At 41.2% G+C, this 1,101,348-nt stretch overlaps 3 protein-coding genes, 2 long non-coding RNA genes and 2 pseudogenes across 12 annotated transcripts; 4 read left to right on the plus strand and 3 right to left on the minus strand.

Moving 5' to 3' along the window:
* Positions 1–69,336: 69,336 nt before the first annotated feature.
* On the minus strand, positions 69,337–771,331 carry ppargc1a (peroxisome proliferator-activated receptor gamma, coactivator 1 alpha). 7 transcript variants are annotated; one of them, XM_087986816.1, is made up of 15 exons: positions 771,208–771,331; positions 768,869–769,372; positions 414,481–414,583; positions 210,927–211,106; positions 134,133–134,327; positions 131,861–131,983; positions 128,586–128,799; positions 124,076–124,121; positions 123,892–123,965; positions 99,671–100,628; positions 91,003–91,119; positions 87,595–87,715; positions 87,376–87,497; positions 85,265–85,416; positions 69,337–71,379 (listed from the first exon to the last, which is right to left on the minus strand). In XM_087986816.1, exons 2-15 carry the CDS (start codon positions 768,931–768,933, stop codon positions 71,276–71,278), a joined length of 2,574 nt encoding a protein of 857 aa, XP_087842942.1. In that variant the 5' UTR covers positions 768,934–769,372; positions 771,208–771,331; the 3' UTR covers positions 69,337–71,275. The 7 variants fall into 7 exon arrangements, with proteins under 7 accessions (XP_087842942.1, XP_087842936.1, XP_087842937.1 ...); XM_087986810.1 differs by lacking the exon at positions 771,208–771,331 and adding an exon at positions 770,369–770,542 and having other exon boundaries at positions 768,869–769,653; XM_087986811.1 differs by lacking the exon at positions 771,208–771,331 and adding an exon at positions 770,369–770,505.
* Positions 770,739–849,829, plus strand: LOC148152117 (uncharacterized). The gene is made up of 4 exons (XR_015757116.1): positions 770,739–770,939; positions 832,410–832,768; positions 836,091–836,218; positions 849,747–849,829. It is a non-coding gene; the product is annotated as an uncharacterized LOC148152117 (long non-coding RNA).
* Positions 771,287–784,053, minus strand: LOC148152118 (uncharacterized; annotated as a pseudogene).
* A 24,989-nt stretch (positions 849,830–874,818) lies between the features above and the next one.
* On the minus strand, positions 874,819–978,370 carry dhx15 (DEAH (Asp-Glu-Ala-His) box helicase 15). 2 transcript variants are annotated; one of them, XM_043693906.2, is made up of 14 exons: positions 977,849–978,370; positions 941,870–942,227; positions 939,177–939,370; positions 937,449–937,608; positions 933,475–933,693; positions 916,248–916,415; positions 897,042–897,128; positions 895,552–895,701; positions 894,336–894,444; positions 892,032–892,223; positions 890,658–890,780; positions 882,058–882,248; positions 879,388–879,557; positions 874,819–875,488 (listed from the first exon to the last, which is right to left on the minus strand). In XM_043693906.2, the coding sequence occupies exons 1-14, from the start codon at positions 977,917–977,919 to the stop codon at positions 875,371–875,373; spliced, it is 2,310 nt and encodes a 769-aa protein (XP_043549841.1). In that variant the 5' UTR covers positions 977,920–978,370; the 3' UTR covers positions 874,819–875,370. The 2 variants fall into 2 exon arrangements, with proteins under 2 accessions (XP_043549841.1, XP_043549851.1); XM_043693916.2 differs by lacking the exon at positions 977,849–978,370 and adding an exon at positions 977,556–977,800.
* A 10,734-nt stretch (positions 978,371–989,104) lies between these two features.
* Positions 989,105–1,071,810, plus strand: LOC148152119 (uncharacterized). Its single transcript, XR_015757113.1, has 4 exons — positions 989,105–990,394; positions 1,043,979–1,045,632; positions 1,070,225–1,070,475; positions 1,071,113–1,071,810. It is a non-coding gene; the product is annotated as an uncharacterized LOC148152119 (long non-coding RNA).
* LOC122551641 (extracellular superoxide dismutase [Cu-Zn]-like) lies at positions 1,022,717–1,025,568 on the plus strand. Its single transcript, XM_043693893.2, has one exon. It carries the CDS (start codon positions 1,023,000–1,023,002, stop codon positions 1,023,696–1,023,698), a length of 699 nt encoding a protein of 232 aa, XP_043549828.2. The 5' UTR covers positions 1,022,717–1,022,999; the 3' UTR covers positions 1,023,699–1,025,568.
* Positions 1,071,811–1,076,490: 4,680 nt separating the features above from the next.
* Positions 1,076,491–1,077,834, plus strand: LOC148152120 (syncytin-A-like; annotated as a pseudogene).
* Positions 1,077,835–1,101,348: the final 23,514 nt, after the last annotated feature.

The following is a 1,101,348-nucleotide window of genomic DNA, read 5'->3' on the forward strand; positions in this document are numbered from 1 at the left end:
AGTCCCCCCCACCAACAGTCTCCAAAATGGTTTACTTATTGTTGAGGAGAATGGCCAGAGGGGATCCCTGCACTGCCTGCTGGTTCCCTTTCTGTCCCCTGACTGTAACCCATCTGCCTTTTTCTTGTACCTGAGGAGTGACTACCTCCCTGTAACTCCTCTCAATAACCCCCTCTGCCTCCCGAATGATCCGAAGTTTATAGAGCTCTAGCTCCAGTTCCCTAACGTGGTTTTCGAAGAGTTGGAGTTGGGTGCACTTCACGAAGATGTAGTCAGCAGGGACACTAATGGTGGCCCTTACCTCCCACATTCTGCAGGAGGAACATTCAACTGCCCTCACCGCCATTCCCACAATTCTAAATTCCCAAAGAGACTTGAAAAAATACGGAATAAAAAATAAACTCATTACCTTAGCAATCTGGCACACAGAGCTTTTTTTTGGTTAGAAGAGGAGGATGGGTGTGAGATACTACCCGAGTAGTGTTTCGGGTAACGCAACCACACAAATATATGACTTCCCAGAAGTCCTTTGCTCCTCCCTCGCACCTCTCAGCAAATGGAGGCCCGACTTGCGAGGTAAGTCCCTTTTCGCCGCTCTGGCAAAATGTTATCATCTCACTAATTACGTGCTCCACCCCTCGGACCTGGCTCATCGGACTCTGCAACAAGCTAGCAGTAATTGCCACTTTGTGGATATCACGGCACATATCAACATCCTTGAGGCCAGTGCCATATTTAAATGCTGCTATGCGACTAGTTGAGCACTGGCCCTCTGGAACTTCCATGTCCATTTCCATACGTTCTTCCAGGGCAAGGTAGTTGAGGGCCAAATCTGATTTGCCAATAAGCACCTCAAGGTTCTGGTGGATTGGGCGGTTGTAGGGTAGGACCTAGAGGACCACCAGAGGGGGCTGCATCATCAGACCTTGGCAGCCTGATCAGAGGTTGCCACTGGATCAGTGCAGTCTGCATGGTGCAGTGTGACAACCAACAGCATAAGATGAAGCTTAATAACCTGCTAAAGTAAGTGCTGCCATCTTGTCACTGCTACCTCACATTCATTCTATCTCTGTTACTGCCAAGTTTTGTGCTCTACCACTTGCATTATTGCATTCAACATCTTCCCTCCCTTACTCCTACCCACCCCAACACCAACACACCTGCTTGCCCTCTGTGCTGCCTACTCTTTCTGACACCTCACCATTTTCATCATTTGCACCAGCACCAACAGAAATGCAACCCAATTTCATGTCATTCAAACCTTCCCTTTCTCTCATTACAGGAGAAAATGGCTCATAATCAGGTCAAAAGAGCCAAGATGGGTAGTTGGGTGCCCGACATGCATTTCCTCACCACCTACAAGGAGAGGACCATGGTGTGGTATACTCCTGAGAGGGATGCAGAAACTTCCATGCTCTGGAAACCAAAAAAAGAAGCATTATTCAGTGTTGTGCTACAAACTCATTGTCCCACTGTACATTTATTGCTACTATGTCCTAACTTCTACTCCTTGGTCACTACATTCTCTCTCTTGTCTCCAGCAGGTACCAAAGGGATGTCTGTGGTACTCGTGCTCAAGAAGACTGCCCCACCCACCTCCCCTCTGAGGAAGGGAGCACAGATGTCTCAGGAAACATCAGTAATGTAGCCTCCTGCACCCTTCACTAGCTCTAATATTGACACCTTTGAGGATTTGATTTAGGGGAGAAAGGGGAGAACAAACAGAAATCGCTGGCAAAACTCAGCAGGTCTGGCAGCTTCTGTGGAAAGAAAGTAAGGTTAATGTTTTGATTCAGAACATTAAGTCTGCTTTCTCTCCACAGCCGTTGCCATGTGCTGTTGAGTTTCTCCAGCAATTTCCGTCTTTCTTTCATTTCTTCAGCATCTGCAGTTCTTTGTGTTATTTTAGAGTTGGAAGAACCTGCTAGTGAGCATATAACTGCGACATCACCCTAACTGGTTATGTTGGAAGCCCCTCAGGTTGCTGGCACTTTGAGGACCGCAAGCAGGAGAGGACCCCATGGTATCAGCAACTAACAACTTCATAGAAATGCACGAATAGCAAGCAGGTTTTTTGGGAACACTGGACAGCTTATCATATAAGACCGTAGGATTACAGCAATGCAGTGGGGACCCTACTGCCTCAGGTACGCACTCATTTGGTTACTTCCAAGGACAGGTGCAATAGAGAATCTAGCATTCTCAGTCTACTGGATACACACATGGACCTGCACTTCATCTCTCTAGGCATTGATACTTAGCACCAACAGCAAGGCAACAGGGGCTCTAGTGACTTGGACTCACTCAAACTGCTCCTAACTCACAAACAGACAGGGCACTACCATGAGGGAACTAGCCAGAGGACAAACAACGTGCACCTTGCCTACCCCAGTGGTCTCCTTCCAGGACACTCCAGAGGAGGCTGGACCTTCTATCTCCACTCTGCTTGCCACCCTCAGCTCTGTGGGAGGGCAAGCCTCTGGGGGCACCTAACCAAGCCTTCAAGATCAACAGACTCAGGCGTACAGCTTGGAAATATTGCAGTCAATTTGATAGTGATGTCCACAGTTCACCAACCAGTGAAGTAGGTTTTTGGTAAATTATATACAGCCAGTTCAAATTTTCAATATGCTCTGTATATGAGGCACCATACAGAAAGTACAGCATTAGAAAATTACATTGACAGCATGGGTCAAATACTATAATAATTTTCTTGTGTTCAACTGACTAATTTGCATTTTCTGACTTGTGGCATTAATAATATTGATGGAACTTGGGCACGCAGGGATCAGGAAAGTGGATGTCTAATAGACCTACCAATCTTCACCAATCTGGTACATGTTCCCATTGGAAGTTTACGGACACTTTAGTTCATTTTTATTCCTTTTGGAGAGAGCCCCAGTGGGACTTCCATTTATCTTAATCTTGAGGTAAATGGGAGCAGTTTGTTAAAATCCTAGTTCAAAGGGTCTCAAGGAGTGAATTGCAACAGTGCTTTGTTTTTTAGAAAAAAATTGGTTGGAGTATTTTTCATTGTTTTGCTTAGATTACAATTTTTTTACAATTATTTTCCCCAATCCCTGTGCAATATTTTCCTTTAAATTTCAGCTAATGTTTAATGCGTTTTTCCTTAAAGGACAAAATCTATTTATACAATGAGGGGAGTAGCAGGACCAATGTTAACAATAGCACAGAGAAACTGCTCGTACATTAATTCCTCACTGAGTAATCTCAGGACAGCAGGATATTTTTTTAAAAATGCATGATCGGCATCTTCCATAAATATATCATTCAAGCCTCCTTAGGGTGCATTACTGTTTCTGGAAGATATGCTGAACACAGTGCCCTTTTACAATGCAACTGAGGGACACTTGCAAACATTAATGAAATGCCCTCAGGACATTGGGACATTCTGGTCCACTGGCTGTGCTAGTAGACCATTTTCTCACCTTATCCCCTACAATAAAGAAGCTAATGTTACTGCAGAGAGAAAGCAGAGTTAGCATTTCTCTGAAGAAGGGTCACTGGACCCAAAACATTAACTCTGCTCTGTCTCCAAAGATGCTGCCAGACCTGCTGAACTTTTCCAGCGATTTCTGTTTTTGTTTCTGATTTCCAGCCTCGGCAGTTCTTTTTTTCTAACTATTGTCAGTATCGTGTTCATCAAGAGACTTTGTCTCACAGAGCTCACATGATAAGTCATTTTATACATTTTACACATTGTGTTTGTTAATATAATTACTTTATTGTGTAGGATTGAATTAAAAGACAGGGCTGCGCATCTATTAACCTGTAGGTATTTGGGGTCAAAGTGTTAGAAACTGTCTAGTTTGAAGATGAGATTTTGCTCCTCCAATTTGTGAAATGATTCACTGGAGCATTGCAGCATGCCGAGGACAGACAAGTGGACATGTGAGCAAGAAGCTTTGTTAAAATGACCAGCTACAGGAGTATACAATGTATTGAAAATTGCACTGTGCATTTTGTCCATTTAAAGCCACCATGTACATTTATACCAGCAGAAGAATGCCAAGACATAAGGAGGGATGAATGCTGTAAGAGCACACATTCAGATGTTTTTATTCATTTGTGAGACGTGGGCATCGCTGGCTCGTCAGCATTTATTGTCTGTCCCTAGATGCCTTTGAGAGCTGCCTTCTTGAACCACTGTAGTCCGCCTGCTGTGGGTTGACCCACAATGTCTTTAGGAAGGGAATTCCAGTATTTTGACCCAGTGGTAGTAAAGGAATGTTGATATATTTCCAAGTCAGGATGGTGAGTTGCTTGGAGGGGATCTTGAATGTGGTGGTGTTCCCATATATCTGCTATCCTTGTCCTTCTAGATGGAAGTGGTTGTGGATTTGGAAGGTTCTGTCTGAGGATTTTTGATGAATTTCTGCACTCCATCTTGGAGATAGTACACACTGCTGCTACTGAGCGTCAGAGGGAGTGGATACTTGTGGATGCAGTGCTGCTTTTACCTGATGGTGTCAAGCTTCTAGAATGTTGTTGGGGCTGCACTCACCCAGGCAAATAGGAAGTATTGTGCCTTGTAGATGATGCACAGGCTTTGAGGAGTCAGGAGGTAAGCTACTCGTTGCAGTATTCCTAGCTTCTGACCTGTTCTTGTAGCCACTGTGTTTATGTGGTGAGTCCAGTTGAGTTTCTGGTCAATGATAATCTCCAGGATCTTGATAGTGAGGGCTTCAGTGATGGTAACACCATTGAATGCCAAGAGGCGGTGGTTAGATTGTTCCTTAATCGTGATGGTCATAGCCTGATATTTTTGTGGCACAAATGTTACTTGCCACTTGTCAGCCCAAACCTGGATATTGTCCAGATCTTGTTGCACTTGAACATGGTCTGCTTCAGCATCTGAAGAATTGCAAACTGTGCTGAATATTGTGCAATCATCGGTCAACATCCCCAGTTCTGACCTTATGATGGAGGGAAGGTCATTGATGAAGTAGCTGAAGATGGTTGGGCCTACCCTGAGGAACTCCTGCAGTGATGTCCTGGAGCTGAGATGATTGACCTTCAACAACCACAACCATCTTCCCATGTGTCAGGTATGAGTTTGCCCTCTGATACCCATTGATTCCAGTTTTGCTAGGGCTCCTTGCTTTCACACTCTGTTGAATGCAGCCTTGATGTCAAGGGCTGTCACTCTCACCTCACCTCTGGAATTCAGCTGTTTTACCCATGTTTGAACCAAGGCTGTAATGAGGTCAGGAGCTGAGTGACCCTAGTGGAACCCAAACTGGTTGTTACTGAGTAGGTTATTGTTGAACAGGTGCTGCTTGATAGCACTGTTGATGACACTTTCCATCACTTTATTTTTGATTGAGAGTAGACTGATGGGGCAGTAATTGGCCAAGGTGGATTTGTCCTGCTTTTTATGTACTGGACGTACTTGGGTAATTTTCCATACTGGGGTAGATGCCAGTGTTGTACTGGAACAGCTTGGCTAGGGGAGCTGCTGGTTCTGGAACACAAGTCTTTAGTACTATTGCTGGAATGTAGTCACGGCCTATAGCCTCTGCATTATCCAGTGTCTCCAACTTTTTCTTGCTATCATGTGGAATGAATCGAATTGGCTGAATACTGGTATCTGTGATGCTGGGGACCACTGGAGGAGCCCAAGATGGATCATCCACTCAGCACTTCTGGTTGAAGATTGCTGCAAAAGCTTCAGCCTTATCTTTTGCACTGTTGTGCTAGACTCTTCCATCATTAAGGATAAGATATTTGTGGAACCTTCTCCTCCAGTGAGTTGTTTAATTGTCCACCACAATTCATGAGTAGATATGGCAAGACAGCAGAGCTTAGATCTGAACCTTTGGTTGTGGGATCACTTAGCTCTGTCTATCACAAAAGATCTGCTTTTGTTATTTGGTGTGCAAGGATTTCTGTTTGGTAGCTTCACCTGACACCTCATCTTCAGGTATGCCTAGTGCTGTTCCTAATTTGTCCTCCTGCACTCTCCATTGAACCAGCATTGATTCCCTGGCTTGACGGTAATAGTCGAGTGGGGGATATGCCAGGCCATGAGGTTACAGACTGTGCTGGAGTACAGTTCTGCTCTTCTTGATGACCCACAGTGTCTCATGGAGGCTCAGGTTTGAGTTGTTAGAGCTGTTTGAAGTCTGTCCCATTTAGCACGGTGATAGTGCCACAAAACACAATGGACATTATTCTCAATGTGAAGGCAGGACTTGATCTCAAGACTGTGCAGTGGTCACTCTTACCGATATAGGCATGGACAGATGCATCTGCTGTTGGCAGATTGGTAAGGTTGATGTCAAGTATGATTTGCCTCTTGTTCATTCCCTCACCACCTGCCACAGACCCAGTCTAGCAACTTTGACAGTTAGGACCTGACCAGCTTGATCAATAGTACTGCTGCCAAGTCACTCTTCATGATGGACATTGAAATCCCACACCCAGAGTACATTTCGTGCTCTTGCCATTCTCAGTGCTTCCTCAACATGGAGAAGTAACAATTCATCAGCTGAGGGAGGATAATATGTGGTAATCAGCAGGAGGTTTCCTTGCCCATGTTTAACCTGGAGCTATGAGTCTTCATAGGATCTGGAGTCAATATTGAGGACTCCCACAGCAACTCCTTCCGACTGAATACCATTGTACCGCCACCTCTGCCAGGTCTGTCCTCCAGTGACACAGGACATATCCAGGGATGGTGATGGTGGTGTCTGGGACATTGTCTGTAAGGTATGATTCCGTGAGTATGAACATGTCAGCCTGTTGCTTGGCGAATTTTGTATAAGCCCCCAGATATTAACGAGGAAGATTTTGCAGGGTCAACAGGGTCTACTATTGTCTTTTCCGGTCCCTAGGTCGATGCCAGGTGACATATCTGTTTTCATTTCTTTGAGACTTTGTAGTGATTGGTACAACTGAGGGCTTGCTAGGCCATTTCAGAGGGCAATTGAGAATCAAGCACATTGCTGTGGGTCCAGAATCGCGTATAGGCCAGATGGGGTGAGGATGGCAGATTTCCTCCCCTGAAGGACATTAGTGAACCAGGTGAGTTTTTCCAACAAGTAGCAATGATTTTGTGGAGATCAACAGATCATTAATTCCAGACTTTTTAAAAGTTGAATTCAAATTCCACTAATTGCCGTGGTGTAATTTGAACGTGAGTCCCCAAAACATTAGCTGAACTTCTGGATCAACAATTAATACCACTAGGCCATCGTCTACCCAACATATAGTTCTGATTCTGTTTGCTTCTCTGTATATCTCAATGTTTCAATGGCAACAAGGATGAACAATAGGAAAAATGCCTTTCAAATAAGAAACTTTAGGAAGTTGTTGATCTACTTTTGGCAGGCAGCATCTTAGGTCAGAGAGAAACTGTTTGATATGCTCAGATTATCAACAGGGAAGACTTCTGAGTGGACAGAAAGACTCCAATGTATCAAAAAATCAAATACAGTTAATCATGAGTTATTGAAGAGATTTTTTTGAAAGGAATATAATCTTGGATCCTTGGTCATGCACTATCATAGTGTTGTTGATCAATATGGTATGAACTATCTGAATTTACTAACTTTTCAAGTGCATTTAAAAACATCATTTATATTCCTACATTGGCAAAAGTAACTGTGGCATTTCAGAAGAACACTTTCAGATTTTGTGGTCACAAACTACAAAAGAGTAAAGACCTAACTTCACCATCATTGAGGTTAAGAACTGCACCTGAGCAAAATGATTGTGACTCTGAGTCATAGAGTCATACAGCATGGAAACAGATCCTTAGGTCCAACCCGTTCTATCCAAACATAATCCCAAACTAAACTAATCCCACCTGCCTAATCCTGGAGCACATTCTTCCAAACCTTTCCTGTTCATGTATCTATCTAAATGTCTTTTAAACACTGTAATTGTACCTGCAACCACCACTTTCTCAGAAAGTTAATTCCTAACGTGAATCACCCTCTCTGTAAAAAAATTGTCTCTTATGTCTTTTTTAAATCTCCATCTTCTCCCCCTAGTCTTGAAATCCCTAATCCTAGGGAAAAGATAACTACCATTAACTCCATCTATACATCTCATTATTTTATAAACTTCTTTTGGATTGCCTGTCAACCTCTTACATTCCAGTTAAAAAAAATCCCAGACTATCCAATCTTTTGTTATAACTCAAATCATTAATACCCAGCAACATCCTGGGTAGGTCTCTTCTGAACCTTCTCTAACTTGAGAATATCCTCCCTATAACTGGGTGATCAGGATTGGATGCAGTATTCAAGAAGAGGCTTCACCAATGGTCTGTACAACCTCAACATGACTGCCCATCTCCTATACTCAAAATGACTGAGCAATGAAGGCAAGTGTGCCAAATGCCTTTTTAACAACCCTGTTGATATATGATGCAAACTTCAATGAATTATGTATCTGAACCCCTAATTCTCTCTGTTCTACAAAACCACCCACGGCCCTACCATTAATTGCATAAGCCCTAAATAGTGCACTAATAACAAATTATATGACCAAGAAATATAGAATAAACAAAGGGAATTGTCTTCAAACACATTAACAAGAAGGAAACAAGGCAATAGGCTAATATTACATCAATTGAGGCAAGTAGCAACCACATGTGACTTCAGTGTGTTTGATATGTTGAAAGAGAAATCAAAACACAAATAATTAAAGGTTGTTCTCTGGTGAGATATGCCAAAAAACACTTGAGAAAGACAGAAAGCTATTGCTTCTTGCTTTTGTATATTGCATCTCCTGTTTCAGGTACCAGTTTTACCAGCTTTTAATTAGGAGCCCAGGTAAGTGCTGAATTTTGCTTGTATTATTTAGACACAGTTTTTTTTTAAACAGTTAGCTTTAGAGGGATGGCAGTGAAGGCAGTGCAATGTTCCTCCTGCAACATGTATGAGGTGAGGGATGCCATCGACGTCCCTGCCGATTACACTTGCAGGAAGTGCACCCATCTCCAGCTCCTCCAAGACCGTGTTAGGGAACTGGAGCTGGAGTTGGATGAACTTCGGATCATTCGGGAGGCAGAGGGGGTCATAGATCAGAGTTATAGGGAAGTAGTAACTCCAAAGATGGCAGATAGATGGGTTACAGTGAGGGGGACTGGGAGGAAGCAGCCAGTGCAGGGACCTCCTGCGGCCATTCCCCTCAAGAACAAGTATACCGTTTTGGATACTTGTGGGGGGGATGACTTACCAGGGGTAAGTAACGGGGCTCAGGTCTCTGGCACGGAGCCTGTCCCCGTTACTCAGAAGGGAAGGGTGAAGAAGAGCAGAGCAGTAGTAATTGGGGACTCGATAGTTCGTGGCACAGATAGGCGGTTTTGTGGGAACGAGAGAGACTCACGTTTGGTATGTTGCCTCCCAGGTGCAAGGGTACGTGATGTCTCTGATCGTGTTTTCCGGGTCCTGGAGGGGGAGGGGGAGCAACCCGAAGTCGTGGTCCACATTGGCACCAACGACATAGGTAGGAGGAGTGCTGAGGATGTTAGACAGGCTTTCAGGGAGCTAGGTTGGAAGCTTGGAGTTAGAACAAACAGAGTTGTTGTCTCTGGTTTGTTACCCGTGCCACGTGATAGAGATTCGAGGAATAGGGAGAGAGAACAATTAAATGCGTGGCTTCAGGGATGGTGCAGGAGGGAGGGGTTCCAGTTTTTGGATAACTGGGGTTCTTTCTGGGGACGGTGGGACCTCTATAAACAGGATGGTCTACACCTGAACCTGAGGGGAACCAGTATCCTTGGGGGGAGGTTTGCTAGTGCTCTTGGGGGGGGGTTTAAACTAACTCGGCAGGGGCATGGGAACCCAGATTGTAGCTTCAGGGTGCAGGGCCTGGAGTGTAGGGAGGTGAGGAACATGGCATCAATTTCCAAGGAGGGTGCCTGTAAACAGGGAAGTGGCTTGAAGTGTGTATACTTCAATGCAAGAAGTATACGAAATAAGGTAGGTGAACTTGCAGCGTTGGTTGGTACCTGGGACTTCGATGTTGTGGCTATTACGGAGACATGGCTAGAACAGGGACAGGATTGGCTGTTGCAGGTTCCGGGATTTAAATGTTTTAGTCGGGTCAGAGGTGGGGGTAAAAGAGGGGGAGGTGTGGCATTGCTTGTCAAAGATAGTATTACAGCGGTGGAAAGGACGATGGATGAGGACTTGCCATCTGAGGTAGTTTGGGCTGAGGTTAGGAATAGGAAAGGTGAGGTCACCCTGTTAGGAGTCTTTTACAGGCCTCCTAATAGTCCTAGAATCATTGAAGAAAGGATTGGGAAGGTGATTCAGGAGATGAGTGACAGTAATAGGGTGGTTGTTATGGGGGACTTTAACTTTCCTGATATTGATTGGGAAAGCTATAGCTCAAGTTCGTTAGATGGGTCAGTGTTTGTTCAATGTGTGCAGGAGAGTTTCCTGACACAATATGTAGACAGGCCAACAAGAGGTGAGGCCATACTGGATTTGGTTCTGGGTAACGAACCAGGCCAGGTGTTAGAATTAGAGGTAGGTGAGCACTTTGGGGATAGTGACCATAATTCGGTGATTTTTACACTCGTGATGGAGAGGGATAAGTGTGTACTACAGGGCAAGAATTATAGCTGGGGTAAGGGAAATTATGATGCGGTGAGGCATGACTTAGGATGTGTGGCTTGGAAAAGTAGACTCCAAGGCAAGAGTGTAAATGATATGTGGAACTTGTTCAAGGGGCAACTATTGAGTGTCCTTGATAATTATGTACCTGTCAGGCAGGAAGGAAAGGGTCGTGCGAGGGAGCCGTGGTTTAATAAGGAATTGGAATCCCTTGTTAAATGGAAGAGGGCGGCCTATCTCAAGATGAGACGTGAAGGTTCAATTGGGGCGATTGAGAGTTATAGGGTAGCCAGGAAGGACCTGAAGAGAGAGCTAAAAGCAGCAAGGAGGGGACATGAAAGGTCCTTAGTAGATAGGATTAGGGAAAACCCTAAGGCTTTCTATAGGTATGTTAGGAATAAAAGAATGACTAGGGTAGGAATAGGTCCAGTCAAGGATAGTAGGGGGAAGTTGCGTGTGGAGGCGGAAGAGATTGGGGAGACACTGAATGAATACTTTTCTTCAGTATTCACTCAGGAACAGGGCATTGTTGTCGATGAGAATACTGAGGCACAAATAAGTAGAATGGATGGCTTTGAGGTATGTAGAGAAGAGGTGTTGGAAATCCTGGAAAAGGTGAAAATAGATAAGTCCCCTGGGCCTGATGGCATTTATCCTAGGATTCTCTGGGAAGCAAGGGAGGAGATTGCAGAGCCATTGGCCTTGATTTTTATGTCCTCTTTGTCTATAGGAGTAGTCCCAGAAGACTGGAGGATAGCAAATGTGGTTCCCTTGTTCAAAAAGGGGAGTAGGGATAGCCCTAGTAACTATAGGCCGGTGAGTCTCACTTCTGTTGTGGGCAAAGTCTTAGAGAGAATTGTAAGGGATAGGATTTATGCACATCTGGATAGGAATAATGTGATCAAGGATAGTCAGCATGGTTTTGTGAAGGGCAAGTCGTGCCTCACAAACCTTATTGAATTCTTTGAAAAGGTGACGAAGGAGGTTGATGAGGGGAAAGCGGTAGATGTGGTATATATGGATTTTAGTAAGGCGTTTGATAAGGTTCCCCATGGTAGGCTACTGCAGAAAATACGGAGATATGGCATTGAGGGTGAGTTGGAGGTTTGGATTAGGAATTGGCTGGATGGAAGAAGACAGAGGGTAGTAGTTGATGGCAAAGTTTCTTCATGGAGTGCCGTCACTAGCGGTGTTCCGCAAGGATCTGTTTTGGGACCATTGCTGTTTGTCATTTTTATAAATGACCTGGAAGAGGGGTTAGAAGGTTGGGTGAGCAAGTTTGCGGATGATACGAAAGTCGGAGGAGTTGTTGACAGTGAGGAAGCATGTGGCAGGTTACAGCAGGATATAGAGAAGCTGCAGAGCTGGGCAGAAAGGTGGCAGATGGAATTCAATGTAGCTAAGTGCGAGGTGATTCACTTTGGGAAGAATAACAAAAAGATGGGGTACTGGGCTAATAGTCGGATACTTGGTAGTGTGGATGAGCAGAGGGATCTTGGTGTCCATGTACACAGATCTCTGAAAGTTGCCACCCAGGTAAATAGTGCGGTGAGGAAGGCATATGGCGTACTGGCTTTTATTGGTAGAGGAATTGAGTTCCGGAGTCCTGAGGTCATGATGCAGTTGTATAAGACTCTGGTACGGCCGCATCTGGAATATTGTGTGCAGTTTTGGTCGCCATACTATAGGAAGGATGTGGAGGCATTGGAACGGGTGCAGAGGAGGTTTACCAGGATGTTGCCTGGTATGGAAGGAAAATCGTATGAGGAAAGACTGAGGCACTTGGGGCTGTTTTCACTAGAGAAAAGAAGGTTTAGGGGTGACTTGATTGAGGTGTACAAGATGATTAGGGGGTTAGATAGGGTTGACAGTATGAACCTCTTCCCGCGTATTGAGTCGGGTATTACAAGGGGGCATAGCTTTAAATTAAGGGGGGGTAGATATAGGACTGATGTTAGGGGTAGGTTCTTCACTCAGCGAGTCGTTAGTTCATGGAATGCCCTGCCAGTAACAGTGGTGGACTCTCCCTCTTTATGGGCATTTAAGAGGGCATTGGATAGGTATATGGAGGATAGTGGGTTAGTGTAGTTTAGGTGGGCTTGGATCGGCGCAACATCGAGGGCCCAAGGGCCTGTACTGCGCTGTATTCTTCTATGTTCTATGTTCTATGTTCTATTAACTACTCGATCTACAGCAACCCCACCCTCTCGGCACTTGTTTTTCCTCTTCTTCAGCCTAAGGATACTTAAATATTTATCCTTCAAATTAAACCAGTATTCTCCAGAATGACATTAAAAATACACTTTGTTTTAGTGTCAATAAGTGAGAATGGCATTTTAAAAATCCTGAGAATTTTCAAAGGTTTGTCACTGTTGCAAGGGAAACTTAATTTTCACATCCCCTGGTTGGCAGACAATGGGACAATTCTGAAATTTATTAAAGGTTTTGGCCCTCATGACATTGATAGATGCTCAAGTATCTAAGAGATTATTTACATCCAAGCAGCCAAGTGAGTAACATGTAAGGCTGGGTTTTGCCTTTGAAAGAAGGATAAACATATATTCTAGGTCATCCACCTCTACATCGATTACACTCTGTTGTAGTTTTGCTGTGGCATACATTTATGACACCCCTCTGTTAGTATTGATCTTAATACTTGATCGTGCCAATAGGTGCCATAGAGTCAGTCTGGGCAGATCAAAAACAATCACCTAATTATTCTAAATCCATTTTCCAGCACTTGCACAGTGCTTGACATTGAGAGCACACATCTAAATACTTCTTAACTGTTATGAGGATTTCTTCTTCTGCCACCTTTATAGGTAGTAAGTTCCACATTCCCACCACCCTCATGGTGAAACAGTTTTCCTCACATTTCCACTAAACCTCTTCCTCCCCCCTTAAATCCATGCCACCAAAAGACCACAGGATATAAACGCAGAGTAAAATAGCAATTTATTGTCACTTATATTAATGAAAATACAGTGAGATGTGTTTAAGTCACCACAATTTGATGCCATTTTAATTACAGAAATTAAAGAAAGAAATAATTGAGACAAAGTTAAGAAAAAGTTCATCATTTGTTCCCTCCAGGGCTCCTGGGTTTCTACAGGACACCCCCGCTGAAGCTGCTCCTGTGGCTGCCAAAGCAAGGATTTCTGGACCGGGCCCCTCCACGCTGCCATCACCGAAGCCAACACTGAAGCTACTGCATCAACCACCACAGCCAGGAGGAACAGTAAGGACCCATCGAGTTGTCACTCAAAACATCACCATTTCAGTTGCCGCCCAAAGCCACCATTTTTCCGCCATAGCTGTAAGGAATGAAACGGAACCACCGTGCCACCATAGCTAAAGCCACCGCTGAAACGGCTGCACAGCAAAAGGAGGAATGGACCAGACCCACTGACAATGAAGCCTTCAATACAGCTGCAGCCACCATGGCCAGGAGAAATGGACATCTAGATCCACCTAGTAACTGCTTTCTTCCACTGAATTAGGCCATTCAGCCCATCAACACTGCTCTGCCATTTGATCATTAGCTGATATGTTTCTCAACCCTAATCTCCTGCCTTCTCTGTTGATCCCCTTACAGGATCTGTCTATTTATGTCTTAAAGATACTCAACAACTTGGCCTCCAAAGCAGCAATGAATTCCACAGACTCTGGCTGAAGAAATTCCTTCTTATTTTAATCCAAAATGGTCATCCCTTCACTCTGTGGCCTCATGTCCTACTCTCTCCTACTAGTGGAAAAATCTTCTCCACACTCATTCCATTCAGCCATCTCAGTACACGTAGACTCCGCTATCCAAAAGTAGAGCGTTCCCAGGAAACCTTTCGTAAGCTGAAAATGGCGTAAAGCAAAGGTGCATGTTTTATATTGGAAAAAGTATTGCCATTTCTTGTAAAAGCGAAAATGCTCTTCGGATTGGCAAAAACAGCTACTAATGTAGGTCTTTCGTAAAAGTGAAATTGCATAAAGCAAACATTCAAAAAGTGAGGGATAACTCCATTCTGCAAGTTTCAATGAGAAACTCCCACATCCTTCTGATCTCTGTCAAGTTACAGACCCAGCATCCTCAAAGCTCCTCATATGACAAGCCCCTCATCCCCAGGGTCATTCTTGTAAACCTCCTCTGGATCCCCTCCAAGGCAGCACTTCCTTTCTTAGATATGAGCCTCCAAACCTGTTTACGAAATTCCAAATGCCTTATGTCCAGAGTCTTATAAGGCCTCAGCAGTACAAACCTGTTCTTGTATTTATAACCCTCTCAAAATGAATGCTGATGTTGTATTTCCCTCAGAAACCGCCAACTGAACCTGCATTGATCCGTTCATCAAGGGGAAACATGTTTTTCCTGTCTACCCAATCTGTGTCCCTCATAACTTTACACATCTCACTCATGTCCCCTCTGAATCTTCTCTGGTTTAAGGAAAGCAACCCCAGTCTGTCCAACTCTTTACCAGGCAACATCCTGGTAAATTTTCTCTGCATCCTCTCCAATGACATTATATCCATCCTACAACACAGATTCCAGAACTGTACACAATACTCTAGCTGTGGCATAACCAACATTTTATCCTGTTCAAACATAACCTTCCTTCTCTATTGGACCTTCCTCTATGCCTCGACTAATACAGGCATATGACTTCTTATCCATTTTATCCTTCCATTGTAAGTCCTTAAGATAGTGGTGTACGTGCTCACCAAGGACCTGCTGATCCCTGCTGCTTCCCTGCGTCCTAATGTTCAATGTGTATTCCCTTTCCTTGACTCCAGATCTACAGCAATGTGGTTGACTCTTAACTAAAAAAAATTTAAAAAACACATCTGATGATGTAAAAAGACAGTTATGGCTTGCTAACACAGTTATTTCTCAGACCATGGGTGATTGGATGATTGAATATTTATAGTTCTCTCAGTCAAAGCTCATTTTATGAATATTTTAGATTACAAACATAAAGCAAAAGGTTTTTATATTATCATTGTTATTCTAAGTAATATGATCATAAAATAACATTATGAAAAGAAGACATGTGATTGAAGTTTCCCACAATTTAATGCTTTTGGACATGCTGGAAGCTATATATATGAACACTTAGGACCCTGTTTTAAGTAGGCAAAAGGAGTTCATACATACATTAGACTTTCCTCATTGGGAAAAATCAAAGAGGTCATGGAGAAGGTTAATTTTTGCTGCTTGCCAATGGTAAAACACTGACAAATCGAAGTCGATCTACTTGGCCTCAGAACCAAGATTGGCAATTGACTGCTCCTGTTGTATTTCCATGCCAATGATGGCCCAAAGAATCAACACCTTATTCTCATATGATATGAATTTTCATCCCTTTCTAATCAGTAGCTTCAACCCTCATCTTGATGAGTGCAATGTGAAAAACTGTGACTTGATGTCTCCTTTTAGCAACATATATAAATGCTTCTATACATTCATCTTCATGATTTCCAGGTTTTTTTAATGATATCTGTGCCTCTCTGAGAGTAGATAGACACTCCTATGATTTCAAATCTTCTTCTTACTTAATGAAACTAACAATTAGCATTTCCCCCATTCTCCTCAACATTTTCACAAAGACACTCAGGAAGTAATCTAGGGAGATTTGAAGATCTGGACCACAGTAAATTTCATAAATTGTGTGAAATGAGAAAAAAACAAAAGCCAGAAGATTTTTGACAAATCCATGTGGATGAGTGTACTTTGATAATATCAGAACTCTAATTGGCTGACAACAGGCAGTTCTTAATCTATTAAATCTCTTTTTTTGATAATGATTATAAGGTCAATTTCCAACTGAATAAAATATTTAACTATTTAACTCTAACACCTGTTAAACATTTGACTTTAGAAGGAAAGAAGTGTTGCATAATCTTGAATGGGTGAACATCAGGGTTTTACAACTTTTTTGTATGATTGCTGTCATATCAAAACTTCTGTATAATGCTCTCTTCAACAGTTTTAAACAAGGTTACATCCAAAATTATGTCTGCCAGTACTAGAATCAATTTGCAAATTTTAAGTGGTGATCAGTGAATTGGAAATTTAAAAGACTCGTAAATATTTTCAAAGGGCATGAAAGCCTTTGAGGCAAGGAAGTGGTTGACAATAAGAGAGTGGATAGCACGATTAATATAGAAGCAGGAAGTGAAGTCCTGAAAGTAAATTTAACAATCAACCAGAAGCAATGTGTGATTTCTTCCAGCTCATAGTATTGGAATCTCTAGTGATTGTTTTTATTTAAAACACTCTGTAATACTAAAGTTACACTCCAAGAATTACTTGATAATGCAGATCTGTATTACTATAGATTGTAGTTAGATAACCGTGCAAGTTTTTTTCTGTGTGCTACATGTCTTGGTGTAAAACATGTTATTAAAAATAGGAGCTAGAAGTTCAACACTTTCTTGATCTCCTGACATGTCATTGATTGATATCAAAGATCACTGATATGCAAAAGAAATGATGAGAAAGACAATTTACAGCGTTTCCCCAGGATTATAAAGGCGAAAGTCTTGGCTTTCTTGTGGCTGTAAGATGCTTTATCTAAAATAAGTTTGGTAAATTCAGCCAAGATATAACTGAGTCCAAACTTCATAAAACAGGCCACATTTCAACACAACTTGACAGTAATTAAATATTCTCAGTATAGAGGCCATTAAAATGACTGGCAAAGGAACAGAGCATATTCATAGTGTCATTAAACGTGTTGTTTAGAGGCTATGGTTGAAATATGTATTTTTACTTAGATTATGAGTGCTGTACTTAAACTGAGGGCTCATATTTAGAGAACATTTGCATCAACAATATGATTTATGCTGATGTAAATGATCTTAATCCTATAACTATGTTTGTTGCTGACCTCAGTATTTATGTTGTCAAGAAATAAGCACTGAGCAAAATTGCAACAGATTTAAATTTTCACAAATATTTTCGATATTTCCAAACTGCAATTACTTGATGGCGGTAAATTAGAAATTTATTATACCATTTCAATGGAAATTATTGCTGGTGATGGTTAGCAATTTTTTGAAAATAGACTTTGAAATTAGAAAGGCAAAAGTGAGGACTGCAGATGCTGGAAATCAGAGTCTAGATTAGAGTGGTGCTGGAAAAGCACAGCCAGTTAGGCAGCATCTGAGGAGCAGGAAAATCGATGTTTCGGGCAAAAGCCCTTCATCAGCCTTTTGCCTCAAACGTCGATTTTCCTGCTCCTCAGATGCTGCCTGACCGGCTGCACTTTTCCAGCACCACTCTAATCTAGACTTTGAAGTTAGAAAATTTTGTAACTTTAAATTCTCATACAGCTTATGCTTTAACCACTCCTTCAGTTACTGAAAATGCTTTCATAAAACAAGGCTAACCAATGCTAGGCCAACAGTCATTATTCTAATGCAAGATCCTGTGTAATTCACATTGTATCACGCTCTGACAGAATTGGCAAGGAAATTGCTAGCCAATTCCTTTATATATGGAACCCTTAGAAATTTAGTTTTCAGAGAATTCTAATGCAATTAAATAAAATAGTTACTTAGGAAAAGTTTGACTATTAATTGCATCTTTTAAATTCTTTGTAACTATTTAACTGACCCGATAATTAATTCATAGACTTGTGCTTCCACTTCCCCTGATCTGACCTAACGTTCCCCCTCCCTTTGGCCCAACTGGACCCAAACACTCCCTATTGGACCTGATCCAACCTGACAGCCCCTGGGCTGGATCAAATCTATAGACCCCGAAACACCCAAACCCAACACTGGATTTGACCTGACCTGCCAGACCCAGATGCTTCCTCGCCCTCTGACAGGTTCAACCTGACCTGATCCTATCTGATCCTACAAGCACCCACCCTGATCTACTCCAAACTATGCATCAATGTTCTTTTCACTTCACACCCTGGCACCCTACCCACTTTGCACCCAACCCACTTCTCACTAGCCATTCTTCCTTGTTGGTACTCTATCCCAATCCCAAGTGACACTCTACAAATCTGATATCATGGCACTTTAACCACCAGACTCCCTGTTTCCCTACCCTCTCTGCCACTCGACCCTCCCAGATTCTAGCATCATATTTACCTTATGACCTGAGGCTTTGACAGCGGCTGTCAAATTGGCTGAGCCTCTACATTTCAGACGACTGGTCTGAAATAGGAGATGTGGCTTGTCTTCCTCTGACAGCTACAAAAGAACTGCATTTCTGAAGAAGAGCAAATTAAATCTAAGAGGGGATTTGATGGAAGTTTTCAAAATCATGAAGGGATGGACAGAATAGATTAGGAGAGCCTGTGACCACTCATAAATAATCAAGCACCAGAGAGCAAAATTTTAAAGTATTTTGCAAAAGACGAAAATAATGTAGAAATAAACTTTTGTCACGCAGCCAGGTTGTATTAATTCTTCACGTGGCTTGTTAAGATCCAGATGTCACTGTTTGGAAATGTGGTGGATTCAATTGAGGTGTTGAATTAAATGATTATTTAATTTGAAACAATGTGCAATGCTATGGGGGAAAACCAGGGGATTGGTCCTAAGTTAAAGTGATCAGGTAGCCAGTGCAGGTATAATGGGCCAAATGGCCTCCTTTTGCACTGTAACAATTCGGCGATAAATCACACTTTTTTACTTTAGTCTGGTATGCAAACAGATGTTTTTGATTTATTCATGGGATGTGGTGTTCCTGGCTAATTTGGCATTTATTAACTATCCTTAACTACCCTGGAGAAGAGGATGGTGAGTTATCTTGATGAACTGTTGAAGTCCTTGTGTGTAGGTGCACTCACAGTTCTGTTACAGTGAGACTTTCAGACTTTGTTAGTGAAGGAATAGTGATTTAGTTCATAGTTAGAATAGTGAGTAGCTTGGAAGAAACTTGCAGATAGTGGAATTGCATGCGTCTTCTGTCCTCTTCATTCCATCTGGTAGGGATTGGAAGGTGTTACCAGAGGAGTTGCAGTGCATTTTGCAAATGGTATATGCTGCTGCCACTGTTCTTTGGTGCCAGAGGAGTGAATGAGTAAGATAACATGCCAATTAAATGAGCTGCTTTGCTCTGGATTACATCAAGCTTCTTCTGTATTGCTGGAACTGCACAGTTCCTGGTGAATGCAGAGTATTCCATCATACTCCTGACTTGTGCTTTATAGCATTATGAAGTCAGCTGAGTTAATCACGTGAGTTAATCACAATTGTGTGCCATGAATGCTACTTTCCACTTATCAGCCAAATCTTGTTACATATAAATACAAGCTGCATATATTGGAGGAATTGCATCTCTGACACTATGATGGAGTGAATGCTATTGATAAAGCAGCTGAAGACAGTTGGGCCTTGAACACTATCCTGAGGAACTCCTGTATGGTGTTCGGGGCAGAGATTAATGATGTCCAACAATCACGATCATCTTCCTTGATGCCGCACTTGATCAAATGGTGCAAAGACAGGCACTCTCACTTCACCTCTGGAGTTCAGCTTTTTGTCCATGTTTAGACCATCATGTAATGACAGTGAGTGGTGGTGAAACCCAAATTGAGCATTTGTGTGCAGGTTATTGTTGAGCAAATGTTACTTGAAATGACTTGATGACAAATTCCATCATGTTGCTGATGATTGAGAGTTTATTGATAGAATGGGCTGGTTTGGATCTGTGCTGTTTTTTGCCAGAGGATGTATCTGGACAATTTTTCATATTGGTAGGTAGACAGAATTATAATTGCACTAGAACAGCTTAGCAAGGGCCTTGACTGGTTTTGGAGCACAAGACTTCAGTGCAGTGCCTGAATGTTATCAGGGCACATGGCTTTTGAGGTATTCAATGCCTGTAACTGTTAATTAATATCATGTGCAGTGAATTGGATTAGCTGAAGTCTGGTATCTGTGATGTCTGCGATGGGATAGTTGAATTCCAATAAAATTTTTAATGTGACTTTTTTATTTAATTCCTCATTATTTTTGAATATTTCTTCCTCCATCACCAGCCCACTGTTAGGTGGACTGTATAATATCTCAATTCATTTAATGAATCCTTTGTTACATTTTATCTCAATCTATATGAATTCTATTTTTGTCTTGCTGAATACTGCCTCACTTACTTCTAATGGCAGTATTTTATTGCTGAAATTACAGGTTCTTCCTTCGCTCCTTTCTTCCCCTCCATTTTTATGATATTTTCTACAATAGGCCTGGTTAGCACAAATTTTATAGTTAACTGCTCAGACCTTTCTTGACCTTAAACATTGGGATTCTTCCCTAGAACGTTTCCACCATAGTTTCATAACTCACCATGACATTATAGGTCTTTGCTATAATTCTCAAGCTTCTTTCCCTGTCTGTTATTCTGCTGTCCAATTTATACCACTATGAGATTCATCCTTTTTTCTTTAAAGATCCTGTTTTCATCTGCTTTATGCCTTCCGCCAGCAGCACTTTTTAATCAATTAATAAGTGTAGCCTTCTGTGCTATCATAGATCTTTCCATTTTGATATTTCTTGCCCTTGGTTCCAAATGAAATAACTGTACAGAGGCTAGTATCCCATCACCAAGTCAGCTCTTTATTTACACGCGCACAGTGCACTGGCCGTGAACGGCCAGCTCAGAGTCAGTCCCTGAAATCAGGAGACTCTCTGAAACCCCTGTTTATGTCTATCAGCCAGGGCTCCGTGATTAGCCCAGGTTAACAAACCCAGTCAAGGATCTTATAGTCAATAAGATCCATCTGGTTCCAATCACGATGCACATTTGCTTAAAAATGGTTCACTTCTAACACGTTTTTGCATTAATGAAATTTAATTAACATTGGGCAAGACTTTAATTGTGCCCCTGGATTGGTCTGGGAGGTGGAGGAAAACATATAATGTGGTGGGAATCACCTTCCTGATTCCTCCTAGTTATGTGCAAGTGGGAAATGTTTAGGGCAACCTTTTCATTCAGAGGCCATCTGAGGGCTTTAATTCTGAACTGCTGCTGGAAAATTGCCCAGTGAAGACAGGACATCTATTGGATTTAATCCCAACTGGGGTTCAGGATATGGCCACAACAGTGCATCAATGATTCTCCACTTGGGGGACAGGCCCAGAGCCACAGTCAGTAAATTCCATCAATTAACTCTGTTTCTCCCTCCACAGATGCTGCCTATCTGCTGTATTTGTTCTAGCAATTGCTGTTTTACTTTCAAATTCATAGCATGTACAGTATTTTGCTATCATTTACACTTGAAAGGTTGCTAATTTCCAAATGATCTTTCTGTTAAAACGGTTGTAAACACTAGAATGTGACAGTAATGCTTAACCCTATTAGACTTTTCTGTCCACCTTAGCTGAGATATTAAATCACAGATAATGATTTCCAGACATTAGGAACTTTTTAGTTTTAGGGTAGATTTTGTCAGGTCTCAACTTTTTACAGGCAGACAAAAGCTAGAAGTATTTTGAATTTAGAATAGAGCTATTCACTTGTATTTGTCTACAAAGTTAACTTACCTAAGATCACAATTTGCTCTGTCTCATACTCTCTGATGTGATATATTTAATGGGGCCATTTGATAGTAGGGGCTGGATTTTTAAATGGGTTTGGAATTCAGATTGGAGACAAATGGATGCTATTGGGTCCTGTGTGCAAGTTTGCCATAATGATCCTGTCCTTTAGCCATTTTCAATGAGGACAGCTCCAGTGTGGATAATTTCCCATGTAGCAGTGGTGAACAGCCAATTAAAGCTAATAATCATTCATTTTGAAGCCTATGAAGGAACTGTTCCTGCACCAATTGTAATTTTTGGTTGACGAAGTGGAAGCCCATGTTGACCTGGATCATATCTAAGACAATACGGTGGATATAGGGTTGGGGTAGGGTGCAAGCCACAATAGGTCAGGCAGGAGAAGTGCGGGGTGAATTGTTACCTCGACCTTTACTCTCATGCTAGCTGCTGAGCAGGAGCAGAGAGAGCTATGTCAATATGGCATCTGATCACATGAAACTGGGACCTGAGTGTGTAGGGTTCCAGAGATGTCCTCTCTGGTTCATTCTAGCACATAGTGCATATGCTTAATAAATATTATTAATATTTACTGACTCAGACAGAATCTTGCTACATGATGGCAAATGGAGGCCACACTCCACTGAACCAGCTGCAATTGCCGAAAGAGAAATATAATGATGGTTAAGTGCAACAGGTAAAGGACAAGGCCAGCCCAGCAATCTGACCACAGAAAAGGTGAAAGGTCTGAAGAGAAGTCCCGGAGAGAGATTTAACAGCAGGTGAAGGACTTTGAGGCCAACAGAGTCACTAGAACAGTCTAACAACTAATACAGACAGCAGCATAGAAGACATGAACTTTGAGTAAAATGAGCAATAAATTTGGCTCTAAACTATACAAGAACTTTTCAAAAATGTTGAGAGCCTTAGATAGAATCAGCAAGGGTAAAACAGACATAAGCCTTTATAAACCATTCACTGTGGAGGGTGTAGAACCAAAATCACACCTAGGTAGCAACAGGAGAAGGACAAGAAAAAGGCACCTACTCCCATTTTCCAGCTCCCATGATGTTGTGAAGAAGGTCCACACTCCAGAAAACATTTTTGAAAAACAGCAGATGCATTACAGCAAAATATCACTGATTAAAACCTGTATTGATAGAATGTAGAAGGATACACTTCAGCCCATTTTGTCTACACAAACCCTCTGCTCATTTTAACTTACTACCAGTCTCCTAACTTTTCTCCATAACCCTCCACATTGCTTCTATTCAAATAATTAATGTTTTATTTGAACTTACCTCCAACAGACTTTGCATTTCAAACACTAAGTGCTCACTGTGTGATATTCTTTTCTCACATTTCATTTGCTTCTCTTGTAAAGTACTTTAAAATTCTCCCCTCTGGTTCTTGATCCTTTTACGCATGGGAACAGTTTCTCCCCATCAACTCAGTCTAGGCCTTCCATGGTTTTGAAAACTTGTATCAGATCTCATTTTAGTTTTCTCCTCTCTAAAGAAAACAATTCAAACTTCTCCACTCTATGTTCATAGTTAAAGTTTCTTATTTCTGGAACAATTGTTGTAAGCTTCTTCCATTCACTCCAATATTTTCACATCCTTCGAAAATGCAGTGCCCAGTTCTGTATGCAATACTCCAGCTGAGATCCAATTAGAGTCTTATGTAAATTCAGCATAAAGTCCTTGCTCTTGTACTCATTATCCTTATAAATTGTATACCTTAATAATCGATCTCTCCATCCGTCTTGCCACTTGTTTATTGTGTGGCAATGTATCAAGTATTACCTTGACATCCAGGTACATCATATCCACAACTTTACCCTCATCAGCTTTTCAAAAAACTCCGGCATATTAGTTAACCACAAATTTTCGCATGGTAAACTCACACTGGATCTCCTTAATTAATTCACATTTGCCAATGTTGCAGTTAATTCTCTGCTTAATTTTTGTTTTCAAAAGTTTTTCCACAGAAGTTAAATTGACTGGTCTGCAACTTGCACCCTTTTTTGTATAAGGGTGCAATGTTTTCATTTCTCCAACCTTCTGGCACCACTGCTAAGTCCAAGGATGATGGAAAAATTATGGCCAGTGCCTCTGAAATTTCCATCCTCACTTTCTTTACTATGTTTGGATGCATCCCTCAGTGCTGGTGACTTCTTAGCTTTAAGTACAGACAGCTTATCCAAATTTGAACTCTTCTAGAGACTGAGTTTCCTCCTATATTTCTACAACCTGGGCAACGCCTGTTTCCTTTGTAAAGAAAGATGCAAAGTATTAATTTCCTATCTCATCCATGTCTCTACTTCATATGTGATATCTCTTTTTTGGAGGGCCCTAATCAGCCCTATTCCTTTTATTATCTTCTTACCATTTTTTGTACCTATACAATTTCACATTAGCAGCTGATTTCTTTTCATGATCCCTCATTGTTCCTCTGATGTGTTTTTAACACATTGATTCCAGCTCTCAGTTGTATTTTCTACTTGACACAGAGTCACAAAATTGTTATGGTACAAAAGGAGGCCTTTTGGCCCGTCATAAGTATACTTTTTCTTCTTTGTCTTAATTTCAATCTCTCATTTTTCATGCATGGAGCTTTGGATTTTCTTGCCCTATCTTTTCCTTTTGAGGGAATATACTTTGACTATGCCCAAGCCTTCCCTTCTTTGAAAGTACCCCATTTATCAGCTAATGTTTTTTCCCAAAATTCTTTGTCTGCAGTCTATCCAGTTCAATTCCATTCATGCCCCATTGAAGTCAGCTCATCCCAAATAATTACTTTTACTTTGGATTGCCTATTGTTCATTTCTATGGTCATTCTAATCAGTGCTTCCTATCACGTGATCAACTTGGCCTACCTCATTGGGCAAAAGTGAGGACTGCAGATGCTGGAAACCAGAGTTTAGATCAGAGTGGTGCTAGAATAGCACAGCAGGTCAGGCAGCATCCGAGGAGCAGGAAAATCGACGTTTCGGGCAAAAGCCCTTCATCAGGAATGGAGGTCAGGTCTTATCATGCTTTCTTCTCATTGGACACGGTAGAGAAAGGTAGATTGTTATTTAGATTGTGCCATATTAGGAAATGTGAATGCACAAAGGGATCTAGGTTTTCCTTTTCCACCAGTCAATGAAAGTAAATGTGTAGGTGCATCTAGCAATTATGCAGGCACATTGCAAGAAGATTTAAGTTCAGAAATAGAAAAGCTTTACTGCAGTTATATTGGACATTGGTATTATGACATTTGGAGTATTATGAGGAATTTTGATCTCCCTGTGTAAGAGAGAATGTACTTGCCATTGACAGTGTGGACTGAAAGTTGACTACAGTGATACTGGATATGGTTGAAGAGTTGTAAGAGATGAGATTGACTTGACTGGGCCTGTATTCACTAGAATTTAGAAGAATGAGAGGGGAATCCGGTTGAAACATATTAAATTCTAACAAGGCTAGTCAGATTAGATCCAGAGAGGATGTTTCCCCAGTTGGGAAGTCTAGAACGAGGGTCACAGTTTGAATGGAGAGAGGAAACATTTCTTCACTTAGAGGTTGGTCAACTTGTGGAATTCAATACCACATAAAACTGTGGAGGCTGATTCACAATACAGTCAAAGAAGAGTAGATAACACTTTGGATATTTTAATACATCAGTGGAATGGGGAGGATGCAGGAATATGGCATTGAGCTAGAGGATTAACCATGATTATATTGAATGGCTAAGCAACCTTGAAAGACCATATGGGTTACCCCTGCCACTAGTTTCTATGTTTCTATATTTAAAGTAGAAGCACTCAACAAACAAGAACCAGCCAATGACTTTCAATAACAATTTCTAAAACTCATTAAAGGCCTGGGGAAACTGAATACTACATGTCACATCACACAGAGAGCAGATGCCAAAACCATCTGTGTTTTTACACTTAATAAAGTCCAAGTGCACTTTAAACAAAGTTACAAAATGAAATTGAAGCCGTTTAGTTTTGTTTGTCACACAATCATCCATGTGGTGGTAGGATTTGATAGCACTTCCCAAACTGAATGGATGCACTATGAATTATGTTGACTTAAAACATTTGAACAAGGCAGCACAAGGGGTACATTCAATGATGTAAAAAGGTAAAAACAATGACTGCAGATGCTGGAAACCAGATTCTGGATTAGTGGTGCTGGAAGAACACAGCAGTTCAGGCAGCATCCAAGTTATTGTTAAGAGTGCAGCTAAACTTGCAAACAAAACAATCAGCGGAGTGTGTCAAAGTTCGCTGGATGAACAGTCCAAATTTCATAACAGTTTGCCTTTTGGGAGCATGTCTGTGTTTAAGATTTCCACTGAATGATGTCCAACACGTTTATAAAGCATGAAAGGTATCAAATGCCACGTGGATAATAGTCCCATCATTGATTCACTAAAACATAACATGATAAAAGAGTTGAGAGAATTTTGCAAAGGTTACAAAATGCCACATGGATGAATAATGAAAAGTGTGAATTCTTAAAGTTAATCATGGAATCCCTATAGTGTGGAAGCAGATCATCAGCCCACCAAGTCCACACCGACCCTCCAAAGAGCATCTCACCCAAATCCACTGCCTTATCCCTGCATTTTCCATAACTAATCTACCTACATAATCCTGGACACTGCGGGGCAATTTAGCATGGCCAATCCATTTAAACCGCACATCTTTGGACTGTGGGAGGAAATCAGACTACCCAGACAGACACAGAGAGAACATACAAACTCCACACAGACAGTTGCCCAATGCTAGAATCAAACTTGTGTCCCTGGCACTGTGAGGCAGCAGCTCCAACCACTGAACCACCATGCCCCCCCTTTGATAAACTTTGTCGGGTACATTATCTAGGCAACAAGGATCACAGCAAATTCACAGATGACAGAAACTATTAGGCTATATCCTCCACCTCAGGAATATTATAAAACTCTCATGGCTGTGGGAATGATTAATCATCTTGGAAAATTCTTATTTCACCTAGTCCAAGTCAATGAACCTCCAAGGCAACTTTTGAAACAAGACCAGATATAATGTTAGTCAGAGCATTAACAGATATCATTTGACCAAATCGAAGAAACGTGTCTCTGTTCAGGAATCAACACTGAGTATGATCTCAAGCTGCCAGGAAGGTAAATTTCCCATTTAAATGATAGGGTCACTACTATCCATGGTTTCGGGCTTCCGCGGTCGGCCTTGGAACTTTTCCCCCGCAGGTACAGGGGGGTGACTGTAAACCAGAGATCTTACAGTGAAGATAGATACAGACCACAGCCCTCAGTAATTTTACAATTAAAGTCTACAATTAAAACTTAGTCTTTACACTTGTACTAGCCTCCATGCAAGAATTAAAGTGTTATGAAGTTCATAGTTGAAGAACTATCCCTTAGTCACCCTTGTGTAGCTGCTAATGAGTTTATCTCACTCTGAGAGCTAGATGTCAGATAGCTAGCAGAACTGCAAAAGAGAGACCCTTTCTCACTCAGAGTACCAGCTAACCAGTTAAAAAAAGCTGAACCTGGGCAAAGAACTTCAACCAGTGTACAAAACCAAGCATTGTGAAACTGACCATTTAACTACCAACGTCAATACATTTGGTATCCTTCGCTGTAATAGGCATAGTACATTGGGGAAAATGCATTTTCAGCAAGTGAACTGTCCTATGATTGTCCTGGCCCATCTGTGCATTGCATTACAATGCTTTGCCACAGTAGAAATCCTACAACCATAACCTCAGTGGAACCAATCTGGCCATTTGGTGGAGACCTCAAATAGCTGTGGGAGTTGGATGTTGCATAAAAGGAAGTATACTTGAAAGCTCCCAGGAAAACAAGTACACAGGCATTTTTTTTCTTGTAATCAAAGCTGAATGTTAAGGAAGTGAAGACCCCCTAACTTACAAATACAGCTGGCTGTTCCCAGAGATTTCTGATGGCCATGTGAACGACTCCTTACACTTGAAGGAACCACATGAGGCCCCTGAAGCCAACTGTTGTTAGGACCTAACTATCAGCATCAGCTGTGAAACAAATGAATTTGTTGGGCTTTCTGATCAAGTTATTAGTTACCTTCCCAATACATTTATGTGTTGCAGTATGATAATTGTTTTTATTCATTTATGCAGTATGGACATCATATCTATTGCCATCTCTAATGGCCCTGGAGAAGATGGTGGTGAATTGGCTTCTTGAACCACTGCAATCTTTCAGGAGTAGGTAGATCACAATGTGACCAGGGAGGGAGGGCCAGGATTTTGACCCAGCAGCAATGAAAAAATTATATTTCCAAATCAGGAAAGTGAGTGTTTTGGAGAGGGAATTGTATGTAGTGAGGTTTCTGTGTCTATCCGCTGTCCTTGTCCTTCTAGATGGTGGAGGTCATGAGTTTGGAATGTTCTCCCGTGGAGCTTGGGGGAGATACAGAACAGCTATTGCCAATGCCTGTCAGAGGTGGATGAAGTGAATGCTGAATGTGGTGCATGAGAATGCCAATCAAGTAGGTACTTTGTCCTGGAAGATGTTGAGCTTTGTGATAGTTGGAACTGTACTCAGCCAGACAAGTGGTGAGTCACATTCATGACTTGTGCCTCATAGATGATAGACAGGATACGGGGAGACAGGAGGTGAGTTACTTGCCACAGAATCCCTAGCACCTGATCTACTCTTGCAACCATTGTATGTAAATAGAGAGTAAATTTCAGCTATTGATCAATGGTAACCCCCAGGATGTTGATAATGGGAGATTCAGCAATGCCAATGCCATTGAAAGTGAAGGGTTAATCGTCAGATTTCATCTTGTTCGAGGTGGTCATTTCTTGGCATTTCTGTGACATAAAGGTTATTTGCTATTTGTTAACCCAACCCTGGATATTGTCCAGGTCTTACTGCATTTGGACATGGACTAAGTCAGTATCTGAGGAGACACAAATGATGTTGCACATTGTGCAATCATCAATGAACATTCCAACTTCTGACCTTAAGGTGGAGGTTACATCATCGATGAAGCAACTGAAGATGGTTGAATCAAGGACATTACACTGAAGAACTCCAGCAAAAATATCCTGTGGCTGAGATGATTGACTACCAATTATCTTTGAGTGAGGCATAATTCCAACCACTGGAATGTTGTTCCCTTAATTCCCAATGACTTCAGTTTGTGTAGGGCTCATTGATGCTACACCTGGTCAAATTTTGCCTTGATGTCAAGGGTAGTCTCACTTCTCTTATTGAGTTCAATCCTTTTGTATATGTTTGAATCAAAGTTCACAGCTGATTAAGCCTGACCAATCCCCTAGTGAGCTAATTGTTATTCAGTAAGTGCTGCTTGATAACACTGTCAAGGGGATCTTTCTGATTATTGAGAGAGGACTCATTGGCCAGGTTGAGCTTGTCCTGTTTTTGTGTATGAAGGCCATACCTGGGCAATGACCCATATTGCCAGATAGATACCAGTATCAATAGTGTATCTGAGCAACTTGGTGAGTGGCACGGTTAGTTCTGGGTCACAAGTTTTCAGCACTGTTGTCAAAATGTTACCGTGGATGATGTTTCCTCCAAGCTGTTCAACTGCATAGGCACTCTGATTTTTCATGTAGGCCAACTGGTATTCTGATACATTGAAGGAGAAAGTGAGGTCTGCAGACGCTGGAGATCAGAGCTGAAAATGTGTTGCTGGAAAAGCGCAGCAGGTCAGGCAGCATCCAGGGAACAGGAGAATCGACGTTTCGGGCATAAGCCCTTCTTCAGGAATGAGGAAAGTTTGTCCAGCAGGCTAAGATAAAAGGTAGGGAGCAGGGACTTGGAGGAGGGGCGTCGGAAATGTGATAGGTGGAAAGAGGTCAAGGTGAGGGTGATAGGTCAGACTGGGGTGGGGGCGGAGAGGTCAGGAAGAAGATTGCAGGTTAGGAAGGCAGTGCTGAATTCGATGGATTTGACTGAGACAAGGTGGGGGGAGGGGAAATGAGGAAACTGGTGAAATCCGAGTTCATCCCTTGTGGTTGGAGAATTCCTAGGCGGAAGATGAGGCGCTCTTCCTCCAACCGTCGTGTTGTTGTGGTCTGGCGATGGAGGAGTCCAAAGACCTGCAAATCCTTGGTGGAGTGGGAGGGGGAGTTGAAGTGTTGAGCCACAGGGTGGTTGGGTTGGTTGGTCCGGGTGTCCCAGAGGTGTTCTCTGAAACGCTCCGCAAGTAGGCGGCCTGTCTCCCCAATATAGAGGAGGCCACATCGGGTGCAGAGGCTGCAATAGATGATGTGTGTGGAGGTGAAGGTGAATCTGTGGCGGATATGGAAGTTTCCTTTGGGGCCTCGGAGGGAGGTGAGGGGGGAGGTGTGGGCGCAAGTCTTGCACCTCCTGAGGTTGCAGGGGAAGGTGCCGGGAGTGGAGGTTGGGTTGGTGGGGAGTGTGGATCTGACGAGGGAGTCACGGAGGGAGTGGTCTTTACGGAATGCTGATAGGGGAGGGGAGGGAAATATATCCTTGGTGGTGGGGTCCGTTTGGAGATGGCGGAAATGACGGCGGATGATGCGCTGTACATGGAGATTGGTGGGGTGGTAGGTGAGGACCAGTGGGGTTCTGTCCTGGTGGCGGTTGGAGGGGCGGGGCTCAAGGGCGGAGGAGCGGGAAGTGGAAGAGATGCGGTGGAGGGTATCGTCGACCACGTCGGGGGGGAAATTGCGGTCCTTGAAGAAGGAGGCCATCTGGGTTGTACGTTTTTGGAAGTGGTCCTCCTGGGAGCAGATGCGGCGGAGACAAAGGAATTGGGAGAATGGGATGGCGTTTTTACAGGGGGCAGGGTGGGAGGAGAACACTCACCATTCCTAGTGAGTAGTTCTGTTCAGACATTTGACATTTCTGCATGTGTGGAAATTTAATCAATAAGAACATGCTGTCACTGCAATGGTACAGTGTATGGTCCTGGCATTCTCATGGCCACAAGGAGAGATGGCAAATGGGACCAATCACAGTAGATAGGATATCACAAAGCTGGAGAGCCTTCTCCAGGGTGATTACTACCTATTAGGCCTTCCCTTTAATGGAGAGGTGGCCAAGAATATTGCAGCTCTCTGTGCACTCCAATTTGCAGGAGAACCATCTGTGTTACTTTGCAGTTAACACAGAGGTCTCTCAGCCAGGCTATCAAAAGTAGATAGAAGAAGAATTTTGCTTTTGTTCTAAACAAAGGTGCCAAATGAAACAATTCTCAGACAATGAGGCATGTTTAATAGTGCACACAGTGGCATCCCATTGTGCAAACAGCATCATCAAAGAAACAAAACCTAAAGAGGCCAGGTGAATTGGCTGTGCTAAATTGCCCATAGGTGTGTTAGGTGCATTAGTTGGGGTAAATATAGGGTGGGGGAATGGGTCTGTGTGGGTTGCTCTTCGGAGGGTCATTATGGACTTGTTGGGCCAAAGGGCCTGTTTCAATACTGTAGGGTATCTATCTATCTATCTATCTATCTAAACTCAGCAAGTCTGGCAGCATTTGTGATGAGAAAGTTCTTCTGAAGGGAGGTCGGAATATTGCCTCTGCTTTCTCTCCACAGATGTTGTCAGTAAAAGAAACATGTCTGTGTAGCTCAGTCCCAGGAACTGGTTGGCTATGAAGTTGTCATGTGCTCCTTGGAATCATAGGCCAGTCATCCTGGCACCTATGAGGGCCCTCCTGAGCCATCTCAGCATCCTCAGTATCAGCTTCCTCCCCAAAGGCGATCGCCCGTTCCTTCATCTCATCCTGTCCTAAGGCATCTCCACTTTGTCAAGTGAGGATGTGGAGGGCATAGCAGAGAGCTATGATGTTGGACTCTGTGCTTACAGCATTACACCATCTGACTGGCCCAGGCCTGAACCTCATCTTCAGCAACCCCATGGTCTGCTCCACAATGGCCTTTATGGAAGTACATGTAGTGTCATATGTCTTCTTAGCGTCTGTCTGTGGATTTGTGAAAGGTATAGCAAAACAGGACATGAGGTGTTAGTCCTTGTTGCTGACCTGTCATCCCTGTATGTGCTATTAAGGGCTGAAATATGCAGGAACTAACATTCCCTCTCATTTTCATTATGGCTGCATAGGCCTCCAAGATCAGTGAGTGCCAGATACTTCTGTAACCGGTTGCCACAACCACCATTGACATATTAACACAATTATCATGATGGCACCTTGGAGTGTCTGCATGCACAATTCAGAGGAATGTTGGTCGGGATGTTTGACTGTTCCAGGATATAGCCATTGTGACACCTTGCTGGATAATGTGCACAGACCTGCTACTGGTTGGATCTGAACAAACATGGAGTGATAGCTTTTCTGCTCCTGGTGACTGATAGGACTCTGGTGGCTATGTGATACCATCAACTGCAGTCTGCATTTGCAGAAATCCTGCAACAACAGCAAAGTGACCACCCCAGCTGTCTAACTCCAAGTATCCAAGTGCAAGTTAATAAATAGGTGGTTGTTCGCAAATGGAATATCAATGACTTGCCAGGTACATTTCCCAATGGATGATGCAGAGACTCTGCAGAAGTCCACAATGGCTTGCTGAAAAGATCCACTGGCATAGAAATTCAGGGCCGATTTCACCTTCAAGGCAATTGAGATCGGCTTGAGGGAGACATGATCCAGGATATGCTGAGTTGTTGTTTACATTGAAAGTCTGTCACGTGCACAAAGCCACATTAAACTCTGTAGACACAGTTTCAGGCCAAGGATCATCTCCTACACAGGCTTCTTGTGTAGACTGTTGCCCCTCTGCAGTCTGCTAATGGTTCCAGCTACTGCTGCTGTCTTTCCTGCTGTTTCCATCAGAAAAGTTATTGAATTCTGCGGTTTCTTCTGACCAGAAGAATGGTTGTTTTGATCTGGGCCATCTTGATGTAATCTTTCTATGGAGACTATAATGCATGCAGAGAATTGTGTGTCTCTTTGATACTCAGGTTGTCCCCATCATGCCGAGGAGTGTCTGTCACCTCACAATGTTTCCTGCCTGGCCTCCTCCCCAATAAAGTGTGTTCCATGGGAAATTGCATTCTGTACAGCTTCAAAGGACAACTTATGAGCAACATGATATGCACACAGTGGCAGTATGCATTACCTCAGGTGCCAAAAGCAGTCTGTGTATCCTCTCATACACAATAGTTAGCCTGTCTTCAGGGCGGTTGAAGCAGAATATTTCTAATGTGGCTTTGCCCATGATGATGCTATCCACAAGTAACTCTCTCCTCCTTAACCGACAGCTTTTTCCACCTGCCTTCCTGTGTGACAGTGACCTATGGCCAGGATTGCCAGCAATCACTGTGCTTGTAATGGTTGGCTTGTGCCGATGTGTCAGCATATAGATTAAACTTGCCTCCCTTGCTGCATTGATTACTGGATATCTGAGAGATCACAGTGACAGTCAGGCAGAAAAATAATTTGGCACCATGAGTTCAAGAGACTTCAATGGAACATAGAACATAGAACAGTACAGCACAGAACAGGCCCTTTAGCCCACGATGTTGTGCTGACCACTAATCCTCATATATGCACCCTCAAATTTCTGTGACCATATGCATGTCCAGCAGTCTCTTAAATGTCCCCAATGACCTTGCTTCCACAACTGCTGCTGGCAACGCATTCCATGCTCTCTCAACTCTCTGTGTAAAGAACCCGCCTCTGACATCTCCTCTATACTTTCCTCCAACCAGCTTAAAACTATGATCCCTCATGTGAGCCATTTCTGCCCTGGGAAATAGTCTCTGGCTATCGACTCTATCTATGCCTCGCATTATCTTGTATACCTCAATTAGGTCCCCTCTCCTCCTCCTTTTCTCTAATGAAAAAAGTCCGAGCTCAGTCAACCTCACTTCATAAGATAAGCCCTCCAGTCCAGGCTGCATCCTGGTAAACCTCATCTGAACCCTCTCCAAAGCATCCACATCTTTCCTATAATAGGGCGACCAGAACTAGATGCAGTATTACAAGTGCGGTCTAACCAAAGTTTTATAGAGCTGCAACAAGATCTCACAACTCTTAAACTCAATCCCCCTGTTAATGAAAGCCAAAACACCATATGGTTTCTTAATAACCATGTCCACTTGGGTGGCCATTGTAAGGAATCTATGTACCTGCACACCAAGACCCCTCTGTTACTCCACACTGCCAAGATTCCTATCCTTAATCCTGTACTCAGCTTTCAAATTCGGCCTTCCAAAATGCATCACCTCGCATTTATCCAGGTTGAACTCCACCTGCCACCTCTCAGCCCAGCTCTGCATCCTGTCAATGACCCGCTACAGCCTACAACAGCCCTCTATACTGTCAACGATACCTCCAACCTTTGTGTCGTCTGCAAACTTGCTGACCCATCCTTCAATCCCCTCATCCAAGTCATTAATAAAAATTACAAACAATACAGGCCCAAGGACAGAGCCCTGTGGAACACCACTCACCACTGACTTCCAGGCAGAATATTTTCCTTCTACTACCACTCGCTGTCTTCTGTTGACCAGCCAATTCTGTACCCAGACAGCTAAGTTCCCCTGTATCCCATTCCTCCTGACCTTCTGAATCAGCCTACCATGGGGAACCTTATCAAATGCCTTGCTGAAGTCCATATACATCACATCCACAGCTCAACCCTCATCAACGTTTCTAGTCACATCCTCAAAGAACTCAATAAGGTTTGTGAGGCATGACCTGCTCCTCACAAAGCCGTGTTGACTGCATTTAATCAAGCCATGCTCTTCCAGATGGTCATAAATCCCTCAGAATCCTTTCTAACACTTTGCAGACGACAGACGTGAGACTGACTGGTCTGTAATTGCCAGGGATTTCCCTATTTCATTTCTTGAAGAGAGGAATTACATTTGCCTCTCTCCAGTCCTCAGCTACGACTCCAGTGGAGAGCGAGGATGCAAAGATCTTCGCAAGTGGCGAAGCAATCGCATTTCTCGTTTCCCAAAGCAGCCGAGGACAAATCTGGTCCGGGCCTGGCGACTTGTCAATCTCAATGTTTAACAAAACTTTCAGCACATCAGCTTCCTTTATTTCTATCCATTCCAGCATGCACACCTGCTCTTCAAAGGTTTCATTCACTACAAAGTTTGTTCTTTCATAAAGACAGAAGCAAAAAACTCATTTAGAGCTTCCCCTACCTCCTTAGACTCCACACACAAGTTCCCTATGCTATCCCTGATCGGCCCTACTCTTTCTTTGACCATTCTCTTATTCCTCACATAAGTGTAAAATGCCTTTGTGTTCTCCCTAATCCATTCTGCCAAGCCTTTCTCGTGTTCCCTCCTGGCTCTCCTCAGAGCACTTTTGAGCTCCTTCCTCGCCTGCCTGCAATCCTCTAGAGCTGAGCTTGACCCTAGCTTCCTCCACCTTATGTAAGCTACCTTCTTCCTTTCGACGAGATGCTCCACCGCTCTCGCCATCTAAGGTTCCTTTATCTTACCACTTGCCTGTCTCAGAGGGACATATTTATTCATCACTTCCAACTACTGTTCCTTAACCAGTCTCCACATGTCTATAGTGCCTTTACTATGGAGCAATTGCTCCCAATCCATGCTTCCTAACTCATGTCTAATCGCATCATAGTTTCCTCTTTCTCAATTAAATATCCTCCCATTTTGCCTAATCCTCTCCTTCTCTATAGCTATGTAGAATGTGAGGCAGTTGTGGTCACTATCACCAAAATGCTCTCCCACCACAAGATCTGATACCTGCCCCGGCTCATTTCCGAACACCAAGTCTAGAATGGCCTCTCCCCTTGTCGGCCTGTCAACGTACTGAGTTAGGAAACCCTCCTGAACACACCTTACAAAAACAGCTCCATTCAAATCTTCTGCTTGAAGGAGGTTCCAATCAAGATTGGAAAGTTAAGGTCACCCATTACAACAACCCTACTACATTCACACTTTTCCAAAATCTGCCGACCTATGCTTTCTTCAATCTCCCTGCTGCTATTGGGGGTGCTGATGTGCTGGCAACATCGTACCTGAAGGCAGATGTATCTTTCTGTCCTGCCACTGCACTCTGGATTGCTAAGGGGCTCCTTTAAATGGCCAATCCATGCAAGGTGTAACTCTATCCTCTCAAAGAAAATCTCCTCCCACTTTAGGTTCAGCCATTTCTACTGTGATAACTCTTAGAGAGTATCCTCAACAGCTCTTTGGCTGTTCAAGTGCCAATACCATCCCTTGTTCCAGCTATCCTGTACACCCTCCCACCCCACCCCCAACCATCTCCATAACGCTCCATCCAGCCCTCCTTCATGTGCTGGCAATGTTATCATCATTAATGACCCACCTATGCCCCAGAGCACCTCAACATTAAGTCCTATTGCATGAGCTGAAGTTTATCCCTCCCTAATGGACGCTACCAACACCCTGATGTTTCTTGTCTCACCCCGAGGAGCAGGAAAATCAACGTTTCAGGCAGGAATTGAAGGGACTCCTGCCTGAAATGTCGATTTTCCTGCTCCTCAGATGCTGCCTGGCCTGCTGTGCTTTTCTAGCACCACTCTAATCTTATCCAAGGACTGTTTAAATGCCTCTAATGTGGCTGCATTAACTACATTATCAGGCAGGGCATTCCATGGCCTTACCACTCTCTGAGTAAAGAACCTGCCTCTGATATCTGTCTTAAATCTATCACCCCCTCAAGTTGCAGCTATGCCCCTTCATACAAGCCGATGTCATCATCCTAGGAAAAAGACTCTCACTGTCTACCCTATCTAATCCTCTGATCATTTTGTATGTCTCTATCAAATCCCTTCTTAACCTTCTTTTCTCCAATGAGAACAGACCCAAGTCCCTCAGCCTTTCCTCATAAGACCTTCCCTCCAGATCAGGCAACATCCTGGTAAGTCTCCTCTGCACCTTTTCCTGCTTCCACATCCTTTCTGTAATGGGGCGACCAGAACTGTACACAATATTCAAAGTGCGGCTGCACTAGCATTTTGTACAGTTGCAGCATGACATTCCGGCTCCAGAACTCAATCTGTCTACCAATAAAACCCAACACACCGTATGCCTTTTTAACAGCACTGTTAACTTAGGTGGCAACTTTCAGGGATTTATGTACATGGACTCCAAGATCCCTCTGCACACCCCACACTACCCAGAACCTTGCCATTCACCCAGTATTCTGCCTTCCTGTTATTCTTCCCAAAGTGAATCACCTCACATTTATCTGCATTGAACTCCATTTGCCACCTCTCAGCCCAATTCTACAGTTTATCCAAGTCTCCCTGCAACCTGCAACATTCTTCCACACTGTCCACTACTCCACCAACTTTAGTGTCATCTGAAAACTTACTAACCCATCCACCTATGCCTGCGTCTCAGTCATTTATAAAAATGATAAACAGCAGTGGTTCCAAAACAGATCCTTGTGACACATCACTAGTAACTGGACTCCAGGCTGAATATTTTCCATCAACCACCACTTGCTGTCTTCTTACAGAAAGCCAGTTTCTAATCCAAACTACTAAATCACCCTCAATCCCATGCCTCTGCATTTTCTCCAACAGCCTACCATTTGGAACCTTATCAAAGGCTTTACTGAAGTCCATGTACACCACGTCAACTGCCCGCCCTCATCCATTTGCTTGGTCACCTTCTCAAAAAAACTCAATGAGGTTTGTAAGACATGACCTGCCCTTGACAAAATCATGTTGACAACTCCAATCAAATTGTGCTTGCTAGATGATTATAAATCCTATCTCTTATAATCCTTTCCAAAACATTTCCTACAAAAGATGTAAGGCTTACTGGTCTATAATTACCTGAGTCATCTCTAATGCCCTTTTTGAACAAGAGCAGAAAACTTGCAATCCTCCAGTCCTCTGTTACTAAACCTGTAGACAATGATGACTCAAAGATCAAGGTCAAAGGCTCAACCATCTCCTCCCTAGCTTCCCAGAGAATCCTTGGATAAATCCCATTCGGCCCATCTACTTTCACATCTTCTAGAATTGATAACTCCTCCTACTTACTAACCTCTCTCCTTTCTAGTCTAATAACCTTCTCCTTCTCAGTATTCTCCTCTACAATATTCTCCTTCTCCTGAGTGAAAACAGATGAGAAATATTCGTTTAGCACCTCTTCGATCTCCACAGGGTCCACACACAACTTCCCACGTCTGTCTTTGACTGGCTCTATTCCTACCCCAGTCAACCTTTTATTCCTCACAGTTCTTGAGGATCAAAAACATCCAGGCAGTACAGTGATAAAAGGATTCCAAATAAGCTGTCGTCTCACAACCGAATGGATGTGGAAATACTCATTTACATGCCTGCACAATATTTCTGAAACACTGTCCTTTCTTTTCAAGTGCTCTGGGATCTGTAACCTAGGGAAATGCCCACATTTATTTCACCTATGATTTTAATTGTCCTTGCTGCTGATCTGATTTTACTTCCTTACTACAGTTCGACCAGCTGTTTCTCAGCTGGTGCCATTTTATATTTTGAAATATCAAGTTCTGTATGTCACAATATGAATGAAGCAACAGAAATATGCTTGGCTGAACTTTGCAAATAGTTTACGTGTTAAACCTGAGCTCATTAATAACTTGGCAGTTTGATTTTAAAATAACCTGATCAACTGAAACAGAATAAGATCCACATCAGCAAAAAATTGGAAACCTATCGAGATAAGAAACTGACTCTTCAGCTTATCTTGCAAATCTGAATTTGATGTAAAACAATATGAGAGCACAGGACAGAATGTCTGTGCTCAGGTAATTTATTTCAGCCGGGGCAGATGATGAAACATTATTACTGGCCTTAGTGTCCCTGGACCAGGGATTTGATAGTCAGTCATGCACAATCAATCTTGCATATGATCCTGCTGTTCAGTCTGTACATCTGTGTAAGAGTTGAAATTAGACATGGACTCAGCTGCAGTTTTTCCCTCAAGCACCATAACTTGCCAATATTCACTCCTTTGGAAGAAGCACTGTTCTTAGAGAACATGGTAGTTTATTGCATGATAGTATTAAGTACAACTACATCAATAATCATGCATAATTCCTGACTCTCTCCGGAACTGTATAGAAGAGAGCAGCACCCTAAGAAGGCTATTGTAGAGCTTCCAAGCACCACCCAAAAACTATATGACATAATCAAATTGGACAAAGTTAACAAAGCTTAAATATTAATGCTTTCAGAACTATTATTTCATACAACACCCCAGCCACCTGCCAACCTCACTCACCTAGCACCTCACATGCCTATCACCTCAGTCACTTGTCACCTCGTCTACCTATTATCTCAGCAATGTGCCAACCTACCTAGCCTCCACAGCTATCTTCCAATTCTTCCAACTTATCCATTAACTCATTCATTCTTGCACCCTGGGAACTGCAAATGCTGGAGATCAGAGTGGAGAGTGTGGTGCTGGAAAAGCACAGCAGGTCAGGCAGCATCGGAGGAGCAGGAGACTCAATGTTTTGGGCATAATTCAGGCATCATTCCTGATGAAGGGCTTATGCCCGAAACGTTGATTCTCCTGCTCCTCGGAAGCTGCCTGACCTGCTGTGCTTTTCTGGCTCCACACTCTCAACCTTAACCTTATTGTATAGCAGCTATTAAAAAAGGCTATGTTCTGTCATTGAACCTGATTCTCCTCCATTTCTAAGCTCTAAAGGAAAATTGCATTCTGCATTCCTGTTAAAGCCTGGGCTCGGAAGAAAGTCTGTGAATATTTTAGCCAAATGGCAATTGAATAATTACTGCTGCTCCTCAAAAGATACAGATCATGGGTTAATGGTTCATTTCTTTTGTTAACTACAGAAAACTAAGTTTTGTTGTTTTCAAACATATAGGTGAATAAATTAATTAATGAGTCCCAGGTGATGATGCCATTGTAATGTATGCCTGAGCAAGGCATAATCCTAAATTGCTGAAAATGTGTTGCTGGAAAAGCGCAGCAGGTCAGGCAGCATCCAGGGAACAGGAGAATCGACGTTTCGGGCATAAGCCCTTCTTTAGGAATCAGGAAGGGCTTATGCCCGAAACGTCGATTCTCCTGTTCCCTGGATGCTGCCTGACCTGCTGCGCTTTTCCAGCAACACATTTTCAGCTCTGATCTCCAGCATCTGCAGACCTCACTTTCTCCTCATAATCCTAAATTGGACTATTGGACTTCAGGCCTCATCTAGTACAAGTTGAAGAGTTACCAGCAGTTGTCAGAGCTCCACAGGGATATGACCCATCTGCAGGTTTGAATTTCAGGTCGCTTCCCTTACAGTAATGACTCACTAAGTGCTGGAATGGTGTAGTATGGGAGAATGCCAACTGCAGTCAGCAGTCAGCAGTGATGCTGAGGAGTGGTGTGGAGCCAGCAGGCGCACTACTTAATATTTCTTCTTAACATTTTGTTAAGGTCATATTCAAGCAGCAAAGCTTAAGTGGAGCAGCCTGGCAACAAATTCATTGAGTGGTCCTAAAGCAAATATTATACTCCTTGTTGCCAGCTGCTTTAGGAGGTCATTCTCTGATCTTAAAAATTCCAGCTAAATACAAATGAAGGTTTGATGTGAATACATGAGAAAGTTACACAGCAAAAAAAAAAACAGAAATAACAATGAGATCAAACTGGAATGCAAACCTTCTAAATACAATTTTTCATTTCCTATTATTGGCCATCCACAAATAGATTTTCATGTTCATGTGTTTGTTAATTCACAGTGTGTTTTTAGATACTAAAAGTTGTAAATCCAAAATGAACAAAAGCTGTCTTGATTTTCAGTTTCACATTACGGTGCAGGGTTTTGAATATGAAGTTTTTTTTTTCTATTTTTGATATCTCCTTCTCTATTGGTGAGGCCAGAACTGTGTATTTCAATGATGTTTCGTTTTGATATCTAAGAACAGATGAAGTCAGCGTGCAGTAATCAAGAGGGGGGAACCTTAGCTAGTTTCTCTGAGCTAGTTGTTCTAGCAGTGTCCTAAATAAGATAACCATTGATCAATTTTGGTTCTTTCAACTCTAAATTTTAGTACCAGGCTGACTGTTGCATTTATTTGTTGAGCCATCAAGTTGCAGATATGTTTTCGAGATGCACAATCGACCAAGGGAGAAAAACAGGCATTGCACTTAAATAAAATTTAACTGGAGACTTTTTTCCTCTCATTCAATGTACACATGTATGATTTAATTCCAGTTGAAAACGACGAGACATGTTTCTGGAGGATAGAATAAGGGTATTTTTCAAGTCAGCTTGTTTCTGACATTTGACACAAAGGTAGTATAATATATGGGGTATAATATATGGGGTATAATATATGGGGATGGTATCTTTCCAGCTCAGTATGAAGTGATTCATAGCGAGAAAGTTGGAAAGGTGAGATGTCCAACAAGGACAAGGTCCAAAGACGTGCAGGTTAGATGGATTGGCCATTCTAGATTACCCCATATTGTTCAGGGATATGCAGGTTAGATGGATTGACCATGCTAAATTACCCCGTATTGTCCAGGGATATGCAGCTTAGTTGGATTAGCCATGGTATATGTGGGGTTACAGGGATAGGGTAGGGGCGTGGGTCTGAGTGGGATGCTTTTTTCAGGGTCAGTGCAGACTCAATGAGCTGAATGGCATCTTGCTGCTCTCTAGAGGTTCTATGATTCTAAGGACCTTCTCACTGTTTAGACCAAAAGTCTAATTTTATAACTAAGTCCTGAATAGTGAAATGAGATTTTTGCTCAGGAGAGATGAGAAGCTAATTTACATGGATAGTACTCATTATCTCCTGCATCATTACCCAGTCTTGCCTCATTAATATGCAGTTTCCCATTTTTTCACCTGCCAGATAGAAACTAGATACTGAGAATTCCCAACCTGCAAGTCAGAGTGTTTACCTGACCACTCTAACTTGCTGCTTGCTCCCCTGGATCTCTATCTTGAGTACCCAGCACCGGCATCTCAGGGCTTGGTCGATGGGGAGCAATATCATGCAGTCCACAGACAGAAAATCTAAGTACAGCTTTTACAAAGCCATCAGGGATGCCAGGAGACAATACAAGACTACACTAGAGTCCCAGACTAACCACACGAACACACGTTGACTGTAGTGAGGCTTAAATGATATAATGCAGTACGAAGTGCAGTTAATTAGAATGACTGACAACAATGCATCTCTGTCTCTCTGATGAGCTCCATGAATTATCTGCTTGTTTTAAACAGAAGGTCAGCAAAATAATGTCACCTGCTCTGACAACCTTGTGTGCAAGTGTACCCACGGTCATTACTGCACACATCAAATCAGCCTTCTTGATAGTGAATCCACAGAAAGTGACTGGCCCAGTTGGAGTCCCCAGCAGTGCACTCAGATCCTGCGTGGACCAGCTGGCTGGAGTATGTGCAGACATCTTTACCTTCTCGTTACTACAATGTGACATTCCCACCTGCTTCAAGAAGACCACTATCATCTCAGTGCCAAAGAAAAGTCAGGTAATGGACTTTAATGACGACTGCCCAGTGGCTCTGACATCCATCATTTTGAAGTACTTTGAGAGGTTAGTAATGGCACACATCAACTCCAACCTCCCAGAGTACCATGACCCACCATAATTTGCCTACCATTGTAATAGGTCCACAGCAGACACCATCTCCCTTGTCCTACACTCATCCTTGGAACATCTGGATAACAAGGGCACCTACATCAGACTTGTTTTGTTTTGGCTTTAACTGCACCTTAAACACCATAATTCCAACAACACTCATCTCCAAACTCCAAGACCTGGACTCTGCTCACCCTTCTGCAACTAGGTTCTCAACTTCCTGACTTACGGACTGCAATCAGTAAGGACAGGCAGCAACACCTCTTCCACAATAATCCTCAACATTGGTGCCCGACAAGGCTGTGTACTCAGCCCCTTACTGTACTCCTTATACACTCACAATGGGTGGCCAAATTTAACTCTAACTTCATTTATAAATTTGTTGATGACACCACCATAATAGGTCAAATCACAAACAATGTCAAGGCAGAGTACAGGAAGGAGATAGGAGAAAGTGAGGACTGCAAATGCTGGAGATCAGAGTCAAAAGGCATGGCACCGGAAAAGCACAGCCAGTCAGGCAGCATCCGATGAGCAGGAGAGTCAACGTTTCAAGCATAAGCATTCCTGATAAAGAGCTTATTCTTGAAACATCAACTTTCCTGCTCCTTGGATGCTGCCTGACTGGCTGTGCTTTTCCAGCACCACACTTATTGATACAGGAAGGAGGTAGACAGCTTAGTGGCCTGATATCAAGACAACAATCGCTCCTTCAGTGTCAGAAGAATGAAGGAGCTAGTTGTCAACTTCAGGAAATAGAGTGGAGGACACATCTCTTTCTGTATCAATGGTGCTGAGGTGGAGGTAATCAAGACCTTCAAGTTCCTAGGAGTAAATATCACCAATGATATATTCTGGTCCATCCACATCAATGCTCCAGTCAAAAAATCACACCAATGCCTCTACTTCCTCAGAAGGTGAAAGGAATTCAGCATGTCCACAATGACTCTAGCTAATTTTAATTGATGCACTATAGAAAGCATCCTATCTGGATGCATCATGGCTTGGTTATGGCAACTGCTGTACCCAACATCGCAAAACATTACAGAGAGTTATGAATTCAGCCCAACCTAGCTCTCCTTCCATTGACTCTGTCTATACTTCCTGCTGCCTCAGGAAAGCAACCAACATCATCAAAGACCCCTCCCACCCTGGTTATGCTCTCTTCCACCCTCTTCTGTCAGACAGAAGATACAAGAGTTTGAAAGCACATACCATCAAATTGAATAACAGCATCTCCCCCGCTGTTATCAGGCTTGTGAATGGATCTCTTCTATATTAGAGTTCATCTTTCTCTGCACGTTCTCTGTTGCCACAACATTATGTTCTACATTCTGTTCTATTACTCTGGTGTACTTATGTAAAGTATGATTTGGCTAGTTAGTATGCAAAACAATATTTTTGACTGTATCCTTGCACATGACAATAGTAAATCAAATCAAATAAAAAAAAAACCTTTGGAAACTAGGCAGCCTTGCAAGTTTATTCTCTGAAGTATCTGTACTCTTTTCCTCCGAGGTGGAGGAACGGATACCCTTTAAGGGGCTACTCTTTAGATATCAAAGACTGTGACAATTCCACTTTGCACCTGTAGGAGTCAAAAGAGAGAATACATTGTTTCATGTAACAAGTTCGTTCACAGTGGGCTAACAGGAGAATAGCACAATAATGCTTGGTTGCCAAGTCATGGATAATTTCGTGGTCCCACAGGACTTGTCCTAGTTCTTATGAGCCCAGAACCCCTTTTCGTAGGGGTGAGGTCATTGTCGGGCACCTTCCCATCTTGACTCTTTTGGCTTACTATAAGCTATTTTCTCCTGAAATGAGGTAAAGGGAAGGGTTGGGTGAGATGAAAGTAGTTAGCACAGCTGTAAGTGTTGGTGTAGGTGGGAGTAAGGAGAAGAGGTGCCTGAGTGAGCAAGCAGTGCAGACACCATGCAGAATTAATAGTGTGGGGCTTCAGGGTGGGTGACAATGGGTGAGGGAAGATGTTGGCATGCAATAGCGGCAGTCATGGAGCATTATTCTTGGTGAGATGCACCTGCAAGAGCAGAGATAGAGTAAGAGTGAGGTATCAGTGTGAAGATGGTGACACTTACAATGGCAGTGAGGAGAAGGCCATTGACTATACTTACCCTGGTGACGATCTCAGGCCAGCCAGGTAGAGCCTAGTGTTGTGGGCTCTTCTGCTAGTCCAGCATGACGATGGCCCTTTTTTACACCACCCCCATATACAAGGATCCCTTGACCCCTGTGCACAAAGTATCAAATGAGGCAGGCACCACAGGCATTTGGTACATTGTTAATTCGGTAAGTTTGGGACAATGGGGCAAGAAAACCCATTAGTTTTTCCCTTTACGGGAGAGACGCTCTCTGAAATTGATGGAAATGACAGCCAATTTCTGGTAAGTATCCATTCTTTATGAATCCGTAATGCTGCTTTCCAGCATGAAACTTTTCGATAACTATGTCTTTGTAAATTTCAGAGAAAGTTATCAAATCATATTAAAACCAAACTTCAGTTATGTTTGACTCATCAACCAAAACATTGTTGACCCGGACAGTTAGAGAGCCAGTGTAAGACCCACATTACCTCTTCCAGAGAAGGCCAGCAAAACCAGACTCCAATCAGACAGAGGCAAGGTCACCAGCATAACACAGAGGACCTAGTACAAAGGTGAGTGAAGTGATAGGGCGGAGAGTCTTGGATTGGGGGTCACAGGATGGGAAACAGGGAGGCTGGAAGTAGGGGCAAGTGGTGGCTCCACCAGGCACACCCATGCCTGATGTCAATCTCTTGATCAGACAGCGATTGCCTTTGATTGAGGACTTACCCCATTATGAGATGACAAGCCGCCTGTAGGTGAATCATATCATGATCACTGCACAGTCCCAGCAGTGGCCAAATGAGACCATTAAGCAGTCCTTCAGTGGCCACTAAAAGACTTTAGTTGGTGATGGGGCTGGAAACTTGATCATGGATGTTTCCCTCTGAATGAAGTTCTGGTAGAGGTGAGATGATGGAGTGGTTTGTGTATACCAACTTAGTCTAATTAAGTTTCCTACTTACCTCTAAACTCAAGGCCTCCAGCTGCAGAAGATTCCACACAAAAGTCTACTTTGTGTGAGTCAGGATTGGACATAGAATTATAGAATCATTGTATTTTACAGAACAGAAGGAGGCTATTCAGCCCATCATGTCTATACTGGCCCCTGAGCTAGTCCCATTCTCCAGCCCTACCTTCATAATGTTCTAAATTCATCGCGTTCAAATATGTATCCAGCCCTTTTGTGGAATCTTCTGAGCAGCAAATTTCAAATCCTAACAACTCTGAGTTAGGAAGTTTCTCCTCATCACATTCCTAGCTCTGTTGCTGAAAATCTTAAAACTGTGACCCTATTTCCTAACATAACAACTAGTGGAAAAAGTGTATCTTTCTTTCCCCTGTCAAAATTACTCATCATTTTGAACTCCTCAATAAGGTCAACCACAACATGTCATGGCAACCACTGCAAGACGTGTCAGAGTATCGATATGGATACCACCGTTACACAATACACCCATGGGGATGGCCTCGACCAGGACCTTGGGATCATGTCACACTAAAGGTGACCCCACTACACTATACATTCTCTCTCTCTCTCTCTCTCTCTCTGTCTCTCTCTCATACACACACAAGCGCACATACATAACTCACACACTCATGCAGACCTCTTTCATACACACGCTCTCTCTCATACACACACATACCTCCCACACTCACACCCATGCAGACACATTCTCACAAGCTTATGCTCCATCACACTCGCACACACTTTACCAAGCATGCACACACTCAAACACACTCTCTCATGCGCACTCACACTCACATGCAGACACTCACACTCCCTCTCTCTCTCATGCATGCACACACACATATAAGTCTATGGGGTGAATTTGTAGTTGCAGAATTATATTTGCAAATACATTCTATTTTGCTCAAGGAGTGCACAATCTGCAGGCAGTCAATCCATATAATATTTTATAAATTCCACTTTGGAAATAGAGCCAGTCTGACTTAAGATTGGGATACAGACAGACTCTAACCTCACACTTTTAATGCATTGTCTGAGCTGAGATGTCTTTTGTTTTGTAAAACTTTAAGTTATCTTGTGAATGTGACTTAAAAGAAGTTCTGGGATTTACACATTAATTAATCAAAACCTGCAACTCATTCTAAAAGATGAAAGATTTAGTAGCAATCTAGGTTTGTTCAATATATCACTTCAGTTGCATGTACTGTAATCTTTTGCTATAAATTCTGTGTCTTAAGGTGCTGCTGCACAAATACCTGATGAAGGAGCAGTGCTCCAAAAGCTAGTGCTCCCAAATAAACCTGTTGAACTATAACCTGGTGTTGTGTGATTTTTAACAATGCACAAAATGTGGTCTGACCAATGATTTGTAGAAGTATAGCATCACTTATTTGTTTTTGTACTCTATGCTTCTATTAATACACCCAAGGAACCTATAAGCTTTCTTAACAGCAGTTTCAGTTTGCCTGGTCATAATTCAAAGAATTACGCACTTGGACCCTGAGATCCATCTGCTTCCATACTCCTCGCAGAGTTGTACCATTGAATCAGTATTGTCTCTCGATGTTACTTCTACCAAAATGTTTTACCTCACATTTCTCTGCATTGAAGTTCATCTGCCAGATGGCTGCTCATTTGGCCAACTTGTCAATGTTTCTCTGAAGTCACTCAGCATTATCCTCACTATGCATATAAAAAAACTGAATTGTTTCAATGCAGTTATCAAATTTGTCAGATCTAATCATTTGTCGAGATACACAGATCACTTTAACAACTCACTAAGTATCTCTACACTTTATTTTATTATTTGTTCTGATTGAAAGGTGCAAGCATTCAGATAAAGAAGTGATATGGCATTGTCAACAATTTCATTGGCAGTCGAGAGAGTTAATGAGTTGTATATCCTGGCAATCCAATGATTTTGTGCATTTGCTTTGTTTCATTACCTTGATTATGCTGTTAGGCTTATTGGTTTATCTATGCACAATATCTGATGTTTCTGGCAGAGGAGTAAACCTATGCAACTACAACTTCGACTTGTTTGGCAGTCCAATGGGTTTATGTATCCATGGTATTTGATTTCCCTTGTGTTGACATAGTGTAAAATTCTGACCTTGCTGGCAGTGTAGATTATGCATCTGCACTGTCTGGTCATCCTGAGAGGCTTGTGACTGTGTCCATAAAATCCAATTTCCTCAACAGCACGGCACATCAACATAGCATGTGTGCCTGATTTCTTCAACATCAAGTACAATGTTAGAACAGACATCAAGGAATCTTTTTTACACAGAAGGTGGTCAACAAATAGAATGCATTACCAAGATGTCTGATCAGGAAAAATTAAATAAAACAGTGTGAGGCCTTCTACAATATTTTTTAATTTAAATTTTTTAGTTCCCACATTTTGGATTGTCCTTCTCATGAGTTTCAAATCGTTATGCCTTTATATATTCACCAGCCTGCATACCTAGGTTAACCTTTGTTAGTTGTCTAAGATCACTAACTTCTGTGCTGACTATTTTAGCCACCAAAGTTATTCTGTACCTCTTCAGAATCTTTTCCCTATCTTTAATAATCTGCAGAGAATTAGTCAGCTATGCAAAGTTTGATAAAACAATACACAAAAACATACAGAGCATTAAAAAACCATGAAAGGTCAAAGCACACAGTAAATTGCATGTGGTCAGAACATGAGAGTTGTACAGTCTGTACAATACAAAATGTTACAGTATTTTGATAAAATGCTCTGTGGTTGTCATTTGCACATTATTTTGAAATTAAATCACTTCCACTTTAATGTTGAAGAAAGTTTCATTATATGAACCTTAAGATATTTGGTATTTCCTCATCAGCACTTACTCGCAATGAGTGTCTTCCCTGCCTTGGGGTTTGATTGCTGTCCCTCTGAATGTATACAACAGTATGGTTTCCTCATTCTTACACAGCACAGTGTTAACCTTCAGTAGAGTGTGTTCATATGTGAAACATTTCTGGATGTCAGGTTTTCCTGACGAAAGCTGATAATGCACTCAAAATGTGCATCTATTGGCAATTGTTATAAAGGACTAATGCATTCAAAGTGGATCAATACTTCAAACTGGCCACAAGTATACATATGCGAGCTCAACTATGTGAGATTCGGTTATGTAGTGGTGAGATAGATTTATAAATGCTGAAAACATTTGGCAGTGGATTCCTCCTGTGATATGTGGATCATATGGATGATTTTTGAATATCCAATGGAAAGTGGAAACCTAGTATCATGTGCAATGGCAATATACTTTAGTGTGGTGGTTATCTTCCTGGACAAGAAAGCCAAAAAGCTGTCAAAATACCCAGTTGAATTTCAGTCAATTGCAAGCAGTTAAATGCCTGAAAAACTGAATTCAAATTTGTTTTCTAATTCTTCTGTGAAGAATTTTATTACATTAAAGGTGCTATATAAATATAAGTTATTGAAATCAGTGAAAGTGACTGTGATACTATCAATTTCTATTATCAATCCAACTAGTTCACTAATGCCATGAAGAAAGGAGATATTCTGTCTTTACTTCGTCTGAGCTGTATGTGATCTAGTCTCCACACTCTGTGTTAATATGATACAATTAAACAGGTTGGTAGGACATTTTAAAGAGCAGAAACAAAGCTGTCGGTTGATTAAAAAAAAATGCACCTCCCAAAACGCCATCCTTGACAACTCAAACTGTGCAATAAATGTTTACCCTACCAGTGGATGATTCTTTTTCTAAACACTAAAACATTTTACCCTAAACTTTTTGTTTTATGGAAATCACAACAACACATTTTAGGAAGGATTTGAAAGAGGTGTTCAAAATCATGGATGGCCACGACAGTCAGAGAGAAACTTTTCTTTGGCGGAAGAGTCCAAACCATATTGATTTTGAGGCACTTGGCAAAAGAAGTAACAGTGACATGAGAAAAAAAAATGTTTATGCATTAAGCAATTAAGATTTGGAATGCATTACATGCAAGTATGGTTGAGGCGGATACTATCAGGGTATTTAAAAGGGCACTGGACAAACCCCTTAAAAGGCAGAACTTGCTGCGCCCGAAGAAAGAACAAAGGAGTAGGATTAACTGACTTGATCTTGCAGAGAGCTGACAGAAATGCAATCGTCCAAATAGTTTCCTTCTGTGCTGTACTCATTTTATCATTCTAAGAGTTAGATTCTAGACAGTTCGAATAAAAATTAGTGTCATCACAATCACGCATGTACTTTACATGAGTGCAGGAGACAGAGAGGTCTGCAGATGCTGGAGATCAGAGTTGAGAGTGTGTTGCTGGAAAAGCACGGCAGGTCAGGCAACATCCGAGGAGCAGGAAAATCGGCATTTCTGGCCGGAGCCCTTCATCAGGATTCCCGATGAAGGGCTCCGGCCCAAAACATCGATTTTCCTGCTTCACATGAGTGCAAGCTGTCAAGGTGACATTTCTGCTTTGCAATGTCAGAGCGATGCAGCCACACCTGAAGAAAAGCTGTGATTGTTCATGCATTTTTGTTGTGTCTACAAATAACAGCACCATGCTGCATTGCAGAATTCTGGAATTCACAACCACCAACAGCTTTAATTATATTCCAATCATGCTCGTGCAAAACATGATGGTAATTTGATGCTTCGCTTTCTCACAACTTGCGCACTTGTGTTGATATTAGGTAGCAGTTTGCTTGGGTACAGTTTGTGTAAAAAGAAGTTTCAATGCCATTAAGAACATCTTTGATCACATTATTGTAGTGTTTGCGGCTCACTAGAATCATAAATAGAACACAAGGTAGTCAGAAAGTAAATTTGAACGGGAATATTTAATCATGTATCCTCTCAGCTCCACAATCAGTCCTGGACTGCCCCTCAAGGTCCCACCTCCAGGCCACCTGACCTGCTCTCTTAAAGGGGCAGCACACAGCCAACTACATACGTAACACACCTCCCCTTTTATTTCAATACTTCTCCTTTCAATCAACAATTAAAACTATTGTACAGGGATTGTAGCTATCATTTGTCCATTGTCAGGAATACTTACAAAGCAAAAGCACAGAAAAAGAAAACAATCCTTCTGTAGTTTACATCGACATGATCAGTCTCTCAGGGGATGGCGATTCTTAGAAGACCATCTCCCTGTCTCAGGAACCTCTTCTACAGCAGTGTCCCAGACTTCCAGTAGCTCCTGTAATTCCATAGGGGACATCCCTCTCTGTCTGTTGTTGCCCTTTGACACTGCTGTTGTCTCCTCTCTGGGCATGGCCAGCCCTGGCTCAGAAACAGATGACTCGGTCAACAGCACTGGTCCCATTTGGACTGGCACGGTGTTTTGAGGGACATTCCCCTGTTGGTGTGGTGCAGTGACCAGCTGGTCCACATTTCCCCTCCAGATCAGTTCATCCCGAGTCTGTACTGTATATGACAATAGTCCTGTTCGAGTCACCACACCTCTGGGATCCATTTTTCCCTAGACCTATAATTACAGGGCAACATGGTCTCTCCCCTTTAGGATACCCTCAACCATGAGGTTTCCACCCTTCTGCTCTTCTTGATTTCACTCTACTATCTGGCGGCATGGTGGCACAGTGGTTAGCACTGCTGCCTCACAGCGCCAGAGACCCGGGTTCAATTCCCGCCTCAGGCGACTGACTGTGTGGAGTTTGCACATTCTCCCCGTGTCTGCGTGGGTTTCCTCCGGGTGCTCCGGTTTCCTCCCACAGTCCAAAGATGTGCAGGTCAGGTGAATTGGCCATGCTAAATTGCCCGTAGTGTTAGGTAAGGGGTAAAGGTAGGGGTATGGGTGGGTTGCGCTTCGGCGGGGCGGTGTGGACTTGTTGGGCCGAAGGGCCTGTTTCCACACTGTAAGTAATCTAATCTAATCTAATCTATCTCCTGGTCTCTTCTGGCCACAGTAAGCTAAACATTGCTCACAGCTGGCAGTTGAACATTGAGAACATTGGCAAGCACTGGGCAATTGCATGTGGCATGTTCCTGTATATACTGAGGAACATGTTGAGTCACTGAGTGATCCTCCCTTTGTGAGGCCTTTAAGGCCTGCTTCAAGGGTTCGTACAAATCTGTGCCTGACAGTTTGTCACGGGGTGATACAGAACTGATCTCAAATGTCTGACTCCGTGATTTTCCAAGTACTCCTTGAGAAAATCTTGCACCGCAATCTGTGGATCATTGTCACTCACAACTTGGTCGGGGTTCCGAAACTTAGCAAATATTTTATCCAATTAATCTATCCTTGCTTCCGCTGATACTGACTTCATAATCACCATCTTGGACCACTTGGAGTGGGCAGCCATGACCATTAGTAACATCTGTCCCTCTGCTGGTCCTGCAACATTGAGGTGAATCTGTTGCCACAGTGATTGAGGCCACTCCCATAGGTGAAGGGGTGTCAGCAGTGGTGCCTTCCTTACTAATGCACAGGATTTGCATGATCCCACTTTTTCCTCAATCTAGGAGCCCACCTTCATCCACCAAAAGTAGTTCCTGGCTGTTTCTTTTATTCACATTATACTGGAGTAGCCTCAGTGCATTTATTCCAGCAACTTTTCTATGTACTAGGGAGAGATAACAACACTCATTCCCACATTAAACACCCACATGAGACAGACAACCCCTACCTACTGGACAGTTAAGGGTGTAATTCTCTGACAATTATTTCCACTTAGGACGAAGTCCACCACTCAGCTCAAGACTGGGTGATTCCGGGTAATATTCCACACTTAACTTGCTGACAATGGTAGTTTGTCTTCCTGGGAAAATTACATCATGTTCAGGTTTCAATTGGGAACATCCTTATTTTCACAGTAGTGCTATCCTTAACAAAGCATCTGCATTGCTGTGCTACTCCGACCCTCGGTATCCGATTTCATATCAATAGACTGACAGAGCCAGTGCCCCATCTCTGCAGATATGCTGCTGTCATTGACGGTATTCCCATAAATGGAGGGTCAAAAACAGAGGCTAGTAGCCTGTGATCAGTCAGTAGCACAAAGTGCCTGAACTAAAGGAGATAGGTGAACTTCTTAACACAGAGCACAATGTCCAATTCATCATTTTCTACTTGGGCATACTTCTCCTCCATCTTTGTCAGTGACCTCGAGGCAAACACAATGGGCCTTTCTGCTTCATGCAACAAGATGTGTGACAGTACAGCGCCAATAAGGCGAGGCGATGAATGCTAATTGCAGTGCAACTTCAGGTCAAAATGAGTGAACACTTTTAAGGCTTGCTTCACCTCCTAGAAAGCCTCCTCATGTTCCTGGATCCAGTTCCAATGCTGCCCTTTTCCCAGCAACTGATGCAGGTGTGTTATCATGGTTGCCACATCAGGAAAGAACTCGCCATAGTAATTTACAAATCCCAAGGACAATCTCATTTGAGATATCGTCTCTGGTCTAAGAGCTTTCATGACAGCCTCTACCATCTTGGGGTCTTCTGCGCTCCCTTGCCATTGATTACATGGCTCAGGTATTTGATTGAGTCTTTACAAAACTTGCATTTCTCCCTGTTAATGTATAATCTGTGCTTCTGCAATCTTCATGGGCTTTCTTCCTAAGTTTCTCAAATGCTCATCTACAGAGGATCCAGTAACTAAAACATTGTCCAGATAACACTGGACACCTGGCACATATCTGTCATTCTTTCTCTCTCTGACCATTTTGGGATCTATAGTATAATACTTAACAAACTGATTGTCCCTCCTCTATTTTAGCTTCTACTCATATGGCCTAATATGTGGAATTTACTACAATATTATTCTTTCTGGCTCAGTAGTTGACCCTTAATCAATAAGGCAACACTACTTCTTCTTATCCACACCACCATGGTGCGCGCACGCACGCACGCACACACACACCCCTCCATCTCACGTACACTATATCCCTGAATACTGAACTGCCATCATACCCCTACTTCAGCCCTGTCTCTGTGACAGCAATAATATCACCTCTCCTTGCGTTAGCCAACACCCACAATTCAACTACCTGACTCTCAAGGTTCCTTGCATCAAAATAAATGCTATGCAGCCTTGCAACGTTCCCTTGTGCTTTAGCTTGATTATATTCACACTGCCTTCCAGACCTACTGGGTGTTTCTCCTGTAGCTATCTGAGCAACCCACACTCGGGCACCTCCACTCTGCATCCCATTCCCTTACCAGATTAATTCAAACACCCATCAACCACATGAGCAAAGTGTATCCCCGCAATGATGTCGGTCCATTTCTGATTCATTGGACTAGCATTGCTCTCACGTCTAAAGCCCTCCATCCTGTTCAAACTCTTCAGTCATGCACTCACCTACTCCTATCCTCAGTAACATGTGACATGGGTAGTGATTCAGAGATTACAACTTTTGAGCCCCTGCTTTTTAATCTGCTGCCTAGCTCCTAAATTCCCCTTGCAGGACCTCAGCCCTCTTTCTACCTATGTCATTAGTTCTGAGGTGAATCAGGATCTCTCACTGTGCACCTTCCAACTGGTGAAATGTGAAGGGGATGAAGAGATGCTTCAGTGTGATTTGGACAAGTTGAATCAGTAATTGGTTTCACTTACGCAAGACCTATGATTAAAAGAACTAGTATAACACATAACTATTCCCTATGTTCATTAGTGTATAAAATTATAAACATGTTGATTTTGTTATTAATGGTGGCCTTTTGGGTTAAGCTGGGGCAGTGGAAGAACTGGGAGAAATGTTGCTTTATGTGCTAATTAAGAGATGGAATTGTTTACCTGGTAAGTTGCTGACTGAGCTGCTCCGAACAGCCCCGGCTGCAATCTGATGCTGGTGCCCTCTTGTTTCCTCACCATTGCCTGTCATTTGTGTCATCTCCCTCATTTTACTATTGGTCACTCATCCAAAACCAGTTCCATGTGTTGTCCTTGCTGCAGGGAAATCTTGTGCAGCAAGCAGTCAACCTTGTTCAAAAAAAGTTTTAAAAGATTAGCCCAGCAATTACAAATCAATTGGTTTAACTTTGATGTTGGAGAAACTTCCAGAAATGATTATTAGGAATCAAATTAATAGTCATGTGAATCGATTTGAAAGAGTAGGAAATGATGTTTTCAGGGAAAATCATGTCTAATTATCTTGCTGGAGATTTTCTTAGGAAGTAACAGAGATGTTTGATGAGGCCCAGATTGTTGATGTGGTGTATATCGACTTGCAAAAGATGATTGATCCAGCGCCACACAATAGACCTGTGAGGTCGTGGAATAAAACAAAATAAAACCAGTAACATGGATCCAACATTGGCTGAGGGATTAACAACAGTGTTGGGTTAATGAGGTTTTTTTTGACTGAAAGCAGTTTTGCAGTTAAATTCCCAGAGGTTGGTATTGGGATAACTATTTTCCCTGGTATTTATATCAATGATCTAGATCTTGTTGTGGAAAGGGACAATTTCAAAGTTTGCAGATAACACAAAACTCAGGAGAATTATAAATTGTGAGGGGCACAGTACAGAACTTCAAAAGGACATGGACACATTGGCGGAGTGGCCAGATAATTAGGAGATGGACTTCAATGCAGAGAAGTGTGAGGTGATGAACTTTGGTACAAAGAACATGGAAAGTCTGTGTAAAATAAAAGGTATTATTCCAAAAAGTGTGCAGGAGCAGAAAGACCTAAGTGTATAAGTATTTAAGGCATTAAAAGTGGCATGACAGGTAGAAAGAGTTGTTAACAATGCATGCAGCATTCCAGGCTTCATAAATAGGATCTTAAGAGGACAAGAGCATGGGAGGCGATGACCTTGTGCTATTAGTGTTAAACTATTAACCCAGATAATGTTCAGGGAACCTGGGCTCAAATCCACCCAAACATCCAGAGTGTTGGGTTGATTGATTGGCGATTTTAAAAAGCATATTTTTAATGGTGCTGAGGTAGCTTCTGTATCTCTGAGCTGGGATTCCAAGGTTCAAGCCCCACCTGTTCTGGAAGTGCTCAATGACATGTCTGAACAGATTGATTGGAGAATATCAATAGTACAAAAACAAGGAAATTAACCTATATATCATTGTTTAGATTTCAGATGGATACTGTGTACAATTCTGGGTATCACTCATGTCAGGAAGGATGTGAATGATGTGGAGAGAGTGCAGGACAGGTTTACAAGAATGGTTCCAGAATGCTTCAATTATGAGTTAAGATCAGAGAAGTTGGGATTGTTTTCATTGGAGAGCAGAAGGCAAAGAGAGGATAGAAGTTTTCAAAATCATGAGGTGTCTGGACAGACTGGATAAAGAGAAACATTTCCACTTGTAAATGGATCAAGAACCAAAGGGCACAGTTTTAAAGTGTTTTACAAATGAAACAAATAGGAGGTGACAATGTTTTTTGACAGAACAAGTAGTTAAGGTATGGAATGCGCTACCTGGAATTGTGATGAAGGTAAGTTTAATTGATGCATTCAAGAGAGCTTTGGATGATTATTTAAATAGAATGGAATGCAGGCTTATGGGAAGAGGCAGGAGACTGGCACTAAGTTAAAATGCTCAGCAAATTGATGGAGAAACGATGGACCAAATGGCTTCCTTCTGCACCATAATGATTCTGTGATTCTATGAGATGGAACACTACTTGTGGACTATACTGTAGGAAACAGCTTGATCTGTCCAGGAATCAAAATCATTACTTGAGGACTCTAATGGTCTCTTTAAAGAGGGTTTCAGATCAATCAGGGATATGATTGCAGTCCACTTCCCTGACTAAATTCCAGGGAGAAATCATGTGACACTGTTTTGGCAGTAGACCATTGTCCCAGTCAGTCAGCTCTTTCTCACTGAACAAGATCAAAGCATTTAGCGCATGGTGGACTGGCACAGTATGGAAATCTCCCAGCAGCTTCCAGAAAAATAAGTACAGTGCTGCATGATGCACTGCCAGTGAACACATACCAGCTGCTATGGAGTGGAAGCCTTTACTGTTCATGAAAGCAGCAGGGTTTATTGTCAGGACCCTTTGTGCACAGTCAACAATAGCCTAACGCAGCATAGTAATACAGATCTATTCTCATACCTAGATTCTACCTGTGAGAATGTGATGAATCTGTTTTCAAATTTTTCAAATCGACCTGTTCAGAGAAATTATCATGTACCTCTGGAGAAGGTGGGACTTAAACCTAGGATTCCTGGCTCAGTGGTAGAGACACCACCAGTGCCCCACATGAGCCCTGTGCACGAGACTTTCTTTCTCTTTACATCCAGAAGATTTACCACACACAACTGAGCAGCTTTCTTCCCATCACCAAATCGCCTGTGGAACAATTCACCTATTATACACCAGCATTAAATCACCTGTGTTTCTAATTCATCAAATTACATACAATGACTGGCAACAGCAATACAATACCACCAAACATGAGAGAGAGGTAGCGGAGAGGGAGAAGGCTAAATTAAAATGGAGTTGGAAGGGAACATGAGTCTGTTTGCTGCTGTGAACATAACATCAGTCACATGTTACATTTTACCACAAATTGTCAACTGATGTTATTGTTGAAATTCCTCCCCATCCCTCACTCATCCCCAAGGCACTATCACTGCTGCTATGATTAAAGTTGCTATTATTTCATATATATGTGGCTATGGTTGAATATTCCTATAGTTTAAACTGTAATTAAAACTGCACTTAGGGGGCTATAGTTACTTAACTAGGCAATTCATTTCCAGTTAATACAATTGTTTGGAGGTCTGGTTTTGGATGAGGCAGGACCAGACAGCCTTTCAAGAGAGTTGCAGCCTCCTCTGAAGACTGAGGAGACGTTATTCTGTGTTATCACATGGTGTTCATGAGGTAAGGATGTCTCTGAGTTCTTACCGCTCTTTATGGTCTCCCTATAACCAAAACATCAATTGGTTTTCTACCTGTCATTCTTGGTCCATTTCCTGAAATGGACAGTTATTAATGACACTCATTACCTAAAGGCTTCTCCAGCTTCAGAGATTGCTGACATTATTGTACGAGCCTGGAGTCAGCAGGCCATTCTAAGGAGTTTGATTTCTGTCCACAGTCACAAGTTGAAGTGAATCACTGTGTTTCAACATCAAAATATCACAATGTTTTGGCTGGGTTGAACATGACATAGCATTCCTTTTTCTGCTGATTGTTGCAAATCCCACTCTAACTCTCAATTGGGAAACCAGTGAAAGAGTAAAGCAGCAGATCTGGCAAGTTATTTGTTGCAGCATTGCAACCTATGACAAAACTTGGTGTTTATGTCAACAAACCTCACTGCCAATTTGTATAAGTGGAAGACCTCAGAGGTGATAATGAGATAAATCAATTATCAATCTCTTTTGGATGCATGTAATCAGTAGCAGTTGATTTGTGGTACTGTCTAAAATGAGTTTCAAATTGATTGTCTTTATATTCGATACTCCTCCTGTCTGTATTCACACCAGTCAATTGTTGCTTCCCTAATCAACCCTATTAGTTCCTGTTGTACAAAATACTTTTGAAAACAAACAACATTTATTTTTCATTTACGCATGGAATAGAAATATTAATAAAGAACTGACTCTTATTTGAAAGATGGTCAATCCATGACACACTATGTGTACATGGATTTCAACAGGCAAGCAGTTAAATTGAATTCCTTAGTATAATTTTGTTGTTGTCACAATTACATGTACCCAGATGTTCCTACCTCCCACCATTCACTGATCTTCAAATACCTTTCCATTTCTTATTTCAGGTTAATCGGCTCTGCTTCAGTCAGTGCCACATATTGTGACAATGTAAGAAATGTTCCTTGATCATTCTGTCAAAGATGGTGGTGGAGTAGGATGCTTCAGCCAGAGTTTGTTTACCCTGTCCATTTTTTTGTTCTTTCTTTCTTTCTTCTTTCTCTCTTGATGTTTCTTTTCTTCTTTTCTTCACTCCCGTCCTTGATGCAGACCCGGTGAGGTGCACTCTTGGCTCGGCCCAGCCCATGGCAGTCTCTTAATCTGGTCTGTCAGTGGCACATGGTAGTCTCTCAGCCTGGTCTCTCAGCGGCCTGTGGCAGTCTCTCAACCTGGTGAGGCAATATCTTGGCAAGCAAGTGGGACCTGCCCGGGTGTGCATGAGATTGGGAGGTGGCAGCTTCAGCAATAGCAATGGCATTGCGGACCAAGGCAGAAAGTGTGAGCAGTGAGGGAAGTCACCAGGTATATGCAGCGCGGCATCGAGAACAGGCAGCTGCAGTCTCCCAGAGAGCAAGATAAGCAGAGGACTCATCAAAGACTGTTGAACTTCTAACTTTATTCCTTTATTTTTCTAGTTTAAATTAAGAAGGACTTTAATGTTAATTATTACCTTACTTCTTTATTTTCCTACTTATTCTATGAAGGTAATGCTTAACATTTTTAACTTTGTGTCTTTTACTACTTTGTACCTGAGTTTTTTATACCTAGGTACCTTTATAACTAAGACAGCACCATGTGTGGTGACATTGTAAGTTTTCACTGTACTCCTGTATTTCTGGAGTTGAGTACGCGTGACAATAAAATCTAAATCTAAAATTCCCCTTTGGTGGTTGAGGGAGGAATGTTAGTGAGGACCTTCTCAGATCAATAGCTCTTTTAGTCTCTTGTGCAATCAAACAGACAGAGCTTCAAAGATGCAGCATTTGTTCAGCACTGTCCTAGAGTGTCAGTCTTGATTTTGTATTTCAGTGCAAAATGACACTTGGAATCAAAGTTTTCTGGCTCAAAGAAAAACAAAGTGCTACCATCTAAACAAGGACGTAAAGAAAGCAATCACTCTTATGAAGTTAATAGTCTAACAATCTAGTTATTCAAATCAAAATAATGTGAACAGCATTGGAGTCATGAATTCTCTGAATATTTCTGTGACATGTAGAAATCAGACAAGGCATTGACAGTAATGGTATAAATGGAGCAGATCTGATATTTATCACAAGTGGTGCCATCCTCCATTGCAAATGTAAATCAAATCATACAGATCATGGGAAAAGGGAAAAATATACATCCATTTAAAAATATCAGCAGATGTTAGTGAAATAAAATCAGAACTTAAATTTGAATAAAAGATTTTATTTTTAACAACCAAATGTTTCAACCATTAAGAAAATCAGTACAGCAAGTAGCACAGTCCATTGTCTAATGGTAATGTAAAAGTATATTGATCAAATTTTATCAAAATCTATGGATTACATTTGCTGGAGTTTATAACATTCACTGATATTCTTACCATTTTCTCTTCAGGGATTGCTTTAATTTACTGGTCTCTGCATTATTGATTCAAATATGTTCAATTGGCAGACAATCTCTGCAGTGTGTTCGATTATTTCGATTTCCTCATTTTGAATGGACAGAACGGAAGTACTTATGCCAGAGTCAGAATAACTTGTTTCTGTGAATGAATTTTTCTCTGCACCATAGATGGGATAGCTTTTTTACATTTGACTGAAATTCTTCACATTAATTAAAAAAAGAGGGACTTGGGAGAGGAAAAGGCATCAAGCATAGTCAACCTTTTTTTTTAAAGACCTAGACATGAATTAACCCATCAGTGCAGAATCAGGCACAATAGTTGATAAGTGGAGAAATGTTTCTCGAACATGTTTATTAATTTTATTGGAACTCACATTTTAATGGTTTTCTTCTAGGTGCTGTAGGCAATCTGCCACCATCTGGATATATGCGGAAAGGTTAGGCGTATAGTGCAGAAGTAGAGTAATCAGCATTCAATTGCGATGGTCATTATTCCAATGTAAAATGTAAACTCTGAATTTGATATTCAAATGTATGATTTGTTGAGGTATCAGAGCGAAATCTCCTAACATTTTGATGAATACACACTAGCAATTAAAGAATCATCAATTCAATTGCAAACTAAAGACCAATCAAATCATTGAACAAGCAAATTCGAGAGAATAACAATGGTCAGATTTATTGTGGGGCACGGTAGTTATTTCAGCAGCAAAGGAAAATGGATAAATGTGGAAGAGAAAATTTAGGTGCAGAAATATAACAAAATGCTTGTCATGACAGTTGTTATCCAAAGCTAGACTTTTGAGAAATTTAAAAGCAGAAGCTGGAGGAGCTGACTGATGCAATGGTCTAAACATGTACCTCTTTGTTGCTGGTATAGTCAATTATCGACTCCAGTGAGTGGATGAAATCACACAAAATCTCAGAATAATTGAACTGTTACAGTGCTGGAAGCCATTCAGCCCATCAGGCCTACATTGACTCTTCAAACAAGCATAAAGACCTAGTGCCTATCTTCTATTTATTTCTCATATCCTTGCACATTATTTCCATCCAATTCAGCATTCACTGGCCTCTTGAATGCCACAAGTGAACCTGCCTCCAGAATTCCAGCCTCCAAGCCCTCCGTTTTTTTCCTCTCCAGACGTCCCCAACAGTACCCTTCCACCGACACTCTCATTCGTTTGGCCGAACTGGTCCTCACCCTTAACAATTTCTCCTTCGAATCCTCCCACTTCCTCCAGACCAAAGGGGTAGCCATGGGCACACATATGGGCCCCAGCATGCCTGTCCCTTTGTTGGCTACGTAGAGCAGTTGATCTTCCGTAATTACACCGGCACCACTCTCCACCTCTTCCTCCACTACATTGATGACTGCATTGGCGCCACCTCGTGCTCCCGCGAGGAGGTTGAGAAATTCATCAACTTCACCAATGCATTCCACCCTGATCTTAAATTTACCTGGACCATCTCTGACACCTCCCTCCCCTTCCTGGACTTCTCCATCTCCATTAATGACGACCGACTTGACACTGACATTTTTTACAAACCCACCGACTCCCACAGCTACCTGGATTACACCTCTTCCCACCCTACCTCTTGCAAAAATACCATCCCGTATTCCTCTGCCTCCGCCGTATCTGCTCCCAGGAGTACCAGTTCCACCACAAACACAGCAGATGGCCTCCTTCTTTAGAGACCGCAATTTCCCTTCCCACGTGGTTAAAGATGCCCTCCAACGCATCTCGTCCACATCCCGCACCTCCGCCCTCAGACCCCACCCCTCCAACCGTAACAAGGACAGAACGCCCCTGGTGCTCACCTTCCACCCTACCAACCTTCGCATAAACCAAATCATCCGCCAATATTTCCGCCACCTCCAAAAAGACCCCACCACCAGGGATATATTTCCTTCCCCACCCCTTTCTGCCTTCCGCAAAGACCATTCCCTCCGTGACTACCTGGTCAGGTCCACGCCCCCCTACAACCCACCCTCCCATCCTGGCACCTTCCCCTGCCACCGCAGGAACTGTAAAACCTGCGCCCAGACCTCCTCCCTCATCTCTATCCAAGGCCCTAAAGGAGCCTTCCACATCCATCAAAGTTTTACCTGCACATCCACTAATATCATTTATTGTATCTGTTGCTCCCGATGCGGTCTCCTCTACATTGGGGAGACTGAGCGCCTCCTAGCAGAGCGCTTTAGGGAACATCTCCGGGACACCCGCACACCAATCAACCACACCGCCCCGTGCCCAACATTTCAACTCCCCCTCCCACTCTGCCGAGGACATGGAGGTCCTGGGCCTCCTTCACCGCCGCTCTCTCACCACCCGACACCTGGAGGAAGAACGCCTCATCTTCCACCTTGGAACACTTCAACCCCAGGGCATCAATGTGGACTTCACCAGTTTCCTCATTTCCCCTTCCCCCACCTCACCCTAGTTCCAACTTCCAGCTCAGCACTGTCCCCATGACCTGTCCGGACTTGTCCTACCTGCCTATCTCCTTTTCCACCTATCCACTCCATCCTCTCCTCCCTGACCTATCACTTTCATCCCCTTCCCCACTCACCTTTTGTACTCTATGCTACTTTCTCCCCACCCCCACCCTCCTCTAGCTTATCTCTCCACACTTCAGGCTCTCTGCCTTTATTCCTGATGAAGGGCTTTTGCCCAAAACGTTGATTTCGCTGCTCCTTGGATGCTGCCTGAACTGCTGTGCTCTTCCAGCACCACTAATCCAGAAAGTGCCTTCCTTACCCTAATAATAATTCTAAGGTGAGAGGGGAAAGAGTTAAAAGGGACATAAGGAACAACTTTTCATGTAAGGATTGCGCTTGTATGGAATGAGCTGCCAGAGGAAGTGCTGGAGGCTGGTACAATTACAACATTTAAAAGGCATCTGGATGGGTGTATGAATAGGAAGGGTTTGGAGGAATATGGGCCAACTGCTGGTAAATGGGACCAGATTAGGTTGGGATATCCGGTCAGCATGGACGAGTTGGACCGAAGGGTCTCTTTCCACATTGTACATCTCTATGACTCTAACTCATGTGCGAGTTTTTTTAATATCATACCACCCTTGCTTTTTTAAATATATCATTTTAAATCTATGCCATCTCATTCTTGTTTCTTTCATGAGCAGAAACAGCTTCTTACTATCTACTCTAGTCCGCCTGCTCATGCTTGTGAAAACTTCTATCAAATTTCCTGCGAAGCCTACTTCTCACCAAGGAAATCAGTCCCAATCCTTTCAATCAATCCTCATAACTGAAGTTTCCCATTCCTGGAAGCATTCTTGTAAATCACTTCTGCACTCTCTCCAATACATTGGTATATTTCTTGTAATGTGGTGCCCACAACTGTACAAAATACTCCAACTGAGGCCTAATAACTGCCTTGTGCATGTTCAACATCACCTCTTTGCTCTTATAGTCTATGCCCCAGTTAATAAAATAGTATATTTTATTAACTGCTCTCTTCATCTGTGATGCCACTTTCAATAATCTGTGCACATATACACCCAGGTGCTTCTGCTCTTGCACCCCTTTAGAAGCATACTCTGTGTGTTATTTTGTCTTTCAATATTCTTCCACCAAAATGAATCACCTCACACTTCTCTGCATTAAACCCAATTTACGTCCTATCCGCCAACTTGTCAATACCCTTTTGGAGTTCCACACTGTCCTCCTCACAGTTTACAATTCTTCCAAGTTTAATATCATTTGCAAATTAGAAAGTCTTCCCTGTACACCAAGATCCAAATCATTCATATATATATATCAGGAAAAACAATGGCCCCTCAGAGGACTCCACCATAAACTTTCCTCCAGCCTGCAAAATATCTATTTTTCATATTATTTTGTATCTTTATATTATTTTCCAGAATTCCAGGCAAAGTTCTGGGGATATGTGTTCAAATTCTAATATGGAAAGTTTGAATTCAATAAAAGGGGAAAAAACAGGTCTCTGGAATAGAGTGGTTTAAAGAAAACTATGTAACCATTGTTGATTGTTGTATAAGCCTATATATTTCAATAATAATCTTTCGGAAGGAAATCTGCCACCTTTCCTTGGTCTGACTTATATATGAATCCATTCTAACAGCATTCCCCAGATTCATAGCATTATCGGTTACACCCAACCTGTTACAGTCATCACAGAAATGCTTTCATTTCAATAATATTCAAATTATGTGTGACTATTGATGTTAAATTGTGGAGGTCTGTGACAGGTATCCTGGGAGCTGCTAAAATGATCTTTCCACACTGGAGAACTGACAGATTTCCTACCTTCTTCCAAAGTCATTGAGTCAAACAGGGGTGGCTGCTAGAAAAGCAAGGTCTTCCTCCAAACCTGCTCAGTACACATTTATGAAATTCTCAAACTGACGCAGGATGAACACTGTTCTCATTTCCATTTGGGCTGTAGTAGATCAGTCCATAGATCTTCTGATGAGATTTCACCATGTGGAAACTTACAGTATAGCCCAGAAACATGTGCTGCATCTTTGCAGCATGCTGTACCCTTCAACCTGGAGTTGACAGGTCGAGGATGACCTAGAGAAAGAGAAAATGGGAGGGGAGATGGTGACAACAATCTTTTGAGGATGAAGATGAAGATTAGGACATTGACTGATAGGACCACCATGAGCAGGGCAGAGCAGTGAATTATTGAATCAGGTAAGCTGTTTGAAATACTCTTCCGGATGAATGTGCCCGGTTTGAACTTTATTTAACTATTCAACATGCCGTTGTTGGCAATCTGTTAAGTAGAACCACCTCAGTGCAAAGAACAGAATCATGTAAATTTTAAGGGTATAAAGGTCATTCAGCGCATATTGTCTGCACTACTCTCAGCATTTAAATTTAGTGTCAATCTCTGCTTTTTCCTCATAACCCTGCACATTGAACCATTATTTCAATTGAATCAATGCGCTCATGAATACCTCAATTGAACAGGCTTCCACCATACTTACAGGCAGTGCATTCCAGACCCTAGTTATTTGCTATGTGGAAATGTTTTTGTCACCTCACATTTGCTTCCTTTGCATAACACTTCAAGCGTTTAGACCTTGTTATTTTTGCAGTCCTTGATCTTTGTGTTGCTGAATAAATGTCTTGTTATCTGTCTGATTGTATGCTTGGAATTCCACTTTTAAGTGTCTACTTATTACATGTCTGAATGATCACCAGGGAAAGAACAGAGTGCACTAATATCACAGGGTACTGAGATTAAATAGCTCTTAAGTTTATCATCAGGATATTACATGTACATTTTATGCAGGGTTATGATATATAATATGATGTATGATGTGATATATAATCTTTTCTGATGCCCTCATTATTGCCTGATTTATTCTCCGTCCTACAGAATAGTTTTGATTAGGATATAGGCTCATGCTTTCTTCCTCTTGTTACTTGCTACTTTCATCCATAGAGATTCTACATCATTCAATCCAAGATCATTTCTTACTATTGTACTTATTCTGCAAATAAAGCTACCCCACCACTCTTCCCTTCCTCCCATCCTTGCAAAAAGTCACATATATCTGAATATTCAGTTCCTAGCTTGGATCTCGTTGTCACCATGTCTCCATAATAACTATAAAGTCACACCCATTAACCTTTATCCATGCTGTTAGTTCATTTATTTTCTTCTGAATACCACCCATGTTTAAATAAAGAGTGATTACTTTTGTTGTCCTTTGAACTAATTTGCTGCTTTTATTATGCTTATACACACTGTCCCTCCCTGTCCCACTGCAGGCATTACATCAAAATAGTTGCTCTGCAATGCCTCCATATCCCTTGTTTGGTCAGGCTACATAACCCCCACCCCCTTCCCTCCACAAAATAAGTTTAAAGCCCTCTCTACAGCCCTCGTTATTCAATTTTTTAGGACACCGACCCCAGTATAGTTCAAGTGAAGCGTGTCAGACCATTATGGCTCCCTTCTACCCCAGAACTGGTGCTAGAAACTGAAACCCAGTCTTCACACATCAATTTTTAATCCACACATTTAACTGCTTGAATTTATTTACCGGATGCCAGTTTGCCCTCAGCTCAGGTAATACTTCTGAGATTATCACCTTGGAGATTCTCTAGTTCTTAATGGTTCAAAATCATTCAGGAGAACGTAGTTAGAAAGAACATGAATTATGACTACTGGGTCCCTCCACTCCTCCCACGGCTCATCTCAAGCCTTGAGATGTCTTTAAGCCCAGCACCAGGCAGGTGACATGACCTTCAGGACTCTTGCTCATGACTGCAGAGAACAGTATCTATCCCACTCATTATGCTGCCCCTACCAAGACTACATGCCCAGCAGTTGCTTAGCTCAAGTAGCCGGATAGCTGGTTTGCATTGCAGAGTGATGTCAACAGTGTAGGTTCAATTGAGTGTGAGGTTATCATGGAGGACTTTGCCCTGGCCTGAGGCATAGCTACCCTCAAGTTAATCTCACCACCAGTTGTTTCCCTCTAATGAGAGAGCAGTCTTATGGTTCTCTAGAATTATGGTGGCTTTACTTCTCTCTTTTTAACTATAGTCATATTTCCTTCACCTATTTGTCCACATAGCTTTCAAGAACCTCATAAATGTTGGATCACTGCAGGGCCAGAGATTTCTTGAGAGCTGCCCCTTGGATCTTAATACCTGCCTCCCCAACAATCATACCACCCTCTCTTTAATCTCAAATTAAGTTTAAATCACCTAAGCTGAAGGGTAGGACCTTCTCCTGAGCAAAGCATCCAGGTAACTTTCCCCCTGTCTGACGTGATGCTATTATCTTCAACTGCGTCTGAAGTTGCTCAAGCTGCAAACAATTGCTACGGATTTGTTCACGATGAATCACCATGGTATTCAATAGCAATGGCAAGCTGTGGCTGCAACACATCACCCAACCTGCCATCTCTATTGCATTCTAATTAGTTATTAATAATATTACAGTAGTATCCCTATTCTTTACTCTTCAAGAATCCTAAACACGTTATTGGAATTTTCCTTTTTAACAGAAGTAAAACATTATTTATAATGATATTGCACTTGTACCACCTGTGTGCCCTCACTAAGTCAAAACGGCTCGAAGGGTAGATATTTTCTAATCAACCTACCCAGAGATGTCATTACACACTTCGGCAGCAGATGCGACTTGAATCTGGGCCTTTGGCTCAGAGATAGGGACACTACCACTGTGCCACAAAGGTCTTAAGAATATTGACCTAGGTCAAACCACTTACTCCATTAATGACCTTCCTTCCATTATAGGGTCAGAAGTGGGTGTGTTTTTCAGATGATTGCACAATGCTCAGCACCACTCATGACTCTTCACAATGCTACAGTCCACATTATTATGCATTAAGACCTAGCCAACATTCAGGATTGAGTTGACAAGTATAAGTAACATTTGGACGACACAAGAGACAGATGATTACCATCTTAAATAAGAGAGAATCTATCAATCTATTCTTAATTTTCAACATAATTACTATTGTTGAATTATTCACTATTGACATCTTAGTTGTTATCATTGACCAGAAACTGAACTGGCAGTCACACAAACATCGTGGCTACCACAGCAGGTCACAGGCTGGGAATTCTGTGGCAAGTAACTTTCCTACCGATACTTTAAAACCCATCTTCCATCCATGCAAAACATCAGAAATAGAATATTTTCTACTTGCCCAGAAGAGTGCAGAAATAACACCGAAGAACTTCAACACTAACAAGGGTTATGCAGCCCACTGGATTAGCTCCACAGTCAACCCCTTCAACATTTACCTCCTCACCACTAACACACGGTGGGAGCAGTGCATACATTCTACAAGATGTGCTGCAGAAACTCACCAAGGCTTCTCTGACAACACCTTCCAGACTTGTAATCACTACCACCAAGAACAGGGGTGTTAAACTTTTCGATGTAAGGGACAGATCTAAAATTTTTTCTCACTTCCAAGAGTCCAAAGTGCACATTTTGGTAAGATAACTTCATACTTTCAACCAAATGTTAAGAAAAAAAAAAATCAATGTCAAAAGCAATAAATATGACCATTAAACACTGCCAAGCAGCAAAGCTAACCAATAAAAAATATTTTGCTTAAGCAGAAATGGAAGCAGGCAGACTAACAACCCAAGCATAACCAGGCAAGGGAAAAAGGACTGTTTACTATCTTATGCAGTTAGGTTTAACTAACCTTCATCTTGCACGTACCTCTGGAAGCACACATTATCAACTGGATTTTGTGGAATATATAATGAAAATGAGGGTCAGAAATGGGTTGCCTTTTAACCTGACTCCTTTCCTGTCTGGGCCCTGCATGCAGAGCGGATCTTCCAGGAAGTGAAGTGGTAAGGGTGTGTGTACACACACGCACGCATGATTCACCCCTCGTCTCAGGGTATACACAAACACAGACATTCTATCTCATGAGGTTTGGACATGTTATTGAGAAGGAAGAACTCCTTGCAGATATGTCACTTTCACTAACCAATATTTTCAAAATAAATGTGCAAGCTGGATTATCATGTACGACCAGCTGGATCCTGCCCCAAGGGCCATTTAGAGTCAGAGTCATCGAGATGTACATCACAGAAACGGACCCTTTGGTCCAACTCATTTATGCTGACCAGATATCCTAATTGTTGGCTAAATTTGACTAGAAGAACAAGAGAAGCAGATGCAGGGAAACACAACCATCTGCAAGAACCCTTTCATTCCACCCACCTTCCAGACTGTAGCTATATCAGCATTCTTTCACTGTTGCTCGGTCAAAATTTTGTAACTTTTTTCCTAACAGCACTGTGGTTGTACTGGTTCAAGAACATGGCTCATTGTCACCTCGTCAATGACAAGCAGGGGACAATAAACACCAAGGTAGCCAGTGACATCCACATCCCCTGAGTGAGATAAAAATATCGCAGGACATCTCAAACCACTTTCAAATTATATAAATATTTTTGAAATGTAGATGCAGTTGGAATGCAGAAAATACTACAGTTAATTTGCATACAGCAAGCTCCTGCAAATAGTAATGTGATGATGACTTGATTGGTCTTTTTTGATGTTCATTGAGGAAACATGTTGGTCAAGGCACTAGGGATAACTCTCCTTTAATTTTTCAAAATAATGCACAGAATGTTTAATATTCACCTTGGAGTACAGACAGGGCTTTGGTTAATATCCTCACAATATTGCATCTCCAACAGTGCAGCATTCCCTCAATAATTCACTGGAGCATCAGCCCAAATACTTCTACTTCAGTCACTGAATTGAAACGTGAACACATTATTTTCTGACTCTGTGCTCAAACTATGTCATAATTTACAAACAAGCCAAGCTTGTTTTCATTTGTATCATAATTATGCACAAGGGACAGCGTTTGAAACATTGTTTCCCTTTATTAGTCTGGTGAGGTTGATGAGAACTGCACATTTAGAAAAGAAATTACAGTAATTCTGTACAATGGTTCAACCACACTTTATAGGTAGAAGTATCAAACAAAGGAAGCTCACATGGATGTTCCTCCTCACATGTCCTGGTCAGTACAGTTCCATCAACTAATAAATCATCACCCACAAACCTAAAAGCACAGTGTCCTCAGATTTTACTTAAATTAAAATTAAGAATAGTTAACTGATATAATACATTACTATTCTAGTTATTGTACAGAGCAAATTTTATATTACAATCATTAAAATTCTCATCACGTTTGCCAGACAGGACAAAACATCATTACCCAAGTTGTAAAGGATAGCCAAGAACTAACATTAGCTACAAATGCACAGTTTCACTTATTTTGTTTGGGCTAGCCACTGCTAAGCACAAAACTATGAAATACTGTAGTAGCAAAAGGTCAGAAATTTAACGCACAGTAAGCACCTAAAGAAGCTGGGTAATGTGCCTGCCCTCTACTTCAAACATGATATGCTAGAATTAGATTTTTAAAAAATAAACATTTATTGCTTTTTTTTGTATTTGTTTTTACAACCTTGCTATTACAATTGAGGAGAATATTCAAAATCCAGGGAAGAAAATGTAAACCTCAGTTTGGCATCATGTGATAAAATGAGTTAAAAAACCTGAAATGTGATCAAATAGTAGTCTGAACAGAGATTAAAAAAAACTAGAGGTACCATAGGTAATGAATGACTAAGTCAAAAATTTTTATATTGCTATTAGTATATAGTTACAAAGTTGAGAACTCAGTTTAGCAAATATATGAAGTTAATTTCCAATGACAGACATTAGGTTCTCTCAATATAAATTAGTAATGGTCAAATAAACAAAATGCCACCTGCTAGAGCCTGAAGCTAAATTAGTTTAAAAGAAAAGTGTAACTGGGATATGTTGGTGTTGAGCAAGATGGTGTTAACACTATTCACAGGAATCTTGTCACGTCTTTTTTCAACAAATTTATTTACCAAGGCTTCAGTGTTTTTAATTTTCCTTTAAAATAGACGGCATTTATGGAATAATGTTATCATGTGTTAACAAATAATTTAGAACACATTTGACATTTTTACATGAATCATGAGTAAACTTTTCATATTTTTCTCCTGATTTAGTAACTCAAATTTAATTCAATGTAAAGGACAAAAATGAAAGCATTTTTAATGATTAAACATTGTCATGGGAGTGGTGATATGATTCATTTTCTAAGTTGTTCAGTTGCAAGTTTATTGTAAAGCTACCTACTGGGAAATAAGCATTGGTCCATGTGTTCAGCAGACACACAGACAACTTTTACCCATTTCAGCTTTGCACCTCTCCAAAATTTTAAATATAACAGTGTACACTAGTGTCTATCTTGTGGTTACATTCTTGGTTTAATTATTCAGAGAAAGGCTGCATTTACAGTGCATAGCTGTAACAAACAAAACATTATCATATTTACACAAAATAAAAATAATTCAATTTTAACATTAGTAAATTCGAAACTACATTTCAGCATTAAAGTAACTAAAATATTTGAAACACCCCAGGGTATTTAATCCCAACTCTTGTCAGTAATGTAACACCACATCCAAATGTCAGATAAAATGCTGAACAAGCTGCATATTCCACCAGTTAAATTATTGTTTATATATGTGTAGAACAGTGTTAACTTATCAGAACATTTCAATTTTCTTTTTGTTGAATATCCATCAACTTTCCTCATATACTGCAGCAACTGGGTTCATGTAAACTTCATTTATACAGAGTGTAAAGAGGGATAAGATCCCAAGATGATTAATGCAAGTTCTTTGATGTCAAATGGAAGGCTGCCTGCAAGGTTCTGGACCTTCTTTCACGAGTAGCACATTTGGCATTTGTTACCTACGCAGGCTTCGCTGGGCTTCTTTCAGCAAGGTGTCAAAATCCATTGAATCATACTTGCTTTTAGTTGAAGCAGGGTCAAAGTCATCTGAATTGGGGTCTGTAACAAAACATTGTTTCATTAATCCTATTTTTCAAAAAAAGCTTTATAAAATCAATTTGTTTTAATACACATGGGTGATGAAAAGTGAAAACAAACATCAAAGTAATTTAGGTATTTTGGACTTAAAAGACTCACGATTCTTGGTAAATAAAAACTGACCTTGTGCATTCAAAGGAAATGCAAGTTTTTAAAAAATCACAAAGAACTGGGTTAAATCACCCAAAAAAGGTTAATCCAAGTAAAAAAAAAGTATTCTGATTTTCATAAACTTAGGTAATTTGCATTATTGTCTCAAATTTATTTATTTTTCAATAGTACACAATTAATTGTGGCTCAGATCTTTTGAATATTGTAATCACAAGATTTTGTTCCTAGTATACAGAATGTTTGCAGTTTTCCACTGAGCTTCACATTAAGTTTGTGTGAACAAGACACTGGCAGTGAAGTTAGCCAATAGTAATAGCACAAAATGGCTGGTAGTGAACTGACAGCTTGCCCTTCACCAGAAAAAAAACAAATGAAGCATAAAATAAGTTACCAATTTGCAATCAGACTGTTTGTACTAATATTGTTAACTGATTGCATTTGATCCATCTCTAAAGGAGAAAAACTGAAATAGGTCAGTTTACTCTATTTGTAATGGCGAGTCCATCAGTCTAGCATAGGATAGAACTTCTTGCTCCCTTGAGCACTGTGGAAAATGGGAAGAAATGTATGAAAACATGGTGAATTTTTTAAAAATCTTAAATGGTAAGAAACAGAATTCTGATTTCCCCTTTAAGGTTTAAATAGTAATTTCAGAACCTCGCCAATGAGTGATGACTAACTTAGTTCCATGCATTTGCATCTCATTGTGAATTCAACTCATCTCATTTCCATGCAGTTCTCAATTCTCTAGTCCTTTGCCAAGAAAACAGAAAAGGCTGATTAAAAACATACAAGTAAGGGCAGTTACCTAGTGATAGTAGATCATTGCTTACTTTCACCAGTCCTTAATCTAACTTTGTCTTCACTGAAACATCCCTGCATTCTGAAGCATCATCTCTCGGGACCTGAAATGTTAACTATTTTCTTTTCACTGATACGACTAGATCTGCTGAGCTTCTCCAGGAATATATGTTTTTGGTTTAGGTCTTCAGCAACTACTCTCCTTTGTTTCATTATCCCTGTATTCTCCAAGGACACCATTCCCTTCCACTCCTTGTGCATGCAAGTTAGCATTGGCTAATCTTTGGCTTCATCACATCATCATAGCTAATTTTAGACCAACTCAAACACTAGTGCAACCCTTCGTGAGTTCAATTCGAACTCAGGGACACTCACAACCTGCATGCTTCTGCTCGGTCACTTTGCACACAGATATATAATTCACAGGATGTAATTTTGGCTCTTAGTTTCACCTTTGTGCTCACTCGCTCGTGCTTACTTTGAGGATCCTGACCTCCATCTAATTCACATTGACTGTGCACTAAGAAAGTACTGACTTCAGCACTCACGTAAGCACTGCTGCTTCATTGTAGAATTCTCTGTTCTTCACAACTGGAGCCGACAAGGGATAGATGTCTGGATGCAGAGGAAATGGGGGATTGACACCAATGTTGTAAGGATGAAGAACATGGGAGGGACCTGGGAGGGACATCCAAGAGAGTAATAATAGACCAATTCATTGTTGAGTGCGAGAACCTCGTGGAAACCTATTTAATACCCATATCCAGGATGAAATAACTGAGATTGGACTTTACTTGTGTAACTTGATACTGATTATACAACAAGCAACCCATGCTGTATGAAATTACAAGTGCACCTGGTTATTTTTGTATTCCTTAAATTTTTCGGCTGCTGAATAAAGGTTTCATTGTATGTTTGGCAACTTTTGAATATCTACACTTTACAGGTCCTATTCACTGTTAGGGAGGAAGTAGCATCAGTGAGACAGGACACTAACATTGTATGGTGTTTAGGTTAGATTTTTTTTTATGCTTCAGTCGGCTATATGATATTTGAGTATTGCACAGTGAACCTTATCATCATAAACAGCAAACTGCGAGGAATTCTGAGGCTAATCTTTTGATCCTTCCCTCAATAGTTAGCCTTCAAAGTTTCAGAGTTTGCACAGACTGCTAAGCAGTCCTGAAATGCTTGAGCATCCTGGAGGACAATATTTAATATGAGAGAAACACTTTGTGCAGCTTCTCTCTGCAGACCTACATGCTATGAGGGAGAGTAAACATCTGAATTTGCCTTGTACACCTCAGTCATGAATGCCAGTCCACTTCCTTGAAAAGATGATAGATAGAACGAATCATTGCTATCAGATTGTGGCAAATCACCACTAATTTGTGTGGAAGAAAAGTATAGGGCAGGCTTTAGCTCTATCCCTGTACAATATAATTCACCTCAGTGTTGCGTACATTAAAGTAAAATACCTTGTCTGCAGTCATCAATGTCGCAGTTAAAAGATCCCTGATATTGTTGACAATTGATTGCTTGTGAGAAATGAACAATGACCATAAGACCATAAAACAAAACATTAGAAATTAGGCCATTGAGACCATCAAGTCTGCTTTGCCATTCAATCATGGCTGATAGGTTTTTCATCCCCATTTTCCTGTTTTCTCCATGTTACCTTTGATCCCCTTAACAAGCAAGAACAAAAAAATCTGTTTTAAATATACTCAATGACCTTCTGTGGCAATAAATTCCACAGATCCTCTGGCTAATGACAGTTCTCCTTATATTCGTTCTAAAGGGTCTTCCCATTATTCTAAGGTTGTGCCCTTGGGTCTTCATCTCTCCTGCCAATGGAAACATCTTCCCAATGTCCACTCTGACCATGCCGTACAGTAAGTTTTAATCAAATCCTTTCTCATCCTTCTAAACTCCATCAAGTATAGTTTTAGAGTCCTCAAACGTTCCTCATATGTTAAGACTTTCATTCCTGGAATCATTCTCATGAACCTCCTCTGGACCCGCTCCAGGGCCAACACATCTTTTCTGAGGTCTGGGGCACAAAATTGCTCACAATACTCACAAAAGAATAAATGTGGTCTGACCAGAGCCCTATAAAGCCTGAGAAGTACATTCCTGTTTTTATATTCTAGTTCTCTCGAGATGAATGACAACATTGTATTTGCCTTCCTAACTACTGACAACCTTCAAGTTTACCTTAAGATAATCCTGGACTAGGACTCTCAAGTCCCTTTACACTTCAGATTTCTGAATTTTCTCCCCATTTAGAAAATAGTCCATGCTTCTATTCTTCTTAGTCTATTCTGCTAAAGTGCATGCTCTCTCACTTTCCCATGTTGTATTTCATCTGCCTCTTTGTTGCCCACTCTCCTAACCTGTCAAAATCTTTCTGCAGCCTGCCTCCTCACTACAAATTGCCCCTCCACCATCTGGCATTACAACTTCTTTCACCCTTTGGATGTCTGAAGAGGCTGCTATTCTCCTAAATAAGAACTGGAAGAACTGCAGATGCTGTAAATCAGACACAAAAACAGAAGTTGCTAGAAAAGCTCAGCAAGTCTGGCAGCATCTGTGGAGAAACATCAGAGTCAATATTTCCGGGTTGAGTGACCCTTCCTCAGTTCTAACTTTTAACTCCGTGTCAGTGAATTGGTTTTGAGTGGGTTAAAATTAAGCCCTTGAACTGTATATATGTAGGAATTAATTAAGTTAAAAGGAAATGAATTCCAGCCAGGAAGTAGACATTATGGTATTACACTGGTTTCTGAGATAATGTACTGACTTTATATGTTATATTGGGAAGCCAGGGAGGAGATTGCCGAGCCTTTGGCATTGATCTTTAAATCGTCATTGTCTACAAGAATAGTGCCAGAAGACTGGAGGATAGCAAATGTGGTTCCCCTGTTCAAGAAGGGGAGTAGAGACAACCCAGGTAATTATAGACCAGTAAGCCTTACTTCAGTTGTTGGTAAAGTGTTGGAAAAGGTTATAAGAGATAGGATTTATAATCATCTAGACAAGAATAATTTGATTAGGGATAGTCAGCACGGTTTTGTGAAGGGTAAGTCATGCTTCACAAACCTTACTGAGTTCCTTGAGAAGGTGACTAAACAGGTAGATCAGAGTAAACTGGTTGATGTGGTGTATATGGATTTCAGCAAGGCGTTCGATAAGGTTCCCCATAGTAAGCTATTGTACATAATGCGGAAGAATGAGATTGTGGGAGATATAGCAGTTTGGATCAGTAATTGGCTTGCTGAAAGAAGACAGAGGGTGGTGGTTGATGGGAAATGTTCATCCTGGAGTCCAGTTGCCAGTGGTGTACCGCAAGGGTCAGTGTTGGGTCCACTGCTGTTCATCATTTTTATAAACGGCCTGGATGAGGGCGTAGAAGGGTGGGTTAGTAAATTTGCAGACGACACGAAGGTCAGTGCAGTTGTGGATAGTGACAAAGGATGTTGTAGGTTACAGAGAGACATAGATAAGCTGCAGAGCTGGGCTGAAAGGTGGCAAATGCAGTTTAATGAGGACAAGTGTGAGATGATTCACTTTGGTCGGAGTAACCGGAATGCAAAGTACTGGGTAATGGTAAGATTCTTGGTAGTGCAGATGAGCAGAGAGATCTCGGTGTCCAGGTACACAGATCCTTGAAAGTTGCCACCCAGGTTGACAGGGTTGTTAAGAAGGCATACAGTATTTTAGCTTTTATTAATAGAGGGATTGAGTTCCAGAACCATGAGGTTATGCTACAACTGTACAAAACTCTGGTGCGGCCGCACTTGAAGTATTGTGCACAGTTCTGGTCACCGCATTATAAGAAGGATGTGGAAGCTTTGGAAAGGATGCAGAGGAGATTTACTAGGATGTTCCTGGTATGGAGGGAAGGTCTTACGAGGACAGGCTGAGGGACTTGAGGCTGTTTTCGTTAGAGAGAAGAAGGTTGAGAGATGACTTAATAGAGACATATAAGATAATCAGAGAGTTAAATAGGGTGGACAGGGAGAGCCTTTATCCAAGTATGGTGATGGCGAGCACGAGGGGGCATAGCTTTAAATTGAGGGGTGATAGATATAGGACAGATGTCAGAGGTAGTTTCTTTACTCAGAGAGTAGTAAGGGTATGGAATACTTTGCCTGCAACGGTAGTATATTCGACAACTTTAAGTACATTTAAGTTGTCATTGGACAAGCATATGGACGTACATGAAATAGTGTAGGTTAGATGGGCTTCAGATTGGTATGACAGGTCGGTGCAACATCGAGGGCTGAACGGCCTGTACTGCGCTGTAATGTTCTATGTTTTATGGAATTAGTTTAGGATCATTCCTCTGCAGGAAACTCAATAATCCCAAATATGTGGGCATTCTCTTTGGTTAATAACAATTCTTCTATAACAACTCATCAAGCTAAATCTTAATTTCCAGAAACAGTTGATTGGAGTCATGTTGTTAAAAATGCAAAACATCTGAAACAGGAAGTGAACCCAACTTGAAGTCCAGCAAGGTACATCTCATCATTGAGAACATCTTGTCCCATCATTTACACTTTTCATCAACAGCAAGACCGATCCCTACTGGACTGCAACAAGTTACCAATTGCATAGATTAACACTTGTTAAGGTTTTCTTCTGATTCCAAACTCATCTCATTAACATTCCGATTGCGATCTTACCAACACTGCTCATCATTTTAGATTCCCTTACAATGTGGAAACAGGCCCTTCAGACCAACCAGTCCACACCGACTCTCCGAAGAGTAAACCACCTAGACCCATTTCACTCTGACGAATGCACCTAGCACCATAGGCAATTTAGTATAGCCAATTCACCTAACCTGCACATCTTTGGACTGTGGGAGGAAACCGGAGCACCCAGAGAAAACCCATGCAGACACAGGGAGAATGTGCAAACTCCACACAGACGGTCACCCAAGGCTGGAATCGAACCTGGGACCCTGGTGCTGTGAGGCAGCAGTGCTAACCACTAAGCCACCGTGCCGCCCCTAAGATATTAGGAAAACCCAACATGGAAACCAGAGTTGTGCTTTGCGAGGTGAGCATGCTGCTAACTCCAAACTGCCTCCATGTTGGACACTAGGCACCAACACTTCTGGGCAGGCACCATGCTATCCAGCCACACATTCCTTAAGTCCACGAGCATTGCATCTTTCACATGTCAGGCTTGAAGCACCTCAAAGCACATTTCCAATCCACGTTTTCATAGAATCCCTACGGTGTGGGAAACAGGCCATCCAGCGCAATAAGTCCTTACCGACTCTCTGGATGAGACATCCCACCCAGACCCACCCCACCCTATCCCTGTAACCCTGCATTTCCCATGGCTAAGCCACCCAAACCACACATCCGTGGACAGTAAGAAGCAATTTAGCATGGCCAATCCACCTAACCTGCACGTCTTTGGACTGTTGGAGGAAACTGAAATATAAAGAGGAAACCCATGCAGACGCAGGGAGAATGTGCAAAATTCACACATCCAGTCACCCAAGGTTGAAAGTGAACCCTGGCCCCATGAGGCAGCAGTACTAACCACTGAGCCACCATGCCATCTCACTTATGGGACTCTTCTGCACTTCAATGGTGTAACTTGAGCTGTACTGAAACTATAATTATAGCATTGCTGCAAGGACACTGTGTGAAAAGGAGCATGCATCAAGCTCATGGACTGGGCCAGGCTGCATTTCCGAGTTCTTAGCTCGCTGTCATAGTGCTCACTCACTGGACCTACCTGACTGCTCACAGCATTTTCTGTCTGGCATTGCCTTGCCTTTTTTTGTATTTTGTCCCCTCAGCCAGACCATGCCGTTTAATGCAAATACAAAGCCAGGCGGCTTGTAATAGTTGTCAGTCAGACTCAGTAAATTCAAGGTGAGTACTTTTTGCAGAGGAGATCCAGGCACACTAAGGCAAGGGCAGTCTCCAACAGTATCTGCTCAGGTCCAACGGTCTGGCCTCTGCTGCTGAACATGGGGAAAGTGGAAATGCTGCCTGTGCACTACCCCGTTAGCAGAAATTCTAGGATCCTGACCATAGAATAGGGTGCTGATTTCCCCACCTGCCATGTTCAAAGTAAATGTCAGGATCCGTGCATGGCAGCTTTCAACTGACAATATTTGTCTGGCTACATGGCACATTTTAAAATGGCCCCTGCCTGTCAATTCCAGGACATCAGTGAGTAAAGTATTTTTCTGGAATGGTGATTGGTAAGATAGAGCATAAATTTGGCGTGATACATGCCACAGAAATGGAACAGGCAATTAACATGGCAAGTTTCGTAAGATTCTGCAAGAAGTCTCACTCAAAATTGCAGCAGGAATCCATTCAGCAAATTTGTTCCAACTTTCATTTAGCCAAAAAATCGTAAGATTAATTTTGTCCTGCTAATGCTGAGATTCCTTTTACATTACATAACTTTATGATTTCTTTCACTTCTTGTGCTGCTGATACATAACAGTTTTTTCTAGGCAACTATAGAAAACTGCTAACAAGAGTCTGGCAATTATAGAGAAACATCACAGATGAATAATAATTTACCTGATAATTTTCAAAGAGTACTTATGCAACATTCGACTTCAATGGGATTAAATGGATAGGATTAAGCCCGTAAGGTGCAAGGTGTACAGAACTCATGTAAAAAAAAGTCAAACATTTTTGTTTTTATTTCTATGACACTCATATTGTAATATTTCACCTCAAACATGACCTTGTAAAGTGAACACATTTTTCAACATGATGACACCAGTCAGGCAGAGGACCAAAACCCACGCTCATTTCACCCTCAGCTTTGTTGGCTACCTTCTCAAAATTCAAATCATCAATTCCAGAAGGATATCAACCTCAGCTCTCTTTGTAACTAAAAAGAAATGACTCCCTTTTCCTGTTTCTAACCATTGAGTAAATTTTTAAAATTGCAGTTGCCATGAAACCCATAAAGAAAAGTAAGGTAGGGTATGAGAGTAAACTCGCTCATAATATAAAAAACAGACAGCAAATGTTTCCAAAAATGTATAAAATGAAAACGATTGGCAAAGGTAGGCACTGGTTATTTTGAGGATGAGAAGGGGGATTTTATAATGGTAAATGAGGAAAAGGCTGAGGTGTTGAACAGGTATTTTGTGTTAGTCTTCACAATAGAAGACACTGTGCCACCGTGGGCGGCACGGTGGCACAGTGGTTAGCACTGCTGCCTTACAGCGACTGAGACCCGGGTTCACTTCCCGCCTCAGGCGACTAACTGTGTGGAGTTTGCACGTTCTCCCCGTGTCTGCGTGGGTTTCCTCCGGGGTCTCCGGTTTCCTCCCACAGTCCAAAGATGTGCAGGGCCAGGTGAATTGGCCATGCTAAATTGCCCGTAGTGTTAGGTAAGGGGTAAATGTAGGGGTATGGGTGGGTTTCGCTTCGGCGGGTCGGTGTGGACTTGTTGGGCCGAAGGGCCTGTTTCCACACTGTAATGTAATCTAAATCTAAAAAAAAAATAAATAACATGCTAATAATTGATGACAAAGAGGCTATAGGGTGGGAACCCAGAAATGGTCATTATCACAAAAGAGATAATATTGGGCAAGTTAATGGGGCTAAAAGGTAGACAAGTCTCCTGGCCCTGATGGAATGCATCCCAGGGTGCTAAAAGAGATGGTGGGGGCAATATGCTTGTGGTAATTTAGTGAAATTCAGTGGACTTTGGGATAGTTCCAGCAGATTGGAAAACAGCAAATGTGGCACCACTGTTTAAAAAAGTAGACAAAATAAGGTGTTACTATTGGCTCATTAGCTTAACTTCTGTGGTAGGAAAAAAGCTTGAATCTATCATAAAGGAAGAACTAGTGAGACATCTGGATTGAAACTGTCCCATCAGGCAGATGCCTACGTTCATGAAAGGAGGTTATATTTAACTAATTCACTAGAATTCTTTGAGGACATTGTGAGCACAGAAGATAGCAGGGAACTGGTGGATGTGATATATTTGGATTTCCAGAAGGCATTCAACAAGGTGCCGTACAAAAAGGCTGCTGCATAATATAAAGATGCATGTTGTTTATGGGTAACGTATTAGCATTTATAGAGGACTGGTTAACTAACAGAAAGCAAAGAGTGGAGACAAATGGGTGTTTTTCAGCCATGAGTGACTAGTGGTGTGCCTCAGGGGTCAGCGATGGGACCATAATTGTTTACAATTTACATTGATGATTTAGAGTTGGGCACCAAGTGAAGTATGTCAAAGTTCTCAGATGATGTTAAAATGAGTGGTAGAGCAACGTGTGAAAAGGGATATAAATAGGTTAAGTGAGTGGGCAAGAGTCTGGCAGATGGAGTACAATGTTGGTCAATGTGAGGTCATCCATTTTGGTAGGAATAACAGCAAAATGGACTATTATTGAAAAGGTGCTGCTGTGCAGAAGGACCTGGGTATCCTTGTGCATGAATCACAAAAAGTTGGTTTGGAGGTGCAGTAGGTAATCAAGAAACCAATTGGAAGATTGTCTTTCTCTGCTGTGGGGATGGAGTTTAAAAATAGGGAGGTTATGCTGCAGCTGTACAGGCTGCTGGCAAGGCCACACCTAGAATATTGTGTACAGTTTTGGTCTTCTTACTTGAGAAGGGATATACTGGTACTGGAGGAGGTGCAGAGGAGGTTTACTAGGTTGATTCCGGAGTTGAGAGAATTGGCTTATAAAGAGATTGAGTAGAATGTGATAATACTCATTGGAATTTTGAAGAATGAGGAGGGATCTTATAGAAACATAAGATTAAGAAAGGAATACATAAGATAGAAGCAGGGAGATTGTTTCCATACGTGGGTGAAACTAGAACAAGGAGCATATCCTCAAAATAAGGGGGAGCAGATTTAGGGCTGAGTTGAGGAAGAACCTTTTCACAAAGATTGTAAATCTGTGGAATTCCCTGTCTGGTGAAGCAGTTGAGGTTACCAGAGTGAATGTTTTCATGTTGTTAGTTATTATAGTTCAATATTTGCCATTTTACCACTTCCTTTTGTTAAAATTGTTTATTGTAGCCTTTAAATTCTATGATTTGGAGATGCCGGTGTTGGACTGGGGTGTACAAAGTTAAAAATCACACAACACCAGGTTATAGTCCAATAGGTTTAATTGGAAGCACACTAGCTTTCGGAGCGACGCTCCTTCATCAGGGGATAGTGCAGGGCTTGATCGAGCCCTCCACTATCACCTGAAGGAGTGTCGCTCCGAAAGCTAGTGTGCTTTCAATTAAACCTGTTGGACTATAACCTGGTGTTGTGTGATTTTTAACTTTAAATTCTATAGTTTGGTATTGCATATTCTGATAGCTGTACATAGAAGCTCTTTTCATACTCCAATACGAATCCCAATTTTTTCTTCAATATCATTTACAGAAACTTAAAGTTATGATTTAACTTTTGTCTGTAATATGCTTTAATACATTGTGAAACCAGAAAAGCATAGTGCCTATCAGTAAGTAACAAGATCATGCGATGTTTGAAACAAGAGGAAAGAAATATGGCTTGTGCCTAAAATGAATGCAAAGTCAACAAAGTAGCTATTACAACATTGGTCTGTCCCTGGCATGGGCCAAAGCTGAATTCAACTTTACCCTTACTTAAGTGCCACTAGCGAGTTGCAAATGCCAAATGGAGAATGTCTGGTCGAGGCGAAGAAGAATATCATAGGACTTGGGAGTCAAGTGGAGTAGTGATGGGTGCAATAGGGCTGGTAGTGGATTTATAAGCAAGATGCTGCATCTCGGAATGTCCTTGGCCACAGAAACTGAAAACAAATTCTGACATTGTCTGCAAACTTTTGCCTGGTCTGATTCTGCACCCATCTCTGCTAGCCTCTCCCCAGAGTTTTTTCACAATGTTCTATTCTCTGGTGAGTGGATTGTTCTTCCACCCGATGGAAAAAGGTAACTTTCCCACCTTGCACAGGCACTCAAATCAATGAAGTTGTTACAAGCTTTCTCTCAGCCCCTGCCCCACTGACACAGCCGTAACTGCATGAGCAACATATCTTGTGCTTTATGGTGCCGTTTGCTAATCTACTTGGAAATTATAGGAAGCCAGTAGATGCTGTATGTGCTATCATGATGGGTGTATAAATCAAATCACACATATTATCTTTCAAAAAAGACTGACCACTAGTACACCACTGCATTGGTGCCTATCCAGACAGGTCCCTCAGTTTTCATTCAGTAACAATGCCAAACATGAGGAAGAACAGTGCAACTTGTCCTCCAAATGCACATAATGCAATCACTACAGTCAACTGAAAAAAATGTATTAAAATATCAATACATTATCAGTGCACACCGTAACAGTATCTCAATACGTGCGCCATCCTTGAGCTCACAATAATTTTAAAATTTTTCTCTAACAACAACTATGCATCATTGCAACTCTGACATGATCAGCTGATGAGGCAGCCTGCTGAGATTGAATCCCATTGCGTGATTACAGGTTGGTCAAGTTTCCAATGCATGCATTTAAAATTTTCATTGGTGTATGAGGGTACATTGCAACTCCTGACACAAAAACAGAAATTTCACCCACTTCCTGGGCTTCTATCAGGAGCCATGCTCTTCTTATTAAGTCCCACTCATTTTGCCCCTTCTATGTGTGGGCTAATTTCCGCACAATGCCACCATTTATTTAGTAGCTATAGACCAGGCCACAGGGCTGTCTGGCATCTGATTGATTTTGAAGTGGAAGGTAAAGTCGCCATAGTCCTATCAGACCATACGATTGCTCTCTCATTACAGAGAGGTGGTAGCTTAACCAAAAGGTCACAGAACTCAGGCGAGGAGAGAAATTGAGAAGGAGAATCTTTCATGGTAACCTCAAATGATGCAGGAATTGAACCCACACCATTAGCACCACTCTGCACCACAAAATGGCAGCACACACTGTTTAATTTGATCCAGGTCAAGCAAAGAAACTCCTGTAAATGCACTACCTCTAACATCAGGAGCAATGTTTGGGATTAACTATGGACTATGATTCTGTGTCAACAGATCATCCCAGAAATTTCAATTTGTGATTAGGGGTTCTAGATTGAAAATCCTGGCAGAGGACATGACTCTGCTTTTTCAGGTCCTGGGACAATATCTTGTCCAACTGCTGTACTCCTGTGTAGGAATTGCACTGCTTGAAACACAATATTTCGATCCTAAAATTAATTTACCCTAACGATCTCTCAAAGAACCAATGTATTTATTGGTTGTTTTGTCTGATTCCTAATAAAAGCCTCACTTAAATATGATTAGCCAAATACTTAATACAGGCTCAGTTGTTTGGATGGCTGGTTTCAAGGCAGACTGACATCAATAGCACAAAATCAATTTCTCGACCTAGCCCCTTGCTTGAGTGGGAGAATTTAATCTGAGGCTCACCACCAGTTCTCTGTCCAATGAGAAAGCAGATGACAAAAACTCCCAATGACCAGGGAGTCTAGAAACATGGTCACAGTCTAAAGATATAGGGTAGGACTGAGATGAAGAGAAATTTCTTCATTCAGAGAGTGGTCAACCTGTGGGATTCTTTGCCACAGAAGGCAGTTGAGGCCAAAACATTGAATGGTTTCAAGAAAGAGTTAGATATTGTTCTTTGTGCAAAATGGATTAAAGGTATGGGGAGAAAGTGGGGGATACTGGGACAAATGATCGTACTGAATGACAGAACAGGCTCGAAGGGCTGCATGGCCGACTTGTATTTATGTTTTAGACTACGCTGGCTTTAACTTTAGTTATTGCCAGCTAATGTTTATACTTGCCTATAAATCCCTGACAAACTAATCTTGTAGATGTAATGAAATACTTTTAATGGATTCAATTTTCTAAGAATATCCTTAATTAGTCATTAAGTTTCACTTTACCATGCCACATATGAAATAAAAATAATTCAGTTTCCTACTGTTATCACAGTTATTCCTTCCTTAAACATATTATAATGTGCCTTTCCCAAATCCTGCCTGTAAGTAAAAGTTAGTCCAATTGCAATGAGTCAGTAACATTAAATTAAATTATTGTTAGATTGTGTGGTATTCTAAGGTTCTTTCACATGGAGACATGTGAAAATATACTAACCATATAACTCAATTTTTGACATCTCCAAGACAATAAATGTGAGATAATATTTTGCCCAGGATACATTATGGACATTTCTAATGACACATTATGATTTTCTATTACTGAACACACATTTATGCATAATTAAATCAGAAGCATAAACCAGAGCAAACCCCTCAAAATATATTAAGATGATAATATAATAGACTGCAACCTTTTCCTATTTTAAAGACAAGTGTAAGGTCTTGTGTTTTGGATGCAATTCGATTGGTCAAACTCCCAGGCTTGAAGCAAAACACACTTTAAACTGAAACTTTAGATAAAATGTTAAAAAAAATTGGAACAACTCCATTGAAAAACTTAACAGAATAATGGATGAGTGAACTACTAAACAGGCAACTGCTCCAATATAGTAACATCCCATAAACATATCTTTGGCAAAGACAAATTCAGTAAAATAGGTCGTCTCACATGTAATTCTCCAGTCCAGGAGGAAAGAACATTCAGAGAAAAATGAGAGAGTGAGGGAGCAAAAGCAAGAGAGAGAGAGAGCGAGAGAGAGAGCGAGAGAGAGCGGGGTGGTGAGAGATGCTTCTATTCTTCCAATTTTTTAAAAAACCCCAAGACCTCACAATATGTTTACTTTATTGGCTTGAAATAGACTGCTCGAGACCTGTCTCAACCTCTCTTCATTTAAAAAAAAAACCCAGGTCAAAATATGCCTCTTAAAACCATAGTATCATCACAGCATGAAACTAATAATAATTCAAAGCCACATTTAGCTCAAATATCCATAGAGACTTTGAAAACATTAGAAACATTGTTTTGTACAGTAATCTCACCTAGGTCTGCATAGTTAGACTTGTAGAATTGTCTACGGCCACCGAAGCATAATTCAAAAGGGGGCTCATTTGATCTTTGCAAAGTGTTTCCATTCTCAAGGGCAGCAAATGCATCACAGGTGTAACGATATGTGATGAAAGCATAGTTGTCACTGAAAAGAATTAGAGCAAATGTAATTCATTTCACTTACTATGGAAAACTACAAATTATGTCAGACAAAACACAATCCAGTGAGTTTTCATTTGTTAGGCAGTAAAGGAAGTTTTGTTTCTGTTATAGAGAGATTGTGAAATACTTCACATATGCTGAATCATCCTTACCTGGCCCTGCATACATGTAACTCCAGACCCACAGCACTTGGATGACTCTTAGCTCTTCTCTGGGTTACTAGAGATGGGTAATAAATGCTGACCTAGCCAGAGGCATCCACATTCCATGAATGAATAAAAAAAAATGTTAAAGTGCTATGCCAAGGCAAACATAGCAGAATTTTACAGTCCTCTGTGGTCAGGTTGGAAAGCCTATCCTTCCACCAACCCATTCATCATAATCTGGCCTTGACTTAAAAGCTGGTTGTTAAGCCCTCAAACAGCTTGTGCATTTTCACACCAATTGTGGCTCTTAAGCGGTTCCACCTGGCCGCATTTTATCAGCCAGATAATCCTATGGGGGCTTTGAGTGGGAGATGCAGATTGTGCCTCCTTCATAGTCTCCCTTTTCTAATCAAAGCCCTCACCTTAAGATCTGACCCTTACACCACACAAACATGTGCATCCCAGGTCCCACTCCCTTCACCTTGACCCACCAGGTCAGGTACTCCAGCCTGTAGATAACCCACTCTCAAAAAATGTAGCTATCCTTCAGCTTCTGGTTCTTTGCCTTGGAGTGTAGACATTTTGGTGGCTCCATCAGGACTAGGGACCTGCAGGAAAATCAAACTGGCCAGCAGCTCTTGGAGGTGGTACTTCCTCCCTAGTTAGGGGCATAAAGTCCTTCCCTTAGAGCTTCAAATGACTGCAGGGATGCCCATCAGTATAGAATGAATTTTATGGCAATGTAGTCAGTAACAGAGCATGAACGCAATCATCTATTAATTGCTGCCAATGGACACAACTTTTCAGAGAGAAAAATCCCAAAAATAACAATGAAATGAATAATTGGTTAATTTGTTTTCAGTCAAGTTGACTGTGGGAGAGATGTTCAACAGAACACAGATAGAAGGCCCTCTTCATTATAGAATGTGGACATGGAACTTGGATTAGGTGAAAAACAGCAACTTTTTTAAAAAAGCTACATGCTCCAGCATCTATTTTAATTGGTTTTGTGTGGCTTTAACTGGGTAGTATCAGCCTTTAAATAGGTTCCGTAGGTAGGTAGTTTTTTTTCTTCATCCTGACAATGTGACTGCTGGCATTTTGAAAGAGATCTACACTGAATGCCTTAAATATTTATCTATTTCAGGTGGTAGTGTTAGAAATGGATTTTGTTTCCAACAGTAGACCACCTAGAATCTCAATTTTCATTTACCATTTTAAATGTTGGAGCATGCAGAATGAATATTCCCACCATAACCACATATGATAAAATTGAATGTTGATATTATTCTGATGTTGCCAAGAGGAACAAAAGCACTGCTCAAGGATGCACAAAAATAATCTGGCTCCTAGTCACCTGGACCTTGACTTCCACGACCATAACCTCAGCATTTTTCCTATTGATAACTGAATATTGGTCAGGGAGAAAAAAGTGAGGACAGCAGATGCTGGAGATCAGAGTTGAGTGTGTGGTGCTGGAAAAGCACACCATAAGCCCGAAATGTTGATTCGCCTGCTCCTTGGATGTTGCCTGACCTGCTGAATATTGGTCAGCCTTAATATGTTTTAGGAGACCTATTTGGCACCTGACATTCCACCATCTTGATATAAGTAAAACTGAGTACAGATGACTGGAGGGAATTTTAAGCTTGTTAGTCACTCACAAGTCAATAACAAATCAATTCCAAGTCCAAGACTGAGATTCAACAGTTGCATCATTGATTTCATGAAAAAAAAGGATTTTAGATATTCAGGAGCATGTTTACTGTGTGAAATATAGTCATTTCTAACATTACCCATCTTCACGCAAATGGACAGTGCATTCTTCGATTTCACCAAAAACTTCAAAGCGTCTCTTCAGTTCGGTACGGGTTATGTCTGCTCTGACTTTTCCTACATAAATAACACGACGTTCCTCCTGGAAAGGTTTAAAAAAATATCTTTGGAAGTCAAAAAGTCATGGTTCTTACATTCACAGCATTTCTAATTAGAGTAACAGCTACAACAATGCTTACAATTGCCTTTTGCCTTTGTCGCTCCCTTTGCTTTGCTCTTTCAAATTCACGTTTCTCATAGTCTCTTCGATATTCTTCCCTTTTCATCCTTTCACTTTCATATTCCTCATAGCTGTCATATCTGAATAAATTTAGTTTTTAATGAAACAAATTAAAAATGTTAGGTCAAAATTGTGCAGTGTTTTGCATAGCAACATGCTTCATTTAACATTAATGCGCTTATTCCACATCACAAACATTTTAAATTATTACTGAATAACAGATATAAAGTATACTTCAAAGCTGAACTAGGATGCTCAGAGTGAAAATGAATGTCTTAGGGATTCTGCCATTCAACTGTCATAACTTTAATGGCAGCACTATTTTCATGCATAAGCTAAAGATACAATAAATTTACAGCAGTAGAGTGGAAAATGCCTCAAGAAAATTCTTGGGGATAAATCTCACAATGATCTTTGCAATATGACTTTTTCTTGAACTTCATATGAAAAGGTAAACATTTCTCAAAGGATTGTGGTGAAATTTTACAAGTTGCAATCTCTGTAGTTGTCTTGTCACCTGGCTGGTGCCCTCCAAGATGATCATGATTTGCCATGATGAAAGAAGGCATTTCCTCTGCACTGAACTCATGGGCAGCCATGCTCTGAGAAGTGCTTGGTTATCCCTTACTACCTGAAACTTTGGTCACCACGAACTAGTTAGAGAAGTGGGTGTAAATGCCAGGTTCAACATTTCCTCAACTATTTACAACTCCCTTCTTGTAAAGGGCCTGCTGTTAAAGCATTCTGTTTAAAAATTACCAGATTTGGGAATCCTAGCTGTTTTCTTGACCTTTTGAATGCCTATTCCCAACTCCCTCAAACAAATGGGTTTCACATGTCAGTCTCCTAACTGGAAACAAAAATGAAATTTTCCTTTCAGTATTCCAAATGATTTCAGTCAGAATTAAACGGCTATAAGAAATTGGCAAGAAACTATTCTGGATTTCCTGTCCCTCTCCTCAGGCCATAAATGATTCAGATGTCTGCTGTTTTAAGCAATTAACCTGTGCTTGGGATTTGTGATGTGTTGAACTCTGAGCCAATCCAAAGTTGGAGATTTCTACTGATGTTTAAGTGGGGTTTTAAGATTAGTTCACTGGATAAGCTTTTCTTGCCGATAAGGTAATAAGAATATAATAAATAGGAGCACACATTGAATTTGCTCCACAATTCAATAAGCTTTAAGCTCATCTTCTACCTCAAGCAAATTTCCCACCCTCCCATATATCCCTTGATGGCTCATAATATCCAAAAATATATCAACCTCTACCTTAGTGAACAATTGAACCTTAGTGGCTTCTAGGATAGGATATTTCCTCATCTCCAGTTCAAAGAAAAGCAGACAATTTGCCTTTACTATTTCTGCTAGCCACAAAGAGTAGCCACAAATCTGGCTATTCAGCTGTGAATCAATTACAGAGCAGAAAATCATTTGGATAAATGTTGCATTCCATTCTTCCATAGGACATTAACAAGGTACCAAAACACTGACATCACCTCACAGTGCTGTCTTTTGTAAATTAATACTAGAATTTGTTTCAGCACCTTCTATCCAGGTCTTACATGGAATGCACTAAAACATTATTTTTTCCCATTGAAGCAGAACCTATTTAATCACTTTGCCACTGATAAATTTACAGTACTGATCAAACACTACAGAAGTAGGTCAGTTACACTGCACAGAAAAAAACCTGCAAAAGAAAAACTTCAAATAATCGTCTCAGCATTTTCTCATAATTTAAGGTGCTGAACCAACAGGAATCTATCACCAACTTAAAAGCAATTGAGGAGACCTGTACTATCACAATAACTCTGCTTTGTCACACCAGTGTTTAACTCAATCCTTTAGTGTTTTAAGTTTTATTAAGTTCTTATGCTCATCAACATGAGGGATATCAGTGCTAAGGAATTGATCATCTTTCATCTTTGGGACCCTGTTTAAAATTTATGAAACAGATTGAGTATCTAATCAAATTTACTTTACAAAAATCAAAATATTGGAAGACTGAAGAAGAGCTCTGAAGAAGACTCCTTGAACTCTCTTTCTCTCGCTGCAAATGCTGCTAGACATGTTGAATTTGTCCAGCATTCTCGATCTTTATTTAATCTCTTTTTAGGTGTTGTAAGATATACTGAATGTTTCAAACATGCTTTGTTTTTATTTCAAAGTTCCCTTTGACTTGTGACAACATGCAGTGAAATTTGAAACCTCGGATAAATGTATCTTATTGCACTTTCTTTCTAAAACATAAATTTCCTGTAGCTTCTTGGAACAAGGTTAGTAATGTGACACTAATTAGGACATATTATTATTTGCTTCTTATTTGGAGCTCAGTTCAATATGTCCATGTGTCTTTCACATAGAACTCTTGTATACACCAGACAGACTAAATGTGAAGGACTGAATGTAGCCTTTCCTAGAACTTACACTAACAGCTTTCCTGCATGCATACAATGTCGAATTCCTGACATGCTGACATGTCGAGAATTTGAAACACTTACTTAATGGACAAACTTTTATTTGTTTTCCCTTCTTTTCTGCTCTAAGTGTTCCATAATCTGTTGAGTAACTCATTTTTATTATCTCCTTAAAATAACTCTATTTTGTCCTGCCCCCACAGACTGCCTGCAATGAGAACCGATTGCGATCACACCATGAGTGAATTAGTACAGCCATGCCTACCAATAGATTGATTAATCTTTCTTGATTGTTATCGTCATTTTATAAGAGCAAACAGAGAGGAGGAGTTAGGAGCCTGATGCACATCTGCTGGGGTGTAATGGGAGCTAAGTGCACACATTTAGTGATTCCAAACTGACAAGACTCAGAGGAATCATGGCAACAAGGAACTTGCCAGTATCAGAAACATGGTTATTGAATCAGGATGAAAGGCAAATGGAAAATAACTAGTAATACATTGGGTGGCCAAAGAAAATACATCATGGCCAAATGGGCAATTATCCTTTTCAATCAATTAAATATTCAAGTATCAAATGCTGCTTTCATTAATTTTGTCACTTGACACTGTAACTACATTATCTCCTAGATATAGCAGATAATACAGGCTACATTTAAATATGGCAAAAGGCATCTCCATAACTAATAATTTCAGACATTTAAGTTAGACATTCATTGATTTATAGAACACCTGTCCAAAATTAAAATGTACCAACTCTGATTTTATCAAGGAAGCCAAGTTTTGATGATTCAGTACATTTATCTGGTTAAGCACCAACCTGGAATTGTCAATGAAATATTAACATATCTAAATTAACATATTAAAATATTAACATTAGGAGGGAGTGCACTAAATAAAAATGTATCAAAGGAAACATTAACAGATTCTACACTATTATATTCCCTCACCTGGGTCTACTAAAGCGGCTGTAAGGTGACCTGGAGCGTGACCTTGAATATGAACCGGGGCTTCCACGAGATCTATGTTGTACCCGACTGCTCCCTGAATCAAAGTAGTGATGTGATCTATAAAGCAAAATAAATGCAAATATATGATCACTGAAAATAACACAAAGAGTATACTTTTTAACATATAACTTTTATTTTGTGTTTATGAACCCACTAGAAAGCAGAGGATGGGATTTAATTCTTCACGTGTAGCTGAGCCATAAGGGACATAATGAGCACAGACTGAGCACTTCCACATCAGAAGGTTGGGAAATATTGAGACACCTTTTAGCTACCTTGTTAGTCAGCAAAACTGATAACTGATTGCCTCAGGACTAGGGGATATCATGATGGAAAAGGCATTAATGGAGGGGAAAAATAATAAAAGAACTTTAAAATATTTCCTAAATCATATTTATGTCCTACCCCATGCAGAAGTGTACAGCACACTTAATGAAATATACACCACTACAAATAGTCTTGAGATTGAATATCAGATGCCTTGGTCATCATGAAGAAGAAAGTGAGGACTGCAGATGCTGGAGATCAGAGTCAAGAGTATGGTGCTGGAAAAGCACAGCACAAAAAACACAAATGAGGCTCATTCCTGATGAAGGGTTCATGCCTGAAATGTCGATTCCCCTGCTCATCGGATGCTGCCTGACCTGCTGTGCTTTTCCAGCATAACACTCTTGGCCTTGTTCATCATAGCCAGTGACTTCAACCAGGCCAACGTAAAGAGTGTGTTACCAAGATTTGATAAATCAGACCATAAGGTTGTGCTCCTTCTCCCCGCCTACAAGCAGAAACTGAAGTGTGAGGATCTGGTACAGGAAGTCATACATTGCTGGTCTGAGGTAACAGGCAAGCTTTGACATGATTACTTGGAGTCAATGGACTGGTCCATAATCAAGAATTCAGTGGCCAGCCTAAATGAGTATACAACTACTGTCAGACTTCATCAGTACGTGTGTAAAGGGCTGCTTGCCAAAGGAGTTAACCCGAGTGTTCCCCAACCAGAAATCATGGATAAACTGAAAGATCCACCCCCTATTGAAGTTCAGATCTGAGGTGTTCAAGTAAGGTGACCCTAACCTATACAGGAAATCCAGGGACGATCATCGCAAAGCCTTCAGGGAGGCCAAGAGACAATACGAGACTACACTAGAGTCCCAGACTAACCGCACAAACACAAGTTAAATGTGGCAAGGCTTACACAATATAATGGATGACAAAGCCAGTCTAATAGAATCACTGACAACAATGCATTCCTGTCCAATGAGCTCAATGCATTCAATGCTTGATTTAACCGAAAATCAGTGAAATTATGTCGTCTGCCTCAACACCCTTGGGTACACCTACACCCACAATCACTGTCGCAGACATCAGATTGGCTTGAACCCACAGAAAGCATCTAGCTTGGATGGAGTCTCCAGCCAGATACGCAGATTCTGTGTAGACCAGCTGGTGGAAGAATTTGTAGACAGCTTTCACCTTTTCTTACTACAATGTGAGGTTCCCACCTGTTTCAAAAAGACCACTATCATCCCGGTGCAAAGAAAAGTTAGGTAAAGGACCTTAATGATGACTGCCCAGTGGCTCTGACATCCATCATTATGAAGTGCTTCGAGAGTTTAGTAATGGCACACATCAACTTCAGCTTCCCAGAGTACCATGACCTACTACAATTTGCCTACTATTGTAATGTATCCACAGCAGATGCCATTTCCCTGCTCCTACACACATTCCTTGAACATCTGGATAACAAGAATACCCACGTCAGACTCCTATTCATTGATGTTAGCTCTGCCTTCAACACCATAACTCCCACAAAACTCATCTCCAAACTCTGAGAGCTAGGATTTTGCCCGTCTGTAAATGGAGCCTTGACTTCCTGACTCACAGACTGCAAACAGTAAAGACAGGCAGCAACTCCTCCTCCACAATAATCCTCAACACCGGTTCTCCACAAGGCTGGGTACTCAGCCCTTTATTATATATAATCCTTATGCACTATGATTGTGAGGCCAAATTTAACTCTAAGTCCACTGACAAATTTACTGATAACACCACTGGAGTGAGTTGGATTTCAAACATCAACGAGACAGAGTACAGGTAAGAGAGACACTTTAGTATCATGGTATAAAGACAATAATCTCTCCCTCAATGTCAGCAAAATGAACGAACTGGTCATTGACTTCAGGAAGCGGAATGGAAGACATGCCCCTGTCTGTATGAATGGTATTGAGGTGGAGATGGTTGAGAGCTTCAAGTTCCTAAGAGTAAATATCATCAATGATCTGTCCTGGTTCATCCACATTGATGCTACAATCAAGAAAGCAAACTAAACCTCTACTCCCTCAGAACCTAGAAATTTTGCATGTCTACAATGACTCTTAGAAATTTTTATCAATGCACCATAGAAACCATCTTATTTGGATGAATTACAGCTTGGTATGGCAACTGCCCAGCCCAAGACTGCAAGAAATTACAGAGAGTCATGTGAGAGCAACTCAATCCATCACAAAAACCAGCTTTCTTTCTATTGATACCATCTACACTTCCTGCTGCCTCAAGAAAGCAGACAGCAAAATAAGACTTTTCCCCACACAGGTCATACTCTTTTTCACCCTCTTTCATCAGGCAGACGGAACAAAAGTTTGAAAACATGTATCAAAAGATTTAACAACAGTTTCATCTCCATGTTATCAGACTTATGAACGAACCTCTCACATATTAGTTGATTTTTCTCTGCACATTCTCTGTAGCTGTATCACTAAATTATGCATTATTATATTATCCTGACGTACTTATGTAAGTTATGATTTGTCTGGCTAGCACACAATACAATACTTTTCAATATATCTCAGTACATGTGTTAATAATAAGTCAAATCAAATTATACTTCTCCCAATGGCTTGTAAGTAAATGTATGATGCACACCAGGAGATGTAAATTCAATCTTTGGCCTTTGTTGAGCCAAATGATACCAGCTATAGGAAAAGAAGTATCCTTTGTGAATAAAGAGAAATATTATTAGGCTTCCTACCTTTCTGATGATTTTTGTAATTCCATATGGTGTACAGCTGAAGACATATACATAAGATTAGCTCAAATTGCAAAGCTTTTCAGGGACGAACAGCCAGCTGCCATTCATTAGCCAGGCTCAGGTATGAAGAATGGGGGTCTAGATTAGAGTGGTGCTGGAAAAGCACATCAGGTCAGGCAGCATCCGAGGACCAGGTATGAAGAATGCTGACTAGGGCATATTATTAAATGGCAAACTGAAATCTTGGCCGAGCAAAGAATCATCTTTATGAGAGGAAGGGAGATACATTATTTTCTGAAATCACCATGCATTGCTTATGATGTCAATCATTGCTTATCAAAGACAAGCACAGCAAGATCAATGGTAAAAAAAATCTCTTAAGTGGAACAGGGTTTAAAAAAAAGTCACATCCTGTATCCAAAGAAAATTTTCTTAACATGAAAATACATAATAAAATACATTTATCACGAAAGATCATTAAATTTGCTGTAGTCTGTTCAGGCTCACCATAAAATGCTGCAGGGCTTACTGATGTGCACTCAACGTTCTTTCCTCCTTGCCTCTCTCCCCTTTATTGTCAATTTGACTGCTGGTTGAGTACATCTCTTAATAATTGTCAAACTCATACATCCATATCATGCTGTCAGTGCACAAATGGCACAATATTTTAGTAACCAATTCTGACAGTGGCAATATTAGCAGTACCAAATAATCATTGTAGCATGTACATAATTTTTTAGAGTCATAGAGATGTACAGCATGGAAACAGACCCTTCGGTCCACCTTGTCCATGCCGACCAGATATCTAACCCAATCTAGTCCCATTTGACAGCATTTGGCCCATATCCCTCTAAACCCTTCCCATTCACATACCCATCTAGATGCATCTTAATTGCTGTAAATGTGCTAGCCTCCACCTCTTCCTCTGGCAGCTCATTCCATACACACACCACCCTCTGTATGAAAAAGTTATCTCTTAGATTTCTTTTATATCTTTCCCCTCTCACCCCAAACCTATGCCCTCTCGATCTGACTCCCCCACCCCAGGGAAAAGATCTTGTCTATTTATTCTACCCATGCCCCTCATGATTATTTAAACCTCTACAAGGTCATCCCTCAGCTTCCAACACTCCAGAGAAAACAGCCTCAGCCTATTCAGTCTCTCATAATAGCTCAAATTCTCCAACCTTGGCAACATCCTTGGAAATCTTTTCTGAACCCTTTCAAGTTTCACAACATCCTTCCGATTGGAAGGAGACCAGAATTGCACGCAATATTCTAACAGTGGCCTAACCAATGTCCTGTACAGCCACAACAGGACCTCTGTATTCAATGCTCTGACCAATAAAGGCAAGTATACCAAATGCCTTCTTCATTATCCATCCACCTGCAACTCTACTTTCAAGGAACTATGAACCTTCAGTCCAAGGTCCTTTTGTTCAGCAACACACCCCAGGACCTTACCATTAAGTGTATAAGTCCTGCTAAGATTTGTTTTCCCAAAAAGCAGCATCTCACATTTATCTAAATTAAACTTCATCTGCCACTCCTCAGCCGATTGGCTCATCTGATCAATGTCCACTATGCCTCCAATTTTGCTGTCATCTACAAACTTTCTAACTGTACCTCTTATGCTTACATCCAAATCATTTATGTAAATGACGAAAAGTAGTGGACCCAGCACTGATCCTTGTGGCACTCCACTGGTCACAGGCCTCTAGTCTGAAAAGCCACCTTCTATCACCACCTCTATCTTCTATATTCGAGCCAGATCTGTATCCAAATGGCTAGTTCTCCCTGTATCCTATGATATTTAACCTTGCTAACCAGTCTCCCATGAGGAACCTTGTCGAATGCCTTACTGAAGTTCACATAGATTATGTCTACTGCTCTGCCCTCATCAATTCTCTTTGTTACCAAAAGAGAAAATGCTGGAAAATCTCAGCAGATCTGGCAGCATCTGTAAGGAGAGAAAAGAGCTGACATTTCGAGTCTAACTGACCCTTTGTCAAAGCAGCTTTGACAAAGGGGGAGTGGGAAGGGGAAGAGGGGGGGAAGAGGGGGGGAAGAGGGGGGGAAGAGGGGGGGAAGAGGGGGGGAAGAGGGTAAGGGAGGGGGGAAGGGGAGAGGGGGGAACGGGAGGGGAGAAGGGGGAAGGGGAGGGGGAGTAGAGTTGAAGGGGGAGTGGGAGGGGCAATGGGGGAAAGGCAGAATGGGGGGGAAGTCGGAATGGGGGGAAGGCGGAAGGGGGAATGGGGGAGGGGGAATGGGGGAGTAGAGTTGAAGGGGGAAGGGGGGAATGGGGGAAGGGGAAGGGGGAGTGGGGGGAAGAAGGAAGGGGAAGGGGAGGGGGAGGGGGAAGGGGGAGGGGAGGAGGGGGAGGGGGAGTGGGGGGGAAGGATGGGGGAGGGGAAAGGGGAGGGGAAAGGGGAGGGGAAAGGGGAGGGGAAAGGGGGGTGAGGGTGAGGGTGAGGGGGGAAGAGGGGGAAGGGGAGGGGGAAGAGGGGGAGGGGGAAGAGGGGGAGGGGGGAAGAGGGGGAGGGGGGAAGAGGGGGAGGGGGGGAATAGGGGGAGGGGGGAAGAGGGGGAGGGGGGGAAGAGGGGGAGGGGGGGAATAGGGGGAGGGGGGGAAGAGGGGGAGGGGGGGAAGAGGGGGAGGGGGGAAGAGGGGGAGGGGGGAAGAGGGGGAGGGGGGAAGAGGGGGAGGGGGGGAAGAGGGGGGAGGGGGGGAAGAGGGGGGAGGGGGGGAAGAGGGGGAGGGGGGGAAGAGGGGGAGGGGGGAAGAGGGGGAGGGGGGGAAGAGGGGGAGGGGGGAAGAGGGGGAGGGGGGAGAAGAGGGGGAGGGGGGAGAAGAGGGGGAGTGGGGGAGAAGAGGGGAAGAGGGGGAAAAGGGGAAGAGGGGGAAGAGGGGGAGGGGGGAAGAGGGGGAGGGGGGAAGAGGGGGAGGGGGGGAGAAGAGGGGGAGGGGGGGAGAAGAGGGGGAGGGGGGGAGAAGAGGGGGAAGAGGGGGAGGGGGGGAAGAGGGGGAGGGGGGAAGAGGGGGAGGGGGGGAAGAGGGGGAGGGGGGGGGGAAGAGGGGGGGGAGGGGGGGAGGGGGGAAGAGGGGGGGGGAAGAGGGGGAGGGGGAAGAGGGGGAGGGGGAAGAGGGGGAGGGGGAAGAGGGGGAGGGGGGAAGAGGGGGAGGGGGGAAGAGGGGGAGGGGGGAAGAGGGGGAGGGGGGAAGAGGGGGAGGGGGGAAGAGGGGGAGGGGGGGAAGAGGGGGAGGGGGGGAAGAGAGGGAGGGGTGAGGGGGGAGGGGGAAGGGGGGAGGGTGGAATGGGGGGAGGGGGGAATGGGGGGAGGGGGGAGGGGGGAATGGGGGGAGGGGGGAATGGGGGGAGGGGGTGGGGAGGGGGAGTGGGGAGGGAGCAGGGGGAGGGGGAATGGGGGGAGGGGGAATGGGGGGAGGGGGGAAGGTGCAAAACCTTTGGGATCTTATTTTAATGGGTTCCCTCTGCATTCCAAGGTTTTGCACCTCTCCTTACTAGCCCTTAAGCTGCCAACTATTGCTCACTTAGCACTAATGCAATTAGTCAGCAATAGGTGAGGGTTACTTTAAGTCACTAACCCTGAACAGGCTGCTGACATGCAGATTGGGATCTTATTTTAATGGGTTCCCTCTGCATCCCATCTGCATGTCAGCAGCCTGTTCAGGGCTAGTGACTTAGAGTAACCCTCACCTATTGCTGACTAATTGCATTAGTGCTAAGTGAGCAATAGTTGGCAGCTTAAGGGCTAGTACTGGCCCACTGGAGAGCTGCTGCACAGTAGTAATGCCTCTTGGTGTAACTGTGAAGAAGGGACAAGCTATTAATGAGCCGGCAGACCACCCATTAGATTTAATATACCCTCCCCTCTTCAAAACTGTCTGCACGTGAGCTTTAAATCCAGCCAATGAGTTTGTCCATGCTGCAACATTGGAGGTTTGGCCTGAAACTGATATAGGGGAAAATCCTAGAATTCATTATCATAGACTTACTGACAAGGCAACTGGAAACCAGGTGAAAACCTGAAAACAGGATTGAACAGCATTGTCATGGATTTATGAAAGAGATATCATGCTTGATGAATCTACTGGAATTTTTTGAGGATCTAACCAGTTATGTAATGGTGAACCAATGGATGTGGTTTATTTGAACTTCCAGCAGGCTATCAATAAGATCCCACGTAAGATATCAACATATAAAACTAAAATGCATAGAGTTGGGAGAGGAGAAGTGACATGGGCAGAGAACTGGTTAGCAGACAGGAACTAAAGAGGAAGAATCGATAGGTTTTCTTCTGAGTGTCAGGCAGTGACTGGCGGGATACTGCAGGGATCAGTGTTTGGAGGCCAGCTATTAATATACATTCATGATTTAGATGAGGGAACAACACCCAAGTTTTCAGACAACACAAAGCTGTGACAAGGACGCAGACATGCTTCAGTGTGACTTAGACAAGTTGGGAGAGTGGACAAGTGCATGGCAGGTGAAGATGATGTGGATAAATGTGAGGATATGCACTTTAGTTGCAAAAATTGGAAGGCAGATTATTATCTGAATGGTTATATATATTTGGAGAGAGGAAGGTGCAACAAGACACAAGTGTCCTTGAACACCAGTTTCTGAAAGTGTGCATGATGGCAGTGAAGGCGGCAAATAGTACCTTGGCCTTCATAGCGAGAGAATTAGAGTATAGAAGTAGTCTTGCTGCAATTGCATAGGGCCTTGGTAAAACCATACCTCGAGTATTCTGTGCAGTTCTGGTCTCCTTATCTGCGGCAGGATGTTATGGAGGGAGTGCAAAGAAGGGTTACCAGATTAATTCCTGGAATGGAGGACTAATGTGTGAAGAGAAATTGGATTGATAGGGCCTGTATTCACTGGAGTTTAGAAGAATAATGAGGAATCTCATTGAAATCTATGAAATTCTAAAATGACTAGACTAGGTAAACACACAAAGGATGTTGATGATCAGCAAAGAGTCCAGAATCAGGGATCATAATCTAAGAATATGGGGTAGGTGACTTAGGACTGAGACAAGGAGATTTTGTTTTCATCCAGAGAGTGGTGACCTATGGAATTCTCTGCCACAGAAAGCAGTTGAACCCAAAACATTGAATGTTTTCAAGGAGGAGTTAGATATAGTTCTTCGGGCTAAAGAGATCAAAGGTGTGGGGAGAAAGCAGAAACAGGGTACAGAATTGGATCACATTGAATGGTAGAGCAGACTCAATAGTTTGAACAACCCACCCCATTCCTATTTTCCACACTTCCAACAGAAGATCTAAAATACAATGTTTGGAAACGGGAACATAGACAACTTGTCAGAATTGTAACACTACCATATAAAGGAATATTATGTTACTATCAATATTTATACAATTTTATCATAGACAGAAAATTTCACCTATTAATTTTACTAATGTATCTGTAAAATAGACTAGAGACAAGATTAAAATCAGTTTTCATATAAATCTTGTTGTGATTGTGCTAAAACAAGTTGGTCAACACAACATATTCTTATTTACCTAAATTAGGCATAGATTTATTTACTTACCTGGAAGAGGATTTATGATATGGTGATCTTGATCTGGAATGAGAATATGGGGAGCGAGAATAAGCTCTACGTCTGGGGTAGGAATTAGATCTAGACCTTGTCCTGACTATTCCTTGAGAAGGTACATAAGTCTTTGGCGAGTAAACAGAGTCACTGCAGGGGGAACTGGACAGAGAACGAAAACAAGGTCTTTCTAACAATAACCCATCGGGTGTTCCATCCCACGGATACAGAAACTTTTCAGTCTCATCATCACTATCATCAAATACACCATCAAGAGACATTCCTACATTGAGACAAGTAGGCAACTTTGAATAATATTCATGACAAAGGTCTTTTTCTCTTTGATGACTTTCTTTATCTTCTACTTCATCAAAAAAGGCTTGACTTGGATGCCCAAAGTGCTTGTTTAGTTCTGCTCGAATCTCTTGGTCTTTCAGTTGTATCCTGGTATTAGAGTAGTTGATAGGATGTATATCCAGCTGCTGACTTTCCTTCTCATATTCCTGTTCATCACTAGTGGAAAAAAAGGTTTGTTTGTGCTCCCCTGACAAGAACTCTCTGACAGGGTGATGTTGGAGTTTACCACTTTTAGGTTCTCGTTCCTTGCAGAACATTCTGGTATTTAATAATTCTGCCTTAGCATTTATGAACTGACAGTAATCATGGTCACCAAAAAGCCTTGTGCTTGACCGTTTCATCTTTCTCTCTTCATTTTGGGTAATAAGTGCCCTGGATAAAGTTGAAGTTTTATTGAGCTGGGCATATAGTTCAGTTTGTTCAGGGCCCTTCTTTACAGGACTGCTCAGTTGAGAGTTAGAAGCAGAATCATTTAAACGTGATTTCTTTGGTGGTGGACTATGTACTGTAGAATTACAAGATATCTTGCATCTGACCACAGTCTTAAATGGATTATCTTGGTTAGCTTTATGTGGAGGAGTGGTTGGTGGTGTTAGACCTGAAATAAAAATGACAATATATATTTTCTCACTAAGTGATAAGAAGTCAATCAGAATCAAGAACATTTTCATACACTTTAGTAAGTAACAAGGTACTCAAAACTAAATTGCATTGTGATATATTCAGTATAGCATTGACTTATGTAGCTGACAACACAATTTGCATTAATCCAGCGTGCAACAGATTCTAAATGACTTGATTACAATGTTCCTGTTTCATTGCTGCTCATTGCTTAAATGAAGGGTTCACTAAGTTTTCTAAATGATATTGCATTTTCTTTAAAACAAGTAATAAAACAATCTCAGCTATAATTCCACATATAAGTAAATTTGTCTGAAATGTGCTTAGATAGGCTAACATGGCTCATTCAAGAATGCATTTTTAAAAATGCACAAAATCAGCTAAAAAAAATGACAACTGCTGAAACAATAATTTCTAGTCTATTTCATTCAAATATTCTTGATGTCCTATACTTTGTGGTATTAATCACTGCTGACAAATATATGTAAAAACCTATGATATCTTATGCTAAACTCAACAAATAGTGGTTTATTATAAATGTCTATATATATATATATATATATATGCACAAAAACCCTGAACTGTTCTAGAATGTCATTCAGGCTATTGTTATTCTATAATCTCTTTGCTCCCTCTGTACATGCTGTCTACTGCACTTTGCAATGAATAGGTCATATCTATTACACAAGGAATAGATGCATTGGCAAATCATTTTGTGTAAACAATATCAGTGATGCTTAATATTTTCAAAATAGTTTTTTTTTAGAAAAATGGTCTTTTATGACAATGTAATTTTGCATTTGTATTCATATTTTGAATTACTTATGCACACCTGTGAATGACCTCTCCATGGAATGTTACTCAGAGTCTCTCATTATTCTGCCTTTCTTCAGATCGATTTAATAGACCACTTGTCAAATGTCACAGAATGTCATAAGCTATAATTTCTGAACACTGAGCACCCAAATTCTTAAATGTGACTGTTTTTCATGCTATCACAAATTTTGGCGTGCAAGAGGTCAGAATATTAGGAAATCTTTAAATGTATATCTGTAGAAATGTAAGAACATTAGGAAATGCAATTACAATAAATTGCATCTACAATCTTCCAAACTACCGACTGAAACGTAGGACTGAATCTTATAGGAGTCTGAACAATGCGAGGTATGACAAGATTGGTGACAGAATTTGATAAGAAATCTGGCAAGGCCCATCTCGCATTGGAAGTGTCTCCAGCCATCTTTTATGCTGTTCACAAGTAGCACAGTGAGTTTTTCATTCACAGCGAGTTGTAATTAAGGGGCAGCATTGCTTGTTAAACGCCTTGTTGGTGACACAAACCACCTTGCAAATATTCAGCTTTTTATTTTACCAGATGGACCAAACAAGCTTGGTATTGAGAAAACCCAACGTGGAAACTGGAGCGGGTTCATGGCAGCTCACCACTTGCTGCAATGGACCTCCACACCATGTATGGCCACACATCATCACAGGGCACGATACTGGGGTACCAGCCATATACACCCTTCACCAATGAACATTGGTATCTGACATTCACCAACCTCTCATGACCATCACGGCACCTCTCTGATACAGTGACAGGGCACTTCAAAAGCAGGCTTTCACTGCAGTGTGTATTGGCAGCTAGCATTTAAAGGCTGCAGTAGGGACACTTTGTTCATGTGAACAGATGCCCAGCTCATAGACTGGACCAGACTGCATCTCAGACCTGCTCACTTGTATTTTTAGTGATCACTCACTTAGCACCTACATGCATGCAGTGTCTATGCCTTGCCATGTTAATTAATGTAATCACACAACCAGGCAGCTTGTCTTATTGGTAAGCAGTCCTCAGTCAAAGGTCATACATTTTGCTGTACAGCAGTGTGCTAATCAATCTCACATCCAACAGTTTATGCAGAAAATGCACCATATGTGCAGCAAGTAAGCACCGGGGCGTATTTGTCACTGAAGTCTATGTAAGCGTCTATCAGTCAGAGGGTCCCAACACAGTAGCTCCTGATGAAGGGCCTAGGCCCAAAACATTGACTCTCCTGCTCCTCAGAAGCTGCCTGACCTGCTGTGCTTTTACAGCACCACCCTTTTCAACTCTCACTCTCCAGCATTTACAGTCCTCACTTTCTCTGTGCAAAGGTGGCCAAGCCGCAGGAAGGAGACCCAGCAAGTTATCCATCAGGACTGGGGTATGTGGGTAGAGCAGAAAGGGTGATAAATATTGTGATGGGGAGGGGAAACAGTCTCTTCAAGAGACCATATGGATGAGAAGGACAGCTGATCCATGGGCAGGAGCATCTGGTTTCAAATTGGGTGGGGAGGTGGTGAGGGGGTAGGGTGGTGGTATTGTGTGGAGTAAATGACCACATTTAGCATGGTCACATCATATGCCAAGAACTGGGAGGGAAAAGTGGCCAGGAGCAGGATCAAATGGGCAGGTTTGGAGGGGTGTGAATCCTATTGATTTACGGGAAGAACTACCAGGGATTTGGATAGTTAGGGGCTCACTGACAATTTGACATGGAGGCTACAAGCTACTGGCTGAGGAATGTTCATATTCGCCTTCCATCATACTGGAAATGAAAAGTGCATAATTTAGGGTCAACCTGGTTACAGACTTGATCTGTGATGGAGGGGCCAGCAGGACCCACCAATGTTAGGGCTTTTAAACAGAAAAAAAAATCACACCATAGAACTATGCATTGTACAGAACAAGAGCTGTGAGGCCTCTATTTCATGGCCATCCATTGTTCTCCCTGTCTGTGTTCCCATTCATAGACAATGCCAACCAATTCATTCACACCAATACTTTTGGAGGTAGAGGCTATGAAAGAATAGGGATTTTGTAAGAAGAGGAGTGAAAGTGTCAGCACCATCCAAAACCCTATATAGGCCTTGTCCTCCTTGTTTCCAGTTAATGCAGCAGGCTCTCAGCACAAACTGCCATCCATGGGTCATCGTCAGTGACCATGAAATCATGCCTCATGCTGTAACAATGACAGTTGGGCTCACAGATACAGACAAACAACCAGATGAAAGGTAAAATTAGTGGCATTTCTAAAACTCTGCAAAGTCACATACATTGTCATCCATGTCTCCAAACTGCCCACAAAATGTTTTCATCTTCTGCTCCTTTCCCCTATTTCCTAGTGTAGTCCTAAGCTCTGCAGATGTGTGAATGAAGTCTGATTGATAGTGGAGCCCATTATTCCTGGAAGTTTGACTGGGTGATACAAGATCGACACAAAGCTGAGGGTTTTCATGCCACAGGTCAGTTTACCCTCCTTGAAGTTAACTTCCAAGAGATAGAAGACAGCAAACAGGGTGGAGGTGAAGGCGCCAGCCACCTCTGGAGTGTCCTGTGCAGAGACATCTGAGGCGGATATCTGTTGTTCCTCCTCTAACTAGGTGCCTACTGATTTAGATCACCTTGAGAGGAAGGATCACCTGGAGTTTGTACCACATTCTTTGTTCTTCACTCACCATGCCATCGGTCTCGAGGACCAAGTTTGGGGTGCTGCAGTGCAAGTGTGTATCTCTTCAGCAGTGTCTGAGTTTGATGTACCAGACTCTCTTTGGTAGCCACAAAGTTCCAATGAATACAGGCCCAACCTATTCAACTTTCCCTTACAAGATAGTCCTTCCATATCCGCCCAGTGAACTTTCTCTGTATCACCTCCAATGGCAGCATAATACCCTCCCGCCCCTCAGTAAGGGGCCTAAAATTGTCCACAATATTGTAACTGTGGTCTGACCCAGGCTCTGCAGAGTTTCAGCAAGTCTTCCCTCCCTTAATACTCTATTCCCTTTGATACTGCTGAAAATGTGTTGCTGGAAAAGCGCAGCAGGTCAGGCAGCATCCAGGGAACAGGAGAATCGACGTTTTGGGCATAAGCCCTTCTTCAGGATTCCTGAAGAAGGGCTTATGCCCGAAACGTCGATTCTCCTGTTCCCTGGATGCTGCCTGACCTGCTGCGTTTTTCCAGCAACACATTTTCAGCTCTGATCTCCAGCATCTGCAGACCTCACTTTCTCCTATTCCCTTTGATACACATACAGAGACAATAGAGAGGAGGGCAGGTATTTCCATATTGATTGAGGAAACAATGATAGCAGTGAGAATGGATGACATCTTGGAAGGTTCAATAAATGAAGCCATGTAGGTCGAAGCTAAATATACAGAGACAAACATGCTAGGTCTGTATGTTAGGCCCCTAAACAGTCAGAAAGTCATCAAGTCCCATCATCATCAAACTTGATAGCAGTTCAAACATGTAATTGCATTTCAAAGAAACATAAGAAAATAAGGCAGTCATAGTCAGGGATTTTAAGTATTAACTGGACCAAATAATTGGAAATGAGCCAAGGCAAGTGAAAAGCTTAACAGTAGATGAACATTTTGGAGATAGCAACCATAATTTAGTTAGATTTAGGATAGTTATGGCAAAGTATTGGAATGAATCAGGAATAAAAGTTTTAAACTGGGGAAAGACTAATTATGCTAAGAAACTATTTGGACTGGGAGTACATATTGATGATAAAACTGTGTCAGAAGGCATTCAATGAGGAAACTGAGAATACAGAGTAAATATGCCCCCATTAGGATAATAAGATCATTAACCCTGGATATCAAGGGACATAAAGTTTACGATTAAGAAGAAAAGATAGGCTTATGACATATACTGAGAGTTCATACAGCAAGTCCATTGAAAAGAATATATGTGCAAGGAGGGAACTCAAAAAAAAATTAGAAATGGTAAAAACAGTGGTGGGTAGAATAAAAGGAAACTCAAAAGCAGTTATTTAAAATGTATTAAAAAAACAAGATAATAACTAAGGAAAGCGTTGGGTTCATAATGAACTATAGGGACAATCTTCTTGTAGACCCAGAAGAAGACAGCAATGACTTTGTGTTGATCCTCACAATGGAAAAGGATGACAAGTATTGATATCAGGTGGAAGACTGTAATATTATAAACAAACCTAATATAGAGACAGGAAGTACTAACAGATTTAGAAGCTTTAAGGGTGGATAAATCTTCAGGGCTGTATGAAATGTAAACAGGATATTTGAGGGAGGCATGTGAGGATATATCAGAGGTTTTAGCTGCAATTTTAAATCCTTGATGGCTACAAGTCAGGCGGCAGAGGATTGGAAGACTGTTAGTGTTGTCTTATTATCAAAAGTTTGTCTCCTTTTATCAGTGCTTCCCTAATTTCAAATGTCTCATCTGAAAGATGGTCCTTCCTACATTGCAGCACTGTCTTGTGGGATGACCCTAGATTATGTAGACCAATGCCCTGAACCCACAACATATTAAATTTCTCAAACCTTTTCCAATAGTATTGTGAGACATTGACCAAATAATTCCACACTACATAGAAGGCAAACAAGGGTTCAGATTTTATACATGGAAGTAATTACCTCATTAGTTGTAAAGGTTTAAGTCATTACTCAAAAAAGATGACTACATTTCCTGGATTCAAAATTTCATATAGCTAAATGTTAGTATTTAAATTGTTACCTCTTAAAAAGGTATTTCTAAAATTACAGAGTTCCATTTGATATTTATTATCTGGATTCTTAGACATATGAGACTAGTTTCTTCATTATATCTTCAGGCATTGTCATTTTTCCTGGAACTCTGTATTTAATAATTTCAATGAAGTTTCTGCCAATGCCACAGTACTGAGATAGTTCTTATCAAAGTCACAAAAGACATCCAATATAATTGTGGCAGAGGTAAATGTTCCTTCTTCATCCATCTCAACCTATCTAAAGCCTTTGATAGGCTTGATCACACCATTTTTCTTTAACACTTTTCCACTGATGTCCAACTGGATGGGACTGCTCTCAACTGGTTCTCTTCTTACCTTTCTAAAAATAGCCAAGTTATCAATTTCAATGACTTATTCTCCAGCACCTATTTTGTAACCTCCGATGTTCCCAGGCATCAGTCCTTTAATTTCCCTTTCCTATTTCTCATCTACACATTGCCATTCAGTGATATCGTCTGAAGACATTTACAAGGATGACACTAGTGGTAAATTACCATTATCTCTCTCAACTCTTTCATTGTTGGTAGATTACTTTTCTGACATCCAGTATTGGATGAGAAGAATTTACTCCAAATAAATCATGGCAAGAGTCATGACCAGAGGGTATGAAGAAAATCAATCTACATTGGTTCTGCACCAAGAAACGTCTTGATTTAAAAATTCTCATCCTTGTTTTTAAATGCCGCCATGACCCCACACCTCCATGTCTATGTAATGTCATCTAACCCAGTTCCACAACCTTCTTTGATATCTGTACTCTTTTAGTTTTAACTGTCTGTGAATCCCCAATTTTAATTGCTATACCACCATTGTTGGTTGTACCTTCAGTTGCCTAGATGCCAAGTTCTGGAATACACTCTCTACACTTCTCTCTCTCTCTCTACTTTGCTTTCATCATTTAAAAGGTTTGTGAAAAACTTCCATTTTGACTAAGGTTTTGGTTATCTGACCATGTTCCCTCCATGTGGCTTGGTGTCATTTATTGTTTTATAATGGTCCTGAACAGCAACCTGGGATATTTCATTGTGTTAATGGGGTTAGATACATAGAAAAATGTTGTTTCATCTATCATACCTTCATAAGCATCATTATCTGTCCCAAGTGATCAAGACAGACTTTGAGTTTGACATATTCTTAAATCAATGTATAAATACAGGGGCCCTCCAGTTTTTGTTTTGAAATGCATGGATAAAATCAGTGCAGCATTTACAGCTCGACAAGCATCACACTAGACCTGTGGTATTTCATGCCACAAATACTGATTTACACAGAACAGTTCTCAACAAAGTCCTACATTTAAAATAAAGTCAGTTATACATGAGAATCTTGTGGCATGCAGCTCACACTGTGACATGCATCTTTTGGCGTCATACAGTTGCATTTAAAGTTGGTAATTTTCTCTGTTTAAGTTTATAGCATGAAGAAGGAGAACAGGGAAACAAACTCTTCTTTGAAGACTTGGAACTGGTAAAGATGAGTCAGTGGTGATTAGCTATGAAGAGTGGGATCAGGACGTGGAGCATGAGGAGAGGAAAATAATCCAGGGAACACAGAGATAGTTGGGGGCACAGAATAGCAAAGTGTAAAGGGCCTGGTCTCCTGGGTATGCTGGAGATAGCCTTTTAGACACCTCATGTTCTTATTTTGATGACTATGTCAGTTCTACCAAAATGTGTGTCCATCTCAGGTTGTTAACTGGCAGAATGCTTACTGGCCTTAGAGCTCCTCCACAGTATTTTAATTATCTGCACTGAGAATTTTCTAGGACGTTGTATTTTGCAATGCGAAGGAAGGAAGGGCCGGCGGAATCTGCAAGCATAGCCATGTGGCGAGTTCAACACTGAACATTAATATGAATATACAATAAAAAGGTTGTTTCTGTTGGTGAAGAATCTAGAAAAAGGAGGCACAGCCTCAAGATATCGAGTCATAGAGTCATGTAGCATAGAAACAGACCCTTCAGGCCAACCAGTTCATGCCAACCACAGTCCCAAACTAAACTAGTCCCACCCACCTGCTCTTGGCTCTTACCTCTCCAAACATTTCTTATTCGTGTATTTATCTAAATGTCTTTTAAACATTGTAACAGTACCCACATCTAGCACTTCCTCTGGAAGTTCATTCCACACACGAACCACTCTGTGTAAAATAATTGTCCGTCGTGTCTTTTGTAAATCTTTGTCCTCTTACCTTAAAAATATGCCCCATAGTCTTGAAAGCCCCCATTCTAGGGGAAAAAAAGCCATTCACCTTATCTTTACCCCTCATGATTTTATAAACTCTATAAGGTCATCCCTCAACCTTCTATGCACCACTGAAAAAAATCCCAGCCTATCCAGCCCTTCCTTCTTACCCAAATCCTCCATTCCCAGCAACATTCTGATAAATCTCTTCTGAAGCTTCTCCAGTTTAATAATATCCTTCCAATAACTGAGCAACCAGAAATGGACACAGTACTCTAGAAGATGCCTCACAAATGTCCTATAAAACCTCAACATTACGTCCAAATCCTATACTCAAAGGTCTGAGCAATGAAGCATACTAAATGCATTCTTACTCACCCAGTCGACATGTGATGCAAACTTCAAAGAATTATGTACCTGAACCCCAATGTTACTCCGCTCTACAACACTACCCTAGGCCCTACATCACTCTGCTCTACAACACTACCCAAGGCCCTATGTCACTCTGTTCTACAACACTACCCTAGGCCTACGTTGAACTATATTAGTCCTATCCTTACTTGTTTCGCCAAAATGCAATACCTTGCATTTATTCAAATAAACCCCATCTGCCAAGCCTCAGCCCATTGACCCAATTGATCAAGATCTCTTCATAATCTGAGATAACCCTCTTCATTGTCCAATATACCACCAACTTTGGTGTCTAAATATTCCTTCTATATTCTTATCTAAATCATTTATATAAATAACAAACAAAAGTGGACACAGCACTGATCCTGTGGAACTCCATTGGTAACAGGCCTCCTGTCTGAAAAACAACCTTTCACTGTCAATCTCTGCCTCCTGCTGTTAGCCCAATTTTGTATCCAATTGGCAAGCTCACCCTGAATCCCATGTGATCTAACTTTTCTAATTAGTCTAGCATCCAGAACCTTGTTAAAGGCTTTACTAAAGTCTAAGTAAACAACATCTACCACTCTGCCTTCAACAATCGTCTTGGTTATATCCTCAAAAAACTCAAATCAAGTTTGTGAGATGCAATTTCCCTCACACAAAACCATGCTGACTATTCCTAATCATTCATTGCCTCTCCAGATACATATAAAATCATATCTTTCAGGATCACCTCCAACAAGTTACCCACCAGTGAAGTCAGACTCTCAGGTCTGTAGTCCCCAAGCTTCTCTTTTACATCCCTTCTTAAACAAAAAACAAGAAATTAGGACTCTCCAGTCATCTAGCACTTCCAAAGAGTCACAAAGTCCTACAGTACGGAGTTGGGCTCTTCAGTCCAAATTGGTCCATGCCAACCAAAATGTTCATCCATGCCAACCCTACTTCCCTGCACTTGGCCCATATCCTTCTAAACCTTTCTGATCCACATATTTGACCAAATGCCTTTTAAGTGTTGTTAATGTACCCGCCTCAATCACTTCCGCTGGCAGCTCATTCCACATGAGTACTACTCTTTGTGTAAAACAGTTGCCGTCCAGGTTTCCTTTTATTTTTTCCGTTCTAACCTGAAACTGATTTCCTTTAGTCTTTGGTTCCCAACCATGTGAAAAAGACTGAGGCCCTATCCATGCCTCTCATGATCTTATACACTTCTATCAGATCCCCCCTCAGTCTCCTATGCTCTAAAGAAAAATGTCCTAGCTTGTCCAACCTCTCTCTATAAGTTAGACCTTTGTAAATTTCTTCTGCACTCTTTCCAGTTTAATAATATCCTTCCTACAGCAAGGTGATCAAAACTGAACAGAATACTCCAACTGTGGCCTCACCAATTTCCTGTACAACTGCAACATAACTTTTCAACTTCTACACTCAATGCCCTCACTGAAGGCCAGTGTGCCAAAAGTCTCCTTCACTGCCCAGTCTACCTGTGACTCCACTTTCAGAGAACTGTGCACCTGAACTCTAAGGTCCCTCTATTCCACTACACTCCTTAAGGCCCTACTATTCACCATTAAGCTCCTACCTTGATTTGACATTCCAAAATTCAAGACCTCACACTTTTCTATATTTCTCAGCCCACTTCCCCAATTGATCATGGTCTTGCTACAATTTCTGACAACCTTCCTCACTGTCCATTATATTGCCTATTTTAATGTCATCTGCAAACTTATTAATCAAGCCTTGCATATTCTCATCTAAATCGTTGATCTAGATGACAAACAGTGATAGGCCCAGCACCGAACCATGAGGCACTCCACTAGTCACAGGCCTCCAGTCCAACGAGGATCCTTCCATTATTACCCTGTGCTTCCTACCATCAAGCCAATCGTATCCAATTTGCTAGCTCCCACGCGGTCTAACCTCTCAGAGCAGCCTATCATGTGGGACCTTATCAAATGCCTTACTGAAATCCATATAGACTATGCCTACCAACCTGACCTTGTCAGCCTTCCTGGTTACTTCATCAAAGAACTCTAACAAATTTATTAGGCATGATACCCAAAGCTATGCTGACCATTCCTAATCAAACCATGTCGCCTGTAGTTAAAAGTTATACTATCATTAAAGGGATATTGTTGAGCAAACTTGAGGGTCTAAAGGTAGGTAAGTCCTCATGGAATGCATCCCAAGGTACTGAAAATATGGTGGAAGCTTTTGTAGCTGTGTTAGTGATAATTTACCAAACTTCACTGAACTGCAGGCAGGTCCCAGCAGATTGGAAGACAGCAAATGTCACACTGCTGTTAAAAAAGGGTGCAGGCTAATAGGCCAGTTAGCTTAACATCTGTAGTTGGGGAAAATGCTGGAGACTATCATTAAAGAATAGTGAGATCTCTGGATGGAAAGGGTTCCATCAGGTAGACACAGCATGGATCTAGGAAGGGAAGGTTGTGCTTGACAAGCTTACTGGAGTTCTTTGAGGATGTAACAAGCACAGAGGATGGAGGGGAGCAGGTGGATGTTGTATACTTGGATTTCCAGAAGGCGTTCAATAAGGTGCTGCTTAAAAAACTCATTCAGAAGTTAAAAATGCATGGAGATGCAGGGAATGTACTAGTATGGATAGAGGACTGGTTAATCAATAGAAAGCAGAGAGTTGGGATAAATAGGGGTTTCTCTGGTTGGCAATCAGTGGTGAACAGGGTGCCACAGGGGTCTGTGTTGGGCCCACAACTGTTCATGATATATATATATAAATGACTTGGAAGAAGAGACCAAGTGTAAGATATCCAAGTTTGTTGATGACACTAAATGAGGAGTGGAAGGCAAACGGTGCAGAGGGTGTGGAGGGTCTGCAGAGAGATTAAGATAGGTTAAGTGAGTAGCCAAGGGTCTGGCAGATGGAGTACACTTTGGAAGTAAAAATAGTAGGTCAGGGTATTATTTAAATGGCTGAACATTGCAGCACGCTGTTGTGCAGAGGAACTTAGGAGTGCTTGTACATTAGTTGCTAAAAGTTGATTTGCAGATGCAACAGGTAATCAGGAAGGCAAACAGAATATTGTCTTTCATTGCTAGTGGGACTGAATTTAAGAGCAGGGAGGTTCTGCTGCAATTGTACAAGGTGTTGGTGAGGTTGCACCTGGTGTATTGTGCGCAGTTCTGGTCTCCTTATTTAAGGAAGGATATACTGGCTTTGGAAGCAGTGCAGAGGAGGTTCACCGGGTTGATTCTGGAATGAGGAGATTACCATATGAGGAGAGGTTGCGTGGGATTGTACTTGCTAGAATTCAGAAGAATGAAAGGGCTTCTTAGATAAACATATAAAATCATAAAAGGGATAGGTAAGGTAGAGACAGGCAAGCTGTTTATGCTGGTAGGTGAGACTAGGACTAGGGGACATGGCCTCAAGATTAGGGGGAGTAGATTTAGGACAGAGATGAGTGAGAACTGCTTTTCCCAGAGAGTTGTGAATCTATGGAATTCTCTGCTCAGGGAAACAGTGGAGGCAGCTTCATTAAATATATTCCTTACACAGTAGGATGGGTTTTTGCATGTTAGGGGAATTAAGGGTTATGGGGATAATGCAGGTAGGAGGAGCTAAGACGATGGATAGTTCAGTCAAGATCTTTATGAATGGTGGAGCAGGCTCGACAGGCCAAATGGCTTAGTCCTTCTATTACTATGAAACTATAATACAAATATTTATGCAAGGAGTCCTGTAATTTTCTCCCTAACTTCCTGAATCATCTAGGAGCAAGATGAGGGGAAATATCTTCATTCAGACAACTGTGAATCTTCTAAAATCCATACTCAGGGGATCTCAGATGCTCCACAATTAATTGTTTTCAAGGCTGAAGCAAATGGATTTTTAGTCACTCAAGGGATGCAGATGTAAAAGTGAAACTGTGGTAGCAGATCAGTCATTATCATATTGAAAAGTGGAACAATGTGCTATTTCGTGAACTATTGCATCTATTATTTGTTATTTATATTTTGGGACCACTGATTGCTGTACATCCAATTATGCAGATCAAGTGCTCTGCAATGATCCAGTACTGCAGGCACACACATTCATTTGAGCACAAAAGAAAATTAATTTGGCAATAAAGGGTTTTTAAGATAGGAAACAATGTGTAAAGTCAAAGAGCAAAAATAAACATAAGAGCTATTATAAAGAATACAATTAAACACTGCCATTGTAGGTTTCAACTATATTCAATTTTATGTTTCAACTGTTCCAATTAGGTATGTAATATTTTGATTGTACCACCTTAGTTGGGTGTACTGTGTCATTTTAACTCTGTTTTAATTCCTAAAGTGTTTGTTTGAAGTGCTTCTACTGTTACATGCACTAATTTGTATGCGGTCAGTGGAAAATATGCAGGAAGATTGTATGGAATGCCAAAGTCACGAGTAAGTCTCTCATAAGAGGGAGGCATTCTTCATAACATGGCTCACTATTGAATATTCAGTTTAGTGAAGCGTTTAGTCTAACAGTTTATTGAAACAAGAATGTTGAATAAATAATAAAGAAACCTAAAACTGCAAAGACATATCAAAATGTTTATAAATTACTGGGCAATGTGTAAAATTTAAAATCCAATTTCAGCTTTCATGGCTGATTTGATGAGCACTTATATGGGGAAATAGAACTTTGTTTAGAAATAGCATCTAGCCACCATATCTTAATCCTAATTATCATAAGCTCCAATGTTTTCATTTTGAAGAGCAAAAAGCTCTTTCTATTTAGTGCTATCTTGATATCAAGATAGCACTAGATATTTAGTTTTACATTAGTTTTGCTTTACAATTAACACTTAAATAAAAGGAAAATTTCATGGCAAGCATATGGTTACTTAAAAATAATACATTTGTGATGATGTTACTTATGAAAACAACATTCTGTCTACATTAAAGACTGTCACCCTTCATTTCACCAGTACACTTATTTAATTGTGCACATGCATTTGCTCAAATATCCTATATGACTGTTCCCAAAGTGAGAGATTCATATTTCTGCAGCTATGGCCAATGTCTCTAAGAAGTATTTTATTCTTCATTATTGTAATACCACATTTCTAGTGGTGAAAACCTTTTTCTGACCTCCACCTCTCCATCTCTGTAGTCCAGGGGCTCTCAAACACAAGTCTCTTTGATGCTCAGACTCATATACCACCATTCACTTTCCCACTGTGCAGTTCTCTTCTCAGAGGGACACAATTGAGATGCGGAGGACAGAAACTCACTATAATTGGAGGAATAGCGAACAATGAGAAGATTCATGTGCCATATGAATTTGAGCACTAGCACGGCAGAAATACAAAGCCAGCAGCTGCTGAGTTGTTATTTGAATGTGAGAAAAGGCCACTTGACTCACAGGTCAATCTGGAACTATCTAACAAAAGGTACAAGAGAATGAGTGGAAGTGCGGAGTTGGAAAGACAGGATATTGATTGAGAGAGTTAATGGTGGGAAGTAACAGTAGAAACATTTAGGGGACAGCGATCACTGTATCAGAAGTTTTAGGATGAAGGTGGAAAATTTCATTGGTCAATCCACAGTGAAGTTAATTAACTAGCAGAGAGCAGAATTTCATGGGGCAAGAATATAGCTGGGCCAGATAGATTGGAGTCAAAGTTTGGCACAAAGGACTATAGCTGGACAATGGGCTTCCTTTAAAATGTAGGTAGGTCAAGCAGAATCATGGTATATTCCCTCAAAAAGGGAAAGGTAAAACAAAGAAATTCTAAACTCTCTGCATGACAAAGGAAATAGTAATTAAGTTAAAGAAGGAAATGTGTGATTAGAGAGGAGTCAGTTAGGATGCACGACTGAGATTCAAACTAAGAACAAAAGATTCACTTGGGAAGTGAAAAAGCAAATATAGGAAGTGAAGTGGGATTATGAAAAGTACTGGTAGCTAAAGGGAATCGTAAAGTCTTCCATAACCACATCAATATAAAAATGCTAAAAGAAGAGTTGGGTCAATTAGGAACTGAAAAGACGATTTATACTTAAAGGAAAAAGTCGAGGTTGAGGTATTAAATTAATACTTTGCATCTGTACTTGCCTACAAGACCAAGCCATGGTGGTAAAGGAGGAAACTAATCAACTTTAAATTGTTCCAGTGACTAAGAGGGAGTGAATAGAGGAGATGTCAACATTAAAGGTAATTACGCACAGGGGACTACATGTGATACATCTAAGGATAGTGAAGGAAGAGGGTGGAAATTGCTGAGGCACAGGCAATTATCTTTCAGTCTTCCCTGGGGATGGTAGTGAATGACTGGAGAATACAAATATCGCCCCTTATTCAAAAAGATTATAAAAATAGGTCCAGAAGTTACAGATGAGTCAGATTATATTTGATAGTGGGTAACTGTCTAGAAACAATTATTTGGGATAGAATTAATAGTGGGTTACTTTAGATGTTTTAGCATGGATTTCATGAAAAATGGTGTCCAACTAATTTGGTAGAGTTTTTCAAAGACTTAATGGAGAGTAGTAATGAGGGCAAGGATGCTGGTTGATGTATTTATATTTTCACATGATGTGGATTACTGACGAGGACAACATTTATTGCTCATCCCAAACATCAGTTCAGTGTCAACCATGTTGTTGTGGGTCTGAAGTTACATGAAGGCCAGACCAGGTAGGGATTGCACTTTTCTTGCCTGAAAGACATTAATGAATCAGATGGGTTTTTTTCCTCCAACAATCAACAATGATTTCATGGTCACCATTAGAGTCTTAATTCCAGATTTTTATTGAATTCAGTATCCATCATCTGCTGTGGCAAGATTTAAATCTAGTCCCCCAGAACATTTCTTGGGTGTCTGGATTAATCACTTTTCTAATGTATGTTGTGTACAGGGGACAATTTCAAAGCTCACAACTGACACAAAACTTGACAGAATTGTAAACTGTGAAGATGCAGTCCTTCACAAGGACATTGAAAAGATACCTGAAGGTCACTTCACCTCAGGCAAGAGGAGAGTGCGAGAAGCAGAGCCCTTCATGGTAACCTCAGCCAGTGTGGGAATTGAACATTATTAGCATTACACAGCATCACAAACCAGCCAGTGTGTCTAGTTCTGGACATCAAACTATAAAAAGGATGTGATTGCATTTTGGAGTGTGCAGGAGAGGTCAGCGGGAATGTTTCTAAGTTTGAGATACTTAGTTATGAGAACCACTGGACATGTTCAGACTAATTTCCTTGGAGAGAAGGCTAAGTGGATATTTTCTAAAAGTTTTCAAAATCATGGGGCATCTTAAAACAGTAGATAGATAGAAATTGTTGCTCTTGGTAAAAAGAAGCTGGAACCACACAGTTTAGGTGTTTTCTGGAAAAAGTCAAATGGGTGAGAAATATCTTTTGCAACATAGCAAGTAGAGTCAGAGATATGCAGCATAGAAATTGACCCTTCGGTCCAACCTGTCCATGTTGACCAGGTATCCTAAATTAATCTAGTCCTATTTGCTAGCATTTGGCTTAAATATATGAATCACAGATCAATTGGTTTGCAGGTGCAGCAGGTAATTAAGGCGGCAAATGGAATATTGTCATTGATTCTGAGAAAAATGGACTTTAAAATCAGGGAGGTTATGCTGTAGCTGCATACGGTGTGTTAGTGAGGCTACACCTGGAGTACTGTGTACAGTTTTGGTGTCCATACTTGAGAAAGGATCTACTGGCACTGGAGGGGGTACAGAGGAGTTCTGGATTTGGTAGTGTTGGCTTGTAAGGAGAGATTGATTAGACTGAACTATACCCTTTGGAAGCTGGAAGAATGAGGAGAGATATTATAGAAACTTTTAAACTTATGAAGAGATTAGATAAGCTAGAAGCAGGGAGGCAGTTTCTATTGACAGGTGAAATTAGAGCAAGGAGGCATAGCCTCAAAAGGGGAGCAGCCAAAGGGTTGTGAATCTGTGGAATTCCCTGCCCAGTGAAGCAGTTGAGGCTACATTGTTGGATGTTTCTAAGAAAAGATAGATCAATTTTTGAACAGTAAAGAAATTAAAGATTATGGTGAACAGGCATGTAAGTGGATCTTATTGAATGGTGTAGCAGGCTCGAGGGACAAGATGGTCTACTCCTGCTCCTCACAGTGCCAGGGACCCGGGTTCGATTCCAGCCTTGGGTGTAGGTTAGGTATGGTTGTCAGCGGTAAATATAGGATAGGGGAAAGTGAGGACTGCAGATGCTGGAGATTAGAGTCAAGATTGGAGTGGTACTGGAAATGCACAGAAGGTCAGGCAGCATCCGAGGAGCAGGAAAATTGATATTTCGGGCAGAAGCCCTTCATCTGGAATGAGGCTGGAAGCCTCGGGGGTGGAAAGATAAATGGGAGGGGATGGGGCTGGGGAAAAGGTACCTGGGAGTGCAATAGATGGATGGAGGATGGGGTAAAGGTGATAGGTTGGAGAGGAGGGTGGAGCAGATAGGTGGGAAGAAAGGTTGTCAGGTGGGACAGGCCATGAGGATGGTGCTGAGCTGGAAGTTTGGAACTGGGGTTCGGTGGGGGGAGGGAAAATTAGGAAACTGGCAAAGTCCAACTTGATGCCTTGGGGTTGAATGGTTCCGAGGTGGAAGATGAGGCATTCTTCCTCCAGGCGTCAGGTGGTGATGGAGTGGCAGTGGAAGAGGCCAAGGACCCACATGTCCTCGGCAAAGTGGGAGGGGAGTTGAAATGTTCGGCCCCAGAGCGGTGGGATTGATCGTTGCGGGTGTCACGGAGATGTCCCCTGAAGCGCTCTGCGAGACGGCGTCCAGTCTCCCCAATATAAAGGAGACCGCATCGGGAGCAGCGGATACAATAAATGACATTTGTGGAAGTGCAGGTGAAACTTTGATGGATGTGGATGGCCCGTTTGGGGTCTTGGTATGGAGGTCGGGGGAGGTGTGGGCACAGGTTTTGCAATTCCTGCAGTGGCAGGGGAAGGTGGGTTGTTGGGGGCATGGACCTGACCAGATAGGGAACGTTCTTTGTGGAAAGCGGATAGGGGTGGGGAGGGAAATATATCCCTGGTGGTGGGGTCGGTTTGTAGGTGGCGGAAATGTCCGCACATGCTTTTCCGGATAGTTATGGTGGGGTGGAAGGTGAGGACCAGGGGGTTCTGTCCTTGTTGTGGTTGGAGGGGTGGGGTTTGAGGGCGGAGGTGCGGGACATGGATGAGATGCGTTGGAGGGCATCTTTAACCACATGGGAGGGGAAATTGCGGTCTTTAAAGAAGGAAGCCATTTGGTGTGTTCTGTGAAGGAACTGGTCCTCCTGGGAGCAGATATGGTGGAGGCAGAGGAATTGGGAACACGGGATAGCATTTTTGCAGGAGGTAGGGTGGAAGGAGGTATAATCCAGGTAGCTGTGGGAGTCGGTGGCTTTGTAAAAAAATGTCAGTGTTGAGTCGGTCGTCGTTGAAGGAGATGGAAATGGAGAGGTCTAGGAAGTGGAGGGAGGTGTCAGAGATGGTCCATGTGAATTTATGGTCAGGGTAGAATGTGCTGGTGAAATATAGGATAGAGGGACGTGGAATGGATCTGGGTGGGTTACTCTATGGAGGGTTGATGTGGATTTGTTGGGCAAAAGGGCCTGTTTCCACACTGTAGGGATTCTGTGATTCTTTAAATCCTTCCTATTCACATACCCATTGAGATATCTTTTAAATATTGTCATTGTACCAGCCTCCACCAAGTCCTCTGGCAGCTCATTCCATTCACACATCACCCTCCATGTGAAAAGGTTGTCCCTTAGATCCCCTTTAAATCTTTCCCCTCTTGCTTTAAACCTACACCCTCTAGTTTTGAATTCCCTGATCCTGGGAAAAAGACATTGGCTATTCACCCTATCCATTCCCTCATGATTTTATAAACCTCTGTAAGGTCACTCCTCAGCTGCCAATGATCCAGGGAAAATAACCCCAGCATATTCAGCCACTCTCTATAGCTGAAACCCTCCAACCCCTGCAACCTGTTCTGAATCCTTTCAAGTTTCCTATAGCATGGAGACCAGAATTGAACACAGTATTCCAAAAGTGGCCTAACCAATGTCACATACAGTCACAACAGGACCTCCTAACCTCTATACTCAACGCATTGACCAATAAAGGAAAGTGTATCAAATGCCTTCTTCACTACCCAGTCTTCCTGTGACTCCACTTTCAACAAACTATGAACCTGCATCCCTCAATCTCTTTGTTCAGCAACACCCCTTGGAACTAACCATTAAGTGTATAAGTCCTGTCCCGATTTGCCTTACCAAAATGCAAAGTTTCACATTAAATTCCATCTGCCATTAGCCCATTAGATCAAGGTCCCATTGTACTCTGCAATAATCTTTTTCACTGTCCACAATACCACCAATTTTGGTATCATCTGCAAACTTACTAACCATATCTTCTATATTCACATGCAAATCATTTATACAAGTGATAAAAAGCAGTGGACCCAGCACTGATCCGTATGGCACACTGCTGGTAACAGGCCTCTGGTCTGAAAAGCGATCCTCCACCACTACCCACTCTGTCTCCTACCTTCAAGCCAACTTTGTATCTAAATGGCTAGTTCTGCCTGTATTCCATGTGATGTAACATTTCTAATCAGTCTACCATGTAGAACCTTGTCGAACGTCTTTCTGAAATCCATATAGATCACGTAAACAGCTCTTTGTTACTTCTTTAAAAACCTCACTCAAATTAGTGAGACACAATTTCCCTCGCACAAAGCCATGTTGACTATCCCCAAATCATTCCCTTCCTTTCCAAATACTTGAAATCCTGTCCCTCAGAAAACCCTCCAACAACTTACCCACCACAGATTCACTGGTCAGGCTTCCCGGTCTTTGCTTCCCTAATTTGTCCTTACCACTTTTCTTAAATAATGGAACCACATTAACCAACCTTCAATCTTCTGGCACTTTGCCTGTGGCTATCGATGATTAAAAGTCTCAGCAAGGGGCCCAGCAATCATTTCCCTAGCTTCCCACAAAGTTCTGGGGTACACCTAATCTCATCCTGGGGATTTATCAATCTTTATGCATTTTAAAACATCCAGCACCTCCTACTCTGCGTAATGGACATCTTTTCAAGATATCACTATTTATTTCTCCAAGTCCTCTAGCTTCCATATCCTCCACAGTAAAAACAGACATGAAATACTCATTTAGTACCTCACTCATCTCCTGCAGTTCCACATACGGAGAGACTTGTTGTTTAAGAGGCCCCATTTTCTCCCTAGTTACTCTTATGTCCTCAATGTATTTGTAGAATCTCTTTGATTTCTCCTTAACATTATTTGCCAAAGCTATCTAATGTCCCCTTTTTGCCCCCCTGACTAATCATCTAACCTACACATCCCTGAACACTATGGGCAATTTAACATGGCCAATTCACCCAGCCTGTACATCTTTGGATTGTGGGAAGAAATCGGAGCACCCAGAGGAAGCCCATGGAGACACAGGGAGAAAGTGCAAACTTCACACAGACAGACAGTGGCCTGAAGCTGGAATTGAACTCAGGTCCCTGAGCCACCACTCAGCTAACCACTGAGCCACCATGCCATCCCATCAAAATTGGCCTTCATCCAATTTAGAACTTTCACTTTTAGATCAGGTCCATCCTTTTCCATAACTATTTTAAGACTAGTAGAATTATGATCACTGGCCCAAAATGTTTCCCACTAACACTTCAGTACCTTGCCCTGCCTTACTTCCCAAGAGAAGGTCAAGTTTTGCTACTTCTGCAGTAGGTATATCCACATACTGAAGAAGAAAACTTTCTTGCACACATTTAAATTCCTCTCCACCCAAGCTCTTAACACTATGGCAGCTCCAGTCTATGTTTGGAAAGTCTAAACCCCCTACCATTACCTTTTATTTTTACACATATCTGAGATCTCCTCCTTACAGATGTGCTTCTCAATTTCCCATTGAGTACTGGGGGGGTCAATTATACAATCATAATAAGGTGATCATCCTTTCTTATTTCTCAGTTCCACCCAAATAACTTCACTGGACTCCCAGGAATACCTTCCCTAAGTATAGCCGTACATAAGTACATTAAAAAAAAGGAGCAGGAGTAGGCCAACTTGTCCATCGAGCCTGCTCCGCCACTCAATAAGATCATGGCTGATCTTTTTGTGGACTCAGCTCAATTTACGCACCCACTCACCATAACCCTTAATTCCTTTACTTTTAAAACATCTATCTTTGCCTTAACAAAACATGCCACTCTCCCTCCTCTCTTGCCCTCCTTTCTATCCTGCCTATAGCAACTTTACTTTGGAACATTAAGCGGTTAGTCCTGCCCATCTCTGAGCAATGTTTCTGTAATAGTTATGATATTCCAGTCCAGTGTCTGAACCATGCTCTGAGTTCATCTGATTTGCCTCTCAGGCCCCTTGCATTGAAGCAAATGCAGTTTATTTTTTCAGTTCTATCTCATTCTCTGCATTGCTCTCGAGTGTTTGACTTGCTCCTCTTCTCAACTGTACCAGCTTCAGACTTATCTCTTTTCTCACTATCTCTTGGAGTCCCTCCCATTGCCCACTACTAGTTTAAAGCCTTCCAACCAACACTAGCAAATCTCCCTGCCAGTGTATTGGTCCCCTTGCAATTCAGGTGCAACCTGTCCTTTTTATACAGGTTACTTTTACCCTAGAAGAGATTCCAATGATCCAAAAATGTGAATCCAACTCCCCTGGACCACCTGCTCAGCCATGCATTCTTTTGCTCTATCCTTCTATTCCTACTCTCACATGTGGCACTGGTAGCAATCCAGATAGTACTACCATTAAGGATCTACTTTTTAATCTCCTGTCTAATCTCCTACATTCTCTCCTCAGAACCTTGTCTCTTTGTCTTCCTTTATCGTTGGTACCAACATGTACAATGACCTTCTCCTAGTCACTCTTCAGTTTGAGAGTATTCTGCACCCTCTCCAAGTCATCCTTGACCCTGGCTCCAGGGAGGCAAACTCACAATTCTGATGTCTCACTGTCAGTTGCAGTAACGTCTGTCTGTGCCTCTGACTATACAATCCCCTAACACAATCAATTGTTTGGAACCTGACATACCCCTCATTACAGTACAGTACCAATACAGTCTCGGTACCAGAAACCTGGCTGTCAGTGCTAAATTCTCCTGAGAACCCATCACCCTGACATTTTCCAAAACTGCATACTTGTTTGAGATGGCGATAGCCACACAAGACTCCAGCACTATCTGCCTATTCCCCTACTTTTCCTGGAGGTAACCCATCTACCCAACTGTATCTGAGGTTTTTCTACTTGGCTGAAACTGCCAACCATCACACCCCTGACCCCAGTAGATTCCTCATTGCCTCTAACTGCTGCTCCAATTGATCCATGTGATCTGATCGGATTAGTAACCAAATACACTTCCTGCAGACATAATTATCAGGAACATTGAAATTCTGCCTAATCTCCCATATACGACAGGAAGAGTACATCACACTACTAAAGGCCATCTCTGCATCTTAACAATCTACAGACGAAGAAAATAGCTTCAGTCTTACTGTTCTAAAATCACTGCTCTAGGACAACTTAATACTTACATTTTATATTGAAAAAATGTTTAATCAAGAAACAGATCCTAGTAAAGTTCACTCTAGTCACTATTGTAGATTTACAAAAAAATTACAGATTAAGATTAGCTGATCCCCAAGTATGAGTAGTTCCGGTAATGAGTTATCGCTTAGATCAGCAGTGAAATTTCATTGTTTGTTATTCCTTGACTGAACTCTGATTCCACAGACGCTTGTCACATCACAGCCAGTCAGCTGTGGAAGTTCACTGCTCGTTCTTTTTCTGAACTCGAGAGCCGTTCACTGACCAATCTCCCATGTGGCCTTCTCCTCTCTCTCTTTCTCACCTGGTTAAAGAACTGTTGATCTTTTTTCAAAGTTCCAAAAACAAAGAAAAACTTATAATCAATAATTACTGCTCCAAGAAATTGAAGAAATCAGCTCCAGCACTGAAAAAAAATTCAAAAAAAAAGGAGCAGCTTTTAACAGCCACAATTTTGTCCTGTTCACCATTTTGGAATCCTATCTTAAGAACTATTTATCTCAAGTAGTTGGGGTCTAGAATGCACTCTTTGCAAGTGCAGTGAGGCAGGGTCAATTCAGGCATTAGAGAGAATGTTGGATGATTACTTAAGAAGAAACAATATGGAGAGTTACAGGGAAACAGCAGGAGGCTGGCACAAAATTAATATGCAGACACAGTGGGGCAAATGGCCTCCTTCTTCACTGTAACAATTCTGTGATTCTGTTTTGGAAAGAGGCGATGCTGATTATATGAGGGACATGGAGATGGACCTGCTGAGTGAGTAAGGGTGAAGAGGAGTGTGATAGAATGGGAGTTCATTGATATATCTGTTAACTCACAAATGTTTTCAAAATGTACTGATCAACATTGTGCAATTTGTTTCATTGTTGTACTATTAACAAATAATATAGCTAAGATATTTAAATTATTTTCAATATCCTAATAAGCATACATTGAACACAGAACAAAATGCAAGTTTGCTTCCAATGATCATACAACATGGCATCAAATGGTTTGAGCTTTTCTTTTACAATCTTTTCAGTTGTGGTTATTTTCACCAGTTCAAGCATGTTATGATTCATCTCCAGAGCAGATGGGACTTGAACCAGATCTGCTGGCCCAGATGTACAGCCAAGCACTATCACTGTGCCATAAGAACATATCTTCGCAATTGTAAACTTCCTGTTCACTTGAGGGGTAGTTAAAACAATAAACTGCAAAACATTCATAAATCTGAATAGTGTACATAAGCAAAAAAGTTTGGAAATCACTGTCCTATTAAATGTTGTGGCTACTAGTACCATGAAGAACCATTACCATTTTTGTAAAATACACCAATGAGAACCTAGTATGCAAATAAACAGATGGTAGCATACGACAACTTGGAAAATACATCAGGGAAATCTCTGCTTGGAATAATACCACAATTTGGAAAATATAATGTTAGTACTGAATTGTTGATACATTTCCTAAAGAACAATCAATAGTAAAAGTAAAGCATTAATATGTCTTACCAGCAGTACCAGAGAGTTGGACACTCAGGGTACGTTCAATAGTCTTGGTCTCAAATGGGGAACCTTTAGGATCACTGAAAAAGTCATTTTGTCCTTTTAATTGTATGATTATTTTGCATTAAAAATCAAATGCATTGCTTTCTTCAAGCATGAGCAGTTTAAAAATATTTTACAAACATCTTACTTTGATGATTCTGGAGTCAATGGCAGGGACAGAGTCGTCGGCCGAGCTGTAAAAGAAAAAAACGAAATATTTAGTTCCTAATCCACTATGGTGGACTTTTCCCTTCCTTGGTGTGGTGTGAGCAATGGGGAGATTCATGGGATGTCGAGAAAAAGTTTTGCAATTTTCCCGTAAGCCTGAAATAAAGACATCAGAACTTCATCTCTGAACAGCAACTACAGCAAACTTTTTATTCACCACCAAGGGACCAGGAGTATGCTGGTTGATCAAATATTCCAGATAATCAAGAGGTACACATAACGTCAGCAAATCTTCACTAACTAAAGCTTCAAGAGACCAAAAAAGCAATGTAGAAACACACAGTCTGTAATAGAAATGTAATGCATGGGGTATACACATCACTGTTATACTGTATTTACAGCATAAATACTCTGATATCGTGGTATTTGAGGTATATAACTATACTCAGTTTATTAAGAATACTGGTTGATAAGGTGCCAGTTAAAACAAAGGTACCTTATTTTTATATATTTCTATTTAAAACCTCACCTCATCATATTTATACATCACTTCCAATTCTCTTTTCCTTTACCAAGAAAGTAAATGGCACATGTAAGTGAGAGCAGACGTCTGGACACTACCGCTCTCAGATTCCTTGCCCTGGCCATCTTCCAACTATTTGTTCACCACAATATTTTGCATGCCCCACAGTGCACCATCCTCCTTAACCTTTCACCTTTGCAAATTGATATCAACAAACCACTAGCCCCACCATGTCAACATATTTACTCTAGGAGAAAGTGAGGTCTGCAGATGCTGGAGATCAGAGATGGAAATGTGTTGCTGGAAAAGCGCAGCAGGTCAGGCAGCATCTAGGGAACAGGAGAATCGACGTTTCGGGCATTAGCCCTTCTTCAGGGCATATCTACTCTAGGACCAACATTCACACCACTTTGGCTTTTCAACATTTTAGTTTGTAGCTTATGGATCCCTCGAACTTGCATGCTTCTGCCATGTTACTTTGTGTGCAGGGATACAGATACAGCTCATGCATCTGTGCAGGATGCATCTTATGGCTTGCTAGTTTGCTTTCATAGTGCTGTTCACTTTGTGTTTACTTGGAGACGGCCAGCCTTCTTTTACCTCACATTGCTTTCTTAGTGTACACTGCCTTCAGCATTGACATGGAGACTGCCAGCCACATGTGAGTCTCATTGCATTTGAGAAAACAGGATCTTCAGTGCTCAATTACAGACGACCAACCTTGGTGGTTTGCATTGCTTTCTGGCACACAGGCTTTTCAGTGCTCAACTGCAGGTTGTCAGTCTCTGTGGCTTGCACTGATTTTTCGTGCAGAGACAGAGGGAGACAATCTGTCACAATTTGGAAGACTGAGCAGTCAAGAAGGTTGCTATGTTACTTTGTGGTGCCATGCAATACGCATCAACAGTGTACACTAAAAACACACAGAATGTGCTTCAAGCAAATTGCCATGTGTGACAATCAAAGGGAGTAGTCTTTAGGGGCTCATGGTTAAATGAGCAAGCAATTCTATCCTACCAAGTCAGTCCTTGGAGTTTTCTGAATAACGGTTAAGGGAATTATCAGGAGACAGTACACAGAATCCTAGGGAAGGCAGAGACTCAAGTCTGGGAATTAACATAATTATAAGAATTTGCTAAGGGAACAGTCATTGAGATATTAGATAATTCCAGATAGAAGCATGGTACCTCAAAGAATAAGTGGAAACTAGGAACTCCAAGTCGGGGCATTCTTATGGTCACTCAGTCCTCCACATAGGGTGACGGTACATTGGAATTTCTAAAGTCATGGGTTCTCAAGGAAAAATGGACACATTAATTATGGTATGAAGTGTGTTTTATGAAGAAAGATTAGTTAGGCTGGGTGTGTTTTTATAGAGATCAGAAGAAAGAGGAATAAATTGATTGAAATTTATGAGATCTTGACTGGTCTTGACAAGGTGGATGTAGCAAGTATATTTACTTGTGGGAAGTCCAGAACTAAAGCACACAGTTTTGAAATTAAGGATTATCATTTTAGAACAGAGTTGAGAGCATTTTTTTCTTTCTCAGAGGGTTGTGTAACATTGGAACTCTCTCTCCGAAAGTAGTAGAGGCAAGGTTATTGGATACTTTCAAGGCAGAAGTAGGTAAGATTTTTGTTTCACAGGGGAATCAAAGATCATTGGGTATAGGTTGAAAATGAAATTAGGAACGCAAACAAATCAGCTATAATCTTATTGAATAGCATAGAAAGCTTGAAGGGCCAAATGAACTACTTAGATTGCTAATTCATGTTTATATGCATGTTTGTATTTTGTAACATGAGAGTACAATGTGGCACAGGGATTTTAATGGAGGTCATCCACTTTGGACCTTAAAGAGATAGAACTTTCTAAATGGTGAAGTGAGAAACAGTGAAGATCAAGGAAGCCAGATCATGAAATTTCACTATTAAGTGCAGAAAATAAGTTAAAAAGAGCTACTGGAATTATTATCTTCACACTAGAAAAACAAAAAACAAGAAAGTTAAAAATTACACGAGTTACATATCGAAGGAGCAGCATTCTGAAATCTAGTACTTCCAAATAAACCTGTTGGACTATAATCTGGTGTTGTGTGATTTTTTTTAACTTTTTCCACCCCAGTCCAACACAGGCATCTCAATATCAAGAAAACAAGAAGGTAGAGGTAATAGTTCACTCTACAAAGCTCTGGTTAGAACACACCTCGAATGCTACTAGTAGTTTTGGACTGCACCTTAGGAAGGATATATTATCCTTGGTGGGAGGGCCGTGCAAATTGTTTGAAAGATATTTAGACTCCAAGAATTAAGCTATAGATTTTTGAAGAAATTTTTGGGATCCTGGACTTTATAAAATAGAGGTGTTGGTTATGAATGCAGAGAGTTTATGATTAGCCTTAATAAAATACTGATTCAGTCTCAACTAGAATGCTTTATGCTTTAGAAAGGGTGCAGAAAAGATTTGTGAGAAAAATGCCAGAAATAAAGGACATTATTTATGGCATAGATTGAAGAAACTAGGGTTATCTCTTTAAAGAAGAGAAGGCTAAGGGATGATTTGATAGAGGCATTAGAAGTCATGAGAATCTGGACAGAGTAGTGGAGGTTCAAAAACAAAATGCATGCACATGCTTGAACTATGAACTAAAAATAGAAAATGCCAAAAAAAACTGAGCAGGTATGAAGAAAGAAACAGATTTATTGTTTCAGGTTAAAAACATTTTGCCAAAATCTAACAGATAGAGATTAACTGTGCTCATTGGCAGAAGAACTGAGACCCAGAAAGTATTTACAGTTTAAAAAAAAGACTATCAATACTTCCATCATCTGATTTTTCTTCAGGAGACCTTTCACAAGATAAGTATGATTTTAAAAAAGAGACATATTGACCTTAAAGGCTGCAGTGATCACCTGACCACAAACTGGGGCAATCCAAAGAAATTAAATGGAACGCATGAAACCAGCTGCATTGAATTACCACTTTAATTATGAGGTACTAAAATTCTGGAGATGCCAAGAAATTTGCATCTCTTGTTTTATTCACACTTAAAGGATGAATACATATATTGGAAGGTGAAAGGTTGTCTACAGCTATTTGGCTTGAAATGAAATAATGACACCCTAAATAGTGACAAAGATATCAGAATCTGCAAAGGAACTGTATACAAAGAGCAGCCTTTGAGCAACAATGGAGTAAGAAAGTAATATTGACACATAACAGCAAGAATAACGAAAGCTCTTCTCTCCCTTTCCCCTCAATCTCAGAAACCAGCATCGGTGGAAAAGCAACTTGGAAAAGTTACCATTCATCCACTCATCCAGGTTATCTGCAAGCTTAATCACTCCTGAAGAAAAAGGACAACAGCTAAGTTGTTGGAACTCAGGTTTCATTCATGCTTTAAACTCAACTACCCTTACATACCTGTCTATATACAGAGATCTTCCCTTTTGAAATTTATTCCTTAGGTTGTGTGTTGGTGTTTGATATCACTTTTACACCTTTTTCAGGATATTAGGTCACAAAATTCCTCTTTCTTTTATTGAAAAGAACTGACTCCTTCATTTTGACTGAGTAAATTAAGTTTTGCTCCTACATTAAATTTTAATTGAAGTGTGATAGCTGCAGGTCAGTGCAGCATTTGCCCAATGAAGAGGTGGTTAAAAAGAGAATAACTGATCATCCCTTCTCCCCTGGTTTTAAAACTATCAATTTCATTCTATTACACACTTGTTTGACTCATCTTTGGAGAAATTAAAGTTATACATTTACAAAATGCCTGAATGTCTAGTTTGGGCTACAGAGGAAGCCCAAAGTCCAGACGTTACACTGTTGTACAAGTAATACAGGGTAGCATGGATCAACTATGAAAATAAAATGTCCGGTGAATCCAAGAAGGTCTCTATGAAGGGCACTTATGAAAGGCTCGAATCTGTAACATTTATATCTGTCAAAGCTTACTCTTACCTTGTAGGTTATGTGACTGCTGTGATTGCAGCTGTATCTTCCTTTTGGAGATGCTTTTGGCTCTATTGCTAATTTTATGATTATTTATTTTGGACTGAGGTGAATCATCACTGGTAGTCAGGTATTTGAGCAATTCAGTGCAAGGACGGCGCTGGACCTGTGACTTCTGCTGCTGCCAAATATTTCTTGCCTTGATATTTGAAGTTGACTCCACCTAATAAAGATACAAGAAAGCATCATTACTAAAAAATGTGAATACAATATATTGAACATACCACTTGATAAATAAAGTATGTGTTACTAAATTACTTTCATAATTAGATAGTTGCTCCTATGGTTTTTGTTTTGTATATTAAAATGAATAAAGGAAAGTAGCAGCGAGTAATAATTTTGACAAGGACAGATATTACACAAAATTAACCTTGGCGATTGTTAAGATCGTGGAAAGACTTGATGAAAACACATAAGGGGTGCTCTTTTTATGTTAAAGTTCTTCTGTTTCTTTAAAAAAGGGACAAAACCACAAGATCTTTTGATTATTTTCCGACATATATAAATGACAGCATGATGCTTGGACGTAATTGTGTTGTACCTTGCTAACCCAATCAAAATGTTTGAGAGGCTGATGCTGGAAGAGCACAGCACATCACGCAGCATCCAAGGAGCAGGAGAATCGACGTTTTGGGCATAAGCCCTTCATCAGAATATTCCTTGATAAAGAGCTTATATCTGAAATGCCAATTCTCCTGCTCCTCGGATGCTGCCTGACCTGTTGTGCTTTTCCAGCACCACACTCTCGACTCGGATCTCCAGCATCTGCAGTCCTCATTTTCTCCCAATCAAAATGTTTGCCAAATGCCTTCTAATGAAGGCAATGACACTTTCAGAAAATACTGGATCTTATTTAATTGTGGACACTGACAAATTTTAGAAAACAAGAAGAAGCAATTGTTGGAAGCTAAGTGTTCCAGTACTATCTGCTTCTACAGCTATCGAAAATTCTGCCCACTGTAACTCTTCAACAATTTCAGTTTCTAATAGGTTTGCAACTAGTTAAGCGTGCAGCATGTATACTATTGTAGTCTTTATTATAACACAAGTATAAGGTGGTGAGTCACCTTCTCAAACTGCTGCATTCTGTATGATGAACATACTGTCACAGCACTGCTAGGTAAGACGTTCTGTAACGGGAACAGTAGTGGTGAAGACACAATGAGATATTTCCAACACACTGCGACTTGGAGGGGAACTTCGAGGTGCTAGTGTTCTCATGCACTTAATGTCATTGCCCTTCTTGGTGGTACAGGATACAAGTTTGGGCTGTACTGTTAAAGAGAACTAGGCGCATCGTGTGGATAGTACACACTGCAATCAGTGAGCACATCATGAATGATTAAGATGCTGGATGAGATGCATCAAATTGTTTGCTTTTTTCCAAGATGGTATTGAACTTCTTGAATGTTATTAGAACTGTATACTTCCAAACAATTAGAGAACAGTGATTATTCCATCACATCCTGACTTGTTCACTGTAGATAATGAACAGACTCTGGATTGTCAGGATATGAATCATTCATTTCAGAATAACCAGCTGTGCTGTGTTCTTGTAGCTGTAATATTTATGTAGTTGGTACAGCTAAGTTTTTGATCGAAGGTGTCCTCAGAATCTTAATGTTAGGAACTCAACAATGATAGTGCCATTGAACAGTATGGAGAGATATTTAGATTTCCTCTCCAAAACGTTGGTCATTGCATGGTATGAATATTGCTTGCCCGTAACTAGTCCAAGCATGAATGTTATCCAGCTATTGCTGAATACAGATACAGACTGCTCCATTATTGGAAGACATGTAAATTTTCAGAGAATGGCAGAATAATGACAATGTTACTAAATTAGTAATCCAAAGGCTTGGACTGATCCTTGAGAGAAATGAGTTCAACTCCTACCTAGGTAGTTGGAGGAAATTAAATTTAATTAATTAATTTTAAAAAACTGAAACTGAAAACAAAGTTTCAGTATTAGTGACCATGCAATTACTGGATTGACATACAAACCCATTTAATTCATTAACTTCCTTCAGGGGAAGTAATCTGCTGTCCTTACACCTTTTGGCCTGTCCTCCAAACATACATGATGTCATTGACTTTTAACTGGTATCTGAAAACAGCAACTTAGTTCTATCAGACGTTAAGTAGGAAGGCTTCCACCACCATCTCAAGGGCAATTGGAGACAGTAAACAAATGCTGGCCTTGATTGTAATTTTCTCCCTTAAAGGCAAAACAATGTGCAATCATCAGTAAACAACAACTTCTAACATTATGAATGGATGAAAGCTCAATGGTACAGTAGCTGAAACTATTTGGGTGGAAGACACTACTCGGAGGAACTCTTGCTTGGAAGTCCTGGGATTGAGATGAATGGTTTCCAACAATTATAACTGTCCTCTTTGTGCTGTGTGCGACTATTCCTGAGCTTATGCCCAAAACATCGACTCTCCTGCTCCTCAGACGCTGCCTGACTGGCTGTGCTTTTACAGCACCACACTTGTTGACTCTGATCTCCAACATCTGCAGTCCTTACTTTATCCCTGTGTGAGATCATAGACAGTGAAGAGTTTCCACAGATTTCCAGTGAGTTTGATTTTACTCAGATTACTCGCTGCCACTCAATCAAATGCTTTCTTGATGAAAAAGGTATCAAATTTACTTCACCTCTGGAAATCAGCTTTGTTATTAATGTTTGGACCAACGCTCTAATCAAGTCACAATGTCATAGTCCCAGTGAAAACTAAACTGAATCACTAAGTTGTTCGAGTACAAAGATGACTATTTGGCTTGTTGAGTCCATATCAGTTCTTTGAATGAGCATTTTTCCTTTTCAGTTAATAATCCAATTCCATCTTGAATCTCTCATTTGAATCTGCCATTGGTGAGCAGGCTGTTGCTAAGTACCACAATAACATGGTTGAGGACCCTTTCCATCTTGCTGCTGATAATAGAGGGTCAAATAACTCACACTAAACATCTAATTCAAACATTTTGAGGTCCAATATTGCTATAAATGTCCATGCTTATGCTAGTTTGTTCTTTGGCACACAAGGAAAATAAATAGTTCGTGTGGCTTCTTAAAAACCACAAGTTAATAATCAGGAAGGTTTTTCAAAACTTTCCAAAACCAATCTCATAAGTTTGACCTGAAATTACTCTCAAGCTTTATGGCATAAAATGTTTTATTCCTTACACATAACATTGTGATGACAGCACTGAAGCGTACCTTGATAACAGCCGGGCTTGGCCTAATACTGTTATTATTGGTCACGTGGGTGTGGGTGCTGCCTCCATTGCATTCATTGTAGATAAGCTGTGAATTGGCAGGAGCTAGCAAGAGCTTCTTCAACTGGAAAAGTACAACCAAAATACAGGGACATTTAATGAACCATGAAATAAACACATCTACTGGTGAACAACTTCTTATCAAATCATATGTCATTCAAAGTAGTCCAGTTTCTCATTACCATGGTATACTGTTGTTTTTAATCATTTTGAATACATTTTAACAAACCATGGTGAGAAAAACATGTTTTCACATGCTAATATGGTAAGAAAACCATATTTTAACATGCAAATATTTAGAGACCGTAAGTATTATTGCACCCAATTTACAACAAAATAAACATTACAATTATGAGGATAACTGGTCATGCTTTGAGACTGTAACTTTACATTAAAGTAAAATAAAGGGATCAAGTGACTTGTGAAGTCCGCCTGACACTATACCTGATGGTTTAATTGTTGGGGATGAAAAGGGGACCCATACTGCCTTACTCTGAAGAAGCACAAGGTGTTTACACTTGGAGACAATGATGGGGATCATCCCGCTGTAGGATCAGAATTGCCACTCATAGGCAGGACAGCAGGTTGTCCTTCAGTCTGTCTGAGAACAGCAGGAGGTCCTAGTTTCAGACCGGCAGCAAGAAACCGTGTCCCTCATTTGACCAGTTTTGACTCGTGAAGTACGCTATACTTAGCATCAGTCACACATCTTTTTCCACTCACCCCACTGTGGTCAATTTCATCCTCAGGTTTCATTGCAGGTAACTCTTATTGGTGTCACAGACATGTCCACAAATACTCTGAGAACCTGAACCATTCTGCAACTTCTGTCAATCACATTTTACTTTTCCTCATTGACGCCCAACCCTTCAGTTACTAATAACTTACACCTGCCAGCATTAACCCTCCCCTATCATCCTGTGATCTTAACTCTGAAGGTCCATCCATCCTGTGGGCAGCTGGCTTTTGGTCTCCTGCACAATTAGGTGCCCTTGAATGCCTCATTCCTAGCAGTTTCACAAGATTCTGCCTAATGACTATCAACATTTGTGCTATCAATGGTCAGATTGAGTCTCAAAATCCCAGAAAAGTGTTGAGAATGCCAGATTGTAAATAATTTTGCATTAAGCAGTCTATTTACTTCAAAGATAAAGTAGAGTTGGAGTCAAAAAGATAGCTAATCATCACTTCTACTTGCATACAAGACTCATGTAAGTTATATTGCAATGGAAATGACTTTTGAGCAGGGAAGGGTCATGATATCTTCGAAACCTCACAAACAAGGTTAATTTGCCAGTCATCAGGAAAGTGAGAACAATTAGAGGCTAAAGGTCTGTCTGGTTCATCATACAGGAATGTGGATGTGAGTCTTGGATTGAAAAGACTAGATTCATGCGGGGGTAAAAACAAAGTTGGAATTGCATAGCTTGTTCCAAATGAAAAATCTCTGGGATAAAAAAAAAGGTTTGAAATTTTAAAAATTCCAAATCTGAGAAAGGGAAGTCCTTGGGTGATAAAAGTACTTTTGAATTGCATCTGGGAGAATTGAATATCCACTTAAGGAAATGTACAAAGTACGTTTTCAATTGTCTATAAAGGTAGTGTTTACTCAATTGTACTTTTGTTGCAATTGAAGTTTTACAACTTGAAATAGAGTCATAGAATATAGGAGCACAGAAACAGACCTTTTGGTGCAACTCGTCCATGTTGACCAGATATCCAAAATAAATTTCGTTCCATTTGCCACCATTTGACCCATATCCCTCTAAACCCTTCTTAATCATCATATATCCATCCAGATGCCTTTTAAATGTTGTAATTGTATCAGTCTCTGCCATTTCCTCTGGCAGCTCATTCCATACACACACCATCCACTGCATGAAAACGTTCTCCCCCTTAGGTCCCTTTTAAATCTTTCCCTTCTCACCTTAAACCTATGCCCTCCAGTTCGGGAGACCGCCCGAAATGTTTTCATTTACTATTTGCAAGTTTGAATTTAACTTTAAAAGTTATCATTGCATAGATTATAGTACTCTGTTCTTAAAATGCAGCACTGAGCTTCTCGATGTTACATTTTTGTAAGCATGAAATGCTTTCATATTTCTTGTGGCGTTAATTTAAAAATCCAAACCTTATTTTGATTACATCATACCCATGCAGCGGGTAGCCAGAGGCTCATCCAATTCTTGTTAAACAGTAGGAAGGATTCTTACTAGAGACGGCTCTTCAGCCTCCGGATTCGGAGGAGTGCCGTCAGGCTTTGAGGGAGGGCCGGAATCATTGACAGTAGTCACATCTCCATCTGACAGTGAATCAAATGAAGGCAGTCCGTCCTCATCTATTGGGATGCTGTCCAATGTCTCCGTTAAAGCAGCCAACAAGTTAGCCTCATTTTCTTCATCCATCTTCTGCCAAAAAAGAAAATATCCTTTAAAACCTTATCATGTAAATTATTAAAGAGACGTATAATTTTGGAAAAGTGCAGTTTGCTAAAAAAAACATTGGCAGTTTATAAAAGGTATGTGGTGAGTGATACTACTACTGTCAAACTCACATTTTCATTTTATGGAAGTATGCAAATTGATTATATATTTTTAGTCATTTTATTTAATACATTTTATCAGTATGTTAATATACTTGTGCACTGTACAAGGCCTCAACACTTAACTCTTATTCTCTCCACTGGGAAATGCTCAGACCAGCAAGTAAAATGAGATGTAAACCTAGCAGATTTGTTGCTTCTTTGCAAGGTGTTGACATGTTAATGCTTAACACAAATCTTTCAATTGATTAACCAATTTTCAAAGTAACTACTTATTCAGTATTTCATTGCATCATCCTCTTGGCATCTGCAATCATTAGGTAACTGTAAAGTTTAATGCTTTTCATAATCCTGGTGGGAACAGTGCACTGGAAATTAGGCCCCACTATCTTACAAGTTTTCACAAATGTGAAATACACCTATCTAAGAGTGGTTAATTCCGGTTTGTGATCACTACCAAAGATAAAGAATCTCATACCAGGTTTCATCAATAGACAAAACAACAAAAATGTATTAATTATCTTTTTGTAAAATACAACAAAAACAGATTATTAATTGTTAATTATGAACTTAAACTATACCCCCTTTAAATCCAAACACACACACACATTCATACAGAGAATGGACAACACAGATGAGACACTCTTTGCAGAAATAGCGTGGGTGGAAAATAAAGACAACCAGTTTGCTAAACCAAGTCCAAAAGGGATGGAATGAAGTGACTTCCTTTCGTTTTTTTTTTGGTTTTTACCATTATTTCTCACTGTTGTCAACTGCTGTCAATTCTTTAGCCAGTCAGTTGAGCATAGGTTTGGCTTGAGTTAGTTCTTTCTTTCTGCAAAAAATTTTGAATACGATTTCTTTTCCACACAGAGGGAGAGGAAGAGACAGACAGGGATTGTGCTTACTGCTAAGTTTTTTACTAGTCTGAGTCACAACTGCTCTTTATCCTCTCAGTTCTGTGACAAACTGCCATATACAACTAATCTGTCGGCTGTTTATGGGTATTTGCCACCTGCCTTAGCTACATAAAATGCAGAGTAGCAGCATTTGGGTTCCTGCTCTGCTGTTTTTTTTCCATCCATTTCTTGTTTTCTTTCTACTTTTCTTTCCTCTACAGTTCTCTCTTACTTTCGGCCCTTGGAGAGCTCAGCTGCAGCTGTATCAGCGGTGGGAGTGAGTGTTGTTCCAGTGGCAAGAGATGGCGCCAAAGTGTGTTAACACTGATGTTGGTGGGCCCAATGCAGGACTTGAGGTAGTGGTGGTGGTACCGACATTGACCGCAGCTCTGACGTGGGTGTTGGTTCAACTCTTGCCTTTGTTCTGGAAGGTTGTGGACTCTGACTGATCATTCAATTGATCCCAAGGTGGCGACACCACTGGAGATGTGGGCCCAGTGGTGAATGATGGCGCCAGAATGTGCCGACTTCGACATTGTTGGTGGGTCTGCACAGGAGGCAGCAAGGCACAGGACTGGAGGTGGTGGCATCGGCGACAGTGAAGCAGCCATTGCAGTAGTGGCAGCATTGCTACATTGATACATCCAGCACAGGGTGATGTTGGTGCGTCCAGCTCAAGACTCATGGCAGCAGTCGTGGCAAGGGTAATCTGAACATTTTCCTTTTGTTTCTGTTTCTTTAATTTCTGCTCTTGTTTTTAATTATAACTATTTATTCTATCATGGTGCCAGACAGTGATAACTGTATACACTTTTCACTGTACTGCTGTACTCTTGCACTCAGTTACATGTGACAATAAAATCTAAGTTCATATACATTTTGTTTCAAAGATACCTAGTGTTGGCAATTCTCACAGAAGTATCAAATCCAGTTTCAGGAAAAAGCAGTTCCACTTTTCCCTTGATTTGTAAAAACAACTTAATTTCCTAGTTTACATGAGGAATGCTGTCTTTTTTTAACTGGCTGTTGTGTCAGATGTTTGAGGTTTTTTCACCATGATGCCTAGTGAGATTTCTTGCCAAGTCTTACCGAACCCACATCAATAACTATCCACATTATCCCGTGGCATCATTCATTCCAATTCTAGTGCCAACTGTTATTCCCAATACCGGTCGCGCACCAATATCCACCATGAAATCAGCATCGTTTGTATCTGTGCCACCTGTATGCCTGGTCAAGCGTTGACAATCTAGCCTTGGCCCACATAGCTCCATATCCTCTTTAACCCCAACACCCCTCCCAGGGCTTCTAAATTCTACACCAATAGCCACCAGAGTCTCCATACTCTCTTTAATCGCAATAGCCCTAAGAGCTTCCATTTTCCCTTTGACCCTGAGCCTATTTCCACCTAGCCCCCATGTGGAGACACATGATATTAAACTTTGGCACATTGTAAAAGGAAATGCATGGATGCTGCAAGCTTGCAGATAGGCATGAAGTAAGACAGCGCAAAGAAAACAAGCAAACCCCTCTGAGATGTGGCATGAACTGGATGCTTGTCCAAGTGCACAAAGTTTGCATGCAACAGCCTTTAAATGCCATTGACAGTGCTCTCTGCAACACAGGTCTATGCTTTCTGAGCATCCTGCAATTGGATCAGGGAAATGACATGAGGATCATGAGGTGGCGGCAAATGTTGGATGCTAAAATCAATGAATGAGGGGTGGATGTGACTGTTACCCATGATTCATGCCCTCAGATACTGTTTCATACTGAGCAACTTGGTGGTTCTTTTCAAACAACAGTAAAATGTAATCGCCAGATACCAGCTGTGACTTCAAGTCAAGAATTCTCAACGTCTTGTTTGCTTGGCACATTTGATAAGATAGGATGCTGATATTAATGAAGGATTTGAGTATAGAAGCAGGGATGATTTGCTGTATTTTTACAGGACCTTGGCGAGAACCTGAAATACTGTGTGCAGTGTTGTCTCCTTATCGGAGGAAGGATGTTGTTTACCAGACTGATTCTACAGAGGAAGTGCAGCAAAGGTTTACCAGACTGAAAGGGCCAAATGGCCTAATCCAGTTCCTATTTTGTACATTCCATGTTTGTATGAAGCCCAGTCTCTAGACAATGATTACTTCCAACAAGATAGAATCTAACCATCTCCCCTTGACATTCAATGACCTTACTGTTACTGAATCTTTCAGAATCAATAATCTGCGAGTCCCCATTGATCAGAAAGTTCACTGGAGTTGGCATAAATGTTGTGAATACAAGGACAGGTTAGAGGCTGGGAAATCTGTGCAATTAACTCACCTCCTGACTCATCAAGACCTATCCATGATCCAGATGGCACAATTTAGGAATATGTTTGAATATTGGCCACTAATCTGGATGAATGCAGCTCCAACAAAACTCAACATGGTTATCATCCAAGACAAAGCAGCTCACTTGATAAGGAACTCATCAATCACCTTCAACATTCATCATCAGCATACCCTGATGGACATATGTATTATCTGCAACATGTACTGCAGCAATCATCAAGATTCCTTCAACAGTAACTTCCAAACCTGAAACATTGACCACTTGGAATGATAAGTAGATGCAAGGGAACATTGCCCCACCTACAAATTCTTCTACAAGTCAGAGACCATCCTGAAAGGGAACAAAGTCGCCCTTCATTCTCAGTCACTGGGTCAGAATCCTGGAACGCCCTTCCCAATAGCACTTTGGGCATAACTATGCCCAGATGGAATGTAGCAGTTCAAGAAGACTCTGCACCACCTCTGAAGGACAAGTAGGGAAAGGCAGTAAATGCTGACCTTTTTACTGACACTTATGTCAAGATTAAATGTACGTACACAAAAAGAAAATACTGGCTAACAATTGTTCCTACTCCATGCTTTATGAAAGTAGGGTGGTGCAGTGGGGTCATCAGCCACTTGTCAAATCTGTAATAACTTGATCCTGCCATAGGTCAGCAAGAATCTTAATAACTGAAACCGGCTGTCAGTTAAAAAGATTCTAGTGTGACATTTCTAAATGCCACAGTAGATGAAAATCAAACAGAAAATCAAATAAGCAATCTAATCTGACAGACTATTGCCCATGTGATGAAGAGAAAATTATGCCCCAGGCTATCTGTTGCAAGTAATTGTTTATACAGTTCCTAACAACTTATAACTTTTACAAATGAACAATGAGTGTCTTTTAAAGAGATTTTAATATCAAACCAGTTGTCTTTCAAGTTGTCCTTGCTTATATAAATATTGTGCAGCTTTCTAAAAAGATTTTTTATCTTCTGATATCGATTTCTAATTGCTGCCTAATCTTAATCGACAAATATATAGTAGTCATCTGGGCTACAAAACATAACATGATTTTAAATTTTTATCATAATGCAAACTGTTCTCAAATAATTCAACCCTGGGTCTCCGTGTTAGCTGACATTATCACCCATCAACTTTCTCAACCTTGCTGCAACATTGAATCGAGCTTACTAAATTGTTTTGCAGATAACTTATCATCTAACTCCACAAGACTACCCTTTCTGCATTCCATCCCTACTCAACTGAACTAGCCAATATCTGTTCAACTATAACTTCTCTTTCTCCATGCACTGTCATTTCTGAGATCCCTCAAAGATCTCTGCTCGGTCCTCTTTCCCTTTTCTATTTGTTTAATAACGTGACATTGACATCACTGGCTAGGTCAGCATTTATTCCTTATTCAAATTGCCCTTGAGAATTTGTTGGTGAGTTGCCTTCTTGAACTGCTGCAACTCAGTATGCAGCCACAGTGCTGTTAGGAAAGCTGTTAATGGATTTTGACCCAACAACAGTGAAAGGACAGTGTCAGCAAGGTAGTTGGCTTAGATGGGAATTTGCAGATGGTGATGTTCTCAAGCATTTGCTGTCCTTGTTGATATAGGTGGAAGAGGTCACAGGTTTGAGAAATCCTTTTGGAGAACTAAGGTGATTTGCTGCAGTACCTCTTGTCAGTGGGACAGATTGCTGTATTAGTGATGGATGACGTGAAGATAGTGAAAATACCGCAAGGTCTTCTTTTTGTATTTTTGATTTGGACTAAAATGGGAACAGAATTGTTTTACCACCAAGGATTGGGGAAGGAATTGCTGCACTTTTAAAAATAAGTTACTGAAACTAATTGTAAGCTGTGTTTACACTGTTACTTTGCAAGCAGTGGGGGAGGAGAGATAAGACAACATGGGATTCGGGTGTATGTGTGCAGATGGTGATTTGGCCAGCAACAGATTGCTGATTGGTTGATGCAACTGTGACCATTTGTGGATGCAAAGGATCACTAGCTTGACAACAGGTATACCATTGGATCCTGAGCAGCTAAACAACTTTTGTGTGAATACAGGGGCAGAGAGTCTACAGACTAAATGAAGCAGGGATTGTCTCTAGATCTCTGCAGCAAAGTAACTTAAGCCCCTTTTGTATGTGCTATTGCACCTAACCAGTGATTGTGAAACTGAACAATTAATCTGTGACTCTCCTGGATCCTCAGCAAAGAACTGAGAATTGGGAAAGAAGGAGAACCAAAGGTCTTGGGAAGAAAAGGGAACACCATATCAAAGCTTGTAGACTGGTAAATTGAACTGTGATTCCTCAATATTTTTTCCTCCCTCCAGAAACACCACAGTATATTTTGTCTATCCATTTTTGTTGTATGTGTATGTAGGAGTTTCAAAAAGGGATTTAGAATTTCAGCTAGAATTATATGATGGTAGTTCACACTTGTTTGCTTGTGTTTAGAATTTATTTATCTGTAATAAATAGTTATTTGTGTAAAGCAGATAAACCTTGGCAATATTTTCTGTTAAATTGCATCTATTAGACACATGAATTTGAAACTTTACAGATTTTATAAACAAAGTTTTTAAACTTTGTGATGAACGCAGGACTATTAGGGCTTGAACATCAGTGCACTTTCTCAAAAGGGCCATATCAATGGGATGGCAATCAAGTGGGATTTTGTACTGGATAGTGTCTAGCTTTGTCCTAGAGAGCTTCAAGTGTCGTTTGAGCAGTACTTATCCAGTTAAGTGGAGAGTATTACATCACATTCTTGACTTGTGCCTTGTAAATATTGGAAAGGCTCTGTGGGAAGTAAGGATGTGAGTTACTTACTACAGAATTCCTTGACTCTGACCTGCCCTTCTAATCACAGTATTTGTATGGCCCATCCAGTTATGTTTCTGTCCAATGATCACCACAAAGATTAGACTGGGAGGTAGCCAGTGATTGTAATGTCATTAAATTTCAAGGGGACATGATTGGGTTCGCTCTTATATGAAAAGATTGTTGCCTGATATTTGCGTTGTATAAATATTATTTGCCACTTACCAATCAGGCCAGGATGCTGCCCAGATTCTGCTGTGTATGGGTAAAAAACATTTCATTACCTGAGGAGTACTGAATAATGCTGAACATTCTGCAGTGTTCAGTGAATAGCCACACTTCAGAACTCAGGGAAATTATTTATGATGTTGTAGAACACTGTTGACCCTAAGACACCACTCTGAGAAACTCTTGATTCAATGTGTGGAACTGATATGATTGACCTGCAACAACCACAACTATATCTTGTGTACTAATTATGAGTCCAACGATAGGTAAGTTTTCTCCAGATTTCCATTGACTTCAATTTTGTCAGGCTTGTCAATGCCACACTTGGTTAATTGCTTCTCTGCGACCTCACTTCACTTCTTTGTTCAGCTCTTTTGTCCATGTTAGGCTCAATGTTGTAATAAAGTCAGGAGTTGAATGGTCTTAGCAGAAACTAATCTGAGCATCACTGAATAGGTTATTGATGAACAAATGCAGCTTGCTATCACTTTTGACGGTTTTCCATCATTTTGCTGATGATTGAAAGAAGTCTGATAGGGCAGAAATTGGCTAGATTTGATTTGTGGGCAGGACATACTTGGGCAATTTTCCACATCGATAGGCAGATGCCAGTGTGGTAGCTGTATTGAAAGCTGAAATGTGTTGCTGGAAAAGCACAGCAGGTCAGGCAGCATCCAGGGAACAGGAGAATCGACGTTTCAGGCATAAGCCCTTCTTCAGCATCTGCAGACCTCACTTTCTCCTCCTAGCTGTATTGAAACACTTGGCTAGTAGCACGGCTACTTATGGAGCACAGATCTTTGGTACTATTCTCTAATGTCCTTTTAGAAAAGAAATCTGCTATCTTTACCTGACCTGGACCACAGGTAACTCTAGACCCACAGCAATGTTGTTGGTTAATTAATGCTCGAGGCAAACTGAATGCTAGTCTTTAACACAAACATTCGCGTAAGGAGTAGTGAGGGGTTGCTTCAATTGTATAGGAGCTTGGTTAGACTACACCTGGAGTACTGTTTTGGTCTTGTTATATCACGAAAGATATTCTTGCCATAGAATAAATGCAAGAAAAATTCACCAGACTGTTCCCAGAATGATGGGAGTGGTCACTGAAGCGAGATTCAGCAAACAGAACCTGCATTCACTGAAGTATTGAAGAATGAGAGGTGATTCATTCAAACTCAAGATACTTAAAATGAATAGAGAGAGTAGATGCAAGTGGTATGTTTTCATGGATTGGGGAGTTTAGAACCAGGGGCACAATTTAAAATAAGGGGGATGCCACATTGGTTTGCAAAGAGATTTTTTTTACTCAGTGTTGTGAATCTTGGAATTCTCCACCTCATACGGTTGTAGAAGCTTAATCTTTGTCTATATTTAAAGTAGAAGTTGATTTTTTTTATTTTTAGTGGTATATAGGGTTATGAGGATGGTGTGGGTTAAAGCATTAAAGTGTTTGATCAGCTATGACTTGTGTTGAATGGTGGACCAAGGCTCCTTAGGCAGCACGTCCTAAACCCATGACCACTTCCATTTAGAAGTACAAGGACAGTAAACATATGGGAAAACTACTACCTGCAAGTTTTCCTTCATGCCAACTTGGAAAAGTATTGTTATTCCTTTCCTTTGGTTGGGTCTAAATCCTGGAATTTTGTCCTTAACACTATTGAAGGTGTATAGAATTCAGTGATTCATCAAGACAGCCCACCACCCACTTCTCCAGAGCAATTAGAGATGGGCAATAAATGCCCAGCCAGTGATGCTCACATTCTCTGAATAAATTAAAGTAAATCAATAAATAAACAAATAGAAGATGATCTGATCAGCAATGCTCACATCCCATGAATGAATTTTTAATAAGACATATTGGTGTTTCTATATCTAGTCTTTTCAGCCTCCTTTGATATCATGTAGAGTGAATGAAATTGGGTATGAGATGCTGGGGTCTGCAAGAGGAGAGTGTGATGCATCATCCACTCAGTACTTCTGGCTGACAATAGTTGCCAATGGTTCATTCCTTATCTATACTATTGCCCTCTATATAAATACCTGCAGATTCAAGATCAATATTTAAAACATATCAATTCTACCTCTCTCAAGCAATTGATAATCTCTATACTTTCAGACAGGTTGTCCAGGATGACTCATAATATTCTTGATGTTGGTCTGAAAGAAGTTAAGAAACCCTAAGTTAACAGCTGTAGCTTCTGACACAAATTCTTATCAGCCAGGTATACTGAAGACATATGGATGCCACCCCGATAAGTATTCAAAACATGTCTGAAAATGAGTTAGAAATCCAAAATGAACTTTCAATTGACTGAAAAAAGCAAGAATAGTGATTTTCTGGGACAGGTGTATGGGGGGGGGGAAGAAGAGATGATCAATAGGTTAAAAATACGATTCAAAGCTGTCCAAATAGCAGATAGAGATAATAAATAATCTTTTTAATCTTTTTTCTGAAGGATGTAGATCAGATTTAATACTCAGGCAATGATCAGTAAGCTGATAAGGTGCAATATCCTCTGAGTTCCTCAGACATTTGTCTTAGTCTCAACCACTTTCAGCTGTTTCAACAATCAAATATAAGGTCAGAAGAAAGAATATTCATTGCTGATTGCACAGTATTCAGTAATATTTGCAAGTCTTTAGATAATGAAGGAGTCCATATCTGCATGCAACAAGATCTGGACAACATTCAAACTTGAGGTGATAGGTGGCAAAGTATCATCTACACCAGTTGAAACTTTATTGCTGGAACAGCACAGCAGGTCAGGCAGCATCCAGGGAACAGGAGATTCGACGTTTCGGGCACAGGCCCTTCTTCAGGAATCTGATTCCTGAAGAAGGGCCTGTGCCCGAAACGTCGAATCTCCTGTTCCCTGGATGCTGCCTGACCTGCTGTGCTGTTCCAGCAATAAAGTTTCAACTTTGATCTCCAGCATCTGCAGACCTCACTTTCTCCTATCATCTACACCACACAAGTGCCAGATAATGATCATGTCCAACAAAATACTGTTATAGCACAAGTGTTCTGAATACAGGATTGAAAATACATGAGACTTCCTCTTGAGGGGAAACAAATGCAATCACCTTGCAGCAAGGCAATTATCAATGCCGAGATAAGGGACCAGCCAATGTCTGGTGGAAGCAAGAACAAAGTCACCAGCCCTGTCTTTAACTCACAGATGTCAAGGTCATGGTTACATAGCTCCCAAAAGAGTTTCCATTTTCTGAAATTTGGAGCAGCGTTCTGCTTGTTATTCTAGAAATCCTTTTTTTTACCCGACAAGTGCTGAAAACTGCCTAATTAACCCCTTTGTTCCATGGAACTGCAGCTAACTCCAGGCCTCACCACCAAACCATTGATCCCCATCATATGCAGTCATTTCATTTAAGTAATGAAGAATATTGCAGTGCAGATAATGAATGGCCCCACAATGTACTGATGCCTCACTGTATGTTTCTCTTCAAGCCATCCAAAAATGGCAGGAGATTCTATTTCTCAATGTCAGCAGAAGGAAGCCTTCCGATCTGACTAAGATGACTGGGGCAGAGGATGCAATGGTAAAGAGTGGTGAGTTACAGTAACGAGCTCAGGAGGTGTATGGCCCTGGCAAATCCATGTGAAGCAGTTGTAAGCAAGTTATTGCTGCGTAAATGCATTTTAGTAACTCATTAGCAACTGTTGGATTCATAAGACAAAAACTGGATTTGACTCCACAAAGGGGAGAATGATCTCCTGTGACCAAAACTTTGTAAGTGGCACAGCATAGTGGCAATGCAAAGTGAGAATCTTAAAAGCCTGATACAATGTAAATTTGTGAGTCAAGTATACCAGACAGGAGGTTGTGCTCTAAGAAAATCTGCACTGAATATGCAGGAGCATTTCATGCTGTGAATGTTATGCCAGATGTAGAACACATTCAAGATAAGTGACAGGACAATTTTGAAGAAGTCATATTCAACTTTAGAGAATAACTCTTTTTCTCTTTCTACAGGTGTTGCCAGTTCCTTTGAGTATTTCTTGCATATTGTATTTTTATTAGAAATTTCTATCATCTCCAGTTTTCAGAACTTCGTGGCATCAGAGTAAGGATTTCTGTGAATTGGAATTCAGAATTCAGCATACAGGATATGCATGTGGTACATTGATATGAAAAGGTATTGTGCATAACAATGCATTTTATTTTGTATTCTCCACAACAGGTCCTTACAGCCAGGAGACATAGCAAATTAAACCTGCAGCAAGCTTAACCGTCATTTTTGGGATGATGACAGATTCTCAGAGCATGCACCTTTGCAGCACACCCCTGTGCTCTCCAGCTGTGCAAAAGCATTTGTCTTAGTGGATACATATTCACAATGAGGCGTGGGGGTCACAATCTGGTCAGAACTTCACAGACACATACTGCAGCTAATGGAGCATGTGATAGCACAGATTTCTAACGGTTGAAAGAATGTTAGAGAGAATTGGCCCATACTGATTATGCGTGTCCAGTAATAACTGTATGAAACCACTGAGACAGAGTCAGGGAAACATTTGACAGAGATGCACAATGCTGAGAGAATGTTGGAAGAACCCATGCATGGCCAGAGTACAGACATAACTTCAGCACACAAGTGCAGTGTCCTTCATGGAAGGGCTAGTAACCAGCTTCTTTGGACACTTTGCAAACTGTCAAGATTTTTTAAAAAGGTGATCAATCATTGATTATTGAGGATGAATGCTGTGGAGCCAGGGGAAGACTATTTAGTCTGGGACCTTGGAAACAGTGTCTTTTTAGGCATGCAGTGTTTCTGAGATTGTCACCAGTATAAAGTTGGGGGGTTTGAAAGAGCTGACTTGGGTGAGTGATGGAATCCAATTCTATCCATGGCCACCTTTAACACTGACACCCTTCTGACCTGAGCACTTTGACCAGTAAGGAGTCTGACATTTTGCAGCAGTCATCTTCTGGTCTACATGCACTTTACTTTGAACAACCCCATCGTCAACATATTCCGGTGATGTCTCTGTATTGTTGATGATATGTCCTTGGACTCCCACATTGCAGTTGGTGCTGGAAGACATCCTTCCCTCCAGCACATTCGATCCTCACTCTATTATCCATGATCTGATTCTGGTGATCTTTCTTCCATCCACCAACTGCCATTCACCTTACAGCTGCCCTCTGTCACCATTGATCAGATCCCTGCTCACTGAAACTGGCTCCTGTTATCCTTGATCTGCAATTTGCATTCCTCGACCCTCCATCTATTACCCTCGATCTTCCCCTCATGCCCCAAAATCTCAGGACTACTGCTGTCTCTACACTTAGATTTCGCTACAATCTATTTGACCTCCCTATATAGTTTATGTTCCTATTTGTCCTTTATGCAAGCTTTCATAGCACTACCACTACCACCCTCCCTCGCTCCCACAGTCAGACATTCCCAAACCTCCTTTACACCTATCACCCTATCCATTCTCACTCCCATCTTCCTAACAGGCCATACCCTGATTTCACCGCACAGCCACCAGCTTCTCTCCTCTTCTTGGTCAGCCTATGCCTGAACTCCAGCGCAGCAACCACACTCTCTCAATTCACCAATGTTTCTGATCCTCCAGTCCAAGAAAGCCACCTGAGACAAGAAAAACAGCTTCTCTTCAGTCATTATCCTGCAGGAATATCACCTCACCTATTGTACAATTATATTAAAGAGTTATGAATCCGATTTCAGAAATTTCTTGCATGTGTCAGAGTTAATTGCAAAATATATGATTTTATCTGGCAAACAGCTGTTTAAATGAGCATGTATTATGATTACATTCCAGTGCTTGTCATTAGGAAGCATGATCTATCTTCAATCCACCACCTTATTTCATTATTTTTATCTCTGCAACAGGAAGCTTACATTTGCCTTTGGCAATATCAGCATTTGTTGTCCAACTGCACTTGAACTGAATAATTTGCTGGGCAATTTCAGAGGGCAGTTAAGGGACAACTACATTGCTCTGGATGTGGAGACTAATGTAGGCCAAACCAGGTAAGAATTGCAGATTTCCTCCCCTAAAGGATATTAGTGAACCAGATGAGTTTTTACAATAGTCAAGGATAGCTTCCTGAGCACTGTCATTGAGACCTCAATTTCTCTTTGTGGTAAAGAATTCCACGGATTCACTATCCTGAGAGATGAAATTCCTCCTCATCTTGGTCTTAAATGGATGTCCCCTTACTCTGAGATTATTCCCTTTTGTCCCTCTCACAAGGGAAAACAACCTTTCTTCATTATATTTTTCAATAAGTTTGCTTCTCATTTTTTTAACCTCCAATAAGAACAGTCCCAACTAAATTAAATTCTTCCTATAAGTAAATCAACCCAGTGAACTTCTCTGGACTGCTGTCAATGCCAGTGTAGCTATCTTAGATACGAGGACCGAAACTGTTCACAGGTATGGTCTAACTCATGTCTTACATAGCAAAACCTCCCTGTTTTTATACTTCATTTGCTTTGAAATAACTTCCTATATCCCATTTGCCTTTCCTATTACCTGAACTTGGATGACAGCTTTTTGTGATTCATGAATAAGGACCACTGAATCCCTCTGTACTGCCACTTTCTTCAATCTTTCACCATTTAAATAAAATTCAGCTCTTCTAGCCTCAGATACCTCACACTTTCCCCACATTATATTCCATCTACCAAGTTTTCGCCTATTTGCTACATCCCTTTACAGACACTATGTCATCTACATTTGCCTACCCACCATTCTTTTGTCATCTGCAAACTTGGCGATAGTACACTCAAATCTGTCACCTAAATCATTGATACATGCAGTAAATAATTGTGGACTCAGTACTGATCCCAATGGCCCTCTACCATGTATAGGTTACCATCTGGAAAATACCCCCTTTATTCCAACTTCCTGTCAACTATTAGTTAGCCAATTCTCTATCTATGCAAATGTACTACCCTCAACACCACGAGCCCTTCTCTTATTAAATAGTTTTATGAATGAATTATAAATTCATAAATTTAAAAACTTGTTTGAAATTTGTTAGAACTTTTTGAAAATGTGTGTGGATGAGGGAAGTTCTATCGATATGGAGTTTAGCAAAGCTTTTGACAAGGTCCCAGCTGGGAGACTGACTGAGAAGGTTAAAGTACATGGAATTCAGCAAAACTTTGAACAGAGACTGGATAAGTAATATGACACAACGGGTAGTGGTAGAAGGCAGTTTGAATGACTGCAGGCTGGTATCCAGTGGTAGACCACAAGGATCAGTACAAGAATCCTTATTGTTTGTTGTATACATGAATGACATAGGTGAAATTTGGGGAGAATGTTAAGTGAATTTGCACAAGACACCAAGATTGATTGAGTGGTAATAATAAAGATGATGATTGTAGGTTACAGCAAGATATAAATGAGTTGGTCAGATAGGCAGACCAGTGGCAGATGGTATTTAACCCAGTTAAGTACGAGGTGATGCACTTTGGAAGACGAAACAAGATGAGGGTGTATTTAATGTATGGCAGGACACGAGAGGAACAGAGGGATCTTAGGTTAATTATTCACAGTTCCTGAAATCGGCAGAGCACATGAATAGATTAGTAAGAAGGCATCCAAGACATTTGTTTTCATCAGTTGTAGCATAGAGTACAAAAGCAAGGAGGTAACGTTTAAGGTGAAAAGAGCATTGGTCAGGCCACAACTGGAGTACTGTGTGCAGTTCTGATCGCCTCACTTCAGGAAGGATGTGTTGCACTATAGGTGGTACAGAGGAGGTTTACCAGGATGTTGCCTCGGATACAGAAATTGAGCTATAAAGAGACTAAATAAGATTGGATCATTTTCTTTAGAGTAGAGAAGACTGAGGAGAGGTCATGATTGAGGTGCATAAGATTATGAGGGGTATGGACAAGGTGAATAGAGAGCAGCTGTTCCCTTTAGTTGAGGGGACAATCCCAAGAGTAAGGGGCAGGATATTCAGAGGCGATTTGGGAAAAAAATGTTTTCACTCAGCGGAATGCGCAGTCTGGGAAGGTAGTGGAGGGTGGACATTTTACAATCTTTAAAAAAAAAATTGGACGAGTACTTCAAGTATCATAACATTCAAAGATATGAGAAAAATACAGAAAATTGGTATTTGCACACTTTTTGTGGTAGTATATCGGTGCAGACTTGATGGGCTAAAGGGTCTTTTCCACGGTGTATGAATCTATGATTCTAGGACCCTTATGGAACACCTTTTGAAAATCCAAAGATGTTACAGCTACTAGTTCCCCTTTATCTCTCTCCTCAAAACCTGCAATAAATTTGTTATGTATCGATTTCCCCTTTCAGAATCTATTCTGATTCTGCTTGATTATATGATACATTTCTAAATGCTCTCTTTTTACATCATTTATAATAGGTTGTAACAATTTCTCAATGACAGATGTTAAGCTAACTGGCCTATATAACCGCTTTTTGTCTCCCTCCCTTTTTGAATAAGATGGTAAAATTGGCAGTTGTCTTGGACTTTTTCAGACCTAAGGATTCTTGGAAGATTACTAACCCAAGTGTATACACTATCTCAGTAGATACATAGAATCATAGAGATGTACAGCACGGAAATAGACCCATCTGTCCAATTTGTCGATGCCAACCAGATATCCCATATAAATCTAGTCCCATTTGGCCCATATCCCTCTAAACCCTTCCTAACTATATAGTCATCCAGATGCCTTAAGTCTTGTAATTGTACCAGTTCCAACATTTCCTCTGGCAGCTCATTCCATACACACACACACACACTCTAAATTGAGACATTGCCCCTTAAGATCCTTTTACATCTTTCTCCTCTCACCTTAAACCTATGCCCTCTAGTCTTGGACTTACCCACCCTGGAGAAATGACCTTGCTTATTTACCCTATCAATGTCCCTCAAAATTTTACAAATCTATAAGATCACCCCTCAGTCTCTGATAATCCAGGGAAAATAGTTCCAGCCTATTCAGCCTGTCCTTGTAGCTCAAACATAGAACATAGAAGAATACAGCGCAGTACAGGCCCTTTGGCCCTCGATGTTGCGCCGATCCAAGCCCACCTAACCTATACTAACCCACTATCCTCCATATACCTATCCAATGCCCGCTTAAATGCCCATAAAGAGGGAGAGTCCACCATTGCTACTGGCAGGGCATTCCATGAACTTACGACTCGCTGAGTGAAGAACCTACCCCTAACTTCAGTCCTATATCTACCCCTCCTTAATTTAAAGCTATGCCCCCTTGTAATACCCGACTCCATACGCGGGAAAATGTTCACACTGTCAACCCTATCTAACCCCCTAATCATCTTGTACACCTCAATCAAGTCACCCCTAAACCTTCTTTTCTCTAATGAAAACAGCCCCAAGTGTCTCAGTCTTTCCTCATACGATCTTCCTTCCATACCAGGCAACATCCTGGTAAACCTCCTCTGCACCCATTCCAGTGCCTCCACATCCTTCCTATAGTATGGCGACCAAAACTGCACACAATATTCCAGATGCGGCCGCACCAGAGTCTTATACAACTGCATCATGACCTCAGGACTCCGGAACTCAATTCCTCTACCAATAAAAGCCAGTACGCCATATGCCTTCCTCACCGCACTATTTACCTGGGTGGCAACTTTCAGAGATCTGTGTACAAGGACACCAAGATCCCTCTGCTCATCCACACTACCAAGTATCCGACCATTAGCCCAGTACCCCATCTTTTTGTTATTCTTCCCAAAGTGAATCACCTCACACTTAGCTACATTGAATTCCATTTGCCACCTTTCTGCCCAGCTCTGCAGCTTCTCTGTATCCTGCTGTAACCTGCCACATCCTTCCTCACTGTCAACAACTCCTCCGACTTTCGTATCATCCGCAAACTTGCTCACCCAACCTTCTAACCCCTCTTCCAGGTCATTTATAAAAATGACAAACAGCAATGGTCCCAAAACAGATCCTTGCGGAACACCGCTAGTGACGGCACTCCATGAAGAAACTTTGCCATCAACTACTACCCTCTATCTTCTTCCATCCAGCCAATTCCTAATCCAAACCTCCAACTCACCCTCAATGCCATATCTCCGTATTTTCTGCAGTAGCCTACCATGGGGAACCTTATCAAACGCCTTACTAAAATCCATATATACCACATCTACCGCTTTCCCCTCATCAACCTCCTTCGTCACCTTTTCAAAGAATTCAATAAGGTTTGTGAGGCACGACCTTCCCTTCACAAAACCATGCTGACTATCCTTGATCACATTATTCCTATCCAGATGTGCATAAATCCTATCCCTTACAATTCTCTCTAAGACTTTGCCCACAACAGAAGTGAGACTCACCGGCCTATAGTTACTAGGGTTATCCCTACTCCCCTTCTTGAACAAGGGAACCACATTTGCTATCCTCCAGTCTTCTGGCACTACTCCTGTAGACAAAGAGGACATAAAAATCAAGGCCAATGGCTCTGCAATCTCCTCCCTTGCTTCCCAGAGAATCCTAGGATAAATGCCATCAGGCCCAGGGGACTTATCTATTTTCACCTTTTCCAGGATTTCCAACACCTCTTCTCTACATACCTCAAAGCCATCCATTCTACTTATTTGTGACTCAGTATTCACATCGCCGACAATGCCCTGTTCCTGAGTAAATACTGAAGAAAAGTATTCATTCAGTGTCTCCCCAATCTCTTCCGCCTCCACACGCAACTTCCCACTACTATCCTTGACTGGACCTATTCCTACCCTAGTCATTCTTTTATTCCTAACATACCTATAGAAAGCCTTAGGGTTTTCCCTAATCCTACCGACTAAGGACCTTTCATGTCCCCTCCTTGCTGCTCTTAGCTCTCTCTTCAGGTCCTTCCTGGCTAGCCTATAACTCTCAATCGCCCCAATTGAACCTTCACATCTCATCTTGAGATAGGCCGCCCTCTTCCATTTAACAAGGGATTCCAATTCCAAATTAACCACGGCTCCCTCGCACGACCCTTTCCTCCCTGCCTGACAGGTACATAATTATCAAGGACACTCAATAGTTGCTCCTTGAACAAGCTCCACATATCATTTACACTCTTGCCTTGGAGTCTACTTTTCCAAGCCACACATCCTAAGTCATGCCTCACCGCATCATAATTTCCCTGACCCCAGCTATAACTCTTGCCCTGTAGTACACACTTATCCCTCTCCATCACGAGAGTAAAAATCACCGAATTATGGTCACTATCCCCAAAGTGCTCACCTACCTCTAATTCTAACACCTGGCCTGGTTCGTTACCCAGAACCAAATCCAGTATGGCCTCACCTCTTGTTGGCCTGTCTACATATTGTGTCAGGAAACTCTCCTGCACACATTGAACAAACACTGACCCATCTAACGAACTTGAGCTATAGCTTTCCCAATCAATATCAGGAAAGTTAAAGTCCCCCATAACAACCACCCTATTACTGTCACTCATCTCCTGAATCACCTTCCCTATCCTTTCTTCAATGATTCTAGGACTATTAGGAGGCCTGTAAAAGACTCCTAACAGGGTGACCTCACCTTTCCTATTCCTAACCTCAGCCCAAACTACCTCAGATGGCAAGTCCTCATCCATCGTCCTTTCCACCACTGTAATACTAACCTTCCAGATCTGGCAACATTTTTGTAAGTCTTCTCTAATGGGGGGATTGAGTTTTGGAGACACAAGGTCATGCTTCAGCTGTATAAGACACTGGTAAGGCCGCACCTGGAATACTGCGTGCAGTTCTGGTCACTGCATTATAGGAAGGATGTGGAAGCTTTGGAAAGGGTTCAGAGGAGATTTACTAGGATGTTGCCTGATACGGAAGGGAGGTCTTACAATGAAAGACTGAGGGAATGGGGGCTGTTTTAGTCAGCGAGAAGGTGGTTGAGAGGTGACTTAATTGAGACATATCAGATAATCAGAGGGTTATATAGGATGGACAGTGAGAGCCTTTTTCCTTGGATAGTGAAGGCTAACAAGAGGGAACATAGCTTTAAATTGAGGGGTGATAGATTTAGGACAGATTTCAGAGGTAGTTTCTTTACTCAGACTAGTAGGGACGTGGAGCAGCCTGCCTGCAATAGTAGTAGACTCGCCAACATTAAGGGCATTTAAATGGGCATTGGACGTATGGAGAATATTGGAATGGTGTAGGTTAGATGGGCATCACAGGTTGGCACAACATCAAGGGCCGAAGGGTCTGTGCTGCGCTGTAACGTTCTATGTTCTTAAACCCTTTTTAGTTTCACAACATCTTTTAATATCCCAGATAAAATCCTTCAGGTCCTGGGGACTTATTGGAATTTAGCCACATTATTTTTCCTAGTACTTTTGCTCGTGTGATAATTATTGTACTTATTTCCTCCCCATATTTTGATGCATTGTTTAGTATTTTTGGAATGCTATTCATGTTCGCTACCATGACGATTGATACAAAATATTTATGTAACTCCTCTATTATTTCTTGGGCTTCGTTATTATTTCCTGATCTTCATTATTTTTTCCCCAGTCTCATTCTCTTAGGGGTCTATGCTCATTTTGGCTTCTCTTTTGCATTTTACATGTTGAAAGAATCTCTTACTGTCCATTTTTATAGTTTACTCTTAAGTTTTATTATCTTTATTAAATATTTTATGACATCTTTTGTTGGCTTTTAAGACTTACCTAATCTTTTGGTTTACCATTAATCTTTGCCACATAGTATCAAATATCAAAAAAAAAGCTGGCTATCAATTTAAAACTATCCCTTTTGGCTAACCATGATCAACTGATCTGCATCCTACAAATCTTCTTCCTCATCGGTGTATATCTCTATTTTCTAAAGCATCTGCCTTCGTTCATGCCAACCAACTCTGTCCTCATTCCTTTGCAATTGTCTTTATTTAAATTCAGCACAGTTTTTTCTGATTCAAGTTTCTCATTCTCAAACTGCTAAATTCCATCATGTTATGGTCACTATTTTCTAGGGGATCTTTTACTTTCAGATCCTTTATTAAATCTGTCTTATTTTACATGGCCAATGCACAACAGCTTGATCCTTTGTTGAATCAACAACCTATTGTTTGAGGTTACTATCACAATGCTCCTTTTTATTCCTGCCAATATCAGTATCTATACCCCTGATTATACTGTCCCCCATCACATTCCTATTGCCTCCACCTACTTGAATGGCCTCCCTCACTACAGTCAATGGTCAGTTTGTTCATTATCCCTGTTCTTGCTCATATAGCTTGCAGGAGTCAATTATTGAAAATTCTCAAAAACTTCCCTGCAATCCCCAGACAGGCTTTCAATTTATATTCTTTAACAGAATTTGAATTCCACCAGTTGTACTGCTGGGATCTGAACCAGCATCCCCACAGTAATAGCCTCAGTGTCTGGAGTACTAGTCCTAAAATATTGCCACTGTGCCACCATAGCTAGGCCCATTAAGTGCTCTTAGTGCCTCCAAGTAGCAGCATATGATTCTAGCCAGACTCTTAATACCTCTCCTTGACATTCAATGAGATTCACTTCTTTTTTTCATCATAGCAACTTGAAGGTTAGGAACTTGGAGAGGACTAACTCATCACCTGACTTTCCAATGCTTGTCCACCAACTACTAGACACACAACAGGAATAGGTGAAATTAGGTACTGCAGATGCTGGAGATTAGAGTCAAATTTAGAGTGGTGCTGGAAAAGCACAGCAGGTCAGGCAGCATCCGAGGAGCAGGAAAATCAATATTTTGGGCAAAAGCCCTTGATTTTCCTGCTCCTCGAATGCTGCCTGACGTGTTGTGCTTTTCCAGCACCACTCTAATCTTGACACAATAGGAATATAATAGTATAGTGTCCATTTCCTTTGATGAATGTGGCTCCACATCACTCAAAGAACTTAATGTCATCTATGGTAAAGCAGCCCACTGATCAGTAACTATCCACCATCCTAAATATTCACTTGCTCCACTGCCAGTGCTCAGTGACAGCAATGCATAGGATCTACATGCTAGGTGCAGTGCATCAACTTGCCAATGTGTAGGATCTGGATTCTGGGTCATCCAAGATGGAGGACAGGAAAAATCTCTGGCTGTAACAGGCTGCTCCTTTTTTGAGGCATTTTAGGTGTTGGAAGTGATTTCCTCGAATTCCAGGAGCAGCAATTACTACTTTATATACTGTTGCATTGTTTTGGAACTTTGGAGAAAAAAAAAGTCACAACAATGGCACTTTTGAAAGGGAGAAGGACAGACAAAGGCAGCACATGGTGAAGTCAGTCGCAGGAGAGAGAGAGAGAAAGAAACCCACACCGCTAACTGAGACAGCAGTGAACCTGCACAGTTACTGCCTTTTCTGTTTGAATTCCTGTATCGCTGGACATCAGAGTGCATCTGGGAAAATTAATGAACAGTAAAATTCACAACTAATCTTGGAGGAACCTGTTTGGGAGAGGTCACAGTATAGAAACAGATAAGTGAATATTTTAAGTGTGGCCTTACAGTAAGTCTGCAGAAGTGAATAGGGTGGGTTCTTTCTTGATTATATATTTTATTGAGATATGTCTCTTGATTAAACTTAAAAATATAAGCCATAAGTATTAATTTAACCTGGAGCAGTGTTTTGTAGAAGAATAAGACAGTACTATTTTCTGGGTCTGTACACTGAAAGAAGCAAAAAATGGTCATTAGTAGAGTGATATGTTGTTCTTGTCAGATGTGGGAGTTTAGGGAGAGCTTACGTGTTACTGAGGCTTATATCTGCAATAAATGCCGTTGGTTGCGAATCCTATCAGATTGAATGGATTGGTTGAACAGACAGAGGCAATAAGGAATTTACAAGAGCAAGGGGATGTGATGGATGGCAGTTATAAGGGAGAAAAGTTTCAGATACAGTCACATAGATGGGTTAACTCCAGGAAAGGTAAGAGAGGTAGGCAGGTAGTGCAGCAGTCTTCTTCAAACAAGTATGCTGTTTTAGAAAATGTAGGGGGTGATGGATTCTCAGAGGAATGTAGTATGATCAGCCTGGTTTCTGGTATCGAGACTGGCTCTAATGCAATGAGGGGTATTTCGGATTCCAAGAAATCAATTGTGTTAGGGGACTCTCTAGTCCGATGTACAGACAGACGTTTCTGTGGCCAGCAGTGAAAAATCAGAATGGTGTGTTGACTCCCTGGTGCCAGGATCAAGGATATCTCAGAGAGGATACAGAATGTTCTCAAGGGGGAGAGGGACCAGCAGCTGGTCATTGTACACATTGGAACCAATGACATAGGAAGGGAAAAGGATGAGATTCTGAAGGGAGAATATAGAGAGTTAGGCAGGAATTTAAAAAGGAGATCCTTGAGAGCAATAATATCTGGATTACTCCCAGAGCTGTGAGCTAGTGAGGGGAGGAATAGGAGAATAGTGCAGATGAATGCATGGCTGAGGAGCTTGCGTATGGAAGAAAGATTCACATTTTTGGAATTTCATCTGGGGTAGAAGTGACCTGTACAAGAAGGACGGGTTGTACCTAAATTCAAAGGGGACTAACATTCTGGCAGGGTGATTTGCTAGAGCTGCTCAGGAGGATTCAAACTATTAAGGTCGGGGGCAGGGGGGGGCGGGGGGGGGTGAGACCCAGGGAGATAGTGAGGAAAGAGATCAATCTGAGATTGGTACAGTTGAGAAAAGAAGTGAGTCCAACAGTCATGGACAAAGCAGAGGACAAGGTAGGACTGATAAATTAAACTGCATTTATTTCAATGCAAGAGGCCTAATAGGGAAGGCAGATGAACTCAGGGCATGGTGAGGAACATGGGACTGGGATATCATAGCAATTATAGAAATGTGGCTCAGGGATAGGCAGGACTGGCAGCTTAACGTTCCAGGATACAAGTGCTACAGGAAGGATAGAAAGAGAGGCACGAGAGGAGGGGGAGTGGCATTTTTGATAAGGGATAGCAGTACAGCTGTACTGAGGGAGGATATTCCCAGAAATACATCCAGTGAAGTTATTTGGGTGGAACTGAGAAATAAGAAAGGGATGATCACCTTATTGGGATTGTATTATAGACCCCCTAATAGTCAGCGGGAAATTGAGAAACAAATTTGTAAAGAGATCTCAGTTATTTGTAAGAATAATAGGATGGTTATGGTAGGGGATTTTAACTTTCAAACATAGACTGGCACTGCCATAGTGTTAAGGGTTTAGATGGAGAGGAATTTGTTAAGTGTGTATAAGAAAATTTTCTGTTTCCGTATGTGGATGTACCTACTCGAGAAGGTGCAAAACTTGACCTACTCTTGGGAAATAAGACTGAGGGGTCAGTGGAGGGGCACTGAGGCCAGCAACCATAGTTCTATTTGTTTTAAAATAGTGATGGAAAAGATAGACCAGATCTTCCAGTTGAAGTTCTAAATTAGAGGAAGGCTAATTTTGACAGTATTAGGCAAGTACTTTCAAAAGCTGATTGGGGGCAGATGTTTGCAGGTAAAGGGACGGCTGGAAAATGGGAAGCCTTCAGAAATAAGATAACAAAAGCCCAGAGAAAGTATATTCCTGTTTGGGTGAAAGGAAAGGCTGGTAGATGTAGGGAATGCTGGATGACTAAAGAAATTGAGGTTTTGGTTAAGAAAATGATGGAAGCATTTGTCAGGCATAGACAAGATAGATCAAATGAATCCTTAGAAGAGTATAAAGGCAGTAGGAGTATACTTAAGAGGGAAACCAGGAGGGCAAAAAGGGGACATGAGATAACTTTGGCAAATAGAGTTTATGAGAATCAAAAGGGTTTTTACAAATACATTAAGGAAAAAAGGGTAACGGGGGAGAGAATAGGGCCCCTCAAAGATCAGCAAGGCGGTCTTTGTGTGGAACCACAGGAGATGGAGATACTAAACGAGTATTTTGCATCAGTGTTTAATGTGGAGAAAGACACGGAAGATATAGAATGTACAGAAATAGATAGTGACATCTTTAAAAGAATGTCCATATTACAGAGGAGGAAGTGCTGGATGTCTTGAAAGACATAAAAGTGGATAAATCCCCAGGACCTGATCAGGTGTACCCCAGAACTCTGTGGGAAGCTAGGGAAGTGATTGCTGGGCCCCTTACTGAGATATTTGTAACATCGATAGTCACAGGTGAGGTGCCGGAAGACTGGAGGTTGGTTAATGTGGTGCCACTGTTTAAGAAGGGTGGTAAGGACAAGCCAGGGAACTATACACCAATGAGCATGGTGTCGGTGGTGGGTAAGTTGTTGGAGAGAATCTTGAGGGACAGGATGTACATATATTTAGAAAGGCAAGGACTGATTAGGGATAGTCAACATGGCTTTGTGCTTGGGAAATCATGTCTCACAAACTTGATTGAGTTTTTTTCAAGAAGTAACAAAGAGGATTGAAGAGGGCAGCATCCAAGGAGCAGGAAATCGATGTTTCGGGCAGGAGCCCTTCATCAATCTGGAGTTCAGTAAGGCGTTCAACAAGGTTCACCATGGGAGACTGGTTAGCAAGATTAGTTCTCATGGAATACAAGGAGGACTAGCCATTTGGATACAGAACTGGCTCAAAGGTAGAAGACAGAGGGCGGTGGTGGAGGGTTGTTTTTCAGACTGGAGGCCTGTGACCAGTGGAGTGCCTCAAGGATCAGTGCTGGGTCCACTACGTTTTGACATTTACATAAATGATTTTGGCTGTGAGCATAAGAGGTACAGTTAGTATGTTTGCAGATGGCACCAAAATTGGGGGCGTAGTGGACTGCAAAGAAGGTTACCTCAGATTACAATCGGATCTTGATCAGATGGGCCAGTGGGCTGAGAAGCGGCAGATGGTGTTTAATTTAGATAAATTTGTGGGGCTGCATTTTGGGAAAGAAAATCTTATCAGGACTTGTACACTTAACGGTAAAGTCCTAGGGACTATTGCTGAACAAAGAGACCTTGGACTGCAGGTTCATAGCTCCTTGAAAGTAGAATCACAGGTCGATAGGATAGTGAAGAAGGCATTTGGTATGCTTTCTTTTATTGGTCAGAGTATTGAGTACAAGAATTGGGAGGCTGTACATGACATTGGTTCAGCCACTTTTAGAATACTGCGAGCAATTTTGGTCTCCTTCCTATCAAAAGGATGTTGTGAAGCTTGAAATGGTTCTGAAATTATTTACAATGATGTTACCAGAGGATTTAAGCTGTAGGGAGAGGTTGAATAGGCTGAGGCTGTTTTCCCTGTAGCATCGGAGGCTGAGAGGTGACCTTATAGAGGTTTGTAAAATCATGAGGGGCATGGATAGGATAAAGAGGCGAAGTCTCTTCTTTGGTGTGGGGGAGTCCACAACTCGAGGGCATAGGCTTAGGGTGAGAGGGGATAGATAGAAAAGATATCTAAGGGGCAACTTTTTCATGCAGAGGATGGTACGTGTATGGAATGAGCTGCCAGAGGAAGTGGTGGAGACTGGTACGATTGCAACATTTAAAAGGCATCTGGATGGGTACATGAATAGGAAGGGTTTGAAGCGATATGGAGCGGGTGCTGGCAGGTGGGATTAGATTGGGTTTGGATACCTGGTCAGCATGGATGAGTTGGACCAAAGGGTCTGTTTCCATGCTCCACATCTCTATGCCTCTATATGCTAGGTGCACTGCAGCAATTTGCCAAGGCTCCTTCAACAATACCTCTAGTATCCACAAGAATAAAAGCAAAAAATATATGGGAGCACCACTATCTGCTATACGCCCTCCAAGTCACACACCCTTCTGGCTTCACTACCACTGGGTCAAAATCCTGAAACTAAGTTACCCTAAAAGCTCTTTGCATATATTCTCATTGCAAGAACAGTCAACTGGAAAAATGCAGATCAGTGATAACAGGGAACAAGGTTAAATTCTAACCATTCCAGAAGGACTCATGCAAATAAAATGGTTTATAAAAATCTCAAATTATAGCAATTCAAATTGGGAATAACAGAAATTTTTAAAAACATTTTGGTCGAGAATAAACTTAAATCAATTATCATGAATAAATAATCAGTAAATCAAAGAGTTCATGACAAAAGGCAAAATTCATAAAATAATTCCACTTATTTACAGTACCAATCCACCATTTCCAGGATATGCTGAGTACGAAAATACATGAACCTTTGCTATCTGAAATGCATACAAAATCAGGCTGTGATGACTTGCACTGTTGGCTTGCCCACAATAAGCACTATTCAATCTAACCTATCAGGAATGGTCACTTTGACAGGGTATCAAACAGTACACAAGCAAGAATTATTACTCTAAAATGGGAACAATTAAATGCATTTTCCCAGGGTTCAGGAAACTCAGCAGTGAAATGGAACTTGAGTTTTTGGATCAAGAAAGTTGTGAGTCTTATACAGAGTCCTTGTAGACCGAGAAAAACAAGATGCCTTTCCTTGTCCCTCGAGGAATCTTCAGGGTTCGCTCTCCCAATTCCGGCCTCTCAATTTTACTCCTGCTGTTATCTCTGACCTCCAAACCATGTCCTGATCACTTTGTCCATCCTTGCAGTGACGGCCTGTCCTTCATCTTCACTAACTGCAATCTCTTACTCCCCTCTCTCCCACAATGTCCTTATTCACTAAGCTACAATCTCACATTCCTTTATTCTGGGGATGCTTTCTCTCACCTATAGCCAAGCCTGAAACACTGACACCCTTCATTCTCACCGAGAAGGGTACATGGCTGAGGCTTCCTGCTGCTGATGATTTTTGTTCTATCTTGCCATTCGATTCAGCTGGATCTCAATATCACAGGAGGTCTTGATGGGTTTCGTCTGGGTTGCCCAAGACTCTTCCTGTCTTCCCATAATTATCAGGTAAATTAAGGTAAATCACAAAGTAATATTTTGTTGTCATGAGGATCATAGAAATAAGAATTGAGTTCTACAGTTCTGATTTTCATAAAAAATAAAGAGTTTTTTGGGTCGAACCCAATGAAACAAAAGACATTATCAAAAAAATTTTAGAGTGTTTTAAGAAAACATGAATTCAATTTGAGGCCAAAGAAGATCATTAGACCAAAAATATTAATGAAAAAAGACTAAGGACAACATTGTCAAAAGTATGAGATGATTGATGTTCATCAGAGTTATGAGAAAAATGGAAAAAATCATTTGAAGAACTTTAAAGAAACATAACTTTCACTGACTTGTAGAAAATCATGCAGAAGATTACTATTGTAACATGGGCAGTAATTCTGAGGATGGAGGACATGTCAGTCATAAGTTGATAATTGGATAATTAAATCATCAACAGCATGTTATCTTTAAGTTTCCTTTATCGTTTTAAATCTCTTTCTTTTCAATATTCCTTCAAAAATATATAAAAGACAATATGAATTCTCTAACATTCTACGGTGAATATAAGGCTGATAAAAGTGTACAGTTATAAATTGTTTTTTTTGTGTGTTGTTAAGACTGAATTGGGTTGATCACTTTGTGCCTCTCTGCTGTAAATAAAGTTGTGCAAATACAACGTACAGGCAAAATGTCATTCTTCTTCCCCAGTGACGTCCACCTATAGATCTCACACAAACAGGGTCAAAATAGGTAGTTAATTAACCGCAACTTTATCTATTTGACCTTTGTAATATAAGAAACAAATCGATGCAGAAAAATGCAAACCACGTCCACTTATTGTTTCATGTTCTAAAAGTTCCAAGTTTGGACTTCAAAGTTACGTGCAAATTAAATGTTATATTATTATTAAATTATACTGCATAGTATGAACATGTAAAGGCAGTCATAAGAGCTGATTTAGGGACAGCAGGAGGGGTAGCTTATCCCCAATGTCAATGTTGGAGATACGTTGCATGCCTAAAGAAAGTTGACCACCTCAATGGGAATGAGTTAATCATTACCAGATCTGGGTAGCCAGCAATCACTTAATGAATGTTTCCAGCCCATAAACAATTCAAATTAATTTAAGATTCTGCCCTATTAGTAACAACAATCCATGAAGCGGAGGACATTTGATGGCACTGAATTAAAAATAGACTTATGACCTGGCAGCTGGTGAGATTTAGCACATATTTGCCCAACTTGGCCTGATGCTCAGCAATATCACAAAGCACATGGCTTCAGCTAATCATGTGACCACCTATTGTTGATTTGCAGAATTTCTTTCAGCTTGTCCCTATGCAGCATTATTCTGTGTGTTCCAGGCTTCATCTTTGCAGTTGAGACTGGGATTATGTATTTTAATGTGAAAATCATCGACTGCAGCCCCAGTTAGGAAATATTACAAATAGAAGTTTCCGAGCCTCTGAATGATATGGGCATTGATGAATCAGTTGGGAAAATATAATAAGTTTGGAAAAATGCGATTCTCAATATCGAGGAAAAATCGCCCAACTTTGCAACTGCGTTTGAACTGAGACATAAAGTGGCTAAAGGAATATCAGCATGCATTATCATGCTGTTAGTGTCTAATCTCACCTCATTAATATACAAATTCCAAACCTTTCATGTACAAGATGAGTTAGATGCCACTAATTCCTGACATTCAGGTCAGAGTGAGTTTTTGGCAATTTCACCATACCACTTGTTCCTCTGGTTCTCATCTTGGATAACAGCTCCCAACAATTCCAGTTATGTTCCACAAGCAGCAAATGACACACATGCCTTCCAACACCCTGACCCTACCCACCCATCTGCAAAGTTTGGCAACAGATATATACTGGTCTCAAATAATCATTAGTGCACACCTTTGACTTACTTTGAATACTTTTCCACTGCAATACTGCAACATGAGCAACTTTCATTGTAATGCTGGCAGGCTATTCTGCATGCAGGGAGAAGCACCCACCTCCTGGGTGCATCTAAGGGCTTCTCATTTGCTCTCTTAGCACTCTCACTCCTTGCCTACTTGGATGCTCACAGCATTTCTGCCTTGTCTTTTTGCCTAATTCAGACCTTAAATGCTCTCAGTGATTCTGTCTAGATTTGCCTTTTAGTACAGACACAGAGCCAGTCAGCTTGTCATTGTCAACAACGATCAGTCAAGGGAGTGGACATATTGCTGCATAGCACCACGCTATATTAATGTCACACCTACACACATGCCACCTTATGCAACAAACACACTTCATCTGCTTGCACCAAATGGCCATGTTTGAAAGTCTAAGGGATATAGTTTCAGTCAGGCTAAGGGAGACAGACTTCAGTCAAGAGATTGTGGCAATATATACAGTCATAGTCATAGACAAGGATAGCCTACAATATCAGTCTAGGGCTTGGGCATAGTCAGGCAGCTGCTTGGAATTGTCAGGGTTAGGGAAGCTGCACCTCTACAATCTGGGATGTGGACCATAGTCAGTCCTGCAGGTCTGGTTCAAACAGCCCAGGGATTCATGGTGATCAGTCAGGAGTTGCACAGATATCAATCAGGGATACATTTTACTTCTCAATTGGGGCTGTCACTTCAAGATGACCAGGTACAAACACTCAAAAGTATTCCTCCAACAAAATCCAGCTTGATCTCTGGAGTATGCCTTCACCTGAGCTGTTTTGTTGCATATCCAGAATACAAACAGAAAATATTCTTAGGTTATTAAACCTAAAGCTTATATTATGTCCCCTTATGTACCACTTCCCTCAAAATGAGAATAAAAAATGTACTAGTCTACAATCTTGACTATAAACTGTCAAATAAATTTATTAACTGTAGATAAAAAATGGAAGTAAGCAAACATTGTGGGCTTAAAATAATTGTAGGCTTAACTATTCACCTTAGATCATATATGGGTACATGTTATAATTAAAAGGCATTTATTGATGAAGGACAACAAAAGAAAACAAGAAAAGCAAAGGGAACTATTTAACTAAAAGGGTGGTAAACATGTGAAACAGATTACAGGTACAGATTGTGAAACAAGTAACTGTGATAGATATGAAAAAGAACTTCAAATTCTTCTTAATTAATAGGATGCAGGTTTATTAGAAATAAAGCATGCGAATATTGCAAGTAAGAAAGCTCAATAGACTGGAGATTGATTGCAACTGACACTACCTGCAGAGATTCAATTCCTATACTGGCTGAAGTTGCCATGAAGATCCTACGTTCTCAACATTTCTCTCAACTGAGGTGTGGTGACCCCCATCTGTGTGGATAGGAGCATTGCTGAAGAGGTCAGTGACAGGACTGTGTTTCTTTGCCACTGCAGAGTGTCTCAAGAGTTTCAATAGCCTGATCAGGGCAAAAATGGGGACTCCTCACATCACTGTCAGAAGCAGCTCATCAGATACATACTTACAATATTATACCAATCCCTCCAGAAATACTGTCTACATTCTCTTTAAATATTTCACTTCTCACAATCATTTGACTTTTCTTTCATGCCTCAGAGAAGACAGCACAGATAGCAGGGAGAGGCAGAAAACCAAAAAGTAGATCACCAGTCATCACTATATGGACATTTGTTGAGGACGACAAATGGAGATAAGCCTGGTCTATGAATGCTTGGCCACTGGAAATTGAGAGATGGGATTTCTAAACAATATGGTGACAAAATTAAATATAGCACAGCTACACGGGAAGCAGCATTCGCTCATGTTGTCTCAAATGCCAACCACCACTGAAATATGGTGATTTAGACAATCCTGACTTAGTTCTCTCATCTTGGCTCAGATATTTCCTCCTGAGACTTGGAGTGACAATTGGGAAATGTCAAGATCTTCATCCTGGGAAGGTGGGTGTTGAGTAAACATATGCCAGGTAATTCCGGGTGCAGATCTGAAGGGTAACAGGCCCTACCAAGGTGATTGATTTAAAAGGCTTGCCATGGTCCTCTGGGACTTTGTCCCCGTTGTTTACCACTTTTATGCTTCAGTTCCCATCTACTCAAAGACCATCTATGCTAATCATGTCCCCTAACCTCCCCAAGATCCCTTACAACACCAACGTCAATTTAATGTCAACCAATGAAAACTCACTTTGCTCTTACATTTCAGGTTATCTCAACTAGTACACATCATGGGTAGACCTCAAGAGACATGGTGAGGTTAAGTAAAGTTCTGAATATCTGTTGTATTCTTCGCTATACAAAAAAAACCCTCTCACTTATGAAATCTTTTCAAAACTTTGAAAATCCCTTCAAGTACTTTACCCCCCTTGTGAAAACAAGCAAACTTATATTTATAATTGTACATCAAAGACAGCTAATCCTGTAATAAACTCTTTTGTGTTGTTAATTAAAATGTGAATTCAGGACCTCACAAAGTAATTATAGGTCCTGGAAAGCAAACAAACATTAACAATGACATAATGATAGCCTTTAGAGTAATGTTAATAAAAATCTACTGTAACTGCTACATGATTTTTATTACCTCTTACAGATATAAACAACCTATTTTTTAAAAGGAAGGAGCATTAATATAACTTACCAGTTTGAGAGACTGTATGCACTCTTCAAGTTCCATTATGACGATACTAACAAGTCATAACGCCCAGGCTATGCATTATGGCCCTTGCTATGGTGAAAATTAACTGACCTCAAGTGGGCCATTGCTTATGGTTTATCATCATATGAGTCATACCCACCTCCTTCCTCCATCAGTGAAAATGGCATCTGTCAAAAATAAGGGCATGGCTTCTGAATCTTGGTCCCGACCCCCATTCTGGATGTTCGATAGAATATCCATGACTCCATAAGAAGTTGGGTCATTGTCTGTTCTACTTTATGTCTCTCATCTCCCATTGGTAATGTAGTTGTCCCTCAAGAGCAGTGTAAAAAGAGCAGGAAGAATCCTTGGAGGAGGTTGTTCCCTCTGCTGAAGCAAAATGAGGTGGCATTTCCACACCCTAAAATAGCTCAGATGCAGAATCTAGTAAGATCACCCGAGGCAGGTAATTAGAATTACCTACAGTGTGGAAACAGGCCCTTTGGCCCAACAAGTCCACACTGATCCTCTGAAGGATATCCCACCCAGACCCATTCTCCTACCATGTATTTACCCCTGACTAATGACCGACACTATGGACAATTTAGCATGGCCAATTCACCCGACCTGCACATCTTTGGATTGTGGAAGGGAACCGGAAGACCTGAAGGAAAGCCATGGAGACATGGGGAGAACGTGCAAACTCCACACAGACAGTCGCCATAGGCTGGAATCGAACGCGGGTCCCTGACGCTGTGATGCAGCAGTGCTAACCACCGAGCCACTGTGCCGCCCTCAAGGATAATTGGGTAATTACGTGGAATGACACACATTATATCTGAGCAGGAGCAGGTAGTGGAAACAGATACAGAAGTGAAGTCTCTGTTGAAAGGCGAAGGACCCTTCAAGCCCTGATCGGCTATATGCAGCTGCTGAGGCTCAGGAGTCATCAATGAAGGAGACAACTGGGAGCAGCGGTAGAAGATGTGTGAGCTCATGTTAGCATTTTCAAGGGCACAGTGTATTATTAGAGAGAAACTGATGGAATCCAACTATAAGTATGATGATGTGTCAGGCATTGCACCGATGTGTGCATCTATGGAAAGGCTACGTAAAGCACTAAACATTACACAGCAATCATGTACATTGCGGCCTTGATCAAAGATCTGCACATCACTTTGTCACCTTAAGTAGGATGGAGGAAAACCTCACCTCGGTTCTTCAACCTCTTATTGCAGCACAGCAAATTGCCTCCAGTTCCTGATTGATAGGAAAATATCTGAGCGGGCCATGAGGGACAAATAGAGAAAATACATGCAAGTGGGGAGTCCACACAAAGTACTTAGCACCTCAACCCCTTACTACCACCATTCCAAAAGCCTCCCAAACTTCATCTGACATGTCACTGTTAGGTGAGAATTTTAGACAGAAAATCCCTGGTCAGATGCTTCTGTAACTATACAAACAATATCCCCCGACCCCCAATTCTTCATGTGACATTCCAACTCCTTCTGATTCTCCAATGCCCTCTGAACAGTTCCACTGAACACAACCCCTGGTACCCTACTGCCCTACCACCAGATAGTACCCTACACAGCTAATACCATATGCACCTAATCACTCTTACCCCACCTAGTTGACACGTTACCATTCTGCCACCTAATACTCTATCCAGCTGGCACCTAATCAATCAATTACTTTACCAACTGATTTCCTACCCTCCCCTAACAAACTGGTACAGGATTTATGCTATCTTACTCATACTGCTCAATTAACACATTAAAAACTGTTTAGATATCCCAAAGCTTTCAATGTTGTCTTGAAATAACTTCCCAGAATAAGACAACTTGTAAAAGGAGGCATTGATTGCCTTTACCCAACAATCCAATTCTATGAAGAAGAACTCTGATTGAAAAGACCTTTTGCATGTCTGTAGAGGTAGGGTTATGGAGTTTTGGCTAAAAATATGGCACTTCTCACAAGATTCATTTTAATCTGTGGAATGGGCATCGTCCATGTAAACAATACAGCATTTAAGGACAATAGACAATAAACAATAGGTGCAGGAGTAGGCCATTCTGCCCTTCGAGCCTGCACCACCATTCAATATGATCGTGGCTGATCATCCTTAATCAGTATCCTGTTCCTGCCTTATCTCCATAACCCTTGATTCCACAATCCTTGAGAGCTCTATCCAACTCTTTCTTAAATGTATCCAGAGACTGGGCCTCCACTGCCCTCTGAGGCAGAGCATTCCACACAGCCACCAATCTCTGGGTGAAGAAGCTTCTCCTCATCTCTGTCCTAATTGGTCTACCCCGTATTTTTAAGCTGTGTCCTCTGGTTCGGCACTCACCCATCAACGGAAACATGTTTCCTGCCTCCAGAGTGTCCAATCCTTTAATAATCTTATATGTCTCAATCAGATCCCCTCTCAGTCTTCCAAACTCAAGGGTATACAAGCCCAGTCACTCCAGTCTTTCAGTGTAAGGTAATCCCGCCATTCCAGGAATTGACCTTGTGAACACTCACTGCACTCCCTCAATAGCCAGAATGTTTTTCCTCAAATTTGGAGACCAGAACTGCACACAGTACTCCAGGTGTGGTCTCACCAGGGCCCTGTACAGCTGCAGAAGAACCTCTTTGCTTCTATACTCAATTCCTCTTGTTATGAAGGCCAGCATGCTATTAGCTTCTTCACTACCTGCTGTACCTGCATGCTTACCTTCATTGACTGGTGTACAAGAACACCCAGATCTCTCTGTACTGCCCCTTTACCTAAATTGATTCCATTTAGGTAGTAATCTGCCTTCCTGTTCTTGCCACCAAAGTGGATAACCATACATTTATCCACATTAAACTGCATCTGCCATGCATCTGACCACTCACCTAACTTGTCCAGGTCACCCTGTAATCTCCTATCATCACATTTCACCCTGCCACCCAGCTTAGTATCATCAGCAAATTTGCTAATGTTATTGCTAATACCATCTTCTATATCATTAACATATATTGTAAAAAGCTGCGGTCCCAGTACTGATCCCTGCGGTACCCCACTGGTCACCGCCTGCCATTCCGAAATGGAGCCATTTATTACTACTCTTTGTTTCCTATCAGCCAACCAACTTTTAATCCAAGTTAGTACTTTTCCCCCAATACCATGCGCCCTAATTTTGCTCACTAACCTCCTATGTGGGACTTTATCAAAAGCTTTCTGAAAGTCCAGATACACTACATCTACTGGATCTCCCTTGTCCATCTTCAGAGTTACATCCTCAAAAAATTCCAGAAGATTAGTCAAGCATGATTTCCCCTTCATAAATCCATGCTGACTCTGACCAATCCTGTTACTACTATACAGATGTGTCGTAATTTCATCCTGTTTAATAGTCTCCAGCATCTTTCCCACCACTGAGGTCAGACTAACTGGTCTATAATTTCCTGCTTTCTCTCTCCCACCTTTCTTAAAAAGTGGTACAACATTAGCCACCCTCCAATCCGCAGGAACTGATCCCGAATCAGTGATTCAGGATCCCGAACCAGGAGAGGCAGTGGTTCAGGGTAATATGACTAGATGAGTAACCCAGACCACAGGTAAATGTGCTTTGAATACAACATAGCAGGTAGTATAAGTTGAACTGCAAAAAAAAACAAGTTGGTCATGTAACCTCTGCCGATTGTTATCAAAATCCAATGGTTCACTAATATTATTTAGGGAAATAAATCCACAGATGTTTCCTTTTCTGGCTTTTATATGACTCCAGACTCACAGCAATGTTGTGACTCTTAACTAGCCTCTCAGCAAGCCACTCAGATCAAGAAATAATTAGGGATTGGCAGTAAATGTTGGCCCAGCCAGCAATGCCCACATCCCATGAAAAAAATAAAAGAAATAAATCAGAACAGGTCATGTTCAGCCACCATAAAACCAATGAGATCAACTGATTATTGTGTTGCAGTTACATTAGGAGTCTAAGACTTGTAATTCAACTTTTGGATCAGTTTATCAACAAGCCACTCAAGAACCATACTTGTGTCAAATAGAATAAGTTGATAGCTGATGGAGAAAAATTCATCACTGGAAGGGGACTAAAAATATGCACACTGCCCCTAAGAAATTTCTTCCAGTGTGATATAGTCTGATTGCTGCTATAAGTTAACTCATATATCACAAAATCAGGTTCCTAGTGATGCCTTGAAATTTATGAACAATATTAACTATCCCATATGTTTATTTAATCATAGATGTGTACTCAGTATGGGTTCATGTATTCGTTGATGTTATTGTATACTATATACACAACTGAATACACTACACTTACTCCATTGCACTGAAAGAGTGGCCAAAGACAAGGCATACCCTTATTCTGGATTGTCATAGATCTTATTGTCATGTGACTATCTTAAACTGTCTGGTCTGGAATACATTAACACAACTTGATATTTTGGAAGTTTTATTATCAAATCACAAGATGCTATTGGTGCATCCAGTATCATTAGATCTTTTAGAAAATGTACACTATCATATAGAGGATGATGAGGATGGTGATTTGTTATGGAAGGATGATTCATAAACTGAAAGCACTATATCTAATCCAAGGTGAGATCCTATAATCAAAGCAATGTAGAATTAATCTGATGAACTATTTATGTTGGATACCAAAGACAAGCAATTTTAGCAGTATTATAAAATTGTTTTAATTGATAGCTCACCGTCATCTTCCCATGGGCAATTAAGAATTGGGAACAAATTCTAGTTATTCCAGTGTCACCAACATGCCATAAAATAAATTTCAAAAATTAGTTGGGAAGATCAAATTAACATTGTTTTTAAAAATATCTTCCCTGCTTTGAGATTAAAAATATTTTCGATGTTGGGAGCATCATCCCAGGAAAGTAGTCAATGAGGTGAGAAAATTCTCTTTAGTCTTAAATTCATCTGTGAGATTCATTACATAGAAATTCCAGGAACAGCAAACATTTGCATTTGCACAAGATATGGATATATGTAGTTAGATGGTGTCAGAATATAAAGTTTTTGATTTATATATGAACAACATAAATATTATTCTTGCATATCAATTTTAGTCCTTAGTCACTCGATTGCTGGTTGGCAAGTAGCCTTTACAATTGTTTTGTGATGTATCAGAAAGACATGAATTAACACTACACAAAGTGGGGGGCTTTGAATGGGAATCTTGATTAGTATTGGACGGGGAAGGAGAAAAGCTGACATTGAGAACAATCAGTAGGTAAAAATAAGTTGCCTAGGCTGAAAGCAGGCTGTGTCACAACAGGACTTGATGTGCAAGGCTGGGTAAATGACATGGAAGAAGTGATCAGGCCTCAATATTGAGTCCTGAAGGGTATAGAATCCCCAGGCACAAGATAAGATGTTGTTCTTCCAGCTTGCACTGAGTATCAACGAAGCACTGCAGCAGGTCTGAGACAGAAATGTTGACCAGGGAATATAGTGATGTGCAGAAAGAAACTAGCACACAGCACTCTTGGTGTGGGCTTGTAAAAAGCCCTTTGGAATAGCACCAAGATTTTCTTACTCTTGCCCTGCAACCCTTTTCCAATACAGATTAACATATCATTAGATCTTCTCCTTGCTTTCTGTAACAGCACATTGACATTTTGTGTTTCATAAGGTGAACAACTAAGATCTTTTTCTGAGGGTAAGGGACTCCAGAACTAGAGGTCATAGGTTCAACTTGAGAGACTAAAGATATAAAATGGACTTAAGGGGCAAGGTTTTCACACAGCATGCATGGAATGAGCTGCCAGAGGAAGTGGTGAAGGCTGGTACAATTATAACATTTAAAAGGCATCTGGATGGGTACATGAACAGGAAGGGTTTAGAGGGATTTGGGCCAAATGTTGACAAATGGGACTAGATTAATTTAGGATATCTGGTCAGTGTGGACAAGGTGGAGTGAAGGATTTGTTTCTGTGCTTTATAACTCTACAGGGACAGTCAACTCCTCCTGAATACTAGCATTTAATTGTTACACACTATTTTTAAAAAAAAATTCTGTTTTTCTGACTAAATAGGATTTCATTTTGCAATCTTCTTGAAGAGTAATACTGAACATGAAATGAAAACTTTTTTTCTCTTTCTCCATAGATGCTGCCAGATCTGAATTTCTCCAGCATTTATTGTATTTATTTCAGATTTTCAGCATTTACAGTATTTTGCTTTTCAAATAATTGAATTTTTTGAGGAAGGAGAACTGATGAGGATAAAGTAGTTTGTGCTGTATAAATGGATATTATGGATATATGGAGAAAAAGAACAGGAAATGACATCACCACAGGAATGACATCATCAACCCAAGGAAACCCAAGCATATGAATAGAAAGCAGGAAACACCAGCAGTTATTCATCTGGAGGCTCATTGAAGATGTTACCTAGTTTGGTAACCAAACGTCTGAAAATGAACCTTCCAGCTCAGTGATCAAACCTACATCCAGAACCTCAACCTGAGCTACAAATCTTCTCAAAACTTGCCAATATGGATATTAGAAAAGCTTTCAACAACATTCTACATGGTAGACTGATTATATAAAAAAAGAAAGCCTATGGAATCTAGGGAAAGTAGCGAGATGCATATATTAAATCAGTAACATGAAACAAAGATTAATTATTGATGTGTATTTTTGTGACTCACTGGTTCCAGTGATGTTCTGCAGTATTGACTTTGAGGTACCTGTTTTTCTGTAGTATATGTTAATGACTTGGAGGTAAATGTGGGGTATGATCATGAAGTTCGCAGTGACACACAGATTAGCTGCATGGGTGATGGTAAGAAGGATAGCTGGAGATTGTAGGAAGGTATCAATAGACTGGTTTAGAGGGAACTAGATACAAATGGAATTTAACCTGAAGTGTGAGACAATTAATTTCAACCGGTCAAAGAAGGCAAAGAAATACATAAGCAATGAAGTTAAAAAATCACACAATAACAGGTTATAGTGCAACAGGTCTATTTGGATACACCAGCTTTTAGTGCACTGCTCCTTCATTAACCACCTGATGCTCCTTCATTAACTACTTGTTGAAGGAGCAGTGCCCTAAAAGCTAGTGCTTTTCCAAATAAACCTTTTGGATTACAGCCTGCTGTTGTGTGATTGTTAACTTTGTACACCCCAGTCCAACACTGGCTCCTCCAAATCATCATCAATGAAAGAATACTGAGAGGGGTAAAAGCAGTGAGGAACCTTGGAGCAAAGCCCTCAGATCCCTAAATTAGCAGGACAGATCAGATTGTAAGATGTCATATGGAACCCCTTCTTTTAACAGCTGAGGTTTAGAATGCAAGAATAGCTTATGATGGAACTGTATAAATCATTTGTAGTCATTGTAATGAAGTCAGCCAGGTGGTCCTCATAGAATATGAATTCCCTGATTGGACTAGATTAACAGCCCCAGTTAGGAAGACCTGGCTAACATGAAGGGTGAAAGTCACAGATATTGAGGCTCGCAATGGCTGATTCAGTCAGAGGCAGTGCTATGAGAAAGATTATGCATTTGTAAATAAAAGGTAATTGGCAATGGGATGCCAGCCTCTGAAGAATTATTTCAATTAGGTTCTTGAGACCACCACCCTCATAGTGATATGCACTACTAACATTGTGCCTTCATAGATGGAATGCAAATCAAGTGGACAGCTTTGTCCTGAATGCTGTTGAGCCTTGTGAATGTTACTGGAGTTGCATCCATTAAGGCAAATGGAGAATGTTCGACTGGTAACTTGTGGATGGTGATCAGGCATTGGGGCGACAGGTATAAAGTTATTGCCGTAGTTTTGTAAGCTTATAACCTCCTCTTGCAGTCACAGATTTGGCATTGTTATGACACCGAGTCAGAATGCTGAACTACTACAAGTGTTTAGAGTCCTCAATTTCAAAGTCTATTTTACTCGTTGAAAAATAAACAAGGACCAAGCATAAAAAGCCAATTTCAACATTGCTAGAGAGTACTTTTTGAATGTTCTTGTATGCACAGCTTGTATTCAAGAATTATGAATGAATGAATGATTTACTGTCACATATATCTAGGGTGTCACATATATCTAGGGTGTTCTAATGCCACAATCCGGTGCCATGTTGAGGTACAAAAGAATAAAAAGTACTTAAATAGAGTTCATCTTCATCAGCCAGGGTCCCATGTTTGCTTTAGGACTTATGCAAGGTAAGTGCAAGGTGCCTGCTCCGGGCCTACCACAGCTAAGAGTCCTCATTCCACCATCGCTGCAGCTGGCACCTTGCCGTCAATTCCAGAAATCCATGCATCAAGCCTACAAAGTCATGAGTTCCCGCTCCAGTAACCCCAACACCACTCCAACTTCCCTGCAACATAGGAAGGTGAACAAAAGAAGCAGGAAAAAAAAAGAGATGAGAAAGAGAAAACAAAATGTGGCCAGCCCATAGAGCAGATGGGCTATTGTTTCTGCACTGGCTTTTTAAGTGAGCATAATGACCTAACACCAATCTCCTGGTACTTTTGCCATACCTTTGAACTCTGTTTTTATCCAAATGATCTCCCAATGCCCTCTTGAATGTCACCACAAGACTTCCAGAAAACACATTTCGTACCCTAATTACATACTGAATGAAAAAGTCTTTTTCTCATATCACCCTTGCTTCTTTTGTGCATAATTTTAAATCCACGGTGCTACACTGTGCTCCTTTTACAAGCAAAGCATGTATCTTACGTACTTCTACCTTCAGCCTATTCAATATCCCTACCTCCACCACCTCTGAAACAGTGAATTCCAAAGCTGCATAACCTGCAGGGGAAAAAAAAATTATCTTAATCTTGGCCCTAAATGCGTGACCCCTAATTTTTAAATTGTGTTCCCTAGTTATGGACTCACCCATGAGAAGAACCATCTTTTCCATGTCAACCTTGTCAAGATAAGTCAGAATCTTATATACTTTATTCATGTCACTGTTCACCTTTCACTCCTGTGAAAAGACACCCAGTCTGTCCAACCTTTCTTCATAAGATAACCCTTATTTACAATATTAATTTGTTAAATTTCCTTTGAAACTCTTTCAATTCATTCATACCTTCTTTAGATAATTCAAGAGTTGGTCTCACCAATATCCTGTATAACTGAAACATAACATTCTTCATTTTAATATTCAATTCCTCTTGTAACAAAGCATTGCATTCCATTAATTCACTCAATTATTTGCTGTATCTCTTTTGTAACGTGAACTTTTTTGTAACATATGTATGAGAATACCTCAATACCTCTACATCTCAGAGTTTTGCAGTTGTTCTCCATTTATTCTGCTTTCTTATTCCTCCTGCCAAAGTGAACAATTTCACATAATATATTCTTTCCGAAAGATCTTTGCCCACTCATATCTAAATATGTCTGCAACTCCTTACATTCTCTTCACAACATTCTTTCCTACCTATCTTTGTGTCATGAGCAAATTTCATAGCCATGTGTTCGCTCCACAGTATAATTGACACAAATTATTGAGTTCCAGCTTGCTCTTTGGTTGGTTCCAGAACATGCTGTTCTAAAAATCTAGCTTCAAAACACTCCATGATCTCCTCATCCAGATCATAATTGCTAATCTGATTTAATCAGTTTATTTCAAGTTAAAATCACATATGATTATTGCCATCACTTTACCACAAACACCCAATATTTTTTCTTGATTGTGTCATCTCACATTGTAGTCACTTTCAGGAAGCCTATAGACCACTCCCATTATTGCCTTCCTTCCACCATTATTCATTGTGTCCACCAAACCAATTCTATATTCTGATGATCTGAAACAATATCATCTCTAACTATTTCACCAATTACATTCCTGGGTAACAGTACTATTCTTCTACTTCTAGTTTAGAGTGGTGCTGGAAAAGCACAGCAGTTCAGGCAGTATCCGAGGAGCAGGAAAAATCGACGTTTCGGGCAAAAGCCCTTCATCAGGAATAGAGGCAGAGTGCCTCTAGGTGACATCCTCAATGCAGTGGAGCCTCTTGTGATGCGCTGCTGTCCTGTGTCAGTTGGAATTTATGTGGTTTTGTTCCTGCTGCTTCCTGTTGTCGGTTCCAATTGTTCGTTGCAGTGGTTGATATATTGGGTCCAGGTCAATGTGCTTATTGACCCGAGGTCTGTAGAGGAGTGCCATGCTTCTAGAAATTCTCTGACTGTCCTCTGATTATCTTGTCCTATTTGTGTTGTGTTGTCTTAGTCAAATTTGTGGTCCTTGTTTTTTGTATGTATTAGCTGCTAGGGACAGCTGGTCATGGCGTATAGTGGCTAGATGATGTTCATGAATGCGGATCACTAACCACTCTATCTTTTATTAAAAAACTCTCTGAATTGACAGCCAGGCTTCTCTGACCGCTCAGATTCATGATAGCACAAAAACCGACAGCCATGCTCAGACAACTCACCAGAACAAAAGACCCAATACTCATCATGTGCAGGACAGACGTGATGTACAAGATTCCATGCAGGGACTGCATGAAACACTATACAGGACAAACAGGCAGACAACTAGCAATCCGCATTTATGAACATCACCTAGCCAGTAAACGCCATGACCAGCTGTCCCTAGTAGCTATACATACAAACAACAAGGACCACAAATTCGACTGGGACAACACAACAATAAAGGACAAGCCAAACAGAGGACAGCTAGAGAATTTGTAGAAGAATTGCACTTAGCCACAGACTCTATCAATAAATATTGACCTAGACTCAATATACCTAGCACTGCAACAATCAGAACTGACAACCAGAAGCAATGGGAATGAAACCACATAAATTCCACCCGACACAGGACAGCAGCGCTTCACAGGAGGCTCCACAATATTGAGGATGTCACCTAGAAAGAGGACAAAACATCTGCAACCCACGTTACCCAAAACAACTGCAACCAACACCCAAGCTACAAATCTTTACACAAACCATGTTTACCCTTAAGTTTCAGAATATTACCTCTAACAGAATTTGACAAAACTGCCCAGTTCAATACAGGGCAGATTCAATACTAAGGGAAAGAAATTCTCCCTTATATCAATTATTCAAATAATTCTGTTAGCCTGGAAATTATGTTTGGTGAGGTCAACATCAAACTAAAGCACTTTTTTCCACTCTTTTGAAACCTTGAAGATTCTGCTTTGGAAACAAAGACTCAGTCAATTTGATATGTCAAAATTAACAAAATGCAGGAAAATCAAAACGTTCAAACCTTTCCTTACAAATTTAGCTTGCTTTCAATATGGAGGAGAAAAAATAGTCATGGGAACCAAAAGCTTTAAGGGTAGGTGGGAATGTGGATTTTGAAACACCAACAAATCAGCCGTGATCTTATGCAATGACTTTAGGGCAGCCCATTAGCTCAATGGTTAGCATTGATGCCTCACAGTGCCAAGGACTCGCATTTGATTCCAGCCTTGAGTGACTGTGTGGAATTTGCACATTATCCGTACTTGTGTGCGTTTCCTTTGGGTGCTTCAATTTCCTACCACAGTCCAAACTGGGCAGCTTAGATAGATTGGCCTTGCTAACTTCTCCATAGTGTCCAGGAATGTGCAAGCTTGTTGGGGTAGCTATGGGAAATGCAGGGTTACATGGATGGGATAGGGGGGTGGATCTGGGTGTGAAGCTCTTTGGAGGGTTGGTATGGATTCAATGGGCAGAATGGCCTGTTTCCACATTGTAGGAATTCTATGAGAGGCTGGAGGGGCCTCATGGCCTACTTTGCTCCCATGCATTCCCATTGGCGTTTACTGCTGTACAAAGCAATGGTTCTAAAAATACTAATGATGAAGACTGCATAAAGTTGCACCAATCTGATTGTCAAAAAGGACTTAGTTTGGGAAAAGCAGAACATCCTGGAATCTCAAAGGATACAGACTTTTTATACTTATAACAATTTCTATTTTTCTGATGTAAGATGTGATTAGGTTGTTGAGTTGATGGCAGTGTAGTGGCACTGACACTGGCTGAGGAAGCCAGGGGCTCTGCCTGCATGTGTTCAACTCGACCATGGCAGCTGTTGGTATTTAAATGTGATTAATAAACATCTAGAAATGAAAGCTATACTGGTGATCATGAAACTATGATTGATTGTTGTAAAACTTACCTGGTTCAGCAATTACCTTTAGAAGTTAGAGAAGATCTGACCTGCATGCACTCCAGACCCACTGCAATATCTCTAACTTAATCTTAACCGCTTTCGGAAATGGCCTAACAAGCCAATTATTTCAAGGCAATCAGAAATTAGCAAGTTGCGAGCAATGCTTATAAAAGAAAGAAATGAACAAGTTTTTTTTTAAGATTAGATTACTTACAGTGTGGAAACAGGCCCTTCGGCCCAACAAGTCCACACCGTCCCGCCGAAGCGCAACCCACCCATACCCCTACGTTTACCCCTTACCTAACACTACGGGCAATTTAGCATGGCCAGTTCACCTGACCTGCACATCTTTGGACTGTGGGAGGAAACCAGAGCACCCGGAGGAAACCCACACAGACACGGGGAGAACGTGCAAACTCCACACAGTTAATCGCCTGAGGTGGGAATTGAACCCGGGTCTCTGGTGCTGTGAGGCAGCAGTGCTAACCACTGTGCCACTGTGCGCCCACAAGTTGAAGGGATATAAAACTCAAACATTCTTAGGCAAACTTCCATAAAAGTCATTTTATGTTTAGCAATCACAATGTAACATTACTGAGCAGTTTAACAAGCTAATAATTATATTGTATTTGTCAATGTAAATTTTAGTGTATTCTATCTACATTACAGAAACTGGGCTTGCATTGTCTGAAATAAAAATTTTGGAATGATAAAAATGCAAGTCCTACAAATTTGCAGAGGCTTGACTGACATTCCTAATGCATTTTAATCAATTTTTCATACATTACAGAGACTAGACGAGCTTGTAGCAAGACAGCTGACCTGATACCACCATGTATTTGAATTGTGACTATAGAACACTGTGTCCTCTATGAAAGAACTGAAGGCCTTTTATAATTAGATCGACCATTTGTCTCCAGTTTTAGTAAGGATCAGAAATTCTTAGAGGCTCTAGTAGCATGATGGCAATTGCCCTTTAACAGATAAAGTACTGCCAAGTTGCAGTGGATTAGGTAGCACATGCTCTGGCTGAGGCAAACGTGAATGGAAACATGAAACTTCGGAACTGCCAAGTGAAGTGGTAATGAATGTGGTGGAATGTTTGCATAACAGGACTGTGACCTGCACATTTGTACTTTCCACATCACGTGCCATGAGTGTAAGGCCGTAGCTGGGAGAGCGGTTAAACACCAAAGTTGACACAACAACTGTTTCATCTTGATTCAAACACATGAACAAGAGCACAGTTAAAACAGGATCAAATTGGTTCTCTGTTGCAAAACATGGACATGACCAAATATGAACAAATTCTAAAAAAGCTTTATGCCAAACTCCTGAGACAACTAATTTTGAATAATTTTGTGAATATACAGGACTAGTTTATGTTAATTGCAACAGTCTATTTAGAATAACCTGCAATGAATCCAAAATGTTAAAAATAAAAATGTTTATTATGACAGTGCTGAGGTGATGTCACATTGTCCTGAGGGCTATGTTTTTACCTTCTCTGTAATCTTAATAGTCAGCTGACACCTTTTTCTCTGCAAGTAACAGACTGAAACAGATTAAAGTGTTGCTATTATTGAAGAAGCCAGGGCTGAATTTTCAAACTAGCATGGAACCCATTGCCAAGAACATTTCCCTGTCCCAAGTCTAACATACATCAGCATTAGAGATGTGATATGATTTTGAAATGTCAAGTGGCTAATTGACTAAGGAGCAGGTTGGACAAATAGCAGTCTGAAGAAGGGACATAAAATTGAGGGCCTGATTGACAGCCATGACTAAGTTTACTATCTACCAATGAGTTAGCACACAAGAGTTCACAGTAGACCAGCATTGGCTCAGGAAGGCATGCAAGGTGGGCCCAGTTTTTTTTATACTTTTCACAAGGCATGAACTGATGATGTTGCAAAGAGATAACTGATAAGGTTCTTGGGGTCAGCTAGAACAAAACTATATAGTGACACGTACAGGAGCTAGATGGAGGTGGCTGAAGAAGTCGGACACAGAGTAGTAACGAGGAAAATATGGGTCCAAAGTTGTAACAGACTCAATAACTTGATAAATTCTGGAAAGATAGGTGGCACGTGACAGGAATAAAAAAACCAACCTGTCAGTCTGATAACTGCAGCATAAACACAGATTGACTTAACCGACTGCCAATAGTTCTCACAAACATTGTCAGATTAAGTGACCAGTTACATCACTGTGACAGTAGCAATTCTCATACATGAGGTGACATTGAAAAAGTAGCATCACTATGTAGTATACTAAATAAAAAACAAAAGAACTGCAGATGCTGTAAATCAGAAACAAAAATAGAAATTGCTAGTAAAGTTCAGTGGGTCTGGCAGCATCTGTAGAGCAAAATCAGAGTTAACGTTTTAGGTTGATTGACCCTTCCTCAGAACTGGGTTGCTTGATATGAAAAGTTAACTTTGATTTCTCTCCACAGATGCTGCCAGACCTGATGAGCCTTTCCAGCAATTTCTACTTTTGTCACTGAGTAGGGCATAAACTCATGTTATGTTGGAATAGGTGAGAAAGGGTGGGCTACTCAAAAGTCATGCAACAGACCACTTGTTTGGCACATCTTCAAACAGTGACTCTCTTCACCACTGATGCACAGTAGAAGCGCTGCGTACCATCTATAAGATGCAGAAATTCACCAAGGCTTCTTACATGGGAATATCACCATCTGCAAGTTCCTCTCCAGCCAATTTACCATCCTGATCTAGAAACATATCACAGTAACTTTTATGTCACTGGGTCAAAATCCTGGAATTCCCTCCCTAATAGCACCATAGGGATAGCTACATCAAAAAGGGACTGCAGCAGTTCAAGAAGCCATTGCACCACTACTTTCTGAAGGACAACCAAGAATAAGCAATAAATGATGGTCCAGACAGCGAAGCTCACATCCTCTGAAGGAGTCAAATAAAAAATTCTACAATTGTTGATAACTATGGATTGGTTAAACAATAGCACCTCCTGAGTAACTTCAGTTTTCATCACTACCTTTTTGTGTATCATAGAAACATAAAAACAGTGTAAGAGTAGGCCACTCAACCTTTCAAGCCTTCTCCATCACTTAATATGGTCATGGTTAATATGGTCTTTCTACTCAGTACCCTGTCCCCACTTCCTCTATATATGTTTTGATCCCTTTAGTCCTAAGAGCTGTATCTACCTTTGTCATGAAAATATTCCACTTTCTGTGGCAGAGGATTTTACAAGCTCACCACTCTCTGGGTGAAGATTTCTCCACATCTCAGTCCTAAATGGCCTATTTGATATCATTAGTTTGTGACCCCTGGTTCTAGACCACCCCCCCCTATCATTAGGAATATATATCCTGCGATTACCCAGTCTAGTTCTGTTGGAGACTCATAGGTCTCCATGAGATACCCCCATATTAATCTAAACTCCACTGAATATAGTCCTAGTCAATCCAGTCTCTATTCGTATGTCTCCTGCAACTCCCAGAATTTGTCTGAAGTAAAGCTTCATTGCATTCCTACCATAGCAAAATATCTTTGCTCAGAAAAGAAGACCAAAGTAAAGTACTCCAGGTATCATGTCATCACAGCCCTATACAATTGCAACAAACAATCCTCACTGTACTCAAATCCTCTCACTATGAAGGTCAACATATATTTTTTCTTCTTCACCAGCTGCTGCAACTGCATGCTTATTTTCAGCAACTGGTGTACAAGGACACCCATGTCTCATTGCACCTCCATCTTTCCCATTTTATTGCCATTCAGATAAAAAAAATCTGCATTTGTGTTCTTGCTACCGAAATGGATAGCCTCACTTTTGTCCACATTATACTTCATCTGGGATGCATTTGTCCACTCACTTAAGTGAACCAAATCACACTGCAGCATCTCTGTATCCTCCTTAAAGTTCACCCCCTTACACACTCCATGCCAGTACCCAACACCACCTCCCCCCCACCCCATCAATTCCATCTAAATAATGGATACATACTGTATTGTGAATACTGGGGATCCAAGCTATGATTTTCCTCTAGTACTCCACTGGTCGTTAGCTGCCATTCAGAAAATGAACAGCGTATTCCTATTCTTTGTTTCCTATCTGCCAGCCTGTTCTCTATCCAGGTCGGTACACCATCCCCAATTTCACATATTATAGATTTAAATGCTCATCTCTTATGTGGTACCTTATGAAAAGCCTTCTGAAAGTCTAAGTAAACCACATCCACTGGCTCCCCCTTATCAATTCTATGAGTTACGTCCTCAAATAACAACAATAAATTTGTCAAACATGATTTCACTTTTGTAAATCCAAACTGATTCTGCCCAATCCTTTTACTGTCTTCCAAGTGCTCTGATTTCAGACCTTTTGTAATTATCTCTATTATTTTCCATACTACTAATGTCTGGAAAACAGGCCTTTTATTAAAAAAACTCATTTGTGGCTTGTGGGCATTGCTGGATGGCCAACATTTATTGTCTGTCCCTAACTGCCCTCCAGAAAGTGGTAAGCTGCCTTTTTGATCTGCTGCAATCCACCTGCTGTGGGTTGACCCACAATGCAATTAGGGAGAGAATTCCAGGATTTTGATGTGGTGTCAGTTAAGGAAAGACAATATATTTCCAAGTCAGGATAGTGAGTGGCTTCGAGGAGAACTTATAGATGGTGATATTCTCATTTCTTTGCTGCCCTTGTTCTTCTAGATGGAAGTGACCATGGGTTTTGAAGGTGCTATGTGAGGATCTTTGTTGAATTTCTGCAGTGCTTCTTGTAAATTGTACACACTGCTACTCAGTGTCGGTGGAGGGAATGGATGCTTGGGGATGTAGTGCCAATCAAGCGGACTGCTTTGTCCTGGATGGTCCTGGATTGTCCTGCTTCTTGAGTGTTGTTGGGGCTGCACTCATCCAGGCAAGTGGGGAGTATTCCATTACTTTCTTGACTTGTGCCTTGTAAATAGCAGACAGGCTTTGGGGAGTCAAATGGTGAGTTACTCACTGCAACATTCCTCGCCTCTGACTTGCTCAAGTAGCCACTGTGTTTATGTGGTGAATTTCTGGTAAATGATAACCCCCAGGATGTTGATATTGGGGGATTCATTGATGGTAACGCCATTCACTGTCAAGAGATAGTGGACAGATCACCTCTTATTGGTGATGGTCATAGCCTGGCATTTATGTGGCACTAATGTTACTTGCCACTTGTCAGCCCAAGTGTGGATATTGTCCAGATCATGTTGCATTTGAACATAGATTTCTTCAGTACCTGAGAAGTCGCAAGTGGTGCTGAACATTGTGTAATAATTAGCAAACATCCCCACTTCTGTCCTTATGATGGAGGGAAAGTTATTGATGAAGCAGCTGAAGATTGTTTGACCTAGGACACTACCCTAAGGAACTCCTGCAGAGATGTCTTGGAGCTGAGATGACTGACGTCCAACAACCACAGCCATCTTGCCATGTGTGAGGTGCGGCTCCAATCACCGGAGAGTTTGTCCCCTGATATCCATTGATTCCAGTTTTGATAGGGCTCCTTGATGCCACACTCAGTCAAACGCAGCCTTGATGTCAAGGGCTGTCACTCTTACCTCATCTCTGGAATTCAAGATGAATTCTTTTGCCCATATTTGAATCAAGGCTATAAGGTCCAGAGCTGAGTGGACCTAGCAGAATCCAAAATGGAAATCACTCAGCAGAAGCTGCTTAATAACACTGTTGTTGACACCTACCATCACTTTACTCATGTTTGAGAGTAGACTGATGGGGCAGTAATTAGTCGGGTTGGATTGGTTCTGCTTTTTATGTATAAGACATACCTGGGCAATTCTCCATATTGTCGGGTAGATGCCAGCATTATAACTGTACTGGAACAGCTTGGTTAGGGGAATGACAAGTTCTGGACCACAAGTGTTCAGTACTATTGGAAAGGGCCCGTAGCCTTTGCAGTATCCAGTGCCTCTAACTGTTTCTTATATCACATGGAGTGATTCAAATTGGCTGAACAGCGGTATTTGTAATGCTGGGAATGACTGGGGGAGGTCTAGAATTCTCTGTTTTCTGTGCACCTCCTTCTTTAAATAGTGGGGTTACATTAGCTACCTTCCAATTCATAGTAACTACTACAGAGTCTGTAGAACCATGAAAAATGACCGCGAATTATCTACTATTTCTAGGGGCATTTCCTTAAGTACTCTCAGATGTAGATTATTGCACCCTGGGGATTTGAGCCTTTAAGCCATCAATTTCTCCAACACCATTTCCCAATTAATACTGATTTCCTTCCGTCTCTACCTGTCACTAAGCCACATGTTCCCAACATTTTTGGGAAATCATTTTATCCTCCTTTGCGAAGATAGAACCAAAGTTCGTATTTAATTGGTCTGCTGTCTCTTTGTTCCTCATTATAGCTTCCCCTGTTTCTGATTGTAAAGTCATGATGTGGAGGTGCCAGTGTTGAACTGGGATGGACAAAGTCAGAAGTCACACAACACCAGGTTTTTGTTGAAGTGCACCTGATGAAGCAGCACTCCAAAAGCTTGTGATTTCAAGTAAACGTGAATGACTATAACCTGGTGTCATGTGACTTCTGACTGATTGTAAGGGATCTACATTTTGCTTTACCAAACTTTTCCTATTTTTTTTCCTAGAAGGTCTGCAGTAGAGGGGTAGCACCAGTGTCCCACTGCAGTTATGACTGGCTCTTCAATGGAGGAGCTCCTCTACAGAGTCAGCACTATTGTGTAAGACACCTGCACCATCCAACAACATGGCCATAAATGTCTTGGTTCTTGTCTCCAAGCAGAACAGTCCCAATTTCTTCAATCTATCCTCATAATTTAAATTTCTCATCCCTAGAAAAATACTTGTAAATCACTTCAGCACTCTCTCCTTAGCATTCATATCTTTCCTAAGACACCCAGAACTGTGCAGCTGAAGTCTATCAAATGTCTTATACAAGTTCAACATCATCTCCTTGGTCTTGTAGTCTATGCCCCTACCAATAGAGCTAAGGATAGCATGTTCTTTTGTTAAATCCTCTCCCAACCACCTGCCACCATCAAAGCATCTATAAACCCAGGTTCTTTTGCTCATGCATATCCTTTAGAATTATACCCTGTATTCTATATTAACTCAATGCTCTACCTACCAAAAGGCATAATATCACACTTGTCTGCATTTAACCCCATCTGAAACCTATCCGCCCACTCCACTAACCTATTTGTGTCCTTTTTGAGTTCTACACTGTCCTGCTCACAGCTTATAATTCTTCAAGTTTGTGTCATCTGCAAACTTTGAAATTCTTCCCTGCTCACCAATATTTAGGTAATTAATATAAATCAAAAAAAGGCAAGGATCCCAATACAAACCCTGGGGAAATCTACTACAAACCTTTCTCCAGCTTGAAAAATAGCCATTGACCACCAATGTATTTTTCTGAACACTCAGCCAAATGTGTCTAGACATTGCTGCTGCTCTCCTTTTTATTTTTATGATTTAGAACATTCCTTAGACATCTGTTGTGGGGCACTGTATCAGACACTTGCTGGAAGTTCAAGTAGATCACATGAACAGTGTTAGCTTCATCAAGTTAATTCTTCAAAAACTCATGCAGGTTAGTTATGCATAATTTCTCTAGAAATTCATGGTAATGCTTCCTCACCGACCCACCTTTTTCCATGTGACCACTAATTCTATTCCAGATAATTATTTCTAGAAGATGACCCACCACTGAAGTTAAACTAACTTATCTATAACTGTTAGACAATAATAGACAATAGGTGCAGGAGTAGGCCATTCTGCCCTTCGAGCCTGCACCACCATTCAATATGATCATGGCTGATCATCCTTAATCAGTATCCTGTTCCTGCCTTATCTCCATACCCTTGATTCCACAATCCTTGAGAGCTCTATCCAACTCTTTCTTAAATGAATCCAGAGACTGGGCCTCCACTGCCTTCTTGAGCAGAGCATTCCACACACCCACCACTCTCTGGGTGAAGAAGTTTCTCCTCATCTCTGTTCTAAATGGGTCTACCCCGTATTTTTAAGCTGTGTCCTCTGGTTCGGCACTCACCCATCAGCGGAAACATGTTTTCTGCCTCCAGAGTGTCCAATCCTTTAATAATCTTATATGTCTCAATCAGATCCCCTCTCAGTCTTCTAAACTCAAGGGTATACAAGCCCAGTTGCTCCAGTCTTTCAGCGTAAGGTAATCCCGCCATTCCAGGAATTGACCTTGTGAACACTCACTGCACTCCCTCAATAGCCATAATGTCTTTCCTCAAACTTGGAGATCAGAACTGCACACAGTACTCCAGGTATGGTCTCACCAGGGCCCTGTACAACTGCAGAAGAACTCTTTGCTTCTATACTCAATTCCTCTTGTTATGAAGGCCAGCATGCTATTAGCCTTCTTCACTACCTGCTGTACCTGCATGCTTACCTTCATTGACTGGTGTACAAGAACACCCAGATCTCTTTGTACTGCCACTTTATCTAAATTGATTCCATTTAGGTAGTAATCTGCCTTCCTGTTCTTCCCACCAAAGTGGATAACCATACATTTATCCACATTAAACTGCATCTGCCATACATCTGACCACTCACCTAACTTGTCCAGGTCACCCTGTAATCTCCTAACATCCTCATCACATTTCACCCTGCCACCCAGTTTAGTATCATCAGATTATTCTTACAACCTTTCTTGAACAAGCAATAATATTTGCAATTTTCCAGTCCTGATGGCATTTCCACTGAGTCGAGGGAAAACTAAAAGACTAAGAGCAGTACCCTTCAAAATCTTTGAATACATCTCATCAGATCCTAGTGTCTTGTCAATCCTGATGCCTCCTAGTGACAGTGACAAGATTTATAGATGGTGGACAGGCTTTTGCAGGTCAGGAGTTTGGTTACTAATAATACATAGTCCAGTTCACTTTCTGGTCTGTGGTAACACCCAGGATACTAAAAGTGCGGGATTTTGTGAAAGTAATGCCATTGTACAAATGATAATTGCAACTTGCCAACCCAAACCTGATATTGTCCAAATTTTGTTGCATTTGAACATGGAAAATTCAATATTTGAGACATCACAAATACGATTCACATTGTGCAATCATCAGCATCCCCTTATGAGGGAGGGAAGGTCATTGATGAAGTAGATCACTGAAGTGTTAGACTTGTTCAAAGTCTCCCCTATTTAGCATGGTCATAGTGTCACACATCAAAATGGAGGGTCTTCTCAATGTGAAGGTTAGATTTCATCTTCAAAGGACTGTGCAATGGTCACTTCTGAGATTAAACCCTTATCCCTCAGCATCCACCCACAGTATCCAGAGGTTAGCGTGAAGAGACTTGACATAAGGCCTCTCAGAATGTAAAGGTACCACGATGCCTGTCTGGTATCAGGGCACAATCTGCAGGTTGCAATTCTTGTGGCCTCAAACCTGCTGGATATTCAGGAGTGGAGTTTTTTTTTACTCTTCAGGCATAGTTGCTTTGTATGTCATTGTCTGAATTGGAACATGGGCCCAATTACTGAATTACTAGACCTAAGCAAAGCCACCAATGACAACAAATACCAATGCCCTTTGTGTAAGAATTAGTTTATTGGCCTCAAAATGCAGACCTCTTGACTCCAAAATAAAATGTCCACGTGCCGTTCTGACGGCATGATGTTCGGCTGACTAAGATATGCCAACCAGGTCCACAACTGTTCCCTGGAATGTCCTGGATGCAAAGAAATTCATTCCCATAGGATCAAGGACTCCAGGAATAGCACTTCCACCCACACTTGCCACTGGCTGACAAAGGGGAAACAGCTATTCCGTACTCAGCAAAATAAAGGTAATAGCTGCAGCCAGTACCACATCCACCTGAGGCCTCAATTCAAGGAGGCACTGAAGCACAATCATGTGAGATAGCTGTAGGGTATTTACAGGTAGGGGTCGTGCTGAAGGGTGGGGGAGGGGGCACTAAGTACTTTTGAGCAAGTGACCCATGCTCATTATTGCTGAATTGATGTCAGCCGTGGCTGGATGTCAATTGTGTTTTTCTCCATGAGTGTTCTTGCCAAAGTCTTAATCAGAGTGACGGCAGTCATGTGATGGACCCACCTGCCACCCCTCCCATCTGATTAAATGCTCCCCACTGTCAAACCTGTTGTTATGGGGGAAGGAACAAGATCTTTTCCCAAATATGTCCTTACCACATAGATATAAATGAATGAATCATCTTTTTGCAGACATGTGTCATTATACAATGAACCTATTGGAAACAACATTTATTAGATAACTTCAATGAATAATCATCCATAAATCCTTCTTTTCTACCTTTGTGAATGATCATTCTCTCATTAGACCATACAACTCAGAGCAGTAATCAACCAATCAAGTCTGCTTTGCTATTCAATGACAGCATGTCTGACCTGATAATCTGCAACTCCACTGACTATCTCAGCCTTGAATATACTTAACAACCCAACCTCTATAGCCTCTGTGGTAAAGAATTCCACAGATTCTGGTCTTACTCTCCCAAAAGACCAAACAATCTTTCCCCATCTACATTGTCATGTCCATTAAGAATCTTACATTTTTCAATGAAGCTACCTCTCATTCTTATAAACTCCAGTGAATGCAGGAACAACCTACTTAATACTTCCTCATGAGACAGTTCCGCTTCTCCTGGGATCAGCCTAATGAGCCATCTATGTACTGCCAATAAACCTTTCTTTAGATAAGAGGATCACAGCATATCAGATGTGGGTTGACTAGCATATTTTATAGTTATAGAAAGACCTCTCAATTTTTATGGAGCAGTCGGTCAGCATGTGGAGTGATTGAGGAGAAGATTGACATGAATGGGAAGAATAGGCCCGGCCAGGTTAATGAACACAGAGGTCTGAAATGTTCTTAATGAAAGGAATACAACAGGTAAACCAGATGAACTGACAGCCTAGATTAGTGCATGATACTACAATGTGGTCGCCATTACAGAAACTTGCTTGAGGAAGGGCAGGACTGGCAGCTCAACATGCAGAGTTTAGATATTTCAGGTGAGGTATTGAGTGATGTGAAGAAGGTTGGGGATTCAATTGTCGATTAAGGAGAATGTCACAGCTGTACTAAGAGAGGAAATCATGGAGGGATCAATTAGCGAGGCCATGTGGTTAGAACTTAAGAATAAGAAAGGTGCAATCACTGTGATGGGGTTATACCAAAGGCTTTGCAATTGCCTGCAGGAGATACAGGAACAGATATACAAGTAGATCACGGAAAAATAACATGGTTGTTGTACTGGATGACTTTACCTTTCACAATATTGACTAGGACACCCTTAGTGCTTCTGGCTTAGATTGGGCAGAATTTGTTAGGCACTTCAGGGAAAGTTTCTTGAAACAACACGTAGATAGTTCAACCAGGAAAGATCGTACTAGGCTTGTAATAATGCACTTGACTGGCCAGGTGATCAAAGTTTTAGCGGGAGTGTATTTCGGGAACAGTGATCATTAATTCAGTAAGTTTTAAGATAGTTATGTATGAGGATAAGATTGGTCATCAGGTGAAGGTGTTCATATGGTTAAAGGTTATTTACAGCAGTATTACGTAGGAAATGAAGAAATTAAATGGGAGGTGGGGTTGGAGGGGGAAACTGAATGTAAATCCACATGATGTGGAAATTTTTAATTAGCCAATTGATCATAGTTTAGAATTGGCATGTCCCTGTGGTGATAAAAGATAAGAATGGGAAAATTCAGGAATCTCAAATGACAATAGATATTGAAAGTTTAGTCAAAAAGGAAAACGAAGCATAGGTAATATTTAAGAAATTGAAATCAGACAAGGTCCTTGGGGAATATAAAGGAAGCAGCATAAAACTAAACAAGAAATTAGGAGAACGAGAAGAGGTTATGAAATGTTCTTGGCAAGTAGGATTAAGGAGAACCCCAAGATATTTTATACATATAATAGGAGCAAGAGTGTAATAGGGAAAGGTTAAATCCACTCGAGGACAAAACAATGGAGTTTGTGTGGAACCACAGGAGTTCCTTAATGAGTACTTCACATTGGTATTCACAAAAGAGAAGGACGTGGATAATTGTAAGATTAAGGAGGAATATGTTGATATTCTGGGGACGTGAATATTGAGAAATGTGTTGGATGCCTTGTAAAACATTGAGGTAGTTAAATCCCCAGGACCTGATAGAATCTGCCCCAGGATACTGAAGGAAACAAGGGCATTGATAGAGATCTTGGTCTCCTCTTTAGCTATAGGCAAGTCTCAGAAGACTGGAGAATAGCCAATGTAGTTCATTTGTTTAAGGAGGACAACAGGGATAATCCAGAAAATTACATCAAATTGAGCCTTATATCAATTATTGGAGAAGATTGTTAGGGTCAGGATTTACTCGCATTTAGAGAAGAGTGGCATTATTAGGGAGAATCACCATGGCTTTATGTGGGGAATTAAAAATGTGATTGCGTTTTTTTGAGGGTTGGGCAATGTTGTCTACATGGATTTTACTAAAGCATTTGACAAGGTCCCTCACGTAGGCTGATCCAGAAGATTACGTCACATGGGATCCATGCTAAGTTGGCAAATTGGTTGTAGGAGACAGATGATAGCATGTGTTTTTCGGGCTAGAGATCGATGACCAGTGGTGTTCTGCAAGGATTAATGCTGGGACCTCTGCTGCTTGTAATATACAGAAATGACTTAGATGAAAATGATTCGTAAGTTTGCAGACAACGTGAAAATGGGTAGAGTTGTGGATAGTGAGGAAAGTTATTAAAGGATTCATCAGGATATCAATCATTTGGAAAGTTGGTTGATAAAAGTTGGACAGATGAAGTTTCAACTGGACAAGTGTAAGGTGATACATTTTGGAAGGTCAAATGCAAAAGGAAAGTACACAGTAAATGGCAGGACCCTTGAGAGCATTGAGAATACAGAGGGATTTTGCAGTGCGAGCTCTTAGCTCCCTAAAAGTGAATAACATGGTAAAGAAGATTCAAGCAATGAGTATAAAAATTGGCAAGTCATGTTGCAATTGTATAAAACTTCAGTTCGGCTAGTATTGTTTGCAGTTCTGGTTGTCACACTGTAGAAAGGAAGTGGAGGCTTTGGAAAGGGCGCAAGAGAGGTTTAACCAGGATGTTGCCAGATTGGAGTGTACAAGCTATAAGGAGAGGTTGGACAAACTTGCATTGTTTCACTAGAGCATGGAAGGCTGAAAGGGTGACATGATAAAATTTTATACACTTTTGAGAGGCATGAATAGGATGGATTGTTGGAGTCTTTTTCCCAGGATGGAAATGTCTAAAACTGGGGGCATAGGATAAGATGAGAGGGAAAGTTTAAGGGAGATGTGCAAGGCAAGTGTTTTACAAAGGGAGTGATAGATACCTGGAATCTACCACTGCCGGGGAGGTGGTAGAAGCAGATATGTTAGCAAAGTTTATTATGTGTTCAAACAGACACACAAACAAATGGAAAATGGAGGAATATGGATCAGACAGGGAGATGGGATTAGTTTAGAATGACAGCATGGTCAGCACAGGCATGATGGGCTGAAGGGCCTGTTCCTATTCTGTACTATGTTCGATGCTCTAACATTGAGCTGTTGGATCTGGTTCCTTCCTGCAATAAACAGCAACATTTTATGCGTGTACTTCTATTCTGCCTTATAGAGCCTTAGCTTGCCACAGTTAGTAGACTCTGCATTAAAGTTGCCGGTTTAAGTCACACTCGAGTAATTATTCTGTGCCAGCTGAGAAACCAAACTGTCACACATCTTGACTTCTAGATGAAATGTGAAACTAGTCTCTGCCAGTAAATTTGCTACTGAGGATTTTTTTTCATTTAAAAATAATATTCATAGGATGTGGGTGTTGCTGACTGGGCCAGCATTTATTGCTCAGTCCTAATCCTTGGGAGGTGGTGGGTCTTATGGCAACTTTTGTAAAAGGCTTCTGCCTAGCCAAGATCTTTTCTCAAGTGAACATCACGAAACGGGCATTAAATTATCACAAATGACCACAGATTGCAACTCTCTTCTATTAGTTGAAGATATTGCTCCTCAATGTTTGTTTGCAGATATTACATGTGACGGGTGCAGTGGTGGAGACTGGGGAGCAAGGTTGGAAAGAAGATAAAAGGACATCTTCATGGTACATTCCTGAAAACCACTATTCACAGGTTCAGGATACACAAACAACTGGGGAAGGCTAATCTAACTGTGTGCCTCTTTTAATAACTTGTTGCCTACTGAAATGAGATTGCATGATGTCTATTCATTTATTCATAGTTTTCCATGACCAGCAGACACCACAGGAACACAATCTTGGGTTTCATAGATGAGAACAAAACTAGAATTTAGTATAGGTACAGTCAAAGAGCTGTTGCATCACATTTTTCATAGTCTCCTCTTTCTGGGAATAAAGAATTTATGTACAGTTGTTTTATTTTGGTGCCATTCAGCAAGAATAGCCATGTGAAAGATGACTACTATACTTCAAAAAGTTATTAATTTGTTGTGAAGTATTTTAGGTAGCTTCTGAGAGATGTGAAGCAAGAACTTTTATCATTATTCAGGTCCATTTTAACCTTTCAGTAAGTAGACAATAATGATGGTGCAGATAGCATTTTCTGCATAAATACAAAGTCCTTTTTTTACCAAGGGAAAGGAGTTTGGAATGCAGAGATTTATAAAGCTCATCGAGAGGAATTTTTCTCTCCCTGGTGTGGCATAAACAATGGTGAGAAAAGTGAAAAATATGCAGAGAATGAAAAAATCAAATTCTTTACATTGAGAAAATTTTTTCCTTAAGCCATAAGTGGCAATTTCAGAATCTCATCGGAGTGACAACTCCTTTATTTTCATTCATTTGCTTCTCATTAAAGCCCCAAACTGGCATTATTTAAACACTACTTCCAATTCCCCTCTCCAAGGTTGCCACAAATTCTCAACATGTATTTCAGAGCAGGTACCCGATAGATGCAACATACTGAATATTTGTCCCATCATGCAACTGCTTCTTCACAACACTGTCCCTGCATGCTCCTTGCCCTCCATCCACCTTATCACTTTGCCCATGTAAGTCAACATCAGCAAGCTACTATAAGACATGGGAGCAAAAGTAGCTAATTCAGCCTGTTGAGTGTACTCCACCATTCAATGAGATCATGGCTGACCTGATAATCCTCAACTCTCCAAAGTCTTCCTCATCTCTGACTGAAATATGGCATGATGTGGAGGTGTTGGTATTGGACTGGGGTGGACAAAGTCAGAAATCACACAACACCATATCAGATCATTGACGTGGATATTACTATCACACATGGGAACATCGCCTACCATATACACAGCAGATACTCATGTGACTCAGCCAATGTTGTCTGTCTCATATGTAGCAGGCAAGGATGCCCTGAGGTATGGTATACTGGGGAGACCATGCAGACACACTACAATCATGGATGAATAGATACTGTGCAACAATCGCCAGACAGCAATGTTCCCTCCCAGTCAGGAATCACTTCAGTAGTCAAAGACATTCAGCCTCCTATCTTCAGGTAAACATCCTTCAAGGCAGCCTTCTAAATACACAACAGTGCAGAACCACCAAGCAGAAACTGATAGCCAAGGTCCATACCTGTGAAGACAGCCTTAACCATGACCTTGGGTTCATGTTGCACTATCCTGCTTTGACACAATCACCTTGATAAATTATTATCTCTCTACCTCAATTAGTTTGTACAATTTTGGATTACTTATTACTTTAATCAGACCTTCAGCATGCGACTCTTATACCTATCATGTATTCCAGTCATTTGGTTTGTTTCCAGCATCTTATTTTTAATGTTTGTCATTATCTTACTGCCTCATTTAATCAGATTATAGGTCCTCCCTTTGCTTGTTATTTAGTTGTTGAACTTTACTCACACTGTCTGACACTTCTGATTGCCTGCAGAGACTTATTATTCGACAGTCCACTCATACCATTTGTGTAATCTATTCAGCTCCCTGCCCTTGATCTCTCTGCCTATAAATTCTGTGTCTGTGTGCTTCTCTCTCACTTCACCTGACAAAGAGTCTATGCTTCAAAAGCTTGTGATTTCAAATAAACCTGTTGGACAATAACCTGGTGAAATGTGTGATCACTTATTCTGAGATGATGCCTTCTGGTTCTAGACTCTCATGAAGGGGAAACAAACTTCCAGAATCTACCCTCTCAAGCTCCTTAAGAAGGCTAGTTTCACTAGCCTCACCATCATCATTGTGCTTGTGCATAGCCCAATGCAGACAGTACGTCAGCCCTTGGATGCTTTGTTTTGGAATTCAGGAACGGCCATGACTTGCGTACTTCTTCCAGGCCATTTAGCACAAATGGACACACACATCGCATGCTTCTACACTGGAAGAATCTTAGGGCTCTTAGCTGACTTCCTTAATATGCATTTATTTTTCACTTGCTTAGAGGCTACCAGCCTTTGTCTACTTCAAATTGCTTTCCTAGAGCACATTCACAGACTTCAGCTCTTACACGTTGTTACCCCCCATCATTTTTTTCTGAGCACACAGGGTCTTCAGTACACAGTTACATATTGTCAGCCTCCACGGTGTGCATTGCTATCTTAGTGCAGGAGGGGAAGGTAGGCAGTTTGTGATGGTTGGAAACCGTGAAAGGTCACATGGGTGGACATCTTGTTGAGTGACATTCCATAGTGGTCAAGCAAATGGCTGTGTGTGATAGTCAAAGGGGATTGGTCTTTAATGCAGTAAAGGGAGTGTACTATAAGTTAGGGTACCACCACATTCAGTCAAGGACTTCAACCAGTTCTAAGGGCTTAGCCATGGTCAGTCAGACACAGTCTGTGAATTGGACCACGGTCAGTCCTGCAGATCAAATGCACCTAGTGCAGAGATTATAGATAGGTCAGTTAGGGTGTTAAGGAGACATCAGGCTCTGGGAGTACGCATTATCAGTCGGAGATGTCCTACCAAGTCAGTGCAGGGGGTATGCCACAGTCAGTCCTGTGGGGTTTGTTGAATAATATTTGATTTACTGTTGTCACATGTACCAAGATATGAAAAGTGTTGTTTTGTGTGCTGTACAGGCAGATTGTGCTAATAGGTGGCTAATGTTGTACCACTTTTTAAGAAAGGTGGGAGAGAAAAAATAGGAAATTATAGACCAGTTAGTCTGACCTCAGTGGTGGGAAAGATGCTGGAGTCTATTATACAGGATGAAATTACGTCACATCTGGATAGTAGTAACAGGATAGGTCAGAGTCAGCATGGATTTATGAAGGGGAAATCATGCTTGACTAATCTTCTGGAATTTTTTGAGGATGTAACTCTGAAGATGGACAAGGGAGATCCAGTAGATGTAGTGTATCTGGACTTTCAGAAAGCTTTTGATAAAGTCCCACATAGGAGGTTAGTGAGCAAAATTAGGGCGCATGGTATTGGGGGAAAAGTACTAACTTGGATTGAAAGTTGGTTGGCTGATAGGAAACAAAGAGTAGTGATAAATGGCTCCATTTCGGAATGGCAGGCGGTGACCAGTGGGGTACCGCAGGGATCAGTACTGGGACCGCAGCTTTTTACAATATATGTTAATGATATAGAAGATGGTATTAGCAATAACATTAGCAAATTTGCTGATGATACTAAGCTGGGTGGCAGGGTGAAGTGTGATGAGGATGTTAGGAGATTACAGGATGACCTGGACAAGTTAGGTGAGTGGTCAGATGCATGGCAGATGCAGTTTAATGTGGATAAATGTATGGTTATCCACTTTGGTGGCAAGAACAGGAAGGCAGATTACTATCTAAATGGAATCAATTTAGGTAAAGGGGCAGTACAGAGAGATCTGGGTGTTCTTGTACACCAGTCAATGAAGGTAAGCATACAGGTACAGCAGGTAGTGAAGAAGGCTAATAGCATGCTGGCCTTCATAACAAGAGGGATTGAGTATAGAAGCAAAGAGGTTCTTCTGCAGCTGTACAGGGCCCTGGTGAGACCACAACTGGAGTACTGTGTGCAGTTCTGGTCTCCAAGTTTGAGGAAAGACATTCTGGCTATTGAGGGAGTGCAGCGTCGGTTCACGAGGTCAATTCCTGGAATCGCAGGACTACCTTACACTGAAAGACTGGAGTGACTGGGCTTGTATACCCTTGAGTTTAGAAGACTGAGAGGGGATCTGATTGAGACATATAAGATTATTAAAGGATTGGACACTCTAGAGGCAGGAAACATATTTCTGCTGATGGGTGAGTGCCAAACCAGAGGACACAGCTTAAAAATACGGGATAGACAATTTAGGACAGAGATGAGGAAAAACCTCTTCACCCAGAGAGTGGTGGCTGTGTGGAATGCTCTGCCCCAGAGGGCAGTGGAGGCCCCGTCTCTGGATTCATTTAAGAAAGTTGGATAGAGCTCTCAAGGATTGTGGAATCAAGGGTTATGGAGATAAGGCAGGAACTGGATACTGATTAAGGATGATCAGCCATGATCATATTGAATGGTGGTGCAGGCTCGAAGGGCAGAATGGCCTACTCCTGCACCTATTGTCTATTACCATACAAAGTGCATTAGATAGCAGAACAGAGTGTAGACTACAATGTTACAGCAGCAGAGAAGGTGCAGACAGAAAGAAAGAGAGATGAACGTTAACAGTTGAAAGATCTGTTCAAAAAGCTTGATAACAGCAGGGAAGAAGCTGTTCTTGAATCTGTTCGTAGCTAGCTACCTGATGAAGCAGTAGCGCTCCAAAAGCTTGTACTTTCAAAAAAAAACCTGTTGGGACTATAACCTGGTGTTGTGTTATTTTTAACTTTGTCCACCCCAGTCCAACACCGGCACATCCATATCTTGTAGATACAACAAACTGCTGCTACGGAGCATTTGTGGTGAAAGGAGTGAATGTTTGTGGATGTGGTGACAATTATGCAGGTTGCTGTGTCCTGGATGGCGCAAGCTTCTTCTTTGTTGTCAGAGATACACCAATCCAGGCAAGTGGGAAGTATGCCATCACACTCCTGATTGTGCCTTGTAGATAGTGGACAGGCTTTGGAAAGTCAGATATTGAGTTACTTGCCATAGTATTCCTAGCCTCTGACCTTCTCTGTAGCCACTGTGTTTATGTAGCAAGCCCAGTTGATTTTCTGGTCAATGGTAAACTCCCATAATGTTGTTAGTGGTAGTTTCGGCAATGGTAACGTCACTGAATGTCAAGGGGTGGTGGTTAGATTGTCTTTTATTAGAGATGGTCATTGCTTGGTATTTACATGGTGTAAATGTTTCTTGGTATGGGAATTTCCAAAGTAATGTGCGCTAGGGGTAAAGTGAATAGATCTCTACAGGGACTGTAGAGGGAAAAGCTCATTGAGGCTTCAGGGTCAGCAATATAAAATGAACTATGAAGGGTAGAAGGAATTCTTGATTCAAAGGTGGAGTCTGAAACTCACTCACTAGAACAAAGTTGGAACCTTGCACATCTGATCAAAGGGCAACTAAGCAATATCTGCTCAAAATAGCTGACACTGCATGCAAAGTGGGTGGAGCTAGTTGTTTTTTCTTCAGGAGCAGAGTAAAATTCTTGGATTTGGAAGCCTTGCCAAGAGCAGTCGTAGCAATCATGCCTTACTCAATAAAACCATCCATGGTTTCAGTTTGAAATTCATCAGCAGGTCATTCATAGTCCAAGAGAGGACCTTAAAAATTATAGCCTTGAAAATGCATATTCATTACACTATGCACTAAGTACCTCTGTGACATGTGAGCTGAGCAACTGTAACGAGGACAAGACATTTAAAAGCACCTGAAGATCACATTTGACAAATACTCACCACAACAAGCATTTGGAAGACAACGTTGTGGAACTGTAATATTTGTATACTGAACTATAAACATGTAAGGACACTCTCTGATGTAAAAGGAGCCTCTTCTTGGTGACAAGGAAGAGGGCAATGTTATTCTTCTCCCATTTTAGAACTGAAATTTTATGTATGCAACATACATTTGGATAAGGTGACATACTCCGAAATTCCTTATGGAGGCATGACAATGAGTTCCTTGAGAAGCCCTCATGCCATATTGTGCGACGGCATGAGACTTCATTGCGATATGATGGATCCAGCAGTTCCTACAATAAAAGAGTCTTATTTTTCTGACATTCTCCATGGATTGCCCATTCATCAATCTCACATGGAGATATCAATGTCTGGAGTCATTGTGGCCTTGATATTCTGAAGATAACTTCGAAGGATGAAGTAATTGCTAACTTGTGATCAAGTCCAACAAGCACAGCAAACTCCAGCAGCTGACACACAGCCTCAAGAGGGAGAGGCAGCACCTGAGGCTCCACCAAGAAGGTGCTGGTATTGTCGAGACCCCTTAACCATAGGTTTCACTGTCATTTTGTTCAACTCTCTGATAGACAATTTAGGCATGGATTAAAGATGTCCTAGGCAATTAAAGAGTTGTATTATCTGCGAATTCAGAATAACTGGGTGCCAATCCCATCAAGCCCTGAAGTTTGTGGCAGCAACTCATTCTAAAAGGTAAATAGGGACCTGTGTGGCATCTACGAATCGTCAGCTCATAATTCCAGAATATAACTGCTGTTATTTTCTACTGAGCACATTTTGCATATCCTTCCCTTGTGTCAAGAAGATCAAGCAGCCCAAGCAGTGTGATAATTCACCATCACTGGCTTCGTGCAGGGTGTATCGATACTGTGGGGAGCCCTATCAACAACCGCAGATTATGTCAACAGATAAAGATTACACCACAAAGTTCAAATTATGTGTGACCACTGATGCAAAATTCTGGAGGTCTGCATATAATAACTTGGAAGCTGTCATGACTCTTAACACACAAGAGAATTCACAGATTCCTACCCCCTTTTCAAGTCCTTCTGACATACAGGGTTGGCTGGTGGGGGAACCAGGGGTACTTGCTCCAGACATGGCTCATCACACCTTTATGATACCCTCAAACTAACGCAAAATGTCTTGTTATCCATCTGATCATACACTTGAGATCTTTGGGTGATCCCACTTTCTAGTATCTGCACATTACAGGTGCTACTGAGCATTCGGTGTATTGTCTCATGGACTGCTGCTTTTTTCCCCCCGAATGTCATAAGGCTTTAAAGTTTTGTTAACTCTTAAAATTTCCATCAGAATATCATATCAGAGTGTTGTGTAGTGAAATCTGTCATGATAGCCAACAAGTTGAGAAGAATCCTGATGAATCTCATTTTGACCTTGTGTTATCAATAATTCTTCAATGTTTCACAGTGCACATAAAACATTGCCCAAAATGCTTCCGCAACCTGCAGGGCAGTTCTGAGCCAGAAAGAGGCACCACTTCGTGCACAATAATGTGTTATGAGGGAGAATAAAACAAATGATATATACATCTCCTGGCTTTTCGTGGCCTTGCATTCCTTTGAAAAGCTGATAGATAAAATGAAAATTTTCTTTTATCCAATGAATCAATACTGATTCCATACTTTCACTCACAGGATGGATATAAATGTGGAGTAAAGTATGCAAGTGAGGTCTTAGCATAATCCTTGCAAATTGCATTTAGCCTGCCCACATTAAAGTGCAATGCCTTGGCTGCAGTCCTCACCATAATGATCAAGAATCCCTGGTATCTGATGCGTCGACAGTAAAGAGGACTGTTGTTTGTGAGAAATAAGTAATGCTTGGCCACTATACCTGCTTACATCCTTGGGTTGTCTGAAAAAAATCCTCATTTCTCACATGACCTGCTTCAACAGTGAGAGTTAAAATGTCAGCTCCAGATTAATAGTGCAAATAAACATAAGTGAAACATTGTTTGCTATGATGTTTCACCCATAGTACTTATGCACCCTCAGTAAATGCATCCTCAGCCTCTCACTGCATCGGAGTGCAGTTCTTATGTCCGCAGCTGAGTGGACAAGCCTGTTTTGTAGTTGTCCTGTTGGCTTGGAAAAGTTCAGTGGTTGTTCCTTGTTGTGCATTTGGGCCCAGAGGCTAAGAGTCTCCTGAACAAGTGCAGGCTTGCTTTCCAGCCTTGATCTACAGCAAATTTGGGATTGCAGATAGGAAAATGGGGCCAGGCAAATCTGCAGTTCTCAGAGAAGCTTTTGGAGGTTGCTGGTGCTAGCCTCTAGTGGAGGTTCGCTGGGGGCTACTCATGCATACAAAAGAGAGGAGAGAATTTGCTGTCTACAAAGAATAAAAGCTTGTGCAGATTAAGAATAAATTAACATTGACGGCAATGGCAGGTCAGCACACCACAATGAAGCTTACTGGGTTGGCCACTGTAGTCTTCCATATCCACACAAGTGGTTGTGCACTTCTTTAAAAATCCAAAATTTTCTCCTTATAGGGAACCCCACTCAATAAAATGATTGATTTCATATAATTAGCTAACATCGCGTACACATAATATAACAATAGCCAGTCATGCTGCATGTAACAAACATATATGTTACAACTTGAATTACATATACACTTTTTAAAACACTGATTTGTCATTCTTTTGGAATGTTAAACAAATTTGTAGGATAATTTACCGGAGCAGATTCCTGCTATTGTGTTAGTTGCCACGAGTCATGATGCAGTGATACTGTTGCATCACCTGATTTATACTTCAGTGATGTGAATTGTCACAGCATATAAAAATATTATTTATACCATAAAATATAACTTTGGTACATGCAATATTTTATGGTAATAAAGAAATTCAAGGGTATAGATGTTTCTCAAATTTTTGAAAGCTTCCAAGGTTTCTACATTATCTCATCCTGTGGTCAATTTGGAGCATCAACCATGCATCTGAGGTAGTTTGCAGTTGCTAATTTCCACCACTCTCAGGCCATAGCATTGCACTCTATGCTTATTTTAAAGCTTGGGTAACTAACCTGAACTGAATATTCAGAATGTCCCAGCTCCTTTTTAGAGAGAACCAATCTTCTTCAGCTGAGATTCAGATGTGTCCAGGTTTCAAGATATACCATTTACCAATACAGCATGAAAACATGTCAGCCTGCTGTACCTGTGTAGTTCAGGCCTCCTTACAGTTTTTGCAGCAGAGTTGTAAAAATCTACACCATTGAAAAATGTTAGCCAAATTATAATCAAGGTTAACATGTTAACCTAGCAACACAAAAAAAACCTTGTTATCTTCTGTTAATTGCACTGGCAGAAACTTCTTACTGATAATGAGATTGGAGGCAGGGTACCATTTCTGAACCCCACCACATTCTCATCTCTGCCAGTATTAAGTCCGGTCAAATTTCATCTCTTATCGGACAATTAAGGACCACTTAAGGGTCTCAGCCTGTTGCTGCTAGGATTCACCCAGTTTCAAAGTGGACTGTAGCCATACAGCATGCACAACAGGTGGAACTATGTGGGCTGTTTGTATTGCAGGGTGGCAGAAGAAAAACACTTGATAAAGGCAGTCAGAACCTGATCATAGGACTACAAAGCAGAAGGGGAGTTTGAGTACCATAAGAGTGCCCACTGCTCTTGCCTCTGACCACCTTGCCACATACATGCCCTGTGAAATTCATTCTCCCCATAACATTACTTACCTCTGGCTTGGGTTCTCCATAAAGCTAGGACCCCAAGTGAGTGTTTCTCCAGCAGCAGCCAAAGCCTTCACACTGACACTGCAAGCACAAGCATTGCCAGCCTCTGATTGATTGGCAGGCAAGGTTGTACTTCCACTCTGGAGGTCTTGTTTCAGAGGTAGGACTGACAATAACCTATTTCCTGGTTAATATTTGCTTCACCAGGCTTTCCTAGAAAGAGGCACTGAGGGTTTCCTGCTGGCTCTCCAGCTGGAGGGTGAGACCTCTGATGCTGCATCACAACTCTGTATCATTTCCATTTTCCAACCGTAGTCATAGTAAACACTCCATGATATAATTGAGACGGTTTCAGGTTCACCATAGCACACCTAAACTGAAAACCTGCAAGAGAAACATGTAAATGATTTCTAAACATACAAATCAGGAGCAGGAGTAGGCATTTGGGCCTTTGAGGCTGTTTTGTCATTTAAGATCATGGCTGATTTGATTTTCGCCTCAACACTACTGTCTAATCACTTATAACCTTTCATTCCCCGGTCAATCAAGAACATACCTAGCACTGCCTCAAAAATATCCAATGAGCCAGACTCTAGTGCTCTCCAAAAACATGAGTTCCACAGATAAACTGCTGTCTGAGAAAAAGTATCTGTTTTATGTCTGTCATAAGTGGGAGACCTAATTTTTAATCTGCGTCCCCTACATTAGACTTTCCACTTAAGGAAAATTGCTCCCAATATCTAGCCTGTCAAGACCTCTCAACATTTTGTATGTTTCAATAATATCAACACTCACTCTTCTAAACTCTATAGATTTGTTTGAAATAGAAAGCTTGAGGGATTCAAACATTATATGCTGTCCAAGTCAGCTATATAAACTATTTAAGTATTGCTGTTGTAAATCATGCACCTAACATACCACCCAGATCATCTTAATAGTCTTAAGGCCTTATAACTTAATGCATGTTCCGAATGCTATAATTAGCCAACTTTCCATTGATGGACTGGTAGTCATCCAGTGTCATAGAGTCACAGATCTACAGCACAGAAAAATGCCCTTTGGCCCATCAAATTTGCACTGGTCAGAAACAAGCACCTAACTATTCTAATCCCATGTTCTAGCTCTTGGCATAACACGTGCACAAATACTTCCTAAATGTTATGAAGGTTTCTACCACTACCACCCTTACAGGCAGTAAGTTCCAGATTCCCAAAGCCCTCTGATGAAAAACATTCTCTTCTAAACCTCCTGCTCCTTACTTAAATCAATGGCCCACTGTCATTGGCTCCTCCATCATGGGGAAAAATTCTTTCCTGTCTACCCTATCTCCTCTCCTCAATTTTTAATCTCAATCATGTCCCATATCCAGCTCCGATCCAAAGGAAAATAACCCCAGTCGATCCAGTCTCTCTTCACAACTAAAATTCTTCAACCCAGGCAACATGCCGGTAGATCTCCGCCGCACCCTCTGCAATGCAATTACTTATGAGATTGGGAGAATATTGATATACATACTTTTACTACTGGGGCACAAAATTCTCATACTATCCACAATGATGAAAGAATCCAAAGTGTCTAATAAGCAAGTGGACAAACTTTTGATAATGAACATTTTTAAAAGAGGAAAGGAAGAGCAGAACTGTACTATCTCGATTCATCCAAACACAGTACAAACAGCAGCCTCATCTTATGGTGTGAAATTCTAAGAATTTCAGCATATGCAAAGTTTGCAACAATGATCCTGTTTGCAATTTTAAGCACATGGGACACATACATCAGCAAGTTGCATGGTAGAATTATTTAGTCTGTAAGAAAATTGCAGGTGATTCAAGTTGTCATTCACAATAAAAAGTTCATATCAAGAATAGTAAAATAGCACTCAAAATTAATTTAAGTAGATGGCTGAAAACTTAAGTATTTTTGAAATGATGAAAGTCAAAGTTTACACAACAGAAAATGCTAATAAATAAAGGATCAACATCTGGACATTTTCTGATATGAGCATACATGTCAAAGGCAGAGGCCCCAAAACCTAAAGAACAAAGACTGATTGGCAATACTATTAAGGAGTTAGAACATGATTACCAGCATTTTTAAAATATTTACCAACTCAATTCCTTTTGGAGATTGTACCTGTCCAGTTGGCACTAACAATTTTTTGCCAAAGAGATCAGTCTGCATGAGCGAGCACCTAAAAGTGACTATCGTAGCATGCATCGCAATCAAATCTAACCCTTTCCTAATCTGACATAAATGCATAGACATACTTCACAGGAAAGATCACTGAGAAGTGACCATTCGTAGAAACTAAGGTTTTTTTTCTTCTCTCTGACCCTGGGCAATAAAAGCACCAAAATGTTAGCACAGGTGGAAACAGCTAATTTCACAAAGAACAGGAGCTGCAGTTCTGATCTGCTTAGGCAATAAAGAAACAGTGCCATCCAGGTTTCTATTTGATGAATCCCGAGCTTGATAAATCTGAAATTCATGCAATTGGGTGCATTTTAAATATGTATGACCATATCTGTTGGCTGAGAAGTGTCTGCTGTTTTCTCAGTTCAGGCAGTCCAAATCTGAGCACTTAAAATGGTTAAGGCTTATTTGGAATGACTCAGTTCAAATTGAATGAGGCTGCTCAGGCTCATGCGACAAGAGTCATCAAATGTTGTAAGGTCAGGAGTACGCACTTTCACTGCTACGTCATAAAAATTGCTTCAAACGCACTTTCATTTATTTCGAAAAGTCTGTTCACTGTCCCTTTACAGATCATTGGTTATACTGTTCCATGTGATAGAACTCTAATTTGAATGAGCTAATGAAATTTCCACATTTTTCTGAGGGCACAGAGTCATCTATTTTGAAGCCTTCACCAAAATGATACGTTTACAGACATTGCCAGTTTTGTTGTACCTCAACTCTATTGAAATCCAACAGGAAAAGGAGCTAGAATGCACATAGATGAAAATCAACTTCCATATCATTATCAAGAAAAATAATTTTTATATATCTAATTATAATGGGTTGGATTTTCTGACTCATTGGAAGTCAGGGTGAGGATAGGGATAGGAAAATGCGGACAGCCAATTTGGGACAACCTTTCAACATATTTCCGTTTCCACTGGAATTCTGAGGGGTGCACCTTGAACGGGATTGGCTGCCCGTTCACTATAATGTCTGGCAACCAATTAGAGCATTTTTGTCTCCCTGCCTTCCCTTCTTTTCTAGTAGTACTGTGAGTTTGATATTGCTGCAGAATCTTTGTGTCAGCAAGGTTGAAAGCTTATCTATCATCTTTAATAGGACTTCAAATGCAGAGATAGCCAATTAGGGACTGCCTCTAATTGTTACACCACTGAACACAATAATGACGTGAGATTGAGACTCCCATGTGGGTCCTGGCACCCACCAAAAAAATCAAGCCTAATGTCACAAACAAGACACAATTTAAAAATAAGTTCAAGGACTCATTCTGCATAAGTTGTGGCTCACCAGAAGACTCTCCAGTTCTTAAGATCTATTTATTATAGGCATATTGAAAGTTTCTAATCAAACTATTTGGCTTCATTAGGACCTCAAGAGAGCTGTCAAGTTCTGGAATGAGACTTGAAAGCAGACCTTCTGTATAAGATGTTGGGAAACTACCACTGTGCCACAATACTTCCACCTTTACTCCAATCATTCCAAATTCTGCATATTTTATTCCTGGTTTACAATCAACATTTGCAACAGCTATCCATTTGATATTAATTAATGTTTTAAACTTCAAATAATGTAAGTGGCTGTGAAAGACAACTTAAGTCCTATTTGAGCCAATGACAATTTGTGTTATCAGGTCAGTTCATTCATGGACTACAAATCAAACTACTTGATTTTTTCAAACAACCAATGTCAACTTTGTTGAAAATTTATTGTATCTCAATTTTGTCTACAATATTTCAAATTCCAGTTGTTAAAGAAAAAAAACATTTTGAAAATTTCATTATTCTGAATGGTTCCTTTGCAAAGGTTCCCTTTGAGTAATCATTTCCATTTTGTAGTCTGTAACAAAGCAAATGTTTTTAAAGAAACTGCTCACAAGGATCTAACAATCTTTGTAGCATAGATTTTACCTTTCCCAACTTGCAGCTAATGCCAAGGCAAGGGGAGTTCCAAACATCAGAAAGCCAAAAACAAATCCAGAATCAGTGACTCCATCAAGCAGGGTAAACAGCCTGAAGGAATCTTACAGACAGCAAATAAGCTAGCAAAATACTTAATTCTTATATTTGATTATTTTGCTCATTGTAAAAATTAAGGTTGGAACATAAATCGTAAAAGTTGAAATAGCAAGACAAGCTTTCTTTAGGAAGTATTTGAAGAAAGAGCGAGAGAAATAGGCTTACAGTAATAAGGGATTTCAATTTTGCTAACATTAACTGAGATCATATTCATGTTAAAGGATTAGAGAAGGTAGAATTTTTAAAATGCTTGCAGGAGAACTTTTGTGCCAGGACATATATAGTCCTACTAGAGATGGGGCAGTGCTAGCCCTAATCCTAGAGAATGAAGTCAGACAAGTAGTTGACATGTCAGTGGGTGAATATTTTGGGGATAGTGATCATAACTCTATACTTTCCAAAATCATTATGAAATGGATAGGATAGTGCAGACATTAAGTGTCTAAATTTGGGGAAGGGAAATTTCAATATCATTCAACAGGATCTGGCAAACATAGACTGGGAGCAGATACTTGCAATAAGTTTACATTTGAAAAGTGGGAATCTTTCCAAGGACAGCATATTTCTCTAAGAGGGAAGGGCTAGGGTAGCAAGTCCAAAGAAGCCAAGGTATCAAGGCAGATCAAGTATTAGATAAAAAGGAAAAAAAAGGAAGCATTATTAGGTACACAGCGCTAAAAACAGGGGAAGTATTTCAAGTATATAGAGTGTGTAAGGGTGTGCTTAAAAAATGAAATTGGAGACACACTGGTGCCACTAAATATCTTAAGCAGACAGGATTAAGGAAAAAACATTTTCTAAGTATATTAAGAGGAGGAGGATAATAAGGAAAAAGTGGGGCCTATTAGAGACCAAAGGGCTTATCTGTGCATGGAGCCTGCAAACGTGGGTGCATACTTAAATTATTAATTCTATGTGTTCGCAGAGGAGAAAGGTACTGTAGCTGGAGATTTCAGTTGGGATGGTGAGGTTCTAGAACATGTTAAGATCAATAGAGAGGAGTTTTTATGTTTTAGCAGACATAAAGCTGCATAAATCCTCAGGACCTGTTGAGCTATATCCCAGGCTGCTACAGGAAACAAGGGAGGAGATTGCTGGGGCCCTGGCAGAGGTATTTAATACTTTGGCAGCCACAGAAAATGTGTCAATTGACTGGAGGATAGCTTATTTGGTGGATAGAAGGGCCGCAGAGATAGGATTAGTGGTGCTGGAAGAGCACAGCAGTTCAGGCAGCATCCAAGGAGCTTCGAAGTCGACGTTTCGGGCAAAAGCCCTTCATCAGGAATAAAGGCAGTGAGCCTGAAGCGTGGAGAGATAAGCTAGAGGAGGGTGGGGGTGGGGAGAAAGTAGCATAGAGTACAATAGGTGAGTGGGGAAGGGGATGAAGGTGATAGGTCAGGGAGGAGAGGGTGGAGTAGATAGGTGGAAAAGGAGATAGGCAGGTAGGACAAGTCCAGACAAGTCATGGGGACAGTGCTGAGCTGGAAGTTTAGAACTAGAGTGATATGGGGGAAGGGGAAATGAGGAAACTGTTGAAGTCCACATTGATACCCTGGGGTTGAAGTGTTCCGAGGCGGAAGATGAGGCTTTCTTCCTCCAGGCGTCTGGTGGTGAGGGAGCGGCGGTGAAGGAGGCCCAGGACCTCCATGTCCTCGGCAGAGTGGGAGGGGGAGTTGAAATGTTGGGCCACAGGGCAGTGTGATTGATTGGTGCGGGTGTCCCGGAGATGTTCCCTAAAGTGCTCTGCTAGGAGGCGCACAGTCTCCCCAATGTAGAGGAGACCGCATCGGGAGCAACGGATACAATAAATGATATTCATGGATGTGCAAGTAAAACTTTGATGGATGTGGAAGGCTCCTTTAGGACCTTGGATAGAAGTGAGGGAGGAGGTGTGGGCGCAGGTTTTACAGTTCCTGCGGTGGCAGGGGAAAGTGCCAGGATGGGAGGGTGGGTTGTAGGGGGGCGTGGACCTGACGTAGTCACGGAGGGAACGGTCTTTGCGGAAGGCGGAAAGGGGTGGGGAGGGAAATATATTCCTGGTGGTGGGGTCTGTTTGGAGGTGGCGGAAATGTCGGCGGATGATTTGGTTTATGCGAAGGTTGGTAGGGTGGAAGGTGAGCACCAGGGGCATTCTGTCCTTGTTACGGTTGGAGGGGTGGGGTCTGAGGGAGGAGGTGCGGGATGTAGACGAGATGCGTTGGAGGGCATCTTTAACCACGTGGGAAGGGAAATTGCTGTCTCCAAAGAAGGAGGCCATCTGGTGTGTTCTGTGGTGGAACTGGTCCTCCTGGGAGCAGATCCGGCGGAGGCGGAGGAATTGGGAATACGGGATGGCATTTTTGTAAGAGGTAGGGTGGGAAGAGGTGTAATCCAGGTAGCTGTGGGAGTCGGTGGGTTTGTAAAAAAATGTCAGTGTCAAGTCGGTCGTCATTAATGGAGATGGAGAGGTCCAGGAAGGGGAGAGAGGTGTCAGAGGTGGTCCAGGTAAATTTAAGGTCAGGGTGGAATGTGTTGGTGAAGTTGATGAATTGCTAAACCTCCTTGTGGGAGCACGAGGTGGCGCCAATGCTGTCATCAATGTAGCGGAGGAAGAGGTGGGGAGTGGTGCCGGTGTAATTACGGAAGATCAACTGCTCTACGTAGCCAACAAGGAGACAGGCATAGCTGGGGCCCATACGTGTGCCCATGGCTACCCCTTTGGTCTGGAGGAAGCGGGAGGATTCAAAGGAGAAATTGTTCAGGGTGAGGACCAATTCGGCCAAACGAATGAGAGTGTCGGTGGAAGGGTACTGTTGGGGACGTCTGGAGAGGAAAAAACGGAGGGCTTGGAGGCCCTGGTCATGGCGGATGGAGGTGTAGAGGGATTGGATATCCATGGTGAAGATGAGGCGTTGGGGGCCAGGGAAACGGAAGTCTTGGAGGAGGTGGAGGGCGTGGGTGGTGTCTCAAATGTATGTGGGGAGTTCCTGGACTAGGGGGGGGATAGGACAGTGTCGAGGTAGGTAGAGATGAGTTCAGTGGGGCAGGAGCATGCTGAGACAATGGGTCGGCCAGGGTGGTCAGGCTTGTGGATCTTGGGAAGGAGGTAGAACCGGGCAGTGCGGGGTTCCTGCACTATGAGGTTGAGATAGGATAGGCCAGATAATTACAGAGCAGTTAATCCATCATCAGTGGCAAGGAAATTATTAGAAAAAAGTCTGAGGGACAGAATTAATCAACATTTGGAATGGCATGGATTGATTAAGGATAGTCAGCTCAGATTTGTTAGAGGGAGATCTTGTCTAATTTGTAGGAGTTTTTTTTGATAAAGAGTGATGATCTGGTTTACATGGACATCAGCAAGGCCTTAGACATGGTCCCACATGAAAGGCTGGTCCAAAATGGGATAACATGTTGGCAAACTAGATCCAAATGTGGTTTGCAAATAGGAGGCAAAACGTGATGTTGTAAGTTTGGAAGTCTGTGACCAACAGTGCACCACAGGGAACAATGCTGGGAGCCTTACTGTTTGTGATGTATATTAACAACTTTAACATAAATGTTGAAGGTAAGTTTGCCCATGACACAAAAATGGGTGCAGTTGTTGACAGTGAGGAGGATGGTCTCAGGCTACAATCTAGTATTGATCAGATAGTAAATTGGACTGAGCAATAGAATTTAATTTTGATCAGTGTGAGGTGATGCATTTTGGGAGGTTTAATAAAGGATGGATTTACACAATGAATGAAAAGTCCCCACAAAGTACTGAGGAACCAAGTGACCTTGGTGTATGTCCATAGATCCCTGAAGGTATCAGCACAGGTAGATAAGGTGGTAAAGAAGGCATATATGATGCTTGCCTTTATAAGCTGAGGCATAGAATATAGGAGCAGGGAAGTTTTATCACAATTTTATAAAACAATTGTTAGGCCACAGGTGGAATATTGTGTGCTGGTCTGGTCACCACACTGTTGGGAAGCCATCATTGCACTAGAGAGGATGCAGAGAAGATTCACCAGGATGTTGCCTGGAATAGAAAGTCTCAGTTATGAAGAGAGACTGGATTGACTGGGTGTGTTTCTCCTGGAGCAGAAGAGGCTGAGGGGGGATATGATGAATGATACAAAAATATGACAAGCAGAGACAGAATCTTTTTGCCCGGCAGATTGGTCTAAGACTCGAAGGCACAAGTTTAAGGTGAAGAAAAAGTGGTGAGAAAAAGAGGGGATCTGACGAAAATGAAATTTCACCCACAGAGCGGCAGAAGTATGGAAGCTTCTGCCTTTTGAAGGTAATGGAGGCAGGTACTTTCAACACCTGAATGAGCACTTAAAATGTCAGGATATTGCTGACTGCATTGAAATGGGATCAGTGCTGGGACCGCAGCTTTTTACAATATATATTAATGATATAGAAGATGGTATTAGCAATAACATTAGCAAATTTGCTGATGATATTAAGCTGGGTGGCAGGGTGAAGTGTGATGAGGATGTTAGGAGATTACAGGGTGACCTGGACAGGTTAGGTGAGTGGTCAGATGCATGGCAGATGCAGTTTAATGTGGATAAATGTATGGTTATCCACTTTGGTGGGAAGAACAGGAAGGCAGATTACTACCTAAATGGAATCAATTTAGGTAAAGGGGCAGTACAAAGAAATCTGGGTGTTCTTGTACACCAGGTAAGCATGCAGGTACAGCAGGTAGTGAAGAAGGCTAATAGCATGCTGGCCTTCATAACAAGAGGGATTGAGAACAGAAGCAAAGAGGTTCTTCTGCAGCTGTACAGGGCCCTGGTGAGACCACACCTGGAGTACTGTGTGCAGTTCTGGTCTCCAAATTTGAGGAAAGGCATTCTGGTTATTGAGGGAGTGCAGCGTAGGTTCACGAGGTCAATTCCTGGAATGGCGGGACTACCTGGAGTGACTGGGCTTGTATACCCTTGAGTTTAGAAGACTGAGAGGGGATCTGATTGAGACATATAAGATTATTAAAGGATTGGACACTCTGGAGGCAGGAAACATGTTTCCGCTGATGGGTGAGTGCCGAACCAGAGGACACAGCTTAAAAATACAGGGTAGACCATTTAGGACAGAGATGAGGAGAAACTTCTTCACCCAGAGAGTGGTGGCTGTGTGGAATGCTCTGCCCCAGAGGGCAGTGGAGGCCCAGTCTCTGGATTCATTTAAGAAAGAGTTGGATAGAGCTCTCAAGGATTGTGGAATCAAGGGTTATGGAGAGAAGGCAGGAACAGGATACTGATTAAGGATGATCAGCCATGATCATATTGAATGGTGGTGCAGGCTCGAAGGGCAGAATGGCCTACTCCTGCACCTATTGTCTATATAGTTTGATGTTAATTGGCCAGCATGGAGACAGAGGGCAGAAGGGCCTATTTCTATAACTTTAATCTATGTAATTTTTATCATAAATGAAATAATGTGATACAAAACAAACATAAAATTAGATTTTCATGGCCAGAGAAGCTGTTCAGAAATAATTATGATTTAATGTAGCATTAAAAATTCCAGCTCCAGCTCATTAACAAGTTATTTCTGAGGAGGGCGAGGGTTTAACAAATATTACAACATTAAAGGGAAAGTTATAATCAGTTCAAGATTTCAAGAACCTGTGTGCCTACATGGGCTTCAACAGTGCCAATTACACGGACATATTGTACAGGGAATTACTAAATAACAAGCGAGTTTCCTCATACAGCTGTGCATATGTGAATAGAAGAAGTTGCTACTAGTATTGCAGGGAATGGAAACAGGAATTATAGTACCTCTATTATTACAATTGCAAAATCTAGGCTTCATTGTACTTAAATATTATTATCCCATAAACCTGAAGGTAAAGTAAAACTTTGGATATTATTTTAGTTGCTTACCTCAAAGAGGTCAGATGATTCATTCCCATATTGGTTGGAAATTATTCCAGATTGGTCACTGTACCACTTGAGTCCACCCAGAAAAGTTTCTGTGTCCAAGTCATTTACATCGAGCTCTGAAAGGTCAAGTTCAGGGAGATCTGAACACAGTGGCTGGTCTTCACCAACTAATGCAGCACACTACAAGAAAACAAAGGAAAGCATGTTTTTAAAATAGTTGACATTACTGTACTGGCAAATAAATACCAGGTTATAGTCCAACAGGTTTAATTGGAAGCACACTAGCTTTCGGAGCGACGCTCCTTCATCAGGTGATGAAGGAGCGTCGCTCCGAAAGCTAGTGTGCTTCCAATTAAACCTGTTGGACTATAACCTGGTGTTGTGTGATTTTTAACTTTGTACACCCCAGTCCAACACCAGCATCTCCGAATCATAGCAAATAAATATTGCAACTTGCTACAGCATAATAGTAACTTCATTAAAAAAGTGCAGTGTCTTGGCAATGCGGTTTCAGCCAATGCTACTACGTAAAGTACTGTTAACAGGGGTGCAAGAGTAATGCAGGTTAACTTCCCCTTGACTTTCCCGGATGCATACTCTACGTAAATGACCTTATTTGAAACTGGCAACTTCCTTTCAAACTTGTACAATAAAGACTTGATTCAAAATATGCACTGTTTTTGAATTTTTGCCATATTAATGTTTAAAGCTATGCTGTTTTCACTGCAAAATGGCTTTGATAACAGGGAAGATGAAAGAGAAAACAAAAAGCTATGACCACCAGGTGAGGGACTGGTTGACCTCATGGTCCACCAGGGAGCAAAGCAGGTTTGACAACACTTGACTCTACAGAGCTTCCCAGTGAGTAAACATACTATAGTTGGAGTTAAAAATAAAAGTTTGTATAAAAAAATGCAAACCAATTTTGACTGCAAGAATTAACAAAACATTTTGATGCAGCTCTATACAATTCAGTGATGCTGAAAATCCTTTGCTATCTGTACATGATGCAGTAGGAGATCAACAAAGTTAGGCTGTAGGTTTGCATTGCGAATATCCAAGAATCCACCCAAAAGTAAGTTCAGTCTCTGATAACTGAATAGCAAAATATCTCAAGCACGTGCTGGATTTTGACAGCTGAGTGAATGTCAGATTTAGTATAAATGGGCTTTTAAATAGCTAACAAGGATTCGGGAATTAACGTGAGAAAATTGCGAAGAAAACTACAGCTTGCCAGTTCATGCATATCTCATTGGTAGGTCCACACAGGTGCACTGAGCAGCTGATTCTGTTTTTTTTTATTAACTGAACTTCACTTATTAGGTAAAATAAGCAAACTTTATTGTCCTCATAAAGCAACTGACAAATTTTACATTGCAAGTTATTCCATAAATTTATGCTCTGTAAAAATTTTACCTATATTCTCATAGTCGTAACTACCCTAAAAATAGATAACCATTTTAATCCTGTTGGATGATCTCTCACAATATTGTAAAATATATTTCTGTATATTAGCTAAAAATGCTCATGCCCATTACAAATTTTGCTTTATAGTTTGAAATTACCAGATTGATTCAGCCTCAGAAAATCGATTTGTGCAGAACTTCAATTGACATGAAATCATATACCTCCACTCTATGACATCATGAACAGAGAATGCTGCCCACAATTCACTGCTTCCCATTCATAAATAATATCATTGGAACACAAGTTTAAGATATCACAACAAGGGGGAGATCTACACAATACATTTGCTCTCAAGAAACTACTATCCAACAACAGAAAAAAAAAAGGACAACTGAGTGACTGAAGTACATAGGCATGTCTTGCAATAACCTTTATAATTATGGAGCAATTTTATTGGCTTTTAACTGATCTCTTTCTAACTTCAAATTGATTGGATAGATTTTAAAATGTAGATTAAAGAATAAACGAGACATTTGATCATTTAAAACTTTTACTTTTGCCCTTTAATGAGCTTCAGTGGACGAAATAAAAATAAATTTTGCAGAAAGATCCTTAATTGCTACTATGACTAAATGGTAAAATAATATAAAAATCTACAATACTATACTTTTGCACTTAATAATTGCTTCCCCTTGCTGTCCTGAGAGAAACAGTCGAGATGGCAAAATATTCTTCACTGTCTCAAATTAAATTCTTTACTCAACTCTGGTTCACTCAAAACTAATGCATGACTGAAGAAAACAGATTTGCAAATACTGAAACACATTCTTTGCCAAAACCACTCAACTGCTTATTAACGAAGAGAGGCATCAAGAGGTCAGCAGATATTCCCAGTGCCTATGTAAACTGGAATGCAAGGTTTATGGACTGGAAGAGGCTGATGAGCAATCTATATAAAACATGCAATAGTGCTAATGCAATTCATGCACATGCAAGAATAGAAAAAAGACCTACTGCAACATTCTGAAAAATACTGGAATAGAATACAAAAAGCAAATAAAAACACATGAACGATTAAACAGCTTTTGGCACAGGAAAAAAATATACGCCTTCTATCAATTGTCTCTCAAGATTAACACAAAACCTAGCTGGAATCATCTTGGCATGTATGCATTTCCTGGATTTGAACATAAATACATAAAATCCCCTTACAGGACAAAACGTACTATGGGTATATCCGAAGGAGCAGCCGTGAATCTTTCTGCCTTTTTTAAAATGAATTGTTCCCTTTCAGGTGATATAGATTTAAAAAGTCAGTGCTTATTTTTAAATTACCAGCAGCAGCCTTTCCATACAAACATTCTGGAGCAGTTGCACTCCTACAGTGGATGACTTAGATTTAAATTTAATGTTTAAAAATAGTTATTCTAAATCAAGACTATTGTGAAAATATATGAGTTTGTACAATTAAAACCTGAGAAAACACAAACAATAAATACAAATCTTTGGTTCACACATTATGTTATCTAATTCACTCTAACATTTTTGTTTGTGGCACCATGCCAAACCAATTACCAAACGACACTGAAATTTCAAGTTAAATCTGAACCTTATGACATAAGTTGTTTCATAAATGAGAATTGTATTAAAAAGTCAGTGTCACCTTTAACAGCATTGAAATCATAGGTGTGTGGCTGCTTTCCAAATGAAAAAGACAGATAAAATCCAAGATAAAATTTCTGCCTGCTTATCATACTGCAAGGTTATACAAAAGTTTTTAGGCAAGTTTTTAAAAAAGGATCAGTAAAGCTAGCTCCTCTCATAGAAGATAATGAAAAGAGCTTGTGTGTAACATTGTCTCAATCATTTACTGGGAAAACAAGTTTGAAGCAAATTGAGGCTCAGGTGAATACTCTTTCAAACAGCATTCCTTATTTATTTAGACATAAGTTTGTTTATACTCACTACTGATGAAAAGATCACTGAATTATACCACAGCTCACCTCTGTTTCAGTCCACTCAAAGTCTTGGTTGCACCTGTCCCACTCCATTCAGTTTATGCCTTAAAATCTCAATAAGTCCACAGGCACACACAGCAAGCACACATGTGGGGTGTTGGCCCCTTACTGAAATTGAACTGAAGGCACCTGTCTTACTACTACACTAACGCTACTGTTCAGTGTCACATGACAAGGTTATTAAAAGGAGTTAGTGCTGTCAGTCAGAGGTACTATTCCATGATAACACCAATGACGTCTCAGAGGGTGGAGCTACAGTTAAGTACAGTAAATCTTTAAACTACTCAACCTTTGAATCTTTAGTCCCGTGCTGTGATTAAATTCCACTTTAGGAACCACGTCTTTATAACAATTCTGCCAATTAAAGAAATTGAATGATAATGGCATTTTTAAAAAAATCTTGTTGGAAGAGTCTTAAATGACATGAGGTTAAATACTATTTCATAGTCTAAAATTGTTTTCTTAATTAATTAGAAAATAGAATTTTACAAGAATTAGAATCCCTACAGTGTGGAAACAGGCCCTTCGGCCCAACAAGTCCACATGGACCCTCCAGACCCATTCCCCTACTCTATATTTGCCCCTGACTAATGCGCTTAGCCTATGCATTCCTGAACACTAGGGGCAATTTAGCATGGCCAATCGCTTAACCTGCACATCTTTGGACTGTGGGACGAAATCCATGTAGACACGGGAAGAATGTGCAAACTCCACACAGGTTGAGGCTGGAATCAAACCTGGGTCCCTGGCGCTGTGAGGCAATAGTGCTAACCACTGAGTCACCCTGAAAGAAATCAAACTCTTTAAGCATTTGCAAGGATTACACAATTTGAAACTCTAAATAATTTTCTTCCACTTCATTTTCTGAATTATAAACCATACAAATGTTGAAGTTCCAAGAAACTGCAATACAGTACTGAAATCATCACAATAAATAAAATGTTTTAGTTTCTTCTTAGCTGAATGAAGGACAAAACTGAATTTTCAGAAAGATTTGATACATTGAAAATTACCTAAGCCTTTACTTTTGCAATAACCTACACGCATAGAAACAATACAACAATATCATCTGTGTTGACAGTCAAAATAGAAAGGTGCTGAATTACATTATGATTTTGTGAAATTGGCATGGATTTCAAATATAAATAAGATTTTATTTTAATCAATGTGCAAAAAAACCATTAATGCTTCTGTTTGAAATGTATGATTCTAGTAAGAAAGGACATTAACCTCCATCAAAAAGAGCAGAAATCTGCCTTAGGTACAGACCAAGATATTGGTCATAAACCTGAAAAATGTCTGATGAAGTGATTTTCCCCAAACTGGCTGATTATTGATAAGGGGCAAACTTGGTGTCCAATTAAGGATGGCAGGCCAAAGACTTAACATTTCCAAAGCTGATTTAACAATTTTGAACTGGACTTTTCTAGTTAGGCTGAAACAATATGTCTCAATAGCCTTTAACTCACAAGGCTTACATATCTGCAAAATGCCAGAAATGCAAAATGGATAACCCAGCTCGGTCTTCTCCAGAGGTCCCCATAACAGGCTTCAGTCAATTTGATTAATTTCATGTTATATTAAGAAACAACTACAAGCACTAATACTGCAAAGGCTATGGCCTTGACACGAACTCAGTTTCAGCAATGAAGATTTGGGCTCTGGAATCATTTGTAACTTTGACCAGACGTTTTCCAAAAAAAAGCTGCAACATTGGCATCTACCAGACAATGTGGAAAATTACCCAGGTACCTCTTGTAAACAAAGTCTAATTCAGCCAATTAGCACCTCCTCAAGCTATTCTCAATCATTAGCAACATTATAGAAGGTCTAAAATACTATTAGGTGGCACTTACACAGTGATAACTTGCTCACTGACTGTTTGGGTTTCACCGAGGCCATTTGGTTCCAGACTGAATTACAACCTTTGTGCAAACATGGAACAAAAGAACATGATCCAAGATATGAGGTGAAAGTGACTGCCCTTGTCATTAAGGAAGCAAGTGTAAGGAGACAGTGGCAAAGTGACAATGCTACTACACTAGTAATCCAGAGGTTCAGGCTAATGCTTTGGCATGTGTTTTCAAACCCCACTATCACAGCTGATGGAATTTAAATGCAATTGATAAAATATGGGAGTTGAAAGCTACTATGATTAATGATGACCATGGCAACTACTATTTATTGTTACAAAAACCCATCCAGTTCACTAATGTACTTTAGGAAAGGAAATCTGCCATCAGTCTTTTCAACCTGCAATTCCAAGGACGCAGCAATATGATTGACTTTTGACTGCCTTCTGAAAAGGCCTTGCAAGTCACTTTGTTCACGGTAACTAGGAATGGGCAATAAATGCTAGCTTTGCCAGTAAAACCCAAATCCCATTATAGAATTAAGTAAAATTTGATCAAGCAATAGCAAGGAGCCTGAACAAAACTGAAGTCAATGGGGATCAAAGAAAATAATTCTCCAATGGTTGATGCTATAGCTATCATAAAATAAGATGGTTGAGGTTGCTCGATTCCTAATTAACACAGGGCCTGGACATTATTCGAGGTAAGTCCTGGGCCCAAACATCTTTAACTTTTTCATCAATCATCCTTCAATCCTAAAGTCAGAAGAGGAGGTGTTTGTTGATGCTTGCACAATCAGTACCATATGTGACTCTTCACTTATTGCAGTTCATAATCATACAGTCGGTTCTGCTGTAACACACGTTTCTTTAATGCAAATTGGCTATAATGTGATTGGAAAAACTTAGATCATTATTTGTAGAATACAAACTTTCCTTACCTGTATTGGCTTAATGTGATTCCAGACCCACTGGTTTAAATGGTGCTGCAAATTTATTAAAATGTGGAATCGCATGGGAACAGAACTATTGTGTTATATCAGGACAGACTGTATACAGGAAGTTCTGGACAATATTCAGCTTTTTCTACTTAAAGGTAACACAAGTACAGGGTAATGACCATTTCCAGCAATAGAGAATAACTTTTTCCCATTGAAATTCAACAGCATTACCATTGCAAATCATCCACTAACAACACCCAATGGGTTCACATTGTACAAAAACATAACTGGACAAATCATATAAATGCTGTGCCTATAACAACAGGTCAGAGCCTGGGAAATCTGCTGTGAGTAACTCATTTAATGTTTCAAAGTCAGTCCAGAATTGACAAGACACAAATCAGTAATATGATGGAATACTCTCCACTTGCCTGGATCAGTGCACTTCTACCAAAACTCAAAATGCTCGAGACAATCCAGGACAAACCAGCCACTTATCTTACAGTCATAGACTCATAGAGTCATAGAGATGTACAGCATGGAAACAGACCCTTCGGTCCAACCCGTCCATGCCAACGAAATATCCCAGCCCAATCTAGTCCCACCTGCCAGCACTTGGCCCATATCCCTCCAAACCCTTCCTCTTCATATACCCATCCAAATGCCTCTTAAATGTTGCAATTGTACCAGCCTCCACAACTTCCTCTGGCAGCTCATTCCATCCAACCGCTGTGTGAAAAAGTTGCTCCGTAGGTCTCTTTTATATCTTTCCCTTCTCACCCTAAACCTATCCCCTCTATTTCTGGACTTTCCCACCCCAGGGAAAAGACTTTGCCTATTTACCCTATCCATGCCCCTCATAATTTTGTAAACCTCTATAATGTCACCCCTCACCAACCTTGAAACACCCCTCCACTGCCAGGATGTACCTATGAGTTACATTGAATGGTGCAGTGGTTTGAAAATGAAATCTATTTCATCAGTAAGCTGCTTGATATTGCCTAGCCAATCTGAATCAAGAGAAACTCAGAATTCAAAGTAAAGGCTGTCCTGGGCCTGCTGTCACAGATAGAGTTATAACATATTTTTTCGACAAAGTTAATCTTTCTTTAAAATGGGCAAAAGGGACTGAATTGTATAAATTGTTGGCCAAGTGTCAGTTTTGTCAAGTTTCACGAAGGGTTTCTCACCACAATACTGAATGTGATCTCTTGCTACATCCTACCAAATCCACCTTATCAAAAACCTTTTCTATTCCATGGCACCTTTTTTGCTCGATTCTAGCCACATGTCACCACTTGCTGTTCCGGAGACAAACAGCAATTCAGCAGATATTTGTCAAAAAGTCACCATCCCTGGTGCCTAAGCCATATTTAAAGTTTGTTATGCACCCAATTGAATGCTAGCAATCCAAAGCTGCTCAGCTCAATGATGGACAGTCATTCTAAACATGTAGGAGAGGGAGAAAATAGGGACCTGCATGTCCTAGTGGATGGAGTAATGGAGGTGTGTCCATTTCCTGGAAGAATAAGATCATAACATCAGACCCTGGAAACTGGTCAAGTCACTGCAGTCTCCACAATCTGGAGAAACAGCCAGAACTGATGCACGAAGGTCAATAACATCTACAATCTGTCATGTAAGTGACAGGCCCTTCTGTCTATGACCTTATATTCTCTCTGTCTCTGCTATTGCTCCTAACAAGTCTCCACTCTGCTACTCTTACTATACCCCACAACATCTTCCCTACTCGCTCTCACTCCCCCAACTTCTCACACCATTATGACTGCATGGCCTCTGTGCTGATACTCACTTGTCCAGGACTTATCACCACCTTTTGACCAACTGCAACAACACTAACATGTGTGCTACCCATTTTCATCTCATTAAATCACTCCTCTCCTCTCATTCCAGAAGAAAAAAGCAGGGTGGAAAGAGCATGAATGGTGCAGGAGTGCCAACAGTAGAGGATCAGGACTGTTGCTCTGGGGATGCCAAGACATCCATGTCCCACCAACTGAGAATATACTGCAACCCCCTTTTTCACCTTCTGTCTGAGTCATTCATGATACACCAGTTCCAACCATTGGTTTCCTCAGAAGCTGAAGGGTGACCTTATAAAGGTTCCTAAAATCATGAGGGGCATGGGTAGGGTAAATAGACAAGGTCTTGGGTTGGGGCAGTCCAGAACTAGATGGCATATGTTTAGGGTGAGAGGGGCGACATTTTCACAGAGGGTGGTGCGTGTATGGAATGAGCTGCCAGAGAAAATGGTGGAGGCTGGAACAATTACAACATTTAAAAGGAATCTGGAAGGGTATATGAATAAGAAGGGTTTAGAGGGATATGGGCCAAGTGCTGGCAAATGGAACTAGATTAGGTTAGGATATCTGGTTGGCATGGATGAGTTGGACTGAATGGTCTGTTCCATCCTGTACATCTCTATGCCTCTGACTCTATGGTCAGAATGACTCCTATCTCTTGTGTTTCGCAAGTACCAGCAGGTTGTCCATAGGCTTTGTGGAGAAACTGCAAACTCTGCAAAAAGCCACTTACTCGGTCTCTGAGAAAGAGTTTCAAGGCCTGAGAGGAAGCATTGTCAAAGCTGCCTTCTGCATCCCTTATAAGCTCAGATATTGAATCTTGGTGGGAAAGTCACAGTGAAACACATTGGGAGTACAAGCTGGTGAGCACCTCACTGCGACAGATCTGTGGTTGGCCCAGAACAAAAATGCCCCAGACTCAGGAGGACTGCCGGAGACCAGCCACCATTGGAGGAGAGGACCCTGTGACAACAACAGTCAGGAATTTTGTGCAAGTACCCAGAGGGGAACAAAAACAGCAGACAGGTACGAGGGTGATAATGGTCCTTATTACCCAGGAGGTAGTCTGGAAGAAGTGTAGCTATGGAGACCCAGCTGTCTCAAGCATGTAATCATCTAGTTGCCTCCCTGAACAGGTTGACAGCTTACATAGAGGGTCAGGTCAGTAGCTTCAGAGTCTGCTGGATTCATGCACTCACTTACACTTTGTAGGCCCAGTTATTAGTCCTCATGACCAAAGAATCACCATGACGGATGTAGAACATAACATGAACTCCACACCATTCCTCAAAAGGAGAAAGAGGAGGGTTCGTGGTGACACCTACCTGGAGCACACACTGGACACATGCCGCTCAGGACACTATTGAATTTCTTGGACCTCCACCCTTTCTGACCCCCTTCAACCTTTGGAAGTTCAACGCAAGGAGGATGCATTTGCAAGACCCTCAGCATGTCAGGGCTGCCCACACAAAAAATGCTACCAGGATCACCCAATCAATGGGCCAACAATTCCACTGTCAGGCTTCCTCCACCTTAGCTGCAAATACTGTGACAACACTGAGATACCATAACAGGGAAAGAAAGAAAAAATCTTTTGAGGGCAACATTCCCTTTAATTTTCTTACCAGCTTCATGGGCTACAACTTCTAGAACTAGATGTCAATGCTATAATTGCATGCCAATCCAAATCACTGTGTGTGGAACATTGGGACAGCTGCACTTACACAGCTTAAGACAGAACATTGTTTGATGGCATGTGTAGCAGCATACTGTATGTAAAGTATCATACTTGCACAAGTATTAAATCTGTTTGTTTGAGTCTCAGACTCACCTTGACTGTAAGTGTGCTAGTGTGATGATTATGTCTGTATCTGATGTACCATAGATTTATGTTTATTGATGAGACCTTACTGCAGCCTGTGGAAGGAAATTAAACAAGGTGTATATAGGGAAATTGGTTTTATTGGCACCATTGCTCCTCTTGGTCAAACATCACTATCATTTACCTGGCCTCTTTCCGCAAATGTGTTGGTGCTAAATGCTGAATATATTTGATGGGGTTGGAGAAGTGTACAGCACACAGACACCAATGCTTTATGATTGCCAAGGATTAGGGGACCCGCAGGTCTGCATCCTGTATAGTGCGTGGTCTGTGTGTTTTATTCTTGCACTCTCAAGGACTTCACATCAGAGGGCTTTGTCGACTTCTCCCTCACAGGTCAAGACATTTTCAGCATCCACTCTGGCTGTGGTCACTGTCATTATCTTTCACATTGAGTAGTTTTGCATGATGGAAGTAAAAGGATAGTAAAAGGAGGAGTCGGGTGAATTAGAGACCAAAAAGGGATTTAGACATGGAGGCAAGAGGCATGGCTGTGATAATAAATGAATACTTTGGACCTGTCTTTGCGAAGGAAGTAAATGCTACTCAAACTGTGGTGGCAGAGGAGGGCGTTGTCAGTATATAGAGTCAAAATTAATGAGAAGAATGTGATGGTTAGGTTATCAATACTTAAAGTTGACAAGGCATCATGACCAGATGGGTGCATCCAAGGATCCCAAAGGAAGCAGTAGTGGAAATTGCAGAAGTATTGCCTGTGGATCTTCAGCCTTCTCGAGGTTCAGGGGAAGTGTCAGAGGACTGGAGAATTGAAGTTATTATGTCCTTATTCAAAAAGATTGTAAGGATAAGACCAGTAATAACAGACCAGTCAGTTTAATTTCAGTGGTAAAGTTTCTGGAATTAATTATTCAGATAGAATTAGCAGTCACATGGTAAAAGGTGAAGATGTGGAAGAAAATCACCTGTACGCATATTCAAAAATAACGGGTACCTAAAGACCATAGTCCATCGATTTCTCAGCCACAAACCCAAACAAGCAGACAAAACACGCCCAAAATCCCTAGTCACTCAAAGACATCTTGGAAATGACTGCCAGACTACTGGGATCTCTTGGCATCATGGTCACCCACAAACCCACCAATACACTAAAACAGCAGCTAATGAACTTAAAATACCCTATACAGCCAACATGCAAAATGAACATCATTTACAAAGTACCTTGCTAGAGCTGTAACAAACACTCTATTGGACAAGCAGGCAGAAAACTTGCCACCAGGATGCATGAACATCAACTAGACACAAAAAGACATGTCCCACTGTCACTAGTATCCTTACACACAGATGAGGTAGGATATCACTTTGGCTGGGACAACACATCCATCCTAGAACAAGCCAAACAGAGACATGCATGAGAATTCCTAGAAGCATCGCATTTACAACCGGAAGTCTATTAACAAACACATTGACTTGGATCCCATCAATCACCCTCTGAGAAAAAAAGAATAGGAAATGACATCACCAACACAGGAAATAACATCACCACAGAAAATGACATAACTGACCCAAGGAAACCTAACACAAATAGAAGGTGGGCCATAATACCAGCGCTTCACCGGAGGCTCATGGATGATGTTACTTAGTATGGTGACGAAACGTCTGAAAATGATACTTCCAGCTCAGTGAGCAAACCGACATTGAGAACCCAACCTGGGCTATAAATCTTTTCCAAACTCACCAAAGTGAAGATGCTTAGGGAGGGCCAAACTTGGGCTATATTGTGTTTGACTAACTTCCTGGACTTTTTTTGAAAAGGTAACAGAAAGAGTCGATAAAGATAATGCTGGTGATATAATCATAGAGTCCCTAAAGTGTGAAAGCAGGCCATTCATCCCATTGGCTCCATACTGAACTTCCAAAGAGCATCCCTTCTAGACCCACCCCCCCATCCCTCCCCCATCCCAATCCTGCAAACCTGCATTCTCCATGGCTATTCTACCTAACCTGCGCATCCCTGGACACTATGGGCAATTTAGCATGGCCAATCATCTAGTCTATTTACCTTTGGAATATGGAAGGAAACTGGAGCACCCTGAAGAAGCCACACAGACACGGGAAGAATGCGCAAACTCCAAACAGACTGTTGTCCAAGGGTGGAATCAAACCCAGGTCCCTGGTGCAGCAATGTTAACCACTGAGCACCATGCCGCTCCAAAAGTATATGTGGACTTTTGAAAGGCATTTGATACAATACCACACAATAGAACTGTCAGAAAAATTACATATCATGGAATAAAAGTAACAGTACTAACATGGATACATAATTTGTGGAGTAAAAGGAAACAGAGAGTAATGGACAATGGATGTTTTTGGGCTGAAGGAAAGTTTAGTAGTGCAGATCCCTGGGGGCCCACATTGTCCTCCATGCTTTTCTTTAAACTAATGATCTGGACCTTGGTAGGCAGGGGACAATTTCAAAGATGGTACAAAACGTTTTGTAACTGTGAAACTCCAAAAGGTCACAGACAAGTTGGTGGAGTGTGTGGATGGCTGACAAATGATGTTTAATGCACAGCATTGTGAAGTAATGCATTTTGGTCAGAAACATATAAACAGATAATATTAAAGAAAGGGTACAATACCAAAAGGGTGCAACAGCAGATCACTGAATGTGGCAAGACAGGTGGACAGAGAGGCATATAACATCTTAGGCTTTATTAATTGGGTTATAAGTACAAGAGCAATTAGATCATGCTGAACTTATACAAGAAACTCTTTTGACTTCAGTTGAAATACTGTTTTAGGCACCACATTATAGGAAGGATGTGAACAAATTGGAGAGACTGCCAAAGAGGATTACAGAAATGGTTTCAAACATGAAATGATTTCTGAGGATAGATTGGAGAAATTGGACGGCTCTCCTTGAAGAAGAAAAGTAAGAAGATAGGAATTTTCAAAATCATAAGAGGTCTGCATAGAGTGTACAGGACAAAACTGTTTCGTGTGTAAAAGCCTCAAAAACAAGAGGGTATAGATTAAAAGTAATGTATAAATGTAGAAAATATGATGTGAAAAAAATCCCTTTCACATAATGAATAGTTTGGGTCTGGATGCATTTGCCAAAGTGTGGTGGAGGCAGTCAAACGAGGCATTCAGGGGGGCATTTAATAATTACTTACATAGAAGCAATGTGCACGGGTATAGGGAATAAACAGCCAAAAGGCACTAAGTTATCATGCTTGTTCAGAGTGAATGCAGCCAAGTTGGACTGAATACCATTTGTGATGCATTGTTTTCTTCTAGCTCTGTCATATTGCATTTTTCTTGACCTCTGTAAAAATTTATTTGAAAAACAAAACAGTTACTGAAAACAAATGTACAAATGAGCTACAGCTTATATCCTTTCTGTCAATTTGGAGACTGCATAATAAGGCTGCACAGCTGAAGAAACCTTGTCGTAAGACAAAGTTCAGCATCTGTGGACCTGAACATATTGAACATTGGAGGAATTCGACTCAGATAGCAGTAGTTAACTCAGTCAATTATTACTAAACATATCAACGTGTTCAATCTTCAATGCTATATAAAATAATATGTGGCTAATATCCACTCTGACAAGTTTTTGGAAACCAAGTGATTTGTCCTCCCCTCTGACAACAGTATCTTATTCTTTTTCCTTTTATTCCTCAAATCTCTATGAGTATCCAGAAAAGATACTTGCTCCAAGTTGATTTCAAATTTACTCACAGTGAGTCTGTGACTATTTTGCATAGACTTATGTCTGAGAGAACAAATCAACATAAAAATTAGCCAACAACCATTTCATAAATGGTTCCAGACTTGCAGTGTTCTGTCATGCAACATAGTCACAATCCAAGTTTCAATGTTCATAAAGCATGCAAAACAAGAAGGAACACTCATAACTTACTTTTGTCAATATCAAATAATTCCAGCCTTTTAGACATGGAGGACAGATTATTATGTTATTAGGGATCTCATCAGCTGGCTGGAGAACCACACTGTCTCTTCCAGGAAAGGCCCACCTGACCATATGGCGAGAAATCAGTAACAAGACCACCAGTGGTAATTCACCGAGAATCAAGAACATCGAGCATCTGATTGGTTGGCTCTTCAGTAGCACAACTGATGGGTCCATGGCTGATGCCAAAACAGCAGCCATGGAGTTCAAGGATCATGAAGGATCCAAGACCAAATATTTTGTGGGGTGTGCAGTTTCCTGGGTTAGTAGACGAGGAAAGAAGGCCAAAGGGGATTTAATATAAGGGCAGTAGTTGACCTCCAGAAGGTATTGTTTATGGGTCTAAAAGGGTTAAATACTGAGGAGTGCCACAAACACCACACACAATGATGATATCATATGGATTTCTGGACAAAGTTAAAAATCACAGAACACTAGGTTATAGTCCAACAGGTTTATTGGGAAGCACTAGCTTTTGGAGCGCTGCTCCTTCATCAGAGGACAGAATGACTTGGAAGAATTTTGGAGAAGTGAGACCAAACATCTGGCCCTCCTCAAAGTCTGTATATCAATGTCCATTATATCAATGTGGCCTGCAACTAATTGCTAATGAACAATAAATTACGTCTCATTATCTACATTCCAGTTATATCAGAAAATGTTTTTGCTTTATCAATCAGGGCCAATTAGACCCTGCAATTTCTTACATTCAAAGAGGATAGTTTGTACAGAATACTGAATTGTTATGCCTAGAACATGGTAAGCAGGCATCCACATTTGATTTGACTGTTTATTCAACATGTGGTGAGCAGTAGTGTGAGATCCTCAGACTCATAATACTCATACAGCAATATCAACAGCTGGAGGGAGCTTAAAATTTAAGAATCCTACAGAACAAATCTTTGCAGCAATCCTCAATGAGGATACACCAGTGAGTGGTAAAAACATTTCAGACCTGGTAAAAGATGCACTGTAACAGCAGAGTTAGCAATTTCCTGGCTATGGAGAATTATTAACTCCAAAACAGATACAGACTGCATCGTAAGCTGGTGATCTTTGGGAGTTGTCCAACTCTCTGCTCAATGTTGAGTTAACAGACATCGAAGGCTTCATGACTAAAGCTTCAAATCCCTAATAGACTGGGGCAATTTTAAAGTGGAGCAGTAATCTTGGCTAGAAAAACAATGTTAAAAAAACTATTTACAGATCAGATCATGGTGAATGAGCACAAGGCATGGCTACAGATATGGTAGCGAACAGCCAAGACAACATGTTGACCTAAGGTCACAAACCCAGCAATTAAAGTTATAACATTGAGCAGTTTAAAAGCCTAAGCAGACCTAATCTAATGGGAAAAGAAAATATGGGAGACATTATTAAGGCTGCATAAAAGGTGGAGATTTTTACAGCTGTGATAAAGGCACAATCATTTATTTAAACTATGCAGAGTGGGAGTCATTCAGTAAAACTGTGATCAAAATGGGAATCATTTATTAAAGCTTGGAAAAGTAGGACTTATACAAGGAAGTGGTGAGAAAGGTAGGAATTCATTATTTCACTTGTGAAGGACAGGAATTAAAGGTAGGAACCCTCCATTTTAGACAGGAGAAGGTTTAAATCCTCTATTTTGCCTACAAAAAACTGGAAAACCCTCCAGTATAGCAGCAAACAGCAGAAGCACTACCAAAACTGTGAAATAAGTATTCAGCATGAAAAACATATAATCAATCTAGGGAGACATGGCATCAGAAATACATCAAGAACACTTAATTTCAGGGTAGATCAAATTCAACACTAATCGGACATGTTGGAGAAAACAGTTTTGTAACTTAAGTTGTATACTAAATCAGAAGTTGTACAAGCAAGTACACTTCTATGTACAATTGGGAGCATGGTTGATGTTGCAACAGCTCAACAAGGCATAAATGAGCAAGAGATACTTTTGCAAAACTGTTGACAGCTTTTGATAATTACTTCCAAACTAATGCAGTTGTTTAAAAAGATTTAATTGAACAGCTCAGCATCCAAAGGATCCATAGATGGTTTCATTAATAGTCTCTATAGATTAGTGAAGAAATATGACGATTGTATAATCAATCAATTGGTATAGGAATTGCCAATGAAACTTGCCAGATTTATTACAGCACGAAAGAGACCAAAATCTAGAGAAAGGCATCCAGATAGTGAGTGAAGCAGAAGTCTGGAAACAACAAAGATTAATATTCAAATGAGAAGTTCAACCTTGACAGAGGAGATCAACAGAATCCATTCAAATCATAAGGTACAAAACCATAATCAACACATATGAGAAACCAATACAGTGGTTAGTTCTGGCCTAAAAGTTCTTGTTAGCACTGTAGAGCAAAGAAATCTCAGTCATAAATCATATCCAGGTATTATAAGTGAAGGCTTTAAAAAAATGTTAACTCTGTTTCTCTCCAGAGTTACTCCAGCACTTTGTTTTTATTTCACCCTTCCATCATCTATAGGTGCTGGAACTTCCATCACCTGCAGTTTCACCTATAGGTGCTGGAACTGAATAATCAAAATATTAAATTTAAACATTTGTGTGTTTCAACATAAATCTGTAGGTGAAAATAAAAATCTACGGACACAAATTGAAGATGCAGTACAAAATTACAGTTTTGGAAATTTGGGATACTGCAGAGAAGAACTATTTTATTGTTTCATGGGGTATTGAACATTGATGGCAATAGGAGCATTTGTTGCCCACAACCCGACTGCCCTTCAACAGAATAACCTGCTAGGCTATTGCAGAATGCAGTAAAGTGCCCGATACATTGTTGTGGGTTTGGAGAAGCAAGTAGGCCAGATCAAGTAAGGAAGATAGATTTCCTTCCTCAAAGTACATTAGGGAACAATTTTCTTCAGAGCAATAAATGACAGTTTCAAGATCACCACTTCTAAAGACTGGCTAACAATTTCAGATTTATTGATTTAATTCAAATTCCACTAGCTGCCATGGTGAGATTTTCACACATGTCTCGACAGCATTAGCCTGAACCTCTGGATTACTATTCCAGGGAAACTTTCTGTTTCAATAGGAAACCATCTTCTATGAAGGAAATCCAAAAACGCATAAGTCTTCCAAATGATCCAAAGGAGAACTATTTGTTTCAGCAGGAAAGATGTCCTTTGTGAGGGGAATCCAAGAGATTAAAGGTTTCACAGTTAAAAGGGACCTACAGATCTCAGACTGTTAGGAAGAAAAACAAAAGCAATGGTCAGTTCCCAGCAAACTACCAGTCTTCAAAGTCTGACTAGAATGTGATCTGCGAGAATAGTGAACCCTTCAAATCATCTGAATTTATAAAGTCAGAGACTTGAGAGGATATAGGTCGGTTGTAAATGTAATTATTTACATAGATGTTTAATATTAATATGGAGAAAATAAGCTTGAGAGGAAGAGTATTTGTATATTTGTCTGAAAGGGTTAATATCAAGGAGTGCCATAAGTGCTACAGAAAGTTATGATGTCTGATGGAATTCTGGACAGACAGGATACTAATAGAATAAGTTTCCTCCTGAAAGTCTCTGTACAATGTCTAGATTAGCGTGCTGCTGGAAAGCACAGCAGGTCAGGCAGCATCCGAGGAGCAGGAAAATCAACGTTTCGGGCAAAAGCCCTTCATCAGGACTCATGATGAACACTTCTTGCCTGACCTGCTGTGCTTTTCCAGCACCACTCTAATCTAGACTATGATTTCCAGCACCTGCAGTCCTCACTTTTGCCTAGTCTCCGTACAATGTCAATCTTATCAATGTGACCTCTAATTCATTGCTAAAATACAATAAACTACATGTTTCTAACTTCTTGCTAGACCAGGAAGTGGTTTTCTTCTACCAGATGAAACAGAACTCAAAATATCCTACACTTAAAAAAGGATAGCAACCTTTATCATGTGCTACACACTAAAATAAAACAAAGAACTACAGATGCTGGAAATCTGAAATGAAAGCAGTCTTGCAGCAGATCTGCTGAGTTTCTCCAGCAAATTTTCTTTTTGCTTCATCATGAGCTGCAGCTGTTACAGTATAGTAACTTGGCATGCTCATAGAGCTATTGACACCCCACTCAGTCTTCGATCAGGCACTGATGACTTGGCGATCAATATATATGCAATGAAAACTCTTGAAAACATATCAGATTCTTTAGCAGACAGAACACTAAAAGGGGGACAATTTTCAGTTTGCTCAGTTGGCTGTTTAGCTGGTTGTGACAGAAAATGATGCCAACAGGTTGGGTTCAATTCCCAAACCAGCTGAAATTACCATGAAAAACCCTCCTCAACCCCTCCCTCATCTGAAATTAAAACTACCACCAGTCATCTCTCTTTAATGAGAAGGTGGCCCTACAACCTAATACTATTTTGGCGACTCTAGGTTTACCTTACCCCATCTGAGGCCTCAAATTAAACAGTTACCCAGACAGAAAGTGGATTGAGGCAAAGAGAGGTGGAAGGGGATCAATAATAACTTGCAGCAGGTGTTCTTTTCCAAATACTGGGTCCCTTATTCAGGCGCAGCAGGTCAGGCAGCATCCAAGGAACAGGAGAATCGACGTTTCGGGCAAAAGCCCATCTTCAGGAATGAGGAAAGTGTGTCCAGCAGGCTAAGATAAAAGGTAGGAAGGAGGGACTTGGGGGAGGGGCGTTGGAATTGCGATAGGTGGAGGGAGGTCAAGGTGAGGGTGATAGGCCAGAGTGGGGTGGGGGCGGAGAGGTCAGGAAGAAGACTGCAGGTTAGGAAGGCGGTGCTGAGTTCGAGGGATTTGACTGAGACAAGGTGGGGGGAGGGGAAATGAGGAAACTGGAGAAATATGAGTTCATCCCTTGTGGTTGGAGGGTTCCCAGGCAGAAGATGAGGCACTCTTCCTCCAACTGTCGTGTTGCCATGGTCTGGTGATGGAGGAGTCCAAGGACCTGCATGTCCTTGGTGGAGTGGGAGGAGGAGTTAAAGTGTTGGGCTCCGGGGTGGTTGGGTTGGTTGGTCCGTGTGTCCCAGAGGTGTTCTCTGAAACGTTCCGCAAGTAGGCGGCCTGTCTCCCCAATATAGAGGAGGCCACATCAGGTGCAGCGGATGCAATAGATGATGTGTGTGGAGGTGCAGGTGAATTTGTGGCGGATATGGAAGTGTCCCTTGGGGCCTTGGAGGGAAGTAAGGGGGGAGGTGTGGGCGCAAGTTTTGCATTTCTTGCGGTTGCAGGGGAAGGTGCCGGGAGTGGAGGTTGGGTTGGTGGGGGGTGTGGACCTGACGAGGGAGTCACGGAGGGAGTGGTCTTTTCGGAACGCTGATAGGGGAGGGGAGGGAAATATATCCCTTGTGGTGGGGTCCATTTGGAGGTGGCGGAAATGACGGCGGATGATACGTTGTACATGGAGGTTGGTGGGGTGGTAGGTGAGGACCAGTGGGGTTCTGTCCTGGTGGCGGTTGGAGGGGCGGGGCTCAAGGGCGGAGGAGCGGGAAGGGGAACGAGATGCGGTGGAGGGCATCGTCGACCACGTCTGGCGGGAAATTGCGGTCCTTGAAGAAGGAGGCCATCTGGGTTGTATGGTTTTGGAACTGGTCCTCCTGGGAGCAGATGCGGCAGAGACGAAGGAATTGGGAATATGGGATGGCGTTTTTACAGGGGGCAGGGTTGGAGGAGGTGTAGTCTAGGTAGCTGTGGGAGTCGGTCGGTTTATAGTAGATGTCCGTGTCGATTCGGTCACCCGAGATAGAAATGGAAAGGTCTAGAAAGGGAAGGAAGGAGTCTGAGACGGTCCAGGTGAATTTGAGGTCGGGGTGGAAGGTGTTGATAAAGTGGATTAACTGTTCAACCTCTTTGTGGGAGCACAAGGCAGCGCCGATACAGTCATCGATGTAGCGGAGGAAAAGGTGGGGGGGTGGTGCCAGTGTAGCTGCGGAAGATGGACTGTTCCACATATCTTACGAAGAGGCAGGCATAGCTGGGGCCCATGGCTACTTCTTTGGTTTGGAGGAAGTGGGAGGATTGGAAAGAGAAGTTGTTCAGGGTGAGGACCAGTTCAGTCAGTCGAAGAAGGGTGTCGGTGGAAGAGTACTGGTTGGTACGGTGGGAAAGGAAGAAGCGGAGGGCTTTAAGTCCTTCGTGATGGGGGATGGAGGTGTACAGGGACTGGATGTCCATGGTGAAGATAAGGTGTTGGGGACCGGGGAAGCGAAAATCATGGAGGAGGTGGAGGGCGTGGGTGGTGTCCCGAATGTAGGTGGGGAGTTCTTGGACTAAGGGGGACAGGACCGTGTCGAGGTATGCAGATGAGTTCGGTGGGGCAGGAGCAGGCTGAGACAATGGGTCGGCCGGGGCAGTCAGGTTTGTGGATTTTGGGCAGGAGGTAGAAACGGGCGGTGCGGGGTTATGGGACTATGAGGTTGGAGGCGGTGGATGGGAGATCCCCTGAAGTGGCCAGTGGGTTCATGTCAGGAACAGAAGGATGATAATTAATTGAGCATTAATTGTCCACTTAAGGGATTCAATTGTTGGCAGGGTGGAAAGCGGTCCAATGCTTTCTTACCCTAGACTTGATCAGGGTGGAAACAGGAAGCAGTGGGATCCCAGCTCATTAAATCCTCCCCCTGCCATAGAACTCACCAGAGGGGAGAGCTGAAGATTCCACCCACAGATGCAAATCATAATGAAATGCATCACTGCATCAATTATGTCACTTTGATTAAACTGGTCTCAAGCTTTTCTCTTCTTAAACAAAAAAAAAGTCACGTACAGTCTAAAAATGAACACAGACCTTATTTAACTTCATACCATTTCATATTGCCCGAAAATAGTCATTCAAAGTGTAGCAGGTTCCCATGACTGGATGACATGACTGCACTAATATTATATCAGTCAATCAGTCGTCATAACAAGGTTCACTACAGACACCACAAGTCCACATCATTTGCTTCTTTGCCAGTTCCCGCAGCTGTCTGTCCATTGTCACTCTTCTAAACATTATACCACATGACTTATATTGCATGACTTATATCCAGTCTGTGGCTGGATATTCTGCTGGGAACCAAATTAACTATGAATTTTCAGCTGTTTTACATGTCTGTAATAGTGTTCATCAAATAAAAGCTTTCTCTCAGTACAACTTAGTTTAGAGATTGTAGTTTACTGTCAATTTGGCTCGAATAGGATAATTGAGAATAGGTTAGTGGTATCAATCCATACATCCATAAGAATGAAAATAAATATTAAATTGCTTTTGTCACCAGTAGAACTTCTCTCCTCTATTAACATGCAGGAATTCAGCAGGACAGGTTCCAAGCGTCGATTGCATGGCACTCTGGTGGTGATTGGAGTTTGGTGATGGTGGTGGTGCTGGTGATGGGGGCAGAAAGAATAGGGGGATTTTGGATTGAAAGTACAATCCAAAATATTTAACTTCACACCTTGAAGTTATCACTGCCTTCCTGCTGGCACCCTCACTTTTTTCTGACATCCAGATGCCAGCAGAATATTCAGGTATGTAAAATATAACCTTGCCATCAGCAGTGGAAAATTTAATTGTTTATTATTGGCAGTAAGACTTGTTGCTTGACCAAAGTTTAGATCACAGAGTTTTCTTTTACAGATATTCTTAGACGTAAGGCTGTTAGCTGTGTTTAAGAAAATGTAATGAAAATATTCCTCTGTATTCTTTTGAAGCTTCCCATGTACTTGTCATATGTACTATTAAACATACAGTGGCTGAAATCTTTCAAACTTCTAGATTTTTGGAGATGGGATATGTTTTATGCATGTCAGGTCACTCCAAAAGTCTTGATGTGCACCAGGAAGTTTAAACTTTCAATGGGCTGATTCCCTCTGACTTGAGACTATTTGAGACTGTTCTAAGGGCAGAGGCATGTGCTAAATGCCTTGGACATACCTGTGTATTTAGCCTGGAAATTTTAGACAGTTTAAAACTTTGTCAAATAGCTGGATAACTTTACAACTGACCCCTTAATCATCCCCACATGCCAACAAGCTGACTAATACCAAAAATCGACACGACTATCCCAAACAGTCAAGTACACCATCAACACCTGACTAATCCATTGAACATCTAACTATCATCTAACCTGACCTCCCCTGAGCACTTGATTACCTGCCAACCACCCTGATCATCTGACTATCCACTCTGATTCAACCCAACAAACCCTTCAAATTAATGCAACTACTCATTCAAACAAAAACGTAAATTGCTGGAAATGCTCAGCCGGTCTGGCAGCATTTGTGGAGAGAAATCTCTGTTCATGTTTTGGGTTGAATGACCCTTCCTCAGAACAGAGGAACTAATCACTCATTTACCTTAAACCTACCCTTTCACCCACCTTATCTATTCATCCACTTCACCCAGTCATCTATTCACTAACCCACACTCTTGTATTAAAAGAATTAGAATTTCAAAAACTTCTGTGAGTATGGCAGCTAGTGCCATAAAATGGGGTATGATTTTTCCTTTCCCTCACATTATTATAATTCTTATGCATAAGTTAAATATGCTAATCACAATATACCATTAATCAGACTGCAATGGTATATACAACATTTTTGACTGTCTCATATTAACTCTATTATTTCATATTATACATGGTGTCTTGCTTAAGTATCCAATACCAGGTTATAGTCCAACAGGCTTATTTGGAAGTACAAGCTATTGGAACACTGCTCCTTTGTCAGATTGCTAGTGGGGCAAGATCATCGGACCTATTGCTTGTAATTCTAAATAAACCTGTTAGACTATAACCTGATTTTGTGTGATTTTAAACTTTGTCCACCCTAGTCCAACACCAGCACCTTCACATCATTGCTTAAGTACCAAATAGCATGCCAACGGGTAGGCTTATTGATAACCTGATGGAGGTATTCAAGTTTATAAAATACTGTCAAAAGGTAAATTTCCATGAAAAACAAAAATTACTTCAATCATTCACCATTTTGCAGTTTCAAATGTTTCTACTTTGCTTCTTTAGTCATTCTCAATAAAGGACCACAATTATCCTGGTTATTAGTATTGGCTGCCTGTGATAGGTTCGTTATTAAAAAAATTGTAGTAGGGCTTTCTGTACCAGAAGAGTTCCACTGCTACTTTTTTATGTTTAACATATCACAAGCAACCAATACTTGCAACCAAATCAGAAATTACTGGAAAGATTCAGCTAGTCTGGCTGCACTTGAGGAGAAAACAGAGATATAATGTTTTGAGTCCAGTGGCCTCACTTCAGAACCTACTTTAGCTAGGAAAAGATTGTTATATTGCTGAAAATGGGGTGAGGGAAAGGATGAGGAATAAATGATTGGTGGATATGGAATTCAGAGAGAGGGAACAACAGCTGGACAGACAAAGGAATGGGGGGGGGGGGTCTAGATTAGAGTGGTGCTGGAAAAGCACAGCCAGTCAGACAGCATCTGAGAAGCAGGAAAATCAAGACAAAGGAATGGGTAAAGATCAGCTTTGGAGAATCAATAGTTGTTAATAGGGACCATTAGCAGCTGACAATGGGTTGGCTGTGGTAGCACCCCATGTGATGACAAAACCTAATGCGTGGGGACTGGAGTAAGGAGGTGAGGGGGGGGTGTGCAGGTCCCAAAATGATTGAATCCAATATTGAGTTCTGAAGGCCTATTAAGATGCCTTTTTTCCAACCTGTGCTGAGCTATGCTGGAATACTGCAGCAAGCCCACGACAGAGATGTTGGCCAGAGAAAGTGGTAGTGTGTTGAACTGGCAGGCAACAGGAAGCTCAGTCATTTTTATGGACAGAATGTAGGTCTTTTGCAAAGCAGTCGCCCAGTCTGCATTTCATCTCTTCAATTAGAGAACACATTGTGAGCCACAAATACAGCAGACTAAGTTGAGTGAGGTGCAGGCAAATTGCTGCTTCACATGGAGGGTGTGTCTGAGGACTTGAATGGTGACAAGTAAGAAAGTAAATGGGTAGGTGGTACACCTTCTGCGATAGTAAGGCAAGATGCCGTGGGGATGTGAGGAGATGTTGGGAATGGAGGAGGAGTGAACCATGGTGCCTTGGATGGAATAGTCCCTGTGGAAAGCTGGCAAAGGAGGGGAGAGGAGTATGTCTCCTGCTGGAGATAGTGGAAATGGTAGCTAACAATACTTTGTTTAAGGATGCTGGTGGGTTGGCAAGTGAGGACAAGGGGGAACCCTATCGCTGTTGTGGGAGGGAAGAAGTGAGGGCTGAAGTGCAGGAGATGGGTCAGACACAGCTGAGGACCCTGTCAACCACAGTGGTAGAAACTTGTCAGTTTATGAAGAAGGTAGATATTTCAAAGGCCCTCTTGTCGAAGCTGGCATCATTGGAACAGATGTGATGAAGATGGAGAAATTTAGAGAATGAAATGGACTCTTTACAGGAAGCAGCGTGTGTGTATGTATAGTCCAGGTGACTGTGGGAGTCAGTGTTGTATAGCGAATATTGGTGACCAGCTTATTCACAGAAATAGAAACAGTGATGTCAAGGAAGGGAAGGAATGAGGCAGATGTGGACCATGTTAACATGAGAGCAGGATGGAAATTGGAATAAAAATTAATCTACTTTTCTAATTCCAGATGAGAGGGAGAAGCAGCAATGATGATGTAATCGATATACCAAAGAAAGACTTGTGGTTGGAGACCAAAGTAGGATTGGAACAAGGAATGTTCCATGTACCCCATAAAGAGACAGGTAAAACTGGGGCTGATGCAGGTACCCATGGCCACCCCCTTGACCTGAAGAAACTCTTTAATATACCAGATGGTAGCATTTCATTCCATTTCTATAAGTGGAACAAAATGACTAGTGATTGTGATTGTAGAGAGGTTAAATTGGACTTGATCATAGCTAATTATGATTGTGAAAAGGAGCAAGAGTTTTAGAATGTGTCCAGACCCAAAATCTACAGACCTTTGGAGTTAGTACCAAAATATATCCACCTCTGACCTCAGCAGCAATCCTGTCAAAATGCTGGTATCATGAGGCGTCACTTAATTAACACTTTTTCAAAGGTCAACCAAATTACAGAGAGTGCATCTTCCTTTAAAAATCATCGAAATTGGCCTAATTAACAATCATTTTCCAAACTACTGCTGATTTTATGTAGCAATACATCAGAAGAGCTATGCATTTTCAACTCCTCATGTTTAAAAATATTGACTTTTCTTCCATTATCATGTTCAATTCAGGCCATGGATGTTTTTTGGATTAGTAGACACTTACGGAAAAAGTACTGCAGTGGCTTACTGTTGCCTTTTAATGGACAGCTGACCAGGAATCATTCCCATGCTGACAATCAACCTGTTTGACCATGTTCCAAACACAGCTTCCATGATTAACAAGTATGAGAATGATTCATGAAGTCATTCTGTGAGAGGGGATTTTTTTTAATAGAATTCCCACAGTGTGGAAGGAGGCCATTCAACCCAACAAGTCCACAACAACACTCCGCAGAGCATCCCACCCAGACCTATTCCCCTGTCCTATCCCTGTAACCTTGGATTTCCCATGGCTAACACCCCTGACCTACAATCTCTGAACACTATGCATAATTTAGCATGTCAAATCCAACTAATTTGCAAATTTTTAGTCTGTGGGAAGAAACCGGAGCACCCAACGAAACCCACGCAAACATGGGGAGAACATGCAAACTCCACTAAAGCAGTCGCCCAGGGCTAGAATATAACCCAGGTCCCTGTTTTCTTTGAGTCATAGAGTCCTTTAGCATGGATGTAAACTGGTCCATGCCAATCAAAACGTTCATCGGCCCAAACTGGTCCACGCCGACACCATTTCCCTGCACTTGGCCCATTTTCTTCTAAACCTTTCCTATCCGTGTATTTGTCCAAATACTATATAAGTATTGTTAATGTATCCACCTCAAAGAGCTCCATTCAGCTCATTCTATTTGCATACTACCCTCTGTGCAAAAACATTGACCCTCAGGTCTCCTTTATTCTTTCCCTTCTAACCTTAAACTGACACCCTCTAGTCCTTCGTTCCCCAAGCTTGGAAAAAGACTGAGTGCATTCACCCTACTCATGCCTCTCATGATCTATTGTATCACCCTCATTCTCCTTGCTTTGAAAAAAAAAATCCTAGCTTGTCCAACCCCTCCCTATAACTCAGTACCTTCAGTCCTGGCAACATCCTTGTAAATTGCTTCTGCACGCTTTCTAGTTTAATAATATTTTCTGTAGCAAGGTGACCAAAACTGAACACAATACCCCAAGTGTGGCCTCACCAACATCCTCTACAACTGTAACATAACTTCCCAACTTCTAAATTCAATGCCCTGACTGATGAAGGCCAATGTGCCAAAAGTCTTTTTCACTCCCCTATCTATCTGTGATTCCACTCTCAGAGAACTATGCATCAGAACTCCAAGGTTATATTACACTCCTTAAGGCTCAACCATTCACCATGAAACTCCTATCTTGATTTGACTTTCTAAAATGTAAAACTTCACACTTTTCTGTATTAAAATCTATTTGCCATTTCTCAGCCCACTTCTCCAGCTGATCAAGGCTCTGTCGCAATTTCTGAAAATCCTTCCTCATGACCCAGGATACCACCTATATTAGTGTCATTTAGTGCATTATAGCTACAAAAGTATGCCAATTAAAAATGACATTAAGGTCACTGATAAAACAAATGACATTGTCGAATTAATACCTTAGATTATTACCGATATTTACTTCTCTATTGATATGTCTTTTCACCCTGGTTCTAATTTCATCCGATAATATTTTTACAGTTGAAATAGTGAGAGTTTTCAAAATATTTAGTCATGGGAGATGGGAATGGTTTTTAGTTCTACCCGAGGGATACTCCTAGACTTAACCAGAAATGGTGTGGGTGTCTGCACAGCTTTATTTGACACCACAGTTGAGTTGTTGAAAATTGTCAGTATGAAACCCATTGTCTGGCAATTGTGAAAGCTATGGATATTGATGGTAGTGACTCTAAATTTCTTCTATCATATGGCTGACCAAAACTTTCACCTGCTTGTAATGGCTGCTATTGGAATACGCTAGAAGAATTTACAGGTTGTTACCTGACCTTTTTGGCTTCATTATGAATGTAACTTGCTTGGCTATCAGGTTCTGGAGTGGGACTTAAACCGAGAGTTTCTCATTGCGAGGCAGGGACACTACCTACTGGCACAAGACATCTTCACAATCCTTCTGTAATAGTAGCTGAATTGCAAATAAAATAGAATAGTTAAGGACTGTGCCTAGATTAGTGTTTCTTGAGACGGGAGTTTTGAGAATTGGATTTATTTTCTTATGCTATGATAATCCCCAATTCCTGAAGCCTTGGACAAAATATTCTGCAATCTTCCTTCGCAAAGCCACACTCCTCACAGATGAGTAAGTATTATAGCCTATGAAAATTAATGCGCTAGTGTTTGTTCTGTTTTAATTTGTTAGATGCACGTTTTGCTTACATTCAACATTTCTGCCATACTTTCAATAACTTGTCAGAATGAAAAAGAATTTAGGAGAAAGTGAGGACTGCAGATGCTAGAGATCAAAGTGTGGTGCTGGAAAAACACAGCAGGTCAGGGAGCATTCAAGGAGCAGGAGAATCAACATTTCGGGCATCGTTCCTGATGAAGGGCTTATGCCCAAAATGGCGATTCTCCTGCTCCTTGAATGCTGCCTGATCTGCTGTGTTTTTCCAGCACTACACTCTGGACAGAAGAAAAAGTTGAGTTCATATCACAGTTTAATCTCCTCAAAATGTCACAAAGCACTTAAAAATTTCACGACTTTTGAAGACTACTGTGTTATGTTGGCTTTGTAATACCTTTTTTTCAAACACAGTAAAGTCCCACAAATGAGAAATATGACAAATAACTTGTTAGTCTGATTTGGTGACTAACAGATAATGTTGGCCAAAATGTTTATGTCCAATGCGATCGGCAGACAGGGCCTAAATCTGATAATTCATCTAAAGATGGCATCCCCGCCAATGGAACAATTCTCTTATGACTGCACTTGTGTCAAACTATTATTTAATCATGTCACATGAGTAGGATGTGAGCCAACAATCATCTGACCCAGAAGAAAAAATGCTATCACTGATCCAAGCTAACACTTAGAGTAAAATAATTCATATTACTTTTAGGCTGACGGGTGCTGCAAATATAAAATAGCAGTAATAAAAAAAATGCTGATCTATATTATTATTCAATAATCTCATGATACATTCTTTCACAGATCATTGCTTTGTTTGCTGCTCACATTTCATCACAAAGATAACTGTCATTAGGATATTGGGCTTGGTATAAATGACTAAAAGTGACCAAGCTACAGCACATTTTGTATTTTCAAAGACAAACTTTCACTGCAAGCACTTCAGTTAACAATGTCTGCTTCTCAGACTTTGTGGCCTAGTATTAATCATGACCAAACTGGTGTATGCTTTGATGTAGTGCACACTGCTTGCTCAAGAATAGGACCACAGAAAATTGATCTGCTGGCTTTATTAGCATTGCACTAATGAATTGCAAACAGCAGAGGTAACAGACAGGAGGGGTCAAGAAGATCAAATGGCTCAGATGCTGCAGAGAATCCTAGGAAAGTCATTACATGAAGCAACCAGGAATGAACAATGAGGAACTAGCAATGCACTGCAGTTTGAATATGGAGCTGCAAGGTGTTTGTACATTTGGTCCCACAAAAAAATATAATAAATTAATAACCTACCTTTTCAGTAACAGACAGCTGAGGTTTCTCTGAGAACCATTGATACAGCTGATGAATGCCTGGAAACTCTACTTTGGCATTTAAGATGTATACTATGTTTGTTTAAATACTAAATTCTCAGAGTCTTGAAACAAGCATTAGTCCAGATTTTTTTAAAAATGTTTTTAATAAGATAAGGACATCGCTGGCTAGACAGCATTTGTTGCCCATCCCTAATTGAGAGTCAACCACTTTGTTCTAGGTCTGGAGTCACATTTAGGCCAGACCAGGTAAGGATGGCAGACTTCCTTCCCTAAAGGATGTTAGTGAACCAGGTGGGTTTTTCCTGACAATTGGAAATAGATTTTTATAGCAGCCATAGAATTTTAATTCCAGATATTTATTGAATTCAAATTTTATCATCTCCCATGGTGGGATTCGAACCCAGGTCCCCAAAACATTATCTGGGTCTCTGGATTAACGGGCCATCACATCCCCTGACATAAATTATATATCTAATATTAGTTTCAGGTGCATATCCTGCTGCTCGCAGATGTCTACCAGGCAGTCTGGTCCAACATGGAACGCAGCACATTTTTAGCATAAATAGGGTGCAATGCAATCCATTTCCAAGTTGACATTAACAAAGAATACATCAAGAATTGTAAGAAATGAATTTGTGTCAAATGCATGTGTTGGACCTTGACTCACAATTCAGATTTAGCAACAAGTTAGATTTTACTGATGATATTTGGTGCTCAACTGGAATGAACAACAGTTTGAATTAGTATCTCTGGAAAATGGAGTATAATCATTGGGTCATTACTGATCATGAAATTTATGATGTGCTCTCTTGATATGATGAATAACAACATTTCATAATCTAAAGAGCTGCATACTACAGGTTCTGTTTCAGTGCTGTTGTGGGCCAGCAAAGTGTATTAAATATTTTTAAAGAGATTCCTGAATGCACAGCACAAGAGATGTGATATTGTTTCCAGCATGCACGACATTTTTAACCATTTGCTTTTCAACCACAAGTATAGGAAAATTATTTATACAGCAATAATATGTGATTAGAGCTAATTTAGCTTGACTAGGATTTTGCACTGGGCATGCTCTACTTTTCACTTGATATTTATCTGACTGTTAAAGAGCTGTCATTTAGTTATAACACCTGTTGACATTCAGTTACATTAAGTGTTCTTACTCATTTTGAAAGCCCATGTAAGCTGCTTACTTTCTTGAGGGGTTAGCAAAAGAAAAACCCTTGAGTTATTGAATAATCTGTGCTTCCATTTCATAACCATTGAACTTACATTTTTATACTTGTTGATGCAAGGTTATGCAACAAACATTTTTGTGTTATGTAGAACTACAAATCTTTCAAATTTTGGACTAAAATAATCAGTAGGACTTGCCTTGCCTATTCAGAGTATACCTCATGTCAGATAGCACAGCAACATTGATGAAGAACTGTTATTTTGTCAAATATAACTGTCAGGCCTTACTACAGAGGAACCTTGATAATGCGGATGAGATAGGCGGGCAGTATTTCATTCGGATAATTCATTATTTGGTTAATTGATTCAGTGCCCCTCCTCTGGGGCTGAGAGTTTTCTGAAGTTTCCTTCTTCCTTCCTCTGCCTGTCTTGCTCCCTCTGTCTGTCTCAGGGCTAGTTTCTGAGCAGACACACACATGTGTGTAAAGGACCTGCAGCATTGCTGAAGCCCCCCGCACCCCACCAAAAAAAATCAGTTGAATGGGATTGACACAGCAAGCACTTGCTAAGTCCACTCCCCATTCAGGAGACTAAGCAGCAGCACACCGCACGCAAGCCCTCATCTGCCCACCCCCCACCCCGTCTGTCCCGCCAACCCCGTCCAACACTGCCCCCACCTGCATCCACGTCCCCATGCACCCCTCACCGTCAGCTCCCGTGAGACTGCGTCTGCTCCCCCCCACCCCCACCACCCCCCACTCTGGAGCAGTTGGACTGTACACCAATAGTAAGACTGCTGCTGCCTTTGGAGGGTGAATCTCAAAATAGTGCACAAACAGCCCCCCACACACAACCTTTTATTGTAACGTTTTGACAGGTTCCACCTTTGCCCTGTACAGGACAATGCTGGAGAGATTATTTGGGGAAGGAAGTTTTAGGGTACAGCCCTGTGTAGAATGTGGGGGTGGGGGGGAGAGAGAGTGAGAGAGAAAAAGAGAGGGGAGGGCGGGCAGTCAGTCATTTGGAGACTGGCCTCCCATCAATGTCCAAGTAAGCCAAGTTCATTTTTAATCATTTTGAACAAAAGACGCAATCAGTGTTGAAACATCTCTTTAATGTAATGTTTCTATCGAGACCTTGAGATCTTCTTTGGATAATCTGAAATTTGGATAATTAATATTCGGATAATCAAGGTTCCTCTGTATTGGCAAATTGGCATTATTACCAATAAGATGTATGGGATGCACAAATTCTACGATTTTTGACATGATCTGGAACTACAGATAGGCTAAACTTGTGCAAAGCATCTCAAAAAAGGAGAACTTGCAATTTTATAGCCCCTTTCATGAATTCAGGATGTGTCAAAGCCAATTAAATAATCTTGAAATGTGTGGTATATCTTGAGCTGCAGGCAGCATAAACAGACAACCAATCAGTGTGATCATGGTAGAGAAATGCAGCCATAAATTCAGGCATGAACTCAAACAGCAATTACATTACATCCAAATAATCTATTTTAGTGATAACAATTGGCCAGGACACAAGGAGATTCCCGCCCCCCCCCCCCCCCCCATAGTAGTGTCATGACATTTTTAAAACGTACTTAAGTTTGAAGAGTGACCTTATACTGGTTTATAAAACATCAGCAGCACAGACAAGGTGAACAGCAATGGTCTTTTCCCATGGGTAGGGGAGTTCAAAACTGGAGGGAATAGGTTCAGGAGAGGGGGTAAATATTTAAAAGAGATCTGAGGGGCAACCTTTTCCACAGAGGGAGGTGCACAAATTGAATGAACTGCCAGAGGAAGTGGTACAGTTACAACATTTAAAAGATATTTGGCCAGGAACATGAATAAGAAAGGTTCAGAGAGATATAGGCCAAATGCAGGAAAATGGAACAAGATTAGTTTGGGAAAACTGGTCAGCATGAACAATTTGGATGGAAGGGTCTATTTCCATACTATATTACATCTGGTTCTCAGTTTCACTTCGGGAGTGAAGTCTCTGTGCTTACCCAATCTCACCTAGATATTTCTTAATCAGTCTGTTCAGTGATATTATTACAAACCACTGGAGCAGGTGGGACTAAAATTTGGATCTCCTGGCTCTGAGGTAGGAACACTTCCATTGTACCACAAGAGACACCCCTAGCCTGTCCTATGAGAGATCCCAGACATAGATTAATATGGTTGACTCTTCATCATCCTCTAAATATTACATATGAAGCAGGGTTTATGACAAAAAGAATCTGCTGAGAGATATAAACATGAAGTCACAGAGACGTACAGTACAAAAACAGACACTTCGGATCCATGACGAGCAGATATCCTAAATTAATCTAGTCCCATTTGCCAGCACTTGGCCCGTATCCCTCGCAACCCTTCCTATTCATATACGTATCCAGATGCCTCTTAAATGTTATAATTGTACCAGCATCCACCACATCCTCTAACAGTTCATTCCATACATGCAGCACCTTCTGCACGAAAAAGTTGCCCCTAAGGTCCCTTTTAAATCTTTCCCCTCTCACCTTAAGCCTGTACCCTCCAGTTGTGGACACCACTACCCTGTGGAAAAGACTATTCACCATATCCAAGCTCTTCAGGATTTTATAAACTTCTATAAGGTCACCCCTCAACCTCTGATGCTACTGTGAAAATAGCACCAGCCTATTCAGCCTCTCTCTATTGCTCAAACCCTCCAACCCTGGCAAAATCCTTGTCAATCTTTTCTGAACCCTTTCAAGTTTTACGATACCTTTCCTATAGCAGGGAGACCAGAATTGCACGCAATATTCCGAAAGTGGCCTAATCAATGTCCTGCAGCAGCTACATGACCTCCTAACTCCTAAACTCAATGCCAGTTGAGAGAGTGGGCAAAACATGTCAGATGGAATATATTATGGCAAATGTTGAAGTTTGTGCACTTTGACAGGAAGACTAGAACAGCTGAATATTATTTCACAGGAGAAAGTCTTCTGAACTCTACAGAGCAGAAGGATTTATGAGTCCTTGTTCATCAGTCTCAAGAAGTTAGCATCCGAGTTCAATGGATAATAGGGAATGCAAATAAAATGTTAGTCCTTATTTCAAAGGAATGGATTATAAAAATAAGGAGGTTTTGGTAAAACTATATCAGATCATAGCTGGAATACTGTGAACAATTTTGATCCCCTCATCTAAAGAAAGATATACCGGCATTGGAGGGGTAGATGCAGAAAGATTTTATCCCCTTGTGGGAGAAACTAGGATCAGAGGGCATTTCCTCAGAATGAGGGGTTGCACATTTAAGAGAGAGATGAGAAGGAATTTCTTCTCTCAAACGGTAGCTAATCTGTGGGATTCTTTACAGTAGACAGTTATTAATGTTGGGTATATAGCTGAGATAGATAGATTTTTAATCAGTAAGGGAATCAAGGGTTATTGTAAAAAGGCAGGAAAGTAGAGTTCAGGTTAATCAAATCAGTCATGATCTCAATGAATGGTGCATTCACTTGATAGGCTGAATGACTTACTTCTGCTTCCATAACTTATGGTCCTATACATGAAGCTCATGAAAGATGTGAATATGGAAGGTTTGAAAATATAACTTGCAAGTTCACTGTCCGCCATGGTCAGATATGGATGTACATGTCATGCAAAGTATTATTTGTATAGGAACAGAGGAAAGCCATTTTGCCTATTAATGTTTGTAGTGTTTCCATTCCAACACTATGGATTTGTCTTTAAATGTTAATCCATATTTGATCTATATACTGTAACTGCTCACACAACATATTGCAACGATGGAAGGAACGTTCGATGATCCCAAATCCACATACCACCTGCAGAGGGATCAATGACTTCACTGCCCATTGTATGAGAAGATTCTTCCTGATTTCAATTCTGAACCACCTGTCCTATGAAATGGAAAATGAAAATATTTAACATTTACTGTGAAATCTGAAATGCTTTTCTAAATTTAAAACTTTTCTGACACTTTGCAACTTTGCTGAAGTCTGCAGTCGAGGGTCAGCTTGTCTCTGTGGAACTTTGTAAACATTCAAACTGGCCTTGTGAGCAGTCAATTTCAGATTTGAATTAAGGAAAACATAAGAACAGTATGTCTACAACAAGGGAATGAAAAATAACGACTCAGGTCTTCCCAATCTTTGTCCTTGAGAGCGTGATAAGAATGGTATAAGAAGAGTATCTGAATTATGCTCAAATACCCTTATAACAAGATATTTTTGCCAAGTGTATTGGTCCCTCTGCATGCAGAGGTTAAAAAATAATAAAGTTCTTTTTCTTTGCTCTTGAGTCGAGTCAAATTAATTTCCATGACAGTAAACCTGGGGACTTGTCTGGGATCCCGTGACTGGGTGAGATTCTGAGGATTCCCAGGAGGCGCAGGCGCAGCGTCTTAAAGGTCTTTTACTTCATCTCGAGTGCTGAATTGGCCCCTTTGCGTGAGAGGACTGGGAATCTGTGGATCGCTCCAGCACCGGGGTTCGAATCGAATAGGGTTGGAGTAAGAGTCGTGGCTTACGTATTCCTACATAGAGACTCATTCTAAGAGAATAAGTGAATCAGGAAAAGGGTTCAGGAGACTCTCACACGGTATTTGAGCAAAACCTAAGGGAAAGGATTGCCGTCTCTCGAGTGTTTAAGAGACAGCAAGTTTAAGGGTGGTTTTAGACTTGGAACCATCATTGGCGGAGTTGGACTCGCCAAAGACATACCGGGTTCGTGGTTTCTTGGTTTACGAAAACCAAGGTATTGAGGCGGACGCGCCCAATATGAGAGGGGACCTCAGAGATAAAAAGCAAGTAAAAGGGAAAAGATAATAGTACCGCGAGAGAGAGAGAGAGAGAGAGAGAGAGCTGAACACTTTTCCAGTAATGCTAAAAATGGGCTCCGGCAAGAGCTAACAAAAAGAGGGTCCACAGAGGATTTGGAATGGCCAACCAAAAATACAGTACATGCAAAATAATTACAACCCAGAGCCTGTAAAGCAGTTAGAATTGTGGATCAAGGAATGTGATTTTCCTGAGAGAGGAACTTTTAGTAAAAGGCAGTTGGAAATATTGAGGTCAAGGTTGGAGAAGAGAGAGAAGGAGAAATGGAAGGGGAAAATAGAACCTGTGAATTGGAGTGCTTATAACATGTGGAAGGCTGAGGCTGATATTAGGGAAAGGAAATCTCAAGTAAAGGATAGATCAAACACACATACAAATACTAGTGCACACGCAGATGCGCGCGGAAAACACCTAATGAAGCTGTACAGTGTCTTAAGTCTGTTTCAGATCGTGACCTTGATGACTGCCCTCCGAGACCTACAGCCCCCAAACGAGATCCACCTGGCGAAGCTTCCAAGTCAGCGGCTGTCGCCTCAGGGTCTGCTGAATCACCGATAGCATGCCATACCCCGCAACCAATTGAAGCAAGAAGCCCAAAAGAAGGATAGCCACTCCAAGATGGAAAAGCATCTAGGGCCTATTCACGATCACTCCATGACGGATGATGAGTCAGACAACGAGAGTATTGACGTACGATCATCTAACCAGGTGGTTCTGCAAGCCCCAGTGGTTGAAGTTGCAGGTCCAGAAGGGTATCCAGTGTTGGTCCACTGACCATGGACCATGAAGGATTTGGAAAGTGCCTATGGGCAGTTGCCTGACCCACGCAAGGTTGGAGGTAATAAGCTCGCTGAAGAAGTGATAAAGTTCCGCATCGAGTTCCGTCCCACGTCACATGAGATGAGACGTCTCCTGGGATGGTGCTGATGTCACCAAACTCAAGTATAAATGGCCAGCTGTAAACGTCCATGCCAAAGTAACCAACCCACAAGCGGAAGAGAATGGAAACTTTAATGCTTTTGTTGCAGCGCTGGCGATCGACCATAGGGAGGCATTCCCAGTGCGAATCGACATAACCAAAATAGCAATGTGTAAACAACGAGAAGGTGAGACAGTGTCCCAGTACCTTACGTGCCTCACTGAAGTCCATAACATCCATAGTGGACTGAGACCACCTGAAAACATAAAGCCATTTGAGGCACACCTGAGGAACAGCTTCATCAATGGAATGAAGGATAAAATAGCGAAAAAGGTAAAGGACACATGTATTACCTGGGACACGGGAAAGCTGAATTTGATAGAACATGCGATACATGCTGAAAAATTGCTTACCCAAGAGAAAGATAAGTGGAAATTGAAGATGTAACAGCAAGCACATAAAGCTCAGCTTACTATGATGCAGATGGTCGCCCAGCCATTGGAGGGAGGTGCTGCAGAAAAAGAGAACGGAAGAGGCGCTGGCAGAGGTAGATCTGGCGGGTGCTTTGTTTGTGGAGCAATGGACCACTGGGCGAGACTGTGCCTGCACAAACAACCTCAATCGGCCCTCGAGGCAGGACAGCAGGTAACTGACAGGGGAAGGCTGAGGTGGAGGTGGGCAGCCCACAAGGCACAGGTAAACTTCTTTCCCTTATGCTTAGCAACGAAGACTCGCTTATGCTAATCTCTTCTACTAACCTTATGGACACGGAAACAAGTCCCACCCCTATATTGAGCGCTGAGATTGCAGAGCATGGACCATACGTTCAGTACAATGATGATGCGTATAAAACAATGCCTACCTCTATGTTATATGTGGAAGGTACACCAGTTACCTTTTTTGGTAGGCACAGCGGCATCCCTGAAAGGCTCAGTAGTGACAATGGGACACCATTTGTCAATAATGCCCTACAGCAGATCAGTGATTATTTGGGAACAAACATGAGACAACATTGTGCCTACCACCCTGCGAGCAGTGGAGCAGTGGAAAGAGAAAATGTTACCTTAAAAAACTAAATTGACAAAATGTTGTGAGGAACCAGGGGTGACATAGACAAAGGCACTTCCGATTGTGCTAACGTATAGGAGATCTAGGAGGAGAGGAAGAGCTAATCTTAGCCCATTTGAGATTTTGTTTGGTAGGCCGCCCAACACAGGAATTGACCCAAGACCTAAGGTAAGACAGGTAACAGGCCACTGTGAGGATGAGATGTTGTGTTACTGTATGAAACTCTCTACATTTTTGTCTGAAATACAGAATCAAGTGAAAGCAGCACCACACCAACCAGCAGAAGGGAAGCTGCATGATCTAGAACCTGGAGACTGTATAGTGGTGAAAGACTTCAGGAGAAAAAACTGAAAAGCGAAGAGGTGGCTGGGACCGTTTCAAATGCTCCTCACAACACAGGCAGCTGTTAAGTTCGCTGATTTTAGCTATCTGGCTCTGTAGATTTTTTTTAAGTCTGGTTCTACTTTTTGTTATCCTTGTTGTCATAAAATGACAAAAAGGGGGAAAATGTAATGGAAAATTCACAAATTTAACATTTACTGTGAAATCTGAAATGCTTTTCTAAATTTAAAACTTTTCTGACACTTTGCTGAAGTCTGCAGTCGAGGGATAGCTTGTCTCTGCGGAACTTTGTAAACATTCAAACTGGCCTTGTAAGCAGTCAATTTCAGATTTGAGCTAAGGAAAATATAAGAACTGTATGTCCACAACAAGGGAATGAAGAAAATAACCACTCAAGTCTTCCCAATCTTTGTCCTTGAGAGTGTGATAAAAATGGTATAAGAAGAGTATCTGAATTATGCTCAAGTGCCCTTACACAAGGCATTTTTGCCAAGTGTATTGGTCCCTCTGCATGCAGAGGTTAAAAAATAATAAAGTTCTTTTTCTTTGCTCTTGCTAATAGTTGAGTCAAGTCAATTTAATTTCCATGACACTTACGACACAGGCAAATACTGACCCATGTATCAAGGTAAACTCCAAATCTGTGCAATTTAAGTTTTGCTAATAATCTAAAGAATTAATCAAATGCCATTTGCTACACCAACAGGAACAAAGAACAATACAGCACAGCAACAGGTCCTTCAGCCCTTCAAGCCTGCACTGCCATGTTTTTCCGTTCCATGCTAAAACTGTGTTCACTTACAGGATCCATAGCCCTCTATTTCCCCCTTGTATTCATGCATTCGTCCACCATATGAGAAACATCTGCAGACATTCAAAATTATCATGCCAGTGACCAGCTCAAATTAAAAACTGGATTACTGATGACCTACCCTTTTCATATCCATTTCTCATTGACCAGCTCACAAGTCAAAAATGATTAGTTACTTGCCAAATTCACCCTTCATAGGGGAAACTTTGCCCTTATCATGCTTGTTCTCTTAGTATTTTTTATAAAAGCTGGGTTACTTTTGCACCCCTTTGATTTTTTATCATGCTCTGTTCTTGAACTTGTCCTTACGTTCATACAAGATTTTTTTCTCCCAGCATAACATTGGATTATCTTGATTGTTAACCATGGTTTTAAGTTCATACACGGAACTATTACCTTTTTGGATAAATACTGTATCATATTGTACTGTATTATATCAAAAGTGTCCTTGAAATCCTCCCACTGTTTTAGCTTCAGCCTGGATAATCTAAGTATGTTGTATTATCATTCCCCGCAAAGCTTGCTTTGGCATTTAAAACAGAACTTGCAATCATTCATTCACTGCACAGCAGGTCTACTTTGTCAACTAAAAAGAATGGTTAGTGGGCAGGAACATTTCAGCACTTACCCACACATTATGTTTTGTGTCACGTTATTAACATTTTCTGCCCGTTAGTTCTCAACTGTTACTTCATCATCTCATATAATTTTTCCTAAAGACCAAAAACGTTTCAAAATCGGGTTCAATATTTTGTATCTGTCCCTTTCATTTACATGGTTAGATCTCTTTATTTTACCATAAATGGTTACATATTTATGACATTCTGCAGGGTTACAATGTTTAAGCACATGAATGATAATGATATTCAGAATCACCACCGAAGTATCTGGTTACTTATACTGTTCTCATGACTTGTGGACAGTATTAAATCTACCGGTCACCTCCTGCGCCTTATTGTGCATTGCACTTCTTTGGGTATGCATTGTCCTCGTTGAAATTAATTTGAACCTTATGAAGTAATTCTGACAAATTCTTTAGGTTCACTTACAGCAGCCCTAAATATTTGAGATCTAGGATTTTTGATGCCAAGTCTTGAAAAAAAAATTAAAGAGAGAAGTCAAATGATTTAGCTATCTCAAAGAAGATAATGGATATATATATATATATGTAGTATCCTAGTATATTTCATTACCATGCAAGGTCCAATAAAGATGTCCGTGAAGATCAGTGAATTAAAACAAGAAAGACAACAATATTTATGCAAGTTAGGCACTACCAGACCATTTCCAGAAAAAAAAGTACCGTGTGTTAACATTCTGAAATAAACATATTTGATATTCTTCAATTAAGAAAATGTCTTCTTGTTGCCATTAGGTCAAGGTTAGCAATTATGTTAGTTATTCATGATATATTATAGAGGTGGGGAGGGGTTTGGGGAGGGGGAGGGGTGAGAGAGAGAGAGGGATAGAGAGAGAGAGAGAGACAGAGAGAGAGAAAGACAGAAAGACAGACAGAGGAGTATTTCCTAAACCATACCCTGGCATTCTAGATTACCCCACATGGGGAAACATTCAGTATTTACTCCCTTGCTGTCATAGTCCTCCTAAAATGCATCACCTCACACTTTTCAGGATGAAATTCTATTTGTCACTGTTCAGTCTATCTGAGCAGCCTGGGATGTGACAGATATTTATGATAGAGACATCAGGAAGAGACTTCTGATTGAAGACTCTTCAGCCTTGTGTTGACACTCATTAGCTGTGCTATGTCATAATTGAGATGGGTATGTTCTTAGAATATTCTCCTCATGTAACTTGTCAACCATCACTCACAGCTGGATAGGGAAGCCCAATGTTTGAGACCTCATGCACCATGAAGGAAATCCAGTCTGAAGAATTTTTGTACCAGTTTGTACAAAGAATGCTGACAACTTGATGTCATTTTGCAATGCTCAAGAAAACGTAAATATGTCTTTAACATAGTGATTAATGATAGGGTTCTGTTTAGAAAAGATAATTGACCACTAAACTGACCAGTCCTGTTCATCTGTATTGACCAGTACTTTATCCAATTGTACAGGTTCATGTAGCATGAGAGGAATAGTAACTCTGAAAATGAATTGAAATGTCCATTTAATTGACTTGTTCTATCAGCATGAAATAAGATTTTAACCCCAATGAAAAAAAGTCTTTTTATACATATATATCACAAGGAAGGAATTACCTCTCTCAAAGGTTCACAAATCTGTGGACTTCACGACTAAAGTGTGGTAGATGCTTGGACATTGAGCAAATTTAAGGAGGAGATAGATAGATTTTAAATTAGTAACAGGTTGAAGGGTTATACAAGAAAGCAGGCAGGAAAGTTGGAGTTGAGGCCAAGATAAGATCAGCCAAAATCATATCAAATAGCAGAACAGGCTCAAGGGCTGAACTGCCTATCCCTGCTCCTCATTCGTAAGATATTATGTGTGGCTGAGGAATTAAGACAAAATAATATAGGGAAGTGCCATGTACATGTGATTTGGACTATTATTCAAAAGGATTAACATTAAAAATAGAATGGTCAGTCTAAACATAGGTTTCCATGCTTTAACTTAAATACAATTCAATACCTTAGGTTTATGCTTTATGTCCATCATGTACTGAAACTGTTGCTGATGGTGTAGACCTTGCACACTCTTTCTTGCAAACATCTGAGGACAAATACAAAATTGGGAGAGCTGCCTCAAAGACTAATCAAGCAATGGCCTGACATAGTCATACTCATGCAATCATACCTTACATACAACATCGTTGGCCAAGCAACACCACCACCATCCTTGGATACCTCTTGTTTCTCCAGCATGACAAACCATGCAGAGGTGGCAGCACAATGGCATACAGCTGGAAGAGAGTTGACCAAGGTGTCCGCAAAGTGAAGTCTGGACCTTATGAAATCTCATTACATCAGGTCATACATAGGTAACAAAATCAGCTGTTAATTACCAAGCACACCCACTTCCCACTTTCCCCACACCTGAAACTTCTCCATCTGATGAATCAGTACTTTGCCACATTGAACAACATTTGGAGGAAGGACTGAGAGTGGCAAGGGTACAAAACATACTCTGGATGGGAGACTTCTATGTCCAGCACCAAGAGTGGCTCAACACCAACACCACTAACTGAGCTGATTGAGCCCTAAAAGATATAACTGCTAGACTAGGTCTGTGGAGAATCATGAGGGAACTAACAGAAGGGAAAAATATACTTCTGTCCACTGCAGATGTGTCAACGATAGTGTCAGCAAGTGACCACTGCATAGTCTTTGTGGAGACGTAGCCTCTTCCTCTCATAGACAATACCTTCCATCATGTTGTGTGGCACCATCTCCCTGTTAACTGGGATAAGCATTGACCAGATCTAACAACTCAAGACTGGATATCCATGTGGTACTGTGGGACATGAACAATAACAGAACAGTAACCTCCTTCACGATCTGCAACATCATGGCCCAGCATATCCTTCATTCTACCAATACCACCAAACCAAAAGATCAACCCCAGTTCAATATAGAATACAGGGGGGGGGGGAATACCAGGAGCAGCACCAGACATACTTAAAAAGGATATGTCTACCTGGTGAAGCTTCAAAACAGGACTATTTGAGTTCCAGCACTAGCATCTATGCCACTCACTGTAATCTCATTCATTGGTCCCTTTTTGTTCATTACAGGAGAATACATAATGGGCAGTGAAATCCCATATAGATAGGAAGGCACACGCCATTTGTGTCCACACCCATTTTGAGGAGACAATCCTGGTCCTCATAGGAAAATATTGAAACTGCTTCTGCAGGGATGCCAAAACACCCATATGCCGCCACGCAAATAAGAACCATACAATATTCCACAGAAACTTTCTCATTAACTCTGCTGTCAGTCTCAAACATTGCACTGGTCACATTGCCTTCCTTCTCATTTGACTTACATTCTGTTAACCTGTACATGAGCTCTGACAGGAATCAGTGTTGGGATCTCTGCTGTTCATGACATACATAAATGATTTGGAGGAAAACATAGCTAATCTAATTAATAAGTTTGCAGATGACAGAAAGATTGGTGGACTTGCAGGTAGTGTGGAGGGTTGTCAGAAGATACAGTAGGATATAGGACAGTTGGAGGCATGGGCAGAAAAATGGCAGATGGAGTTTAATCCAGATAAATGTGAGATAATACATTCTAGAAGGTCAAGTACAGGTGGAATTTATACAGTGAATAGTAGAACCCTTAGGAGTACTGATATGCAAAGGGATCTGGGTATACAGGTTTACAGATCACTGAAGGTGACAGCACAGGTAGATAAGGCAGTAAAAACTGTCTTATAGCATCCTCACCTTCACTGGAAGGGGCATTGAGTATAAGGATAGGCACGTTATGCTGCAGCTTTATAAAAACTTTCGTTAAGGCACACTTGTAATATTGTGTACAGTGCTGGTCACCACACTACCAGAAGAATGGCGGATGCTTCGGAGAGGATACTGATGTTGGCTGATATGGGGGATCTTAGCTATGAAGAAAGCTTGACTAGACTGAGTTTGTTTTCATTAGAATGCAGGAGATTGAGGGGCAATTTAATAGAAGTTCACAAGATTGTGAATGGCATTGATAGAGTGGAATGTATGAAGCTTTTTCCCATGGTAGAGAGGTCAATTACGAGGGGACACAGTAAACTTATATATTTTGATTTCTTAAGTTTGGTCGTTACATGCCCTCCACTCTCCATTTGGCTATTTTTTCTAAACACGACCATTTTTACCTGTATCCTTTCAAATGGCAACTTCTCAAACCAAAATCGAGTTAGCCATGTCCAGTCATGCTAGGCCACGCCCATTCGCCTGAGCCCGAGTCTCCAGAGAAGCCGGATACTAGTGAAGCCATGCTACGTAGCATAAAGGACATGATGGACGATATGTGGGCTGAAATCATTACCAAGTTTGAATCTATAATTTCAGAGACAGTTAAAAAGGAGGTAACAACTGCTCTGAAGCCATTGGAGGATAAAGTTTCTTCGCAATGCGGGACTATTTTGGACCTGGAACATTCGGCGAATGAGCATGATAACTAGATTCTGGATTAGTGGTGCTGGAAGAACACAGCAGTTCAGGCAGCATCCAAGGAGCAACGAAATCTAGATAGCTAGCCTCCAAGCTAATGTTAATGTGTTATCTGCTATGGTCGAGTCTCTGACTAAGAAATGTGAAAACCTGGAAGCCTGCTCCAGGTGGAATAATATTCGACTTGTGGGTTTACCTGAGGGATTGGAGGGTCCTCACCCCACAGAATTTAAGGCCCAACTTTTATAGGACTTGGAGGAAGTGGGGAATGCAGATACTGGAGAGCAGAGTCAAAAAGTCTGGTGCTGGAAAAGCACAGCTGGTCAGGCAGCATCCGAGGAGCAGGAGAGTCAATGTTTCGGGCTCAGAGTTGAGGCTAAATCCATGTTAGATAGGGCTCATCGCACATTATGTGCTAAACCAAAAGAAGGCTAGTTATCTTACTCGATGGTTGTCAGGGTGAACCAGTTTCAAGTGAGAAATCACATTCTACACTGTGCTGGAAATGCTTCTCCCCTTGTATATAATGGAAGGAGAGTATTCATTTTTCTGGATTTCACTTTGACTGCGGCTAAGTAGCATGCGGTTTTAGCCTCGGTAAAGAAGGAGTTACACTTATGTTCTAATGTTAAATTTGGCCTTTGTTATCCAGTGACATTACATATCAAGTGGCCTAACTCATAGGTTTGATGACCCGGGTCGGGCTATGGACTGTGTAAATAAAAACCATAAAAAGGTTGCGGTTCCAGAGCCAGATTGATGCTTGGGCCTAACTCGGCTGATTAAACATTAGCTTTATGCTACCACGGACAAAGACTACATTTCCCACTGTGGAGATCAAGATGATCAGTATACTGTGTTTATGGACTTGGATTTGGTATTCTTCTTATAATTGACTTCGTTCGCGAAGAAGTACATGTTGTTTTACTCAAGATTTTATTTTGTCGAAATGTTGCTTTACTGGTACCAAAGAATGTAGAGTTGAATTGTTTAACTATACACAATATATATTTTTATTGCATTTACATTTTCACTCATTTTTGCTTTGTAGTTTTTGTACAGTTAACTTACATTCCCCGAGGTCGCCGTGTAGCTTGCTTGAGCTCCAAAGGACGACAGGTTCTTTTTACTATGGGGGGAAGAGAGCACACACCCATCTCGAGGATGCTTCTGCTGGGAGGGGAAGGGTTTGGTGGGCAGGCATTCCATTTGGAGGGATACTGCTATGGCGGGGGTGGAATTTGTTTTGTTCTGATGGTGATGGTGATGGTAATGGGGTTGGGGTGGGTGTAGTGCGGCACATACCTCACTTTTACAAGGTTTACATTTGTTTATCTATTATTGCACTTTTGGGATTTTACATGCGATTATTACATATGACACAGTTTAATGCTTCACCACCTTTGGTAGGTGGGGACATTAAATTTACCAGTCTGAATTACAAGGGTCTGAACAACCTAATTAAATGCAGTAAGGTTTTACATTATTTACGCCATCATAATGCCCAAATAATTTATTTACAGGAAACCCACTCGAAAAATATAGACAGGCCTAAGTTGAAACGAGGTTGGATTGGATAAGTATATTTTTCCTCCTTTTCAAGCAGATCTAGAAGAGTTGCTTTCATTTACAACAGATTTTTGACTTTGGCTAATATTTATGCTCTCAACTGGGAAGATGAGGGTTTTTTCAGACAGTTTCTTTCAATGGTATCAAATATATCTTCACACCAGTTAATTTTGGGAGGAGATTTTAACTGTTGATTGAATTCTCACTTAGACCGCTCTTCCTCTATTCCAAGTGCCCAGTCCAAATCTGCTAAAATAATTAAGACTGTTATGGAGGAGTTTATTGTTGTTGATCCCTGGTGGTTCTTTAATCCCTCTAGCAAGGGATTTTTTTTTCACACGTCCACCACACTGTTACATGTATTGATTTCTTTTTGGTGGATGACAAACTGCTCACATCTATTTCTGATTGCAAATATGATTCAATTGTTTTATCAGACCATGCATCTGTCTCTGTGAATGTTCGCTTTCAGAAGTTTTTTAATACATGCTCACCTTGGCATCTCAATACCAGCATACTCTTCGAGAAAGATTTTGTTAATTTTGTCTCTCAGTGGATAGATTTTTTTTTAAAAGTAACAAAATCCCAGACATTACAGTTTCCTTGCTATGGGAAACCCTGAAGGCATTAACCAGGTGTGAAATTGGCATGGTTAGCAAACGTCTATCTCAATTAGACTCTCTTTATGCAATCTCTAAGTTTTCAGACATATATAAATAACGCATATCCCTCCAGGCCGAGTATGATGTTATAATGTCACAATGCACCACTGAGCTTTTACTTCACTCCAGGTCTAAATTTTATGAACAAGGAGACAGAACTAGCAAATTGTTGGCACATCAGTTGCGCGAAATGTCCTCATACCAATGAATCCCACAAATTAAAGATAATCCAGGTGTTACGTCAGAAATCAACACGACTTTTAAGGAATTTTACATTTCACTTAATACATCCGAATGTTCTTCTGCTACAGCAGATATTGATACCATTTTTGATAAGATTAATGTTTCTACTATTGTTCAAAATGTAGCAAAGGAATTGGAACAACCAATCACAGCAATAGAATTTGACGTTGCAGCTAGATCACTACAAAGTAGTACAAGTTTTCCAGCTGAGTTTTATAAAACATTTTGGAAAAAGCTGGCTCCACTTTGGTAGGTGTGCTTGTTGAAGAGTTTAATTCTGGCTGTCTTCCTCAAACTTTAACTCAGCCATCAATTTCTTTACTTTTAAAGAAAGGCAAAGATTCCTTAATGTGTGGTTCATATCGTCCCATAATGTTGACTTTAAATCATTGTCAAAGCTATTGGCCTGACGTTTGGAAACCATCCTTCCATCTGCCATATCCTTGGACCAAACTGGATTTATTCACAACAGGCACTCCTCTTTTTTATTTTATATGGGCATTTAACGTTGTTTACAATTCTTCCCCTCCACTCACCCTGAGGCTTTGATATCTTTAGATACTGAAAAAGCCCTTGATAGAATGGAATGGAATTATTTTTTCTTAACTTTGGAGAAGTTTGGCCTTGAGGAAAATTTTATTTCTTGGATCAAACTACTCTATGCATCATCATGGGCCTCTGTTAGGACAAATAACCTGAATTCTGATTATTTCCACCTTTATCGTTCCACTAGACAAGGTTGTCCTTTTAGTCCACTGCTGTTTGCTATTGTAATTGAACCTCTGCCTATTGTTCTACAGATTCATCCTGATTTTTCTGGCATTATTACAGATGGTGTGGAGCTGAAGGTTGCCCTCTGTGCAGACGACCTTTTGCTATTTTTCTCGAACTTATCTCTCTCCATTCTTTTAATTTTAGAATTTTTCAGTAAGATTTCTGGGTATAAATTTTGGAGAAGTGAGGTATTTGCTGTCAATAAATCTGCCAGGGAATACCCACTAGATAATTAACCATTTAAAACCGCCAAATCTGGCTTTGTTTATCTTGGTGTACACGTGGCAAATACAAGGTAAGTTGTACAGGAAAGATTTTGAACCATTACTGATACAAATTAAACAAGACTTTGAACGATGGTCTTTCCTTAATTTATCTGTTACTGCTAGAATTAATTCCATTAAAATTAATATTTTACACAATTTTCCTATTTATTTCAATGCATATCAATTGTTCTCTCTCTTTCCTTTTTTCCAGAAAGTAGACAGTCTCATTCTTGAATTTATTTGGAACAATAAAAACTTCTAGGTTATGAAAACAGTTACAGAGGCCTAAGGTATAGGTGGAATGACACTGCTGAATATTTTGTTTTATTACAGGGCAGCAAATATTAGAACTTTGAACTATTAGCTCCAATATGAGAACCTTGATACTCTCCCAATTTGGTTGACTATTCAGGCAAATTCGACCCATCGAGTAACACTGAAGGCTTTATTGCAATCACCTCTTCTTTCTTCAACCTCTATTTACACGAAATTTGGTTTCAATTTAGCCGCCACTTTGGCTTTCAGTCATTTTCTACCAAGGCGGCAAATCATATTTCTCCCCTACTTGTTATGGACAGTGCCTTTTCTGGTTGGGCTAAGTTAGGAATAAAAACTGTGAAAGACTTATATGTTAATGGTGTTTTTGAATCTTTTCAGCAATTAGTTGATAAGTTTTCACTTCCTAAAAGCCTCTTCTTCAGATACCTCCAAGTTCGCAGTTTTGTCCGTAATTCATTTCAGGTTTTCTAGCCCTTCCTAATGATTCTGATATTGACATCTTTCTAGAACCACTTTCTTCATTAAATGGGGCTACTTCAGCTATTTATTTAAACATTCATAAAGTATGCTCAGATTCTTCTGATTCGACTATAACTTTCAGGGAAGCAGATCTGGAAGAGGTAATCCTGGATGATGTGTGGGATGAGATTTTATAAAGGGTGCACAGATCTTCTATCTGTGCAAAACATTGTTTTATTCAATGCAAGATTCTACACCACGCCCACTACACCAAAGCTTGACTTGCAACAATATTTGAGGAGGTGTGTCCATCCTGTGATCAGTGCCAATAACCCCAGCAAATTATACACACATGTTCTGGCTTTGCCCTTCTTTAAGTAGATATTGGACTGAAAACTTTGACATCTTATCTAAGGTATCTGGTGAAAATCCTACTCCTAATGTTATTACTGCTTTGTTTGGTGTGTCACCCTTTTTGCATAATCTTTCTTCCTCTAAAAAAGACATGATAGCATTCACTACCCTATTGGCCAGAAGATTGATATTGTTAAAATGGAAATCCCTAATTCTGCCTATTCATATACACTGGGTTAGAGATGTTCTAGATTTTCTTAAATTACAAAAGATTAGATTATCCTCATCTGGCTCCTCTAACAAATTTCCAAAAATCTGGAACCCTTTTCTTTCATATGTTAAGGGTATTGTCTTTTTAACTGTTCCAGACGGAGATATCCACTGTTCTGGTGATTTTTTTTCTTTTATTTTCTTTCTTTTTCTTCGCTAATGCAATTATCTTACTGCAAGTCTAATTTATTATGGTTTTGTGTTTTGTATATGTTTATTTTTATTAGGATTGTTTGTCTTTTTTTCTGTGTGTTTTTGGGGGAGGTATATGCCATCGGGAGGGTGTTTGGGGTTATGTTTACAGTTGTTTACTGCTTGTGATTGCATCTTGTTCTGCTGTCATTTTTTGGAGAAAAACCAATAAATCTTTTTAAAAAGATGTGCAAGGCAAGATTTTCACACAAAGAATGGTGAGTGCCTGGAACTGCTGCCAGAGGAGGTGGTGCAAGCAGACACAATAGCAGTGTTCAAGAAGCACCTGGATGAATACATTAATAGGAAGGGAATAGAGGGATACAGATCCTGTCAGTGAAAACGGTTTTAGTGCGGAAGGGCAAATGCGGCAGTGTAGGTTTGGAGGACTGAAGGTTACTGTGCTGCATTATTCTTTGCTTTTTGTTCTTCCTGTAACCCTTGATCCCCTTATCAATCAAGAACCTTGAATACACTCAAAGACTTGGCCTCCACAGCTCTCTGTGGCAATGACTTCTGTCGATTAATCACCTCTGGCTGAAGAAATTCTTCATTTCAGTTATATATGTTTGCTCCTTCACTCTGAGGCTGTGCCTTTGGGTCCTAGTCTCTCTTATATTGAAAGCATCTCTACATTCACTTCATCTAGGTTTCTCAGTATTCTATCAGTTTCACTCAGATCTCCCCCTCCACATCATCCTTCTCAAACTCCATTGAGTATAAATCAAGAGTCCTCAACCGCTCCTCATACGATAAGTTTGTCATCCCCAGGATCATGCTTGTAAACTCTGCTGGACTCCCTCCATTGCCAGGAGACTCTTCTTTAGATACAGAGCACAAAACTACCCACAATATTCAAAATGCAGCCTGACCAGAGCCTTATACAATCTCAGCAATACACCCCAGCTCCGGTATTGTAGCCACTTGAAATGAATGTTAACATTGCATTTGCCTTCCTAACCGCCAACTGACCCTGAATGTTAACCTGAAAAGAGAGTCCAAGTCTTCTTGCTTCAGATTTCCAAAGCTTTTACCCATTTAGAAAATAGTCTAACATCTCTATTCTTCCTATCAAAGTGCATAACCTCACAATATCCACTTTGCATTCTATCTGCCACTTGCCCTCTTTCTTAGCCTTTTCAAGTCCTTCTGCAGTCTTCCTGCTTCATCAGCACTATCTGCCACTACAGCTATCCTTGTGTCATCTTCAACCTTAGCAACAATGCCCTCTGTTCCATTGTCCAAATGGTTAATATATAATGTGTATAGTTCTGGTCCCAACATGGACCCCTGCAGAACTTCACTCATTACCAGTTGCCATTCTGATAAAGACCCCTTCTGCCAGTCAGCCAATCCTCTATCTATGCCAGTACCTTGCCCCTAACAACAGGACTCTTATTTTATTTAGCAGTGCCTTGTCAAAGGTTTTTAGGAAATCCAAAATAATCACATCTACTGGCTCTCCTTTGTTTAACTTAATCCTTACCCCCTCAAAAGAAGTCCAGTAGATTTGTCAGACATGACTTCCCCTTGATAAAGCCTTGTTGACTCAGCCTTATTTTACCATGCACTTCCAAGTACTCTGCAATCTCACCCCTTATAATGGACTCTAGTCTGGTTAACATGACATCAGTCTTGGTAAGATTTTATAGTTTCTTGCCTTCTGCCTCCCTCCCTTCTTAAGCACGGGTGCTATATGAGCCTCTTCCTGTGCTCAGGATTCAACTCAAAATGGTACACTTTGTTTCTCACTTTGTTGTACACCAGTCTTTTGAAAATGTTGCTAATTAAATAAGCAAATTGAGTAACTCGTTATGCATTGTATAGAAGTCACAGATAACAATTTAGAGTCTTAGAAAATGTTGTACTATCATAGGAGACCAACTACAATTCATTATTTGTGCTGGGTTTCCAAAATTAATACAACATTTAACAGTTTACAGTAATCTGGTAATTGTATTTTACTGGAAGTCTGAGAAGATGCCTTAAAATATAATTGAGTTAGTATTTATACAGCTACAGATACTCCCAATAATTTATTGCTCTTTTACTTCTATTTCTTCTGTCATTTGGGACCACTCATTAACAAATGCCTCTTAGGTAGATCACAGCAATATGCTACAACTCAACAGATAGCTTCAAAACTATGCAGCAAGTTAGATCAGCAATCAGCTCATTGCATTCCTTTTGTTCACACTGTCATAAAAGGGTGAACAGTCTGTTGCCATTTTTATTCAACTGATTGCTAAAGCTATTTTAATTTCATTCCAATGACTCACACATTCCTGCTTTAATATGAATCGACTGAGGTTCTGTGAAAAAATGAGCAAAATACAAAAATATTATACTGCTTTTGAATATTTTCACTGTGATTTTCCTCAGTTTATTAATTAATATTTACAATTTGCAATTGTGGTTATAACTTTACTAATTTCTGGAATAGGGTAATGCTTCAAAAGAGTTAATGTTAGAAAGCATGATCTAATGATCTCATCTGATCTTGGATGAGTCGGAGGAATCTAGCTTTAAAACTCAATGAGGCTGGAAATGTCAGGTCCTGCTCCTGTTAGTCTTTCCCGATAATGTAATTATCCAATGTAACTTGTATATAGCTCTAACACATAATTAATTTCATCTCGCTTCTAAGGATGTATCTCTTCACGTTAAGATCCAATAGGGGGTTTTCCTTCGTCTCTGTTAACCAAACATACCCTTAGACATAGAATGGAAAATGAGAATTGGTGACAATACTCTACTCAAACCACAAGCTGCCAATAGCCCATATCATAAATATGGTTATCAATGGTGAGAGATGTTAAGAAAAAAATGGGTGAAAAGAAGAAAAAATTCAGAAGAGAGCACCAAATAAAGAACACTGCTGTTTCAGAATACTCAGAGAGCCAGTCAATAACTACAAGCTGCAGAAACTAGTCTGCAGGACTTTTGGAAAGAACAGCTACACAAAAGCTGGGCTTCAGGCTAAAATATTCATGTCAGAGATGGTAAGGGAAACAGTGCTAGAATGGCTAGGAAAAGAGTAAGAGGAAAAGTCATAATTCACAGTTTCTTTTAAGTTCTATAACAGAAGAAATTGTAGGGACAGTCCGAATTCAAGGTTTGGTTGATAAACATTTGTTTCAGAGCTCTGAGAAAAATGTTAAATTAATGGCACAAAAGATCAGGTTGACAAAAATAGAAGGTAAACATATGAATATATCAACATAGAAATAAGTAACAAGAGTAGGCCACTCAGTTCTTTGAATCCGCTCCACTATTCAAAAAGATCATGGCTGATCTGATTTGAATCTTAACTCTACAATCCTGCATACACCAAAAATCTTTCATAAAGAGGATCACTGACCATTGACAGTGAGCATTGCCAGTATATAAAGCATGCACCATGAGGTACAGTTCCAGTAATAAGGACCATTAAATTCATTTATATTCAGTTCATATCATCAATAACACCGTGGAGTAGATTTAAGTTGACAGAAGTGCAATATAAAATATTGCAAACACATGGGAAGATATTGAAAAATTTTAAGACAACGATAACATTAGGGAATATAAATAATACACTGTGCCGCCTCCTCCAAGTCTTTAATATCAATGGTAAATAATTGAGGCCTTCGGACTGTTCCTTATGTCAGTCCACTAGTTATGTTTTCCCAATATGAAGAAGACCCATTCATCTAACCCTCTGTCTTCTGTGCATTTACCAATCCTTAATCCATGCAAATACATAATCCCCGATGAGAGCTCCTATATTGTCCCTTTTATGTAGCATCTTATCAAATGCATTGTAGAAATCCAATACACTATATCTGCCAGATTCCCTATATCAGCTCAACTTGTTACATCTTCAAAGAACTGTCGCAAATTTGTCAAACAAAATTTCCATTTCACAATGTCATACTGGCTCTGTTTAATAATGTTAAGTTTTTCTAAATGTCTTGCTATTTCTCCCTTAATAATGGAAACCAGCATTTTCCAATAATATATGGCTATAGTTACCAGTTTTCTGTCACCTTTGCTTCTTAAACAGCGTTCCTACATTAGTGGCTTTCCAGTCCACAGGAACCCTCCAGTGAGATCAGGAATATTTGAACCAATATCTCCACTATCTCTGTAGTAAATTGCTTTAAAACCCTTGGATGCGGGCAGTCAGATCCTGCTGCCTTGACTGCCTTCAGACCTATTAGTTTGTTCAATATTTTGTCCTTCTTGATAAAGACTGTTAAAAAAAAACTTTCTTCCTGCCAGCACATTGCTTATCTGATATCTTTGGGATGTTTATAGTGTCCTTCATCACTTCTGCTAATAAAAAATATTGGCTGTTATTTCCCTTTTATCCATTATCAATTTCCTAGTCATACCTTCAAAGGATCATTTTATCTATTTTCTCCTTTATATACCCATAGAAGCTCTTGCTCTTTGTTTTTTTATATTTCTTACCAATTTGCTTTGACAATGACTTTTCTCCCTTTTTATTGACTTCTTAGTTATCCACTGCTGGTTTCAAAAACAATCAAATCCTCTGCCCTACCACTAGTGTTTCTACTCTGTATGTCTTGGTTTTTGATTAAGTGCTCTCCTTGACCATCTTTGTTAACCACAGTGGTTCATCCTTCTCATAGAGTCTTTCTTTTTCCCAATGAATTTTTGCAGACCATTATGAAATATCTGCTTAAATGTCCACCACTGCTCATCTACTGCTCTCCTCCCTTAGTCTATTTTCCCAGCCCACTTCCAACAACCCTTTCTTCATACAACTGTAATTGCCCTATTTAAATTGGGGACTCTGGTTCAAGACCTGAATTGCTTTCCCTCAAAGTGAATTTGAAATTCTACCATATTGGGATCATAACCCCTTCAGAAGATTGTTAATTACAGGATTTCCTACTATTCCTAGCTCATTATTCTTTAGGGTGTAGATTTGCTCGCTGAGCTGTAGGTTTGATATCCAGACATTTCATTATCTGGCTAGGTAACATCATCAGTGGCGACCTCCAAGTGAAGTGAAGCTGTTGTCTCCAGCTTTCTATTTATATCTTTCTCCTGGATGGGGCTCCTGGGGTTTATGGTGATGTCATTTCTGTTCGTTTTCTGAGGGGTTGATAGATGGCATCCAGATCTATGCGTTTGTTTATGGTGTTGTGGTTGGAGTGCCAGGCCTCTAGGAATTCTCTGGCATGTCTTGCTTAGCCTGTCCCAGAATAGATGTGTTGTCCCAGTCGAAATGGTGTTTTGTTTTCATCCATGTGTAGGGCTACGAGAGAGAGAGGGTCGTGTCTTTTTGTGGCTAGCTGGTGTTTGTGTATCCTGGTGGCTAACTTTCTTCCTGTTTGTCCTACGTAGTGTTTGTGGCAGTCCTTGCATGGAATTTTGTAGATGACGTTGGTTTTGTCCATGGGTTGTACTGGGTCTTTTAAGTTTGTTAGTTTTTGTTTGAGAGTGTTGGTGGGTTTGTGTGCTACTAGGATTCCGAGGGGTCTTAGTAGTCTGGCTGTCATTTCTGAAACTTCTTTGATGTATGGTAAGGTGGTTAGGGTTTCTGGCTGTGTTTGGTCTGCTTGTTGTGGTTTGTTCTTGAGGAATCTGCGAAATGTATTATTTGAGTATCTGTTCTTCTTGAATACGTTGTATAGGTGGTTCTCCTCTGTTTTCTGAAGTTCATCTGTGCTGCAGTGTGTGGTGGCTCATTGGAATAGTGTTCTGATACAGCTTCGTTTGTGTGTGTTGGGATGGTTGCTGGTGTAGTTAAGTATTTGGTCAGTGTTTGTCGGTTTTCTGTATACGCAGGTTTGTAGTTCTCAGTTATCCTTTCTTTCGACTGTGACATCCAGGAATGTGAGTTTGTGTCGGTTTCTTCCTCCTTGGTGAACTTTTTGCCTGTGAGGGTGTTGTTGATGATGTTAAATGTCTCTGCTATCTTGTTTCGTTTTGTGATGACAAAGGTGTCATCTACGTAGCGGACCCAGATTTTTGGTTTGACGGTTGGTAGGGCTGTTTGTTCTAGTTTTTGCATTACCGCTTCTGCTATGAATCCTGATAGCGGAGATCCCATGGGTGTGCTGTTGGTTTGTTTGTAGACTATGGTGTTGAAAGTGAAGTGAGTGGTGAGGCACAGGTCCACTTGCTTCATGATGTCTTCATTGGTAATGTGATTGATGATGGTTGGTGTGTGTGTGATGCGCTCTTCTAAAAGTGTGGTCTAATAGATCTAAAATAGACTGTCCTGAGGAAATTCTGCAAGATACTATTCTAAGAAATAATCCCTGATGCATTCTACAAATTCATCTTCCTTGTTAATTTTGCCTACCTGATTTGTGCAGTCAATAGCAGGTTAAAATTACCCATGCTAATTGTAGTGCCCTTCTTATATGGTTCCATTAATACTTGATACTTACTTTGACCTATGGTGAAGCAACTCTTTGGAATCCAATTAATGACTCCCATCCATGACTTCTTATTCCTTATTTCTATCCAAACTGATTTCATATCATGATTTATTGCAGGACATTACCCATCACTCCACAGATCACCCATCACTCCCTTTACTAACAATGCTATCTCATCTCCTTTTCCATTTTACCTATTTTCCTCGAATGTTGAATGCCCATGAATATTGAGTTAGTCACCCAGCAACCACATTCCTTAATAGCTGTCAAGTCATATTCTATTTGTTTCTATTTATTTCTATTTGTGCCATTAACTCATCTACCTTGACAGAAATACTCTGTCCTTACAAAATAGATCCTTAAATTTTGACTTTACTTTAGTTACTATTCTATTCTAATTTCTGCTGCACTCTTTTGCATTCATTTCCTGCTCCTTTGGTCACACTTTGATATTCGCTTACCTCTTTACTATCTCTCAGCTCTGTTCTCTCATTTCTTTTTTGATGCGTTTTAAACTTACCTTCAATTGAACTCTCCCCTCCACACCCACACACTAATTAGTTTAAAGTCCTATTTACAGAAAAGAGATACAATACTTTGAGGAATTATTGATGAGTTTCTTGTTATGACTGTGATGAGATGAATGCACTAAGAATCAAGACCCATTACTTCACTAAGAAAACAATTTAGTGCAAATTTTTTGATTCAATTACCAAATGACAAATTCTTTCCTCTTTAGTACTACAGGTAGTTCTTGGATAATGTGCCTTCTGGCAGCACGACTTGCTTATAATGTTGATGAGGAATTAAGAAATGGTATTTTCAAGAACGCTTACCTCTTTTCACCGTAGCACAATTCCAATGGTGATCGTTTTGCGCACCTCTTTCTGAGCATCCGCCAATGTCAGCTACTGACAGAGCAGCTTTCTGAGAGAGTACATTGAGCAGTTTCCTGTGAAAGGTACACTATTCCTATTTATCCCTTTTTTTTTGAAAAGATAGAGGGGCATAGTGACAAGAATGTTACAAAAAGCAACCTGGTGATAAAATTGCAGGTGGTGAATGCAAAATAAATCTATAACACTGGAAGGGAAGCTACATCTTATAAAGCATTTGGAGCGGAATGGAAAAATCTGATTTAGCTCGCTTAACAGGAATGAAGGAGTTTATCCTAGGCACCATGATGACCCTCTGTCCCTGCATTAACAATATTTTTTAAAACTGCCATGTTAAATTTGCTTTTGTTTTATTGATAAATATGATCTATACCTTCATTCAGGCTGCGTTATACTTTGCATTAGACGTTTGGGTGATTTTTGAGCGACCAGGAGTGATATTTTTGCTGGTCTGCTCCAACCCCACTTTTCCCATAGACTCCATTATTTATATTATGTGATTTTCTATTAAGTGAGGTTTCACTGGAATGCAACTTCGGCATTATACGAAAACTACCTGTATTGTCAAAACAAAAGAAAAACCCAACAGACTTAATGAATTCAAAATAATATGTTTACTATGAGCAAATCTAATTCTTAAATTCTCAACCTCTGCTTAACCCTAGAGAATTAAAAAATGTAATCCTTTTACCCCATACATAGATACACTCATACAACACAAAAAAGGACATGTCTTGGCAATATAATTTAAAACAAAGCAAATTTGAATGAATAATCCCTGTGTAGCAAGGGTTTGGATACATAGGATAAAATGTGATGATTTCTCACATCTGCTGAACTTTCTATCAATTTCAGGATGGAGCCTTGCAACTTTTGTGGTTCTTCTTTACACACAGACCTCTGAATCTGTAGAATTGAGCTCCATGTACAGACAGGCAACCATTAGGATAGGGGCCCCAGTCCTCTCCAAGTCAGTTTTCTAGTAATTAAAGCAATTGTTGATTTCAGTTTCCCAGAAATAATATGACAAAATCCTTTCAAAACAGAGATTGTCCAAGTAGACCAAAATCCATAACATGAATTTGCAATCTGAACATTTTATGATCGTTCAAGGCTTTAGGGAAAGCTATTCAAAGTGTGCTAGAAGCAGAAACCCCAAAAACGCTCAGATAAATTCTGAGATAAGAAGGACAACCTTGACTCAGGAGACTGTAAGGACTTATCCACTTTATAAGTTACAAACACTCTACAAATGCACATAATAAGCCAACACAAAGCGTAGACAAATAGTCAGTGTCAGTAGGAAAAATTCCTGCAGGTGCTGGAATCTGTACTGAAAACAACAAATGCTGGCAATCACAGCGAATCAGACAGCATCCACAGAGAGTGTAAGCTAACATTTCGAATCTAGATGACTTTTTATCAGAGCTGAAATGATGTGTGGAGGGGACAGCATTTATGCTATAATTTGGAGGCAGGGGTGCTGTGGGGGTATTAGGTGTAGGTTGGTGGAGAAAAGATGTTGACAGTTCGAATAAAGCATTTGGAATTTCAGAATGGCAGAACAATGGTGTGTCTCCTGCCAGACTTGAAAGGACAGTGTCAAGGGTGTGGTGCTGGAAAAGCACAGCAGGCCAAGCAGCACCAGAGAAGCAGGAAAATCGACGCTTCAGGCAAATGCCCTTCATCAGGAATGAGGTTGGGAGCCTCGGGGTTTGAGAGATAAATGGTGATGGGGGGGGGGGGGGGGTTGGGGAGGTGGTGGTGGTGGTGGTGGTGGGAGATGGACAGATATGACATGTCATGAGGACGGTGCTGAGTTGGAAGGTAGGAACTGGGGTAAGACGGGGGGGGAGGGGAAATGAGGAAACTGGTGAAATCCACATTGATGCCATGGGGTTGGAGGGTCCTGAGGCGGAAGATGAGGCATTCTTCCTCCAGACATCGGGTGGTAAGGGTGTGGCGATGGAGGAGGCCCAGGGCCTGCATGTCCTCGGCAGAGTGGGAGGGGAAGTTGAAGTTGAAGTTTTCGGCCTTGGGGGCGGTGGGGTTGACTGGTGCAGGTATCCTGGTGATGTTCTTTGAAGCGTTCTGCAAGAAAGCATCCTGCAAGTAAGCGTCATGTCTCCCCAATGTATAGGAGACGGCATCGGGAGAAACGATGAAAGGACAGTAACTAGGATGGGGGAGGGGAGGATATGATAACAAGCTAAAAGAAAGGGTTCACAAAGGTGTTAGACTCAGTATTAAGTCCAGAAAGCTACAACATTCCCAGCCTGGAGATGACATGTTGTTCCTCTGGCTTGTGTTGTGATTCACTGGAACACCGCAGCCTGCCAAGGACAGACAAGTGGGCTTGCGAGCAGGACACTGTATTAAAATAACTGGCTACAGAAAGGCTGGGATGATGCTTACGCACGGTCACCCAGTCCATATTGGTTTCTCCAATGTAGAGTAGACCTCATTGGCTACACAAGAATATAATACACAAAACTGGAGAAAGTGCAGGTGAAATATTGCTTCACCTGGAAAGACTGTTTAGGCCCTTCGATGGTGAGAAGGAAAGAGGTGGAGGTGCAGTTGTTTCACCTTCTGTGGTTACATGGAAAAGTGCCATGGAGTGGGGGAGGTGGTTTGGTGATTGTGGAATGGACTAGGGACAAACCCTGCGAAATGCAGAGGGGAAGATGTTTGGTGGTGCTGTTCTGCTGGAGTTGTCGGAAATGGTGGAGAATGATTCTTTGAATACAGAGGTTGGTGGGATGAAAAGTGAGGACAAGAGGAACCTGATCACGCTGTTGAGCGTGATGGGAAGGGGCAAGAGCAGAAGCACACATGATAAGTTGGATGCAGTTGAGGCCCCTGTCATCCACAGTGGGTGGAAAACCATGGTCATGGAAGAAGCAAGCCATGTCAGCAATGCTGTTTTGGAAGGTGACAAGATCCAAACAGATGCACTGTAGACAAAGGAATTGAAAGAATGGGATGGAATTCTTACAGGACGTGGGATTTGACGAGGTGTAGTCAAGGTAGCTATAAGAGTCAGTGGCTTTGTAGTGAATGGCATTGGGCAGTTTATTCCCTGAAATGGAGACATAGGTCAAGGAAAGGAAGGGAAGTGTTAGAAATGGATGATATGAAAGTTAAAGAGGGGTGGAAATTGAGAAGAAAATGAATGCAGTTTTCAAGGACCTGGTCGGAGCATGAAGTGACACTGAAGTAGTCGTCAATGTACTGAGAAAAAAGTTGTGGGAGAGGGCTAGTATAAGACTGGAACAAGGATTATACCACATACCACATAATGAGGCAGACAGTGTCAGTGTTGTGAAACAAAAATGCCTCACAATCACTAGTCCTGAGCTCTGACAAATGGTTGCTAAATCTGTAAAACTATGTCTCTTCCAGAAGATAGACAGAAGTAAGTCACAGTTTTAGAGAAGCAGAAAGCAAACTTATTACACATACAAAAGATAGCAGAGGCATTTCTAGGGGAAATGAATGATTTGCCTGGCTCAATTTGAAAAGAACATATGTCTGTCAATCAATAGCTCATTAATTTTAACTTTCACGCAGGATTGAGTGTCACCATCCTGTCGGCTTAGATACCATAACAGAAGAAACAGAAGTTACAACATACACAGATGAAAGTTTGCAATACAGGTAAAATAATTCCCAAGATTAAAGGAAAGCTGCAACTGTGCCTGCAAAACAAAGAGCATAAGAGAGTTGAAAATGTGTACATAATTCTCAATGATCACCTCTCATATTTGAGCCTGCACACATCTTGACCTCAACATCCTTATCACAGCAGAATGAGTTAAGCTAGTTCAACATTCCAAATGCAGTTATGACACTGGCATCTAACATGAGAATGTAGAAAATTGCCCTGGCATGTTCTAACCCAGGGCAAATCTAACCCAGCCAATTACAATCCATCAGCCTATTCTCGACCATCAGTAATGGAAGAGGTCATCAACAGTATTATTAATCATAAAGCCAACAGAACTGTGGATACTGGAAATTAGAAACAAAAACAAACTGTTGGAAAAACTCAGTGGGTCTGGCAACATCTTGGAGAGAAAGCAGAGTTAAAGTTTTGGGTCCAATGACCCTTCTTCAGATGGTTCAGATGACCTAAAATGTTAACTCTGCTTTCTCTCCACAGATGCTGCCAGATCTGCTGAGTTTTTCCAGCAATTTCTGGTTTCATGTGTTATTAAGCAGTACTTGCTCAGGAATAATCTTTTCTTCCATGCTTAGTTTGGAGTCTGGAAGGGTCATTCAGCTCTTACCACAGTACAGCCTTGGTTCAAACATACACAAAACAGCTGAACTCCAGGAGGTACAGTGAGAGTGCCTGCCCTTCACATAAAGGCCACATTTGACTAAATGTCACATCAAGGAGCAATAGCAAAACTAATGTTTTGGGAATGGAAATTGGGGGAAAACCTTCTCCTGGTCAGAGTCATCATTGGCACGGAGGAAGATGATTGTCATTGTTTGGGTCAGTCATTTCAGATCCAGGACAGCTCTATAGAATAGACAATAGACAATAGACAATAGGTGCAGGAGTAGGCCATTCAGCCCTTCGAGCCTGCACCGCCATTCAATATAATCATGGCTGATCATGAAGTGTCTCAAAGCAGTGCCTTAGGCTGAACATTTTCAGCTGCTTCACTAATGACCTTCCTTCCATCATAAGGTCAGAAATGGTAATGTTTTCTGATGATTTTGCACAACATTCAGCACCATTTGTGACTTGTTAGAGACTGAAGCAGTCTATGTCTAAATGCAGCAAGACCTGGAACATGTTCAGCATTGGGCTGACAAGTGGAAAGTAACATTCGTGCTGCACTTGTGCCAGGCATTAACCATCTCTAACAAGCCAGAATCTAAGTATTGACCCTTGACATCCTAAGACATTATCATCACTGAAACCCCAGTAATCAGCATCCTGGATGTTACCACTGAATAGGAACTAAACTGGGCTAGTCTTATAAAACAGTGACAAAAAGAACAGGTCAGAAGCAAGGAAATCTGTAGTGAGCAACTCACCTCTTAACTCTTGAAAGCCTGCCCAACACCTGTAAGGCAAAATCTACACATCTACAGCAATTTGATGGAATACTCCACACTTGCTTAGATAAGTTGTATCTCCAAACACATTCAAGAATCTGGACATAATCCAGGACAGAAGAGCCCACTTCATCGGCAACTCATCCATAAATATTCACTCCTACTATCATCAAAGCTTAGTGGCACCAGTGTGTACCATCTATAAGATGCACTGTTGAAATTTACTTGGCCTCCTCTGACAGCACCTTCCAAATCCATGATCAGTAGCATCTGGAAGGCCATTGGCAGCAGGAACATAGGAATATTGCCACCTACAAGTCCCCTTCCAAGCAAATCACCATCATGGTTTGGAAATATATCACCATTCCTTCAGTGTTGCTGGATTAAATTTCTGGAACTCTTTCTCGAACAGCAGTGTGGGTGCACCTACTCAAAGCGGCCCACAGTAGTTCAAGAAAGCAGTTCACCTCCACCTTCTCCAGGACCATGAGGGGTGGGCAATAAATTCTGACCTAGCAAATGGTGCCTACATTGCATAAATTAATCAAAAGGTTTCAAGGAGACAGCAATGGAACAATGACAATTTCACTGGACTCATAATCCAGAGTCTGACATAAACGTTTTAGGAACATGGCTTTCAAATCACACCATGGCATATACTGAAATTTGAAATCAATAAACATTCACCACAAAGGTATAAAGGAAAACCACACACACAGACCAAGTCCTGAACTATGAAAGCAACCACCCCAACACACACAAAAGAAGTTGCATCAGACACTGTTCAAAAGGGCCACAACACACTGCAGCACACCAGAACTGTAAAAAGAGGAAGAAGAACACCTCTACAATGTATTCGCCAAAAACGGATAACCCCGCAATTTCATCAACAGATGCCTAAGGGAAAGACAACGGAATGAGGACATGCCACAATCCAAAGGACTAGCCACGTTACCATACATCAAGAACATTTCTGAACTGACAGCCAGACTACTACGACCACTAGGACTCATAACACAGGACTCACAAACCAACAGCCACTCTCAGACAACATCTCACCAGGACAAAGGACCCGATACCCAGCATGAGCAAAACCAAAGTAGTGTACAAAATCCCATGCAAGGACTGCACAAAACACTACATAGGACAAACAGGAAAACAGCTAACGATTCGTATCCATGAACATCAACTAGCCACGAAACAACACGACCAGCTATCCTTAGTAGCCACACACGCGGATGACAAGGAACATGAGTAGACTGGGACAACACTACTATTATAGGACAAGCCAAACAGAGAACAGCCAGGGAATTCCTCGAGGCATGGCACTCATCCACAGATTCTATCAACAAACACATCGACCTGGACCCAATATACCGGCCACTGCAGCGGACAGCTGGAACTGACAACCGGAAGTGGCAGAGACAAACCACTATAAATGCCGGAGGAAACATCACAGAAGCGCTTCACAGGAGGCTCCCAAGCACTGAGGATGTCACCTAGACGGGGACGAAACGTCTGCAACACAAATTCCCAGCTTGGAGAACAGAACAACAACAATCATATCTGGAATTGAAAGCTAGTGTAATGACGGCCATGTAACTTTTGGCCATCTAGTTCATTAATGTTATGTGAGTAAGGAAACCTGCCATCCTTACCTGATCTGATCCACATGTGACTCCAAACCCAATGTTGATGACTCTTAATTACCCTCAATTTCCTTTAACAACTCTAATTGCCCTAAATAAGCTGCTCAGTTCTAGGAAAATTAAAGTTGAATAATTGCTGGTTCAGCCAGTAACACGCATACCATGAATGAATAAAAAGAAAGAAAATCTAGTCTAGGAATAAAACATTGTCAACAACCAGTATATGGACAACTGTAGAAGATTTAATTTGCCTTTCTGAACTCATGGCGGAATAGAAAAAGGGATTACAGCCATAAATGCAAAGCAGTAATATACCCATATAGATGAACGTTAAGGACTGGAACAAAAAATACCTTTGGAGATCTGCTGTCTAAGGTCAAGGTTCTGAAAGTGTTAATGTGGAAAATTGTATTAGACTCCACATAATGTGATGATGCCATATAGTCTTGCATGGCAAACTGAGTCTAGCTCTAAATCGCAAAAGTTTAGTCATGTCAGCTCTTGCTCCTGTTAGTCGATGATTATGTTTAACTAGCTGATGTAACTTGCAGTTAATGCTGTCATGCTATAAACTATTTCTTGTTGTTAAGATTCACTAATGGTTTATCCTCTTCTATTGTCTGACAGGCCCTTAGTATAGTATAGAGTGGTGAACTGGAATCAGTACTGTACTCCAACAGTAGAGTACAGTGCTGCAAATTGTTGGCACGACAACAGACAACACTAACCCCATTGCTGCTCTGTATCATTATCATTCAAAACCTTTTTAAAAATAAAGGGTTTTGATTTTCAAAGGCTTCTCCTTTTCATCCACTACAACGTTTATGATAAAAAAAGTATACAAAATAGCATGATCAACATTCACTAGAATTGGTAACAGTATTCAATAGCAACCACAAGCTTGCAATGGTTGGCATCACAACATACAACACTTCGCTCATTTCTCATCTGTAGCATAATTATCCCACTGCAAGTATATTCTACCACAAATGGCAGAAGCAAAAGTGTTGAGAATCTGAAATAAAAACAAAAAATACTGGAAATGCCCATGACAGACAAAAAGGTCCTTGACCTTAAATGTTAACATTGTATCTCAATATGTTTGTTGCTTAATCTGCTAATTCAAATATTTTATGTTTTACCCACAATCAAAAGAATAAAAGTCAGTAATTTTATAACTATGTTAGGTAAAACAAAGGTTATTAAGAATATTATTATGAAAAAGTGGATGTGTGGGAGTCAGTGTGGGTTTTAAACCTGCTTGCTCTATTTTATCTGGGTTTCAGAAACACTTCTCAGAAAGGTAAGTCACACATGTGGTGAACTGACTCTCATACTATTGCGTAGTACTGCTTGTGAATCAAAAGAATGAAAAGAAACTCTAATAAAGTTACAGAGTAATACAGCATGGAAACAGACCCTTTAGCCCAACCAGTCCATGCTGAACATAATCCCAAACTAAACTAGTCCCACCTGCCTGCTCCTGGCCCATATCCCTCCAAACCTTTCCTACTCATATACTTTTTGAAATTTATTTTAAATGATCTGATCCATTTTAAAATAAACTTGAACCCCAGAGTGTAATTTTAAAAATCTCTGTAGATTGTGAAAGAGCTCCATTGTGCTTTTTTTATTTCTCACAAATATAATTAAAATGTCTTTTGAGTGTCAGCTGCAGTGCAGTACTTGGATCTATCATGTCTAAAGCAAACGGGAGAGGGGTTTCCTTCCTATGATCCACATGCATTACAATTTGTTGCTGTTTGGGTCCTTTACAGCCTAGTTCTTAATTCATTAAAATGTGTCATAACAGTGCTGCAACACCATATCCAATGACAGGCATATTAAAGGTCATACTTGCAATTTGTTTCTCTGGAAAACTTTTTTGCATTTGTTTAATGTGATCAAAATGTTCAAAGCTTGAAATACTGTAATATGAAAGTATAACCAGTATAATTATTTGCTCTGATAAATCTAACATGCCAGGCTAGCTACTTGCTCCCTCGTTCATTCCTTTGACAGCCAAACTGAACAAAACTGCAAAATAAGATCATACACATTCTTTCTTGTCCTAACATTCATTAAGTAATGCTCTATTCTACTAATTATACTTTTAATCAGACATAATGTGATCTGCCGTACATAAAAAGTTTCTTGTTGCATTTGAATCCAGTTTCATGCAGTCTGGACTGGTTTGGTTAAAATATGATAAAGCACAGTCCAAATGACTCACCTGAATGTCACACGACTCTGAAGTAAAGATACGTCCTTCAGCTGAACTTTGCCTTAGTTACTCAGGGGAGAGAAGAAACACGTGCAAAAGGCTATGGCTTTTCAGCTGTTACACTGTACCGGAATATTTGTCTCATGACAGATGCAGACTAGAAGTGAGAGCAGAAGATACAGTACACAATCAAAGGCCTAATGGAATACATATCAAAATGTTCTATGGTTGTAAAATGCCTCTTACAAAAGAAACTCAAGTCAGCTGTCATCATGCAGATATACTAGACTCTTTGGTCCACCTTGTGAGGTGAAATTAAAAAAAGCCTTTTTTTGTCCTTGAAAATATCCTTTGGAACACCAGGCTGGTTTCTGATTTCTGACTTCAAATACAAAAAAGATATTAGTTCAGGAAAGATAGAAACAAAAGGACTAGGTTAATTTCTTACTTACAAGCAATACAGTGAGAGGCAGAAGCAAAATAGCACAGGCCTTAAAAACCTGAAACAAAAAGAAAATACTGGAAATGATATAGCAGTGAAAAGCTCATTGACCTGAAGTGTTAACATTGTGTGTCTGTTGCTTAACCTGCTGCTTCCAACATTTTGTTTTGACTTAGAATCAAAAGACAAAAGTCTATAATTTTAGACTGTTATGTCAACTATATTCAGTAACAAACATTATTAAGAATATTGTTATGACCAAGTCCAAACTGTGATTTACTGCTTCATGTAAGTAAATAATTAATTAAAAACTCATTAAGAATGGTAGTACAGGTGGTGTGTCAAAGCTTCACTATGTAGGAGCTCAAGCATGTGATCCAGAGCAAACATCTCTGGCAGTAAGTGTTTGAGGTTTGAGCAGTTTCAGCTCCATTTATGAGCTGCAAGGTGAACTACAACACTGTGGTGCAACAGGGGGAATGGTACCTGGATTCTTTGTAATAGGAGGCAGTCACGCCTCTTAGGTAGGCTACAGTGTTATGATGTGATCAGTAGTCGGGGACAAGAGGCTGGTTATAACAAAAAACCTCAAACTTGTTTGACAATTGCAGAGACTGTCACTTCCATACTCCTGTCATCTGGGTCCCTTTACCTGTGCCACTTACAGTCACACCCTCTTATGTCTGACCACTGGCCATATGAAACACTGTAACCTAAGAGGTGTGACTGCCTCCTGCTACAAAGAATCCAGGGACCATTACCTGTACCTGATGCACCACAGTGTCCATAGTTCACCTTTCAGCTCAAACTGAGCTGAAACTGCTCGAACATTAAACACATACTGCCAGACATGATTGTGCTCAATACATGCTTGAGCTCCTATGTACTGAAGCTTTGACACACCATCTGAACAACCATATTTAATGAGTTTTAATTAGATATTTACTTATATTATCCACTTAATTATGTTGCCATTTAGTATTACAGAAACATAGAATACAGAAGTAGCAGTAGCCAAATTGGCCCCTCAAGACTGCTCCACCATACGCTATAGAATCATAAAATCTTACAGTGCAGAATGAAACATTCAGCTCATCAAGTCTGCACTGACCCTTCGAAGAGCATCTTACCTAGACCCAACCACCCCACCTTAGCTCTGTAATTTACCATGACTAATCCACCTAAACACCCAATCCCAGACAACCTTCAGATGTCTGGACACCATGGGGAAATTTAGCAATTTGGCTAATCCACCTAACCTGAACATCTTTGGACTGCGGGAGGAAATCGGAGTACTGCATAAACCACCCAGACCGAGTAGAATGTGCAAACTCCACACAGACAGTCTGGAATTGAACCTGGGCCCCTAGTGCTGTCTGATAGCAGTGTTAATCACTGAGCCACAATATTGTTCAATTGACCATAATTTAATTACAGATTTTAACTGAATTTAAATTCTGCCATCTATCAAAGTGGGATTTAAACTCACCAATCCCGAGCTTCTCGATTGCTCGTCCCTGAATGTTACCACTACGCTGTCGCCCTTATACGATCCTGGCTGATTATTCAACCCACCATCCTATTCCTACTTTTTTCCCATATATTATGATTCATTTAATCCATCAAACAATATCTATATCTTATTTTAAAGTCTTCAATGTTTTGGCCTCAGATCTTATAGGAAGCGACAGCTAAGGTAGTTGATCCACTATTTATAATATTCCAAAAATCCCTGGAGGTGGGAAACGTTCTGCCTACTGTTGTAAAAGGTCCACAGAAGATGTTATCTCCCTGGCTCTTCAAGCACATCTGGAACACCTAAATAACAAGGACACCTGTGTCAGACTCCTTATTTATTGACTTCCACTCTACCTTCAATACTATAATTCCAATTAAGTTCATCTCTGAACTTGGAGATGTAGGGTTCTGCTCCCCACCTCTGCAATTGGATTCCTGACCCACTGACCACAAATCAGTAGGGATAGGCAATAACACCTCCTCCACGATAATCCTCAACATCCCAGAGTCCTGCATCCCACTCAGCCTCTTACTATACTCCTTATATACTCATGATGTGAGGACAAATTCAGCTGTAACTCCATTTACAAATATGCTGATGAAACCACTGTAGTGGATCAGAACTCAAACAATGACGAGACAGAGTACAGGGAAGAGAGACAGTTTACTGGCATAGTGTAAAGATACCTATCTCTCCCTCAATGTCAGCAAAATGAAGGAGCTGGTCATTGACTTCGGGAAGCGGAGTGGACGACATGCACTTGTCCCTGTCAATGGTTCTGAGATGGAAATGGTCAAGAGTTTCAACCTCCTTGGAGTAAATATCACCAATAATCTGTCCTGATCCATCCACATTGAAGCTACAGGCAAGAAATCACCTCTCTACATCCTCAGAAGGCTAACAAAATTTGGCATGTCCACAATGACTCTTACTAATTTTTAAAGATGTACCATAGAAAGCATTCTATCCGGATGCATCACAGCTTGGTTTGGCAACTGCTTTGCCCAAGACTGCAAGAAATTACAGAGAGTTTTGAACATAGCCTAGTCCATTACACAAACTAGCCTTCCTTCCAATTAACTCAATCTGTACTTCCTGCTACCTCAGAAAAAGAGCCAATATAATGAAGATTCTTCCCACTCTATTACAACTCTCTATCACTGTCTTCCATCATGCAGAAGATACAAACATTTGAAACACGTACCAACAGATTCAAGAACAGCTTCTTCCCTGCTGATTTCAGTCTTTTGAATGGACCTCTTATATATTAGAATTGGTCTTTCTCTGCACCTTCCCTGTAGTTCATTATGCATTTTGTTCTATTATCTGTAATAGCTTGACAGAGGCAATTATCCTGCCACCAAGTCATCCTTTATTTGCACATGTTGAGTCCTTGACACTGATCCAGCTGTCAGAGTGAACAGAATGTCTGACACTCCCATTCTTATCTGTCAGACAAGGCTCCCGATTAGATAAGATGTACAGCCCCAATCAGTACCCATTTTGTGAGGTCCACCTGGCTGAGCTCATTATAGTCACAACATTACACTAACATACTTATGCAAGGCATGATTTGTCTGAATAGTACGCAAAACAATACTTTTCACTGTATCTTGGTACACATAACAATAATAAATCAAATCAAAGTTGATTAGAAATATGCTAATATAACACCCATACTCAAAAAGGAAGGAAGGCAGAAAGTAGGAATCAATAGACCAGTTAGTTTAACATCTGTCATTGGCAAATTATTAAGGAAGTACTAAGAGGACATTAAAACATAATCAGTGAGGGTCATCAGCATAGTTTTATGAAAGGAAGTCATGTTTGATTAAATTGCTAGAGTTCTTTGAAGACGTAACAAGCAAAGTGAATAATTGGGAATCTATACATGTAGTATACCTGAACTTCCAGAAAACATTTAACAAGGTACCATACAAAAGGTTTATACACAATCTAATATCACATGGTGTTAGGGATAATGTATTGATATTTTCAAATCAACCTGTTCAGAGATGTTTTGATATACGTCTGGAGCAAGTGGGATCTGAATACAGGCCTCCTGGATAAGAGGTAGGGACACTAACACTGCACCACACAAGTCCTTAGGGCTAATTTATTAGCTTGGATAGAGGATTGGCTAACCAACAGACAATAGACAGCTGGGATAAATGGGTCTTTTTTATCAATGGTAAGGTGTAACTAGTGGTGTGCCTCAACCCCCGACTATTTAAATCTATATATATGACTCAGATGCATTGACAGAGATATGATAGCAAAATTTACAGACAACACTAACTAGATGGGAAAGTAAATTGCATTACAGAATTGAGAAATTTACAAATGGATATTGATAGCTCAGTTGAATGGGTCAAGTTTGGCAGATGAGCTTTAATATGGATAAGTATGGAACTATCTATTTCGGTTGGAAGAATAGAAAGGCAACCTATTATCTAAATGGGGAGAAACCTCAGAGCTGCAGAGTAGAGGGATCTGGGTATCTTTGTGCATCACTTGCAGAAAACTAGTATGCAGGTAGAGTAGGTAATAAGGAAGAAAAATGTAATTTTGGCATTTATTGACAAATAAATAGAATATAAAAGTTGAAATATTGCTGAAACTGTACAAGGCAGGAGTGAGACCGCACCTGAAGTGTTGCATACTGTTTTACTTACTTGAAGAGAGAAGTAGTTGTTTTGGGCCGTTCAAAGGAGATTCACTAAATTTGATTCCAGAGAAGAGGGGCTTGTCTTGTGAAGAGAGATCAAGCCATTTGGTCTATATGCTTTAGAATTGAGGTATACAAAATGCTAAAGGGGATTGACAACATAGAAATAGTCAAGATGTTTCTTTTTAGGGGGTAACCTAGAACTAGACATCGCAATTTTAGGATAGGTAGTAGCAGATTTAAAACAGAGGAGAAAAGCCTACTTCTCTCAAAGAATCATGAACCTATGAAATTCACTTCCCTAGGGTGTGGTGGATGCTGGGACGATCTTTAAATTGAAGGAGGAGAGAGATAGATTTTTACTTAGTAACTGGTTGAAGGGTTATGGAGAACAGTCAAGAAAGCAGAGTTGAGGCTAAGATGAGATCAACCAAATTTGTATTGAATGAAGCTCAAGAGGCCAAACTGCCTACTCCCACTTCTACTTCTTACATTCTAATAATGGTAGAATTTTAAAAGTTTCATTCTTCTAAACTCTAGTAAATGCACTTCTAACTAATTCAGTATCCCCTCTACATGAGGCCCACCCATCCCAGGAATCAGTCTGGTAAACCTTTTTAATCTCTCAATAGCCAGAACATCCTTCCTAGATAGATACCAAAACTTCATACAATGCTGCAGGCGTAGTCTCAGAAATGTCCTATACATTTGTCGCAAGATATCCCAGCTCCTGTACCCGAATTGTCTTGCTATGAAGACTAACATACCATTTGCTTTCGCTTGCACCTGCATGCTTACTTTCAGCGACTGGTGTACAAGACACCCAGGTGTCATTGCAACTCCCCCTTTCCCAAACTATCTGCCTGCCTGATTTGTTACCATGTGGATAATCTCTCATTAATCAACATCATACTACATCTGCCATGTATTTGACCACTTACTTAATTTAACCAAATCACACTGGTGATATACTAACTTTACCATCAAAGTGTATACTATGATAAAACTTGAGGGTAAAATAAATGTTAACTAATTAACGCATAATCATCAAAAAGCTAGTTCCTTTATGCTGTTGTGGAGTAAGAACCAATTCCTACTGATTATCTCTTGGCTTTGTGCTGACATCATTTGCATCAGCCTTTTGAATCTGAGGTGTTGATGACTCTCTATAGGTGTTTAGATCAGAATGGTCCTGGAAAAGCACAGCAGGTCAGGCAGCATCCGAGTAGTAGGAAAATCGATGTTTCGGGCAAAAGCCCTCCATCAAGGAAGCCTCCAGGGTGGAGAGATGTAGGGTTGTCTGCTCTATAGGTGTTGTCTGCTCTCTCTCACTCTCTCATGGTGTTATACTGGATGCCCGCTTTCTCCTATGTGGTGTTTTATCTGATGTCTGCACTCTCTCCCTGTCTATCATAATGTTTTACCTGATATCTGCTGTCTTTGTCATGCAGTATTTCATTTGTGGTCCCTTCTCTCTCAGCTGAATGGCCTGCTTCTGCATTTTATAATTTTAACTATTTGGAGACTTTCCAACATGTAATGCTCCCACACTGAACAACAAGAAGATTTTATGCTATATTTGACATTAAGGCAAGAATGACTTCCTTAGACAGGCTCCTAATATAGGATGGTGCTAAGTACAGGTCGGGTACGTAGCTTTTTTCTTGCAACTACAGTTACAAGGACAGCCAGTCAGACATGTATTGATATAAAGTAATTATACACTTATGAATGTGATATTTTGTTTCCAATGAAGTGTCACCTTACCAGCTAGATACCCTCAGAGATTTTCTTTATCATTTCTCTCCCACTATCTGTACAATGAAGGGTTATTCATGGCTAACAGTAACTGATTGTTTTAATAATTTGAGAATGGTGACTGCTTTCATTTTGTAAAATATATGCTAAATACAAGGTGAAATTTTTCTGCATGTCACCACTCTACTACATACATTTGCTAGAAGTGTGGCAGAAACACTCTTTACTGGAGTTTGATATATAGCTATAAACATTGGAATTAAGACATGTTTGAGAAAATTCACACATCTGTCCATTTTATTCCATGAGCTAGAATTGTTCAAATCTGTGATGTAGCTTGTATTAAATGTCTTGTATGAATTTGAGACTGAGACCAATTCTTTGGTACGTTTCCACAAAGACATTATATGAGGTTGGAAGATTCTCTTCCAAGAGCAGGGCAAAGACATTGTCATCCATTTACTGAAGTTCTAAGGCAAGTGGCATTTTCTTCTGAAATTTCAACCATTTAAGGTTGAACAGTTTTCTGTATATTCTGTAGATGATGACCATACCACTGGGAAACATGTTCTTGACCAGATGAGGAATGGTGGCATTGAAGATTGAAAAAAAAAAGGGTGATGACATATCCCTGCTCGATGCCTGTCTTGACATCAAAGGATTCTGTCATATTACCATCAGCAAACACCATCACCAATATTTTGTCATGGAGGAGACAGAGGATGTTGGTGAATTTCATGGGAGTGCTGGCCTTTGACAGAATTTTCCATTGCATTGCCCAACTGAGTCAAAAACCACAGTCAGGTCAATTAAGGCCACATTGAGTGGCTAGTGTTGTTCCTGGCATTTCTCTTGGAGTTGCCAAGCAGTGAAAATAATGTCCATTGTTCCAGAGTTTGGCAGAAACCACACTGGTTTTCAGGAGGATTTCCTCTAAGTTTGGCAGAAGGTACCTAACACAGATTTGGACTATGACTTTCCTGGTGATGGTGAGTAGAGAAGATTCCTTGTTAGTTCCCACAGTCTACATTGTCTTCTTTCTTGAAGACAGTTGTAATGGTAGCAATCCTGAGATTGGCAGAGATTTCTTCTTTGTCCCAGATTTTCAGGACCAGTTTATGGAGGTGACAGGTAATCTCTACTCCTCCAAAATTTTAAAATCTCTGTTGGTATCCTGTCTGCTCCTGCAGCTTTTCCAATCTTAATGTGTCTAATGGAAGTTTTAACTTCTGCCTGACCAAGTGGGAGTCCAAGACAGGGAATTGGGGTATTTCCTTAAACTTGTCCCCATCAATGATTGTATTGTAATTTCGGAGTTCTTTGAAGTGTTTTCTGCAGAGGAGGCTGATGTCCTCCCTGTTCCTTAAAAAGGTTTTATCCTTACTGTGCACTGGTTTGAGGTCAAGATTTTGCGTCTACATATTGCATTGGTTTTCTCTTAGCTTGATTTTTTCAGTTTACTATGGGCTCTCAATTTCCCTAGTTGTTCTTTGTAACTCCACCTTTGCTGTTTGATGAATTCTCCTCTTTGCCTTGTTGGTGATGTTGTTTTGCCAGGCCCATAGAATTTGCCTCTCCTTGTCGATTAGATCTTGGATGGAATGATCATTCTCAATTATTCAATCCTGTTTCCTGATCTTGTAGCCAATGGTTTCTTTACAGCCTGAGCAGAAGGCTGTTTTTAGCTCTTTCCATATTTCCTATATTAAAATGAACTCTTTAGAGATTTTAGGGAAGGCATTATTGGAAGTACATTAGTCTGTTTGGTTCCAGAAGCCACTCAAAACTGAGCTTTTTCCTGAACTGTTTCTTAGTCATCAACTGCTTCTGGTGACATTTGTTGAAAATTAATGAGTGGATGAGCTGATAGTCTATATGGCAGTCGCCTGCACTGGTCATCATTTTAGTTAGAAGGATATCCTTTGGGTCTTGGGATTGAATGATGACGTAGTCAATCATGTGCCAGTGGTTGATCATGAATGCATCGTTTTGAACTTGTCTTTTTGGTAAACAACATGATGATGATGATGATCAGCTGGTATTCAGAACATTGGTGAGCCAGAGAACCTCACTAGTGTTGCAATTCCCAACTCCTTCCTTTCTAGAGGAAGTTCTAGAGTATCCTTTCCAACTTTGGCATTGAAGTCAGCATGGAGGATCATTTCATCTCCCTTAGGAATTTTGGTGAGTAGAAGGTGGAGTAGAAACCTTCTTTGGACTCCTCCGTGGCATCAATGGGTGCGGAATAGACACTTACGACTAATGCCTGCTGGTTCACAGCAGGTTTTAGACAAAGAGTCATAAGGCGATCATTGTTACCAACAGGGACCTCAGAGCATCGGTTTATGAGTTTGGTCTTGATAGCAAGTCCACTTCATATGCTGAGTCGATCCTCTGGTCTTCCTCTCCAGATGAACTTGTAACTATCGCCACCTTCTTCTCTAAGCTGCCCTCCACCTGCTCTTTGAGTTTCCTACAGGGCAGTGATATCAACGTTGAAGTGTCCGAGTTCACAAGCAACCAAGGTAGTTCTTTGTTCAAGATTAATGTTTTGGAATGTCCATGAGGATTCACACATTCCAGGGTCCACAAATAAGTTTGAGTTTGACTGCAGGTAGATAGGCACACTGAATACAATCTTCTAACCGGATTGGTGACTGAACAGACTATTTTTAGGGCACCTTTACCATGAATCCCAAGAGGGGACTGCTCAGTCGTGACGAAGTTGCCATAATGCTCTCCTGGTCTTATTCTGTGAGTGAAAATACTGAATCGAACTCCACCACCAACTTGCTAGTCCGAAGCTAGGGACTTACAAATCTTACAATCCTGTCCCCATCACCTCTCTCCAATCACCAGAAGGCTTGAATTGTATGTGAGGTGGGGAGTTGAATTCCCTTAGGTAGAGTCCTTTAATGTGGGAATGCTGTTGCACATCATCAAACACACAGTCCTTGACAGAAGTTGAATCAGTTCCAGTGCGATAAAACTTCAACTACAGGGATCTCCCTGCTGTTGCAGTCTCCATCCATTGCCGCAGCCATTGATATCACATGATTATCATTTGCTTGGATTGCTGTTGAAGACTTGTTTCCCACACTAGCCCCATAGCCTTGAATATGATGACACTTCAAGTGCTCGTCTAAGAACTTTTAAAGGTTGTGAGGTTTCCTGTTTTAACTAAGCCTCTCTGGCAGTGCATTCGAGACCCGTCTGCATGAAAAAAATTGTTTCATCGAAGCCCCTCTAAACCTTTTACCTTTCAATTTAAGATTATGCTCCCTTTGTTATTGACCCTTCAACTCAGGGGAACAGTTATTTTCATTCATCCTGCCTATGTCACTCAATCAAGACCCCCTTCAAACTTCTCTGTTCCAAAGAAAACAAACCAAGCTTCCCACCCTCTCTTCATAGCTGAAATATTTCCTTCAGGCAACATCCTGGTGAACCTCCTTTGTACTCCTCCAGTGCAATCACTGCATTTCTATAGAATGGAGACCAGAACTGCATATAGTACTCTCGCTGTGGCCTAACCAAAGTTCTATGCAGATCCCACATAATTTCCATGCTGTTATAATTTATGCCATGACTGAAAAAGGCAAGTGTCTTGCATGCCTTCTTAACAATCTTGTTAGCCTGTCACACCACCTTCAGGGATCTGTAGACAAGCACCCTCAAATCTTTGTTTCTCTGAGCTTCCTAGTGTCTTGCCCATCATTGCTTACTTTCTTGTCTTGTTCATTCTTCCAAAATGCATCATCTGTCACTTATCAGGATTAAATTCCATCTACCACTGATCTGCCCATCCGACCAATCTGCTTATATTCTCATGCAACCTAGTATCTTCCTCTTCACTGTAAAAGGCGGCCAGTTTCATCCGCAAACAAAGTTTTCACACACCCCCATACTCCCACCTACATCATTTATGGTTATCACAAACAGTAATGGATTCAGCACTGATCCCTGAGATATGTCACTGCATTAGTAGGCCCCAGTCACACAAACAGCTTTCTACCACCATATTCTGTCTCCTGTCACTAAGTCATCTTGCCAAGTTACCATGGATCCCATGAGCTTTAATATTCCTTATCAGTTCCCACGTGGGACCCTGTCAAAGGACTTGCTGAAAAGTTAAAGGCTTTTATTGTTCTAAATTTCATTGAACAAAGAGAGGTTCTCTATTCTTCTGGCATCTCCCCTGAGTTGAGGAAAAGCTTAAAGTTAATAGTTAGTATCCCTGCAAGCTCTAATCTCACTTTATTCAAAATCTTTGGATGCATCTCATCTGGTCCTGTTTTCTTGTCAACTTTACGTGCCATGATTCTATCCAGCACTTCTTTCTTATCAATTTTGCACACTTTTAGTGACAAAGTTTCCTCCTCTGTCACCATTGCCTGAGTAGTATTTATCTCCTTAACAAAGACAGACACAACATTTTCATTAGATATCTTAGCAATGCTCCTTACCTCCATGTATAAATTCTCTTCTTGGTATCAAATTGGCCCTACTTCTCCTCATGTCACTCTTTTGGGAGTCTTCTTTATGTTGACTGCCAGACTTTTTCATAATTTCTATTGTTTCACTAATATGCTTTTTCACCTCCCCTCTGAACCTTCAGTATTCCTCATACTTCTCAAAGGCATTTTCTACCTAACACCTGCCATAAGTACACGTTGTCTACATAAACCTTATCATTTCTACCTCCTTTCTGATCCAGGAAGGTTTGGATTTGTTTGTTCTATTTTTCCTGCTTGAGGACATATATTTTCTCTGTATCCAAACCATGTCCTGTCCAATGCTCAAGCACAGTTTATTTCTGAGAGCCAGGTCCAAAAATGTATCCTTTCTTGTTTGATTAGACATGCACTAAAGGAAATTCTCCTGAACACAATTTTGCTACTTGCTGCTCCTTAAACTATCAAACTCCAAAAGTTGATATTTCTTTATAATTTCCCTTGAGATATGTTCCCTGACATTCTTCCCATTAGTTGCTGGTCTATAGACTGCACTAAGCCAAATAATTGTACTTTTGTTTGTTCCTTAGCACATTTAAAGTTCATAATTTTTAAATGATACAACCAAGAACACATCAGTACTCATTTGAAATATTATACATGCTTTAAGTTAAAATTCTGCACTGCTGAAATTATTTTCACCATTGAATCGCACTGGATCACAGATTAGGGTACCTTGGTTACTTTTTTCTTCAATCTCCTACATTCGTTATAGAGAGCTATTAATTATTTTGGCAAGTTATGATAGAAACATACAGAACCATATGATGGATTTTGACTTTATGCAACAATGTAAAAAAGGCTGATAGCAAGTTGCCAGCTTGTTTGTATCTCTCTGGATTTTATTGTTAAATGATATCAATTGAAAGAAATTGCAAAAGAGGCTACCAATCTACTAGAATTCATTGTACATCATTGCAGAAAGTCAAAGTCTACACCCATGAACAAGACAGTGACAGTTGGTGGGCGGCACAGTGGCACAGCAGTTAGCACTGCTGCCTCACAGCGCCAGAGACCCGGGTTCAATTCCCACCTCAGGTGACTAACTGTGTGGAGTTTGCATGTTCTCCCCGTGTCTGCGTGGGTTTCCTCCGGGTGCTCTGGTTTCCTCCCACAGTCCAAAGATGTGCAGGTCAGGTGAATTGGCCATGCTAAATTGCCCGTAGTGTTAGGTAAGGGGTAAATGTAGGGGTATGGGTGGGTTGCGCTTCGGCGGGGCGGTGTGGACTTGTTGGGCCGAAGGGCCTGTTTCCACATTGTAAGTAATCTAAAATCTAAACAACTATTTGTCACACCCTTTGGGTGAAGTGCTTTTTGATAATGGCCAAACACTATATTTAAGCTTTTGTTCTAGACACCCCCACCAGATGAAATAATTGATTGCCCCTCTTCACTCCTATTATCATCTTAAATACCTCAATTATATGATTTCTTTTAAATTTTCTCCATTTAGATGAATATGAACACTGCCCTCAGTTTGATCTATTTAGCATTGGTATCATCCCAATGAATCAGCAAACGATTGAAATCCTCTGCAATGAACAACTGAGAACTGAGCACAATATCCTAAATGGGGTCTAACTAGAGTCCTGTACAGCTGTAGCACAAATGCACCCCGTAGTTTTTTAAAACATCTGAGAAAAAGTCAATATTTAATATGCCTTAAGTTATGCTTTTGTACCTGTGGCCTATTTTTAAAAATGGTTTTAGTGCTAATTGCAACTGGAAATCTTTCTTCCCATTTTCTCACATCCAAAATTTAAATCCAAATACAGCAAGTCACTAACCATCTTCAGCTGTTTCATCAATGATCTTCCCTCCATCAAAAGTTCAGAAGAGGGGATATTCACCAATGATTGCACAATGTTCAGCACCATTCATACTTCCTCAGATATTGAAACAATCCATGTTCAAATGCAATAAGAACTGGACAATATATAGCCTTGGGCTGAAATGCGGAAGATAACATTCACACCACACAAATGCCAAGCTATGACCATCACCACGAAGAGATAATTTAACCACTGCCCCTTGACTTTCAAGTGTTAGCTGAAAATGTGTTGTTGGAAAAGCGCAGCAGGTCAGGCAGCATCCAGGGAACATGATGTAAACTGAAGAAGGGCTTATGCCCGAAACATCGATTCTCCTGTTCTCTGGATGCTGCCTGACCTGCTGCGCTTTTCCAGCAACACATTTTCAGCTCTGATCTCCAGCATCTGCAGACCTCACTTTCTCCTTTCAAGTGTTAGCATCACTGAATCCCCCACTAACAACATCCGGACAGGACACCATTACCAAAAACTCAACTGGACTTGCCAAACAAACATAGTGGCAAAAAGAACAGGTCAGAAACTAGGAATATTTCAGTGAGTAACTCACCTCAATACACTCCAAAACCTGTCCACCAAATACAAGATACAAGTCAGGAGTATGATGGAATACTCCCCACTTGCCTGGATGGGTGCAGCTCATACAACAATCAAGAAGCTTGACACCATTCAGGACAAAGCAACACGCTTGATTGGCACAACATCCACAAGCATCCATTCCCTCCACTATCGATGTTCAGTAGCAACAATGTATACTACTATCTACATGATGCGCTGCAGGAATTTGCCAAAGATAAGACAACATCTTCCATCTCAGGACTTCTTCCAGCTAGGAGGACAAGATCAGCAGATACATGGGAACACCACCAGGTTCCCCTCCAAGCCACTCACCATCCTGACTTGGACATCTCTCACCATTCCTTCACTGTCTCAGGGTCAATATCCTGAAATTCCCTCCATAATGGTATTATGAGTCAACCCAAGCAGCTGCACTGCAGCTGTTCAAGGAGGCAGCTCACCACCACCTCAAGGCGACTAGTGACTGGTAATATATGCTGGTCAGCCAGCAATGCCCACATCCCACAAATGATTTTTTAAAAAACGTTAGCCCACTCTGCTCACTGAGCTCTAGGCATCTTGCCTAAATAATGCTGCCAAGACATGAAATTTAAAATGGCTTTGATTGGTAACTTGAGTACTTCACAAACTACATGCCAAACCAGACAAAAGTTCAAAATCCTCAATCCAATATTTCTATAAACTGCTGCGCACCCACCCCAAGTTAGCTGCTTTAAGTGACTGCACATCTGTTTGTGTTCTACCTGATACTTAATCCTATCTAATTAAAGTCCACTGAAGCTTGACTATATGTCAGTAAGTGAAGATGCTCAACTGAAGAGCTGGTGCTCACACCTGAATGGTCAACTTCTGTGATTCTATGTCACTTCTGTGTCTTTTCTCACTGCAGGGAAATCAATTATAATATTTTTAATCACCAAGTTACTCTTCAAAACCCTGAGCTATTTGTCTGACTTTAGCCTTAAACATACCATGAGGAGGAATTTCGGCTGTGCATCTCAATGTGTGTGATAAAGTTAGCTGTTCCTATCTGATATAGCAGTGTACACATCAAATTCTATCCAGCTTTCCAACTATTTTTGTTTGACATTGTTTATCAACTTACTCTGTAATTTTTTAAGTAACCACTATAATGTTTTAGTCGTAAGGACCGACTTATTGCTGAATCGCTGGCTTGTTTTGTTGTCCTTTTTCTTGTCAAACTATGACTTCTATTTACCCTATCTAGTTCTGGATTACTACAATATGATAGCTCCCTCCTGTGATCCAAATTCTTTTCACCAGTCCATCAGCATTTTCTAAGAACCATCCATTCCAGACTCCCTTTCAGAACTGTCATAGAATCATACAACACAGGAAGGCCATAAAACAATAAGAGATAGGCCGATCAGCCACTTGAGCCAGCTTCACCATTCAATAGCATCATGGCTGATCCAACATTCCTCATGTCTATTTTCTTGCCCTTTCTCCGTGACACTCGATTCCGCTATTGATCATGAAGCTATCTATCTCAGCCTTAAATATACACATGGGTTATGTCCCCACAGCTGTCTATGACAAGGAATTCTAAAAGCTCATAAGAGAGAAGAAATTCCTTCTCATTTCAGTCTTAAATTGGGCCCCATTTTTCCTGAGACTATGCTCTATGATTCTACCCTCTTGCATGTGGGGAAACATCCTCTCAGCATTTGCGCTGTCAAGTCCCTTGAGGATCCTATATGTTGCAATGAGGTGACATCTCATTCTTCTAAAGTCCGGTGAGTGGAGTCCTGTTAAGCCTTTGCTCATAAGACAAGATTTGGAGATGCCGGTGTTGGACTGGGGTATACAAAGTTAAAAATCACACAAGACCAGGTTATAGTCCAACAGGTTTAATTGGAAGCACACTAGCTTTCTTAATCAAGGACTCAACCTGCAAGTTAACCTTTCGAGAATCCTGGACCAGCACTCCCAGGGCCAGGGGGGATAAGAACACACATGTAGATGACACATCCTCAGTGAAAACTTGACCAGGCCCAGCAGTGGAGCTGTGACCACGAGAGCGAGAGAGAGTGAGAGCAAGAGAGAGAGCCACAGAAAGACAGACATTCAGACATCGGAGAAGACAGAGATTCCAATGGCCCAGCTCAAACACGTGGATCTAAGCTATGGATAATATCCTTTTTCAGACAGATAGAGTTAGATTACGAATAAATATTGTTTTGGGAATTTGGGAAATTCTGACATGGTGTTTTTAATAATAAGGAATATTTTGTTAATAAAATCGAGTAAAATCTATACTCATTAGAGGAATATTTAACCAGTGACCAGATGGATAGGCAAATTACCAATGCAGTTTTAAAAAAAATGTTTTTTTGCTTTAAGATCATATTCTCTGTTGTCATTATTATTATTTCTTTATTGCTTTGCTTGAGAAGTTAAGTTTGGTTGGAGAGATATAATAACATCCAGATTGCTAACTTGCAATTTACTGACTTTCCAGAGGTGGTTTTACTTTTTTATTGACTGCCTACTCAACAGTGAGCACCTTTCACTTGATATCACCTCAGTGCTATGATGAAGTGGTTTACTCCTGCTACGTTATGTGAAATTCCAATGGCATGCAATTTAATACATCTGCAACTATTACATTCATTGCTGGGCTGACACTTGTTGTGACCAATAAAATTCCTTCTGCCTAAACAGCATCATCCTCTTTTCCTTTTGAACCTTTTATGTTGCATGTCATTTCTAAAGTCTTAGGACAACTCAATGAATAATGAGATTTTAAATTCACAGCTAAAATTTCTGTTGACCATTTCCCAATCATTTCTGAGGTTAATTCCTCTGTGAAAACTCATCAGTTCCTGTCATCTCACAGAGTCATAGAGACATACAGCATGGAAACATATCCTTCACTCCAACTCATCCATGCTAACCAGACAGCCAAAATTAGTCTCGTCCCATTTGCCAAAAAGTTGGCCCATGTCCCTCTAAATCCTTTCTATTCATAGACCCATCCAGATGCCTTTTAAATGTTGTTATTGTACCATAGTGCCAAAGATGTTTCTCTCATCACTTATTGCGTGATGATATTTCTTTTATATTGAGCTTGCATCCCAAACCTGGACAGCTTCCAAATGCTGCTACAATTGAATCCACCATTTATTTTTTGGTACTACTAAATATCCCACTTGAACCTTGGAACCTATAGAAAATTAATGATTTTCCAGCAAGTTAAGCCTTCTGACAGTTTTCAAAAGCATATGTTTACCTGAAAATTTTTCTCCGCTAATATTAGAAGTCTATCCATGTTACATTAGAGATAACATTTTGAGTCAAGAGTGTGTTGCTGAAATAGCACAGCAGGTCAGGCACATCTGAAGAGCTGGAAAATTGATGTTTCAGGCAAAAACCCTTCACTCTTGACTCTGATCTCCAGCATCTGCAGTCCTCACTTTTGCCTAGATAACATTTTGATTCCACTGTTCTGCTTCAGAACCGACAGTAGCTAGGTAAAGATAATATTTATGCTAATGATAGGGAGTGGGCAGATAGGTGGAGAGGAAGCCCAGAGAGTGAAAGATAAAAGAGTGGCAAGGCAAAGGGATTCTTGTAGTATAGTAAGCCAGGGAAGAAGAGAAGCTTGATTGATGATAATGGAAATGAAGAATAATTGAAAATGGGTTGGCTGCACTGAAAGCAACCTACTTCATGAAAGGACCTGTGGTTAAAAGTTGTTAATAGAGATGGAAAGAATTGGTCTTGCTCTAAAATAGCTAAATTTGATGCGAGTCCTGAAGGCTGTAATGTCTCCAAGTGGAGGATGAGCTATTATTTAGGTAAAAAACAATGTCTGCAGATGCTGGAAACCAGATTCTGGATTAGTGGTGCTGGAAGAGCACAGCAGTTCAGGCCGCATCCGAGGAGCAGTAAAATTGACGTTTTGGGCAAAAGACCTTCATCAGGAATAAAGGCAGAGAGCCTGAAGCTATTATTTGTCCAGTTTGCATTGAGACTCACTGGAACACTGCAGTGGGCCTGAGAAATGTTGGATGGGAACAAAGTGGTATACTGAAGTGACAGACAATTCGAAGTTCAGGATAATTTTTACTGACAGAATGTAGATGTTCTGCAACTTGGTCACCCAGTCTGTATTTTCTTTTAGGGAGAATTTATTGACTTCTTAACTCTTTTCTCTCTCATGCTACAAACAATCTACAGGTGTTTCCATATATGTGCTTAGATAATTAATTGTCCTTCTGTTTCTTCTTAACCTTGATTAAAGATATTAACAAACTTAACGATGTGATAAACCAGACATTATCACCAACCTGGATTTAATACTCTGATTGTGGTCTAATTAACACCGAAGGCCAGTTCACATTCCTGCTTTTGTGCTCAACAACACTAGCTCTAATATCCAAAACCTTACTCATATGCTTTGCTAATTATTGCATGTTCAATATGTCCTAAATTCAACGATCTACAAACATCCACCTTCAGATCCCTTAGCTCCTGTCTTTAAACTGAGCATTGTGTCTTCCTATCCCTTCTACCAAAACGAATCACTTCACTTTCCTGTGCATTAAATTTAATCTGCCACAGGTCTGTCAATTCTCCTAGTATATCACTGTTGATTGATATAATCGACACTGCCTGTCACATCTTAATTTGTTTCAATTTCCAATACAGTGCTACTCTTTTTTCAATCATATATCTCAATGTTACTGAAAACTAGTTGTCTTCTAAATGCTAAAAAACTAACTGTATTAGAATAGTGCAGACTTGCTGTGCTATAGGACAGTAACTTCATGTTACCTGTGCTGTATTTTGGGCCATCCTGTATAAAAATTAATTTTGCAGGTTAGCTGTCTCTGCAGAAAATTAAAAAAAAGTAAAATAAAGATTCGCCACGTACACAAACTACTAGTTTTATGCTTTGGTGCCAAGTTGGAATCCTAACCCAGGATTTCCAAAACACTGATGTTATAGTTAAGGCTTTCATTCAATATTTTCTTCCTATCATTAATTCCCAAAAGCATAATAGAAACCATCATCCTTATACATGATGTTTACAGATCAGCATGTTTAGTAAGTATCTTATTACTGTACGTTGATCATTAGTTGTCTGAGCATACTCTTCTGTCCAATAGGCAGGAAATAGTATGCCATCACAAAATGCATACACATTAAAACTATCTGGTCAATTTTATTCAATGTTTAAATAAAAAGCAGAAATTTTCAGAAAGACATTAAAAAACTATATCATAACAAAAAAAAATCTAGAATAATTGCACAAAAAGATAGTAGGCCCATTTTTAACCAGTTTCCTGACAGAATTTGGTCAGCAGCTTGGCTTCTGGACAATTCAGTTCTCTTCTCAAACTTCAAAAGTAATGTTGTATAATCAACACAAATTTCAGTTTCCCTGGATTTCAAATCTATAATTAGAACTAAAGTTGAGGAACCAGAGCAGAAACTTATGCTGAGGGATGTAATTCATTTCCTTGATGTAGATAAACTGACTGAAAGTTGAACAGATCTTACATCTTCAGAAATTAGACCTTAATGTTTGGAAATCCAATTCTTCCATACATTCTGTCAATGCCTACAATTAGTGATTGCAATTATTTATTTTTATGCTTTTCAATCTACATATTAATATCTGCAACAAGTCTTTCTTGCTACAAGCAAACTATTTAACTTAATTGTTCTTTTTACAAAGACATAAACATAGCTGGCAGGGCTCTCTCATCTTGACATGATGTTACCATATTGATCAGTAACTCATGTTCTAATAATGAAACAATTTTTAAAAAGACATATAGATCAAATGGTTGGATTGTATTTAGTTGGAAGTTGGTTAGCTCAATTTGTTGGATGGCTGATTTGCAGTGCAGAATGGTGCCAGTAGTGTGGGCTCAATTCCTGTACTCACTGAGGTGACCAGGGAGGTCCCACCTTCTCAATCTTGCCCTCACCTGAGCTGTGTCCCTTAGGTTAAAGTTATTACAAAGGAGCTGAACTCCAGATGTGAGGTGGTCTTGACATCAAGATCATTTTTGATTCTTCAGATACTGAAGCAGTCTAAGTCCAAATGCAGATAGACCTGGAAAATAGTTAGGCATGTGCTAACAAGTCGGAAGTAATCTTTGTGCCACAAATGTGCCCATCAATTACCTTATCTAATACAGGGCAATTTAATCATCACCACTTCACATTTAAGGTCATTATCAAGGCTGAATCCCCACTATCAGCATCCTGGTGATCCCATTGACAAGAAACTGAACTAGACTAGCCATACAAATACTGTGGCTGCAAAAGCAGGTCAGAGGTTAGTAATTCTGCAGCGAGAAACTCCCCAAAGCCTATTCATCACCTGGAAGGCACGTGTGGGAAATGTGATGGAATACTGCCAAGTTGTCTGGATGAGTGCAGCTGCATCAATACTCAAGAAAGTTTACACTGACCAGGACAAAGCAGCCTGCTTGATTGGCACCACATCCACAAATTCCTCCAGAACTGTTGCTCAGTAGTAGCAGTGTACACCATCTTCAAGAAGCATTGCAGAAATTTACCAAGACTCTTTAGACAGCCTTCGAAACCCATGACCACTTCTATATGAAGAAATGAAGAAAACATTACAATCCAGTGAAAAATACTCTGAAATGTTCTGCTCGCTTTTGCTGTCATTATAAAACTAACCTATGGATAAAGGAAGTCTAACTATGTTCCCTTACATTGCTGATAGGGTCTTTGCTTTGAAAACGAATTGAGGATTTTTTGGTCTTTCCTTTTTTCAAAAGTGATCTATTGTATATACAGTTGTGACTTTGCTGAGCTTCAAGTGCATTGTAAGCATTTAATTCACATAAGAATGAAAGTCAGTTTCAATAAGATGTAAAACAGATTATTCCTATAAATTGGTTGCTGGTTTGTTGACACAGCTAATAGGGTTACAAATATTACAAGTGCTTATCACATGGCAGAATGCAATTTTTCTTCTATTTCAATTATATTAAAGCTTATTTTTCTAAATGGTAAATTCTTTTCCCATGAAATGTAAATTATTTTGATGACATTACATAAACTATAGGACTGCACATAGTGTATACTCACTAAGTTACTATGGCAGAGTCATGTGAGGAGTGAATATACCTGGCATAGCTGATCTGAAGAAGTATGGAGGATATGTGCATAGCATTGAAGTGATAATGATGGAATGGGGTGGATAGAGGATGTACAAAATGAAAGGTGTGGTTTAGAATCCTTTCAACACACGTGGGTGCAATGTTGAAGAACCGAGGGAGGTCTTCTCACCAGCCCATTTTCTCACACATGCTGTTCATGCACTCCATCATGACTTACAAATGGACTGCAAACTCAAGCCCTGTGTGAACAACAAATAACATGTGATGTCATTGATGGGTCAGATGTGTAGTTTGACAGTTGGGGAAATATGCAGACCAGAATTTCATTAGCCCAAAAGGAAGATTTGGCCCAGGATCTCAATGCAGCAAGGATACAGAAAATAGCAATAAAAAAACTTTTACTATTGATATGTAAAGTTGCAGTTAAATGTAGGAGGAATTAACAGAGGAGTAATGGCCATAGCATTATTAAAAGAAGATAGCAATGATTGCACTGGAAAATGATAACAAGCCTTTTGTCATCCTCTTTCCTGTAGTATGAGAAAGTTAATGAAAGTTATCAGAGCTGTTATCAAATTTTACACACATTTGAGTTCACAAAAGAAAGTGGCGGAGCGTATGGAATAAAAAGCATAAAGAAAGCAAAAAAATCCTTCGAGAAAGCTTTAGCAAAAGTATACAAATTCAACTTGAAACTAGAGAAGTTAATGGAACCAGAAATGCGAGTAGATCAAAACTACTAAGCATGGAGGCATTAACATTGGCACCACAGGCACTAGAGTGTATCGTCATCCCAGACAATACTATTTCTACTGATTGATAGTTGTAATTTTGTTACAGAGCAACGTTAAGGGTTGTTTAACTCAATTTTGGCTTGTTTACAAAAATTTAGAAACATAAACATATTCTTTGTTTAGGCTAAAAAACATTCCAAGAAATTATGGGTTGATCAGTTTTGTACATAGTTGAGACATCTTTAACTCTATCAGTTAATTTAAATGCTTTTACAGTTTTGTAATTAGGGTTTGCTGGGGTCAGCCACCAGTAAATGGTTAGCAAAGTTCTGAGTCCAAGCAGTCACATTTCAGGAAGGCTTCCAAATATAAATCAGTAGCATATACTTTGTTCATTTGTTCAAACGTAAAACTTGCTGCACATCTCCATTCTGGAATGTTGAGCCAATTGGATGCATAGCAAGCTTTAGCTATCTAACGCATCATAATAAAGAGACCTGATGCAGATGCAGTGGTCTGCAACGAGAAATGAACATTGTTTTAGCAGCCTGTGTATTTGAAAAATTGAAAGCAAAGGAAAATTGTCATTGGTCTATTTCAGCAGTTGTGAATTGATGTGAAATGAAGCAAATTGTGGAATATAGCGTGAATAAGATTGCATGGTAAGTGGAGGTAATTAACATAAAGAGAGAGCAGTGCTGGGCAATACAGGGGAAATGAGAGAAACTGCACAGCCAAAAAAACAGAAGGCAAAGCCTGAACCATTAGCTACTATGAGTAGATAAATTTAAGAGGAAGTAAACTGAATATTCATTACACAGTTTTAGTGGGAAACTGTGTTCAACAGTAACTGGCTTGTAAGTGCAATGTGAAGTCCTTGTCAGAAGCTATGATGATAACCAAGGCAATCACAAATGATTCAACGTGATTTTCAAAAGCCACATTCCAACTATAATAATCATTCAGTATATCTGGGCTAATCAGATTCCCTTGACAGTATCCATTGGCTAGTTTATTCTTATAGAATCCTTAGTGTGGAAGCAGGCCATTCAGCCCATTGAGTCCACATCAACCCTCCAAAGAGCATTCCACCCAGACCCACCATAACATATCTTTACATGTGACTTGATTTGTGTGATATTACTTAAAGTTTTATGTCAAAAATAATTATCTCAATTTAGATGTAAACCTGATCGTTAATATCCATGGTGTATTCCTCACTTCACTTGAGGGGGAAGAAGGTGAAGGGGGAAGGTGACGTCTCAATGGTGAAGATCAATACTGTGGGCTTACACCCTATTATTCAGACTATTCCATAGGATGGTAGGAAAATCATATGCAATGTATATTCCAAATTTCTGTTGTGCATTTTTGCTGGGTAAGCCCCCCATATTGGAAGTGAAAGGTATAAAGTATTACCAGAAGTGTACTGGCTTTTGCAAAAACATTTCAAGATGTTGGAATCATCAAGGACAAAATAGCCAGTTTGAATGGCACCCAATTAACAGCCTTAAACCCATATTCCCTCCACTATTGTTGCACAATGCCAGCAGTGCAGCAACCTATCAGGGCTCATCTCACAACATTATCCAAACTTGTGACCTCTACTTCCTAGGAAAGCAATGGTAGCAGGCACATTGGATTTCCCTTCCAACCCACACACCAACCAAACTTGGAACAATATAGCCATTGCTTCACTGTCACTGGGTAAATCATCTAAAAGGTTTGCCCTGACTGCAATTCGAAACCCAACCCTACATTACGAAGCATAATCGATGAAGAGTAATAAATGCTGGCATGACATTTACACTGTATGTTACACTATCAAGGTGAATGAGATTATGAAGCAAAATTCAAATTTTAATAAACCCTCACATCACAATTGGTTTCCTCAGTTTTCTTTTCTTCTGTAAATCAAAACAAACAGAACAAAAGTAGTGAAAGAGGTCCTGAAACTCCACAAGTTTGGATCCATTGCTAGACATTCAGTAAAGCAGAAATGCCAATTGTTGATTCAGTCCAGCACTCATCCAAAATCCTAAATAGGGGAACAATTACGCAGAATTGGCTAGTGCCCATGTCATTCCTTCCTGGACACCCACTCCAGAGCAGACCAGGAATACTGGAATAGAATATTAGAGCAACATCATAACTTAACACCATTAATGTTAGCCATTTCAGATAATACAGGAATGTCTTATTTAAAATCAATCTGTCCAAATATTTTATGATCCATCTTGGTTAGTTGGACTTGAACCCAGACTTTAAGGCCAAGGTAAGGCCAATACAATTGCCTCAGAAAGGCACTTCCAAGTGTGATAATTGAGAACAATAAGCACCCCTTTCAGTGTTAATGAAAATACAAACAGCAGAAGATCCTTTGTTAGCTTCTTTCCCCACAGACCTGCAGAGCTCCTCCAGCAGTCTCTGTTTTCATTCTGTATAGAGAAACCCTTGAAGGGCGAAGAAGAAATTTTCTTAATGTGCAGTCAGGCTGCTGGGCCCTGACAAACATTCGGGCGAATCTTTCAGCTGCAGTGCCAGATTAGTGGACAGATCCATTTTCGCAGGGTGCTCCTCCAAGGACCATTGAGCACCCAGAAAAGAATGTCTCCATCCTGACCCAAAGGAAGCTGCTGGGAAGCCACATTGATGTTCTTGATGGTTTTTCTACATGGTGTGGAGCATTCTGACACTTGCAAAATAGTTATCAATGATCACTCTGCTATCAAGAAGATCCTGTGATGAAGAGAAGAATTTGGGCTCGCCTGCCAAAACCTTCCACCTCTTCAGCTTCTAATCCAATATCAGTGGGCTGGTAACATCACAGCTTTTGATTTGGCATGGGGGTTAGGGTGGAATTGTTTTTCAATCTATAATGCAAATAATTCTCATTGAATGATGCTCCATAACTTAACTACAGATATATATATATGTTTTTTTCTAATGTAGTTTGAACAGGCAACATTTCAGAGAATTTTTCCATTATCCTCATTTATCACCTTAAACCTTAACCTTATAAGTATTTCTGAATATAGTTCTGTGAACCATTAATCAGCACTTTGGACTTTAGTGGATTTATCCACATGGGAAATAAATATGGCAAGAGATAATCACAGAAAGTCCACTGTACTGGACTCCTCTAGCCAGACCATTTGGTTTGAGCATCTTTGTCACCTGAATTAGTTCTACAAAAACAGGGCTGCAATAACTGATCTCCTAGAATGAAAATCAGGAGCTTTTATTGCCAGGTAAAACAAAGTCAGAAGTTAAAAAGGCAGCATTCTAACATCTCTAGGCTGATGCCTAAAGAGAAATTCAAAAGGGAAAGAATGAGTAAACATGAAATGAAAAGGTTTTCCAGAACAGATACAGTTGGCAATATAATAAAATGCTGGAAATCTGAAACAAAAACAGAAATTGCTGTTTGTTTTCTTCCCACAGACGCTAATATAGAGTTAACATTTCAAGTCTGGTGACTCTTCATCAGAACAGTTAGCAGCTAGAGAAAAATGGCATTTATGCTGAAGTTGTGACATGGTGGCTCAGTGACTAGCACTGCTGCCTCACAGTAACAGGGATCGGGTTTGGTTCCAGCCTTGGGTGAATGTGGAGTTTAAGAATGTGGTGCTGGAAAAGCACAACCGGGCAAGCGGGATCCAAGGAGAGTTGACGTTTCGAGCATAAGCCCTTCATCAGGAATGAGGCATATGCTTGAAACAGCAATTCTCTTCCTCCTCAGATGCTGCCTGATCGGCTGTGCTTTTCCAGCACCACACTCTTCAACTCTGATCTCCAGCATCTGCAGTCCTCATTTTCTCCTGAATGTGAAGTTTGCACATTGTGACAAAATATGGCTTCAAGAGGGACTTGCCCTGTCCTGTTTCTCTTGAAAACAAGTTTTGTAAACCTGATGTCAAAGTGTCTGCTCCATGAAAAGCAGAGTAAATAGTTTTGTGTGTTTTTCTGAACAGTAGATAAAAGAAGCATAAATGGATGAAGTCAAGCTCACACAGCCCCAAGGTTTTAGATTTTGCATTCAGTTTTTGGAGTGGGTGTTTTGGAGGAAGCTGCAAGATACAGTTTTCTTAGCTGCTGCTGAAAAAAGCTTGAGTTCTGTCTCTGCTGCTAGACTCATTCTTTCAGTTTTCATTTTCTCCAGGACTGGAGAAGATAGCAAGTGAGGGAAATCTGTTTTGCTGAATGCCAAGGATGTGTGTGTGGGATGCTGCTATATTGGAACAGTTGATGAGTAGTAGTTAAATGATATACACTAGTTAAGTATTTCAATTGAGTTAAAGTTATGCCAATTCTTCTTTCTTTGTTTGTATTTTATTTGTGGTATAAGAAAAAAGTGTGTTTTGCTCAAAGCCTAGTAATAGTCTACGTTGTGCTAGGATAAAAATTTAGGATATAAGTTAGGGTCAAGGCTATCTCCTTGGTATGAAAAATGTGTTGCTGGAAAAAGTGCAGCAGGTCAGGCAGCATCGAAGGAGCAGGAGAATCAACGTTTCGGGCATAAGATATCTTAGCCTGCTTGGCACACCTTCCTCATTCCTGAAGAAGGGCTTATGCCCGAAACATCGATTCTCCTGCTCCTTCAATGCTGCCTGACCTGCTGCGCTTTTCCAGCAACACATTTTTCAGCTCTGATCTCCAGCATCTGCAGTCCTCACTTTCCTATCTCCTTGGTATGTTTGAGGGGGTTTTGTATGTCCCATAACAGCATTTTCCTGGTGTCTCTATGAGTTTCCTTCCCAAGTCCAAACAGCAGGTTAGGTGGATTACCATAGTAAAAGTGGAGTGATGGGGCTTGGTCTGGCTGAGGGTCTTCAGAGGGTCGGTGCAGACTTGACAGGCTGAATGACCTCTTTCCGCACTTTAGGGATTCTATGTGATGGGAAGAAAAAGCCCAAGAGATCCAACAACATGCTGATCTTCAATGATATACAAAGCTTCATTGAGGCAAATGGGGCCACATATAGACCAAGGAAAAATTGACAAAATTCCTTTTAGTCATAGAGTCACGTTTTTCTTCTTAAGGTTGGCAACAATGAAAATAACATTTTGAGCCACTCCTCAAATAAGATTCCAAGTGTCAACTGATTCTCGCCCAGACTATCACCCATTACCTTCTGGTTAAATCTATGGGTGAATCACCACCCATGGGAGAGCTGCAATGAACAGTGAAATGAAAAATACAGAGCCTGTCGCCCCAGTGGCAATCCAGTTGAGGTCTTCAAAACTCATGTACTTGTATTCACATCAAGATTCTAATGCAGCTATCCCACAGGTTTGGAAAAAAAAATAATTTTGTGACCTTTCAGAAATACAATTGTAAAAATTTTCAAGAGGGGAAATATAATCATGTTTTGGAAGCAGAGGTATTTTATTCTGGTCATAAAATGGAAATTCCTGATATACATTCTTCTGACTTGCCTGGTTTTAGAGGAACCTCTGACATGCTCTTTGTTGCCAGACAAATCCAAAGAAAATGTTGAGAACACCACCAGGAACTTCTCAAATAAAAGCAAACTGCTGCAGATGCAGGAGATCTGAAATTAAACCAGAAAGTAATGGAGAAATGCAGCATGTCTGGCAACATCTGTGCAGAGAGAAACAAAATTAATATTTCGAGTCCAGTACAACTCTTCTCCAAAGAAGAGTTATGTTACATTTTACTGGGATACCATGCTCAAAGTCAAGCCTCATTATTCCCAGCAGTTTCACAGAAGTTTTTTTAAAAAAGCAAAATACACAAAATCTCCAATTTGCCTGGTAGATAGACCCAAATTAACAGAAAACACAGACCAGGTTTTTCCACTCAAGTATGTTTTAATCATTGATCTGTCAATACATAACTCTACTTGCTGAAACTCTAAATGACCTTATAAAGTCTAAAGGGTGGGGGAAGCTGGAGTTACAGGTCAATGACCTTGGTCCTCAGAGTTCATTGAGATGATCATTTTGAATGCCAGGGCTTTCTGTTCCTCCGTCTCTTCTCCAAGTTCTCTTCACTTCGTTGCAGAAGGCACAAACAATTGATACATTAACTACAAAGTGTTTTGAGCTACTTGTTACGGCTAAAGCGTACAGAAATTGGTGAGATAAAATATAGTAGCTTTCTCAATTGGCTTCTATCTAGCTATTTTGGTAGAAAGACACAATCTGCCCTTGAAATTTTTAAAGACTTCTGCTAGTATTGTTCACACCCACAGCTGCTAAGCTAGACAGGAGTTGGTGGGTTTTGGTATCCACAACTGATCACAACTCCACAAACTATTAAGCAACATGTTGCTGGCCAAATCTCACTTTGTATACACGCACTGGAGCCATGCCATTTCTTTTTATACCTTCCCCCACTGATTGCAAAGCAACAGTGTAAGTATGACCACAATGGGTTTCGGTAACTTGCTTTTACAAAATCAAAGTGCATCCACAATTTTTTGTTGTAAAACAGTCTTTATCCCAATTCAGTCCATCAACAGGTACAGAAAATGAAATGATATAGTCTTTACAACATCATATTGGACTTGAAATATTAACGCCGCTTCGGTCTACACAGATGCTACCAGACCTGAGTTTTGGCAGTTTCTGTTTTAATACCAGGGACTCCTCATTACATTAAATGACCTAGCCAAAGCATTCTACTCAGTAAATCCCAAGATTCTATGGATTGTGCTCCATAGATTTCAAGAAACTTCACAGCAATCTTGTAATTGCTTCATGAATATTTAATCAGCAGATTCAGAATTCCAGAGTCAAGAAATAATCTCATTTGCTGAGTATATGATGATTGTACCAGCACTTAGTCTGTAGAGGGAACTGCACTGTTCCGTTCAGTCATAACGCACATAACTGCTTGTGTCTTTCCACAAATGCACAAAAAGTTTTCATAGACGCTTCAGTGGTGTAAGTTGGCTTCACAGGGGCAGTGATCTGTCCTGAATCTGTTTAGCAAGTGTAGTTTATTTCCATTTTTAACTTCATGATGATATGACCGCAACTTTCGGGATCAGGAGATTTGAAACAGTGATCTTCAAAAGCAGGACCAGGATCAAGTAAGGCTGTGTGATTGTCCGCCTACTATTTAAAATCTACCTGCCAGTAGGTATTAGACTCAAAGGTCAACTACTATCTGGTCTCAGCATTAAAAATAGTGTAATGGAAAAATTAACTCTAATTCACCCCTTCCCAAAATGTGCTGACCACCCTAGATATACATGATCTACAGTTTGCAGATGACTGCAATGTTACTGCTTACTCCACAACAAATTTGTGAACCTCTGCAATGTGCATTCAGGAAAGTGGACCTATTATTGAATGTTTCCAAATCAAAACTCATCTCAATCTACTCCTTGTCAGCCAAATATTCTATCTTCCATATATTCATTGTCACATGTATATTGTTATAAAATACAGTGAAAAGTGTTGTATATACTGTCACCACTCTCTGACACCATCTTAAAGCTCAGAAAAATTAAAACAAAACATAGAATACAAAAGCAGAAAAATTATGAATTAAAGGAAGTGTCCAACTTTACAGTCCTTCTTGTTAAGTGCTCTGTCTTGGGCCTGTGGGGCCAGGCATGAGTCCCCCTTGCTGTGATGCTGCTGCTGGAATGAAAGTTGCCACTGTGGTGCCATCACACCTGTAGCAATGCCCTCACTACAATAAGTCCTTGATGAGTCTTACTACTGATACTACTGATGCTGCCAGGTACTGTACCATCCAAACTTGACTCTGCCGCTATCATGTGTCTGCTTCAGGCCAACCTCGCTGATGTAGCTGCTGCTGATGCTGTTGAGTCTTGTCTTGGGCCTAGACTCATCTCCACCGACACCTCCATGAATCTGTGCCAGAATAAGATGCCACCAGGAACCTAAATTTGTCTCCACAGCAGCCATGAGTCAGTGTTACAACCCCTTTTTCAATGTGGAAGCTACCGGGAACTCAAACTTGCCTCCGATATTGCTGCCACAAGTTCATGTTGCTGTGCCCACTCATCACCACCAATGCAGTCACTGTGTCAGAGCTCTTCACCAAGAGGAAAATAAAACAGAAGAGGAAGAAGAATTGAGAAGAAAGAGAGAAAAAAAGAAACAAAACAAAAGTTGGACGGAGTGGACATGCCCTGGGCTCAGAAGACCTACTCCACTGCCAGCTTACCAAAGTGTATGTTGAAGGAAGGTTTCTGGAATATCTTCAGCAAGTGCTATACATTCAGCAGCCACCTCTCTCTTTCAGTGACTTTTTGTTCATTCATTCTTGGGAAGTGGGTGTCACTGGCTGGCCAGCATTTATTACGCATCCATAATTGACCTTAAGAAGGTGGTGGTGAGCTGCCTTCTTGAATGACTACAATCCATCCGCTGTAAGTTGACTCACAATGACATTAGGGAGGGAATTTCAAGATTTTGACCCAGTGACTGAAAACACTTTGATATTTTTCCGGGTCAGGATGGTGAGTGGCTTGGGAGGGAACCTGAAAGTGATGGTGCTCCCATGTATCTACTGCCTTTGTCCTTCCAGATGGAAGTGGTTGTGGGTTTGGAAAGTGCTGTTTAAGAACCTTTTATGAATTTTTGGAATGCATCATGTAGATAGTACACACTGCTGCTACTGAGCATTGGGGTGAAGGGAGTGGATGTGTGTGGATCTGATAGTAATCAAGTGGGCTACTTTGTCGTGGATGGTGTTAAGCTTCTTCAGTGTTGTTTGAGTTGCACTCATCCAGGCAATTGGGAAGTATTCCATCTCACTCCTGATTTCTGCCTTGTAGGTGATGGACAGGCTTTGGGAAGTAAGGAGGTAAGTTACTCGCTGCAGTATTCCTGGTCTCTGACATGCTCTTGCAGCTAGTGTGTTTATATGATGAGTCCAGTTCACGTTTTGATTAATGGTTATCCCTAGGATGTTGAGAGTGGGAGTTTCCAGTGATAGTAAAACCACTGAATGTCAAGGAACGATGGTTAGATAGTCTCTTATTGGAGATGGCCATTGCCCAACACTTGAGTGGTGCGAATGTAATATGCCATTTGTCATCCCAAGCCTAAATGTTGTCCAAATCTTGTTACTTTTGAATACTGACTGCTTTAGTACATGAGGAGTCATGAATGATGCTGAACATTGTGCAATAATCGGCAAACATCCCCACTCTTATGACCTTATGGTGGAGGGAAAGTCATTGATGAAATAACTGAAGATGATTAGGCAAAGGACATTACCCTGAGGAGCTTCTCCAAAGATACAGTCTTGAGTTGCTAGATTTATTCATCATCAGTCCCATTTAGCGTGTGATAATGCCGCACAACAAGATGGAGGGCATTTTCAATGTGAAGGTGGGACTTTGTCTCAACAAGGACTGTGCGATCGTCACCTTATTGATACTGTCATGGACAGATTTATTTACAGCCAACAGACTGGTAAGAATGAGGTCAAGCATGTTTTTCCTTCTTGTTGGTTCCTTCACCATCTGCCACAGACCCAATTTAGCAGTCATGTCCTTTATGACCCGATCAGCTGCTATTAAGCAATTTTTGGTGACAAACATTGAAATCCCCCATCTAGAGTACATTTTCTGCCTTTGCCACCCCAGTGCTTCCTCCATGTGTTGTTCAACTTAGAGGAATTCCTTTCCATGTTTATCCTGAAGCCATGAGACTTCATTGGATCCAGAGTCAATGTTGAGGACTCCCAGGGCAACTTCCTTCCAACTGTATACCACTGTGCTGCCAGCTCTGCTAAGGTGGCACAGGACATATCCAGGGATGGTGATGGTTATGTTGATTAGGTATAATGCTGTTAGCATGACTGTGTTTGGCTGTTGCTTAACTAAAACGTAATTTTAGCACTCGTCCCAGATGTTACTAAAGGAGGACTTTGCATGGTCAACAGGGCTGCTTGTGCCATTGTCTTTTCCAGCGGTTAGATCAATGTCAGGTCGTCTGTCCAACTTTATTTCTTTGTTGAGGCTTCGTAGCTATTGACATAAACTGAGTGGCTTACTAGGCCATTTCAGAGAAAAGTTGAGGGTCAACCACATTGGTGTGGGTCTGGAGTCACATGTAGGCCAGATGAGGTGAGAATGGCAAATTGTTTTCCCTGAAGGACATTAGAGAGACAAATGTTTTTGTTTCTGATCATCGACAATGATTTCATTGTCATCAATAAATGATTAATTCCAATTTTTTTCTTATCAAATTCAAATTCCACCATCTGCTGTAGCAGGTTTTGAACCTAGGTTCCTAGAACATGAGCTGGATTAGTAGTTTAGTGACAATACCATCTCCCTATGAAGGGGTCAATTAAAAAAAATTTTTTTTCCAGTTCATCCTTCAATAAATCACTGTAGCAATTATTTCAAAAATAAGGGCTTAGCAAATCAACAAAAGTCCTATAATACAAAATAGCTGTTATCATCCAACTCCTGTACTACAGTGAGACCCCCGAGCTGTATACCAGCAGAGTACTAGAGAAATTCCAACAACAGTGCCTCAGAATGAGTGGGAGGATCATAGAATGAATGTTAGTGTCTTTCTTGAAGCCAGCTCCACATACATTCAGCAAAATTGTCATTGATATACTGGACATGATGTCCAGATGGCCAAAGACATCTCTCTTGCCAGGTTCTGTTTACTCAATTCAAATAGCCAATGTTTAATGGGAGGACACAGAAAACGCTTCAATGACACTCCAAAGCTTTCTATGAAGCAGTCTGCATTGACATCTACCAATCATCCAGAATGTGACAACTTGTCCATCAAGCTGCATTAGCCTTCAAGTCACAACGTCTTAATATGAAGGAAGGTCACAGAGAAAGAATAAATGAAAACAAATCCAGCATTCTGAATCTCACCATCTCATCAGACATCCTGCTCCTTGTGCCAAAGATCTGTGTTTTTAGAAGTGGCCCAGTCAGTTACATGAAGATCATGGCAGAAATTCATGACCCAGAGGAGACATCATCCCTGAACTGAGACACAGCCAACAATTCAAACAACAGCATTCTATAAGGAGAGATTGGCCCACAGAGTCATCAGCATTGACTCAAGACTCTATGATATCTTATTAGGTCAAACAGGGCAAGTAAACCTCCTGTTGATTACCATCTTCCACCCTTTCTCAATTGATAAATCAATACACCTCCATGTTAAACACTATGTGGAAAAATCAATGAAATTAGCAAGGGTTCAGAATGTACTCCTGATAGGAAGATTCAATATTCATTAAAGAGTGATTTGGTTGCACCACGACTGATGCAGTTGTTTGAGTCTAGGATCTATCTACAAAACAGGATCTGTAGCAGGTGAAAAGAAGACTAACAAGAGGAGTAACTTGCATGACTTCATCCTTACCAATCTACCTATCACAGGTATTAGCATTTACCAATGACACAATTGGTAGGAGTGTCGCTGCATAGTTTTTGTATAAGTGTAAAAGACATTGGAGCAGAATTATACCAACCTGTCCATCAAGATTGCTCTGCTAATCAATTAGGTCATGGCTGATCTGATAATTCTCAACTCCACTTTTTGCCTTTTACCCATAACCCTTGATTCCATTACAAATGAAAAATCCCACACCCTAGGTTTGAATATATTTATCAAATTAGCCTGGAAAGCCCTTTATGATAAAGAATTCCACAGATTCACAACTCTCTGACAGAAAAAATCTTCCTCATCTCTGACTTAAAGGGTGATCGCTTAATCTTAGATAATGCCCTCTGGTCCTAGATCAGACGAAGGTAAACATTCGTCTTCATTTTGTGGAAATCTCTGTTTTGTGTTAGGAGACCACATACCAAAGATGCAGAGGCTCCTGAAGGTTGCAAAGGCTTAGTACACTTTCTAATGAATTGGCACTCTCTATGAATCCGTGGAATGTGTATTTACCTCCAGGACTGACTGATCTACCCAAGAATATTTCTAAATAAGAATGACTCTTTAAAATAAAAAATAGTTACAGAAAGGCAAACGCAGTAAGTCTTCCATCTTTGTACAACATTATAGGTATTTAGTATGGTTTACTGTTTCAAACTTTGGATTTATATTTGGTGATGAGATGCCATTCCTAAGCAAGATTGAAAATGAAGCATGCAAATACCAGGAGCCATGTATAGGTTTTGTGAATCAAAAATGATATACACTTCTGCACCACAGGGAAAAGAAATAGAGCTTATTAAGGCTCACATTATGATTTATTTTTTGTTCTTAAAAATAAGTTGAGTCTTATATTTACAGGTCCACACGAAGAAGCCTCCTCACACATTTAGCCAAAGTTCTCTTAAACCAATACTAAGAAATAGATGACAGCTGTCCAAGTAATTGCCTTTCAATCTTCTCTTTTTCTCTGACAACACATCAAATCAGCTCTACCTTTGACAGCAGAAAAAATATGGAAACCTCCCATGATGAATTGTAGATATCAACTTCTCAGTCTGAACAAACTGCAGCATTGATACTCATTATTCTAATGAGTGCACAAAATGCTAATTTACAGGAAACTACATTTAGATTCATAGAGATACACAGCATTGAAACAACTCTTTGGTCCAACTCATCTGTGCCAACCAGATTTTCTAAACTGATCTAGTCCCATTTGCAGCATTTGGCCCATATCCCTCTAAACCCTTCCTATTCAGACACCCATCCAAATGCCTTTTAAATGTCATAATTGCACACACCTCATCATCTCCTCTGGCAGCTCATTCCATACATGCATTGCCCTCAGTGTGAAAAAGTTACCTCTCAAGTCCCTTTTAAATCTTTCCTCTCTCACCATAAACCTATACGTTTGGACCCCCTTAATGTGGGAAAAAGGACTTGGCTATTCATTCTATTCATGTCTCTCATGATTTTATAAATCTCTATAAGATCGCCCCTCAGCCTCTGATGCTCCAGGAAAAAGGGGCCCAGCCTATTCAATCTCTCCCGATAGTTCAAATCCTCCAATCCTGGCAATGTCCTTGCAATTTTTTCCTGAATCCTTTCAAATTTCACATCTTCTCTAGCAGAGAGACCAGAATTGAAAACAGTATTCTAAAAATGGCCTCACCAATGTGTTGCACCTGGATAACATAACATCTCAACTCATATATTCTATGCACTGATAAATGAAGACAAGCATGCCAAACACCTTCTTCACCTGTCTACCTGGTGCTCCATTTTCAAGGAATTATGCACCTGCATCCACACGACACTTTATTCGACAACATTCCCCAAGACCCAACAATTAACTGCATAAGTCCTGCGCTGGTTTGTCTTACCAAAATGCAACACCTCACATTTATTTAAATTAAACAGCAGCATCTGCCACTCCTTGGCCTATTGGCCCATCTGATCTAATCCCTTTGTACTCTGATAACCTTCTTCACTGTCCACTAAAGTACCATACCTCCTATATTCATAACCAAATTATTTATATTAATGATGAAAAGCAGTGGACCCAGCACCAATCCTTGCAGCACACCATTGGTCACAGGCTTCCAGTCCGATTTGTGCAAATCAAGTACATTGCCATGAAGTGTGCCCATGAGTGTCCTTTTAACATTTCCTTTCATGTGAAAACGAGGTGGTAGTAGTGTTGACACCCATTTTGCATCCCAATCAATTTTCCTTTCCATTATCAAGCAAAGTGAAAATTGGTTCAAAAATAATAAAAGAAAAGTTGAAATTTGACCCTATGGGAAGAATTTTCATTCTAATATGGAGATGAGAATGGATGCAGGCAGTCAAGTAATTTAGCACTGCTATTTGGCATGCCAGGTGCTACCCATCCCACCCAACTGGAGGATGTTTCATGGGCAGAATGGTCACACACCTACATGCAACAGGTCGCTAATTTAAATGATTTAAAGGCCAATGACCAGAAGCTCACTGGGATCTCTCAATTGGCCTCAGTCTCCCTCTTACATCTGAAACACAGGAGAGGAAACTTCGCTATGGCAGACTAGGGATCCAAGATGTTTTTGAGACTACCCCTCAGCTGTTTTGTCATAGCTAAGGCCACAGACCACTCTGTGAAAGGGTATCACTTCCACATTTATGGCGTGGCAGTTGTGATCATTTTTTTATTATTGAATTTTTAAAGTTGCTGAGGTGGTGCCTCAAGATGTAGACACTCTCTCTTACCTGCAATAACAAATTGGAGCTTCTTAATTTTGATATCTTTATTTTAGGAATCTGCTCACCATTCTTAACTAGATGATAAATATGCCCACAGACCACTACTTGACTAATTCAGGCAAATCTCACTATTAGATGCCTGCTCTTAGCAGTAGTGCCAGGAATTACATTTAACTATGATCTTGGCACCCTATGGCAACACAAAATTTGAATATACTTCACTGTTCAGCCTCCTCTAGATTACCTTGGCCTATGTGTGTGTATTGATCTAGTAAATCTTTTGAACACAACTTGTTATAGACAAGCTTGTGACAAAAGCAATAGACACAACAAAATTTCAAGTTTGTTTGCCAATAATCCAACTGGTATAGTAACTAATTTTGAGTGGTTTAGGGCTGCTCTGGGGTAGGTCTGAACCTGCTGAACTGAGAAAGGTGTTCAAATTACTGTAAAAGCCAATGAGTCTATGACTTTTTATTTTAAAACACCTATTTATATTCATAAAGGCTTCAAACAAGTATAAATCCCCATTGCCATGAATATACCTGCAGCATTTCATAAAATGACATTTAAAACACAAGCGCTGGAAAGCATATCTTTCACTCAACTATGAATTGCTCCATTAAAAAAAGGACAAAAAGGTATCTGCAGCAATAGACCTGTGCCTTCAGGCTGGGAAATATTTTATGTTTTTTTTTAAACATGTTAATTAGTTTTTTAAACACATTTTTAACATATAGGTCTGAGATGATGTTCAAACATGAAAATCCTATCTCTGATACTACAACATAGGAATCACTAAGTATAAACAACTCAGTCTATTGTAGCAGCACATTATATACACTAAAGCTGCATTATATGCAAAATATGTTCGGATATTCCCATTGATCGTGTAACTTAACTGAAACCTACAAAAAGATTAAAGCCTAATGTTAGCCACTGTCTACCTTCCCAGACCTGCCAGGGATTCCAAATGAGCATTCCTTGCCACTTTTTGAAAGATCGGAGGACCTGTTTCAAAGAACAAACAAGCAATGGCTACCACTCACACTTAATGCTCAGCCAATTATTCCCGATGCTCAGCTCGCTTGATCTCTAAGATATCATCAATATCACCACCCTTTTATATATCTAATAATAAGGTAAAGTTGCCATAGTCATACCAGAGCTAAGGACTGCTGTCTCCGTAGAGAGCAGAGGCTGGTAGTGGTTTAACCTGAGGATTACCATGCCTCAGCCGAGGGGAGAGGTTGAGAAGGAGAATCCTTGATGCTAACTTCTAGTAATAGTCACAGCATTAAAAAAAATGAGGCAATTGACTCCACAGCATAAGAACTTTTTTATATCAATGATATTGTTTGATAGTTCAATATAACCTCACACAAACAAAACGCAGGAGTCACAGATGCACAGAATTATTATGGGGCAGGAGGAGGTCATTTGGCCCATCATGCCTGAATCATTATCTAGTCTGGCTCTCATTATGTTTGTGCTTCACTAAAACCATAAATAGAACATGAGGTAGATGAAGGCGAAACATAAACAGGGAATACTTTATTGTGCATCCTCTCAACTCCACCATCAATTTTAGCTTGCCTCACCTAGCTTCCAGATCACCTGATCCATTCTCTTAACGAAGCAACACACATATATCTATACATGAATAACACCCCTCCCCCTTGATTTCAAAACTCCACTTAATATATATACATCCAACAACCATAACTATTACACAGACATTGTAGCTAATATATGTATATAATCAGGAATATTTACAAAAAAATGGAAAAAGAAAATAATCTTTCTGTACTCTACACTGGGATGGCAATTGCTAGAAGACTGTCTCCCTGTCTCAGGAACCTTTCCTTGAGTAGTTTCCCAGGGTTCAGAAATCTTCAGTTATTCCACAGATAAGTCCCTCTCTGGTTGTTGTTACCCTGTGACACTGCTTTTGGTTAACAGCACAAGTCCCATTTGGACTGACTCGGTGTTTTGGGGGAACCCCCTCCCCAATGGTGTGATGCAGTGACCAGCTGGTCCACATGTCTCCTCCAGATCAGTTCATCCCGAGTCTGTATTGTATATGACAATAGTCCTGTTTGAACCACCACCACCTCTGGGATCCATTTTTCCCTAGACATTTAAATACAGGGCAACATGGTCTCTCCCCTTTGGGATACCCTCAACCATGAGGTTTCCACCCTTCTGCTCTTCTTGATTTCACTCTACTATCTCCTGGTCTCTTCTGGCCACAGTAAGCTAAACATTGTTCACAGCTGGCAGTTGAACACTGAGAACATTGGCAAGCACTGGGCAATTGCATGTGGCATGTTCCTGTATATACTGAGGAACATGTTGAGTCACTGAGTGATCCTCCCCTTTGTGAGGCCTTTAAGGCCTGCTTCAAGGTTCGTACAAATCTGTGCCTGACAGTTTGTCACGGGGTGATACAGAACTGATCTCAAATGTCTGACTCCGTGATTTTCCAAGTACTCCTTGAGAAACTCTTGCACCGCAATCTGTGGATCATTGTCACTCACAACTTGGTTGGGGTTCCGAAACTTAGCAAATAGAGCCATAGAGATGTACAGCATGGAAACAGACCCTTCGGTCCAACTCATCCATGCCGACCAGATATCCTAACCCAATCAGTCCCACCTGCCAGCACCTGGCCCATATCCCTCCAAACCCTTCCTATTCATATAACCATCCAAATACCTTTTAAATGTTGCAATTGTACTAGCCTCCACCACTTCCTCTGGCAGCTCATTCTATACACGTACCACCCTCTGTCTGAAAAAGTTGCCTTATAGGTCTCTTTTATATCTTTTCCCTCTCACGCCATACCTATGCCCTCTAGTTCTGGACTCCCCCACCCAAGGGAAAAGACTTTGTCTATTTATCCTATCCATGCCCCTCATAAGTTTGTAAATTTGTCTAAGGTCAGCCCTCAACCTACGACGCTCCAGGGAAAACAGCCCCAGCCTGATCAGCCTCTCCCTATAGCTCAAATGCTCCAACCCTGTCAACATCCTTGTAAATCTTTTCTGAACCATTTCACATTTCATAACATCTTTCCGATAGGAAGGAGGCCATCGATCTGTCCTTGCTTCCGCTGATACTGACTTCATAATCACCATCTTGAACCAATTGGAGTAGCAGCCATGACCATTAGTAACACCTGTCCCTCTACTGGTCCTGCAACATTGAGGTGAATCTGTTGCCGCAGTGATTGAGGCCATTCCCATAGGTGAAGGGGTGTCAGCAGTAGTGCCTTCCTTACTAATGCACAGGATTTGCATGATCCCACTTTTTCCATAATATAGGAGTCTGCCTTCGGCCACCAAAAGTAGCTCCTGGATGTTTCTTTCATTCGCACCATGCTGGGGTGCCCTCAGTGCACGTATTCCAGCAAATTTCCTTTGTACAGGGGAAGGATAACAACACTCATTCCCCACATTAAACACCCACATGAGACAGACAACTCCCATCACCTGAACAATTAAGGGCATAATTCTAGGAGGTTGTATTGACAAGACCTTCTTTTCAGGACTAAATTCACCACTAGGCTCAAGACCAGTTATTCCGGTGGTGTTTCGCATCTGAGCCACTGATCCCAGTATCATACCTTCCTGGGAAAAGTTTATAATTTTCAGGTTCCAATTGGGAACATCATTATTTTCACAGTAGTGATATCCTTGACAAAGCATCTGTAGTGCCTTGGTTCTCCAACTCTCAGTATCTGATTTTATATCAATAGGCTGACAGAGCCAGCACCCCATCTCTGCAGACATGCTGCCATCGTTTTACAGTATTCCCATAAATGGAGGGTCAAAAATGGAGATTGTTAGCCTTTGGGCAGTCAGTAGTAGGAAGTGATTGAAGTAAAGGAGATGGGTGACCTTCTTAACACCGAGCACGATACTCAATCCTTCCTTTTCCACTTGGGCATACTTCTCCATTTTCGTCAGTGACCTCGATGCAAATGCAAGGGACCTTTCCTCTTCATTCAGCAAGCTATCTGACAGTACAGTACCAACCCCATAAGGCAATGCATCACATGCCAACTGAAGTGACAACATCAATTTGAAATGAGCCAACACTTCATACATCGTCACTCAACAGTTTTGTTTTGCTGATGGCCAACTCCATTAAGGCAGCAATTTCGAAAGCTGCCTCAATAACCAGGTCTCTCCTTGCTAGTAGCTTCCAGAGAATGGCTTTGTGTTGGAGGACACAAACCAAATGGTCTTGCAAGGAATCTTGTACAAACCTTCTGAATTTGCACTGTTCCGCTAGCCCCTTTAAAGCAAACAACACTGGGTGATGGACTTTCCTCCGTGCTGTGCCTATTTATAAAAATAGAAACATTTGTGATCATCAAGTAGCTTAGGAGCAAAATAACTCCTCAATACTTCACTCTGTTCTTGGTTTGTTTTCTCCATGGGTTTCTCTGGTGGCACAGCTTTATTAGAATCACAAAGGTTTTTCTCCCAATGGTAGTCAAGAAAGCTAGTCCTATTATGTCTTCAGCCACGAATTTTCCTTTAAATATGCAGAGTGTGTGCTAGAGGAAGTGAGCAGATGAGGAAAATTGTGTGGAGAGAGAAACAGTTAATGTCTAGAGTCTGATCTAACTCTTGTTCAGAACTGAAAGGGGCTAGAAAATTCAGGCTTTTAAGTTGAAGTCAGAGAGGAAGTAAGAATGAGGGGAATCAGATGGTAAGGGTACCCAGGGTGTAAACTATCAGGTAATGATTTAAGGTGAAAGGAGAAAGATTTAAAAGGGAGTTGAGGGGCAACACAGAGGTGTGGTGTGTGTGAAATGAGCTGCCAGAGGAAGTGGTGGAGGCTGGTACAATTACAACTTTTTAAAAGCGTCTGGATGGGTATATGAATAGGAAGGGTTTGGAGGGTTATAGGCCAAAAGGGTGAGATTAGGATGCCTGGTCGGTGTGGACAAGTTGGACCGATGGGTCTGTTTCTATGCTGTATGACTGTGACTCTATTTAAACATTTGGTGTACAATGTCTGACATTCTGTCTCTTTATCAAGTGACTCAAATCAATCACTCCAAATTAGCCCACCATTTTGTTTTCCCACCACTTGAGTCTCTCTGCATTGGCCGCTCCCTCACCGACTCTGTCATTGCATTGTTCTTCCCAGGCATTGCCCACAGCCAGAGTCCTCTCACGACAACATCAGTAAGCTCCTGGGTGAGTACATCCTTCTTCAGCCTGAGTCCCTTCATGACAGCTGCTCTTTTCCTGCTGTGCTGTGTGTACCATTCTTCCTTGGCATCAAGCGCAACCCGAGTCCCCTTGTGGTGGCTTCCTTCAACATAATCTCACAATCCCACATCGTTTTTGAAGTCCAGGTAATTTCCTTCTTCCACAAACATGCACACACACACCATCTCTCATACACAAGCTCTCGTATGCTCACACATACACACCACGCATGCACCCTCTCATAGACTTATACCCCTTTACATTCACACATTCTCTCACAGACACTTATACCCCCCAACCAATGCCCCCCCCCCCACACACACACACACACACATATATAGGTTTGTGGGGTGAATTTGTACTTGCAGAATTACATTTTATTTTGCTCAAAAACTGTGAGAATCCATGTAAGATTCTGTAAATCCCTTTTTTAGAAATAGAGTGAGTCTGAACATGGGCACAGATAGCCTCATACAGGGCACCTCACACCTTCAATGCATTATCTGAGCTGACATAGCACCTATTGGTAAAATTCACTTGAGAATATAACTTTAAAAAAGAAGTTCTGGGATTTACATATGAAAGAACTGAAACTAACATGGTCATTCTAAAAGCTGAGAGACTTAACAAACAATCCAGATCTTTTTCAATATATCATTTCAGTTGACTCGCGCCATAAACTTTTGCTATAAATTCTGTGTCTCACGATCTTATACTCCACAACCACCTGATGAAGGAGCAGCGCTCCAAAGCTAGTGTTTCCACATAAACCTGTTGGACTATAACCTGGTGCTGTGTGATTTGTACACCCCAGTCGAACACCAGCACCTCCAAATCATCTCTCATTACAAGCACGTCTTATTGTTACTTCACATCATACAGTGATATCCTTTACTCAAAAATTACCTCGGTAGGGTTGCCTTACAAAAATTTAAAATAGCAGTCTTAGATGTCATTTCCTTTCATGTAAAATTCAAACATATCATGGCTGACACCCAGGGTGTCTTTACTCTGAGGCCATTAATTAATCCTGTCAGATTACACAATACTGAGACTAATCTAACCTGCTCTCTGGCTGATTTCATAACATGCTGTTCTAATTAAACCACCACCACAGCACTCTGTGAACTCCTCATCCAAGCTACTACTGCCAATCTTATTTTCCAGTTTATACGTAGATTTAAGACACCACAATTCTCTTTCTTGTATAATTTGTCCCACATTGTGGTATCTGTTAAGGGGACAATAGGCCACCTCCACTAGTAACTTACTTCACCTACAATTGTTCATTTCTGCTCAGATTCTACATCCTGATCACCTGACTAAGGCTCTAATCTAAGGAACTAATCTATAGCTGTTGCAAAGTATTTCACAGGGTCACCACTTCCTGGGTGTAGAAGTTCCTCATCCCAGTTCTAAATGACTTATATTCCCAGTTATTGGGGAAGTTCTTCCTGCATTTAACCTGTCCAGCCCTGTTAATTTTATAGGTTTTCATGTGATTTCCTCCCTCATTGTTCTAAACTCTAGTGAATACAAGTCCTAGCTGATCCAATGTCGCTTCATACGTCTGTCCTGCCATTCCAATAATCAAGCTGGTAAAACTTTGTTGCACTCCCTCCATAGCCAACACATCCTTTCTTCGGTAAGACCAAAACTGCACACAGTATTCCAGGTCTGGTCTCACCATGGCTCTGTACAATTATAGCAAGTTATACCTGCATCCCTGTACTTAAACCCTCTCACTATGAACGTCAACATATCTTTGCTTTCTACATCACCTGCTGCACCTGTATACATATGTACTGTGACTGTGTACAAAGACACCCAAATCTCATTGCACATTCTTCTCTCTCAATTTAAAGCCATTCAGATAATAATCTGCCTTCCTGTTTTTGCTGCTAAAGTGGATAAACTCACATTTATCCACATTATCCTTTATCTGCCAAACAGTTGTCCACTCCACTCCAAACCACATTGAAGCAACTTTGAATCCTCCTCACAGCTCGCCTTCCTACTGAACTTTGTGTCATCTGCAAATTTGGAGGTAATGCATTTATTTCCTTCATCTAAATCCTTAATATGTATATTATGAATAGCTGGTCAAGCATTGATCCCTACCATAGCTCGCTAGTCACTGCCTGTCTTTAGGGAAAAGATCTGTTTATTCCTATTATTTGTTTCCTGCCTACCAACAACTCTTTCCATTTCAATACATTATCCACAATTCCAGGAGTTTTAATTTTACATGCTTATTCCTTATCTGAGACTTTGTTGAAAGCCCATATAAACCATATCACAGACTCCCACTCAGGAGTGAATACAAGTTACATTCTTTAAAAAATTCAGTAGTTTTGTCAAACATGATTTTTCTTTCATAAATCTATGCTGACTCTGTCTGATCCTGCCACTATTTTCCAAAAGCTCAGCTATTAAAGCTTTTACAATGAACTCTCACATTTTCCTCACAAGCAATGTCAGGCTGACTGGTCTATAATTCTTGGTTTTCTCTCTACCCCATTTTTAAATAGAGGGTTTACACTACTATCTAATCTGTAGCAACTATTACAGAGTTTATAGAATCTTGGAAGATGACCAAAAATATGCTCTAATGTTGAGGGCTACTTCCTAAAGCAGTCTGGGATGCAGATTATCAGGTCTTGGAGATGTCTTTACCTTCAATCCTGTCAATTTCCCCAATACCATTTCCCTACTAATACTGATTTCCTTCTGTTCCTTCCTTTCATTAATCCCTGTGTTTCTTAATATTTCTGGTGCATTATTTGTGTTGTCGATAAATACAGAAGTATATATTTGTTTGGTCCATTTCTTTATTCCCCATTATAAGTTTCCCTGAATCATCAATCTTTTTCTCTTCACATACTTATGGGAACTTTTACAGTCCAATTTTTATGTTCCCTGTAAGCTTATTCTCATACTGTATTCTCCCTTTCTTAGTCAAGCCCTTTGTCCTCCTTTGCTGAATTGTAAACTGCTCCCACTCATCAGATCTTTTTTTTTCTGGTCAATTTGCATGCCTCTTTCTTGGATCTAATACTATGTCTAATTTCCCTCGCAAGCTATTGTTTGGCCACCTTTCCCCTTTTCTTTTTGACAGGAATGAGTAATTATTGCAGTTCACCCATGTCCTCTTTGAAAGTTTCCTTTCCAACATCATCTATTTCAGTAACATCCCCAATCTGTCATAGTAAACCTGCACCTCATGTCACTGTAATTTCCTCTTATAGATTCAGGACTCTAGAATCTACTACTTCATTTTGTACCTTGATGAGGAATTCTATCATATTACGGTTGCTCATCCCCAAAGTGCCTTGCGTGGCTAGATTGCCAGTTATTCATTTCTAATTATACAATACACAATCTAGGATGACCTGTTCTCTAGTTAGTTCTTCAGTTTATTGGTCCAGAAAACCATGTCATATACAATCCAGAAATTTGTCCTCTATGGCATTGTTGCAAATTTGATTTGCACAATCTATATGCTGATTAAAGTCACCCAAAGTTACAGATATTCCTTTTCTGCACATGGCTCTAATTTTCTGTTTAATTCCATTGTTAAAATCACAGTTTGGGAGTCTGTATACAACACCCCCCTCACCCCCCACAAGATTGTGAAATGGTGGTTAGAGCCTGTGCTATTTCCTCAATTGCTTCTCTTAACAATGGAATACATTTTATCTGGATTTATTGACTTTCAAACATATTAAACCCCTTAATATTTTCTCCTCTATTATATTTATTAAATCCAGTAGAATAATAGAATGATTAAAACACAGAAGTTATTCAGCCCTTGTATCCATACTGGTTTTCTATAAGAATAACTCAGCCTACCGCACTCACCTGCCTTTTTTCTCTGGCCCTACAAATTCTATTAATTCAGTTAATTATACAATGCCTTTTTAAAGCTCACAATTGACTCAGCCTTCACCATATCATTCACCACTTGCTCCGCTGTGCATTCTTCATCCTAACCACTGGCTCCATAAACATGTTTTTTCTCATGTCACCTCTGGTGCTTTTATCAATCACTTCACATTACTATCCTCTGCCCCTTGAGATTTCTTTCAGTACAAGTCAATGAAGAGACTTCGACCTCACAGATACCTGGTTACATAATTAAGTATCAATGACTCAGATGACATTACAATGTTTATGAATCCATTGAAGTGTAAGTATCTCTGCAAATGGGTCAGTTTCTCCCTATCTACTCTTTCTAACACGCTCATGATTTTGAGCCCTTTTATCAAATCTCCTCTGAACCTTCTCTTTTCTAAAGAGCTGAAAATGTGTTGCTGGAAAAGCGCAGCAGGTCAGGCAGCATCCAGGGAACAGGAGAATCGACGTTTCGGGCATAAGCCCTTCTTCAGGAATGAGGCATAAGCCCTTCATTCCTGAAGAAGGGCTTATGCCCGAAACGTCGATTCTCCTGTTCCCTGGAAGCTGCCTGACCTGCTGCGCTTTTCCAGCAACACATTTTCAGCTCTGATCTCCAGCATCTGCAGACCTCACTTTCTCCTCTTTTCTAAAGAGGACAATCCCAATTTCTCCAAACTATCGACGTAATTGAAGTCTTTTATTTTTGAAACTATTCTTGTAAATAACTTTTGCAACCCCTATAATGCCTTCACAGACTGCCTAAAATTGGATACAATACTCCAGATGAGACTGATTTGGTGTATTAGAATGGTCCACCTAAACTTTCTTTCTTTGTACTTTATGCCTCTTCTTATGAAGCCCAGGATTTAGTGTCTTCACGTATGAATCACAAAAGATTAGTACGCAATCACAGCAAGTAATTAGGAAAGCTGATTGAATGTTATAATTTATCTCAAAGTAAATTACGCACAAACTTAGGGTGATTATGCTTTGGTTATGCAGGGCACTGGTGAACCACATCTGGAATACTGTGCACAGTAGGGTGAAGTGGGATGTAATGGTAAAGCCACTGGAGTATTAATCCAGAATCCACTTTCCTGATGAAGGGCTTATGTCCGAAACGTTGATTCTCCTGCTCCTCAGACACTGTGTGACCTGCTATGCTTTTCTAGTGCCACACTTTTTGACTCTGATCACCAGCATCTGCAGTCCTCATTTTCTCCTATTAACCTAGAACCCCAGGTTAAAGTACTAGAGACATGGGTTGGAATCCCACCATGGCATATGGTGCAATTTGAAATGAATAAAGACCTGAAATACAAAGAAAATCTAATGGTGACCATATAACCACTGTCGATTGTCATAAAAATCCACCTCGTTCATTAATGTCCTTTAGGGAAGGAAATCTAGCTCCTTTACCTGGTCTAGCTGACATATGATCCAAACACACAGCAATGTTATTGTCTCTTAACTGATTAACCAATTAGGGATGGACAATAAATGACACCCACATCTCATGAGCCACCTTGTTTAAAGAAAGATGTAAATGCATCAGAGGCAGTTTGTAAAAGGTTTACCATATTAAATATTGTATGAAAGAGTTGTCTTATAAGGAAAAGATGGACACATTAGGCTTGTGTCTGTTATCTTGTCATTTATATTAGAAGACATAACTTAATTGAAACATATAAGATCCTGAGGAGCCTTCCCAAGGGAGGTGTAGAAAGGATATTTCCTCATATGGGAGATTGTAATACTTGAGGTCACTTTAAATAAAGGTGTCTCCCATTTAAAACTGAGATTAGGTGAAATGCTTTCTTGAGGTATGAATCTTTTTATGAGTTTTTAGAACTATCTTTCTGGAAAGGTCGTGGAAACAACAGCTTTGAATGTTCTTAAGACAGATAAACAGTTTCTTGTTCAGCAAGCGATTGAATATCCAGTGTATTTAGGAATGCAGATTTGTCAGATCAACCGTGATCTTATGAACGGTGGAGTTGGCCTGAGGGGTTGAATGACCTACTTCTGCTTCTAATTCATACTATCATGTATGTTTTATTAACTATTTTATCAACCTGCTCACAACCATAATGATTTGTGCACTTATATATCCTGTATCTGCTCATGTGCCCTCCTTAGAATTGCATCCCTTCTATTAGACTTCTTCTGCTTAACGACATGTCTGCACTTTCCATCTGCTCTGTGAACTAAGATATAAAGTATTCTTAAGAACCAAGCTTATACCTTCCATTTCCACACACAGATTGTTTTGATTTTGAATAGACACGCCTCTTTCCTTGATCATCTTGCTGTCAATTATCTGGTTATGAACCTTATTGATCAATACTGTCTGAACATGCTCATTTGTGAACTGTGAATCAGCAAGTGAAATGTCAATTAACTGCACCTAGTTAAGTATTACTATCTTTGCCAGTGACTGCTAAGCATGTGTACTGTGACAGAGCACTCTCAGGAGCAATCAGCTCATCTGACAAAACATTGTCTGGGATATCCATTAACTGCTGTGCAGCCATCTGCTGTCACCCAATCTCTCTACAGTCAGCCCTGTCCCAGCTTAGGGCCATACTCTCTTAGAACTGTAAAGGACTTCTGCTGTTTTACATCCTCAGAAGAATTCACACAATCAACAAACTCTTTTTCTACACCATATCAGACATCAAAAACTGTAAGTACAACAAACTTTCATGTACCTACTTCAATACTCTGAATTCCTGAACCATTCCAGAAGCTTCCTCAAGCTTCCGGAATGATTCGGCCACCATCAGCCATGCAGCCGCTCCAGCTATCACCGCGACGAACAATGATGTCACTTCCATCCCCGCCGCCCAACAGCCCGCAGCCATGGCTGACTATGCTGCCTGCACAACCGCCAGCCAGACAACCACCTCCGCGACCATAAACTGCTGTGGTAAACATGAAGGTCTTGACAGACAGAGATTACATGAAATAGAATTGGGAAGATAACAATACCACAAACGTAGCCTGACAAGGATCATTCAATTTCACTTGTTGCTAAAATCATGTCAACTTTATGGAGTATCCCTTGATATATGGATCATCAATATTTAATTCTGTAATAAGGTAGCTGCCAACTCCTGCTCTCCTAATTTCCGATGGTCAAGAATGTCAAGATATCACAAATCCCTGGTGTCTTCTCCTTTACGTTTGGCAATTGCACAATCTGTGGGAAGCCCACCACCTGTCCTTTTTCCTTTCCTTGTATTTTGTACTGCCTTTTGAAGCTAGGTTAAGACAGACCATTGACTGGATACAGTGCATTTCGTGGAAGTTATTATCAAATAGTATACAGATGACATGAGTGACAGCAGCTATCCAGAAAAGGTCCAAAAGTGTGTGGAAAGAGAACAGAGGGAAGGAATGCAAGTTGGGTGACTATGAGTAGTGTTGCAGCAGAGTAAGATTGAAAAGGCAGTGAGAAGTGTGGTTGGTGTCCACAACAGGAATGACTTAATGTGTGATTGATATGTATTCATATTTTCTTACAGGCATGGTCATTAAAGCACCACTTGCACTGAATCCTGATTAGGAGAAGGGCTTATGCCCAAAACGTCGATTCTCCTGTTCCCTGGATGCTGCCTGACCTGCTGCGCTTTTCCAGCAACACATTTCCAGCTCTGAATCCTGATTAGGCTACTATATTCCTTTGGCTGATCTCCTTAGCTATCTCCTTTCATACCTCTTTTTTTGCAGCTGTGGATTTTTCAGACTGGAAGAGTTTCCTTCTCTTTCTCCTCACTGCAACTAAGCAATAAATCAAGCTGTCTGTAGCAATTCTGAACCCATCACAACACTTGTCCTTTAATTTGCTGCAACTTTTAACTCCTCCAAATTTCACATAGTTGTTTCTTCACATTTTTCAATTCCAATCATGTTGTTAGGTTCTGCACATGCCAGTACACTAAACATGTCAAACTTGGAAATAAGATTATGCATGTGGAGCACTGATTTTGCAATTCCAATGTGTCAGATTTTGTACCCAACATCATACCTTCCTACAGCCCCACATCCCTAGCCAGCTCCAAAAATGTCTGAGTATAACAAGTCTCCATGCATTTTTACTGTTTTTATAGTTTTTATTCTATTGTTTAACAAAATACCCTATTATTATCTTCTTTAAATCGCTTGACATATACCCGATGAAGGGCTTTTGCCCGAAACGTCGATTTCGAAGTTCCTTGGATGCTGTCTGAACTGCTGTGCTCTTCCAGCACCACTAATCCAGAATATACCTGCACTTTTGGATGAATAATTGGGAAGAAGTAAATCCTTTCTCTCAAGCCAAATCAAAATCCAATATTACCAGCTTGTCTTATGTTCTACAAGCGTAAGAAAATATCCTTGCACCTATTTAAAAACAATATGCATTGAACAATAACATTAAAAAGCTATAGACATTGACATATGCACATAAATAGCAATATTTGAATATAAAATCATAAAATTTACAGTACAGAAGGAGGCCATTCGATCCATCATATCTGTACCTGCTCCTGAAAAGTTTACACAGCCAGTCACATTCTGCAGTCCTATCTCTGGAGCCCTCTAAATCCATCACTCAAATATATCCAGCTCTCTTTTGGAACCTCACATGGAATCCTACCTCTATCACCCTCCCAAGCAGCATAATTGAAATCCTAACAACTCTCTAAGTAAAGGAATTTCTCTTCATATCACTCTTAGCTCCTTTGTTGTCAATGTTGAAATTATGAAGTTATAAACATACCAACTAGGGGAAATAGAATATCCCACAAATAGTTCATAAATTTGAACAGCTCGACAAGTTCATCTCTTACTTTTTTCTTCTCCAAACAGAATAAGCCCAAATTCTCTAATCTTTCCTTCATCCTAAAATCCTTCAACCCAGGTATCATTCTAGAAAAATCTCCTTGTTACACTCTCCAGGGCTTTAACATCCTTCCTTAAATAAGGTGCCCAGAATAGAACATAATATTCCAAATGTAGTCTAACCAATGATTTGTAGAGGTATAGCATCATTTCCTTGCTTTTATACTTTATGCTTCTATTTATAATCCTTAGGATCCTAATAACCTTCTCAACAGCTGTTTCAACTTGCCTGGCTACCTTCAATGAATTATGCGATTGAAACCCAAAGTCCCTTTGCTCCTGCGGTCCCCTCAAATTTGTACCATTGAACTTGTATTGTCTCTGTGTTTCTTTGACCAAAATGCATGACCTTGCATTTCTCTGTATTGAAATTCATCACCCTGATGGCTGTCACTTGGCAAACGTATCAATATCCTTCTGACATTGCTCAGTGTCATCCTCACAACTCACAATTCTCCCTAGCCAAGTATCGTCTGCACATTTAGAGATTTTTGCCTTCAATCCCCTCCCCTCATCTCCAAATCATTTATATGAATCAGACAAAGCAAGGGTCCCAACATTTATCCATGGGCTGCTGCTTTCACCTTGACTCCAGCCCATCTGTACCTACCCTCGGTTTCCTATCTCTTAGCCAATTTCTAATCCATGCTGCCAAGAACCCATCAATCCCAAATATTCCTAATTTGCTAATGAAATCTGCCATGTGGTACCATATCAAATGCTTTCTGACAGTCCAAACACACAACACCCAAGGAATTACCTTCATCCACTGTCTGTGTCACTCAAAGAACGCAATTACATTTGTCAGACATGACCAGCCCTTGGCAAAGTCATGTTGACTCTCTTACTAACTTATTTCTGCTAAACTATTTTTCTCTAAGTGGACATTTACCTTAACCCATATTATGGCCTCCATCAGATTTCCTACTACTGTCATTAAGCTGTCATGTCTGTAAATTCCTGGGATATCCCAGTAATGGTGTTAGATTTGCAATCCTCCAGTTCTCTGGGACTAATCCTGTGTTCAGAGCAATTTGCTCCTTAATTCTTTCAGCAATCTAGGATGCATCCCATTCGGGCCTGGCGATTTCTCTACCTGGAATGCTGCTAGCCTTTTTAGCACTTCTTATTTATGTATCACTGTACTGTTCAGCTGCTCAACATCTACATTTTCAACTCAGCCATTTTCACTACTTTCTAATGTGGTAAAGACAGAAGTAGTTCTCCTATAATGCTGTAGTTGCATTCCAGTGAAACCAGCCTGAATGAAGGTTGAAATCATAATTATAATGAAACAAAAATAAATTAACACAGTACATTTAATAAATGTAAAAAAGCTGCACTCACAGAAATCTGTCTGTCGGCAGCTGATGTTGGCGCATATGCAGAACGGCACAGACACCGACACTGATGTCGTGCATGCATGGAACAGCATGGACATTGACGTGTGCGCAGAACAACACAGAGGTTTCAGTGCAGACATTGGCACATGTGCAGAATGAAGCACACGAACCGATCCCTGCTGGAATCGTGCTGTTGCCAACAGTGAAAAGTGTTCTCGAAAATACTGTTTCTTAATTCTTCAGTGACTATATAGTCAAACTGTGCTGTCAAAATGTACATTATCCCAGAACTACCTATTTTATTCCAGTATGCATCATATGCCTGTGTCTTCTTTATTTTCTTATCGATATCCTTAATCTTCCATAGTAGTCTAGCTTTGAATAGCTTGTATTTATTCTTCATTGGCATATATCTAGTTTGTATTCTATTCATTTCTTTCTGCAATTCTCCCATTTTTCATAGTTGAAACTTTATTGCTGGAACAGCACAGCAGGTCAGGCAGCATCCAGGGAACAGGAGATTCGACGTTTCGGGCACAGGCCCTTCTTCAGGAATGAGCAGAGAGTGTTCAGCAGGAGAAGATAAAAGGTAGGGAGGAGGGACTTGGAGGAGGGGAGTTGGAAATGTGATAGGTGGAAAGAGGTCAAGGTGAGGGTGATAGGTCGGAGTAGGGTGGAGGCGGAGAGGTCAAGAAGAAGACTGCAGGTCAGGAAGGCGGTGCCGGGCTGGAAGGATCCGGCTGAGACAAGGTGGGGGGAGGGGGGATGAAGAAACTGGTGAAGTCCAAGTTCATCCCCTGCGGTTGGAGGGTTCCCAGTCGGAAGATAAGACGCTCCTCCTCCGACCGTCGGGTTGTTGTGGTTTGGCGGTGGATGAGTCCAATGACCTGCATATCCTCGGTGGAGTGGGAGGGGGAGTTGAAATGCTGTGCCACAGGTTGGTTGGGTTGGTTCGTCCGGGTGGCCCAGAGGTGCTCCCTGAATCGCTCCGCAAGTAGGCGGCCTGTCTCCCCAATATAGAGGAGGCCACACCGGCTGCAGCGGATGCAGTAGATGATGTGGGTGGAGGTGCAGGTGAATCTGTGGCGGATATGGAAGTTTCCCTTGGGGCCTTGGAGAGAAGTGAGGGGGGAGGTGTGGGCGCAAGTGTTGCACCTCCTGCGGTTGCAAGGGAAGGTGCCGGGAGTGGTGGTCTACTACATCTACTACAAACCTACCGACTCCCACAGCTACCTGGACTACACCTCCTCCCATCCTGCCCCCTGTAAAAACGCCATCCCATTCTCCCAATTCCTTCGTCTCCGCCGCATCTGCTCCCAGGAGGACCAGTTCAAAATACGTACAACACAGATGGCCTCCTTCTTCAAGGACCGCAATTTCCCCCCCGACGTGGTCGACGGTGCCCTCCACCGCATCTCCTCCACTTCCCGCTCCTCCGCCCTTGAGCCCCGCCCCTCCAACCGCCACCAGGACAGAACCCCACTGGTCCTCACCTACCACCCCACCAATCTCCATGTACAGCGCATCATCCGCCGTCACTTCCGCCACCTCCAAACAGACCCCAGCACCAAGGATATATTTCCCTCCCCTCCCCTATCAGCTTTCCGTAGAGACCACTCCCTCCGCGACTCCCTTGTCAGATCCACACCCCCCACCGACCCAACCACCACTCCCGGCACCTTCCCTTGCAACCGCAGGAGGTGCAACACTTGCGCCCACACCTCCCCCCTCACTTCTCTCCAAGGCCCCAAGGGAAACTTCCATATCCGCCACAGATTCACCTGCACCTCCACCCACATCATCTACTGCATCCGCTGCAGCCGGTGTGGCCTCCTCTATATTGGGGAGACAGGCCGCCTACTTGCGGAGCGATTCAGGGAGCACCTCTGGGCCACCCGGACGAACCAACCCAACCAACCTGTGGCACAGCATTTCAACTCCCCCTCCCACTCCACCGAGGATATGCAGGTCATTGGACTCATCCACCGCCAAACCACAACAACCCGACGGTCGGAGGAGGAGCGTCTTATCTTCCGACTGGGAACCCTCCAACCGCAGGGGATGAACTTGGACTTCACCAGTTTCTTCATCCCCCCTCCCCCCACCTTGTCTCAGCCGGATCCTTCCAGCCCGGCACCGCCTTCCTGACCTGCAGTCTTCTTCTTGACCTCTCCGCCTCCACCCTACTCCGACCTATCACCCTCACCTTGACCTCTTTCCACCTATCACATTTCCAACTCCCCTCCTCCAAGTCCCTCCTCCCTACCTTTTATCTTCTCCTGCTGAACACTCTCTGCTCATTCCTGAAGAAGGGCCTGTGCCCGAAACGTCGAATCTCCTGTTCCCTGGATGCTGCCTGACCTGCTGTGCTGTTCCAGCAATAAAGTTTCAACTTTGATCTCCAGCATCTGCAGACCTCACTTTCTCCTCCCATTTTTCATACACTGTTTAATCCACCAAAATGCATTTCCAATCAACTTGCTCCATTTCAAATTTTAGACCCCTAAAATCTGCCGTTTTCCAGTCTGGAATCTTAATCAATAACTGATTTTTTTTATCCTTTTTCAACTTAGTATTGATCCTTATTATATTGCTTTTTCCTAAATGCTCCCCTACCCTGATGTTTTCTACTTAGCCTATCTCATTTCTTAGGATCAGATTGAGCAAAGTTTCCTCCCTGCAAGGACTGGAAATGTGCTGTTCCAGAACATCCTTCTGCACATATCACAGGAATTTCTCCCCTTACATGGCACATGCTCTACCTTTTTCCCCAATCTACCCTAGGGCAATTGACATCACCAACTATAACAAATCAACTTGTCCTGCAGATTTCCATAATCTGCCTACAAATGCCCTCATCAACTTCCTCTTCACTATTTGGAAGTTTATAATAAATATCCAACAAGGTCACTGGTCTCTTCTTATTGCTCACCTTCAACCATAAGAACCACATCTCGTTCAAGGGTAATGATGCTATCTTTGGCCATGACTGCTACACATCCTCCCTTTTTACCCATCCTATTTCTACTAAAAGCCTCATAAGGTTAAGTTAAGTACCCAGTCCTGTTTTGACTTGAGTCACGTTTCTGTAAATGTTACTGTCATATCCCTCTAGAACAATTTCTGCTTCCCAGTTTTGTTCACTATACTTCATGCATTTGCACACATATCAATTTAACCCTGCCCTTATCTCTTTCTTGCCAACTGGAAGACAATAATTTCTTTGTTCACTGTCAACACTGGAGCTTTCCCTCGATTCCTTTTCCCTGTTCCCCATCTTCTCTCTTTTAGTCTCTCTCGTATATCCAAAACTGGGCCATTAGTCAACCCATCCTTGCCTTGGAAGATTAAATCCACCTCACTTCACTAACATGGTAACATCATGAAAAGATATAAGGAATGCTTGCTCTGAAATCAAATTCATATGCACTCCACAAATAAATATTGACTTCTGCAATTAAAAAAAAATCTGTCAGACGTTAATTGTGTGTAACCAATTGCAAAACTGCTGTAAACATTCTGCAACCAATTTTGCACTGCCAAATATCACTATAAATTGTTGAAGATCAAATCTGGTTAAACATACTTCACAATTCTTTTAATTCTGAAACTAAAAAATACTTTATTACTTGCACCCAATGCACATAATTAGATTTTCAATACCATGGCTTTTGAATTTTAAAGCGTCACAAAAACAGAAATGGCTAGAGAAACTCAGCAGATATGGCAGCACTTGTGTGAAGAAAGCAAAGATAATATTTCAAGTCTGGTGACTGTACATGAGAAATTATAGCATTTCATAAAATTGGGTATTTATGTTGAAGTTAAGGTTTGGGGGTATGAGGGGAAAGGTGAGCAGATTGCCAGAGTTAGATCCCAGTTAGACAGACAGAAAGCTATGAAAGTGGTAGGCAGATAAGAGGTTAATTGATAATAGACCAGGACAGAGTTCTGTCATCAAACCTGTTGATAAGCATGCTGCTGCTGTCTGGTGTACTGAACTCTACGCTGCAGAGGCTGAGTGCCAAATCTCAGTTACCTCCCCCGTCTCTATGATGTCACAATCAAACATCAAACAATTGTGTCTACAACCTTATCTCACCTGGAATGTCCCCGTGAAAGCCTCCCAGATTGCAGCCCCCTAAACCTGTACAGCCCGCTTCAACTTCTCCCCAAAATCCACAAACAAGTCTGCCTGGGAAGGCCCATTGTTTCTGCCTGTTCCTGCCTATTTCTTCACAACTTAAATGTTTCTCCCCTTGTCCAGTCCATCCGACTTACATCAGTATTCTTCTCATGTTTGACATCAGTTTCAAAATTTCCAGTTTGCAGACACCAGCTGACTACTCTACACCATGGATGTGTAATCTCTTTATATGTCCATCCCCAGTTGGGATGATCGCATGGCTTTCCACTTCTTCCTGGAAAGAAGGCCTGAACCATTCCCATCACCACTACCCTCTTCTGCCTGGCATAGTGCGTCCTCACTTTTCCTTTAATTCCTTTCACTTTATTCAGGTCAATGTTGTGGCCATGGATACCCACATAAGCCCCAGTTATGCCTGCCTCTTTGTGGGTTACATGATCATTCCTTGTTCCAGTCCTAACTGACCCCCACCCACAAACTCTTGTTGATATCATTGGTGCTGTTTCCTTCTCTTGTTCAGAATTGGAAACATTTATTAATTTTGCTTCCAATTCCATCTTGCTCTCAATTTCACCCAGCCCACCTCTGACTCCTCCTTTCCTCTCCTTGACATCTCTGTTTCCATTTCTGGGAATAAGCTGGCCATCCATATCCTTTACAAATTCATCAATTCCCACAGTTACCTTGATTATACATCCTCACAACCTGCTTCCTCTAAGGGCTCCAACTCATTCTCCCAGTATCCCCATCTCTGTCGTATCTGTTCTGATGATGCCATCTTCTGCAGGAGTCATTTGAAATGTCCACCTTTTCCTCAACTGAAGATTCTCCACTACCATGGTTGTCAGGGCCCTAATCTATTTTAATCCCTCTCTCACCAGCCTCCGCATCCAAAGGATCATAAGCTGCCATTCCTATCACATCCAGTAGGATGCCATGACCAGACATGGATTCTCCCCCCTTCCTTTGTCAGCTTCCACAGGTATCGTCCCCACCAGGAAATGACGGTCCACTCCTCCGCCACTTCCAACAGCCCCACAGCATTTTCCCACGCAATTGCAGAAGGTACATGTTTACCCTCCTTCCTCACTATCCAAGGCCCTCGACACACCTTCCACGTGAAGCAGCAATTTACCTGCTCTTCATTTAATTTGTCTATTGCATACGCTGCTTACAATTTGGTTTCTTCTAGGGAAGCCAGGGAACTCAAGGAAATAAATAGTAAGTTCACATTACAGAAAAATAGGGGCTGGCGCTCTTAAAATCCATAAAGTTAGATAAATCCCCAGGACCTGATCAATTGTATCCTGTAGGACATTGTGGGAAACCAGTGAAGAAATTGTGAGGCCCCTAGCAGTGATATTTGTATCAATGACAATCACGGACGACGTGCTGGAAGACTGGAGTGTGGCTAATATTGAATAAAGGCTGCAAAGAAAAGCCAGGAAACTAGAGACCGGTGAGCCTGACATCAATGGTGGGTAAGTTGTTGGAGGAAATTCTGAGAGATAGTATCTACATGCATTTGGACTGATCAGAGATAGTCAGCATAGCTTTGTGCATAGAAAATAGTGTTTCATAAACTTGATTGAGTTTTTTGAAGAGGTGATCAAGAAACTAGATGAAGGTAAAGTGGTAGACAGTGACTACATGGATTTTAGCAAGGCCTTTGACAAGGTTCCATGTGGTAGATCAATTAGTAAGGTTAGATCACATGGGATCCAGGGAGAGCTAGCCAATTGGAGACATATTTGGCTTGGTGGTAATTGATAGAGGGTGGTTGTAGGGGGTTCTTTTTTCAGACTAGAGGCCTATGACCAGTGGCTTTCTACGGGGATCAGTGCTGGGTCCATTGTTGTTCATCATTCATATCAACAATTTGAATGAACATATAGGAGGTATGGATAGAAAGGTGGCGGATGACACCAAAATTAGTGGTATATTGGACAGCGAAGAAAGTTTCTTAACTTTAGAGCATGGTTCTGTCCTTCCATGTTTGTTTACCCATCCCCATATCCTACTCCTGTCGTGATATAGGTTACTTTCAGCACAGCCAACTCATTCTCTACTCCTAGCTCTCATTAAAACTTAATCAGTTTCTCTTCTATCCTGATCTACAAACAATAATCCCCTCCTCTCTCTATCCCCTTCATATCTCTGTTTCTCTGGGATTTATCTTGACCTACTAAACTCCACCCCACCGCAAAACCTCATCTTCAGCAAATACACACTTTTTTGCTACCTGCTAACGGTTCTGATGAACAGTCACCAGACTCGAAACGCAAACTCTGCTTTCTCCCCATAGGCGCTACCAGACCTACTGAGTTTTACCAGCAATTTGTTTTAGTTTCAAATCTCGCATCCATAATTCTTTGTTTTACCTTTATTTTTGGATTTTTTCAATTATTGTGTTGCTTTGAAAACTTAAAGTCCTTTGCCCTAAATGCAATGTTGTAAAAGAAAACTATTTAGATTATCTATTTAGCCAACATTAAACTATCAGGTTTTCAATTTTGGAACATGTTGTCAGACGGTGTTGTAATAGTTATTAGTAGTGCCACTATGGAGTTAATTTTAGCTCTCAATGGGTTAAAGTCACAAGACAATGCAGCTGGCAGGTGTCAATTAGATTTCAGATAGGGCATGAATCAGTATGGTGGTTAAAAATAAAAGTCAATTTGGTATTCCAAGAATCATTCACACCCATTACTGTTGTGACAACCTTATTTATCTGAACTCAGCAGAGGTCAATGCAAAGTAAGACTATTAAAACACAAAGGAGTAGTTTTGATTTTAAGTGACCTTCACTCCATTGGAATTAAAAATCAGAAGATCAGAAATAAAATTACCAACAAAGAGAGCTCAAAACTGTGAGAAGGATCAAGTTGAAGGAAGTTACAAAACTACCTTTCAGTTCAAAAGAAGATGATTCCCCCTAAAATGGTGTGGCGTAGAATGTTCATCATTTTTTATATATTACATTGCGACAGAGAGAGTGAGCTATGAGAAGGATGCAGAGATGCTTCAGTATGATGTGGACAAATTGAGAGAGTTGGGACATACATTGCAGATGAAGTATAAAGTGGATCAATGTGAGGTATTCAATTTTTTTGTGGCAAAAAAGGAAAGTAGATTATTACCTAAATGATGATATGTTGAGATAGAGGAGATGCAACGAGACCTGGGTGTTCTTGTACACCGGTCACCGAAAACAGGTGCAGCAAGTGATGAAGAAGGCAAATGATATGTTAGTCTTCATAGCAAAAGGATTTGAGTACAGGACCAAAGATTACTACAAATGCACAGGGTCTTGGCGAGACTACACCTGGATAATCTTGGTCCCGTTACCTGAGGAAAGGCAGTTCTGACTACGGAGGAAATAACAAAAGCTTACCAGATTGATTACTGGGATGGCATAAAGAGACATTGGATTGGTTAGGTCTACATTCACTGGAGTTTAGAAGAATGATGAGGGACCTCACAGAAACCTATAAAAATCTAACAGAACTGGACTAGATAAACATAAGAAGGATGTTCTCAGTGACTGGGATATCCAGCAATGTTCAGAATGTAAGGATATGGTATAGACCATTTAGGAGTGAGGATGAGAATGGTGACCCTGTGGAATTCTCTGCAGCTGAGCAGAGAACAGAAAGCAGCTGAGGCCAAAACATTGAATGTTTTCAAGAAGGATATAGCCAAACATATAGTTCTTGAGGCTAAGGGGATCAAAGGTGTGTTAAAGAAGTGAGAACAGAATAGATTTAATTAGATGGTCAGCCATGATCTTATTGAAAGCTAGAACAGCTTTGAAGGGCCAAATGACTTACTCCTCCTAATTTCTAAGTTTCAATACTTTTGAAGTAGATTGAAGACAATTTGAATGAGGAAAACAATAAAATACAGTGAAAAGCTTTACCAGTATCACCACAATCCATCACCATTTTGAATAGTTTCAAGAATAAGAGAAAAATAAAAGGATATAGCTTAAAAAGAGAACATCAGCTTTGAACTAGCTCATTATCAATGTTGCCTACACCACCATCCCTCCTTCATTGCCTCGTCACCATTGACATCATACTCAACCAACCTTGAAGTTGCCACTCTTCAGGCACCAGCTTTCGCTTCTGAGCCAATTTGCCTCTGCTACCATCTTGCTGCTACCTTTTGACCACCATGAAGTCCTGACCACTTCACTAATACTGTTTATAATAGTAATTAGTGCTCCCGAGAATGTTTTTACAGAAAACTAATCCTTGTAATCAAAAGCTAAAATTTATTAATAATAGTCATTTGGTAGTATAGAAATCTGGTATTGCTGAAAATACACATTTTGTCAAAGCTTTTTATCTTGTACTTATCCAGTCAATTTGCAAGAATACCAATAAAGGGGAAAAAAAACAACATTTATACTGGATGAGAGAAAAATACTGATAAGTTGACAAGTGGACTTTGACCATCACAGACCATCACATGGAAAATGAAAGCGGTTTATGATAATTGGCAGTTCACTGTCAGGCTTTTAGATTTTAAACCAGACAGGTTAATTCTGAATGGTCATGGTATTATAATGAGAAATGACCCAGCAAATGGCTGTAACCAATCTTGTTTAGCTGAAACAGATGCAGTCTGTCTGCAAAGAATAAGGACTTTGTATTAACATATGTAGATTCTAGCACACTCCTAATCAGAAAAGTTTTGACAAAATTTGTGTTTAGTCAGTAATTTATTAAATACTAATTTATATTAAAGTCTATTAATGTATTGTTTGTAGAATTATTTAAAAATTAGCCAAGGAATAGGCACAAGAAAGCTATAAACCTAAATTCAAAGTGGAAGCAAATATAATATTCTGATAATATACGTCGTGAAATATTTTAGGTGACCTATGAACAGAGTAAGTTTGTGTTTGTAATAGTACACTCTAGGATGTTAGAGTTGTGTTATGTTGATACCTGTTAATTTATTTATTTAGCATTTGAAATTAAAGTTAATTTGCTATTCTTGAAAAATGCACTCTGTCAAAATGTTTATCTGCTAATCAACAATTCTTTTTACAATTTACTGAGGGTAAATAGACCCAATTGGAAAGGAGGGCTTGTATACCTTGCTGCTTATCTTTGTATTTTATGACTTATTAGCAACAACAATAGAATAAATCAAGATGTTATATATAGGTACAATGGTTAGTACTTATAGCTTTGGTGTCCTTTGCAATTTTATTGACAATATGCCAAACCTATATTAAAATAATACTCCAGATTGTTTGAACAAGCAGTTTAAAAAGTCCATTAAATACTGAGCTATGAGAATTTTATATAGAGTACAACAGGCTGAAGCATATTTATTTAAGTATATTGCAGGAGTACATATTTCTAGCTAGCAGAAACAATGCTCCAGTAGAAATTTCAAGGTTCCAAATATAATTTATACTAAGATTGCTGAGATTCAAAGAATGGCTGCAGAATCTGTGCCAGGAATACAGCCAGTTTAAGTTACCATGGGTCATAGTGGGGATTACTAATCCTTGCAACAAATACAAATTCCAGACCAGACAGTGTCTGTAAATCATAAATTGATTTATAGCAGATTGAATTGCAAGTCTACTTTGAAGGTTGCTTTTAGAACAATACCTGTATCCAAACAAATTCTTTGCTATGATCTTTGCCATGCACAGCATTCATCTCCATAATTGACCAGAAATTAATTAGAATTTATAGAAATCTTTCTAACATCAAGTTAATTTTTGCCTTTCCTAGTTTGAGAACCTACAAAATCTACCTTGCTCATTCTAAATCAGGCCTGCAGATCAGGAATAACATTGTCAACTCACCACTTGTTTAGATAATTGAAATGCACAAGAATTCACTACCGTCACTTCTAATAAGCCATGACAGCAGTTTTTCTCGAATTTTTGAAACAGATGTGACACATGGCATAATGTTCTTTATATTTAAGGTTAATTTTGAAATGTCTTTAGGAATATACTTGATTTGTCCTTTATGAAGATATATAACAATTCATCGGATGTATCAGTGAGTCTTAAGCTATACAAAAATGGATTTATTTACAGTACAGAAATACAGCTCAATAGAACCCAGCAACCAAAATGGCCTTCTTTCAGTTAGCTATAATGTGCAATTTAATAATCTTAAATACGAAGTTGAATTGTGTAAATGGAGATTTGTAATACTCGTTAAAAAAGTTAATTTTTCAAGTTGCATGTAAAGTGAGTGCATGCCTTTAATCTCTCTCATTGCTAGAGGCAAGATCAGAGGTACGAGATCCATATACCCTTTGATTCATTTAGTCTTAAGAACCATATCTCTTTCCCTGGTCATCAGGAACATCTTTCCTGCTATTATCCTGACTAATGCTGTTAAAATTTTATAGGTTTTTTTGAGAACACCCCTCATTCTTCCAAACTTCAGTCAATATAGTTCTAACTGAGAGTGTGGTGCTGGAAAAGCACAGTAGGTCAGGCAGCATTCGAGTTGCAGGAGAATTGATGTTTTGTGCAAAAGCCCTTCATCAGGAACGTCTCGACTCCAGCATCTGCAGTCCTCACTTTTCCATAGTTCCAACTGATCCAGTCTCTCCTTGTATATTGTCCTATCATCCCAGAAAGCAGTCTAGTAAACCTTCACTGCATTCCCTCCATTGCCAGAACATCCTTTCACAAATAAGGAGACAGAAATTGTACACAATATCTAGGTGTGGTCTCATGAAGGCACTATACAATTATAGCAAGACATCTCTGCTCCTGTTTTCAAATCCTCTTGCTATGAAAGCCAACAGCCCATTGGCCTTGTTAACCACCTGCTGCACCTGCATGCTTACTTCCAATCAACACTATCCCCCATTCAGAAATGTGGAGGTGTACTTCCTTTCTGACAGTTCATTAGCAGCATAGAACTGTCAGGCGAAAGCAAACAATGCCCCATTAACACTGCAGTCAATTTCATAATATGAACTTGAAAGGTCATGGCAGCTATATTGGCAACTACTATCAAAAGGTACACAAGTAAGTGTGGTGTTAGATTACTGGGAGACTTGGGTGCTAGACTGGTAGTGATAGTGCGCCAGATAAGCTAGGTGCCAAGGAAGGGTGCCAGAGTGTCAGCGACATAAGGTCTGCCTGGGGAGAGGTTAGGTGCCAGTAGGTAGGATGTCCGATGGGTAGGGGACCACTAAGTGTCAGGTGACTAGAGTCCCACGGTGCCAGAGTGTTAGGTAAGTAAGGAGGGGGTATCAGGCTTTATGGGGTGGTTTAATGTTTATTTACTGATGGGACATGGATGTTGCTGGCCGGCCAGTATTTATTGCCTGTCCTGATGGCCTTTGAGAGGGGTGAGGGAAAGGGGTTGGGATCTGGGGATGGCTGTTATAGTGGGTGAGGGTTGACGTTCTTGGGTTAGTTTGGTATGGTGGGTGTCCCAGGGAGGATCAGGTCCAGTGGCAACTTGGTTCAGTCCAGTGGAAGAAGGGTTTGAATGCAAAACAGAACAGGGGGTGCTGACTTTGTGAAGAGGTGATGGGTCCTGGAGTGAGGGTGATTGAATGTTTGATGCCAAGGCTGGGGGTGAGAGTGGGGGTGGGGGTGGGTGGGTTGAAATAATCAGGTCCCAAAGATGAGTTATATCAGGGAAAGGGGCTGTAAGGGGTCTAAGGATTGTGAGTGAGGTATGAGATCGGTTTAATATTTACTCAGGGGGTTATCCTATGTATTTAATAGGCTAATGTTTCCTGAGTAACTATTTGACTTTATTTCATCAGTACCATCTGAAGTCTTTGATTTTAATGGATCATAGAGGAATTTCCCATCAGAATATTCAATTTCCCACACAATTTGTTTGGATAGTGCTATCACAGGGATTCCACAGGATCACCATGTGCAACTCTCCAATTTACAGCCACAAATGACTGTCTAGCTAGCAAAACCTCTGTCCCAAAAATTTTATTTGCAGAAGAAGGTATCAAATATGACATGTAGGTAGGGAAATCACAGCAGCATAAGTAATTGATTCCCACATTTTATGTGATCTTTTGAGGTTTCACATGAAGAGGATACTTTTTAAATTCTCAGCCTTCTGTAAGTGAGAGGAAGGGAATTTTGCCAAGGGAAAACGTATTTTGATTCATTCTTGAATCAAAGCTTTGCAAACAAGGATACTATTTATTGATGAATCTCAGTCTATAAGATGGTTTCACAGTGTTACTATACCACAGAAATATATCATTAGCCTTTATAAGGCTGTCTATCAAAAGCAGGTATCAGGTTGGATACTACTGATTGCTCTTTGTCTCACTAGACAATAAGAAGCAAAGAACATTTACAGCCCAGGAACAGGCCCTTCGGCCCTCCAAGCCTGAGCCGATCCAAATGTTTTGTCTAAACCTGCCGGTCAATTCCTAAGCATCTGCATCCCCATGCTCCCCACTTACTCATGCATCTGTCCAGACGCATCTTAAATGAATCTACCGTGCCTGCCTCTATCACCTCTGCTGGCAACGCATTCCAAACGCCCACCACCCTCTGTGTGCCGCATGTATCCCCCTTAAACTTTCCACCTAAGCACTTCAACTATATACATTGGTGTGGGGATGATGTCACATATAAACCCAAGCCAAGAGGAGACAGCAGGTTCCCTTCTCTAAAGGCGACTCGACACCATTTAATTTTTATGGCAATCTAATATTTTCGTGGTCTTAATCTCTAAACTCTTTTTATAAATTCTCAATTTGCTATGGTGGAATTTAGTTTTCTATCCTGTAAATTACAAAGGCGAATATAGAAAGAGCAAGATTGTGCAGATGAATAGGTTGGCATTAATTTCTGGAGACATTTTTCCATTTTTAAAAAAGTGAAACTAGAATTTATGTACGAATCGAGTATGTCACTGTTAGTTCAAGATATTCTCATTTGTATTTGGTATAGTTGTTTTATAGTGTGCATGATATTCAAGTCTTTCAGATGCTAGTGTCCAGATATTGCTGATTTCCAAGAAGTAGTATGTAATTATCGACAAAGCAGTGGTTGTGAGGTGTATCATACAGGAACTTGAGAATTTGATGAGTTATACAACAGAGGAATAGATTGCAAAAGACAAAGTTTTGCTAAACCAATAGAAAACAATGAAACCCCTTCTGTTTGTGACTATGATTCCCAGTCCTAAGCATCTGAAGGATGTTGGAAGGGGGTGTTGATAAGAGATCGAATAACATGTGAAATAGCATGGCCAATGATTTCTCTCGCCAGCCCTGTGGGAAAGGTGAGGGGGATGGGGGCAATTAAAGTAAGACAATTAGGAGCATAAAGTGGTGTCAGTACTGTGGCCCTTCAAGCAAAGCTAAGGTATTCAGTTTGAATTTAGGTTGCTCATCTTTATCTTCTCTGTTTTCATATAATTAGATTGTCAAGTATAAGATTGATATTGATATTTAAAAAGAATAAAATTCATTACAATAAAGTGAATACTACAGAGATTTTGGAATAATTAATTACTTAAACATAATAGAGACAGCAGGATGGGTGTTGTGTTGGTGTTGCAGCATATGGAAGCTGCTGGAGGGCAGACACATCATTATAAAGTGTTTGCAGCATAAGGATCTTCTTGGTGGTTGGTGGTGGGGGTAGGTAGATGCAGTGGGGTTGAGGTGCAGGTTACAATGGGCGAAAGAGAGGACACAGAGCTGACAACATTGGTATAGGATAATATTCAGGCCTGGTAATATTTGCATAATTATTTCCAAATTAACAAATTTGTTGCTTAGTTCTTAATTCTTGGATATTTGAGATCAGCATTATCTCTTTAGCATTACTTTAGCATTATCAAATGTGAATGAGTTGAATTCAGAACCGACATATTTAATAGGAGCATGATCTGGAAAGCCCAATGAAAGAAAAATAGTTTGCAAGCCAAGTTCTACTAAAGACTTTCTTAGAAGTATATCTCTCTTCAGTTGCAAAACAGAAATAAATTTATTTAAATCTGGTGATGTCCTTTGTATTCTGTTTTGTGGTGACCAAATAAATAAGTTCTGCATTCACTGTGTAAATGCAGAACCACTTAACTTTTCTTAACAATGCTACTATATTATTTTAAATACTGGACCAAAGTAAGACATCAAGCACCATGAAAAATTCACATATAACAATACTTTAAAAATGCATATAATAACAAGCATTGTTAAGTTAATTAAAGCATAATTAACTTCAAATGATGACTCAGAAGAACCAAGGAACTTGAAGTTGCAAATAAAATTTTGTAAACCCCTCATTATTTAAACTTTTAATTTTAACCTCCTCATTAGAGGGAGTTTTTGATCCCAACTGCATTGACACCAGAAAACAGTAAGGTAGATGCGGTAGTCAGGAATCCTAGAAGAACTAAATTTCCCAAGGGCAATACTGTTCAGCTCAATTTCCTAACCAGCAGCATGCCAAATTAAAAGGCTCACTAGTTGTCAGGCTATGTTACTAGGCTACATCTGCGTATGGAAAGGAGGGGTTGAATAATTGTAAGTTAGAGGGGTTATATTTGGGAGGGATAGTATTTGAAACAGCAAACAAAACCTGCAAGTTGAAGGAGCTGAAGTTAGTTGTCAGAATTGAGTCTAGACAGATTAAGACTATTCTTCATCTATAATAAATTTGCTCTTGGGAATTTGAGGAATCATAGAACATGTAACATAGAAAGACATCATTCAGCTCATCATGTCAACACTGGTTCCTTGAAAGATCAGCAATGTTAAGTTTATTTTATTGCTTTTATCCTTAATCTTCTAAGTTCCTTGACCTCAAATACATGATCAACTTCCTTTAAGAATCATGTTTGGAATAATCTTCCATCACGTTTTCTAAAAGGTGCTCCAGATCCCATTAACTTTTTGTCCATGTCCACTTGAAAGCTATAACAATCCTGATCACTATTTATTATTTTGTCATGTTTTGCACCATCTGCAAACTTTATGATACCATTTCCTAGAATCAAGTAAAAGTCATAGATGTAAAATCATGCCTCTTTCTCTCCAGAGAGAAAAGTCCAAGCTTAGTCAACCTCGCTTCATAAGACAAGCCTTCCAGTCCAGGCATGATTGAGAAATAAAAACAGGAGGAAACTAATTAGCTTTTCAAGCATTCTCCACCATTCAACAGGATCATGTCTATTTCAACACTACTAATATCCCCTTTCCTGCCCTTTCCTGATAAACCTTGATTCCCTTACTGATAAAGAATCTATCCACTGGCAAATAGAACATTATTATTTATGAAAAATGAATGGGAAATCTGAAATTATATGTTGCCTAACATGTTGTGAATATGTATTTTGGAAAATATTATCAAGGTTAGCATGACTGAGTACTTAAGAGAAACTTAAAATCAAACAAAACTAATGGACTTTTTAAAAAAAGCAACTGAAGTAATAGAAAAAGGAAATGGATGTAGGCACTGCAGAATGTTCTCTCATGATGTTCAATGCTGAAGTGACTCTTCCTCATTAATGTAACAATTGCATGATTGAATTTTGTGATGTTTTCTTGTGTGTGCCTGAAAGTGTTGTATATGGGTGTGAAAGGAATGCTGAGGAATGCCATAAGCACCACATACTATGGTGATGTCCAATGGATTTGAGGTCAGAACAGTTTGGAATCTTGCAGAAGTGAGATCTAAACAGCGTCCTCCTTAAAATCACTGTAACAATGTCCATCATATCAATTTAACTTGTAACTGGTTGCTAACCTCCAACAATTTTCATTTTTTAAGTACAAGAGATTCCCAGTTAGACTAGGAAGTGGTTTTCCTCTTCCACACTAGCCCAAGCTGGCCATATAATTTCCTACAATTACAGAGGATGATGGTAGTAGCTTTAACCATGACTGGCAACTCATACCGTTTTGTAAGTTGGCATGACCATACATGATAGTTATTGGTCTGGATTTGATTTGACTGCCTGTGCATGTGAAAGGATTCTATAGCGATAACATGGAGAAAATTACTGACCCACACTATCACTGTCATGCACTACAGACAGTTAAAAGTCTACATACGTCCCTCATTTATCTGAAATCTTCAACACTGGTCTGCCATTAATTCCAGTTAGTTGCACTGGAATAGCTTGATAGATCCTCTAGCTAAAATAGTTTGTTCTGTTTCCTGAGCCTCCCCTTAAGTCCTTTTTATTTCTAGATCACCTTTTCTCCATTGAAACATGTATTATTGAGTACTAAATATCAAGAAATGAATGTTGTGCCTATATCATTGAAATTAATTTTAGTTCGCTTGTCAATCTGTTAAAACTGCATGAAACTAAATCTAGAATCATAGCAGTCTACAGGACAGAAAAAGGCTCTTCAGCATATCAAGTATGCACTGATCAAAAACAACCACCTAACTCTAATTCCACCTTCCAGCGCTTGGTCCATAATCTTGTATGCCTCAATATCACAAGTGTACATCTAAACACTTCTTAAGTGTTATGAGGGTTTCTGCCCCTACAACCCTGGAAGGCATTAAGTTCCAGATTTCCACCAGCATCTGGATGAATTATTTTTTTCATCACTTCTCCTCTAAACCACCTGCCCGTTTCTTAAATCTATGCCTCCTGGTCAATGATCCCTCCACCAAGGGGAAAAGTCTCTTCCTCTGTACCCAATCTATGCCCCTCATAATTTTATACATCTCTATCATGTGCCTCCTCCGTCTCCTCTGCTCGAAGGAAAACAATTCCTGTCTGTCCAATCTCTCTTCATAACTGAAGGTCTCCATCCCAGACAACATCTTGCTCTACTCCAATTCAATCACATCTCTCCTATTTCAAGAACTGCACACAATACTCTAATGGTGGCCTAGCTAATGTTTTATACAATTCCATCAGCAGTTTCAGTTGTTTGTTACATTTTATCACAAAATCAAATACAGTCTTGAAAGCTTAAAAATACAGATATCATAAATGCAGCAAAACAGGGTTACGCCAATTATCAAAAGACTGGTTTGGTATGGACGTTATACAGTGGTCAATGCAGATAATGAGGGTTTCATCCTGTGGCTGGAAAAACAGCAAAAGCCCTGTGTCACCTCTTTCATGCTGGATCTGGATGGGGGGTTGTGGAAAACCTACTAATATTAAATGTTTAAGGCACTTAAGTGTCCATCTAAATTAGGGCCTTCTCTGGTATCAAGATTAATTACATTGCCAAAAAAAGGAACTGATGTTCAATGGAAACCACAGTAACTTGGCACATTATACATGGAGGACAAGATTAGATTAGATTCCCTACAGTGTGGAAACAGGCCCTCCGCCTCAACAAGTTCACACTGACACTCCGAAGAGAAACCCACCCAGACCCATTTCCCTCTGACTAAAGCACCTAACAATATGGGCAATTTAGCATGGCGAATTCACCTGACCTGCACATCTTTGGACTGTGGGAGAAACCCACGCAGACAAGGGAAGAACGTACAAACTCCACACAGACAGTCACCCAAGGCTGGAACTGAACCCGGGTCCCTGGCATTGTGAGGCAGCAGTGCTAACCACTAAGTCACCATGCTGCCGACAAGTTGAATGACTTCAGTCAGTGGCAGACTTCAACCCAACACAGTGAAAGGTATGGGAATTTGACATCAGCAATTAAACTGGAATCAGTCAGCGAAGTAACCAAACAGCACAAACCAAATCCAGTTTGTGCCAGGGTAAGAAACACAGCCATGGATGCTCTGGTCTGGGGGAAAGAGGTCATTTCTGGTCAAACATCATCAGGGATTTGGGGGAACTACCTCATCACTCAAATAACTCAAGCTCAAAATCCCTGTTTCTCAATCAAAGGCTGGCACTTATCATTGCAGGCAGCACAAATGGGAATGATGGCAGTAACTAGCAGTGCATGCAAAGAGAGGCATGAAATTATTCAGGGATCCAGCCCCCAGGTAAGAGTGTAGGGTAGGGGCTGTATGGTAGCATCGTGAGAGAAATGGAAGTTGGCAGAAAGAATAAGGAGTGTCAATCAGTGGGTCTCCACATCTTCTGATGGTGGGTCCCTATACCCAGGACTGAGTGACTGTGAACAAGAGACATGCACACAAAAGATTTGTTGGAGTTCTCGAGTGGTGACAATCCTGTCCACCAATGGTTATATGCAAGTGGTGACGGAAAGAATCCTTTAAGTGAACAATAATTTCCCAGTTAAGATTCTTACTTTCCATTGGAACAAAAGGTCTTCCATGAATTTTCCTACCCAGGGTTTATCATGGCAAAGGAGAATATGCGAAGCAAACCCCATCGAGCACCCTGATTAAATGTTCCCAACTCTACATGTGCCTCATGATAGGGTGTTAAATTTCACTCTAGAATCTAAATGTTTATTGATCAATGTTTCCTCTACTCACTCTGACATTTGGTCAGCTGAATCTGGACATTTGGTCACTCTGACATCTGAATAGCTTCTGAAATTTACTCAGCATGTCACATAATTGTTCATGTGATTACAGACAATAAAAGTCTTCAGGCTTTTCAGCTGTGAAGAGGACAACAGCGGAACCTAATCATATTCTTATCCAGTCTTGACAGAGGTCTACTTTTCTTTAGCAGAGGTTACTAGACAGTGATGAAAAGCAGAAATCCTGAGTAATCTTTTTTTTCTCCTTCCTAATGTTCAGAAAGCATAGACCAGTCAGTGTTTCCATTGTCACTCCATTTACTCCAGCACTGAATTTGGATTAAGCCTGGTAGCCTACTGGACCAAGAAATTGGATTATGCTTCAAATGTTTTACAGTGTAACAATTTGTACCTAACATGCAACACGTGTGGGAGGTGTATGCATGCTTATCCATGTTGAAAATGCACAAATAGCCATGTTGGTTAAACCTTTGAAAGAACTGCAAATGCTGTAAATCAGAAGCAAAAATACAAATTGCTGGAAAAGCTCAGCAAGTCTGGATTCTGAAGAAGGGTCACTTGAGCCAAAACATTAATTCTGATTTTTCTCTACAGATGCTGCCAGACCTGCTGAGCTTTTCCAGCAATTTTTATTTTGGTTAAACCTCCTCTAGGTTGCATGCCTTTTTAATTAAAACAATGAACCTAATAATGTCTGTATGAAACCACACCTGAAAAACTTGATTGGACATGGTCAAGTCATGTAATGTGAACCCTGTGGCCAATTTCTTCAGGGTGATCAGTCACAGCTGTGGAAAATAAAGGCACCACTCCAGGTTATGTCTGAAAAGTTAAGATTCAATTTATTTACTAACCCAAAGGAAGAAGCATAAAATTCCATGTCCACCATGCCTCCATTTGCCCCCTCCTGATAAGCCAGCTTCACATTTGGCTCTTGGTTATATTTGAACCAGCAAACTTTTATTCCTATTCCTCTTCTTTTCCCCCCACCTTTTCCACAACTACTGAAAGATCACCAGTTTCAGTAGCTGACATATGTGTGCTGAACCAAGTTCTTAACTGAATTCACGTGTAACAAGATAACTCAAACTAAGTTAGCACAATTTAATGTCACAGAGGTATTGCATTTACCCACTAAGACATTATGGGAAGTACAAGGACTGCATATTTATTCTGCATAGACTTGCAACCTTATAGGTTAACTGACTTTGAAATGCTTTTGGAGCTTTTGGTGCTGAAAAGCCACATCTAACTCTAAATTATTCATGTTGTGCAAGCAATAGAATTTAAATAATCAGAAGCAAGACCAACCAAGCTACTATCATTTGCCAAGTAACTGTTTAAGTCTATTATTTGCCTTAAGTCCATTCAGCTTTTGTTTTACTTTCACCATACGGGACAGTGGAGGAATTATTGCCAAGAAGGAGGTAGCTAATTTGAAAACAATTAATTATACTGTCACAATGATTCTGCTGGGATTTTGTATGGGTTTGCAGATAATGCAAACTTAACTCTGCTGATATTCAATGTGTGTATGTTGACTGCTCAGCTCGCTTTAGAACGTTAAGTTACTGTTTCCTTTCTTTAGTTTTGAAATGTATTCTGAACATTAAATAGAACTTCACATTGCACTTATTCTTTAATCAACTTAGCATTCCTTGTTTTGGGAATGAAAGAGCACATTATGAGCAAGTATTCTGAGAATTCAAGAACCAGTAACCGATTCGTTTCTCTGGACTTTCAAGATCACAATCACTGATTTCTATTAGCTAGAAATAAGTCAATGGTATTTATATATAGCCTGTCAATAGGTTTAACAACATACAAGACTTCAAGCTCCTTTATTTTGATTTAAATGTTATCAGTGTGATCCCAACTGGATGTGTATAATAAGAAAATGACTAATGTCAAGCCTTACATAGCTGATTATCATCAGATTGTGAAGATTCATTTTAACTCTGTACTTCATTATGACAGGCATTAATTAGAATTTCTAGGACAAGCTGTTTAGTTTTGAGCGGTCATTGTCCTTCCAGTGACATCATGTTGCTGGACGTAAGCAACAATGGCACTATTCCCACAAGCTTCCTTTGTTGGAGCAAAATAAATTTTTACTTCCACCTTCTTGTTTCATGCTTGGATAATTAGATCCTTCACTGTCAGTTTCTGTCACATTTGTCTTTCCTCTGAGATGGTTTAAAAAAAATATTTACCCTATATTTGGAACAGACTTCGCAATCTATGACAGCACATGCAGTTCCTTTTCCTGATGACATACAATAGATTATAAATGTTATGTCTTTATTTCAAAATCACGACAAATGTTTGTTAAAAATGTTTTTAAATCAAGAGATTTTATAACTTCATTGCCTAACTTTTTAACAGATAGAAGTTTAAGCTAATATGAGAAATGACATATCCCATTTATAGATAAAGACAATAATGGACATTTTTCTGTCAGATTGTACCGATGTCTCTTAGTTGGTCCAGCCTCAACTATTGTTAATTTTGCATTAATAACCACGCTAAAACAAATTTTAATCTTGAGTGATTTCTCTGCTGTAATACAAAGCTAAAATATTTTTGCAATTCTGCTAAAGTAAAAATTATAAATGCAATGACAACTTTAAATGTACAAGTCAATATTGGAAAAATATCATTTGTACTTGGTTCAACAGAATCTCATGCTAAAAGCTCTCACCTAGGGAATGGATAGAAATAACATTAATACTGATGATGTCAACCCAGAAAAAAAATTAAGTATATGCACTTAAAACAGCATCCTTCCACCTGAAGGCCTATATTACCCAAGTTGATCCCGATGGTATCAGGAAAAATAACTTTCCTAAAACATACAAACACGTCTGTGTAGAACACGTATATGAACAAATATAATTCCTTACTTACAGCAAATACATACTTAACTTACTTATAGTAAATATATACAACAAATGCATAAATTCTGACTCATTTTCACAGTGCTGATGTTGTCTGATGACAACAACCAATTTGTCGACAACTTTAAAAATGTTGGAGTTAAATTAGCGATCTGAGGGATCCTGGATGGTTCAGCAATTGTAATCAGTGAATAGTTGAATTACGTAGACATTTTGAAGGACCTAAGTTCAATCACTCATCTCTGCTGAGTTAGCTGAATTTAAATAGGACAGTCATAAGAAAACAATGGGTAGCTTCAGAAAATTGAGGGATTCGGCTAGGTATTTTCAGTTTTAATTTCAATGTACATGCACAGGCATGGATAAGGTCTTACCTGTGAAAGCCCCTTACTCCTGTTGAAATAATTTTCCAATTCTTAACCTTGAAGTACCTGCATGAATATTAGTCATTTGCCAAGACGTCTACTTCATGGGAATACCCTGCAACTTATGTTCCACTTGCTGTATTTTCCAATGATAAAGCCAGTTGTATTGCCTGTTTGAAGTCCAGTTGGGCTTCAACCAGCAGGCACTTCTGCATGGTTACATCACTAATTCCACACATCCTCTCTCAGTATCCCGTTAAGGGTTAAACCAAAGCCACATAGCTCTGCCAGAAATCCCGATACTGATTCCCCTGGTTCTCTAATTGCTCAGCAAAACCGATAGTGACTCAGAATTAGAGGAGGCTTGGAGTTGTAGTATCCCTTAATTAAATCCTTCAACTCTTGTAAGGTTTTAGTGACTGGTGCCACAGGGAATGCTAGTCTCCTATTAACTGAAAAAGCTGTAAGTCCACAAGCTGTCAGGAGAATTATTCATTGCTTTTCATCTGCCCCAATGTCATTTGCCTTCTTTCCACATTCTGGGTCCAGTCTTTGAAGGCAGGATCAAATGAGTCAAGCTTCCCAATTAATGGCATCTTGCCAGAAATACCTACCCCAACTCAAAGACAACTGCTGCGAGCACATTTCTTCAAGAGCATGCTTTTCTCGTCGCCACCAAAATAATTTCAGAGGCCAATATTCAGTCACCAAGTCAGTGTGTATTTACATGTGGAGAGCCCTTGACAATGATTCAGCTCCCTCAAAGCCAGCTCCCACAGTGAACAGGATGTCTGACACTCCTGTTCTTATGTCAGCCAGAGTTCCCTGATTGGATCAGATTAACAGTCCCAATCAGGTAACTATATTCTATGAAGTCCACTTGGCTGATCTCATTACAATCATGATTGCCACATGGGAAAAGGATAAGGAAAGTAAAAGCTCTTGGGATCCAAGGTAACTTGGCAAGTTGGATCCAAAATTGACTTAGTGACAGGAGACAGAGGTCATCAATGATGGTAGATGGCTGTTTACGTACCTGGAGCCCAGTGTGCAATGACATACCACAGGAATCGGTACTGGGTCCCTTTGGATCCCAAAATGGTTGTGATATTCATAAATTATATAGATGAAAATGTGTTTGTGTTGGAGGGGTGAGCAGGTGGGGTGGGAGTGTGATGGTAAGCAAGTTTGTGGATGACACAAAGATTGGTCTACTGGTTGACAGTGAGGAAGAAAATGTTGAGTTAGAGGAGAACTAGATGGTCAGATCAGTGGAAGATGGAAATTAACCCTGATAAATGTGAGGTGATTACTTTGGAAGAAGGAACAAGACAAAGGAGTGCTCAATGAATGGCAAGATACTAGAGAGATCTTGGGGTACTTATCCATAGACACCTGAAGGTAACAGAACAAGTTTATAGGGTGATTATGAAAGCATATGGGATGCTTGCTTTACCATTAGTTGCAAAGATTATGAGAGCAGAGAGATCATGTTGAGATGCTTGGAACTTTGATTAGACCACAGCTGAGTAGTGTAGAGTTCTGGTCTCATATCATAAGAAGCATATGATTGCATTAGAGGATATGCAAAAGAGATTCACCAAGATGGAGCATTTCAGATACAAAGAAAAGCTGGATAAGCTTAGTTTGCGTTATGCAGAGTAGTGAAGATTGAGGGCGAACCAGATAGAGGTTTGTAAGATTGGACAGGGCATGGACAGGGCGAATTGCGAGCAACTGTCCCCTTAATCAAAGGATCAATAACAAGGAAGCATAATTTTAAACTGAAAGGCGAGAGATTTAGAGGAGATTTGAGGAAAAACATTTTCACCCGGGGTGGTGGGAACTGGAAGCACTACCAGGAAGGGTAGTAGAAGCAGGAAACCACATAACCATTGAAAAAGTAGTTACAGTGCTTGAACTGTCATAACATTCAAGGCTAAGAGCCTGTTGGAAAAGTGGGACTGATGTAGGTAGCACTGTATTCTGAGTATCGCAATACAGATTTGATAGGCCAAAGGATACCTTGTATACTGTATGATTCCCAGTTTGAAGTTGAAGATATTTTGTATTCCATCTGGACATTGGTTAAGCCATGTTTGGAATACTGTGTGCAATTCTGGCCTCCGTCCTTTCAGAAGGATGTTGTGAAACTTGAAAGGGTTCAGAAAAGATTTATAAGGATGTTGCTAGGATTGAAGAGTTTGGTCAATAGGGAGAGGCTGAATAGGCTGGGGCTGTTTTCCCTGGAGTGTCAGAGGCTGAGGGATGACCTTATAGAGGTTTATAAAATCAGGAGGGGCAGGGTTAAAATAAATAGACAAGTTCTTTACCCTGGGGTGGGGGAGTCCAGAAGTAGAAGGCATAGATTTAGGGTGAGAGGGAAAAAAAGTTAAAAGGGTTGTAAGGGGCAACTTTTTCATGCAGAGGGTTGTGCGTGTGTGGAATGAACTGCCAGAGGAAATGTTGGAGGTTGGTACAATTACAACATTTAAAAGGCAGCTGGATGGGCATATGAATAGGAAGGGTTTAAAGGATATGGGCCAAATGCTGGCAAATGGGACTAGATTAGTTTAGGATATCTGGTGGGTATGGATGAGTTGGACTGAAAGATCTGTTTCTGTGCGGTACATCTCTCTAACTCTAACTGTTGCTTGGGGAAGACTCTAGCCCTATTTTTCATTCCCAATTTGGGAAGATACAGATGGTGTGTTTGCTGACTGCACAAAACCAGACACAGGAAATTTGGCATAAAAGTCAGATTTTCATACAAGGTGGCAGAATTATTTGGGAAGTGAATAAGGCGATTTCAGAACATAAGTGGAAGCTGTGAGCTTGGGATGCACACTAAGCACCAGATCTGCTTTCAAGCTCTGGTATTGTACTGTAGTTTAATTGAAAAAAGAGAATGAAATGAAAAACATCCTCCCAGACTTCACCTTTCAAAACTCCTCTATCATACCCACTTCCTGCGACACTTCATGAGAGGAATGGTGGCTTCTCATAATTCCTAAACCACTCAATGACCCTCTACCAAAACTTCATACTGTAAATGCCAACATATGTTTCTCTATGCTTCTCTCCCCCAAAGACCCTAAATACCCAATACTAACTAAGGGTGTTGGCCCACAACCTGGTATTTTACACCCCTTATGCACTTGGATCCATCACACTAGCCGTTTAAACCTCCTATGCCAGCTTAATGCCAACTCACCCCCAATCACTATGCTTTGCCCTTCCATCCATGCCTACTCACCTAATATCTATCATGAGCAAGTGTCAGTCTTGTCTTCATGTTTGATAATGTCATGATTAAAAATAAATATTCTTATTGATAAAATAAGAATTTAATACTTTGAAATTCTTTCAGTTAATTGCTTATGAAAACAAAAAAATTGTATTCTAAGCTTTGATAGTTCTTTTTCACTTCCAATGGGTTTTAAGCACTTTGTAGTCACAGTCGACATCTCGCAATACCAAAGGATACTTGATGCCTCACCCTGAAGGTTACCTGACTCCCTCACCCAAGTACAGCTGACCACTCCCTCAAGGGCATTTGACTTTCTACAAGGTGACTTGCAACCACATTCACAAAAGTACTTCGCCAAAGGGCTAAACTCACAATCCAAAACAAATTCATTGCACTGCTCTGCTCTGACCTGGCTTGTTCCCCACATTCCAGGTTCCAGACAAAATGGGATATAAATGGAGACAACTGATCACTTAAATGGCCCATTCCAAAATCCACACTTTTGTGAAGCCTGCAGATACGCAAAACCTGCCCTTCTGAAACTCAGAAAATACACATTTTGAACCGGGATTTCCAATTTTTGGCAATTTATACCATTTTCACTATGATGTAAAGGTTCTTTATTACGGCAGAAGACTGAACCACTTAAGTTTCTTTATTCAAAGATCTGACCAATTTTTCAATCTCCCTTGCCATAGAAATAAGAGGGCAAGGATACAGCATAGCAAGGTATGGAGATGTCCCCATGGTCCAAGGTGTAACTGATTGCACACATCTTGTGTAGTAAATGCTGAATATCAATCAAAATGCACCATGACTAAAAAGCATTCAACTCCTTCAACATTCAGCTGTTATGTGACCAAAGGCAGTAAACCATGTAGATTAATCCCTATTTATTGGCAGCAAATCGGATGCCTCCACATGCAGCAGTCCACTGCGTCATTACACAATTTATTTTCTGCTAAAATCTGCACAGATGGTAACTGATAAAATGGGACTTCAGTTACCTGCACAATGCAATATTCAAAAGCAATAACTTCTGCAAAGTCATCTTCTGTAGGTGCCTGAAAAGACCATGTAATACGTAGTTTGAGAATTAGTGACCTTCAGTGACATTTGATTGTCCTGGTTAATTATCATAGACCAGGTTTCAGGCCTCAACATCCCTGCCAAACAATTGTTAAAGTCTTGCTAAAGACCTATTTTAAGAATCATGTTCAATTCTGCTTAAAGAAGGGCAACATATAAACAGAAGAATAAACAGAATAGTCTATCAGAAAGTGAACCTTATTGTGCATTGATCTTCTACCATTTTGAGGTGGGTGATTCTAGTTTGGTAGATGGGCTAGTGATGAATTTCCTATGACTCAAATTGTTTGGATTGCTCAACTTGAGCACCCAGCCAACACTCTGACAGACTGAAATGTATTATACGATTCACTCCTGACAGTTATGCTGATCCATCTAAATCTTGTCCTTCCTTTGTGTGACTAACTTACTTTCAAAAATGCAGTTCAGTCTTTTTTAATGCTTCCTTTCCCTAAATAAAGTTGAATATAATTCATAAAATAATGATGTTAACTGTTTGCTTTCCTTGTAAAATATCCTCATGATAATTTTGAGTCATATGGTAAAAGTTAGACTAAATGTAAAATGGAAGAAAAGCCCATCTCTGCTTTTGTTCACCAGCTTGATTACTTCTGCTATTAATACCCAGACCAAGATATTCCCAAAGATGATCATTAAAGTATTCACCGAAACCTGTGATAAAAATCCAACCTATTGGATCCTATCATAAGTAATTTTAGAGGTATTTAATGTGTGGTTGGCTTATTAATAATAATTTTATTTTGGTCAATTTAAAATAAAATATTTTTCAACAGTTTCTTTTTCAAATTGCATGCAGCGACCTTGGCATTTCTAAGTGATATAGTCCTACAGGTGCAGAATTTATAAAGATAACTACATTTTTATTCTTCTCCCAGCGAGTATTAGTAAAGACAATGCTGTCAGATTTTGTAACACCATGTGGATCTCGCAAGTCAAGAAATAAAATGTAGGACTGGTTAACATTTAATAACCCATTCATGAAATTGGTCTCTTGGTTTCACCGCAAGATTTGATCCTGACCATTTCCTTCTCCTTTCTGCTAATCAAGAGAATATAATGTGATGAGAGCAATTCAGAGAACAGCATACAAGACAGCATCCAGTTTCCATAAAAAGGTGATTAAAGCAGACAATGTAAGTTTACCTTCAAACTGGTTAACCAAACTAGACAATGAATTCAAACCTTGAGGATATAAATATAAAACAGGTAAGCCTCAAACAAAATGTAAGTTCATCAGGATTTTCTCTGAGAAATAACTGATTGTGTGGAATCAAGTCTGCAACAAAATAATGTTGTGTTGATTAATATCTTCCACAAAGAGTTAGATAACCTCCTAATTAGAAAGGAATGGAGATTGCAAGACCAAGTACAGATAGCATAATCGAATGTTGTGTTAAATTTGATGGTTTGGACACTACTGAGATTATGCAACTAAAATGTTCACAAAAGCCAGATAAAGTAATGTCTGCAGAATGAAGTCAGTATTTTAGATTTTTTTTTTGTGTGGATGGAGGATGGAGAAGAGGGACACTTTTTGAATCTTTCCTTAGGAGATTAAATTACACTGTTGCTATGATAGAACTTATTTTACTTTGGCTATAAAAGAAAGAGCATTTTAACTTTCATATATAGGGTTACATAGTAAAATTGCAAAGAATTTTTGGCCATTATTTTTCAAAGCAATGGTCAGGTCACAGTAATAATACATTGTGCAGTTCTATTTAGCCGACTATAAAAAGGATGTTGAAGTTATGGGTAAAGTGCAACATGGATTCATCAGGATGATGCCAAGGACAGACAACAAATTATGGAGAGACTGGATATGCTTGGATAATTGTCATTTGAACAGAGAAGATCAAAAGGTCTAAACTGTGAGGGGTTTCTTTTGCCCTTCAGCTCAAAATATCTTACACAACCACTTTTTGGGAATTCAGAACAAACTGTGTCTCTTAACCATTGAGATTTAAGGTTAGAATCATAGAATAGTCACGACATAGAAGGAAGCCATTCAGCCCATATTTGTGGTTGCTTTCTGAAAAAACAGCTCAGCTAATTTCACTTCCTACCCCTGGCCCTTGCCCAATAGTTCTGATTTTCTTTTTTCTCTTTGCTGCTTATAGAACTACCTTGTGAAAGCCCTAGTTTCGTTGGTTAAAGAATTATTTATAAGGATTCATCAAGTTAAATTTGTCATGAATGAGTTAGAACAGGGAATGATAGAAATGTCTTGATATAGGAAGTTATTAGAGCATAGAATGGTGTGCTACATGGAATAGTTGAAGCTTACCACAGTGCTTTTTTTTTTAAGGACAGAATAGACAAATATTGTAAGGAGGAAACGTGCACAGTTCAAGGACTAGTTTTGGATTGTTTCAGCAAAAGCTGGGACAAAGCGCTGTAAGCCAAATGGATATATTCTTTGCCACAAATGTAATAGTTATACATGGTCTTAGAAACTGAATTAATTCTAGTGCCAAGTAATGAACTAAAGAAATATTTCACTTAGAAAATCTCAGATTCACAGAATTTCACAGTGCAGGAGGTCATCATTTGGCCTATCATACCTGCACTGGCTCTATTATCTAGTCCAGCTCTATTACCTAGTGTCGACCTAGCCTTTTCACCATATCCCTAAACATCCATTACTATCCAAAAAACAAATGCCCTCTCGAATGCCTCAGTTTAACTTGTCCCACCAAATTGCCCAGCAGTGCATTCTAAATGTTAACTACCTCCTTGTGAAAAAATAATTTTCTCTCTCATCAGCCTATTATTCTCTGCACTTTATATCTATCATTCTTGTTTCTTTTATAAACAGAAACAGCTTCTCCTTATCTATTCTGTCCACCTGTTCATGATTTTGAGAATCTCTACCAGATCTCCTCTCACCCTTCTTTTCTCCAAGGAGAACTGCTTCAATCTATCCTCATAGCTGAAGTTTCTCATACCTGGAACCATTCTAGTAAATTGCTTCTGAACTCTCTCATGCATTCACATCTTTTCCCTAAAGTGGCACCCACATTGTATACAATACTTCTACTGAGTCAAAAAGTGTGGCGCTGGAAAAGCACAGCAGATCAGGCAGCATCTGAGGAGCGGGAGAGTCGACATTCCGAGCATAAGCACTTTATCAGGAATGTGAGGTCTAACAAGCATCTTGAACAAGTTCAATATCACCTCCTTGCTCTTGTACTCTATGCCCTTATTAATAAGTCTAAGAAATTGTATGCCTATTAACTGCCCTCTCCATCTGACCTGGCATCTTCAGTGACCTGTGCACCTATATACCCAGGTCCCTCTGCTTCTGCACCCCCTTTAGAATTTTACCCTCTTATTTTATATTGTCTTTCAGTCTTCTTCTAACCCAAAATGTATCACCTCTCATTTTTCTGCATTAAAACTCACCTATCTGTTCATTCTACCAACTTATTAATGTTCTTCTGAATTTTACACTGTCCTCCTCACAGTTTACAATTCTTCCTGGTTTTGTGTGATCTGTAAACTTTGAAATTGACCCCGCACACTAACATGTAGACTATTGATATATAATCAGCAAAGTAAGGGTCTCTTTCACTGGATCACACATATCTTTCACTTTACTGGTAGCCTTCAGTATATGCTTCATAGTGCAATGATATTTCTGAAGTTTCTTAACTCTGTCAAAACAGGTTCTGTCCTTCACTTCTCCAAAATATCCCATCTCTTCAGAACCATTTTATTTTTCTTAATCACTACTGTCACCCCTCATCTTTGTGGTTGAATTTCAAACTAGAGGACATAGTTTAATCATAAGCCTTCACGGTTTAAGGGATTTTAGAGATGAGGAGAAATTCCTTCTTTTGGAGGGATGTTAGTTTTTGGCATTCTCTTCCTCAGAAAGCATTGAAAGCTGGATCATGTATATAGATTTGGTTAGAGACAAAAAAAGCTGGAATCCAAGGTAGACAAGCAGGAGGGTGGAAGAAATCAGAAAGCCAGGCAGCATTAGGAGGTGGAGAAGTCAACGTTTCCATTGAAACCCTTCTTCAGGACCAGTGGTGTGTGTAAGGAAAGCTGCAGACAAAGGGGGAGGGGGGAGAGCGGGGTGGTGAGGTGGTGATAGGTGGACACAGGTAGAGGGTACGACCTAGTTGATCGATGAAAGGAATGAATCCGGTTGGTAATTAGAAGGAAGAGTCAATTAGAGGAATGGAAGGGAGTTGGGGGATGGGAAGGGAAGTTATTTGAAATTGGAGAACTCAATGTACAGCCCGGAGGACTCAACATTGAATTCTCCAATTTCAAATAACCTCCTACCCCACCCCCAACTCGCTTCCCAGCCCCTCCCCCTCCCTTCCATTCCTCCAATCGACCCTTCCTTCCAGCTACCAACCGGATTCATTTCACCCGTCAACCAACTAAGTCACACCTCTACCTGTGCTCACCTATCCCTATCTCACCACCCCACTTTCCCCCCCTCCACCTTTATCTGCAGCTCCCCTTACACCCATCCCCGATCCTGAAGAAGGTTTACACCTAAAATGTTGACTTCTTCACCCCTGATGCTGTCTGGCTTGCTGGGAGCATGAATATATGCAAGCCTGACTTAAGCAGATTTTTGAATTATAAGTGTCAAAGGTTATAGAGAGCAGGCAGGAAAGTGGAGATCAGGCCGCAATCAGCTTAGCCACAATCTTATTGAATAGTGAGTGGGTTTAAGGGGCTAAATGGCATGCTCCTTCTCATGTTTCTTATGGTTTCCTCTTTTCTTTCCCATCTTTTCTGACTATCTTGCATCGAAGAATATTCGTATCAGATGTTTCCTCTTTAAGAACCATGTCTTCTTTATTACCACAACAAACAACTTAATCAAAGACCTCCCCCACCACACCCTGGCTATGCTCTCTTCCACGCTCTTCCATCAGGCATAAGATATAAAAGTTTGAATCCATGTAGGAATAGTTTCAAGAACAGCTTCTACCCTGCTGTTATAAGACTTCTGAAAGAACCTCTCAAATTTTAAACTTAATGTTGATCTTGTTTTCCGTGTACCTTCACTGCAGCCATAACATTGTACTCTTCACTCTGTTCTATTACCGTTACGCACTTTGTATGGTATGACTTGCCTGTACTGCACACAAAGCAAAACTTTTCACTGTACCTAGATATATGTGACAATAATAAATCAAATTAGTAACATATTTCCAAATGTAGCTAACTAACCTTATTTACCATGCTTCAAATGTTTATGTATTGCAAATCTTATTTGAAAAGATCAGGATCAATGGAGAAGAAAATATCAACTAATATCAACTTAGCTACAGGGAAAAAAAGAGAGGGAAAGCAAGGTTACAGTAAGGAGAGGAGAAAAGGAATACAGAAGGAAGTGTTAAAAATAAAACAACTTGAAAATTTCAAAGAACAATCTTCCTATTTACAGAAATAACACTCCTGTGTTTAAATTTCTCTCTTTTTCAGCCAGAAAGAATGACTAATCTTAAACAAATAAAAATCTTATCCTTGTTAAGTACCAGCCCTGATTCATATTCATTGAACAAATGCAGTAATTTTTATAGACTCACGGAGAAATTGAGGATGAACTGTGTTTGCAAGTCTAGTGCCAAGGCAGTGCAAACTAGTCAGCAATTAGTGACAATTTGCAGTGCTTGGTCAACTTAGCCTCACCACAAATTGCAATTTACACACTAACATATTGTATGCATTAAACTGGTCATCTATTTTCCTGCAAATTCTAGACCATTACTTTGTGACAAAAATTACACTGCTCAATATTTCACAATCCTAAACCAACTCTATTAACTATATTCATAATGTTGTATATTCCAAAAAAACCCATTGAGTTGGAACATTAAATATATTCAAGGCTGAGACAGACTATTTTTTAATCAGTGGCAATCAGAGGTTATGGGGAGAAGGGAGTGACGGGGAGTTGAGGATTACCATATCAGCCATTGTCACATTGAATGGCAGAGTAAACTCAATGGGCCAGATTATGTAATCCAGCTCCAAAGTCTTAGGTCTAACATTTAAATTATTGTATTTTCAGGATTTTTACGATATCTTTCATATAATTGGTAGTTTTTATCAACTCTCAAAGGAACATAGGAATAGGTATCAGCTATTTGGCCTCTTGAACCTGCTGATCATTAATTTAACTCCATATTCCCATCTTGATTGTATAAAGCTTAATACCCAATGCTGGAGAAAAAGCTATCAATGCCAATTTCAAAATGACCACACCCTATGTGCACAAAGTGTTCCTGACATCACCTCTGAACAGTTTACCTTAATTTTAAGGTAATGCTGTCTTCTTCCAGAGTCCTCACAAAAAGAATTTGTGATGAGAAAACATCGTTAAAATTTCTGAAGAAGGGTCACTGGACCCAAAATGTTAATTTCGCTTTGTCTCCACAGAAGCGGCCAGACATGCTAAATTTTTCCAGCAATTTCTGTTTTTGTTGTTTAACACTTTGAGTCCTCTGACACGTCTTCAGAGCTAGAAGCAGCTAGGACAAGGCGGATAAAAGTGGAGAAGGAGTGAGTGAACAGTTGGAGAGGGAGCCCAAAGAGAGAGATAAAAAAAGAATAGGTACCAAAGGGAATGTTGATAACAGGCCTGGAAACAAAAGAAACTAGATAGGTGATAATGGGGATAAGATTAGCAGTTGGAATTGGACTGGCTGTACTGAAGCAACTCATTTGTGACAAGATCTAGAGTTCTCAGGGTAGTTATACAGTCATAGAAATGTACAGCATGGAACCAGACCCTTTGGTCCAACCCGTCCATGCCGACCAGGTATCCCAACCCAATCTAGTCCCACCTGCCAGCATCCGGCCCATATCCCTCCAAACCCTCCCTATTCAAATACCCATCCAAATGTTACAATTGTACCACCACATCCTCTGGCAGCTCATTCCATACACGTACCACCATCTGCGTGAAAACGTTGCCCCTTAGGTCTCTTTTATATCTTTCCCCTCTCACCCGAAACCTGTGCACTCTAGTTCTGGACTCCCCGACCCCATGGAAAGAGTTTGTCTATTTATCCTATCCATGCCCCTCATAATTTTGTAAACTCTATAAGGTCACCCCTCAGCCTCTGAAGCTCCAGGGAAAACAGCCCCAGCCTGTTCAGCCCCTTCCTGTAGCTCAGATCCTCCAACCCTGGCAACATCCTTGTAAATCTTTTCTGAACCCTTTCAAGTTTCACAACATCTTTCCGATAGGAAGGAGACCAGAATTGCACGCAATATTCCAACAGTGGCCTAACCAATGTCCTGTACAGCCGCAACATGACCTCCTAAATCCTGTACTCTGACCAATAAAGGAAAGCATACCAAATGCCTTCTTCACTATCCTATCTACCTGCGACTCCACTTTCAAGGAGCTATGAACCTGCACTCCAAGGTCTCTTTGTTCAGCAACACTCCCTAGGACCTTACCATTAAGTGTATAAGTCTTGCTAAGATTTGCTTTCCCAAAATGCAGCACCTCGTATTTATCTGAATTAAACTCCATCTGCCAATTGAGCAGATGTTCAGAGTTTGATGTTATTAAACTTGATGTTGAATCCCGAAGGCTGTAAGGTGCCAAAACGGATTATGAGGTGTTGTTCCTCCAGTTTGCGTTGAACTTTGCTGAAGCATTACAGCAGGTCTGAAACAGAAATATTAGCATAGGAACATGGTGGTGTACTGAGGTAGCAGCAACTAGAAGCTCAGGGTCATTTTTACAGGTAGAACACAGATGCTCCGCAAAGCAGTCAGCCGGTCTGTGTTTCATCTCGCCGATGTAGAGGAGATTGCATAACTAGGGCTTTAGACTACATTAGTTAGTGTGCACGTGAAACTTGCAGATTGGTTGGTAGAGGATAATTTGCATGGAAAATAAGAAAATCAAAGTTAAAGGTGAGGCTGCACTGTGATGAGGCAGATTTTTAAATCAGAAAATAAAAGGAAGGAACAGAATGTATGACAGTCATATTGCACAAAGGAATCGCACACAAGCACGGAAATTTGATAATAGAATAAACGTAAAGGGTTTGTATCTGAATTCATGAAATAGTTTGAATAAATGATTTAACTGTGCAAATAGAAACAAAAGGATATGAGTTGATGGTAATCACTGAGATGTGGTTGCAGGGAGACCAGGCTGGAAATTAATATCCAAGGCTACTCAATGTTTTGAAAGAATAGACAGGAAAGGAAACAATGCAAATTTATTCATAAAGGAAGAGATCATGTTGTAGTGAGAAATTATATCAGTATTGAAGATCAAAACACAGAATCAGTCTAAGAAATAACAAGGGAAAGAAGTTTCTGGTGTGTGTAATCTATAGTACTCCAAGCAATAGTCCTGCAATGGTGCACAGTATATACCTGTACCAAGAAATTCTGAGGGCTTGTAAGAAAGGTGGAACAATAATCATGGTTGAAACTTTATTGCTGGAACAGCACAGCAGGTCAGGCAGCATCCAGGGAACAGGAGATTCGACGTTTCGGGCACAGGCCCTTCTTCAGGAATGAGCAGAGAGTGTTCAGCAGGAGAAGATAAAAGGTAGGGAGGAGGGACTTGGAGGAGGGGCGTTGGAAATGTGATAGGTGGAAAGAGGTCAAGGTGAGGGTGATAGGTCGGAGTAGGATGGAGGCGGAGAGGTCAAGAAGAAGACTGCAGGTCAGGAAGGCGGTGCCGGGCTGGAGGGATCCGGCTGAGACAAGGTGGGGGGAGGGGGGATGAAGAAACTGGTGAAGTCCAAGTTCATCCCCTGCGGTTGGAGGGTTCCCAGTCGGAAGATAAGACGCTCCTCCTCCGACCGTCGGGTTGTTGTGGTTTGGCGGTGGATGAGTCCAATGACCTGCATATCCTCGGTGGAGTGGGAGGGGGAGTTGAAATGCTGTGCTACAGGTTGGTTGGGTTGGTTCGTCCGGGTGGCCCAGAGGTGCTCTCTGAATCGCTCCGCAAGTAGGCGGCCTGTCTCCCCAATATAGAGGAGGCCACACCGGCTGCAGCGGATGCAGTAGATGATGTGGGTGGAGGTGCAGGTGAATCTGTGGCGGATATGGAAGTTTCCTTTGGGGCCTTGGAGAGAAGTGAGGGGGGAGGTGTGGGTGCAAGTGTTGCACCTCCTGCGGTTGCAAGGGAAGGTGCCGGGAGTGGAGGTTGGGTCGGTGGGGGGTGTGGATCTGACAAGGGAGTCGCGGAGGGAGTGGTTTCTACGGAAAGCTGATAGGGGAGGGGAGGGAAATATATCCTTGGTGCTGGGGTCTGTTTGGAGGTGGCGGAAGTGACGGCGGATGATGCGCTGTATTTTAGTATGCATATAGACTAGAATTGGCAAGGGTAGCCTCAAGGGAGAGTTCATTGAATATATTAGAGATTTGTTTTTCTTGGAGAAATATTTTGGAACCAATTTTTCTGGATTTAAGACCATAAAAATAGCACATGAGCAGGCTATTCAGCCACATCAGTCTGTCTGTCAATAGGATCATGGCAGATCCAACATTCCTCACATCCACATTTCTGCCCTTTCCCCATAACCCACGAGTCCCCTACTGATCAAGAATCTATCTCAGTCTTAAATATACACAAGGACTCTGTCTCCAGAGCTCTCTATGGCTGCATCCAAAGACTCTCAACTCTCTGAGAGAAGAAATTCCTCATCTCAGTCTTAAATTGCTGCTCTTTATTCTGAAACTATGCCCTCCAGTTTCCTCCATGAGGGGAAACATGCTGTCAGCATTTATCCTGTCAAGCCACTTTAGAACTTGATGTTTCAATGAGATGACACTTCATTCATCTAAACTCTAATGACTAGAGTCCCCACCTGTTTAATCTTTGCTCATAAGACAATCTGTCCATACCAAGCATCATCCTCATGAACGTTCTCTGAACTGTCTCCAATAAAATTAAACGTTTCCTTAATTAAAGGCACTAAAACTGCTCACAATCCTCTGGATTTGGTCTCACCAGCACCTTGTACAATTGCAGTAAGACTGCCCTCTTCGTATACTCCAATTCCCTTAAAATTAGGGATAATGTTTCAACAGCCTTCCTCATTACCTGTTGCACCCCTCTGTTAGCTTCCTGTATTTTGTGCACAAGCACCCCTAAGACCCTTTGTGTTTCAGCTTTCAGTAGTTTCTCTCCATTTAAATAATATTCTGTTCTTTTGTTCTCCCTTCCAAAATGAACAGCTTTATATTTTCTGACACTATACTCCATCTGCCACTTCTTGTCCACTTACTTGACCATCAATACCTCTCTGCAGACTGTTTGTATCCTTCTTACAACCTGCCTTTCTACCTATTTTGTATTGTGTAATGTGGTGGGATTAAATAATAATCTCAAGATAAAGGATCTTCTGGGGAACAGCGATCACAGTATGCTAGAATTTCAAATTCAGTTGGAGGGCAAGAAACAGAAGTCCCGCCCTAGCATTCTGGAGTTAATAACTGGTAACTACATACAGATAAGAACCAGGGGTTTGAAGACCAGAAGGTAGGGTGGTTGATGAGCAGTGGCAGTTTAAGAGATACTTAATTTCTCCCAATGAAAATATATTCCAAGAAGGAAGAAGGAAGAAATCAATGGTGGCTTTGCAAGTAAGTTTAAGGTATTATAAAGACAAGAATTAAGATAGAGCTTATTGCAAAGATGAGTGGCAGGCTGAAAGATTGGGAAAATTTTAAAGTCCCATCCCCTATCATCTGCATAAACATCACCTTTACCTTCTGAAGAGGGATCACAGGACTCAAAAGTTTAACTCTGTTTTCTCTTCACAGATGCTGCCAGACCAGTTGGGTTTCTCCAACAATTTATGTTACAGCTTGTTTCAGATCTCCATCATCTGCAGTTCTTCATTTTATTTCCCACTGGAAGGAATCTTTCCTCCAGCTATCCTTTACGATTCTTTAATCACTTTACAGCTTCCTATTTCTTGATTTATAAATGTAGTGAAAAACTGAAGTCCTAATACACATCTCTAGGAGAATCTACTAGTCACATCTTAGCATCAAGAATGTTCTCTAATCAAATGTTAAGATCACAAATTTATATGAATCCTAAAATATTAATACTAATCTAAATTTTAGATCCTTTTTGACTATTTCATTTGCATCTGATTTATTTAACTTACTGATTGTCTTGATATGACATAATTACGAGAGAGAGTAAACATATTCAGATAGTCAAGATGAATTCAAATTTAAATAAAGCTCATCTAGATGATGACTTAATTCCATAGTAGAACTGTCTTTAATCAACAACTTTATCACTTGGATGTCACAAATTACTTTACTAAGTTAGTAGCATCTCTTTGTAACCAAAAAGTATTGCAATTCAGAGATCTGCTTTTACAGTTAGAGCTCTTAGGCAGTTACTCCAACTTGTTTTATAACAGCATTTACTCTTCAAAAGGAATTTACTGACTGCCAAGTGTACCGAAATGTCCTAATGAAAAGCACTCTATAAATGCAAATCTTTTAGTTTCACAGCTTTCTGTGAAAGTTTCTCTTCCATTGACCCATTGGAGAGGCTACCTATCTGTTGTTGTCGACAGAGGACTTGAATATTCTCAATCTCAAAGTTAAACCAGGCAACAACTCCTTTTTGAACAATGTTCAACATACTATATTGAAAAAAAAATTGCAAATGCATAAAATAATTTGGAATGTAATAGCTTGACTTTGCAAATTTTCAAATTTTATCCCAACTCACCTGCCAGAAGCAATGCATGTTGGAGGGGTGTGGAGAGGAACTTGTAGCTGATAACACTCCCGTTTGACTGCTGACCTTGCCTATTGATCTCCCTGGCATGTTTTCTCTCATCCTGTAATGCTTTATCAATGAAAAACTAAAAAGGTATCTTCAAAATTAATGCCCATCAATAATTTCATCTTGCACTTCTGACCACCTACAGAACTTTAAAGCTGGCAAGCAAACACAGAAAAATCACTATTAAGATTTTTTTTCTTAATGATTCCTTTATCGTCCACTTCTAATTTGTGAGAAATTTGCTAATGTATCAATTAATTGATTGTCCAGTAATTTAGTGCACTGTATTTGTTTATTTTAAAGTTAATTTAACTGTCACCTTCAATTATGATAAAATTAAAATGTATATTAGTAGGGCCCAAACAATTAAAATAAAACATTTTTAAATTGTCAAAGTCAGTAAAATCATAAACTTGAAAAAAAGCACCAATAAACCGCACATCAAAAAAAGGCAAAGTGCATCCTCCCATTTCAAAATCACAGAGCTTCCCTTAGGCTTAGTTCAGGTTGTCTTAGAAAAGAACCAGTGCAATCACAAAGGTAAAGCTCGGAAATTACACCAGTCTATTTAGGTATTTTTCAGAATTCTGAATGCTGACCATTTTGAGGCATTCACAGAGTTTGAGGACACTTTAGCCATAATTCCATCTGCACAAAATACATAATTAGAAAAATATGCATAAAGGCTGTTCACCTTATTTTTCTGTCATTGATCATCCAATTCACATTGCAGCAACTGGTGAAGGGAGTCAGAAAGAGCAGTCTTATATGCCATAGAAAAGTTAAACTGCTTGGATATTATTGAACACAGACAGGTGTGGGAAACTCATTAAAATGTTCTGCCAATTTTTATCCTCCATAATGTTTCTACTCCTCCTCCCCGCGCCTGCTGCCACTGTACCATCCATGGATTCCTGATCTTTAACATTAGATGTGAACATATGAGGCACAGTTAGTAAGTTTGCAGGGTCGAGAGTGTGGTGCTAGAAAAGTACAGCCGGTCAGGCAGCATCCGAGGAGGAGAATTAAAGTTTTGAGCATAAGCTCTTCATCAGAAAGACCTTATTCCTGAATGAAGAGCTTATGCTTGAAATATCGATTCTCCTTCTCCTTGGATGCTGCCTGACCAGCTGTGCTTTTATCCAGCATCACACTGTAGACTCTGATCTCCAGCATCTGCAGTCCTCATTCCTCCTAGTAAGTTTGCAGTTAACACCAAAATTGGAGATGTAGTGGACAGTGAAGAAGGTTATCTCAAGAGTACAACGCGATCATGATCAGATGGGTCAATGGGTTGAGGAGTGGCAGATGATGATGAATTTAGATAAATGCTAAATGCAAGGTGCTGCATTTTGGAAAGGTAAATCAAAGCAGGACTTATCGCATTTCCAAAGTCCCTCCCCCAAGTCCCTCCTCCCTACCTTTTATCTTAGCCTGCTGGACACACTTTCCTCATTCCTGAAGAAGGGCTTATGACCGAAACGTCGATTCTCCTGTTCCTTGGATGCTGCCTGACCTGCTGCGCTTTTCCAGCAACACATTTTCAGCCCATATCCATCTAAACACTTCCTATTCATATACCCATCCAGATGCCTTTTAAATGCTGTAATTGTATCAGCCTCCACCACTTCCTCTGGCAGCTCATTCCATACACGCACCCCACCCTGTGTGTGAAAACGTGGCCTCTTAGGTCCCTTTTGTATCTTTCCCCTCTCACCCTAAACCTATACCCTCTAGTTCTGGACTCCACCACCGCAGGGAAAAAACCCAAATGATCTTTTTTAGATCATAGAAGTTCAAGTAAGTCTATTTCTAACTTTTTACAGTTAGTAAACTGCTGCAAAGCCCTTTGTATCTGGAGAAGGCTTGTTAGGCAGCAGCCTTTCTACGTCTGATTCAAAATGTTCAACATGACATCAACAATTGATCGTAAATTGAAAGCAAATAAAATCTCATCTTAGAGTGCTGCTCCTTCGTCCTCTTGACCTGGTGTAGTGTGACTTCTGATCTTGTCTACCCTAGTTCAAACACCAGCATCTGCACTTCCTGTTTTGTCTGAGTTGCTTCCAACACAGCCAATCCATTTCCGACCATTTACACCCCTTGTTAGTATCCTATCCAGCATTTATCTCACTTTCAGCTTATCACCAGCAAACTCGTTGTTTGCCTTTCCCTTTTCTTTCTCTCTTTGAACAGCATCTCCATGAATGCTTTTCACTCCTTTCACATTGACACCAGCATAAATTCAATGTTTTCTCAGCTATGTTCAAATCTGATGAAGGACTCCTGGATTCAAAGTATTGACTCTTATTCTCTCTATAGATGCTACCAAAACAGCATCTTCAGTTTTTGGAGTAGGTTTCATAAGTTTCCTTTAACATGCAAAGGAAAGGATAAGAGTTTTTACGTCTGTAAGTAGAGACCCTCGAGTAATATCTGATATAGACAAATTCTTCAGTTATCAGAGAACCTGTCTTATTTTAAATATGGAGTGATTTTGGAGTTCCTAACAAAATCTCCATCCTCAGCAATTTGTTTACATGATTCAAAATAACAAGAGACACAACAGCACAAAATGCAGGGAGAAAAATGAATCAAAATATCAATATTTCTTTCAAGACATTTGGTAAAATCTTTCCCAAAATAAACCTACCTTTAAAACCTCAATTTCTTTAGGCCTGACCAGTGATTTTTCAGCACTCTTATATATGGTCAAGGTAAGTAATCATGCTAAATGTCATCCAAAGAATATGGAATTCACTGTGGGATTTGGCTATCATACAATGTGGGCACAGTGGCACAGTGGTTAGCACTGCTGCCTCACAGCGCCAGAGACCCGGGTTCAATTCCCACCTCAGGCGACTGACTGTGTGGAGTTTGTATGTTCTCCCCGTGTCTGCATGGGTTTCCTCCGGGTGCTCCGGTTTCCTCCCACAGTCCAAAGATGTGCAGGTCAAGTGAATTGGCCATGCTAAATTGCCCGTAGTGTTAGGTAAGGGGTAAATGTAGGGGTATGACTGGGTTGCGATTTGGCGGGTCGGTGTGGACTTGTTGGGCCAAAGGGCCTGTTTCCACACTGTAATGTAATCTAATCAGCTAACCACAATGAAATTGCACTGGTCATCAGCACAACATCTCTTTATTTGGCAATTCCTTTACCATGATGTACAGTGCACTGCAAATCAAGTACACAAGTGTGCATGGATACCTGTCGAGTGCTCAAGTTTCTTCCCACAGATGTGCAAGTTAGTTGGATTGGAATTCTTAATTGCTGTGCAGTGTCCAGGGATGTGCAGGTTAAGTGGATTAGTTATGATAAATGCAGTGTTACACGGATAGGGGCTGGATCTGGGTGGTATACTCTTTCAAGGGTTGGTGCAGACTCAATGGGCCAAAAGGCCTCTTTACGTGAGTAGGGATTCTATGATCCTAAGCATCTAAATCCTTGAAAAGCAAAGTTGATATATATTTCTGATTTTAAAACTGATTGTCCAAATTGGCAAGTAGTTATTTTTATCATGCAAGGGTAATGTAGAGTTAATGGTTAAAATGCCAGCATTTCTTAGATAACATAAAGCTACATTAACCTTTTTACATCAGAATGATGGTACAGCTCAGAGAAAAGCTCACATAATTCTAATAACTGAGCTTCTCTCTGTTATCCTTTTCAATGAATACATAATAGTTGCAAGTGAATAAGGACACATTTCAGCTCAGTACCACAAGAACAGTTTGTAACAGTCCTGGCAGGAATTATAGAGCACACAATGAAAAACTGAAAAGCTGGTTCACACTGATGTTTGGAATGGCTGTGGTAGTTAATCCAGACAACATTCAAAATTCTGTTGTATTTTTATCTACAACTTATGTGCATAGATCATAAGGTATGGTCATGTATATTTCCTGTCTTTTAAACAAGGACCCACAAGGAATGCCATAACTAAATGCTGTGATATCAACGACATTGCAAATGTCATAACAGAACAGGACTAAAATATGTACACTTTTGTTAATGAATCTCGAGAAAGACAATGATTCAATCTTAGCAAAAACAGCAGTACCACTCTACATCTGATAAATGGAAAATATTACAGAATTGGATAAGTTCAAATGCAACAAGACCTATAGAAGCTTGGGATGACAACTGGCAAGTAATATTTGCCCAACACAAATCCCAGTCAATGACAATCTCCAATAAGAGATAATCTAACCACCGCCCCTTGACATCCAATGACGTTAGCAAAACTGAATCCCCCATTATCAAAATCATGGAGGTTACCATTGACCAAAAATGCAACTAGACTAACCACATAAACACAGTGACTACAAGAGCAATTCAGAGTCTAGGAGTGCTGCATAAACTAAGTCACCTCCTGACTCCCTGAAGTCTGTCCACCATCTGCAAGGAATGTGATGGAGTATTCCCGACTTACTGGATGTGTGCAGCTCCCACAATATTCAAGTAGTTTGACACCATCCAGGACAAAGCAGCCTGTTTGATTGGCACCACATTGATAAACATCCACTCCTTCAGTATACACAATGTGATCTAACCATGGTTCAATATAGATTTTACGCATTTTAGCAGGATTCTGAGCTTGCAGCTTCTTGTTTTTCTTTAAGTTTTCACTCCAATATATAATCACGTTAGGAAGAAATAATACCAGAATAATAAATTGCCAGGAACACATAATCTTAGTTAAAGGCCATCTGGTTAAACAGTACATAATTGACTATCTTCAACAGAATAATTAATGATATACAGAATACCTTTCAAGTCAGATACTAATTCAGAAGTTGAACAACAACGCACAACTGAGAGCATGGATGGTGATATAATAGCTCACCAAGGGTGGAAGAAGCAACGGTTACTTTTGACGAAATACTAAAAACATTTGACAATTACTTTAACATTGAAACTAATGAAATTGTTGGAAAAGCACAAATTAATAGAAGAATTCTGCAACTAGGAAAATCAACAAATTATTTCATTAATAATGTGTCATTATGTGTTAGGATGAGTGAAGATATTCAACTATGGTGAAAAGAAGTCATAATTTATGAGAGACAATATTATTTTAGAAATTGCTGATGCATCTTTGCCAGATTTATTACAGGAAAAGAAAACCTGACTCTTGAGAAGGTAATTCAGATGGTGAGTAAAACAGGGCATATCACAGATTGATCCTAACCACAGGATTGGTAGAGTTCATTCAGTTCATAAGATACAAAACCAAAATACATATAAGAGCACAAATACAGTGAATAGGACAGATTACCAAACACTAAAAGTCCTTGTTGGTACTGTGGAGCAAAGAAGACTCACGGACATAGACAGTATCCAGCAATTATCATGAATTCTTTATCTATGAAACACTAGGCTCCTCTTAGAAAATATACAAAAATAAAACATGTTTTCAGAAAAAAAGAAACTCAATAGCTACCCACACAAATAAATTATTCAGGTCGAACAATCTGCAACAAAAGAAAATTCCAAAGTGGGTAAATAGATATTCTTATTGGCTAGCTGATATTTATATCAATGCTAATTTCATAATTTCATGTTAGATATGGCGGCAAGTCCCACTACCCTATTAAATACTGAGCCCCCAGCTAACAATACTGTAACTGTATGGTCCAGGAGGTATTGCACTTAGGATTAATGGCATGCTACAAACAACTGTCTAATGTAGAAAAAGCCAAATATTCAAAACCTCTAAGTATTTCACAAACTAAGAAACTCTTGAGAAAATGTCATGACATCAATTGTCTTCAAATGGTGGAAGAAGTTAAACTATATAAAGTTAAGGAACAGCCAGCCAAAGAACAAGCAAACAACAGTTGGTCACAGGGCATCTGTGAGAAGATTTCACAGGGCTACCTGAACCCAAGGTAGCACAGAAACAAAAAAATCCAGAGTCCATTGTGGTTAGTTATGTTGGCATAAGAATATTGTTTCATAGTGTCAATAAGATGGGAAGCTGTGATTATATTAAAGTGGCACAAATATCTTCCACTGTTATCAACACTGAAAAGCACTTAGAATATCGGAGCCATAATGTGGAAATGCCAATTTTGGACTAGGGAGGACAAAGTCAAAAGTCACATGACACCAGGTTACAGTCCAACAGGTTATTTAAAATCGCAAGCTTTTGCAGCACTACTCCTTCGACCAGATATCTTAAATTAATCTAGCCCTATTTGCCAGCATTTGGCCCAAATCCCTCTAAACTCTTCCTATTCATGTACTCATCCAGATGCTTTTTAAATGTTGTAATTGTATCAGGCTCCACCACTTCCTCTGGCAGCTCATTCAATACATGTACCACCCTCTGTGTGAAAATGTTGCCCCTTAGATCCCTTTTAAATCTTTCCCCTCTCACCTTAAGCCTATGCGCTCTAGTTTTGGACTCCCCTACCCCAGGGAATAGACTGTCTATTCACCCTATCCATGCCCCTCATGATTTTATAAACCTTTATAAGGGTACCAGTCAGCCTCATTCCTGATGAAGGGCTTACGTCTGAAACGTCGACTCTCCTGCTCCCCGGTTGCTGCCTGATCTGTTGTGTTTTTCCAGTGCCATACATTTTGACTCCAATCTTCTGGCACTTAACTTGTGGTTATTGATGATACAAATATCTTAGCAAGGTACCCAGCAATCTCTTCCCTTGCTTCCCACAGAGTTTTAGCTCACACCTGATCAGGTCCCTGGGGATTTATCCACTTTTATGAGTTTTAATACATCCAGCACTTTCTCCTCTGTAATATGGACATTTTACAAAATATTGTTATTTAATTCCTGAAATGTATTTCTCAATCTCGATCTTCCATATCTTTCTCCACAGTAAACACTGATGCAAAATATTCATTTACTACCTCCCCCATCTCCTGCAGTTCCACAGACAGCCTTGCTAATCTTTAAGGGGCTATATTCTCTCCCTAGTTACTCTTTTGTCCTTAAGGTATTTGTAGAATCCCTTTAGATTCTCCTTAACTCTATTTGCCAAAGGTAACTCGTGTCGCCCTTTTGCCCTCCTGATTTCCCTCATAAGTATACTTCTACTGCCTTTAGATTCTTCTGGGGCTCACTTGATCCCTGCTGTCTATATCTGAAATGTGCTTCTTTCTTTTCCTTGACCAAAACCCCAACTAGTCATCCAGCATTTCCTATGCATTCCAGCCTTGCCCTTCACGCTCAGTTTTGAAGACTTCCAATTTTCCAGCCATCCCTTTGCCTGTGAATATCTGCCCTCAATCAACTTTTGGAAGTTCTTGTCTAATACTGACAAAATTAGTCTTCTTCTAATTTAAAACTTCAACATTTAGATCTGGTCTATCCTTTTCCATCACTATTTTAAAACTAATAGAATTATGGTCATTGGCCCCAAAGTGCTCTCCCACTGACACCTCAGTTCTGAGACTGAGGTGTTTGACCTCAAAAACCACAGCCATCTTCCTTTGTGATAAATATGACTTCAACCAGTGGAGAACATTCTCCCCAATCCCTAATGATTTTAGTTTTGCTAGAGCTCCTTGATGTCACAGCTATTCAATTGTTGTCTTAATAGCCACATGCCCAATTAGAAATTGTCTGTATATATTTTATCCATTCTAAATTCCTGAAATAAAAATACGGCTAGCAGCACTAGCAGGAGTGTAATGGAATAGAGGAACCTTAGAGTTTAGGTGCATGGTTGTCTGAAAGTGGAGTCACAGGTTGACAGAGCAATGAAGAAGATTTTTGCCAAACAGGCCTTCATCAGTGTAGGCATTGAGTAAAGAAGTTGAGAAGTTATGTTGCAATTTACAGGATGTTGGTGAGACTGCACTTTGAGTATTGTGTTCAGTTTTGGTCACCTTGCTATAGATAGGATGTTATTAAACTGGAAAGAGTACAGTTATAGGGAGAGGTTGGTCAAGCTAGGACTTCTTTCTTTAGAGCTTTGGAGACTGAGGGGGGATCTTATAGAAGTGTATAAGATCATGAGTGTTATGGCCTGTTTCCGTGCTGTGGGGATCGATGGTTCTATGAGCACTCCTTTCAAAAGGGTCAGGTCTGTCAGTTCCGTAAGTTTCCTGACTTGACCTTCTCATCCCTCCATGAAAATATTCTCTGACTTTCTTCAAGCCTTCCTCGGTCCATGTTTCAATATTATTAATCAATCTTATCTATACTAGGTTTGTATACTTGGTTATTTTTCTTTCTCTAATTATACTTAGCAATCGTTTTGATTTCTAAGTAGTTTTGATATAACCAACACATTTGAATTTATGCTCATCCGGATGATTTTGATCATTCTGCCAGTCCTACACCTTAAAAGTTTCTATCCTCCTTTCATCCTCTTTCTTCAGAGTCAAAATCTTACAATCATAAAATGAAATATTCCACACTAGTGGCGTAATTATACATTCTTTCAGCTTTATGCTGTTGCTTTTGGACTTGCAGACACTTCTTAAGTGATTGGTTTCCTTATGCAGCCGCTTCCAAATTCCCCCAGTTTGCTTCCCAACACTATGAGCATTGCAATATATGCAAAATTATCATTTTCATTCGCATTAAATGTTACTCACTTTCTGTTGGGTTTTTCTCTGTCCAAACCAGCATCTTGTTTCCAGATCTCTTTTTTTTAACTTCTACAACTAGTTGATTGATTTTTATTCCTCTACTTCATGTTATATTTCTGCACTTTTCCCTCATTTATTAGCCTTTTTTATTTCTGCAAATTCAACCTGCTTTTCCTGTTTTTCTGCCACTTCTTTTCTGACTTATCCTGTTCTTGTTTTTCATGTCATTCATTTGTCAGTCAAGTAGATTCCTTCTTGATCTGTATCAGAAACTAGTATCCCTGGTTGATAAAATAGATTATTTTCCCTGATACGTTGAACTATATGTTGAAATCATTGACCTCCCCATCATTCTCTATTCCAGTATATATCTGGGAGAATAAATATGCAGATGATTATCCTTGGTATCCTGCTGCTGAGTCAGCTTGTTATTCTCATAATTCACTTAAAATGGACTTTAGGCATTTAATTTCCTATTTCAATAGCTCTCAAATGAACCACAATGACTAGGTGCTTATTTCTCAGGCCCTTCTATAACTTTTCTGCCTTACCAGAACAACCAAGGTTCAATAGATTAGATTAGATTACTTATGTTATGGTATCTAACCACCAGTCTGAGTTGGATTATTTCCCCATTCATCCAAGTAACCCACCCTGCTAATGTTCTGGCTGAGAAAATTATACTATAGACACTGTACTATTAACAAACCAATACTTGCTTTGGAAAATGAAGGGCGGGCAAAACTCACATGTGAAGATTGTGACAGGAGCAAAATTAATTGATATCACTGACAAGATCAGCTTTCCAAGTAATTGTGTCAGGCTGATCATGATGATCTATGATCTGAATATCCTTTTAAATTTGAACTGACATGTAAATATCACACTCTGACCATCTTCAAGTGTGATCTTTGTGCATAAAGGTAATTTCATTTTTCACAAATATTTACTTTTAGTCCTGCAATGTATCTTACCTACATATCTACGTCAGAGTGTATCAACTCAAACATTTAACCAGGCCTTTATCAGGCAAGGATTGATTTCTCCACATTATTTTTGCTACTATCTAAAGTTCATTCTATGTAAACTCTCAAATTGTTCAGCATTCTTAGCAAACTAAGTTTGGCAAAGCTGGTATGACTGTTTATTAATTTCCCACTCCCCTGTGGAATGATTTTAAAACCCTGTTTTCATTTTCAAATCCTCCACTGCCTTGCTCAAATTTACTTCAATATGTGCTACAGCACACACAATCCATTCTTCCAGCTTTGGTCTGCTGCATGCAGTTCCATCATTTGCTGCACTATTCATCATAGAACTTTAAATGAAAACAATTAGCAATCTATGGAATTTAAAAAAAACTCAGCAGTTTTGTAAAGAGTAAACACTGGTTATTGATAGTTTACAGGAAATAAATCATGTACCACTGCCAGTATAAACCTGTATACTGGTAAGGATACAGGGTACGTCATTCAGAAAACAGATGAAGAAAAATCCTTTTCACTCAGAACGTGGTGAGCCTGTGGAACTCTGCCACAGAAAGAAGTTGAGGTCAAAATACTGAATGCTTATGAAGAGTTAGACACAGTTCTTAGAGCTAAAAGGATCAATGTACAAAGGGTAAAAATGAGAACAGGGTACTGAGTTGGGTGATTACCCATTATCATATTGGATCGCGGAGTAGGCTTGAAGGGCTAAGTGGACTAATCTCCCTATTTCTTCCTATGTATGGTGTTACACTATCAACTGAGCATGGAAGAAGGTAGTTTTAATTTACCTGTCAACAATTGAAAGAACTTCCCTTGTGACATCCTCAGTGGAAAATAAGTATACTTACGTTATGAGAGCATTAACAAAGTGCATCTTTGTTCATCTTTGCTGTCTCCACATTTAAGTTCTTCTGAGATTTTTTAATTAACACAAAGGTTTGGTAAAGTTTTCAATTTTATTTTTAATTTTCCATTTTTGAATATTTCTTTTTGATGTACAGGTACTTCTTCTATAACACAATGGTTGCATTCTTGTGCAACTCCATGCTGTAGAAAAAGCACGCTTTAGAAACAGCACTTAAAGTTAATCACATTACAACCAACACATGTTTCTAAAGTGCAAACTTTTAAAACAATCTCCCCAATTTGTCAATCACGTTACAGTGAACTTGCATTAAAAAATGCATGTTATAGCAAAATGACCTGTATTTATTAACTTTTTTCTTTTTTTTACAATTTAATTGTATGGTCTGCTGATGCTGCAGTTTCCCACTTGAAACACCTCATTAGTAGCCTGTTTCAGTGGTAGTTCTGTTGTTTCAAAGTGTTGGACATAAATATGTAATCTTGACTGATATTTCACAGCAGTTTAGAGGAAGTTCTGCATTGTTCAAGCAATTATCCTTCAACTGAGTTGGTAAAGCATTTGTCTGCTTGCGTCAGTGTTTCAAGTAATCTCACAGTATCTTACAGGAAAAGCAGGGAATACTCTTTGTGACTGAACCATGATTCCACTACAAAGCACATAAACAGATCAATCACCTCTTAATTGATTTGATAATTTATAGCTTCCAAATAACTGCAATATTTTCTCATATTACTGGCCTGAATATCATCAGTATTATATTATGCCTCACTGTCAGAACATTAGTATAATTTAAAAGAGATATGCCCATGGCATCATCACTGTAACAAAGCACATGACCTGAGTGGATAAAAATTTCAGACTCCATCTTAACTCAGATCACATAAAGCATAACATGCTACAAGAAGCGTGCTGCTTTGCGCAACGTAAAGTAAATATTAAGTCAGGCACTTGTGTCTGTAAATGTAATCCTTGTATATAACAGATTGTGGACATAGATACCACTATTACACGTGGGAATACCTCCCACCGTGTAGATGGCAGGTACTCATGTGACTCAGCCAACATTGTCTATCTTATATGTTGCAGGCAGGGATGCCCAGAGGCATGGTACATTGGGGAAACCGAGCAAAGGCTACGACAATGGATGAATGGGCACTGCACAACAATCAACAGACAGAAGGGTTCCCTCCCAGTTGGGGAACACTTCAATGGTCCAGGACATTCAGCCTCGGACCTTCTGGTGACCATCCTCCAAGGTGGACTTCGGGACAGGCAGCAGAGGAAAGCGGCTGAGCAGAGGCTGATAGCTAAGTTCGGTACCCATAGGGAGGGCCTCAACCGGGACCTTGGGTTCATGTCACATTACAGGTGATCACCATTGCACTACACACACATACACAGATATTCCTACACACACACACACACACTCTCACATGCACACGGACACAGATACACACAGACGCGCACACAGACACCCACACACACCCTTGTAGACACACAGACTCCCACACATGCACCCCCTCACAGACTTAAGACACTCTGCACTCACTACACACACTTTCTCACACTCACAACCCCCACCCCAGACAGACACACACACACAGACAAAGACCTACATGCACACAAATATATTGTGTGTGTTGAATTTTTTTGGTACTTTCAGAGTTACATTGCACTTTGCTCAAAAACCACATAGATTCATGTCAAACTCTGAGCTCAAAAACTGCATGAATTTATGTAAAACTCTGTCATTTCACTTTTTAGATTGGAATCAATCTAAACATCAGGTCATAGACAGAGAACACAGGGGGCTAACACCTTCAACATATTGTCTAGCTATCACCATTGTTAACAGCTAACCCGAGAATGCAACTTTAAAAAAAAAGGGTTTTGTGATTTCACATGAAAGAAATGAAACTATCACTGTATTCTAACAGATGAAAGGCTTAACAGACAATCAATTCTTCAATGTATAATTTCAGTTACATCACACTGCAAATTTTTGCTATAAATTCTGTGTTATGATCGAGCCCTCCACAATCACCTGATGAAGGAGCCTCGCTCCGAAAGCTAGTGTGCTTCCAATTAAACCTGTTGGACTATAACCTGGTGTTGTGTGATTTTTAACTTTGTACACCCCAGTCCAACACCGGCATCTCCAAATTATAATAGCCAGTTATAATTAACACTGGTTAGATTCTTTGGTGCCATGTGATCCGTGTCTAGTTTCTTACGTTATGATGGATAATATAAGCATTGTCACAATAGGTAAGTAAATCACTAGAACCAAAAGTCACTTTGTGGTTAGTGGCAATGTTCATCTATAAAAAAGACTCGAAGATCACATTTGTAACATTAATTCATGGCCAAATGACTAGCAGCTTTGGACATCAGAGAATTTAGACAATCAGCAGCATTAGTTTCTTCAAGTATACACAGCCATACAGATTTGTAGTTATGGCATTCACCAGTCATAAGACAGAACTAATGCATTTTTGACTCTAAGATGTCCTTATACAACAGTAAAATGGCTGAAGTTATGAATATAATCAAAACTAAAGGTGACAGACCTGTACACTGAGTTCCTGAACTTTCTCTTGCTCTTTAAAAAAAATGAACTGAAAGACCAGTAATTGAATTTTAAAAAAACACAAGTAAACAAAATAGTTTCCTATATTAAGAAAGCTCATTTGTGTCCACTTCTGTTCTCCAAATTAGTGCAAAGATAGAAGAGGCCCACATGATGCCATTATTCTTTATTTAGCATGAATATCACCTATAGAAATCTGCTATTCTAAGCCAGAAATTCTTAAACAACAAGCCTGCAAGTCTCAAAGCAATTGTTTTAAAAGCACAAGGACCAGTAAGAACAAAGGCCAAAAAGAGCACAGAAATAGGTCCTTCAGCTCTCCAAGCCTGCGCCAACACATTTTGCCCTTCCATACTAAAACTGTCTTCACATTCAAGATCCATATCCCTCTATTCCCTTCCTTTTCATATATTCATCCAGGTGCTTCTTGAATGATGATATTGTGTCAGCTTCCACCACCTCTTCTAGCAGCGTGTTCCAGGCACTCACCACTGTTTGCCTGAAAAACTTGCCTTGCACATCTCTTTTAAACTCTCCCACCCCACACCTTGAACCTATGTCCCTTAATAACTGATCCCTCCACCCTGGGAAAAAGTCTCATACTTTCCACTCTATCCATGCCATTCACAATCTTATAAGCTTTATTAGCTTGCCCCTCACTGTGTTCCAGTCAAAACAAACTCAGGTTAGCCACCCTTCCTTCATAGCTAAAGTCCCCCATACCAGGCATCATCCTGGTGAACCTTTCCTGTACCCTCTCCAAAACATCCACATCCTTCTGGTAGTGTGGCGACCAGAACTGTATGCAATATTCCTTATACTCAGTGTCCTTTCTAATGAAGGCAAGCATACCATAGGCCTTTCTTACTACCTTGTCTACCTGCACTACCACCTACAGTGATTATGGATCTGCACAACCAGAACCCTCTGCATATCTATACTCTTAAGGGTTCGGCCATTCACTGTATAATTTTCACCTGTACTTGACCTTCCAAACTGTATTGCGTCACATTCACTCCACCAATCGTTGTATTGTTCGTAAACTTCCTAATTAGACTAGCCACGTTTATCCCCAAATCATTCACGTAGACTATGAACAGCAGATGTCCCAGCACTGATCCCTGTGGAACACTACTAGACACAACCCTCCATTCTGAAAAGCATCCTTCCACCGCTACTCTCTGTCTTCTATGACTAAGCCAGTTCTGTATCCATCTTGCCAGCTCACCCTGATACCATGTGGCTTCAACTTTTGTACCAGTCTGCCATAAGGCACCTTATCAAAGGCTTTGCTGAAGTCCGTGTTGACAACATCAACAGCTTTTCCCTCATCAATTATCTTGGTCACCTCCTCAAAAAATTCGATCAAGTTAGTGAGGCACAATCTCTCCTTCGCAAAATCATGTTGTCTATTGCTACTAAGTCCATTTGCTCTAAATGTGTATAGATCTTGCCCCTGAGAATCTCTTCCAATAGTTTCCCGACCACTGGCATGTGGCTCACAGCCCTATAATTTCTTGGATTATCCCTGTTAACCTTTTTAAAAATATGGGACAACATTGGCTATTCTCCGATCCTCTGGGACATCATGTATGGCCAAAGAGAATATTAAAATGTCTGTCAATGCTCCAGCAATTTGTTCTGTTGCCTCCTTCAATATTCTGGGATAGATCCCATCAGGACCCAGGAACCTTAATACATTATAAGAAAATGAACCCCTTCCTTTTTAATGGCAACTTGGTTTAGAAATTCAACACTCCATTCCCTGAGATCATCCTCCACCAATTCCTTTTCTTTGGTGAATACCAACATTTGTTTAGGATCTCACACACCTCTTCTAGCTCCACACATAGATTCCCTCCTTTGTCCTTGAGTGGCCCAACCCTTTCCCTAGCTAGCTTCTTGCTTTATATATATGAATAAAAGGTCTTAGGATTCTCCTTAATCGTGTTTGCTAATGATTCTTCATGACCCCTTTCAGCTCTTCTAATTCGTTTTTAAAGTTATTTTCTACTTTCCTTATATACTTCAAAGGCTTTGTCAGTTCCCATCCTCCTAGACCTTACTTATACTTCCTATTTCTTTTTGACCAAGGTCATGACATTCCTGGTCATCCAAGGTTCATGTAACTTGCCATACCTATCCTGTATTCTTGCAGGAATGTGCACTCTTTAACTCTTATCAACTGCTATTTGAAATACTCCCATATGTCCGATATGGATTTACCCTGAAACAGCCACCTCTAACCAAAATTCTTCAGTTCTTCCCTAATATTATTGTAGGTTCAGCTTCCCCCAGTTTAACACCTTCACCTGAGGATGCTATCCCTATCCATGTGTATCTTAAAACTCACAGTATTATGGTCACAAAAGTAACAACAACCAAAAAAAAAGAAATAAAGTCAAAAAGGATAATAAAAGAGCATATTGAATTAGGCATCCAGTAAATTACAACTATGCAAACAAGGGATATATTTTATAGTCCGAGAGATAGATCATTCTGAGAAAGGTACTCTGAAAATCTTGCCTGTCACTGAAAATGAGAAGCTTCATGGAGTTAACACATCCAGCCTTAACAGACTCCAAATCATATGGTACAGATTATAACTCCAACAATCAATTTGCCAGTTTGTCAAACATTTGCAGAAAATGGCATGAGTGTCACTTCGCCAAAGTGGAATTGTCAGAAACGCTATTTAAATCCTTAAAGAGGATATTTGGGTAAGAAAATTGTATTAATTGAGAATGGACACAAGTATGAAGCTTTATTGGCAGGCCAATAACAATGAAATGCTTTAGTTTGCTATTGACTACAAAATGCACCAAACCAATAAAATATATAACACTTATGGTTTATGCACCTACCTAATAACAGATGAGACTTCCTGGATATCCGAAAAACATGTGGTACCAAGGGACATTGGGCATATACAGGAAATAGCATTCCAAAGGCCAAGCCAGATGCAAAAGAAAAAACTGGTGACCAATAAGATTTTACAACACTGCCAGCAAGGCAAGTTGTAAGAAGGTGCATAAATCCAAACACATCGAGGAATTTCAGAGCAATCGAAGCAAAAGGCAAATTTCAGAAGATGACCAAACATTCCACATTAACCATACACAACATGTTGGCAGTATAGCATGAATAGAAGCTTTTAAATGTATTAATATCATATGTCCTAAAATGACAAGTCAAAACTTATTAAAAGCTAAAATTGACATGGAGTTAGTGTCACTGGTACAGGTCCGTCACTTTTGGTTTTGATTGCACTCATAACTTCAGCTGCTTTATTGTCAACATATTGGTTACATATCCTGAAACACGTGTACCTTCAGCAAGCAATCTACAAAACAACCCGAGATCTAACTACATCATATAATAGATAACCAATTCCCTACATTAGCAGAATCACACTACAGTGTCATTACGCAATCTCATCTTGGCTTCATGCAACTTCTACCAGGTGATTATCAACGGTTCAGTAGTGGCATTACTACCATATGCACAGACCTCAGTATAATCACAAGTCATGAGATATAAACTGCACCCAGAGTGGCCAAACAAACTGCAATTTAATTAGCTAATGATCTCAATCTCCTGTATCCAAACACCTGTACACAGACTGCTTCAACAAGTTCTGCAATTTTAAGGATGATGCAATATAGTATTCAATTATGCAACCCCATTTATTGGTCCTCCAAGGAAGTGAAGTATTCATGTTCAAGAGAAGCTTTGAGCAGAAATGAATGAAATGAAGCAACGTTGTATAATTTGAAAGGTCAATGACCAGATAGATTGGTATAACTCCATCACATGTTTTAAAGAAAGATAACACCATAAGAGTATGCTGAGATCTAAGGTATTTGAATGTTCCACTTAAAAGATGTCAACAACAAATACTTGTGTTGAAAAGATTATATCCTAAATTTTTCATGGCAAGATTCTTTTCAAAGTGAGGTGTGAAGCATGTATACTGATTTGTCCATTTAACAAAAGAATCCCAAGAACTTAAAGCACTTAAGACTATAGGTAACTCTGGGATAATGTACGTTTGGCAGCACAATTTGGTTATAACATCGCTGAAGAATTAGGGAGCGGTATTTTCGAGAACACTTACCTCCATTTGTAATAGCGTGATTCCAGTGGGGATTGGTTCAACGCTTCATTCTGTCCGTGCCAAAATCTCCCTGTTGGTCTGCTCATGTGTGATGTCTGTGCCTTTCTGTTCATGTGTAATGTCAGCGCCAGTCTTCGTATTGAACATACGCCAATGTCAGCTGCTGACAGAGCAGCTTTCTGTCAGAGGTACTGTACAGAGAGCAGCTTTCTTACATTTTTTTTAAATGTACTGTGTTAAATTTACTTTTGTTTCATTAATAAATATGATTTCAACCTTCATTCAGGCTGTGCTATACTTTGCGTTAGACGTTTGGGTGATTGTATGTGTTATTTCTTGCTGGTCTGCCCCTAACCCCACTTTTCTCATAGGCCCCATTATTTCTATTAAGCAAAGTTTCGCAGGAATGCAACTAAAGCATTATAGGAGAACTACCTGCATTTGGACTGTACAGTTTCTGATACTGACTATTTGAGCTCTCAGTTAACCAGAACACATTTCAGCTGCACATGGTTATAAATATTGAAAATGTACCTGGCTGTTGATATTGTGTTCATGAGTATGACAAAGGCACAGCATAGTCACAAAGATCATCTACTGATGAAAGCTACTCAGTGACAAGTATTGATCTTTAACAGCATTGAGTTCCAGCTCAAAGTCAGCCAGATAAACTTACTTAGCTTCAATTACTCCACCAGTAGAGTCTGGCCAGATCCAGGAAAGATTGAGGATGTTAAAAACCTGTCAACCTTAAAGGATAAAAAAGATCTGTGACAATGCCCCAGACTTTTAAAATTCCTCTTACCAAATATTTCTAACTCTGCAAACAAGGTATCTCTATTCATAGATTTTCACAAGAAGGATGACTATGTCCCAACAGCTAAGTAGATTGCTCAAACCACACAAAAACCAAAATATTCCTTTTGATCTACATATTGATGTTCTTGACTCTGAAGTTGTAAATGCTCATAGGACTGATTTATTACATTTTGGCCATAACCAGTTTGAACAGATGGAATGAGCAACTATTCGGATTTTAAAAGATCATTAACTAGGGATGGTCTGACAGTCGGATCGAGTCTACAGGATTCTTAGGAGCGAAGGTGAGCTGCCAGAAGTCGTGGTACACATTGGTACCAATGACATAGTTCGGGAAAGGGATGAAGACCTGAAAAGTGAATATAGGGAGTTAGGTTGGAAGCTAAAATGCAGGATGAGCAGTGTAATAATCTCAGGATTGCTACCGGTGCCACAGGCTATTGAGGCTAGAAACAGAGATCAAATACAGCTGAACATGTGGCTGCAGGGCTGGTGTAGGAGGGTGGGCTTCATATATGTGGATCATTGGGATACCTTCTGGGGAAGGTGGGACCTATACATGGAGGACGGGTTGCACCTGAACTCGAGGGGCACCAATATCCTGGGTGGGAAGTTTGCTAGAGCTCTTTGGGAGGGTTTAAACTAGCTTGGCAAGGGAATGGGAACTGGAGATACAGATTAGAGGATGGGATAACTGGTGAACAGGCAGATACAGTGTGCAGAGAGAGAGTCTGTAAGGAAGGATAGGCAGTTGGTAAGGCAAAGTTGCAGTCAGTGCAATGGGTTGAAGTGTGTCTATTTTAACGCAAGAAGTTTCAGGAATAAGGGTGATGAACTTATGCATGGATCAGTACTTAGAGTTATGACGTTGCAGCCATTACGAAGACTTGAATATCACAGGGGCAGAAATGGTTGTTGGATGTTCCGGGGTTTAGATGTTTCAAAATGAACAGGGAGGGAGATAAAAGAGGTGGGGGAGTGGCATTGCTAATCAGGGATAGTATCACAGTTGCAGAAAGGGAGGTTGTCAAGGGGGAGGGTTTGTTTACTGAGTCAGTATGGGTGGAAGTCAGATACAGGAAAGGAGCAATCACTTTATAGGGAGTTTTCTATTGATCCCCCATAGCAACAGATACATAGAGCAGCAGATTTGGGAAAGGTGCATAAGTAACAGGGTTGTCTTTATGGGAGACTTCAACTTCCCTAATATTGATTGGAATCTCCTTAGTGCAGAGAGTTTGGATGGAACAGATTTTGTCATGTGTGCTCAGGAAGGATTCCTAAATCAATATGCAGATAGGCTGACTAGAGGGGAGGCCATATTGCATTTGGGGCTTGGCAATGAACCAAGCCAAGTGTCAGATCTCTCGATGGGAGACCATTTCAGTGATAGTGATCTTTATTATAGTCGTGGAGCTGGATAGGAGCAGATGGCATGGGAAAATATTTAATTGGGGGAGAGGGAATTACAAAGCTTTTAGATAGGAACTGTGGAGCATAAATTGGAAACAGATATTCTTAAGGAAATGCATGACAGAAAAGTGGAGGTTGTTAGGGAGCATTTGCTGCTACTGCTGGATAGGTTTGTCCCACTGAGGCAAGGAAGGGATGGTAGGGTGAAGGACACTTGGATGACGAGATGTGGAACATCTAGTCAAGAGGAAAATGGAAGCTTACTTAAGGTTGAGGGAGCAAGAATCAGATAGGGTTCTACAGGGTTACAAGGTAGACAGGAAGGAACTCAAGAATTAACATAGGAGAGCTAGAAGGGGGCATAAAAAAACCTTTAAAGAAAACCCCAAGGCATTCTACACTGATGTGAGGAACAAGAGGATGGCCAGACTAAGGGTACAGCCAATCTGAGATAGTGGAGGGAACATGACTGGAATCAGAGGAGGTCCTTAATGAACACTTTACTTCAGTATTCACTACTGAGAGAGACCTTGTCGTTTGTGAGGACAGCGTGAAATAGCCTGATGTGCTTGAACAGGTTGACGTTAAGGAGGAGGATGTGCTGGAAATTTTGAAAAATATAAGGATAGATAAATCCCCTGGCCAGATGGGAAAAAGCCAAGTTACTATGGGAAACAAGGGAAGAGATTGCAGCGCTTTGGCGATGATCTTTGCACCCTCACTGTCCACTGGAGTAGTACCAGATAATTGGAGGAGGGCAAATGTTATTCGTTTGTTCAAGAAAGGGAATAGGGATAAACCCAGGAATTACAGACCAGTCAGTCTTATGTCAGTGGTGGTCAAATTATTGAAGAGGATTCTGAGAGACAGGATTTATAATTACTTGGAAAAGCATAGTTTGATTAGAGAAAGTTAGCATGGCTTTGTGAAGGGCAGGTCATGCCTCACAAGCCTTACTGAATTCTTTGAGGACAAAACACATTGATGAAGGTAGTGCAGTGGATGTGTGTACATGGATTTCAGCAAGGCATTTGATAAGGTTCCCTATGGTAGGCTCATTCAGAAAGTAAGGAGGCATAGGATATAGGGAAATTTGGCTGGCCCATGGTAGACAGAGGGTGTTAGTAGATGGCAAGTATTTAGCCAGGAGCCCGGTGACCAGTGGTGGTCCATAGGGATCTGTTCTGGGACCTCTGTTCTTTTTGATTTTTCTAAATAAGCTGAATGAGGAAGTGGAAGGATGGGTTAGTAAGTTTGCAAATGACATGAAGGTTGGTGAAGCTGTGGATAGTGTGGAGGGCTGTTGTAGGTTGCATGGAACATTGACAGGAATCAGAGCTGTGCTGAGAAGTGGCAGATGGAGTTCAACCTTGAAAAGTGTGAAGTGATTCATTTTGGAAGGGTGAATTTGAATGGAGGATACAGGGTTAAAGGCAGGATTCTTGACAGTGTGGAGGAACAGAGGGATCTTGGGGTCCACCTCCATAAATTCCTCAAAGTTGCCACCCATGTTGGGAGGGTTATTAAGAAGGCATATGGGGTTTTGGCTTTCATTAACAGGGGAATTGAGTTTAAGAGCTGCAAGGTTATGCTGCAGCTCTATAAAGCTCTAGTTAGAGCACACTTGGAATATTGTGTTCAGTTTTGGTCACCTCATTACAGGAAGGATGTAGAAGCTTCAGAGAGGGTGCAGAGGAGATCTTCCAGGATGTTGCCTGGACTGGAAAGCATGTCTTATGAAAAAAGTTGAGGGATCTAGGGCTTTTCTTATTAGAGCGAAGGATGAAAGTGGTCTTGATAGAGGTGTACAAAATGACAAGAGGCATAGATAGAGTCGATAACCAGGGCAGAAATGGCTATCACTAGAGGGTATAATTTTATGGTGATTGAAGGAAGGTTTAGGGGAGATGTCAGAGGTAGGTTCTTTACAGAGAGTGGTGGGTGCATGGAATGCACTGCCAGCACTTGTAGTAGAGTCAGATACATTAGGGCTGAAAAATGTGTTGCTGGAAAAGCGCAGCAGGTCAGGCAGCATCCAAGGAGCAGGAGAATCGACGTTTCGGGCATAAGCCCTTCTTCAGGAATGAAGAAGGTATGCCAAGCAGTGTTCCGCCACGGGGCGGTTGGGTTCTCAGAGGTGTTCTCTGAAACGTTCCGCAAGCAGGCGGCCTGTTTCCCCAATGTAGAGGAGGCCACATCGGGTGCAGCGGATGCAGTAAATGATGTGTTTGGATGTGCAGGTGTTTGTGACGGATGTGGAAGGATCCCTTGGGGCCTTGGAGGGAAGTGAGGGGGGAGGTGTGGGCGCAAGTTTTGCATTTCTTGCGGTTGCAGGAGAAGGTGCTGGGAGTGGAGGTTGGGTTGGTGGGGGGTGTGGACCTGACAAGGGAGTCGTGGAGGGAGTGGTCTTTTTGGAACACTGATAGGGGAGGGAAGGGAAATATATCCTTGATGGTGGGGTCTGTTTGGAGGTGGCAGAAATGACGAAGGATGATACAATGTCTCTGGAGGTTGGTGGGGTGGTAGGTGAGGGCCATTGGGGTTCTGTCCTGGTGGCAATTGGAGGGGTGGGATTCAAGGGCAGAGGAGCAGGAAGTGGAGGAGATGCGGTGGAGAGCATCGTCAACCACGTCTGAGGAGAAATTGCGGTCTTTGAAGGAGGAGGACATCTGGGTTGTTCAGTATTGGAATTGGTCCTCCTGGGAGCAGATGCGGCGGAGGCGAAGGAATTGGGAATATGGAATGGCGTTTTTATAGGGGGCAGGGTGGGAGGAGGTGTAATCTAGGTAGCTGTGGGAATCGGTCGGTTTATAGTAAATGTCCGTGTTGAGTCGGTCATAGAAATGGACAGGTCTAGGAAATGGAGGGAGGAGTCTGAGACGGTCCAGATAAATTTGATGTCGGGGTGGAAGGTGTTAGTAAAGCGGATGAACTGTTCAACCTCCTTGTGGGAGCACGAGGTAGTGCCGATACAGTCACTGATGTAGCGGAGGAAAAGGTGGGGGGTAGTGCCAGTGTAGCTGCGGAAGTTGGACTGTTCCACATATCCAACGAAGAGGCAGGCATAGCTGGGGCCCATGCGTGTGCCCATGGCTACTCCTTTGGTTTGGAAGAAGTGGGAGGATTGGAAAGAGAAGTTGTTCAGAGTGAGGACCAGTTCAGTCAGTCGAAGGAGGGTGTCAGTGGAAGGGTACTGGTTGGGTTGGCAGGAAAGGAAGAAGCGGAGGGCTTTGAGGCCTTTGTGATGGGGGATGGAGGTGTATAGGGACTGGATGTCCATGGTGAAGATAAGGCGTTGGGGGCCGGGGAAGCGAAAATCATGGAGGAGGTGGAGGGCGTGGGTGGTGTCCCGAATGTAGGTGGGAGGTTCTTGGACTAAGGGGGAAAGGACCGTGTCGAGGTATGCAGAGATGAGTTTGGTGGGGCAGGAGCAGGCTGAGACAATGGGTCGGCCGGGGCAGTCAGGTTTGTGGATTTTGGGCAGGAGGTAGAAACGGGCGGAGCGAGGTTGTGGGACTATGAGGTTGGAGGCGGTGGATGGGAGATCCCCTGAAGTGATGAGGTTATGGATGGTCTGGGAGATGATGGTTTGATGGTGGGAAGTGGGGTCATGAACAAGGGGGCAGTAGGAGGAGGTGTCCGCGAGCTGGTGTTTAGCCTCCTTGGATGCTGCCTGACCTGCTGCGCTTTTCCAGCAACACATTTTTCCGCCCCCACCGACCATGCAGCCTCTGTAATTGCCTCCACGATCACCAGGAAGACCATCGCAGACAGATTCATGGCCTCCGCAGGGTCCACAGCCACCGGGAACAACACAGTTTCGGCCGTTGCCGCAACCACTTCCGCCCCAGGAGTTGCCGTTGCCGCATCTACTTCCGCCCCCAGTGACGTCACTCACCTGCACAATGACCATGTCGCATGCGTCTCCGTCTCAGATACATTAGGGACATTTAAGCGACTCTTGGATAGGAACACTGATGTAAGTAAAATGAAGGGTGCATTGGTTAGTTTGATCTGAGAGTAGGACAAAAGGTTGGCACAACATCGAGTGTTGAAGGCCCTGTACTGTGCTTTACTGTTCTATGTTATGAAAAACATACCTATGATGATCATTCATTTTGGCCATACAGATGTGAACGTGGTGTATCATTTTCAAAGGCAGACAAGTCCTAACACAAAAAGTATTGTGTCAAGAAATCATGTCCTTCTTACACCAAGTCAACATGGATTCTGAATGCACAAGATGGCTAGCACGTGTGTCTATAGATTGTCTCATGATGAATCAATATATTCAATGGATCATAAATGAACATGAAGCATGCCAAAACAATCAACCCCAACCTTTACATCCACATGATGTTCACTCAGTTCATTCCTTGGATGAAGTTAGTAACTGATCTATTCACAGCATTCAAGCAAGTTTACATTCAAGCAAGAAGAAATGGATTGCTTCTCTAAATATCTTCTATGTAAGATGTAACAACACAACAAATTCTATTCTTATTGACATATTCAGTGGTATTTTGAGTTTTTTTTTGGCATACTGGACCATTTAGCACAAAACAATAGATCACAATATACTGGCAAACCATTTCAAGACAGTTAAGTGTACTCAATGGGGCCTGCCCCATATCACTTCGTCATCCCTTTATCCACACTCAAACAGTCTAGCTGAACAAATGGTACATTCTACCAAAGCAACAATCATTACATGTCGAACATCAAAGCAAGATTTACACATTATATTGTAGCATTTTCGTGCGATACTGATTGAGAAAAGATTACCATCCTCAGCTCAATGTATGCTCAGGAGCTAAGTATGAACAAGTTTGCCCAGTATCCAACTGTCTCACATTCTGAGACATAGGACATTGTTTATTAAAGACAGGGGGGAATGAAAGAAGTGTACTACAAGCGATGCAAAACTGTACAATGGGCAGAACATGCAAGTTAGAAATACAAATGCAAATATTTGAAGAGCAGTAAAGGTTTCTGGAACATATAATCAGCTCAGACCATGCAAAGTCTTTGCTGTTCTTGAAGCTACATGACAATGGAACATAAACCAGTTCAGACCATATTCAGTAAATCAATCACGCACCAGGTGAGTGAGAAAAAATATTCTGACAATGATTGTACAATGTTGATGATAGCAACCAGCAGCAAAGCAATCAGGTTGTCAAATAAATGCAACAAAGAATAATGCCTATGTCTTCAGACAGTACAAGATCACCAGATCATGAGTTTTCAAACACCTAAGTGTTAACTTGATCTTTGAAATATTGATCTTGTAATTTCTATTGTTCCTGTTTTTGTATACATACTGAATTGACAATATGGCCTGAATACCATCATTGAAACCTTGTGGGTGCCAAGGCAAGATTTTCACTATAATGATGTGAGTTGCATCTTGTTTGTTAATTATCTTATTAGCTACACATTTCACTTCATTAACATGCAGATTCCTATCCTATCACCAATCCTGAGCAAACTAGATGCCGAGACGTCTTGACCTGGAAGTCAAAGTGGATACCTGGTGACTTCGGTTTGCTGCTTGCTGCGAAGAGGCTTCATGTTGCTCACCACATCACAGCATCTCAGGACATAATCCGTGGACACCAATCACACAAATCAGTCACCTTGGATAATGTACCCAATACTTGCCAACACCTTCAGAAGTGCCAACCCTGGGTTGCATTTCAGGGCTGTTTGTTTGGTCTCTTCATGTTCTCACTTACACACATGCTTACAGCATCAATGCCTTGCCAAGATATGGCATCATTGGCATGGTGGCACTCCAGCAAGTCTAAAAGCTATCAGTTCTGCTGTATTGACATGCTCTTTTGTGCAAATAAAACAGACAGGCTACTTGTCACACCTGTCAATAGGACTGTGTCTGGTGAATGGTAGAATAGACATCTTGCTGTATGGCACACTGAGATGTTAACCTAATACCTACAGCATTTGCCAGCAGACTGCATGGCAAATACACTGTACATTTATTCATCCAAATGGTCATGTTACATACAAACTTGGAACAAGAGTAGGTCACTCAGTCTTTCAAGTCTGCTCCATTATTCAATAAGTTCATGGCTGATCTGATTTTAACTGTAACCCACATTCCTGCATATCCCTGAAAAACTACCATCCCCTTAGTAATTGAAAAGATGTAAGAAATAAGGTTTTTTTAACCTGTAACAGCAATTGACTATATTCAGGCATTACAGAACAATTGTTCTTCTTCTGGGCACGTTTCGTGTGGCAGATGTCAGAAGACCTTAAGGTGAATCTAAAAGAAAATCAATTTGAAACTCAAAGCGAAGCACAGGTGTTAAATCTCTACAAATAGGATGTTTGATCTGTTTGGCTGTGAAGGTGGCATTAACACTCAATAATGTTCTGTGCTTTAAAACATTGCATTTTGAGGCAGCATCATAGTGGTCTTCAAAAATGCAGAATAATATTAGTTCTAGATATTAATTCAACAGGTTTATCTTCTTACCAGCATGTGAGTAGTTTCTATATAGTATGTAACTCAGAAGATTCTTTCCTGATTAATTAACTGAGCAATATCTAAGCCATTCCAGTGTAGCTATAATATTAGGATTAATACATCAATATACAAAACTGTCCCCTAACAATTATTGTCCTATCAGCCTCTTCCCAATCATCAGCAAAATAACAGAAGGAATCATCAACAGTGCCATCAAATTTACTCATTCATAACTTGTATCTCAGATTCACTTCAGATCCAATACAATTGCTTAGCTCGAATAATAGGTTAGGTTATTAGATTCCCTACAGTATGGAAACAGGCACTTTGGCTCAACAAGTCCACACCAACCCCCCTGACAGTAACCCACCAGATCCATTCACCTACTCCCTACTAACGCACATATCACTATGGGCAATTTAGCATGGGCCAATTCACCTGGCTCGCACATCTCTGGACTGTGGGAGGAAACCGGAGCACCCAGAGGAAACCCACGCAGACACAGGGAGAATGTGCAAACTCCATGCAGAAAGTCACCCGAGGCTGGAATCAAACCCGGGTCCCTGTCGCTGCGAGGCAGCAGTGCTAACCACTTAGCCACCAGTAAGTATAATTCTTCTTGAAAGTCAGAAGAGAGTTAAATAGCTTGTGTCGTGCTAATATTGTGGCAATATTTGAGTGAGTTTTATACCAGGGGTTTTGAACAAACTGAAGTCATTAGTAATAAAAGGTACACCCTCGAGTAATAACTGACAGAAAATAAAATCACAGTTATAGAAACATCACAAGTTCAGGATATTCCTGCAAGAGTTCCTTGGCGAGACCATCTTCAGTTATTTCAACAATGACATTCGCATAGCCTAAGGTGTGGATTGGGGCTATTGCTGAAAACGTTACAGCATTCAGCTTTATTTAAAAATCCTTCAATAAAAAGCATCTTATGACCACTTGCATCAATCTTTGAATAACTGAATAACATTCAAGCTTTGGCAACAAGCATTTGTGCCACATTTATGACAGGCAATGAGTAGCAGCAATGAAAGAAACTATGTCCCCTAACCCTAAATAGAAAAACTACTATTGAGGTCCCTACCATCAGCAGTTTGGAGACAACCATTGACTATAAAGTCCAAGGGAATAGATTGAAATAGATTGGTTCCTGTGAATGAGAGGTAAAGAAAGATGATAAAGTCAGGCAGGAAAACAACTTTCTTCCTTGTTGCCCACCTATCCATGCTATTCTCGTTTCACATCTGTGTCCATAATTGTTCCTCAAATTTCCCATTCTTTTAGTGAAAAATAATTGTATTTGTGTCAGCAATTTAAGCCTGAGAGCAGAAGAACCTTTTTTAACATAAAGGAACAAATGTTCGCTGACTCCTTTGTTTGAATATAGAGTTTACAATTTGTGATTAGCCTGTGCTGATGTTGTAGATAGCATGAAAACTTCATGTTGACTGTTAGTTTTAATAATGATAAAGTTAAGTGGTCTATTGTTCACCCTGCTGACTGAACACTCAACAGTGGACCCAGTAGTATACACAGCCAGCATTATAAAAAACCTGCAGCTGACCATATGTATAGAAGTGACCATGAGGAGAAGGACAGCAAACGGTGCAACAACCAAAAGAGAGCCATCTTCTGGAAAGTGACTTGAATCCAGGAGGTAGCAGGAGGAGAGAGGCCCTAATGGAACTTCATGTCGTACCGAGGCAGATATGTCCTCAATATTTGATCAAGGGACCTGATTAAAGTGTGATTTGTTTCAATCCTGGTACTTTCACCAATTGAATTGCATCTGGAACACAATGGCTCACACTGATCTTTATCAAAGAGTGCAACAGAAAATAGGGGTGGCAGCTTCATGAAGACTGGACCCACATGAGATTGGCAGCAGTGCTAACAGATAAAAAACAGTGGCAGAGAATTCCTTATTCTACTTGTCAGAGCCGAAGCATGATGTCACAGGAAAACAGGTAGGTGCCTGGTGGCTATTTTCTGATAGGTCCCTTTTGATTGGCTAAGTGATGTAAATCAAGAAATATTCTTCAGCTGAAAAGCGCAGTCAATATTTGACTTTTAGAATATTTATCCTGCAAATTAGTTAATGAAGTAGAATAGAGATGACTGGGAAGTGATATATTGTAGCTATGGCATGTGAAAGCTGGTAAATGCCGGTGTAATACATGGTCACCACATATGCAGCAAGTATTGGCTGGTCAAAGAAATTCAGCTCAGGGTTGATGAGCTGAAGTCTGAACTGCAGACACTGTGATACATCTGGAAAAAGGAGCTGTACCTGGACACTGTGCTTCAGGAGGCAGTCAATCCCTAAAATTAATTATATCAAATTTGATCCATGATCATGGACAGGACAATGTGATAGCAAGTAAAGCAGCTCAGGGGATCCAGAGTTTAGCTTTAGAGGAGCCTTAGCCAGTGCTCTGCCATAGATATGAAGTTCTTGATCTGGATGTGGATGAAGCCACAGATTGCAGGAAGGATGAGCTAATTGATCACAGTAGTATGTTCAGAATGCCTGTCAAGTGAGGGAAGAAAAGAGAAATGTAGTAGTAATAGGAAAAAGCATATTTAGGAATATAAACACTGCTCTCTGCAGCAAAGATACAGAGTCGTGAAGACTGTACTGCGTATCTGGTGCCAAGGATCAGAACACATCTTCAGGACCAGAGAGAACTTGAAGTGGGAGGGTAAGAATCCAGTTGTTGTGGCCCAAGTAGATACCAATGTCATAAGCAGGACCAGGACAGAGGTTTTGCTGAGGGAGAGTGAGCAGTTTGGCTCTAAATTAAAATTACGAAGGTATTTTGGTCTCTGGATTATTACCTGAGACACATGGGGAAGAAAGATTAGGGAGGTAAATGCATGATACAAAGATTGGTAAGTAAGAAATAGATTCTGATTCATGAGGCACTGGCAGGAGCAGTGTGGAGAGAGCTGTTCCATTGGGATGAACTTCATCTGAACCATACTGGTATCCTGGTCAATCATATAACTAAAGTTATAAGATAGGACTCTAAACTAATTAGTTTGGGGGGGGGGGCGGGGGGTGTAATATTCAACTGAAAGGAAGTTTAAAACTAATAAAGAAACAAAAGAGCAGAGGTTCAGTGAGTGAAAAGGCAAATGATAATCAAAAATTAGAAGGAAAGGGCAGAAGAACGCAGCAGAAATTAGAACCAGAGTGAGTAATAATGATAAGATTTTGACACTTAATCTGAATGCATGCAACATTTGTAAAACAAGATAAATGTGTTGACTGCACAAATAGGAATAAATTAATATAACTTTACAGCTATCACAGAGATGTGATTGCCGGTTGACCTAGATTAGGAACTCAATATTCAAGGGTCAACATTCTACGAGAATGGGCAAAAAGGAAAGGGAGATCAGTTAGCTTTGTTAATGAATAAAGGTATCAATGTGGTGATGAGTAGAAAAATAAGAAACATAAAATATAGGAGCAGTAGGCCATCCATCTCTTTAAATCTGTTCTGCTATTCAGCACCCTGCTCCTGCTTAACTCCGTAACCTTCGGTTCCTTTAGCCTGAAGTGCTAGATCTAACTCCTTTTTAAAAGCATACAATGTTTTGGCCTCAACTGTTCTCTGTGGTAGTGAATTCCATAGCCTTATCATCATCTGATTAAAGACATGTGTCCTCATCTCTGTCATTCATGGTTTACCCCATATCCTTAGACTGTGAATAGTAATATGGGTGCAATAGACAATGATTTGGATTTAACTTGGATGGAAATAAGGAATAGCAAGAGAATGAAGTAGATGCTTCGGAGTCATCTAATGCCCCCAAAGAGTTGCCTCACTGTAGGACAAGTTATACGTTGGGAAGTGGTGGAGACATACAAGAAGGGGGCTACAACTGTCATTGTGAGTGGGGGGCTGGGGACTGATTTTATTTTGCATACAAGCTGTCCCAAGGTTGCAAAGGGGTTCCGTTCCCGAGTCCGTTTGCAAGTTGATTTGTATACAAGTCAGAACACATGTTAGACAATATAACGCAGCCACTCTTAAATACAGGAAATGTTTACATGCTAGGTCTTAGTCTAGTATAGTGCAGAACTTGCCTGGGAACAGGCTGTTTTGGATTCAGAAACATGTAATGAGGTAAGATTAATAAGTGATCCATGAAGGATCCTCTAGCAATCAGAGTGGTAGAATTTCAAATTCACTTTGAGGGAGAGCAACTCGAGTCTTTGACTAGTGTGCTCAATTGAAACAATGGTAATTACAGAGGTATGAAGAAAGCGTTGTTCTAAAGAGAGTAGGAAATTAGACTAAGGGAAAAGATGGGGAATGGCAGACAATTCATAATGCTTAGCAAATAATTACTTTGGTCAAAAAGAAAGACTTGTTGAAAAGAATGAACCACACAGCGTTAACAAAGGCAGTCATGAACAGAAACCAATCAAATTCTAAGGCAAGCAAAGTGGCAATATCTAGTGGTGGACTAGAGGATTGAGAGGTTTCTTTTTAGCAGCAGGTAATTAAGAAATGAATAAAGATGGAGAACAGTGAGTATGCAATGACCTTGGCAAGATATATGTAAATAAACAGCAAGACCTTCCACCATTCTATAAAACAAGAGTAGCTAAAGTAAGTAATTCCCTAGATGCAACTGGAGAATTAATAACACACAACAGGAAATAACAAATAACTTAACCTAACATTTTGCATTGGTCTTCATGACAGAAGACATTATAAACATCCCAAAGATATCAGAGAAGCAAAGTGATAATGGAAGGAAAAACTTGCAATAGTCTCTATCACAAAGCACAAAATATACGGCAAACTAATGGAACTAAATACAAAGAAATCGCCAGAACCTGATAGCCTGCTTCCTAGGGTTTTAAGTGAAGAGCTGCAGACATGGTGGAGTCTTTGATCAATATATTTCAAAACTCATTGGATTCTAAGAAACTATGAACATGACACTCCTGTTCAAGAAGGGATGGAGAAACAAAGAAAGAATCAATTGACCAGGCTTTTGTTCGGAAAATGCTGAAGTCCATTATGAAGGAAGAGACATCAAGACATATAGAAACAGTTCATATAATCAAACAATGTCAATGTTGTTTTGTGAAAGGGAATTATGTTTGACAAATTACCTGCAGTTATTTGAAGATACAACAATCAGAATTAATAAAGTGGGAGATATAGTTTATTTAGATTTGAAGGCAGTATAAACAGTCCCATGTAAAAGTAGATTGCATAAAATAGGACCTCACAGTATTAGGGATAATGCGAGCATGAATTGAGAATTAAGACAGAAGACAGACAATCCAGAATAATAGCACTTTCTCACGTTGGAAAGAAGTTTCTATTCTAGTGTCACAAGTCTCCATTATTCACTACCTAGAATGATGACTTGGACAAGGGGGCAGAGTATAAAGTTTGCAAGGCTGCTGCTGGTATCATAGAAAGAAGAACAAGTTGTGATGAGATCATAAGGAATCCACAAGAGGATATAAATACTAAGCGGGCAAAAACTTGGTACATTGAGTTTAATGTAGGAAAGTGCAAAATTGTGTACTTTGGATGGAAAAATCAAAATGCAGATTATTATTTAAAGGATAGAGACTCTAAAAAGGTGCAATACAGCAGAATTTAGGTGCTCTTCTGCATGAATCATAAAAATGTTAGCATGCAGGTGCAACAAATCATTAGGAAGGTGAGAAGACATTTATTCATGGGGTGTGGGGTGTAGGGGGTGGGGTAAGTAGAGTTTAACAACAGGGAAGTGCCTTTATAACTGTACAGTATGTTGGTGAAGCTTACTGTATTCTGTCCTGGTCCCCATATTTAAGAAAAGGTGTGCTGGCTTTGAAGGCAGTTGAAGAGAGATTTACTCAGCTGATTTCTGGGATAAAGAGGTTGACCTATCAAGAATGACTAAACATCTTAGACCTTTATTCATTAGACTTTAAAAAAATGAGGAGCGATCTTATTGAAACATGTAAATTCTCTGATGTTTCCTCTGGTGGGGGTATCTCAAACTAAAGAAGATAGTTACAGAACAAGTGGATATTAATTTAAAATTGATGCAAAGGAATTTCTTCTTCTAGAGGGCAATGAATATCTGGAATTTGCTACCTGAGAGAGTTGCAGAGGCTAGAGAAAAGATTAGTAAAGATAAATAGAAGTCCCTTACAGTCAAAAGCAGGGGAATTTATAACGGGGAACAGAGATGGCAGACCAATTAAGTACATACTTTAGTTCAATAATGAAGATATAAAGAACATCCCAAAAATATGGCGGAGCACAGGTCTTAATGGAAAGGAGAAATTGAAAGAAATTAATATTAGTAGGGAAATGGTGTTGTGGAAATTAACAGGATTATAAACAGATAAATCCAGAGGGCTTAATAAGCTTCCTCCCAAGTGCTTAAAGTAGTGATCCTAGAAGTAGCAGATACACTGGAGGTTATTTTCCAAAATTCTATAGATTCTGGAGCAGTGCTTATGGATTGGAAGGTAACTAATGTAAGCCCACAATTTATGAAGGGAGACAGAGAGAAATAGTGAATTATAGACCAGTTAGCTTGACATCAGTAGTGGGAGAAATGCGAGAGTCCTTTGGAAGATAGTGACAAAATTGGATAAGTCAACATGGATTTACGAGGGGGAAGTCATCCTCAACAAATCCTCCGAAATATTTTGAGGATGTAACTAATAGAGTAGTAAAGGGAAACTAATGGATGTGGTTTACTTGGATTTTCAGAAGGCTTTTGATAAGGTCCTATATAGAAGATTAGCATGCAAAATTAAAGTGCATGGGACAGGCGATCATGTCCTGAATTGAGCCCGGTTGGCAGACAGGAAATAAACAGCAGGAATAAATGGGTAATTTTCCAAGTGGCAGCCATTAACTTGTGGGGTATTACAGGTATCAGTGCTTGGACCCCAGCTATACTCAATACATTAAGGATTTAAATAAGGAAGCTATCTATCATATCTCTACGTTTGCAGATGACACAAAGCTGAGTGAGAACCTAAACTATAAGAAAGATGCAGAGAAGTTTCGGTGTGATTTGGACAAGTTAAAAAGTGGGTAAACACATGGTAATGCAGTATTAGTTGGATACATGTGAACTTATCCACTTTAGTAGCAAAAACAGGCAGGCAGCTTATTAACTGCATTGTGGCATATTGAAACAGGGGAGGTGCAATGAGACCTTGGTGTCCTTGCATAATAGTCAGTCAATGTCATTGTGCAGATGCAGGAGGCAATGAAGATGCCAAATAGTATGCTGACAGCATGGCAAGAGGATTTGAGTACAGGAACAAGGATGTCTTGCAGTAAGTGTACAGGGCATTGGTAAGACTACAACTGGAGTACTGTTGTCAGTTTTGGCCTACTTTTCTGAGGAAGAATATTCTAGCTATGGAAGGAATACAGAGAAGGGTTAACAGACTGATTCCTGGGATGGTGGCATTGACATACAGAAAGAGATTGGATCACATGGGACTAGCGCAGCAGGTCAGGCAGCATCCAGGGAACAGGAGAATCGACATTTTGGGCATAAGCCCTTCTTCAGGAAGGGCTCTATGCCCAAAACGCCGATTCTCCTGTTCCCCGGATGCTGCCTGACCTGCTGCGCTTTTCCAGCAACACATTTTCAGCTCTGATCTCCAGCATCTGCAGACCTCACTTTCTCCCCATCACATGGGACTATACTCCCTAGAGTTCGGAATAATGAGGGGGATCTCGCAGAAACTTATAAAATTCTAACAGGATTAGATAGGAACTCTCTGCTGTAGTATGTTGTTGAGGTCAAAATACTGAAGACTTCCAAGAAAGATATGCTTTTTAGGGCTAAAGAGATTACAGGAAAGAGAGAGAACTGAGATCAGAGTTCTGATTGAAGTGGGCGGCACGGTGGCACAGTGGTTAGCATGTGGGCGGCACGGTGGCACAGTGGTTAGCATTGCTGCCTCACAGCGCCTGAGACCCGGGTTCAATTCCCGCCTCAGGCGACTGACTGTGTGGAGTTTGCACGTTCTCCCCGTGTCTGCGTGGGTTTCCTCCGGGTGCTCCGGTTTCCTCCCACAGTCCAAAAGATGTGCAGGGTCAGGTGAATTGGCCATGCTAAATTGCCCGTAGTGTTAGGTAAGGGGTAAATGTAGGGTGGGTTTCGCTTCGGCGGGTCGGTGTGGACTTGTTGGGCCGAAGGGCCTGTTTCCACACTGTAATGTAATCTAATCTAATCTAATCTAAAAAAAATCTATTGAATGATCAGCCGTGATAATGTTGAATGGCAAAGCAGATGTGAAGTACTGAGTGGTTCTGTTTTTGCTATTCTTGATCCTATATACTATATTTCAAAGTTTATATCAGTGAAAGTATTTATAGAAGAAGTAAACAGAATTTTAAAATACCAGCAAGTTGAACGCTATGTTGAGCTGGCACAAAAAATTGCTTGGATGACCTCTCATTGAAATCCATTCTGTGGTGTTAAGTATATACATAAACCACCGAATCAAGCATGATGTTTTTCAAGGGCTTGCTTTCAACTCACACCTGGCTTTGCAGGCACAATGCCTGGGATTTCTTTTTATTGGCTTGGCTGGAATATTCACATTCAAGAAAGATGGTGAGTTAGTTTTGTCATGGCAATTCCAGAAATTTCTGGAAGCAGTCAAATTCCCCTTCTGTGTACAGCAGTCATTGTAAATACAAGAAGATTCCAATTGTCTAAAAACACAATTTAGAGTTTTTCATAGCTTCCATCATAACATCAGTCATATTGACACCTACAAGAGGAGGCAGGATCTCTTGTTTGCAAAGAAATTCAATAGATAATAGGTGCAGGAGTAGGCCATTCTGCCCTTCGAGCCTCCACTACCATTCATTATGATCATGGCTGATCACCCTCAATCAGTATCCTGTTCCTGCCTTATCTCCATAACCCTTGATTCCAAATTCAGCTGATACTCATTCAAAGTCTCTTCAACGTTTACAAGATTCACCTCATGAGTACAGCGGGAATGTTAATTGCTGCATGTGCTGTGATGCCAACATGTACTAGTCTGTGGTTGGGATAAATTGCTAACAGCATCCTTTTCCCTTGACTGAGTCTTAGGGCCTAAGTTGAATTATGCTGGGAGTGAGGTGAGTGACTAGCAAGTATTAACAAAGATAATAAACAAGATTTAGTTTACTACATGATCAGGTACAAGTTACATTAGTAAATTAGACATTACTGCTATGACTTTTGAGAGACTGGTGGACACAGGTCTTTACCCTATTAGATCCTAAGATAATTAATCTTTTCTCACCTCATCCAAATGACATCAGATTAGGTGGAACACAATACATTAACCCTTACATGGCATACAACAGATCAGATTATAACCATGGCAATGGTCTGGCATGGAGATTATCAGGATTGTTTTAATTCTCAACCATAATACACAGATGATCTTAACTGTCAGGTCTCATTACTATACCCCAAGAATGAATCATGCATTGACCACAATGGAATTCATATGATGCTCATTGTTCATGGTTAGAAAACATTTGTGAACAGTCCACGGTCAGGCACTGAAGGACAGAATCCCCAATAATGTAAGGGCAATAAAAGATCCCAGAAGAAGTACAAAGAGGGTGAGCTGTTCCTTTGAAAAATTGTAATTTGCTATTACTTAGTAATGCATATAATTTACAGCAGCTTTCCTGACCATTATGTGAAATTTATGTAGTCTGAAGTTAAAATAGTGTTGGAGTTTGAATAACGTCAACAGACCTGCATGTTTTAATATTTATAGTGCCCTCATCTGGCTGCAGTGTGGGATTCACAAATCTTCTGAAATCCAGGAGTAAAAGTGATACAAGATCAGTATGAATTTGGATAAAATGATGGAACACTGTGGTAATTTTAACCATTAAACAACCTTTTTCAGTAAAGCATTGTGGAATTAAAAATAGTGCTAATTTACCCTACATTCTTAAGTGTTAGGTAGCAGGACATGTCTACCTCCTGTTATGACATGAAGACAAACAGTCAAAGCAAATCAACATTTCTACCTCTGTATTCACAACACATTAAAATTAAAACTTCAAAGACTCTCTTAAGCAGATTTTTCAAAACCAATCCTAGACTCTGCGAATAACCAATTTTCAGCACTAGTTTATAGCTTAAATGATAGATTTAGTAAATTCATAAACAATGTAGTAACTTTAGTAAAATTAAACAATAATCTAACTGATATTTATTTCTGGATCAATGGTGCTGGAAGAGCACAGCAATTCAGGCAGCATCAGCAAAATCGACGTTTCGGGCAAAAGCCCTTCATCAGGAATATTCCTGATGAAGGGCTTTTGCCCGAAACGTCGATTTTGCTGAAGCTCCTTGATGCTGCCTGAATTGCTGTGCTCTTCCAGCACCATTGATCCAGAATCTGGTTTCCAGCATCTGCAGTCATTGTTTTGACCTAACTGATATTTATGTTTAAACCCTATACCTTTATTTTCAGCCCAATTTACAAAAATGACAAACAAATCCAATTAAAAGGATAAATCAAATAAAATTACAAACTGACCAGATCACTTTAGTGGTTTTTCATAATGCAATGTCCCATAGGCATAAATGATTGTTTAAATGGTTGATTTTCTGAAGAAGTTGATCAGGGCCACCTTTTCAGCTCACTCAGAAGTCAACAATATTTATTGGTTAATTTCTATTCTCAGAGCTTCCAACAGCTAATAACAGGTGGTTAGGCAGGAACCATTCAAATCTTCATGCCGTTGTATCAACAGTCGAACTCTTTCTCCCAGAAAACACAATCCAAAACCCAATTCAAAACTCTAGCCTCTCCTGATTGAACTGACTGTGTCCCACAAACTCCCAGTTACCGTTCAACATCTGTCAGAGGCCACAAGCTCTCTCCAAGACTTGCTGGAAACAATTCTCAGGCACTGGCCTCATTAGTGGCCAACATCTACTATTGTTTAAACATACTGCTCTCCCCTTTGTGTTGGAGTATCTGTTGAAACTTTTTAATTAAAATCAAACTTGCAATTAATTCCCAGGTCTGGCCTCCCAAGCAAACCACAGCTTGTTTGTTCTGATTTTTTTTTCAAACACAAGCTGCTGCCCACAGTCCAAACATCATTTTCAGCTCACAGTTGTCAGTTCCAAACTAAAATTGATATTAGAACAAAATAACAATAAAGAAAAACCTGTAAGGGTTCTAACTCTCCAAAAGAATAATAAAATGAAACTCCTATCAATATGAAATTAGCAATTTTGCTACAAAGAGAGAGGAATTCAGTTAGAATAGAAATTTAATGCAGTTTCAATTTTATACAGCTCATTTTACACTAGTCAAGCGGACTTTTAAGTGTGGAAAATTAGTCTGTTACACCATGGGAGAAGTTGAGGGTTTCATTATATCTATATGACGTTGCTTTCATCTTGCTGATATCATGTAAATTATATAAACTAGGACATCTTGGGAAAAAATATCTTTTCAGTATGAAACTGAACTACGTTTAAATGCTAACCTTCATGAGGACTACATTATGTGAATCAAAAAACACAATGATACATTTCAATCCTACAAAAATATACTTTGTTCATGTTGACAAGCTGCCTATTGTGATCAGACTATCAAACTTTCAATTTTTACATCACGTTTTGTATTGATGTTCATTTTTCCATTGTTCATGTCCTGTCAAAGGAGATCATGGATGTTATTTTACTTGCTCGGTATAGCCACATATTTTTATTTAAGCTCAGCAAAAAGACTTGTACTTCTTTTGATTTAGCATGATTATAACAATGTACAGTAAAACAGCATTGCACAGTAAAACAGTTTAGTTATCTTTAGCATATTTCAGCAGCACATGAAAGTGCATCATTCATTATAACCAGAGTGCTACCTAAAATAAAATTAACTTACATTAGGGAAACTCCTGTTAATAAAAATACAAAATGTTAGATTTAATATTGTCTGCCATGTAGAAATTTTCATGGTTCCAAATTTTTTCAGATCTTGACTTGCTATGCCACTAAAATTTTTGTGGAAGTTTAGCGGAAAATCCAAGGAAACTCAGGTTTTATTTTAAATAAAAACTCCCTTGGATATTCAATAAAGAAAGCAATAATAAAAATCTAGTGTTGGCTTACAATAACTTAATGACAAATAATTTCTGTTTTTCTTAAATATATTCTTTCTTCCATTTTTGGTTTTGTCATCATTTCTTTCCTATAAATTCTATGACTTCCAGCTACTGTTAAGAACCTTATGAATAAGGTGTATATATTATAAATAATCACAATATTTGAGCCTTAGAAGAATGGAATAAAATTTGTGCACTGAGTACTCCAGAATTTTCAATATATCCTCTCAGCAGGTAAGGCTCCTGATCAACAAAATAAATTAAAAGGATTACTCTTCATAAATAAATTACAAAAAAGATGCATGCTCTTTAATGGAAAGAGCTTATAATTATTAAAATTAGATTTGGCAAATCAATTCACAATTCTAATTGTACTTAAGACTTCCGTAGCACTGTTAACTTCTTTAAAAGTCATAATTTATGTTATTTTTGCTATAATGCAGAATACACACAGGTATCACGCTCTATCATTCTTGCAACATCTTTAGTTCACTAGAAGATGAGATAGTGAGGACTGCAGATGCTGGAGAGTCAGAGTCGATAAAGTGATGTGCTGGAAAAGCACAGCAGGTCAGGCAGCATCTGAGGAGCAGGGGAGATGACATTTCAGACAGGACCTTTCATCAGGATTGTGCTTTATCCAGTGCCACACTTTATCGACTCTGTCATAGATTGGCAGCAAGGATTACTTTATTCACCAGAATTTCATGCAGCATCATCACAATTTCAGTAACTATAGAACATGGGGTCAGATGCTAGGCTTCTTCTGCAACTTGCTTCTTAGACTCACGCTTGCTTGTCTCTGTATATTACTGAGATTTTTTTATCAAATTAACTTCCTGTTACATTAGTACATATAGTTACTGACCTATTAACTGCACCAAGTCATGATTTTAGCCTAGAGGTTTTCAAAATCCAATCCATATATTTGGTTGTTTCCTGTTAAAGGCCTATTCCTGTTGCATGATCATTTGACGTTCTCATCATGATGGTCATTCGAATAACAGACAGGGTGCAAATATATCACTGGTGCCTGATTAACATATTGTAATAAGGACCTGACCTGGCTATGTGAGAATTTAGGCCACCTGCCCTGCAGATTGACTCAAAATTATAGACAGCAAAATCCAGATATTTAGCAGCACAAGACTTTCTATTTCCCAGTCATAATTAGCTTCAAGATTTCAAAATAATCAGATAAATGACTTTAAATGTGTAAGTGTATGGAAAACTCTGAGAGAAACAACCAATGAGAATTCATAGATAAGAAAGCAAACATTTACCCTGCTCACCACCTGGTTTAAAGAGTTGGAATTGTCCCTATTGTGACAGCTAATAATAGCAAAGTTGTACCATCTACAGGGGATCAATTCCGAAAGCAAAGCCTAACACTGACTATCGTTGATATCAGTTAAACACTACTTAGTACATTTTTATGGTGATCTTTTCTCTAACATATTAAAAGGAATGCTTACTTGTTCAACTAAGTAAGTCAACAACAAGCTTAAAAGAGCTGACAGAAGGAAATTATATGAATGCAATAAGCACTCAACAGCTCTACATTATCACCAGCGTATATTTATATAGAAATAAAATTAAAAAGGATTTCTACAATGCATATAGTATACCATTCAACTGGAGCATGTTATCTTATTTGCTGAAAGCATGTCAGAAAATGTATCTGCATAAACAATGTTTCTTGCAAATTATGTCCCAGAACAGGCAAGAGAAAGAAAGTCCATCACATGATGTGCTATATTCTCACTTGTCCAAGTCCTGTGTCACAAATTGTTCACAAGAGCCCTAGGACCCTCGATGAAGAAGATGGCCCTTAAATAATCTTAATCAAAAACACTTCCAAAATACAGTTAACTGCTTTAAAACTATAGGGAGATATAGTTGATAAAAAGGAATACAGAAACAAAAAGAATGAGAATGCAAAAGCAATCAATGAAAGAAAAGGAGAAGAGTGTTGTATTACATTCCACAGTCATTATGTACTTATGCCTTTAAGAGAAATGTTCATAATATAATTACTGTATCATAAAATGTGACCTGTGGGTATAAAGGTCTCATACTCCATTCTACTTCAGTTGACTTGAAGCATGATAAGCTTTTGAAAGCACACTGCTCTGTTGTAACCGATAGTTACCCCGACACTTAGTTGCGTGTGAATATAATTCGTCCGCATAACAGTAGCACAATAAATGTCTGTTGAATTCTTTAACACCACAACATTCAACCTAGTGTCTTGCATTACAATTGTTAACATAGGCATTGCTATATTAAATAAACCAACACATTTGAGGCAAAGTCACATCATGCTAACAATGGTGGACATCTACAAAAGATATCCATATCTTCATGGGAGACATTTGAAAAACTAATTAAAGACCAGTCAGACAACAGCTTTTGACAGCATAGAATTCAGAAAAAGGGACATTTTCTCACTCTCCAGCTGCTGCAGATTGTAAGAGTACAGACATGCAATCAAATCTAAGGATAGTGCATTAAAAATTCTTTCAAGATTCAAAAAATTTAGAAGTAAAGGCTATAGATCTGCACTGAAACAACTGACCTTGAGTATCTGACCTTTGTAGCTTCCTTTGAAGAAAATCAATTACGTGGTTTTGACAACAAATGCCAAAGTGTTCCAAGAAATCGTTAGTTATTTCTACTATTTTCTGTCTTCAAAGTGGCACAAGAATGAAAAAAAAATTGTGACATTTTAACTCCTTTTTTGTTATGAATGTCACCTACAGATAGAAAGCTAATACTACAAACCTGTATGTTTTAACATAAAAACTTGCAATTCTTAAAGGAAAAAAAGGATAATAAGAGGAAGAAAAAAAATTGAAAATAAATGCAGAGAAAATAAAAGAAATATATACTGCATTCCACTTAACCTGAAAAGAGAAATGGAAGGCAAAAACCTAATTAGGAACTGGGAATTCATTGCCACCTTTATTGAATTACAACTACTTAAACAACATAAGCAGTTCCATTTTACAGAACAAATGCCACTGCCAAGGAGGAGCTTTGCATAACTAACACATTCAGTCTTCCTATAACTAATCAGAAAAATTCAGAAAAGATCTGGGAATTTCTTGAAGACTAGCTCAAGGTAAGAATTAACTTGCAGATTAACAGACTCTGATTCATATCACAAGACAGACACCTCAAATGGGTATGAATGTGACTTTCCAAACAGAACTGTCATAGAGCCACTTTAGGTTGGCCACCAACTTACATCAATTAAAGCCTTTAGGAAAAATACTTTGAGAAAGAAAAGAGCAAAATCATTGAAGCATTACTTGATGGTGGTTGCAAATATTAAGCAATAGTGTCAGATCAACAATAATTATATACTATTCATGCAGTGAACTCTATTGGTATGATCAGCAAAGTGCACCAAACAAATTAAATTTGTCATAACTGTGGTATCTCACACCAACACAAAAGTTTCCCAACTTTTCTTGATATCTTAAAACATGTGATGGCAATGGTCGCTGGCCATACATGTGCACAGAATCTGGTTCCAAATACTAACCACACCCCAAAACAAAGCACAGCTGATGGACAAGATGATACACGCCACTGCACTGGCAGTCAATCAGGAAGTTAGGAAGGCATACTAACCCAAAGACATCAAGGAGGTTTAGAATCAAGCAAATAAAAGGCTAATTTTAGGAGCTGACCCAGCTTTCCAGACTGTAAACCTCATTCACCATGTTGACAATCAGAACGTTTTGCAACCATTAGTATCATATATCCTGAAAAGGAAGGACAAGACACACTAGAAGTGAAAATTGACATGGGAGCAAGTGCCAACATATCATCATTACATATCTTGAAAAACATGCAGGTTTTACAGTATAGTCTATGAGAGACTGGCTCACAGCTCACATTCACATGATGTTCCATCCACACCCTGGACAAAAGTAGATTCACAACCAACCTTTTTATTATGCATGGGAAAAATTATATCCTTATCATAGATTACTTCTCTAAATTTCCCCCTGCTTAATAACTTAGCAACACAACACGCATGGTCACTGCTGACATAATGAACACTACGACCAGTTTAGTGCATATCCCAGAATGGATATTATTTGACAACGGACCACAGGTCACCGGCAAATGACTTCAAACTTTCGTACTGAGTAGAGTGTCTCCCTATTACACTGTACCTCCACAATGCATGCTTAAACAGTCTTGTACAATTCTATGACCATTAGTTATCAGTTAAGGTCTTCACATTCCATTGCTCCAATCTCATGCAACACTGTTGAAGGAGTTACCATTCTCAGCACAGCTTATACTCATTATCGAGTGAGATGGACCTTGCCCAGAAACTGGTCATCTAACTCTTCCAAGACACCTGACATCTTCTTAAAAGATAGAGAAGAATGAAAGGAATACACTACAAATGAGTAGGCAAAGAATTACCAAAACTATGCACTGAGCAGAGAATGCTATTGACAGAATATACGAATCCCTGCAGTACGGAAACAAGCCCTTCGACCCAACGAGCCCACACCAACCTTTTGAAAAGCATCCCACTCAGACCAATCCTCTTACCCTATCCCTGTAATGCTGTATTCCCCATGGACCTAACCTACAAATCCTTGAACATTATGGGCAATTTAGCATGTCCAATCTACCTAACCTGCACATCTTTGGATTGTGGGAGGAAACCGCGGCACCTGGCCGGAAACCGCACAGACTGAGGAGAATGTGCAAACTCCAAGCAGTCAGCAAGCCCGGGGGTGGAATTGAACCCAGGTCCCAGCACTGTGAGTCAGCAGTACTAACCACTGAGCCACCGTGCTGCCCTTAGAATTACAAAATGTAAATAATCAGATACCAGGAAAAGGTTTCTTGAATATGCAGCCAGCTCAAATAATTTGAAGTCATTACTGATCATGGTATGAAATTGCAAATGAACAGAAGGCAATTCAGCAAATAATTGGACACCAACCATGCACAAAAAAAAAGAACCCTCCAATGATGGTGACTGAATGATAGTGTTAAGTAATAGCAATCAGCAATAAACAACCAAGTTGTCAAACAGGTGCCACAAAGTTAATGCATATCCCTCTAGGTGGGTGCATGATAACCAGATCAGGATAATTTGCCAAAACTTCAAAGCGTTACATTAATGTTTGAAATATTGATCTTTAAACTCTATTGTTCTGTTTATATAATTAGCAAATTGACAAAATGTGCCTATGTACAACCATGTATTTCTGTTTTGGGTATATTTTTATCTTGGGTAAAAGAGAGATGTTGCATTATGCCTCATGGTCAGTATGTCAGTACATCATCTCTATATCATATCATGTGGCCAAAGGTTGTAGAGAATGGATAAGAAAAACAGACGCATATTAACCTTCTCAGCAGTACATAACAAATCGTGAGTTGCATTTTGAAAAAGTGCAGTTGAGTTGTTGATTTGGCCAACTTTTATCTTTCCACTTGCAAAACAGATTACCTAATAATTTATCCAATTTCTGGTTGCAGAAATACACTGATGACATATTGTCTTCAAAGCACTATATTAGCATTTTAGTATTTTGGCACCTCCTGAGGTTGTCAGATTTACATTATATATTGTTCAGTATAATGTATGACTTATGGCAGCTTTAATTTAACACCGTCAACTCAGTTCTTGGGCTGACTGAAAGCAAAATACCAGTGTATATATTTACAACCTAAGTCATTGCTCATCCTATGATTCTTTACTAATTACAATTGTACAATCAGAGGACTTCAGAAAACAAATAACACATTCAGCACATCTCCTCCGGGAGAAGCCAACATACAATGCAAATGAAGTTCAATCTGCAAGAGAACTCTCAACAGCATTTAGATTTTGTTACCACGTAAAAATGAAGCAATGACCATCATTAACTCCCATTCTGTGAATGCCTGGGCCAGGTAAGGGAGGTGTCCTGATAATACTGTGGTGGAGAGGGAACTTCCATTTCTGGCATTACAACCTCTGGGAATCCACTGGAAGGTCACTCAATTTATATGAAAGTATCCCATGCAGCAGCGGGTAATCTTGATGCCTGCAAAATGGCAATTTGGGTTGGAGGTGATCCTTAGTTGACCCCTTAATTGACCCTGTTGGCCACACTACTGATGTTCCTACTATTGTTAACATGATACAATGTCAGGAAAAGTTCAGTTTCCTGTCCCTAAGCCATCTTCTACCATTTTATGACACCTTCCATCTTTCAGTTCATCACCAAATGGCTTGTAAATCCAGCCTTCTACATCTCCATAATGTTTACACCTGTTCTTTTTAAATGCTCCCTATACTCACCAGTCACTTTACAACCACCATTTTTCTCAAAGGGAAGACAGATGCTACACCAAACACCTTTTTCATTTTTAGATTGAAGCCAGGAGATAATGGAGCTGATTTCTGAACAGTGAGGCCTAGCACTCTATCTCCAGCAACATTGGTGATCACTCATCCACTCCCAACATTTACCTGCAAACCGCAATCCATCAGTACCCAATCAAGCATTAATAGTTAGCAGAGAATTCCCAACAGTTTTTGACATAAAGCAGAAGGTAACCTGATGATGTAAATATCCAAGTAGGTTCTGGTATATTTGAGCAGGAGCCAAGATGTGTATGACCTTGACACAGAGAAAAAACAAATAATGACTTGTTTACAGAGCTTGAGATATATTTTAATGTTCATGTAATGTCTCCCAAAAAGTCACGGCAAATGATTAGGAAAAGTTACGCATTAAAATCCAGACAGGTCTAAACTCACTGCAGGATAACTTAGACCAAATGACAACTGCAGAATCTGCAACCTTCCTCTATTTCTTCAGAGGACAAGGCAATCACTTGATTCAGTATGAAGAATATAAGCAAAATACTGCAGATGCTGGAACTGGAGTTCTGAAGAAGAGATCAACTAGGAGAAAGTGAGGACTGCAGATGCTGGAGACCAGAGTTGAAAAATGTGGTGCTGGAAAAGCACAGCAGGACAGGCAGCATCAGAGAAGCAGGAGAATCGACGTTTCGGGCATAAGCCCTTCTTCAGGAATGAGGCTGGTGTGCCAAGCGGGCTGAGATTAAAGGTAGGGGGGAGGGAATTTGGGGGAGGGGCACTGGGAATACGATAGGTGGCAGGAGGTGAGGGTGAGGGTGATAGGTCGGAGAGGGGATGGGGGCGGAGAGGTCGGGAAGAAGATTGCAGGTCAAGAGAGCGGTGCTGAATCCGGGGGTTGGGACTGAGATAAGATGGGGGGAGGGGAAATGAGGAAGCTGGAGAAATCTACATTCATCATGTGTGGATGGAGGGTTCCTAGGCGGAGAGACCCCAGACTCAAACCATGAACTCTATTTCCTCTCCACTGATACTGCTAGATCTGCTGAATCTCTCCAGCATTCTCTCAATACTTCAACATAACTCAATATGAAGGCTTTGTACAAAGGTTGCAGATCCAAAGGACAAAGGAGTATTCATTCAGGTGACTCAAGCTTAATGATGTGAGCATTGCTCAGAATCCACATTGATTATAAATCTTGTATGGATAGGGTTGACAGTCAGAATCTTTTTTCCCCAGAGTTGAAGTGTCTAATATTAGGGGTCATGCATTTAATTTGAGAGGAGGAGGGCATGAAGGGCAAGTTTTTTTTTTACACAGAGAGTGGTAGGAGTGTGGAATATGCAGTGGTGGTGGAGGCAGGTATGATAGGGGCATTTAAGGGACTTTTAGATAAGCACATGAATATGCAAGGAATGGAGGGATATAGACCAAAGGCAGACAGAAGGGATTAGTTTAATTTGGTATCATGTTTGGCACAACAGCATGGGCTGAAGGGCCCGTACCTATGCTGTACAGTTCTATGTTTTATTAGTGGTATCTAGAAATCTAGTAGCCAAAACATTTACATACTCTTATAGCAATAGCACAGTAAGCACTCAGTTATCCTCTTGCAAGTAAAGTTTTCAATGACCAGGAGCTGCCTAGGATCCCTGGATTGAAATCAGTTCAACCCATGTCCATTCCAAGATCAGGAGATTAAGGCCATCTATATCCAGAAAGGGATATTTTTCAGCTGAAGTCTACATCAGGCAAAAGGCAGAAAACGTGTTAGAAAATCTATGCTATGATAACGTGTTTCTACAAACGATGGTAATAAATCACTGTAATATTTTATGCAAAGATTATTTGATGTCTGGACTTTTTGTATGGCATTAAGGAAAAGATAAAGGACTGGTGTCAGGTCTCAATGTTAAAATGTGATAATTTTCTGTGAGAAGCAAGGATTTTACTTGGACCATGATGTGTTTGGCAAAGGAAGAAAAACTTTTGAAGGGTGAAACTTTCTAATAATAGTTCTGTATTCATCAGTGAAGATAAGCTCAATAATCAATCTTGTAACTACAACGCAGCCATTGCTATTGCCCATCTTCTTGTTCTTCACTGGTCAGGAATTCAACATCAACTTAATTATCACATTCTAAGGTTGATAAAAAAAAGCCTTTTCAGTACTTTGAAATGAGTATGTAATATGAACTTTAGCACAATGCTAACACTGTGTGACACAGTGAATGCTGTTTGTACCTTACAGCTTGGTTGCAGAACCTCTCCCCAGCAATCAGCTGAGCTCCTTCAAACAATTTTGGAAACACAAGAGGTAAATCTCCTGAGAAAAATCTCAGAAAGTGCACCTGGGTCTATACATCCCAGTGGATACAAATTGTTGGGATGTCTAGCTTTCTATTATTGCCACCTAAGTAATCTAGTTTCCCCTACAGTCTTCTGGCGCTAAGTATCTCTGGCAATACAGTAAACAAAGAAAGATTCCATTTGGGCATTCATTATGTAGATGTTCTCCTCCTCAATATTTATGCAAATTTGGAATGCTTTCCAAAGACACAACTAAATGTCGAATCGTAAAATCCCTACAGTGTAGAAAATGGTCATTTGGCCTATCACATCCACACCGACCCTCTGAAGAGCATCCCACCCAGTCCTAAAATGGCCCATTGTAACCCTGCATTTACAATGGCTAATACACCTAAACTGCACATATCTAGACACTACAGGGCAACTTAGCATGGTCTACCCATCTGACGTGCACATCTTTGGATTGTGGGAGGAAACCAGAGCACCCAAAGGAAAGCCACACAGACATGAGGAGAATGTGCAAACTCCACAGACAGTCACCCAAGGCTGGAATTGAACCTGGGATCCTGGCGCTGTGAACACAGAAGTGCTAACCGCTGAACCACCATGCAGACTCCTGAGATGTAGGAGATGGATTCTTGAGAAATGGGTAAAAGTACATGTAATATGGGCAAACACCTGAACAAAATTCTCAATGATCTGTGTTCCACTACCAAGATTTTTAAACAGTGGTGCACAATGTCAAAGACAATAAAGGACAGGTAACTTAGCTGCATCATTTATGTTTGACTATCATTGGTTGTTTAGGGGGAACTTCAGTGTACACTTAATTTATATTCAGGTGCTTCTCCAGTGGAACCACAGCATGAATCAGCTCAGTCAGATTTTGATGGCTCCATAAATGCACAAATCTCAAACTTTATTATCCATCAAAGCATGAATTCAGGCCACCAAGTTGAATATGCTGCAATCGAATTTTGCATAGCGAGCACTGTTGTTTATTGAAAATAAAGAAAACTTTGAATTGTTTTGTGAAATGCTTTATTAAATAAATACACATTTAATGGGATGAGATGCTCTTCAGAGACTTAGTGTGGATGTTTTGGGTCAAATGGCTCAATGTTTCCACATTGGAGGGATTCTATAAAAAAAACTCAGACTTTTCCCACAAAGCTTGTAAAATGTGCAGCTTAACTACAAAGATAGTCAATACTGATAAGTAATTATGATTGAGTAAAGTTCTTCCATTTACACAATTGTAAGACATTGCTTGATTTAGTGTTAAACCATTTTGATCAGTAGATCCAGAAATGGTATTGAATTAGTTCATCACATTAATAGCAGCAACTGGCAGGGTGCAGCTGGCCTCTGTATCCCTGCAATAGAATGGAAAAGGTCAGGCAGAATTCCTTACCCTAGTTGCTAGCTACTCAGCCGTAACAACGCTAATGGTAGATTAGGCTGCAAACATTTACTATCAAGAATTCTACATGAAGAAAGGTTTCTTAGGTGAAGTTGTGAAGAGGCTGCCAGAACCAATCAAACAGTAACCAAACACGAAGTATGTAGAATCCTTCTGAGAGAAGGGAACTGAAGCAGATAAAACATAAGCAAAGAGGGGAGGGGATGAACAGTTTACAAAAAGAGTCCACTAACCAAATTGAAATGCTATTAATAACCAAAAAAAGTACCTGTACTGCTGCATGTTCTCCTCTCAATTATGTCAATATTTAAGGCTAAACATAAAATTTTAAAATTTAAAAAATCTTATTACTGGAGCTCTAACAGATGTTGCTTCATCACAATTTGGGTCTGACATAAACAATTAGTTCCAGAAGGTTGAAAGAGAAGATTCATTAAATAACTGCAGGTCGGGGATTTCCAAAGAAATTTACCTAACCACTTTTCTTTATCTGATATTAATCACTGAAGCTTGAAGTTAGAAGCATCTATTAAACAAGGAAAAATAAGTGGGTAAAATTCAAATAACTGTTTAATACATTTTTCACATAGTCTGATTGTTTCATCTTATATTTCAATGTTGCATCTCAGGATATATTTTATAAAGCTTCTGAACCCAGTGCTGAGCTCTATGATGTATTCATTCTGCAAAAAACTTAAATTACTGTATTCAATGAAAGACAAATGGCTTTTCAAATTGTAGACCAGAAAATAATTTAACTTCACCAATTAAATCAATGGTAAGTGAATTAAAGAATTTTTTTTATTAAGTTTGATTAAGGCAAATGCTGAAAGAGCCAGGTTTTTGCATGAAAATGGCAAGATTGGTTGTCTCCACCATAACCACAGCAATCTGTGCAATTTAAATGATAGACTAAATCCAAACCATAAAATACCAATGTATCCTATTTTGTACATCATTAGCATTTGTGTGTACTTCAGTGCCTCAAATAAAGGAATGGTGCATTAGTTTGTAATTTAAACTCAATTTTACTCTTCTAATAATATTCCATTCAATACACCCCTATTACCTCTTGAATTTGTTTGCCTGCTTGTGTTCCAATATGATTGGCATATGTTTGCATATATTTATCGTGATAACTTAGCTTTTACACTAATTTTCAATGCAATTTATGTTGCAACACAATCTTCAGTCCGCTAATGTGTTTTTGAATAATGTACCAAAATAGAAATAAAAATAATTAAAAGTTGAGTGATTACGCAAATCTATAGCAGATAAAGCATAACGTGGATAAATATGAGGTTATGTACTTTGATAGCAAAAACATTGTAAGGCAGATTATTATCGGAATGGTGATAGATTGGGTAAGGGAGAGGTGCAACAAGGCCTGGCTGTCTGGATGACCAGTGAGCTCAGAATCAGGGGTCACAGTCTAAGGATATATTTAGAATTGAAATGAGAAGAAATGTTGTCACCCAGACAGTAGTTAGCCTGTGGAATTTGTTGCTACAGAAGTGGTTGAAGTCAAAACATTGAATGAAGGAGTTAGATATAGTTCTTTGCACTCAAGGGATCAAAGCTAGAATAGGGTAATAAGATGGTCAGCCATGATCATACTGAATGATGCAGCAAGCCGAAGTGCCAAATGACATACACCTGCTCCTATTACTATTATTATTGATATATAATTAAGTAATATTACATAATACTAAAATACTAATAAATGCTGTAATTTTCATGCAATTAAATGTAAACAAATCAAAGCTACTGATTGCACAATTGGTGCTTGTAAATTTATCAGTAACTTTTCTTTGTTTACATTTATTGCAAAGAGTACAATATTTTGCCAGTAATGCTGAAAACTTCTCCAGAACTAGCCCCAGTCATATGTTCCCGTATGCGAATGTCTGCTGACACCCCAAAAATATTCTCAGTGCACATGTGTAAAATGTGCAGTAGATCTGCCATTACTGCATGATATTGTTCCATTAATGTTCACTCATACTTATTGTACTTACTTGGGTGCAATGAAGAATTACCATATTGATTCCCAGGATAGCAGGACCAACTTATGAAGATTGGTTTGGACTACGTTCACTGGAATTTAGAAGAATGAGGAGGGATCTCATAGAAATCTATGAAATCCTAACAGGACTAGACCAAGGTGAATGCAGTAATGATGATCTCATTGACCAGGGAGTCCAGAACCAAAGGTCATAGTTTAAGGATATGGGTAGGCCTTTTAGGACTGAGATGATGAGAAATTTCTTGCCCCAGAGAGTGAAGAACCTGTGGATATCTCTGCCACAGAAAGCAGTTGAGACCAAAACATTGATTGTTTTCAAGAAGGTGTTAAATACAGTCCTCAGAGCTAAAGCGATCAAAGACTATGGGGAAAAAGTGGGAACGGGATACTGAATTGGATGATGTGCCATGATCTTATCGAATGGTGAAGCAGACTCATAGGACCTGCTCCTATTTTCCATATTTCTATGGCTACATCCTTGACACCATAACCCAATTATTTTCACCTATCGCCTTACTCAGTTACCCAGCTTACCCACCTGCCCACAACTAACATCTCACCCACCTCACTAGCTATCCATTCACTCTCTTATCTATTTACTAATTTGACAATATTTAAAAACTGAACTTTTAAACTCACCATATGGCAACTAGTGCTGTTAAGGGAGGGGTTGTCTCTGTCTTCTTCGATTCTGCTCCTCTCTAATGGAGTAGGAATGCTGCACTTCACATTTCCTTGACAACTATGAATGAAAGATGCAGAAGAAATACAGAAAAGAAGCAGATTGGAAAAGAAATTGAGCACAGCAGCAATCTGTTCATCACTGAAATATTTCAAGCAATATATAAAAAAGGACCCAACTCAAATTAGGACATGAGCAGAGGGACTGGAATGTTTATGTGTATAAGTCATTGAAGGCAGTAGAACTGAGAGAACCATTTAAAAAAGCATTGAGATTCCTAAGCTTTATTAATAGAGACTTTGATTAAAAAAAAGCAAGACAGCTAGATGAAATTTGTACAGAATACTGGTTCAGCCTTTACTGGAGTAGCAAGCAGTTTTGGGTATTAGTAGGAGTGACCATGCACAGTTCTTTCACAGACAAAGTCTATCCACACTGAGATCAATAAAATGATCAAAGACATCATCAGCAGAACTTGTTTAGTAAGCACTGATGCTCAATTGTGTTCCACCAGGGCTACTCAATTCCTGATCTAACTAGAATCTTGGTTCAAACACAGACAGAGAGCTGAATTCCAGAAGTGAGGTGAGAGTGACCCAATTTGACTGAGTATGGCAACAAGGACACTGAGCAATATACTCCATCATGTCATACTAAATTAGATAGACTTCAAACAGATCTAGCAACTCAAAATCCACAAGACATCAATGAAGAGCTGTGATTCTTCAGCAGCAGAAATGGACTAAATATGATTTAGAATATCCCTCATTCTACCCTTTCCATCAAGGCAGGGAATCAACACAGATTCAATGAAGAGTGCAGCAGAACGTCAGGGTCAACTGAAGGTATATATAAAATGAAGTTGTCAATGTGGAGAAGCTGGAACACAGACCGACTAGCTGTCAAACAGCATGCTGTATACTCTATGACTTTGATAGACAGAGGTAAGGAATTCCATAACCAAAAGATCAGATAGAAGCTCTGCATTCTTGTCATGCCCAATCATGAACAACAGTTGACAACTACTCATTCCAGGAGGAAGGTCCACAAATATACCCATACTCAATGATCAGGTTCCCATCAAAAGATAAGGCATTTGAAGTATGTGCAACGATCTTCAGTAAGAAGTGCTGAGTCGATGATCCATCTCAACCTTCTAATCATATTTGGCAGTCTTCAGCCACTACAATTCTCTCCACATGATATCAAGAAAAGGTAGAAGACACTAGATATTATTAAGTTCGCTGATGACACAATGGTAGTGGATCTCATTAGCAGGAACGACAAGTCAGCATACAGAGAGGAGGTGCACTGGCTAACAGATTGGTGCAGAGCCAGCAACCTGTCTCTGAACATGGACAAAACAAAAGATGGTCGTTGACTTCAGGAGGGCATGGAGCGACCACTCTCCACTGCTCATTGAAGGCTACTCCATGGAGATCGTGAAGAGCACCAAATTTCTTGGCGTCCACCTGGCAGAGAATCTAATCTGGTCCCTCAATATCAGCTCCACAGACAAGAAGGCACAGCAGTGTCTCTACTTTCTGTCTGACTTGAGGAAATCGCATCTCCCAATCCCCATCCTCACCAGATTCTACAGAAGATTCATTGAGAGTACCCTAAGTAGCAGCATCACTGCCTGGTTCAGGAATTGCACTGTCACAGATCATAAGAACCTACAACGGGTAGTGAGGACAGTTGAGAAGATCATCGGGGTGTCTCTTCCCTCTATTACAGACATTTACACCAAACACTACATGGACAAAAGAGCTGAATTGCAGAGGTGAGGTGAGAGTGACAGCTCTTCACATCAAGGCTGCAGTTGACTGAGTGTGACATAAAGGAGCCTAGGAGAAAGTGAGGACTGCAGAAGCTGGAGAGGTCAGAGTTGAAAAGGGTGGCGCTGGAAAAGCATTGCAGGTCAGGCAGCATCCAAGGTGCAGGAGAGTCAACATTTCAGGCATAAGCCCTTCAGAGCAAAAAGAGTTAATGGGAATCTGGGGAAAGCCCTCTACGTTTTGGAGTCATATCTAGAAAAAAGAAAGGTGATTGTGGTTGTTTGAGGTCAGTCATCTCAGCTCCAGGACATCTCAGCAGGTGTTCCTCAGTATATTGTTTGAGGTGCAACCATCTTCAGCTGCTTCATCAATGACCTTCCCTTTATCATATGATCAGATGTAGAAATGATGTTCAGCACCATTCATGACTGCTCAAATACCAAACAAGACCATTTGCAAAAACAGCAAGACTGGACAAAATCAAGGTCTGTGTTCAACTGTGAAGTCTGTTATAGGCACATGGAATTTTACTTATTTTATTCCATTTCTGAAATGACTCTTAGCAGTATGGCTCCTGAGGTCTGTTGATGACAGATTCTGGGTGAGTTAGCATGGAGGGTGAAAGCATTAAACATGGAAAGTTGCCGATGAATGAGTTGGCACTGTTTGAATAGGGGCTGGAAGGTACTATGGGGATGCTTGGGAGATAATGGGTTAGTATGAAGGTCATAGGAGGTGACTTAATTGAAACAAGTAATATCCTGAAGGGACATGCCTGAGTCGATGTTCAAAGATTTTGTCTCTTGAGGGAGAATCTAGAGCTAGGGGCCACAGCTTAAAAGTTAGGGGGCAATTTTAAAATTGAGATGAAGAAGCTTTTTTTTTCTCAGAGTTGTGAGATTTTGGAAATCCCTTCCTCAAAAGGCAATGGATACAGAATCTATAAACATTTGTAAGGCAGAGGTAGATTGATTTTTGAACACCAAGGGCATGAAAGATTATTGGGGATATGTGGCAACGAAGAGATGAGGTTAAAATCAGAGCAGCAATGATCATAATTGTAAATCTGGACCCCTGGGAGGGGCCTCTCGTTTCCACGATCGGTCAAATAAACACTAGCAGCTCGGTCTCCTTTAGCAGGTTTTAACAATTTATTACGATGCCGTGCATAGGTTATCCAGCAACAAAAGGGTTAAGCACCTCTGTGTATTCTGGAAAAGCTGTGCAAAATTACTTGAAACAGACAATTTTTATATTGTTCTTAAGAAATAGTACAGCCTTAATTACAGAATAAATCCAATAAAGTGTAATAAAGTGACATTATGGACAGCAGGTTAACCCAATAGTATTTCCTGGGAATCAATGTTGTTTTGCATGTCATATCTGTGCACCTGCGTCTTTAAGGTTAGCTAAGATGGGTAGTAATGTCCTATCTGACTTGGTTAATTCCATACTGTGAAGGGAGCGTTGTCTGCTCATTTTTGATTCAGTTAGCTCAGGAATGTAGCTTTTAGCAGGGTGAAAAGCCATTTTAAACACAGTGTTAATTTGCAGCCTAAAAGCCATTTTATGTTGCTTTATGTGACTTGCATTAAGAAGCCACTTTGTAGTTAGTAAAAATATGCATTAAATGGTTGCTTCTGACAACAGCCTAAATCCAGATTTTAGATCCTCATAATGAATGGCCGAGCAGGCTTAAAGGGCTGAGTGGTTTATTCTTCTCTCTTGTTCATACATTTGTATGTCAGATGTTCATTTGAGCAATCTATTCCTGGGGAATGGGGGGGGGGGGGGGGGGGGGGGTGGGTGGTGAGGTGGGTTGGGGGATAGGGTGGAGGATGGGTGTAAAGTTAAGAAATAAAGGGTCAATTATTTCTCAAAACTATTGGGACAAAGTCACAGACAACCTAGGTGGGCATCTTAACCAACCAGTTTCAGGATATGGCAGCCAATGTAGTCAAACTGCAGCCAGTGTAGTGCACTTGGCTTTAATGTCCAATCCCTGGAATGAAATTTGTGTAATTTGGGACAATTTTTCTAGGCTTGTGAGCTGGGCTGGAAAATTTTGCAACTCAAACTAATCTCGCAATGGTAAAAATCCAGCTTCTCTCCTCTGACTTGTATTCCATTATTTTATAAAACAAAGAACTGCAAATGCCACAAATCTGAAACAAAAACAGAAATTGCTAGAGAAATTCAGGTCTAGCAGCATAAGTGGAGAGAAAGCAGATTTAATCTTTCAATATCGTGACCCTTCTTTGGAACAGAGTCCAGTTATGATGTTTGCTTCAATTATTATATTCTAGTTATCATAGGCAATAGTCTCCAAATCTGAAAGTAAATAAAAGATACTTAGACCATAGGAGCTTGACATTGGAGCAGAAATTAAGCCATTTAGCCCATCGACTCTGCTCCACCATTCAATCATGACTGATAAGTTTCTCAACCCCATTCTCCCACTTTCTCCCCATAACCCTTGATCCCCGGGATAATCAAGAACCAATCTTATCTCCATCTTAAACATACTCAATGACCTGACCTCCACAGCCTTTTGTGGCAACGAATTCCATAGATTCACCACTTTCTGGCTGAAGATGTTTCTCATTATTTCCATTCTAAAGGTTCTTCGCTTTACTCTAAGGATGTGCCCTCGGGTCCTTGTCTCTCCTACCATTGGAAACATTTTCCCAATATCCACTCTGTCCAGGTCATTCTGTATTCTGTATATTTCAATTAGATACCCCCATTCTTCTGAACTCCATTGAGTATATACCCAGAGTCCTCACATTTCATTCCTGGGACCATTCTTGTGAACCTCCTCTGAACATGCTCCAACACCAATACATCCTTCCTGAGATATGGCCCCCAACACTGCACACAATACTCCAAATGTGGTCTGACCAGAAGCTTATCCAGCCTCAGAAGTACACCCCTGCTTTTATATTAAAGTCCTCTCAAAATAAATGTCATCATTGTATTTGTCTTCTTAACTACTTACTCAATCTGCAAGTTTACCTTGAGAGAATCCTTGACTACAAGTCCCAAGTCTCTTTGTACTTCAGTCTTCTGAATTTTCTCCCTATTTAGAAAATATTCCATGGCTCTATTCCTTCTACCAAAGTACATAACCTCACACTTTCACACATTGTACTCCATCTGCCACTTCATTACCACTCTCCTAAACCGTCCAAAACCTTCTGCAGTCTCCCCACCTCCTTAATGCTACCTGTCCCTCTACCTATCTTTGTATCATTTGCAAACTTAGTCAGAATGCCCTCAGTTACTTCATCTAGATTGTTAATGTATGAAGTGAAAAGTTGTGGTCCCAACACTGAGCCTTGTGGAACACCATTTGTCACCAGCTGCCATCCTGAGAAGGACTCTTTTATTCTCACTCTCTGCTTTCTGCCAGATAGCCAAGCTGCTATCCATGCTAGTCATTTGCCTCTAACACCATGGGCTCTTAACATAAGCAGTAACCTCCTGTGCGGCACCTTGTCAAAGGCCTTCTTGAAGTCCAGGTAGATAAAATCCATTGGCTCTCCTTATTCCAACCTGCTCGCTATATCCTCAAAGAATTCTAGAAGATTTCTCAGATATGACCGCCACTTGATGAAACCATACTGACTTTGCCATATTTTGCCATACTCTTCCAAGTATTCAGAAATCTCATCCCTCACAATGGTGTAATGGGTAACATATTGGCACAGATAGATGGTTGAGAGAAAGTGAGGGCTGCAGATGCTGGAGATCAGAGCTGAAAATGTGTTGCTGGAAAAGCGCAGCAGGTCAGGCAGCATCCAAGGAACAGGAGAATCGACGTTTCGGGCATAAACCCTTGGGCTTATGCCCGAAACGTCGATTCTCCTGTTCCTTGGATGCTGCCTGACCTGCTGTGCTTTTCCAGCAACACATTTTCAGCACAGATAGATGATTGTCTTGCTTACAGGAAGCAGAGAGTAGGAATCAATGGGTTTTTTCCAGGCTGGCAGGACGTCGCAAGTGGTGTGTCACAAGGGATTGGTGTTGGCGTCTCAACATTTTACAATTTAAGGCAACTAAATTTGCTGTTGACACAAAGGTTGGTAGGAAAGTGAGTTGTGAAAAAGATGTAAAGAGCCTACATATGGATATGGATAAGTTAGGTGAGTGCACAAAGATCAGGCAAATAGAGTACCTTGTAGTTACGTTTGAAACTGTCCACCTTGGCAGAAATAATATAGAAGAAGCATATTATCTAAATGGTGAGAAGTTGCAGAGTTCTGATTTGCAGAGAAATCTGCATCCCCTAGTGCATGAATGACAATGTTCATATGTAGGTACAATAAATAATCAGGAAAGCAACTAGAATGTTATTGCTTATTGCAAGGGGAATTGAATGCAAGAGTAGGAAGGTTATGCTTTATCAGGGTATCAGTGAGATTCCATCTGGAATATTGTGTATAGTACTGGTCACCATACTTACAGCAGGATGTTAATGTGTTGGAAGCAGTTCAGGGTAAGTTGACTAGACCAATACCTTGAGTGAGCAGGTTGCCTTATGAGGAAAGGCTATATAAGATAGGTCTGTATCCTCTGGACGTTAGAAGAGTCAGGGTGACTTAATTGAAACAGGTTAAGATCTTGAGGGGACTTGACTGGGTGGATGTTGGAAAGATGTTTCCTGTTATGGGAGAATCTAGAACTATTGATCATAGTTTAATAAATAGTGGTCAAATTTAAAACAGAGATGAAGAAACATTTTTTTCTCACAGAGGGTTGAGTCTTTGGAAATCCCTTCCTCAAATGGCAGTGGGTGCAGAATCTTTAAACATTTTTAGGACAGAAGTAGATAGATTCTTGATTACCAAGGGGAGGAAAGATTATTGGAGATATGCAGGAATTTAGAATTGAGATTAAAGTCAGATGAGTCATAATCTTATTAAATAGCAAAGCAAGTTCAAAGGACTGAATGCTTTATTTTTGTTCCTTGTTCAAATGTTCACAAGTCTGCTTAATCTCAACAGCAACATGGCAAGTGGACCAAAATCATGGGTCTGCCCTATTCATGCTAACTCACATAATGACTGAACCTTAATTTAAACAATCTAGAAATAAGAGTTTGCATTTGGTGATAATGCAAACTATATGCTGCAGTAAATTGTGAAATGCTGCAAGACATAAATAGGTTAGTAGAGTGGGGAGATAGGTGAAAGAATCAGTAAGTACAATATAGAAAAGCTTTGGAGATTTTTTGGCAATAAGAATAGGGTCTAGAATTACACATTAATTGCAAATGTTTGATGTACAAATATACAAGCCATTATAGGTGGAAGCACAAATGGACAATTTCATAAAAGAAATTCTTGATTTTGTATCCAAAGACATGAAAACAAGTAATGCTGAAGCCCAATTACACAATAGTTGAAGTAGTGTTAATATATTAGGTGCCCCATAATATGAAAGATCTAAAAGCAATGGAAAAGATGTAGTATCATGAAAAGAAGCTGGGCAATAAGGGATCATTTCACTTAAGGTCTGAAGTTCTGACTGATTGAAATTTTCCAACATTATGAAGGCCTTAAAAAGGCAAGTATAACTAAATTGTTTCTACTGATGCAAGTGGGGGTGGGGATGGGGGGTTGGGGAAATATAGTAGTGGCTCTCATAAGCGAGACTACTTCATGAACTAAACACGGTAAGCATTAGATTCATTTTGATGAATGGAGATTTTTTTTCAAGATAACGTATGAAAAGATAATTCTATGGGAAGCCATTAGATGAGTAAGGTTGAACAAGGTATCTTGAGAGAATCACCACCATGACTGAATAGACAAAACAGTCCAATTGTTTGTTGTAATGCTCTATGATTCTATAAAGAAATCGCACAACACCAGGTTAGAGTCCAACAGGTTTAATTGGAAGCACTAGCTTTTGGAATTGTAAAACACAGAATTTATAGCAGAAGTTTACAGTGTGATGTAACTGAAATTATACATTGAAAGATTTTCAATGTATAATATTAGTTATATCACACTGTAAACGTTTGCTATAAATTCTGTACCTTACAATCTTATACTCTACAACCATCTGATGAAGGAGCAGTGCTCCGAAAGCTAGTGCTTCCAATTAAACCTGTTGGACTATACCCTGGTGTGGTGTGATTTTTAACCTTGTACACCCCAGTCCAACACCAGCATTTCCAAATCATAAAGAAATTGGTCTATGTACTGTTTTCCAATCACATAGAGAAAATTAATTCCTAGATCAAGATAATTAAATGGAGTGATCAAAAATGAAAACAAACCTGTGATTATATACTTGCAACAGTAATGACCTAAGGGCCCATGTCTGGACATAGTAATAATGCAATAAACATAGGGCTGTACATGTGAATGGATAACAACAAGCAGACATCAACAAGAAAATTTCCAATTTAAAGCCTTTTGAGGCAGAGATTAAAAGTATTAGAAGCAAAGAAACCATGATTTAATAGTGTGGCCACTAAAGATTAATAATTAGTGCCAAAAGTTAATAATAAAAAGAAAGAATATTTGGATATAATCCTAGGACAGTCATGTAGAATGAATTATGTCTCCTCAATTGATGAGAGAAATAAAAACCATATAATAGGTGTAAAGGAGAGCTGAAAGAATTTTACCTGGCTTAAAAAGCCTAAGTTAACATATTACAGACAAAAAGCTGGGTCTTTCACTCAAGAAAAATGCATACTTTGGAGGGATTTAATACTGGTCTTTAGGGTAAGGAAAAGTTAATATTTGTCCTTGTCGATAGACTATTTGGTTAAATAAATTAATGTTTCAGCACCTGCTAAGTTCCAAAATCATTAGATGTCAAGAGAATTGTTTTAGACAAGGGTCATTGATCTTGCTCAATGACTTCATGCACTCAAAAGGTACTGGCCAAGTTCCTAGTCAAGACTGATATCATATTAGGGAAAATATATTGGATGAATAGAGAAACATAGAAACCAGGAGCAGGAATAGACCATATACACATCTGAGTATCCACCACTCTGCCAATCAATGTAATCTTGGGTCATCCTATATCTCAGTGTCATGTTCCTACTTCTTCTCCATGATGTCTTTAACATTTAAAAATGTATTTATCTCTTTCTTGAATATACTCAGTGATCTGGCCTTCACAACCTTCTTTGATGGAGAATTTCACAGACTGACTGTTCTCTGAATGAAGAATTTTTTCCTTATGTCAGTCCTATTGAGACTGTAGACCCTGGTTCAAGACTGCCCAACCAGGAGAAACATCCTTCTTGCATTTAATCCGTCTCATCCTCTTAGAATTATTTCAATCAGGTCTCCATGGAGTTCAATGTAGCTAAGTGTGAGGTGATTCACTTTGGTAAGAGTAACAAAAAGATGGGGTACTGGGCTAATGGTCGGATACTTGGTAGTGTGGATGAGCAGAGGGATCTTGGTGTCCATGTACACAGATCTTTGAAAGTTGCCACCCAGGTAAATAGTGCGGTGAAGAAGGCATATGGCGTACTGGCTTTTATTGGTAGAGGAATTGAGTTCCGGAGTACTGAGGTCATGTTGCAGTTGTATAAGACTCTGGTGCGGCCGCATCTGGAGTATTGTGTGCAGTTTTGGTCGCCATACTATAGGAAGGATGTGGAGGCACTGGAACGGGTGCAGAGGAGGTTTACCAGGATGTTGCCTGGTATGGTAGAAAGATCGTATGAGGAAAGGCTGAGGCACCTGGGGTTGTTTTCATTGGAGAAAAGAAGGTTTAGGGGTGACTTGATAGAGATGTACAAGATGATTAGGGGTTTAGATAGGGTCGACAGTGAGAATCTTTTTCCACGTATGGAGTCAGCTATTACAAGGGGGCATAGCTTTAAATTAAGGGGGGGTAGGTATAGGACAGATGTTAGGGGTAGGTTCTTTACTCAGCGAGTCGTGAGTTTGTGGAATGCCCTGCCAGTAGCAGTGGTGGACTCTCCCTCATTATGGGCATTTAAGCGGGCATTGGATAGGCATATGGAGGATAGTGGGCTAGTGTAGGTTCGGTGGGCTTGGATCGGCGCAACATCGAGGGCCGAAAGGCCTGTACTGCGCTGTATTCTTCTATGTTCTATGTTCTATGTCCACTCAATCTTCTAAACTACAGCCCTAGTCAAACCAACGTCTTGACATACGACTGACAAACGACAATCCTGCCATCCCCATTAACTGCTTAGTGAACCTTCATTGCACTCCTCCTATGGCAAGTATATTCACTCTTAAATAAGGACACCAAAACTTCATTAAGTATTCTAGGTAAGGTCTTACCAAGGTGCAAAAGAATGCCATAAGACATACTTTCAAACTCAAATCCTCTTGCAATGAAAAGCAATATACCATTTACTTTCCTAAATGCTTGCTAAAACTGCCCTTTTACTTTTTTTGATAGGTGTACAAGGACAATTAGAATCCTTTTTTACGTTCACATTTCCCAATTCAAAACCATTTAAATAATATGCTGCCTTCTGTGTTTTCACACTGAAATGTATAACCTCATGTTTACCCATGTTATACTGTATCTGCCAGCTGTTTGTCCATACAGTCAACTGATCTGGATCACCCTAAAGCCTCCAACCATCCTCCTCATAACTCAAAGTCTCATCCAACTTTTTGTTTTCAGCAAACTTGGTAACATTGCATTTGGTTTCCACATTCAAATCATTTATATATGTTGTGAATAGCTGGGGCCCAAGCAATGATTCCATCCTTTGCCTTCATAAATCGTTCATCTTTTCTCAAAATAAGTTATTAATGTATCTTGCATGTATAGTTTTGTACTCTATTTTTAGCCTTTTGTTCAATCTTTTTCTTCTTTTGCTAAATTCTAAACGTAACCCAGTCCTCAGTTTACTTTTTTCCAACCATTTTATATATTTCCTGTTTGGATTCAACACAATCCTTTATTTATTTTGTAAGCCACAGTTAAGTCACTTTGCTGTTTTATTTTTGTGCTGGATATGAATGAATAATTGAAATGAACACAGAACACTAGAGAAACTCAACAGGTCTGGCAACATCTGTGGAGAGTAAGGATTCACAATCCATCTTTGCCAATGTACTACTCATACCACTGTAGTTCTCTTTACTTAGATTCAGGACTTTAGTTTCAAATTCAATTACTTCACTGCCAATCCAAATGTATAATTCTAACATTTTCTGGTTGCTCTTCCTCAACAGACCCCGCATATTATGATTATTAATTAATTATTTGTCATTGCATAATGTTCAATCACGGATAGACTTCTGTCTAGTTGCTTCCTCATTTTAGTCTAAAAAAATCATCATAAATACACTCTAGGAAATCTTCTCACAATATTAATGCTAGTTTGGTATGTCTAATTCATATGTAGATTAACAACACTCGTTCTCAAATTGTATCCTTATTATATGCATCTCTAATGTCCAGTTTGATGCCTCCCCTTTCACTTCCATTACTATTTGAGGGCAAATAGACATCCCACCAATGTTTCCTGCCCCTTGGTCTTTCATATCTCTACCCTCACAGAATCCACATCATGATTTACAGAACAAATATCCCTCCTTGCTATTATATTGATTATCTCCTTTACTAACAATGTTACCCAATCTTTTTTTTCTATGGTGTCCTTCCTAAATATTGAATACTCCTAGATGTTTAATTCCCATTCCTTGGTAACCCTCCAGCCAAGTCTCCATAATTGCAACAATATCATAACCATGTATATCTATTTGCATGGTTTATTCATCCATGTTGTTGTGAATTCTCCACGCATGAAGCCACAATGCTTTCAGATTTGAACTATTAACCTTGTTAGTGACCTTAGCTTCATTTTGTAATGCTTCATTACTTTTCACCTTTGCTTCTTACTTTTCTGTTTTTCATTTATATCCTTGTTTTTTTACTGCCTCCCTGCCCAGGTTCACATTCTCTTCAGCTCTAGTTTAAATCCTGACATTACTCCTTTTGATGTCCCACAATTTAATTTAAATCATAACTGTTCATACTCAGCTTGTAGAACCTCCCTTTTTTAACCTATGTTGATGGTATCAATATGTAGTATGACCTCTGGTTGTTTATATTCCCCTTCAGAATGTCCTGCACTCCCTCTCTGTGACATCACTGATTCTGACACCAACCAGGCAATACACTGTACAAAACTGAAATTGCTGGTGCATCTCAGCAGGTTTGACAGTATCTGTGGGGAGAAAACTCATTTTGACTCATTTTGAGTCTGATGACTCCATTCTGATTAACTCTGCTTTCTCCCTACAGATGCTGACAGACTCATTGAGCTTTGCCAGCAACTTTTGTCTTTGTTTCAGATCTCCAATATCCGCAGTTCTTGGTTTTATTTTAGGCAGCCTCTTTAGTGGTCATAGAAATGTGAGATCCCTTATTAAGGGATCACTTTTCACTGTTGCCCAGCCAGTCTTCTTCCTCCCATCTTGTGCAGGAGAACTAATAATCATGCCATTGATCTTGCTCCCAATCTTATCTGCTGAAGTTGTGTCTCCCAACAGTGTCCAAAACAATATACCTATGAGACAGGGGAATGGAATTGGGCATCCTGCCTGCTTCTAGTTGGCCTGGTGGTTACCCATTCTCTTTCTATTTGTTCAAACCACCTCACTAAGCATTCTGTTCATGATAAATGCAGCATCACAGATGACCCACAGTGAGTCTACCCGAAGCTCCAGTTCTGAAATGCAGTTAGCCAGTAGCCACAGCTAGAGACAATTCCTGCACTCATGGTTGCCTGGGACCATGACTACACACTGAACACGGGAGGTGCATGACACAGGTGTGAGATTTCTTCCATGACCTGTTGAAATTAAGCTATGTTGTTACTCCCTTTAAAGGATACTCCAAACACAGAGGTTTAATTCGTATAAGTAAAAACACTCACCTGACCATACTCCAGATAGAGTCATAGAGTCATGGAGATGTACAGCATGGAAACAGATCCTTCGGTCCGACCCGTCCATGCCAATCTAGTCCCACCTGCAGCACATGGCCCATATCCCTCCAAACCCTTCCTATTCATATACCCATCCAAATGCCTCTTAAATGTTGCAATTGTACCAGCCTCTACCACGTCTTCTGGCAGCTCATTCCATACACATAATACTCTCTGAGTGAAAAAATTGCCCCATAGGTCTCTTTTATATCTTTCCCCTCTCACCCTAAACCTATGCCCTCTAGTTCTGGACTCCCCCACCCCAGGGAAAAGACTTTGCCTATTTACTCTATCCATGCCCCTCATAATTTTGTAAACCTCTATAAGGTCACCCCTCAGCCTCCAACGCTCCAGGGACAACAGCCTCAGCCTGTTCAGCCTCTCCCTGTAGCTCAGATCCTCCAACCCTGGCAACATCCTTGTAAATCTTTTCTGAACACTTTCAAGTTTTACAATTGGAAGGAGACCAGAATTGAACGCAATATTCCAACAGTGGCCTAACCAATGTTCTGTACAGCCGCAACATGACCTCCCAATTCCTGTACTCAATAGTCTGACCAATAAAGGAAAGCATACCAAACGCCTTCTTCACTATCCTATCTACGTGCGACTCCACTTTCAAGGAGCTATGAACCTGCACTCCAAGGTCTCTTTGTTCAGCAACACTCCCTCGGACCTTACTATTAAGTGTACAAGTCCTGCTAAGATTTGCTTTCCCAAAATGCAGCACCTCCCATTTATCTCAATTAAACTCCATCTGCCACTTCTCAGCCCATTATGCTCCTTGCCAGCACAATCTTCCCAAATACATCACTCTCCATTCATGCTGCCTTATATTGAGTTCATTACTCTCCTCAAGCGCTGCTTAATACATAGTTCCTCTCAGTTCATTCCACAGCAACACTGATTCAATGCATACTCATCACAGTCGTTTTCACAGAGGTTGAGGATTAGAACAGAGGGAGGGTCACTCAAAATGTTAGCTGATTTTTTTCTCAACAGATACTGCCAGACCTGCTGAACTTTTCCAATAATTTCTGTTTCTGATTTACAGCATCCACAGTGCCTTCTGTTTGACAATGATGTTAACTGCTGCACACTCTTCCAGTCTACCTCCAGCATTGCTGACTGTTTCACACTCTTTGCAGTCTGTTTCACAGTGATGCTGACTTTACATTTGTTTCACTCCACATCACAGCAATGCTGTTGACTGCACACCCTTCCTAGTCCACTTCACATCAATACTAACTATTGCACATTCCTCCCAGTCCACTTCACAGCATGCTAACAAACTGCACACACCCCTTCCAGTCTGCTTCACAATGATGCTCACTGCTGTTCATTCTTTGGATTACACTTCACAGCAATGCTGACTGCTGCACAAAGCTCCCATCCACTTCATGGTGAGTCTGACAACTGTACACTTGTCCCAATCCATTTAACAATGCTAGCTGTTGTACATACCTCCCAGTCTAGTTCACAGAAATTTTGACTCACTGCACACTTGTTCCAGTCCACTGCACAAGAATGCTGACTGCTCCTCATGCCTCAGAGTTTGCTTCACAGTAAAGCTGACTATTGCACATTCTCTCAAACTACTTCATGATGATTCTGACATCTGCACACTTGTCCCACTCCACTGCATGACAAAGCTGGCAGTTGCACAGTCCTCCAAGTTTGTTTCACAGTGATGCCGACTGCTGGAAATTCTCCCCAGTCCACCTCACTGTAAAAGGTGACTTTTTTTTTCAAAAATATATTTTATTCATAAAATATCTTTTGTTATTTGTACAGTTGGCGATGCCATTCATATGTATACATTGCATGTCTTTACATACAGAGATCAGACTGAGTCATTTATATCGGTAAAAACTAGTCATTTATATTTACAAGTCTGTACATTAATCATCCAGCCTCTTGGTATTTAGCTGAGGCGTCAGCAGGGCCCAATTACTGAGTGGACTCCCCCATTCTTTTTCAGCAGACAGACCTTACACGGTGGTCTTTCCCCACCATGCCTTGGTGCCAGCTGCCCAAGCTTCAAGGCGTCTCTCAACACATAGCCCTAGACCTTGCAATGTGCCAGGCTGCAACACTCAGTCGGGGTTAACTCCTTCAGCTGGAAGACCAACAGGTTTCGGGCAAACCAAAGATTGTCTTTCACCGAGCTGATGATCCTCCAGGGACAGTTGATGTACGTCTCGGTGTGCGTCCTAGGGAACAGACCGTAGAGCACGGAGTTCCGCGTCACGAAGCTGCTTGGGACGAACCTCAACAAACACCATTGCATTCCTCTTCAGACTTCCTTTGCATAGACACATTCCAGAAGGAGGTGTATGACAGTCTCGTCCCCTCCACAGCCGCTTTGAGGGCAGCGTGCAGTGCGGTAGAGAGTCCAGGCATGCACAAAGGATCTCATGGGCAGAGCCCTTCTCACCACCAGTCAAGCCATGTCTTGGTGCTTGTCTGGCGATGAGGCATCCTGCCAAATGACTTTGACAGTCTACCCAGGAAACTGCTCAACAGGATCTGCCCTCTCCTTTTCCTGAAGGGTCTCAAGGATATTACGTGCTGACCACTTTCTCATGGACGTTCATCTTCTTCATAAATGGCTCGACGAAGGACAGGTGATATGAAATGGTCCAAGTACTTGGAGCATTCCGTGGCAGCGAGGCCAGGCCCATCTTTTGCAACACCGGGGACTGGTAGAACCTCAGTACGTAGTGACACTTAGTGTTTGCGTACTGGGGATCCACACACAGCTTGATGCTGCCACACACAAAGGTAGCCATCAGGGTGAGGGTGGCATTGGGTGTGTTTTTTCCCCCTTTGCCCAGATCTTTGTACATCATCTCCCTTTGGACCAGTCCATCTTTGACCTCCACATTAAGTGGAAGATTGCCCAGGTGACTGCGGCGACACAGATTCTGGGAATAGGCCACACCTGTGCCAATATAACAACACTGTGAGTACCTCTCACCTGATGACTGGGTTTTTACCCGCAATGGAGAGTGACCGTTGCTCCCATCTGGGGACAGGCAAAATCGACGTTTCGGGCAAAAGCCCTTCATCAGGAATAAAGGCAGAGAGCCTGAAGCGTGGAGAGTGCAGTGAGAGAGAGACTCCCTGAGATTCTTGTAGAGAGAGGAGGAAAACTTCTTCAAGGCAGGCATCCTTGCAAGAGGATTCGCAGTAGGGTTAAAATCAACGAGGTAAAAACAATGACTGCAGATGCTGGAAACCAGATTCTGGATCAGTGGTGCTGGAAGAGCACAGCAATTCAGGCAGCTTCCGAGGACAGGCAAAATCGACGTTTCAGGCAAAAGCCCTTCATCAGGAATAAAGGCAGAGAGCCTGAAGCGTGGAGAGTGCAGTGAGAGAGAGAGACTCCATGAGATTCTTGTAGAGAGAGGAGGAAAACTTCTTCAAGGCAGGCATCCTTGCAAGAGGTTCAATCTCTTGCAAGGATGCCTGCCTTGAAGAAGTTATCCTCTTGCAAGGATGCCTGCCTTGAAGAAGTTATCCTCTTGCAAGGATGCCTGCCTTGAAGAAGTTATCCTCTTGCAAGGATGCCTGCCTTGAAGAAGTTTTCCTCCTCTCTCTACAAGAATCTCAGGGAGTCTCTCTCTCACTGCACTCTCCACGCTTCAGGCTCTCTGCCTTTATTTCTGATGAAGGGCTTTTGCCCGAAACGTCGATTTTGCCTGTCCTCGGATGCTGCCTGAATTGCTGTGCTCTTCCAGCACCACTGATCCAGAATCTGGTTTCCAGCATCTGCAGTCATTGTTTTTACCTCGTTGATTTTAACCCTACTGCGAATCCTCTTGCAAGGATGCCTGCCTTGAAGAAGTTTTCCTCCTCTCTCTACAAGAATCTCAGGGAGTCTCTCTCTCACTGCACTCTCCACGCTTCAGGCTCTCTGCCTTTATTCCTGATGAAGGGCTTTTGCCCGAAACGTCGATTTTGCCTGTCCTCGGATGCTGCCTGAATTGCTGTGCTCTTCCAGCACCACTGATCCAGAAGTTGCTCCCATCTGCCTAGTTTCTGCTTTAATTTACTGATACGCTCATCCCAAGACTTGGTGTATGCCCCAGTGCCCCCCGAACCAAATACCCAGCACCTTCAGGTGGTCAGTCCTGACGGTGAAGGGGATACAGGATTGGTCGGCCCAGTTCCCAGAGAGCATGGCCTTGCTCTTGCCTCGGTTTACCTTGGCTCCCGAGGTTCATTCAAACTGGTCATAGATGCACATGAGTCTGTGCACAGACAGCAGATCCGAGCAGAAAACGGCATCATCCATGTACAAGGAGGCCTTAACCTGTAGGCCCCCAGCTGCCAGAAACAATCACCTCTTTCAGGCTTGCATCCTTCCTGATGTACTCGGCAAATGGCTCTATGCAGCACACAAACAAGGCTGAAAAGAGAGGGCAGCCATGCCTGACTCCAGATCTGACTGGAAAGCTGTCTGATTCCCACTCATTGATTGAGACTGCACTAATAATGTTGGTGTAGAGCAGTCAGATCCAATTGCAGATTCCCTCCCCAAAGCCTATTTTGGACAGAACACATCTCATGTATGTGTGCGATATCCTGTCAAAGGCTTTCTCCTGGTCTAGGCTAATAAGGCAGGTGTCCACCTCCTTGTTCGAAACGTAGGTGATCGTATCCCAGAAGAGTGCGAGACTCTCAGCAATCTTCCTGCCTAGTACAGCCTGATATGTTTTCCAATTCCATTTTCCTGCCTTCTCCCATAAACCTTGATCCCCTTACTAATCAAAAACCTATCTATCTCGATCTTAAATACACTCAATGACTTGGCTTCCATAGCCTTCTGCATCAATGAGTTCCATAGTTTCATATCTTCTGGCTGAAGAAATTCCTCCTCATCTCAGTTCTAAGGGTTGTCCCTTCACCCTAATATTGTGCACTCAGGTCCTAGTCTATCCTACCAGTGGAAACATCTTCTCCACATGCACTCTATTCAGGCATCTCAGTGTTCTATGCGTTTCAATCAGATCCCCCCTCATCCTTTTAAACTCCATTGAGTATAGAGGCAGAGTTCTCAACCACTCCTCATATGACAAACTCTTCATCTTCAGGAACATTCTTATAAAGGATTCTCTGGATCCTTTTCAACAGAGCACATCTTTCCTTACAGAGAGGGCCCCAAAACTGCTCACAACATTCCAAATGCAGTCTGACCAGAGTCTTAGCCTCAGCTGTACATCTCTACACTGCTTTTTGACCTCTTGAAATGAATATCAACTTTACATTTGCCTTCCTAACTGCCAACTGATCCTGAATGTTAACCTTAAGAGAATCCTGTACTAGGATTCTCAAATCCCTTTGTACTTCAGATTTCCAAAGCCAAACCCTATTTAAGAAATAGTCCACACCTCTATTCTTCCTTCCAAAATGCATGACACTTTGTCACATTGTATTCCATCTGCCACTTCTTTGTCCATTTGCCAAGCACGCCTAAGTCGTTCTGTAGCCTTCTTCCTCAATTCTACCTGCTCTTCCATCTACCTTTGTGCCATCTGAAAACTTAGCAACAATGCTCTCGGTTCCTTCATTCAGATTGTTAATGTATAAAAACCGAGAGAACTGTGGATGCTGTAAATCAGAAACAAAAACAGAAGTTGCTAGAAAAGCTCAGCAGCTTTGGCAGCATCTGTGAAATCAACATTAACATTTTGGTCCAGTAACTCTTCCTCAGAACTGATGGTGGCTAGAAAAATGTCAATTTATATGCAGAAGATGGGGAGGGGTAAGGAGTAAATAATAGGTATACACTCCATGTGCTCAGATCCAACCCTGACATTGTTATTAAGCCTGCCAATAAGAGTGGTGCCGTTGTAGTCTGGCATACTGACTGATACATTGCAGAAGCTGAGTGCCAACTCTCAGATACCTCCTTCCATCTTCCCCTGGATCATGACCTCATCATGGCACATCAGGCTATTGTATCAACTATAATCACTGACCTCATTTCATCTGGTGATCTTCCCCCTAACTGCCTCTAAGCTAATAGCTCAATTCTACCTGAAAATCCATAAACAGGACTACCTGGACAGACTCATTGTTTCAGCCTGTTCTTGCACCTCAGAACTCATCATTTCCTACCTTGATTCAGTACATTTGAGATTCCTCTGACGCTTTACGCCAGTTTCGGAATTTCCAGTGTGCTGGCTCCAGCCACTTGCTCTTTACCATGGACGTGCAATTCCTTTACACATCTAACCTCCACCAGAATGGTCTCAGGGCACTCCACTTCTTCCTGGAACAAAGACGGGGTGGCACGGCGGCTCAGTGGTTAGTACTGCTGCCTCACAACGGCAGGGACCCGGATTTGATTCCTTCTTCAGGCAACTGGCTGTGTGGAGTTTGCACATTCTCCCAGTGGGTTTCCTCTGGGTGCTCCGGTTTCCTCCCACAATCCAAAGATGCGCAGGTCAGGTGTATTGGCCATGCTAAATTGTCCATAGTGTTCAGGGTAAATATAGGAGAATGGATCTGGGTGGGTTACTCTTTGGAGAGTCGCTGTGGACTTTTTGGGCAGAAGGGCCTGTTTCCATACTGTAGGTAATCTAATATAATCTAAGACCTGACTGTCCCCACCCATCACCACACTTCTTTGCTTGGCTGAACTTGTCCTCACCCTAAAAAACTTCTCTTCCAACTCCTCTCATTTTCTCCAGGTCAGAGGGGTGGCCATTCATACTTGCATGGGCCCCATGTCTTTTTCTTCATGGGATACATGGAATATTCCTTGTTCCAGTCATATTCTGGCCTCCATCACAACACTTTCTCTGATTTATCAATAATATCAGTGTTGTCTGGAATTGGAAAAGTTCATTCAATTTCACTTCCAATTTCCAATCTGCCTTCACTTTCACCTGATCTATCTCTAACTCCTCCCTTCCCTTCCTCAACATCTATTTCCATTTCTAGGGATAGACTGGCCACTAATATCTACTATAAACTGACCAACTCCCACAACTACTTACACTGTAAATCCTTGCACCCTGTCTCTTGTAAAAACTCCATTTCATTCTCTCAGATCATCCGTCTCCATTGCGTATGTTCCGATGAGCCCAACTTCAACAAGAGAGCCTCCGAAATGTCTACCTTCTTCCTCAACTGAAGACTCCCCAGCACCATTGTTGACAGGGCCCTCAACTGGGTCCATCTCCTGCACTTCAGCCCTAACCCCTTCTCTTCCCTCCTGATAGGGTTCCTCTTGTTCTTACCTACCTTACCTAGCATCCAAATCCAGAAATCATTAGCCACCATTTCTGCCACTTCCAGCGAGATGCTGCCGCCAGACACATATTCCACTCCCCTCCCTTGTTTGCCTTCCACAGGGACCATTACCTCCAGGATATCCTGGTCCACTCATCCTTCAGTCCCAACACCCATCCACAGCAATCGCAAAGATGTAATACCTGCCCATTTAACTCCTCCCTCCTCAGTATCCAAGTGCCCAAACATACCTTCCAGATGAAGCAGCACATTACTTTCATTTCTCACAATATAGTCTACTGCTTTCTCTGCTCGCAATGTGGTTTCCACTACATTGAAGTGTAGACTGGGTGATCACTTTGCAGAACATCTATGTTCCGCCTACAAAAGAGACTCTGAAGTTCCAGTTGCCTGCCACTTTAATACACCATCCTGTTCCTGGCCAACATCTCCGTCTCAGGCTTGCTGCAGTACTCCAGTGAAGCTCAGCCCAAGGTAGAAGAACAACACATCATTTTCCACTTGGGAAGCATACAGCCCTCAAGGCTCAAAATTAATTTAATACGTTTAGAGCCTGAACTCCTCCAAGTCCTAGCCCCCTACCACACACATCAGGCCTTGTTATCACATAGTCAGCCATTACGCACTATCCACTGTTAGCCACTAACAGTCTCCATTAACAACTATTCACACTCCTAGCCAGATTGTTATCGATTCCTTTGTCTGTCCAACTGTTCTTCTCCCTCTTTGGGTTCTATCCATACCTATTATTCATTCCATAACCCTTCCCCATCTGATCTTCTGCATATAAACCAACATTTTCCTAGCTTACCATCAGTTCTGAGGAATGGTCACCAGACCCGAAATGTTAAGTTTGATTTCTCTTCATAGATGCTGCCACACCTGCCAAGTTTTTCCAGCAGCTTCTGTTTTTGTTGTTAATGTTTAATGTCCCAGCACTGACTCCTATGGAACTCCACTACTCACAGTTGCTTCCTGAAAAATACCCTTTATCCTTACTTTTTGCCTTCTGCCAGTCAGCTGATCCTTTAACCATATCAGTACCTTGCCCCTAACACACTGGGCTCTTAATTCGCAGCCTCCTATGCAGCATCTTGTCAAAAGTCTTCTAGAAATTCTAAATAGATTATATTCACTGGATCTCTTTGTCAAGCTTGCTTATTACCTCCTGAAAGAATTCCTCGCTTGATGAAGTTACGCTGCCTACACTCTATTTTACTATGCACTTCCAATTACTCTTCAATCTCATCCGTAATAATGGACTCTAAAGTCTTACCAAACAGCGAGGTCAGGCTAACTGACCTATAGTTTCCTGTCTTCTGCCTTCGTGCCTTCTTACATCAGCTGTTCCAATGTTGTTTGTGTGGCTTTAAGTGTGACTCCAGGTTAGTCTGTTGCATCCCTGGTGCCAGGGTCAAAGATGCTGCTGTCCAACTGCTGTACAATCTTCCAGAGGTGGGGATCAGTCAGAAATCTTGGTCCACATTGGTACTGATGACATAGGTAGGAAGTGGGATGAGTTCCTATAGGGACATTTCTGAGAGTTAAGAGGGTGGGACCTGTAAAAGCTTGATGGATTACACCTTAACAAGACTGGGACTAATATCCTAGCAGGTAGATTTTTAGATCTTGTTTCATGTATTGAAGGCTAATCAAGAATTTTGTTGTGAAAGAATCTTGTGAGAGACCACAATATGATAGAACTTTCCATTACATTTGAAAGTGAGGTAGTTCAATCTGAAGCAACAGTGTTAATGTTGAAAACTGGAAATTATAAATTGGCTGAGGTGGATTGGAAAGATACATAAAACACATGACGATATATAGGCAATGGACAGTCTTGATTAGAACTACAACCTACATAACTATAGATTCCCTCATTTGTTAAAAATTGAAAAAAGGGTCAGCCAACAGCAGCTAACAAAGAAAGATCAGGATGGTAAATGAATATAAGCAAGTCCTATAAAGTAGCCAGAATAGTTTTTAACAATACAAAGGAGGACTAAGAAACCAATCAGGGAAGGCAGAATAGAATATGAATGAAATCCAACAAAAAACATGAAAACAAACTGCAAAACTTCTATTGGTAGGTAGAAAGGAAATGTTTGGCTAAAACTAATGTTGGAGGAGAAAGTGAGGTCTGCAGATGCTGGAGATCAGAGATGGAAATGTGTTGCTGGAAAAGCGCAGCAGGTCAGGCAGCATCTAGGGAACAGGAGAACAGGAAGAAGGGCTAATGCCCAAAACGTCGATTCTCCTGTTCCCGAGATGCTGCCTGACCTGCTGCGCTTTTCCAGCAACACATTTCCATCTCTAAAACTAATGTTGATACATTACGTGCACAGTCAGAAAAAATTTATAATGGGGATTAGATAAATGGCAGAGAAGTTAAATTATTACTTTGTGTGTTTTCACTGAGGAAGATGCAAGAAATTTCACAGGACTAGGAACTTAAAGGAAATTAATATTATTAAGACAATTATACAGGGGAATTTATTGAGCAGAAAGTTGATAATTCCCCAGAACCTGAAATTCTACATCCCAGAGTGATGAAGAAAGTGATTATAGAGGCAGTCGATGCATCAGTGATTATCTTCCAAACTTTTACAGGTTCTGGAATGATACTGGTGAATTAGAAGGTAGTAAATGTCATGCTACTGTTCAAGAAGGGAGCGAGAAATAAAATAAGAAACTACAGATCTGTTAGCTTTATATCAGCAGTAGGGAAGATGCCAGAACATGTTATAAAGGATGAGACTGATGGACACTTGGATAATAATAATCTGATTGTCATGAATCTGCAAACTGGAAATTGTGTTTTGGAATTTTTCCAGGATGTTACGTTAAAAAAAAATCTGATTTATATAAGTGATTTGGAAATGGGTGTGGAGAGCAAAATCTCTAAATTTGCAGATGTTTAGGAAGAATAGTGGATTGTGAGGATGATACTGAGTGACTTCGAGGGACATTGACAAGTTGGCTAAATGAGTAAATACCTGGTAGGTGAACTTCACTGCAGACAAATGTGAGGTAATGCATTTTGGTAGAAGAAGCATGGAGTGACAATACAGCATCATGGTATAATTTGAAGAGAGGAGAGGAACAGAGGGACCTCAGGGCTCAATGTTCTGAAGATGGGCCGGGCAAGTTGAAACAGTTGTTAAGAAGGCTTATAGATCCTTGGATTTATAAATAAAGGTACACAGAATAAAAGCAAGGAAGTGATGCCATACTCTGACAAGTTATTGATCAGATCACATTTAGAGTATTGTATTCAGTTCTGGGCACCTTTATTGAAGGAAGGATTATAAAGCTCTGGAGACAGTGCAAAGGAGATTTACTGGAATGATTGAGTATTTTTAACTAGTGTATTAGAAATAATAGTAAAGGCGAATCAGAAAATGTATTATAATTTATCATACAATTCCAGCCCCAGGCAACTGTCTGTGTGGAGTTTGCACATTCTCGCAATGACTGTATGGGTTTCCTCCAGGTGTTCCAGTTTCCTCCCACAATCCAAAGGATGTGCAGGTTAGGTGAATTGGCCATGCTAAATTGCCCATAGTGTTCAGGGACCTGCAGGTTAGGTGCATTAGTCAGGGGTAAATGTAGAGTAATTGGGGAGGGGAATGGGTCTGGGTGAGATACTCTTCAGAGGGTCGGTGTGGACTTGTTGGGCCAAATCGCCTGTTTCCACCCTGACGGATTCTATAATGTTTATTGCAGTTTCATCCTTAATTGATCAGTGGCATACAGAAGCAATTGTGGACATTAGGGTAAAGGATATGGGAAGCGAAGTGTGGCAAAGGAATAGAACCCAGTGATGGACACAGGAAAATATAAGAGCAAAGTATTAAGTTCACAAATAATTCAACCTGTTTTATATAGGGACATAGAAACAAAAGATATTCAGTTTATCTAGCCTGCTCTTCTGTTTAATTTAATCACCGCTGATCAAACACTTCAATGTCTTTTACATACACTACTGCTGTAACCTTTTACACAACCATAATAAACGATTAATAATCACTACTTTAAATATATGTAGAGACTGAGCTTCTACAGTCTTCTGCGATGGAGAATTCCAAAATCTTCACAACCCTCTCAGTAAAAATAATTCCTCATCTCAGTCCTAAACATCATCTCCTTTACTTTTAAGCTGTTTCCCCAAATCTAGACTCCCTAATTAAGGAAACATCTTACCGTCATCTACCTTGTTTATTCATTTATGTAGCTTGTAAATTTCAACAAGATCATATCTCATACATAAAAACTGTAGAGAGAGGAGGCCCAGTATGCTCAATCATTCTTCATAGAACAATCCCATCATCCCAGGAATATGTCTAGTGAACTTTGTAGTAGACTGACAAAGCAGTATTTGGCCAGTTTGGTTTTGTCCTGGTTTTTGTGCACAGGACATGCATGGGCAAATTCTCATATTATCAGGTTTACAATGCTTGTTGGCAATATGACTTCATATGATGGCTATGTTTTAATTGAAAATAAAGTATTGGAATGCGATCATATATGACTGCCTGGAACCAAACTAATGTGAGCTGGATGCCATGGGGCCAGTAAACTAGATCAAAAGTTATTGAGAGTACTGGGCCAAATTTAACACCTGAACACAGATGAAAAGAGACTATTTTGCTACTTTTACCCTCACAGGGCCAGATTTTGCAGGGCATCATGATTCCCAGCGTCCACCCTTCCTTCAGCTTTCAGTTAAAAAAGTAAAAGGGGACCCAAACACCATCTTGATGGCTGCTTTGCTGCAACTTAACACTGGCAGCAGCATTATTTGGTTAAAGGCAAGATATCCTTCCCCTTTGGAGTAAGCAGTCACATTTTAGCTTCCAGTTTATTGGATGGCTGGTGGCTCTAAAGTTGCAGTAGTGCCACGAGTAACCGCTGCTTGGACAGCATGCAATCTCCAATGCTGAGGTGCTAGGACAAATAGGTAAATACAGGGTCAGGGGTCATGATCAATAATACAAAAGGCATGAGGTGTAGAGGTGCAGGGTACAAGAAGATAGTTGGGCAAGAGTTAAAGGGGGAAATGCCCATGGAGGGAATGCATCCAACAGGCAAAAGGGGTCCCCAGTAGAAGATCACCCAATTTGTCTGACACCAGTCACATAGCTAATGCTACCAGGTTTCCTGCATGACATGATCCTTCCCACACCCCACCCCAAAAGTGAGCAAGCTGTCCAACACTTCCCTCTTCCCCCATAAAATTTCAGATAAGTTAGGGTGTGAAGTTGGGTGATGGGAGGGTTACACACTGGATTTAACATGTCCTCCCAACTTCAAACACACCTTAGGGGGAGCATAAAATCTAGGCCACAGAATCTCAAAGGCAGTCAGAGTTAAAGACTTGGGCAAGAAAAGGCACAACAGGTACTGTTATACTAGACGGAACAAAAGACTATGTTTGGATTAATCACCAGTCAGAGAGATCCTGTTCAAGAAAACAAGGATTGTGAAAAATTAAAGACTGTGATTTGATTCTTGGAACAAGAAGTCTATTTGATTACACTTAAAGGTTTGTGTGACTTTGTTTAAAATAACACTGGAAAATTCACCCTGTTAGGCAGACAGAAGAATCCTGTTAAACCTGGGAGGAGTTTTAGAAGTATAAATACAAACCTGTAATTCTGAAGACAGTACAATATATTGTAAAAATATAGCTTGGAATTCTTGGTTGAGTTAAGAAATTCAGCTATTTAAGTACAGCTATTTAAGGATCAAAAAGGAGCATTGTCTATGACTGAGATATTAAATGTATACTTTAGATCTGTCTTTATCAAGGAGGCAAATGTTGCCCAGGCCATTAGGACAGAGGAGGAAAATCAGGCACTGGAAGGATTCAAAATTGAGAAAGAACTATTGGATAAAATGTTGGCATTTAAAGTTGACAAGTCACGTTATTATGGACTAGGCCAGACCACTCAAAACATTCTCAAGCAGGAAGCCCAGACCATAGCTTTGCAATTTGTTTCGGTAAGTTGAAGGTGTAAGGCTAGAAGAGAGAGTTTCCACACAGCTCACTGTTGAACTCCCAACCAGTTCTGGACTGAACGAAAGGGGCTGGCCGCTCTCCTTTTGTTATACGGGTCACTTCTAAAACATGACCACTTTGGCCTGAAATCTCATCTGTTTACATATAAACAAAAGGCCTCTCAATATCATTTTCATCTCTGTACCAAACCAGTCTGATTGGAGCCTGGCCTGGTTTATTACCCCTGTGAAAAAAATTAAGGACAGAGTATCCTTGAGCCAAGGAACAACGTTTAGACAAAAAAAAGGGACTAGCTTTGTGACAACATGGACTGGATGAGATGCACCCTAGGATATTGAAGTAACTGAGCATGGAAATTGCAGAGTCACTGACTGTAATCATACAGTCTCAGGGATTGTCCGGAGGATTGCAGAATTGCAAACATGATGCTCGTATTCATAACAGTTTATAAGGATAAGCCTAGCTTTTACAGAGCTATTTAACTTTAGCAGTGAGAAGGCTTCTAGAAACAATTATTTAAGATTGAATTAATAATCACATGGAAAAAAAAGCTAATTTAAGAAATGTTTCTCCAGCCTGGAGGGACATAGGGGGTCAGTGGTTAGCACTGCTGCCTCACAGCACCAGGGACCCAGGTTTGATTCCAGCCTCGGGCGACTATCTGTGTGGAGTTTGCACATTCGCCCTGTGTCTGCATGGGTTTCCTCTCGGTGAACCGGTTTCCTCCCACAGTCCAAAGATGTGCAAGTCAGATGAATTGGTCATGCTAAATTGCCCAAAGGGTTATGTGCATTAGTCAGAAGGAAATGGGTCTGGTTGGGTCACTCTTTGGAGGGTCGGTGTGGACTTGTTGGGCCGAAGGTCCTGTTACCACATTGCAGGGAATCTAAACTAATTTGTAGTGGAGCTCCCCAGGGTTGGTATTGAGGGACTGTTTTGACTGGATATATGTTCATCATCTAGATATTTGTGCACCAGGAAATAATTTCAAGGTTTGCGGATAATGTAAAACTTGGAAGCATTGTAGGCGGTAAGGGGGGGTTCGTGTGGAACAGGGAATTAGGCAGGTTGATGGAGTAGACAGATAGGATGCAGCTGAACTTCAATGTAGCAAAGTATGAAGTGATTCAATTTGATAGGAAGAACATGACATAACTAAAGGGTAAAATTCTAAACATGGGAGAGGTACAGAGGAGCCTGCATTTATATGGATACAAGTCAATAAAGATGGAAGGATGGATGGACAGAGCAGTTAAGAGTCAAAGAGTCATAGAGACGTACAGCATGGAAACGACCCTTCGGTCCAACCTGTCCTTAACAACCAGATATCCCATCCCAATCTAGTCCCACCTGCCAGCACATGGCCCACATCCCTCCAAACCCTTCCTATTCATATACCCATCCAAATGCCTCTTAAATATTGCAATTGTACCAGCCTCCACCACATCCTCTGGCAGCTCATTCCATACACGTACCACCCTCTTGTGTGAAAAAAGTTGTCCCTTAGGTCTCTTTTATATCTTTCCCCTCTCATCCTAAACCTATGACCTCTAATTCTGGACTCCCCCACCCCAGGGAAAAGACTTTGCCTATTTACCCTATCCATACCCCTCATAATTTTGTAAACCTCTATAACGTCACCTCTCAGCCTCCGGCGCTGCAGGGAAAACAGCCCCAGCCTGTTCAGCCTCTCCCTATAGCTCAAATCCTCCAACCCTGGCAACATCCTTGTAAATCTTTTCGGAACCCTGTCAAGTTTCAAACCATCTTTACGATAGGAAGGAGACCAGAATTGAACGCAATATTCCAACAGTGGCCTAACCAATACCCTGTACAGCAGCAACATGACCTCACAACTCCTGTTCTCAATACTCTGACCAATAAAGGAAAGCATAACAAATGCCTTCTTCACTATCCTATCTATCTGCGACTCCACTTTCAAGGAGCTATGAACCTGCATTCCAAGGTCTCTTTATTCAGCAACACTCCCAAGGAACTTACCATTAAGTGTATATGTCCTGCTAAGATTTGCTTTCCCAAAATGCAGCACCTCCCATTTATCTGAATTAAACTCCATCTGCCACTTCTCAACCCATTGGCCCATCTGGTCAAGATCCATTATAATCTGAGGTAACCCTCTTTACTGTCCACTACACCTCCAATTTTGGTGTCATCTGCAAACTTACTAACTATACCTCTTATGCCCACATCCAAATCATTTATGTAAATGACAAAAAGTAGAGGACCCATCACCAATCCTTATGGCACTCCACTGGTTACAGGCCTCCAGTCTGAAAAACAACCCTCCACCACACCCTCTGCCTTCTACCTTTGAGCCAGTTCTGTATCCAAATGGCTAGTTCTCCCTGTATTCTGTGAGATCTAACCTTGCTAATCAGTCTCCCATGGGGAACCTTGTCGAACGCCTTACTGAAGTCCATATAGATCACATCTACCACTCTGCCCTCATCAATCCTCTTTGTTACTTCCTCAAAAAAACTCAATCAAGTTTGTGAGACATGATTTCCTATGCACAAAGCCATGTTGACTATCCCTAATCAGTTCTTTCCAAATACATGTACATCCTGTCCCTCGGGATTCCCTCCAACAACCTGCCCACCACTGACGTCAGGCTCACTGGTCTATAGTTCCCTGGCTTGTCCTTACCACCCTTCTTAAACAGTGGCACCACATTAGCCCAACCTTCAGTCTTCCAGCAGCATAAGGATTGGTGCTGGGTCCTCTACTTTTTGTCAAATATCTCAGCAAGAGGCACAGCAATCAGTTCTCTAGCTTCCCACAGAGTTCTAGTCTACACCTGATTAGGTCCCGGCGATTTATCCACCTTTACCCATTTCAAGACATCCACCACTTCCTCCTCTGTAATATGGACATTTTGCAAGATGTCACCATCTATTTCCCTACAGTCTATATCTTCCATATTCTTTTCTACAGTAAATACTGATGCAAAATACTCATTTAGTATCTCCCCCATTTTCTGTAGCTTCACGCAGAGATCGCCTTGCTGACCTTAAAGTGGCCCTATTCTCTTCCTAGTTACCCTTTTGTCCTTTATGTATTTGTAAAAACTCTTTCGATTCTCCTTAATTCTATTTGCCAAAGCTATTTCATGTACCCTTTTTGCCCTCCTGATTTCCCTCTTAAGTATACTCCTATTTCCTTTATACTCTTCTAAGGATTCACTCTGCTGTCTATACCTTACATATGCTTCCTTTTTTTTCTTAACCAAATCCTCAATTTCTTTAGTCATCCAGCATTCCCTATATTTACCAGCCTTTCCGTTCACCCTGACAGGAATATACTTTCTCTGGATTCTTGTTATCTCATTTCTGAAGGCTTCCCATTTTTCAGCCGTCCTTTTACCTGCGAACATCTGCCCCCGATCAGCTGCAGAAAGTTCTTGCCTCATACCATCAAAATTGGCCTTTCTCCAATTTAGAACTATCCTTTTTCATCATTATTTTAAATCTCATAGAATTATGGTCGCTGGTCCCTAAGTGCTCCCCCACTGACATCTCAGTCACCTGCTCTGCCTTATTTCCCAAGAGTAGGTCAAGCTTTGCACCTGCTCTAGTAGGTACATCCACATACTGAATCAGAAAATTGTCTTGTACACACTTAACAAGTTCCTCTCCATCTAAACCTTTAACACTTGTCAGTCCCAGTCTATGCTTGGAAAGTTAAAATCCCCAACCATAACCACCCTATCATTCCTTAAGATAGCTGAGATCTCCTTACAAGTTGTTTCTCAATTTCTCTCTGACTATTAGGAGGTCTATAATACAATCCCAATAAGGTGATCATCCTTTTCTTATTTCTCAGTTCCACCCAAATAACTTCCCTGGATGTATTTCTGGGAATATCCTCCCTCAGCACAGCTGTAATGCTATTCCTTATCAAAAATGCCACACCCCCTCCTCTCTTGCCTCCCCTTCTATCCCTCCTGTAGCATTTGTACCATGGAACATTAAGCTGCCAGTCCTGCCCATCCCTGAGCCATACTTTTGTAATTGCTATGATATCCCAGTCCCATGTTTCTCACCATGCCCTGAGTTCATCTGTCTTCCCTGTTAGGCCCCTTGCATTGAAATAAGTGCAGTTTAATTTATTAGTCCTACCTTGTCCCTGCCTGCCCTGACTGTTTGACTCGCTATTGATCTCAACTGTACCAGTCTCAGATTGATCTCTTTCCTCACTATTTCCCTGGGTCCCACCCCCCAACCTTACTAGTTTAAGTCCACCAGAGCAGCTCGAGCAAATTTCCCTGCCAGTATATTAGTCCCCTTCCAACTTAGGTACAATCCGTCCTTCTTGTACAGGTCACTTCTACCCCAAAAGAGATTCCAATGATCGAAAAATATGAATCCTTCTCCCACACACCAGCTCCTTAGTCATGCATTCATCTGCTCTATCCTTCTATTCCTGCCCTCACTAGCTCATAGCACTGGGAGTAATCCAGATATTACTATTCTCGAGGACCTCCTTTTTAAATTTCTGCCTAACTCTCTGTAATCTCCCTTCAGAATCTCAACCTTTTCCCTTCCTATATCATTGGTTCCAATGTGGAGAATGACCTCTTGCTGGCCCCTCTCCCCCGTGAGAACATTCTACACCCTTTCTGAGACATCCTTGATCCTGGCACCAGGGAAGCAACACACCATTCTGCTTTCTCACTGCTGGCCACAGAAACGTCTGTCTGTACCTCAGACTAGACAGTCCCCTAACACAATTGATCTCTTGGACCCCGATGTACCTCTCATTGCATTAGAGCCAGTCTCAATACCAGAAACTTGGCTGTTCATTCTATGTTTCCCCCCCTACATCCATCACCCCCTACATTTTCCAAAACAGCATACCTGTTTGAAATGGGTATATCCACAAAAACCTCCTGCATTAGCTGCCTACATCTCTTACCTTGCCTGGAGTTAACCCATCTATGTGACTGTATCTGAGACTTTTCTGCCTTCCTATAACTGCCATCCATCACATACTGTTGCTGTTGTAAATTCCTCATTGTTTCTAACTGTCTCTCCAACCAATCCATTTGATCTGATAAGATTCGCAGCCAACAGCATTTATGGCAGATATAATCTGCAGTAACCCTTAAACTCTCTTTAAACTCCCATATCTGACAAGAAGTACATATCACTCTATTAAAGGCCATTTTTGCTCCTTCACAATCTACAGACCCAGAAAATAACACCGTCTTATTCCTCTACATACACTGACCCAGGTTAACTTCATATTTATGGCTTATATTTTAAGTTTAATCAAGAGAGATATCTCCAAAAACATTCAATCAAGAGAGAATCCACTCTATTCACTACTGCAGATTCTCTGTAGGCCACACTTAAAACAACGATTAAATTATCTGATTCTGTGCTGTGGACTTCACCCAACAGTTCCTCCAAGATCAGTTGTGAATTTCACAGTTTGTTAATTTTCCCAGATGCACTCCGATATCCAGCAATACATGAATTCAAACAGCAAAAGCAGTAACTGTGTAGGTTCTCTCCCTCTCTCTCTTGCAATGACCTCACCATGTGCTTCCTTTGTCTGTTCTTCTCCCTTTTAAAACTGCTGTTGTTTTGACTTTTTTTCCCCAAAGTTCTAAAACAATGCAACAGCATATAAAACAGTAATTGCTGTGCCTGGAATTCGAGGAAATCACCTCCAGCACCTAAAATACTTCAAAAAAGGGGCAGCTGTTCCAGCCAGAATTTTTTCCCATCCTCCATCTTGGATTACCCAGAATTAATAACACAGACAGTATCTTGGAGTCTATTAATGATGCATTGAGTACAAGACCAAGGAGGCTATTGTGACAACACAATAGCTTTAAGAGGTGCATTTTGTCCTTTTTTTAAAGGAAGAAAGGTTGAGACAGAGGTACCAAGCAGTCTGCTCAAAGCCAATAAATGAAAGAGATTGTGAGGCCTTGGGTTTTTTTCAAGTTGGAACAATAGAAGCAACCTGAATGGGTGGTGTCAAACTCCACAGAACCAGGATTTTTAGTTTCAGCTTTCTGCGGTTGTTGGGCTCTTTAAACTGGATATGGAAGCTCTTATTCCTCGCTCTGTTACAGATAAAAACTGGGGTACTCTTTCTGCTGCTACACAATTTGTTTTACTGAATTTGCCTTTGGCATGCAATATTACTATATTGGAATTCTTCATTAGTGGCAGTTAACATACATGTAGTGATTGGAACAAGGTTGGTCAGGTGGATCTCGTTAAATATGAAATCCCTGATTAGGATTGTTAACCTGGGCCAATTGGGGCACCCAGGCTGAAATATATAAACAGGAGTCATTTCCTCAAATTGCCGAATTTAAATGACTTCCTGTGGGAGAAATTCTTTCTCAAACTTCAAAAAAAACCCTTCTCAGCAAACAGGATGTTCTGTTCACTCAGAGAGCTGGCTCTGAGAGAGCTGGATCAGTGAGAGCGAAAGACTCTCCACTTTTCTGTGTTGAGAAGAAGAGCAGAAAAAAAAGAAAAAAAAAGGAGTGCCAGAGGTTTTGCTTATTCTAAGAGCTGGATCAGTGAGAGTGAAGGACTCTTCACTTTTGTGTTGAGAACGAGAGGGGAGGGGAGACTTCTGAACAGCAACTACAAAAAGATAAACTGCAGTCAGCCGGAAGGTGGACAGGCCATTCTAAGCACTGTCGTACCGAGAAGGGGTAATCAGGACGGGCTGTCCAATAGATGGCCGAAGATGTGTCAGAGTGGATCGAGAGCCTGAAGGGGCATGTGGTGGACCAAGAGCTGGAAGGGGCAAAGGAGTGGATTGCCTTAGAGTGGTCGGAAGGTGGGAGGGATAAGTGGCTTGCTGGGTTGCTGAAGGGGGGGGGAGGGGGGTCTGTATTCTATGCACTGTTTCTTATTTAACTGGACTATCCTGTATGTATTTGTTACTGTTTTGTGATGACTGAAAATGGGATTTGAGGTTTGTCCTCATTTCCCTGAAAACTGGTGGAACAGTAGGGTTTGGGGTCCGGTTTTGCTACTCCTCTCCCTTGTAAAATTGCTGTTTCTCTGTGTACAGCTGTTAACATTAACTGTTGTGTAAACTGTACTGTTTAATAAAATAAAAAATATAAACAGGAGTCACCTGGAAGGTGGGTAGGCTATCCTGAGCACTGTTGTCCTGAGAAGGGGTAATCAGGACAGGCTGTCCGAGAGGTGGCTAGAAGATGTGTAGGACGGACCAAGAGCCAGAAGGGGCATGTGGCGGATCGAGAGCCGGAAGGGGTGTAGGGGCGGGCTGCCTTAGAATGGCCGGAAGATGGGAGGGAAGCGTGGCTTGCTTGGGGGGGGTCTGTATTCTACGCACTTTTTAAAATCTAATTAGACTGTCTTGTATGCATTTGTTACTGTTACTGTTTTGTGATGACTGAAAGCGGAATTTGAGGTTTGTCCTCATTTCCCTGAAAACTAGTTGAACGATAAGGTTTGGGATCTGCTTTTGCTGCTCCCCTCCCTTGTAAAATTGCTGTTTCTCTGTGTACAGCTGTTAATGTTAACTGTTTTGTAAACTGTATTGTTTAATAAAATAAAAAATGTATACAAACAGGATTCTCAGAGAGTCTCCTTGTTCTAAGCTAGCTGGTCAGAGTCCATGTACAGGGCATGTATAAATAAAGAATGAGTTGGTGGCAGCATAGCAGCCATTGTGTAGTTATTTCAATATATATTATTTTATTAAGCACTCTGTTAGAGTTAAAGTTAAGCCTTTTTTCTTTTCTTTTCATTTGTACTTTAACTATAATGTGAAAATAAAGTGTGTTTTGCTTAAAGTCAAGTATTGCTTAAATTCGACAACTGATTTGGATCTGGAAGACAACATCATACTCTTGCTATTAAAATAAGGAAAAGTTAGTGTTTAGGTCATCTTCTTAGTACATTTTGAGGGGGCTTGGTCGAGTTCATAACAAACTGGGGGCTCTTGTCAACATTAAAATCTCTAATTCCAGAGTGAAAGTTGAGTCACAGGCAGAAAGGGTGGTGAAGATGACTTCTGGTACGACTGTCTTCATTGGTCAGAACATTGAGTGTTGGAGTTGAGATGTCATGTTTATGGCTGTACAGGACATTGGTGAGGTCACCTTTAGAACAGTGAGTTCAATTCTGGTCACCCTTCTATGGGAGGATGTTAAACTTGAGAGAGAGCAGAAAAGATTTACAAGGATGTTGCCATGATTGGAGGCTCCGAGCATAAAGAGAGGCTGAATAAACTGTGGTTTTCCTCCATGGAGCATCAGAGGCTGACAGATGAGAGCAACTATGCTGTTTCAAGCTGCCACCGCCCCCCCCCCCAAGAATATTCCTGGCAAACATCCAAGCTATTGAAAACAGAATGGATGGACTCCGATCTATGCAAAAGATCTAGGGACCATCAAAGGAACCAAGGCCACCCTGCATCTTGATCAGGAAGCAGCTCCACAATTCTGCAAGGCCTATCTAATGCCATTTGCCTTATCAGGCAGTAATCAGTCAGTTGGAAAGCAAAGGAATCATCAAACCTGTATGGTTCAGGAATTGACAGCACCAGGTGTATTGATTGTAAAGCCAATGAGTCACTTCGCCTTTGCCAAACAGTAAACTGCTTTTCGCACCTCGCAAAGAGGGCTTGCATGCAAAAATGACAGGAAGGCTGTTTTCATGAAGCTGCCCATGAGACATGTGTACCTTCAATTGTGGTTAGATGAGGATTCCCTAAAGAATGCTACAATTAATACCCATAAAAGTTTGTACCAATATACAAAATAGCCATTTGGGGTACCATTAGCCTGTGCTATTTTTCAGCGGACGATGGAGAACGTTTTACACAGTCTACCCTAAGTCACCAATTTTCGAGATGATGTTAATAACAGGGAAGACCAATAAAGAGCACTTGGAGAACTTGGACATATTCCTTAAACAATTCTCCAAGGGTGTGTATTTCTTTGTGGGAAACAAAATGTGTGTTCCATGCACTTCAAGTGACCTACTGAACCTACAGAATTGACAAGACCGGGTTAGACACATTAGAAGATAAAAGGAGGGCAATCAAAGGTACCCCTTCTCCCACAATTGTACTGGAGCTTGGGTCTTTCTTTGGATTGGTGAGTTATTACAGTAAAGTCATATGTAACCTGCCCTCCATTCTGGCACGCTTTGCTATTTCTCAATCTGCTATTTAGAAAAGTCAATCTTGAAATGGTCTCGAGGCCAAGATGTAGCCTTCAGTGCAGTGAAGAAACAGGTACCATTGATTAAAGTATTGGCACATGTGATCTCAAGCAAAATCTGGTACTGACATACAATGCCTCGCCGTACACTTTTAGAGTAGTGTTGGTTCACAGATGGTCCAATGAAGAGGAAAACCCAATAGCACATGCTTCCCGGGCTTTGGCTGATGCAGAGCACAACACACCCAGATTGAGAAAGAAGGTTTGGCAGCATATTAAGTGTGGGAAGGTTCTACCTACAGCTTTACAGGTGTAAATTTGTAACAGTAACAGACCACAAACCCCTGCTAGTGCTACTCAAAGAAGACAGGGCAATGATGCCCATAGATTCAGGTTAAATTCAGCAGTGGGCTCTCATTCTAAGTGTGTACCTGCTGTGCTTTTCCAGCACCACACTGAGCTAAACACTATCTGGGAGGCCAAGTAGCAAATGCGAATGCCTTGAGCCGCTTCCCACTGGCAGAAACACCACTGGAGATGCTGCCACTGGAACAGTCCATTCTGGTTTTAAACTTTCTGAACACCTTTCTAGTCACCACTGACAATATCAGACTGTGGACACAAAAGATCAGGTCCTGGAAAAACTAAAACAGCCGGTGATAATGGGGGAAAAAAAGAGCCATCACAACCAGAATTGAAACTTTTCTGGAATCGGTGAGACCAGATCAGCATAGAGGATGACATTTTATTATGGGGAACAATGATTTTCCACCTCAAAGGTCACCAGCAGATACTGACTGAACTCCAAAATGAAAACGTTGGCAAGCAGTTACGTCTGGTGGCCAAGATTGGATGCTGACATAGCTGCATTGCTGGGGCAGTGCCCACAGTGTCAACAAGATTAAAAATTGCTGCCAACAGCTCCCCTACATTCGTGGGAATAGCCAGGTAAAACCTGAACACGGTTACATGTAAACTATGTGAGCCTTCTCACGGGCTCAATGTTCTTGGTTATTGTGGATACCCACTCAAAGGGAAGATGATAGAAAAGCTGCAAGCATCTTTTACAATACATGGGCTCCCCAAAGAGCTTGTCACAGACAACAGGCCATCATTTGCCAGCATGCAATTTGAGTATTTCCTTTAGTTGACTAGCATGCGGCATATATGGACAGCTCCACACCATCCATTGTCCAAAGGTCTGGCATAAAGAACAGTCCAAACTTTGAAGGCAGACTTAAAGAAACAGCCTACAGCTTCACTCGATAGCAAACAATCACAGTACCTATTTGCTTATTGGATTAATCCTCATGTAACTACAAGGATTGTTCCAGCTGAATTGCTAATGGGGAGAAGACTGAGCACCTGTTTAAGCAGAGGGACTTAGGAGTGCTCATACATGAATCGTTAAAAGTTGATTGGCAGGTGCAAAAGGTAACCAGGAAGGCAAATGGAATATTGGCTTTCATTGCTGGAGGGACTGAATTTAAGAGCTGCAATTGTACAAGATGTTGGTGAGGCCGCACCTGCAGTACTGTGTGCAGTTCTGGTCTCCATATTTGAGGAAGGATATACTGGTTTCGGAGGCAGTGCAGAGGAGGTTCACCAGGTTGATTCTGGAGATGATGGGGTTACCCTATGAGGACAGGTTGAGCCGCCTGGGACTGTACTTGCTAGAATTTAGAAAAATGAGAGGGGATCTTATGGAAACATTTAAAATTATAAAAGGGATAGGTAAGATAGAGGTAGGCAAGTTGTTTCCGCTGGTAAGTGAGACTAGGGCTAGGGGACATGGCCTCAAGATTAGGGGGAGTAGATTTAGGACAGAGATAAGAAGGAACTGCTTTTCCTAGAGAGTAGTGAATCTATGGAATTATCTGCCAAAGGAAGTAGTAGAGGCAGTCTCATTAAATATTTTCAAGATACAGTTGGATGGGTTTTTCCATGTTAGGGGAATTAAGGGTTATGGAAATAATGCAGGTAGGAGGAGCTGAGACGATGGACAGAACATAGAACAATACAGCGCAGAACAGGCCCATCGGCCCTCGATGTTGCGCCAACCTGTGAACTAATCTAAGCCTATCCCCCTACATTATCCTATCATCATCCACGTGCTTATCCAAGGACTGTTTAAATCTCTGTAATGTGGCCGAGTTAACCACATTGGTAGGAAGGGCATTCATGCCCTTACCACTCTCTGAGTAAAGAACTTGCATCTGACATCTGTCTTAAATCTATCACCCCTCAATTTGTAGCTATGCCCCCTCGTACAAGCTGACGTCATCATCCTCAGAAAAAGACTTTCACTGTCTACCCTATCTAATCCTCTGATCACCTTGTATGTCTCTATCAAATCCCCTCTTAGCCTTCTTCTTTCCAATCAGAACAGACCCATGTCTCTCAGCCTTTCCTCATAAAACCTTCCCTCCATATCAGGCGACATCCTGGTAAATCTCCTCTGCATCTTTTCCAATACTTCCACATCCTCCCCGTAATCGGGCGACCAGAGCTGTACACAATATTCCAAGTGCAGCCTCACTAGCGTTTTGTAGAGTTTAGATTAGATTACTTGCAGTGTGGAAACAGGCCCTTCAGCCCAGCAAGTCCACACTGACCTGTCACCCACCCAGACACATTCCCCTACATTTACCCCTTCACCTAACGCTAGGGGCAATTTAGCCTGGCCAATTCACCTAACCTACACATTTTTGGATTGTGGGAGGAAACCAGAGCACCCAGAGGAAACCCACACAGACATGGGGAGAATGTGCAAACTCCACACAGCGAGTCGCCTGAGGCGGGAATTGAACCCGGATCTCTGGTGCTGTGAGGCAGCAGTGCTAACCACTGTGCCACCATACCATCTATTCCTACTTCTATTCCTAGGAAACTATGAAACTCAGAGGATCCCTAACTAGTAGGTCAATATTATTTAAATGGTGAAAGATTGCAGCATGACATTTTGGCTCCAGAACACAATCCCTCTACCAACAAAACCTAACACACCGTATGCCTTCTTAACAGCATTATCAGCCTGGGTGGCAACTTTCAGGGATCTATGTATGTGGATTCCAAGATCCCTCTGCACATCCACACTACCAAGAATCTTTCCACTGACCCATTGTACCGTCTTCCTGTTATTTTTCCCAACTGAATCACCTCAAATTTATCTGCATTGAACTCCAGGTGCCACCTCCCAGCCCAATTCTGCAGTTTATCCAAGTCCCCCTGCAACCTGCAACATTCTTCCACACTGACCCCTACTCCATTGACTTTAGTGTCATAGATCAGCCATGATCTTAATGAATGGCGGAGCAGGCTCGGTGGGTCAAATGACCTATTCCTACTTCTATTCCTAGGAAACTATGAAACTTTCAAAGGATCTCTAACTAGTAGGTCAGTATTTTTTAAATGGTGAAAGATTGCTGTTATGCAGAGGGACTTAGGAGTGCTCATATGTGAACTGTTAACAGCTGATTTGCAGGTGCAAAAAAAACTAGGAAGGCAAATGGAAAATTGGCTTTCATTGCTAGAGGGACTGAATTTAAGAGCAGGGAGGTTCTGCTGCAATTGTACAAGGTGTTGGTGAGGCCGCACCTGTAGTACTGTGCGCAGTTCTGGTCTCCTTACTTGAGGAAGGATATACTGGCTTCAGAGGCAGTGCAGAGAGGTCACCAGGTTGATTCCAGAGACGAGGGGGTTACCATATGAAGAGAGATTGAGCTTCCTGGGACTGTACTTGCTAGAATTTACAAGAATGAGAGGGGGTCTTATGGAAACATTTAAAATTATGAAAGGGATAGTTAAGATAGAGGCAGGCAAGTTGTTTCTGCTGGTGAGTGAAACTAGGGCGAGGGGACATGGCCTTATGATTAGGGGGAATAGATTTAAGACCGAGATGAGAAGTAACTGCTTTTCCCATGATCATTAATTATTCCTGTCTCATTAGACAGGACCAGATCTAGGATAACTTGCACCCTTGTCGGTTCCATTACACTGTTCAAGAAAACTATCTGGACACATTCAACGACCTCCTCTTCGTTTGACCAACTGACATGTATAATTTAACTTCCCAATGACAATTGCCATACCATTTTTACAGGCATTAGTTATTTCTTTGCTTATTGCCTGCCTCTATGTGACATTATTATTTGGTGGCCTATAGATTATGCCTATCAGTGACATTTTCTTCTTAAGATTTATAATTTCCACCCAAACGGATTCAAACTTATTCTCCATAGAACCTATATCATCTGTCACCACCTCCCTGATGTCATCCTTAAATATCAGAGCTACACTACCTCCCTTACCTTCCTGTGTTTCCTTCCGAATAGTCTGATACCTCTGAATATTTAATTCTCAGTCATGACCATCCTGCAACCATTCTCCGTAATGGCTACAAAATCATATTCATTCGCGATGATTAGTGCCGTTAACTCATCTACCTTATTACAAATACCACGAGCAAAGTGCCCTTATACTCGTCTTTATGAATTCCAACATCTCCATTAATAATCTCTTGAGTTTTCCTTCGTTTTTATGTCTTTCATAGTCTGCCATGTAGTTAAACCTTCCTTCATACATGCTACCCTGCTGCTTACCTTTTTATTTACCATCATACCTCCTGTCGTTTTCCCCTTCCCTTCCCCCCAATTCATTAGTTTAAAATCCTGGTGACCACGCTATTTATCCTTTTCACCAGAACACTGGTGGAGACCATCACATCAGTACAGATCCCTTCTATTCCAAACCTGATGCCAAACCTCATGAAATGGAACTCCTCTTTCCCAAACCACTCCTTTAGTCACGTGTTTACTTCCCTAATTTTCTTATCCCTAAGCAAATTTGTTCATCGCTTCGGTAGTAATCTGGAAATTATAACCCTTAAGGACCTGTTCTTTAATTTTGTAGATAGTGCTTGAGAATCTATAAACAGGTCCTCCTTCCTAGCCTTGCCTATGTTGTTTGCCCCAATATTGTTTGTCTTAGGAGAGAGACAGTTTACTTCAGGGGGATGATGTTTAGCGCCAAAACCATGGAAATGGTCCTATATGGGTAAGAGATTTGGTCGATGCGAGGTCAAGTTCCATGAGCTACAAAGTTTAAGTAGGTGAGGCAGTACTGAACTAGCACATGAACAACATAAAAGCTAAAACCTCGCAAATAGGGCAGGATCAAAACATACCTGACCCCTCAGAACAGCCAGAAAGGCTGTCAGAACATGTGGGTTCTCCTCCTCTGTCTAGCATAGAAGAAACCTCGGTGTCTGAGATGGACACGGTGGATGTCTCAGCCCTTACACTTTTACCACCCGAGGAAGAGGATGAATTTCTTCTGAGGTACTTCTGGGTGCAAACACCGGTCTATGGTCCAATACACACTGCCCTTACCTGAGGTTGAGTTGGAGAACTGGACTTGGTGCAAAAATGCTCCAGGAAAGGCTACAAGAAAAAGAACAGGCTTTGGTTCCCAGACTTAGAGGGGAGGGTGTTGTTATTATAACAAGTTCCGCTGGGTGGATATCATAGAATATGAGTTCCCTGATCAGGGCTGTTAACATGGTGTAATCAGGATGCCCTAGCTGACAAACATAAATAGGAGTGTCAACTGTTCTGAGGAAGCTGCACCAGTGTCAAGTACTATGCACATGTAAATAAAGGGAGACTTGGTTATGGGATATCAGCCTCTGTGGCGTTATTTCAGCAGGGTTTAGAGGGACATAGATCAGATGCTGGCAATGGGTCTGGGTCAGACTGAGACGGCTAGTCAGCACAGACAAGTTGAAGTGAAGGGTCTATTTCCATGCTGTATGATTTTATGGCTCTATGAAAAGGGAGAAGATTTGTACTAAGTCTTAACATTTATTTGGAGAACTAGTGCGAATACGATGGGCCTATTGGCCTCCTTCTGCATCAGAGCAATTCTGTGAAATTTGTGGAGTCTTGCCATAATCTATTGAATGCCTAGCTGAATTAGAATTCCTACAGTGTGGAAACGGGCTCTTCAGCTCTACAAGTCCACACCAACCCTCCAAAGAGTAACCCATCCAGACCTATTCCCCTACCCTATATTTACTCCTGACTAATGCACCAACCTACACATCCATGAACACTCTAGGGCAATTTAACATGGCAAATTCACCTAACCTGCACATCTTTGGATTGTGGGAGGAAACCGGTGCACTAGGAGAAAACCCACGCAGACAGGAGAGAACGTGCAAACTCTACACAGACAGTCGCCCAAGGCTGGCATGGTGAGGCAGCAATGCTAACCACTGAGCCACTGTGCTGAATTTTAAATGGCTGTGAGGCAGTGGATTTTCACTTCCAAGTAATGTTTTGCCTTGCAGGTGGGAAACCCTACCATCTAATAAATCCTGCCCATGGTTCAGGTAAACCTGCACCAAAGGCAGGCCAGCCTTTCACTTCCATTCTAACACACCCCACACCTAGCTGATATTTTCTCTCTAAATTAAAATCAGGCTTGAGACTTTATTCTGCTTCCATCGTTATGTATAACTGGTCAACAGAATCCAAACTACTTTTCACTTTGATTTTAAAGTACTATGGGTACTATACTAATAGGATCACTAAAGTACAGAAAGAGGCTATTTGGCCCATCGAGTGTACATTGACCCTCCAAAGAGCATTCCACACAGACCCAGACCCTTACCCTATCCCCGTAACCCCACATTTACCATGGATAATCCACATAACTTGCACATCCCTGGACTCTATGGACAATTTAGCATGGCCAATTGACCTAACCTGCACATGACTGTAAGAGGAAACCAGCACCTGGCAGATGTCCACAGTGACACAGGAAGAACTTGAATACATCACACAGACGGTTGGCCAAGGCTGGAATCAAACCTGGGTCCCTGGCACTGTGGGGCAGCAGTGCTAACGACTGAACCAACTTGCCATCCACAATAAGTGCAATATAAATGCAACATTAGAAGCTTGGGCGATCAAGATTTTAATACTTGCGCATGTTGCTTCAGCCCCCTTTTCATCACTCAAGAATACTTTCCAACCACATTTTTATTCTAATTAATTTGAAATTTTATGTTTACAAAATAATCCAGTGTAGATATGAACCAAACTATCAGCAAAATGCAATCAACATGGTCTGAATGTTTAGGACTGCCCTTCCCCCACTCAACACAAAGGCTCCCCAAAATATTGATGCCAGATTGTATGTCAATTTCAATGTGCCAATCCCAGCACTAGCAATAATGAGCGGCTCGGGGGAGCAGAAAAGTAGAGGGCAATGGTGGCAATCACAATTGGATAGTCACTTGCCCACATAGGAGGCTCTAGCTCCAAAAGGGGCATGACTGTCATATTTTGGGCCCATTGAGGGGCAACACATTCACTGGAAGAGAGGGACCCTAGGCATCAAGAGGGATAAAAAATGAGATGCAGAAAGGCATCAGGGGCCAAACCCTCAACACAGGATCAGTGGTCACTATGGAGCTATCTATTCATAGCTGAGAACAGTGGCACAAGGTACTGAAACTGTCCAAGCAGATGATCATAGAAATCTGTGCTCTGCTTGCTGAAGGTCTTACACCTCACAGCACTGTCGTCTTACCCTGTTATGAGTTGTCAGAGTCAAGGTGGCCTTAATATGACTCTATGATTAATATTCTTCACTTCTAACTCCTTCTGTAGTGATTGGCATCAGGTGGATCACATTGACTATGAGGTCCTTGATTGGGGTTGTTAACCACATAAATAGAGGATAAATAAAGTGTTTTTAAAAAACATACAAATAGGGGATATAGAATCTCCTCAGTTCAGGGCAATGACTCCCAGCTGGCTGGCCACACCCAGTGTACTGTGCACACCCAATAAAGGGCAACTTGGTTATGGGATACTGGCCTCTGAGCAGTTATTTCACCTTTCAAGTATCAGCTCCAAACTTCAGTGGTATCTCAAAAATGAAAGCATATCATTGGTTACTTATATTCTTTTTTGATGGAATTGGAACTTATCTTAAATAACAGGTACAATGGGCATTGGTCCTGCCTCCATCACTGGATATCTCCAGAGAGGAGAGCATCATTGGTTGCACCCATGTGGCCATTAAGGCACCTAGTGACTGCCCAGTGAGATCCATCAGTAGGAAGGGCTTCCATTCCCAAAGTTCACCTGGTCTATGATTGCAATGTAAGTTTACTTCATGTGTCTACATGCTTTTTTGCCAGCTGCCACAGTACCTACATCGCCTGCCATTCCACAACTTGTCAGATCTTGACTCCCAAAATTTATGTAAAGATTCCAACAGATAAAGGAAAACATATTGAAGGAAAATACTCTCTCCTCTGTAGGAGTCCCTGAGAGAGGCACCAATGATACAACCAATGCCACCTGCTCAGCAGGGCAACGATAAAGCAGGCCATTGGGTTTCTGAAGATGCAAGTCCAGTGCCTAAACCAGTCAGGTATAATAACCTCCAGTAGGAGTCTCAGTCATTGTGGTGATCTGTTGCATTCACCTTACCATGACCATCTAGGCAAGAGTGAAACTTAAGGACATTAAGACAGTCAGAAAGAGTCAGATCAATATGCAAGGAGCAGAAGAAGGAAGTAATGGAGGAGAGGAAATAGAAGGGGATTACACCAAACAGAGATATCCCTGCTGCATGACTCAATGGCCTAAGTAAAGGGTCATCTTTTTTCTCCTATACAGCATTGGGTATTAGCTCTAGACCAATAGCAATGAAGCCAGGGTCTTCCCTGTCCCATGTGCCAAGCTTCATGCTCCTCTTTGATATCTTACTTCCCCCAGTTTAGTGAATGAAGCATGAAATGAGCAGATCTCTTCTTCTAGATTATGGGCTTCAATGATGGCAATTATGGGGAGTCTAAATGAGTCCCACCCTAACCACCTCTTTTCCCTTGCTCAGCGTGGCAAAAAAACCTATTACATTATGGGCTTACTCTCAAAAAATTTTAATCAGTTTCCATCCCAGAGGCAAGCTTCTGACCCACAAAAAGAACTGTCACTATTTCCTTGCTGTGTGTCAAAAATGCCTTTTTTTGTTGTTGCTGTGCAGTACGCTCTGCAAAGCAAACATCATACTTAGGAAAAAATGATAGTTTATCTCAAACTTCTGTGCTTTTTGATTTACATATTTTGTTGAAGCATTACATTTTGCTTGTTACTGTAAGACCTGCTGCTGTTTCATAGCAAAAACAATATTAGAGTGAAGTAGGTGGTATGTTTGCTGCCTATACTGCTTGAGACTACAAGAAAAACAGATTTTTTTTTTCCATTCTAATGCACAGTCATATCATTGTTCTATTACAAACAGTTATAATTCATGATTCCAGCAATCTGAGAAAATAGCCCAAAAGTTGATTTATTATATTAAAACCTTCCTACCAGCTGCATTCACTGTCTCTTCCATACATTTATTATAGCCTTAAGGCAAGAAGGTTGCATTTTCAGCAAAGGAAAATGCCAAGCTAGGTAAAATGAATTCCCCTGCTGTCTGAAAGCAATTTTGAGTTTCAAAGAATTTTAAAAATAATTCTTTTGCACATAAGACACATATTGTAATTGATCAATAACAGACCATATTTGTAGTCAAGTTATTTTATTTATCAATGTCTATCAAGCAGCAATTATTTTTGGACATTTGTGTTAAAGCCAGCAAAAATTTGTAAAATAAAATCATATGCCATCTGAATAGATAGGTTAAAAATAAACAAATCATTTGAATATTTAAACTGAAAGTAGCCAAAAGAATGACATGACTAAAATTTGTGTTACATAGAACTACACAGAACGCACAGCACAGAAAGAGAAAATTTGACCAAAAGACCAAGCCATTGAGGCCAACCAACTGGTTTATTTTCCATACAAGTCTTTTCCAACTCCTCTTCATGTAACTCCATTGGCATAAGTTATACTTGTCCATTACTTGTACATTTATCTAATAGTCCACTAAATAGATTTATATTATCTGTACTCCCTGTGATAGTGAGGTCCATATTGGAAGCTGTCTCAGGATAAAGGTGCTTCTTCTGAGTTTATTACTGAATTACAAACCATATTTATGGCCTTGTGTTTGTTCCAGTGATCACGAGCACAACCAGTCTTTGATCCAAACTATGCCAAAGGTAGCTGCAGAGGAACCAGACAGTTCCATGAGGAAATCGAGGGAAGAGAGTGATGTAATGAAAATAAAATCAACAGGCAACTGAAAGCCTCACCATATTTGTCTTCCTCAAAGTTGATTACAGATTACAATGCCATAAATTCCAAATAACTGGAAACTTAGGGTGGCACAGTGGCCAGCAGTGATGCCTCACAGCGCCAGGAACCCGGGTTCAATTCCAGCCTCAGGCAACTGTCTGTGTGGAGCTAGCACATTCTCCCCACGTCGGTGTGGTTTCCTCTGGGTGCTGTAGTTTCCTCCCACAGTCCAAAGATGTGCAGTTTAGGTGAATTGACCTTGCAAAATTGCTCCACAGTGTTCAGGATGTGTAAGCTAGATGCATGAGTCAGGGGAAATGTAGAATAATAGGGTAGGGGAATGGGTCTGGGTGGGGTAGTCTTCAGAGGATTGGTGTGGACGTGTTGGGCCGAAGGGCCTGTTTCCACACTGTAGGCATTCTATGATTCTGTATTGCACACTACCTCAACTTAAAAAAGGACTATAGTTGCCTGCTCGGTATGGAAACCAGCACTGAAATGTTACTTTTTTTGTTTAAATGGTGATCTACACCAAATTCGCAACATGCCCAGAAGAGGTGGAGCAGCTACAGAAGATACATCAAGCACTAAAACATGAACACTCCAGTTCTGCAGATGTTCATGCTGATCCAGCATCAGAGTTTTCCGTCATGAAAGAATTCACAGAACAGGATCATTTCACTTATAGATTATTCGTACTGCAATAACAAGAAATCCACGACCACTCAGTACGAATGCATACAATATTTTATAAATTGCAGCCACTAAATGTTGCCTTTGAAATTAATGACAGTTAGTGACAGACTTGGAACCTATTACCAGAAAATAATTACATTTCAGTAGTTACCATTTTCTGAAAAAGATCAGATTTCTCGAGCATATCTTTGTTTCAGAAGTGCTAGAGAATTGCTGTTTTAAAATGGTATTACTGTAGATGAGAAGACATGATACGCAATTTAATTAAGAAACCAAGTACTGAAACTAAACAGAAATGTCAAAATGCATAAGATTATTCTGTTCTTGTGGATGTCACACCATATTAATGTATTGAATGATTTATAAATTAAATATGTTAAAACAGCAATTCAGCCTTTTTTTTCAACTGATGATCAAGTGGGACAATTATAATTAATTTGTAACAAACTCAGAAACTGCTGGAAAAGCTCAGCAGGTTGGCAGCATCTGTGAACAGAAATCAGTTAATGTTTCGGGTCTGGTGACCCTTCTTCATAACTGATAGTCGCTTGGAAAATGTTGGTTTATGTGCAGAAGATAGGGTGGGGGGAGAGGTAAGGAATAAATGATAAGTGGGGAAAGAGACCAAAGAGACAGAAGTGGCAGGCAACCCCGAAGCTCAGGATCTTTTTTGCAGGCAGAACATAAGTCTTCTGTGAAGCAGTCACCCAGTCTGTGCTTCATTTTCCCAAAGTAGAGGAAACAACATTGTGAGCAGCAAATGCAGTAGATTAGATTGTGTGAAGTGCAATTAAAAGGCTGCTTCGTTTGGAAGGGATGTTTCGGAACCTTGGATACTGAGGACGGAGGAAGTAAATAGGTAAGTGTTATACCTTAGGCGACTGCAAGGGAAGGGGCCATGGCTCTGTGGGGTTTGTTGGGAGTGAAGGAAGAGTGGACCAGGGTGAACCCCACATGAATGGCCACTGCAGAAGGCGGGCAAGGGAGGGGAGGGGACTATGTGTCTGGTGTTGGCACCTCATTGGAGGTGACAAAAATGGAGGGGAATGATTTTTTGGATGTGAATGCTTGGACGGTAAAGACAAGGGAAACCCTATCATTAGGGAAACCCTATCGGTGAGGACTGAAGTGTGGCAACTGGGTTAAACCTAGTTGAGGGCCCTGTTGACAACAGTGCTGGGAAATTCTCGGTTGAGGAAGGAGGTGGACATTTCGAGGGGTCCCTTGTCGAAGTTGGCATCATTGGAGCATACTTGATGGAGATGGAGGAACTGGGAGAATGGAATAGAGTCTTTACAGGAAGCTGGGTGTGAGGATGTATAGTCCAGGTAACTGTGAGAGTGGGCGGGTTTATAGTGGATATTAATGGCCAGTCTATCTCCAGAAATAGAAACAGAAATGTTGAGGAAGGAAAGGGAGGAATCAGAGGTGGAACAGGTGAAAGTGAGGGTGGGGTGGAAACTGCAAGCGAAATTGATAAACCTTTCCAATTTCAGATGAGAGAGGGAAGCAGCACATATGATATCATCGATATATCAGAAAAGGAACTGTGGCTGGTGAGACGGAATAGAACTGGAACAAGGAATGTTCCATGTACCCCACAAAGATACAGGCATAATTAGGGATCATGCAGGGACCATTCCCACTGGGATACCCTGGTCCACTCCTCCTTCACTCCCAATACATTTCAAGGCACCTTTCCTTCTAACGGCCGAAAGTATAACACTTGCCCATTTACTTCCTCCCTCCTCAGTATCCACGCATCCAAACATACCTTCAAGGTGAAGCAGTGCTTCACACAATTCAGTCTAAAGCATTTACTGCTCACAATGTGGGGAACAAAGCATAGACCGGGTGACCGCTTTACAGAACATCTATGTTTTGCCTGTAATAAAGACCCTGAGCTTCCAGTTGCCTGCCACTTCAATGCACTACTCTGTCCCATGGTCAATGTCTCTATCTTAGGTTTGCTGTGGTGCTCCAGTGAAGCTCAGAGTAAACTGGTAAAGCAATCCCTCATTTTCCACTTGGAGAACCTGCAGTCATCAATAATAAGTTCAATAGGTTTAGGATTGAACCCTCCTATGTCCAGCCTCCCCCATCCCCCACACACCTGGCCTTGTTATCACACTGAAACATCAATTGTCCTGCTCCTTGGATGCTGCCTGACCTGCTCTGCTTTTCCACTTTGATCTCCAGCATCTGCAGGCCTCACTTCCTGCTATTACACACAATCCACTGTTAGTCACTAACAATCTATATTAATAGCTATCCACAATCCTAGCCAGATCATTATTCATTCCTTGGTCTGACCAACTGTTCTTCTCTCCTTTTGGGCTCTATCATTTACTCCATACCCCCTACCCCACCCTGTTTTCTGCATATAAACCAACATTTTCCTAGCTACCATCAGTTCAGAGAAATGGTCACTGAAACCAAAATGGAAACTGAGTTCTCTTCACAGATGCTGCCAGACCTGCTGAGCTTTTCCAGCAATTTCTGTTTTTGTCAATTTACAGCATCTGCAGTTCTTTGGGTTTTTATTTAGTATAATTAATTTGTGTTTTTTGAACAAATCTGATGTCAGAAACTAGACAGAATATCTCCAGACTTTTAAATTTATTGATTTTGAAACCTAAAACAATAATATCATCCTGGAATTGACAGAAAGTATAATGTTAGAAAGAAGAGTCATTAGACATGAAATTTTAACTCTGTTTCTTTCTGCACAGATGCTGACAGACCTGCTGAGTTTGTCTAGCAATTTATATTTTTGTTTCAAAGTATACCATTATAATGTATGCTATAATTATGATGTTGTGGCATATTGAATTGTGTAACTTTGGGGCTGAAAAAACATTTGGAGATTACTCATGCTGGATCTGTGACCATCGCATATATTTCATGTTGAGCTTCCAGCTGGCCTAATGTACCCTCACACAGAACAAGCAAAACTTTCTTTTAATATGTTAATGAGCAGCAACAAAATTGAAACAAATGTAGGAATCATTTCCTCAATTCTTTTGTGAAAATGCATTTTACAGCTCGTTCACCTGTCCATAGGACAATGACAGTCAGGCACATTTTGGTTCACAGAAAGTCATTGTCAATCAGGAATGAGGCTGGAAGCCTCGGGGGTGGTGAGATAAATAGGAGGAGGGGTGGGGCTGGGGTAAGGTAGCTGAGAGTGCAATAGGTGGTTGGAGGTGGGGGTAAAGGTTGGAGAGGAGAATGGAGCGGATAGGTGGGAAGGAAGATTGACAGGTGGAACAGGTCATGAGGGCGGTGCCAAGCTGGAAGGTTGGAACTGGGTAAGGTAGGGGGAGGGGAAATGAGAAAACTGGTAAGGAGATAGTAGATCAAATGGTTAAAAGCTTGATCATAGAGGTAAGTTTTAAAAGGGTATTAAAGGAGGAAAGCAAGATACAACAGTGTAGGGAGGGAATTCCAGAGCTTGAGGCGAAAGCATGGACACCAATAGTGAAGAAATATGGTTGGAATGTACAAAAGAACAGAATTAAAGAAACCCAGAAATCTCTCAAGATTATGGAGAAGGATGAGATTACAGAGGTAGGGAGGCCAATAACATGGAAGATGATTTAAAAAGGACAAGAATTTTAAAAGCAAGTTATTGCTTGAATGGATGGCAATGTAGGTCAACAAACTAAGAGGTAAAAGACAGACTTGCTACAAGTTAGGATTGGGACAGCAGTGTTTTAGATGACCTCAAGCTTATGGAGAGGAAATGAGAGAGATCAGCGAGCAATCCGTTAGAATAGGTGGGTCTACAGATTACAAATAGTTGAGAGATTCAGCAGTTCTAGTCATAGGATATTGCAGCACAGAAAGAGGTTCTTTGGCCTCTCATGTCATGCTAGTCATCAAGCACCAATCTATTCCAATTTTCCAGCACTTGCCCTATAATTTGTTAGGTAAGGTGATTCAAGTGTTCATCTAAAAACTTATTAAATCTTATCATGGCTTATATTCATCATCATCTTGTCTTGTTCATCGTCCCAAAATGCATCATTTCACAATGTTCAGAATTAAACTCCATCTGCCACTTGTCAGCCATAATAAATGATAAATGAACCAAGATAGGGATAAAGCTGAGTGATATTCCAGAGATGGCAATAGGTGGTCTTAGTGATCGCATAAATGAGAGGTCAGAAGTTCAAATGTGGATCAAGTGTGATATGGTTGACTCTCAAATTATTGCCAGGGTGAGGGAAGGAATTGACAGTTTGGGAACTGAATTTTGAATAGGAATCAAAAACAGTGTTTACGTTCTTCCTAACATTTATTGTGAGAAAATTTCTAATCATCCTGTACTAAATATCAGATAAGTAGTCTGACAATGTAGCAATAATAAAGAAGTGATAGAGGACGTGGTGAAGTGGAGCTGGTGATCATACAGACAACCACATTTTCAAGATGACACTGCCAATGGCAGTCAAGGTCACCTTTGTGTCTCATTACAAATTATCACAGATCATCAGCAACACCAGTCAATTCAAGTGCTCAGATGTATTAAAGTAGTTCAGCACTCAGCAGACTACAATAAGGTTCAAGACCTCAGCAGGGCCAGATTGTAAGATGCTCCTTCAATTTCTGTCCAGGCTTCTCTAGAATTAATTAAGAATTATTTTGTCATACTTGTTGATCAGCTGCTGCCTCGCATGTCAGCATTTGCAACAACCTTCAGGCAGAATTGCTGAGTGGATGATCATATTAGTCTCATCCTGAGGTCTCCAGCATCAGAGATTCAAGTCTTTCAGGCAATTCAACTCACCCCACATGAAACCACTGGAGAAATTGGATACTGCAAAGGCTATGAACCCAGGAAAGCTTAAATAAACATAGGAAATAGGAACGAATAGGCCATTCAGCCCTTTGAGACTGCTCTGTCTTTCAATCTGAGTAGGCTGATCATTCTATTCAATACCCTGCTCTTGCTTTCTTCACATACGCTTTAATCCCTTTAGCGCTAAGAATTATACCAAACCACTTGAAAGCATTCATTGTTTCAGCTTCAACCATGAAGAGTTGTGTGACAGAGGATTCTACAGGCTCACCAGTCTCTGGGTGAAGCAAGTTTTCCTCATCTCAGTCCTAAATGGCATTCCACATATCCTTAGACTGTGACGCTTGGTTCTGGACCTCACTGTCATTGGGAACACCCTCGCTGTATTTACCTTGTGTACTCCTGTAGAATTTTATAGGCTTCCATGAGATACCCCAACATGCATCATTCATTCATCAATCCCCCTAAGCCCAGGTATCCATCTCGTAAGTCTTTGCGGCACTCCCTCCATAGTTAGAACATGCTTCCTCAGATAAGAAGACTAACACTGCACCCAATAGTCTAGTTGTGGTTTGACCAAATCGTTGTATAATTGCAGCTAGATATCCCTTCTCCTGTATTCAAATCTTCTTACTATGACTGCCAACATACCATTTGCCTTCTTCACCGCCTGTTGCACCTGCACGCTTACTTTCAGCGTTTTAGATACAAGGACACCCAGGTCTCATTGTACCTTCTGCATTCTTAATCCATCAGATTCACATAATAATCTGTCCTCCTGTTTTTGCTCCGAAAGTGAATGACCTCACATTTATCTACATTATACTTCATCTGCCATACATTTGCCTGGCAGATTTCTCTGTATCCTCCTCACAGTTCAGCTTCCCTTTCAGCTTGTGTCATAAGAAAATCTGGGGATATTACATTTAGTTCCTTTATGTAGTCATTAATATACAGTCAGTTCTGAGATAACGTGATAGTTCCGTTCTCGTGTGATCTCATGTTATATGAAAATCACACAATTGCCACACCATTTAAAGTAAAGGGGCTGGAATTGAGTTATAGTCAATACAGTTAATAAGGAAAGTTCACGTTCTACAAATAACAGTCTAAATTCTTCAATCACAGTAAAGCCAATTCGCATTGAAGAAACACAGGCTATCGCAGAACTAACTATATACTGTAAAGAGCTGGCGCCCAAGTACTGATCCCTGCAATACCCCACTGGTCACTGGCCCTGAAAATGATCCAGTTGTTTCCTGTCTCCCAACCAGTTCTCTATTTATGTCTTTTTATAACCTCATCCCCCATCCCATGTGCTTTAACTTTACATGCTAATCTCTGATGTGAGACCTTATGAAACATTTTCTGACCATCTAAGTAAACTAAAAACCGGGAAAAAAACGGTGTATGGTGGAAATCAGAAACAAAAACAGAAATTGGTGCAAAAACTGGGCAAGTCTGGCAGCAGTTGTGGAGAAAAAACAGAGTTAATGTTTCTGGTTCACTGAAGAAGTGACCTCTGGTTGTGAAGAAGAGTTACTGGACCTGAAACATTAACTCTGTTTTCTTTCCACAGATGCTGCCAGACCCGCTCAATTTTTCCAGCAATTTCTGTTTTTGCTTCTGATTTCCAGCAACCACAGTCCTTTTGGATTTTTGTTTACTTGTATAGTCAAAGGGCGTTTGATAAGACCCCATCTCCCTCAATCAACACTAATAGTTTCCTTCAAAAAATTCCAGTAGATTTGTCAGGCATGATTTAACTTGCATAAACAGATAAGGAGCCAGCTTCTCTTCGATTGTTTTTCCTGGATCTGCCTCCCCAGAACCTCACGGGATTTGGCCAGCTCCTCAACCAGAGTCTGGGGTGTAAGCAAGCTCGCTGCTTCAGAGGGCTGGGCCGTGGACTCAGCCCCGGGTGAGCTTCCTCCTTTTATGGCCTTCTCCAGCTGCAAGGACAAAGGTAAGTTGATTTTTTGGGTTTCTAGCTCCTTTACTGTGTTTTTACTCACAGTAAAATGTTTGGGATGGGTTCTAACTCTGTCGGGTCTGTGTTGCAGTGCGGAGCCCAGTGGAGCTCAGACTATAATCAGAGCCATGTGATGTCCAGCAGTTTGAACAAAGCCCCTTGTGACCACTGGACATGCCCTGCATCTCAAATCCTCATTGACCAGAACAGGTGTCAACACCCAGATACATTTCTGTTCATGTCGCCAGTTAAGGTCAAATTGTTCATTTTTAAATCACTTGACTCAGTCCAATTCTGTCATTTGGTACTAGTACCGAAGACATTTACTACAGATCTTATCATACCCTTATCAAGCTCTCCCAGTCCAGCTACAACATTGGCAACTTTTCAAAAATGTGGAAAATTACCCAGATACATCTGTGCACAAAATCAGATTAAATCAGGCGAATTATCAGCTCATCACTCTATTCTCGATCATCACTAAAGTGATAAAAGATGTCACCAACAGTTGTATCAAACATCACTTGCTTAGCAAGAAGGTGCTCAATGACACTGAGTTTGTGTTCCACCAAGGACACTCAGCTCCTAATATCGTTAGGGTGTCAGTCAAAACATGAACAAAAGAGTGAAGTGAGGCAAAAGTGATTGCCCTTGACATCAAGGACACATTTAGATTAGATTAGATTACATTACAGTGTGGAAACAGGCCCTTCGGCCCAACAAGTCCACACCGACCCGCCGAAGCGAACCCACCCATACCCCTACATTTACCCCTTACCTAACACTACGGGCAATTTAGCATGGCCAATTCACCTGACCCTGCACATCTTTGGACTGTGGGAGGAAACCGGAGCACCCGGAGGAAACCCACACAGACACGGGGAGAACGTGCAAACTCCACACAGTCAGTCGCCTGAGGCGGGAATTGAACCCAGGTCTCAGGCGCTGTGAGGCAGCAGTGCTAACCACTGTGCCACCGTGCCGCCCACATTTGATCAAGTATAGCATCCAGATACCTGAGCAAAACTCAAGCCAGTGGGAATCAGGGTCAAAGAAACTCGCCACAGGCTGAAGTCAAACCTGGCAAAAGGAAGATAGTGGTAGTTATTGGAAATCAATCATCTTAGTCCAGGATATCTTTACAGGAGGTTCTCAGGGTACTGTCCTTAACCCAACGACCTTCAGTGGCATTAACAATGATCTTCGCTTCAACAGAAAATCAGACATGACGATGTTCACTGATGATTAAACAATGTTCAGTTCCATTTGTGACTCTTCAAATACTGAAACAGTCTATCTGCAGTGCAGCAAGACCTGGATCACACCCACTCATGCCACACAGGGCAAGGCAATGTGATCTCCAACAAGAGAGAATCTAGCCATTGCCTTTGACATTACCATCACTAAGTTCTCCAAATATTAACATTTTTGGGGTTGTAATTGACCAGAAACTGAACTGGACTAGATATATAAATACTATGGCAAAAGTGGGTACAGCAGGTGTTGAATATTAGAATCAATATTAGAAAAGCACAGCAGGTCAGGCAGCATCTGAGAAGCAGGAAAATCAATGTTTTGAGCAAAAGCCTTTAATCAGGAATCCTATATAATTACAATGGCCATAACAGCAGCTGAGAAGCTAGAAATCCTGCAGTGAGAAACTTATCTCCTAATTCCACAAAGCCTGTCCAGCATCTACAAGACAGAAATGCAATGGAATACTCCCCACTTGCCTGGACAAATGCAGCTCCAGCAACACTTAAGGTGCAGACACCAACCAGGACAAAGCAGCCTAGATAGCTGGCCACACCCATAAAAATTCATTCCCTCCACCACGGATGCTCAGTTTCAGCAGTGTGTACCATCTACATGCTGCGGGACTGAGGCTCAGTGAAGCTCCTTAGACGGAGGGATCCAATATGGTGGCATCCTGTTAGGATCGTGTTTGCTGCGGTCCGCGCTGCAACACCGACCCAACAGAGCTAGAACCCATCCCAAACACTTTACTGTGAGTAAAAACATAGAAAAGGAGCTAGAAACCCAAAAAAAATCAACTTACCTTTGTCCTTGCAGCTGGAGAATGCCAAAAAAGGAGGAAGCTCACCCAGGACCGAAGCCACGGCCCAGCTCTCTGAAGCAGCGAGCTTGCTTACTCACCAGACTCTGGTTGAGGAGCTGGCCAAATCCCACGAGATCCTGGGGAGGCAGATCCAGGAAAAAAAATCAAAGAGAAGCTGGCTCCTGTATCGGCTTTGCTGCAAGACTTGGGGAAAAGGACTGATGAGCTTGAGCGCTGGGCTGCAGAAGTAGAGGCAGAGACTGACTCATCCAAGAACCAGATTGAAGCCCTAGAAACACAGGTCCGTGGTCTGTTGGATCTTGTGAATGATCTCGAAAACAGGCACAGAAGAAAGAACCTGCATATTGTTGGCAAACCGGAGGGGATGGAAGGTGAGCGGCCGGTGGAATTCTTCGAGAAGTGGTTCCCAGAATTCCTTGGTTTAGAGGTTGAGAAGGAAGGATAACAATTGAAAGAGCCCACTGGATCACGGTACGAAAGCCAGGTGCAGATCAGCCCCCACGCCCTGTCCTGGTAAGGTTCCATCATTATATGAAGCCTCGAGAGAACAGGGGAGGGATTCAAGGGTGTTGGTATGTGGTGGCTCCAGGGTCATGCTTTTTCAAGACTTCTAGATGGCAGTGGTCCAGAAAAGGAAGTCCTTTTGGGAGAGCTTGGGATCCAGTGTTCTCTAAGATACCCAGCAGTGCTTCGGATCAATCATAAAGGATCCATACATTTGTTTGACTAGCCAGCGAAAGCGAAGAACTTTGTGGACACGTTGAATTAAGTCGAACAGCCAAATAGGCGTAGAGGACACAGTTGTTCAAGTTTGTTTTCCTTTAAAAAGGACTTGGTAGAGTCTCCTTTCTGCTAATAGTTGCATGAAATGATGTCCGGAATGGATAACGTATTTACCATTAATCTCTAAGTTATGTTCAGGGATGGGTAACATATTTATTTTTAGTTTATTTGTCTACAGAACTAACCTTGCTCTTTGTGTTTTTTTTTCATCTACCGGGTAGTCAGTGTATGTGGCGTGACCCTAGCTGGTAGAAGTTGAGAGGTAGTTGGGATGATTAGTAGGATTGTAGGGAATGTAGATACTCACTTTGAATGGAGGGTAAATTCCTCCAATCAGTGTCTTTGATGATTTTTTTGTTTTTCTGTTTTTGATGTATATAGTTTTTCTAAACTTTGTAGATTTGTTGGCTGTAATTATTTTAGTCTGTAGTTTTGGGGTTTTGTGATTCTTTTGCATTAAAGCTCAGCAATCTGTAGTTCAGGTTCTTCCTCTTTGGAGTCTAAATGGTGCTATAGAAGGTTATGGCTAAGGATGTGTTTAAGTGGTGCACCTGGAATATTAAGGGGAGTCATTCACCTGTCAAGAGGAAGAAGGTACTTTCTAGCCTTAAAAGGGAGAGGGTGGATGTTGCCTTATTACAAGAAACACATTTGGATGATGCAGAGCAGTTGAAGCTGCAACGGAATGGGTATGACTGGGTTTATTTTTAATCTTTCAATACAAGTAGAGGGGTAGCCATTTTAGTTAGAAAGAATCTCCCATTTAAGTTATTAGAGTGCATTAAAGACACGCACGGGAGATTTGTAATCTGTAAAGCTTTGATGCATGAGGAAGAATACAGGATCTTAAATGTTTACTACCCCGTGGCCCACCCCCTTAAATTCTTGACAGATGGACTTTCTAGACTGCTTCTCAACGTGTTATCTAAGGGGGGATTTCAATTGTCTTAGAGACCCTACAATAGAGAGATTGCCCAAAGGCCCACCGATATCTTCTTTGAGATCAAAACAATTAAGGGGTTTGTGTGCTGAATTGGGGTTGGTAGATGTTTGGAGGCATGTTCACCCTACTGGCAGGGACTTCACGTTCTTTTTGAACCCACATAAATGTCATACCAGGACTGATCTTTTTCCGACTCCCGCAGCACATCTGGGCTCGATGGCGTCATGTACAATGAGCAACATCACGATTTCCAATCGGGCCCCAGTGTATTAATGGTTAACAGTAATGATACTGTGGTAGGTTTAAGGTACTGGCAACTGGACCCCTTCATCCTCAAGGATACCAAGTTTATTGAATTCATTTCTACAGAATTCAGGGTTTTTTAGATATTAATTCAGGTTCAGCTAGTAGCCCATTCATTCTTTGGGCAACATCGAAAGCCTATGCTAGGGGGTTGGTTATTTCCTATTCAGCAAGTAAGAAGCGGCAGACAGGTGAGCAGCAACGCTTGCTTGAGGTGCATCTGAAAGTAGCTGAAAAGGCATACTTTGACAGGCCCTCGCAGTTCAGTCTACGCTGAAATCCACGCTCACACGGACAGCCAAGAGGGAGCTTACATTTGCAGGTCAAAGGCTGTTTGAGCATGGGAATAAGCCAGCCATGTACCTAGCATACCTTGCTAGGAAAAGGAGTGTCCCCCAAACCATTATCTCAATCAGAGAGGACACTGAAAATTTGACCTATGATTCTAAAGGGATTAATGCAGCATTCTGGAAATTTTATTCTGAATTATATCAACCTGAAAGCTGAGAGAGTGGGCGGGTTAGGATGGAGTCTTTTTTTAAGAATTTGGACCTTCCTGAACAAGAGTCTCTCCTCAATGCCCCAACATCAGGGCAAGAGGTGCAGGAGGCTGTGACGCAGCTCCAGAATGGAAAGGCCTCGAGTCCTGACAGGCTCCCCAGTGAGTTCTTTAAGGAATTTACAGGTATATTGTCAGGCCAATGCTTAGTATGTTTAATGACTCACATTGTCGAGGCCTCCTCCCACTATCTCTAAGAGAGTCGAACATCTCTCTCATTCTTAAAAAAGGGAAGATCCCAGAGTGCTGTGCTTTCTATAGACCCATTTCACTCCTGAATGTCAACTTCAAAATCCTATCTAAGACTCTGACATTAAGGCTAGAAACTGTACTGCCCTCCATCTTTAAGGAGGACCAGATAGGGTTCATAAAGGTCACAGATCAACGGATAATCTCAGGAGATTACTTAACATGATCCAAGTATGTCAACAGTGAACGATATACAGATTGGTGATCTCCTTAGATGCAAAAAAGACATTTGATAGGGTGGGGTGGCCATATTTTTTTCATACTTTGAAGCAGTTTGGACTGGGAGAGACCTTCATCATGTGGGTAGAGGTTTTGTATAGTGATCCTCTTGTCACAGTCCTCACTCATGGTGTATGGTCAAGCTATTTTAATATTTGTAGGGGCAGTCGACAGGGCTGTTCCTTGTCACCACTGCTTTCCACAATGGTGGTCAAACCGGTGGAGAAGGCAATATGTAGGGATCCCAATATAACCGCTCCAGAAGTGGGGACGAAGTCACACAAGATCACTGTATGTGGATGACGTTCTTGTCTTCTTATGAAACCCAACAGTCTCAGTGCTACACCTGATACAATGCATCAATCTATTTGGTGGCTTCTCGGGTTGTAAGATCACTTTTGCAAAGTCAGAGGCCATGCCCATCGGTGGTCTCCCGAGAGTGCATGATCATGAGGTGGATCTTAGTTCCCCTTAGATGGTCACAGGAGGGCTTTCTATACTTAGATATATTTATTACTCCAATTTCGATGGGCCATTTAAAGCCAATTTTGCCCATTTATTCAACAGAATCAAGCAGGACCTTCGTAGATGGGAGGCGCATCTGAACATTCTGCCCCGCATGTTGTATCCTATGCGAATGCTTCCTCTGCTTTTTACTAAGCAACTATTTCGAAGACTGAACAGCTAGTTCAGTTTTTTTATCTGGTTTCACAAGTGACCCCTAATTAAACTGACTAAATTGCAGTTATCTTGCAGACTGGGAGGAGTGTGCCGCCCAGATGTCAAAAACTATCAGTTAAGCTTGTTGCTATCTTACGTGAATGATTTGGCCGGGGAGGGGGGAACCCTCACTCGCTTTGGTTGGTCATTGAAGCATCTCAGGCAAGATGTTTCCTTATTAGCCTGCTGTTCTTCGATAAAATGAGAACAGTTAAAGAATATTGCCATAGCCCAATTGTCATCAATACTGTCAATGTATGGAGGGCAATGAGTAGGTGAGGGCAAATTGCCAAAATGTAATTTTTGACACCCATAGTTGGTCTGCTGGGCTTTCAGCCAGGGATGATGGATTCTGGATTTAAACTATGGCCATTTAGGAGTGTGACTTGCCTGGGTGATTTATTCGAAAGGGTCAGATTGATGTCCTTTGACCAGATGGCTCAGAAATATGAATTGCCCAGTAGGGATCTCTTTAGTTTCTTTCAAATTAGAAATTTCATATAAAAAGAGACCACATTTCTAATTGATCCTTATAGGTCCAACATGGAGAAAAGGATGTTGAGTGCTGAGGGTACATTATCTGGGAGCAACACTTATCATCTATTGGGAGAGGGTTCCTCGGACAAGACCGAACAGCTCTGTAAGGTATGGGAGAGTGAGTTGGACATTAAGATCTCTTCTGAAATTAGGGAGGATATCTGGGAAAATTCAAGAAGGATCTTGATATGCAACAAGACACATGCTTCCACAATTGAAGATTCTCCACAGGGTCAATGTGGCCCCAGACTGCCTCGCCATACCTAAAGCGGGAGCATCTCCATGTGTCCTAAATATAAAGTGAGCATGGACACATTTACTCATTGTCTTTGGTCCTGCCACAGACTTCAAGCATACTGGAGCGCTGTTGTAGGCAAAGTAGAGAAGGCTTTGGGGATGGAGGTGGAGATCGACCCGTTATCTCTTCTTCTTGGCTTTGTTAATTCACTTTCATTAGATGCACACACACAAAAAAAGGCTTTTCAATATCCTCACTTTTTGTACATAAAAGAACATTCTGTTAGGGTAGGTGTCGGAAAATCCCCCTGGGCTGGAGGGCAGACATAAGCTATTCATGGAACACATCCCCTTGGACTTTCTTACAATTATGGTGCACCGTGAAACTGAGAATTTCTAAGATGTGACGGCCCTTTTTGGACTACCTGGGTACAGATTTGTCCGCCATGGCAATTCTATGTAATGAATTTGGTATCCAGAGGGGAGAAACTATGAACATATGAATATGTATAAACTTATGTGCTCGATGATCAAGGGCTATTAATTTGTTTTGCTGAGCTGTGTATTATGGTTATTATGTTTCTTATTATTGTTAAGAATTTCCTTTTTCAGCTTAGTTATTATTTATGCAATTAGTGAGTTTGTTTTTTAAAATTGGTTTGAATTTTTGATTTTGTATTTTTTTTAAATTAGATTCCCTACAGTGTGGAAACAAGCCCTTCGGCCCAACACCGACCACCAAGTCCACACCAACTCTCCGAAGAGCAACCCACTCAGACCCATTCCCCTATATTTACCCCTGCACCTAATACTTCAGGCAAGTTAGCATGGCTGATTCACCTAACCTGCACATCTTTGGACTGTTGGAGGAAACCAGAGCACCCGGAGGAAACCCACGTAGACACGAGGAGAATGTGCAAACTCCACACAGACAGTTGCCCGAGGCGGGAATTGAACCCGGGTCCCTGGCGCTGTGAGGAAGCAGTGCTTACCACTGAGCCACCGTGCCACAAATAGTGTTTCAGGGCAAAACTAACCACCCTAGCTGGGACTTGAACCCACAATCCCTGGCTTAGGAGGCCAATGATTTATCCATTAGGCCACTGAGGCCATTTGTTTGAATACTCAAAAGAAAAACTTTTCCTTTTTTTTAATAAAAATATATATATTTTTAAAAAAACTTGTTAGACAGCAGCTTCTAACCCTATGACTTGTACCATTAAGAAGAACATAGTCAGCAGATGCATGGCAGCACCAGCACCTGCAGGGTCCCTTACAAGCCACTTAACAATCTGATTTGGAAATGTATTGGCGTTCCTTCATCATCAGACTAAGTTTCTGGGATTACTTCCCAAATGTAATTGTGAGTTCACCTACACCATATGGAGAACTGCTGTTTAAGAAACCAGCCTACCACCACTTTCTCAAGGGCAGCTAAGGATGGTCAATGAAAGCTAGCCCAGCCAGGGGCAATGACATCCCACAAATTATTAAAAAAAACAAGAAACCAATAGCAGACGATGAATGAGGTAAAACATACCTCCAATATTGCAGGGGCTTCCTGATAGTTTGGAGTGAGGAATAACTTTATAGCTATCTACAGGATAGTCACAGCACAATAAGCACAACAAGCACAAAACAATGTTCCCTGAAAAACTCTGCAGCCTGGAACAGTTCAGTATTTGGCCATAAACCAATCCTTGCGAGATTTCATTAGTTAACAGTTTGCTTGTTCAAAAATGAATCATGTTCATTGCTTCCTGTCTGTTAATTGATCTTCCCTTCGTGGGATAATACAATGGGCATAGATAAACGATTGTTTAACAGAGAGGAAACAAATAGTACAGGTGAGCCAAGTATTTTTAAGTTGGCAAGTTGCGAACAATGGAATAATGCATAGATTATTCCTGAAACTTCAGCCGGTTAAAATCTATAGTAATAACAGACAAAAAGATAGAGTAGGATTTTTTCAGATGGCAGGGTTTCTGTTCACCATCAGAGAAGGCAGAAGGAAATGTATCCTTGCTGATATCAGCTATCCACAGTCATTTAACCCTCAGGGGAGCATGAATTAGTTAAAGACAAGATATTTGCTCCTCATTCAGATGTAGTTCCCACTTTGGAAAGCAAGAAGGCAATTTAATTGACTGGTTGTAGTATAGTCACAGCAACATTACTGAGAACAGTGACCACTTCTAAGGCTGCAAACAACAGCCAGAATCGAAGTGTTGAGCACAAGACACATGAATTGCAGATTTCCAGGATGTGAAAATGGATACAGTTGTTTATACAGTAGTATAGGCATTGTGATATGAAGGACAGGTGGGGAGTCAGCATCTGGAAATGCAGACTATGGGGGTTCATAATCTGAAAAGGGTGCCTGAAATGGAGGTGCCCACTGTCTCCTGCCTCATGCCACAGCAGGATTATTTGCCGTGCATTTCCATGCACCCTTATTCCTAAACCATTCTTGAAGACTTCATAAAAAAGGCTGGAATGGAATTCAACTGCTTAAAGGAGGAATTAATTAGCCACTTAAGAGCCTCAAAGTCACCATGAGTGAGCAGGCTGCACTAGTCCTTAACCCTCAGCCAAATTGGGGGTTGTGGTTTGAAGGCTGCTGAGGAGTTTTACTGACTCTGCCACTGCCACTGGAGGCCTGTAAATATCTGTCCATATAATAATGTACAGTATCTACAATTTCTAACAGTACAAAATGATGTAGATATATAAGCTGTGAGGAGGACACAGAAACAATGTAACAAGATATTGACAGAGAGAACACGTTGAAAACAAGATGGCCGATGGATATAAGTAAAGAGCCTGTACTCATTGGAGTTTAGAATAATGAGATATGATCTTATTTAAACACATATGACTCCGAGGGTACAGAGTTTGACAGAGTGGATGTTGACATGATGTCTCCTTTTATGGAAGAATCTAGAATTGGGATTTAAGATAAAGATAATGAAAAATTTCTTCTCTCAGAGTTATTAATTTTTGGAATTCTCTTTCACAACAAATGGTCGCAACTAGGAAGAGAACATATTAATTTGAGAATTAGGCAGATTTTTAATAGGCAAAGGAATCAAGATTATCCAATGTAGCAAGGAAAGTGGAGTTAAGGCTAGAATCAAAGAGATAATAGCGATAATAATGAGTTCTTATTGAATAGCAGAGCTGGCTCAAAGAGTTGAATAGTCTACTCCTGCTTTGCTTTCTTATTTGGAAGTGTAAAGTTATTCATTTTAGTAATAAGAACAGAAAAGCAATTTTTTTTATAAAAAAAGCTTGGGATTTATAAATTTTGATCTTCAGAAGGATTTGAATGTAATAATGCAAGCAACAGGAATGTTAGCATCCAGGTACAGTAAACAATTAGGTCAGCAGATGTCCCGTAGGTATTCATTACAAGAATAATGAAGTCTTCCTACGATTATGCATGGCTTTGGTGAGAGCACACCTGGACTACTGTGGCAGTTCTAATTTCCATATTTAAGGATGGATATATTTGCTGGAAGCAGTACAGTGAAGGTTCACTAGACAGACCACTGGGACAAAAGAAGGGCTGTCCTATGATGACAGATGGAGTACATTGGGTTTATATTCTCTTTTGAAAAGCAAAAGGTAATTTCATTGAAACTTAACACTTAGATTTTTGCCCATATGAGGAATACAGAACATAGCATACAGTTCAAACATTTAGGACTGAGGTGAACAGAAATGCTCGAACTCATAGGCTCATAATTAAAACCTAAAGAGTTGTAGATATTGCGAGATTAAATGCATTGAAGGCTGAAATAAAATTTTGGACTGTAAAGGAACCGAAGGATGTGGGCAATGAGGAAAAATGTGACATTGAAACTGATAATAAGCCATAATTTACTGAATGATGCACATGTCTAAAGTTGCATGTAGTCAACTCTTATGCCAAGTTCTTTTGCTATATTTCAAGATACAAGGCCATGATCATTGCCAGGATCAACAGATTAATAGGGAAAGATGAGAGTGGACTTCACCAACATTATGAACACCCTGTTGGCTGCTCAAAGTAGCCATAGTCAGAGATGTACAACATGGAAACAGACCCTCCTGTCCAACTTGTCCATGCTGACAAGATCTCCTGATTTAATCTAGTCCCATTTGCCTACATTTGGCCCATATTCCTTTAAAACCTTCCTATTCATATACTCATCCAGATGCCTTTTAAATGTTGAAAATGTACCAGCCTCCACCACTTCCCCTGGCAGCTCATTCCATACTCACAACACCCTCTGTGTGAAAAGGTTGCCCCTTAGATCCTTTTTTTTAGATTACATTATGGAAACAGGCCCTTCGGCCCAACAAGTCCACACCGACCCGCCGAAGCGCAACCCACCCATACCCCTACATTTACCCCTATACCTAACACTATGGGCAATTTAGCATGGCCAATTCACCTGACCTGCACATCTTTGGACTGTGGGAGGAAACCGGAGCACCCGGAGGAAACCCACGCACACACGGGGAGAACGTGCAAACTCCACACAGTCAGTCGCCTGAGGCGGGAATTGAACCCGGGTCTCTGGCGCTGTGAGGCAAAAGTGCTAGCCACTGTGCCACCGTGCCCCCTTCTAAATATTTCTCCTCTCATCTTAAATCTATGCCCTTGAGTTTCAGACTCTCCTACTCTGGGGAAAAAACCTTGGTTATTCACCCTATCCATGCCCCTCATAATTTTATAAATTCCTATAAGATCACCCCTCAGCCTCAGAGACTCCAGGGAAAATAGCTCCAGCCTATTCAGCCTCTTCCTTTGGCTCAATCTCATCAACCCTAGCAACATTCTTCCTGAATCCTTTCAAGCTTAACAATATCTTTCCTGTAGTAGGGAGACCAGAACTGAACTCCAAAGTGGCCTAACCAATGTCTTGTGCAGCTGCAACATGACATCTCAACTCCTATAATCAAGAAAGACAAGCATACCAAATGCCTTCTTCACTACCTTATTCATCTATGACTCCACTTTCAAGGATCTACGAACCTGTAGTCCAAGATCTCTTTGTTCGCCAACATTCCCCATGACCCTACCAATAAGTGCAAAGTTTTGTGCTGATTTTTCTTACCAAAATGCAACACCTCACATTTATCTAAATTACAATGCATCTGGCACTCCTCAGCTCATTAGTTCATCTGACGGTTACTCTCTGGTAACTTTCCTCATTGTCCACTACATCTCCAACTTTGGCGCCATCTGCAAACTTACTATCCACACATCTTGTATTCACATCAAAATAATTTATTTAATGACAAAAAACAGTGGGCCCAGCACCAATCCTAGCCATCATCTTAGCACTTCAACAATACATTAGTATGCGCATTGATACAGAGTAGGTATACTATATTCATTACAAATGTCAAGAAATTTTTGTCAGCTATTTCTCGAACATTTATTGAAGAGATCAAATATTTTCAGTATCAGCAAATCTATATGAAATTAATGCTATGGTTTAGAGAAATAATGGTATAGCAAAGGAGTTTCGATCAGTCAGGTGGCCTTTAGCTGTTTTCTTCAAAACTGTGTCCCATTCATTTCTGGTGATACAACCATTTATATAGAATCCATACAATGTGGAAACGGGCCACTCGGCCCAACAAGTCCACAACAATACTCCGAAGAGCATCCAACCCAAACCCATCCTCTTACTCTATCCCTGCAACCCTGCATTTCCCATAGCTAACATACCTAACGTATGTATTCCTGAACACTGTGGGTAAATTAGCATGACTGATCCACCTAACTTGTGCATCTTTAGAATTTACAGAAGTAATAAGGTGAGTTTTGGCGTAATGGAGTTTTCAAAATCAGCATGTGCATGAAGACACATTTATTATGACAAATAAAAGTTGAATGATGCATTAATTCTGTTCCTATTTGTTGTTATGAATAAAAAATTAAAGATCATCTTAACCAATAAACCTGCAAGCTGCATTTCAAATCACATTTTTCACAAATCAAGGTTCCACAACTCAGTAGTAATGGGGACACCAATTATTTAATGTCTTACATCTTAAAAAAGACATTATGTACAAGTTACATACATTGCAATATTTCAAGTGAAATAACCAAGGAGGAGTTAGAGACTCAGTGAGTTAGGCTAAGAGAAAGGAACAGGCAAGGAGAGGTTACTAATCATGACAAGACTGACAGCCTGAAGTGTATTTGTTTTAACATGGGAAATATGACAGGTAAGGCAGATCAACTTAGAGCTTAGATTAGTACATGTAGCTATGATAAGAACAAAGAACAATACAGGACAGGAACAGGCCCTTTGGCCCTCCAAGCCCTCCAATTACAGGCAGGATCCGTATCTTTCTATTCCCTTCCTATTCAGGTATTCATCCAGGTGTGTCTTGAATGCAGCTATTGAGTCTGCTTCCACCAACTCCTGTGGCAGTGTGTTCCAGGCACTCACACTCTTTTGTGTGAAAAACTTGCCTTGCACATCTCTTTTAAACTTCCATCCTCACCTTGAACCTGTGTCCCCTATTAATTGACCCCTCCATCCTGGGAAAAAGGCTCTTAACATTCCACTATGCCATTCATAATCTTATAAACTTCTATCAGATTACCCCTCAAGCTCCTGCATTCCAGTGAAAACAAACCCAGTCTATCCATGATGATGCATCAAATACAGAGACTTGGTTGAAAGAGGGACAAGAATGGCAGCTTAAAGATCTGGAATTTAGAAGTTTCAGATGAGATAGAGATAAGATAAAAGAGCTTGGGGAATTGTGTTATAAATTAGAAAGAATATCACAGGTGCACTGAGGGAGGACACCACCTTGGAGGGCCCATCCAAGTAAGCCAAATGGCTAGAGTCCCAAATAGGAAGGATGCAATGACTTTCATGGAGGTTGTTCTCGAGGCCTGTCTGATGTGGAGGTGCCAGTTTTGGACTAGGGTGGACAAAGTTAAAAATCACACAACACCAGATTATAGTCAAGTATGTTTATTTGGAAATACTAGCTTTCAGAGTGCTGCTCCTTCATCACGTATTTGTGGTCTCCCAACAGCCATTGGGAGATAGAAGAACAGATATGTGGACAGATTATGGAAAAGTGTAAACAGGATTGTTGTTGTGGGTGATTTTAACTTTCCCTATATTTACTGGAACTTGCTTAATGCTAGTGCTTGAATGAAGGTCAATGTCACCCCAAGACTGATATTCAAGAGTGGTCTTGATTAGCAATGCAGCCTTGTCCATACCATGTAATAGGGTTCTATCCATCTGTAGTAGCTGTAGCCACTGCAGCTATGTACAGCCGATTGCTAGTATGCCTTACTAGACCAATTTGCCCTTGTAAAAGCAGAGCTAGCACAATGGAGGATGCTAGGTAAGTGGCACCAAGTCTCAGTTAGTGGCGTGCCAATATCTGTAGTTGAAAAATGCATGCAGCTGGTGCTGGTGGATTATGACTTGCTTTGCAGTTTGTGAGCAGGACAGAAGTCTTTTGAAGTAAGTGGCAAACTGAATTCACAAAGAACCTGCCCCAGTTTCCATGTTGAGTTTTCCTAATAGCTTATTATGTGGCAAGTATGATTGTGACCCGTGGGCTTTAAACAAGCCATTTAACAAGTAATGATAAGTATCAATTGAGAACTTTTGCCATGCAAGAATCTCACCATGTTGCTTGAGAAACATGAATAAGATACAGCAAGATGGCCTCACTGTTGAGATGTCTTTTGCCAAATACCTTGGCTGATTCTACCACTCATTTCACGATAGCTCAAGTTGCTCAGAGTTTAGTACAATTTGGACCAAAGTTAGTAATATTTGAGCATAACTGGGAGAAATAACATAGGTATCAAGTTTTCGACAAGTAAAAGTAGACAGGGAGGGAGAGAAGAGAAACAAAAGGTAAGGTCTGTAATAGAGTGGAAAGCTGGAGAAGATTTTATGGTGCAAGACCAAAGAGAATAATAATAGTAATAGCAACAACAACAACAATAATAGGACAAGTAAAGCTATGAAATATGTTTCTAGACAAAGTGTGAATGACAGAATAGCTGCCACAAAATGCACAGTAAAGGAAATTTATAAAAGCAATGATCGAGAAAGTCGAACCAGCGAAGAAAAAAATTATGTGAGGGTAGAGATACAATATAAATCGCTGAACTCAGTATTGAGTCTTGAAACAAAAACAAAAACAAAAACAAAAATTGCTGGAAAAACTCAACAGGTCTAGCAGCATCTCTGGAGAGAAATCAGAGTTAATATTTCAGGTCTAGTGGCTCTTCAGAACGGGTGGAGCCTAAAACTTGCAATCTACTAGAGTCCTTTGAGGAGGTAATACATGCCGCGAATAAAGGGAAACCGGTGAATGTACTGTACTTTAATTTCCAGAGGTACTTTCGATAAGGTGATGATTTGATAGGTGAGTAGGTGTAAATGAGTCTTTTGGTAATAATTTATGTGTGGTGTGCGACAGGACTCAGTGGTAAGACCCCAAGTGATTACAATTTATATGAATATCTTGGCTGAAAAAAACAAAAAGGTACAGTTATCAAATTTTCCAACAATACAGAGGTAGGCAGAAACGTAAGTTGTAAAGAGGACACATGGAAGTTACATAAATGATATTGATATGTTAAGTGAGTGGGCAAAGATGGGATAGAACGTGGAAAATGTAAAAACATCCATTTTGACAGGAAGAATAAAAAAGAAGCACATTATCTAAATAGTGAGAGATTGCAGAGCTCTGAGATGCAGAGGGATCTGGTTGCCCCCATACGTTAATTCTAAAAGGTCAGTTTTCAGATATAGCAAATAATTAAGAAAGCTAATAAAAATCTTCAATTTTATTGATCAACTTATTTAAGTAAGGATGTGAGTGAATTGGAGGCAGATCAATGAAGACTAGACTAGGGGACATGAAAAAAACATAAGCGGGCCAAATTAGGGAGAATCCCAGGATATTTTACAAGTATATCAAGGGAAAGGGAATAACCAGGCAAAGAATTGGGCTCATTCAGGATCAAGTGAGAAATCTGCATGCAGACTGAAAGAACATTGGTAGAGTGTTAAACAAGTACTTCACATCTGTCTTTACTCAACAGAAAGAGATGTAAGTATAGAATTTGAGAAGATGACGGATTCTGAGGTTCTTGAGCAGTTTGATATAAGGAGTGAGGAAGTATCAGAGGTTTTGGGGATTTAAAAGTGGACAAATCCCCAGGTCTGGATGACTTGTCTCCCAAGATTAGAATGGTGCTGGAAAAGCACAGCAAAATAAGCAGCATCCGAGGAGCAGGAAAATCGACGTTTTGGGCAAAAGCCCGAAATATCAATTTTCCTGCTCCTTGGATGCTGCCTAACCTACTTTGCTTTTCCAGCATCATTCTAATCTTGACTGTAATCTCCAGCACGGCATGGTGGTACAATGGTTAGCACTGCTGCCTCACAGCGCCAGAGACCCGGGTTCAATTCCCGTCTCAGGCGACTGACTGTGTGGAGTTTGCACATTCTCCCCGTGTCTGCGTGGGTTTCCTCCGGGTACTCCGGTTTCCTCCCACAGTCCAAAAAAAATGTGCAGGTTAGGTGAATTGGCCATGCTAAATTGCCCGTAGTGTTAGGTGAAGGGGTAAATGTAGAGGAATGGGTCTGGGTGGGTTGCGCTTCGGAGGGTCGGTGTGGACTTGTTGGGCCGAAGGGCCTGTTTCCACACTGTAAGAAATCTAAAAAGGGGACTCTCTAGTCAGAGGCACAGACAGGCATTTTTGCAGCTAACAGCAATACATCAGAATGGTGTGTTGTCTCCCCGGTGCCCGACTCATGGATGGCTTAGAGACAATGCTGAATATTCTCAAAAGGAGAGAGTGACCAGCAAGAGGTCATTGTACACATTGGTACCAATGACATAGGAAGAAAAGAAGACAAGGTTCTGAGGACAGAATATAGGAAATTAGATAGGAGGTTAAAAAGTAGGTCCTTGAGAATAGTAATATCAGAATCACTCCCAGCGCTATTGAGAATAGGAATAGGAGGATAGAGCAGATGAATATCTGGCTAAGAAGCTGGTCCGGGTAGAAGGATACACGTTTTTGGACCATTGGAATCTCTTCTGGAGTAGAAGTGACCTATATAAGAAGGATGGGTTGCACCTGAATGAGAAAAGGACTAATATACTCGTGGAGATATTTGCTAGAGTTACTCAGTAGTATTTAAACTAGTGGGAAGCAGAGAGATAGTGGAAAAACAGATCAGTCAGAGGCTGGTGAAATTGAGAAAAAGAGCAAGTCAAACAGTCAAGGAAGGCAAGAGCAAGGCAGAGAATGAAGGAGGACTGATAAATTAAACTGCATTTATTTCAGTACTAGAGACTTGACAGGGAAGGCAGATGAATTCAGGGCATGATTGGGAACATGGGACTGGGATATTATAGCTATGACAAAAACATGGCTCAGGGATGAACAGGACTGGCAGCTTAATTATCCAGAGGACAGATGTTATAGGAAGGATCGAAAAGAGAGCAAGAGAAGATGGGAAGTGGAGTTTTTGGTTAGGGATAACAGTATGGCTGTACTTAGCGAGGCTACTCCAGGGAGTATGACCAACGAAGTTATGTAGCTGGAACTGAGAAAGAAGAAAGGGATGATCAGCTTATTTGGACTGTACTATAGACTACCCAGCAGTCATCAGGAAATTGGAGAAGCATATTTGTAAGGCAATCTCAGTTAGCTGTAAGAATAGTAAGGCTGTGGGGATTTTAACTTTCTAAACATAGACTGGGACTGCCATAATATTAAGGGCTTGGATAAAGAGAAATTTGTTAAGGGTGAACAAGAAAATTTTCTTATTCAGTGTATGGATGTACCTGCTAGGGAAGGAGCAAAACTTGATCTTCACCTGGGAAATAAGGCAGGGCAAGCGACAGAGGTGTCAGTGGGGTTTGAATGGATGTGATCTAAATGTGTAATAAATGTGATCTAAAAGTTAAAGTAATAAAATTGGAGGAAGATCAATTTTTTTGGTATTAGGCACAAACTTTCAAAAATTGATTGGGATGGATATTTGCAGGTAAAGGGATAGTTTTCAGAACTGAGGTCATGAGAGTTAAGAGACAATGTGTTCCCATTAGTGTGAAGGGAAAGGCTGGTCGGTGTAGGAGATGCTGGATGACTCGAGAAATTGAGGCTCTGGTCAAGAAAACGGAAGAAGCACTTGTTAGGAAAAGATAGCAGGATCAAATGAATCCCTAGATGAGTATAAGGGCAGTAGGAGTATACTCAAGAGGGAAATGAGGAGAGCAAAAATGAAATAGCTTTGCCAAATAGGGTTAAGGAAAATCCAAAGAGATTCTACAAATACGTTAAGGACAAAAAAGAGAATAGGGCCCCTTAAAGATCAGCAAGGCTGTCCAAGTGTGGAATCGCAGGAGATGGGTGAGATAATAAACAAGTATTTTGCATCAGTGTTTACTGTGGAGAAGGATATGGATTCTAGAGAACATGGGAAATAAAAGAGATCTTAGGAAGTGTACATGTTAAAGGTATTGTTGGTGTCTTAAAATGGACGGGCAGTATTTTGTTCAGATAATTGATTATTTGGATAACTGATTCAATGCCTCTCCTCTAGGACTCTTAAGTTTCCTTTTTCCTTGCTCTGTCTGTCTTGCTCCATCTCTCTGTCTCAGTGTTTGTTTCTGAGCAGACACATACTTGTATATAAGGGACCTGCAGCATGGCTGAAGCCTCCCGCCCACTCCACACCCCCTCAGTTCAAAGTGATTGACATAGCAAGCACTTGTTAAGTTCGCTCCCCATTCAGGAGACTAGGCAGCAGCACACTGCACATGAACCCCGCACACTGCCCAACCTGGCCGCCCCTGCCAGCAAGGATGGTGCCATTATACTCTGGCACCATCTTTCCTTGCAGAGGCCCAACGTCTCTTATACTTCTTTCTACTTTTCCCTGGACAATGACCCCACATCCGAACATTAAGCCATTATTGCTAAGAATGTCACTGACCTCACTACCTCTGGAGATTCCGCCCCCACCCCACCCCAGCCCCACTGCCTCCAACTTTATAGTCTTCCAACCCCAGACAGTCTGCTTTTACCTCATTCTCAAAATCCACAAAGTCCCAGTGCTCCCATCATGTCAGCCTGTTCCTGCCACACCAAACTCTTATCTTTCTCCTATCTTGACTCAATCCTCTCTCTCTCCTTGTCCACATCTGACCCACCTACTCCCATGATTCCTCCAATGCCCTTCTCTAACTGCCTCCTCTTTGCCTACATTGTATCTGTTCAGATGATGCCACATTCCAAAGTTGCACAGCAAGCATGGCTTCCTTCTTCTATAACTGCAGTTTCTTGCCCATTGTGGTTGACAGGGCCCTCAAACACACCTATATTTCCACCCTTGCCCCTTCCCATCACTCACAACAGCATGATCGAGTCCCCCTTCTCATTTTTTATCCCACCAGCCTCCGCATTCATAGAATCATCCTCTGCCATTTCAGACAACCCCGACAGAATGCCTCCACAAAACACATCTTCACCTCTGCATTGTCTGCATTTCACAGGGACCATTCCCTCCTGGACACTCTAATCCATTCCTCGACCACCAACATCAACCACACCCCCTCACCCCCATTCTCACGGCACCTTCCAGTGTAACTGCAGAAGGTGCAACGCCTGCCCAATCACCTCCTCTCTGCTCATCATCCAAAGGCCTAAACAGTCTTGCCAGGTGGAAGCAGCATTTCACCTGTACCTCCTCCAAACTGGTCTATTGCATTCGCTGCATTCAGGAATCCAGTGAATGAGTTGGCGGGAATGTTCGAGAGGCTGGGTGCAGGATTAAAGTACGGAGGTGGAGGAGTGCCTCTGATGGGCTTGGAGGACCCTCAAAGGAAGTCTCTCTCCCCCCATGCCTGACATGAGCTTGCCAGGCCACTTGGTGGAGGATTCCCCTGCCACAGTTAAAATACTGGTGGGAATTGGACAAGGTATTTAACTGGCCAGTAATGGGAGACAAACCAGTGGTGGATAGGTAGGCAGTGGGCAGGCAACGTGTTACAATTTATGAGCACCTCCAGATTTCACACCTAAGGGTCATAAAACTCTGTTGAATCTTATTTAGAGAGTTAAGAGTACTGTCATGTCTCATCGTTGACACACAATATACATTCAGGGAGGATTAGAAACAGCTTGGAAGAAGCATTTGTTGCATTCACATTTTATGCATCGTAAAGGAATTTGAGATCATTCTCAGCAGGGATTATTGTAGGTGAACTCAAGAGCCTTGTAAGCACTCTGCTAGCCACTATCCTGAGATGGACTCTTGTGAAGAATAGTGATTCCATCTTTTAGGTTGTTCATTGTCTTATCATAACTGACTATCCTCATCATCTTTACCACCACTGGGGAATGCCAGCTCCTTCCTACCTCACTGCTTCTTGATCCCGACTACACCCTCTGACCTCACTTATATCCCACTTCTGCTCCAAGCCCATGATCTCACTTCAAAACCCCACCTTTGCTCTGACTTACCCTTGCTAGTCCCGAGACTCCATGCAAGCTGCCATTCTCCTGCTTCTTTCCCCATTACTGCAGAGTTCAAGCCCTGGAATTTACACTCCCACCTAATCATCATTCAATGTTGCAGTCATCAAAGGAGCAAGAATAATAGAAGATGGAAGTCCTGATTCGAATAAAAATGTGCCTCACCAGCTAATTCTTCAACAATTTACATACAATTTTGAAGATGTGATAATTCATATTCTAAATGCTACTTTCTTTTTATCATTTCCTTCTTTAAAGCTTTGACAAGATTCTGCCAAAAAAGCTGAAAGTAGTTTGGATTTTAAGAAAAATATTAGGAAATTGCTCTGAAGTGCAGAAACAATAGCTTGCTAAGGTAGTCATGTCTGGACAGGAAGTAGTGCTGAATAAAATTTCCAATGATCTGTATTAAAATTATTACAATCTTTAGTTTATATCCATGATTTGAAAATAGATGAGTTGTACAGTGGATAAATGAGCCACCCTGCCAGATCACTGCCTGTTCGGTGAAGATGAAAATTAATCCCAATACATAGATAACCAATTTCTAAAATATCAATGGTCTTAAGTTTAACATATTGATTTTACAATGGGGATGGGATCAAAAATGCAGTTAGTGGTCTCATGGAGCAGGTGAACTTGAATATTTGGGAAATGTGCAAACTTCTGGGGTGACAGTGATGCTGAGGTAAAAGCAATAAATTGCCCATAGTCTTACCAGACCATGGGGTTGCTCTCTTATTAGAAAGGGAGAATGGTGGTGGTTTAACCTGAAGGTTACCATACCTCAGGCAAGGGGAGAGATGGGAAGTAGAGTCCTGCATGGCAGCCTTAGCCAGTGCAGGAATAGAACCCATGCTTAGGGTGTCACTGTGCATTGCTTCCAGCTAACCAAGCTAACCAAGCTAACCAAATGCTCTAAAGATGAGAATAAGTGATTGATGTAATTTTGTGAATTAAATAATTCACATAGAAATAAAGTTAACTTTGCAGGTGAGAATGGAATGCCAGGAAACAGAGGCATAGTTAAACTGTTAATCGTAGAAATATGAATGTGACTTTTCCTTATTCTCTGGGGCGATAGAAACCAACAAGCAAACAAGTTGAAGTACTTTGGTGGTTCTTTCATAGCACTGCACTATTACAGTTGGCGTGAAAGGATCCATATTATAGTGTAAAAGTAACAAATCTTTGTGCTTTCTAATTTCTTTGAATGCTTTTAAACAACCAGTACTTGAGTAAATAGCCATTGTCAAGACAGTCTCAACAGGAAAAAAGTGTGTCATTATCCATGTGACTGTGCTTTTCTTGATTTTGTTTTAATGATGTATATTTTGTTTCATATTTTATGCCAAGGATCTTATGGTCACTAATGAAGAATAGCTATTTGGGAATATTATTAATTAATCCACAGATGTTATCTAAGTATACTGGTTGCAAGAAAATAATTAAAACTTTATCAGCAATTACTAGCAAAGCAGATGATATTTTTCAGATCTGCCATATAGGATTAGCTATGAAGTTGTACCTTAATGCATTTAGAGTCATGGTATCACAGAGATGTGCAACAGTTACAGATCCTTCAGTCTTACTCATTCATGCTGACCAGACATCCTAAATTAACTAAGTCCCCATCTGGCCAGCAAATGGCTCAAAATCCCTCTAAACTCTGAAAACAAAACATGCTGAAAATCACAGTGAGTCACACAGCATCCATGGAGAGAGCAAGCTAACGTTTAGAATCACAGAATCCCTACAGTGTGGAAATAGACCCTTCAGCCCAACAAATCCACACCTACCCTCTGAAGAATATCCTACCCAGACCCATTCACCTACTCTATTACTGTACATTTACCTCTGACTAATGCACCTAGCCTACGCATCCCTGAACACTATGGGCAATTTAGCATGGCCAATTCACCTAACCTGCACAGCTTTGGATTGTGGGAGAAAACTGGAGCACTCCACCATTCCAAACCTGCTACTGGTGAAGGAACACAATTCTGTCCACTATCCCCTTGTGCGCTTAACATCATGTTTGTTTTATAATGCTCCTATAAAGTATCAAGGGACATTGGATTACATTAAATGTGTTTAACTATTTAGTTTGTTGCTTATAGTGTGGGAACAAGCCCTTTGCTCCAACAAGTCCACATCGACTCTCTGAAGAGTAATCTGCACAGGCCCATTCCCGTCCCCCTATTATCCTATACTTACCCCTTATTAATGCACCTAACCTATACATCCCTGAACACTAAGGGCAATTTATCATGGCCAATTTACCTAAATCTTTGGATTGTGGGGAGAAACCGGAGCACCTGGAGGAAACCCATGCAGACATGGGGAGAAAGTGCAAAATCCACAGATAGTTGCCCAAAGCTAGAATCGAACCCGGGTTCCTAGGGCTACCAGGCAGCAGTGCTAACCTGAGTCACCTTACCACCCAAATCCAGATGACTCTTCATCAGAACTGACCTGATGTGTGGGGGAAGCAGCATTTATGCAATAGTTGGGGGTGGAGTGCTGTAGGAAGAAGGCTGCTGATAGTGCAGATTAAGTGATTGGAATGTGAGAATGTCAGAGCAATGGTGTTTCTAACCATGAAACTGGAAAGAACAGACAGTGCCACTGGAGTGTGGCAATGGGACAAGGAAGATAGCGACAAAGAATGCAACAAGAAAAGCTAAAAGAAAGGGAAAGAAAGGGAGTGGGCTCACAATCTGAAGGTGTTGACCTCAATATTAAGTCCAGAAGGTTGTAAAGTGCCAAATCTGAAGATGAGATGTTGTTCCTCAGGCTTATTCTGTGATTCACTGGAGCAGCTGAGGACAGACAAGGGGGCAGCTATGTGTTAACATGAGCAGCTATGGAAAGATTGGAGTCATGTTTGCACACAGACCAGAGGTTTTCTGCAAAGTGGTCATTCAGGTTGCCTTTGGTTTCTCCATTATAGAGTGGAGGTCATGCCTGACAAATTTGTTCTTTGAGGAAGTGACAAGCAAGTTAGACAAAGGTGGATGTGATCTATTTGAGTTTCCAGTAGTCCTTTAAAAAAAAGTATTTAACATCAAAAATCTGGGTGGAGGAACTGAGGGCATTGTTGTTAAATTTGCAGATGGTACAAAGATAAATGGAGGAAGAGGTAGTTTGAGGAATGGGCGATGCTGCAGAATGACTTGGAAAGACTTGAAAATGGGCAAAGAAGTCACAAATTGCAAAGTGTGAGGTTACACACTTTGGCATGAAGAATAGAGGCTTAGATTATTTTCTAAATGGGAAAAGGCATTAGAATTCTGAAGTGCAAAGGGATTTAAGAGTCCTAGTTTCAGATTCTATCCATGTTAACGTGCAGATTCAATTGCCAGTTAGGAAGGCAAACACAATGTTAACATTCATTTCAAATGGACGATAATCCAAGAGCAGACATACTGCTGAGGTTGTATGAGTTCTGGTCAGACCACATTTGAAATATCGTGAGCAGTTTTGAGCAAAGTATCTAAGGAAGGATGTGATAGAATTAGAGAGAGTCCACATGAGGTTTACAAGAATGATCCCAGGGATAAAAGGGTTGTCATATGAGGAGCTTCTGAAGACTCAATAAAGTTTGGAAGGATGAAGAAGCTTACAAAATATTGAGATGCCAGAATAACGTGGACCAGAGAAGATGTTTCCACCAGTTGGAGGGACAAGGAGACTAGTACTCGAGGTCACAACCTCAAAGAAACAACACTTTAGAACTAAGATGAGGAAGAATTTCTTCAGGCAGAGGGTGGCGAATCTGTGAAACTCATTGCTGCAGAAGGCTGTGGAGGTTAAATGTATTTAAGACAGAGACAGATAGGTTCTTGATTAGTAAGGGTTATGGGGAGCATGCAGGAGACTGGAGTTGAGAAAGATAGCATCCATGATCATATGGTGGAGCAGACGCAATGAGCTGAATGGCCTAATTCTGCTCCTATATTTTATGGTCCTCCGCACAAGATACACTGCAAATTTTCACCAACACTTCCAAAACAGAACTTTCAAAACCCAAGAGCATTACCATGTATAAAGACAAGGGTGCAAATATATAGGAACACCCCGCTCCCTTCAAGCCTGGGACTTGGGACTGCATTGCAAATTCATCACTATCACTGAATTAAAATCCTGGAACTCCCTCCCTCACAGGATTGTGGGTACACCTATACCAAACTGTTTGCAGTTATTTAAGAAGGCAGCTCACCGCCACTTTATCAAGGGCAATTAGGGATAGGCAATACACATTAGCTTGGCCAGTGAATCCCACATCCCTTATTATATAAAGAAAAGGCACCCTCCTGATGATAGAATCCTTCCTAAGAATCCATTTTGCATAATTAATAAGCTCCAAATGAGGAAAATTGACAACTTCACAAAATGAGAATTTTCTCTTAAGTATAGATTTTCTTGAGCCCACTGAAGATAGCAATTCACCGAGAAGGTTAAGGAGGCTTGTTCATTTATGAAAAGTTATGATGGACAAGTTATAACTTTACAAATAATTCATGAGTTTATTCCTGATGATCTATTCTATTGTTTTACCCAGCATTCATGCAAGATTATTTAGTCTGTAATTGCTTTTATTATCTTTCTTGAAAATGAATACCACTTTAATTTATTGCCAATCTAGCAAGAATTCTCAGTCTACACCATGATACCCATCAAGACCTTATAGATCAATGTGCTCTTTCATCATAGGAATTTGTCTGCCTTGAACTCTTTGAACCTGTCCAGAACTGTATTTCATTGATATTGAAGTCACTTACGTTATCATTAATCTTACTTTGACAGCACGATGCTTGACCAGCAAATAATTGAAGGAAGAAATCACTGAGCATATTTTATGAATGTCTATTTTGCCTGTTAGCATGTTCTTGCAATGTAGAATTGAATTGAATTGAATTGAATTTATTTCAGATGCACCAAGGCGCAGTGAAAAACTTTGCCTCGCGAGCAGTACAGGAAGATCTTATAGTTAAGTAGCATAGATAGTAAATAATAGGTAAATAGCAGCAAAAACAAAAACACAAGTACAGGCGAATGTTAAGAGTTTGTGAGTCCACTCAGTATTCTAACAACAGTAGAGTAGAAACTGTTGCGAAACCAGCTGGTGTGTGTGTTTAGGCTTCTGTACCTTTTCCCTGTTTATAAAAAAACATTGCCAGGGTGGGATGGATCTTTAAGAATGCTGGTGGTCTTTCCTTGACAACAGGCCTAGATGGATTCTATAAATGGGAGGTTGACCTTTGTGATTGTCTGGGCTAAGTTCACCACTCTCTGTAACCATCTCCGATCTTGAATGGTACAGTTACCATACCAGGGAGTGATACATCCACACAGAATGTTCTCGATGATGCACCTATAAAGGTTGGCAAGGGGTTTCACCATCATGCCAAATTTCTTCAGCTGCCTGAGGAGGAAGAGGCATTGTTGAGCCTTTGTAACCAGTGCGTCCACATGAAGAGTCCAAAAAAGCTTATTGTGGATAACCACTCCCAGGAGCTTGACACTCTCCACTCATTCCACCTCTGTGCTGTTAATGTATAGGGGGGCATGAGTAACATCCCACCAAAAGTCAATAATGAGTTCCTTGGTTTTGCTGGCATTCAGAGCTAGGTTGTTCTCAGTGCACCATTTTTCCAGGTCTTCCACCTCCCGTCTGCATTCTGTTTCGTTGCCATCTGAGATTCGCCCAACTCTGGTGGTGTCATCAGTGAACTTGTAAATGGCATTAATCTGGTATTTGGCAATGCAGTCATGGGTATACGGTGAGTACGGTAGGGGGCTGAATACTCACCCTGGGGGTTCCAGTGTTGAGTGTTAGTGATGATGAAATATTGCCCCCAATCTTCACTGATTGTGGCCTGTGGGTCAAGAAACTGATGATCCAGTTGCAGAGAGTGGCGCTTAATCTGAGATCACTAGGTTTAGTAATCAATATCAAGGGGATAATAGTGTTGAAGGCTGAACTGTAGTCAATGAGTAGGATTCTTACCTAGCTGTTCTTGGTGTCAAGATGTTCTAGGGAGGAATGAAGGGCAAGTGATATGGCATCTGACATGGATCTGTTGGTCCACAAAGCAAATTGGAGTAGGTCAAGAGTAGTGGGTAGACTGGAGTTGTTTAATGCCATGATCAGCCTGTCAAAGCATTTCATGGCCACCGAAGTTAGGGCCACAGGGCAGTGGTCATTGAGAGATGCTACATGAGCCTTCTTAGGCACAGGGATTATGGTGGCCCTCATGAAACAGGCAGGGAGAGTGCCCTGCTGTAGGGAGAGGTTGAAGATGTCCAAGAATACCTCTGCCAGTTGATCTGCGCATGCTCTGAGTGCACGGTTTAGTACTCCGTCTACCCCCATCGCTTTCCTTGGATTCACACCAAGGAAAACGGATCTGACCTTTGATTTAGTGACTGTTGGGATAGGTTCATCAGGACTTGCCGGAATAAGTATTACCAGTCTGCCAAAATTCTGCTCAAAGCAAGCATAGGTGTTGAGAGGATCTGGGAGGGATATGTCCTCATCTGTTATCTTGGTGGAGTGGATTCTGACTGCATCCAGTTAAGTGATCCATCCTAAGACCCTGTGAAGCAGGTAGGTTGCAGAGGGTCTGCTTGGGACGCAGTGTAGCAGGTAATTTACTGTGTGTTTTTTTTAATGGAGGGCATGTGCTTAGGACCCAGTGGAGAAGGTAAGTTTCTGCTTATGCTCCGATTTGTCCAGTTAGTTCCTGGTTTCAGTTGCCTCCAATTTGTTGCTTCAGGTACAGCCACATTTTTTGCAGAGGTGTTTGGGCTGCTCTCTAGGTACTTGTTTCAAGCTTCAAGAGAAGTTGTGGTTTGGCAAGACCTACCCTATTTCTTATATTTTTGTTCTAACTCCTCACAGTTCTTTCACAATATTGGTAGGTTCCACATTGTCATCATGTTGTACCCTTCCAATTTCACATTTGCTATTTAACTTATCACCATTTCCAATAACTGTTCCATGATCCTACCACGTATATCTTCTCCAAGAAACAATAAACATGTGCATCATGCGAGTTTCTGGATCTCCTTTTTCTTACACTTCTCATTCAGCTGCAATCAATACTTATTTATATCTTCCCAAAACAATGTTCAATATCTTAAATAGTACTTTTGAATGAGACAATTGACAACATATATTCCCTCCCACCCACAATGTGGTCTCCTTCATACTGGATAAGTTAAATGTCAGATAGAAAACTGTTCTATCAACTATCCCAGCTTTATTCCGGAAAGCAATCCGCACTCTACCATTCACTACTTCATTGAACCTCCTGTTCTTGCCATTGAATTCTTTAAGCCTAATCAGTATTGAATCCTAACTGATTTCTAACTTACTTCCGTCTACCTATATTGCTTCTAAATCCCTTGTATTTGCCTAAAATCTAATAATCTCAGGTCTGCAATGTTGTATCCATTTCCACTCAACAATTTTGTGGAAAAGAGTTTCAGATTTACATCTGTCTTGTACAAGGAAATGATTCCAATCATCACCTATGAACAGCCCAATTCTACTTTGAAGGCTAGAACTTGTTCTGGATGCCCCATCAGAAGATATGGTTTTATTCTATCTACCCTATCAACTCCTTTGATAAAATTAAACACCTCAATTAGATGACCCCTCAATCTTCCATATTTGAACAACCCAAAGACTCATCTATGCAATCTGTCCTCATAAATTAATCTCTAGACATAAAATTCAAGCTCACAGTATCTACTCTGCCCCCTGGGCATTCTGCAGCCTGCTCGTTTGAACACTGAGTTTCTTCTATTTTCTAGTCAAATTATCTCACCCACCTGCCCCATCATTCCTCTTTGAGGTTTCTTTGTACTGTATCTGATCTCTATGTTCTATCATTGCTTACTCACCTATGCCAAATCATTCCGCACCATTCATATCTAATCCAGTCATGCCGAACTGCAAAATGCACAATATCTAATGAAAGGCTTCAAAATATCTTACAGTCACAAAACAGCTGATAACTGAGCTGACAACTAAGGCAAAGTACAATTAAAATAGGCTTCTGAATAAAGGCCATGGTCAATGTCACTGTTTAAGTGAGCAGGTTCATTGTATTAGATCTTAAGTATTTATTGCTATGAAGAATCACTTTCCAAAGTTTGTTTTTTATGATATGAAATCTGTAATTCAAAGTCCTTACTTAAAAGAAAAGCCATTAGCAGCAGGCTTATTAAATGCTCCCATTAATTTTAGCATCAGGACAAAAGTGAAACTTTTGCAGCATTGAGTCATAGAGATGTACAGCATGGAAACAGACCCTTCAATCCAACCCGTCCACGCCGACCAGACATCCCAACCCAATCTAGTCCCACCTGCCAGCACCGGCCCATATCCCTGCAAACCCTTCCTATTCATATACACATCCAAAAGTCTATTAAATATTGCAATTGTACTAGCCTCCACCACTTCCTCTGGCAGCTCACTCCTTACATGTACCATCCTCTGCATGAAAAAGTTGCCCCTTAGGTCTCTTTTATATCTTTCCCCTCTCACCCTAAACCTATGCCCTCTAGTCCTGGACTCCCCCACCCCAGGGAAAAAATGTTGTTTATTTATCCTATCCATGCCCCTCATAACTTTGTAAACCTCTATAAGGTCACCCCTCAGCCTCCAACGCTCCAGGGAAAACAGCCCCAACCTGTTCAGCCTCTCCCTGTAGCTCAGATCCTCCAACCCTGGCAACATCCTTGTAGATCTTTTCTGAACCTTTTCAAGTTTCACAACATCTTTCCAATAGGAAGGAGACCAGAACTGCACACAATATTCCAACAGTGGCCTAACCAATGTCCTGTACAGCCACAACATGACCTCCCAACTCTTGTACTCAATACACTGACCAATAAACGCCTTCTTCACTATCCTATCTACCTGTGACTCCACTTTCAAGGAGCTATGAACCTGCACTCCAAGGTCTCTTTGTTCAGCAACACTACCTGGGACCTTACCATTAAGTGTATAAGTCCTGATAAGATTTGCTTTCCCAAAATGCAGCACCTCGCATTTATCTGAATTAAACTCCACCTGCCACTTCTCAGCCCATTGGCCCATCTGGTCCAGATCCAGTTGTAATCTGAGGTAACGCTCTTCGCTATCCACTACACCTCCAATTTTGGTGTCATCTGCAAACTTACTAACTGTACCTCTTATGCTCGCATCCAAATCATTTATGTAAATGATAAAAAGTAGAGGGCCCAGCACCGATCCTTGTGGCACTCCACTGGTCACAGGCCTCCTGTCTGAAAAACAATCCACCACCACAACCCCCTGGCTTCTACCTTTGAGCCAGTTCTGTATCCAAATGGCTAGTTCTCCCTGTATTCCATTAGATCTAACCTTGCTAATCAGTCTCCTTTGGGGAACCTTGTCGAACGCCTTACTGAAGTCCATATAGATCACATCTACTGCTCTGCCCTCATCAATCTTCTTTGTTACTTCTTCAAAAAACTCAATCAAGTTTGAGAGACATGATTTCCCACGCGCAAAGCCATGTTGACTATCCCTAATCAGTCCTTGCCTTTCCAAATACATGTACATCCTGTCCCTCAGGATTCCCTCCAACAACTTGCCCACCACCGAGGTCAGGCTCACCGGTCTATAGTTCCCTGGCTTGTCTTTACCGCCCTTCTTAAACAGTGGCACCACCTTTGCCAACCTCCACTCGTCCGGCACCTCACCTGTGACTATCGATGATACAAATATCTCAGCTAGAGGCCCAGCAATCATTTCTCTAGCTTCCTACAGAGTTCTCGGGTACACCTGATCAGGTCCTGGGGATTTATCCACCTTTAACCGTTTCAAGACATTGGATCAGAATTTTTTAAAGAGGGTACAGCGAACTGACATTCAGACTTAATTTATCAGCACAAAGAGTTTGAGCTCATGCCTCTCAAGTAATTTTGATATTTTTCAGACATTTTCTTAATTTTAGGGTGTATTGTCATTTCTTTTGGAAATAAATCTGACAGCAAGTAAATTGACCTTTAAGTATAGCTGCTAATAAGATCAAGTCCAATGAAATATCAGTGGATTGACATGTTAATCCTCGCACTCTCATCACAGATGTTGCCTGTTTTGCAAATTGTTTCTAGTTTTTTTTCATGTTTCTATTTCAGATTTACATCATCTAGAATAATTTTGCTTCTTATCAAGGTATTAGAACATCAAAAGTATCACCATTCAGGAATGCCTGAAATAGCTTCTTCAAGGCAAGCCAGTACATTATTGTTCAACACACTTTAGTGAAAACAAAGAAATTACAGGTGATAACTCAGAGATTCAGTGAGTCATAGGTATACCCTGACAAATTCTTTGGACAAGACCATACTTCTTGGGTAGTATCTAGAAGTTGCTAAGATGGAATACTGAGTTCAAAGCTGAAAGAAAAAAAAAGAACATAAGATATTGGAGGAGGAGACAAATCACACACCCAAGCCTGCCCCATACATTCATTAAGGTCATGCCTGTTTTTAATTCATGCATGGGAAATGAACTTTGCTGGCTGGCCAGCATTTATTGTCCATCTCTAATAGTCCTTGAGAGGTGGTGGTGAGCTGCCTCTTGAACCATTGTAGTCCATGTATTATTGGTATACCTAAAATGCTGTTAGGGAAGGAATCCAGGATCCAGAAATGTTTGACCCATCAATCAGCCCAGACTTTTACTTCTCTTTCATACGAGCTCATCATCACCATCCATTTCCTGATCCTTAAAAAAAAACCTATTTACCTCCCCTTTAATACTTTGTGATCCAGTCTCTACAATTCTCTGGGATACAGTTTCAGAAATTCGCTACTATCTAAGAAGACATTTCTTCAAAATAGTTTAAACAAATGTGTCCTTATGCTGTAATTATGACCCATAGCTCAAAATTTCCCCATGAGTGGAAACATCTTCTCAACATGTATCTTGTCTAATTCAAAATCTTTTATGATTCAATAAGAGTACCCCATGTTTTTTGAAACTCTAACCTGCCAGCTTTTAGTAAGACAACACCTTCACCCCAGAAATCCGCCTTGTGAATCTCTTTAGAACTGTCCCCAATGCCAGTATATTCTTTAAGCTAAAAGATGCCGCATCACCAAAATGGTGTGCAGTGGCAACAAGAATTCCCTAATTTTAAAACTCCAAACACCCAGCAATAAAGGCCAAAATTCCATTTGCCTTCTTAATTACTTACTGAACCTCACAAGCTAACTCTTTCTGCTTCGTGCATAAAAGCAATTAGATCCTCTCTGTACTGTAAAATCTTGGAGTGTCTCTTCACTTTAATAAAAGTCTGTCACTTGATTCTTCCTCCCAAAATTCATGACCTCACACTTTCCAATATTAAACTCATCTGCCAGGTTTTTGCCAGTCACTCAGCTTCTCTATCTCTTGCAGATTTGTTGTGTTCCCATGATGGATGCATTACACTCTGGCCCCTCCTGGAAATCATGAATATACATAGGAAAATTGAGTCCACAAGATTTCTTCTTATGGCATTCCACTAATTAAATATTTCCAACATGGGAAAAACCAATTAGTCCTGATTTTGTCTCCATTGTGTTAGCCAACTTCAACCCATGGTAATTAATTACCCCAATATTGTGAGCACCTATGCATTAATCTTTTCCATGGCACCTTGTTCACAAAATCATGTTAACTCTGTTTAATCACACTAAGCTTTACTACATGTTCTATTTGTTCTTTAGTGATGGTCTCTGCAATTTTCCCAATAACATTGTAGACTTCTTGCTTTCTGTTTCCCACCCTTCCTGAATAGTGGCATCACAATAGCAGCTTCCCAATCTGCTAGAAATTTTATGGAAGCCAAATGAGTTCGGCAATATAGTGGCTCCACAAATTCTTTGAAATCCATGGATGTAAGCCATTTGGTCCTGGTGACATATCTGCCTTCAGTCCAATTAGCTTGTTAAATACTTTCTTTTGCATGATCATAATTGTTAAGTGATCTTTCCATCAGTGACCATCTTGCTTATGTGTTATCTTTTTGATGATTATAGAGTCCACCACCAACAAAATCATTGCTAAATGTTGGTTTAAATTATCTGCCATTTCCCTAAATCCCACGATAAATTCCCCATTTGCATCCCCAAGAGACCCACACTTACATTTGCTACTCTCTTTCTAAACCATAGAAGTTCTTAGAAACATAGAAACATAGGAGACAGAAGAAAGAGTAGGCCATTTGGTCATTTAAACCTACTCCATTAATCTACCTTGCGCCTGCTTTCTCCTTGTACCCTGTGATCCCTTTAACACCAACAGGAATATTTAATTTTAGCCAGAGAATTTGGCAGAGAATTCCACAGGCTCACCATTCTTTAGTTGAAGAATTTCTTCTCATCTCAGTCTTAAATGACTTACTCCATATCCTTAAACTGGCTGCTGGTCACTGGGAATATCCTTCCTGCATTTACAATGTCTAGTCCTGTTAGAATTTCACAGGTTTCCACAATCTTCTAAATAACAGTGAATATAGTCCTAACCAAAGCAGTGTCTCTTCATATGTTAGTCCTGCCATCCCAGGAATGAGTTTAGTTTGTGTGGCGCATTTGGTATGGACCAGTTACTAACATAGCAATCCATCACAAATTAAGCTGTTAACAAGATGTTGCACAAGAAATGAAGCATGTCAATTGGGAACTCATAATGCTGACTAAGAATCTTACCACACTATTTGAGAAAAGCAAACAAGATGCATCGAGAGGAGTTGAATGTCAGATCAACCTCAGCAAACATCTCATCTGATTCTTTCACTCAACCTGCCATAATCTATTCTGCTCAGAGCCTAGTGAGATTTTGCGCTCAATTGCTGATCTATTTACTCTTTATGTATGTATTTTGTGACAATTCTTGGCTTTAAGAGGTATATTTGTCCTATTTTTATTTGAAGCGAGATTTTGAGCCATAAATGCGAAGCTGTCTATTCTAAGCCTACACAGTAAACAGCTGTTGAGGCCATAGGCCATAGAACAATGGAAGCAGCATGAATGGGTCGAGTCAGGCTTCTACAGAACTAGAGTTTTAGTTTAGCTTTCAGCAGTTGTTGGGGTATTGAAGTTGGTTGTGGAAGCTACCATCTCTCTCTCTCTCTCTAGCAGAGTTTTCTCTTGGTGTTCTTTCCTTCTGCACGAGGGAAACATTGCATGTGAAACAATCTATTTTAAGTATTTTGCCTTTGCCAAGGATGTTTTAGATTTTTTTTAGATTAGATTACTTACAGTGTGGAAATAGGCCCTTCGGCCCAACAAGTCCACACCGACCCGCCGAAGCGCAACCCACCCATACCCCTTTAACCTAACACTACGGGCAATTTAGCATGGCCAATTCACCTGACCCGCACATCTTTGGACTGTGGGAGGAAACCGGAGCACCCGGAGGAAACCCACGCAGACACGGGGAGAATGTGCAAACTCCACACAGTCAGTCGCCTGAGTCGGGAATTGAACCCGGGTCTACAGGCGCTGTGAGGCAGCAGTGCCTGTGTTTATGGAATGTTAATATATTGCAACAGTTGCTGCTTAGTAGCTAAATAATCTATTATTCTGTTAAGTTTTCCAATAAAGTTAAAATTATACCAACTTTTGAAAGTTTTGTTTGTATTTTACCTATAGGGTAATAATAAAAAGTATTTTGCTTAAAGTCAAGTAGTGTTGCCAATCAAATTACATCTGGAACACAGCACCTTACACTCACCTTTAAAAAAGATAAAATTAAGGTGTAGCCTAAGTCCTTGATAAATTTGAAGGAGCTTTGGACTTGTCCATAACAAATTGAAGGCTCTCCCAAGATCTAATTAGATTAGATTCTCTACAGTGTGGAAACAGGCCCTTCAGCCCAACAAGTCCACACCAACCCTCCGAAGAGTAACCCACCCAAACCCATTTCCCTCTAACTAATGCACCTAACACTCTGCGCAATTTAGCATTGCCAATTCACTTGACCTGGACGTCTTTGGATTGTGGGAGGAAACCCACGCAGACACGGGGAGAATGTGCAAACTCCACACAGACAGTCACCCGAGGCTGGAATCAAACCTGGGACCCTGGTGCTGTGAGGCAGCAGTGCTAATCACTGAGCCACTGTGCCACCCTTTTCAGAATTCTCTAATTCCAAGTTGGGTTTAGGATTATTGCGCTCAAAGACAGTGAGTGGTGTTGTATTCTTTTTTTCAGTTGTTGCACTTCGTTGGTTTAAATAGTGTGTGTCTTGTGTAATAATGGCTTTTTCAATCTATGAGTTTTCTAGGCGTGAAAGAGGTCACCTTGGGTAGATTACTGAAAGTGAGCATGGCAAAACTTTTGGAACTGTTGAGTAAGCTGAAATTGGAATTATCTGAGTCTGTGAGGATAGGGGAGATAATTGCAGCAATAGCTCTGCATTTACAATTGACAGGAATGCAATCAGAATCATTGGAAATGGCTAAAATTCAATTTCAAATGAAGCAGATTGAATTTAAGACCATAAGACCATAAGACATAGGAGTGGAAGTAAGGCCATTCGGCCCACCCAGTCCACTCCGCCATTCAATCATGGCTGATGGGCATTTCAACTCCACTTACCCGCATTCTCCCCGTAGCCCTTAATTCCTTGTGACATCAAGAATTTATCAATTTCTGCCTTGAAGACATTTAGCATCCCAGCCTCCACTGCACTCTGCGGCAATGAATTCCACAGACCCACTACTCTCTGGCTGAAGAAATGTCTCCTCATTTCTGTTCTGAATTTACCCCCTCTAATTCTAAGGCTGTGTCCACAGGTCCTAGTCTCCTCACCTAACGGAAACAATTCCCTACTGTCCACCCTTTCCAAGCCATGTATTATCTTGTAAGTTTCTATTAGATCTCCCCTTAATCTTCTAAACTCCAATGAATACAATCACAGGATCCTCAGCCGTTCCTTGTATGTTAGACCTACCATTCCAGGGATCATCTGTGTGAATCTCCGCTGGACACGCTCCAGTGCTTTTATATTCCTCATGAACTTTCCTCATTCCTGAAGAAGGGCTTATGCCCGAAACGTCTATTCTCCTGTTACCTGGATGCTGCCTGACCTGCTGCGCTTTTCCAGCAGCACATTTTCAGCTCTGATCTCCAGCATCTGCAGACCTCACTTTCTCCTCAAGTCTAGATAGACTAATGGGTGGCACGGTGGCACAGTGGTTAGCACTGCTGCCTCACAGCGCCAGAGACCCGGGTTCAATTCCTGCCTCAGGCGGCTGACTGTGTGGAGTTTGCACATTCTCCCCGTGTCTGTGTGGGTTTCCTCCGGGTGCTCCGGTTTCCACCCACAGTCCAAAGATTTGCAGGTCAGGTGAATTGGCCATGCTAAATTGCCCATAGTTTTAGGGGTATGGGTGGGTTGCGCTTCGGCGGGTCGGTGTGGACTTGTTGGGCCGAAGGGCCTGTTCCCACACTGTAATGTAATCTGTAATCTGTAAAAACCACATCCACTGGGTTTCCCTGGTCTAACCTACTTGTCACCTCTTCAAAGAATTCCACAGGTTTGTCAGGCACGACCTCCCCTTACTAAATCCATGTTGACTTGTTCTAATCCAACCCTGCTCTTCCAAGAATTTAGAAACCTCATCCTTAATGATGGATTCTAGAATTTTACCAACAACCGAGGTTAGGCTAATTGGCCTATAATTTTCCATCTTTTGTCTTGATCCTTTCTTGAACAAGGGGGTTACAACAGCGATTTTCCAATCATCCGGGATTTTCCCTGACTCCAGTGACTTTTGAAAGATCTCAACCCAATGCCTCCGCTATTTCCTCAGCCACCTCCCTCAGAACTCTCGGATGTAGCCCATCGGGGCCAGGAGATGTATCAATTTTAAGACCTTTTAGCTTTTCTAGCACTTTCTCTTTGTAATGGCAACCATACTCAACTCAGCCCCCTCACTCCCTTTAATTGTTGGGATATTACTCATGTCTTCCACTGTGAAGACTGACGCAAAGTACTTATTAAGTTCTCCAGCTATTTCCTTATCTCCCATCACTAGGCTTCCAGCATCAGTTTGAAGTGGCCCAATGTCTACTTTTGCCTGTTGTTTGTTTCTTATGTATTGAAAGAAACTTTTACTATCATTTATAATATTACTGGCTAGCCTACCTTTGTATTTGATCCCCTCCTTCCTTATTTCTCTCTTTGTTATCCTTTGTTTTTGTAACCTTCCCAATCTTCTGATTTCCCAGTGCTCTTGGCCACTTTATAGGATCTCTCTTTTTCTTTAATACATTTCCTGACTTCTTTTGTCAGCCATGGCTGTCTAATCCCTCCCTGGATAATCTTTCTTTTCTTGGGGATGAACCTCTGCCTTCTCTCTTTCAAACTGCAGACTGAACTCTACCATATTATGATTGCTGCTTCCTAAGTGTTCCCTTACTTTAAGATTTTTTATAAAGCCCGGTTCATTACATAGCACTAGGTCCAGAATAGCCTGCTCCCTTGTGGGCTCTATGACAAGCTGTTCCAAAAAGCCATCCTGTAAGCATTCCATGAATTCCCTTTCTTTGGATCCACTGGCAACATTATTTACCCAGTCCACCTGCATATTGAAGTCTCCCATGATCACCGTGACCTTGCCTTTCTCACATGCCTTCTCTATTTCCCAGTACATGTTACACCCCTGGTCCTGACCACTGTTAGGAGGTCTGTACATAACTCCCATTATGGTTTTTTTGCCTTTGAAGTTCCTCAATTCCACCCACACAGACTCCACATCATCCGACACTATGTCATTCAGTGCCATAGATTTAATTTTGTTCTTAGCTAACAAGGCAACCCCGCCCCCTCTGCCCGCCTCCCTGTCTTTTCGAAAAGTTGAAAATCCTTGGATGTTTAACTGCCAGTCCTGACCCCCCTGCAACCAATTTGATGCAACAGTGAGGTAAAAAGAAAGAGAAAACATAATGAAGCCATTTGAATTATAAATAAAAGCAGAGATGGAAAAGAAAGAAGGAATTGCCTTTGCAAAATTAAAAGAAAAGGGAAGGATGATTCCAGCAGAAAGGGAGAAAGACAGAATTTTTGAACTTCAGAAGTGGCAATGAGAGAGAAAAGTGAACTTAAAAATGGCAGAGGCAAAAGTAGAAAGTAAGAGCTGTGATGATGGCAATGATGAAGAGCAAACCCATCATAGTCAAAAACTAATGGGGACCTGTTAAATATTTCAAACCATAACCAAAGTTTGATGAGAAGAAGTAGAAGCCTTTGGTCAATGTAATGAGATCAACCATGTAGTCATTATAGACGTTCTCTTCTGAGAAGCGGCAGATTCACTTACCGTTGATTGTGGTAAAATCTCAGGCCCAAGCTTCATGGGGTGAAATTGGTTGAGAAAGATTCATATAGATTGGCTCAACAATTTTAAATCTAAAAATGGCTGCCTGGGTGAAGTCCTAATTAAATATCTGAAAGTTTTTCAGGTAGATACAGGGACTATCAACGGAGCCAAGGCCACCTTGGACGTTGACCAGGAAGCAATTCCAAAATTTTGCAAGACCCATTCAGTGCCATTTGCCTTACAGGTTAAAAGAGGTAGAATTCCAAAGGCTGGAAAGCGAAGAAATCATGAAACCAGCCCAGTTTGGGAAATGGGCATTATCTGTCGGTTTGCCTTTGTGAGGATTTTAAACAAATGGTAAAACATTTTTTGCAGCTGGATAAATATCCAAACCCTCGCGTTGAGGATTTATATGCAAAGCTGGCAGGGGGGCAGCATTTCACAAAGCTGGACATGAGCCATGTGTATGTGCAATTACGGTTAGATCAAAATTCCCAGGTGTTTGCCACAATTAATACCCGTAAGGGTTTGTACCAAAATACAAGACTACAATTTGGGGTATTATCAGCCTGTGCAATTTTTCAGCAGACAATAGAGCATTTTACAAGGTGTACCCAGGTCACCATTTGCCTAGATGATGTGCTAATAATAAGAAAGACCAAAAAGAAGCACTTAGAGAACTCAGACATAGTTCCTAGATGTTTTGCCAAGGCGGGCATGTACTTTAGAAGAGAAAACTTTGTGTTCTAGACACTCCAAGTGACCAACTTGGGCTACAGAGTCGACAAGACCGGGTTACACCAGTTGGACTATAAACGGAGGGTGATGAAAGATGTCACGGTTCTCATGTCTGTACTGAAGTTTAGGTCTTTCCTTGGGCTGGTGAGCTATTATGGAAGTTTCATACATAATCTGGACTCCATCCTGGCAACTTTTCTTTAACAAGGGTTAGCCTCGGAAATGGTCACGTAGCCAAGCCATAGCTTTCAAGTAACTGAAGAAATAACTAAAATCCTCTAAAGTATTGGCACACTAGGATCTGAAGCGAGATCTGGTATTGAGATACAATGCCTCTCTCTATGGCATCAGAGTAGTATTAGCTCATAGGTGACCCAATAGAGAAGAACGTCCAACAGCATGCATCCATGACTTTGGCAAATGCAGAGTGTAAATACATGCAAATAGAGAAGGAAGAATTGGCAGTCTTATTTGGAGTCAGGACGTTCCACCAAGATCTTGATAGACATATTAATAATTTCTAACAAACCACTGTTAGGTCTACTTAAAGAGAACAAAGCAATGCCAACCATATTTTAAGGCTGAATTCAGAAGTGGGCTCTAATATTGATTGTGTATAATTACAAATTGGAACACCGTCCAGAGGGCCAAATAGTAAATACAGATGCATTGAACCACCTCCCATGGCAAATACACTGCCGGTGATACTGCCACTGGAAGAATCCATAACAGTTCTGAATTTTCTAGACACACCTCCGGTCATAGCTGACAATATCAGACTTTGGAAACAGAAAGATCTGGTCCTGGCAAAACTGAAACAGCTGGTGGTGATGGGGGGAAACTAAACAGCCGTCACAACCAGAATTCAAACCATCTTTTGGAACCAGAGAGACCAAATTATAGTAGAAGGTGGCATATTATTATGGCAAGCAAGAGTGATTGCCCTGAGCAAAGGTCACCTCCTAGTGGCATCCCAGGGGTTTGCAAAATAAAGATTTTGGCAAGAAATTACGTCTGGTGGCCAGGATTGGATGCAGTCTTATCTCCTTTGGTGGAACAATGCCCAGAATGCCAACAAGGGTAAATGTTACTGCCAGCAGTTCCCCACATTCATGGGTATGGCTGGGTAAACCCTAGACTCCATTATGCATCAACCATGCAGGTCCTTTCCTGGGCTCAATGCTCTTCGTCATTGTGGATACTCATTCAAAGTGACTGGACATGCATAGAGGTTATTCATCAAACATGGGGATGATGATAGAAAAACTGCATGCATCTTTTGAAATATACAGACTCCTGGAAGTGTTGGTCACAGATAAATATTCATCCTTTACCAGCAGAGAATTTGAGTATTTCCTAAAGTCGAATGGTATTCGTCATACAAGGATAGTTCCACATCATCTATTATCAGAAACACAAATGCTGGAGAAAACCCTCTGCTAAGCAAGTGAGACCGTTTATTTCAGCGGATGAGGGTTGATGTATGAACCACGGGAATGGCTCTACTTGGGTAAGAGGTATAGTCAACACAAGGTCAGATCCAGTGACTTATAATGTTTGGTAGGTGAAATGGTACTGAACAAGTACATGGACTATATAAAAGCTGCAGATTTGCAAACAATGTGGGAGTTAAACATGTCCGGCTCCTTGACAGTCTTTCTAATAGTTCTGCAAGCGGTGTGTCCTTCCTCTCTATCAAACAATGAAGATACCTTGGAATTTGAGTTAGACACCAATGGCGATATCACCAGCAGTGCATCTGCCAGTGGGAGGTGGCTCAATATAGAACATAGGACATAGAAGAATACAGCGCAGTACAGGCCCTTCGGCCCTCGATGTTGCGCCGATCAAAGCCCACCTAACCTACACTAGCCCACTATCCTCCATATGCCTATCCAATGCCCGCTTAAATGCCCATAATGAGGGAGAGTCCACCACTGCTACTGGCAGGGCATTCCACGAACTCACAACTCGCTGAGTAAAGAACCTACCCCTAACATCTGTCCTATACCTACCCCCCCTTAATTTAAAGCTATGCCCCCTTGTAATAGCTGACTCCATACGTGGAAAAAGATTCTCACTGTCGACCCTATCTAAACCCCTAATCATCTTGTACACCTCTATCAAGTCACCCCTAAACCTTCTTTTCTCCAATGAAAACAACCCCAAGTGCCTCAGCCTTTCCTCATACGATCTTTCTACCATACCAGGCAACATCCTGGTAAACCTCCTCTGCACCCGTTCCAGTGCCTCCACATCCTTCCTATAGTATGGCGACCAAAACTGCACACAATACTCCAGATGCGGCCGCACCAGAGTCTTATACAACTGCAACATGACCTCAGTACTCCGGAACTCAATTCTTCTACCAATAAAAGCCAGTACGGCATATGCCTTCTTCACCGCACTATGTACCTGGGTGGCAACTTTCAAAGATCTGTGTACATGGACACCAAGATCCCTCTGCTCATCCACACTACCAAGTATCCGACCATTAGCCCAGTCTCCCATCTTTTTGTTACTCTTACCAAAGTGAATCACCTCACACTTAGCTACATTGAACTCCATTTGCCACCTTTCTGCCCAGTTCTGCAGCTTATCTATATCCCGCTGTAACCTGCCACGTCCTTCCTCACTGTCTACAACTCCTCCGACTTTCGTATCATCCGCAAACTTGCTCACCCAACCTTCTAACCCCTCCTCCAGGTCATTTATAAAAATGACAAACAGTAATGGTCCCAAAACAAATCCTTGCGGAACACCGCTAGTGACGGCACTCCAAGATGAACCTTTGCCATCGACTACTACCCTCTGTCTTCTTCCGGCCAGCCAACTCCTAATCCAAACCTCCTACTCACCCTCAATGCCATACCTCCGTATTTTTTGCAGTAGTCTACCATATATCCGTATTTACTATTTGGCCTCCTGGACAGTGTTCCAGTTTGTGATTACACACGCTTAATATTAGGGCCCACCACTGAATTTGACGTGAAGCTATTGGTGACATTGCTTTGTCCTCTTTAAGAAGACCTAACAGTAGTTTGTTAGAAATTCTCAACGCCTTTACTGCCTGAAGAAGAGAATTAGTTTCTTTTCAGATGCTCTGGGCACAAGAAGCGAGCTACTCTGTGTTACCCATCAGCTGTATTAGAGGCAGAGTTGGAGGACCCTGAACCTGTGCGAAAACACCCAGGATAAGCTACAAAAAAAGAACTTGCCTATGTTTTTGGACTCAGAGGGGGAGGGATGTCATGACTTTAATGAGGTCAGCCAGGTGAAGCTCAAAGAAGGAGTTCCCTGATTGGGGTTGTTAAACTGCTCTAATCAGAGAGCCCTCCCTGACACACTTATATACGAGTGTCAGAGGTTCTGTTCCCTCCGGTCTGAGGAAGTTAAATCAGCGTCAAGGACCTTCCATGTGTAAATAAAGAGTGACTTGGTTACAGGATACTAACCTCTGAGGAGTTATTTCAAAGTCATTTTCACTTAACTGTGAGAATTGGCTAAGCAAATGAAATGACTGGTGACCATGTGGATTCAAACAAAATCAGTAGGTAGAGCTGATGAGGTGTTTGCATCACTATGAGAGGAGGTATCGGGGGCGTATGTTCAGTTGAAAAAAGCCATCTTAAGTGCATAAGAATTAATCCCAAAAGTCTACTGACAACAATTTAGGAATCTAAGCAGGGAATCTAGATAAACATACCTAGGGTTTGAAAGGATCAAACACAATATCTTTGATAATTCGAGTTGGGCATTGAAAATAGATCAGACATACGACACTTTTAGAGAGACAGTTACTCTGGAAGAGTTCAAAAATTAACTTCCTGAAAGAGAACTCATGGAAGAGCAGAGTTAAAACTGCAAAATTAGCAGCTGAAATAGCAAATGATAGTAAGTTAGTTCATAAATCAAAGTTTGGCTTCTGATATTAATTTCAATCTGTGAGGGATAGAAATTCAGGAAAAGAGAAATCCTCAGTAGTGAAGGAAAAAAAAGAGATCTCTGAAAAGTGTAGTTCAGGTTAAAAAGGAAACCCTGGCCGGGGCGGGGGGGGGGAAGAAGTAAAAATTCTCAGAAGCTTTCACTGTAACAAAGTAGGATACATGATGTCATGGTGTTAGTGATTTAAGAAAAGAACTGAGAAGATAGATTTGGCAAAACAGGGTAAGCCAATGGGTTTATTGAAATGGTAAAGTGCTAAAATGACTACAAGTAAATCCTTAAAAGCAAAGTTAAAAATCACACAACACCAGGTTATAGTCCAACGGGTTTAATTGGAAGCACACTAGCTTTCGGAGTGACGCTCCTTCATCAGGTGATTGTGGAGGGCTCGATCGTAACACAGAATTTATAGCAAGAATTTGCAGTGTGATGTAACTGAAATTATACATTGAAGAATTGATTGTCTGTTAAGCCTTTCATCTGTTAGAATACAGTGATAGTTTCACTTCTTTCATGTGTAAATCACAAAACCCTTTTTTTTAAAGTTGCATTCTCGGGTTAGCTGTTAACAATGGTGATAGCTAGACAATGTGTTGAAGGTGTTAGCCCCCTGTGTTCTCTGTCTATGACCTGATGTTTAGATTGATTCCAATCTAAAAAGTGAAATGACAGAGTTTTACATAAATTCATGCAGTTTTTGAGCTCAGAGTTTGACATGAATCTATGTGGTTTTTGAGCAAAGTGCAATGTAACTTTGTACCAAAAAATTCACCACACACAATATATATGTGTGCATGTGGGTCTTTGTCTGTCTGTGTGCGTGTCTGTTCTGGGGTGGGGGTTGTGAGTGTGGGAAAGTGTGTGTGTGTGTGTAGTGAGTGCAGAGTGTCTTAAGTCTGTGAGGGGGTGCATGTGTGGGAGTCTGTGTGTCTATAAGGGTGTGTGTGGGTGTCTGTGTGCGCGTCTGTGTGTATTTGTGTCCGTGTGCATGTGAGAGTGTGTGTGTGTGTGTAGGAATATCTGTGTGTGTGTGTGTAGTGCAATGGTGATCACCTGTAATGTGACATGAACCCAAGGTCCCGGTTGAGGCCCTCCCTATGGGTACCGAACTTAGCTATCAGCCTCTGCTCAGCCACTTTCCTCTGCTGCCTGTCCCGAAGTCCACCTTGGAGGATGGTCACCCGAAGGTCCGAGGCTGAATGTCCTGGACCACTGAAGTGTTCCCCAACTGGGAGGGAACCCTCCTGTCTGTTGATTGTTGTGCGGTGCCCATTCATCTGTTGTCGTAGCCTTTGCTCAGTTTCCCCAATGTACCATGCCTCTGGGCATCCCTGCCTGCAATGTATAAGATAGACAATTTTGGCTGAGTAACATGAGTACCTGTCATGTACACGGTGGGAGGTGTTCCCACGCGTGATAGTGGTATCTATGTCCACAATCTGACACGTTTTGCAGCGTCCACCGTGACAGGGTTGTATGGAGTTGTCCTGAGAGCCGGGCAGTTTGCTACGAACAATGATCTGTTTGAGGTTTGGCGGTTGTTTAAAGGCAAGTAGTGGAGGTGTGGGGAAGGTCTTGGTGAGGTGCTCATCTCCATTGATAACGTGTTGCAGGTCACGAAGAACATGGCGTAATTTTTCAGCCCCTGGGAACATGGCAGGTACTCATGTGACTCAGCCAACATTGTCTATCTTATACGTTGCAGGCAGGGATGCCCAGAGGCATGGTACATTGGGGAAACTGAGCAAAGGCTACGACAACAGATGAATGGGCACCGCACAACAATCAACAGACAGGAGGGTTCCCTCCCATTTGGGGAACACTTCAGTGGTCCAGGACATTCAGCCTCGGACCTTCGGGTGACCATTCTCCAAGGTGGACTTCGGGACAGGCAGCAGAGGAAAGTGGCTGAGCAGAGGCTGATAGCTAAGTTCGGTACCCATAGGGAGGGACTCAACCGGGACCTTGGGTTCATGTCACATTACATGTGATCACCATTGCACTACACACACACACACACAGATATTCCTACACACAAACACACATTCTCACATGCACACGGACACAGATACACACAGACGCGCACACAGACACCCACACACACCCTTGTAGACACACAGACTCCCACACATGCACCCCCTCACAGACTTAAGACACTCTGCACTCACTACACACACACACACACACACTTTCTCACACTCACAACACCCACCCCAGACAGACACACACAGACAGCCAAAGACCCACATGCACACATATATATTGTGTGTGGTGAATTTTTTTGGTATAAAGTTACATTGCACTTTGCTCAAAAACCACATAGATTCATGTCGAACTCTGAGCTCAAAAACTGCATGAATGTATGTAAAACTCTGTATTTCACTTTTTAGATTGGAATCAATCTAAACATCAGGTCATAGACAGAGAACACAGGGGGCTAACACCTTCAACACATTGTCTAGCTATCACCATTGTTAACAGCTAACCCGAGAATGCAACTTTAAAAAAAGGGTTTTGTGATTTACACATGAAAGAAGTGAAACTATCACTGTATTCTAACAGATGAAAGGCTTAACAATCAATTCTTCAATTAATAATTTCAGTTACATCACACTGCAAATTTTTGCTTTGAATTCTGTGTTACGATCGAGCCCTCCACAATCACCTGATGAAGGAGCGTCGCTCCGAAAGCTAGTGTGCTTCCAATTAAACCTGTTGGACTATAACCTGGTGTTGTGTGATTTTTAACTTTGTACACCCCAGTCCAACACCGGCATCTCCGAATTATCCTTAAAAGCAAAGTTTAGTGGGCCGAACCAAATTGAAAATAAACTGATATTTCAAGTGACTTATTTGATAAAATTGCGAGACAGGAGGAGAACTCTCAAAATGTATCATGTGAATATGCTCAAGTGGTGTTTTGATAGGGAAGAAAAGCAAATGGTGAATATGGTAATTGTTACAACTTGAGTTACAACTTGGAGTTAAGAATCAAATCCAGACAAATTTGCATTTGGTGTTCTTCTAATTAAATTGAATTATGAGGAAGTTCTCAAAAATTGGATAAATTATTGAATTACCTTCCAGAGGAAAATGAAAATGACCCACAAGTATAATACAATCACAAGAGGTAATATTTGAGAATATAATGGGAAATACTAACATGATTAAGCATAGTAGAGTCACAGAGTCATAGAGATGTACAGCTTGGAAACAGACCCTTCACACCAACTTATCTATGCCGACCAGATATCCCAAACCAATCTAATCCCACTTGCCAGCACCCAGCACATATCCCTCCAAACCCTTCCTATTCATATACCCAGATGCCTTTTAAATGTTGCAATTGTACTAACCTCCACCACTTCCTCTGGCAGTTCATTCCATACACATCCCACCTCTGCATTAACAAGTTGCCCATTAGGTCCCTTTTATATCTTTCACCTCTCATCCTAAACCAATGCCATCTAGTTCTGGACTCCCCCACCCCAGGGAAAAGACTTTATCTATTTACCCTAGCCGTGCCCCTCATGATTTTATAAACCTCTATAAGGTCACCCCTCGGCCTACCATGCTCCAGCGAAAATAGTCCTAGCCTATTCAACCTTTCCCTATAATTCAAATCCACCAACCCTGGCAATATCCTTGTAAATCTTTTTTGAACCCTTTCAAGTTTCACAACATCTTTCCGATATGAAGGAGACCAGAATTGCATGCAATATTCCAACACTGGCCTAACCAATGTCCTGGACAGTTGCAACATGACCTCCCAACTCCTGTATTCAATACTCTGATCAATAAAGGAAAGGATACCAAACACTTTCTTCACTTTCCTATCGACCTGATTCATACCCTAATCCATTGCTACTGATTTAAAATTATGCCATTTGGTATGAAAAATGCCCCAGCCACATTTCAAAGACCAAACAATGGAGTAATTTGTGGATTACTCAATTGTCTTGTGTATATAGATGATCTGGTGATTTCTAGTCACATGTGGAAGGTACATTTGGAGTATCTATCAGAATTGTTCAATTGACTTCAGAAGGTGAGCTTGGTGACAAAGCTGGCTAAGAGTGAGTTCGCAAAAGCCCAAGTCATGTTCTTTCAGCCTATCATTGGACATGTACAGATGGCCCAATGGGATGTAAAAACAATGATTATTGGGGGGGGGTTCCCATACCATTAACTAAGAACATAGTAATACGATTCCTGGGACTAAGTGGTTTCTGTTGGAAACTTGTAGCAAATTTCAACAGCGTGGTTGCTCCACTGGCCAAATTTTTGGAAAAGTGCAGAAAATATTATTGGATGGAAAAATGTCAGAAGGCAGGTGACAGCCTAACACCTAATTATGCAAAGCCATTCAAGGTGACAATCGACGTGAGAGATGTAGGTGTCAGTGCTGTAGTCTTACAAAAAAATGTTGAGAAGATAGAAAGACCTATTGGCTATTTTTCTGGACATATGAATATTCATCAGAGGAATATTCACCATTCCACAAATGGTGGTGGTGTTGCTCACAATGTGCACGAGACAATTGTATACATTGATCATAATCTATGAACATTTTTTGAAAAAAATATAAGATTAAAATACCGGACAGTTCAGATGGAGTTTATTGTGAGAACCATTTAATTTTAAAATTACACACATGGCAGGATGAAAGAACATAATTGCCAATGCGTTGTAACAATGTTGATGAACGAAGATAAAGGTGTTTGAACATCGAACATAGTACTGCACAGTAAAGGCTCTTTGGCCCTCGATGTTGCACCAACCTTTTATCCCACTCTAAGATCAAACAAACGTGCATACCTTGCCGATCCAAGAGACACGTAAATGTCCCTAACGTATGTGACTCTGGCAGTGAATTCCATGTACACACCACTCCTTGTGAAAAGAAACAACCTCTGACATCTCCCCAAATCTTCCTCCAATCATCTTAAAATTATGCCCCATTATGATAGCCATTTCTGCCTGGGAAAAAGATTCTGACTATTTGCTATATCTATGTCTCTCATCATCTTGTACGCCTCTAACAATTCATCTCTCACTCTACTTCGTTACAATGAGAAAAGCTCAAACTCCCTCAACCTTACCTCTTAAGACATACCCTCCAGTCCAGGCAGCATCCTGGTAAATCTCCTCTGCACCCTCTCTAAAGCTTCCACATCCTTCCTATAATGAAGCAACCAGAACAGAACACAATATTCCAAATGTGGTCTAACCAGGGGTCAAAAGAGCTGCAGCATAACCTCGCGACTCTTAAACTCAATCCCCCTCCTAAAGAAAGCCAATACACCATACGCCTTCTTAACAACCCTATTAACTTGGGTGGTAACTTTGAGGAATCTATGGACGTGGACACAAAGATTCCTCTGTTCCTCAACACTGCCAAGAATCCTGCCTTTAACCCTGTATTCTGCATTCAAATCTGACCTTCCAAAATGAATCATTTCACACTTTTCCAGGTTGAACTCCATCTGCCACTTAACAGCCCAGTTTTGCATCTTGTCAATGTCCCGTTGCAACCTACAACAGCCCTCCACACTATCCACAACTCCTCCAATCTTCCTGTCATTGGCAAACTTACTAATCCACCTTTCTACTTCTTCATCCAAATCATTTATAAAAATCACAAAGAGCAGAGGAACCAAAACAGATCCCTGCGGAACACAACTGGTCACCAAACTCCAGGCTGAATACTTTCCATCTACTACCACCCTCTGTCTTCTATTGGCCAGCCAATTCTGTATCTAGAGACACAAACCTCCCTGTATCCCATGTCTCCTCACTTTTTGAATGAGCCTACTATGGGGAAACTTATCATACACCTTGCTAAAATCCATGTTCACCACATTCACTGCTCTAACTTCATCAATGTGTTTTGTCACATTCTCAAAGAATTCAATAGAGCTTGTAAGGCATGACATGCCCGTCTCAAGGCCATGCTGAGTATCTTTAATTAAACTATGGTTTTCCAAGTAATCATAAATCCTGTCTCTCAGAATCCTCTCCAATAATTTGCCCACCACTGACTCAAGACTGACTCGTCTGTAATTCCCAGGATAATGGTCTAGATTAGAGTGGTGCTGGAAAAGCACAGTAAGTCAGGCAGCATCCGAGGAGCGGGAAAATCAATGTTTTGGGCAAATGCCCTTCATCAGGAATGAGGCAGGGAGCATCTTGGGTGGACAGATAAATGGGAGAGGGGTGGGGTTGAGGAAAAGGTAGCCAAGGGTATAATAGGTGGATGGAGGTGGGGATGAAGGTGATACGTCAGAGAGGAGGGTGAAGCGGATAGGACGGAAGGGAGATTGGCAGGTAAGACAGGTCATAAGGATGGTGCTAAGCTGGCAGGTTGGAACTGGGGTAAGGTTGGGGGAGGGAAAATGAGGAAACTGGTGAAGTCCACATTAATGCCCTGGAGTTGAAGTGATCAGAGGTGGAAGATGAGGCATTCTTCCTCCAGGCATCAGGTGTGAGGGAGTGGCGGTGGAGGAGGCCCAGGATCTGCATGTCCTCAGCAGAGTGGGAGGGGTGGTGGGTTTGATTGGTGCAGGCGTCCTGGAGATATTCCTTAAAGCATTCTACGAGGAGGTGTCCAGTGTATCCAATGTAAAGGAGTCTGCATCAGGAGCGATGGATACAACAAATGACATTGGTGGATGTGCAGGTGAAACTTTGATGGATGTGGAAGGCTCCTTTGGGGACTTGTAGAGGGGTGAGAGGGGGAAGTTTGGGCACAGGTTTTGCAATTCCTGCAGTGGCAGGGGAAGGTGCCAGGAGGGGAGGGTGGGTTGTTGGGAGGCATGGACCTGACCAGGTAGTCACAGAGGGAACGTTCTTTGAGGAAGACCATTCTTTGTGGGAATTAATCCTAATTCCCAGGATTATCCCTATCCCCTTTCTTGAACAAGGGAATAACATTTGTGCCCCTCTCCAATCATCTGGTGCTACTCCAGTGGACAGTGAAGACTCAAAGATCATCACCAAAAGTGCTGCAATCTCTTCCCTCGCTTGCCACACCAACCTGGGGATATCCTGTCTGGCCCAGAGGACTTTTCTAACCTTATTAGATTACCTACAATTAGAATTAGATTACCTACAGTGTGGAAACAGGCCCTTCGGCCCAACAAGTCCACACCGACCCGCCGAAGCGTAACCCACCCAGACCCATTCTCCTACATTTACCCCTTACCTAACACTACGGGCAATTTAGCGTGGCCAATTCACCTAACCTGCACTTTTTTGGATTGTGGGAGGAAACCGGAGCACCCGGAGGAAACCCACGCAGTCACGGGGAGAATGTGCAAACTCCACACAGTCAGTCGCCTGAGGCGGGAATTGAACCCGGGTCTCTGGCGCTGTGAGGCTGCAGTGCTAACCACTGTGCCACCGTGCCGCCCACGGTGGCACAGTTTTTCAAACTTTTCAGCACATCCTCCTTCTTAACATCAATCTCTTCAAGGATACCCAACTGTTTCCTGCTGTCCTCACAAACTGTCCTTCTCAGTAGTGAATACTGAAGTAGTGTTTATTAAGGACTTCCCGTACCTCCTCCAATTCCAGACAAAAGTTCCCTCCACTATCCCTGTTCAGCCCTACCCTAACTCCGGCCATCCTCTTGTTCCTCATGAGTGTAGAATACCTTAGGGTTTTTCTTAATCCTACCCACTAAAGCTTTCTCATGTCCCCTTCCAGCTCTCCTAAGTCCATTCTTCAGTTCCATCCTGGCTACCTTGTAACCCTCAAGAGCCCTGTCTCATCCTTGACTCCTCAGCTTAAGTAAGTTTCCGTCTTCCTCTTGACCAGATGTTCTACATCATTTGTCACCTCAGGTTCCTTCATCCCACCATCCCTTACTTGCCTCAGTGGGACAAACCTGTCCAACATGATCAATAAATGTTCCTTCAACAACCTCCACATTTCTGTCATGCATTTTCCTGAGAACATCTGTTCCCAGTTTAGACACCCCAGTTACTGCCTAATAGCATTGTAATTCTCCCTCCCCCAATCAAATACTTTCCCATACCGTCTGTTCCTATCCCTCTCCATGACTATAGTAAAGGTCAGAGAGTTGTGATCACTATCACTGAAATGCTCTCTCACTGAGAGATCTGACAGCTGGCCTAGTTCATTGCACCAAATCCAATATGGCCCTCTAGGCAGTCTATCTACATATTGAATCAAGAATCCTCCCTGGACAAACCTGACAAAAACTGCTCCCTCCATACTACTTGAACTAAGGAGGTTCCCATCAATATTGGGGAAGTTAAAATCACCCATGACAACAACCTTGTTACTTCTGCACCTTTCCAAAATCTTCCTCAAAATCTGCTCCTCTGTTGATACTGGGGTCTATAGAAAACTCCCAATAAAGTGACTGCTCCTTTCCTGTTTCGAACTTCCACCTATACTGACTCTATAGACAAACCCTCCTGGACGACCTCCCATTCTGCAGCTGTGGTACTATCCTTAATTAGCAATGCCACACCCCCACCTCTTTTACCTCCCCTCTATTTTTTTTGAAACATCTAAATGCTGGATCATCCAACAACCATTTCTGCCCCTGTGATATCCAAGTCTCCATAATGGCCACAACATCATAATTCCAAGTACTGATTCACACTCTAAGTTCATCACACTTATTCCTGATACTTATTGCATTAAAATAGACACACTTCAACCCATCATACGGACTGCAACTTTGCCCTATCAACTGTCTATCCTTCCTCACAGACTCTCTGCAAGCTGTATCTGGCTGTTCACCAGCTACTCCATCCTCAGATCCATAGCTCCAGTTCCCAGCCCTCTGCCAAACTAGCTTAAACCCTCCTGAAGAGCTATAGCTAACATCCCGTCCAGGATATTGGTGTCCCTCCAGCTCAGATGCAACCCATCCTTCTTGTACAGGTCCCACCTTCCCCAGAAGGTATCCTAATGATCCACATATTTGAAGCCTTCGCACCTACACCAGCCGTGCAGCCACATGTTCATCTGCATTCACTCTCTGTTCCTAGCCTCACTAGCCTGTGGCACCACGAGCAATCCTGAGATTACTACTCTGCTTGTCCTGCCTTTTAGCTTCCAACCTAACTCCCTATATTCACTGTTCAGCTCCTAATCCTTTTTCCTAGCTACATCATTGGTACCGATGTGTACCACAACTTCTGGCTGCTCTCCCTCCCCCTTAAGAATTCTATAAACTCGATCAGAGACATTCCTGACCCTGGTACCCAGGAGGCAGCATACTATCCAGGAGTCTTGTTCACGACCACGGAATCTCCTGTCTGTCCCTCTCATTATTGAATCATCTATTCTCCCCGCTTTTCTTCTGAGCCACAGAGCCAAGCTCAGTGCCAGAGACCTGGCCGCTGAGGCTTTCCTCTGGAAGTTTGTTCCCAACAGTATCCTAAATGGTACACTTGTTGTTGAGGGTTACATCCACAGGGGGTCCCTGCACTGTCTGCCTATTCCCTTGCCTTCGCCTGACGGTCAGCCAGATTCCTTTATCCTATAACTTAGGTGTGACTGCCTCCCTATAACTCCTCTCTATCACCCCCTCAGGTGATAGTGCAGATGATCCAAAATGATCTAAATGATCCAAAGTTCATTCAGCTCCAGCTCCAGTTCCCTTACACAATCTGTGAGGAGCTGGAGTTGGGTGCACATCTCGTAGGTGAAATCGGCAGGGACACTAATGGTGACATTTACCTCCCACATCTTGCAAGAGGAGCATGCTACTGCCCTAGTCTCCATCCCCTCTGCTCTAAATTGCCAAGAGCGATTGAATAAATAGAAAAAAAACTTTACCTTACCAACCCTCCACACAGGATCTTTTCTTTCGGTTAGAGGAGGAAGACAGTTGGAAGAGACTACACATGTACTGTCATGTTTAGCCACTGCCCAAATATATCAGTTCACATACCCAGCAGTCCCCATGTCTGTGTCCACTCTTGTTATTCATGAAGTAAGTATTTAACAGGAAAATTTACCTTCCTGGCAGCCCCGCGGTCCATGCACTCACCACTCCTGCTGCTGCAATACAGGCCGCTGATCCACGAGTAAATATTTAGCAGGAAAACTACCTAGTTTGATGGCAGAAGAAATTGATTGAAATGTACTGTAGTATTGAAAGTTTTCATGCTTATGTTCAATGTAATGCGTTATGATTTGTAGCTTACTAATAATGTAACACTGAAAGTTTTTGAAAAAGAAAGCCACCTTCATATATTAATGGATTTTTTTAAGGAGGAGGTGTGATGAAATTATGGCTTTAAGAGGTGTATTTGTCCTTTTTTGAAAAAGAGATTTTGAGCCACAGGTACTTCTAAGTCAAAAAAGTAAACAGGCTGTGAGGCCTTAGGTTTTTTTTAAGTTGAAACAATAGAAGCAGCATGAATGGGTGGAGTCAGTCTTCCATAGAACCAGAGTTTTAGTTTATCTTTCTACAATTGTTGAAGTTTTTGAAATTGGTTATTGAAGCTGCCACACATCTCTCTCACTCTCTCTCTCTCTACACCAGAGTTTCCTCCTGGTGTTCGTTCCTTCTAGTCTAGGGAAAGATTGAGACAATCTATTTTACTGAATTTGCCTTTGCCAAGGGGGTGACAAAGAAATGGCTGAGCAAATAAATACATATTTTAGCTCTGTCTTTATAAAAAAGGACACAAATCAGATACCAAAAATGTTCGAGAATGCAAGATTTAGTGAGAGGGAAGAGCTGAGGCAGATTAATATTAGTAGAGAAATAGTGCTAGGAAAATTGAGGGGATTGAAGGTGGATAAATCCCTAGGGCCTGATAATCAACATCTTTAAAGACATGGCTGTAGAAATATGGATGCATTGGTGATCATCTTCCAGGATTCTATAGATTCTGGAGGAGTCACTGCAAATTGGAGGGTAGCTACTGTTAATCCAGTATTCAAAAAGGGAGGTAGAGAATATAATGGAAAATTAGCATTTATTATGAAATCTATAAAAGCATAGGGAAACAAAGAAGTAAGGGCCTGATTGAAACTAGGGGCGAGTATTGCAGACAGACAGAAAAAATGTAAAGGCAATCCGACCCAACAACAGACTTACAAGGCCAGTTAAACAACCATATTAAATGAATGAGAAAAACAACTCCATATATGGAAAGGAACTCAAATGTTCCAGGCCCCTGACCTTGAGATGTTGATAAGAAGAAGCGAATTATAGTATAAAGGGATTATGTGAAGGCTATCAGGCACCCCTTACATAAGGCATCTTGCCAATGTATCGGGTCCCTTTGCAAAGGACAAGAATAAACCTTTTCTTTGCACTTGCTAGTATTTGAGTCGAGTCGATTTAATTTCCACGACAGTAAATTTGGGGGCTTGCCCAGGATCCCACGACTGGGGATGATTCTGAAGATTCTCAGGAGGTGTAGGCGCCAGCGCCTTGAAGGACTTTCACTTCATCTCAAGCGCTAAATTGATCCCTTTGCGCGAGAGGGCTGGAATCTGTGGATCGCCCCAGCGCTGGGGTCCAAATCGAATAGGGTCGGGGTAAGAGTCTTGGCTTAAGTAATCCCATACAGAGACTCGTTCTAAGAGAATAAATAAATCAGGAGGAGGGGCAGTGAACTCTCACGCAGTATTTGAGCAAACCTCAACGGAAATGATTGCTGTCTCTAGAGAGTGTTTAAAAGACAGCAAGTTTAAGGGTGGTTTTAGACTTGGAACCACCACTGGCTGAGTTGGACTCGCCAAAGACGTACTGGGTATGTGGTTTCTTGGTTTACAAAAACCAAGGCATTGAGGTGGACCCGCCCAATGAGAGGAGACCTCTGGATGTAAAAACAAGTCATATTGGCAAAAAAGATAACAGTACCGCAAGAGAGAGAGAGAGAGCTGAACACTTCCAATAACGCTGAAAATGGGCTCCAGCAAGAGCAAACAAAAAGAGGGTCCACAGAGGACTTGGAATGGTCAAACAAAAATACAATACATGTCAAATAATTATGGCTCAGAGTTTGTAAAGCAGTTAGAATTGTGGATCAAGGAGTGTGGTTTTCCGGGAGGGAGGAAGTTTTAGTAAAAGGCAGTTTGAAATACTGAGGTCATGGTTGGAGGGAGATGCTGCTGGAAAAGAGAGAGGCAGAGGTGGAGGTCATGGAACAGGAGCCAGAAGAGGAAGAGCAAGAGGGGCTGGCAGAGGTAGATCTGGTGGGTGCTTTGTTTGTGGAGCAATAGACAACTGGGCGAGGCATCGCCCGCACAAACAGCATCAGTCAGCCCTGGAGGCTGGACAGCAGAGTGAATGACGGGGGAAGGCTAAGATGGAGGTGTGCAGCCCACAAGGGACAGGTAAGCCTCTTTCCTTTATGCTTGGCAACGAAGACTCGCTTATGCTAATCTCTTCTTATGGGCACTGAAACACGTCCCACCTCTATATTGAATGCTGAGATTGTGAAGAGTGGACCATATGTTCAGTACAATAATGATGCATATAAGTGAATGCCTACCTCTGTTATATGTGGAAGGTACACCAGTTACCTTTTTAGTAGATACAGGGGCAACATATTCAGACCTTAAATCAAGCCAGTTCAGATAGTTGACGCAAATAAAGATGAGTGAAAGGTTCCTAAACTCTATGGGAGCACCAGGAGTCATGATACGAGAGAGATTTACCGCACCCCTATTGTGCAAAACCAGTAGTGGGGAAACATTCCAATTCTCATTTTTGTTATTGGAATTCTATCCTTTAAATCTGATGACTCGGGATCTCATAGTGAGACTGGGATTGGATTTGCTCAGTACCCCGACAGGCTTGCAGGTAATACGAAAAGAAGATTTACCAGTGCAGGCTGTAAAACACGACTCACGACCCCCATTGTATGTCTATAAGTGGCGATTAAGCCAGAGAGCGATAAGTTCAGTGAGCGAATCACTCGCCCTGGAAGCCAGTAACCATGTTAGTCCTATTAACACCGATTTCTTTGCTGGGGATATGCTGCACTGCACAGCACACATACACTGCGATGGCCCTGACGAATCATATGAGAGGGATTGGTTCAGGAGATTGGTTAAACTAAATCAGTTGTTATTGTGCGAATTTTCTTGGAATGATCACAGATGTGCAGTTAGTGTGAACTTATCTAAGTCTCTGTGACGGCAAGTAGACCCTACCTTTCTGATGTGGAAGGCTCTTTTCCTCACATGTCATTGGCAAAGGCATCCACGACAGGGGGCAGGATTTGGGACCATGGGTACTAAAGGCACAAAAAAATGAAATATTGGGTCTTAAGGGACGACGAGGGTATGTGGTTCAATGAAGATATGTGGACATACAGGAAGAAACTAAATTGGCTAACTCAGGCAGATAGGGCAGTCTCGGAGAGTAGCTTGGCGTTTTCCTAAGGTAGGAGTCTCAGACACAAGATTGAGAAAGGTCCCTACTGAGTTGTGGGCAAAAGGCAAACATGATGTGGCTCATACGTGGCTGTGAACGCATAAGAATAACCCCGAAGTCTGAGTATTGTCCTTGCAGAGCACAGTACCTGTTAAAATACCCAAGGCTATAGAAGGAATTACTGCAGTCTTCGAATCCCTCCTAAAGGCTGGAGTGATAATCCCCTGTAAAAACTTACTGGTAAGAACCCCATTTTTCCAGTCAAAAAGGCAAGCATTCCAGGTGAACCGGAGGTTTGTTCAAGATCTGCGGGCAGTCAATAATGCTGTTGTTCCGTGCATCCCAAATGTTCCGAACCCCTATACTATATTGGCTCAAATTCCACCGGACAGTAAATGGTTCTCTGTTGTGGATTTAGCAAATGCCTTCTTTAGTGTACCGGTACACCCAGATAGTCAATTCTGGTTTGCTTTTTCATTCAAAGGGAAATCGTACACCTTCACGCGACTTTGTCAAGGTTACTGTGAGTCCCCACCATATATAATGAGGCTCTACACAGGAGTCTGGAGACTCTTGTTTTAACCCCGGGGTCAGCGCTTCTGCAGTATGTAGACGACTGCTTAACAGCAGCACCAACAGAGGAACATTGTGAGAGAGATACCCTTGCGTTGCTCTGCCATCAAGCGAGGGAAGGGCACAAAGCTAGTCTCTCAAAACTACAATTTGTGCAACAGGCGAAGTTCTTAGGTCACTTAATATCTGAATAAGGGAAGGCAAGAGTTCAAGCAATCTAGCAAATTCCAAAGCCTCACACGAAGAAACAATTACTATCCTTTGTGGGCATGTGCTCCTACTGTAGAATGTTTATCCCACATTACGCAACCCTTGAGGCGTCCCTAAGTGACATAGCCCATGGCAAAGGGTTGCAGAGCCAAAGTCTGTTGCAGTGGACCCCAGCGGTCGAGAGTGCCTTAGCTGAATTGAAAAAGGCACTCCAAACTACGTCTACACTGGGGATTCCGAATCTAAACAAGCCTTTTATACAAACAGTAGATGAGAAGCGTGGCTGCATGACATCTGTGCTGTTGCAGGATCATGGGGAAAATTGAGGCCGGTAGCTTATTTTTTGACTAAACTAGACCCCGTAGCGGCAGGATTACCTAAATGCTTGCGAGGCGTGGCTGCAGCTGAAAAGACTGTTGTAGTGTCCAGGGACATAGTCGGCTATGGTGAATTAACCCTATTGTCCCACAAGCAGTATCCTTACTGCTTTCCGAGCAAAAGACAGCACACACGTCGGCAGCACATTGGCTCAGATACAATACTGTGTTATTGGAGATGCCTAACAGTACAATAAAGCGATGTAACATCCTTAACCATGCTAGCCTTCTCCCCACAGAGAGCGATGGAGACCCACATGACTGTGTCCCTGTAACTAATGAAATTTACAGCCCTAGACCAGACTTGCAGGATTCACCACTTCAGAATCCAGATATGGAGATTTTTGTGGATGGGTCAGCATTCAGGAACAAAGGGACAGGCCAGAATTGTGTTGGGTATGTTGTAGTAACTACCCACAAGGTAGTCAAAGTGGGATCACTCCCTTCTCATCTATCAGCGCAAGCAGCTGAGATGATTGTGTTGACTGAGGCGGTAAATTGGCTATGGGAAGGACAGTGAAATATTTACACCGACAGCAGATATGTGTTCAGGGTTGTACATGATTTTGGAACCCTGTGGAGACACAGGGGCTTCGTGACCTCCACCAGAAAGCCCATCACACACCATGGCTTGATTTCTGACCTCCTGGAAGTGGTTCTCTTGCCCAAATCAATCGCTGTGCATAAATGTGAAGCCCACACGAAAAATAACAATTCCATTTCTCAAGGCAACGTGAAGACAGACTCAGCGGCAAGGAAGGCAGCCCAGCAGCTGCCAAGTGATCAGTTTGACATGTGTATGACAAAAATTTGTACCCCAACAGCAGACGCACAGGAGTTACAGTCACAGGCCACACCAGAGGAGAAGCGTGAGTGGAGAAGGGCAGGGTGCAGCATGAGGGTTGGGGTGTGGTGTGGACCCAATGGTAAACCCTGTCTACCACGATCATTATTCCCATTCTATGCCAAACTGACACAGCACACCCCCAACCCCAAAGACCCTTTGAACATTTACAGATGGATTTTATTGAACTAACACCCAGCGAAGGGAAAAGGTATTGTCTGGTAATAATTGATATGTTTACCAAATGGGTGGAAGCATTCCCCACATCTAAACAGGATGCCAGTGCAGTTGCCAAGGCTTTGCTAACTAAAATAATTCCGAGATGGGGCATCCCTGAAAGGCTTATAGTGACAATGGGACACCATTTGTCAATAATTCCCTACAGCACATCAGTGATTACTTGGGAATAAACTTGAGACAACACTGTGCCTACCACCCAGGGAGCGGCGGGGCAGTGGAAAGAGAGAATGCTACCCTAAAAAATAAACTGACAAAATGCTGTGAGGAACTAGGGGTGAAATGGACAAAGGCATTTCCAACTGTGCTAATGTATATGAGATCTAGAAGGAGAGGAAGAGCCAATCGTAGCCCATTTGAGATTTTGTTTGGTAGGCTGCCCAATACAGGAATTGACCCAAGACCTAAAGTAAGGTAAATAACAGACCACCAGGAGAATGAGATGTTATGTTACTGTACAAAACTCTCTATACTTTTGTTTCAAATACAGAATCAAGTGAAGACAGCACTATCCCAACCAGCAGAAGGGAAGCTGCACGATCTAGAACCTGCAGACTGGATAGTGGTTAAAGACTTCAGGAGGAAAAGCTGGAAGGCGAAGAGGTGGCTGGGGCCATTTCAAGTGCTCCTTACAACACAGACAGCTGTTATGATCGTCGAAAGAGCCACATGGATACACGCCAGCCATTGTAAAAGTATAGCTGGACTTGAGGAGACATCGGACAACACTGGAACCAAATAAGTGCATGTAGCGAAACTCCGATAACCAAATTGGACATATATATAGAGGTTGTAAGGTTGCTAGATGCCTCCTATTAATATGGGGCTGCCCAACTCACATGGTCAGTAAGTGCCTTAGCAGGACTATTCGTAAGGGCAGGGGCATCTGGGATACAGCCGCAGATGGTAATTTTAACCCAGGGTGCTAAGGGGACCTTTACATGCGACCCATGGTCATCAAGTAACCAGGACGACTATAAATGGGACGATAAATATTTATGCAGGGATCCTTGTGGTCCCAGTGACTGGCACTTAGTAGTAGTCACCACGGCTACAGGGACACCTGACATGGAAAATAACTATCCTATTATCAAGGAAGGAGGTGCCAGGGCACAGGTAATAATAACCAAGACTCAGAAGAGTGATGAGGGAGCCTGTTGGTGTGGAATAGATAGATCCTTCTCTGACATCTATTGATAGGTACAGTCGCCCCCCCCCCACCCACCCGCCCCAAGATGCAGTGCAGAAGTTCCTACAGGAAATAGTAGCACCAGGGCACGGCAACCAACCAAACCAAATCATGGACCTAACCCCAAGCAGGGCAGATGGCATTAATGTCACGCCAGAACCTGGAGGGAAACAGCCGGGGCTGGGGAGCGAGTTTAACTCGGTGGTGGAATTGGCCCTTTATGAGATAAATGGCGTAAATGTGACGCCAGTAGGTTGGGAGGTGAGAAGCAAATCGCTAGATGTGAAGGGAACAGATCTTGTGCCTTGGCCCTAATACAACACCGGAGATTAGAGGTTGGCTACCCTTGTTGGATATGTTTGCACACAGCCCAATGGTGGATTGCTGAACCAATTACAGAGAGCCTAGCAAGAAATGCTAGCTGCCTGATTCTGTGGGCAGCGACTATCCTGACCCTGATAGGGGGAGCAGTTAGGGCAAATCTCGTGAAACTGTCTACTGGCACGACAGTGTTCGTCCCAAAGGCCAGTAACGGGCGAACCCAAAGGGACATCCTACGGCATTGGAATGGGTACACACTTGCAGACCCCTGGACTATACCAGGAGCAAACATTGGGTGGTCTATCCTCTTGGGAGCAGGGACAACGGTGGCAATAAACAAGATTAATGGCCTCGCATATAGGCTATTACTGTAAGAAATGAGATGGAGGAAGGTCTAACACTCATTAATACTGAGTTAACGGCAGTAAGGGAAGCAGTGATACAAAATCAATTAGTACTATACATACTGACGGCTGAGGGGGGCGTCTGCAAAATGTTAGGTACCTCATGGTGTTTCAATATTCCTGAGGAGACCCAGAATATCACTAGTGTAATAAATCATATGAAGGCAGCAATAAGACTGCCTCCCCAGCAGATGACTCCTGGTTCCAATGGCTTACCTCCCTTTGGAGAGGATGGAGGTATTGGATCCTACACACTGTACTAGATATAGAACTGGTCATATCCATAGTGCTTTGTATAGGACCCTGCTTGTGTTCCTGTCTATGGCATTTGCTTATGAGTGCAGTGGGATACCAAATGGTAAAACAATCAGAGGCCCCACAGCAGGAAGATCCAATTACATGGATCCCACCATACCGTAATGTTGAAGTATGTGACATGTGAAAAATAGGCTATGTACAGGGCACACGATATCACCACGAAGATGGTGTCTGAGGAAAGGCCTGGTGCTCCCTAAGCAGTTTGAAATATAGCTATCTGGCTCTGTATATTTTTTTTTGTCACTGTTGTCATAAAATGACAAACAGGGGGGAAATGTAATGGAAAATTAACATTTATGGTGAAATCTATAAAAGCACAGGGAAACAAAGAAGTAAGGGCCTGACTGAAACTAGGGGCGAGTATTGCAGGCAGACAGAAAAAAATGTAAAGGCAATCCGACCTAACACCAGGCTTACAAGGTGAGTTAAACGACCATATCAACAGTCAAGGAATGAGAAAAACAACTCCATATATGGAAAGGATCTCAAATTTCCAGTCCCCTGACCTTGAGATGTTGATAAGAAGAAGCGAATTACAGTATAAAGGGAATATGTGAAGGCTATCAGGCACCCCTTACACAAGGCATCTTGCCAATGTATCAGGTCCCTTTGCAAAGGTCTAGATTAAACTTTTTCTTTGCTCTTGCTAGCATTTGAGTAGAGTCGATTTACTTTCCATGACAGAGAGAAACCAAGGAATTATAAACAAGTAAGCCTAACATTGATAGTGGGGAAAATTCTTGAATCCGTTATCCAGAACTTTATAGTGGAGCATTCAGAAAGCAGTGGCAGAATCAGGGAAAGCATAGATTTATGTAGGAAAAAAGTTTCTTGACAAATCTATTGGAATTCTATGAAGGTATAACTAGAAGAGTTGACAAGAGGGAGCTAATTAATATGGTATATTTGTACTTTCAGAAAGCATTTGACAAAGTCCCACAAAATAAATTATTGTGCAAGATTAAAGCACATAGAATTGGGGGAGTATAGAAATGGATAGAAACTGGTTGGCAGAGAAGAAACAAAGAGTAGGAATTAAGGGGTCCTTTTCAAATTGGCAGGCAGTAACTAGTGGGGTGCCATAGGCATCGGTGCTAAGACCTCAGCCATTCACTATATATTAATGATTTGGATGAGGGAACAAAATGTAACATTTCAAAATTTGCACATTGTACCAAGTTGGGTGGGAGGGTGAACTATGACAAGGATGCAGAGATGTTTCAAGTTGAGTGAGTGGAAAAATCAATGGCAGATGCAGTATAATTTGAAATGTGAAGTTATTCATTTTGGAAGCAAAAGCAAGGAGGCAGATCACAACCTGAATGGCTAGAAATTGGCAGAGGGGAATGTGCAGCGGGATCTGGGTGTCCTTATACACTAGTTGCTGAATATAGGTACGCCGCTACAGCAGGCAGTTAAGAAAGCAAATGCTCTGTTGCCCTTCATTGCGAGAGGTTTCCAGTACAGGAGCAGATACATGTTGTTGCAGGTACACAGGGCCTTGGTGAGGCCACACAGAGAATACAGTGTGCAGTTTTGTTCTCCATTTCCAAGGAAGGGTGCTCTTACCCTCGAGGGAGTGCAGTGAAGGTTTACCAGGCTGATTTTGGGGAGGCAGGACTGACATTTAAGGAGAGATTGTCTAGGTTAGGATTGTTTTTCCTGGAGTTCAGATGAGTGAAGAGGGATCTCATAGAGACTTATAAAATTCTAAAATGAGCAAAACCAATGTAATGTACAAAATCCCAGGCAAGGACTGCACAAAACGCTACATAAGACAAACAGGAAGACAGCTAACGATCTGTATCCATGAACACCAACTAGCCACGAAACAACACGACCAGCTATCCTTAGTAGCCACACACGCAGATGACAAGCAACGAGTTTGACTGGGGCAACACTACTATTATAGGACAAGTCAAACAGAGAACAGCCAGGGAATTCCTAGAGGCATAGCACTCATCCATAGATTCTATCAACAAACACATCGACCTGGACCCAATATACCGGCCACTGCAGCGGACAGCTGGAACTGACAACCGGAAGCAGCAGAGACAAAACACTATAAATGCCGGAGGAAACATCACAGAAGCACTTCACAGGAGGCTCCCAAGCACTGAGGATGTCACCTAGACAGGGGACAAAACGTCTGCAACACAAATTCCCAGCTCGGCGAACAGAACCACAACGAGCACCCGAGCTACAAATCTTCTCACAAAATTAGGACTACACAGGGTAAATGCAGGGAGGATTTTCCGGATGATGGGTGCATCTAGATTTGAAGATTTTGGATAGACCATTTAGGACAGAGGTGAGAGGTGAGAGGACATTTCTTCACCCAAAGAGTGGTGGGCCTGTGGCATTCATTGACACAGGAAGTAGTTGATGCCAAAACATTGAATGTATTCAACGGACAGCTTGGGGTGAATGGGACCAAAGGTTATGGGAAGAAAGCAGGATTAGACTATTGAGTTGGATGATCAGCCATAACCATGACGAATGGAGGAGCAGGTTCAAAAGGTTGAATGAGCGCCTCCTGCTCCTATCTTCTTTGTGTCTATGTTTATGGGATGTTACTGTATTAGAACAGTTGTTGGTTATTAGTGAAACAGTCTATTATTCTGTTAAGTTTTCTAATAAAGTTATATCAATTCTTCTTTTGTTTGTTTGTAGTTTAACTGTAGGGTAAAAACAAAGTGTGTTCTGCTTAAAGAAGGGTAGTGTAATCAATCAAATTACATCTGAAACACAAAAATGTTAGGGTCTAGTCTATCTCCTTGATATATTTGAAAGGGGTTTGTTCTGGTCCATAACAATGTTGCTCCTAGTTTAATTTTAGTCTTGTGCTGAACATGCAGGGAGTGATTCACTTCTTTTCCATTTTATAGTTGTATTGTGATCTGTTTCAAGCAAAACATTCTGCATATCATGATTCAACATATGCTCATTCTTTCTGTTGCTGCAGAGAGCCAGGGAGGCTCAATCACAGAAATTCTACTTCAGAAATAAATCATTTGAAATATGTGAAGGATGTCCAGGTCAAATGAGCTTACAATGCTGCACTTTGTAAAGAATGTACCTTAAAATGACCATTTATCAGCCAGAACTGCTATGCCATAAAAACTGAAAGCCAATAGGAGTCCTAAACAAAACAGCAGCAGTATGTTGCCTTTTCAGAAGGAGTGCCTGAAAATGGAGATGTCTTCTTCAACTTTTAAATAAAAATCATAGACTCAGCAACCAGGCACCAACATGGATGGATAACACAATTATGGCCAAAAAGTTTGGCAGGACCACAAAATGCAAAGATAGTGTTGGTTCCCCATCTGCCACCAGGAGGCCACCTTCTGACAGCTGTTATAGATCCTGATGCCTCAGTTAAAAATCCAAATGACCTCTGGCAATGGTCTTAATTAGCCTTTAAGTTACATTAAGAAGCTACCTGCCACTCATGGATTGTTGAATTTTCATATTTACATGCTTCCATGCTCACCTAATTGGGATGCTGAAAGTTCTGTCCATTGATCTTTTTAAAACTGATCTCCAAATTAATCAGATGGGTAAATAGTTGAATACAAAAATTTTCAGAACACTTCAGACTTCTATGTAATTGTATTTATTTGAAAAGCTTAAACTTTAGTACTGTAATCTATAGCATAGGTTTGTTTTAGTTTCTGTATAGAATCAGTTATGGAGTTCATGTGACAAAGTATAGATTATACTATGATGTAGCAACAAAAAAAAATCAATCTCCTTCAGATTTTACAGATTTTACTCAATCACTTTTTTCAATTAAACCAAATAAAAGGCTTCCAAAGTGTTATCAGAGGTGTTGGAGCAACTCCATCATCGAGGCTTTTTAAGAGTAGATTTTTCCTGATGAAGGACTTTTGCCCGAAACGTCGATTTTGCTGCTCGTCGGATGCTGCCTGAATTGCTGTGCTCTTTCAGCACCACTGATCCAGAATCTGGTTTCCAGCATCTGCAGTCATTGTTTTTACCTCTACTATACAAATCTTGTCAACCCACATAAATATAAAGTATCTATTTTTTCAATCAACTAAATAGGACAGATTTGCTGCCTATTTAGATGAAAAAGTTGACAGATGCTATCCAACAATACACAAATCCATCATAATGAAAACACCATTAATATCCCTTAAGTAAATGCAAAAACAGTAGAGATAATATCCTGTAGAATTCTGTTCCAACTAAGTCATGGACAATAATTCATTCACATCTCTATTTTACAGTTCATTGGAACAGATTAATTCTGAAGTGTGACACAAGGGAGACCTCGCAAATTTGAAGTCAATGGCAATCATGAGATAATCTCTACAGTGGCTGGATTCATACCAGACACAATGGAAGATGATCATGGTTACTGAAGGTCAATCATCTCATCCTTTCAATATTGCTGCAGGTGTTCCTCATGACACCTTACTTCCAACTATCTATGGCTGCTTATTAATACCTTCTCTCCAACATAGATTTAGAATTGTTAGCTGATGCTTTCAGTGTTCAGTTCCAATTTAAATTTTTCAGATAATGGAGATGTCCATGTCAACACAAAACAAACCTGTAAAAAATAATCCAGGCTTGGGCTGAGAAGAAACAATTGTGCCATAAATGTGCCAGGCAATGATGATTTTCAACAACAGTGCCCAAAATGTACCCAATCAAATTAAATGAAATGACCATCACCAAATTCCTCACAATCAGCATTTTGAGGTCAGCACTAGCTAAATTTTAACTGACCTAGTCCCATTATACATTGTTGAGTAACAAAGATAAGCTTAAAACTGTACAGCAGACAGCGAATCTCAGCATTCCCCAAAGTGTATGATCATACAGGATTCCCTACAAATATACCACTATCCAGGACAAAACAACTATTGGCTCTTTAACTATTAGTCTAAAATATGGAAAATATAAGACATACAGTTGTAGAGGACAATATAGTTAGGGGGTTGGATGCCGTTCTAATGAAGGGTCACTGGCTCGAAACATCATCTGTTTTTCTCAACAGTTGCTGCCAAGCTTGCTGTGATTCTCTTGCACTATCTGCTTTTGATTCAGAATTCCAGTATTTGCAATTCTTTATGTTTATTCAAAAGCAGAAGGTTCTTAATACTCGTAGTGAATCACAATCTACATGTGATATTCAAAAATATGCTGGAAAATAGTGCAATCCTTGGTAAGAAATGCATTCCACCAAATAAGCTGTTGAAGGGCAGCACGGTGGCACAGTGGTTAGCACTGCTGCCTCACAGCACTAGAGACACGGGTTCAATTCCCGCTTCAGGCGACTAACTGTGTGGAGTTTGCACATTCTCCCCGTGTCTGTGTGGGTTTCCTCCGGGTGCTCCGGTTTCCTCCCACAGTCCAAAAATGTGCAGTTTAGGTGAATTGGCCATGCTAAATTGCCCGTAGTGTTAGGTGAAGGGATAAATGTAAGGGAACGGGTCTGGGTGGGTTGCGCTTCGGCGGGTCGGTGCGGACTTGTTGGACCGAAGGGCCTGTTTCCACACTGTAAGTAATCTAATCTAAAAGACCAGCAAGACTTTATCTGTCATTTTAAAGTAGAAATATTTGCCATGATATTGGTCGATACCGAGATATAACACCTTTACCGTAGAAGTGCCAGTAGGATACTGTAGCAACTGTAGCCATTTGATCCAATATCACCCATGAGCAAATTTTTATGAGCTGATACTTTAGATCACCAGAATCCATCCTGGGATGCCCTACGAACTGAACATTCACCAGCTCTCTGTTGGCCAGAACAATGTTGCACCATGAGTGATAATTTTTACAATTTGTCTTTCATCAAGCACAGCAGCTATGGAAAGCCAGTGCTAATTCTTGTGCACAGCTGCACAGGAGGAAAGGAAGCTCGTTTTCCTTGCATATCCAGTGAGTGGGCAAGTTACCCTAGGAATGGTGCATGGTAAGATAGGGCTGGAATCTGAGGTAATGGATGCCAAATGTGGGGAGTACATTGTTACTAAGAGCATAGAAACAGGAGTAGGCCATTCAGCCCCTTGAGTCTGTCCATGGCTGATCTGTGGCCTAACTCCGTATACCTGCTTTAACCCATAAACTTTGATGCTCTTGCTTAACAAAAATATGTCTATTCAAATTTAAAATTAACAATTGATCCAGTATTCACTACCATTTGTAGAAGAGAGTCCCAAAAGTCCACCACCCTTTGTGTATAGAAGTACTTCCTCACATCTCTCCTGGTCTGGTCCTAATTCTGAGGTCTTGACATTGTGAGACTTGGTCAAGAATTCCCAACCAATGGAAATAATTTATCTTTATCTACCCTATTGTTTCCTATTAATATCTTTAAGACTTCGATCAGATCACCCATCATCCTTCTAATGTGGTGATTTTGGTAAGATACGGCAAGAAAACCACTTAGGCCTCACAGCAAAAGTCCCTCCAAAAGAACTCAAAGCAACTTGGACTTAGCAAAAGAAATGTAAAATCCAGCCCATTAGCATCAATGCAATTAGCAACAGGGCCTCCAATTTGATAAAATGAAATGGTGAGCAGTTTGATTCACTACTGCAGACCACTATAGGACTGAACCAATTCTGTATATTCAAAACCATTACTGTATTTATTTTCTGGAGATCAAGCAACAAGACTGTACTTGAACAACTGCTTCTCATAGACATTTTCACAATCTATCATGGTAGTCAGGTAGTAGATAAGATTCCACCTGTGACAGTTTTGAAGAAGTTAGTCCTGCTTTACAGCCCACTATTCATTTCATCAATACTAACAGCAGAATTTCTTCTCAAAAGTACAATATACAACATGGAACATAGAAATGTACAACACAAGAATGGGTCCTGTGGACCATAATGCTGTGCTGAACATGATGCCAAATTAAACTAATCCCTTCTGCCTATCCTTCGTTGATATCCCTCCATTCCTTGCTTACCTAAAAGTCTCTCAAATGCCCCTAAAGTAACAGCCTCCACCAACACTCATGGCAGTGTGTTCCAGACTCCTACCACTTGCTGTGTAAAAGCTTTGCCCCTCACATCTTCTTTGAACTTTCCCTCTCCCACTTTAAATGCATGCCCTGTAGTTTTATGCATGCATTTAGGCACGGTGGCACAGTGGTTAGCACTGCTGCCTCACAGCGCCAGAGACCCGGGTTCAATTCCCGCCTCAGGCGACTGACTGTGTGGAGTTTGCACATTCTCCCCGTGTCTGCGTGGGTTTGCTCCGGTTTCCTCCCACAGTCTAAAGATGTGCAGGTCAGGTGAATTGGCCATGTTAAATTGCCAGTAGTGTTAGGTAAGGGGTAGATGTAGGGGTATGGGTGGGTTGTGCTTTGGCGGGGCGGTGTGGACTTGTTGGGCCGAAGGGCCTGTTTCCACACTGTAAGTAATCTAATCTAATCTCTGGGGAAAAAATTCTGACCATGAACCCTGTCTAAGCATCTCATAATTTTCTAGGCTTCTATCAAATTTCCCCTCAGCCTCCACCACTCCAAAGAAAAAAGCATGAGTTTTTCTAGCCTCTCCTTCTACTCGCACCTTCTAAACCAGGCAGCATCCTGGTAAACCTCTTCTGCACCCTCTCCAAAAGCCTCCACAATCTCCTTATAATGTGGTGACCAGAACTGAATGCAATACTCTAAGTGTGGCCTAAGGAAAGTTTTATAAAGCTGCAACAAGGACCCCCCGCCCCACCCCCACCCGGCCACCCCCCCCCCGCCCGCCACCGCCGCCCCTCATCACCCCCCCCCAACCCCCCCCGCCCCGCGCCCCCACCCAGCCGCCGCCCCGCCACCCTAACCCCCCCGCCACCCCCACACCCCCGCCCCGCCGCCCTCCCTGGACTCTTGTAATCAATTCTCTGACCAATAAAGGCAAGCATGCCAAATGCTTTCTTTAGCACCCTATCTACTTGCATGGCCACTTTCAGGGAGCTATGGACTTGAACCCAAAGATCCCTCTGTACATCAATGTTGTTCAGGGTCCTACCATTAACTGTACACTTTTCCTTAACATTTGACCGCCCAAAGTACAGCACGTTACACTTAACCAGATTAAACTCCATCGGCAATTTCTCCACCCATATCTGCAAGTGATCTATGTCCTGCCGTATCCTTTGACAACCATCTACACTATCCACAACTTCACCGATCTTTGTATCATCTGCGAACTCACTTAACCACCCATCTACATTTTTATTCAAGTTATTTACATATATCACAAACAGCAGAGGCCCCATTACAGATCCCTACAAAACACCACTAGTCACAGACCTCCAGCCAGAAAAGACACTCTTTCACCACTACCCCCTGCCTTCTATGGGCAAGCCAATTCTGAATCCACACATTCAAGACACCATGAATCGTATGCATCCTAACCTTCTGGATGAGCTACCATAAGGAACCTTGTTGAAAGCTTTACTACAATCCATGTAGACAACATTCACTGCTCTACCTCATCAACCACCTTTGTCACCTCTTAACAAATTATCTCGCTTGGAAAAAAAGTACATTCTATGTAATTTGAACCTCAGATAGTATAGCAGAATGTTTATTTGTTCACAGGGCCAGCATTTTATTGCCCATTCTTAATTTCCCTTGAGAAGGTGCTGGTGAGCTCCCTTCTTGATCCAATGTGGTCCATTGAGAGTAGCTATTCCCACAATGCTGTTAGGAAGGAATTCCAGGATTTGATACAGCACTAGTATGGGAATGGATATAATTACAAATCAGGATGATATGTGGTTTGGTGGGGAATTTGTACTTGATGGCATTTCTATGCAACAAGACCCTTGTCCTTCGAGGTTAAGAAGTGATGGATGTAGAAGACACTGTTAAAGGAGTCTTGGTGAGTTGCCTCAGTGTATCTTGTAAGTGCCATCATTGTGTGCCATGGTGGAGGGAATAAATGTTGAAAGTGGTGTCAATCAGACAGGGTACATTGTGTCAAGCTTCTTGAGTGTTGAAGCTCACTTATTCAGGAAATTGAACATTATTCCATTGAATTCCTGACTTCTATCTTATAGATTGAGGACACGCTTTGGGCAGTTAGAAAGTAAGTTACTAAAGAAGTTCAAGCTTTTGATCTGTCCTTCTACCCATAGCAGATATATGGCTGATGCAGTTATAATTTCTGGTCAATGGTGACCCCAAGGATATTGATAATGGGAGTCAGCAATGTTAATGCCTTTGAACCTGAAGGGATTATGGTTACAAACATAGAAAATAGGAGCAGTAGTAGGCCATTTGGCCTTCTAAGCCTGCTCTACAATTCAATATGATCATTATGATCATTCAATTTGGTACCCTGTTCCTATTTTCTCGACATATGCTTTGAAGTTTAGCTCAAAAAACTATACCTAATTCCTTCTTGAAAGTATTCAATTTTTTGGCCTCAATCACTTTCTTTGGCAGAAAATTTCACAGGCTCATCACTCTGTGTGAAGAAATTTCTGATCTCAGTGAGTTGAGGTAAATTCACATTTGTTCAAAATAGCCATTTCAATTATTTCTTGCAACTTAGATTAGATTAGATTTTCTACAGTGTGGAAACAGGCCCTTTGGCCCAACAAGTCCACACTGACCTGCCAAAGAGTAACCCACCCAGACTTCCCTCTGACTAACACAGCTAACAACTATGGGCAATTTAGCATGGCCAATTCACCTGACCTGCACATCTTTGGACTGTGGGAGGAAACCGGAGCACCCAGAGGAAACTCTACACAGACAGTCACCCAAGGCTGGAATTGAACCTGGGACCCTGGTGCTGTGAGGCAGCAGTGCTAACCACCGAGCCACCGTGCTGCCCCAAAGCCACCGTGCCGCCCTAGGAAAAGAAGAGGACAAAGGTAGACCTACAGGAGATACACTGCACTGGGAGAATAAGTAGCCAGATTTGAAAAAGAAATTCCCGAAGCACAGTGGTAAGAAGCTAATGATTTCATCACTTACTCTACTCGAAAGTGGTAAAGTTTACTGGATTCTAAAGTTTAAGTTAGTGGTCATGAGATGACATGTTAATTTTGCAGTTCAAGCAACAGTGGCTGAATTTATGAACTGGAGGTCAAATTACAGACAATACAACAAATCAGAGAGGGAAAGTTACTAGGATGCTTTACTCTGGGTGGTCACACCACAAAGGGCAGGAAGAGGGTGTCACTGAGAGTAAGTAGAGGACCAAGGAATTTTACTGCCATATTTTTTTTAATTTTTTTTCTTCTTATTTTGCTGCCCAAAATCAGATAGATATTAGCAGTAAAAACAACTGAATCTGGCCATGAGGCCAACAACCAGACTAATTTTCTCCAATCTTGATAGAATTATGCTTTCAGGTTGAAATATAAATGTCAATGTTGATAAAGAGCTTCGGCTTCATGCTGATTTCCTTCCTTGCTGCTGCTAGGTCCAAAAAATTCAAACATAGCCAATGAAAGTTTATAGTATGCTCCAGGTCAGTTGTTAAGTACCCAGAGTATTTGGAGAGAAAGGAGAAATGAGAAAGAAAGAAAGGGAACAAAGAACTTGAAAGTGGAGTCACAAGTAGACAAGGTAATGAAGGTGGTGTTTGGTATGCTTGCCTTTATTGGTCAGTGCACTGAGTATAGGAGTTGGGATGTTATGTTGTGGCTGTACGGGACACTGGTTAGGCCACTTTTGGAATACTGTGTTCAGTTCTGGTCTCCCTGCAGTAGGAAAAATGTTTTAAAGTGTTCAGAAAAGCTTTGCAAGGATGTTGCCAGGGCTGGAGGGTTTGAGCTATAGAAACAGCTGAATAGGTTGGGTTCAATCAGAGGGGTAATCTTACTGAAGTTTATAATATCATGACAGGTATGGTTAGAGTGAATGGCCAAAGGTTCTTTTTTTCCCCCAGGATAGGGTAGACCAAAACTAGAGGGCAAAGGTTTACTTTGAGAGGGGAAATTTAAAAGTGACCTAAGGGGTAATGTTTTTATGCATAAGGTGGTGTGTATGGAATGAGATGCCAGAGGAAGTGGTGGAGGCTGATACATTTACAACAGTTAAAAGCCTTCTGGAGAGGCACACGAAGAGAAAAAGTTTACATCGGTACAGGCCAAATGCTGACATATGGGAGTAGATTTAGTTATCAGGTCAGCACGAACGAGTTGGACCAAAGGTCTACTTCCGTGCTGTACAACTCTATGACTAAATATTCTTATAGTATCTTTAAAAAGCTCAGGCTATCTCAATGTAATTTGCAGTGAGTTGCATACATTTCTTAAAGAATAATCACTGTGATGTAAGAAACATTATTGCCAAATTGCACACAAGGAGATCTCATAAATATTAAATGTTGAAATGAACAGGTAATGTGTTTTTTTCTTACTAATGTTAGTTAATGGATAACTATTGATCAGAACATCAGAGAAAACTATGTTTCTTCTTTGAAAGTGTCATGGGATTTATTGCATCCTCCTGAGACAGCAAGCAAGGCCTTAGTTTAACATCCATTTTGAAAGGGGTCACCTCCAACAATGTAGCACTTCCTCAGTATGGCTAGATTTTGGTCTAGATTTTGTGCTCCATCCCTGGAAGTGGAACTGAACACACAACCTTCTGCTTCAGAAATAAAAGTCAGTCACAGCTGACTCCTGATTTAATGGCTCTAAGTATCAACTTATTAAAATCCCAGCCAGAGTCTACTACACTCTTGGCAGAATTTTCTTTCTCTCCAGCAATGTGCTCACTTGAAGGCAGTGTCCTTCCAGAAGTTCATTTTGAATGCCAATTACCCCAAAATGAAAATGTAATTGAAATTATGCAGAAATAAGAATATAGGAACAGGAGGAAGCCATTCAGCCTCTTGAGCTCATTTCAACAATCAATGAGATCATGGCCAATCAGTGGCATAAATCCATATCCCTGCTTTTGATCCATATCCCTTAATATCTTTGCATAACAAGAATTTACCTATCGCAGATGTAAGATTAACAACTGAACTAGCATCAACTGCCTTTTGTAGAAGAGAGTTCCAAACCTCTATCAGTCTTTCCATGTAGAGTGCTTCCTAACAACTCTCCAGAATAGTCTGGTCCTAATTTTTAAACTGTGTCCCCGGGTTCTAGATCTCCAAACAAAGGGAATAACTTATCTTTATCTACCCTGTCATTTCCTGAAGATTTCCAATATCTTGAAGACTTTCATCAGATCGCCTCATAATCTTCTAAATTCTTGAGAAAACAAGTCTAATTTGTATAATCTTTCCTCATAACTTAACCCCTGAAGTCAAAGTATCTAAGGTGCGTTGCCCAGATCTGTTCACAATATGCCAAATGGAGTCTAACCAGATCATAGCAATGTGAGGAGAGAGGATATATGCCATAACTGACAAGAAAATAATTAAGACCAATATATTTAGAATTATTCTTTAGTGAGTCAATGATATTAAAATAAATAGTTGTTTACTGTCACCCTCAGCCGAACACTGTTATAAGCTTGGGCAATCACTTTTCACACCTGCCCTAAAACATTATGGAGGTTTTAAACAATATAGAGTACTAAAAATAATTACGAGGATTACTTACCAAAACACTAATACAACTCAAAAATAAGCAAATCAAGCAAAATCTCCATAAAAACAGCTAATTGATATACACAGTTATGCTTGCACACATATCAATGTACATCCAAAACTTCATTCCTTTAGAAACAAAGCATCAATTTGATGACATCATAGGCACCATAAATTGAACAGTTTTGCAGTATTACTACACAATACTGTATCCATACTGATTCCACTTCGTGACTTTCTGAATCAAGATTTTTTCTCAGTAATGTCCTTATGTCATCCTTTACTAACAGAGCTATCCATCCTCCTTTGCCATTCTTTCAATCTTTCTGAAATATTGTGTACCCAGGAATAATAATTTTTAACCTCAATTACCTTGCAGTAATGTTCTTGTAATGATAATTAAATCTAAACACATGCCACTAGTTCATCTCTATTACTGAAGATGCTTTGTGTATTTTGGTAAAAAAACCTTTAATTTCATTTCTTTCTTCTATTCCTCCAACAACAGTGCATGCTGATCTACAATTTGTGTTAATTTTTCCCTTCCTATTCCACTCTATTTGCCTTTACTCACTTGCCATATAGTTTCATTGCATCTAATAGGATTTCCACATCTCCCTTTGTCTGACATCTCTGTCCCCAAATTAATTTAAAGTTCTGTCCACAGCCCTAGCTATGCAATTAGATAAGTTACTGATCCCGGCATAGATTAAGTAGAACTTATCCCAATGAGAAAACTCAATTTTCTGTGAGTACTGAAGCCAGAGCCTCATGAATTGATATGCCCTCTTCCTACAACACTATTTGGGCCATTACTTAATTTTCAATCCTACTTGACCCTCTCCTAACTGGAACGTGGCTCTGTTAACTATCCAGGGTTGATTATCTTTGATGTTCTGCATTTTAATTTGAACCCTCAAACTCTTTGAAAAAAAATATTATTCTTTTGTCTTTGATTGCCATTCAGACCATGACAACTGGAACTTTCCCCACCCACTCCAGATTTCGTTGTAGCTATGAGGAGATATCCTTAATGTAACCTTGGCATGAGGCAGGCAACACAACCTTCAGAGTTTCAGTTGCATCTCCAAAAAGTAGTATCTAGCTCCCTCAGTAAACCGTCTCCTATCAGTGCCAGATTCACTCTCAACTTGAATGGCAATCTGAAATATGGTGATAAAGTCAGACTGCTCAACCATCCTGCAACCCTTTTCATCTGCACAAGCAAACACCTTGTACTTACTGGACAAAGTCAGGGGCCTTGCTCCATCCTTACATATGGATTCTTCACACCCTCCTATATTTTACCATTCATCAATTCTAAAGTTTTGCTTAATCTTAGGGGTGTTACTTCTCCCGGAATAAAGAGTCCAGATAATACTCTCTCTCCTTGCTACTCTGCAATGCAGACGCCAGCTCAACATGTTTAAGTCAAAGTTGTGCCAACTGAAAGCATTTGCCCTGATGGCCTGGGTTCAAGTTCCACCTGCTTCAGTGTGCAATAAGTTAATTAGAAAACATCTTGAGCTGGATTGAAGGACATTCCATAGATTTTCACATGTTATAGTCACTAAATGACTAATTAGTAATTAATTGATACATTAAAGTAATAGAATATTACACTTTCCTAGACCTGAGACAAAGCAACAAGACACATCAGGTATTAGGAAGAAAAAGGAACACCTGTTTCCTCCTCTGCATTGAATGCCCATATACACCAATCTAAACATTTCATTTGGTCTACATTGCGCTCAGCTTAATCTCCTTTCCACATATCTCCTGCGGTATGCAAATGCCTGATTTTACAGTAAGTTGAAGATTTGCTCCCAACTCACCATATCGGTTCCTTTTCTTACTGAAATAATCAACACCTATTCGGGCAATGACTTCCAACTAATTCGCAAATTATACTGACAGATTGTTTTTGTTTAAGTAGACTACTTAGCAAATTTATAAGTTCTGCATCAGATTTCAACTTTAATCTACCTGTAAATTGAAACTTAAGGTTGTACTACAGAGGTACCTCGATTATCCGAATACCAATTACCCGAAAATCGGATTATCCAAAGGAGATCCCGAGGTCCCGATAGAAACATTACATCAAAGATGTGTTTCCAACAGTCATTGCGTCTTTTGTTTACAGTGATTAAACAGGCACCGTCTCCAAACAACTGACCGACCGCCCTCTCTCTCTCTCACTCCCCACATTTCCCTGGAGTTCTACAGAGGGGTGTACCTTAACACACACCCCCACCCCCACCTCCCCAAATAATCTCTCCAGCATTGTCCTGTACAGGGCAAAGGTGGAACTTGACAAAAAGTTGCAGTAAAAAAAATTGTGGTTGTGGCTGTGTGTGTGTGTCTGTGTGTATGTGCGTCTGTGTGTGTGTGCGCGCGCGCGCTCTAGTTGGAGACTTACCCAACAAAGGCAACAGCAGCAGCAACAGTACTCTTGTTGGTGTCTAGTCCGGTGCCTCGGAGACAGGTGGGGGCAGGCGGGGGGTGGTGTTGAATGGGGTTGGGGGGCGGGGGGTCTTGGACAGGGTTGGGTGCAGGGGGTGGTGTTGGATGGGGTTAGGGGCAGGGGGCAGTGTTGGATGGGGTTGGGGGTGGGGTGTGGTGTTAGGGACTGGGGCCAGTGTTGGATGGGGTTGGGGACAGGGGGATGATGGACGGAGTTAGGGGCAGGGGGGTGTTGGACGGGGTTGGGGCGGGGTGGTGTTGGACAGGGTTTTGGGGGCGAGGACGGTGTTGGATGGGGTTGGGGGCAGGGGGAGTGTTGGACAAGGTTTTGTGAATGTGGGCAATGTTGAACGGGGTTGGGGGCAGGGTGGTGTTGGATGGGGTTTTGGGGGTGGGGCAGTGTTGGACGGGGTTGAGGGTGGTGGACTGTTGTTCAGGAATTTGGGGGCAGTGTTGGACGGGGTCAGGGGCAGGGCGAATGTTGGACAGGGTTTTGGGGGCAGTATTGAATGGGTTTGGGGACGGGGAGTGTTGGACAGGGTTTTGGTGGTGGGGCGGTGTTTTACGGGGTTGGGGCGGGGGTGTTGGACAGGGTTGGGGGCGGGGGAGTGTTGGACAGGGTTGGGGGCGGGGCAGTGTTGGAGGGGGTTGGGGCAGGGTGTGTGTTGTATGGGGTTTGGGGGCAGGGCGATGTTGGACGGGATTGGGGCAGGGGGGAGTGTTGGACAGGGTTTTTTGGACGAGGGTGGTGTTGGACGGGGTTGGGGCAGGGGAGTGTTATATAGGGTTTTGGGGGTGGGGGTGGTGTTGGACGGGGTTGGGGCGTTGTTGGATGGGGGAGGGGGACGGTGTTGGACGGGGTTGGGGATGGGGTCTCACACGCAGTTTGCTGCTGCTAGTCTCCTGAACGGGGAGTAGCCTTTAAAAACTCAGAGCCCCAGAATAAAGGCATTTAATCAATTAACCAAATAATCGATTATCCGAACGAAATAGTGCCCGCCCATCTCATTCGGATAATCAAGGTTCCCCTGTACTGCATTATATTGCCTCTCCTCAATCTCCCTGCCAAAGTGAATGGCCTCATAATTATTGGTGTCATATTTCACTTGGCAAGTCTATATTAGAAATAGACCCTTCTCATACATGACGACTAGGTATCTCAACCTAATCTAGTCCCATTTGCCAGTACTTCGCCCATTTCCCTCTCAACCCTTCCTATGCATATACCCATCCAGATGCCTTTTAAATAATGCAATTGTACCAGCCTCCACCACTTTCTCTGGCAGCTCATTCCGTACACGCATCACCCTCTGTGTGAAAAAGTTGTCCCTTAGGGTCCTTTTATATCTTTCCCCTCTCCCCCTCAACCTATACTAGGGAAAATATTTTGTCTAATTACCTTATCCATGCCTCTCATGATTTTCAAAACCTCTATAAGGTCACCCCTCAGCCTCCTATGCTCCAGGAAAACAGCCCCAGCCTATTCAGCCTCCCCCTATAGCTCAAATCCTCCAACCCTGGCAACATCCTTGTAAACCTTTTCTGAACCCTTACAAGTTTCATAACATCCTTCCAATAGGAAGGAGACCAGAATTGCCTGCAATATTCCAACAGTGGCCTAACCAAAAGTACTGTACAGCCGCAACGTGATCTCCCAACTCCTGTACAGAATATTCTGGCCAATAAAATAAAGAATACCAAACACCTTCTTCACTATCCCATCTACCTGCAACTCCACTTTCAAGGAGCTATGAACTTGCACTCCAAGGTCTCTTTGTTCAGCAACACTCCCCAGGACCTTACCATTAAGTGTATAAATCCTGATAAGATTTGCTTTCCCAAAATGCAGCACCTCACATTTTTCTAAATTAAACTCCATCCATCACTTCTCAGCCCATTGGCCCATCTGATTAATATCCTGTTGTAATCTGAGGTAATCTTCTTCACTGTCCACTACACTTCCAATTTTGGTGTCATTTGCAAACTTTCTAACTATACCTCCTTTGTTCCTAACCAAATCATTTATATAAATGACAAAAAGTACCGAATAAGCACTGATTCTTGTGGCACTCCACTGGTCACTCCAGTCTGGAAAACAACTCTCCATCACCACCCTCTGTCTTCTATCTCTGAGCCAGTTACGTACCAAATGGCTAGTTCACCGTTTATTCCATGAGATCTAACCTTGCTAACCAGTCTCCATGGGGAAGCTTTTCAAACGCCTTACTGAAATATATAAAGATCACGTCAACCACTCGGCCCTCAATCTTCTTTGTTACTTTTTCAAAAAATTCAATCAAGTTTGTGAGACATGATTGCCCATGCACAAAGCCATGTTGACTATTCCTAATCAATTCTGGCCTTTTTAAATATGTATAAATCCTATCCCTCAGGATTCCGTCCAACAACAATCCCACTACCGACAGGCTCACTGGTCAATAGGTCCCTGGTTTGTCCTTACCACCTTGCTTAAACAGTGGTACCACATTAGCCAACATCCAGTCTTCTGGCACCTCACCTGTGACTATCGATTAAACAAATATTTCAGCAAGTGGCCCAAAACTCACTTCCCTATCTTCCCACAAAGATCTAGGGTACACCTGATCAGCTGCTGGGACTTATCCAGCTATATGTGTTTCAAGACATCCAGCACTTCCTCCTCTGTAATATGGACATTTTTCAAGATGTCACCATCTATTTCCCCACATTCTATATCTTCCATGTCCTTCTCCACAGAACCACTGATGCAAAATACTCGTTTAGTATCTCCACCATCTCCTGCGGCTCCATACAAAAGCTGCCTTGCTGATCTTTGAGTGGCAAAAATGAGAACTGCAGATGCTGGGGATTAGAGTCAAGATTAGAGTGGTGCTCGAAATGCACAGCTGGAATGGTGATCCTGATAAAGTGATCCTGCCTGAAATGTTGATTTTCCTGTTCCTCGGATGCTGCCTGACGTGCTGTGCATTTCCAGCACCACTCTGATCTTTAAGTGGCCCTATTAGGTCGCTAGTTGCCCTTTTGTCCTTAATGCCCTTTGGATTCTCCTTAACACTATTTGCCAAAGCTATCTCATGTCCTGTTTTTGCCCTCCTGATTTCCCTCTTAAGTATACTCCTACTGCCTTTATACTCTTGTAAAGATTCACTCAATCTCTCCTGTCTACACCTGACATATGCTTCCTTCTTATTCTTAACCAAACCCTCAATTTCTCTCATCATCCAGCATTCCCTACGCATACCAGCCTTTCCTTTCACCCTAAAAGGAATATACTGTCTCTGTACTCTCGTTATCTCATTTCTGAAGGCTTCCCATTTTCCAGTTGTCCCTTTACCTGCGAACATCTGCACCTAATCAGCTTTTGAAAGTTCTTGCCTCATACCGTTAATATTGGCCTTTCTCCAATTTAGAACTTCAACTGTCACACCTGGTCTATCCTTTTCCATCATTATTTTAAAACTAATAGAATTATGGTCACAAGCCCCAAAGTGCTCCCCACTGACACCTCAGTCACCTGCCCTACCTTATTTCCAAAGAGTAGGTCAGGTTTTGCACCTTTTCTAGTCGGTACATCCATATACTGACTCAGAATATTTTCTTGTACACACTCAACACATTCCTCTCCATTTAAACCCTTAACATTATGGCAGTGCCAGTCTATGCTTGGAAAGTTAAAATCCCTGACCATAACCACTCTATTATTCTTACAGGTAACTGAGATCTTCTTACAAGTTTGTTTCTCAATTTCCCTGTGACTAATAGGAGGTCTATAATACAAATCTCAATAAGGTTATCATCCCTTTCTTATTTCTCAATTCCACCCAAATAACTTCCCCAGATGTATTTCTGGGTATATCCTCCCGAAGTAAAGCTGTTATGCTATTACTCATATGTCCACATTCTCCAGAACTCTATTACTATCCTTCTTCTTTGGCAGTCCCCTATATGGTTGAGGATGACTTGCTTGCACTCTTGGGGAGAGGTGTGGGGTGCAGTTGCAGATTCTGCCACCGTTGGGACAGGTAGTGCTTGATGAGGCGTGTGGGTGAGAATCTGTAGATGTGATAAAGAATGTAACTCTGTCCACAAATTGAAAATGGGTGGCTTGATTTGGTGGACACACTCCTCAATAAGTTGGTACCTAAGTGGATGTATGATGCACTGCACTGTGTACAAGGCAATGTGTCAATAGTCTACAGCATCCTGCATCTTGGAGAAGCCTACTATGCATAGGAAACCTAGCAGTCTCCAATCATGCTTTACTCTATCCAAGATACATGTGCTCTTACTTTGTAACTTCCCCATTTTACATGTACAGCTACAGTGAGATGTAGCTGAAGTTACCAGTTGGAACCTCAAATAAGACTGTGGAATACAAGGTGAGAACAGTGCTGATCTTGGCAACCACAGACAATGCACTCCATGCCCTGGTATGAGGCTTGAGTTGTGTCTCAGACAAGTGACATATTTAATAATATTCTCATTGGTCAAGTACACACCTATAATTTAGGAGAGGTAGGCACTGTCGATATGACCTTGAATACTGTACGTTACTCTTGAAAAAGCCAGTTGGCTCCACGGGCTGAAAGGCCAGCATAGATTAGATTAAAGAAACGTACACAGAGTTCAATCCCTGTTCTGACTAGGGTGAATTCAGGACATGTCTCTTTGTGGTACCTCTGATGGAGTTCATGGTATTGAGGATCAGTGTTTCAATCCCAGCTGATGGCAATACTGAATAAGTCAAATTGCAAAGCAAAACCTGGCTTAACAGATCTCTTTAATTTTTGCAGTTGCTTACGCTGCTGGTTGGTCACTTAAATATCACACGACAATGTGTATCTTTTTTTAAAAACAATGGAATACAGTTGTATTCACAATTGAGAAACTGTCAAACAAGGCTAAAGATAAAGTAAGAAGTCACACAACACCAAGTTATCATAAAACAGGTTTACCTGAAATCACAAGCTTTCGGAGTGCTCCTCCTTCGTCAGGTGGAGTGACTTCTGGGAAAGTAAATAATATAAAAACTTACCTCGTGGATTTGCAGGCTTCACTTTAGGACCACATCTGATCAGGAGTGAACGGAGAGCAGCCTGTGAAGGTAAATAATATAAAAACTTACCTCATGGATTTACGGCCTTCCCTTCGGGAAAGGACCTGAACGGGAGCAAAAGGAGACCACTGTGGGAAGGTGAGTGACTGGTTCTGAGGGTTTCCACTGAGGAGGAAACTGAAAGGTAATGTTACAGGAGGGCTGTGAATTGATTGGCTAAAAAGGGGTATGCTAAATTTGAATGTGTTAAATTGAAATTGGTTACAACTTAAAAGCAGATGTACAATAACAGTTAAAAATTTAAAAAAAAAATTCAAAACTAATTAAACAACGTAAGGATGCAGGACCGGGCACTGTATTGTTTCTGCATGATGTGGGAATTGGTGGACCCCATTGTAGTTCCCAGTGACCATGTCTGTAGTAAATATTGGTTGCTGGGAGAACTCTGGCTCAGAGTTGATGAGCTGTAGTCTGAGCTTCAAACACTGTGACACGTCAGGGAGGGGGAGAGCAACCTGGATGCTGTGTTTCAGGAAATAGTCACACCCCTTAGACAAACTAACTCAAATTCGGCCAGTGGTCAGGAACAGGAAGGTGTGGCTGTGCGTGAGGCAGAGACAAGGATCCAGGAGGTCAAGTTGCAGGATCTTCAGTCCCTGTCCTTGTCCAACAAGTTCAAGAGTTTTGCTTCTTGCGTAGATGGAAATGGGGACTGCAGGGAGGATGAGTTAACTGACCACAGCAACGTGGTGCAGAGATAGTATACTTAGAGGCATAGACACTGTCCTCTGTGACCAGGATTGAGTGTCCCAAAGGTTGTGTTGCCTGCCTGGTGCTTGCGTTCGGGATATCTTATCTGGACTGCAGAGGAACTTTGAGTGAGAGGGTAAAGATCCAGTGGTCATGGGTCATGTAGATACCAACGACATAGATAAAACTAGTGCAGAGGCTCTGCTAAGGGAATATGAACAGCTAGAGCTAAATTAAAAAACAGAACCAAAAAGGTAATAATCTGTAGGTAACTACCTGCACCACGAGCTAATTGGCACAGAATCAATAAGATTCAGCAGGTAAATGCGTAGCTCATGATGTGCAAGAAATGGGTGGGAATTCATGAGACTTCGGCATCAGAACACGAGACCTCCTCTGATGGGTCGGTCTTCATCTGAACTGTGCTGGAACCAGAGTCCTAGCGAATCACATAACTAGGGCTATAAACGAAATTAGATTATTTACAGTGTGGAAACAGGCCCTTTGGCCCAACAAGTCCACACCGACCCTCCGAAGAGCAACCCACGCAAACCCATTCCCCCCTTCACCTAACACTACGGGCAATTTAGCATGACCAATTCACCTAACCTGCACATCTTTGGTCTGTGGAAGGAAACCTGAGCACCTGGAGGAAACCCATACAGACACAGGGAGAACGTGCAACTCCACACAGACTGTCACCCGAGGCTGGAATCGAACCCAGGTCTCTGGCACTGTGAGACAGCAGTGCTAACCACTGTGCCAGCGGGAGGAGGAGGGTTCAATTATAGGGGAAATTAGAAAATCCAAATCAGAGGAGGAGGTAAGATTGCAGAACTCAGGAGAGGTTACTAAAATCTCCAGCACAGACACAAATAGGACACAGTGTTTGGAAAGTGTTAGCAATCAAACTTCAAGCACACTGGACAAATGAATGAAATTGAGAAGAGGGACGGTTAATACAGGACTTAAGGTGTTCTATCTGAATGCACGCAGTATAAGGAATTAGGTAAATGAGCTTGTAACGCACATCAAAATTGGTAGGTATGACATGGTGGGCATCATGGAGATGTGGCTGCAAGGAGATCGTGATTGGAAGCTAAAAAGATAGGCAGATGGGCAGAGGGAGTGGTAAGAAAATTTAATCAAATCAATAGTACGAAATGAAGTCAGAATCTGTATGGGTAGAATTGAGAAACCGCAAAGGTAAACATATCATGGAGTTATCTACAGGCCTCCAAACAGTAGGCAGGAGCTGGGGCGCAAGATATATCAGTATATAGAGAAGATGAGTAAGAAAGGCAAAGTTACAGTGATCATGGGGAATTTCAAAATGCAGGTGGACTGGAAAAATCAGGTTGGTAGTGAATTGCAAGAAAAGGAATTTGTGGAATGTCTACAAGATAGCTTTTTGGAGCAGCGTGTGGTGGAGCTCACTAGGGACAGGTAATACTGGATTTAGTGTTGTGCAATGAGGCAGACTTGATAAGGAAGCTTAAGGTGAAAGAACCCTTAGGAGGCAATGATCATAATATGATTGAAGTTACTCTGCAATTTGAGAGGGAGAAAACAGAATTGACTGGGAGGTAGCAGTATTACAGCTGAAAAAAGGCAAATACAGAGGCATGAGGGAGCAGCTTGGTAGAATTGACTGGGAAAGGAGCTTAGCAGGAAAGACAGCAATAGCAAGAGTTTCTGGGAGTGATTCAGGAGACACAGCAGGGAACAATCCCAAGGAAAAAGAAGCATGGTACAGGGAGGATAAGGCAACCATGGCTGACTAGGGAAGTCAGGGTTACCATATAAGCAAAAGAGAAAGCATATAATGTGGCAATGGGCAGTGGAGAAAGTGGGAACTGCAGATGCTGGAGATCAGAGTCGAGAGTGTGGTGCTGGAAAGGCACAGCAGGTCAGACAACAATCGAGGAGCAGGAGAATCGATGTTTTGGCCACGGGCAATGGGAAACCAGAGGATTGGGAAGCTTACAAAGACCAACAAAGGACAACAAAAAAAGCAAAAAGGAAGGAGAAATCTAAATATGAGGGTAAGCTAGCCAGTAATATAAAGGAAGACTCTCACATACACATACCCATCCGTCTCTCCTGCGCACGCAGACATATAAGTTTATGGGGTGGATCTGTAATTGCAGAATTTCATTTTATTTTGCTCAAAAACTGCATTAACCCATGTAGGATCCTGAAAGTCCCACTTTAGAAATAAAACTGAATTAACATTGGGACAGACTTTAAAGTCCACACCTTTAATACAGTGTCTGAGCTAAGATAACACCTATTGTTACATAAACTGAAGTCATCTTGACAATGTAACTTAAAAGGTTAAAAAACACACAACACCAAATTGTTTAATTGGAAACACTAGCTTTCAGAGCGTTGCTCCTTCATCGGGTGGTTGTGGAGCAACTGAGCAGTGCTCTGAAAGCTAGTGCTTCCAATTAAACCTGTTGGACTATAACCTGGTGTTGTGTGATTTTTAACTTTGTACACCCCAGTCCAACACCAGCATTTCCAAATCATAACTTAAAAGGAATTTTCAAATTTACATATTAAATAGCCTAAACCAGCATATCACATCCCAAAAGATGCAAGATTTAATCTTAAGTTTGTTCAATATATCATTTCAACTCCGTGACTATAAACTCTGTGTCTTCTGGTCCTGCTCCACAACCACCTGATGAACAGGCAGTACCTAAAGCTCGTGCTTCCAAATAAACCTGATGGACTATAACCTGCACAGAATCTTTTCAAATAAAATAACAGATTGTGGACTATATAAATACATCTCTTCAGTGTTCTTCAATATGTAAATGTCAAGTTCATGTAAATTTAACACAAGTCTCAGTGTTCCTTTCTCCATCATATATTCCTGTTGACAAACATTCAGGCTTTGAAGGGAAGAAATGACTGGCCCTTTGATTTCCATCTCATTTTCTTGTAGTAAAATAGTACCCACACCACAGCAAAATTAAACAACTTCCAACAGGGCTCTTAAAAGCCACAGCTTTCACATTTGTGACGATACTGTGATACTCTTTTCTCCATGCATGTTTTTGACTTCCTTCAATAAAACTGTTGAAGGAGCCGTTACGTGCTGAAATTTAAAACAAAAGCAAGGTAAAATCCACTCATGCCAATACATCACAGAATTTTGCATTTTGTCTTAGGCATGGGAACATCCAACATAGACCTAATTTTTACCTTTCTTGATGCTACCTTACTGTGTCGCAAAATGTAGTCTAATAAGTCATTTTGCTTTTTTAGCCAGATTTATGTCCAAATTAACTATACCAGGTTAACAGTTAGTTCAAGTGGTGTAATTATTCTTCTCAGATTTAGCTGAACACAGCTCAGTTGTCGGTGGAAACAAAACTTTCAAATAATACATCAATAGCTTTGTAGGCTAAGCATTGGAAAGTTGATAGTGCAAGGTTCATTCCATTTGGCATGACTTTGCAATGATAACATCCATCTCATGTTACAAAACTCTGTATTCATTTGACCCTGCAAACAATAGCACTTGGCTTTTAACAAGTCAATCTTAGTAATAAATTGGACTGATCCAATTCTTTCAATGTATTCTTCTAGCTTTAGAACTGGATAAGAACTAGCTTGGGTTACCACATTCATTTTACAATAATCAATACCATTCAGATTTGGAGCCATCACAATAGGTGAGCTCCAGCTCAATAATTTAACAGTCCTTCATGAACTTAATCTCGAACATCACTTGAACGGATTTCTCTTCTGTGAGTCAGAAGTCATGGTGTTTTATGGCTAACACATCCACTTCATTAAATCATGGACAGGGAAAAAGGTCATTATTCCCAACGTTTTCATTTAAATTTATGAATTTACAATATCTTATTTAACGTCACTTCAATAGTTCTCTGGAAGATAATTCAATATTTACTTAACATATTAAACATCTCTGATCATTAAATGTGATTACTGGAGGATAACTTTAGAATTTCCAATGTTTGACACATAGTCTAGCTGTTTTGAAATTTTTAATTTTTGTGGTACTCACCACATAATTTACATCAACTTTACAGTGCTCACACCAGACTCTTTTCTATCACCCATGTACAGGTAGTTATTCTATAAAGCGATGGTTGCGTTCTTATGCAACCCACATTATAGAAAATATGCGCTTTAAAAACAGCGGTTAAAATGTTGGCGATGCAATCATGTTACAACCAACCACCTATTTTAAAAGTTCGTGCTTTAGAAACTATATCACATTTTAACAAAATGTGTGTTATAGTAGAATGACCTGTAGGGTTTAATTTAATTGTGTGTTCAATTGCCAGTCTGGAGAATCTGTTAGACTCTTCCTGGAGTCTTCAGAAAACTAATCTTAAATTTTCTCAACTTCAAATAACTCCTTCAAGGTTTTAAACAAACACTGGATTTCCTATTAAACTTCTTACACTGAGGTAACCTATTTTAAATTATTCTACATGATCTTCTTCCTTTCTCAGGAGCTTTACACATCCAACTTCAGTCAAGAACCTTGCAGAACTACACAAACTGAAATCAGAAAAACCTTTTCTTTCAAGCAAAGAGTGTTTCCCTGAATCAAAGAAAAAAAATCAATCCCTGACTTTCCAAACTAAAGACTAGTGCATAACTGTTTACTTTGTTCACTCAAAGTTCTCTCAATGTCAACAAAAACCCATTATTCTCCAGGATGTCTTTCTCCCACTGTTTTAAAAGAAATCACCATAGTTACACTACTTCTACTTAGAAGTTCATCATTAACCCCTTTCAGACACAAGGAAAACCATTATGTCATGAGTTCAAATTCAAAAATCTAAAAACAAAAATAAATGATATCAAAACATAGACTTTTATCCTCACAATCTCCTTAATGTACTAGCATAACATAACCGATCATGTGGTACACACCTTATAATTTACATCAATTTGAAAGAACTCACACCAAATTCTTCTCACATACCTTATATCACAATACTAACACCTTGTCTCCAGGAACAAAATTCTGAATTTTAGTCTTTTTAATCTACTCTAATTTTCATTGTTTGCAGAGTACTTTTCAAATGTGTTTTGACCAAAGCAAACACTTTGTCAGTCTGACATAGCATTGGGACACAGACAGACTTCACACCTATTGTTTAAAAAATTGAGCAATCTTCAGAATGTAATTTAAAAGAAGTTCTGGGATTTACATATCAAAGAACAGAAACCAGCATATCCCAGTATAACAGATGGAAGTTTTAATCTAAGATTGTTTACTGTATCACATCTCCATGACATTGGACTCCTTTGGCTATAAAAACGGTGAACATGATTTTAACCTCCACAACCACCTGATGAAGGAGCGTTGCTCCGAAAGCTAGTGCTTCCAAATAAACCTAATGGACTATAACTGGCATTGTGTGCTTTTTAACTTTGTCCACCACAATCCAACACCAGTACCTCCAAGTCACAATGATTAATGTCTCTCTAAAATTAAAACATAGACTCAATAGAAACAGTAGGCTCTGAGCCCTGGTTTATGAATTTCTCTTTAATCAATATAAGGGGCCCACTCATGTTATGATCACTTTTCAGTTCCAAAGATCTAAATCCAGTGCATTCATTAGGACCAGCCCTAGTGGCAAACAGTAACAAGGGAATTTGTTTATTCCAATCATTAAGACATTCCTGACAATAAGCTCAAATGATAGAACTCTTCGTTAAGATGGAGAGCAACAGAGTCCATTCTGAGACTAGGATCCTGAATGAAAATACAATAGATTAGGAAACATCACTTAAAGGGGTGATGGTGGATAAGGAATGAAAAATATTTTAAAGAGTGCATGGATGCTCTGCAAAAAATATTCATTTCTGTTTAGCATAAAAATAACATCAGAAAAATGGCCAACAAGTGAAATTGAGGGTATTATTAGATCCAAGGATGCGGTATACAAATTGATGAAAAAACTGCAAACGAGATGACTGGGAACAGTTTGGATTTCAACAAAGGAGGACAAAGTGATTGATCAAGAGAAATCAATAAACTATAAGAGTAAGCTTGCAGGGATAATACAAACTGATTGTAAAGCTTCCGTACATGTGTGAAGAGAGGAGGATTACTGAAGATGAACATAGTTCCCTTAGAATCAGAAACAGGGGAGTTATAATGAAGAACAAAGATATGTCAGACTAATTAATATATATTTTGCTTCTGTCATCACAAAGAAGAATATAAATAATGCCCCCAAAAATGTTGGGGAACATAGAAGGATGTTCTGGCTATGGAGAGAGGCTATGAAGGCTTACCAGATTGATTCTTCGGATACCAGAAGTGACATATGAAGATACTGGACCAGTTAGCAACGTATTCACTCGAGTTTTGAAGAAACTGGGGCAATCTCATAGAAACCTAAAGAAACCCACTAGACAGGTAAACACCGGAAGGAAGCAGTAATGACTGGGGAGTCCAGAAACAGGGGTCAAAGATTAAGGGTATGGGGTAGGTCATTTACGACTGAGATGAGAAGAAGTTTTCTTCATCTAGAGAATGGTGAGCCTGTGGAATTCACAGAAACTGGTTGAGGCCAAAACATTGAATACTTTGTAGTAGAATTTAGACATATTTCCTAGGATTAAAGACCTCAAAAGATATGCGGAGAAATTAGAAACATAATACTGACTTTGATAATCAACCATGATCCTAGCGAATGGTGGAGCAAGTTCGAAGGGCCTACTCTGTCTGCTGTTTTCTGATTCTATGTTACTCATCGTGGTCTTCAAGTTTGATGCTATCTTTCTGATGTTCCTTGAGATTGTGGATGATAAACTGATGCATAAACGGATTTATTCCTCAACTATTGATTACTTCACTGAATTATTTTGGCATAAAATTTGGACCTTGATCTGATTGCATTTATTTGAGTAATACATATCTTAAGTATTAATACTAAACTGACTGCTTAAGAAAAAATATTGAAACATCCACAGTTGTCAAAAGTTATTGATTTCTACTCCTAGTTTAAGGTAAGGATCCTAGACAATCTATTAAAACCTAGCTAAATGTTTGATAGTCGACACTGGAATAAAGGCACATATTTAATTGATGATGGGTTTCCCCACTCCCTGATATACATCATAGTTGGCAAAATTTCACCACATCTTTAGTAATTGTAGACAATGAAAAAGCTTCCAAATTTTAGTCTGTGTCTTTTACTACTTAAGTAAGTTGTTTGATATAAACTTGTCAAATCAGGATGTGTTGGATGCTTTTTTAGTAAAGAGGATGGACTAAGCATGTAAGCTTCACTTTCATTATCTTCATTTGTTGGTTACAACTTTTGCAAATTGTGAATTCAATAATGTGATGAAATCACTGATGCCATAACATTATTTTGTCTTACAAATTTGACAAATGTTTAGTTAGTTTCCTTTCTTAAAGTTCTAAATTTTAATTGATAAGCTCCAGGAACAAGCCTTTTGTTTTGCTTTTTAAACACTTTCACAATCTGCAGTTTTGTCTTCTGATTATCTATGTATACATTCATAGACATCATGTCAAAATGCTCTGTAGCATTAAGGCTCAACATCTTTTCTCTCCTGGCAAGCTATCTTTTAAAATTAGATCAAGTATCTTTCTACTTCATCCTCTGTAAATTTAGGCATGAGTTAAAAAAAACTCTTGTTAGAATCAGAATCATCTTCTGAGGTATTACTTCTACTTTATTCCTTTATTATAAGCTTCTCTATATTAAGTCGTGTTATTGGAATTTCTTATCTCGTTGCAGTTGAAGCTTTTTAATTCACTCCCACCTTCCATTTCTCTCTTTTTCTTTCTCATCTTTCTAGTTTTCTTTGTTCTTCTCTCTGTATCAGACATTGGTGAGGCTGCTTTTAGAATGCTGCATACAATTCTGGTTGCCCTTCTGATGTTGTTAAACTTGAAAGGGTTCAGAAAAGGATATTGCTGGGACTAGACGGTTTGAGTTAAAGGGAAAGGCAGTATAGGCTGAGGCTTTTCTTCCTAGATTGTCGGAGGCTGAGAAGTGACCTAATAGAGGCTTATAAAATCATGAGGAGCAAGGATAGGGTAAACAGCCAAGATTTGTTTCCAGGTGTATGTGAATCCAAAACTAGATGGCATTGGTTTAAGGTGAGGGGGAAAGATTTAAAATGGATTCAAGGGGTAAACTTTTCACACAGAGGTGGTGCCTGTATGCAACAAGCTGCCATAGAAAGTGATGGAGGCAGGTACAGTTACAACACTCAAAAGAAATCAGATATTTGAATGGGAAGGGGTTAAAGGGATATGGGCCTTATGTTGCCAAATGGGACTAGGTCAGATAGGGATGTCTGGTCAGCACGGATGAGTTGGACCGAAGGTTCTGTTTCCATGCTGTATGGCTCTATATACTGCAAATTATTCTGAAGACCATTATTTGCTATTGCTGCTTCATCAAACGCATCATCGAAAATAGAGCATTCCCACAATGCTACACTCCTTCAATGCAACATTCAATTCTACTCTGAGCACTGTGGCTCAGTGGTAAGCACTACTGCCTCACTGTGCCAAGGATCCAGGTTCAGTTCTAGCCTCAGGTGACTGCCTGAGTGGAGCTTGTGTGGGTTTCCTCTGGGTGCTCTGATTTCCTTCCACAGTCCAAAGATGTAATAGGCCACAGGAAATGCTGTGATAGGGCAGGGGTGGAATGTTTTCGGAGAGATGGTGTGGACCAATGGGCTCAAAGACCTGCTATCACACTGTAGGGATTTTATGATTATGTTCTCTCACATCCTAGACTAAAATGTAAGCTCACAAATTCTCAGAATTAAACTAATTTGTTTTTTTTATTCATTACCAGCATTTATTGCCCATCTCCAATTGCCCAGAGGGCAGTTAAGAGTCAGTCACATTGCTGTGGGTCTGAAGTCACACATTGGCCAGACCAGGTAAGGATGGCAGCTTTCCTTCCCTAACTGACATTAGTAAATCAGATAGGTTATTCCTACAATCGACAATGATTTCACAGCAATCATTTGTCCTTAAATTCCACATTCTTTATTGAATTCAAACTCTACCATCAATTTATACACTTAATAGTAAGGTCCTAGGGAGTGTTGCTGAACAAAGAGACCTTGGAGTACAGGTTCATAGCTCCTTGAAAGTGGAGTCACAGGTAGATAGGATAGTGAAGGTGGCATTTGGTATGCTTTCCTTTATTGGTCAGAGTATTGAGTACAAGAGTTGGGAGGTCATGTTGCGGCTGTACAGGACATTGGTTAGGCCACTGTTGGAATATTGCATGCAATTTTGGTTTCCTTCCTATCAGAAAGATATTGTGAAACTTGAAAGGGCTCAGAAAAGATTTACAAGGATGGTGCCAGGGTTGGAGGATTTGAGCTATAGGGAGAGGCTGAACAGGCTGGGGCTGTTTTCCCTGGAGCGTCGGAGGCTGAGGGGTGACTTTATACAGGTTTACAAAATTATGAGGGGCATGGGTAGGATAAATAGACAACATCTTTTCCCTGGGGTGGGGGAGTCCAGAACTAGAAGCCATAGGTTTAGGGTGAGAGGGGAAAGATATAAAAGGGACCTAAGGGGCAACTTTTTCACGCAGAGGGTGGTACGTGTATGGAATGAGCTGCCAGAGGAATTGGTGGAGGCTGGTACAATTGCAACATTTAAAAGGCATTTGGATGGGTATATGAATAGGAAGGGTTTGAAGGGATATGGGCCTGGTGCTAGCAGGTGGGACTAGGTTGGGTTGGGATATCTGATCGACATGGACAGGTTGGACCGAAGGGTCTGTTTCCATGCTGTACATCTCTATGGCTCTATGACCATGGTGGGATTTGAATCCTGATCCCCAGAACAGTAGCTGTGTTTCTGGATTTATTGTCGAGCAATAATACTACTAGGCCATTGGCCTCCCTTTAGAATCCCTACATTGCGAAAAGAGACCATTTGACCCATCAAGTCTGTGCCAACCCTCTGAACAGCATCCTACCCAACATCCTACCCTATTCCCATAACCCCAACATTTTACTATGACTAATTCACCTAACCTACACCTTCCTGGACACTGCGGAGCAATTTGGCATGGCCAATCCACCTAACCTGCACATCTTTGGACTGTGGGAGGAAAACCAGAGCACCCAGAGGAAATCCACGCAGACACAGGAAAGATGTGTAAATTCCACACAAATAGTTAGCCAAGGCTGGACTCAAACCTGAGTCCCAGGCACTGTGAGGCAACAGTACTAACCACTGAGCCACTATGCCACCCCAGCATCTGCAGATCTTGTAGATTTGTACTAAAAATTATATTTATTTTCTTCCAAAGCAAAGAGAAATAATATATAAACACATATACGAAAATTACACAAAATGATTTTACATGATTATGGGAGGTTGGGATAAACAAATGCAGTGAAGTATAATGAAGTGCATTGAGTTTCACTTGGGTGATTTTCAAGAAACAGGTGTTAAAAATCTTGCTCAGATTAACAAGCAAAAAAGACAATCGATGCAGAATAAATATTTGAAATAAATACAAATAACATTTTAGAAATGTATCAGAAATCTGAAAGAGAAATACAGATTAGTATTTCAGCTGCTACAAAGCATTAAGATATCTTTGACTTTAAGATGCTGACTATCAAGCTGGCCTTCTGCAATCTTTCTGTTTTCATTCACATATGTTTGGGAACCTGGGATTCAGTTTCTTTATTGTAAGTAGCTAACAGGTTATGAATACTCCCTGCTGGTTGGCATCAGATCTACATTATTTGGATACTGTAGATCAGACCACTGCAAACTGGTGATTTGCAGCTGTAAGTAGAAAAGACTAAGATACACATGAAAAATACATTGTTTTAAGTTACAAGATGAAAAACTGAAAATATTTGTGATGGATTAAATCAGAATGCCAATTTTTCAAATATGAATATAATAGTGGCTAGAATGTAATTTATTGTTCCAATAGCTGTAATCACTAAATTAAAGTCAACATTTGAAAAATGGAGTTGGCTCCAAAATAAAACAATTAGGAAGGTTTTACATTAGTCTTAGACGTTACATGAAATGTCTTCAGGGCATATATTGGCAAATAAAATACAAGTCAGATGCAATTTTATTCATTAGAATAATTGTAAGTATAAATTTAATGTATTTCATTGAAAAGGTGCCCAAGTGCTGTGCTAAATGCTGGAATTATTTCTTTGCACAGTTTAATTTATTGGTTCCAACTACATCCTACACAATATAGTAGGACATGCTGCATAGTGTAAGTAAAAGAAATGATTGTTTTAACTTTCATTTATCAACACTAGAGAAGTATTATTCACAATTAACAGTGCAGTTACAAATAGATTTCAAAGAGTTTAGCCATTCATCAAACCTATCAGGAAATTAAAAATGATTACCTTATCTGCCGAAAGAAAATAATTGCAATACACTTTGAGTTTGCGATAATGATAATGAAACATTTAATCAACATTCTAACAATTTGTTAATTTCATCTTATAAATGAATGTGACAACTTCAAAAATACTCAGCTCGCTCTTTTATGTCTTTATCCAAGTTCGAGCTGAGAAAAAGTGTGCCCACATGTATCAATGGAAACTAAAGGCTAAGTGTCAACTTCAGAGACTTTCATGGAGGATTTCCATGTTAAGCCCTCTGCCAAGTCATTTCAAGCAATTTTACACTGCTCACTTCACCGTCTAAGCTCAACACCTCTATGACACCTCTATCATACAATCTTATGTTTGCCAGTGGCAGAAGTACTTGCCATGCTGGACCTTCCCTCAACTACATATCTGATCAATAGCTCCAAGCCAGGCATTGCCCTTCACAATTGGAGGATGGAATCTTCCCAGACCCTGCATACATTGTCCCGGAGGCAGCATTACATGATAGGTGACAGCCCCAAAATGACCCCCAGGGGCATTGGCAGGAAAGTTGGCAATAACAAGATTCTTAACATTGACAGTAAAATGTCCAGTTCTCAAACCAAGTTTTGAACGGCGAGGTGAGAATCTCCCTAGAGAGCAGCAAAGGGCTTATTTGCATCTGTTTACTTGGATTGAATGCCATTATTACCTAATCTCACCTCAGTTATATGGAGTTTCACATTCTCCCTTTGCTGGGCAGAATTTGCCAACATGAAACTCAGAATGGTTTCCTGTCAGGTCCAGTTTACTGCTTACTCCTACAGCCCTCCATTCTGATAAAATCATCAATATCACAAAGCACATCCCATAGGCAGTGACCACCTGCCTTCTCAGGTATATAGGTTGACATCAGGCACGTACTGCCTCATGGCAGGTCTCTGATCGAATTAGAATAAGGTCCTTCATTTTTTGCCACACTTTGGAGCATAATGGCACCTATCATGGAATGCTGCTGTTAGGACAATGTATGCAAGATCAAAGTACATATCAGGGCTTCTAATTTGCTATCATAATGAATTTCACAGTACAGGTTGAAGTAATTTGTACACAAAGCATCCTACAGGTGAAACAAACATTTCCAGTGTGTGATACACATCCTGGTCACATGCAATCTTTATCATATAATTGGTTATTGTGGGTCAAAGAAAGTCATCTCTGTGAAGCAGGGGTAATCACAGGTGATCTTAAAACTGGCACCTCCATGTCACAATCTATAGAGGCAATCCAAAACTGGTTTGTTGCCTCCCGGGTGCCAGGGTCCGAGACGTATTGGACCGTGTCTTTAGAATCCTTAAGGGGGAGGGTGTGCAGCCAGAAGTCGTGGTGCACGTTGGCACCAACGACATAGGTAGGAAGAGGGGTGGGGAGGTCATTCAAGCGCTCAGGGAATTAGGCTGGAAGCTAAAAGCTAGGACAGACAGAGTCGTCATCTCTGGGTTGTTGCCGGTGCCACGTGACAGTGAGGCAAGGAATAGGGAGAGAGTGCAGTTGAACACGTGGCTGCAAGGATGGTGTAGGAGGGAGGGCTTCAGGTTTTTGGACAATTGGACTGCATTCTGGGGAAGTTGGGACCTGTACAAGCAGGACGGGTTGCACCTGAACCAGAAGGGCACCAATATACTGGGGGGTAGGTTTGCTAGCACTCTTCAGGGGGGTTTAAACTAATTTGGCAGGGGGATGGGATCCGCACTTGTAGTCCAGCAAGTAGGCTAGCTGTTTGTCAGGATGTCCAAGAATGTAGGCTAGCTGTGGAGAAGGTAGCACTGACAGGGAATACTTGCGGACCCAGAGATGGGTTCAAATGCGTATACTTCAACGCAAGGAGTATCAGAAATAAGGTGGGTGAACTTAAGGCGTGGATCGGTACCTGGGACTACGATGTTGTGGCCATCACGGAAACGTGGATAGAAGAGGGACAGGAATGGTTGTTGGAAGTTCCTGGTTACAGATGTTTCAGTAAGATTAGGGAGGGTGGTAAAAAAGGAGGGGGGGGTGGCGTTGCTAATTAGAAATGGTATAATGGCTGCAGAAAGGCAGTTCAAGGGGGATCTGCCTTTGGAGGTAGTATGGGCTGAAGTCAGAAATAAGAAAGGTGCAGTCACCTTGTTAGGTGTTTACTATAAGCCCCCCAATAGCAGCAGAGATGTGGAGAAACAGATGGGGAAACAGATTTTGGAAAGGTGCAGAAGCCACAGGGTAGTAGTCATGGGCGATTTCAACTTCCCAAATATTGATTGGAAGCTCTTTAGATCAAGTAGATTGGATGGGGCGGTGTTTGCGCAGTGAGTCCAGGAAACTTTTCTAACTCAGTATGTAGATTGTCCGACCAGAGGGGAGGCCATATTGGATTTGGTACTCGGTAATGAACCGGGACAAGTCATGGGCTTGTTAGTGGGTGAACATTTTGGTGATGGTGACCACAATTCTGTGACTTTCACCTTGGTTATGGAGAGAGATAGGTGCGTGCAACAGGGTAGGTTTTACAATTGGGAGAAGGGTAATTACGATGCTGTAAGACAGGATCTGAGGAGCATAAGTTGGGAGCATAGGCTGTCAGGGAAGGATGTCGTGGAAATGTGGAACTTTTTCAAGGAACAGATACGACGTGTCCTTGATACGTATGTACCTGTAAGGCAGGAAAGAAATGGTCGTGTGAAGGAACCTTGGTTGACGAGGGAGGTTGAATGTCTTGTAAAGAGGAAGAAGGAGGCTTACATAAGGTTGAGGAAACAGGGTTCAGACAGAGTAGTGGAGGGATACAGGATAGCCAGAAGGGACCTGAAGAAAGGGATTAGGAGAGCTAAGAGAGGGCATGAAAAATCTTTGGCAGATAGGATCAAGGATAACCCAAAGGCATTTTATGCGTATGTGAGTAACACGAGAATGACAAGAACGAGGGTGGGTCTGATCAAGGACAGTAGTCGGAGACTGTGTATTGAGTCGGAAGAGATAGGAGAGGTCTTGCATGAGTACTTTTCTTCAGTATTTACGAACGAGAGGGACCGTATTGTTGAAGAGGAGAGTGTGAAACGGACTGGTAAGCTAGAGGAGATACTTGTTAGGAAGGAAGATGTGTTGGACATTTTGAACAACTTGAGGATAGACAAGTCCCCCGGGCCTGACGGGATATATTCTAGGATTATGTGGGAAGCAAGAGAGGAAATTGAAGTACCGTTGGCAATGATCTTTTCGTCTTCACTGTCAACGGGGGTGGTACCAGGGGACTGGAGAGTGGCGAATGTTGTGCCCCTGTTCAAAAAAGGGAATCGGGATAACCCCGGGAATTACAGGCCAGTTAGTCTTACTTCGGTGGTAGGCAAAGTAATGGAAAGGGTACTGAATGGAAAGACACTGCTTGATTAGGGACAGCCAGCACGGATTTGTGAAGGGTAGGTCTTGCCTTACAAGTCTTATTGAATTCTTTCAGGAGGTGACCAAGCATGTGGATGAAGGTAGAGCAGTGGATGTAGTATACATGGATTTTAGTAAGTCATTTGATAAGGTTCCCCATGGTAGGCTTATGCGGAAAGTCAGGAGGCATGGGATAGAGGGAAATTTGGCCAATTGGATAGAAAACTGGCTAACCGGTCGAAGTCAGAGAGTGGTGGTAGATGGTAAATATTCAGCCTGGAGCCCAGTTACAAGTGGAGTTCTGCAGGGATCAGTTCTGGGTCCTCTGCTGTTTGTAATTTTTATTAATGACTTGGATGAGGGAGTCGAAGGGTGGGTCAGTAAATTTGCAGACGATACAAAGATTGGTGGAGTTGTGGATAGTGAGGAGGGCTGTTGTCGGCTGCAAAGGGACTTAGATATGATGCAGAGCTGGGCTGAGGAGTGGCAGATGGAGTTCAACCCTGCCAAGTGTGAGGTTGTCCATTTTGTAAAGACAAATAAGAATGCGGAATACAGGGTTAATGGTAGGGTTCTTAGTGAGGTGGAGGAACAGAGAGATCTTGGGGTCTATGTTCATAGATCTTTGAAAGTTGCCACTCCGGTGGATAGAGCTTGTAAGAAGGCCTATGGTATATTAGCGTTCATTAGCAGCGGGATTGAATTCAAGAGTCGTGAAGTGATATTGCAACTGTACAGGACTTTGGTTAGGCCACAGTTGGAGTACTGTGTGCAGTTCTGGTCGCCTCACTTTAGGAAAGATGTGGAAGCTTTGGAGAGGGTGCAGAGAAGATTTACCAGGATGTTGCCTGGAATGGAGAATAGGTCGTACGAGGATAGGTTGAGAGTGCTAGGCCTTTTCTCTTGGAACGGCGAAGGATGAGGGGTGACTTGATAGAGGTTTATAAGATGATCAGAGGAATAGATAGAGTAGACAGTCAGAAACTTTTTCCCCGGGTACAACAGAGTGTTACAAGGGGACATAAATTTAAGGTGAAGGGTGGAAGGTATAGGGGAGATATCAGGGATAGGTTCTTTACCCAGAGAGTGGTGGGGGCATGGAATGCGCTGCCTGGGGGAGTGGTAGAGTCAGAATCTTTGTTGACCTTTAAGCGGCAATTGGATAGGTACATGGATGGGTGCTTAAGCTAGGACAAATGTTCGGCACAACATCGTGGGCCGAAGAGCCTGTTCTGTGCTGTATTGTTCTATGTTCTATGTTCTAAAACTTAAAACAGACCGCACAACAACAAGGAACTAACATCCTCTCACCTTCGACTGTTAATATTCGTCAACATGCCTCATCTACAATTCTGCCTTTCTTCAATGATATAAGGTTGAGTGCACATAGTACTTACAAGCTTATACTGTATATTTGCACAACACAGCTCTCTGGCCACAGAAGAGGTGCCAGAGGACTGAAGGTCAGGTAATGTGGTTTGATCTTTCAAGAGGGTTAGTAAGAATAAACCAGAGAATTACAGACCAGTGAGTCTCACAACAGGGGTAGAGAAACTATTGGAGAAAATTTTGAAGGAGAGTATTAATCTCCCTGAGGAAAGGCAAGGTTTGATTAGGGATGATCAGTATGGCTTTGTCAGGGAGATATAAATGCCCAACAATGGATTGAATTTTTCAAGGAGGTGGGCAGCCCTCCACTCCCCCTGCTCCAAACCCAGCCTCACCATCAAGCCAGTGGAAACTGCCCCCTCGATCATGACCCCACCCTGCCATCACCAAACCATCACCTCCCAGATCATACAGAACCTCACCTCAGGAGATCTCCCCACAGCTTCCAACCTCATAGTCCAGGAACCCCTCACTGACCAATTCTACCTCCTTCCCAAGATCCACAAGCCTGACCACCCGGGCTGACCCATCGTCTCAGTGGCGTCCTTCCCCACCGAACTCATCTCCACCGACCTCGATACTGTCTATCCCCCCTAGTCTAGGAACTCCCCACATACATTCCAGACACCACACAAGCCCTCCACCTTCTCCAAGACTTCTATTTTCCCCAACGCCTCATCTTCACCATGGACATCCAATCCCTCTACACCTCCATCCGCCATGACCAGGGCCTTGAAGCCCTCCGTTTCTTCCTCTTCCAACGTCCCAACAGTACCCTTCCACTGATTCGCTCATTCATTTGGCTGAACTGGTCCTCACCCTTAACAATTTCTCCTTCGAATCCTCCCACTTCCTCCAGACCATAGGGGTAGCCATGGGCACCTGTATGGGCACCAGCTATGCTGGTCTCTTTGTTGGCTACATAGAACAGTCCATCTTCTGTAGTTACACTGGCACCACTCCCCACCTCTTCCTCTGCTACATTGATGACTGCATTGGCGCCACCTCATGCTCCCGCGAGGAAGTTGAGCAGTTCATCAACTTCACCAACACATTCCACCCCGACCTTAAATTCACCTGGACCATCTCTGACACCTCCCTCCCCTTCCTGAACCTCTCCATCTCCATTAATGACAACCGACTAGACACTGACATTTTTTACAAACCCACCAACTCCCACAGCTACCTGGATTACACCTTTTCCCACCCTATCTCCTGCAAAAAATGCCATCCTGTATTCCCAATTACTCCACCTCTGCAGTATCTGCTCCAAGGAGGACCAGTTCCACCACAGAGCACACCAGATGGCCTCCTTCTTTAGAGACCATAATTTCCCTTCCCATGTGGTCGAAGATGCCCTCCAACGCATCTCATCCACATCCTGCACCTCCGCCCTCAAACCCCACCCTTCCCCCCGGTCCTCACCTTCAACCCTACCAACCTTTGCATAAACCGCATCATCCGCCGACATTTCTGCCACCTCCAAACGGACCCCACCACCAGAGATATATTTCCCTCCCCACCCCTTTCCGCAAAGACCGTTCCCTTCGTAACTACCTGGTCAGGTCCACGCCCCCCAACAACCCACCCTTCCATCCTGGCACATTCCCCGGCCACCACAGCAATTGCAAAATCTGTGCCTACACCTCCTCCATCACCTCCATCCAAGGCCCCAAATGAGCCTTCTACATCCATCAAAGTTTCACCTGCACATCCACCAATGTCATTTATTGTATCCGTTGCTCCCAATGCGGTCTCCTCTACATTAGAGAGACTGGATGCCTCCTCGCAGAGCGCTTTAGGGAACATCTCCGGGACACCCACACCAATCAACCCCACCGCCCCAATATTTTCAACTCCCCCTCCCACTCTGCCGAGGGCATGCAAGTCCTGGGCCTCTTCCACCGCTGCTCCCTCACCACCTGATGCTTAGAGGAAGACTGCATCTTCCACCTCGGAACACTTCACTGCCAATCTCCCTTCTCACCTATCCGCTCCACCCTCCCCTCTGACCGATCACCTTCATCTCCATCTCCATCCACCCATTGTACTATTTGCTACCTTCCCCCACCCTCCTCTCTGACCTATCACCTCCATTCCTACCCCCATTCACCTATTGTACTCTTTGCTATCTTCTCCCCAGCCCCACCCCCACCCCCATTTATCTCTCCACCCTGGAGACTCCCTTCCTGATGAAGGGCTTTTGCCTGAAACGTCGATTTTCCTGCTCCTCGGATGCTGCCTGACCTGCTGTGCTTTTCCAGCACCAGTCTAATCTAGACTCTGGTTTCCAGCATCTGCAGTCCTCACTTTTGCCTTTCTCAAGGAGATGTTCAGGCATATAGATGGGGGCAGTACACTTGAAGAAATTTATATGGGTTTCAGCCTTTGACAAATTCCTACATGGGAGACTGACAGAGAAGGTAAAAGCACACAGGATCCAAGGTAACTTGACAACACAGTTCTAAAATTGCCTTAGTGGTTGGAGACAGAAGGTGGTGGTCGAATGCGGTTTGTGTGACTGGAGACTAGTGTCAGTGGCGTATCACAGAGATCAGTGCTGGATCCTTTATTGTTTGCGTTATATATAGATAAGATTGTGGAGGGAATACTATGCAAGTTTGTGGGTGACACCAAGATTGGCCAGCTGGTTTACAGTGAAGGAGTCTTAGATTATAGGAAAATATAGGAAATATAGATAGAGTGGCCAAAACAGCAGATCAGCTGCAGATGGAATTTAAACCTGAAAAGTGTGAAGTGATACAGTTTGGAATAAGTAATAAGACAAGGGAGTACTCATTGAATGGCACTAGCAAACTCAGGAACAGAGAGATCATGCAGTGCTTGTCATAAGAAGTGGCAGAACAGGTTAATAGGATGTTTAGGAAGGCATATGTGACTCTTGCCATTATCAATCATGGCATAGATTTTAAAAGCAGTGAAGCTCTATTGTAGGTATACAAACACAGTAGGACATAACTGGGGAAATGCGTGCTGTCCTGGTCACCACTCAAAAGGAGAGATGTGATTGCACTGGAGGGGGTGAACAGGATGGAGCCTGGTTTGGAACATTTTCGTGATGAAATAAGCTGGATAGACTCAGATTGTCCTTAGAGCAGAAAAGGCTGGGGGACAACTTAATTGAAGTGTGTAAGATTATGACTGGCATTAATAGTATGGATAGAAATCAGTTGTTCCCCTTAGTTGAAGGGTCAGTAATGAACATAAAACATAGAACATAGAACAATACAGCACAGAACAGGCCCTTCGGCCCACGATGTTGTGCCGAACTTCTAACCTAGATTAAGTACCCATCCATGTACCTATCCAAATGCCGCTTAAAGGTCGCCAATGATTCCGACTCTACCACTCCCACGGGCAGCGCATTCCATGCCCCCACCACTCTCTGGGTAAAGAACCCACCCCTGACATCTCCCCTATACCTTCCACCCTTCACCTTAAATTTATGTCCCCTTGTAACACTCTGTTGTACCCGGGAAAAAGTTTCTGACTGTCTACTCTATCTATTCCTCTGATCATCTTATAAACCTCTATCAAGTCACCCCTCATCCTTCGCCGTTCCAATGAGAAAAGGCCGAGAACTCTCAACCTATCCTCGTATGACTTCCTCTCCATTCCAGGCAACATCCTGGTAAATCTTCTCTGCACCCTCTCCAAAGCTTCCACATCTTTCCTAAAGTGAGGCGACCAGAACTGCACACAGTACTCCAACTGTGGCCTAACCAAAGTCCTGTACAGCTGCAACATCACTTCACGACTCTTGAATTCAATCCCTCTGCTAATGAACGATAATACTCCATAGGCCTTCTTACAAACTCTATCCACCTGAGTGGCAACCTTCAAAGATCTATGTACATAGACCCCAAGATCCCTCTGTTCCTCCACCTGAATAGGAACCCTACCATTAACCCTGTATTCCGCATTCTTATTTGTTCTTCCAAAGTGGACAACCTCACACTTGGCAGGGTTGAACTCCATCTGCCACTCCTCAGAGGACATAATTTTAAGGTGAAGGGCAGGAGTTTTGGAAGGAATTCAAGGAAAAATGTTTTCACCCAAACGGTGTTGGGAATTCAGAATGCACTGTGTGAGAGGGCAGTAGAGGCAAGAAACCTCACAACTTTTTAAAAAGTGCATGGATGAGCTGTTGAGATGCCATGACTTTCAAGGTATGGGCGAGTGTGGAAAGTTGGGGTTTAGCATCGATAGGTGGGCGCAGACACATTGAGTCAAAGGATCTCTTTTATTCTCAATGATTATCCCCTCAGGACATCATTTCCTTGTTCACTTCTAAAGAGGAGCTAGAAATCCCTCAGAGGAAGCACAAGTAAGGCTGCAACCTGCACCCTCTACCAGCTCAGATACTGATAACTCCATGGAAACATTTGCTAAAGTAGAATTGGGAACACATTCAAGCATGCACATCACCGCTAAAATCCACAGCTGGCCATGGGAGAAACACTTCTGGCTGCTGGCCATTAGAGAACTGCCAGAAACAAAACACCTGCTCAGTCCTGTGCAGGAGAGGATCTCATGGTGTCAGCCATTGATTCAAATGCAAAAGCAGAAACAGGAGAGGCAGACAGGTTTGTCTGAGGCACTTGGGAAACTGCCTCAAAGGTCTAAAGTGTCCAACAATACTATCTGTAGTATGCTGCCTCTGACATGCAAGAATTTGGCTTCCTCCATGAGTAGGTTGGCAGCTGCCATAGAGGACAGGCAAAATCGACGTTTCGGGCTGCCATAGAGAAGCAAGTCCAATAAGGGTGCTGTTTTATCGGAACAGCATTCCCTACTTCTACCTCATGCACAATAGTATTAGTCCTGCCCATCTTATTCCTGCAAATGTCCTCATACTGCTGCAACAAACCTTTTAACTGGGTTCTTTGCTCCTGGGATAGAAAGTTCACTAATCTATCCCACTCCTCAAGGACTCCCTCATCATTTAACGTATTTTGAGGCACATCAAACTCCACAACATCTGGATTTGATTCACCATTCTGTGGGGGAGTAACTAACACCTGTTTTTCCAGTTCCCTGTCTATATTATAGTAAGGTTTCAACATATTCACATGATATACCTGATGCAGTCTTTTTCTATCTGGCATCTTTACTAGATAGTTTACCTAACTCAACTTTTTCACAATATGATAGTGACCACTAAACCTGGCTTTGAAAGGATCTCCTATCAATGATAACAATACTAATTCATCATCTCTACGGGAAAGCATTCAAATTTTAAAGTTTATATCTGCCACCTTCTTCATTCTAGGCTGTGCCTTCTTTGGATGCTGCTTAGCTAACTCACCTACACAATTTAATCTTTCCCTCACCTCAGATACATAATGCAAGTGCAAGATCTCTGACTTCAGCCCTATCAATTTTTCATTAATTTCAAAGGCCCTCTCACTTTATGTCTCAATATTAATTCAAAGGAAGTAAACTTGAGTAGATTCATTTGGGGCATCTCTAATGTCAAACAATACAAATGGGATACCTTTATCCGAATCATTCAGGTAATCCTTCATCAGGGCTTATGCCTAAAACATCGACTCTCCAGCTCCTCAGAGGCTGTCTGAACTGCTGTGCTTTTCCAGCACCACACTTTTGGACTCTGATCTACAGCATCTGCAGTCCTCACTTTCTCCTGATATGTTTTTCAACCCCATTCTCCTGCTTTCTCCGTGTAATCTTTGATCCCTTACTAATCTCCTTTGAGTTAATGTTCAGACATGAAGGGAGAGAGCCTTTGAAATTAATTAAAGAAAAATTGATAGGACTGAAGCCAGAGATCTCACACTTGCATTATGTATCTGAGGTAAGGGAAAGATTATATTGATCCCTTCTCCTGCCTTCTCCTTGTAAGTGGTATCCTTTGTCTGTGTGTAAGGATACTAGTGATAGCTGGTCATGTCTTTTGGTGACTAGTTGTTCGTGTATCCTGGTGGCTAGTTTCTTGCCTGTCTGCCTGATGTAGTGTTTGTTGCAGTCCTTGCAGGGTATTTTGTAAATAACATTTGTTTTGCTGGTTGTTGGTACAGGGTCCTTTAGGTTCATCAATAGCTGTTTCAGTGTGTTGGTAGATTTGTTTGCTACCAAGATGCCAAGACATCTATCCTAGGACAAGCTAAACAGAGACACACATGGGAATTCCTACAGGCCTGGCATTCAAACTGGAACTCCATCAATAAACACATTGATTTGGAACCCATTTACCAACCTCTAAGAAAAAGAACCAGAAGTGATATCATCCACGTTAACAGACCAAGAACACCAATGCTTCAACAGAGACTCACTGATGATCTTACCTAGTATGGTGATGAAACGTCTCAGAACAAACCTCTCAGCTCAATGAGCAAACTTAAAATCTGAACCTCAACCTGAGCTACAAATCTTCTCAAAAATCGCAAGAGCTCTTCATCTCCGGGTTCATTCTTGTAAACCTCAGTTGGACCCCCTCCAATACCAGCACATCTCTCCTTAGATGCAGGAAGCAAAACTGTTTACAATATTCCAAATGCAATCTGACCAGAGCCTTATATGGCTTCAGCAGTACATCTCTTCTCCTGCTTTCCAGCCCTCTTCAAGTGAACGACAACATTGCATTGGCCTTCCTAACTGCCAAGTGAACCTAAATATCAACTTTAAGAGAATCCTGAAGTAGGACAGCCAGACCCCTTTGCACTTCAGAATTGTGAAGTTTTTGCCCATTTAGAAAATAGTCTACACCTCTGTTCTTTCTTCTAAAATGTATAACATCACACATTCACACATTGTATTCAATCTGCTACTCCTTAGCCCACTTGCCAAGCACGTCCAAGTCCTTCTGCAGCCCCTCCATTTCCTCAACACCTGTCCCTCCACCTTTCTTCATGTCATCTGCAAACAATGGCAACAATGCATTCAGTTCCTTATATCCAGATTGTTAATGTATAATGTGAATAGTTGTGGTCCCACCGGCTGCCATCCGAAAGAAAATATCTTTATCCCCACTTTCTACCTTCTGCTCGTCATCCAAGCCTCAATCCATGCCAGTACCTTGCCCCTAACACCTTGGGCTTTTACTTTATTTAGCAGTCTCCTGTTCAGCACCTTGTGATAGGTAACTTATCCAGAAGAGGAACCACAAAGGCAAAGATACCACGTCCTTACTTTTGTGTAGACCTCTGAAGTTCATGAAACAAGAATGACTTCTACCACCAAAATCAATGCCAGGAATGGAGCCTGCATGTCAGCTGATCCCCACAGCAAGGATCATTGTTTGCAGGTCCCCCAAAAGCCTTCTTTCAGGACACTGCAGAGACACCCAGCTCCACCACCACCACTCTGCCTGCAATCACTAACTCTATAGGCATTCAAGCCGTGGATGGTGAGATCACATCTGGACGAGACATGGTCAGGATATGTGGGCCCTCCAGTCACAAATGACCCCAAGAGACCACTTGGAATTGGGATTGTACTGGGGATGTTGGCATCAGCAGTAACAAACCACTTACAATCAGGGAAAGATGACTTCACACAACTCAGTTGCATTGAATATGGTTCACAAAGAAGGTTTGCCCATATTGCTTTGGTTGACACTTCTGCACTGTAGCATGCTAAAGGTGATGTTCTGCCAGAAGAATGTCCTCACGACCTTACTTAGCACAGTGTGATAGCTTTTGCAGATCATCATTGCTCTCATAGCTTCAGTGTGTTTTCCAGCTGTGTACAGCAGAGAATATAAGCATTAAGCAGCATCCTGTATCTAAAATGGAACAAATGCCCAAACAGGACCTGCATGGAAAACTAATGTGGACTAGGTATCTCATGGCCCTCATCTCCATGGAAAGATATACTGGACATCATGACATGGCATTCTGACCGCCACCTCCAAACAAAGCATGGCAACATTGCCATTCTCTCATCTGTATGAAGTTCTGAGGAATGCAAGAGATTGTGGCTTTCATGCACTTTTGCCACACCATGAGAGCACCTGTGGCTAAGCTTGGCATTAGGAAACAGATCTATATCCACCGGGGATTGATGCTGGCCCTGCTATCCAAATGTGAGTGTTTCTCATCCATTGGTGAGGCAGCTTTTAATGTAGCAACCACACAGACATTCATAGCTTCGGTGCATGGATCCATTGTGGATTGTTCCAAAGAGCCGATGGGCTCAATACACTCAAAAGTAGAAGTGAGCAGCTTCTTCATCTTGTGCAGGCTCTGAAGCCTTGTAAGGTGCTTTTGACAACTAAAGTTAATCTTTACAGCCCACATGACATGACTTGTGTTTCACAGCCATTAGAAGGATTATTTTGTAATGCTGAATGATGTTGTCAAGATTGCTTGTGGCCAGAAATTTTAGGCAGGCACGCATGAGGTTCACTTACAGCATTGTGTGATATTAGCTCACCTTGTAAACTGAGAGTCTCTGTTTAATGGCATTTCCATTCACAAACCTCACATTGCACAAAAGTGAAGCTTGCCCACTCTGAGGTTTAAACAAAACTACTCTGCCCACTTCAGAAGCAGTGGCAGCCATTTTTACTTCAATTACAACTTTGCAATTTGAATGAGGATGTAAGTCAACATAATTAGATAGTCACAGAATGAGCTAGTCTCAACCTCTTGTTCCAGATGCTTTCCAAACCACCATATTGCTTTCTGCTTGACTTCTGTATCAACCCATTCAGTTTTGACCTTCCCTATGCCCCGATAAAATCTATATATTTAACTGCTTATCTCCACACATTACCCCTTGAGACCCAGGCATATTGCACATGTATGCAAAACATAATTATGCACTGTACCCCAGTGAAATTAGAGTGGCGTTGACCATCAATGATGACCTGCCTCACTATACCCTTTACCCTCACATGTTCTGTCATCTCCCACCTTTGTATGTTGAGTTGCCCCCTTTATAATTTTTATGTCATCTTCATCCCAGCATTCTGCCTCTAATCTTCACAATAGGCTTTCCCAACTTGTCCAGTGACTCCTGAGGACTCCCCTTCACTTTCAGTGAAAAGATGCCCTGGACTAATTGTGCCCCTCCCTCACAACCAAGTTGGAAAAACATCCCTGATGATGAGTGGCCAAGCATTTGTGCATTTCCATGACCAACTTTGCAAATCCCTGGTCTGAATGCACTGGACATGCAGAATTGACCATGACTCACTCCCCAGACATTAGCGATATGGACTCCCTGACCCTGAATGCCCCAACTGCCCAACTTAACCATATCAAAGTCCATGCACTGAGATTGATCAATACCTTTGCCTTACTGTGCCACTACTCGTGACTGAAGACAGTGCCCATAGACTTAATTGAAAATGACCTCCTTTGACTTTGGGACATGGCCACTTCATTGAAAAACATGCAGTATGTTTGCCTCATAAGCTGCCGGCACATGCTGCAGGCATGAAACTGACATAGCATAATGCTGTGCAGCAACTTGCCCACCTCCTGAATGATTACTGCTGACAACCATGACAAAATGTCTGGTTTTGTGTCTGTGCTAGCTTTTGAATAAGGTAACAAAGCACAAAAAGCATGTCAAGGCTTCACAAAAATGTTGGGAGCATCCAAGTATATGTAAAATGAGTGAGCAAACAAACTAACAACTGTGAGATGCACCCTGCTCCAATCCATGAGATGGGTTTGTCCCTACTTCCAAAGTAGCTTGGAAGCAGAATTAAAATGAAAGGCATCTGTGTGCTCGGAATGTAGTTAAAAATGGTGAGCTGCATTCTAAGCGAGTTGGAGATTTGCCATGAACATAGTGTGTGGCTGCTGAGTGCCTGATGCCAACATCAATGAACAGGGTTGTAGGCAATCTCTAGCCATCAAGCATGCCCAGAAATGTTGGGATCTGCTGGCGATAATGGAGGCCTGGAGGACTAAGCGGAGCACCAGGGAACTATTCTGAATGTCATGTCGGGAATTGGGCCACCTAGTTTCATGCCTCTGCTTCGGAGAATAGCATATTGCGTATAAACGAGGCAAAAATAAGACATAATGAGACATTAATAGATGCAAATATATATCTCTCTGCTCAGTAGGAAGATTCATATCTCTCCATTCAAATTTTAGGCAGCATTAGACTTTGTTTACTTCCTATTCAGAATCTCATTTTTTCAGTCTTGGCATAGTTTCACATTGATACTACCTTTCACGTCATTCAGGACTGGGAAAATTCAGCCCTAAGTGACTGACTCTTTCTCACTGTTTTAATAGTCAAGATTCTAAGCATTCATTATTATAAGTACTGACAATTGCGTGATGAGATATTATTTTCATCAATTTATAAATAAATGAACTTTCATCCATTTGTAAAGAAACAAAAGCACATCACATGTTCCTCTCTCTTAACATGTCTATATTCTTGCAATAACCGAGAGCTTAACACAGTATCAAGCACCATAGTCTTATACCCATGTATTTTACATTTTGAATCAACTTCTCAGCTGAAACATGTCTTTGATTTTCCAAGTCAAAATCCAAAATTGTCCCATGCTTCCCTGATATACGGTTACAAAGTACTGGGCATAATTCCAGAATGTCTTTGTGGAAACAGCACATCTCTATCAGGGAAGGAAGTGTCAATAACTGCATCATATTTTAATGTTAAGTAGTCAATAGATAGAATGTGGTTGGTATTAGAAAGGTTCTCATGGCCACTGATAGAATGCAAAGTAGTCAATGAAAAGTTCTTTCCTCATTTGGAAATTAGTTAGTAAAATATGAATGGAAGTGATCACATGATAATTTCTCCAAGGTCACTGATATCATCACAGCACAAAGCACAAAAATAAACAGTGGTTAGGGCTTAATTTAGATCAGTTCAAGATATTTATAGGCATGAGACTCGCATGTGACTATAAGTCTTATTTTGATCTGCCACTGAGACTGCAAATTCCAGGATACTGAAATATAATCTTCAATTTGCAAGACATTGAGTTTACTTCCAACCAAGCTGGTGTCTTATCTTTAACTGTCAACATGTCATTACCAACCTAACCAATTCTTTTTTTACCCACAATGAACATGCTTGGTAAGTTGTTTTACATAAAAGACAACTAATACAACTGCAAATAAATTACTCAACATGGAAATAAAACAGTAATTCTGTAATTTCATATGATTTATTCATATGCATAAGCCCTTGAATTTTTAATATGCTGCAATTTAATACTTTGCCTCCAAAAGAGAATTCCTTCTGTTCATCTATGGTCAATATTCATTTTTGATTGACCTTTATCTCTGTGACCATGATATTGTGCTCAGTACCTCATGTCATAATTGCACTGAAATGCAGCTACCATGATAAAATGAACTCCCCACATGAATCATGATCTTGCATGTCACAACCTCAGGAATTGCTCATAAATCAGTTTTACTGAAATTTTATTACTGAAATGATTATTTCTTAATTCAATAGCAATTCAAAAGTTATAGCAATAATGAAAAATTTGAAAATTGCTGAAGAACAACATAAATAGAACACTCAACCATTTGATAAAAAACTAAACTGAGTAGTTTTAAACATTTTTAAAACATACTTTGCAAATTCAGAAGGGAATTGTTGAAGCTTTAGGTATATTGTATAAAATTGTTTTGTTTCCCATTAATTAATTGATAGGATTGGGTGTTGCTGGTACTCAGCATTACTTACGGAAACAAAATCTCATCTTGATCCTCCAAATGCAAGACCACACATTTTTCCATATTAAACTCCATTTGCCATTTCTCGGCCCAGATCCCCAGCTGATCAAGGTCCCGCTGCAATTTCTGACAACGTTCCTCACTGTCCACGATACCATCTACTTTAGTGTCATCTGCAAACTTACTAATCATGCCTTGTACATTCTTATCCAAATCGTTGATATAGATAACAAACGATAATGGGCCCAGCACCAACCCGAGGCACACCACTAGGCATAAGCTCCGTCCAACAAGGATCCTACCACTATTACCCTCTGCTTCTTACCATCAAGCCAATTGTGTATCCAATTTGCCATGGATTCCATGCAATCTAACATTCCAGAGCAGCCTGCCATGTGGAACCTTATTAAAGGCCTTAATGAAATCCATATAGACTACGTCCACCAACCTGCCCTCGTCAACCTTCCTGGTCATTTCACCAAAGAAGTTGTGAGGCATGATCTCCCATGCACATTTCCATGCTGATTGCTCCTAATCAAACCGTATCTTTCTAAATGCATGTATATCCTATCCTTCAGAATTTTCTCAAGTAACTGACCTAACACAGATGTTAAGCTTACTGGTCTATAGTTAACAAGTTTTTCTTTGCAGTCCTTCTGTTACCCTCCAGTTTTCCAGGACCTCACATGGCTATTGATGATGCAAAAATATCAGGCAAGACCCCTGCAATTTATTGTTGCTCATTGTTCAGTTAATTTAATTTACTCCACTTTATTTCAGTAATGACTATGGCCCATATAGTATCCACCTGTAGAAGAGAAAACCAAGTGCACCAAAACAAAAGAGAATCTAACCATCATTCTTTGACATTTAATGTTATCACCATCACTGATTCTCCTATTAGCACTATCTTGTGGGATATCATCGACCATAAATTGACCTGGACTAGTTACTCTGGGTACAAGAGCAGGTCAGAGGCAAGGAATACTGCAGTGAGTACCATTTGACTCCCAAAGCCTTTCCACAAGATGCAAGTAAATGGTGTGATGGAATACTCTCTAATTTCCTGGATGAGTGCAGCTCCGACAGCACTTAACACCATCCAGACAAAGCAGTCCACTCAACTAATACCAATCCATGAACATTTGATCTCTTCACCACCAATACTGTGTAGTTGGTGTGTGCACCATCTACAAGATGGAGTGCAGAAATTCAACAAGGTTCCTTGCAGAACATCTTCCAAACGCATAACCATTACTAACTTGAAGGACAAGGGCAGCAGCTACATAGGAATACCAATACCTGCAAGTTCATTCCCAAGTTATTCACAATCCAGACAGGGAAATATCCTTCAGTGTCCACAAGTCAAAATCTTGAGCTCTCTCCCTAAAGTAAGTAGTAGTTGTGCCCTAGCCAAGCTTTTCCATTAGAGCTGGGACACAGTTGATATATCACTTCTGAGCTTCCCTCATGTTTAAGTCATGACCTGTCTCCTTTCCTGTAACAGAGAAACTGGAATTTGTCAGAATTCTTTTCTTCATTCATGGAATTTGGGCATCCCAGTCTACGCCATCACAATGACACATCCCTAATTGCCCTTGAGAAAGTGGTGGGAAGCCACCTTCTTGAACTACTGCAACACCCATAGTGTTGTTAGGAAGGAATTCCAGGAATTTACACATGTATTTCCAAGTTGGATGATATATGGCTTGAAGTGTAATTAGTGGTGGAGCTTCCATGCATATGCAGCCCTTCTCCTTCTAGGTGATGAAGGCTGAGAGTTTGAAATGTGCAGTCAAAGGACTGTGTCGCTACAGTGCATTTTGCAGACAATACACATATCTGTCACTTCTGGATCCATGTTCCATCTGTCATTTTGGCATGTATGTTTTAAAATGTATGCAGAGGTCTTCACAATTCACCAAATATCCAGCAGAAACCAATGAGCAACCATGAAAATCAATATTCTAGACCAATATGCTCTAAACTATCTTCACAATAACTAACATTAAAAAGACAAAGTAAGGTTTAGTGCCCGAAATATTTTTTTCTCTGTCTTTGCCTCTTGAAATGTTCACAGAATAACAGTGGTTTGGGAATTTTGCTATGTTTCCTTTCAACTCAATTGTTAAGAAGGCAGGTACTACACTATTCATTAGTTGGAATCTGAAAATATAAAAAAAATTGAAATTAATTTCTACATAAAATATTCAAAATACGGAGAGACAAAATGGCGACACTGGCAGTTGCCCTGACATAAGCAGTAGGGAATATTCAGAAGCTGGTATTAAGTACATAGAAACAAGGCATATGAATCATGACTGTTTCCTGTAGTAAAATTATGATTGATAAATCTAAATTTTTTGAGGTTCTAACTAGCAAGCTAGATAAGAGGAAAACTCTTGGTGCCATAATTTGATTTTTAGAAGACATATAGTAATATGTCACATAAAAGGTTATTGCACCAGATCAGGGCTCATGGGATTGACAGTAACATATTTGAACAGGTTGAGGACGGTTTAACAAACAGTACAGAGTGTAGGAATAAAATAGATAATTTTCAGTACGCCAGGGTCTATGGTTAGAGCAGAGTCACAAACGTCAGTGCTTGGGCTTACGCAATTTACTGTATATCTTTAACAAGGGCACTCAGTGTAAGTAACCACAGCCAAATTCATTGTTGGCTCAGCTATATGGGAGAGGAGAAATAAGTGTGGGGAAAGCTACAGTAAAAGGATATTCAACTGTAATAGGAATAGATGGATGTTTCTGTGGCTGCAAATGAGACTCCATGTTGGTATTATAATGCAAGTGCCAGGATTAAGAATTTCTTTCAGCAGCTACAGGACATTCTGAAGTGGGAGGCTGAATAGTCTATGGTCATAGTGCACATCAGAACCAACAACATAGATAAAGAAAAGGATAGATCCTAAAAGCTGAATATAGTGAGTTCGGAAGCAAGTATGATCTCAGGACGTTACCCAGTGACACATGGTTGTCAGAATAAAAATAGCAGAATCTATCAAATGAATGCATGGCTGAAGAAATGGTGCTAGAGGGAGGGTTTCAGGGGATTCCTGGGACATTGGGACCAGTTCTTGGGGAGATGGACAAGTATAAGCTGGACGAGCTGTACCCAGGCAAGAATGGAACTAATGTCCTTGGGGACTATTTGCTATTGATTTTGAGAGGATTTAAACTAAAATGGCAGGGAGATGGGAATCTATACACGGAAACAGAAGAGAGTGAAACAGGGCAAAAAAAGACATGAATGGGAAATAAAAAAGATATGATTCGCAAAGAATTCAAGAGCGAGAATAAGGACTAAAAATGTCCAAAAGACAAGCCGAAAGGCCTTGTGTCTTAATGTGTGGAGTATTAGAATAAAGTGGATAGACATAAACATGCAAATAGATATAAGTGGTTATAATATAGTTGAGATTAAGGAGACATTGCTGCAGGGAAACCAGAGAACTGATTGTCCAGAGGTATTATGGAAAATAAAGAATATGAAAGCATGGGAAGGGTTAAAGCATGAAGGCCACTGGGAATCTGTATTCTGTGGAAGGCAGGATGGGATAACCATAGTGGAACATTCTTACACCAATTAGCAGAGTAAAGTTAAGGCTAAAAGGTCATTATGGTGAGATGAAATAACACAAGTAATAAAGCAAGTTTCTCTGTTAAGTGTTATTATGACAGGATTGGGACAATAAATATTTGGGACATGACATTAAAATATCTAATTAATAGTTAGCAGAATCAGCTTGAGACAGGAGACTATTGTAACAGATGGAATAGCTAAATATCTACCATGACAGGTTAGTCAGGAATGGAAAGATCACTGTAGCACAGTTAGCAATAAATATCTAACCGTGACATTAGAATAACATTAAGTGAATTGTACAACAAAAGAGATAATGGGAACTAACATCACTGGTTTATTGTGTAGCTAGAGTGAGGTACTTTGATTAATATAGTGAGACATGCTAATAAGCTAACAGAAACATGATAGAAAAAAATAAAAATCCACGGACCCTGAGGTTCGTGAGTATTCAAGAATCTGCTTTCTCAGTGTCACAGTTTTATGTTTGCAAATAAAAGACCTACTTCTTGAAGAACTCTCTGCGTCTCCTGGTGGTTCTCTATATTTTCTCCACAACAGTATTCAGTTTTTAGGAAATACAAACTTACAGGAAAAGGAGCTTGAGTCATATTGCTGGTAAATACAATAATGAGGTCAGGAGCTGAGTGGCCCTGGCAGAAACCAAACTAGGCATCAGTAGGTTATGGCTAAGCCAGTTCTACTTGGTAGCACTGTTGATGAAACCTTCCATAATTTTACTGATGATCGAGAGTCAACCGATGGAGCAAGAACTAACCGGGTTGGATTTCTCCTGCTTTGTGTTTACAGAATATAACTGGGCAATTTTCCACATTGTTAAGTTGATGTCAGTGTTGTAGCTATACTGGAACAGCTTAGCTAGGGTTGCAGCAAGTTCTGGAACACAAGTTGTCAGTACTATTGCTGGACTGCTGTCAGGTCCCATAGTCTTTGCAATATCCATGACCCCCAGCTCATTTATTTTGCCCTTAATTTTCATCAAGTTAGGATTAAACAAGTGATGCTCGTGCTTGAATTGAATTTATAATCATCAGAACAAGAATAATCTTTACATAAGAAAAGTTTATAATTTTGCTCGCTAATGCTTAGCATGACAACAGACCTAAGGAAGGAAATCAGGATAATTTCTGCATAATTCAAGACAGCCTACATTTGTACCAAGCATAGCTGATGCGCAATCAGTTGTGATGGAAATCAGTTTCTCGATTGGAATGTTTTTTCAAACATATAACTTTTGAATTCATTGTGGATAGCTTCATCCCTTGTTCAATCTTTAAGAGTAAAAGTGTGCGAAGACTGTCTTTAGTCATTATATGCTTAAAAACCATGCACACAAAAATAATCAGCTGGGCTGTGTCAATCATGTTGATGGATTCATCAAATTTCAGTGAGAACCATTCACAGTCCTTCAGGTCTTGCAATAGTTATTGAAGAATGTCTTCAGACAAAGATTCCACATGTCTGGCTCTTGCAAAAGCACTGTATGACATGCTCTGGATTGCTGTCATTAATTTTCTTTGTTCTTAAAGTCTTAGAATAGAGAGTGGCCACCTGTAAATGATTTTATATGCTAAAAGATGGTAAACACAAAACAATGCTTCAGTGTAAGCTTTACCTTTTGCTATTCATTCAGAAAATGTAGATAATTGGGATGCCTTCTGGGGAAGGTGGGACCTGTTCATGAAGGACGGGTTGCACCTGAACTGAAAAGGGACCAATGTCCTGGGTGGAAGGTTTGCTCGAATTGTTCAGGAGGGTTTAAACTAGTATGGCGGGGGGGTGGGAACCTGAGCTATATACCGGTGGTGAGAGTTGATGGAGATGAGGCAATAGCAAGAGGTAGCGCAGCCAGTGGGAAGGAATTTCCTGGGAAAGAACCAAGGGATTGGTTAAAGTGTGTTTGCTTTACTGCAAGGAGTATCAGGAATAAAAGTGATGAGCTCAGAGCATGGATCAGTACCTGGTGCTATGATGTTGTAGCCATAACAGAGACGTGGGTTTCTCAGGGGCAGGAATGGTTGCTGGATGTTCCAGGGTTTAGAACGTTTAAAAAGAATAGGGAGGGGAAAAAGAGGAGGGGGTGTAGCACTGCTAATCAGAGAGGGTATCACAGCTACAGAAGTTACCATTGTCGAGGAGGGTCTGCCTACTGAGTCAGAATGGGTGGAAATTAGGAACAGTAAGGGAGCAGTCACCTCATTAGGGGTTTACTACAGGTCCCCCAATAGCAGCAAAAAGATTGAAGAAAGCATAGGTCAGCAGATTTTGGAAAAGTGTGAATGTAGTAGGGTTGTTGTAATGGGTGACTTTAACTTTCCCAATATTGATTGGAACCTCCTTCGAGCAGATGGTTTGGAAGGAGCTGTTTTTGTAAGGTGTATTCAGGAGGGTTTCCTAACTCAGTACGTTGACAGGCCGACGAGGGGAGAGGCCATTTTGGATTTGGTGCTCGGCAATGAGCCGAGGCAGGTGTCAGAGCTTTCGGTGGGAGAGCATTTTGGTGATAGTGACCACAACTGCCTCACATTCTACATAGCTATGGAGAAGGAGAGAAGCAGGCACAATGGGAGGATATTATATGGGGAAAAGGAAACTATGATACTATCAGACGTGAGTTGGGAAGCATGGACTGGGAGCAATTGTTCCATGGAAAGGGCACTATAGGCATGTGGAGACTGTTTAAGGAACAGTTGTTGCGAGTGATGCACAAATGTGTTCCTCTGAGACAGCCTAGAAGGGGTAAGATAAAGGAACCTTGGATGACGAGAGCGGAGGAGCTTCTCGTCAAAAGAAAGAAGGCAGCTTACGTAAGGCGGAGGAAGCAAGGGTCTTGCTCAGCCCTAGAGGATTACAGGCAGGCGAAGAAGGAGCTCAAAAATGGTTTGAGGAGAGCCAGGAGGGGGCACCTAAAAGGCTTGGCAGGAAGGATTAGGGAGAATCCAAAGGCATTTTACACATATGTGAGGAATAAGAGAATGATCAAAGAAAGAGTAGGGCCAATCAGGGATAGCAAGGATAGGGCCAATTAGGGATAGTCAATCAAGGAACTTGTGGATAGAGTCTGAGGAGGTAGGGGAAGCCCTAAATGAGTTTTTCGCTTCTGACTTTAGTAAAGAAAAGGACCTTGTAGTGAATGAAACCATTGAGGAGCAGGTAAGCTTGTGGAACAGATAGAGATTGAGGAAGCTGGTGTGTTGAAAATTTTGACAAACATTAAGATTGACAAGTCACCAGGGCCGGACCAAATTTGTCCTCGGCTGCTTTGGGAAGTGAGAAATGTGATTGCTTCGCTGCTTCGAAGATCTTTGTATCCTCGCTCTCCACCGGGGTCGTACCTGAGTTCTGGAGGGAGGCAAATGTAATTCCTTTCTTCAAGAAAGGAAATAGGGAAATCCCCAGTAACTACAGATCAGTCAGTCTCACATCTGTCGTCAGCAAGGTGTTAGAAAGGATTCTGAGGGATAGGATTTATGACCATCTGGAAGAGCATGACTTGATTAAAGGCAGTCAGCACGGCTTTGTGAGGGGCAGGTCATGCCTCACAAATCTTATCGAGTTCTTTGAGGATGTTACTAGACAAGTTGATGAGGGTCGAGTGGTGGATGTGGTGTATATGGATTTCAGTAAGGCATTTGTTAGGTTCCCATGGTAGGCTCGTTCAGAAGGTCAGGAGGAATGAGATACAGGGAAATTTAGCTGTCTGGATACAGAATTGGCTGGTCGACAGAAGACAGCAAGTGGTAGTGGAAGGAAAATATTCTGCCTGGAAGTCAGTGGTGAGTGGTATTCCACAGGGCTCTGTTCTTGGGCCTCTACTCTTTGTAATTTTTATTAATGACTTTGATGAGGAGATTGAAGGATGGGTTAGCAAGTTTGTAGACGACACAAAGGTTGGAGGTGTCGTTGACAGTATAGAGAACTGTTATAGGCTGCAGTGTGACATTGACAGGATGCAGAGATGGGCTGAGAGGTGACAGATGGAGTTCAACCTGGATAAATGCGAAGTGATGCATTTTGGAAGGTCGAACTTAAAAGTTGAGTACAGGATTAAAGACAGGATTCTTGGCAGTGTGGAGAAACAGGGGGATCTTGGTGTGCAGGTACATAGATCCCTTAAAATTGCCACCCAGGTGGACAGGGTTGTTAAGAAAGCATATGATGTTTTGGCTTTCATTAACAGGGGGATTGAGTTTAAGAGCTGTGAGATCTTGTTGCAGCTCTATAAAACTTTGATTAGACCGCACTTGGAATACTGTGTACAGTTCTGGTTGCCCTATTATAGGAAAGATGTGGATGCTTTGGAGAGGGTTCAGAGGAGATTTACCAGGATGCTGCCTGGAATGGAGGGCTTATCTTACGAAGAGAGGTTGACTGAGCTCAGACTTTTTTCATTGGAAAAAAGATGGAAGAGAGGGGACCTAATTGAGGTGTACAAGATAATGAGAGGCATAGATAGGATTGATAGCCAGAAACTTTTTCCCAGGGCAGAAATTGTTAACACGAGGGGTCATAGTTTTAAGCTGTTTGGCGGAAAGTATAGAGGGGATGTCAGAGGCAGGTTCTTTATGCAGAGAGTTGAGAGAGCATGGAATGCGTTGCCAGCAGCAGTTGTGGAAGCGAGGTCATTGGGGATATTTAAGAGACTGCTGGACATGCATATGGTCACAGAAATTTGAGGGTTAGTACATTAGGTTTACTGTACATGAGGATCAATGGTCGGCACAACATCGTGGGCTGAAGGGCATGTTCTGTGCTGTACTGTTCTATGTTCTCTATGTTCTCAAACAATGACTGTTGGGCTTTCAAAACAGCCTTTACCTAATTAACTTTCTTTGTCTGAAGCATGCTGTTCAAGGAAAAACTACCCATGAATTTACTGTGCATCATTGTATGGTGTCATTCAAATTCCCCTTTTCACTTGCCAATATACTTTGGTATATGTCAGATAAAAATCTTCTGTTACAGTTGTAAATAGGAATTCATTTTCTCATTTTTCATAGAAGCTATACCTTTTTGGCTTCTTTTTAAGAGGGGCCAGGTTTATTCATTATTACTGTTTCACCTTGTAGTTCATGATGTCTCTCTGCCCAGTCATGCTGCAACTAGGCCTCTGGATCAGTGTCTCCAAAACATCCGGAATGCTCCTCACTTCCTTCCAAGTGTGAAGGAAATGGAGGTCACTTCTGTGGTTGCAATTTGTTTCACTTTTGTTGAAATAAATTCAGTGTGGGATATTGCAGTTTGGCCCATAGCTTTTGTTTTTTTTCCTAGGCCATAAGTTCTCTATTTCAAACTCAGTCAAATGGAGAAACAGTGATTTTAGTCAAGATTGTAGAACTGCTAATGTCAGAGAATGCAGACGGAGTTTGAGGATTTCTCAGCTGTGCATCATCAGAGCTAAATAATGGATATTCTCCAGTAGGATTACTGATGGGAAGAAAATTAAAAACAGAAACATCAATGTTGAAACGTGATTGTAAGCTGAACGTAACCTCTCACAACTATAAGAAAGTATTGATCATGGAGAAACATCACAGAACAAAGTAGCAGAATTAGTCAAATTCATGTATTAGTCAATACACAGGGCAAGATCACTTTCAACTTTGAAACCAGGTCAGAAGGTCTAGTTAAGAGACAGAAAAATATGGTTAAGTCATTAGAGGATCAGATCAACCCAGATTATATATAGTCAGAATGCCTGAAGAACATTAAGGAAAAACAAAAAGTTATTGATCCTATTCCAGCCAACTTGCAAGACAGAATGTAATTGTCACAAGATGACAAGGAGCAATACAAAACAATCAAATACTGCATAGAATGATACTACAGTTCCAGAAATGATAGAGGACCATCATCTTATAGAAATCAAGTGAACCGCATTGGGCGTCCAGTCAGAGTTCCAGATCATTTGAACTTGTAAAATTGGGACTGAGATTGGTGGAAAATGGTGATAATGATGTTCATAATGATAAAGACAATATAAGTAATTAAAAATAAATGGCTAGAAATTTTAAACCAAGAAAGAGGAAAAACTTGGGGAGAGATGGCAATAATAAAATATACAAATGATGATGACATGACTGATGATGTTACTCTAACATCAGAAAAGATCAAAGGAGAAAGAGTAGAAGCAAGGGAGAGAGGGATCTTAGACACTACACTAGCTTCAATAATATTTAACTGAATAAGGACAGTAATACTAAATACAGTCAAAGGGCCTTACGAGGGATGCTAGAGACCAAGACAAATAATTAACTAGTGGAAGCTAGCAGCTTCTCAGAGAATATGCGTCAATACCCATTTATTGGGGATATTGAGGATAAGCTTCTAAAAATACTCGCAACAAGGTTCACTAAAGCATGTTGTAGAGAACAATTCAATATATTTGCCAAAAGAGTCGTAGACATCATGAGGAAAATCCTTTTGAATGCAATAAGTAGTTAGGATTTAGAATAGAACTGCTCTTTCCAAGAGCTGTTGTTGACTCAGCTAACTAAAACATACAAACACATGGTGATATTCTCTTTATTTGCCATTCTACTTGCCCCAAGATAATGCTATACATTTGTAGTCACTACTTTTTCCACAAAAAATTGGAAGAAAACATTGTTCTCAAAAACAGGACATATGACACATTTGCAGACCAAAGATTGTGTGTGAAAAGGTGGTCACTCCTCACATTCCATAGGCAGGGAGGTCATGGAAGACCACCAGGCAGGGAAAGAGAAGTAAATATGAAGTGTAGGAGTGCCTGTGGTCATTCCCCTGAAAAGCAGACATACTGGTTTGGACATTTGATGGTGAAATTGCCTCTCAGAAGAAAGAAGCAACAGCCAAATTTGACTCTGCTGCACAGGAGAGGAGGAATAACTGTGAGAATGCTATAGTAAAAGTGGATTCAGTTGTGTGGTGAACAGATCGACATTAGTGTGACCACAAACAAGAATCCAGGATGGTATTATGCCTCCTGAATTCTAGTGTCAAGAATGCTTCTGAGCGGCTACAGGACATTCTGGACTGGGAGGATGAATAGTCTATGGTCATGGCACACAATGGTACCAATAACATAGGTTGAGAAAGGAAAGAGATCCTAAAAGCATAGCATAAGGAGTTAGGAAATGCATCAAAAAGTAGAACCTCAAAAGGTAGTGATCTCAGGATTGCTACCAGTGCCATATTCTAGTCAGTGTAGAAATAGCAGGATAAATCAAATTTATAAGTGGCTAAGGAATTGGTGCAAAGCAAAGGCTTCCAGATTTGTGAGATTGGTACTGGGGGAGATGAGGCCAGTACAGGCTGGATGGGTTGCCTTCAGCTGGACCAGAACTGATATTCGAGGATGAGTATTTGCTAGTACAGTTGGGTTGGTTTCATACAAAAATGGGACGCAGGTGGGAACCCACATCGGGTGACAGAGAGAGACTGCGAGAGAGAGACAGACAGACAGACAGACGGACAGAGACGGAGAGGGAAACAAGAGCAAAACTAAAGTACAATGGGAAATAAGACAAGTGATAGGCAAAGAATTCAAAGGAAAGAGTCAAACAGGGCCAAAGTGCAAATTAATGTTAGTGGACTAACAATATTAAAAAGACAAGATTAAAGACCTCATGTAAAAATGTTTGGAGTATTCGCAACAACGTGGATAAATTAGTCACACAAACAGATGTAAACAGTTGGAATTACACTGACGTGGCTATAGGGTGACCAGAGATGGGAACTCAATATCCAGGGATATTCCGTTTTTGGGAAGAAAAGGAGACAGACAAAAAGGAGAAGGGGGTGGGGGAGCATTGTTGGTTGAGGAGTTGCAATAGTGAAGAATAGCTCCAGTGAAATGAAATCTGAAAGGATGGAACTCAAGCGCACCAGAGAGAAAATGATAGTGGAGCATGTATATAGATGTCCAAACTATAAAAGTAACGTTTATCAAAGTCCTTATCTTCATTGCTAAAAATACATCCAATAGAATGACAAAAAGAGATGCAGGCTGTTCAAACCAAGGTGAAAGCATGTTGAATAAAGATAGTGCAATATTTTGATACATATACAGTTCAATTAATGTCATTTGTAACAGTTTTTCAAGATCCTTTCTTAAAATAAGTGCACAGAGGCCAGTATCCCGTCACCAAGTCACCCTTTTTTTTAAGTTGTGCACTAGCTGTTGCCAGCCAGCTTAGGGTCAGTCCCCCAAACTGATGACATTCTGCATCTCCTGTTTTATTTTTCTTTAGTCAGTCCCGTAGACTGAGGGGATTCTGCACCTCCTTTTTTTAAAATGTATACATTGGTCAGCCAGGGCTTTCCTGATTGGCCCAGGTTAACAACCCCAATTAAGGAACTCAGTCAACGAGATCCAACTGGTTCCAATCACTATACTTTTAAATGATGAAACACCAAAACGTTACAGATGGGTCACCATAGCCATACATCATTATAAACATATAACCAGGCAATGACTGAGTTATTGTTATGGATACAGCAAACTTTTACAAAACTAGACTTTTTAGGTGCAGAAATATACTTGAAATGCATTGATAATGCTTGGCTCAGATAAGAACATATAATACAATTGTAAATGGAATTTGACTCATCTTTCAAACCACATTAACTCAGCAATTCATAAACTTTAAGTGCAAAAGTAGCACCAGTTACAGAAAAGAAATAGCATTTTGGTGATTCATAGCTGATCACCATGCACAAATCTAAAACAAGACAAAAGACACTGCAATAAATGTGCATCTGTCCATTGTCAAGCCATTAGTCCCAATAGCAAAGTATACTGGATTATTCTTTATTCACCACAGATATATTGTCTCCCCTGGCAATGTTAGATACTCCTTGATGATCATTGTTTCTTTAATTTTGCAATTTGTTCTTCCATACCTCATTTCTGTTTTTCAAATGATGACTATGTCTGTCTATGATACTACTTTGCAATATCCATTATCTTGTCCATCAATCAATAAGAAGAAAACCATATGTGATGTATGACAGGTGGCTGATTTACTACTGTCCATTTTCTATCATATCAAAATGCCATTTCACCCCTACCTCTCAAGGATATCTGTTAGATGCATATTGATATGTTTATTTTTCTTTTTGCATGCAGTCACATAAAATGTGCCTTTTAATAAAAATAGATCTTCCATTTCCACACATCACAACTTCAATGTATGCACATTAAAGAGTAAAATCAATAATGTTCCACACTCTGAAAAAAATTAAAGTTTTAAAGACTGTCTTTCAATCTGATAGTGCCAACTTTCCTGTTGTTTTGGTTGCTTTGGTTTAAATGTTGAGAGCAGTGGTGACCTTCCATGTTAAGAACAGTGCTATGCAAATAATTAGTTATCCTTGTACGTATTGAAGACCAGATTAAGACTGAGTAGTTTTTTGTAACACTGAAGCTGCTACATGTACTTTAGTTTATCAGCATAGCCATAGCTGATTATTTCTGAGTCATGTGTTGTATTTTTCTGCTTCTTTTAATTTTTTCTCCAACTCCATAAGATCTACATCACACAAAGCAATCATTCACCCCATTATTTCTGTATCAACCGTTATCTAAGACAGTTAGTCTGACCGAAAAGAGTTAACTGACATCACAAGACAACCTCTGGCTATCACAACATTAAAAAAACACTCCTTGAAAGAGATAATCAGCATTCTAAGGAGTTCTTCAAGAGTTGTACTGAGTTCCCCCAACCTTCACCAGGATGCATACAGTGTTTCAGTGGTTAATTTTAGTGTTAACAACATGTAGCAAAGTTAAGTCTGATGTCTTGCAAGAAACAATTGGGTATCTTACATGTAATGTAACCAGCTATTGAATAACATGGAATCAACCCATAACGTAAAATCAGCACGGAGCCTACCATCTTTCATGTGCATTGTGTGGGCGTCTTTCCCCACTTGGTATCAGTAGCCTTACCAATACAAATATGAAGGAATGGTGGCAAAAATATTTTTTTCTTATTCACTCATTGGGTGTGGGAATCACTAGCTGAGCCAGCATTTATTGACATTTCTGGTTGCCTTTGAGAAGATCATGGTGAGCTGCCTTTTTGAACCATCTTCTGTTGGTAAACCCACAATGTCATTAAGGACAGGATTCCAGGATATTGACCTAGTAACAGTGACGAACTGCTACATATTTCTAAGATGGTGACTGACCTTGAAGGGACCTTGTAGGTGGTGTTTTTCTCCCCATATATCTGCTGTCCTTGTCTTTCTAGATGGTAGTGGTAGGGTCATGGGTTTGAAATGTACTGTCTCAGGATCTTTGGTGAATTTCTGCAGATGCTGGAAAGTCAGAGTCGATGAAGTGTTGAGCTGGAAAAAGGACAGCAGGTCAAGAGCATCAGAGGAGCAGGGGAGTCAATATTTCAGGCCAAAACATTTCATCAGGATTGGGAAGGGGCAAGGGGGCTGAAAAGTCAATAGAAGGAGAAGGTGGGGTTGGGGGAAAAGGTAAGTGGGATGACAATAGGTGGGTGCAGGTAGGAGATGATTGTGATTGATCGGTGGGAAGGGTGGAGTAGATAGGTGGGAAGGAAGATAGTTAGATTAGGTCGGGTCAAAGGAGCAAGTGGAATGAGGTGGGTGTTGGGGTGATTTGAAAACTGGTGAATTTTGTGATAAGGCTGTATGGTTATAAGGTCCCAAGATGGAAGGTAAGGTCTTCTTCCCCCAATTTCCCATGTGGCCTTATTTTAGATAGTGAACAAGCTTTGGGTAGTCAGGAGTTACTCACTGCAGTGCTCACTGAACCTCTGATCTGCTCTTGTAACCACTACATACCTTGGCAATGTTCCACATTGTTGGGTAGATGGCAGTGTTGTCACTATACTGGGATAGTTTAGCTAGAGGTGCAGCAAGTTCTGGAGCACGTCTTCAGGACTATTGCTGGAATGTTGACAGGGCCGTTCTTCAATCCAATGCTCTCTGTAGTGACTGTAATGAGGTCAGCCAGGTGGACCTCATAGAATATGTCTTCGTTAATCTGGTCTAGTCAGGGAGCTCCGGCTGACAGATAAGAACAAAAGTGTCAGACATCCTGTTCACTCCGAGAGCTGGCGCTGAGGGAATTGAATCAGTGTCAAGGACTCTCCATGTGTAAATAATGGTTGACTTGGTGACAGGCTATCAGCCTCTGAAGAGTTATTTCAGTCGTAACAAGAGAAAAGCATGGTCCTGAAGAAATTCACTTACAACAATCATCTTTCAGTTGAGGTAAGCATTTCTGACATCACACCTTTATTTGGGAAGCTTGACTTGTTCAATCATGATGTGGAAGACTGGTCCCAGTATGTGAAAAGAATGCATTATTTTTCCAGGCAAATGTAAACCAATGAGTAATTCTCCTGATAGCTTGTGGATCTACAGCTTTTTCGGTTATTAAGAGTCTAACTTTCCCTGAGGCACCAGATACTAAAACCTTTCAAAAGTTGATGGATTTAGCTAATAAATATTATGATGTCATGCCTCCTCCAATACTGAGATGCTATTGGTTTTACTCGGCAATTTGAGAACCAGAAGAATGCGTGTCAGGATGTTTGACAAGGTTAAGACAACTGGCAGAGGTATGTGACTTTGGTTTAACTCTTAAATGAGATGCTGAGAGGTACATGGGATTAATTGTGTAACCATACAAAAGCACCTATTAGCTGAAGCCCAACTGCACTTCAATCAGACACTACAATTGACTTTATCATTGGAAAATGCGGCAAGTGGACCATTTGAGTTGCAGGGTATTCTGATTAGAGTAGACACCCCCTTCAGTCCGACTGAGATTGAGGAACACCACTTGAGTGAAGGCAATTCCAGAGCCTCACTCCTAACATATCATGAATAAAGGGACTTTAGATCAGCCTACAGCAAAACCCCAAAATAAAACCAAATCTTGGCAAGTGGTTAAAATTTTCTTCAGGATCCGGGCTGACAAACCATTATAGTTGATGCCAATAGGCAGACTTGCGACAGCAATAAGAGTCTCACTAGACCTAAATTGTGTCAAAGAACTCATAGGCCAGTATCCATGAGAGTGCACACCCTGGAAAGTCCACTATATCTGGTTTGGAACAGTTAAATTGTTTCGCAACATCCAAATCAGAACCAACATAAATATCTGGTTAGATTGTCACTTGATTATGATGGAGGTGGATACTAGCATGGCCATTTCAGTGATTGCAGAATGAGTCTTTAACAAAATTCACTCTGGACTCCAATCCTTAAGTTTGAACAAAACCTTGGCTAGACTGAAAATCTATAAAGGAGAACATTTACATATTAAGGATACAACTTTGGTTCCAATTTCTTATAAAAAGCATCTGGTTCAGCTAACCACTGATTGTAGTAAAATCTTTTTAGGCCCAAGCTTGATGGGGCAAAATTGATTGAGGAAGATTCACCAAGATTGGCTTAACATGTTTTAATTAGAAAATGGCTGCCTGAGTGAAGTCCTAACTAAATACCTGCAAATTTTTAAGAATGGTCTAGGGAGTATCGAAGGAGCCTGGGCCATCTTGCATGTTGACAAAGAAGCAATTCCACAATTCTGAGGCTCCCCAGTGCCATTTGCCTTATGGACAAAAATAGAGGTAGAAATCAGAAGGCTGGAGAATGAAGGAAATATCAAACCAGTTCATTTTTAAGAATGAGCAGCACCAGTCATATTGAGCGTGAAGCCCGATTGGTCGGTTCACCTTTATGGGTATTCCAAGAAAAAATGGTAAATCACTTTTTGCAGATGGATAAATACCCAATTCCTTGCATTGAGGATTTATATGCAACACTGGCAAGGCAACTGTCTTTCACCAAGTTTAACATGAGCCATGCATACTTGCAATTGTGGTTAGATGAGGATTCTCAGAAGTACACTACAATTAATACCCATAAAGATTTCTATCAATATATGAGACTGCCTTTTGGGATATTGTCAGTCTGTGCAATTTTTCAGATGATAAGAAACCATTTTATGAAGTCTACCCTAGGTTGCTATTTATCTATATGCATGCTAATAACAGAGAAGACCAATAAGGGGCACTTCAAGAACTTGAACATAATCTTTAAACATTTTTCCCATGCAAGCATTGCTAGGAAGGAAAAAAATGTGTGTTCCGGGCATCCCAAGTGACCTTCTTGGGCTACAGAGTTGGCACGATTGGCTTATACCCATTGGAATATAAAATGAGAGTGATCAAAGGTGCCCTGACTCTCGGGTCAGTACTGGAGTTTAGGTCTTCCCTTGGGCTGGTGAACAACAAATAAAAATTCACAAGTAACCTGGCCTTGATCCTGGCACCTTTGCATCAACTCTTAAAAAAGGTGAGCCCTGGAAATGGCCGTATAGCCAAGCTATAGCTTTCAGAGAAGTGAAGAAACAGGTATCATCTTCTACGGTGTTGACAGACAACAATCAGAAGTGAGATTTTGTACTGTCATGTGATGCCTCTCCATATGGCAAAGGGGTGTTGTAGCGCATAGGTGGCCCATTGGAGGGGTATGCCCAAGAGTGTATGCACCAAGGGCTTTGGTTAGTGCAGAACGTAAATACATCCAGATAGAGGAGGAGAGCTTGGCAGTCATTTTTGGAATCAGGAAGCCCTACCAATAGCTTTATGGATGTAAATTTGTAATAACAGACCACAAATCCTTGCTGGATCTACTTGAAGAGGACAAGACAGTGTCTCCCACAGCTTCAGGCAAAATTCAGCGATGGGCTCTAATAGTATTAGTACAAGTTAGAACATCATCTGGGAGGAGAAGGTGAGGACTGCAGATGCAGTCATCATCTGGGAGGTCAAGTAACAAATGCGGATGCATTTATCCACCTCCTGCTGGCAGATACTTCATCAATGGTACTACTACTGGAAGAGTCTGTAATGGTTTTAATTTTTCTGGACATACTTCCCCTCACAGCTGACAATATCAGACTTTGGATGCAGAAAAATCCACACATGGCAAAACTGAAACAGCTGGTGGTGATGGAGGAAACCAACGGGTCATCACACCGAAAGTGAAACCTTTTTGGACCCAGAGAGACCAGATCATTATAGAGGACAACATATTATTATGAGGAGCAGGAGTGATTGTCCTGAGCAACAATTGCTGCAAATATGACTGAACTGCACCATGATCATCCAGGGATTTCCAAAATGAAGACGCTGGGGAGAAGCTTTGTCTGGTGGCCAGGATTGGGTGCAGATATAACTTCATTGGTGGGCAGTGCCTAGAATGCCAACAAGGACAAAAATTACCACCAGATTCCCCACAGTCATGGGAACAGTCAGGTAAACCTTGGACCCGGTTACACAGGTAGTTTCATGATCTATGTTCTTAGTCATTGTTAACACCCACTCAAAATGGCTAGACATGCATTGAGTTCAAACACAGGGATGCTGATAGAAAACCTGCATGCACCTTGTGCAATACATGGACTCTCAAAAGCGTCCACAGATAACGAGCCATTGTTTACCAACAGGGAATTTGAGTATTTCCTAAAGTCAAATAACATTAATCAGATACAAACAGCTCCATATCATCCATCATCCAATGGGCTAACAGAAAAAGCAGTCCATACATGGAAGATTGTTTCTTTAAGCCTGTCTACAGCTTCACTCGATACTACACCTGGGTAAGAGGCATGGTCGAAGCAAGGTCAGGTCCAGTGACGTATAAAGTTTGGGTTGGTGCGACAGTCCTGAACAAGCACATGGACCATATGAAAGCTGCAAACTCACAAACAGCACAGGAGGAAAATGTACCCAACTCCTAGACTGCCTTTCCAACTGTTCTAGAACCCGTAGGTTCTCCCTCCCTGTCAAGTGTTGAAGATACCTAGGAATCTTAGATGGACATGGCAGATATTGCTGTCTTGACACTTTTCCTGTCTGAAGAGAGCTAATTTCTTCTGAGAACTACTGCGCATTACCCACTGCCCATATCTGAGGCAGAGTGGGAGGAACCTGACCCAATGCTAAAATGCCCCCGGAGGAGCTACAAAAAAAAAGAACTGAATTGCTTAGTCTATCACTTGGTGTTTATGCTTTTTGGCATTCAAGTAGCCCTGTTTGGTAGCTTCACCAGTTTGACATTATTTATAAGTATGCCTGGAGCTGCACCTGGCACTCCCTCCTACACTCTCCATTGAATCTGGGCTGATCCTCTGACTTGCTTGTAATGATAGAGTAGGGAATATGCCAGGCCATGAAAGGCTGCAGATTGTGTTAAGAGTTTGATTTTGCTCCAGCCGATGGCCCACAGGGCCTCAATGACTTAAGGTGTTGGATCTGTTCAAAGTCTGTCCACAATTGTCTAAAAGGGGTGGCACAGTGGCTCAGTGGTTAGCACTGCTGCCTCACAGCACCAGGGACCCGGGTTCAATTCCAACCTCGGGTGACTGTCTGTGTGGAGTTTGCACATTCTCCCAGTGTCTGCGTGGGTTTCCTCCCGGTGGTCCAGTTTCCTCCCACAGTCCAAAAAGATGTGCAGGACAGGTGAATTGGCCATACTAAATTGCCCATAGTGTTAGGTGCATTAGTCAGGGGTAAATGTGGGGAGATGGGTCTAGGTGGGTTGCTCTTCGAAGTGTCAGTGTGGACTTGTTGGGTCGAAGGGTCTGTTTCCATACTGCAGGGAATCTAAAAAAAAAATTGAACAAAATATGACGTTCGATATTATCAATGTGAAGGCAAGACTTTATCTCCATAAGGGGGACTGTGCAATGGTCATTCTTACCAATACAGTCAGGGACAGATACATCTACAGCAGGTTTATTGGCAAGGATGAGGTCAAGTATGTTTATTCCCTATTGTTGGCTCACTCACCATCTACTGCAGACCCAGTCTTGCAGTAATATCCTTAAGAACAGCTTAATCAGTACTGCTGATGCCAAGCCACTCATGGGGTAGACACTGAAATCCCCAACCTGGAGCACATTCTGCACCTTGCCACCCTCAAGTGCATCATCTAAGTGTTATTCAATATGGAGAAGTAGAGAGTCATTGGCCAAGAGTGAATAATTCTTAGTAAGTCAGCAGGTTTTCTTGCTCATGTTTGACCTTATGCCATGAAACTTCATAGTTTCTGGAATCAATGCTGAGGACTCCCAGAACAAAACCCTCCAAACCCTATGCCATTGTGCCATGGGATATTGATGGGCCTGACCTGCCAATGGAGCAGGACATATCCAGAGATGGTGATGGCAGTGTCTGGGCCATTGTTTGCAAGATATGATTCTGTTAGCATGGCTCTGTCAGACTGTTGCTTGACTAGTCAGTGAGGCAGCTCTCCCAACTTTGACATTAGCTGCCAGCTGGAAGTAAAGAGGACTCTGCAGGATCAAAAGCACTATTTATGCTGTTGTTATTTTGGGTGCCTAAGTTGATGCCAGGTGGTCTGTCCAGTTTCATTTCTTTTTTGAGACTTCGCTGTGATTGTTACAACTGAATGCCTTGCTAGGCTATTTAAGAGGATAGGTAAGAGTCAACCATATTGCCATAAGTCTAGGCTCACATGTAATGACAGATTTCCTTTCCTGGAAGACATTGGTGAACCAGGTAGGTTTTTTTTAAACAATCAGCAGTGATGTTGTGGTCAATAGATACATAATTCCAGATATTTATCTGTCATAGCTTAATACAAACCCAGTTTCCCATAATATTACCTGATTTTCTGGATTCTGTTCGAGCTGTAATACCACTAAGCCACTACATCTCTTTTTAATATGCTGGCAGTGTAGACAATCAACATTATAAGATGTTTCATTCTTGGAGGTGGCATCTTTTAAAGGAGAGATTTGGAGCCATTGCTCCAAAGGCAAACATGTATATTGGAGAGCTTGTCTGATTTATATTTTAAGTCTCATTGATTTCATTGAGTATACAACAGTGCAACACAGGATCAGACCCTACTGATCACTTATAATGAGAATGAGATATATAAAAAAGAAAATCAGGCACACTATATAATGGATAAATAATCTAATTTACCAGGTATCTGTCCAGGAAGTGAAAGCAAATAGTTACACCATGACAATGATACCTCAGTGGAGCTTTTAAGATGCATGAAAGGGATATGGAGGGAGATAGATCAGCAATAAAACTAGTGATGCTGGCTCGTGTACCAGTTCCCTGTTTCTATTCCAAAAGAATGGAAACCCAAGAATGGAGGCACCTTTCTACCTTTTTGAAATTTTAAACAAGAAATGAATTCAGCAGCTGCAGGCCACTGCTACTGGACAGTGCTATTTCCACAGACAGGATGCCTCCATAAGCAGTAAGTAGGCCACTAAACTAATTAAAGGCCTATTAATTCCAGCTTCCTGCAGACAGCAGTGGACAGTTTACCTGTCTGGAAGACTCCCAACAACAGACATGGAGGCCAGTTCCCCAGAGAAGTTCAGCAGCCACCACAGGCTGAACTGTGGAGGAGTTCCACTCCAGTAGCAGTGGCCTGCAGCTGCTGAATTCATTTCTTGTTTAAAATTTCAAAAAGGTAGAAAGGTGCCTCCATTCTTGGGTTTCCATTCTTTTGCTTACCTTGAATGGTGCGAGTTCCAAAAGTGCTTGTAATTGGTCTGCCAGCTTGGACAGCCTACTCACAGTCCTTATTTGGCTAATTTGGGGAAAATCACAGGTGGTTAACTCCTGGAATAGGTCACAAACTTATAAAACTTCCAAGGGTCACCACTTTACAGCAATTGTCGCTAATTGGGACACTCTATTTCTTTAACTACCTGCCATAGATGTTTGTTAGCTCAGTTGGCTGAACATTTTATTTCACAATGCAGATTGATGCCAAGAAGTTGAGTTTAATTCTTGCACCAGCAAACGTTACCATGAAGGACTCTCCTTCTCAATCTCTGCCTTTGCCTGAGATGTGATGACCCTTAGAGAAAACTGGTGATGGGTTAACCTATTACAAGATGCAGACCTTGTGTCTGGTAACATTATAGTGATTTTCCTTTTATAGATGTATTGGGAGAATTTACTGGCTAATAATCCATCAGTTTGCCCATGTTATTGAAACTGAGAATTTAAGAGCAGAAAAAGGCCTTTGCCCTTCAACCTCTCAGGACTGCTTTGCCATTTTGATCATAACTGATCATCTACCAGAACACCATATTCTGCATTATTCTCATATCCCTTAATCTAATTAGCAAATAGAATGCTCTCAATCTCCATTTTGAACTTACTTAATGACAGAGGTTCCACAGATCTCTCCATTTAAAAATTCCAAAAATTCAACATCTTCCGAGTTAGGAGACTCCTCCTCAGTTCAATCACAAATGACTTGCCTTTTATTCTGAAAGTGTTTTCTGGTTCTACACTCCACAGGTAGGGGAAATATTCTTTCTGCATCTATACTACCTCTAAGAACTTTGTAAGTTTTTATCAGATCACCTTACAATCCTCTAAACGTTAGGGAATTCAGGCCCAGACTCCTCAAGCTCTCACATTAGGACAATCCCACCATCTCAGATATCAGCAACTCCACTGCACTCCCTTTTATGGTAACCATATGCTTCCTTAGGGTGGTAACCTGGCGGAGCCATCTAAGTAAAGGGTTAATGGTGCAGTGGTATCTCTGGGTCAGAAGGCCTGGGTTCATATCCAACCTGTTTTAAAAGTGTATCATAGTATCCCTGGACAGGTTTATTAAAAATACCTAATCTTTCAAACTGAGATGGTAAAATGGACCAAGGCGGAAAACCGAAAAGTCAATTCAGTAGTTTTAATCACAGGCACTATTGTTGAGATGAACCTTATTGAATTTTCTACTGGCCAGCACGTTGCTTTAATCAGTTTTCTCCAGTTTCTTCCGCTGGTGACTAAGAGACACAAGGTAGCTAGTACACTTATAAAAATCTCTAACTAATTAGTTGAAAGTCACAGCACACAACTGGTGGAGGAAATATAAACTAGTTTTCTTCAGATTTACAATGACTTTTGACTGCAGAAAACAGAAAGACAAACTGGACAAGAACTGTCCACTTCTCTCTCATTATAACTTGTTCCCAGATTAAACTTTTGAGAACCAATAAAAGTTGCTGGCAGGCAGGAATATCTCTGTCATTGATAACCGGTCATTCGTCCATAGTCCAATCAACTTCTTGTTGCCAATAGAAGCTACATCAGTACTCCACATCTGCTCCAAATCATCTGTAACCCTGCAATTCCTGCATTTTCAAACAGCCGTTAACATAATGCTTAAAGTGGGTGTCGTCTTGATTACTTTCATAATAACAGCTTTCATTTATTTTTAAATAGCTCTTTCTCATTTCAGTCCACAGTTTTTAAGGACTATATGTTTTTATTTTGTGTTTTTACAGTATCAAGACACACCGTTTATCACTATTCTACTGAGAGTCTCACCACACCCTCTTTGATAAATTAAACAACTTTCAAAACATGACCTTGTTTTGTTGCCTTCCAAGTCAATGGAAATATATTATGTCAAACTTTTGGGACCAAACCCAATGATTTTACCAAAAACCCATTTATGGTATTTGGTAACAATTTCAAAAATGGACAGCCATATTGAGGTTAAAAAACTGTTGCATGAGCCAGATGAAATTAGGTGGGAAATTGAATTTGATCCACAGATTGGTACATGAAGTAACTTGGTCACAGCTGAACCTGTGAATTTGAGCCTCATCAGACACAACTACTCCACAAGTCAACACTCCCAATAGACTTGCTCACTGGATTTAAGTTGTATTTGATTCCTCTTTGATGATGTCTACATCACAGGGATGTTTGTGCTCAGATCTATCAAGTGGCTAAAAGAGGCACGAGTCTGTATCCAAAAGTCTGTAGACCACTTAATACTTTTAAGTCATGTTGCATATTTTCAAATTAATTCCAGATCAGCATATATCATTATCATTCCAATGTAAAAAAGCTACTTCACTTTCTCAACAAGGTGGTAATAAGCAAACAATTCATTTTCCTCAATTTTCACTTAGACTTCAGCATTTCAAAGGATAGAAAATGTTAAAACAGAATTAATATTATCATGAGGTAATACTGATAAAATTTACCCAGGTTATTTCCATTTTCAGAAGTAATCTGTGGTCAATAATAATTTCCTTTAAAAAGAAAAATTATTGTAGGGTTATTAAGCAAATTTCTCATTTATCTCGTTACTATCTTCTGCATGGTCCAGTAATTTGATTCCAGGCATAAAACTCTTGAGGCTTACAAGAACTTAGCATTCACTATTTGTAGCAAGTGCAGTGCAGAAATACACATTATGTCAAACATGTACCAAACATTGCAAAAAACAGATTAATTTGTTAATTAAAATGTCCAGTTAGGTAAAAGTGAAAAATTAATTGTAAGGAATTTGCTGACAGTTTCATTTTTATTGTTTCAAAACATTTGTCATAGAGCCACGAACCTGATCACAATACCCTGATGTTCTTTAGAAAAGTAATTGGAATATTATACACTTTGATGTTGAATACTTAAACTATTGAGATGCATTATTAATTTCATTGACAAAATCCATATCAATTTTTATGAAGTACAGTCAGTTCTTCTATAATGCGATGCTTGCATTCTTATGCAACCCAGTTCTACAAAATCGTGCTTTAGAAACAGCGTTTAAAATGTTGGCAACAAAATTGCGTAACAGCCAACGCAAGTTTAAAAAGTTCAAGCTTTAGAAACAGCGTCTTCTATTTATCAATCGCATTACAGCAAATTTGCGTTATAGCAGAATGACATGTTTACCAAATAAAAATATAGTCTTGGAATAGAAGGGATAAAAGGACTAGAATTTCTATGGATGTGTGCAAAAACAATATACATACAACAAATTTTCCACCAGCAAAGGTTTGGAACTTTCTATGATATCACTGCACATTGTTAATTAAAGGATGTTGCTGCTCCTAATGTTGTAAGTATTAATCAGCGATAACCTATTTCTTTTAAAAGCAAAATGAGATAAACACAGTGGTAATAGAAGGTGATAGAAACAGAATATAGGGACAAGAGTCGGCCATTCAGCCTTATAAGTTTGCTTGTCATCCAAAATGATCATGGCTGATCATCCAATTCAGTATCCTTATTTCTTACTTTGATCCCTTTAATCCTAAGAACTTTATCTACATCTTTCTTGAAAGTTTTCAATGTTTTGTCTTCAACTGTTTCCTGTGGCAGAGAATTCCACAGGTACACCACTCTCGGTAAATAAATTCCTCTTCACCTCTGTCCAAAAAGGTCCAACCTATCTACTTAGGCTGTGACCCCTGCTTCTGGACTCCCAGTCATCAAGAACATAATTCCTGCATCTATCCTGTCTAATCTTGTCAGAATTTTATAGGTTTCTATGAGATTCACCCCTTCCCCACCACTCTAAATTCTAATGAATATAGTCCTAACTGATCCAGTCTATTCCCAAATATCTGTCATGCCACCCCAGCCTGGGTAAATCTTCTTTGCACTCTCTCAATAGCCAGAACATCCGTCCTCAGATAAGGAGACTAAAACTGCACACGATATCCCAGGTCTGGTCTTACCAATGCTCTGTACAGTTCAGTATGATATTCCCCACTCCTGTACTCTAAGAAATATGACATTCAATGATTCTTTATCATGAACCTACTCTAGAATGAATAGGGATATTATAAAATATTTTGAAGCATAAGGATATTTTTAAATGATTAAACAGTATATTGCTTTGACAAAATTTGATATTTTGGCAATACTCAAGCCCTGTACTACTAAATGAGTATTTTAAAAAGTCTTTGAACAAACAACAACTCTTGTAAACTTCTTTTTTCTTGAATTGTTGCACTGAGATATACTCTGATAATACACTAGAAAAAAAGAGGAAATTTTAATCATATTTATTTGTGAAATACATATTTATCTTTAATTATCTCACACTGTGTTCATCAAAACCTGCGTTCACCAATATATATTAATTCCTGTTCAGATAATAACTTAATCTTAAACTTTTCATCGCCTAAATCTTTCAAAAGAAACAATCACCATCCGATTATTGTGCTTGCATCTCCTTTTCAACCTGCGGTCAATGCCCTTGCTTTCCAGACCCAAATTTAAATCCTGGAGGCCTCACAAATGTGCAAAATACCATTAATCCAACTGAATCTTTAGCTGGGGGAGGCCAAATCATACTATTCACTGTAGCAACAGCTATACCCGGTTAGTTCATTTATTTGCTAACATACTGAACAACTGTGAGACATTTAAATAGCTTTTTCCTGTGTTAGTGAACGAACATGAGTCTGGCTGTGGGTTAATGGATGAGCATCTGGCGTGAGTGAATTGAGTGGCAGTGTAACAAGGAGGCAGGGTGGCTAGGGACGGGTTGGGGGTTGCATCAAGTGGTTGGGAAGAATTGGATTTGGGGGGGGGGGGAGGGTGGTAAGGGCTGGGGAACCTCAGGGGTAAGGGTGGTGTCAGGGTCAGGAAGGATGAGAAAATGGTCAAGTCTGCGTAGGGATAATGTTCAGGTTTCCCACTAACAGTTAGTGATCAAATTTCAAGGTTGGGTGTCAGATTTAGAGGCAGTAGGGTGTTCGAGAGTGATATTAATATCTAAATTTTACTGGCTAACAGTTCAGGTAAGTGAGTTAGGACCATTCAAACTCTCTGATTCTAACTCAGATTTGAGCACTTTTTCAGAGTTCCAGCTATCTGGTAATTGCTCATTGGACATTTCAACGTCCGAGCAAATTATTAATTAGTCAGTGCATCAGAGCTTCCAAAAGGTTCCAACATGTATATTTTAGGTGCCCGCGTGGTTCCTCCAGGTGCTCTGGTTTCCCCCAACAGTCCAAATATTTGTCTTCTTTCAGCCACATAATCACTTACAATGATTAATATTGCATTCAACTATGTATTCTTCATAACAACAAGCATTTGTATTAGAGTTTCACTTTGAAGTGTCGATGACTATTGAAATCAGTTAATAAAACTGTAAAATGGCAGAAACTCTGTTGTGATAATGGATACGGCAACAATCTGCTAATGGTAGCCTCAGGCTATGTCAACAAACAGCAAAACAGCAGACAGCGATTTTTAAGACATTGTCATCAATAGTTTAAAGTGCAGAAGATTTAAATGCCTTGACACTTTTGATAGCTCTTGACTGAAGGAGCATAGACAACCTCCAGGAGCGTAGACAGCAAGATCAGCAAGAAGAACGTCTACTCAAGCAACAGAGAAAGAGAGGGTAAGGTTTGGGGCTTTCACTCACCTTGAGGAGTCAGAGTCATAGGGCATAGATACAGGCCCTTTGGCCCACCATGTCTGTGCTAACTGACAAACACTGAATTACACTAGTACCATTTACCTGCATTTAGTTCATAGCCTACTCTACTTGGTATTTTAGGTACATGTCCAGAAGCTCCTTAAATTTTACAAGAGTATGAAAATCCACCACCCTCTCAGGCAGCACACTCCATACCTACCATCCTCTGGGTGAAAGCATTTTTCCTCAGATCTCCTCCAAAGTCACTTACTCCTCAGCTTATGCCCTTGGGTCTTTGGTATTTCTCTCACGGGAGAGATTCTCATAATCTATTCTATCTATGCCTCTCATCCTTCAATCAGATTCCTCTCAGCCTCCTCTGTTCCAAGGAAATCAAATCCGGCCTAACCAGTCACTCCTTATAATTGAGACCTTTCATTCCAGACCTTAAACTGGTCAATCTCCTCTGCACTTCCTTGATTGTCTGGTGACCAGAACCACACATAATATTGCATCTGTGGTCTAACCAATGTTTATGAAGTTCTAACCTACTGGCTCCAATTTCTATAGCCCGGCTAATGAAGGCAAGCATGCAGTATGCCCTCTTGACCACCCTGTCTACCTGTGCTGATGCCTTCAGGGATCTACAGACATGTACACCAAGGACCCTTTGTTCCTCAGTACTTTCTAGGGATCTACCATTGATTGTGTATATCCTTTTCTTCTTAGGCCTTCCAAGATGCATCACCTTGCACCTATTAGGTTTAAACTCCACCTGCCATTGCACTGCCCAATTTACCAGCTGATTAATGTAGACTGATACCATCTTTCTCGCTATCAGCAATACCCCAATTTTCATGTCATCTGTAAACTTACTAATTAACTGTTCTACATTCACATCCACATTGCTAAAGTCCATAACAAACAGCAAGGGTCCCAGCACCAATCCTTGCCAAGGAGTCAACTTGTTGGAGACACCTGTAGAGAATCAATGCCCAGCAAATTTAAAAAGACATACCAAAATGACACATAAAGCAAAGAGCTGACCGATAGAAATTGACTTTTAGTCCAGGACAGTGAAATAGAGCTACCTGTTGGTTGAGGTATTATTTTAAGCCTGTTTTATTCTCAGGTTTTAATGTTGGATATGCAGAGATGATAAAGTTAATATAATGCATTAAAGCAACATAAATAAGTGAGCAATATAACTAATTAATTAATTAAAAACTCATTAGGAATGGTAGTGCAGGTGATGTGACAAAGCGACAGTATGTGGGAACTCAAGGATACCACTGTGATCCAGAGCAAACATTTTTATAGAGTCACAGAGAGAGAGTCATACAGCAAGGAAAATTATCCTTCAATCCACTTGTCTATGCCGACCCAGTTTCCCAAACTAAACTAGTCCCATCTGCCTGCATTTGGTTGTCTCTCAAAATCTTTCCTACTCTCTGTTCTTTCTTTCTATCTTGTTCTTAAGATTTGTATACTCGATACTTGTACCTAAGATGGCACCTTGTGTGGGTGACATTATACATTTTACACGGTACTTTATAGTTGAGTATACGTGACAATAAAAATCAAATCAAATACCTGGCCAAACATTTTATAAATGTTTTATCTGTAACTGCATCTGTCACTTTCTTTGGCAGTTCATTCCGCATACAATCCACCCCCTGTAAGAAGAAGGTCCCTTTTAAATCTTTTTCCTCTCACATTACAAATATGTCCCTAGTTTTGAACTCCCCTACTCCGGGGGGATAAATCTTTGCTATTCACCTTATCTAGGCCTCACCATTGTCCTGTGCAACCAGAACATGATGTCCCAACTCCTATACTCAGTGGCCTGAGCAATGAAGGCAAGCATGTCAAACATCATCTTTACCATCCTGTCTACCTGTGACACAACTTTCAAAGAAACATGTACCTCAGAGTTTATGAGCTGAAGGTTGAAATATTGCAATGCATGAGAATGGGTAAAGTTAGCCAGGTATTCTGTACCAGAAGGCAGTCACAGCTCTTAAGAGTAGACTGTTTTTAGATAATCAGTAGTCAGGGACAACAAGGTGTGACTGCAAGTGAGGCAGGTAGTCAAAGGACAGGAGTGCAGGTGTGTCAGCCTCTGCAATTGTCCAACAGGTTTGAGGTTCTCCCACTTTGTTTCAATGAGAGCAGACCTCAGAGATGGAAGAGTTAAATAACCATAGCACCACGGTTCAGGAAGTCATTCAAGTGGGTGAAGCCAAAGGAATGCAGTGGTATAGTCAGGGATTGACATTGTTCGCTGCAGCAAAGAGCGTGAGTACAAGTAGCTGTGTTGTCTGTCCAGTGTTAAGTTTAGGATACCTGCTCTGGGGTGGAAAATAATTTGCAGTAGCAAGGGGAGGATCCAGGTGTCGTCGTCCATATAGGCACCAACGATAATAGGTAGAACTAAGAAAAAGGTTCTACATTACCAGTATGAGGAGGTAAATACCAAATTAAAAACAGAAACAGAAACAGTACAGTCTGGATTATTATCTAACCCACATGCAAGTTGATATAAGGTCAACAAGAACAGAGAGATGAATGCTTGGCTGAAAGGTGTGGGAGAAGTGGGTTCCATTCATGAGGCACGAGCACCAATATTGGGGAAAGTCTGATCTGTACCTTTGGGATGGTCTACATCTTAACTGTACTTGGAGAGGTGTTGTTGTGAACCGTAAGTAGAAGGTTTTAAACTAAATAGTGGGAGCAAAAGGTGAAACTTGGGAAGTCTCAATCAGGATGAGATGCATCTGTCAATTTTCAAAGAAGTGAGAGTAAAAATTTCCTGAAGAAGGGCTCATGCCCGAAACGTCGATTCTCCTGCTCCTTCGATGCTGCCTGACCTGCTGCGCTTTTCCAGCAACACATTTTCAGCTCTGATCTCCAGCATCTGCAGTCCTCACTTTCTCCTAAAAATTATGGGGGCATTGGCCATAATCTTTCAATCTTCCCCAAACACATGGGAGATGCCAGAAGATTGGAGAACTGCAAACATTATGGGATTATGCCCAAAACGTCGATTCTCCTCCTCCTCGAATGCTGCCTGACCTGCAGTGCTTTTCCAGTGCCACACGTTTTGATGCTGATCTCCAGCATCTGCAGGCCTCACTTTCTCCTCTTGCAAACATTATGGATTTGTTCAAGAAAAATTGCAAGGCCAAGCCCTGAAATTATGGACTAGTCATTTTAATTTGGTATTGGGATTCCAGATGACAGAAAACTTGGAAAAAGTGAAAATTATAAGGAAGACAGTGTGGAACACCTCAAGAACATGGACAAGTTGTGGAGTGGACAGATAGATAGCAGTTGAGGTTCAATAGACAGAAGTGAGAGATGATGCACTTTGGTCAAAAGTGCATTGAAAGAAAATATAAAATAGGGGACAATTCTCAAGGTGGTGCAAGAGTAGGGAGACCTGCATGCATATAAACACATATCACTGAACTTGGCAGGACAAGGGGAAAGAAAAATTAATGAAGCATACATTGTCCTCAGCTTTATTAGTAGGGAGCATAGGGTACAAGAACAAGGAGGTAATGTTAACTTGGAAAACACATTTGTTAAACCTCAGTTGGAGTACTGTGCACAATCGTGGGTGCTCCTTTAGATGAAAGTTGCAAATCCATTGGAAAGAGGGTGCAGGAGCAATTTACAAAAATGGTTCCAGAAATAAGAAATTCAGCTATGAGGACAGATTGAAGCTTTGGAGAGAAGACGGCTGAGAGGAGATTTGATAAAGATTTTCAAAATCATGAGCAGGTGGGGTAGAGTAGATCGGGAGGGAGAAGTGTTCTTGCTCATGAAAGGAACAAGAATGAGGGGCATAGGTATAAAGTGTTGTGCAGGTGAAGCTATGGTGATGTTAGCAAAAACTTTTTGACACAGCAAGTAGTTAGAGTATGGAACCCACTGCCTGGAAATGTGGTGTAAGCAGGTTCAATTGACGAATTCAAAAGAGCATTGAATTATTAGTTGGAAAGAAGTGGTATGCACAGGCATGGGGAAACAACAAGAGATTGGCACCAGATAATGGCACTCATTTGGGAGAAAAAGTAAAGGCAACAGAGCAAGAAATTAATGTGGGCAATAATAAACAAAATAGCAGGAAAGGACAGAGAATGCAAATCTAATAGTAATTCAGCTAGATAAGACAAGATAAAAGAATAATAAACAGAAAAAACTTAAGGCATTGTATTTAAATGCACATCTGAATCAAAACAGAAAGAACTCGTAATACAAATTGAGATGAATAAGTATGATCTAGTGCCCAGTACTGAGATTAGACTACAGGATTTCCTTGATTGAGTTCCAAGTATTTCAGAAGGACAGAAAGCAACAAAAGGGTGGAAGAATAACTCTTAATTAAATATTATGTGAGCACAATTGCAATACATGACCTAAATTCAGGAGCAGTCTGGGTAAAGATGAGGTCACTTGTGGGAGTTCTGTACAAGCTCCCTTACAATAACCACATGAGAGGATAGGGTTTCAAGGCAGAAATAATTAAAGCTTGTCAAAAGTTACAGTGATTATTACTGGGGGGGAGGAGGGTGGTTTAACTTCCATATAGATAGGAGAGATCATATGGGAATAAGTATGGCACTACCAGAGCGCAGGCTAAACCAGACCTGGTTTTGACCACAACATAGGATACCATTCTCATCATGAAAGTGCACCAGCAATGAAAATATGATTGAATTTTACATAGGGTTTAAGGGAGAGAAGTGTGGGTCCAAGACTATTATTTTGAAATTAAACAAGGGTAATTATATTTGAGCAAAAAAGCATAGTTAGCAAAAATAAACTGGCAATTTTGGTTAAGGGATAGGTCATTTAGATGCAGTGACAAACATTTAGGGAGATATTCCAGAAAGTAAATAATAGACACTTTCCAACAAATGAAAAATTCTAAGGCATCCATCCATGTTTAACCAAAAAGGTCAAAAATAGTATAAAGAAAAGACATACAATTTGTAAAGACAGATGGCAGTATAGAAATTGGATAGAACATAAAAGACGGTGAAGAATTACTAGAAGATTATTAGGGAGGGAAAATTAAGTGGAACTGAGTTTCTTCAGATATTTAAAAAATAAAAGAGTTAACAAGTGTTGATCCTTTAGAAAATGAGTCTGAGAGATTAGCAAGAAGGATAAAGATATGATTGATGAATTGAACAGATATTTCTTCACTTCAGATGACACAATTAGCATCTCAGAAATAGCTATAAATGAGAAACTACGGGAAAGAAGCACTTAGTAAAATTACAATTACTATGGAGTGGTACTGGGTAAATTGAGATGATAAGTCTCAGGTTCCTGATGGATCTCTTCCTAAGATTTTAAAAGTTGAAGTTAGTGAGATAATTCTGAGGAAGAGCTATACCTGACTAAAAACATCAGCCTTGTGTCTCTATCCACAGATGTTTGTGCTTTCTCTGTTTGTTGTAGCGAGTGAGAAGGTTGATGAAACACACAAACACAGAAATTGTTGGAGAAACACAGTAGGCCAGGCAACATTTGTGGAGAGAAAATATGTTTTGAGTCCAGTAACCCCTCCTCAATTCTCTCCATAGATGCTGCCAGACCTGCTGAGTTTCTCCAACAATTAATTTTTATGGGTTTCACATATCAGATCCTCAGTTCTTTCTTTTTACATTTGAGATCTTTGATGAGTGAGTTTTAATCTTCCAAAGCTATTAAGATTCTGGGAAGGTTCTTTTAGATTGGAAAATAGCTAATGTAACTGCTTTATTCAAAACAGGAGGGAGGCAGACGGCAGGATACTCCAAGCCAGTTACCTTGGCACCTGTCATGGAGCTGAAAATGTTTTGCTGGAAAAGCGTAGCAGGTCAGGCAGCATCCAAGGAGCAGGAGAATTGACGTTTCGGGCATGAGCCCTTCTTCTGTCATGGAGAAAATGTTAGAAGCTATTACGGAAGATATTATAATAAGACACTTGGGTAAGTTCGATGTAATCAGGCAGAGCCAGCATGATTTTGTCAAAGGATATCATGTTTAACTAACTTATTGGAGCTCTTAGGTTGTATTGTACCTAGAATTCCAGAAGACATTTGATAAGGTACCATATTAAAGACCAACACAGAAAGCAAATCTTATGACATTAAGAATAACATATTGGCATGGATAGAAGATTGACTGGCCTGCAGGAAGCAGAGAAAGCAGGAAGGAATAAATGGAGCTTTTGCATGCTGGCAGAATATCATGAGTGTTGTCCCACAGAGGTTCATGCTGAGGCAGAAACTTTCTAAAATTCATATGATTCATTTCGATGAAGGGACTGAAAATATCGCTGCTAAATTTGGGATGACACAAAGATAGTTCGCAAAGTGAATTGTAAAGAAGACACAATGAGCTTAAAAAGGGATATAGATAGTAGGTAAGTGGGCAAAAATCAGGCAAATAGTGCATAATGTGAGGAAGTGTGAAACAATTTTGGCACGAAAGAATTAAAAAGTATATTATCTAAATGTGAGAGGTTGCAGAGTTCAGATGCAGATAGACCTGGGTGTCCTCATGCACTAATTGCAGAAAAGTAGCGTGCAAATACAGCAAATAATGAAGAAAGCTAGCAGAATATTATGTTTCATTGCAAGGGCAATTAAATTCAAGAAGCGGAAGGTTATGTTTCAGGAATACAGGGCATTGGTAAGACTGCATCTGGAATATGGTATTTAGTAGTGGTCACCTTACTTACAGAAGGATGATAATGTTTTTGGAGCAATTCAGAGAAGGAATAATAGACTAATACTTAAAACAAACAGGCTGCCTTTTGATGAAGGGTTACACCAGCTAGGTCTGTATATTCTAGAGTTTAGGAGTGTCACAGAGACTTAATTGAAACATACAAGATCCTGAGGGACTTTACTGGGCAGATGTGAAAATAATCTTTCCTCTTATGGTAGAATCTAAAACTTGGGGTCATAGTTTAAAAATAAGTGGTCTCTCATTTAAGACAGAATTAAAGGAAAACATTCGCAGAAGGTTGACTGTTTTTGGAATTCCCTTCCTCAAACAGCTGTTAATGCAGAATCTATAAATACTTATAAATTCTTGATTTTAAGGGAATGAAAGATTATGAGGGGTATGCAGAAATGCAGAGTTGAGGTTAAATCCAGATTAGCCACGATCTTATTGAACAGTGGAGAAGGCTGAAATGGCAGAGCATATGTATAAAATGCAACCGGTCTCTATTCCCACACCCAAGAAATGATGTCATGTTCAGGGGTGGGACTTTGGATTTCAGCTACATCTGCCATCTTTGCAACAGTGGAGAAATACTCCGTCATTTTGAAAGCCCAGGCCTTATTCTTTTGAAAATATTGCACGGCTCCTTCTGTGATATGTCAGCTTATGTTCAATCGTTAGTTGAACTTTGCTTAAGTGAAGTTAACCATTCTAATGCAATTCAGATATATTTGTTAATTGTAAATTAAATACAAAAACAAATGCTTTGCTAGCTACATATAATGTTTAATGTCTTTTATTTAGCCACATTGGCATTTTCAAAGAGTTTGGAATTATTTAATTGGGAGTTATCTAAACAGATGGGGTGTGGAGTTTAAAGTTTACATTTGGGTCAAATAGACCAGGGTTTTGTCCAATCTGATCCAGCTAAAATACATGGTCAGGCAATATATGGAATGCCAACAGGGCAAAATGTAATAAATGTTTTGTAGTGGCAATTTGACAACATTATACCCATAGATCGTTACATGATTCCAGTACTATCCCTTAACTCTAGTTAGTATTGACTTTTTAAAAGATTTCCTCTGGTTTAGCTGATGAATTTTACTTATCATTCGATAAGCATTGTTCAATTGTATAATGAATAGTTCTATTTGAAATGATGATTATGAGTTAATTATAACAATAAGAAATGCTATTAATGAGACAAAGGAAGATTATTGCAATTACATCTGAAAGTAGGATATTCTTTGAGACAATCTTGAATATGTTATCGTCAAAAGAATATTTTACCAACACCAAATAGGATCTCTGCTCATTTCACCCACGCTAACCTGTCTCCCTCTGAACTCAATGCAAGTCTGTTCTATCAGACATTTAACCCTGACTTTATAATCAAACCTTACCTATCAGGAGAAGGAATACTCAAAACTGACTTTAGCTGAACTAGCTGATCTCGGCAGTTGCAATGATCCAAACATTACAAGTTGACTTCAATGTTTCACTACTTTAAAACAAAATTCAAACTGTTGCATTTGTTCATTACCAAATCTTCCCTTTAAATATATGGAAATAAAACGAGAATAGGATCTGAATCTGCTTTGGTACCCACTATAGTTGAGTCAAAAAGTGTGGCGCTGGAAAAGCACAGCAAGTCAGGCAGCATCCAAGGAACAGGAGAGTCGACGTTTTGGATTTAAGTCCTTCATCAGGAATGAGAAATGATTAACATTCAATTATTAATAATAGCTAGGCAAAAGCAATGCACACGGAGCAAACTGCCTCACTGCGACAAGGAGTGGTACACCTCAGAAGGTCAAATCTCTGTTTCCACCTTCTGCCCAATCCTATCAAACAGGTAACAGACAATGTTGCAGGCTCATTCAGAGTTTGTCTGAGGAAAGTGGTTTCATTTTCTGGGAGATGATCAGACTTTAGAATTGTTGATTTTACACAAGTCGTGGTCAGGCACAGAGCATAAAAATTGGTAAGTCATGTATAGAGCTGTATAGAGCTTTAGTTAGGCCATGTTTGGAATATTGTGTACACTTCTGGTTGCTACACTCCAAGATGGATGTAGACACTTTGGAGAGGGTACAGAAAGTTTCCAAGAATGTTGCCTGATTTTGGAGAGTATTAGCTATGAGGAGAAATTGGACAAATTTGGTTTGTTTTCTCCTGAACATTGAAGGACGAGGGGCGACCTGAGAGAAGTTTAAAAAGTTGTGAGAGGCATGGATAGAATGGATAGTCTTTTTCCCTGGGGTAGAAATGTCAATTATTAGGGGACAAAGGTAAAAGAGGGTAAGTTTAAAGGAAATGTGAGGCAAGATTTTTTTTTACACAGAAGAAGATGTAATGCACTGCTAAAGGAGGCGATAGAGATGGATACAATATCAACTTTTAAAGGGCATCTTGACAAATACATGAAAAGGCAGGAAATGGAGGGATATGGTCTGCGCAGAGGCAAATGGCTTTTAGTTTAAAAAGGCATAATGTGTGGGCCAAAAGGCTTGTTCCTGTGCCTCACTGTTCTTTTTTCTTTATATAAAAGGGACCTAAGGGACAACCTTTTCAAACAAAGCATAGTAAGTGTATGGAATGAGCTGACAGAGGAAGTAAATGGAGGCTGGTACAATTGCAGCATTTAAAAGGCATTTGGATGGGTATATGAATCGGAAGGGTTTAGAGGTATATGGGTCAAGTGCTGGCAAATGGGACTAGATTAGGTTAGGCTATCTGGTCGGCATGGACAAGTTGGAATAAAGGGTCTGTATCCATGCTGTACATTCCATGACTGAGCTTGGGGAACACGACTTGAGTGCAGGCAATCACAGAGTGTCACGCAGGGCATATCCTGAGCTGAGGGACCATAGGTCAGCCCACAGCAAACCCAAAAACAAAGTTGAGCCTTCGCCAAATGGCTAAAATGTTCTTCTGGATCCAATCTGGCAAGCCATTGCAGTTGCTGATGGTATGTGGACTAGAGGCAGCAAAGATGTCCTATGAGGCCTGGCTTGAATAAGAGAATTCATTGGCCGGTATCCAGGAGAGTGCACACCCTGGATAGTCATTTACACGTGGTTGGGAAATATTCAATTGCTTAACAACATCCATGTCAGAACAAATCAAAATAACTATCTGTTTAAATGGTCACCCGGCTCTTACGGAAGTCAATACTAGTGCAGTTGTATCAGTGGTTGTACACCAATCTTTAACATGATTTGCCCTGCTTTGCAGGCCTTAAGTTTGTGCAAGACTTCAGCCAGACTGAGAACTTATAAAAGGGAACCCTTTCAAATGAACTTAAGTACTTATTAAGGGTACTTTGGTCGAGTCTCCTATGAGAAGCAGTTGTGCAGTTACCACTGATTGTAGTAAAAGAGTTTGGCCTAAGCTTGATGGGGCTGAATTGATTGAGAAAGATTCACCTTGATAAGTTTAACATTTTTAATTAAAAAATAACTGCCGAGTGAAGTACTAATTAAATGCCCAGAAGATTTTCAGTCCCTAAACCTTCCTATCAAAGGAGCCAAGGCCACCTTACATGCTGCCCAGGAAGCAAATCTGTGATGCTGCAATGCTTGCCCAGTGCCACTTGCCTTACAGGAAGAAGTAGAGCAAAAGTCAGGAAACTGGAAAGCAAAGAAATCATCAAACCATTGCAGTTTGTAGAATGGGCAACATCGGTCATATCGATTGCAAAGCTTAACGGCTGGGTTCACCTGTATGGGGCTTTTAAGTAGACGGACGGTGATGGGGAGGGGGAGGGGGTGCTGTCCATCACAAAGCTCAACATAAGCCATGCATTCCTGCATTTGCGATTAGATGAGGGATCCCAGATATATGCCACAATTAATACCCATAAGTGTTTGCACCAAAATGCAAGACTGCCATTTGGGATACCATCAGCCTGCACCCTTTTCCAGTGGACAATGGAACATTTTACGATGTCTATTCCAGCTTGCCATTTTTCTGTACGACGTCCTAATAACCAAGACCAATTAAGAGCACTTAGAGAATTTGGACATAATTATTCAATGTTTCTCCTGGGTGGACATATGCATTAGAAGATAAAAATGTTTGTTTCAGGCACCACAAGTTATCCACTTGGACTACAGAGTCAACAAGACTGAGTTACATTTATTGGAAGGTAAAGCGAATACGGTTAAAACTGCCCCGGCTTCCACATCTGTACCGGAGCTTAGATTTCTTTGTGTGTTGGTGAATTATTACACAAAATTCATATGTAACCTGGCCTCTATTTTAGAACATAGAACATAGAACAATTTAGCGAAGAACTGGTCGTTCAGCCCTCAATGTTGCACCAACCTGTGAACTAAGCCCATCCCCCTAAACTATCCCTTCATCATCCATGTGCTTATCCAAGAATTGTTTAAATTTCACTGATGTGGCTGAGTTAACTACATTGGCAGGCAAGGCATTCCACAGCCTTACCACTCTCTGAGTAAAGAGCCTGTCTCTGACATCTGTCTTAAATCTATCACCCCTCAATTTGTTGCTATGCCCCCTAGTACAAGCTGATGTCATCATCCTCAGAAAAAGACTTTCACAGTCTACCCTATCTAATCCTCTGATCATCTTGTATGTCTCTATCAAATCCCCTCTTAGCCTTCTTCTTTCCACTAAGAACAGACCCAAGTCTCTCAGCTTTTCCTCATAAGATCTTCCCTCCAGACCAGGCAACATCCTGGTAAATCTCCTCTGTACCTTTTCCAATGCTTCCACATCCTTGCTGTCATCAGGCGACCAAAACTGTACACAGCTTTACATCAAAACGCAGCAGCACTTGCGTTTTTTTACTTGCAGCATGACATTCTGGCTCCAGAACTCAATTTGTCTACCAATAAAACCCAACACACCGTATGCCTTCTTAACAGCACTATCAACCTGGGTGGCAACTTTCAGGGATCTATGTACATGGACTCCAAGATCCCTCTGCACATCCACAGTACCAAGAATCTTTCCATTGACACAGTATTCTGCCTTCCTGTTATTCTACCTAAAGTGGATCACATCACACTTATCTGTATTGAACTCCATTTGGCACCTCCCAGCCCAATTCTGCAATTTAACAAAGTCCCCCTGCAACCTGCCACCTTCTTCCACACTGTCCACTACTTAACCAACTTTAGTGTCATCTGCAAATTTACTAACCCATCCACCTATGCCTGCGTCTTAGTCATTTATAAAAATGACAAACAGCAGTGGTCCCAAAACAGATCTTTATGACACACCACTAATAACCAGACTCCAGGCTGAATATTTTCCGTCAACCACCACTCATTGTCTTCTTACAGAAAGCCAGTTTCTAATCCAAACTGCTAAATCAGTCTCAATCCCATTCCTCTGCATTTTCTCCAACTGTCTACCATATGGAACCTTATCAAAGGCCTTACTTAAGTCCATGTACACGTCATCTGCCCTACCCTCATCGACATGCTTGGTAACCTTCTCAAAAAACTCAATGAGGTTTGTGAGACATGACCTGCCCTTGGCGAAACCATGTTGACTATCTGCAATCAAATTGTTGCTTGCTAAATTATTATAAATTCTATCTCATAATCATTTCCAAAACTTTTCCTACAACAGAAGTAAGGCTCACTGGTCTATAATTACCTGGATCATTCTACTGCCCTTCTTGAACAAGGGTACAACATTTGCAATCCTCCAGCCCTCTGATACTAAACCTGTAGATGATGACGACCCAAAGATCAAGGCCAAAGGCTTCAACACCTCCTCCCTAGCTTCCCAGAGAATTCTCAGATAAATCCCATCCGGCCCAGGGGAATTGTCTACTTTCACTCCTTCTAGATTGATAACACCTCTTCTTTACTAACCTCGATCCTTTCTAGTCTAATATCTCGTATCTCATTCTTCTCCTTTACAATGTTCTCCTTTTCCTGAGTGAAAACAGATGGGAAATATTCATTTAGCACCCTCCGATCTCCACAAGATCCACACATAACTTCTCACTTCTGTCTTTGACTGGCCCTATTCCTACCCTAGTTATCCTTTTATTCCTCACATACCTATAGAAAGCTTTAGGGTTCTCCTTTGTTCTACCTGCTAAAGACTGCTCATGTCCTCTCTTTGCTCTTAACTCCCTCTTTAAATCCTTCCTAGCTAATCTGTAACTCTCCATTGCCTCATCAGAACAATCTTGTCTCATCATCACATAAGCTTCCTTCTTCCACTTAACAAGAGATGCAATTTCTATAGTAAACTACAGTTCCCTTATCTTATCACTTCCTCCCTGCCTGACAGGGACATACCTATCAAGGACACACAATATCTGCTTCTTAAACCAGCTCCACATTTCAAATGTCCCCAGCCCCTGTGTTTTGATATCCCATTCTATGCACCCTAGGTCTTGCCTAATTGCATTATAATTGCCCTTCCCCCATCAATAACTCTTGCCCTGTAGCATGTACCTATCCCTTTCCATCATTAAACAAAATGTAACTGAATTATGCTCACTTTCTCCAATTATGCTCACCTACCACTAAATCAAACCTGGCCTGGTTCATTAGCAAACAACAGATCCAGTGTGACCTCCCCTCTTGTCAGCCCTTCGACATACTGAGTCAGGAAACCCTCCTACACACATTGGACAAAAACTGATCCATCCCGTACTAGAGTTATAGCATTTCCAGTCAATGTTGGGGAAGTTAAAGTCCCCCATAATGACCACCCTGTTCCTTTCAGTCCTACCCAGAACCATTTTACTGATCCTCTCCTCCACATCTCTGGAACTCTGTGGAGGCCTATAAAAAACTCCAGCAACATGACATCTCCTCTCCTTTTTCTAATCTCAGCCCATACTACCTCAGTAGATGAGTCCTCGTCAAAAGTTCTTCCAGCCATCGTTATACTGTCCTTGACTAACAAGGCCACACCTCCCCCTCTTTTACCACCTTCCCTGTTCTTAATGGAAGATCTAAACCCTGGAACCTGCAAATTCCATTCCTGACCCTGCTCTATCCATGTCTCTGAAATGGCCACAGCATCAAAGTCCCAGGTACCTATCCATGCTGCAAGCTCACCTACCTTATTTTGGATACTTCTGGCATTGAAGTAGACACACTTCAAACCAGCTTGCTGTCTGCCAGCACATTTCTGTGATAGTGAAATCCTGTGCATGCCCTCCCTACTCTCATTCTCCTGTGCAATGGGAGGCACCCTTACATTTGCTATTGAAAAAGGGTCAGCATTGGAAATGGTCATGTAACCATGAAGTAGCCTTTAGGGAAGTGAAAAAGCTATCACCATCTAAAGTGTTGGCGCACTACAGTCCCAAGCAAGAGGTGGTGCTGACATGCAATGCCTCCCTGTATGGAAACACGATAGTGTTAGCTCACCAGATACCCACCGAAGAGGAACGTCTAATAGAAGTGCTTCCCAGACTTTGGCTGATGCATCGCAAATACACCCAGATAGAGAAGGAAGGTGATCATCTTTGGTATGATAAAGTTTCAAAATATACCTCTACAGACTTACATTTGTCAAAAAAACAGATCACAAAACCTTGCTAGTGTTACTTAAAGAAGACAAGGACATGCTGCCCAAAGCTTTTGGTCGAAATCAGCGATGGACATACAATTACAAGTTGGAACATCACCCAGGAGGCCAAGTGGCAAATGCAAATGCCTTGAGCTGCTTCCCACTGGCAAATATGCCACCAGTTATCTCCCTGGAAGAGTTTGTTCTGGTTTTAAACTTTCTGGACATCCTTCCTTTCACCGTTGACAGGAGAGTCAGAAGGTAAGTTATTCACCACAGAGTTCCCTGCCTCTGACGTGTTATTATAGCCATAGCATTTATATGGCTAGTCCAGCTCAATTTCTGGTCAATGGTAACCCAAAGAGTGTTGCAGAATCAATGATGGTAATGTCCATGCATTTAAAATACAACGGTTAGATTCTCTCTTTTGTTTGAGATATTTAGTGCCACTCATGTGATACAAATATTACTTATCAGCCCAAGCAAAGGATGACGGATGGAGTTGGAAGGGTTGGCATTAAGTTGGAATTGGTGTATAAATTGCTATGGGCTGGGTGGGATTAATGGGTTGGCATGGAAGAGGCATTGGGAGTGGGATAGGAATGATGATAAATTGTGAGGAATAAGGGCTAAGTGATCTAATATTTATGAAAACAGGGTGGTCCTTTTAAATAGCCTATATTGATGCACTGGCACTCAGCAGTCCCTTTGGCCATGTTCCATCCGCATCTTGGGGGAATGGGCCTGATTCCATCCTGTACCCAGCTCTCCGTAACAAGCTACATATCATTCAGGTTACTTGACACAAACATACCAAACTTAGGAGTGAAAATCTGGGTTTTTATGTCAAAAGGGTAAGGGTATGTGACAGATAACTTTAAGGATTCCCAAGGAATTGGTACCCAAAAGCATGTAAAACCAAGCTCAATTTTTTATCAGTTAAATGTAACGAATGTTACACGCAAATGTTTTACAAATTATTAGCAGATGCCCCTCTGGTGCGATGAATATGTATTATATCTAAAGTAGGAGGAATCTTATGAGGTCTGAGTAACATGGGTTTAGTAAAAGTTGGGACAAAATCTGGCAAGACGTCTGTCGAGTCCTATCTCAAACTTGGGTAAAACTTGTGCATCTTTTGTGTTTGCCAAGTGGCAAGGGGGTTTCTCATTATCTGATTGGTTCCTGAGTTGTTAAACATCTTGTGGGTGTAGACAATATTGCCAGAAGCCACTAGACTGCTGTAATTGGCAGATGGTGTGTCATTCTCAACAGTAAAATACCTAAAGCCTAATGAAAGCCACTTTCTTTTCCCTCACCAATTGCTGTAATTAGATTAGATTCCCTATACTGTGGAAACAGGCTCTTCAGTCCAACCAGTTCACACTGACCCTCTGAAGAGTAACCCACCCAATCCCATTTCCCTCTGACTAATGCACCTAACAAAATGGGAAATTTAGCATGGCCAATTCACCTGACCTGCACATCTTTGGACCATGGGAGGAAACCGGAGCACCCTGAGGAAACCCACGCAGACATGGGGTGAATGTGCAAACTCCACACAGACAGTCGCCTAAGGCTGGAATAGAACCTGGGACCCTGGCGCTGTGAGGCAGCAGTGCTAAACACTGATCCACTGTGCCGCATTAACAACCCAATTCCCCTGTGGAGAACCCTCACATCTGAATCCGGCCTCATCCTACAAAGCACTGTTAGTAGAACAACTTGGGTCTCACTGGATATCTGCACAAATACTAGCAACCCTGCATCAACAATTTTTTTTTAAAAGGCTGCTGTGCACCGAGATGAGCATGGCATTCCGAAGGTGCTCTGCTCAATCATCAACTTTCCAGAAGATGTCAGAGATTAGGGAAAATAGCACTACATTTCCCCAACACAGACTTGGTATACCCAGTTAAGGAAAGGGGGTGAAAAAGAAAACAGCCTTCTTCATGGAGGACCAACAGAAGACGTCACTGTTGGAGCTCAGGGCCATTTTGTCAATTTGAGAGAATAGTCATCAGTGCCTCAACAAAGTCCATGGCCCTTCTTGCTGCACCAACTTAAATACTCTTGTCTCTGCTACCTTACACGTATCTCAGCTCTGCTCCTGCACCCATCAAGGCTCAAGCTTTCCCTTTCTCATGATTGCCTCCCACCTCTTTGCTCATCGTCTCACATCTCATATTCCTACCTCCCACACCACTCACTATGCATGCTCTGAGAAACCTACTCAGTCACTCGGGTCACCTTACAACTTTTTGCCCACCTATACAGCACTAACAGCTGTCAAGAAAACCTGTTCAAAACTAACTTGTTCACTGATATTCAACCTGGTTCTTACAGGTCTACCCAACCCCTGACCTCATTATTATCTTGGTCCAAAACAAAAGATCTGAACGCCAGAGTAAGGTGCAAGTGTCCTGTCAGCATTTCAAAAATGCTGACAGGTATTAAGGAGACCTAACAAAACTGCAGTCATTGGAAATTAGAAGGAAAGCTTTCGGTTGTTTGGAGTCATACCTGGCACAAAGGAAGGCGGTGTCATTGGTAAAAGTCAATGATATCAGTCCAGTCCAAGGTAATGACTGCAGGAACTCCTTAGGGTAGTGTCCTAGGGCTAGTTATCTTCAGCTGTTTGATCAATGATCTTCCTTCCATCATAAGATTAGAATAGGGGGATATTCACTGATCATATCATGATTTTCAGCACCATTCATCATTCCTCAGGTTTTGAAACAGTCCATGGCCGTTAGCAAAATGATCTGGACAAGATCCAGGCTTGGGTTGATAAATGAAATGTATCATCCACCATCAGCTTTCTTAGGGTTATAATTGATGAGAAATTGCACTGGACTAGCCATATAAATAATGTGGGGACAAGAGAAGGTCAAAGATTCTGTAGTAAGTAACTCACTGCATGTCTACCATCTAAAAGACATAGGCCAAGAATAATCTCCATTTGCCTCATTAAGTGCAGCTCCAAACAACACTTGGGAAGCTTGAATGCTCGACACTATCCAGGACAAAGCAGTCACGTGATTGTCACCATATTCATGACCTTCAACACTGAGTACTTCCACCAACATCTGCAAGATAGCCATTCACTAAGATTTCTTCAACAGCACCTGTCAAGCTCATGACTTCTACCATCTTCTATCTATGTACCATATCCAAATTTGCAGACAACACTAAAATAGGTGAAAAGGCAGGTTGTGAGAGGGGTACAAACAACTTATAGAGGTACATTGATAGGTTAAATCAGTGGTCAAAGAGTTGCCAAATAGATATTAATGTGGATAAATGGAAAGTTACTCATTTTGGAAGGAAGAACAAAAAAACAGAATGTCATTTAAGTGGAGAAAAACTGCAGAAAGGTACAACCATAAAAGGACTTGGGGATATGAAATAACTGAACAGAGGCTGGTGTCCCATCACAAAGTCACTCTTTATTTAAATATGAACAGTACATGGATTCTGACCAGCTAGCTCAGAGCTGGACCCTGCAGTGAGGAAACTCTCAGAATGTCTTGTTTATATCTGTCAGCCAGTGCTCCTTGATTGCCCAAAGAGATTCTACAAATACATCAAGAACAAGTGGGTAAATAGAGAAAGGGTTGGGCCTCTTAAAGATCAAGTAGGTTCTCTTTACATTGAACTCTAGGAATTGGAAGAGATACTAAATGAATAATTCACGTCAGTTTTTACTGTGGAGAAAGAAATGGAGTCCAGATAATGCAGAGAAATAAACTTTGATGATTTAAAAACAGTTCACATTACAAGAGAGGAAGTTTAGACGTTCTTAGAGAATACTGTATAAACGTGGGCAATCTCCAGGACCTGATCTAATGTATCCCAAAACATTCCCGCCTCAGGCGACTCTCTGTGTGGAGTTTGCACATTCTCCCCGTGTCTACGTGGGTTTCCTTTGGGTGATCCGGTTTCCTCACACAATCCAAAAATGTGCAGGTTAAGTGAATTGGCCATGCTAAACTACCCGTAGTGTTAGGTGTAGGGGAATGGGTCTGGGTGGGTACGCTTTGGCGGGTCGGTGTGGACTTGTTGGGCCAAAAGGGCCGGTTTCCACACTGTAAGTAATCTAATCTAATCTAATCTAAATTGTGGGAAATGAGAGAGGAAATTATGAGAACCCTTGCAGAAATATTTGCATCATCGATAAATATGGGTGAGTGCTTGATGACTGGAGGATGACTAATGTTGTACCTTTGTTTAAGAAAGGTTGTAAGGACAAATCGGGGAACTATAGACCAGTGAGTCTGGCTTTGGTTGTGGGTAACTTGTTGGAGGTGATAATACAAGACAGGATTTATGGTCATTTAGAGAAGCAAAAATTGATTAGCGATAGTCAGCATGGTTTTGTGTGAGGAAAATAGTGTCTCACAAACTTGACTGAGTTTTTTGAGGAAGGTTGATGGCTGAGCAGTAAACATTGTTTATTTGTATTTTACTAAAGCCTTTGATGAGGTTCAGCATTTTAAACTAATTAGTAAAGTTAGGTCACAGAGGATTTATGGTGAGCATGCCAACTGGATACATAATTGGCTTAACAGTAGGAGTCAGAGAGTATGGTGGAGGCTTGCTCTTCGGGCTGGAGGCCTAGGATCAGTTGTGTTCCACCCGGATTGGTTCTGGGTCCTCTTTTGTTTGTTATTTACATAAATTATTTGGAGGAGAATATAGAAGGCATAATTAGTAAGTTTGCGGATTACACCAAAATTAGTGGCAATGTACACAGTGAAGAAAGTTTTCTAAAATTACAGAAAATAATGATCAAATTGGTCAAGTGGCTGAAAAATGGCAGATGTAGTTCAATCTGGATGAATGTGAGGTATTGCATTTTGTACAACAAACAAGGGCAGGGCTTATACAATTAATGATAGAGCCTTGGGTAGGGTTGTAGAACAGAGGGAACTCGGGCTGCAGATGCATAATTCTTGGAAGTTTGCATCACATATGGACAGAAATAATTACCTTCATTGGTCAGTCCTTTGAGTATAAGAGTTGGGGCGTTATGTTGAGGTTGTATAGGATATTAGTAAGGGCTCTTCTGGAATACTGTGTCTAGTTCTAGTCATCCAGTTATAGAAAGGATATTATGAAGTTGGAGAGGGTTCAGAAGAGATTTACCAGGAAGTTGCTGGATATGGATGGTTTGAGTTATAAAGAAAGGCTGGATAGGCTGGGACGTTTTTCACTGGAGCATGGAAGTTTGTCAGCTGACCTCATACAAATTTATAAAATAATGAGAAGTATAGATAGAGTTGACAGTAGTTGCCTTTTTCCTAAGATAGGGAATGTCAAGACAGGGGAACATTTTTAATGTGAGAGGAGAGAGATTTAGAAATGACATAAAAGGCAAATTTTGTTTACACATAGTTGATTCATGTGTGGAACGAACTTCCTGAGGAAGTGGGGGATGGAGGTACAATTACAATATTTAAAAGACATTTGAATGAATGCATGAATAGGAAAGGTTTGGACGGATATGGACCAGGAGCAGACAGTTGGGACTAGTCAAAGGTAGAAGACAGAGGGTGGTGGTAGAGGATTGTTTTTCAGACTGGAGGCCTGTGACCAGTGGAGTGCCACAAGGATCGGTGCTGGGTCTACTACTTTTCATCATTTATATAAATGATTTGGATGCGAGCATAAGAGATATAGTTAGTAAGTTTGCAGATGACACCAAAATTGGAGGTATAGTGGACAGCGAAGAAGGTTACCTCAGATTACAACAGTATCTTGATTAGATGGACCAATGGGCTGAGATGTGGCAGATGGAGTTTAATTCAGATAATTGCGAGGTGCTGCATTCTGGGAAAGCAAATCTTAGCAGGACTTATACACTTAATGGTAAGGTCCCAGGGAGTGTTGCTGAACAAAGAGACCTTGGAGTGCAAATTCATAGCTCCTTGAAAGTGGAGTCACAGATAGATAGGATAGTGAAAAAGGCGTTTGGCATGTCTTCCTTTATTGGTCAGAGTATTGGGTACAGGAGTTGGGAGGTCATGTTGCGGCTGTACAGGACATTGGTTAGACCACTGTTGGAATATTGCATTCAATTCTGGTCGTCTTCTTATCGGGAAGATGTTGCGAAACTTGAAAGGGTTCAGAAAAGATTTACAAGCATGTTGCCAGGGTTGGAGTATTTAGGGAAAGGCTGAACAGGCTGAGGGGTGACCTTATAGAGGTTTACAAAATTATGAGGGGTATGGATAGGATAAATAGACAAAGTCTTTTCCCTGGGGTCAGGGAGTCCAGAACTAGAGGACATAGGTTTAGGGTGTTAGGGGAAAGATATAAAAGAGTCTTAAGGGGGAACTGTTTCACACAGAGCATGGTACGTGTATGGAATGAGCTGCTAGAGGAAGTGGAGGAGGCTGGTACAATTGCACCATTTAAAAGGCATTTGGAGGGATATGGGCCGGGTGCTGGCAGGTGGGACTAGATTGGGTTGGGATATCTGGTCGGCATGGACGGGTTGGACCGAAGGGTCTGTTTCCATGCTATACATCCCTATGACTCTAGAGTTTCAAAATAGGCAAGTCTTTCTACAACAGTACAAGATGCTGGATGAGACCACATCTGGAATATGAAATAACTCCATAAAGGCCATACCTTTTCTTAAATAGGGAGATAAGGGAATCAAAACTGCTCTTGTACTCTGCAGTGATTGTAACAAGATCAGCCAAGTGGACATTCCCCATCACCAATCACCATTTTTAACACGTGGACAGTCCTCAACACTGATACAGCTCCCTAGAACCAGTTGTCAGCATGAACAGGATGTCTGAAACTCCTGTTCTTAACTGTCAGCCAGGGTTCCTTGATTTGATCAGATTAACAACCCCAATCAGGGAGCCCTGGCTGACAGATAAGAACAGCAGTGTGTAGCATTGGTGCTCATTTGTTTCCCACCAGCCCCAGGCTGAGGTGACGGTTGGAGGCGCGTGAATTGACCATGGGCTCGAGGCAGCGGCACAGGGCGCTCTTGCTGGTGGCGTTGCTGGCACTGAGTCCCCAGGTACAGTGGGAGAAGAACTCCGAACTATATTGCAGAGGTGAGTGAGTGAGGGGAGTGTATATGGCATTGCACTGTCATTTATTGCACCAACTTGCATATGTCATCGAGAGTACTGTCAAAAACTCGTTCAAACACCTGCGGAAGGGGCTGGCATGGATGAATGAGGGCTGACCTCCAGAGAAAGTTTACTTAGAAATACGGAAGATAAGTTATCCGCAGTCCCAGCAAGCACCGCACACTTCACCAACTAAAGAACAGGTCATTTGAAAAGAAGATGAAACTGCATGCAATCTGTAGCTGGCATCGATGTCATAAGTGATACGCTGGAAATCTGAAATAAAAACAATTCCAGCCTTTGTTATATTAAAAAAAAACAGCAGTGTGGGTTGAGGGGGGGGTCTGTTAGTACACAAGGTGGGTGGAGACTAGGCAGACGACAGTGTGCTCATTGGAAAGCTGGTCAAGTGAGTGGCAGCCAGTACACGGGCTGGCTGGGGGCTAGGGGATTGATGACTGGCCTGGAGGAAAGCAGGCCGGGAGGAGTCTGTCAGTACGCTGTTTTGTGATGACTGAAAGTGAGATTTGAGGTTTATCCTTAATTTCTCTGAAAACTGGTTGAACAGTAGGGTTTGGGGCCTGACTTAGCTGCTTCTCTCCCTTTTAAAATTGCTGTTTCTCTGTATACAGCTGTTAATGTTAACTGTTTTGTAAACTGTATTGTTTAATAAAAAAGGAAAAAAATTAAAACAAAGCACAGCAGTGTCAGACATCCTGTTCACTCTGAGAGCTGGATTAGTGTCAAACACTCTGCACTTGTGTCAGGGGACTAACTCCAAGCTGGTTGTCCACATCCAACTTGTACTGCTGCTATTGGTTTCTGTCTTTTCTGGGGGGAAACGTGATTCCTGAACTGGCTGGTTTATACAGCCAGTTTTGTTAACCTTTTTTTATTGAGAACTGATTTCTAAACTTGCTGATCAAGTGTTTCAGTCAATGTGTTTCAGGTGTAACTCAGTTCTCATTAGGGAACTGTTGTTTCACTGGCTGGTTACAGTATATGTGTCACTCTTTTATTTTTTACTTTGAAAAAAGGACAATGTTGATTTTGTGGCAAGTATAGCCCTTGCACTCTTTCATGCATTTCTTTTTTGAATGTGTTATAACTTTTTTGGTGTTTGGACTGACCCCTGGTGAGAAAATACATCTTTCCAGATGAACTGTTCTTGTAGGTAGACCTGGCTGTGGTCGGTGGACTAGACCTCTGTAAAGACTGAACATCTGTGTGTGTGCTGAGAGGTGAGCTTTTGCTGTATCCTGGAGTTTGAGAGTGGAGCAAACCCCTGTGAGTTAACTGCACCTTCACAATGTATTGCATTCCTGTGAGTGGGCCTGGTTCTCTGTGGATAAATCAGGCCTCCATGGAAACTGAGCACTTGTGCTGAGTGGTGCGTGGTGTGTATTGTTGCCTTCAAGAGTAGACTTTGCCTTTGGTTGTAGACTCTCTGATAATGCATTCTGCATACTTGGCACTGTCTTGTGTGCCCCTGGGTCTGGCAGACCTCGCTGTGAGCTGGGAGGTTCATACGTCATCCCAAAAGCTGTCACCTGACAGCCGGAAGGTGATAGTTCATCCAGTGCACCAGAAGGTAGAAAGGCCACCCCGATGCCAGTTGCACCAAGAGCCAGAGGGTTGTTCGGCTGTCTTGAGTGCTGTTGTCCCGAGAACGGGTAATTGGGACGGGCTGTCCTAGAGGTGGCTGGAAGGTGTGTCAGGACGGCCAAGAGCCAGAACATGCATAGGGGTAGGCTGAGATCTGGAAAGCTTGTGTGCTGCCCTTTGTGCCATAGTCCCAGGGAAGGGGACGTGCTGTCCTGGAAGTAGCCAGAAGGTGTGTTAGGGCAGTCCACAAGCTGGATGATGCATCAGTGTGAGAGCCAGATGGTACGTAGGGTTAAACTGAGAACCGGAAGGCAGGAAGGCCGTCCTCAGCAATGTCACCCCAGGCAGGTACTGGGGCCAGTTGTCCTAGAGGTATCCAGAAGGTGGGTAGGCCTCCCTGGGGAGGTTGGGGACGTAAGGTGTGTCAAGGCGGACCAAGAGCCAGAAGGGGCACAGGGGCGGGCTGCCTTAGAGTGGCCAGAATAAGGGAGGAATGGTGTCTTGCTGGGGGTCTATAATTTATGCACTGTTTTTTACCTAATTGGACTGTCTTGTATGCATTTGTTACTGTTACTTTTGTGATGACTAAAAGTGGGATTTGAGGTTTGTCTTCATTTCCCTGAAAACTGGTTGAATGGATAGGGTTTGGAGCCTGGTTTTGCCATTTCTCGCCTTTGTAAATTGCTGTTAATTGTTTTGTAAAGTGTGTTGTTTAATTTTTTAAAAAAATAAACAGGAAAAAAAACAGCAGTGTCAGACATCCTGTTCACTCAGAGCACTGAATTAGTGTCAAGGACTCTCCATTTGTGCCAGGGGACTGACTCCAAGCTGGCTGCCCACATCCAGTTTGTACTACTGCTGTTGGTTTGTCTTTTGTTTTCAGGGTAAACCTGATTCCTGGACTGGCTGTTTTATACAGCCAGTTTTGTTTTTTTTTCCCTTTTTTAAAACCCCCACACTACCACCTAAGTGCGGTAGTGCTTATTTTATCCCCAGCACCCATGGTGTGTGTGCGCAGATGTGAGACACAGTGAAAGACACAAAGTGCACGAATCTTTATTCAATTTCCACCACCAGGAAGATAGGAAAACACCCGGTGGCCAGTGACAAACACTGCCCTTCACATCAAGGGGCAGTGCTGTGTGTTCAAAACAGTGAAGGGGAGGGTAGGGACTAAATCAAAATAGAATTGGAGGGAGAAATGATGCACTCCACTCCCTGCGGCGCCCACCTCTCCCTGAACAACTCCAGGGTGTTGGTGGACACCGCGTGCTCCTTCTCCAAGGACACCCGGGCTCTAACGTAACCGCGGAAGAGGGGCGGGCAGGCAGTCGGCCCTAACGACCCCCTCCACGGCCCGCTGCCTGGACCTATTAATGGCCAGTTTGGCCAGGCCCAGGAGCAGACCCACGAGGAGGTCTTCAGACCTGCCGTCCCTCCTACAGCCAGTTTTGTTAACTGGTATTCCCTTTTTATTGAGAACTGATTTCTAAACTTGCTGATCTACCCCGTCAATGTGTTTCAGGTGTAACTCAGTTCTCATTAGGGAACTGTTATTTCATTGGCTGGTTATAGCATGTGTGTTACTTTTTTTCTTTTACTTTGAGAAAAGGACAATGCTGATTTTGCGGCAGGGCTTAGCCCTTGCACTTTGGTTTTGTTGTGCATGTGTTTTCATTTTTTAGTGTTTGGACTGAGCGTTGTGAGATAATGCAACTTTCCAGATGAATTGTTCCTCTGTGGGTAGACTAGGCCTCTGTAAAGACTGAACACCTGTGAAGGTGAGCATTTACTGCCTTCGGGAGTGGACCAAACCCGTGAGTTAACTACACCTTTATAATGTACTGTGGTCCTGTGAGTGGGCCTGCTTCTCCATGGATGGACCAGGCCGCTATGGAGACTGAACACCTGTGTGTGCATGCCGTGGGGTGTGCATTTGCTGCCTTCAGGAGTGGACTTTGCCCTCAGTTGTGGACTCTTTTTGGCAAAGGATCCAGCATATTGAATTGCACTCTCATTCTGATAATGCACTTTATATACTGCAGTGGACTTTGTTCCTGGGAATGGACTCTACATTTTGAAGAGAACTGTTTATGGTAATGGACTCTGTACCAGAAGGGAATCTTGATAATTGACTCTGTCTTGTTGTTTCTTGGGTTACTCTATGCACTGTTTCTTGTCTATTCAGACTGTCTCTTTTATGCATTTGTTACTGTTACTTTTGTTATGATTGAAAGGGGGATTTGAGGTTGTCCTTATTTCCCTGACAACTGGTTGAATGGTGGGATTTGGGGCCTGGCCTTGTTACCCCTCTGCTCTGTAAATGGCTGTTTCTCTGTATATGGCTATTTATGTTAATTGTTTGTTTGTAAACTGTACTGTTTAATAAGAACAGAAGTGTCATACATCCCGTTCACACTGAGGGATGTCTCTGAGGGAGCTGGATCAGTGTCAAGGACTGTGTGTAAATAAAGCATGACTTGGTGATGGGAAAGTCCACCAGGTAGATCTTGTTGCAATCACTACAGAGTACTATGAGAAGTTTGGATCCTCTTATTTCCTTATTTAAGGAAAGGTATCATTTCATGATTTGGAGGTGCCGATGATGGCTTGGGGTGTACAAAATTTAAAGATCACGCAACACCAGGTTATAGTACAACAGGTCTATTTGGAAGCAGTTCAGAGAAGGTTCATTAGGGTGATTCCTTAATGGAGGAATTGTTTTATGAACAAATGTTAAATAGGTTGGGACTGTAGTCATTGGAATTTAGAAGAATGAAGTGTTACCTCACTGAAAATATAGGATTCTTAAAGGGCTTGACAAGGCAAAAGCTAAGAGAATGTTTGCCCTCATGGGAGCGGCTAGGACAAAAGAGAATAGTCTTAGAATTAATGGGTGCCAATTTAAGACAGAGAGGAGGAAGAATATCTTCTCTGAGGGTTGTGTTTAGGAACTCGTTACCACAGAGAGGTGTACTGGCAGAGTCCCTGTGTATATTTAAGATTATTGTTCAGTCAGGAGATTAAGGTTTATGGGGAAATGGCAATAAAGCAGAGGTGAGACATGCTGGATCAGCCATAATTGTACTGAATGGTTCTGTAGGCTTTAGGGAGCTAACAGCCTACTCCTATTCCTAATGTTAGTCTTGTAAGCATAGTCTTATAAAAGGAAGGGGCAGTAGGTATGAGAACACCACCCTCTAACCCGCACACTAACGTCAACCCAAATAGTGAGAACAGCAGCAATAGAGTGAAGGGGAACAAAGGTGGGGTGAACAGCAGCAGCAGGATAAATACCTGAGGAGTGGGGCCTGGATCAATCTCAGTCTGAGCAGCAAAAGAGCAAACCTGAGGGTGAACAGCAACAGTGGAAGCAAGTTAAATGTCTGAGGAACCGGGTCAGTGCTAGCAAATATGGAGCTGAATCTAGGGGCAGAGCTCTGAAGGTGACATGATGACTGCAACATGTAGGAAGTGTGTTCAGCTGCAAATCCTGATTTGTTGCATGGAGTGTGTGGAGTTGTGGATGGATTCACTGGATTCACTACGGAACATCCATGAGGTAGAAAATGTAATGGATCATGCATTTAGTCAGCTGGTCCCACCACCAGTAAGGGCTACATAGAGAGAAAAGAATTGAGTGATCATCAGGAAGAGCACTAAGAGTGGGCAGGCAGAGTAGGCCATTCCTTCCTCAAATCAGGTATGCTGCTCATATAGAAGGAGCAAGACAGTAACTAGAGGAAGGGTTGGTCTGCTCAAGGACAAAGGAGGAAACTTACGCATGGAGTCAGAGAAAATGAGTGAGATCCTTTAATGAGTGTTATGTCTCAGTATTCACCAAGAAGGACATGACAGATTTTGAGATTTGGGATAGATGTTCAATTACTCTCGGTCAAGTCAGCATAAGGAGGGAGGAAGTGTTGGGTATTCTAAAAGGCATTAAGGTGGACAAGTCCCCAGGTCCAGATGGGATCTATCCCACGTTACTGAGGGAAGTGAGAAAGGAAATAGTTGGGGCCTTAACAGATATTTTTGCAGCATTCTTGAACACCAGTAAGGTCCCAGAGGATTGTAGAATTGCTAATGTTATCCCTTTTAAGAAGGGTAGCAGGAATAATCCAGGTAATTATAGATCAGTGAGCCTGATGTCAGTGGTAGGGAAACTGTTGGAAAAGATACTGAGGGATAAGATCTATTTACATTTGAAAGAAAATGGTTTGAACAGTAATAGACAACATGGTTTTGTGCAGGGAAGGTCATGTCTTACCAACTTAATAGAATTCTTTTGAGGAAGTGACAAAGTTGATTGATGAGGGCAGAGCTGTAGATGTCATATACAATGGACTTCAGCAAGGCATTTGATAAGGTTTTCCATGGTAGACTGATGGAGAAAATGAAGTTGGATGGGATCCATAGAGTACTAGCTACATAGATAAAGAACTGGCTGGGCAGCAGAAAACAGTGTAATCAGTTAGATTAGATTTCTTACAGTATGGAAACAGGCCCTTTGGCCCAACAAATCCACGCCGACCCTCAGCAGACTAATCCACCCAGACCAATTCCCCTAACCTAAATTTACCCCTGACTAATGCACCTATCACTATGGGCAATTTAGCATGGCCAATTCACCTGACCTGCACATCTTTGGATTGTGGGAAGAAACCAGACCCTGGAGGCAACCCACGCAGACAGCGGGAGAATGTGCAAACTCCACACAGAAAGTCGCCAGAGGCTGGAATCGAACCTGGGTCCCTGGCGCTGTGAAGCAACAGTGCTAACCACTGACCCACCGTGCCACCCCATACTTGGCATAGCCTTTTTGAATTCCGTTTATCTTGTCTGTTTCCTTAAATTCTGGAATCTTTGCCTACAAAAATGAGAATAATCCTTTCCCACTCAATGGTGCATTTAACGTCAATATAATAATCTGATTACAAGAATGTATCCTGATCAGCGACACAGGTAGAAAGGGTAGGAAGGTAGTAAATTGGTCAGCTTTTGGAAATTGGAAAAGAGAGGCAGAATAAAGGCATGCAAAAAGTGTAGAAGCGAGTAAGACAAGCAAGAAAAGGCAGATCAATGATGGCACGAGTCAAGTAGACACCATCCTTGTGTGCCACCAAATGGGGTCAAGGCAGAGGCTATAGGGAATAAATCAAACTAGTGGCTACTATAATTGTGGCCAGCTGAATCACTGGGCTAAAAGTTGCCCAACACAACAGCTGGCTCAGCAAACATGGTGGCCTGAGAGCTATAACAACTCAAGCCCAGGTTCACACCAGACCACAGGCAAAGTTTACTGTTCAGAATCTGTGGGGGAATACCAATAAGGCAAATCAGGTGAGACAGCAATGTGGCCAGGGCCAGGTGCACCCTTACTTCTCAACTCTCTCAGCCCAGCCATACGCAACTATTACCTTGTATGTCTGCTCAGGGAATTAAAAAAACGATTTTAGAGATAATTATCAGGGGAAAGAAAGTTTCCTTTTTTGGTTGATGTTGGCATCACCCTTCTGTCTTAACCAAGGACTATGCAAATGGGAGTCAAAGCATTTCAAGACACTTTTCTGTAGTAGGACTCTCCATGACTTCACAAACAATGCCATTCTCAGAGCCACTAGCTGTCCAGGTTGGAGACTTTAAGGACATGCACACCTTTTTACTATCAAAGGACACCCCTTTTAATTTATGTGGGCGGGATCTGCTCTGCAAGATGGAGGCTTCATTAATTGCTCCAAAGAGGGGATAGAGGTTCAGGTCCCAACCGATAGATGTGATTTAGTCCTGCTCCAAGTTACAACATCCCCTATGCTATATGCTCGGCAACATTATGGTATCCACACAAACAAGACCCTCAAACTGTTTGTGGGATCCCTCCACTGCACCACCTAAGCAGCCTCTGACTACTAAAAGGATCTGCGTTTAAGCCATTGGAATTGAGAATACATTGTACAGCCTTTTATGATTCCACAGGCACTTTTTCCCCAATCCGTGCCAATTATAAACAATTTCTACAAAAATTATATTGGCTGTAAATTCAGACTGTCCTAATGGGACCAGAGGGTGTTGCTGCAGCAGTCACCCTGCCCAACCAAGCACGAGCTATTTGGAATTCCAACAAAATGCTCACATGCACGCTAACTGTTGCAGAAGGATGGATGCCTTGAGGATGAAACACTTGGAAGTTGACAAGCAATGGCAAAATGTACAAGTACAGTATAACCAAGCGCAAAGGTTTGGCCTACTTCTCCATGAGTCCCTTTGCCTTGAAGGTATTTTTGAGATGTTGAGTCTGGTTCTCACTACTTCTACCAGAACATAACCTGTTAAACCAGATTCCCAGAAACTTAGAGTCATAGAGATGTACAACATGGAAACAGACCCTTCAGTCCAACCCGTCCATGCTGACCAGATATCCCAACCCAATCTTGTCCCACCAGCCAGCATCCAGCCCATATCCCTCCTAACCCTTCCTATTCATAAACCAATCCAAATGCCTCTTAAATGTTGCAATTGTACTAGCCTCCACCACTTCCTCTGGCAGCTCATTTCATACACATATCACCCTCTGCGTGAAAACGTTGCCCCTTAGGTCTCTTTTATATCTTTCCTCTATCATCCTAGCTGAAAATGTGTTGCTGGAAAAGCACAGCAGGTCGGGCAGCATCCAAGGAACAGGAGAAGGGCTTATGTCCGAAATGTCGATTCTCCTGTTCCTTGGATGCTGCCCGACCAGCTGCGCTTTTTCAACAACACATTTTCAGCTCTGATCTGCAGCCCTCACTTTCTCCTCTATCATCCTAAACCTGTACCCTCTAGTTCTGGACCCCACCCCCGACCCCAGGGAAAAGACTTTGTCTATTTATCCTATCCATGCCCCTCCATAATTTTGTAAACCTCTATAAAGTCACCCCTCAGCCTCCAACGCTCCAGGGAAAAAAGCCCCAGCCTGTTCAGCCTCTCCCCATAGCTCAAATCCTCCAAACCTGGCAAATTCCTTGTAAATCTTTTCTGAACCCTTTCAAGTTTCACAACATCTTTCTGATAAGAAGGAGACCAGAATTACATGCAATATTCCAACAGTGGTCTAACCAATGTCCTGTACAGCCGCATCATGACCTCCCAACTCCTGTACTCAATACTCTGACCAATAAAGGCAAACATACCAAACGCCTTCTTCACTATCCTATCAACCTGCGACTCCACTTTCAAGGAGCTATGAACCTGCACTCCAAGGTCTCTTTGCTCAGTAAAACTCCCTGGGATTTGCTTTCCCAAAATGCAGCACCTCTCATTTATCTGAATTAAACTCCACCTGCCACTTCTCAGCCCATTAGCCCATCTGGTCAAGATCCTGTTGTAATCTGAGGTAACCTTCTTCGCTGTCCACTACCCTTCCAATTTTGGTGTCATCTGCAAACTTACTAACTGTATATCTTATGCTTGCATCCAAATCATTTATGTAAATGACAAAAAGTAGAGGTCCCAGCACCGATCCTTGTGGCACTCCACTGGTCACAGGCCTTCAGTCTGAAAAACAACCATAAGACCATAAGACATAGGAGTGGAAGTAAGGCCATTCGGCCCATCAAGTCCACTCCGCCATTCAATCATGGCTGATGCGCATTTCAGCTCCACTTACCAGCGTTCTCCCCATAGCCCTTAATTCCTCGAGACAACAAGAATCTATCAATCTCGGCCTTGAAGACATTTAGCGTCCCGGCTTCCACTGCACTCCGTGGCAATGAATTCCACAGGCCCACCACTCTCTGGCTGAAGAAATGCCTCCGCATTTCTGTTCTGAAATGACCCCCTCTAATTCTAAGGCTGTGTCCACGGGTCCTAGTCTCCTCGTTTAACTGAAACAATTTCCTAGCATCCACCTTTTCCAAGCCATGTATTATTTTGTACGTCTCTATTAAGTCTCCCCTTAATCTTCTAAACTCCAACGAATACAATCCCAGTATCCTCAGCCGTTCCTCATATGTTAGACCTGTCATTCCAGGGATCATCCGTGTGAATCTCCGCTGGACACGTTCCAGTGCCAGTATGTCCTTCCTGAGGTGTGGGGACCAAAACTGGACACAGTACTCCAAATGGGGCCTAACCAGAGCTTTATAAAGTCTTAGTAGTACATCTCTGCTTTTATATTCCAACCCTCTTGAGATAAGAGACAACATTGCATTCGCTTTCTTAATCACGGACTCAACCTGCATGTTTACCTTTAGAGAATCCTGGACTAGCACTCCCAGATCCCTTTGTGCTTTGGCTTTATTAATTTTCTCACCATTTAGAAAGTAGTCTATGCTTTTATTCTTTTTGCCAAAGTGCAAGACCTCGCACTTGCTCACGTTAAATTCCATCAGCCATTTCCTGGACCACTCTCCCAACCTGTCAAGATCCTTCTGCAGCCTCCCCACTTCCTCAGTACTACCTGCCTGTCCACCTAACTTCGTATCATCGGCAAACTTCGCGAGAATGCCCCCGGTTCCCTCATCCAAATCGTTAATATATAATGCGAACAGCTGTGGCCCCAGCACCGAACCCTGCGGGACACCGCTCGTCACCGGCTGCCATTCTGAAAAAGAACCTTTTATCCCAACTCTCTGCCTTCTGTTAGACAGCCAATCCTCAATCCATCCCAGCAGCTCACCTCGAACACCATGGGCCCTCACCTTGCTCAGCAGCCTCCCGTGTGGCACATTATCAAAGGCCTTTTGAAAGTCTAGATAGACCACATCCACTGGGTTTCCCTGGTCTAACCTACTTGTTACCTCTTCAAAAAATTCCAACAGGTTTGTCAGGCATGACCTCCCTTTACTAAATCCATGTTGACTTGTTCTAATCAGACTCTGCTCTTCCAAGAATTTAGAAACCTCATCCTTAATGATGGATTCTAGAATTTTACCAACAACCGAGGTTAAGCTGATTGGCCTATAATTTTCCATCTTTTGCCTTGATCCTTTCTTGAACAAGGGGGTTACAACAGCCATCTTCCAATCATCCGGGACCTTTCCTGACTCCAGTGACTCTTGAAAGATCTCAACCAATGCCTCTGCTATTTCCTCAGCCACCTCTCTCAGAACTCTTGGGTGTATCCCATCGGGGCCAGGAGATTTATCAATTTTAAGACTTTTTAACTTTTCTAGCACTATCTCTTTCGTAATGGTAACCATACTCAACTCAGCCCCGTGACACCCTTTAATTTTTGGGATATTACTCATGTCTTCCACTGTGAAGACTGACGCAAAGTACTTGTTAAGTTCTCCTGCTATTTCCTTATCTCCCATCACTAGGCTTCCTGCATCAGTTTGAAGTGGCCCAATGTCTACTTTTGCCTGTCGTTTGTTTCTTATGTACTGAAAGAAACTTTTACTATTATTTCTAATATTACTGGCTAGCCTACCTTCATATTTGATCCTCTCCTTTCTTATTACACTCTTTGTTATCCTCTGTTTGCTTTTGTATCCCTCCCAATCTTCTGATTTCCCACTGTTCTTAGCCACTTTATAGGATCTCTCTTTTTCTTTAATACATTTCCTGACTTCCTTTGTCAGCCAAGGTTGTCTAATCCCTCCCCGGTTAATCTTTCTTTTCTTGGGAATGAACCTCTGTACAGTGTCCTCAATTATACCTACAAACTCCTGCCATTTTTGCTCTACTGTCTTCCCGGTTAGCCTCTGCTTCCAGTCTATTTTAGTCAGTTCCTCTCTCATGCCCTCATAATTACCTTTATTCAACTGTAACACCATTACATCCGATTTTGCCTTCTCCCTTTCAAACTCCAGACTGAACTCTATCATATTATGGTCGCTACTTCCTAAGGGTTCCCTTACTTTAAGATCTTTTATAGAGTCTGGTTCACCACCACCACCCTCTGTCTTCTACCTTTGAGCCAGTTCTGTATCCAAATGGATAGTTCTCTCTCTGTTCCATGAGATCTAACCTTGCTAACCAGTCTCCCATTGGGAATCTTGTCGAACACCTTACTGAAGTCCAGAGATCACATCTACCACTCTGCCCTTATCAATCTTCTTTGTTACCTCTTCAAAAAACTCAATCAAGTTTGTGAGACATGATTTCCCATGCACAAAGCCATGTTGATTATCCCTAATCAGTCCTTGCCTTTCCAAATACATGAACAACCTATACCTCAGGATTCCCTCCAGCAACTTATCCACCACCGACGTCAGGCTCACCCCAATCAGGCGAAAGTGAGGACTGCAGGTGCTGAAGATTAGAGTCAAGATTAGAATGGTGCTAGAAAAGCACATCCCGGTGAAGGGTTCCTGCCTGAACCGTCAATCTTCCTGCTCTTCAGATGCTGTCTGACCTGCTGTGCTTTTCCACCATCACTCTAATCTTGAGTCACCCCAATCAGTCATCCCTCAAAGCAGTTACCAAGGAGACCTCAGTTACCTCTTTCTTCTGCAGTCACTCAAGTGATTGCACTGATAATCAAATTATTGTTGGACCAGGGCACCAGAATATACCATTCCTCCCAGTTCAGACACCCAATGGGAGGTTGCAATTTGTCCAAGACCTCCAGGCCATCAATGAGTCAGTCAGTCTTTCTCACCTATTCTGTCATTCCCAATCCAGTGACTATTCTTATTAGTATCTCTTTCATGTGGACTCCCAGTTCCTTTTTGCATTCGCATACGAAGGATTTCAGAACAAATGCACATGACTCCCATAGGGCTACATCAAATGTCCCATAATCTTTTCCCAGTGCCTGAAGAAAGACTTGGAAAACCATGTTATCTGTAGGGTCAACCCTTGCACAGTACGTAGACAATCTTCTACTTGCCTCACGCAGTAAACAGGCTTGTGAGATGGTAACTCAGCTGGTAACAAAGCCACGGATTAATTTGAATGAAACCCCTATGCACAACTCAGATTTGATTTATTTTGTGGATGGATCAGCTTTAAGGGATGAACAATAGCTGTTGTTACACATCATTCCACCTTTGAAGCTGCAACATGACCAAATACAGCAAAGAGTATTCATGCGTACATTTTGGCCAGAGATGAACTGTCAATATGTACACTGATTAACGGTATTCATTTGGCAAAACCGAGACATCCCAGAGAATTCCTTGAAGCCTGGCATTCCAACAGGAGCTCAATCAATAGACACATTGAACTGGACCCCATATACAAACCACTCAGATACAGAACCAGAAGTACCAACAAACAGAGACATAAATACCAGGTGGGACTACTACCAACACCTTATCAAAGACACACCGATGATGTCACCTCAACTGATACAATGCATTCACGCATTTGGTGCTTTTTCAGGGTAGAAGATTAATTTTGTGAAATCAGAGGTTATGTCTATGGGTGGTCTTATGAAGACATTAAAAATGACCAATTATGCTTGCTTTTGTCCTACGTAAGTGATTGGGTTTTTGGAGATCCTCTTTCAATATGGATAGATATATACCGAAGTCTGCCAGGCAAGGTACCCCCTTACCAGTTTGCTGTTTTTGGAGGACAGTTAGGGAATAACCCAATAATCATCTCTTGAGGGCGACTATAGATTCCCATTTAGGTGGTCACGGGGTTTTGTGTATTTGGGCATATTCACTACTCCAGTTCCGGACTAGCTTGTTCAAAGTCAATTTTATCCAATTATTTGGAAAAATTAAACAAGATCTTCAAAGAGGGGAGGCACTTCCAGTCTCGTGGTTGGATCGGATAGCTCTTATTAAAATGAATATTCATTTGCTATACCCTATACAGATGCTCCCCCTGATTTTCAATAAGCAAACACTCAGGACGCTGAATGTCTGGTTCACCTCCTTTATTTGGCATCGTAAGTGGCCCCTCATTAAATTAGCCAAACTGCAACTGCCTCACAGATTGGGGGAGTGGACTGTCCAGACATTAAAAATTACCAATTATGCTTGCTTTTGTCCTACGTGAGTGATTGGGTTTTTGGAGATCCTCTTTCAATATGGATAGATACATACCGAAGTCTGCCAGGCAAGGTACCCCCTTACCAGTTTGCTGTTTTTGGAGGACAGTTAGGGAATAACCCAATAATCATCAATACTGTTAAAGCATGGAGAGCAATTTGGCAGAGGGAAGGCAATATTGGCAAAACATCTTTGTTTACACCTTTAGTGGGTATGCCGGGATTTCAACTGGGGATGATAGATTCAGGATTTAAACATTGGGCAACTAGGGGTGTGTGTTTCATGGGCGATTTATTTGCGGGAGACTTAATGATGTCTTTCAATCAGTTAGTACAGAAATACGGATTATCTAATAGAGACCTCTTTCGCTTTTTTCAAATTAGGGATTTTATTCAAAAAAAAAACCCACATTTTTGACTGTTCCCTGCAGATCCGACATAGAGACAGGGGTGCTAAATGCTAAGCGTACACTCTCTGTCAGTACTTAATATCATCAATTGGGGGGTGCCCCTCAGATGAGTCTGATCGACTTTACAGGATGTGGATAAGAGAGCTGGGTGTTGAAGTCTCCTCAGAGGCATGGGAGGATATTTGGGAGAATGCAAGGAAGATATCAATTTGCAATAGCACCCATGTTTTTCAGTTGAAGATTCTCCACAGGGTCCACTTGGCTCCAGACCGTATGTCAAAATTTAAACCAGGGGTATCTTCAGCATGTCCCAAGTGCAAGGTCTGCATGGGCTTTCTTACCCATTATCTTTGGTCTTGTGATAGGCTTCAAACATATTGGAGTGCTGTGGCAGGCGCAATGGAGAGGATTTTGGGTGTAAGGGTAGAGAAGGTCTCTCTCCCTCTCCCTCTCCCTCTCCCTCTCCCTCTCCCTCTCCCTCTCCCTCTCTCTCTCCCCCCTTTTCGGCCTGCCCACTGTATTTCCTGCAGACACACATCAGAAAAAAACTTTTCAATATTCGCACATTCTGTGCAAGAAAGAATATCTTGCTAGGTTGGATATCTGAAAACCTCCCGGCCCTGTCGGGTTGGCGGAAGATTGGTATGGAGCATATTCCCCTGGATTTTCTCACAAATACGGTACACCACAATACTGAATTTTTACAAGATATGGCAGCCCTTTTACATATACCTTGACATGATTTATCTGCCACACTAACAAGGGTTTTTATATAGCCATAACGATTGTGTTTTAAGAGTTCAATATCCAGGGAGGAGGAACTGTGAACGTATGAGCGTTTTGTTTGGCTGCGCTGAGTTTACTATTTATTAGTTTATTGTTGGTTACTTATTTATTTAGGTAAATGGCTAGTTTGGGGGCTCTTTTTTATTCTATATTTTTCTATATATGTTTATACGTTTGTACATGAGGGTAGGATGGGGATTTTTTTTTTATTTGGGGTTTTTTGTACTGTTTTGAATTGTATTGTTTTGTACTTGTAGTATTAAAAAAATCTATTTTTTTCAATAAAATATATTTTAAAAAAAAAAGCAAACTGGCAAAACTTTGCAGTGAAACTGGACTCAAATGGGTTGAACTATTGCCTTTAGCATTAATGGAAATGCGGTCAGCAACAAACTGTACAAGTGGATTATCACCACACAAAATCGTTATGGGGCTTCCAAACTTTTGCCTTTTTCTGTAAATAAAAAGGATATTCACAAAGATATACTAAACTATTTGTAGTGCTTTAACAAAATGTATTTTTAATTTCCGTTCCCAGGTAAAAGAAGCTCAGGTTGATCCCACTGACAGAAAATGCCATTACTTTGAGCCATGCAAGTTCATGTACATGAAGGTGTTCAAGAGTCTTTGCCCAAGATTTGAAGGTCTGTTGCAGGTCCTGTTAACTTCCAACACCACGATAACAGTAAAAGAGCGGCCGACATGGATCCATGTCTCTCACTGCAAGAGGGCTTCAGATCCTGAGGAAAAGGAATCATCAGCACTCCCAGTAAAAAGGAAGTGGACATTACGACTATACTTCCTCGTGACACCTATAATACTTGTAATGTCTGAACTGTCCTGATAAAACGTTGCTGTGCGTGACTAGTAGCCACAGCCTTACCAACAGAGGCAGCCACTATGATGGTAAGAACAACCCCAGAAAACTGAGTTACTATGGAAATGGAGAGACTTTGTAAAATTTCAATTGAACTAAAATTATTGCCCTTTGAATAAAAGGGAGGAAATGTGGAAATATAGAAAAAGGACCGTTATAGATTGCTTTGCTTGCTGAGATGTTATATTTAGAGTTGAAAATGTGTTGCTGGAAAAGCGCAGCAGGTCAGGCAGCATCGAAGGAACAGGAGAATCGACGTTTTGGGCATAGCTTATGCCCGAAATGTCGATTCTCCTGTTCCTTGGATGCTGCCTGACCTGCTGCACTTTTCCAGCAACACATTTTCAGCTCTGATCTCCAGCATCTGCAGTCCTCACTTTCTCCTCTGAGATGTTATATTTAGTCAACTTAGAATTAAAGCTCACTTCAGCAAATAACATCAAACAAGCTGTCAGCAGTTGTAACTATGTGCAACAAAAGCCACCTGCATTCCAAGCATATAAAGTATGACCACAATGAAAGCAACACCAGACACTGAAACATAGTAAAGGAGACTCGGAAATATTTGTCCCTATAGGGATTAACTATAAGACGACATTACCCAAAAACAAATGTTAATTGGATAACATTGTTCCTCCTATTGACCAGATAAGAATAACAATCTTAAGAAGATAGTTGAAACGTGTGAACGCTATACTATGAAGCAAGCTACTTTAATAACATTAAGGAAGAACCATTACACGTAGTCTTACAGAACTTCAGAGTGTATAGAAATGCTACTGTAACTGATGATCATTGGAGTTGCTAGCCTAGTCTTTGGCTGGGCACTCTCCCCTGTATACAAGTAAAACAAAATAAGCTGCAATCCGACGGTCACGTATCCTTTATGGGTGTCTGTTAAAAGTCAAACTCGGAGTCAAGATTTTGACAGTTTGTGGTCTCGGGTTTACTTCCTGTGCCACATGCTGGTGAGGCTATGAATAGGAAGGTAGTTCAGTTAAACATGTGGCTACACAGCTGATGTGGGAGGGAGGGTTCCAGGTATGTGGATCGTTGGGATGTCTTCTGGAACAGGTGAAACCTGTACAAGAAGGACGAGTTGCATCTAAACTGGAGGGGCACCAATTTCCTGGCAGGGAGGTTTGCTAATACCACTTGGGAGGGTTTAAATGAGTGTAGCTGAGGATAGGCAGCCAGAGCAGTAGGTCAGCAAGTTAAGGAGGTGTCTGAGACTAAGATCACTAAGACAAAGAGAAAGAACAAACATCGGGAGGTTACTGAACATGGCAGGACTGTTGGTGGGGAGTCTATTTGTTTTCATGCGAGGTGTTTGATAGGCAAAGCAGATGCAACTGGAGCTTGAATTAATACATGTAACTATCATGTTGTAGCTATTGTAGGGACTTGGTTGCGAGTGGGATAAGACTGGCAGAATTTTCTAAGATTTAGATTTTTCTGGGTGTCATAGAAAAGGATGTAAAAGAGATAGGGGAGTTGTATGACCTGATTCAGGGAAATATCATAGCTGTACGCAGGGAAAACACTTTTTAGAGGGCTTATCCAGCATAGCCATGTGGGTAGAGCTCAGGAATAGGAAGGGTGACTTTGATTTTATTGTACTAAAGGCCAGCAGGTGATAAAGGAACACACATGGTCAGATTATGGAAAAATATGCAAACAACTGGGTTGTTGTGGTGGGTGAATTTACCTTCCCTATATTGACTGGGACTCCCTCAGCGACAGGGGCTTAGATGGGGGAACATTTTTAGTTTATCCAAGATGGGTTTTTGAAACAATATGTAAATAGTCCAACTAGGCAAGGGGCAATTACCAGATCTCATATTGACAATGAGCCCTTTCAGGTGATCAAACTAACAGTGGAGGACCATTTTTGGAACAATGATCATAATCTCTAAGTTTAAAGTTATGAATGGAGAAGGATAAAATTAGTCCTTGGGTGAAAGTATTAAACTGGGGGAAAGCTAACTACCGAGATATTAGGCAGGAAATGGGGAATGTAGACTGGGAGCACCTGTTTGAGGGTAAATCTACATCTGGCCTGTGGGAATCTTTTAAAGGTCAGTTGATTAGAGTTCAGGACTAGCACGTTCCTATGAAAAGGATAAGGATGATAAGATTTAGAAACCTTGGATGATAATAGAAAGCTTACTCAAAAAGAAAAAGGAGGCATACGTAAGGTTTAGGAAACTGAAGACAGGCAGAGCCCTCGTGGAATAGAAAGATAGCAGAAAAGAACCAAAAAATGGAATTAAAAGGGCCAAAAAGGGGCCATGAACTGTCTTTGACAAACAAGGTAAGAAAAATCCTAAAACATTTTATAGATATAAAAGGAGTGGACAGTAGCTATGGAAAAAGCAGGTCCACTCAATGACAAATGAGGGAATTTATACGTGGATCCAGAGGAAGCAGATGAGGTCCTTAATGAATCTTTGCATCAGTATTCACAAAAGAGAAGAACCTGGTGGATAATGAGTCTCGGAGAGGGGTATGTTCATATTCCGGGATGTGTCAATATGAAAAAAGATGTTGCGTATTTTAAAAAATGTTAAGGTAGACAAGTCCTCAGGAGCTGATGGGGTATATCCAAGAATAGTGAGGGGGGCAGGTGAGGATATTACAAGGACCTTGTACAAAATCTTTTTATCCTCTTTATTCACAGGAGAGGTCCCAGAGGACTGGAGAAAAGCCAAAGTTGTTCTTCATTTAAGGGGAGCAACAGGGATAATTTAGGAAATTACAGGCACGTGAGCCTTACAGCAGTGGTAGAGAAATTATTGATGATTTTTAAAAATATGATTTACTCACAATTGAGAAAAAAATAGACTCATTAGCATTAGGCAGCATGGTTTTGTATGGGAAAGGTTGTGTCTCAAATTTGTTTTTTGGAAGTAACAAAGATGATTGAGGGGAAGGTGGTAGATATTGTCTTTAGCAAGGCATCTGATAAGGTCCCTCAAGGCAGGCTGATGCAATAGATTAAGTCACATGGGATCTGCAGTGAGCTGTTAAAATGGATGCAAAACTGGCTTAGTCATAGACAGAGTAGCTGTGGAAGAGTGTTTTTCTGATTGGAGATCATGACCAGAGATGTTTTGCAGAGATCAGTCCTGGGACCTCTATTGTTTATTTTTATATAAATATATAATCTAAATGAAAAATTATTTGGAGGAAGTGTAGGTGGCCTGATTACTAAGTTTGCAGATGACACAAAGATTGGGGAGCTTTGGATAGTGAGGAAGACTGCCAAAGGATACAGTAGGATATAGATAAGCTGAAAACTTAGGCAAAGAAAAGCCAGATGGACTTTAATCCGGACAAATGCAAGCTGATGCACATTGGAAGATCTAATGTAGACGAGAAGTATAAAGTATTAGGAAACAGACCAAACCCCCTCGAATTTTCAATAAAAACTACTCAGTCCCAGAAATCATAGTACTTTCCTCTTGTTTGACAGCATGAGAAACTCTGTAAAAACAATGACTGCAGATGCTGGAAACCAGATTCTGGGTTAGAGGTGCTGGAAAAGCACAGGAGTTCAGGTAGCATCCGAGGATCAGTAAAATCAACGTTTCGGGCAAAAGCTCTTCATCAGGAATACAGGCAGAGTGCCTGAAGGGTGGAGACATAAATGAGAGGAGGGTGGGGGTGGAGAGAAAGTAGCATAGAGTACAAGAGGTGAGTGGGGGAGGGGATGAAGGTGATAGGTCAGGGAGGAGGGGTCTGGAGTGGATAGGTGGAAAAGAAGATAGGCAGGTAGGACAAGTCATGGGACAGTGCTGAGCTGGAAGTTTGGAACTGGGGTGAGGTGGGGGAAGGGTAAATGAGGAAACTCCCAGGGCATCGATGGCCTGGGGTTGAAGTGTTCTGAGGCGGAAGATTAGGCGATCTTCGTCGAGGCGCGGGTGGTGAGGGAGCGGCGATGAAGGAGCCCAGGACCTCCATGTCCTCGGCAGAGTGGGAGGGGGAGTTGAAATGTTGGGCCACAGGGCGGTGTGGTTGATTGTTGCAGGTGTCCCAGAGATGTTCTCTAAAGCGCTCTGCGAGGAGGCGTCCAATCTCCCCAATGTAGAGGAGACCGCATCGGGAGCAATGGATACAATAAATGATGTTGGTGGATGCAGGTGAAACTTTGGATGTGGAAAGCTCCTTTGGGGCCTTGGATAATGGTGAGGGAGGACGTGTGGGCACAGGTTTTGCAATTCCTGCAGTGGCAGGGGAAGGTGCCAGGTTGGGAGGGTGGGTTGTAGGGGGGCGTGGACCTGACCAGGTATTCACTGGGAGGAATCTGATTCCAGAGTCTAGATTGGAGTGGTGCTGGAAAAGCACAGCAGTTCAGGCAGCATCTGAGGAGCAGGGAAATCAACGTTTCAGGCAAAAGCCCTTCATCCGGAAAAAGGCAGAGTGCCTGAAGGGTGGAGAGATAAATGAGAGGAGGGTGGGGGTGGGGAAAATGTAACATAGAGTACAATAGGTGAGTGGGGGTGGGGACCGAATTCCCCCTGGTGCTCACCTTCCACCCTACTAACCTTCGCATAAACGAAATCATCCGACGACATTTCCGCCACCACCAAACGGACCCCACCACCAGGGATATATTTCCCTCCCCACCCCTTTTTTGCCTTCCGCAAAGACCGTTCCCTCTTAGTCAAATTTATCACCAAGCAAGCCTATTGAAGTTGATCAAACAAATCTGTTTGACACTCCAAATGTTCCTTCCATAAGTGACTAAAAATCATCAGATCATCTATGTACATCACACAATTTGGTAATCCTAAAATGGCTTTATTGGTTAGTCTTTGAAATGTGGCCAGTGTATTCTTTATACCAAACGGCATGATTTTAAACTGGTCAAGTCCATCTGGTGTCACAAAAATTGAAATTTCCTTCATTCTTTCAGATAAAGGTACCTGCCAGTATCCTCTGAGTAAGTCCAACTTCGAAATATAAGTTGCTTGTCCCACCATTCTCAATACAGTCTTCCAAACATGGAATAGGATAGGAATTGGATTATGTAATTGCATTGACTTTGCAATAGTCCACACATATATATTGGCGACTATCTGATTTTGGCACCATCACAATGGGTGAGCTCCATTCACTGCAACTCTCTTTGATTATATCACTGAGCATGCTTTCAATCTCTTTTTGAACCTGTCAATTTTAGAAGGTTAGCCTATAAGGATGTTGTTTAGTTGAAACAGCATTTCCTATATCTATATTATGCATAATCATGTTAGAACTTGCCAGCCTATACCCACATATCTCTCCATGTGACTATTATAACTCTTGCCGATCACTTTGATTTTCCTTGGTAAGATAAGTTAATGATTTATCCCAATTTTTCAGAACTCCCTCATTGCCCAATTTACTTTGAGAAATGTCAAATTCAGAGTAAATCAGGATTTGGTTCTTCATTGAGTTGCAACAAGTAACACATTCTCCTTTTGGTTTTCCATCCTTGTCAAAATACTTTTGAGCATATTCATATGACAGATTTCTTTTTTATCTGGCATTATTTATCAAATAATTCACCTCTCAGATTCTTTTCAATTTGACAAGGCCCACTATATTTTGCCTTTAAATGTTCACATACCATTAGGAGCAACCCTATGTCTCAACCAGCAAAATTGCAAATATTTCATCAAATGCTGTGCTACTCTTCAGTGCTGTCTAGCCAACTCATCTACTCTCTTTAATCTCTCCCTAACATTTCACACATAGTCCAATAATGTAGTCTGTAAACTCCGACTCACCAATTTCCCCTTTAATTAATTTCAGTAGTCCTCTCACCTCATGCCCAAAAACTAATTCAAATGTACTGAATTTAGTTGATTCATTGGGTGCATTCCTAAAGTGCAAATAAAATTCTTTTATCACAGTCCCCTGGAGAGTCTTAAATATAGGTCCTCAACACGATGCCACTGTTCTAATATTCCCTGTGTTCCTGGATGGTACAGAGTTGATTTGAATTACTTTACTCCTAAGCTATCCATCATTTCCTTGAATAACTTTGATATACAATCGGATCAACGATCAAATTTTATCTCTATGGGCAGTCCATACCGAGTGAAAAAATTGAGTAGCTTCTACAATCCTTTTAGCTGTGATATTCCATTCTGGAATGGCCTCTAGAAATCTAGTAGACATATTTTTAAAATAGTCACATTCTGCAATAGACTCATTCTTCTTCAGTATTTGCTTTTTGATACAACTGCTTTTTTTTAAATGATCTTTCTGTTGTAATTCAGCTAACTTCTCTGAACTAAATATCCACTTTGTCTTCCACTTGCTGTGTTTTTTTCTCAATCATTTGATCAACATAGTTTCTGCTAATTAAACTTCACTTTCCTTAACCTTAATCCTTGATTTCTCCTCCTGTTACAACCTGTGGCTTTGTTACCTTGTTATCTCACAGTCAGGAAATACTTCCTGCAATATCTCCATTGTTTGATTTTTCCATTGGCATTTCAACCACAGTAGGCATCACTCTCACCTGTGATCCAGCGACATTATTACAGAGGATAAACTGTATATCTGGAACAAAGAATGTACTCCTTCCACCATAATCACTTTTCACCAGACATTCCAACCTCACTCATACAATGGAACACCACTCTTTTCACCACGAAATCCACATATTACCACCTTTTCAAGTAATACTCCTTTCGAAGTACACTCTCCTGGTCTATCAGAGATTGATTTGCTCCTGCATCTCTTAAAATTTTAATTTCTTTACCTACTCCTCCTCCTGGTACACATGAGTAAACCCATGCAAGTAAATTCTTGAAGGAAATCTGACACTTTCTCACTAATCAACTTCTGACTAGGCTCTACATTCTCTTGCAACGCTTTTGCTGCAACTGTGCTATGCTTTATCACCTTAACAAACTCCACTGGGTTATCCTGTCCTACTTTATTACAGTGAAAATACCTGATTTTTTTTAACATTTAGTCCCCCACCCCATGGCTTTCTTTTTTAAGATGTGGTAAACTATCTTCAATGAGGTCTCCTACTCCCTTACCACCCCTGAGGATTTCTTTTCCCCATTTCTATCCCTCACAGACAGAAATTGATGTCAGAAGCCAAACTTTGATTTATGAACTAACTCAATCATCTGCCATTTCAGCTGCTAATCTTGCAGTTTTACATCTCTGCTCTTCCACAAGTTCTCAATACTTCAAGAAGTGAATTTTTGAACTCCTCCAAAATAACAGTTTAACAGCATTGTATGTTTGATCTACTTTCAATGTCTTTACCTACGTACTAAAGTTATTTTGTTTGATCCTTTCAAATTCCATGTACATTTAACCAGGTTGCCTCCTTAGATTTTTAAACATTGTCTGTATGTTTCTGGTACTAGTTCAAAATGCACTTACAATGGCTTGTTTCATCACATCATACTCCCCAGTTACCTCTTCTGATAATGATGCCAAAACCTACCAACTTTGTTTGAATCAATAATACCCACATGACCAGTGACCATTTTATTTGTTTAGCCACTTTCTCAAATTAAATGAGAATGGCTTCTACGTCCTTTTTGTCAAACCTAGGCAATACTTAGATCCCCTTGAAGCCTTTGGATATGAGGGATTTGCACTTCATCACTGTCCTCATCACCATTCCTACCATTTGCCTTTACCTTCACCATTTTAAGTCGACTTTCATTTTTCAGGTCAAACGTTCAAAAGTTCTCTCTTTCTCCCCTTTCTTCTGCTTTCAATCATAATTCATATTGCATTTAGTGTCATAGAGCTGTACAGCATGGAAACAGACCCTTTCGGTCCAACTCGTCCATGCTGATCAAATATTCTAAATTAATCTGGTCCCTTTGCCAGTATTTGTTCCAAATACCTGTAAACCCTTCTTAGTCATATATCCATCCAGATGCCTTTTAAAATATTATATTGTATCAGCCTCCACCACTTCCTCTGGCAGCTCATTCCACACAAACACGCACACCATGCTCTGTATGAAAACGCTGTCACTAAGGTACCTTTTACATCTTTCCCTCTCACCTTAAACCTATGCAGTCTAGTTTTGGACTCCCCAACCCTGGGGAAAAGACCTTGGCTGTTCACCCTAATCATGCCCCTCATGATTTTAAAAACTTCTATAAGGTCAAACCCTCAGTCTCTGACACTCCAGGGAAAATAATCCCAGCGTATTCAACTCGCCCTCTAACTCAAACCCTCCAAACCTGGCAATATCCTTGTAAATCTTTTCAGAACCCTTTCAAGTTCACATCCTTCCTATACCAGGGAGACTAGAATTGAACGCAATATTCCAAAAGTGGCCTGACCAATGCACTATACAGCCACAACATGATCTCCCAAATTCTATACTCAATGCACTTACCAGTAAAGGCAAGCATACCATTCATTTTCATATTCAAGCTGTTTTCATTCTTTACAAGTTGTTTCATTCAAATTATCTGTCTCTTTTGTTTTTGCCTCAAATTCAAACTGCTTCATTTGCAATTAAATGGCAATTTAGCCATTTCCAACAATTCAGATTGCATTTCTGACAATTGTAAATGCTGAGATATTGCTACAATCATCCTCCCTGTCTTCATGGGCACAAGCAACCTCAATTTTAGCTCATCTACCAATTCCTTAAGCTTTGCCTTTCTCACCTTCCGTAAACCACTCCAAGTGACTACTTCCACACCCAGGAAACTCTTACTACAAACCGACCGACTCCCACAGATACCTAGATTACACCCCCTCCCACCCTGCTTCTTGTAAAAATGCCATCCCATGTTCCCAATTCCTTCGCCTCCGCCGCATCTGTTCCCAGGAGGACCAATTCCACTACCGAACAACCCAAATGGCCTCCTTCTTCAAAGACCGCAATTTCCCCTCCGACGTGGTCGACGATGCTCTCCACCACATCTCCTCCACTTCCCGCACCTCCGCCCTTGAACCCTGCCCCTCCAATCGCCACCAAGACAGAACCCCACTGGTCCCCACCTTCCACCCCACCAACCTCCGGATACCTCGTATCATCCTTCATCATTTCCGCCACCTCCAAACAGACCCCACCACCAGGGATATATTTCCCTCCCCACCCCTATTAGCGTTCCGAAGAGACCACTCCCTCCGCGACTCCCTCGTCAGGTCCACACCCCCCACCAACCCAACCTCCACTCCCGGCACCTTCCCCTGCAACCGCAAGAAGTGCAAAACTTGCACCCACACCTCCCTCCTCACCTCCCTCCAAGGCCCCAATGGATCCTCCATATCCGTCGTAAATTCACCTGCACCTCCACACACATCACTTACTGTATCCACTGCACCCGATGTGGTCTCCTCTACATTGGGGAGACAGGCTGCCTACTTGCGGAACATTTCGGGGAACACCTCTGGGACACCCGCACCAACCAACCCAACTGCCCTGTGGCTGAACACTTTAACTCCACCTCCCACTCTGCCAAGGACATGCAGGTCCTTGGCCTCCTCCATCGCCAGACCCTAACGCCTCATCTTCCACCTAGGAACCCTCCAACCACACGGGATGAATGTAGATTTCTCCAGCTTCCTCATTTCCCCTCCCCCCACCTTATCTCAGTCCCAACCCCTGGATTCAGCATTCCCCCTCTTGACCTGCAAACTTCTTCTTGACCTCTCCGCCCCCACCCCCTCTCCAGCCTATCACCCTCACCCGCACCTCCTTCCACCTATCGTATTCCCAGCATCCCTCCCCCAAAGGCCCTCCCCCCCCTACCTTTTATCTCAGCCCGCTTGGCACACCAGCCTCATTTCTGAAGAAGGGCTTATGCCCATAACGTCGATTCTCTTGCTCCTCGGATGCTGCCTGGCCTGCTGTGTTTTTCCAGCACCACCTCTTTCAGCCCTTAGCCACCAAAAGAGCTATTATTACACAAGGCAAACCTTATTTAAACCAATTGAATGCAATACCTGAAGAAAGAACACCAATGCTTACCACTCATTGTCTTTGAGTCTAATAATCTTAAACCCAACCTGGAATTAAAGATTCTGATCTTTACAAGGGCTCCCAATTTGTTATAAACCTGACCAAGTTCCCTCAAAATATGTTAGAGATAGTTCAGACCCTTACTTTTATCATAGTTAAAGCAGAGTGTAAGGCGCTGCGTTCCAGATGTGATTCCATTGGTCCACTACTAGTGTTATAAAGTTGAAGGCATGTACTGTACCTTTAAGAGAAAGTGAATGCTGTTCTGAACTGAGAGCTTATAAGCACCTGTGATATGACTAGATGGCAGTCCCAGAGCATATTGGAAAATTGAAAATATGTAACATTTGGCTGTGAAATGGAAACCTGAGTTTGGTTGCTGTTTTGCCAACAATTTGAGTTTAACTAGTTTAAATTATGTCCCGGGATATGAAAACCTGATCGAGTTTGAATTTATTGTTTTGCCAAACTCGACCCAATGAGACGATCCCATGTTGGGGGAATATAAAAATGTAGGCATTTTGAAAATTGGAAACGGAACAACTGCCATTGAGAGAAACCCAAGAAATTAGGAAATACTATGTCAAAGGCACCTTTTCATATGAAACATTCGCAATAAAAAGAAAACAGGACGGCCAGGGAGATGTTCAGCCAGAAAAAGAAAAACACCGAAGATGACAGCTGTGTGGTTTTGAAATTAAGTTAATGTAATTTTAGTAAGTGTCTTATTGGAACAGAATATTGTTATAGAGTTTGGGGCAGCATGGTGGCTCAGTAGTTAGCACTGCTGCCTCAACAGCACCAGGGTTCTGGGTTCGATTCCAACCTCGGGTGACTGTCTGTGTGGAGTTTGCACATTCTCCCCGTGTCTGCGTGGGTTTCCTCCGGGTGCTCCGGTTTCCTCCCACAGTCCAAAGATGTGCAGGTCAGGTGAATTGGCCATGCTAAATTGCTCATAATGTTAGGTGCATTAGTCAGAGTGAAATGGGTCTGGGTGGGTTACTCTTCAGAGGGTCAGTGTTGACTGGTTGGGCCGAAGGGCCTGTTTCCACACTGTAGGGAATCTAATAAGCAGCTAAGAGAAAGGGGCTTAGGAGTCGTGAATAGTTGTTGTTTAATGTTCATTTTTAGAGTTAAAAAATAAATTGATGTTACTTTCTCCAAATCATGGAATTTGGGAGTTCTCGGTCACTAATATTTTAACAGATTACAAGATGAGATGAGCTTTTCTGAGTGTTTGGTTTAGTTAACGGGGGGGGGGGGGGGGATCACTGCTGTGTCGTAAACATTAGACTTTACATAAAACATACTTTATTCTTACAACATAATTTTAACTTCATTGAAATACTTCACAAAATAATTAATTATTTAACCCTTACTAATCAATAACGGTTCCAATACAGCAGCATTCCATAAACCTATCCTTTGCAAAGGTAAATTCAGCAAAACAGATTTTCCTTACTTGCTATCTCCCTCAGTCCATAGGAAAGGAACACCAAAAGAAATAATCTAGCAGTAGAGGTGTAGCTGTAACTATCAGCTTCAAACTCCAAATTAAACTGAAAGCAAAACCAAAAGCCGCCTTTTGTCTAAGAACACTCAGGGAGCTTTAAGCTGTTTATCCATTGCTTCGGAAGCAGATGTTCGGCACCTCTTTCAAGAGAAACAACACAGAATAAGTCCCCCTTAAAGGCACAGTAATGTCACATCAGAACATAGCAGAACCCTGGTAGCAATGTACACTGGGATCTAGGCTACAGGTCCACAGTTCCCTGAAAGTGGCAACACAAGTGGATAAACACATAAATGGGAGCAGTGGAGTAGGCCGTCTAAGAAAGATCATGGCTAATCTTTTCGTGGACTCAGCTCCACTTACCCGTGTTTTCACCACACCCCTTAATTCCTTTATTTTTCAAAAAACTATTTATCTTAGCTTTTAAAGCAATTACTGAAATAGCATCAACCACTCCCTTGGGCAAGGAATTCCATAGATTAACATCCCTTTGGGTGAAGAGGTTCCGTCTCAGTTCAGTTCTAAACCTCCTTCCTCTAATCTTGAGGCCATGCCCTCTTGTCCTGGTTTCACCTGCCAGTGGAAACATCCCCTCATCCTTCTTAATTCCAATGAATATAATCCCAATCTATTTAGCCTCTCCTCATAAGCCAACCACCTTCAACTCCGGAATCAACCTAGTGAATCCCCTCCAGTGCCAGACATTCTTTCTTCAGAAAGGAGACCAAATGTGCACACAGTACTCCAGCTGTGGCCTCACCAGCACCTTGAACAGCTGTAACATCACCTCTCTGCTTTCAAATTCAATGTCTTTAGCAATGAAGGACAACATTTTGTTTTCCTTCCTAATTACTTGTTGTACCTGCAGAGCAACCTTCTGCAATTCATGCACAAGGGCACCCAGGTCCCTCTGCAAATCAGCAGGCTGCAACTTTTTACCATTCAAGTAATAATCTATTTTGCTGTTACTCCTACCAAAACGTATGACTTCATATTTACAAAGATTGCATTCCATCTGCAAAGTTTCACAGTCCTCTGTACACTTTGCTCTGCCACTCATCAGCAAAGTTTGACACAACATATGTCTTCTCCAACTCCAAATCATCTATATAAATTGTAAATAATTGTGGTCCTAAACTGATCCTTAAGCACACCACTAGTCACTGATTGCCAGCCATTCATCCCCAGTCTTTGCTTCCTGTCGGTCAACCAATCCTCTATCCACACTAATACTCTACCCCTAACACCATGCATACTTATCTTATGCAGCAGCCTCATGTGCAGCACTTTGTTAAAGGCGTTTTGGAAGTCTAAGTACACCACATCCACTGGGTCCCTGTTGTCCAACTTGCTTGAAATGTCTTCGTAGAATTCCAAAAGATTTGTGAAACATGATCTGCCCTTCATGAACCCATGCTGCATCTGTACAATGGGACAATTTCTTTCGAGATGCCCTGCTATTTCTTCCTTGATAATAGGCTCAAGCATCTTCCCCACTACAGAGGTTAAGCTCACTAGTCTGTAATTCCTCATCTTTTATCTACTTCCCTTTTTAGCAGTGGCGTCACATTTGCTATTGTCCAATCTACTGGGACTGCCCCAGAGTCCAGGCAATTTTGGAAAATTACCACTAGTCCACCTGCTATTTCTCCTGCCTTCTCTTTTTAGTACCTGGCAATGCATTCCATCAGGGCCAGGAGACTTCTGTATCCTTAGCTCCATTAGCTTACCCAACACTAGCTCTTCTGTAATAATTGTTTCCAGGTCCTCACCTACCTTCATCTCTTCGTCAGTTACTGACATGTTATTAGTATCCTCCACCGTGAAGACCAATACAAAGTACCTGTTCAATGCCTCAGCCATTTCATCATATCCCATAACTAACAGCACTTTTTCATCCACGAAAGGATCAACATTTACTTTAGCCACTCTTCTCCCTTTTATATATTTATAGAAACTTTTACTATCTGTCTTTATATTCTGTGCTAGTTTTTCTCATACTCTTATTTTTCTTTATAGCTTTTTGTGGCTTTCTGTTGACTTGTAAAGTTCTCCCAATCTTCAAGATTCCAGCTGTTTTTGGCCACTTCTCTTGCCTTCTCTTTCACGTTGATAGCCTGCCTCATTTCCTTAGACAGCCATGGCAGATTACCCCTCCTCTTATAGTCCTCCCTACTCACCAGAATATACTTTTGTTGAGCACTTTGAAAGCTTTCTTTGAAGATCCTCCATTGCTCATCATCTGTCGCACCATAGAGTCTGTTTCCAATCTACTTTAGCCAGGTCCTCCCTCATTCTATCATAGTCCCCCATATTCAAGCGCAGGACCCTGGTATTGGATTTTATCTTCACACTATCCAGCTGTATTTTAAATTCCAAAATATTGTGATCACTCCTTCCAAGAGGATCCCTGACTATAAGGTCATTAATTACCCTGTCTCATTATACAGGACCAGATCTAGGACAGCTTGCTCTCTTGTCAGTTCCATTACATGCTGTTCAAGAAAACTCTCACAGATACACTCAACTCCCCTTCCTCCAGGCTACCCTGACCGAGCTGGTACAAGCAATCTACATGTAGATTAAAATCCTTGATGATAACAGCTGTACCATTTTTGCAGGCATTAGTTATTTCCTTGTTTATTGCCCACCCCAATATGACGTTATTATTTGGTGGCCTATAGACTACACCTATCAGTGACTTTTTCTGCTTGGAATTCTTAATTTTCACCCAAATGGATTCGATCTCATACTCCATAGAACCTATATCATCTCTCAGCACCATCCTCATGTTGTCCTTGAATATCGGAGCAACACCACCTCCCTTGCATTCCTGTCTGTCTTTCTGAATAGTTTGGTACCCTTGGATATTTAATTCCCAGTCACGACCATTCTGCAACCACGTCTCCATGATGGCTAACAACTCATATTCGTTCACAATGATTTGTGCCGTTAACTCATCAACCTTGTTACAAATGTTACAAGCATTCAAGTAAAGTGCCTTTATGCTAGCTTTCTTACCATCATGATTCACAATATCTCTAATATCTCCTGAGTTATCCTTCATTTTTGCTTAAGGTGTTCAAGAAACTATATGGTATGCTTGCCTTCATCAGGTCAGGGCACAGAGTATAAAAATTGGCAAGTTAAGTTTGCAGCTGCAACATTTGGAATATTGTGTACATTTCTGATCTCCACACTACAAGAAGGGTGTGGAGGCTTTGGTAACGGTACAGAAATGGTTTACCTGGATGTTGCCTGGTTTGGAGGGTATTAGCTGTGAGGATAGATTAGACAAATTTTGTTTGTTTTCATTTGAACATCAAAGTTATGTGGGGTTGACCTGATGGAAGTATGCAAAATGACAAGAGGCATGGACAGCATAAATAGTCAGAGTCTTATTCCCAGGATAGAAATGTCAATTACTAGGTCTAAGATAAAAGTGGGTAAGTTTAAAGGAGATATGAGAGGCAAGTTCTTTTTTAAACAGTGTGTTAAGTGCCTGGAATGCACTGCCAGAGGTGGTGGTGGAGGCAAATCCAACAGTGATATTTAACAGGCATCTTAGAAGTCGTGTTGAGGTTGTATAGGACATTGGTGAGACTTCTGGAATATTGTGTCCAGTTCTGGTTGCCCAGTTATAGGAAGAATATTGTTAAGCTGGAGAGGATTCAAGAAGAGACTAACCAGGATGTTGCCAGGGGTAGAAGATTTGAGATATAAAGAAAGGCTAGCTAGGCTGGGATTTCTTTCACTGGAGTGTAAAAAGTTGAGAGGCAACTTGATAGAAGTTTACAAAATAATGAGGGGTGTAGATAGAGTTAATGGTAGTCATCTTTTCCCTAGGATGGGGGATTTCAAAACTAGGGGCCACATTTTTAAGATGAGAGGACAGAAATTTTAAAAAGAAATATGAGGGACATTTTACATAGTAGATGGTTCACATGTGGAATGAACTTCCTATGGAAGTTTTAGATGTGGGTACAATTATACAGTTTCAAAGATATTTGAATGAGTATATGGATTGGAAAGGTTTGGAGGGATATTGGCTAGGACCAGGCAAGTGAGACAAGTTTAGTTGGAATTACATTTGGCATTGACTGGTTGGACCAAAGGGTCTGTTTCCATGCTGTATGACTCTATGATAGATATATGAATAGGCAGAGAATAAAGGGGTACGGATTGCATAGAGGCAAGAGATTTTTAGCTTAGAAAGGATTCACATGTTGATGCAGTCTTGGTCGGCTGAAAAGCCTGCTCCTGTGTTGTAGTGTTCTTTGTTCACTGTTCACTATCCTGACTTGAAATTGTATCATTGTTCTTTTGCTGTTGTTGAGTAAAAATCCTGGTACTCCCTAACAGCACTGTGGGCATTCCTATACCCCAAAGAATGTAATAGATTTGGAAGGCTGCTCACCACCAACTTTATAAGAGTAATTACAGACAGGCAATAAATGCTAGCCTAGCCTGAAACACCCCAATCCCATGAATGAATAAAACAAAACAGATTTACTCTGCAGTAAGAATGCAGAGCAATCATTATAATTATACAGGCTTTTTCAACATGGTTATAGGAAAGACTACAAAATAATTTGTTTTATGTGCTTCCTAACATCAGTGGGTCACCTGATTTACTTGCAACAAAATAGTTCCTAAGTACACTGCATATTGTTCTTCTGAGCTTGGTGAAAGCTTGCCCTTGCAACTTCCTGTTTAAAAAGCAGCCCAATTGCCAGCATTTTTTTTTTTTTTGTTTTCTCCTTTCACACATGATGGTGATTGCATTTGCTGAATAACTCCTGACAAATGGTCAGAAGGAAGAATCTTCCAAAACATTACAAGTGAGGTAATTATCAATCATTTCGACAGACTAACAAATTGTGTACTATTTTGGATCACTTGGGATAACACTTTTTAATGAATTAACATTTTGACAACCTTCAGTCTCAGTGCCTTTACTTATGTGAATAAAAAGAGTTTGCTTTAAAATGTCGTCTTAAGTGTACTTCTCTTATCTGAATCAATGATTCAATGAGAGAAGTAGGACAGCCTCCTAGAAACTGCAACATCTACCTAAAACTGGAGTGCAATGTAGTATAGCTATAACACAGGAATTTGCACATGCCAAACAGATGTCAAAATTCTGCAGATCCTGGTGTATCATAAATGGTGATAGATAACTAAGCAAGTAACCACTGAAGAATCTCCACAAACATCCCCATCCACAAAGAAGATGGTGAAAAGCACCTCAGTGTAAACGACAAAAGTGAAACATTTCTAACCATCTCCATTCAGAAGTGTTGATTTGATTATCTATTTTGGCCCCCTGTTGTGCTCCCCCCAGCATCAGAGATGCTAATTCCATTCACTCTACACTCATGACTCCAGTCTAAAAAATGGGCAGGTTAAGTGGATTGACCATGCTAAATTGCCCATAATATCCACAGATGTGCAGGCTAGGTGGATTAGGAATAGGAAATGCATGGATACAGGGATAGGGTAGGTGGGATGGGAGTGGATGGGATGCTGTTCAGAGGGTCAGTGTGGACTTGATGGGCCTAATGACCTGCCTCCACACTACAGGTATTCTTAGATTCTACATGACACCCAGGAATGTCACTAGATACAGTAAACACTACAGGTTCTGATAACATACTAGCTAATGATTTGTGTTCTAGAATATGTTACACCAATAACCAAACTACTCTTGTACAGCTACAAGACTAACATTTACCTGACAACGTCCTTTTCACAAAGAAATAAGACAATTATAATCCAGTCAATTACTGCCCTAACAGTCCACTGCCCCAAAGTCTTAGAAGATGTCATTGGCATTGCTATATAATGGCACTTACTCCACAATAAATTGGTCACTGATGCTCAGTCTGGGTTCCAGAAGGGCCTGACCGCTCCAGACCTCAATAAAACCTTCATCCAAACATGGACAGAGGAGGATACATTTCAGAGATGAGGTGAGAATACTTATTCTTGAAATCAACACTCATTTGATTCAGTATGGCAGAAACAGTCCATAGTAAAATTATGTTGGAGACATATCTATCATGAAGGAAGATAGTTGTAGTTGTGGAATATCAATCAATTAAGCCCTAGAACAATGCTGCAGGCATTAATCAGGACAGTGCACTAGGTCCATATACATTCAGTTGCTTCAACAATGACCTTTCTTTCAACCTAAGGCTATAACTGGGGATGTTCAGTGATAATTGCACAATGTTCAATACCATTTGCAATTCCTCAAATACTAATGTAGTCTGAGAATGCATGCCAGACCACATTCAGGTTTATACTGATAGATGGTAAGTGACATTTGTGCCAACAAGTGTCAGGCAATAACCTCCTTCAACCAGAGAGAAATTAACCATTGTCCTGGATATTCAATGGATCACTGAGTCTCTCACCTTCAACAGCCTGACCAGGTTAGCCACATAAATATTACAGTTATAAGAGCAGGTAAGAGACTCCAGTTTTGGCAGTGGATAATTTACCACCTGATTCTCCTCGGTACGTCCACCATCTACAAGGCACAAGTATGGTAGACTATCATTTCAAATTAACAAGCACAGATTCAAAATCACTCAAAGCTCAACGCTCTCCAAAACAAAAAAGTCCACTGGATTAGCTTCTATCCATAACACAGATGTGGGAATACAATAGCTTGCAAGTTCATTCCAAGCCATTTTGCTTCCTAACTCTGAACTATATAGCCTTCTTTCAGTACTGTTGCACCAAAATACTAGTATGTCTTCACCAATAGCTCTGTATCTGTGCCATATGCATTGCAGCAGTTCAAGATGGTGGCATATCTCCATCTTCTCAAGGGTAATCAGACAAAAGTGCAGAAATTCTAGCACAACTCTCAGCTTTTAGCTAATCTTTCTATTTCTAGCCCACTGTTATCCCTACATCTAATATTGAATAGCATTCTGAACTAGAGAAGCTTTTTTTTCCTATTAAAGTGATATATGTATATTCAAGCATTTGTATTGTCAGCACATAAAATCAGTGTGGTGATTATACAAAGTCATCAGAACATTCTAAAATCCTCATCACTACTCATAATTTACAAAATTGTCAACTTCGCCATTGGGTAAAAAATGGTGTAAGAATATGAAAATAACATTTTCTGATTTTAATTTCCATGGGGAAAATCAATTTTAATCAAAAGTTTCTAACTTTTCCAATATGTATGTTTCATATGAATCATCCTCAACAATTACATGTGTACAATTAATATGTATGCTGTTGCTGAACAATAGTTTGAACTGCCATTCTGTAATCTTTCGCTCTATATTTTGTAATCCATTTTCAAATTGATTCTTCCTTTTGCTCCATTGTCCTCGAAAAGAACATGATGAATGTCAGTGTATTTGCAACCCTGTATCTCTTGTACAAGTACTAACTTGACCACAAGCTTCATCAGGAGATTGACAGATTGCTTTTAGATTCTTTAGTTGCTCAAACAATAATGTGTGTACAGAAACAATTTGGGCCTCTAACTACATTGATCTCCAATAGCAGTAACATATTCCAAAAAGATCATTGCTGTCAATGATTATGGAATACCAGTGCAATTCTGAAGTGCAGGACTTAAGTGTTCCAGGTGATGCGTCACAAAAGTCAGTATGCAGGTGGCATATACTTTCAAGAAGGTATGTTATTCTTTATTACAACAGGATTTGAACTTAAGGATGATCTGCTTAATTTCTTGATAGCAATGGTGAGCTAACCTATTGAATAATATGTGCAGTTTGCTCCTTGCGTTAGAGACAGTACAGCACAGGGTTACTAGATAGATATCTGTAATTATTGTGTTGTCTTATGAGGCTAGGTTGGACAGGCTGGGTTTGTTTCTACTGAAATTTAGAAGAGTGAGTGATGACTTTGTCAAAACCATTCTTGGTCTTAATCAAGTGCATGGGGAAAAAATGTTTCTTCTTGGTGGATAACTCCAAAACTAGGTGGTACGGTGTTAAAATTGGGGTATCCTTTTTGGACAGAGATGAGGAGGTTTTTTTTCCAGATTGTACTTTTTTCAGAAAGGCAGGGTCACTAAATATTTTTAAAGCTGAAATAGACAGGCAAGGGAATCAAAGGTTATCAGAAGTAGATAGGAACATGGAATTTGAAACGCTAACAAAATCAGTCATGATCGTACTGAATTGCAGAGCAGGCTTAAGGGGCCAAGTAGTCTACTTCTGCTTCTATTTGTATGTTCATATATTCTGCAGTCTGGTTAAGTCAATATAGTAGGAACTCCCCCTCCCACTCCCCCAAGGACATGCAAGGCCGCGGCCTCCTCCACCACCGCCAAATCCAAGCCACCCGACAAGTGGGCAAAGAACACCTCATCTTCCACCTGGGGACCATTCAACCACACTGCATCAACATCGACTTTACTAGTTTCCAAATCTCCCCTCTCCTCATCTCATTCCAGATCCAACCCTCCAACCCGACACCACCCTCTTGGCCTGTCCTACCTGTCCATCTTTCTTCCCACCTATCTGCTCCATCCTCCCACCAACCTATCGCAATTACCCTCCACCTGCATCCACCTATCACCTTCCTGGCTACCTTCTCCCCAGCCCCCCACCATGTTTATCTCTCAGTCCACCCCTCACATTCCTGATGAAGGGCTTATGCCCGAAACATCGACCTTCCTACCTGACCTGCTGTGCTATTCCAGGGCCACACTTTTCGACTAAGTCAATTTAATGCCTAGCATCAAAGGAATAACAAAAAGTCCTCACATAGCTGGTGTTGATAGCTCATGACTTCAAGTGAAACAATATAACTCATGGCTGATGACCATGTCCATGCTCAGGCAATGATTCCACTCAATTGATAGATCCATACTTGTTCATGTTGACCAACAGTTGTTGGAAACTCTGAGGGAAGCAAGAGTACAGTACATAACTTTCTCTGGATCTGGGACTCCAATATGCATCACTAAATGAGATTCAGTTGCTTCTCTAACAACCAAATTCTGAAAATCAGAGCTCCCAGACCAGTCTGCTACAAGTCATGGGAGAAACAACATGAGTGGTCATCTAGTGTAGTTCAGAGTCAAAATTCCAGATGAACAGCTTATGCCCGAAGTATCATCTCTCCTCCTCTGATGCTCTCTGATCTGCTGTGCTTGTCCAGTGCCACACCTTTCAACTCTGATCTCCAGTATATGCAGTCCTCACTTTCATCTAGTGTAGTATCCTCACAAATCTAACCAATGCTGACATATTAAAGGCATATGTGGTTGAAGTAACCACTGCATAGTGTCTATGACATCAAAGTCTAGCCTCAAAAATTAGAAATAAAAACAGAAATTGCTGGTGAAACTCAGCAGGTCTGGCAGCATCTGAGGGAGGAAAGCAGAATTAACATTTCTAATTTGGTAACTCTGAGCTGGAGAAGAGTCACCAGATTCACATATTAACTCTGCTTTCTTCCCAGAGATATGCTGACATGCTGAGTTTCACCAGCAATTTCTGTTTTTTGTTCAGATCTCCAGCCTCTGCAGTTCATTATTTTATATTACTCAAAAGTTAGAACATCTCCAATCATGCAGTGTTACCTTTCAAAATGTCACCGATCGATGACAATTTGAACAGCACCACACTGAGCCTTCTTAGACACCGTGTGGGCACCAGTCGCAAATCAGTATTGTATTACAATCTATAACCTCATGGCTAGTACATCCGTCACTTCTTCATTACTATAAAGCTGGAATATCAGCTTTGATTCAAAGAAAAGTCTAAAAGGGAACAGCTACACAAATATTTTCCCAAAGGTTACAGGGGTGGCATGGTGGCACAGTGGTTAGCACTGCTGCCTCACAGCACCAGGGTCCCAGGTTCGATTCTAGCCTCGGGTGACTATGTGGAGTTTGTGTGGGTTTCTCCTCTCTGTGTGGGTTTCCTCCGGGTGCTCCTGTTTCCTCCCACAAACCAAAGATGTGCAGGTTAGGTGAATTGGCCATGTTAAATTGCCCATAGTGTTAGGTGCATTTGTCAGAGGGAAATGGGTCTGGGTGAGTTACTCTTCAGAGGGTTGGTGTGGACTAGTTGGGCCGAAGGGCCTGTTTCCACACTGTAGGAAATCTAATCTAATAATACAGTTACAACAAAGAACTACTTGCTTGCTATGCATAAAAAACAAGACAATTTTAGTTTTCTTTACTTTTTTCATGGGATATACTGCTGGTTTGTTGTCTATCCCTTGTGCCCTTCAACTGAGTAGCTTACTAAATGATTTCAGAGAGCTGTACATAAACAAACACACATACAAACTTAAAGCCAATGTACTGTACTAATTACATTGAATTATGTAGCTTTGTATTTTAGTTATTTCCTGTTAATGAATATAAACTGATTATGATGAAGTCCTGTGTACTAGATTTGTCATGTGGTGGAGGAACTGGAATATCAAAGAAGAAACTGGTACCCGACCAAAGACTGCATCATGAGTATGACAGCAGGAAGCAGGATGGGAGGATATTGGCGGAAGTGTAGATTTTTACTAAAGTCTGCAAATAAATTTTAAAGGCTATGCTGGAGCTGTGAGAGTACTATAGCACATTGTTCCTTTGACTATAAAGATGTGCCCTTCTTCACCCTAGCAAAGATGATAAGAGAATGGAGATAACTCCCCAGGCAGCTGTCCATGTTTATTCAAGAATGACCCTGAATAGTAGACCAGAGAAAATACATCTGGCCATAACTTCAAATAGGAGTGGTATCATTAAAGCAGGGCCAGAGACAGGTATTATCTTATATTGCTCACACTCAGTGCATGAAAGAGGCATTAAAAAAAGACTTTGTATACAACTTGCTACTGCAGATAGGTGAAGAGTTTAGCATCTGCTCTAAAATCATGCCAGGAGATCTGTTGATAGATTGCCCACCTAAGACAGAACTTAGTTCATGGGACTTCTAAGCGACTAGTGCCATCTTGAGAATATACTATTGCTTGGTAGCTTAATAAAGGTATCACATTAAGTGGAATGATATCCTTTTTTGTGTGTTATTGATACCTGGCTGGGTGGGGTGGGGGAGCAATGTTTACAAATAGGAATAAACCACAATACTGTCTGCAGGTATACATTGACTAATCCACACAAAATACATCAGATTTCTTTTACAAAAGGACATTAGTAAACCAGATGGAATTTCACAACAATAGTTCCATGGTCACCATTACAATACAGAAATTAGCTTTATATTCTGGGTTAATTAATTGAATCTAATTTCCACTTCTGCCAGAGTAGTACATGAATGTATGTCCCTAAGCAATAAATTGAATTGACTCAAATTAGCTTTATTGTCACATGTACTCAAATGAGTACAGTGAAAAGTTTACACAGAACCTAGGAACAGATTCTACAGTACAAGTTCTTAGGAAAAAAAATTCTAAAAATAAAATAAATCCATAATTACAGATTGTCCGAATAAATTAGAAAATAGAGAAATAAAAGTTCAGAACAACAGTCCTTCCAACCTTTCTAAGTTGGCATTTAGCCTCCAGTCGGCATAAGGCACTGACTCTAGACCATGCCAGGCTTCACCTCAAGGCTCTCGAGACCAGGAGACACTCTGGAATTAGCATGGACTTTCAAGTCTCAAGGTGAGTCTACAATGGGCAAAAGTCCACCAGTGGCCACCAAAAGACAATGCTGTACCAAGACACTGTCACACCAGTCTGCTGACAGACTGCCATGCCAGGCTGGGTGATCGCCATGCTGGGCCGGGGGACCGCCAAGCCAGGCCAGCTGGCCTACTCGTCCAATGCCGTTATTATTTATGACAATTCATGAAGTTACAAGAATCCAAAGCCAAAAGATTAAAGCAAGGTTCTACAGCTGTTTTACATTAAGTTGTGAATGTTAGGCAATTAGGAGTAGGAGGAGGTTCTATAAACTATTCCCATCATAAACATGGCGTAAGAGACAAGTCAATGGTGCCTTTTTCCAAAAGTGCAAATGGATCATACTTTCTCATTCCCTCACATCATTCCCACTATAATAGATTCTAGTCAGCCACATGCAACTACCTAAAGCAAAGGTTATGCTCCCTACATATGTGAAAATGCGCTAAACGAATGTTTTCAGGCCCCTCACTGGATTCTGATGAGTAAGGCAGGCTTTAGTTTGGTTTCCTAAACAGTCACCCAACTAAAGGTAATGCTTTGTAAGAAGTCTTTCTGCAGATCAGTGTTCTCCCCAGTTCCATAACATTCTTCAATGCTTCGATCCACAGTTACAAAGCACCATCTCATCGTTACCATGTCAACCCTCAAACTACCACCACCATTTTAGCTAAGAGCACTGCCAGTGAGAGAGATGGTAGATGACCTTAACTTAATTGTTGCAGAAAGGCCAAAGGAAGTGTAACAAACACTGGCCAGTTGCCCACATTATTAGATAAGGTCCATGGCTTAGCTTCAAGCAAGCCTCCTTATTCAGGTGTGCAAACTAAATTCAAGTCCAGACAAATTTTTATCCCATCATATGGTGCGGAATTAAGTTTCATAGGTCAAAAGATTCCAGGCGCTTATCTCTGACTATTGCTAAAACAACTGATCATTGTAGGTGTTGCATATTGTGATTCATTCCAGGATATGAAGCTGAGTTCTGGCTTCAAATTACTGTCAGGTGACTTTTTCCTGGCATTTGCATGCATGCACATCAGTTGAAGACAGGGTATATATAATATGACCATGTTTCAAAAAAAATGGTCACTTGGGGTTTCTATTGGCCCCTGAATCATTTTAAGGAAAGAAAAAAAATGAGGTAGTGGGAATTGGAAAAAGAGAGAAAAAAGACAAATAAGCATTTTTATAATTTCCAATGTTTTCACAAATTAGCTGAAAATCAGTATATAAAACTGTAGAATAATTTGCTTTAATAATACATGATAGAAATGAAAATTACACAGCTTGAATAACTGATTCTGGACAATGCATGTTTGATCATTTAAGCAAGAGGGAAGATACATCTATTTAGAGTCTTATTTGTTTGCTTTTTCAGACGGATGTTCATGATACAAATTTTAAACAGCTTTATCCATTTAAAGGAGATCTTCAGGTTTTAAGTTTAAAAGTCATTATTGTTAGTCAACTAGCAGTTATATTGAAGAAGGATCATCTTCCAAAGTCCAATTCAGTTTATACAAATAAACGCACAGTGCAGCATTTTGTGTCTCCACGTGGATACACAAGTCCTAAGTGGACTCGGAACATTTCACATTAATCAATTTCAGTTCATGGCTATTACCTAATATAGACTTGAACAAAACTACTGTCCTAATTGCTAAACTCTCAAATCAAATTACACAAACATCAACTAACCACTGCAACAAAACCTTTAACACTTCTAATATAACCCGATCTGACATTCTAAATATACAAAACTCCCATATGGCAAATAGGGATGTCTGCTATAAATGGTGCAATCTACACAGGCTGTATAATCTAACATATACATCATGAATTTAGCTTTTTTTCAAGGGTTATTTTTATCTCAATTATAAAGAATTACCTATTAAAATAGAATTAATTCAGATAAAAATGGAAAGGGAGTTTTCTCTCTATACTGTAAAGCAGCAACTTGTGGCTAATCTAATTCATTCTTTCCCTCAAGTATAGTAATAATCCCATTTGTAAATTTGAATTTTGTAACTCTTAAAAAAACCAACATCCTTTTAAAATTATGATTTGATATCCAATTTAATTGAATACAAAATATACATTTTGACTTCAACACAAGGAACCTTTAATATTTCCCAAAAAAAAGAAAATATTTTAAGTCAGATCAAAAGACTTCAGAGACCATATAAGATGAATGCAAGCACTGAAAGTCTGTGCAAGTTTACATTCTCTTGGGATATTGTGCCATCTAAGTTACTTTTTTTAAAAATTGTACTGCATACAGGCTTATACTCAACTAGATACATTGCACACATAGACCAGTGTAAGACTTTAAATGAGAGGCAACATTCTACAATACTGGGTTACAGTTGTGTTTGGCCAAATTTCCCCCTTCAGGACTTAAGAATGGAATAAGGAAATCAATCCTGAAACAGGCTACTCTATACACCTCTAGATTAACACTTCATCAATAAAGCTTTTGCCCAAACTTCTCCTTTGCACCAGCCTAAAGTTAGCTTCCACATAGTGATTACAATAGATGATATGGTTCTGTAATCTCGCCTTCTAAAATGATTATGCTGACAAATATATAACCCCCAAAAGCTGATGCTGAGAATTTAAACTGTACAAAATATTCAAATTACAGGAGTATTTATATTCACAATTGCTTAGATAGAGAAAGCTGAGCAGATTATGAAACTTTGATTGACATAAAGATTAAATATCCTTTTGCAAATTTGATTTCATAGCAATAATGTGATGTTATTCTCCTGGAACAATTTTTCTCTCCAGGCTGGGAGCTATGTAGTCAATGGCACTATATAAGGGAAGACTGTTTTATAAACAGAACTATTCTTAGAATGACCATCAATCTCTCTGAACTCCCACGATATTTTGATCCCATGAATGACGTTCATAAATTAAGTAGAAACTCCCATTGCATCATCAGAGGTTGAATGAAGTACAAGGTAAATACTACTGAACACATTCCTCACATTACGATTTCAGAGATGAATCACTATTTTTACAGTAAGTCCATTTTCAGAAAAAAATTCTTAAGTGTTTACAAGCGTGTTTTCACTTATTAATTGAGAAATATGAAAATATGCATTGCTTTACATGAGCTTAGATTGATCTTATTTTAAATTACACTTGGCACCATGCCTAGGTCATAAGACCAAAGAAACATTACACCAGTTTTCTTTGTACAGTCATGTCCTACATGGAAGTGGCACGTGTCTAAGTTGTATTTTTGGATTGCTAGTTGCAACTGCAGTCCTTGTAGGCTCTCAGTATGAAACAGTACCAAACTTTATAAGCATTCAAGCATCAGTTATGATTCCCAAACATTTCTAACGAATTTAATTGGAAACAAATTTATACATCTGTACACAACACATTCAAGTTGTAGAACAGCATTCATGGTTATACGATAAAGCTACTAAAGAAGGCTAAGCAAATTTATAGGAATTTGTATGTCTAGTTAGTAATGCATTATTTGATACATGCATTTTATTATCACAATTGTTCCCACTTTTCTAAACAAAATCTAACATTTTCTATTGAGTATTCCTAACTGTGATGTATGAATGTGTTATTGTCACATGTACTTCACAGTAAGAATACAATAAGTGAAATTTGAACAATTTAAGAATAAGGAGGGAAAAAAGTATAGCTTAAAGGGAGTCAGTCAGTTCTGAGCCAGCTTATCAGCATCAACAACCAACTATGCTGCCATTCCTCCTCCAGCACTTCACTACCGTCTTCATCAGACCCAACCAACTAAGTTACCAATCCCCAGGTGCCATCTTTCACTGCTGAGCTGATATCCCTCCATTGCCACCTGAGCTGGATTAATCAACGTCAGAGTCATGCCTCTCACTGCTGGGCCCATCTCAATGTTGCTACGAAGACCTTCTGCCACTGCCAGCGCTGAAAACAACCAACGACAAAGTCACCAAACTTCACCACAGGGCCTATCTTGTCGATGCCGCAAATGTAACAGTTGTTAATTCTGATGCCAGATCCAATGATCACCCCAAAAAACTAAGGACTCATTCGAGGTCTGGGCTGGGTTCGCTTGAGGTCTGCGATGGGCTTTAGCTATCAATGCTATCAAGTAGTAACAGAACAACATAGTATAATAAAACTTAAGATCATAGAAAAAAAGTGATATCCACAATTTGAAACTACCCTTTTACAACCATTTCCACTATCAGGTAAGCAATATGATTATCAGGTCAGATTAGAGATTCCATCCATTCAGCTTCAAATACAAAATTAAAAAGCTTGTAAGGTCACTGAAATTAGATCATGTATCTGAATCGGTCAAATTATGCCTACTCTGCAGACTGTAAGAAAAGTCTTACTCATAAATAAACCATGCAGGTTATAGAACACAAAACACTAAAAAAAATGCAATAGTTTAAAACAGCTGATTGGTCAGCTAGTCAGAATTTTTTTTAATTTCAAGCTTTCAGATTTGCAATTAGTCTTTATTGAGTCATACAGCATGGAAGCAGACCCTTTGGTCCAACAAGTCCATGCCGACTATGTTCCCAAACCAAACTAGTCCCACTTGCCTGAGTTTGGCCCATACCCCAATAAACCTTCTCTATTCATGTACTTATCCATACGTCTTTTAAATTTTTTAATTGTACGTGCATCCACCACTTTTTCTGGCAGTTCATTCACAAATGAATCACTCTGTAAAAAAGTTGCCCCTCATGTCCTTTTCAAATCTTTCTTCTCTCACCTTAAAAATATGCCACCTAGTTTTGAACTGCCTCTCCCTAGGGATTAGACCCTTGCTGTTCACCTTATCTATGCCCTTCATGATTTTATATAAACCTGCATAGGGTCACCCCCCAACCAACTATGCTCCAGTGCAAAAGGTCCCAGCTTATCCAGCCTAAGCCAAACCTTCCATTCCTGACAACATCCTGGTAATTTTTTTCTGAACCCTCTCCAATTTAATAACATCATTCCTATAAGATGACAACCAGAACTGTACACAGTACTCCCGATGAGGCCTTATGACAACCTCGACACGAAGTCCCAATGGCTACATTCAAAAGGTCTGAGCAATGAAGGCAAGTATGCTAAACATCTTCTTAACCACCCCATCTATATGTGACAAATTTCAAAGAATTATGTACCTGAACCTCTAGGTTCCTCTGTTCTACAACATATCCAGGACCCTACTAACTGTATAAGTTCTGACTTGTTTTACCAAAATACAATACCTCGCATTTATCCAAATTAAACTCCACCTGCCACTCCACAGCCCATTTACCTAATTGATCAAGATATTTTGTAATCTTAGATAACCTTCTTCATTGTCCACTACACCACCACTTTTGGTGTCATCCACAAACTTACTAACCATGCCTTTTATACTCTCATCCAAATCATTTATTTAAATAACAAACAATAGTAGACACAGCACTGATCCCTGTGGAACACTACTGGTCACAGGCTTCCAGTTCGAAAAACTCTCCGCCATTACCCTCTCTCCTACCGTCAAGCAAATTTTGTATCCAATTGGCAAGTTCTCCCTGCATCCCATATGATCTAACTTTACTATTTAGTCTAATGCAGAAACCTTTAGTAAAAGGCTTTACTAACATCTATGTTACTGTTATCAATCTTTTTGGTTAGTTCCTCAAAAAGCTCAAAACAAGTTTGTGAGACACAATTTCCCTCGCACAGTCATGCTGACTATCCTTAATCAGTCCATGCTTCTCTAAATGCATGTAAATCCTATCTTGCAGGATCATCTCCAACAACTTACCCATCGCTGATGTCAGACTCATACATTTAGAGTTCCCAGGTTTCTCCTTATAGCCTTTCTTAAATACAGGCACAACATTAGCCACCCTCCAATCCTTCAGCAGCTCACCTATGGTTATAGATAATTAAAATATCTTTGCTAAGGGCCCCACAATTTCTTCTCTAACTTCCCACAATACCCTGGGACACACTTGATCAGGTCCCAGACATTCATCCACCTTAATGTTTTCGAAGACCTTCAGTATGTCCTCTTCTGTAATATGAACTGTTTATAAAACATCGATATTTATTTCCCTGAGTTCTCGAGCCTTCATTTCTTTCTCCATAGTAAGATCTGGTGCAAAATATTCATTTAGTATCTCTCCCATCTCCTGAGGTTCAACAGGTAGATAGAGTCATAGAGTCATAGAGATGTACAGCACAAAAACAGACCCTTCGGTCCAACCCGTCCATGCCGACCAGATATCCCAACCCAATCTCACCCAACCGGGTAGCACACAGCCCATATCCCTCCAAACCCTTCCTATCCATATACCCTTTAAATGTTGCAACTGTACTAACCTCCACCACTTCCTCTGGTAGGTCATTCCATACACGTACCACCCTCTGTATGAAAAAGTTGCCCCTTAAGTCTTTTTTATATCTTTCCCCTCTCACCCTAAACCGATACCCTCCAGTTCTGGACTGCCCCACCCCAGGGAAAAGACTATGTCTATTTATCCTATCCATGCCCCTCATGATTTTGTGAACCTCTATAAGGTCACCCCTTCAGCCTCCAATGCTCCAGGGAAAACAGCCCTAGCCTATTCAACCTCTCCCTATAGCTCAAATCCTCCAACCCTGACAACATCCTTGTAAATCTTTTCTGAACCCTTTCAAGTTTCACAACATCTTTCCGAAAAGGAGACCAGAATTGCATGCAATATTCCAACAGTCGCCTAACCAATGTCCTCTACAGCCACAACATGACCTCCCACCTCCTGTACTCAATACTCTGACCAATCAAGGAAAGCACTTTCAAGGACCTATGAACCTGCACTTCAAGGTCCCTTTGTTCAGCAACACTCCCTAGGACCTTACCATTAAGTGTATAAGTCCTGCTAAGATTTGCTTTCCCAAAATGCAGCACCTCGCATTTATCTGAATTGAACTCCATCTGCCACTTCTCAGCCCATTGGCCCATCTGATCAAGACTCCATTGTAATCTGAGGTAACCCTCTTTGCTGTCCAATAAACCTCCAATTTTGGTGTCATCTGCAAACTCACTAACTATACCTCTTATGCACACATCCAAATCATTTATGTAAATGATGAAAAGTAGTAGACCCAGCACCAATCGTTATGGCACTCCACTGGTCACAGGCCTCCAGTCTGAAAAACAACCCTCCACCACTACCCACTGTTCTCTACCTTTGAGCCAGTTCTGTATCCAAATGGCCAGTTCTCCCTGTATTCCGTGAGATCTAACCTTGCTAACCAGTCTGCCATGGGGAATCTTGTCGAACGCCTTACTGAAGTCCATACCGCTCTGCCCTCATCAATCCTCCTTGTTACTTCTTCAAAAGACTCAATCAAGTTTGTGAGTCATGATTTCCCATGCACAAAGCCATATTGACTATCCCTAATCAGACCTTGCCCTTCCAAAGACATGTACATTCTGTCCCTCAGGATTCCCTCCAATAGGGAGGCACGGTGGCTCAGTGGTTACCACTGCTGCCTCACAGTGCCAGGGACCTGGGTTCGATTCCAGCCTCGGGTGACTGTTTGTGTGGAGTGTGCACATTCTCCCCGTGTCTGCATGGGTTTCCTCAGGGTGCTCCGGTTTCCCCCCCACAGTCCAAAGATGTGCAGGTTAGGTGTATTGGCTATGCTAAATTGCTCATAGTGTTAGGTGCATTAGTCAGAAGGGAATGGGTCTGGGTGGACTACTCTTTGGAGGGTTGGTGTGGACTTATTGGGCCAAAGGGCCTGTTTCCATACTGTAGGGAATCTAATCTAATCTGAAAAAAACTTGCCCACCACTGAAGTCAGGCTCACTGGTCTATAGTTCCCTGGCTTGTCCTTACCACCTTTCTTAAACAGTGGCATACTTTAGCCAACCTCCAGTCTTCCGGCACCTCACCTGTGACTATCGATGATAAAATTATCTCAGCAACAAGCCCAGCAATCACTTCCTTAGTTTCTCATAGCGTTCGAGGGTGCACCTGATCTGGTCCTGGGGATTTATCCACTTTTCTGCATTTCAAGACATCCAGCACTTCCCCCTTTGTAATCTGGACATTTTTAAAGATGTCACCATCTATTTCCATGTCCTTGCCCACAGTAAATACTGATGCAAAATACTTGTTTAGTATCTCCCCCATTTCCTGCGGCTACACACAAAGGCCGCCTTGCTGATCTTTGAGGGGCCCTATTCTCTCCCTAGTTAGCCTTTTGTCCTTAATGTATTTGTAAAAGCCCTTTGGATTTTTCTTAACTCTATAGCCAAAGCTATCTCATGCCCCCTTTTTGTCCTCCTGATTTCCCTCTTAAGTATACTCCTACTGCCTTTATACTCTTCTAAGGATTCATTCGATCTCTCCTGTCTATACCTATCATATGCTTCCTTCTTTTTCTTAACCAAACCCTCAATATCTTTCATCATCCAGCATTCCCTACTAGCCTTTCCTTTCACCCTAACAGGAACACACTGTCTCTGGACTCTCGTTATCTCATTTCTGAAGGCTACTCATTCTCTAGCCATCTCTTTACCTGTGAACATCTGCCCTCAATTAGGTTTTCAAAGTTCTTGCCTAATACCATCAAAATTGGCCTTTCTCCAATTTAGAACTTCAACCTTTAGATTTGGTCTATCCTTGTCCATCACCATTTTAAAACTAATAGAATTATGGTCACTGGCTCCAAAGTGCTCCACCACTGACACCTCAGTCACCTGCCCTGCCTTATTTCCCAAGAGTAGGTCAAGTTTTGCACCTTCTCTAGTAGGTACATACGGAATCAAAGTTTTCCCGTACATGCTTAACAAATTCCACTCCCTCGAAATGTTTAACACTATGGCAGTGCTAGTCTATGTTTGGAAAGTTAAAATCCTCTACCATAACCATCCTATTATTCTTACAGATAACTGAGATCTCCTTTCAAATTTCCCTCTGACTATCAAGGGTTCTAATACAATCCCAATAAGGTGATCATCCCTTTCTTATTTCTCAGTTCCACCCAAATAATTTCCCTGGAAGTATTTCTGAGAATACCCTCCCTCACTACAGCCATAATCAGTAAAGCCTTTGATAAGGTTCCACATGGTAAGCTGATGGAGAAAATGCAGAGGCATGGAATTGAGGGTGGTTTAGCAGTTTAGATGAAAAACTGGCTTTCTGAAAGAAGGCAGCGAGTGGTGGTTGATGGAAAATATTCAGTCTGGAGTCCAGTTACTAGTGGTGTGCCACAAGGATCTGTTTTGGGACCACCGCTGTTTGTCATTTTTATAAATGACTTCGACTCAGGCATAGGTGGGTGGATTAGTAAATTTGCAGATGACACAAGTCGGTGGAGTAGTGGACAGTTTGGAAGAATGTTACAGGTTGCAGGGGGACTTGGATAAACTGCAGAATTGGGCTGAGAGGTGGCAAATGGAGTTCAATGCAGCTAAATGTGAGGTGATGCACTTTGGAAAGAATAACAGGATGGCAGAGTACTTGGTCAATGGAAAGATTCTTGGTAGTGTGGATGTGCAGAGAGATCTTGGAGTCCATGTGCATAGATCTCAAAGTTGCCACCCAGGGGGATAGTGCTGTTAAGAAGGCATACGGTGTATTAGGTTTCATTGAGGGATTGAGTTCCAGAACCGCGATATCATGCTGCAACTATACAAAACGCGGGTGCGGCTGCACTTGGAATATTGTGTACAGTTCTGGTCGCCCCATTACAGAAAGGATGTGGAAGCATTGAAAAAGGTGCAGAGGAGATTTACCAGGATGTTGCCTGGTCTGGAGGGAAGGTCTTATGAGGAAAGGCTGAGAAACTTGGTCTGTTCTCATTGGAAAGAAGAAGGCTAAGGGGGGATTTGATAGAGACATACAAGATGATCAGAGGATTAGATAGGGTAGACAGAGAAAGACCTTTTCCTAAGATGATGCCGTCTGCTTGTACGAGAGGGCATAACTACAAATTGAGGGGTGATAGATTTAAGACAGATGTCAGAGGCAATTTCTTTACGCAGAGAGTGGTAAGGGTGTGGAATGCCCTACCTGCTAAAGTAGTCAACTCAGCCGCATTAGAGAGATTTAAACAATCCTTAAATAAACATATGAATGATTTTGGGATAGTGCAGCGGGACGAGCTGAGAATAGTTCACAGGTCAGCGCAACATCGAGGGCTGAAGGGCCTATTCTGCACAGTATTGTTTTATGTTCTAATGCTGTCCCTTATCAAAAATGCCACTCTCCCTCCTCTCTTGCCTCCCTTTCTGTCATGCCTGTAGCATTTATACCCTGGAACATTAAGCTGCCAGTCCTGTCCATCCTTGAGCCATGTTTCTGTAATTGCTATGATATCCCAATCCCATGTTCCTAATCATGCCGAGTTCATCTGCCTTCCCTGTTAGGCCTCTTGCATTGAAATAAATGCAGTTTAATCTATCAGTTCTATCTTGTTCTCAGCTTTGTCCCTACCTGCCCTGAATGTTTGACTCGTTTCTGTTCTCAAGTATACCAGTCTCAGATTGATCTCTTTCCTCACTATTTCCCTGGTTTCCACACGTACACCTTACAAGTTTAAATCCTCCCAAGCTGCTCCAGCAAATCTTCCTGCCAGTATGTTAGTCCCCATCCAATTTAGGTGCAAACCATCCTTCTTGTACAGGTCACTTCTATCCCAACAGAGATTCCAATGGTCCAAATATGTGAATCCTTCTCCCATACACCATGCATTCATCTGCTCAGTCCTCTTATTCCTGCCCTCACTAGCTCATAGCCCAGGAGTAATCCAGATATTACTACTCTCGAGGACCTCCTTTTTAAATTCCTATCTAACTCTCTGTCATCTCCCTTCAGAATCTCAACTTTTTTCCCTTCCTATGTCGTTGGTTCCAGTGTGGACAATGACCTCCTGCTGGCCCCTATCCCCCTTGAGAACATTCTGCACCCTCTCTGAGCATCCTTGCTCCTGGCACCAGGGAATTCATGCACCATTCTGAATTTTCACTGCTGCCCACAGAAACATCTATCTGTACATCAGACTAGAGAGTCCCCTACCACAATCAATGTCTTGGAACCTGTGTACTCCTCATTGCATTAGAGCCAGTCTCAATACCAGAAACTTGGATGTTCATGTTACATCCCCCTGAGAATTCATCACACCCTACATTTTCCAAAACAAAAGCATACTTGTTTGAAATGGGGATAGCCACAGAAGACCCCCTGCTCTACCTACCTACCTTTCTTACCTTTCCTGGAGTTAACCCATCTGTGTGACTGTATCTGCAACTCTCCCCCCTTCCTCTAACTGCCATCCATCATATCCCCTTGCTCTTGTAAATTCCTCATTGCCTCTAACTGTCTCTCCAACTGATCCATTCAATCTGATAGGAGTGGCAACCAAAGGTATTTATTGCAGATATAATCCTCAGTAACACGCAAACTCTCCCAAAACTCCCACATCCAACAAGAGCATATCACTCTACTAAAGGCCATTTTTGCTTCTTTCAATCTACAGATCCAGAAAATAGCACTGTCTTATTCCTCTACAAAACACTGTTCTAGGTTAAAAAAATATAAGTATTAACTTAAGTTTAATCAAGATACATATCTCAATATAACATATAATCAAAAAAGAACCCACTCTACTCACTACTGCAGACTTACTATATTTAAAATATTTACTTATCTGTTTCTGTGCTGTGACCTCTCCCAAACAGGTTCCTCCAAGATTAGTTGTGAATTTCACTGTTTGTTCATTTTCCCAGACACACTCCGATGTCCAGCAATGCATGAATTCAAACAGCAAAGGCAGTAACTTTACAGGTTCACTGTGTCAGTTAGCAGTGTGGGTCTGTCTCTCCCCTGCACTGACCTCACCATGCGATGATCTTGTTGATTTTTAAGGGGCTCTATTCTCTCCCTATTGCTTTTTTGCTCTTAATGTACTTATTGAATCTCTTTGGATTATTCTTAACCTTATCTGCCAAGGCTATCTCATATCCCCTTTCTCCCCTCCTGATTTCCCTCTTAAAAATGCCCTGTACTATTTATATTGATTAAGAGGTTCATTTGAACCCAGTTCTATATCTAAGATTCTCTTTATTCATCCATTGTTCCTTACTCTTACAAGCCTTACCCTTCACTCTAACAGGAACATAATACCTCTGAATGCTCATTACCACACTTATGAAAGCTTCCCACTTGTCAGGCATGCCTTTACCTGCAGACAATCCACTCCATTCAACATTTGCAAGTTCCTGTCTTACATCATTAAAATTAGCCCTGCTCCAATTAAGAACTTTAACTTCTATGGAAGGCTTATTCTTTTCTAGAACTCTTGCAAAACTAATAGAATTGTGATCCCTGGTCCCAAAGTGTTCTTCTAATAACATTTCAGTTACTTGCCCTGCTTTCTTTTCCAAAGCGTGGAGGTGCCGGTGTTGGACTGGGGTAGACGAAATCAGAAATCCCACAACACCAGGTCACAGTCCAACACGTTTGTTTGAAATCACAAGCTTTCAGAACATGATGAAGGAGTAGCATTCCAAAAGCTTGCGATTTCAAATAAACCTGTTGGACTGTGACCTAGTATCGTGTGACTTCTGATTTTATTTTTCAAAAGAAGGTCAAGTTTTCCTCCTTTTCGAGAGGTACATTTGCATAATGATAAAGAAAATTATCTTTTAGATTAGATTAGATTAGATTAGATTAGATTAGATTAGATTAGATTAGATTACTTAGATTAGATTAGATTAGATTACTTACAGTGTGGAAACAGGCCCTTCGGCCCAACAAGTCCACACCGACCCGCCGAAGCGCACCCACCCAGACCCATAAGCGCACCCACCCAGACCCATCTTGAACACTTAAATTCCTCACCATTCAAGCCTTTAACACTATGGCAGTGCCAGTTAATATTTGGAAAATTAAAATCCCCTACTATTACAACCGTACGACTCTTAGATATATCTGAGATGTCTCTACATATTTGCTCCTCAATTTCCCATGATTATTGGAGGGGCCTAAAATACATTCCTATCAAGGTGACCATCTCTTTCTTATTTCTACCCATATAGCTTCTCAGGACAATCCCTCAGAAATATCCTCTGTACAGTATTAATGTTTTCCTGAATCAAAAACTCAACCCCCCCCCCCCCCCCCCCCCCGCCGCCTCTCTTTCTATCCTTATTATTACCATTCTTTACTACACACACTAACTGCTGCTCAACTTAGTCACCAAGAAATAGTAGGCTCCATTGTCCTAAAGAATTCAATACATTGTGCACTTAGAAATACGAAATAAAGAAACCTTTGTAGAATAATATTGTTTGTTCTAATATTTCAAAGCATCAGTGTTCGACCAATTGACTGAATAGCATTAAATATTTCAGATTGTGGCATAATGGCACAAACATAGGAGGTATAGTTAGTAAGTTTGCAGATGACATCAAAATTGGAGGTGTCGTGGACAGCAACGAAGGCTACCTCAGAGTACGACAGGTTTTTGATCAGATAGACCAATGGACCGAAAAGTGGTAAGCGGAGTTTAATTTAGATAAACGTGAAGTGCTACATTTTGGAAAGGGAAATCAGGGCAGAACTTACACACTAAATGGTAAGTTCCAAGGGAGTGTTGCTGAACAAATAGACCATGGAATTCAGATTCATAATTGCTTGAAAGTGAAGTCACAGGCAGATAGGATAGTGAAGAAGGCATTTGGTATGTTTGCCTTTATTAATCAGTGCATTGAGTATAAATGTTGGGAGGTCATGCTGCGGCTGTACAGGACATTGGTTATGCCACTATTGGAATACTGCGAGCAATTCTGGTTTCTCTCCTATGGGAAGAATGTTGTGAAACTTGAAAGGGTTCAGAAAAGATTTACTAGGATGTTGCCAGGGCCGGAGGGCTTGAGCTATAAGGAGAGACTGAATTGGATGTAGCTATTTTCCCTGGATCGTCAGAGGCTGAGGGGTGAACTTATAAAGGTTTATCAAATCATTAGGGGCATGGATAGAGTATATAGCCAAAGTTTTTCCCCCAGGGCGGGGCAATCCAAAACTAAAGGACTAGGTTTAAGGTGAGAGGGGAAAAATTGAAAAGGAACCTAAGGGGCAACATTTTCACACAGAGGGTGTTGCATTTATGGAATGAGCTGCCAGAGGACGTGGTTCAGGCTGGTACAATTACAATATTTAAAAGGCATCTGGATGGGCATATGAATAGGAAACATTTAAGAGGGATATGGGCGAAGTGCTGGCAAATGGGACTAGATTTATTTAGGATATCTGGTCGGCATGGATTGAAGGGTCTGTTTCCGTGCTTTACATCTCTGACTTGATCTGTTGGTCAAGATAATGTTGGTTTGACTCTAACAGGTTTATCGTAATATCATGAATTATATTAAAAAATTGAGAATTTTAGTTCTGTGGACCAATAATCCTACTGTGGTTCTGCTTTTTTATTCTCAAGGCAGGTAATGGGAGTTGGAAAATTCCCTAGCTGAGGCTACCTTCCAATGGAATGCAGCCACAAGGCAAGATCTTCATTGCTAGTGGGCATGGGTATGCTAACTCAGAAAAGGGGTGGATGCAGCCTCTCAGTTTGTTGCAAATCAAGATTAGCTGTTTAAAAGGCCTGACTCAGTGCTGTAGGACCTTGCACAAGTAACAGATTAGGTAAAGATGGTAGATTTCTTTTCCTACAAGAAAAAGGGCCTTAATGAACCAGGTGAGTTTTTACAACAATCGAGAATGGTCACTACTGAAGCAGACTTTTATTTCCAGTTTTTTTAAAAAAGAAAGAAAATTCAAATGCTACCACATTTGCTTTAGTGGTATTTGAACCCATGTCCCCAGAGCATTCACCTGGGCTTGTGGACTACTGACCTCATGACATTACCACTATGCCACTGCCTCCCCTTATGACCAAACAAGGTTTTATTTTTCTAGTTATGATTAAATAAAGGTGTTGTATTTATAAGATGCATTTTAAAATGTTTTGAATCATAGAAGTACATCTTTAGCTCTAATAAGTGTAGTGTTTGCTACAATAAGAAATTCAGCAGCCAACAAGAGCACAGCATGATTCCAAAAAAAGAAATAAGATAAATGACCATTTAGATGTCAGCTGAGGGATAATTGGTAACTAGGCACATCTCTACCCTTCTTAGAATAGTGTCATGTGATCTTTTATGGCTATCTAAGAAGGCAGATGGGCTCAGATTAATACCTCAACCAAAATATAGCACTTAGGGTGCAGCACTTCAAGCATTGCACTGGAGTGTCAGCCTAGGTTCAGTTTTGTTCAAGCAAGCTTGCATCTTTAATGTTTAAGATATTTTTAAATCAACATGTTCAGAGCTTTTATTACATTCCTCTGGTACAGGTTGTCTTGAACCTGGACTCAGAGGGAGGGACACTACTATTATTTCACAAGAGCCTTGCCTTTAACATTTAAGCCTAAATTATATAAGCAAAAATTACTTGAGTTTAGTTTACAAATTTGGAATGTGCTCATTAGTTTCAGGTTACGGTTTAGAGACACCAAGCATTCAAATATCATTTACATCTGCAATGAAGTGTCCGATCTGTGCATACCAATGAAACTTTTTTTTAATATATTACAAGCGTTTCCTGTTAAGTTACACAATGGTAGAAACAACAATAAATAACTAAAGTTTCTGAATCATAGAAATACATTACAGGTGTTTATAGAAACATAATCAGATATAAGTCAACACCTCACCAAATAAGGTCATATTTAGAGGATGGCAAAATGTTTGGTGAAAGAAAAACCACAGTATTTTAAGAAATATTTTAATAAAAAAGAGATGGGGAGTTTACGGAGGGAATTGCAGAGTTTAGGACTGAGATAGTTGAAGGCATGACCATCAATCACAGTGGAAAACCAGTGGGGAAGGTCTTTAAGTGTGTTATGGAGCCAAAAAGATTGCAAACGTAGGGAAGATAAGGTTATTAAGAGATCTGAAAACAAGGGATGATAATTCTAATTGAGGTATTGTAAGATCTGCTGTTAATGAAATCTAGCAAGCACAGGGGTAATGAGTGAACAGAATCAAATGTTGAATACTCAGTTTCAAGCTTGCAAAGGGAACATTATACAGGTACTATATAAATGACAATTTCTTTCCTGTTAAACCACAAGTACAAAATCTTCCATACAGCAGTGACCAATTACAATGATATAAGCACTGAGCAAGTTCACTTAAATATGAATTAAGGGAATTTTAATATTATTACAATACTTTGTAGATTTGAAGAATTCTCTGGTTGCTGAATAGTTTTGTTGCAGGTTGCCAAAGAAACTGGTCTGTGGCATCAGACAAACAGCCAGCTTTTAACTGATGAAAAATCATTGACTTTTTTTTAGACTAAGTGTGACATGGACCCAAAAGTAAGAGGCACTTATATTCTTTAAGCTCACTGCATATGCCCACATAGGTAAATCACCCCTCCTTCAAAAAGAAAGAAAGGAAGTGATGCCCCTTCTGGGACATTCCAATCTCCAACTTCCAGGAACCATATTTAACAGGCACTCAGGTAGCACATCACTCTCTAAAAACCAGTAGCACTCAACCTCTGCTCATCACCACCAATCACAACGCAGATCCCCACCCACTGTTCGAACTGTACAAGAACCAGGCACAAAGCAGCATCATGCTTCAGTAACTCTTCCATTGACATTCTTCTGGAAAATGTCAAGGAGAGAAGGTATATTCTTTTCCTTAGGGATGACAACTGCAGACTATTCCTAATGATGAAGGGAACCTGGATACTGGGAGGTCCCAGTGGGTCAGTTGAGGCTACAGCTGATGGCTCAAGAGAATCTGGCTTCAATAACACAACAGAATTCATGATCTGATGAGCTCTGTCAGATACGTACTACTATCTACTAAACACTAACTCATAACCATAGGGGCTTGAAGCATTTTACATTTGCACTACAGCAGATATTTCCACAGATGATTGGGTACTTGGCATTGAACAGATGTTGCTTAACTTCAGCCACCCACATAGCACTACTTGCACCATAATGTCTGAGAAGAATGGTCTGTAGTTAGCACTGCAGTGAAACAGTCTGGGAACATGTCCAATATTCATCATTGCAGTGAAATGGAATGGGAACAGTGGCTTATATTCAGCATGGCAGTGAAGTAAAAAGGTAGAAAAAGAACTGCAGATGCTAGAGATCTGAAACAGAAGCAGAATTTGCTTTAGAAATGCAACATGTCTGGCAGCACCTGCCAGGAGAAAACAGTGTTAATGTGGGTGAAGAGTGATGAGCAGATAGGTGGAAACAGCCCAAAGAGAGGAATGTATGACATAGGTACAACTAGGAAAGAGGATCTACACTGTCAGTATGAGGAGCTAGGCACCAAATTAAGAAGCAGAACCTCAAAGGGTAAAACTCTCTGAATTATTACCGGAGTCATTTGCAAATTAGCATAGGGTAAACAAAGTTTGAAAGATGAACACATGGCTGAAAGCCTTTCAGTATAGGAGTTCGAATGTCATGTTGCAGTTGTATGATGCATTAGTAAAGCCTCTTCTGAAGTAGAGTGTGCAGTTCTGGTCACCCTGTTATAGGAAGGATATTATTAAATTGAAGATAGTTTAGAAAAGATTTACCAGGCTATTGCCGGAAATGCAGGATTTGAGATATAAAAATGAACTGGAAAAGCTGAGATTGTTTTCACTGCAGCATACAACGTTGAGGTGATCTAATAGAAGTTTATAAAATCATGAAGGGACTAGATAAGGTGAATAGCAAAGGCATTTTTCCATAGGGTGGGGGAGTTCAAAACTAGGAGCATATTTTTAAGGGGAGAGGAGAAAGATTTAAGAGGGAGATGAGGGGTAACTTTTTTTTTAAAAACACACAATGAATTGTGTGTAAATGACCTGCCAGGGAAAGTGGTGGATCAAAGTACAGTTACAAAGTTTAAAAGATACTTGAATATGTTCATGAATAGGAAAGGTTTGGAAGGATATGGGCCAAGCACAAGGAGGTGGGACTAGTTTAATTTGGCACATGGTCAGCAAGAATTGTTTAGACTGAAGAGTTTGTTTCCATGCTATATGACTGTGAAAGATTGAGTGAGAGATGTAGGTACTGATTAGTGGAACACTGGCAACAATAATGCGAGAAGTGGGATCTTTACAATTGGGACAGTCTACACATGATCCATACTGGGACTACTGTTCTTGTGAAGCATTAACTCGGGAAGTAGGGAGGATTTTAGACGAAATAGTGAGGTCAATGGCTCACATTTGTGAAGCTATGGTAAATCAAAGAGTGGGGAAAATGCAACAGAAAAAGAAATTAATGTATCAAATGGTTTACACAATGACAGAAAGGGACACAGAATGCACATCTAAGAGTAAATCAGCAGACTACAGGAAATTATAAAAAGAATAAAAGTACAAAATATAAGGGACTGTACTTGAATGCATGTAGCATTCTAAACAAAACAAGTGAACTAAGTAGCACAAACTGAAATAATTATATTGGATCTAGCAGCTATAACTGAGACAAAGGTGAAGGTTGACCTTCATGGGACCTGACTATTGAAGGGCATGTATCATTTCAAAAGCACAGAAAGCTAGGTAAGGTTGGAGGAGTAGGCTGGTTAATTAAAAGATTATATTAGCACAATAGAGAGGGATGACTTAAATTCATGAAACCAGGGCACAGAAGCAATCAGGGCAGATGTATGGAATGATATAGGCTCCTAAACTGGTGACCAACTGGTAGAATAGGGTATCAAGGAAATAATAATGGAAGCTCAACCAAGGGATGTAATAATTATAATGAGGAATTTTATAAAGGCTTAAAGATTGACTTAAAATGGGGAAGATGGGAAGGATGGGAAAAAAAACCTAAATCAAGAATTCATTGAATGTTTTTGGGACAAATTTCTTAAACGAACTCATAATGGCACTAACCATAGAACAGGCTATACTAGACATGGTTTTGACCAATGAGATAGGATTAATTACTAACCTCATAGGGAAAGCACCCCTGGGTAGCTGCAACCATAATATGATGAATTTTACATGCAGTTTAATGGATAAGTGTGGGCCCAAGACTACTATTTTGAATTCAAACAGGGGCAAACACGAAATCAGAGCTAGCAAAGGTGAACTGGCAATTTAGGTTAAGAGACGGATCGTTCGAGATCAGTGGAAAACGTTTAAGGGGATATGCCAGAAAGCACAAAAGAGATAAATTTCAAAAAGTAGAAGAAAAATTCTAACGGGCAGACATGCCATTCATAGTTAACTAAAAAATTCAAAGATAATAATCAAACTCAAGGAAAAGATATATAAATCTTTAAGTTAGGTGACAGGTCAGTAGATTAGTCAGAATAAAAAGAAAGACAAATTAATAAAAGATTAATGAGTAAAAAAAAAATTAGATTACAAGTGAAAGTTAGACAATAATATAAAAACCGATAGGAAAAGTTTCTTCAAATACTTAAAAAATATTGTTCCAGCAGAAAATGAGCCTGGAGAATTAGTATTGAATGAAGAAATTACATGAGAACTAAACATACATTTTAGGTCAGTCTTCACTTGAAAAGGAAGTAACGTCCTAAAAATAGCTTTCAATTCAGGAACTGAAAAAGGAAGGAAGGAACTTAAAATTATAATTAACAGCAAAGTAATATTGAGTAAACTGTTGGAACTAAAAGTTGACAAGCTCCCTGGTCATGATGGAATTCATCCTAGGTCTTAAAAGAAGTAATGAATGAGATAGTTGATGCATTGGTTTTAATTTTCAAAAACTTATTAGATTCAGGAAAGGTTCTAATGGAAAATACCTAATGAAACTCCTGCAATCAGAAAGGGAGGGAGGCAGAAAGCAGAAAACTACAGACCAGTTAGCTTAACATCTGTCATAGGGAAAATATTGGAAATTATTGCGAAATGTCATAACTAGTCAGTTGGATAAGTTTACAGTAATCAAGCATAGTCAACATGGTTTTATTAAAAGGACAATTATTGAAAGTTCTTTGAAGATGCAACTTGTACTATAGATAAAGGGGGAACCAGTGGATATATTGTACTTAGGTTTCCAGAAAGCATTTGATAACGTGCCACAAAGATTATTGTGAAGAAATAAACATGTTTTTTTATTCATTTGTGAGATGTGGGCATTGCTGGCTGGTGAGCATGTTTTTGCCTATCCCTCGTTGCTCTTGAGAAGGTGGTAGTGAGCTGCCTTCTTGAACCACTGGAGTCCACCTGCTGTGGATTAGCCCACAATGCCATTAGGGAGAGAATTGCAGAATTTTGACTAGCAACAGTGAAGAAACAATGATATATTTCCAAGTCAGGATGGTGAGTGGCTTGGAGGGGAACTTGTAGGTGATGGTGTTCCTATATATCTGCTGCCCTTGTCCTTCTAGATGGAAGTGGTCGTGGGTTTGGAAGGTAAATTTGTACAGTGCATCTTGTACATAGTACACACTGCTGCTGCTGACTGTCAGTGGTAGAAGGAGTAGATGCTCATGGATGTGGTGCCAATCAAGTAGGCTGCTTGTCCTGGATGATGTCATGCTTCTTGAGTGTTGTTGGGGCTGCACTCATCCAGGAAAGTAGGGAGTATTCCATCAAACTCCTGACTTGTGTCTTGTAGATGGTGGACAGGCTTTCAGAAGTCAGGCATTGATTTATTGGTGAGCAGGTGCTGCTTGATGATGTCTTCACTGGTGATCATGAGTATACTGATGAGGTGGTAATTGGCCAGGTTGGATATGTCCTGCTTTTTACCTACAGGACATACTTGGGCAATTTTCCACATTGTCGGGTAGATGCCAATGTTGTAACTGTACTGAAATAGCTTGGCTAGGGGAGCTGCAAGTTCTGGAACACAAGCCTTCAGTACTACTACCAGAATATTGTCAGAGCCCAAAGTCTTTTCAGTATCCAGTGCCTCTAACTGTTTCTTGATATCACATGCAGTGAATCGAATTGGCTGAAGAATGGTATCTGTAATGCTGGTGAAGGCCGAGATGGATCATCCACTTGGCACTTCTGGCTAAAGATTGCTGCAGCCTTATCTTTGCACTGGTTGCTGGGCTCTTCCATCATTGAGGATGGGATATTTGTGGAGCCACCTCTCCTCCACTGAGTTGTTTAATTGTCCACCGCCATTAACGACTGGATGTGGCAGGACTGCAGAGCTTAGATCTGATCTGTTGGTTGTGGGATTGCTTAGCTCTGTCTATCACTTGCTGCTTATGCTGTTTGGCCTGGAAGTAGTCCTGTTTAGTGGTTTTACCAGGTTGACACCTCATTTTCATGCCTGGTGCTGTTCTTAGCAAGCCCTCCTGCACTCTCCATTGAACCAAGGTTTATTCTCTGGCTTGATGGTAATGGTTGAGTGGAGGATATGCCAGTCCATGAGGTTACAGATTGTGCTGGAGGACAATTCTGCTGCTGTTGATGGCCCACAGCATCTCATGGATGCCCAGTCTTGAGTTGCTAGATCTGTTCGAAGTCTGTCCCATTTAGCATGGGGATAGTGCCACACAACATGATGGGACGTTATTCTCAACGTGAAAGCTTGACTTAGTCTCCACAAGAACTGTGCAGTGGTCGCTTTTATCAATGCAGTTGGCAGATTGATAAGGATGAAATCAAGTATGATTTTCCCTCTTGATGGTTCCCTCACCACCCGCCACAGACCTAGTCTAGCAGCTATGTCCTTTAAGGTCCAACCAGTTGGATCAGTACTACTGCTGCCAAGCCACTTTTGATAGTGTACATTGAAAATCCTCTACCTAGGAAGACATTTTGTACCCTTGCCATCCTCAGTGCTTCCTCGAAGTGTTGCTCAACATGGAAAAGTATCAATTCCTCAGCTGAGAGAAAATGGTATGTGGTAATCAGCAGGAGGTTTCCTTGTCCATGTTTAACCTGGAGCCATGAGTCTTAATAGAATCTAGAGTCAATGTTGAGGACTCCCACAGCAGCAACTCCCGACTGTATACCACTGTGCCACCACCTCTGTTGGGTCTGTCCTGCTAGTGAGACAGGACATATCCAGGGATTGTGATGGTGACGGAGAGGACATTATTTGTAAGGTATGATTCTGAGAGTATAAACATGTTAGGCTGTTGCTTGGGGAGTCTGTGAAACAGTTCTCCTAATTCTGGCATAAGCCCGCAGACATTAATGAGGAAGACTTTGCAGGGTCGACAGGGCTGTTTCTGCCATTGTCTTTTCCAGTGCCCAGGTCAATGCCAGGTGATCCATCCAGTTTCATTTCTTAGAGACTTTGTAGCAATTTGTACAACTGAATGGTTTGCTAGGCCATTTCTTGGGGCAATTGAGGGTCAACCATATTGCTGTGGGTCTGGTGTGGAGTTACATGTAGGCCAGACCAAGTGAGGATGGGAGATTGCCTGCCACGAAGGACAATTAGTGAACCAGATGGGTTTTTCCGACAATGCACAATGGTTTTATGGTGATCAGTAGATTCTCAATTTCAGATATTTAATAATTTTTATTGCATTCATCTGTCATGGCGGGATTCAAACCTGGGTCCCCAGAACATTTATCTGAGCTTCTGGATAAACAGTCCAGTGATAATACCACTGGGCCATTGCCTTTTGACATGGCCAGAAGACTGACTAACAGGAAGCAGAGAATTGGAATAAATGGGTCTTTTTCAAGCTGGTAAGATGTCATGGTCGGTGTGCATAAGGTTCAGTGCAGGGGCCTCAATTCTTTACAATTTTTACAAATAATTTGGATGAAGGGACCAAAGGAATGTTGGCTAAATTTTCCAGTAAAGTTTGAAGAGGATATTAAAAGTCTACAAAGGAGTATAAGTAAATTAAATGAGTGGGCAAAAAACTGACAAATGACCAATAATGTGGGAAAGTATGAAATTGTCTATTTTGGTAGAAAGAATAAAAAACTAAAATGATGAGAGTGCTGAGGTGTAGAGAGACCTGGGTGTTCTAGCACATGATTCACAGGAGATTAGTATGCAGGTACTGCAAGTAAACAGGAAAGCTAATGGAACATTATATTTTATTGGGAGGGGAATTGATAACCTTCCTACTCTTGTTATGGTTCAGTTATATAGGACATTGCTGAGACCTCATTTGAAGTATTGTATAAACTACAGGTCACCATATTTATGGAAGGACGTTAACATGCTGGCAGCAATTCAAAGAAGGTTTACTAGATTCATACCTGGAATGAACAGATTGCCTTATGAAACTATATATTTGGGTCTATATGAGTCAGAAGTGACTTAATCTAAACAAATTAGATTAGGGGACTGGATCAGGTTGACATCAAAAGGATGTTTCTGCATGAGAGAATATAGAACTATGGGCCACTGTTTAAAATAAGGTGCTTCCCATTTAAAACAGAGATGAGGAAACATTTTTTTTCTCTTCAAAGGGAATGAATACAGAATTTTGAAATATTTTAAAGTCTGAGGTCTATAGAGTTTTGATCACCAAGGAGATAAAAGATGTCAGGAATATGCAGGAATATAGAGGTAAGATTAAAAGCAGATCAACCATGATCTTAATGAACGGCAAAGCAGGTTCAAAGGCTTGCTCATATGTATGTTTGCAATGATATAGCCTCTCAATCATGGACTATGGTTCACAGTGAAAACATAAAAGGAGCTTCAACATTTAGTAGCTCAAGCACTATCTGATCACTGATCTTTTATCACAACTAGAAGAGTATACACACCTGATAGTTTGTCAAAGGATTGGGTGGGACAAGGGCACAATCCCAAAAGATTTATTTAAGCTGAACACAGGTATCACAGTAACACATGTAGGATGCTTTATTGGCTTCCAGCAACTAGAGCCCTTTGACAAGATTAATTCACCACTCAGTCAGATCCCTTCAATATGTAACTTCCCCACACTTACAAGTTATGCACACAGACAATCACAGTTCTGAGACTGACATTTCTATCAGTATCTCCAAATGTAGGCAAAAGTATCCATGCTGATGCCTCTTAATGCTCCTCAATCTGTAGGAAAAGAACAGGCACTATAGACAGGACCATGCCCAATCAAGGAGGGTGAGAAATGCCTGACATAAGGAAATGCAACCCCTTTGAGGAGCAGTAGGAGAGCAAAAGGAGGATTGCAATGCTGAAGAAGAGATTGGATATTTTCAGCCATCTAGTGAGAAAGCTACAAATGTCAGATTGGAGACCATCTATGAAGCAGCAATGTCATAATGAAACCTTAGAAAAAGGCATGCAAAACTAAAATATCTTGGTGCTTTTCTGTGCAGTTTCTGGGTCCTAATGTCACCCAGGACAAAAAAAAATGAAGGCTCCAGTCCCAAGTCCTATCTTTACCAGAAAGACAGTCACAAGCCTCAGGCAAGCAAGGAAGACATAAATTATGCAAAATGAGGGAGGGCAAAGGAGCCTTGCCAAGTTCTGTCTGATGTTGTGGCTCCTGCATGCAAGCAGTTGCCTCAGTGAAATAGGCAGCAACTGCCATGGACATCCAGCTCCTGAAGAACAATCTGTCAAATATGCACAAGGTCTCACTCCACTGCTTGATTTATGGTTGCATTCATTCACTACCTACGCAAAAGGGAGCAGAGAGTCTTTGATGCTCTTCCAAGTGTCCCATTACCTCAAAATGTTAGGGAGATGTCATTGCACACTGACAAGGAGAAAGAGCAATAGATAGGCATCAAGGATTCATGACCTCACCTCCTCTCTGTCAGGGAATCAAGTACTTCCATAATGTCAGACTGAAACCTTACATAAATATAGTACTTTGTACTATGATCCAGTGGTTCTTTACAATCTTTCATTATTCTGACTGTTTCTGTTTTCTTTCAAGACTACCTTAAAGGACTATTGATATGCATCATATGGAACAGTGCAATGAGCAGTGAGGCAGAGGTTATTGGTCCCTGTTAGCCTCTGGGAGGAACGTTACTTCTGGAAAGCAGAAACATAAGATATTTGTATTTTAGAGCATAGTTCTGCCCATCTACATTTCTGAAATAGATGAAAGCACCTTGCACGCTGAGGTTCATGTCATACAAGCACAACTCGCATGCAGTTCTGCATAACTTAATACTGATGCACTGTCAGGAAACTGAACAGGAGGTTACTGATGAAAAGGGAATAAGTTACTTTACAAGCAAGGTTGGATTACAGATAAGATCGCCCCTGTGCCATAATTGACTCATAGCTCTGAGTGTCCACATAGGTTAATACAAAATAATTCCTCCTCAAATCTAATCATTATTAGGTTATATCAGGCAAACTGCTTCATCTCATTACTGCTCTGGCTTCTTTATCCATTTTCTCTGGGAATACCCTTCAAACTAGGAGCCAGCCCCGGAAATCAATGTGGGAGAGCAAATATTGATGGAATTTTGCAGAGTCATGCAGAAATGAAAATATTGTGAGAGCTCCTGGAGCTACTGGAGAGCATTTGTTCCCATAAAACAAGCTGGACATTTATTGAGTGAAGTCCCTCCCGACTCAGGAATGTGGGTAGATGATGCCAGCGAGCTCTGAGTGCCATATGTGTGCATTCAGTCACCCACTAGACCTCACGGAACTCAGCAATAACTGCAAATCCAACATATTGGACTTTATGACTCTTGGGTTCATGCTGAACTGAACAGCTGTATTGTTTTCCTGCATATGCTATCAGTGACCTCACAAATTCACTTGTGGGTTGCTAATTAGGAGATACTACGTAAGTCCACAGCTGATGTTTGAAAGAAGATAATGGCAAGCAAGTTCAATGCCTTTTCTGAACTTTAGCTAGGCACAATGTTACCTCTCAAGCCACATATGTTCCACCTTCTACAAATTGATCTACAGATGCAAGTGATGGTGTTCCTAGTCATGCAAAGACACCTCCAGCACTGTCATTCACTCATTTGCAGGTAGCTGCAATGTTTTTAGTATGCCTTTTAGCGGTATACTGCTCAACAGTGTTGAATACCCAAATTTCCCTCTTCAGATGCTTCTCATTCATCTACAACTGCAACTTTGTACATCCCATGTTTCTGGTGCTGTTGGTATCAGGAATTCCTTTTCCTTCTTCTTCTGTTCCTGAATTGGAACAAAGTGAGTATGGTTATTGAGTTAAGTTGAAAAAGCATGGGGCACAGATCTGTGAACAAACATCAAGAATGAGATGTTGATTTCCTTTTGAGATTTTGACATAGTCAAGCTATTTTTGGGCCCTTAACATCTTGTCATGGATGAAATCTGTCCTACAGCTGCATCTCCAGTACCAATCATTGGTTTTTCTCATCCTCATTCTGCAACATATTTGTAGCCTTAACCTTTATATGGCTTTTCGTGCATACAGCCCAATAGAACATAAAACATTACAGCACAGTATCGGCCCTTCAGCCCTCAATGTTGCACTGCCCTGTGAAACCAACGTGAAGCCCATCTAACCTATGCTATTCTATTCTCATCCATATGCCTATCTAATGACCATTTAAATGCCCGTAAAGTTGGTGAATCTACAACTGTTGCAGATAGTGCATTCCACAGCCCTCCCATTCTGAGTAAAGAAACTACCTCTGACACCTGTCCTATATCTATCACCCCTCAATTCAAAGCTATGCCCCATCGTGCGATCCATTACCATCCTAGGAAAAAGGCTCTCACTGCCCACTTTTCTAACACCCTGATTATCTTATTTGTCTCAATTAAGTCATCTCTCAATCCTCTTCTCTCCAATGAAAACACAGTCTCAAGTCCCTCAACCTTTTCTCATAAGACTCTACCTCCATACCAGACAACACCCTAATAAATCTCCTCTGAACCATTTCAAAAGCTTCCACTGCCTCGTATAATGTGGTAACCAGAACTGCACGCAATACTCTAAATATGGACACACCAGAGTTTTGTACAGCTGCAGCATGACCTCATAGTTCCGAAACTTGATCCCTGTACTAATAAAAGCTAATACACTGTATGCCTTCTGAAAAACCCTATCCACCTGGTTGGCAACTTTGAGGGACCTTTAGTGGGAGACTGTGTATTGAGTCAGAAGAGATAGGAGAGATCTTGAATGAGTACTTTTCTTCAGTATTTACGAACGAGAGGGACCGTATTGTTGAAGAGGAGAGTGTGAAACGGATTGGTAAGCAAGAAGAGATACTTGTTAGGAAGGAAGATGTGTTGGACATTTTGAACAACTTGAGGATAGACAAGTCCCCCAGGCCTGACGGGATATATCCTAGGATTATGTGGGAAGCAAGAGAGGAAATTGCAGAACCGTTGGCAATGATCTTTTCGTCTTCACTGTCAACGGGGGTGGTACCAGAGGACTGGAGAGTGGCGAATGTTGTGCCCCTGTTCAAAAAAGGGAATAGGGATAACCCCGGGAATTACAGGCCAGTTAGTCTTACTTCGGTGGTAGGCAAAGTAATGGAAAGGGTACTGAGGGATAGGATTTATGAGTATCTGGAAAGACACTGCTTGATTAGGGACAGCCAGCACGGATTTGTGAAGGGTAGGTCTTTCCTTACAAGTCTTATTGAATTCTTTGAGGAGGTGACCAAGCATGTGGATGAGGATAGAGCAGTGGATGTAGTGTACATGGATTTTAGTAAGGCATTTGATAAGGTTCCCCATGGTAGGCTTATGCGGAAAGTCAGGAGGCATGGGATAGAGGGAAATTTGGCCAGTTGGATAGAAAACTGGCTAACCGGTCGAAGTCAGAGAGTGGTGGTAGATGGTAAATATTCAGCCTGGAGCCCAGTTACAAGTGGAGTTCTGCAGGGATCAGTTCTGGGTCCTCTGCTGTTTATAATTTTTATTAATGACTTGGAAGAGGGAGTCGAAGGGTGGGTCAGTAAATTTGCAGATGATACGAAGATTGGTGGAGTTGTGGATAGTGAGGAGGACTGTTGTCGGCTGCAAAGGGACTTAGATATGATGCAGAGCTGGGCTGAGGAGTGGCAGATGGAGTTCAACCCTGTCAAGTGTGAGGTTGTCCATTTTGGAAGGACAAATAAGAATGCATAATACAGGGTTAACGGTAGGGTTCTTAGTAAGGTGGAGGAGCAGAGGGATCTTGGGGTCTATGTTCATAGATCTTTGAAAGTTGCCACTCAAGTGGATAGAGCTTGTAAGAAGGCCTATGGTGTATTAGCGTTCATTAGCAGAGGGATTGAATTCAAGAGTCGTGAAGTGATGTTGCAGCTGTACAGGACCTTGGTTAGGCCACATTTGGAGTACTGTGTGCAGTTCTGGATGCCTCACTTTAGGAAATGTGTGGAAGCTTTGGAGAGGGTGCAGAGAAGATTTACCAGGATGTTGCCTGGAATGGAGAATAGGTCGTACGAGGATAGGTTGAGAGTGCTAGGCCTTTTCTCATTGGAACGGCAAAGGATGAGGGGTGACTTGATAGAGGTTTATAAGATGATCAGAGGAATAGATAGAGTAGACAGTCAGAAACTTTTTCCTGGGTACAACAGAGTGTTACAAGGGGACATAAATTTAAGGTGAAGGGTGGATGTCAGGGGTAGGTTCTTTACCCAGAGAGTGGTGGGGGCATGGAATGCGATGCCTGTGGGAGTGGCAGAGTCAGAATCATTGGCGACCTTTAAGCGGCAATTGGATAGGTACATGGATGAGTACTTAAGCTAAGACAAATATTCGGCACAACATCGTGGGCCGAAAGGCCTGTTCTGTGCTGTGTTGTTCTATGTTCTATGTTCTATGTTCTATGTGCATAGACACCAAGATCTATCTGCTCATCTACACTACCAAGAATCTTACCATTCACCCAACACTTTGCATTCCTGTTACTCCTTCCAAAGTGAATCACGTCACACTTTTCTGAATTAAAGCTCCATTTGCCACCTCTCAGCCCAGCTCTGCAGCTCATCTATGACCCTCTGTAAACTACAACATCCTTCAGCATTATCCACAACTGTATCGACCGTAGTGTCGTCCGCAAATTTACCAATCCATCCTTCTACACCCTCATCCAGGTCGTTTCTAAAAATGACAAACAACAGTGGACCCAAAACAGATCCTTGCAGTACACAACTAGTAACTGAACTCCAGGAAGAACATTTCCCAGCAACTACCACCCTCTGTCTTCTTTCAGCTAGCCAATTTCTGATCCAAACTGCTAAATTGCCCTCAATCCATATTTTGTGGAGTAACCTACCATGGGAAACCTTATCAAATGCCTTATTGAAACCATATACACCACATCAACAACTTTACCCTCATCCATCTGTTTGGTCACCTTCTCAAAGAACTTGATAAAAGTTTGTGAGGCATGACCCAGCCTTCACAAAACTGTGTTGACTATCCCTAATCTACATAATCCTATCTCTTGTAACCTTTTCCAACACTTTACCAGTAAGGCTCGCTGGTCTATAAATTACCAGGGTTGTCTCTACTCCCCTTCTTGAACAAGGGAACAAGATTTGCTGTCCTCCAGTCTTCTGGTACTACTCCTATAGACAATGACAACAAAGATCAAAGTCAAAGGATCGGCAATTTCCTCCCGGGCCTCCCAGAGAATCCTAGGATGAACCCCATCCGGCCCAAGGGATTTATCTATTTTCATATTTTCCAGAATTTTGAACATCTCCTCCTTGTGAACCCCAATCCCATCTAATCTAGTAGCCTGTTTCTCGGTATTCTCTTTGACAACATTGTCTTTTTCCAATGTGAATACTGACAAAAAATATTCATTTAGTGCTTCCACTATCTCCTCTATCTCCATGCACAACTTCCTTCTACTGTCCCTGATTGGCCCTAATCTTACTCTCGTCTTTCTTTTATCGCTTATATACCTATAGAAAGCTTTAGGGTTTTCCCTGATGCTTTCCGCCAACAGCTTCTCAAATCCCCTCCTCGCTCATATTAGCTTTTTCTTTAGGTCTTTCCTAGCTACCCTGTAACTCTCAATTGCCCTGAGCCTTCAGATCTCATCCTAATGTAAGCCTTCTTCTTCCTCTTGACAAGAGATTCAACTTGCTTTGTAAATCACAGCTCCTGCGCTCAATAACTTTCTCCCTGCCTGACAGGTACATACTTATCAAGGACACACAGTAGCTGTTCCTTGAATAAACTCCACATTTCTATTGTGCCCATTCCCTGCAGTTTCCTTCCCCATCAGATGCATCCTAAATCCTGTCTAATCACATCATAATTGCATTTCCCCCAGCTGTAGCTCTTATCCTCTGGTGTATACCTATCCCTTTCCACTGCTAAACGTAAACATAACTGAATTGTGGTCACTATCACCAAAGTACTCACCTCCCTCCAAATCCAACAACTGGCAAGGTTCATTATCCAGTACCAAATCCAATGTGACCTCGCCCCTTGTTGGAGAAAATGTTCCTGCACACAATGGACAAAAACTGACCCATCTAAAGTACTTGAGCTATAGTATTCCCAGTCAATATTTGGGAAGCTGAAGTCCCCCAAAACAATTACCCTGTCATTCTCGGTCCTATCGAGAATCATTTTTGATCTCCTTTCCTCTATATCTCTGGAACTATTTGGAGGCCTACAGAAAACTCCCAAGGGGTGACCTCTTCTTTCCCATTTCTAATCTCAGCCCATACTACCTCTGTTGAACCGTCCTCAAAAGTCCTTTCTGCAGCCATAATACTGTCCTTGACTGACATGGCCATACCCCCACCTCTTTTACCATCTTCTCTGTTCTTACTGAAACAACTAAATCCCGAAATCTGCAAAAACAGGCAAAAGATTGGGTCCAAGTTAAAACAAATGGCTGTTTACTGAAGGTGCGGAGTATTCAGAACAAAACAGATTAATTAATGGCATAAATACACGTTAATGGGTATATAATCATTAGAGACAGTTATAAAGAGATCAAAGCTGGGAACCAAATATTCAGGGGTTATGTGACTTTTTGAAACAATAGGAAAAGGTTGATAGAATATCATTCTTGGTTTAGGATGGAATAGTTATGATAGCAAGAAATAATTTTGAATTGAAATATGAAGAATCCATATGGGTGGAGATTAAAATTAAAAACGGAAAGATGACATTTATAGTAGTCTATACACCACCTAACAGTAGCTACATGGTACAGAGGGTATATAACAAAGGCTAATCATGGGTGACTTTAGTCTTCATGTAGACTGGGATAGTCAAATTGGCAGAAGAATTTATAGAATGTATTCCGAACAGTTCATTGAACAGTATGTTGTGGATCCAACCAGGGATCAGGCTATTTTGGGTCTGGTCTTGTGTAATGAAACAGGTTTCATAAACAATGTCAGAGTAAGAGATCCCCTCAGAAACAGTTACCATATTATGATAGAATTTAGCATTCAGTTTAAGAAAGAGGAACTTGGATCAGAAACCATTGTCCTAAGCTTAAATAAAGGCAGTTACAAAGAAATCATCATCATCACTGGTGGTCCCTCGCAGAAAATGATGACTCTCTTCCACTCTCAGAATGAGTCCAAAGATGGCTGCACAGATCAATGTGGATTCTGCAGGCTCTTTTACACTTGGGCGAAGAGGGGAAGGGGTGGGTGGAGTATTGGTATGGCAAATTTCAAGGTGCTTGACACCTTCCTGGATGCTCCTTCTCCACTTTGGACAGTCTTGTGCCAGCGATGCCCAGGTTTCTGGGGAATTGCCAAACTTCACCAGTGAGGCCTTGAGGACATCACTGAAGTGTTTCCTCTGTCCACCTGGGGCTGGCCTATTGTTTCAAAGCTGGGAGTAGAGCACCTACTTGGGGAGTCTCATTTCCGTCACGTGGACAAAGTGCCCACTGGAGCCGATCAAGGGTGATCAGCGCCTCGATGCTAGGAATGTTGGCCTGGTTAAGGACACTGGTGTTGTTGCATCTTTCTTTCAAGTGGATTCACAGGATCTTGCACTGTGGTACTGTTCTAGAGCCTATGTCTCAGAGCCATATAGGAGGGCGAACACCACCACAGTTCTGTAAACCATAAGCTTGGTGTCGGATCTGATGATTGATCTGAAACACCCTTTTCTTCAGGCAGCCGAATGCTGTAGTCGCACACTGGAGGTGGTGCTGGATCTCTTCATCAATAACTGCTTTGGCCAACGGGACACTCGAGGTACTGGAGGTAGACACTGTTCACTAAGGCCTTCCAACAGACTTTGATGATGGGGGTTCACTCCACAATGCTGGCCAAGGTTGGTGGAGGAATTTTGTCTTGTTGATGTTGAGGAATGTGATAGAGCTGACTACAGCAGACTGCGAAAGGAGTCTGGAAAAACACAGAAATCCAGGCAGCATCAGGAGATGGAGAAGAACCCTTCTTCAAGAGTTGGGGTGGGTGTAAGGGGAGCTGCAGATAAAGGGGAGGGGGGGGTGGGAGAGGGTTTTTGTGGGGAGAGGGGCAGAGTGGTGAGGTAGTGAGAGGTGAATACGGATAGAGGGTGCGGATAGAGGGTTGGTCGATGTGAGGAATTAATCCAGTTGGTAGCTGGAAGGAAGGGTAGGTAAGAGGAATGGAAGGGGGGGAGGGACTAGAAAAGAAGTTAGGGAATGGGAAGGGAGTTATTTGAAATTGGAGAACAGAAAGTAGAGTCTTCCAGGCTGTAGGTTGCCCAGGCAGATGAGGTTTTGTTCCTCCACTTTGCAGTCGAATTCTCTGTGGCAACAGAGGAGGCCAAGGATGGTTATGTCAGAAACGGAATGGGAAGCGGAATTGAAATGGGCGGTGATTGAGAGGTTAGGTTGGCCCCTGCGGGCCTGACTGAGATATTCGGCAAAATGTGCCCTTAGTTAATGTTTGGTCTCTCCAATGTAGAAAAGATCACATTTGGGAGCATCTGATACAGTAAACTAGGTTGGAGGAAAGGAAGGTAAACCTCTTTCTCACCTGGAAGGACGGTTTGGGACCCTGGATGGAGTGAGGGGGGTGGTGTGCCTGCAAGTCTTGCTTCTTTTACGGCTGGAGGGGAAGGTACCGGGCATTTTGGGGGGTTGGTGGGGAGAGTGGCACAAACCAAGGATTGGTGAAGAGAACGGTCCTTGTGCAAGGCAGAGAGGGGTAGGGACGGGAAGATGTTCTTGGTGGTGGGGTGGGGCTGACCTGACCTCCCAGTCACCACCCATCTCAATTCCCCCTGTCATTCCCTCTCTGCTATGACCATCCTTGACCTCCGCCATTGCCATAGTGAATCAGACCGCACATTGGAGGAACAAGACCTCATCTTCTGCCTGGGCAGCCTACAGCCTAGAGGACTCAACATTGAGTTTTCCAACTTCAAATAACCTCCCATCCCCCAACTCCCGTTCCAGCCTCTCTACCTCCCCCCCCCCCCCCTTTCCATTCCTCTGACTGACCCTTCCTTAACCGATTCATTCCTCACACTGACTACCCAGGCTGTACCCTCTACCTGTGTTCACCCATCACTACCTCACTTGGAAGGTAAACTTGCAAGTAGCATCATGACAGATAGCAAAAGCTTTTCTAAATGTATGAAAAAGGGAAGCCAAAGTGAGCTCTGGCTCCTGAGAGAATGAGCCTGGGGAAATAATGATGAGGAAACAGAAAATGGCAGTGGAATAAATACTTTTAGTCTTCACAATAGAAGATATTAATAGAATTCCAAAATTAATCAATATTTGAAAGCAAAATGAGAAGAAATAAACAATAGCTATCACAGGAAAAAAAAAAAGGTGTTCAGCAAACTAATGGAGCTAAAGACCAAGAAGTTCCCTGGATCTGTTGGCATGCATCCCAGGATACCAAAGGAAGTAGCTACAGAGATAGAGAATGCCAGTAGCAATCTTCCACAAGTTCTCATATTCTGAAAATAGCCCAAAGGATTGGAAAAATTGACAATATAAAGCCTTTATTTAAAAAAAGGAGAGACAAAACTATAGGCCAGTTAGCTTAATGGCTGTATTGGGAAGATGTTAAAGTCTATTATACAGGGAATAATAGCAGAGCATTTAGAAATACATGAACAAGCAGAGTCAACATGGCTTCATGAAAAGGGAAAACAATGCTGACAAACTGACAAGAATTCTTTGAGGAGGTAAGAAAAAGAATAGATAATTGGAAGCAGTGGATGTAATATATTTGAATTTTCAGAAGATTTTTTAATAAGATGCCACACATTAGGCTACTTAAGAGCTAATGATGTAGGAGGTAATATATTGACATGGATTGAGGATTGGCTAACCAAAAGACAACTGAAAAATGGGAGAGGGGAAGCATTTTCAGGATGACAACCTGTAACTAGTGGTATGTCACAGACATGGTACCACAATTATTTATAATGAATTCCAAGGACCTGGATAAGGAAAGTATATAGTCAAGTTTTCGGATGACACAAAAATAGGTGAGAAGTCAAGTAGTGAAGATAATGTAAAAAGTCTGCATAGAAATATAGACAAGTGTGAGGGCAAAATCTTGTCAAATGGAATATAACGTGGGAAAATGCAAGGTTATGCACTTTGGCAAGAACAATGGAAGAGCTTAATACTATTTAAATGAAAAATACTGCAGAAAACTAGAGAGAGGGGGATTTGGGAATCCTCATCCATCAATCACCTAAAGCTAGCATGGAAGTTCAGCAGGTAATAGGGAAGGCAAATTAAATGTTAGCCTTTATTTCAAATGGAGTAGAAAATAAAAGTAGGGAGTAAAACAAAGGTATTGGAAATCTGAAACAGAAAATAAATTGTTGGAGAAAGTCAGAACTTGAGTTCTGAAGAAAGGTCATTGGACCCAAGATTTTAACTCTGCTCTCTGTCTATAGATGCTAACAAACCTGACAAGTCACTCCTGCAATTTCTGTTTTTGTTAAAGAAGTAGGGAGGTTTTGCTAAAACTACACTACACAAGGCACTGCAGCTGAAATATAGTAATTTCTTTTGGGCATTTATCTAAGATACACTTACATTGAAGGCAGCCCAGAGAAGGCTCACTAGACTGATACCAGATACAAAGGGATTGTCTTATGAGGAGACGTTGAGTAAGTTGGGTCTGTACTCATTAGAATTTTGAAGAATCAAAGAACCTTATTTCAACAGGGTACATGTGGAAAGGTTGATTCCCCACGTGGGAGAGTGTAGGAGCAGAGGGCATCATCTCTGAATAAGGGGTGCCACATTTAAGATAGAGATGGGGAGAAATCTGGTCTTTCAGAGGATAGTGAATCTGTGGAGTTCTTTATCACAAAAGGCTGTTGAGGCTGGGTCATTAGGTAGATTCAAGGCTGAGATAGACAATTTTTTTTAAACCAGGAAGGGAATCAAGGTAATATAAAAAAGGCATGCAAGTGGTGTTGAGGATTATCAAGGCAACCATGTTAAAAATCACACAACATCAGGAAGTGAAACTATCACTGTATTCTAACAGATGAAAGGCTTAACGGGCAATCAATTTTTCAATGTATAATTTCAGTTACACCACACTGTAAATTCTTGCTATAAATTCTGTGTTAGGATTGAGCCCTCCATTATCACCTGATGAAGGAGCGTCGCTCCGAAAGCTAGTGTGCTTCCAATTAAACCTGTTGGACTATAACCTGGTGTTGTGTGATTTTTAACTTTGTACACCCCAGTCCAACACCAGCATCTCCAAATTAAGGCAACCATGATCTCATTGAATGGCAGAACTGTCTCGGGCTGAAAGGCCTACTTCTGCTCTTATATCCTATGGTTTTAAAAACTTAATAGCACAACTTCAACCAACCATCACGAAACTGATAGGTTTTTTGCCTCCCACCTATAGCTCCAGCTAAACAGATTCTAGATCTTGATCACCTGAATCAAGGTGATCACTGTTACAGAAGTGCCATCTTTGATTAAGATTCTACCTTTATCTGGCATCCTATTCTTCTTGAATGCCATTCATTCTTCAAAATTCAACTGGCAGTTCCGAGCAAGGGTCACGAGACCCGAAATGTTAACTTTGATTTCTCTTCACATATGCTGCCAGATCTGCTGAGCTGAGGGTGGCGAAGGTGTTGTTTGGCTTGCTTGCCTTCATTGCTCAGCGCACTGATTACAGGAGTTGAGATATCAAGTTGAAGCTATAAAGACATTGCAGAGGCCACTTTTGGCATACTGCGTTTAACTCTCGTCTTCCTGCTATAGGAAAGATGTTGTGAAACTTGAAAGGGTTCAGAAAGGTGTTGCCAGGGTTGAAAGGTTTGAGCTATATAAAGAGGCTGAATAGGTTAGGGTAATTATCCCTAGGAGCATCAGAGGCTGAGGGGGTTACCTTAAAGAGATTTATAGAATCAGGACAGGCATGAATAGGGTGAATAGCCAAGGTCTTTTCCCCAGGGTAGGGGAATCCAAAACTAGAGGGCATAGGTTTAAGGTGAGATGGAAAAGATTCAGAAGGGACCTTAGGGGCAGCTTTTACATGCAGACGGTAGTGCATCTATGGAATGAGCTGTCAGAGGAAGTGAGAGGCTAGTTCAATTACCACATTTAAAGAGCCATCTGAATGGGTACATGAATAGGAAGGATTTAAAGAAATATTGGCTAAATGCTGGTAAATGGGATTAGATCAGTTTATCTGATCAGCATGGACAAGTTGGAGCGAAGGGTCTGTTTCCATATTGTATATCTCTATGACTCTATAACGGTTTAAATGTGTCAATGGAATTCTTTGAATAGGATCATGTGCTATGGATAAAGGAAGCCCATTCAGGTACTGTACTTAGATTTCCAAAAGGCATACAAGGTTCCACATAAAAGATTAATACACAATGTAGGACCTCATGGTATAGTGGTTAAGGTACTAGTACACATAGAAAATTGTCTGGCTGGAACTCAGTCCCAGCTCTGTTCAGGCACAAACCATCTATGTTGTAGAGGTATCAACTATCCTAGAGCTTCATTTAAATTCTGTTCTCACTTGCACACAGCAGTAGGAGTTATCCACAAATTACTACTGTAATCCTATATGCTTAACTTTCTATCCAGTAGGACTGACTACAGGTCCATATACCCCTTCTTAACTACGCCATTAATAATATGGTGGACCATTAACTTTGCCTTCACCCTTCCCTAGATATTCTATGACATCTCTGACCCTAGCACCAGGGAGACAACAAACCATCTCGGAGTCACATTGACGACCACAAAAGTTCTCCTAACTGAAGAATCATCTATCAGTACTGGTCTAATTCCTCTCCTCCTGTACACCTCTGACACCTGCGGTGCCACAGGCTTGGCTTTTGCTCCACTCCAAGGATCCATCATCCTCACCAATATGCAGAATGGAAAACTGGTTAGCAAGCACAAGTTTTGGGGATTCCTATACCAATGCTTTGTTTCTTTTGGACTGCTGAATGGTCACCCATTCCCCATCTTCCTGCTTGCCCCTAACTTTAGCGTGACCATCTCTCTGAATGCATTATCCTAATAGTTCACTGCCTCGTGGATGTACCTTGGTGAATCTAGCCACTTCTTAAGCTCTGAAGCCTGAAGCTCAAGCCTGTGCAGTTGGTGTCGCTTCCCCCCATACATGGGCTCCTCTGGATCACGATGTCCTCACATGCCACAGAACCGGATTCTGCTTGGCTGAACTGCTCTGGCCTTCAAAACCTTTTGAATTATTTTACTTAAACATTGCTTACTTTTACATACTTTAAACTTAGCTGAAAATGTGTTACTGGAAAAGCGCAGCAAGTCAGGCAGCATCAGGAATGAAGAAGGGCTTATGCCCGAAACGTCAATTCTCCTGTTCCTTGGATGCTGCCTGACTTGCTGTGCTTTTCCAGCAACACATTTTCAGCTCTGATCTCCAGCATCTGCAGTCCTCACTTTCTCCTCGAATGCTTTAAACTTACTCTGATATAAACTATAAGCTTGAGATTAATTGAAAAGAGAAATTAATTGCACATACTCACAAATCAGCTGCTTCCTTTGCTTACAAGTTTTATTTCTCTGTGCTAATTTAGAAATGTAAGTTTTCAAAAGAACTGGAGTTGTAAAATAACAAACAACAGTTGCTCAACAATCAATAAACTTATGATTTTCCTGTGATGGTACTCTTAGACGTCCTTCAAACTCAATTGAGTTACCAAGGCAAGTGATCCTTTGCCAGTCTGATACTTTTCACACCCAGAAGGTAAGGGAAAGGTCCTGAGTCTCAGCTTCTTCTTATCTAGTAGCTTCAAAACATGCTCCCTCACAGGTCACAACTCCTTTTGTCCCCAGAAAGCAAATGACAAAGTCTCCTAGTCCTGCTGAACTTCAGCCTAGTGTCCTAAAAGTGGCTAATGAAGTATTTTTACATAGAATCTAATTTTTTAGAAATTAGGTTCTGGAAAGATTCCATTAGACCCCTCATTCAAGAATGAAGGGAAGTAGTAAACAGGAGACTATGGGCCTACATATCAACATCTGTCATTGGGAAGGTGACAGAATTGATCAAGGTGGTTATAACTGAGCACTTAAGTAAAGCTCAAGGTAATCAGGAAGTGTTAGCTTGATTTTGTGAAAAGGAAAGCATGCTTAACCAATACACTGGAATTCTTTGGAGGAGTAACACATGTTGCGGATAAAGAGGACTTCTGCAGAGAACATCTAAAGAGAACATTGACTTCTGCACCTCCTGATGCTGCCTGGCTTGCTATGTTCTTCCAACCTTCTGTCTGTCCACTTTGGATTCCAGCATCTGCAGTTTTTCTGTCTATAACCGTGGCTAAAGAGGAGCCTGTTGAGGATTCTGAACAGTCATATCAGACTGAAAATATTAACTGTTTCTTTCTCCACAGATTATGCCAGATCTACTGAGTTTCTCCAGAACCTTCTGTTTTGATTTAAGATTTCCAGCATCCACAATACTTTGCTTTTATGTAAAAGGATATTATGCTTCAGTTAAAGGGGACAATACTGAAGCATCTTGAATACTGTGCACATTTGTGGCTGTCTTATTTAAGAACATAATTGCATTAGACCTGATTAACAGATTTTTTTTATTATATTGTCACTTGAAATGAATAAGTTGTCTTCTGAGGAATGATTAGACAGGCTGAGCTTGTTAGACTGAAGTTTTCGAAGAGTGAAGGTGATTTGATTGAAGTTTTATAGATTCTGAATAGTCATTACAAAGGTGAACATTGGAAGGACGCCTACTTTTGTGGATGAGTCAAGAATGAGAGGTCACATAAAATTAGGGACACTCCTTTTAGTACAATGAGAGAAACATCTTTGTCTAAATGTTGTGTGACTTAACAACTCGCTTCCTCAGAAGGAAGCCATACAGGATTGGTGAATACTATTAAGGCAGAGATAGACAGATACTTGATCGGCAAAGTTATCAGGGATAGATGTGGAATTTGACATACCAATAGATCAGCTCTGATCCTTTTAAATGGTGCAGCAGGCTTAAACAGCTGGATGGCCTACCTCTGCACCTAACTTGTATGTTCTTATACGTTTTTATGAATTATACTTACGATCAATAGTCAGTTGCTCTATAGCACATCACCATGATGTGCACTCAAACTGTCTGAACAGTTTTACTGCAGCCAGTATTCTAATGAACTAATTTTACAGTTTCCACAGAGAATCCCAAACAATTTAGATTTGGACAAGCAGCTTGAGTAAGATGAACAAGATAAAACAGTGTTTAAATTTGTCCGAGTCACATTAGAGGAATAGAGGAATGTGAGGGTAAGAACTAGATCTCAGCCTTCTTCAAGTTGAGGGATGACCTTATGGAAGTTTATAAAATCAGGACGAGCATAGATAGGGTGAATAGCAAAGGTCTTTTTCCCAGGGTAGGGGAGTCAAAAACTAGAGGGCATTGGTTTTCGGTGGGGGTGTTGAAAAGATTTAGAAGGGACCTAAGAGGCAACATTTTCACACAGAGGGTGGTGCATGTATGGAATGAGTTTCTAGAGGAAATGGTGGAAGCTGGTACAATAAGATTTAAAAGGCATCTGGATGGGTATTTGAATAGGAAGGGTTCAGAGGGATATGTGCCAAATTCTTGCAAATGGGACTAGGTTAATTTAGGATATCTGGTCGGCATGGATGAGTTAGACTGAAAGGTCTGTTTCCATGCTGTATAGCTCTATGACCCTCTGTGACTCTATATCTGTAAATCCTACATTAAAGGCCTCAGATCTGCTTATGAATTAGAGGCTACCTAAGCAACATCTCCCACTGCAATTAAGGTCTGTATCAAGCACCTTCTAATGTAAAAGGCAATTTTAAAAATCCACTGGTATATGTAGTTATGCATAACTCTTCTGTGAAATACAGTTTACTGTGGACCAAGTAACAAATTCAGTGGCCTCTACAACAGAAGTATAGTGTCTTTGTACATTTATATATTTGCTGGATGGGTGAATTTCAGGATTGTTCAAACTACTGCAACAGAAAATTTTGGATTATAACCTGTAGCAGGCTTCCCCATAGTTGGATTGGTGGAAATCAGAGAAATTGCCTTCACTATAAAAACACACTCTACTGTGTAGTGTGACATTATCATTACGCTAGATGTGACAGATTAAGGGTAGATATTGCAGCTCAAAGCTGAGCATATACAAGAATGTGAATCAACAACAAAAGCAAATTTGCATAGTTCCATATAAATGACCTAATTTGCTAGCATTTTTTTCTTATGATTAAACCAGGAGACAATCCTTGCTTCAATAAAACATATAGATATTATGCCTACAGAAGGACAAGATATACTTCAGAACAAGGTATGAATACAGTAACAGCTTCTCTGTGTGACAAATTGGTATAACATGTCTGTGAAGCCCTGATGATTTTATATTGCAAGATATTCCCTATAAGTGCACTGTTATAAATGTCAATAATGGGCTATATTGAGGGCAAAAATGTTTTGGTTTCCATTTAATTTAAATTAGATGTTATTTACTTTAAGTATGTTTCATTATGTCTGTGTGTACTTGTAAGAAATATTAGAACTTTTGATCCAGCTGGGAGGCTTCCAGAAGCAAGAAAGCCCTGTGGTTGTTACAGAGAGGATTGTTTGAGGCTGGAACTCTGGGTAGAGTTTGCTTTTTGGATTTAAAAATTTTTTGCTTACCAGAAGGTGGCTCCAATTTCGTCAAAGAATTCAGAGACCAAGGGATTTTTACAGAACTGGGTCAGACCAAGTATCTTTGCAAACAGAGAAATTAAACAAAGGAGGTGCAAATAGATGCTAAGGGAGTATTTAAATGTGTCTGTGACATGCAAAGGTCAGCAATGTATATACTTCAATCAGGACATTGTACTGCAAAGGATTTAACGTACTGTATTACCTCAGCTGTGACCTGTACAGCCAGACCCAAAACAAAAAAAGAACTGCATTCCAGAATACAAATATGTTTTAAAATCTCTCAGTGACAGCCACACAGTAATAAAGATTAAATTCAGTAACCTACATGGGTTTGAATCAAGGTAGAAAAGTATATTATTTAGAATAATTTCTTACTTGATCAGTGTACCTATTTAGTTGTCATTTCTTTTGATCAAATTTATATAGTTTTTTTGGTGTTCCAATTTAGATTAGATTAGATTACTTACAGTGTGGAAACAGGCCCTTCGGCCCAACAAGTCCACACCGCCCCGCCAAAGCGCAACCCACCCATACCCCTACATTTACCCCTTACCTAACACTACGGGCAATTTAGCATGGCCAATTCACCTAACCTGCATATCTTTGGACTGTGGGAGGAAACCGGAGCACCCGGAGGAAACCCACGCAGACACGGGGAGAACGTGCAAACTCCACACAGTCAGTTGCCTGAGGCGGGAACTGAACCCGGGTCTCTGGCGCTGTGAGGCAGCAGTGCTAACCACCGTGTCACCGTGCCGCCCACAATCTAATCTAATCTAATCTAATCAAATTTAAGTATGGGAAATCTGCCAATTTACTATTTTAAAAAAATTGTTGGTTCTTCCATGCAGTACATTACAGTCAGTTCTATTATAACGTGGTAGTTCCGTTCTTGTGCAATCCCGTGTTGAAAGGAAATCACATAATAGCAGGACCATTTAAACTAATGGGACAGGAATCCCGTTATAACCAAAACATGCTTTAAAACTTCACGCTTTAGAAACAGTGTGCCATATTTGTCAATCGTGTATTAGTGAGTGTGTGTTAACAAAACACACATTACAGCAGAACGACCTGTATTTAAAAAGGATTATGGTCTATCAAGCCAGGTCCCAAATAAAATTTGCCTTTCAGTATTCCTATAACAAGGACCATAAGAGCATCTATACTGTTTCTTCAAGCCATGAGTGTTTGATGATAATTTTGTTGGCTGCATAGATTTTTTATTAAACTTTCTTCACCTTCCTGTTACAAGGTATCACGAACATGGAATGAAAAGAACAACTTGCAAGTCAATCTTATACTTTCTCTACAAATTAGTCCAAATGAAGACCTTCTTAAGATTAAGGCACTATTGCTCCAGCCTAAAAAATAGGCATTTGCCAGTATTTTAGGAGTTGTAATCCTCATTGTTTGATTCACAGGAATTGTGCACTGAATCTTGATTTGTTTTTCAGTACACTACTGACAGTGTTTCATACGGCGTCTTGCACCCGACTTTAATCTGAGGCTTCTCTGCAGACTTCCTCAGTGACTTATCTGACATTCATCCCCCAAGAATCACCCAAAACAGTCAAAGTAGTCATTCATATAATTTGTTGTTTCTCAGACCTTGCTGCATACCATTTGACAACTATGAGTACATTTCAAAAGTAATTTATTGGTATAAAGCCTTTGGGACACTATGAAGATCTGAAAGGAGCTGCAAAAGTAGATGTTCTATGATTTATTTTTCTTGGGGCATAGATGGCCAAATATTTATCATTAATAACATCGTAGAACTTGGGAAAGTCTGTAATGTTGTAAAATTATGGGCTGTTCTCATTCAGCTGCTGGTTTTCCCATTGGGAATATAATGGTGTTTATTGGACAATTTGCAAATGCTGGAAACTGCAAATAAACATAAAAGATTCATGTTTAACACAACATTCTGAATAAATATTACCAATCATACATGAGAAAATCCAGGGTATGACAGAATAACTTGTACCAATTTGGATGTATGAAATTCTCCTGATGAGCAAGACTGTGTTGTTTGATGTATTTGCATGCAGTACTGATGTCAAATTATTAACAATGACTTGGAATGAAATCTTGAGTGACCCTTCCTAGGATCTTCATTCAGCTAATCTGAAGCATGAACAATTGTTAACTGTTCCATCATTAGTTACACATTGAGCTGCCTTGCCCTAAGCTCTAAAATTTCCTCATTAAATCTCTTGAATTCTATATCATTAATTCTTTAAAATGCTCCTTAAAACCACTCTCTTAACTTTAGCTTTCTTTCTAATTTTATTTTAGAATGCTCCTGTTTTATTACATTAAAAGCATTATATAAAAGATATCAAAAATACTGAATTGCAGGCAGTTGAGGCATTTCAGCAAATTACATAACACCCATCATTGTCTTATTTTCCCCTCAATATTCCTATTTAGGCATCCTGGCTAGAATTAAATGCAGACAGAGACACAAAGTTATATATTTAGAACCGCACCAATGTTGTCCGAGCTCCACATAAAAATTACCTAATGGGCCTTATTTTTTCCCTAGGCAAAAGTGAGGACTGCAGATGCTGGAAACCAGAGTTTAGATCAGTGTGGTGCTGGAAAAGCACAGCAAGTCAGGCAGCATCCGAGAAGCAGGAAAATCGACGTTTCGGGCCAAAGCTCTTCATCAGCTCTTCCTGATGAAGGGCTTTTGCCCGAAACGTCAATTTTTCTGCTCCTCAGATGCTGCCTGATCTGCTGTGCTTTTCCAGCACCACTCTGATCTAAACCCTTATTTTTCCCCTATTCATCCTTTTACACTTGATGTACTGGAACTCAATTCCTGTACAAAAGGTGGTAGAAGCAGAAACTCTCCTAACATTTAAGAAATATTTAGATGCAATACCAGGCTATGGGCCAAGTACTAGAAAATTAGATTAGAATAGTTAGATGGCTGTTTTGAAAATCAGAGTATATTCACAATGAGGTGTCACTTAGGCCACCTCTGAGCATTTCTTTTTCCTTGCCTTCCTACAACATTTCGGTGCGGTCCCAGAGTCCACAGCTGAGCTGGAGGGGGCCTGCTCTGTCATGAACTCTGTTAACTGGAAGATTTGGGTGAACAACTATAGGGTTGTTTCGAAGGGTATTTAGTTGTAGTTAAAAGCCAAGAAATGATTACAGTGGTCTTGTCCAGATGCAGGCTCACCCTCCCTGGCTGCAACATCCACAGGAACCTTATCTCTCTGGAATGTCCTGACAGGAGTCTTCAGTGAAGCCTTGTGTGGTTCCTCCTCTAACATCGTTTATATAAAGTTAAAAATCACACAACTCCAGGTTATAGTCCAACAGGTTTAATTGGAAGCACACTAGCTTTTGGAGCGACGCTCCATGAAGGAGCGTTGCTCCGAAAGCTAGTGTGCTTCCAATTAAACCTGTTGGACTATAACCTGGTGTTGTGTGATTTTTAACTTTGTACACCCCAGTCCAACACCGGCATCTCCGAATCATCGCTTATATAAGTTATGTTAGGAAGGCTAATGGAATGTTAGCCTTTATTGCAAGAGTTTGAGAACAAGCATAATGATTTCATGGTTAAACCACACCTCGAGTACTGTATGCAATTTTACACCCCCTTAGCCAAGATATTATTGCCATACAGGAAGTGCAATGAGGGTTCAACAAATTTGATCCCATGACAGCAGGACTGTTCTATGAAAAGTGATCAGGCAAACTGGGCCCATATTGTCTAGAGTTTTGAAGAACTAGAGGTGATCTCACTGAAACGTACCAAATACTTAAAGGGATAGACAGGGTCAATGCAGGTACAACGTCTCCCCTAGTTGGAGAATCTAAAACTAAGGGCACAGATTAAAAACAAAGAGGAATGCCACTTAGATCAGAGATGAGTAGAAATTATTTTACTCAGAGGATTGCAAATCTTTAGAATTGTCTCCCACAGCAAAGATTCAGTCTTTGAGTATGTTTAAAAGTGTACAGATTAATAGATTTCAGATTACCAGTGGTACAGAGGTTAGGGAGATGGAGTGAGTAAAATGCACTGAAGTGTTCGCTCAGTCATGATTATATTCAATATGGGGTAGGCTAAATGAAATGAATGGCTACTTCTGTTTCTTTGTTCTTATGTCCGAGTACCTGCTGGTAATACCTTGCCTCCTTGAGAGACCAGGTTCCTAGAGTGAAGGAGAGGACTCATCCCCTATCACCTCATCATTGACTAAGTACCAATGATTAAAGCAATGTTTTACAGGTTTTTGTGTTGTTTGTGTGTGTAGAGGAGTCTTAAGTGGGTTTGTGTTTTAACTTGTCAATGGTTCAATTGGTTTATCTGTTCATCATTATGTAGCATGCATTTATTTGTAATAAATAGCAATCCTTGACAAGTACAGATACCTCATCTATGCTTTCTGTCCACCTCAGTCAGAAAGAATAGTAAAATGGGGAATTCTGCATACTTTTAAAAATTCTTATATTTTGTGACAGCTCCAGGAATCACTGGTCTTGATTTCCAGTATGCCACCACAGTAAGGCATAACAAAGTTTGGGGGCTTATTCAAGCATGAGGTTCTAAACTGCATTTAAGATATGGCATGGGAAATGGCAAAAGATTTCCTGCAGGTGACAGAGTTGTCCTTACATTCTTAGGAGAACTTTCAAAGATCGGGGTGATTGACTTGATGACTGAACTGGAGTTAGCATTACCTAATGGAGCTAGGAAGATCGAAATAGTTGGAATATTAACTTGGGTTTAGAGGATATATGAGAGAGACCAAGTACTCTGGGTAGTGAAATTTCAGAATCAGGTGATATTCAATTATGGCTAAAGCAACTTAAGCATTAGGAGAAAATAAGTAACTAGAGCTTGCAAGAAATAGACAGCAGAGCAAGATAGAAAAAGAAATCAAAGTTTTGGAAGGAATGAAAACTGTAAAGAATGGAAATGAGAAAACTTGAATTACGACTGGAAATGTGAAATAATTACACAGAAGAGGGTTGGACATAACTCATTGAGTTGACAGAGCAGAGGAAATTTATGCTTCACTGTCAGAAGATGGTTTCTCCAAATATGCAAGTGCAATATTGTTATATTGGACTGCACACAAGTATGTGCCTAAGGCACATAGGCAAAGATACCAGAATTTAAGGAAACAGACAAGATAAGCTGAATTCAAAAGGGCTATGCCAAGTATGGGGTGGCATGGTGGGTCAGTGGTTAGCACTGTTGCCTCACAGTGCCAGGGACCTGGGTTCGATTCCAGCCTCGGGTGACTGTCTGTGTGAGGTTTGCACGTTCTCCTAGTGTCTGCGTGGGTTTCCTCCGGGTGCTCCGGTTTCCTCCCACAGTCCAAATGTGCAGATTGGGTGAATTGGCCATGCTAAATTGTCCATAGTGTTAGGTGCATTAGAGGGAAATGGGTCTGAGTGGGTTACTCTTCAGAGTATCGGAGTGGACTTGTTGAGCCAAAGGGCTTGTTTCCACACTGTAGGGAATCTAATCTAATCTAGTTTTGACAGATGAATACAAGTATTATAAACTAAACTGAAAATGTGTTGCTGGAAAAGCGCAGCAGGTCAGGCAGCATCCAGGGAACAGGAGAATCGACGTTTCGGGCATAAGCCCTTCTTCCTGACCTGGATGCTGCCTGACCTGCTGCGCTTTTCCAGCAACACATTTTCAGCTCTGATCTCCAGCATCTGCAGACCTCACTTTCTCCCTACTATAAACTAAAACCACACAAGCTCTTAGGGAGATTATTCTCTTAAAGTAATTTAAACACTCACCACCTTCCATGATAAGAAACCATATTGAGAATCAAAGGCTTGTAATTGCGAAACAGAAAGCAGGAATGGCTAATGACTATGAGCTAATCCGTAAACCTAAATTTTAAAGTGATAGAAAATGGGAGAGTGGAAGGTAGCCAAGGTAAGGAATGGATAGCTGACAAATGCCACAAGGCCTCCCCTTCAGAGCAGAGTACTGAGGGTAGAGCCAAAAATCAGAAACAGCAATAGTAATAAAGGTGGGACACATTCATTCAGAATGCTGAAAGTTGCAAGAAACACTCATGGCACCGACTGGGACTCATAAGAATGAGCCCAAAAAGAATATCTAAAAGTCACTGATCAGTTTCTATCTTTATTCACAAAGAAGAGACCAGAGGTAAACACCACTACATGCACAGAAAAACACAGTAGAGGAGAGGTGTGAAAGGATTTTTAACGTACAGGGATGATAATTCCTTTTTTAAAAAAAATGAAAACATCAGAACCCATAATAAAACTAAAGAGACAGACAACTACTCAAACTGTACTGCTAGAAAAGAAATTAGTTCTTTCCTCCAGAGAGTTCAATTAAATAAATGGTAAAGGAGAAGAGTTCCAAAGTCCAAGTGGAGTATGAACTGTTATTTGGACCAGTGGTAGTCAAAATGATTAAGAAATTAACTGTGGACAGAGTTGATTTATTTCTGGAAAATGATTCAGCAGAAGTGAAAATTATAGCTTTGCCTGCATTCATGTAAAATCCAGTTGAAGCTAATGTGGTGATACTAAGGCTGTTAAGGCTGGGAGATTAAGTAATTCACATCCAGTTAGTGATCAGGGGCATCAGAGTGTGACTGTAAGTGAGGCAGGTAGGGGGAACCTGAGTTCAGGAGTTCAGGAGTGCAAGAGCCTCAGCCTTTGACCTTGTTCAACAGGTATGAGATTCTTGCTCCCTGTACGGATGAGGAAAAGGGCTCTGGACAGGATGAGCCAGCTGACCACGGCATCATGGTGCAGAAGGCCATTCAAGAGGGGGGAGCAAAAAGACAAGTAGTTGTTATAGGGGATTCTATAATTAGGGGGACAGCTAGTATCCTTTACAAGCCGGATCGGGAGTCTCGCATGGTGTGTTGTCTACCCGGTGCCAGGGTTCGGGACATCTCTGACCGGCTTGAAAGGATATTGGAGCGGGAGGGTGAGGATCCAGTTGTTGTGGTCCATGTTGGGACTAACAACATAGGCAAAGCTAGGGTGGAGGACCTGTTTGGGGATTATCGAGCACTAGGAAGGAAATTGAAGTACGGGTCCTCAAGGGTCATAATCTCCGGATTACTGCCCAAGCCACGTGCCAATTGGCATAGGGATAAGAAAATTAGGGAATTAAACACGTGGCTAAGGGATTGGTGTGGGAAAGAGGGATTCCACTTCATGGGGCATTGGCATCAGTTTTGGAACCGGGGGGATCTGTACCATTGGGACGGTCTCCACCTGAACCAATCAGGTACCAATGTTCGAGCGAAGAGGATAAATAGGGTGGTCAGTAGGACTTTAAACTTCTGAGTTGGGGGGGAGGGAAAGTGAAAGCGACAGGGAGTATGGAGTTAAATGGAAAAATACACGGCAGGATAGCATATGTGCAGGCAGATTTAAACTTGAGACAGACTGGGAATGCAGCAAAAAGGAAGGATAACTTAGGACATCTTATGACTTCCAATATCTCTAACGATAAGAAAGTTAGCATTAAGGCACTTTACCTGAATGCTCATAGCATTCATAACAAAGCAGACGAACTAATGGCACAGATCATCGTGAATGATTATGATGTGGTAGGCATCACAGAGACGTGGTTACAGGGGGATCAGGACTGGCAGTTAAACATCCAAGGGTTTTCAACTTATCGAAAAGACAGGGAGGTGGGCAGAGGGGGCGGGGTTGCCTTGTTAGTTAAGAATAAAATTAAATCTATGGTGTTGAATGACATAGCGTCGGATGATGTGGAGTCTGTGTGGGTGGAATTGAGGAACCACAAAGGCAAAAAAAACCACAGTGGGAGTTATGTACAGACCTCCTAACAGTGGTCAGGACCAGGGGCGCAACATGTACCAGGAAATAGAGAAGGCATGTCAGAAAGGCAAGGTCACAGTGATCCTGGGAGACTTCAATATGCAGTGGACTGGGTAAATAATGTTGCCAGTGGATCCAAAGAAAGGGAATTCACGGAATGCTTACAGGATAGCTTTTTGGAACAGCTTGTCATGGAGCCCACAAGGGAGCAGGCTATTCTGGACCTAGTGCTATGTAATGAACCAGACTTTATAAAAAATCTTAAAGTAAGGGAACACTTAGAAAGCAGTGATCATAATATGGAAGAGTTCAGTCTGCAGTTTGAAAGAGAGAAGGCAAAATCGGATGTAATGGTGTTACAGTTAAATAAAGGAAATTATGAGGGCATGAGAGAGGAACTGACAAAAATAGACTGGAAGCAGAGCCTAGCAGGGAAGACAGTAGAGCAAAAATGGCAGGAGTTTGTGGGTAAAATTGAGGACACTGTACAGAGGTTTATCCCCAAGAAGAGAAAGATTATCCGGGGAGGGATTAGACAGCCATGGCTGACAAAGGAAGTCAGGAAATCTATCAAAGAAGAGAGAGCCTATAAAGTGGCCAAGAGCACTGGGAAATCAGAAGACTGGGAAGGCTACAAAAACAAACAGAGGATAACAAAGAGAGAAATAAGGAAGGAGAGGATCAAATATGAAGGTAGGCTAGCCAGTAATATTAGAAATGATAATAAAAGTTTCTTTCAATACATAAGAAACAAACGACAGGCAAGAGCTTTTTCGCAACAGAGAGCGGCGGGAGCTGGGCGGAAGTTCAGACGGAGTGCAAAGCCAGTTGGGAAGGTAAGTGATTACTATATAAAGAACTTACCTCGACGCCAACGGTCTTTTTATAACAGAGAGCAGCGGGAGCTGGGCGGAAGTTCAGACGGAGCGCAAAGCCGGTCGGGAAGGTAAGTGATTACTATTAGAGTGGGTGTGTTCTAAACCCCAGGTCCTACAAAGTAGGGTCTCCCTCCCTCCCTCCTCCTCCTCTAACCTTAATTAAGAGTCCACAGACGTGCCACAAAAAGAGGGTCTAAGGAAGTTTAGATCGAAGAGTGAGGCTTCAGCTCAGGACTCTTTGACAAGGAGGTTGAGTGAAGTGATTACACCACAGTTGAAGAGGGTGAAGACATGACTGCCCAGCTGGTTCAGTGCGCTACGTGCTTGATGTGGGAGGTCAACGACTCTGGTGTGTCTGGCTCGTATATGTGTGGAAAGTGTGTGCACATTCAGCAATTGACCGAGCATATTGCAGCACTGACGAAAGAACTCGAAGAACTTAGGCTCATCCAAGAAAACAAGACAAGACCTTCAGCGATGTTATTACACCAATCATGCCAGAAGAGAGCAGAAGAGAGCAAATGATGAGAAAGGCAAAGAGGAGACAGGTAAAAGAGACCCCGGGAGAAGTACCTGTCAGGAACAAGTTGAAGCTTTTGAAAGCAGAGACTGATGACACTGCCAGTGGGATGAGGCCACTGCAGACCTCACTTTCTCCACACTGCCAGTTCGCAAGGCGGCCAAGTTTGTCAATCAAAAGTTGCCACAGAGGCAGAGCGGAAGAGTCAGACATCGCACAGAGCCGTAGTAATAGGAGACTCCATCGTGAGAGGAACTGACCGGGGTTTATGTGGCAGCAGACGGGATTTAAGGATGATGTGTTGCTTTCCTGGTGCTAGAGTGAAAGACATCGCGGACAGAGTGCAGGAAATCCTCAAGGATGAGGGTGAAGAGCCAGAGGTGGTGGTACATGTTGGCACAAATGATGTCGGGAAGAAGAGGAGGAACATACTACAGCGAGACTTCGGAGAACTAGGAAGAAGGCTGAAAAGCAGGACGTCCAAGGTGGTTATCTCCGGTTTGCTTCCAGTTTCTCGGGCTAGTGTGGCCAGAAACAGGGAGATAATGGACTTGAACGTGTGGTTGGGGAACTGGTGCAGGAAGCAAGGATTTAAGTTCTTGGATCACTGGGGTATATTTTGTGGTAAACATAAATTCTACAAGAGAGACGGCTTGCACCTTAATAGGTTAGGGAACAGTATTCTGGCAGGCAGGTTTTCTACTGCAACACTGCTACATTTAAACTAAGTAGCGGGGGGGAGGGGACAAGCTGGATGTTTAAAAAGGAAATTGAAGGGAAAGTTAGAACAAGAGAAGTCAAGAAAGACAACTGTATTAATGAGGCAGAAAATTCGGAAAGGCATCATGCTGTAAGGTTGAGTGAAATAAGGGTTGATGGGAAGGGTGAGAGCAGTAACAAATTAAAAATACTATACATGAATGCACGAAGCATTAGACATAAGATGGATGAGCTTGAGGCTCTTCTGGAAATTCGCAGATACGATATTGTGGGGATAACTGAGACGTGGCTTCAAGTGGACAGGGCCTGGGAAATGAATATTCAAGGATACACGTGTTATCGTAAGGACAGACTGACGGGCAGAGGGGGTGGTGTGGCCTTGTTGGTAAGGGACGATATTCAGTCCCTTGCGCGGGGGGACCTAGAGTCAGGAGATGTAGAGTCAGTGTGGATAGAGCTTCGAAATACTAAGGGTAAAAAGACCCTCTTGGGAGTCATCTACAGGCCCCCAAACAGTAGTCTGGATGTCGGATGTAAGTTAAATCAGGAGCTGAAATTGACCTGTCGCAAAGATGTCACTACAGTTGTTATGGGGGATTTTAACATGCAGGTAGACTGGGAGAATCAGGATGGTATTGGGCCACAAGAAAGAGACTGTGTGGAGTGCCTCAGAGATGGATTCTTAGAGCAGCTGGTGCTGGAGCCGACCAGGGAGAAGGCAATTCTGGATCTGGTATTGTGTAACGAACCAGAATTGGTCAGAGACCTCGAAGTGAAGGAGCCATTGGGAAGTAGTGACCATAATACAATAAGCTTCAATCTGCAATTTGAGAGGGAGAGGGTACAGTCGGAAGTGACAGTACTTCTGTTGAATAAAGGGAATTATGGAGCTATGAGGGAGGAGCTGGCCAAAGTTCAATGGTGCAATACCATAGGACAGAGTCAGCATGGATTTATGAAGGGGAAATCATGCTTGACTAATCTTCTTGAACTTTTTGAGGATGTAACTCTGAAGATGGACAAGGGAGACCCAGTAGATGTAGTGTATCTGGACTTTCAGAAAGCTTTTGATAAAGTCCCACACAGGAGGTTAGTGAGTAAAATTAGGGTGCATGGTATTGGGGGCAAAGTACTAGATTGGATTGAAAATTGGTTGGCTAATAGGAAACAAAGGGTAGTGATAATACCTTAGCAGGGATGACCATGGAGGAACAATGGTGGATATTTCTGTGTATAATGCAGAAGTTGCAGGATCGTTCATTCCTAAAAGGAAGAAAGATCCCAGGAGGAGGCATGGGCGGCCGTGGCTGACGAGGGAAGTAAAGAAACATATAAAGTTAAAAGAGAAAAAGTATAACATAGCTAAGATAAGTGGGAAAACTGAGGACTGGGAAGCTTTTAAAGAGCAACAGAGGATTACTAAGAAGGAAATACGCAGAGGAAAAACGAGGTACGAAGATAAACTGGCCAAGAATATTAAGGAGGATAGTAAAAGCTTTTTTAGGTATGTGCAAGGCAAAAAAATGGTTAGGACAAAAATTGGGCCCTTGAAGACAGAAACAGGGGAATATATTACTAGGAACAAAGAAATGGCAGAGGAATTAAATGGGTACTTCAGATCTGTGTTCACTTGGGAAGACACAAGCAATCTCCCTGAGGTAACAGTGGCTGAAGGACCTGAACTTAAGGGAATTTATATTTGCCAGGATTTGGTGTTGGAGAGGCTGTTAGGTCTGAAGGTTGATAAGTCTCCGGGGCCTGATGGTCTGCATCCCAGGGTACTGAAGGAGGTGGCTCGGGAAATCGTGGATGCGTTGGTGATTATTTTCCAGAGTTCAATAGATTCGGGGTCGGTTCCTGAGGATTGGAGGGTGGCTAATGTTTTACCACTTTTTAAGAAAGGTGGGCAAGAGAAAGCAGGTAATTATAGACCAGTTAGTCTGACCTCAGTGGTGGGAAAGATGCTGGAGTCTATTATAAAGGATGAAATTACTGCACATCTGGATAGTAGTAACAGGATAGGACAGAGTCAGCATGGATTTATGAAGGGGAAATCATGCTTGACTAATCTTCTTGAACTTTTTGAGGATGTAACTCTGAAGATGGACAAGGGAGATCCAGTAGATGTAGTGTATCTGGACTTTCAGAAAGCTTTTGATAAAGTCCCACACAGGTTAGTGAGTAAAATTAGGGTGCATGGTATTGGGGGCAAAGTACTAGATTGGATTGAAAATTGGTTGGCTAATAGGAAACAAAGGGTAGTGATAAACGGCTCCATTTCGGAATGGCAGGCAGTGACCAGTGGGGTACCGCAAGGATCCGTGCTGGGACCACAGCTTTTTACAATATATGTTAATGATATAGAAGATGGTATCAGCAATAACAGTAACAAATTTGCTGATGATACAAAGCTGTGCGGCAGGGTGAAAAGTGATGAGGATGTTAGGAGATTACAGGGTGACCTGGACAAGTTAGGTGAGTGGGCAGATGCATGGCAGATGCAGTTTAATGTGGATAAATGTATGGTTATCCACTTTGGTAGCAAGAACAGGAAGGCAGACTACTACCTCAATGGAATCAATTTATGTAAAGGGGCAGTACAGAGAGATCTGGGTGTTCTTGTACACCAGTCAATGAAGGCAAGAATGCAGGTACAGCAGGTAGTGAAGAAGGCTAATAGCATGCTGGCCTTCATAACAAGAGGAATTGAGTATAGAAGCAAAGAGGTGCTTCTGCAGCTGTACAGGGCCTTGGTGAAACCACACCTGGAGTACTGTGTGCAGTTCTGGTCTCCAAATTTGAGAAAAGACATTCTGGCTATTGAGGGAGTGCAGCGTAGGTTCACGAGGTCAATTCCTGGAATGGCAGGATTACCTTACACTGAAAGACTGAAGCGACTGGGCTTGTATACCCTTGAGTTTCGAAGATTGAGAGGGGATCTGATTGAGACGTATAAGATTATGAAAGGATTGGACACACTGGCAGTAGAAAACATATTTCCACTGATGGGTGAGCGCCGAACCAGAGGATACAGCTTAAAAATACGGGGTAGACCATTTAGGACAGAGCTCAGGAGAAACTTCTTCACCCAGAGAGTGGTGGGTGTGTGGAATGCTTTGCCCCAGAGGGCAGGTGGAGGCCCACTCTCTGGATTCATTTAAGAAGGAGTTGGATAGAGCTCTCAAAGATAGTGGAATCAAGGCTTATGGAGATAAGGCGGGAACAGGATACTGATTAGGAATGATCAGCCATGATTATATTGAATGGCGGTGCAGGCTCAAAGGGCTGAATGGCCTACTCCTGCACCTATTGTCTATTGTCTATTGTCTATTGTCTATTGTCTAGTAGACATTGGGCCACTTCAAACTGATGCCGGAAGTCTAGTGATGGGAGATAAGGAAATAGTAGGAGAACTTAATAAGTACTTTGCGTCTGTCTTCACAGTGGAAGACATGAGTAATATCCCAACAATTAAAGGGAGTCAGGGGGCTGAATTGAGTATGGTTGCCAATACAAAAGAGAGTGCTAGAAAAGCTAAAAGGTCTTAAAATTGATACATCTCCTGGCCCTGATGGGTTACATCCTAGAGTTCTGAGGGACGTGGCTGAGGAAATAGCGGAGGCGTTGGTTGAGATCTTTCAAAAGTCACTGGAGTCAGGGAAAGTCCCAGATGATTGGAAGATCGCTGTTGTAACCCCCTTGTTTAAGAAAGGATCAAGGCAAAAGATGGAAAATTATAGGCCAATTAGCCTAACCTCGGTTGTTGGTAAAATTCTAGAATCCATCATTAAGGATGAGGTTTCTAAATTCTTGGAAGAGCAGGGTTGGATTAGAACAAGTCAACATGGATTTAGTAAGGGGAGGTCGTGCCTGACAAACCTGTTGGAGTTCTTTGAAGAGGTAACAAGTAGGTTAGACCAGGGAAACCCAGTGGATGTGGTCTACCTAGACTTCCAAAAGGCCTTTGATAAGGTGCCACACAGGAGGCTGCTGAGCAAGGTGAGGGCCCATGGTGTTCGAGGTGAGCTACTGGTATGGATTGAGGATTGGCTGTCTGACAGAAGGCAGAGAGTTGGGATAAAAGGTTCTTTTTCGGAATGGCAGCCGGTGACAAGCGGTGTCCCGCAGGGTTCAATGTTGGGGCCGCAGCTGTTCACATTATATATTAATGATCTGGATGAAGGGATTGGGGGCATTCTAGCGAAGTTTGCCAATGATACAAAGTTAGGTGGACAGGCAGGTAGTACTGAGGAAGTGGGGAGGCTGCAGAAGGATCTAGACAGTTTGGAGGAGTGGTCCAGGAAATGGCTGATGGAATTCAATGTGAGCAAATGCGAGGTCTTGCACTTTGGAAAAAAGAATACAAGCATGGATTACTTTCTAAACGGTGAGAAAATTCGTAAAGCCAAAGTACAGAGGGATCTGGGAGTGCTAGTTGAGGATTCTCTAAAGGTAAACATGCAGTTGAGTCCGTGATTAAGAAAGCGAATGCAATGTTGTCAATTATCTCAAGAGGGTTGGAATATAAAAGCACTGTTGTGCTACTGAGACTTTATAAAGCTCTGGTTAGGCCCCATTTGGAGTACTGTGTCCAGTTTTGGTCCCCACACCTCAGGAAGAACATACTGGCACTGGAGCGTGTCCAGAGGAGATTCACACGGATGATCCCTGGAATGGTAGGTCTAACATATGAGGAACGGCTGAGGATCCTGGGATTGTATTCATTGGAGTTTAGAAGATTAAGGGGAGATTTAGTAGAAACTTACAAGACAATACATGGCTTGGAGAGGGTGGACGCTAGGAAATTGTTTCCGTTAGGCGAGGAGACTAGGACCCGTGGACACAGCCTTAGAATTAGAGGGGGTAAATTCAGAACAGAAATACGGAGACATTTCTTCAGCCAGAGAGTGGTGGGCCTGTGGAATTCATTGCCACAGAGTGCAGTGGAGGCTGGGACGCTAAATGTCTTCAAGGCAGAAATTGATAAATTCTTGATGTCACAAGGAATTAAGGGCTATGGGGAGAATGCGGGTAAGTGGAGTTGAAATGCCCATCAGCCATGATTGAATGGCGGAGTGGACTCGATGGGCCAAATGGCCTTACTTCCGCTCCTATGTCTTATGGCCTTATGGTCTTATGGTTAGAGGTTTATTTTGTCCTTTTTTTTGAAGAGAGGTTTTGAGTCATAGGAGCTGAGCTGCCCCCTCCAAGCCAATAAAGTAAAACAGGTTGAGGTGCCTTGGTTTTTTTAAAAAAAAGGTTGAACAATAGCAGCAGCATAAATGGATGGAGTCAGAGCTGAAAATGTGTTGCTGGAACAGCGCAGCAGGTCAGGCAGCATCCAGGGAACAGGAGAATCGACGTTTCGGGCATAAGGCATCTGCAGACTTCACTTTCTCCTGGATGGAGTCAGACTCCACAGAACCAGGGTTTTAAATTTAGCTTACATCAGTTGGTGGGGTTTTGAAGCTGGTTGTGGAAGCTGCTTGTCTTTCTCTCTGTTATGGCTAAAAACTTGGGTTCTCTTTCTGCTGCCAGAATCACGTGAGACAATCTGTTTTACTGATTTTTGCCTTTGCTAAGGGTGTGTTAATGGGATGTTACTATTTTGGACCAGTTGCTGTTTAGGGTATAGTTAAATAATCTATTATTCTGTTAAGTTTGCCACTAGAGTTGTTATTCCAATTCGTCATTCTTTTGTTTGTATTTTAACTGGGGATAAGAATAATGTGTTTTGGTTAAAGCAGAGTAGTGTGACCAATTGAATTACACTCGGAACACAGCACCTTACATTGCCTTTATGTAATATAAAAGTTTGGGTCCAGGCTATCACCTTGATATATTTGCAGGGGATTTAGTCTGGTCCATAATACTAAAGACTTAGTTGCAATAATAGCTTCTAGGTATATTTCTATCTTAGGTGTTGACCAAAGCAATGGCTCGTCAAATACGATCATTAGGAGTCTACTGCAAACACATGTAGGATAGCTGAAGTTCTTAAGAAAGACCATGTGAAAGTGTTTGGTATGTCTTTGTTAACCGAGGCTCATGAAGCAGATTCAAAGTTAAGTAAATTAGCACAGACACTCACACTGAAGCCAAGACTGAAGGAGCTCCAGAGTACTATTGCATTAAACTTGGAGTTCTGATGAATAAGTGGAGACATTTTCACAGATCTGTAGTTGGAGAACGGATGACTGTGTATCAAATAATGGTACTGTCCAAATGTCATAAGGCAACATTGAGAGAAGCACATGAAACTCCAACAGCAGGGAATATAGGAATATTGAAAAAGCAAACATTGATAACAGGCATTTTACATGATCAACAATTTCAAAGATGTCGTGCAGTTCTATAAAACATCACACATATCAGGCGTTAGGATAACCTCAACATGTAATCAAGCCAGCAAGTTTGACACCTATACCACTTTTTAAGTGCTATTCAGTCCAGTGTTACTGGATTGTATAGGACACATACCAAAAATAAAAGTAGGTCACCAAAATATTCTCTTCAGCACCTTGTAGTCTTGGTAACAAGGAAATACCAATTTACACTGATCATAAACTACTGACTTTCATTAAACTATTTAAAACTTGGAATGCGAAATGATTCAAATGGAGTTTTTTGTTTTAACCATTTAATGTAAAGATTATATACATTGCTGGAGAAGATAATGTCCTTGAGTGTAAAATGTGTAAAAAAGTCAAAGGTTTAAGAAATGTTGCATAAGTTTATATAAAGTGGAGGAAGAATGAGTTGATGTAAATCTGGTGTTTTGTTGCTTGTGTATCATATATTTTGTATTGAAATGCATGTTTGAAATGTTGTTTTAATTTTTAAGGGTGGAAAGACATAAATCCCATCTCTTTTCATTTTTCTGTATTTTTAATTTGTGGGCTGAAATGGGAAAATGACTGTTTTGAAAGCCAATGATTGTTGAAGAATTGCTTTACTTTTTGAAAGCAAGTCACCTGACATTCATTGTAAATGTTGTTCAAGTTGCTGTTGGTTCAAGAGTGCAAAATGCCTAGTTACAGTTGAGCTGGAGTTAGAGTGCTGTGCTGTTTAAGGGTGATTCGGCAAGTAAAGAGTAGCTGATTGGTCTGTGAAATGGTAACCAGTTATTGATGTGTTGCTGGAAAAGCGCAGCAAGTGAGGCAGCATCCAAGGAACAGGAGAATCGACGTTTCAGGCATAAGCCCTTCTTCAGAAGAAGGGCTTATGCCCGAAACGTCGATTCTCCTGCTCCTTGGTTGCTGCCTGACCTGCTGCGCTTTTCCAGCGACATATTTTTCAGCTCTGATCTCCAGCATCTGCAGTCCTCACTTTCTCCTAACCAGTAATTGATGACAAAGGCCTCCTGCCTGTCACCAACTATGGGATTGGCTTCCTGCAACTGAATGGCTTAACGATGGGAACATTGGGTCAGAAGCCATTGAACCTCTGGAAGGGAAGAAGTGGAGTTTTATAATTGTGAACCAGCTAGCCTATGTCTTTGGCCAACAAGCAAAAGTAGCTGGGTATTGAAGAATGAAAAGCAGTGCTCTGGTCAGCAAAGAATCATCTCAGCAAACCCTGTGGCCAAGGACTACAGAACTGCATTCCCAATTTTCACTCCATTGTGTGTCTGCATGTGTAGAGGGGGTAGTTTTATAACAGGGTTAGAATTTTAACAAGCAGAGTAATATATCACTAATTCATAAATGATGATATTTAATCATAATAAAAAACAATCTTGTCAAGTACAGAAACCTGGTCCATGCTTTATCAATCTGAGACTAAATGAAAGGTAAATTAGGAAATTCTGTTCTGCTGACAATCATTAAACTTTGTAATGTAATATCTGGGCTTGATTTTCAGTGTGCTACCCCAGGTGAGGCAGAACGTTACTCTCAGAAAAGCCACTCAAGTGCAAAAGCATTGTAAATCAGCAACTAGAGTATAGTCATGACAGAACAGAACAGGTCTTGCATTGTGCTGATCAATACTCCATTGCAAAGGGCGAAACAATGACAGGAAACAGCTGGTTGCAAGTCCTGTGGAAAATATCATGCGTAGAAGGTGACACGTCCACTGTGAGGAAAGCAGTATTCTCACTTCAAGCAGCCAAACAGAAACTTAGGAACATTAATCTGCATACAAAAGCTTAACCACAGTAAATGTAACAGATGGCCACTGGTGAGATATTAGCCGAAGAATTTTATGAATCACTGTCCACCACACAACAAATTGGTTCAATCAGGTCAACAGGTGATACATAATTGTGACGACTGGAAGGAAGACTGCAGAAGGAGAACATCAGTGCAACATTGTTATGGACCAGGCCAGACCCCAAAATATTTTAAGAAGGTAGCCTAGACCCTAACTTCTCTCATTTTAAATGCAGATGTGGATTGGATATTCCAGGTTTGATGCAGCTGGTCAAACCACTCAGCTTTAAGCAAAAACAGAATTTAAAAACTGCAGTTGAAACATGAACAAACAGTTGAAACATGCTGAGATGCTTCTTTGCTAACTTAGAGCATTGGAAAACTCAACTGACTTGACACAGCAACTTAATTCAAGGAGCTGTTCCAATTCCCGCAACATTCTATAAACACATCTCTTGGCAAAAGGTTAATTCAAACACAGGTTCTTACAGGCTGGAGAGGTTTCAGAGAGAAAAGTCAGCTAGGGATCATCTACTGAAGTGTGGAACCTTTTTGTACTGCAGCAGCTTCTGTGACTACTACAACTAAACCAAACTAGAAAAAAACCTGAGCGAGAAAAACTGGCCATTCCCCTGCCATTGTGAAGCTAGGCTCTTTCTAGACCATTCGGCACCTCTGCCTTTGTGACCTCTCAAGAAAAAACCCAAGGACAAAACAACTGTGTTAAACTGACGGCATCATCATATCTCCACTCTTCAAACAAAACCATCAATATACAAAGATGGCTTCATTTTAAACCCCTTAGTCTTGCTCTGTCATTACACTAGAATACATATACATTATATTGACTATAACCATGGAAACATGCATTACTATTTTGCCCAAAATGTTGATTCTCCTGCTCCTCGAATGCTGCCTGACCTGCTATACTTTTCCAGCACCACATTCTCGACTAAATCTCCAGCATCTGCAATCCTCATTTTTGCTGACATTCTAGTTCAGTCAGTATACTCCTGCCACAGAAAACCTTTGTTTATTCATCCAAGTTTCGACAATGCGCTGGCAATTACATTTTCTCATCCTGCCTCATGTATAATTTTCAACTTGAATGGCTGCAATAATAAGCTCCATCTAAACAGTTTAATATTTTTATCCTTAAATTTCTCCAAAATCTTTCATGGGTTCTAATCAGTATAGCTGGAAAAGCACAGCAGGTCAGGCAGCATCCAAGGAGCAGGAGAATCGACGTTTCGGGCATGAGCCCTTCTTCAGGCTCATGCCCGAAACGTCGATTCTCCTGCTCCTTGGATGCTGCCTGACCTGCTGCGTTTTTCCAGCAACACATTTTCAGCTCTGATCTCCAGCATCTGCAGTCCTCACTTTCTCCTTCTAATCAGTATACATGATTATCTCAGACACATTACTGGCAATACAAATGTTGAAATAGTGTAACACCAACACTAAATTCAAAGTCTCCTTTTCAATCATTGATGTATCTGGCAAAATTCAACCATATCCTTATGCAGTTCAGGCCAGTAAAAATGTTCTTGAGTAGTGCTCAGGGATACATTCTGATTCTTCTTCAATGTATCCTTTTTGATACAGTTGTTTCAGTTTTTCATCTTACTATTGTAATTCGGTTAATTTCTCCAAGCTAAAAATATCCACTTTATCCTTCACCTGTTCCTGTTTTGTCTAAACCATTCGATCAAACATGATGTCTGATAATTCTACGTCAACTTTCTTATCTGTATTCTTTGATTTCTCCTCCTGCTTCAACTGGTGACTTTGTGACCTTGTTGTCACACAGTCAGGAAAAATCCCAGGATATGCTTCCTGTATTATCTCAGTTGCTTTATTTTCCATTGGCATTTCAACCACAGTAGGCAGCACTCCTACCTGTAACCCAGTTATATCATTAGCAAGGGTGAATTGTATTCCTGGAACCGAGAGTTCTTCCAGTACTCCGACCATGACTTCTCCCCTTTTCATTGAACACTCTAACCTCACTCTACATAATTGAATACTTCTTGTCTCACCGTGAATTCCATGGTACTAGCACTTTTTCTGGCAATAGACCTTCACATATCTCCTCATTTCTCAACAAAAGTTGACATGATTCTGTAGCTCTTAATATTGTAACCTCTTTACCAGTTGCTCCTGGCCTATGCAAGTAAATCTTACCTTCACAAGTAAATGGTTTTAGAAGATCTGGCACTTCCTCCTTAACCAACCTCCAACCAGGCTGTACATTCTGGTGCAGCCTTTTAGCTTCCACTGTGCTTTCCTTTACTATTTCAACAAAATTCACTGGCTTATCCGGTTTTCCCACATCAGTCTTGCTCCCAGTGTTTTTTTCTAACCCACCACTCTGACTTCATGCAGCCCACTTTATTGCAGTGAAAACATAGGAGCTTTTGAACTTCTCTTTCCCCTTAATGGGTTTCCTTTTTAAGTGTGTGGCAAATTATAGGTATGATCTTCACCGAAATCTACATTTCCCTTACCATGTGAGGATTTCTCTTTTCCCCAATTTCTATCCCTCACATATTTAAATTGGTGTTGGAAGCCAAACTTTGATTTGATTTGACCAACTCATAATTATCAGCCATTTCAGCTGCTCTACTCTTCCACGAGTTCTCCCTACCTCAGGAAGTGAATTTTTGAACTCCTCCAAAATAATAGTCTAAGAGCATCATATATTGAACCTATTTTTAATGCCCCAACCACCTATCAAAATTACTTTGTTTGATCTTTTCAAACTCAATATATGTTTGACCAAGGTCCTTCCTCAGATTCCTGAAACGTTATCTGTAGACTGCTAGCACAAGCTCAAATGTACTTAAGATGGATTTCTTCACCTTTGCATCCTCCCCAGATACCTCCTCTGATTGTGATGCAAGTACCTCAGTAGCTCTACCTATCAGCTTTGTTTGAATCAACAAAACCCACATGATCACTGGCCACTTCATTTGTTTAGCCAATTTCTCAAATGAGATGAAAAAGGCTTCTACATCCTTCTCATCAAATTTAGGTAATGCTTGGATATATTTAAATAGATTCCCACCAGGCCTCTGGCTATGATGGGTTTGCTTATCCTCACTAGCTTCCTCACTATACTTACCTTCTATCTTCATCTCTATCCTTTTAAGTTGACTTTCCTCTCTAAGTGCCAATTTCTGAAGTTCAAACTCTCTCTCTCCCTTTCTCTTTTTGTTCTGCTGAAGCGATTCATTTCTTTTCTCTTCCCTCTGCTTTTAACCATAATTCAAACTATTTCATTTATTTTTCACGCAAGGTTCCACATCTGCAACTGAATTCTAGCCATTTCCAAAGATTCTGATCACATTTCCAGCAACTTTAAATGCCAAGCTATTGCTGTCATTATCTCTCCTTTATTTTTATGGATTAAGGCAACTCCAACTCCAGCTTGTCTGCCAATTCCAGCAGCTTTGCCTTGCTTACCTTTTGTAAAAAACCCCCCAGTATCACTTCTTTCAGTCAGAGTTTTCTCTGGGTGGAAGAGCCATTGTTAAAACCAACTAAATTTAACACCCAGAACATAAGACACGAACACCTCCCACTCGCCACCTTTGAGTCCAACAACCCTAAACCCAAATTGGAATGACCAAATCAATCCCATCAAGAGCCCCACCACCTCAAATTATTTTAAAAAGGTAGCCTAAACCCAGATATTTATTTTAAATGCAGATGTGGAGTGAGTATTCCAGGTTTGATGCAGCTAGTCAAACCACTTGACTTTAAGCAAAACAGAATTTATTTAAATAATGCAGTTGAAAAATGAAGAAAGGAAAATGGAATTTAGAATAACTTAGCTATTGGAAAACTCAATTGACCTGATACAGCAACTTAATTAAGGAGCTGTTCCAATTCCCACAACATCCCAAAAACACACCCCTTGACAAAAAGGTAAATCCAAACATTGGCTCTTTCAGGCAGGAGAGATTTCAGAGAGATAGGTCAGCAAGGGATCACCTACTGAAGCATGGAACCTTTTTGCACTGCAGCAGCTTCTGTGACTGCTACAACTATACCAAACTAGAAAAAAAACTGAACTGGAAGAACTGGCTACTCCCCTTCCATTGTTCAACTAGGCTCTTTCCAGGCATTTCAGCATCTCTGTTTTTGACCTCTCAAAAAATACCCAAGGACAAAATAATCTTGTTTAAGTGACAGCATCATCACAATATAAAAGATATCAGTAGGAGTCTGTGCCATGATTTTCACTGAATGTGAAGAGGCCAAATATAGCAAAACAAAAGTGAAGCTTTTGAAAGGAATGAAAATGCTGTATGATACCAAGAGGGCAGGTTACTCTGTAAACCCACTGTTATGAAATTAACAAAGATCTGGAATTCAAGATCATAATATAGGATGCCAAAATCACTCATCTCAGCCAGCATACATCTAAATCTTGAATTAATACTCTCAACATGCCAAAAGAACTTTGCAAACTGACTTTGCTCTTTAAACAATTGATCATGGAACAGATCCTACAGGAGTACAAGGCATTTACAGGTTTAGGATGTCCTGCTAAAGAATATCATCTCAAAAGTTGGTGAAAATGTAAAACCGATTCAACATCTGTCGAAGTTCTAGTTGCCCTCAAGGGGTAGATGGGAAAATGCTTCAATCCAAAGGATCTAAATTTAATCCTGAAGAGATCTCACTAACCCATGCCAATCATCAAAGGAATTTTGCCACATCTTGCAAAGATAAACATCTTCACTATTGTAAAAATAAAACTGCAATTAGAAGATGTCCGAAGTCAAGTACAGAAATCATATACAGATACCAAAAGGTCACTTCCCAGATCATGAAACAATGATGTAGCAGTGATGCATTAATCAACAGATGTCAGATCAATGGAATGATTTGTCAGATTCACCAACTTGGGGTGGGGGGGGGTGGTGTTTGACAGGGGCTGCGCATGAGGGATAAGAGAATGACTTTGCGGGGGATGCATGCTTCCTATTGGAAGTGTCCTACAAAAAAGGAGATTTCTCCCCTTCCTTGCTTGGTACCAGCCCACCTAAAGCAGCTATGCTTCCCATCTGACATAAGCTTCAGTGTCACTATGTTAGCTATCTGCTATGGTCTTTTACTCAGCTATTATATGGTCATTCAAGGGCCTCAGTAAACCAAAAGGCAGCCAGCTACCCAACATTACCCATGCTAGCATAACTTAAGACATTTGGAACAGTTGGGTAGGTCTCAGGATGGCTACAAGATTTTACAAGCCTTCTACTTTCAAGCGGCCAACGGAGGAATGTAAAGAACAGCACATGGTGTAAGTAATTATAATAAATACTATAAAAGATGGTGTGTTGCTTTATAAACAAAGCTCTGGTCAAAAGTGTTACCTTTCTGGACCTTTCCTACTGATCCTGTCCTTGCAAAACATGCAGCAAGATATGTCTATCATGAAAAGGACCTGTTTTCATTCAAAGAATCAATATCCAAACATGAATGTTGAAAAATTGATAGTCCAGAAGGCAACCTGGAGATTGTCTACAGATTGACAATAGTTGAGGAAACACTTCAGCACTCCCTTCAAAGATTTCTAGAGAGAAATCTCAAAAAACGAGTTTAACTTGTGCCTGCAGTCCACAGGGAAATAATCTTTTGAGGTACAAGTTCATATCCAATACTTGCAAAAGGAAGTATTAAAATAAATTGCCATAAACATTCTCATGCGTGTGCAGTGATGTACACTTAGTTCAGGGCTCCAAAACATCACAAAACAAAAATATACCATTTTCTACAGAACTGTCTGGAACTAACTGGAGTATGGGGTAGATGTCTTCTTTGCCAATATGTCCAGGTTCTTAAAATTCATCCTTTACTGCCAGTTTCAAAAGGCATTTGAAACTCCAGACTTGATGTTGCTTAATTACCACTTTATTTATCTTGTTTTTTGTACTACCAGTTTAAATCCCAGTAGTATCCTGCAGTACCCACTGTAATCTTTTAATCAGCTTTTTAAGTTTTAACCTATTTTCTCATGTTGAAGCTGTTGATATTTGTAAAGGCAAGTTTATACTATTACAAGACTTTTTCCAAGTAAATTCCCAACTGAACATGTTTCCAACTTTGTTTTCTGCACTTCAATTCAAGGAACATTGCTTCTAATAAGCCTCAGGCCTACAACTCCTTCAATTTTCTTAATTGCCCTACTCTTCTTTTTTTACAAGGCTCAAACGTTTTGTACTCTCCTCAGGGAACTCAAATTCTTTTGTGCTTTGCCAATTGAAGCATGCAATAAGAGGTCTTATATTCCAACTTGTGCCAAATGTGTTACTTTCATTCTTCAGGATATTTGACACTGGGTGCTATGTTTTGAAATAGACACTGCTGCAAAGCCCCATCTGCCTTCTCAGATGGATGTATAAAATCCCGTGGCATGACTTGAAGAGTAAAGAAGTTATCCATGGTTTCTGGTGAACATTTAATTCTCAGGTCAACATCTAAGGTAATTTCCCAGGAGCTGCCTTGGAGGCAGGTTGACTGCCTACTCCACAATTTGTCTAGTTAAGGCCTGAATTATGGGCAATTCTACAGTGAAGCTGGAGAGCTATCATAGCCATGTTGATAAGTGTGGTCTGCATGCATAAATGACAAAGATATGCAGCAGATTGGGACTTCCATTTCACTCCAAGCGGCCTTACAAGAGGGTGGCATGGCAGTGCTCAGTGGTTAGCACTGTTGCTTTAAAGTGCTAGGGACCCTGGCTTGATTCCACTCTTGGGTGACTGAGCAAACTCTATGCAGACATTCTCCCAGTGTCTGCAAGAGTTAGCTTCAGTTTCTTCCCACAGTCCAAAAATGTGCAGGCCAGGTTAAGTGTGGGATTACAGGGATAGGGTAGGGAGGTGAGTCTAGGATGCTCTTCGTAGGGCTGTTGTGGACTTGATAGGCTGAATAGCCTGCTTCCATTCTGTAGGGATTCTAAAAGGTAGCATGGTGGCTCAATGGTTAGCACCGCTACCTCTCAGCACGAGAGCCTTGGGTTCAATTCCACCCTTGGGTGACTGTGCAAACTATGCACAGACATTCTCCCACTGTCTCCCTGGGTTTCTTCCAGGTGCCCGTTTCTTCCCACAGTCCAAAGAGGTGCAGGTTAGGTGGATTGGCCATGCTAAATTGCCCATAATGTCCAGGGATATGCAGGCTAGGTGGATTAGCCTTGGGAAATGCTGGGGAATTGGGGGATGAGGGGTAAGTCTGATTGGGATGCTCTTTGACGGATTAGTATGGAAATGATCAACTGAATGCCTGCTTTCAGACTAAGAACTGTATAATACTAATTTCAATCTCAAAATGTAATTTTACACCTTTTAGGACATATCCTCACAGTCTGACATTTGTCACCAGCTTCAACTTCCCCAGGTGTGGTTGCTAGGGTCAAAGAGAGCCTATCCGCTATTCTCAATAGGATGATGAATGCGGAGTGACTAGTAGGAGGTTACCTCCAACTACGGCTACCAGCAATAATAGTTTCAGAACCATTATATGATTTCATCATTGGGATTTCATTGCCCACAGTAAAATCTTTTTCATATACATGTAGTCCAAATGACCTATTTTTAAATATGTACAAGATAGATATCTGCTAAAGACTCTGGATTTCTTCCAACACTTTCAGACAAATTCCTTGGAATGCAGCATTTATTGCAATACATTCAGTAATCTAATAATAATTTTCAATGCACCTGGTGGCTTGCTTGCCCTGCAATTAAACCATGGGAACAGCAAGGTTTTAATTCCTTTGATGTAGAAGTTATTTTTATTTTAAGATCGTCCTGAGCAGCCAACATTCACAAGCTAATACAACATCTTAAACTTGACAATGATATTCAGTCAATGATCTAAAATGTTCACATAAAACAAAATGCAGGAATTAGTAAAATGGGCTGTTTTAAGCATTGAGTCACAAACTTCCTATAAACAAAACATTCATTTAAATGCTGTGATAAAGTACAAAATGTCACTCAAAAAAAATGTGCAATTTATCAACTGTCAGGAAGTTAACCAATAATTCCAAATTCTGAAACTTGGATGTTTTGAAGTATAAACATTTTTGATAGTTGTGGTTTGATCTTATTATTTATCAAAATAACCAGATTGTATCAAATATCATTACAGAAAAGCTTTGGCATCCAGAATGAAATGTTTAGGAACAGGAAAAGACTATTAAACTTGAACAAATACATCACTTTTTCTACAGTAGTCCTCTATCCTACCTGTCTTCAGAAATGCATCCAATTGCTTCACGAATGAATATATATCCCCTAGGTCAGTGATCCACAGTAACTTATTTATTGACAACAACCTGCACCTCTAAAGCAGTTTTAACATAGAAAACCTATTTCATGGCACATTCAGAAGCATGAGGCAAAAATTGAACACAGAATCAAAGAATGATATTATAAAGAAATGTGATTAAAAAGCTTGGTGGAAGAGATGGGTTTCAAAAAGTATCTTAAGGAAAGAGTAAAAAGAAATGTCAAAATAGGATGAGGCCATTCAATCCCTCAAGCTGACTATACATTCAATCAGATCACGACAGATCTGTACCCCAATTCCACTTACTTGCCAATTTCTACATTCCTCAAATCTTACCCACAAAAATATATTGATTAAACAGGTATTCAGGCAAGGCAAGGTATTTCATAAAAGCGAGATGAGGCAAGCCAAAAATGATGGGGTTTTGAGCAAGAGATACATGAGACACCAGATTGAAAGGAAAGAAGAGTGCTTTGGGCTTCAGTTTTTATTCATTTTCTGGATACAGGCTTTACTGGCTCATCCCTAATTAACTTTGAAGGTGGTAGTGAGTCACCTTCTTCAATCACTGCGGCCAATTGTTATTTGTACACCAATGCCATTCGGGGAGAAGTTTGAGGATTTTGATTCAGTAACCATGAAGAAACAGGTATGTATTCTAAGTAAGGATAATGACCGACTTAGATGGGAACTTGCAAATAGTGGAGTTCACAACTCTATGCAGACAAGATAAGTCAGCAAGAACAAGATAATATTGATTAATCCTTTGTGAAAAGTTTTGATCTGACTCACCTTCAGAATTTTAGCAAGATTTATTTAATATTAACTCTTGTCTGATCACTAACTTAATTATAATTCAACGCAGTCACATGAAATCATGTTTAACCAATTTATTGGAGTTCTTGGTGATTTATTGGAGTTTATTGTATCCATTCACTGTGGCTAAAGGACAGTTGTAATGAACAACTGTTTTTGGATTTCCAGAAGGTATTGGCAAAGTGCCACTTGAAAGTAGGTGTAGAGGGTTAACATGCTACATCGGATAGAAAATTAGTTGGCTGGCAGAAAACAATATATGCATAAACGAGTCTTTTCTTGATTGACCTGATACCTTTGGAGTTCCATGCATTGCATCAGTGCTGGGCTCTCAACTTTTTAAAAATTTACATCAATGACATGGTACCTAAATTTACACATGACATTAAGATAAGTGGGGAAGTATGTTACAAAGAGGACATAATGAGGATTCAGATGGATATTGATAGTTTGAATTGTTAGGAAGTCTGAACTGAAAGACTACAAGCACCTGTGTGTGACTAGCTAGCAGTCCCAGAGTGTACTGAAAAATTGAAAATGTGTAACATTTGGCTGTGAAATGGATGCCGAAGTTGGTTGCTGTTTTGATAACAATTCGAATTTAACCAGTTTAAATTATGGCCCAGGATACTGAAATCCAACAGAGTTTGATTTATTGTTTTGCTAACATCGAGCCAATGAAACGATCCGATGTTGGGGAAATAAGAGCAGGCATTTCAAAAATTGGAAAAAGAGCAACTGCAATCAAGAGAAAGCCAAGAAATTAAGAAACACCATTAAAAATGCACTTTTTCATATGAAACATATTTGCAGTAAAAAGAAAGATGACTACCAGGGAGATCTACAGCTGGAAGATGACAGCGACTGTGTGTTTTTGAAATTAAGTTGATATAATTTTAATAAGTATCTTATTGGAACAGCATAACGTTAGAGAGTTGGAGGCAGATAATTAGCAGTTAACAGAAAGGGGGGCTGTGAGTGGTGAATAGTTGTTGTTTAATGTTCACACCGAGTTAAAAAATTTGATGTTATTTTCTTTAAATAGTAGAATTTGGGAGTTCTCTGTAACTCATTTTAACAGATTACGAGGCGAGATGAGCTTTTCTGAGTGTTTGGTTTAATTAACAGAAGGGTTCACCGCCGTGTCATAACAAAACGAATGGGTAAAAGTCTGACAGGTGGAGCATAACATGGGGAAATATGAAGCTGTTCACTTTGGCAGGATAAAAGCACAGTAGTACTTAAACAGAGAAAGGCTGCAGAAATCCAAAATGCAGATCAATCTAGGAATTGCAGTTTATAAATCACTAAAACTTAACATGCAGCTACAGCAAGTATTTCAAAAAGGCTTAATGGAATGCATTCTTTTCTCACAAAATGATTTGAGTTTAAAAAGTTGGATGTTCTGTTTCTGCTATACAGAATATTGGTAAGACTACGTCGGGTTCCAAGAGATCAATCGTGTTAGGAGATTCTCTTGTCTGAGATACAGACAGATGTTTCTGTGGCCAGCAGTGAAAAATCAGAATGGTGTGTTACTTCCCTGGTGCCAGGATCAAGGATGTCTCAGAGAGGGTGCAGAATGTTTTCAAGGGGAAAGAAGGGCCAGCATGAGGTCATTGTACACATTGGAACCAATGACATATGAAGGGAAAAGATTGAGATTCTGAAGGGAGATTACAGAGAGTTAGGCAGGAATTTAAAAAGGAGGTCCTCGAGAGTAGTAATATCTGGATTACTCCTGGTGCTATGTGTTCGTGAGGGCAGGAATAGGAGGATAGAGCAGATGAGTGTATGGCTGAGGAGCTGCTGTATGGGAGAAGGATTCACATTTTTGGATCATTGGAATCTTTTTGGGACAGAAGTGACCTGCACAATAACGGATTGCACCTAAATTGGAAGGGGACCAATATACTGGCAGGGAGATTTGCTAGAGTTGCTTGGGAGGATTTAAACTAGTAAGGTGGGGAGTGGAAACCAGGGAGATAGTGAGGAAAGAGAGCAAAGTGAGACTGGTACAGTTGAGAACAGAAGTGAGTCAAACAGTCAGGGCAGGCAGGGACAAAGCAGAGAACAAGACAGGACTGATAAATTAAACTGCACTTATTTCAGTGCAAGAGGCCTACCAGTGAAGGCAGATGAACTCAGGGCATGGTTAGGAACATGGGACTGGGATATCATAGCCATTACAGGAACATGGCTCAAGGCTGGACAGAACCGGCAGCTTAATGTTCCAAGATACAAATGCTACAGGAAGGACAGAAAGGGAAGCAAGACAGGAGGGGGAGTAGCATTTTTGATAAGGGATAGCATTACGGTTGTACTGAGGGAGGATATTCCCAGAAATACATTTAGGGAAGTTATTTGGGTGGAACTGAGAAATAAGAAAGGGATGATCATCTTATTGGGATTATATTATACATGCCCTAATAGTCAGAGGGAAATTGAGAAACAAATTTGTAAGGAGATTTCATTATTTGCAACAATAATAGGGTGGTTATGGTAGGGGATTTTAACTTTCTAAACATAGACTGGAACTGCCATAGTGTTAAAGGTTTAGATGGAGAGGAATTTGTTAAGTGTGTACAAGACAATTTTCTCATTCAGTATGTGATGTACCTACTAGAGAAGGTGCAAAACCTCATCTACACTTGGAAAATAAAGCAGGGCAGGTGACTGAGGTGTCAGTGGGGGAGCACTTTGCAGCCAGTGACCATAATTCTATTAGTTTTAAAATAATGATGGAAAAGGATAGCCCAGATCTAAAAGTTGAAGTTCTAAATTGGAGAAAGGCCAATTTTGACGGTTTTAGGCAAGAACTTTCAAAAGCTGACTGGGGGCAGATGTTCGCAGGTAAAGGGACGGCTGGAAAATGGGAAGCCTTCAGAAATGAGACAATGAGAATCCAGAGGAAGTATATTCTTGATAGGGTGAAAGGAAAGGCTGGTAGGCATAGGGAATGCTGGATGACTAAAGAAATTTAGGATTTGGTTAAGAAAAAGAAGAAAGCATATGTCAGGTATATACAGGATAGATCGAGTGAATCCTTAAAGGCAGTAGGAGTACACTTAAGAGGGAATTCAGGAGGGCAAAAAGGGGACATGAGGTAGCTTTGGCAAATAGAGTTAAGGAGAATCCAAGGGGTTTTTACAAATACATTAAGGACAGAAGGGTAACTAGGGAGAGATTGGGCCCCTCAAAGATCAGCAAGACGGCCTTTGTGTGGAGCCGCAGAAAATGGGAGAGATACTAAACGAGTATTTTGCACCAGTATTTACTGTGGAAAAGGACATGGAAGTTATAGAATGTAGGGAAATAGATGGTGACATCTTGAAAAATGTCCATATTACAGAGAAGGAAATGCTGGATGTCTTGAAACGCATAAAAGTGGATAAATCCCCTGGACCTGGTCAGGTATACCCTAGAACTCTGTGGAAAGCTAGGGACGTGATTGCTGGGCCACTTACTAAGATATTTGTATCATCGATAGTCACAGGTGAGGTGCCAGAAGATTGGAGGTTGGCTAACATGGTACCACTGTTTAAGAAAGGTGGTAAGGACAAGCCAGGAACTATAGACCAGTGAGTCTGACATTGGTGGTGGGCAAGTTGTTGGAGGGAATCCTGAGGGACAGGATGTACATGTATTTGGAAAGGCAAAGACTGATTAGGGACAGTCAACATGGCTTTGTGTGTGGGAAATCATTTCTCACAAACTTGATAGAGTTTTTAGAAGAAGTAACAAAGAGGATTGATGAGGGTAGAGCAGTAGATGTAATCTATATGAACTTCAGTGAGGCGTTCAACAAGGATCCCCATGGGAGACTGGTTAGCAAGGTTAGATCTCGTGGAATACAGGGAGAACTGGCCATTTGGATACAGAACTGGCTCAAAGGTAGAAGACAGAGGGTGGTGGTGGAGCGTTGTTTTTCAAACTGGAGGCCTGTGACCAGTGGAGTGCCACAAGGATCAGTGCTGGGTCTACTACATCTCATCATTTACAGAAATGATTTGGATGTGAGCATAAGACATATAGTTGGTAAGTTTGCAGATGACATCAAAATTGAAGGTTTACTAGACAGAAAAGAAGGTTACCTCAGATTTCAGTGGGATCTTGATCAGATAGGCCAATGGGCTGAGAAGTAGCAGATGAAGTTTAATTTAGATAAATGTAAGGCGCTGCATTTTGAGAAAGCAAATCTTAGCAGGACTTATACACTTAATGGTAAGGTCCTAGGGATTGTTGCTGAACAAAGAGACCCTGGAGTGCAGGTTCATATCTCCTTGAAAATGGAGTCGCAGGTAGATAGGATAGTGAAGAAGGCAGAGTTTACTGGTCAGAGTATTGAGTACAGGAGTTGGGAGGTCATGTTGCGACCATCCAGAACATTGGTTAGGTTACTGTTGGAATATTGCATGCAATTCTGGTCTCCTTCCTATCGGAAAGATGTTGTGAAGCTTGAAAGGATTCAGAAAAGATTTACAAGGATGTTGCCAGGGTTGGAGGATTTGAGCTATAGGGAGAGATTGAATAGGCTAGGGCTGTTTTCCCTAGAACGTTGGAGGCTGAAGGGGTGATCTTATAGTGGTTTATAAGATCATGAGGGGCACGGATAGTATAAATAGACAGAGTCTTTTCCCTGGAGAGGGGGATTGAGAATTAGAGGGCATAGGTTTAGGGTGAGAGGGGAAAGATATAAAAGAGACCTAAGGGGCAACTTTTTCACACAGAAGGTGGTATGTGTATGGAATGAGCTGCCAGAGGAAGTGGTGGAGGCTGGTACAATTGCAACATTTAAAAGGCACCTGGGTGGGGATATGAATCGGAAGGGTTTGGAGGGATATGGGCCGGATGCTGTCAGGTGTGACTAGATTAGGTTGGGATATCTGGTCGGCATGGACAAGTTGGACCAAAAGGTCTGTTTCCGCCCTGCCCATCTCTATGACTACATCTCAAATACTGTGTGCAATTTTGGTCTCCTTATTTAAGTTAAGCAGACAGTTCAAAGAAGGTTTACTAGATGGTGGTAGTGGTGGGGGTCCCTGATTTTGAACCAGTGACACAAAAGGTACAGCTGGCTATTTGCAAATCAAGAAGGGGAGTGACTTGGAGAGGAATTTGCTGTTGGTGTACCCTTCGCCTTTACCCTTCTACATTGTAGTGGTCAAGGGTTTGGAAGGTGCCTTCTAAGAGCGTTCGTGAATTCCTGCAGTGCATCTTGTACATCGTACACACTGCTGCTACTGAGTAATATTGAATGAATGTTTCTGAATGTTGTGCCAATCAGAGTGGGTGCTTTGTAATGGATGGTGTCAAGATTCTTCAGTATTGTTTGAGTTGTGCTTATCCTGAAAAGAGGGGTGGATTGGGAAAATTAAGGTGGTAGTGGATTGCAAGAAAAGGAATTTGTGGTATGTCTACAAAATGGCTTTTTGGAACAACTTGTGATGGAGCCCACCAGGGAATAGGCAATACTGGATTTAGTGTTGTGCAATGAGGCAGACTGGATAAATGAGCTTAAGGTGAAGGAATCCTTCAGAGACAGTGATCATAATATGATTAAAAATTTATTTTGCAATTTGAGGAGTAGTTCAAATCAGAGCTAACAGTATTACAGCTGAGTAAAGGCAACTGCAGAAGCATGAGGGAGGAGCTGGGTAGAACTGACTGGAAGAGGAGCCTAGCAAGAAAGACAGCAATGACAGGTGTTTCTGGGAGTAATTCAGGAGACACAGCAGAGATTCATCCCAAGGGAAAAGAAACACAGCACTGGAAGGATGAAGTGAGCCATGGCTAACTAGGAGAGTCAGGAATAGCATTAAAGCAAAGGAGAAAGCCATATAATGCCTTGAAGCGTATTGGGAATCAGAGGATTAAGAAGCTTACAAAGACCAAGAGAAGACAACAAAAAATAAATAAGGAGGTTAAGCTAGCTAATAATATGAAGCAATATTGTAAGAGTTTCTTTCGATATATAAAGAGCAAAAGAGAGGTGAAAGTGGATATTGGGCCACTGGAAAATGACCCTGGACAGATAGTAGTGGAGAACAAGGAAATAGCTGAGAAACTGAATAATTACTTCTCATCAGTCTTCACAGTGAAAGACACAAATAAAATCCCAAACATTCAAGAGAATGAGGGGACAGAGCTGAGTATGGTGACCATCACCAAGGAGAAGGTGCTAGAAAAACTGAATAGCCTGATGGTGGATAAATCACCTGGACTAGATGGACTACACCCCAGAGTTCTAAGGGAGATAGCTGAAGAAATAGTGGAGGCATTAGTGGTGATCTTTCAGAAAGCACTAGAACTTCTTCATACGCTCTTTTGTATCCCTCCAGATAGGCTGTAGGCTTCTATCTAGCCTACTGTGACCACACCATACCAAGGCTCATAGTTGACCACTCACTCAAAGTGGAAGGATTTTCTCATAAGGAGAGGGCGAATTAGTTGGATGTGTACATCATTGGAGTTTAGAAGAATGAGAAATTATTTTATTGAAACTTACTAGATTTTTATTGAACTTGACAGGATAGACTCAGAGGTTGTTTTCCCTTACGGGAGAGTCTAGTTCCAGAGGGCCAAAGTTCAGCCTGGGGAGTCACTCAGTTAAGACACAGCAAAGAGGAATTTCTTCTGAGGGTAGTGAATCTGTGGATTTTTTTTAACCACAGACAGCATTAGGAGTCATTAAGTATATCCAAGGCAAAGAGTCTCAGAGTTTTACTTTTATATAAAGGAGGTGGTGGCCTAGTGGTATTATCACTTGATTATTAATCCATTAACTTAGCTAATGTTCTGGGTCCTGAGTTTGAGTCCCACCATGGCAGATGGTGCTATATGAATTCAATAAGTGTCTGGAACCTCATTCACTAATGCCATTAGGGAAGGAAATCTGCCACCCACACCTGATCTGGCCTACATGTGAAGTACAGACCCACAACAATGTGTTTGACTCTGAACTTCCATCTGAAGTGGCTTCGCAAGCCACTCAGTTGTATCAATTACTACAAAGCCTCAACAAATAAGTGAACCAGACAAGACCACCTCACATCAATCTTGGCACTGAAAATGACAATGGCAAAAAACAACCCTGTCAACACTGCAAGCTGCTTCTTACTAATATCTGGGAGCTTGTGCCAAAAGAAAATGGGAAAGCTGTCTCTCAGTCTAGTCAAGCAACAACTTGATAGAGTCAAGGTCTCAGAATCATACCTTATGGAAAATGATGCAGTCACCACCATCATCATCCCTGGATCTGTCACAGAGTCACAGAATCATACAACACAGAAACAGACCCATGCCAAACATAATCACAACTAAACTTGTGCCCACCTGCCTACTCCTGGTCCATATCTTTCCAATCCTTTCTTATTCATGTACTTATCCAAGTGCCTTTTAAACTTTGCAACTGTGGCTATATCCACCATTTCTGAAAGAAATTCACACGAACCATCCTCTGTGTAAAAAAAATTGCCCATGTCTTTAAAATTTCTCTCCTCTCAGCTTAATAATGTCTTGAAATCCCCCAATCTAGGGAAAAGACACCTGCCATTCACCTTATCTATATTACTCATGATTTTACAAACCTCTACAAGGTCACCTCTCAACCTCATATGCTTCAATGAAAAAAAAAGTCCCAGCTTTTCTTTATAAATCAAACCTTTTATTACCTGGCAACATCTTGCAAATCTCTTTTGAACCCTCTTCCTATAATAGGGTGAGCAGAACTGGACACAGTAATCCAGAAGAGGCTTCAATAATATCCTGTACAACTTCATCATGACTCCCCAACTCCTGTACTCAAAGGACTGAGCAATGAAAGCAAGTGTGCTAATTACATTTTTAACCATCCTATTCATATGTGACACAAACTTCAAAGAATTATGTACCTGAACCCTTGCGTCTCTCGATGCTACAACACTACCCAAGGCCCTCCCACTAATTTTATACATCCTGCTCCTGTTTGTTGCATCAAAATGCAATACCTCGCATTTATCCAAATTGAACTCCATCTGCCATTTTTCAACCCGTTGACCCATTTGATCATGATCCCTTTGTAATCTTAGAAAACATTCTTCACAGTCTATTATGCCACTAATTTTGGAGCTGTCCACACAATTACTATCCATGCCTTCCATATTCTTATCCAAATCACTTATATAAATGACAAACAAAATAGGACCCAGAACCCATCCCTGTGGAACACCACTGGTCACAGGCCTCCAGTCCAAATGGAACCACTCTGTCTCCTGCCATTAAGCCAAGTGGTAAACTCACCTGAATCTCATGTAATCTCACTCTACTAATTAGTCTATCATGCAAACGTTGTCAAGGGCTTTACTGAAGACCAAGTAAACAATGTCTACTACTCTCCCCTCAACCCTTTTGGAAACTTCCTCAAAAAACTCAATCAAGTTTGAAAGACACTATTTTCAGGACACTAAACCATGCTATCCCTAATCAATTTTTGCCTCTCCAAAATACCAATAAACCCTATCTTTCAAAATCACTTCCAACAACTTATCCACAAATGACGTCAGTCTCACAGGTCTATAATTCCCCAGTTTCTCCTTACAACTTTTCTTTAAAAAAGGGTATAACATTAGCCACCCTCCAGTCATAGTTATAGATGATGTAAATATATCTGCAAGATGCCCCACAATTTCTTCCCTTATTTTCCATAGCGTTGTGGGGTGCATTAGATCAGGTCCGGGAGATTTATCCATTTTTATATTCCCGAAGGCCTCCGATACCTCCACTTCTGTGATGTAAAATGCTTTTTAAACATCAACCTTTATTTCCAAGAGTTCTCTCACTTCCATTTCTTTCTCCACAGTAAAAACTGGCATGAAATATTGAGTTAATATCCCTCTCATCACCTGGGGTTTAACACAAAGATGACATTTTTTATCTTTAAGGGATCTTACCCTCTCTCTAATGTACTTGTAATAGCCCTTTGGATTATCCTTAACCTTATCTACCAACGCCATCTCATATTCCTTCTTTGTTTTCCTGATTTCCTTCTTAAGAATGCCTCTGAACTCTTTATAATGATTAAGAGATTCATTTGACACCAAATGTCTATATCTAATAAAGGATTCTCTTTAATGTTGTTAGAATCTCAACATCTTTACTCATCTACTGTTCTTTAATCTTACCAGCCTTACTCTTCACTCTAACAGGAACATAATACCTCTGAACTCTTGTTATCACTCACTTGAAAGCATTCCATTTGTCAGACGTCCTTTTATCTGTGACCACTCCAACCAATGTTTGAATATTCTTGTCTCATACCATTTAAGTTGGCCTTACTCTAATTAAAACCTTTAACGTTCATAGAAAGCTTATCCTTTTCCATAAGGAATTTAAATTTAAATCACTAGACCCAAAGTGCTCCCTACTTTCATCTCACCTGCCCTGCCTTGTTGCCCAAAATAAGATCAAGCTTTGCTCCTTCTCTAGTAGGAACATCCGCATATCGATAAAGAAAATTTTCTTGAACACATTTGAGAAATTATTCACCATCCAAACCTTTAACACTATGGTTTCCCTAGTCAATGTTTGGAAAACTAAAATCCACCACTATTATAACTTCATTGTATCTGTATATGTCTGAGATATCCCTCCATATTAGTTTCCCAATATCTCTGACAGTTGGGGGACCTACAGTACAATCCTATCAAGGTTATTTTTCCTTTCTTATTACTACCCATATATTTCTGAAACATCGTCCAGTGATAATATCTTCTCTAGTTATAGCAGTAATGTTTAATCAAAAAAAGACACTCCTCCTCCTTTCCTGCCCTCTCAACCTTCTAATTGGGTTGCCCTTTTCACATTCTTTTGATTTACACTGCTACTTAGAATTCCTTCACCTTTTCTCCCGCCCCACCTTTCAAGCAATATAAAGTCTCCCTTGATGGAACGAGCAAATCTCCCCACTAAGATGTTGGTCCCTTTCCAGTTCAGGTTAAACCCATCCTTCTTTTTAAAAAAATAGATATTTTTATTGAAAATTTTACATGTTTTTTACAAGCTTACAAATAAAAAACACACAAGTGTAAACACTAATATACAATTAAATATTAAATAAATAATAGCCAAAATCTGTCAAATAAAAAGAAGAGATAGAGGAAAAAAAGAAAAAGTCAAAACTCAACTAACTAATAATCTAACCTATAACTAACCAGAGTGTATAATGAAATATCTTACATTACTGAAGAAAAAAGGATAACATAGTAATTAAACAGTGAAGTACATGCTCGGAACGAATTAACATCAAGTCATAATAATGCCCATATTCATGCAGGATTCCTCCCGAGGGGCCCCGGACCAGCCAGAACCACCACTACAACTAGATGAAAGCCCTTGACAAAATGGCCGAAATATCTGTATTTATGTAATTCAAGAAGGGCTGCCATATTTTATAGAATAATTCAGTTTTTTGGTGCACCACATTTGTAAGGAAGTCAAGGGGAATACATTCCATGATTAACCTGTGCCAATTCGGAAGTCCTGGAGGGCCCTCAGCCACCCAGTTCACTAAGATATTTTTCCTTGCACAAAAGGAGAGAATGGAAAATAATTTCCTCCCGTGTACATCCAGGGAAGGCAAGCTCGAGAGGCCCAGGAGAAGAGATACTGGATCTACTCTAATTTCCATTCCCAAGATTTCTGTAAAGGCATTTGCTACTCTGATCCAGTATCTGCAGATCTTATGGCACGTCCATAAGCAGTGTGTGAGAGTGCCCATCTCTATCTTACATTTGGGACACACTGAAGATGCTCCTACCCTAAATTTTGTGAATCGTTCCAGTGCTATATGAGTCCTATGGAGTACCTTTAACTGAATGGCCTGGGTTCTATTACAGATGGAGATTTTTCTGGCATTCTCCCATATGTCATCCCACATTTCTGTGGAAATTTCCAACTCCAATTCCTGATCCCATGTTCTAAGCAAATGATCCATGTTTTCCGACACTTCATTATGTAATAAATGATAGAGAGTGCTGACCGAGGGTACACCCATTGGCCACAACACTCTACGTTCTCTATCTGATTTATAAAGGCTATCTAATAGCGTAGTCTTCTTCTATACGTAATCTCAAATTTGGAAGTATCGAAAGAGGTCTCCATTTGGTAGTCCAAATTTCTGATGCAGCTGTTCAAAAGACATCAGGACCCCCTCCTCAAACAGATTCCCTAAACAGGAGATACCCCTGGACCTCCAGGATTTGAATGTGGCGTCTGTGAGCCCCGGTTGAAAGCCCCATGCCCCTACTATAGGTGTATAGGGGGATGTTTTATGCGAATTACCCATTTTGCCGCATCATCTTCCAGGCTTTGTATTTAATATTATAGGGTTTTTACAATGGTCCATAATGATTTTCATCTTATCTAAAAATAAGAGGTTAAGAAGAGGGCACTTTACTTGAGAAGCCTCAATGTCCAGCCAGATGGACTGCGGATCAGATGAGACCAAATCGGCTATGTAGCTTAATAGGGAACTCAGCTGATACTTCCTAAAGTCTGGAAAATCCAGCCCTCCTTTTGCCTGTGGAAGCTGTAGCTTCTTTAACTTAATGAGGGGCCATCTATCATGTCCATTAGGGAAAGTGCTGATACTCTGACTCACGATCCAGATGAAAAAGACACAGCCAACCATACAATTTGTGCAGTGCCGGCCTTGGCAGGATCACCGGAAGCATTCTCATATAAGAGAAGGGGGAAAACATTCATTTTAATTAGAGTTATTCTACCTAGCCAGGAAGGACAGAATGCCCCTGGTGCTCACCTTCCACCCTACCAACCTTCGCATAAACCAAATCATCCGCCAACATTTCCGCCACCTCCAAACAGACCCCACCACCAGGGATATATTTCCCTCCCTACCCCTTTCCGCCTTCCGCAAAGACCGATCCCTCCGTGACTACCTGGTCAGGTCCACGCCCCCCTACAACCCACCCTCCCATCCTGGCACTTTCCCCTGCCACCGCAGGAACTGTAAAACCTGCGCCCACACCTCCTCCCTCACCTCAATCCAGGCCCTAAAGGAGCCTTCCGCATCCATCAAAGTTTTACTTGCACATCCACTAATATCATTTATTGCATCTGTTGCTCCCGATGCGGTCTCCTCTACATTGGGGAGACTGGACGCCTCCTAGCAGAGCGCTTTAGGGAACATCTCCGAGACACCCGCACCAATCAACCACGCCCCGTGGCCCAACATTTCAACTCCCCCTCCCACTCTGCCGAGGACATGGAGGTCCTGGGCCTCCTTCACCGCCGCTCCCTCACCACCAGACGCTTGGAGGAAGAACGCCTCATCTTCCGCCTCGGAACACTTCAACCCCAGGGCATCAATGTGGACTTCAACAGTTTCCTCATTTCCCCTTCCCCCACCTCACCCTAGTTCTAAGCTTCCAGCTCAGCACTGTCCCCATGACTTGTCCGGACTTGTCCTACCTGCCTATCTCCTTTTCCACCTATCCACTCCACCCTCTTCTCCCTGACCTATCACCTTCATCACCTCCCCCACTCACATATTGTACTCTATGCTACTTTCTCCCCACCCCCACCCTCCTCTAGCTTATCTCTCCACGCTCCAGGCTCACTGCCTTTATTCCTGATGAAGGGCTTTTGCCTGAAATGTCGATTTCGAAGCTCCTTGGATGCTGCCTGAACTGCTGTGCTCTTCCAGCACCACTAATCCAGAATTGGAAGATCCCCCCAATGTTGAACGTCCTGCCTTATCTTTTCCAGTAGATGCACAAAATTGACCTTGTATTGCTGGCCAATTACTGGGGTGATAAAATTACCTAAATATAAGAAACCCTCCAGAGACCACCGAAAGGGAAAGTGAGATCCGTCCAATAAGTGGGACGTACTAGCGAGACCACCCATCGGCATGGCCTCCGATTTTGAGAAATTAATTTTGTAACATGAGAATGCACTAAATATATTAATAACTTGGATCAAGCAAGGCACGGACATCAGAGGATTACTAAGAAAAAGGAAAACATCATCTGCATAAAGGGTAATTTTCTGTTTACCTGTGCCAACCTTCAGGGCCTTTATATTAGAGTCAGCCCGTATAGCTTCCGCTGGTGGCTCAATTATTAGCGTGAATAGCAACGGTGAGAGAGGACACCCCTGACAGCAGCCTCTACCTACACTGAAACTATCCGAGCCTAATCCATTGGTGATCACAACTGCTTTGGGGTCATTATACAATTTTGAGACCCATTTAGCAAATACCTTTCCAACGCCAAACCTTTCCAACGTGTAGAACAGGTATTACCATTCAACCCTGTCGAATGCCTTCTCTGGGTCCAATGAGACTACTATTCCCGGCATTTTTTCCTGATGACATTGAATCACATTCAAAAACCTTCTAATATTATCAGATGATCTATGGCCCTTGATAAACCCCATCTGGTCCTCTTTTATGATATATGGCAATACCCTCTCTAGCCTCAATGCTAATGTTGTAGAAAGAATTTTAAAATCTACATTTAGCAAGAGTATTGGTCTGTATGATGCGCAATCTTCTGTGTCCTTTCCTTTTTTGAGAATGAGGGAGATATTCGCCTCTTTCAACAAAGGCGTGAGGCAGCCCTGACCATAAGTGGACCAGCTAATACTCCTGTAAACTCTTTGTAGAATTCAACCTGAAATCCATCTGGGCCAGGTGCTTTACCGCTCTGAAGCTGCCTGATTGCGTCAAGTATTTCCTGGGTTGTTAGGGGAGCATTCAGGACCGATACCTGTTCGGGGTTAAGTCCGGAAAGGCCAGGCTTTTAAAAAAGGACTGCATCTTCCTGGCTCAATCTTCACAATCCTGCAATTTATACAAATCAGAATAAAACTTTCTGAAGATTGTGTTGATCCTTTTATGATCGTGAGTCAGAGTATCAGCACTTTCCCTAATGGACGTGATAGCTTGAGGGGCCTTTTTTTTGCCTTGCGAGAAATGGTAAGTATCTACAAGGTTTATCGCCAAATTCATATAACCTTTGCTTTGCAAATAATATTTCCCTCTTTGCCGTTCGGTAAGTGCAGTATTCAGGGCTGTCCGAAGGGCTGTAATCCTTTTGTAATTTTGCAACAGAAGGTCTATTAATGTACGCTGTTTCAGCTGCCTTTAAGCGAGCCTCAAGTAGGCTGTTGTTCTCCCTTTAGTTTTTGCTGGGTCGCCGAGTATGAAATGATCAGACCGCGCGCATAAGCCTTAATGGTCTCCCACATCATTGACGGGTTATTAGCCGTATCTGAATTAATTTCCAAAAAAGTTTTGAATTCTTGAGAGAAATATTTTGCAAATTTACTATCCTTCATTAAGAAAGAATCCATACATCAATGTCGGGGAGATATCTCATTGTTCCTAGCCTTGATTTACATATACACAGCAGCATGATCAGAAATTGTTATATTACCTATTTTGTAGGATGATATGAAATTCAAAAAGGTCGAGGGGGCAAAAAAAATCAATTCTAGTGTGAGATTTTTGTGGATTAGAGTAAAAAGAGAAATCTCTGCCTTGTGGGTGGAGGCACCTCCACACATCTACTAATCCTAACTCTTTATTCAAATCCGCCAATTGTCTAGATCTGGGGGATACACCCACAGTATTCTTGGGTATCCTGTCTATCTCCTGGCCATAATGCAATTAAAGTCTCCCCCTATAATTGTATGACGAGCCCCAAGAGCCATCAGTTTGGAGAAAGCTGCCATTATAAGTTTGAAAGGATGCACCGGGGGACAATATTCCTCTCCGTTTATAAGGGCTTTAATCAGTATGTACCGTCCAGATTCATCTTTTATCTGACTTAGGATTTTGAAAGGGAGATTCTTCCGAATACGAATGACTACTCCCCTACTTTTTGAGCTGAAAGAAGAAAAGAAGGCCTGATCAAATCCACCCTGTTGTAATTTCAAGTGTTCTTTATCCAGTAAATGTGTCTCCTGTAAGAGAGCTATACTAACCCTTTCTTTTTTGAGGTTTGATAGTATTTTCTTCCTTTTGATTTGTGAATTTCTCCCCTTGACATTCCAGGTGCACCATTTAATCGAATGACTAACCATAATCATCCGGGCAAGTCCAAGACCTTCCGGGAGGAAGAACCCCCAACTAAATCCCCCCGAGCATAGACCATAGAAAATTCACAAAAATAGAGATTCTTTAATACACTCACACCAATATAATAAAAAACCTATTCCTAAATAAAAAAATATAAAACATATTTAAACAGAGATTTTCCCCCTTGCTTCCAGGGGGCATCACTTCCTTTCCGAAAACCCATCATATCCTCTCCCAACCAGTGCCCCACCCTCGACCCAGGCACCCCATAATAAAATAAAGAAAATTCAAGTGTACTATAAAGCTAAAGTTAAACAGTGAGTACCCTACCCGCGCCCCCACCCACACCAACACCTAGATACATTTGATAATGTTAATACCATGTATAAACATATAAAACTGTAAAGTTGCAGTCTCAACAGATAATAATTAAATATAGTAACACAAAATAATAGAGGGAAACAACCCCGCTCTAAAAGAAAGAGATAAGGTAAGACAAGGCAGACACCCCTCCTCATCTGAGTCAACCAGACCACCTGGCTGATATATTAAAAAAAAAGAAAATCGCATAGTGGAGAACAAATAAGTAAGCTCCCCTCCCTAACCCGCAGAGATGATATTAAACAATAAAGGTAATAAGAGAAAAAAAAGAGTAAACCGGGGGAGAGGCAAGGGGGGCAGAACAGGATCATTCACCACACGAATTAACTCTTACAATCTATTTAAGAGAGTCCAAAAATTCCTTGGCCTTCCCCAGCGATCCGAAGTTATAGAAAGACCCTTCATGGCTAAAACGTAGCGTCGTTGGGTAGCGCAGGGAGTATTGAATGTTTAAATCCCTTAGACGCTTCTTAGTTTCATCAAACGCCTTCCTCTTGCGGACCAAAGCTGGGGAAAAATCCTGAAACAGTATAATCTTAGATCCTTTGTAAGTCATGGCCTGGGGATCTTTCCCGAGATTTCTGGAGGCTTCCAGGAGCATTTGCTTCTCCCTGCAACACTGAAGCTGGAACAGGGCCGGGCGGGGGCGCTGATCCGACCTGGGCCTGCGTATTGCAACCCAGTGGGCCCATTCTACCCTTACCTGGCCTGATCCAGTTTCAACATCTCGAGGTCATCGATGTGACCTTCTAAGGCCCGGACTCCTGTTCGAGAGTCCGGACCCGACCCATGGCCGAATCTGCAGCAGCCTCAGAGGTCGCGGCCTTTAGCTCTGTCCCTCTGACTCGATGTTCGATTTTTTTCTATGTCTCGGTCGTGCTTTTGCAGCACGACCAACAGTGATTCCCACCTGTTCCTGGATTCTTCTATGAAGGCGCCGATCTTCTATTCCAGGTTGGTAATCACTGCAACAAGGCTCACCACTGTAGGTAAGTCCCCCCAGGACGGCTGCGGACGCCTCTGCTGCAGCTAGGGAGGGTGGGGGAGGGGTTCCTGCATGCTGCGAGCATTCTTTCCCTTAGTCATTTTAACAAAGCAGCAAACTACTCAAGTTTGGTGCAAAATGACTAACTGGATTAAATAAAAGTTATTTTAAATGATTTGGCAGGTGTGGTGGAGGTGGGCAGCCCACTTTGCCCGAGTCTTGGGCAGAGCACAACAGACTCCGACTTACTGGGTCGCCACCATCTTGGATCACTAAACCATCCTTTTTGAACAGGTACTTTTTTTTTGTCCTAGAAGAGATACCAATTGTCCAAAAACCTGAATTCCTGAACAATACACCACATTTTCAGTTGTTGACTTATCACTTTTATCTTTTTGTTCCTTCTCTCATTCGAGTTTGGCATCAGGAGTAAACCAGAGATTACTACTTTTTAAAAGTTCTATTTTTAATCTTCTACCTAACCTCTCATATTCATTCTGTAAACCTTTAATCTTTTCCCAAAAAATATCAGTCGTACCAATGTGTACAATATATCCAGCTTCTTGATCTCCCCTTTCACAATATGCTTGAAATGTTTATAGACGTCCTTAATCATTGCACCAGGAAAGGAACATATCATCCTAAATTTACCTGCACTACCACAGAACGTCCTGTCTGTGCCCAGCAGGGCAGGCAGCATCCAAGGAGCAGGAGAGTTGACATTTCAGGCATAAGCTCTTCATCGAGAATGTTGGGGGGGGGGGGGTGAGAAGGCAACAGGTAGGTACAAATGAGTGGTGATAGTGATACGTCAGAGGGTAGGGTGGAGCAGATAGGTGGGAAGGAAGATGGACAGGAAAGACAGTGCCGAGTTGGAGTGTTGGATCTGGGATGAGATGTGGGGGGGGTGAGGGGGTGGGAAAGATAAAGGAAACTCATGAAATCAATGTTGATGCCATGTGGTTGGAGGGTCCGAAGGCAAGTGCCGATGAGGCATTCTTCCTCCTACAAGAGGTGTAAAACTTGGATTTGAGGGTGTCCTATGTGGAATGGGAGGGGCAGTTGTAGTGGTTAGCCACAGAGCAGTGGGGCTATTTGATGCGTGTGTCCCAGAAAGGTTCCCTGAAACATTCCGCGAGTTGGCATTCTATCTCCCCAATGTAGAGGACACCACATTGAGAGCAATGGACATAGTAGATGAGGTGTTTCGATGTGCAGGTATATCTCTGCCGGATGTGAAAGGGTCCTTTGGGACTTTGGAAGGAGGTCAGGTGGAGGTGTAGGCATAGGGTTTACATCTCTTGCAGTGGCAAAACAGGAGAGTTCCTACAATAATATTCTTTTAAATTTTGTCAAATGCTGTCTAACATAAGAATCATTCCTAGTGTACAATACCTGACCTCCTATTTTCTTCGGATAGACTATCCCTTTCAACAGTACCAAAAACTGAATATCTTTTGTTCGAGAAATAGCCACCAGAGACTTTTGAACTAACTTCTTACTTTTCCTGACAGTCACCCTTCTATCTGATTGATCCTGCTATGTAATCACTTTTCTAAATACACTAGCCATCTCACTCCTTTATGCCCTCAATATCATTAAGCCAGAAAAAAAGCAACTTTCAAGAATACCTTAAATATAAAATAAACTACCTTCCATTATCTCTTAATGCAAAAATGCAAGAAGTTTTTAAAAAATCAAACAGATACATCTTAAATAAAATCAACTACTTAGCTGTTCAACTGAATTAAAACAACTCCTCTTCAATAAATTCCTTGGATTAAAAAAAACCTTCTTTAGTGCCAGCCACATGCAAGACTCCCCAAAATTAAAACATAATTCCAGTTAAAAAACTACTCCATGGCTATTTAAAAAACTCTTGCAATGTAAAGAGAAATCTTAAAATGTATGTAGTTATTTTTAAGCTTTTAAATTTATAAACAAGACTTCAGCTGTACACTGTAGGCCTCTAAAAAGCTTGTTTTAAAAAATGTCTGTTTGTTTTTTTTGTTTTCTTTAATGTTAAAGAAACTAAATGCATTTAAAAAAAACTTAGTTACAAAAATATAATAGCTGTAATGCATCTATAAGTAAGCCTGCAATCTCAGGTGTAGCTGTAAGATCCAGCCAGAGTTAGTGGAATAATGTACATAATCAGGAGGGAATTGCCGTGAAGTCCTCAACATTGATTCCAGACCCCATGTAGTCTCATGGCATGAAGCCAAACATGGGCAGGAAAACCTCTTGCTGATTAACACATACAATCTTCCCTCAGCTGATGAATTAGTACTCCATATTTAACAACACTTGGAGGAAGTGCAGAGAGTGATGAGGGTACAGAATGTACCACTAAGAGTTGCGCAACAGCATTACTGATCGTTGGTTGGGCCCTAAAGGACACAGCAGCTAGACTCTGTCTCAAGCAGGTTGTGGGAAGACCAGAGAAAAACATACTTGACCTAATCCTCACCAATCTGCCTGATGCTGCATAGCATCTGCCCATGAAAGCATCATAGAGAGTGACTACCACAGAGTCATCATGGAGACCAAATTCCACCTTCACTTTCAAAATACCTTCCAACATATTATGTCTTACTAGCACTGTGCTAAATGGGACAGACTCCAGGCAGATCTAGCAATTCAAGACTGGGTATCCATGAGGCGCTCTAGGCTATCAATAGCAGCAGAATCATTCTCCAACACAATTTGCAACCTCATGGGCCAGCATGTTCCCCCATTCAACCATTGCTATCAAGTCAAAGGATCAACTCTGGTTTAATTGAGTGCAGGAGGACATGTCAGGAACAACACCAGGCATACCGAAAAATGAAGTTTTGATCTGGTGAAAGTACTAAACTTGCATGCCAACCAGCATAAGCAGCAAGTAATTGACAGAGCTAAATGATCCTACAACCAACAGAACAAATCAAAGCTCTGCAGTCTTGCTGCATCCAGTCAAGAATGATGGACAAATAACTCACGAGAAGAGCAGGCTCCACAAATACTCCATCCTCAAATGATGGGAGAGCCCAGCACATCAGTGCAAAAAAGCATGAAGCAGTCACAACAACCTTTAGCCAAAAGTGCCAAGTGGATAATTTATCTTGGCCCCCTCCAGTAGTACCCAGCACCATAGAAGCCAGTTTTAAGGAAATTTGATTTACTCCACATAATATCAAAAAATGACTGAAGGCATTGGTTACTGCAAAGGCTATGGGCCCTTACAATATTCTGGCAATAGTACTAAAATTTGTGCTCGAGAACTTGCCACACTCTTCCAGCACAGCTACAATATTGACATCTAGCCAACAATGTGGATGTTTGCCCAGTTCTGTCCTGTACACAAAAAGCAGAACAATCCAAATCAGGCCAATTACCACCACCTCAGTTTACTTTGATCATTCATAAAGTGATGCAAGGTGTCATCAAATGTGTTACCAGACAGCACCAGTTTAGGAGCAATCTGCCAATTGATGCCCAGTTTGGGGTCCACCAGGGCCACTTAGCTCCTGACCTTGGAGGAAGGAAGTGAATGTAATGTAATCAAATTTGCAGATGTTAATAAAAAAGGTAGAAAGTCAGGTTGAGAGAGATACAAACAGTTCACAGAGAGATATCAATAGGTTAAGTCGGTGGGTAAAAGTTGTCAAATGGATAATAATGTAAAGTTGTTCATTTTGGATGAGAAAACAGAAGAACAGAATATTATTCAAATGGAAAAAAAATTGCAGAAAGCTGCAGCGACAAAAGGAAATTGGAGAAATGTGCACAAATCTTGCACTTCTGCGCACCAGATAATCAGGAAGGATAATGGAACATTGGGCCTTATTTCAAGGAGTTCCTACAAGAATAGGGAAGTTTTTCTGCAACTGTACAAACTGCAACTGCTGGTGAGACCGCATTTAGAGTGATGTGAGTAGTTTTGGTCCACTTAAGGAAAGATATCATTTAACTGGACACAGTTCAGAGAAGGAACACTAGGATGATCTCCAGTATGGAGGGATTGGCTGAAGCAAAGGTAACATAGGTTGGGACTCTATTCATTGGAATTTACGAAAAGAAGAGATGATCGCATCTAAACATACAGGACGCTTAAGGGTCTTGACAGGGATGTTACCTCTTATGGAACAGTCTAAGATCAGAAGACACAGTCTCAGAATAAAGAGTGCCAACTTAAGACTGAGGTGAGAAGGAATTTCTTTTTATGGTTTAGTGTCTTTAGAATTCCTTGCCACAGAGAGCTGTGGGGCAGAATCCTTGTGTACATTTAAAGACTGAGATAGATTCTTCATCAGTGACGGAATCAAGGGTAATGGTGGGGAAAGTGACCATGAGGAATGTCAGGTCAGCCATGATCCTATTGAATAGGCTTCAATAGGCTGAATGGCCTATTCCTTTTCATATGGTCATATGAACCTCATTATAGCTTTGGTTCAAACATGGAACACAAGCTGAATTACAGAGATGGAGTGAGAGTGACAGTCTTTGACATCAAGATTGCATTTGACTGGAGTAGCCCTAGTAAAACTAGAATCACTAGGGACTAGGGGAAACTATCCACTCGATGGAGTCATATCTGGCATATAGGAAAATGGCTGTGGTATTTGGAGGTCAGTCATTTCAGCTCCAGGCTTCTCTTCAGGGTAGCGTCCAATGCCAAACAGTCATCAGCTGCTCCAGCAATAAGCTTCCTTCAGTATCATATGGTCAGCAGTGGGGATGTTTGCTAATGATTGTGCAACAACAGTCATTCACGACTCCTCAAATGTTGAAGCAGTCCAAGGCCAAACACAAAATCTGGACAATATCCAGATATCTATTTGGGTTGACAAGTGGCGAATAACATTCACACCACACAAATGTCAGGCAATGACCATCTCAAATAAGAAACAATCTAACCACTGTCCCATGATATTCATTGGCATTACCATCACTGAAACCCCACTAGAAGTGTAGTTCTTTCTTCTGAAAACATTTTTCTTTGTTCCAACTTTTGCTTCTCGGCAACCATTCTCTAAAATTTTGCATTCCAGAAATCCAATTATAGAAGAGTAGAATTGGAGGCAATTTTTATTTACATTGTAATACATTCGAAGTATACACCATCTGCCACAGCAACCACAATTTCAATATGCATCAATTTGTAGGGAACATGTGAATTTCCAGTGCTCAGCACCTGCATATAATTAAACAAGTTAGTGTGGTTCTTGTGGTGAAGAAGTAATGTCCCTACCTTTGAGCCAGGGGACTCAGGTTCAGCTCCTGCTGCTTCAGGTGTGTATAATAACAACAGGTTAATTAGAAAGTATCTATAAAATTAACAGAGTGTGAGGCATGACACATGCAATGTTATACCACTAACCTGACAAGCTCTCCTGAAGACCTGGATCCTCATGGTGAATGTTCCAAATATGAAAGAATCATGTTTTCAATCATTTCTGAATGGTTTGAGAAGTTATCCTTTGGCTCCTATCCTTAGAAGAGCTCACCTGCAATCCCATACATTCCACAGCAGGAGGTCTAGATAAGAACGATATCTGGAAAGCAACCTTCTCAGGTCTCCTTTCCTCTCCTGATGCCATCTCAAAAATCCAGGTGCTAGTTAGCCATTTCAACAAATATTGTGGTTCCTTTAATTAAAAATCTCTTACCCATCAAAATTGCTTTCTTTTTTTAAAAATGTAGAAGTCTTCTGTTAGTATTTGAAAACATCAATCGATCATTTATTCAACAAGAAACATACCTTTAGTCACATGATTTTATAAATATATTATAGTAATTATTTTCTTTAGAAATGAGTCCCATGTGAGAAAAGCTTTTATCATTCTCTTTAAAGTGTCATGAAGAAGTCCATAATTGCTCCGATTGATGTATGTTAGGTCTTAAATCAATAAACAATCAGTCACGATGTGAACTTTTGGCACTTTACAGTTACAACTCTTTACCTCCACTTCAACACAACTCATGCCATGTTTGTGTAATTTTCTTGTCAAAATGGTTCAGGTCATAATTCAATTCTTTTCTTAGAAATGAGTGGCAGTTAAAATACTACTTTTTAATTTTAAATAGAAACATCAATTGATCTGCATAACATTCATAAAGTATAGATCCAAAGTTGATTAATTTCTGGGACCAATGCAACTACAGGCTACACAATCTGCCTTAAATTTTCGTCTTAGGCAAATAGCTACATGTCTTAGTAATAATTTATTTCAAAGCATTCTGCTTTTTTTTCCTGAATTTTGCAGTAATTGTTATTTGTCACTTCATAGATTATGTTACTAGTATCATTATTCTGTAAGTTTAATTTCATGAAACTCATCACACAATCGTGGAACAACCCAAGTCTTACATTCACAGCTTAACTTTTTCTTAAAAACAATTTTAGTTCCTAAAATTACTGGTAACAGAATTTCACGCACATTGGCCTATTTTTAAATGATACTCCACTAGAACTTAATTATAAAAATAAAATGGGAGATATTGCACAGAATAAGTGATGTTTATCTCAGTTAATTCTTATCTAGATTCCATCTGGTACATCATATGGATATGTCATCAGGATTTTTAAAATATTCCAGCTAAAATAAAGGCATTTATATAAATAACCAGAACTTTTAAGAAAATATGCTATGACATAATCAACTACTTTATTATCATAAAAGAGAAGAAAAAAAATTTTATGCTTGAGCATCCTAGAATACATGCTTACTGGCAAAGTTTTTCAATACGGAGATGCAAACCAAAAGCCTAGAAGAGAATAATGTTATCAGTGACTTACAATATTAGTAATAACTCTATTCAGTATGAACTTACATATTCAATGCAGAATTATAAAGAATCAGGTCACATTAAAATACTAATATTGAGAGAATTAATGTTCTATGTGGCATTTAAAAATCACTGCCCACTGAATTAATTTATTTTTCACATTTTCAAACTATATCATTTTCAAACAAAACCTCAAATTGATTACTTCATAACTTTCTGTTTGAAAGTGAAACAAAGCTCCAGAGTTGCTTGCCCTTTAAGGCAAGAAAACTCACCATGGCATTTGCTATAATTTTGATGGAACGCAATGGATGCATTGAAATCCTTTGGTGAACCCATCACTTTTATCTGGCCTACATGCACGTGACCTAGACCATTATGGTTCATTTTATGGCAATGAAGTGATGTACAATTGTGGTTTTCTAGAAATTATCACTCAAGAAAACATCGCTTCTCAACTTTTTTCAAATCAGTTTGAAATAGATAACATTGCCATTGCTAGTATTGTCATTTCCATGAAAAATAAAACTTGCTTTTCTCAAATGAAAAATTAACTTATTACCTTACGTTTCATGTTAGAGATAAATAAAAATTGTCACTATGCTATGCTGCTGCCCTTGAAACATACAAGCTGCCTTTGCACCATTGACATTGTCCAGTAAAGTCAACATTAACAGGAAAGTCTATATTTTATAATGAAAGTTCTCATAAGGAAAAAAACTCATCATTTGGCAAACTTTCATAACACTCGTGAAGCAATTTGCAACAATTTGCTGCATGAAGGTACTGTAGAAATACAATTCGCTGGTAACAAGGGTATTAGAAATACACAATTTTTAAGTATTTTATTTTGATTGGCATTGATGCACTAATTTGTAAATTGCCCTCAACCCTTATGAATATTATTTTACTAAAAATATTGAACGTTTATATAGTGTTTTAATGTAAATCAATTCCATAGATTTAAGTATGCTACCATTTATTACATTTCTATTAATATTAGATTTTGTTACACAGGTTAGTATTTCAAATAAATTACTCTTCAGAAAAAGATCCTTAAATTCTCCAAGTAATTTAGAGGACAAGTGGCATGTTAGCCTTATCACACGAGAATTTGAGTTTAAAAAAAACTTCTTGCTTCAAGTGTAAAGAAGACTTATGAGACTGCACCTACAATATTAAGTGTAGTTCTGGTCCTCTTGCCAAAGGAAAAAAACTCATGTACCACAGGGATACAGTCTTGTGGTACAGTGGCAGTGTCCTACCTCTGGGCCAGTGGTTGCAATGTCTTCTGCCTCAAGGGGAGAGCCAAACTCCCAAGTAACAGTGCATCCCCACAGAAGAAAGTTCCTCAACTTCCCCAAAACATCATGGTGAATCATTGGAGGAAGCATCATTGTTACTGCCTCCTGGAGTCCCCAGCAGCATCGGCAATGACATGCTACTGAGCTCTATGAAGCTGCCGAGGTTAGTCTTAAAGTCAAGTTGACAAACAGCCCCCGAGTTACACACCTGCATCACCGCACATAGGGAGAGAGAAACACACTAGTACAATTGCAGTCAGCAGACTGCTGGAGACCAGGAACCTGCTGAGCCCCTGGTAGGAGTCTCAGCCATAACGGACTTTATACGGATACACAATGTGAAGCTGGGGCAGACAGGCATTTAGGGCATTGCTAAGAAACTGGAGACTTGCATCACCTTCATTAACTCCCTATATATCATTGCTCAAACACTGCAGCAGTGCAATCAGTCCTTCAACACACTGCCTGTTATCACTCAAAATGTTGCAGCAGTGAAGCCATTTGTGCAATTATCCATCTGCCTGCATGGACAAATTTGTGGCTCCCATATAAAGCCATGCTCAGCACACAGTGGTTGCTGGAAAGACATCAACACCTGCATTCCATTGTCCTGTGCATTGGTCCTCAGGACTGAATATAAGGTGCAAGTGTGGGACAGACAGCCTTGACTCTGTAGTCCAGGTGCTTGCCCCTCACAACAGGGCAAGAGTCGTGACAGGAGATAGCCATTCACAGGAGGAGCTATATATAGGGCCTCCACAGTTTTCACTCAAGAGATGCAGGGGTAGCCAGGTCCCTCACCTCCACCCTGCCTACTCCCATTCAACCCTAGGAAGTTCTAGCCAAGGTGGACCAAGTTGACTGACAAGGCCTTAGCATAACTGGCCTGGCCAGACCCAAATACTGCTGGGGTTACCTATCCAAACCTCTAGGGCCAGTGCGTTTGACCACAGAGCAGCCTCCTTCCACCCACGTGTGGAGCAAGGAAGCTCAAAGAGACAGAGCAGGCAGGACAGGAAGAGAAAAATGCAGGTGACAGCTGTAAACTTTGTACATTGGTGATCAGTATATCAAATGTAAATAGCCTGTTTAGATTAGATTACATTACTTACAGTGTGGAAACAGGCCCTTCGGCCCAACAAGTCCACACCGACCCACCGAAGCGTAACCCAACCACACCCCTATATTTACCTAACACTACGGGCAATTTAGAATGGCCAATTCACCTGACCTGCACATCTTTGGACTGTGGGAGGAAACCGGAGCACCCGGAGGAAACCCACGCAGACACGGGGAGAATGTGCAAACTCCACACAATCAGTCGCCTGAGGCGGGAACTGAACCCGGGTCTCTGGTGCTGTGAGGCAGCAGTGCTAACCACTGTGCCACCGTGCCGCCCACACGTTCTGTTATATCATCACTTCATTCAGATAACATCTTCATGTTTAAGGTTTATTTCACAAACACTATGCAAATAGTTAAGATTTCATGAACCCTTATTTTTCACTATTCATGTGATTGTCTGCGTCTCTGCTGTAGCTGTAAATGCTTTGTAATGTCCTGTGCTATCACTCTTTAGTCATTAACAAGGTGTAAGTTTTAAGGTTCTGTGATGATCATCAAATACATCATGTGGCAGCAGGGGTAGCAATGCATGTTCACCGACATCTTGCACACCCTCACCCTATCATTCAGCTAGCAGCATACACAGGAATGCATAGATCAGAAAGTGCCCCAGCAGTGATATGAAGGAGGCGTAGCTGAGCTGATCAATGCAGATGGTCAAGAAATAGACACCCTGGGTGCTTGTGTGACAAACATAATCACATGTTGTTCAAAGAATCATAGACTGATACACTACAGAGGAGGCCTTTTGGCCCATCAGGTCTGCATCGCCAAAGCTGTACTAAATCTATTCTAGTCCCATGCTCCAGCACTAGTGACCCATTGGCTTGAATGTTATGACATTTCAAGCGCTTATTCAAATACTTTTAAAAAGATTGTAAGGATACATCTCTTGGCTACCCACCCAGCCATTGCATTCCAGACATATACTACCCTCTAAACCTCATGTCTTCCAACTTGCATTCTCCTGCAAGTCCACAGTGAACAGTTGGAAATACAGCTCCCTCCCTCACAAGCCTGCTCACCTTCCCTGCCTATCTGCAAGTCCCTTCACTGCCATTCTTCTCAACACTGCATGCAATCCATGCACTTCATGATTGGTACGACAGCAAATAGTTTGCTGTGAGCACCTTTCAGCCTGAGCATTAGAAAGGGGCCTTAGTGACACGTTAATGTCCCATTCTATTAACTCCACAGGCTTCATAATTCCCCAATTTCATCACCCAAGTAATGCACATGTAACTGCAACTAGCTACAAGGCCCCACCTTTATGCAACCCCACAGAGAATCTGGTCCCCACCATGTAATGGATGCCTTTCTTTGTTCAGTACCTGTACATAATGCAATTCATACACTGATGGAGGCTGGAATTCGCTCCTAGAGGAGCCTGCCCTTTCAGGGCACAGGGCTAGTGCATTGGAGGTGCTGAGATGCTGCAATGCCTCACTGAAATGGGAGCGGCAATATCTGTGGTGGAAGAGTATGTGCCGTTGGTATTGGTGGATCATGCCCTACTGTCCAGTTTGTCCATGGCCATTATGAATCTCTTGGAGTCAGTGGCAAGTTGAATCCAAGAACCTGCTCTGGTTTCCATGAGCAGTTTTCACAACAGCTAGTTTGTATGGTACATTGGTTAACCAGGTCAGGCTATCAACAAACAATTTAATGTGATAATTAGTGTTAACTGAGAACCCATTCCTCCCTAGTGACACTCTCACCACACTGCTTGAACAAAGGGGTAGTTTTGTGCCAAGCTTTACCACTCGTTGCACCATAACTAATAATGGGTCATAACATTAGGTAGACCTACATGAGCCAGACATGAGGATGTCCTGGGGCAAGCATTTCCGTATCCTGGGACTGAAGAACAGGAATGTGCTTCAGTGGAACAATGTTGGATAGGGATAAATATCTACCATAGTATGTAATATTATACACAAACCACAAATTAAAATGGAACTAATGTGCCTGTACAGTTCACGTCAATACCTATCATGATTAGCACCTTCACTTCGTTGTAGGGAATAATGTTAGACTGAGGTGGACAAAGTTAAAAATCACAATGCTTGGTGATAGTCCAACAGGTTTATTTGGAAGCACAAGCTTTCAGAGCACTGCTCCTTCATCAGGTAGCTAGTAAGGCAGGATCATAAGACACAGAGTTTATAGTAAAAGATCAAAGTATCGTACAACTGGTGTGATATATTGAACAAACCTAGATTGCTGTTAAGTCTTTAATCACTTAGAAGGGGTTGCAGGTTTCAATTCATTAATGTGTAAATCTCAGAACTTCAAGTCACATTCCCAAGATAATTTAAGGATTTTAAAAGGTGACATCTCAGTTCAGACAACACATTAAAAGGCGAGGTTAGAGTCTGTCCATGTTCCAACCTTGAGTCAGACTGGTTCTATTTCCATAGAAAGAATTTATAAAATATCACTGACTGCAGACAGATTGTGTACTTTTTGAATAAAATAGAATGTATCTGCAAATATAAATTCATCCTATAGACTCGTGTATGTACGTGAGGGAGAGAGGGAGAGTGTGCATGACTGTGACGGAGTATATGCCTGTGAAGATGTGCTCGTGAGTTTGAGTGTGAGGCTATGTAAGTGTCTGAGAGAGCATGTGTATGACAGAGGGTCTGCATGAGCGTGAGACAGTGTGATTGCGTCTATAGTGTAGTGGGGTCCTCTGGAGTGTGATATGAACCCAAGATCCCGGATGAGGCCATCCTCATGGATACAGAATTTGGCTATCAGCCTCTGCTCGGCGACTCAGCATTGTTGCATATCCCGAAGTCTCCCATGGAGGACAGTCATCCGAAGATCCAAGGCTGAAGGTCCTTGACCACTGAGGTGTTCCCCCATTGGGAGGGAGCATCCCTGTCTGGCAATTGTTGCGCGGTGTCCATTTATCCGTTGGCGTAGCATCTGCTTGGTCTCGCCAATGTACCATGCCTTAGAGCATCCTTGCCTGCACCATATGAGATAGACAACATTGGCTGAGTCACATGAATACCAGCCTTACATGGTATGTGGTATCCCCATATGTAATGGTAGTATCCATGTTGACACTGACATGTCTTACACCGATTGCCATGACAGGATTGTATGGTGTTATGGTCAATGTTGTCCTGAAGGTTGGGCAGTTTGCTGTGAACAATGGTCTGTTTAATGTTTGGCTGTTGTTTGAGGGCGAGAGGTAGAGGCATGTTGAAGATCTTGGCAAGGCGCTCACTCTCGTTGATAATGTGCAGCAGGCTGTGAAGAATATAGCGTAGTTTCTCTGCTCCTGTGAAGTACTGGACAACCAAGGGTAGCCTAGCGGTTGTATCCAGTGTCTGTCCTCTGACGTCATTACGGTTTCTCACTGTGGCACATTGGAGTTGGGCATCATATCCTGTTCTTATGAGGGCATCCTTCAGGTGTCTGTTGTGTTCCACCTCAGAGGAAATCCTGTAAGTGATCTTTTACTATAAACCATGTCTTACGATTCTGCCCTACTAGCTACCTGCCGAAGGAGCAGCACTCCAACCTGTTAGACCATTCCCTTAAATATCCATGAAGGTCTCAACATTAAATTTCAGGAAAATTTCTTTTAAAAATCATTGTCAACTACAAAAATCTCACATCAAGTACATAAGCTCTGCATTTGTAATGAAATCAAGCCTGACATGAATGAGATACATTAAACATAGTCAAGCTAGCAGACTCATACTAGCCTGAATCTTCCAAGAATTATTGGAATTATTGATATGCTCTCAAATGTTCATAATCCTGGTCCCAACGTATTGATGCATCTTCAAGCCTGGCTTTACCTGAAAGTCAAAGTGCAATATCCTTCAGAAAACTCAATCGCAATGCTCTAGAATTGGAGGTGGGGAGATATGTCCTCTTTCTATCACTAGCTGCCATATGGCAAGTTTAATGACCCTAAGTGAAGGCGTACAGATGAATAAGTGAATCGATACTGTCTTACATTAAAAGATTGCATGTTTAGTGTAGTAAAGAATAGAACAGCATACATAAGTGTCAGCTAGCATGTATTTGAAAGTTGAAAAAAAATCAAATGTAAATCAAATCTAAAATACAAATAGAAATATTTAAATTATAGAGCAGTTTCTGTGAAGTCAGAAGCAGAATTAATTGGAAGAATCTTCTGCTCTTAATCCCTATGCAAATGACAGAAGCAGGGTCAGGTACCATATTTACTAATTGGTAGGATTAACAGAGGCTCATTTGCAGTGACATAGAAATAGCATCCCACTTTCAGGTTGTTCGTCTCCTCAGAGCAGATGGAGTAATGGCCAAATGGATTGTCAGAAAAGAAAACAGACGGTAGAGAATGGTGTCTCATAAGGATCAGCACTCAGACAATTGCATTATATAATTTACATTAAAATGACTTCAGCTTTGAAATCTAAAGCTCAACTTTTAATTCTGTGGACAACATCAAATTGGAAGGTTTTTTTTAAATTCACTTGTGGGGCATGGGCATCAATTGGCTGGCCAGCATTTATTGTTCATCTCTAAAGGTGGTAAGGAGCTGCCTTATCAAATTGCTGCAGTCACTGTGCTCTAGGTAGACCCACAATGCCACGAGGGAGTGAACTCCAAGATTTTGACCCAGGTGACATTGAAAGGATAGCAATATATTTCCAAGTCAAGATGAGGAGTAGCTTGGATGGAACTTGCAAGTGGTAGTGTTCCTATGTATCAGTTTCTCTTGTCCTTATAGATCATAGTGTTTGAGAGTTTGGATGGTGCTGACTAAAGATCTTTGGTGAATTTCAGCAGTGTATCTTGGAGGTGGCACGAACTGTGCTACTGAACAGTGGTGGAGGGAGTAGATGTTTGTGGATATAATGCCAAACAAGTAGCTGCTGTATCTTGGATGATGTCAAGCTTCTTAAATGCTGCTGGATTTACACTCAACCAGGCAAGTGAGGCATATTCCATTACATTCCTCATTTGAGCCTTGTAGATGGTGAACAGGCTTTGGGAAGTTCTAGTATTCCTGGTCATATAGGCACTGTATTAATATTGCTAGTCCAGTTCAGTCTTTGGTCAATAGTAAATCTCAGGCTGGTGCTATGGAGGGAATTCAGTGATTACAATACCATTGAATATCAAAAGATGATGGTTCAGTCATTTCTTATTGAAGATGGCTGTTGCCTGGCATATACGAGTGATGTAAATTTTATTTTGCATTTTTCAGCACAAGCGTGGATATTGTCCAGGCTCTGTTGTATTTGAACATGGATTGCTTCAGTATCTGAGTTACAAAATTATGGTGAACATTTTCATTCCTGATTGCACAAATGAAGCAGCTGAAGGTGTTTGGGTCTAGGACAAAAGTCAAGCTATTCAGGGACTCTTGTGGTGCAGCAGTATCTTTGCTACCTCTGAACAAGCCAGCCTAGGTTCATGTCCCATCTGCTCCAGAGGTGCATAATAACATTTCCAAATAAATTAGGGAAAAAAAGTTAATACTGTAGAGGACTGCAACAAATGTCATAAGAGCATTAATAAACTTGCAGAATAGGCATATAATTGGAAGTTGTAAGTCTAGGTAAGGTAGAGAGACAAATGGATCTCAACGTACAAATTCAATCAATCAATTACTAAACGTTGCACAACAGGTTAGCAAAGCCAGTTAAAAAAAAGTTGACTTTATTTCTAATGCGATAGAAGCAAAACAAAAGTTCTACTAAACTTGTACTGAGCTTCTGTCCAACCACACCTAATAGTATTGCATGAAGTTCTGGGTGCCACATTATAAAAATGGATAACAAGGCACTGGAGAGGGTTCAGAGGACATTCATGAAAGGTGATATTGGAAATGCAGAACAAAACAATAGGAAAAGGTTTCTTTGCGTTTGAAAAAACAAATGTATCCAAGCTAAGTGTTAGAAAAGCTTAGCAGGTCTGGCACCATCTGTGGAGGGAAAGCAGAGTTAACATTTTTGGCCAAGTGACACTTCCTCAGAACCAAAAGGTTAACTGATTTCTCTTCACAGATGCTGCCAGACCTGCTGAGGTTTCCCAACAATTTTGGTCTTTGTCTCCGATTTACAGCACCTGCAGTTCTTTCGGTTTTTACAGGCCCGAGTGTTTCCTGGTACATGGAAGTGCAAAGTTATTCATTCTAGGAGGTGAAGTAAGGAGACCATTTCTTGAAATTAAGGTAGAGTTACAAAAGAGATCTGAGATTAGAGATACATAAATTGTTGAAACTAGCAAACATAAAAACAAGAGTCCAAACAAAGTAATAGGCTCATTTTCAAAATACAATTGCCATGGAAGAAAAATGTTAAAATTTATAAAAAGCCCTGATCAAAACAAAATTTCAAAAGTTGTATATAGTTCTGCTCTCCATGCTTAAAACAGAAATATAGAACATTAAGTTTTATAAAATTTACAAGCAGCCCTAAAAAAAACTATTTAATACCACTAACATTAGTTTATTTTGTTCTTATAACTGAATAGCAGTGGATAGACCCAATCACATGCAGTACACACAATATTGGAGGCAGAACCAGATGTAAAATTTGAAAATAATTTGCTGAGTCATTATCTGGCACTTTCTTGCCTCGGGGAAATTTTGTTGGACGTAGGTTTGATGTGTGGCAGCTAACAGCACTTCCAATAAAAAAGTGAATAAGACAGGTTTCTGGTACTGCCAGGTGGTTGTTGTCCAACTTCCCCCCCCCCCCCCCCCCCCGCCCCAAGGTTGAAATATACCTGGAGGCCACAGCAGTTTCCAGACAGCAGGCTGAAGCCACTGACGTCTTCTCTATGATTCATGGAGCTACTGTGAAGAGAAGACCTTAAGCCATCCTGTCAAATGAGTTTCTTTCCTGTCTTCTGTAACAGCTGTAACCACTCCAGGGAGAGCCTCATACTAAATTCCTACTGATGAAATTATGAGAAATAAATTCAAGTCCTATATGCACTTCCTAATGTTTGGTACAAATTAGCACTGACACAGGTATATTGCTGGTTGCAGCACTGTTTCACTGCTGGAGGGTTATCCATTTGGACATGCCTTCTCCTTCCTGCCTCAGTAGTGCCTGCTACTCCCGGTGAGTTGCTTACATGTCTAGCATATTATGAGGATGGGTATACTGGCTTGAGAGTGCAAAGGTTTATCAGAATGATTCCTAGATTGGCAAGTCTATGGGACTATATTCACTGGGAATATGGAAGAATGGGGGTGGGGGGGGTGAAGAGGCTTGCTGGAAAACAAAAACGCACATAAATTCCTAACAGGATTAGATAGACTAAACACAGGAAGGATAGAGTCCAAATCCAAAAGGTCACAGTCCGAAGGATGTGGGGTAGGCCATTTAGGATAGAGAGGATGAGGAATTTCTTCACCCATAGAGTGCTAGACCTGTGGAATTCTGTGCCATGGAAAACAGTCGAGAACAAAATGTTGAATATTTCAAAGAAGAAACTGCATTTTAGGGCTGAAGGGAGAAAAGGCTATATGGAGAAAGTAGAAAGAGGGGATTAAGTCAGACAAGTCAGCCACGGTGGCTTAGTGGTTAGCACTGCTGCCTCAGTGCCAGGGACCCGGGTTCAACTCCAGCCTCAGGTGACTGTGTTTGCACATTCACCCCGTATCTGCATGGGTTTCCTCCAGGCACTCTAGTGTCTATGACCAAATTTTTGTTCCAGTGTTCAAAGTTAATAAGACTATCACAGTCTGCGAGCTTTTGGAAAGATTTGAAGACTGAAGGAAATCTTGATTCGGAGATGCTGTGTTGGACTGGGGTGTGCAAAGTTTTAATTTTTAAAAAATCACAACACCAGGTTATAGTCCAACACTAGCACTAACTTTCGAAGCTCTGCTCCTTCATCAGGTGGTTGTTAAGTACACAATTGTAAGACAAACTCTTGCCAGAAGACTTGCTATCTTCTGTGATATTTAGGTCTAAACATTATACTTTTTGATGCTACAATATCTCTAGGCAATTTCATAATCTGCTTATTTCCACTTTCACTTGCATCTCTGTAGCTGCACGTCATCTCCAGCTGTGAAACTGGGCTGGCAACCAACAATAAACTGTGCCATTGCTGATTTGTAACCAACATTAGGAAACATAAAAAATGACCTGTTATTCTAAATTTCATTACAAAAAGGGGCAGAAATTATGACTTGCATTCAATAAAATCTCACAGTCACATACGTATCACTCTCCCACAACTATAGTTCTGCTGCATCTGTACATCACCTGTTTTACTAATTTGTAAAGTTAACAGTACAAACTGACAATTGTAATCTGAGAACACTCATTTTATTAAATATCTACGGTAAAGTTTATAATAAAATGCAAAGAGTTTCTATGGATCTGAAGAGTGGTTTGCTCAGAGTTAAACTTCAAAGTCATAATTTTCAGCATGCTTTCTCAACAACCAACTTGCATTTTAATAGGAGCAAAATTACTGCATATGTTGAATTCCATACTGAAAAAAAAATGCTGCCTGACCCACTGATCTTCAGCACTTTTTTGTTTTCAGTACATTTCAATAGAACCTTTGGTGCAACAAAACATTCCCGAGTGCTTAAAAATCTTGAGTATCAGAAATTAAAGGGCTTGTGTTGAACAAGCCCCTATATGAATTCATTGATATTATGAAAATATCAAACTTTCCCTTAAAGGTAATCGGGCGTTATGTGGAAATTAAATGTAAAAATTCAGTGTTATCCAAGTGATATTAAACAGTTCTAACATTTATTGACATGAAAAACAAGCTTTCATTACAGTATAAAGTGACTTGCACAACATTGGGATATCCAAAGCATTTTAAAGTCAATTAACTGCTATCAAAGTATTGTTACCATTGTAAACGTAGGACCAAAGATTGGAACAGGAGTAGACAATATAGTGCAATTGGGCAGACAATTTCTACTCAAAAAGAACACAAATTAACCTACATTAGTGGTGAAGGAGAAATGTTTACCAAGGGCAGGTAGGGAACTCTTGTTCTGAGAATTGTATCCTGAGATTTTTATATCAACATAAGGAGAAAGCTGGGACCTCAGCTTACTGAACATTCAAAAGACCACATAACCAATAGGAACAGTTTTCCAGAGTTATCAGCCAAGATTTTAATTCTCAAGGCTCGGAGTGGGGCCAGAATTCAAACCTTCTGACTCAATGCAAACACTTTAATCATTCTGACACCCAATTAATGCAAAATATATTTAAAAACTTCAGTTATAACATTAAATATATCCCAACACAAAATTTAATATATGCCCAAACAGAGAATAAATCAATTTACATTGCTCTATGGTTGACCTTAAAAGCTTCCTTAAAAAATTCAGGAAATGACTTAGAATTTCATTGAATCTTTGCAAACAATGGGTTAATAAGTTTGCTTGGCAAGAATGATTCTTGAACATGTGGGACATCTGCCTGTCAGAATAAGTAATGTAGAAGGTGCACCAGCATCATGGAAAATACCATGAAGCGAGTTTGCTTTCTCCAAACCAGGTTTGTTCACACTCAAGCACCCTTGTCTAGGCCAACATATGACAGCCTGTGACAAGTGACAGGCAAGCACGTATTGTCCATCAAACCATGTTTCGATGAAGTGTAAACTTCGTGCACATAGTTTTTAAGAAATGTAAGTTTTTTGTTGGAATGGAAATGATTTTTGGGGAGCAATGCGAGCAAACTGTGGCAAGTTGATGTTGCTCTCGTCTATATTTATGCTTTATGTTTTATTTTCTGAATCTGTTTTTAAGTTAAAAATTATTCAATCTAACTTGGTTCAGCAGTATGACCTTAAGCAAACAACTGTGCTTGTGCAACATCGAGTCGATCAGGTACACATTGCATGGTTGTTAGTCATAAATTATTTTGTTTAAACTGGAGTACGTTATTTACTAACAACTGTGACAAAGCCGCAAGAATCGGCCTTTTATTTTGTCTGTCCCTCCGCGATGTTTTCATCAAAGTCACTGCATCTTTCTGCTCTTTTGCAATAGCCAAGAAGTTGAAAGGCACTTCCGAAAGTAATGAATCTTTGATGTGTTTGGAGGTGATGTCCTCAATCTAATGGTATGGTATCATCCGAGGGTCTGTGGTGCAGCGGGAAGTGTGCCGATCGACCCCGAAGGCATATCTTAACAGGATGATTAAAAATATACCCGCCATCACCGCCGTTAGATCAAAATGTAATCTTCGATCTTTTTCGCATAGTCCTTTCAATTCCAATGACATTTCACCGCCTACATTTTCCCTCCTTCAAATATTGCGTACGTCAAATCAATATTTAAACAAACAAATATTTTTCAACTTAATGCGGAACAAGGCTGATCGCTATCCAGAAGGGTGAAAAAGGATTAGATGGACAAATCCTTCAGACTAAAATTATTCGGCTTGGTTACTGAGTTTTGTGGCTCGACTGACAGTGAGAGAGAAGTCAGCCCCCTAATTATAGCTACTCCCCGCTGCCAAGGAGGCCCGGAATTAATGACATCCCCAGTTTCGGATTTTTTTTAAAGAGTACACAAAGTTCTTCAGTACTTTAGAAGATTGAAACCGCTGTGTAAACTTTCTCCACGCCCAGAATTTTTGAAAACATAATGCTGTCTTAATTATTAATCGTTAACCACCAGCTCCTGTCAATCCCCTCGTTTCCGTGTTGATCCTGGATGGAAGATCCCTGGATTTATCTGTATGTTAGATCCCAAGTGACCTGCCATTAGGATGCTAACCGTCCACAGAGACACCGCTTCCTGGTTACACGACTCTTTGGTTTGCCCAAGTGTGAAATATTCGGATGTGTATGATCCTTCCCCAGAGGGCCACACGAACTAACGTGTCTGACTTGAAACTGCGCATCACTTTCAACCTTTGATTCAAGCTTAAGCTTGTGACTATTTAATCGTACTTTAACATTTTCAGACAGCAAGACAGGCCAAATACACAGTTATTTTATCTACAGCATTAGGTCTGTGGGGGGAGGGGGGGAAAGATTGTAAATTTCTCAGTCAAGTTGCACAGATATAGGCTACTTCGAATGTGCAGTAAATTAAAATCAAGCAAGCAGTCAATACATAAGCGACTCCAAACAACAACATTTTTGTCTCTCAGACTCGAAGCTCCTGGCGCCTCCTCCTGCTCCTGTCATCCCCGTAATGTATTATTAACCGGCGTTGTTGCTCGATCAGGCTTTGGTCAGTAACATTACACTGGCAACGGGAAGTTTGGTCTCCAGTCTCCTAGAGACGTTCACCCTGGGTTTCCTCACCTTTTCCATGAAATGAGCAACACACTTTTATGGAAGGAGAGGAGGAGGAGGAGGAGAGCTGCTCGGAACCGCCGGTAAAAATTATAAATCCAGCCGTGGAACATAGACGTATGCGGATCCTTTGAAAGTGAAGTTGCTCCAGATCACTGGAAACGTGCTCATTTCTTACAAATAAAACTGTCACCTGTCCAACCGCCTGCAATGCACTTTATACAGTTCTTACTGACATATCGTTAGAGCAACACACACTGCCAGTTGATTGCTGACAAAATGACATAACCTGCCTCGGACACGCTCTCGGCTTTTTTTTGGTGGAGCAAGAACTCTTAATAATGTATTGCACACATCACTGAAAGATCGCACGGACAAGTTCATTTTGCTTAGACACAGACGAACTCTCGACCCCTCTTTTTATTTTGGGTTCAGTAATGTTGAAGTTGTATTTTTTTTCGATCTCTGAGCAAAGAGCATCTCCCAGACAGCGAGGCTTAGATTTTAAAAACCGTTTCTCCCTCTCCCCCCCCCCCCAACACTCCGCTTCATATTCCCTTACCTGCTGAGTGAACGGGTTCTCCTTGATGTAGCTGAAGACGAACGAGGAGAAGAGGAGGTCTTCATTTAGTCCATAACCTGCCATCGTCAGCAGGAGATAGATGGAGGGATGGAGGAAGAGTGGGAAGGTGGGATGACGGATTGATGGGGCTGACTGCGAGAGAGAGAGAGCAAGCAAGCAACGGCCGTTGGTGTCCGAGCCGCAGTCACGTGAGCGAGCGCGAGCCTCCCGGGTCCGAGTTCCAGATGGCAGCCCGCGCGCCGCTGGCCGCCTCCTCGATCAGCAGCAGCACCGCCTCGAGCACCACCTGTTGCAGCCTCCCCTGTCGCCCTCTCGCAGCAGCCCACACCGCTGCCCCAAACCGGAGTCTTCCTCAATCCCTCCTGCAGTCAGTCACGTGCGCGCACGCCTCCTTTTCCACCCCCACTCCCTTCACCCGCTGGCGTGACACGAGTCCAGAGGCAGCGAAGCCAAAGAGGATGCTTTGGTGTGCGAGTGGGTTGGCTGACAAAATCAAGAGTGTAGGGCACAATCAGTAACGAGATTTCAAATGGTGCTCACTGACACCATGGAGTTAAAATTGCCAGCAAAATGCAATACAAGAGACTTTTCCCCCCCTTTCTCCCCCGGTTATTTCTACTCCAGGGAAATAAGGCAAAAGTGTCACGTGTGCGGTCCCAGCTTCCTGGCAAGTCCAGCAGAGGGGGTTGGAAATGACAGGTAGATTGTGTTACAATTAGTCGCCGAGTCCTGTCAAGGATTGAGGGATTCCAGATTGGGTCTGACTGAGAAAGAAACAGAACCAGTTAGTTAATTTTCTTGATTGATCTTTCCTCGCAAGCCTTTCCCTTATAGTCACCTCACTTTCTCCTTATAGTCACCAAAGCAGACGATGCAAATGAGGCACCATTTATGGTGTTAACGCAGCGTGCTCAGTACAGTCCAGCACCTGAGATTTCGGTTGTCCTTTTAACTTTCACTTTCAGTCCCAGGAGACACTTGCCCACCAACCGTCACTTTTCAGAGCTATAATCGGACCAGATTCCACGAGGAATGTAATATGATTAAATAAATCAATTCCCACCAGGGGCCATGTTTATACAGCGTTTCAAAGATGATCACTTATTCTCTGCGGAACTGTTTTCACAGTCTTCGCACGAGTCCAAACCCCGGAGTGGATACGAAACGGTTGCTGATAACGCGCTGAGATCGCTGCAAAATTGGTGCTTTGACACTAATCAGCTACTGCAATGTTTCCTGCCGAAGATTAACCCTTTTAAATGTAATCCAATTTTCAATCTTTATAGAATGCGAAATCCAGAATGCACACTAAACTTAAGGTTGCACACTTTTAACCAAAGTCACTCCGGTTTTTTTACCCCCTTCGAGGTTCTGCTGCTTTACCACTCGAACCCAAGAGCTTGGGGCTGAATTCTTTAATTATCAGAGCTAGTTAGATCGGTCATGGAGCTACGGATACCACAATCCTACGTTGCTCACCTAATTCTCGGGAGAGATAGTTATTCCGACCAGCACTTTTCTTCAGATTAGAAATCAGAAATTGTTTGTAAAAGGACTGGAACCTCACACCGCCTCTTTCCTCGACCGCCAACCTTCTTTTCCAGGCAAGAAATCTGGTGTGCCGATAGTCTAAACAGTGTTCGCCGACAAGATTATAAAAACGTTCTTCACGTCTAGCTCTAATTTAACAGCTACCACGATGTTTCCTCCTGACTGCCCGGGTTAATATAAAAAGCGTGTTTCCAGGTCATGTGAGGATGATGAGCTGGGTGTCTATGCAGGTGCTGAATACGTAATGGAAAACGACTGAAACCTTGGAGAGTTCCGTTGCTATCGCCCAATACTCCACAACAATATAGTACAGCCTACTACTGCACGCAAACCAGCAGCCGCGATCTCACAAGATTTTTATTACGGCACAAAAGCCGACACTTTCAAGCCAGAATGTTTGGAGGGTCCAGCTTTCAACTAAAACCAGCAGCAAGAGAGGGAGACGAGGTCGCCTGTTTTAAGAGGAAGCAAAGTTTACGTTTTCGATCCACTTACTCGGGTAATGAATAAACGCGCCGTGCACAGAATTCTCTTCCAAAAATAACAGCGTATCGTGGGAAAACACAGTAAGACTATTACTGTTTGTGGAATTAGCTGCAGACCGTATTGCTTTCCTATCACTGAAAAGCGAAGTACCATAACAGCGCTTGAAACCCGTGCACCGATTTAGCAACACTTGCATAAGCATTATGCTATGTAGTCATCCACAGACAAAAATGTTACTAAAACTATAGATATATATAAATTTGCGTATAAAGTTTACTCACTTATTGAAAGGAATTTGCGCTTAGTTTTTTTGGCTTCAGTTCAGTAATAGGCTTCGAATACTTATTACCGGTTCTAGCTTCATATATCTCGAAATTCACTAACTTTACCACATTTAGCAACGCACAATGGAATATCGAAGTATGTTGCTCTCATGAAAACTATTTCACAAGTAAACTGTGTTTTGTATAAATAGGTCTGCAGGTTGCGTCCGGAGCTATGCTCCTGGTCTATTTGGCATTTCCTTTCGATATTAATTAGATACGCTGTAGGGACTCGTTGCCATGTGACTGCTCCTGCTTTCTCCTCGTCCTGCTGCATTGGCAGTACGCTAAGCAAGTTAGTTCGTGTACAGGCTGCACGAAGCCGGGTGCAAAGTGAAATCCAGACTTCCGACATTAATCTTTGAGTCGGCTTTGAACAGGCGCGAACTCAGAATTGAAAAAGGCGTACATTTGCTCTATTCTAAATACGGTTTACTTTCTATTTGACAACAACAGCAAAAATTGAAACACTCCACTTTTAACAGTATTTTGTAAAACGTCGTTCCCTTGTTTTTATACTCTATAGCACTGGCTTTTCAAATTTCATTTGAATTCCTGATCACCAATTAAAAATACGTGGGAGAGTTTATGAATTATTCCAAATAATCTTCTACAGCGTGTCTCGATACACACAGGGGAAGAATGAAGGCAGGACCTATTCACACATCGTTCTCAAAAATTTCTACAGCCTACATAGGTAACCTAATCCTTGAATATTAAGCATGGAGACCTCACCATTTTAAAGCCACCTTTCCTTCTAAATAATTCTTTCGAAATTATCTTCTCACACGTAGTAACGTCAATCTGCTCACCATATTTTATGGATTTATACCTTTGCATTATAAGTCTGTTTTGATATACCTAGTGTTGTTTTCAGTACCTTGCTAACTAATGTGGAACTATTTCTGTCCCTGGCACTGACCAACACACTCTCACTTCGTATGGCATTCTTTTTCATCATCATCTCTAAACTGGTGCCCATTCTGCTGCCACTTCAGTTTAAACCCTCCACAACCATACTAATGAACTGTCCCACAGAGACATTGGTCCCAGTACTATGGAGTTATGAACTGCCCATTTTGAGTAGGTACCCCTGTCTCAGAACTTGCCCCAATACCCTAAGTATCTGAAACTCTCCTTCCATGTCTCAAGCCACACATTGATCCTCCCTATTTTATTTCTATTCTCTGCATGGTGCTGGAAATATCCCTGAGATTATTACTTTCAAGGTCCTGCATTTTAACTTCCTCCATAGCTTCTGAACGTCTGACTTTAAGACCTCATTACCTGTCTTCTCTATGTCATTGGTACCAAAATATGCAGAATTTCTAGCACCCTCTCCAGGATGCTTTTACCTGGTAACACATCATTCAGGACTCATGATGGGGGTTACAGAAATACCTGTCTGTCCCCTAACAATGGGAATCCCCCACAATAATTGCATTTCTATTCCTTGCTCTTTGTTCTTGTGCAGTTCCCTTTCCCATTAGTGCCATTGTCTGAGCTGGAATTTTTCAAGATGTTGTAGTCTCCAAAGCAGAAGTGTGCACAGCAAACATTGTAAATACTCTTGTACTTCCCAGTCTTTTTGAGGGCCAATCACTCACTACCTTGAACTCCTATTGTATACGGGGTGGCTACTTCCTAGAAAGTTCAATCCAGGCAATAATCATCCACTGTGGTGCTGAAGGTTGTGATAGCTTCATATATGACTCCTCAATTACCATCAATTCATCACATGAAACTGAATGTAAACGCAAAAGCTATGATGTTCAAGTTGAGTGTGCAAACAATAGCAACAACAGAGAACACCAAACTGAAAGTCTACTAAGCCTGCATCCTTTGCAAATTCCTCTACAACATTGAAACTTGAATATATGTTATACAGGAGGAAATGCTAAACAGTTTCCATTTTTGCTGTCTCAGACTTACCTTTGGTACTTCATTGCCAAACATAGTCACTAATTCAGGTCCTGCATCCTGTTAATTAACTGCTAAACCAATTTCTCTGCTGGTCTGACCATGTTTATCAGATAGATAATAACAATATACACAATGTAGCTGAAACATGTGTTGCTGGAAAAGCGCAGGTCAGGCAGCATCCAAGGAGCAGGAGAATCGACGTTTCGGGCATAAGCCCTTCAGGAATGAGGAGGGTGTGCCAAGCAGGCTAAGATAAAAGGTAGGAAGGAGGGTCTTGGGGGACGGGCTTTGGGAATGCGATAGGTGGAAGGAGGTTAAGGTGAGGGTGATAGGCCGGAGAGGGGGTGGGGGCGGAGAGGTCGGGAAGAAGATTGCAGGTCAAGAAGGCGGTGCTGAGTCCGAGGGTTGGGACTGAGATAAGGTGGGGGGAGGGGGAAATGAGGAAGCTGGAGAAACCTGTATTCAACCCTTGAATGCAGGGATGAATGCAGATTTCTCCAGCTTCCTCATTTCCCCTCCCACCACCTTATCTCAATCCCAACCCTCGGACTCAGCACCGCCATCTTGACCTGCAATCTTCTTCCCGACCTCTCCGCCCCCAACCCCTCTCCGGCCTATCACCCTCACCTTAACCTCCTTCCACCTATCGCATTCCCAAAGCCCCTCCCCCAAGTCCCTCCTCCCTACCTTTTTTCTTAGCCTGCTTGGCACACCCTCCTCATTCCTGAAGAAGGGCTTATGGCCGAAACGTCGATTCTCCTGCTCCTTGGATGCTGCCTGACCTGCTGCGCTTTCCAATCAACACATTTTTCAGCTCTGATCTCCAGCATCTGCAGTCCTCACTTTCGCCTATAGATACACTGTAGTCAAGAAACCACAGACCCAAAATTGGACATTCGAAATTGATCCACAATGAGAGAAATCAGTCCTAACTGAAAATTGCCCAAACTAAATTAAAAGAGCAGCCAGCAGCTGTCAGCTGTAGAGAACAGTGGGAACCAAAATCAAATAGGTTGAAGGGGTACCAGTTACAACCAGAGCAAGAGTTGTGTACTGGAGAAGTGTCAACCAGAAACTCTGGCACCTCAATTACCTTCGTGTATGTACTTTCCATGTCCCAGCATGGCAACAGTGAAGGGCATTGGTGTGGCCTCATTGAATGATTTGATCCCAACTCATAACCCCATTGGCCAAAGGTCACAGAATATTCTTGAAGATCTGAGGGATAGGGAGGGATAAAAACACACACTTGGAAGCCATCCCCTACGTGAAGGCTCAACCTAGCCCAACCACCTGTAGAGAGAAGTTCTGCCTTGACCTGTGAGATTTTTGTTTGTTTCTATTCATTCATGGGATGTGGCAAACATCAGCCAGGCCTACATTTATTAATCATACTTAATTGGTCAGCTGGCAGTTAATTGTCAACCACACTGTTTTGGGTCTGGAGTCATATGGAGGCCAGACCAGGTAAGGATAGCAAATTCCTTCTTTCCCTAAAGGGAATCAGATGAGTTTTTCATGACTCCATTAGACTCCTAATTTCAGATATTTATTGAATTCAATTCCATCACCTGCCATGGCAGGATTCAATCCCAGGTCCCCAGAACATTACCTTGGTCTCTAGATTAATAGCCTAGCAATAATACCACTTAGCCAATACCTCCCCTGACCTAACTTCATGGAAGTTAGCCAGCCTAATGTCGGAGAAGAAGGAACTTCCAACACACGTCCAGCTCAAACACATGGATCATTGTGGGTAAAATCCTTTCTCAGACAGATAGAGCTAGACAGAGACTAAATATTGTGGGAATTTGGGAAATGTTCTTATAGCATTTTTAAAAAGGAATATTTTGTTCATAAAATTGAGTTGAACCACAAACCAAACTTCATATCCATTTGTGCACCCCACCAACAAAAGTGCTTAGGTACAGTGTTATTTAATACATAAACTGATCAAAGTGTCCAAAGCTGAGACAACGTTGGTGTCCCTGGGAGGCCTTCAATTTGAAGTGATTGTATAACCTTCGAAATTGAACCCCACTGACCTTGAACTCTCTGATATTATGCCTGAGCCTTATTTAAGAGGGCAGCTGCCCACGATGGCAAGGATTCGTGGGTGAAAGAGGGTGAAGATTTTTGACTCATGATCGGGCCTTAAGCCAAGTGCTGGTAACATGAGGAGGGCAAAGAGCTAAAGTCAATGCAGGGTCAGAAACCAGCAGAAAATAGAGGCAAGAAAGCGGAGTACAGGATCAGATGACTAACAAGGTGGTGAGAATCCAACTATAGGGGTCAGGAACTCACAAGAATACAGAGAAGCTAGAGTAGGGCAGGAACCCATAAGGTAAGAGATGGTGAAAAGGGAGAAGCTAAAAAAAAGCTAATATAGGGGCACGTATCCACAAGAGTGTGAGAGAGCAATAAATTGAAAGAAAGCCAGAGGAGAGATGGCACTGTGCCCAGAGTGGGAAGCAACAACACTAAGAAAGTACCTAAATAAGCGCTCCAGGTGGTTCAACCACTGCAGTGAGCAGATATTGGATCCAGGACTTTGGGACAGATGATCAAGGTAGCAAGGAAAGTTAAGGGAAGTGCATTTTAAAACTTAAGGCTATAATGATAATCAGCTGCATGGAGCAGCCAAGAGACAGAGAATGAGAGAAGATGAAGCTAAGTAAGGAGCTGGAGTTAGTGAACCACAAACTGGAGAAAGTAAGAGTGAAAGTAATAGCAGGAAAAGAGGAACCAGGCAAATAAAACTTGGAACTGTTTCAGACCCAGTGCGATAGAGATTACCAGAAGCGCAATAAGCAGTCAGTGATCAGGATGCAACCCAAAAAACTGTAGATGAGGTAACTGAGAAATGCAAAGACCTACAAGTTGTACTCAGAGTCCTGCACCTGGTAGGCAAAGAAAACAATGCCTACGTGAGATTAAAAAATTATACTCCCAACCCTTTGTGCAAAAGATATGCACATTTGGGACAATGGGATCAGATGAGGACAGCAAGTATGGGAATGACTGGGAGGAAATGGAAGAACAAGCCCATAGATTCACCAAGAAAGGGAGTAGATCTTTCAGCACTCCATGATTTTACCCTGCCCTAACGAACCCACTGACCACAACTTCTCAGGATAGCTAGAACAACAATCCAATTACTTACACAACCCTACTCGCAGTGGTGCAATTGGCTGAGACTACAAAAGAAATCTTTTCATTTGAACTCACAGCCGACCCCCTGATATTTTATGACAGCATCCTCCAACAAAGGGTTCTCCACGGGCTCAACAATGTTGAGAAGATAAAATTAATGTCAACATGCCTGAGGAGAAAGTGAGGACTGCAGATGCTGGAGATCAGAGCTGAAAATGTGTTGCTGGAAAAGCGCAGCAGGTCAGGCAGCATCAAAGGAGCAGGAGAATCGAGCCCTTCAGGAAGGGCTCATGCCCAAAACGTCGATTCTCCTGCTTCTTGAATGCTTCCTGACCTGCTGTGCTTTTCCAGCAACACATTTTCAGCAGTCAACATGCCTGAGCCCTGCAATCCATTCTGCCTTACCAATCCTCAGAATCTGTGAGGAAAGGAGCTGCAGGCCATGAAAGCAATTCCTGATCCCAATCCAAGAATACAGGCCAGGATCTTGGACCTGTCCTGGACAGTGTCTCTCCCAAGGCTCCAACCTTGGGAACCAAAAGACAGCTGGCCTTGCCAATTCAGGCCAGAAGAGGCAATCCTTGGCGCTGATCAGCTCTCAAGGTAAAGAGATGGTTAACCCATTCAAGAAAGCGCTCTAGCCCAGAGAGACACAGCTCCTTTACAAAGGCTGCCAATGGTCCCACTAAGACATGGTGGAGGAGCAAGTGCCCAGCAACTAGAGACCTCCCACTTTGGCAGGTCACATATAATACATGTGCGTGTGTGCATACACACACACACTACACCTCTTCTTCAGTATACCCCAAACCTGATGTTCCATTAATCCATCCTGGTCATAGAGGGGCATTGTAATAAATGTCTGCTACCACTGTAACCCAGATATGTCAGTGCATCCTGGTCATACTGGGCTACAGCACCATATAGTATGATAGATAGCCACCATCATCATTTTTGTCTCTTAGCTATTTTTCATTTAGCCTTCTAAATTCTAATCATCTGGGCTTCTGACAGTGCCAATGCACTGACCCACTTCTACCTCTCCCTTTTGGGATTAACAATTGTTAGGCCTGAAGTGAGCCTTAACACACATGTAATTGACTGATAAGAGGAAAATTTGGAGAATTTGATAAAAGCAAACTTTAGGAGGAGTTTGACCAAGCATTAGCCCAAGGCCAGATAGAGTTAGAAAAAAAATCTCCACAGATGGAGAAGGGTGGGGAGGTACCTAACCTTGGTCAGTTACTGTAAAACAGATGCCACCTTAATCCCATCTCCAGTTTGATGATGTACAGCCTGTAGATCTACATCATCGGCTGCATTGCCAGGATGTAATTGTTGGGAGCGTGAGTTGGGCACAAGTATACATATCCTGACTATATGTGGTTTACTCCACTGGAAGCAAGACAATGTGAGAATGATGTTTTGTGGGTCTATCCCAACAAATCGACAGCATTTGGGTGTAACAATCAATGGGTTGTTTCTAGGAAGACAGATGGGAGCTCAGATTAGTGCTGCCCAGACTCCAAGGGTGACTGGTTGGGTTTTTTCTCAAATAGATTGAAAGAAATGGGATGTTTCACTACTGGCTAGAGAAAAGGCTAGAAATTGGGCAATAATGCCTTGGAAAGTTCATGGCGGAGCTATGCCCGTACAAAATTAAATTGAGCTAAATTCCATCAGAAGTTTACCCTGAGGACTATCCCAGAAATACCCTATACAACAATGTAAACATTGCTCAGAGGTATTTGGAGTTCCTGGTGGATGGAATGGTGCAGCAAAGAGATTATTTCTCAACCTAGAGGACCATTGGAGGAGATTGAATTGCCAGAGGATGCCAGCCTTGTCAGAGATCACCACCTTGATCAGTACCATCTTCAAAGGACCAAGCTGCAATGCAGAAACAAGGTCAATGACCACTTCATTCCACCAGGGTAAGTGCCAAATGCAGCTCTCTGCGATCTCACACTCACTCCATCCCTGCCACTGCACCCACCTTCCGTCAAAGCTTTTGTCCCATTGTCCTCTCTGTTGTATGCAACACCTGCTCTCTTTCGCTCATCTGACCCCAACCATCCAATACCATTTACCCTGAATACCCTGTGTGCTTTCTCCTCACTCCCTTAGAACACTTCTGCATATTGCATCCATATGCACCAGAACTAACGGCTGTGCTATCTACTTGCATCTTTCTCATTAGCTTCCTTTATGTCACTTCAGGAGAAGATATCCCATAAATGGGTGGAATGGCAATGGATTTGTAGTGGGTTCCCAGACATCTATGTCCTCACTCCTATAAGGAGAGAATGCTTGACCTCATAGGAAAGGAGCAAGACTGCGCCTGTGGGATGCTGAGACATCCATGTCTGGGCATTCCAGGATTTTGACTCAGCAACAGTGTAGGAACAGTGGATCCCATTTACCACACCCTGAGAAAAATAACAGGAAATTACATCACCACAGAAAATGGCATCACCAACCCAAGGAAACCTAACACATAAATCTGACAGAATTTAGCATGCCACCAGTACTTCATCCAGAGGCTCACTGATGATGTTACCTAGTATGGTGATGAAATGTCTGAAAACAAACCTTCCAGCTCAGTGAGCAAACCTACATCAGGTGTAGAAACAATATATTTTCAAGCCAGAATGGTTGATAGCTTAGAGGGGAATGTGTAGGTGATAGTCTTCCTGGGCATCTGCTACCCTTGGGCTTTTAGGTGACAAGACTTGGGAAGTTGCTCTAGTGCATTTTGTAAATGGTACACAGTGCTGTCATAGTGCAACAATGCTGGACTGAGTGCCAGTTAAGCAAGTTGCTTTGTCCTGGATGGCATTGAGATTCCTCAATATTGTTGGAGCTGTATTCACCTAGAAAAAGTGTACAGTCTTCCATCACACTTCTGACTTGTGCCTAGTAGGCAGCCTAGGAGGTACAGGAGATAAGCTACTTGTGTGCGTGCTTTGCCTTTAAGAAACACTACCCTTAAGGACACTATGTGCTGTGGGTATACAAAGTCATGACTCTGCAAAAGTGAGGACTGCAGATGCTAGAGGTCAGAGTCTAGATTAGAGTGGTGCTGGAAAAGCACAGCAGGTCAGGCAGCATCCGAACAGCAGGAAAATCGATGTTTCAGGCAAAAGCCTTTCATCAGGAATGAAGGCAGGTAGCCTCTGGGGTGGAGAGATAAATGGGAGGGTGCTGGGGCTGGGGAGAAGGTAGCCAAGAGTACAATAGCCAAGAGATGGAGGTGTCACGACTCCATCTAGCAGTCAGCCTGGCAAGGATGTGCTCATAAAATCACCAATGCTTGATCTTATAAATAACTAAACTTCCTCTTGGAAAGGAGGGGAACATTGTACCTCTATGTGTACATTGTTTTAAAGATATTTCACCTTTAAAGGACTTCTGTGCTGTGTGTCTACATCATAGTTACTCCACCTACCAGCAGGCTCAATTGGGTGTGCAATCCATACACACAGAAACCAGTTGTTCTGCTGTAATGTCTGATTTGTAACTTATAGCTTGTTTTGCAGTTTAAATAAATTAAGGCAAGGAATTAGACAATCATTGATGACTGGTTGATTATTAGACCAACATCATTAGCATGACATGGTGCCATCAATGAACCTTCTATTAAAAACTTTGAAAGAGCCAACAGTGTAAAGAGTCCACACAAAGTGAAAAGAGAAAAAGCTGAAGGAAATTCTGTGGAGGAATATAACCTTTCTGCAATATGGATTAAGAAAATAGTAGGTGGATAGACCTAAGAAAGTGCTTAAACTGAACACTGAAAGCAATAACTGCAGAACTGAATTGGAGCTGTAAGAAAGCTATGCTAAATGTTAAAATTAATCAGTCAGACCAGGAAAACAAGTCTGAGGTCTGACGATTGTTTTCTAAAAAGCACAAGATTTTTTAAAATTGGAAAGTCTGCAATATGCAAATGGAAAAAGTCTCAAGTTAAAGAGAAACTAAAATGGCCATTCCTCTGCTATTTTAAGAAGATGAATATTTAAATACTTTGAAAATCATTTGAAACAAAATCAAGCTCTTTATTGAAAGAGTATTGCTACATTTAAGAAGTTTGGGGCTTCAATGTAATACAGCAGATTTTACAAGAAGAAAACAATTAAAAGGCAACATCAAACAACAAGCAAGGGAAGGTCAATGGCCTTTTCAAAAGAGCCACATAATTCCTGAGTTTAAATTGGGGAACAACAGCTCACCTAACAGAAGTTAAAATGTTCAAACAGTGTTCAGATCAATAGTTTTTAGGCTCAGATGTATCCAATGTGGAATAGCAAGCCATTAAGATCTGCTTAGCAATTGGGAATGGAGAATCTATACACAATAAACACTGAATAATAGCAAAATAATGATTAACAGCTGAAGAGCTAAAAGATACCTGAAAGATATGGATCTCATTAGAAGAGTAATTCAGAGTCAGGGTAAACTTTTGTATTCATCAACTAGAATTAATGCCATTTAGACAGAAGCCTACAGAATCCATTGACCACTTCTTGAGTAGATATAAAGAAAAGGATTCTGAAATAACTGCACAGAGGCTAGTAACTTGTCACCAAGTCATCTTTTATTTACACGAGGAGAGTCCTTGACACTGATCCAGCTCCCTCAGAGGCAGCTTTCAGAGTGAACAGAATCTCAGACACTCCTATTTTTGTCATTCAGGGTTCCCTGATTGGGGCTGTTACTCCGGTCCAATCGGGGAACTCATATTCTATGAAGTCCATCTGGCTGACCTGATTAAATTCACTGCATATCGCTCCCTCTGAGTCTGAGGACATAGGCTAGTTTTCTTTTTGCAGCTCCTCCTGGGGTATTTCAGCACCGGAACAGGTTCCTCCAACTCAGCTTCTGATACAGGCAGTACATAATGCACAGAAGCTTGCCTCTTGGTGCCCGAAGTATCTTGGAAGAAATTTATTCTCTTCTTTAGGCAGCAAAGGCAGCATGGCGGTGACATCTGCCATGTCCAAATGAGATTCTAAGACATTTTCAATGCTTGATGGAGAGTGAGAAGCCATGGGTTCTGAAACAGTCAGAAAAACTGGGGCTGACACAATTTGCAACTGCTCCATTTGTAAGTTTGCACCTTTCTTCTTGTCCACTCGCTTGTTCAGGTCCATCGCAACTTCCCAAACATCATACATCACTGGATCTGAACTTCCGTTGACCATGCCTCTTACCAGTGCAGAGCCATTCCTGTAGTTCCAACACCAGACTTCATCCCCTGAAGTAAATTATTTCTATTGCTTAGTGGATTCTTATGTGCAGTATTGGCATTCTTGATGCCATTTCACAGTCTCTGTACCCCCCAGGTCTGGGAATATCAGGTTTAACCTGGTGCGAAGTCTCCTCCCTGTTAGCAACTCTGCTGGAACTAGTTGCATGAAAGATGGTATCTAGTGAAGCGGTGGGCAGATACTTTAAGTGTGCCTTTAAAATTTAGACTGCACTTTCTGCCATACTATTGGATGATGGACAATATGGAGCTGTGTCTATACTTCGAATACCATTTGACTTTAGTTAAAAATCACACAACACCAGGTTATAGTCCAACAGGTTTAATTGGAAGCACACTAGCTTTCGGAGCGACGCTCCTTCATCAGATGAGAGTGGAGGGCTCGATCATAACACAGAATTTATAGCTAAAATTTGCAGTGTGATGTAACTAAAATTATACATTGAACAATTGATTGTCTGTTAAGCCTTTCATCTGTTAGAATACAGTGATAGTTTCACTTCTTTCATGTGTAAATCACAAAACCTTTTTTTTAAAGTTGCATTCTCGGGTTACCTGTTAACAATGGTGATAGCTAGACAATATGTTGAAGGTGTTAGCCCCCTGTGTTCTCTTTCTATGACCTGATGTTTAGATTGTTATCTCACTTTTTAGATTAGAATCAGAGTTTTACATAAATTCATGCAGTTTTTGAGCTCAGAGTTCTACAAGAATGTATGCAGTTTTTGAGCAAAGTGCAATGTAACTCTGCAAGTACAAATTAACCACACAAAATATATGTGTGCATGTGGGTCTTTGATTGTCGGTATGTGTCTGTCTGTCTGGGGTGGGGGTTGTAAGTGTGAGAAAGTGTGTGTATATGTGTGTGTGTGTAGTGAGTGCAGAGTGTCTTACGTCTGTGAGGGGGTGCATGTGTGAGTGTGGGAGTGTGTGTGTCTATAAGGGTGTGTGTGGGTGTCTGTGTGCGCGTCTGTGTGTACCTGTGTCCATGTGTATGTGAGAGTGTGTGTGTGTAAGAATATCTGTGTGTGTGTGTAGTGCAATGGTGATCACCTGTAACGTGACATGAACCCAAGGTACCGGTTGAGGCCCTCCCTATGGGTACCGAACTTAGCTATCAGCCTCTGCTCGGCCACTTTCCACTGCTGCCTGTCCCGAAGTCCACTTTGGAGGATGGTCACCCGAAGGTCCGAGGCTGAATGTCCTGGACTACTGAAGTATTCCCCACCTGGGAAGGAACCTTGCTGTCTGTTGAATGTTGTGCGGTGCCCATTCATCCGTTGTCGTAGCCTTTGCTCGGTTTCCCCAATGTACCATGCCTCCAGGCATCCTTGCCTGCAACGTATAAGATAGACAACGTTGGCTGAGTCACATGAGTACCTGCCATGTACAAGGTGGGAGGTGTTCCCACGCGCAATAGTGGTATCTATGTCCACAATCTGACGCATCTTGCAGCATCCACCGTGACAGGGTTGTATGGAGTTGTCCTGAGAGCCGGGCAGTTTGCTACGAACAATGATCTGTTTGAGGTTTGGCGGTTGTTTAAAGGCAAGTAGTGGAGGTATGTGGAAGGTCTTGGTGAGGTGCTCATGCTCATTGATAATGTATTGCAGGACACGAAAAACATGGCATAATTTTTCAGCCCCTGGGAAGTACTGAACAACGAAGGGTACCCTGTCAGTTGCAGCACGTATCTGTCTCCTGAGGAGGTCATTACGGTTCCTTGCTGTGGCACGTCAGAACTGGCGGTCGATGAGTTGAGCATCGTACCCCGTTCTTGTGACGGCATCCTTGAGTACTTCCAGGTGTCCGTCACGTTCCTCCTCATCTGAGCAGATCCGGTGTATGCGTAGGGCTTGTCCATAGGGAATGGCTGTTTTAATATGTTTTGGCTGGAAGCTGGAGAAGTGTAGCATTGTGATGTTGTCTGTGGGTTTGAGGTAGAGTGTGGTGCTGAGGTGTCCGTCTTTGATGGAGACGCATGTGTCAAAGAATGAGACAGACAGTCAAGAGTAGTCCATGGTGAATTTGATGGTGGGATGAAACTTGTTGATGTCACTGTGTAGTTTTATCAGTGACTCCTCGCCATGGGTCCAGAGGAAGAAACTGTCATCAATGTACCTGGTGTACAATGTTGGTTGGAGTTCCTGCATAGAGAAGAAATCTTGTTCAAACCTGTGCATAAAAATGTTGGCGTATTGGGGTGCAAATTTGGTCCCCATGGCTGTTCCGTGTGTCTGGATGAAGAATTGGTTGTCAAAGGTGAAGACGTTATGATCGAGGATAAAGCGGATGAGTTGTAGGATAGTGTTTGGAGACTGGCAGTTGTTGGTGTTGAGTACTGAGGCTGTTGCCGCGATGCCATCCTTTTGGGGGATGCTGGTATAGAGTGACGAACCATCCATTGTGACAAGGAATGTTGCCGGTTCGACTGGTCCGTGGGTGCTGAGTTTCTGTAAGAAATCCGTAGTCTCGCAACAGAAGCTGGAGATCCCCTGTACAATAGGTTTCAAGATGCCTTCCACATAGCCGGAGAGATTCTCACATAGGGTCCCATTGCCTGACACGATGGCACGTCCCGGTGTGTTGGCTTTGTGTACCTTTGGAAGGCAGTAGAAGTCGCCTACATGAGAAGTACGCGGGATGAGGGCGCGTAGGGAACTCTGAAGGACTTTAGGTAATGCTCAATTTTCCTGCTGGTAAATGATGGCTCGTTATCTGTGACCAACACTTTCAGGAGTCCATGTATTGCAAAAGATGCACAGTTTTTCAATCGCCATCCCCATGTTTGACAACTGAACTCTATGCACACCCAGCTATTTTGAGTAAGCATCCACAATGACTAAGAACATTGAGCCCATGAAATGACCTGCATAGTTGAGATGTAATGAGTCCAGAGTTTACCTAGCCACTTCCACGAATATGGGGGGACTGCTGGCAGTAATTATTGTCCTTGGTAGCACTCTGGGCACTGCCCCATCAACATAGCTATGTCTGCATCTGATCCTGGCCACCAGACAATTTCTTGCCAACATCTTCATTTTGGAAACCCCTGGATGACCCTGGTGGGGTTCAGCAGTATATAGCGGTGACCTTTGCTTGGGACAATCACTCTTGCTCCCCACAATAGTGTGCGATCCTCTATTGCGATCTGGTCTCCTGGGTCCAAAAATGATCCGCTTCTGGTTGTGATGGCCTTTTGGTTTCCCCCATCACCACCCAGCTGTTTCAGTTTTGACAGGACCGGATCTTTGTGTTAAAAGTCTGATATTGACAGTTGTGATGAAGTGTGTCCAGGATATTTAAAACTGTTATGGATTTTTCCAGTTTTGGTACCACCAGTGGTATATCTGTTAGCCGGAGGCGGCACAATGCATTAATTATTTGGCCTCCCAGATGATGTTCCAACTTGTAAATATACGCATTAAGAACTAGAGTCAACCACTGAATTCAGCCTGAAGCTATGAACAGCACTGTCTTGTCCTCTTCAAGTAGACGTAGGAGGGGCTTGTGGTCTGTTATTATTACAAATTTATTTCCATAAAGGTATTGCTGGAACTTCGTGACTCCAAATATGACTGCCAAACCTTCCTTCTCTACCTGGGTGTATTTACACTCTCCATTAGCTGAAGTCCAGGATACATATGCTTTTAGGTGTTCCTCTCCATTGGGCCACCTACGAGCTAATACAACCCCAAAAGCATACAGCGAGGCATTGCATACCTATACCAGAACCCGCATGGGATCACAGTGTGCCTACCCTTTGAGAATTATAAATGTTTCCTCACTACCCTGAAAGCTATGGCTTGGCTATGTGACCATTTTCAAGGCTGACACTTTAAGACTTGATGCAAAGGTTCTAGGATGGAGGCCAGGTTATATGCAAACTTTCTGTATTAATTCAGCAGCACAAGAAAAGATCTAAGCTTCATTGCAGATGTGGGAGAACATTGATCATGCACATTCTGTCTTCCAATAGGTGTAACTCGGTCTTGTCAACTCTATAACCCAAGTAAGTCACTTCGGGTGCCTAGTACACACATCGTTCCTTCTAAGGTGCACAGTCATCTAAGACAAATGTCCAAGTTCTCTCAGCGCCCCTTATTCATCTTACCTTATTAATACGTCATTAAGAGAAATGGCAACCTGGGGTAAACCTTGTAAAATGTTCTCCATCGTCCACTGGAAAAGAGCACAGACTGATTGGTACAAACCTTATGGGTATTAATTGTAGCATACTTCTGGGAATCCTCAACTAACCACAATTGCAAATATGCATGACTTAAGTCCAGCTTTGTGGACGACAGCCCTCCTGCCAGTTTTGCATATAAACCCTCTATGCGAGGGATTGGGTATTTCTCCAGTTATGAAAAGCAGTTTACTGTTTGTTTAAAATTGCCACAAAGGCAAACCTAGCCATCGGGCTACACAATCGGTATGACCAGTGCTGCCAATTCCATAAACTGAGCTGGTTTGATCATTTCTTTGTTTTCCAGCCTTCTTATTTCTACTTTTGCCCATAAAGCAAATAGGGTTTTGGGCAGGCCTTGCAGAATCGTCAAATTGCTTCCTGTCAACATGTAAAATGGCCTTGGCACCATTGATAGTCCCTGGACTTTCCTGAAAAGCTTCTGGGTATTTAATTAGGACCTCAATCAGGCAACCATTTTCTAATCAAAAAATGCTGAGCTAATCTCGATGAATTTTTCTCAATCAATTTTGCCCCATCAAGCTTGCATCTGAGCCTTTTAATACAAATCAGTAGTAACCGAACCTGCTTTAATAAGAGTTCAGAACCAATGTTGTCACTTTAATCTGTAAAGTTTCCTCAGCATAGGTTTTCAATCTTGCTGAGGTGTTGCACAAACTTAAGGATTGGAGTCCAGAGTTTGAAGCCTGTTTGAAGTCCAGTTCGTCTTCTGCTAGTAGTGCTTTTGCATAGTTACATCTTTAATCCCAATACCACATGGTCTTTTGTTAAAGACTGATTCCGCAATTACTGATACATTTGTGCCAGTATCGACCTCCATTAGAACTGGGTGAGCATTTAAGAGTTGCTGCAAAGGTGCCAGGTGGAGGCCAGGTTACATGTGAAGTTTCTGTAATAATTCAGCAGCCCAAGGAAAGACCTAAGCTTTGGAACAGATATGGGATCACCTTTGATCATCCTCACTCTGTGTTCCAATCGGTGTAACTTGGTCTTGTCAACATTTATTTTGATTGGTTCTGATTTGGATGATGCTAAGCAATTTATCTGTTACAAACCAAATGTAGTAGACTTTCCAGGGTGTGCACTCTCCTGGACACTGGCCTGTGAGTTCTCTGACTCAGTTTAGATCTAGTGGGATTCTTTTGTTGTCTTGAGTCAAGATACCAGCAGCAACTACAATGGCTTGCCCGTCCTGATCCTGAAGAAAGTTTTAACTATTTAGCCAAGGATAGGCTTTGTTTTGAGGTTTTGCTGGATGTTGATCTAGAATCCCTCTGTTCAGGATATGTTCTGAATGGGGCTATACATTTGCCTTCACTCAAGTGGTATTCCAGAAGCTCAGTCAGACTGGTGAGGGTGTTTACTTCCATCAGCATACACTGCAACTCATATGCTCTACTGGTTTATTTTCCAATGATTAAGCCAGTTGTAGTGCCGGTTTGAAGTCCAGTTCGTCTTCTGCTAGTAGTACTTTTGCATAGTTACATCATTAATCCCAATACCACATGGTCTGTCAGCATCTCATTAAGGGTCAAACCAAAGTCACATTCTCGCCAGTCATCTTAACCTAGACAAAAATCCAGATACGATTATCCTGGTTCTAGAATTGCTGAGCAAAACTGATAGTGCCTCAGAATTAAAGGTAGCTTGGGATCATAATATTCCTTAACTAAATTCTTGGAAGGGTTTAGTATCTGAAGCCTCTGGGAAAGTTAAGCATCTAGGACCTGAAAAATGAGGGGGTTCACAAGCTGTCAGGAGAATTACTTGTTGCTCTTCATCTGCCCCAGTGTCATTTGCATGGAAAAAAATACATATTCTTTCCATGTACTTGGCCCAGACTTTGAGAGCCGGATCAAACTAGTCAAGCTTACCAAATAATGGCATGATGCCAGAAATGCTTACCAAAACTCAAAGACAACTGTTAGCAAATTTGTTCAGGAAGGTGCTGTTCTCTTGTCATTATTTAAATAACTCCACAGAGGCTGGTATCCCATCACCAAGTCACCTTTATTTACACAGTCCTTGACATTGATCCAGCTCCCTCAGAGCCAGCTGTCAGAGTGAACAGAACCTCAGACACTCCTGTTCTTTTTTTTTATTTTATTAAACAATTACAAAAGAGTTTACAGAAAAACAGTTAACATTTACAGGTGTATACAACAGCAATTTTAAAGGGAGAGGAGCAGCAAAGCCAGGCCCCAAACCCTACCATTCAACCAGTTTACAGGGAAATGAGGACAAACCCCAAATCCCAGTTTCAAATATGAAAAGACATCAACAATGACATTTGTACATGAGACAATCCTGTTACATAGGAAAGTGCAGACAATACAGACCCAGCAAGCCACCGTCCCTCCCACCTTCCGGCCACTCTAAGGCAACCTGCCCCTACGCTCCTTCTGGCTCTCTGTCCAGCCCATGCCCCTTCCAGTTCTCGATCCGCCCTGACACCCTTTCGACCACCTCTAGGACAGCCCGCCCCAGTACCCACCTGGGGTACACTCCTGTTCTTATCTATCAGTCAGGGATCCCTGATTGGACCAGATTAATAACCGCAATCAGAGAGTTCAAATTCTATGAGGTCCATCCTGCTGACTTCATTACAGTCTCATTATATGACTTTTCAGATGGGAAGCTAGCAAACAGAATTGTTGAATTAGTGAATTGACCATATCCACCTCCAGGAAAGCTTTACAACCCAGTTTGCAGGACAAACAAAAAAGTTACAGTATGAAGAGCTACTGAATGATAGGTGTAAATAGAAAGCAATCCTCGCAGGTTGACAAAGCTCACATGTCCTAAGTTCAAATTCGATGATTGACACAATCAAAGAACACTCAAACAAAGCAAGACATATGGAAAGCATGGCCTTCTGAATACACCAAGGAGATGCCTAACTTTCAATCAATTTTGGAGGGCATGTGATTGAAACGGCCATTGGCAGAGGCAATGTACTACACAAAGGCTGGTACAACTACAAAGAGCCATGCACAACCTAAACAGGACTGCCTTTTAGTTCCAACTCAGACTTATTATATTCTACCAAAGGCATATACATGAAGTGGTGACAAACCAGAATCAGATAATGCCCACAATGAGACAACATAGAACAACACATATTTCAAACATCAGTGTCATCAAACCACTCTAAGTGTATGAAAATATTTAAATTAGCTATCCTGGGAAAACTGGCAACTATTAATTATTACTTATAACTTCACAGGGTCAGGTGTCATTATATTACCCTTGGAAATTAAAATAAATGTACCCACAGACACATGAAAGACTGAAGCGACTGGGCTTGTATACCCTTGAGTTTAGAAGACTGAGAAGGGATCTGATTGAGACATATAAGATTATGAAAGGATTGGACACTCTGGCAGCAGGAAACATGTTTCCGCTGATGGGTGAGTGCTGAACCAGAGGACACAGCTTAAAAATACGGGGTAGACCATTTAGGACAGAGATGAGGAGAAACTTCTTCACCCAGAGAGTGGTGGCTGTGTGGAATGCTCTGCCCCAGAGGGCAGTGGAGGCCCAGTCTCTGGATTCATTTAAGAAAGAGTTGGATAGAGCTCTCAAAGATCGTGGAATCAAGGGTTATGGAGATAAGGCAGGAATAGGATACTGATTAGGAATGATCAGCCATGATCATGTTGAATGGCGGTGCAGGCTTGAAGGGCTGAATGGCCTACTCCTGCATCTATTGTCTATTGTCTATTGTCTATAATTCACTTTTAAGCACTAGAATAGCCATGACTAGAAGCATCAAATTTAGAGACAAGTACCCTGAAGATAGATGCTTCACAGAGAGGTCTGGGAGCATACATATTATTTTAAGATAGAATTCCTACAGAGTGGAAACAGGCCCTTCAGCCCAACAAGTCCACACTGACCCTCCGAAGAGCATCCCACCCAGACCCATTCCCCTACCCTATTACTCTACATTTACCCCTAATAATGCACCTAACCTACACATCCCTAATTACTATGGCCAATTACTACAATTTAGCATGGCCAGTTCACCTGATCTGCACATCTTTGGATTGTGGGAGGAAACCGGAGCAAACCCACGCAGACACGGGGAGAATGTGCAAACTCCAGATAGACAGTCACCCGAGGCTGGAATCGGATCTGGGTCCCTGGTGCGATGAGGCAGCAGTGCTAACTACTGAGCCACTGTACCATCCCTACAAAAGAAAAATAAATTGCATTTGCTTTAAAAGCTCTGTGTAAATCCTAGACTAACTACTTAAAAGAGCAGGAAATATTAGTTCTGGTTATTGGCGTCATGAATTTCCAAACATGGCTATTCAAAAAAGATGCATGGTTGATACCAAACATGGACTATCCAAGTTTATTTTGTGAGAAACTATTGACCAATGCACCGCCAAGATTGTAGGCCCTTGTGGGAGAACCTAGGATCAGAGGGCATAATCTCAAAATATCCTGATAAAGGTTCATGGTTATGACAGTGATATTAGGTACAGCCAGGCAACCTGATGGTGAGATCAGAAACATTTAGCAGGCTACTCAACCTGGTGAAACAGAAGAAATATGCTTCAATCTGCAAGTTGACTTCATTGACATTGAGCTTGAAGATGTCCTCTGAACTCTGTCACCTGATTCAAATGCTAGCAACCACAAGAAGAAACAACAAAGGGTTTCACACTTTCAGAGACCATGGAAAAACATTGTTGAAGGGTGACAATGAGGAGGTGACACCATTTTGGCATTTTCCAAATGAGCTATATGTCTCTCCACAATTCATTTTGAAAAGAAGACAGATATTCAGACCACAACCTTTACAATCTAGTATTCTGAAACAAATGCTTCACTCACACCTGGGCAAAGATCAGATGAAAACTCTCACAAGCATATCAGTGCATTAGTTGGGTGTTAGTAGAAACATTAAAATCCTTGCTACGAACTGCAAGGCATTTCAAGAACATCACAGCAAAGACCATAAGAAGTCCCCATCCTTCGTTGGTCCAAAATTGCATCTTTTTCATGTTCCTAAAAATTGTAATTGTTGATTACTTTACCAAGTACATATTGTACAATATATCAGCACAACTCTTGTGCACATTCTAAACTCCAATTTATTTTATTTCGTACCCGTAGAGAGATTATAACTGAAAATGGCCCACAACATATTGGTAAGACATTCCAGGACAAGCATGAGAAATTTTACTTCTTCTCCACATTATCCTAAGTCCAACTGTCTAACTGAATACACGACTTGCCTTTTCAAAAATCTAATCATCAAATATAGATAGACAGTGCACGATCTACACAGTGTAAAGTTGCATTTGGTAATTACTCTTCTGAGTGTAATCATTTTATCACTGGCAAAGGCCCTGTTTGGCAGACCATTGCACACTAATTTATTGACTCATCCAAACTATTGTATTTGAATCTTGATAGCAGCTTGTAAAACTGCAGGAGAAGGTGACCGATATGCTCAATAAAAATGTGGGTACACATTGGAAAATTACACATTATATTCACACCTAGGATCCCTCAAAAATACTTGACAACCAGCGAATGTCACAAGATTGTGCTCAGAGCTGAGATCCTAAGGTGGCCATACGAACGATGGGACAATGATAAGTTAGATAGAGAACAAATTAGAATCAAAACCAGAAATTGCTGGAAAAGCTCCTGGCAGCATGTGTGCAGAGAAATTAGAGTTAATGTTTCGGGTCTGTGACCTTTCCTCAGCTCTGAGGAAGAGTCGACAGACCTGAAGCATTAACTCTGATTTCTCTGCACACATGCTGCCAGACCTGCTGAGTTTTTCCAGCAAATTCTGTTTTCATTTCTGATTTACAGCATCCGCAGTTCTTTACACGATAGACAATAGACAATAGGTGTAGGAGTAGGCTATTCTGCCCTTAGAGCCTGCATCATGGCTGATCATTCTTAATCAGTATCCTGTTCCTGCCTTATCTCCATAACCCTTTATTCCACTATCCTTGAGAGCTCCATCCAACTCTTTCTTAAATGAATCCAGAGACTGGGTCTCCACTGCCCTCTGGGGCAGAGCATTCCACACAGCCACCACTCTCTGGGTGAAGAAGTTTCTCCTCATCTCTGTCCTAAATGGTCTACCCCGTATTTTTAAGCTGTGTCCTCTGGTTCGGCACTCATCTATCAGCGGAAACATGTTTCCTGCCTCCAGACTTTAATAATCTTATATGTCTCAATCAGATCCCCTCTCAGTCTTCTAAACTCAAGGGTAGAGCTGAAAATGTGTTGCTGGGAAAGCGCAGCAGGTCAGGCAGCATCCAGGGAACAGGAGAATCGACGTTTCGGGCATAAGCCCTTCTTCAGGAATGAAGGGTAAACTCAAGGGTATACAAGCCCAGTCGCTCCAGTCTTTCAGTGTAAGGTAGTCCCGCCATTCCAGGAATTGACCTCGTGAACCTACGCTGCACTCCCTCAATAGCCAGAATGTCTTTCCTCAAATTTGGAGACCAGAACTGCACACAATACTCCAGGTGTGGTCTCACCAGGGCTGTGTACAACTGCAGAAGAACCTCTTTGCTTTCAGTTTTATTGAGAATAAATTAGATCTGTTAGACAATCTTGACGGCCTCACAACCTTTTTGCATTGTATCAAGATCCCAAACACAAGAGACCTGACAGACAACACCTCAGGTGACAAGGAAATCATTGATACTTCCAGATAAAATCATGAGTTCTGGACACATCAGCAAACTACCTACATATTATGAAGACTCAAAGGCTTAATTCTTGTTGTAAATAACTAATTTTTTTTGGAAAGGAAGAGGATGTTGTATGGTGTACCTTGCTTTTAAGAGACTTCACTTTTAGGGAATCTATGCTGTGATATGCAATGTTGTGACTCTCCCTCGCAGTCAGTCTAACTGGGATGTGCAGGCTGCACAAATTGAAACCAGTTGCTCTGCTGCAATATCTTACAACTTGTTTTCTTGTTTTAAATAAACTATAAAATAGAATTAGTTAATCCTTGATGAATGAGTGATTATTAGATTGATGCCATGAGCATGACAGTACTCACTGCAAAGTTCCCAGCTCTTGTGATCACAGTATTTATATGGTTCACTTCATATTCTGATCAATGGTATTCTTCGGGCTTTTGAGAGGGGGCTTCAGCAATGGTACTGTCACTGTTCATCGAGGGGAGATGATTGAATTCTTTCTTGCCGGATATGATCATTCCCTGGTACTTGAGTGTCGTTCATGTTACATGTCACTGATCAACCCAAGCTTAAATGTTGTCCAAGTGCTGTTACACACTGATGGGAATTACTTCCATTGTCCTTTTTATATTAATGAGAACAAAATATTTCCTAATCACATTTCCTTATGTCAGAGGTCATGATGCATTTGATAACTTTAAGATTTATTCTAGAATTATTGTATTCTTTTATGTTTGCCTCAATTTTAAAAGTCCCTTTGCACTCAGAGTAAATTTCTGACTGACACTTATAAACAATGCTGCATTTCACAAACATGCCAAATTTTTCAGAATATGAGCCATAGGATAAATGTCAGAATGGTCCTTAACATTTTTTTTGTATTTACTAATAGTGCATTATTTATGTTATTTCAATAGCTGCATCAGTCTTGTGTTAAACATAAGCATTTATCCATTATATCTTAGGAGTTACACTTTATATGTAAAGAATGCATCACATTAATTAATGTTGGTTTAATAACAAGAAATCATAACTGAATAGGCAAATAACATATTAATAAGCAAGTTTGAGGTAAGAACAAAACTCACCTCACCTCAATTGATCACAATTGAAGAATATGAAACATGAACAGTCAACAAACAGTTAAAGAGAAGGAAGAAATAGAAATGTTGCACATATTTTGAATATCCTATGAACTACTGAAGCAGAACCTTAATGCTGGGAATAATATTTGCAACATAATAGAAATGTTTAAAAGATCACAAAATTCTTACAAGAAATTGGTTAACCTTATCTATTTTATTATTTCCATTTACAATACATCCACAGTATCTTTTCAGTGGATATCTAAACTTCTTAATAGCCGAGAGCATGAATTCATGGCTTGTCGGAGCTATAATAATCAATTGAATGAAAAGGATGAACAATTCAGCAGGCTAGGACTCCTCCACATATTCCACTTTTATTTACAGTTGACAACATTGACAGACTACTACAGTATGTGTTGTTTGGATACCAAACAGTTTCCCTTGCCCCTCCAAGAATGGAAAATGCACAAGGATCACCTCCACCTCCAACCTTTTCTACAAAGATTGTTTTTAGTAACAGTGAAATTAATAAATTTTCAATTTTTGGATACAGGTCAAAACAAAACAAGACATGTTTTTTGATTTTTCTGTAATAACTCAACTGAAGAAAAATCCATGTTCTTATGACCAGTGTTTGTTTATCTAGCACAAATGGTCCAGTTGTGCGAAACAAAAACAACCCAAGAGCTGCAGATGCAGCCACAGATGCTGCTGGACCTGCTGAGTTTTCCCAGCAATTTCTGGTTTTACACCAGTTAATGGCCATTTATAGAAAGAAAAAGTCTAGCCATTTCTCTCCAACTTTGCTGCCAAGTGATTTATCATTATAAAATGTAGTGGCAGGAACAGGCCATATGATGCTTTGAGCCTATTCTGCCATTTAATAGGATTATGATTAGCATTATATATCAAGTCAACTTTCCAAACCTATGGCCTTAACTCCTGCACTATCCAAAGCCTTGTGATCTTAGTTTTTGAACTTACTGAACAAATGAGCATTCACAGCTCTGTGGAATAAAATAAATCAAAGATTCTCAACCTGCTAAGTGAAGAAATAATGGTTCATTTCAGTATTAAATGGCCAACCCCTTATACTGAAACTATGATCACTAATTCTAGACCCCAGCCAGGGAAAAAAGCTTTTTAGCATCTGCCTTGTTGAGTTTGCTAAGATTCTTACACATTTCTATGAGATGAGTTCTAAGTTTTCTAAACTGCAGTGAACATAGGGCTGTCCTACACAATATATCCTCATTGAACAATATGCTCATTCTAGAAATTAATCTATGAACCTTTCTGTATCCCCTCTAAGGCAAGCGTATTTTTTCTTAGGTATGGAAGCCATCATATACACTGCAGCCCATATGCAGTCTCACGAATGCCCAATATAATCACAGGAAGATGCAATACATTTGTGATTCATTTACAATGATCCTCTCAATTTAGAGACAATCTAACCACCACTCTTTGATATTCAATGGGTACTACCATCACCGAATCCCCCACTAGCAACAACCTGTAAATTACTATCAACCAGAAACTGAATTGTACTTGCCATATAAATGTGACTACAAGTGCAGGTCAGAGGCTTGGATTCCTATACTTCCTGAGTCCCCATAATGTATACATCATCAACAAATCACAAGTCAGGAATGTGGTGGAATACTCCCCATTTACCTGAATGAGTGCAGCTCCAACAACACTGAAGAAACTTGACACCATCCAGGACAAAGCAGCCTGTTTGATTGGCACCACATCCACAAACATCCAGTCTCTCAACCACTGACACTCAGCAGCAGTAGTGTGTATCATTTACACACTCCACTGCAGAAAATCACCAAAACACCTTAGGCAGTACTTCAAAACTACTCACCACTTGTATCTAGAAGGACAAGGGCAGCAGAAACTTGGGAACACCATTATGTGCAAGTTTCCCTCCAAGCCACTCACCATCCTTAGTTGGAAATACATTAAGGGGATGCTTAGGCCAGTGGGTATGATCGCCGAACTGTAGAGACCCAGCTAATGTTCTGAGGACTCAGGTTCAAATCCCACCACAGCAGATGGTGGAATTCCAATTTAATAAATATCTGGAATCGAGAGTCTAATGATGACCATGATTTGATTGTGAACAAATCCCATCCGTTCCACTAATGCCTTTTCGGGAAGGAAATAGCCGTCATTATCTCATCTGGCTCCAGACCCACAGAATTGTGGTTGACTCTTGACTGCCCTCTGGGCAATTGTAGACAGTCAACATTATTGTGAATGAATAAAAAAAAACCATTGCCACTCCTTCACTGCCATTGGGTCAAATCTCTAGAAATCCCTCCCAAATGGTATTGTGGGTCTACCAAGAGCATGTGGACTGCAACAATAGAAGAAGGCAGCTCACTAACACCATCTCAAGGGTAGCAATGACTTATATTTTAAATTAATTGAATAAGTTGCCCCAAGACGCATGACAGGAGCAATATAAAACAAAAATGACAAATTAGTCATGTAAGAATATACAAGCTTACATTACCAAATTCTTGGCCAAAGAAGTAAGTTTTAGGGAGTGTATAAAAGAAAGAATGTAAGACCCAGAAACAAAATGGTGCAGAGATGGGATTCCAGAGCTCAGGACCTTGACAATTAATAGTATGCCAAGAGCAGATTAGAATCAGGGATGCTCAAGAATTAGACAAGTGCAAATATTTCAAAGGTTTCTGGTACCAGAGGAGGTTGCAAAAGTAAGGAGTGGAAATGTGATGCAGTGATTTGTAAACAGAAAGGAGCACTTTAAAATCAGATAATTCTTGTCAGATTCAACACAGGCGATTGTTGAACAGGACTTGGATGAAGTTTGAATATGGACAACAGTTTTGGATGGCCTCTGGTTTACAGAAGGTAGAAACTCATGAGGAATACATTTAAATAGTAAAATCTAGAGATAACAATGGCATAAATGGGTTTTTGGCAGCAGATAAACTGAGACAAAGGTAAACTCTTATTATGATATGACCTGTACAACAAGGACAGGTTGCACCAAAACTGGATGGGCACCAATATCCTTGCAGGGAGTACTAGTGCCACTTGGGAGGGGTTAAACTAGTGTGACAGGAGTGTGGGAACCAAAGCATTTGGTCAGTATGTGGAATTATTGAAGAGAAGATCAATGTTAAGTCAAGTAATTCGTATGAGAAGGACAGGCTGGATTAGGTTAATGAAAATGGTGGGACTGATAGTCTGAAGTGTAATTGTTTTAATGCAAGAAGTATATAAGGTAAGGCAGATGAGCTTAGAGTTTGAATTAGTATTTGGAACAATGATTTTGCAGTGATTACAGAATCTTGGTTGAGAGAAGGGCAGGATGGCAGCTCAACACTTCAGGGTTTAAATGTTTCAGACATGATATGAGGGATGTGAAAATGTGGAGGAGTTGCAGTACTGATTAAGGACAATGTCGCAGCTCCTCCAAGAGTGGACATCTTGGAGCGCTCAACCAGTGAGGCCAGATGGATAGAACTCAAGAATAAGAATAGTTCAATCACTATGATGGGGTTATACTCTCAGGAACAGAAATGTAAAGATGTAAAAACAACTTATTTTAGCTATTGAATTTAGGATTGTTTTAGCATGTGATTTTAACTTCCTGAATATTGACTGAGACTGCTTTAGTGCCAGGGGATTAGATGGGGCAGAATTTGTCAGGTATATCCAGAAATAATATATAGATAATCCAATCAAGGAAGAAACCATACCAGATCTTGTATTGGGGAATGAGCCTGTCCTGGTGATCAAAGTTTCAGTGGGGGAGCATTTTGGAAACTGTGATGATAATTCTGTACATTTGTTTTTGTAAATATATATATTAGCAAAATCTTTTTAACTTTACAAACATATAAAATTATTGAAAAATAAAATCAATAACAAATATCAGTATAATAACAAAAAAAGCACAAATTTCAATACAATTACTGTCTACTAATTACTAACCTACCCTATAATACAAAACAAACCCTAACACTGTGCAAAGCAACACCAATAAATAAGTAAATAACTAATTGATCAAAAAAAAAAGAAAAGCAAAAGAAAACACAACAAAAAAAAACACAAAATACAAAACAGCTAGGCTTGGTGCAAAGCTCCCAAACAAAAAAATGGGAGCATTGTATATATACCCGTATTAACACAGGAGTCCCCCCTCCAGGGCCCAGGGCTCGACAAACCTAACCGTCCTGGTTAAACAAACACCCTAGTTAAGATAGCCAACAAATCTATATCCAAATAACTCAAATAGGGCTGCCATGTCTTATAAAAATGGTCTGTTGTGTGGTGCACCATGTTTGTAAAAAAGCCCAAGGGAATGTGCTCTATAATTAATTTCTGCCATTCCAGCAAGCCCGGTGGGTTCTCAGACACCCAATTCATCAGAATATTCTTCCGAGCACAGTATGCAAGAACATTAAATAGTTTCTTCCCATGCCCGTCTAAAGTGGTAAATCTGGTAGATCTAAGAGGAGAGATATCGGGACTACTTTAACTTCAGTCCTCAATACCCTCCCTATCTCTCCTGCCACAGTGCTCCAATAAACAAGGAGCCTGTGGCATGTCCAGAACCAATGGGTAAGAGTACCTACACTTATTTTACATTTGGGGCACATTGGAGATGCCCCTTTTTCAAACTTTGCCAGATGGCTTAGTAAGCAGCATAATCTTCTTCTGGATGAAATCCCTAGCCAGAAGAAACAGAAAAGATCTCTGCTGGACAACCCGTATTTGTGGCTCAGTTGCTCAAAAGACATCATAACGTCCCCCTCAAACAAGTCTCCCAAACTGGAAACTCCTCTTGCTGCCCATAGTTTGAATCCTGAGTCCATCATCCCTAGTCAGAATCCTGGCATACCAGCTATGGGAGTGAGTGGTGAAGTCTTGGCTAAGCAACCCTCTGAAGCATTGCCCTCCATGCTTTGACCATACTAATAACAATGGGGTTCTGGCAGTGGTCCATAACTGTCCTCATCTTATCCATGAACAACAGGTTTATAAGAGGGCAGTTTGCCTGGGAGGCCTCAATATCCAGCCACATTGAATTCGGATTGTTACCTACCCAATTGCAGACAAAGGACATCAAGGTACTCAATTGATACCTCTTGATGTCTGGGAAATCAAATCCTCCCCCTCCTTGAGGCAACTGCAATTTAGTAAGTTTGATGAGGGGCAGCCCATGATACCAGACAAATCTCCTTAAGGAATCCTTAAGGAGAAAAGGGTCCAAATGCCAGTGCCGCAAAGCTAGCCTGTCACTCTTGGCCTTAACCTCCAAATATACTGTCGCGTGATCAGAGATAGCTATATTCCCAATTGTACAACCCATAATTGAATCCAAAAGGGCCGAGCAAGCCAGAAAGAGATCAATCCTTGTGTGACTTTTATGTGGGTTTGAAAAAAAGGTGAAGTCCTGCCGGTAGGATGAAGATATCCATCAGCCCCAACTCCTCACATAAATCAGCCACCTGCTTAGCCTGCAAAGAAATGGTCGGAGGCCCACTAGACATTTTGTCCACTGTCAGATCCAAAAGACAATTAAAATACCCCCCGCTATAATAATGTGCCGTGTTTCAAGGGCTTAGAGAAAGCACTAATCAAAACTTTGAGGGGATGCACCGGAGGATAGTAGACATTTAAAATGCCATATTCCTCCCCATGTATCAGGGCTTTAAGTATCACAAACCATCCCTGCTCATCTTTCACCTGCTCTAATATGAACGGAAGATTTTTCCAGATAAGTACTGTCACTCCCCTACTTTTAGTAGAAAACGATGAAAAGAATACCCGGTCATAACCCCCTATCTAGCTTCAGATATTCCCCATCATCAAGATGGGTTTCCTGCACCAAGCAATATCAATCCTTTCCCTCTTAAGGCTAGAAAGCACTTTTTTCCTTTTAACAAGTGAATGACTTCCCACACTTAGTCATATCCCCTGTCAGAGACCCTTGAATCCCAGGGAGGGAGAACGCTGCTTACAAAGCGCCGAACACAAATTAATAAAGACTCAGAGCTGAAGAATTATGAATACAAAAACTACTTTATTAAAACTACAAACTAACTTAAAACTAAAACTATTACTACCAAATAACTACAAAGAAAACCAACTATAAAACCTTGAATGGAAGACTCTTCCCCCTGGCCATAGGGGGCACTCACCCTACCCATTCCCTCCTTCACAGCTCCTTCAAGCCTGGACGGTGCCCCAGCCTTAGGCAAAAAATAACAAGGAAATGATCCTTAAATCAACAGAAAAAAGACAGTCAGGATGAGCACTCCACCCATCCCTGGCTTCATGTCACCCCTACTTGTGACTAAAAGAGAAAGAGAACAAACAAAAAAAAAGGGAGACAACAAGAACATCCACAAAATTTCCCATCAGAAAATCCAGTTATAAAAAAATAGGAACAACATATTCCAAATTATTTTTTCCATGAAAAATTTATTAGGGAGAAGAGAAAGGAAAAAAAAGGAAGGGAAAATGTGGGGAAAGAAGGAAAAGAGGATGAACATAAACTGTATTCTTCAGGCCAGTCCATCTATCATAAAGTGTCTACAAAGTTTTCAGCTTAATCCACTGAGTCAAATGTATAAACCGAGTCCTCGTGGCTGAAACTGAGCATTGCAGGGAGTACTGGATATCCAGGTTCTTCAGTCTCTTTTTAACTTCATTGAAGGTCTTCCTCTTTCAGATTAAAGCTGCCGAGAAATCTTAGAAAAACATGATTTTTGACCTCTTGTACAGCAGTGCCTGTGGATCTTTTCCCAGTCGTCTCGAAGCTTCTATCACTTTTTGCTTGTCCTTATATGAGTGGAAGTGCACTAGGACTGGGGGGGGGGGGTGTATGTTGGGGGGGCAGGGAGTGGGGGTTGGGGAAGTGGCACTGTACTGGCCCAGAACTGTGCACTGTAACCCGATAAGCCCTTTCAATCCACAGCCTGCTGGACTTGATGTGAGGGCCCAAAAACTTCAGCAGCCAGCTTTCAAAGAAGTTGACTGGCTGCTCACCTTCCTCACCCTCCGGGAGCCTAACAATTCGAAGATCATTGATATGGTTTTCACTCCAACAACCTGGATTTGACTGGATGAGGACTGCATCGCCGCTTCTGAGGCTTTGGTTTGACACTCCACCTCCTCCCCAAGCATGATCTCCCGTTCATGCCTCTGCAGCATGGATGCATGGGTTGGACTTGGCACGAATCTCCTCAATCATAGCCCCAGCCTTGGAGGCACATCTCTTCATCACTGTAGCCAATTTCTGTGAGTCTGTCAGGTCCCCAGGGGGTTCAGGAAAGGCTTCTGCTGCTGCAGTCTCTGGTATGCCTGGTGCTGCAGGGAGTGTCCTCCCTTCTGCTGTTTCCTCGTTCCTTTTCCCTTTGGCATCCTTCCCACTCCCAAATATTAACAAATATGTGTTCTGTAAGGTTTTAAACTAATAATTCCTCCACATAAGTTGGCCAGAGATGGCAAAAAACACCAATATGCCTTGGCTGTTAGGCAGAGCTGTCCATGGCAGTTCTACAGAATTGCAGCCATCTCGCCAAGTCCATAATTCTGTACACTTTAATGTAGTTATAGATAAGGATAAGGATACAACTAGCCTTCAGGTGAAAGTGCAAAATTGGGGAAAGGCTTATTACAACAGTGTTAAGCAGGAACTGGACAAATTGGATTAGCAGTGGCTGTTTGAGGGTAAATCCACATCTTACTTATGAGGTTTCTTTAAAGGCCAGTTGATCAGTGTTCAGGACCAGCATGTTCCTGTGAGGATATAAGATAAGTATGGAAGATTCAGGAACTCTGGATGCCAAGAGATATTGCAAATTTAGTCAAAAATAAAATGGAAGCAGTTGGATAATTTAAGAAATGGAATTCAGACAAGGTCCTTGAGGAACATAAATAAAGCAAGAAAGAACTTAAGCAAGAAATTAGGAGGGTCAAAAGGGACCAATGAAATGTCGTTGGCAAATGGAATTAAGGAGAATACCAAGGCACTTCATATGTATATTAGGAATAAGAGTGTAGCTAGGGAAATGGGTAGCTTCATTCAAGGACAAAGGAGGGAATTTATGCATGGAGCCAGAGGTCCTTAACGAGTATTTTGCATCCGTATTTACCAAGAAGGAGGACACGAATGATGGTGAGATTAGGGAGAGATATATAGATATTCTAGGACATGTTGATATTAAGAAGGAGATGGTGTTGGGTGTCTTGAAAAATATTAAGCTTGTAAAGTCCCCAGGGCCTGATGGGATCTATCCCAGGGAACTGAAGGAGGCAAGAAAGGAGATTGCTGGGGCCTTGATAAAGATCTTTGTGTCCTCTTTAGCCACTGAGGGTTGCAGTGGACTGGAGATAAGCCAACATTGCTCCTTTGTTCAAGAAGGGCAAAATGGATAGTCTAGGAAATTATAGGTCAGTTTGCCTTGTATCAGTGATTGGGAAATTTTTGGAGAAAGTTCTTAGAGACAGAAATATTATGGATACTCAGCATAGCTTTATGGAGGGAAGGACTTGTCTCACAAACTTGATTGAGTTTTTGAGAAAGTAACAAAGTTGACTAATGAAGATGTTGCAGTGGATGTAGTCTGCATGCAATTTACTAAAGCATTTGACAAGGTCTGTCATGGAAGGCTACTTCAGATGATTAAGTCATAGTGGATCCATGGTAAGTTGCTAAGTTGGATAAAAAGATGGCTTGATCATAGAGATAGAGTGTAGTTGTGGAGGGGTGTTTTTCTGACTGGACATCTGTGACCAGTCATGTTGCACAGGATCAGTGCTAGGACCAGTGTTATTTGTAATATATCTAAATGTTTTGGATGAAAATAATCAGTAGTCTGATTGGTAAGTTTGCAAGCAACATGAAAATTGGTGGAGTTGCAGATAGTTAGAAAGGTTATCAAAAGCTAAAGCAGGACATAGATCAGTTGGAAGTTGGATGGAGAAGTGGTAGATCGAGTTTAATCCAGATGAGTGTAATGTGATGCATTTTGGTCGAATGCAAGAGGAAAATTCACAGTAAATGGCAGACCCTTAGGAACATTGATATGCAGAGGAATCTTGGAGTGCAAGTCCATAGCTCCCTGAAAGTGGCAACACAAATGGATAGGATGGTAAAGAAGGTACACGGCATGCTTGCTTTCATCAGTCAGAGCATTAAGTATATAAGCTAGCAAGTCATGTTGCAGCTGAATAAAGTTTTAGTAAGGCCACATTTGGAGTATTGTGTGCAGTTCTGTTCACCACACTATAGAAAGGATATAGAGGCTTTAGAGACGGTGCAAAAGAGCTTTACCAGGATGTTGCCTAGATTGAAAGTGTTGAAAAATGTGGTGCTGGAAAAACACAGCAGGCCAGACAGCATCCGAGGAGCAGGAGAATTGACGTTTCGGGCATAAGCCCTTCTTCAGGAAGAGCATCCCTGCTCCTCGGATGCTGCCTGGCCTGCTGTGTTTTTCCAGCACCACATTTTTCAACTCTGGTACTCCAGCATCTGCAGTCCTCACTTTCTCCTGGATTGAAAGTGTATTAGCTATGAGGAGAGGCTGGACAAACTTGGATTGCTTTTGCTAGAGAATCAAAGGCTGATGGGTGACCTCATAGAAATAAATTAAATTATGACAGGGTGGGTTGTTAGAATCGTTTTTTCAGACTGGACATGTCAAATACTCAGGGGTATAGGTTTAAGGTGACGGGGGAACTTTTAAAGGAGATGTGAGAGGCATGTTTTTACTCAGAGGGTGGTAGTTCCCTGGAACATACTGCCAAGGGTGGTGGTAGAAGCAGATATGATAGTAATGTTTAGGAGGCATTTAGATGGATAGATGTAGAAGCAGGGAATAAAGGAATACAGACCTTGTGCAGGCAGATGAGATTTGTTTAGAATGGCATCACTGTTAGCACAGACATGGTGTGCTGAAGGGCCTGCTTCTATGCTGTACTATTGTATGTTCTAACTACATTAACTTGTCAGTTATATAGCCATCAGCTTTTATTTCACAGGCATTGCATACAAAGCATGGAAGATGTTAGGGCTCTGAGTGATGTGGGTTATTGCAAGTTCAAAAGAAGAGTCAGATGAGGCATCTCAACATTGCAAGCCACACGCACCATATTTATGTTTTTTGCAAATGGCATGGCAAGATTCTCTCCAGGCAGCAGTGAGATGCCAATTGTTAGTGATTATTACTTTCTAAATGCCTTACTAGTAACATAATTTGCCTCTTTAATATGCAACCTCCCATCTTACCAAATGTACCACACAAGTTCAGGAAACGTTGAGATGCAAACCAGAACAGATTCAGCCCAGCATTCGTTTGAACAAACTCACCTTCTCTCACTCATTCCCGTTACCTCACCACCTCTGACACCACTAAGCCTGCATGCCCATGTAGCCTGAGCATGATTCATGGATACCATCCACATGCACCAGGGGCCAGCATCTGTCAACTCCTCACAATCATCCTGGCATTTTTCCAATGCATTGACGTTGTGCTCTGGAAATACAGATTTGCATTGCAGAGTGCACCATCAAAAAGCATCAAAAGACTTCAGTGGGGACACCTTGTGCAATAGAAAGTAAAGGGGTGGGGTAATAAGTGAGAATATTGCACTTGCCTTGGCTGTTAGTTCTGATGTATGTGGAAGAAAGATGGTACGGTGTTCTGAAGGACTGAGAACGCAGTATGGAGGGCATGCAGGCTTAGTGGTGTCAGAGGTGGTGAGGTAACGGGAATGAGTGAGAGAAGGTGATGACTGCATGCAATGGTAAGAGTGGCAAAGCATGGGAGAAAGGCACAGTAGCAAAGAAATAGTGAGTATGAGGTGGCGGTGAGAAGAGTGTGGCACTTACCCTTGCAGAGTGGTGATGGTCTCTAACCTTTATGCAGCACTGCTGGCCGGTTCTATGCACCCTGGAGATGGCACTGATCCAGTTGGTGACAACAGACTAGGCTGCCAGGGTATGATGGCATTGCCTCTTCTACTGGCCCATTAGGAAGAGGATGCCTTTCCTCTGGTCCAGCCTGTCCACCAGGACCCTCTAAGCCCCTGTTGGAGAATTTTGGAGGAATTTTCCCCTTTTTTGCCTTGTTCCAATTCCAAGTGTCAATGGGCAAGATAGCTTTAAATGCCAGTGCATGTCTGGGTGCACAGTGGACTTTTAAAGATGGATATGTGCTGAATGTTTTTATGGGTAACAACACATGCTAAGATGGAGCACAAACCAGACATTGGAGACATCACAGGGACATAGTATATAATTAATGGGTTGAATTTGGTAAGATACAGCAATCGAACTCACTTGTCCTCATCGTGACCAACCCACCAAATCATTCAATGCATCTTGGATGTAACCAAAGAAATGTTAAATTCAGCATATAGTCTTTACATCACGCTAGTCTTCTAATGATATGGGTGTTCAGCTGCTATCTGTTTGTTCCTAGGGTAACATTCTTTTTCCACGGTGTGTCAATTCCATGCAGAATGGTGTTGCCTATTGCCATGGTAACTATTGGTACTGATACATTTCCATTTCTGGGGAACGGTGGACCTCTAAGACAGATGATCATTCTGTACTCTGTATAGGAGGTAATAATTTTCCAATTCATTCATGAAATGTGGGCATTGTTGGCTAGGACAGCATTTATTGCCCATCCCCATTTATCATAGAGAAGGTGGTGGTCAGCTGCCTTCTTAATCTACTGTAGTCTTTGGGGTGTCAAAACATCCAAAGTTCAGTTAGGGAGGGTATTCCAGGATTTTGACCCAGCAATACTGAAGGGTATACAGTGATATTGTTTCAAGTCAGGATGGTATGTGGCTTGGAGGTAACTTGCAGATGATGCATTAGCAGCCCTTGGCCTTCTAGGTGGTAGAGGTCACAGGTCTGGAAAGCACTTTCAGAGGAAGTTTGGTGAATTATTGAAATCTTGTAGATAGAACAGACTGCTGCCACTGTGCTTCAGTTATGGAGGGAGTTAATGTTGAAGGTGGTGTCAATCGAGTAGACTGCTTTGTCCTGGATGGTGTTGAGCTTCTTGGATGTTGTCGGAGCTGCATTCATCTTCACAACTGGAGAGTATTCCATTATTCCTGCCTTCTCCACTGTAGGTGGTGGAGTGATGGTGCATTGCAGAGACCAGAGTGAAATATTTGCTACAGAATTCCCAACCTTTGAGGTGCTCTTGCAGCCATTGTGTTTATAAGGCTGGTCCAGTTTAATTTGTAGTGTCTAGGCCTTGCTGCATTCGGATGTGACTGCTTCAGTATCTGAGAAGTATGAGGATGCTGAAAATTGTGCAATCATCTGGGAATATCCTTATTTCTCACCTTAAGATGGAGTGGACTTTATTGATGAAGCAGTTGAAGATAGTCGATTCTGGGACACAACCCTGAGGAACCTTTACAATGATATCCTGGGACTGAGGTGATTCACCTCCAACAGCTTCAACCATTTTCCTTGTAGCAAGTGTGATTCAAACAAGTGTAGACCTTGCCTCATAATTCTCACTGACTCCAGTATTGCTTGGGCTCCTTGATGCCATAATCAGTCAAATTCTGCATTGACATAAATTGCACTCACTCTCACCTTCCCTCTGGAATTCAGCTCTTTCATTCAAGTTTTGATCAAAGCTGTAATGAGGTCAGGAACCAAGTTGTCCTGGCAGAACCCAAACAGGGCATGACTGATCAGGTTATTTCTTTGCAAGAACTGCTTAATAGAACTGTCGATGATGACTTCCATCACTTGCTGATGATTGAGGGTAGACTTTTGGGGCATAATTGGTTAGGTTGGATACTTTAGGCTTTTGTGCACAGGACACACCTGGACTATTTTTTACCTTGTTGGGTAGACAGTGTTGTAGATTTACTGGAACCACATGACTCGGGGCACAGCTAGTTCAAAAGCTTCCTTTGTCAGTAGTTTTGCCTGAACATTGTCAGAGTCCATAGCCTTTGCAGTATTCCATGTTTTCAGTCTTTTCCTCAGGAGAGACCTCAGGAAGAAGGCAATAGAAATCAGCAACTTGGCACTTTGATTGAAGGTAGATGCAAATGCTTCAGCTTGGTTTTTTGCACTCATGTTTTGGGCTTCCCAGTTATTGATGATAGGGATATCTGTGAAGCCTCCATCTCCTGTTAGTAATGTAATTGTCTACCACCATCCACAACTGGATATTGCTTACACTGCAAAGCTTACACCTGATCTGTTGGTTGTCGAACTGTTTTGCTCTATCTATTGCATGATGTTTCCACTGTTTAGCATACATGTGGTCCTGTACTGTTGCAACATATTTTTATGTATCCAAGTGCTGTTCCTGGTGAGGTCTCTTGCCTTTCAATTGAACCATTGTTGGTCTCCAGGCCTAATGGTAATGGTAGCGTGGGGGACATGCTGGTCTAGGAGGTTATAGACTGTAGTTGAATACAATTTTGCAACTCCTGATGTCCCACAGCACCTCATGAATGCCTTGATCTTTTCAAACTTTGTCCCATTTAATCATTCTTTTGACACGTCTGGCCGAAATTGGATATAAATACTTTCAGCTTTGTCTTTTGCACTGAAAGGCAAGAGACCTCACCAGGAACTGCACCATTGAGGATGGGGGTATTTGTGCAGTTTCAACCTTTTGTTAATTGTTTGATTGTCCACCATTATCCAACTAGATTTGGCAGGGTGAAGAGCATGGATCTGATTCATTGGCTTGGGATGGCATGAGATGCGATGGCTACTCATTGAATGTTTTTAAGACAAAGATTGATAGATATTTGAACAGTAAAGAAATTAAAGGTTATGGTGAGTGGGTGGGTAAGCAGAGCTAAGTCCACAAAAAGATCAGCAATGATTTTATTAAATGACAGAGCAGGCTCGACAAGCCAGATGGCCTATTCCTGCTCCCATTTCATATGTTCTTAATTGATTAATGAGTCATTTCTTCTTGTTCAGCTGGCAGCAATGAAGGTTTAACTTCCCTCATTGTACATAGATATCTATGGTTGCAATAATATATGGTCTTTGGTATTCAGTGCATGTGATCAGGATGATAGCTGCAAGTCCCAAGTTGTTGAATGGGCTGCCTCTTTTTAAAAGCATTGAACTAGCTTTCAGAGAGCTAGTCAGAGAGTTCTCTGACTGGCTCTCCAAGGCACTGTTCAGCAATGATTTGGCAGTTTCATTAAAGAGAAATTTGACTTTCTGCCACTCACGCCAGTTACTCTAAGCTTCAATAGTTTCTTCACTGTTGGAAGAGTAAGTTTGTTGAAGCTTCACATTAATTGTTTGATCAGACTTCTTTCCATGGCTTTAGTGCATGTATTTCTCCACTCAAGGATTGCCTTCTGCAAGTCAGTGATGAATTTGCTTTATTTCTTTATGATTCCTTTGATGTTATTCATTGCCACCTCAACCTTTTCATTCAACAGGGGACAGTGTGCAATTGACAGATAGTGTTAAACTTCCCATCCATTATGTAGCAATTGAATTCCTCCCTCATGAATATGAATTGAGAGCTAGTGTTACTCATCACAAAGTCTGAAATGCCACAATGGCTAAAGTATGTTTTTCAGGTGTTCTACAATCTCACTGGTAATCATTAACACACCGTTCTAGTTCCCAGTAGATAGAGTTTTAGTCAACAGTAAAAGAAGCAAGTTCCTTGAGAGTAAAGAGGTCAACTCAAATCTTCATCCATGGTCTACCCAGGATGTCATGTGCCATAAGTGGCTTTTTAGCTTCCTTAACTTGATATTATTTACGGGCACTGCACTGGCTGATGTGGTCTTTAGGTGAAATTGAGTACTGCAGATTCTTATTCTCATTGCTCATGTTGGGACAGTAGAGTATTTCTTATGCCTTTGTCAGACAAGACATAACTGAAATGGATTGGGAACTGGTTGGCAGATAGAAAACAAAGATTGAGAATGAGTCTTTATCTAAGTGGTAAGAAATGACTGGTGGGTACCACAGGGATCAGTGCTTGAACACCAGCTATTCGCAATATATTTTTAAGATTTAGATCAGGAAATCATGTGTAATATCTCCATGTTTACAGAGTACAGAAAGCTGAGTTGAGGGTATGAGCAAATTAATGGCAGATGCAATATAATGTGGATAAATATGAGAATATCCTCTGTGACAGCAAAACGAGGCAGACAGATCGATAGATTAGGAAAGGGAGAGGTGCAATGAGACCCGGGTGTTCTTGTACACAAGTCATTGAAAGTAAGCATGGAGGTGCAGCAGGCAGTCAAGAATGAATGTTGGCCTTCATAGTGAGAGGCTTTGAATACAGGAATAAAGATATCTTGCTGCAATTGTACAGGGCCTTGCTGCAATTGTACAGGGCCTTGCTGCGACCACAACTAGAGTATTATGTGCAGTTTTAGTCTCATCTCAGGAAGGATGTCCTGGCTACTGAGGGAGTGCAGAAAAGATTTACCAACCTGATTCCTGTGATGAGTAGACTGACGTATGGGGAGACACTGGATCAGTCAGGATTGTATTTATAAGAGTTTAGAAGAATAAGGGAAGATATCAAAACCCTGTAAAATTCTAACCAGATTAGACAAGGTAGATACAGGAAAGATGTTCTCAGTGATTAGGGAGTACAGAAATTGGAGGCAGAGTATATGGATAAGGGTAACATTTTAAGACAGTGATGAGGAGGATTTTCTTTACCAGAGAGTGGTGAGCTTGTGGAATTCTCTGCCACATGAAACTGTTGATGCCAAAATATTGAACATTTGCAAGGAAGTTATAGATATAGTTCTTAGGACCAAAGAGATCAAAGGATATGGGAAGAAACCAGGAACAGCATATTGAGTTGGATGAGCATCCACGATTGTATTGCATGGTGGTGCAGGCTTAAAGGGATGAATGGCCTACTCCTGCTCTATTATTATTCTATGCTTCTATGTTTGTAATGTTTTAGGACATGTTCAGCAGCCAATGAATTGGTGCCCTGTGAAATGTTGCAAATCTATTCTGGCATGTTTATGGTTACTAATCCATACTTCTTTCAGCCGAGATGAGTAGATTTTGCTTAATATATATTATCTGGAACTCTATATCTTCATTTTTCCCATTGCATCGAGCACTTAAAGTGTTCTTTTGACATGCATATCATTCAATGATACTCAACCTTGCTTTTGAGGGCTTCACTTTTGGGTCATTATCTTGAGCCACTTCACATAGATCTGCAAAGCTCATGATGTTGCATAAAGCATCAGTGTCTATTTGACACTTCACACACACTTGATGCTATTCTTCAGCAGTCATCATCCTTTACAGTTACAAAACATTTATCATCTTTAGACCTAGTGATGCCACCTGTTATATGATTTAGTGTGATTCATCATAATCATTGGCTGACGTTTCTCTAGCAGCCTCCTTTGTTGTGCTTGTTTTACGTCTTCCCAGCTAAGCACTTAGTGCAAACTATTTCAGCTTCTAGCCGTTACAGCACAATTTTCCTATGCATGTTTCCTTCCCATTTTATGTGTCGTCTTCCATAACACTTCAATCCTGTCTTCTGGCCTTGATCTTTCTACTAGCACTTTAATAAATATTCCTTTGATTTTTCCCTAGATGTTGTTCTCATTTGGCCTATTATGCTTCTCAACATATGAAGCCTTGATTGTCTCTGATTTATCAGTTAGAATGTATTAATCAACAATCTCAGACCTCCTACACATTATACTGGTTTTCTTTGAAGTAAGTTTCTCGTCTTTCAATAGATATACTCTCATTGAAGAATCTCTTAGGCCCACTTTAGGAATATCTGCGATGAGATCATCTTTCAATTATCCCAGTTTATAGGAGCTGGCTAGATGTATCAGTACAGTCACACAGTGGTTGGTGGTCTCCCTCTCCCTCTGAGCTCTGATGTTTAAAAATAACCATTTATAAGTAACATTAACATGGGATTCAAAGTGTGTCTTCAAAGCATTCAAAATCTCCCTGTCTGGCTTTTCTGTTTCTCAGTGTAATCCAGGCTGAAATACAACCTGTAGAACTCTTTCTCAACTATTGATAGCAGGGTTGTTACTCTAACCTGCTCACTTTAATCAGTCCATAGCTGAAATAGGTTTGTCACTGAGAGTGGAAAAAAATCAAATTAATCTCATCTCTCCTTTCATTTCCACTTTTTTTTCTGCAGAATAGCTTATCCATGAAGCAGAGAGGTTTTATCATATATCATCATGGGCAAGTTAGCTTAGTTGGCTGGTGGCTGGTTTATGATACCAACAGCAAAAGTTCAATTTCTGATTTTATCATGAAGATCCTGCCTTCTCAACCTTACCTGAGGTGTGGTGACCCTCAGGTTAAGTTCACTTCCCGTCATTGCTTTCTAATGAGAGTATGGGACTATGGTGACTTTACATTTACCTACCATTCTCAATGTTCAAGCAACAGGGTCAGTTGACAGTTTTGCAAAGGATGACCTTTAACCATTGCACCTCTCCCTTTCCTTTAATCCTGTTCAATGGGTTTTATAACAGTCACTTGTCACTTGTTGAAAATGATCTTAATACATAACTTCAAAAATATTATGTCTTTTAACTCAATTTTAAATATATTTAAAATTCAGTTCTAGTCACAACTGATTGAACCACATCAACATTAACGGGGGGTGGATTTTAGCTTGAAGCAGGACAAACTTTAAAGGTCCAAATCATTGCTTAATGGGCCATGCTTTTATATTTTGCTACAGTTGTCAGCATGATGTCTTTAATTCCAACTGACAGCAAAACATAAGTATAGTCATTAATGCAACCTACTGCCGTACATAAATATATTAACTACCTCTACATTCCGAGGAGCAGGAGAATCGACGTTTCGGGCATAAGCCCTTCTTCAGGAATGAGGCTGGTGTGCCAAGCGGGCCGAGATAAAAGGTGGCAGGGGTATTTGGGGGAGGGGCGCTGGGAATACAATAGGTGGAAAGAGGTGAGGGTGAGGGTGATAGACTGGAGAGGGGGTGGGAGTGGAGAGGTCGGGAAGAAGATTGCAGGTCAAGAGGGCGGTGCTGAATCCTGGGGTTGGGACTGAGATAAGGTGGAGGGAGGGGAAATGAGGAAGCTGGAGAAATCTACATTCATCCCATTCATTCCCAGCGTCCCTCCCCCAAATTCCACCCCCCCCCCCCCCAAATTCCCCAACCACCCCACCCCCCCCCCCCCCCCCCACCCCCAGCTTTTATCTCAGCCCGCTTGGCACACCAGCCTCATTCCTGAAGAAGGGCTTATGCCCGCAACTTTGATTCTCCTGCTCCTCGGATACTGCCTGGCCTGCTGCGCTTTTCCAGCACCACACATTTCAACTCTGGTCTCCAGCATATGCAGTCCTCACTTTCTCCTAGTTTACTTCTACATTCCCCCAACAACATTGTTTAAATTTCAATCTTAGAATAACAAATTCTATTGCATCAGTAAGACCTTTCTGTGTCCCATATTGGCAATGCTTTCCGTCTATCGGAGTGCAATTTCTGATCGAATGTCCACATTAGCATCCACTGGGGATGGGGTTGAGAATGCTAAAATCCATTATAGCTGGAATTCATACAATTATCAGAGTAGGATTATAATCACATCAGTCAAGGAGGTTCCAAACTCAACTTCAATAGATGAAAAGAGAGTGTCCAAATTCACTACGTCTCCAATTGAAGGTTGTTTTTAGGAATAGAAAAAGAATGTTGGGTTACCAATTAAATGTCACAATACAACATTTAAAACAAAAGCACTCTAAGACATGAAGAAATTACTTACACTTACATATTTGTTCCAATTCACATAAAGACTGAAAACATTTTTGAGAAAGTTAATTCCTAGTTACCAATCTAAAGAAATCATACAATGAGATTTCAAGTTTAAGATTATTACTATAACAAGGTAAAAAGCAATATTGTCTAAACATTATTTAGTAGACAGCAAATACTTTAAAGTACAAAAAACACATCCCTGTTAGTACTTTAGCACATTTCTAAATTTCATGTCAAACTTACATTATAGCACACTCTGCAAAATTGCAGACTTTAGAAGAAGCATTCCAAAGTTCCTCCCAGCTTCCAATAGGTTTGCCCCTCTTCATTTTAGAGTCATAGCATCATAGAGTTGTACAGCATGAAGGTAAAAACAATGACTGCAGATGCTGGAAACCAGATTCTGGATCAATGGTGCTGGCTTTTGCCCGAAACGTCGATTTTGCTGAAGCTCCTCGAATGCTGCCTGAACTGCTGTGCTCTTCCAGCACCATTGATCCAGATCCTTGTACAGCATGAAACACACCCTTCGGTCCAACTCATCCATGCCAGCCAGATATCCTAAATTAATCTACTCCCATTTGCCAGCATTTGACACATATCCCTCTAAAGTCTTCCTATTCATATACCTGGCTGGATGCCTTTTTAAGGTATAATTGTACCAGACTCCTCTACCTCCTCTGGCAGGAAGTACACGCACCATCCTTTCTGTGAAAAAGTTACCCCTTAGATCACTTTTAAATCTTTCCCCCTCACCTTTTTTGTTGAATTGTAACATGCAGTGACCATCAAATATCTTTTCCCTTAGTCAGCTGAGTAACCTCAAATTGTCCTTCAGCAGTACAAGTCAAATCAATGATTCTTTCCTCAGGTTACCTCAGGATGAATTTTCCAGTGACCTTAGATTTTTGAGTTCTGTCACTTCAAACAGAGTATGTATTTCCACCCTCAGTTTGGCTGAAAGAAAGCAGAAAGCCATTGCTGACTGGAGCAATTACTGTCTCTATTTCTCCTTGGGTTTTAAATCTGAATGTCTGAGAGTCTGTAAATCTGCACAATGCAAGAACAACTGTCTCCCTTTGTGTGCAGGCACCTGTTTCACCTGAGCAAGAGTCCAAAACTGCTCCACACCACTCCCTCTTTCCGGGGCACCCTGATTACCATAAATTAAAAAGTAAGTCCATAAACATACCAACTTTATAAAATCTTACATTCATAGCAGAGTGCTTTTTACATCTTCAGGATACTCTAAAGTGCTATATCAGCATTTAAGTACCTTTGAGGTAGTCACTGTTGTGACATAAGAAAGCACTGCAGCTAGTTTGCACAAAAAAGGCTTCACAAAAGCAATGAAATAAATTACTAAATCCTCGGTTTTAGTGTTCTCTGATAACTGCTGACCAGTATGAATACAATTTAATACACATAATATTTAACTTATAAAACTGCTTCTCCTCAAATGGGCAATTCTGAAAAATAGAACATAATTCAAAAAAGACAAAAAGGGAAAAAAAGTCAAACCAACGGCACTTTTAAAAAGAGAGAAAGACAGAAAAAGACAGCGAGCACATGGTCAGCGAGGGAGAGAGAAAAAGAAACCCACACTGCTAACTGACACAGAAGTGAATCTGTGCAGTTACTGCCTTTGCATTCATACATCGCTGGATGTTGGAGTGCATCTAGGAAAAATTAACAAATAGAGAAATTCACAGTTGACATTGGAGGAACCTGTGTAGGAGAGCTCACAGCACAGGAACAGATAAGTACATAGTTTTTAATGTGTAATCTTGCTATAAGTCTTCAGTAGTGAGTAGAGTGGGTTCTTTCTTGATGATATGTTTTATTGAAATCTGTCTCTTGATTAAATTTTAATAATATAAACCTTAAGTACTAAGCTAGTGTGGAGTACTTTTTTAGAGCAAACTCACGGTGCTATTTTCTGGGTCTGTAGATTGTGAGGGAGCAAAGATGACCTTTAATAGAGTCATATGCTCTTTTTGTTGGATCTGGGAGTTCAGGGAAAATTGACATGTTACTGAGGATTATGTCTGCAGGAAGTGTCTTCAATTGTGAATTCTATCAGATTGAATGGATCGGTTGGAGTGACAGTTAGAAGCAAAGAGGAATTTACAAGAACTGGGGGTGTGATGGATGGCGGTTATAGGAAGGGAGGAAAGTCACAGATACAGTCAGATAGATGAGTTAACTCCAGGAAAGATAGGAGATGTAGGCAAATAGTGCAGGAGTCTTCTGTGGCTATCCCCATTTCAAGTAAGTATGCTGTCTTGGAAAATGTAGGGAATGATGGACTTGCAGGGGAATGTAGCATGAACAGCCAAGTTTCTGGTATCAAGACAGGCTGTAATGTAATGAAGGGTACATTGGGTTCCAAGTGATCGATTATGATAGGGGACTCTCTAGTCAAAGGCACAGACAGACGTTTCTGCAGCCAGCAGCGAAAAATCAGAATGCTGTAAAGCCTCCTGGTGCCAGGGTCAAGGATGTCTCAGAGAGGGTGCAGAATGTTCTTAAAGGGGAGAGGGACGAGCAGGAGGTCATTGCACACATTGGAACTAACGACATAGGAAGGGAAAAGGATGAGATTCTGTGAGGAGAATATGGAAAGCGAGGCAGGAATTTTAAAAGGAGGTCCTCGATGGTTGTAATATCTGGATTAGTCCCGGTACTATGACCCAATGAGGGTAGGAATAGGAGGATAGAACAAATGAATGTGTGGCTGAGGAGCTGGTGCATGGGAGAAGAGTTCACATTTTTGGATCATCGGAATCTATTCTGGGGTAGAAATAACCAGTACAAGAAGGATAGATTACACCTGAATTGGAAGGGGACTAATATACTAGCAGGGAGACTTACTAGAGATGCTCAGGAGGATTAAACTAGTAAGGTGGGGTTTAGAGCCAGGGAAATAGTGAGCAAAGACATTAATCCGAAACTGATGCAGTTGAGAAAGGGAGTGAGTCAGTCAGGGCAGGAAGGAAAAAGCAGAGAACAAGGTAGGACTGATAAATTAAATTGCATTTACTTCAATGCAAGAGGCCTAACAGGGAAGGCAGATGAACTCAGGGCATGGTTAGAAACATGGGACTGGGATTTCATAGCAATTATAGAAACGTTGCTCAGGGATAGACAAGACTAGCAGCTTAATGTTCCAGGATACAAATGCTGTGGGAAGGATAGAAAGGGAGGCAAGAGAGGAGGCAGAGTGGCATTTTTGATGAGTGATAACATTGCTGCTGTACATAGGGAAGATATTCCCGAAAATACATCTAGGGAAGGTATTTGGGTAGAACTGAGAAATAAGAAAGGGATGATCATCTTATTTGGATTGAATTATAGACCCCCTAATAGTCAGCAGGAAATTGAGAAAGAAATTTGTAAGGAGATTTCAGTTATTTGCATGAACAAAACGGTGGTTATGATAAGAGATTTTAACTTTCCAGACATTGACTGGGACTACCATAGTGTTAAGGATTTAGACAAAGAGGAATTTAAGAATGTACAAAAAATGTTTTGATTTAGTATGTGGATGCTCTGACTAGAGAAGGTGCAAAACTAAACCTACTCTTGGGAAATAAGGCAGGGCAGGTGACTGAGGTGTCAGTGGGGAAGCACTTTGGGGCCAACGACCATAATTCTCTTAGTTTTAAAATAACGTTGGAAAAGGATAGACAATATCTAAAAGTAGAAGTTCTAAATTGGAGGAAGGCTAATTTTGATGGAATTAGGCAAGAACTTTCAAAAGCTGATCGTGGGGGTGGGGGGGGAGATGTTCTCAGGTAAAGGGATGGCGAGAAAATAGGAAGCCTTCAGAAATGAGATGACAAGAATCCAGAGACAGCATATTCCTGTTAGGGTGAAAGGAAAGGCTGCTAGGTGTAGAGAATGCATGCATGATTAGAGAAATTGAGGTTTTGCTTAAGTAAAAAAAGAAAGCATATGTCAGGTATAGACAGGAGAGATTGAGAGAATCCTTAGAGTCTAAAGGCAGTAGGAGTATACTTAAGATGGAAATCAGGAGGGCAAAAGGAGGACATAAGATAGCTTTGGCAAGTAGTGTTAAGGAGAATCCAAAGAGCTTTTATAAATACATTCAGGGCAAAAATATAACAAGGGAGAGAATAGGGCCCCACAAAGATCAGTAAGGCAGCCTATGTGTGGGATGCAGGAGATGGGGCAAGATAGCAAACAAGTATTTCGCAACAGTGTTTACTGTGGAGAAGGACATGGAAGATATAGAATGTGGAGAAATAGATGGTGACATCTTGAAAAATGTCCTCTCCACAGACGAGGAAGTGCTGGATGTTTTGAAACACATAAAAGTGGATAAAACCCCAGGAACTGATCAGGTGTTCCTTAAAACTCTGTGGGAAGCTAGGGAAGTGATTGCTGGGCACCTTGCTGAGATATTTGTACCATCGATAGTCACAGGTGAGGTGCCAGAAGCCTGGAGGTTAGCTAACATGGTACCACTATTTAAGAAAAGTGGTAATGAAAACCTGACATCAGTGGTGGGCAAGTTGTTGGAAAGAATCCTGAGAGACAGGATTTACATTTATTTGGAAAAATAAGGAGTGAGTAAAGATAGTTAGCATGGCTTTACGCATGGGAAATCATGTCTCACGAACTTGATTGAGTTTTTTGAAGAAGTAACAAAGAGGATTATGAGGGCAGAGCAGTGAACATGATCTAAATAGACTTCAGTAAGATGTGTGACAACGTTCCCCATAGGAGTTTAGTTAGCAAGGTTAGATGTCATGGAATACAGGGAGAACTCACCATTTGGACACGGAACTGGCTCAAAAATAGAAAATAGAGGGTGGTGGTGGAGGGTTGCTTTTGAGATTCGAGGCCTGTGATCAGTGTAATGCTGCAAGAATTGGTGCTGGGTCCCCTCCTTTCATTATTTATATAAATGAGTTGGATGTGAGCATAATAAGTATGGTTATTAAGTTTGCAAATGACACCAAAATGGAAGTGTAGTGGACAGCAAAGAAGGTTACCTCAGAATACAATTGGATCTTGATCAGATGGGCCAATGGGCTGAAGAGTTGCAGATGGAGTTTAATTTAGATACATGTGAGGTGCTGCATTTTGGATAAGCAAATAAGAGCAGGACTTATACACTTAATGGTATGGTCCTAGGGAGTATTGGTGAAGAAAGAGACCCTGGAGTGCAGGTTCATAGTTCTTTGAAAGTAGAGTTGCAGATCGATAGGATTGTGATGGATAAGTTGGACCAAAGGGTCTATTTCAGACCCACAAAGACTGTCCAGCATACAACTACGACCAGAACAACCAGTGAGCATGCTGAGGAAACTTAGCTTATGTTGCTTTATAAGTTACAATTCCTCCCAGGAACAAATGATCAAATCATTTCAGAACATAAAAGCACAAGCAATGTCCATCCTTCAAAGTATATCTTACCTAGACAATATTGTACCTCAACACAATACATTTCCTTTAATGTCACTTCGATCGCTTGTACATTTTTCATTATCTGTTCCTCAGCTATGCTGCGATTGTCAAAAGCTCCCATAATTATTCAGGCAACATTTGTTGTCTGGCTTTACTAGGTGCGCTGCTGAAAATTAGCAAAGCAAAATGCTCCCCAGGTACAGTGTAATGCGTAACTTTTATGTTCCAAAATTTAGAATGATGCATAGGGTAATAAAAGTCAGCTATATTTTAAATTTAAATGCAAATAGATCAAAGCCTGAATTAACTCAAGGATTAGTCAGTCTGTCATGTTAATTTTTAATGGAGCCCAAAGGTGTCCAGCTCAGCAAGTTGGCAAGAAGGACTTGTCATAATGACAGGAGTGCTAATAGCCTCAATGCTAGATAAACAAACTTTAACAATGTGCAAGTCAGAGTTTAACAGCTCAAATCAGTGGTCCCCTAAAAGAAAATTCAATGATGCCTTTGTAATTGGTCCATTTTGTATGTGCAAATGATAAGCCCAATATAAGCAGCCAATCAGGGAAGTAATAGGTGATAAAATGTCTATCTACATAAGATACTCGAATTACTAGTGTGGGGCTTGGTGTCTTGACAATCTTATTCTGAGAACGGAATGCTAGTACTGACCCAATTTGGTTGGAAAACCTATAAAGTAAACTACAATGCAAGCAATCTATTATTGTGAAATATTTTGTAATTATGCAAAATATTTCATTGTCTATATTACCAAGTTCCTATTTATACATCATTTATTTTGCATAAATTTGTATGCAATTTTCTGACAATGTTTTGAATTCTATGAATATTGATAGTATAAACTACAACAAACATACAAAATTTTGGTGCAAACAGTTTAAGAAGGACAAATAATTTCAGTTCTATTCTCCAAATGATAATTTCTAGTCTTAACCTCCAAATATACTGTTTACCTTTTGTAAGGGTAAAGAAGAAAGAAAAACCTATGTAACACATTATTGCATTATGTCTCACAGTATGTCATTATGCCTTTAGGAGATTGCCTCATACCATGTGATCAGAGGGTTGACGATCTGTTTCTAAACCTTACCTCAAATCACCTAAAGCAAGACACTCTAATGGAAACATGCTCCTATTGTAATAGCTGAATATTAACCCTGGCACTCACATGCCTGAGAAATATAATGCTTATACAAAATAATAAGCTGTAATAAATGTTTTTTGGATTTTTCCTTACTAGTTTCTTACATTGCAGGAGATAACATAAGCATTTTCATATCATGAAACACCATGTTGAAGGCAAACTCACAACATAGTAGTTGCAGTGACTGCCTGTAGAAGACTATAATCTTGGTGGCAGATATTTGGATAACTAATAGGAAACCAACTAAACCATAGCTTTGAACAGCAGAGAATTCAGAGAAAGAAAGGTTTTCTCACCCTTTAGCAGTATCTGTTTCCATAAGTACAGATAGCTGTATAGTTCTGTGGAGAGGGCATTAACCATTAATAAAACAGAAGTAATTTAGTTTTGATTGGAATTGTAAGTTATTTTGAAATAAAATACATTTCTAAAATTGCCTTAATTAAAAAGTGTTGAAGTGCAATCTTGAGCTAGTCCACAAGGCTAGTGCAAACTCTTACAGAATGCTAGACAATGTTCCTTAGAGTTGATAGGTAAGTAACAGTCTCTCATAACTCCAGTTACAAAGTCTTTGTTCTTAAGGAAGAATCAGTTTTAATTTAAATCAAAACAAACACATAGTTTAGGTGGCACAGTGCAATGATTTTAAGGTGGAACCGTGGATAACAGAAATCACATTATGGACTGGGCATTCAGTTGTATCCTTACTGAATTACAACAGTTCAAACAACATACTCAGTTCTATTTTATTAGACCAAGTGATAGATGATCCTAAGAAAATAGTCTAAAAATCTTGCTTTCCATTGGCAAAGAGGGAATTCACAGAATTAACAGATCTGTCCTTCCAGAAAAAGGTGGTGTATGTAAGGTTGAAGAAACTAAAGACAGGCAGAGTCCTCAAAGAATATAAAGGTATCAGGAAAGAATTTGAGAAGAATTACAAGGGCTAAGAAGGACCATGAAATATGTTCGGCGAACAGTATTAAGGAAAATTCCAATACGTATATAAGGAGCAAGAGTGTAGCTAGGGTAAGGATAGGTCAAAGACAAAGGAGGGAATTTATGCCTGGAGCCAGAGAAAGTGGGTTAATGAATACTTTGCAGTTGTATTTACCAAGGAGAAGGACCTGGTGGTTGGTGAGTCTTGGGAGAGGTATGTTGATGTCCTAAGGCATGTCAATATAAAAAAATTGTTGGATGTTTTGAAAAGCATCAAGGTGAACAATCCCCAGGAGCTGATGGGATGCATCCCAGATTACTGAGGGAGGCAAGTGAGGAAACTATCGGGGCCACGTATGAAATCTTTATTTCCTCTTTAGTCACAGGAGACGTCTTATAGGACTAGCGAAAAGCCAATATTGTTCTTTCGTTTAAAAAGGGCAACAGGGACAAACCAGGAAATTACAGACTAGTGAGCCATCAGTGGTAGGGAAGTTATTGGATAAGATTTCCTCACATTTGAAACAATATGGACTTATTAGCGAAAGGCAGCATGGTCTTGTGTGGGGAAGGTTGTGTCTCACAAACATGATTGAGCTTTTGAGAAAGTGATAAAGATGATTGATGAGGGCAGGACTGTAGATGTTGTCTATATAGACACTAGCAAGGTCTTTGACAAGGAACTTCATGGCAGGCTGATACAAAAGGTGAAATCGCATTGGATTAACAGTGAGGTTGTAAGATGAATACAGAGCTGGCTTAGTCATAGAAGACAGACAGTAGTGGTAGATTGGAGATCTATGACAAGTGGTATTCTGTGGGGATCAGTCCTGGGACCCCTGATGCTTGTAATATATATAGAAATGATTTGGAGGATAATGTAGGTAGCCTGATTAACAAGTTAGTGGACAACACAAAGATTGGGGGAGCTGCAGATGGTGAGGAGGATTGCCAGTGGGTACAGCAGGATATAGATGCTGGAGACATGGATAGATGAAGTTTAATCCGCACAATGTGAGGTGATGCATTTGAGAGATCTAATGCAAGAGGGAAGTATGCAGTAAAAAGCAGAATCCTTAGTAACAACAACATACAGATGGGTTTAGGAATACAAGTCCACAGTTGCCTGAAAGTGGCAATACAAGTGGATAAGTTGGTAACTAAGGCATCTGGCATGCTTGCCTTCATTGGTCAGGGCACTGTGTATAAAAATGGGTGAGTCATGTAGCTGTATAAAACTTTAGTTAGGCCACATTTGGAATATTGTGTACAATTCTGGTTGCCACAACACCAGAAGGATGTAGAGGTTTTGGGGAGGGTACAGTAACAGTTTACCAGGATGTTGCCTGGTTTGGAGGGTATTAGCGATGAGGAGAGATTGGACTAACTAGGTTTGTTTTTAGTTGAACATTGAAGGATGAGGGGTGACCTGATCAAAGTTTATAAAATCATGAGTAGCATGGATAGAAATGATAGTCAGAATCTTTTTCACAGGGTAGGAAAGTCAGTTACTGGGAAGATAAGTTTAATGTAAAAGGGTAAGTTTTTAATGGAGATGTGAGAGGCAGGTTTTTGCAGAAAGGACATTAAGTGCCTAGAATGCACTGGAGAAAGTGAGGTCTGCAGATGCTGGAGATCAAAGTTGAAACTTTATTGCTGGAACAGCACAGGTCAGGCAGCATCCAGGGAACAGGAGATTCGACGTTCCTGTTCCCTGGATGCTGCCTGACCTGCTGTGCTGTTCCAGCAATAAAGTTTCAACCTAGAATGCACTGCCAGAGGAGGTGGTGGAGGTGGATACAATAGCAAATTCTTAGAGGCATCTTGACAGATTAGATGAATAGTTGAGGTATAGAGGGATATGGACAGTATAGAGGCAAAAAGGTTTTTGTTTAGGAAGATGTCATGTGTCAGCATAGTCTTGGTGGGCCAAAGACTCTGTTCCTGTGCTGCACTGTTCTCTATTTTGTCGTCTTTGTTCCGTGGATGATCTGGAATGTTCCCAATGACCAGCTCAATATGAAAATTAATTTCAGGATTAACAGACTTCAACTCATGTCATATAGATAGCAACCTAAGATTTCATTGATCAGTTTTTCAGAAGACACTGCTGCAAAGGGCATAGGTGTGACTTTTTTGAAGTGGAACTATCGGAGAGGCTCGTTACATTAGTCATTATCTCTACACAAATAAACCCTTTGGGAAGGACTCTTTGGACAACAAAAAGGGTCATACCATTCTCACATTACTTGAGAATGGATCTGGTATGAAGCCATAATGGCAGCCAACAACAGTGACATGCTTTAGGTTCAAAGAACACTATCGCTACTGTCAGCAAGGTGCACCAAACCAACAAAAATCTGGAATAGATGGGGTTTCTTACAGCTACCTAAAACTGTACAGCATGTCACATTGTACATAAAGCATATGTCTCCAACAAACATTGGGCATACCTGTACATAAAATCTGGTTCCAAAGGCCACTGCAGACCACAGAAGAAACCACAGATTACCAAAAAGAGGTAGAGCAACACAAAACCAACATCAAGAATTTTTTTTAAGAAGGGGCACATATGCTAACAATGAGTTTCAAAATTAACCAAATAAAAGAAAAATTCAGAGGATGACTTGTATAAACTTTCAATCTCACACATCATGCTAACATTACAAGGTGATCAATAAGAGCTTCAGCGCAGAGGGATTGAATCCCTGGGCAGCCTGCCTCTCAGTTTCTCTTTTCTTTGCTTAACCAGGGCTCATAGTGACTGGGATTGATCCAGAGCCTCAGCACAGAGGGATCGGATCCCCGGGCAGCCTGTCTCTCAGATCCTCTCTTCTTTGCTTTCTAACCAAGGTGATCAGGAACTTTTGCAACCATTAATACCATATGTCCTGAAACAGACAGAACGATTCACATTAAAAGCAAAAATTGATCCAAGAGCTGGTACCAAATTATTGCCATTATATGTCCTGAAAGACATGCATCACAGCAATTGATATCTCTTATTACAGCCTACAAGAGGCTGTCTCACAGTGTGCATATATATATATATATATATATATATATGATCACCGATTCCATGGATGCTGATCAGTCCATTTAGTCAAAGAGTCACAAGATTTCACAACATTTCGGGTGTCATTTGGCAATATCATTTCAGATTGTTACCACTTGGCTTCTCAGATGGCCAAAACCTATTCCAACACATGGACAGGATTTTCAGGATATATCTGTTTGTCTTTGTATAACTAATAATATCACAGACACGAGTGAGACAAAGCCAGAGCATAACCACAATGTTCACCTACTGATGCCAGCAATGTAGTAACAAAGATTGAAATATGATAGCACAAAGTGCCAGGTCAACATCAGCCAAGGCTGTGATCATTCTGGGGGTTGTGACAACTAATCATGAAGGGGTGAGGGAGTTATCAGTGGTTGGTGCTGTGGAAGAAAGGCTAAGGAAATTAATGGTGAGGAGTTGGGGGAATAATGCTGAATTACAAAGTGAAGGGGGGCTGCTCAATGTATAAATTGAGAATAGGATGGTAAGGAGTCATACAGGAGGGGGTGGTAGAACATGGTGAGTAGCATCCTAGCTTCCAGGGTTGGGGACAGTGAACAATAAGACCTGGGATGTTGCCCCCAAATGGCTGGGCTAGTGGGAAAGGTGGGCAGATGAAGATTCAGATCGGCAGGTTGGGTGGGGACCCGAAGAAATTGGAATTGACAGGGTGGCCTACCATGAAGGGGGATGGGTTAGGAAGTTGATGTTTGGTGGTTTACCTACAGGGTGAGATGGCACCTGGAACTCACAGTTCAAAGGGTGGTTGCTGTTGTCTTTCATCACCTTGTAAATCACACATGAGCAATGGAAATTAAAATGGCTGCAGCTGGGGAGGTAAAGGCCTAATGGGATTACCAGTAGCCTATTAATCCAGAGACTCAGGTACTGTTTTGGCATGCTGGTGGAATTTGAATTTAATTAAAAAATCTGGAATTAAAGATCTAATAATGGCCATGAGTCTATTGTTAATTGTCAGAAAAATCCATCACTAATGTCCTTTGGGGAAGGAAACTGGTATCCTTACCTGCCCTAGCCTACTCTAGACATACTGTAATGTGATTGACTTTAACTGCACTCTGGGAAATTAGGGCTGGGCAATACTAGCCTAGCCAGTGACACCCACATTCCACAAACAAATAGAAAAACACCTCAAATTGGATGGGGTATGTGTTGCGCTGTCAGGGGATGGTGCTGCAAGTTTTGACGATGGGTGTTTCTTCAAACAGCAGCACCACAGGTACACCCCTAAACACTGAAAGTGAAACACACTTATGAGCTCAGCATTCCTCATGACTCTTGGACATTAGCTGACTGTGAGCAGTCCAACTGTTCGATCCAAGCTCTCCCAACCATTTCATGCCGGCTCATGGCTGAACCTCATTGATTACTCAGCATTCCATGTTGTTTCACTACTATTGTGCTGCTAATCTACTCTGTAGTAGTTGTCACTCTCTTGATTACTTCCTTCTTTTCCAGAACTTCCATCTTCTCCTTGACTGAAGCTGCAACTTTCCTTAGCAGCTGCTGAATCGCTATTATACTTTCATATAATTCAAGATGATATTCTCCTGGAAGACATCCTAACCCTATGAACATGTGGCTGTACTCCTCTAGGACCTATTTTGTGGTCAGTTGTTCAATTTACTGCAAAATATTGCAAATCGTTTTTGGCACATTGAGGGTTATCAGTTCAAGCTTTAGGTTTGCTACAGCTGAAATGAGTTGGTTTCGCTTGACATCTACAGTCAAGGACTCTAGCTCTTCAATTGTGTTATTGCAATGAGTTACAAATTAATCTGTCTTCTTGGCACAGTCACAGTACCTCTCGCCTCAACAACACGTTTGAGGGTTTCATTTTTGAATTACCATGTTGAGCCATTTTGCTCAAGTCTGTGACATTATCTTTATACTGTTATGAAACAGAGAAAGACAGCTGAACTAAATCAATCTTTTTACCTCTAAATTCACAACACAGTAAAATTAAACTGTTGAAGACCCTCAAATAGTCACTCTAATTGCTCCTAAGCAGATAACCAAACCCAGACTTTTCAAATAATTAATTTCCAGGTATTAGTTTGTACATTAAACAAAGGACAACTATTTATTAGACATACAATAACTTTAGCTGAGAAAATATGGAATCCTGATTAATGTCTGTGCTTTAAACCTGAAACATCAGTTTTGAGTTCCCATTCACAGAAAGGACAGAGAGACAAACAAATGCAATTAAGGTACAAGTGAAAAAAAGGACCAGATTAAAATGGTTTTCATAATGCATTATTTCTCAGATATAAATGTGGATGTCTTGGCTGCTTTAGTGAAATGTTGATAAGGTCTACCTTCTGAGCTCACACAGGCAAAGTCAGCAATACTTCTAACTCAGCTTTCTTCTCTTTGGGCTTCTGGAAGCTGGTGTAGCAGATTAGGTGGGGAGCTTTAAAATGTTCATGCTATCTCAGCAGCAAGAAGGTAGCTCTCCACTCACAGATACAATATCCAAAGTCTTTGCATGATGTGGTTTGGGATGCATACATATGCATAAGGTATAATATCTCAGAGTCCTATGGAGAGGCATTTCATGGTAAATATAAGGTTATCTATTTTAGACTGAAAAATAATAGATCAGTATATTCTTTTTCTAGATGCCATGTAGTTAGACACAGTGGATGTCCAAAGAACCTGGGTATAGATCTTTAAAATATCTCCAACAGATACAGAGACTGATCAAGAAAGCTAATGGGATGCTGGGCTTTCTGTCAAGAGGACTGGAGTACAACGGTGAAGACGTTATGCAGCAAATGTACAAAACTCTGGTTGGAGTACGTAAGCAAATCTGGGTGCCACACCTTAGGAAAGATATATTGGTTTTGGAGGGACAACAACATAGATTTACAAGAATGTTACCTGGACTTCGGAGGTTAACTTATGAGAGATAAGTTATGGGAGAGATTATACAAATTAGACCATAATATATAGAAGCGGATTTAGGCCATTGGTTCCACTGAGTCTTCTACATCATTTAATCATGGCTGATATATTTCTTGATCCCTTTCTCCTGCCACTCCCCATAACCTTTGATCAACTTACTAATCAAGAACCTATCGATCTGTCTTACATACACTTAATGACTTGGCCTCCACAGCCTTCTGTGGCAATGAGTTTCACAGATTCACCACCCTCTGGCTGAAGAAATTCCTCATCATGTTAGTTCTAACGGGTGATCCCTTCACTCTGAGGCTATACCATCAGGTCCTAGACTCCCCTACTAATGAAAATATCTTCAGCACATTCACTCTGATCAGCCCTCTCAGTACAGAGGAACCTCAATTATCTGGCATTTGATTATCTAAATTTCAGATTATCCGAACAAGATCACAAGGTCCCAATGCTTGACGAAACTGTGTTGTCCGGCATTCAATTATCTGAATATTCGATTATCCGAACAAGATACTCCCCGCCCATGTCGTTCTGATAATCAAGGTTCCTCTGTATTCTGTAACTTTGAATGAGATCCCCCATCATCCTTCCAAGTTCCATTGACAAGACCTTTATCTCTGGAACCCCCTCCACCAGCACATCTTTCCTTAGATACAGGACCAAAAATGGCTCACAACATTCCAAATGTAGTCTGACCAGAGCCTTATACAGTCTCAGCAGTACATCCCTGCTCTTGTATTCTATCCCTCTTGATATGCATGCTACACCACATTTGCCTTCCTAACTGCCAACTGAGCTTGCATGTTAACATTAAGAAAATTCTGAACTAGGACTCCAAAGTCCCTTTACACTTTAGATTTCCAAAGTCTTTTCCCATTTAGAACCTAGTCTACATCTCTATTCTTCCTACCAAAGTGCATAACCTCACACTTTATCCCATTGTATTCCATCTGCCGCTTCTTTGTCTACTCTCCTAGCCTGCCCAAGTTCTTCTGCAGCCTCCCCACCTCCTCAACACTATCTGTTCCTCTCCTTATCTTTGTGTCTTCTGCGAACTTACTAATTATGCCCTCAGTACCTTCGTCCAGATCATTAATGTATAATATGAATAGTTGTGGTGCCAATACTGACCTCTGCAGAACTCCACTAGTCACCAGCTGCCATCCTGAAAAAGACCCCTTTATCCCCACTCTCTGCCTTCTGCCAGACTGTCAATTCTCTATCTGTGCCAGCACCTTACCCTTAAAACCATGGGCTCTTAGCTTATTTGACATCCTCCTGCATGACACCTTGTCAAAGGACTTTTAGAAATCCAAATAGGTCAGTGGCGACTGCAGCTTTGGCTGCACGGTGGACCCAGACTGGGACTCCTAATGACATCAGCGAGATGGCAGAAGTGGAGCCCGGGGTGTCCTGGGGCATCAGCTGAACCCAGAACGGGGATTCATTGCAGCCCAGACTAGAACACATTACAAAAACCCCAGAAGACCTTAAGAAAACCCAGAGCTGTGCTTCACAAGAAGGATTGTAAAGATTAGCATTATTTCTTATTTTTCTGCCTTTGTATTTTTCTGACAAGTGAACAGAATGTGAAGCTCTGTTTAAAAAGTTTATTTTTATTCATTTTATAATCCAAAATGGCACCAGATTATGGCAACAATACACATTTCACTTTATTTTCCCAATTACATGTGACAATAAAATCAGTCATTCATTCAAGTGATGTCCACTGGCTCTCCTTTGTCTAGCTTTCTCATTACCTCCTCAAAGAATTCCAACAGATTTGCCAGGCATGACCTTCTCTTGACAAAGTTGTGCTATCTCAGTTCTATCTCACCAATCACTTCCATGTACTCTGCAATCTCATCCCTAATAATGAATGCTAAAACCTTACCCAACATCTGAGGTCAGGCTAACTGGCCTATAATTTCCCTTCTTCTGCTTCACTCCCTTCTTAAACAGGGATGTTACATTAGCCACTTTCAGTCCTCTGGGACCCTCCCTGGGTCCAGTGATGCCTCAATAAATTTCTCGCCTTTCTCCTTCAGAACTCTAGGATGTAGGGTATTCGGTTATTTATCCACCTTCAGATCTTTCAGCTTCTCCATAGTGATGGCCACTACACTCACCTCTGTCCCCTGACTCTCTTGAAGTTCTGGTATGGTACTGCTGTCTTCCATTATGAAGACTGATACAAAGTACCCATTCTTCTGCTCCACCATTTCTTTGTTCCCTCATTATTACTTCTCTGGCCTCATTTTCCAATGGTTCAATGTCCACTCTTGCCTCACTTTACCTTTTAAAAATCTAAAAACAAATTCTTGCAATCTTTTATATTACTAACTAGCTTAGACTCATATTTTATCTTCACACCCGAATTGTTTCTTAACTATCCTATACTGATTTTTAAAGTTTCCCCAGTCCTTTGGCTTCCCATTAATCTTCAACATTCTGTATGCTTTTCCTTTTCCTTTTATGCTATCTCTTGTCAGCCATTGCTGCTTTGTCCGTCCCATGGTAGGTTTCATGTTCCTTGGGATGATTTTCTGCTGTGAATCCCAAATTATCCCTGTAATCCCTGTGATTGCTGCTCCACCACGTTCCCTGCTCAGTCCCCTTCCAATCAAAACTGGCCAGTTCCTCCCTCAGGTCTTTGTAGTATTGTCTGTGTTTTTGACTTGTAGTTTATGCATGCAAAACCCTTTACCCAAGTGCTCTTGTCAGTGAGGCAGACAAAGGGACACAGAATTCAGTTTGCAGCTCAACTCGATTTTAATTAACAAAATATTCCTAATGAAAATGAACATATTTCAAATTTCCACAATATTTACTCTCTTTCTAGCTCGGTTTGTCTGAGAAAGGATATAACCTGCAATGATCCACATGTTTAAGCTGGGCCATTGGAATGTCTTTCTTCTCTGATGTAGAGTTGGCTCTTTTCCACGAAGGTGGGTCTTGCTGGTTGAGGTAAATCTTCTCCTGGCTTGCTGCACAGCCTTCTGCCACAGGTCTTGCTGCGAGTCTTCCCTGAAGTCTTCACTGAGTTTTCACTACGTCTTCATTGAGAGGGCGACATCCAGGTGTGTGTTTTTATCCCCCTCACCACCAACCTTCCAGAATGGCCAATGGTTTCATGAACTAGATTTAAATCATCCAGTGGGGTCATGCTACCAGTCTTCACTATTGCTATGCTGGGGAGTTTTAAAGTACATGGCTTCAGCGACTAGCTGGATATCAAGGTGCCCGGAAGTCTGATTGAAGCTCCTCCAATACATAATCCTCAGGTGGGTCGTAACTGACCCTTCCTGAACCTTTGTAACCTCTTTGACCTTGGTTCCCACTGGTCTCTCTAGCTGATAGCTGCTATTTAATTTAGTTTGGCCAATTTTCTGTTAGGCCTGATTTCTTCAGCCGTGAGGCAATTTAAAATGTCCAATTTGGGTCTGCGGTTGCTTGACCACAGTAGTTAACTTTCCATATTAGTAATGTGGTTTCACCTGATTCCAGCTTCTCCCACTCAAACTGCACATTGAATTCTATTAGATTATGGTCACTGCCCCCAAGGGCTTTCTTCACATTCAGCTCCTTAATCAAGTCTGACTCATTACACATCACCAAATCCAGAATTGCCTGTTCCCTAATGAGCTTTATCACAAGCTGCTCCCAAACGCCATCTCATAAACATTCCGCACATTTATTTTGCTTGGAAGCTGCTACCAGTCTGATTTTCCCAGTCCACTTGCACATTGAAATCCACCATGATCATTGTAATTGTGCCTTTCTTACCTATCTTTTCTAATCTCTTGATTTACATTCTGCCGCACATCATGACTACTGCTAGGAGGCCTGTACAAAACTCCCATCAAGGTCATAATCCCTTTCAGTTCCGCAACTCTACCTACAGAGAGTCTGCAACTTCTGGCCCTATATTGCTACTTGCTATCAATTTAATTTCATTTCCTACTAACAAGGCAAACTCGCCCCTCTGCCCATCTTGTGATAGGATATGTATCCATGGATATTTAGTTCCCAGCCATGTTTCCGTGACACCCACAACATTACACCTGTCAATTCTAATCGCACTACACCTTTTTTGGCTATTGCAACACCTTCAGTTCTACATTGCCTTCCTTCTCATAGTTAGCCACTTATTAGCTGTGCTTGAACTTCGATTCCTGAGCCTTTCCATACTCTCTGTCCTATTACAATTGTTCTGGAATCTTTAATGACCTCTGCTGAGACCTCCCCACCCTTTTAAATGTTTTCACTAATTTCCATGCAACTGAGACCCGTTCCCCTCACTTAGTTTAAAGCCACAACCTTAGTTATGCGATTCATCAGGATTCCAATCCCAGCATGATTCAGGTGGAGCCCATTTAATTGGAACAGCTCCCACCTTCCCTGGTATTGGTGCCAGTGTCCCATGAATTCAAACCCATTTCTCCCACTGCATTCTTTGAGTCACGCGTTTACCTCTTTAATCTTGTTGATCCGCTGTCAATTAGCTTGTGGCACAGTTAGTAATCTGGAGATTATTATCCATTTGGTTTTCCTTTTAATTTAGCCCCTCACTGCTTATATTCCCTCAGCAGAACCTCTTTCCTCTTTCTACCTATATTGTTGGTACATATGTAGACCATGACAACTGAATCTTTCCCTGTTGTGGTTCTGTTCGCCGAGCTGGAAGTTTTTGTTGCAAACGTTTCGTCCCCTGGCCAGGCAACATCATCAGTGCTTGGGAGCCTCCTGCGAAGCGCTTCTTTGATGTTTCCTCCGGTGTTTATAGTGGTCTGTCCCTGCCGCTTCCGGTTGTCAGTTTCAGCTGTCCGCTGTAGTGGTTGGTATATTGCATCCAGGTCGATGTGTTTGTTGATGGAGTTTGTGGATGAATGTCATGCCTCTAGGAATTCCCTGGCTGTTCTCTGTCTGGCTTGCCCTATGATAGTAGTGTTGTCCCAGTCGAATTCATGTTGCTTGTTGTCTGCGTGTGACGCTACTAAGGATAGCTGGTCGTGTCGTTTCGTGGCTAGTTGATGTTCATGTATGCGGATTGTTAGCTGTCTTCCTGTTTGTCCTATATAGTGTTTTGTGCAGTCCTTGCATGGTATTTTGTACACTACATTAGTTTTGCTCATGTTGGGTATCGGGTCCTTCGTTTTGGTGAGTTGTTGTCTGAGCGTGGCTGTTGGTTTGTGTTAGCAAAACTAATGTAGTGTACAAAATACCATGCAAGGACTGCACAAAACACTGTATAGGACAAACAGGAAGACAGCTAACAATCCGCATACATGAACATCAACTAGCCACGAAACGACACGACCAGCTATCCTTAGTAGCCACACACGCAGACAACAAGCAACATGAATTTGACTGGGACAACACTACTATCATAGGGCAAGCCAAACAGAGAACAGCCAGGGAATTCCTAGAGGCATGGCATTCATCCACAAACTCCATCAACAAACACATCGACCTGGACCCGATATACCAACCACTACAGCGGACAGCTGAAACTGACAACCGGAAGGGGCAGGGACAGACCACTATAAACACCGGAGGAAACATTAAAGAAGCGCTTCGCAGGAGGCTCCCAAGCACTGATGATGTCGCCTAGCCAGGGGACGAAACGTTTGCAACAAAAACTTCCAGCTCGGCGAACAGAACAACAACAAAGAGCACCCGAGCTACAAATCTTCGCACAAACTTTGAATCTTTCCCCTCCCATTCCAAGTTCAGCTGCAGTCCAGATGAGATATCAGAATCTGGACACCAGACAGGCAACCGTGTCTTTGAGATTCTTGATCAGAGAACAGTGTCTGTTCCCTGACTATATTATTTCCAATTAAAACTACATTTCTCTTTTCTCCCCCCTTCTTAAAAGCTTCCCTGTCCCACAGTACTATTGGTCAGTTTGTTCATTCTCCCTACAGCCCCCATTCTCATCTTCACAGGGAGCAAGAATCTCAAATCTGTTAGACAAGCTAAATGAAGGGTACTTGCCCGAAATGTCGATTCTCCTGGTCCTCGGATGCTGCCTGACCTGCTATGCTTTTCCAGCACCACAGTCTTGAGACAAGCTAAAAGGAGACGGTCAAGAATTAAAGTCAGCCCATTCAGGAGAGATGTTAGAAAACAACTTCTGGATGTCTGGAACTTTGTTCTACAAATGGCAGAGGATGCTGGATCAGTTGATATTTTTAAATCTGAGATAGATAATTTTTTGTTTAGTAAATATTTGTACTAAGAAATGCATATCAAAAGCAAGTACATGGAGTTAGGCTACATATCAGCCATGATCTAATTGAATAGCGGAACAGGCTGGAGGAGTTGAATGGCCTATTCCTGTTCCTATGGCCCTCTATGCCAGAGGCATCTATGTCATACTGTGTCTCAGGTTATAGTAAAGCCTTATTTGTATTTGATATGATTGGCCAGGAATCACAAGACTGATAAGTTGGTAACTTTTTGATATTGTCTTGTAGGTTCATTGCACCCATTCAAAATGAATCCAGCATTGATGGGTGCTATTGTCACTTCGATTTAAAACAAAGGCAAATGAGGAGAATCAAATGAATCAGCAAATTCAGGAAAAACTGCAACCTCTAGCAGATACTAAGCACCCTCCACATGAAGAGCCACAGCAAACGCTGTCTCCAGGATGGGAGGGATTATAGAGGGACGATTGTATACTGATCTCACCGAAATTTCCACCAGATGACCGAAGCTCAGTGCAAGCACAAATAAAAAAAGCCCTGAGACATCAAAATAGAAATAAGTCATCTGCTGGAGCAGGACTTGCACTCTGGAGGATGGGTGACCACCTCAATCCAGTGCCATCAAGGTAACAACAGCATGTTTTTTTATATCTGACTAGCACACTCCAATCATTCACCGGGGATCTGGATGGAATCTCCCAATTCATAGCCGACAAATACATCAAGAATGTTACAAATTCAATTTATGCAAGATCACACCACTTCATCTCTTTTCTCTGTGACAAGATCAATGCTATTGCCCATGCAACAGAATTTGCAAATGGTGCTGACTTCCCCCAGGTGCAGGGCGCAATGGGCTGTACACAAATGTTGAGAGTGTCATGTTATAATGTGACTGAATTCATTAATAAAAAAAATTCCACTCAATCAGCATCCAACTCATCTGCTGCCCAAGTATTTAAGACCAACAACTTTGCTTATTCGGATAGGCACTAGAGAAAGTAAAATTAGTTTCTGAGTCATTTGGAGATGCCAGTGTTGGACTGGGGTGTAAAAAGTTAAAAATCACACAACATCAGGTTATAAGCTAGTGCTTCCAATTAAACCTGTTGGACTATAACCTGGTGTTATGTGATTTTTTAACTTAATTTCTGAGGCATCCTTAACAATCTAGTAGCAAAAGCTGTGCAATGAATTTTGCCATGGCAAAATATTGAAAGGCATATTGAAAGGCATCCTAACACAAATCCTTTCATTCAGATGTTATAATTCAGCCTTCAGCATCTGGAATTTCACATATACTGCTAAATTAGCATGCAATGCTAGTAAGACTTCACTACAACATCAATTGAGGTTACAAAGTCATCACTTAAAACCATTTTCCAATGATAAGAATGAGTCAGAGTTTGAATGTCAATGGGGTATTGGACATCACCCATCCTTAAAAGAATATGTGCTCCCTTGTAAGATATCGAGTTAGAATGAACTTTTGTCTCAACCAAGTATGTAATCATGAATGAGCACTTAGTCACACACGCAAAGTGAAACATGAATGCAGCAAGGACCTTTCACAGGGCATTCCAATTAACTTTGCAGTCAATAATCTCATCACCAAAGTACTAAGTCTTGCCTGCAGTAATGCATGAAAGGGTTGAATGATTTGTTAAATCTGTAGTTATCTGGGATGTTTCTCAGAGATAAGCAATTCCTTTCCACTATAGATCCTATCCTCCATAGGATGTGTGAAGAGTCTGCTTAACTCAGGCATTGTCCCCACTTCGCACAGTCCTATAGCTGAAAGGACAGAGAAGTGAGGGTTGAAAGTGTATATTTTTCCTGATGTGAGATTTACAAAGTAGTGCCACACTGCCATCTATATGCCCTCAGATGGTTTGTTTTTCTTGCCATTCCTTTTCAATTGGGTGCATTCCAAGGATCCACAGCTGGGGTGGAAATAGTTTGCTCTGTAGTGGATCCTGTTTGCTGGGAAGATTTGGGCACAGGATCCCAGGGATATTTATGGCTGAAGGCCCCAGGTACGCTGAGAATGACTTGCCTGGATTCAGGCTTACCCACCTCACCTGCAACTTAGACAGGACTGAGAATCTCTCACAAGGTGGAGGGGGACTAGCCATCCACCTCTGGAATGTCCTGAGAAAAGATTTCTGGAGGACTTTTGTATGGTATCTCCACTGCCTGGGTGCCTGCTGACACCAACCTGTTTCCTTGAAAGAAAAGAGCATCTGGGGAGTAAGATCAAAGGCCCTCATCCCCCTTCTCACCTTACTGTTGATGCTAAGAACCATTAGCCAAAGTGATGGAGTGCAGGTCTGCATGTGCTTCTGACAGCCACTGAATGTTCTTCTGAACCTGACTTTCCAGGGAAGCCACCAATTTGTCTATCCATTGAGATAGCCAGAAACATGCACACCAGAGCCAGCATGGTTCTGATGGCATTGGTGCATTCTTCCTACCTTCAATCCCAAGTGTTTTGAAAAACCTTCTTGCTGCTTCTGAGTCTACCTGTACATTTACACAAATCTATTAATGACTGACACCATGGGATCATCTTCTGCTCGAGTCTTAGGAGGTTGTCTGAGTACCAGGGACCTGGAGTATTTCTTCCTCAACCAGCCGAAGAGATATGCTGATGATGTATTCAATACATTGTACTTCCTAATCTAAACTAGATAAAGTACCCTTCCAGTTAAAAATAGTAAGCTAGTTGAGGGTATAGGAGGAAGTCTTGTTACTGTACCCCTTAGGAGATTTATGGTTTCTTCCCCAGAGATGGAGGAGGTGCAGATGGCTAGAGGGGCTAGCCTTTTAAGGGAAAAGGCTGTGTGAGTGTCACCACTGCCTGCATACAAAAAGAGGGAATTAGTTGTGCAATTGGAGTTGAGCTTTGAGCATGTTACCAAATTATTCACAGTGATAGTAATGGGAGAGCATCACAACACAACATAGGTTTCTTGGTTGCCTAGATATGGAGATTACCAGACTTGGTGGGAGATGGGTGCAATAACAGAGTTAGAGTCAGTGTGATATAGCAGACAGAAGATTTTGGTACTTACCATTGCAAAGTGCACAATATTATTAACCTTCCTGTGGCATTGCTGAACATTGCTCCAGACCATGGACTGTGGTGCTATGGTCTCCTCTGGCAGTCCTGAGGGAAGAAAGCATTGCTCCTCTTCACCACCCCATCTACGAGGCCAACTAGATCTGTGTCAGTGAGGTGTACTGCCAACATCCTTTTCTTGACCATTTCCTTTCATAATGCAATATAACAGCAGATTCTTTTAAGTGATTCTAGGGTTTAAATATAGGGCCCAAAGCTTCAGTGCCAGATCGTCCCAACAACAGTAAACACTTCCCTCTCAGTGAGTTCACCATTCAATAGGAAGGGCGCTGTGGAGGCCAGTTGTCTAACTAATGAGAGCAATGGAAGAGCGAGTAAGAAAAGTCATCAGAGATCACAGAGGGAACCCTCCATGAAATTCCCCAAAATTGACACTTCGCCGAAATATGAGAAAATTCAGTTCCAAGTTTCAATTCAAACCAAAGATACTAAAGATGTTAAATCCTTCAAAAATAAAACTGAATGTTTGATGCAAAATCATAAAACCCAGAGATCACAAATGATTTACATGGAGTCCTCTGGTTGTGAACAGGTTCAAGTCTGGACTCCATTCGGAATTGATTTATCCATAAGTCGGAACAAAATGCAGGACAACATCATATAGCTGTTAATAAGTACAGGCTGTGTTGGTATGTTGGATTGTTAAAATTGTACCCTGGTATGGGATCACGTTTATAAGTATGAACCCTCTTAACTATGATGTTCGTAAATTGGCAACCCCTGGTATGTTGAATTGGCTAGGTATAAAATTACACTAAGAACTCCAAGTTTTGTAATGCATTATTTCACCTCTTTTTGCTGACTAGGAAATGACATTCCTGTACATAAGTAGGACTGGATACTCATTCACATGTTAGGAAGGTAAAAATTATCATGATCTTGCTTGTTCCGTTGGCTACCTGACTAACTTCATTTGATCTGAAGAATATTGATGGTGAGTATATTTGAAAAAGGAATCAGTTGCTTTGCATGTTAAATCAGTGAAATACTATAGATGGGAACTTTATGGTACAATAAAACTAGAGTAAAATAAATTACCATTGAAAAATGCATTTGATCCGGTCAGTTTTATAGTTCTCATGCAGATTCTATTAGAACCTTCAATAATACATGATTAATGGTGGGGCTGTTGTATTGTGTGTTTGGAGTTGTACTCTGTTTAGATTCCTAATACTGCTGGAGTATGAACCTTCTTCACAAACTCCTTCTATACAGCTTGATCTATACACACATTATCCTCACACTAGATTAGAGTTACTGCTCCATTCCAGCTCTCTATACTTAATCCAGTGATATTATGTATGCTTCCAATAACTTTGCAATATTTTCATTTGGACTCCCTGGAAAAATAGGCACAAAAGAGGAAATTTGCCCAACTATGAGCTGAAAGCCTGAGTTGAGCAGGTAACCAAGTCTGCTAACAAATTATGTATCTCCCCCCACATCAAGTACTGGTTCATCAAATTGATTGAATTCTTTCCTGCTGCAGAACAGATAACACAGAGGTCACTACCATTTTATTTATATATCATGTACTAAGTACATGGAGATTGAATGATGATAGAATCACTTCATGGCAGAATTAATACAGAAAATCTGGCTTACCCTGGAAGCAAAAGAATCTTTATGCAGCATAGCATCCACAATTTTTAGGGTAAGTATTAAGAGTCAGGAGCATGTGGTAAACATACTAAAGAAAACATTTCCTCTTTTAGAAAGGATTGATATGGCAAATTATCCTTTGAATACCAATAAGTCTGTTCCTTTTAAGTTATTGGAATGCCTCCATTTTAAATAAAAAAGGACACTCTTGCACATTGTAATATAGAGCTATGGCAAACTGCCATAGTGGAATATTTGGATAGCTATTTCAAAGGCAGATACAATGGGCTAAATGGTTTCATTCCATGACATTTGATAAAGGTTTACAAGCATTTTTAAAGTTGAGCATTCAGTAGTACAGTTAGCCCAATATAAAGCTATGAAGCTTACAATTTAAAGAGAGTTGTTGCAATTTACATGATTAAAACATTGAGAAAATGTTCTTAAATTTTGCTGAAGGTAGACATATGGCATAAGACTTGAAACTTTCTAATTGTCACCAAACACGATAAAAACATAGGAAAACATTTGTTTCCAAATTTGGGTTTGTGTGTTGGACTTTAATAGACATTTGATAAGATATCACAGGGCACACTGGTACAAAAGGTAGAGTCTCATGGGATCCGGGTTGAGCTTCCCATTTGGCTACAAAACTGGCTTGTTCATAGAAGACAGAGACTAGCGGTGGAAGGGTTATTTTTAGAATGGAGATCAGTAACTAGAAGTGTTGCACAAGGATCAGTGCTGGGGCCTTTGTTGTTTGTAATATGAATGAATGATCTGGAGGAAAATGTAAGTGGTCTGATTAATAAGTTTGGAGATGACACCAGATAGCAAGGAGGATTGTCAAAGGATTTAGTGGGATATAGATAGATTGCAGATTTAGGCAGAGAAATGGCAGATGGAGTTTAATTCGGACAAATGCCAGGTGATGCATTTTTGGAAGATCAAATTCAGGTGCAAATTATACAGTAAATAGCAGAACCCTTCGGAGTATTGAAATATAGAGGGATTTGTGCATACAGGCCTAAAAATCCCTGAAAGTGACAACACAGGTGAATAAGGTGGTAAAGAAGGCATAGAGCATGCTTGTTTTTATCAGCCAGGACATCGAATATAAAAGTTAGCAAGTTATGTTTCAACTGTATAAAACATTAGTTAGGCCACATTTGGAATATTGCTTGCAGTTCTGGTCATGACACTGCCAGAAGGACGTGGTGGTTTAGAGAGGGTGCAGAGAAGGTTTACCAGGATGTTGCCTGGTCTGGAGGGTTTTAGTTTAGATTATTTTCACTGGAAAGAGGGAGGCTGAGGGGTGACCTGATAGAGGTCTACAAAGTTATGAGAGGCATAGATATGATGGAGAGTCAGAAGCTTTTTCCCAGGGTGGAAAGGTCAACTGCAAGAGGCCACATTTAAGGCACATTTTGATAGACACATGAACAAGAGGTGAACAGAGGGACTGAAACTGTGCATGGGCAATAAGAGGCACGTTTAAGTAAGGACTAGGATCGGTACAGACTTGGTGACCAAAGGGTCAGTTCTTGTGCTGTATTGTATTGTATATTGTATTAAGACAACTAAGGAATACACAAGAAAGCCATCAAAAATGGCTGCTGATACATGTAAAGTTAGATTTCCAAAGGTCGAAGAGTATAGTGAACACACAAGTAGTTGTAGCTAATTGATATAAACTCTATTTGAATATAATAAAAATTACTTCATTAATTGAATCAGTTGAAACCACAGGATAATTTTTAAAAGACTGAACAGCATCTTAAGTAACTTAAACAGCAGTTTACAAGATGTCTAAACAGTTATGTATCTATACCTGACAATTTGCAAAGCTATCAGAATAGAAATACGTTGTCTAGAAGTAACCCAACAGAGACAATCAATTTTAATGAATATGAATGACCCATCTTCTAAATCATTTTCAGAACATCTGGATAAAAGATGTTTATTCAGGTGGATGTGAACTAAGCCATTAGGCTCAACCACTTTGGACAATGGATCCTGGCTGAGAAAGTAACTCCAATGGCAATATAACTCAAAAGTTTGTCCACAAATAGACTTGGAACCTGTTTATGATGACTATGTTTGGACAACTGGCCAGTTTTTGAGAGGTAATTCTGTGATTAGCAATGAATCCTCTTTTAAGAAAGGCTCAGTTTCATAGGAACACTCAAGAAGCACATCTGGCCATGACCTGCAGAAACCCCACCTGGCAGTGCTGCACCATTGTAAAGTGATGAACACAGCTGCCTTTCAACTGGCAGGATAGTCTACTCAATCTTGAGCACTCAGTGAAGTGTGATGTCCTTTGTGCTGTTATGTGGAGGAGCCAGTGCTAGTTACCTGATGAAGCAGCAGTGTTCCTAAAGCTTGTACTTCCAAATAAACCTGTTAGACGAGAACCTGGTGTTATGTGATTTTTAATTTAGTGTTGTTAGCAGTCCCCACAAGTCCAAATTCGGCAGGCAGCCTATCTTTCCCTCACCCAATGTTAGGAGTTGCACATTTGCACTGGTCATTAGTGGTTACTACTTTCATGGCTTTTGCCCCACTCTTGACCTGTGCCATCTCTCCTGGACTTTGTCTCCACTCATAGCTTTTTGCCTGTTCCCAGATTCTCAGTTCCTGGCTCCCCTGGACATGTGGAACTGCTGCCTCAGCAGGGACAGCTGTGCAAGTGCAGTCCGCAGTGATGTACAAGTGCAGATCGATTTTGGCTTACAGAAATCTCTGGCCAATGTCGGTATCACTGGGTCTATTGGTGCATGCACAGGTACCATTTTGATGGCCATCTTTACAATCATGCTAATTACACCATTTAAGAAATCTTTTTTTTCCAGGCCAATTACAGTGTAGCCAAAAATATTATGAGATAGCACTTTCTTTCTCCAGGCATCCTTCAAAGTTTGTGCCCTGCCTGTTTTCTGATCATTCACACACTGTGAGACACAAGTAAAAAGTGAACCCAGCAGCTACTGACTCCAGAACAAAAGGAAAAAAAAATTCATCAACAACTTTAATTTGTCTCAACACAGAATTCAAGAAAGATCATTGAGCTCAAACTGAAACTATCCCAAATTTCAATCTACAGGAAGTTGGTTATTTTAGACTTTTAAAGAATTAATCTATCCTCTTAGTTTGTAACTTACTATGATGTGAGCTCTTGAATATGTATGTGAAAGTTGGGGCATTTTTACTATTTTTGTTTAGATCTGGTCTTAAGTACAATGGCTAGGATTTTCCAACGGTCAGTTAGTCATTATTTCAGTGTGTATGAGAGTTGCACATGGGGACCCTGCAGAATGTCCAGCATAACAGATTCTGAAGAAATTGATTGTGTTGTTGAAGATTTCATTGGGCAATTCCCTTACACTTGGAATTTTCTGACAGTATCCATCTGAGTTGGAGAATTCAGAGAAATCCAATGGAATTAAGTAAATAATTACTCAGATAAAGTTAGACTATTAAATACATATGAACATACACCTCTCTCAGACAACTTACGCACTCAGACTCTGCCCTGAAAACCACAGGACCTAACACCACCTTCCTTTTCTCTGAACTACTACACCATTCTTCCACTCTGGACTCACTTACCCCTTCTGCCGCTTCAGACCAACACCCCACTTCATGCAATTCAGATTGAAACTTGCTTCATTTCTCAAGGGGATTTGACTCAGGACATGCAACTTGCCCACTTTTCTTGGTTTCTGACCCAATCTGCCTCCATTGTCCCAGCCTTAGGACCCACACCCCTGCTTCTACAGACCTCTAAACCCAAAACCCATCCTTCCTAACCCAACCAGACCCAATTTCTGTCACCCACCCTGAAGTACCCTGCCACTGCATCACCAACCTGGCCCCCTTGACACCTTACAACCTGGCATCTTAACCACCAGGACCTTACACCCTGACACTGTACCCTAAAGCACATCCTACACATCCGAGTTTATAAGGGGGAAGACAATGGATATGGTAGAGAATGGACATGATAGAGAACTAGTTGGCAGACAGGAAACAAAGAGTAAGAGTAAATAGGAGATTTTCTGAGTGTATCTAAGCAATTCCACACCATCCCTTAGATTAGATCTAAGCTCTGCAGTCCACCACATCTAGTCATGAATGGAGGTGATCAATTAACTCACTGGAAGAGGAGGCTCCACATATATCTCCATCCTTAATGATGCAAGAGCCTGCACATCCCCAAAAAGTGCAAAAGTCAAGGCCAAAGTATTTGCAACAATCTTCAGCCAGAAGTGCTAAGAGGATAATCCACTTTGACTTCCTCCTGTGGTCCCCAGCATTACAGATACCAGTCTGTAGCCAATTTGATTCACTCCATGTGATATCAACAAATGGCTGGAGACACTGGATATTGCAAAGGATATGGGCCCTGACAACATTCCAGCAACAGTACTGAGGATTTGTGTTCCAGAACCTGCTACTCCCCCAGACAAACTGTTCCACTACAGTTACAATATTGACATCTAACTGACAATGTGGAAAATTGCAGTGACAGCCTCTGGAAAAGTAGTTACATATCTCTCATGCCTTATAATTGCAGGCTTGGGATCCCATGTTTGGTCTGGTCAGGATCTTGAAGCCCACTGAATACTCCTGCCCGAAATGTCAAGTGTACTTTGGTGCTTTTATCTGGAGCATTGTTCATGAAGTGCCACATATACAAAACAAATCAATGTAGTAACCAAAATATTCTACATTCATAACTTGGAAAGTCTGTAAATGGAACGACATAGAATCCAAATTAAGAGTTGCCAAAGCTAAGAGAGCGAGTTGTCTTGTTATTTATTTCGCACATTACCATTTAAGTTTTGTAGAGACATCAGGTATGATAGCAAACACCTGATCTTACAAGAAATATTATCTATTGGGTGGGAGAGATGAAAGCAAAAAGAAGATAATGTGACAAAGTTAGAGACTAAGTGACCTGTGGCCATGCTCTCTTACTGGTAGCTTGGGCAATAGAAAGGTCACATTTAATCATCTTCATTCCCATATTTTCATTAAGCAAATTGCAGAGAAAAATATATTGCTCTGAGCACACTTATGGTTACACATAATCCAGTAAAACAGTGACATATCATTAAAAAGGGAATAGTGCAAGTCACACAAATGTCAACTGAATATTCACAATTTTGCAACAGGCCCATGGATAGCATTTTAATGATGAAATGTTGGAGGCCCTCCTGTGTCAAAGAAGGGTTATCCATTTTTGGGGGGCTGAAGACCATTTCCCAATAACAAATATGTAAACTCTATGGGAGGCAATCGCTAACTTTGGGAATACAATTAGACCATTCAACCCTCAAGCCAGTGTCATCATTCAACCAGATCGAGAATCATCTGTTTTTCAACTCCATTGACTAGTCTTTATTTCAGATCCCTTTAAATCCTTACCTAATAAACATCTGTAAATCTCAGTCTTAAAATGTCAATTAATTCAGCTTTTTTGAGGGGGTTGCTGGGCAGTGAAGAGTTCCATTACTTAGAATGCGGGGAAAAAGGGAGTCCTGATTTCATTCTTCAATAGTTTAATTATAATTTTAAGATGAGATTCTCCCAGAAGATGAAATAATTCCCCTCCATGTTTGCTATCAAATTCCTTATCATTATAAAGACATTAATTAAATCATCAATCAATATTAGAATTCAAGGATATATAATCCAGGATTACACACAGTAATCATAGTTTGATTTTAAATCATTGTATCATTCTACTGAATCTCTGCACTATATTCTACTCTGCACCACCAGTTAATTTGTGTTTCCTGAAGTTTTATCAATACAATCAACAAGGTCACTTGAGACTGACTCGAACTGAAGTGAAGTAAATTAGTATAAAGAAAAATGTGAAGGTAGTTATTCTCCTTAACTGTGCAAAATTCTTTTATGGGTCCATTGACCAGGGCCTTAAGCTCTCGTCAATGGACTCCTCTGGGAGATATCCTTTGAAACATTGTACATAACTATTCCTCTTTATTAGCAACAATGCTATCATACTTTATTAAAGGTAAAGGAAAAGAAACTGTGAAACAACAAATCAATGCTGAGGTATGTGGTTTAATGTACAGTTTACCTGTTGGGAGATTTCTAGATGAGAGCAACAGCCAAGGATCAAAAAAAATCTGTTATATCTGTAAGACAAAACCACCCTGAGGTTTCTCTTCATCAAATAACATACAACACTACACAATGAAGGCATTATATTTTATTGTTTGAGGCAGAAACTATGTCAAGACTAATTAGGATACATGAACAAAAGAAAATAGATACCAGGGTATGGCAGTAGGATGGGCCAATGTGATCAGGAACATTTGATTGTATGCGAACAAGATTCAATGAAGAGGGAAGCATGCCAGGAGCAGCACCAAGCATATGTAAAAATGAAACGTCAATCTGTGAAGTGATAGCACAGGATGCCCTGCATGCAAACAAGTGTAAGCCTCATGCATTGGACAGAACCAATAAATCCCACAAGGAATGGAACAGGTCTAATGTCTGCAGTCCAGCCACATCCAGTTATGAACGGTGGTGGATAATTAAACAACTCAATGGAGGAGCTAACTGCTCAAAGAAATTGCCATCCTCAATGATGAGGGATCCTGGACCATTACAAACATAAAACTAAGGCATTGAAATCCATCTTGAGCTAGGAGTGATGGGTGGCTATTCTATTTTGGCCTCCTCCTGAGGTCTCCAGCATCACAGACTTCACCCAATGCAGGTCATAGAACATAGAACATAAAACATAGAACAGCACAGCATAGGAACAGGCCCTTCAGCCCAACATGTCTGTGTTGACCATGATGCCACTGTAAATCAATCCCATTTTACTGCACATGTTCCTAAAGCCTTATTCCCTGCCTATTCATGTGTCTGCCCAAATGCCTCTTAAATGTTGCTATCTCCTTCTACTGCCTCCCTGGCAACAAATTCCAAGAACCTACTACCCTCTGTCCTCACACATCTCCTATAAACTTGCCCCCTCTCACCTTAAACCTATGCCCACCAGTATTGGACATTTCTACCATGGAAAAAAATACTCCAACTATCCATCCTATCCACACCCCTCATAATTTTATAAATTTTGATGAAGTCGCTATTCAGTCTTCAATGCTCGAGCAAAAGCAATTCAAGTTTTTCAAACCTCTTCTTATAGCTAATACCCTCCAACCCAGGCAACATCTTGGTAAACCTCTTTTGCACCCTCTCCAAAGTATCCTTCCTATAAGTAGTGACCAGAACTGCACACAATACTCCAAACGGGGCACAACTAAAGTCTGAAACAGTTGCAATGTGACTTGCCAACGTTTATATTCAATGCTCTGAACAATGAAGGCAAGCTTTCCATACACCTTCTTTATCACCTTATCCACTTGTGTTGCCACTTCCAGGGAGCTATAGACTTACTCAAGATCCCTCTGCATATCAATGTCCCTAAAGATCCTGCCCTTACTGTATACTTCCCTCTTGCATTTGATCTCCAAAATTGCATCACATCACACTCATCTGGATTAAACTCCATCTGCTTTTTCTCCACCCAACTTTTCAATTGATTTATATCCAGCTGTATCCTTTGACAATCTTCCTCACTATCCACCAACTCCACCAATTTTTGTGTCAGCTACAAACTTACTAGTTAGACTACTTACATTTTCATCCAAATCATTTATTTTTATTACAATCGGCAGAGGTCCCTGCACTAACCCTTGCAAAACATCATTGGTCACAGACCTCTGGGTTGGAAAAATACCCCTCCATAGCTACTCTTCTGTGGCCAACCCAATTTCAGATCCCACTTGCCAACTCACTATGGATTCCATGTGTCTTAATCTTCTGAACCAGCCTACCATGGGGTATATTGTCAAATGTTTTATAAAAGTCCATTTAGACTGCATCTACTGCCCTACCCTCATTAGTCAACTTCTTTACTTTCTCAAAAACCTCAGTATGGTTTGTGAGACATGTCCTCCCCTATATATAGCCATACCAACTATCTGTAATAAGTCAATTTTTCTCCAAATGCCAGTAAATCCTATCTCTAAGAATTTTCTCCAATAATTTCCCTATCAATAATGTAAGGCTCACTGGCCTATAATTTCATGGATTATCCCTGTTGCTCTTCCTAAACAATGGAATAAAGATTGGGCTTTTGCCAATCTTCTGGGACCTAGCCTATAGCTAAAGAGGATGCGAAGATCTCTGAAAAGGCCCCAGCAATCTCCTCCCTTGGCTCCTTCAGAGTCCTGAAATAGATTGCATCAGGCTGCAGACTTTGCTCCTTTAATGTTTTTCAAGACACCCAACACCTCCTCCTTTCTAATATGGCATGCTCTAGTATACAAACCCCTCCTCAATCTTAGCATCATCCATGTCTTTCTCCTTCATGAATACAGATACAAAGTTCTCATTAAGGATCTCACCCAATTCATCTGGCTCCAGGCATAAATTCCTTTCCTTGTCCTTGAGTAGACCCACACTTTCCCGAGCTACCCTCTCACTCTTAATTTATTGTAAGATGTCTTAGGATTCTCCTTGATCCTATTTGCCAAGGACATTTCTTGGCCCTTTCTAACTTCCCTAATTTTCTGTTTAAGTTCGTTTCTGCTTCCTTCATAATCCTCAAGGGCCTTGTTTGATTTCGGTTTTCTAAACCTTATGTATATTTCTTTTTTTTTTACTAACCTTTCAACATCTCTCTTATCATTCAAGGTAGCTGAAAATTGCCATCCTTGTCTTTCAGTCTCTTGGGAACATATCAGTGCTGAACTCTTATCAACTGGCCTTTAAAAGACTTCCATATGTCAAATGTGGATTTACCCTCAAACGGCCAACCCCAGTCTAATTTCTCCAATTCCTACTGAACAGTGTAGTAATTGGCATTCCCCCAATTTAGCACTTCCACCAAGGACAGTCTTAACCTTATCCATTACTATCTTAAAACTTATGGAATTATGATCACTGGTTCCAAAATACTCCCCTACTGAAACTTCAATCGTCGGGCCAAGCTCATACCCCAATGCAAGGTCCAATACAGCCCCGTGCCTAGTGGAACTATCTACATATTGTTTCAAGAAACCCTCCTGTATTCACCTAACACATTCTGCCACATCTAAGCTGCAGGCACTAAAAGAATCCTAGTAAATATTGGAGATATTAAAATCACTCACTACAACAACCCTGTTGTTTTTACATCTTTCCTTGATCTGCTTACATATTTATTCCTCTATCTCCTGCAGACTATTGGGAGGCCAAAAGCATAACCCTACCATATTGACTGTACCTTTCTGAGAGCTATAGAACCATAGAAATGATACAGCACAGAAGGAGGCCATTCAGCCCATCTTGTCCATGCCAACTCCTATTCTTGAGTTCTACCCATAAAGCCTTGCTTGTTGAGTCTTCCTAAGTATTTTCTCTTACTGCAGCTGTGACACTGTCCTTTATCAGTAAAGCAACTGTCCCACTCCTTTTATAAGCCTCTTTATCTCACCTGAAACATCTAAACCCTGGAAAATTAAGCTGCAGTCCAGCCCTCATCTCAACAACGTTTCTGTAGTGGCTACAACATTATAGACCCATGTATTAATCCAGGCTCTAAGCTCACCTACTTTACCTACTATAATCCTTGCATTAAGATGAATACACTTCAGACCGCCAGACCCACTGTGTTCATTAAATTGACTCTGTTTTGTTCTTCCCATTAGACTTAGTTGATTTAACATAGACATTTTCCTCAATTATTCCACATGCCGCCTAATGCTCTGGCTCTTTTGCCACGCTAGTTTAGAGCTTCCCAAGTGGCACTACAAAGATATTGGTGCCCCTCTAGTTTAGGTGCAAGCCAACCTTCATGTACAGGTCCCACCTGCTGAGAAAAAGATCCCAATGATCCAGATATCTGAAGCCCTCTTTCCTACAGCAGCTCTTTAGCAAAGCATTCAACTATATTATTAGTTCTGTCCTCACTAGCATATGGCACAAGGAGTAATCAGGAGATAACAATCCTAGAATTCCTGCTTTTCAACTTCCTACCTAGGGCTTCACCTCTCTTCCTACCAACATCGTTGGTACCAAAATAGACCACAACCTCCGGCTGCTCACCTCCTTCTTCCAGAATGTCCTGTGCCTGATCAGACACATCCTTGACCCAGGCACGAGAGAGGAAACACACTGTCTTGGAGTCTTGCTCATGGCCACAGAAACACTCACCCTGACCATAGAGGCCCCTATCACATTTAAAGGGTATTTTAAAGACCAACTTACAAGTTCTTACACAAAACACTTCCAATTTGATCAATTTTATATTTATCATTTAGTTTTGAAAATTCTAACTTATCCCATAGTTTCAAATTAATTGCTGCAGGATGGTTAAATAAATTAGTTTGTTTCTTCTTCTTGGCTTTAGTTGCAATGCAATCAAAAGCAACAGCTGTTGTAATAGAGTAAAAGCCACAATCAAAATCGCAAATGTTCATTAATCAGGAAATCATGATCTTGTCAGACACGGCTTCAGTTCCGCACCATTTCCTTCTTCATCTTCAAAGTAAAAGTTACCTTTAAACCAGGGTTATAATGTGTAGCAGCAATTATTTCAGACTGAGTGTAATATCTATTTGGAATTAATGGATCAATGGATTGAGTACACAGTAGTTTTCACTGAATACACACAATAGAAATTTATAGTATTTAATTTTCTAAGCAGATTCACTGCTTCTAGCACTTTCTCTTCAATCAGGAACAGATTGTAGCTACAGTATTATATCAATTTTGCTTTGACAGTTATTTGAAATCAGTGGAAATTCATCACTGATAGTCTTCAAACTAAGCAGACAAATCTACAATTGTAGAATGTCTATTTGCGTAATGCAGAAAATTCATACTATCATGTACTTATCAGCATCTAAATTGTTCAGATGTAGGTAAGCAAAATTAAGTCTTGGAGATGACAAGCATGCGTAGGGATACTGTTGGAGATTAGAACTACACAATTTATGAACAGAGGGCATTGGCAATGTCCACACTGTTTGTTTTAGTCTCCTCTTCATTAGATCATTGAATTGCAGAATTCTCTAGAAGCATATAGGAAGAATGCCATTCCTGATGAAAATTACCTTCTTAGTTCTAGTAGTTAATATCTTGTCAATTGTTAAATATTACTTTGAGTACTGTGGACTTAAATGACTCAATTACAGGAATACAAGGTTACTGCAATCATTGGATAGATTTCAATTTTTGTCACCTGGGAAATAGTTCATTTCCAAGGAGACACTACTTGCTGTTTATCAAAAGGAAAGGAAAGTTAAATAGTGTATTTCCATCATTAAAAAAGTTTGAATTTTATAATTTGAAAGAGAAACATTTTACATATCTCCTATCCTTCAAGAGATGAAATCATAGTTAAACTTATATCTACTTCAGGGCAGAGAGGGATACTTGTTTAAATATATTATATTTTCAGAATGAGAGCTCATAACAAATGGCTAGGATGAAAGATTTATGTTTACTATGGATGGGAAGCAATTTAAGTGAAGTAGATTAAAGATTTTGAGGGTGGGCATACCAGTAGAGAAAGGTCTCAGGGACTCTAGTTGGAAATTAAAATCACCAAAAAAGATAAAAAATGTTAAACAGTGTCTAAGAGAAAAATATATATTAATTTAGAAAGTTGGTGGAGATCTTTGGAGAATGATATATGAAGAATATTTGAGTGAAAGTCAGAAGTACTAGAAGAAAGTAAGGCATTCTAAAAATATGGTAATGAAGAAGTGAAGAGGCCGACATGGAGCTTACTAAATGTTATGCTGCTGTCATGGTGAATCAAATGTGATTAATGGTAGGGTAACTAGCCAGATGGCAAAAAATTTGGTTGCTGGGAGTGTGGTGGTGACAGGAGATAAGAGTCACTACTTGTAGGGCTGGCTTATGTAATCACCAGGAATTAATATATCCTTCCACAATGAGTTTAGGGAATGCTAATGAGATAGGGATGAGGGTACTGAAAGATTTAGAATGATTAACATTCCCACTTCTACCCAACCCCGGAAGTGAGTTTGGTGACAGCTTGCATTTATATAGAAAATTTAGTAAAATCCTAAGGTACCTAAATCACTGGAACAAAGGATAAGGCAGCCATGCTCTATAAAAGCTAACAATGGATGTTGCAATAAACAAGGCAAAGAATAACAGGAACAAATGATAGTCATGGTGCTATTTGAAAAGAAACTAAGCTTTGAACAACAAAAGCGAAGCTACGCTAAGCAGTACATGTCAGATACAAGGTGAGGTCAAGGTATCACATAGTTATTATGAGCAAGAGATAAGATATGAAAACGGCTTCATCAAACGGCTTCATACATTCCTTGTGTTCCCTTCTCCCTTATGTTTATCAGTAGCAGCAATGATCTGCCTGAGGGCAAGTCCTCAGCTCTCTTCTTCCCTACCTTGCAATCTTAAAAACTTTCAGCTTCAGTTCCTTATAGGAGACTTCCAATTCCAACTTCAATTTCAAGCTAACATCATCATTTTCTTTCTCCCTTTTGGTTTATATCACTATAATCTTGTTCACAGTTGTTTATCTAGCCTTCCCTTAAATGCATCAATTAGCTACTTCATTGCAGACATTAACAAAAATGCAGGAACTAGATTCGATTTTGTAACTTACACAAGGTTCTGTTCCCCTGATATTTGATGGAAAGACATCTTGATGATTGAGATGCTCATGTGCAAACAGTGGAAAAACAGAATAATTGAATTTAATTCAGTGAACTTTGCATCTTATTGTCTCTGAATGAAATGATTTACATTGTAATTTTATTTTGCAGGAGCTATTTATTTAGCATTGAGCCATTGATTTAATTGGAGAATCTTGCCATTGTAATTTAGAACAATTTAATAGCTGTCACAGGTAAGAGATCCAGCGCTATGAAAAGATTTAATCAACCAAAGTTCAGTGAAATGCAACATCACTACTTACCACCGGTAATCAGAAAGTTGTCAACGACAAACGTTCTATTTCATTCACAGTAACTAGTTCAGTCATTATCACATTTACCCTGTGCTGTAAGTGGTAGGAAATGGCAATAAGAGGTAGGTGTCTTTCTCAAACCTGTTGTTTGTTTATTTAAATGTGCCTATTCCAATAAGGGCACAGCCACCAATTTGTTTCAGGACAAGTATTATACAGCATTTTCCTCCCTAACAAAAATAAGGATTATTTCTTTCTTGAATAATACTGCCATTTCAATGTACCATAATTATTCACAATTCAATCTATATGAAAATTTACAGTTGTAATACAGCTATTATGATATTACACTGTCTGATGGGTGGGCTGACTTTGAAAATATGTACTTGCTGATAAATAGCATCAAAGAAAATGTTTTCTTGTACAGTGAATTTTTTTTGCAAAGTCAGCTCGAGAAATTTTGTTCAAGGTATTTTCACTCCCACTTTGGTGCACTTTTATATGAGAATAGGTAAAGAGGGTCTAAAAAGTAAGGGAGGTTGAAATTATAGGTTTTAATGATATATTTTCTGCAGCTTTGACTATTTGAGTTGTCCATTAAGACAGAGACCCAGAAGAAAGATTTTTACATATATCTACAAAATATGTTAAATCCAATTAATTACCTTTTGAGGTGTCATTACTGTCAGAATGTGATAACAAGCTCCCACAAACAGCATTGTGATGATGAATAGATAATTTGTTTTTGTGATGTTGATTAGGAAATAAACAGTAACCAGGACAACAGAAATAACTCTCTTGTGCCTTTTCAAAATAGAACCATTTGATCTTTAGATTAGATTCTCTACAGTATGGAAGCAGGCCCTTTGGCAACAGGTCCACACCGACCCTCTGAAGAGTAACCCACCCAGACCCATTTCCCTACCCTATATTTACCCCAGACTAATGCAGCTGAAAATGTGTTGCTGGAAAAGCGCAGCAGGTCAGGCAGCATGCAAGGAGCAGGAGAATCGACGTTTCGGGCATGAGCCCTTCTTCAGGAGGCTCATGCCCGAAACGTCGATTCTCCTGTTCCTTGGATGCTGCCTGACCTGCTGCGCTTTTCCAGCAACACATTTTCAGCTCTGATCTCCAGCATCTGCAGTCCTCACTTTCCCCTCCCAGAATAATGCACCCAACACTATGGGCAATTGAGCATGGCCAATTCACCTGATCTGCACATCTTCAACTTGCGGGAGGAAACCCACACAGACACAGACATAGGGATAATGAGCAAACTCCACACAGATAGTCACCCGAGAGTCTCTGGCACTGTGAGGCAGCAGTGCTAACCACTGAGCCACCATACCACCCCACCTTTAACCTTTACATAAGAAGTCAATCATAAACTGAGTTTAACATTGCATCTGAATGTTGGTGTCTTCCACAATGCAGCACCTCTAGAATACTTCATTGGAATATCAACCTAGGTTTAGTGCTAAGTTGTGAAGTTTGATGGAACCCATTGCCTGTGCTCTGAGAGATGTTAGTGCTACCAACTCAGCCAATGACTTAGGCCCACACAAAGCAGTGCCTGGTCTCCACTCATCTTGGACATTCATGCCAGTAGACTATGGCCTTGCTCTTTCAAACTTGTGTGGTAGTTTGTGCGCAATAACCATCTCACATAAAAATAATTCATGCAAAGGCATCTTCTACCCCTTGAAATGAAGTTTGTAAATCAGAACCCTCATGGGCAATCTCAATAATGATAGACTAGGACGGCATACTGTTTCTGTAGCTTGAAAGCTCAGATGTTTCAACATAGACATCATCGCCGACAAGGAGGCCCAGTGGACATGGGAAGGTCAGCTCATGGAACAAGCTGGCGGTTACACCTTTTTTTAGATTAGATTAGATTACTTACAGTGTGAAAACAGGCCCTTCGGCCCAACAAGTCCACACCGACCCACCGAAGCGCAGCCCACCCATACCCCTACATTTACCCCTTTACCTAACACTACGGGCAATTTAGCATGGCCAATTCACCTGACCTGCACATCTTTGGACTGTGGGAGGAAACCGAAGCACCCGGAGGAAACCCACGCAAACACGGGGAGAACGTGCAAACTCCACACAGTCAGTCGCCTGAGTCGGGAATTGAACCCGGGTCTCTGGCGCTGTGAGGCAGCAGTGCTAACCACTGTGCCACCGTGCCGCCCTTCTTCAACAAAGATACATCAGAAGAAGAACACAGCTTCCACAGGCTATTTGTTATTTCAGACACTCCACGTGTTGGATAAACAAATGCCCAATGTCACTACCTCAGTGGTACGTTACAGTTCTCAGCACATACACCCCAGCATTAGATACTACAAATGAGTCCAAGGAAGAATTTTATACCAGCCTCAAACAGTCCCAAGTGCCAGCCAGTGACAAACTAATCCTCTTTTGTCACTTCAATGTCAGATTTAGAAAGGACACCAACCTCTGGGGAGATTAATCAACAGAATTCCAACTCAGTGGCACCCTGCTCCCAACAAAATCACTTGGCCATGGCTTTACCATAACCACCACCTTGTTCTGGCAAAGAGATAAGTACAAGGTCTCATGGAAACACTCTTGCTTCAAGCACTGGCACCTGCTCCACAATGATGTAGAAACATAGAAAATAAGTCAATTGCCCCTTCAAGCCTGCATCACCATTCAATACAATCATGGCTGATCATGCAATTTCAGTATCCCATTTCCATTTTCTCTCCATACCCCTTGATGCCTTTAGCTGCAAGAGTCATATACAGCTCCCTCTTGAATATATTTAATGAAATGGCCCTAACAGCTTTCTGTAGGAGAGAATTCCACAGATTCACAACTCTGAGTGAAGAAACTCTTCCTCATCTCAGTCCTGAATGGCTTACCACTTATTCTTAAACTGTGGCCCCTAGTTCTGGACTTCCCCAATAGCGGGAACATTCTTCCCACATTTAACCTGTTAAGTCCCATCAGGATTTTATATGTTTCAATGAGATCCCCCTCATTCTTCTAAATTTAAGCAATTACAAGCCAAGTTGACCCAAATCGTTCTTCTAACGTCAGTCCTGCCATCTTGGGAATCAGTCTGGTGAACTTGTGCTGGACTCCTTCACTAGCAAGAATGTCCTTTCTCAGGCTAGGAGACTAACACTGCACACTATGTGTATATCACCTGCCATGACAGGAGCAAATCACCACTGGATGGCCCACTACCCAATTCACTCAATGTCAATGTTATCCAAAAGCAGCAATAGCAACAAAAATAACACCACAGCAAAATTAATGCCAAACTATTCAAAGACCTCAATCAGGAAGCCATAATTCAGTACAAACCTCATTACTACCCTGTGGATTCCCAATGACACAGAGCTCTTGAGACAACTGAAGGGCTGTGGACCAGCAAAATGTTGGGTGGAGAAAGCAGAGGAGTTCCAGCACAATAACCACAATATGAGTGGTTTCTGTAGTGGAGTCAAGATTATCTCAAATCACTCATTGAAGATCCCATTCCACTGGTGGCTAAGAACAGAGAGGAGATCATCAAGGACAGAGAGGCAATCAGTGCCTGCTGGAGGGAGCACTTTGAAGATCTCCTTAACAGAGACTCGGTGTTTAACACAAGTCTCATCAATTCCATTCTACAACATGCTACTCACTGCCATCATACTAGCACAAATCAGCACAACCAGCAAACGGGCCCCACAAGTACAGAGAAAAACACTTCAAGGACAACAGTAAAGCCTTCTTAAGAAAGTCCAACATTCCGATCAATATCTGGGAAACCAGGCCTGAGTCCACCCAAAACGGAGGGAAAGTATCTGGGAAGGATCTGCATCTCATTGCGGATGACAAGCTGAAGTGAAGCATCAATACAATGAAGAGCACATAGCAACCCGAGCATCCCATTCTTCAATTCCTGCATCACCATCCGCCCCATTTGTAACAGAGGCTGGAGGCTGTGCATTGGATTCTTTTGTCTCCCGAGAACTCATTGCTAATGTGGAAGCAAGTCAGCCTCAGTCACAAAGGATTGCCTAAGCAGAAGAAAATAATTAAAACAGTAGGCCTAGGACAGAATTTTAAGTATGAGAAAAAGATGCTGCATTGAAAAACAAGAAATGAAAAGGTTAATGCTTGAGGACTGAGTGAGTGTTCCACAAAATATTGTAGTCTACACTGGATCTTTCCAGTATGGAGGAGACTTCGCTGTGAGAGGAGAATATAGTGGATTAAATTGGAAGAAGCGCAAATAAATCACTACTTCACCTGAAAGATGTTTTTTGGGCAATGAAGAGGAAGGTGGTGAAAGGGCAAAGTTCCACCTGTGACAATTACATGGGATGCAAGGGGCCAAGGGATGGAGATGAGGTGCTGGGGTGACAGAGGGGTGAGGAACAATATCCCAGAGGGAGCAGTCTCTTCAGAATGCCAATAGGACAGGGCAGAGAAAAATGAGTTTGGAGGTAGTGTTATGCTGGAGGTGTTGCATATGGCAGAGTATGATGAGGCGGCACGATGGCTCAGTGGTTAGCACTGCTGCCTCGGGACATGGGTTCAATTCCACCCTTGGGTGACTGCCTGTGTGGAGTTTGCACGGTCCTTCCGTGTCTGCAGAGGTTTCTTCCCGGTGCTCCAGTTTCCTCCCACAGTCCAAAGATGTGCAGGTTAGGTGGATTGGCCATGCTAGATTGCCCATAGAGTTCAAAGAGTGTTGTAGCATAAGTGGATTAGTCATAGGGAATGCATGGTAACAGGGATAGGGTGGGTCTGGGTGGAAAGCTCTTCAGAGGGGCGGTGTGGACATGATGGGCCAAGTGGTCTGTTTCCACTCTTTCGGGATTCTACGATAAAAAGAAATCTATAATGATGGTCCTTGAATATGGATTGGAACATGAGGAGAAAGAGCAACAACACCACACAGAGAGCAGGATTCATTCATGCCAGCTCCGAATCCCAAGCAACCTTTGACTGTTTCCTGACTGAGTGCTGTGCATCTTGCAGGCACAAACATTATTGACCATTTCACACAAGAGCAACATCTTTGGCCAGAGGCCAACAGTGCCATTCCAATGCTCAAGCACCTGGGCAAAAGGAGGCTAGTTTCCAGAGATCCTTCAAAACACAATGTCCCCATATATTGTGCAGCAACTTCTCGGGTCAGGCATTGCTCCATGGAACATCATGTAAACTGAGGCCTGATTTCACATTGTGTAGCTTCTACTGTAATGATTGCCAAAGACAAGAGCAAATAGATTGAGTATGATTTAAAAAGCATCAGGCTCTATTTACAGTGAAATGTCGCCGTGCCACTAATGGGCACTCAAGGTTTTCTTTTTAGTCTTTCTTTCCCACGATGCCAAAGTGCAGTTCCAGAGCCAGACTGCCCTGCACGGGTGCCCAGTGGCCTTGGAGGTATGTTTAGGAGACTGAGAGCCTTTGTATCCAGAAGGACCAGACATGCTGAAGGTTTCCTTGCCAAAGGCAGGCAGAGCTTCCTCAGCTTGGACTTCCTCACGTGTGAGGGTGGCATTCCAGGGTGGAGGTAGGGTGCCTGTCTTCTGAGAGGAGACATCTGGGGGTTCTGTTTATGATTCCTCCTTGGCTGGCACTGCCCTGTCTCCTGGTGAGGACTAGGTACCCGGAGTGAGGTCTTGGAGGCCAGTCCCTTGTCATTGCTGCAGGGGAGATGGAGTGCAGGTCAGTGCATATATCCAGCAGACCCTGAGCCTGCTGAAAATAGTTCTCCAGGGCAGCCACCATCCTGTCCATGGAGTCAGGCCGAGGATTGTGTTCTTGAGGCCGCTGGGTCTCCAGACTGTAGCTGTGCTGCTACAGCCTCTGGGCAATAAAGGGTCATTGCTTCTCTCTTATTTGCCTGCCACTCCTATTCCCTGCTGTGGATATGGTTGAAGTCGCTGATATCTGGACTACAGGGTCCTCTCCAGGAACACAGTTCACACAGAGGTGTCAGTTCCTAAACTGACCCAAAAACTCCTTGCTAAATTGCTCCTCAGAAATAAGTCAAGACAAACCATAGGAAATGTATTAACTACCCTGATTATCACTGATCCAGATGGCAATTCACACTCCAAATGAATTTATAAAATGGAATCAGGATATATTCCCCACTTATCCCATTCGCTGTCACTTTGGCATTCATTAAACTCTGGAATTTCAGTGCTGCCCTGTGGGTTGCCTGATATTTTCCCTAAATATGGCAAAGGAAGGAAAACGATATCCTTTTCAAGCCAAAGAGTTTGTGTAGCCCCTATAGTCCTTAATATAGTAATAGGCTTGACTGTATCAACTGATGAAAATGGGATAGCTTCCCCTCAGACAAAAACTCTTTATTCTCTCAATTAGCCCTTTCACTTCTTCTGCACTTACAGGAATGTTTACCTCCTGTCTTCCAGTTGTTGTAAAAGCTACAATTTGATCCATGACATTTTTCTTTGAGTTCTCTTTCAAAACTCATTCTCACGAAATCCAGTAAGTTCCATTGGCTTCTTGCAATCTTCAGCATTCCAAACTAATGTATCCAACCCTGTTACCATTTAAGCCTTTGATTTTCATCTCCATCCTTGATACTTTCATTTCTGATTTGAGAAGGAGATCTTAGGCCATTCCCAGCTATCCAGTCTTTACTGTGCCTTCCTTTCACTTTCCCACTTGCTTTTCTTTATGAATTTATGAGCTTGATGAGGAAAAAACAGATTTAATATTATGTAACCAGTCTAGCAGTTTTAACCCTTTTGTCTTCAACGAGGGTTCTTATTACAGAAGATATTTTGCTGTATTATTTTATTTCCTATATTTTACAGTATTATTCACCGTAAAATGGAAGTGACAATGAGTCATTCAATCACTGAATCAAAAGATAGTGAGATTTAAATTCTTCCAAGAGAATAATCTCTCTAAAGGCTTCATATGTGGTTTCAACTTCTAATGTTCTTACCCACTTGTCAAAACTGTTTTGCTTAACCATTTCAAATTCAATGTACATTTGCCAAGGCTGCTACTTAGTCCAAAACTGTTGCCTATGTGCCTCAGACATGAACTCCTTTGCATCCAGTATAATAGCATCTTCTTATAGCATCATAATCCCTAGAAACCTCCTCTGATTGTGAAGCACAAATTTCCTGTGCTTTACCTGTCAATTTACTTTGCATCTGTAATTTCCAGGGTTACCTTGGCCAATTAATTTGTCTTGCTTTTTTCTTAAATGATATAAAGAATATCTCCACATCCTTTCACACAAAGTTTGGTAAGGCCTGTACAAACCTAAACAGTTTTCTCCTGAACTTCAGATTAAGACCAGAATTCTTTCCAGTCGAGACCTCTTCAGCTTTTAACTATACCATTTTAAGCCTAAATTATTTATTTCCTCCCTCTCTCTCTCTCTCTCTCTCTCTCTCACTCACACACACACACACACACACATGCACATATCTCTAGTTCTAGATTCTTACATTCCATTTCCTTCCTTTAGAATTCCATTTCCAGCATTTTTATTTTTAGTTGCTTTAATTTCTCCTCATACTCACGCTGCTTCAACTGTGACTCAATGTTAACAAATTCCAAAGTTTTATTATTCAGAATATCTGGTCACTTCTAAGTTCTATTAAACTCAAATTCATTGGTAGCCCTTTGCTTCTGTCTCATTGTTTCTGTTTCAAGGTAATTCTGGACAACTCAATTTCTTGTCACAGTCAATTGGGAAAACGCTCTGAGACTCAAACCCCACTACTTATCACAAAAATTAAATATTTAATCAAATAACTCAAAGGCTTTAGCAACTGATCTGATGGACTTGTTAACAGAAAAGACTATCTGATTCTAGAATTAACATACAATAATATTTATTACAAATAAATTGATACTAACCAAAGGGAAAGGAAAGTTATTGATTATCACATATGATTCTATTAGTTGAGACTCTAATTCGTTCTTCAAAAGCCTATACACATGCAGACAGACACAGGCAAAAATCAAACATGGATTGATTTGGGGCAGTCCACAATACTGCTCTCTCCACAAATACTGCTAAATGCGTTGAACTTCTTCTGCACTTTCTGTTTTTATTTAGACTAATTTCTGATCCATCAATCTAATTTCAATAACCAGTAAAATTGATGGAAATTGTCATTGTTAGTGCTGTCAAGTTGCACTTACTCAGTTTGGGCTCCTTACCTCACAATAGCAGTGATCTAACATGAACTAAAGAGCTGAACTCAGAAGGGAGGTGAGAGTGACTTCATTTTATATGAAGTCAGTCTTTTATCAAGTATTGCATCAAGGAGCCCTAGAAAAGCTGATGTCAATGGGAATTAGGGGGAAGCTCTGCACTGATTAGAGTCAATCTTGTTTGTGGTTGTTGGAGGGTAATCATTTTAGTTGTAGGTTATCACCACAGAAATTCCTCAAACTGAAAACCTAGGTGCAGGATCCTTAGGCAGCACCTTTCAAATACATGACCACTTTTATCTAGCATAAGGTCAACAGATATATGGGAACATTACAACTTACAAGTTCCCTTTAATCCACTCACCATCCTGACGTGGAAATATATTGCTGTTCCTTCACTGTTATTGGGTCAAAATCTTGGAATTCCCTCCCTAACAGCATTGTGGGTCTACATCACACGGACCACAGCAATTTAAGAAGGCAGCTCACACCCACTTTCTCAAGGGCAAATTCAAGACAGGCAATAAATATTGATCCAGCCGACAAAACCCATATCCCACAAGTCATCTTCAGCTATTTCAACAATGGCCTTTGTGCATCCTAAGGTCAGAACTAGGAATGTTCACTGATTATAACATCATGTTCAGCAACATTCACAATTCCTCTGATACTAGAGTAGTCTGTGTCCTTATGCAAAAAACACTGGATAACGTTCAGGCTTGGGCTGAAATGTGGCAAATAAGATTTATGCTATACCATTGCCAAGTGTGACCATTCCCAACAAGAGAGAATCTAAATAATGATTTTAACATTCAGTGCTATTCTGTCACTGAAACCCCACTATCAACAGCCTGGGAGTTACCATTAATTAGAAACTGAATAGGACTTGCTGTATTTACCACTGTAAATACAATGGCCATAAGAGCAGATCAGAGACTTGGAATTTTACAGCAAATTACTCACCTCCTGGCTTCCTAAGCCTATGTTCACCATCAACTAGGCACAAATCAGGACTGAGGTGGAATAACCCGACTAGCCTGGATGAGTGCAGCTCCAACAACATTCAAGAAGCTCAATGCCATCCAGGTCAAAGCAACCCGCTTGATGGTCACCACCCATAACATATTCAACATTCACTCTCTCTATCAATGCCTCCAGTTGCAACATTGTATACCATTTGCAAGATGCACTACCACAATGCACCAGTACTTCTTCAACAACACCTTTGAAACCTGTGTCTTTGAGTATTGAGCAGGACAAGGGGGGCAGATGATTGGGAATATCACTATCCTGACTTCAAACTATACTGCGGTTCTTTCCCGGTCATTGGGTCAAAAACCTGAAAACCTTCCTAACAGCAAGAATATGTACACCCTTGAAGATTGCTGTCATTCCAGAAGATGGCTTACTACACCTTCTCAAAGGCAATTAAGGATGCTCAATAAATGCTAGCCCAGCAACACTAATCATCCCATGAAATTTTTAAAAAGACATTTTCTCCTGCCTGAGCCTATCTGACGGTGCTAGAAATTTCATTTAATTCCCCTCCCTTACCTCCAACTCTAACCTAACCCCACATTGTGACCAATCATAGTAGCTTTATATCCTAAAAGTTGCTTTAGAGGAAATAATTAAATTCTGCGGTATTAAGTTAATGTTGAAGATTTCCTAACTCAAATACTTTGATGGTGGTCTCAGATGAAATGAATGGCAATCTGCCTTTGCAAACTATTCCTTAATCTTACCTGCAGAATGATTTCCTGCCAGTTTGTAAAATATATAATTTAGTTCTTTAATGAGCTACATTTGATACCATGAATATCTAATTGAGAAGATGACTGAACAGAATTTGACGCATTTATTCAGCATTCTTGTACCTTTCACTACCTCATTCATAACAATCAGTTTCATTTTTCTTAGTGAGAGGGAAAATGATGCTCCATCTTGAGCCATATGAAAATGAGATATCACAGAGCAAGATTTGGGAGGGGAGCTTATTACTGTGCTGGGTTTTTGCTAACGGAATGATAGAAACTGCAGTTTGGGAGGCCTTTTACCCAATTTACTGATGTTATTTCTTCCACTCGAGTTACATAGTTTAATCCCATAGCTCTAATAACTTACGAAAGTTTTCAGAAAGTATTAAACTGAAAAGGGTGCAAAAAAAATTTACCATGATGTTGCAGGGACTGGAGGGTTTAAGTTATAAGGAGAGGCTGGATAGGCTGTGACTATTTTATCTGTAGCATAGGAGGTTGAGGAGTGACCTTATAGGGGTTTATAAAATCATCAGGTGCATAGATAAGGTGAATAGCCAAGGTCTTTTCCATAGGGTATGGGAGTCCAAAACCAGAGGCCATAGTTTTAATGGTCACAGGGGAAAGATTTAAAAGTGACCGTGAGGGGCAACTTCTTCACACACAGCTGCCAGAGGAAGTGGTAGTTGCCGACACAATTACAACAGTTAAAAGACACCTGGATAGGAAAGATTTAGATGGATATTGGCCAAATCTAGGGAAATGAGGCTAAATTAATTTAGGATATCTGATTAGCATGGATGAGTTGGAGTGAAGGGTCTGTTTCCATGCTGTATGACTCTAATCACAGTATTATTACAGCTCAGAGGGAGGCAATTCAGCCCTAGACTATCTATTGTTAATCTCCTGCCTTTTCCCTGTATCCCTGCATACCATTGAGAACTAAAAAGTCCAATGACCTCTTGAATGCCTGAACTGAACCTGCCTCAACCACATTTTCAGGCAGTGCATTCCATAGCCCAACTACTTACTGTGCATACATGCTTTTTTTCTCACATTAATCTTGCTTTGTTTGCACATCACTTTAAATCTCTGACCTCTTGCTCTTCCTTCTTTTGTAAGTGCAAACAGCTTTACTATATCTACTCTCTCTAACACATGCATAACTTTGAAAACCTCTATCAAATCTCCTGACAGTGCTCTTCTCTTCATGGAGAACAATCCCAACTTCTTCAATCAATCTTCACAGCGGAAGTTTCTCATATTGTATCTGGAAATATTCTAGCAAATCACTTCTGCATTCACATCTTTCCTCTGAGATGCTACCCACAAACTGTATGCAATACTCCAGCTGAGGTCTCACAAATGTCATGAACAAGTTCAACATCACTTCCTTGTTCTTGCACTCTAAGCCCCTATTAACAAAGCTGAGAACACTGTATGCTTTATTTACTGCTTTCGCCACTTCTGAAGTTGAGATGGGGCATGGTCCTCAAGAGTTGGTTTGGTCTCATGGCTATGGTGGTGGCTGGAGTATCAGCAGGAATGAGGCGGCTTTGTCAGAGACAATATTCTTGGTCCAGTCAGTGGCAGCGTCGGAGACCATGGTTGAGAATTCACAGGGGAGGAGCCGAATGCTGGAAGGCCAGGTTTGGGACCTGCTGGACCATGGTAGTGACCTCGAGAATTGAGATCGAAGGAAAAACTTAATTAGTTGGGCTCCTGGAACATGAAGGTGAGGGTCAAATTCTTGGAGCAGTGGATCCCACAGTTTCTATGGTTGGGAGTCGATTTAGGCCAGGTGTGTGTGGAGCAGGCCCCCCAAATCGCGATGTGCAGGTCCGGGTCAGATCAGCACCCCCACCCGGTCTTAGTGCGACTCCAGTATTACAAGGAAGAGCAAATGATAATGGAAGCCTCCAGAAGGCTGGGAAAAGACTCACAGGCCCTAGTGTACAAGGGGTCGATAATTATGGTTTTTCAGGACTTCTCTCAGGCTGTACTTAAGAAGAGGAAATCTTTTGACAAAGTCAGGAAGAGACTGAGAGACTTGAATATCCAATACTCTGTGAGGAACCCGGTAGGACTGTGCTTCAGCCATGGAGGGCCTGTTTACAATTTGACAGGAGAGAAAGCAAGGGATTTCCTAGACTGTTCACAATAGATGGTCTGGGTTAGAAAAATGATGGACAACGGTATATCCTTTGCTCTCTTGGTCATTGGTTTTATATGCTGGGCATTGCTCGGATGCAACATTCCTTTTTGCTTTTTTCCTTTCTTTTTTGCTAATTCCTGTTATTCCCTTGTTTTTTTTTCTGGGTGTGGGGTGGTTATCTCTTTTATTAAAGATAAATGGGATTGACGGATGGAAGATGGGTTGGGCATCCACTTTTAATTTTTCACGTTTGTAAATAATAGGTTTTCTTTGCCTCTGTACTGCTCGGGTTTGGGGTGCGGCTTTTGTTGGAAGGAACCAGGATAGTTGTATGGATGGGGATGAGACCCCCCCATGGGTTAGAGAGGGGAAATCTCTAGTGATTTGTTTGTATGTTTGTTTGTTTAATTTAGGAGTAGTGGTTTTTTTTTAGTTTTTGTTAGTTTTTGTAGTATTTGTAGTGGTAGTTTTTAAGATTCTATGAATCCTATGTTTTTTCCACCCGGTGCACCATGAGTAAGCTTCTTCCCCTCAGGGGACCGTGGCCCACTTTGCACGGTCACGGTTAGTGGTTTGTTTAGTTAGTGCACCTGGATTATAAAAGGGAGTCATTCCCAGATCAAAGGGAAGAAGGTGCTCTCAAACCTCAGAAAGGAGACAGTTGACATTGCCCTGCTATAAGAGACACATCTGAGTGACAAAGAACATTTGAAATAACAGCAGGGAGGGTTTGGTAGGGTATTCTTTACCTAGTTTAATTCTAAAAGCAGAGGAGTGGCCATAATAGTACAGAAGAACCTCCCATTTCAGATAATAGACCAAATTAGGGACGGACATGGGAGGTTCATCATCCTTAAGGCCTTAATACATGGGGAGGAATATGGCATCCTGAACGTCTATTGTCCAGCGGCGCACCCCCTTAAATTCTTAGTTCATGCATTCTCCAAGCTGATGGCTCCTGGGTGCGTCGTATGATTATAGGAGGAGACTTTAACCATCTCATGGACTGTGAGGTGAATAGGATGCCAAAAGGTCTTTCAGGTATTTCCCCGCAATCCAGACAGTTGGTGGGTTTATGTGGGGAGTTGGGGTTGGTGAATGTGTCTCCACCCTAACGGTAGGGATTTTACCTTTTACTCCAAACCACACAAGTATTGATATGTTCTTTATTCCACCAATCTGTCTGGATTCGGTGTTATCCTGCAGGATTGGGAACGTAGCCAGTTTGGACCACGCGGTAGTGTACTTAGATGTTAAGATCAGAGTTAGTGGGATAGATACACGGCATTGGTGCATGGATCCATTTCTTTTAAAGGATAGCAAATTTACAGAATACGGCCTGTAACCTATAAATGCTTTCGGAGAACATCAAGGCTTATTTAAGAGGTTTAATCATTTTATATTCAGCATCCAGGAAGAGGCAGAGTGGAGAACAACAATGTATGCTTGAGGCCCAGCTGAAGGCCGCCGAGTTGGCATATTATGACAGGTCGTCTGTGACTAAATTACAGTGGGTCACAGCTCTCTGGGTTGCTCTGAATTCAGTACTTACCCAGCCGACGAAGAGACAGGTTCCCTTTGCAAAGCAAAAGGTTATTTGAATATGGGGATCAGCTAGGTAAATACCTGGCATATTTGGCCAGGAAAAGTGCCCTGTGGTCCATTGTCTCCATTAGGGATGGAACTGGTACTATCACTCATGAGTACAAAAAGATTAATATGACATTTAAAAAATTTTACACAGAGCTATACCGGTCGGAGGGCTGTAAGGATGGAGTAGCAAGGATGGAACCCTCTTTTGAGAATATAGACCTCCCAGGTATAAATGCAGAGCAAGCCTCTCTTTTGAATGTACCCTTAACAATGCAAGAGATACAAGAGGCAGTAAGGCTGCTCCAAAGTGGCAAAGCACCTGGCCGAGATGGGTTTCAGAGTGAGTTCTACAAGGAGTTTATAAACATGTTGCCTGAGCCAATATTGGGTATATACAATCACTCATACAGTCAGGACTGCCTTTCACCCTCTCTTAGGGAGCCAATATCTCCCTTATGCTAGAGAGGGAAAGACCCTGAAGACAGTCCCTCGTATAGACCTCTCTCGCTGCTGAACGTAAATCTTGTCTAAAACGCTAGCTTTGAGATTGGAGAAGGTATTGCATACTATCAGAAAGGGAGACCAGACGGGCTTTATTAAGGGTCATAACTCCTCCAATAATATCAAGAGTGTGTTGAATATAGTACAGGTAGGTCAGCAGGGGTCAATTCTAGGCTTGGTGGTTTCCTTGGATGTGGAAAAGGTGTTTGACCAGGTGGAGTGGCTGTATCGTTTTGGTGTCCTGGAACGTTTTGGCCTTGGAGGCAGCGGGGGCGATTGTGTGTGGGGTAGGGAGGGAGAGCTTTCGCTAAGTGGGTGACAGAACTGTATAACAAACTTATGGTAGCAGTCCTGAATAACGGTATAAAATCAGATAACTTTAGCATTGAGAGAGACAAGGGTGTTCTCTCTCACCGCTGCTATTCACTTTAGCAATTGAACCGCTGGCGGAGGTTATTCAGAAGCGCTGTGAAATAGTTGCCCCAAAAGTAGGAATGGGAGAGCACAAAAATACTCATGCTGATGATGTTCTTCTCTTTCTGGCTAACCCAGAAAAGTCTGCACTTTTCTGCCATGCCCGTGGGGGGCTTGCAGGGGTGCCTGATCTGCAGGATGGAACACAATTCCCTTTCCAGTTGTCACAAAAAGGTTTGCTTTATTTGGGTATTTTTATTAGCCCCGCTGTCCCACCAGCTGTAAAGAGCTCACTTTATGCAATTATTTGAAAGGATAAAACAAGATCTTCAATGTTGGGAGGGGTTGCAAATATCATGGTTAGACCAGATAGCCCTGATCAAAATGAATGTTCCTCATCGGCTACTATACATCATGAAAATGCTCCTGTTGCTATTGCCCAGACAAGTGCTGCGGAGACTCAATGGTTGGCTTGGATCCTTTATTTGGCATTGTCGATGCCGTCTAATTAGGTTCACGACGTTGCAACTCCCAGAGAGTATGGTGGTGGTGGAGGAGGGAATAATCTCCCAGATTTTAAGCGATACCAAGTAAGTGCCTTTTTGTCCTATGAGAGTGACTGGGTATGGAAGGACCCAAGGTCAATATGGCTCGACATTGAGGCATCCCAGACAACATATTTCCTCCTCAATCTGCTGTTTATGGATAAGATGAAATTTGTTATTGAGCACTGTGGAAGTCTGATTATTATAAACACGGTTAAAGCATGGAGGATGATACAGCAGGGCGAGGGTAACCTGCATAGACCTCATTGTTTACACCTTTGATTGGAGCCACAGGATTCAAGCCGGGGTCAATGGATTCTGGCTTTAAAGCATGGGAGGACAAGGGAGTCTCCTGTTTGGGAGACCTATTTGGGGAAGAGGTCTTGATGTCTTATGACCAGTTAAGTCACCAATATGGGCTACCCAGTAGGGACCTCGTCTGTTATTTTCAGATTAGGGATAACATACAGAGAAGGACCATTTTAACTCAGTCCGACATGTCTGACATGGAGAGGAATATGGTCCGTTGCGTAGACACTCTTGGTCAGTAGAGGGGGCACCTTAGAGGATAATGGAAAGACTCTTATGGAGTCTAGAGTCAGGAACTAGGGGTAGATATTTCATCTGAAACATGGGAGGACATATGGGAGAATGTGAAGATCCCAATATGCAATAAAAGTGCAGGCTCTGCAATTGAAGATTCTCCAGAGCCCATATGGCCTTGGAGCGATTAGCAAAATTCAATAAAGGAGCATCTCCAGGGTGCTCTAAATGTAAAATAAGCACCAGCACCCTCACACATTGTCTGTGGCTGTGTCATAAGATCTGTAGGTACTGGGGTGCCATAGCGAATGAGGTGGAGGAGATTCTGGGAATTGGAGTTAGGGTGGATCTGGTATCCCTTTGTTTGGGACTGCCGAATCTGCCTTCATTAGATGAGCACGGGAAGACATTATTTAAAATACTTACGTATTGTGCAAGGAAGAACATGTTAATGAACTAGACCTCAGAATCCCCCTGCCAGGTCTTATAAGGTGGCGTAGACTAGTGATGGAGCATGTTCCTCTCCATTTTCTTACGAATGCAATGCACCAGAAAACGGAACTATTCTATAAGATGTGGTGGCCCTTACTAAATTACATAGAGATGGACAATCATATTGAGCAGGGCCTTTATATGGTCATGAGGGCTGGATTGGGTGGTCCAGGGGCCCTGGGGTTGGGGGGAGGGGAGGCAGGAAGAAGCTTGACTAAATACAGGTAAAATAACTAACGGTCCTGTGGATGGGAGCTTTGGCGGGGATGCACCAGGTAGTGTAACTTAATTTAATATGACTCGATTTAAGTTGATCCAATCTTGTTTGACTTGACCTAAGTTAGGTTAGTTTAGTATAAGGTAAGCTAATTTAACCTGATTTGCTAAGTTCAACTATTTGTCAAGTTGTAACATGGAAAGATTATTCCATACCTTCTTAATAGTTGGTTTGTTTTATAGAGTAATAGGTAGTTTATTGTTAAATGTTTTTGTATAAGATTGTTATACTAACTTTTGTACTTCTCATAACTTTGTAAAAATTAAAAATCTTTTTAAATAAAAAATGGCGCTGACTTCTGGTAACTTAAATACATAACAATAAATTACCAGTACTACACCTTCACTTGCTGTGCACATATACATAGGTTCCTTTGCCCCTGCACTCCTTTAGAATTGTACCCCCTATTTTATACCATCTTCCAGTGTTCTTCTGACAAAAGTGCATCACCTCATACTTCCCTGCAATTGAACCTCATCCGCCACCTATCCACCCACTCTAGCACCTTAGAATATTGGCTAAATTAAGCCCAACTGCTAAGTATTAAAATGTAATCAGAGGTTCTTTTGGATTTTACACCATCCTCTTCTGTTTACAATTTTTCCAAGTTTAGCATCCCCTCGCCACTAAGACCCAGATCATTAATATATATCACAAAAATCAAGGGTCCCAACATTGACACCTAGGGAACTCCACTACAAAACAACTTCGAGCCTAAAAACTGTCTGTTGACCATTACTCAGCTAATTTTGTATCCATGTTGTTACTGCCTCTCCTATATCATGGCTTACAACTTTCCTCAAGTCTGTTGTGAGATATCATATCACATGTCCTGTCACAGAATAGGCACTACCTTCATTAATCCTGTCCATTAACTCTTCAAAAAACTTCAAGTTAGTTACACGTGACTTCCCCCTTAGAAAGTCATGCTGACCCCTCCTAACTAACTTCTTCTTGTCCATACCACTACTGATTCTACTCTGAATAATTGTTTCCAAAAGTTTCTCCATTACAGAAGTTAAACCAACTGATCTGCCATCACCAGGATTAGCCTACAACCTTTCTTGAGCAAAGCCACAATATTGGCAGTGAATCAGTGAGGATACTTTGTAGAATATTCTAAGATTAGAAATGTTATGGAAAAAGTAAATCCAAACAGTAGGGCAAGGGGCACAGTTTCAAAGTAATTAAAACATTTTTTAAGGATTTGCAGATTGGTACAGAGGTGAAATTTTTAAAAAATTAGAGTAGAAAATTTTTTCTGAATGGCTGACTTTAGTTAATAATTAGCCTTTGTTCATAAGTTTGAGTTTTCAAATCTGATTATATTTTGATACTGTACACTTAGAATATTGGCTAAATTAAGCCCATTGTGAAGGTAGATGTTTAATTTGGAAGGACGACAACATGAATTATAGCTCCAATCATGATTAATAGAGGTGGAAACAAGTTTTAATTCAATCTCATGTCATGAGTAAAAGCAAAAAGCTTTCTAGACTACTTTCATAAATGCAAATCCCTTAAATACGTCCTGCAGGGAGAAAAAAAAAACACATCTATTAATAGACAAGCCCAAGGGTTCTTATGTTTCACAATCAACAGACCATAAGTATTATGTGATGTAATCTAGGTTAGAAAAACCTTGTGTTAATCTTGTTAATATTGTTTTCCCTATATAAGCAAAATATTTGTTAATTTGCAAATTCATATTCAAAGCGAAGACAATCAAGTGGATCACTCCCAAGAATTCAGAGAGCTTTTCAAAATTATTTGGTGCCAGAATTATCCTGGTTTCTGGGCTAATGAAATATTGTTATTTATATTCAACTCCTATCAGGGCAACTCAAAATATCATATTCAGAGAAATAAATTAACCTGGTATGGAAAGGAAGCATGGACAGTATTGAGCTTGTAACTACCAAATTGATATGCACTCCACAACAAATTGTGTCCTTCGTGGTTCCAATACAGCTAGAAAACAGATGAAACTTTTAAGTGAAAAGATTGCCCAGGGATGTGTTATAGGCAAAAGTAAGAACTGCAGATGCTGGAGATCAGAGTCTAGATTAGAGTGGTGCTGGAAAAGCACAGCATGTCAGGCAGCAACGAGGGGCAGGAAAATTAATGTTTCGGGTAAAAGCCCTTCATCAGGAAGGGCTTTTGCCCGAAATGTCAATTTTCCTGCTCCTCTGATGCTGCCTGACCGCTGGGTATGTGTTATCCCAATCCAGCCAAAGCCTCAGTCCACTCTCAAACATCAAGGTGAAGAGAATCATTGCTGTCATGTAGGAGTTGGTCAACAATAACCTGCTCAACAATATGGTGTTTGAGTTCCAACAAGATCATTTGGCTCAAGACCTTATTATCGAACTAGCTTTATTGTCATATGTATTCAAATGAAAAGTTTACAGTCACCACATAGCAGCACCATCTCAGGTATAAAGGAACCTAGGTATAGATACTTAAGATCAAGATCTTAGGAAACAAAATAAAATCGAAAAGAATAGTTCAGCATTGTAGGTCATAGCAATAAATTAGATAAAATGAAGTAGTAACAAGTTCAAAACATCAGTCTTTCCGACCCAGTGCATGCTGGTACCTCGCATCAAGGGAGACCTCCACCATTGCCGCATGCACCGGACTCACCAACGTGGGAGTTGCCTTACATTAGGCTCCATCTCTTTACCGCTGAACCCACACTCACCCTGGTCTCACTGCCAAGCCACGTGTCCCACTATGGCTGCAGACGTGGCCTTGTTGATGCCACCATCTTGAAGAATCTGCTGCCACTGCCATTGCCATCCCTGATGACTGGAGGTGCTTTGCTGCCATTGACCTCAAATGCCAGGACAACGAACTCGCTGCCACCGGTCCTAACCGCTGGGAGAATGAACTGACTGCCACCGGCCCCAAACAGCAGGAGAAAGCACTCGTTGCCTCCTATTGTCAGGAGAAGCCACAGCCACCACTCCCCCTGTAGCCTGCTCCCACGCCAGTGCTGCCGACCAACCCCTCATTGAAGAAAGGAAAATAAAGCAAAAGAGAAGCAAAAGTAAAACAAGAAAGGAAAGCAGATGAGAGCACGTAGGCCCTGTGCAAGAGCTCACATGCAGCCCTGCTATTCGACTGCCAGCTTGCACCTAGCCTGAAGGAGGGTTACACCCAAAACATCAACTCCTCCATCTCCTGGTGCTGCCTGGTTTGCTGTGTTCTTCCAGACTCCTGCCTGTCTTGCATCATTGGTCAAAATGAGGAAAATACAGCTAAGGTCCAAAGGGAGACATGAGGGAGACATGAGTGAGAGCACTCAACATCAAATGAACAATTAGCTGAGCAGTGTTAAAAGAGTCAGCAAGATTGAAGTCAGTCAATAAGAATCAGGAGTGAAACACTCTATGGGTCAAGCATATTGAGCAAAGGAAAATTGTTCTAGTGATTAGAAATCAATTTCCTCAGCATAGTATCTTAAGCCCAATGATCTTCCACTTTTTAAAAAAATGATCCTCATTCCATCATAAGGTCTGAAGGAAGGTCACTGATGACTGCATTTTTCAGCACCATTCAAAACTCGTCAGATAATGAAGCAATCCATTTGCTAATGAAGCAAAAGGTCACTAAAATTCAGGCTTGGGCTGATTGGCATTTATGCAAACTTATCATCAATGATCATCTTCAAAACAGTCTAACTTTCTCCTCTGGACATTAAACATTAGCACTGAAACCACTAATATCCTGGGATCACCTTCAATGAGAAATTCAACTGGATCCACATAAAGACTGTGGCTAAAGCTGTTCCTTTAATGTCATCAGATCAAAATCATGGTACAGGTAGTTCTTTGAAAACTCGATGGTTGCGTTCTTGGGTAACTCCATGTTATAGAAAAATTGCGCTTTAGAAACAGTGCTTAAAGAATGATGTAATCATGTTACAGCCAACACATTTTATAAGTTTGTGCTTTTGAAAGTGTCAAATTGTCAATCGCGTTACAGCAAATTCACATTAACGAAATGAACATTATAGCAGAGCGACCTGTACTTCCTTCTCAACAGCTCAGAGGACGTGCTTATTCCCAAGTACATCAGCAGCTCTCCATTACCTTCTCAAGAGCAGTGGGGATGGATGCTCTATGCTGGCCTTACCAGTGGAACGCTCATCCCCAAAACACAAAGACTACAGAGCATTAGTGTTTAAACAGTTAATCTTATTTAATATTGCTGAAGAAAGTCACATTTTGTCAAAGGTTTTTCACTCTGCACTAATCAGGATATTTCACAAGAATACAAATGAGAGAAAACCAACACTATGTTGCATGAGTGCACCAATCAGTTGCCCCCATTGGTAGGGGCATTGGCATGGAGAACGTATCCAGTAATATTTGATCCGACAGCCAGCAGCCAGGCCATTAACATTTTAACGCTGACTGGTTACGACATTACGCTAAGAAATGAATGGCTGTTATCTATTTTACTGAACTGAGGCAGTAGTAGTATGTATTCTTTTATTGATGGGAGGGTATGACACTCAAATAAGTCTTACACTCAGATCCCTTTTTCCACCTTCCTTGCATGAAAGTATCTGAGAAGGGAAATGGGATATGTGTAGCTGTTCTTATTCAATCGATGGCGACAGAAAATTAATGCTAAAGGCGAGTGACACTTCCTTAGACATGTAGCATTTTCATGGCCGAAAGAAAGCGGGGGAAAAGGAGGAAATAAACTGCAGTTCTGTTATAGGACGGTTATAGGTAGTAGAGATAACAAAGGGATGACAGCAAATGGTAAAAAAGGTAGTTATGCAAGAATTAATGAAGCAAGAAACGGGTCTGTGGGGCAGTCTAATGATGAGAAATCAGTGCGGAAAGCAAAAAGTGCCCCATTGAAATACAAGGCATGTCTCCTCGAAGCCATGCCCAGCTTCAATGATACAGTATAGGAGGGTCTAGATCAGCCTAGAGCCCAGGTCAGAATCGGAGACTGATTCAATCACAACTTTCACAAGGAAATTAAACAAATATCTCAAGAGGATAACTGTGCAGCATTAGAACAGGGGAGTGGGCCTGGATGAGTTATGCTTGCTGAAATCTAGTAGAGACAGATGAGCTGAAAGGTTTCTATCTATGCTATCACCATTCTACAATTCTATGACTTACAGGAAACTATTTCCACATACTGCTAAAAACTTAATCAAGTGATTTTTAAAAAATGAAAATATCACTGAATATATATTGAATCCAGTAATGGTAGCTGAACAAATAGTCTATAGAACACAAATTACTGTGTTGGAAAGATCTCGTAGATGAAATAATAGGTATATCATTCAAATATTTAGTTAAGAAAATTCCTGATTTATTTCAAAATAAGAATTAGAATTAACTGCAAATGGGAGGGGACGGAGGTAAGTAGATAAAATATTCCTGTTGAAATTTGGACATAGTTTTTTCGACATAATTGACTATGTCATTCAGAATTAAAGTATACAGACACGCAAGTTATATGAAAGATACAAGGCCAGGGAAGCACAGCTGGCTGTTATGGCCTACTTTATACTCAACAGTTAAAGGAGGAGGTCTGCATTAAAGCTTCAGGGTCCGAAGTGTGGTGCATGTTGCCTTATTTATATTATGACAAATTCCCACAAGATGGAAAAGAACTGTATAAAATTGAAACAGTAAGTGTTTGAGGTGCAAATACCAGGAATTTAATTAGAGTCAGGGAGCAAACATAGTCCAGAAATGACAGTTGTGCGGTGGGGCTAAAAAGAAATCAGACGTAAGTAAAATATAATTGTCACGAGTGATAATTATAATTTGTCTCTTGAAGTTGAAAGCAAGAGCTATAGGCACAACGTTCTATCACCATGTGCAGCTGAAAATGCTGAAAAAAATTAAATCTCAAGTGAAAACTAAGGTTTACAGCAAACTTTCACATTTTAAAAAAATTTTAAAAGTAAATTCGGGAAATAAATTACTGTTTCATGAAAAATGTGAAAACTTCATTACATCAAGTTTCAGGACACATCTTATTACAGATAATCCCCGTTATTTGAAAGTAGAGCGTTCCCAGGAAACGTTTTGTAAGCTGGAAATTGCATAAAGTGAAGGTGCATGATTTATATGGGAAAAAGTATCAAGGTTTTTCGTAAAAGTGAAAATCCTCTTCGGATTCAGGAAATCATGTATTAACGTAGGTCTTTCGTAAAAGCAAAATTGCTTAAAGCGAACGTTCGAAAAGTGGGGGATACATGTCCTATTTTTCTCAGAAGTTTAAGTTAGTTGGTTGGAACCCACAATAATCAAGAAGCAGGGGCTGCGAGGTATAAGGTCCCAGCTCAGAAAGGTTCAGGTGGCTTGCTGATTGTTTTTTTTTATTCTTTCACAGACTCTGGATGAACATCAGACAAAAGACAGAATCAGACATAGCTATATACCCTCAGCAGCTGAACAGCTTTCCATCATTCTCAATTAAAGCTTACACATGGGTATTTGGGCTACATGCTACAGAACGGTCAGGACTCTCCCAGCAAGGACCAGAAAGAGAACATTTAAAATTTAAAACAATATTTGCAGAACAAAATTAAATACTCTAAGTGTGTGTATTTGCTTTTAAACATTGCTAGCAGTGTTCAGAGTAAAAGGTAATCAGCTTCTGAAGTTCCTTAAGTTGGAATGGGTATTTAATCAATCAGTAACAGAACAAATAAACAACAAATCTATAGTCAGAATACTGATGTCAACAACCATTTTTGATTTATACCAAAGCATATCAGTGTTTCAATAAATAAAGCTTATGTTTCATCCAAGCTGTTTATTAGTATAACTGTTCCAATTATAGGAAAACAATTGTTCCAATTTCAGAACTGGCCTAGTTGCTAGCACTAAACAATGTATATCACTTACCTTAGTCTCATTTCTTTTTCATATTTTCTGCTCAGGAGGTCCACCACTTCAATTTAACAGATAACATTTACAGTTGGAAAGATTCACCAGAAAGAAAACATTTCCTCCAGCACATTCTGAATGGGAAACATTCTGCGTACAGTATTTTACTAACATTTGCTGTTGTATTCCTTTTGAGGGAAAAGGTAATTTGGATAAGTCTGCAGAGAGGCAGAGGCATGACAGTATTTTGCATCATTCTTCACACAAGGAGGGAGTAGAGATACAGAATACGATAAAATAAAGAGAAACCATGCACCAAACAGGTTGTCTAACAAGCCAAACGTTCCAGGTAGGATGTTTCTCAGGTTGCTGAGGAAAGCAAATGGGGAGATGGAAAAAGCTTTGACCACAATTTTTCACTAACTCAGATATAGTTGAAGAATGATGGATTGCAAATATTAGACCCTAATTCAAAAAGACTTACTATCCCTCTGCCTGTCTAACTTTCGTTCTCTCTGGATTCCACGTCCATAATGGGACATATGGTTTCTTTCTGTTCTATATTAAAACTAAGAACCTCAAACACCTCATTCTTATGATTTTAACTGCTGAGTGAAATGTGAATTCTGCCCTTTACTATTGTCTCATACATGGAGGAAGCAGCAAAATGGAAGGAAATTGTTTCAACTTTTCCAAATGCTAAAAGCTCTTCAAAATCTTGGCTGCCCCACACAAAAATCTTTATCATTTTGGTCTCTCAAAACATATTGGCTTTCTTTCACAAATATACATCTCCAAGATGATATCAAACATCAGCTATATGAACTGACTGCACCTCCCATAGTTGACAAAGATCAAAAAAGGCCAAACTCAGCATAAGTTAATAAAATATACGTGAAGTTGAAGTGATCAGCAGACTGGCCTCAAAACAGAATATTGTCAGGAATAAACCTGCCTCTTTTGTACTATTTTTTTCACAGAAAGTGGGTAGGCATGCTAGTATTTATTGCTCTTCTCCAAGTGCTCAGAGGGCAATTCACAGTGAACCATATTGCTATGGGAATGGAGTTACAAATAGGCCAGACCAGGTAAGGATATATGGGGATGCCATCGTCTTCAAGTTCCCTTCCAAGGCACTCACCATCCTGACTTGGAAATATATCCTTCACTGTTGCTAGGTCAAAATCCTGGAATTCCCTCCTTAATAGCATTGTGGATCCACCCACAGCAGATGGACTGCAGCGGTTCAAGAAGGCAGCTCACCACTACGTTCTCAAAGGCAACTAGGGACAGACAATAAATGCTGGCCAGCTAGCGACGCCCACATCGCCCAAATGAATAAAAAATACTGAAATGGGCCAGATGCCAATGGAAAAATTACCATACAATAATGCTGTAACAGAGGACAGATAACAGAAGTTACATGTACTGAGCAAGAATAAAATCACTTAAGGTCAAGTGCCATTTATGCAATTTCTAAAACAATTGCTTGGCTTACCTGAAATATATAGGGAATCAATGATTAAAATTTATTTCAAACTACCTCATTTTTCAATAAGACACCATATACACATAACGTAACTTGTCACTATACCTTTATTTAAGTCAAAAATTGGTGTTGGGAAAATTCAGAGGTGCCTACATATAAATTTTCCAAGTTCTTTGAATCTCTACAACTTTCTAGTAAGAATGTCAACATGGGCAGGATCATGCAGTATGTGGTTGAGAAATACATACTTTAATTGCCAACTCTGAATGACTACAAGAAATTCAGATAGGATTGCAATAATGATGAAACTCTTTAAAAATTAACAGTTACAGCATTATTCTGAAACCTTTGCCCACCCCAACCCCTTAAAACCCAACAGGGTTTGTGACAAAAGTCAACATAACAATAAAAAAGCCACATAACACCAGCAACATACTATGTTGCTCAACACAGTGTTACACAACCTGTCATAAACAAGGTTTTTTAAAAAATAAAGTGAGGAATTGTCCAGCCTTTTGAAGAAAACATCCATAGGTTTTCCTTAATAGACAAATTAAATTTGTTATAATGGGCAGAATCTGAAGTCCATATTTCTTCAATATGAAATCTGCATTGGTCTGCTTTCCTACTTGAGAATTACTTCAGTATTGAGAATATTCCTTGGACTGAAGTTTGCCAATTATACGTTCCAGTTGTCTTTTGGCTTCGCACTGGGGAAAGTTGCCCATTTCATAGTATTGAGGAGCAATTTTCACTAACCTGTTAAAAAGGACAGATTTTGTTATCTCTGAACATTTACCGATCAGACGCAAGACAATCAGCTGACAGCTTGAATTCTGATATTTGCAACTTGTGCACTCCCTAGATAGGTACAGTACAGTCATGACAGAATACTTGAATTGACACACATGAAATCAAAAATAAACACAGCACAATTGTAATAATAAAACACTGGAGGAAAACAGCTGGTGAGAATTCTGCAACACTGGATTCAATAAAGGACACCACAGAATGGTTTTCAGCTATGACTGCCCATGAGGGAAAATAAGGGCTGGAGTGCAGGAGTAAAGAAGCTACAAGGGAATGAGGCAGCGAAGAAAGAGGAAGTGGTTGGACAGAGAGGAAGGCTGCATAAAAAGATGGACATAGAGGCTACGAAGGAGAGAGAACAGTTTTAAATCTGTTAACAAATGAACACTGAGGCAACAAAAGCAGGGAAACTTGAAATTGCTAGAGATAACGAATTGCCTGCGATATTCAGGAGCTACTACATAGGAACACTGCAGTCAATGCTGATGCAGTGAACATGATTAACTGTTAAACTTGAATCTGAAACAAGGATTGGAGACACAACAAAAGGGTGGCAGCTACCTTGTTAACAGATTCCTTTGAAGATGCAGTGGAAACCAGTTAACTGCAAATATACCAATCTGAGAGGAGCATTTAGGCGATGGCTTTTAGTGTGTCAGTTTTAGTGCGACATCTGCTTTGGTTATTTAGAAAATAAAAACTCATTTTCATCGTCTTGTAGCAATTTAAATCTGTGATGCCTAGGCAGTCTGCACTCTCTTCTAACCTCTGGACTTTAAATGCAACAGAAAGTTGACCATTATTGAATATTTTCATAGAATTCCTACAGTGCAAATGCAGGCCATTTAGTCTATCTAGTCCACATCAACTTCTGAAGAATGACCCATCCCCCACACTATCCCTGTAACTCTGCATTCCCCATGGCTAAGCCACCTAGCCTGCACATTCCTGGACACTATGGGCAATAAAGCATGTCCATTCCACCTAACCCGTACATCTTTGGACTATAGGAGGAAACCAGAGCATTCTGAGGAAACCCACGCAGACACAGGGAGAATGTGCAAACTCCACACAGTTGCATAAAGGTCCTTGGCACTGAGAGACAGCAGTGCTAACCACTGTGCCGAATTCTTCTGGTTCTATTTCTGTTGGGAGTTGAAATAACCCATGTGTTAGCACAGATACAGAAGCTAACGTTACTAAGATTGTGTCATGTAATAAATGAGCTGATGAGACTGAAAGTGGAGCTCCTGAAAACCAAAAAGTAGTACTCAGGGAAAAAAAATGTCATTGTGTCCCCTACTGGAAGGGCATTTAGTAGAAATAGGATCAAGAAAACTGGAGGCAAGCCCTGTGGAAAAAATGAGATCAGAGGGAATGACAGAGATAAGTTAGAGAAAGAAACAAGTTGAGGACAAGGGCAGGGGATGAGCTTGGCAAAATGTGTCCTAGTGGCTCTGGAAAGGGATGGGAATAGCAGCAGCCACTAAACAGACAGTCCACAATCCTCTTAACAAAATAATCCATGGACTAGTCGGCGGGCAGAATCGAAGGTGGAGGCAAGATTGAAGATGGATATTTGCAACAGATTTTCAATTCAAAGTAGTTTCAAAAAAATCATATGGCCTGGAATTCTAGTCTGATACGACCAATGACAAACAAGATATCACTGAAAGGCAAAACAGGTTTAAGTGGCTAAATGGCAAACTCCTGTTCCTACATTTTTGTTTTCACTCTCTTCATGGCTGGAATACTATCAACAGCAAAACATGTGAGGAGAAACAATGCATAAATTGCTATTCAGGTCCCTTACATGTTTTTATTTATCTTTCCTGCTTTATTTTTAAAGGGTATTTTATTATTACTTCCTATAACCTTTTCAGTTCAGACTATGTTATCACTTTTTTTCCAGTCTTGGCAGCTGTTCTTTTCCTTTCTATTTCTTATCTACAGCTTACTATTATATCCTTCAACCCTATCTACTGAAGTTCTTTCTACAAGAGCAACTTCTATCTGAAGTACAAGACTGTGGTAATTAACTTTCTGTGCTTATGAATCAGAAGCCTGGATATTACTGCTGACTAAACATTATCCTTGACATAATTTCCCAAAGCAAGATTTTACTAGGTTCTTAGAGCATCGCATTTGTAAATAGTCCAAAGTCAGGTTTTTTCTACTGCATTTTTAAACAGGATGACGACATAGATTTATTTTTAACCGCAAGGTTTTCTTACCCAAGGAAGCCTATAGAACAACCCAGTGAAGCACAGAAAAACCTAGATCACCATATGCAACTTACATCTACTGATTTCTGCAATTTCATTGACATTCAGCCACAACTACAGATCCAAGCAAATTCAACATTAAAACACTATAAATTACACAGTCTCAGTCATTTAAATGTGATTGATCACACTGTCTTCAGCCCAATTATAGCTATTTAGTAGTAACTAAGTATCACAAGTGGATAGTTTTAATGACCATTAGGAAGATGCGCCAGCAATGGTAATCATAGGTTTGAGCATTATAAAAGCTTCACTTATATAATTTTCCCCACTTTTTAACTTTTCCATTGACTTGGTGAAACAGTAAGTATAAAACACTTGAAGCAAGCCTGCATCAGCATGACCAAAGCAATGACTCTTGATGGTTTATCATTTAACTCTTCTGTCATATTAAAAATCTGCTGTTGACGTTTTTTTGGTCTAGGTGAAACCACTGATGTAAAAGGTAGAGGTCAACAATTATTATTTGGTCAAGGTAAGTAATTACATTCAAGCCTGGGTTTGGAGCTATTTTATGTAGAGTACAGCACGGAAACAGACCCTTCGGTCCAACTCGTTCATGCCGACCAGATATCCCAACCCAATCTAGTCCCACCTGCCAGAACCCGTTCCATATCCCTCCAAACCTTTCCTAATCATATACCCATCCAGATGCCTTTTAAAATGTTACAATTGTACTAGCCTCCACCACTTCCTCTGGCAGCTCATTCTGTAGACATACCACCCTCTACACGAAAAAAGTTGCCTCTTAGGTCTCTTTTATATCTTTCCCCTCTCACCCTAAACCTATGCCCTCTACTTCTAGACTCCCCGACCCCAGGGAAAAAAAACTCTATTTATCCTATTCATGCCCCTCATGATTTTATAAGCCTCTATAAGGTTACCGCTGGAAATGTGTTGCTGGAAAAGCGCAGCAGGTCAGACAGCATCCAGGGAACAGGAGAATCGACGTTTCGGGCATAAGCCCTTCTTCAGGAACTTATGCCCGAAACGTCGATTCTCCTGTTCCCTGGATGCTGTCTGACCTGCTGCGCTTTTCCAGCAACACATTTCCAGCTCTGATCTCCAGCATCTGCAGACCTCACTTTCTCCTCTATAAGGTTACCCCTCAGCCTCCGATGCTCCAGGGAAAACAGCCTTAGCCTATTCAATCTCTCCCTAGAGCTCAAATCCTCCAACCTTGGCAACATCCTTGTAAATCTTTTCTGAACCTTTTCAAGTTTCACAACATCTTTCCGATAAGAAGGAGACCAGAACTGCACACAATATTCCAACAGTGGCCTAACCAATGTCCTGTACAGCCGCAACATGACCTCCCAACTCCTGTACTCAATACTCTGACCAATAAAGGAAAGCACACCAAATGCCTTCTTCACTATCTTATCTACCTGCAACTCCACTTTCAAGGAGCTATGCACCTGCACTCCAAGGTCTCTTTGTTCAGCAAGTTCATTGCCATAATTTAAGTTTTAATTTTGGCATCCAATATTAACTAATAAGGCTACAGGCAGCTTTCAACAAAATAAAATGCAGAAATACAAAATCTGTATTGCTGAACCTTACCATTCAGGTTTGATATCTGTACAGGTGCGGATGTAATTTTTAGTGGTAAGTACAAATTCATTGTAGAGCACCCACTCAGGTTTGTGGTCCAGGACAGTAGAAGGATGAAGCTGCACAACCTGGTTATCTTTCACAGTCAAATAGTGGCCTGTGCGTTCCAAATGAGCCACCTAAAACAAAGACAGAAAATAGTCATTACTCATGACACAGAATACTGGTAAAAATCTGGGGAAGGGGTAGGCAGGATGGAAACAGAAGGGAAAAAAAATCTTTTTGTGCATTTATTTTTATACAATGGTTAAAATTAAGTTATAAATTGAAACAACAATTAAACTAATTGGGCAAAATAAAATAACTTGGAACATTCTCTGGGATATGTACTAATCCTTGCAAGGTATAAAATGAATGGTACAAGCCAAACATCTTAGGATGTATTAAGAGCATGTCAATAAAGCAAACAAACAAGTTATCCTGCATTTTTTGTGTAGCACTGAAGCTTCCAGTGTGAATAGCATTTATTCTTTAGTGCATATTATTGTCTTAATTTGATCATATGTAACTTTATCAAGTTAAATCTTTCTCTTTCATATGAAAAACTATGGAACTTACAGAAAATCTTATGACCTTTCAATATGAGAAATGTTTTATAACTTACTGAAGCACGAAGAGTGCAGTTCTTACAAAATATTCAAATAGCTTGACAAAAACTAAACAATTCAGACATTCACAAAAATTACTTTCCACTTATCTGCCAAGTGTCCCACTTACACCACAACATATTTCTGACCCTACAAGGACCTTGTTACATCACTGTCAAGCCACAGAGTCCTGCTGAATTATCAATATTTCCCGTCCTTCCGAGATGCATGAGTCACAGCTTTTTGAATAACTTACATCTATTGCCATGCTTTTTAATTCTGATGGTAGGTTTTTAAAAAAATTGATGCCATCTACTACTCAATTTGCTCCTATCATTCATTCTAACATGTGCCTTTCACTTGTGTTTCAGCACACCCACAACACACCGAGAAAAGCAATTAAAAACGACAGATATATAATAAACATAATCTTTAACAATTCAATAATCCTGTGCAAACTTGGCAGTTTCCATTTCTACTGAAGGGCAAATAACGTTTTTAATTATATTGAAGTAAAGCAATTTTTGCCAGACAGGAGCTTCTTGTGATTATATCAGACCCAATTTAACCTGCTCACTCATCAAGTTCTTAGATATGGTAAAAGAGAGGCAATATCAGAGCACAAACTTTTGATTAGGTAACTGATAACTCCTTTCAAATCTGCACAAAATTTCTTTGAATGAAGGAATCCTTTGTAAATGGATTGGTAATCATGATCTGTAAAACAGAGGATACACTGGAGGAGAGAAGGACAGCAAAATAATGGAGAGGGGTGTCTGACCACCTCTCTAGCCACCGGTTTATTCCTAGATGGTCACTTACTTCACCCACATGCGGTTGGGCCTTATACTGTTGACCCATCCTAGAAAGGATCTCCAAATACTCATTTAGTAATAATAGCACATTACTTTTCAATGCAAAAATCCACATGTTTTATTAGTGAATCCCTTGTTATCAAGCTATATGAAGGTCAATAGTAAAGCTTCAAAGAAAGAGAAGTTTCAAATGAACCTATAATGGAAAAAAAGAATGGAAAAAAACCCTGCACGAAGAAAGGTTGATAGTATATTTCAAAATGGAGACCTACATACGGACCCTCACAACTACATCAACAGCTTAAATTTCACCTGGCTCAGAGCAACAAAAAGTCCTAATTTGTTTTGATTGTAAAAATATAAGCCAACAAATTTTTCCATTTATTGCACTCTAATTCTGAATTAATCAAGTAGTCATGATCAAACTAGGACTACTGATAAGTTCTCTTCCAATTCCAAAATATAAAATGTTATAAAAGCATTGCCACACAAGTCTAGATTATAGAAGTATAAATAACCCCATCCAATTGAATTGAATGCATTAATCAGTCATTATCTATTTGAACTGTGGAATAGCTTAGAGGGACTTAGTATGATAAGATCAGTGAGAGATCTAATACCTACACTGAAGTTTTAAGTTCAGTACAAAATGATAATCCCAAATCCACAAAATAAGTTTCTGCACACTACTTTATACTTTCAGGCGGTTTGTCTTCTGAAAGTAACAACTCTTAGTAACACAAGAGTAGACTGCTGCATCTGATGTTGAACTGGTTTTCATCCAGCCAGTACTCTCCAACAGATAACGGTCAAAGAATTTTATACTTGCTAGTCTCAGTATTTGGCAAGTCTCAAGCTCCTCACTCTGATCTCCTCTTAATATGCAACTTCTATGGCAATTTTTATTTTAAATTTCATTCCATTAGAGAGACACTTCAGCTCCTTTGCCAATATTCTCCATTCTTTCATTTTAATCTTCCTGCTTCATCTTCTTTCATCACAATTTCCTCCTGAAGTGCTTTTTTTGTTTCAAAAGAAAAATTTGTTCCCATTAACAGTTTGCTTCAACCACTGTGCAAATAAACAACTAACATATGTAGCACTACGCTCCATTCTACAGCCAGAGATTTAATGTTTTAAATGAACAATACAGACTCCATATGTTGAATTGTACTATATTTCGCAAAAATTAGGAACAGCAATCATTTTCACTATACCTGCATGAAGTAACCAGAAACCAGTGCCTTTCTAATATTTATGTAATAATCTCGACTTGTGAATTCTGTACTCCTCCGAGGCAGATTGAACCTGTCCATGATTCGTGATAATTGTTGACGTACATTGTCAGCAGACATCAAGGATCTGTAGTTAATGAAGTTGTCATAGCACCATTGAACCGATTCATGGTCTAAAAATAAAAAAAAAGAGTGTATCATGGTTAATATAAAAACTGCAATTAAATTCTGGCTTTATAAAGCAATCAAAAAGCCACTGCAGCATAAAAATAGCCCTTTTAATGCAATGCGCCCATTCACGTCATTAATTTGCAAGTACCCAAAGCAAACTGGTGCCTTGAAAACAATTCATTCTGTTGTGAGGAAGTGCCAAATGGAGGGAAAGTACTTTGCCACTGGCACAAGGGAAAAATCACAAGAACTCACTCTAGGTGTTTTCAAGTTCTTTTCCCTAATGTCAGGTTTCATAAAAGTGTAACTACCACAGGCAGATCACCTATTCATTCAGTCACAGCGATGAATGACTGAATGCAAACCATAAAACTACACAGCCACACTTGACAGTTCGTAAGAAAAATGCTATTAGAAATTAGATTAGCCTCAACTAAAATTAGCCACAACTACTGCGAGCAAAAGCCAAATTTAATAGTTTATACAACTGCCAGGTCTGAAATGTCACGAATCCTAAGTGGGGGAAAGCAATCAGTTTGCTGCAATTATTTTGTGATACTGACAATTCTACTTTTTGGAAAACTTTACCAAATTTAATGAAGGGATGAAACAATACTCTGAATTTAAAGTCACAATTCTAATTATTTGACAATTAAATTCTTTTGTGCTAAATGATCATTTTGATGGATTATTTATTTTGCTTAATTTGAGCTACTCAAATTTACATTTTTCAAAAACAGCAATATTTATAGAGTCAATTCACTAAATTGATACTACAACAACAGATCCATGTTGATCATGGACTTCCTAATATGGATGGAGGAGTTTTCTACAAAGTCCAAACAGAATAAAAACACCAATGTCCAAACTAGCAGGAGGTGCACCTTTGCTCACAAGGTCATCGTATTACTTTCTCTGTAAAAGAACACCATGGGGATTTTAATGTAAGTTAAATCACAAATTGCTGGAGCAAAGCACTTTGAGTGCTGTGATTATAAACCCAAAAGCAGCCACATTTGCTAAAAATTATTAGATACTGAAAATATACAAGAAATTGTGAAAGCAAGCCTGGACTCAAAAGGTAGAATCTCAGATTGTACTATAACCTTTTATGTAGTAGCCTATCAAATAACTCTGGAAAACTAAGTACAAATCAGGAGCAGGAAAGGCCATTCGGCTCTGCTCCACCATTCAATATGGTCACAGCGGATCTTCTCTCACAATCCAAATGCCCACTTTTCCTCCATACAATTGATGCTTCTAATACTTAAAAATGTTAACCTCTCTCTCAAATATACTCAGTGACCTAGACACCACAGCATTCTGTGGTAGCAAACTCCACAAATTGGCCACCTTTGAGTGAAGTGTGAAGAAACGTTTCCTCATCTCGTCCTAAATGGCCTATCTTGTATCCTGAGACTGCGACCCTTGTTTCTCGACTCCCCAAACATCCTCCATGTATATAGCATGTCTCACCCTACTAGAATATTTTATGCTTCCATCAGATCCCCTCTCATTCTTTTAAATTGTAGTGAATACAAACCCAGTTGAACCAATCTCTCCTCGTTTACCTGTCCTGCCACCTTTAGGTAGGGAAACCAAAACTGTACACAATAGTCCAAGTGCAGACTCACCAAGACCCTACGTAACTGCTGTAAGACACCCCTATGCATTTGCAATGAAGCCCGATATACCATTTGTCTTCCTAATTGCTAGCTGCACCTACCTGTTTACGTTCACTGACTGGTATACAAGGACACAAGAGCCCTTATACATTATACTGCATCTGTATTATTATCACCCCACACACAACTCGACTAGATTGGCCTGAAGCCTCCTTGCATCCTCCTCACAAACCTGCCAGCAAACTCAGAAACAAGCCATTTGATTGCCAAATAATCCAAATATATTAGTTACCATTAGGGAAGCTAAAAGATCTCAAAATATTTTAGCGCACACCTTTATAAAATATTTTTCTCAGATGGCCAGGGAAGATGCACACAGTGAACATTCAGACCATATAACCATAAGAAATAAGAACAGCATTAGGCCATTCAGCCCCTCGACTCTGCTCACCCGTTCAACAGGATCATGGCTAATTTGACATTTCTTGCATTCACTTTCCAGCCTTTTCCCCATAACCCTTGATTTCCCTATTGCTCAAGTTACCACAACTTCTAAATCTGTCTCACTTTAATTTGAAGTCATCATGCAGTACTTGCGTTGCTTGCTTTGGTCTAAACATGGATGCATGCTGCAGACAAATGTAAAATAAACTTGTAAAAACTGAAAAAGCCCAATGAAGAACTCAAAGGTCTGACAGTGCAACTTTCAAACACTATGCTAAACAGAACAGATAACCCCTGAACAATTCAAGTACTAATGGGCCATGAAATACAAGAAAACAAAGTAATGCTGTAAGGAACTGGGGTCTAACTAACAGATGGCATGTTGAATGCCCAGAATATACAGGACATCATGAGACAGAAATAATCAACTTGATAAAGCACCATTGTAAAACACATAACTTTATAATGAGCTCCATTGATGGGAATTTAGGCTTTATAGCAACAAGCAATTGTAATTTCCTTAGAGATGGCTTGTTTTTGCTTTATTCTAACAAAGGTATTACACTTAATTAAGATATCTCCCACTCAACACTGTCTAAGCTGCGTGCGCAGCTGTTCCATGTTTCAGACACAGCCATCAGCATCGGCAGCCTCCAGGTGTCACTGCCATGCATGAGCCCTCTGATACCTGTGTAGTCGGCAAGAAAATAGAAGGAATGCTGCTACCACTGATTTTTTTCAGTCATCTTTTAAAAAAGCAAAATGTCTCCATTATTCCAAAATAGCCTAACAGCCTTAACTGGAAGGGTACTAAAGGGTGATACTGCATGTACAACAGACTAGGTGTTGCTAAATTCTTTGGTTTATAAGCTCAAGTTTGTTTTATGAACATGGCATGCAAAAATGTAATGCCACACTTTCCTTTATGGCAATCATCTGAAATTAGTGTGAAATTTTCCAAAATATTTCAAGGTCTTCGGGAAAAAAAACCATGGTTTGTTTCTGACGTAGGCAATGCCTTGCCTGAGGCAGTGGCAAAGGGCATATTTATTAACGAAGGCAACACATGGAGGAACCCAATATAAATTCAAAATTTGTGCTTTAAGATTGGATGAATTATCTTGTGATCTTCCATTTTTACAGTTTTCATGGAATGGTAACCAGTTTTTATGTCCACAAAATGCTAGGGGGTCATCAAGTGGCCAACTTTCTGCTAATATCTAATGTGGTCTCTTTCTTTATAGGATGAAGAAACCAACCATAAAACTTCACAGTGGTAAAGGTCCAATGTCACCATTCAGTCATCTGGTACAGGAGTGAACTGGCAGAATGGTGCAGGTTCTGGGAATCAAGCAGGACATGCTGAGCAGCACCATCCATCTACAATATTCAAAGATGTTGCATGCTCAGCACATGGTTTCTCTGGAACCCATCGATCTCAACTTAACTCTTATGCTTGGCGGACATTGTGAAAGAGAAAACAAGGTCCGAAGAATATAGAGAGCTTTGGGTAAAGTAATTATGCCCTGTGCAATTAATGGTACATTAGTACATTAGCATGTGCTTCAACACAGTCTAGAATACATTCAATGCAGGTGATCATTAGCGAAGACCATCAGCAGTAGGGATTTTTTTGTCTTAACAGCAATGAATCAGTTTCTTGGAATGTAAAACGTTCAGAGCTGACTTACAGTTATGGCACTTGCTAATATACAGCCAACTGAAGCATTTAACAAGGTGCTTGACATGTGAGGAGGATCATTGTACCGATGAAAATTTCATTTGTAACTTGACATATAATGTACAGCAAGTAAACAAGAGCTATACTGGCAATCTTCTAAAAATGACTTATGCCCTACAGAGAAATGGAACGTTTTCTTTATCAGCACTTGAATCACACGGTGTTTGAAAAATTAAAGTGATCACAATAATTTAAAGTCAAATCAAAAATTTAAATTGCCATACAACTTATAAAATGGGTCAGGAATACATCATGGATTTTGTTGAAACAAAGATGATGCAGTGTTACTTTTCTAAAGTAAAACTGCATTTGTGGACTGTTCTGTTCTGGGGCCTCAACCGTTCACCATATTTATTAAGATCCATTGTATTATGGAACTATGTTTGCAATTTTGCAGATGATACAAAAATGTGACATTGTAAGTAGTGCAGAAAGAAATAAAAAATTACACTAGGAATAAGAGGAGGTTAAGTGAATGGACAAAGTGCGAGGAATGGATTTAAAACAGACAGAGATCACATTTTGATCTAAAAAGAATAGAAGTGTGTAGTGCTAAATAGTGAAAGAAATTTTTGCAATGGAACTCAAAAGAAATTTGGGGGTGCATAGATATCGATTAAAGATGCCATGGACAGAATATAGAAAATAACTAAAGCTGCTGAGAGAATGCTGACGTTCACATCTAGAGATTTCCTTCATATTAGTTGATGGCATGTGGATATTGCTGAGAGACAGCATTTATTGCTCATCCTTAACTGCCCTGGTGAAAATAATGGCAAGCTGCCATTTGGAAACATTACAATTTACAGACTTGAACAAAGGGGGGCTAAAAGTTACGCTAATAATGATACAAAGCCATGGTTAGATGACACCTGTGCTAACTACCTTGAAGGGAGGTTATATTTTACACGTAAGGAATCTAGTCTAAATACATCGGAATAATACCTGCACAGCAAGGCTTAAGTTCCTATGAGAAATCAAGCAAACCCAAGCTTTATTTCTTGAAACTTAGAACAGCAATGGAGATATGAACCAAGTTTGAGTAATTAAAGGAAAATAATACAGTTCTCGATAGGCTGGGATGTTAGACGAGGGGACCGTAGCCGAAACATTAGTTGATCTTTCAGAAACAAAAGCAGGAAGCACTTTTACATGGAGTAAAATAGAAGTTTGGAAACTCTCAGCCACAAACAGCATTTGATGTAGGATGAGTTAAATTTAGAATGGAGATTTAGATAGAGAACAAAAAAAGAGGACGCAGGGTCAAAGATGAGTATATAAGTGTTAGGACACGCATCAACCATGGATTTAACTGTTGTTAGACACAACTGTGGAACAGATTTGAAGAACCAAGTGTCTAGCCCAGACAATTGTTCTTTCCATTCATTTATGAAACTAAAACCATTGTAGGCAAATATAGCAGTCAATCTGTGCAGTGCAAAGCCCTAGCAAACCATAAAATGATAACTCATCAGGTATTTGGTTCTTGGAGATATTAACTGAGGGACAAATATTGGTGAAGGGAACAAGAAAATTATGCCAGCTCTTCAGCAAGCAGTGCCATAGTATCTTTTCCACGAGATTGAGCTGTTAACATTGCTCTAAGAGAGAGAAGGTACTTCCAAAAGTGCAACACTGTCTCCATAACATACCAAAGCAACAAGTTAAATTAATACTTGCATCCAGAGCATGGACTGTCTTCATGACATTCCCACTTTGGAAAGGACAGTGTACCTGAATGACTCAATGCTAATATCACAAAAACGTATGTTAGCATTTGTTTTAAGTATGAAATGTTGATCAGGGCAGATAGCTCAGCTTGTCTTCTCAATGATGTGGGATTTTTAAAACTCTTTCCTTTAACCAGAGCCGCTTAGTTAAATGCCTCATTCAGAAGAAGAAACCTCTGACAATGTAATACTTCCTTTTTAACTACTGCAGCAATTATTGCCACAAGTCCCTGGAGTGGAACTTGATTAACCTTCTGATTCAGAATGTGCGCTGCCAACAGGCCAATCTGCCATGCAAATGTTTTGTTTCTAAAGAAAAGGTTTCTGTTCAGTTAGTTACAATGTTTCCCTATGCAATATTGGTGTTCTATAATTAAAATATCTAGTCACTCAAGCCACAGTAAAATGAATACAGCAATCAATTTAAAATTCATAATAGCAAACAAAAACCCAATGGAAATGAACAAAATAACATGCTAACACAAAAACGAAAATGCTGGAAATGCACAGCAGATAGATCAACTGGATGTAAGCTTGTTCGCTGAGCTGGAAGATTCATTTTCAGACATTTCATCACCATTCTAGGTGACACCATCAACGAGCCTCCAGACGAAGCGCTGGTGTTATGGCCCCCTTTCTATTTGCGTTTAAGTTTCCTTGGGTTGGTGATGTCATTTCCTGTTCTTTTTCTGAGAGGGTGGTAAATCCATTTACCGCCCTCTGAGAAAAGAACAGGAAATGACATCACTACAGGAAATACATCAACTCAAGAAAACCTAAACACAAATAAAAAGCGGACCATAGCACCGGTGCTTCACCGGAAACTCACAGATGTTACCTAGTATGGAGATGAACATCTGAAAACAAACCTTCCAGCTCAGCGAGCAAATTTACATCCATAACCTCAACCTGAGCTACAAATCTTCTCAAAACTGACTAAGATAGATCAACGTATAAAAACAAATATTTATTTGTGCATAAATTCTTCCTTTTTTTCAGAAGCTGGTCCATCTATTGTATTCTCCCAACCCCAAGGTTCACCATACAGTTTCTGAAGTCATCAAGGGGACTGCAAAAATCAAGAGGCTAAACAATTTTGGATTGTTAACAAAACTACACATTGCAAAACCAACATAAAACAATTTCTCCAAATGCTGAGTTGAAATTAAAATCAAAGCAACATTTGGGAATTTCATTGGGGAAAATGAGAAACTTCTAACTGATCATTTTGTTAGATTGGTAACAAATAACACAAAGAAGAGTTGCTATCTCTTTGAATTAATAATGAGCTATTTTGATTCAAATAAAGAACAAATTGCAAATGATCCAGTTCAAATTAAGTAATTTAAAATGAAACACTTTTTCACAAATTCCAATCCTAATATTTTTGCTCTTCCTTCATTTCCCACCTACTCAGTCACTGCCATGGTACCTCTGGCCATGCTTTCTGTTCCCAACGGTATCCATGTGAACACAATCACTACATCACCTCATCCCTCCTCCTTCCCCCTGTCAAAGATACAGCTTTAACACAACCCCCCATTTTCTCATCGGTGCACAGCTTCATGGTAATATCATTCAAATTTAACTTCCACATCCACACTAACATTATCCAGCTCTCTTTTGCCACAACTTGTCATTCAACCTTCCCGCTATCACTGTGCTGTTGGACTATTTATCTGTCATACTATACTCTGGGATTTCTTCACTAACGCTGTCCACCTTTCCCTCCATTTGGAAGGCCCAACTCCCTTGTTGACCACCCTTCACTGTATCCCCTCCCCTTTGGTTTACTGTCTCGTGTTGTGACATGTTTGTAAAACGTATCTCAGAATGATATTTACTTTAAATATGCAATACAAGTATGCAGGTTGTTCAACTTTGATTTGAGTCACCAAGTCAAAGGGCACTCCGCAGATGTGCATTCCCACACAGAAAGATACCCTGGGAATTGCACTGCATTTGTACAAATGTCTAATTTTCCAATTATTTCAATGCACTGAAAATCGAGAAACATGAGGGGCTTTATGGTTTTCTAACTGTCACAATCTCCAAGTGCTGCTCTGTGCAGCAGTGTCCAACCCTAAACCCAGGCTTGTGCAGACCTCTAAACAAATTTCCAACCAAAAAGAATCCAAAGAATTCTTGAGTTCTATCCAGTTTGAGCCTAAATATGATACTACTAGTTTCAAATTAGTTACTGCAGGGAAAACATTCCTTATTCAATTTATGAATATCCTGGTTTTAGTCTCAAACATTTTCCTATTACAAATTAGACTGCAAGTAGTACAGCTATACAGTTCTGTGTTCCTTAATGAGAATTGGAAACGGTTATGTACTGAAAGAAAACTACTAACACAAGTCTATATTTGCAGTAAAGTTGCAAATGGGAAACACCGCCTCCACTCAATAGCTTAGTGTTACTTGCCTCCCCCAGCACCCTCATCACCAACCCCCCCCCCCAAAAGCTTAAAGATGAATCCAAAATAAATTTGAGATTTACTGATTTTTTATGTGATTAAAAGTCAGAATGTTTTTACAAGCAAGTCTCAGAAGACAGGTGACAATGAATATCATTGATAGTTGATATATGCAGTCCTATAGAATTAGTAATTTTAAACAAAAAATGCCAATATAAATTTGCTTCAACATTCAGTTTTATGAATGCAGTGATCTTCAAATGAAGTTCGCTTTAAGTAATAAAATAGGCACACAGGCAGCTGCACACCAATTTCTTGTTGAACTATTCTCAGATGTATATGCTGAAGTTTAATATTTCAGAGCATTTTTTGCTACAAAAGCTACATGAATCCACAAAACAACTCCATCTGAAGATCTGCACTTGATAAAAGGGAAGTACAATTTACTTACTCTGCTTGAAAGCATGGTACACGTTGAGCAGGGTCAGGTGATCTCCATCTATATGTGCGAACCGCATCTTGGCTTCGTCCGCTGCTTTCTTAGCTTCCGTTGGGCGAACAAAACACTGTGGGACTAAACAATGTTGGTATGGGCCCAACACAGACGCCCATATGGATGAGTCACTCATTCACAGACACAGGAACAAGGCCTAGCTAGGTCAGTTCAGAGAGCATTGGGCAGGGCATGATGGGACATGGTCACCAACTGCATCTTGGACTGTCTACTACCTTGGCTTGGTACCAAACATCAACACCTACTCACATCTGCAAGACAAGAGTGTTTCAGAAGCTACACAATTACCAAATTTTAGTGAAAAAGGCGGTGCATAGGGCAATACAGAACTATTATAATGTATTAACTGAGTGCCTTCTGCGAGCATTTTCCTAACCTGCTAAATATGTAACCATAAAATGTTTAAGTATTTTAAAGTGTTCAACAGATGACTTGAATCTCACCCTTGCAAATAGGTTAAAAACCCAAGAAGAACAAAAGGAAGCAAGGGTGAAATTCTGCCCTGCCCAGCTGCTCTGAATCTGATTTAATCTATTTAACCGACACAGAGTGCGAGTCTGTTGTCTTGCTAAACATTACTTACGAAAGCGTCATCAGGCCATTAATGGTTTTGTATAAGCATTATACAGGATTGAATCAATATTATTAATGAAATACAAAACCACAAGTTACCTCAGTAAGCAAGTGACCAATGTTAAGTCACAATGAGCATTAGCGCTGCTCATTTCTGTGAAAGAGCTGCGCCAAAATTAACCGTAAATCTACCAAGCCACGTTACTTGTTTTGAAGCTCAATTACATAAATAAGGATTTAAAATATGCCTCTTAGCCAATTACGAACTTGCAGATATTTTGTCAGTCTGGAGCCTTGGGCAGTAGGTTTGTAAAATTACTCTCTCGAATTAAAATTCTAACACTGGGGGAAAAAAATGTTTCTTGTGCATAGAATATTAAAGCTATTTGTGCTGAACAGTCCCAATATTCATCAACACCACCTTCACTAAGCTTCTTCCTCCTTTGCTAAACATGATTGAACAGAACAAAATTATGGGCAAATAGAATATTAGAAAATGGTTAAAAAATACCTGAAAGTAAGCATCAAACCTGAAAAATTGTAATCAGAATTAATTGCTTGACTTCTATATTCCCGAGCTTAAACTTTCAAAACTTCAATAATTTCTTTAGAACATTCAAATTATTTAATTTCGTTTGCTAAGTATCTAGACAAAACATCAATCTAACAAATCCTGCTCAATAATCTACTTTGTCTAACTGCAAATCATGTTCTGACAATTGCATCCCTGCTTATTACCTGACAACATTGCAGTAATGGAGAGAATCTCATTTGAACAGTTGTGTTCACAGCTGGCAATAACCATCTTGGCCAACTGTGGATCTAAAGGGAATTCTGCCATCATGGACCCAAGTTCCGTCAGGTCTCCATCATCATTCAGTGCAGCAAGATAATTCAAAAGCTCCAGGGCTCTCATCAGTGTCTCTGGGGCTGAAAAGTAAAATATATAAAATTAGATATACATTCTTTGATTAAATTTTTTAAAAATTACTTTATTTACTATTTGATCTCCCCAATACGTATAAATGTTTAGATACGCATCTTTACAAGGTGGTCTTCTGTCTCTCCTGAATTCATTGTGGGCAACTTGACACTTACATTAGACTATTTGGCTTGCGCTAATACAAGTTCAAAAGCACTTCTGACAAGTTAGAGGATAATTCCATGGACCTGAAGGAAATGACTGTCTGCTCTAGCTTGATATTTTAAAAAAAAACCTTAAGAACAAATATTCACAATAAGGATTACATAGTGCGGGCAGGATGGTGATGATGATTATTTGGGAGTTGACATTTGCCACTTCACCAGGAATATTCATTGCCAACAAATATGAGAGCATTATAAAACATCAATCACTGATGTCTTCTGGTAAGCCACCAGATTCATTTACATAAAATACAAACATGCCTCCAACTTTGGGAACATTTTGCTCTGCACACACAATATGCTACTATCACTTCAAGGCTGGAAAATTTCACCGGTTACATAAGTTACTTTCAGGTTCTGTCAACTTTCAATGAACAGTTTTCTCCAATCTTTTCTCGGTATTCCTGCTGGTGTAGTCATTAACCTTTAGTGTGCACTGGGCTCCAAGGCAGTACTCATAATTCAAGTCAAAATATCAGACTCGACCCCACCTCAGGGATGCAGCATGTTAACTAAGCTAAATAAAAACCAAAAGCTACGGATGCTGTAAATCAGAAGCAGCATCTATGAAAAGAAATCAGTGTTAGCGTTTCGGGTCCGGTGACCCTTCAGAGGGAGGAATGTTAACTCTGATTCTCTTCACAGATGCTGCCAGACCTGCTGAGCTTTTGCAGCAACTTCTGTTTTTGTTTCACATTAACGAGGCTGATACTTCACTGCTGCACTGTGAATATTTCATTGTCATGTTACTGATTTTCATATACAACATTAAAACATGATTTCAAATGCCTGCTCACGTTGATGTTAACAAGAAAAACTCCAAAGCATTAATGAAGAGAAATCTTTTTTGATCCTGTCCACTCAGCAGCTCCTGAACATTCAATTACATTACCATAGCGGAATCCCCTACTATAAACATCCGGGGGGGGGGGGGGGTTACCTCTGACCAGAAACTGAACTGGACCAGCTTTATAAATACTGGTTATAACAGCACTCTAGAGTGCTAGGAATCTTGGAATGAGCAACAGACCTCTTGACTCCCCAAATACACCATCCAGTAGGTAGCGTGATGGAATAATCTATTTCTTGGAGAGGTGCAGCTCCAACAACACAAGAATCTTGACACCATTCAGGACAAAGCAGCCCACTTCACAGGCACTCCATCAACAAACATTTGCTTCCACTACCTCTGACATAATAGCAGCAGTGTGTACCAAGTACAAGGTGGGCTGTAGAAATTCACAAAGGGTCCACCTTATTATTCTCCATTGACACCAGTTTGAAGAACAACAAAAAAAGAATACCATCACCTGTAAGCTCCTCATTCAGTCTGTCATCATCCAGACATGGAAATATGTCGCCGGTGTCACTGGGTCAAAATCCTAGAACTCCATGTCTAACAGCATTGAGGGTGTACCTACACTAAATGAATTGCAGCAGTTCAAAGGAATACTTCAACTATCGTTTTCTCTAGGGATCGCCAATAAATGTTGGTCTAGCCAGCAAACACCCACATCCCACAAATGTTGTGAGAATTTTCTATTCCTCATTGTCCTGCCTTATGAGGGTAATTTCCTAGCATCGAAGCACTTCATAAGAGAGAATGATCACAAATAATTCATATGTAACCTTTTATCAATATCTAGAATGATATTTTTGAAGTCATGAACATAAACTGCAAAAGGTATAATCTGTAGGCTTGGAACAAACCCAAGATAACCCAAACTCCAACAGCATTATATAGATGCAATAACAACCTTAAAGTTAGGACAAACTAAATAGGTTTGAAATTTGTAAAATAGATCTGAGAGGAGGTTTGGTAGTGGATAAAACTGCTATAAATGTTTCTATAAACAAAAGTAGAGTGGGAGAGACATCATTTGACCAGCTATTTACCTGGTGGATCCATGAAGTCAAAGTGTACCAGGTCATCAATGCCAAGTTTCTTCAGTTGAAGAACTACAGAACCCAGGTTTGACCTCAAAATCTCTGGGTAAGTATTGTCCTGTTAATTTAAATAAAACAAGCCAAAGCTGAAAAATGTTGAAAAAGCTAACACAATCTCCAGTATGCACAGAAAAATAATTTGCAATTACTTAGCCACTTTAATGTAAGGAAAAGTCACTGCACACAATAATTACAGAACACAGTAAAACATACTACGCTAAAATCAAACCATTAAACAGAGATATTAACACAAATGATCGATGAGCTTGATGAAAGACAGAGGTTTTAAGGAGCAGCTTAAAAAGGGGACAGGAGAGGTGGAGTGGTTTAAGACGAGAATTCAAAGCTTGAAGTCAATGCCGCTAAGTCAGGGTAACCAATGGTGAAGCAATTATATTCAAGAGGTCAGAACTGGAAGAGCACAGTTATTTCAGAGGATTGAAAGGCTGAGAGAGATTACAGAGATGGGAAGAAGCTTGAAATGAAATGAGAACTTTGAAAATAAAGATACTGATTAACGGGGCGTCAGTGTGGGCTAACAAGTACAGGCATCATGGGGAAACAGGACTTGGTGCAAGTTCAAATGCTGGTGACATAGCTTGGGATAATCTCAAATTTACAGAGGGTAAAAGTGGAGAAGACAGTCAAGTCTCGAGGTAACAAAGCCATGGATAAGGATTTCAGCAGCAGATAAGCAGAGACAGGGACAAAACTGAGCCATTATGGAATCTTCATTATTTCTTTCCTGTGGACATGTGCCTTCACAAGAGGACCAATGATGCTGGCAGCAATACCTACAGCTTATGAATGAATTACATTCATTTTATAAAAGGTGATCAAATCTGAAAGGTAAAATGATTGAGACAGATACAGCAATATGTGGAGGCATTTTCAATTCAAAGAATAATGATGAATCCATAGACAAACGTTTTTTGGCACGTCACGTAGGTGAGAAACAAAAAATCCAGATAGGGTGGGAAAAAACAAATTGCAGCTCCACTTTATGCTACACTTACTATATATCCACACATATGCATTTCTAACTTTGTGACAGATAATCAGAAGATGCAAGCAATAGATAAAGCTGCAGAATCACAGGTGAAGTTATAATAAATCTATGGCATGCCATAAGATGATACCAATTGTAAAATGATATTAAACTTGCCTGCATTTCAGTTTTATAGGCCTTTTCAGTATAGAGTCTAAAGCACTTTCCTGGTCTGGTACGACCAGCACGACCAGCTCTTTGCTGTGCAGATGCTTTGCTGATAGCAGTCACCAACAACGATTCAACTCTGATACGTGGATTATACACCTGTGGATCATGAAAAGAAAGAGAACAAAAATTGGAATGCATATTAGTAGTTCAAGGGCAAGGAAATATTTTCATCTTTCATGTAGTCAAATGTGAACAAAGCATTAGTTTATTAAAATGCAACATCAGATATCCATAACAATGTAATGAGTAAGATCATTTTTAAAAAAAAATTCACTTCCAGGTCCATAATTTCAAAAGTAATGTGAAAAAGACATACATCGACAACAAACTGTCTGTACCCAGCATCATTTTCAAAGTCTTGACTTGCTTACTCTTTATGCAAATTCACCATCTCCAATATTACCATATATTTCCTACATTCTAGCAAAGGCTCTGGAGAAAAAGAAGTTAAAAAGAACCAGACACTGAATAAGATTTAGCTTTAAATGGATTTTTACTCTGATGAACAAGATACATTTATTCAATGGTACACATAATATTGTGAACGGCAGGAATATGGAGTTCAGACATGGTTTAACCATGATGCCACATAGAACAGGCTCAAACAACTGAAAGGTTTATTCCTGCTCCTATCTATGGTACATAAATTGAGAAAAATAAACCATACGCTCATCTTCAGGATGGTAAAATTAACTGTTATTTTAAACTATAAGCTCTGTACAGTTCAGTAGGGATGAATCATCGATTGCTCAGTATTTATTTTTAATGGCATCCGACGGAGGTGGGGATGATACATCACGTCAATTTTTAAAAACTGTTAGACAATAATGAAAAGTAAAACTGTAATGGTCCATCGTAAAATAAAAAAGGGTAATCCTGTCTAGCTCTGGGCTAACTCTAAAGCTCTAATAAAATATGCCAGAAGATCTAAACTCTAAATCCATATTCATAATATATTTAAATCCTGATGATTCACATTAATGTTACATCTAAATATAACTTTGCAAGATGCACAATTCAATAACCCTTCTGAGAAATACTTGGGATTTGTCAACCATCTTCTTTAGATGGAGACACGAATGCACTATCCACCTGGGAATTTCAAGCACATATTGGGTCAGATATCAGCTGTGGACAATTCTACCGTATTATGTTAAAACAATAAAAAATGGCTCATACAGATTCTGGGATTTGGAGCTGCCAGCACCAACAGAACCCTCAGATAAAGCACAAAAAGTCTACTTGCCAGACTAGGATAAGGAAAGGTCAAAATGAAAATTGAGTTTAGTGAAATGCTCATTATTTAACAAATGATATTTACCAAGAAACATGGGATTTCAATAGCAAGGACACCATGGAATTCTAGTCAAAGCAGTGACAGATAAGGGGATGGAAACATTTATTCAAAAAGGCGCCTTTCAGGGTTAAATACTTGCCTTCTGTTTAGCGAAGCCTGGATCAATCACAAAGACAACGCCATCAATAGTGAGTGAAGTTTCAGCAATATTTGTGGACACAACAACCTAAATACAAATAAATAAATCAATAAATAATGAGAACTCTGAAAAATTTCTGAACAATTCCAAGCTGTTCATATCAATTAAATAGTCAAGTATCAACAATAAAAAAATCAACAAGCCAAAATCCGTCAAAAATGAAAATGATCTGCAATAGATGTTTTAATTCCTCAGGAACATTAATATTTTATAAAATAAGCACATTTGGTATCTACAAAGGGTGGCCTCAGGCAGAAAATCGGCATTAACTTTTACACACACATCTATATTTTGATACCACCTGAGGCTGATGAAATTAGTCATGAAATATTGAGATAAATCTGTTTCTTGACAGCTTACTCATGGAATTTTCCAAACAGGAGCAGACCATTCACTCTCTTGAACTGATCCACCATTCCAATAGATTATGGTTGATTAGCCTGCTCAATGCTGAGCCTGTGTATGTTATAGAGTGCTCCCACCGTACTGTCTGATTACATTCCGTCCCAGCTCCCCAGTCTCTGTGCTCCCATGCCTTCAGTTTGAACAAAGAGGTTTATGTACTGTCTGAAGAGGCCAAGAATATCTGACAGACTGACCCTCCTTACAGATTTCAAGGCCAGAATGAGGAAAGATGTAAATGTTTGGAAAGCAGCATTCAAAACACATGGAGACAAGCAGGTGGATTGGTCCCCTAATACACCCAAGATTCCTGGGAAAATTCAATCATGGGTGTGAAAAGAGAAAAGTAATCCTATTTGTAGGATTGGCGATTTCAGTGAAGTTTGCTCATTCAATCAGAGGCAGGCTTACAGGTCAGCCACAAAATAGGAGAGCCCCTGACCATGACTGGATAATCACTGAGGAGAGTCGAGTCAGTGAACAAAGCTGCACTGGAGGCCACTGCAGGGATAAAGTCAGAGGGTTGGAGTGCAGGCAGTGAGACAAGGGCCTTGGATCAAAGGCTGAGGTCCTGTGGGGTTTGGGGTGTTGCAAGGATGGAATAACCAACTAATTGGGAATTATGAAAACTTGAAATTACCAAGGTAAAAAATTCCATGGACATTTATGGGTGGCATGGTGGCTTAGTGGTTAGCACTGCTGCTCCACAGCACCAGGTACCCTGGTTCAATTCCTGCCTTGGGTGACTTGAGTATATGGGTTGGAATATTATGTTGAAGTTCTACAGGGTGTTGGCGAGGGAGGGCTCTTCTGGAGTACTATGACCCAGTTCTGTTTATCTGTTACAGGAAGATGATTATTAAGCTGGAGAGGGTTCAGAAGATATTTACCAGGACTTTGCCAGGAATGGAGGTTTGAGTTATAAGGAGGCACTGGAACTTTTTACACTGGAGTGTAGGACATTGAGATGTGACCTTACAGAAGTTTATAAAATCACGAGGGGAATAGGTAAGGTGAATGACGTGTTTTCCCGAGGGTGGGGTATTTCAAGACTACAGGGCATATTTTCAAGGTGAGAGGAGAAAGATTTAAGACAGACACGAGGGGCAATTATTTTTAAAATAAAAAGGGAGGGCAGTGTGTGGAATGAACTTCCAGAGGAAGTGATGGATCGGATATAGTTACAACATTTAAAAAGACATTTAGATAAGCAAATGAATAAAAAAATGTTTCAAAGGATATGAGCCAAGCACAGGCAGGTGGGACTAGTTTAGTTTGGGATTATGGTTGGCACAGACTGGTTGGACCGAAGGGTCTGTTTCGGTGCTGGATGACTGACTTTCTGTGTGGAGTTTGCACATTCTCCCAGTGTCTGTGGGGGTTTCTGCCAGGTGCTCCAGTTTCATTTCACAAAGGAAAGACATACAAGGTTAGGTGTATTGGCCATGCTAAATTTGCCCATAGTGCTCAGGGATGTGCAGGCTAAGTGGGCTAGCCATGGTAAACACAGGGTTACAGTGATATGGGGGACAGGGGCTGGGTGTGGATGGGATGATCTTTGGAGGGTCATTACAAACCTCTCAAGTATCCTCTCAACTTGCATTTTCCTCTGAAAAGAGCAGATATTTGTACCTATGATACTGTAGTAATCACAATTTTTTCAGACATTTCTTCAGTAAATAAAACATAAGTACAATAATTAGGGATTAAAATATTATCCTCAATTTAATAACCCAGGAATCCTTAATCTGATGTAAGCAGGCTCTCACACAGATTCTCTGCAGCATGGTACAAATAGGTCTTTCAAAACAAATTCCCACCGTTTCACAGATTCTCTGAATTGCTGATCTGTTCAATTCTAACTTGCAAAAACAAGAATTATTTGATCTTTGATAGGTCATGGAACCCAAAAATCCTGAAAAGATAGCAACTCTAAAGTTAGTTCACCCATTCTCCAAAACCCTGAGCCTCAGGAATTGTGCACAAAACCATAATTTAAAGCAAGAGTCAGATTGAACCAATTTAACTGTAATTTTGCACAAACAAATCATGCCTGTGGGATTAATTGGTACCAGCTTACACCATCACCACTGTTGTGTTTCTTAAATCAGTGACTAGACTCAAAGTGATATTTACTGAAATTGGTAATGTACATCTAATTGGTTTTCTATTTCCACAAACCAGTCACAGCAATTCAATTTATCTGCTCAATTTTTCCATTAACCTGGGAGGCAAGGCGAAGTTGTCCATTTCTTTTCTCTGCTGGATTTCCATCAGTACATTATCTTTCCTTTCTCCTAGATGTCCAGGGAATCTCACAGGATGGCAGCTTTGGGACCAGAACAACGGCTTCTTCATGCTTAGATCACATTTCGCTTCATGGACAGGGTTTGGGAGTGAGTCACTTCTAACCATATGCCCACAAATGAATTTACATAGATATTAAACAAAGAATAACACAGTTCCAGCTCAATGAAGTTATGTTGGAAAGTAAGAGCCAATTTATTTCAGCTAAGCATCTACCTGTCCATCGAAGTCAACTGTATCATCCAGAAATCTAGATTCGAGGACACTATTCATTTTCAAAGAGGGTATTTTTAAAAAAACTCTTCCCACAGGAGCGTTTATTGATGAGCCTGCTGATAAAATAATTAAATGAGCGAGAACCTCCAGTGTCTTGGGAAGAGAGGATATGAGAACTGAATTGGTGAGAAAAATCATTGGGTCTACTGTGAATATCTCGTTCATGGCTCACGTTTTACTTAAAATATATAGTATTTAGCTTTAGGAATTCAACTTTATAAAGGAGGAAATAGGATAAATTCAACTAAAACAAATGTTAAGGCTATTGAGCTTAAAACAAAAAAATGGGGTTGCACTTAAGAAGTTAACAGCTAGAAAAGGTAGGATCAGAATCAAGGCAGAAGAAAGATTAGAGTGGTGCTGGAAAAGCACAGCAGGTTAGGCAGTATCCAAGGAGCAGGAAAATCAACATTTCAGGCAAAAGCCCTTCATCAGGAATGAGGCAGCTGAACTGTAGGTTGCATCTTTAATGCTTGTAATAATGCCAGTCCAAAGTGATTGACTTTGGAGTTAAAGCCAAATTAATTAAATGTATTCTGTGAAGTCTGAAAGGCTGAAAAAACCAATGACTTCAATAGAACAATGAAAACATTGTAAACTGTTTTGAGGAAAACACAGGCTGAAATTTAAGTTAAGGATAGCTCAGCATAGGCTGCATCATCACGGAATCAGATGAAAGTTAAGAAGGGTCTCTGTGGGAGTATCTGCTGGGAAAGTAGTTAGTTGCAGTTTGGGGGTGGGAGCATGATAAAGCAAAAGGATGGCAAGGCAGTACAAATGCTAATTATTACTCCTCTCCAGGAGAACCACCATAACTTTGCAATCAGTAGTAAAGTTTGTCATCTCTCGAACCAGTCTTGTTATTTTCTTCAACTCACTCTCCAATATAGGGGAACCTCTATCATCCGAATTTTGGATTATCCGAAACAGATCGTAAGGTCCCGATACTTGGCTAAACTGTGTTATCTGGTATTCCATTATCCCAAAAAAATACTCCTGCCTGTGTCCTTTGGTTAATCAAGGTTCCTCTATACATTCACATTTTTCCTACACAGTGTGGCTTCCAGCCAAGGACTAACTCGTGTTTTATAGAAAAGCACAGCAGGTCAGGCAGCAGTCGAGGAGCAGGAGAGTTGACGCTTCAGGCAGAAGCCCTTTCATCATTCCTGAAGAAGGGCTTTTGTCTGAAATGTCGATTCTCCTGCTCCTCGGATTCTGCCTGACCTGCTGTGCTTTCACAGCACCACACTCTTGACTATAATCTCTGGCATCTGCAGACCTCACATTCACCTAGCGGTTTATAGAAGGACAGCAAAACATCCTTCCTTATGTATACTATGCCCCTAACAATAAAGCCCAGTGTGCCCTGCATTGGATCAATGTGCCCTCATGGTGAATTGGGGGTCCACATCAGGAACTTGATGCTGTCACCCTGAGATTTTTGCAGTGAATAAGCACCAAGAACAGATGTGAAAGCATGTTGCACGGAGGGTCCCAGTGATCTTAGGTACACAAACTATTGACAACATAAAAGTAGGGGCTGTCACCAGTGACAAAGAGAGATTAGCAGATAGGGGAAAAGCACCTAATTTTAAGTTTTAAAATTCTCATCCTGCTTTTCAAATTACACAGGAACCTTCGATTATCCAGCATTCGATTATCTGAATTTTGGATTATCCGGCAAGATTGCAAGGTCCTGATGCTTGGCTAAACTTTTCTCTGGCATTCCATTATCTGACAAAATACTCCCTGCCCATGTTGTTTGGATAATCGAGATTCCTCTGTAATCCATGACCTCTCTCTTCCTATTTCCAAAATGTCCTCCAATACCACACGTAATTTCTTGTGCAAACCCAATTACAATCAATCCACAAATAGTGGCCATTGAGAACTGACACTATTTCTTCAGCTGTTTGAGTCTTTAAGTTCTGAAATTTCTTCCTTAAGCCTTTGTCTTCCATTCCTCCCTAACGCCAAATGGATCACGGAGGATGATTTGGTACATGGCTAAGGAAATAACCACAGCTTCCCCTTCCAAAATAGCAAACTGGGTAAATATTCAAAGCAAAGGAAGTGACAGGGAGACATGCAATAACTGAACTGTTAGGGGAAAGATTCTAGCAGCCAGCATTTGGGGTGGAAGACAAGATGCAGAAGCTGATAGAATAAGCATTTCAGATGGTAAGCAAGGTCCTAGTGAGAGTTAACATTGCTCGCTGAGCAGCGGAAAGCCTTAGGTTTTATCTTCCAGTTGATTTTGTGTCATTTCCCCTTGATGAGGTGAACCCCAAGGTGGGGGGAGAGAGATCAGGACCCCAAGTGAGGTCACAAGCTTTAATTTTGGAACCCCAGACTCTGACGCAGATCAGTTCGGAGCTCCAACTGTCTTAACATACGTGCTACTGGGGACTGGAGGATGACAGCAGAGGGTGTGTTGTTGCTGGAAAAGCACAGCAGGTCAGGCAGCATCCGAGGAGTAGGAAAATAGACGTGTCGGGCCAGAGCCCTTCATCAGCACTTGAGTATGATAAATTTGCTCGATTTGTCCAAGGAATGATGCCTGAACTACTAATTTTGAACAATTTATTCAACCCGTACACAGGTGGCAGGCAAAATTCAGTAAACATCCTGTCATTGGTTTTACAACCATCTGGTGGCAAAGTAAGGTGCAAAAACCAGTTGAAACTCAGCCTCTGCTCCAATATATCAATGTGTCACATATTATTGCACCCACAAGTATCAACTACAACGCTAACATAAAGGAATTGCACATTTGGAATCTGGAGATTATTTGCCCATTGTTAATATACAGATATTCATTGTTTGTTATTAAATAGAAAATAGTGTATAATTTGGAAGGCAAATTTATTTTGGACTTGGAGTAAACCTCAAAACCTGACCTAACAACAGGACAGAGACTGCACAATATGGACCATGTTGACAGAGTTATAATTTTCTGGCTTGACTCGATGCTGAGAGCACAAACTAAGATATTGACCATAGTTTAGTAAAAGCCAGTGAATGTTTCTTGAGATACCCTGAAGAGACATCCATCGCACAGTCATGGCTCTTGATGTTCTCATCAATTTTGCATACATGGCAGCTTGCTAAGAAATAGCAATTACTGTACAGCAGGTTCAGTCCAAGCACGCACATTGATTCACCAAGTTATGACATTTATATGAAAATATTTTCTGCTTCGTAAGATAACCATTTTATTAGTTTAACCAGTATCTAAGGCTGCAGTATCCAAGTGGCCTCATCAGTTAATGAACTTGAACACACCATCACAGTTAAATAAGATCCCAAATGAATGATGCAGTCTATAAATATATCATGCATCCTTTAGCATACAAATAACTCATTTTCAATGTTTTTTAAATTATGAAATGTCATTTCAACAGTTTGTTTGCTGCATTTACAACTCTGTTGGAAAGCATGCTGCAAGACTAAATGGGAGAAAATGAAGAACCCATACGATTTGTAGGGCTTTAGGTGAAAACAGTAAGAGAATGGGACTAAGATGATCATTCTTACCAAGAGTCAGCACAATTGGCTGCAGACAGAGGCAGCACCTACTCTGTGCTGTATAATCTACACGTCCATAGTCTGTGCAGCCATTTGATGTCCTTCAGTTTCACTTCACATAGACAAAGGGAGAAATAGTTCCGTGGCAGGGATGCTGCTCACCATCAAGATCAATTGGAAAGCTACCATACAGACTGCTGAGTATACAGAGCTGCTGATGGTGAGCACAGACAAAATACTAGGGAAGGCAGAGCTCGAGGTATTTCCCTTAAAACAAAGTGCCCAAAGGGTACTTGCAATTGAGACTCAAAATTCCTGGAAGGATGCTTAAACCTTACATGAAACATATTAGAGGATCATAATTTACAAGCTTGAATTGAAAAGATCCCACTTTGTATGATTAGCAACTATAATAATGCAAGTACAGGCACAAATTTCTACATTGTACTCATTCATTAAAGCAAAGCAAATTCAAATCTCACTATAAACACATCAAAGTCATCTACAAGAAATCTACAAGATGACTTCAGTACCACCACTATCCTGGTTTCCAAAACAACCCAACAGAGCAAATGATTGCATTTATATAGCACCTTTGATGTCGTAAAATTTCTCATGCCTCTGCACAGGAGTTTTATCAAACATTATTCGTTGACTAGAAATGAATTTATAACAGAAACCAGAGATAATAGTTTCCATTTTCTCAACAGACAAGAAGCAGTGGTTGAAAGTAGACAGACTAAATTACTGCAAAGCACACAGAACGACCCACAAAATCTGCAGCACTCAATGAGTTTGTTCAGTTAATAACTTAGCTAGAAAATCTCCAGATTCCACTGGCAATAAATGAATCTGAATCAATCAGCTGGCCAGAGAGTCAGGGTTGATCTTGCCATCTCTTAATTAAGGAGGGAAATGATATTGGGATTCTTGCTCCTCATCATACTCTAGTAACATTTCTGAATACTGAACACAAGAGCATAGTGGCAAAAAATAGATTTACATTGGCTATAACACCGTCAGTACTGTACAACCTGCTGACTGATTAATACTCCATAATGCCTATTCTAGCAAAGTCCTGGTCAATGAGCCAGTTCCTTTGAAATTGTATCCACGTTAGTAGTCAACACCACACGAGTAAATGGCCAGGGGGAAAAGCACGATCAGAAATAGAAAACACTTAATCAGCATTTCCATTAATTCCTGTCAGTACTTCTGTTCTCAGTATACCAAGCATATGGTTTGATTGTAAATCAGTGTTTTTGCCAAGAACACAGTAATTTTAACTGAGAATTCCTTTAACATATTTTTAGCCAGTATCCATTTTGAATATTAATTCAATGGCTCTAATCAAAGACCTTCAGTTAATTTTTTAAAAATTCTTTTAGTCATTTCCCTACTTTCCTTTCCCTAGCTATTCTGGAACATTTAAACATTTACTTTCAGCTGGATAATTAGAAAATACTGTTTAAATTTAAATAGCATTCTCCTCAACACAAATAAGTGTTTTCAGAAATCAATTAGTATCAAGATTGCATGTTGTTGGGTAGGTTCCATAAATCTACCTAAATTAACAGTCTATAATAAAGCTCACTTAAACACTTGGCATTCATCTTGAAAGATATACATGATGCAGAGTGAATTTTTAAACATTTGCATTACAAGCTGCTGGTAAATGTAGTTGTGACACAGAGAGAAATGAGCAGACATTCAAAACTCGGAAAGAGATTAACCCAATGTATCCTTGCGTCAATAATCACATGAATTTTCCATAAATACCACTCGACTCTCTAAAGTAAAAGAGCCATGAGATTTAGATATATGACTCAGCTGCGCTCTGATTAAACATTAAAATATTCAGTTGTGTGCCTTTTACACATGGGACTAATCTCTGGATCCCTCTTATTCCCAAAAGCTTGCATGTCTATTTGATAAAGTTTGAAAATTTCCTTCAAAATAGATGAGAAACCTCCAGCATAAAAGAGAATGCTTAGTCTGCAACGGAGTATAAATCTGTGTATGAAACAGCCAGCTAAGGTTTTAACATGCTGAGAGAATTCACACTCCCAAACGAGCAACCTTCTTTAATAAGAAGAAATACTTATTTTACTGCAATTTAAGCAAGCAGAGACCACTGCTTCAGAGTTCGAACTTTCAGAGTTATGCATGATTATCAATAAATAATCATGTGCTGTCATTAGTAGGCTTTTAATCCTTTGGAAAAAATGCAAACCCTTTAACGTTCGCTATGATTCAACCCAACATAAGACTTATTGCTGTCTTCACAAATATTATTTCCATGGTTAAGCCAGCCTGTATTTTCCAAGTCCACATTACCATTTTAGTAAACATAGCACTTAAAAGGTAACCTGCAGTGAAGCCTTCAAATCATTCTGACAGATGACTAAATACCTTCACCTCTTCTGCGCACAGTACTAATTATTCTTCAGGCAAAGGAACTGGCAACTGACTTAAACAGGACTCCATTCCGAAATTAATAAGTTGACTCTTAATGGCTTAGTAAATTGCAAAACTCACTGCTACAAAAGCAGAAATGAAATGGTGGGTGGCACGGTGGCACAGTGGTTAGCACTGCTGCCTCGCAGCGCCAGAGACCCGGGTTCAATTCCCGCCTCAGGCGACTGACTGTGTGGAGTTTGCACGTTCTCCCCGTGTCTGCGTGGGTTTCCTCCGGGTGCTCCGGTTTCCTCCCACACTCCAAAGATGTGCAAGTCAGGTGAATTGGCCATGCTAAATTGCCCGTAGTGTTAGGTAAAGGGGTAAATGTAGGGGTATGGGTGGGTTGCGCTTCGGCAGGTCGGTGTGGACTTGTTGGGCCGAAGGGCCTGTTTCCACACTGTAAGTAATCTAATCTAATCTAATCTAAATAAGTTGTAGACCAGTCAATAGCAACTTCAGCATTGGATTATGACAAGAGTTGAACTCAGCCCAGTCCAATTGCCAACATTCTTTGCATTAACCTCTGGGCATTAAATGTGAAAGTTTTCCTACAGAATACAAGCAGCAGCTTGATATAACCAATTTCAGAGAACCATACTACTCTGCTACATTCACAGACTGCTTCATAATATTTCCAAGCAGAGCCGAGCCTTTCAGAGTTCAGGAATAGGAGAGAGTAAAGAGACAAATATTACCACACATGGCCTGGGAATCGTGAACACACGACCTGACTCCCATTGCTACAGGCCAAAAACCTAACTGAAATATCCCACTAACTCCCAGCAACCAAACCAACATATCAGTTAAAACTCATGTGGATTATGTGAAAATTCACAGAGAGAACTAAAGGAACAGAATGTATTTTGGGTGAAGAACTTCTATGTTTATCAAGAGCACTCAATAAAACTAACACCAAGCTGTCTGAGCCCTGCAAGACAAAATACTGTAAGGGGGCCAAAATGAAAGAAAAGGCTACTTGCCTTCATTCTTGCCCTGCTTATCCATTTCATATCAATGGTGGTTTAGAGTAAGTAGCACAGTCCCAGTGAAGATCAAGTCTCGTCACCACAGTAGAAAACACCCACTATCACAGCTGCCATGCCAAGTGAGATACCAATTGCATTAACATGGTGCTTTGAGGATATAAGACATCCCAACAGCAGATAAACTGGGAAACTCTGAGGCAGCGTGACCCATCAGCAGAAGCAAGTAACACTTTAATTTCTAACCTCAAGATGTACATATGCATGCCTGGACCAAACCAGCCCAGACCTTGCACTGAACAACTGGTTTGGTGAGAAAACAGCATGCTGCTGTTGAACAGACACAGTTCAGCAGATCCAGAATAGTCAGACAAGAATAGTGCAACATAAAGGAGGCTGCTCTGTGACCAGTCTATCAATAACCCACGGGAGTGGGCAAACTAATGATCCTGCAAGGATCTTCAGTAGGAATGCAAAGTGGGAAATTCTACAGTGACCCCTCCAAGGGACCCCACCACTCGAGATGCCAGTGGCAGTTAGCTTTGCTGATTTCATCAAGTTATGATCTGGCTGCAGCTATGCCTCTAATATTATTTCAACTTTAAAGGTTAAAGATGACCTGCGAACAAATAATAACTAAGATGGAGCAGCAGATGCAGAACTAGGCCATTCAGCCCATCGGGTCTGATCAGCATCATGAACATTCTATTTCATTGCAACTAATGACAACAACAATGGGGAAAATGACCCATTGTCTCATTCACAAAACACAGGATAAATGTAATTAGAGAGGTGAAGCTATTGGTATTATCACTGAATTGTTAATCCAGAGATCCTGGTAACGTTCCTGGAATCCAGGTTGGAATCCTGCCATGGCAGACTGTGGAATTTGAATTCAATAAATATCTAGGATTAGGGGTGTATTGTTATTAATTATCGGAAAAACCCATCTGGGTCACTAATGTCCTTTAGGGAGAGAAATTGCCATCTTTACCTCATCTGGACTACACAGACCCACAGCAATATGGTCGACTCTTAACTGCCCTCTGGGCAATTACAAATGGGCAAGAATTGCTAACCTAGCCAGTGACATCCTCATCCTGTGAATGAATAAAAAAATTAATATATTGAGAGGGGCGGATAGGCAGCGGTCAGTAACGAGAGGCTTGCATTTATTTAGCACCAGACATCTCAAAAGTACTTCACAGCCAATGAAGCATTTCTGAAGTGAGGTTATAGACAGGACCTCAGTTTAATGTCACATCTGAAAGTCAGCACTTCTGACAGTACAATGCTCCATTAATAGTTTGCTGGAGTGCCAACCTTCTCAAGCCCCAAAATGCAACTTGAACTTGGAACCTGTAGCTCAGAAGTGAGAATATTAACAACTAACAGTTGCTGGGACTATCAGCACCATTCATATGATAGCTTGTAGATGTTACCTACATAGAAATTCTCTGGCACTCACACATTTGACAAAATTATTTGGTTCCATATTTCACTGCAACTTGATCCCGATATGGATATAACAGTATTGTTTGCCTTCAGTCGGAGGGACTCTTGTAGCCCATTGGTAATGTCCCCTAACTCTGAGCCAGGTGACCCAGTTTCAAATCCCACCTGTTCCGAAGTGTGTAATAACATCACTGAACAGATAGATTATAAAATATCTACAAAACCAAATAAACGAGAATAGCCAGAGCAATTCCCTTAAGCATCATAACTCCATTCAATCAACTATGGCACCAAGAAGCCCCAAAACTGAAGACATTAGATAGAACTTGAAGCTCTGCTGTTGCCAGCATACTAATGCAGAAAGGAAACTAGCTGCAGTCGTGCAAGGTCAGTCATCACAGCCCATCGCTCCACTTCAGGGAATCCTCGAGAAAGCAACTTTGGAACAATCAGCTCCTACTGTTCTATGACTTTCCTTTTGATATGGAAGCTCTTCACTCATAACTGTAATGTTCAATTCGATTTACAACCTCTCTGATAATAATGCAGACTACATCAGTGCAAAGACAACACGCAACAAATAGAATTACAGGAAAGCCATTTAGCCTCTACCTCAAGAATTTTACAAAATTATAATTGATCAAGATTAAGGAGCCTAACTCCTATTACTACACTTGGGACAATAAATATCTCAGTGCCAGATTAAAATCTTAACCTTATCCAACATCAATTCATTCAAAACTTCTATCAACCTTTGCAATGTTTCCTATAATGACAAGTAACATTTGCACCACCTAAGTGCAAAATAATTGAGGTTTGCTTAAAAAGGGTAAACTATCACCATTAAAAAAAACAAACAGCACCATGTTGCAGAATCAATAACTGACATCAAGGCTAACCTTAGGGAGCCCAACTGTACCAGACATATCAAAATGCTGGCTACAAAGTGGGCTCAGTAGCAACGTAAACCATCTGTGTCGGCTGCAAGGCCCACACCAGAGTTTCACTAACAATAGACAATAGGTTTGTTTCATTCAACTTGGGTGTCTACTGACCTGATCAGCATTCCAGTTGCTGATTCACTCTGCAGTTCTACACACAGACGCACAATAAGGTAATATCGAGTGCACTCTCCAGAATGTACTGGAACAAACCACCAAGTTTATTTTCACCTGCACCTTCTCAGGCCCTGCAACCTTTATCAAGGAAGACAAGCACAGGAATATCATAGCTTCCAAACCACCGGCCATGGTGACTTGTACATAATTACTTACCGTCACCCTAACGACAGCCGAATTTCAAAGAGGAGACCAATCACCACCATCACAGGGAAACCAGATCGTAAATGCAGCTTTCAGAGAGCCATGCATACCCATGTAATGACTTTAAAACTCTCACTCCCATACAGTACACTAGGGTGGAGATGCCTGGGTTCTTCAATCTTCAAACTATTTTTAAAAGAAACATTTATCACGACACAGCACCCAAATGTATTCTACTCACAACCACCTATAACATGGCCCCCTGCCCCACCCTCAAAACCACATGTATTCAATTTCTGCACTTCCATGCCTTCCTGTCAGTGGTAGCTCCTCCTCAGCCTGAGCGTCACTACAGAAGCTTTAAAAATACATTTTATCTAAAATTACGTCTCTCACAGCAGCAACATCCAATTCCATTTCCAATTAAGGGTTTAGTTATCAGACAAAATACAATGAGTTTGCTGTTTTTATATCTAAGATTTTCGAGCACAGATTTCCCAAAATAGTATCCCTTAAGGACAAGCAGATAGAATCCACATGAAGAACGACCCTGGAGGAATGGGAAGCAGTTTGTTTAACGAGGGTGAATAATCAGAGGGCTGTTTTAATATACTGCAGTTTTCAAAAGAAAGCAGAGATTGTGGAATTCAGATTTATAAATCTTCTAAAAGGTGAGACAGGTTGATAAAGTTGCTTAAAGCACATGTGCAATTCTCAGTTTACTATGGCTTCAAGGGGTGTACTTTGTCCTTTTTATTAAGAAACACTGAGGCAGCGGTATGGAGCAGTCTGTTCACAGGCAATAGAGTAAACAGCTTGTGATGCCTCGTAGATTTTTAAAATGTTTGAACCATAGAAGATGCCTGAATGGGTGGGGTCAAGCTCCCACAGAACCAGGATTTTCAGTTTTAGCTTTCTGCAATTGCTGGTTGTGGAACCTCCTATTCCTCTCTGTTATAGCTAAAAGCTGGGGATCTGTTCCTGCTGCTAGAATTGCATGTGAGACAATTTTAGTGAATTGCCTTTACCAAGGGCTTTTTTTTAAATAGATGCTACTACATTGGAACAGTTAATTAGTAGTTAACATATTATTCAGTTTAGCATTTCTACAGAGTTACAGTTAAGCCAATGTTTTCACTTTTATTGCCTGTATTTTATCTGCAGTGTAAAAATAAAGTGTGTTTTGCTTAAAGTCAATTGTTTGACCAATCGAATTGCATCTGGAACATTAATGCCTGACATTTACCTTTCTAATAAGTAAAAGCTAGGGTCTAGACTATCTCAATGTATTTTGAGGTGTTTTGGTCTGGTCCATAATGAGGCATTATGTGGGTAATGGGCCATTAACGTATTTTCTTTGGTCATCTTGCTTTGATGGTGAGACAACACAAGGAAATCCTGTAGAACAGTCACGAGGTGTTAAAAATCATGACAAATTTTAGTAACTAACTAAAAAAATTAAAATAGTAAATTAGTTCTGCTAGCTTTCAGTCAGTAATCAGCGGGTATTAAAAGGGACATGGGAATGTAGATAAATGAGAGACAAATTCATCTGGTAAAATAAACATCAACAAGGCCTTGGTTTAAAAAAAAGAGACAATGTGATCAAAAAAGGGATCTAGGTATACAGGCAAACAAAAGACTAAAAGCAGCAATCTTTTCTCATTCGCTCAACAGGACATGGCCATTGCTGACTGGCCAGCATTTATTGCCAGTCCCTAGTTGTGCCGAGAGAAGCTGATGGCAAGTTGCCTGTTTAAACCGCTGCAGTCCACATGCTGTAGACTGACCCACAATATCCTTATGGAGGGAATTCCTCAATTCTGACCCAACAACACAGAAATAACAGAGATATATTTCCCACCTAGTCAGGATAGTAAGGGGCTTGGAGGAGAACTTGCAGGTGGTGGGTTTCCCATGTATCTGTTGCCCTCATCTGTCAAAGTGAACATGGTCATGGGTTAGAAGGTGCTAAGGAGCCTTGGTGAATTTCTACAGCACCTTTTGTAGATAGCACACACTGCTTTCTTATTCATTCACAGGATGAAGAGTTTTGTTGGCTAGGCCAGAATTTATTGTACATCCCTAACTGCCCAGAGGCCAGTTAAAAGTCAACCACATTGCAGTTGGTCTGGAGTCACATGTAGGCCAGACCAGGTAAGGGTAGCAGCTTCCATCCCTAAAGGATATTAGCAAGTCAGATGGGTTTGGAATCAGATGGAATTCAACAACGATTCATGGTCATCGTTCAAGCACAATTCTGCTGCTGTTAATGGCCCAGAGGGCAGGCTAGCAAAACAATCAAAAAACACTAGCAAAGGATTGGGATTTATTTCTACAGGTAAAATCTTAACAAAAGTAGAGATATCCTATTACACTTATAGAGTACCAGAATCAGACCAAAGCTAGGAATAACTATTCTGTTCTGGAAGCACCGGAAAGAATGCAAAACCAAAAAAATAAGTGATTTACAGGGCTACTCCAGAGTTGAAAGATTGCACTGCTATCAGGGAGGATGAAAATATTCATTTCGCATGAAAATATAATGCAAAGAGTCCTCTATAAAACTCTATTTTATAAAATTATGAATGGGCTTGGATGGGGCAGGTCTTTAGATGCTTTGAAAGAAAACCTTTGCATACACAAGGGAAAAAGGAATAAAGGTATTCTGAAAAGTTGGAAGTAAGGCACTTAGAATGGGAGGAGGCTCTTAATTATAAGCACTCACAGAGATACGCTGGCTCAAATAACATGTTTTCAAGTGGTACATTGTATGTAATTCTATGCTCAGCATCACCTTCAAGGGCAACTAGGGAAATGCAATTAATCTTGATAAGCCGGCAACACACAGACCTGACTGAATAAAACAAAAATCAATGCAATACTAAAGTCAAGAGTCAGAGAGTGTTTAGAAGAGCTGCAAATTCAAAAAAAAGTTGAAATATTGTAGAGATGGATGTTTTTATGTTAAGAGTGATTTAAAAGGGGATGATAAATTGTTTTTTTAAAATATGACTGAAATTTTGTTTTACTCATTCTGGGATGTGGGCATCACTGGCTGAGCTAACACTTATTGCCCATCTTTAATTGCTCGCGGGGTGGTCGTGGTGATGAGCTGCTTTCTTGAAGCACTGAAGTCCATTTGCTGTAGGTAGCCCTCCAATGTCTTGAGGGAGGGAGCTCCATGATTTTGACATGGTATTGAAGAAATAGTGATACACATCATGATGGTGAGTGGTTGGTGCAAATGCCCTTTTTATTGGAAGTAATCATGGATTTAGAAGTAGCTGTCTAAGGACCTTGGTGAATACAGGTTTTAGAGAGAAAAATAGAAACTAGGAGCAGCACGGGGCCATTTGGCACTTCAAGTCTGCTCTATTATTGAATATGATCATGGGTGATCCTCTATCTTAATATCACATTACCATTTTCTCCTCATACCCAATGATCTCTAATGAACCTCTGATTAACTATATGGTGCTTATATTTCCTTTTAGATAGGGAGATCAAAACTGTACTGAATACTGCAGGCATGATCTCACCAAGGCAGTTAGACACCCTTACTCTGAACTCAAATCCTCTTGCAATGGAGACCAAAACAGCATTTTCCTAATTGCTTGCTGTAGCTGTTTGTATACTTTCACTGGTGTACTTTCACTTTTCCCAACATGACCATTTAAATAATGTCTTTTTCACAAGTGTATAACTTTAAATTTATCCATGTTATACTGCATCTGCCATGTGCTTGCCCACACAATCAACTTACTAGATTTTCCTGAGGTCAGTTTGCTGCTCCTGAACTCTCAATCCTATCTTGTGTTGCATTGTCAGCCAACTTGAAAATATTACATTTGGTGAATAGCTGGAGCTCCAAGCACTGACCTCCCATGGTACACCACTACTCATGAAGAAGGTCCATTTATTGCCACTGTGTTCCCTATCTAACAATTCTCCATCCATGCCAGTATACAACCCTCAATCCTGTGTGCTATAATTTTGCCGACTTACCTCTTGGATGGGACCTTAAGAGCCTACCTGAAATCCAACTGCTCTACATCCTTATCTATTCTACTGGTTAGATCCACAAAAGAAAACTCCAGTAGATTAGTTAAGCACGATTTTACTTTCATAAACCCATGTTGATTTTGTCTTGTTCTGTTAAAATTTGCCAAATGTTCTGTTATTACTTTTATTTTTAAATCATAGCCTAACATTAGGGAGTGAGGAAAATGCTAGACTAACTGGTCTACAATTCTTGAAAGGGATTCAGGAAATGAGTTTCTCACTGCTAGATTTTTAGTTTCTGACCTGCAAGCATTGAAACATAGCCAATATCAATGTACAGGCAGGTCAGGGCTAACTGATTAGTTAATGTACTTTGCATCAGAAGCAGAGGTATTACACATAAAAAAGCAGTAGAGGAAGATTTCGATACAGGTTAGACCTGAGTTTCACTGTGACTAAAAGGCAAGCTGTCAGATGATTAAAGATGAACAAAACCAAAATTCACTGACATGCCAAAAACATTGCAATTTCTACGTTCATGCTACAGGCAGTTGATGGAGACAACTACATTTATGAATGGCAGAAGCCACAGCAAACTGTGAACCTTTCAACTTGTCTGTGCGTGATACACAAGTGTTAATGATGAAAAAAACAAGTATTAGAAATAGTTCACTGCACCATGCAGATACAGTAGAGTCTCTTCTCCACACACACTCTGTGCCAAGATTCAGACCAAGTTGGAACTTGTCAGAGTTCTTAGCTGACGTGGGGTAGTCTAAAATATTAATGAGTTCAGACATTGACTGATCCTGAGGCTGAAAGATATTTTGCCATCATCCTAATCACCCTTGTACAAAAGAACAAAGCTAAAACATTTAATAAAAAGCCTGGGAACAAATGGAAGGGGACAGATGAAGGAGAAAAAAAAAATCACAAGACCAAGTGGGCATAGGAGAAGGAAAAGGTTATTGATAGTAGGGCTGGTAACCAATCTACATCCATCTCTAAGAATGTGAGAAAGTCAAATGGTAGCTAACAAGGATGATAGTAATGTTTCCAAGTGCTAGCAAGGTGTCCAAGAGGAATTATCTCCCAGCATCTGCCTTTATGACACTTCAGGATCTTAGAAATTTCAATACGATCATCTCTCATCCTTACAAACTCCAACAGATGGAGGCCTACTCTGCCCCATCTCCCCATAGGTAAACCCTTATCTCCAGAACGAGACAAATTATCTGCTCTGAACGACTACTACGACTACTATAAATGTAGTTACATCCTTTTTCAAATACATTTGAAACTGCACGTAGTAGTTCAGATGTAATCTTGTAAAAGTACTGTAGAGCTGCATTAAAACTTCCCAAATTTTTATTCCCCAGCAATAAATGCTAATGCTCCATTTGTTTTCCTAATCACTTGCCATAATTGTATATTAACTTATTTTGAGATTCATGGGACCTAGACCCACTTAACAAAACAAAGTTGAAGACTATCTGAAATATAAAGTCTCGGCTATAAGGAGCACGAAGGTTCCAGGTGAAAGAACGTGTCCAATGCGGAGTTATCTGAAACCAATGGAGCAGCAGTATTGGTGCGAAAAAAAAACCTGGCTACATTCATCCAATCAAAACATTTTGTCAGCCAAGTTCTCTGCTCCTCATCACTACAGATAGATCAGATTACTTAGTGTGGAAACAGGCCCTTCGGCCCAACAAGTCCACACCGACCCGCCGAAGCGTAACCCACCCATTCCCCTACATTTACCCCTACCCCTAACACCATGGGAAATTTAGCATGGCCAATTCACCTGACCTGCATATCTTTGGACTGTGAGAGGAAACCGGAGCACCCAGAGGAAACCCACGCAGACACGGGGAGAATGTGCAAACTCCACACAGTCAGTCGCCTGAGTTGGGAATTGAACCCGGGTCTCTGGCGCTGTGAGGCAGCAGTGCTAACCACTGTGCCACCGTGCCGCCCATAAATGATAGATGACGGGCATACACTTGAGTGGGCTCAGATATTATATTTAATACAAGCATCCAGCCTATCAACACTCAGCAAAGTCCAGAGGACAGTGGTCATCACATGTAACTATATCAAAGCAAGGAAATCAAACGGTTTTCAAAAAGGGCAAAAAAGAAAAAAATATCATCTGGAAATATTAAAATTGGTCTTTTTATTTATTAAATGAGAAAGTAATTTGTAACTTCATCCATCTTAAAAGATCTGAAGGTGCTTCTACTTTATTTTGTCATATTTTATTCTAAACTGGAGAATAAAAGAGATCGCTCAGTCTTCAGACTTAAAGAGGCCTTCTAATTAAGTTCCGCATAATATCAGCACTAAACAATGCAGCCCAATGCTTCCAGATACAATGCATCGCATCAGAATCTCAAATAGTAGCATTCGTTTGCAAAGCGGTCATATTCTGCATGCCATAGACGATTGCCTCAAAACCACTGTACCTTTCTTCCAATGGCTCCATTTGGTTTTTTGGGAGGCGGAGGCTCAAATATCCTCTGCTGCTGTTGAGGTGGCAGTGTAGAATAAAGGGGAATGATTTTGATATCTCCAACTTCAGGCCCAAGGTCATCAATTTCCCGTTTTATCCGCTTACAAGCTTCATCAATTTCCTGTCAGAGTGATACAAATTTGAACAGCAATTAACTCCAGCAGAACTCCTTTTAAGAATTCATCCAAAACAAAAAATGAAATAAAATCCAGACTTTTTTTAAAAAACTGTACAAAAAAGGTACTCAGGGATTTTTCTAAGAATTTAAATAACTGCTACCCAAAATCTCAATAATACCATAGTCTGGTGTTAAGCCATAGTGTGGTTCTTGGAAGAAATGTTAAAATGCTGTTTTGCTTAAATCATTGGGCAATTTACATAATTTGCCTGCAAAATAGATTTTGAATTCAGAAGCTTAATTGCAAACATTTTACTCCTAATTTGTATAAGCATTGAATATATTTGCTACAGTATATTTTCATCACACTCTCGCTCTCTCAAGCTATATTCATTTATTCTTTCCACCTCTGCTCTTGCAAATTGGATTCTCATTCAAAAAAAAACCAGGTATTCACCTTTGGGTGACATATCATACTGTCCTGTAGTCTAAGCCAATCACTGCATGTTAACGTGGTGTAAACGTCTTCAGAATCTAGAAACCTCGAATGATAACATTTAGATTGTACAGTTTTGAAAAAAAAAGTCATATTATCACACATCCACAACACATTTAATGATGATAATAGGTCCATGTTAACCTTTAATACGTTGAACAGGAAATGAATGCACATTAGAAATCTGTATGTGTCAAGCAGGGAATAAAACCTGTCCCTACATAAACAATTCCCAAAGATAATCAAAAAGGCACCTGTTAATAGCATTCAGAACTCAAATACAATTAACATGACTTCTTTCACATCCTCAAAACAATTCATATCTTATAAACTAACAATTCACATCTTATAAACTACTTGTTCACTGTTTACAATAAACCACTGTTATTAGTGAGGAAAGTAGCACAGTGGTGCAGCAGGTAATCAGGAAGGATAATGGAATGTTGGCTCTTATTTCAAGAGGGTTGGAGTACAAGAGTAGGGACGTCTTACTGCAACTGTCAGGGTGCTGGTGAGACCACATCTGGAGTACTGCAAGCACTATTATTTAAGGAAAGATATAATTTCATTGGAGGGAGTTGAGAGATGTTTCACTAGGATGATCCTTGGAACAGAGTGACTGCCTTATGAGGTAGGTTCTTTCCTCACTGGAATTTAGAAGAGTGTGACAATTGACTGAAACATTTAGGGTTCTAAAGGGCCTGACAGGGTTAATACTAACAGGATATTTCACCTAATGGGAGAACCTGGGACCACAGGGGGGAGTCTCAGAATAAAAGGGCACCAATTTAAGACAGAGGTGAGGAGAATTTCTTCTGTCTGAGAGGTGAGTGTCTTTGGAACTCCTTGCCATACAGAGCTGTAGGGGCAGAGTCCGTGCATATATTTAAGATGGAGAAAGATAAATTCTTGAACTGTAGGGGAATCAGGTGCAGCAGATAATCAAGGGTTACAGGGAAAATGCAAAGTAGACATGAGGAATGGTGGATCAGCCATGATCCTATTGAATGGAGAAGCAGGCTCGAGAGCCAAATGGCCTACTCATGTTCCTAAATCTTATGGTCTTACTGTTGCACTGAAAGTCTGGCTTTAAAATTACACAAAAATCCCGTATAAACAGCACTGAGAAAAATAACCAAAAATAAAAAAAGTGTTACTGAGGATATTGGGAGCACTCTGCTGCTCTTCTTGACCTTTCCAAACAGGTCAGTGGAGCAGCCAGGTAAACACCTCATCGAAAAGCTGGCAATGTCATCTGCTCAGGCTAGAATAAGATCAACAAGACCTTGCCTAGTTTAGTGCTTTTCAATCATAAGATGAGCTTTCACAAAAACAAAAGAGGTCTTGAACTTACACAAGGCTACCTAAATATCATGAAATTAGACTGCTAAAAAAAAAATGAGGGAGACTTTATCCTGGTTAGCATAATTATCCTTCCAATTGCACATCAACCTCCATCACAAACTAAGTCAATGGTGCTGTTTACCTATTGGCTAGAAGAATCCAGTTATCCAGTATCAGTCCAATTGCGTCAAAACACAAAAGTTTTTCAATAAAATTAAAGTTGTTTGCCAGCAACATAAATAATTATCGTGCTCATTTGAGAGCATCAAAAGCAGTGAAGTCACTCTTAAAAATCTACTTAAGCATCATCAGCACTTGGAGAGGTCATGACACTCAAATGCACAACTGGCAGAGAAAACAAATCATCTACCAGGTTCTTCTATACCACAGAGAATAATAAAGAGTAAAACTGAACCACACAATCCAGAATGGCATCAATATTGATTCTTGTAAGCCGACACAGCTCGGAGTGTATTACAATTGGCTTCAGTACTGCAGTGTTATGAAGGAGTCAGAGTAACTCCCACACCTGGCCACTGCGCAGCGACACCTGCTGGAAGATCTAAGTGTGATGTTGAACAAGGATAGATTCAAGCTCAGCTGTGACCCATCTGCCAACACTCTCCACTGAAGCCTGCACACACAGAATGCTCATTCAGGTGAGGAACAAGAGGACTAACTGTGCCCATGGCACTTTACATCAACATTAGTCACTGCACTTGACAAGAAAGAGAGAACAGGATAATGGTCAGGGAAGAAATCATGAATCATCAGTTCAAATCTGATGACTGAATTCAGGACACTAACTGTCAAAGATATGGAGATTGTGCCTGAATTCAAAAGCCTTGTAAATCAATGATGACAGGATTTGAGGCAAAGCAACACTAATTTTTCCCCTCCCTGTCAGGTTCATTCAATGAGGATTATTACAATAGAATGCATTTAAACTGCATCTTATTTTGTCAACCTCATTTCAAAACACTTCAGGCAATTAACCACTTTCAGAGTGGCATAAATAGCAACTGTACAAATTAATCCTCAAAGATGAGGTGTGTTCAACTACAAATACACTATTTAAGCTCCAAAGATGTGGACTTAAATTTGCACAGAATTTCTGTTCCGATCTCAAAAACTGTGCTGAAGTGTGTACAGATTCAGCCGCTGAGCCAAATATTAGCGTCATGAAAATTAGATAAAACAATACTGAAGATGTGAAACACAAACAAATTGCTGTAGAAACTCAGCACATTTGACAGGATTGGTGGACAGAAGGCAGAGTGATGTTTTGAGTCCCATAGCCCTCCTTCAGAACTGAATATAACTAGAAAATAGTGGCGTATCCACTGAAGAGGTGGGGAGGGGGAGAGGGGGAGAGAGAGAGAGAGAGAAAGAGAGAGAGAGAGAGAGAGAGAGAGAGAGAGAGAGAGAGAGAGAGAGAGAGACACAGACAGACAGACAGAGACAGACAGACAGACAGAGAGAGACACAGACAGAGAGAGACACAGACAGAGAGACAGAGACACACACACACACAGACACAGACAGTTCACAGACAAAGGGATAGATGATGGTAAACCAGGGAAAGAGAAAAGCTGATAATAGGGACTATATGACAATGCAAAAGAATAGGTCGGCAATGCTAAAAAAAAGCCTGTACCATGACAGGGCCTGGCTGCGGCAAGTGGCTCAACGAGGGCTTATATTCTAAAATTATTGAACTTGAAATTGACCCTGAAGACAGCAGGGTCCCCAAAAGGACAATGAGTAGCTGTTTTTCCAGCTTCTGTTGAGACTCACTGGAGCACTGCAGAAAGGCTGAGACAGAGATGTAGGCCAGGGAACTGAAGTGCATGGTCAGTTCTATGGACAGAACATTGGTGTTCCTCAAAAGTGGTCAACTCAATGTGGAGACCACCACATTGTGAGCAACAAATACAGTTGACTAGATAGAGTGAAGAGCAGGTCTTCAACTGGAAGATGTGCCTGGAAGCTTATGTAATGAGGTGGGAGGAGGTTGAAAGGCAAATGTTGCACCATCTGCAATTGCATGGGAAGGTGTAATGGGGTGTGGAGTGGTCTTGCAAAAGCATTTAATGAAGCATTCAGAATCCTATGCTTTATCATTAGGGACACAGTACAAAACAAGAAAGATAATTAAGCCTGTATAAAACACTTACTCAGCATTGCAGACTGCGTGTCACACTTTTGTACGGATGTGAAAGCATTAGAAAGGGTAAAGTCAAATTAACAAGAATGGTTCCAACAACGAGAAACTTCAGTTATGTAAATATATTGAAGAAACTGGGACTGTTTACTTTAGAGACAGTTGAGAGGACATATGTTAACAGTAATTCAAAATCCTGAGGGGACTGGATAAAGTACTTAAGGAGAAACCCTTCTCATTTGAGAATTGGGTGGCATGAAATTAATTTTTTCTTAAAAAAACGCAGCAAGTAGTCAAGACCTCAAAGGTACAGCCCGAGTGTGTGGTGGAGCTGGGTTCAAGTGAGGGATTCAAAAGGGAACTTGATTATTATTTAAAATGGAACAATGTGCAGAACTATGAAAAGGCAGGGAAGTGGCACTTGCTGAAGTGCTTCTTCAGAGAGTTAGCACAGACATGATGGGTCAAATAACCGCCTCCTGTACGGTGTTGTTACTACTGTATGAGCTCTATTGCACTGGACAATAGCCAATCTAAAATAGCATTTTCCCCAGTTGCTTTCTCAATTTACTCTTTTAGAAAACTGCATTATGCATTCCATAAACTTGTCCTCCAAGCCACTTTTAGGAGAAAGTGAGGACTGCAGATGCTGGAGATCAGAGCTGAAAGTGTGTTGCTGGAAAAGCATCCTGCCTGACCTGCTGCGCTTTCCCAGCAACACATTTTCAGCTCCAAGCCACTTTTACCAATCTGGTTAGCCCAGCCTATAATAAGAATTATTGTATTACCCTCATTCTAAATGTTCCTTTAATTTCTTGACACCTACCATGCCCAATTCTTTGATTACCATTGGGGAGGGCCTATAAATTACACCCACCGCTGTGTTCTGCCTTTTCTCACTTCAGAATGATTTTAACATCCTGCTTTTTTGGGCTAAAATCCTTTTTTTTCCTGATGGAAATAGTAATAGACTGACCACATCTTTTCTGTAATTAGGTTAGCCTACATCGCAACCTTGTTTACCATGTAGCTATCTATCTGTGTGATGGCTACTAGACCAAACCTTAGTGGTATTCTTGTCAGTAATTTGTCTTGTTTGTTACAAATGCTTTGCAAATGAAGTCAAAGCAATTATGATTTTTAATGATTTATTACATTACCTCAGAGGAAACCTTCATCAATAAAATGTTTTACTGTTATATTAAACAATATCAATTTTAAAACCCTATATTTAACCTTTATTTCATAAAGCCAACAGGTACATATGGCAAATGTTTCCCTCAATTAGAATTTGCATATGGAAATGAGCCTTTGCAGTATAAACAGTTGGTTACACCTGCAAATAAATGAAGTCTACTTTCAAGGTTGGCTGCATAAATTAAGAAATATTTGCACATAGAATTGGGTAAGTTATTTAAATTAGTCCAAAAATAAGCAAACAAAGGGAGTGACATAAAACACAGGTTGTGTTTTATGCACTGGAGGTCAACAAAGACTAAAAGAATGCAAAGTAATTGAGTTTATAAGAAACGTGCAAGTAAAACCGAGGAGGTGGACAGGGTACAGCATGTGGCCCAAGTAAGCATTCTTTATATAAATGTACAGCACAAAGAACAAACTGAACAGATTACAATCACAAACCTGACTTAAAGGTATGACAACATTAACTGTTACTGAGTTTCATGTCTGCAAGGTGGTCAGGAATAATAATTAAATATACCAGATTAAAGAAGATGTGCAGGAAAATTGGGAAAATAGAAGAGGGCATGGACTAACATTAATTATTATGGGTAAAATCCTACTAATGCTTAATAAAATGATATAAATAAAACCTAAGCAAGTAGTAGGAAAACCCTTCTTTGGTAAGAAATAGAAAAAGGGTTTTAAGACTGTCAGAGGAGCTGTGCATAGGCTCCTCAGTGGCAACTATGAAGTGGTAGGCCTAGATCAGTCACAATTACAAAATGGCTGAATAGGCTTCAGGATCAAAATGATCTCTAGCTGCTTGAATGTAATTACAATTAATAATGCATAGAATTGTCAAATGATGCAGCACAATAGGAAGACACACAGCTTTCTGTGTTTTAGTACTTATACGTTGAATATCTTAGACCCCAAAAGTGAGGTCTTGCTCTCCTATTCTTTCCTCAAAGGTATGGAGGAATTTTTCTGAAGTATTTTTTCCAATTCCACCTTTCTACCCAAAGCTACTTTTTGTGGTGAGTAAAGAAATGTTTCCTCAGACACCATCTCCAGTTCCTTTGTCCATCATCTCAAATCCTTATCTGATCACCTTACTGCCAACATCCCAATTTACTGTCCTGAAACTATTCATGACTGTGAATACCTCTCCGAATCTCGTCTCATTTTCTTTTCTTGCTTTAAGAGGAGCTGTCCCAGGTTTTCCTATCTTTCCATGAAACTTAAGATCCTCATCATTGATTCTGTCCTGGTAAATCTCTTCTGCAGAAAATGAAATGCACAAACCTTTCCTCAGATGCTGAAACATTCAACAGTATCACCATCATTAATTCCCACACTACCATCCCTGGGGGCCTACCATTGAATGAAAACTTAACAAGGCTAATGATATAAATACTATGGCTCCAAAAGCCAACCAGAGGCAGGAACTGTGCAGCTCCCGACTCCTCCAAGCCTGTCCACTATCTGTAATTCACATGTTACAACACTTGATGGAATTTTCCTGACTTGACGAGATAATTGCAGCTCCAACAACACAAAGCAGCTTGATACCATCCGGGACAACACTGCCTGCATGACATCCACATTCCCTCCCTCCATCACCAACGTTCAGTAGCAGCGGTGTATACTATCTACAAATGCACTACAGAAATTCAACAAAACCCCTTGAACAGCACCTTCTAAACACAAAACTATCATCTAGAAGCAGATACATTGAAACACTACCATCTGCATGTTCCCTTCTATGCCACTCACCATCCTGTCTTCAAAACAGATCAACCTTCTTTTGGAGCCACAGGGACAGAAGTTTGGAATTCCCTCCCTAAAGGCACTGAGAAATCTAGCTATAGCAAATGGACTTTCAAGAAAGCAGCTCACAACAACCTTCTCAAGGCAATTAGAGATGGACAATAAATGCTGGCCCAGCCAACAACGTCCACATTCCATGAATGATTAAAAACAAACTATTCCAACTAAGGTATAAACTCATACTTCATGAGACTAAATGCAACTTCCCTACTTTTGTTCTCTGTATCCCTTTGTAAAGAGAACTTTGACAGGTGCTTTTGTCACAACCATGTCAACTTGCCCTGCTAACTTCAAATGGTGTGTACACAAGTCTTCATGTCTCCATTTCCACATCCACCTTAAAACTGCACCTTTTATCTTTATATGTAGACTTTTCTCATTCCTTCTATCTAAATGAATTGCTTCACATGTTCCTGCATTAAACTTCATATGCAAGGGTCAGTGTCAATTTCACCCAAGCTTGCTTAGTTGACATTTCCCAGTTTTAAGATAACCTTAAATTTTAAGGTTATGCCCCATATACCAAAAACCCAGCTTATTTATCTAACTTACAATCAGCAGTGGGCTTAACACTGGAGGAAGGCTAATTTTAACAGTATTAGGCAAGAACTTTCAGAAGCTGATTGGGCGCAAATGTTCGCAGGTAAAGGGACAGCTAGAAAATGGGAAGCCTTCAAAAATGAGACAGAGAATCCAGAGACAGTATATTCCTGTTAGGGTGAAAGGAAAGGCTGGTAAGTAAAGGAAATGCTGGATGACTGAAGAAATTGAGGGTTTGGTTAAGAAAAAAGAAGCACATCAGGTATAGACAGGATAGATCGAGTGAATCCCCAGAAGAGTATAAAGGAAGTAGGGGTATACTTAAAAGAGAAATCAGGAGGGCAAAAAGGGGATATGAGATAGTTTTGGTAAATAGAGTTAAGGAGAATCCAAAGGGTTTTTACAAATACATTAAGGACAAAAGGGTAACTAGCGAGAGAATAGGGTCCCTCAAAGATCAGCAAGGCGCCCTTTGTATGGTGCCGCAGGAGATGGGGGAGATACTAAATGAGTATTGTTCATCAATGTTTACCGTGGAAAAGGACGTGGAAGATATAAAATATGGAGAAATAGATAGCGACATCTTGAAAATGTTCGTATTACAGAGGAGGAAGTGCTGGATGTCTTGAAATACATAAATGTAGATAAATCCCCAGGACCTGATCAGGTGTACCCTAGAACTCTGTGGGAAGCTAGGGAAGTGATTGCTGGGCCTCTTGCTGAGATATTTGCATCATCGGTAGTCACAGGTGAGGTGGCAGAAGACAGGACGTTGGCTAACGTGGTGCCACTGTTTAAAAAGGGTGGTAAGGACAAGCCAGGGAATTATTGACCAGTGAGCTTGACGTCGGTGGTGGGCAAGTTGTTGGAGGGAATCCTGAAGGACAGGATGTACATGTATTTGGAAAGGTAAGGAATGATTAGGGATAGTCAACACGGCTTTATGCGTGGGAAATCATTCTCACAAACTTCATTGAGTTTTTCGAAGTAATTGAGGATTGATGAGGGCAGAGCGGTAGACGTGATCTATATGGACTTCAGTAAGGCGCTCGGCAAAGTTCCTCATGGGAGACTGGTTAGCAAGGTTAGATCTCATGGAATACAGGGAGAAGTAACCACTTGGATACAGAACTGGCTCAAAGATAAAAGGCAAAGGGTGGTGGAGGGTTGTTTTTCAGACTGGAGGCCTGTGACCAACGGAGTGCCATAAGGATCGGTGTTGGATGCACTACTTTTCATTATTTGTATAAATGATTTGGATGTGAGCATGAGAGGTACAGTTAGTAAGGTTGCAGATGACACCAGAATTGGATATAGTGGTCAGCGAAGAAGGTTATCTCAGATTACAACAGGATCTTGATCAGATGGGCCAATGGGATGAGGAGTGGCAGATGGAATTTAATTTAGATAAATGTGGGGTGCTGCATTTTGGGAAAGCAAATCTTAGCAGGACTTATACACTTAATGGTAAGGTCCTAGGAAGTGTTGCTGAACAAAGCGACCTTGCAGTGAAGGTTCATAGCTCCTTGAAAGTGGAGTCACAGGTAGATAGGATCGTGAAGAATGCGTTTGGTATGCTTTCCTTTATCAGTCAGAGTATTGAGTACAGGAGTTGGGAGGTCATGTTGCGGCTGTACAGGACATTGGTTAAGCCACATTTGGAATATTGCATGCAATTCTGGTCTCCTTCCTATCAGAAGGATGTTGTGAAATTTGGAAGGGTTCAGAAAAGATTTACAAGGATGTTGCCGGGGGTGAGGATTTGAGCTATAAGGAGGGGTTGAACAGGCTGGGGCTGTTTTCCCTGAAGCGTCGGAGGCTGACGGGTGACCTTATAGAGGTTTATAAAATTATGAGGGGCATGGATAGGATAAATAGACAAAGTCTTTTCCCTGGGGTGGGCAAGTTCAGAACTAGAGTGCATAGGTTTAGGGTGAGGGGGGGAAAGATATAAGAGAGACCCAAGGGTCCATCTTTTCACGCAGAGGGTGGTGTGTGGGGAATGGACAGCCAGAGCAAGTGGTGGAGGCTAGTACAATTGCAACATTTAAAAGGCATCTGGATGGGAATATGAATAGGAAGGTTTTACAGGGATATGGGACAGGTGCTGGCAGGTGAGACTAGATTGAGTTGGGATATCTGGTCGGCATGGACAAGTTGGACCGAAGGGTCTGTTTCCGTGTTGTCCATCTCCATGACTCTAATTAGAAATTCTGTGGTGAGTAACTCACCTCCAGTCTCTCAAAAGCACCTATCTACAAGGCACAAGCCATGAATGTAATGGAATACTCTCCACCTGTTTGCGTAGTTCTAAAAACACTTAAAATGCTTGACACAATCCAGTACAAAAGCAGCCCAGTTGATTTGCAACCCATTCCACACTACTGACAGGACACTGCAGAGCCCATAACCTTGGTTCTATTCGTTTTGCTCAGCTACATTTTGATCATCAGATGGAATAAATAGAAATAGCTGATGATCACTGGTGATAGTAGGGCCCTCAGCAGGATCGACTTTGCTCTTCTGGCTGAATATAGTGAGTGATAGAGAATTTGATTTGGATGAAGTCTGTTACAAATTTATGAGCAGGTAATAGTAGGAAGACAAAAGTAGAGACACTCTATTGGGTCATATCATGCTTCAACACCAAGTTAGTTCCATAAATACCTGGGGCAAACATGCAATTATCACCATATACTCTGGAGAGAGCCTGGAAATCATAATTCACATTGATGGAAGAAAGATGAAGTCAGTTTCAATTTATCCAGTTGCACTTTATAAAACTCTGGAGTTGGCGATGAGGAAGTGCGCAGCCCAAGGGCAGTTAAAAATATATTTTATAGTAATTCACAGAGAACATCAGGCTTTTCCTAATACCTGGAGACTTGGTTATTTCAAATCCCCAAGTAATTTTATAAAATACAGTTCTTTTAACACTGCAATAACCAAGATGATGAAACTATAAAACTTCTAGTTTTCTTCAGACATTTCTCTCCCTTGAGAAAAGGTCTTCCTGAAAATGATTAATATTTGAAGCTTAATTAGGACAGAATGACAATCACAGCTGCAGTGAAGTTCCAGAAGAAAGTTATCTTCATTCTAACAGGCTACAAATTAATAGGACTTAGCTAACACAACCTTAATCTCTCTGGTACCAAAAATAGGAAATCGACTTTCTAGTTAGATCGTGCAATAGTATGTCAAAGTTAGTCTTTTGAAATTAACATATGGGCTAAATGAAGCAATAACTTCTGTTAATGGAATATTGAATATTGACAATTAAATATGAAATATAAATCTTAATACTGCACATCCGAGTGCCTGATGGAACATCCATCCTAGTTTACAACATGCTTATTTAAAAACAACAGAACAGGTCGAAATTGATTGTGTGACAGTCCAAGAATACAACACCAGAATTCTAGCCTATAAATTAAGGATCAAAACATGAGGGAGCTACCATCTTCCATGATACTAAGATATGCATGACGTTCATGAAGTTACAAGATGTAGCTTTGTCAAATTTGCACCCAAATATTGCAATCTTCACAGTCCTGAAGGGTTACACCTGAAATGCCAACTTCTCCACCTCCTGATGCTGCCTGGCTTCTTCTAGCCTCCTGCTTTGCACTATAAGGATAGTTTTTACACAACACCTCACATAAGAATATCCAACATCCGAAATGATACAGCATCCTCCTCACAGAACATTTTTTGGCATTAGATTTCAGAACTGATTGTTCCGTTCTTGGTAAGCATGAGGTACGAAGTGTGAATAGAACATATGTTATGTGTTATTTCCACCTCCTGAGGACATAACTAATTTGTTTCACTGTAGCGAAATTCCCAGGGCAGTAATGCCATGAAATTTATTAGAACTTGTATTTATACAGCAGCTTTAAAATAAAACATCACCGGGTACTTAACAGGAGTGTTATTAAACAAAGTAACACTCTGAATTGCATACGGAAACAACGGGGCAAAAGACTGACAGCTTGATCAGAGACAGTTTTTCAATAGTGTCTAAAGACATGAAATCCAAGGGAAATACACTGGAGTTCGGGAAGGATGTCCTGGGACTGCCACTCAGGCAACTGACAGCACGGCCACTAATGGCAGAACAATTAAAATCATGGATGCTCGAGAGGCCAGAGCGAGAGAAGTGAAGATATTTCAAAGGCTGAGCGAGATCTCCAAAACAGGGAAGAGCTCAGTTCAAAAGATGAGAAATATGAAATGGAGAGCCAGGAAAAGGCCAGTGAAGTAGGGACTGAGAGTGAATGATATCCTGTACAAGAGGAAATGGGGCAGAGATTTAGATAACCTCAAGTTTATAGAATAGAGATTAGACAGCGTATATTACAGCACTCTGATCTAAAACTAAGGAGGAAGGATGGTTTCAGCAGGTTTTCTCGTTTTGACTGTGCATGTGAATATACCATGGTTTCCCAACAGACCTACCATGGCAACAGCAAGCTTACGGTTGAACGTTTTAACTCAGAACTCACGGTTGCTCACAATCTGTTTTATTATTCATTTATGGGATGTGGGCAGCACAGACTGGGCCAACATTTATGACCCAGCCCAAGAATCAACTACATTGCTGCGGGTCTGAAGTCACATGTAAGCCAGTCTAGGTAAGGATGGCAGGTTCCTTCCCTCAAGGATGTTAGTGAACCGGATGGATTTTTCCAACAAACAGCAATGCATTCATGGTAATTTGGCTCTTAATTCAAGACTTCTATTGAATTCAAATTTGAGCCTCGCTCTCCAGAACATTACTAGCGTCTCTGGATTAACAGACCAGTGATAATATCACTAGGCCATCACTTCCCCTCAGCTAGCAGCCATGGAGAGAGACGAGTTGGTGGCATGGAAGCAGAGTTTGTGGCAGGTAGTAAAACAATGGTGTCAGTCTTGCCACTATTGATTTGGATAACGTTTCTGCTCAGTCAGTACTGGAGGCTTTCTAAATAGCCCAACAATTTAAAGACAATGGAACACATATGATTGGGTATTGTCAGCATACATGCAAAAACTGACAGGTTTGAAAGACATGGGCAAGGGACAGCACGTCAATTACAAAGGGTCGAAGCACACGTTGTTGGGAGACACCAGAGGTAACTGCAGGAATAGGAAAGGAAGCCACTGATGGAGATTTTGGAGCTAAATTAGATATGGACAAAACCAGAGGAGTGCACTTCAGCCGAACTGCGTAGCACTGGGAATGTGCCCTGTACAAGTGAAGCACGTCATGTCCCTACTTTTGATTCAATTCTCTTCATAATACACAATAACATTCTTTTGCTTCCCCAAATAGTTACTTACTTGCATAATGAATTGGCCATGCTAAATTACCTATAGTGTTCAAGGACAAGTAGGTTAGGTGCATTAGTCATGGAAAATGTAGGGTTATAGGGCAGGAGGATGGGTCTAGGTGAGATGCTCTTCAAAGAGTCGGTGTGGACTTGTTGGGCCTGTTTCTACATTGTAGGGACTCTAGGTCTAAAAACAAACTAAATAACGGTTTGCAGCTTGTGTATGAGGACATCCAGATCGCACTGCATTTCAAGGCTCTGCAACCTCTTACTACTCAGCTTAAAACAAAATCACAAAAAAAAACTGGAGAGCAGAGGTGCACAGTAATGAAGAGGTGACTGATAATTAAAATGTGACAGGTCGGGATTACAAATATAGAGTGAAACAGAATTTAGAATCTGATCTAGTAATAATGGTGACAAGTCAAAACTTAAGGCTCTTTAGGTGAATGCAGCACTTGACTTACTATGATTAGATAGATATTACATTGATGTGACTGCAGTGTGACCTAAACTCAACATTTCAAGGTATGCAGCATTCCAGAAAAATAGGCAAAAGGAGGTGGGGTAAGCTTTGTTAAAAACAAAAGTTATCGCAGTGGTGCAGAATAATGATTAAGGTACAAAGATTCACAATATGGAATCAGCTGGGTGGAAATAAGCAAAAACAAAGTCACGGGTAGTGTCTCTGGGCCCTCAAAGAGCTTCCTCACTACAGGACAATATACATTAGAGGAAATAATGTAGTGCCTTTCTTACACATTCCAACTGTTATGGGTGATTTTAATCTGCATATTGACTAATCAGATGGACAAGGGTTAACATGAAAAACACGTCTGTAGAGTGCATCAAGGATTGGTTCTTACATTGTAGAACCTACCTAAATTTAGGCTATTTTAGAACGAGTGAGACCATAAAGTTTTGGAGCCAAATTAAGCCATTCAACCTATCAAGTCTGCTTCACCATTTGATCACGACTATGTTTCTCAACCCCATTCTCCTGCTTTCCTCTTGTAGTAACACATAATGAAGGAGGATTAATAAGAGATCGCGCATTAAAGATCCTCTAAGGATCAGAAATCACAACATGGTAGGACATTCAAATTCAGTTTAAAAGGAGAGCAACTTGGGTCTCAAACCAGTGTCATCAACTTAAATTAATACAATTACAGGGATCTAAAGAAAGTGTCATCTAAAGTGGGCTAGGAAAATAGACAAAGGGATCAGTCAGTGGATGAGCAGTGGCAAACATTTAAGCAAATATTCCAAAACAGCAAAAGTTTATTCTGGTCAAAAAGAAGAATTTGAAGATCAGGTTAACAAAAGGCAGTCAAAAAGAGCATTCAATCAAAAACGCAAGTGTACAAAGTAATGAAAACTAACGGTAGGCCAGAGGACTGAGAATCGTTTAGTCATCGACTACTGGTTTCTAAAAGGCTAAAGAGGGAGAAAAAAAGAATACAAAAGTAAATCGGCAAGAAATATACAAACAGCAAGATCTGCTATGGGTGTATTAAAAAAAGTCGAGAGTGTTGAGGTCGGACCCTTGGAGGATGTAACTGAGGGATTAATAACAGGGAACAGTGAAATGGCAAATAATTTAAACTAATATTTTGCAAAGGTCTTTATGGTGAAGGATGCAATAAACATTGCAAAGCATCAAATAAGCAAGGAACTAACGGGAGGAAAGATCTAGTAACAATCTCTACCACATGGTACAAAGTAATTGACAAACTAATGGAACTAAGCATGAACAATTCACAAGGGTTTTAAAGGAGGTGGCTTTGGTCAAAATATTCCAGTGCTCGCTGGATTCCGGAGCACCACCAACATGACACCCCTATTCCGAGAAATAAGACAGAAAGCAGGGAACTATGAATCCATTAGTCTAGCATGTGTTCTAGCTGGGTTGATAACAGGAAACCTGTAGATCTAGGTTATTTGGACTTTGAGGTATTCAATAAAGGTGCCATATATAAGATTACTGACCAAAGGAGGGGGCTCAGGGCCCTGTGGTAACTGATTAGCACAAATTGAATATTAGCTAACACAAAGATAAAATCTTCAGGTTGGAAAAATGAAACCAGTAGAGTACCACAAAGATAAGCCCTTCTGCCTCAATTATTTGCCATCTATATTAATGTTCCCCACCACCGCCACCCCCCCTCCACAAGAGTGGCTAGCAGTGAATTCAGTGACTGTAATGTCACGGACAATGATTAGAACATATCTTGTTGGTCTTGTGTACCTGTCTTATGTGGTGCAAATATTACATGTGACTTGTCAGCCCAAGCCTGGATAAGGGTCTTCGTGCTCTAGGACATGAATTGCTTCAGTATCTGAGAAGTCATGAATGCTGCTGAACATTGTACAATTATCAGTGAACATTCCCATTTCTCATTTTCTAATGGAGGGAAGATCATTAACGAAGGTGGTCGGACCTAGGATACTACAGAGGAACTTTTGCAAAAATGACCTGGAGCAGAGATGACCAACCTCCAACAACCACAACCATCTTCCTATGTATCAGTTATGATTCTAACAGCAGAGTAACCCCTGTTACTTAGTGATTCCAGTTTTGCTAGGGTTTGTCACATCACCTCTGGAACTTAACCTTTTATCAATATTCGAATTAAGGTTATAATAAGATCAAGAGCTGAATGGCCCTGGTGGAACCCAGACCGAGTATCACGGAACAGGTGCTGCATGATAGCACTGCTGACGACAACTTCCATTACTTTACTGATGTTGGAGTGTAGAATGATGGGACAATAACTGGTCGGGTTGGATTTGTCCTGCATTTTATGTACCGGACATACCTAGGCAATTTTCCACTATGACGGGTAGATGCCACTGTTGTAATGGTACTGGAAGAGCTTGGTTAGAGGAGCAAGTCCTGAAGCACAAGTCTTCAGTTCAACTGCTGGAAGTTGTCAGGGCCCATAGCTTTTGATATTGCGTGGAGTGAATCAAGTTGGCTGTAGACTGGCATTTTGTGATGCTAATGACCACTGCAGCAAGGTGAGACAGATCATCCATTAGGTACTTCTAGCTGAAGATTACTGCAAATGATTCGGCCTTAAACTTTTACACAAATGGGATGGCACGGTGACTCAGTGGTTGGCACTGCCGCCCACAGCACCAGGGAACTGGGTTCGTTTCCAGCCTCGGGCGACCGTCTGCGTGGAGTTTGCACTTCTCTTTGTGTCTGCATGAGGTTCCTCCAGGTGCTCCAGTTTCCACAACAGTCCAAAGATGTGCAGGTTAGATGAATTGGCCATGCTAAATTGCCCACAGTGATCAGGGATGTGTAGGCTAGGTGCATTAGTTAGGCTTAAATATAAAATAGGGTCAGGGAGTGGGTCTGGGTGGACTTGTTGGACTGACGGACCTGTTTCCACACTGTAGGGATTTTATGATTCTTTAAAGGTCTGTTGGACTCTCCCAAGGATTTCCTACTTGTCTTTGTGTCATCAGCAGAATTGGCAACTTTATCTTCTGTCCCTTCATCCGCATCTTTTATATAAATTGCAAATGATCAATGTGGCACACCACTCATTACATTATGCCAATCAGAAAAAGATTTTCATTTATGCCCTCTCCGCTACAGCCAACCTTCTACCCATGTGAATATGCTGTCAGCTACATCATGAGTTTTTAATTTCCACAATAACCTTCCGTGTTGCGTTTTATTAAATGTGCATGGAAATGGAAGTACAGTACACTCACTGGTTCTTTCTTATCCACAGCATGTGTTACTTCCTCAATTAACTCCAATGGATTTCTTAAAATTTATTTCCTTTTCACAAACCATCTGATTACTGAATCCGATTATTTTGAATTTATGCAAAAGTCCTGGAATAAATTCTTTAATATTAACTTCCAAACTTTTCCCTGACTGACATTAAGCTGACTCGTTCATCATCTCAGCTACCTTTGCTTAACTGACTTTGCCAGTCTTTACATAGATTAAAATATCCCATGATTATTGCTGTGCCTTTCTGTCAAGCTTCCCACCGTTTCTTCCTTCATGGTCCACCTTATTTTGAAGTTCATTTTAGTTACCTGGGCACCACTTCCAAACCATTTATACCTTTGTGACTTCTCATGCCTATCCAAATAGTTTGCACACACCCTGGTTTCCTGACACAATTCAATTTTGAAATGCAAATAAATCTCAATTCTTACCTCCTGACCTGTGAGGAAAAGCAGAACATCTCCCTCCTCTTCTTCACACATATGGATTTGAATTACTGTTCGAATCGCTGACTCTAGATAATCCCTCTCCGGTTCTGGGGTATAGAATATTTCTACAGGATGTGTACGGCCAGGAATGGTAAGCAGTGGGCAGCTATCAAAGTAGACCTGAAACTTGCCTGCATCAAGTGTAGCACTCATGATGATAATCTGAAAGAAAGTGTACAATTTAGTCTCAATTCATATTATAAAAGACAACCATTAAAATTTGCAAAATATAAAAATGTCTCATGGAAGCAATCTATTATCAAATGAAGAATTGTAAAGCTGTGAAATTAAACATTAGCACTGAACATAAAAAAAAAGCTTTCAGGTTTCTCAGTTTAAACCACCTTCAAGAATAGAATAACCAAACCACTCAGCATGAAGCAGGACTGTGCATCTAATATAGAGACTTATTTATCACTTGGTAAAATACAGCAACTGACTACTTGCTAGAATTTAACAGCTGCTAAGTAATAATTCATCAGGAACACAAGAGGTTGTCATTCATCAGATTGAAACTAGAACCCTGAACAGCAAGACTTTTAAACGAATGTCATCTGGACCTTGTAGACAGTAGCACAATTTTGACATGATGATCGGTCAGACTGGTTTGTGAAAGTTTTATAAGGATTTACTTTGATCCATTGTATTATAGATCACCTGCACTTAAACTCTATATTTCATGGATTCAGTTTAGTAAATTTGCATTATTTTGATAAAGGTTCCTTTTGTCAATTACTCCACTTTTGAGACAGTACCACCTCCAAATAATCACCGTGAACTCAGACAATGCATTTTGATAACATATTTGACCTTAAAAGGGTGCCACAATATTGCCACATCCGGCCTTTAACCCAATATCCACAAAAACACATTCCTAAAATAAATCATAAAGTCAAAGGATCAGAAATCTCAGGTAATTTACCCCTTCCACCTAAATCCAGGACATCATGGTCATTTGTAGAACCAGCAAAGAGGAAATGTTGAAATGTGACTAGTTGTTTTATTTACAGAAAATCTCAGGCTGTACATTCATTCAAAAGATCTATTTTGTTTAATTTTAGTTTCATCTTTTCCCTCATTGAAAAGGGCATATCTGTCCCACTGTAGAGGTTTTAGGGTTTCACATTAATTACATAATCAGAAGGTGTTTACAACTTCAGGCACGTGGTTCGCGGGTGGAAACAAAGTAAGTTTCACTTATTCTTCAATTGTAGCGAAATTAACATTGGATTTGATATGCAATGGTTTAAGTGTTTTTAACCGAACACAATACTTTAAAAAACCTGACGATTAATCAAAAGTAAAAGCCAATATCCACACACTGTTTGAAGGACAGACACACAAAAGTGACCCAAGGCGGCAAAATGAGCTGATTCGAACAAAATACTGATTCCAACAGCACAGTCAGAAAGTCAAATTCTGTAGCAGTTTGCACAATGATTCACTTGAGACAGACTTATCACATATCCTTTTTTTGGTTAACTTGCAGAATGTGAAAATTGCTATCTGGGCCTGAGGGGGTGGCCAACAGCCATCGGGAACAGCTACAGGCTATTTAGTGTAGGTAGAGGTAGGAAGTACCAAGTTTCTGACCCAGTGACAGTAAAGGAACAGCTATATACTTCCAAGTCAGAACACAGTGTGGCATGGAGGGGTTTAGGCATCTGCTGACTTTGCCCTTCTAAATGGAGGTGGTTAAGAGTTTGGAAGGTGAACTTCAGCAGAGCAATTGTGGATAGCACACATTGCCACTACTGAATACCTATCGTGGAAAGACTGAATATATGTAGATGTGGTGCCAGATGGTTTTCAGGTAATGTAGTTATCCCCTAATGGCTTCAAACTTTGAATGCTGTTGAAGCTGCAGGCAAGTGCAAAGGATGCCTTTACATTCCTGATTTGTCCCCTTATGTAGCAGGCAGGGCTTGAGGAGTCAGGTGATGAGGGGATCAAGTCAAATATTCACATGCTTCATTTTTGAAACTTTCAGATGAATTCTTGACTAAAGGTAATGAGAGTAGAGAGAAATAACTCAACTTGGCCCAAAGAACAGAATTGGAATAGAATCTACATAAGGAAGATGGGCTTTTGTACAAGGGCAACTAGGGATGGTCAATAAATGCTGACCCAGCCAGCGATGCCCACATCCCATGAGAGAATTCCAAGAAAAACTTCTGTATGGGGGATTGATGAAGGAAGGGAAAGCGGAAATAGAAAGGTAGATAGAGCAAGATAAACTGTCACAACAGCCAGATGACCTGCCTAAATTGAGAAAACATTGCTGCATATACTAGAATAAAGGCAAAATACAGTCGATGTTGGAAATCTGAAACAAACAAAATGCTGAAGAAACACCAGGGTTCCAGTAGCATCCGCAAAGATAGAAAGAGTCAACTCCTCAAGTCGACACGACACCTTCTCAGAAATGAGCTCGAGGTCTCTCACTGGCAGAATATGACCAGTGATATCCCACAAAGGCTTGTACTTGGGCTTGTGCTTTAACTATTCATTAATGACATAAATGCAATAGAAAGTCACTTATCAAAATTTGGCATTATTAAAAATAAGCGACACTGTTGGCAGTGCGAAGCATAAAACTCTCTCACTCCCTTGTTAATTTAAGTGATTGGACAAACATGCAACAAATGGATTTGCAAGTAAGTACAGAAGGGCACATTCACTTTGGACCCAAAAATGATAAAATAGGGTATACCTGCTGAATGACAAAAGCTTAATTAAAAAGCGGAAGTCCTGGTACATAAATTGTTAAAATGTTACAAACAGATATAGAAAATAATTTAAAAAGCTAATGGAATGCTGTTTAAATCTAGAGCAACAGAATACAAGTGTGTAGAAGCCATGCGTCAGCTATGTAAAGGCCTGGTGAGACTCTACCTGCAGCACTGTGCACATTACTGGGCAGCACACCTCAGGAAAGATACACTGGCTTTGGGGCCAGCGCAGTGTACATTTGTTAGAATGATAACAGTTCTGCAAAGGTTAAATTTAGAGAAGGGATTACACCTACTCCAGCATTACCTGAAATTTAATCTGGGGTGATTTGATCAAACATTTCATGCTCTTAAGGGAAATAGCTTTTTTGCTGGTTGCAGCGTCTAGGAAGGGGGAATCGTCCAAAAACTTGGAGCGATACCTTTCTTTCTTCCCATAGCATCCTAGTTGTCAGAGGGCTAACACTGGATCAATCATAATGTAAGAATGGGGCAACAGCAGGAAGACTGATTCAGTATGGAGACTAGAATAAAATCACTGGCATTATCCAGCAATACACACTAGCCAACCAAACAAACTGGTTTCTCCTCTTAGGATGGAACTCTCCTCTTCAACTCGCAATTGATGATAGCAATTGTTATTTTTAAAACTGGGATTGACAGATTTTTGTTAACCACAGGTATCAAGGGATGTAGGGCAAAGATTAGCCATGACCTCATTAAAATAATGGAACTAGCTGGAGGGGCTAAATGACCTGCTCCTGTGTCCAGTCCTAAAAATACTGAATTTTGACCAAATGCTGAATCAAGACCAACTCTCTGCTCTCAGGTGAATGTAAAAGATTCAAAGCCTTATTAAAAGAAATGCAGGAAATTCTGGATGATAATACAGCTAATGTTCATCCCTCAACCAACATCACTTAAAGCAAAAATTATCTGGCAATGCACTGCACTGCCATTTCCAAATGTGCCCATAGTCTTTTCCTTACATATTAGCAGTTGCACGTTTGTAAAGCACTTTGAGATGTTCAGAGATTTTATTTAAAGGCATCTTCTTTCCTTAGTCTTCAGACTAAAGCATCACACCGTGGTTGGCAAATGATCAGTCAACAATTGTCTGAACTTAGGCCTCAGAAAAACAGATGCAATGTACAGAACCTTCATTTTCTTGGTCTAAAACATTACCTTCAAATCTGATCTTTGCTTCACAACTTCTTTTAATACACCCATAAGAATATCTGTTGCTAGTGTACGCTCGTGGGCCTCGTCAAGGATGATTACCCCATATCTCTCTAGTAGAGGGTCATTCATAGCTTCTCGAAGCAACATACCATCAGTCATGTACCTAGAAATAAAATTATACAACAGATCTCTCCTGGGTTAACTCTATACACAAAATTCTAGTAGCAATCCAGTGATATTACCAAACAAAGCAAATAATCATGACATACCACAGGTTTGCTTTTGAAAATTTGAAATCCACAGTTCTGCTAAGCAATTTGAGGTATTAGTAAAAGTCATGCTATGTATTAATCAAATAATGAAAATACTAAACTTAAATTTCACAATTCCAATTACGCAGCAGCCTGCAAATTTATCACACAGAGTTTCACTGCGTGTCTTGCTTTAATTTATGACGTACTCTGTTGAACTATTTAAAATAAGGATGCTGTGCTTCAGTTAGACAAAATACTGGTGAGAGAGACCACATCTAAAACACTATGTGGAGTTTTGGTCTTATTGAAGGGTGCGAATGCATCAACAATAGCTAAAAGGAGGTTTACTAGTTTGATATCTGGAATAAGTGGGTTGTCCTATGCCAAGAAATTGAACACACTCAGCTTGTTTACACTGGAACTTAGAAAAGTAAGGGGTGATGTGACTGAAGCGTATAAGATCCTGAACGGTCTTGCCAAGGTGGATGCAGAAAAAAAGTCTTCCTGTGGGTCAGTTCAGAACTAGGCGACACAGTTTTAAAAATAAGGAGAATGTTTCTTCTGAAGGTGACTTTGGAAACACTGCCACAGAATGTGGTAGACCTAGGAGTCATTGAATAATTTTAATGGCAGAGATAGATGCTTACTAAGCAAGGAAATCAAAGTTTAATTGGGGTTATTTGGGAAAGTGGAACTCAAAACAAACATCAGGCATGACCTTATTGAATGGCAGAGAAGGTTAAACGATCTTCTTCCATTCTAATTGTATACACTATGATCACATGCATTTCTCCATTTCATGATGCATACATCTAAGAACATTCACAATATTTCTACTCGTTTTTAATATTATGCCAGGATACTAGCTGGTATCCACAAAACAAATGGAGCAGTATGAATAGTCATTTACTAGAGTCTCAGAAGTCAACGGTATCAAGGCATTTTAAAATCATCTGAATTTCAGTGCATATATTTAAAGTGCAGCTATTAAATTTTACTAACAGCGCAACGACTTTCTTCCACTCTGGAAAAATCAATACCAAAGCCTGCTTAAGACTCAAAGACGTGATCATTACTATTGGCTACGGCACTCTATTGACCCTCCATTCATTGTAAATGAGACGGGAATGTACCTGTTCAAGCAGTAAGATAACAATGAGTGGGTATGGATACCAAAATGAAGAATGGGCATCAAATCTAATTTCAAGGTTCCTTCCGATTGAAAAAGGAAGGAAAAGAATTGTAATTAATTTCAATCAAACTATTCGGATATTTCATTGCACATCTCTGGGGAAGGTGTGATTTGAGTCTGTACCTTTTGGCCAAGAGGTAGGGACAGTATCTCTATGCCAAAGACCTTGAGCAAAGTATTATATAAAAACATCAGTAAAGTCGCTTTTATGGAAATATATTTACACATTGGAAATTTTAACAAATTTTGATTGTGATTACCATAAATAAAAGTTCAGACACTTACTTCAGACATGTTTTTGCACTGCTGCAGTCTTCAAATCTAATGGAGTAGCCAACCTCTTGGCCCAGCATCACATCCATCTCATCAGCTACTCGCTGAGCCACACTCATAGCAGCCACCCTCCTAGGTTGAGTACAGGCCACACCACGTTTGGGTCCCACCACTGCCCGCACATAATCAACACACCACTGGGGAATCTGTAAATCCATTCAACAGCCAGTCAGTTGCTTGAATCTTAAACAATGAGTATAATGTAAGCATCACACACATTAAACTTCATTAAGCACACTACTCTTTAAAGTGCTCTATAATTCCATATGTCAAAGCAACAGAAGCCAGAAACTCAAAAGAGGAGGATTAATTCACACCCAAACAAATGTTTTGTGTCTCCATTATGGAAACTGAAACATCTTTCCTCTCCGAAAATAGAAGAGTTTCTCCACCATTGTATCCTGTTTAAGAAGTATTTTGTTTATTATATGAAACAGGTTTGAATCGCTGCCATAAACTTAGCCAGCAGCATGTATTTTATCTTTGTAAATTACTGAATCCTGACTATAAACTGATACTATATAATACATGCCGGAGTTAGAGACTATAAGTCAAGAGATCATAAATTAATTTGCTGTACATTCAACTCAGGTTACCTCCCATTGCTAACAGACAGTCCCCCCCTTTTCACATCCCGTATGTTACGGTATGTTTCAGACAAAAAGTAACTATATACCGAATGAGTTGCTTTACTTAGCAAAACCTTTAAGCCACTTAAAAATAGTATTCAGTGCTCCACATGTAATGACAGACTGAAAGCTTACTGCATGGAGCCAAAGTTTAGCTGTTAGAATTGGTTCCATGTGGTAGGGAACTCTGCGATAATAGGAATGTCAGATCTGGACTTAGGTTCACAATGCTTGTGCTTTAAAGGAGTGATCTATGGGCTCTAAGAGGCAGCACAGATTTACTGGGAGAGGACTAGTCTGAGGCTGACATGAGACCATCTAGAGTTGATGGACAGCATTATGACTGAGACACCCCAAACAGCAGCCAAACATTTAAAGGCTTAAAGTAAAAGGTGAAGTTATCCTTATCATAAACATAACATTACAGTTTTGAAAAAAAATGCAAGAGCTTTGCCTGTCACCGGACAAACTCCATGAGATATTAAAATCCACATGCATTCTAGAAATTTTCACTGCATTTTTAAAAATGAAAGAATACGTATCCATCAGCCAAAACAAAACCAAGGTTCATTTGATCAGTGGCCTATCCAACATTTGCACATTGTCTGTATCATTGTGGAACCCTTACAGTAACTTCCTACACTGGCACAGAAACCCTACGAGACACTGGTGCGTTCAGGAAGTACAATCCTCAGTTGACTCAGTTCTGCATTAGGAAAGCAGCAGAAACAGAAAATAAGATCAAACAGTGTAGTTCTTTTTTTTCCCCTTTCAAAGCTGTCTTCCAAGGCACAGGTGGTAGTAAAATTAAATTAAAATCATAAACGGTGATAATTTAAAATGCAGGCAGCTTTTAAAAGAATTAAAAATACAATATCCAGCAGTTTTCAATCAGGGCCAAAATGCCCACCACCAGTGAACAGCAGCTGGTTTTAAGCCGTATCCACTTCAAGGTATGAAACAGTCTGTGGCCCTATTGGTACTCCACAGGCACATCAATAACAAGAAAGTCAGCTGTTATGGCTCATCTTTTCATCTCTCCCTTCAATTCAAGAACAATCTTAATTTAAAAGAAAGAGGAACATTTTACAGATTGAAGATCTCTCTTATTACAGATTGAAATTGATGACATGGGGTCAACACAATGTTTCCCAACTTAAAAATGTAGAAGAAATGTAAAAAGAGAACAAGTGAAACAAAATGTGGACAGATAAGCAGCAGACAGAAAGGAAGACTGCTTTGTTAACTTGGAGACATGCCAAAATTTTCAACTGGAATCAGTGAAACTGCTTCAACACTTTAGGGATGGTAGGGGGAGGAAAGAGAACTGGAGAGCTTCAACAGATGGCTGAATTAATACAAACCAAGTAACATACTTTTTTAAAAAACCAATAAAACCACCATTATTACATACTTGGACCAAATAGTGCACAATGTTCACAGAGAAAACTGGAATTTGGATCTTGGCCAGCTGTAGGGATGACTAGCTGGAAATAGAAGTACCCTCTGTTTAATGCTGACTGCCCTGACAGCAGATTACTTTGTCCACCTTCACCATTGTATGTTAGGAACAAGCAGACCATAACCCAATTATATTGCATCCAATTGTAAAACCAGTTCTTCAAATCATTAACGTAGACATCACCCACAATCTGGAGGCAAAGCAACTAAATTTAATACCTATACAATACACATGAAGCATTTTAAAAATGACTATAGTTTGGTGCACACTGGAATATTGATCAAGCCATCCCAAAAGCACTCTCAAATCAAGGACTGCACTACAACTAAAACATGTTATTGTATAAAACAGAACCTATTTTTCACACCCAAACACACACACTTTCCTGTGGTTAGACTCATTGACAAGTTAAATACAATCTACTCTTTGATTATAATCAATAAATTCACACTTCAATGAATTGCAATTTATTTTGTGCAAAAATAAAGGATTTATATTACCTAGGAGCCTGTGTAGTTGCATAATTAATTTCACATCAACTAAAAGCCACCAACCTGTGTAGTCTTTCCAGATCCAGTCTCCCCAACTAGTACAAAGGACTGGTGTTTGGTCAGGATTTCGGTGAACCTTTCCTTGTAATCCCATACAGGCAACTGAAGTCTCTTCTTCAGGATTTCATAATACCGTGGAGTATGGGGCAAGTTGGTAAATGGATTGATAGCCTGTTGGTGAAGTGCTGGGGTTGCAATGAGAGGCATGCCACCTCCTGTAGTTAAAGTTGGATTGGACGAGTTCCTTGAATCTTTATCTCTGTCGCGATCTCTATCTCGGTCTCGGTCTCTGTCTCTGTCCCGATCTCGGTCCTTCGAACGATCATAATCTTTGTCCCGATCTCGGTCTCTATCTTTCCTCCTGATTTAAAATAGAAAGATTTATAGTTGACTTACAATTACTTGCGTACAAAATTTACGAAGCACTTGCATTCTTAAAACCTGCTCCTTTTTCTTTACAGGATTATAAATAGATGCATAATATCAGAAGGATTATATTTCCATTCAATTAACAAGATCCTACTTGACATTGTAGCTTGGTAATGTGTCACATGGTTTTCCAAAATATATCTGATTATTTAAATCATTCTTCAGTCGATCAAAAAAAAAACCACCGCTGGCTTGGTCACTTGCAAGTCCCCTTCCCAATTTCAGACCAGACCAAATTTCTCAACCTTCATATGACAAGATCAAAAGTCACACGACACCAGGTTATAAGCCCAACAAGTTTATTTGAAATCTCAAGCTTTCAGAGCCTTGCCCACTTCATCAGGTGACGAAGGGGCAGTGCTCAGAAAGCTTGTGATTTCAAATAAACCTGCTGGACTTATAACCTGGTGTTGTGTAACCTCTGACCTTATTCACCCTAGTCCAACACTGGCACCTCCACTTCAAATGACAAAACAGTCCAATTGGTAATCAAAAGAATTAACATGTCTAACCAATGAAGAGTGCCAAACAAAGTAAAGAATCATGACTGATATTAGCCAAGTTACAGCAAGTTTGAGGCAAGTACACTGCAGCTCAATTACTGTACCTGTGATCAATACACAATGAAAACGTTCAAACTGAGATGGAAGTACACAGAATGATTTTCCAGACTACAGGTCGTTCTGCTGTAACGCATGTTTCGTCACCACAAATTCACTAATGCGACTAACAAATTGGGGATGCTATTTCTAAAGAGCCAACATTTAACACGTATGGAACACAATTACATTGCCACGCTTTAAGTGCTGATTCTAAAGCAAATTTTTCTATAATGTGGGTTTGAACAGGAACACAACCATCGCTTTGTAGAAGAACTGACTGTATTACGTTAAGGAACCAAAGGAAGAACAGGCCATCCTGGACTAGGTATTATGTAATGAGAAAAGAATAATTGGCAATCTAGTTGTGAGAGGCCCCTTGGGGATGAACAAACATAATACGAAAGAATTATTCATCAAGATGGAAAATGATGTAGTTGCTTCTGAGACTAGGCTCCTGAATCTACATAGCGGAAATTACGATGATATGAAGCACGAGCTGTTTATAAAGACTGGGAGATGTTGTTATCTAAAGGGATGATAGGGAAAGGCAATACCAAATATTCAAAAGAGCCAGTGAGCAAACTACAACAATTATATGTAAAAGTAAAACAGGAAAAATGGCCAAATAATGGCCTAGAAAAAAAGTCAGGGATAGAAACAAAGAAGAAGCATACGAATTGGCCAAAAAAATAAAGCTGAGTAGAGCAGTTTAGAATTCAGCAGAGGACAAAGGGATTGATTATGCAAGGAAAAGGAGGAGAAATGAGATTAAGCTAATGGGGATCGTTACAACTGATGACAAAAGTTTCAATAAGTATGTGAAGAGAAAAAGATTAGTGAAGACAAATCTAACCCCAAAGCAATCAAATAAAAGGGGAATTTATAATGGGGAACTTGAAATAACTAAATAGACACTCCAGCTGTGTTCATAAAGGAGTTCACAAACAACAGTGAACTGAAGGTCCGGGGAAATTGAAGGAATCCCTAGTACCTGATAATCTATATCCCACAGTACATAAGGACTGGAAATATTTGGTGGTCATCTTCCAGATTCAATTGATGTTGGAACAGTTCCTACAGATTGGAGGGTAGCTAATGTAACTCTGCTAGCTAACAAAGCAAAGACAGAGAGAAAAAAATCAGGCATTATAGACCAGAGTCTGACACCATTAGTAGGGAAATTAACAGAGTCCATTATAAAAGATTTAATAGCTGAACACTTTGAAAATAGTGGTAGGATCAGAGAGTCAGCATTGCTTGACAAATCTGTTGTAATTCTTCGAGAATGTGATTCAGAGTCGATGAGGGAGAGCCAGTGAATGTGGTTTATTTGGACTCTCGAAAGTTTCTGAACAAAGTCCCATATTAGAGGTTAGTGAGTAGAACAAAAGCAAATGGAATTGGAGGTTAGGATATAAAGATGGACAGAAAACTGGTTTGACAAACAGGCAACAAAGAACAGGAATAAACAAGTCTTTTTCTGAATAGCAGCTAATATCTATGAATCAGTGCTAGGACCCTGTCCTCCCAGTTGTTCACAAAATACATTGATTTGAATGAGGGAACTAAATCCAAATTTGCAGGTGACACAAAGCTGGGTGCAGGACAAGCTGTGAAGAGGGTGCACACATGCTTGGACAAGGTGAGTGAGTTGGTAAATGCAGTATAAGGTGAATAAATGTGTGGGTATCCACCGCTGCAGCAAAACAGAAAGAATGATATGATAATTGAGGGGGTGGAAACTACAACAAGATCTGAGTGTTCTCGAACACCAGTTACAAAAGGTAAGCATGCAGTTACAGCAGGTGGTCAAGGCAGCAACCTGTATGCCAGAACCATACAGCACAGAGTAGGCCCTTTGGCCCATCAGGTCTAGATTGCCAGAGCTACACTAAATCCACATTTGTTCCACTTTCCTGCACCAGGCCCACAGCCTTGAATGTTTTGACATTTCAAATGCTCATTCAAGTACTTTTAAAAGGTGAGGAGGTTAACTGCCTCAACCAGCACCCAAGCAATACATTCTTGATTTCCACCACTCTCTGGGTGAAAAGAATCCCCTGTAAATCTTGTGCCTTTCACCTCAAAATCATAAGCCTTTTTACTGACCTCTCAACTAAAGGGGGACAATTGCTTTCTATTCATCCTGCTCATGCTCAATCATCTACATCTCTATCAGGTTCCCCCTCAACCTTCTCTATTAAAAACAACTGGAGCTTATGTAGCCTCTCTCCATAACTAAAGTACTCCCATCCCAGATAACATCTTGGTTAATGTCCTCTGCACTCTCTCCAGTGAAATCACATCCTTCCTATACTGTGGAGACAAGAAACGGCATTCACAGCAAAACTGGAGTACAAGAACAGCAATGTCTTGCTGAGATTATGAATGGCCTTGGTGAGACCGTACCTGGAATACAGTGTACCGTTTGGTCTCCTTATTAGAAGGCTGACATCCGAGAAGAGGTTGAATCAGTTAAGACTATATTCACTGGAACTCAAGGGAGAGTGTGGGAGAGTACGTGCACGTGAGTGAGAGTGTGGGGTGGGGGGGGGGGGGGGGGGCGCCAGTCTCAAACCTATAAAATTATAACAGGACTAGCCAGGGGTCACAGTCTAAAGATACAGGATACATGTACGACAGACGAGAGGAGAAATATTTTCATCCAGAGATGGTGAGTCTGTGGAATTCACTAACACAGAAAGCAGCCAAAACAACTTATGATTTCCAGGTGGTGTTGGAAATCATACTTGTGACTCAATGGATCAAAGGAAATGGGGGGAAAGCAGCAACATGCTATTGATTTGTATGATCAGTGAAGACCATAATGAGTGATGTAACAGGTTTGAGGGGCTGAATGGCCTAGTCCTGTCTTCTGTGTTTCACTGTAGCGATTCCAATTCCAATTCTAATACCATTAAGTTGACCCCAGCATCAATTATTAAGGAATTCTCTGAAAAGCTAAAAACAAAATCAGAGTACTGCACCCACAAAAAATTACCAAGAAGGGACTGCAAAACAGTCAATGATACAGAAAGGTAATCAAGAACACAGAGTGCACGAGCTGAAACCAGAAGAAAGAAATTTCTTGACATCAGGGGATTCTTGTATGTGTTTAACACATTGATTTTGGGAGAGGGAAATAAGAATACATCTCTGGGATCAATGAACAAACAGTTCAATATTTGAAAAGGGAAGGAGTTGCAAGTTTTGTCCTGGAAGGACACAGTAGAGTGAACTTCAAAAGATAGTTAGCTTCCATGATGTTATAACAAAAGAATTTTAAAAATAAAATTGTATTAATAAGGAGAACCTCATTTTCAAACATAGTTGGGGAACTATTGAATCATCTGACTCATGACATATTCAAGTCGCATTTCACTGAATACCTCAAACGGACAAACATTAGGAGATTGCATTCAATCACTGCCAAGCTTTGTGCACTGGTAATACTCTCATCTCAGTCAGATGAATGTGAATTCAAACTCTGCTGCAGATCACAGAATCTCACTTACCACTTGCAATAAGACAGCTCTGAATTACTGCAGGATCTTATAAGATGGCATGTGTGATAATGGTGAACTTGAGAACCACAGTTACCAAGGCAGCTCTTTCTTTAAAAACACATTTTCAGGAGATAGCATAGGATTTGCAGTGGACAAATTGAATACACAAGGCTGAATAGGATGTTACCTGAACATAATGATCTAAAGGGAGTCACATCTTGGTTCCAATATTTAAGACCAGACTAAGTAAAAAGAGATTTGCGCAACCAACAATGATCAAATCATAACTTTGGGAGCAGAAGCTGACTAGTGAACCCTCCAGCTTGGTTTGCCAATAAGCAAGACCATGGCTGTATTTCTACCTCAACTCCACTTTTTTTTGCAGTATCCCCATTCAAAAATCTCAGCATCTCTCAGAATCATACAGTACAGAACAGACCCCTCAGCCCACTGAATCTGCGCCAACAAAATTTCACAACTACCTTCACAAGTCCCACTTTTCAGCACTCCATCTTCAAGTTCCTCACTATCCTCACACTAGATCTGCTGCTGAAATCAAGATCACATTGGTTGTGATTATTTGACTGCCAATATTTTTAACACTGGCAGCCAGTTTTGTTATAGAGAGCAGGGGTACATGCATCTCCACAAAGGTCTCTAATGCATATTCTTTAGTGTCAACAAATATACCCATAAAAGAACAGAAACACAAGCTTTGGGAGACTAGTAAAACAGAGAAGGTAACTGCAATTCAAAGGGTGGCTAGTTTTTATTCATTAAGGTCAGGGCTAATGGTCAGATTTGGAAGCATGAAAACACTGAACAATGGGCAACCCCTTTTTGACTGCCGGAGACAATATATCTACAGGTGTCTTTATAAGAAGCAAGTTGCTGATCATTAAAATTCATTCTCAGGATGTAGACATCATTAGTCAGCATCTATTGACCATCCTTCACCGTCCTTGAAAGTGTCAGTGAACTGCCCACAAACTTCTGCAGCCCTTCCGGGTGAACAAAGGAGAGTCTTAGAATATTTAAATACTTTTCAGATCAAAGATCAAATTTGAAAATTGATGCTAATTAATTCAAATCTCGAAGGCTAAGGTGGGCCAGGCAAATGCACAGCTACATTACAGGGAGACAGACCTTGAATGAGGTTAATCCATGTGTTTTCTCACAGAAACAGGAGGAGAGAGCTTGGAACACTGAGGTGGCAACAGTATATATGCCAGCTGCCAAATGATGGAGCAGTGCGGCCATTAAAAATGAAGATGTTCATGATCTAGCATCACTAAGCAAAAAATGCAAGCTGGGGTTCATGCGCGAAAGGAATTAAAATAGCCATGTGCTCCTGGTAAAGCAAGGGATTGGCAGCAGACTCCAACAAATCTCAATCTGGAAACATAAGTGCCAGAGTGGGAAACTGATGAGTGTCAAAGTGAATTCCTGAACGCTGTATATATTTGGTTTGGTCCCAGGAATAGTGAAGGAATCCTCAAGAGCCTGCAACGTACAGAGGAACTCTTGAGTGAATTAAGAACAGCAGCTGGTTGAGATTTTCAGGTTTAAATAACATGGGTTTAGTGTTAGGTCATAAGTACTTGTTTGTTTACTGCTTGCGAATTGAGAGTTTCTGTTCACAAAATATCAAAGAGAGTGAGCACTTTAAATAACTGGATTTCTAAGCTGCAGGAAAGCACTGAAGGGGTATGTATATATAAAGTCTAAACATTTTGTCACCTTGAACATTTACTCCAACTGTGCCAGTTACGTGTGGAAAGTATAATAATAGCCAGATTTTATGCTTATTTCAGACACTGGAATATTGTGTGCAATTCTGGTCGCCTTCCTATCGGAAAGATGTTGTGAAACTTGAAAGGGTTCAGAAAAGGTTGACAAGGATGTTGCCGGGGTTGGAGGATTTGAGCTACAGGGAAAGACTGAACAGGCTGGGGCCGTTTTCCCTGGAGCGTCGGAGGCTGAGGGGAGACCTTATAGAGGTTTACAAAATTATGAGGGGCAAGGATAGGATAAATAGAGAACGTCTTTTCCCTGGGGTCGGGAAGTCCAGAACTAGAGGGCATAGGTTTAGGGTGAGAGGGAAAAGATATAAAAGAGACCTAAGGTGCAACTTTTTCACACACAGGGTGGTACGCATATGGAATGAGCTGACAGAGGAAGTGGTGGAGGCTGACACAATTGCAACATTTAAGAGGCATTTGGATGGGTATATGAATAGGAAGGGTTTGGAGGGATATGGGCCAGGTGCTGGCAGGTGGGACTAGATTGGGTTGGGATATCTGGTCGGCATGGACGGGTTGGACCGAAGTGTCTGTTTCCATGCTGTACATCTCTATGACTCTATGTGGTGAGTGTGCTTTGGGAGTTCAAAGTACTTCTTAATTTATCAGACCACCTTTTTCATTAGGACTCCAGAGAACATAGTCTAATCTATATCCTCTCTCAGGAAACAACCTGAAGAAGCTTTATTACAATTCCTCTAGAGCAAGTATGTCATTCTTTAGTCAAGATGACCAAAACTGTATGTAGTACTCCAGGTATGGCCACAGCAACACCCTATCCAATCACAGACACTTATTTACTTTTAGAGGAACCTCGATTATTCTAATTTTGGATTATCCGAACAAGATCACAAGGTCCCGATCCTCGGCTAAACTGTGTTATCCAGCATTCAATTATCAGAACATTCCATTACCTGAACAAAATTCTCCCCGCCCGTGTTGCTCAGACAATTGAGGTTCCTCTGTATACTCCAATCCCCTGTAACAAGTGGTAACTTACCACCTGCTTTCCGAATGGTTTGCTGTACTAGCATGTGAGTCACGTAAGATACACAGACTCTCCAAATGTCAACATATTCTATCATTAATCGGTATTGACTCTGGGTCATCAACATTTGACTTTCTAAGTGCTTTGTAGTAACATTTCTAATTGATTCAACATTTTTAATCCTGTTAAACTGACTGTTCAATCATTCCTTGTTCTCTTTCTCCTACTTTTTAAAAATATTGTGGTTACATTTCTGCCTTCCAAACATTGTGAACTGTTGAGAATTCACTACCTCTGTTGTGATCACTTAAAACTTTAGGATCAAGGTTTGTGACCAGCGTCATTAATTTCTCTATACTGATCTCTTCAAGGTCTGTAAATTCCTTTATTTCTGGAATTGTTGTTGCTACCACAAAAAACAAAGGTACCCACAGAGTGTTTGTTTAAGGACAATGTCATTTCCTTATCACATTTTATAATTTTATCAATCTCTGCCTCTCATTGGTCTATGTTAACTTTCAGGAATCTCGTCTTATTTACTACCTATAGAAATGTCTACAACTTGTTTCCGTGTCTCCTGATAGTTACTTTTATCCTCTATTCTTAATAGATGATTGCAGAATTCAGCAAATGAGGAGCAATGTTTCCAACTCCCAAGCTTATTATTTATTTTGGCACAATTACAAGCCAAATTCTTTGATGTAATTCTTTTCTTGAATTTGTCTTGTCGTCACAGCGAGACGAGGGAAGCGATGGCCTAGTGACATTATCTCTGGACTGTTCATCTTGGGTTCTAGGAACACAAGTTTGAAGCCCACCAAGGCAGAGGGTGGAATTTGAATTCAACAAAAATCTGGAATTAAGACTCTGATGATAACCATGAACATATTCCAAACATTGCAAATACCCATCTTGTTCACGAATATCCTTAAGGGAAGGAAACTGCTATCCTTATCTGGTCTGGACTGTGTGAGACTCCAGACCCAGAACAATGGGGGACCCACTACCCTCTGGACAATAAATGCTAGCCTAGCCAGTGATGCCCTCATCCTGTGAATTAACAAAAAAAATCTGTTCCTATACTTTTTTTTTCCTTTTCTATATAGAGTCAAAATTGAAAAAGGTTTTGCAATGAATGTAAATGACATTTCTCAAGAAATTGAAAATATGATCGTACAGGCTAGGTATGTGCTTCTCGAAGATGCTGTCACTCAACTGGACTGTGGGAGAAAACCTGAGCACCCGGAAGAAACCCACGCAGACACAGGGAGAATGTGTAAACTCCACACAGATAGTTACCATAGGCGGGAACTGAACCTGGGTCCCTGGTGCTGCGAGGCAGCAGTGCTAACCACTGATCCACCATGCTGTCCCCTAATAGAAACATATTACAGAGGAACCTCCATTATCCAAATATTGGATTATCTGGCAAGATCGCAAGGTCCCGATGCTTGGCTAAACTATGTCACGCAGCATTCAATTATCCGGAATTCAATTAAACAGATATAATACTTCCCACCTGTGTCCTTGGGATAATCAAGGTTCCTCTGCATATATTATATCCTCGAAAAAGATAAATCCCACAAAACAGAGACAAGTTTAATTCTAAGAGAATACAGTCAGTCATCTGAACATGACAGTATTAGAATAGTTTATGAAGAGAGAAAGAGAAAGAGAGACAGACACACTATTAAGCATTCGGGTTGGACTCATCAGGACTAGCACAAGAATGGCACATTTCAAACAACTGAACAATTTTGCTATGCAAGAAAAGAGTCTGATTAGTTGACAAGTCTGACGAAAGCACTGCCCAAGAGTGGCAACAGGTGTTCCCAAACTCCCATACAATTCAAGAAAATGCACACAACATGAACACACTGGTTTTGTATGCAAAGATTGGATCCCCATGAATAGAGGGTTATAATGTCAGTTTTTAATGTACCTTCTATGGTATAAATGGTTTAATAATTTAAATTTTCGCATTCTTAGACTTGCACCCATCAGTAAAAGATGAAAAATGTCACACTTTTCAGCATTAGTCATGTTTGACTCAAAGGAAGAATTACTAAACCAACAGATGGGGATTCATTGTATCTAAGTTCCCAGAGAGGAGTACAGTCTTCCTAGAGGAATGAGAGAATTAATAACACCTTCAAGCCAACTCAGGAAAATAAAGGTTCATAACCTTCTGGAATCTTTGATAAAGCTTCAAGCTCATCAAGAATAAGGTGAAGTAACTAGACTTCTAATATATCCAACCAACTTGTTCTTGAGAGCTGGTACACAATCCAATTCCTGATTGATAGTATAGCCAATGTCTAAGCATGCCAAAGTCAAAAATCACAAGACACCGAGTTATAATCCAACAGGTTTATTTGAAACTGCAAGCTTTCGGAGCCCCACTCCTCCTTCAGGGAGCTAGAGAACTACTAACTCCCCAAGGAAGGACCAGGACTCCAAAGGTTTGTGGTTTCGAATAAACCTGTTGGATTATAACCCCGGGTCGTGTGATTTTTGACTTTGTCCAACAGGAGCACCTCCACATCATGTTTGCTATCAATGTAATTAGTCAAGCCCGGGCTATGTTGCGTTTCAATGATTGTAGTTTAAAACCTCAACTTCCATCAACTAAAAACATTTATGCAAAGACTTGTATATTAAGTGTAAATAAAGAAATTAATAAATATTTAATGGTTTCCCTCCCTCTGACAATTTTAGCAAGATGCCACCATTTCAACTGGCTTACAGTGACCTAATTTTAATGCAGGGTCAGCATTTAAACAAAAATAACCTAGAACAGTCAATTTAAAATGGATAGAGAGAAAAAAAATTAGGACACTCAGTAAGAAGTTAAAATGAGGAAGTAAAGGACAAGTTACGTAACATCAAGCAACCACAGTATCATTCTTCAGACAAGATATCTTATGCTTTTCATCTGGCACTAATCTAGACAGAGTTACAAAAATATCAAAGTCCAAAGAGAACAACAATTTATTCTACATGAGAAAAAGGTGTTAATTGGTTGGCAAATGGGACAATGTTTTCATGGAGAGACGTTAGTATGGAGAATGCATCAGGTTGTCTTTCTAAAGCTTTTATTTAAATTCAAATTTGGCAAATAAACACTGATTGATCAAAGCATTTCCTTAAGTAATATCCCAGATAAACTTTATCCCCCAAGCTTTTGTTTAGTTACGAAAAGGCACAATGCCTGCACATGTCTGTGCTGTTTAGAGGATACGGCTCTACTTGTGAATATATGCAAGTTGAGAATAATTGTTGGCTGATGTGGTCTCCACGACAAAACCTCAACAAATCCATGGCATAAGGGAGAAAAGCCAAAAAATGAAAGTTTGCACAGGGACTTGGAAATGGCAAGTATGAGTCAGAGCAGAGAGGATTGTGGTATCAGCACATAGAGAAGTGAAATGGAAAGGACCAGACATCCTGAGTGTGATGATAGTGATATGGGGCAGTTAAGACAAAGTCACAGCAAGAAAATGAGAGGTCTAAAAAGGGCTGCGACAGTATAGTCCAAGCGAGTGCCCATCTCAGCATGTTAGTTGTCAGAAAGCTTTGATTTCACTGACACCGAATTGCCCCTGCTGAGAATGTAATCAACAACATTCACAATAATGTACAGATGGGAGTACCAGAGAGTCTGCCATCTCAGGTACGTCCCAGGGTGGAGGGTACAACACTGGACGCTAACATGAACATTTAAAGGAGTCCATATATTGTTTTTTGGGTTTATAAACTGAAATTGAAGTTGGGTTGCTATCTAGCTGAAATACCAGGCATGTTTTGCAACTTGAAAATCAAGAGCTGTTTTTTTTTGCTGTACCAATGTTTTTTTTTGAAGCAGTGAAGGGGACAATCTGAGATTGAGCAAAGTCTTTTGAGTTATGGAAATTCTACCTCACAACAGCCCTCTGATTAGTTGCACTGTAATGTTAAAATCTGCCAGAGCTAAGGCAGCAGACAGACAAAAACACAGTCAGAGCCTGCAAACTGAAAGAGCACCCATATCTCATTGCGTATGGGAGAAGTGACAGAAAACCAAGAAAGCTTAAAAAGAACAAAAAAAATTAGATCCATTACATTTTTCAATTAACATTTAATTCTGTTTGCAGTGGCTACAAATGACATTTAAGTAAATGACAGGAATACTGGCAAAATAAAATTCAATATTGATTGATACACGGATCAAATCATCAAATTAAAGAATGGCCATCACTTCACAGACACAGCACATCATCACTGCTAAAAATCAAAAACAAATGAGACCATTTAACTCACCTTTAAAATATGGACTTAATTCTCAGAATTTTGTTTACCCTGTCTATATTTCTTTCCAACACATAGAATCAACTGATGGAAGATTTCACTAATGAATTGCATGCTTTTTCCAAAGTTAAAAATCACAACACCAAGTAATAGTCCAACAGGTTTAACTGGAAGCACTAGTTTTCGGAGCGACGCTCCTCCAATTAAACCTGTTGGACTATAACCTGGAGTTGCGTGATTTTTAACTTTGTACACCCCAGTCGAACACCGGCATCCCCAAATCATGCTTTTTCCATGCAGGTTACTGGGACGTAAATTTTAATTATAATCACGTGGGAATAAAAGAGAAATAGACCACATGCAAATTCCAGTTGCAACTTCAGAAACAGCCAGCTATTGACTAAGTCCCAGCATTTATCTGTGTTATACTGTGACTACACTTCCAAAGGTTCAAGTATTGACAGGAGTCGAAGGTGCAGGAAAAGTGACCCAAACCTTCAAAATTTATCCTTAAACAAGCAAACAATCAATCTCTATAAAATAGGTAAAAACGTGGACTGCAGATGCTGGAAACCAGAGTCTGGATAAGAGTGGTGCTGGAAAAGCACAACAGGTCAGGCAGCATCCAAGGAGCAGGAAAATTGACGTTTCAGGCAAAAGCCCTTCATCAGGAATGCAGCATCTTTCCTGCTCCTTGGATGCTGCCTGACCTGCTGTGCTTTTCCAGCACCACTCTAATCCAATCTCGATAAAATAGCCATCATTTTACCTCCAGTTTTTAATAAAGCACAGTGAAAATGTTTAGTGGTTGCCCCATCACCAGTTCAACCTTCACTTACAGTTCAAAACAATGTCAGAGAAAGCTTCCTGGTCTAAGATAATCTTGTAAACTCCATACACTAGGATGCTGTATAACCATGAAATTTTATTTAAAAATAAAATTAAAAAGCAAACATTATTGCCAACTGCAAAGTTGTCTGTTTAAACTACATAATGATATATACGAGCAGCAAAAGGAATTAAAATTTATCCTCTCCAAGGGCTGTGGAGCAGCATATTCACTATTAATACACAAATGGCAAATTCTTCCATCGTGCAAATGCATACCACTACATGGTCTCTCAAAATGCACTAGAACTAGAGGGCATAGGTTTAGGGTGAGAGGGGAAAGATATAAAAGAGACCCAAGAGGCAACTTTTTCACACAGAGGATGGAACCTGTATGGAACAAGCTGCCAGAGGAAGTGGTGGAGGCTGGTGCAATTGCAACATTTAAAAAGGGTAGGTATATGAATAGGAAGGGTTTGGAGGGATATGGGCCAAGTGTTGACAAATGGGACTAGATTGGGTTGGGACATCTGGTCTGCATGAACGAGTTGGACCGAAGGATCTGTTTCTGTGCTGTACATCTCTATGAATGATGGAATTCTTTCATGCTTCTCCACTTGCCCTTCCTTCATTAATGCCTCGTGCAAGAGAAACACATAATTGACTCCATGTACCAATCCAAATACATGACATTTCTCTTTCAGTATTCTGCCTTTTAGATACATTTCATTTATAGCTACTGCAAACAAAATTAATGAAGTTAGTGAAATCATAACGGTTTATTTGGTTCCAAGTGGGACAGCACGGTGGCTCAGGGGTTAGCACTGCTGCCTCACAGCACCAAGAACCTGGGTTCAATTCCCGCCTCAGGCGACTGTCTGTGTGGAGTTTGCACATTCTCATAGTGTCTGCGTGGGTTCCCTCTAGGTGCTCCGGTTTCCTCCCACACTCCAAAGATGTGCTGACCAGGTGAACTGGCCATGCTAAATTGCCCACATTAGTTAGGTGCATTAGTCAGGGGTAAACATAGGGTAGGGGAATGGGTCTGGGTGGGTTACTCTTTGGAGGGTCGGTGTGGACTTGTTGGACCGAAGAGCCTGTTTCCATACTGTAGGGAATCTAATCTAATTGTGCATGTCAAAAAGGTACACTAACTCCCATTTGACGTTTATGATAGGTGTGCAATGACCAAATCGTAAAATTCTGGTACAACAACATTAATCAATACTAAATTTTAAGCTTGAATGTTAAGATTTTCCAGTAAATCAATCTAAAGTCCTTTGACTGACCAACTAACCAAATGCTTCCCCCACCAGCCCTAATCATGAAACAAATAGAGTACAATACAAGCTTGAGAAATAACACTTCATTTCTCACATAGGCACTTTATAACCTCTTGGACTAAATACTGAATTTCACTACTTCAGAAACTGATCACATGGTGTCTCCTTTTAACTTGCATTCTCCATTCCCCCCCCCCCCTCCCCCGCCACACCCACATTCCCCCAGCTCCACCTCCTCCCAACCAGCATAGTCTCCTTTTGTTTGGCTTTTTTTTTGTCTCCTTTACTTTGTTCTGTTATCCTTATTCTGCCTCAGGAAAAAATGTTTATTTTTGTAAAATTCCAATCCCTTTCAGTAAGAAAGAAGTGTCATACTGGACTCAAACATTAACAGTCTCCACTGGATGCCGACTTTCTCCAGCAGTTTGTGTTCACTTTAGGTTAACATCTGCTACATATCAAATGGGATACTGAAGCACAGTATGTGTCCCTGTGCCTCGAGTTACAAGGCACCTTAAACTACCAGGGTCAATTTGCATATAGGAGTACATTCCCTGCGCCTATTTCTCCCCTCAAAACTCCGAGATGAGATATGGGAGCAGAAGATATCAGATTAGATGGTGGAAGCATCATAAATGTTAAAATTACTGGTGCGGTGATCCCATTAATACCGATACAGGAGGGCAGGTTATTGAGTTGTAGAGATATACAGCATGGAAACAGAAACTTCGGTCCAACTTGTCCATGCCGAACAGATAACCTAAATTAGTCCAGTCCCATTTGCTAGCCCATATCCCTCTAAACCCTTCCTAGTTTTGTACACATCCAGATGCCTTTCACATGTTGTAACTGCTCCACCATCTCCTCTGGCAGTTTATTCCATACACACACCACCTTGAAAACATGTCCCCTTAGTTCCCCTTTAAATCTCTCTCCTCTCACCCTAAACCTATGCCCTCTAATTCCCGACTCCCCCACCCCAGGGAAAAGACTTTGTCGATTTACCCTATCCATGCCCCTCATGATTTTGTAAACCTCTATAAGGTCACCCCTCAGCTTTCGACGGTCCAGGGAAAACAGCCCCAGCCTGTTCACATCTCCCCATAGCTCAAATCCTCTAACCCTTTTGGGTGGGGGTTTGCTCGCTGAGCTTAAAAAGGTTCATTTTCAGATGTTTCATTACCTTACAAGGTAACATATTCAGTGGCGAAGCAAAGCTGAAAATTCCTGCTTTCTATTTGTGTGTTTGGGAAACATATAAATACAAAGAAGGAATTTTCAGCATTGCTTCGCATGAGGTCCACTGAAGATGTTACCTTGTAAGGTAATGAAACATCTGGAAATGAACCTTTCAGCTCAGTGAGCAAACCACCATCCAAAACCTCAACCTGAGCTACAAATCTTCTCAAAACTCGCTCCTCTAACCCTGGCAAAGACCTTGTAAATCTTTTCTGAACTCTTTCAAGTTTCACAACATCCTTCAGATCAGGTACAAAAGACAAAACTGAACATGTTTACTATGAGCTAATTAGCAGCTACGATTCTGACTAAAAGATCCATACGCTCCTCAATTTTACACAATTAAGCTAAAGAATATCAAAACAGAGATTGCAGAGGAGAGAAGCAAGAAAAACAGACATACACCGAAGACACAACAGCACCAAAGCACATCATCTGCATAGTTCCACTGAGGGAAAAGACATACAGACACATGTACTCGGAAAGCATGAGAAATGCTCCATTGTTCGCAAGTTAACGTAACCCAGGCTGAGATAGTGGTGGGGAACTGCAATAATCTTGCTACCAGCAAGAGGTAATATCATCTAGCTAGGAAATCAATATCACTTTTCAGTAAGTATATCTAAAATTGCTATCAAACAGACATCAGTAGAATAATTACTGAACTTCGTCCTAAAGCCATCATGGTTACCAGTCAGGTAACAGAATTCCCACTCAATTCGCCACAACTTTTGGAAATTTGGACAACCAGGAACTGCACATATCAAAAGGTCAGCATTTACAAGGCCTAAACTTCGCAAATCAAAAAGCTAAAGTGCATGTGATGTTGTAGCCTCCAATTTGAGATCATAGAACTGCCTGTTGTACAATAGAAAACAGCCAACATCGATCAACTGTCTCGGCTCTGTTTGAGCATCACAAGGGAGTCGGTTGATTCTTAAATGGATCAATAACAGATGAAAGGAGATTAAAAGTGAGATTTGCGAAAACAACTTGAGACATAGAGAAATCTCTTGAGCTAACTAATTAAACTGGGTGTGGCAAGATTTTTATCTATAAAATGACCTTAAAGCAGAATAGCAAGTTGCACAGACCGGAAGGCAAGAAGCAGAAGTATAATTGCTGCCTGCCAATAGTGACGAATCCCTCAAGTGCAAGTGCTGAACGAATGCAAGAGATAAGTTTGTTCTCTGGCACATCATGAGGATGAGGATCCTGAAGGAGTGAGTTAGTTGGACCAGGAGGAATTGCGAAAAGAAACTGGGTTGGAGCTATGAGAATAGGAGCGAACAGGCAGAGGAATCAATCAGCTAAGTTTTAAACAAGCTGCTGTCAGGAAGATCCAGACCTAGTTTTCCAGAAATATCTCTGTGCTGATAGTGACGAGAAAGAACTGGGTGCAGAGAATAGAAATGAAAACACAGAGGAAATTCTCTAGGATAATGTGAGGGCAGGCAAACACTCGATAAATGAAACTGAGTAACTGAATGGAACCACTAATTATGTTCTTACCGATGGCCTGGTGGTATTATGGCTTGACTATTTATCCAGAGACCCAGATAATGTTCTGGGGATCCAGGTTTCATTTGGTGGTTAGTGGAGTCTGAATTCAATAAAATCTGAAATTCAGAGTCCAGTAATGACCATGGAACTACTATCAACCATCAGGAAAAAAATCTGGCTCACTGATGTCCTTTAGGCAAGAAAACTGCTGTCTTTACCCTGCCGGCCTACATGCGACTCCAGAACCACAGCAATGTGGTTGACTCTTCGCTGTTCTCTGGGCAATGAGCACGGGCCTAGCTAGTGATGCACAGATTCCATATATTGACATAAAATTAATTCAGGAACAGAGTGGCAAACTGAACAGATTTAGCAGTTTTCTAACATTAATAATAAAGACGTTAAAGTACAGAGATTCATGAAGAAGGTACAAGTGTAGAAACATGCCCAGACATGACAAGGGCATATCTGTTGAGAGAACTGGATACTATAAAATACAATGGCATCAGGTATCTGAAAGGGGTAAAAACAATGACTGCAAATGCTGGAAACCAGATTCTGGATTAGTGGTGCTGGAAGAGCACAGCAGTTCAGGCAGCATCCAAGGAGCAGTAAAATCGACGTTTCGGGCAAAAGCGCTTTTGCCCGAAACATCGATTTTACTGCTCCTCGGATGCTGCCTGAACTGCTGTGCTCTTCCAGCACCACTAATCCAGAATCAGGTATCTGAAACCACAGCAAAAATGTTGGAAATCATAGATCAATTAACAACTGAATGGAGGGGTTATGAGGAGACGGTATTGTAGTAGTGATATCACAAGAGGAAGTAATTCAAGGCTCCAGGCTAACACTCTGGGGAAATAGGAGTTCAAATGCTACCATGGCAGCTAGTGAATTTAAATGTACCTGATAAATGTGGGATTTAAAGATAGCTTCAATCATGGTAAACAAGAAAACAGTCCCCCATTGTTGTAAAAACCCACCTAGTTCACTAGTGTCCTTGAGGGAAGGGAGTGTGCATCTTTACCTGAGCTGGCCTAATTGTGGTTTCACATCCACAGTAACACTGACTGTGGTTAACTCTGAAATGCCAAATCACTTAGTTCAAGAGCAATTAGAAATGATCAACAGATGCTAACCTTCCCAGGGATATCCACATCCAATGAAAAGCATTAGAAAAAACATGACGGACACTAACCGATCTGCTTGTTTGTTTCTGGTGTGTTTTGTTACTCCAGTTGATTTGCTTCAAAAATGCTTTTACACCCTGGATTTGGTACAAATGTTAATGCACTTGCAGTGTTTCATCACAGCAGTACAAACATGTATTTTTCTTCAAATAGATTCCCATGCACCAACAGCTGGAAATAAAATGCTCTGGATGTTACCGGGCTGTTCTAAGAATTCTAATACAATTTAGATGTACGAAACAAATACTTTTGAAAATATTGCATTTGGTATTCAGTTAAAGACAGATTTATTTTTCAAGCAACAAGACAATTAGACAAGACACTAGTTCCTGCTGGTGTGTCAGATTAATTTCTAGCTTTGCTATCGCAATACAGTTTATGCTCTGATTATCCTTCAACATCATCGACCTGCACCAACACAGATTAGTGCTTTTCTTCCAAAGATCATGTAGACATTACGTATTCATTTTTATTTTTGCACTCGTTCAAAGAGCCTGCTCACCTTATAGACAAAACTGGAGAACATTTGAAAGCCAGCAGTCTCTGTTCCCAACAGTACTGAACCTTGCACAACCAACCCGCATAGCCTCTTGTGTGGATATCAATTTCTCTCTAAAGTTTCTTCTCATACCATATTGCCTTTTGGCACTTTACGTACATTTGTCTTCCTTCATTGTTCGTTATGCATCTCGGTGGTCCCTCGAGTTACACTATTTTGTGTGCACTTTTCCCTTTAGTTTCAAGGTACTCGTCACCTCTTTCTTCAGTCATGGCTGCTTTTTCTGATATACAGATCCATTTCCACTGAGAAGGTACTATTGGTTGCACTTCAAGCTACATTTTACATATCTCCCATTGTTTATTACATAGTTTTAAGTAAAGGTAACGTTGCCCTAGTCCTACTGGACTATTGTGCTGCGCTCTCAGCAGAGAGAAGACTGATGGTGGTTTACCATGAGAATCACCACGTAAGGGGAGAGAGATTGAGGACAGCCCATCATAGCAACCTCAGCCAGCGCAGGAACTGAAGGTTTGCTTCAACTCCTGAAGGCCTGAAACAGAAATGTTGGTATGGGAAGACAGTGTTGTGTTGAAGTGGCAGGCACAGGAAGCTAGGAATTATGTTCACAGACAGAGCATTTTGCAAAGTGGTCACCCAGTCTGCATTTTGGCTCCCCACCTCCAATTCTGTGATTCTATGTACAGGGACAATGTAGAACGCCCAGACCACAACAATTCTGTCTCAGGCCAGCTGCAGTGCTCCAGTGAGTCTCAACGCAAAGTTGAAGAACAGCACCTCATCTTTCACTTGGGGACCCTACAGCCTCTCAGACTCAACATCGAATTCAATAGCTTTCGAACCTAATTACATCCTTCCAAGTTTTTTAATCCACTCCCACACCCTGGTCTTGTCATGATCAGTTCCTTTCAACACAACCTACCCATGCTCTCCTATTCCTGGCTCACATTATCACTTATTCAACTTTTCTTCTGTCCTGACTTACTATCAATAACACCCTTGACTGCTTCGCCCTTTCACTCTCTCTCTCTCTGGGCTCTGTCTCCACCTATCCACTAACCTCTCTTTCCCCATAAATATTTAGCATAAATATCACTTTCTCCTAGCTGCTATCAGTTCTGATGACAAGTTGCCAGACTTGAATCGCTGACTCTGCCTTCTCCCCACAGATGCTGTCAAATCTGCCGAGTTTCTCCAGCAATTTACAATTTTGTCCCGGATCGTCAGCATCTGCAAATCATTTTATTTTACTTTACCTGATCCTCTCAGCCCCATCAAAATGTAATAACAATTCAGGGGCCAGAGAGAATACAAGTATTGATCCTTGATATTCAAGGGCGTTACCACTGCAGAATCCCGTACCTTCAGCTTCCTGAGGGTAGTGTTTCCTTTAATTCTCTTTCACAATGTGCTGGCCACAGCAACTTTCAGAACCAGAAGTCAATGCCACTATTGACGTGCCATTGCTGATCACCATGCACTGAATCTTGGCAAAGTTCTCTCCAATATTTTTTCTAAATAATACGAGGTTAGCAAAGTGTTGACGTGCAAAGGAAATCTCACATCTTGTCAATAAGCCACAAAGCAGGTGCAGCATGATATTAACAAGTTTAATGGAACATCAGTCTTCAGCGAAGGAACATTCGAGTATAGGAGTTGTAATATCTTGTATCAGAGCTCAATTACACTGGAGTATCGTGTGCAGTTTTGGTCTCATCGCAGGAAAGATATTTTTCCTCATGGAGCACGGGGGGGGGGGGTGGAATGGAATAAAGGTCTCCAAGCTTACAAACTGGGAGAGACACAGATCAGGCAAACTTGTTCAGTACTCTCTAGAGGTTATCTCATTGGAAGTTAGAAAATAAGGAACAGACAGGGCAGAGGGACGTAAGATTTTCACCTGTCTGGAGTGTCTCAATTTAAAAATAAGGAGGATGTCATTTTGGACTGAGATGAGGAGAAATTTCAAATGTTGTTCAAATGTGTCACTTAAAATACCTATATCTTCACTGATCTGAAATTAAGACTTGCGAGCACTGTGTGTCATACTCAAATTATTTTCTTCGAAGGGCTCAAAACCATGGAAATTGCTTCTTTTATAAAAATGTTTCCATCTTCCAATATCCAACAGAACCCAAGTTTCGCCAGGTCTGACCACTGCATTTCCATTCAGATCCACTTCTCCCATTTTTTCAACCTGGCCTGCACTGCAGCTGTACATAATTGGGTTATGGTCATAAATACCCTACAATGTCCTCAAGATTTCCAAACATTTACTTATCAAGAGCATGTAAACTAGGTTATGCTGCTGACAAACTGAAGCCAATAATCCTCCACACATCCAGTTCTTCAAACACAAGTACTGCAGAAAGTGACTAGAGCACATGATAATCTATGAATACAAATTATAGATTACGTACTCTAGTAAAGGTCAAGACCACAGATGGCTGACATAATTCCAGAATTCTACCAGTTATTTCTGCAGAAGTGCAGTTTCAGACTAAAATAATATTTTATACAGTCAAAATAAAATATTATGGCCAGTTTATGTATCACCCACTAACTTCAACCAGACTGATTTCTTGACGAGAGTGGAATCGTAAATCAAGTGTGCAAATGCAGCTAGTCTGAAAATATTTACATAATTTTCACATCAGAACAATGTTCAACATTTTCCTTTTGGCAAAGGTCTTAAGTTTGTACTCAATGGATGTAAGCCAGGCCAAGCCGTGAGCAGCAGATTCACACACACAGGGTGGAAGTGGAGATGCCTGCTGCAGCATCGTGCTGAAGATAATGAGACTGTTTTTACATTAGATTCCCTACAGTATGCAAACAGGCCCTTCAGCCCCATAAGTCCACACCGACCCTCCAAAGAGTAACCCACCCCCTACTTTATATTTACCCCTGACTAATGCATCTAACACTATGGACAATTTAGCATGGCCAATTCACCTGACCTGCACATCTTTGGACTGTGGGAGGAAACCCATACAGACACAGGGAGAACGTGCAAACTCCACACAGACACTCGCCCAAGGCGGGAATCGAATCCAGGTCCCTGGCACTATGAGGCAGCAGTGCTAACCACTGATCCACCATGCCGCCCGTTCTCCAGCACACATCCCTGCTTTACATCATTAAGATATGGAACGGACTTGACTCTTTAGCAGCCGAAACAGAAAATGGTACTAAGGCATTGGTAGACACAGTCTACAGTGAGGGGGGTGTAGGATAGAGATTTATGTCCACAGCCTATCTATATTAAACTAAATTACCAAGTGATTCAGGTGGATATAGATCTTAAAGTAGCATTCAAACAAAATTAAGAGATATTAACCTCATATCTGAGCAATATATATCCCTCAAATAATGTTGTTATATTAGAGTATCCAGGTCATTATTTAATTCGTTGCCGAGACCTTGCTGTCCATATTGACTGCGTTAACTCTTTATATTTACAACAATCACGATACTCAAAGAATTGTATTGGCTCAGAAGCATCTGAGGATGACCTCAGTCATCAGTGAGGATGACCTTCACTGTTGTGAAAGGCATAATGCAAGTCAATTTGTTTTAACATTGGACCACGTGTTATTAATTATGTTCTTGGGCAGTTATTGCAAGCTGTGTTATACACATTGCACAGCTTAGAAGGCCAACAACATACACATTATTGTAAAATGCAAAACGTGTAAATTTGTTGGTACAGGAAGTCATTCAGTCACTCAAGACTGTTTCACAGATACATCAGGTCATGACTTATCTATCTAATGCCATACATCCATCCACATTCTCTGTTTTATGCCCCTTAACCAAATAAACATCTTAATTATCTACACTCAACAGTTTACTATTTCTTTGAAGGACAAAGACAGACTCAGACAAGAGGGGGGAAAGACAGCAAAAGAGATAGAGGGCACAAAAGCAAATAAAACAAGGCACCTTGACTGGATTAAAAAGAAAGAAGCACACAGCTCGAGATCAGAAACAAAAAATACTTAAAGCAGTGCGCAATGGTATAAGTCGTTAGGGAAACTGGTAAGTTGCACCGGGACTCTACTTACAAGCAGGAAGACACTGAGAATCTTTTTTTAAAATAACACAGGTAAATGCTAAAAACAAAATGCAAAACAAGACAGATAGCAATAAGGAAAACTGCAAAAATGGAAATTAGGGAGTGTGAGATAAAACTATTGCAAGCGAAGCTAGGGAAAAAAAACAGCTGAGGCTCAACTGAGATGTTTACAGAGCACTGAGGTGGCCATTTTCTAATTACTGCCAATCTGTCCTAATCAAACAAAACCTGATAAGACTACCCATTCAGATTTTCACCCAGTGAATGTTGCAGTACATTATTTTAATTATTCACAAATGTTTAAGCCAGGCAAACAGCAAGTTGGTCAATTAACCTGAATGCAAAAACTAGACAGAATAGTCATGGAAATGTGTTGCTGGAAAAGCGCAGCAGGTCAGGCAGCATCTAGGGAACAGGAGAATCGACGTTTCGGGCATTAGCCCTTCTTCAGGAAACAGGAGAATCGACGTTTCGGGCATTAGCCCTTCTTCAGGAAACAGGAGAATCGACGTTTCGGGCATTAGCCCTTCTTCAGGAAGGGCTAATGCCCGAAACGTCGATTCTCCTGTTCCCTAGATGCTGCCTGACCTGCTGCGCTTTTCCAGCAACACATTTCCAGCTCTGATCTCCAGCATCTGCAGACCTCACTTTCTCCTCCTAGACAGAATAGTCAGCCAATCAAAACACAAGTCCACATTACCTGGGCAACAAATTGGAGCAATCAAATCTATTTTAAAAAGTATATCAGAACAAAATGAAATGGTGTAATGGTAGCCACCACAGCACAAGGCCAGAAGGTCTAGATTAATATCCTACCTGCTCCAGTTATGTGCCATAACATGTCTGAACAGGGTAATTAAAGTAACTCCAAACTCCTCACAGTGTCTTGAATATTGTGAAGTGTGGGTGTACAAAGGAATATGCGTCCTTGCACATCAATGAAAGTAGACAGGCACATAAATTCGGAACATAAATGGTCTGCTGGCTTGACTCAGAAGTAGAGAGGTCTTACTGCAGCCATATAGTGACCACACCTGAAGTATTGTGTGCTGGTATAATCCCCCCACCCAAGAAAGGATATATTTGCCATTAAGGGAGTGCAGTGGAGGTTCACTAGGCTGATGCTGGGGATGGCAGGTCTGTCATAGAGTCATAGAGATGTACAGCATGGAAACAGATCCTTCGGTCCAACCCGTCCATGCCGACCACATATCCCAACCCAATCTAGTCCCACCTGCCAGCACCTGGCCCATTTCCCTCCAAACCCGTCCTATTCATGTACCCATCCAAATGCCTTTTAAATGTTGCAATTGTACCAGCCTCCACCACATCCTCTGGCAGCTCACTGCATACACGTACCACCCTCTGCATGAAAACGTTGCCCCTTAGGTCTCTTTTATATCTTTCCCCTTCACCCTAAACCTATGCCCTCTAGTTCTAGACTCCCCCACCCCAGAAAAAAGACTTTGTCTATTTATCCTATCCATGTCCCTCATAATTTTGTAAACCTCTATAAGGTCACCCCTCAGACTCCAATGCTCCAGGGAAAACAGCCCAAGCCTATTCAGCCTCTCCCTGTAGCTCAAATCCTCCAACCCTGGCAATATCCTTGTAAATTTTTTCTGAACCCTTTCAAGTTTCACAACATCTTTCCGATAGGAAGGAGACCAGAATTGCATGCAATATTCCAACAGTGGCCTAAGCAATGTCCTGTACAGCCGCAACATGACCTCTCAACTCTCGTACTCAATACTCTGACCAATAAAGGAAAACATACCAAATGCCTTCTTCACTATCCTATCTACCTGCAACTCCACTTTCAAGGAGCTATGAACCTGCACTCCAAGGTCTCTTTGTTCAGCAACACTCCCTAGGACCTTACCATTAAGTGTATAAGTTCTGCTAAGATTTGCTTTCCCAAATGCAGCACCTCGCATTTATCTGAATTAAACTCCATCTGCCACTTCTCAGCCCATTGGCCCATCTGGTCCAGATCCTGTTGTAATTTGAGGTAACGCTCTTCGCTGCCCACTACACCTCCAATTTTGGTGTCATCTGCAAACTTACTAACTGTACCTCTTATGCTCGCATCCAAATCATTTATGTAAATGACAAAATGTAGAGGGCCCAGTACTGATCCTTGTGGCACTCCACTGGTCACAGGTCTCCAGAGTGAACAACAACCCTCCACCACCACCCTCTGTCTTCTACCTTTGAGCCAGTTCTGTATCCAAATGGCGAGTTCTCACTGTATTCCATGAGATCTAACCTTGCTAATCGGTCTCCTATGGGGAACCTTGTCGAACGCCATACTGAAGTCCATATAGATCACATCTACTGCCCTGCCCTCATCAATCCTCTTTGTTACTTCTTCAAAAAATTCAATCAAGTTTGTGAGACATGATTTCCCACGCACAAAGCTATGTTGACCATCCCAAATCAGTCCTTGCCTTTCCAAATACATGTACATCCTGTGTCAGGATTCCCTCCAACAACTTGCCCACCACTGAGGTCAGGCTCACCGGTCTATAGTTCCCTGGCTTGTCTTTACCGCCCTTCTTAAAACAGTGGCACCACATTTGCCAACCTCCAGTCTTCCTGTGAATATCGATGACACAAATATCTCAGCAAGAGGCCCAGCAATCACTTCTCTATCTTCCCATAGAGTATTCGGGTACACCTGATCAGGTCCTGGGGATTTATCCACTTTAACCGTTTCAAGACATCCAGCACTTCCTCCTCTGTAATCTGGACATTTTGCAAGATGTCACCATCTATTTCCCTATAGTCTATATCTTCCACATCCTTTTCCACAGTAAATGCTGATGCAAAATATTCATTTAGTATCTCAAGGGAGAGATTGGCTTAACTAGGCATCTATTCACCAACATTTAGTAGGATGAGGGGGGACTCTGATTAAACATATAAATTCTAACAGGGCAAAGACATTACCTACAGGAAGAATATCTTCCCTGGTTGGGAGGTCCAAGGGACAGTCTCAGCATATGGGATAGGCTATTTAGGATTGAGAAAGGGGATAATTGTTTTTCATGTAAGGGCTGTGAACCTCCCACAGAAGGCGACGGAGGCCAAATCACTGAACATATCAAAGAAAGAAAGTTAATTTAGATTTCAAAGGCATCAATGGGTACAGGGAAAAAGTGGAAATATGGCATTAATAGAGGGGATCAGCCCATATTAAACAGCAACATAGGCTCAACAGGGCCAAATGGCCTACTCATGTTCCTCATTTCTTTGTTTCTATATAACATAGGAGCTGATATACACTGTAAAAAGCTGAAGCCCCAGCACATATCCTCATCAGACTTCACCAGTGAGGGCTTGTCAATTCAAATGACCCATTTAGTCTCTCGTTCTGTCCTTTGTTTAACATTGTATCCATTGTATCCAGGCTGATACATTAACTCCAATCTCTTCAGCTCACTTTTTGCAGAAAAGTTCTGTGAGGCACTTTAACCGAATGCCTTCTAAATATCCAAAATATATCACACTGACTAGTTTCTTTGTCTATCCTACTAATTATGTCATCAAATCATTAATAATTGTCAAATAGCATTTCCTGCTCATAAGATCATGCTATTCTACCCAATTATGTTTTGATGTTATAATTTCCTTTGCGACAGATTCATTTCAACATTTTCCTAGTGACCGGCATCAAGCTGGCTTGCAGTTCCACTATTTCTCTCGTCACCATTTTTTAAAAAATCAGCAGTGTTACATTAATTACCCTCCTCTCCTTTTCTACTTCATGAACTACACTTTTGCCCAAATGCCCCAACATCTTTATAACACTCGTGTGAAGGGTCTTGGGATGTTTTATCACATTAGAGGCTCTATATAAATTGGTATTCCAGTTCACCAAGACTGTTCGAAAACTTAGGGAATGGGTCCAGGAGATTTGTTCCAATGTCTCTGCTTTACTTCATGTCAATCAATTAACTTCCTGTTTCATTAAACTGTGACTTGTAACATTTCTGACGTGTTTGTCTCCTCTGCAACGAAGACCACCAGCAAATACCCATACTTACTCAGAAACCTTAACGCTACTTTGTCTGCAGATGCTGCTGGAGCTGCTGAGTTTCTCCAGCAATTTGTTTCCTACTTATTTAACATGTTGCCCATCCTAACTTATAGAGTCATAGAGATGTACAGTACAGACACAGACCCTTCGGTCCAACCCGTCCATGACCAGATATCAGCACCCAATCTAGTCCCACTTCCAGCACCTGGTCCATATCCCTCCAAATCCTTCCTATTCATATACCCATCCAAATGCCTTTTAAATGTTGCAATTGCACTAGCCTCCACCACTTCCTCTGGCAGCTCATTCCATACATGTACCACCCTCTGCAAGAAAAAGTTGCACCCTAGGTCTCTTTTATATCTTTCCCCTCTCACCCTAAAACTATACCCTCTAGTTCTGGGATACCCCCAACCCAGGAAAAAGACTTTGTCTATTTATCCTATCCATGTTCCTCATAATTTTATAAATCTCTATGAGGTCATCCCTGAGCCTCTGATGCTTCAGGGAAAACAGCCTTAGCCTATTCAACCTCTCCCTATAGCTCAAATCCTCCAACTCTGGCAACATCCTTGTAAACACCCACTGTTATTAACAATTTTATATTCAAACCAACTTGGCCAGATCACATCCAAAACTGCTTTGTTAAGAACTACATATTGGCCTTGGATTGCAATCTACATCGAGAATGATAGCGGATCTTGGAGGGTTAAATTACAAAGACACAATGACAAAGTGAGCTTGTATACCTTAGCATGTAATAAGGTAAAGGACTGATCTAAGTTTCCAAGATATTAAGGTCAGAAAGAGTAGCTATGAACTATTTCTGCCAGCTGAGCAGTATAGGATTGAATAAATCTAGCTACAATTTGTTCACTTTCACAAATAAAGTAGGGAAATACCTCCACACAAGAAGAATCAAAGACGTTTGGATAGCTGTTCCACAAATGACAACTGATGCTATATGAATTGTTAATTTTAAACATAACCTTGACAGGATATGATGCAAAGACAGATATGTGGAGTTATTATCTTGCAGAATAGTAGAACAGATTTATGATAAATGGCCTTGCTTGTATTTGCCTCTCTGAACCCTCTGTCTCTTTAACTCCTTTCAGAATTAGCTACATTTTTTCAACCTTTTGGTCATCTGCTCTGATGATGGGTGGCATGGTGGCTAGCACTGCTGTCTCACAGCGCCAGGGACCCGGGTTTGATTCCAGCCTCGAGCGACTGTCTGTGTGCAGTTTGCACACTCTCCCTGTGTCTGTGTGGGTTTCCTCCGGGTGCTCGGGTTTCCTCCCACAATCCAAAGATGTGCAAGTTAGGTGAACTGGCCATGCTAAATTGCCCATAGCATTCAGGGATGTGTAGGTTAGATGCATTAATCAGGGGTAAACATAGGATAGAGGGAATGGGTCTGGTGGGTTACTCTTCGGAGGGTCAGTGTGGACTTGTTGGGCCAAAGGGCCGATTTCCACACATAGGGATTCTATGATATCCTCCCAGTGTTCAGGATCAGGTTTGACTGAATACATTCTGGAAAGACAATTTGGGATGTGTGACCACATAAATGCTAATTCTTTGAGAATAGATTAGATTAGATTCCGTACAGCATGGAAACAGGCCCTTCAGCCCAACCAGTCCACACCGACCCTCCAAAGAGTAACCCACCCAGACCCATTTCCCTATGACTAATGCACCTAATAATATGGGTAATTTAGCATGGCCAATTCTCCTGACCTGCACATCTTTGGACTGTGGGAGGAAACCGGAGCACCCAGAGGAAACCCACACAGACACGGGGAGAACGTGCAAACTCCACACAGACAGTTGCTCGAGGCTGGAATTGAACCTGGATCCCTAGCGCTGTGAGGCTGCAGTGATAACCACTGAGCCACCATGCCGCCCAATTGTTAATAATCATTCCTTGAAGAATAATACTTTTTGCACGTTTGCCTGTAAAATATTTCTCGGGCCTGCAGTCATGATATCATTTGAAACTAGCATGGATTGAACTCTTCCATTCTGCTTGGTATCCTGCAAAACCTACAAGTCCCTGTTAATAGTGAAGGTTTTCCAGACCATTTCCAAATCATCTGATACTGGAGATTTGACCTTCTATCCACTCCTTTTGACAGCTTGGATTTTTGAAAGCATATTCTGTTAATTTCATAATGTGGCTCTATTTGCTTTGTTGAGCTCTGCTCTTTTTGCCTTGAGTGCTTAATTATCAGTTCCAGCCCTTCCTTGAGCTATTCCAATACTGTTCACAAACCGCATTTTTTTCATTCAAAAAAATGCACAATTTTGCAGATATTGAATGTTTATCTCTGAGAATTCTTCCATTTGCAAACTATTCCTAACTCTTTGTCGTTCATTATTTGTTGAAATACAGTCAGTCATTCTCTTTTCTTGGACCCAACCTTTCATTATAATGCAGAACTGGCAATGTGCAAATTTGGCCAATATAGAAGTTAGACTACCTCAAATGCAAGAACAGTTAGGATATTGTTGGAAAGTATAGAAGCTCTGACAGTAAATTCCCAATGGTACAAGGATGATTTCAGAGGACTGGGGAATTTCAAATTTATATTCTTGTTCAAAAGAAGATGCAAGTTCAATAACCACAGCCAGTTTAACCTTGGTGAGATTACAATGATCCAGGACAAAAAGACGTAAATCAATTGGACAAATATAAATTAGAGGAGGAACAACTAATCAGTTGAGGTAAAAAAAGCAATTTTTAAACTAACCTGATTTGATTTATTGTCACATATACCAAAATGGTGAAAAATATTGTTTTGTATGCTAGCTAAAGAAATCATACTTTAGACAAGTACAGCAGGCGAATAGAACAGAATACAGAATATAGTGTTACAGCAACAGTGAAGGTGCAGAGAAAAGATCAACTCTCAGCTGGAGAGTTCAGAATTATTTACCAGGATATTGCCAGTAATGGAAGGTTTGAGTTATAGGAAGAGGCTGGATAGGCTGGGACTTGTTCACTGATGCGTGTGAGTTTATGATACAAAGTTAGGTGGACAGGCAGGTAGTACTGAGGAAGTGGGGAGGCTGCAGAAGGATCTAGACAGTTTGGGAGAGTGGTCCAGGAAATGGCTGATGGAATTCAATGTGAGCAAATGCGAGGTCTTGCACTTTGGAAAAAAGAATACAAGCATGGACTACTTTCTAAACGGTGAGAAAATTCATAAAGTCAAAGTACAAAGGGATCTGGGAGTGCTAGTCGAGGATTGTCTAAAGGTAAACATGCAGGTTGAGCCTGTGATTAAGAAAGCAAATGCAATGTTGTCATTTATCTCAAGAGGGTTGGAATATAAAAGCACCGTTGTGCTACTGAGACTTTATAAAGCTCTGGTTAGGCACCATTTGGAGTATTGTGTCCAGTTTTGGTCCCCACACCTCAGGAAGGACATATAGCACTGGAGCGTGTCCAGCGGAGATTCACATGGATGATCCCTGGAATGGTAGGTCTAACATACGAGGAATGGCTGAGGATCCTGGGATTGTATTCATTGGGAGTTTAGAAGAGTATGGGGAGATCTAATAGAAACTTACAAGATAATATATGGCTTGGAAAGGGTGGACGCTAGGAAATTGTTTCCGTTAGGTGAGGAGACTAGGACCCGTGGACACAGCCTTAGAATTAGAGGGGGTAAATTCAGAACAGAAATGCGGAGACATTTCTTCAGCCAGAGAGTGGTGGGCCTGTGGAATTCATTGCCGCAGAGTGCAGAGGAGGCCAGGACGCTAAATGTCTTCAAGGCAGAAATTGATAAATTCTTGATGTCACAAGGAATTAAGGGCTACGGGGAGATTGCGGGTAAGTGGAGTTGAAATGCCCATCAGCCATGATTGAATGGCGGAGTGGACTAGATGGGCCGAATGGCCTTACTTCCACTCCTATGTCTTATGGTCTTAGGTTGAGGAGTGAGTCTTTAAAATCATGATGGGTATGGCAGGTGTTGCTTCTCTATGGCGGGGAATTACAAGTCTAGTGTGCTTTTTTTAAGGTGACAAAAACATTTGAGGACGGCATGAGGGGCAACTTAGTTTTTTACACAGTTGTTCATGTGCGGAATGAACTTCCAAAGGATGTGATGGATGCAGGTACAGTTACAACATTTGTTTAAGTACATGAATGAGAAAGGTTTGGAGGGAAATGGGCCAAGCATAGGCAGATGGAGTTAATTTAGTTTGAGGCTATGGTTGGCATGGACTGGTAGGACCAAGGGTCTGTTTCTGTGCTGTTTGACTCTACATGACAGGCCCATTCATAAATCTGGTAACAGCTGGGAAGAAACTTAAATCTGTCGGTGCACATTTACAAACTTTTGTACCTCCTACCTGATGGAAGACAGTATAATAAAGCTGATGAGGATAATGAAGTAGTGAACATGAACTCCCAAAGGGTGTTTGATAAAGTACTATAGGCTTGTCAGCAAATGGCATAAAAGAGACAGTGGCCACAATTATAAAGTTAATGGAGTGAATGGAATCAGACCAGCAAAGAACTAAAGAAACACATATAATGGAGATCCCAAGGGGCTAGTATGAGGGTGACCGCTTTTTAGTCCATATTAATGACCTAAACTTTAATGTTTGAGGCATTATTGCAAAATTTGCAAATGAAAAAAAGTATGAAGCATTGTGAATCATGAGGAGGATGTAAAGAACACAGGGTGAAAGTGCATACTGCAGATGCTGGAGATCAGAGTCAAGATTAGAGTGATGCTGGAAAAGCACAGTGGGTCAGGCAGCATCCGAGGAGCAAGAAAATCGACGTTTCGAGCAAAAGCCCTTTATCAGGGATGAACAAAGATAGGGTGCTAGACTGAGCTAACACTTCAACAAATTTACTACACCGATGTCTGAAGAGGTATATTTTGATAGGAAGAATAAGGAAAAGCACCGTAAAATACAGTACAATTGTAAGGGAGTTGGAATGAGCTGCCAGAGAAGGTTGTGGAGAGTGGTACAATTACAACATTGATAAGGCATCTGAATGAGTACAAGAATAGGAAGCATTTAGAAGGGTATGGGCCAAGTACTGGGAAATGGGACTAGATTAATTTAGGATATCTGGTCAGCATGGACGCGTTGGACTGAAGAGTTTGTTTCCATGCTGTACATCTCTATGACTCTTAAGTCCTGGAAATAGATGTGCACAAATTATTGAAGGTGTTTAGGCATGTTGAGCACACTGTTACCAAGGCATTTGAGATCCTGGGTTGTACAAAGAAAGAGGCATAAAATATAAAAGTCATCACTGTGCTTTTATAAAGTATTGATTCAACCTCAACTGAGTACGGTGTCCAATTCCGGCCCACACGCGAAGGTATAGAAAAAGGCAGAGAACAACTCCAGGGTAAATGATCAAGTGGATAAATTGGAGAAATGCGCTGTTCTCCTAAGAAGATTACAAGGTGATCAAAATCATGATAAACCTGCACAGAGTAAACAGGGATGATTTTTATTTCCATTGTCAGATGGAAACACACCAAGTTATTGTCCAGTAGATTTATTTGAAATCACAAGCTCTCGGATCGTAGCACCTTCATCAGGTGAAGTGAGAGGGAAGCACACAGAAAGAATCCATGGACAGAGAGATCTTAAGATCATACAAATGGTGTGAGTGGACTGTTGAATAATAAGTCTCTGCAGGTGACCAAGAGTGTTAGACGACTTGAATGAAGTGTCAATAGCTGAGTAACAACCAAAGGAATAACCTATAATCCAATTAAACGAGGCAGACAGATAATTATAAAAAAGTTAAAAATAAGGTGGTGCTAGAGAAAACCAAATTAGTGGAATAACATGGAACAAAACCAGAAGCCGCTGGAAAAGCCCAGAAGGTCTGGCAGCATCTGTGAAAAAAATAACAGAGGCAGCAGCACCAGACCAGAAACATTAACTCAGATTTTTCTTCACAGACGCCTCCAAACCCACTTAGCCCCTCCAACAACCCCTGCCCCTGCTCGTGATTTACAGCATCCACTGTCCTTTTGGTTTTTATTTGATTGGATAACATGATAGGTTTTAAGAGTCGCTTGCTGAGGGTTGAACTAAAGTAATACATAATACAAAACTGTACAAACTAATTAAGGCACAGAGCTCACAATTTATCAAGGTAATGGTGTCAAAGCAGGACAGTAAGGAAGATTTTACAGATATAAAAGTGTGGTAGCGTCACATGTAGCGTGACATGAATCCAAGATCATGGTTGAGGCAGTGTTCGTGGGTATGGAATTTGGTTTCTGCTCAGTGATTCTGAAATGTTGTGTATCTGAAAGGCAAGGAGAAAGTGAGGACTGCAGATGCTGGAGATCAGAGCTTAAAAATGTGTTGCTTGAAAAGCGCAGCAGGTCAGGCAGCATCAAAGGAATAGGAGAATCGACGTTTCGGGCATATGCTCCTGTTCCTTTGATGCTGCGCTTATCTCAAAGGCTGCCTTGGTGGATGCTTACCCAAAGATGGGAAGCTGAATGCCCTTGAACACTGAAGTGTTCCCCGACTGGGAGGGAACATCCCTGTCTGACAATTGTTGCACAGTGTCCATTCATCCATTGTCGTAGCGTCTGCATGGTCTCACAAATATACCATGCCTCAGGGCATCCTTGCCTGCAGCATATCAGATAGACAACATTGACCGAGTCACAAGTATCTGTTGTGTACATGGTGGGTGGTGTTCCCACGCGTGGTAGTATCCATGTCGATGATCTGATGTCTTGCAGAGGTTGCCATGGCAGCGCTGTATGGTGTTGTGCTCGATGTTGTCCTGAAGGCTGGGTAGTTTGCTGCAAACGGTGGTCTGCTTAAGGTTTGGCAGTTATTTGAAGGAAAGAAGGCATAGGGATGATCTTCGAGAGATGCTAGGTGTCATCAATGACATGTTGAATGCTGCAAAGAATATGGTGTAGTCTCTGCACTCCAAGGAAGTACTGGACAACAAAGGGTACTCTATCGGTTGTATCTTGTGCCTGTCTTCTGAACAGGTCGTTGCGGTTTTTCACTGTGGCATATCAGAACTGGCAATCGATGAGTTGAGTATCTGTAAAATCTTCCTTACGCTCTTGTTTTGACATCATCACCTTGATAAATTGTTATGATCTCTGTACCTTAATTAATCTGTACAGTTTTGGATTATTACTTTGGTTAGACCCTCAGCATGTGACTTTTATACTGGTCACGCTATTGCAGTCAAATAAAAACCAAAAGAACTGTGGATGTTGCAAACCACAAGCAAGGACAGGAATTGCTGGGGGGCGGGGGGGCTCAGCAGGTCTGGCAGTACCTGTTGAAGAAAAATCAGATTCAGGTCCAGTAACCTGTCCTCTGGTTTTTCTTCATAGATGCTGCCAGACCCTCTGGGCTTTTCCAGCAGCTCCTGTTTTTGTTCCATGTTATTCCAGTCATTTGGTTTGTCTCCAGCACCACCTTATTTTTAAATTTCTTGTAATTATGGGCAGCACGGTGGCACAGTGGTTAGCACTGCTGCCTCACAGCGCCAGAGTCCCGGGTTCAATTCCCGACTCAGGCGACTGACTGTGTGGAGTTTGCACGTTCTCCCCGTGTCTGCGTGGGTTTCCTCCGGGTGCTCCGGTTTCCTCCCACAGTCCAAAGATGTGCAGCTCAGGTGAATTGGCCATGCTAAATTGCCCACAGTGTTAGGTAAGGGGTATATATGTAGGGGTATGGGTGGGTTGTGCTTCAGCAGGTCGGTGTGGGCCGAAGGGCCTGTTTCTACACTGTAATGTAATCTAAATCTAAATTGCTTCATTTAATCGGATTATAGGTCATCCCTTCTGTCGTTATTCAGCTACTGACACTTCACCCGCGTCCTCTAACATTCTTGGTCACCTGCAAAGACTTATTATTTGACACTCCACTCACCATTTGTATGATTTTAAGATCTCTCTGCCCATAAATTCTGTGTCTGTGTACTTCCCTCTCACTTCACCTGATGAAAAGGCTATAATCCAAAAGCTTGTGATTTCAAATAAACCTGTTGGACTACAACTTGGTGTTGTGAGATTTCTGACTTTGTCGAATCAGTCCAACACTGGCACCTCCACCTCATTGATTTTCATTGTCAGACGGGTCAAAATCAGAAGACACCCAGAGCATTGAAAGGGATCAATAAAAGGACAAGTGCAGGTGAATTGGCCATGCTAAATTGTCCGTAGTGTTAGGTAAGAGATAAATGTAGGGGTATGGGTGGGTTGCGCTTCGGCGGGGCGGTGTGGACTTGTTGGGCCGAAGGGCCTGTTTCCACACTGTAAGTAATCTAGTCTAATCTAAACAGAAACTGTTCATGCACCAAAAAATGCAGTGGATGCAAATGTGTTGGAGCTTGGCTTTGGATCCAGAAGCCAGATTACAAATCCTCACATTCAAATAGATAATTACACCAAGAGAAAAGATTTACAGGGCTGGAGGGAAAACAGGACTAGGTGATTTGGAGGTGCCGGTGTTGGACTGGGGAGGACAAAGTTTTAAAAAAATCACAACACCAGGTTATAGTCCAAAAAGTTCATCTGGAGACACTGGCTTTTGAAGGCGAGTCTCAGCTAGAGTGGCCTCCTGTGTTGATGGTTAAACCATAGTTTAGCCTACAAATCGCCAGTGGGTAGTCAGGGGCAATAAATAAACAACTTTGGGTCAGACGTCTTTTTAAGCAATGGAGCTAGAATGTTTCTACCTTCGAGAAAAGGAGGTAAAGAAAACGAGAACGAAATTATACGTTTTTAAAAAATAATCCACACGTTCAAGGGACGTTGATGTGTTTTAGTAGTGGTTAGACTGTCAAGAAAGGCCTAGCTAGCAAGCCCAGTGTTCCCCCTACCTCCCGAGGGGGTGGGGGTTTGCACATTTTCGCTGATAAAATACATTTTATAAAATACTAATAAATCCGTATCTCCCTCATCATTTTATCTCCCCACAACTCCCAAACCTTAATCTCTGAAAAGAGAGGAAGATTGACATTCTCTCTGCGCCTCTTCTAGAGACGTTCAGGACGAACCTACACAAGAAAAAAAATAACTTCGAAAAGACACCGTTAGTAAATGTGCAGAAAAGTATTCCCGCCATGGCACTGGACATGAGAAAACGACGGAGAACAACATCAACGATGCATTTCCTCCCCACTACCCCCCGAGGTATTCGATATAAATCCCCAAAACCCGGGTGCGGCCTCGGAAACGTGGCCCAGCCATGTGCAGAAACAGGCGGAGGGCAGCGCCAATGTCTTCCCGAGGCTTTCCATATATTAAGAGAATCGAACAGAAGGCGCTGTGCTGCCAAGAACGGCCAGAAACCCTGCAAGATCACCGCGGCGGCGGCGGACAAAACACACACACACACACAATTACCTGAAACGGGACATGAGCAGGAATGCTGCAGGCCGGCGGCACCAAGTCGGGGAGGTGGCGGGAGGGAGCAGACAAATCGTAAGGCCCTCGGTAACTAACGCGCTTTCTCCGCAAGAGGCAGAGCGGAACCGCGGCGAGCCGCAGCCGCCCCTTCTTCCGCTCGGCTCAAGCCGGGCGGAACGCTGAGGGAGCGCCGCTTGACTCCACCGACAAGACCGAGGCCCGAGCGCCCAGAGCCGCTACACGGATGCAGCCAGCCTCCCGCCAGCGTCCCACTCTGCGGATTAACCTACCCGTCCGAGGTGGCGCGCTTCTTACTGGACGAGTAATCGTCCCCCAAGTCGACGCGATGCCGCTTTGACATGTCTCCGCGTTCTAGAGCGGTCCGGGCGCGTTCTGATTCTGTCTCTCCGTTCGATCCTCTTCTGTTCCGGGTTCCGTCCCGATTGTTGCAGAAGCTCGTGCGCAGGCAGCGGCTCCTCTGGCTACCTTGCACCTGTCTCCTGCGCCTCTCCCGATACCCCTAACTACTTTCTTCCCCCTCCCCACCACCGTCGACTGTTTGGTGGCTAAAATGAGCAGCCTCCAGCAACAGGCCCGGCGCAATGCCCGGCTTCTTCCCAGCACTTCCACAAGATGGCGGCTCGCAGACCAAGACGTACCTCGTTCTGGCACGGTCACGCCGCGGAACCGCAGCAAGATGTTTCAACATTTTATTATTGAATGACCCTTGCGGTTTTAGTTTCGTATCCCTGCTGTCAGATGTTATGAACTGCCCTGAGTTATATTAAGTTAAAACGAAATGTACAGTTTCTGGGAGTAAGATTTCAAATCTACCTCATTTCCTGCCCTCAACAGAAACACGGGTTACTTCCCAGTTGTTTCAACGTTTGATGGACCTGTCTTTGAACCAGTTACATGATGGCCTTTGTAAGTTTTTGAAATCAGGCTAATATTCTTCATCCGATACAGATGGAATAATGCAAAAATGATGGTCACAATTTTAAACTGAACTGCGGGTCATCTTTATTCAATATTTGTGAGCAACTACATACCAGAAAACTTTCAAAAGCGTTTTAAAATCATTTTCAAAATTCACTTGGACACTTGCAGTTTACCTACTTCAAGTTCAACTCAAAGTCAAATGACATTCGATCATGAATATAGAACAAAGAATACAGAAAACCACAGGCCCTTCGCCCCTCGATGTTGTGCTGGCCTTCTATCCTACTCCAAGATCAGACTAACCTACATACGCTGCATTGTACTAATTTCATGTGCCTATCCAAGAATCCTTTAAATGTCCCTACTGTATCTGACTCTAATACCATTCTATGCACCCACCACTCTGAGTAAAAAACCTACTTCTGACATCTCCCCTAAACCTTCCTTCAATTACCTTTAAATTATGGCTCCTCGTGATAGACTAGTTCTTTTTTTGTGGGATGCAGGGTAGCGAGGTTTGTTATCCATATAAATGCACTTGGATGTATTGGTTTGCTTGGCCATTTCAGATGGCAGTTAACTATCAATCATATTGTAATGGATCCAGTGCCCCAAAAAGGTTAGACCAAGCAAGAATGGCAGATTTACTTCACCAAAAGGATATTAATGAGTCGGATGAGTTTTAAAATCTATGATAGATTCAGGGTCACCACCAGTGACACCAGTTTTCAATTTCAGATTTTATTAATTTGAATTTTAAATTTCACCAGCTGCTTTACTGTATTTTGAATCTATATCCCTAGAATAGTGATCTTCTAGGTTACAAAATCCAATGACATTACTATCACATCCATTATTGGGGAACTGAATTGTGATTCTGTGGGAACAGAGACTCTTGAATGGTATGTTGTCTCCATGGTGAAAGTGAGGACTGCAGATGCCGGAGATTAGAGTCGAGAGTGTGGTGCTGAAAAAGCACAGCAGATCAGGCAGAATCCGAGGTTGTCTCCATGGTGCCAGGATCAGGGAATCTCAGAGCAGCTTCTGAAGGAGGAGGATGAACAGCCAGCAGGCATACAACATGTCTGTACCAACGACTTAGGTAAAAAAAAGAAATGAGTTCTGGATCATGAATTTAGAGAGTTGGGTAGAAGCTTAGAAAAGAAGATGAAGATTATAATCTCTGGATTACTTCAAGTGTAACTGAGTATAGGAATAGAAAGATATGTCAGATGAATGCATCACTAAAGGGATTGTGTAGGAAGGACAGCTTTAGGTTTTGGATCATTGGGACAGCTTCTGGGATAAGTGGGACCTGTACAAGCTGGACGAGTTGCATCTGAACTGGAATGGGAAATTTGCTTGTGCTTTGGGCAGGTTTTAAACTAATTTGGTAGGGGAGCACTGGGGTAGATGTAAAATTGGAAGCAAGTTCCAATCAGATATAGACGGAATGCTAGGACAGTCCATTGGGCAGAGAAGACATGGGCATGATAAAGCACATGGGAGGTCCAGAAAGCTAAATTGTATCTATTTTAAAGCAAGGATTTTGACTGGTAAGACGGATGAACTTAGAGCACTGATAGGCACATGGTAAAATGATAATGTTGCAATTACTGAGACATAGTCGAAGGAAGGGTGGACTGGCAACTCAATATTCCAGGGACAATAGTGAGAGATGCAGGAGAGGTGGGGACTTTGCTTCATTAAAGAAAACTATCATTGCAGTAATGAGGGAAGATGCTGTGGAAAGGTCTTCAAGCAAGACGTTCTAGTTAGAGCTTAGAAATGTTGGGATTATACTACTGGCCACCCAACCGCCAGAGGATGATAGAAGTACAGGTATGTAGGTGAATCAGCGAGGTGTGAGAAAAACAGGGTTATAGTTCAAGGGAATTTCAACTTTGCTAACATTTAACTGGAATCACCTTAATGTGAAAAGATTAGCTGGGATAGCACTTTTAAGGTGCGTCCAGGAGAGCTTCTTGTGCCAGTATGTAGATGATCCTAATAGAGGTGGGGCTGTCCTAGACCTTATCCGAGGTCATGAAGACAGTCAAGTGATTGAAGTGTCCGTGGATGATCATTTTGGGGATAGTAACCATAATTCCATAAGCTTTAAGTCGTTATGGAAAGGAATAAGGCTAGTACAGAATTAAACATCTAAACTGGGGGAAGATCAGTTTCAATATCATTAAATAGGATCTGGCAAACATAGATTTGAAGCAGCTATTTGTTTACATTTCGAAAGTGTGAGTCTTTTAATAGGAGTACAGTAAGAATTCAGAGCTGAAAATGTGTTGCTGGAAAAGCGCAGCAGGTCAAGCAGCATCCAGGGAACAGGAGAATCGACGTTTCGGGCATGAATCCTTCTTCAGGAATGAGGAAAGTTTGTCCAGCAGGCTAAAAGGTAGGGAGGAGGGACTTGGGGAAGGGGCGTCGGAAATGTGATAGGTGGAAAGAGGTCAAGGTGAGGGTGATAGGTCAGACTGGGGTGGGGGCGGAGAGGTTGGGAAGAAGATTGCAGGTTAGGAAGGCGGTGTTGAATTTGATGGATTAGACTGAGACAAGGAGGGGGGAGGGGAAATGAGGAAACTTGTGAAATCCGAGTTCATCCCTTGTGGTTGGAGGGTTCCTAGGTGGAAGATGAGGCGCTCTTCCTCCAACCGTCGTTTTGTTGTGGTCTGGCGATGGAGGAGTCCAAAGACCTGCATATCCTTGGTGGAGTGGGAGGGGGAATTGAAATGTTGAGCCACAGGGTGGTTGGGTTGGTTCGTCCGGGTGTCCCAGAGGTGTTCTCTGAAACGCTCCGCAAGTAGCCGGCCTGTCTCCCCAATATAGAGGAGGCCACATCGGGTGCAGAGGATGCAATAGATGATGTGTGTGGAGGTGCAGGTGAATCTGTGGCGGATATGGAAGTTTCCTTTGGGGCCTTGGAGGGAGGTGAGGGGGGAGGTGTGGGCGCAAGTCTTGCACCCGGGGAAGGTGCCGGGAGTGGAGGTTGGGTTGGTGGGGGGTGTGGACCTGACGAGGGAGTCACGGAGGGAGTACCAACCAACCCAACCACCATGTGGCTCAACATTTCAATTCCCCCTCCCACTCCACCAAGGATATGCAGGTCTTTGGACTCCTCCATCGCCAGACCACAACAAAACGACGGTTGGAGGAAGAGCGCCTCATCTTCCGCCTAGGAACCCTCCAACCACAAGGGATGAACTCGGATTTCACCAGTTTCCTCATTTCCCCTCCGCCCACCTTGTCTCAGTCTAATCCATCGAATTCAGCACCGCCTTCCTAACCTGCAATCTTCTTCCCGACCTCTCCGCCCCCACGCCAGTCTGACCTATCACCCTCACCTTGACCTCTTTCCACCTATCGCATTTCCGACGCCCCTCCCCCAAGTCCCTCCTCCCTACCTTTTATCTTAGCCTGCTGGACAAACTTTCCTCATTCCTGAAGAAGGGCTTATGCCCGAAACGTCGATTTTCCTGTTCCCTGGATGCTGCCTGACCTGCTGCGCTTTTCCAGCAACACATTTTCAGCTCTGATCTCCAGCATCTGCAGACCTCACTTTCTCCAGTAAGAATTCAGGACCAGCATGTTCTTCTAAGAGTGAAGAAAGACTAGGCAGCATGTTCAGCGAATCCTGGATGCCAAGGGAGTGGGATGGCAATGGCCTAATGGTATTATCGCTAGACTCCTAATCCAGAGACCCAATTCAAATCCCACCATGACAGATAGTGGAATTTGAATTCAATAAAAATCTGGAATTGGGAATCTAATGATGACAATGAATACATAGTTGATTGTCAGGAAAATTCCATCTGGATCACTAATGTCCTTTTAGAGATGGAAACTGCCATCCTTACCTGGCAGGCCGACATGTGACTCCAGACCCACAGCAATGTGGTTGACGCTTAACTGCCCTCTGAGCAATTAGGATTTACAATAAACGTTGGCCCAGCCAGTGACACCCATGTCCCATGAATTAAAAAAAAGGGTTTTCAGAGTCAGATAAACAAAATAAAAAAGGAAGCATGTGTCAGGAACAAGGCAATAAAAACAGGGGAAGCCCTTCAAAAGTATAGAGAGTGTAGGGAGTTGCTTAAAAAAATTAGAAGGGCAAAGAGGGACCACAAAATACATTAAGGATTAAGGAAAACCCCAATGCACTTTAAGTATGTTAAAAGTAAGAAAATTACCAGGGAAAGAGTGGGGGCCTATTAGAGACTTGGAGGTAGAGGAGAAAGACAATGTACATGTGGATTTCAGCTGGGATGGTGGGAACATGTTAAGATTAATAAGGAGGAGTATTAGATGTTTTAGCGGGCGTAAAGGTGCATAAATTCCCAGGGCCTGATGAGATGTATCCCATGCTGCTATGGGAGGCAAGGAAAGAGACTGCTGGGACCCTGGCAGAGAGATTTAATACTTTGCTGGCTACAGATGGAGTGCTAGATGTCTGGAAGATAGCTAGTTTGCTTCCTTTCTACAAAAGCAGAAATAGGCCATGTAATTAAGACCAGATTGTATTATGTCAGTGGTAGGAAAATTATTGGAAAAACTTCTGAGGGACAGGATTAGACTTGGAAAGGCAGATATTGATTAAGGCTCGTCAACATGGATTGGTAGAGGAAAATCCTATCTGACTAATTTGATTGTATTTTTTGAAAAGGGTGACTAAACATATTGTTGAGGGTAGTGCAGTTGATGTAATTTATATGGACTTCAGTAAGACCTTTGACAAGGTTCCATGTGGAAGGCTGGACCAAAACTCAAGAACCCATGGCATCCAAGACAAGTTGGTGAACTGGATCCAAAATTGGCTTAAAATAGGAGGCAAAAGGTGATAGTGGAGGGTTTTTTTTTGTGATTTGAAGCCTGGAACCAGCAGTGTACCGCAAGGTTCTGTCCTGGGATCTTTGCTGTGTTTTGTGTACAATAACAACTTGAATGTGAATGGAGAAGATATAACTAGTAAAATCGCAGATAATATGAAAATGGGTGTTGTTGATAATGAGGATGATGGTCTCAGGCTACGGTCTGATTTTGATCAGCTGGTAAACTGGACAAGCTAATGGCATTAAATTTAATCCTGATAATTGCAAGGTGATGCATTTTGGGAAGGATATACACAATGAATAGTAGGTCCCGAGGGAGCACTGAGTATCATAGGGACTATGGTGTACAAGTCCACAGATCCCTGAAGGTGTCAGCACAGGCAGACAGAGTGGTGAAGAAGGCATATGGGGTATTGCCTTCATTAGCCAGGGCTAGAATATAGTAGCAAGGAAGTCATGTAACAACTTTTATAAAATGATTGGTTAGGCTGCAGATTGAATAGTATGTACAGTTCTGGTCACCACACTATCGGAAGGATGTGATTGCACTGAGAGGTTGCAGACCAGATTCACCGGGATGTTGCTCAGATGAAAAGTCTGGATAGGCTAGGTTGTTTTCCTTAAAGCAGAGGAAGCTGAGGAGGGGGAATCTGATTCCAGGTATACAGAATTATTAGAGGCATGGACTGTAGACATCTCTAAGACCAGAAAACACAAGTTTAAGGAGTGGGGTATGTAGTTTAGAAGAGATCTGAGAAAAAACATTTTCACCCAGAGAGTGGTATAAGTATGGAATGCACTGCTAGAGATGGTGTTGAAGGCAGGTACTCTCACAACTAGAGATGGTGTTGAAGGCAGGTACTCTCACAATATTTCAGAGATATCTGGATAGGCATTAAAAATGCCAGGCCACTGTAGGCTATGGTTCGAGTGCAGATAAATGGGGTTAGAACAGTTTGCAAACCAACAAACACCATAGATATGGTAGGCCAAAGGGCCTGTTTCTATGCTGTGTGATTCTGTGTTTTGATGATATGACATGGAATGTATATTGCAAATATTAATACAATTATATATTGACATTTTGTCAGGTAAACTTATACCATTTGGTTCATATTGTGTTATAACATTATACCTACCAAAATGTATTACTTCACGTTTCTTGGTGTTAAATTTGAATTCGGCATAAGAGATAGAAGCAGAATGAGGTGATTCGGCCCATCGTGTCTGCTGTGCCATTCAGTTGTGACTGTGCAACCCCATTATTCCCATAGCCCTTGATCCTCTTACTCATCAAGAACCTATCTGTCTCTGTGTCCTGGCCTCCCCATCCTTCTGTGGCAATGAGTTTGACAGATCCAAATAGTCCCAATACTGAAATCCTGTGAAACTCCACTAGACACCATCTTCTATCCTGAAAAAGAGCTCTTTATCCTCAGTCTCTGCCTTCTGCCAGTCAGCCAATCCTCTATCCATGCCATGCAAGCACCATGGGCTCGTAAGATATTTCACAGTTTCCTGTGCAGCACGTATTAAAGATATTCTAGAAATCCAAATAAATTACATCCACTGGTTCTCCTTTGTCTAACTTGCTCATTACATCCTTAAAGAATTCTTATAGTTTTGTCAGTTATGACCTCTGCTTGATGAAGCTGTGCTGACTTAGCCCAATTTAACCGTGCACCTCCAAGAACTCTGCAATCTCATTCTAAATATTGGACTCTAAAATCTTACTAATGACCGAGGCCAGGCTAACTGGTCTATAATTTCATGCCTTCTGCCTCCCTCCCTTCTTAAACATTGTTACATCGGCCATTTTTCAGTCCTTTGGAACCTTACATGACTCCAGTGATTCCTGAAAAATCCCCACCAGTGCCTCTATAATCTTTTCAACAATCTCCTTCAGAACTCTAGAATGTAATCCATCTGGTCCAGGTGATTTCTCCACTTTCAGACCTTGCAATTTCCTCAGCACCTTGTCCTTACTGATGGCCACTACATTCACCTTTGCCTCCAAACTCCTTTGAAGTTCTGAAATGCTATTTGTGTCTTCTACCATGAAGGCTATCTTCATATTTCATTTCCCCACTTAATGCCTTTTTAATTATCCTCTGCTGGTGTTTAAAGGATCTCAATAATTTTCACCACATTTTATGCTTCTTCTTCGGCTTTTATGCTATCTCTGATTCTCTTGTTGGCCATGATTGCCAATTATTTTGTTTCTTCTTTCTTGGGATGAATTTCTCTGTGCCTCTCGAATTACTCCAGAAACTCCTGCAATTGCTGCTCCCCTTCTAATTAACTTGGGTTAGCTCCTCCCTTTATGTCTTTGTAGTTACCTTTACTCAAATGTAATACCTGATTCCAGCTTCTCCGTCTCAAAATGGAAGGGTGAATTCTATCATATTATGGTCACTGCCCCTTCGCCATTCCTTCACCTTAAGTTCCTGATGAAGAGCTTATGCTCGAAACGTTGATTCTCCTGCTCCTCAGATACTGCCTGACCAGCTGTGCTTTTCCAGCACCACTTTCTGACTCTGACCTCCAGCATCTGGAGTCCTCAAGTTCTCCTCCTTAAGTTCCCTCATCAAGTCTGCCTCAATACACATCAGAAAATCAGAATTGTCTGTTCCCTTGTGGGCTCTAACATAGGCTGCTCCAAAATTACTATGTAATAAATATTCCACACATTCCTTCTCTTGAGATCTGCTACCAATCTGATTTCCCCAGTCCACCAACGTAGTGAAATCCTGATTTATTTTCTTCCTCACATCCTGATTATTGCAGGAAGCCTGTATGTAACTCCCGTTCTGGTTGTTTTTCCTTTGTGGCCCCTCAACTCTACCATACAGATTCTACCCCTTTCAACTCTATATTGCTTCTTTCATTCGGTTTAATTTTATTTCTTAGCCCACCCCCACCCCCCTCTGCCTGTCCTCTCAATAGGATATATATCCCAGCCTTGATCCCCTTGCAGCCACATCTCTGTGATACCCACAGCATTGTACCCGCCAATTTCAATCTGCGCCACAAGCTCAGTTACCTTGTTTTGAATACTGCATGCATTTATGTACACAGCGTCAGCTCACCGTTGACTGCCCCTTTTCTCATAATTGTCCCCTTATCTGCTGTGCCTGAAGTTACATTCCTGAGCCTTTCCATGGCATTAATTAGAGCCAGGGCATGGGTATTAGTGAAAAGGGATAGAGGGATCAAAGGTTTTTTTTGAGGAAGCATAATTGACCGATTTGGAGGGAATGGTATCCAAGCATACACAACTTTTAAAGTATTTCCTATCATTGGAGCTAGAAAGGGAAATTAGATGACTAGCAGTTTAATGGGAATAAGGCTGAGGTAGCAGGAGGAGGCTCTCATGGACAAGTTGAACAAAGAGTGCTGGTAAAGGAGAGAAAACAAAGGTGCACATTAGCACTAAAGCCATTAGAGGAAGCTGGCTTGCTGGCCTTGGGGAAGAAAGAGAGACAACAGCAGCAGCAACTGCTCATGTGGATTTAACCTAATGACAGCAAAATCCATGAGCTCCTCTTACTTGTTGGAGTTGAGGTTGGTGGGGATCAGGCAGAAGGATGTGAGAAGGCTTCAGTAGAGAATATAAATAAGGTCATCCTGGCAATCCAGCACAATCCCAGAATAACAGTTTTGCAGATGAGAGCAAGACCTAACAATGCTTTATATGTTTCAAAACTTAAATGATATACCAGAGAACATACGCCAGTGGAATGAGAAGGAATATTGAGGCTGGAAGGAAGTAATCAGTACAAGGGGTTAAATGGGTGTTAGGTATTGGTTGAGCACATTGATTACTGCAGAAGGTGAACTGAGAGATCGAGAATCAGCTTGGACAGGTGAAGGATGTCAACATCAAAGAAGCTAAACCTGAATCTATGAAAAATAATGCTGATGTACTACATCTTGCCCTCTATGTCTAAAGTCTCAGCAACCTGGAGAATAAACAGAGAATTGTTAAGCCGAGGGCATGGTCCACATTCCTAATGACATAGACAAATGAGGAGGTGAAAAGTGGAAAATGGTGCATAACAATGAGAAAGATTTAATATTTTGGTCAAATTGTTCGAGCAGAAGGTAGATCAAGACAGTTTCTCGAAGGAGAGATGAATGAAAAATGTAGGAGAGGGACGCAAAAACAAAAATATAATGGACTGAATGTAGTTGACATGTGGAACATGAGTATTGCTGAAAAAAGACATTTATGTAAGACTTTCATCTTATAAACAGGCAATTAGGGCAATTTGCAAGAAATATCCAAATTAAAAGGAAAAAAGACAATGATACTGTATAAGCAAAGAGTGCTGATTGGTTGGCAATTGAACTATGATTGCTTTTCCTGAACTATATTGGTAATTGTTGTGCAGGAAACAATTTCAAAATTTTCACATGGTAAAGATAGTTCTGCTGGACCATAGGGCTGCTCTTTCATCAGAGAGAGACAACTGGTTATAGTTTAATATGAGGGTCACCACACTTCCGGTAAGTTTGAGAAAGACAGTCCTTCGCACTAACCTTAGCCAGTAATAGGAATTGGACCCACGTTGTTGACGTCACTCTACACCATAAACCAGCCATCCAGCCAAGTGAGCTAACCAACCACCTGAAGCTTGCATATGACACAAAGCTTAGGGAGGAGATAGACCAGTGAGCCTGACATTGGTGGTGGGCAGGTTGTTGGAGGGAATCCTGAGGGACAGTATGTATATGTATTTGGAAAGGCAAGGACTGATTAGGGATTGTCAACATGGCTTTGAGAGTGGGAAATCATGTCTCACAAACTTGATTGAGTTTTTTGAAGAAGTAATAAAGAGGATTGATGAGGGCAGAGCAGAAGATGTGATCTATATATGGACTTCAGTAAGGCGTTCGACAAGGTTCCGCATGGGAGACTGGTTAGCAAGGTTAGATCTCACGGAATACAGGGAGAACTAGCCATTTGGATAAAGAACTGGCTGAAAGGTAGAATACAGAGGGTGGTGATGGAGTCTTGTTTTTCAGAGTGGAGGCCTGTGACCAGTGGAGTGCCACAAGGGATCGGTGCTGGGTCCACTACTTTTTGTCATTTATTTGGATGTGAGCATTAGAGGTACAGTTAGTAAGTTTGCAGATGACCCCAAAATTGGAGGTGTAGTGCACAGTGAAGAGGGTTGCCTCAGATTACAACAGGATCTTGATCAGATGGGCCGATGGGCTGAGAAGTGGCAGATGGAGTTTAATTCAGATAAATGTGAGGTGCTGCATTTTGGGAAAGCAAATCTCAGCAAGACTTATACACTTAATGATAAGGTCCTAGGGAGTGTTGCTGAACAAAGAGATCTTGGAGTGCAGGTTCAGAGCTCCTTGAAAGTGGAGTCGCAGGTAGATAGGATAGTGAAGAGGGCGTTTGGTATGCTTTCCTTTATCAGTCAGAGTATTGAGTACAGGACATTGGTTAGACCACTGTTGGAATATTACGTGCAGTTCTGGTCTCCTTCCTATCAGAAAGATTTTGTGAAACTGGAAAGGGTTCAGAAAAGATTTACAAGGATGTTGCCAGGGTTGGAGGATTTGAGCTATAGGGAGAGGCTGTACAGGCTGGGGCTGTTTTCCCTGGAGCGTCAGAGGCTGAGGTGTGACCTTATACAGGTTTACAAAATTATGAGGGGCATGGATAGGATAAATAGACAAAGTCTTTTTTCTGGGGTGGGGGAGTCCAGAACTAGAGGGCACAGATTTAGGGTGAGAGGGTAAAGACATAAAAGAGACTTAAGGGACAACATTTCCACGCAGAGGGTGGTACGTATATGGAATGAGCTGCCAGAGGAAGTGGTGGAGGCTAGTACAATTGCAACATTTAAAAGACATTTTGATGAGTATATGAATAGGAAGGGTTTAAAAGGATATGGGCCAAGTGCTGGCAGGTGCAACTAGATTGGGTTGGGATATCTGGTCAGCATGGACTGGTTGGACTGAAGGGTCTGTTTCCGTGCTGTACATCTCTATGACTTTGTGACATTAATTAGTTGGTGTAGTGTACAATTGAGGGCACATGGTGTGGGGTGATGAACTTTGATAGGAAGAACATGGAAAGACAATATAAAATAGAAGTTAAATTCTAAAGGTAGTATAGGAGCAGAGGGACCTACGTGTATATACTTACAGATCACTGAAAGTGTCAGGACAGCTGGAGAGAGCAGTTAATAAAGCTATTGTTTTCTTATTAATAGGGCCATAGAGTAAGATCAACGAGGTGATGTTGAGTTTATATAAAACAATTGTTAAATCTAAGCAGTCGTATTATGCACAGTTGTGGGTGCCACATTATAGGAAAGATGTGAATGCATTGGAGAGAGTACCGAAGCAATTTGCAAGAATGGTTCCATGACTCAGAAACTTGAGCTATGAGGGTAGTATCAAGAAGCTGGCTGTGTTCTTCTTTGGAGAAAAGAAGGCTGAGAGGAATTTATTAAAGATTTTCAAAATCAGGTGGCACAGAGTGGATAGGGAGAAGCTGTTACCGTGCATAAAAGGAACAAAAATGAGGACATAGATTTAAAGTGATGCACAAAAGGAGGAAGAGGGATGTGAAAAAAATCTTTTTCACACTGCAAGTAGTTAGGGTATGAAATGTACTGTCTTAGTGTCTGGAAATGTGATGGAGACCAATTCAATTATGGCATTCAGGAGGGCATTAGATGATTATTTAGATAGAAATGGTGTGCAAGAATATGGGAAATGACAGGAAATTGGCAGTGGGCAGTATAAATGGGCTGAATGGCCTCCTTTTGTACTCATAGCAATAGCAAATAACAGTTGTGCTACTCATTTTCATCTCCCTTCATACTTGCCTGTCTCTCATTCCTGGAGAAAACTGCCTACAATAAGGCAGAAAGAGTCAAGATGGGATTGGTGGCCTGCCTGATATTTGCCTCCTCACCGATGATGTGGACAACATTCTGAATCTGACCACATTGAGTGGCTGTCTGACCATCTCAAACCCTTGGAATGGTGTCAGAGGCCAACTCAATACCGTGACAGTTGAAGGTAAGCATACCGAATGCCTTCTTTACCATCTTATCCATATGTGTTACCACTGTCATGGAGCTATGGACTTAGACCCCATGGTCCTTTTATATATCAATGCTCCTAAAGGTTCAGCTATTTATTGTATACTTTCTTCTTGCATTTGACCTCCTAAAACACTTCACTTGGCCGGATTAAATTCCTTTATATAAATTTTGCTGCGTCCTTTGATAGCCTTCCTCACTTTCCACCAATTTTTGTGTTATTTACAAACTTACTAATCAGACCACCGCCATTTTCATCCAAATCATATACTACAGTTAGCAGAGACCCCATCATTGATCCTTGCAGAATACCATTGGTCACAGGCCTCCAGTCAGAAGAATAGTCCTGCACAACCACCCTGTGTCTTCTATGGCCAAGCCAATTTTGTATCCAACTTGCCAACTCACTGTGGATTCCATGCAATTTGATCTTGTGGGCGAGCCTACCATGAGGGACTTGCCAAATGCTTCAGTAAAGTCTATGGAGACAACATCCACAGCCTTGCCCTTATCAATCAGCTTCATCACTCCCTCAAAAACCTCAATCAAGTTGTGAGACAGGATCTCCCCTGCATAAAGCAGTGCTGACGATACATAATAAGTCCATTCTTCTCCAAATGCAAGTAAATCCTGTCTCTAAGAATCTTCTCCAATTATTTCCCTACAACTAATGTAAAGCCCAGTGATCTATAATTTACTAGACTGTCCCTGTTGCCTTTCTCGAACAAAGGAACAACATTGGCTAATCTCCAAGCATCTGGGACCTCACTTGTGGCTGAAAAGGATACAAAGATCTCTGTTAAAGAAGCAGCAATCTCCTCCCTTGCCTCCTTAATTTTTATAGGATAGATCCCACCAGGCCCTGGGTCATATCTAGTTTAATGTTTCTCAAGACACACAACACTTTCTCCTTCCTAATATCAACATGCCTTAGAATATCAACATAGAGTCATAGAGAGGTAAAGCATGGAAACAGACCTTTTGGTCCAACTTGTCCATGTCGACCAGATATCCCAAACTAATGTAGTCCCACTTGCCAGAACTTGGCCCACATCCCTCTAAACCCTTCCTATTCATATATCCATCTAGATGCCTTTTAACTGCTGTAATTGTACCAGCCTCCACCAGTTCCTCTGACTGCCTCTGCATGAAAAAGTTGCCCCTTTTCATATCTTTCCCCTCTCAATCTGAACCTATACCCTCTATTTCCGACCTCCCCCATCCCAGGGAAAATACTTTTATCTATTTGTCCTATCCATGTCCCTCATGATTTTATAAACCTCTATAAGGTACCCCTCAGCCTCTGACGCAGCAGGGAAACCAGCCCCAGCCTATTCAACCTCTCCCTATGGCTCAAATCCTCCAACCCTGGCAACATCCTTGTAAATCTTCTCTGAACCCTTCCAAGTTACACAACATCCTTCCGATAGAAAGGAGACCAGAATTGCATGCAGTATTCCAAAAGTGGCCTAACCAATGTCTTGTATAGTTGCAACATGACTTCCCAAATCCTGTACTCAATGGTCTGACCAATAAAAGAAAGTATACAATCGCCTTCTTCACTATCCTATCTACCTGCGTCTCTACTTTCAAGGAGCTATCAACCTGCACTCCAAAGTCACTTTGTTCAGCAACATTTCCCAGAACCTTACCATTAAGTGTATACTTCATGCTCTGATTTGCTTTTCCAAAGTGCACCACCTCGTATTTATCTAAATTAAACTCCATCTGCCACTCCTCAGCCCATTGGCCCATCTGGTCAAGATCCTACTGTACTCTGTGATAACCTTCTTCGCTGTCCACTACACCTCCAATTTTGGTGTCATCTGCAAACTTACTAACTATACCTCCGATGTTAACATCCAAACCATTTATAAAAATGACAAATAGTGGACCCAGCACCAATCGTTGTGGCACACCACAGGCCTCTGGTCTGATAAGCAACCCTCCACCACTACCCTCTGTCTTCTACCTTTGAGCCAGTTCTGTATCCAGTGGCTACTTCTCCCTATCTTCCATGAGATCTAACTTTGCTAACCAGTCTCCCATGGGGAACCTTATCAAATGCCTTACTGAAGTCCATATAGATCATGTTCAACGCTCTGCCCTCATCAGTCTTCTTTGTTACTTCTTCAAAAAACTCAATCAAGTTCATGAGACATGATTTTCCATGCATAAAGCCATGCTGACTATCCCTAATCAGTCCCTGCCTTTCCAAATACATGTACATCCTGTCCCTCAGGATTCCTCCAACTACTTGCCCACCACCAATGTCAGGCTCACCAGTCTATTGTTCCCTAATTTTTTCTTAGCACCTTTCTTAAATAGTGTTACCACGTTTGGTACTGGACCCCAAGAAAGGGAGGTTGTGAAATGCCTCCAAGATGGATTCTTGGAACAGCTTGTACTGGAGTCTCCCAGGGAGAAAGCAATTCTGGATCTGGTTTTGAACAATGAACCGGATTTGATAAGGGACCTCGAAGTAAAGGAGCCATTAGGAGATAATGACCATAATATGATAAGTTTTTATCTGCAGTTTGAGAAGTAGAAGGGAGAATCGGAAGTGTTAGTATTGCAGTTGAACAAAAGGAACTATGGAACTATAAGGGAGGAGCTGGCCAAAGTTCAATGGTTCAATACCCTAGCAGGGATTGCAGTGGAATAACAATGGCAGGTATTTCTGGATATAATGCAGAAGGTGCAGAATCAGTACATTCCAAAGAGGAAGAAAGATCCTAAGGGGAGGCAGGGGTGGTCGTGGCTGATGAGGGAAGTTAAGGACTATATAAAGATAAAAGTGAAGTATGACATAGCAAAGATGAGGGGAAGCCAGAGGTCTGGGAAACTTTTAAAGAGCAACAGAGGATAATTAAAAAGGCAATACGCGGAGAAAAAATGAGGTACGAAGGCAAACGGACCAAAAATAAAAAGGAGGTTAGTAAAAGCTTTTCTAGGTATGTGAAAAGACTAAAAAACATGATTAAGACTAAAATTGGGCCCTTGGAGACAGAAACGTGTGAATTTATAATGGGGATCAAGGAAATGGCAGAAGAGTTGAATTGGACTTTGGATCTGTCTTCACTGGGGAAGACACAAGCAATCTCTCAGATGTAATAGTGGCTGAAGGACCTCGGGTAATAGATGAACTGAAGGAAATTTATATTAGGCAGGAAATGGTGTCGGATATCCTGTTAGGTCTGATGGCTAATAAGTCCCCGGGATCTGATGGTCTGCATCCCAGGGTACTTAAGGAGGTGGCTCTAGAAATTGTGGACGCATTGGTAATCATTTTCCAATGTTCTATTGATTCAGGATAAGTTCCTGTGGATTGGATTCAGGATAAGTTCCTGTGGATTGCGTTTTCTCTCTCCCTCCTTTTCCCACTTTTCAAAAAAGGAGGGAGAGAGAAAACGCAATTATAGACCAGTTAGCCTGACATCAGTGGTGGGAAAGATACTGAAATCAAGAAAAAAGATGAAATTATGACTCATTTGGATAGCAGTAACAGGATGGGTCAGAGTCAGCATGGATTTGTGAAGGGGAAATCGTGCTTGACTAATCTTCTGAAATGTTTTGTGGATACAACTATGAAAATGGACAAGGGAGAGCCAGTGGATGTAGTGTATTTGGACTTTCAGAAAGACTTTGATGAAGTCCCACGTAGGAGATTAGTGAGCAAAATTAGGGCACATGGTATTGGGGACAGAATACTGACTTGGATTGAAAATTAGCTGGCTGACAGGAAGCAAAGAGTAGTGATAAACGGGTCCCTTTTGGAATGGCAGGTGGTAACCAGTGGGGTATCATAAGGTTCGGTGCTGGGACCGCAGCTGTTTTCAATATACATTAATGATATAGATGAAAGTATTAAAAGTAATATTAGCAAGTTTGCTGATGACCAAATCTAGGTGGCAGGGTGAAATGTGAGGAGTATGTTAGGAGAATACAGGGTGACCTGGACAGGTTAGATGAGTGGACGGATGCATTGCAGATGCAGTGTAATGTAAATAAATGTATGGTTATCCACTTTGGTGGCAAGATCAAGAAGACAGATTACTATCTAAATGGAGTCAAGTCAGGTAAAGGGGAAGTACAACGAGATCTAGGTGTTCTTGTACATCAGTCAATGAAAGCAAGCATGCAGGTACAGCAGGCAGTGAAGAAAGCTAATGGCATGCTGGCTTTCATAACAAGAGGAATTGAGTATAGAAGCAAAGAGGTCCTTCTGCAACTGTGCAGGACCCTGGTGAGACTGCACCTGGAGTATTGTATGCAGTTTTGGTCTCCAAATTTGAGGAGGGACATTCTGGCAATTGACGGAGTGCAGTGTAGGTTCACGAGGTCAATTCCCGGAATGGCTGGACTATCATATGTTGAAAGATTGGAGCGACTGGGCTTGTATACACTTGAGTTTAGAAGGATGAGAGGGGATCTGATTCAAACGTATAAGATAATTAAAGGATTGGGCACTCTGGAGGCAGGAAGCATGATTCCGCTGATGGGTGAGTCCAGATCCAGAGGACACAGTTTAAAGATAAAGGTTAGGCCATTTAGAACAGAGTTGAAGAGAAACTTCTTCACCCAGAGAGTGGTGGATATATGGAATGCTCTGCCCCAGAAGGCAGTGGAGGCCAAGTCTGTGGATACTTTCAAGAAAGAGATGGATAGAGTTTTTAAAGATAATGGAATCAAGGATTATGGGGATAAGGCAGGAACAGAATACTGATTGAGGATGATCAGCCATGATCATAATGAATGGTGGTGCTGGCTCGAAAGGCCGAATAGCCTACTCCTGCACCTATTGTCTATTGTTAGCCAATCTCCAGTCGTCCAGCACCTCACCTGTGACTATTGATGATGCAAATATCTCAGCAAGGGGCCCAGCAATCACTTTCCTAGCTTCCCACAGAGTTCTAGGGTATACCTGATTCACTTTTTGTGGGGATTTACCCACTTTTATGCATTTCAAGACATCCTGCACCTCCTCTTCTGTAATATGGACATTTTTCAAGATGTCACCATCTATTTCCCCACATTCTATATCTTCCAAATCCTTCTCCACAGTAAACAGTGATGCAAAATACTCATTTAGCATCTCCTGTGGTTCCACACATAGGCTACCTTGCTGATCTTTGAGGGGCCCTATTCTCTCCCTAGTTACCCTTCTGTCCTTAATGTATTTATTAAAAGCCCTTTGGAATATGTTTAAACCTATTTGCCTTTTTGCCCTCCTGATTTCCCTCTTAAATATCCTCCTACTGCCTTTATACTTAAAGGATTCACTTGATCTATCCTGTCCCCCTTCTTATGTCATTGGTTCCAATGTGTACAATGACCTCCTGCTGATCTCTCTCTCCTTTGAGAACATTCTGCACCCTGTCTGAGACATCCTTGATCCTGGCACTAGGGAGGCAACACACCATTCTGATTTTTTGCTGCTGGCCACAGAAACGTCCATCCTTGCCTCTGACTAGAGAGTCCCCTAACACAATCAACAGACTCCTCCCTAATCCTGACATCATCTATGTTTTCCTCCTTAGTGAATATCAATGTGCAATACTCATTAAGGACCTCGGATATTTCCTCAGGCTCCACATATAAATTCCCTTTGTTTTTGAGTGGACTTACCCTTTCTTTAGTTACCCTCTTGCTCCTAATAAATGTATAAAATGCTTTGGGATTATCTTAATCCTACTTGCCAAGGATGTTTCATGGTCCTTTCTCGATCTCCTAATTGCTTGTTTGTGTTTTTTTCTGCTTCATTTATTCTCCTCAAGGCCCTTGTTTGATTTCTGTTTCATAAATCTTACAGATGCTTCTATTTTCTTTTTAACTAAATTTACAACGTCTCACGTTATCGAAGGTTCCCAAATCTTGCCATCCTTATCTTTCATTCTCACAGGAAAATGCTGGTTTTGAACTCTGGTCAACTGGCTTTTAAGACTCCTTCATATTAGATGTGGATTTACCTTCAAACAGCTACCCCAAATCCAGATTTTCCAATTCCTGCCTAATACTGTGTAATCAGCCTTTCCCAAATTTAGCACTTTCACCCAAGAAAACAGTCTTGTCCTTTTCCATAACTATCTTACAGATTTATGATCACTATTTCCAAAATACTCTCCCACCAAAACTTTGATTGCCTGCCAGTCTCTTTCCCCAGTACAAGGTCTAAAATCGGCACTTCCCTGGTTGGACTACCGACATATTGCTTCAAGAATCCCTCCTGGCTGCACCTAACAAATTCTGCCCCATCTAAGCTCTTGGCACTAAGGAAGTCCCAGTGAATGCCGAGGAAATTAAAAGCACTCACTACCAGAACCCTGTTGTTTTTACATCTTTCCATGATCTGCTTACTTATCTGTTCCTCTAATTCCCACTGGCTATTGGGAGGCCTGTAGTATAACTCCATCATAGAGATTGCACATTTTCTAATTCCTAAATTCCACCCATATTGCATTGTTGGATGAGACCTCCTATATGTCTGCTTTTAGCTGAGCTGTGTCATCCGCAAAGAGAGCTTCCCCCAGCTCAATGGTCTTTTGCTTAAACAACTACTCCTATTCCCCAGTTCTTCAGCATCTGTCAAATCACCTCTTTGTCTGCTCTAATTGAGCAGAGCACAGCACGCCAGAACAGAGCAGCACACTGTGTGACTCTACTGGTCGGCCAGCCAAGTCTACACCAAACTGTGGACCCAGAATTTCAGCTGCCCTGTCCCACCAGGACCCTGATCACAATAGGTGCACACCAACTTGGTGTAGATGTTGTCCCAGTTGAATGACCAACATATTACATACAAAGGGGAATACCAGTTGTGCTCTGACCTCTTTCCCATCCCAGCCCACCTTAATGATTCCATTTTCCATTACTTTAGTTAGAGTTTATTGCAATGCATACATGACGTATGATGCAGTGATGTTCCCTTCATCCGTAACACCCTTGGAAGTTCCACAAATGATGGTGAACTTTTGCCCAGAATTTGTTTCCTTTTAAGTTATTGTCATTAACATCTGCATCACTGAGATGACAATATTACTTAGGCTGCTCCAATGGCTGAGTGTAATCCATCTTTTGACCAACATTTGACACATAGCATGTTCCTTCCACTTGCATTGCAAATATGCAACGAAATGTTGTTGTAATTTGCAAAGCCATGCTTCCAGTGTTTGCTCCAATGTCCTGATATACAGCAGAAATATGTTCCACATTCACCCAGTGAAGACTCTGTCCACACAGGCTCTCCTATCTAGGCCAGGCCACTTTTCATTGGCATTGCACACCGAGAGAAAGGCAGGCAATGCAACTCAGAATAGACACCATCAGCACCAGGTACCACTTGGTTTCTCAAGAGTCTTCATATCCCCTTTTCCCTGACAGCCTATTTCCACTCTCCCGACAAAGTGGAGACCCACCACATTGAATTTCACTTGCAGTTGTCCTCCCTGTTTCCTGAAACTTGACATTACACCTTAATCATGCCCAACCTGTTCCTCTATGTTCCCCCTGTGGAGGCCACAGAGATGGTCCTGCAATTCTGCCTCCTTAATCTACCGTTCCCTTGCTTGCTAAACTATATGCCCCCATACACCTTGAGCTTACCCACATCACCATTTTTATTCCATTTACACATCTGCCTCTTCTTTTCCCTCCAGCCATGTCTCCCCCAACCCTATGGCTTTGATTCTACCTCCCCCCCCCCCCCCTCCGGCTATCCACACAGTTCCCTTTGCACCCTCCTTAACAATTGACGGGCGGTCCCTAGGACAGTATTTGCCCAAAAACTCTGGTCTCCTTTGATAAGCAGCCCCTCGACATGACTGACCAGATCCCTGACCGTTCTCTTTGCAGCTCTCCAACTGATGATACTCAACTGGATGCACCATTGTCCACTCCCGAGCTATATTCAGGCAGTTGTCCTGACAGTGGAGGTCACAAGGTGATGACAGTCTGTTGTCAAGCCCCTGGACTGTATGTTGACTATGACAATGACTGACCGTACTGTAACTCCCTGAATAATAGTGCCTCCCACCCTCTGCATTGACTGGACTGAGGATTAGCCCCAGACACTTTCTGACATGCCCATTTGGTTGAATACACAGCTCAACACTTAGCAAATGAATAAAGGGTGGCACAAAATGTTCCTGACATTGAGATGGGCCTTGCCAGACCTCTCATCTGATTCTGCCACAAATCTCCCCACAGCCATTGTCACTGATGTCCAGATAAGATTCTGCTCTACCTGTTAAACAAGGTGAGCCATTAACTAGATATTCACAACAAGTGTTAGACAGGTCCAAATAAACCTGTAGCATCCCATTTTTCTATCTTGGACAAATTTACCTGTCAGAAACCTTCTTTGGTTTGGTGTCTAACAGATTTTCCAGCCCCTATGGTTTTCTAATATATATGGCATTAAGTGATGATTTAGAATGTTTAGTTTCAAAAATTATCTCTTTCTTTGCTAAGTACTGCACTTGTTCAATGCTCTATTTTCAGTTATAGAGTCATTGAGATGTATAGCACGGAAACAGACCCTTCAATCCAACTCATCCACGCCGATCAGGTATCCTAAACTAATCTAGTCTCATTTGCCAGCACTTGGCCTATATCCCTCTAAACCCTTCCTATTCATATATCCATCCAGATGCCTTTTAAATGTTGTAATTGTACCAACCTCCACCACTTCCTCTGGCAGCTGATTCCATTAAATGCACCACCCTCTGTGTGAAAAAGTTGATTCTTAGGTCCATTTTAAATCTTTCCCCTCTCACCTTAAACCTATGCCCTCTAGTTCTGGACTCCCCCACCCCAAGGAAAAGATCTTGTCTATTTACCCTATCCATGCCCCTGGTTTTATAAACCTCTATGAGATCACCCCTAAACCTTTGACACTCCAGTTGATTTGTGAATTCATTTATTTAAATGTGTATCAGTTCTTGATCTCCATAACATTACAGTATGTCCCAATAAGAGCACTATCTTCAATCAGGCTTTCTGTCAGAATCCATTTTTTTGTGTGGTTCAGGTGCAGTTGATTTCTATTTGCAACTTCTTTATTTCTTCAGAGTCTTGATGCAAATTATTGAAATTATAAAATCCATATGTTTTTATTGGTTTTTCAAACAACAACTATTCAGTTTCATTAAGAACAATTTGATTTGTTTTCAAATGGCACAATTGGGTTTTCAGAGCCTCTACTTAAATAAGGAACTAATGTAAAGGTTCTGATGTTGTTTGGCTGATGAATGAAATGTGATGCAATTTTATAATGGCTCTATAATCTTCTATATTGTTTATAATTACTTTTTAAATTATAGGTAAAGCACAGTTTGAAGGGGTGAACTCAGGCCTACAAAATTTCTGGACTCCCTATTTTTTATTTTCAAAAAGTGATTCTACAGCTCATGCAACTTTGTGATTTTTTGCCTTTTAGCTCTTTGTATTTTTATCAGGATCACTCCTGTCAGTGGTGCCTCACTTTCCATTAGCTTTGCGGTTTGGTTGTTCAATTAATTTACCAACTCAGGATCTTGCACTCCTAGGCAAGTGGTTGTACTTGAAATCGTCTAGATCCACTTCCTAAAATCCAACCTTACATTATCAATTGATACAATCCCTTAGAATCTTTGACATTCTTTTCATCCAGATACATTTATTAAATATCTTGTTCTATTACTATTACTCAGTAGTATTATAAGGAGTTTTCTGCATCAATCTTTGCATGAAAGCTTCAAGTATTAAATAAAAAGTAGTGAATTTTTCAAACAAAAACTCACACTTCCCATTTGAGCTACATGAGTGAATGTAGTAAGTGCTTTACCACTTAAGTAGTTGTGTAAACTTTTGCAGCCCAGCTGTGTTTGATCCACTTCAAACGGTTTGTGATTAATTCAAGAGCCATTATGAAATCATAAATGCCCTACCTGTCTTTAAAATTTGGTAAAGCTTTGGATGTCTATAGAATGGAATTCCCTACAGTGTGGAAACAGGCCTTTAGGCCTGACAAGTCCACACTGACCCTCCGAAGAGTAACCCACCCAGACCTATTCCCCTACTATCGTATATTTACCCTGACTAATGCACCTAACCTAGACATCCCTGAACACTGTAAGGCAATTTAGCATTGTCAATTCACCTGACCTGCACATGTTTGGATTATGGGAGGAAACCGGAGCACCCAGAAGAAACCCACAGGGAGAATATGCAAACTCCACACAGACAGTCACTCGAGGCTGGAATCGAAGCCAGGTCCCTGATGCTGTGAGGCAGCAGTGCTAACCACTAAGGAAATTATTTTTTACAGATTTATATCAGTTGCTTTCCTACTTTCCAAATTTGCTGTCAGTATAGTTTTCTCTTCCATTTCAATATCACATTGAAACTCTATCTCTTGACTTATATTTGTGCAGATCTTTTACAGCTTGTCTTTGTTCTCTTAATTTCAAATGCATAATATTCCATCTTTTTCTTATATTGTTCCTTTGCACTTCCAAACTGAAGTTTTAATATAGCATTTAGAGAAGTGTAATTTAGCAAGTGCAGAGAATTCATAAATTGGGATCCAAGTTGCCAAAACTATAGTTACTATTGTGAAGGGAACAGGACACCAGAGGAACTGAAAGTTCAAGACGAAGGAGGTTATAGAACTAAATATGGCTGCATAGAAACAAAGGGGTGAAGTGAACGCGAAGAAGGAAATTTTAATTCTGAGGTGTTTGTGGCCTGGGAACCAATTAGATTATTGAATAGAGTGTGATTCATGAACAAGGCTTGTTCTGGTTTGGGATACAGGAAGCAATGTTTTAGATGGCCCACGATGTATAAAAATTGAAGAGTGTGAGGCTAGCTAGGAGAGCACCAGAGTTATCTAGAGATTTAAAAAAAAATTAGGGATCTACAACTTGGTAGGCTGAAGTAGCATGGATATGGTTGACATTACTCTGTTAGATTTTGGCTGTTTGTGACAGGTTTTGCTACTGAATCAGAATTTAATCTTGATTCAAATTTGGTGCTGGAGTTGTGTACAGTCTAGTTCAGTCCTGGGCAGTGGCTAGTGGTCAGATGGAATCCATGGTAAAGATATGGAACTTACGGAGTGAATTGAAATTATGAAAATTTAGCTGTTAAACAAGTAATCTGACAACACAGAGGCAGTGGAAATGTCAAGCCTAGTGGACATTCAGTAAACAGTTGAAGCTAACTTCAGGTCTGCAGATGATATCAGGGAAGGCAACCTGTGTGTGTGTGTGTATGACAACAAGGACAGAGATTTCGCTATGGGTAACACGATACAGAAAGAAAGTTATTGCCCAAGATGCAAAGGCTAAAGGGGATATTTAAGAGTCAATCCAAGTGAGGGCAGTGAACACTAGAAGTGAGATATTTGAGAATGGTGTGATTGGTTGTGAAAAGCCTGTGGTGAGAGTGAGGAAAATTAAGAGGAATAATTGACTAAATTATCTTGGTCACAGATCATTTTGGTTATGCCTACAACAGGAGTATAAACCCAATTAGAAAAATTCAAAGGGATTTTCAGAAAGAAGGGCAAGGATTTGACAAATGATTAAAATAAACACAAAATAGGTTTCTCAAAATATTTCACCATTCAATAATGTCATGGCTAATCTGTTTATTCCTTTTCCCACCTACCTGCAATAACTTGCCTGTGTTTTTACCGATTAATCTAACTACCTCTATTGTAAAACATTCAACAGTTTCCACCATCTTTTCAGGAACAGATTTCCAAAGACCTGTGAGAGATAATGTCGTTATATCTCTGTCTTAAAGGGTAATCCCTTATATTTAAACAGTGACTCCTACCTCTAGGTTCTCCCACAGCAGGAAATATCCTTTCCACATTTATCTTGTCAATACACCTCAGCGTCAAGTTGCTTGATTTTCCTAACTATAGTTTGTTCTGCTATAATATGTTTCTTTAATGCAAATTGGCTTTAATGCGATTGAAGAATTTAGACTGTTACTTGTAGAATGTGAACTTCCCTTACCTGTATTCGTTAAAATGTGATTCTGGCCCATTCATTTAAATGGTACAGCTATTGTGTGATTTTCTTATAACACATGATCACATGAGAACAGAACTATCGTTTTATAGCAGAACTGACTGTATCTTTGTATCATGGACACGTTTAGCAACTGTTTCTTCTGTCCCTTTCTTTAAGTAATTTATATAAATTGTAAAAAAGTTAAAGCCCCAACAATGATCACTGTGGCACACCATTCATTGTATCTTGCCATCCAGAACATTACTCATTGATGCTTATTCTCTGTTACCTGTTTGCTACCCAAATTTCTGTCCATGTCAGTATGCAACCCCTATATGATGTCCTTTTTGATTTCAGCCATAACCTTTTAAGTTGAACCTTAAATACCTTCTGGAAATCTAAGTACAATCCACCCACTGGTTCCCTTTTATTCATAATACAGCAAATATTTTATTAACTGGCATCTATGGGACCAGGAGTGTATTGTTTGATGAAATAGGCAGAAGTGGGTACTGCAGATGCTGGAGATTAGAGTCTAGATTAGAGTGGTGCTGGAAAAGCACAGCAGGTCAGGCAGCATCCAAGGAGGAGAAAGAACGATGTTTTGGGCAAAAAATCAGGAATCTGACTGATCAAATATTCTGATCACGAGGTCCATATAATCAATGTAAAAACATGCACGAAGTAATAGAGACATGCATGGGGTATACACATCATTGTTATACTCTATTTGCAGCATAAATCACTGAAATAATAATGCAAATTTGCCTTAAATAAACATTACTGGCAGAGAGTCTTATTATTCACATCCTCAACTAACTACTCAGATCCTGACAGACAGTAAATTCCAGTATTTCGGGTATATAAGTTTTTTGCCGGTTCATAACGTGCCAGTTAAAATACCATTTGAGTCTGTTCCACCATTCAATAAGATCATGAGTGAGCTGATAATTCTCAACTCTACTTTCCTCCATAATTCTCAATACCTTTACGAATTAAAAATCTGGCTAAATCAGCCTCGAATAAACTTATCAATCAAGCTTCAACAGCCATCTGCAGTCAAGAATTCCACAGATTCACTCTAAATTTTTTTAAACAAATCCTCCTCAAGTCTGTCTTAACCAGCGAGTCCTTGCCCTGAAATTATTCCCTGGTCCTAGATTCTTCCACAAGATAAAGCCATTTTGCTGCACCTACTTCATCAAGCCCACTAAGAACTTGTACGTTAATAAGGCTTTGAATGCCTACATCACATGAATTTTTTAAAAAATGTATTAAATGAATTGTTGCTTTTTTTAAATATAGTTTGGTAAACTTATCACCAGTTTACTATTTTAGACCTTAGGAATAGAATAGACCTTAACCAATTACCAGTTGTTCCCTCTCACCCATAATAGTGTAAGAACCAATTCGGCCAAAGTAATAAAGTTGGAAAGAGCAAAGGAACACCTTATTCCCCTCTTCTCCTAACTCCCTTACACTTAAAACTATCAGCATTCTGTTAAATTACACACTTAAGATGCCTCTAATAATTGGCTTCTGAACTAAAGAGTAACTTCTGACCACGTACAGAAAAAGAATTTTAACTGACTTCCTTAAGTTCAAGAAGCAACAACCTGAATAGCTCTGATTAAGCCTGGTTGAAATTTAGAATTGAAACAGCTAAATACTAAATGTGGATGACAAAGTTTTTTTGAAAGAGATCAACAATTCCTTTACTCACCAAACCACCAGTAATTATTTTTGAAAATCACACTCAGTTTTCAAAGGCTTCAGAGATGGTGGGGCGTCTCACAAGAATTGAAGTCTATGAGTCTGTTCTAACAAGATAGGGGTGTTAATTGCAGTTTTGAAAATGAGGTTGATTGTATATGAGGGATGCGAATCACTTACAATGCCAGCAAATCGGTTAGGCAGCTAGCAGTTGATGTGAATAGAGTCAAGGAACAAGTCTGTCCTATGAACAAGATGAATGAGGATATGAGATAAACAGATATTGGAGGAACAGATTGAAAGGAAGGTCAGAGGACAGTTGTTGGGGGGGGGGTGGGTAGAGAAGGATGTGGTGAGTGGTTGCATTTGTGAGCAACGGAGTGATGCAGTAGAAGTAATTGAATACATCCAGCAGACAGTTCCCTTTGGAATTTAAAATATGGCAGCAGGCGGGATGTTTGGCATAATATTAACCATGACCCAGAGCAAGTAATGGTGCCAGTTAATGTGCTTCTTATCTAATTATCTGTAAAGTTAAAAATCACACAACACCAGGTTTATTTGGAAATACAAGCTTTCGGAGTGCTGCCCCTTCATCAGGTGTGATTTTTAACTTTGTCCACCCCAGTCCAACACTGCCACCTTCATTTCATTATCTATGTAAGTGAGACATTTCACAAGTTACTTGGCGAATTGCTTGACAAGCGAGCTAGTTGGTCTCACTGGCTCTTTCCAGCTCGAAGACTTTAATGCTATATTTTAAGGTCAGTTAGACAGCGCCTCAGTGATGCAAACCAACAGCATTCCCTCAAACTGTGGTTGACCCCAAACTGAACACTTAGTTCCCAAGAAGATCAAATTGACTCCACAGTTTAGTAAAAGTTCCTTCCAGCCACTTTTGGATAAGGTTATTGAATTGTCATCGTAGAGTCATAGAGTTTTTACAGCACAGAAAGAGGCCATTTGGCTCGTCGTGTACATGCCGGTCATCAAATGTCTATCTATTCTAATCCCATTTTCCAGCACATGGCCTGTGGCATTGTGCACTACGGTGTTTCGAGTGGTCATCTAAATATTTCTTAAATTTCTTCAGGTTCCTGCCTCTACCACACTTCAGGCAGTGAGTTGCAGATACCCACAATGATCAAGGTGAAAATATTCATTCTCATGTTATTCCTAAACTTTCAGATCCTTACTTCAAAACTGTACCCCTTGGTTACTGACCCCTCCACTAAGGATTAAAGAGTCTCCCCGTCTATACCTCTCAGAACTTTGTCTGTCTCAAACAGATCCTCCCTCAGTCTTCTCAAATCTGAGGCAAATGACTCCAGCCGATCTAGTCTCTCTTCATGGTTGAATCACTACAGCCCAAGCAACATGCTAGTCTATCATTTCTGCACTCTAATGCAATCACATACTTCCTATAGCGTGGTGACCAGGGCTGCATACAGTACTCCAGCTCCAGTAATGTTATATTCAACTCCATCCTCTTGCTCCACATTCAGTGCCTACATTAATAAAGAGGGCAACACTGCGACAAGAAAGTCATCTGTATTTCACAAGGATACGCAGCACCAATTTCACTCTGTTATGTCACACCCATATGGCCGTCATTCCTTTTAATTCTGTCGTGAGTGCGATTCTCACCATCACATGCATCATGTCTGTTCAAAGGCTTACACTCTCATCATCCTTTCAAACTATCAAACCTTCTGCCCAATGCTCACTCACTTGGGATGGTTCACCACTTGGCATTGTTTTGCATGATTACAAACTGCTCCAGTATCCATTCACATCGTACCCAAGCCTGTTTATCTAATTACAGGAAATAAAAGGCCCAAAACCAAGGAGAAGGCCAAGACTGTTGGGGTAATGGTGGATATCAAACTTCTCAACCCATTTAAGGAAAGGATCGTGGAAATGACTGAACAAGATCAGAATTATTCCTATAGTAATGGGAAGACACCACTGGCCCAAAAACCAAGTATCATGCTCTGTTCTTCTCAAATAGCTGCACCAAGGCGAAAGCATTGCTTTGCTTCTCTCTATTTTCACCAAGTAATTCGTGCTCCTGTCTTCTGTAGGCACTAGTGGCAACCAGGGACCATCAGCCAAAAATAGACCACAGTCTGAACGCCTCACCAGAACCATCTTTGAGGAGGGAGACTGTGAAACCTCAGATAATTAGTTATTTTCTTTTCATACCTCGACATGCATATGTCTACAACCGAAAGGAGTTTTTTCCCCATCACTAAACCACCCATGGTACTTTTCACTTATTGTCCACCGTCACCAAATCAATCTCTTTCCAATTAATCAATTTAAGTGCAAAGCCCAGCAAGAGCAATGCAATAACATCAAGGTGAGCAAAAAGTACAGAGGGTGCTGGCATGTCTTATAGATTCTTTCTAATCAACCTGTTCAGATATGTTATTACACAGGCCTCCTGGCTCAAAGGTAGGGATACTAGCACAATGTCACAAGAGCCCCAAAACATGTGGCACCTGATATCTCCAAGCGGTCTCCCTCCCAATTAAGTACTAATTAGACCTGAGTCTGCTTAGCTTCCAAGAACACATTTTCAGATTAGCTTGACCATAGGCATTGGCTCCTCAGCTGATAAGTCTCTGAATCTGAGAATATGCTGCTCAATACCTTAGTGTTCAACATAACAAGGCAACCAGCTGTTGTGAACGAACTATCTATTGAAATATCTACAAAGGTCTTGTGGTGCAGTAGTAATGTCCCTACCTCTGTGCCAGGAGGCCTGGATTCAAGTCCCACCTACTTCAGAGGTGTGTCATGACATATCTGAACAGGTTGGTTAGAAAATATCCATTGAATTATGTAAGGATTTTGTGATACACTGGCAGAGTTCCTACCTTTGGACCAGGAGGCTTTGGTTCAGATCCCACTTGCTCCAGAGGAGTACAATAACATCTGTGACCAGGTTGGTGAGAAAATATCTACTGAGCTACACGATGTTAAGCGAACATCCCAGCCGAGTTGTTTTTTGGGGTACAGTGATAGTGTCTCTTCCTCTGAGCTAAAAACCACAGGATCAAGTCCCACCTGTTCCATAGCTCTATAATAACATCTCATAGAGTCATAGAGATGTACAGCATGGAAACAGACCCTTCGGTTGAACAAGTCCATGTTGACCAGATATCCCAATCCAATCTAGTCCCACCTGCCAGCACCCGGCCCATATCCTACCAAACCATTCCTATTCATATACCCACCCAAATGCCTCTTAAATGTTGCAATTGTACCAGCCTCCTACCACCCTCTATGTGAAAACGTTGCCCCGTAGGTCTCTCTTATATCTTTTCCCTCTCACCCTAAACCTATGCCCTCTAGTTCTGGACTCCCCGACCCCAGTGAAAAGACTTTGCTTATTTGCCCTATCCATGCCTCTTATAATTTAGTAAACCTCTGTAAGGTCACCCACGCACCAGGGAAAACAGCCCAGGCCTGTTCAGCCTCTGCCTATAGCTCAAATCCTCCAACCATGGCAACATCCTTGTAAATCGTTTCTGAATCCTTTCAAGTTTCACAACATCTTTCCGATAGGAAGGAGACCAGAATACGACGCAGTATTCCAACAGTGGCCTAACCAATGTCCTGTACAGCCGCAACATGACCTCCCAGCTCCTGTACTCAATACTCTGACCAATAAAGGAAAGCATACAAAACACCTTCTTCACTATCCTATCTACTTGTGACTCCACTTTCAAGGAGCTATGGGCCTGCACTCCAAGATCTCTTTGTTCAGCAACATTCCCTAGGACCTTACCATTAAATGTATAAGTCCTGCTAAGATTTGCTTTCTCAAAATGCAGCGCCTCACATTTATCTAAATTAAACTCCATCTGCCACTTCTCATCCCATTGGCCCATCTGGTCAAGATCCTGTTGTAATCTGAGGCAACCTTGTTTGCAGTCCACTACACTTCCAATTTTGGTGTCATCTGCAAACTTACTAACTGTACCTCTTATGCTCGCATCCAAATCATTTATGTAAATTACAAAAAGTAGAAGACCCAACACTGATCCTTGTAGCACTCCACTGGTCACAGGCCTCCAGTCTGAAAAACAACCCTCCACCACCATCCTCTGTCTTCTACCTTTGAGCCAATTCTGTATCCAAATGGCTAGTTCTCCCTGTATTCCGTGAGATCTAACCTTGCTAATCAGTCTCCCATGGGGAACCTTGTTGAATGCCTTATTGAAGTCCATATAGATCACATCCACTGCTCTGCCCTCATCAATCCTCTTTGTTACTTCCTCAAAAAACTCAATCGATTTTGTGAGACATGATTTCCCACACACAAAGCCATGTTGACTATCTCTAATCAGTCCTAGCCTTTCCAAATGCATGTACATCCTGTCCTTCAGGATTCCCTCCAACATCTTGCCCACCACCGACGTCAGGCTCACTGGTCTATAGTTCCCTGGCTTATCCTTACCACCCTTCTTAAACAGTGGCACCACATTAGCCAACCTCCAGTCTTCTGGCACCTCACCTGTGACTGTTGATGATACAAATATCTCAGCAAGAGGCCCAGCAATCACTTCCCTAGCTTCCCACAGAGTTCTAGGGTACACCTGATCAGTTCCTGGGGATTATCCACCTTTAGCTGTTTCAAGACATCCAGCACTTCCTCCTCTGTAATATGGCCTTTTTGCAAGATGTCACCATCTATTTCCCTACAGTCTATATCTTCCATGTCCTTTTCCACAGTAAATATTGATGCGAAATACTCATTTAGTATCTCCCCCATTTTCTGCGGCTCCACACAAAGGCCGCTTTGCTGATCTTTGAGAGGCCCTATTCTCTCCCTAGTTACCCTTTTGTCCTTAATGTATTTGTAAAAACTCTTTGGATTCTCCTTAATTCTATTTGCCAAAGTTATCTCATGTTCCCTTTTTGCCCTCCTGATTTCCCTCTTAAGTATATTCCTACTTCCTTTATACTCTTCTAAGGATTCACTCCATCTATACTGTCTATGCCTTACATATGCTTCCTTCTTTTTCTTAACCAAACTCTCAATTTCTTTAGTCATCCAGCATTCCCTATACCTACCAGTCTTTCCTTTCACCCTGACAGGAATATGCTTGCTCTCGATTCTCATTATCTCATTTCTGAAGGCTTCCATTTCCCAGCCGTCCCTTTACCTGCGAACATCTGCCCCCAATCAGCTTTCGAAAGTTCTTGCCTAATACTGTCAAAATTGGCTTTTCTCCAATTTAGAACTTCAACTTTTAGATCTTGTCTATCCTTTTCCATCATTATTTTAAATCTAATAGAATTATGGTCGCTGGCCCCAAAGTGCTCCCCCACTGACACCGCAGTCACCTGCCCTGCCTTATTTCTCAAGAGTCTTTTAGATTAGATTAGATTACTTACAGTGTGGAAACAGGTCCTTCGGCCCAACAAGTCCACACTGACCCACCGAAGCGCAACCCACCCATTCTGCTACATTTACCCCTTTACCTAACACTACGGGCAATTTAGCATGGCCAATTCACCTGACCTGCACATCTTTGGACTGTGGAAGGAAACCGGAGCACCCGGACGAAACCCACGCAGACACGAAGAGAATGTGCAAACTCCACACAGTCAGTCACCTGAGTCGGGAATTGCTGTGAGGCAGCAGTGCTAACCACTGTGCCACCGTGCCGCCCACAAGAGTAGGTCAAGTTTTGCACCTTCTTTAGTAGGTACATCCACAGACTGAATCAGAAAATTGTCTTGTACACACTTAACAAATTCCTCTCCATCTAAACCCTTAACACTATGGCAGTCCCAGTCTATGTTTGGAAAGTTAAAATCCCCTACCATAACCACCCTATTATTCTTACAGATAGCTGAGATCTCCTTATAAGTTTGTTTCTCAATTTCCCTCTGACTATTAGAGAGTCTATAATACAATCCCAATAAGGTTATCAATCCTTTCTTATTTCTCAGTTCCATCCAAATAACGTCCCTGGATGTATTTCCGGGAATATCCTCCCTCAGCACAGCTGTAATGCTATCCCTTATCAAAAATGCCACTCCCCTCCTCTCTTGCCTCCTTTTCTATCCTTCTTGTAGCATTTGTATCCTGGAACATTAAGCTGCCAGTCCTGCCCATCCTTGAGCCATCTCTGACCAGTTGGTGTATAAAATATCTATTCAAATGTATTAGGATTTTGTGGTGCAGTGGTCGTGCTCAGTGTTCTATTCCCACCTCTCCTGGAGGCGTGTCTTACACGTCTGAACAGGTTTGTTGAAATAATGTGTATATTCACCTAGGTGCCCTTGGACAGGGCGCATGAGGTGTCAAATAGCAATGCTTGAAGGTTTTCGTGCCATTGGGGATCCTGTGGAATGGAATGCATCCTTATCACCTTCAATGAAATCCTAATTTAGTTTATTAATTTTTCCTTACATTAGTGTCCCAGAGGGCTGTTTTAGATTTGTTTATTTACTTTTGTTTAATTTAATTTATATTAAATTAGATTACTTATAGTGTGGAAACAGGCCCTTCGGCCCAACAAGTCCACACCGACCCGCCGAAGCACACCCACCCAGACCCATTCCCCTATGTTTACCCCTGCACCTAACACTATGGGCAATTTAGCATGGCCAATTCACCTGACCTGTACATTTTTGGATTGTGGGAGGAACCCGGAGCACCCGGAGGAAACCCACGCAAACACGGGGAGAATGCGCAAACTCCACACAGACAGTCGCCTGAGGTGGGAATTGAACCCGGGTCTCTGGCACTTTGAGGCAGCAGTGCTAACCAGTGTGCCACTGTAAATTGATCTCAAGAAGACTATTCAGATTTGTATAAAACCTTTATGGTGTGTGGTTGAAAGAAATAAAATTTTAACGAGGAAGTGTACACCTGGACTTTGTTCAAAAACATTTAACTTAACAACACAATTAACAGCAAGGCACACCAACACCCTCCAACAACATAAGGTAAATTATCGCAGTGCCTACTGTATCTACAATTCACTCAGGAGGACAATCTGTGAGCATGTCACCTAAAGCAAGAAATACTTGAGGTCTCAGACTGTCAGAGGACTGCCAGCAATCAGCTCAGGCCCATGCAGAAGACATGCTGACTATACTTGTATATAATTGATATGGCCAACCTGCAAAGATAGGCACAGGAATATCAGGCAGGTGTGCCAGAGGCCCTTGATAGGTTGGAATGAAAGATAGTGAAGTCTTTCCTTGTTCTCATTACTGCAGGGGTTCTAACATGTAAGCACCTGGCTACCCCCATGGAAAGGCTAGTAGCTAGTTTGGCAAAAGAGGTTCATCAAAACACTCATGATTATGGATTTGCACTCAGGACCCACACTCCATTGCTTTACCATGAGTCCACAGCATCAATGACAAATGAGAGTGGGGACAGAATTTCAACCTCACTCCCAGGTGCCAGTTCCACCCTGAGACAGGGTGGTGCTGCAGGCATCCACAGGGCAGAGGAGCAACAGATGGGAAGTCCAGCAACTTCTTGTTGAGACTCTCCATCTTCCACCTGCCTTTGACAATACCTGTAGCAGGTCAAGATGAGGAAAGTGAGCCTGCATCTGACCAGAAGATTTACAGTAGGTCACGATCCAGTCGACCAAACATTGCGGGGGCAACAGCGCGATGTTTTTAAGTTACCACTGCCTACCACACAGTAGTCTCCCTGCACCCCACCTGCAGAAATCTAGCCTGTGCCAAAATGCATTGAGCAGGCGAGGGAGGTGAAAACATTAAGGGAGCATTAGTATCACAAGTACTCGAACATTTTGTAAAATGAGCACTTTTGTCAAGATATAATCACTTCCACTAATATAATGTTTGCCGTAATCTTATCAGAAGAAGAATAGGTTAAGTGAAACAATGTGAAAGATGCGAGTATCTTCAACCAGCAAAACATTGTACTGTGTTGCAGTTGCAAAGTATTGGTTCCTCCCTCGTAACCAATAAAGTATCTGACTGCAGTTAGCCTCATGCATCAGGAAACTACGCCCCTGTATGTGTGTGATTACAGCCAAAACATGTAGTGCTGGAAAAGCACAGCCAGTCAGGCAGCATCCAAGGAGCAGGAGAGTCGATGTTTCGAGCATAAGCTCTTTAAGAAGCTCCAGATGATTTTCATGGACACTGAGGCTAAAAGTAAGGTATAGGACGGGAGCCAGGCCCAAAGATGTTCAAATCATTCACCCCTCACAAACACACCTTCTAGCAGGATGAAGGAATCTGTGATGGTTCCACATGTCCCTGGAGGTAAAGGTTTCCCCTTGTCTGAGCCTCAAAGGGCTACTCCAATATTTAAGATAACCAAGAGAACCATAAAATCCCACAGAAGCCCCCTGGTGCTCCCTGAAATGACCCCTCTCACAAACAGGATTCAGGGCAACTGTAATATTGAGGGAGACAGTCATGGGATTATCACAAGCTCCTTGTGAGTGCTGTCCTTGTCCAGCAGCTGGCATAGGTGTGGCAAAATGGCTCAGTCACTCTTAGTCTTCTCCCGCACTGGGCCTCAGACATTTGCAGAGAGCTACACCAAAGTCTGAACTCTCTGTCTCCTCGATGGATCTTGTCCTGCAGCTTCTCCCTCTGAATGTTGTGCAGCAGCTGGTGGCAGCAATAATTCATATTAGGCCTACAGAATCTGTTCTCTCTGCTGTCTCCCATGTTTTTCTTTAGATTTGCAGCATAGTTATATTGACCTTGGAGAAGAATGGCTTTGTTGAGGCAAATCTGTGAGAAAAAGAGGGATTACACTTGTGTTATTAAAGGTATGGCGGAGTCCTGTCATCCTTCACAATGGAGCTGTATGTTTACTCTCGTAGACAGTAGTGTGATACCAGTGCACAAAACCAAAGGCAATGTGTCGATTTTTTTAAAAATTGAAGTGATGTATCCTGACCTCACACAAAGTGGCCCAACAAAGTATCCATGTTGCCTTGGCTGCCAGGATCCATTCCATAGCCCCACCCCTCACCAATGCAGGTGCGATTGACTATGCCTTATTCCATAAGTTTTCCTGACCTCCAGTCCGTGATCTCTAAGTATAACTACTGAATGCTTTGATTCATTTATCTGAAGAAAGTATTTCCACATGACAGCTGAAGCCAATTAATACAATGTTTATAGCTATATTTAATACTTAAGAAAACCAGCGGACTTCCTTTCCAGTGTTGTCTAGGTCTTCCCTTACAAAACGAGAGAACCTCCTAAATCTGTCAGTGACACAAATCCTACTCATCCCTCCACAGACTTGCTAAAGCACAGGTTGTCTTCTGATTGTTCTCAAGCCCTGAGTTTATGATTGAGTATATGTGACAAATCAGCTTGCTTTACAAACGAGGAGCAGAAGCAGACTATTCAACATGTTCCTTATTCAGTAATAAAATGGTTGATTTACTTGTCGCCTCAAATCACTTTCTGACCAACCCCGCTAATCTTTCAACTCCTTGCCTAACAAGAATCTATCTATTCTGCCTTAAAAATATTCAAGGGTTCTCTTCCCACCACCATTTCAGTAACAGAGTACCAAAGGCTCGAGAACCTCTAAAAGTATTAAATTTTGCTTAATCTCTGGTATAGGAGGGAGATCTGATCTTTAAAAAGTGACACCTCACTCTCGATTCTCCTAAAAGAAGAAACATTTGCTCCACATCAAACCTGGAAAGATTTCCCTGGAATTTATATGCTTTAAAAAAAATCACCTCCTACTCTTACATGGATATAAGCCTAGACTGTCCAACTTTTTCTCATAAGACAATGCACAAATTCCAGGTGGCTTTTAACAACAGGTGTTATCTGAGCTCAGATAATGCATTGAAGGTGTAAAATTTAAGTCTGACTGTGTCCCAATGTTAGGTCAGACTGATTCTATTTCTAAAGTGGGAGTTACAGAATCTTACATGGATTTATGCAGTTTTTGAGCAAAATAAAATGTAATTCTGAAAGTACAAATTCACTCCACAGTTATATGTGTGTGTGTGTGCAGGGGAGACTGAGTGAGTGTGTGCATGTGGGGGTATGAGTGTCTGTGAGGGAGTGTATGTCTGTGTGTGAGTGTAATGGGGTATAAGTCTGTGAGAGGGTACGTGTGTGTGGATGTGAGTGTGGAGGGCTGTGTGTGTGAGCAATTGAGAGAGAGCTTGTATCTGAGAGAGGGTCTGCGTGAGTGTGTAGGTCTGGTGTGTGTGTGTGTGAAAGAGAGAGAGTGTGTATAGTGTAATGGGGTCACCTGTAGTGTGACATGAACCCAAGGTCCCGGTTGAGGCCATCACCATGCATACCGAACTTGGCTCTCAGCCTCTGCTTGGCCACTCTGCATTGTTGGAGAAAGTGAGGACTGCAGATGCTGGAGATCAGAGCTGAAAACTGTGATGCTGGAAAAGCGCAGCAGTCAGGCAGCATCGAATGAGCAGGAGAATCGACGTTTCGGGCATAAGCCCTTCTTCACTCTGCATTGTTGCCTGTCCTGAAGTCTACCTTGGAGGATGATCTGAGGCTGAATGTCCTGGACCGCTGAGGTGTTCCCTGACCAGGAGGGAACACTCCTGGCTGATGATTGTTGTGCGGCATGGCTTCAACCAGGACCTTGGGTTCATGTCACACTACAGGTGACCGCACTACACTATACACTCTCTCACACACACACACACATGCACACACTCACTCGGTCTCCCCTGCACATACACACATATAAGTTTGTGGGGTGAATTTATTCATCACTTGCAACAACTGTTCCTTAAACAGTCTCTACATGTCTATAGTGCCTTTACCATGGAGCAATTGCTCCCAATCCATGCTTCCTAACTCATGTCTAATCGCATCATAGTTTCCTCTTCCCCAATTAAATATCCTCCCATTTTGCCTAATCCTCTCCTTCTCCATAGCTATGTAGAATGTGAGGCAGTTGTGGTCACTGTCACCAAAATGCTCTCCCACCACAAGATCTGATAGCTGCCCCGGCTCGTTTCCGAACACCAAGTCTAGAATGGCCTCTCCCCTCGTCGGCCTGTCAACGTACTGAGTTAGAAAACCCTCCTGAACACACCTTACAAAAACAGCTCCATTCAAATCTTCTGCTCGAAGGAGGTTCCAATCAATATTGGGAAAGTTAAAGTCACCCATTACAACAACCCTACTACGTCCACACTTTTCCAAAATCTACCGACCAATGCTTTCTGTAGTGTGTCATGAACCCAAGGTCCTGGTTGAAGCCCTCCCCATGGGTACCGAACTTAGCTAACAGCCTCTGCTCGACCACTTTTCGCTGCTGCCTGTCTCGAAGTCCGCCTTGGAGAATGGTCATCCGAAGGTCCAGGGTCCTGGACCGCTGAAGTGTTCTCCAACTGGGAGGGAACACTCCTGTCTGTTGATTGTTGTGTGGTGCCCATTCATCCATTGCTGTAGCCTCTGCTCAGTTTCACCAATGTACCATGCCTCAGGACATCCTTGCCGGCAGCATATGAGATAGACAACGTTGGCTGAGTCACATGAATACCTGCCACGTACATGGTGGGAGTTGTCCCCACGCATAATGGTGGTATCCATGTCCACACTCTGACATTTCTTGCAGCGCCTGCCGTGACAGGGTTGTATGGAGTTGTCCTGAAAGCCGGGCAGTTTGCTACGAACAATGATCTGTTTGAGGTGTGGCGGTTGTTTAAATGCGAGCAGTGGAGGTATGGGGAAGGTTTGGCGAGGTGCTCGTCCTCATTGGTAATGTGTTGCAAGCCGCGAAGAACATGGCATAGTTTAGATTAGATTAGATTCCTTACCTTGTGGAAACAGGCCCTTCAGCCCAACAAGTCCACACCGACCCTCCAAAGAGCAACCCACCCAGACCCATTTCCCTCTGACTAATGCACCTAACACTATGGGCAATTTAGAATGGCCAATTCACCTAACCTGCACATCTTTGGACTGTGGGAGGAAACTGGAGCACCTGGAGGAAACCCACGCAAACACCGGGAGAATGTGTAAACTCCACACAGACAGTCACTCAAGGTTGGAATTGAACCCGAGTCCCTGGCGCTGTGAGGCAGCAGTGCTAACCACTGAGCCAGTTTTTCGGCTCCTGGGAAGAACTGGACAACGAAGGGTACCCTGTCGGTTGCAGCATGTGTCTGTCTCCTGAGGAGGTCATTACGGTTCCTTGCTGTGGCACGTCGGAACTGGCAGTCAATGAATTGAGCATCGTACTCCGTTCTTGTGAGGGCACCCTTGAGTACTTCCAGTTGCCTGTCATGTTCCTCCTCATCTGAACAGATCCAGTGTACACGTAAGGCTTGTCCATAGGGAATAGCTGTTTTAATATGCTTTGGGTGGAAGTTAGAGAAGTGTAGCATTGTGAGGTTGTCTATGGGTTTGTGGTAGAGTGTGGTGCTGAGGTATCCATCCTTGATGGAGATGCATGTGTCCAAGAATGAGACAGATAGTCGAGTGTAGTCCATGGTGAGTTTGATGGTGGGAATAAACTTGTTGATATCACTGTGTAGTTTTATCAGTGACTCCTCGCCATGGGTCCTGAGGAAGAAAATGTCGATAATATACCTGGTGTATAGTGTTGGTTGGAGGTCCTGCACAGAGAAGAAGTCTTGTTTGAACCTGCGCATGAAGATGTTGGCATATTGGGTTGCAAATTTGGTCTCCATGGCTGTTGTGTGTCTGGATGAAGAATTGGTTGTCAAAGATGAAGACGCTGTGATCGAGGATAAAGCGGATGAGTTGTAGGATGGTGTTTGGAGACTGGCAGTTGTTGGTGTTGAGTACTGAGGCTGTTGCCGCGATGCCATCATTGTGGGGGATGCTGGTGCAGACTGTGGAAACGTCCATTGTGACGAGGAAAGTTCCTGGTTTGATTGGTCTGTGAGTGCTGAGTTTCAGTAAGGAATCTGTTGTGTCGCGACAGAAGCTGGGGATCCCCTGTACAATGGGTTTCAAGATGCCTTCAACATAACCAGAGAGGTTCTCATACAGGGTCCCATTACCTGATCCAATGGGACATCCTGGCGTATTGGCTTTGTGTATCTTTGGAAGGCAGTAGAAGTCACCTACGCGAGAAGTACATGGGATGAGGGTGCATCGGGAACTCTGAAGGATTGGATCCAAAGTCCTGATCAATGTAGTTAGTTCACGGGTGTGTTCTTTGGTCGGATCAGCCGGTAGTTGCCATAGTGTTCCTGGTTGTTCAGTTGTCGATACACTTCCTTGCAGTAATCAGTTCTATTCTGAATGACGATGGTTCCTCCTTTATCTGCTGGTTTGATGACAATGTTGTGATTGGTTTTGAGAGCATGGATGGCATTGCGTTGTAAACGGATGATGTTTTGCTCTATCTTGTTGATGAATCTGGCATTTATATATTTCCTGACAGTTTGAGCATACATGTCAAGCCCAGGCAGTCGCCCGCCATGGGGTCCAAGTTGACTCCTTCTTTGGTCGCTTCTCTACAGATCCCTGTGATGACTGTTCCAGTTTGTCGGTAGGCTCATTGGGATCACTGCTGGCACCTTGAAAGAATTCCCTGAGTCTCATTTGTCTGATGAATTCCTCAGTGTCTGCTGCAAGAGCCAAGGGGTCCGTTTTGGTGGTGGGGCAGAAATTGAGACCCCTGCTTAGTACTTCAATCTCTTCCGGTTGAAGGGTGTAGTCCAATAAGTTGATAATAGACTTCCCCGCATTGATAATGTTGTCTACTGTGGTGCCAGGGTGGGCTTCACTACTACTGGTGAAAATGCCAAGTTTCTCCAGTTTCTTGTTCTTGGTGTGCATGTACGTGGTGTAGTTTTGTCGCCTTGTCTGTTTGGCAATGACGCGTAATTGTACTGCTGTATCCTAAGCGCAGGCTGAAGTGTGAACTCCATCTGAATTTCAAGGTTGTGGTGCCTGCTATAGAATTGGTGCACGAGATGATTGAGGAGTTTGCAAGAGGTGCGGTGGCAAAGTCTCTCTGCATCGTCTGTGTTGCAGGTCGACTTGAGTGGGTTCGTGATCCATAATCCTTTTGGGATTTTTCCTGCTTGCCTGCTCTTCTGTAGAAACTTGATGTCTGTGTCGATATGTGCGATCTTCTTGGAAATCCTCTCCACTTTTTGTGATTTACATATGAAAGAAGTGAAATTAACATGGTCATTCTAACAGACAGGAGACTTAAATAATCAAGGTACTTTTCAATGTATAATTTCAGTTACACCTCATTGTAAACTTTTGCTATAAATTCTGTGTCTTACAATTGTGTACTCCACAACCACCTGATGAAGGAGCAGCGCTCCGAAAGCTAGTATGCTTCCAACTAAGCCTGCAGGACTATAATCTGGTGTTGTGTGATTTTCAACTGAGAAAAATAGAGTAAGGGTAGGACACTGAAACTATCCAAACATTCAGATAAGCAAGATGTTAATAGGAGTTAAGGTCTTGTACTACTCTCTATCATAAGGGAGAAGCTATTTAGCAAACTATTGGGATTGAAGGCAAACAAGTAACCAGGAGCTGATGGCCTACATCAAGGATTTAAAAGCAATGGCTAGAGAGATAATAAAGGCATTAACAGTACATAGAACAGAGAAAAATACAGCACAGAACAGGCCTTCAGCCCACGATGTTGTGCCAAGGATTATTCCTAATCTAAAATAAAATAACCTAACCTACGCACCCCTCAATTCACTGCTGTCCATGTGCATGTTCAGCAGTTGCTTAAATGTCGCTAATGACTCTGTTTCCACCACCACCGCTGGCAACGCATTCCATGCATTCACAACTCTATGTAAAGAACTTATTGACATCTCCTCTATACCTTCCTCCTAATATTTTAAAACTATGACCCCTTGTGCCAGTCAATCCTGCCCTGGGGAAAAGTGTCTGGCTATTGACTCTATCCATGCCTCTCATTACCTTGTATACCTCAATTAGTCACCTCTCTTCCTCCTTCTCTCCAGAGAGAAAAGCCCAATCTTTAGCCAACCTCTCTTCATAAGACAAGCCCTCCAGTCCAGGCAGCATCCTGGTAAACTTTCTTTGCACCCTTTCCAAAGCTTCCATATCTTTCCTACAATAAGGCGACCAGAACTGGACACAATATTCCAAGTGTGATCTCACCAGGATCTTGTAGATCTGTAGCAAAACCTCATGGCTCTTAAACTCGATCCCCCTGTTAATGAAAGCCAAAACATCATATGCTTTCCTAACTACACTATCCACTTGGGTGGCAACTTTGAGGGATCTATGCACTTGAACGCCAAGATCCCTCTGTTCCATCACACTGCCAAGAATCCTGTCTTTAATCCCATATTCATCATTCAAGTTCGACCTTCCAAAATGCATCACTTCACATTTATCCAGGTTGAACTCCATCTGCCATTTCTCAGCTCAGCTCTGCATCCCGCCTATGTCGCGCTGCAGCCTGCCATAGCCCTCGATACTATCAACGGCACCTCCAACCTTTGCTTCATTGGCAAATTTACTAACCCACCCCACAACCTCCTCATCCAAGTCATTTATAAAAACTACAAAGAGCAGAGGCCCAAGAACAGAGCCCTGCGGGACACCACAGGTGTTCCAGAACAGACTAAATTCCAAGGAGGTATTGATGAATTAGTTACATCACTGTACAATAAGGAAGAAGAGACAGCAAGTTGCAAACAATTGACCAATTAGTGTAATGTCTGTCATTGGGTACATGTTAGGGTCTGTTATTAAGGAGGAAATAACAGGATATTTAGAAAAGCTTTATGGAATCAAACAGAGTCAACATGGTTTTGAGAAAGGGAAATCATGTTTGACAAAATTGCTAGAGTACTTTGAGGACGTAACAAGAAGATTTAATAGAATAGATAGATGCAGTGTACTTTGATTTTCAAAAGAAATATCATAATGTACTATATAAAATATTATTGCCAAGACAGGAATACATAGGAATGGGCATAATTTATCAGCATAGATTGAGAGTTGGTCAACACACAGAATACAGAGAATCAGGATTAATTACTCTTTTTCAAGTTAGCAGAGTACGATAAGGATCAGTCCTAGGGTGTCAATTATTGATCGTCTATGATTTAGAGAAGAGCCAAAATATCCAAATTTGCAGATATACAAGAATAGGTGGGAAGGATATTGTGATGAAGACATAAATGATCTGCAAAGGATATGGATATGTTGAGCGGTGGGGAATACATTTGACAGATAGAGTTTAATGTAGGAAAGTGTGAAGTCATGCACTTTGGTAGGATGAGCCAAAAAGCAGGCTGTTATTTAAGTGAAGGGAGATTCCCAAAAAAAGTGCAGCACAGAGGGTTCATGGTGTTCTTGTGTATAAAACATACAAAAAAGTGTGCAGGCACAGCTAGTAATTAAGAAAGTAAATGGCATTTTGGACGTCATTGCTTGAGGGTTGGAGTTTAAAAATAGGGTAGTCTTGGTCCAACTTTACAGAGATTGAGTGAGGATGCTCCTGGAGAATAAGGAACTGTCTGAGCTTCATATTTAGGAAAGGATACATTCACATTGGAGGCTGTCCAAAACTGATTCACTAGGCTGATACCTCAGATGAAAGGATTGTCTTGTCAAGAATTGCGAAACAGGTTAGGCCTTTATTCATTAGAATTTAGAAGAATGAATGGTAATTTTGTTCAAACGTACAAAATTCTGAGGGGCCTTAGAATCCTTACAGTGTGAAGGTAGGCCATTCAGCCCATCACGTGCACACTGACCCTCCAAAGAGCATCCCACCAGACCCATCCAATTCCCCTCCCCACATTTCGTATGACTAATCCATCAAACCTGCACATCTTTGGACTGTGAGAGGAAACCAGAGCACCCAGGGGAAAACCCACACATTCATGGGGAGAATGTGCAAACTCCAGACAGACATCCAAGGGTGGTACTGAACTTGGGTCTCTGGCACTGTTAGATAGCAGTTCAAACCACTAAGCCACTGTGCCACACCAACATAGATGTTCTGCAGATGTTTCCATTAAAAGGGAGTCTTGTACTAGGTGACATAGTTACAGAGTAAGTGGACACTCATTTATTATTAAGATGCAAAGGAAGTTATTTTCTCAGTAGGTGGTGAACCTCTGGACTTTTCTATCCCAGAGAACTGTGGAGGCTTGATCACTGACAGCATTTAAAAGAGGTTGGTAAATTTTTGAAATATAAAGAGTTGAGAGCTGGGATAGATCATCCATGACTTTATGGAATGGCAGTGTAGGCTTGAGGTGCTGAATGGCCTAATCCTGCTCCAATGTCTTATGTTCTATAGGACCAACACTCACACTGTTAATGTTCGAACAAAATATTTACAGGAACTCTTACCATTTGCATTTTATATTTCTGGCTAGCTTTTCTCGTACTCTAATTTTCCCCTTTATTCATTATTTTGCTCATTATTTGCTTTTTAGTTTAGATTGATTATGCTCAACTTTAGAAAAGAGATGCATTAACCTTAAATATATAGCTGAAAGGATATCTATTTTATATTTGAATGTGCAAGTCACCATTTTGTTACAAAATGCACTGGAAACTCCTGAGCCATCCAAACTCCATTATAAAAGTCCCTCTCATTTACTTTCAATCATTCTTATGTCTATTGAAGACACTGTGATGGTAGTTTTCTATGTTAAATATTTGTGGGACCGGCTACTGTGTACAAATCCAATTCTGTGTTATCTGTGAATGAATCAGGATTATTAAGTATTGAAAAGCGAGGAAGAGCAGAATCAATTTCAAGCATGTTTTGGCTTCAGGGAAATTATTAACAATCTGCTGTAAACCTTCAAAATGATTTAAAATCTGCCTAGTACTTTCTGGCAACCCTTGGTAACCCAACCACAGATCCGCCGCCCCTCCCCCGTCGATGTTCACTGTCAGTAATTCCTTCCTACAGGCATAAAACATTTCCTTAAATCCCTTTCCATAAACACTCCGATCACCCATTGAGATTGATTTCTAGATGAAAATGTGTGTAATAAACAGAATTTAAGAAGCATTTTAAAATAGCATGCTATATATATTTAACACATATGGCGCTCCTGATACTGCAGCTGGTGATAGTATTGTTGTTTTGGAGGTATGCCCTTGTATTAACATCAGGCAGTGAGGATGGAATTGCAGGATGGTAAGACCCCAGTCACGGGCCAACAGTAAGCACAATACGGGCGGGACAGGCCACTTATAAAATCAGGCAATTTTGATGTACTCCCCAAATTAACCGCCCAACGGTGAAAAGTCTAAGTATTCCTAAGACGGGAGTGCATTAGCAATACTGTACCAAGTAATGCTGATTTTATTTGCTCATCAAACCTGTTTTTGTTTTTGTTTTGGAGTTTAGTGCCCCCTTTACAATGGGAGTATTTGATTTGTGAGATTTACACCCCCCTCGGGGAAATGGAAAATGAAAACGATTCCAGCATTTTTAGTCTCCAACGTGTGCACCACTCCTCTAATGTGAACTTTTATCCCCCTGTGAATAACGGGTCATACAGTATCTGCCTATTTCTGAAGGATTTTCCTTGATAGCTGCACAAACATTTTCTTGCTTTGACTTGCTTTGGCCTCTGCAACTTCGGCTGTAAATGCTCGTGGTAAACAGCAGCACCTTGCCACACGTACATGTACTTTGCTTTGGTTTCGGGTCCTCAAGCAGAAAGCGAGCTCTCAGCTGCCAGCTGATAGGAGGGACTGCTGGAAGTGGCGAGCTGACGTGTTGTCCCTGCTTGTGTAACTTTGCAAGTAGCTCCTGTATTTATTGCTTGCGTTCCCCTGGGCGAAACAGTGCAGGAACGACCTCTTCACATTCACAGACAGCAAGCCTGCTCTCAAAACCCTGATCGCCGGGGTCAGAACATGAAATACTTAAACGGGACAGGAAACTTGTACAGTTCAGGGCTGCAGTTGCTGCTGCTGGCAGGGACCCTCGCACTGCAAGTGCCCCAGGCCCTGGGCTACTTCAACACCAAGGCCATTGCTGGGATGTCAGACCATATCAAAGGCACTTGGCTGAAGCTGAGACCTATACTGTCCCCTCGGGACTTGCCCGGGCTCTTTGCCGTGTGTAACATACAGCCCAGCTCTGACCTGAGGGCCGGTCTGCCCGCTATCAGCGGCTACATCCTCTTCCACCAAAAGAGTCCCGATAGCAGCCTGGATGCATACTTCGACCTGCAAGGCTTCCCGATGGACGACACACAGTCCGAGCGAGCGATCCACGTCCATCAGTTCGGGGACCTGAGCGGCGGCTGCGGCTCCACCGGACCCCACTTCAATCCGTTCGGCGTGAACCACCCGAGCCACCCCGGGGACTTCCACAACTTCAAGGTGAAGAACGGCAAGATCGTCAAGCACCTCATCCACCTGAAAGCCAACCTGTACGGAGTTCACACCATCCTGGGCCGCGGGGTGGTGGTCCACCAGGGCAAGGATGACCTGGGGTTCGGGGGGAACCCGGAAAGTCTCCGGAGCGGGAACTCCGGGACAAGGCTGGCCTGCTGTACGATTGGACTCAGCAAAGGAGACCTTTGGCAGCAAATGGTGCAGAAGGAGTGAAGCTGCTGAATGGTCGATTCTCCTGCTCCTCGGGTGCTGCCTGACCTGCTGTGCTTTGGCTCTGATCTCTAGCATTTGCAGTCCTCACTTTCTCCCTGCTGATCTGCGCCAGGCCAGTTCGATGTGTTCTCAACTTAAACAATGTAGAAGTTTCGCTTGCACCAACACGCACGGCTCGTTTTGATATATGTTGCCTTATTTAATCGGCAAACGCTAACAACCTTAGTAAATAACGCACGCCTTCCCAATGCAGATACCCGGGTGTAATTCTGGATTAGTGGTGCTGGGAGAGCACAGCAGTTCAGGCAGCATCCGAGGAGCAGTAAAATCGACATTTCGGCCAAAAGCGTCTCGTCCACATCCCACACCTCCGCCCTCAGACCCCACTCCTCCAACTGTAACAAGGACAGAACGCCCCGGTACTCACCTTCCACCTTACCAACTTTCGCATAAACCAAATCATCCGCCGACATTTCCGCCACCTCCAAACAGACCCCACCACCAGGGATATATTTCCCTCTCCACCCCTTTCCGCCTTCCGCAAAGACCGTTCCCTCCGTGACGACCTGGTCAGGTCCACGCCCCCCCTTCAACCCACCCTCCCATCCTGGCACCTTTCCCTGCCACCGCAGGAATTGCAAAACCTGTGCCCACACCTCCTCCCTCACCTCCATCCAAGGCCCTAAAGGAGCCTTCCACATCCATCAGAGTTTTACCTGCACATCCGCTAATATCATTTATTGTATTCGTTGCTCCCGATGCGGTCTCCTCTACATTGGGGAGACTGGACGCCTCCTAGCAGAGCGCTTTAGGGAACATCTCCGGGACACCCGCACCAATCAACCACACCTCCCTGTGGCCCAATATTTCAACTCCCTCTCCCACTCTTCCAAGGACATGGAGGTCCTGGGCCTCCTTCACCGCCGCTCCCTCACCACCAGACGCCTGGAAGAAGAACGCCTCATCTTCCGCCTCGGAACACTTCAACCCCAGGGCATCAATGTGGACTTCAACAGTTTCCTCATTTCCCCTTTCCCCACCTCACCGCAGTTCCAAACTTCCAGCTCAACACTGTCCCCATGACTTGTCCTACCTGCCTATCTTCTTTTCCACCTATCCACTCCCCCACTCACCTATTGTACTCTATGCTATTTTCTCCCCGCCCCCATCTCCTCTCACTTATCTCTGTACGCTTCAGGCTCTCTGCCTGTATTCCTGATGAAGGGCGTTTGCCCGAAACATCGATTTTACTGTTCCTCAGATGCTGCCTGAACTGCTGTGATCTTCCAGCACTACTAATCCAGAATCTGGTTTCCAGCATCTGCAGTCATTGCTTTTACCCGGGTGTAATTGTCCATTTAATCTTACAGCATGAACAATCACTTTCACTTTTTATCTGCGTGGCATCGCTTATCGATATTTGTCCAAAACCGCGGGGATTGGGAGACGGCGTTATCAGAAGAAACAGCAAGTCAAGTTCTGGGATGACTTAATATCACGAGTTGCATTTACCATTCATTATAATTTCTGCTGTCATTTTCTACTAAGATAGTTTATTAGTTCTTTTCATAACTTTCACGCGTTATACTAAATGATTCTGTGACGTAGAGGAGCTGATACACTGAAACTTGAGGAGATGAGTCTGGCTACAATATCCTCAATTGGGCAACACTGCCACGATCGAGTTTCAAGGATAAGCCGCACGGAGTTCTTGTGCGTTTCTATTTGGCGACTTGTTTGGTTAAAGAGTGTGTATCAGAATGTTATGTTCTAAGATACTTTTCAAGGATTTCATCAGGCATATTTCAATGATAACATTTTATGTCTTAGAACATGCAAATTTTAATAAACTGACTATCTTGCAATTTTACATTGTGTCATTCACTTCATTTCTATAAAAATGTTGCAGAATTGTAATAGAACCATTGATCAGGATGATTTGACTTGTACAAAAATAAATTCTGGGAGAGTAAATTTTTATTCATTGAGCAACAAAAACTATTTAGATTAGATTACTTACAGTGTGGAAACAGGCCCTTCGGCCCAACAAGTCCACTCCGCCCCGCCGAAGCGCAACCCACCCATACCCCTACATCTACCCCTTACCTAACACTACTGGCAATTTAGCATGGCCAATTCACCTGACCTGCACATCTTTGGACTGTGGGAGGAAACCGGAGGAAACCCACGCAGACACGGGGAGAATCTCCACACAGTCAGTCGCCTGAAGCGGGAATTGAACCCGGGTCTCTGGCGCTGTGAGGCAGCAGTGCTAACCACTGTGCCACTGTGCCGCTTTGTGTATTTTCTTTTGCAATGAGAGATTACTAGAGGCTGATATTAGAGTGCTGGTTAAATGGATGGTAGAGGACCCTCAAGACATTTAGGAAGTGTTTAAACGAGTACATGAACTGCCATAGCACACAAGGCTATTAGTCAAGTGCTGGTAAATGGATCATTATAAATAGATTCTTGATGACTGGCATTTACATGTTGGGCTGAACTGTCCTCTTCCATGCTGAAAAAGCTCTGACTTAATGGGTAGCAAAATACATTTCTGAACTAATGAGTTCTAGGAGAAGTAACCTGCTACTTCAATCTTTTGCTTTGTTTGTTTTATTGATTTATTTGGCCAAATTAGTAATTAATCTATAATACTGTTTGAACTTCAATCTACACCGTCACACCCCAGTGACAGAACTAAACGTAACAATCAATACTTAAAGAACCAGTGGGGTTCATGCACTTGTGTGAAGTTAGATAGTTATCAGTTCATACCCTACACAAGTGTCATTCATCTCCTTCAGTGAAGTACTGTGGAAATTCTATATTGCCATTGGGGTTATATTTCAGCTGAGCCACAAAACTGAAAGGGACCTGATCAACTAGTTCATCAAAATTAACAATTTAAAGAGAGGCAGGGAACTTACAGTCATCCAAAATTATAAAAAACATATTGACTTTACTCCCAAAAGTAAATCATTTGTTTTAAAATCAGTTGGAATATTCTAAGGATATAAAAGTGGCTGTCATCTTGTGGATTTTACATTCTTTCTAGAATCAAAAGGCATTATGATTTAGCGAGCTGAATGTGTAATTAAATAATATCTATAATATCTTGATATTCAAGTTTTAAAAATCTATTATACAAATTTGTGGCATTAATTGATATTGAAGTCCCAGTATAGTCTAATATAGCCCATTTCTCTGCATTAGTAAACCTCATATTGGGGTTGATCTTAGTGTTCCTAGATTAGGTTGAGTGAAAACAACCAAGCTATGTATTCTTGATTAGGGGAAGGGCATTCACTTAGTTGGCTTGGCAGCAGGTTTGCAAAGCAGAGTTTCGCTAACAGATCAGGCTCACTTTCTGTACTGACTGAGGTTACCACAAAGGTATAGTTGTAGACTGATGATGTCTGGGACACTGTCACAGAACTATGCAAATTACTGGAACGACAGCACGTAACAGTCCATGGCCATCAATCCCAATGCTGTCAAGTTGACTGTTGTGTTGATCTTTTATGCAATTGGCTCTTTCCAAAGAGTGTTCGGAGATCCGTGTGGAAGCTTTCAACCCTTAACCCAAAAGACTGCATTAATGCATTTTGAACTGAATCATACTGCTTAATCTATTTCTCTGTAGCAAGGTAAGTGCAGTAGGCAACATTGCTGACTTCTTTCAGGTACAGGGCACAATAGATAGTATATGATTTGCATTAAAAGGGCTGTAACATAATGTAGCTGAATTCCTCACCAGAAAAGAGTTCCATTCCATAAATGTATAAGTCATCTGTGATCATTGGTGCCACATCTTAGAGGTCTGTGTCAGGTACCCTGGAAGTTGCCATGCTGTCTATATCTTTGATAACTCTCTCATTCCTGCATTATTTCAAGGGGCAAATACTTTACAAGGATGATTATTGGGAGACAAAACTACTCAAAGTTAGTGTGAAGATTTGTAGCTCGGGTGCTCGTTGTTGTGGTTCTGTTCGCCAAGCTGGAAGTTTTTGTTGCAAACGTTTCGTCCCCTGGCTAGGCGACATCATCAGTGCTTGGGAGCCTCCTGCGAAGCGCTTCTTTGATGTTTCCTCCGGTGTTTATAGTGGTCTGTCCCTGCTGCTTCCAGTTGTCAGTTTCAGCTGTCCGCTGTAGTGGTATAGTGGACCCAATATACCAACCACTACAGCGGACAGCTGAAACTGACAACCAGAAGCAGCAGGGACAGACCACTATAAACACCGGAGGAAACATCAAAGAAGCGCTTCGCAGGAGGCTCCCAAGCACTGATGATGTCGCCTAGCCAGGGGACGAAACGTTTGCAACAAAAACTTCCAGCTCGGCGAACAGAACCACAACAACAAAACTACTGTCTGCAACCATATTTGATGACCTGCTAATTTGGTCAAGCCTAGATTCAACACATTGTTTGACCAATGGAAGGTGGAGCAGAAGATAGGCCTCTGCAGATAAGTTTCTGATGATTGAATCAGTCTGGCATACCTTGCAGTATACTCCAGAGTATATCACATAATACTAGTATGCCATGCTGTGCAAAACTGGAGCAAGGAACAAGGTGATGTAATGATGTCTGAAAAGATGGAAGAATGGTAGCAATCTTCTGAGGAGAAAGGTGATGACTTGAGTGGGAGGACCATTAACTTCTGCATGACAACTTGCTTCAGCATCAGCACAACAAGCCAATCAGGGCTTAATTGACACCCAGTTCCAGTAGATGTGAGATGCATGCAATGATCACTCATTGACTGCAAATTTGTTGGTGCATGAAAGGCAAGCAATCCCTGTCTGTTCTGACAAGTTAAATGCAGCTACTGCCTGTTTGCGTTTTATTCGCTTTTCCTGTTGCTAGTTAAAGTGAATGTTGTGAACTGATGAAAGCATTCAGGTACGTGATGGGTTCACATTGATCAATGAGAGTGTGGAGCTACATCATTAACCTTTACACCAAGCAACGTATCTTTTGTGATTTCAAACTTCATCTCAGCTCATGTTTTGTATCTTCTGAGTTAACTGCCCTCTCACCTTTCTGTAGTCTTTTCCACAATAAATTTTCACGAACCTATATACACTGGCCACTCATTGATTGTGTCATCTCAGATGACTTCACAAATCTCTTCAAATTAATATCATTCTCCACACACATGCTCCTTCCCCTCCTCAATTTTGCCTCCTCCTTTGTCTTCCAAGTAAAAGCTATATACCCAACTTGCTCACAACCGCATTTTCAAAGCAATTGGCCTTTGGCCTTCAGTTCACTATATATTTCTGCAACTATTGGCTTGCTTGTTGGGCTGCACTAGGCATTGGAAAAACAGTAGCATTCTTAGATAGGATTACAAGGTGGGATATAGCTAAAGAGAGATAAGCTGTGTACCATGATACTTAAATAGCAATAAATGAATAAATGTGCACTTTTGTATACCATGAAGTGTCAACCATGCCACTATGTGCTATGAGAAGCGTTTGTTTTTGTTGCCCCCCCCCCCCCCCCCAGAATATGCATGGTGAAGGGCATCTCTAGACTGCCAGTGTTTGGCCAGGTGTACATCTCAGTTTTAAAGAAGACCCTGGTGCAAAGGATCCCAAGATGCCTTGGTGATAGCGAATACCTCAGCCTATGGCAAGTGGGAAAATACAACAAGTGGGCATTCCAGCAGTATATTGAGGCAAAGGCTGACCACATATATCGAGAAGATATCACGATTTGTGTATATGTGATGTAAATACTGTGAGGATTTTGATGTTCTTTGCAACATGGCAGGTATAACATATGCAAAATAAATGGTGTGAGCAGGCAAGCATGGTGACTCAGAAATCTTGCCAAGAAAGTTTTTATTTACATTTTTTTATTGCACTGCATTTTGAAGAAGGTGATGCTTAACAGCTTATGTTGCTATTCTCTGCCAAGACTGTTAAGGTGGGAGTTTGACTCATCACCAAACGAAACATCAGCCTGTTCCATATACCTCTAGCATTTCTTCTCCTTGATGTCCCATTTTGAGTCACCATTCTAATCTCACGTTTGAAACTCTGCTTTTCTAATACTCACTGTTAAGAGGTGTGGTTGTGGTTCAAATGGACAACAATGCAAGGAATGTTGTGCAACATTTCTCTATGTTGATGGTCTGACGCATGTACCTGTATAGTGAAGATTTGTGCATTTATGCAGAACTTTCCTTGAAGAAAGAAACTATTTTATTGTGTTACTTATCCCATTTCTAGTGGTCAGTACCCTATGTGTTATAGTAGCTACTGCACAGGTTAAGAAAACACAACACAATAAAGTACTATACCATAGATGTTTATCACTTCAAGATCTTTAACACTTTCCTCCATTAACAAGTGCACCAAGAAATTTAAACCTTTATTTTAGCTCATTATGTTTTCTATGCTCTGAGTTCACTCCCTGCTTACCTTTCTGTACTCTTTCCCTCGATAAATTTTTATCAGCCTATATTCACTGGCCACTCATTGGCCATGTCATCATAGAATACCTCACAAATATCTTCAAACTAATGTCATTTTCCACACACATGCTCCTTCCCCTTCTCAATTTTGTCTCCTTCTTTATCATCCCCTGGAAAAACTCGCTCACAACTGCATTTTCAAATAAACTAGCTTTTGGCCCTCAGTTCACTAAATATTTTTGCAGCCATATGCTTGCTCAAACATACCCTCACTTCCATGTTTGATGCCTTAATCCCCATTCAACCATCATTGTTCCTCATCTGGGCTATTCTATTGCTACAACCCTGTTCACTGCTCCTGTAAATCCTGGAGATGCAAGCATGATTTGATATGATGGATAACTAGTTTAACCATTCCGCACTATTCCTAACTGCACCACCTAAGAACTATCAAGTTTTTAAAAAATTTATTCATGATTAGAGTGTTGCCTATTGGGCAAGCATTTATTGCCCAAATCTAGTTGCCCTTGAGAAGGTGGTGGTGAGCTACCTTCTTGAACTGTGCTGTAAGTTGACCCACAATGCTCTTCGAGAGGCTATTCCAAGATATTGATGCAACGACACTGAATGAATGACTTCGAAAGGAACTTACAGATGATATATTTATGTGTCTGCTGCCCTTGTCCTTCCAGTTGGAAATGGTCGCAGGTTTGAACGATGCTATCTAAGGAGCTTTAGCGAATTTCCACAGTACATCTGTAGATCGTACACACTGCTGTTGCTAAGCATCAGTGGAGGACAGAATGAATATTTGTGGATATGGTGCCAATTAAGCAGACTGCTTTATTCTGGATGGTGTCAAATTTCTTGAGCGTTGTTAGAGCTGCACTCATCCATCTGACTCCTGACTTGTGCCTTGTGGACAGGCTTTGAGGAGTCAGGAGGTAAGTTACTCACTGCCGTATTCCTGCCTCTGACCTGTTCTTGTAGCCATTGTGTTTATGTGGCAAGTCTAGCTCAGTTTCTGATCAATGGTAACTCCTAGGATGTTGATAGTGAGGGATTTAGTGACGGTAACACCATTGAATGTCAGAGGCTAGTGGTTAGATTTTCTCTTCCTGGAGATGGGCATTGCCTGCAATTTGCATGTGTGAATGTTACTTGGCACTTGTCAGGCAAATATTATCCTGGTCTCGTTACATTTGAACATGAATTTCTTCAGTTTCTGAGTATTCGCGAATGGTGCTAACATTCTGCAATCATCGGTGAACATCCCCACTTCTGACCTTACGATGGAGGGATGGTCATTGATGAAGTAGTTGTAGATGGTTGGGCCTAGGACATTACCTTGAGGAGTTTCTGCAGAGATTTTCTGGAGCTGAGATGATTGACCTCCAAATACCACGACTATCTTCATATGGGGCCAAGCTCTTTTTACCATTTTCTGTACTCTCTGACCTTATTTGCTGTCATACTCTTATGTTTGTGTATTTTGTTCTTCCTGCCACACTCTGGTATTTTGCTACCCTCCTCTATTGCCTCATCCCTTCTTATGTTTTTAAACTTTCTAAATCCCCAGTCAAGTTAACCCTGCCCCAGCTATAAAATTTATACCCTTTTGTACCTATCTGATTCACCAGGACACTGATCCTTGGGTTCAAGTGAAGGTTGTCCCAACAATAGAGAAACAGAATAATACAACGCAAAAGTAGCATAGTGCAGATACTCAAAATGTGAAATAACAACAGAGGGTGAAATCTTATAGGTGTCTGCAAGATGTTGACTATGATGCAATGGGCAGAATTGGGTAACAAGTGTGGCAAGGACCATCTTGATTTTGGGACAAATTTACCCCATCTTTTACATGGCATGTTGTCGATTAATGGTCATTATGGCTTATTAAATGCCTTGTTCACAATTGAATTTGGCCCATTATTACTCAGTCTTCCATTTTCCCAAACTCACCAAGCAAGCTCGACATGAGTAAAATTCAATGTAAAGACCTGGGAAATCTAGTTAGCCACTTGCTCTGAATGAGCTCCATGTTCCCTGACCTCAGGGACCCCACCTCCACAATCATTGGCATCTGAGATGTACCAGCCTCATTGAACCCTTATGTCACATCTCCAATCCACTTCTGGCACACTTCTGCACCTTAATGCTGCATCTCAGGCCACGGTGGCATTTATCATTCTAATGTTACACTCAGAGACACACACTCAGCTCAATGACTAGACCAGCTGCATCTCTGGGCTACCTGCTCACTGTCATGGTGCTCAGTCACTCTGATGCTCACAGCAGCCCTGACTTTCTTACCTTACTTTGTATCTTTGCAGCTTGACCCTCAGCCAAAGATAGTTGGTACAAATTTCTTGTTGTACTCTTCACTGCCTTTGGTGGTCAGAGCCAGGATCCCTTTCCCACAACGGACAGCACACTGCCTATCCTAACTGTTTCTGCTCTATTGTGGGCTGTAATGAGGTCAGCCAGATGGATCTCAAAGAATATAAATTCCCTGATTGGGGCTGTTAATCTAGTCTAATCAGGGAGCCCTGGCTGGCAGAATAGAACAGGAGTGTCAGACATCCTCACACTCTGAGAGTTGGCTCTGAGGAAGCTGGATCAGTGTGAAGGACTTTGTACCTGTAAATAAAGAGTGACTTGGTGATGGGATACCAGCCTTTGTGGAGATTTTTAGTGCAATGAGATTGGGATATGTTCTTGAAGAAATTCACTTTCAGCAGTCACCTTTGAGTTGGGATAACCATTTCTGGCATCATGGTATTATTAGGGAAGCTTGGCTTGTTCAATGCTGCCGTCAAAGACTGGGCCCAGTATGTGGAAAGATTGTATTATGTTTTCTGGGCAAATGACATCGAGTCAGATGAAAAGAAATGAGTCATTCTCCTGACAGCTTGCAGACCTGCAGATTCTTTTGGTTATTAGGAATCTAAATTTCCTTTAGATAACAGATACCAAAATCTTTCATGAGTTGACGGAAAGAGTTCAGGAATATTATGACCCAAGCCTCCTCGAGAACCCAAGGGAATCCGTATTGACATTTCTGACTAGATTAAGATGACTGGCAGAGGCATGTGACTTTGGTTTATCCTTTATGAGATGCTGAGAGACTGTTGATATGTGGGATTAATGATGTAACCATGCAAAAGTGCCTATTAGCTGAAGCCCAACTGGACTTCAAACAGGGACTACAACTGGCATTATCACTGAAATGTGTTGCAAGTAGATCATGTGAGTTGTGCAATATTTCAATGGAAGTGGACAGCCTCGCCAGTCTGACTGAGCTTGGGGAACACCATTTGAACACAGGTAATTGCTAGCCTTACTCAGGACATATCTTAAACAGAGGGACTCGGGGTCAGCCCACAGCAAAATCCCAAACAAAGCCAAGCTTAGGCCAAATGGTTCTAATTTTCTTCAGGATCCAGCCAGCAAGCCATTGGAGTTGCTGCTGGTATGCAAACTCGAGACAGCAAGATTCCCACTATATCTAAATTGAGTAAGTGAACTCATAAACTCTACTTTTGCCCGTAAGGCAAATGACACTGGGCGGGCCTTGCAGAATCGTGGAATAGCTTCCTTGTCAACATGCAAGGTGGCCTTGGCTTCTTTGATAATTCTTAGACCTTCCTGAAAATCTTGCGGCTATTTAATTAGGACATCACTCAGGTAGTCGCTTTCTTATCAAAATATGTTGAGCCACTCTTGGTGAATTTTTCTCAACCAATTTTGCCCCACCAATTTTCAGCCCAAGCCTTTTAGTACAATCAGTGGTAACTGAACAAGTTGCTTTGCATAAGAGACCGGAAGTGAAATTGTCCCCTTAATCTGTAAAGGTTCCCCAGTGTAGGTTCTTAGTCTAGCCCATTATCAACCTCCATTAGAGTCGAGTGACCATTTAGCCAGTTGTTTATTTTTATTTGCTTCTGATTTGGATGTTGCTGAGCAATTTAACTGTTCCTTACAGATGTAGTTGTACCTTCTAGAGTGTGCAGTCTCCTGGATACCGCCTATGGGTTCTCTTACTCCATTTAGATCTAGTGGGACTCTTTTGCTGTCTCGAGTCTGCATATCAGCAGCAACTACAATGGCTTGCTGGCTGGCAGGTAACGTGAGGGTGATCAAAGCTGTCCTGCATCCCACATCTGTACCAGGTCTTAGGTCTTTCCTTGGGCTAGTGAATTATTACAGAATGTTCATACATGACCTGGCCTCCATCCTAGCACTTTGCATCAACTCTTAAAAAAAGATCAGCCTTAGAAATCGTAGCCAAGCCATAGTTTTCAGGGAAGTGAAGAAACAGGTATCATCTTTAAGGTATTGGCACACGAGATCTAGTATTGACATGCGATGCCTCCCCCATGGCATCAGGGTACTAGTAGCTCATAGGTAGCTGAATGGAGAGGAACACCCAATAGTGTATGCATCCAGAATTTTGCTACTGCCAAGCATAAATATACCCAGGTAAAGAAGGAAGGTTTTGCAGTCGTATTTGGAGTCAGGAAGTTCCACAAATACCTTTATGGATGTGAATTGTAATAATAATGGTCCACAAACCCCTACTAGATCTACTTACAGAGAGCAAGGCAGTGCCAACCATAGCGTCAGGTCAAATTCTGTGGTGGGCTCTAATTCTAAGTGCGTATAATTACAAGTCGGAACATTGTCCAGGAGGCTAAGTAGCAGGCCCCGCTGGCAGATACACCAGCAATAGTGCTGCCACTGGAAGTGTCCATAATGGTTTTACATTTCCTGGACACACTTCCAGTCACAGCTGACAATATCAGACTTTGGACGCAGAACAATCTGACTCTGGCAAAACTAGTACAGCTGGTGGGAAACCAAAGGCCGTCACAATCTTTTTGGACCTGGACAGACCAGATCACAATAGAGGACGGTGTATTATTATGGGGAGCAAGATTGATTGTCCTGAGCAAAGGTCACTGCCAGATACTGGCTGAATTCCACCAGGATCATCCAGGGGTTTCCAAAATGAGGATGTTGACAAGAAGTTATGTCTCATGGCCAGGACTGGATGCAGAAATAGTAGCATTGCTGGGGCAGTGCCTAGAGTGCCAACAAAGGCAAAAATTACCATCATCAGCTTCCCATGTTCATGGGAAAGGTCGGGTGAATCCCAGGACTCGGTTACATGTTGACAATGCAGATCCTTTCATGGGCTCAATTTTCTTCATCATTGTGGATGCCCATTGAAAGTGGCTTAATGCACATAGAGTTCATTCGTCAAATGATAGAAAAACTGCGCGCGTCTTTTGCAATACACAGATTGCTGGAAATGTTGGTCCAGATCATGGGCCATCGTTTACCTGCAGGGACTTTGATGCATCCGCTCTTGATGCAACCACAGGGATAGCTCTAGCAGACTTTATAATGGAAAGAAGACTCTGCACCAAGTCAAATCTGATCTTCCTGCATCTAGGGGGAGGCAGTGTGAAACAACAATGGGAATACGAATGCCAGACATAAGACTCCACTAAACAAGAGAGACAGTTTACTCGAGGGGACATCGTTTGGTGTAGTAACCATAGGTAAGGGCATGCATGGGTAAGGAACATGGTCGACACAAGGTCAGTTCCAGTGACATATAAAGGTAAGTTTGGGTAAGTACGATGGTCCTAAACAAGTACTTGGACCATATGAAAGCTGCAAACTCACCAAAAGTGTGGGAACAAAATGTGTCTGTCTCCTCAGAACAGTCAAAAGGCTGTCGCATCCAGTGTAAGGCAGATTATTATCTGAATGGTGGAAATTTAGGAAAAGATGAGGTGCAACGGGACCTGGGTGTCATGGTGGAACAGCCACTGAAGGTTGGCATGCAGGTGCAGCCGGCAGTGAGGAAAGCTAATGGCATGCTGGCCTTCATAGCGAGAGGATTTGAATTTCAGCGTAAGGATGTCTTGCTGCAGTTATACAAGACCTTAGTGAGGCCACACCTTGAGTAATGTGTGCAGTTTTGATCTCCTAGTCTGAGGAAGGACATTCTTGCTTTGAGGGAGTCCAGTAAAGTTTCATCAGACTGAATACTGGGATGACAGGAATGACATATAAGGAATGTTTGGATTCACTGGACATGTACTCACTGGAAATTAGAAACATGAAGTGAATTTCTTAGAAACATGTAAAATCCTGGTGGGACTAGAGAGTCTTGATGTGGGAGACTTTTATGTCCTGATACTGGGGAAGCCCAGAACTAGGGGTCACAATCTAAGAATAAGGGATCAGTCATTCAGGACTGATGATGAGGAAGAATTTCTTCACTCAAGGAGTTGGGAACCTCCGGAATTCTCTTCCCCTGAAAGCTGTTGGGGCCAGATCATTAGATATATTCAAGAGGGAACTGGATGTGGCACTTGCAGCTAAAATGTTCAAGAGACATGGAGAGAAAGCGGGAATGGGATACTGAAATCACATGATAATATTGAATAGTGGTGCAGGCTTGAAGGGTGGAATGGCTTATCCCTGAACCTATTTTCTCTGTGTCTGTATCTACATTTCTCCCTCTCCATCAAGCATTGAAGAGACCTCGGAATCTGAAATGGACACAGCAGCTGTTGTGTCTCGGCGCAATTGTTGCCTGAAGAAGAGGATAAATTTCTCCTGAAATGCTTCGTGTGCAAGAGGCAAGCTACTGTGCAATACACAGCGCTCATATCAAACGCAGTGTTGGAGGAACCAGTGTTAAAATGCCTCAGGAGGACCTACAAAAAATAGAACTGGTCTATGTCCTCAGACTCAGATGGGAATGGATGTAGTGATTATAATAAGGACAGCTAGGTAGACCTCATAGGACATGAGTTCCCCTGATTTGGGCTATAAATCTGCAAAGACCGTTCCCTCCATGACTACCTGGTTAGGTCCACGCCCTCCTACGACCCACCCGCCCATCCTGGCACCTTCCCCTGCCACCGCAGGAACTGTAAAACCTGTGCCCACACCTCCTCCCTCATCTCTATCCAAGGCCCTAAAGGAGCCTTCCACATCCATCAAAGATTTACCCGCACATCCACTAATATCATTTATTGTATCCATTGCTCCTGATGCGGTCTCCTCTACATTGGGGAGACTGGGCGCCTCCTAGCAGAGCGCTTTAGGGAACATCTCCGAGACACCCGCACCAATCAACCACACCACCCCGTGGCCCAACATTTCAACTCCCCCTCCCACTCTGCCAAGGACATGGAGGTCCTGGGCCTCCTTCACCGCGGCTCCCTCACCACCAGACACCTGGAGGAAGAACGCCTCATCTTCCGCCTCGGAACACTTCAACCCCAGGGCATCAATGTGGACTTCAACAGCTTCCTCATTTCTCCTTCCCCCACCTCATCCTAGTTTCAAACTTCCAGCTCAGCACTGTCCCCATGACTTGTCCGGACTTGTCCGACCTGCCCAGCTCCTTTTCCACCTATCCACTCCACCCTCTTCTCCCTGACCTATCACTTTCATCTCCTCCCCCACTCACCCATTGTACTCTATGCTATTTTCTCCCCACCCCCACCCTCCCCTAGCTTATCTCTCCACGCTTCAGGCTCACTGCCTTTATTCCTGATGAAGGGCCTTTGCCTGAAACGTCGATTTCGCTGCTCGTTGGATGCTGCCTGAACTGCTGTGCTCTTCCAGCACCACTGATCCAGAATCTAATTGGGGGGCCTGGCTGACAGATAAAGACAGGATTGTCAGATGTTCTCACTTCCTTTCAGCTAGCTCTGAGGGAGCCGGATCAATGTCAAGGACTTTCCATGTGTAAATAAAGGGTGACTTGGTGACAGGATACTGGCCTCTCTGGAGTTATTTCAGGACTGTTTTCTTCATTGAATGAGAAAGGTATTACAGGAGGTGAAAGCGGGTAGCACAGCCAACATTGTTGGTGCAGTGGGGGAGGTTTCCCAAGTGGCTGAGCAGTCAGCATAGAAGTTTGGCAGTGTTAGTGTTGTTGAGTGTTGGGAATGGGGGGAGTGGCAAGTGTTTTTACACAGTGTATGCTAAATGCCTGGAATTCACTGCCAGAGGATGTGATGGGGGCATGTACAAAAGCAATGTTTAAGAGGCATCTTGACAGATTTATGAATAAGCAGGACAAAGAGGGATGTGAACCACGTAGAGACAAAAGGTTTTTTGTTTAGAAAGGCATCATGCGTCGACACAGTGTTGGCAGGCCGAAGGGCCTGTCCCTGTGCTGTACCGCTCTTTGTTCTATTGTGTTTCTCTTAACTAATTAGGGTCTGAGGTTTAGAAATATCACTCAGCAATTATTTGTAGTTGTGCCATGTAATTTAGCAAGCTGTGTCATAAATTGTATAGTGTACTGCCTTTTCTCTTGAACTAGTTTAAACTGCAACCACAGTCTGAAGGGGAAAATATTATAAAAATCACCAAGCAATAATTTACCTACTAACCTAGTTGATGCACCTGGACTTAACTTTCACATCTTGCTGTATTTTGTTCCTTTTCTCAGACTACTCCTTATTTTGTAAAGCGGAATGCATTTCCTCACAACCCTAGTTGTTAGTACTCTGCCGAGCAATATTCTGTTAAACTGCATTTTGTTACACTACTTTGTGTGTTAGTAAAGTTCCTGTGTCTCTACTAGCTAAATTTCCAGAGAACTGAGCCAGGCTCTGATGGAGAGGGAGCCTGTTCTAACTATCCATCGATTAGATAACTAAGCAGCAGCCACCAGCAGATAGGTTGTTTATCACAACTAAGACTGAAAAAAATTACAGAATGCTAATGTTAACACTAAATGCAAACTTGACTAGATTTTAGAAATGAACCGACCCTTAAAATTCAATCACCTTTCAAATCCCCCAAGTGAAGAAAATACTGTGTGTGATAGTACTCTATCCTTTGTACCCTATTGGGTCATGAGCAGCTTATGCTGCATGTTATTAAAATATCATTAGTTACTACTGCCCAGAGAATAGTGATCTACAACTTGTGTAACTGCAAAAAAATACAAGGCTCCAGTCTCACCACAACATTTGACACAGATCTACATTTTCCAGTCCTTTATATTTAAGTAACCTAAAACTGTCCCAAACTGAATGAATCCCCATGTGCCTCCTTATACACTGTCTTGGCTACTGTATATAAGAAGGTCCTTTTTCGAATCTAGGTGAATGGAAGGTGAAAGCAGCTTGCATGAACACCCTTGACACAACCATCTCAACAAACCTCTAACTACTCCTCTCTGAGCAGACACAGCCACAGGCTGCAGCACCTCAGCAATTACCATGCTACTCAGGCCCATTTGGAATTCAATCTGTTTGGCAAACATATGAATGCACTTCCTTGGAGCTGGGCTTAAGCCCAAAGCTTACGGCCACTGAACTTCAAGAGCTCCTATATTCTTGCCCTGTGTCCTCTCAGATGCATTGATACTATTGACTTTAATCACACCATGTGGCACTAGATTTCACATTCTCAGTGCTCTTTGGGTAGATGAAGCTTTTTTTCAGAATTCCTTGCTGGATTTTTTGGTGACTATTTTATAATGATGGCTTCTAGAGATGTTTTTCCCACAATTAGAAACATTTTCTCCCAATCAGATCTTTCAAAGCCTTTCACAATTGTAATTATCTGTAGGTCATCCTTCCACCCTCTTTTCTCAAGAGAAAGGAAACCCAACCTTTCTAAAAAAAAACACCTACATATTTCTAGCATCATCCTTGTCAGTGTTCTCTGTAACCTCCTGAGATTCTGGGTAATCCAAGATGGAGGACAGGAAAAATTTCTGGCTGTAATAGGCTGCGTCTTTTTTGAAGTGTTTAGGTGTTGGAGGTGATTTCCTCAAATTCTAGGAGCAGGAATTACTGTTTTAAATGCTGGTGCAATTGTTTTGGAACTTTGAAAAAAAAGTCAAAACAACAGCACTTTTAAAAGGGAGAAAGACAGACAAAAGCAGCAAGCACATGGTCTGTAAGGGAGAGAGAAAAAAACCCACACTGCTAACTGACACAGCAGTGAATCTGTGCAGTTACTGCCTTTTCTGTTTATATTCTTGTATCGCTGGACATCGGAGTGTGTCTCAGAAAACGTAAAAGACAGCGAAGTTCACAACTGATCTTGGAGGAACCTGTTTGGGAGAGGTTACAGCACAGAAATAGATAAGTGAATAATTTTAAGTATAGCTTTGCTGTAAATCTACAACAGTGAATAGAGTGGGTTCTTTCTTGATTATATGTTTTTTATTGGGATCTGCCTATTGATTGAATTTTAAAAATATAAGCCAGAAGTATTAAGTTAGCCTGGAGCAGTGTTTTGAAGAGCAATAAGATGGTGCTATTTTCTGGGTCTGAAGATTTAAAGGAGCAAAATGGCCTTTAGTAGAGTGATATGCTCTTTTTGTTGGATGTGAGAGTTTTGGGAGAGTTTAAGGGTTACCTAGGGTTGTGAATCCTGCCAGATCAAATGGATTGGGTGGAGCAACAGTTAGACTGAATTTACACAAGCTAGGGGGTGTGATGGATGGCAGCTTTAGGAAGGGAGGAACGCCACAGATACAGTCAGGTAGATGAGTTAACTCCAAGAAAGGTAGGACAGGTAAGTAGGTAGTACAGGAGTCTTCTGTGGCTATCCACACTTCAAACAAGTTTATTGTTTTGGAAGATGTAGGGAGTGATGGACTTTCAGAGGAATGTAGCATGAACAGTCAAGATTTTGGTATCAAAATTGGCTCTAATGTAGTGAGGGGTACATCGGGTTCCAAGCATTCAATTGTGTTCGAGGACTCTCTAGTCAGGGGCACAGACAGATGTTTCTGCTGCCAACAGTGAAAAATCAGAATGCTATGTTGCCTCCCTGGTACCAGGATCAAGCATGTCTCAGACAGGGTACAGAATGTTCTCAAAGGGGATAGGGACCAGCAGGAGGTTATTGTACAAATTGATACCAACGACATAGGAAAGGAAAAGGATGAGAAAACGAGAAAGTTAGGCAGGAATTTAAAAAGGAGGTCCTTGAGGGTAGTAATATCTGGATTACTCCCGGTGCTATGAGCTAGTGAGAGTAGGAAAGGAGGATAGAGCAGATTAATGCATGGCAAAAGAGCTGGTGTATGGGAGAAGGACTTACATTTTTTTTGGTCATTGGAATCTCTTCTGGGGTAGAAGTGACCTGTACAAGAAGGATGGATTGCACATGAATTGGAAGGGGACTAATATACTGGCATGGAGATTTAAACTAGTAAGGTCGGGGGTGGGGGGGGACCCAGGGAGATAGTGAGGAAAGAGATCAATCTTAGACTGGTACAGTTGGGAAAGGGAGCGAGTCAAAAAGTCAGGGCAGGCAGAAGCAAAGCAAAGAACAAGGTAAGACTGATAAATTAAACTGCATTTATTACAATGCAAGAGGCCGAACAGAGAAGACAGGTTAACTCAGGGCATGGTTAGGAACATAGGACTGGGACATCATAACAATTACAGAAACGTGGCTCAGGGATGAACAGGACTGACAGTTTAATGTTCCAGGATACAAATGCCATTAGAAGGATAGAAAGGGAGGCAAGAGAGAAGGGGGAGCGGCGTTTTTGATAAACGATAGCATTACAGGATATTCCTGGAAATACTTCCAGGGAAGTTATTTGGGTGGAACTGAGAAATAAGAAAGGGATGATCATCTTATTGGGATTGTATTAGAGACCCCCTAATAGTCAGGGGGAAATTGAGAAACAAATTTGTAAGGAGATCTCAGTTACCTGTCAGAATAATAGGGTGGTTATGGTATGGGATTTTAACTTTCCAAACATCGACTGGGACTGCCATTGTGTGAAAGGTTTAGATGGAGGGGAATTTGTTTAGAGTGTACAAGAAAACTTTCTGATTCAGTATGTGGATGCTCCTTCTAGAGAAGGTGCAAAACTTGACCTACTCTTGGGAAATAAGGCAGGGCAGGGGACTGAGGGACTGAGGTCAGCAAAGCAGCCTTTGTGTGGAGCCACAGGAGTTGGGGGAGCTACGAAATGAGTATTTTGCATCAGTGTTTACTGTGGAAAAGGACATGGAAGATATAGAATGTGGGGAAATAGATGGTGACATCTTGAAAAAATGTCCATATTGCAGAGGAGGAAGTGCTGAATGTCTTGATTATGTTGGGATATCTGGTCAGCATGGATGAATTGGTCTGAACGGTCTATTTCCATGTTATACACCTCCATGACTCTATGACTTTGTACCCTTTTTATTACATGGTGGCCTGAACTGCATTGGGTATGGTTCAAATTAAGCATAAATTCACTACTTTTCAACTCTAACTCTCTAAAAAATAAAATCTAGTTTTAGCCTTTTTAGTCACCTATTATACAATTTTATTCATTACTGTGCTTTTACTTTGAGAACACTTTGTTCCTTCACTCCACCAAGACTAACAGCTTCCATAACAAAACATGAACACCCCATTCTGCCAAAATGCACGACTTGCATTTAATTTGTGTAAACTTTGTCAATAACTTACTCATTCTGCAAGTTTCTTAATGCCTTTCTGTAATTTGTTACAATCCTCCTCAATCTAGAGCATACTCACCCCAAATTAGTGAAAATTTAAATTCTGAAGCATTATAACAGAGATTGAACAGCTGTAATCCCAGCACTGATCCTTGTGGAACAGCAGTTCTCACCATTTGCCCCCCTTACCTTTCCTCAGTCTCTGCTTTCTGCCTCAGAGCTAGCAAGTAATCCTTTCTGTACTTGTCCCCTGACTTCACATTCTCTCACCTTGTTCATTAGTCTGTTGCGGGGACATCGTGAAGGCCTTTTGAAAGTCCAGATAGTCCAGGTAATCCCTACTGTGTTGGTTCTTTCCAAAGCATAATTAGCTCTAGATTCCTATTTTCTTTTTGACACTATCTACATTGTTGCATAGGCATCTTAATTAATTTTAATAGCATTGTACCTTACTTTATATTTAATTATCCTTTTATAATCCATTCATATAACTATTTCCTCAATATCCTCCCTTATTTTATTAATTAATATGCTTTTCGGTCCATTATTATTTATGTTTAGATAAGAAATATTTTGTCTCGATACCTTCCCAAATTTAAGTTTAAAACCTTTTCCACCCCATGTTTACACTTTCCACAAAGATATGGGTCCCATCCAAGCTCAAGTTGACCTCCTCCCTATTCATACAGCACCTTCTGTTCCAAAACTGTTCCATGACAGAACTGGTGCCAAAGCTCCCACGATCTGAAATTCCTTTCCCACACAACTCTTTAATCACATGTTAATTCTTCTAATATTTTCAGCTCTGTTCCAATTTTCACATGACTCAGTCAACAATCCAGAGATTATTATCTGAACAACTTACTGGAGTAAAAGGAGGTTCCACAAGTATCTCCATTCTCAATGATGGAGAATAACACATCAGTATAAAATTTAAGGCTGAAGGATTCACAGAAATCTTCAGTCAGAAGTGCTGAGCGAATGATCCATCTCTGTTTCCTCCAGTGGTCCCCAGCATCACAGATGCCAATCTTTAGCCAAATTGATTCATTCCTGCTGAGGAATGCACTAAAGCTTGGGACAGCTGCTGCAGGTGCAGTGGGGAAAGACCACTGAGGTCTTCCTGCTGAAATTAAATGGGGGTCCGTTCAGTAATTGGACCCTTCAGGTGTCTGAAATACATGTAAATATAATCTGGTTCAAGTAAGAAATGCCTTTGGTTTCTTTGGATAGTGTCAAATTCCAATGTTTGTTTGTTTCCTTGTTATGTTACTGTATAGAATCAAACTGCATTTGTGACTATATATATATATATATATATAAAGATATTTTTATGAATAAAATATATTTTGAATTTTTTTTTGAAATTCCAGATAATATTAAGAAATTGCTGGGAGCACTGGATACTGCAAAGGCTCTGGGCCTTGACAACATTCTGGTAGTAGTATTGAAGGCTTGTGCTCCAGAAGTTGCTGCACCCTTAACCAAGCTGTTCCAGAACAACTACAACACTACATCTACCAACGATACAGAAAATTATCCAGGTACGTCCTGTCCTCACAAAGCAGAACAAATCCAACCCTGCCAATTATCGTTCCATCAGTCTACTTTCCATCATCAGTAAAAGTGATGGAAGGTGTCCTCAACAGTGCTACCAAGCTCAACAATAACCAGCTCAGTGATACCTAGTCTGGATTCCACCAGAGCCACTCAGCTCTAGACTTCATTACAGCCTTGGTGCAAACGTGGACAAAAGAGCTGAATTCCAAAAATGAGGTGAAAGTGACAGCAAGGCTGCATTTAACTGAGTTTGGTATAAAGGAGCCCTCAAAGAACTGTAATCAATGAGAATCAGGAGAAACCTTTCAGGTGATTGGAGTCATACCTGGCAAGTAGGAAGATAGTTGTGGTTGTTGGAGATCAGTCATCTCAGCTCTAGGGACCTCTGCAATAATTCCTTAGGGTAGTGTCCTAGGCCCAACCATCTTCAGTTGCTTCATCAGTGAACTTTCCTCCATCATTAAGTTAGAAGCGGGGTTGCTTGCCAATGATTGCACAATGTTCACCATTAGCAACTCTTCATGTACTGAAGCAGTCCATGTTCAAATACAACACGTTCTGCACAATATTAATGTCGGACTGACAATTGGTAAGTAACATTTGTGCCAGGTGATGACCATCTCCAATAAGAGATCATCTAACCACCATCTGTTACTATTATGAATCCCCAAATATCAACATCCTGAGGGTTACCATTCACCAGAAACTCAACTGGACTTGCCATATAAATACAACGGCTACATCAGCAGATCACAGCTTAGGAATGCAGTGAGTAACTCACCTCCTGACTCACCAAAGCCTGTTCACTGTCCTCAAGACACATGTCAGGAGCGTGATGGAATATTCCCACTTGCCTGGATGAGTGCAGCTTCAACAACATAAAAGAACCATTATACTATCAGTCCTCTTGATTCACATCATATCCAAAACATTCAGTCACTCCACCAACAATGCTCAGTAGCTGTGTATTATCTACAAGATGCACTGAAGAAATTCACCCAAGATCCTTAGACAGCTCCTTCCAAACCCACAGCCACATCCATCTAGAAGAACAAGGGCAGCAGATACCTAGAAACACCACCACCTGCAAGTTCCTTTGCAAGCCACTCAACATCCTGGCTTGGAAATATAACATTGTTCCTACACTAGGATTCTAGAATTCTCTCCCTAATGGATGGCAATGTTTCAAGAAAGCAGCTCACCACCACCTTCTCAAGGGCAACTAGGGTTGGGCAATAAATACTAGCCAATCCAACAAGAAAATCTTAAATAAATCCTCCAAGTTGTGATGTTTAAATTGGATTCTCACTCCTGATATTCTTTCAGCAGGACTTATCCCCTCCACTTTGGTGTTTGTTACAATCTTGACCTTCACGTGACAAAGGGACAGTGCTCCAAAATGTTGTGATTTCAATTAACCCATTGGACTCTCACCTGGTGTCAGCTGACTTCTGACCTGGACATTAGGTAAGCAACACAGCTTTGGAGATTCTCATTGCAGGCTGCAGAGGTTGCTATGTACTCTGCTATTTATTGAGTGCCTTACTACTACCATATTTCTATGTAGCTCTTCCCTGCAAAGCATTCCATGTCCCCAGCAGCCTTCTGAGGGAGAGTTCTGTGGTTTGCATTGTGGCTATGCTCTGTGCAGCCTTTCTTCTGTATCTCACAGATGGTTAGTACATCATACCTGTTGAACTGGATCACTACCTGTGTGATTTCTATCTCAAGTTCTTCATAATCCCTCTTTATGACACTCTCCCTTTCCAAAATATGTGTTCTTGTCTGCGGTGTGACTATATACTAGTTACAATTATCTCTAAATTAATCCCCCACACCCCACTAATGTCTCTCCATTTTCACTCTTGCTCAGTGATTTTGAGCCAAATGGAGAGATCATGTGCAGAGATGATTGCTCAGGTCAATCTCATTGTTCACAAACATCTGCATTAACCGGCTGTGCTATATCTTACTCCTTAGCCTTAGCCATAGCCTTATTTTATTTATTAAATTAATTAATGTCTTTATTTGACAATTATTTGTGCCTTTATCTAGTTGTTTACCTAATGAAACAATATATATTGTGACGTTAGGAGCAAATTACTGCAGATGCTGGAATCTGAACTGAAAACAAAACTTGCTAGAAATCACAGTGGATCAGTCAGCACCCATGCAGAGAGAGCAAGTTAACATTTCCAGTCTTTATTTTAAAGAATACCTCCAGTGTGGAAACAGGCCATTCAATTCAACAAGTTCACACTGACTCTCTGAACAGCATCCCACGGACACTCACCCCCTTTCCCCGCCCCCCAACCTCAATCTCTGCATTTCCCCCTGGCTAATTCACCTAATCTGCATATCCCTGGATATGATGAGGAGTTCAGTATGGCTAATCTACCTAATCTTTGGACTGTAGGAGGAAACCGGAGCACCCAGTGGAAATCCACGCAGACATGGGGAGGACATGCAAACTCACACAGTGATATGTGACTGGAATTGGTCCCTGTGCTGAGAGACAACAGTGCTAAACCACCATGCCCACTCTTCATCAGAGCTGACATAAAACGTGGAAGGTGTAGCATCTATGTGATATTGCGGGGATGGGGTTGGAGTGCTGGGTGAAGAGGCTGCTGATAGTGCAGATTAAGTGATCGGAATGTGAGAATGGCATAACAGTGATGTCTCTAACTGCCAGACTGGAAAGAACAGACGGTCCCACTGGCATGGGAGGAGGGGAAAGAGGATATGGTAACAGAGAATGCAATAAGTAAAGCCAAAAGAAAGGGAAGGAATGGTAGCAGGTTCACAATCCTAAAGTGCTGAACTCAATATTAAATCTAGAAGATTGTAAAATGCCTAGTCTGAAGATGAGATAGTTCGATGATACTACTTTAAAATACAACGGTAATTGAGAGATAAAAAAACCTACCTGCTTCCCGATCAAGATTTCAGCTAGAAATGTGCCTCTATATTTCAGCTCTCAGGTTTCACTCTTTCTCATTCTCTCTAATGGACAGTCAAATAAAGGCAAAATGTCTGGCAGCATTGATAGAGAGAGAAAAACACAGTGACCAGTTTGAGTTAATTATGATTCATCTTTGGACCTGCAAGGTGTAGTGATTATAACAAGGTCAGCCAGGTGGACCTCCTGGAAGGTCAGGATCATTCCTAAGGATAGAATGGAGGTGTTCTGCAAAGTGGTCACCCAGTCTGTTTTAGGTCTCACCCATGGGTTAGGCCACTTCGGGCCTACTGTGTACAATTCTGTTTTCCCTACAAAAGGAAGGATGTTGTGAAACTTGAAAGGGTTAAGAAAAGATTTGCAAGGATGTTGCCAGGGTTGGATGGTTTCAGCTATAGGGAGAGGCTGAGTAGGCGGGGGCTATTTTCCCTGGAGGGTCGGAGGCTGAGAGGTGACTTCATAGAGGTTTATAAAATCGTGAGGCGCATGGAAAAGATAAATAGACAAGTCTTTTCCCTGGGTTAGCAGAGTCCAGAGCTAGGCGGCATACGTTTAAGGTGAAAGAGGAAAGATTTAAAAGGGACCTAAGGGGCAACATTTTCATGTTGAATGTAGTGTGTGTATGGAATGAGCTGCCAGAGGAAGTGGTGGAGGCTGGTACAATTACAATATTTAGAAGGCACCTGGATGGGTATATGAGTGGTAAGGGTTTAAAGAGATATGGGACAAATGCTGGAAAATGGGACCAGATTAATTTAGGACATCTGGTCAGCATGGATGAGTTGGACCGAAAAATCTGTTTCCATGCTGTACATCTCTAAGACTCTATGTAAAGGAGACCACATTGTGAGCAGTTATTATAGTAGACTGCACTGAAAGAAGTGCAAGTAAAATGCTGCTGAACCTAGAAAGATGCTTTACTGTTAGATTAAAAAATTCCGCCTCATCACACAATACAAAAACCAGAATAGTCTGCACCCTGGTTGGTTCCACAACATATTGTTCCAAGAAACAATTTTGATTACGCTTAATGAACTCCCTTGAGGTGCTCTTGCCAATCTGATTAATCTAGTCTATAAATACCTTGAAATTACCTATTGTTATTAACTATCTTACAAGCCCCAGTATTTCCTGACTTGTACTGTGCCCTTATGAAGAACTACTTTTTGGGAACATATAGGTTACACCTGCTAGAGACTCCTTTCCCTTGCTTTTTCTTATTCAACCCAGATCGACTCTATGTCTTGATCAACAGTGCCTATAAAACTTTTAGGGGTAAGTTAACTCAATTGGCTGGATGGCTGATGAGTGATGACAACAGCATGGGTTCAATTCCTGCACCAACTGAGGTTATCGTAAAGGACTGTCTTTCTCAACCTCTCCCCTCTCCTGAGTTGTGGTGACCTCCAGGTTAAACTTGCCACCAGTCATCTCTCTGTTGTTGAGAGAGCAGCCCAATAGTCCAATAACACTATGGCGACTTAGACCTTACATCATTCTTACTGCAGCACAGATCTCTTACTTTACATAGAAAACCATACAATTGTGGCATCTGAGGCATCCCTGGCATCCTCCTTTCCTTCCAAAAGAGGAAGATGAGGTCACATATACACATCAAGTGTGCTCCTCCACAATATTTCGACAGCGAGATTATGGCGAGTCTGATAATCCTCATTTCCCCTTTCCTGTATTTTCCACATCACATTGGCCCTTGGTATTTGGGTCATAGATGGTATTGACTACACTGAAGAATCCATATGCGGTGTGACTTTTGGGTTTCATCAGCCACGTTCCTTAGGTCACGTGGTGTTTTGTTGGACCTCGACTTTCACTTGTGTGTCGACCTACTTTCATTCCATTAAGTATTGGTAGTTATCTCCGGCCTGTGCTTGCAATTTTGCAGTTTCTAGATCTTCTGAAATCAAATATAAGAATATTATGTAAGATGACATAAAGCAACCTGCTGCTGTGCACTAACAGGAATCTCATTGGGGTTTAAAGTAATGACCACAATATTGTACTAATTTTAAGCACCCAAACAGTATACTGAGGCAAAGACTGCCTCTCCATGTGTATATTGAAGATTTCAGTGGACATGCTGTAAACACTCAGCGATTTTGATTGTCAGAGAGATGTTGGAACAGGCAAAATCCCTTATACAGTAGAGTCCATAGGAATTGTCCAGCAAGTTGAAACAGTCCCTGCATCTGAAACTCTCTGAAAACATATTTAAGCATCAGAGAGTTTATAGGGATCTGACTCAATTAAGCTTGACTGTTGACATGAAATGTTAGAAAATCAAAATCCTAGTCTAACTCCTGGGTATCTATTAAACTGACTCCCCAACTAACCACTGAACCCCTTCAGTCACAGTACCCTGACTCCTTACACCCCTCAGACCAAACCCCACTTAACCCGATCAAACACGCCCCCCACCGCCAGCCTGAACCTCCTCATTCCCAATCTATCTAAAGCAGTCATTAACTTACCTGGTATCCTGGCATCCAACCCAACTGCCAACCTACCTACCACCAGGCACCCACCTACATGCCATGCCTACTATCTTATCGACCTAGCTGAGAAGACATCTAAAGGTAATTTTTTCAGCTGATCAGGGTCAGAAACCATCATTTCTGATCCTGATTAGAATACCTGGGCCTGTAAGGCTTCTGGAGCTCTACACTTCTGCAGCTATAACATACACAAATTGAGAATATGATGACTAGGAAATTTTGCCAATCTCTTTTGTAATTAAATTTCTTATCGCACTGAATTTGAAAACTCTGGCACTTAGCAACAGCATTGCTTCTGTCTGCAACAATGCCATAGTATGGTGTTGATTTTCTTATCAGCAAGTCACGCCTTGGCCTTACCCTTTATATCTCTGGGATTTCCCATCCTTTGAACTTGTGCCCCCCCCCCCCCCCCCCCCGCCTTCCCATATAAAAGTCTGTTCCTCTACGTCATACTGGACACAAGTAATGGAATGGCCAATAGCCCTCTAGTTTCTGTTCTCCACTTTAATTTACTTCCTACAGATGCCTAAAGGAAAGACAACGGAATGAGGACATGCCACAACCCAAAGGACTAGCCACACTACCATATATCAAAAACATTTCTGAATTGACAGCCACACTACTGCGACCACTAAGACTCATAACAGCACACAAACCAACAGCCACTCTCAGACAACAACTCACCAGAACGAAGGAACCGATATCCAGCATGAGCAAAACCAATGTAGTGTACAAAATCCCATGCAAGGACTGCACAAAACACTACATAGGACAAACAGGAAGACAGCTAACGATTCGCATCCATGAACACCAACTAGCCACGAAACGACATGACCAGCTATCCTTAGTAGCCACACACTCAGATGACAAGCAACATGAGTTCGACTGGGACAACACTACTATTATAGAGAACAGCCAGGGAATTCCTAGAGGCATGGCACTGATCCACAGATTCAATCAATAAGCACATCGACCTGGACCCAATATACCGGCCACTGCAGCAGACAGCTGGAACTGACAACCGGAAGTGGCAGAGACAAATCACTATAAATGCTGGAGGAAACATCACAGAATCGCTTCACAGGAGGCTCCCAAGCACTGAGGATGTCACCTAGACAGGGGACGAAACATCTGCAACACAAATTCCCAGCTCGGCGAACAGAACCACAACAATTTACTTCCTTAGACCCTTTTTTCTTCAGTCTTCTCCATTTCACCTCCAACACTAAGAGTGCAAAGTGCACTCGGTCATCTTTGCCTTGGCTATGTTCTCAGTTTTCAAAGTCATCAGACTAAACTTCCTGTGAGACATGCCCTTTTCCAAGTCTGGAAGTTACATCATTCTCTAGTATTTCTCTTAACTGCTATCACACCCTTTCTGAGCACATCTTTTCATGTGATCCACCTCCAGCTCCTTCAATATTAATCTCACAAAATTGCTGATCACTTTCCTTGTTATACTGATACTATTAATAATTTTCTCTTCTCAGATGCTCTCCTTCTCTCCTCTCTCCTTCAGCTCTATTGTCTTTATTTTAACCATTTACTGTCCCAACTCCAAATCCCCTATCCTTTCCAACGTCCTTGAATACCTGTTGATTCCTTGCCCAACATCTTCAGAACTGCCACAATATCATGGTGTCTCTTAACCAAGTAGCAATGACATCCTATGTCATCATGACAAAGATAATCTACCACTCCTTCTAGACATGACTGCAACCATTCGTATGGTTTAGCCTACCATCTACTTCCAAAGCCTTTTCCACGGTACATGTCCTTCTGCTATTGTTTTTTCCTCAGTGTGCTTGCAGGACAATTGGGCATACAATATTACAGAAGGGGCCAGATCTGCTGGACACTTCTCAGTGCTTTTGTTCTACTTAGGCAGAAGAGAAAACTGAATTTGGCTGAATTGGTCATTGTACTCTTGAAGGATCCACAGCCAGAGAGACCAGAAGGGGCACCTGTCCAGCTCAGAGGAGGAGGAGAGATCCCAAAGGTGCACTCACATAATTTTCTTGCACCCTCCACAAACACAGTTACTCTCACATCAGTGGATATCATTTGCACCTAGATTCATGGTCAGAACCTGGTGAGCATATCACAGGCCAGCCTGACTAGCTGATAGAGGCTGCAACAATCAGATCAATAACAATAGAATAACTATGGAAGAACAGACACTTGCAGTGTCCCAGGCTGATGACATGCCTCTGGTGTTGTCAATAAAGTGACATCCAGTGAACGTACAATGAGAGAAAAGCTGCTTGAGGCTATGTGCACTCATGCATGGATAATGGAGGAGTCCATTCAGGCCATGAGTCCTGCCATGTTTTAGCTGTATACATGACTTCCTTCATCAAGAGTTTGTCAGCTCTCATGGAGAGCAGACCGTTCAGAGGGAGCAAATAATGTACACAGAGCTGCATACCCTCATTATGTCCATGAGCTCTGTGCATCAGTGCCAATGCCCAGAGCTTCCCCCAGGTGCCCAACCCATTGTTACACTACTGTTTGAGGAAGATGTGGACCTGCCTCCAGAGTTGCTTTCTGTGGTGACTTTGAATTAAATCTTTTTGGGATTGGACCCAAATCCTAAAACTCTTTAATCAACAATATTTGTCTACTATTGACATCAGTCTTCTGATTGAGACAACACAGTAAAAGGTACCTGCACTTGAACCTGATCTCTAAGTCAATATCAGAAACAAAGAGGTTTTGTGACATTTCAAAGTTTTTATTAATACAGACACTCCTCACTAAATGCCAGCAGTCCTTTGCATTACTTCCCCTCCCAAGAAAATAATACCTGAAACAGTGATGGGTTCTGATAGCCTTGTTTCTTGACTGGAGGATCTCAGAAGCAGAGAAAACCATGATTACTTTATGAGGGATGTGCATTAGGAGAGGGAAAATTTGTGACTGTTAACATTTATGTTGAACAATAATTATTAAAACCACCAGAATCAACTGCTCTTAACAAATTGCTTTTACATTTGACCAACAGTAGAACCATTGTACAATAGGAGTGATTTCCATCATTGACCCCTTTCAGAAGTGATTGGGGCATGACCATTTGCTTAATTAATTCTTTAATTCAGTTTAAATTTTGAATAAATCTTTATGATCCCATTAAAATATTTTCTCCTAAAGCACTCTGGGGCCTATATATTGAAAAGGCATGAAGCATCATAAAGGGATGTTAATCACAATTTACCAAAGCTATTTCCTGCTGAATTACCTGGCTTATTTGATTAAAGTCATTGGAGAAAATTGACTAACCTTTGGGGACTGGAGTGGGAATCAGTCTGTGCCATTCATTATTTTAAAGTTGTCCTTCTTGCTATTTTCATGATTACTGTGTGCCTTTGGTTGCTAAAATCAGCAGTCGACGTAACCTGAGTGGCCTAGCAACTGGCACCTCTTAAAGGAGAATTGTATTAAAGCTGCAAGAAGTGCTGATGCTCATAAACAGAAGAACATAAGAAATAGGTGCAAATTATAGTCCATTCAGTTCTTCAGGTCTGCTGCATTGTTCGATAAGGTCATGGTTGATTTGATCATGGCATCAACTTCATTTTGCTGCCTGTCTCCCATGACCCTTAACTCCCTTGTCTGTTTTGCTCTGTGTGTCTTGGCTTTGAATAAAATAAATTACCCACCTCCACTACTCCCTGGGGAGAATTCTAAAGATTAGTAACCCTCTGAGAGAAGAAATTCCTCCTCCATTTTAAAAGGGAGATTCCTTATTTTGAAACTAACCTCAAATTCTAGTTTTCTCCATGATGGGAAACGAGTTTTCAACACCTTCCTTGTCAAACCCCCTCAGAAACTTGTGTTTCAGTAAGGTGATCTCTTATTTGGAAACTGATTGTGCCAAGCTACCTTGAGAAATACTTGAATATCTGGGAGAAGGAGCACCAAGCTTTGCATAGATGTATTAGCGGTCTGGTTGAAAGAGAAGGAGGGGAGATATTCTGTATCCACAATGGAGCAGAGAGTTCTCATGATGGATTTGCAGGAGGCAATGGGAGTAAGTAACAGCAGGAGTCAAGTCTAGGTGTGTTGCTCCAAGACCATGAGTGCAGTGTAAGAAGAAATTTAATAATTTGACACGTTTTTAAACTGGGTGAGTTCTTCAAATGGCACTTCCTACCAACTGCACCACCGACACATTCCCTGCCTTTTCATTACACCCCCTTTACTTACCAGCAATCAGGACTCAGCCGTCAAAATCATAAAGTTTTACCTGACCTTCACACACTTAGCACCACTGAAAGCCTTGCAAGCATAATTCACCTCCGGAGCCTCTACCACCCATGCTGTATCCATTGGGAAAACATCTCTTAGGAATACTAGAAGAGGCAAAACCACAGAATAGATAATTATTGAATTTTACCTGGATACAGAGGTGGGTCCAGAAGATTGGAGCTTTTGTTGAACAACAGGGAGATAAATTAGCCTGGAAAATACAGGCTAGGCAGCTTAACATCAGTGATGTTGAGAAATTTTTTAGAAATAATAATTCAGGAGAGAAATTAACAGTAACTTGGGCAGTGTAGACTAATAAATAGGAGCCCCCAACAGATTTGTTGAGCCAAATCGTATTCAACTAACTTTATTGAGTTTTTTGTTGAGTTAAAAAGAGTGGATAAGAATATATAGTTGATGTTTCTTTTAAGTTTCAAAAGGCATTTGATAAAATGCTTTTTATTAGGCTTAGAACAAAGAAGAACAAAGAAACTTTACAGCCTAGGAACAGGCCCTTTTGCCCTCCAAGCCTGAGCCAATCCAAATCTACTGTATAAACCTGTCGCCCAATTTCTAAGCATCTGTATCCCTATGCTCCCCACCTACTCGTGCATCTGTCCAGACGCATCTTAAATGAAGCTACCGTGCCTGCTTCTACTATCTCTGCTGGCAACACATTCCAGACGCCCACCACCCTCTGTGTGAAGTACTTGCTGCATGTATCCTCCTTATACTTTTCACCTCTCACCTTGAAAGCGTGACCTCTTGTTATTGAATTCTTCACCTGGGAAAAAGCGTATTTCTATCTACCCTGTCTATACCCCTCATAATATTGTAAACCTCAATCAGGTCTAATCTACTCAACTTCTCTTCATAGCTAGCACCTTCCATGCCAGGCAACATCCTCCATAACCTTCTCTGCACCCTCTCCAAAGTGTCTACATCCTTTTGGTAATGTGGAGAGAGAGACAGACAGAGAGAGAAACACAGAGAGAGAGAGCAAGAGAGAGAGATACACAGAGAGAGACAGAGAGACAGACAGAGAGAGACACAGACAGAGAGAGAGGGACAGAGACAGAGAGACAAATGCAGAGAGAGAAAGAAAGAGACATCAATACACACACACTCTCACACACTCCCTCTCTCTCACACACACAAACACACACCCTCTCTCACACACACACACACTCCCTCTCTCTCACACACAGACACACACACACACCCTCTCTCATACCCTCTCTTACACACACTCACACACACACACCCTCTCTCACACACACTCCCTCTCTCACACAGTAATCTAAATGCAGCCATGTCTTGTACAATTTTAACATGACCTGCCAGCTCTTATACTCAATACCCCGTCTGATGAGGGCAAGCATACTATATGCCTTCTTGACCATGCTATCCACCTGTGCAGCAATCTTCAGGTACAATGAACCTGCACTCCCAAATCTCTGTGCTCATTAACTTGTTTGCAAAATTTAAGTGGATGGGATAAAGGGGGCAATGTAACTTCCATAATGTGCTTTTACTGATTACAAGTGAGCTGCACAATGAAACATCAAAATTATTTCCTGAGCAATCTCCAAGACATTTAAGAATTCCACTAAACTGTAAAATTGCAATGCCCTTTCAAGCTGCACTGATTGTCCATGGCTAAGGAGATGAACTGCCCTGAATGGCATTAAAACAGAACTGTTTTCTAGTTAATACACCAGTACACTTAACTGCTGCAAGGTGAAGGTGGGAGGAGATTAGTGAACAGGAAAATCATTCTTTTCTAACCAATTAATTGTTTATTACCAACTTCGGCTGGCTCCCAGGTAAGTGTCAAGTAAACATAGAACATAGAACAATGCAGCGCAGAACAGGCCCTTCGACCCTCGATGTTGAGAGGTAGAAATTTTAAGGCTGCTGGGAATTGTAGGGGAGGATTGAGAAAAACTTTTTAGTCACCAGTTACAACCAGGGGGATGCCAGAGAGCAGAACGAGCAGCTTTTGGAAGCAAAGACCAAGAAAGAGAAAGTCTCCACGTGTTTAGAGCAGAACAAAGAGCCTTTGGGTATGAAGGCTCAGCAAGGGAAAATACTGAGTTTGATTTTGGAAAGACCCCCTCCCCCCCAATTCTGGTGAAGAGAATATCACACGCTGTCCTGTAATAAGGGGGACAGTAGAGATAGAGGGGGAATTGGATTGGAAAGTAGCTGATCTGGAGCAGAATGTATTAAAAATAAAATGAGAGGCAGGACAGGTGAGGAGGCAAACAGAATTAGAAGCTTTACAACTGGAACAAGAGGGATTGTGAGGTGAAATTCAGATGTTACACATGTTAAGAGAACAAAGAGAGTATGAGGCACATCTAAGTTGTTCCAGGAATGTTGTGCAGGGACAGGCAGACACTGATGGGGGGAGGGGAGCAGAGGAGGCAGTAACACAGGCAGGAAGATGGGAGGAAATACAGTTAGGTTAGAATTGGAATCTGATGAGGAATCACAATGTAACAATTTCAATCAGGGAAAGAAGCTCCCACGGGGAAAATGCTGCCATTGTTTATAAAGGGGGGAGACAGCCACAATACATTCCTTGGGGAACCCAAGATCTGGAAAGGCTGAGAAATATGTTACTCAGTTTACATGATGGAGCAAGAAAGTGGATTAGAGCCTTTGAATACGAAACCAGGGGACAGTTGTTGTCTATGAGGAATTGGAAGGTGCTGCTAATACAGGTGGTGGGACTCCCACAATTAAGAGAGATAATGGACTGAGCCTACCTGAAGAATGTGGTGGATGATCCGATGATGGATGGTGCTGGGTTTGATTGAGTAAGACAAAGGGTGCGGCAGGACTTGGACTGTTACCCATTTAAAGTGAAAGTGAGGACTGCAGGTGCTGGAGATCAGAGTCAAGATTAGAGCGATGTTGGAAAAACACAGCAGGTCAGACAGCATCCAAGAAGCAGGAAAATCAACGTTTCAGGCAAAAGCCCTTCATCAGGAATCAAGGTTCCTGATGAAGGGCTTTTGCCTGAAACGTTGATTTTCCTGCTCCTTGAATACTGCCTGACCTGCTGTGTTTTTCCAGCACCACTCTAATCTTGACTGTTACCCACTTAAGGTTGATTCTGAAGCTTTGAGAGGGGATCCATTGGTAGATACTGAATCCCCAGCAGCCTATTTGGAAAACCAGTTGAAAAGGTAGAGGCTTGAAACAGAACAAGTTGTGGAAGACAGTCAACTGTTAACCGCAATGTTCCAGACTGCTACTGTCGAGCCAATGCCCCTGAAGTCAAATCTAAGGCAGAGGAGGTAGTGGGTCTAACGCCTATGGCCCGCCAGGAATTCAGAGATCATGTAGTCCATGTGGTCAAAAGATACCGGAAAGACAAAAAGAAGTTGGCTGAACAGCAGGAGGAGGTTAAAAGACAGTTGACACAAATGCAGCTTGGGGAACTTAAAAAGACAGAGAGTGAAAACCAAGATGATATTGCCAGTAACTACTGGGTTAGTTGGCGCTAATGAAATGAATAACATGCCAGTCCAAGGAGAACCCTCTACCACCACCTGGCAAGGGTCGGACAACCCCATGCTAATAATAACTGTTTTTGGAGGAACTTTTCCATAGATACCATGCCAAGGGCAATATGAAATTAACTAACAGCCCAGACAGAACTGGAGTCACCAAGGACAGGGACAAAGAGGTGGGGGGGGGGGCAGCAAAGGGTATGGGGGGAGGTCAGATTCAGAGAGGATCAGAAATAGTGTGTTGGGGGTGTTATCAACCAGGTCATTTAAGGAGAGACTGCTCATATTGACCGCGCCCCTCCTGGCCCCAGAGTGGACCTGTCACTCAGGAACGTCCAGCAGTCCTGCCACAAATCCTTACAGGTCTGATGGTGCCTGTAAATCTGTATACGATGTGTCAGGGGTGCCCAGAGAATCCAAGTGGGAAGGGGCTATACCCTATGATGATACGGGAGTCTGAACAGGAACCTATTTTACAGGGTAGTGTAGAAGGATGGTTGAAGCCTATGATGATGGATACTGGAGCAATGTATCCTTGCGTCCAACCACAGTATGCCTCCCACCTTCCCATGTCAGGTAAATTTATGAAGACTGCAGGGTTCTCGGTTTACAGCTCCGATAAATTTACAAATGGATAGTAAAATATTCATTTTGCCTTTATTAATCTCTAAGGGGACACCAATTAATTTGCTAGGTAGGAACATTTGGTTGCAGTTAGGATTAGAATTGGAATGTACTCAAAAGGGATTTAATGTAGATGGAGCGAATTCTCAGTTGGTGTTGCAGGAAGCCAGGAAGGCCAATGTATATTGGATAGGCGACATAGATGGTTATATTTGAGAAACTTGGTAAAATGGAGGAAAGATGTTTTAGCTTTACTGCCTTTGGCTGAGCCACCCTGGTCTGAGCTGCATTGTACAGTGATTATTGACGAGATTCAGGGTAAACTCTTAGGGGAGCTGCGGCACTGTGAGGTTGTCACCCCACAGCATTTACAGAATGTAACGACAGTGATAAGGAAGCAAAGGGGTGAGCAATGGGGATCCCATGCAAATTTGTCAGCGGATTGTCAAGTTGACAACCGCATTGATGATGCCTGCAGTGTTAGCTATTATAAAGTGTCAGGTGCACAAGATAGGTGGTGATTTGGTGGTCATGGGTAATCAGGCAGCAGATGAACCGGCTAGACTGGCTTCTGGGTGCGCTCCAGCTATTGTTGCGCCTGAAGTGTGTTTAGATTTGGAGCCACCCATAGCCGACATCAGAGCAATGTAAGGTGAGGTGACTTTAGCTGTGCAGCTATTCTGGGGACAAAGTGGGGAACAGGCGGAACTAGGAAGGCCTGTGGTGCACAGAGGAAGGTTTGTGGGTGGCACCTACCCCTTTGGTGACCATTCTTATCTCAGAGGCACATGAGTTGGATCACTGTGCAAGAGGCGAAGTACTGCGGAAGGTAAAAAGGGATGCCTTTTGGTCACCTGACTTGCAGGCTTCAGTAAATTACATGTTAACGCAATGCGATGTCTGTGCTCAACCTAATGTCAGAATGGGGATAGCAACCCCTATAGGATATATGTCTGTACCTGAGGGGCCATTTAAGCATTTGGTGATTGACTATGTGGACATGATAAAGACGGTGCGAAGGAGGAGATATATGTTGATGGTCATTAACAGGTTTTTTAGATGGGTAGAAGTGGCACTGTCGAAAGATTCAAGGTGAAATTTTTAACAATTGATGTCATTCCGAGGTTTGGCATACGGTCTGAGATCAGTTCGGATAATGGGTCTGCCTTTATCCAGAAAGTGGTTAAGTTGGTGCTGCAGACTTTGCGGATTAAGCAGAGGTTTTGCTGTGTGTATCATGCCCAGTCGCAGGGTATGGTGGAATGGATTGTTAGTCCTTTGGAAGCTGAGTTGACTATAATTTGTGCAAGTACCTATTGTATCTGAGTCGATGCGCTGCTGCTGACATTAATGGGCTGCCATGTACAGACTAATTGCATGACTAACTTGGCGCCACATGAAATGCTTACCAATGGACCCATGCCAATGTCTGAGTGGAATGGTCCTTATGATGGGCCTAGCTTGGAACGATTGAAAATTGAACTTAAGCAGTACATGCAACAGCTAACTATGATTCATGAGTCTATCCACACACAGGAAATACTGTGGGAGCCAGTGTCTGCTAACAGGAAGGGGCCTATTGGACCTTGAGATCAGGTGTATATACGGGTTTTCTGGAGAAAGTGGAATGAGCTGAGGGGAGAGGGTCCCTTTACGGTAACCAGGGCGTCGCCTACTGCCGTTCTAGTGGTGGGTCAATCTGCGTGTTATCATCTTAGAGTACCAGGATGCTCCCACAGGCACAGATGGACTCCGGGGTTGAGGTACGTGAGGGCTGAGAAGGGGCTGCGATGGTTGGAAGGGTGTGTTGGGGCCAGTTACTCCTTTACGTGGCTTCGAGTAGTCGGTGAGTGAGGCTTGTGGATGTGCTAGTGTCTCTGAGGCCATCGGTGATGCCTGATTGTGAGGCAGAGGACGGGATGGGGAAGTTACTGAAGCCCCTTCCCCAGTCCTGAACCTTTCTGCTCCTGTGCTGACTTGGAGTCCATCGATTTGGCAGACCTGGCAGATCTCGCTTGGTAGTGCCAATGTCTTATCACAACCAACTCTGCACTGCCCTAAACGGGAGTATGTTCCTGATCAAACAATACACGTTATTGGTATAGGTTAGCCAAGGGGTTTTCCCAATGTGTTCAAGGCCACGAATGCAGTTGCCGTGGGCTGGGGGTTGCATATCCCTACCATTGGTGTTAGCAAGACTGCTGAGTGGATCAGTTATATCTAGTACAATCAGCAGAGATTTATTAATTATTCTGAAGTTGCCCTCTCTGTGTTGGGTGAGCAGTTGGATGCGACCAGTCGGATGACATGGCGGACTCAGCAGGCTTTGGACTGGCTGTTGGCTGAGAAAGATGGGGTCTGTGTACTGTTTGGGAAACATTGCTGTACCTTTATTCCCAACAATATTAGCCCGGAGGACTCTTTTACTCAGGTGATGGGTAAGCTGCGGAATTTACGGGAGGAGCTTAAGGAGAATGCGGGGTCCGGCCATCGTGTCTTTGGCTGGTTGGGTGGTGTTTTGGGTAGATCAGGGGCTTGGTTCGCCAAGATTGGGATTGTTGTGGGTTTTGTGTTGCTTATTGTTGTCTTTGCCTTTTGCTGTGCTCTTCCTCCTGTTAAGTCTTTTTTAGTACATCTTGCTGCGTGACAGTTCCCTGTTGTTCCAGTGGGCTCTGGGCCAACCCCCTCTTCCGCTGTGGGTTCGCCGCTCTGCTTCAATGATCTGATGTCTGCCTTGGTGCTGAAGCCTTGTTTGGATGGAGACACTTGACTTGCATGTGTGTTTAGATTGTGCGGGGTGTGTGGGTCTTTTTTCCTGTTCCAGTTATTTTGGGACAGGTTTTTGGCCTGTGACTCCAGGTGCGGAGGGCGAATCCTTTGAGATTTGGACACTGGAAATTGTTATTGCCACTTTTGGGGCTCTGTCGATCGATATGGCCTTTGTACATCCTGCCTCCTTGTATTCTTCCCTGTGTGAGACCTGCTGGTCTCAAAGGGGGCAATATATGGAAGTTATTCTGGCAGTTATAGTGTTGCAATGTATGCCTGGGATCATGTTACAGGGCTCCAGTAACAGATAATGGTAGTGCATTGTGATAGGTTAGTTAAAACACTGGGAGATGAGCTAATGCTGGAGATGATGGTGGGGTAATGTGATAAGTTAAGTGTGATGGAAGGAACCAGTGTGGCAGATGATGATTAGTTTAGAAAGACAAAGCAAGCCACCTTATCTTCCGAGGCGGAAGATAAGGTGTTCTTCCTTCAGGTGTTGGGTGGTGAGAGAGTGGCGATGGAGGAGGCCCAGGACCTGCATGTCCTTGGCAGAATGGGAGGGGGAGTTGAAATGTTGGGCCACGGAGCGGTGGGGTTGATTGGTGTGGGTGTCCTGGAGATGTTCCCTAAAGCGCTCTGCAAGAAGGTGTCCAGTCTCCCCAATGTAGAGGAGACCGCATCGGGTGCAATGGATACAATAAATGACATTGGATGTGCAGGTGAAACTTTGATGGATGTGGAAGGCTCCTTTGGGGCCTTGGATGGAGGTGAGGGGAAGGTGTGGGTGTAGGTTTTGCAATTCCTATGGTGACAGTTTGGATATTGTCAAGATTGTGTTGCATTTGAACATGGACTGCTTCTGTATCTGAGGAGTCACGAATGGTGTAGAATGTTGTATAAATCATTGAACATTTCTACTCTGACCTTAACAATGGAAAGAAGGTCATTGATGAAACAGCTGAAGATGTTTGGGCCTAGGACACTACCCTGAGGAAGTCCTACAGAGATGAACTGGAGCTGCAGTAACTGATCTCTAACAATCACCAACATCTTCCTATCGGCTAGGTTTCACTCCAACCAGTGATGAGTTTGCCTCTACCCTGTTGATTCTAGTTTTGCTCAGGCTCCTTGATGTCACATTCAGTCGAATGCAGCCTTGATGTTAAGAGCTTTTTGTGCACAGGACATAACTGGGCAACTTTCCACATTGTCGAGTAGATGATAGTGTTGTAACTGTATTGGAAGAGCTTGAAACATCCTGTACAGGACAGAATTTTCAGATCTGAAGAAGAATCATATTGGACTCAAAATGTTAACTCTGTTTCTCTCTCCATATTTACTGTGAAATCTGCTGATTTCTCCAGTATTTGTATCTTTTTATTTCAAATTTCAAGGAGCCTCAGTACTTTACCTTAATTTCACTGTTTCCACCCCTTTTTTTTTTCTCTTCCCTTCCACGTTCTAATACTATATGCAAATATGCACTGCCCCAGAACCATGGAACCATATGAACATATGAATCGGGAGCAGGAATAGACCTTTTGGCTCCCCAAGCCTGGTCTACAATTTAACGGTATCATGGATGATCTGATTGTGTCCTCTACATTCATGTCTACCTAACAACATTTGAATCCCTTGTCCATTAAAAATTTATCTATCGCAGTACTAAAATATTCAATCACCTGTTATGGACTAGGCCAGACCACTCAAAACATTCTTAAGCAGGCAGCCCAGACCAAAACTTTGCAATTTGTTTCAGTAAATTTACAGTGAAAATTACCCTGAGGAAGCTAGCTCAATTGACTACCAGATTTTAAAACAGACAGAAATTTATTCACAAAATTACACAATGAAACACACAGAACAGAATAAGGAACCCCTACAGAACTTAGTCTATCCAAACTAGACTTAATTATGCAGATCCAAATATATAGAACAGTCCCAATAAGCAAACCCCCCTTAAAAAACAGTATAAATGGAACAAATGCTTACAGGTTGAAGTTAGAAGGGCAGAAGGAAAGAGAGAGCCTGTTTCTACACAGCTGAACTCCTAACTAGTTCTGGACTGAACTGCTCAGCTAGAGAGCTGACCACTCCCCTTTCATTATATAGGTCACTTCTAAAACATGACCACTTTGTCCTGAAGTTTCATCTGTTTACATATAAACAAAAGATCTCTCAACATCCTTTTTCATCTCTGTACCAAACTAGTTACCTCAGTTTATGACCCCTCTGAAAAAAACCAAGGACACAGTATCCTTGAGAAAAGGAACAGTTTTTAGAAAAAAGGGACCAGCTTTGTGACACCTCGCCCCTTAAAAAAATGAACATCAATACCAAGGGATGGCTTCGTTTATAAAACCCTTCAAAAATCCAGGTAGTAGTCTAAACACACATATACACTATACGAACATTAAACATGCAAACATGCACAACCACATGAGAATTCAGGCTGTGGCACACCCGCCACTGAACACCTCCGTATCTCATTTGAGTCTCGATAATGCATCGACAATTACATTTTTGCGATCTGCCACTTGCACTATCGTCAAATTGAATGGCTGCAACAACAATCTGCATCTGAACAGTCTGGCATTTTTGTCCTTAAGTTTTTCCACAAATGTCAATGGGTTATGATCATTGCTGGTAATATAAACACTGAAATGTTGTAATGCCAACACCTAGCTTAAAGTCTTTTTCTCCACCATTGAATATTTCTGTTGATAAATGGTCAACTTCCTGGAAAAATGCCTGATGAGTCTTTCTATTCCCTCATCATCCTCCTGCAGGAGCACCACACCGACACCCACATCACTGGTACTGATAGCCACCTTGAAAGACTTTATGCAATCCAGTGCGGCTAATACTGACACAGTGGTTAACACAATTTTTAGGTTATCAAATGATTTTTGATAGTCCGTTGTCCACTGAAACTTCTTGCCCTATTTTACAATTCGGTGCATGGAGCAGCCACACTGCTAATGTTCGGCACAAATGTTTGGTAAAATCCATTCAATCCCAGGAACTGTAGTACTGCTTTTTCCATTGACAGTATGGGGAATTCCCCAATTACTTCTATTTTTGCATTCCGTGGGGTCATTTGACCATGTGCAATAACATGGCCCAGAAAGATGACTTGGGCTTAGGCAAATTCACTTTTAGGTAGTTTTACCGCCAAGCCTGCCTTCCGAAGTCAATCGAACAAGTCTGATAAATGTTGTAAATGTTCCTTCAATGAGTGACTAAAAATCACCAGGTCATCAATATAAACAACATAATTGGGTAACCCAGCAATGATCTTATTATCAGTCTCTGAAATGTGGCTGGAGCCATCAGTTCAAAAATGGCATGACCTTGAACTGATGTAGTCCATTTGGCATTACAAAAGCCAAAATTGCCTTTGGTCTCTGACAGAGATACTTGCCATTCGCCAATGAGCAAGTCCAACTTAGAAATGTAAGTTGCTTGTCCCACTTTTTCGACACAGTCCTCCAACCGTGGAATTGGATATGCATCAGATTTTGTAATGGCGTTGACTTTGCTATAGTTCATACATAACCATTGGCTACCATCTGGCTTTGGCACCATGACTATGGGTGAGCTCCAGTCACTGCAATTCACTTCGATTACGCCATCTTGGAGCATGCACTCCATCTCCTTCTGAACCTGTGCCAACTTTAGAGGGTTATGCCGATAAGGATGTTGCTTAATCGGAACAGCATCTTCTGTACCTACACCATGCACAATTAGGTTTGTACTTCCCAGTTTATTTCTGCATATCTCCCCATGTGATAGTAATAACTCTTACAGGACATTTCGATTTTCTTGCGGAAGGTAACTCTATAATTTATCCCAATTTTTGACAACTTCCTCATTTTCCAATGTGCTTTGAGGAATGTCCAATTCAGAATCCTCTGAACTTGGTTCTTACTTCTGTGCTGTAATATTAACACCTTCTCCTCTTGCTTACCTTCCCTATCTAAATACCTTTTGAGCAGATTCACATGACACACTCTGTGAGATTCTTTCCTGTCTAGAGTCCTTATCCTCACTCAATTTCCTCTCAATTTGATAAAGTCCATTAAACCTTACTTTTAAAGGCTCACCTGTTATTGGAGGTAACACCAATACCTTATCCCCAAATGCAAAATTGCAAATTTGTGATTTCTTATCTACTTCCTGTATCATTGTATGCTGTGATACATTTAAATGCTGTCTAGCCAACTCTTCTGCTCTATTTAATTGTTCTCTAAAATTTAACATATCATCCAAACAGGTGGTGTCTGAATTCTGACTTATTAATTTCTCCTTAATCAATTTTAACAGTCCTTTTTCTTCATGCCCAAAAATTAATTCAAGTGGACTGAATTTGGTCAATTCATTCGGTGCATCTCTGATCGCAAAATGTACAGAACTCCCTTATCCCAATTATTTGGATAATTCTAACCATAAGCCCACAGCATGGTCTTTAGTGTTTGATGCCATTTCTCTAGCGCTCCTTGCGATTCTGGATGGTACGCTGTAGATTTGAATTGCTTTATTCCCAAGTTATCCATAACCTCCTTGAAGAGTCTGATTGTGAAGTTTGATCCTTGATCTGTATGGATCTCTATTGGTAGACCTTATCGAGTAAAACCTTTAAGTAATTCTTCTACAACGCTTTTAGCTGTCATGTTGCATATTGGGATTGCCTCTGGAAATCCAATTAACATATCCATTATTATTAATAAATACCTATTCACACTTTTTGTTTGAGGTAGGTAACTTGTGCAATCAATCAAGACTCTTGTGAAAGGTCCCTGAAATGCTGAAATAGGTATTAAAGGTGCAGGTTTTATTATTGCCTGTGGTTTTATGATTAGCTGACACATATGACATATCTGGCAAAACTCAACTACATCTTTGTGTAGTCTAGGCCAATGTCTTTGTATTTTAGCCTGTGTTTTCCTCACCCCTAAATGCCCTCCAAGTAGTAGCTCATGGGCCACTCACAGCACCTCCTTTCTATACCCTACTGGCAAAACAATTTGATGAATCTCTATCTATTTCTTGTCTATTTGAATATGTGATGGTCTCCATTTCCTCATTAAGGCAACATTTTTTAAGTAATAGCACACAGGGATACATTCACTCTCCTTCTCTGTGTATGCCTTTTGATACAACAGTTTTAACTCTTCATCTTTCTGCTGTAACTCAATAAGCTTAGCAGAGCTAACGATACTTGCATGTTTACCTAGTTGCTCCTGCTCTGTCCCACTTTTCTGATCAAAAAAAGTCTCGGATGAAGCTATGTCAGCTTTCTTATCTGTGCTTTTTGATCTCTCCAGCTTCAACTTGTGCTTCTGTGATCTTGTGATCACACAATGTGGGAAAATTCCTGGATAAACATCCTTCATTTCTTCAGTTGCCTGTGTCTCCACTGGCTTTTCAACTAGAGTGGGCAGCACACCTACCGGTGAATCAACTATACCATTCGCAAGGATAAATTATACTCGTGGAGCTGAGAGTTTGTCCAGTAGTCTTATCTGAAATTCTTCACTCTTCTCTGAACTCTCTAGCCTCACTTTACATAATTGAGCACTCCTTGCCTCACCGTGAATTCCTGTTACCAGTACCTGTTCTGGCAGTAGTCCCTCAGGAGTACATATCTCTTCATCCTTCAGCTTTACAGACTGAGAGGATCCTGTGTCCCTTAATATCACAACCTCTTTACCTGCTACTCCTGGTCTTTGAGAATAACCTTTACCCTTGCGTGTATATTTTTTAAGCAGATCTGGCACTTCCTCCTTAACCAACCTCTGATCATCTTGTACACTCTGAGGCAGTTGTCTACCTTCCCTGGTGTTTTTTGTTACTCGTCCAACCAAACTCCCAGGCTTGTCCGGTTTTCCTACATCTGACTTTCTTCTAGCCCACCAACACTGTGGTTTCATGTGGCCCACTTTATTACATTGAAAAGACTGGAGCTTTTTAACTTCTTTATCTCCCTCAAGGGTTTCTTTTTTTACTCTGTAGTAAATTATCCTTATGATATCCACTGAGATCTATCTTTCCCTTTCCACATGAGGATTTCTCTTTGCCCCAATTTCTAACCCTCATGGACTGAAATTGATTCTGGAATCCAAACCTTGTTTTATGGACCTGCTCATAATCATCAGCCACTTCAGCTGCTTCCCTTGCGATTTTAACTTGCTGCTCTTCCACATGAGCCCACACTACTTCCTCATTAAGCCTACCTTCAGCTTTTATCTCCAGCCTTTTAAGCTGACTTTCCTGTTTAAGTGACAGTTTCTGAAGTTCAAATGCTCTCTCATTTTCTCTCTGTTCTGCTGCTCTCTCTTTTTCCCTCTCTTCTGCTATTAACCGTAACTCAAACTGCTTCATTTCTGCTGCCCTTTCCTTATCCCTCACCTCTAACTCAAGCTGCTTCAATTGCAATTGAATCCTTGCCATCTCTATAGATTCTGAGGGTTTCTCCGGCAAGTTTAAATGCTGAGCTACTGCTGTAATTTTCTCTCCTTTCCTCACAGAAGCAGACAGATCCAATCCCAGCTGGTCTGCTAATTCTTGCAACTTAGTTCTATTCACCTTTTGCAAAACTTCCAAAGTCACTGCATCCACTTCCAGAAAACTTTTGGCAACTGATAGAGCCATTCCTAACCCAAGCTTTGTCTACCCAACCAAACCAACACCTGAAATAAAGACACTAGCACTTACCACTCGGAAAGAGCCTTCAATCTGTTATGGACTAGGCCAGACCACTCAAAACATTCTTAAGCAGGCAGCCCAGACCAAAACTTTGCAGTTTGTTTTCAGTAAGTGTACAGTGAAAATTAGCCGGAGTAAGTTAGCTAAGCTATCAGGTTTTAAAACAGACAAAAATTTATTCACAAAATTACACAATGAAACACAAAGAACAGAATAAAGAACCCCTACAGGACGCAGTCTATCCAAACTAGACTTAATTATCTGTTCCAAATATATACAACAGTCCCAATAAGCAAAACCCCTTAAAAACTGTAAAAATGGAACAAATGCTTACAGGTTGAAGTTAGAAGGGCAGAAGGAGAGAGAGCGAGCGAGAGAGAGACAGAGAGCCTGTTTCCACACAGCTGAACTCCTAACTAGTTCTGGACTGAACTTGTCAGCTAGAGAGCTGACCACTCCCCTTTTATTATAAAGGTCACTTCTAAAACATGACCACTTTGTCCTGAAGTCTTATCTGTTTACATATAAGCAAAAGGCCTCTCAAAATCCTTATTTGTCTCTGTCCCAAACTAGTCACCTCAGAGCCGGGAGCTGTTTATGAGCCCTCTGAAAAAACTCAAGGACACAGTATCCTTGAGAAAAGGAACAGCTTTTAGAAAAAAGGGACCAGCTTTGTGACAAACCTGCATCTTTTGCTCTTTGGGAAACAGAATTCCATTGACGAGAACCCTCTAATAGAAAAAAGTTCTACCCGAATCTATACCAAATGGAAAATCTCTTTTTAAATTGTTCCCAATTCTAGTCTCTCTACCATTAAGGGAAACATCCTTTCAGCTTCCATATTGTTAAGTTAATTCAGTATCATATATTTTTCAATAAGATCAGCTCTCATTTTTTAAACTCTAAAAGATACAGGCCTAACCTTTCCAATATTTTCTCATGAGACAACCTCTCCCAACCCGGACTCAGTCAAGTGAACATTCTTTATGCTAATTCTAATGCAATTGAATCCTACTTTAAGAAAGGAGACCAGAAGTAAATGTAGTACACCATGTATTCACATCAATGCCCTGTACAACTGTAGTAAAACTTCCCTACTTTTATATTCCGATCCCTTGCAATAAGTAACAACATTCTGTTACCTTTCTAATCACTTACTGTACTTGTGGAATAACTTTTTCTGATACGTGTACCAGGATGTACAGATCACTCTGGAACTCAGAGTTCTACAATTTCTCTCTGTTTAAGCAATATTCTTCATGCCAAAGTAGACAAGTTCACATTTTCACATATTACACCCTATCTGCCAGAACTTGCCCACCACTTAATCTACCTATACCCCTTTGCAGATTCCTTATGACGCCTTCACAACTGTCTCTATCTTATTATGTCATGAGCAATCATAAAACCTTTCATTTCGTTCTACTACATCCTCCCCTCAAATCCCTCTTCTGCCTTGTCTTACTTTTCTAACCCCTCCCCTCTCTACATCCTAATTCATCTCCCTTTCTCCTTACCCTTCTCTTGATTTCCATGCAACCAGAAACTCACCACCTTTTAAGTTGCTTGCTTGAATATTGAACTTGCTCCTCACTCTGTGTGCAAGGCGACAGGAGATAAACTGGTAGTTTAAAAAATATATGCAATCTAACAACAACATATTATGGGATTGGAATAACACATTCCTTGCTATTTGAACTTGTGTCAAATGTGAAAACTTTAAATTCAGTCTGGAAAGGATTCCACTTATGTCAACATGATGGCAGAAACTAAACAGACAGCAATTCTATGGCCCAGAGCGTTTGACTGAACATAATCGTGAAATCGGTTTTCTTGCAGTAGGCTTCGCTTTAGAAATAAAAAATATGGAAGTTATAGAAAAAAAAGGGTTTAAAAATAGATACACTTTTTGATTAATGAAATGTGAAATTAGTTTTAGAGTTACCATTGATATATAGCAATTTGATATTTTTAATGTAGTTTTACTCATTGTCCTTGATAATAATTGTCTTTAATGCCCTAATGATATTGCATGTCATCAGAAATAACATGCTTAAAAATGCATTTAAAAGCAAGTTGATGAAAAACTTAATGTAACAACTTAAAATGACACATTTATCAGTGCTCTAGTGACCTCCATTATAACACACTGAAGACAAATAATGCATTTACTATCAATTGTGATTAAGTAATGTATTTCAGGAAGCATTTGGGCATATGTACTAGGGGTGTTGACAAATTTTGGACTGAATTTTACCAACCACTCGAGGACTCACAGAAAAGCTGGCAAGATGTGGGAGGAAAGCATTGAGGCACAATTACTACTCCTGTGGCTGGGTCTATCTGCCCTTATCCTTTAGGTGCAGCTCCAGCAATGGCCATGACTAGCAGTGATGCTGCTGATCCGCTGGCCATCTGATTGGAATGACAGCTCTTTGGTTGGATCACCATCCTTCATTGGGAATGCAACCCTGAGAGCAAACGCTTCACTGGCTGCCACTTCGGATTACACCATCTGCCGAACTGAATCTGCTTAGTTTTCCAACTAGGCAGCATGTCTTTTGTTACCTCAGAAAAAAATCTGATCTTTATTGCAGATTACACAGAATTAAAAGCAAATTGTTGGAATTATTTTCATTCTAATTTCAGTTTTTAAAAAAGTCTTTGGCAAGTTATATATCCACTGCTTTCTTTTCATTGGGCAGGATCTCACTGAGGCATTGGGGTCTCACTTGCTGGCTGGAGAGGTCAATTGAAGCGTTGGCAGTCTCTTCCAGGGAAAGGCCTACAGACACCAGTCAAGCCACAGTGGGGGTCAGTTGTGACCTTCTTCTGGAATCATGGTGACAGAGCCAATCAGAGAACTGCAGTTCTTAAGTAGAACACAGAGCTGTCCATGGGTCCCAGTGGAAGAGCAGATCCAGAATTTCAGGATCACAGAGGATCCAGGAGAAAGGTACGTAAGGTTTTTTTTGGCTGTCACATTTAGAGATGGCATGAATGCCAGAAGCAAGTGCAGTGAGTACAAGTAATTAATGTCATTAATTATTTGGAAAATGCAAGTGATTTACTGGTGGTGGTTTACAGATGAAAAATACAATGGGTGATTTGATGGTGTGGGAGATTAGAAATGTTGTTTTTGCAGGTGGGGGGGGTGTGGGGTGTTAATTCTTGTAGCATGTAGCATACTTAAGGCTAAGACTTTAATGAATATAGAGGGTCTTTTAAAGAAAATAGTTTTAAGCTAGGAAATAGCTTTAAAGTGTTGTAGTTGACCACAAAAAGAAGCAGCAAGAGCATTTCACAATAAAGCTTATAGTATGATAAGAGAAACTGGATAAAAGAACAAGCTGTAACAAACAAGGAACAAAGAATGCAGACATACAAGGACAGCAGGGTGGCCAGATAAGAAAACAACTAGAGAGAAAAACAAGTGAGGTAATCGGCTTATGATAGGATGGGAAAAGGGAGGCGTGATTCCGCAACTTGTAAATGAATAAGATTGCTTACATGCTCTGTTTTCGCATGCATTTGTTTGATTACAGAAGCGTCCGGTGCTTGCAAGCCTGTAATAAATTGTTCTTGTTTCCAAGGCTTTGTCTCAGGCTGATTGATTTGTGAGTGAGCTCTGTTTCTCACAATTCCGGGGCTCGTCCGGGATCCATAAATCTGACCGCTCGACACTCTTGGGACAACGAGGGAGGTGCACCTCGTCGATTTCGGTGATCTCCAACTCCCTTGCTTGTTGTTTGCGGTTTGGGCGAGTATGATCCAGATTGGGAGACTCTGGAAACAAGGCGGGCAGATGCGCGGGTTCAGTCGGGCAACTCTTGGGCACAAGATCCAGATAGGGAAAGGTCTTAAAGGATATATCGGGGTGACCGGGGGGCAGCGGTATTTGCTGCAGGAATTGCCGCGGGACGGGGGGCACCGAAATGACCAGGTAACTCTGTGCACAGACCAAGGTAAGAAAAGCAACCTTTAAGTATTGCCTTGGTAGTCGGGACGTACGAAAGTACAGGGAATTGGCGATATATAAAATTAAGCATATGTCCATGGAAAACAGCCCGTGTCAGAAGGGCTAGTAGCTGAAGGGCTACTGAGGGTGCACTTCATAACTAACTTATGGCCAGATGTCCAGAAAAATATTCAAAAGCTAGAGGAGTCGTTGCGGGAAGCTCAAAGTGTCTGTGAGACACGGTGTCTGTGTGTGTGAGAGAGAGAGAGAGAGAGAAAAGAGCTGTACAGCTAATAGAAAGTTTAACTCTTTGTGATTCGGTTTGAATGCACATTTGTTTGTTGGTGATTGAATGTTTGTGCTTTGTTCCCTGGAGCTTGAGATCCGGGACTGTTTTGAATCTGATTTCTACTATGGAAAGTTTAACATGATTTCTTTTAAGGTTGAGGATTTTACAGATTGTGAAATAAAATGTTAACTCCTGTTCTTTTTACAGGTCATGACTGCCTTACTATCAGTTTCTAACTAATCTCTTTTTCCTTACATAAAATTGATTTATGGAGAACTGTTGAAGTCTCAAAAAAAAGCATATAATTAGTCAGATTAATCGGACGAGTAAGGTGTCTAGTCAGGACCCTGAAGGGGGTGTGGAAGAAGGTGACACCAGACCGAGTTAAGATTAATTAAATTAGCAACAATGGGAGGCACGGGGAGTTGCCTGTGTAACGATCGATCGGTAAATAACGTTAAAGGGGATATATCCCGCCCAACAGTTCTTTGGGGAGAATGTTGGGTAATTGGGAACACAACTCCCGGACGCAGGAGAAAGATAAGGCTAAAATGATAAACTATTGTTGTTTCATTTGGACTAGAGAAAGTATTAAGGCGCCTGGTATTCCTTTTGGCCCAAATATGGGTCTGATGAGGATTGGCTGTGCCAAGATCTAAATATATACGTCAATCGAAAAGAACCGTACAGTCAAAAAGAGTCTGATTATGCGGCTTGTTGGATAGGGAGCGCAAGAGTAATATTATGTCTCATGAATATGGAGGAATCAGGGAAAGAACAGAAAAAGAATGAACAAGGGAAGCCACAGTGGGATCCCTTAACGTGTTCGCCGCCCCCATATACTACTCCCCGGAACGAGGCTACAGCTCCCGAAGTAGAACCGAGTCCAGATACAGAAGGGGGAACGGACTCTGAACTAAAAGATACAGAACCTGAGCGGGGGGGGGGCGCCCAGAGTCACTCGGGCCACCACACGTAAAGGAGGGGCAGAGATAATGGAAAATGTAAAATTATGTCCCTTACAAGATGTTCCGATTGGGGAAGGTACAATCGGATATGTAAACGCTCCCTTAACTAGCAGTGAACTTGGGGTCTTTAAAAAGGAAATGAAAAGTTTAAAAGAGGATCCAGTTGGACTAGCCAAACAATTTGATCAATTCTTAGGGCCAATTTATATATCTGGGGAGAACTGACGGCAATCTTAGGAACGTTATTTTCAGGGGAAGATTGAGGTATGATTAGGAGAGCGGCTTTACAGGAATGGGAAAAGAAGCACCCAGTTGGGGAAGAAGGGGCCCCAGCAGAACAGAAATTCCCAAATGTTGACCCTCATTGGGAAAATAATGACAGAGAAGATAGGGAGTGAATGCGGGATCTACGAGAAATGGTAATATTAGGAATTAAAGAGGCGGCACCTAGATCACAAAACTTTGTTAAGGCCTTTGAAGTACGGCAAGAGAAGGATGAAACCCCTTCTGCATTTCTTAAAAGACTCAAGGAGGCCACAAGGAAGTATTCGGGAATGGATCCCGATAATCAGATAGCACAGGGACTCTTAAAGGTCCAGTTTGTAACTAAATCATGGCCGGACATACAAAAGAAATTACAGAAATTAGAAGGATGGAGTGAAAGACAGATGGAAGAACTGTTATGTGAGGCACAGAAAGTGTATGTGAAAAGGGAAGACGAGAAGCAGAAACAGAAAGCCAAAATGATGGTGGAGGCAGTAGAAGAAATGACAAAAAGGAGAATGGGATCAGGAGATAACAGGAAGGGTAGGGGAGGACACGAAAGACAAAGGTCAGACATCCGGGAAAGGAGGCAACAGGCAGGGTGTTACTATTGTGGGAAAGTGGGGCATTTTAAACGGGAATGCCCGGAATTAGCACGAGAAAGGGAAGCCGTTTCCCTTATGAACCTTGATTAAAAATAGGGGTGTCAGGAGTTCCTGCCCCCGTGGACCCACCAGGAACCCTTGATAAATTTAAAGGCGGGACCTTACAAAGAGGATGTAGTTTTCCTAGTCGATACAGGGGCAGCAAGGTCATCCTTAAGTTTTAAGCTCAAGGGAGTGGGGAAAAAAAAAGTTAATTGGATTATGGCAACACTTTTGTGATGAGAGGCATGAAGAATCAGTTTTGCACTCATGACGAGATATTGCCACCAAATTGGGGATTGAATTAACTGCAAATGGTGCTATGGAATCTGTTGAGGTTCTTAAAAAAAATGTTTTGCTCGAGCAAAACAATTACAGAAACAGAATGAGAAGTCACAAGTGACTGGTAAACAAACAGAACTGCGCGATTACAGTTGTTAAAATGTTTTAGTCACTTGTTACATTTCCACCCTGAATTATATAATATATAATTAATAATTAATATTTATAATAAATCAATTGTGTTAGCCTGAATCAATATTAATTGGCAGGATTCCTTCACACATTCTCATTGACCTGTCATATTGATTCATGGTTAATTTAAAACATGACTGCATTAATTCATTGTTAATTAAAGAATGGAAAGATACATTACTGACCAGAGTGTGTGCAGACAGTGGCAGCAACAGCCTTGTTGGTAGAGGAGATTCGGAAACTTACTTTTGGGGAGCCTTAATAGTCAGCACTTCACATCAGGTACGGACCATACTAAATCAGAAAGCAGGACGATGGCTCACAGACTCTAGGATCTTGAAATATGAGACAATCTTAATAGAGCAGGATGACCTTGTGTTAGTCACAGACAGTTGCTTGAATCCAGCTGCATTTCTGTGGCGGGGAGTGGGGGTGGCCCTTGGCAATCCAGAACATGGCTGCCTTGATATTACTGAATATCAGACGAAAGTGTGAACGGACTTAAGAGACGTACCGTTGCATGCGGGAGCTCGGTTGTTTATCGATGGGCCCTCCCGGATAATTAAGGGTAAAAGGTACAATGGATATGCTGTAGTAGACAGGACAGAGGGAAGCGTTATCGAGGCTGAAAGACTGCCTAACAGCTGGTTAGCCCAAACTTGTGAAGTCTATGCACTAGAAAGAGCTCTCAGAACCTTAGAAAACAAAAAGGAACGATATATACAGACTCCAAATATGCGTTTGGAGTGGTACATACCTTCGGAAAAATTTGGCAAGAAAGAGGACTGATAAATAGCAGAGGAAAAGAACTAGCTCATGAGGAATTGATAAAACAAATGCTGAAATCCCTGTTACTCCCGAGAGAAATAGCGATAGTGACATCAGAAGGGGTATGAACTGGAAGTAAGAGGAAATAGACTGGCCGATGAGGTAGTTAAAGAAGTGACCCTCAATCCACAAGAAACAGTGATATACTCCCCAATACCTACAATTTCAGATCTTCAGGGTGCCCTGTTGTTTACTGCAAAGGAGGAAAAAGGACTAAAAGATTTAGGAGCTGCAAAGACAGCAGATGGACGCTGGATGTTACCCGATGGGAGGGAAATGTTGAATAAAATGATGATGCAAGAGATTATGGCTGTCCTACGTCAGGGGAGTCACTGGGGAGCGCAAGCTATGTGTGACATAGTGTTAAGGAAGTATGGATGTAAAGGGATATACACATTAGCCAAGCAGGTATGCGCAGGATGCCCGACTTGCCAAAAGATTAATAATAAAGTAACGAGAGGGGAGCCAAGAGGTGGAAGAAACCCTGGGGTAAGACCTTTTCAAAGAATACAGATAGATTACACAGAATTACCCCCAGTAGGGAAACAAAAGTACTTATTAGTCCTAATGGATCACCCAGTTAGGTGGGTGGAGGCATTTCCAATGTCCTCAGCAACTTCAAAGGGAGTTGTGAAAACTCTTTTAGAACATATAATTTCTTGATATGGAGTGGTGGAAAGTATAGAATCAGACCAAGGTAGCCATTTTACCTCTAAGATCCTACAAGGAGTAATGGCGGGATTAGAAATCTCTTGGGAATTCCACACTCCTTGGCACCCGCCTTCCTCTGGACGGGTGGAATGAATGAATCAAACCTTAAAGAAGCAATTGTCTAAGCTAGTCCTAGAGACTCGATTACCATGGACAAAAAATGTTTACCTATCGTGTTGCTACGCATTAGGACTGCACCTAGACGTGATACTGGCCTCTCTCCTTATGAGATGATGTTTGGATTACCTTTCTTGGGTGGAAGAGTGGAATTACCAACTGTAGAGTTGAATGATAAGTTTTTAAAGAACTATATTGTGGCGCTCGGCTCTTCTTTGTCTGTCCTTAGGAAGAAGGGTCTGTTGACCCAGACACCTCCACTTGGGTTCGCCGTACATCGAATACAACCGGGTGATTGGGTCCTGATAAAGACCTGGAAAGATACCAAACTGCACCCAAACTGGGAGGGACCGTTCCTAACTCTCCTGACCACCGAAACAGCCATCCGAACTGCTGAGAAAGGGTGGAGTCATCACACTCGTGTTAAGGGCCCAGTGGACACTCCTTCCCCTCCGGCAGAGTGGCAAGCTCATCCTACAGACAACCCTCTGAAAATCAAGCTGAGCAAAAAGAATGGACTGGGATAAGAGACTATTAAGTATTGGTTAAAAAACTGTATCCCAAAACAATTGTAAGTGTTGCATGGACTCACTCCTCCCTGGTATTTAAAGGGTTAGGGAATAGACAGATAGGGTTGTGAGCTGAAATGAGTGGTCAGCTTTATATTGTCACGATAATATTGGTGCTAGCTGCCAAGGGGGGGGGGGGAAATCATTTTACCGCTTTATGTCAGAATTATGCTAAACTAAAGGGGCATACCGACTGTTGGGTATGTGCTGAGATCCCACACCATGGGGAATCCGGAATTCCTCTCACGGTAATATCACTTACCAAAGAAGAAGTGTACGACGTACAATAATTTGACTTGGGCTCAAATGAGACAACTTGGAGATTTGAAAGGGGTAATTATAACTTTGAGGGATGGTTCCCTCGACCAGCCCCGAAAACTCTGGGTGCTATCGATGGCCTTAGAGTTTCCCCACCGAAAGGAGCAGTAAATACCACTTGTTTCTGTAATCAGAATGATACCACACCCTTCCGATTAGGAAGATCATCTTGTGTCTACACCAGCCAAGCCACTGCCATGACCATTCCCCGAATATTGAATGGAACATATTGGGTGGGTGGCTTAAAGGCCTGCCCATTTATCCCCGGCGAGAAGTACGTTTGGAGTGGTGGATGTAACGGGAATGGGTGCTGGGGCCATCCAGTTCAGACACTACCTCAAAACCAGAAAGGCTGCTGGTACCTTGCCTATATAATTCCCCACTTGAGGCTGTTAAAGAGAGCCCCAAAAATACCTTGGAATAAACAGGGAGGAAGGTGAGTAACCCGGAAAGTAACCAAAGGAGATCGCCTCCTCTGGACTTTGATACCTATGTATGGGACCGCTCAAGCAGGAGTAGAAATACAAAAGTTGGCAGCTTCCCTGGAAGAGTTGGCCAACAATACTGCTGATGCGTTGGCCGAAACCCAATCCCAAGTAGCAGCCATAACGACCGAAATGATTGCCACTAGGCTAACGACCCTTCAGAACAGGATGGCTCTGGATTATATTCTAGCAGAGAAGGGTGGTACCTGTGCACTAATTGGAGAGGAATGTTGTACGTACATACCTGAGGTCTCCTCTAACATTACTGATATCTCCAAACATGTGCAAAACAAAACCGCCAAGATAAGGGAGGCCGGTAATCGGTACCAGAACAAAAAAGGATAGGATTGGGGGAATTGGGGATTGACTGGTTGGGGAAGGTAGTTAGTCCATCTGGCTATCTATGGATTATTGATATTAGTGGGCTTGGTGGTAGGATTCAATGTCCTAAAATGGGTGATGAGCCGACTGATGACATCCCTTGGGGAAGAAACCCAAATAAATCATCAGATGCTTTTACAATCAGCAGGTGATATGCAACAAAGAGAAAGTCAAAGAATGCTTTTAGAGTTCGAGGGACGAACAACACAAATGTAAAATGTAAGATTGTGAACCTCATCGCCAAAAGGCGTAAGATGGAAAAACATAAGAAAATGAATTAAAGGAGACTCAATAAGTGCAGAAACAACAGTTAGAGAAAAAGAAAAAGGGGGCATTGTGGGATTGTGGGAGGTTAGAAATGTAGTTTCTGCAGGTGGGGGGAGGGGCGTTGCAGGGGTGGGACATTATACAAAGAGTCGTGGAATTCTTGTAAGATAGCAAGATACGGGTTCACCACCATTTCACCTAATTAAGTGAACATTTTGCATTCAGTTAAACAGCTCAGGGAACAAAAGATGTTGTGCTGACTTTGGCTTTGCAGGTGGTCAAAATGGCTAGTGTAGTCACAGTAGTTAAATTTGATACCGGTCCAGTCCTTGACTGCTTAGAGATATATATTCAGCAGTGTTGACAATTGTCTTTTTTTTGAGTCAGTGTGCATCAGTAATTCACTGATCAAAGTAAAGCTGAAGTCAATTTGTAGTCGTGCTTCAAAGCAGTTACTTTCTGCTTAGTGTTTTTTTTCATGCACTCATTAGCTGGTTGGATTACTGTTTCAGGGATCTATTACCACAGTAGGTAACCTAGCATGAAAGAAACTGCACAAAACTAAAAAGCAAAATGTAATAAAAATGTCCCAGGAATCAAAGCAGAGCTGGTGCATAAAAATTTATTGGATCAGCTACTGGTATTTTTCCAATGGCATGAAAAGGATTAAGCAAATCAGCTGTCTGTTTTCTAAGGTACCCAATTTTCTTTTCAATTAAAGATCTTTTTCACCTCAATTCTATGAAACTTTCCAACTAAATAAATATTTCAAAATTGTTCAAATGTTGCATTAAGGCTGTGTTTTAAAGCTTGCATCGATATGGAGAATCCTTGACGCAACAACATTGGATGGTAAACAATGCCTCTGAACCCTCTTTATTATCACATGAGTGTGGCTGAAGCCACACCCAAGGTACTGCACACTTGATACAAATATCCAGCACACTGCAAGAAACAAAATTACAGGCTAAGTTAATGATAAGGATAATAATAACCCCTATGATTGATATTCCTAAACCATTCCATTTATATTAAATCTTTTGAACCTATTGTATGGCAGTCCACAACTAATGAGTAACTGAATATCGGAACGTCTTCTCAACATGAAAGAGATCAGTAATGGAAAACCATATTTTCAAACATTAAAACCTGTCAGCAGTATCCAGCATTCAAGGAGAGCATGGTTGTAAAGTTTAGTCTAGATTGCCAGAACCATGTACTTTAAATCAAATATCAGAGAAACATTCCATACTCATGTTGTAAAATTCTATTTCTGCCTCTGTGGTCTCTCTATTTAGTGGTATGAACTCACATCAGTTAAGAACTTGTTGAGATTAACCAAATTAATTTCAAAACAGGCTTTCCCAGAAACAAAAAAAAATAAAATTTCATCCCATCAATCTGAGCTGAATTTGGAGGTTAAAGGTAAACAGTCAATAGTTCAGTCCACTGCATTATTTAGTTTGTAAATAAAATTCTTTTGACTGATTTTGTGAATCGCATTATAATCAATTATATGTTACATCTAAATTCAGCATAACTGCTCTCAGTCTAATTATCTGGTGGCTACTGTTGCTGTTGCGTCCGCTTCCTGCAGTGTGTCCTTCGTGGTTGAAGCAGCATATGAAGAAATCCAGGGTTGATGTTTACCATGGACCTAATCAACAGATGCATCTGCTCAGGACACTACTGTAGGAGTGACCATTACACAGTCCTTGCAGAGATGAAATCCCATTTTCCCATTGAGAATAGTTCACATAATGTTGCATGATATTATCACCATACTAAAAGGGATAGACTTTGAACAGACCTGGCTACTCAAATCTGGGCATGATGATGCAGTGTGGGGGCCATCACCAGCAGCAGAATCATACTACAATACAACCTGCAACTTCATGACTCAGCATATCCCCACTCAACCAGAACCATCAAGCGAGGGGATCAAAGTTCAGTAAACAGTACAGGAGGGTATACAGGAGCAGCATAAGCCATCCCTGAAAAAATGAGATATCAACCTGGTGAATCAATAACAAAGAACTATTGTGTGCCATAGTGCATAAACAATAAATAATAAACAGTGCTAAGCAATCCCACAACTAGTTCTGCCACATCAGTGGTGATGGACAATTAAACAATCCAGTGGAGGAGAAGGTGACACAAATATCCCCATCCTCAATGCTGAAGGAGCCCAGCATCTCACTACAAAAAATAAGGCAAAAGCATTTGCAGCAATCTTCATGTGGAAGTGCTGAATGGATGATCCATCTCAGCCTTGTCTGAAGGTTCCCAGCAAGACAAATGCCAGCCTTCAGTCAATTCAGTTCAATCCACATGATATTCAGAAGGCGTTGGATACTACTAAAGCTGTGGTGCTTGACAACACTCCACCAATAAGCTTGAAGACTTGTACTCCTGAATTTGCTGTGATTATAGCCAATCTGTTCCAGTATAACTGTAACACTGGCGTCTACCTGGCAAAGTGAAAAATTGTTCAGGTATGTCCAGTACACAAGAAGGCAGAATAAATCTGACCTGGCCAATTACTACCTCATTAGTCCAGTCTCGATCCTCAATAAAGTGATTCAAGGGGTCATCAACAATGCTATCAACTTGCTTAGCACTGACACATTCAGTTTGGGTTCCGCCAGGACCACACAATTCCTGATCGAATTACAGTCTTCGTTCAAACATGGACAAAAGCTGAATTCCAGAGGTGAGGTGAGAGTGACATTTCTTGATATCAATGCTGCATTTAACTGAGTAGGACTCCCAGCAAACCGGAGTCAATGGGAATCAGGGAAAATTCTCTGCTTATTAGAGCCATACCAGGTAAAAGAAAATGAAAAACCAAAATATTGTGTATGCTGGAAATCAGAAACAAAACAGAAATCGCCAAAATAACTCAGCAGATCTGGCAGCATCTGTACAGTGAAGGCAGAATTATTGTTTCAGGTCCAGTGACCCTTCTTCAGAACAAAGGAAAATGGTTGCGGTTATTGGAAATCTGCATCTTAGTTCAAGGACATTTCTGCAGGATTTCCTCGGGTTAGTATCCTAGGTGTAACCACCTTCAGCAATGACCTTCCCCCCGTCATAAAGCCAGAAGAGGAGGATGTTCACTGATGATCATACAATGTTCAGCATCATTTATGAAAAATAAAGAGCATGAGAGCATGGGAAAGGTTAAAGCATGAAGACCACTGGCAATTTGTGGTCTGTGGGAGGCAGGATGGGATAAGAATAGTGGAATGCTCTTACACCAGTTACAGAGTAAGGTTAAGGCTGAAAGGTCACTATGGCGAGACGAGATAACAGTTAGTAGAGCTAGTTTCTCTGTTAAGTATCATTGTGACAAGGTTGGGACAATAAATATTTGGGACATGACATTAAAATACCCAACTAATAGTTAATAGAGTCGGCTTGAGACAAGAGGCTATTGTAATAGATGGAATAGCTAAATATCTATCATGACAGGTTAGTCTGGAATGGAAGATCACTGTAGCAGAGGTGATAATAAATATCCAACCATGACATTAGAATAACATTAAATAGAATGGACAACTAAAGAGATAATGGGAACTAACATCACTGATTTATTGTTTAGCTAGAGTGAGGTACTTTGATTAATATAGTTGGACATGCTAATAAACAGAAACAGATAAAGGGAGAAAGGGCCAACAGGGAAGGATGCTACCGCTTCTTATAAAAGAGGGAGAAACCCATAATACATTCCTTGGGGAACTCAGGATCTGGAAAAGCTGAAGAATGTGCTGCCCAGTTTACATGCGGGAGCGGGCAAGTGGATCAGAGTTTTTGTAGATGAAACTACATGGTGATTGCTGGCTATAGGTGACTTGAAGGCATTGCTGGCGAGGTTCGTAGGGCTCCCGAAGTTAAAGGAAATAATGGTCCGAACCCGTTTGGAAAATGCAGCAGACAATCCAATGATTGATGGGGTCGGGTTTGATCAAATGAGACAGAATGTATGGCAGGCTTTAAGAGACTGTTATCCACCCAAAATGGACCCCCAGGCTCTGAGAGGGGATCCACTGGGAGAAAGTGAAAACCCGGCTGCCTACTTGGAGAAACAGTTTAAAAAGTGGAGGCTCGAAACAGAGCAAGACATAGAGACTAATCAGCTGCTGACCACAATGTTCCGAAATTCCATCATTGAGGCAAAGCCCTCCCAAGTCAGGTCAAGGCTGAGGGAGGTGGTGGGTCTGACATCATCAATGAGCTACATACACTTGTGTACAGCCGCAGTATGCCTCTCATCTTCCCATGTCAAGTAAATTTGTTAAAACTGTAGGGTTCTCAGGGAAATCACAGTAAACTCGATTTACAGCTCCGTAAAGTTAGAAATGGAAGGTAGGGAGATAGTTCTGCCAATATTAGTGTCTAAAGGGACACCAATTAACTTGTTAGGTAAGGATGCTTTACTACAGTTAGAGTAAGATTGGAGTGTACACAGCAGGGCTTGGTCATCGAAAAGGCTAATACACAACTAGTGATGCAAGAAGTTAGAGATGTTAATGTTTATTGGATAGGGGATATAGCAAGTGATATTCAAGACATTTGGAGGACATGGGAAACAGAAGTGTTGACAATGTTGACTAAAGCAAGACCACCTAAGTATGAGCTGCAGTGATATTTGATGAGTCTCAGGATGAGGTGTTAGAGAGGCAGTGGCAGCAGGAAGTCACCGCTCCACAACATTTGAGAAGTGAAGCAATAGTATTAGGGAAGCAGAGAGAGATTCTGCAAATAAAGAGAAACGTGTTCCTGGAAAAGTGGTATAGTGTATCAGGCACCGTACCACATGTAACCTTAATGGTAAACAATGGGTATCAATCTAAAGACTTAGGACCTATGGCCAGGCATGTAGAAACAATTGGGGAATAGCATATGCTCACAACAGGGATTTGGGAATCCGGGGATGGCAGCTATGTTCAAATCCTAGCATGCTGCAACCTGACAGGGAATCCAAAGGAAGTCAAGGTAACAGCCCAGTGGAGCATGCCAGTGACAGTGGAGGAAGGTGATCAATATGGTAATGAGCAATTGGATACATTACCAGTCACCTTGTAGTCAGAGCATGATACAGATGTGGGGAGAATGAAATCAGATGGCTCAGTGGAAATAAGGTTGAAACCAGGAGCTGGGACAGTAGTGAAATTTCTGACAAATGAAGTTATCCCAAGGTTTGGTATACCACCGGAAATTAGTACAGACAATGGGTCTGCCTTCATTCAGAAAGTAGTTAATTTGGTGCTGCAGTCTTTGAGAATCAAACAGAGGTTTGGGTGCGTATATCATCCCCAGTCACAGGGTATGGTGGAAAGAATTAATGGGACATTGAAAGCCAAATTAAACAAGATCTGCGTAAGCACCAACCTTAACTGGGTTGATGCACCACCGCTGGCGCTAATGAGTTATCGCATACAGACTAATCACATGACCAATCTAACACCGCATGAGATGTTCACAGGCAGACCTGTGCCAGTGCCCAGGTGGAGAGGCCATACAAAGGGCCTAGCTTGGAGCAGTTAAGCTTAGAACTTAAGCAATATATGCAGCAGCTAACTATAATACATGAGACTATCCACATGCAGGAAACACAAAGGGAACCAACACCTGTCAATGAGGAAGGACCTATTAAACCCAGGGATTTGGGTGTATGTGTGGGTTTTTCAAAGACGCTGGAATGAGCCGAGGAGAGAGGGACTTTTTGTAGTGACTAAGGCATCACCTACTGCCATCCATATGGTACCACCTTAATCATTGTACTAAAGCTCTCCCACCAGCACAAACTAACTCTGATACTGAGGTAAGTGGAGGTGAGGCTGAGGAACTTGGACATGGGCAGGGCACACAGGAGGCTAGTACCCCTCAGCAGGGTTCCAAACAAGGTACAGGTGAAGTTCTTGGGGATACTGATCATTCCAGAAATTATTGTGATGGAGATGTGGAGCATATTTTCCTGACAGTGAGGATGGGGAAGATATGGGGGATGCCCCTGATACCCCCCCTCTCTGATGCCAGGCGTGCGTACTCAGACTTGGAGACCATTAACTTGGCAGACCTGGACTGGTAATGCCAAGATCACTCAGGGTGGGAGGCAAAGTGCAGACCTTGCTGCCCTAACATGGGTACGCAATCGTGACAATCACTGGTATCAATGGGCAAACTATACGGCTGTAATGATGGCTAGACTGGACTGTTTCTTGTGTACTAAGGCAACCCCCTCATACTATGTTGTCCCTATGCCTTATAACTCGACCACCTGTACTCAATGGCGTTTGCAGCACTCTAGCTGACCTCTTAACCCAGATGATTCATCAACTTACATGCAATCCCATTGCCCGTTTTGGTGCCTCCTACTTTAGGCCTCTACATTCTACCAGCAGGATGACATGGGCAGGCAGCAACTCCAGTGATGGTGTGGCTATAGTACCCCATGGTCCACCAGTAAGACTAATTACACGTTCCCCATAGCTGCTTTTAGGATACTGGAAGAGTTGAGTTTTGAATGCATTAAGTGAAATGGTTCCATACCAGTCGGCTATTTTAAGGGTCTTTGCAGGAATACGATTGAACTAGAGGTGGACACCACATTTGGGGATATTTTAAATTCTCAACGCATTGTACTGGAAGATGCTTGGTGGCTGTGTGTTAAGAAAGGAGGGTTGCGCCCGACGCTGCCCACTGGCTGGAGTGGCAGCTGTGCCCGTGTAATGCTCTTAAACAAGGTAGTTCTATCGCCACATGTGCATCTTGATGCTACGTCACAGTCAGCTTTGCGCCGAATTAAGCAATGGTATTTCTCTGATCCGGCGATTCGGATTGATAGCATAGGTCAGCCAAGAGGCATTCCTAATGAGTTTAAGGCCCACAATGAGATTGCCGTGAGTTGGGAGGCTCTCATCCCAGTGATAGGGGTTAGTAAGAATGCTGAATAGATTAATTACATTTATTACAACCAGCAGAGATTTATCAATTATACTGACGATGCCCTTGGGAGAACAATTGGATGCAACTTCCAAAATGACATGGCAAAACAGACAGACCTTAGATTGGTTACTGGCAGAAAAAGGCAGGGTTTGTATGATGTTTGGGGAACATTGCTGCACCTTTATACCTAACAACACTAGCCCTGGGGGATCTTTTACTGAAGCAATGGAAAAACTAAAGAATCTAAGGCAGGAGCTAAAAGATAATGTGGGGTTTGGTTATCAGTCTTTTGATTGGTTGAATAATGTATTAGGGTTTTGGGGAGCATGGTTTGTCACGATTGCTCTTATTATAGGTGCAGTTTTACTTGTTGTCGCCTTCGTCTTTTGTTGTGCTTTACCTTTTATTAAGTCTTTGTTAGTTCACCTCACTACACAGCAACTTGTGTTCATTTCAGCTATCACAGGGAGTATTTACTCCTCTGATAGAACCCCACCGTTCTACTATTATGATCTGACAACCGCCACTGTGCAAGGAATATGTCCATGTGGGGATTTCGATGATACTTCTGAAGAATGCACAGGTCCTAGATTGTGAGAGACCTTGGGTGTTTTTTCCTGTTCTGGTTATTGCAGGACAGTTTTTGGCCCAAGGGACCCCAGGAATGGAAGAAGAACCCTTTAAGTCTCAGACTCCAAAAATTATTTAGTCCGTGTTGGGAGTTACATTGTTTGTATTGGGCACAAGAGGGGCTAAGCTTATTGTCTTCTTTCTCTAGGTGAGACCAGTAGGTCTCGGGGGAGGAACTGTAGAAAATAAAGAGCATGAAAGCATGGGAAGGGTTAAAGCATGAAGACCACTGGCAATCTGTGGTCTGTGGGAGGCAGGATGGGATAAGAATAGTGGAATGCTCTTACGCCAATTAGCAGAGAAAGTTTAAGGCTGAAAGGTCACTATGGTGAGATGAGATAACAATTAGTAGAGCTAGTTTCTCTGTTAAGTATCATTGCGACAAGATTGAGACAATAAATATTTGGGACATGCCATTAAAATATCTAATTAATAGTTAATAGAGTCGGTTTGAGACAGGAGGCTATTGTAATAGATGGAATAGCTAAATATCTATCATGACACGTTAGTCTGGAATGGAAGATCACTGTAGTAGAGGTAATAATAAATATCTAACCATGACATTAGAATAACATTAAATAGAATGTACAACTAAAGAGACAATGGGAACTAACATCACTGATTTATTGTTTAGCTAGAGTGAGGTACTTTGATTAATACAGTTGGACATGCTGATAAGCTAACAGAAACATGATAAAAAAAATAAAAATCCACAGACCCTGAGGTTCATGGGCATTCGAGAATCTGCTTTTTCAGTGTCATGGTTTTTGTTTGCAAATAAAAGACCTACTTCTTGAAGAACTCTCTGTGTCTCCTGGTGATTGCATACATTTTCTCCATGACACATTTACATCACCTCAAATACTGAAGCAAACCATGTCTAAATGCCACAATTTCTAAACAATATCCAGGCTTGAACTGGCAAGTGGCAAGTAACATTCATGCCACACACTGTGCCCAATTCCCGGACAGAATTTGCAAGATAAACTTGACTGACTGATTAGCCAACCATGGTCTAATCCCTGGAATTCAATTGGATCAAGAGTTTGACTGACTGTGGCCAACTTTCTGGACTGTAAATGGCCAGGTTCCTGGTATGGCTTTGGCAGTATTCCTATTGTCCAGCCCACAAAGCATGCCTCTCCATTCTTGCTCACACTTCACTTTCTGGTTTGGAATTCAGAGTGGCACCAACAGAGTGGGTTCAATTCCCATATCTCCTGAGGTCACTGTGAGATGCCATCTTAACCACATTCCTCGTCTGGAACATGGTGACCTTCAAGGTGAGCTCACCATCAGATCATTCACTCAATCTCTCTCTCCAATGAGAGAACAGTTTATGGTCCTCTGGGACTATGGTGACTTTCACTTCATTCTCTTCAGCCACAGACAGGTCTTTCCTGCATTTGCTGCAGACACAAGCATCACTTTTGCCCTTGATTCAGCAACATTTCCTTTAACAACATGTCGCATATAACCCCCTTCATGTTGATGTTTCATTGTTTCCTACAGCTAAATGCCACTGCCTTGCCTTTTGTGTGAAAATATCCCTCTCTGCTAAGATGCCACAAAAAGCTGTTCTCTAAAGTACCACCTATGAAGCAGAAGCTGCTGCACTGCTGATTTCCCATTGGGTTTCATGGTCGGCCAGGGATACATCCTGCCTTAGTTCTCATGGACACACCTCTTTCAGTTGTAGAAGTTACAACTAAATGAAAGTTAAGAAGATTTCATTATTGTATTCACTCAGCCTGAAGACCAAAGTTCCCAGATACACACTCTATTTAGATATTGTTAATCTATTCAAAAATGTTATGACACACCTTTGAAAGAGTAGGACTTGAACCTGTGTCTTTTGCCTCAAAGATAGCTTTCACAAGAGCCCACACACTCTGATATTTTTTAATTTTCAATGTATTTTTAAAAATATTTTAAACTTTTTTAATGTTGAAACATGTTTTTGTGCATCACTAATCATTTTATTTTCCATTGCCAAATCACCCATGTCACTTTTATTCCTTTATTCTCCAACTTTCAATCACCATGTTTTTCAATCAATTATCAATTTACATGTAAAGCCCATCATATGCAAATTAGATCAGAAGTGAGCGAAAACTCAGGAGTGAGGGAGGGGATTAAATCAAAATGGAATTGAAGGAGGAAATAAGGCTCTCCACCGCCAATGATGCCAAGTTTCTCTAAAGGCATTGAGTGTTGGTGGATACTGTGTGCTCCTTCTGCAAGGATACCCAGGCATGAAAATAGCTGCAGAACAGAGGCAGGCTGTTAGCTATCATGAACCCTTTCACAGCCTGCTGCCTGGACCTGTTGATGGCTTTGGCCAATCCCAGGATCAGACCTAAAAGAAGGCACTTCAAGCTCCGCTTCACACTGGGTGCCCACAGGTAACAAGCGTTGGGTTGAAGTAACAAGGTTGGGTTAAAGAAAACAAAAGGTTTTTCAAAGACTAAAAAGGGGGTGCCAGTGCCCACAATCAATATAGACCTGGTCCATGGACTTCACAGCACCACAGAATAAACAGTTGGGTCTAGAGTTCAGGAACCACTGAAATCAATGATGACACAGGACCCTCCACCCCAGATCCCAATGGAAAGCAGGAGGACTCCTGTGTAGTTAGCCCTCTGCTTCAGCCCCCACTGCCCAGCAGTGACACAGAATACCAAAGTGTGTCCGGGTGACGAATGAAGGTGTAGAAGTGGATGGTATATAGCAGAAGCCCATATAGAAAACTCCACATCAGATGGAAGGATAGAGACAGCATATCCATGAGGTGACTCAAGCTGTTAGGCACAGGCTCCTGAGGAAGGGAGGGAAGGAGGTTCTGGAAGTTGGGGCCAATGTGGAATCCTTTTTGAGCAGGGATATATATGGGCAAGACGCTATCGCCCACCTCTATGTCCTCTAACTGATGCATGACGTCAGGTCCAAGCATCACCGTTATCAGACAATGCATGGTATTGGCCATGAGCTGCTTGAGCTGCCACTCTGTCTGCCAACTCTTGTGGCAACATCCAGCTCAGGCCTCTGCCACCTAGCATGTCCCCCACTCTGGAGGAGCAGATCCTGAGCTGCGGCTTGCTAACGATGGCCATATTTCTGCCAATGGGAAGACACGCCGCAAATCCAGCTGGTCAAAGATAGGCAGCATCCTGAGAACAAACTCGACAGGCACACACTCCATTTAGATGTTAATCAATATTTTCAAATGTGTTATGACACCTCCGAAGCAGGTGGGAGTTGAACCTGGGTCTCTTTGCAAATAGATCAGGACACCTATCATTGGGGCACAACAGCCCACACACTGATTATGCAGTCGAGTTTCTGAAGTGTTAAGTATCTCATTTGGGCTGAAGTTAATTGCAAAGGCAAAGTTAATTCTGGCAAGTTGCATAAATAAGGAGATGCAAGTACCTGCAGATGGGGAGAAAGTTCATCTTGGCACCTGAGGAGGTATAATTTAAACACCAAAGTTTATCTCAATGACAAGAATATGATCTTTCTTCCATTAAGCCACCTCACTTGCCATTATTCTCACCACCTAGGAATAAAATCAGGACCCGAGTTACACCACAATTCACAACTGCAATGTGTAAGCATGGTTCAATGGACCGAATTTATTAACTGTTCACTGCACAGAAGCTGAGCTAGGGGAAAAAAAACATTCAAACTTGACACAATTACATGTTACTTCTTGGTTCACACCTTTTTTTTGTTATGTTATCTGACAATTTGTAACTCAATACTTATCTTAAGAACCTGAAAAAATGTGAAATCATATTGTGGCTGAAAGCTGCGCTATTTGTTTGAATAGATTTGATGAACTTTTTATTTGCTGGATGAAAATCTGTTCTTAACAATAATGTTAGTTCAGAGCAAATTCTTTTATAATGGGAGTTGTGTTTGTGCATGATGACTTGCCACAATAGAAGATGATGCTGATATGTAGGAAGAGTACAAGGTAATCAATGGAACATGGGAAATATTACAGCAGTTATTTAAACATATTATCCAGGAGTAACAAAGTGCCATGAGATGCTGCCAGACATACACTGTTACAATGATGTTTCACTAATCTCTAATTAGGTGTAAGAACACAAGGAATAGGAGCAGTTAGATTAGATAGACATCATTGTGAGTGTTTTTCAAGCAGCCACCTGTGACATCACATTCAAGGTTTGCAGTGTGACTTGTCATGGCATAAATCAAAATTATTTTTATGCCATATAGATTACTTCTCCCATTGGCTCAGTGCCTTTATTCTATATGGCTGAACAGGAAGGTCTCACATTTAATCCTGTCTGTGCAGTGTTACTTGATCACAGCTGCAGCTTTGATAGGGAAAGCTATAATTATCCTCTACACCCCAGGGTAAAGCAGTGGGAAATTAGCTAAGGGAACTGCTGTCAATTGATATTCTTCAAATCCTATTGTGAAGTTGGACAAGGGCACTGTGGGATGACAGGATCAATCTTGGGTATAATGTTTCCTATTGTCAAGTAGGCCAGCAATTGTCATTGTTGATCACAAATGACTAATGCTCACTTTGCTGAAATGCCAAGGGAGACTCCAATGCAGCATATCCCTGCAGTGAGGAGTATGGTTATAACTCTGAACAGGAACAGTAAAGGTTCACCACAAGCCAGAAAGGAAAAGGCCTGGCCAACTGTAACGTTGGCTCTCATTTCAATTGTTTATTCCGTCTCTTGCCATGGGTATGATCTAAAGTTAACAGGTGTGTGCAGGAATTAGGGTATAACCCAAATGCTACCAACAAGAAAGGGGAACAGTCCTCAGGATAAGGTAAATTCTGGGAAAGTGGGACTACTAAACCTATTTGGCAGAATCTTCCCACGTCCTGAATAGTGTGGGCAACAGTGAGTTAGTCATGAAATGATGATGTGACTGAAAGAAATTAGATTCTTGAAATCAATCTTGAAGTCTGATTCGGTAACCAAGCTTTGAATGGAGAGAATGAATCTCACTCACGAACAGCAAGGGGCTTATTTATATGTATTTGTATGCTGAGTGGCTAGCACTGCTGCCTCACAATGCCAGGAACCCAGGTTCAATTCCAACCTCAGGCGACTGTCTGTGTGGAGTTTGTACATTCTCAGTGTCTGCATGGGTTTCCTTCGGGTGCTCCGGTTTCCTCCCACAGCCCAAAGATGTGCAGGTCAGGTGAATTGGCCATGCTGAATTGCCCATAGGGATGTGTAGGTAAGGTGCATTAGTCAGGGGTAAATATAGGATTTGGGGAATGGGTCTGGGTGGGTTACTCTTCAGACGGTTAGTGTGGACTTGTTGGGCTGAAGGACCTGCTTACACACTGTAGGGATTCTATTCATACAGAATCTCATCTTATTGATGTTGCAGTTTCCTGTTCACCCATAGACCTGATAGAAACTAGTCACCAAGAAATCCTGATGTGTCTGTTAGTGCAGGTATCTGATGATTCCAGCTCACCACTTGCTCCTCTGAATTTTCACCTTGGTAAACAGTCACTAACATCACAGGACATGCTTCACATCTGCAATTAGAGCACTCTGCATGTGAAAGGAATGCTATGTCCAGTTGTGTGGGTTAAAAATCTTGGGCACAAGCCATTTTAACCATGTCATTGATCATTGTAGACTGATCATACTCAATTCTGTGAAGCAGAAGTAGTCACAGGTGACCTTTAAGTCTCACCTATGGGCCACCATTCACAAAGACAATCAAAGATCCTATAGGCTGCACAACATCATGAGCTGATTTCCTCTTTACTTGAATTATTTAAATAACTTAAGTATTCACCAACATGCTCCTATATGAAATGCTGCCTTTCTTGGGTAATGTGGGGAGCAGGAGAAATACAAGCTATCAGTAATCAGCACTCACAACCACCTACTGTATTTACCCAACATGACATGTGTACATCAGAATAAGATCCCTATGTCAAAGGTCCATATAAGGGCATTCCATGGCCCTCCTTGTCAGAGTCCTCCATGTCCCACCGTATTGAAGATTATGCTACCCCAACATTTCTGAATGATGTGAATGCTGACTGCTCACATTACTAAGAACATGTTCTGTTTCTGACATTTCCCACATGGAGTTATTAGAGCGATGACCAATGTTACTCCTTTATGCAACTGGCTGCTTTCAAGGATCCACTGGGGCTTGTGCTGTATGGCACAAAGCTCAACCCACAAGTGTATCCAGGCTGTTACTGATGCAAATTGTGCTTCATCTCATTTCCCCCTGACAATGTTAGTACTATACCCTAGACTTTGTCAACAGAGATGGCCTCCCCTAGGTGCAGGGTTCCATAGGTAAAAACAATGACTGCAGATGCTGGAAACCAGATTCTGGATTAGTGGTGCTGGAAGAGCACAGCAGTTCAGGCAGCATCCAAGGAGCAGCGAAATCGACGTTTCGGGCAAAAGCCCTTCATCAGGAATAAAGGCAGAGAGCCTGAAGTGTGGAGAGATAAGCTAGAGGAGGGTGGGGGTGGGGAGAAAGTAGCATAGAGTACAATAGGTGAGTGGGGGAGGGGATGAAGGTGATAGGTCAGGGAGGAGAGGGTGGAGTGGATAGGTGGAAAAGGAGATAGGCAGGTAGGACAAGTCCAGACAAGTCAAGGGGACAGTGCTGAGCTGGAAGTTTGGAACTAGGGTGAGGTGGGGGAAGGGAAATGAGGAAACTGGACTTCAACAGTTTCTCATTTCCCCTTCCCCCACCTCACCCTAGTTCCAAACTTCCAGCTCAGCACTGTCCCCTTGACTTGTCTGGACTTGTCCTACCTGCCTATCTCCTTTTCCACCTATCCACTCCACCCTCTCCTCCCTGACCTATCACCTTCATCCCCTCCCCCACTCACCTATTGTACTCTATGCTACTTTCTCCCCACCCCCACCCTCCTCTAGCTTATCTCTCCACACTTCAGGCTCTCTGCCTTTATTCCTGATGAAGGGCTTTTGCCCGAAACGTCGATTTCGCTGCTCCTTGGATGCTGCCTGAACTGCTGTGCTCTTCCAGCACCACTAATCCAGAGCAGGGTTCCATAGACTATACACACATTGCGTTGACAGCACCATATCATAATGTGGCTGATTTCCATTTGAAGAGTTCCATTCCATCGAAGTATAAGTCAACTACGATTGTTACTACCAGTTCTTAGAAGTCTATGCTAACACCATGGAGTTAGCCATTATTCCCATATCTTTGAGAACTCCAATACTCTTGCTTTGTTTCAAGGGTTGGGTTCCTTTCAAGAATCACAGCTAGGAGTCAAGGACTACCTTAATGCAACCATAGTTGATGTCTCTATTACACAATCCCCTGACTAAGATTGAGCATAGATATATTCATTTCATTTCATTCATTGGTGGTGCCTCACAGACGAGGATAACTCTCTTCCACTTAGCATGAGTCCAGAAGTGGCTTTACAGACTGATGCTGCTACCGCAGGCTCAGTTGTGCTTGAGGCAGAAGGTGATTTCAGGAAGGAGTGGGTGGAGTGTTGGTGTGGCAGTGCAGTCCTTTCACTGTTTCCACCTGCATTCCACATTTCACCAACTGCAAGTCTTGAAGTGCTTGATGCCTTCCCAAATGCTCCTCCACTACTTTGGACAGTCTTGGGCCAGTAATACCCTTTGGGAATGCTGCACGTTGCCAGTGAGGCCTTGAAGGCATAACTGAAGTGTTTCCTCTGTCCACCTAGGGCTTCCCCGCCGTTTCAAGGCTGGGAGTGGAGCACCTGCTTGAAGAGTCTCATGTTGGTCAGGTGGACGATGTGCCCAGCCCGTCGCATCTGATCAAGTACCTCGATGCTGGGAATGTCGGGCTGGTTGAGGACACTGGTGTTGATGCATCTTTCTTCCCAGTGGATTTGTAGGATCTTGTGCAGACAGCTTTGATGGTACTGCTCCAGCACCTTGAGGTGTCTGCTGTAGACAGTCTAAGTCACAGAGTCATACAGAAGGACAGGAACTACCACAGCTCTGTAAACCATGATCTTGGTGTCAGATCTGATGTTATTGACCCCAAACACCCTTTTCCTCAGGTGGCTGAATGCTGCACTAGCACACTCGAGGCAGTGCTGGATCTCTTCATCAATAGCTGCTTTAGTCCACAGGTCACTCCTGAGGTATTGAAAGAGGTCAACATTCACTAAAGCCTCCCTGTGGATTCTGATGATCGGAGGTTTGCTCCACAATGCCAGGCCAGGTTAATGATGTTCCGGGTGAGACTAATGCTCTCATATGTCTTATAAAGGTGCTGACAATGGTCTGGACTACATACACTGAGATTGCACATACAGAAGCATCATCTGCATTCTGCAGCTCGATGACACTGGTTGGAATGAATTTTGTTTTGGCTTGAAGGTGTTGGAAATTGAATAACTTCCCACAGACTCTAAGTTATCTCCAATCTAGCAGGGAGCTTGTCAACACCGAGGTGAAGCATTGCAACGAGAAGATCAAGAACTGTGTTGAGGCAATGACGCAGTCCTGCTTGACACCGGTACTCACAAGGAATAGGTCGGTGGTGGAGCCATTTGTCATTGCCATGACTTCCATGTTATTGTGGATCAGGCAGATGATGGTGCCAAGCTTCATAGTGCAACCATAGCATAGAAGGACATGTAGATGTATGTAATCCATGTCAAGTGAAGTCAGAGATGGCAAGGGGCAGGGTGACACTAGGTACATGGACACACAAGAGGGCCGCTGAGCCATAAGTTGGCCACCTGACACACAAGATGGCTGCCGGACCATAATATAGAGAGAGGCAGCAGAGCAAACAGATACTTCCTGGGGCCACCAGGATGCCAGCACTCACAACCTAGTTGATTAGTTTAAGCCAGGTGGGGGAGAAAATATACATGAGTAGCGTATACTGCCCACAGGAATGTCTCAGTCCAGTCAACACCTTTGATCGAAATGCTAACTGCTTGATATGGACTCAAAACAGAGTGCTAATAGACGGGGCTGCAGTAGTTGTCCTTCTCAGGAAGAGCGATTAGCGCCCATTACTACAGCAATGGACTTCCAAGCAGACACTGAAATTGACAATGTCTGCACTGAAACCGACAATGACCACACTGAAATTAACAAAAGTTGTGTGGGAACTGACAATGACTGCACCAAAACTATCAATGATTCTGCAATGTTTACAATAAACATACTAGGTTACAAAGACATTAACCTCATCACCGACCTATTGCATTACAAAATGTATAAAAGTATCTTGACATATGCTCCTGGCTGAGAGAAGACTCACAGCTGACCACTGTGCTGTTGGTGTCTTTCTCTCCCCAGAGTTCTGGTATTTCGTTGTACAATAAACTCTGTCATTGAACCCCGACTCTGACTCAAAGGCTGGTGATTTTCTCCACTACACAGTCAAGGCCATCATAGGGTTGCGATACTTGGATAAGAGAAGGCCTTACTATACAGTCCTGACAGTATGTTCCACATAATCCCAGCATGGGGGGAGGAAATGTGATGGATTCTGAGGAGCTGGGAGAACAACTGTCTTTTAATGAGCATTGAGCAGGAGCAACATCACTTGCAGCATGATAGAGCAGTGCAGTGTCTGGCACAATATGCCAAATGGGATTTAATTCACAGCCAGTTCCGAGAGCTATGAACAGTGATCATTCATTCATTGTAAATTTGTTGCTGCTTGAAAGGCAAGCAGATAATGTCTCTTCACAAAAGAGAAGGTAGCATTCTTTTGTGGGATTTTTCTTCACTTTTGCTATTGTTGAATAACAGTGAATGTTTTCAACTGTTCAAAAGCTTTCCAATGTGTGTTGGTTGCACATTAGGCATTGATGAGCTGTTATGCTATTGCTGAGCATGAGGAAAGGAGTGGCAGTCCCTTAAACAGGATTCTACATTGGGGTGATCCTAAGGATGGATAAACTGTGTGGCTTAGTTCTCATAGCAGCCATTACAACGTCAGGTATGATGCAATAACCCATTTACAAATATGAATTCATATTTCCAATTAATTGTCACCCATGCCGCCTACGAACCATTATGCATAATGTGAAGGGTAGCTGCTGCCAAGCCGTGATTGACCTGATGCATGGCTGGACTTTAAAAATAGTGTCTGCACTGGGAATGCCAGATGGTCCCAGCAATGCCGAATACTTCTGCTATTGCTGATGTACTCAAAACATTTTTAAGCTCTAGACCTAACTTTGCAATTTGTTTCAGTAAGTGTACAGTGAAAATTACCCAGGTAAAGCTGGCTAGGTTGACTACTAGATTTTAAAACAGACAAAAATGTATTCACAAAATTATACAATGAAACATGAAGAACAGAAAAAACCACTACAGAACTCAACCTATCCAGCTAGACTTAATTATGCTGTTCCGAATACACACAACAGTCCCAATAAGCAAACTCCCTTTAAAAAGGAACACATGTTTCCAGGTTGAAGTTGAAGGCAGAAAGAGAGAGAGTTTCCACACAGCTCCCTGTTGAACCTCCCAGCTCAAGACTCAACTAAAAGTGCTCAGCTCAGCTACATCGTACAGGTCACTTCTAAAGCATGGCCACTTTGACCTGAAGTCTCATCTGTTTACATATAAACAAAATGTCTCTCAAAATCTTCTTCATCTCTGTACCAAACCAGACTTATCAGAGCTCGGCACACTTTATTGCCCCTCTGCAAAAATCAAGGACAGAGTCTCCTTGAGCCAAGGAACAGCTTTTAGGAAAAAAAAGGGACTAGCTTTGTGACACTGAGAGCATAGTTGTACAAATGGGGTACCACAGAGGAAGGTGCATTGCTGGGCATGCCATTGAGAATAGAGTGAGAAAAATTGCTACAGCTCATGGAGAGAAACCCTCCATGAAACTCCCCCAAACTGATACTGAGCAAATAACTGATAAAAATTCAGGCTATGCTGTTGTGTGGTTGCTGCAAGACTGATAAGCAAGGAAATCTAACTCATTTAATATAAAATTGATATTAATATCATCATATCACTACTCTGCTGTGTCCTTTACTTTCCAGGCAGCTTTGGTACTAGGGCAGCCTCAGCAACATCTAATAAAAACAAGTGAGGTACCAAAACCTTCACTGAACTGCAGGTTTTATATTTCAAACTGGCCCCTACCTGTAGGTGGAGCCTTGGCCAGATTTAAAATCAGTGAAGAGAAATGACATCAGCTTTTCTTTGATACTTCAACTGGTAAGGCTAGCATTTATTGCTCATTCCTAATGCCCCGAGATGGTGGTGGTGAGCTGCCTGCTTGATCCATTGCTGTCTATATGACGAAAGAGCTCACCCACGTCCAGGTTGTCTTTTTGTAAAGCAATCTAATTAGTCTGAATCCCTCGCTGTATCGTCAATACCCTATAAAGTTTATTTGTCTCAAGTGTCTATCCAATTTCTTTTCAAAATACGTCATCACCTTCACTTTAACCATATTTTGTTGACAACTGTTTCCAGGCCATTTCCACTCACTGTGTAAAAACTACTTCCTTATATTTCCCCTGAAATTCCTAATCCTGTGTCCCCTACTGCTTGTGCTAATAATTCATGGGAACAGATTTTCCTTGTTTTTCTCTCTCTCTCTGTCTAGCTACACCGGTCATCATCTTGTACACTTCTATTAGGTCTCACCTCAATCTTCCATAATCTAAGGAATGCAATTCTAACTTGTCCAACCTAACCTGCTGGCTAAAATCCCTCAGCCAACAAATTGACTTATCCAATTTTATCCCTTTGTAGCACTATTTTTGTTTGATGGGAGAGCACTAAAATCAACTCTAATAGTTTTAGAGTGAGATGGGAGAGAATTGCCAAGATTTTCCATCAAATATCCTGGTTTTAGGATAAATAATCTATTCTGTTTGGACATAATGCTCGTTACAAAATTTATGACCCAAAGAAGTTCTTATATACCAGACTTAAAATCCACAAGCATCAGCACTTTGCTGGAAATTAGATTGACTATGTTCATTTCAGTAGCAAACAACAAAAAACAATATTCAGTTCATAGAATCATAGTGTCATAGAGATGTACAGCATAGGAACAGACCCTTCAGTCCAACTCATCAAAGCTGACCAGATATCCTAACCTAATCTAGTCCCATTTGCCAGCACCTGGCCCATATCTCTCTAAACCCATCCTATTCATATAACCATCCAGATGCTTCTTAAATGATATACCTGTATCCATGTCCACCACTTCCTCTGACAGCTCATTCCATAGATGCAACACCTCTGTATGAAAATGTTGCCTCTTTGGTTCCTTGTAAATCTTTCCCCTCTCACCTTAAACTTATGTCTTCTAGTTTTGGATTCAGCCACCCCGGGGAAAAGACTTGTTTATTTTTCTATCCATGCTCCTCATGATTTTGTAAACCTCTATAAGATCGCCTCTCCGACGCTCCACGGAAAATAGCCCCAGCCTATTCAGCCTCTCCTTATAGCTTAAACCCTCCAAACCTGGGAATATCCTTGTAAATCTTTTAAGAATCCTTTCAAATTTCACAACATCTTTCCGATAGGAAGGAGACCAGAACTGTATGCAATATTCCAACAGTGGCCTAACCAATGTCCTGTACAGCTGCAACATGACCTCCCAACTCCTCTACTCAATATTCTGACCAATAAAGGAAAGCATACCAAACGCCTTCTTCACTTGCCTATTCATTGGTGATTCCACTTTCAAGAAACTATGAACCTGCACTCCAATGTCTCTTTGTTCAGCAACACTCCCCAGGACCTTAAATTAAAGTGTATAAGTCCTGCCCAGATTTGCCTTTCCAAAATGCAGCACCTCACATTTATTTAAATTAAACTCCATCTACTACTCCTCAGCTCATTGGCCCATCTGATCACGATCCCATTGTACTCTGAGGTAACCTTCATTGTCCACTACACCTCCAATTTTGGTGTCATCTGCAAATTTACTTACTCTTATGTTCACATCCAAATCATTTGCATAAATGACGAAAAGCACTGACCCAGCACTGATCTTGTGACACACCACTGGTCACAGGCCTCTAGTCTGAAAGGCAACCCTCCAACACTACCCTCAGTCTTCTACCTTCAAGCTAGTTCTGTATCCAAATGATTAGTTCTCCCTGTATTCCATGAGATCTAAACTTCCGAACCAGTCTCCCATGGGGAACCTTGTTGAACGCCTCATTGAAGTCCATATGGATACATCAACCACTCTGCCCTCATTAATCCTCTTTGTTACTTCTTCAAAAAAATTCAATCAAGTTTGTGAGACATGATTTCCCATGCACAAAGCCCTGCTGACTATCCCTAATCAGTCTTTGCCTTTCCAAATACATGTACATCCTATCCCTCAGGATTCCCTCCAATAACTTGTCCACCACGGATGTCAGGCTCACTGATCTACAATTCCCTAGCTTGTCCTTACCACCTTTCTTGAATAGTGGCACCACGTTAGCCAACCTCCAGTCTTCCAGCACCTCACCTGTGACTATTGATAATGCAAATATCTCAGTAAGAGGCCCAGCAATCACTTCCCTAGCTTCCCACAGAGATCAAGTCCTGGGGACTTATCCACTTTGATGGGTTTTAAGACATCCAGCACCTCCTCCTCTGTAATATGGACATTTTCAAGATATCACCATCTATTTCCCTGTATTCTGTATCTTACATGTCCTTCTCCACAGAAAACACCGATGCAAAATACTCGTTTAGTATCTCCTTCATCTCCTGTGATTCCACTCATAAGCTGCCTTGCTGATCTTTGAGGGGCCCTATTCTCTCCTTAGTTATGCTTTTGTCCTTAATGTATTTATAAAATCGCTTTGGATTCTCCTTAATGCTCTTTGCAAAAGCTATCTCGTGTCTCCTTTCAACCTTCCTGATTGCCCTCTTAAGTATTCTCCTACTGCCTTTATACTCTAGGAATTCACTCGATCTCTGTACTGTACTTGACATCTGTACTATCTGTACTTGACATATGCTTCCTTCTTTTCCTAAACCAAACCCTCAATTTCTCTGGTCATCCAGCATTCCCTACACCTACCAGCCTTTCCTTTCACCCTAACAGGAATATACTGTCTCTAGACTCTAATTATTTCATTATCGAAGGCTTACCATTTTTTAGCCGCCTCTTTACCTATGAATATCTGACCCCAATCAACATTTGAAAGTTCTTGCCTAATACAATCAAAATTGGCCTTCCGCCAATTTAGAGATGCCCTCCAACACATCTCGTCTACATCCCGCACCTCCGCCCTCAAACCCCACCCCTCCAACCGTAACAAGGACAGAACGCCCCTAGTGCTCACCTTCCACCCCACCAACCTTCGCATAAAACAAATCATCCGCTGACATTTCCGCCACCTCCAAAAAGACCCCACCACCAGGGATATATTTCCCTCCCCACCTCTTTCCGCCTTCCGCAAAGACCGTTCCCTCCGTGACTACCTGGTCAGGTCCACGCCCCCCTACAACCCACCCTCCCATCCTGGCACCTTCCCCTGTCACCGCAGGAACTGCAAAACCTGCACCCACACCTCCTCCCTCACCTCCATCCAAGACCCTAAAGGAGCCTTCCACATCCATCAAAGTTTTACCTGCATATCCACTATTATCATTTATTGTATCCGTTGCTCCCGATGCGGTCTCCTCTACATTGGGGAGACTGGACGCCTCCTAGCAGAGCGCTTTAGGGAACATCTCCGGGACACCCGCACCAATCAACCCCACCGCCCTGTGGCCCAACATTTCAACTCTCCCTCCCACTCTGCCGAGGACATGGAGGTCCTGGGCCTCCTTCACCGCCGCTCCCTCACCACCAGATGCCTGGAGGAAGAACGCCTCATCTTCTGCCTCGGAACACTTCAACCCCAGGGCATCAATGTGGACTTTAACAGTTTCCTCATTTCCCCTTCCCCCAACTAACCCCAGTCTCATACTTCCAGCTCAGCACTGTCCCCATGACTTGTTCTACCTGCCTATCTTCTTTTCTACCTATCCACTCCACCCTCCCCCCGCCCCCGACCTATCACCTTCATCCCCTCCTCCACTCACCTATTGTACTCTATGATACTTTCTCCCCACCGCCACCCTCCTCTAGCTTATCTGTCCACACTTCAGGCTCTCTGCCTTTATTCCTGATGAAGGGCTTTTGCCCGAAATGTCGATTTTACTGTTCCTCAGATGCTGCCTGAACTGTTGTGCTCTTCCAGCACCACTAATCCAGAAACTTTTCAATCTTGTCTATCCATTTCCATCACTATTTTAAAACTAATAGAATTATGGGGACTGGCCCCAAAGTGCTCCCACACTGACACCTCAGTCACCTGCCCTGCTTTATTTCCCAAGAGTAGGTCAAGTAGTAGGTACATTCACATATTGAATCATAAAATTTTCAATCACAATAAAATTTCAATATAAAGCAAATTTAATTGCAGCTATGAGCAAAATCACTAAAATGTTCCATTTTGGTTGAAATTGTTAATGGAAATACTCAGAGAACAAGCTACATAAAGTTGAAATAGGAGACATCTTTGGCTGTGCTTCTATGTACATGGATGGCCTGTGTAGCAAATATTGGAAAATTACTGGATCAGAGGGGATATCTTGGAAATTACACATTGATTTTCTTCATGTTTAGATTCCTTGGAGGAGTTAGAATCTTGGAAAATTCATCCAGTAGATCTCTGATACAATGGTAAAGATAACAGCAAGTTTCAGAAGAGGCATGGAAAATAGTCGAGAATTTACCCAGACCAGCTGGTCCGGAAACATGAAAAGAGAAATGGAAATGACAGCACCAACAATATACTTTAAAAGTGTCAGAGAATTGAATCCTGAATCATTGATTGATATTTTCATTCCAATTATAATTTTTGTGTATTAATTAATCATAGAAATTGCCTGAGTGAGATCCCATGAGGAAAGTACATTAATAGGGTTTGGTAATATGATTACATCCACCTACCTCATGCATCCA

Source organism: Chiloscyllium plagiosum, unplaced genomic scaffold, assembly GCF_037043375.1.
Source record: "Chiloscyllium plagiosum isolate Xiang-an unplaced genomic scaffold, Cpla_swu_hap1 HiC_scaffold_1, whole genome shotgun sequence".
Classification (NCBI taxonomy): Eukaryota; Metazoa; Chordata; class Chondrichthyes; order Orectolobiformes; family Hemiscylliidae; genus Chiloscyllium; species Chiloscyllium plagiosum.

Coding starts and splice junctions, on each gene's coding strand:
- ppargc1a (XM_087986816.1), bottom strand. CDS start 768,933: ATGAAGACCTCCTCTTCTCCTCGTTCGTCTTCAGCTACATCAAGGAGA. Junction 87,716..91,002: donor AGCCGCTTTAGTAGACCCAG/GTGAGGGAATAT, acceptor AAATTTATTCAG/ATATGACAGCTATGAGGAAT. Junction 85,417..87,375: donor GTCCATTTGCGTGAAGATGG/GTAATGTTAGAA, acceptor AATTCTTTTCAG/TGACAACTATGCTTTCATCA.
- dhx15 (XM_043693906.2), bottom strand. CDS start 977,919: ATGTCAAAGCGGCATCGCGTCGACTTGGGGGACGATTACTCGTCCAGT. Junction 939,371..941,869: donor GATCTGGAAAGACTACACAG/GTTGGTGGCTTT, acceptor ATGGATTTACAG/ATTCCCCAGTGGTGTGTTGA. Junction 890,781..892,031: donor CATTACTGCAATGTTGTCAG/GTAATAAGCAGG, acceptor AACATTGTTTAG/TCCCACAGTGTTTTGTTCGC.
- LOC122551641 (XM_043693893.2), top strand. CDS start 1,023,000: ATGAAATACTTAAACGGGACAGGAAACTTGTACAGTTCAGGGCTGCAG.